Source organism: Geotrypetes seraphini, chromosome 17 (assembly GCF_902459505.1).
Source record: "Geotrypetes seraphini chromosome 17, aGeoSer1.1, whole genome shotgun sequence".
Taxonomy (NCBI): domain Eukaryota; kingdom Metazoa; phylum Chordata; class Amphibia; order Gymnophiona; family Dermophiidae; genus Geotrypetes; species Geotrypetes seraphini.
Window position 1 is genome coordinate 8,612,496 of NC_047100.1, and position 1,037,903 is coordinate 9,650,398.

Consider the following 1,037,903-nt stretch of genomic DNA (forward strand, 5'->3'; position numbering starts at 1 on the left):
TTTTTTTCCATTGACATGAATGGGTGAAATCTGATTTTCTGTTTGTAGCTCCGCCCACGTGTGCAGGTGGGCCGCGAGACCCCCAGAACATATCACCCCAGGTAGTTGGAATTACTGTGAGAATGGCAGCTTTTTACTTTTTTTTCCATTGACATGAATGGGTGAAATCTGATTTTCTGTTTGTAGCTTTGCCCACGTGTGCAGGTGGGCCGCGAGACCCCCAGAACATATCACCCCAGGTAGTGAGGGATCTGCATACCAAGTTTCGTTCAAATCGGGCAAGCCGTTTTTGCATGATCGCGGCACATACACACATACACACACACATACATACCTCCGATTTTATATATATAGATTACAGATACAATTTTTGAATGCCTGGCCTTTCTGCATTTTGATTTCAGGTAATACAGTATTTGTTTAATATTCAATTCTCTTTCAAAAAAGTCTATATCTGATTCAAATGTGGTATAGTATAACCCTCCAAATATCTGCACTAGAAGAGTTTCAGTTTCTTTTTTTTTGCTCACATTATAATGATGTCAGTTTCCACAGTAGTAGCAATAAAACAGATCAGGGCTGGCTACAGTTTATTCAATATTGTCTACAATCAATTCAGATTTCAAATTGCACCTGGGACACCATACAGTTTTGAAATCTTACATTTCTCAACACATTTTTGTCTTCAGAAGTTCCTTTCCAGTGGATGGGAACATACGTATGCTCTCTTGTCCAGCACAGTTGTGGCTATTTTTTTAATACTGTCATCCAGGTTTTCAGGAGCATCTACGATATAAATTTAAAAGCATATTTTATTTTGCCAAAACTGTCTACGGAAACTAGTATCCAAACAAAATTAAACGTATATTAGACTGATACAAACTTTGATATATCTTTAAATCAATCCAAACAGCATTAAATTTATATTTCATCATAATAGGGCTGCACATTTAAGGCATTTAAATTTTAACATGCATTAAAAAGTTTACTGCAGTGGTTCTTAAACCTTTCCTGGGGGGCCCAGCCAGTTGGGTTTTGAAGATATCCCTAATGAATATGCATGAGAGAAATTTGCATGCCTACTGCCTACTTTATAGGCAAATCTCGCTCATGCATATTCATTAGAGAGATCTTAAAAACCCGACTGGCTGAGGGTCCCCCAGAACAGATTTAAGAATCACTGTTTTATCTGATTTAACAGCTCTGTGTTTGCTGTCTTTCCCTCCTTTCCTCCCTTCAGCATCACCCATCTCTTGTAAGACTGTAAGCTCTTTTGAGCAGGGACTGTCTCTTCTGTGTTTTGATGCACTATAGAAATGATTAGTAGTAGGTGTTGGGACACTACCCTTTTCTGCACTACTGCTGGTTTTGACAGTACCATAAAAAGGAAGTTATAAAGGGCGTTATATCAGAGCTGTATTGTACAGATACAGAGAGGAAGTGGGTCTGGCTGAGGAGCCAGTGACGGAGAGGAAAGGGAGGCAGGGGGAAGAGATGGGTGAAGGAGGGAAGAGAGAGAAAGTATGATACTGACTATGGGGAGGGAGAAGTAAAGAGGTGATGATGGGGAAGGGACAGAGAGAAAAAGAGAGGAGATGCTGTACAATAGGAAGGAGTTAACCTCTCACATGGTCAGGATTATTACAGCAGTGTACTGGAAAATAAAACCGTTTGCTGACCAGTTTATATGATTAACTCCACCCCACCTCTCTTGTACTAAGCCATAGTAGAGGTTTCTACCAGGGCCCGGAATGCTAAATGCTCCAACGCTCATAGAATTCCTGTGAGCATCAGAGCAGCGTCGGAGCATTGACTTAGTAAAAGGAGGGGTAAATTTGCAAGTAACATTTTTAATCACAAGATTAATCATGATTAAAACTTTTAATCAATGTGCAGCCCTAGAAAATCTTTTTCCTCTCTCATTTGCCACCCTTTGCCCTAACCCATCCATGTTTCTGAACTTACGTTTACTTAACTCTGCCATGAGGTAATTATTCTTGAAATATGCTTCTGAGCAAAACATATTCGTAAGTAATATCTAGGGGGACACAATGCAGTATAAAAATTAATAATTTTAAATATATAGTTAAATATAGCATAAAACATAACAAATTTATAATACTGTGCTTCCCTCTGTTCTCAGTCTCAGCAGGTGTGATGAGCTGTGCCAGTCTTCCCTGAAAATGGTTAGTGTAGACCTATTGGAAGTTGTTTAGTGGTGTTTTTGTCCCTGTTTGGTGCTGGATTGAGCTTGGGGGAACCCTTTTGGGGGTCCATCCGACCTCGGGGGCATCACACTCAATGGGTCACGAGTTGAGTCCCTCTCCCCATTTTTTCCACCTCCCCAAAATTTTTCTAGAAGTGCCTCAACTGTAAGCTTTGCCACCGATATTGGCAAAGCATATGGCTTAGAGAGTGGAATCTGTTCTGATAAAAATAAAAATAATCCTGAGGCAGTGCCGGTTTGAAGGGAGCCTTCAATTGACTGCAATTGATTTTTTGTTGTTAAGCGACACTTTTCTTTCAGCTAGGTCGCATATTGCACAATGAGCACTTTTAAAGGGAAAAAAGTGTTTGTGCTCCAGATGCAAGGTCAATGTGGCTGGCCTGTGCTCGTGGTGTGCCGGCCACCATGAAGGGGCATCTTCATCGGCTTTGGGTGCCGGCGTCCAGGGATCCTCTTTGAGACTGCCTTACATGCCAGCAGCTGACAGCGGGGAAGCCCCAAGCTGCCGACGGTCAGGGAAATAAGGCTTCCCTTACCGCCAATACTGCTGGGGACTCTCCTACCGCTGCTGCCGGCTTGCCTGCTTTAGCGGCTGGGACGGTTCAGGTTCAGGCTTTTCAGCTGCTACAGGCCTTGGTGGCATGTTTTTCAGCAGGCATTGCTCAGATTTTGGTGGGGTGTGTCTCCATTTTGGCTGCAGCCTCAGGTGACCTTCCTCCTGTATTGGAGAGACAGGGGCAGGTTTCTGCTGGGTCCTCTGCTTTGGTAGTGAGTCCCATTGGGCCACCAGGGTTTATTTCCCCTGATTTTGTTTTCGCCTTGTGTAAGGCTTATCTTCAGGCGGCCGGGGGTCCTGCTTCCTCCCCAGGGGTCTCGGGGTTTTTTTCCCCCTCTGCGTCCATTCCGGTTCGGCCCCCCTCAGTGCCAGTTTCATCCCAGTCTCCTCCTCTTCCCTTGTCCAAGCGGCCGAGGGTCCCTTGGGATGATTTTTTCTATGGGGAGCAATTTTCTCTTGAAGAGGACCTGGACCTTTTGGGAGACCTCCAAGATCCTCTTGGGGGATGGATGCCACTGGTGGCAGTTTTTCAATGCTGTCAACTGGCGAAGATGCATCAGTGGTGCACATCTTTCAGCAGGAAGAGCTCCAGGAGCTTATTCTTCAGGTCTCCTTGGTGTTGCATTTCGAGGAAGACACGAAGGAGCCCCCACGTGTGGTGGACCCTCTGCTTTGGGGGATCCCCTCAGCATCCCACTCTTCCTATGCATCAGGATATTTGGGATATTGTGCTTGAGCAGTGGAAAGCGACAGAGGCACCCTTTCGATTTGCACGCTCTATGGCTCGCTTATATCCCATTCCAGAGGGGGATATAAGTCGCCGGGGTTGGACATGGTGGTCTCGGCATACGGTCCCATTGAGGGCGGCATAGCCTTGAGGGATCCTGAGGAGCATAGGTTAGAGTCCCTTCTTAAGCAGAATTTTGATGTCACTGTCCTTGCGTTCCAGGCGGCGATGTGTGGTGGTCTGGTAGCTTGGGCTTGTTTTTGGTGGGCCGAGCTTATTCTTGGTTGAACAGGTATCCAAAATTGAAATGGGTGCTTTTTATCTCTCTGATGCCATGTATGACATGTTGTGGGCATTGGTCAAGTCCATTGCTCTCAGGGTGGCCACTCGTCGTACCTTGTAGCTCCGGGTTTGGTCGGCGGATGCGGCATCTAAGGCTAAGTTGATGAAATTTCCCTTTCGGAGGACTTTTTTGTTTGGCGAGGATTTGGACAAGTTGGTTCAGACCTCAACAGACTAAGTTGACCCATCTTCCTGAAGTCCATGCTCGCCCTCCTGCCTGTACGGGGTGGTATTGCTCGGGAGTGTCTGCATGATTTCTGCAGATATCACAGAGGTCTCCAGAGGAGGTGTCTTGGTCAGTCAATGTTCTGGAGGCCAGAGCTACCTGGCTGGCATTGCTAGCATTCCAGAAGTTGTTGACGGGCAAGTCTGTTTGGGTTCTCTCAGCCAATGCCACGGCAGAGGCTTATGTCATTCGTCAGGGGGGAACCAGGAGTCGTCTGGTGGTGCAGGAGGCTGCTCTGCTCATGGTGTGGTAAGAAACTCATCTCGGTCCGCCGCCTTCTGAGTTGATTGTGCAGTCTTGGCCACGAATGTTAACGCCAAAGTACAACAGTTCTTCAATTGGCGCAGGGATGTTTAGGCCAAGGGGCTCTGGTACAACCTTGACTAATGGTGGGCCTCATGTACGTGTTTCTTCCATGACTGATGGTGGGCAGAGTCCTTCTTCGCATTGCTCAGCACCCCGGTCATGTGATCCTGGTGGCTCCGGACTGGCCCAGGCGCCCGTGGGCACATGGATCTGGTTCATCTTCTCATGGCAGATCATCTTCCACTGCCCCTCTCACCCAACCTTCTGACCTAGGGCTCAATATTCAATCCGGATCCCTTTTGTCTTATGGCTTGGTTCTTGAAAGAGAACACCTAGGTAAGAAAGATTATTCAGATAAAGTGGTTTCCACTCTCTTGAGGGGTCATGGAGGCTTTCCACTTTGCGGGCTTATGTGCGGGTTTGGCATATTTTTGAAGAGTGGTGGGCTGCAAGTGGAGTGGTTTTCTTTCATGCTTCTTTGCCTCACATCTTGGAGTTCTTGCAAGATGGCCTGGCCTGGTCTTCTCTCTGGGTTCAGCTTGCTGCTTTGTCTGCGTTTCGTGGTTTACTTCTTTTCTTCAGCCTCCAGTGCGGCCTTTGGTTCCAGCCTGGGATCTCAGTCGAGTCCTGTCTTTGCTAGTGCGCCCTCCCTTTGAGCCCCTGGGTTCCTGCTTGTTGAAGGACCTTACTCTCAAGGCAGTTTTCCGGGTGGCCATTACTTCTGTGAGATGTGCTTCTGAGCTGCAGGTTTTTTCTTGTACTGCTTTGGTACATCCCATCAGTGAACTGTACTAGTCTGGAGAGATGCTAAAGAAGGAGAAATTAGGTTCTTACCTGTTAATTTTCTTTCTTTTAGACTCTCCAGACTGGTACAGTCCCCACCCTGACTGTCTGTCTGTTGTTCTTACGGGATTCGCATTAAGAGTGTGTTTTTTCTGCGGGTTATTTTTATAGGGTTGGGGAAATCAAAAGAACAGTGGCTTTGGCTCAGCTGGCGAGCTGTGGGGACGTTTTGCTGAAGGGGCTTCTTCTATGCAATTTCCAACAGTATTGCTCTATGTTAGTTGTTACTCCTGTTAGGAGTGTTGTTACTGTTAGAATTAGCAGTTCTTAGCTCTGCTTGGCTATTCGGCAGACTGGTTAGAGGGAAGCACAGCCAAAGTTTTGTCTCAGTCTCCACCTGCCCCACCTACCCATCAGTGAATTGTACCAGTGTGGAGAGTAAAAGAAAGAAAATTAGAAGGTAAGAACCTAATTTCTCCTTTTTTCCCCACTCCTGTCTCATGCAGAGCCATGATCAGAAATCGCTGCACAAGTTCCCAGGGCAGGTCTTGTGAGACCTTGAGAACTTGCAAGAACTTGTGCAGCCATTTCTGATCTCAGCTCTGCATGGGCAGGAGTGAAGAACAATCACTCCTGCCCCACTTCACTGTTAGACCACCAGGGTTCAAAAGGTATGTTATAGAGGGGTCTGGGAGGGAAGCGGGATGGTTAACAGCTGGTCAAACAGGACACAGGAAGGATTGCTCCTGTCCCAGCTCACCGGGCCTGCAACGGTTAGCTGGCTGGAACAGGACATGGGAAGGATCACTCCTGTCCCAGCCCACCTTTTTGATATAGCCTCCAAACCATAACCCTACTCTCCATTGTCATCCAACCCAGCCAGCAGATTAACCATTCCCCTTAACTGTATCTATGACATCCTGTTTGTCTGTCTTGTCTGTTTAGATTGTAAGCTCTTTGAGCAGGGACTGTCTTCTTTGTGACTCTGTACAGCATTGCGTATGTCTGGTAGTGCTATAGAAATAATGAATAGTAGTATTAATAATAAGAACAACCATACTGAGTCAGACCAAAGGTCCATCTAGCCCAGTATATTCAATGGCCAATCCAGGCCACGAGTACCTGGCAAAAACCCAAATAATAGCAACATTCCATGCTACCAATCCAGGGCAAGCAGTGGCTTCCCCCATGCCTGTCTCAAAACCAGCCTATGGACTTTTTTTTTCTAGAAACTCGTCCAACCCTTTTTAAATCTCAGATAAACTAATTGCTATTTTCTGGCAACAAGTTAGAGCTTAACTGAGTGAAAAATATATTTCCTTCTATTTGTTTTAAAGGTATTTCCATGTAACTTCATTGAGTGTCCCCTAGTCTTTGTAATTTTTGAAAGAGTAGAAAGCACATTCTACACCACTCAGGATTTTGTAGATCTCAATCATATCTCTACCCCCCAGTCCCAATCCGAAAAGCAGCTCTTACTATCCCAATCTCTAATGAAGATTAGCTTGAACCTTTACTGAGTGCAAGTGGGAATGAGAAGACAAAAGTTATATAAGTGTTGTTTTTGCTCAGGCTTCCCTACTCTTCCTCTTGAACCCCATGTGAAAGGTTTCCCTGGCTTTAATTCCTTGACCTCGTTTGAAATTCATTTCTGCTACAGTCTTGAAATAGCAGTTTTTTCCACACACAGCAGACACCATTCCTTCTAATCCCTGTTCCTATTATATATGAAAAGATCCTATTCACTGGAAAGAATGTGCGAAAAATGTTATTAACAACATGAACACAAATAGCAAAGGAAAATGCAGGAAGACCAGCAAAAAATGGAACCATTTAAACACTTTCAGAACAGAAAACGGTTTGGTGCTTACTTCATGGTCATGGTTCCGTAAACCAATACGCATGGATCGACTAGCCCTGGAGATGGTGGCTGTCATTGCATACAGATTAATGAGAATGTCGGCCACTCTTTTCAGAGCTAGCTGCTCATCTACTACAGTCTAAAAACGAAAGGAAATAAAAAGTTTTTCAGAACAGCTTTCTAAGTTACTGCAATTTCCAGAGAGAACCATAGGCCAAGCAGTGAGCCACTTATTTGGCCAATCCACCTAAGTCTGGGATTAAACATGTGGAGCATGTTTCATAGTATACTTTTTTGATCCTAGATTAGGCAACTATGGGCTCCTTTTACAAAGCTGCGTTAGCGGCTTTATTGTACGCACTTTTTTAGCGTGCGCTAACCCCCACGCTAGCTGAAAAACTACCATCCCAGAGGAGGCGGTAGCAGTATTGCGCGCGTTAAACCGCTAATGTGGCTTCTTAAAAGGAGCCCTATGTATTTACGTCACCTGCTAGAAGTGGAACAGATGGATTGATGTAGTAAAAGGGCATTTGCTTGATATAGCATCTTTTTATGGTAGAACCACAGAGGTTTACATATATTATATGCAGGTACTTTCTCTGTCCCTAGTGGGCTCACAATCTAAGTTTTTGTACCTGGAGTTGCAGTGGGAGCTAAACCGAATTCCCCAGGTTCTTAGCACTAATTATCAGGGAAATCCTCCATTCCTCTATATACAAATTGTAATGAATGAAGGGTCCCGATTGGTCTATTAGACAGTGGTAGGATGCTTACCACCGCCTACAATTGGGGCACCATTTTTAGAATCGGGCCCTAAATGTTTCTTTGTATTTTAATTTAATAGGTCAATACTGTACAACAATGTCAAACAGTTAAATCATAACCACAAGCTTTATGGTCACCCACAGGACCAAATTTCTAATATAAGAGGTAATATTATAAAGTTATTTTTGTGACATAGTCACATCTTAGAGCCCTCCCCCCAAAAAAATCAACTATCATACCAAGAGCTAAAATAGAGCCAAAAAAATAAAAAAAAATTAAAATTAAACTGAAAACATCTTGTGCTCATCACAGAACCATCTATATGACAATCATTGAATCCCACCATACATAAATCATACTCACAACAGAAATACAAAAAATATCCTATAAAGAACCAGACATCAAAATGATTAAATAAATAAATAAATAAAAGTCTAAAAAAAATAAAAAATAGAGACAATTCAAATAAAAAAAATGGAAAAAGAAGCAGGATATGTTGGTTCTATACACAGCCAAATCATAAAAAATACCTCCAGAGGGGTGGCTCAACTAAGATGATGGCGGCTGGTGGTTGGAGTTAAGACGCCACGGACCTGTTCGTGAGCAATATTTCCTACCATTTCCATGGTTAAACGGAAATCTAAACCCCAGGTCTTCCCAGAAGAACATTCGGTGGTGGCAGGCCCGATGGATGCCTTTCTCCAGTATGGTGCTCAAACAAGTGAGCCTGAGCTTTCCTCGGCTGCGAGAGGCACACAAGCTGAAGTGTTGGCACTCTCTCTCTAGGCTCTATCTCCGGAGGAGTGAAGTCCTCCGAATCGCCCTGGGGCGTTGGAGCAGAAGTCGGAGGAAGGAACACTCCGGAGTGTTCTTTCCCAACCAGCTGAATGTGGTGGTCGACTCTGCAGGGGGAATAGAGAAGCCTATACCACCAACAGAGCACTCGGAAGAACTGAAGCAGTGGATCCCTGATGATTTCCTTAAACTGAATTCCCCTTCTGTTGAAGTTACAGGTACTTTATTTCCTTCAGACGGCCCTGGTTTAGAGCTTGTATCCATGCAAAGACCCAAGATCTTTAATATGGAAACACTCTGGGATGCAATATCCAATTTGCAACTCTCTTTGGGGACTCAAATGCAACAACTTACTGTATGTTACACTACTGTTGTTTCAGAAAATTTGGATCTAAAAAAAATAGACTATCTAGCCTGGAAAACAAAGTGGATGGACATGAGACCAGAGTAAAAACTGTGGAATCCCAGGCCTTAACATGGGTTAGGGACAGTGGAAACCTTAATTTCGAGGTGGAATTGCTGGAGAACATGACCAGGAGAAGCAACCTTAGGATTAGTTTGCCTGTCCTATGCTTCCTGGGACATCAGGCCGCTTAGTGGTACAAATTAATATTTGAATTTTTGAATAAGAAACCAAAGACAGGTCTTCGTGACATTTGGAGCATTGAGATAAAGCAGCAGATTTCTGCGACTCAATAGCCACGAATTTGGACTTGGAGGATGTCAGCATCTATGAGACAAACATGGTTTTTCTTGTTACATAGATCTTTTTGGACCCCTGTTCGTTTACAGAAATTGGATAGTTCTCAGTCTAATAGATGCTGGCACTGTCATCTCGATGTAGGGACATTGGATCATCTACTGTTCTATTGTTCCTTAATACTTAGATTTTGGAGATCCATTTGGGGTCAAGTGAATAAAGTATTGTAAAATCCTGTGGCACTGACGTAGGATACTGTGCTATTTGGCACGTTAATGAGGGCTAAAAGTCAAATATCTTCCCACAATAAACTTCTCTTTATTATGACAAGGTTTGCCATACAACTTATTTTGAGAAACTGGAAAAACTGGGATAGGTTAAATTATACTTTATGGTGGGAATCTCTATGCCACACTTTTAAAATGGAATGCATGATGGCCATGGAAAAGTCACTGTAAATCTTTATGGAATTACCCTTAACTAGAATTTACCCTGTACAGACGCCATGAATAATAATAATTTTATTCTTATATACCGCCATACCGAAAAGGTTCTAGGCGGTTCACAACAAGGTGAGCTAATACATGGGATACAAATAAAATATAAATTAGAATGCACTTAAAAACAGATAAAGACAGAAAGCATTTACAATATAACGCATAAAATACCAGCACGGTAGGGAAAGAAGTAATACATAGAACAGACAGACTACATCAAGTTGAATATAAAGAACTTGATTGAAAAAATGAAGCAGAATGCATTAAGATACCAGCCTATCAAAGAGTTGAGGCTTTAACAATTTTCTAAAATCAAGATAGGAAGAGACCAGTTCGATTACAAAAGTTAGATAGTTCTAAGTCTAATAGATGCTGGCATTGTAATCTGGAAGCAGGGACTCTGGATCATTTAATATTCTATTGTCCCTGAATCATGGCCTTTTGGAAATCAATTTGGTCTCAAATTAATTGTTTACTAGAAAACCATGTAGCATTATAATATGATACAATTCTGTTCGGTATGTCAATGAGAATAAAAAGTCAAATTTCATCAAGCAATAATAAACTTTTATTGATAATGACAGGAGTCGCCATTCAACATATCACCAGTAATTGGAAAAATTACACTAGACTTAATTACACCTTCTGATGGAATTCATTGTGCCATATATACAAAATGGAAAGAACAATTGTCATACAAAAAGAGAACTATAATAATTTTAAAAAGATTTGGGGGCCACTGACAAATTATTGCAATGATGAGACATCATTTTACACTGAAAGTACATTTATACATAGGGGGAGGGGGATGGTATAAAGTTCTATTAAAGGTTTAATCAATTTTTGATTAAAATATTTGTGGGGAGGGAATAATTTTATGTATTTAAGATGATAATAGAAAGAAATTCAAGTGATGTGTACAAGTTTTAACTGATGTAATATTGTGTACTTGATGTAAGATGGAAAAATGAATAAAGAATTTGAAAAAAAAGAAAAAAGATAGGAAGAGACCTCTAACATAATTTTTCCAAGCCATACATTCAACTTAGCAGCTTGAAATGAGAGGGTTCTCTCAAGGAACTTCTTATAACGACAGGATTTTATGGAGGGATATGAAAACAAGTGCACTCTGCGTGTGGTCTTTTTGGCGTGCCTCAAATTAAAAATGAGACACAAGATAACCTGGTAACAAACCCGAAACTGATTTATAACAAATACAAGAAAATTTGAACAGAATTCTCGACTCTATCGGCAACCAATGGAGTTTCAAATAAAAAGGAGTGATATGCTCCCATTTTTTTTAAACCAAAAATGAGGCGAACGGCAGTATTCGGAATCACTGTCAATTTTTTGAAAATTTTCTTGTAAGCACCTAGATATGAGTGACATGGGCTACATTCAAACAGGGGTCTTTCATGCTGGCTACCTTTCTGCATTCAATTCCGTGAGCTCTATCTATGCTTAAGTTGAATCTTTGCTCTTGATATTGTTATAGATTTCAGAACCTATTTTAGAAATCATCTCTGTCTCCTTCTGTATATCAATAAATAATCCACAAAAATGAAATTCAAGACAATTCAAAATCAAATGAAGCAAATCGTTTTTTGTTTTCTGTTGGACCAGAAAATATTAAGAGCATGCTGAACATGTTGCAAGAACATGATGCTGCATGAGAAAATGTAATGTGCAAACTAAATCTTGGGAGAAATGTTTCTTTGATCGATGCCTTACTTATGTGGTCATAAGAACATAAGAGTTGCCATACTGGAACAGACCGAAGGTCTTATCTCCAACAGTGGCCAATCCAGGTCACAAAGTACCTGGCAAGATCCTAAGAAGAAAAACAGATTTTATGCTGTTTATCCTATGAGTCAGTAATGGATTTCTCCAAACTATCTTAACAATGGCTTATGGATTTCTCTTTCAGAAATTATCCAAACTTTTTTGGGTTTTTTTGTTGTTGTTTTTTTTTTTTAAAAAAAAACCAAAAAACCCTGCTATGCTAACTGCTTTCACCACATTCTCTGGCAATGAATTCCAGAGCTTAATTACATGCTGAGTGAAGAAATATTTTCTCCAGTTTGTTTTAAATGTACTACTTAGACCAGTGGGAGAAAGGCATAACTCAAGCTGTTAAGTTTTCTCCATAAAGAGCACCTCCTTTTTAAGAAACATGTCACCAGATTAGGACATCACTCTCACCTGGATTCCAGAAAAAGGAAAAAGCTTGCATATGGAGAAGTATGATATTCTTTTGCTATTTCTTCAATCCAACCTACGTGACCTGCTTTCACAAATACAGTCCTGCGCTTCTCAGAAAAACTAGGTGCCCTTCATAACTCGAATGACAACAGCTCGCTTGCTGCTCACCTCACCATCTTGCAGAGTTTACTTGAATTATTTAATTCCTAAAACGTTGCAAAATTTACTAGTATTTAAAAGCCATTGATCTAATGCTTACCTTGCCAAATCTATACAACAGTGATTCTACTAAGCAACCAAAATAATAAGTGTTCTCTTCAAGTTTCTTAGCACTCTCCTGTGAATAAAGCAAACAGGACCCACATTTAGTCATACCAACAATAAACAAATATTGAGAGAGAGAGAGACTATGCTGGAGCAGGTTATACGCTTCAGTGTAGTTGCTGCTATTCTCAGCAAGAAATCTAGGCATCACCGTAAAGACCTGGGCCATTTCCAGAAGAACAGTAAATAGAAATTTTCACAATACATAGTAGGCCAGATTTAGTAAAAGGCACCCAGAGTGAGGCGCTATCAAGATACGTGCTGTGTGTTAATTCTAAAAAGGCTGTTTAGCGCTAGGTGACTTTCATAGAATACTGCTTAGAGCCAGTGTGTAGCAACGGTGAGAGGTGCCCCTCCCCTACTTCTTCGCTGACCTCCCCCAACCCCCTTCCCTTACCTCTAGTTGGTCACCACTGTGACCAACTTCAACATATTCCTCACGACCGCGTCGGCTCTCCCTTTGACATCACTTCCTATGTGTGGCACCCGGAAGTGATGTCAGTGGGAGCCGACGGGGTCATGAGGGGTACATTGAAGTTGTTGTTCACGGCGGTGAGAAACTAGAGGTATGGGAAAAGGGAGGGTGCACATGCGGTGGGGTGGCGAAGAGGAGAAGGGGTGTCGGCGCCTGGGGCCCCTCCATACTACACCACTGCTTCGAGTGGATTCCTGCACCCAATTTGGGGCAGGACTTAAGGCTGCTGAAACCTGATGGCAGATAGGTGTGTAAATCTACGTATTCTAAAGCAGTGTTCTTCAACCTTTTGATTCTTATGGGCTGAGTCATGGGCCAGACCCCACCCATCTCTGCCCAATCGCCACCCTAGACCCCGCCCATATAAAGCACAGTTACTTACCGTAACAGGTGTTATCCAGGGACAGCAGGCAGATATTCTTGACTGATGGGTGACGGCACCGACGGAGCCCCGGTACGGACAATTTTAGAGTGATTGCACTCTAAGAACTTGGAAAGTTCTAGTAGGCCGCACCGCGCACGCGCGAGTGCCTTCCCGCCCGACAGAGGCGCGCGGTCCCCAGTTAGGATAAGCTAGCTAAGAAGCCAACCCGGGGAGGTGGGTGGGATGCAAGAATATCTGCCTGCTGTCCCTGGATAACACCTGTTACGGTAAGTAACTGTGCTTTATCCCAGGACAAGCAGGCAGCATATTCTTGACTGATGGGTGACCCCTCCAAGCTAACAAAAAGAGGGATGGAGGGAAGGTTGGCCATTAAGAAAACAAATTTTGCAAAACAGATTGGCCGAAGTGTCCATCCCGTCTGGAGAATGCATCCAGACAATAGTGAGATGTAAAAGTATGAACTGAGGACCAAGTAGCAGCTTTGCAGATTTCCTCAATAGGAGTGGAACGGAGGAAAGCTACAGATGCTGCCATAGCCCGAACTCTATGGGCCGTGACAGAACCTTCCAGTGTCAGTCCGGTCTGGACTCTGATGGAAGTAGACTTAAGGCCAGAGTCAGACAAAGAAAGCAGATAATCCAACAATGTCTCCACTGCCAGGGAAGTGTAGCTCAAATGTTCCATTCCTTTGATAAGTTTTGTGGCTCGCCTCTGCACTCTCTCCAACAGAGTTATATCCTTTTTAAGGTATGGAGGCCAGTGTTGGACACAGTATTCTAAGTGCGGTCGGACCATTGTTCTATAAAGTGGCATTTAAGGGAGGTTCGTAGAGTGGACAGCTGGAAGAGGTGGTAGGGGAGGTGACATGGTTGAGAATTCAAAGTGGATCTTGTGAATCTTGTTGTGGAAGAACTCTGTATTGGTGGGGGAAAGTGAGAAGGGGATAGGAGGTGGGGGCACTGCAGCTCCTTCTGATCTTGGGCAAGTTACTTAACCCTTCACTGCCCCAAGTACAAAAACGCATATGATATATACAGCACTGCATACATCTAGTAGCTCTATAGAAATATTTAGTAGTAGATCAGTAGAATATTTAAGGTAAAGGGATTTCCCTCTTTTAATGTACAATTTCCAGAAATAATGTCCACTGCTTACCTCTAAGCTGGGATGAACTACTCCCTCTTTACCCGTCAATCCAAAATCCACTTTTCTGCCCAAACTGTCACGCAGTTTCTTGACAAACATTCCCACCGCAACTCCAACATTCCCTTTCTTCATCTCTCTAAAGGATTAAAAAGACAAACAAAGCTGTTAGAGAAAAATCAAAGATTCTCTGAAAACTTTACAGAAGGAATGTACTTCCTCCTCTTTTTCTGGCCAACCCAAAAAATACAGCTCCATTAAAAATGATTACTGTTAATTATCATCAGCTCCATTTTACAATACTTAAGGTTAGATGTGCAGGAAATGTCTTTCAAGAAACCAAGTTCAAAATGTTAGAGAAGCATAACCAGCCAAAAGAGGCGACAGTGCCTCTGTGCAAGTTATTGGTGTGACCTCATAAAATACTATGCTTAGTTTGGGAAGCCATATATCAGTAATGCTATAAAAATGTTTGACGAGAGTCCAGAAAACAAGGAACCAGGAGGAAGGGAGCACCAATCTTGGACGAAGGAGTGAGGAGGCATGAAGATTGAAGGATGGAGTGAGGGAAAGAAATGCTGAGGTGGGGAGGGAATAGAAAGAGAGAATTGGGTGTCTGAGTGAAAGGGAAAGAGAGATGGTGCACATGGGGAAATGAAGAAAGAGATGAATTGTTGGGCATATTGGACATGGTGGTGGGAGAGGCATGAGGTACAGATGCATGGGAAGAGATGAGAGGGAGAAATATTGGATGTAGTGGTGGTGGAGAGGGAACAGTGGAGAGGGATGGAAAGGGATGCAAGAGGGGCCTGAAGGAGGTGGGAAGAATACTAGGATCCGAGTTACATGCAAATTTAACTTAAGAATGGTTTCAAAAATGGAACCCGTTCTTAACCTGGGGACTACCTGTATTTCTATTATTTCTGAGTTACTGTTCAGCTGCATAATATACATATAGTCTTCAACCAATTCATATTTGTCAATAGATTAAAACTCATGATTAAAAAAATGCTATTTGTGTAGATTCCAATAATAATTTTTTACATCACTTTCTTACAAAATACAGGAATGTAAAAGACCAGCTAAACGGTGCTTAAAATTAAACCTACTTTATTTTTTCTGTCAAGAGTTTGCCTGCATGCTGCATTCCCGTCAAAGCAATATACATGCGAAGAATTTCATTTGTACCCTGTAATACAAAATTACAGATGATCAATATTTAGAGTTGCAGGCTGGTTCTGTTTTTGCTGGTCAGGCTGTTCCAATTTTGATTCTACTCTATGACCTTGTTCAGGAAATCAGGATTACAAATTCCACTTCCGTATTTCCATCTTTTGTACCTCTCTGCTGTCAACTTTACGACACATTAGAGAGGAGCACAGGTTCCAAAAATAAATCACTTTTGTTCTATAGGTTGGATTTTAGGATCTGCACTCTCTCTTACAACTTCTTTAAATCTCTGATACTTACTAGAGAATGACACGGTGGCGGTTTACCCGCGACTACTGCGTTTAGCCGCGGGTAACCCGCCAAAAACGGGGAATGAAAATTAGCAGCCTCTACGGGGACGGGGACGGGGACAAGGCCATCACCGCCCCGTGGAGCGGTGAATGGTCTTGTCACCGCAGTGAGGCATAAAGGATCGTGCGGTCCCTGCAACCCCCACTCGCATGTCGGCTCGATCGTTTAACCAGCTTCCTCTCTCCACCTCACCTTAGTTTGCCGGCTTTCTTTTTCGGCGACCGGAACGCTTTCAAAAGAGCCACGCACGCGCGGCTGCTCAAAGTTCAATCTTCTGCTCTGACCCAACCGGAAACAGGAAGTTGCAGCAGAGCAGAAGATTGAACTTTGAGCAGCCGCGCATGCGCGGCTCTTTGAAAGCGTGCCGGTCGCCGAAAAAGAAAACCGGCAAACTAAGGAGAAATGGAGAGCAGTAGCGTACCAAGGGGGGGGCGGGAGGGGTGAAAAAGGTAATGGCGCCAGGCCTTGGAGCACTGAGGCAGACCGCTTCTCCCCCCTCCCAGCCGAACCCCCGCTGACCCTCCTATCTCTCCCCCCCCAAGTGAACCTTTCCGACCCTCCCAGCGAAAGCAGCAAACCTCCTTCACGGCTTTCTCCTCCCTATGCCACGTCACTGATGATGATGGCGGCAATTCTTTTGTTATTATTAGTCTGATTTCTGCCATAATTTAGACCCTCTGAATTAGAAACCATTGTAAATGCCACCTAAATAACAGAGGTCTATTCAGAAGTGCAGAGTTTAATAGGGGGCATAATACGAAAAAATCTTATGCAAACAAATGCATCATCTGATTTGGCACCTAATACAAATAATAAAGATGATTTAAAAACATGAATGAGCTGAGACAGGAAAGCATGTGCCTCCTGCCAAAAGTCATGTTCTGAGCACTGAATGAATCAGACCTGCTACAGTGCAGTCCTTCACAGATAAGGTGGTGACTTTAAGGGCTTATTTTAATAGGCACCCTGCAGAAGAGTACCCCAGAGTATTCCACAGGAACAGTAGGGGTGCAGATAGTAAACAAGTGTGACTTAGACAAATGCATGAGAACCAAAGAAACTTTAAAAGGAAAAATGATCCTCTTAAGAAAAACTTCCCTTTCATTTCTAAAGAGTTAGAGTGCGTAAAGGTTACCACTACTGCTTGGGACACATTTAAAATTCAGCAGAGGAGATTTGGTTACCCCCTTTTCATAGTTCAATCTAAACACTCTGTTTTACGCCCTCCTGCCACTGGTCTTCCACTCCCATTTGCCAAGCCCACCCCAGCATTATTACACCTCCCAGTCTCCTCACAACCCAAATAAAACCAAAACTCTTCACCTCAAATACTCAGCTCAACTCCATCCTGCACAATTTATACTCTTTCTTAACCCATTTTCAACCAAACCTGTCTCCTCCTTCAGAGCCTGCATGCAAAATCCACCATTAAAGCGGTGCTCTTGCCTCCCTCGAGCCCTGGGCAACTTTGCTGGTTCTTCATAGTCACAGGGCTTTGCACAGAACTTTTTTATGCTTCCGCATGCAGTAGCGTAGTAAGGTGGGGGGAGGCGGACCGCCCCGAGCGCCATCCTGTTGGGGGCACTGGCATCCGTCCTCCTCTCCTTCCTGCCTCCCCCTGCTGCGAGCGTGCACCCCTTCCCTCGTACCTCATTATTTTTCCGTGCGCGAGCAGCATTTTGAACTTGCTGTCCACGTCGATGTAGGCTCTCTCCGACATCACTTCCAGATCTTGTGCCTAGGAAGTGACATCAGCGGGAGAGCTGGTAGCAAGTTTGTGATGCTACTTGCGCTGGGAAAATTAAGAGGCAGGAAGGAGTGGGGGGCGGAGAAGAGGGCAAGGAGGGGCATCACTCACCCTACCTACGCCACTAAATAGATGTCAGCACACAGTAATCATCAGGTTAATAGTGCAGATCGATTGTTCTTTTTGATGCTAATTGCCCTTCGCAGGCTCCTCTAAAAAGAATAAAAAGATTACACTTCTCCCTCCATATTCACGGGGGATGCGGGCAGAATATGGAAAAACCGTGAATAACTAAGGTTATTTGCGGTTTTTAGAAAAAGCTGTTGTTTTTTGTATTGAAATCGCAAATAACTTTTCTGGGCAAGCAACGATTCCCAGCGATTCAAAGAGAATTCAGGGCTTAGGCAGGCAGGCAGACAAGCAGCAATTTTCTCCATGCATGCTGGGAAGCTCTTCTTTCTATGGATGCTGGGAAGCAGCGTTTTGCTCAGTGCACATTGGGAAGCATGGAAGCAGCGAATTTGTGGGAGAAAGTTTATAAGCAGCGATTTTCAGAGTTAATGGTAAGCAATAAACTTTATCAGTTCAGTACGGTACAGTAATAGGAAAAAGTGCTTTTAATGATGATGTAATTTTTTGGGGTGGAGTCAGCGGCCGAAAAATCACGAATAAGCGAATCCGCAGATACAGAGGGAGAAGTGTATTTGATTTAACATGCATCCAATATCCAATCTAAGCAAGGCAACTGCACTTCCCTCATTTTTAAGATCCTGAAAAACAGGTATAGAGAGATTCTTTTATCTAAATCAGACTAACACCACTTTAGGTAGAGTGGATGGCACTAGTCAACAAATAATATATGATGCTACGCGCAAGACTATATTCTCCATAACAGCTCGCACAGTCTGGAATGCTCTTCCGTCCTACTGGCGACATGAAACATCACTAACAAAATTTAAGTCTAATCTTAAAACTTTTTTATTTACTGATGCTTATGCCTAGATACAATAAGTCATTCTAAGATCTAACTGGTTCCATAGCTTGATTGTAGATCAATCTAAAAACCTTGCCTTACCCTCACTCTTTTATCCTCATGTGATTTCCTTTCCCCTTCTTTTCTATCAAGACAAAGTAGTTCTTTCCCAGCTCCCTATATTATTTTCCTTTATGTATCATATATAATTTTTTTATGTAAGTATTTATATACCACTTATAGTCATTTATATACCATTTCTAGTCATTCAGGTACTGAAGCATTTTTCCCTATCCCACAATCTATATAAAGTACCTGGGGCAATTGGGGGATTAAGTGACTTGCCCAGGGTCACAAGGAGCAGCATGGGTTTGAACCCACAACCTCAGGGTGCTGAGGCTGTAGCTTTAACCGCTGCGCCACTCTAGAAATCAAAAAGTAGTGAAAGTGAGCCAGGTATAGGACAATCAAGCCATTGTGACATCACTGATGAGGTTGGCTCTTAGTCATTGGTGGATTGAGGCATTATGATGTCACAATCCCAGCTCTGGTTTTCAAGAGGCTGAAACTTTTCACACTATTTATTTAATTTTCTATACTGTTCTCCCAGGGGAGCTCAGAATGGTTTACATGAATTTATTAAGGTCTGTCCTAAAGGACTCACAATCTATCTAATGTACCTGGGACAATGGGAGATTAAGTGACTTGCCCAGGGTCACAAGGAGCAGCGTGGGATTGAACCCACAACCTCAGGGTGCTGAGGCTGTAGCTCTAACCACTGTGCCACACACTAATTATAGGTAATGTACAATTTAGTTTTTTTATGTAAGTTATTTTTACCCCATTTTTAAAAATTGTACACTGCTCAGTCATATAAAGAGCAATATATCAAAACCTAAATAAACTTGGAAACTTGGATCTTTGCTAAAGTCAAGAAAAGGTTCCCTACAGAACAAGGCCCAACATTCTTAAATTCACTTAGCTGAACAAATGGCTATAAGAAAATATGATATATTTAAGGTTGTGGAATCAATGAGTTCAAAGGAGGATGAATTAAGGCAAGAGGCTCCTCTAGATTCAAAAAAAACCTGGGGAGGTGAGGGAAATGGGGGGTGGAGGGACTCGACCCTTCCGAGTGTGACACCCCCCCGAGTTCGGTAGGACCACTGAGAGGGTCCCCAAACTCAGTCCAGACAGACAGAGACAAGAAATATTCACCAACCAGATCCAACAGGCCTTAACAAACCTCAGCACAGACTGAACAAAACAGACCACTACACCTGCTGGAGACCGAGAAAAGACTGATTGTAAGGGGGGCTGCACAGCCCACTTGTACTAATGTCAAAAGTCAGGGTCTCAAGTCTCCACCTGCTGGTAGAGGAGCGTAAACCCAACTGTTTCTGTGCCAGTCTGGAAGGATGATAATGAATTATATATTATTTGATGATTGTTGTTATTATTTTTGTAATAAAGTGGAGTTTTTCAGACCAATGCTGACAGTCTTAGGGTTATATATTAAACCCTAGAGTACTGGATTATTGAGGTCTTTAGCTCTACTTTTATAATTTTTCCTTGATTAATTACTGAGTGGCTTGCTTAGTCTATGTACATGTTTGAGATATATTAATATTGTTGAGACAAACGTGAGTCTCCTACAATACAGTGACTTAGGTGCACTCATTTAGGCCAAAAAAACCCTGCCCTAAATGGTAGTGTGTCTAAGGATAACTCCTACTGCTGCTCAAAACCATTTAGATGCTGCTAGGAGCAATTCTATAAACGACGCCTAGTGGATGATTGGCAATCGCACTCAATGGCGCCTAGGAGTTAGGCACCGTTTCAGGGCCTTAGTGCGGAAAGGCAATTTTGAAAAAATGTGTTTAAAGTGGGATCTAAACTGGCCGCATGGGGTTTCTGCATTCCAGGATGAAGGAGCTAGGAAAAGAAGCACTGTGCCCCTAACAAGCACGGGATGGTCTAGGTGTTAGTCTGTGATTGCTGAGGGAAATAGAAAATGCGAAGGGCACATATGGGATTGTGAGGGAAGCTAAGTACTGTATTTTTCGCTCTATAAGACGCACCTGACTAGAGGGCACACCTAGTGTAGAGGAGGAAAAAGCAACAAAAAAAAAATTCTGAACCAAATGGTGTACCCTGTCCCACCGATCTGCCCTGTACCCTGTCCCCCTTCTGGTGGTCTAGTGGTAGTTCTGAACGTGAACTCACAGGCCTTGAGCATGCTCAGATGCTCAAGGCCCAGCAGAAGAGGAGGCTGATCTTCTGGCACCGGCACCAAGCACAGGACATGCCGGTGTCGGTGCCCAGATGAGGGTAAGAAGCGGCGGGGGGGTGCCCAATCGCGGCGGGGAGAGGGGGTACGTGCCGGATCGTGGGGGGGAGGGTGGGGGGCGCTCGTAAATCGAGGCACCGATTTTGCAAATGTTTTGCTCGTCTTGCAAAACACTCGCAAACCGGTGCACTCGTAAACCAAGGTACCACTGTATAGCATTTTACAAAGCTCCATCCTTCAGTGATAAAAAATGTGATTTAATACTTGCCTCAAAAATAAGAAGAATTCGGCAGTCCCGGAGATAACGTTCGTATGGGTAATCCTTCATATATCCCAGGCCTCCAAGAATTTGCAGTGCCTCACTTATGCAAAGCCAGGCACTTTCTGAGCTGAACACCTGTCATAAATTATCAGTAGATTAGTTTTCATTATTATCACAAAAATGTCTAAGATTATCTATTTTCCATAACCTTCCAATTTTTTTAAATGGCAGTCCCCAGGTTAAGAATGAGTTAGGTTTTTAAAGCTGTTCTTAAGTTTACACCAAAACAGTTCACTCTAACTTAGATAGTATAGTAGCGCTGGATGATATATCAATGTTTTATAAATTCTTTCTTAGTCCAGTTTCTTTACAATAGTACATCTTAGGAATTCAGATATCCACCCTTATCAATAGATACAGGTGGTGGGATTCTTCTTGATTCCAAGTACTATTTCCCAACTATTTACTTATTTCAATTACAGTGGTGCCTCGCATAACGGCCGCCTCGCACAGCGGACGCTGCGCACAACGAACTTTATGTCGTGATCCGTATAACGTACTTCGTTTCACACAACGAAGTCGCCCGAGCTGCATCCTTCCGGGGTTCCTGCGGGGTTGGATCGCAGCGGGGTTGGTCGAGGGTAGTCTCCTTCTCCTTACCTGCCCTGTCGCAGCACACAGCCGAACGGAAATCTTCCCGATGTCAGCGCTGACGTCGGAGGGAGGGCTTAAGCAAAGCCCTCCCTTCCTCCGACGTCAGCGCTGACATCAGGAAGACTTCCGGTCGGCTGTGTGCGGCTGCGGCAGGGCAGGTAGGAAGAAGGCAATGGCGAACGAAAGAGGGGGGAGGGGGCGGTCCGCCCCGAAGAATGTGCACAGCTGGTCAGGTCCCCCGATTGACCGACAATAGGCCCGGCCGACAAACCTCCCTGCCCTGTAGCCGCGAATCTAAATTACCTCTTACAGCAGCTTCAATAATCCAGCTGCTGTAAGAAGGTAATTTAGATTCGCGGCTACAGGACAGGGAGATTTGTCCGACCGGGCCTGTTCTGTTGTCGGTCGGGTGCAAAAGCGCCACAAAGGTGGAGGCAGGGAGGGAGGAAAGGTGGAGTGGAGAAGAAAAGACGCTTAAGGGGGGAGAAGGCCGCTGAAAGCACATGTTGGAGCAGGGGATGAGAGGGAGGGAGAGAAGGGGAAATATTGGACAAGGGCAGAAGGGATGCTAAATCATAGGGTGACAGGCAGAGAGAACAACAGGAAAAAGAGTGGAAGCAATCTTGAACCCTGAGGGTGAGGGCAGAGAGAGGTGGTGAGATGATTGATCATGGGGAGAGGGACAAAAGGGAATAGAGATGGGATAGGAAGATAGTGGAAGTAAAAGGACAGGGAGATGTATGTTTTTAGATGTATCTAAATAAAAATAATAACAAAAAATTTATCTTTTTTATGTCATCTTAGCATATTTTATGCTGCAGAACGAATTATTTTTTTTTACATGTATTCCTATGGGAAAACGCGTTTCACATAACGAACGTTTCACATAACAAACTTGCTCCTGGAACCAATTAAGTTCGTTGTGTGAGGCACCACTGTATTTTATATAAACACTAGTCTTATAGCCCGTTACATTAACGGGTGCTAGAATATATGTGTGTGTGTCTCTCTTTATTTCTTTCTCTCTCTCTCCTTAGCCGCTTTCTTTCTTTCTTTCTGTCTTTCTTTTTCTTTGGCTGTCCATCACCACCCCTTGCCTGCTCTGGCTGTCCATCACCACCCCTTGCCTGCTCCCCCTGTCCATTCTCCCTTCCTTTTACCTCCCCTGTGTCGACCACCACCCCTTCACAGCTCTCCTTATGCAGCAACAGGCCTTCTCCCTTTGTTTTACCTCCCCCTGTTCAACATTAGGCCTCCGTTCCTTTTTCTTCACCCCCCCTGTCCATCAGCACCTCTTTCCTTCTCCCCCTGTCCAGCAGTAGGCATCCCTTCCTTTTTCTCCCCCCCTCCTTCTTCTTATCCCTATGATACACTTACCTTGCTCTGCCCCTGATCAGAGGCTCCCGACAGCCGCCCAGTTGCACCCATTTGAAAAGTTCCCTCTGCGGCATCCCGCACCCTTCCTGACGCGACTCCCGCTGTCCCGCACCTGCCCCTGTGTCTTTCTTCTTGTCTTTGTGTCCCTTCCTCCCTCTGTCTGTCTGTCCAAAGCAGCATTTCCTCTCCCCACACCAGTTCCCTGTGCACCTGTCCCTGTGTCTTTCTTCTTGTCTTTCTGTGTCCCTTCCTCCCTCTGTCTGTCTGTGCAAAGCTGCATTCCCTCCCCTTTCCATTTCCCTCCCCCCACACCAGTTCCCTGTGCCTGCATTAGCGTTTCCTCTACCCTCTTTCCCTTCCCACAGTCGCGACTACAAACGCGGGTCCGAGTCCTTTGCCGCCCCCCATCCCCTTCCCTTCCCTTACCGCGGGCCCGACTGGCGATTTAAGCAGCATGTCAGCAGTCTTCACACGCTGCTTCGGGTCCTTCTACTGCCCTGATTTACTCTGGCATGTCCGGAGCAAATCAGGGCAGTAGAAGGGCCCGAAGCAGCGTGTGAAGACTGCTGACACGCTGCTTAAATCGCCAGTCGGGCCCGCGGTAAGGGAAGAGGGGGGGCGGCAAATGAGTCGGGTCCCGGGCAGCGGAAAGTTGCTGGGCTCCTCCGTGGGGGCGCTGAGTGGCCGCGATCCCTCTCCTCCCAGACCCCCCCTCCCCGGAGGAACGGAGATCGGCGGCTACAGCCCCTGGCTTCGTCGTCTTCTATCCACTGCGGCCAACCCTAGTGGAAACAGGAAGTAGTCAGAGAGGGCGGGCCGCAGTGGACAGAAGACAGCAAAGCCAGCGTTAAGACAGCATTTAAAAGCGGGTGAGCCGGCGAGAAGGAGGAGGTGGTGGTTTTGACAGTGAGTGAGGGGGGGAGTCGCCGGCTGTGCTTTCACGATCTGTCCTCCGCATACGCACTCTGGCCACGAGGCCAGACCGTAAACCGCGCATGCCACTTCCTAGGTGCAGCTCACGGAAAACGGACCCACGCATGCGCGGCTTACCGTTTTATTATATTAGATTGTATAGGCTGCCCCAGTTATTGGTAGATAAGCCATGGCTAATACAATGGGGTGGCTTATTTAACAGTTTTTAAACTCGTATAGGTATTTTTTGCAGCCGATACAAGGGGACAGCCCATATGTGTGGAAATACGGTAGTTCAGAACCTAGGCATTCAATATTTTATTACTCTGATGACAACTTATTATTGTACATCAATCCTCTCCAGCCCAATCTTTCAAGACTAAATGATGCCCTGGATGAATTTTCTTCTTGGCTTTTAAAGAATCAAACCAGGGAAGACAGTGGCAGCTTAGATTAAGAGATTTCCCTTCTCACCCAGTATTCTAGGATACCCAGATTCAGATAGTTCGGCACTTTAAATATCTTGGTATATTTTGGGGACAGGGAGCTCTCTTTGAGCCCCAGAATCTGTTTATTTATTTTAAAAATTTCTATGCCACCTATCAACTAGGAACGTACATAAAATAAGACCTACAAAAAATACAAATTCAACTGAAAACATACTAAAATACAAACTCAGCAAAAAATAAATTCAGCAAATAAAAAGATCATAAGGAAAAATACATCAAAGCAGGAATTCCTTATTCATAGAAGGCTTTTACAAATGCGGATGCGGAGAAAGCCTTTGATCGAGTTGAATGGACTTTTATGTATCAAGCATTAGATTGGTTTGGTATAGGTTCAGGATTTATACAAATGATTCAGACGTGTATAGCTCCCCTGCTGCAAGATTGTATATCCTATATAATAAAATGCTAAGCGCGCATGCGCACTCTTACCCCGTGTTCCCTGATCCCTGATCTGTCGGGCTGTGGCAGGTAAGAGTACGCATGCGCGCGTCTAAGGACCGGCGGCAGGTAAAATTGCCGCGACTTCCCCCCCGCCGCCGACCCTACCCAGCACAACAGTAACACGCCGCAATGCGGCAGAGGAAATTAGGCCAGTAGAAGACCGCGAAGCAGCGTGTTTACTGTGCCTCGGACGCTGCTGAAGCTGGGAGGTTTCTGTTCGTTTAACGGTGGGTTGGCTGGGAGGGTCAACGGGGGTTTCGTGAGTGCCGGGTAGGGTTGGCGCAAGGGGGGGGGTTAAAGGGATACATGCTGCTCAAGGGGATGGGAGGCAGGCAGGCTGGCTGGCATCGGGAGGGGGGGGGCAGTGGTGGGGTTTTAATGGAAACATGCTGCTCAGGGGGATGGGAGGCAGGCAGGCAGGCAGTCTGGCATCTGGGGTGGGGGGGTTTAAATGGAAACATGCTGCTCAGGGGAATGGGAGGCAAGCAGGCTGGCATCGGGGGTGGGGGTGGGACAAAGTCAGGCATTGGGCTACTAAAGACACAGTACAGAGGTACTGGGGCATTATGGACATAGGAAGGAGGCACTGGGGGCACTAAGGACGTAGGAAGGGGTACTAAGGACATGGGAAGGAGGCACTAGGGGCACTAAGGACATAGGGAGAGACACAGACAGAAAAAATGACAGAGACAGGCAGTGTGCAAGGAGAGACAGACAAAGAAAAAAAAACAGACAGACAGACATCTACTCTAGCACCCGTTAAAGACTAGTTAATAATAATTTATCAGAGTGTTTTAATTTGCAGAGGGGGGGTTAGACAAGGCTGTCCATTATCTCCTTTGCTTTTTGATATTGTATTAGAACCCTTGTTATTAGCCATTCAACAAGCAAAGCGGATACAAGGTATTCCGCATACAGATTGGAAACATAAATCTCTGCATATGCAGATGATATACTGCTTTATTTAAGAAATCCAGACATTACCATTCCATGCTTGCTTGAGTTGATAGAGAAATTTGGAAAATTTTCAGGGTATAAGATAAATTGGAGCAAGTCAGAAATTCTTCCACTTAATGTGCATTGTACTAAAGGCTTATTTGATTCATTCTCATTTGTATGGAAAGAAGATGGATTAAAGTATTTAGGTATTAGAATAAAAAATACACTGGAAGACACAATGAAAGAGAATGAAAAATTTTTATCAACAAAGTAACAGAAATGTGTGAGCAATGGACAAATAAATACCTGAAGATTAGAAAACTTTTCTTTTAATCTAGCACAAACTGAACTTCTTTTGGCCCTGCACAATATATTGTCAAGTGTTCAATTTCCCTTCTAGTGTTTGCATTAAATCTCACTGTTCAAGACCACTTAAATTACCTTAACCATCGCTGCTTCAACAGAGCAATCTGGCAGCCCTGGCCGATCCATCATTCCTGCAGTTAGGTAGGCCATACTCTCCATTACATAAGTTCTCTGAGTCATGAGGGCAAACTTATCCTGCCAAGGAACAGTAATAGGTAAACCTAATAAAAGTGAAAGGATTAACAAGACATATAAAAAAAGATTAGGTTCTTACCTTGATAATATCTTTTCTAGTAGATAGGTGTGTCATTCTAGACCAGTGTATCTCAAACTGTGTGCCAAGGCACACTACTGTGTCTCCTGAGATTTCAGGTGTGCCGTGGTACACTGGGGAGGAGGAGAGGTGCCAGTACCAGCTGACTGCTTACAGGACGTGCCTCTCGTGGCGAGAGGCACGTCCTGTAGGCAATCAGAAGGTGCCAGCACCTATCCTTTTCTCTGGCCCTCTTCCCTTCTGGCACCCCCTACTGGTGTCTCAGGGCCCATCTGTAGGGCCGTCACACACAAGCGGACATCGTGATGTCATCACGGTGATATCCGCATACTTCCAGGTGCCACGAACTACGGCCACAGCCACTACCTTTAGTGTGCCGCGGCTCGAGACAGGTAATATCCTCATGCTTGCGAGCCACGCAGAAGGAATCCACTCCAGCTTTTGAATCCCTCCTCCTTCACTAGAGGGCTCTGCTGCCCTCTTCAGTTTGTTCCAAAGCAGGTGACAGCCCAATATAGAAATACATGTGGAGAGGTCAAAGGAAACTCCCTGAACAACTCTGTTCTCCTCTGAAATCATAATAAACATGTTAAGCTTTGCCACTGAATAACCAAAATAGCAAATCATCATACCAAACATAAAACCTTTATGAAGCTCAAATAATACTCTCAATGTGTTATAGCAATAGATTATTCTTCATATTCTTTTTTTTTTTTTTTTATTTTATATTTATCATTTCAATTTATCATTACACACAATGATAAGGAAATACTGAAATACAATACAATCAGTTCATGCTGATAAGCAAATAACATAAGGAAATATAGCATCTTACATAGTCCACAATGGGTGGAGGAGAAAAAAAGAAAGAGAATAACAACCCCCAGGGGAGGGGGTACATAAACCAATTTAAAAATTCCAAAATAAAGAGCAGAGTACAGCCTTCCAAACAAAATTAACACCATACAATCCTGTTCAATCTGGGTGCATAGAGACACCCTTGCCTTCTAGAAAAAAGCCTAATTGGGCAGGTTCAAAAAATACATATTTTGTTTCCTGAAGGGAAACCACACATTTACAAGGAAATCTTAATTGAAAAACTGCTCCTAATGATATCACTTTCATTCGGTATGTTAGAAATTCTTTTCTTCTAGATTGCGTCCATTTTGAGACATCAGGGAACATATATATTCGTCCTCCCAAGTAGGACACTTGTTTCAATTTAAAGTACAATTTCAGCAGCAATTCTTTATCTTGATGAAATACAAGAGAGACTAGTAACGTAGCCCGACCCTCTATTTCAATATCAGATGATTGTAATATATCAGATAAATCCATCTGGTCTTCACCTCTAACTGATTCTCCTTCTTTATTAACATTTTTCTTTAAGTAATAAATTTTTTGTAGTGGTGGAAGATCAGATTCTGATATCTTCAATATAGTTATCATGAAATTCCTAAAAATTTCCCGAGGTGACATAAACTTGGCTATTGGAAAATTTAAAAGTCTCAAGTTCAAACTTTTATGTTGATTCTCCAAATTTTCAATCTTCCTCAGGAAAAGCATTTTATCAGAAACTTGTTTAGTCATCAAATTTTTAGTCTCTGTTGTTATTTTCTCTAAATTCTTTATCTCTGATTGTTGCTGCTGAAGTGATGTCTCCAACAGGTTTATCTTAGAAGTTGAATTTAAAGTAATTGAAACAAAATTAGCACATACCGAATGTAGGTTCTCCAAAGCAGTCCAGATTGAATCAAGTGTGACCGCCTGAGGCTTCACAAGTGGCTTGAGGGGGGAAATAGCCACTAGCTTTTCCTCAGTGACTCCTCCAGGCACCGAATCCTGGGTTCCCTCAACCTCTCCACCACTTGCTGCTCGGGGTTCACTACTCCCTAGCCGCTGCGACTCCCCAACAGGAATCGGCGTCGGCGTTGATGTAAACACTTCCGGGTCAACATCAGGTCTCGGCAGCGTCTCTCCCGCTACATTCGGGGAGCTCCCCCACAGCAACCGGTCTCCCGATGTTCCTCCAGGCATTGGGGGCATGCGTGGCTCTCTCGGGCTCAGCGACAAGTCGCCGTCTAAGCTGAGACTTCCCCTAGACTCAGCAGCAGATCCGCCCGAAATGGTTGGCTGGACTGTAAACGATGGTATTACAGTCTGTCGCATATTGGAGAAAGCAGAGGTAAGTGGAGGAAATCCCCTCTGTTTCCCACGTCTTTTGGGCATTAGTTAGCTGTAGTAGTTATATTTATTCAAAAGAAATTGCCCCGTCGACGGAGAGCACTCCAATATGTGCTCTGCTCAAGACGCCATCTTTTATTCTCCATTCTTCATATTCTTATGGTCTGACCGACATCCAAATTTCAGATTGGACTCAAAGCTTTCTGATGCATACAGTAGGCAGGTGCAGGAAATAACTGAGAGGGCAGGGCTCCTGAATTATACACCTATCTACTAGAAAAGATATTAGTAAGGTAAGAATCTAATTTCTTTTTCTAGTGCAGGGGTAGGCAATTTCGGTTTTCAGGATATCCACAATGAATATGTTTGAGATGGATTTGCATGCACTGCCTCCTTGAGATGCAAATCTCTCTCATGCATATTTATCGTAGATATCCTGAAAACCTGACCTGCCTATGGCTCTCGAGGACCGGAATTGCTTAGCCCTGTTCTAGTGCAAATGGGTATTTCATTCTGGACAGATGGGATGTACACAAGCAGTTCCAGAAATCTAGGATGGGACCACCGCGCCAGCCTGTAACACTGAGGATCCAAAGACGGAGTCCTCCCTTGTCGCTACATCAACTCTGTAAAACTTGGAAAAAGTATGTAGAGTGGATCAAGTCGCTGCCCTACAAATCTCCTCAGGGAAGACTGCTTGAGCTTCCGCCAAAGAAGAAGTCACATTTCCAGTTGAATGCACCTTTATGAAGACTGGTGACTGTTTTCCACAGGCAATATATGCTGACGATATGGCCCTATGGATCCATCTGGATACTGTGGCCTTGGGAAGTCAAAGCGCCATGTCTAGCCCTGATAGTGAACACAAAAAAATGGTCAGATAGTCTGACATTGGTGACCTCAAGATATTGGAAAAGCACTGTTCTCACATCCAACATTTTCAGAATCTGTTCCTTCTTACAACTTGTGAACTGGAATGCTGGCAATCTGACTTCGTGATTGACATAGGAAGGCAAAAAGGATGGAATGGTAGGCAAAGAAACACTAGACTCTGTGAACTTGAGGAAAGGCTCTCCGCAAGAAAGAGCTTGTAGCTCTGAAACTCTTCTCGCTGAGGTAATAGCCACAAGAAAAACCGTCTTGAGCATCAGATCCATCCAGGACTTCTTTCAGCAGCTTATATGGAACCTGACTGAGGCCTTACAAAACCACGTTAAAGATCCATGAAGGAAATGGTTGTTTTACCGAGGGCTTGAGCCGCAGTGCCCCCTTTAGGAATCTGGCTATATCCAGATGAGACGCCAACAAAGCCTTACGCTTTCAAGCCCTGAAACAAGAGTCCCACCACTTGGATTCTGAGGAATGCCACTGTAAGCCCCTTGGCAAGGCCAATCTGGAGGAAGGCTAACAGAATGGAGAGCAGAGCAGAGAAAGGCTTCTCTTTAATGCACCAGTACTGGAAAGTTTCCCATGCCTTAGCATAAGCAGAGACCGTTGTAGGCTTTTTAGCTCTGAGCAGAGTAGCAATGACCACTTCTGAATATGCCTTGTGTGCTAATGCCACACGCTCAAGATCCATACCTTAAGAGCAACGCAATCCAGATCTTCTATGACCACTGATCCCTGAGAAAGAAAGTCCGGCTGTACTCAGTCTGAGACGTGCCTTTCTGAAGGCGCACACTGGGTCTGCATAACCACAGTCTGCGGGGCCATTCTGGAGCTATTAGAACGACCGTTTCCCAAAGGCTTACAATCCTGTGGAGAATCCAGCCTATCAAGTTCATATCTACATTTCCAGGCTTAGATCTTTGACTGAAGAATCAGTCCGCCTTTTTGTTTCTTGCTGTCACCATCAGATTGAATGTTCGGTGACCCTAGCATGGAACAATGGACTGGAAGGGTGCTGCAGACAGCGTTCATTCTCCCAGATCCAATGTCTACCTGCTAAGGAAATTGGTCTGTTCATTCTTGCTGATTGCACCACAGAAAGCACCTCAAGGTGAAACTCCTGAATAGTAAGTAGGTCTCCAAACACAGCTGCGCGCTCTTGGTGCCTCCCTGGTGATTGACATATGCCATCACAGTAGCATTGTCCAAGAAGACTTAGCCCGCTTGCCCCTCCAGACTCTTCTTCAGCCTCTGCAATGCCAATCGAATGGCACAAAGTTCCAATTTATTGATTGACCACTTCCTTTGGGAGGCTGGCCAATGCCCCTGGATTGGGCATCCATGGCAGCTAGCTCCCCAAAACAGGCTGTTAGCCGCTGTCACAAGTACCCATGAGGCTATTCTGAGGGGCATGCCCCTTGATAACGCCACTGGACAGAGCCATACTGGCCTGGGTTTCTAGAGTCCATGGCCGAGACAACTACAAGGTGCCCGACTGAAGTGACCACTTGACAGTAACACATTCTGGCGAGGATGCATATAAGCCTTCGCCTAAGGGATCACATCTATTGTAGTTGCCATGGAGCCTAGCATTTGAGGTAGTGCCATGCGGACGGAGCTGGTTTGGCCAACAAGTTTGTTATCTGGGTGTAAAGCTTCTGTCTGCTTGTCTATGGAAGGTAGACACGATCTGCTGTGCTGAGATGACTCTCAGGTATTCCAGGGATTGGGATGGAACCAATTGGCCCTTTCAGAAATTCACTCTCCAGACCAGGCCCTGCAGGACCTGAACCATGTGGGCTCCTTCTGTCTGTCATCCAGGTATGGGTGAACCTGCAAGCCTGACTTGTGTAGATGGGTAGCTACCACACAAAGGTAAGAGCCGAGAACTGGTAATGGATTTCCAGGACATGGAAACTCAGGAACTTTCTGTGTTCTGGAAAGATGGCAATGTGCAGATAGGCCTCCATCAAATCCAGCGAAGCCAGAAATTTCCCTGGTGCTACCGCCACTATGACTGATCTATCTCCATGTGAAAGCGTGGCACTTTCAACAATGCATTGACTTGTATGTAAGATTCAGAATGGGGCTCCAATCAGCTGAGCCTTTCTTGGGCACGATGAAGTATATGGAGCATCTGTCCGAGGCCGAGGGTCGCATCAACTCTATGGCCTGAATATCTAAGCCTCTGAACTGCTTGCTTTCTCTGGTCACCCCACTGGAGTCCACATATAAGTCCATTAGGGGCTGGGAAAATTTAAGCTTCTAACCACTCTGAATGATCTCCAGCACCCAACAATCTGCGCTCAGGCCTCTACATACTTTAAGATCCATTTTCAGGGGAACTGCTTGGGACCTAATATCATTGTGCTTTCTTGGAAGTTGGAGCGGAATGAGAACTGGAGGCTTGGCTCTGCCTGGGGCCTGAGAATCTGTCTGGATCCCTGGAAGGATTTATGAGAGGAGGTTCCACTTGAGCACTGTCTTTAAAGATGCCTGGAGCCAGGAATTAAACCACCTGGAGACTCTCTCTTTTTTTTTTTTTTTAATATCTTTGCATTTTTTTTAGTTTGCAGAACCTTTTCTTACATACAATTTAGCTTTCCTGACTGGGAGGTGACTGTTTTTGATAAACTATTTAAAAAGTGCTAACATAAGAATATAAGAGTTGCCACTGCTGGGTCCGAACTGTGGTCCAACCTGGCCAGGAGTCCGCTCACACGGCGGCCCTCAGGTCAAAGACCAGTGCTCTAAATGAGTCCAGCCTCACCTGCTACCAGTTTTTTGTTGTTTTTATTTTTTGCAGTACACCGTTTCTAGCTGTGCTCTTATTTTTTTTTTTTATTTATGAACTATGCTCCAGAAAAGCATAGTTCATTTGGGCAGTTTTCTGCTCTCTGTGCTTGCTGAGCCTTTGAGGCTGTTTTTCTATATTGTTATAAGTATGTTTCACCCACTCAGCAGGAAAGGAAAAGAATAAAATACACACGAGTTGTTCTATACCAATGGTTCCCAAATCTGTCCTGGGGGACCCCCAGCCAGTCAGGTTTTCAAGATATCCCTAATGAATATGCATGAGAGAGATTTGCATACCTGTCACTTCCATTATATGCAAATCTCTCTCATGCATATTCATTAGGGATATTTTGAAAACCTGACTGGCCGGGGGTCCCCCAGGACAGGTTTGGGAACCACTGTTCTATACAATTGATAATTTTATAAAGACATTTTCATGTGTATGACATATAAAATGCCTGATAAAGTTACCCAATACAATAAAAGTTTACACAAAGACAATTTTAATCGACGTAAAATGTGTCCATAGAGTACTACTTTAAGCTTGAAAGCAATAGCTAACAGGTCAAAATCAATGGCAATAATGAACGAGACAATTAACACCATATAATTCCATGCTTACCTGAATTAACCCAAATTCACTTAGCCTCTTATTAAATTGTTTTCTGGTGCAAGCATATTCTGCTGTTAATTCTGAAAGAATTAAAAGGGGAAAAGCAGAAGCTCTATTTAACAGAACATTGTTTTGCGATATGATTGTGGTGAAAAAAATACTTTTATGCTTCCTCAAAGATTATCATTGGTGGTTTATGAGCTATGTCAAATAGCTGTATCAACATCAGGGAGCATTTCTTGCACCTGTCTATAAATGTGAAGGATTATATTCCTTTCCTCTTATCTGTCCAAACTTTCTTTACATTTGATGAAAGTGTGTCTCAGCATTTGTCACCAAATAGCTGTTAACTATTATGACTTTTTGCTTTAACGTGTCAACTTTTTTTCCTCCGAGTCCAATGAATTTTAGTACAGGCAGTCCCCAGGTTAAGAACGAATTACATTTTTTTAAAAACTGTTCTTAAGCTGGATTTGTATGTAACTCAGAAGAAGTGCAGGAGTCTATGCCACTGGAAATACTGCTCAGTGAAATCAAATGAAGTCATACTTAAGTCGGGCATCTGCTAACCCTTATGTAGCATGCTTATGTCTGTACTGTTCATGTAAGTCTGTTTCCTACCATTTCTATATTTTTTTAAAATATTTTTTTTTATTTCTGTATAATTGTAAACAGCTTTGCATCTAAAAGCGGCATATCAAGTCCAAATAAATTTGAAACTCTAATTCCAGCTCTACATGTCCCAAAGGAATCCTTCCAGTTTTTAAAGGTTGCTTATGTTGAAACATATGAATGTGTTCACTGGCAGAACAAAAATCTAAGTAGCTTCCAGGTAATTTCACCCCTTAATTGGACATAACATTCTTCCTGATCTAAAGTCAGATTGGGTGGGGTAGAGCAAGTTATTTGAAATCCAACCTTCCATAAGTTTTGTAAACAATGGAATGGTTTCAATAGGCCTAAAACTTGTAGTATCCTGTACTTTCTCATTTGGATTTTTTAGTATAGGAATTAAAATAATATTACCAAATAAAACATCATATTTTCCTATTTGCAAATTCCTCATTTAGTCAGTCTGTAAAGGCCATTCAAAAACTAGGGGGACAAATTTGAAATATTTGAGGAGGACAGTGTGATTTGACATATTTCTTAAATAACTTCTGAACATCTTGATATGTTACATGTTCAAAAAAGTTCCAAATTCTGTCCACTGGAATTTCTAGACCTTTTAATTCACTAGTAATCAATAACTTATGAGTAGAACCCAAAATATTAGTCCTCAAATTTTCTATCTTCGATATAGCCAATGCGTTAGCTGAAGGAATAATTTGGGGGAGAGCTTAAAAGTTAACTCCTTAGCTTGAGTGAGGTAATTTATAGAAGAAAACAAATTTCTTCTTATCCAAGAAATCAGGAAAAGCAAAACTGGGAAAAATCAATGTCATTTATTCAATGGTCATCTGACTTACTGGTATTCACATTTACTTCTTTTGTATTTGCTTGAAGATTTTCCAGAAAAAAATATTAATAGCATTAGCAGTTCCCTTAAACTATGGAAATAAGATCAACATAAAAACCAAAACTAGAGACTGAAATCTGAACTTTTCTCAGATTTAATCCCCCCCCCCCAAAATGAACAGCTCAAGGATTTACCCTCTACAAAGATTTTCTACTAGGCAAAATGTCAAATCTAGCATTCTTTGCACATGCCTTTTCTTTGATTTGGTAATTTTAGTCACCCCTCACACACATTTTATATGGAAGCATTACTTAACAGTTATGTGTGTATATATCTTAAATAATAAAATGCTAGCCGCGCATGCGCACTTGCGCTGCGTGTTCCCTGATCCCTTTTCTGTCGCGCTGTGCTGGCGAGAGTGCGCATGCGCGCTTAATACGTCACCAGCATCCACTCCACAAGCCGGGACCGCAGACAGCCGCCTATTGCCTCCACAAGCCCTTACTGGAGGATCGCCAAGAGAGCTCCCAGAGAATGCTGCGGCAGCAGGGAGGAGGAGGGATCAGAGGAGAAGGACCGGCACCGAGGGAGAAGGCATCGCCGCCGAGCGACCCTGAGGGCAGAGGCACGGTGGACCGAGCGCGAGGACGGCCGCACACGCAAACTGACAATTAAAACGGCTCATGCTGCGGCCCCGCCACACGCCTTCAGCCCCCGAGGTGCAGCAGCCCTTCATTGACTGGCGGTGACCTGGGAAGGGGTGGGGGAGGAGGAGGAGGTGGAAGCTCGCGTGCAACCGTCCCCCCCCTTCATTCCCACCCCTGGATTCAGTTCTGTTTCTCCTAGCGGCTTGCCGGTGTGCGGACCTCGGTTTCCCCGCCCCTCCCCTCCCCGGAGAGACCCGACAGACTGAGGGAAAAGGAGACGGAGTGAAGCGGTGGCAGCGGTCTCGGGAGCTGCGAAAACTTTCTTAAAGGGACAGTAGCGCTCCTCTCTGGACAGATGCTAAAGGCCAGACCGCGGGAAGGGAAGAGGGGGCCGAAGGCCAGACTGCGGGAAGAGAAGGGGGGTGGGGGGAAATGCTGCTGCTGCTGCTGCACAGGGAAACACACACAAAGACAGACAAAGAAAGGGGGCTAGGGAGAGAGAAAGACAGAGAGAGAGACAAAAAGACAGACAGACATATATTCTAGCACCCGTTAATGTAACGGGCTAAAAGACTAGTATATATAAGTAAACTCTGTTTTACCTACCTATCAGTTTCTTGATGATCCCAGCACATGCGCTCCCCATACTAAACCTTCCACTGTTTAAAATGTTCATTGCTACCTAAAATAAAATGTTAAGTTTAGAGTGAATGCATCTGTACATGAATAATCTTATATAGCTATTGCTTCTGTACATGTTTTGTTTTTGAAATTCAATAAAAATTTTTCATGAACTAGAAGTCTATTAATAGAGGTGTTATCCTCCCCCCCCGAGACTCGACTGAAGCAGATTATTTTGTACACAAAAGCCAAACTCTCAGTATATTGGCAAGAATCAGTGGGGATGGTTTGCAGGTAACGAGATCTTTGCCAAGTAACTGAATCACTGAAAAATGGCTGGCAGACATGGCCATCCTCCCACAGGGACTGTGAGTGTGTACAGCAGTGGAAGACCACATTAATTAGTAAAACTTAATTGATTTTTATTCCCCCACAGGAAGGTCATTGCTCTTCGATATACTGCAGCATCAAGAAAAACAACTAGATCAAAATTCCACCTGACTTAATGCTTCTAATACAAAATGATAGATAGAGTATCTCAGAACTAATACCCCACACTAAGAAGGATTTTGTGTTAATTAATCTGTTCTGTCCAGAAAAATCTTAACACATGGTTTCCTCTAATACCTCGCATCATCCAAATGTCACCTTCTGAATATATAACTTTGCATTAGTTTCTCATCTGCTGCATCCAGCAGTCTTTTCTTAAGCAGAAGTCAGCTAAAAATTTTAAGAAAGAATCCAAGCATAGATAAACATGTCTTTTTGATTTAAGGACGCCTCAAGCCCGTGGCACTGTTCCATCAGATGGTGAGAGGCAATCAGCATTTAGACACAGATGATCCCAAATCACAGTGCCAAGCAGCAACTACAGAGTTCAACAATGAAATATAAAGGCATAAAATTAAATGCCATTTTAACAAACTGCTGCAAATCACCAGTCATCAGTCTGCCTCCTAAAGACCTTGCCTCCACAGCAGAATGCAAATAGGTACCCGGCAAAGGAATAAACTTATAAGGTTTGCTTCAGTTACTAGAGAAGCCTGCTTAAATCAATGGGTAATTTTTATAATCACATACATGAGTTAACGGTATTTGCACAACTCTGTGGAGACTCAGATTTTCAAAATGAACGTGTGCTCATACTTCTGCTCTGCAAATTTCCAAGGATAATTTTACAAGCAACTTCAGTGTGCAGGAACAGTGTCTCACAAGCTCAACTAAACATCAGATCACCCTGGATGTTTAATAATTAAATTGATGTACTATCATTATGAGGTTATGTTAACACTGGCCTTTCAGGGTGTGAAGGCCAGCAGCTGTACATCCTGGTTGATGTAGAAACTGGAGACTACTACTACTACTACCATTATTTCTATAGCGCTTCCAGATGCATGCAGCGCTGCACAGAGTCACAAAGAATAAGAAAGCAGTCCCTGCTGAAAAGAGCTTACAATCTAAACAGACAAGACAGACAAACAGGATGTCACAGATACAGTTAAGAGGAATGGTTAATCAGCGGCCTGGGTTGGAGGGCAGAGGAGTAGGGTTAAGGATTGAAACCCTGAGAAAAGGTTCTCTGCAGGATAACACCTGTAGTTCAGACACCTGATGTGCTGATGCGACTGCCACTAAAAACACTGTTTAGATTGACAGGTCCATCAAGAACGCCGTTTCCAAAGGCTCAGACAGAGTTCTAGTGAGAGCCCATAGAACGAGATTAAGACGCCAAGTTGGAAAAGGATGACATACTGGAGGATGCAGACGTAAATGCTCCCTTCAAAAATCTGGTCACATCTGGATGAAAGACCAATGTCCTTCTATTAGACTGGTATCTGAAGCATGAGAGACCTGCTATCTATACTCTGAGGGAGCCAACAGCTAGTCTTTTCTTGAAGGAAAGCTAGAACTAGCGACACTGGTGCTGTGACCAGGTCCTCACTCTTCTATGCACTTCCAGGCCTTCACATCAGCGACCAATGTTGTCTGCTTCTTGGACTTTAGGAGAGTGGCAATCTATTGTCTATGCTAAGGCTCAAGAGTCATGTTGTAAGACCAAAGTGTTCTGGATCATCCAGGATGATTGGGCCGGATGACAGGGTAGACCCTAGTCCCTTTTTAGTCAGACCAGATCTGCATACCACAGCCAGTCCAGTCTAGCTGGATTGGAGGGCCAGAGAATCAAATCTATTCGCTTCCAGATTAATGAGATTTTGGACCAACGTGCGCGCCAAGACATTTACTATCAGAAATTTTGTCTTTACCAATGGGGTGGCAAAGCGGGCCAACTTCTTGCGATGTTGGTTAAGCCCTATTGGAAAAAAACAGATTATTAGAATGGTAAAGAATCCCAAGGGAGATTGTTTTACTCAGGAGGCTCAAATTCAGGAGCAATTTGTAGAATTCTATAGGAACGGGATACATTTTTCCAGAATCTCCCTCTTCTGCGGCTTTCTGAGAACAGGCATCGCGACTGAATGTTCCTATATCTGGGGAGGAAACCTGAATGGGGAATTAAGAAGCTGAAGCTTGCTAAGTCACCAGGACCCGATGGGTTTGGCCCGGAATACTACAAACTCTTGACTGATCTTCTTGCTCAACCTTTGGGGAGCTATTTTAATTTCCCCACTTCCACGGCCTCGGGTCCTCGATGCAATTTAGCTCTTATTACACTGCTCCTCAAACCGGGGAAGGATCTTGCTCAGGTTGGATCCTATCGCCCGATCTCACTGTTGAATCAAGATGTCAAGCTTTTAGCAGCTATTCTGGCGGCCCGGCTGAATTTATTCTTATCCCAGCTCATAGGGGATGACCAGGTAGGGTTCGTCCCTCAGCGTTATGCTTCCATGAATCTACTTAAAGTGTTGACGGCGCTGCATGAACATCGGGGAGGCGGTGACACTTCTGCGATAGCAGGCCTTAATATGGAAAAGGCCTTTGATAGTATCTCTTGGCAACATCTTTTCTGGATCTTATCGAAGTATGGTGTCGCTGGGCCTTTCCTTCATTGGATTCAGGGTCTTTACATTGAACCACAGGCCCGTCTTATCATCAATGGTGGCCTCTCGTCTTGTTTTCAGCTTTGCCGGGGAATGCGCCAGGGATGTCCCCTTTCGCCCCTGCTGTTTGTCTTGGCTATTGAACCCTTAGCCATTAAAATGCGCTCCTGCCCTGAGCTTTGGGGTATCCAGATAGGGAACGCAGAGTGTCGTATTACCTTATTTGCGGATGATATCTTGCTCTTTATCGACCAGGCCCCCTGTCATCTGCCGGTGGCGTTACGTTTGGTGACTGAGTTTGGCTTCATTTCCGGTCTTAAAGTGAATTGTGCGAAATCTGAACTGCTACCTTTGTCGGGGCTGGAGTGGGAGCCATGGCATGATGCCTTACCAATCCCTCCAGTGCGTAAACCGATGCATTATCTTGGAATATATCTGCATATGGACCCTCGGGTTATGTATCTTAGTAATGTGTTGGCGGCTATAGATAACGTTGGAGCTCTTTGTACCGCAAGGAGAGATCTCCCGCTGTCCCTGCTGGGGAGGGCGGCATTGGTTAAGATGATACTGCTGCCCAAATTACTGTATCCTATACAGGCGGTGCCTTTTTTGGTGTTACAATGGGATATCCGCTCTCTTTTTACTACCTCGATAGGCGCGCATTGCGTCCACGAAGTTAATTCTTTCCAAGATGGAGGGGGGCTTGTGTCTTCCTGATGTGTGGCAGCTCTTATGCGCTTTATTCACGAAGGGGTGACAGGGTCCTCTAGGTTTTCCCCTTCAGGGTTGATGTCTGGTTGGTGTGCACCTTTCACATTTCTGAATCTCTTGCATTCTCCTCGTACACAGAGGGGTGTCTTGTCCTCTAAATTGAGGTTTCTCCACCCTTTTCGTATGGCCTGGCGCTGGTGGCGTGCAGTGCAAACCCGGTCTCCCATTGCTTCTCCTTTTTTACAACTGCAGGGCAACCCCAATTTCCTACCGGGCCTTGGTCTTTCTCTGTTCGTGGGTTGGGCTTCCCAGGAGACTTCTCTTCTTTTCCATTTGGTTGACCAGGAAACAGGGGTTTTTTCTACCTTTACTCAACTCCAAGATCAGTGGACCATCCCTCGCCATCAATTTTTTGCTTACTTGCAAGCTTGTCATTATTTTCAGAGTATCCAATTACAGTATGGCACGGCGGGGCAGTGTGGCCTTCTTGATGAGCTTCTTCTTAGTGTGCCGGCTTCCCAAAGTTCCCTTTCTGTGTGTATAGAGTGATTCGTTCCTCTGTCTCTTTGAGACCCTTAAATTTTCTTTGGGACTTGTGGAATCAGAAACTTGCTGCGTCTTACACCCCCGATACCTTCATGGAGCTCTTCCATACTTTATATGCTTTTGTGAAATCTGCGGCTTGGCAGGAGACCCAATTCAAGATCCTTCATAGGGCATATATTACTAGAGAACGGGGTGCTCGCATGGGTCTCTGGGACACCGTTCTGTGCTCTAAATGCAAACAGGCCTCTGGGACGTTTCTGCATTCCTTTTTGGAGTGTCCGGAACTTACTCTGTGGAATTCTTCCTTTACGCAGCTTCAATTGGTATTGCAGCGTGACCTGGAGTGGGATTACAAAACGCTACTTCTTGGCAATCAAACCCTGCTGGAAACACAAGGCCTCACTGTACCTCAGCGCCGTTTTATATATCTGACCCTACTCACGGTTAAACGGACGATTCTACAATACTGGACCCAGGACGAGGCTATTCCCCTGGACTGCTGGCTTACTCAGATGTCTGAGCTAGCTCGGTTTGAGTTATGCTATCATACACAATCCACCAGCCCCGAGGTCCAGGCCTACCTGGCTTTATGGAGGGTGTTCCTGCAGTTGCCTCTAATCTCTTGCCATGGGGAGGGGCGGTGGGGGGGTGTTTGTTTGGGGAGGATGCATCGTGTGCGAAAAGTTGTGTGATTGGTTTGTGGTGGCTGGTGTGGGTGCTGTATTTTGTGTAGGGGTTTCTTTGGGATAGGTACTATGTTTTTATGACAAAAAAATTCTGGGGTCAAGTAGGGGAACTGGGCTGGTCTAGTAGTTGATGTGTTTTGTGAGCGCGGATGGGAGATATCTGCCACTCAATGTTGCTGATCTCTTGGACTGGGGAGCTGGCTCTGCTCTGTAGCCCCCCCATTTCTTGATTATTCTAATAGTTTTTTGTCTTTTCTGTGCTTTTGGGGGGGGGGAGGTAGCTGGCTCCTCCTTCTTTTGGTTATGGTTTGGGTTTCTTATGGTATTTTTGTTGTTCTTTAGTTTTTCGAATGTACACCATATAACTTTTCTGCCATGTGTTTTCCGCTGGTGTGGCTGTATTGTTTTTGTACTCTTCCCAGCCGTTTGTATTTGTTTGCATTTGTATTTCCCGGTTGCATTTGTATTTCTTGTATGCCCTTTGTTACTTTGGTTGACCTCAATAAACATGATTTAAAAAAAAAAAAAAGAAGCTTTTATTTCAAAATTAGGAAATCCAAGATGGCCGCAGTAGCAGCGATTTTAGTGCCATAAACGGCTCACAGGAGCTAAATAATTCAGGGAACAGGATTGTAGAGGTTAGGTCTCTGTCTCTAGCCCCAGAAATCTTTAAAAATAACTTTTAAAGACCCCCCCCCCCCCAATTTCTCTCATAGGCTGTCACAGCCATGCAAAAGGGCTAAAACTGCAGCCAGAGAACTTCTGCCTCAGACAAGCCTGGACATCCAGACTGGACTGAGACCTCAACTCATACCAGAGGGGGGGAGGGGAAATGTAGTTAGCATCCAATCCTGGTAAAAACAAAAAACAAAAAACAACACGCCACAGGGCCACTTAGCCTGTGCTCAAGCTCTCTGCAGTCAAAACCTGGAGCAAGCCATGCTCCCAAGGGAACAGTCCCCAAGCTCCCGGACTGTTAATGCAGGCTGCAAACAGGCTGCCCTCAGAGTCTGTGTTCTCTGCTGCCAGAGATATCCCTAAACTGAGAGCCTCTGCAGCTCTGAAAAGCCTCACAACAGGATAAAAACCTGAAATTAAATTTAAAATTTACTCAAGTGGAACAGACAGGCTCTCACCATCTCACATAGAGATTAAAACTGAGGAATTACAGGACAGCAAAAAACCAAATCCAAGGAGGAAAACAAGGTTCAACTATCTGCAGTGAAAAACAATCCAGAACAAACAAAGCAAAAAACTGCAGACCTTGTACACGATGCAGGCAGGCTTTATTATGACAAGTAAATTTAGGTTAAAAACCTTTTACCAGGTGAGGGACCCAACACGGTCCGTGTTTCGGACTAACCTTCGTCAGGGGTCCTAATAGGTACAAATACAATATTTAAAACAAACATATTTAAAAATACAGTATATTTAAAAAAAAAAAAAAAAAAAATTTTTAAAAAACAATATATTAATTACAATAATGGTCCAATTTATTCAATTAAAAAAATAGATTATATTAAAAAATAGAAAGAAAAGAAAGAAGGAAAAATATTCCATAAAAAGAATAAATGATATGATGGATAATTTAATTTTTAATTAATCTATATATATCTAATGAGAAACACATAAGATATACCAAGGAAATAAAAAAAGGAAAGTGAAGAAAGAAGAACCAATAAAAACAAATTGAATAATGTAAATATATGATACATACCAATTTTGGTAAAGCAGAAAATTATCAAAAGAAAAAAGCCTTTCAGATTTTGTTGACTTTTTTCTTCGACCATATGTACCCCTCATACCTTCCTATATTCGAGACTCAGCACATATGATTAATATTCTAGATAAATTTGATGGAGACTTAGAAGACATCATCCTGGTAACACTTGATATTGAGTCCCTTTACACTAATATTCCCCAAATGGAAGCAATCAATATTATCAAAAAAACATTGAACAATAGAACCACTTCGGAACGTATACCTAATAGACTTATCATTACAGCCGCAACTATAGCATTGACACAAAACTACTTCAGCTTTTTAGGTCACTTCTTCTTACAAATTAAAGGGACAGCCATGGGAGCTTCTATGGCTCCTGACATAGCCAACCTATATGTAGCAAATTTTGAAGATAAATTTCTATCTAATCATGAATATCAAAATGAAGTAAGACTCTATAAGAGATATATAGATGATATTTTTATTCTATGGAAAGGCAGTGTTCCCAAACTCAAGACTTTTTTAGAATGGATCAACACATGTGATCATAATCTGAAGTTCAAAATGGAATTCCATGAAGACCACATTCCCTTTTTGGACATTATGATCTCCAAAACCCGTTATGGATTCCATACTACTATTTATAAGAAACCAACAGATAAGAATAATTATTTACATTATACAAGCTTTCATCAGCATGCACTTAAAAAGAATCTTCCATACAGTCAATTTTTGAGACTTAAGAGATTGTGTACAACACAAAATGAATTTGAACGACAAGCTCCTTCTATGGCTCAAAGATTCATTCAAAGAGGGTATCCCACCACAGAGATTGCTCAATGCTACCAACGATCACTTTGCCAACACCGAGAAAATTTACTTCAAACAGGAAATAAGAAACGCAAAGTGCCAGATTTTACTTGTGTCCTGAAACATTCGTACCTCTCTGGGAAGGTTCAACATATTATCAAATCTCATTGGCATATTTTGGAGTTACATCCATGTTTTAATGGTAAGAAGCCTTTGATTGCACTTTCTCGTAATACCAACTTAAGAGATCAACTTGTGCCATCTGCACTTCCTGTAGAGAATACGATCCAGCATGTTCACACTGGACATCAACCATGCATGAAATGCTCAGTTTGCAAGCATTCTATGCAGGTCACTACTTTTATACATCCACGGACTGGAAAATCATATAAGTTAAACTTCAGCAGTAACTGTAACACTGAATGTGTCATTTACATCATCAGATGTCCTTGCAATTTATTATATGTGGGCAAGACCAAGAGGAAGATAAAGACAAGGATTATAGAACATAGAAGCTGTATCTTAAGAGAAATATTAACAGCGCCCTTGGCTCAACATTGGAGAGACTTTTCACACACTATTGATGAATTACGCTTTTTGATATTCAAAACTTATAAAAAGAACTGGAGAGGTGGTGATATTGATAATGTCCTGCTACGGACAGAACAAAGGACGATTTTTGAACTTAATACAATTATACCTGCAGGTCTTAATGCAGAAATAGATTACCGTCCTTTTCTTTAACTTTTATTCTTCAATTTTTATGTCTTTTAGTTTTTTATATAATAACTGCCACATGTTTTCAACATATGTTTTTTGTTGTATTTATATTTGAGACTTAAACAACCATTTACATATATATAATTTTCTTATTGTTCTAATAATAATAATTTTTTACTTCTTTAATATATGTTATTTAAATACTTATAATTATTGCTATATGTTTTTAATTTTATGTCATATATTTCATGATTCCATTGTTTTATCATGTTGCTTAGATATTATTTATACAAAATATAGATTGTTGAGTTTTCCTTTTTTTCTCCTTTTTTCTTTTTCTTAATTCATTATTCATTAAACAAAATGCTATCTTTATACTATTTTCTCTATATCTTCCATAATACCCACTATTCATATTTATATCTTTTATTATTTTATCACACAATAACTTATCTAGACATCTGACATAATTGTTGCTTAATATATTCTTTTAGTCTGAGTCCCTTCCTTTCTCATGAATGGACACGCCTATAAACAAGATGATTGGCTAGTTTTGTTCTGCCTATTTACTCTTTATTTATCCTTTATTTATACTAATTACAATCCTCTACACACACAGACATATATTTTACAATTAATCCCTTCCTTCTTCAGCATGTTTGTTTGTTGTTTTTTAATTCTTAGTATCTTTCATTTTTTCACGATTGATCTGGCATTTTACTACAATTTTTCGGCAAATTTGCGATTGCACTTTACGGCCTCTTTCCATATATAGCTTCACTGGAATCAAACTTTAGTTTCACTCGGGCGGTTTTTTCAGCATGTCACCTATCGGGTAAGTCTCTATTTTCATCTTTATTTGTTTTTGTGACTTTTACTTCTCTCCTCTCTTTTGTATATGCCTGCTTTTCTCTTAGTTCTGCTGTTTATCTTTTTCAAACGCTCTGCTGTTCAATTTCATCCATTATGTTTCACATTTTTTCTGCATATTCTTTATTTTGTAATATCTGTCTTTAAAGCATACAATCTGTGACATCTGCTCTGAATCCTACTTTCTTTTGTAAGCCACAAGTATTTCTATATGGTGTTTCTCTTGTTATAATTGAATATAATATAATATTTGGTTGGGGTGCCTCTGCAAATGAGTAAATATATAGTGGTTTGGCATATATACATATATATCTCTTTATTGATTTCATAATCACTGCAGGGTTAAGGTTTTTCATAAAAAATGATGATTTTTTAACATGATTATACCTTTCATTATCTGGGTTGTCTTCTCATTTTAATAGCATATGATCAGTAACTATCCTATGGTTGTACTGTTTTTAATTACTTTTAATTGTTGTTAATTGGCTTCCTTTCACATTCAATAGTATACGATTAGTAATTACCTAATGGTTGTATTGTTTCTAATTGCTCTCAACTGGTGTCAATTGCCTTATTTCTAATCATCATTGTTGTTTCATTGCTGTATATCATAGTGACTTATGACATTTATTTGGCTAGTGTTTTATTTGGCTAGTGCTAATATTCTAATTGTTTCTAATTGTTGTTAATTGTCTTTATTTTTAATTACCATTGTTATCATTGCTGTATATCATAGTGTTTTATGATTTTTATTTGGCTAGTGTTACATTTCATCCCAAATTATATTAATCATTTTAATTTTGACTAAGTTGTATGTTTATGATGATTTTTATTGTTGATATGCCTTTTTTTATGTCCCTTGATAGCTAATCACCCAAGGCTTTTTTCTTTTGATAATTTTCTGCTTTACCAAAATTGGTATGTATCATATATTTACATTATTCAATTTGTTTTTATTGGTTCTTCTTTCTTCACTTTCCTTTTTTTATTTCCTTGGTATATCTTATGTGTTTCTCATTAGATATATATAGATTAATTAAAAATTAAATTATCCATCATATCATTTATTCTTTTTATGGAATATTTTTCCTTCTTTCTTTTCTTTCTATTTTTTAATATAATCTATTTTTTTAATTGAATAAATTGGACCATTATTGTAATTAATATATTGTTTTTTAAAAATTTTTTTTTTTTTTTTTAAATATACTGTATTTTTAAATATGTTTGTTTTAAATATTGTATTTGTACCTATTAGGACCCCTGACGAAGGTTAGTCCGAAACACGGACCGTGTTGGGTCCCTCACCTGGTAAAAGGTTTTTAACCTAAATTTACTTGTCATAATAAAGCCTGCCTGCATCGTGTACAAGGTCTGCAGTTTTTTGCTTTGTTTGTTCTGAATTACAGGACAGCCCAGAGGGATGGGAGGCGGAGCAGAAAAATTTAAATGAGGCTCTCTACACAAAATCTTGATGTGCCTATTGCACTAGAAAGTGCCTTTACATCTTGAGTGTCACTCCCTTGGCTCTTTATTGAATATTCTTATCCCTTCTTCCAGAGTTTAGGAGACTACCTAACCTTAAATGCCATTTTCCAACTTAATAAAATTGACAGAGAGAACATAAAAAGTGACACACAGCAATGCCCACTGATTTCTGGCTTATATGCCTAGTAAATAACAAAAAAGAAAAAAATATATAGTAAAAACACCTATCATAAGGTTACTGCAATACATCCAAAGTAAATTGTGGAGAAAGAAAGAGAGACCTCAGAAACAAATATGCTGAGGTTTACGGGCATATTTGCTTCTGAGGTCTCTTTTCTCTCCACAATTTACTTGGATGTATTGCAGTAATCTTATCATAGGCGTTTTTACTATGGGCTCCTTTTACAACACTGCGGGAGAGATTTCAACCGCAGGTTGGCAAGGTAAATGGAATTCTATCAGCGTCAGAGCATTTACTTAACCAGCCCGCGGTAGAAACCTCGCAGCTTTGTGAAAGCCAGCGTGTTTTTCCTTTTTTGCTATTTACTTATATGCAGAGTGTCATCCATAGGCAGAGTGGTTCGAGGGTAACCTGCTGCAGTTTAAATGGATCAAAAACAAAAATAAACTCCAAAAAACCTGCCAAAGAAACTTAACAAGATTCCAGAAAAAGAGAGGCAGTAAAGATCAATCGGTCCTCGAAGAGACTTGTGAACACACAAACAGTGAAACTCCGAAGAGTAGTTAATATAATATAATTTAATTTAGTGAAGGAGTGCCCTCAGTGTGATAAAGTAGCGAAGGGAGCAATACTCCTACGCTCACATCATGAGACAAGGACAACCAGTCCCTGCCCCCACACCATCATGGTGTGCAAATCAATAAGTGCAAAAAGTGCAAAAAATAAAGCACAAAGCAACACAAGTGAGGTCAATCAACAGTCTTAGAGAACCTCCCCCAGAAAACTCCCACAAGAATCAAATGGAAGCACAGTGATCCCACACACATGCAGCATAATCACCTCAAAACTTAAAGAAACCAGCAATGCGCTATGCTTCAACTTACTTTGGGAAATTTTAAATCAAGGTGAACTCAGGTGACTAGTAATGAAGATTTATTTCAAGTTTTTGACAAAGAAGAAAAAACAAGACTTCTCTCAACTCACCTTAAATCCGCCTCCTAATTCTCCAATTATATTCTCCACTGGAACTTTTGTGTTTTCAAAATGAACTTCAGTGGCTAAAGCATTTAAAAATGAAATTGTGTTACTTATCTAATCAGGAACCGTTTCAAGTGTATTTAAAATATCTGATTTGATCGCAAAATCCAAATCCATTGCGATTTACACTTAGTTATAAAATTGGGTTACAAAAACAAAAAAGTCATTAAACTAGACAGTTTGTACTATTTTAACAAAACAATACATGTGAAAAAGGGAGGGAAAAAAATTAAAGGATTAAATACAATTCATAAACAAATAGAAAGGGATAGGTAATGAAACAAGAGGTTGGGGGAGGTTACCCCACTTAATTTTTGCTTACCAGCACTACTAGTCCACTGTAAAGTAACCTTTGAAATGATTCAGTTAAAAGCGTCCTTAAAAAGCCAGATTTTTAGAAGACTTTTAAACTTACTAAGTAATTTTTCTTCTCTTATATTGATTGGGAGCGAGTTCCAAATTTGAGGGGCTGTAACAGAAAAAAATCGCCTCCCTCCTTGAATAAGTGAATTTTAGTGAAGGGACTAAATATAAAGATTTTTCTTCAGATCTTAATGATTTTGTAGGAGTATAAGGGATTAGAAATCTTTCTAAGAATGCAGCAGCTTTGTTTCTTAGTATTTTATATGTGAGTAATGCTATTTTATATGTAATTCTGTGATTTACAGGTAACCAATGCTTTCCCTTTAAAAGGGGAGTTACATGATCAAACTTTTTTCTTTTAGCGATATCAAAAACAGCAGCAATATGAAACAACAATTTTTCTGGTTACTAATTTTGAAATGGACTTTTGATGCTCCTTTTTATGTGTTAGTTTTGAGGGGGGGGGGTTGTTTCATAAGCAGCCCAGATTAAAATTTTATTTTTTTCAAACTCAATAGAAGTTGAAAAGAATTATGACTTAAGGGATCAAGAAGGTCTGTTTTGTCATTAAAAAAATAGCTCTCAGAAAATTTGACAAAACTGGATCAAAATTGGCACATGGGAAAACCAGTGAAGACAAACAAGAGTTCAAAATAGGCCAGATCTGGGGGTTCCAGAGAAATAAGTCCTCTTTCCTTCGCCCCACCTCAAAGAAAGATACATATTTTTGAAGGATTGCTTTTGTTTATTGCGGCCAACACTCATGTTAGACCTGTTTCTGGGTATATTTGACCTGCTAATTCCAAAAACGGCACCAGCTTTCTCCTATCAGCTCTAGTTTTTGATATACAGAACATGTGCCATATACCACTCCTCACTGCCATTAAAAAAAAATCAGAATATTTTAATGTAGTGTTTAAATTAATATCTTTTAAGCATGAAGGAAACATTAAAAAAGGAAAAGAAAAAGTGTACAACATGAAAATCTACTTATTTCATACCAAAAGCACAACTGACCCGCACACCACTCTCAACAACGGTTTTCTTGACCTATTTCTCACTCTCTTCAGGTCACTCATTTTGAACCTCTTGCAATCTTTTGTAAACCGCATAGAACTTCACGGTATTGCGGTATATAAATTGTTATTATTCTTATTATGATACAAATTTTCCAGTCATTCAACACACAAGAAGCTCCTTTTGTAAGACTTCTGCGTGGGGGATCGGCCAGGACAATCCTACATAAGATTTCAACAATAGTCTGCCATCATGTGTGCATCCCATCTTCCTTGGTATCTGGCTTCCATTGTTTTTATGGCTTAGTGAAATCTTTCTCTTTGCTTAAGTCACCGAGGTTCTCTGGAAAGCGATCCAAGTGACTGTGCAGATAATGGACTTTTACACTCATGTTACAGTGAAGTTGCCTGCCTTCTTATTGCCAAGGAAGTTTTTCACAACAAGAACAAATGAAGACCAGGCACATGATTCGATTTCATTCATTGATGCTATGAAATGTGGGCCATTTATAACTTGTCTAATCCGTGGACCGTTGAAAATTCCTGCCTTCAGTTTTTCCACGGTAAGTCCAGGTAACTTAGGCGCTATGTATTCAATGCACAAACCGTCTTTATTCAAAGCCTTTACAAATTGTTTCATCAGGCCTAGCTTTATATGCAGTGGTGGCAGTAGGATTCTATCCCTCTGACACCAATCTTTTTTTGCCCAATGTTCATGTTTGGCTCTACTATCCCAAAGGCATAAAAAGCAAAGATACTTTGTGTAGTCACTTTGTTGACCAAGAAGAAAATGAACCATCTTCAAGTCTACACAAATCACTCATTGATGTTCTTGGTAATTTATCTTTTCTAAGACTAAAGAGATGGCCTTGTAGTCTTCTTTCATTCTAGTGGAGTGATCAACTGGAATAGAACCATATTTATTGCTGTTTTTTAAAAGAACACATTTTAAACTACGTTTTGAACTGTTGATGAAAAGATGCTACTCGCTTGGGTTATATTCTGAAAGACTCATTTTTTTCAGAATAGCAGCAAGTCCCTTTCTCTCCTTCGATAAAAAGTAATTTTTGTTCCAGGCTTTTCCTTTAATCTGGAGGCAAGCAATTCAGAAGACTTCTTGGAAAGATTATGTCCCCGATCAGATCACTCGAGTTATTCTGGTTAAAATGTTTACTACGTGAAGTTGTTTGGGAATCACTGTCACTACCACCACTTTCTTTACCTTGTGCAATATTAGAAATGCAAGACTCATCCTCTGAGAGTTGCAATATACACAAAACAAAAATGTGGGTAATTTAAATACATAAATTTCCCATTCAAAAAAGAAAGCTTGTTATGACATCCTGTTTCTGGAAAAGAGATCTTTTAAATAGCAGTAAAAAAAAAAAAAAATATATATATATATCAATAAATTCAACCATATCTAAGAAACTAAAGCTGTTGTGGTCTATCAAATATCACCCAATAAAGAGTGTACACATTTGAAGAGCTGGGACATATATTTCTTTATTCCAGAAGAAAGAGACCCGACACTGTCAGTGTTTAGGCTCTTAGCCTGACTCAGGGGTCTGACAACAGAATGGACAAAGCAAAAAGAATCTGGGTAATCCAGTCAAAACCTCACAGGTATGAATGGAGGGAAGGTGAATCAGCGCCCCAAATAACTCCAGGGACAGGTCAAAAAACCCAAGGCACCAAGAATTTTTTTTTTTGTTGGCCTGTGTTTTTGATTCATACAGACCTGTGATTTCAACACTTTTTAAATCGTGTTATTTGGGTTCCTTGAAGCAGGCCACGAAACATGGCCCATGTTGGGACCCAGGAGAATTTGGAAGATAAGTTTTAGCTTTGCACATTTTCATAATACTATGAATGCTTTTGAATCATATGCTCGGAAGTAACTGTAATAACAAAAATATGCAAAGATTGGATGGTGAGATCTAGCCTGTGGGCTTGGGCCTTCAAGTGGTGTCCGGGTCTCTGATCATATTTCAAATTTATATCCCGTCGATACAGAAATTGGTTATATATCATGGTTGTTATCTGGGAATATCAGGTTTATGTTCAAGATTACTTTCCCAGTACTTACTCAATTATTTTGTCAAAAGCAATTCTCCTTACTCATATTTGACTTAAATTTGGCTTTATCCTATGACACAGTGATTTTTGGAATGTGTATGAGGGCCAAATGCCAAATATCTGCAGCAAACAATAAATTATTGTTGATTCTTACGGGAGTGGGAATTCAACAGATAACAACTAATTGGAAAGACTGTTCTAGATTGAATTGTAATTTTTGGTGGAACTCAGTTTGTCATATGTATAAGATGGAAAGATTTCTTGCGATACAGAAGGGGTATTTTAAAAGATTTCAAGAGGTGTGGAGGCCATTAATTGAATATTATAACGAGTAAAGTTTATTCTTTTTCCTTAGGGGATAATATATAGAAATGGGATGGGATGGGAGGGAAAAATATTAGAAATATGTTGTTATGAAAAATAAGGAGATATATGTAATAGGATGGGATATTTATTGTTGTGCATTACTGGGTATAATAAAATGTTTAAAGTGTTTGAGGAAGAAGGATGGGGGGAGGGACAGATTTCATGTCAGATTAATTGTATTATCAAAAAGGGATGTATAATTATATATAAATTTGTAAGGAATATTTTATTGATATGGAAAAGGGTGGGAGGTGGGGGGGGGGAATAAAAACATGTATAATAATATTGTTTAAGAATGCCAAGTGTGTTATGTAAATTAATTGTAATAATACTGTACACTTGTTGAAAGAAATAAAAAGGAATAAAGATTTAAAAAAAAAAATAAAAAAATCACAAGTTATTGAGAAACAAATATTTGAGCTTGTGTACGCGCTTCTGATCTAGATTTGTTTCACTCCTGTTATTACTTTCTATTTATATAAAAAGCACTGGAAGAATAAAATGCAAAAATGAAAACAAAATAAAAAGAACACCATTCTCATGTGAAACTGCCATCTCGCTGATGCTTGTTCTAAAGTACAGTCAAACCTCGGCTTGCGAGTAACCCGGTTGCGAGTGTTTTGCAAGACGAGCAAAACATTCTCACAAAACTTGTCTCGCAAACCGAGTGTCAACTCGATTTGCGAGCACCCCCCCTCTGAGAACCGCCATCGTTCCATACCCCCCCCCCCCGCTCGAACCAGCAACCCCCCACCGCGCGAACTTGAAACTTACCGAGAATCTTGTCGAGAGGGAGAATTAGAAGGCCTTGAGCATGCGCAGATGCATGCTCAAGGCCTGGCAGAGGCAGGAAGTTCTTCAAGCGGCACGTCATGTGGGCTGCGTGCCGGTGCCAGACTGGGGAGGGGGTAAGTTTCAAGTTATTCGGGCGGGGGGTGCCAGTTTGCGCAGGGGGGGCAAGCCTTTGCGAGCGGGGAGGGGGGGGGAGCAGCGCCGCTGGCCTCGGGGGGAGGGGGAACGTATCAAACGAGTTTCCATTATTTCCTATAGGAAAACTTGCTTTGATATACGAGTATTCTGGAACCAATTATGCTCGTAAACCAAGGTTCCACTGTATCTTAATTAGTGACAATCGGACATTAAAAAAAAACACCCCATCTCTGATGATTTCAGCTGCATGGTGCTATAGAAGGAGCAGAAAGAAATAAAAAAGGAGCTATACAGACAGTCTAATTGAGACCACAAATCTATTGACCAGCCCCTCTGAAAGTCATTAACATGGATATATAACCAGACAGCAGCAGGGAGGGAGAACATAAGAATTGCCACTGCTGGGTCAGACCAGTGATCCATCACGCCCAGCAGTCCGCTCACGCGGCAGCCCTCTGGTCAAAGACCAGTGCCCTAACTGAGACTAGCCCTACCAGCACACGTTCTTGTTCAGCAGGAACTTGTCTAACTTGAATCCCTGGAGGGTGTTTTCCCCTATGACAGACTCCGGAAGAACGTTCCAGTTTTCTACCACTCTCTGGGTGAAGAAGAACTTCCTTACGTTTGTACGGAATCTATCGTCTTTCAACTTTAGAGAGTGCCCTCTCATTCTTCCTACGTTGGAGAAGGTGAACCACATGTCTTTATTTACCAAGTCTATCCCCTTCAGTACCTTGAATGTTTCGATCATGTCCCCTCTCAATCTCCTCTGTTCAAGGGAGAAGAGGCACAGTATCTCTAATCTTTCGCTGTACGGCAGCTCCTCCAACCCCTTAACCATCTTGGTCACTCTTCGCTGGACCCTTTTGAGTAATAGCGTGTGCTTCTTCGTGTACAGCAACCAATGCTGTATGCAGTACTCCAGGTGAGGGCGCACCATGACCCAGTACAGCGGCATGATAACCTTTTCCGATCTGTTCGTGATCCCTATCATTCCTAGCATTCTGTTTGCCCTTTTCGCTGCCACCGCACATTGCGCGGACGGCTTCATCGACTTGTCGATCAGAATTCCCAAGTCCCTTTCCTGGGAGGTCTCTCCAAGTACCGCCCCGGACATCCTGTATTCGTGCATGAGGAGGTAACCAAAGAGTAAAAAGGTTTAGGGCCATTGGTAAATAATTTACTTCATTCTGAAATATGTGGAGGCTAACTAACTCCTCTAGTGATCTATGAACTTTAAAAGCTGAAGTTCATTCCAGACCACTGAATTTCAAGGCATCATTCCACAGAGATTAAGAAACGGGTAGCATATGAAACTAAAATGTGCTCCGATAACAGAAGGCATCAACCAAAACAAATATCCAAAGAAGGAACCAGCCCTCGTAGAGAGCTGTAGATTAGAAAATCAAGAGACCCACCTTTACATCACATTTCTAACCATAAATACTCACTGTGACTGGTGAGGTCTAATCTAATCTAATCTTCAGTTTGTATACCGGGTCATCTCCCAAAGGAGCTCGACTCGGTTCACAATTGATTAAATTAGAATGACATAAGAATAGGCCTATGAGATAAAGTACTATTAGTATATCATTTCAGAGACAGCACTGGAATTAAAAAATATAAAATTAAAAGAATAAAAAAAATTAGGATATACTGTTACTACAGCACTTCAGTAGGTAAAGCTTTTCAGATATAGTGTAGACAACCAAGTTTTTAGATCTTTCCGGAATTGTTGTAACTGACCTATCAGTCTGATAAGAGTCAAGAAGCCTATTCCAAATTTCAACCAGTTTAAATGCCATAGATTTACTAAGTTTCCTAGCACATTTAAGTCCTCTAAAAGAAGGAAATGATAATTTATATATTGTTGAAATCCTCAAATAACAGGATCTAGTAGCATTCCAACATAAAGGGATTGAAGGGTCAAATATTCCATAAAGGAACTTAAAGATAACGCATGCACACTTAAACTGTATCCTATAACAAACTGGAAGCCAGTGAAGCTTTCTCAATAATGGAGATACATGATCATATTTCCTCTTTCCAAAGATAAGTTTAGCTGCTGTGTTGTATATCAACTGCAGCCGATCTAGACTACCCTGTTCAATATCCAAGTAAACAGAATTACAATAATCCAACTGAGCGAGCACAGTGGACTGGACCAGTTCTAAATAATGCTCATGATGAAATAGTGATCTAACTTTCCTCAGCATACGCAAGCTAAAGAAACATTTCTTTGCCAAAGAGTTTATCTGATCATGAAATGTGAGAGAAGAATCCAGAATACCACCCAAAACTCTGGAGGAAAAATCTAGGTGTAATGAGATACCTGATTTCAATGTAACATCAACAGGGAGATTTTCTAATCTAGGCCCGATCCAAAACAATTTGGTTTTAGAAGCATTCAGTTTCATTTGGATGGAAGTCGCCCACATCTGTACTTTGGAGATGCAACTGTCAATGCCCAAAACCAAATTACTAAGATTGGGACCGACTTCTAACAGAATGAAAATGTCATCCACATAAGTAAATATAGTCTCTGCAGAAGAAAGACAAAAGTTTTTCAATGGAACCTTGCAGCACCCCACAATCGGGTGTCCATGAAGATGAAACCTCACCCTCTAGACATACCTCATAGGAACGCAGCGAAAGGAATTTGCTACACCAATCCAGAACCACAGGATGTAAACCTATATCGGCTAACATACGAATCAAAATATCATGGTGAATCATATCGAATGCAGCCAACAGATCAAATTGTAACACCATCGCATATTTATTTTGCATCTGTAAATTTTGGATCTATGCAATTAATGACAGGAAAAGGGATTCTGTGCTGAAATTTGGTCTAAACCCATGTTGAAATGGCAACAGGACAGAGAATTTCTCTAAATAGTTGGAAAGTTGACTAGAAATAATTGATTCCTCATTTTTGTCATTAGAGGTATATTTGCAATTGGGCGATAATGAGAAGGAACTGAAGGGTCCTGATCAGCACTTTTCAACAAAGGCGTTAAAATTATGTTGCCCATATTCAGCGAGAAATGACCATTACTGAGAAAATGGTTTAATAGTAAAGTCAGCCAAGTAATAGCCTATGGAGGGATATCCCCATAGAGATAGGATGGAAAAGGATCCAAAGTGCAAATGCACCTCTTCAATTTTTCACATAATTTTAAAACTTGAAATTCCAAAACAAGGTCAAAGACATTCCAGAAACGGTCCACAAAGGTTAATGTTAACTCATTAGAGCACAAAGAGAAGTCATCAGGATTGATAGCAGGAAAGGTATCCCTAATGAGAGTAAGTTTGCTGTTATTGTTTTTGTATTTGTATTGTATTTGTTATTGTCTTGATGGATTTATCAAGTGTTGTTTTTGAACCTATGTATGATTTTTCTTGTACACTTGTTCAATGATTAAAAAGGAATAAAGAATTTAAAAAATTAAAAAAAAAAAACCTTTAGCAAACTCCTCAGCAGTTGGAATACAATTTGCTTCAATGTTGTTTTTAATGAAGATAATGAGCGCCAAAGTTTGAAAAAAGTGCTACATTGATTGTTTGATCTAGCTATCTTAATACCATAATAATTTTTTCTTTCAGTCCTAATCTCCTAATTATATTTCTTAATATTAACTCTCCAGATCTTCTAATCCGAATCTAAGTTAGTTTTTTTCCATTTCTGTTCCAATTTTCTACATCCCTGTTTTAACTCCTGGTGATAAACTGAATACCAGGGGGTTTTACGCAGAGGTCAATTTTCAATGCTTTGCTTTTAGATTTTATGAATATTTTCCATCAAATTTATGCACCTAAGTTTACAGCTTCTTGAGTGCTTTGCTGAAAATCAGTGTTAAATGCCTGCCCCAACTCTTCCCCCATGCTGCTCACTTTCCAAAATTTCACCATCTAGTGAAAACACACACCTAAATTTAGGGGCTCAGTTTGAAAATGAACTTTGCTTCAAGTATCCAAGAGTACAAACTCTTCAGAGAAGGGATTTATGGTACTTGCCTATAAGTCCTTGCTTAGTGCCATAATTAAGAATGCTATATAAAAACACCATCCACTCACTCACAAGCAGACAGGAAATATAGCACAAATGCAAATGCATTAAACAGTTAAAAAAAAAACCCCAAACAAACCAAAATTACAAAATACAAAACAACAACAAAAACTCAGACTTCTGTAGAGTCCACTCTGATAGCGGGCTCTTCTGCTAGATTTCCGATTTTCAAGTGAACGAGGCCACACTACTCATTTAAGTGGGCTCTCTGAACACTTTATTCTTTTAACCATAATACTTGAAAGGGGGGGGGGGGACAAAAAAAAAAAGTAAGAAGAGCACAAAAACTAAACTTCCAAAAACACTATCAGGAAGCAGTTTTATATATCATTCAATCTACCTGACCAGAAAAAAAAGTGGGCAATGACTGAGAGAGGGGGAATATAGAGCAGGTGCCTTAAGCAACTCAACATTCTGTAACCTCTCGGGAGACAAACAGCATAACTTAGCTAAAAACTGGCAATTTACTACTTTGCAAACACAACACAAAATTAAGGAAGCGGTTCAACAAGAAGATGAGATAACTCAAGAGCATCTTACTGTTAGAGCCACGGATGCCCAGTTTATCTTCTGGCTTTCCACTGGCGACTCCGCCGAATGCTTTCTCTACAATAAATGCTGTGATTTTGTCCTTAGTTTTTCCATCTTCAACAACTTCAGTTCTTGCAAACACAGTAAAAATATCTGCCAATCCACCATTTGAAATCCAAACCTGGAAGCAAAAAAAAAAAAGAAAAAGAAAATATCACAATAATGCATGTCAATAGATACATATGTTTTGTTAAATTGCTATTTTCCTGCGATTTACTTAAGAAAATACAGATGGCACATTTCCAGGGTTACTGCAATAATTAATCTTAGCGAGGAGACATATTGTAGAGGAAAAGAAACCAATGCCTTCTGGATTTTGCAAGAAAGTAATTAAGTAATAAAGGAAATCCCCAAACCCCTTCAGAAGCCTAGGAATACTTAGGAATGATTTATTGGATGGTACTGTACACATCTCTGGAAAATTGAGGAAGAAGAAAGAGCCTCTGTAGTTTGTTTTTTTTCAAATGAGATCTTTTTTAAAAAAAATTTAGGCATTAAATAGTAAACAGGCTGGGTGAGTGGTAGACGAAGGGGAGATGATGCAATATGACAAGCTCATCGCCATGCTCCAAAAAGCGCAGATACTTACCTGTAGCAGGTTTTCTCCAAGGACAACATGTATGTATTCTCACATGTGGGTGATGTCATCCAACAGAGCCCTGTGTGAACATTGTCTAGTATAGTATCGCTGTTTCAAAACTGCCAAGATAGCTAGCTCTTCAGGCAAACATGCGTAATTATGTGCACTTCCAACATATCAATACATGGGTAACCTGGCTTCACCACTGTCATTAACTGACACACCTACCAGCTGCCCAAAGTCAAGGATAAACAACTCTCCACTTAGATGACAACACACACAGGAAGCCCCATCTCAAATCCCCCTATTTATTGAAACCAGCAAGCACCATTAAAAATACAGTAGAACCTTGGTTTACAAGCGTAATTCGTTCCAGAAGCATGCTCGTAAACCAAATTGCTCGTATATCAAAGCGAGTTTCCCCATAGGAAGTAAGGGAAACTGGCTTGATTCGTTCGCACATCCTTCCCCCCCCCCAAGGCTATTGGCGCTGCTCCACTCCACTCCCCCCTGAGAACTGGCATCGCTCCCCCCTGCGAGAACAGGCATCCCCCAATAGCCAAACAGAAGCCTTACCCCCATCTGGCACTGGCACGCAGCCCACAGGATATGCCGTTGTACAAAGATCCTTCCTGTTGCCTGGTCCTTGAGTATCTGCGCATGCTCAAGGCCTTCTGGCTCTCGCTCTCTTCGAGATGCTAGGAGATCTCTGAGAATCTCAGAGAGAGTGAGAACCAGAAGGCCTTGAGCATGCGCAGATGCTCAAGGACCATGCAACAGGAAGGATCTTCATTCACCGGCACGTCCTGTGGGCTGCGTGCCAGATGGGGTAAGGCTTCTGTTTGGGTGGGCGGGCGAGGGGGTAGCGATGCTTGCAAATCGAGTCAACGCTCGGTTTGCGAGTCACGATTTGCGAGAATGTTTTGCTCGTCTTGCAAAATATTCGCAAACCGCGTTACTCGCAAACCGAGGTTTGACTGTATATAAAAGTAAATGCAGCACACATAAAGAGCCCCATCTCAAACCCCACTTATATAAACCAGTGAACACTGTTTCAACTGTAGATGTAAATAAGTATAAAAACAAATGCAGTATGTGACAGATCTAATGACTATCTTGATATGTGCAAGTGCACATAATTACACATGTTTACCTGAAGAGCTAGCTATCTTTGTGGTTTTGAAACAGCGAGTTACATTTCTATGACTTTTGGTTCGGCGTTGTTTGAAATCTTATGGAGGTTTACGTTGTGAAAATTAAGGTCAGGCTCCGTTCTTTTTGAGGCTGCTAATTGGTAAGCAGCGCACACAAACATTTGTCACGTGCAGCACGTTTATAACGCCTCACACAAAGGCAGACAGGAAGTGTCCTTGAAGACAAGCAGCAGCATGGATTGAGGTTACGAAGGGGGGAGATTCGTTTTTCACACGTACATTTTTGTGCATTTCTGTCCACAAAAGAGGATTGTCAGTTGAAAACTGTGTTCAAAGTAAATTGATGTGGGGTAGTTTGTTAAAAACAAATCGATTGAATGAGCGTACGATGTTGTAGTGTTCAAGGTAAAGTTGCTGTTTTTATTATTTTTATTATATGTATAGCAGTAAATTCAGGATATATTTTAGTTCAGATTAGTAGGTGTGGTGAGTCATTTGGGCATGAAAGGTACAAGGAATTTGGACGGGTCTATTAGTAACCCCCTTTTCTTTGTTTTTTGTAGTACAGAAATGTGGAATAATCCCCTGAAGAAGGTCCATGAGACTAGAAACGCTCCAAGAAGGTAGAGCGTCAGGTGTTTGATAAAAAGCCAGCATTGGATTTGGCATTCTGCCATTTGAGATAAGAGTCGTTGTTTCTACACGTCAGTTTTATGGATAGAAGTTTAATATATGTTCCATGCCATTTCCATAGTATATTGATTTTATAATAATAATAACTTTATTTTTTTCTATACCGCCACAATCTTACGACTTCTAGGCGGTTTACAGTGAAGAGAACTGGACAATCAGTAAATGACAGAATACAAATAGCGAAGATGTCACAATACAGTCAGAAAATTACAGAATACAATTAGTAAAATACACATATTTCTCAAGTTATCAGCATGGTGTTAAATCGTTTTAGAAATGGAAACTGATTAGGAGATAAATCTATTAAACAGGTTTTGATATAGATGATTGAAAAGCATTACCCATACAGGATGTGGACTTGAAATAACATCCAGGTTATAAAAGGTCCTATGAACTAAATTCTCATGTTTTATGATATATCAAGCTCCTAGATGATAATTGATCTGGGTGAGATTAAAATGTGGTTTTTCATGAGAGTTAGAAAGAAGGCTTTAGTTAGTTTTTGAATACATGAGGTTTGGTTTGCAACTGAAGTGCATTGGTGGTATTGCGATTGTCCATTCATCCCTATTTTTACTATTTGGGTTTTTGCCAGGTACTTGTGACTTGGATTAGCTTCCATGAAGACAGGATACTGGGATAGATGGACCACTGCCCTGACCCAGTAAGGCTATTCTTATGCTCTTAAATTCAGATATCATTTTAGGAAGGAAATTAGAGTTAATCTGAAGAACATGATGTAAGGCAGATCTGCTATTCACACCTAAAGTACACTTTACCTATCGGGCAGAAGTATGTTTTGTTAATAAGAACACTTTCCATATGAGAAACTGAAGAGAACAGGAATGAAGAGGTTCCAGGAAGTCCTCATGAGAATCATCAGGATGACATAGAGGCTTGGTAGGAGATTTGGTATGGAATAGGACAATTCATCGCAGCAACAGGGGACGGGCACTGGAGAAGGAAAGCTGAATTATCCCAATCCAAGAGGGAACAGGGCACAGGGAGGAGAGGGAAAGCTCTTTGGGGGGCATGTGTGCCTGCAATTTGTCTGCTGTGCCCTGCCCTGTCCCTAGTGGCAGCAGCTTTCAGTGTGATGCTTGAGAAGGAGAGAATGGTGGAAGCAATGTCAGGGTGAGACACGCTGGTCCAGGGAGGGCGGGAGAGAGGCACACAGATGACCTGCTGAAACAGCCATGAGAAAATGGTCATGCTGAAGTGGCCGCAACAAATCATACTAGACCCATTTGGTATAAAATAAACTTTCCACAGACCAAACTACTAAAGGATAAACAGATATTGGTTTACCATTAATCCTTGAGTGGAACAGTAATTACACTAAGAACTCTTACTGAGTTAGATTTAGTCTAGAATTAGAAAGACAGAGGAGGTGCTCTAGAACAGAAGACAGAGGAGGTGCTCTAGAACAGAAGACAGCACTTAGAAGGGTTAACTAAATCATTTAAAATGGAAACATTTTTGTGTGGATGGTATTTTAGAAACTGCGGATGTGGTCCCTATTCATAAAAATGGTCACAGGGATGAAGCAGGAAACTACAGGCTGGTGAGCCTCACTTCAGTTGTTGGAAAAATAATGGAAGTGTATTTCCTTGAATCTAATGGGTTACAGGATCCGAAGCAACATGGCTTTACAAAAGGTAAATCGTGCCAAACGAACCTGATTGAATTTTTTGATTGGGTGACCAGAGAGCTGGATCGAGGGCATATGCTAGATGTAATTTACTTGGATTTCAGCAAAGCCTTTGATACAGTTCCTCATAGGAGGCTGTTGAACAAACTTGAAGGGCTGAAGTTAGGACCCAAAGTGGTGAACTGGGTCAGAAACTGGCTGTCGGACAGACGCCAGAGGGTGGTGATTAATGGAAGTCGCTCGAAGGAAGGAAAGGTGACTAGTGGAGTCCCTCAGGGTTCGGTGCTGGGGCCAATCCTGTTCAATATGTATGTAAGTGACATTGCTGAAGGGTTAGAAGGAAAAGTGTGCCTTTTTGCAGATGATACCAAGATTTGTATCAGAGTAGACACCGAAGAGGGAGTGGAGAATATGAAAAAGGATCTGCAAAAGTTAGAGGAATGGTCTAATGCTTGGCAACTAAAATTCAATGCAAAGAAATGCAGAGTAATGCATTTGGGGATTAATAATAGGAAGGAACCGTATATGCTGGGAGGAGAGAAGCTGATATGCACGGACGGGGAGAGGGATCTTGGGGTGATAGTGTCCGAAGATCTAAAGGCGAAAAAACAGTGTGACAAGGCAGTGGCTGCTGCCAGAAGGATTCTGGGCTGTATAAAGAGAGGCGTAGTCAGTAGAAGGAAGAAGGTGTTGATGCCCCTGTACAGGTCATTGGTGAGGCCCCACTTGGAGTATTGTGTTCAGTTTTGGAGACCGTATCTGGCGAAAGACGTAAGAAGACTTGAGGCGGTCCAGAGGAGGGCGACGAAAATGATAGGAGGCTTGCGCCAGAAGACGTATGAGGAGAGACTGGAAGCCCTGAATATGTATTCCCTAGAGGAAAGGAGAGACAGGGGAGATATGATTCAGACGTTCAAATACTTGAAGGGTATTAACGTAGAACAAAATCTTTTCCAGAGAAAGGAAAATGGTAAAACCAGAGGACATAATTTGAGGTTGAGGGGTGGTAGATTCAGGGGCAATGTTAGGAAATTCTACTTTACGGAGAGGGTGGTGGATGCCTGGAATGCGCTCCCGAGAGAGGTGGTGGAGAGTAAAACTGTGACTGAGTTCAAAGAAGCGTGGGATGAACACAGAAGATTTAGAATCAGAAAATAATATTAAATATTGAACTAAGGCCAGTTACTGGGCAGACTTGCACGGTCTGTGTCTGTGTATGGCCGTTTGGTGGAGGATGGGCAGGGGAGGGCTTCAATGGCTGGGAGGGTGTAGATGGGCTGGAGTAAGTCTTAACAGAGATTTCGGCAGTTGGAACCCAAGCACAGTACCGGGTAAAACTTTGGATTCTTGCCCAGAAATAGCTAAGAAGAAAAAAAAAAAAATTATTTAAATTGAATCAGGTTGGGCAGACTGGATGGACCATTCGGGTCTTTATCTGCCGTCATCTACTATGTTACTATGTTATTCTGAATACATCTTGTATAAAGTTCAAAGAGACTACACCTATGTTATAAAGAACGACTCTGTCAGGACGAGAGAGCGGGAGCCAGTGTGAAGGAGGGATCACCTGCTTTGCATAACGAGAGTCAGAGAAGGATCTAAACACCATGGCTCTATGGATGCTAGTTCCAGTTGTACAGGATAACAAACTTGGCAAGGTCAGTAAGGAGCAATTGAGATCATAGGCTGGGCTGAGGCTGATGCAAGCGTCCTGCAAGCCTTTGTGAACTGCTTAAGCAGTAGCCCTGAAAGTTCATCTTTCATCATAGCCCAGATCTCTTACAGGAAAGGTATCAGTGCAGGCTTGGAAGTTGGTTTAGAGGCAGCTTGTGGTATAGCCTGTCAAGATATAGGAGACGTTGAGGATCTAGAAGGCTGTCAATGCAGCAGAGAGCGATCAGTGTAGAAATGACGTTTCCCCGGCGATGAAGATTCTGATGCAAGGGAGGTGTCATCACCATATCTGGAAGGTGAACCATGACAATGGTTCTTACATCTCCAATGTATGGTGTATCAATGAAGAAAACTTGGGACCAAATTCTGCAAATGGTGCCATTATCAACGTCCACCTACAAAAGCGGCACTGTTCACGTATCAATCATGTTATGGTGCCATTTGCAGAATTGCAGCAATTTTAAAAGTAATCGCCAGAACATAAGCCATGGTTATAAACCTACATTTATGGCACCTACCTGCGACAAGAATCGCACCTACATTCTGCCATCTAGGTGCATATTGATGATGTCACAATGATGTCAAGATTGTGCATCAATGTCCCTCTGAACTATTGCAGCTATTGTGTGTAGTGTATTTCCTTTTATGTTCTTAACTTATTGGCAATGAGGTTTAGTATGCTATACAGATGTTTAATAATTTATATATATAAATTTTTTTTCATGTGCTTTGCTTGAGTAATGCATTACTAAACATATTTTGAGCTTAATATCAACCTGGAGTCCTCTATACCCCAAAAATAAAAGCCCCTTTCACCTATAAATGGATGCCTATGGCACGCCTAAGTGACGCCCACCTAACTCGCATCTACCTAGTGCCCAGCTTACACTCAAAAGTAGACTTAGTTTTGCAACGCCTACATTTTAGGCATTAGGGAGACACGTTCGAGCGCTGAGCAGCATGCAATTCTCTAAATGGATGTCCAAATCGAAGCCACTCCCACATCACACCTATTTTTTAGGTGCAGCTTTTTCCAATGGGCATCCACGAAATTGTGGACATCTGTTTGTAAAATTGCATCCAATGTTTAGACGTCTAAGTTCCAATTAATGCATGCTAAAATCATAAATTGGACTTATTATCCATTTATTTGGATGCCTAGGTCGATGGACGTCCACATTGTGGACACCTAAAGTTAGACATCTTTTACAGAATTTGGTCTGGCATGTCTATGAATTTCAAGGGAAAGTAGCGCATTTCACAACTTAAAACTGAATTTTGGCTTGATATAAAAGTGGTGTTAGTATTTAAAGTCACTTTTCTAAATTCTACATAGGTGTGCAATGAATACAGTTTTTTTTTAAATGTCCATTTTCTCACAAATACCTTGGAACCATTCAATAAGAAGTGTTTTCCATCTGCTGTTGCAGTTGCTCTTGTCTGTATGGAGGCAGCATCACTTCCACTTAAAAGAAAAAGATTTTAAAAAAATAAAGTTAAGAATGGGAAAATAACTGCAATTGTGATTTCCCTGACTTGAATACCCCAATTCGTTTATCATGTGCCTTCAATGATCTACCATCAATGTTCTACAACCCCATACAAGGCAAGTGCCAGGAGTATTTACATCAATATTTAAGGAATAAACAGCTAATGAAATGACATAGCGACTATGCATATAAAGTTGACAAACCATAGTAATTCCACAGCAATGGCAATTTCATACAGTACAAATGATATAAATGCTACCACTTTAACTATGATGTTCTTGCTACAAAACAGACAACAGCAAATTTTAAATTACAAATAAAAAGCACCAAACTGTCCCCAGCTGTTTCACCTTTTTTCCCAATTCAGGGGAACTGTAATTTTTTACTGGGGCTACAGGTCTCACCTTAACATAATCCCCTTTGGGTCCGTTTATGACATCTATTTCACCTGTTTACAGAATCTGGACAGTTACATAAGAACATAAGAAGTTGCCTCCACTGGGTCAGACCGAGGTCCATCTCGCCCAGCGGTCCGCTCCCGCGGCGGCCCATCAGGTCCGCGACCTGTGAAGTGGTTTCTGACCACTTTTATAACCTACCTCAAGTTCTATCTGTACCCCTCTATCCCTTTATCCTCCAGGAACCTATCCAAACCCTTCTTGAACCCCTGTACTGTGCTCTGGCCTATCACTTCCTCCGGAAGCGCGTTCCATGTGTCCACCACCCTCTGGGTAAAAAAGAACTTCCTAGCATTTGTTTTAAACCTGTCCCCTTTCAATTTCTCTGAGTGACCCCTAGTGCTTGTGGTTCCCCACAGTTTGAAGAATCTGTCCTTGTCCACTTTCTCTATGCCCTTCAGGATTTTGAAGGTTTCTATCATGTCCCCTCTAAGTCTCCTCTTCTCCAGGGAGAACAGCCCCAGCATTTTTAACCTGTCAGCGTATGGAAAATTTTCCATACCTTTTATCAGTTGGCCTCCTTAACTAATTTACAACGGACTTATGGCCTCCTGGAAATGGATATTTTTGCATATTATCGTCTGCCATTATGTCCGTTCTTTACCAGCTTGTCATTTAACAGAAACGTGTCAGGAAGCAATTTCGGAAATGTTTAGCCTTTCTGCTCAACAACATATTCCTTTACACTTTCATCAAGTGGGCCTATCGGAGTGTCAACCTGGCCTTCATTTGGAGATTTTGGCGACACATGGGCGGATGATCTTCACTGCTCTTTATCTGCACAACACCTTCAACGTGCGCTAATGTCTTCAAGAAAACTTTCTGCTAATATTGTTTACTGGAATTACAACTTAAAATTATTTTACATCTTTATATTACACCAATGCGAGTCTATTGGATGGGCATCACTTCATCTCGACTGTCCGAAGTGTTCTCAGCCTTATGCATCACTGGGACATATGCTTTGGGCTTGCCCATCTATTGTCCAGTTTTGGAACCATTTGGAGCAGTTTGTTTTCGCCATTTGGAGTAGGCGATGGACTCCGACACAATAGGGGCTCCCAAACCCAAAGGATTATCTGCATTTGTGGCTGAAGTGGTATTGTCTGCAGACCCACCGAATTATAGTCAGTGGAGGTCGCTGATGATCATTCATGCCTCTTTGGAGTTTGGGGACCTGGACACTACGGAAGGATGTTGTTTTTGTTCAATTTGGGAACATTTTTGGATGGATCTCACCCCACATGCTCATAGCAGACTATTGAAAATTTGCAGCCAACTCTTTTTCTTTTCATTTATATGCTCACTCTTGTTTGTTTGGGAGGGGGTGGGAGGATGGGTAGGGGGAATATAGCTGGTGTATATATAAAAGAAAATTGTTATATTTTGTTTGGCATCTTGTCTTGAACTTTTTCATTCAATACATACATTTAAACATAAATAAAAAGCACCAAAATGTTGTATCGGTGTATGTACCATTGATGGTAATTTTAAGCTTTATAAGGCAACACACCGGATTTTAAGCCAAGTGACACGATACTAATTTTAGAGGGTTACAATTCCCCCCTCCCTCCCACGTTCATACGCAGTAAAGGCAAGCTGTTACTCAGAAGGGCAATGCTTCACAATGGAAGCCTTGGGGGGATTATTAATCTTATAATACAAGGGCTTCGCCGTTCTCACATACACCAACATTAGTACAAAGGGCACAATTTTGACTAATCATTTAAATCACAGTTGACATACAAAGAAGATACCAGAACTGCTGCAATAAAAAAAAAAAATTTCAAACTTGCATCCCAGTTGCAGCACAATAGGAGAGAGGCACCTTTTCTGCACTCCAGAGAGGTCATACCCTATGCGTTGAGCAATTTTCACTACATTACTCTGCAGCCTCATGAGATCAGAGTAATTCTGTGGTTTTGACTGACAGGCATACAATTTTTATACCCTTCATTAAATATAGCTCAAAATTCTAAAAGAGAAAGGAGATTTATCTAGGTAAAAACCTAATCTTTCATTCTGTTATATAAACACAGGAGTTTGTACATTAAGTGCGGGTCCAGGAAGTGAAGTCAGAGGAAGAGCCAACGCTGGCACAAGTAGCAGGCTGGGGTTGCTGCTCGCACTGGGAACATTAAAGAGGTATGGGGGGAAGAGAAGGGGTACGCATACATGGTAGTGGGGGCAAGGAAGGAGGGAGGGGGGTTGGAGAGGAGAACAGGAGCTGGTGCCTCCACCAAGATGGCGCCGGGGCAGACCGCCTCCCCCCCTACTATGGCACTGCTGGCAATGCCATCACATCCATCTTATTTGCAGGGGAACAAACCAACGTAAATCCTATTTTCTAGGTATTTTTACAAGTTGAGAATGACCTAGAATGGGTATGTCCTTAGAAAATACAAATAAACTGCCAGCTTCTACACACTTAAGTGAAGATACCTCCCTGGTTCTGTAAGACAGAAGGCTGCCACATGTTCCCCAGATGCAAGTTTGGGAAGGTACTTGGCTTTTTGTTCATCAGTGCCTGCAATCAGGATACCCTAGAACAAGGAAAGACAAAATATTTAACGTGAAGAATCCTGTTATGAATTACACTTGACAAAACAGAGATTTATAAGCTCAGAATAAAATTTAAATTATATCCACTACACCTCTTCATTTATTACAGCACTGGAAAACCACCATCTATATCTGAGAGAATTAAAAATGTTGTTCTTTATAAGACTTCTGTCCTCAATAGACTCATTTCTTTTCATGGGAATACAAGATAAGAAAAAAATGAGGTTTGGTCAACATTCAGCCACTGTGGACATTGGGTTTTTTTTAATTGCTTTGGCTAGCATTTAAATAAATCTGTCTATTCAGTGTTATTATCCAGTTAAATCCTAATTCTGTAAAGTCTGTCTAAAGTTAAGCACCGAAATCGGCATCTACCTTAATGGATCAATAGGCTTAAACAGTGCCAATATTGGCACTCAATCGGCTTTAACTGGACTTAATTGAAAGTTAGGCGTTTTAACAAAAAAAACCCAATTCTGTAAAAAGTAGGTGCCTAGCTCAAACTGTCTTTCTGTATGTCTAGCGGGGTGTTCCATCCTCTGTACGTCCAGAGCATGAGATGGGCATGGAGGAGGCATGTTATGGGTGGACTTTGGCTGGTCTCAAGGGCGGGTTGGACATGAACATCTTGCAGCAATAATCAAACATTTTGCAAGACATCCTGGACAGAACTCACACATTTGGAACTAGACCTGTTTTAGAAGGGCCACAAAGGTGCCCAAACTGATCAGATGATCAATGCATGCATCAAAGTAAGATACCCTCCACACAAAATTGAGAAAAAGGTACATACCTGTATCTAAAACAGCAGCATCTGGTATGCGGAAGCCTAGTAGAGCAGCATACGGGTGTTTTAAGTAGCCTGGTGGGTGGGCTAGTGAACCATAGAGAGGAGGACCCAGGAACATAAGCCACTCTAACCACTACATTTATGGTAGAATGTGTGAGCCCATCCAAAGCCTACTATACTGCCATATAGGTGCTACTGGAGTGGTACACAGGAGGATATAGTAGGTTTTTGGAGGGCTCACCCTGAATTATAAAAGGGCACTCTACCCTCCTAAGGTGTCCCATTGCTCTGTCCATTACTATGCTGACCCCTCCCGTATCCAAATGGTCAGTATTAGGACGTTTTCAACATGGGTGTTTTTCTGATTGAAAATGGGGTATAAAGTTAGATGTCCTGGTAGCCAAGACATTTACCGTATTTTTCACTCCACAAGACACACTTTTACCCCCCCAAAAAAGTGGGTAGAAATAAGGGTGTGTCTTATGAAGTGAATATACCACCCCCCACCTCCATCCCCCCAGTGGTACCTTTAAATTTTGGAGGTCAGTGGACAGCTGCCTGCTGCTTGTCGGGGCCAGCGGCACGTGCGCTGCTGCATGGGCGCGGCCACTTCTGAACGGCTGCCTCAGTTCTCACTAGCTCTTCACGAGAACTGAGGCAGTCATTCAGAAGTGGCGCGTTTGTTGCTCTACTGGCCCCGACATGCCGGTAATCAGCAGGCAGCCGTCCAGCGAAGCACCAGCGACCGGCACAATTAGGAAGTTGTCACGGGCCCAGGCATTAGCGCGCTTGTGCGACCTGGGCTCCAACAAGCAGCAGACAGCCAGATCTCCACAATTTAAAGGTACTGCGGGGGGGGGGGGGGAAGGGAGGGCTGGGACAGAATTTAAAGGTGCTGGGTATATATTAGTATAATCTGGGGGGCGTCTTATGGTGAGGTGCATCTTATGGAGTGAAAAATACATTAAAAAGACAGAATTACAATAATCCAACCTCAAAAGAACGATTGATTGTACAAGGACAGCAAAATGTTGTTGGTAGAAACAGGATCTCACTTTTCTCAGCATACTCAAAGACTGTTCAAGTTCTGTCTACTGGGCTAAGGTTAGTGTCTCTACTAGTCTCATCCCCTTCTGACACAATTTCCTAGCTCTGCAAGGATGGGACAAAGTCGAGAGCAGGCCATGAGCTTGGTGGAAATGCTGCTACTACCGTTTTGTAGCAGAAACAGGTGGGAAGCCTTATTGCTGTTGGGGGAGGGGGGAGAGAAGGGTTCCAAGCAGGGCAGGAGGAGGCCCAGGAGCCTTATTGCCTAGATCTGTCAGTTTACCCCTGCTTCTGGACATTTTTATTGTTCTTTGCTTTAGAACAGATAGTTATTTTGTATTAGTAGTATATAATACTATAAAGATGCAATTAAACTAAAACACCTGGTGGAAATGAAGCTAACAGTGATAAAAAAAAATTTGGTTTTTTGAAACCTGCTCTTCACATTTCAGCCTGATTTTTTTTTCTATTATACTTCTACCTGAAAGCTTTTATTTGAGCCCCTCTTTTTTATTTTTTATTCAAGGTTAATTTCTCTGACTTCCAGAAAACATGCTGAAATATGTTTTTAAGACATACCAAGAATTAACACATTTCATCTGTGTGGGATGTCCGATCTCAAATTTTTTTAAATGCACACCTTTTCAGTAGCAATTCATAACAAACTTTATTTAGAAACTGTACGTATTTCCATATTATCAGAGGGCTTACTTATAATCTATTAAACCGCTCTAGCAGTTTCTAGCGCGGGGGAGCCGCACTGAATGGCCCATAGGAGCTCTATGAGCATCGGGAACAGCGCGGGCCATTCAGTGCGGCTCCCCCGCGCTAGAAACTGCTAGAGCAGTTTAATAGAAGAGGCCCTAAGTTTGTATTGTGAGGCAACTTGCCCAAGTTCACAAGGAATATTTGTGGGATTTGAACCCAGGCTTACCATACAAGACTGTGAGCCCACTAGGGACAGAGAAAAGTACCTGCATATAATATATGTAAACCATTTTCATTGTATTCACAGAAAAGGCAGTATATCAAATCCTTGACATCACTGCTGTAATGATTAAAAAGGCAATAACTATAGGTGTCACAAATGAGTCAAATTTCACTTTCAATGTTTAAATACTGGCTTATGATTCCAGCATCGCACTTTGCACACGTAAACTACTAAATTCCGAATGGAAATCCAATGCACTTTGATACATCCCACGAATAAAGCAGCAGTACCTTAAGTCCAATTGCTTGATGTGCTGCCAGAGTAACAGCAATAGACCCATCAAGAGAAATAATTTCTCCCAGACGCGCGTACATAGTATTTGATAGTCCGAGACCGCCTGTTAAACAAAGAAATTTTGTTACTTTTTCAAAGTCACAGATCTCTGCCATCCAGTTTCCATTTTAGATTAACATTTCATGGCCTGGAAATTATCCAGAAAATGCTTCACTTGTTTATCTTGGACACAGACACTATTGGTATGACTATACAGTAAGGAAAGAACCTAGACCAAAGAAGCACATTGTAACTAGATCTTATTTTCTGTGATTTATAGATCTTCTGTTCAGACTAAGCGGGTGCTTTCCAAACTGCAACAGTAATTATGCAATAAAATGAAAATTTTTCCCCCACTCAGCTATTCTAGAGCAGTATTCTTCAACCTTTTTATACCTATGGACCAGTAGAAATAAAATAATTATTTTGTGGACCGGCGGTTGAAGAACACTGGGCTAAGTTGTGGGCCAGACCCTGCCCATCTCTACCCAATCTCCACCCCAGACCCCGCCCCCATAATAGTATTAATTGTAACACTATTTTTTCCATTAATTTTTCATAGATACACAAAATATAATCTTATTAACAACACAGAATGGTTAACCACAAAATTAAACTACACAAAGCACACTGGCAGCAGATGTAAATTCTCAAAATTGACATAATTCAATCACTAAATTCAAAAATAAAATCATTCCCCTCTACCATTGTTGTCTCCCTCCCTCTATGCTATGCCTTACCTTCTGGCCTGCTCCCGCCTGGCCATTTTGTGCCGCCCCTGGTGCTATCTTCAGGCCGTCTCCCTCTTCCTCACTGATGCAGTGCACATAGCTGTGGGCAGTGGCTCCTTGCACACCTCACACCTCATCTGGAAGCCTTCCCTCTGATGTGCCTGGTTCAGGCACAGGACGCACGTAGGAGCCGCTGCCCGTGGCTTTGTGCACTGAATCAGTGAGGAAGAGGGAGCTCGCTCGAAGATAACGCCGCACTGAGCGCACCATGGACCGGCAGTTGAAGAACACTGTTTTGGGCCTGATGAACGTGCTGGCCCTGTGAACTGGCAGGAAAGTTGGTTGAAGAACACTGTTCTAGAGTAGAGAGTTGCGCGGGGACAGAAATCCTACCCATCCCTGCCAAAGTCCCACTCGTCCCTACCCGTCCCCGTGAGGAATCCCACCCGTCCCCGCGAGGAATCCCTCCGTCCCCACCCGTCCCCGCGAGGAATCCCCTCCATCCCCACCCGTCCCTATAAACTACAGAAATAGTTATTTCATTTAATTATGCTACTGAATTAAAGGCTCTGGTAGAAACCCATTTACAAATAAGCAAAAAGACTTTAATTTGGAAATATTAATTGGGAAGAATATATACTTTGTAAACGGGTTTCTACCAGAGCCTCTAATGTTTATAAATTTTTATCAACACAACTAATATACTACTTTATCCTAAAGCAAAAAAAAAGAAATATAATTTTTTTTCCTACCTTTGTTGCCTGGTTTCTGCTTTCCTCATGTTCTCATTCAATTCCTTCCATCCACTGTCTCTCTTCTCTCTGCATCTTCCATTTGCTCTGTTACTGTGCCTCCCTTTCTCCCCCCTTCCAAATTGGTCTGGCACCCATCTTCTTCCCTCCGCTTCCCCCATAGTCTGGCATCTCTGTCTTCTTCCCTGCCAGCGTCTTCTCCCCACTCTCTCTTCCCCATTTCCTTTCAGCGTCCTTCTCCCTCCCATCCCAGGAACCCCGTTGGCCTGCACTGGACACTCCAAAGAGGGGAGCAGAAGGAACGGCGGTGGCGACAGCTGTTTCTTTCACAGTGAGTGAGGGGGGAAAGCTCCAGAGTGTTCCCTGCCGCTGCGTTCTAAAATAGAATCTGGCCACGGATCACACACCACAGCGGCAGGGAACACGAAACTCTAAGTGCACATGCAGCGCTTAGAGTTTTATTATATAGGATATATATATATTAAATTTTTTTTTTTTTTTGCAAAACATCCAAAATCAGACGAACATCATTTATTCTAGTTCCAAGGATTTCAGCGTGTAAGTGATTTACCTCCTGTCAAGCAATCAACCATTTGAAGAGACAGCAGTGACTATATATTTCAATTTCAGAATATATTAAATGTCATCCTATTTCTTTTGTCAGTTCAAGACTCCTATATTAGGGCATATTTATTTTTACCTTACATTTCTTATGCACTTATCAACATCCTGCTCCAGGCAATTTCCACAACATATGTCAAATTACAATAAAACTTAGGCAAAAATAAGTACAATTACATACCTTACATAAACCCTCCCAATATTCAAAGCTATTTAACTGACCAGAAATGGCCGCTGAACGATTAAATAGCGTTTAATCGACTAACCACAAATATTCAGCATTTTATAAATACAGCAAAATGGTGGAATGGTGGAAGGCAACAGAAGGCCCAATAATTGATGGTTAAAGACTCATGCAGATCTGCGTCCAAATTTTGGGGGACCGTTACAGAATATAAGGGTTTGCCTTCATTCCACTGCCTGCAGGAACATCAAGTGCAAAGTAGCTCAATACTATGTACTGCTGAACCTCAAATATTACATATATATATTACAAATATGCAGACGACATCACAAGCATCATCCCCATCTCTACCTTATCGACCAAAACTAGAGTCTTCATATCATCAGTAATCAACCAGGTAGCACAATGGACAAACAACTTCAAACTTAAACTAAACCCAGAAAAAAACCAAATTTTTCATGGCAACCCCGACAAACAAAACCATCGATTCTTCAATCAACTTAGATGGAAGAAACTTCCCAATGAACCCCACTATAAAAATCCTAGGCATCACCATCAACCAACAACTCACACTTGATGCCCATACCAACCTCTTAATCAAAAAATGCTTTAGCCTACTTTGGAAATTATGCATGCTAAAACCTTACTTTGACTTTGCATCGTTTAGACTGCTAGTTCAATCTCTAATTCTAAGCTCACTGGACTATTGCAATATAATCTACCTAGGATCCCACAAAAAAAACATTAGGAGACAAAGAATGATCCAAAACATAGCAGTTCGGCTGATCTTTGGCCTGAAAAAAATCTGACCACATCATTCCCTACTTCAGAAAACTTCACTGGCTACCGATCGAGGTCAGAATCATCTTCAAATTCAGATGTCTATGCTACAAGACACTATTTGGCACCTCGCCCACCTACCTCCTGAAACACTTCGTCCTACAGGCCAACCCCCGCCTTTCCCGCAAAACATTACTATTTTCGTTCCCAACTCCCAAGGGATGCCACTACAAAAGATTCCTAGACAGCACACTGTCCTTCCAAGCAGGCATTTGGAACAATACCCTAAGCAACCTCCTCCTGAATTCGCCATCACACCAATCTTTAAGAAAAATCCTGAAAACCCACTTCTTCGACAAGTTTGTCTGATCTTCCAACCTCACCTTCCAGACTAATTACACCCCATCTTCCCCTCATCTCACTCCCTTTGCATCTCATTACTCCATGGCCCACCCTCTCCCACTCTAAGCCAACGCCGCTACATCCCTGTACTCATGTAGTCCCTATTCTCCATACTTGTATCGATACCTGTACCCACAGTATCCACATTGTACCTCTCCTTTACTGTACACCATCTTGAACTGAAAAGGTTTGACAAGATATAAATAAAGCTACTATTATTATTACTTTATCTGGGCAGAAAAATCACTGTAACAAATGTTCATAGTAACGTGCATGTCTGAATATTGCACATAGGAAGCTACTATTATTTTTCTTTGTATTTTTACTTTCCTATTGATTATGTTGTTCTTTTCTTTTTTGTTTAGTACTATGTAAACCACTATGAAGATGTATCAAATAGCGGTCTATAAATACTAAAAAAACCAAACAAACAACATACGCAAAAACTGCCTTCAGAGAGTACTGCATTCTCTTTAGTCACTCACCATATTCTTCTGGGATCTGCATGCCAAAAAGACCGAGGCTCTTCAAACCTTCCAAAGTTTCTGGAGGGATTTTTGCATCATGATCAATCTTCTTGGAGTCCACTAGAAAAAGAAGAATTGGTTTTAAGTATGCATACAAACACACAAGTCTGAAAGCTACAATTTGGTGTCCTCTCTGCTTATATCCAGTATTTCATAACTTAAAAGAATGCCACAAATCTGTTTAATGAAGAAATAATATGGACCAGCCCAGTGGTTTACAAGTGGCAATACTGTACGCACACTGTTATGCAAAAGGTCGTTGATTCAATCTTATGTCTTGTCTTCTTTATCAACATATAGTGTGATGACCCCTGTTCAAAGTTTACATGCTATCACACTATATGTTTGATATATCAAGTTTCTTTGATCTCTACATTAAAAACCAGAATTTTCCCCGATATTGTACCGAGTTGTCTGGGGTTTCTTTATCCCCAAATCAACTGGCGCCAAGGATGCTGCAGTTATTGTTTATTATAATCATATAAAGAAACCGGTATGGAGTATTTTCAAATTGTTTCAATGAATTATGAGTATGCCTCAGCCCCACCACTCCACCGCTGTGCTAGCTCTTAACTGCAGCGAGATTTATGTGGCACTTCATCATTGGCCGCTCATAGTCATTTTAAATCTGCTAGTCTTGTTTTTTAATTCTTTTTTTGTATCTTTTTTATGTGTACCTATAAAACCATCTTAGCTGTAAGAATCAAATGTACTTAATTGTACTTAGCTTTAAGTAGCATAGCTAAATCCAGCCAACGCCGGGGAGTTTAACCCAACAGGTTTCGCACCATACAGGCGCTGTGTCAAGGGTCTCCCGAGGTGCAGCGTGTCATCCGACTCATTCTGTGTCTAGAGTAGACTCCCCGGCGTTGGCTGGATTTAGCTATGCTACTTAAAGCTAAGTACAATTAAGTACATTTGATTCTTACAGCTAAGATGGTTTTATAGGTACACATAAAAAAGATACAAAAAAAGAATTAAAAAACAAGACTAGCAGGTTTAAAATGACTATGAGCGGCCAATGATGAAGTGCCACATAAATCTCGCCGCAGTTAAGAGCTAGCACAGCGGTGGAGTGGTGCGGCTGAGGCATACTCATAATTCATTGAAACAATTTGAAAATACTCCATACCGGTTTCTTTATATGATTATAGTACATTTAGAGATTTGATCCCGGTAAACTAATATAAGAAGATAGCCATTTTCTCAGAGGCAGTTATTGTTTACAGCAGAGGGGATTTGGGACAAGGGGGCTGAGGATGGTGCAGTCAGTATTCACAGCCCAGAAGATGGGGATGCATGCACATTAATAAGGGTAACACCAGGTTGTTAGATTTAAAACGATGACCAGTCAAAGAACACTAGGAATAGGGGAAAAATGTGAACAGGGGAAACAAATCCCTAGACTGTGTATTCTACAAAACCTTCATTTACAAATATCAGGCTTCCTCTCCTAAAACATGCCTTTAATTGTAGCCAAGAATGCATTTTTGGTTTATCTTTCTCCCTTATCTGCCTCTACCACATATTTCCATCCAGATGACATGTCCAGGTGGCTCAAGGAATCCTTCCTGACCTTACTTCAGATGCTTCATCAGCAACATTTATTGGCCAACAGATTTCAGCCAATGTAGTGGCCATTGACTTTTCTCCTACGGGCTAAGCACAGTACATCTTGTTCATCCCCATACTTCCACCCCAACACCAGATGGAGCCAAACCTGGATTCACCATTCCTAAAAGGGCATTATTAAGAGTCCATACACAATAAACAAGACCTGAGTTGAAAAGAATAACAGCCAAAAAGAACATAACATTCTGATACTACTAATTCTACATTTGTACCATCTTCATTGAAGAATTTTTCAACTGGACCCACAAACTGATTAATTTCATTCAGCTCTTCATTGGTAATTTCTGGATATGGGAACACTTCCTCCTAAGAATCAAACAATATAATTTGGTTAAAACTGGATTAAGTATATCATGAATAAATTAAAATGTACTTTAACATACTAAAGATCAATGTAACCGAGAGTAATTTTTATATGTCACAGGAATAGAATGGAACCAGTCTGCTCCATACTAATGGAATGTCCCTGCAGCTCCTGCTGTGTTTCAGTGATATACAATACTCCTGCAAAGCTCCCAGAAAATATAATGCTCTTGCCATGCTCCTTTGTATCGTAATGCCCGTGTGCAGCTCTCATCATACTCTACAATAGAGTGAGAGAAGCTCCAGCCCATCGCTCAATTCTATCAAGCCCACCACCAGACCCCTTGAAATAGCTTTCTATAGAGTAGTGACATACGAAAGACAGGGCAGTCCGCCCCAGGTATACAGAGTTCACATCCTGTTTGTCCGAATTATCTGTTTAGATTGTAAGCTCTTTTGAGCAGGGACTGTCTTCTTTGTGACTCAGTACAGTACTGCATACGTCTGGTAGAGCTATAGAAATAATTAATAGTAGTAGCAATAGTTGTAGGGGTGCTGGAGTGGTCACAGGTCATGGTCCGCCGGAGCGTGGCTGTCGGCTCCACCAGCCACTGCTCCCTCTGATGTCAATTTCCTGTTCCAGGGCGGGGAACCAGTAGAGCCAACAGTCAGGTGCAGGCAGCCCGCAACCGATCCGTGCACCTTCCCACTGCCTAGAGAAAGGGGTGCTCCGCCCCGGGTTTCTGCTGTACGGGGAACTTTTACTCTCAGAATTAAACTTTCACAGTGGGATCAGAACAAGAGCTCCCACTGCATCCGTCGCCCCCCCTTCCATCCCAAAGAACATAAAGCTCAGCCGGCTCCACTCCTGCTGCACTTATGTTGTCTGCCCCTTTTCCTATGGATTAAACTTTCAGAAGGACCAAAACATGACCTTTTGTTGCACTTGCAACTGTCCATCTGTGCCAGAATTAAAAGCCAGAATTAAATGCTCATAAGAAGCTTAGTCCATCTATCCATGCCCCTTGGAAATAAATGTTCAAATGTTTGCAGCACAAGCCTCAGTCTATGCTCATGGATTGTATTTTTACAGCAGGAAGAGATGGGCTGGGGGGAGGTACATACAATAAAAGGGGAAATGGCTGGGCATAGCTACAACCAGGGAATAGTGTTGGGAAACTAGTGCTAGGGGAGCAGAGATAAAAGAAAACTGCCGGGGGATGGGGGCGTGATTTAAAAAGAAAACCCTCAACCAAATGGGTTAGGATGACACTTTGAGCCCTTTTTACAGAGCCACGGCAGCGAGTCCTGGCAAGGAAATGCAATGCAGTCCATAGGAACTAAAGGCCCGATGCACAAAATGTTTCTCTCAACCCGATGCTCAAAAGGGTTCTCTGTGGCCGCTATCGATCGTTGTAGCAGCCACCGAGACCCCTATGCAAATGCATTACAAGGAGCTCATTAGTATTATTATGAGTACTCCGTGTAATGCTCTAAACTTTTTGCCTACTTCTTACGGGCTAAATTTTTCAGCAGGGTCTGAGAAGACATATCATTACTTTCCTGTCAGTGCCTGAGCACTGATTGGCTTAGGCACTGACAGGAAAGTAAAGCCTGCTGTAATCATATAAAGAAACCGGTATGGAATATTTTCAAATCGTTTCAATGAATTATGAGTATGCCTCAGCCCCACCACTCCGCCGCTGTGCTAGCTCTTGACTGCGGCGAGATTTATGTGGCACTTCATCATTGGCCGCTCATAGTCATTTTAAATCTGATAATTTTATTTTTTTGTATAGTTTTTTAATTCTTTTTTATGTGTATACCTATAAAACCATCTTAGCTGTAAGAATCAATTGTATTTAATTGTACTTAGCTTTAAGTAGCATAGCTAAATCCAGCCAAAGCCGGGGAGTTTAACCCAACATGTTTCGCACCATACAGGCTGGATTTAGCTATGCTACTTAAAGCTAAGTACAATTAAATACAATTGATTCTTACAGCTAAGATGGTTTTATAGGTATACACATAAAAAAGAATTAAAAAACTATACAAAAAAAAAAAAATTAGCAGATTTAAAATGACTATGAGCGGCCAATGATGAAGTGCCACATAAATCTCGCCGCAGTCAAAAGCTAGCACAGCGGCGGAGTGGTGGGGCTGAGGCATACTCATAATTCATTGAAACAATTTGAAAATATTCCATACCAGTTCTTTATATGATTACAGCACACTTAAAGATTTGATCCCGGTAAACTAATATAAGAAGATAGCCATTTTTTCAGAGGCTAATAGAGGAAAGTAAAGCCTGACAGCTCAGAACCCCCCCACCTCCCTGCAAATTAAAAAGAAAAAAAAAAAAAAGACCCCTCCCTCCATGCATGCCTCTGATCTCCCCCAACCCATACTAAAAAAAAAAAAAATCAGGAGGGATGCCCACTCCCTCCCTCCTGCCACTGGGCCTGGGCCAGCCACCTCCCAACCTCGTACCTTTTTGTTAAGTTCAGCAGGATATTCCCATTTCCTCCTGCCAACAGGCGCACCTCTTCAAAATGGTGGGCCTTCTCCTTCCAAATGCACCCTGGGATGTACTGGGAGAGCCCTAAGACCATGATTGGTTCAGGCATCTTAGGCCTCCTCCCCAGATGGGGCTCTAGGCTTGTGTCCGGTGCATCTGAAGAGGTAGTCCTGCCGGCAGGAAGGAGTGGGCATTCTTCCTGCTAAATGTTTGCAATTAAAAGGTACAGGCGCTGAGCCAATAGGGAAAGCTCCAAACAGCTGAGCAGCAGAAGCCTTGAAGCTGCAGCTGTTTTGGAGAGTCCTACCGGTGCTGATCAGCAAGCAGGGAGAACAGCAAATAAATTAGACAGGAGGGATATGGAGGAGCTGTGTCTAGCGACTGCTCTTCTGAACAGGTGCTAGGCATAGTTCCTCCCCCTTTTACCAGCGCTGCTCCGCACACATAGCGTACATATAGTTTGCATGCTATTTGTGCTGAGCATCAGCCATTGGGTTAAAAAATTGCTCACGCCATAATAATTTTTACTGTGGTGTTGGCATATTGTACATCTGGGCTTGAATGGGCTACATGTCACTTGTCGTGCAGGAATCGCTACCGTGGCTTTGTCCTCCACTGGCTACCAATTCAGGCCCAAATACAGTTCAAATTACTGCTGCTCCTATTTAAGATATTTCATGGTATCTCCTTTAAATATATAAAATCTTCATATAATTAGTTAATATTTAAAATACATCTGTTTTGGATATTAGATAAGGGGTTAGATGGGTGAGGGATGTGGGTTGGTAGGATAGATTTGGAGATTGACATTGGAAATTGTTTGAGCCTAATGTTTGATGTTTGCAATGATATTCTTTCTGTATTGCTAGATTTTGTATATGTTCAATGCATCTGTTATAGATATTGAAGGGGGGATTAGATGGGTGGGGGGAGTGGGTTAATATGATGGGATTGATGGTTGTTATTGAAAATTGATTGAGCTTAATATTTGATATTTATAATGCTATTTTTTTGTATTGTTAGTTCTTATGTATCTATATATATAAAATCGGAGGTGTGCATGTATGTGTGTGTGTATGTGCCGCGATCACGCAAAAACGGCTTGACCGATTTGAACGAAACTTGGTATGCAGATCCCTCACTAACTGGGATGATATGTTCTGGGGGTCTCGCGGCGCACCTGCACACGTGGGCGGAGCTACAAACAGAAAATCAGATTTCACCCATTCATGTCAATGGAAAAAATGTAAAAAGCTGCCATTCTCACAGTAATTCAAAAACGGCTTGACCGATTTGAACGAAACTTGGTATGCAGATCCCTCACTACCTGGGGTGATATGTTCTGGGGGTCTCGCGGCCCACCTGCACACGTGGGCGGAGCTACAAACAGAAAATCAGATTTCACCCATTCATGTCAATGGAAAAAATGTAAAAAGCTGCCATTCTCACAGTAATTCCAACTATAAAACACTTTCTATGACACTATAACCACTAGGGACATCGTTTCTATTCTACCACGGACACCATACATATAGAGTTTGTATGTTCTAACTGTGTTTGTAACTGTTTCCTTCATGCACCCCAGTTCATAATGTTATTACATTACATGAGTACTCACATATGCTGAACTAGGAACACAGGTTCCATTCTGAACCGGGAAAAAACTGCATGGAGTTACTTTTCAACTTGAGTTTCCACATATTGAGTTGTTTAAATCAATACTGAAACTTTTGGATGCCACTTATTCCAACAGATCTTCCTTTTCAGTTTAAGAGATTGCAAATTCCAGTGAGACTTGCATTCTCTATCACAATCAACAAATCACAGGGACAGACTATTACGTACTGTGGAGTGGATTTAAGATCCCCCTGTTTTTCCCATGGACAACTCTATGTTGCTTGCTCAAGGGTGGGTTCACCCAAGAATTTATATGTTCTTGCTCCTGGAGGTGAAACTAAAAATGTTGTTTATAATCAAGTTTTGTGTTAGTTGTATTGTATTCATTTTGTCAAATATTTCACATTATAATTTGAATATTGTACTTTTTATAAAGCTGTAAAAAAATAATTTCATTCACCACTATAAAGTATCTTTATTTGAATCCATTTACTGTGTTATTGCTATAATTAAATACCCGTGCAACGCCGGGGCATCAGCTAGTGCTCAATAAAAATGATTTAAATAAATATATAAAATCTTGGACCTTGTGGCACATTCCAGAAGCTCATTTGCAATTGGTAAAACAAGTCCTTAGAGAGCCAAGATGGCGGTGTAGTGAGGACGCCGTGTTAATCTCTCCTGCTGCTGACTATATTCCTACCCGTTTCGGCAGGGTAAAGCTTGAAAATAAACATGCCTAAAAGGAGAGGAAGAATCGCTGTTTCAGCCCGGCAGATTGAACCTACCTTGATGTGGCAGGAGGTTATCGCTACTTTTTTTACTTCTTCACCCAGGAGCAAATCGGCTGCACCGAATATGAGAGAGTCTTCAGTGCTCAGAAGCGAACTTTCGCTAAGTCCGGTGGGACCAGCGCCTCCTCTGCAGCCGCAAGATTGGGAGACGTCGGGAGCTGAGCAGGGACGAGCTTCAGCATCACCTGCAGAGCTCAAGGGTTTGACGACGCCTCAATCTGAACCGACTGGGTCATCGAGGGCAGAAAAGGGTTCGGAGTTGTCAGCAGGAGTAGGGCAGATTTCCATGGTCCCTTCTCTGGTAAGACCTGCTATATTTACCTTGGAGTCAATATGGACAGCATTGGACTCCCTACCCTTCCCCTGGTTAATATTCAGGCTCAGAGACTTGACAAACTTGAAGGGGAAGTAAACACTCAGGGAGAAAAAGTTGACCACTTAGACCAGCAGGTCCAGGGGTTACTATCTTCTCAATTATCTATAATCCAGGACAGAATACTCTTTGCTAGGAAAGTGGAAAACTTTGAGAATTATACTAAGTCACCGAACCTCAGGATTCTGAACTTTCTTAGAATGTTGACAATGTCTTCAAAAGATTTATTTTACAAGCTCCTGAAAGAAGTATTTAAATACCTTGAGAATGGACTGCCTCCACTTCATAAAATATATCTTCTGTCAATATAAAAAAAAACCGTCCTCTTCCTCAGGGGTTCTACCTGAGGCTTCAAATGCTATGAATATCACAAATATTTTGGAAACCTCAGAGAATGAGGTCATTAGTCATGTGACTGTTCTGGTGACACTCATGTTCCATAAAGATAAGGAGGCCCTCCTAAGACTATTTTTTAGACTTAGAGAAGTGACCTTCTTAGGAAGCAAGATTTCCATATTCCCAGATGTTTTGAAAACAACTCAGACCAGGAAAAAGAGGTTACTTGAATTAAAGCAATACTGGGAGCAAAATTTCAACTTAGATATCCTTGCAAATGTATGATCCTTTTGGATCAGAATTCTTACGTATTTTTGAACCCTTCCAGCTGCAATTTTTTCTTGAAGGAAAGAGGATATCAATGCTTAGAACCTCGGTATGAGGCAATCCTAATTGACCCCAAGTAGAGAAATCCATTTAAATAATTTGAAGAAGTAACACTACAAATTTGATTTTCATTAATTTCTATTTTCATAATTCACTCTAAGATGTGAATTGTCTCCCTCCCATATGTGGGCTATAATAAGAGTTTTGAGCAAATAATAATTTTTCAGGGGTTATTTTTAGGCCTGTGTTTTCTATTTCCTTTGGAGTAATTAGGTGGCTAACTGAGCTCTTATTCTAATACATAATGTTTCATGTATGTATATAAATCAATAAATAGAGAATTAAAACAAAAAAACAAGCCCATGTTATCTTTGGCCATCAGTTTCAATTGCTATCTTCACATGGCTTATTCCACCAAACATTAAAAACTTAACTGAATGTTATTATGGAAAACAACATGTATTGAGAAACCGGAGTTTGTAAGGGTTCTCCTTGTATTATACAAGGTAACGAACAGAGAAGGATGCACATAATTGTGAAAACTGATTTATGTACCTGAAGGAGTACAGGATATATTATATTCATTGTAAGGAAAAGAGATGGGTAACTGAATGTGCTAAGTTTCCTCTCATATACAGATGATGAGATGATGTTATGATTTCAGGCTTCAATTCTTTAATATACTGGTTAAGTGGAATGTATATGGATTCATATCTTTTCAGTTGCAGAAAAAGTAGCTATTTCCTTGCTCTCAAAGGGCTTACAATTTAAAATCCCCTTTTACAAAGCTGCAGTAGCGATGCTGTCATGGTAAATGCACTGAAACCTGCTCAAGTCCTATGGGCTTCAGTCCATTTACCATGGCAGCATCGCTACTGTGGCTTTGTAAAAGGGGCTATAAGGTTAAACAATCTGCTCAAGGTCAATGCAGTGACCCTGAACAGGAAGGCAGCCTGGTGAGCATAATTGATTTTATTATAAATATTCTTAGTTAAGGAATTCATACTTTGGATGGACATGCTTCGACTTGGATATATACTAAAATAATTTTGACCACTACGGTATCAAGGGAATGAACTTAGGTTAGGAAGAGACTTGCGAGAGAGAAAGACTACTGGTGACAGTTTATGGAGAAAAAGTCTGGTAGTGTAGTGAGGATGAAAGACTAAGGCGGATATGCTGGGATATATGAGAGAGAAAATCTGGAAAGGCTGGGCCCTGGAATTGACTAAATAATGGGATGAGGTTGAGCAGGAGCATGGGTTGGAACTTGTGGGGTCGTGGAGGACAGCAAGACTAGCGGGGACAAGACATGGATGCCCATAACTTTTGAATGTGTTAAAAAAAAAAAAAAAACTGACCCCCCCCAATACTCAAAAAAAGATTGGGAACCTCTGCTCCTCATCAATACTAAATCCTTTCAACTACCAGCACTTAGCAGAACTATAAGGGCCAATTGAAGTCCGTTATATACCCATCGTATAGAACAGTGTTTCCAAAGTTGGTCCTGGAGTCAGTCCCCTTGCAGGTCAGGTTTTCAGGATATCCAAAACGATTATACTGTACATGAGACTGATTTGCATACAACACCTCCATTATAAGCAGATCTCGTCCTGCATATTCAACCGTGGATACCCTGAAAACCTGACTGGCTACTCCAAGACTAACTTGGGCAACACTGGTATAGAATCGGATCTAATCTTCATCTCCCGAAGGAGCTCAACTCGGTTCACAGTTGATTAAAATTAGAATGACATAAAAGCAAGCCTAAGAGAGAGGGTACTATTGGTGTGTCGTCCAGAAACAGCACTGGTAATTAACCCTTTCAGGACCAAGGGACATATTTGTCCCATAACTTTAAAATCCTATAAATTTTGATTGGGATAGTCTACAGTTCTAAATTTGATATGTACGGATTCCATATGATACTGCCTTTATGTAAACAAACTGGTTCTGACATTCATTCATTAGCGTCGTTGCCAGATTGACGAGAAGATTCACTTGCCACACTGTCCATAAGCCAGAAGTGTGATTTTTTAAAAAAAAAATAATGATATTTCACAAAAAAAAAAATCAATTTTTTGGCATCTGCAAGCCCTTTTTACCATAAAAATGTCGTCAAAACCACAAAAATTGGCCTACGATCCTTATGGTCCTGAAAGGGTTAAAATTGAAAGTGTAAATTTAAAAAAACTAAAAGAATGAAATAGAACATAGTGACCTTTGAGCACCTCCAACCAGTTCTTTCTGTTTTTTTAAAGTTAGCCCAGCCGCAGGTCGCGCCTCACCTTGACGATGGAGCCCAAGAAGAGTTCCTTCGCGTAAGCCAGACTCCGGGGAGCGCCGTGCAGGGACCGGCGGCGATGGAGCCCCAGCAGCGCGGGCCCAGTCAGCCCTCGCAAGAAACCCCTCACGACGGCCATCCTCCCGCTTAAACGTCCGACTTCCCCCCGGGCCGCTGCTAATGACGTCATCGCAGGGCGCCCGGACTTCCGCCAGCTGCCGCGGTGCGCGTGCGCCTAGGGAAAGGGGCTCGAGACGAGGCCTTTGCTCCGCTTGGTGGAGCTGCTGTTGGGTGCGATAGAAAAATAAGTGCTATATCGGTTTTTAACGGGGCTTTTAAACCTTTGCTGGGGACCTGAGGGTTAGGTGGGTCTTCAGGTCTACAAACAGTTACATTTGCAAAACATTTCGTAAACATTCATTGTGTAGAATGTCCTACGCTTGAATTTCCTTAACCCTTTCAGGACCATAAGGATCGTAGGCCAATTTTTGTGGTTTTGACGACATTTTTATGGTAAAAAGGGCTTGCAGATGCCAAAAAATTGATTTTTTTTGTGAAATATCATTATTTTTATTTAAAAAAATCACACTTCTGGCTTATGGACAGTGTGGCAAGTGAATCTTCTCATCAATCTGGCAACGACGCTAACGAATGAATGTCGGAACCAGTTTGTTTACATAAAGGCAGTATCCTATGGAATCCGTACATATCCAATTTAGAACTGTAGACTATCCCAATCAAAATTGATAGGATTTTAAAGTTATGGGACAAATAGGTCCCTTGGTCCTGAAAGGGTTAAAAGCTTTATCTTTTTTTAGCTTACCATTGGGCTCCAGGAAAAGGACCCAATTTATTACATTACAGATTTCTATTCCGCCATTACCTTTCGGTTCAAAGCGGATTACAAAAAGAGTTATGGAAGGAGGGTTGCAACGTTAGATCAGAGATCAGTTCCAAGAGTGGGTTAGGTAGGATCAGGGGTTAGGGAGAGGATGGTAAGAAGGAAGGTATTCGTGGTATTAAGCCTTATTCAGGGATTTCTTGAAGAGTATAGTTTTTATTTCCTTTCTGAACATCTTGTAGTCTGGGGTTGTTATCAATTAGGCGGTTTATTTGGGATAATCCAGAAAAAGGAGGACAGATTGAGACATCCAAGTTTTACTTCCATTGGATAGAAGTAAAATCTGGATGTCTCAATCCATCCTTTTTGGGGTTTTCTACAAATGATCATTTTTAGTTTAGTCTCCTGGGTCCAGGGCCTCGGGGTGCCTTTCTGCCCTCATTAGTCTCGCTCGCCCGCTGTAGAGTAGGATGAGGGGGGAGTTTGGCTGTATTATTATATATGATGCATCATTGTTTGTACTTTACACCTTAGGGTTGCCCTGGCATTGTCTTTGCTGCTGTTTGCAACAATAAAAATTGTTTGAACCTAATTTAGTCTCCTGTAAGGGAAGTGGCCTTTTAATTGTGTTAGTCATTTACCATCCCTGATGACTTTGGATCAGCTCGTCCAGTTCTTACCTTTCTGTTGGGTGCGATTTCTCCAAATAGGTTAGTTTTGTGCTTACTATGACAGCAAGGTAAAACCAGGATCCTCATTGAATAGTATCGAGAACCTGTAAAAAGCAGGATTTGTAGTCTCTTAAATTTACTGCCGTTGCTCACCTTAGTACCTGTGTTGTGCTAAACATTGCTTCTTTGCTTGAGTTCATAAGATGTAACGTATAGGCATGGAGGTTCTAGACCTTGATTTTAAGCCATGAACCATCTTTTTCTCCAAAGGCATTATGGATCCTGCTCCTGCTTTTTGCTAGTTTAAATGCTGTGGGGCTTATAATAATAATTAAAAAATTGTCTAAAAAGTGGCCTAAATGGGTACTTGGACAATCAAAAAGCCTGATAGTCCAAGTACCCATAACCAAACTGGTTTTAGATGTTTCTAAAACCAGCTTAGGCCTTTCCCCTGACTAAACGCATAGGGCAAAAAGGGGTGTTTCTAGAGGAGGGGAAAGGGCGGGAGGTGGGCCTACCTAGACATAGGCATACAGCAGGTATAACCAAATCTTTAGGCAAGTCAAAACAGGTACAAGTGCCAAAAGAGCCGCAATCAGCTCAGTGGCCCGGCAACCTACCCACCTCAACCATCGTGGCAGGAGAGATGGCTCATCTCCACTACCGCGATGGCAATCACCTCTCTAAGACCATGTGGACTCCCTAGTCAGAAAGGGGTTTTTTACTCTCTGGAAACTCAGGTCCATCAGAGCATACTTCGACGCTTCAGCATTCAGAATTCTGGTACAATCCCTAATACTAAGCCACCTTGATTATTGCAACATTACCCATCTGGCAATCACCCGGAAGCAAATGCAGAGACTTCAACTGATCCAAAATGCAGCAGTCAGGTTGATCTTCAGACTGAAAAAGTCCGATCATATAACCCCTTCCTACCGACTCCTGCATTGGCTGCCAATGGAGGCACGTACGAAGTTCAAACTAGGATGTCTCTGCTTCAAGGTATTATCCGGTCTAGCCCCTAAATATATAACAGATCTCTTCTCATTCCCAACCAACAGACATGAGAGAAGAGCACACCAGAAATTCGTTTCCCCACCAGCCAGAGGATGCAAATATAAGAGACACCATCAACAACTTCTATCATACCAAGCAGCCTTATGGGGCAAAGACTTGGAAAAACTAATTACACACTCAAACAATTATGGTGAATTTAGGAAACACCTAAAAACATACCTGTTTTCAAAATACCTAGGTAACGAATCAGGACAATAGCCCCCATCGCAATCCCTCCCCAATTTAGATCTTGTAAACTGTTAACCTCTAACTATGAATGTTCCTCACAATTTATGGAATTTTTCTAATTCATTGTAAACCGCATGGAACTTCACGGTCCTGCAATATATAAACTGTTGTTATTATTTTATTGTTGCTACTATCAGATATTCACCGCTACACTCTGTAATTCGATGTCTGTGCAATTTATCTTCATTGTAAACCGCCTAGAAGTCGCAAGATTGTTGGCAGTATATAAGAATAAAGTTATTATTATTATTATTATTACCCGAACTGGCACAACCTGCGGCAGGAGAGATGCCCAATCTCTCCTGCCGCGGTTTGGGGCAGTTCGGGTAGAGGGGTGATCGCCATCGCGGCAGAAGAGATAGCCAATCTCTCCTGCCACGATCGGGCAGGAGGGAGCTCAACCCCTCCTGCCCCAGTGACCCCCCCCACGCATGACAATGATACAGGCATGAGGGAGCCCAAGTCCTCCTGCCCCAGAGACTCCCCTACCCCCCACGACCGCCCCCCAACCCAGCCCATGTGCTTAAGGCCCTTCATACAGGTGGGGCCTAAGGCAACTGGGCCAATTCCGGTTGTCCCAGGCGCCTAAGGCCCCTCCTATGGGCGGGCCTTGAGGCGCTTGGGCCAATGAAGCCCTAAGGCCCGCCATTCTGAGGATGGCGGGTCTGCTGGACGGATGGGCTTGGGACCCGTACGTCCATCCAACTTTTTTTAAGGTAAGGGGGTGGTGTCGCGAGATCAGAGGGGGGCTTAGGCAGGTGGGGTGGTGCTTGGTGGGCCGATCAGGGGTTCGGGGGGGGGGGGGGGGCAGTTGGCGTGGGCTGCCTGGATCGAAGGGCTGGCTCCTCCTTCGCCTAAAAGCTCTTGTGTTGGGCGTTTGGGACTTAGGCTTTTTTGGGTTCATTATAAGTGGTAAGTGTAGACGTAGTGGGGGTCTGGGCGTTTAAACAGCTGAACGTAGAGACTTTTTGATGTTTCTTTTTGAGAATGGACATTTTCCCTGCTTCTGCTTTCAACGTTTAGGGCCTTAGGCCAAAAGGGGACTTAGATGGGTTGTTTTTTTATTATGCCCTCTGTGTGTTCAGAACCAAGGTCATCTACCTCCAGTGTGCCTAACTTGTTATAGTGAAAAAGGGGAGGAGCGAGCTTCACAGGCATTGCTGTGAACTCCGTCTTGTTTTGTTTAGAGTTACCATATGGTTCCAGAAAAAGCAGGACAGATTGAGACATCCGGGTTTTACTTTCACAGAAAGCAATGGAAGTAAAACCCAGATGTCTCAATCTGTCCTCCTTTTTCTGGAGCCATATGGAAACCTTAGTTTTGTTATCATCTTGGCGGGACTCTCACCAGAGGATTCATCAAGCATATTCCCTATTCTGCGTGTCCGACAGTAACCTGGTGGACAGGTCCTGATTGGCCCATATGTGTCACCGGTGCATGGACAGGGAGAGAAGGTACGAAAAAGCTAAACTGAGTAGAATTTGGACTTGGAGGAGTTCAGGTCTGAATTTGGAGAGTTTGGCTGAGCTTTTGCAGGAGAAAGAAAGCAAAGAAGAGAAGTGTTCCTGGTTTTTGTGCATCCCTTCAGCTGATGGGTGAGACTTCTGTATCTGGGACACTTGTGGACTTTGTGCTGTGACCATTCCAGGAAAAATATTTTATGGCTGTTATCTGATTGAAATACCTTCTGCTTTAACTGTGATGGGATTTTGGGGCTTACCTGCTGGAATCACTGGGCTTGCTTCTAAGCTTGTAGCCAGAAGAGAAGTCATTTCTACATCATCTGTTGCTGACCTCAGCTGAAAAAGGGTGATAAGTGATTCTTTACAGGGGTTAGACAGAATTATCCTTAGCTTGCAAAGGGTCGCTTATTATACAGTATATGGAATTGTGGTAATTACCCTAAGCCATATATGCATTTGCTGCTTTATAATAGCTTCTTAGGATATCTTACTAATGAAACAATATATATATTGTGTGGTGTAATTTCATTTATATTTTCAGTATTACCAGTTATTTTCATCTCTCTTTCTCTGTCTCTATCTATTTTTTTAACTGCTTGCAATATTTTGCTAAGACATTTGTTGTTTATTCTAATAAATAAGATTTATTCACAATTTGGCATCATTCTTCTAATAAGATAGCAGTGGTAGAATTTTTGGGAATTATAAGGTGCTGTATTTCCCTAGCTATGAGTCCAGGATAATTGCTGCATTGTGATTGTCTGTCCTTGTGCCAGATTTGCTTGGAAGTTATATTTGATCAAGCATGTGACACCCAAAATGATGGGAAATATTTCTGCTACATTTCTTGGTCTTGGTAATCGTGGACTGCATTTCTTGGTAGTTGAGGATCTGTTCACATGATTCACCGAGTAATCGCTTGGGACCAACACCTCTTTCTCTAGTGTCCCCAGACTGACACAGATGAATGGGTTTACATACTCACATGACTTGTGAGTTAAATATAAATGGGCTGTGCAGTCCGAAACAAAAGGAGGTGCAAAGTCCAAGGGTATTTTATCACCAAGTACCCACCTAAGGGTGTAAAACTGGCTGCTGACTTTAATTTAGATGGATTAGAGAAAATGGTTGTGGTGTACAGTAAAATGATAGGAACAATATGGTCTGTTGTTTATACTCTCACATGTTTCAAGTCCAAGTTTTATTTTAGTTTGATGAATTGCTTATTTAGTTTTACTAAGTGAGGTACAAAATTGATAAAAATATAAACATATATTTAGACATACAATTTAAAAATTTTAAATTAATGGGTTAGACAAAGACTTACAGACTGACTAATACACAAGGTAAGAGGGGACAGTGACCGTCTCTTGCCAACTTGTTGGATAAAGTTCAGAGAACACCGAGGCAGTCTGACACTCTGATTATTTCACAGCTCTCCCATCACCGTAATCCAGGGTAAAGTGAAAAAAGATGGTGTATCTATAATAGCCAGTTCAGCAAAAAGGAGAACAAATTCCTCTCCAGCACCCAAACTGGTGAATAGTAGCATGACAGGAAAGAACCCAGTTTAATACTCTAGTAATTAAGCATATAAGGTACAAAAATAGATTTTAACTAGTAAGCTCTGCAAAATAATCTTGGATTGTGCACAATTCAGGGGGGTACATTTTGATGAGTAACATCAATGAAGTTAATGTGCACACTGAAATCAAAAATAAAAATATTCACAACACTTTTACAGCATCTAAAATCAAACATGAAATGAATATATTTTTGGCAGCAAAAAATATTCTTTTTACGGTATTCAGGAGATAAATATCACAGGGACTATGTTTTGTTAGAATCTACTGTAGTATTTAAACGTATCTGCCTTGCTTCTCCGTCCACCCCTCTCTCTTTTTTTTTTATTTTTTTTTTTCTCTCCTTCTTTTCTTCTCTTCTTCTGGAGGGGTGTTGGGTTGGGTGGGAGGAAGAATGGGGTGGGAGGGGGGCGGGAAGGGGAGAGTTTGGAGAGTTGATATCTATTTGCTGCATCGCCAGTGCCTTTCTTGTGTTTCCTTGCTCTGATTCTGCTGATGTTAGACGCATATCTGTCTTTGGCTAAACGATGATGGACAATTTCTTGACATTTGCTCCGGCTCTCCCTGCTTTCTTTGATCTGTACATGTTTCTGATACTTCTGTATGTTTGAAAATTCAATAAACAGTTTGTACATAAACGTATCTGCCTTGCATTGTATAGTGTCTCCAGTGTACATTTGGCAGCTAGTAGACCCCATCTTTCATCACTTGGCAAAGTAGTTTTAAACAGAGTGTGTGTGCGGTGGAAACAAGGAAAGAATTCTGCAAAGTTACAAATGTGACACCACAGCAAGTGATGCAGTACCAGGGCAAAACAATCCAAATGCATATTTCTACGTACCAGGAGCTAAGCCTGCTATCGAAGAGACTTGCCTTTTCATTTCTTCAGAGCTACAGTTTGTCATTTGTGGTGTAGTCCAAATACTGGATTATGTCTTGCCCTGCTCCAGCCCCAAGAAGAAGACAAAAGCACTGTGATTCCTGTTGGAGGATGAGTCCTGATCGCCGAAGGTGAAGAGGTTCTGTACCACTGACATGGTGGATCTACAGAGGATTGGGAAGTGTCCTGGGTGGTAAGCATTAGCATTAGCATTAGCTAATGCTCCCACACCTACTGTATTCTTCATCCATGTCATCCTCCTAACACAAAACACCTACCCCCAAATTCTATAAAGTGCAACTAAAATGCACATCAACAGCTAGCCGATGCAGGTGCTTAACTTAATTGGTTAATCAGTGCTGATAATTGGCACTTGATACCTCATAATTGCTGTTAATTGGACTTTTTTTTTTTTTTAACTTATATCTTGTGATAGCTCACAGTTCTGGGTGGTTTACAACAAAGGCTGAGTGGAATTGTCCAGATCAGAATGATGTGCCCTAATGAAAGTGTCCTCCAAAGCATCTGATAATATAGGAATCTTTATTCATCCAATGACATAAAATACATCCAATGACTCATTGATGAATAAAGATTCCTATATTATCAGATGCATTGGACGACACTTTCATTAGTGCACATCATTCTGATCTGGACAATTCCACTCAGCCTTTGGTACATTTGAGTTTGTGGTTTTGGGTTTTTGCCTTGGTGTACAACAAAACATGCATAATAAAATTACAACAAACACATAGCTGCATACAGTAACATCATACTTACATCCTCAGAAAAAGATGACATAGGCAATAACACAGTAATGTCATCAGCATAGATATAGAATTTGATTAAGTTTTTGCAAAAAGGTTGATTTCCCTGGCTAACCTTTTGCAAAAATGTAAAGTCAAATTCTATATCTATGCTGATGACATTACTGTGTTATTGCCTATGTCATCTTTTTCTGAGAATGTAAAAGTCCAGATTGCTGAAATTTTGGCAAAGATACAACTCTGGATGTTTAAATTTAAATTAAACTTAATTCAGATAAAACAAAATTTTTTCTTGCCAGCACAAACGATACCATTTCAGGTAAACAGGTCTTAATCAATGATCAAACTTTTGAAATTGTTCCTTTTAGGATTTTAGGGGTTACACTAGATAGACAGTTAACATTTGAGAATCATACTGAAGTTAAGATAAAAAGATGTTTTATGATCCTCTGGAAACTCAGAACTGTCAAAAGATTTTTTGATTTTGTTTCTTTCAGAATTTTGGTACAGTCTCTAATTCGGTCTGTCCTCGACTATTGTAATATCTTCTATCTTGCATCATTTAAGAAAAATTTACAACAGATTCGATTAGTACAAAATACGGCAGTGCATTTAATTTTTGGCCTGAAGAAATATGATCACATTAGCCCATTTTATCAGCAATTACATTGGTTGCCTTTTGCTGCACATATTCTTTTTAAATTTGGTTGTCTTTGTTTTAAATCTCTTTTTGGTTTGGCTCCGGGATATCTAGCCTCTCAATTTAATTTTTATACTTCACTAAAAAACATTCATAATAAGTTAATGTTTATGTATCCTTCAGCTAAGAACTGTCATTGCAATAAATTTTTGAATAGGACATTTCCCTTCCAACTAGGCAAACTGAACTCTGTGGCCTCTTTTACAAAGCCGTGCAGCAACAGCCCCCCGAAGCTCTTTAAATCTCTATGGGCTTCGGGGCCATTAGTACTTCCCCCTAGCGCGGCATTGTAAAAGAGGCTGTTGATAAGCTCGCTTATTTGTCAAACAGATTCTTATAACGTTTTTAGAAATTTTTTAAAAACACACTTGTTTGATAAGTTTGTTAAATAACTTCAATTTTCTTCTTGTCACTCATTTTTATTAACCTGATGTACCTTTCACTGATTGTACAGTTCTTCTTTGTTGTTAACCATCTGGAACTTCGTGGTTGGGCGGTATACAAGAATAAATTTTATTATTATTATGTCTGTTAAAACCCACTCTCAAGTACTACAAGCACACACACAAAAAAGAAATATCATACATAAATTAAAATATCTATAAATGCTCTTTTCAAATTAAGAACATAAGAACATAAGCAGTGCCTCCGCCGGGTCAGACCACAGGTCCATCCTGCCCAGCAGTCCGCTCCCGCAGCGGCCCAAACAGGTCACGACCTGTCTGTATCATCAGAAGGGGCTCCCTTGCCACCTTGGTTTCTCATTTAAGTCCTGTCTTCCTATCGAAGTCCTAACCCTCCGGTCTTGCACATGCACGACCTGGTTTGGTTTCTATACTCATTACCTGGTTAGCTTTCTATACTTGTGTTACATCCCAGCTCCTCCCTCAGTATCCCATGATCCCTTTATCCTTCAGGAATCCGTCCAATCCCTGTTTGAATCCCTGTACCGTACTCTGCCTGATCACTTCCTCCGGTAGCGCATTCCAAGTGTCCACGACCCTTTGGGTGAAAAAAAACTTCCTTGCGTTTGTTTTGAACCTATCTCCCTTCAGTTTCTCCGAATGCCCCCTCGTATTTGCTGTCCCCTTCAGTCTGAAGAATCTGTCCCTATCCACCCTCTCTATGCCCCTCATGATCTTGAAGGTCTCTATCATATCTCCCCTGAGCCTCCTTTTTTCCAGAGAGAAGAGCCCCAGCCTATCCAACCTCTCGGCGTTCCAGCCCTTTTACCATTTTCGTTGCTCTCCTTTGGACTCTCTCAAGTACCGCCATGTCCTTCTTGAGGTGCGGCGACCAATACTGAACGCAGTATTCCAGATGTGGACGCACCATCGCTCGATACAATGGCATGATGACTTCCCGTGTTCTGGTTGTTATGCCCTTCTTTATGATGCCAAGCATCCTGTTGGCTTTTTTCGAGGCTGCTGCGCACTGTGCAGATGGCTTCAGTGATGCATCCACCAGCACACCCAAGTCTCTCTCAAGTCTGCTGTCTCCCAACAATACCCCCCCCAATTTGTAGTTGAACAACGGGTTCTTTTTTCCTATATGCATGACCTTGCATTTGTCCACGTTAAAGCGCATTTGCCATTTGTTTGCCCAGTCTTCTAGCTTGTCCAGGTCTCTTTGTAGGTCCTCACACTCCTCCCTGGTCCTAACTCTGCCGCACAGTTTGGTATCGTCTGCAAATTTTATAACCTCGCACTTTGCCTCCTTTTCCAGGTCATTGATAAATATGTTAAAGAGTAACGGCCCCAGCACCGACCCCTGTGGTACACCGCTTGTGACTCCCCGCCAATTACATCAACTTCCCAGTTAGTACCTTAAATTGAGATATCTATGAGTACTGTCAAATAAAAATGGCTTCACACCCTTTTTGAACTGTAAAATTCTAGCAGCCTGCTTGATTTCAGTAGGTAACAAATTCCATAACATTATACCTTGAACGGTCACCCTGGGCTGCCATATTCTAGCTAATCTCACCACCCTCACGGATGGAAGTTCCAGCCACATATGATTCACAGAATGCAAGTCTCGCTTTGGCTGGTAAAAATGAAGTAGCAAACTTAGCACTGTCGGACTCTTATCTTTCACTACTTAAAAAAAAAATAAAAAAAAATCAAAGTTTCTTGAACTAAGTCCACGAGGCAACTGGCAACCAATGTATATTATGCAAATTCAGCGTTATATGATCATATTTGGAAGCACGTACAATAATTCGTGCTGCAGCAGCATTCTGTGCAATTTGTAAAGCATGAATCACATACTTGGGCAATCCAAGATAAAGAGAATTACAGTAGTCAAACCTGGGGTCAACAACATACTGGTCACAGCAGAAAAGTTAGGCGCCTAACTTGATCCGAGTTTCTTTCTTCTTTGATATACCGTTTATCAAACAGGTAAATGCGGGTTCTATAAAAAGTAGGTGCCTAGTACAAAGCATTACCTAAAAGTGGGCGTGGTTAGGGAGCATGTTTTTGAGTTAGGCGTCTAGCAATGCCAAGCGTGATTCTCTATTGTGCCTAACTTCTACAGAATCTGCTAAGCACCGCACTAGAATCTGGGTCGTGCTGCGTGGATGACCACAAAACCTCTTCATGTGGCTGTGCACTAGCACTTATCACGTGGTAACCCATGTCTTACTTTTGGGCCCTGTTACTAAGCTGCATTAACTGCTAACACATACCTAATGCAACTTACAATGGCATATTGTGGAATGCATGCAGGTGTCCTGTTGTAACTTCCCAATTAGCATGCACTAATCTGGTTGCTAAAAATATCCGAGAGTGGGTGTTCCTGCGCTAAACAGCACATCCACATTAGCCCACGCAAACTAGTTAGTGCAGGATTACCAAAATGGCTGTGCATTAATGGCAACATTAGCACATGGCCTTTGGTTCAAAAAAACACAGAAAATCGGCCATTTTACAGCTGTGGTATAAATGGCCTTAGGTACAGGAAAACTCATGAAATGGTGGACTAAGGCCAGTTTTTGTCACAGTTTAGTGAAAGAACTCCTCAAACTGTATAAAACCCAACGTGGCCAAGTTTTGTCTAACAACTGCATCAGGCCTACAGGACATCAAGAATTATCTTGTATGTATAAAACTGACAATATCAAATTCTCCTTCCCCTTGTTAATATAAAAGAGTCCTTTCTTAAAACAGCGTCTCATGCTGGAGACAAATCTTAGAAATCTGTCATCTCAAACCAAATCCTCTAAAATCCTATTTGCTGCCAGTCAAATAATAAGGCAGGTGTCATACAGACCAGTGGTTTTCAACTCAATCTTAAGGGACTACTTGACTAATCGGGTTTTCAGGACATCCACAATGAATTCACATGAAAGATATTTGCATAGCAAGAAAGCAGTGCATTGAAATCTATCTCATGCATATTCAGTCTTCTTCAATTTGTGTAATCTGCAGAGAACTATAAGGTATCTGCAGAATAGAAGTTTGGTGTAGCATAACTTAACATAATATATCCTGAAAACTTGAGTGACTGGTGATCTTTGAGGACCAGGTTGAAATTCACAGATACAGACGACACCCTTCTGCATTTCAACCATTCTGTACAGAACAGCAGTGTGCTCCTAAGATTCTCCTATATTAACAAGAGAGGAGAAACTGATGCTGTCTTTTTTATTTGAACATTATTTATGTCTTAAACCCCTGATGCAGGCATTAGCCAAAACATGGCCATGTTGAGTTTTCAGTTGATGTTTGGTTTTTTTAACCTTTTAATTTTTTATTGAGTTTTAAAAATAAAATATACATAACAAAAATCTTACAAAGAATATCATCTCAATTAATACATTTTAAATATATAAGTTCAAAAAAAATCAACAATCAATTATCATCACAATACAAACACGATAAAGTACCTCCCACACTCCCTCCTCCCTTCCCATCCCTCCTTGCCCCCCTCCACCCATCCCATTCCCAAATATTATTAATAAATAGTGTTTCACTTTCTAATTACAAATGTAATGAGTTCACTCCAAAACTGCGTGCTCTGACTGGTAATTGCTGTATATAAGGTTCCCAGGTCATCCAAAATTTACTGTTTTTTTATAAGATGGGGAGGTCTTCCTAGCTTCCATAATCATAAGAGCATGAAATGCTACCCTCCAATACCAAAATGAGGGTGGACTTTCTTCCAACCAATGTTGTAAAATACATTTTTGACCTATAATAAAGGATTTACGAAATAATTCCCTAATCCCTTTCTTAAAAATCCTGTCCCATTGAAGAAATAATACCATCTGAGGGGAAGGAAGCACAATTCTAGAGATAATTGATCCAAGAAAACCACAAACAGCATTCCAAAATTTCTGAATTTTGGGACATAACCAAAAAGCATGACCCAATGTATTATCCATTTTTTTTTACATTTTAGGCATATTCTTGTCTCAACACAACCAAAATGTGAAGCCTGAACTTGAGAAACATAAGCTCTCATAACCATTCGAAATAGACTCTCTCTGTTTTACGCAGCGAGTGGTAGACGCCTGGAATGCTCTCCCAAAGGAGGTTATCAAGGAATCCACTGTGCTGGGATTCAAAGGCAAATTAGATGCACATCTCCTTATGAGAGGCATAGAGGGATATGGGTGACTAAAACTACATCAGGTGTATACCTGACTGGGCCTCCGCGTGTGCGGATCGCCGGACTTGATGGACCATGGGTCTGATCCGGAGATGGCAGTTCTTATGTTCTTATGTTCTTATAATAAGTGCAAGAAATTGAGGAAATATCTAAATGAGCCTTTTCTATTATTACCTCACTAATTTCCACTCCCAATTCCTCAGTCCACTTATCTGCAATCCTTTTATAGCTCATATGTGGATATACAAAATCAAGGGTCTTTTTAAAATATGAAATTGAGGGTAGAGGTTCCAGATGTTCAAACAAAGTTCCCAGTCTACATCCCAATGTCAAGCCTTCCTTTTTCAGTGTGATAATATAATGAACTAATTGCGTATAAGCATATATGTCACACCCGAATTCGCAGATGGGCAGATTCTTTGTTGGAAGATATATTTTCTTTTGTGGGAGAGGACAATAATATCATTTCATTTGATGCATTATTAACTAATTCATTTGGTGATTTTAATCATTGCTTTTAAAGTTAATGCAGAATTGGAAAAAAGAAAACTTGGATTCAAGCATATACAGTACTTTTAGAGACCAGTGTATATAGATTTACTTGGACAAATTTGTTTAAAGATCGGTGTAATTTTCACAGGCACAACATAACCTGCTAGCACTCATGCATCCTATGACTCTCCCTTAACTTGCACTTCTAAAAGATCTGGTATGGAGAAATATATGTCTCTATATTTATATATGTGTGTGCATATTAAACTATAAGCAATGAATTTTGAGTTTTTATCACTGAGGCATGCAATAAAAATAGCTTATTTATCCAAGGTCTAACTGTAGTAATAGTATGTCAGAGAAAGAAATTGGGTTTGCTGCAGAAATACTGTACAAAGGAGCAGACTGCTTAATTTATCATAATATAATGGTTCCAAAACTATTTAGGTTTTCAGATTGTGCGTAATTAATATGCATGGGATATGCTATATTTGCAAGCACTGCCTTAGCTGTCTGCAAATAGATTCATCTATATTCACTGAATGTCCTGGAAACCAGACTGGCTGGGGCTCCCAGATGCCTGTTTTGGAAAACATTATTCTAGTAGGTGCTCTAATAGAACTACGCTTATAAAAGTTGGGTTGCTAACTCTTATGCGTACTAATTTTATAATGCTGTGAATACAAGTTATACAGTGGAATCGTGTCAGTTGCATGTGTAACTTAATATACTAATTAGCTGTTAATTGGCATTAACTAGAATTGGCTATAATTGGTTTTAATTGGCACAAATTAGTATAAGAACATATGAATAGCCTTACTGGGTCAGACTCATCAAGACCAGTAGCCCGTTCTCATGGTGGCCAATCCAGGTCACTAGTACCTGGCCAAAACCCAAGGAGTAGCAACATTTTAGCATCTCAAAGACTAGCAAGATTCCGGAACCCCAATGAGAGCAACATTCTAGAGGTGAGATTGTGATGTCATAATGCCTCATTGCATAGTGCCTCAGAGCCAACCTCATCAGGGATGCTACCATGGATTAATTGTCCTGTACTTGGCTCACGTAAGAACATAAGAACAGCCATACTGGGTCAGATCAATAGCCTGTTCTCACGGTGGCCAATCCAGATCCCTAGTACCTGGCCAAAACCCAAGGAGTAGCAACATTTCAGCATCTCAAAGAGTAGCAAGTTCCGGAACCCCAATGAGAGCAACATTCCAGAGCCAAGATTGTGATGTCATAATGCCTCATTCCACAGTGCCTCAGAGCCATCCTCATCTTTAATGCTACAATGGCTTGATTGTCCTATACTTGGCACACGTAAGAGCATAAGAACAGCCACACTAGGTAAAACCAATGGTACATCAAGCCCAGTAGCCCGTTCTCACAGTGGCCAATTCAGGTCACTAGTACCAGGCCAAAACCTAGTAGTAACATTCCCCCTTTATGCACGTAACTGCTTTAGCTGGCATTCTGCAAATTGTTCATGCCAAAATCCATAGCATGCAACTACAGGGGGTGTGGACCTGAGAGGGACTCCCTAAGCCCCTGCTTATCTGTTAATTTAGACTGTAAGCTCTACTGAGCAAGGATAGTCTCTTAACTCTGTTGTTGTACAGCGCGGCACATGCCTATCAGCGCTATAAAAATGTTAAATAGTAGTAGTGGGAGCACTATACATACAAGTTATAGAATACCAGCATTTGCACACCTAGAGCCATATTGTATATATAAAATCTAACAAAAATCAGCCCCCAAAAGGATGACACTTAGCATGATTTTATAAAATGCTCCGAAGTTAGGAATCTAAAACTTAGATGCAGCCAATGAAAACCAGACCTAAATACCTGTGCCTGAGTTGTGCGGGGATCAAGCATATTCTATAAGTGTGCCTAACTTTTAGGAATACCCATGACAACCCCTTGAGATCTGTGCACTAGAATTTATGCGTGTAAATTCTAATTAGTGAGAATTACTTAGGCTTCCGCAGCTGGCATTATGATTGTTGCTGTTTCCTGGGCCTCGTTGCATTTGGCCAGTTTGAACCGACGTTTCAGCTAACTCTTATGCACACTTTATCCCACTATTTCACTGAAGAAAGCCGTAGCATGATGGCTGAAATGTCAGTTCTACCTACCCAGATGCAGCGAGACCCGGAAAACAGCAACAATCAATTATTACTTAATTGCCAATTATCAGCACTGATTGGCTTGTTAACCAATTAGGTTACTAATTATATGCACAGCTTTACTGACTCTGGCCCCTAATGCCTACATGAGCATTTACATTGGCAATTGACCTGGTGTAGATGTTCAAACCTAAAGTTACTGCCTGACGTTATTCTTCAGTTGGCACCCCTGCAATCTTAATTCATGTCTTCTAGTTCTCCATGGTCCTTCCTCTGCAAAAGGTTTGTTTGTATATTAATACCTTTCATATATTTGAATGCCTGTAATATACTTATGTACCACAATATTCAATCAATACCTAAAAGCCCGTAAGTCAGTGGTGTAATGAGGGTAAATGGCACCCCTCCCCCACCGTCGCGTGCACCCCCTTCCTTTCCCCTGTACCTCTTTAATTTTCCTGATGCAAGCAGCATCAATAACTTGCTGCCAGCATCATGTAGGCTCTCCTTCTGATGTCACTTCCTAGGCCCGGGTCCTGGAAGTGATGTCAGACACAGGCAGCAAATTCAAGATGCTGCTCCTACTGGGAAAACTAAAGAGGTACAAGGGAAAGGAAGGGCTACCATGAGAACGGGCTACCGGGCTTGATGGACCATTGATCTGACCCATTAAGGCTATTCTTATGTTCTTATGCACAGCAGGGGATGGTGGAGAGGAGGGAGGGTGTTGGTGCCCCCACCATGATGGCTCCCGGGCAGACCACCTCCCCATACTATACCACTGCCGTAAGTCCCTGATGCATCCCTTGCCCTCCAGGTGCAGCCCTAAGCTCAGGGGTCTTCTAAAACATGAACAAACTGCTGGGTTGGGGGGCAGAGAGGAGGAGAGGTGCCAGTGCCTGTGCCAGCAGTGTCAGGATCCTGTCTCACTGCGGCACTCCACAATCTCGCTTCACTGTCCTATAGGTTTCTTACCATTTAGCATGTGCTAAATCCATTAGTATACCTTTGTAAAAGCTGCCTTAAAAGTGCAGAAAGATATGTTTAATCCTATACTATGCAGTGATTGTCAACATCTTTCACATGAAACAAAAAATTTAGACCATGGGTGCCAAAACCATCACACCCAACTGTAGGTGTACTGATTTCAATAGTTGGGTAGCCTGGGTAGAATTAGCCTGTATGTGAATTTGAGGGGTATTTCTAATATGACATCTAAATCCAAGTTTAGACATTTTGCAGAACATACACAAAAATCCAGTACCGATCATGCAAAGTAACTGCAAAATACTGATCATGTTTTTTTTGAAAATGGATGTGTTAGCGCTCTGTGCATCTATCCTGTGTGTCTATCTTTTTAACCATTAAATTTAAAAAAAGCAACATCCAAATGAAAAACACACAAGCAAGCCACTGGGACCAGCATTTCCACTAGACTGGTCACACAGACATTCCAGAAAGGGGGCGCCATCATAGTTAACTTCACTTAAAAGGTTCCAGGTCCTCATCTTACCATAACCCTCTGATGGTGTATGGTGAGCTCTCCAAAACCAACCCCAAACCAGATCTCACTGTACACCACACCAATAGCCTTTATGCCAGCAGATGTCACCTCATGTAGGACTTGTTTGGAGTTTGGAAGGCTTACAGAATCCACCGTAAGCATAGTGGCTAGAGTATGGGCTTAAGTTCCTATCTCTATGGTTGACTACACTGCTCACTATTGAATTGTGATGTCTTAAGGCTCACATAGTTTTATTTAGGGTTACCAGATATCCGGATTTCCCTGGAATATCCTCTTTTTGAGAACATATCAAAGGGTCCAGATGGCTTTTCAAATCCCAGCACTTTGGGTTTTGAAAAGCTTCCGTCGGGATGGCCTGAATGCAACGTGCGACGTCATCATGTCGCATGTGCGGAAGCCATCCCGACGCACAACAGGTTAAGGGGTGGGGGTGGGACAGGGCATGGTGTGGGCACAACTGGGTGGGCCTGGCCATGGACCTGGATTTTCCTTCGGGATAATCTGGTAACTCTAGTTTGAGTTAATTGCTTATTTTATTTTAATTGCTTCCTATCATTTATGGCTTATGGGGTAAAAAAAAAAACCCTCAGAGTCTGGAGCTATATACCCAGTCTGGGTTCCAAACGTGATAAATCACTTTGCTCCTGATGAAGTTATAGGCAAAAAAAAAAAAAGCCCTTAAATTTATTTTTCTTAAAATATCTTTATTCATTTTAAAGCCAAAAATAAGTGCAACATGACAGCAAGATTTTTCATTTACTTTCATCGTTTCTTCCAGCATTTTATAAATCCAAATTCCTAAATGTTTTATATCTTCTTCCTTCCAAAGAAAGGGGAATGAATCCTTTAGGACAATGTACATTTAGCAGAAGAACCTCTGATTTACTCCAATTTATTTTATACCCTGAAAATTTCCCAAATCTATCAATCGGATCTAGTAAATGTTGAAAGGTAGTTTCAGGATCTTTTTATGTTTTTCTATTATTAATAAATCTTATTTCTCACAAGCAATGTAGTATTTATGGGATGGCGTGCACTCCTATACCTTTAGTGAGTTTGTGCAATCAGATGTGTGTAAAAATATCATGCATTTTAAACAGGTCCCGTGTCACACTAATTTCAGCCTCAAGAACACTGAATTCAATACTGATTTAAAGCACACAGTAAAACCAACAAAAAGAACAGAGAAGATAACTGAGGAGTTGACAGAGAAGACCTAAGGTAAATACTAAAAGGAAAAATGTCTTAAATCGATGTTGAACTTCTGGTCTTGAATTCAGCGTTTTTGAAGCTGAAATTAGTGTGATGCATCTGATTCCACGAACTCACTATAGGTATAGGAGTGCACGCCATCCCATAAATACTGCATTACTTGTGAGAAAGTTTATTAATAATAGAAAAACATAAAAAAGAAGAAAAATAAATTTAAGTTTTGTTTAAGGGATTTTTTTTGCCTATGACTTTATCAGGAGCAAAGTGATTTATCACGGTTAGAACCCAGACAGAGGCTTCTTTTTTTTTTTTAATCCCATAAGCCATAAATGATAGGAAGCAATTAAATAAAACTTTGAGCCTTAAGACATCATGATTCGGAAGTGAGGCGTATTTAAATTTGACTACACTGCCCACCAGGCTACTTGCTTGTTGCTCTACTAGGAATAGTCAAAGCATCTGAAGCTGTCATACAGATGGGTAAGTACTGTTTCCTTTATATCTTTGGGAGTGGGGTCAGTGACCACAGGGGGAATATGTGTGTGTGTGTGTAGGGGGGTCATGCTTACATCCCTTGAGTCAGTTTGGGCACTTTTTGGGCATGTTATTAAAACAGGTCTGGCCCCAGCTAACTTGTGCTCTGGACGTCTTCTTAAATGTTTGATTATAGCAGAAAATCATCCCAAGTCATAAGCCCACCCTACTCCATGCCCTCATGAGATCTAGATGAACTGATCAAAAGCATAGATACAGCATCTGTCTAGAAAATAGGCTTCTCAAAAATAGCGACTTGGAAGGGTTTGGCATCTGCCCCTTTATATCACTTTTTGGAAATTTTTCTCTTTTGAAAGTGAGCCCCATAACCTATCTTTTTTTTCTCTTTACTCTTTTGAAGAATTAAAAAGATTGATTTCTCCAATAATGAGAACAGAGAGGTTTTTACGGTTTATTTTGATTTCTCCATATAATCACAGTTCTAATTTTACATTGAGAAAGTTTTTACTTACAAACAAAATGTATGTTAAAATGAAAGCACACCTTTCTTCCCCTTAGGTACATCAGGGGGTCTTGGAGTGGCTTCAAGTCCTTTTACAGTCTGCACTCCAAGTCTTAATACGACCCCAAGCTCAAGCCAGGTTCCTAACAGGAGATAGGTAGCATATGCAACCTCAAAGTGAATGCAGATCAACTTATAGTAGTATTGATTTACATACTATGTACAATTTACAAAATTATCTATTCCCCCCCTCCCAACTTGGTCCCATTTCTGCCACCCAAAAATATGATCTTACAGTTGGTTCCATGTTTATGTATAAAGACAAGAATTCCTTTATTATGCAGGCAAGAAGTTGCAATGGTATTTTATAATGAACATGTTGCAAAATGCATGCTTGACTGCAGAAAACACACAGCTTCAATGTGACATCTAGAGAGTCATTATTTAAATATCCGCTGTCTCTTAGCTCATTTTAACAAGAAACAAGAGGCGTCTGCTGCATGCAGTAATGATGGAAAAATCATCCTATCTTGAATGTCTGAAGACTTGTTTAGTAATACAATACATGTATGTTAGATTAAAATGAATTTGTTAAGGTTTGTTGTTGTTTTTTTTACGTTGTTGTACATTTTATTCTTAACTTAAAAAATACAAATACAGTATTGGATTGTTGTTCCAGAAAAGAGATTTATTTTCACCAGTTCCTTTAGTACTTTAAAGTAGGGTGAACAAACATTTTGGGCTGCAACCTTGCTTCCAATCAGCTAACTGGGGTTCCTTGCCCCCCAATTTAAGCATGTTTTGTTTCCAGTGACACAGCCAGACTCAGTATTTTTTTTTAATTGGTTTTCCCTTTTGGGTCTGATCAATAGCATACGAGAGGCCACAGAAAAGAAGGGAATGATGTGGAGCCATGAAACTTACAAGATATTCCACACTTTTCATTTCAATGATATGAAAAGTGTCAAAAAAAAGTGTGGAATAACTTGCAAGTTTCATGGCTCCACATCATTCCCTTTGAATTTTTCAACGGCCCCTATTTCTTACTAGCCGAATGGTCTTGTCATCTCTCACCCACTCCCATCACCAATGTCTCATCCCCACTTACCCAGTCATTCACATTAGTTTCTTGGCCACTCAACTCCATTAATCTTTTTCCTCCCTCCCTCTTCTTCATTGAACATCTGATCTTGTTCTGTCTTCCCTCACCTACCCATCTCCATTTGATAGTCTTTATCCCCCTAACTTTTCCTTGTCTCACTCAGCATCCTGCCATTGCAGCGAAGGCGAGAGGCGCCTGGGGTGGTGGTGCCCCTCCTCTGCCCTCTTCTCCAACCCACCTATATGCTCCTTCCCTTCCCCCTCTGCCATGCATCACTTACCTTCCCCCGTACCTCTGTAACCTTCCTGGTATGAGCAGCAACCCCCAACCTGCTGTTGCACCTGCATGGGCTCTCCCTCTGATGTCACTTCCTAAGTCCAGGAAGTGATATCAGAAGAACCGATGCAAGCATGACAGCAGGTTGGGGGTTGCTGCCCACACCAGGAATGTTACAGAGGTAGGGAAGCGGCATGTGTGCACGGCAGTGGGGGGAACAGAAAGGACAGGTGCTATGCTCCTACCAAGATGGCGCCTGGGGTGAACTGCTCTCCCCCCCCCTTACACCACCACTGACTGCAGGCCTCTGTTGACCTTACACAACCTGTGAACTTCTGGACTGTGTGGGCTGCTTCATATCCCTTGCCCGTCCCCCATATATCATTTTTGCTTCCCCAATCTCAAGTTTGTGCATCTGTATTTTAGGTTTCCTATTTACCATTCTTATATTTTCAATAATACAGGACTAAAGAAAAAATTATGGAGGTGTCATATAGCTCAAAAGAAATAGAGATCTCCTTTTCCTTCATCCATTGCCATAGATGCTCTGAGCATACCTGAATTATGTTAAACACATTCAGTGCATGTTAAGTCAGCCTTAACAGTAACTTATTTGTCTGCCCCCCCACCCCCCACCCCTTTTGTTAAGCCATAGTAGAGGTTTCTACCACAGCCTGGGAGCATTAAGGCCCTGATTCTGCAAAATGTGTCTAACGTTAGGCGCTGTTTACAAAGTGGCTTCTATGTCCTTTGGATGCCTAAGTACCAATTATCACTTAAGATCCTTAATTATCACTTAAGATCCTTAATTATCACTTAAGATCCTTAATTATCACTTAGATTGGATGCCTAAAGCACACCTAAATTTAGGCATGACTTAGGCGCCCTTTATAGAATCGGGGCCTAAATGCTTCGACGCTCATAGGAATTCTATGAGCGTCGGAGCATTTAGCACTCTGGGCCACAGTAGAAACCTCTACCGTGGATTAGTAAAAGGGGAGGGGTTATTTATTTAACCGTTTATGTCAGGGATGTCAAAGTCCTTCCTCGAGGGCCGCAATCCAGTCGGGTTTTCAGGATTTCCCCAATGAATATGCATGAGATCTATTAGCATGCAATGAAAGCAGCGCATGCAAATAGATCTCATGCATATTCATTGGGGAAATCCTGAAAACCCAACTGGATTGCGGCCCTCGAGGAGGGACTTTGACACCCCTGGTTTACGTGAACTCCTAAGCTAATTATTTAAGTGAGCCGCTAAAATGCAATTCACACTGATAAATAGCTCTTATATCTTATCTGCTTTAAATCCTATCACTGGGGTATAATTTCATTTTAATGTAATTTCAAATATTTACATTCTGACTGTTGGGAGTAGAAAACAAAGGGCTAGATTCACTAAGCAAACAGATCATGTACCAATCGGTTTCCCTCTGACCTGATTCGCTAACCAGGTGTCCCGACCATCCTCCCATCCACGCATGCAAATGAGGGGGAATGGCATTCAAATGATGGCAGGCAGCAATTGACTAACAAAAACCCTGCAACACCGATTGGGCTGGCGCTGAGGACCAGTCACTCAGGTCCTTTCTGATTGCCCTGCTTTCTGCCCTGAACTCCTGCAGCCCCGATCTCCTCTGCCAGCCGTGAATTTCTCTTACCCTTCCCTGCACTATGAGCCCATAGTTTTAACCTGTGGGTTTAAAGCGGGTTAAAACCTTGGGCTTGCGAAGAGTAAAAAATGAAAACAAAGTAAAAAAAAAAAAAAAAAAAGGTCTCTGCTCTTAAGCATGTGCAGACCATCTACAGAGCAATCCTGACAGTCGGATGAGGGCGCGATTCTGATCGCCTTCATTTGTATGAGGGCGATTCGTGAATCAGCCCCCTGGACACGGATCGGTGCCCTTTGTGAATCTAGCCCAAAGTCCTTATGCTGAATAGTCAAAGGACAGAAGTGTGGTCCAAAACAACAAGAACCAGACGTCCAAGAGTTGTCTTGAAAACTTCTATTTATTTAAAGCGTGGGTGCAAAATTCAGGATTGCAGCTGGAGATGACTCGACAGCTTTTACCCCTTCCTTTACTAACGCGTAGCACTGGTTTTAGCACCGGCAGTGGTGGTAACCTATTCTTACGAGTGTTGGAGGGGGTTACTTGGACAGTTACATAAGAACATAAGCCGTGCCTCTGCTGGGTGAGACCAGAGATCCATCATGCCCAGCAGTCCGCTCACGCGGTGGCCCAACAGGTCCAGGACCTGTGTATTAGCCCTCTATCTATACTCTTCTATCCCCTTTTCCTTCAGAAAATTGTCCAGTCCCTTCTTGAAGTCCAATACCGTACCCTGTCCCATCACTCCTTCTGGAAGCACGTTCCAGGTGTCCACCACCCGTTGGGTGAAGAACTTCCTAGCATTGGTTCTAAATCTGTCCCCTTTCAATTTTTTCAAATGCCCTCTCGCTCTTATAATTTCTAAAGTTTGAAGAATCTGTCCCTCTCCACTTTCTATATGTGTTTTGTTCTTCAGTGGCACAGAAGTTCAGACACAGAACTTAGAGCATTGGACTCCTGATGGCGGCACTTCTGCCAAAACACGGCCGTATCAAATTGTGTTTCTCCAGCTGCAATCCTCGACATTTTATCCGCAATTTTAATAAATAGTTTTCAAGGCAGCTCTTTGATTCCTGGTTCTTATTGCTTTGATCACTTCACTATTATATGGGACAGTGGTATATAATAATGCATACCCCCCCCCCCCCCCGTGAATCAATCAACCACCAGTACTAGCAGTTAATTACTCTGTTCTGTAATTTATTTATCACTGGTGGTTGGTTCATTTTCAGTAGGTTGGTTTCTTTTTTTTAATTTGTTGAACTTATTGCTTTGAACCTTCCTTTCTTCCTTTGGCTGGTCTGTGTTTGACTTGAAGGCAAACAAAACAGATTTCAGCATCAAGACAGACAAGTGGATACAAATGTCAGTTTCAATTCTATCAAGGCATGATTTTAATATGTTTGATAAATATGCCCTAATGCCAGTATTCTATAACCTACATGAATTTAATTGGGACTGACTCAAAATGCGTGTCCCAATTGGAAATGGCAGTAGGCATCCCACCTCCATCTTGCGGTCAATCGGGACGCATGTTTAAAAAAGAAAAATTGAGGAAGCATGCCTACATTGTAGGTATTCATAGTGTGTCTACGGCGATGCAGTAGGGATGTTTAAGCATGCCCAAGGTAGAAACATGACGGCAGAAAAGGGCTATAGCCCATCAAGTCTGCCCACTCTACTGACCCACCCCATTAAGTCTGAGTACTAATGACCTAGTTCCTTAACTCGACCCTCGTAAGGATCCTACTAGGGCATCCCATTTATTCTTAAAGTCAATCACGCTGGTGGCCTTGATCACCTGCTCTGGAAGCTTGTTCCAGTGATCTACAACCCTTTCTGTGAAGAAATACTTCCTTATGTCACTATCGAATTTCCCTCCTCTGAGTTTGAACGGATGCCCCCTTGTGACCGAGGGTCCCTTGAGAAAGAAGATGTCTTCTTCCACCTCGACACGTCCCGTGATGTATTTAAATGTCTCAATCATGTCCCCCCCCTCTCCCTGAGCTCCTCTAGAGTGTAGAGCTGCAATTTGTTTAGTCTTTCTTCGTACGAGAGACCCTTGAGCCCCGAGATCATCCTAGTGGCCGTCCGCTGAACCGACTCAACTCTAAGCACGTCTTTACGGTAATGTGGCCTCCAGAAGGTAGGGTGTGGTTTTGCCCAGAAGTGGCCTTGGGCATGCTTAAGTGTCCCTATGCATCTCCATGGGTGTGAGACAGACCCCTTAAATGTAGGCCTGTAAAATACTCCTACATTTAAGGCATCTGTTCAGTGATGCAGATGTGATTCTCTTTAGGATGCTGATGTGTGATTAACACACCATCAGCGGCCACCTCTTAGGTGTCCACTGAGATTGACATTCTAAAAGAGAATCAGGCTAGAGAATGACACGGGGACAAATTTTTCCCCATTCCCACAGGAACTCAGTTTCCCTGTCACATTCCCGTGAGTCTTGTCACTGTCCCTGCCCCATTCCTGCAAGCTCTGCCTTAACCACACAAGCCTCAAACACTTATGATTTTAAAGTGTTTGAGGCTTGCTCAGATGAGGACGGAGCTTAGGCATTGGTGGAATGAGGCATTATGAAATCACAATCTGAGCTCTAGAATGTTGCTACTTAGGATTTGAAAGTGTTTGAGGCTTGTGCAGATGAAGACGGAGCTTGCAGGAATGAGGCAGAGACAGGAAAAGAACTCACCAGGCTGGGACGGGAAAATGAATTCCTGCAGGGATGGGAAAAATTTGTCCCCGTGTCATTCTCTAAATCAGGTCCTAAATGGCTTCTCTTTCTTAAAACTTATTCTAATAATGGGCCATTTAGCTAATTCAGACCAGCAACTTCCTAGGAGAAAAAAAAAATGAGGTTGAACTCTCTTTCTTCCCACTTAGGTTACAACCATTGTGCAGCTTGTATTTGTGTTTGGACAAAAATAAGAACATAAGAGCCTTGGGTCAGCCTAATGGTCCATCAAGCCCAGTAGCTCATTCTCACGGTGGCCAATCCAGGTCACTAGTACCTGGCCAAAACCTAAGAAGTAGCAATATTCCATGCTACTGATACAGGGTAAGCAGTGGCTTCCCTCGTGTCTTTCTCAATAACAGACTATGGACTTTTCCTCCAGGAACTTGTCCAAACCTTTCATAAAACCAGCTACACTATTCACTCTTACCATATCCTATGGCAATGCATTCCAGAGATTAACTATTCTACAAGTGAAAAAAATTTCCTCCTATTGGTTTTAAAAGTATTTCCCTGTAACTTCGAGTGTCCCCTCTCTTTGTAATTTTTGATGGAGTGAAAAATCAATCCACTTGTAACCATTCTACACTTCAATCAAATCTCCCCTCAGCTGTCTCTTTTCCAAGCCTAACCGTTTTAGTCTTTCCTCATACGAGAGGAGTTCCTTTACCATCTTGGTCGCTCTTCTTTGAACCTTTTCTAGTGCCACTATATCTTTTTTGAGATAAGACCAGAATTGAATGCAATAGAGCAGATGAGGTCGCACCATGGAGTGATACAGGGGCATTATAATATTCTTAGTCTTGTTAACCATCCCTTTTTAAATAATTCCTGGCATCCTGTTTGCTTTTTTGGCCACCGTCGCACAAAGGCCGGAAGGTTTCATCAGATTGTCTACGATGATACCTACTTTTCTTACACTAGCACCATCCAGCAAGTCATTGTCCTGATTTGCCCCAAAGACAACAGTATCAAGGCACTGCCAGTTTTCATCTTCTGTTCTTATAAGAAGAAATGGAGCTGTGCTTCCTGTCTCCCTCTCCAGTATGATTCAGAGACAGAGGGAGAGAAGCCAGCTTCTCCTCTGTTTGCTGCCACTGCCTTCTGATATTGCAGCTTCGTATGGATTTGAAGCTGCTGGGACCTGAAGCTCTTTGCAGGAAGCTTGCTGAAAGCTGGCTTTGGTGCCATGTTCCTGAAAAATATCACCTTGGAGCTGAACCAGCAAGCTGAGATTTTTCTGATAGCAGTGTCTACAGGCAAGGAGTGTGAGCGCTGGAGCTGTGGGGAAGAATGCTGGCTGGAAGTAAGTACTGGAGCTGTGGCTGGGGTTTGTACTAGAAGAGAAAATGATAAGGCATGAAGCATCTTTCTCTCTCTCCTGCCCCCCTCCCACATACTGATATGTGCTGAAGAGAAAGGAATAGGGACATGAAGAAGAGGCCCTAGTTAGAGGCTGCCCAAAATTTGGTTTTGGTGCTGAAATCTGGCTTCAGCCAAAAATGCAAGTCCATTTCTGGCTGAAACTGAAACTCCATGCCCCTTGCCCCTGCAACCATTCTATGCTGCTCTCCTGCTCCCTTTTAGTCCACCTGAGGCCTACCTTTGAAACTCTGATGGTCTAGTGGCCTCTCCTCTCCTGCCCCTGCTGACTCTACAGCCAAAATGGTTGCCAAGACTGCCACAAGAGGCTGTGGCAACCATTTTGACATTGGAACCATCATGGGCAGATGCAATTCCTAGTTGCTCTTGCCTATGCCAGATTCAATCTCAAAATGGCTGCTGCAACTTCCTATGGCAGTCATTTTGACTGCGGAGCCAGCAAGGGCAGGAGCGCAGGATTGCTCTGTCTGTGAAAGGGCTACTAGACCACCAGGGCTTCAAAGATAAGCTTGGGTAGGGGTAGGGTGGAGTTTGTGGATGGGGTGGGTGTTCTGAGAGGACAGGCTTTTCTACCACAGGGAGGGGAACAGTTTCAGTTTTCAGCTTCACTTCTAGCTGAAACTGAACAGTGAATTTTGGCCCCCAGATTTGATTTTGGTCATCCTCTGTCCCCTCACAACAAACACCATTATCGGCCTGCACTGGAAGCGGAAGAGAGAAAACATGGAAGTATTATGTCTCTGTGTTTTCCCCAAAAGATATAGACACACAGATCACCCCCCCCCATTCTTTCTATCCTGTTGGAGCAAATCACTCCCCCCCCCCCTTCTCTGTATTTGTCTGTAGCTGTTTCTTTCTTTTTTTTAGCTTTGTACTAGACTTTTGCATTTTATTTTTTAATAAAATTGAATCAATCAAAAATGCTCTCAGAAATTGTTTGCAAAAGGACTAAATTTTGGGGGTTTACAAACATTTTCATGTTTAAATTGTGTATTTCAGATTGGGCCATTTACTTTCACCTACAAAGTAGCTTCAGAATGAAATTGTTTCCACCCAATCCACCCAAAAATAGCCTTACTGGGTCAGACCAATGGTCCATCTGGTCTAGTATCTTGTGTCCAACAGTAGCCAATTCAGGTCACAAGTACCTGGCAGAAATCTGTCATACTTTTCTGGAACAACTAAGAAATCACAGTTAGACTCTACTGTTGGTACAGAGGTATGAAGAAAAGTCTACATATTTAAATATGTTATCACTTTACTTCAACTAATATTAACAGTAACACAGAGATATTTTGCAAGTATACAATATGTAGAGTGTAGCCTGACATTATTAACATTAGATGGCATGCACGACAATCCATCTTTCCCATATAGGAAGAACATTCTTCAGACTGGAGAGCCCCCCATATGATAAGCTGCATCACTCTGGCTGGTTTTAATGACAGTAAAAAAATAAAATAAATAAAAACATATTTTTGTTCTTTTGATGCACGAGGGGTTTGCAGAGCAAAAATATTGCACACGAGGGGAACAAAACACGGGTATGGGCAGGGGTTAAACTCTAGATTATGATATTGGAGGTGCTGTGAAGATGAACAAAGTGCTCAGTTTGCAGGTTTGCTGGTATGATGATATCAATTGCGATGCAAAAATAGAGGACGAGAAACAAAAGCCACGGCAAATCAAGAGTGTCCCACTGTGAACCTTCACAACTTCCTGTTGCCAGAGTCTCAGCACTCCTTTCGCAGCCTCCTTGTTTTCTTGCTCATACAAAGTAGAACTTTGCTGACTCTCTTCCTCCATTTTGGCTGAAGGTTTAGCAATCACTTTGGGGTACCGTCTCAGCCTGTGCAGTGTTGCTGTTCCATTCTTCCCAGGTACAGGGATTCAAAAGCTTGCAGTCACAGCAGACAGACTTAGTGTGGTTTCATGAAAAATTTAAGGGGTATGATGCGAACTCTGTGGTGATTAACAATGGCTTAAATGACAACACACAGCCACAGTAGCATAGTCTGATGAAAAGTGATAACTGCAGTCCCTCTAAGCTGAGTGGGAGTATTCCACCTATAGTCCTGCCAGTGGGGGGTGCTGTTTCACTATGACAGAAAGGGACAGGCAAGCTCTATCTGTTCTTAATGATTGAAACACCACCCCCTACAGGCCACAATGCAGTTGTACAGACTCTTGTTCAGCTTAGAGGGAACGGTGGCAGCAGAAATAATGCATAAGAGACAGCAAGCCTTGTGGGAAGGGACACAACCTGCAGCATGATGTGTGCTATACTAGTATATTTAAAAATCCCACAAACTCATGTGGGTCAAATTATTTATCTCAGTGTATCGCATACTGTGTGCCGCAGCAGATTCCAGGTATGCCGGTGAGGAGGAGAGGTATTGGCACCAACTGACTGCCTACAGGACAAGCTTCTCACGGCACATTCTGTAGGCAGTCAGCTGGTGCTGGCACCTCTCCGCCTCGTCGAAACCTGTCCTTCTCTAGGCGCTTCTTTTTTTGTAGGAAATCCCTCCCCCCCCCCACTGCCAGCTCAGAGCCCTGTCTCGAGGGCCTTCACACATGTCAATGTGATGACATCACACTTGCACGTGACATCACATTGACATCTGCACATTTACGAATGCCCTCCAGCTGCGGCACAGGGTTTAGTGTGCCGCGGCTTCCAGAAGTTTGGGAGACACTGATTTATCTGCTAACCCTTAAAATTACCATTAAAAAAAGCAGGAACAAAAAAAAAAAAGAAGCATATACTGAGTTAGCAAAGATGTATAAGTTTGGTCTAAGATCATTTGCCTACTATGAAAAAAAGCAGGCTGCCACGGAACAAATACAAAAAAGCAATATGAAAAGGTGAGTTGAAATAAACGTTCTAGATTTACAAAAAAAAAAAAAAAAAAATTCTTCAGGAGTTAATATTGGGGAAAATAATGTGTTACTTTCTGCTAGTAACCGGGAAAACATAAAATCTGAAATTCTGTGGTTTGAGATGAATGTTTTTACAGTGTGTACATGCACCATACATGTAACTATTAATGATAAACTAGATCATATGTGCATTACAAAATAGAGAATGAAAATTCACAGTTCTCACAGCCTTTAAAGTGTCTTAGAATTTTTTTCCTGACCACTGCTTTGAAGAGGAGCAGAGGTAATAGGCCATCCTGTGTTGCTACTCTATACTGTAGTCACTGCATTTTAACTGGTTGGCTTACCTGACACAGCACAGCAGCAGTAATACTGATTATGTAGGATAATCTTAATAAAACAGCAAAGATCTATACAAACCAGATCTGAGTAAAACAGTTAACTGGTAGATTAGTTGGCACATGTAGTAGCAAACTGCTTAATAATCTTTGCGAGTCTGGCTGGAATTCTCTCTCAGAATTGTGTTTTCTCGATTACGTTCTTTGTGGTTTTCTTCGCTCGTTCTTCACCTTCTGGATCAAGTAAGTGGACTTCCTCGTAAGTTCTAGATATTGCTAGTTTTGTGGAATGAAAAATTTTCTTTCCAGGCATGAACATTACATATACAGGATATATATATTTATATATATATACTTTTTTTTCTCTCTATATATATTCTTATTTATAAAGTTTACTTAACTATTTTCATCAACCAAGTTAGGTCTACTTATTTTATCCCTACTATCAAAAAAAAAGCAATAATGTAACCAGTTTCTAAGTTTTGTATAGATTACCTTTTAGAGTGTACCTAAAACTGGCCCTTGTTTGGTACACTCAAGTAGATTTTAGTCAGCAAGCAGCATAATGTTCAAGGCAATTGAAGGCTGATGACTGACTATTAGGCATATAGGTTTTAATCAAGAGGTTGGTAAGTAGAACTTGTGTAAGAAATGCCCTAAAGCTTCCAATAAAGTCAAATTACAATTGTTGGGTTAAAAAAAACAACATGAATCCAAGGCTTGACCCTAGTGTTCTTTGTAAATGCCTTCTTAACGGGATGGAAACTGCATTCACCATCTAAGGCAAAAATTGTCTAGACTATTGTGCTAATGCCACTGTGTTTCGACTTCGTGCTGGCAGATGTGGAAGGAGGAGGCTGTTGTCCATGGTGGTGCTGAGCATGCTGGGAATGCGAAGAATGCCCAGAATGAGAAGGAGGCAACGGTGGGAGGGTTGCATGGGAATGCTGTATGTAAGATGGGTGCTGGGAATGGGATGCATGTTGATGGTACTGATGTGGATGCTGGACGTGCTGTGGTGGGAGATAGTGATGATGGTGATGGTAGGGGGGAGGGTTTTGTTGCATATGACAGTATTGTGAATGGTGTGCATGTACCTGTGCCTGTGTCTGCCCTTCTGCTTGACCTGCGTGATGAATGGCTGAAGGATGTTGGGAGAGTTGCTGATGTGACATCACAGAAGGGTGCTGGGGCTGTTGGGAAGGCCCAGATACTTGGGAAGATGGCTTTCCCTTTTTGCTACCAAACAAGGTGCCCAGGAGGGAGGAAGAATTAGGAATAGGCTGATGAGAACGAGATGGACACTCCCGAGTTGATGTAGCTCTTCGGCGCATGTGAGGGCTGCTAATGATGGACCCCTAAAAGGAAATTAACAGAAATATAAATATAAAAAATATGAAATTGTTTTAATGAACAGATTTATAAGTCAGCCATCAAGATCTCAAATATTCACATGACTTGATTATACTGTATATTTCTTAAATAAAACTAATGCATGGGCACTCCAATTAGAGTTAGTGAATTAGAATTACAATGATCAAAAGCTGAAACAGCTGAAATTACATGAAATATATTGTCATAAATCATCATGCAATTAAGTAAAAAAAAAAAAAATTATTCATTTATTCCGAGACAACTAAATCTGGCAAACATCAACAATTTAGTACAATTCTTCAAAAACTAATTGCGTAGAAGAAACAGTTACCAAAATACTGAAAAATAAAGCTCTATCTTTTCACAAATGCCCATTGTTTGCTATCTATCTATCTATTGTCAACCTAGCATTGCTAGCAGTCACCATGTTTGGTTGGCCTAAACAATATCAGCAGAGGCCTATGGGACATTATTTCAATCTGACTCTGGAATGTTGATTCAGATACTAAATACTCCTGCACAGAATTCACATCCATTAAGCATCCAGCCAGACTGGATTGTTTATCAAGAAGATAGGCTGCTTGAATGGGACAAAGAAGCCAGAGACTAATCCCATCTACCATGCCTGTAAGTGTCACACCTTCCTTATCAATTAAACTAACCATTGTTTCAAACAGTTTACAAATTCTAAACAGAAAGATACTGGGACATACAATAGTTTCTATTTTAGAATAAGATTCAACCTATAAAAGCCTCCTCTCTGCAACACCCTGCTCTCTCTCTCTGGACTATCATCTCGCTATCTCTCTTTCTGGAACATCATCCCCTCCCCTCTCTCTCTCTTTCCTCTGGACTCTGTAAGGCAAGTAAACTGTCTTTTCTATTTCCTCCGGTACAATTGTAATGCTTGATGTATCTTTATAAATCTTGCTTTTCTGTAATATTAAGCCCATTTCTGCACAATATATATATTCTTTATGCAATCACTCTTAGCTGTCTTTGTCAGTAATTTTACTTCTTACTGCATCTACAATGAGGGCATCGAACCTGGGACCTGGCGGATTGTAAGGCTGCTTCAACATTACCCCTCCAAAACCTTACATTTTGGGAGCTAAACCTTACATCTATATGTGTCTCTCTTAGATTGAACCAGTATCTACAAGCTAGCAGGTTTATGTACAGCTCCATTCCATTAACTTCAGTCCTCAAGGGCCATATGCAGATCAGGTTTTCAGAATATCCCTAATGAATATAGAAACATAGAAACATGATGGCAGATAAAGGCCAAATGGCCCATCTAGTCTGCCCATCTGCAGTAACCATTATCTCTTTCTCTGAGAGATCCCACGTGCCTATCCCACGTATTCTTGAATTTAGACACAGTCTATGTCTCCAGCACTTCTTCCGGGAGACTGTTCCATTAAACTACTACAGTCAAACCTTAGCTTGCAAGTAACGCGGTTTGCGAGTGTTTTGCAAGACAAGCAAAACATTCTCGCAAATCGTGACTCACATATCGAGCGTTGACTCGATTTGCGAGCATCATGACCCCCCCTGCCCGCAAATGCCCCCCCAAGAACCGGCATCACTCCTCCCCCACCGCGCAAACAGGTTTCCTCCGAGAATCTCGGAGAGAGCGAGAGCCAGAAGGCCTTGAGCATGCGCAGATGCTCAAGGCCAAGGCAACAGGAAGGATCTTTGTTCACCGGCACGTCCTATGGGCTGAGTGCCGGTGGCAGATGGGGTAAGGCTTCTGTTTGGGCTGACGGGGGATACCGGTTCGAGCGGGGGGAGGGAGGGGGGAGGGGGAAGAGCGATAGCGGTTCTTGGGGGTGGAGCAGCACCGGTGGCCTCGGGGGTGGGGGGAACGAATCAAACGAGTTTCCCTTACTTCCTATGGGGAAACCCACTTTGATATACGAGCAATTTGGTTTATGAGCATGCTGCTGGAATGAATTATGCTCGTAAACCAAGGTTCCACTGTATTTTCTTTGATTACTCCAGAGAAATATTTGCCTACAATGGAGGACCCTTGAGGACTGAAGTTGGGTGAGTCTGATCTACATTTACTTGTTCTTCCATAGTACCTTTGCATGGTCTACTCCAGGACTTAACCCAAGTCTTAGGGCACACCCAACCAGTCCAGTTTTCAGGTTATCCACAATGAATATGCATGAGATAAATGTGCATACGATGGAGGTAACAGATGCAAATTTATCTCGTACATATTTACTGTGGGTAGGGTTACCATATGGCTCCAGATAAAGGAGGACAGATTGAGATATCTGGGCTTTACTTCTATTGAAACAAATGGAAGTAAAACCCGGATGTCTCAATCTGTCCTCCTTTATCTGAAGCCATATGGTAACCCTAACTGTGGCTATCCTGAAACCCTGACTAATTGAATATAGTCTGAGGACTGGGTTGAGAATCACTGCATCTATTTTTTGAACTCAATCGAGTGTCTATTCTGGTGAGGAGCCAGAGCGATAATCCTGAGACACAGTGTGTTTACAGTTTACCCTAATACACATAGAAAGAGACATGAGCAGAATATAAAAGGCTTGAAGATGAATGAAATCTCATGAAATCCACATTCAATTCATTTCTGGCATCCATTTTCTTTTTTCTTGGCCTATTTGGGCAATTCCCTGGTGTCCCAACCACATACATTTAACAATTTGAACTATAAAAAGTCAGCAGAATGACTGACGAGGCATATCCTACATATCAAACAGTAAGAAAAGTTGATGTTCAACACAGAACACAAGGGTTATTATACAGACTATTGGCGAAAGGACAAATTGCAATTATTTAACCATGCTTGCAGTAAAAGAGCTAAAAGTTAGAACAAAAAACAAACAAAGAAACTGAAAAACTAGTGTTTCATACACAAGCTTTAAATAATTTTTTTTTTTCAAAGCTACGAAAGTATAAAGTGAGTAGCCTAGGCATGCAGGTTATCTGAGACAGGCAGGTTATATATTAGAAAAAGAAAATGAGCAGAAAAATAGGTGGACGTGAAAGAGAAAGAGATTTAGAAAATGCATATCATAAACATCCAGCTGGACATTAGTTGCTTCCTACTTACTTCCATATTGCTGTCTAGCGATCCTGCACTGCTGCGACGCCCACGCTTGCCTGCCCAGGACATGCAATACCACAGATTAGAGACCGAGACGAGACTTGCCTGATAAAATATCTCTCTATGGCTCTATGTACAACCTGAAAGGCCTCAGCCTACTGGATCTGGAACGCTTTACTGAGGGGACAAGGGACCGGGCTGGAGATGCTCTATTTCTGCCAATTCATCTCCGTTTTCTATTACACCAGAAAGTATTTTATGCATCTGGCAAATACACAGAATCAATCTTACAGTTATGTTGAAGTCTTTATACTTTGTCATTGTCTGATGCCTGAGTTTAACAGTGGGCTCAGCATATGCCAGATCTAGGACAGATTGCGCCTAGCAAATCTGTCTAGGGAACCAGAACACACGTAATGCTTTGTTATAATAAAGCTCATGAAAGCTTTATTTAAAATAATCTACCAGTGATCAGAGGGGGTAAAGGTGCAGTAAGTAGTCTGAATGTTAAGTTTTATGGTCATTCTTATGACAGTTCGAACTTCAGTGGATTTCATATGTCCTTCTTTAAAGATGACTGCAACAGAACTAAACTCAATTTTCACCAAGAAATTAACATGGCATTAGATATTATGGCCAGATTTTGCTTGTAAAGTTGTGCAGTGCTTCTAGTGCAGGCAAGAGACCAACACAGATTGAAACTTTCTGGTCATTTGCTTATTGACTAATTAGAGGTGGTGAATTATCTGCCTGATATTGTCACTTAACTCAGATTTTGAAATTATACATTTATGGTACATCTGATGCTAAACTAATATTCAGTCACTAGGTACAGTAAAAATTGAAGGAGAAGCAATATCCTTCCTCTCCATAAATTGGTTTTTCCTCATCCGTGAGCAAAGTTTAACCATATCATACATTTCATTTTGAATGGCAAGCATTTTTCACAGATGTGCAGCATGCTCCAGAATGAGGCAAATCAAAATAACACAATCACATATTTAAAAAGAAATGGAAGGTTCCAGAAATCAGCTTCTTCTAAAGATGGATAAAAATAGGGTTTGGTGAAATGGTTTGGAATAAAAACTGAACTTCAACTGAATGGGATAAATCCAAGCCATATGCAATTCAACTCATCATCATATATAACCAGCTTGAATGCAGATCTGCACTTACAGTCCAGCTGTCAGAAGACATGTTCGGAGTATTTTAAAATTTGTATCAATCTGAGTAAAAAAGCCTGCTCTGCTTCTCTTGAGTAAAAATGAGACACACAAACCTATGTTCAAGTCAGATCAGAGGAGGTTCCTTCCACCCTCCCAGACTAAAACCCCCAAAAAACTCAAAGACATGAGGTAGGGAGGAATGAGGGATTGAAAAATGGAAAAAGGATAAAAACTATACAGAGAAGAAAGGGAACTTTCATGGAACAAGAAGTGATTCTCAATCCAATCATGTTGGGTTAGAGAGTCCAAGTTGGGTGAGAACTATATTAGGGATAGGCTGTGGCATAGTAATGGCTGGGGGGGGGAGGACTGCCCCAAGCCCATCTTGGTAGGGGCACCAGCACCTTTCTATCCCCCCTTCCACCCGTACCTCTTTAAATCTTCGCCAGTATGAGTAACTTCTCCGACCTGCTGCACACAACTGCCTGGCTCCCCTCTGAAATCACTTCCTGGTCATGGGGCCAGGAAGTGACATCAGAGGGAAAGCCAACGCTGGCGTGCGCAGCAGGCCAGAGAAACTACTCATAAGGAGCAGTGGTGGTGGTTGGGGGGAGGGAGGCCATGAGTGTGGCATGGGGGTGGGGAAGGAGGGGGGCAGGGTGGAGGGTACAGGGGGTGCCACCAACCTTCTACCCTTGCAATACCCTTGACAGTAAATTTTCGTTTCATTCTCATATCAGTGCAGTCGTCCAGAAATGTTTCTATCGATTGAGAATGATTCGTTCTCTTTCTAAGTTACTGGAACCTGCCGCACTGAAAACTTTAATTCACTCATTGGTAATTTCCTGTTTAGATTACTGTAATGCCCTTTATAAGGGCATTACAAAAAAGGAGATCAGACGACTACAGATCGTCCAAAATACCGCTATTAAGATCATTAGCGGGGCAAAGAAATATGATCACGTCTCCCCTCTCCTAATCAATGCCCATTGGTTGCCAATCGAATATAGGATTAACTATAAAATTTCACTTTTAACATTTACAACCAGACTGAATAACCAACCTGATTTTATTAATAGCCTTTTAATCCCGTATGTTACGTCAAAATCCCTCCGCTCAACTTCTCAAAATCTTTTAGTTATACCTTCTTTAAAATCAATTAATACTTTACGAACCAACAATTTTGCTGTTACTGCTCCTTCTCTCTGGAATTTATTGCCTATATATAATAATAATAATAATAATAACAGTTTATATACCGCAATACCGTTAAGTTCTATGCGGTTTACAGAAGATTAGTGGAGTACAAGTTGAGTTGACGTACAAGTTGAGTTAACTTAAGGGATGTGGGAACAATGGGGAGAAAGGGCAAGAGAGGGGAAGGAGGGAAGTGGGTCAGCTGTCTAGGTATTTCAGGAATAGGTGAGTTTTGAGGCGTTTCCTGAATACCTCATAAGTGGTGGGCAATAGGAGTTGTTCTAGGTCTTTACCCCATAGAGCAGCCTGATGTGAGAGAAGATGCTCATGGTGTTTTTTTTAGTTTGCATCCTCTAACCGGGGGAGAAACGAAGTGCGAGTGGGAGCTTCTCTTGTGTTTGTTGGCTGAGAAGGAACGAATCAGATATAAAACAATTTAAAACAGGATTAAAGACATTTTTATTCCGAGATGCTTTTGATTAAAATGCCCTTTTAAGGGCCAAGTTTATAATTAAATCTTAATTTTTATTAATAATTTTTTACCTAACCTAATGTTTTAGCCATTTATGTTTTGCATATCCTATATCAATTGTAGTTCTTCCCCATCCGTCCCTTTGTTGCCGTATGTCTGTGCAAGTCACTTGTTTTCCCTGTTTTAATATACGTCTCAATGTAACTATTTAACTTGTTTTTATGTAATTTTATTATGTTAACCGCTTAGAAATTAGATTAAGCGGTCAAACAAATATTTTAATAAACTTGAAAGTTGAACTTGCTACACCATTGGGGATGGATGACACATAGAACACAAACAAATGTGTCATATGCAAACTGCATATAGGCTAAACCGCCGGAAAACAGTTTAGCGATAGCGTTCAAGTTTCGAGAATCTGGCACTGAGTCAGCACAATTTAACCAGCCTATTCTGCCCAGTTAAATCATTTTAAATATTGGACCCTTTGTTTCCTCTAAGCTGAGAGGGAGTCCTCCAACTGCACTGCTGCCAGTGGGGGTGCTTCAATATTTTATTTTCAATCGAGAGCGACAGGAAGGTTCCATGGATTTCTGTTGAGCTTGCCTGTCCCTCACTATTGAAATAGTGAAACAGCTCTCCCCACTGGCAGGGCTGTAGATGGAGAACTCCTGCTCAGCTTAGAGCAGTGGTCTCAAACTCGCAGCCCACCAGGTACTATTTTGAGGCCCTCGGTATGTTTATTAAAATCACAAAAGTAAATATATCTCTTTAGCTATAAATTACAATATTATTATTAAGTCTTAGCCAAAAAGAAATTTTTATAAACTATAAAGAGTTTTATTTCATGCAAAATTGTCATTTCTTTAATAAGACATTAACTATTTTTTCTGAGGCCCTGCAAGTACCTAAAAATCCAAAATGTGGCCCTGCAAAGGGTTGGAGTTGGAGACCACTAGCTTAGAGGGAGCAGAAATTGGATCCTATAATTTCTGAACATGTGCACTGAAGTTCCTCTGTCTACGCCCAAGCACAACTTACTTCATTAAGGAATAAGTGTTATAGCCAGTTAGTGAAAGCCAGAATGCCACTGAGGTCACTCAAACTTGATGCAGTGACTCCAGATACATCAGCTGAGACCTAAAAACTCTCTTCTCTGTACTGTCTAACAGCAAAGGTAATATTTCCCACATTAATTGCACTGCACAACAAGACAAAACAGAAGCTCCCCATATTTGTCAGTGGTTAGCCAAGGATTAAAATTAAGTTTAGTTGGGTTTACCAAATTCATTGATAAACATTCTAGACTGTAAATGATTTTTCAGTCATAGGGATAAGCATGCCAATCATATTTTACTGCACACATTATTGAAATATGGAATGTTATCATGATTCAGAGGAATTCATATTATTTACAACATCAACAGGCCTTTAGGACAAGCTAGGTGCATGAAAATGCTCAATAGATTGTAATGGAAATCGCCTATGGAATGAAAATGGTTAATTAAGAAGTCTGTGAAGTGGCTTTGAAACCTTCTCAGATCCATACATTCAAAAGCCTTTAATGGAAATTCAAATCACTCATTGTAAAAAAAAAAAATGAGCATTAAAAGCAGGGACTAAGATAGAATTATTATTATTTTAATTCTAATGTAAGAACTGACAGATACTGGTTTGGGAAATACACAGCGGGGGGGGGAAGGGTTCTCTTTAAGCCTTTTTTCTAATGGTGAGTGTTAAGCACTTTGTAATGAGACAGATGGGAATTGAATTAGGATGGCCTACACAGAATGTGCACACAATAAAGAAAGTAACAGTTATTTATACCTTCATATTCAAATTACTAGTGTAATCTCTTATTGTGGCACAGCTAAGGCTTCCTCTGCCATAGTATAAGGAAGGGTCATCTGTTAATATTAAAGATACTGTAAAATACACATTGCATTGCATAGTTTGTAGTTAAACACCTGAATGGTAAGTAGTTATAAACAGTAGCAGAAAAATATAGTCTATTAACAGTTTAGCATCCAATTGCCACTGCCTGGTGCACGAGGAGTTAAACATCAGCAAGGTACAACTGGCTATTCCAGGGGCGGGCAACTCCAATCCTCGAGGGCCAGAATCCAGTCGGGTTTTCAGGATTTCCCCAATGAATATGCATGAAATCTATTTGCGTGCTCTGCTTTCAATGCATATTCATTGGGTACATCCTGAAAACCCGACTGGATGCCGGCCCTCGAGGACCGGAGTTGCCCACCCCTGGGCTATTCTGTAAATAATACAGGATTTTTCTTCCAAGCACCCTTTGGTGTAGTGTGGCTTTAAATCTAGACAATATCTGGGTTTCAGCTACAGAGGAACATTATGCACCATTTTTTTTCTACTGCTATTTTTTTCCTCTTAAATAAATCATTTAATCTGACCAAGTTTGGACTTTAGCCGAAACAGCAATGAGAGGTGGGCGTGCTACTGCTGCGAAAACAGGGCTTTACTCGTTATTCTAACGATAGTATTTTACAAAACAGCAGCTTCGTCAAAGGATAGGATCTAAGGGGCAAGTGATACAATGAGAAGATAATATTAGTTGCATAGTGCCGGGCTTCGGTTGCTATGAATTTATGAATTTGGTGGGGCTTCACTCCATTTCATTCATCAAATGTAAATGCATGGTTAAACTCAAGCACAATGTATATAGGAAGCAGTCGTTACATGGATCTGGGCTTTTTCTTGCTCTAAATCTACTCATTTTTGTTATCGGCATTTTAACCATATCATACTTTTCACTGTCTTCCTTATCCTTTAATAATATACAGAGTGAGCTATCTTTTCAAATACATTGTTAAGGAAAAACGTGTGAACTAAAATGGAAGACGACATTCGGACCCTGGGAGGCAAGCCAGAAGACTGTGGATATTCAATGCTGGGCCATTTCCGTTGACCAGCATTGAATATCTAGGTTTTTGGGGGCCACTAAAAAACTAAATGGCTAAATCAATATTCAGCACTGACTGGTTACGTTTATAGCAGCTAAAGATAGGACTGTGGTCCTATCTGGCTGCTAAATTTAGCTGCTCAGTGCTGAAAATGTGCAATTAGGGTTGCCATATGGCTCCAGAAAAAGGAGGACGGATTGGAACATCCGGGTTTTACTTTTACTGAAACCAATGGCAGTAAAACCCGGATGTCTCAATCTGTCCTCCTTTTCCTGGAACCATATGATAACCCTAGATAAGGGGTGTCAAAGTCCCTCCTCGAGGGCCGCAATCCAGTTGGGTTTTCAGGATTTCCCCAATTAATATGCATGAGATCTATTTGCATGCACTGCTTTCAATGCATATTCATTGGGGAAATCCTGAAAACCCGCCTGGATTGCGGCCCTCAAGGAGGGACTTTGACAGCCCTAGATTATGCACTATAGCCGGTAAACCTCTAAGCCGCTAACTATTAATACTTAGCAGAGATAACCAGTTATCTCACGCTTAATATTCACATTTAAGCAGCTAAATGCTATTTACCTGGTCAGCGTCATTTCTGACTGGTTAAATCAGTGGTCCCCAACCCTGTCCTGGAGGACGACCAGGTCAATCAGGTTTTCAGGCTAGCCCTAATGAATATGCATAGAGCAGATTTGCACGCCTGTCACTTCCATTATATGCAAATCTCCCTCATGCATATTCATTAGGGCTAGCCTGAAAACCTGATTGGCCTGGTGGTCCTCCAGGACAAGGTTGGGGACCACTCGGTTAAATAGCACTGAATATCAGGGGGTGGGAAATCTCTACATAAGACAAAGGAAATATTCCAGAATACCATTTGAGATAATTACAACAAATACATCACGAAGGGGCTAGCTCATGTGTACTGATTGTGTGAGAAAGAAGGAATCGAAGTGGGCCTCACCTGCTTCTGAGAGATCTCGGAGGGAACTGCTCAATGCACTCCGTTTCAAGCCTTCCCCCGTGGCATAGCTATCATCCAGGCAGGCTCTGCTCAGCGTACCATTGCCGGACTCTTTCTTCAGGCTTGAGCACTGTGACATGCTAGGACGCACCACTCCCTTCTGCTTTTCTAACTCCGCTGCAGCAAGCAGAATAAAGAGACAAGTCAACATGACTGAGCCTGGTGGAAGCAAAGTGGCCAGTGATAAATAACCAGCTGGTGCCTTCCCTAGCCTCTGATCAGCCAGGCAGGCATCAAGGGGGGCTAACTGAGCTGCAGTCAATTCACTTTCTTTCCTAGTTTCAGGCATTCAGTGGTGTAACGAGGGTGAGAGGGCGCCCCTCCTCCTCCCCCCCATACTCTTTCCCTGCCCCCTTCTGCATCTCTGAAACATTCCTGGAGCAAGAAGCAACCCGCAAGTTGCTGTCATGCCGCTGTCGGCTCTCCCTCTGATGTCATTTCCTAGGCACGGGTCCGGGAAGTGACATCAGAGGAAGAGCCAACATAGTAGATGACGGCAGATAAAGACCCGCTGGCACAACAGCAGGTTGGGGGTTGCTGCTTGTACCAGGAGCAGGGGAAGGGCAGAGAGAAGGACAGGTGCCTGCGCCCTCACAAAGATGGGGCCTGGGGAGAACTGCCCCCTCCACCTTACTATGCCACTGCATGCATTTAATTTTCATGAGTTAATTTGAGTTAGAGGTTAAGAACACCATATTATTCTCTCCAAATTTAATTCTTCTCAGCATCTACCAGAGTCAAAATGTGAAAATCAATAGCTAGGCCTACTTAAACAGCAAGAACAGTATATTTTCAACAAACAACACAAGGACTAGCCAAACAGGCTTTATTCAGTGGACCACTACTGCAACAGCTTTAGCAAAACAGGAGGAAATTAAACCTTCACGGACAACTCGTACTGGGAGCTTAAAGAACTTCATTTACGCTTTGTATTGGATGTCAAAGAGAAAATGTTTTCACCCTCCTGCCACTCCATAGGGCCTTATTTTGTAAGGCTATTTCAATGCAGGAATAGGAAACAGCATCATTGAACTGGATGATCATTTACGATAACTAACCGTGAGGCTAATGGGAAATCTAGGTGTAACGAGGGTGTACAGTGGCGCCCCTCCCCCACCCCCACATCTTCTTTCCCGTCCCTTCCTGCCGCGCGCTGCTTCCCTTCCCCCGTACCGCTGTAACGTTCCTGGTGTGAGAAGCAACCCCTAAGCTGCTGTCGCGCCAGTGCCTAGACATGGCTCCAGGAAGTGAAATCAGAGGATGAGCCCACGCTGGCGCGACAGCAGGTTGGGGATTGCTGCTCATGCCAGGAATGTTACAGATGTACGGGAGAAGGGAAGCGGCGTGCTCGTGCAGCAGGGGGGCAGGGACGGAGCAGGAGGGTGGAGAGGAGGATGGGTGCCTGCATCCTCACCAAGACAGCACCCAGGGAGGACCCCCCCCCCCCATTATTATGCCACTATAGCTAACTTCCAAATCTTTTTTCCCCAATACTCAGATACAGCTGAGGCCTTCCATACACAACACTGTTATTTCTTTAACTACTGGGTAAAAGACAGGGCTGATCATCTCATTCTGACATCTGTGGAAGTCCTGGACAAAAGCTATAATTGTTGCTTACCCTCCCCCAGCTTCAATGATGATACTGATGGCCTCCTTCAGTTGTATCTCGCTCTCACTCTTTTCTTCTACCCAGCTTTCTCTTCTCTTTCCTCTGTCCAGTACCATTATTCCCCATCCCCCTTTTTCTTGTTCTCTGCCCACATGATGTGGAAAGTGGAAGAGGAGCTAGTATGGCAGACCCCTTCATGCAGAACCTAAAGTCTAGGCCCAACTTGGATTTTTATGAACTTTGTACTTTTATTTATTATCTCAATTCTCTGATAGTTGATGAATAGCCTCAAAGTCGCCAAGCAGACAGGAACACGATGCACTGACACGAAGAAAAAAAATTAGAAAGAGCAATAGGGACATCTTTATGAGCTCCCATTATGATTTTTACTGGATGACAGTAAATGAAATATTAATGTAAACATTTCTATCCCTGTTTATTAATTATATCTGGTGTTAAAATGACTCTACTCTGACTCGACTTTTAGAAGCATTAATTTAAAAAAATCTTTATTATATGTACCTTTGTACTTACACTCTATTCTGTACTTTTCCATTTCTTGAACCTCAGCAATAGATTCCCTCAGATCATCAGTAAACTTCTTCCGATCCTGGGGATTTGGTGCATTGAAATTTATCAGTACTTTGATATCTGCTCCTGGTACAGCTGATGTGAGACGAATGCCATTAGGATAATCTAAGGGAAGAACATAAAAAAATCTCTCACTTTTCTCAGAAACTAAAAGAAATAGATAAAAAGTAGCATGTTTTACTAGGATTCAAGAGGAAGGCTACTAAAATGGTATGTGATCATCATAAGGCGTATGGAGGAAAGGCGGGAGAGGGGAGATATGATAGTGATGTTTAAATACCTAAGTGGCGTAAATGCGCACGAGTCAAGTCTCTTTCATTTGAAAGGAAACTCTGCAATGAGAGGGCATAGGATGAAGTTAAGAGGCGATAGGCTCCGGAGTCATCTAAGAAAATACTTTTTTTCAGAAAGGTAGATGCGTGGAACAGACCCCGGAAGAGGGGGTGGAAACAGAGACTGTCTGAATTCAAGAGGGTCTGGGATAGGCACGTGGGATCTCTCGGAGAGAGAAAGAGATCATGGTTACTGCGGATGGGCAGCTCTATGACCTCATAATACAGGTGCAAAGAGCCTTAGCCTATAGGAAGAGGAGATGCAAATGTTAAGAACCTTAGCGAATAGGGAGAGGAGGAGATAATGGTTACTGCGGATGGGCAGACTAGATGGGCCATTTGGCTTTTATCTGCCATCATGTTTCTCTGTTTCTAGTTTGGTTGTGGCTTGGGTGATACTAGTAAAATCTACATTTGTAGTCCCCCATTTTACAAAAGACATTCATTTATGGAGAAAAAAATAAATAAATAAATTACACATCGGGTTTTACAACAGCTCAAAGTTTAAAAATGAAAAAAGTGCTTTTTTTAGCCAGGGATTAGGAGAGTCATTCCCCTCTATCCCATGTAGTTTATTTGTTGCAGTTTTCCAGGTCTTGCCGCATCTAGTCAGTTAAAGAGTTATCATCACTGTTTCCCAGTGAGGAGGCTAGCTACATGATACCTGAACTTTGTAGCCACTGAGGTCTTTCTCCTACAAACTGCAAATTGAGTTATGAATAAGTTTCTATAAGCATTTGTCTACACTTTGATGAGAAGATTTATTGGAGAAAAGAAATATCATAAAAGTAATATAATATCATAGCTACATGAATGTGAAGTAGTATTAATTTTGAATATTTGTTTATCAACTAAGAGCTAGATTCACTAAGCAAACCAATTGTGTATCGATCGGTTTGCGACCCCTTTGCGACCCAATTTAACTCCGGCCTGATTCACTTACCTCTCTGCCGATCTGATTCTGATCTGCGCATGCAAATGAGGGGAACGCAATGCAAAGTAGGTAGGGACGCGATTCACTAAAGAAATCTTGCAAACCAACTGGGCTGGCCGATCAACACAAGCAGCGACTGCTGGGAACCAGTCGCAAACGTCCATTCTGACTCTCCAGATCCATTGCCACCCTGCTCTCTGCTGCCCCAACTCTGGATCTCTGCCACCTTCCCTGCAGTGCGAGCTCGCGGGTTTAAAAGCGGGGCTGCACTACAGCATGTTCCAGAACACGCCACAGTGCAGACCCGCATTAAACCTGTGGGCTAGCACTGCAGGGAAAGTGGCAGAGAGCAGGAGAGTCGGGTGGGTTAAAAAACAGAGAGGCAGTCTCTCCAGGGCTGTGCTCTTTTTTGCTTTTCTTTAGGAGCCCTTTCCTTTCTCCAGGTTGTGGAGTTAACTGCAAGTGGCTGGATTTCAAACTCCTGGGCTGAGACATTTAGGAGGCTGCGTTCTGGCTGATTGTACCCTCCCCCTGACTGCCTCCCTCCCTCCCTCCCTGCAGTCTTCTTGTGCGGAGAGAGCATGCGCAGACCATCGACAAGGCAAAGAGATGGTCTACGCATGCGTCAAGATCGCACACTAGCGATCCATGCGGTCGGAGGGGGGTGTTCCTTCGATCGCCCTCATTTTAATTTTTTGGTTTTGTGAATTGGTTGGGCCTGCAGGGATCGGCCACGGAAGTCAGGTTTGTGAATCTAGCCCTAAGTTCACTTAATAACAATTGATAAAGATTTTTGGCCAGCTTACTGAATTATTCTTAAGTTCTGATATGTGCAAATGCTGCTATTTACAGGTGGATAAGTTCCTAATACAACATTCTAAGATAACGGGAGATACAATTAACACCATGAAACAAGGAGATGAAAAAACAAGATGAAATCTGCTCAACGTTATCTACTTCATTAGCAGCTAACATATATCATCTTCAAGATAAAGTGCACACTCCTTTCCAAACATTAGCACACAATAAGTTTCAAAATGCTAATTCAGGTGTTAATTGTTTAACACCTTTATGTAAAAAAAAAAAAAAATTGTAATTATAAGCCAAGTTGCAAATTCCTGCTGTGAAATACTGACTGTTGTGTTCAAACAGCGTTTTCTGTCTGGCCCTAAAACATGTTTCAATGCTTAAAAGTGCTTTGCTTAGACAAATAGTCAAAGAAAAGCTATACGATCTCACATCAGCGAGAAAAGAAATAAATTTATTAAACAGAGACTTACACTGATTCTCAAAGAGAAGCACCTGCATCCCATAGAGAGAGAAGGACTGTCGGAAACTGTATGTTACCGAGTTCTTCTTCTTCTGGAAGATCTTAGTCACCTAGAAAGGACAACATCATTTCAGAGAATCGCCAAATTACAATCGGAAATTTGATAAATGATTACCGATCTTGACATCTGCAAAGCTTGGCTTTCATTTTATGTTGTTACTTTTCAGAGAATTACTCAAGTGAAGAAATTGGGCAGGATGCTCTGATAGCAATCAAACAGCAAAGCAAATGCAGAAAGATGCTTCCACTCAGGATTTCAGGTTCTTAGATCAATAGCAAACAGTCAGACCCTACATGGCCAGTGTTTCAGCACAACGCCTTCCTCAGGAGTCTAATGCTGCACACTAGTGCTGCCCGATTCAGGAAAAAAATATTTCGATTCGAATCAGCCTATTGAATCGATTTTTCGATTTGATTTTCCTGCCTAAGTGGGTATTTTTTTTAAAAAAACATCCTAGTGGGTTTATTTTATAGCCTCTTCAGCCCCTTTGCCCTCTCCTACCCACACTGGCGCTGTGGTGTAAATAAAAAATACTTTTCCTTTCTCTGTTAAATCCTAGTTCACATTTGAAGTCTAACACCAGCTCTGGCAGGATGCACATTTCAAATCTGACATATTGTAATCTCAAAACAGAAAGCAAAATTATTTTTTCTACCTTTTCTTGTCTGGTCATTATTTAAATCAGGTTGGTCCCACGCTCTGGTTGTCTTCTGATAATGTGCTTGCCAGGGTCTCCTTTCTCCATGCTAACCATCCATCTTCCATCTCTGTCCTCCCCTTCTGTTTTCCTTCCCTCCCCCGGAGGTTTGGCATCTTTCCTTTTTTGTCTCCATCCCCGCAGCTGCAGCGATGGACCACACCATCCCCAGATTCAACAGCTCCTTTTCTTAACTACCCTTTCATCCTGCATCTCTCCTTCCTTCCCCACCACCCCAGGGTTCACCATTTCCCTATCTCTTCCCAACTACCCTCCTATCCAGTATCTATACCCCCCTGCCCCATCCCTTGTGTCCAACTTCTCTCCTTCTGTCCTTCCCTCCCTAAATCCCATTGTCCACCATCTTTCTCCCTCTCCTGTTTTTAGATCCATTATTTCTTCCATCTCCATGATCATCCCCAAGTCCATTTCCCCTATCCATAATCTCCCCCCAAGTCCATCCCATTGTATTACAAACCTTTCCAAGTAAAGGACAAGCAGAGAATACCCGATTTGCCTGCTTTCCTCTCCGGCCACCCTAAAACGTCTAAATCTTTAAGGCCTTTAAATCAATGGTCAAGAACTCGGGGCATAGCAAGGTATAATGTGCCTCGTGTGAGTTGACTATCTTGGTACCCTCCCCATCCTTCCATCCAGTGTCTCTCCTCTTTCTCTACCCATCCAGCCAGCTCTCTCTCCCCAGGTTACTTTCAGCTTCAATCTGTTCTCTCCTGCTGTTTCTTCCGACCTGCAGGAATTGATGTCAGAGGGAGCAGAGGAGCGGCAGAGCCAACAGCGTGCACCTCAGCACTAAAGCCCCTCATATTTCTTCTTGTTTTGCCATTACCGCCAGCCGACATCAGAGCCAGTCGATACATGTCGGCTCAGCACTTGCCACGGGCCAGATCCTCGCGCATCAGGGGGGGGGGATCTTCAGCTGTCCCCCTCCCCGGGTCCTTCCTCTTTCACTTTCTCTGGGAGCAGCCGCTGCAGGTGGAGGGCGATCGCTTGCACGGTTCTCGGGCTTTTGCCATGAGGGGGGAGCAGATACGTTCACCCCCTCCCCTGCAATCTGCTCTTACCGCAAAGGGAGGGGGGGGGGGAGGGATGATCAGAAACCAAACCGGGATGGAAAATGGCCCGAAAATAAATGCACTCTTCTCTGGACCTTTCATTATTTATATTTTTTTAACTTACTACTACTTTTTAGCCTCCCTCTGACGAAGTTCATGCTTCTGATGTAACTTCTGTTTTGCAAAACCGGAAGTTACATTAGATGGATGGAGTCCAGCGGCAGAGGAAAAGCCCCTCTAGCAAGGGGACTGACTTGAATCGGTGAGTTTGGTTTTATGTAAAAACGAATCGATTCATCCAAAGTGAATCGGTGAATCAATTCAAATCATGAATCAGGCAGCAATACTGTACACACTGAAACTCAAAATATCAAAAAACCTTCTAGTCTGGTGTTGATACCAGGCTATCTTTCTCGTATATTACTCGCTCATGATGTATGTGAAAAGAAAGTACAGATAATATAGTAACCTTTCTGTTTTAGTTAAAACAGCCGTTCCTTTGCTTATAAACTGTATAAACATGCACTTTGCCTTATGTGGTATTGAAGGCAACAATGTAGAGCCATGCTGTGCTATGTGTGTACTGTAGGCTGTCTATTGCTGACCAACCTTCTAAATGAAATCAATGGAGTCTTTCAGCTGGCAGACATACGCAGAGCTGTACAGAGTCACAAAGGAGACAGTCCCTGCTTGAGTGAGCTTACAATCTAAACAATCAAGACAGACAAACAGGATGCCAAGATAGGGGTTACAGTTAAAGGGGATGACTTACATTTTCCTTTTTTATTAACACAGGAGGAAATTCTAAATATGGCGCCTAAAAAGCCAACACAGAAAAAAGTGCTATTCTTTAAGCCACGCTTAAAGTTAGAAGTGATTTATAGAATTGTGCTTAGGCCTGGGAACCATGCCTAACTTTAGGTGTGGTCTTTTGCACCAACAAAAACATGGCACAAATGCCCATGCATGGTCTTATTCTGTAATTATGCATGTAATTTAAAGGCATGCCCCCGATCTGCCAAGTACCCGCCCATTTCCATGCCCCCTTTTTTTGACTTGTGCCATCAATAGTTGCTTGTTAAAATGCCCCTCAATTAGCTTTTTATTAAATTAAATTATGCACAAAAATCGGGCACGTGCCCAAATTTGCACATACAATTTTCTAGACTTATGTGTGAATTATTGCACATTGTTGTGCCAGCGGAGTAACAGTTAATGTGCTTTGGTGCTAACAATTAACTTGTGCAAATTCATGTATTAATTTTCTCTAACAGGTCACCTAAAATTAGTTTCCAGGTAGGCACCTGGTAGGAGCCTTTTCTATAGGGAACATAGGTACCTACTTTCCTTTATAGAATCTACTACTACCACCACTACTATTATTAATTATTTCTAGAGTGCTACCAGACGCACGCAGCACTGTAACAGAGTCACAAAGGAGTGAGCTTACAATCTAACCAATCAAGACAGACAGACAGGATGCCAAAGTAGGGGTTACAGTTAGAGGAGATGGTTAAACCACTAGCTAGGGTGGTGAGCAGAGGGGAGTAGAGTTAGGAGTTGAAAGTTGTCTCAAAAAGGTGGGAATTCAGCCAACTTTTGATCAAAGGTAGGGGCATGGTGGATGGACTGAGGTAGTTTATTCCAGGCGAATGGGGCAGTGAGCTGAAAGAAACGAAGTCTGGAATTGGATGAGAAGGGTACAGATAAAAGCAATTTGAGGAACAGAGTTCTTGGGGAGATGTATAAGGAGAGAAAAAAAGAGGAGAGATATTGAGGTGCTGCAGAACAAACACATTCCCTCCTACCTACAGGGCTCTGTGTTGCAAATGATGGGCTTTCCCCCTCCCAATGCATCTTGGGATGCAGTGGGAGGGGCCTAAGGCCCTGATTGGCTCAAAATGGCGAAACATGGCCATAGAGAGTCTGATCCTTTATAAAAAAAAATGGCAAACCTTGAGATGGGGCTCCCCCGCGCTGTGCGGTTTGAATGCTGGTTTTGCTCGTGCTAGTGAGAGAAGGTTAAAGAACGCCTTTCCATCCTTTCAAGTATGAATTGTGGACATGGCTATATGACATTTTTTAGTTCCTGATCTCCTGAAGAAGCTCTGGGCGAAATGGGTCAAATTGAGATCAGCGATCAGAAACATATGAGATCAGCGATCAGAAAAACGTTGATCCAATTTCAAGATTATAAGCTAAGTCCTCATTATATTTATTGATTTATTTTGTTAATTCACCTTAGTTTGCTTATTTAAGTTAGTGGAAGAGGTAGTGGACCAATGATTGAGTAAACAATGGACCATGAAGGCTTAAGGTAGGCTTGCGATGGTTCCTGAAGGCGGGAAGTGGAAGTTGGCAGGGAGATGGGGTGATTTAGAACCAGCTGGGACAGGACATGGGAGGGATTGTTCCTGTCCTGGCTCACAGCTGGACCACCAGGGCTTAAAGTCTCTAGGAGCCTAAGAAAAGGCCTGTGATGGGTTCAGAGGAGGAGGGAAGAACCCAGAGCCTGTCAGAAGGAGGGGGGAGGGAGGAGAAAGATTACTGGTACTTGAATATAAACACTGTTTATATTTGAGCTGACTTTCCCTCCCCCTTTTTTTGGGGGGTAGGAGGGGAAGTTACCTCAGCTTATATTCAGATGGGTTTATGTTCAAGTATATATGGTAAGCGCTATTCTATAAATATGTCCATAACTGCATATCTGTTTAATTGGAAGATGGGTGTACACAGTGTCAGCATTTGGGCAGGTTCACAGTTATGTGTGTATTTAATCATTTCCTCTCCCCATTTTTTCCCTTTCGTATCATGTACGTCAATGCATAAGTGCTTCCCTCCTTTTAGCTTAGACATATTTTTATATTCTATTTTATTGTTAACCGTTTAGATACCTGTATGATAAACGGTATATCAAAAATAAAGAAACATAGTGCTTAAAAGTAACCCTCTTGAATCAGGCACCCTCATGTGTGCCTATTCTATAAAGGAAATTATAGTTGTGCATTGTACCTGTTACACCAGTATTTTAGAAAGGAAGGTAGGCACCTAATTTCCTTTAGAGAATAGGAACACAGAAAATTACCCTCCATGAGGGTGCCAGGTTCAAGAGGGTTACTTTTAAGCACTATTTTATAAAGCTACATAGGAGCCTGCGCATTTTTATAAAATACTCATCTAAGCAGCTGAAATTGCATATTTATACCCGCTAGAGAGCAAATATAAGTATCTAAACCTAGATTATTTATGTATATGCATAAACAAGCACATTTTATAACCTAGACATATATTTCTGAACTCCACTCATTGTCCACCAAAACTTCATCCTACTGGCAAAGTAAGCACCATTGTGACAGTGAGCGTCGTTTAAATTGTACAAATCTCCGATAGATACATGCGAACTCAACACGGGCCACGTTTCATCACTATCATCTGCACCAGGAGTCCAGGCGCCGTCTAGCGGTAATTCAAGCTGTCGGCATCAGTGTTCTGAGATTTTTTTTTTTTCTTGTTGTACGCCAAAGGCACCACATCACTGTATAGGGGAATCACATAAGGTTTACTCCATTTGCAATGTTTTGCAGTACTCATGGGCTCCTGATGCAGGCACATAGCCCGTGTCAGGTCTACATGAATCTCTAACCATTAGAGATTTGAGCTACACCACAATTTATCTATTATTATTTAAGATGTTTTCATTAGCTGGAGTGTCTCTTTGGAATAAGTTGTCAGGACTGACTGCTTTAGTTTTAAGAATCTGCTGAAAACTAAGCTGTTTGTGGACGCTTATTTGTAGAGCCATACCAGCCTATCCTATATAATAAAACGCTAGCTGCGCATGCGCACTCAGACCTGCGTGATCTGTAATCCCTGATCCGTAGGTCCATGGCCAGAGTGCGTATGCGGCGGCTACACAAAGCGGGAGAAACAGACTCAGGATGGGAGGATGCGCCGCAGCAAAGTGCTGCAAAGGTACTGCAGGGGAAGAGACACATAGAAGACACATAGACACATATCGCTTCTACACAAACCTCCCTCCAGCGTTGGCAGGCTGCTTCGCGACTTTCTTCTGAAGTTGAGTCCCTCTGCCGCGTCACTAATGATGTTATCAATGACGCGACAGATAGACTCAACGGCAGAAGAAAGCCGCAAACCAGCCTGTTTAGCGTGCTGCGGCTGCCAACGCTGGAGGGAGGTTTGCTATTAAAGTCATCTCGCCGGGAGGGTCGCAAAGTCAGCGGGGGTTGGGCTGGGAGGGGAGAGAACCGCCTGCCTCGGGTGCTTCAGGCAGCAGCAGCATTTACAATTCGCTGCTGTTGCGGCTTCAGGCCTTCCTCTCTGGCGGGTCCTGCCTACTTCATGAACACAGGACCCGCCAGAGAGGAATACCTAAAGCCAGCAACAGTAATGAATTGTGAATGCTGCTGTTGCCCGATGAAGTAGTTGAAGGAGGAAAGTGAGCACAGGGGATAGTGGCTTGGAGGGAAGAACAGATGGCAGGGCATGGAAGGAAGGAGGAAGGTATGCCAGACCAAGGGAAAAGGAAAGAGGAGATGGAGAGAGGCCATATGGGACAGAGAGAGAGGGGGCGCACAGTGGATGGAAAGAGAAGAGAGGGCAGTGAATGGAAGGGGCAACATAGAGGGTGAACAGTATTCTAGCACCCGTTAATGTAACAGGCTTAACGACTAGTACTGTAATAATCTTCATGGAATAGATAGTTTCGGTTTTGGTCGACTAAGTCTTCTAGTAGACCGATTACTAGTTGCCTCTGTTATAAATTGATTGTTTGTTGGGAGGGAGTTGCATTTTGTTATTTTAGATATGAATGAATTGGATTTGTAAATTTATGGTTTGTGATCACAATTATGTATGTTTATTTTATGGAAACTGCTTTGTTTATAGGAGGTATATATATTTTTAAAATAAAAAACTAATAAATATATACCACTTATAGCCTAAGTGGTTTATATTCAGGTACTCAAGCATTTTCCCTATCTGTCCTGGTGGGCTCACACTCTATTCTTGGGGCAATAAAGGCAGCTTTGGGCTTTATCACCTTCCTTTGCTCAGTTGCTCATTTTTACTGTGTTACGTTTTGTTCATTTTTGTGACTTGTGGGATATTTTGGTTCTTCTCCTTTTAATGAGTGTGCTTTACTGGCTTGTCATTTCTTTTGTTAATTTCCTTCTGTTTAGTTCACAGAAATAATAACAAGACGGCTCCTTGTGCAGTACACATGCAAACATGACTTTGTAAAGTTATCTCATACTCTCATTCCCGACACACAGAATTTTAACAACAAAGCACAAATGCTATTGCCTGTAAAACTCTGTTTGGCATAACGATGCAAATAGCTATGTAATACCATCATATGCAAAGGTAAGTCCAAAGGCAGAAACTCTCCTACCATCCTTGGAGTAAGGCATTAAAACAGAGGAAAAAAGGCATCACATATATTATATTATAGTAGGACCGGGATCCTGTTGCTTTACAAATCTGGATTTCTGTTTAAATTTCTTGGGTCACATTATTTCTGCTTCTCCAGTACGTACCACAAGAAGATCATTAAATAAGAAGATTTCTCGTTGATGTAGACCGAGCTTCTGAGGTTTATTGGGGTCTGGAACTTCAAAGAGCCGACAGTAGCACACAAGTCTACGATGGGGTAAGGACAGCACCTGCAGGTTGAAAAAATACCATGCACATTTCAGACAACAACCCAAATCTTGCTGAATGCAAACTCTGTCTTCTGAAACTCCAAACATTGCTAAGAGTTTAGGACCACTTGACTAGCTTTTCACAAGTCCATCATCATAATATCCATGCAGATCTGAAGCACAGAGTTGGAAATGGCCTATCACTGAATTAAAAAAAATCAATATATGATAGCAGTCTCTTATTTCCTTAAGAGTTCTATCTCATACTCATGTCTGCAGTTACCATTCATAAAAGCAAGTGTTATTGCACTCTGCCACACTTGTAGTCTAAGAATGATGATGTAAAGCAATTTTGCTGTAGGGTGCACAGAAAAATGAGGCTTTATGGGATGCAGGAAAAATATTGATTTCTTTAGTGGCTGAATGAGTTCATACTTATGTAGAAGAAAAGTGGCATGCATAACAAAGAAAAGCCGTTTTTGAGTTGTTCAATAGCTTCATTTTTTTTCAGGGGGAAATGTTTAAAATTTAAAAATGACTACAACCATTTTTTTGCCTTCATTGTTACATGTTGCTGAGAAATAAGTTATTCTGAACCAAAGATCAAGTCAGTTCTTTAGATTAGTGGTATTGAAACCTGCACTGCTGTCATTATGGGCAAAGCTATCTCATGCATATTCATTGAGGAAAAAACAACTATCTTGGGGTTCTTCATGACAGGTTTAGAAACCCTTGCACTAGATATTTTCAGACACAAAATTCTTCTACCAATTTCATACTACAGTAAAACCTTGGATTGCAAGTAACTTGGTGTGCAAGTGTTTTGCACGACAAGCAAAACATTTTATTAAATTTTAACTTGATATACAAGCAGTGTCTTGCAATACAAGTACATACAGTATACTTACAGTATACACATATCACAACTGAGCCGATGGTTCTTCTCTATCCGACGCGCTGTGGGATTTAGTGACTGTTCTAAACGAGCGAGGTCTTGCAATACAAGTATGTATATAGTATTTTGTATTAAAGTTTTTGGGTTGTGGAACGAATTGTCTGAGTTTCCATTATTTCCTATGGGGAAATTCACTTTGATATACGAGTGCTTTGGATTACAAGCATGCTTCTGGAACGAATTATGCTCGCAAACCAAGGTTTGACTGTAATCTCGATTTAATAATTCTTCAGATATAAAGATGTAATGTGATGCAGAATACATAAAAACAATCAAATACAGTTATATAGTTTTGAAATGAATAATATACTTGCTGAGAAGTGCTAATAAGCTTTTTTGTGTTAGGGTTACCAAATAAGCTCCATTTTTTCAACATAGCTGGAATCAGTCTTGGTCTTGCTATATGGAATGCTTCCACTTGTATTCATGATATTTGGGGGGGGAAGGCTACATAGGTAGAGGGATGAAACCAGGAGTGAGTCAGTCAGTTATTTTGGTGGGAAGGGAGAAGGGGGTCGATTGGTTTTCTTTGAGTTTGAACATTAAGCCTATGGTTAACGGAAAAGCAAACTCGTTTGAAAACAGCTGTTGCAGAGTCATGTCTCTTAATTGCAAAACACTCATCCCAACAGAAAAGAGAATATCTATAGAACTGTTAGCAGAGTGTGGTCATTGCAAACCATCTAATCTGGGTGTTTACTTGTCAGGCAAAGCCGGGCACTCATGGAGTTACACCTGGAGCCAGAGGACCTCAAGAGACCCAAGGTGATAGGTGCCACAATGTGTTTGGCAATTTAAAGCATTTAACACATTCAAATTTTAACACAAACTTAGGGCCTCTTCTATTAAACTGCGCTAGCATAGGGCACTAGCATGGGGCGCTGAATGGGCCTGCACTGCTCCCGACGCTCATAGAGCCGCACGGGCCTTTCGCTAGCGCAGTTTAATAGAAGGGGGGGTTAATTTTTTAATATTTTGAACACAGTGTTGTGGGGAGGGCCTGAGAACCACTATCAGACAAATTACCTATAATTCTACCTGCAATTGTATTTTTGTTGTACTTGGCCCAAATTTATTGGAATGTTCTTACTCTTTCTCTTCACTTGGAAACTTCCCTAGCTAAATTTTTATTTATGATGCTTTTTTTTTTTAAGTTCAATAAGTTTTTTATTGGTTTTATTGAGAAAGAAACCATACAATAATAAAGCTGATATCAACAACTAAAGTCATATACAGAATGATGCTTTTGATGACTTCCTGCTGGACAGTCATTTTAGGAGCCAGCCTGCAAAAGACATTTCCTTACCCTTATCCCATCTTTCCCTTTCTTATCTATCATTTATTATAATTCTTTTTCATCCCTTCCTATTCCATTCTTCTCTTTCACACTTTTTTCATAACTAGTTAGTACTTTTTGTTCTCTTTTTAAATGTACAATTTGTAGACCACTCAGACATTCTATTAACGGATGGTATATCAAGCTTCTAATGAACTTGAAACTTGATGTGTCAGTATATTGAAGGGCTTGGGGTCTGCCTAAGCTGGAGGTTTGGGTCAACTGCCAGACCTGGACCCCCCTCAGGTTTTCTGTCTGTCTCTTGTTTGGGGCATCTATTGCATGTGGGTACCAGCATTGTTCCGTCCCTATTCCTCTCCCTCCCCCTTTTCTCCTCTTGTCCTTGCTTTTAATTTCATTGGCCTTTCTCTTTCTTATTATTGTCATTCTTTTCTTTTTAATCATTGTTTTATAATTGAAAACCATTTTGACAGTAAAGTGAACCTTTTGGGTTGTAAAGAAGAAGGGAATCTGTTCAATTGATTCCAAGAATTTTAGCAGAGGAGAGGAAAAGAAGAAGACTCCAGGCAAAAGAGGAAACTGATGGATTGTTATGTTTGACTACTGCCTATGAAGGTAATAGGTGAACTTCATTTCACTCTTGTTATGTTTTTATTATAAATGGACTTCTGGAATGCACAGCAAATTTTTCTGAGAAACTGAGTGTTTGGAGAGAAAGGCCAAGGGTTAGCGAGTCCAAGTTTTGGTTTAGAGCAGCCTTCCTCAGGGATACCTAGATGAAAACATAACATGTATAGTAAGGTGTATGTTATCCACTGGCACCATCTTCCTTTTTTTTGCTATGTACATGGCAGACACCAACCCACCACCTTTGGATGCTACAAACATCATCGTCTCACTTCCATGATTTAAGCTGGATTTGCACTTAATACCTCCTCCCAGACACCAATAAACAAAATTGTCCAGTGACCTGCCTCAGTTGGACCATTCAGGGACATCAGAACCAAAGAATGAAAAGATCTAAAAAATAAAAACCACCTTAAGTGCTATGACAAACAGGAGGACAGCCCTGGCTATAATGTAAAGTAAGTTAAAAAGTCTATTTCTGTAACAATTTCAAATGGCTTCTGGGCTGAGATTACAAGGGATTCTAGTGAATAGACATGCCTTGTTAGGATTTTAAAGACTGAAGCACAAAATAATACAGATACAGTAGAATCTCAGTTACGGTATCTGCTACCCACAGGGATTGGTGGTTAACTGAGAGTGTGTTAGAAACCTTGTCTAACACGCTATCAATTCTCCCTCCTGCTCCAAAGCACCAGCGAAGCAGCAGTCTTGAGCCGTAAAACCCTCCCTCCCTCCAGCCCCGAATTGGTAGAAGCAGGTGGCAGTCCTGAGCTGCGAACCCCCTCACTCCTTCCCTCCCTCTCTCTCTTCCTTACCCGAAGCGCAGCGGTCAACAGGAGGCAGCCTTAAAACAGACTGCTTGCGGCCAGTCCTGGAAGGGTCTTTCCTCTGGTGCGTCGGAAGTGATGTGTCGGAGGAAAAGCTTTATTGAAAACATAAATAGCTAAAACATAAAGCAAGCTTTATAGAGAGTCTTTAGTTCTTTTTTGTACTGGACCCCAACACGGTCTGTGTTTCGGCTGGAGCAGCCTTCCTCAGGGGTGTATAGATAAAATCCAGTAGGTGGCGCCAATGTAAAAAGGAATGCTCTCAGTCCGTGAATAAAAGCTTGCAAAACAACGTGTGGCCCAGGCCAAAAGAACGCTGCGAGCTATTGATTCGCGTTGCCCATTTTTGAGTGTCATTTAGAGAATCTGACCCCTTGTGGGTAATAAAGCCTTGCTGTGGCTATGCCTAAATATAGATCAACTTCTTGGTTCTCTAAAAATATATCAATTACAAGGATTGCTCCATTTTCTGTTGACATGATAAGACTACTGTATATTTCAGCTCACAACTCATAGGATTTCAAAGGATGGGGGAGTTCTCATACAATACAATTTTAACATTCTCAGAATTGACATTTCCTGCTTATGGTAAAGTAGGGACTAGATGGCTTAGGTCAGCGGTCTCAAACTCGTAGCCCTCCAGGGACTATTTTGCAGCCCGCAGTCTGTCCTCTCCACTTCACAAGTTTTCCGTACAGACCGCGACTGCTGTAATTGACTTGCGTCTCTCTGGAGTGATGTTGGCAAATGGCTCGCGGCTCGCCTAAAGTAGGGGTCCCCAACCTGCTTCCCTTCCCTTCTCACTGCCCTCCCCCAAGCCACCGCAATCGGGGAACAGGCTAGCGCCGAGGTCTTAGCTCTCCCAATTATCGCCACCTGACGTCAATTCTAATGTCAGAGAGGAAGTTCCGGGCAAGCCAACCGTTGCCTGGCTGGCCCGGAACTTCTCTCGGATGGTAGAATTGACGTTGGGTGGTCAGAATTGGTTGGCCCCGCATTGGGGAAGATAAGCAAGGAGAGCTAAGACCTCAGCACTGGCCTGTTCCCCTATTGCGGCGGTGGCAGCCTGTTCCCCAATGGTGGTAGCTTGGGGGAGGGCAGGGAGAAATAAAGAAAGAAAAGGGGGACAGGGAGACAGAAAGAAGGGAGATGGGACACAGACAGATGGAGAGAGAAAGACAGAAAGAAGGGGGCAGGGTGAAAGAAATAAAAAGTTGAGGGAGGGAAGGAGACAGATGCCAGTCCAGGGGAAAGGAAGGAAGGAAGGAAGGAGGGAGGGAGAGAAAGGAAAGAAAGAGATGTCGGACCATGGAAATAGGGACGGAAGAAGAGAGAGATAGAAGGGAAGGTAAAACATGGAAACGTAGATTTTGAAAAGAAAGCAGAAAAATTGAATATTAAGTTAATGCCAAAGATGGATGCAAGGCAGAAAGTGAAGACGGAGAGAAAAACAGTCAAAGGACAAGAAGGCCCTGGAAACATAGTTAAAAGCATAGGAAAATAAAGTCACCAGCCAACAAAGGTAGGGAAAATGATTTTATTTTCAATATAGTGATTGAAATGTGTCAGTTTTGAGAAAGGAAAGATATTAAACTTTAAATGTGAGGGCTGCAGAAAAAAATAGGGTAATTGGAGGGCCGCCGAAATAATAGTTAATGACAATTTTGCATAAGGTAAAACTCTTTATAGTTTATAAATCTTTCCTTTAACTGTTAACCTTATGCAAAGTTGTCATTTCTTTAATAAGACATTAACTATTTTTTCGGCGGCCCTCCAAGTACCTACAAATCCAAAATGTGGCCCCACTAAGGGTTTGAGTTTGAGACCACTGGCTTAGGTGAATGGTTATAGAATTATAGATGGTTTTACCTCTGGTTGCCAGTTCAAATACCAGCTAAGGTAGTTTCACAGTCTACTATATAGCACAGGGTTCAAATTCTGCCCTTTGACAGATTTCTATCAGTTCTGCTGTACACCTCATCGGTGATATGTGATAAATGCAAGGTGACAAAGTGATTTTGGATAGGTAGTTGAAATAAGTGCTAATCAAGCATTATGGTGATTAATAAAAATACACAGTAAATGCAGAATTTTCCTAATCAATTCAAATTAATTTGAAAATACAGGATGGAAGGAGTGCACAGAACATAAATTAACATCTACTGTTGGGATTATTTTGCCATATCATTATATAGAAATAAATAGAAGACGTAGCTTAATCATTAACTACTGACAAACAAGCCCACACTCGAGAACAAGAGTGAACGAAAGAGATGTTAGTACAGAGCAGACAGAGGTCTGAGAATTAACAGGACTCTAGTCTAGCATGGAGTGTAAGCCATGAATCAATATGAAAAGAAATACCTACACAACCAAGTCCATGATGGAGAGATCCAATCTACAGTGGAAAGACACATACAATTTCATTAAACTTTGAAAAAACACAGTACCACATCAAAGTAAACACATGATGAGCACGTTAGGCAAAATCTCATGGAGCGACACACACTTTTACACAGGTTAAAATAAACGAGACTCTTGGTTGCTCATTTTTTTCCTTATAGTCAGAACTGTTAATTCTTAGCAATGTTTGGAATGTCGTAGCTGAAAGAAACACATTGTTTTCAATGACAAAACATTATGTAAAACAAAGCAATCATAATCACTTGGTCAGCACTCAAGTGAGTTTTGATTTTGAGGTCTTGAAACAAGATATTTTAAAGCAGCAGTACTAGCTTTGGTCCTTACAAAATAAATGATCTTTTTTTAAATAATCATGCTTCTACTTTGAGTCTCACTTCTAGGCTGCCATTTTCTTTTGCATGAACAGTTTATTTGTTACATTCATTTAGGAGACAATTCTAAAACTTGGTGCCAAAATGTAAATGCCACAATGGGACACATTTAGGCCCTGATTCTATTTAAAAAATGGCTACAGTTAGGCATCTAGATTGGCGTGCTTAGCTGATCTAGACACCTACCTTAATTTTACCGGCTTACCGGTAATCAGTGCTGATAACTGAAAGCACCATTAAAAATCAAATAAAAAATTGTTTAAAAATTAATTTGCCAGTAGGTGTCTAACTCGGTAGGGGTCTCCCACTTTGTTGAGGTTGACGTCTACACCAAGGTGCTTACCGGCAACTACTAACAAGTAGATGTGGTTAGGGGCAGGTTCAGGGCAAAGTTTGGGCATGAATTCACTTAGGTGCCAGTAGGAGCCTACCATAGGTGCACTCATTAGGTCAAGAAAGCCCTGGCTTAAACGGCAGTGCACCTAAGCATACAACGCCTGCTGGTGCCTAAGAATGCTTAGGCGCTGCTAGGTGCAATTCTATAAATAGATTGACAACCATGCGGAATGGCGTCTAGGACTTAAACGCCTTTTATAGAATCAAGGCCTTAGAGCCAATTTTATAATGATTTCTGGGAATACCTCAGTTATAAGAATACTAGCGCAACGCCATTTTGGGGCACTGAAAGTTAGCTGATGCAACTAAATTTTCCCATACAATGCATGCAGCCGATATTATTCTATACCAGTGTTTCCCAAGTCGGTCCTGGAGTGCCCTCTTGCCAGTCAGATTTTCAGGATATCCACAATGAATATGCATGAGATTGATTTGCATACACTGTCTCCATTGTATTCAAATCAATCTCATGTATATTCATTGTGGATATCCTGTAAACCTGGACTGACTTGGGAAACATTGTTTTATAAGTTGCGCTTGTCGCTTGGTGACATGCCCATGCTCTGCCCGCATGTAGGTCCCCCTTGTTGTTGCGCACTAAGACCTGAATTCTATATAGCGTGACCCAAGTTTCACATGCAGCTTAATTTAACAAGCTAATCGGCACTGATAATTGGCAATTAACACTTAATAATTGATGCTTATTGTCACTAATTAGAAGTTATGGCAGACTATAAAATGGTGTGCGTAAATTCTAGTATGTGAATCTCAAAAGGAGACATGGCCGGGGAAGAGTATGGCTGGATCATGGCTACACTTCAAGGTCTTACAGGCCTCCTTTCCTAAATTTATTCTTTAGCAACATCTGATGATGTTCATACTTTACAATTGCTGGTGACTTCTCCATGGATTGTTAAAAAGGTCTACAAAGATACACCATAATTTACTTAAACTGAAAATGGTCAGCCTTTGATTCCTTCCAATTGTCTGGAAAGGCTGGTCCTGGGGATTTTGTGGAGGTAGCAGTCACAGCTCCTAAGGAGTTGGGGAGGACGCTGCGGTCAATAGTGGTACTGCCCCTAATACAAGATTCCATAAAGAGTCCCTGGTGCTCTGGACCCTTGACGTAATGACCATACTAGAAACAGTGAGAGGGAGGGTTTATTAAAACATCCCTGCGTGGTTATAAGCCTCAAGACACCAGGATCTCATCACTGGTTCTGAATGAACTGCAAGCCAAAAACTTAAAAATCAAAATGGAGGAAGAAACATAAATCATAGGGATACCAGACGTCCGGATTTCCCTGGACATGTCCTCCTTTTGAGGCTTTTCAAAACCCAGCACTTTGTCAGGGTTTTAAAAACCTCCTCAAATTGTGCCAGGCTGGAAGTCCAGGCATGCGCAGCTGCCACGCGATGACATCAAGCGTGCACGTGAAATCATCACGTGGCCTTCCTCCCTGCTCGACAAGAACAAGCAGTGGTGGGTGGGGCTAGAGTGGGGATGGGTGTGGGATTAGAGTAGAACCAGGCTGGGATGAGCGGAACTGGGCGGGCCTAGGAGTCCGGATTTTCTGATTGGAAAATCTGGCAAACCTAATATATCAGAAAACGTTAATCTGAATGAACCTATTCATTCAAGTATCAAGTTATTTAGTACATTCTGCTAGTACTGTAGCTTTAAGTACTTTGCTATAATAGACCCCAAACAAGCTTCATCTGCAGCACTTGATTTGTATATCTTCTTTCCCGTCCTTTTCTTGCAGCAACCAGTTTGGAGCACATGCTCCACGTGCCAACAACAGACATTGCCAAAACAACACAATGCCACACAAATAAACCACAGATTGATAATTACACAGAAAAGGACACATTCTCAAAAGTGTAATACAAAATGATTTCATAACTAGCAATCAGTAGTGGGTTAGGATGTATCGGCTTTTGAGCGGAAATCGTCCCAGATGATAAGATTTGTATTTCTGCATCCAGTCATTTGTAGCCAATTGTATATCTCTGCTCATACAATCTGCTATGCCCGCAATTCTTTTTGCTAAATAAGAGCAGAGTAGGTCTATAAATACAGAGATGTTCACAAGTATTGTCAAAACTGTGGAGTTTGAGCTGTAAGGTTTATTTTCATCTTCTGGCTTTTATTTCTGTTAAGTTTTTTTGTAAGCAATTCTTAAACACTAGGACAGATCACAAAACCCCCAAATATGAGTTCTCCATTTTAAATAACCACCAAAAGAGGCAAAATTGGCAAGACGTTCTGCCTTTTGGTGGTTACAATCAAAGCGGTTTACATATAGGTACTTATTTTATACCTGGGGCAGTAGAGGGCTAAGTGACTTGCCCAGAGTCCCAATGAGCTGCAGTGGGAATTGAACCCAGTTCCCCAGTTTCTCAAGCTACTCCACTGGCTACTCTCCATTGCATTGGTTAGAGACAAAATTGTGAATTTATGCTAGAGTATGCAGTGTTTGCAAATTAAATGCTACACATGCCCCATTCATGCATTCATCCACATCCCCGAGAACATCAAGCACCATAAGGGCAATTCTATAAAGATTACCCAAAGTTAGGTGCTGGGATGATGTGTGCAAAGCACTAATTTTATATTGGCAATTCTATAACCAGTGTGAGTAACTGTCTGACAAGTCCTTGGCTCAAAAACACAAAAAAGGTCCACCACGATAGTTCCACAACAACGACCGCAAAGCAAAAGACAAAAAACATGGAACTGATGATCTTGAGATTCAATTTATTTGAAAAATGGTGCAGAAGTATGTACAATAAAATGTATAACAACACAAAAGACATAGGCAGTGGTAGTGACAATGATCTTCTTATGGGGTCCGGTCTTGCTAATAGCCACAAGCTCAAAAGTGCAAAACAATGCAATAGAAAGCTGTGTGCACAACGAGCGTAGTCTGAAAAACGACTTGGCCTGCCCATGCCTCTCCTAAGTCCATGCCCCCTGCACTTGCACAGGGTGGATTTTGGGCATGCAACTTATAGTATAGCAATTAAAGGCAGTTAAAGCAATAAATTGGTCAATAATGTCAATTAACATCTAATTATTATATTAAATTATGGATACAACTGATACTAACCTCACAACTGAGACTAACCCCACACTGCTTGGCAGCACAAGCTAAATGCCGAGCTGTCCATTCTAATTCTAAAAAGGGGGGAAGTGTAAATTTGAGCTTATAAATTTATAGAATTAGGGGGCATGAGTCTTTTCTAACTGCATCCAGTAGTTCAGCTCAGCACAGAGTACATGAAATGTTGTAGGCATGCACCCCTCCTGTACTATCCAACAAATCATGCTGGAGATAAGCTCATTAGTTTTTGTCATATTGTCAACATCTACAAAGCCCTTGTCTTATGCTCTGAAAAAAACAAAACAGGGATATGCAGCCACAAAAATATTTAGGTTTGGTTGGTTTTCCGATCAATTCCCTGTTTGGCTGATTTTTGGATTCTGAATTATTCAGAACATTCATTTAATTTGTTTCCTTTCAAATCAATGGGGCAAACAATGTTGCACTCTTTCTGGTGAGGCTTTCCATCCATTTTTAATCAAAGTTGCTTGAAACTTGCTGGTAGATATCTACTAGAGTCACCATTTCTCAAAGGCATCAAGAGTGCCATGAAGACCCTACCACACAAGTAAGGCAATGGACACTAAGGATGGCGTGAAGACTCAAAATTACCATGAAGAGGCTCCAAGAAGATTTCAAAGGATCTTTTAATCAGATATAAGAGTTCATGGCCCCCAAAGCAGATATGGATCGCTCAGAAAGATGCTTTTGACTGCTAACGTATTGGATTAGGATCACTCAACCTTCTTTGACCTCCGTTCCATCTTAAACCTTTCTGCATCAACCCTTCCTGTTGTTTTTCCCCTATCTGTCTTACTTTCTATCAACAATTGTATTTTCTACCCTGTTTCTCCCTCTCGTAGTGTATGTCCGTGCGTCTAGTCTAAATGGATTCATAGTTCCCCTGTAAGCTGTAATTTTAAATTTTGTGCATCGCTCAGAATTTCAATTAAGCGATTCATCAAATTTTTAATAAACTTGAAACTTGATTAAAAGATCTTTGGAAATCTTCTTGGAGCTGGATATTTTGTAAAGAGTAAAAAAAACCCTGATGCAGAGTCTATATCTGAAACGTAATTGTGTTGGTGCTCCGAAGATTCCGATTCAATTAAGTAAGATTTGATTTTTTTTTTTCACCTATTTTTGGATTATTGGACTGTACAATTAAAAAAAATTAAGCACTGGATTTTAGCACTGATTTTTTTAAGATAGATTTTTGTGGGACTGATGATTATATTTATAGAAGGCAGTCCTAAGTGGCTTTAACTATAAGCCTCTGATATGAGGGCTCCAAAACTTTATTAAGTCAACTCTATTTATTTAGTTGCATTGAAGATTTTTTTTGATATATTGAGTGAACTTATCTAAAGGACTTTTATAAAATAGGCACCTTTTTGGATTCACATTGGTACCCTGTTATAAAATTAAGCCCTTAATAGCAGACTGAGTGTGTGTGTGTCTTTTGTTTGCCTTTCCTCTCCTCTTTTACTGTCAAAGCTTGTCTGTCTGCTAATGTAGAGTCCACAACTGTAGTACATGTGGCCTCAGGTTATTTTTTTTCTGATACACAGACTAAGTTGGGCAGCCCAGTCTCTCTCTACTTCTGCCTGACCCATTACTTGCTTTGTTTCTGTGCAAGGATAATTATATTGTTTCAATTTTCAATTCTTTTTTTTTTTTAATTTGCCTAATCTGCAGCTGACAAATCACCCTATTCCTCTGAACAGGAAAGAAATTTCAGTTTCCTGCTGACATCATCATCCATGGGATTTGGAAGAAATGAGGCAGGAGTACGGTAAATTTGTTTTGCTGTTTGTCAAAAAGTTTCAACATAATTGGTGAAGTGACTCCTGTTTCTTTGTTGTCTCTCCCTAAGGCGCTTCTTTTATGTCTGCTAAGAAGAAATATGACATGTTCCCAGGCTCAAAACAGATTATTTTTGGATCATGCAGCCATTCAGTTAGTTTGAAGAAACCAAACATACCTTCATTTGTCATGTTTTATAATAGTTTTTAAACAAATGCACATCCTTTGTCTGAATGGCTATTTTGCATCTGTAGTCTTTCTAAGCTGCTACTACTACTAGCTTACAATCTAATTTAGACAGGACATTACAGGGTTGGGGAGATTACGGTAGGAGGAAGGGGATGGTAAGTTTTTCTAAAGGACTTCGTTTAACGGTGAAGCAAGAAGTAATGCAATATCAAATAATCATGTGGTTGATACTTTAGAACTGAACAATACCTGAGAAACACTGACAAAAGTAGATTTATCTCTTTCCTGCACAAACCAATTTAGGGAATAATCTTATGAAGCACTATTCTCGTATAAAGCAAGTTTTACATGCAAGAAATGGCTGTTTTTAAATTGCAAGGGTGTATATGTGCATGTGTACTTGTACATTCTTGGAAGAGACTGGATTGGAGTTGTTCAACTGGAGTATCTTTCCTAGTTCCAGGTCTAAATATGGAGGTCTGTCTTTTTGGGCATGGCTGTCCCTTCCTCTTCTGCAAATGAAGTTGGATATCCATATTTTGGCCCCTCCCTTGTCCTGCCTAAAATATGCCCAGACCACATCCCCTTGCCCTATGGCTGTACCACAAGTTTTAGATGTACATATTCTGCTTTATAAAATGAGGATATTGGCTTCCCTGCAATATGGATATCTAATGTAAATGCCGGTTTTCAGACATCCAAAACATGAGTAGTACTTCTAAATTAACCACCATAGGCACACATGTGTCTATATAAAATAGCCTCAAAATAGTTGCCTGTTTGGGCTTTCAATCGAGGCGATCTAATATAAAATGATCCAATTTGTATCTATTAATATGAACCATTTTCAACCATGAAGACTTCAGCTCATCTGATCATCCCTTTCTCCTAAAGTGGAAAAGAGTGTTGGCAAATGGAAAATTGAAGGGAACAGAAAATAAATTGTACCTTATACCCTGGTGACTTAGTATAACTGATGACAAGAAGTTAAGACGTGCTTTATCTAAGGCATCACTCTGCAACAAGATGCCTCGTCAACAGCGGCCAATAAAAGTGCAGATACTTTAATATTAAAACCTTGAGGAGACGAAGCTGCCGGATGAATCGACACATGCGAGATGAATGGAACATTCTATTGTTCATGAAAAAATCAATAATCTTATGTATCTTTTTAGATATATTAACTGCCTTTTCAGGAAGAGATTCACCCAACATGGTTTACAATTCATTGAATGGTAATCAGGTACTCTTAAGAATTTTCCCTGCCTGTCCTGGCAAGCTCATAATCTTACTGTGATAATGAAGTGTTAAGTGACTTGGAGCAGGTTGGGATTGCTTGGCAACAGCTCTAACCACTAGGCCACCTCCTTTACTAGTTTCAAGTTTCAAGTTTATTAGGATTTTATATACCGCCTATCAAGGTTATCTAAGCGGTTTTACAATCAGGTACTCAAGCACTTTCCCTCTCTGTCCCGGTGGGCTCACAATCTAGCTAACGTACTCTTATGTAAAGACTGAATATACCTTGGATTCTATATAAGGCACCCAAATTTGTGTGCCAACAGAAGATGTATGTACAAAGTAACTGACTTGTGAGCTGATTAATTGCAATAAATTGATCAGTTAATTTGAATTATTAATCATTTGTGTGTACGTCTTCCTACACTATTTTATAACCTTTCACACCTAAATTCCCTAATGTTCAACTCAAAAGGGGGTGTGGCTAGGGCAGGGCAGGCGCTTTTCAAAACATTGCTCACAGAGTTACAGAATAGTGCCAAAGTTGCGGCATGCTGGAATTTGCACCATGTTTCGGCTGGTGCAAATATAAGTGCAGGAATGGATTCTAAGCGCTATTTTATAATTTTATAAAGTACTCAGAACTTGGAGTAGCTTTTATAGAATAGGGCCATTTTTTTCCAGCACTCAAATTTGGACACCATGTAGGTTTGGAATCCAAACCTACATGTTCCAATTCAAAGCTTTGGATGTGCATTTCTACTCGGCAAACCACAAACAAATACATTACATTAGTTTCTTTTATTCCGCCAATACCTTGCGGTTCTACGCAGAGTACAAAAGTAAGAGATTCTGGACATTTCCAGATTACAGGGAAGCTATTGGTTGGAATATATGGAGTCCAGTGATGGACCCCTGATAAAGGAATTTTGATATGCTGAAACACGGACCATATAGGGTCCAATCCATCTATTGTATCAATCTTGCTGTTACACCATTTGTCAGCTGACTTGATACACTGGATGTAGGTCACCATTGTCGGATATCATCGTGTACATCAAGGTGAAATTTCTCATGTACAAGTGACCAACTGATTTTCAAAGAGACTGGTACATATTTGGGACTTTGTACCATTTCCAGCTATTTATGTTTTTATGGACTCAGTTTTATGATTTTTTATGTTATTAATAAACCTACTCCACTTTGTCCCCCTTCCCTATCCCCCCCACCATGCATGTGCGCAGCATGCCCACGTCGGTGTTGCACATGTCCCGGAAGATGTGTCAGAAAGCGCCAGGGAAAGGCAAGGAGAGGAATGGAGGTGGGGAGGGCAGAGAGGAGGAAGGATGCCACACCCTTAGGAAGACTGCACCCAGGGTGGGCCATCCCCCTGCACCCCTCTTACTACACCACTGGTGGTTTGTCCTTTGGAATAGTGAAATACTGAGGTTTTTCACTTGTTGTGGTTACCCATTTCTACTAGGCAGGCATTTGTTCTCTTATGAAGAGAAAGAATAACAAAATGAAAACTTAGTTGAAGTTTATTTGCATTTTTAACTGCTTGTAAAATTAAAGTGTGTGCCACCTCTTCTCTGAGAGGGTTGTCCTTGTTCATCTCTATTGTGCTAAGAACAGGTCATTAACTTACTGGTTTCTTGCCCACAATGAGTTTTTCCACCTTTTGAACCTGGGAGACGTGATCTTCGTTTGTCTTGAGTTCACGCTTGCGGATTCGTTCGTAAATCCCAATCAGCATCTCCCGTGGGATATCTTCACCGTCATCCACGCCTGAGGGAAGCGACAATTCTCATTACTGAACTTTCTAGCAGTATCATATTCGTATCATCACCAGCTTAACTGCTTGAGCCTCTTCACAAGGTCACAACTAAAGATAAACTAGAATCTATTTGCTTTAACAATCATGAACAACAAAGAAGGATAATGGTTTTCTTATTTTGAATCATTGACTGGTGTTCATGTATTAGTTACAAATCATTTATGGTATTTATATTGTTTTTCAGAGTAAATGCTGTTGTCTTGTTTTTTCGAATCATTACCTAGTGTTCATGTATTAGTGATTTTGTGGTATTCGGAATGATATTCAGATTTCTAGCAAAATCTAGGTTTTTGCTTTTATTTACATTATGATCTCTTAATCCCAGGGGTCTCAAAGTCCCTCCTTGAGGGCTGTAATCCAGTCAGATTTTCAGGATTTCCCCAATGAATATGCATGAGATCTATGTGCATGCACTGATTTCAATTCATATTCATTGGGGAAATCCTGAAAACCCGACTGGATTGCTGCCCTCAAGGAGGGACTTTGAGATCCCTACGTCTAGTACATCTTGCGTTTGCTTATTTTAAATATTTAATCTACCTCAATATGGACCCCTATTACAAAGCTGTGGTACAGATTCTGCTGTGGCATAAAAAACAGGAAACTCGCTGAATTAACCCCCTCTTCTACGAAACTGCGATAGCAGTTTCTAGCGCAGGGAGCCGCGCTGAATGGTCCGCGCTGCTCCCGACGCTCATAGGAACAAAATGAGCGTCAGGAGCAGCGCGGGCCATTCAGCCCGGCTTTCTGCGCTAGAAACTGCTATCGCCGTTTCGTAGAAGAGGGGGTAAGTGTATAGCCCTTGATGGAGACTACTTTGTTTAACTTGCTCTTTTACCAAACTTTTCAAACCACTCTCATATATACAGGGTGGGTCAAAAAAGGTAGGTATACAGTATTTATTCATTATTTCTTTTTATTTTATAGGCGTCATGAATAACATTTCTGTGAAGTTTTTGTATCAGTTACATCATTTCGCTTTTACTTGATATCATTCAAGTACAGTATTATATCTATTCAATACCTGTAAAGTAAAAAGAAATAATGAATAAATACTGTATACTTACTTTGGCCCACCCTGTATTTTGTTTATATGCAAAAATTTATTTAATCTTCTATTTGTTTATTAATCATCATCTATTTGTAATTATTTATAATGTTCATTAGGACTCCTGACACAGGCATATGTTTTGCTGAATCACGGCCATGTCGAGTCTTTTGATATTATGACATGAACCGAGTCATTTGACATGTTTTATGATTTTATTTGTTATTTTTATATTGTGGTATGATTTTATTATGTATGTTTTACCTAATTATACCCCCACTTAGAACCATGGGATAATGCAGGCTTTAAGTATTTAAAAAAAAAAAAAATACAATAAAAACCTTTGACTGCACTATTGGATTTTCTTTGGGTTTTTCCTCCACTTTTGGGGTTGATTTACTAGTTATTTCTCGTAACAATTCTTGATAGCTCTTTTCATCGGATTCTTTTACCTAGCTTCTAGGGCACTAGAAAAATATATGAATGGCAACTCCTGGGTTACATGTAGGTTGGTAGATATGTGGAATAGTCTCCCAGTAGAGGTGGTGGACACATAAGGTTGTGCGCCTAAAATTAGGTGCCAATAATACACACATATTTATAGAATAATTGCTCTTACATGTATGATTAGAGCTAATAATTGACAGTTAGGTGCATAAGCACTAGCCACTATTCTATTAAATGTATCTATAAGTCCATTAGCACACAACTGGGGGCATTAACATGGGCAGATCATAGGTGTGTCATGGGAGTTTTGCCTAGTGATGTGTGCTGTATACAGAATAATATAAGTTGTGTGCATAACATTGTGCTCTGAGGTGCCATCGAGTTGATATAAGTGGCCAATACCACCCTATGCCTTATTCTATAACAGCTTAGCTGTGCCTAAGCACCATTAGAGATTTTTTACTAATTGAGTTATTTTGGGGTGCCAGTTTATAGAACTGCCGTCTTGGTGCATTAGGTTATTGACTGTACCCTATTTTGACAGCAGCTAGAAGCCAAAGTGTTGTCTGAAGTGGTATTTAGCTGAAAGGAATCACTGAAGTTTGTTTGATGGACACGATGTAGACTTAATTTAAAGAGAAAATTTAATAATAATGGAAAACTTTTGTCCATGGCATTTTCTGGAACAATGTAAATAGTATTCGAGCCATTTATTAAATATCTGCCATTATGTTTCTATATACAAGGGGTCGCTGAAAAGTTTCAGCCCAACCAACAAAGTTGGGATAGTCTCCATCGAGGACTCAGTCCAGCAATTTTCCACTTTTTTCATTCTATATATTTCCGAAGGAATGAAAAAAGTAGAAAATCACTGGACTAAGGGCTGGATTCTGTATAGGACTCTCAGTCTCAGCAGCTGCCTACGCGGCTTTTGAGAATCGCACACAGGTGTCTTATATAGAATCATGTCTGACCTGAAAGACTGATGCCTAACCTCTTATAACCATCTCGATTCTCTAACTGGCATCCATGTCACAGGCGCCGGTTAGAGAATCATGTTGCCGCTGAGCTGATCGCTGCAAGTGAATCTCCCTGTGGCGATCAGTTTAGCGGCTGGGAACACGTCTCTCCATGAAGCTGGCCAGTAGAAGAGATGCCCACTCCTTCCCATTGCCACCCCCAACCCCCTCCCCCACACACTGTCTGCACAGGAGGGATCCCAATCCCTCCTGCTGCAAACCCTGAAAATAATCCCTCCTGCTGTTGATCTTCGGGAAGGGGGGGTTCCAGCAGGAGGAACTGGGCATCCCTCCTGCTTGTGATCTTCAGGAGGTGTTGGCAGGAGGAATTGGGCACTCCTCCTGCTGCAGACATTTGTGGTTCTGGCAGGAGTGGCTGGGCATCCCTCCTACCGGCCGACTTTGTGGTGGGATGGATTCCTTTTTGCGGTCGCTAAATTGATCACAGCAGGGAGATTCTCTTGCCGCGATCAGTTCAGTGGCCGTGTCTATTTGAAATGTAGGCTAGCACGCCCATGCCTCCCCTAGGCTCACGAAAGTGCCTACAATGTAGGCAGCCTGCTTTGTGGTGTTTTTTTATGTGCTTCCTGATTGGCTCGTTAAATAGCGGTAGGACGCCTATCGCTGCCTACAATTGGGACGCCATTTATAGAATTTGCCCCTAAGTATATAGGTCTCGATGGAGACTGTCCCAACTTTGTTGTTTGGGCTGAGAACTCTTCAGTGGCCCCTCGTAGTGGATGCTGTGGATGGGCAGACTGGAAGGGCCATTTGGCTTTTATTTGCCATCATGCTTCTATGTTTCTATTATTTTAGCTACTAAGTCGGTATGGAGGGTGAGAGAAAATATACTAATATTCGTTGAAGGAGTAATGAAAGAGTTTTGCTAAATAATGTGCTAATTGACAATATTGCACATTACTTTTACCTTGGTGCTTGTTATTTTATCACAAAATGAGCAAATAATAATTTGATCCAAAGCATGCAAATGTATGCAAAGCACCTCACTATTATGCAAATCAAATAATGTGGCTTGTGTTTCACTATGTTTTTCACGTCATTGTGTCATATCCACGCATGCTCAGAGGCCCTCCCAGACACAGCCCTCAGCCAAAAACCCAGACAAACTTCTTACAGGTTAGCAAGGTGTCACGACAGTCCTTTAAAAAGAGGACATGTCAGGGTAAATCCAGATCAGCCCTCATTCAATTGTCTTCAAGCTTTGCTTATACAGTTATGTTTTCAGTAGGCTCAAGCTCAACAAGCAGTTACCTTAATTATCCAGATCAATGTTTCCCCAGTGTCTAACTATATCATCATATCCATTCATCTTTTCTCTTTAGCACTAGTACAATCTCAGCAACATAATTGGGATGACAAATAGTCGAAGTAATATTCATTGCCTGCTTACCCCTTAAATTTTTGACAAAGTCCTCCAACTTCATTTTGCGTTCTGGTTTCACGTTTGGACTGTACATGTCAGTGTTCAGAAGAATGATGGCAAAAGCGAGAATGAAGATGGTATCAGGGTTCCTGAACTGCCTCACAACTCCTGGATTACAGATACAGTATCGCTGGCTGGAGGGAATGCAGAAAGAAAAGAATCACAGAAAAGCAAGAATGAAGATGTATCAGGGTTCCTGAACTGCCTCAAAACTCCTGGGTTACAGATAGAATGGTAGATATGCAGAATAGTCTCCCAGTAGAGGTGGTGGACACTCAGACTGTGTCTGAAATGAAGAAAGTTTGGGGCAGGCATGTGGGATCCCTTAGGGAGAGGAGGAGATAGTGGATGCTGTAGATGGGCAGATTGGATGGGTCATTTGGTCTTTATCTGCCATCAGTTTCTGTGTTTCTAGAAAATGGGTAGTGTCAAAATAAACCAATGAGGGGGAGAATTCTAAAACCGGTGCACTACCGGCACCTAAGTTAATTGAAGAATGCCGTTAGAAACGGCAAAAAAACCCAGCGAGGTTGATGTGCCTACTGGGGCATAAATAAAAGGTGTTGGAATGACATCTACGTAGGTGCTTTAGGCTGCTGAATGCCAAAGTAGGCGTGGCCAAAGCCGGAAGTGGTGTTAGGCAGCCTAAAGTACCTTCATAAGCGTGATTCACGCAAAGAAAGGCGCCAAAAACATAGGCTCAGAAAACCCTGACCTACATTTCTGGCGCTTATCTTTCCCATAGGCATGATTTTGAAACTGGCACCGATGCATGATTGACATGTGATCTGCAGCTGCTTTTAAGGTGGCCACTGATATCGGTGCCAGTTATCGAATCTAGCCCTGAAGAAACTAGGGGTGATAATTTTCATAAATGGACAAAAGCTAATCTTGACTCTAACTCCTTCAGAGAACTTAAGGACTGTTACTCATATCGTAAAATAATGGCATACAGAAGTAAGAAATCTTTGCATTTTCTGGGTTCAGTGGCTTCTGATAAAGCTAAGTTTACCTCTTAATTTTCATACTTGTGGGTACCATTTTTCTCTGTCATTCTTGAAGGGACTCAATATAAGCTGGAGTGAAAAATTGCTGGACTACAGCTAGTTCATGTCTGGGTGTGGTAAAACGCGGAAAGGCCATGTGCCATCCCTGGCAGTGTTCAAATCCAAGCTAAAGGCCCACTTATTTGAAACTCCCACTCGCTACTCTCAGATACCTAGACCCACTGTATCATTTCCTCTACCATAATCTCCCCAACCCTGAAATGTCCTGTCTAAATTAGATTGTAAGCTCTTCTGAGCAGGGACTGTCTATTGTATGTTAAAAATGTACAGCGCTATAGAAATAATGAATAGTAGTAATAGTCTGTAATGATCTTACACATAAGTCTATTGATCTGTTTTATTTCCCTCATAATTTTTCTAACTGTACCATGTTTCCTTATAGTTCTAAACCTGTAGAATTTCCAAGATACAGCTAACAAAAAGGCTACCAGGAATATAATACAGTTATGTAGAATTACTATAAATCTTGTCTTTAAGAATGTAATAAATATTTAGATATACGAAGGATCTTCTCAAAGTTTCTGAACTTTTATTTTTTCAAACACTATTTATTAAATATCTCATAAGCAAATTTAATGTGGACAATTGCAAATTGATGCACACATTGGGAAAAATAACCCAAATCATAGTTACTGGATGCTAGGGTCCACTTGGGGGTTAGCGCCCAAGAAAACGATCTGGGTGTCATCGTAGACAATACGCTGCAGCCTTCCACCCAATGTGTGGTGGCGGACAAGAAGGAAAAACAAGATGCTAGGAATTAGAAAAGGAATGGTTAACAAGACTAAGAATGTTATAATACCTCGGTATCGCTAAATGGTGTGACCTCACCATTGAGTATTGCGTTCAGTTCTGGCCTCCTTATCTCAAAAAAGATATAGCGGCACTAGAAAAAGTTCAAAGAAGAGCGACCAAGATGATAAAGGGAATGGAACTCCTCTTGTATGAGGAAAGACTAAAAAGGTTAGGGCTCTTCAACCTGGAAAAGAGACAGCTAAGGGGAGATATAATTGAAGTCTATAAAATCCTGAGTGGTGTAGAATTGCTACAATTTTGTGTAGAATTTGGTGTACAATTTGGTGTAGAATGGCTACAATGGTGGATCAATTTTTTACTGCATCAAGATTTACAATCAATTTATTAAAAACATATGAACCATTAAAACATATATACAAAAATGATATAAGCCTATAAGAGAGTCTCTAATCCTTTTGTTCTTGAGTCTGACGAGCATTGTCTCTTCTCCACTCTCTTTTGGTTTCTGTATTGTCACACGTGGGGGTGTGTTGTCTTTCTGTTGTGGAATAGGGCAGTGTAATGAACCATAGAGAGGTGTATCCTGGCCCATTTCCCACCTTACCCAGTACATTTATGGTGGAAAGTGTGAGCCCACCAAAACCTTCTGTACTGCCATATAGGTGACACCTGCAGCCATAAGGGTGTTAAGACAGGTGGGTTTAGTAGGTTTTAGGTAGGCTCCTATTATGTGAAGTTCACAGCAGTTCCCAACTGTTCTGGGTAGCCAGTCCATTAAAATGTTGCCCCCTCTCACGTCCAAAAGGGCTTATTTTGGATGTTTTGAATTTGAACATTTTGATTTTTGAAAATGGCAGAAAAAGACAGACGTCCTAAGGGCCAGAACATCTATGAGTAGATGGGTCATTTTTGAAAAAAAAAGTTGGATGTTTTGCGGTTTCAAAAACGGTTGTTTTCCTGCCCTGACTTTAGGACATCTTGTGGGAGACGTTCAAAGTCGGACTTAGACGTCCTATCGAAAATGGCCCTCTGCGGGCTTTTATTTTGCAAACTATTTGGATGCATGACGTGTCAGGGAAATGATATATAAGCTTTTTTTTTAATAAATAAAAATAATCCACTATAAATATTTTTTTGTCTTGGTTTGGAATTTTTCTGTTAGGAAACTATAGAATATAATTTGATCTCCTTTCTTTTCTCCCATTCCCACCCAACATCATAAACAAAAAATTAAAAAAAAATCCCAATGATAATCAGTGAGGGTTATGTTGGATAAGAGCTGACTAAATGCTAATGCTAATACACTGCTACATCTCCTACTGGATTCAAAGCAGTCTACAAAAGATTACAAACATTTACAAGAACAAAAATACTGAAAATTATAAATAATATTGCTAAACATCATGGTTTGAGTGAAGCCCACTGTTCAAAGAGGCAGGTTTTCAGTAATTTATAAAATAGATCGGTATACTTCTAATTACCGCTGGAAGAGCATTCCAGATTTTAGCACCCAGGTATTGAAAGGTGTCGTTCCTGATGTCTTTTATATTTGACAGATTTTAATGAAGGCCCAAAGTGATTCAGTGTAGAATGCACCCCAAAATATAGCACGAGATATCAGATACAGTAGTTTAAATGTTTTGCTGTCAACTAGCCCTACCTAAAGGCTTCAATGAGTCGTTCCACTTTCTGAGCTTCCCCTTGAACCCGGATATGCGCCTGAAACTTCCTGAGCGCTTCATCCAGTTCCATGGCTGAGAAGTCCATCTCATCCACCACACAACTGAAATGAAAACAGAGGCAAATTATGGATATTTATTCCTCCCTTCCTCCCCCTTCCCCCGAGATGGGGGGACAGTTATTATTAATGAGCACTAAAGAAGCATAGTGGATGCTATTGAAATGGAAAGGTGAACTTATGCAAATAATGACAGCTGCTTGAAAGCTGCATCGGGATAAACACATCAATGGAGAGACGGGAAAGGTGGAATGAGCAGAGTTCTGGGTTTAGTTTTATTACGCTGATATTGGCATAAGTCAGTGAGGAGACATCTCACTGCCACAAATAATCACTACCTTTGATCGTTCTAACCGGTGATTTATCGCCATTCCATGTCCTTAAAAATATATATATATTGATTTTGCAGTGATTAAAAAAAAGGACTATCAAACATGTTGAGGCTGAAGAGAAATGTCCCATCAGCAGGAGATGATGGGTTAGGTGATCATCTCTGTATGAGATCGGTGCTCCATAAATCATTTTTCCCTCACATGCAGCTGACAGGCGGCTCATGATTTTTTTTTTTCTTCAAAGCAAATCCAATTATCCCCTCTCAGTGACCCAATCCTCCACACCCAATATTGCAGCTTACCAAATACTTTCCCCCTGCCTCCCTCCATGCTTTCATCACTGCTACGCACATGCTGCTAGGTTTATAAATCTTTTAGCAGGGAAAAAATATCACTCTGCTTCACCATCTGCCTTCATCTCGAAAATAATAAATTGTCAATAAGCAGACGCAATCTCAGAACATTACTAATCGCATCGTTCAATGTAATGGGTCCTCTCTAATTTAACTTGTCAGGCAGGAGGCGGCAATTGCATCCTTCGCTCTTCTTTTAGAGTTGAACGGAGGAGTGCCACTAAGATTTTAAAGATTATTGGGGTCAAAAGACAGCTGCAGCAATGGTGATCATATCAGTCTAAAGGCTCATGCCAGTGATTAATGCAAAAAGGGCTAGATTCTCAAAACTTCTGTTAAAAACTGATGGAAATTACTCCGGCCAGCCCTCCTAAACAAGGTAAGGGGGAGGGGACAGGGATAGGGAGTTGTCAGAGGCAAAGGGGGGTTGCATGGTGATGGGAAGGAGTGGGCATCTCTCCCACTGCCCAGGGGGGGAGGGGGCACTGCTTGACATCGGTGGCAGGAGGGAGTGGGCATCTCTCCCATTGCTGGGGGGGGGGGGAGTGTTGCTTGCCAGCAGGAAGGATTGGGCATCTCTCCTACTGCAGGGGGAGGGTGTCTGGAGGGGGGTGTTGGGGGGTTGATGGCGGCATAATTTTCTGACAGGTCTGAGCTGTCAAGCCTCACTTTCCTGTCAGCCCTCAGGCACTGATCAGAAAGTAAGGCTTATATGTAGGCCTTTGCTGAATATCGCCAGAGCTTGCATAAGCTCCAGTTCCTCCCCAGCATTGCCCTCTGGCCTGCCCCTGACCAGCCTACTTTTTGGGGGCAGGTCAAAGTCAATGTTTAGCAGTATTGCCTGGCTTAGTGTTGCTGAATATCACAGTTTAGCCGTCAATGGGTGATTTAAGCAGGCCAGAGGCTCTCTGCCCTGCTTAAATCGCTCTGAATATCAGACCCAATCATTCTAAATATCTTTACTTCAATATCATACAGGGAATCTACCAATGGAAAGGATCAAAAAAGGTATTCAGGTTTCAGCTTTAATTAATTCTAGGAAAGGTTGGGGTTATTATTTTTTTTAGCAGAATCTAGACATCCTAGTATTCATAAGGTAATCTTCATCTTATTTTGGAATACAGAGAGAGAGAGCTTAATCCATGTGAAAATATTTGTTGAGTTTGTGGCATGATCCATGTGGCCCCAGAACTACTGCTTCAGACGTTATCTTCATTGCCAAATCCCAGTCTCATACCTTCTGTCTTGCTGCACCAAATGCTAGGCAAGATCTTCCCAAACTAGTGCATCTGGTCCTCTCCCCCCATTCCCATTACAAAATTCTACTACAGATTCCATCACAATTCAACTGCAACACTGTCATTTGTAATTGGGTGAAAGGCAAAAAGAGAAAGAGATGAAACACTGGTCTAACCACCTGTTTGCATATCAAGATCCATGTGTCTTCCCTACTTTACATCTGTCCGCCTTTTTCTCCTGTTCTCGGTGTCTCTCTGTCAACTAGACAATAAACTCCACTGGGCATAGACCAGGAGTCTCAAAGTCCCTCCTCGAGGGCCGCAATCCAGTTGGGTTTTCAGGATTTCCCCAATGAATATGCATGAGATCTATGTGCATGCACTGCTTTCAATGCATATTCATTGGGGAAATCCTGAAAACCCAACTGGATTGTGGCCCTCAAGGAGGGACTTTGAGATCCCTGGCATAGACTGACTCTTCTATGTGTTATTGTCTATTTAAATATTTAATGCAGTATATTGCAAACTGTGTGCCTCCTGAGATTTCAGGTGTGCCATGACACAGTGGTGAGGAGGAGAGTCGTCCATTCCAGAACGTGCCTCTTGTGGCGAGAGGCACATCCTGTAGGAAGTCAGCTGGTGCAGATGACTCTCCTTCTCTCCCTGCAAGTCCCAGATCCCTCCACCGAAGCGGGTCGCGGCCAGATGGGCTTCCACGCACTTCCGGGTGCCTTCCGACCGGGGCACTGGATTTAGTGTGCCGCCGGCCAGAAAGTTTGCGAGACCCTAGTTTAATGGTACTAGCAGTTATCAATGAAGGTTGTGCAACACTCACTCAAGCACATCTCTGTTAAACTGCTTCTGTCTGTTGCCCAAGAACTCCCCAATCATCTGCCGGCTGAGTCCTTTCCGTTGCAAGAGAAAGTGGGCGACACCAACTGGCGTGTCAGGCACAAAGCCTCTCTCAATGAGGTATTGGACTCCTTTCTCGGGTTTCCTAGGGAGAGACAGAAAATACAAAGTCACTACTCATCTTCTTCCAGAGCATTTCAAGGGGGGATTAAGCTGAGCCAGTCGTGGATCTGGACCACTGAATGCATGGAGATGCAGTCCTGTCGTACTAGGGTAAAACCAGGACTAACTCGACTTACCTCCCTTGCCTTGAAGTTATGTCACTATAAATATAAATCACTATCATTGGCAGGGCCCCTTGTTCCCTGTGGCACCTCAAGGGTAAGAGCTATGGCATGAGTTTGTACTGGAAAACAACGAACAGACTGCAGATAATGTACAAGATGCAGGCGTTGTTTATTAGTAAATGCAGTAACATATACAACCTTATAGCCAACCAAGGGACCCGACACGGGATAACACGCCTTCCTCAGGGGTCCATGGTGGTTAAGGTATAAAGCAAACTGCATAAAAGATAACAAACACACGCCAATCACGATCAAATGGGGTCAAGCAAGTCTTACACAATGGCAAAAAAGGTTACTCCACAGTGGGCTGCAGGCCACTTTATACCTTAACCACCATGGAACCCTGAGGAAGGCGTGTTATCCCGTGTCGGGTCCCTTGGTTGGCTATAAGGTTGTATATGTTACTGCATTTACTAATAAACAACGCCTGCATCTTGTACATTATCTGCAGTCTGTTCGTTGTTTTCTGGTTGCTGTTGTTTACTGCAGACTACGTTGGATTTTCTTTCTCCCATGAGTTTGTACTGTAAATTCTGCAGTAAAGATGTTACAAACTGTGGCAGTTAAATATGCAAATTAAATAATATATACTCTAAATACAATTAAATAATAAAAACTCTGTGCAAAATCATGTAATAACATTATAACAATGGGTTTCCAGCCTTTCTGGAGCGTTTGGAAATTTTTAATTGATCCTTTTATGTTTTTATTTCATTCTCGTCTCTGTTTCTGGGTTCAACACTTAGTTTCCATTCTTTCTTCTCCTCCCACGCTTTCTGCGATTACATTCTTTTCTCCTTCTAAAAATGAATTTCCTGTTGCCCGTCTTCATTCTTTTAATATTCTTACCAGACCGTCTTCCTTCCACTATCCTATTCAATTTTCCCCCCTCCTTCTAGTTTTTTGATTGCTGTCTCCTAGTTCCATTTCTGCCTTTTCCTTCAGCCTCACCCTCTAATTTCTCATCCCTTCCTCGTTTCTCTTTAACTGACCCTTTATCCTGGCCTTTCCTTTCCCCTACTTCATTGCTTTTTCCTCTTTCCCCATCTTATTCCTCTCCCCCTTGCCTTACCTCATCATCATTATTACCCCTCTTCCTCCCTTCAAGTCAAGTTTCAAGTTTATTAAAATTTGATTGATCGCTTATTACAAGCTAAGCGATTAACAATTTATATAAAATAAGTAGGATTTTAAAAGTAAAACAGTTAATGAGGTTCAGATACAAACAGACAAAACAGACTAACATGATACATAAGGAAGGAAAAAAATGGAAGGGAATAGTTACAATATTTAATCAAAAAAATGGAAAAAGAGGGGGTAGGAAAAGACATACGGAAAGGGAATGTGAAAAATTGGATAAATAGTGATTTTTTTTTTTTTTTTTTAAATAAAAAAAAAAAAAAAAAAAAAAAAAATTAAATATAATGCATTTTTAAACGTTAAAAGCGTCTTTAAATAAGATCGGATCCCCCCATGAAGCGTAAGAGTGCTTCGTTACATGTCTGCCTTTTACAGCTGCCCAGGCCAGAATTTCACTTTAACAGCGTGTGACACTGTAGTGCTGCGTGACTCAATGCGCCAGTCGAGCCCAGGCAATACATACGTCATGGAACGCTGGGGGTGATGCGGGTGAAGGATGCACCACACAGTCAGCATATCACTATTTTTTTTTTTTTTCTTTTTCCCACAATTATTTTTATACATTAATTTTCTAAAAATAAATACAATAGAGAAAGCAAATATTCTAAGCCAGTAACAAATTTAGGCCCTCTTTTACAAAGCCGCGCTAGGCTTTTTAAAAAAATCACCGGCCGCAGAGGTATTAGCTCTGACCCGCGTAGGAATTCTATGAGCATCGGCTCTAATACTGCCGTGGCTGGCGATAAAAAAGCCTAGTGTGGCTTTGTAAAAGGGGGGGGGGGGGTTTAGCAATTACATATCTACAAAGTTACTATCATCATCCCAACATAAAGGAATTTTAAAAAAGCAAAATTGGGAGGAGAAATACAGAAAGTAATAGAAGAATCAAAGCAAAAAAAAAAAAAATGCCAATACAATAACCTGTTATAAATTATGCCCCACATTACTACATAGCACAATCTTAAATGGCTTCTCCCCTCAAAGATGCCCAGTTGTTTTAACCAGTGGCGGAGCGAGGGTAAGTGGCGCCCGGGACAGTGATGCCCTTCTCCCACCCCCTGCTCCTTCCCAACCCCACCCCCCCTTCCCTTCCCCAGTACAGTGTTCCCCTGGCCGTTCGCGGTCGGCGGTTTGTGGTCCCGGTCATACGCGGTATTTTCCGACCTTGAACCGCCGACAAGGAGAGGGCAGTGAGAGAGGCAGGAGAGAACAACCGGAGCGTCGGCGAGTGCAGGAAATCACTCGCTGTATGCTCCGACCGCCTCTTCCTGCACTAAGTCGGGCCTTATCCAATCAGGAGCTGCTTTCACACACAGCTCCTGATTGGTAAGGCCCGAGAAAGAGACATAAATACGCTCGAGGAATGGGCCACGAAATGGCAAATAAGGTTCAACATGGATACATGCAAGGTGATGCACGTCGGTAACAAAAATCACATGCACGAATACAGGATGTCTGCTGCTATACTCGGAGAGAGCCCCCAAGAAAGAGACTTGGGAGTACTTGTAGACAAGTCAATGAAACCGTCTGCGCAATGCATGGAGGCGGCGAAAAGGTCAAACAGAATGCTAAGAATGGTTAAGTAGGGGATCACAAACAGATCTGAAAAGGTTATCATGCCGTTATATCGGGCCATGAGACGGGGCGAACCAACACTGGTCGCCATACATGAAAAAGGACATAGTACTACTCGAAAGGGTCCAGAGAAGAGCAACGAAAATGGTTAAGGGGCTGGGGGAGTTGACGTACACCGAGAGGCTAGAGAAACTGGGCCTCTTCTCCCTTGAAAAGAGAAGACAGAGGGGACATGATCGAAACATTCAAGATATTGAAGGGAATTGACTTAGTAGAGAAAGAGAGATTGTTCACCCTCCCCAAGGTGAAGAGAACGAGAGGGCACTCGCTAAAGTTAGAAGGGAAAAGATTCCGTACAAACGTAAGGAAGTTCTTCTTCACTCAGAGAGTGATAGAAACCTGGAACGCTCTTCCGGAGGCTGTTATAGGGGAAAGCACCCTTCAGGGATTAAAGACAAGTTTGGCTAAGTTTCTACTGGAACAGAACATACGCAAGTAAGGCTAGACTCAAATAGGGCACTGGTCTTTGACCTAAGGGCCGCCACGTGAGCGGAGTGCTGGGCACGATGGACCACTGGATCTGACCCAGCAGTGGCAAATCTTAATGTCCACTGAACTGGCAGAGGCGGGGTAGGTGGTGCCTGCAGGGATCCTCTGTACCTTGTGGGAATAGTTCTGTATTAGTTTTAATTTGTCGACATGCAGCCACTCTGCCCGCCCCTTTGCTGCTGCACGCTAATGAGAATGAGGGAAAGGAACTGAAGGGATTTAACTCAGGGATAGGGCAAGGTAACTCTGACTCCCCCCGTTCCCTGAATATCCTATCATAATGCCAACTCCAAGCTAGCATTAGGGTTTCCAGCAGAAAGGGCAGAGCTTGACCCCCTGCGCTGTTTCTGAGCTTCAGGAGAAATAATAAGCACCTTATTTACATCTGTTTAAATTTGCATGTTATTTGTACTGATCTTCAGTACCCATGCTGTTCCCTGTCAGCAGCCTAATGCTAGTGCTAATCTGGCTCTAATTGCCTCTATCGCCAGCATTAAGCTCTGAGCAACAGCCTGTAGGTCTCATTTTAAGAAATTCCCTACGGATCACTTGGGTCCTTTGGAAAAGATCTGGAAATACATAAATTGGAGAACTCCGGAAGCGTGCCAATCTTTTAGGAAAGAAATCAATCAAGACTGCATTTCTTTCAGCACTATTTGAAAAGGTAACCATTAAATGTTCCTCTCAAACTTCTTTCTTGTAAAGATGTTTCATGCACTGTAGTGAGGTCCATCCACACCTAGAACCCCCTCCATGCCTCCTCTTGAAATATTTATAATTGAAGAAGTAATATAATATGCTTTAATTATACGTGGACATCTGGAAGGGTCCAGTTGTAAAACCTCAAACAAGTAATCAGAAATGAAATTACAACAAGGAAATGTTCCCCATGATTCTATGATAATTCAGTCATTACAGTCATTTTGGGGTTGTGGCTGTTCTTTTAGAATTTTTTCTGTCATCAATGTACGATTCAAAGCTTGCTTGTATTTCTGAACTGACTGAATTTGTGCTCTATCCCCAGGGACGATTAACAATGTTGTTTAGACATGTCTATGTTATTTGTGATAATCGGAGAGAAGATTTTATGTATGTGGTATGGAAACCGTATGCGGTATATAAATTTTTTAAAAAAATAAGTAACTGTATACTCTATATTTCTTGCTTTGTATTGTTGGTTTGAATTTGTTTGTTTTAGTTAATTTGAGTTTGATTTTGTTTGTATTATTTAATGTGATTTTGTTCCTCGTTTAGATTTGTGGATAAACGGGTTATAAATCATTTTAAAGAAATTACTGGGAAATTTTGTATCAAGGACTAGATTTCATAACCCTTACCACAGCTATGGAATTAGAACAATCCAGAGACTTATCACAGGTAATCTTATACCCTTGAACTGAAATGAGAAGATTAAAAATTGAGAGGCCCAGAATCAAAAAGGGCAGCTCTATAAACACATAAGTTATAGAATAATAGCACTAACTCGTATGATTGGTGTAAACTACGCATGTCAGCACTAGGCACTATTTTATAATATATCCACCAAAATTGCTTCACATGTAAGTGTGAGGGGGCATAAACATGGGTAAAGGATAGATGGGTCAGAGATACGCATATAACTTCTGGAATTCAGAGCCCAATTAGGCGCAATTAGGCCCAATTAGTTACAACTGCCATTGACTTGGCGTAACTGTTGGTGCCTAACTTTAAGTGCACTAATGCCAACTTACGCTAGGATTCTATAATGGAATCTTAGCGCCAAGATGTCAGTATAGAATTGGCACTAAGAACATGGCAGTGAGGCACCCAAACCTTGGCGCCAATATGTAGAATTGCCACTAAAGTCTTTTCTATGGGTACACTAGCACAACTACTCATCCTATACACAAGTAAAAGAACAGATGATGTTAAAAGGCACATGCAAATTTAGAGACCCTCCGCGAACCTCATTTGCATGTGCGGTTTTTGTAAGAATGACTCGCCTTTTGGAAATTGTTACAATAGTGGCCATGGTAGCGGCTCGTCGGATTTTACCACAAACATTTGAGAATCTTCCCCCTAGTATGTATCGAGTTAGGACACAAACTTGTATCGTAAACTTGTTCTGTAATTATGTCAAATTGTAACTTGTTAACTGCATATTATGTATGTTTGACCTGTAACTCATTCTGAGCCTTTTGGGGAAAACGGGATAGAAGACAAAATAAATAAGCAATGGACATGCTTTTCCTGCAGAGGGAAGACGTGGTTCCGGGGTGAAGATCAGAGAGGCACACAGGACTTTATAAACAAAACTACACATCTTACTTTCAGTAACAGCAGGCTACAATCAAAGCAAAGGCTTGTGTGGACTTTTGCTTACTGGTACAAACCCAGCGAGGGCCAAGTACTCAAGTTTATTAAGGGCTCCTTTTACGAAGGTGCGCTAAGGACTTAATGCGCAGAAGAGCGGGCGCTAAATTGCCCTGCGCGCTTAGGCGCTACCGCCTCCTTTTGAGCAGGTGGTAGGTTTTCGGCTAGCGCGCGCTAATCCGGTGCATGCGCTAAAAACGCTAGCGCACCTTCGTAAAAGGAGCCCCAAGTTTGTTAAAAGTTTGTTGTACACGCAATGTCAAGTCCTTCAATGCGTATGACAATTTAAAATCAGGAGGCAAAAAATAAAACAATTTTATACAAATAAACGTACTATATAACGTACAAATAATTACTGATACAGGAGGAGAGAGGGATGAAATACAATCTTTAAACAAGATAAAGATACATTTAGGGGGAAAAAAACATCTGGAGGGTAACAAAGAATAATTTTAAAATTATGGCTAAGCCTAAAAGAGAGGATAAGGGAAATTGCGACCTATACATAAGGTCTGATTAAAATTAGGAATTGGAGCATAAACATTAATAATAGATGAACTGTCCCATCTATGTCTCAAACGCATCCTTATATAAGTAAATTGGTAAACTGTTCCACAGCTGGGGTGCTATGACCGAAAAAAACAGTAGATCTCCTAGTACCTATTATTTTTAAAGAAGGGATAGTCAGCAAATGTTGATCTAAGTGTCCTAACTGGAGAATATGGTATCACAAAACGATCCAGAAATATTGGTGCGTTAGTTTGTCGGATTTTAAAGGTTAACAGTGCAATTTTATAAATTATTCTATGCGAAATTGGTAACCAGTGTGCTTTTTGCACTACTACTGGCTGATTTTCATTATTGTCCCCCTAATATTTTTTCCTTCAACAGAGGAAAATATTTTTCCACAATTAGTTCTTGAAGTTAATGTGTCAGTGGGATAGCAAAGGGCTGTGTAACTTTGGAAAGAGTTCTCCCTCTAGCTCTTCAATCACTGGATGACCTTGAACAATTTATTTAATATTCATGTCTTTGGTCTCTTCCATTCCTTCTTCTCTGCTAATTGTTTCCTCCTCTACTATTGCAGCAGGCTGTCCTGGACACAAATTAACTGTAACCTTAATGTCACCTCAGAAGTGGATATCTCTCTCTCTCTCTGGCATTCACTAATTGTTGCTTTCACGCTTTGGGTAATGAATTATCTGAACACCACCAGTTCAGAAGCACTTGGACTGCATCATTTCCATAGAATAGTACTGACAGTCCTTGAGGGCCACAAACCAATCAAAGTTTCAGAATACCCCTAATGAATGAATATACACGAGTTAGATATTCAAGCATACTTACCTGCAAAAGATGCAAATCGCTCTCATGCATATTTGTTAAAGATATCCTGAAAAACACAACCCATTTGCAGCCCTCAAGGACTGGAAGAAAATAGTACTGCCGTAGTGCAGGTCTCTGAAGTCACGATTTCCACATGTACTCAAATAATCAAAGCCAATGTTGATCCTTTTTCAAAAAAGGAGATCCCAAATTCAAAGTGATAAAAGCATCCAATTGACTTACACCTCTGTTATGATGTACAAATCAGAAATTAGTTGCATTATATTTATTCTAAAGCAGTTCAATGCATCAAGATTAGTGATTTGTTAATTTAGCATTTATTAAGATTGATTTTGAAATGTAATTTTTTTTCTCATTCCCAGGGATGCATCAGTGTTCTAAAAATTGTCTTCTTCATAGCTCCTCCTGTGAATGTAGATGGAAAATAAGAACATAAGCAATACCTCCACTGGGTCAGACCCGAGGTCCATCGTGCCCAGCAGTCCGCTCACGCGGCGGCCCAACAGGTCCAGGACCTGTGCAGTAATCCTCTATCTATACCCCTCTATCCCCTTTTCCAGCAGGAAATTGTCCAATCCTTTCTTGAACCCCAGTACCGTACTCTGCCCTATTACGTCCTCTGGAAGCGCATTCCAGGTGTCCACCACACGTTGGGTAAAGAAGAACTTCCTAGCGTTCGTTTTGAATCTGTCCCCTTTCAACTTTTCCGAATGCCCTCTTGTTCTTTTATTATTTGAAAGTTTGAAGAATCTTTCCTTCTCTACTCTCTATGCCCTTCATGACCAAGGTACTGCCGAGTTGAACCTCTTAAGAATCCCATCAAGATAACAGACTTGCTTAAACAAAATTGTCCACATTTCCTAAACTGTAAACCACTTGAAGATCCCTTAACATTAGCAGGCGATGCATTTAACAAGGATGTCCCCTGCATCAATATCACGCTGAATGCCTTATATCATGGCCAGATATAGATTTCCCCTGTTAACCCTTCATTGCCCCAGGTAGCAAATAAATACTTGTAGAGAATATGTAAACTGCTTTGATTGTTAACCACAGAGAGGTGGAATGTCAAATTTCATCCCCTTTCTCCATGATGGAGGGGCTTAAGACATGACAGTCCTTTCCTCAAGATTTTTTTGGGAGGGGTGGAGAGGGTGTTTGGAGAAAACCTTATCAAGTAACCTAAATTCTTGTTTACATACATTGCTCCATTTGCTACAATGCTACACATTACAGAAATCAGCTATGAAAGAAATAGTGACTGCCTTCAAAATCAGACTACCCTCAGTTCTTTCTTTTCAGTTTCCTGATAATAACAGAGTAGGCAATTATCTCTCAAGGGAAAACAAACCCTGCACTTAAAAGCCAAAACCACTTCTGCTTTCTCCATCTCCTCAATTCCCCCCACCCCCTCCCCCAGGCAGGGGCTACAGCTGGGATTCACATCAAAGGCCTCAACTGTACCCGTTTTCCAGAGTCAACACATGGCTTGAAGCAACAACCACAGTTGTTCTTAATTAGATGAGGTCAATCTGTAAACCACAGTGAGGAAAAGCTCCATTTGGGAATCTACTATGGATGAAACCCTTCCTTGTACATAGAGAAAGTAATATTGCACACCTTTTATGGTGTAAAATGCTGATTTATGTGGTTAAAAGGCTCTTCTAAAATTAGGTGATTCCTAAAAAGTATGTATGATGCAAATAGGGAAGGAGTCTGGTAGGAGCCCATGTTTTTGAAGCTGCTTTTAATTCATAACCCAGTACCCATGTTTATTTTAATCATTCCAAGAATAAATACCCTAATCCCTTATTACATTACATTACAGAGCTTGTTATATTCCGCCATAGCCCTTATGAGTTCCAGGCAGATTACAATAAAGCAGATGACCAGAAACAAACCCGGTTAAACAGACAATATTGAAAAAATCATTCAAAAATCCATTCAAAAATTTCTTAAATAAAACTGTTTTTAAAAGTGTTCTAAAAATGAGATAATTATTTTCTGATCTAACAGTGAGAGGAAGTTTATTCCAAATAGTCGGAGCTTGATAATTAAAAGAAGCACTAAGTTGACGGAATAGCTTAATTGATTTAGATGATAGAAATTGTAAACAAAATTGATTTAATTGTATATGACCCTGTCTACCAATCATTAAGGACACTATATCCAGTAAATAAGAAGGAGCTAGGCCATTGAATCGAGGATGATATACTCACATGGATTAAAAACTGGTTGGCGGATAGGAAACAGTGTGCGGGGGTGAATGGACAATACTTGGACTGGAAAAGCGTCACAAGTGGAGTGCCGCAGAGTTCGGTGCTCAGGCCTGTGCTCTTCAACATATTTATAAACAACCTAGAAATTGGCACGACGAGTGACGTGATTAAATTTGCAGACGATACAAATTATTCAGAGTAGTGAGGACACAGAAGGATTGCGAAGACCTACAATGAGGCATAAATACGCTGGGGGAATGGGCTGCAAAATGGCAAATGAGGTTCAATGTGGATAAGTGCAAGGTGATGCATGTCGATAACAAAAATCATATGCACGAACACAGGATGTCCGCTGCTATACTCGGAGAGAGCCCCCAGGAAAGAGACTTGGGAGTACTTGTAGACAAGTCACTGAAATTGTCTGTGTAATGTGCGGCGGCAGCAAAAAGGTCAAACAGAATGCTAGGAATGATTAAGAAGGGGATCAGGAACAGATCTGAAAAGGTTATCATGCCATTATACCAGGCCATGGTACGCCCCCACCTGGAGTACTGCGTCCAACACTGGTCGCCGTACATGAAAAAGGACATAGTATTACTCGAAAGGGTCCAGAGAAGAGCGACAAAAATGGTTAAGGGACTGGGGGAGTTGCCGTACAACGAGAGGCTAGAGAAACTGGGCCTCTTCTCCCTTGAAAAGAGAAGACTGAGAGGGGACATGATTGAAACATTCAAGATATTGAAGGGAATTGACTTAGTAGAGAAAAAGAGACTGTTCACCCTCTCCAAGATGAAAAGAGCGAGAGGGTACTCGCTAAAGTTAAAAGGGGATAGATTCCGTACAAACGTAAGGAAGTTCTTCTTCATCCAGGAGCTGTTATAGGGGAAAGCAAGGAAAGGTTGGATAAGTTCCTACTGGAACAGAACATATGCAAGTAAGGCTAGACTCAAATAGGGCACTGGTCTTTGACCTAAGGGCCGCCGCGTGAGTGGACTGCTGGGCATGCTTGACCACTGGTCTAACCCAGCAGCGGCAAATGTATTTTCCCCTTTGGATGCACCATCAAATAAATTAGATAATAAGCTCAGAATCATCAATAATTGGATGCTAACAACTCATTGGACTTATTAAAATTTGTGCATGCATCTGGATGCAGACTATTCTATAAGGCACATGCATATCTCAATAAGGAGCATGGCCACGGGCATGTCAGAGGCGTTCTGAAAAGCCGCACATGGAATTACAGAATACTGCCTGACTGCACCTCACTTGGGCACCAGCTTTAAGCCGTTGTAAGTCCAGGGCCCAAAAGGTAGGCAAAGGATTCACACTAAGGTTCAGATTCTATAAATGGCGCATGAAGTTAGGCGCCTAGATTGGCATGCCAGGCTAATCTAGGCGCTTAATTGTTTTAATTGGCTTAACCAGCACTGATAATTGAAAGTGCCATTAGAAAACAAAAAAGTTAAACGGTTGGCACCTAACTTGATAGGTGCTTATCACCTCACGATAGGCGTCTACACCAAGGCACCAACCAGCAAGTAGGCCTGGTTAGGGGTGGATTCGGGGCAGATTTTTGGCATGGTTTGGCTTAGGCACCTACCTTAGGCGCACTCATTTAGGCCAAGAAAAGTCTAGCCTAAATGGCAGTGTGTCTACAGATTCGACACCTAATCGCACCTAAGAACGCTTAGGTGCGATTCTATAAACAGCACCTAGAGGATGATTGACAACTGCCGTAAAGTGAAAGATTAGAGAAACTGGGCCTTTTCTCCCTCGAACAGAGGAGATTGAGACGGGACATGATTGATACATTCAAGGTACAGAAGGGGATAGACTTAGTAGATAAGGACAGGTTGTTCACCCTCTCCAAGGTAGGGAGAACGAGAGGGCACTCTCTAAAGTTGGAAGGGGATAGATTCCGTATAAACGTAAGGAAGTTCTTCTTTACTCAAAGAGTGGTGGAAAATTGGAACGCTCTTCCGGAGGCTGTTTTAGGGGAAAACACCCTCCAGGGATTCAAGACAGAATGTACGCAGGTAGGGCTAGTCTCAGGGTGCTGGCCCTAAATGCTATTCTACGTATATAAGCAATGCTTTTGTTTTGATACCATTTATTGAATTTCCTCCTTTGTATACAGCACTGCATACATCTAGTAGCACTACTGGATCAGACCAATGGTCCCTTTAGCCCAGAGGTTAGCATAAATGCTCATGCCTAACTATTGTCAGTTAGGCACAGAAATTGAAGTATTCTATAACTCTCTGCCTATATCCCAAGAACTTCCTTGACCCTCCTCCCTCCCTTGGCCACACCCATTTTGCAGTTCTGCATGAGGAATTAGCATGCAGATTATACAATAGGTTTCCTCTTCAGCACTAGCTTCTAAGTATCATGCTTATAGTGAGAACATTCAATGAACCTAAGACGTAATCAATAGAACAATATCTTTTCTACAGACCATTTGGATATGGAAGGGGCCAACATTGTAATGGATTGACCATACATAGCAGTGGGACACCTTAGTGGGCACTGCTGTGAACTTCAGATAAAGAGTAGAAACGTAAAATTGACCATGACAATTCCACAGAAGAAAAAAAAAAAAAAAAAAAAAAATCAAGAAAAAAACCAGACTCTGTGGAAAATTGATGTTCAAGATTAGAGAATGACACGGGGAGCGATCCCCGCAGCGAACCGCTGCGTGGCTGCGGTTTGGCTGCGGGTTATGGTGACCTCATTAGCAAATCACCGCAGACGCGGGGACAAATCCTTTCACCAACCGCAAAAACGGTGAATAGATTTGTCCCCGCAGGCCAATGTCCCCCCCTCTAGGAACCGCAATTTACCTGTGTTTTCACCGTGCTCCTCATTTGTCAGATCAACCCTTCCTGCCAATAGAACCCGCCCCCCCCCGACGATCGCCCTCACTGGAAGGAGGGTGCCCAACCCCTCCTGCCGGCACCCCCAACGGCCCCCTATATCGCCAATAGGAGGGTGCCCAACCCCTCCTGCCGGTCCCTCCCCCAACAAACCCTGCCATCCCGAAACACCACCCTTAGTCTTACTTTCCAAGTTGGACCGGACAGCTCCTCGCTCGTCTGGCCAGCAGGCCTGCCTCCGTCCAAATGAGGCGGGCCCGCCCCTCCCCTCCCCTGCCTAACCCACAGGATCCTAGGGCCTGATTGGCCCAAGCACCTAAGGCCCCTCCTATAGCGGGAGTGGCTTTAGGTGCCTAGACCAATCAGGCCCTAGGATCCTGTGGGTTGGGCAGGGTAGGGGCGGGCCCGCCTCATTTGGATGGAGGCAAGCCTGCTGGCCATACGTGTGAGGAGCCGTACGGTCCAACTTGGAAAGTAAGACTAAGGGGGTTCCGGGGTGGGAGGGTTCGTTGGGGGGGGGGTCCAGCAGGAGGGGTTGGGTACCCTCCTGCCGGCGATCTTAGGGGAGGCCATTGGGAGGACCGGCAGGAGGGGTTGGGTACCCTTCTGCTGCGATTGTCGGGAGGGCCGTTGGGGGGGTCTACAGGAGGGGTTGGGTGCCCTCCTGCCGTGATCGCTGGGGGGAGGGGAGACTTGCAGCCGTAGCCGCGGTCACTATGCTAATCACGGCAGGGAGATCTTTGCCGCGATTAGGTACAGCGGCCGCGTCTACTTACCATATAGGCTAACATTGTAAGCATTTAAAGTACATGTCGTGTTTGTTTTTGCATTGCTAGCCCCAGGGGTGGTGGAAGATTAGTGATTGAAAAACTGTATGAAAAATAACTATTTTAAATTTAGTGATCAAAATGTGTCAGTTTTGAGAATTTATATTAATTAATTTTTTCTCTGCGTGTTTTGTTTTTGTATAGTTATTAACTAATATTTAACTAAGTTTTAAAGTTTTAAAGAATGTTTCCTTTATACGTAAATAAAGAAAAGTGAATGGGATTGCAGTGGCGGTGACGGGGCGGTGAATGGGGTGGCAGTGGCGGTGACGGGGCGGTGAAGAGGATGGTGAGACGGGGACGGGGCGGTGACGGGGATGGTGAGACGGGGACGGGGCGGTGACGGGGATGGTGAGACGGGGACGGGGCGGTGACGGGGACCAATTTTTTCACCGTGTCATTCTCTATTCAAGATGAAGACTTTAATTAAAAATTTATAATCCAAATAAAAACAACAAGGACCCAATCCTCTGGGAAGTATGGACCCAACACGATCCGTGTTTCGACAGTTTTGTCTTCCTCAGAGGTCCCTATGAGTTCTGTGGAAAAACACATGGATTATGAACAAGACCAAATGAGCGTAATGCAGCAAATAAAGTGCGCCGTGAGATAAACTCAATAACCCCCTTATATAATGTAGGGTGAACCCTCCAAAACTCCCCTAAAACCTACTATACTCACCTGTCTACCACCCCAATAGCCTTTAGAGCTGCAGGTGGCACCTATATGACAGCATTATAGTATTTTGGTAGGCTCACTTTCCACCATAAATGTGGTTAGAGTGTTGGGCCTAGGTCCTCCTCTCTATGGTTCACTCGACCACCCAGAAGGCTATTTAAGACATTTGTGTAATGCCCTACTACAGGGGTCCCCAAAAGGTTGATCGCGATAGACTAGTAGATCGCGAAGGCAACGCAAGTCGATTGCGAAGCCCATCCCAGGCTCTGTCATAGACTCACATTGCCTTCGCATTCTCCCTGCTTCCCGATGATATAAACAGGACAACAGAAGCGCCGGGCCCACCAGCTTCCCCCCACCCTCCGACGTCAATTCTGACATTGGAAAGGAAGTTCCGGGCCAGCCAATCGCTGCTTGGCTGGCCCGGAACTTCCTCTCTGACGTCAGAATTGACGTTGAGGTGGGGGGAGGGGAAGGCTGGTGGGCCCAGCACTTCTGCTCCCTATGCTAAAAAACCGCAAGGGGGTATATTTGTCTATTTTTGTATAGTTGTTACTGAGGTGACATTGCATAAAATCATCTGCCTTGACCTCTTTGAAAACCCCCTGGAATATAAATGATAATTAGCATTTTATTTGCGTAGTGTGCTTTGTGTTTTTTTAAATTTTATTATTGGTAGATCATTTTGATTTGGTCATTTTAAAAGTAGCTCGCAATCCCAAAAAGTGTGGGCACCCCTGCTCTACTAGGATTTCCCATATCAGGTGCTGCTGCTTTAGAGACAGGTTTGTACTGTTTCATTCAGATTTGTGAGGGGTAGGAGAGGATCAGTGACCACTGGGGGAGTGTGGGGGGTCTTTAATCCCTCCTGTGGTCTTTTGGTCAGTTTGGGTTCCATTTTGGCACTTAGACACTTTTCAAACAAGTCTAGTTCCAGACATCTAAGTTCTGTCCTGGACATCTTGGGAAAGGTTCAATTATCGCTGCAAGACGTCCAAATATAAGCAGCCTAAAGCCCACCCATAACACACCTTGAATACCCACCCTTGAATTTTGGATGCACAGTGGCTGGGACGCCTAGCTAGACATCCAGAAAGATGGTTTCAAAAATTGGCATTGGATGTTTTGGTGATTAAGACATCCGAATGCCTGTTTATGCCGTTTTTTTGGACTTCTGTGTTTTTTGAAAATGAGTCCCATAATATTTTCCTTGTGCTTGCTTTTATTAGTGAATATGTTAAGCAGATATAAAAACAGTTTTACACATTTAAGTCACTTACAAAATTACTCCCACAATAGGGAAAAGCCTTATTGAACCACCAAACAATGGGGGTCTTTCACTAAGGCGTGCTAAATGCTAACGTGCCTTAGTAAAAGACCCCAAATATGAAAAGAAGCCTGATATCCTGTGCCTAAACTGGTTATTACATTTTACTTGTATTGTTTTATTTTATAATGCACTATTTGTTCTGTATTAGTGTTTTTAAATGTCTTGATGAAGACATCCAAAGCAAAACAAATGCCTCAGTTGTATCTAGGATATAATTATCTCGATAGTACTAATAAGTAAATCCAAGTTGCATGAAAATATTAACTTATACACTCTTGTATGACCCTTTTGAGACGAGGTTGTCTGTGTATCGCCTCCTCCGTACTCTTCAATTAAAAATCTTTTTTTCAGAACATGAAGTGAGAGGTGATGGCTCTATCATATGCCCCAAATCTCAATGGTCCCCTCCGGGGCCTTTTCATCCCAATCTCTTAACATTTAGGGATCTGATATTCCGGGAATTAGCAGAAAAGGAAGAACGTTGGGAGAAATATAACACATGAAGAGAACCTGCAGATCCGCCAACTCAAGAGAACATCCTGATATCCTGATAAGGGAGGAGCGATCGTAATCTTGTCCCGGGAAAAATACAACATGGAAGCTTACCGTCAACTAAATAATACTGACCACTACCGGCATCTTCCCGTGAATCCAACTAACAGCATTAAAACAGAAACTGCTCAAATATTGTCCTTGGCTTATAAAAATCATATGATCACTCAGAAGGAATTATCATTCTTGAAAGAAAATTTTCCGGTCACTCCCCGGATCTATTTTCTGCCGAAAATCCACAAAAACTTGGAATGCCCTCCGGGGCGCCCCATTGTATCCATGAGGAATTCCATCCTTGAACCCCTATCGAAATTTATTGATGTCTTTCTGAGGGATGAAGTCGCAAAAACACGGTCCTACATCCAAGATGCCACCCATATGTTAAGGATACTGACATCTATCATGAATGTGAAGGATGAGTGGATTCTGGTTACGTTGGATGTGGCTTCACTCTATACGATGATTCCAGCAAATGAAGCTTTAGAACTGCTAAGGGGAATTTTTGATCATAAGACCATGTATCCAAGAATTTCTACAGAGTTTCTCATACAGTTGGCCACATTGGTACTAACCAGAAGTTTTTTCTGGTTTAATGAGGAATTTTTTGAACAGATCCATGGTATTGACATGGGTGCTTCGGTAGCTCCCTCTATAGCCAACTTATACATGGCTGATATGGAGGAGAAATACATCTATGGATCTGAGGGTTTTCAACATGTTTTCCTATGGAAGAGATTCTCTTAATCTTGACCTCTTCTATACAGGACTTACATAGCTTCATAGCTTGGCTTAATCAGCTACTTTCCAACATCAAATTCTCGGCTATCATCAATACTATGGAAATAGCTTTCCTGGACATTTACATTCAAAAGGAAGCTGATGGATTTAGGACTTCTTTATACTACAAAACAACGGACAGAAATAGTCTGCTCCGTTACCATAGTTTTCATCCTACCCATCTAAGGAATAGTTTGCCGATTAGCCAATTCCTCCGCCTTCGTAGGCTATGTTCTTCTATGGAGGATTTTAAGACTCTAGCCAAAGATATGAAGGAGAGGTTCCATCAACGTGGGTAACCTAATGGGTATCCTAAGGGGATCATAAGCCAAGCGTATACCAGAGCTAAATATGCTCAACGTGAACTACTTCTGATGTATCAGCAGGACAAGGAGGAGACAGGACTGATTTTTGTTCAAAAATTTACTCCCCTCTCTGCCAGGATCAATAAAATTATTCTCAAACATTGGCATGTGGTCAGACTGGCAGTCCCAGAATGCCCTGACAGACCACTGTTTTCTTTTAAACGCACAAGAAACATTGGAGAACTGGTGAAGCATAGGGCCCCGGTAGATCATGACAGGGGGGTACATTCCAGTTGTGGCAGGTGCCAATGGTGCTGCCTCACGTTGTCGGGTCAGCATTGGACCCACCCTCATACAGGGATTAAATATTTTAGTCAAACATCTACTAACTGTGATTCTACGGGGTCATCTATTTGATTCAGTGCCCTTGTAATAAACTATATATTGGTCGAACAATGCGTTCCATCAAAATTTGTTTAAATGAACATAAGACCAGGGTATGCACTGAATGGGAGACGGCCCCTTTAGTAAGGCAGCTCATGAATCACACATGATCTGATATAAAATGGAGGATTATTGATTCTGTAACAGTAGGGTGGGAGGGAGGTAATATTCAAAAAGCATTAGCATACAAGGAACAAAAATAGATTTACTATTTAAACACCTTAGCTCCTGCTGGGCTTAATGAGGAAATCGAGTGGCTTTCTATCTTATAACTGTCCACCTTTGTAAGTCTTAGCTGAGCCCTGCACGGGAGTCGGCTGACGTCACTCGCTGCACACAGGTTGACGTCTCCCCACAACCAATTATGTGCTGTATAAAAAACCCTGATTAAACCACTTGCGGCCGTGTGTCACGTCGTGAAGTAGCTCCTGTTGTTCGGTAAGTTAAAAGTTCCGTCTTTATCCGGGGGGAGCCGGTGGGGTTGTAATTCTGCAAATTACTAATGAAGGGAGGCCGTCTAGTTGTTTAATTTGCCTGGAAATGTTGAGAAAGTAAGGCCAAAGTGAAATTAAGACAACTGTTTGTTGCTGTCTGTTTTAGTATCCCTCGACCCCGAAGAAAGTTTCTCTGTGGGAAACATGCATGTCGGGAGGGGTGAAGATTGAAGAGCATCACTATAAGCTACAGCTAAGTGATGTTTTCTTGGTTTTAAAATAACCTTAAATATAAAAATTGAAATTAAATAAATTGTGAATGAATAAAGTTGGACTGACGAAGAGCATAATTGCCTGGGGTATGTACCATAATATTTTCATGCAACTTGGATTTATTTATTAGTACTATCTGAGCCTAAACAATCGAGACAATTATATCCTGTTTGATGAAGACATCGGCATATAATAGAAGGATAGATAGAATAGAGCTGAAACTTAGGCAGAAAGGGAAACGGAGATGGGAATATTCCTTTGTCCTCATTTAACTTTTATACGTGGGTAGGGGATACACACAGAACACAGGCTAACAAGAATACTGTTTGTTTCTGCAGAGTGACAGATGGCTGCTGGCGGGTGTCAGGGGAGCGAGACTGTGGAAAATTCAAAGAACACTTGGAGACGTCTTTAAAAGAAATAACAATGTGCTTAAAGTCAGACCTTCTTGGGCGCCTCTTGCTTACCATGGGGTGGATAATAAGCTCCCAAGAGATAGCAGCCATATGACCTTGCCAATGTTCTTTTTTTTGTTATACAATAAAATGATAATTGGAAGAAAAGTTCATGGTAGAATTGATGGACATTTTTTTTTTAAGCCCGATAGCAAATCGCAAGTGACAGCAAAGAAAATTCATACTCTAGATTAGGGCTCTTAACCTTTTTTTGGTTCCTGCACTTATTTAGTTCATCAAACCTTACATTCTTTTCCTAAACCATGTGTCCACTAATGACTACTGACAGCTATATGTCACTAACTGTTAGCCACTAATAGCGTTAAGTGCTAGCATGTCACTAAAATTACAGTACATAGGCTATAGCACCCCCCAAAATCCACCGTTGCAATGCTGTCTCTGCTGCTCAACACTGAAATCCAAACAAACCATGAGGCCACACTGTTTCTTCTTGCGGATACCGGTTCCGCCCAGGGCAGGATTAATTCTTCGAGGGCCCCTAGGCACCCAAGTACACTGGGACCCCTGGCCCCACCCCCTGCCCACACCCCCATTTATCTGTTTTCTTATTTACTTTAAATTCAAAATAAACAAAGATTAGCATACCAGTGCAGTTTTTCTTCTATGCAACCCCCAAACATCTCTGAACAAATCCCACTTCCTTCCCTTACCACCTACTTACCCAGGACTTTAACTCTGAACCATTTCCATCTACTACAATAAAACCCTAAGCGCGCATGCGCACTTCAAACTTCGTTTTCCGTGATTTGTAGCTCCGTGGCAGTTCTACTGCGCATGCGGAGTTTTAAATGGCCACGGACATAAGGAGGCAGAGAACACACAGGCGACTCCCCCTCCCGCCCTCACTCACTCTAAGGCCTGCGGGGTGTTCAAAATTGGCCCGCCAGACAACTGCTGCCACCTCTTCAAAGCAGCCTGCTGAGGATCGCCAGCCAGCTGTAGCGAACCTCGCAGGCCGCTCTCCACCTCGGGAGCACGTTCCCTCTGACGTGATCCCATATGTCAGAGGAGGGGCGGGATCGCGTCAGAGGGAACGTACTCCCGAGGTGGAGAGCGGCCTGCGAGGTTCGCTACAGCCAGCCGGCGATCCTCAGCAGGCTACTTTGAAGAGGTGAATGAAGAGCAGCAGTGGTGGCAGCGGTTCGTGCCGATGGGCCAGAAGAGACTAGGAAGCCGGGATGGAGGGAGGGTAAGAACAGTGGTTTGGGAGCAGGTATTAGGGAGCAGGGAAGGGGTGCTGCTGGATAGTGGGGAGGTAAAAGGAAGGGAGAAGGGCTGCTGCTGGACAGGGGGAGCAAGGAAGGGGTGCTGCTAGACAGTAGGGAGGTAAAAGGAAGGGAAAAAGGCTGCTGCTGGACAGTGGGGAGGTAAAGGAAGGGAGAAGGGCTGCTGCTGGACAGGGGGAGCAGGGAAGGGGTGCTGCTGGCCAGTGGGGAGATAAAAGGAAGGGAGAAAGATTGCTGCTGGACAAGGGGAGCAGGGAAGAGGTGCTGGTGGGCAAGGGATGGTGGTGGACAGCCGAGGAAAGAGACAGAAAGAAAGACAGACAGACAGACACATCTATTCTAGCAACCGTTAATGTAACGGGCTTAAAGACTAGTACATATATAAAAGTATTCAAATATATTGTAAAGCAGTAATACTATCCGAAATGGAAGTTTATATTAATAACCAAGTTTACAACGCCTCTCAACTGCCTCACTCTACATCAACCAGCTGTAACCCATATGTATGTATAAACCAAAACTCCTCTAGTACATTCCACTCCATGTATGTTAACTTGTAACTAAACAACAAGGCAAGCAGTCCACCAAAGAATCCAAGATGAAACAAAAGAAGATCAGCAGAAAATAAGGAGATTCAAATCAGGTTAATTCAAGGTGCTCCCAAGAACCATGCCTGATGCATTTCGCCAAACAAGGCTAGTCAATGCTAACACAAAACCATGTCTTTCATGCACACAGAACACAGATACACCCTCACCCAGTATGGAATAAGTAATCACAAACTAAAAATAGAAATACTGTGTATGTAGATAAAGGTTAAACTGAACCGCCAAGAAGCCAAACTGCATACAGAGAAACACCACAGAAACAATGACACATAGCCCCCTAATACTCTGCAAAATATAAATATAGCAGATGTAAATTTGAAGAAACTGACAAACAATCACCACTTCACAAATTAATAAATAGAAATAAAACAAAAACTGAAAATAAGAATATACCATTTCATTGGACTAATCCATTTTGGAATTAACTTTCAGAGGCCATAGCCTCCTTCTTCAGGTCAATATAGTACATTGCTGTTACATTATACTGTCTTGACCCGAGAAATAAAATAACACTGTCAAAGAACTGGGGTTATTTTATCGTGATCTTTGGGCCCTAAAATGACTTGTGGTATATCACCACAAATCACGTTAGGAGATTTGCATAGTAATAGTATATTGCATATTTTGCATCTCATTACTTGGCAACACTTGGCAACTTAAATATCAATGTGCTATTTTTGGAACAGCAGCATTAGGGCTATTTATGTTGTAGTAAGGGCCATTTACCACAATTTAAAGCGCTAAAGGTGCTTGATGAATTCCCCCCCTCTATCTTCAATCCTTGAGATATCAACAATGAATATTTAGGGCAGTGGTTCCCAACCCTGTCTGGAGGACCACCAGGCCAATCGGGTTTTGAGGCTAGCCCTAATGAATATGCATGAGAGAGTTTGCATATAATAGAAGTGGCAGGCATGCAAATATGCCCCATGCATATTTATTAGGGCTACCTGATTGGCCTGTTGGTCCTCCAGGAAAGGGTTGGGAACCACTGATTTAGGAGATGTATACAATGGAGGTGGTGGATGCAGAAGCATCTCATGCATATTCAGTGTGGATATCTTAGAAATCTGATTCCAGGACATTTCAGGTCTGAGACAAAATGCAGACAAGCCGTATTAACATATTCAGATTCATTTTATCTTAAGGACTGTGGCACAGAGTGCTTCTCTTAATTCAGAATTCTAGAATAGGCCAGGTTAAGTCATGAGATGGTAATTACAGAACATATAAACACACTTCCAAATCCATGCCCCCAAGAACTGCAAAGATAAGCATGAAACGGTGATTGATAAGGTAGCCGTGGCAACCATATCATGCTGCATTCAAAATGGAAATGAAAACATAACTACTGATTGTGAAGTACACTGTAAAAGTTAACCGAGCTCATCTGTGTTTTTACTTGAGTTAATCGCTTAGTTTCAAGATGTATACATACTATAGGGGGAATGAACCACTTCATTATGAGCTGTCATAATGTATGAACAAACATGCCTTTGAGTGTTGAAGTTATTCACTTTTGGCATCGGGCCTCTAAAGCACTTAAGGACATGTGGGTATAGCTGTGTGGCTAACAAAATAACATAATTGTACATATATTTTGAGGAATTGCTTCTCAGTCATGGCAGAGTAGTTTTCAACTTTTCTTCAGAATCTGTGAATGATTTATTAAAGACACCTTCTTTAGTACAATATAATACCAACAGTGATCGTTTTTCCACGGAAATAATTTTTTTGTTTTTATCAAGGTGATTGGTGAAAGCTGATCCACATGGAGCCACTTTAATAGAGTACTGTGGAAAATAATATACAGTATACTATGATGCTTACGAAAAAAAGAATAATTCAAAGCTCTATGTTTATGATCTATTGAATAAATGTTTATTGGCTCTCATGGTTTTAGTTGCAGAGACCTAGAGATTCAATAACAACTAGCTAGATCTAGAGTTCATTGCTTTCAAATCAGCTCTATCATTAAAAGAGTTTAATAAACATCAAATGGAGATTAATTAAAAAACATAAATAGTTTAGTCTGATTTGCAAGGAGATAAGACAAATTCAAATGGAATGATGAAGATTTTGTGAATCAGTCGGTTTATCATGGCTATTTCACTAGGAGAGGCTAAGGAAATAAAGGTAACTTTTAATACTTCATCAGATTACTGGGGAAATAATTTATCAGGTTCAGAAGATATTCCAGATGAACATCCAACAAGAATGAGTCAGAGATACAGAGGGTGACACAGTATACTGGGAATGTTCTAGATCAGCCTAATCAACTGTCTGCAGGATCTCAAAAGACACACAGAAACAGTAATGAATCAATTTGATTATTTCGGTTTCATTTCATTTATTAAAAGAGAAATATATTTTGTACCAACTCAAAAACTTCAAATCCATTCCATTTAAGGGTTGATCTTGAAAGATTTGTGAAGATGTTACAAATAAAAATTTGTAGTTCAGCATCAATAGAGAAACATAAATCTAGGAGCATACTCCGGGCCTCATGAACCCGGAGTTACCAACATATAAGGAACAACAGATTAGGTTCTTACTTCGATAAACTGGGTTCTGTTAAGATACACAGGAGTCCCGTACTTTAGCTGTTGATTCCAACTTCCTGCAAAACTGCAGAAGGGTATCACTTTAAGATCTTGAACTCCTCCCCTTCTGAAGTGCAGAACAGCTTCCTCTTCAGTTGGTACCAAAGCAATCAAACTCCACTGAAACAGAAGAAAAAGAGGAGGGGCATGGGGAAATTCCCTGGCAACAAACAAAATTTGCTGTTTTCTGAAACTTAGGAAATAGGCTGAAGAGGGAGATGTTTTCCACTGTAGAAGGGGAGGAGTTCAAAATCTTAAAGTGATACTCTTCTGCAGTTTCATGGGAAGTGGGGATCAACAGCTAAAGTATGGACTCCTGTGTATATGTATCTAACAATACAAAGGAAAAAACAACCCCATGGGCAAAATATAGAAACAAAAAAGAAGGTGGTAAGGACACTGGTCAGACCACTGTGTGAACAAATATGGTTTTTTTTAAATTATAGAATTTCAGTTAAAATTTGAACAGGTATACACATAAATCAAACAAAACGTGGCAGGCATATAAAGTCCTTTGTAATAGAGCATATACTGGGGTGCAGTTCATAAAAAGTATTTTTACTTTTTATGAACTGCATTGATCTGAGAGGTTTTGCGGTCTAGAAATGTAATGTAATATAATACTAGTTAGTCTGGTGTGGTTTTTGTATTTTATTGTGTATGTTTTTAATTATCTGTATCCTGCTTAGAACCATTGGATAATGCAGGTAACAAATATTTTAAATAAAATAAATAAAATCCAAAACCAAGGATACCTTTAATCTCTTGGTCAATCCTTACTATTCCTTGCTTATTCTACCAAAATGCTGATAAACAGTGAAAATGGCTAAAAATATAGGAAAAACAGAAAAGGAAATGATACTTTAATGATCTTTCATAGACATCTATAAAAATCCTAACATATGTATTGATTTTTATCTGTAAGTTTTCTCCTTTCTACACTGGCTCATACTTATGCCCTCCATGTACCAGCCCAGAATCTGAACACACTGTAGGTTTTAACTTCTTGTATACAAACTGCTTCACCTCCCTCCTTTCCCACCCCTCCTTTTATCTGTTACAATACTCTGTCCCACTCCATACACATCTCACCCCCTTTCAACCTCAACTAATGCTTCCAGTCAACCAAAACTCCAGCTACTTTATAAATGCTAATTAGAAATAATCACGGAGGCTATAATAAATAGTGCATTACCATTTAGGGGGCATTATCAAAATTACCCTCCCTATTATCAAGGAACTAAAAACACAGATGACATTAATCACACCAGTGACATTATAAAATTGGTATTTTATAATATCCCTGAAGAAGCCCTAAGTGAAATATGGCCATGTTGGGCATCTATTTTTAACTACCTGGAGCAAAAAAAGTTTTGAAAGTGTTTTCTTGTTCTGTCAGTCTGCTTCTCTCATGACGCATCCACCTTTTCACCTTAAAGGTCTTAGGGCCTGATCGTGACCGATCCGTGTCCGAGCCGGGCAGGGCTGATCGATTCTGCAAACAAGAATATTCTAATGGGGCGATCAGAGGCACGCCCCCATCTGCCAACATGAATCGCTAGGTAGCGATCCCAACCCATGCGCAGACATAATCTACTTTGCTTGTAGATGGTCTGTGCATTTGTTTGCCGTTTGTTTTTGTTTTTTAACTTTTTTTTCCTGGCCCCGACTCATCTACTCTCTGCTGCCCTTCCCTGCAATGCGAGCCCATGGTTTTAGCCCACGGGTTTAAAGCGGGTTAAAACCATGGGCTCGCACTGCAGGAAAGAGTGGCAGAGAGCAAAAGAGTCGGGAGAGGCAGAGAGCAGGTCACAGCGGAGAGCAAGAGAGCCGGGGAGCCAGAGAGAGAGAGTCGGGGAGGCAGAGAACAGGAGAGCGGGGAGCCAGAGAGAGTCGGGGGAGGTAGAGAGCAGTTTATTTCAGGGCTGGCAGGGCAGTCGGAAAGGAAGTGAGCGACTGGTCCCCAGCAGTCGCTTCTTGTTGATCAGCCAGCCCAGTCGGTGTTAAAGATTTTTGTTTAGTGAATCACGTCTCTGCCTACTTTGCATGCCGTTTCCCTCATTAGCATGCATGGATCGGAATCAGATTGGTATAAAAGTTAGTGAATTGGGTCGGAGGGAAACTGGGTTGCAAAGAGCTCGCAAACCGATCGGTACACAATTGGTTTGCTTAGTGAATCTAGCCCTTAGTTTTGTTGCTGAGAGATTTGCCTTTTATAATGGAACTTTCCATCCATCCATCTCCTAATTCCCAAAGTTTCAGAAGGAAAATATCCAATAGGAAACCCAAGAAACAATGATTATTTTTCATGCAACTATTACTTGATTCAAACGTCTAAGGGTTACAAAATATAAAACTGTTAAAGATGGATTTTACTTACTTATTAAAAAGATTCAACCCAATCCTATAATGACGTTTCCTGATGACATCATTACTGAATGCAGGTGAATCCCAGCTGTTGCGAGTTTCTTTGTGGTATGTTTGTTTACTTAACGTTTGCTCTCGTAAGCTGTCTCTAGAAGATGATTCTGAGCTGCAATTTATTGTATCATTAGAATTTGAAGTGCTATTGATACTGTCATTATCACCATCAGAATAGTCTGACTCTGATTTGCTTTGTCTGTTTGTAGTGCCATTAATAACCAAATGACTATCAATAGGCCTTGGCCTGTGTCTGGGAAGGTCATCTTCTCGTGGTATAATTTTGGTAGGGATCCCATGCGGGATATGCTTTGGGCTTCCTTGTTGACTACTAAGTCCCCTTTCATATGCATTTTGTCTCTTTAATGATCCTCTTTCAGAACGATCACTTAAGTCCACTGAACTATCACTAGGAGGTTCTATGGTAAGCAATGGGAGATGATCCATTCTTAATCTTTGCTCCTGGCATTCCAGTGATGGAGTGCTTCTACAACTTGTATCAGTGTCTATCTTGTCATCCTTGTGGGTCATGGACCAATACTCCTGTGAAGAGTTAATGGATTGAAGCCTCAAGTCAGATTCAGCACTGGATGGTCTATCTACTGATTGTGAAAGGGGGAGGGGAGGAGATAATTCTTCTTCATCAATATATAATGTGACATCACTATATGATGCAGACATCTCATCAAGTTTCCTGTGATCAACATTATGTACTGGTTTCACCTGACCACAGCTTTCCCTCTCTACTTCACTACTTCTGACTTGATCAAGAGCTTGGACTTCATCCGTATGTAGGCTTCGGCAATTTAGTGCATCATCAATTGATTCTGCAAGAGATTTAACCTGTCTTGAGAAAGCATCTTCCAGTTCCGTGATAGCATCAGCAAAATCAGTGGATGCAGCAGGAGACTTAATTGAAGCTGGCTCTCCAAGATCACCACAGTCAGATTGGACAAGGGATCCCAACTTTGACCCATCATTGCTCAGAGAAACTTGCTTCCCTTCAAAGTAGGAGCTATGGACTTTTTCAGGTCCTTCAAATGAAAACTGCATTCTCATATTGGACAATACGATGCGCCTTGACATACGATTTTCAGACATAGAACTTCGAAGTCTTTCAAAGTTTTTGTTCATCTGATATTGGCGGAATGCTGTTTGTATGGTACGAGCTGCATGTCTAGTTATGAGACGGCCCCCATATTTGCGTTCTAGCATTTCCACCTAGAAAAGAGAGAAATGTAAATTAGAGTGAGATGCATGGAATCTCTTCAGGCTTTTAAGTGGTTTTAGTTTACTTTTGAAGTTATTATAATCATTATACCTTATGCAGAAAATATAAACTATAAGCATAAGTTCATATGATATGAATACTACAGTAAGAACATAGAGAGTAAAAGTCTTTTTGAAATATGATGTCAACTGAAAAACATGTGTTTGGTGCTGGGCCATATTGGACAGCACTGCTGAAAATCCAGAGGAATTGCTCCAGTGCTAAGAGAGCCCCAGGGTGGTCTTTGGGTGGAGCCTGGGCAGAACTGGATTTTTAACTGGCTAATATCCGGACAACTGGTAACCCTAATTTTGGACCTCCTAGGCCCTCAGAGGGTGGTTTACATTACATTACATTAGTGATTTCTATTCCGCTTGTACCTTGCGGTTCTAAGCGGATTACATTAGAAGATGGCTGGTCATTTCCAGGCGATGACAATACAATACTTTACATTACTTTACAAATTTTGCATACCTTACTTTACATGACTTTTCGTACATAACTTTACGTAGTTTTACATTCCATTACCTTACAGTACTTACATAACTTTACATTACGTTACAGTACTTACATAACTTTACATTACGTTATTTTACATATCATAACTTTACATTACAGAGAGCTAGATTCTGTTTATAGGTGGAGGTATCGGTCATTTTGAGATATTTGGTGGTTTCAATGTTTCCGGGTATGTATTGACGTATCGTCATAGCGACTTTATAAGATGTTGCCTGAGGGGAGGAATTGCAGGAAAGGTGCGGAGGGGATAGGAGATGAGGGGAGATTATGTTGTTGGTATGTGTTTTTTGAATAGTATGGTTTTGATATCTTAGTCTGAGGGAGCTTTTTACCCTCTCATGGGAGTCTCTGGGGAGTAGCAGGGAGTGCCACTGATGGTGAAGAAGGGGATCTCAGGTGTGCTATGGGGGTTGGGTTGTACTGTCTGGGTTTGGGTGTGATATTGGAGGTAGGATTGTGGTGTCAGGAGGTTGGGGATGTGGGATTATAGTGTTCGGGTTGTTGGAAATGATGCTGATGCTGGGATCAAGGATTTCAGAAAGCTGCTCCCAATCTGTGTGTTGGACGAAGAAGGGTATGATTTGTCCTTTTTAATTAATAAAGACTAGATTTCTGCCCCTAGTCCAAGACAAGTCTGGTCTTTGACAGCCACAGGCAGATCAGGTTTTCAGGATATCCACAATAAATATGTATGAGATGGGTTTGCATGCACTGCCTCCTTGAGATGCAAATCTATCTCATGCATATATATTGTGGATATCTTGAAATCTGACCTGCCTGTGGCTCTCGAGGACCGGACTTGCCTAACCCTGCCCTAGTCACAATAATCTAGAGCAGGGGTAGGCAATTCCGGTCCTCGAAAGCCACAGGCAGGTCAGGTTTGCAGGATATCCACAATAAATATGCATGAGATAGATTTGCATCTCAAGGAGGCAAGTCAAACAGAGAAGAGAATGTAGTCAGATCAAAGATTTTACTAGTGAATCATCTTTGCATTCTGGCAAAGAAAGTCAGTTCTGCTGAGTTGCTTCGCCTTCCCAAAATCCTGGCTGAAGTTGCTGGAAACTTCATTGAAAAAGAGCATTTATATTTCATAGCACAGTTTGGAGAAATTTATGGACAAATAGATGCTATGCTAAATATATTTTGTTTTCTCTTGGCAGATGAGAAATTAAAGATGTATACAAGAAAATGATGGGATGAAATCACAGAACAGTTTTTCTCTAATGATAAGAACATAAGAAGCCCATCAAGCCCAGTAGCCCATTCCCACAGTGGCCAATCCCGGTCACCAGTACCTGGCCAAAACCCAAGTTGTAGCAATATTCCATGCTACTGATCCAGGGCAAGCAGTGGCTTCCCCCATGTTTTTCTCAATAACAGGCTATGGACTTTTCCTCCAGGAACTTGTCCAAACCTTTCTCAAAACCAGCTACGCTATCCGCTCTTACCACAACCTCTGGCAACGCGTTCCAGAGCAATAGCAACAGGCAAGAGGAGCAGCAGAAGCAAAGAGGAAAGCAAGAGAGTCAGCAGGAGAAAGGGAGAAAAGCAGTTTTAAAGCTGTTTTAAAGCAGAGGAGGGAGACAGAGAAGAGCAGGAGGCTAGGGGCAGGGCGAGAGTTAGCTCCGCCCACCCCCACCGCGTCGGAGAGTCAGCAACCGAACTCCCCCCTAAAAGGGGGCGGAGCCAATGGCGCGCAGCCGTTAGGCGCGCGGCGAAGGCGAGCGGCAAAGGCACTCGCCTTAGCGAGAGCGCCTTTGCGAAGGGCCTCAAGAAAGGCCAAGTCACTACACCCAAGAGCACAGGGAAGGACTGAAAGGTAAAGAAGCGGCAAGCACAGAAGGTAAGAATAAGCAGGAGCAGAAGGGACGAACACATTCAAGCAGCAGTAAGGTAAGGAAGAGAAAAGACAGCACACACAAGAAGGCATCAAGGCAAGAAGCAGATATAGAAGGAACAACCACACACAAGCAAAAGTTAGGCAAGGTTGTGCAAAGGCAGCAGGCACAGAAGGAACACGTAAACTTAACTGTTTTCTTAAAGTAGTAACCCCGATGGAAGCAGAAGGTAACCAGAAGATGAGCTTTCCAGTGTTCTGCACGGACTGTCATATGTATGACTACCTCCCCTCGGGGAGACAGTCATACGTATGCAGTCGGTGTCAGGAGCTGAAAAGCTTGAGGAAATAAGTCAAGCGACTTGAGGACAAGATACAGGAGCTAGAAGGAATGTACACCACAGAGGACCCTACCAGGGCTTTTGAAGACTTCAAGAGTGAGAGACACATCGAGAAGGAAGTCAGGGAACTCGAGGAATTCATTGAGGAAGCATACAGGAGGAGGGTGGAAGAGAACGAACTCCAGAGGAGAGATGAAGTTACACCAACACCAACTTGGAAGGGGGAGCAAGAAGCAGGTGACCTCATAGAAGACACCAACAGAAGAAAACCGCACGAGGGGGAAGAATTGGCTAGTCGATGCCCAGAAGAAGAGAGAGTGAAGCACGCTGAGGACCGAAACGAAAATTGAAGAAGGGAAAGTCAACGATCCTGGTGGGAGACTCGATACTGAGGCATGTGGACAGCCACAAAGCAGGAGGGAGAGAGAATCGACTGGTGACCTGCCTCCCAGGAGCGAGAACCAAGGACATCATGGACAAAATTGGGATGATCCTGGATGGAGCGGAGACGGAAGAGACCACAGTAATGATCCACATCGGGACAAATGATGTCAGCAGGAGAGACTACAGAAGAGGCACGCTGATAGAACAGTTCAAGATTCTGGGAAGAAAGCTGAAGATGAGGGCCCAGAAGATAGTATTCTCAGAGATCCTACCAGTACCGAGGGCAGATGTGAAAAGGCAGGAAGAACTACAATCAATAAATGCGTGGATGAGGAGATGGTGTGAGAAACTGGACAACGTTCTGGGGCAAGAGCAAGCTCTACAGGAGAGATGGACTGCACCTGAGCACGGCGGGAACAAGACTTCTAGCAAACAACGTCAAGAGAGGAATAGAACAGGCTTTAAATTAAGAGAAAGGGGAAAGCCGACAGTCGACCTAGCGTCGATGATTCGGAAGAAGGTATCCCGTGAAGATACTGAGGGGAAAAAAGGCAGGGAAGAAACAAGAGACAAATTACAGGAGTCAACTAACCCAGAAGAGGAGGTTAGAAAGATTGTAGCAAAAGAGAAGACACCAAAGACCGAAGCACAGGGAAAAGAAATGAAGACTACAAAATGCCAGGATCTAAACTGCATATATACTAATGCAAGGAGTTTAAGAAACAAAATGGGGGAACTAGAAGCCATGGCCAATGCAGAGGACATAGACATCATTGGAATCTTTGAAACGTGGTGGAATGAGGAAAACAAATGGGATACAGCACTGCCGGGGTACAAGCTCTATCGCCGGGACAGGTCAGGTCAGAAAGGAGGAGGAATAGCCCTATACGTAAAAGAAAGCATACAATCGACAAGAATGGACACAGCGGAGATGATCAACAAACTGGAATCGCTATGGGTTAAAATACCGGGTAGGAAAGGGCATGAAATAAAGATGGGCCTATACTATCGTCCACCCGGGCAAACCGGAGATAGTGATAAAGAAATGGATGCCGAGATGAAGCGAGAATGCAAAAGCGGTTACACAGTTGTTATGGGAGACTTCAACTACCCTGGGATAGACTGGAGTCTTGGAAGCTCAAGATGCGCTAGGGAGACAGAATTCCTGGAGGCTATACATGATTGCTTCATGGAGCAGCTTGTTAGAGAACCGACGAGAGGAAATGCCACTCTGGATTTAATCCTAAATGGACTAAGGGGACCTGCAAAGGAAGTGGAAGTAGTGAGACCGTTGGGAAACAGCGATCATAATATGATCAAGTTCAAGGTTGAAGTAGACATACCGAACGGAAAGAGAACCATAGCGACATCTTTCAACTTCAGGAAAGGAAACTATGAAGCAATGAGGGAAATGGTAAGGAAGAAACTTAGGAACACTTCCAAAAAATGGCAAACAGTAGAACATGCCTGGTCTTTTTTCAAAGTCACGGTGAGCGAGGCACAAAATCTGCACATCCCCAGATTCAGAAAGGGGTGCAAAAAGAGTCGAACAAAAGACCCAGTATGGATGACTAAAATAGTGAAGGAAGCGATAGGCAATAAGAAAAATTCATTCAGGAAATGGAAAAAGGACAAAACTGAAGGGAACCAGAAGGAGCACAGGAAGTATCAAACAGAATGTCACCGTGTGGTTCGAAAAGCCAAAAGAGAGTATGAAGAGAGGCTAGCCAGGGAGGCACAAAATTTCAAACCGTTCTTCAGATATGTTAAAGGGAAACAGCCAGCTAGGGAGGAGGTGGGACCGCTGGACGAAGGAGACAGGAAGGGAGCGGTAAAGGAGGAGAAAGAAGTCGCAGAAAGACTCAACATGTTCTTCTCGTCTGTATTTACAAACGAAGACACAACCAACATACCGGAACCTGAACAAATCTTCAATGGAAATCAAGCAGAAAAATTAACATCCATGGAAGTGAGCCTTGATGATGTACACAGGCAGATAGAAAAACTTAAAACTGACAAATCCCCGGGTCCGGACAGAATCCATCCCAGGGTTCTGAAAGAATTAAAGGAGGAGATAGCGGAACTACTGCAGCAAATTTGCAACTTATCCTTGAAAACAGGCAAGATCCCGGAGGATTGGAAGATAGCCAATGTCACGCCCATCTTTAAAAAGGGGTCAAGAGGTGACCTGGGAAACTACAGACCAGTGAGTTTGACCTCGGTTCCGGGGAAACTGGCGGAAGCACTGATTAAAGAACACATCGATGAACATTTGGAAAGAAACAAACTTTTGATAACAACCCAACATGGTTTCTGCAGGGGGAGATCGTGCCTAACGAACTTATTGCACTTCTTCGAAGGAATTAACAAACAGATGGATAGAGGAGACCCCATAGACATCATATACCTTGATTTCCAAAAAGCCTTTGACAAGGTGCCTCACGAACGTCTACTCCGGAAACTGAAGAACCATGGAGTGGACGGAGACGTACATAGATGGATCAGAAACTGGTTGGCGGGTAGGAAACAGAGGGTAGGGGTGAAGGGCCACTACTCGGACTGGATGAGGGTCACGAGTGGTGTTCCGCAGGGCTCAGTGCTCGGGCCACTGCTATTTAATATATTCATAAATGATCTAGAAACAGGCACGAAGTGTGAGATAATAAAATTTGCGGACTTTACAAAACTATTTAGTGGAGCTGGGACTAAAGAGGAATGCGAAGAATTGCAAAGGGACTTGAACAAATTGGGGGAATGGGCGGCGAGATGGCAGATGAAGTTCAACGTTGAGAAATGTAAAGTATTGCATGTTGGAAACAGAAACCCGAGGTACAACTATACGATGGGAGGGATATTATTGAATGAGAGTAACCAAGAAAGGGACTTGGGGGTAATGGTGGACATGACAATGAAGCCGACAGCACAGTGCGCAGCGGCCGCTAAGAAAGCAAATAGAATGCTAGGCATAATCAAGAAGGGTATTACAACAAGGACAAAAGAAGTTATCCTGCCATTGTATCGGGCGATGGTGCGCCCGCATCTGGAATACTGCGTCCAATATTGGAAGGATATGGCGTTACTCAAGAGGGTTCAGAGGAGAGCGACACGCTTGATAAAAGGGATGGAAAACCTCTCATACGCTGAGAGATTGGAGAAACTGGGTCTCTTTTCCCTGGAGAAGAGGAGACTTAGAGGGGATATGATAGAGACTTATAAGATCATGAAGGGCATAGAGAGAGTAGAGAAGGACAGATTCTTCAAACTTTCAAAAAATAAAAGAACAAGAGGACACTTGGAAAAGTTGAAAGGGGACAGATTTAAAACGAATGCTAGGAAGTTCTTCTTTACCCAACGTGTGGTGGACACCTGGAATGCGCTTCCAGAGGGCGTAATAGGGCAGAGTACGGTACAGGGGTTTAAGAAAGGATTGGACAATTTCCTGCTGGAAAAGGGGATAGAGGGGTATAAATAGAGGATTACTGCACAGGTCCTGGACCTGTTGGGCCGCCGCGTGAGCGGACTGCTGGGCACGATGGACCTCAGGTCTGACCCAGCGGAGGCATTGCTTATGTTCTTATGTTAACTATTCTCAGAGTGAAAAAAAATTTCCTCCAATTGGTTTTAAAAGTATTTCCCTATAACTTCATCCAGTCCCCTAGTCTTTGTAATTTTTGACAGAGTGAAAAATCAGTCCACTTATACCCATTCTATTCCACTCAGGATTTTGTAGACTTCAATCCTATCTCCCCTCGGCCATCTCTTTTCCAAGCTGAAGAGCCCTAACCGTTTCAATCTTTCCTTATAACAGAGGAGTTCCATCTCCTTTAAACCTTTTTTAGTGCCACTATTGGCCTCTTTTACAAAGCCGTGCTAGCAGCTGCCGCGTGGCAACAGCCCCAAAGCCTTTTAAATCTCTATGCGCTTCAGGGCCTTTACCACAGTGGCCCGCGTTAAACGGCTTCGTAAAAGAGGCCCTATATCTTTCTTGAGATAAGGAGACCAGAAATGAACGCAATACTCCAGATGAGGTTGCACCTTGGAGCGATACAGGATCATTATAACATTCTTAGTCTTGTTAACCATCCCTTTTTTAATAATTCATAGCATCCTCTTTGCTTTTTTGGTTTACCTTTATCCACATGTTTATTCACACTGTCAAAGAAGTCAAGCAAATCTGTGAGGCTTAGTGCTTATTTTTCTGGTGCTGAATTTTGAGCACCATTTATAGAATTTCCCTCTATCTGGATAATGCTAGGGTGGTCAGTGAAGATTTCCAATGGCATTATCCAGAAATTTCCTGAAAATTTGGTTCTGGCCCTAGTGAACGAAACCTACCCATATAAATGCCACTGAATATCAGGGTCTTTGTCTGATACAGAAATGTGAGTTTCTTGTTTTACTTCCTTGATTGTATTTATAGCTTAATATTAATCAAATTAATCACAATGTTGCAAGAGTTTTGTTGAAGTACAGGACAGCTCTGATGGGGGTTTATACTGCTTGTGCCTTAACCCTTTAGTGCCCAAAATATTTCCATGACTATAAATACTTATCTTATTTAAGTTACCATATAATAATAATAATAATAATAATAATAATAATAACTTTATTCTTTTATACCGCCATAACCAAAAGTTCTAGGAGGGTTACAATAAAAAGAGCTGGACAATCAACAAAATACAATAATACAGAAAAATATACAAATATTTGTAAAATAGAATTTCAACAATAAAACTCTCATTAAGTAATAAACTTATTGAAGAAACTGGTCTTAATTAATTTCCGAAAACAGCAATAGGAGTCATGAAATGGTTAACTGTTTCTCTCTATGAATCATCAAACTGGATCTTTTCCATTTCCAACCTAGACCAAAAGACAGAGGTTCTGGATTCCAAGAGCAATTGAAAGAAATAAGCCTAAACTACATCCAATTCAATTAAAATATATATATGCATATTATAATAATTTCTTCATATTAGATTATTTTTAGCATAGCTCATCATTTCAGAAATAGTTGTCCATATCACAGCCTTGTAGGAACAAGAATTAAATGCATTAAGTGATTAAATTCATATTTCACCCTCAGCTAAGTTTATTATACTGAGAGAAATTGAACCTACCTTAAACTTATTAGGGCACAAAGAAAATTAAGTACCACTGCCATAATTATATGGAAAAAATATATACTGACTAAACAGACAATAGATGAAGCTCTTGATATATATTAGTGGAACAAATTAATGATTTGTTTTACGTAAATGGAAATAATAAAGGTAGTTCGAGATACACAAAGAAAGGGAAGCAAATAGAATGATACCTGGAATGACTTTCATGGTTCCTTTGCTGAAAGTATATGAAAGTAAAGTTATTTTGGGATAAAGCAAACACTAAGAGGGCCCAGTATAAACTCCAGGCCCAAGATGAAAAGGAACTGTTGCATCTAATCTAAACATGGCTATGTGCCTATGTAGGCCATTTTCAAGGCGTCCAAAAATCGGGATGGGGAAATGTCCATTTTCAAAACCATAAGACAACCACATTTTTTTCCCCAAAAATTGCCTATTTAGACGTCTTGGCTACCAGATGTCCAACCTTACAATGGCTAACTTTTGGGGCATTTTTGACCACAAAAACATTCAAGTTCAAAACGTCTAAATGCAGACCATGCGACCAGCATTATAATGGACTGGCCATAATGACATACCAATAGAGCAGTGGGCCACCTTAGGGGGCACTACTGTGAACATCACACAAAGGGTGCCAGAAGTACATCTCACCATAACCTCCTTTTAATGTGTGGTGAGCCCTACAAAACTCCCCCAAAACCTACTATATCCACCTGTTTACCACTCCAATGGCCCTTATAGCTGCAGGTGGCATTTCCATGACAGTATAGTAGGGTTTTGGTGGGCTTTGGTGGCCTCCCACTTTCCACCATAAACGTAGTGGTTAGAGTGGTTTATGGGTCTTGGTCCTCCTTTCTATGGCTCACTAGCCCACCCACAAGGCTACTTAAGACACCCGTGTGATGCTCAAATAGGATTTCCCATATCAGGTACTGTTTCATTCAAATATTTGTGGCGTGGGAGGGTGTCAGTGACCACTGAGGGAGTGTGTGAGTGTAGGGGGGGATCATTACTTAATCCCTCCAGTGGTCATCTGATCAGTTTGGGTATCTTTTTAACATTTAAGACGCTTTTAAAACAAGTCTAGCTCTGGATGTCTAAGTTTCATCCAGGACGTCTTGGGAAAGGTTCAATTATCACTGCAAGACTTCCAAGTCTAAGTACACCCAAAGCCTGCCAATAACATGCCTCCAAATTCCACCCCCCCACCCCACCTTTAATTTTGGATATAGAATGGCTAAGATGCTTAGCAAGACATCCAGAAATTTGGTTTTGAAAATTGGCACTTGGACGTCCTGGCAATTAGGATGTTCAAGTGCCAGTTAATGCTGTTTTTTGGACATCTGCATTTTTTGAAAATGAGCCCCACAGGGTTCTATCTGTACAAATACTAAGTTTTAAAATGAAGGAGTGTGACCTTATACAAATAATACTCTTATCTGAGTTGGATACTTACTGTCAATTTATGCCATAATCCATTAACCTAGATGGGATATCATCTTGCACTTTAAGTTTCTTGGTTAACTGCCAACGAACGCCTTATTTCTCAGCCATCATTCTTAATTAACTGTTCTGTAGTAATTAATGGCTCATCTTATTGTTGCTTATCATGTCACATGCATCAATCACATCACCAGCTTCGGTGTGAAACCATATGTCTCAAAAAAGAGTTCAATGAACAAGTGAGTCATGTGACATTTGACTACAGCAGTTAAAACTCCAAAAGTCTGCTTCAGTTACACTGAATTTGGCTGTTTCTATTCTCTCCATAATTAATATGTCAAAAGAGTAATATCAGAGCTATACTGAGATTCCCCTGAGTGGGAGTAACCTTATTTGCCTTCTTTTGATGTTGGAATCAATCAGTTTCATTTACAACTAACGTGTCCAAGGACAAGATGAAGTATTCCATCGGTAATGAGGAGTATCTCGCAGAGCTCCACTTATAAATATTAGTGCCAGAAGAACTCAGTTCCTGAGGGTTTCTTGGTTCCAAACATTTATGGCAACACTCAAACAGGGCTGGATTTAAAATGTTGATGCCCATAAACAGGACTGGAGACCAGTGAAGAGGGAGATCATGAAGCATGTTCCTAAAGTACGCAAGATCAGGCTTCTCTTCAAAATCTGGTGCCCTAGGGAATTGTCTGTTTCCAGTGCCCTGCATAGGGTTACCAGATGTTCAGATTTACTCGGACATGTTTTCTGGACGGCTTTTCAAAACCCGGTGCTTTGTCCGGGTTTTGAAAAGCTTCGAACTCGGGTGATGTAACACATATGTGCGCACTATATAGGGTTAAAACCAACAAAAAAACAACAGAAAACTGCAGTAAAAAATACAAGGCAGATTTTTGCGACTGTTCCGTTCGACTTTGTTTTGCTCTGGTTTTTTGATATTTCATGTACCATCATCCGAGACCCCTGAGGAAGAAGTGTTTCTTCGAATCATGGACCATGTCGGGTCCACAAGAATACTAGAACCAGATTTTTATGCATACCATATATGCTTTTATGTACATTACACTGCATTATATAGGGTTGCCAGATTTTCCTTACAGAAAATCCAGACTTCTAGCCCTGCCCACAGGCCCGCCTAGTTACGCCCATCCCTGCCCTAGCCCCGCCCTCCCGCTGCCTGTTCTTGTCGTGCAGGGAGGAAGTCCGCACATGCGCGGACACTATGTGATTACGTCTGCGCATACATGGACTTTCTCCTTGCCCGACACAGCTTTTCAAAACCCGGACAAAGTGCCGGGTTTTGAAAAGCTGTTTGGACCCCTGGACATGTCCTCAAAAGGAGGCTGTGTCCGGGGAAATCCAGACGTCTGGTAATATGCGCGTACAAATGATGTCATCACATCACACCTGCACATGCTCGGAGGCCCTCCAAACATGGCTCCGAGCTCAAGAAGAGGTTTGGGGGGCTGGGGCTGGAGCAGAACAGGTCGGGGCTGAGTGGAACTGGGTGAGCGAGGGGGCGGGGCCATGTGTCTGGATTTTACAGGCCTAAAATCTGGTAACCCTAGTCCTACATTCAAATAATCTTTTACTTATTTAATGGTTTGACTCAGAGTCATGAAAGAGAACATCTTACACTGGTTAGGAAACAGAAAACCTCATAATTTTACAATATGGCTCTCATACCTTGTAATAGATACCAACTAACCTGTATACCAAGTAAAGCAAATTTGTGAAATACAAAGCATGGCCAAGACAAGGATTTAGGCTGCTTGAAAGAAGATAACAAATTTCATTTTATAATTAAACGTTACCTTTGTATTAACTATCCAATTGCAAGACTGAACTTCTTGTGATCTTGTTGGAAAAATGTCCAAACATTTAGTTTCCTGAAACTTCTGGAAGGGATTTTAAATGCAAGGCAATCACACATGCCAAATCCCAGGGCTCTTGCCTGGAAGTGCTAAATTTAGGTTACGAGAACAAAATTTCATGATTTCTTTTACACACATGAGATTTTTGTTTTCAGTATTGTTTTTCCTTACCAGAAGTTGTCAGATATTAAGTCCTGTAACTACCTTGGGCTCTAAAAATTAAACTAGAGCTTTCTCATTAATGCCATAAATTAGACCCATGCTGCTCAACACCTCATTGAGATTTCACTAGCACTTATGAATGGTGCAACACAGACAGTTCAAATACCTGTTTATCTTGCAGATCTGAAGAGAGTTCATAGCTCTCTGAAAGAGATCTTGACCTCTTAATAGCTTCTTCCTCCGCTTGTTTTCGCAGGATGGATGTGGAGTGCTGAAGCTTCGGCCTTCGAGAACGTTGTTGTCCAGGGGAGATGGAGTATAGCCCATAGGCAGGGTGGTCGTATTGATCTGGGCTTACCACAGAGCTGTGGGTGATTGGTCCTTGATGGTAACTGGATGGACTGTCCAACGATGTGCCAGGATCACTGCCTGAAGCTTCACCCTCAACACTAGTTACACAAAGAAAGAAAATAATTTTGGTGAGTGCTGGAAATTAAAGATTTATTACCAATACAAACTTAGTTAGCAACTTAATAATAAAACTGGTACAAAAATGTGCAAGTCATTGTGTAGGATACCTACAAATATTGGCTCTGATACTGAAATTGCAGGAGGCAGCTTGGCTCCTCACATGGTCAGCAGCAATCCTTAATATTCAATGCCAGGATCACTGGCATTATATACAGGTCAAAGTTTGGCAGCTAACACTTGACTAGCAAAGCCAATTTTCATCAGCTGGTTGACTAAAGCTAACAGCCAAAGACAGACCTGCTTTTTAGGCAGGTCTATCTGGCTGTGTGCCTTAGCCAGTTGGTCAATGAAAATCGGTCACACAGACTAACCAGTCATCAGGCTAGCCAGTCAGCCAGCTAACGCTCACTGAATATTGGCAGATAGCTGGCCAAATAGAACTTAGCCAGTCAGGAGCCTTTTCTGGCCAGCTAAATCCAGCTGAATATCAGGGAGATTGAGGAGAAATCCTTCTCTGTCTATTAATCAAACTTCATCGTCTACATATTTATTTTAGGTAGGCACTAATGGGGATGGGATGCTGGCTAGAAGGGAGCTGATGTGGGTGGGTAGGCAGGATGGGGAGTTGTGGGGTAGCTAGCAGGAAGGGAGGCGATACAGACAGTGGCATAGTAAGAATAAGAGGTGCATGGGGCGATGGCACCCCCTGTGCCCTCCTCTCCACCCCTTGCTCCTTCTGTCCCCTCCCCCATGCCACACTCGTGCCCTCCCTTCCCACCCTGGATCTCTTTAAACCTCCACCAGCGTGAGAAGCTTCTGCATTCTGTTGCTGGTGTTGGCTTTCCCCCTGATGCCACTTCCTGGTCCCACGACCCGGAAGTGATTTCCGAGGGAGCCAGGCTGGCGCGAGCAGCAGGTCAGAATAGTTGCTTGCACTGGCAAAGATTTAAAGAGGTATGGGGATGGGGAAAGGAGGGCACGAGTATGGCATGGGAGGGAGGAAGGTGCCAGTGCCCCCAGCAAGATGGCACCTGGGGCAGTGTCCCTTCCCCCCCCCACTCTCCCTTACTTCACCACTGCTTACAGAGAGCTGAGGGGAGAAGCTTGCTGAATAGGACTGTTAATTTATTTGATGAATATAATATAAAAATACTGGTTTTAAGACCAGTAAAATACAATCCGCTCAATATTGAGCATTATTTAGACCGCGAGGAACAACAACTTCCCCCCGCAAATCTCGTAAAACCGCGAATCCTTTTTTTCATGGGGGAGCCTGAAGAGGGCAGCAGGAGAGCAGCCGGATCGCTGCAAGTGCAGGAAATCACTCGTGGTTCGCTACGACCGCCTCTTCTTGCACGAAGTCGAGCCTTATCCAATCAGGAGCTGTGTGTCAAAGTTTTCATAACTGATGCGGAAAAATCTCCTTCTAAGCTGACGCAGCTGGACTCACTCAATGCGTCAGCTCAGAAGGAGATTTTTCCGTATCAGTTACGAAAATTTTGATGACTCTATTACTATGTTGTTTTCTGCATCATTCTCTACATGTGATACACTGGACATCTCGGACCCCTGAGGAAGGAGTGTTTCTTCAAAACACGGACCGTGTAGGGTCCGTATTCCATGTATATGAGAGCCATTTTTAAAGGATTACAAATTTATATGGTTTTTAATAAAGATTCCTGTCCTTGTCCATTTCCATCTGCAGTTTGTGCAAATAACCATGCCTAAAGTTAGGTGCGGTTCCCAAATGTAAGCACTATTCTTTACACCGTGGCTACTTTTAATGCCATGTATAGAATAGTGGTCAGCGGTTTTATTAGCACTGATTTCTTTTTAGCAACTGTACACTTCTCCCTCCGTATACATGGGGGTTAAGTGGAGAGCCGGACCACGAAGTGTGAAAAACCACAAATAACTTCTCGGCCGGCTCTGGCCCACCCCCACCTCCCTCCCGGCATCCTGGACCTTACCTGGTAGTCTAGCGGTCTTTTGGGGTAGGAGTGATCTTCCTACACTCCTGGCCCGTGCGGATCACTCATAGGAAATGGCTGCTGTGAGCTCCTGTAGTCTCTCGAGACTATGATGGGAACTCCCCGCAGCCATTTCCTACGAGTGATCTGCATGGGCCAGGAGCGTAGGAAGATCGCTCCTGCTCCAAAAGCCCGCTAGACCACCAGGTAAGGCTTAAAAATAGGTGAAAAAATTAAAATCGCCCCCCCCCAAAAAAAATCACAAATAACCGAATCCGCGGATGCTGAAACCGCAGAGTCGGAGGGAGAAGTGTATATAGAATCTAAGCATTATCACACAGTAATTGGCATCCTTGTTTCCCAGGCTCTATCGTTGGCTCACTGGCTGCCTGTAGCCAAACGCTGTGTCTTCAAGGGCCTGATGCTAGCATTCAAATCCTCACATGACATGGCGTTGGGCTACATTACATTGGTGTCTTCTATCCTGCCAATACCTTTCAGTTCTAGGCGGTTTACAGCAAGAATTGGCCTGGGCATTCCCAGAGAGATCACAAGGTTAACAGTTATAGCATGACAACCAAGCTTCCACTGTATGTGCCGAACAGCTTCCTCCTCTCCCAGGATGAAATATGCCCCTGGTCGTGCCCTTCAACTGCAAACCACCAAATGACGTTCCTACTCCTACTTCATACTGGGACACTGGAATCAACTGCCCCCAGCAGATGAGATCCCTTGAAGGACTCCTCAACTTTAGGAAAGCAATAAAAACATCTCTTCACCTAACTCCCCTGCCTTTGACCGATGGATCACAAAGAAATGTTTATTGATTCTAGATCTTCAGTATGTATTGAGTTAGGATAAAAACTTGTATTAAAAAACCTTGCACTGTAACTATGGCAAATTGTAACCTGTAAACAGTATTAATGTATATTGGTATTAGATCCCTAGTATGTGTTGTGTTAGAATAAAAAAACCTGTACTGTAACTATAGCAAAGTATATCTTGCTAATTGTATATTATGTATGTTAACCTGTAACCCGTTCTGAGCTCTATGGGGAGAACAGGATAGAAATTAAATAAATAAATCGTTGCAGTAACAGCTAATAAAGCTTAGTAAATAGACGCCTAGAATCTTCTAAGACAGTGGTTCTTAAACCTGTCCCAGCCAGTTGAGTTTTTAAGATATTCCTAATGAATATGCATGAGATAGACTTGCACGACTGTCACCTCTGTTATATGCAAATCCGCCTCATGCATATTCATGAAGGATATCTTGAAAACCTGACTGGCAGGGACATTTACATATACACCAATTTCCACTACCGTTTCAGAAAACTTGATCAACTTATCTTCTAACACTTAGGGCTCCCTTTCCGAAGGAGCGTTAACGTTTTTTTGCGCACGCACCGGATTAGTGCGCTGGCCGAAAATCTACCGCTTGCTCAAAAGGAGGCGGTAGCGGCTAGCCCAGGCGGCATTTTAGCACGTGCTTTCCTGCGCGTTAAGGCCCTAGCGCACCTTCGTAAAAGGAGCCCTTAATGTTCTTCTTTTCCCATACAACTGTAAGGTGGTCTTACATTTTAAAAACTTAAGCTAGAAAGAACAAGGAAATGTTTTCCTACCTGTACATTTACAGAGAAGGTTACCCACAATTACAGCTCCATACACCCTCTGCTGCAAAGGTTCACGGAGTATGTTAAAAAATGAGCAAAGGGAAAGCAATGCCGACACAAAATCATTTCATTTGTGGCATCCCAGTGTTGAGCTGCTTTTCTCATTCACTCTGATGAGCTGTCCTTTGCCGAGTTCAAAGTACAGAGAGGTTCTGTAATCTCCAGCGCTGACGGTGATGCGATCAAGGGTATGAACATTTTTCAACGTGTGTGGAGTTTGGCATTTATACCCCAAGCGCATAGATGTCTTAGGACACCTGAATACCTTTTTGAAAGCTCAACGGCTTTCAAAGTGCATTTATTTCCCCTTTCCTCAAATAAATGACACTCCTACATGAGGAGGAACTAGATTGCCACTGCCAGGAACACACCCACTGTATCGACACTGCTTCTTTTTAATATTCTGAACAGGAAATTAGACCATATCCCTTAATGAAGCAGCTGGCACTTGGCTTAAAGAAACACCTTGTTCACCAATGTTTTTGCTATGGCATGGGCATGAAAAATATGAAGCAGCCAATTGCAAAAAACACCCCACAAAATTTTTAACTTTTCCAGGACACACTGTTCCTGAGTGGGAGTCTCCTCTTTGAGTTCTAACTCTGGATGACTTTTCTTTTCCTTATGCTTCTGTTAAACGTCTTTCAAAATAAAAATGTATTTTCTTTTCCTACAAAGTACACAGCTCTTTTTACGAAAGTATTTCCATCTAGCTAATTTTTCAATGACGTACTCCTTGGTAACCAGCAACATAAGACAGAAAAACTACTATGGAGACACTAGATAATAATAATAATAATTTATATACCGTAGGACTGTGAAGTTCTATGCGGTTTACACTGATTAAAAATGTTACAGATTGAGTAGAACTAACAGAGTTAAAGTCTAGAGATTAGTTATTTTGGGAAAGGTTGTGCAAATCAGCTACCTAAGTACTTTAGGAACAGATATGTTTTTAGGAGTCTCCTAAATTCCCCATAAGTATTAGCAATCAGATAGCAGGTGTAGATGTATCATCTGGAAAGCCCAATATATAAGGGTCCCAGTGCACATTAACTGTGTGGTACTTAGTCCTTTTGTGGTTTAATAATGCATGTTAATTCGTGCATTAAGTATATGTTATGTTAGGGGTGGGAACTAAACATGTTGTTGACGGAGAATGGGCAGCGATATATTGCAGTTAGGGCCTGATTCTATAAAGAGCGCCTAACTTGGAAGGTACTTAGAAAAATGCATGCCGTTCAAAGTTAGGTGCCATTTGGAGAATTGTGCCTAGTGGCACCTAAAATTGATTTAGGCACTGGTAGATGTCTATAAATTAGGTGCCAGTATATTAGGCCAAGATTTTCTAAGGTAGGTACCTACTGGTGCGTAATTCATTCCCAGGGTTACCAGCCACCTGGATTTACCCGGATATGTCCTCTTTTTAGAAGACTGTTCAGGCATCTGGATGGCTTTTCTGAACCTGGCACGACATAATCGCATCAGGAAGGGGCATCTGCGCATGTTTGGACTCAATGCAGTGACATCATTGCGTCGTGTGTGCACATGCGTGGATGCCGTCTGGGGGTGGGGCTGGGGGCAGAATACAGCTGGAAAGAGGCAGAACTGTGCAGGCCTTGGGGGCGTGGCCATGGTTCCAGATTTTCCCAAAGGAAAATCTGGTAACCCTACATAAAGGCCCAGATTCCAGAAATAATGCCTAAGTTAGGTGCCTAGATCAACGCACCTATACGGTCTAGGTACATAACTTTTAACTGGCTTAATCAGCATTGATAATTGAAAGCACCATTAAAAACATTTAAAAAAATTAATTAGTTGGTAGACACCTACCGCTTCGAGGTAGGTGTCTAAACCCAGGCGCCTACCAGCAAGTAGGCATTGTTGTGGTAGATTTTGGGGTGGTTTGGGGGCTTGGTTTGACTTAGGAGCTGGTAGATGCTTAACTTAGGGTGCACTCATTTAGGCCAAGAAAACCCTGGCCTACATGGCAGTGCGCATAAGAATTCAACGTCTGGAGGCACCTAAGACCGCTTAAGAGCTGCTAGGAGTGGTTCTATAAATAGTGCCTAGCAGATGATTGACAATTGCAGTTAGGCGCTGTTTATGGAATCAGGGCCAAACTGCGTGGTAAGTGATGCTCTGTTCAGGGTGGCCTTTAAGAACACTAACTTAGCATGGATCATTCGGAAGCTTAACTTTGGGCACTTTATTTTAAACGGACTTTTCTATTTTGTACCCAAGGGCAAAATTGTTATTAAAAAAGGCCCATTGCAAATGGATCACCACCATATTTTCAAGATAATTATTACACTGTCAGAATAATAACATTGTGCAACAAATTTTAACTTTTTTCTGGGGCAAGAAGAAAATGAGGTTTACTTTATAGAATTTGACCTCCTGTGTATGAAAATAGCCTCAATTTTCTCCTATCAAGTACAATTCCCCCTCCCTATTCACAGTTTCTGTATCTACGGATTCGATTATTCACGGTTTAAAAAAAAAAAAAAAAAAAGCTTTTTCATTTTTCAGGCTATTTTAAGCCCTACCTTGTGGTCTAGCAGGTTTTCATGCAGGAGCAATCTTCCCATGCTCCTGCCTGTGCAGATCGCTCACAGGAAATGGCTCGAGAGACTATGGGAGCTCAAGGCAGCCATTTCCTGTGAGCGATCTGCACAGGGCAGGAGCATGGGAAGATTGCTCCTGCCTGAAAAATCTGCTAGACCACCAGGTAAGGCTTAAAGGGCGGCTTAAAATAGCCAGGGGAAGCGGTGGTTAGGGGCAGAACCGGCCCAAATATTATTCGCAGTTTTTTTAATATTCGCGGGCTGGCTCTGCCCCTAACCACCACAAATACGGAGGGGGAAGTGTATAGTTTTTGAGCAAATCGCAAATATTTATGGCATGAGAAGTCAAAATGTAATGCATTGCGCCGATTTAAGAGTTCCAAAAAATATTGTTTTCTAGAATCATTTTGCTGTTGAAGCGCGTTTATAAATGAGATTAGGAGCATCTTTAATTAATGTCCAACAATAGTTAACCAGAATCGATGAATTCCAACTGCCCTGATATTATGCTCGTCACTAACACTACCAAGATTATCGGGGGGAAAAAATAATCTAATTTAAGGCAAACTGTTTTACTATTTCAGAGATTGTTATAACATTTACTCCAAGCATTAGAAAATATAGCGAAAATGTTAATTTTTTGCATTATAATACTCTTTTGCTAAAAATCAGAGAGTTATACTGAAAAATTAAGATCAGTTTTGAATTCAGCGACCCCAAATCACTATAGAACACCCACTACAATTCATGCCCCAAAACCTCTGTTGCACAGTGTCATTTATTTTTGGACAAGGGCTTCTTAATGGCCTTTTCTTTTTTGTCATTGCTATTGATAAATGTTTGGCAGTTCTAATCCCAGAAGGATTCTGCACCCAGAATACTGATCTTCAGAAAAAACTTTTACCGCTCTCTGTTGTTTCTTGTCATCTGTATGGAATGCAGTTTGTGAATGATTGGTATCACTGATAGCAATTCACATGGCTGACCTTTGAAACAGCAGGAAAATAATTATCTATTATAGCATGCAACCTTCTTACACGAGGCATAAAACAGACTTTCAAAGTACCGTAACTAAGGACACTCAGTATCCAGGACTAGCTCCGATTACTTTTACATCCCTGCCACTTGTGCGGAAGGCTTCTCTTTGTGGATATCCTCATTAAAATCAACAAGCCAAAGAACCCGCGTGGCTATCAAAGAAATGCTTTTCTTCTTTCAAAGATTAAAAATAATTAATTCAAAATAAATGTAGACTTCATTACAAAGGCATGTCTTCCATAATGTAACCATGATTTTGTTTATTTATTAGGATTTGCTTACTGCCTTCTGGATGAAATTCACCAAAGATGTATTTATTTATTTGTTCAGTTTTCTGTACCATTCTCCCCAGGGGAGCTCAGAATGGTTTACATGAATGTATTCAGGTACTCAAGGATTTTTCCCTGTCTGTCCTTGTGGATTCACACTCTATCTAATATATCTGGGACAATGGGGGGATTAAATGACTTGGCCAGGGTCACACGAAGCAGCATGGGTTTGAACCCAGAACCTCAGGGTGTTGAGACTGTTTGTAGCTCTAATCACTGTGCCACACACTCCCCATGTATGTGCACACCAAGAACTATCTGGACACAGGTAACAGAAGATTTCAACAGAAAAATATTCTGATAATAACATGTATTATGGCATTTTATGTTATTTACAATGTCAATATAGTGATTCTGGGCAACATATCCAGAAGTTTATCAAGTTTTTATCAAGTTTATTATGTAATTTGATTAATCACCTAATCTACATTCTAGGCGATATACAAACAATAACGAGTGAATAAAAACTTGGGGTAGTTATTACATAGACAAATAAAATTACATAATTACAAAAACTTGCAATCATGAAACATTAGGAAAACTATATTTAAAGGGTTACATTCTTTATCAAATTTTATATTTCAGGATTAAAACAATAGGGAGGGGATAAAAGCACAAATAAGAAAATGAAAGGTTAAGAAGGAATATAAAGTTATTTATTAACTAAAAGCATCATTGAAAAAGAGACTTTTAAGCTTAGTCTTGAAATTAACTAAGTTCTTTTCTTCTCTTATATAAATAGGAAGATTATTCCAGGATTGTGGGGCGGTCACTGAAAAAATAGTAAGCCGTCTAGTGTTGATAACTTTCAATGAAGGAATAGCCAATAGATGTTGATCCTGAGATCTAAGTGTTCTTGTAGTTATATAGGGAATTAGAACTCTAAAAATAAAAGCTGGGGTTTGAGACATTATTGATTTGAACATAAGCAAACATATTTTATATAAAATACGATATGCAACGGGAAGCCAGTGGGATTCTTTAAGTAAAGGAGTGACGTGGTCGAATTTCTTTGCTTTATGAATTATTTTTATGGAAGCGTTCTGTATGATTTGGAGGCATCTAATTTCTTTTTGGGATATGCCCATGAACAAAGTTCTAGGCACTAAAATGCCCTCAGTAACGTTCGACCTGATATCCAGATACTATGGTTGAGTTATATCTGGATATTCAATGCCAATATTGGAGATCAGCTGGAGCTGAATGTCCTGAATTTTCTGGATAATGGTACTGTATATCACTGGTCTCCAGGTGACTCCTGGCTCTGCCCATGTTTTACCTCCAGAGTAATAAGTACTGTTTAATATCAGGCCGATATTCTTCAACTGAAATGTTCCAGGCATCACTTTTTTCAGGTATGTCCCATGGTTACATTGTCTCTGGCAAGGAATTCTGCTTTCACTGTATGGCAGTGGTCTTCACCAATTTTTAAATCGGAGCCACTTTGGATCCAATGAGCTGAAGGAAAGCCACCAAATCTCTTCCCATGCAAGGTCACATCACTGCTGACCAGTGTGTGCAATGACATCCACCAACCATCCCTCCTTCAGACTGCTTAATGGATGCATCCTCCAGGATGTGGGTATTTCCAAATGCATTCTCTTTGCCTATCGAGAAATGCATTGATCTTTAAGTATGTGACTCTTCCTCCCATCCACTTTCCTCTTTCTGTTGTGAACTTGGTTAGAGAGGCAGAGAGTAGCAGGAAAAAAGCCAGAATGATGATGAGGGGCACCCCAGAGGTCTCCAAGAGCTGCCACTGGCCCTCAGGCTGTAGGGCTTTCTCTCTTTTTAACCCATTATAGATGCCTTCATAACAAGTGTAGTCATACTCCAAAGCAGAGAATGACCAGGGGGACAAAGTTTTTCCCGTCCCCGTGGGAACTCAGATTCCCATCCTGCCCCATTCCTGCAAGCTCTGTCCTCATGTGCACAAGGCTCAGACACTTTAAAATCATCAGTGTTTGAGGCTTGTGGGGTTAAGGCAAAGCTTACAGGAATGGGACAGGGACAGGGCCAGCGCCAAAACTCGTGGGGGCGTGACTGAGAAATTAAGTTCCTGTGGGGGGCGGGAAAAATTTGTTCCCTGTGTCATTCTCTACTCTAAAGGCTGTAACCATGACCTCTCTACTCCTATCTCTCTGCAGTCTCCTCAAAAACAGCTGTGGTGCTCTGTAGCCAGTAGATTTGGAACATGAAAATAATGTGTGCACCCTTTAATTCCTGGTGACTGTGATGGTTACAATCTCGATACTACTCTCATCACCAATGAGACATTATACAACCATTATCTTTCTACTTCAGTGTATCGCAAACTGTACGCCGTAGCAAAGTAGTGTGCCGCGAAGAGATAGGCATCCGTCACTGCCAGCACTGACGCCTCTCCTTCTCTCTGCCCCCTGGCGTACCAGAAATTTAGGGTTACCAGATGGAGGGATTCCCAAAACCTGGCAGTTTGTCCAGGTTTTGGAAGATACCCGAGTTGAGGACCGCATCCAGAGGGTTTCTAAGCATGTGCGGATGTTGACGTGATGACATAGTAACATAGTAACATAGTAGATGACGGCAGATAAAGACCCGAATGGTCCATCCAGTCTGCCCAACCTGATTCAATTTAAAATTTTTTTTTTTTTTTTCTTCTTAGCTATTTCTGGGCGAGAATCCAAAGCTTTACCCGGTACTGTGCTTGGGTTCCAACTGCCGAAATCTCTGTTAAGACTTACTCCAGCCCATCTACACCCTCCCAGCCATTGAAGCCCTCCCCTGCCCATCCTCCTCCAAACGGCCATACACAGACACATTACGTACATTCGGGTGATATCACTGGTCGACATCTCACACATGCTTGGAGGCCCTCTAGATGTTGCCCCCGAGTTTAGTGTGCCATGGCTGGAAAAAAGTTTGTGAGACACTGTTATACTTCTTCCTCAAAAGGGTTGAAAATTTAAGGGCTTAGAGTAAAAAAAAAACTGTGGAATAGTACAGAATTCATGTGTGCCGAATGCAGGAGACTTGGGCTGAAAACTTGTCAGAGAAATATTAATATTAAGGGACTTTTTTTACTACCGTGTGTTATGCACTGAGGGCCTGATTCTGTAGAGGACGCCAGTCTTAGCGCTGGTTAGAGAATCGTGCCTTAGCCTGATTGGACAGATAGGTAGCTGAGCCGCCTATCTTTGCTGAGGGATCCCTTGCCATCAGCTGATCACAGCAAAGGAATCCCCAATCAGTTCAGCCAGCAGGACTCCCTGAATCTGCGGCCTCAGAGAGCCCTGCCAGCTCAGCTGATCAGGGAGGAAAATACCCCTGCCATGATCAGCTGAGTCGGCTGCGGCAGGGGACCCCCTGATATGCACCCCCGAAACCAGCAGGAGGGATGCCCACTCCCTCCTACAGCCGCCCCCCCCCCCCCCCAAACCCAAGATTAGCAGGAGGGATGCCCACTCCACTTTAAAACGCGGAAGTGCCACATTAGCAGTGCTCTGCGTTTGTGAAGTAAGCGCTTTGAGTGCTACATAGTTGAAGCAGCAGTGTGAGAAGCCTCCAAATGGGCTACTGTCATGGGATCTTAGGAGTTGGCTTCCTTTCAGATAAGCAAATTTAATTACAGTATATTGATTTTGAAGATTTCGCTATTTGTGGATATTTCTACTGCACATGTTTTACTGAATGCTGTGCTGATTTATATATATATATATTTCTGATATACTGGTGTTGAATTATGGTACCTCTATTAATAATGAAGGCTTTTTTCTGCCTTTGATGATAAACCTGGAGTAGAGTCAGATTGAGCTGTGAAGTTCTAGACTCACTCTGTCAGTGTCCCTGAGATTGCAAACAGGCCACCTGAGGCTTTTTTCCTTCATTTTTAATAATTGATCTATGCATACATTTACTAGTTACTGGAGTGTTTGAATACTGTAGGAGAAGAGCCATAAATAGTAACCCTGCCCCTAAGGTTGCCCTGTATCAGTATCAGTACCAGTACCTTTTTTCCCTAAAAAAAAAAAAAAAAAGCACCGGGCTTTAGCTTCAAGTCCCAGAATGGTAACAAAGCAGGATGACCCTGCAGTCATGGTCCACAACCAAATGTCCTCTAATGGTTCATTTTGGAAGGGGGGGGGGGGGGGAATGTGCAGAGTTTGTATGAATAAAGCTCTCAAAGTAAGGACAGTGAAGTCTCTCTTCTGAGCGCTCCGTGTCAAACTGCTAAATCCATGACACCTCAACCCTGTGTGACAGTAACTGCATTCATGTGCACAAGAAGCAGACCTGTGGAAAGTGCGACTATGTTTTAATGGGACTTTGCCAGAATATAGAATCGAGACTCCAGGAAGTTTTGCACAATCTGAAGGAAAGAAAAATGAAAGCAAAACCTCCTGAAATAGCCAAGACCATGTTTTGCAATCCGCAGGATCTGCTGGTATAGAATTAAACATTAACAGGTATTCAAAGTCATCGGAGCAATAGATTGCCTGGACTGGAAAGTCAAGTATACGGTATGCTTATTTTTTGCCTATTTTGTTAAAGACAAATAGCCACCTATATATCTCTTTAAAGGGAAAGGGATTGAAACTTTTGTAGTTATACAACCACACTCAAAGCAGTTTACATATAGGTACTTCAAGCCTAGATTGAAATCACAGACACTACCCGGAAGAGCTGATACCATGTTTTACATGGTCTAAGTCACAACGTCCAAGTTCCGTCTAGGCTCTGTTGTAAAACTTTCGGCCCACGTCCCGCCCAACTCCCGCCTTCGACACCCCTCCCGAAACGCCCCGTTTAGCTTTGGTCGTTCAGCGGCACTACGAAGGCCTAGGTCGTTTAGAAATACGTCCAAAACCCGTTTTTATTATCGGCACTTGGACGTTTTTGAGAAATGTTCATCCAAGTGCCGACTTAGGCCAGTTTTTGCTGTTTTTCTCTTTCGATTATGAGCCCCATAATGTTTAAGAGAGAGGGTTGCAAATGAAAGACTTCTTAATAAATATTTAATACATTTTTTTTTAGAAGATCTCAGTGTGGATTGTACGAGTCAAATATACGACAAAGCGTTCAATACTCCAACCCATGCAAGAGCGCAAGCTCAATGCATCACACCATCAAGAAATCTTCACAAGTGCATTTAATTGTGAGAAAGTGCAAACACACTAAAAAAATGTGAAACAAAAAAAAACCCCAATCTCTTAAACATAAAATATAACTGAACAGCCCTATAAATCAAAAGGACTTATCTTGTGTAAGGAAGTCAGTCAAAGCCGTCGTAGCTCCGATACTTGTGCCTTAATAGCTGTTTGAAGTTCGTTTCTCCGCCTGTGTCAGGAAAGCAGTGGTAGTTCTACTGAGCTTCAGTTTTGGGAAAAATCCTTCTTCAGGAACCTCCTCTTACTACAAACCACCAATTTTCAAAAGCGGCAAAGACAAAACATTATCGGAGCATAAAACGCTGAGTAGCGCCTGACTGGCCACACTGAGGTCTTCCCAAAAAATTTATTAAATATTTATTAAGAAGTCTTTCATTTGCAACCCTCTCCCTTAAACATTATATTCCTAAGAACCATCATCTGTCCAGTATTTGAGGTGTTCTTAAGTTTGGCCAATTCACAATTCACGTTCGTGGCCTGCTGCAGTCCTGCAGGCTTCTCTCTGCTGCCTCCTGCCATTCTGAAATCACTTTCTCTATCCATCCTGGCTCGACACAACAGAGAGAAGTATGTGGGGCCACAGCAGGCAAGAATGTGGTAAGAGCAGATAGCGTAGCTGGTTTTAAGAAAGGTTTGGACAAGTTCCTGGAAGAAAAGTCCATAATCTGTTCTTGAGAAAGGTACAGGGGAAGCCACTGCTTGCCCTGGATAGGTAGCATGGAATGTTGCTCCCCTTTGGGTTTTGGCCAGGTACTAGGGACCTGAATTGGCCACCGTGAGAACGGGCTACAGGTCTTGATAGACCATTGGTCTGATCCAGTAAGGCTTTTCTTATGTTCTTATTATTTATTCAATTTTCTAAACTGTTCGCTGTGGCCACCAGCAACACCTCAGAGTAGTTGAGGTGAGATGAAAACATTGAACTACTGTCAGCGTTGAGTGAAGTCGTATCTTGAATAGCCTACATGCATATTCTATTCCGCCTGTCTGATGTGGGGGGGTGGGGTTGGGGGGGGTGTTGGGCGGGGGTTTTTTTGGGGGGTAGGGGGGGGTTGGGATACTATGTAACCTGAGAGGACATCAGAGTCCAGTCCTCTTGGGGGTAGGGAGCTCTGTTTTCTATATTTGAAATGTTTTTGCCCTGCTGTGTCGTTGTGATCTGGTTGTTGCTTAATAAAAACAGATTTCACATAAAAGTGTCTTTATGGTCAGGTTTCACTTTTTATGCTAAAAGTAAGTTTTTTTGTACAAATTAGTAATGCAACAATGTTACAACATATTTTTTGTTTTTTGGAGCTTCACAGTTTTTACAATCTGATGCTGGGTTCTGTGTTAGAAGTCACTACCCAGGAAAAGGATCTAGGTGTCATTGTTGAGGATATATTTAAACCCTCATCTCAATGTGTGGCGGCTGCTAAGAAAGCAAATACAGTGTTAGGAATTACCAGGAAAGGAATGGAAAACAAAGATGAAAATGTTATAATGCCCTTGTATTGGTCTATAGTACGACTGCACCTCGAATACTGTGTGCATTTCTGGTCACCGTATCTCAAAAAAGATATAGTGGAATTAGAAAAGGTACAGAGAAAGGCAATGAAAATGATAAAAGGGATGGGATGATTTCCCTATGAGGAAAGGCTAAAGCGGCTAGGGCTCTTCAGCTTGGAGAAGGGACAGCTCAGGGGTGATATGATAGAGGTCTATAACATACTGAGTGAATATAAAGGGTAGATGTGAATCGCTTGTTCACACTTTCCAAAAATACTATGTGGTGAAATCAGTTAGCTTAGCAGGGTTTAAAAAGGTTTGGATACTTTCCTAAAAGAGAAGTCCATCGGCCATTTGTTAATTCTTCTGGCGGTCTATGGCATGCCTAAAATCCTTACTCATACCTATATAAAAATATTTTTTGTTTGTGGCTTCTAGCTCTATAGTTCTGCTTTATTCTGACATGTCATGAAGCAGACTAGAATATGGCCTACTCCAGTTATCATTTTTCAGCCCAAAATACATGACACAAACACTCATGACAGGTGCAAACATCCATTTTAAGAGGCAGCAGCAATACAAACAATTCAGTTGCCTCTTAATTTTCATCATGAGAAGATGCCAACATTTCGGCATGTGAGTGACTGAACTTCAGCACCAGGTATCAGTTACAATAGTTTTGAGATTACTTTGCTTATAAATCAGTTTTGAGATTACTTTGCTTATAAATCAGTTTTGAGATTACTTTGCTTATAAATCAGCTATACATACTTGTAGACAGTGAAAACCTATTTCAAGATGCATTTGATTTATGAAATGATTTATTTTATATTCTTACGTCTTTAATTTTCTTTTCTCTTGCTTCATTCTAATCATACCTATTGTATTACCCATTCTATGTAAATTCTAACAAATAATGCAATTGTAACTTTCCCCTTCCTTCCTACCCAATCATGTTTGTCCACAATGTTTTGTCAAATTGTCTAACTTAAGTGAAATTACATGTAATGCCACAATCTGCTGGTTTTTAATTGTACATCGCTTAGATATTTTTATAAGCGATATATCAAATGTAAATAAACTTGAAACTTGAATAACCAGAATATACTGTATATTTCTCTCATTGTTCTGTTATTATAGAGATGCAGTGCAGCAGACACAAAATGAATTCTTTAGGAAGACGTATCTTCTCCAAAGATAATTTTAACATTCTTCTATCGCTATCTAGGTAGCCATGGAGTTGCCAATGGCCATTCCCATTAAAATAAAAAGTGGGATTTCTTTTTCTGCTGGCATGCTCACAGCTGCTCATCAGTTCTCAACAGATGGAGATGGATGCACTAGAAAAGCACTTTTTAGCAAGCTAATTCTTCTGATTGTTACTCATTTCAAAGTAGGGACAGGCTGTCATTTGCAAAGACTTAGCAAATGTCGCTAAAATATTCCATGTTGTCGCACATCATGAACAAATGAGAACAGTGTATTCTTTCAGAGTGGGACCTTTTTACTAAGCTATGGTAAAGAGTGGCCAATGCCAGAGGTATAGTAAGGGGGGGGGGAGGGAGGTGGCAGACTGTCCTGAGCAGGGTGCTGGTGCAAGCGCCTCGCCTCCTCTCCCCCCTGGCGTACCTCTTTATATGTTCGTCCGGCACAAGCAGCGTCTTCCACTAGCTACTCATGCCGGCCTCAGCTGCCTTTTGATGTCACTTCCTGGTCGTGGGACCAGGATGTGACATCAGAAGGGAGCCAAAGCCGGCACAAGACATGGCTGGAAGATGCTGCTCGTACCGCCAAACATTTCAAGACGTACATTGGGGGTGGGGTGACGCTCAAATGGTGGGGAAGAGTGGGGGAGCATGGCATGGCGATGCGGGGTGCCACCATCCTGGGTGACAGCCTCCCTCGCTATGCCACTGGCCGGTGCTATCTGCAGTATGGGTCTTTCCTGTGCGCCGAGTAAGAAGGGGGCAGACCTAAGCCGGGTGCTGTCTTGGCAGGGATGCTGGCACCTCTCCTCCTCCTTTTCGCTTACCCCTACCTCTTGAAATCTTAGCCGGCTGCAGCGAGTGGCATCTCCAACCTGCTGCTCATGCTGGCTTGGCTCTCCCTTTGATGTCCCTTCCTGGTCACAGGACCAAGAAGTGAGGTCAGAGGGAAAACCGAGGCCGGCGTGAGCAGCAAGTCAAAGATGCCCCTCGCGGCTGCTGGCGAAGATTTCATGAGGTACCGAGGGGGTGTCGTGCGCGGAGGGGAAGGAGCAGGGGGGCGGGCATGGCAGGGAAGAGTGCGGGGGAGGGGCGTGCTCGGCTCAACAATGCCGGGCGCCTCCTTCCCTTGCTATGCTGCTGGTGCTGAGGCCACTTTCGGTGTGACGGTAAAATTACCCCATTATTTATTGAGATTTATTAACTGCCTTTATGAAGAGATTTACTCAAGGTGGTATACAGCAGGTATAATTTCAATTTCCATTTTTATATTAATGGCCACATGCTAATTTCCTTATTAGTATATGAGGTGCTACCCCAAAGTTTGGGGAATATGAACAGCGCGCGTGAACTGGATATAGTATGACCTTCCGCCGCTAGGGGTGTCTAGCAGTATGATTTGTGAATCAGTGTGCCAATGGGCGTGTAGTTGAGTGGTCGAATTGTTTTTTCTGTGCGATTTTGTAAGTTTGATTTTACTAAGCAAAGAATCTGCATCAAGCCAATGTTGATTGTTTTTGGGCAGGTTTATTGTGGCCAATTTGAGGATCTTCTCCTGCCTTCATAGTTCCTGCTCCTGAAGAAGACACGAAACGGAGCTCTGTCGGGCAGTGAATGTGTCCTTGGAATTCAGATAAGTTGATTTTGAACTTTCATTCTCATTTTGCTGAACTATTTTGTGAGCAGTGAAAAGAACTTTGAATGAGTATGGACAGAAAAAGGGGAGAAATTTGAAATAAGTGTGTTTTTGATTTATTTTTTCAACTTTTCACTTTGATTAGCACCATTTTGTACACCGAGGAGACATTATGATGTACAGGGCAAACTCATTTAGGTTTCATCTTTAATAAAATATGATAGTGCTGATTGGGTGCAGTTCCCCAGTACTGAGGTCTTCCTCTTCACTTTAATAACATATATTTTTGAAACATTTGTACAAGATTTCCCTCTTAGTGTTGAGTTTACAGGCTTTTTCACTTTTCCATACAAATATTTTATATATTTACAAAATTTTTTTGTGGTATTTTGATTATTTTTTATGACATTCATGGGCTTATTCACAAGGAATTCTTACCTCCAGGTCAAACCGTCAGTGGTCAGTTTTACTGTGAGGTTTTGAAATGGTTGAGTGAGAGCACTCGGCGCAAACGCCCAGACAAGTGGAAAAACAAAAATTGGTTGCTCCACCATGACAACACGCCCGCTCACATATCACTCGTTCGAAAATTCGTGACTTCTAGAAACATTACAGTAATTACGTACCCTCCCTATTTGCCTGACCTTGCCCCCTGTGATTTTTTCCTATTCCCCAAAATGAAATTACGACTGAAAGGACGCCGTTTTAACACGATTGAAGAGATCCAGGCAGAATCGCAGGAGGTCCTCAAGGCACTCACCAAAGATGACTTCCATAGATGCATGGACTCATGGGAAAAACACTGGGATCGCTGTTTACATTCTCAAGGGTGCTACTTCGAAGAAGACGGTGGAAACTAGGAGTTTCGGCAAGCAATTTTTTTATAATTTATTCTACAAACTTTTGGGTTGCACCTCGTATAGCCATTAATGTGTCAGCCGTTATACCCAAATTCTGTAAAGTGTGCCTAAAGTTAGGCGCCTATATAGGGGGGGATACAGCATTGAAGAGGGGGTTGGGGGTGGCAGAGGTGGGGGGGGGCTTAAAATTGTGTGCACCGGGCCTGACTTTGTCTCTCAGTGGCCCTGTATCTACAAAGCAGCCACTGATTCTATCACTTCAGTTATTTAAACACGATATGACCTGCTGCAAAGAGAAATTATAGCAATATTTGGTTTTGATAGACCACCTGTGATTTATATTATCTTTTTCATGACCCCAATTTCCAAAAAGAGATTTTGTTTCTGCAGCTGTAGACGGCTTGATCTGCGTTCACAGCTGAGACAGCATTTCTGACAGTGCTCTTATCCTCACGCTCTGTCCAGCTGCCAGGTCTGTGTCTCGCTTTGTGCAAAACAGCTGAAGACACAAGAGAGAGGAGCCAATCAGAAGAAAAGGTGACAAGATAACTTAGTCCCCTGCCCTTGGAACAAAATCCAGTTTACTGGCATGGTGGGAAGTCAGGCATGAATTTCTTGCCTTCCATTATCTTGGTCCTTGATGAGCACAGAGCGACATAGGCATCAAAACGGGGAGTCATCAAAAATTGGTGGTCACTGATTAGTGACCATCCTCCCACCCGTTTCTCGATATTGTACTTTAAATTTTTAGGGCAGCCGTTACGGAGTATCAATGAGCAGGCCTGTCCCAGAACCCTTCATTCTACTTCCAGGGGTAGACCTGCTCATTGACGCTTCACGGTGGCTGCCCCGAAGATCTAAAGTAGAACGCCAGGAGGAGGTACAGGGTGGAGTCAGGAGCTGGTGATGGGCTATGCCACAGGATTTCGCTGGGGCTAGGGTTACCAGACATCCAGATTTACCCGGACATGTCATCTTTTTAGAGGGCATGTCCAGGCGTCTGGATGGCTTTTCAAAACCCGGCACTTTGTTGTAAAAGCTGATCGTGTCAGGAGGGGCATCCGCGCATGCAACACGGTGATGTCACACGCAAGCGTGCGTACATGTGATGTCATCACATCACAACCGCGCATGCAAGGATGCCCGACCGACCGATGAGCAAGCTGAGGGGGGCGGGGTCTGGGGGCAGGGCGTGGCATGGCATGGGCATAACGGGGCGGTGATGGGTGGAACTGGGCAGGCCTGTGGGCAAGTCTATGGGTCCGGATTTACATACATGAAATCTGGAGCTCCTGGCCCCCCCCCTAAACCAAACAGCATCCTGCTGCCTATGATGAGAAGTCATTGCAATGGAAGGACACTGTTCCCTCTAAGCTGAGCAGGAGTCCTCTACCCCGAAAGTGGAGGGTGCTGTTACACTATCACATTTTTAATAGTAACATGCAAACTGCAGGATTCCAGGAAGCCTGCCTAAACTTAGAAAACACATTCCCCACTGGCAGCAACGCAGTTGGAGGACTCCCGCTCAGCTTAGAGGGAACACTGGAGATGGACATGAAGAGTGACTGCTCAGGGTACCAAGCCAGGAGAGTAGGGGGGGGGATCTTCACCCAGAGAGTAGTGGAAAACTGGAACGCTCTTCTGGAGGAAACAACCTCTGGGGATTCAAGGCAAAGTTAGACAAAGTTCCTGCTGAACCAGAACGTACACAGGTAAGACTAGACTCAGTTAGGGCTCCCGGGCCTAGGAAGTGATGTCAGAGGAAGAGCCAACGCTGGTGCGAGCAACAGGTTGGGGTTGCTCCTCGCGCCCGGAATGTTGAAGAGGTACAAAGGAAAGGAAGGTGTGTGCACTCATGCGGCAGGAGGGATCAGGGAAGGAGTGGCACCTCTCACCCTCACTATGTCTCTGGGCATCATACAGAGAATACTGTGATCCCTAATGTTCTTCACTGTACTGATCATCATAAAAAAACTAAGCACGTCTGTAAATTGGTCGTCGTCCCCCTTTTTTGTGTCCCAATGTAGCTTGGGTCATGCCAATTCTATGCATCAGAGTGCCCTGATGCCATTAAAGAATACTAGTACAAATCCCAAATTGGGACATCAGAAAAATGTGCCCTCTTATGCCATATTAATGGCAGCTGTAAGTAGGTGTGCTCAAATGCACATCTTCCAGTTTTCAAAAAGATGCATGCACTGAGGCTTGATATGCTCCTTCCCAACTGTGTGTTGTGCAACTTAAGCATGTGCTTACAGCACAGCACTTAGGACAAACGCTCACATATTTCTTCACTCAATGTGTAATTAAAACTCTGGAATTCATTGCCAGAGAATGTGGTGAAAGCAGTTAGCTCAGCAGGGTTTAAAAGAGGTTTGGATAATTTCCTAAAAGGAAAGTCCCAAAGTCATTATTAAAATGGGAAAATTCACTGCTTATTTCTAGGATAAGCGACATAATACCTAGTTTGCTAGGTACTTGTGAGCTGGGTTTGCCATTGTTGGAAACAGAATACCGGGCTTGATGGACTTTTGGTCTGTACCACTATGACAACTCTTATGTTCTTAGGGGAACAAAAAGGGACTGATTGTGTAAGCAGGGCCTACTATGTCAGGCACCTAGAAAATGGGCCTGCCGTGTGCCAATCACAGATTACAGAATCGTGGGTACCGAGGATCCTAGGTGCTGGAAATGTGGGCTAGGGTTTTTACAGGCCTATATTTCCGGTGTCTAGGGTCCTTGCAGAATTACAGTCAGTGGCGCCTAGCAACACTAAAGTCTGGCGCTGCCCCTAAACACACCCACTTCCAAACTTTGGCATCACTAGGTGCCACTCCCAGAGGCTGCCTAGCAGCACATCGTTTATTTATCAATGAGTTTTAAATGGTTTTTAATGGTGCAACCAATTATCATGTCACTTAAAAACAATTAAGTTAGGTGCCTAACTTCAATTAACTTTTTTCCAGAATCCTTTCCAGCATGCCTTTTACAGATTTGCCCCCAAAGCGTGCAGGACATTACACCATGATTGACAGATGCCCGTTTCTGCTTTGCTCCTGTAAATGTTGGTTTTGCTAGTGGTAACAAGGTACACAGAAATGGGGACAATCTTTGTGCTCCCTCTCTTCGTGTTCTCCTCAGCAGTTCTGTAGCAGGGACAGATAAAGATCCAAAAATAATCTTTTCCAGGCCCTGAAAACTAATATAATACATCAAAACTTATACTGCTCTCTCTTTCTTCTCTCCCTTCCCCTCCTTTCTGCTTTACAAGATGTTTTCACTTATCCAATGCAAACTTTTGATGATAATAAACACATGAAATCAAATCCATATTTCTCACAAAAATACAGCGCCAAATCACTGCAGAGTCTCTGCAAACCATCAGATCCAGCTTGGTTTAGATGCTTCCTAACTGGGACTTCGGAATACTTTACAAATCATCTTTGCTGTGATGTGGGGGGGTCTTCAGAAGTCTGACTACAGGAGTCAGATGTTCACCATTTGGGACTGCTTTATCTTCCTGTCAAGGTCGGCTAGACTTTCCCAAACTCAAGGGAAATATAATAAGTGGGAAGGGACTGACTCCATCATTTTTGAAGAGAGAAAAAAAAAATCACTTTTCCAAGGAAGAGAATATAAGAATTGACATACTGGGACAGACCAAAGGCTCCATCATGCCAGTATCTTGTTTCCAACAGTGGCCAACCCAGGTCCCCCAAGTACCTAGTAAGATCCCAAGTAATAAAGCAGATTTTATGCTGCTTATCTCAGGAATAAACAGTGGATTTCCCCAAGCCATCTCAATAATGGCCTATGGACTTCTCTTTTAGGAAATTAGCCAAACCTTTTTTAAACCCTGCTAAGTTAACTGATTTCACCACATTGTCTGGCAACAGATTCTAGAGTTTAATTGCATGTTGTGTGGAGAAATATTTTCTCTGGTTTGTTTTAAATCTACCACTTAGTAGCTTCATCGCATGCCCCCTAATCTTAGAATTTTTGGAAAGAGCGAACAAGCGATTCACATCTAACCTTTCCACTCCACTCAGGGCTAGATTCTCAAAGCTTTAACGCCGTTGCTAAATTGTTTTCTGGCAGTTTAGCCTCTATGCAGTTTAGCGACAGATTATCAAAGGGGATTATCTTCCTCTTTAGTGATTCTAGCAATCTCCGACACTGATAAACGAAAAGGGCTCTTCAACATTGAAATGAGCCCTCCGGTGAATTTTTTAAAATTGCCCAGCCATTTTCTAAAAGCGTCGTCGACTTTTTGCTACAAAAAAAAAGCGAGTGGTCCGGGTGTGCCGGTCAGTGTCAGAGACTTCTAGAACACCCCTTGCCTAAAATCATGCTGCGAACCCCCTCCCTTGCATCTTGAGAGATGCCCACTCTTTCCTGCCTGCAGCACTAAAAGTAAAAAAAAAAAAAAAAATCCTGCCCCTACCACGACCTCCACCCCCCCTCCCAGCAGCAGAACAGATGCCCGCTCCCTCCTGCTAGAAATAAAAAAACAACAAAAAAATCCTGCCCATACGTACCTAAATGTGCTCCTTCCCTCCCTCCCCCCCCCCCAGCAGGAGAGATGCCCACAGTCTCCTGCTGCAAAAAAATAAACACTCCTACGGAACGTTCCCCCCCTCCCACAGCAGGAGAGATGCCCACTCTCTCCTGCTAGTAGTGACCCCCCTCTCCCTTACTTGACAGATAGAAACATGACGGCAGATAAAGGCCAAATGGCCCATCCAGTCTTTCCATCTGCAGCATCCACTATCTCCTCCTCTCTCTATTGGTTGAGGCTCTTAACATTTGCATCTCCTCTTCCTATAGGCTAAGGCTCTGTGCACCTGCATTGTGAGGTCATAGAGCTGCCCATCTGCAGTAACCATTATCTCTTTCTCTCTCCAAGAGATCCCACATGCCTATCCCAGGCCCTCTTGAATTCAGACACAGTCTCTATCTTCACCACCTCTTCCGGGAGACTGTTCAATGCATCTACCACCCTTTCCGTAAAAAAGTATTTCCTCAGATTACCGCAGAACCTTTTAACTTCATCCTCTGCCCTCTCATTGCAGTTTCCTTTCCAAATGAAAGAGACTCGACTCGTGCGCATTTACATTACGTAGGTATTTAAACATCTCCATCATATCTCCCCTCTCCCGCCTTTCCTCCAAAGTATACAGATTGAGATCTTTAAGTCTGTCCCCATACACCTTATCACAAAGACCACACACCATTTTAGTAGCCTTCCTCTGGACCAGCTCCATCCTTTTTATATCTTTTTGAAGGTGCGGCCTCCAGAATTGTACACAATATTCTAAATGAGGTCTCACCGGAGTCTTATACAGAGGCATCAATACCTCCTTTTCTTGCTAGTCATACCTCTCCCTATGCAACCTAGCATCCTTCTAGCTTTCGCCATCACCTTTTCAACCTGTTTGGCCACTTAAGATCATCACATACAATCACACCCCAAGTCCAGCTCTTACGTCGTGCACATAAGTTCTTCACCCCCTAACTATACCGTTCCCTCTGGTTTTTGCAGCCCAAATGCATGACCTTTTAGCTGCCAAATTTCAGATAATTTTTCAAGCTTCGCCAGGTCTTTCTTCGTGTTATTCACGCCATCCGGCGTGTCTACTCTATTGCAGATTTTGGTATCATCCGCAAAGAGGCAAATCTTACCCGACAACCCTTCAGCAATATCATTTATAAAAATGTTAAAAAGAACAGACCCAAGAACAGAACCTTGAGGCACACCACTGGTGACCTCCCTTTCCTCGGAGCGATCTCCACTGATCACTACCCTCTGTCGCCTTCCACTCAACCAGTTCCTGATCCATCCCGAAGGCACTCAGTTTATTTATCAGATGTCTGTGTGGAACACTGTCAAAGGCTTGGCTAAAATCTAAATACAGTAACGCCATGTCCTTCTTAAGGTACGGCGACCAATATTGGACACAGTACTCCAGATGCGGACGCACCATCGCCCGATACAACGGCAGGATAACTTCTTTTGTTCTGGTTGTAATTCCCTTCTTGATTATACCCAGCATTCTATTCGATCATTTAAATAGGGAGCAGCTGTCTAACCGTTCAGACATAACCTTCCAGACACTAAAAAAACATGAGGACACTCCAGCAGATTGAAAACAAATCTTTTCAAACAGCACCCAATTAAGTGGGAAAGCTGCAACTAACATAAGCATTTTAATTTAGTTTAGTTTGACTTAATATATCACCATTTTGAATACTATCATAGTGGCTTACACTAACATATTTCTAAAGCAAGAAACAAAATATAAAATTTCACATTAATAAGGAAATGACAAATTAAACAGATAAAAAAAGGTTACATTAAACTAATCCAATATATGATATAAATCCACAAATTGGTTTTTTGATCTTTACTGAATTGGACTAACAGGGCAATCATGCCACTTTATTCAAAATCTCTCAGTGCAAGATTAAAAAGCTCCAAAGAGCTCTGGAAAAGATTGGGAAACAGGTAGAAAAAAGTCCATGTACATCAGTGGTTTTCAAACTTGTCCCGGGAGATCACCAGCCAGGATCTTCTTCATGACTATGCCTGAGATATATTTGAATATAATGGAGGTGACAGGCATGCAAATCTGCGTCATGCATATTCATTAGGGATATCCTTAAAACCCAACTGGCTGGTGGTCTCCCAGGACAAGTATGAGAACCACTGATGTCCATCCAATGTATATGAGTGCAAAGGGATATATTGAGGCTAATGCAAACTGACTGAAAAAACTAAGCCAAAATAGACTTCACTATGGGGCAACTCTATGAAGCAATTGCTAACATTTACACACCAGCTACATGTTTAGCATACTAGCATAGAAGCGTGTAAGTCTCTGCCTACGTGCTTATGTGCCTAAGAACTATTTTACAATTAAGTGCATTTTTCTGATTGCACATCGTTTGCAGTTGGGCATGCATATGGGTTGAGCCTGGACCCCCTAAGGTTGTGGATTCAAACCCCACGCTGCTCTTTGTAAGCCTGGGCAAATCACTAATCCTCCATTAGATAGAATGTGAGCCCACCAGGACAAATAGGGAAAAATGCTTGAGTACCCCTTAGGCTAGATAAGTTGTATATAAATACTAAATAATTAAAATGACAGGACAAAGAAATTTAAAAGACAGACCAAAGGTCTATCAAGTCCTGTAACTTGTTTCCAACAATGGCCAATCCAGGTCACAAATATCTGACAAGATCCCAAAAGAAAACAGACTTTATGCTACTTATCCTAGGAATAAGCAGTGAATTTTCCTAAGTCCATCTTAATAATGGCTTATGGACTTTTCTTTTAGGAAATGAGCCAAATCTTTTTGAAACCCTGCTAAGCTAACTGCTTTTACCATATTTTCTGGCAACTAATTCCAGAGTTTAATTACGCAATGAGTGAAGAAATACTTTCTCTGGTTTGTTTTAAATGTACTACTTAACTGCTTCATCGCATGCCCCCTAGTCTGGTAATTTTGGAATGAATATTCATTCCTTACTACTATAATTAAATATAGCGCTACATCTGTCCCATCATCCCCAAAACATACACAAGAATTCAGATTGGAAGTCCTCTGTTCAATCTCTCAATTCCGTTTACCCTAATTCTCAGGTCTCAGTTCTTAGTGGTCATATATAGATTTTTCAACCTGTTCCTATATGTTTGAGAACGGTCACTTTGGAGTGTGGACTTCAAAGCACTGTGCAAAATACAAATCAGTGTGTAATGTGTATCTCTATATTTATGAAAAAATATTCCACATTATTCTCTTCTGCCATATCTCTTGAAAAATGACAGTATCCAATTAAACCACACATACGAGTATACCCAAACTCTCCAAAATTAGAATTACACTTATTTCCTGTGTCTTATTTTCACTAAACTACTGTTCCATCTGTTAACAACTGTATCTCTGTCTCCTGACATATGTTGTCAAAAATATGGCTTTCTGGCTTATCCATTTTTCAGTTAACCATTTTAACAGCTGTTGGCTGTTCTATCTCCCCCATTTCACTTTAAGACCCAATGTGAACCAGTAGACGACAGAAAAAACTATCATGCAGCCTGACTCTTGACCTTCTGTTCACTAAACTATACCCAGAGGTTTTCAAATTGAGGATATGAATCCTGTTCATCTGGAAGTCCTATTTCAATGTCCTATCTCTTTCTCTTTTATCTTGCCTATTGCTAAAGGTCAGTCTTATTTCCTTCTAACCAAGCTAGTCAAAGAACATAAGAACATAAGCAGTGCCTCCGCCGGGTCAGACCATAGGTCCATCCTGCCCAGCAGTCCGCTCTCGCGGCGGCCCAAACAGGTCACGACCTGTCTGAATCACCAGAAGGGGCCCCCTTGCCACCTTGGTTTCCCATTGAAGTCCTATCTTCCCATCGGAGTCCTAACCCTCCAGTCTTGCACATTCACGACCTGGTTGGGTTTCTATACTTATTACCTGGTTAGCTTTCTATACTTGTATTACATCCCAGCACCTCTCTCAGTATCCCACGATCCCTTTATCCCTCAGGAATCCGTCCAATCCCTGTTTGAATCCCTGTACCGTACTCTGCCTGATCACTTCCTCCGGTAGCGCATTCCAAGTGTCCACGACCCTTTGGGTGAAAAAAAACTTCCTTGCATTTGTTTTGAACCTATCTCCCTTCAGTTTCTCCGAGTGCCCCCTTGTACTTGTTGTCCCCTTCAGTCTGAAGAATCTGTCCCTATCCACCCTCTCTTTGCCCCTCATGATCTTGAAGGTCTCTATCATATCTCCCCTGAGCCTCCTTTTTTCTAGAGAGAAGAGCCCCAGCCTATCCAACCTCTCGGCGTATGGGCAGTGTTCCAGCCCTCTTATCAGTTTCGTTGCTCTCCTTTGGACTCTCTCAAGTACCGCCGTGTCCTTCCTGAGGTACGGCGACCAATATTGAACGCAGTATTCCAGATGCGGACGCACCATCGCTCGATACAATGGCATGATGACTTCCCGCGTCCTGGTTGTTATGCCCCTCTTTATGATGCCCAGCATTCTGTTGGCTTTTTTCGAGGCTGCTGTGCACTGTGCAGATGGCTTCAGTGATACATCCACCAGCACACCCAAGTCTCTCTCAAGTCTGCTGTCTCCCAACAATGCCCCCCCCAATTTGTAGTTGAACAACGGGTTCTTTTTCCCTATATGCATGACCTTGCATTTTTCCACGTTAAAGCGCATTTGCCATTTGTTTGCCCAGTCTTCCAGCTTGTCTAGGTCCCTTTGCAGGTCCTCACACTCCTCCCTGGACCTAACTCTGCCGCACAGTTTGGTATCGTCTGCAAATTTTATAACCTCGCACTTTGCCTCCTTTTCCAGATCATTGATAAATATGTTGAAGAGTAACGGCCCCCAGCACCGATCCCTGTGGCACACCGCTCGTGACTCCCCGCCAGTCAGAATATTGACCCTTTACTCCGACCCTCTGCAGTCTACCCGACAACCAGTGCTTGATCCATCTGTGCACATCCCCTCCCACCCCGTGGGTCCACAGCTTCCTAAGCAGCCTTTCATGTGGCACCTTGTCGAAAGCCTTTTGAAAATCGAGATAAATGATGTCTATGGGTTCAAGATCCAGGAAAACTCCACTCTTATGAGGGTGGTTTGAAAAGTTTGTTTAAAAAAACGCAAGTTAAACAATGTAGTCTCCAACAAGTTTTTTTGTGAGTTATTTTTCCTATGGTACAAAAAAAACTGGAAACTCGCTGGACTAAATGTATAGCCCTCATAGGCACGAGTCAGATGACTATATTGTAGGATTTAAAAAAAATAAGTGCATCCCGATCGGCTGGTGAGACAGTGGCAGGATGTTTACCGCTGTCTACAATTGGGATGCCATTTGTAGAATCAGCCCCAAAGTTTGCAACTCAAAAGCGGGCCTGGGCAGGTCAGGGGGCATTCAGCAGACATGCACGCAGTATTACAGAAAACTGGGGATCTGCGTCTAATAGAAGCGCCGGGATTTACTCATGGTGTCAGTTGGTGTAAATCCTCACGCCCAAAGTTGAACATGGATCCAGGAGCTACGCACTGTTCTAAAAAGGGCATCTATGTCATTGTTATATCTATTGCACTTTTCATGTTGATTGTCTAAAGCAGTATATACATTTTTAAACCTATATACTGTATATAAAATCGGATGTATCTGTGTGTGTGTATGTATGTAACTCTGAAACACATGGACAGATTTCAACCAAACTTGGTATACATATCACTTACTATCTGAGAAAAAACACTGTGGGGGTGGGAAGGGGGTGACATGTAAAAATTATCGAACGCAACAGACGACTGGGATAAATAAATATCTGGGTAATCAGCTAATAAATAAATAAAATCTATCCTGGACCACCCTCTATAGAATACTGTTCTGCACTATTTTATTTGGTGCCCTCTTAAGAGTATCATTTTTGTTCATATAGGACTGATCATGTTTATATATGTTTTTATGGTTCATCAGCTTAGTGGGATACATTCAGTTATGTCCTTTTATTTGTCTTAGTCCAGCTCATCTATTTATTTTATTGTATTGTTATTGCTCAATATTTATCCTTTGTGTGTTTTTATTCATTTTATTTTTATAGAGGTACATTGTTTCAAGTGTATTATGACATTTGATTAATCGCCTATTCCGAATTCTAAGCGATGTACAAAGTGATAAAAATTACAAGGTAGAGGAAGACAAACATAAATGACATGTACCATATCTACTAAAACATAATAGTAATTCAAATTACACATACAATACAAAAAACACAGGGAAAACTAGGAATGAAATACAATCTGGTTATAAAGTAGTACAATTAGGGTTAAAAACAGTAGGGAAGGGGAAAAAACCAATCAAAATAGTTAAAAATGGATTGAGAGCCAAAAGCAATTCAGTTAATCATTGAATGCATCTTTAAAATGAAGACTCTTTAGTTTGCTCTTAAATTTTCCAAGATTCTTTTCCTCTCTTAAATGAATTGGAAGGGCATTCCAGGATTGGGGAGCCATAATAGAAAAAATAGACTGCCGCCGCGTATTAATAATTTTAAGAGAGGGGATGACCAACAAATGTTGGTCGCTTGACCTCAAGAGTCTAGGTGAGGTATATGGAATTAAAACTCTATAAATAAAAGCTGGGGTTTTGAATGCCAAAGATTTAAAAGTAAGCAGGCATAGTTTGTACATAATGCGATGAGCAACTGGAAGCCAATGAGCTTTTTTTAAGTAAGAGAGTGACATGATCAAATTTTTTGGCTTTTATAATAAGTTTGATTGAGGCATTCTGGATAATTTGCAGATGTCTAATTTCTTTTTGAGCCAGTCTTTTGAACAGGGCATTACAGTAGTCAATTTTAGAAATAACCAGAGAATGAATAAGAGGATGTAATAATTTTATGTCGTCCGCAGAAGCAAATACGGAGAAGCCAATAGATTGACAGAGTGTCATAAGGGGCGCAAGGAAGAGATTGAAAAGAAGAGGAGAAAGAATAGAGCCCTGTGGAATGCCATAGGGTGCAGAGAAGCTTTCTGAAGATTTGTTAAAGAAAACAGTAGAAGAACGATTATCAAAGTAAGATTTAAACCAAAGCAAAACCTGGTCTGTGATACCAATAGAATGAAGTCTATTTAGTAAAAGGTTGTGATCAATAGTATCAAAAGCAGATGAAAGGTCAATGGAAATCAAAAGAACAGATGTATGATGATCTAGATCAGTGGTTCCCAAACCTGTCCTGGGGGACCCCCCAGCCAGTCAGGTTTTCAAGATATCCCTAATGAATATGCATGAGAGAGATTTGCATACCTGTCACTTCCATTATATGCAAATCTCTCTCATGCATATTCATTAGGGATATCTTGAAAACCTGACTGGCTGGGGGGTCCCCCAGGACAGGTTTGGGAACCACTGATCTAGATGGTAGGGTATAGAGGTTGTCATGCCAATTAGCGAATGCTCGGTGGAATGATATTGTCTAAAACCCGTTTGATTTGGGTGTAAGGCATTCGTTTTTTCTACAAATTCTGATATTTGATTAAATACAATCTTTTCTGTCAATTTTGTCAAAAAAGGGATATTGGCAATTGGCCTATAGTTTGATTTTTCTTCAGGACTGATTTTATGATCTTTCATGATGGGATGAATGATTGCTTTTTTCCAAGCTAAAGGCATGATGCTTTGTTGCAGGCTTTTATTAATTAAGGTCAGTATTTGGGAACCAAATATGGCAAAATATCTCTTAAGAAGGAAGGGAGGGAGCTCCTTTGGTATTGATAGTTTTAATAAGGGATTCTATAGCTCTTTAAGACTGGGAAGATTGAATTGTGAACATTTTGAAGATAGTGATAGTCTTGGCTCCAAAAGTTCCGGAGGAGGGGCAAGGTCTTGTTTCATAGTAAATGACGGCAGATAAAGACCCAAGTGGTCCATCCAGTCTGCCCAACCATACATGCTCCATAAATAAATTATTTAGTTTAAATGGTCTTTTTCTTAGATATTTCTGGGCCAGAAACCCAGAGCCCTGCCCGGTAGTGTGCTTAAGTTCCATCTACTTGAGTCTCCATCAAAGCTCACTTCAGCCCATCAAAACCCTCCCCAGCCCGTCCTCAATTGAATGTTCAGCTGAAACACAGCCCATGTCGGGTCCCTGTTCCACTACCGTTTTGTTTGAGTTAGATTTTCAATAAATTTTCATTGCCAGCTTGATCACCTGGTCATCTCTGCTTATTTTTGTTTTTCTCACCAAATTTTGAGTGCCATTTACTGAATCTAGTCTAAACCGTCACCACTGCAGATAGTGATGTGCAGTTGATAAATACATCCAAGCAATCAGTGATGCGCTTACCATGGTCTTTTGCTAAAAAAAAATCCTTACCCCAGATTGTTACTTCATAAGAACATAATATAAGAATAGCCATAATGGGTTAGACCAATGGTCCATCTAGTCCAGTATCCTGTTTCCACAGAGGCCAATCCAGGTCACAATACCGGGCAGAAACCCAAACAGTAGCAACATTCTATGCTACTGATCTCAGGGCAAACAGTGACTTCCCCCATGTCCATCTCTATAGCAGACTATGGACTTTTCATCCAGGAACTTGTCCAAACTGCTGTTACCACATGCTCCAGCAATGAATTTCAGAGCTTAACCATTCATTGAGTGAAAAAATATTCTTTCCACCACAAAAGTAAACTAAACACCCCCATCCCAACATGTCCAAAAGAGCTCCATGTCCAGTACAATACCTCCCCCCCTCCCCCACAAAAAAAAACAACACCATACTCTCTGGAAATTCCCTGGGGCTAGTATTGGGCTGGAGTGATCCCTGGATTTTCCCATTCCATCAGTATTTGGGGTCAAAATGGTGCGTTTGATCCCTAGTGGTAGTACTGCGAGACTACCATAAGGGGTCAGAGGTGCCATTTTGAACCCGCACTTCAATAGGGCAAGAGAATCTAGGTATTGTTCTTATCTCCCATTAACCCCAGGGAAACCCCGAGTAAGAGCTAGAGATGAATGTCAAATGGGTTGGGAGGTCCTATTGTACATGTTAGGGAGGGGATGTTTAGTTTAGTTTTACTGCATTCAATATACTGCCTACATTCTCATATCAAGGCATTTCACACAGTAAAACAAAATACAGTGACATCACAAAGGGCAAAATAAGAATGTAGGGAAGATAACAGAAGGCAGTGATATAAATGTAAGGAGATCAAGAGACGATGATGCATCCAGGCCTCTATGGAAACCACCAAATAACTGCTTTAACTCTGTTGTTGTGTCCTACCACCAAAAGCAATTCCAAAAATCCAGATCTTCAACCCAATTTAAATCACTAATAGCAAGGTTCAAGCTGAAGACACAGAGGCATTGAACTGCAGACTGCAGGGACCAAAAATATAAAAGCAACTCGCTGGGTAGATTGGATTTGGGCTTTTGTTAACAGGTGGGAGAGAATAGATAACCTTTGCGGACTTAAGAGTGCAGGCGGAGACAAAAGGCTCCCGTTACTAGGCTGCGATAGCGGTTTTAGCGCGCACTAAACCCACGCTATGCGGCTAGAACGTACATTAGCTCAATGCTGGTGTTAAGGTCTAGCGTAGAGAATGACACGGTGGCGGTTTACCCGCGGCCACCGCATTTTAGCCGCGGGTCACCCGCCGAAAACGGGGAAGAAAACTAGCAGTCGCTGCGGCGACGGGGACAAGGCCATTCACCGCCCGCGGGGCGGTGAATGGGTCTTGTCCCCGCAGTGAGGCATGAAGGATCGCGCGGTCCCCGCAGCTCACACCCGCCTGCCCAATCGATTCTAGTGTTTAGCCAGCTCTCTCCCTTCTCCTCACCTTAGTTTGTAGATTTTCTTTTTTCGGCGACCCGCACGCTATCAGAGAGCCGCGCACCCGCCGCTGCTCAGTTTCGATCTTCTGCTCTGACGCAACCGGAAACAGGAAGTTGCAGCAGAGCAGAAGATTGAACACTGAGCAGCCGCGCGTGCGCGGCTCTTTGGGAAAGCGTGCAGGTCGCTGAAAAAGAAAGCCTGCAAACTAAGGTGAGGAGAAGGGAGAGAGCTGGCTAATCACTACGATCGATTGGGCAGGCGGGTGGGGGCTGCGAGGACCGTGCGATCACCCGTGTTCCCGGCTCAAACTGTAAGGAGGGAGTGAAAGGGAAAAGGATTCTGGGCCAAGGGGATGAAAACGGAAAATGGATGCAGCGGGGACGGTGACGGGGCGGTGAATGGGATGGCAGTGGCGGTGACGGGGCGGTGAAAGGGATGGCGGTGACGGTGACGGGGCGGTGAAGGAAACGGCGGTGACGGGGCGGTGCAGAGGATGGTGGGCCGGTGACGGGGACAGATTTTTTCCCCGTGTCATTCTCTAGTCTAGCGTGCACGGCAATTCAGTGCACGCTAAGCGTGCGCTAAAACCTCTATCGCAGCTTAGTACACTTCCCCCTCCGTATTCACAGTTTCCGTAACTACGGTTTCGATTATTCGCGATTTTCTGCCAAAAAAATCATTTTCATTTTTCGGGCTATTTTAAGCCCTGAAAGCTCCCCTTTAGCCTTACCTGGTGGTCTAGCGGGTTTTCAGGCAGGAGCGATCTTCCCATGCTCCTGCCCCGTGCAGATTGCTCACAGGAAATGGCTTGAGAGACGACGGGAGCTCAAGGCAGTCATTTCCTGTGAGCAATCTGAACGGGGCAGGAGCGTGGGAAGATCGCTCCTGCCCGAAAACCCTTTAGACCACCAGGTAAGGCTTAAGGGGGGGGCTCACAGGGCTTAAAATAGCCAGGGGAAACGGGGATTAGGAGCAGAACCGGCCTGAATATTGTTCGCGGTTTTTTTAATATTCGTGGGCCGGCTCTGCCCCTAACCACCGCGAATACAGAGAGGGAAGTTTAAAAGGAGCCCAAAGTGTAATCAAATCAGGAATGAATGCTGATGAAGAGAAAAGACTCAACTGAAAGCCTACAGCAGGGCTGTCCTAAACATTAGGAAGAACTAGGAAGTTACCTGGGGGGACACAGCAAGGGGCATTTTACCAGGAGGAAGAATGGGTAGTCTTCAAATCAACAATTTATTAACACTACTCTGGGTGGGATGGTGTTCGGGTAATCATGATTGTTACCAAGAGCCCTGAAAATTAATTGGATGGGGTTGAAGGTCCACCTAAGGTTAAAATATCCTTGATTATTTATTTTATTTATTTTGATTTCTATCCTGTCCTCCCAGTAGCTCAGAACGGCCTACATGCAAACATTCACAGTGGAGTATATTTGGACAATACAAAGACTATACAGTAGTTTAAGTAGATAGAGTTCATGGTGCAGTAATTAGGGGGTGGTGGGAAGGGATCTCTTTTGCTATAGGAGGGACCTTAGGCGCTTGGGCCAATCAGGCCCTAGGATCCTGTGAGTTGGGCAGGGGAGGGGCTGGCCCGCCTCATTTGGACAGAGGCGGGCCTGCTGGCCGGACGTGCGAGAAGCCGTCCGGTCCAACTTGAAGGTAAGACCAAGGGGGGTTCTGGGGTGGGGGGGGTCGCGCAGGAGGGGTTGGGCACTCTCCTGCCGGCGATCTTAGGAGGGGCCATTGGGGGGGCCTGCAGGAGGGGATGGGTACCCTCCTGCCGCGATCTTCGGGAGGGCCGTTGGGGGGGAGGTCCATGGAGGGGGGTTGGGCATGTTAAACCAGATTCTGTAACCGGCGTCTGCAACATGGACGTCTATTACAGAATCGGGTTAACTTTGGGCGGGTGTAGGCCCGATTCTGTTTAGGACGCCCGGGTCCGGTGTTCTATACAGAATCCAGGCCACAGTGTGTATGAGCTCTTGGGTGCTTTTTTTTTAATAGAAAGAAAGCTTACACAATAACAGCTTCACTCTCATTGCGATTGGAATACATTTATCAATGTAAAAATCAGACATTTTGCTAGTCAATCATGCAAACCAGAAAGACAAATTCAAAAGAACAAGGTGTACAGTAAGCAATAGTTAGAGCTTATTTTCAGGAAATATGCAATTAACAAGCTAGTTGTTAAAGTATTACTTTCACTGCTTTATTCAGAGTGATGCTTAGTTTAAAATAAAAGTCACATTTTATGCGGAAAAATATTGAAGCTCTGGAGCTAGACCAAATTTCTGGATCATAATCCTACATCGTACTATTTGACGTGGGTTGATTATAAATTTTTTTCGACCCGGCAAAAGCTAGGGTTGAAAAGCATTTCCTGTAATATATTCATGCAATCAAAATGGCTTTATAAGAAGTTTACTTCATTCCCGATGAAGCAAGTGAGGAAAACAGGGAACCTCCGTAGAATACTGCATATGAAAGTCGCAGGCAGCACCTAGGTTGAGCATCACATTTTAAAAAAAACGGAATTGTGAATCATTTATTCAACAAGACAGCTAAAAGCTAAGTACTTTATTCTAATGAATTTATTTTTAAAAAAAAACAAAAACAAAAGCAAAGAAGATCACAAATAGATTAAAAGGGAGCTTTTTCTGACAAATGATAGCTCCCAAGTTTGGACACGCCTCGTTGCCTGGAGCACTTGAAGTCTTTTCCTCTCTATTGACTTAGATTAGGTGGTTGGCCTTCTACTTGTTGTTGATTACAGATTGTAACATTTTGACCATTAATCATGATCTAGAGATGGGAAGCATTCCAGAAACTGGGTGTCTAACTTTGGGTTGCAATTGTTATGCTCCAAAACCTAGTCCGTCTCATACCAATCCTTTATTCACATCCTTTGCATGTTGTTTTACATAGTAACATAGTAGATGACGGCAGATAAAGACCCGAATGGTCCATCCAGTCTGCCCAACCTGATTCAATTTAAAATTTATTTTTTTTTTTTTTTCCTTCTTAGCTATTTCTGGGCGAGAATCCAAAGCTTTACCCGGTACTATGCTTGGGTTCCAACTGCCGAAATCTCTGTTAAGACTTACTCCAGCCCATCTACACCCTCCCAGCCATTGAAGCCCTCCCCTGCCCATCCTCCTCCAAACGGCCATACATAGACGCAGACCGTACAAGTCTGCCCAGTAACTGGCCTAGTTCAATCTTTAATATTATTTTCTGATTCTAAATCTTCTGTGTTCATCCCACGCTTCTTTGAACTCAGTCACAGTTTTACTCTCCACCACCTCTCTCGGGAGCGCATTCCAGGCATCCACCACCCTCTCCGTAAAGTAGAATTTCCTAACATTGCCCCTGAATCTACCACCCCTCAACCTCAAATTATGTCCTCTGGTTTTACCATTTTCCTTTCTCTGGAAAAGATTTTGTTCTACGTTAATACCCTTTAAGTATTTGAACGTCTGAATCATATCTCCCCTGTCTCTCCTTTCCTCTAGGGTATACATATTCAGGGCTTCCAGTCTCTCCTCATATGTTTTCTTCCTATTGGCTTTAAACAACCAAATCTCCCTCACTCTATTCTATAAGAGACCAATTCCACATCCTTAAATTCACCTCCTCCATCACTAACCTGTAGTCAGACAGCCAGTGCCTGTGCCTCTCCTCCTTGCCGGCGTCTCTGCTCCTTCTCCTCACCTCTCATTCTGCAGCATCCCCCATTGGTGGTAATAGGAGGCTCAGGGCCACGGGTGGAGGACATTCGCACATGCGCGTGATATCATCGGTTCATAGACAACGGCGCGAAAGACAAAAGCGCGCGCCCAGACAATTGAGCGCAGCGTGCGCCGCCGCGCCGCTCTAAATTACAGTTTTTAGGGGCTCCGACGGGGGGTTTTGTTGGGGAACCCCCCCAATTTACCTAATAGACATCGCGCCGGCGTTATGGGGGGTTTTGGGGGTTGTAACCCTCCACATTTTACTGTAAACTGAACTTTTTTCCTAAAAACAGGGAAAAAGTGAAGTTTTCAGTAAAATGTGGGGGGGTCACAACCCCCCACAACGCGGCGCGATGTCTATTAAGTAAAGTGGGGAGGTTCCCCCCCCCACGCCCCCCCCCCGTCGGAGCACTAAAAACAGTAATTTAGAGCGGCGCGGCGGCGCACGCTGCGCTTGATTGTCTGGGCGCGCCTTTGTCCCGGCGCGCTTTTGACATCCGACTCTCTAGCCGCAGCCCTGAGATTAGTGTGCCAGCAGCTTTAAAAGTTTGGGTCAGGCTGCTCTACGTAAAAGCGCCCTTTGTAGAATACTGGCTGCCAACCTGTGGGTGCCATTTACTGAATCCAGCCCTATGTATATAGATGTGAACCCCCCCCACCCACGCTCCACCCATGTTCATGCTCACCTGCAAAGTATTACAGTTTTACAGAAGAACACATAGATGCTAAATATTCTGAACACTTACACATACAACTAGCATGTGAATATTAGCTGCAACTTTATAGAAGTACAGTGGTGCCTCGCATAACGAACGCCTCGCACAGCGAACGCTGCGCACAACGAACTTCAGGTCTTGCTTCCTACAATGAACTTCGTTTCACACAACGAAGTCTCCCGAGCTGGCTCCCTGTGCAGTGGCGGACCGTCGGCTCGCAGGGGCCCGGCGCCTACTGCTGATGCGTTGGGGGGGCGGAGCTACTCTCGCCGCTTCCCCGATGCTAGAAAAAAAAAAAATGAACAGTTAAGTCCCAGTTTTTGCCGCTGAGACTCTGCCCTCTCTCACTGTAAAATTAGACTCTACTTAGTCTGTCTTTAAATTTAAAAAATGTGTGTTGTTTTAAAAAACAATTATGTTTTTAGATGTATCTAAATAAAAATAATAACAAATTTATCTTTTTTTATGTCATCTTAGCATATTTTATGCTACAGAACGAATTATTTTTTTTAACATGTATTGTTATGGGAAAACGCGTTTCACATAACGAACTTTTCGCATAACAAACTTGCTCCTGGAACCAATTAAGTTCGTTGTGTGAGGCACCACTGTACCTTTACAGTGTCTGTGATCACATGCATGCCAAATTGAAAACATGCAGACCTCTTTTGGTTATGGTTCAGTCCTCTTACAGCAGAACTGTGAATCAGCAAGCTTGGCACATAAGAAGAGTGCTGAGGGCAGAAATTAAAGAGTATCTTGACCCTACAAAATGAAGTGACAGAACAGGGGCGTAGTAAAGGGAGGGGTGGGGGGATGTGGACTGCCCCGGGTACCGTCTCGATGGGGGTGCCGGCACCTCTCTGCCCACCCTGCCACACCACGTCCCGCTTGCGCCATCCCTCCCTCCTACCCCTGTACCTCTGTAGATCTTTGCCAGCGCGAGCAACTTCTCCCATTTGTTGCTAGTTGTGCTGGCCTGGTTCCCCTTTAAATCAGTTCTGGGTTGCGGAGCCAAGAAATGACATCAGAGGGAATCCCAACGCTGGCACGAGCGGCATGCCGGAGAAGCCACTTGCACTGGTGAAGATTTACAGAGGTATGTAGGGAGGAGGGGGAGCGCGAGTGTGGAGCAGAAAGGGATCGGGGGTGCGGAAGAAGTGGTGGGGGGAAAGAAGAAGGTGCCTCCTACCCTCACTATGGGCTAGATTCACTAAAGCTCCCTTACGTGTCTGATCCGTGGCCGAGTCTTTCCTGGGCGACCGATTCACCATGCAAATGACTGCGATCAGAGGCCCGCCCCCACAGCGACTGCACGGATCGCTGCAGAGTGATCCTAACGCATGTGCAGACCATCTTCTTTGTCTATAGATGGTCTACGCAAGCACTTGCTCTCAGATTTTTTGTAATTTTTTAAAACTTTTTTTACTCGGGTGGAGGTGCATTCATGGGTTCTCCAATAGGATTTTCATTTGATTCCATGCCATAAGAAATTAACTAATCCATTGCTTAACAGCACCTATGAGTTTGCGGCTCTGATTTCTTAGGAAAATCGGGTGGAGGATCCGTGATGAAACAAATGGCTCCTGCCTACACTCGCAAGCCCGTGGTTTTAACCCACGGGTTTAAAGCGGGGCTGCACTGCAGCGTTCTGGAACAGAACATGTAATGTAATGTAATGTAATTTATTTCTTATATACCGCTACATCCGTTAGGTTCTAAGCGGTTTACAGAAAATATACATTAAGATTAGAAATAAGAAAGGTACTTGAAAAATTCCCTTACTGTCCCGAAGGCTCACAATCTAACTAAAGTACCTGGAGGGTAATAGAGAAGTGAAAAGTAGAGTTAGAGGAAAAATAAAAATAAAATAAACATTTTAACAAGACAGCATTGATCTAAATACTTTGGAAGGTAGAAGAGAGGAGAGAAAGGAATAGAAGCATGATGAAGTGATGAAGTGGAGCAAGTAAGTTTAGGAGGAGCGATTGACGTTTCCAGAAAGGGCTTCTTCAGGGAAGAGACTTGGCAGACAGTCCCAGGATGCCTATGTCTCCTCCCCTGAGATGTTCTCCCGTCCATGCATTCCCTCCCAGACACACTGCCCGTGCCCCAGCCGCTCCAAGGAGGCTGCCCCAGATGAGGCCCACGGTGAATGCAGGATTCTCTCCTCTGTGGGAAAGCCGCCCAGAGCCGACAGTCGATCTTCTTAGCGGATTGCATGGGGGGAAGAGTTCACACTCTTGGTAGTATCGGGTCTGTGTGCTCTCGGTGGTTGTGGCTGGTCTCGTTGCTGCTTAGGTGTAAAAGCAGTTGATCTCCACTGCTGCTGATATTTAAAAGCAGGCAGATTGATCTCTCCAATGGACTGCAGGGGGAGGAGTTCACACTCCTGGCAGGATCGGGTCTGTGGGCTCTTGGTGGTTGCGGTAGGTCTCGCTGCTGCTTGTATGTAAAAGCAGTTGTTTTTCTACTGCTGCTGATATTTAAAGCAGGTAGATTGATCTCTTAAACGGGATATAGGGGGAGGAGCTCACATGCCTGGCTGGATCGGGTTAAAACCACGAGCTTGCACAGGGAAGGGTGGCAGAGAGCAGGAGAGTCGGGGCGGCAGAGAGCAGGAGATGTGCCTCAGCTGGTTGCTTCCTTCAGGGGACCATAGGAGAGAATGCTCAGGAGAGTTGGCAGTCGCTTCTTTTTTTGATCAGCCAGCCCAGTCGGTGTTCCTGAAATTGTTAGTGAATCACTGCCTTCCTACTTTTGCATGCCAGTGCCCTCATTTGCATGCGCGGATCAGAGGTGGATTGGCCCACGAGGTTAGTGAATCGGATCGGAGGAAAATAAAGGTCGGTACACGATTGCAAACATGATTGGTGGGATTAGTGAATCTAGCCCTATGTCGCTGCTTCCCAGCACGAGAAAACCAGAACAAAATCATGCCGAGAAGGACTGGCGTCAAAAGGTGCATCGATATACCCTGGCATATTCATTCCATTGATGCCCACAATGGAAATCTGCCAGCCCTGAATTTGAAGGACACAGCCATCTAATCATCTTCTATCTCTGAGCACCCTGTAGTGTTAGGATAGTAATGGCATGTTGACAGCTATTCATACTGAAGTTTTGGAATGCCTGAAGTTGTTTTTGGACAGACCTACCACAGCTAAGAAAAAACAAAAGCCATTGCCATGCACCAATGAGGCAAGAGCAGACGATTGACAGCACCAGCATGTGTCCCATCCCCCATGGCATCCCTGAGAAGCAGTCTCAGGGATCAGAGGTGGAAAGACAGGACAATGCAATCTAAATTTGGCTAGAAAGAGGCTGCCTTGTGAGCATCCCTCCAAATTTCCACAAGTCCTATCCTTCTATAACCTGGAACCTATATGTACTGACCCTTGTCCACACTCTCGTAACCTCATGCTTAGATTACTGCATTCTGCTTCTAACTGGTCTCCTGCAAGTCCGCCTCTTCCCCCCCCTGCAATCAGTGCAAAACTCTGCTGCATGACCCATCTTCTACCAATCTCGCTATACTCATGTCACCCCTCTCCTATTATCCGCCTTCGCATACAGTTCAAGCTCCTATTGCTGATCTACAAGTGTGTTCATTCTGCTGCCCCTCAATATTTCTCCTCTCTTCTCTCTCTTTATACACCTCCCAGAGAACTCCGTTCTTCAGATAAGCCGCTCTTAGCTGTACCCTTCTCCTCCACTGCCAATTCCAGACTTCATTCCTTTCATCTAGCTGCCCCCTATGGCTGGAATAAATTACCCAAGTTTGTCTAGCAAGCCCCTTCCCTTGTTTAAAAGCAGACTGAAAACACACCTTTTTGATATAGCCTTCAATCCATAACCCTCCTCACCACTGCCCACCAACCCAGCCAGCAGATTAACCGCTCCCCTTAACTGTCTGTTTAGATTGTCTTCTTTGTGACGGTACAGCACTGGATGTGACTGTTACAGTATGAGTTCAAGTGCTAGTTTATACTAAACGGTATTCAATAACTTTAGCATACACTTCCTTAGCACAGACTGTAAATGCTAGGGAACTTGCTTTTGATTCTTAAAACTATTCTGGCGTTTCTCTCTTCCCATATTATTCCCTACACTCCCTCCCACGCACTTCATTTTTTAGATGACCAGCGTCTCTGTTTTTCCTCTGTCTTCTGCTCATTTGGAATCTACTCTCTCTTGTGTCTTCTTTTGCCTGGCACCTTCTCTATGGAATTCATTACCAAAACACCTACGACTGGAACGATCCTACCCTAAATTCATATCTGGTTTAAAGACTCACCTGTTTACAAGTACCTTTGAAACTCAAGTGACCATAAGAATATAAGATTTGCCGCTGCTAGGTCAAACCAGTGGTCCATCATGCCCAGAAATCCACTCACGCGGCAGCCCTTAGGTCAAAGACCAGTAACCTATTTGAGTCTAGCCTTACCTACGTATGTTCTGTTCCAGTAGGAACTTATCCAACCTTGTCTTGAATCCCTGGAGGGTGCTTTCCCCTATAATAGCCTCCGGAAGAGCGTTCCAGATTTCTACCACTCTCTGGGTGAAGAAGAACTTCCTTACATTTATACGGAATCTTTTCCCTTCTAACTTTACCTTGGAGAGGGTGAACAATCTCTCTTTCTCTACCAAGTCAATTCCCTTCAATCTCTTGAATATTTCGATCATGTCCCGGCTCAGTCTCCTCTTTTCAAGTTAGTTCTCTATGAACTGCGGTGTTTCTTATTCCCTTACTATCTTACTAATTTCTCTCTACACTGGTCCTTTTCTATTCTTTTTTCTTTCCTATTTACATTTTGCTTTTATTCTAAACTGCCTTGTTGTTATCCATGAAAGGCGGCATATTAAACACAATAAACCATAAGGTACATTAGCAGGGCATAGATGTGTCCCACATTAATGTACATAAACTTACAAAAATGATCATGTCATTCCACTACTGAATGAACTTCACTGGTTGCCTATTTCTGCAAGAATTTCATTCAAGCTATGTTTAGTTTCTAAAACATTTTGGCTTTAGCAACCAGGTTATCTTAGCGACAAGCTAAAGAAGTTAGATCATAGCCAAGTACTCCGTTCATCTCATCTCAATCCTATCACAAGTAGTCTCTTCATCTTTCTACTACCTCCATCAGCTCTGAATGATAAGAAACTACTTCACCTAACTACTCTATGCCTTTGTCCTTACACGCATGGAATTACTGAAACACTTTATTCAACGGTCTTACAGCAAAAAACACCAAACAACTACAACGAGTTCAAAATGCTGCAATAAGACTACTAAAAAACCTACAAGCCCATGACCTAATCTCTCCAGTACTGGTTGCTCATAACTAAATGCTGCATTTTCAAAGGCCTAGTGTTGGCATATAAACCCCTATACAACATGCCACCTGAATATTTCTCAGACAAACTTCCTCTCTTCGCCCCAAAAAGAACACTATGGCTCCCAAGATGAAATATGCCTACATACACGATCAGGACACTCTCTCCAACTCCAGACAGCCTGGAAATGATCCTATTCCCATTTCTTACCAAACCATAAATTAAAGTTATAAATCTGTTGCAAGGAAACACCACAGCCATATTTTAGAGTTCAGTCTAGTATCTGTCTTCATGTTTTCCAGGATTTACTATGTTTGTCTTTTTTAAATCAAGTTTATCCAAAATATCTCCCCAGTCTGTCTGTTCATGTGATTCCTAACAACAGGAAATTCCATTGGTGATGTCTTTGAGCTCAATTTACTTTGGCTTATCCCCATATACTACCAAATTCAGTATAAACTGGGGGAAGATCACAATCTCCATGTAAATTAATTAGCTAATAAATAAGATCACCACATACAATCACACCTTGTCCCGATCTTCTGTGTATGACGGAAGAGCGGGACTTGAGTGTGATTGTATGTGATGATCTTTAGGTGGCCAAACAGGTTGAAAAGGTGACAGCAAAAGCTAGAAGGATGCTAGGTTGCATAGGGAGAGGTATGGCTAGTAAGAAAAAGGAGGTATTGATGCCCCTGTATAAGACTTTGGTGAAACATAGAAACATAAAATATGACGGCAGAAGAGGGCCGGCAGCCTAACAAGTCTGCTCACTTAAGAACCCTCCCTCCCTGGTGTACCCATCTTTTATGCATAACTCTGTAGCACCCCCACCTGTTTGTCCCATCGACTTTTGAAGTCGAGTACGCTACTATTCTCGACCACCTAGCATTCTCGACCACCATCGATCAATCACCCGTTCGGTGAAGAAGTATTTCCTGGTGTCACCATGAAATCTTCCCCCCTTAAGTTTTAACGGATGCCCTCTTATTCTTCTTCCTCCACTTCAATGCGACCCGTGACATATTTGAATGTTTCTATCATGTCCCCTCTTTCTCTGCGTTCCTCGAGAGAATATAGGCGCAGTCTGGTCAGACGTTCTTCATGTGATGTCTTTAAGTCCTGAGATCATCCTAGTGGCCATTCTCTGGATCGACTCCATTCTCTTCACATCTTTTTGATAATGTGGCTTCCAAAACTGGACACAGTACTCCAGGTGAGGTCTCACCATGGATCTGTACAACGGTAGTATGAGTTCAGGCTTTGTATGAGACCTCGTTTAGAATTTTGTGTACAATTTTGGAGGCTGCACCTTCCAAAAGATATAACAAGGATGGAGTCGGTCCAAAGGAAAGCTACTAAAATGGTATGTGGTCTTTCCTGGTAAGGCGTATGGGGACAGACTTAAAGATCTCGATCTGTATACTTTGTTGGAAAGGCAGGAGAGGGGAGATATGTTGGAGATGTTTAAATACCTGCGTAATAGAAATGTACACGAGTTGAGTTTCTTTCGTTTGAAAGGAAACTGCAATGCGAGTTAAGAGGTGATAGGATCCGGCATAATCTGAGTTAATGCTTTCTTATGGAAAGGGTGGTAGATTCGTGAACAGTCTCCCAGAAGAGGTGGTGGAAACGGAGACTGTGTCTGAATTCAAGAGAGCCTGGGATAGGCACGTGGAATCTCTCAGAGAGAGAAAGAGATAATGGTTGCTGCAGATGGGCAGACTACATGGGCCATTTGGCCTTTATCTGCCATCATGTTTCTATGTCTAATTGGTATCAACAGGCACTTAATTGACTTTTAGCACTATTGACCACCAAGATTGAAATACCACCGAGACTCCACTTTTTGCTGTTTCTATTTGTAGTTTCTGTGGGGACTTTTGTTTTCTTTTGTTTGTTCATTCACTTGAGAGAGAGACATGGGCGTGCCTGATCAGTAGCATAGAATATTGCTACTATTTGGAGTTCCGGAATCTTGTTACTCTTAGGGATTCCGGAATATTGCTACTATTTGGAGTTCCGGAATCTTGTTACTCTTAGGGATTCCGGAATATTGCTACTATTTGGAGTTCCGGAATCTTGTTACTCTTAGGGATTCCGGAATATTGCTACTATTTGGAGTTCCGGAATCTTGCTACTCTTAGGGATTCCGGAATATTGCTACTATTTGGAGTTCCGGAATCTTGTTACTCTTAGGGATTCCGGAATATTGCTACTATTTGGAGTTCCGGAATCTTGTTACTCTTAGGGATTCCGGAATATTGCTACTATTTGGGTACTTGTGCCCTACATTGGCCACGGTTTGAAACAGACCATTGGTCTGATCCAGGATGCCCCTGCCTACTCATTCACCTGTCATCTCTCTCCATTGCCCTTATCAAAACTTTCTGGGCCAACAATTCCTGAATTCTGTCACTGCTTTGGTTACTGCTTCCTCTGCTGAATAAGTTACTAATCTCACAGTATAATACCATTTCTTAGTAAAATTACACTAATGAGCGACACATGACAGATCCTGCAAGAACAAGATTTTCACTTATACAGAAAACACTGTACAGTTTGTTAAGCAATAGACTTCCCGTTTGCACAGTCATTTCTCAAATCTTAATATCCTTGTGCATGGCATGGTGCCATGCTTTTATCCATAAAGCCTATCAATTATTCTAAAACAAATTCATCCTAGAGTTCCAGAGCAATTTTAATTAATATCTCAAGCTTTACAATAAAGGCCCCTTTTATTTTTATTTATTCAATTTTCTACGCTGTTCTCCCAGGAGAACTCAGAATGGTTTACATGAATTTATTCAGGTACTCAAGCATTTTTCCCTGTCTGTCCCGGTGGGCTCACAATCTATCTAGTGTACCTGGGGCAATGGGGGGATTAAGTGACTTGCCCAAGGTCACATAAAGCCATGATCGTGAGTTCCAGTGCAGCAAATGTGACGCAGCCCATAGGAATTAAATGGACTGTGTCACATTCGCGATGTGGGAATTGCTACCTCGGCTTTGTAAAAGGTGCCCCGAGTTATTTAATAAAACTGTAAATCCCCTGATTTTTTTTTCTAAAGAAACTTTATTTACTAAATTTGCAGTGATATTTTTTAACTAAAAAATAAACAATAAATAAAAAACAATAATAACAGCAACAACAACAACAAAAAAAACCCCTCCAAAACTTAGCTACTGAATGTCATACAGTTTTCTGATTTGGACTGCTTTAAAATAAGTTATGACATCAGATTTCCTTCCATTGTTTATCCAGCATGGCTCACAGTAACATGATCGACACAGGAAGGGAAAGTGAAATCTAGGGTACCGGCAGTGCTTTTGTTTTCTAGGGAAAAAAAGGTGTCAATGCTCATACAAAGCCAACCTTGGAGGGAGGGGGAGGGTAACAAGAGCTTTTTATCACTCAGTACAGCAGCTGTGGGCTAGATTCACTAAGCCCACTGACCATTTAGCGACGCCTTTGAGACCCGATTTCCCTCCAACTCGATTCACTAACCTCTGTCCCGATCATCCTCCGATCCACGCATGCAAATGAGGGGGAATGGCATTCAAATGTAGGCAGGCAGCGATTCACAAAAAAAAAAAAAAAAAAAAAGGCAACACCGACTGGGCTGGCCGATCAGCAAACAAGCGACTGCTGGCGACCAGTTGTTCACATCGTTTACGACTGCTCTGCCTCGAATCTCCTGTTGTCTGCCCCGAAGCCACGATTCTCCTGCCACCGTGCTCTGCCCCGAATCTCCTGCTCTCTGCCCCGAAACCGTGATTCTCCTTCCACCCTGTTCTGCCCCGAATCTCCTGCCCCGATTCTCCTGCCCTTCCCCACTGTGCAAGCCCGTGGCTGTAAAGCGGGTTAAAACCATGGGCTCGCGAAAAAGTAAAAAAAAAGTAAAATTTAGTTCTGCCGGGCATGGAGGGCCAGCGCATGCGCAGACCATCTACATATGGTCTGCGCATGCGTTGGGATCACTATAGAGCAATCCGGGCAGGAGGTTGGGGGAATGATTCTGATCTCTCTCATTTGCATGAAGGCGATTCATGAATCAGCCCCCCGGACACGGATCGGATCCTTGCCCTTAGTGAATCTAGGCCCAAGTGTCCCAGAATAGCTATCTTTGACTACCAATGGTGTAGTAAAAGGGGGGGGGGGGCAGACTGCCCCAGGCGCCATCTTGGTGGTGAAATCAGCACCCACCCTCCTCTCTGTCCTCCTGCTCCTTCTTGGCCCCTCCTGCCACGCGAATGCGCCCCTTCCCTTTCCGTGTACCTCTTTAATTTTCACGGAACAAGCAGCATCACGAACTTGTTGCCTGCATCATTGTAGGCTCTCTCTGATGTCACTTCTGGATCCCGCACCTAGGAAGTGACATCAGATGGAGAGCTGACAGAAACAGGAAGTTGCATCACAGGGGAGGTTGTGGGGCCAGCAGAACTAATGTGTATCAGTCACTGCTCCATACCAGCAACAAACTGATAGAGAAATGCCAGGAGTTTTCAGCCGGTGGGGTTTGGAGATCCCCACCAGCCATTTCTTAGCTGTGGGTGGCATTGCTGTAGATATATTTTTCCTTCCACTCTTAAACAAATGTCAATGCTTGGCAGCACATAACAAAGGATACCGATGTGGAATCCTATTTTAAACTGAATGTAGAAATTGGATGTGCTCAGGCCGGTGATATTTAGAAGAGGTTCTGCTGACACAGAGCTTTTTCAGCACTATCTTAGAGGTGCACCTGAATTTGCTGGCACTTATAGTGGGAGCACAAATCTGGCAGCTTCCGTGTGAGGTTTTGGCACTGGTGCCACTCTTTTTTTAATTTATTTAGATTTCTAGCCCATCCTCCTCAGGAGCCCAGAACAGGTTACAGCGATATATTCACAATGTTTTCAAGACAGACAATTTACCCCCCCTCTTCTACGAAACTGCGCTAGCTGTTTCTAGCGCGGGGAGCCGCGCTGAATGGCCCTTGCTGCTCCTGATGCTCATAGGAACTCAATGAGCTAGCGCAGTTTCGTAGAAGAGGGGGTTAGAGTACCGTATTTTCACGCATATAACGCGCGCGTTATACGCGTTTTTACCTACCGCGCATACCCCTCGCGCGTTATATGCGTGAGCGCGGTATACAAAAGTTTTAAAACATAGTTCCCACCCCGCCCGACGCCCAATTCACCCCCCCAGCAGGACCGCTCGCACCCCCACCCCGAACGACCGCTCGCACGCGCTCCCACCCGCACCCGCATCCACGATAGGAGCAAGAGGGAGCCCAAGCCCTCTTGCCCGGCCGACTCCCCGACGTCCGATACATCCCCCCCCCGGCAGGACCACTCGCACCCCCACCCCGAAGGACCGCCGACTTCCCGACAATATCGGGCCAGAAGGGAGCCCAAACCCTCCTGGCCAGACCGCTCGCACCCCCACCCCGAACGACCGCTCGCACGCGCTCCCACCCGCACCCGCATCCACGATCGGAGCAAGAGGGAGCCCAAGCCCTCTTGCCCGGCCGACTCCCCGACGTCCGATACATCCCCCCCCCCCCCCGGCAGGACCACCCGCACCCCCACCCCGAAGGACCGCCGACTTCCCGACAATATTGGGCCAGAAGGGAGCCCAAACCCTCCTGGCCACGGCGACCCCCTAACCCCACCCCGCACTACATTACGGGCAGGAGGGATCCCAGGCCCTCCTGCCCTCGACGCAAACCCCCCCCCCCCCCAACGCCCGCCCCCCCCAAGAACCTCCGACCGCCCCCCAGCCGACCCGCGATCCCCCTGGCGACCCCCATGACCCCCCCACCCCCCTTCCCCGTACCTTTGGTAGTTGGCCGGACAGACGGGAGCCAAACCCGCCTGTCCGGCAGGCAGCCAACGAAGGAATGAGGCCGGATTGGCCCATCCATCCTAAAGCTCCGCCTACTGGTGGGGCCTAAGGCGCGTGGGCCAATCAGAATAGGCCCTGGAGCCTTAGGTCCCACCTGGGGGCGCGGCCTGAGGCACATGGGCCCAACCCGACCATGTGCCTCAGGCCGCGCCCCCAGGTGGGACCTAAGGCTCCAGGGCCTATTCTGATTGGCCCACGCGCCTTAGGCCCCACCAGTAGGCGGAGCTTTAGGATGGATGGGCCAATCCGGTCTCATTCCTTCGTTGGCTGCCTGCCGGACAGGCGGGTTTGGCTCCCGTCTGTCCGGCCAACTACCAAAGGTACGGGGAAGGGGGGTGGGGGGGTCGTGGGGGTCGCCAGGGGGGTCGCGGGTCGGCTGGGGGGGCGATCGGAGGTTCTTGGGGGGGGCAGTCGTTGGGGGAGAGGGGGGTTTGCGTCGAGGGCAGGAGGGCCTGGGATCCCTCCTGCCCGTAATGTAGTGCGGGGTGGGGTTAGGGGATCGCCGTGGCCAGGAGGGTTTGGGCTCCCTTCTGGCCCAACTACCAAAGGTACGGGGAAGGGGGGTGTGGGGGTCGCGGGTCGGCTGGGGGGCGGTCGGAGGTTCTTGGGGGGGGGCGGTCGTTGGGGGGAGGGGGGTTTGCGTCGAGGGCAGGAGGGCCTGGGATCCCTCCTGCCCGTAATGTAGTGCGGGGTGGGGTTAGGGGGTCGCCGTGGCCAGGAGGATTTGGGCTCCCTCCTGGCCCGATATTGTTGGGGAGTCGGCGGTCCTTCGGGGGGGAGGGATGTATCGGACGTCGGGGGGGGGCATCAGGCTTTCAGGATGGGGACAGACCTTCAAGGGGGGACAGTGCACGGAAGTCAGGGGGGGTGAACGGAGAGTCGGGACAGCGCACGGAAAGTCAGGGCGGGCGAAAGGAGCGTCGGGCAGCATGCGCGGTATACCCGTGAGCGCGGTATACCAAAGTTTTTGTACATATCATCGTGATTTCTGCGCGCTATACCCGTGTGCGCGTTTTATACGGGTGCGCGTTATTTGCGTGAAAATACGGTACATACACATTATTTTGACATAGGACTAGGCATACGAATAAGGGTATATTTACATTATATTGGCATAGGACAGGGTATATTCAAGTTCAATTTATTTAATATACCGCAAATATAAAACAAAAATTTTAAAATCTGAGCGGTTTACAATAAGTATAAAATAAGGGAATAAAACAATACATGACAAACTATTAAATTTAAAGGAAAAAAAACAATATGGTGAATTATAATAAGAATTGCAAGGAAAATAAGGAAAGAGAAGGAAAAAATTTGGTCTCCATAATGTACCCCCCCCAAAAAAAAAAAGAAATTATGAGCAGAATGCTTGAGAGAAGTAAAATGCCTTTAATTGGGCTTTAAATGTAATGAACGATTTTTCTTTATGAAGGTAGATAGGGAGAGAGTTCCAAAGAACAGGTGCCATTACTGAGAATGAGGAATTTCTGTGTACGTCAAGAAATAATCACCTAAAAGAAGGTACACTCAAGGGAATTAGGTGCATGATATAGTGACTTATTCTTGATATGTAAACAGCATAACGTACTGTACTCATAATGTGTTGGGGTGTCAGGTTTGTGTACCGTCTCCATATATTTGAGTCAAGGGTTAGGGTTGACCGCAGTACATTCTGATTTATATATATATATATATATATATATATATATATATATATATATATATATAGTAGGATTTCCCCTGTTATAGGATGACCCACAATCTAAGTCTGTAACTGCAGTGAGATTTGAAACGACCTTCATTGGTTCTCAGTCCAGTGCTTTAACCATTAGGATATTCGTCCAAGCCACATGTATCTGCTCCATATTACAAGTCTATATTTGTAAGTGCCACCAATTTAGCGAGTCTGCTATTTGACCAGTTTCATATTGGAAGAGGAAATAAACCATATGGCCCTAAGGACTCCTTTAATCCCGCATACAAAGCCCTGACCAAACTGAGCACTTATTTAAAGCCTATGCACTCATTTAAGCTGGTTTAAAGCCCAGTCTAGAAACTGTTTCCATACATGTACACACACACACATACATATGTAGATTTTAGCTCCACCTAAATCACACCCCCTTCTAATTGCTGCATGGTGTGGATCTCCGTACGTAAATAATGTTTCTCAGAAATCTGTATTTACAGGTGGAAATGTCCAAGTTGACGATCCAAGTTCCATTTCGTTATATCACAAACCATGACAGAAATGTTTAAGCGATTTACAAAGTCAATATAAATTAAACGGAGTAGGGTAGGCAAAAAAGAACAACATTTAGTTGGACAAGAAAACTCCCACAGAACATTTGGGAACACAAGAAATGGGGGGGTGGGGAGAGAAAACAAAATAAAATTAAACTAAACCTACCAATTAGAAAGATTAGCCTGAGATGACTGGGGAAAAGCCACACTTTTTGTAGTCTTAGTTTAATGTGAGAGGAAGGTCATTTCAGAAGTCGGGAAACACAGTTCTAATGCTGTACAACCTGATATGTTGTAGATATTGTTCAGATGAATATAAGCCTCCTCCCTCCTCGATGGAGAGCAGGGAGTAAGGAGATTTGCAAGCAATAAAGGAAGAACCTGATGGACAGTAGTGAGACATTTAAATGGGAAACCAATGTTCAGACAGAAACAAGGGTGCTACATGGTCATGTTGCTACTTAGAAATGGATGTATTTCTGAAATAATGGCCTTAACCTATTCCCATCTGACTTAAGGATAACACTTAGAATCTGCATAAGATAAACTGTTGCTACTGATGCTATGCCTCATTTGTAAAATAGTAGATGCCACAAGAAAACAGCTTGCATTCCACAAATCAAAGCTGGTGTTGTGTCTCCAGCGGAAAGATCCCATAACCCTTGGAGCCAGTCTCACAGAGCTATTTCCCTGCTGCAGGCGAAGAGGATCTTTTCTGGAGAATAAGAAACTCCAGGCACATCAACCCTTAGCAGTTCATTTGAGATCATACTCCACATACCCTGGCTTATGCACAAAACGAATCCATTTGGAGACACTGTCTCCTTTCTCAAGAGAAAATCCTGCTGTACAAATGTCTAATGCATGTCATCTTTCGCAGTAAACATACCTATTAGAATCGTTTATTAGAATTTTTTTTACAAGTTGGGAGAAAAATGATTCCCAACCAGAAATACAAATTCTTTCCCTTCAAAATTCCATTAAAAGTCTTTCCCCATGACATGATTTCATGTCAGATTAATTGTATTATCAAAAAGGGATGTATAATTATATATAAATTTGGAAGGAATATTTTATTGATATGGAAAAGGGTGGGAGGTGGGGGGGGGGGAATAAAAACATGTATAATAATATTGTTTAAGAATGCCAAGTGTGTTATGTAAATTAATTGTAATAATACTGTACACTTGTTGAAAGAAATAAAAAGGAATAAAGATTAAAAAAAAAAAAGTCTTTCCCCAAATGCTCTCAACTAAGCCAAGCCGAATGAGAGTAAAGAGCTGTCGGTTTATGTGCATTGCATATAAAGAGGGGGAGGGGGAGGGCTCTTGAGCAACTTATAGCGCACACTCGTCTCTGCCAAACCATTTTTTCATGCCCAAACGTGCCCCCCAATCGCTTACCAGCTGTCCAGCTCCAGCTCCAGCAAAGACTGGGTCCTTTCCGAGTTACAGTGCAAGCACCACATGGCGGGACGGGACTAGCAAGAGGGGCGCCGGGGCCGTTATCACATCCCGGCCGCGGGCGAAATCCACTCACGCCCAGCTAAGCTATTCCAGGAGCCCAGTACGCCACCAGCGCAAGGCAGGCAGCGCAAATGACTCGAAGCGCTCGAAGGCGCGCGCAGGCCCTGGGGACCTTCGCAAGTGATGGAGGGGCGCGCGCGGGCACTGGCCGCTCTATAAATAGACGCATGGAGGCGCATGAAAGGCGCTCTTCATTGCCATTCAGCCTCTCGCCCCGCAGGCAGCCCCCATGCTCTCCTCACAGACAAGGAGCGCAGGCTCTGCTTTCGTGGCAAAGGAGCGACTTGCTTTTGTAAACGTATCCCCCCTCCCCCCCCCCCCCCGGTCCTAGTGGATTTTTCGTTTGTGATCTCTTTCGGTTCACGGCTTCTTCTCTTATGGAAAGCGTGGAGGACAGGAACAAAAAAAACAAAAAAAGTTCTTGCCTGGCTCGATACAAACAATAATAGTCTCGAAACACCTTCCCCGCTGACTAAAGTTGCTCCATGAACGAGAGATGGGAAAGCTCGGTGACGTCACCAGAGACCCTTTTATAGTCTTGGCAAGGGAAGAGAGAGGTTTAGCGGCCACACCCTCCCTTTGAGGCGGGAAATGTTCTTCTGACAACATGGAAGAACTTTGCAAAGAACCCTAAAATAGCAACACCAAAAGAGGCTTAACTAAATCAGTCAGAACACACAAGAAAATAACATTTTCCAGCTCTTTCTTATTTTACTTTTAGATGTGACACTGCAAACAGCAGAGGCCTTCAAGGGGACCCTTTTCGCTTAAAACAACCAGATCCAGACAATACTGTATAATCTTTTCCTCTGGAGTTTGTGGGTGTGTCAAGGTCAAATTAAAATGAAAGCTAATTATTAAATGATGTGATAACTGGAACAAGAAGAGTTAGTGAAACGAAACGGGTGTATTCGTACATTGCCTGTTTGGCTAGTTCGTCCGTGCACAGCGCAGCGCTTGGCATTTAGTCGTGTGGCAGCCATGAGGTCAGAAACGTGGATGCTCCATTGCAAGATTGCGCCATCGAAGAACAACGCGCAGTAGTGCGCTTTCTTTAGGGCAGAGGGAGGGAAACCTGTGGAAATTCACCATCAGATATTGGCTCAGTCTGGTCATAGCACCATGAATCAACAAAAGGTTTATGAGTGGGTACAAAGATTTGAAGTGGGAAGAAGGTGTGACCAACAAAGGTCGTTCTGGTCGCCCATGCACACAAGAACACATTGACGGGGTGGATGCCTTGATTAGAGAGGACCATATTTAACGGTGTCTCAGTTGCTGCAAATTTGGATATCAGCTATGGATCTGCATTTCCTGGGATACAGGAAAGTCTGTGCATGATGGGTTCCCCAAACAGCTTACACTTCTCCCTCCGTATTCGCGGTTTCGATTATTCACGGTTTTTAGCTTGCTGGCTCCTCCCCCCCAAATTACATCAACTTGCCTCTCCTTCAGGAACAGGCCAGGTCTCTCACCATGGTTTTTTTTTTTAAATTTCTTTCTTTCTTTATAATTTTTCAGAAGAAGCTTACAGGAAAATATTCTTAATGTAAATTTTACAAAACACAAGGTATAACTGAAAAATCCTTCCTTAGACCCCAAATAAAAGGGGGGGGGGGTATTGGCTCAAAAGTAAGAGAACTACATTTATTTAATAAAACTTAAAAGGTCAAAAGGAAAGGCAATAACGCCAGTTTACTTTCTAACTAAACACAGTATCCAACTTCAGGCTATCTTTTTCAGCTCCAAAAAGGTCTTTAATTGGTCAGGAAGAAAAAAGACATATTTAATTTGTGCATACTTTATAACACACTTGCAAGGGTAAGCTAATAGGAAAGTGGCCCCCTAAAGAAATTACATCTTGTCTCAAAGACCCTTCTTTCCTGAGTTGTCTTAGTAACATCTAAGTATGCCCATATTTGTTTACCATAAAATAAAGTTTTTGAAAACTTAAAGTATTGTTTCATAAATGAGTCCAAATCCTGTTGGAAAACAAAAGATATCAATAATGTTGTTCTTATAGCTGACTCCATAATAGATTCCTCAAAAATTGCAGACATATTTTTAAAGTCAATCTGTGAAGACTGAACATTTTTTTCTTCTTCCATATTCCCCTGGATTTTTTTTTGTGGATAGTGGAACATAATAAATTTTATTTAATGGAGGTATAAATTCTGCGGAATAACTCAAAACTTCCACCCAATATTTTTTGAACATGTCATATGGGGAAATTCCAGAGGTTTTAGGAAAATTCAATACTCTTACATTTAATCGACGATTAAAAGTCTTGATATTTTCTGTTTTACAGTGAAGCAAAGTACTGTCTTTTATTGCCACTGCTCTATGAGCCTGGAGAGATTGCACCTCATCTTGTATTTTCATAATGGAATTTTTAGATTCCAAATTAGTCTGTTCAAAAACTTTAGATAAGGTATCCATTTTTGCCACTAAGGCCTTTACCTCTTCGTTCATCTTCGCTGTTGCTGATTCCAATTTTTGGAGCATCTTCAGGATAGCCTTCACCAGCGGGAGAAAACTCCCCCGAGCTGACTCACATCGGCAGAAGCTCATCTGCCGAGGAACCTCCCTCTGTGAAAGCATCCGGGGCAACTTCAGCACCGTTGCCTTCTACTTCCAGGGCAGCAGCGTCGGCCAGATAGGGAGGAGGGACACCAGTTGCGGGCAAAAGCGAGGTCTCATGCCCCAACGAGATCGAACGTTCTCAGCTCTCCCTCATAACAGGGCTTAGATCGCCCGAATGTGAGCAAACTATTGGCAGGTAATGCTCCATCGGTCGCTTCGTTGAGGAGGTAGGTGCCCTCACACTTCCCTTCCTTTTAGTATGCGGCATTCTTAGTAGCAAGTAAGAAAAAGCAGCGTCGGGAGTGATCTTAACGCCGCCAAAGAAGCGCCACCATCTTGGCCACTCCCCCCACCAAAGAAGTGCCCCAGGTCTCCCACCATGTTATTCATGGTTTCACCATATTCACGATGGTTTTTAATAGAAAACAGCGAATAACATATGAAAAAGTTATTTGCGTTTTTTTTCTATATTTGCGGTTCTGTTAATCCCCTATCACAGCGAATACGGAGGGAGAAGTGTACTGATCTGCACAACCAACAGCATGTGGAGGTTGCAATCCAGATCCTAAGACGGTATTATGGGGAGAATTGTCACCAGCGATGAGACGGTGCATTACTGCGACCCGGAGAGCAAAAGACAAAGCATGATGAAGTAAAGGAAGTGGTGCTCACCTGGCTTCGGGAGCAGCCGAAAAACCTCTCTGCAGGAATACAGAAGCTAGTTGAACAATACAACAAATGCATCATCTTGCATGGGGACTATGTGGAAAAGTTACATGTTCAGTTGCTCGGAGTTACTTCTATTAAAGCCTTTAAATGTATTTTGCCTTTACTTTTTGATTACCCTAGTAACTAGTATGATGCTCTATTTGGTAAATTATCTCATGTCATGTGAGTAGACCCAACATTTTTGGTCCAATTTTTCCAATCCTTTCAGGCCTCTCTGGGGAAGAAAATATGGATGGGCTGTTGTTTGCAATCACTTGGGAAATGCTTTCAACATATCCCGTGACATTAACAACATGCAATGGACATTTGGGGGCAAATATTAGTGCTGAAAAAAAAAGCATTATTCTCTAAAATGTGCTTAAAGGGCTCCTTTTACAAAGCCACATTGGCAGCCACTGCTGCAGTAGAGATTTTTTTTTTTTTTTTAAATTCTTTATTTATTTTAAAACACATTTAATAAGTGAAAACAGAATGAATTAAACATTTTACACTGTAGACATCACTTAAATTTTACAAGATTCATACATATTGATACCCTCCCCCACCCAATCTAAACTTTATCATTAAAATTACCATAAAATACACATATATAACCATTCAAACTTATTTATCAAACCACAAAAAATACCACCCTTCCCCCCATTACGATCCATAAAAATAGTTAATTAAAAACCTTGTATTCCCCCCTCCCTGGATGTGCATTTTAACTAACAACAAAAAATATAACTATAATGATTCTACAAAAGACGTCAATGGGCTCCAAATTAATTTAAAATTTTTATTATTCCCTAAAAGAACAGCGTTCATGTTCTCTTACTTATAGATTAGACATAAACTAGCCCACCAAAATGTAAAGTTGAGACAATCCCAGTTTTTCCAGTTTCATGTAATCAATTGTATAGCTGTACTTGTCATAATTAAAAAGAGACGTCTTTTATGTTTATCTAGGGGATCTTTGATATCCAAAATGGTACCACAAATTACTATTTCATAAGTTAAAGGAATCTCAGAATCTAAAATATTAATATGTCCCCAAATTGATTTCCAAAAAATCATTATCTTAGGGCAATAAAACAGTAAATGATCTAATGTTCCTATGTCTAGGTGACAGTGCCAGCACCTATTAGATCTAGAATTATCTAACTGGGGTCCAAAAAGAACGATGTAACAAAAAGAACCAAGTTTGTTTCATAGATGCTGATGCTAGTGTACACCTCATCCTCCAAGACCAAATAAATGGCCATCGAGATGCAGAAATATGGGCATTGAAGAGTTTGCCTTGCGGCAGCCACTACCACTGCTTTGTAAAAGAGGGGGGGGGGGGGGGGAATTAGTTGCGGCTTATAGAATACCACTTATGCCTGGGAATCACACTTAATTTTTAGGTGCAGCCATTTCCACCAATGAAAAATTGGCACAAATGCCAACACCATAAGTTACAAATCTCAAAATCCAACCAGACATGTAAAGTTCAGCTTAATCTTCCAAGTGAGTAGCATAGCAATCCAATCATCAAGACCTCTCAGATTGTAAATCAATGAGCCATCGGCAGCGGCACTCCAATGTGTATAAACACAAAATGTTATGGAGTGTTAATGCTGCTATGCTTCCTCATCCAGCTCATATATCGGAATTTATAACTATCTTCTTATGTGTACTTTAAACTTTAACTTGTTCTAGACCAGGGGTCTCCCTCCTTGAGGGCCGCAATCCAGTTGGGTTTTCAGGATTTCCCCAATGAATAAGCATGAGATCTATGTGCATGCAATGCTTTCAATGCATATTCATTGGGAAAATCCTGAAAACCCAATTGGATTGTGGCCCTCAAGGAGGGACTTTGAGATCCTTGTTCTAGACTGTTCAATAGTGCTGAACTTTACATGTCTGGTTGGATTTTGAGGTTTGTGACTATTGATACAGACCAGACTATTTGAGTGTTTTCAACCAGTTTAAGGAAAACACCTAAAGTTAAACTCCTATTCTATAACCACATGTGCAACTTAAATGGACATCCCCAATCTGCCCAGGAACCACCCATTTACACATCCTGAACATAAAATTTAGGCAAGAATCCAGAGCCTAAAATTTTGTGTGTATCTTGTAATTGAAGAAAAGGAACAGAGTCTCCACAGAAACAACCAAAGGAACACCAGAAGTGGAGTCTAAAATGTGCTCCAACCGTGGACATCAAGAGTACTTGTAACTGAGTCTCATTAGCACCGATAATTGCTTAAAGATGCCAATTACTGCCACTAATTAGCTTGTTATTCAATTAAATTGCGCATGCGAATGGTGGGCCTACCCCTCCCTGTTCAATTCTGGGATACATTGGGGAGGGGCTTGAGGCTCTGATTGGCCCAGACGCCTAAGGCCCCTACCATAGGGGAAGCCTTAAACAACGTGGGCCAATCAGAACCTCAGGCCCCTCCTCAGTGCATCCCAGGATTGAACAGGGAGGGGAAGGCCCACCATTTTGAAGAAGCAGGCCTGCTGGCTGGAGGGAGTAGGCAGCACTCCAGCCAGCCATCGTAATTAAGATCATGAGAAGGGGTCAGGGGTCAAAGGCACAGGGGGCTGCCGGGGGGGGGGGGCGGTTGCATGGTGGTGGGAGGGAGTGGGCATCTCTTCTGCCACAGGGGTGTCGAGGGTGCGTTGCTTGGCGGGAATGGGCATTTCTTCCGCTGCCAGAGGGGGTGTCAGGTGGGGGATAACTTGATGTCATCAACGATGCCCACTCCCACTGTCAGGGGGGTGTTGCTTGGCGGTGGGAGGGAGGGAGTGGGCATCCTTCCCGCTGCAGGGGATTGTAGTGTCAGGTGACTGTGCAACATGGAAGGAGAGAGTGGGCATCTCTCCTGCTGATCTTCAATTTGTTTTTTTATTATTATTATTTTAATTATTGTTTTTGCATAATTTTGTATAATTTTCTTATTGGTTTTTATTATTATTATTTTAATTTGCAGGGAGGGGAGTGGGTCTGAGCTGTCAAACCTTACTTTCCTGTCAGTGCCTGAGCCAATCAGCGCTTAGGCACTGATCAGAAAGTAAGGCAACGACAGCTCAGACCTATCGGACACAAATGTGGCACAAGGAGGTGAGAGAATCACCCGGCAATTATAGAGAATCGCTCAGACTGATCATTTAATATTAATTGACCTTGTTGTACTACACTTGCATGGCAGTATTGGAGACTGCTTGAAAACTCGGAAAAGACCTCGGTAAGCCGTTTTGATAATCCGACACCAAAATACCTGCACGCTAAACTCTCTGGAACCGGTCTATTGTGCATATTAAAGGCAGATTTTAGTTTTGAGAATCTGCCCCTGGGTGTTTTTAATTTCCACACGTAACTTGCTCAAAGCATAATGATGAGCATGTGAAAATTAAAATTTAATAAACAAAGCTTTCGCTTTTTCAGTGCATTTTGTTGGGAGGCTGCTGTCATTCTGTTTCACCTTGAAATATATGTGATTTTCAAGGCATTATCTCAGATTTTTAGTAAGTAGAAATTAGTATTCATTGCCAGCAGCAAACATCATTATTTTTTAATAACACTACAAGTTAGAATTCCTGTTTCAGAATAAACAGAACTGTACGCAACGATGGAAGCCATCATTCAGCCTTAATTTACTGTATGTTGATTTAATTTAGGACACACACTGAAATAGCAACCGCCTGTGTCAATGAAATGGTAACTGAGCGCACAGTGCCTCAGCACTAAAATGATTCCGATTTACTGCTGATTTATCATTCAGTTCAGGCACCGATAGGAAATCAGTTATAAGGGTCTGAAAATGAAGGCGTCCCTTTGATGATAAAAGTCAGTGCAGTGGAATGGAAGCTTGAAAGAACAATGGCTATTGTCAAATGATTTCAGTCCATAAAAGAAACATCCAGAGCTTTGCAAATCCAGGGCTGATATGCAACCATGAGATGATCTACAATGCAAAGTATAAGTAAATGTATTGATCCTGGATAAAAAAAAAAAAAGATTGTTTTATCGGACTGACATATGAATTATCAGAGCTGCTGCAAGGATACTTATAGATGCGCCTTACACTTCTCACTCAAATTAAACTTCAGGCTCCTAATCTGCTGCACCTTCCCCCCCCCCCTCTGAGATTTTGATAATTAACAGTCATTATCATCATCACACAAAAATCCTGTAAAGAAGCAGGTTAAAGCATTTGCTAATGGGGTTTGTTTGGTTTTTAGTTTGTGTGGCTATCAGGACTTATTGTTTTCCTTGGATTACAACTACTCCTTTGCTGCCCCCACCCCCCCCCCCGAATCTTCTGCTTTAGGTGACTGCCTAGACTTGCCTAATAGTTGGGCTGTTTTAGTGATAATAACATAAGAACTGCCACACTGGGTCAGATCAAAGACCCATTAAACCCAGTATCCTGCTTCCAACAGTGACCAATCCAGATCACAAGCACATGGCAGAATACTAAAAAGTAGCTAGATTTCATGCTACTGCCCCCTAGAGATAAACAGTGGCCGTTACCAGGTCTGCTTTAATAATGGTCTACGGACTTTTCCTCCAGGAACTTGCCTAAACCTTTTTTAATTCACTTATGCTAACTGCTTTTATCACATCCTCTGGCAATGAATTCCCGAGCTTAACTATGCAATGAGTGACAAAATATTTTCATATATTTGTTTTAAATGTACTACTTATAAAAAAAACATAAGCATTACCATAATGGGTTTCAAGTTTCAAGTTTATTAAAAAAAATTTTATACTGCTTATTCAAATTTTCTAGGCGGTGTACACAATAATAAAAGAGATATCTTTAAAAGAAACAAACAAATTAGAGTTATACAAAACAGTATTAAATTAGTAGACATTTACAGTAGAACACATATACTAATGTCACACAATTGGAAAAGAGGGACTGAACTACAATATTTGAATAAAGTACACTTAGGGGTAAAACAATAGGTAGGGAAAGGGACTGTAGTTGATTTAGTCCTAAGAAGGACAGTTTTATCCAAAAGCATCCTCAAATAAAAATGTTTTGAGTGTTGCTCTAAATTGCTTTGTCGAAGATTCCATTCGTAAATGATTAAGCAATGAATTGCAAAGGGAGGGTGCAGTGACACCAGAAGTCCATCAAACCCAGTATCTAGTTGATATGCCGAGGCTTTTGAGACCAGATTTCTATCATCAGATGATCACAAATGTGTTTTTAACTAGTTAACTGAACAGACAAGCTGGAAGTCAGAAAGAAGCCCCACACAAAGATAACTTGAAAATGGCAATGTTTCTTTACAAAACAGCCCTGAAATAGGTAGCATAACCAACACTTTTGGTAGATACCCAGTTATAAAGTTATCCTAATAGAACAGGGATCTCAAAGTCTCTCCTTGAGGACCAGAATCCAGTCGGGTTTTCAGGATTTCCCCAATGAATATGCATTGAAGGCAGTGCATGCACATAGATCTCATGCATATTTATTGGGGAAATCCTGAAAACCCGAATGGATTGCGGCCCTCAAGGACGGACTTTGAGACCCCTGTCATAGAAGGTAGACTCAGGAGTAACACTAGGACATGCCTCCTTGCAGAAAATGTGGTAGATGCGTGGAAAGGCATTCAAGGGTCATTGGGAGAGGCTCATAGAGTAACAGCTGGTCCAGAATTCAAGAGATCCAGCAGCTCAATACAAAGTAGTACCAATAATTGTTGTAAAGAAATAAAGAGAAAGAAGAAGAAAACCAGAGATCTAAGAAACTGCAAAAGAGCCAACTGGGCAGGTTAGATGGAGCTTACAGCGCTTAGTTGGCACCATATTTGGGGTCAGGTCGGCAAGAGTAGTTTGAAAAGTCTGTACAAAAATGCAACTGAAACAACAGTCTCCATCGAGGTTATATACTTAGGGGAGAGATTCTATATAGGACACTGGTCTCAGCCGCTGCCTAAGAAGTAGCTGAAAATCACACACAGGTGTCCTAACCAGAATTGCATCTGTCCTAAGGGACAGATGCCTAGCCCCACCTATGGGAGGGGCCGTAGGCATTTGAGCCAAGGGTACCAATACGCCCCTCCCCGGTGCATCCCAGATTGCACCGGGAAGGGGAAGGCCCACCATTTTGGAGTGGTGGACCTGCCAGCCGGAGAGTGTAAACATCCCTCCAGCTAGACTTTCAACTACAAGGTATGGGAGGGGGGTTGGGGGTAAAGTTAAGGGTGTGGGGTGTCAGGCCTGCAGCCTTGGGGGGAGCACTGTCAGGGGGGCATTTTGGTTTTCGAGGTATTGGGGGTTCTGAGGTGGGGGGGGGGTGACGGCAGGAAGGAGTGGGCATCCTAATCTAATCTTCCATTTGTGTGTCGCTCATACCTATTCAGGCTCTAGGCGACTTACATAGAGAGATTAAAAGGGATTCGGAGGGAGCTTAAAAAGATGGGCCTTGAGAGAGAGGGGGAGAAGAGGGGAGCAGAGAAAATCTCAGTTGTCGGAAGGGGGATCATCTATGTCTAGAATAAGATGAGGATAGGACCTTTCCTGAGGGAGGTGTGTCGAAGAGGAGGGTTTTCAACTTCTTCCAAAATGAGGTGTGCTTGGTTTCTTTTCTAATTATGACTGGTAGGTCATTCTAGGCCTTTACACCCATGAAAGTGAACATGGAGTGGAACATGCGCCTGGAGTGGAGATTCTTTGCAGAAGGCAGATTTAGTTGTAATCTGCATCCCTCCTGCCCGTCTGCTTCAATGGGGAGGGGGGTTGGGGGCAGGAGGGAGTGGGCACAGATGCTTCAAGGGGTTCGGAGAGCGTATTTTTTCACTTAATGGTCTGCAATGCTAGAATGCCCTCCTTGATCACATTAGGTCCGAAAACAATTTAGAATGTTTCAAATCTCTTTTAAAATCTTTTTTTTTATTTTCAGATGCATTTAACTAATAGCTTCTATTCAATTGGCACATATTTATATTTCAGGCAGGACTCAGTGAGCATCAGTATGGAATTAGAAGTGCATACTTAAAATTACATTTTATCATATTTTATCTTTCTTTACTTGTTTATAATGTAACTTTTAATTTTTATTCTATTTTAACCTTATATTAAATGTAAACCGCATAGATGCATTTGCTAATGTAGTATATCAAATCACAGGCGTTGGAACGGGGGGGGGGGCACAGGGGCCAAGGCCTTCCCAAAAATTGCCCGTCCTATAGGTCAGTACGCAGGCTGACCACCGCCGCTGCTGCTCCCTGCCCCCCCCTCCACCGTTCGCCGCCGTAACTGCAGGAAGGGAAGGGCTAGCGAAAGAACACCACCGGCCCACAAACCTCCCCCCCCCCCAACATCAATTGTGAAAGAAATGTTGGATGTGAAAGAAAAGAAAGAAATATTGGATGCACAGTCAGAAGGAAATGCAACCAGAGACTCATGAAATCAACAAAGGTAGGAAAAATGATTTTATTTTTAATTTAGTGATCAAAATGTGTCCGTTATGAGAATTTATATCTGCTGTCTATATTTTGCACTATATTTGTCTATTTTCTACAGTTGTTACTGAGGTGACATTACATATTTTAAAGTCATCTGCCTTGACATCTTTGAAAACCCCCAAATATAAATAATTAACATTTTCTCTGCGTTCAGTGTGCTTTGTATTTTTTAATTTTGTGGTTACCATTATGTATTAATAAGATTATATCGTGTGTATATGAAAATGGATGGAAGAAATTGCATTACAGTTAGTATTATTATTATGGGAGAGGAGTTAGGGGAGGAGTTTGGGCGAGTCTGGGGCGGAGCTTTTGGGCCCTCCAAAACAAAAAAGCGTTCTGCTGCCTATGTATCAAATATTAAATAAAGTTGGAAACTTTGGTGGCAGGCTACTGAGCATTTTTGTCTTAAACTGCACAACTACTGGTTTGAGTAGAAGGCTTCATAAATAAAATGAAATACCACATCCCTTTGGAAGGGATGCATTATACTCACTTGCATTAACAAACTGAAGTACTTGTGAAAGGTGTGCTATTCACTAGAGTGGAAAGTTAAAGTCTTCAGTTATCTAAAGAACACACAGGGTGTTTTCTAAAAAAAAAGGACTCTTTCCCCCTCCTTGTGCCTATAGCTAAAACTTGTTGAGTAAGATCCATAGAACACGAGCAGCAGCTGTGCACACTCTCTCTTTCCACCCTATTAATTTTCCTGCACCCTCCTCCGGTGGGACTCCTGTGGCGGGTGAAAGAGTAATTTTAGCATTGCATGCTGGCTCAGTCCTTGGCCTCCCTGCTGTGCCTGCCCATTAGAACTCCAATTTGCGCTAATGGGAATGCTACATTTTGAAACATCCTGGGAAATGGAATGAGACCATCTAGACGCATATCAAGGGTCACTAGGCAGCTGTTACATGATACTACATGAAAGGAGCTCATTTGCAGACATGTAAGAGTTGGAGAAATGTACTAATACGATCTGCGGATAGATATAGAAATCACAGACATCTTTATTTTTAAGATTTCTAAAATGTATTTAAACACGATCATCGATGCTTGGGAAAACATTATCAGTTTCAAGAGGGATAGATTACAGTGAGGATGGCGATCAGTTGCTCTCCAGCTCTACTGGGCAAGAAGTAACCAGCATATATTGCAGCAGCGACAACCTGTGGTACTGCATTCCTGGCTGCAGCAATGCAAAGTTAGTAGGCCGCAAGTCAGGCCTACTATTTTGTAAAGGCTTGGACAGTGCTTTATAAATGAAGCTGCCTCCAACCATTCTCCCCAAGAGGGCTTCAAACAAGGAGAAACAACAGCCAGGGGTAAAAAATATACTCCCCAATATTCAGTGCTATTTAACCAGCCAGTTGAATAGTATTTAGCTGGCTAACTGCTACTATTCAGAGGAAGATGACTGGTTATCTCCATTTAGGGTTACCAGATTTTCCAGAAAATCCCGACCCCCCCTTAGACCCACCCACAGGCCCGCCCAGTTCCACCCATCCCCACCTCACCACGTCCCCGTCCCGCCACCAATCTCACCCTAGCCTCACCCCAGCCACGCCCCCTGCTGCCTGCTCTGATTGGGCAGGAAGGCATGAGCGCACACATGTGACATTATTGTATTGCCCTCCTGCTCGTCGGCGATTTTGAGGGAGGCTTTCCAAAACCTAGACAAAGTGCTGGGTTTTGAAAAGCTGTCCAGACCCCTGGACATGTCCTTAAAAGGACATGTCCGGGGAAATCCGGACATCTGGTAACCCTATCTGCTCTGAATATTTGTGGTTAGCAGCTAACTACTAACCGGCTATGCCGCAGGACTAATTTACCAGATGTCCGGATTTATCCGGACATGTCCTCTTTTTAGAGGGCTGTCCAGGCGTCCAGATGGCTTTTCAAAACCTGGCACTTTGTTTGGGTTTTGTAAAGTGTTGAGATAAGAGCCACATCTAGAGGGCGTCTGTGCATGCGCAGATGCGACGTGGTGACATCACATGCATGCCCAGAATGGCCCCAAAGAGACGAGATTTGTGTGGGGCTGGGTTTGGGAGGAGGGGGGGAGGCAGAATGAGGCGGGGCCACATGTACTCTTTATACGCACATAACCCTTGATTCTAATTAACATCAATAACTGCTTGCTCAAATGTTACTTAGCTCATTATTAAATTAACCCCCTCTTTTACTAAGGTGCACTAGCCGTTTCAGCGTGTGCTAAACACTAACGCGTCCATTGCGTGTGCTAAATCGGCTAGAGTGCCTTAGTAAAAGCATCCCTAAATTACGTACGCAATTTGGGGATGCACCAAAATGTGTGCATTATTTGACGTTTTGTATAGAATCAGGGGGAGAAAGCCTTTTTTCAAATTGTTCTCTTAGTGTATTTTCACCAGAGAGCATTGTACGTCTGAACTGGAAGCGCAGGTGGTCTTCTCCTCCATCCTACCGGCAAGAGACAAAGGAAGAGTCAGAGAAGAACGAATCAAGAGGACTAACGAATGGCTACGGGGATGGTGCAAGGAGATGAACTTCGGCTTCCTAGACCACGGAGATGCACTTCAGGGACTGCAGGGACCAGATGGACCGCACCTAACCGGAAGAGGAAAGAACGTCCTGGGACGACGCCTGGCTCACTTGCTCCAGAATGCTTTAAACTAGGTGAACCGGGGGAGGGGACCCACTCTCACACAAGTTGGGTAAGTAATTCGGAGGTAAGGAATCGCGCGAATACTAAAGGGGTCAGAGGGAGGTAGAGCGAGAGGCACAGACCTGAGGTAAGTAATCAAGTCAGTGGAGTGGGGGACAGAGGGAGAGATGGAGTCTCCGTCTTGGGGTCAGGGGGGAATAATCACATGGACAGGGGGGCAGGAGGGATAAATCGCATGGACACTGAAGGAGACAGAGGCTATAGTAAGGGTGACAAAGGCAGGATTAAAGGCAAGATTGAAGGGGACAAACTATCTCAGTCAGAAAACACTCCATGCAAAAAGAAAGAATGGACAGCCATGTATGCTAATGCTCGGAGCTTAGGCAACAAAATACTGGAACTGGAAATGAGAAACACCGACCTTGATGTAGTGGCGATATCAGAAACGTGATTCTCGGAGTCCCACGGATGTGATATGGTTATATCTGGTTATAACTTACTCCGCCGTAACAGAGAGGGCAAATCAGGAGGAGGGGTAGCTCTGTACATTAGAGATGATATCAAGGTTACTAAAATCACAGACATCAAGTATACGGGAGAATCCCTCTGGGTGAATCTTGTCAGGGGCAATAACAAATGCCTGTATCTTGGTGTTGTATACAGACCACCAAGACAAAAGGAGGATGCAGACGACAAACTAATGGAAGACATTGAGACCATCACACTGCGAGGAGATACAGTGCTAGTGGGAGACTTTAATATGCCCGATGTGGACTGGAATAAACCTTCCGCTACAAACAGCAGCAGCAAAAGGCTACTAGCTTCCATGCAAGGAGCATGCCTCAAGCAGATGGTATTGAAACCCACCAGGGACCAGGCAATCCTGGACCTGTTGCTCACCAACGGAGACAGTGTCGGTAGGAGACACCTTGGCATCCAGTGACCATAACATGGTTTGGTTCCAACTCAAAAAAGGATCCACTAGGTCAAATACATCGACTAAGGTCCTAAATTTTAATGGAACTAACTTTCAGGACATGGGGGACTACGTCTACCAAGTGATGCTAAACCAAAGCACGACAGACAATGTAGAGGAACTATGGTCGACTCTGAAATCTACCCTACAAGAAGCAACCAACATATACATAAAAACCGAGAGCAAACGATGCAGAAAAAACAGACCACAGTGGTTCTCCGCGGAGATCTCGGAACTAGTAAAACAAAAACATAAAACTTTCGTTAACTACAAACAATCACAACGACCGGAAGCTAAAGAAACCTAGCTGGCCAAATCCAGAAAAGTTAAAACTACAGTCAGAGAGGCCAAACTCAGGATGGAGGAAAACATAGCTAGCCAGGTGAAGAAAGGGGAGAAATCCTTTTTCAAATACGTTAGCGACAGAAAGAAGAACACAAGCGGTATTGGGCGACTAAAGAAACCTGACGGCAACTTTACCGATTCGGATGCAGACAAAGCAGAACTACTCAATAACTACTTCTGCTCAGTCTTCACCTGCGAAGCACCAGGATCCGGTCCTCAACCACAGACAAAGGGGAGTTCGGAGGACCCCTTCAGGGACATGGTATTTACTGCGAGCGAAGTCTACCATGAGTTATCAAAATTAAAAGTAAACAAAGCTATGGGCCCAGACAATCTACCCTAGAGTACTTCGAGAATTGAGTGATGTCCTGGCAGAGCCGTTAGCTATGCTCTTCAATTTTTCCTTAAGCAAAGGAAAAGTTCCCCTGGACTGGAAAACTGCCAACGTTATCCCGCTCTACAAAAAGGGATGCAGGTCAGAGGCTGAAAATTATAGACTGGTGATTCTCACATCAATAGTGAGTAAACCCATGGAAAAGTTGATCAAGAACAGATTGGACACATTTCTGGATGATGAAAGATTAAGGGATCCCCACCAGCATGGCTTTACAAAGGGAAGGTCTTGTTAATCCAATCTGATAAGCTTCTTTGACTGGGTAACGAAACAACTGGATGGGGGTTCGTGTATTTGGACTTTAGCAAGGCTTTTGATAGTGTCCCACACCGTAGGTTATTGAGCAAGATGAACACGCTAGGACTAGGAGAAACACTGACAGCATGGGTGAAAGACTGGCTTAACGGCAGACTTCAGAGGGTAATGGTAAATGGTATTCCCTCGAAAACATTGAGAGTGACCAATGGAGTGCCACAGGGCTCGGTGTTGGGCCCGATGCTGTTTAATATCTTCATAGCGGATCTGACTCAGAGACTTCATGGCAAAATTACATTATTTGCCGATGACGCCAAACTTTTCAACGTTGTGGACAGGGCAACGGAACCTGGCAGGGCAACAGAACCTGGCAGCGCGACCAGTCCCAACACTATGGAGCAGGACCTACTTCGGCTGGAACAATGGTCCAGTACTTGGCAACTAAACTTTAATGCCAAAAAATGTAAAGTAATGCATCTTGGAAGCAGTAATCCATGCAGAGCATACACCTTGAACGATGAAAACTTGACAAGAACTACTGCAGAAAGGGACTTAGGAGTACTCATCCGGGACAATATGAAAGCTGCAAATCAAGTGGAGAAAGCTTCAGCAAAAGCTAGACAAATGCTGGGTTGCATCAGAAGGAGCTTTATCAGTATTGTATAGATCCATGGTAAGACCTCACCTGGAGTACTGTGTCCAGTTCTGTAGGCCGCATTATCGGAAAGATGTGAAGAGACTGGAGTCGATCCAGAGAATGGCCACTAGGATGGTCTCGGGACTTAGGGATCTCCCTTATGAGGAACGTCTGACCAGACTGCGCCTATATTCTCTCGAGGAGCACAGAGAAAGGGGGGGACATGATAGAAACATTTAAATACATCACAGGCCGCACTGAAGTGGAGGAGGAAATGTTTTTTCTTAAGGGTCCCATGGCGACAAGAGGGCATCCGCTAAAACTTAAAGGGGGAAGATTTCATGGGGACACCAGGAATACTCCTTCACCGAAAGGGTGATTGATCGATGGAATGGTCTTTCACGCCAGGTGGTCGAGGCCAGTAACGTGCTCAACTTCAAGAGACGTTGGGGACAAACAAGTGGGATTGCTACAGAGTCATGCTTAAAAAACAGACTCATGGGAGAGGCAAATTTGCTGAGGGAGGGTTCTTGAGTGGGCAGACTTGTTGGGCCACCGGCCCTTTTCTGTCGTCATACTCTATGTTTCTATGTTTCTAACTTAAGGGCTCCTTTTATGAAGCTGCGTTAGCGGTTTAATGCGCTTACTAGCACATACTAAACTGCTGGCCGCGCTAGACGCTAACGCCAGCATTGAGCTGGCGTTAGTTCTAGCCACGTAGTGTGGGTTTAGCGCAGCTTTGTAAAAGGAACCCTAAGTTTCAAAGTACAGCTAGGACCAAAGCATGCTACATTTTATTTAAAAATTTATATACTGTATATTATCTATATGGTTTACATAATCACAGTCACAGATGTTGGACAAACAAACATTTTAACTAATTATAAAAGCTATACCATAAAATTTTATCATTATCCAGATAATACTTACATTGACTTTGAAATGGCAGATAAAATGCAATTGTCCATACCTGCTGGCAGAATTTAGAAAACTAGCAAAATTGCTTGTCCCATATAACCTACTCTTACTTTAAGTTCATCAACCATAAATCGATTGGTCTGACCTTCAATTCATCTGGTCAAGCTAATGTCAACTCATAATTCTGCCTTTTTTGCTTCTGTTCCAAATTTATGGAACTCTCTTCCTCACGAATTACATTGTGAGCTTTCTTATATTCAATTTAGGTCTTCATTGAAGACTTATCTTTTTGAATTGATATTCTGTTAGGCTTTTCTTTTTTTTTTTTAATTTTCTGGGAAATAGGTCCTACAGCAACTGATAAACTATTTTGGTTTTTTTTTTCTCTCTCTCTCTCCCTTCTGTTAAGTATTGGCGTTCTTTTCCTTTTCTTAATTTTTTGTAAACCACACTGATGTTGTAGCGAAGAGCGGTATATAAATACCAATAAACATAAAACATAAACAAACTTGTGCCACCCTGAACATAGGATTTTGAGGTCTGAAATTACAGCTGAAACACTGTATAATAAAAAGCTATTAATCTGCTTAAGAAACAATGCAGGTTGGGAACTTCTATGCACAAACCTTTTTTTTTAACTCTAATTATAAGCAGTTCCTGGGTTAAGAACGAGCTACATTTTTAAAGCTATTCTTAAGTAGGGTTACCAGATTTTCCGTTTGGAAAATCCGGACCCCCCTAGACCCGCCCCCCCAGTTCTATCCACCCCCGTCCCATGTTGCCTGCCCTTATCGGGCTTGACATCTGCACATGCCCTCCTCCCAACGCGATATGGCGGAAAGCTTTTCAAAACCTGGACAAAATGCCAGGTTTTGACAAGCCATCTGGACCTACGGACATGTCCTCCAAAGGAGGACATATCCGGGGAAATCCGGATGTTTGGTAACCCTATTGTTAAGTCAGATTTGTACGTAACTCAGAACTTGTAGATTTTAAGATTCTTGCTGTTTACCTCTGCTCCCAGCTGACAAAAGGGCCAACTGCCTCTCCAGTGTTCCCTCTAAGGTACAGCATTCACAACCACACACTGTTCTTAATGTGTCATTCCTGAATCTTCTATAGGAGAGGTGTAGGAGTCTACGCATAAGAACATAAGCAATGCCTCCGCTGGGTCAGACCTGAGGTCCATCGTGCCCAGCAGTCCGCTCACGCGGTGGCCCAACAGGTCCTGGACCTGTGCAGTAATCCTCTATCTATACCCCTCTATCCCTTTTTCCAACAGGAAATTGTCCAATCCTTTCTTAAACCCCAGTACCGTACTCTGCCCTATTACGTCCTCTAGAAGCGCATTCCAGGTGTCCACCACACGTTGGGTAAAGAAGAACTTCCTAGTATTTGTTTTGAATCTGTCCCATTTTAACTTTTCCAAATGCTCTCTTGTTCTTTTATTATTCAAAAGTTTGAAGAATCTGTCCCTCTCTACTCTCTCTATGCCCTTCATGATCTTGTATGCCACTTGAAATACTGCTCAGTGAAATCAAATGAAGCAGCAACGGCGTTCTTATGTATGAGTCGTACTTAAGTCAGGTGTCTGTAACTCAGGGACTGCCGGTATATTGAATGGCACTTTTCTGAGCATCACTGAGTCCTCTGAAAAATCCATGCTTGGAGAGAAGCAGAGAAAAGCTGCCAGAGATATTTTAGATTCTAGGGGAGTTAGTCTTCCATTTTAGAGAAAAATGTTTGGTGCAGATAATTACATTTTTATTAAAGTGTTTTATTATGGACCTTTTTTTTCTGTACCCAATACACTTAATCTGGCAAGAAGGTCAATTACACACAAAATAGAGGCAAAAAAATCTGCTGTAATGTGCACAAAAATCAATCAAGAAGCAGATGAGTCCAAGTAAAAGATTTATGATTTCTTAGCAACAAAGACCTAAAACATAGCCACGTTTCACCCTCAGGCTGCGTAAGGGGTAAAACCTGCAGGGGAATTTGACACACAGCCCCTGCTAGGCAGCACTTCCAAGCCCCAGAGCCTTCAGACTGGCAGCAAACCTTGCCCAGACAAATTATCCAGTTATATTTTTTTGTGGAATTTAACAGTTGCAATTTTTGTTTCAGTTTTAAATATTTTATCTTTTCAGGCCTGGAGGCAGACTGGACCCTGACCACATGTCTTTCCAGTTGTAAACACCTGACATTCTGTGGAATATATTAATCTAAACCAGAGAGTGAATTTGTACCAATTCCAAAAGCAACGGGTAAAGCAAGACTATGATGCTAAAAGGACACCAAACATTGAGAACTGTGCCAGGCTACAGTTCTGCCCTTTGCGACTTACCCAGTCTTACATAATATAGTAGATGATTGCAGATAAAGACCTGTACGGTTCATCCAGTCTGCCCAAGATAAACTCATAAGGTATGATGTGATCAGAGGCGTAGTGAGGGTGAGAGGCGCCTGGGGCGGTGCTGCCCCTCCTCTCTGCCCCCACCTCCACACTCTCCTTCCCCTCCTGCCGTGCATGTACCACTTCCCTTCCCCGTACCTCTGTAACATTCTTGACGTGAGCAGCAATTCCCAAGCTTGCTCTTCCTCTGATGTCACTTCCTAGGCATGGGTCTAGGAAATGATGTCAGAGGAAGAGCCAACACTAGAGTGACAACAGGTTGGGGGTTGATGCTCGCGCCATGAATGTTACAGAGGTACAGGAAAGGGAAGCAGAGTGCACATGAGGCAGTGGGGAGGGGGTGGGGCTGGAGGACAGGTACCTGCGTGATTCTGTAATGGGTGCCTGAAAAGAGAGGCGCCTAAAGTTAGGGACCTATTTTATGTCAATCACACTTAGGCACCCATTACAGAATCGCGCTTAGTTGGGCCTGACTTAAAACTTAGGTGCCTGTAATTTAGGCCAGGGTTTTAAAGGCCTACATTATAGACAACTAAGTCCTTTAGAAAATCGCACCTAGTGGCGCCTAAATCTTTTACCACCCCTAAACACGCCTACGTTGGTGTTAGGTGCCTCTCTTTTATAGAATCAAGTCCAAGAAGATAGGCACTAATGTTGGGGTTACCAGATTTTACGCCAGTAAAATCCACCCCCTCTTCCAGTTCCACCCATCATGCCCCAGCTCCGCCCCCCACTGCCTGTTTGTCGGGCAGAAAAGCATCCGCACATGCGACAAGATGATGTCATATGCACGTGTGTGATGTCATCATGTTGCATGTACACGAGGTACGTGAGATTCAAGCAAATCGTGAGATACATAGCCTCACGATTTGCTTGAATCTTCAGCAGTCTTATAAATGTGTGCATATAAAATCTCATCGTTAGAATTATAATTTGATATAATACATAACAATCTATTTCTTCTTCTATGTACAGTGACTTAGAATATCCCTCTTCCTGGCTGACGTCTAGGGCTGTGCTTAGAGTACAAACCCTGTAGAGCTTGGTTTGATTCCTCCATCTAGCTTTCACTGCATGACCTTCGGAAACTCACTTTGTTTTGAGCACAATGATGCTAACATTGTACATTTTTCTGAAACAGGAACATAGTTCCCACAGTAACAATCTCTTACAGGGCTGTACGACCCAACAGTCATATTTAACGCACACATTTGTTTTGTTACTAAAGCTATTGTTTTCTTAGCTACATCTGCTGAAAAATAAAAGTCAAGGTGGACATTATTGGTTTGAGTCAAGCTTTGTACAGCATATATCTCTTGCATGCCAGGAAAAAACAACTCTGACGTCTGATCAGGTGGTTGATTTTTTTTTTCCCTTCTGGCGTGTAAATCTCTTTTTTGCTTCGTCAAAAATGACAAAGACTAGGGAACACTCGATGAAGTTACATGGGAAACTCTTTTAAAGCCAATAGGAGCAAATATTTTTTCACTCAGAGAATAGTCAAGCTGTGGAACGTGTTGTGTTGCCAGAGGATGAGGTAAGAGAGGAGAGCGCAGCTGGTTTTAAGAAAGGTTTGGACAAGTTCCTGGAGGAAAAGTCCATAGTTTCTTATTCAGAAAGACACGGGGGAAGCCACTGCTTGCCCTGGATCGGTAGCATGGAATATTGCTACACCTTGGGTTTTAGTCAGGTACTAGTGACCTGGATTGGCCACCGTGAGAACGGGCTACTGGGCTTGATGGAGCATTGGTCTGACCCAGTAAGGCTAGGTTTATTTAAAGCTAGGGTACCAAATGTGGCTGTTTGGTGATGGGGGCACAGAAAACAGTGTATATTACTCTTGTTTTAAAGCAGCGCCATTAGTTGTCGGTAGCATATCGGATTCAACACAAACCTTATACGCTCTTACACTTTAAAGAATTGTTGAAAGTGTATTGTCCTAGAAGAACATTATTGCAGGAGAAATTTGGGAAAACACATTATGTTAATGCATAAACATCTACAATTGCTGTAGCTGGAGTGCAGTTATGGAATCAATTACCTAGATGGAAGTTTAAGAGAATGTTGAAAACCTTTGCAAGAGCATTAATTTTGCGGGTTTAGCACGTGATAAGATTTGTGGCAGGACTTGAGAGTATTGCACTGACACGTACTTTGACTGTTCTTTTTGTTTCTCTATGTTTATTTTATTAAGTATGGTGCCTTCTGAACTGCCTAATAGAGAATGACACAGGGACAAATTTTTCCCCATCCCCCGCGGGAATTCATTTTCCTGTCCTTGCCCCATTCCTGCAAGCTCCGTCCTCATCTGCACAAGCCTCAAACATTTTAAAATCATAAGTGTTCAAGCTTGTGCGGTTAAGGCAGAGCTTACAGGAATGGGGCAAGGACAGGAAAATGAATTCCCGCGGGGACAGGGAAAAATTTGTCCTCTACCACCTAGGTATTTAGGCGGTGTATAATTTTTTAAAATAAATACATTCTTATGCACACTTCTGAAAGTAGCTACCAATGCTCTGCACATAGGGAGAAATTCTATAAATGGTACTCAAAATTCATTGCCATAAAAATTGGAACTGAACAGTATTCTTTAAGGGCATTCTGGCATCAGCACCCTTTGCAGGAAAGAGCATAGCATCGTGATCTGCACTCAGTTTTGGGCGCGAGGAGTTACACCAACTGAAATCAGGTGTTCATCGCAGCACGCAACTTGGGTGCTGATCCTCCAAATTCTGCAAAACTGTGAATAGAGAATGGCATGTGATTGTTACCCATGACTAGCCGCGGGTAACCCGCCGAAACGAGGAGAACAAAAAAATGGTTGCCACGGGTATGGGGACAAAGCCATTGACTGCCCCGTGAAGTAGTGAATGGCCTTGTCCCCGCAGTTAAGTATTTTGTGCGCGTTGCCTCACAACACCCATGACAATTGCGCGGTCCATCAACCCCCCTCCTTCCCTCCCAATCACGACAGTCTGTCCGTCCATCTTTCTTTCTTTCTTTCTTTCTTTCCTCCCTCCCTTCCCCTCACCTTTGCTGGCAATTTTCATTGTTGTATCTCTGAGCGGCACAAGCATTTTCACAAGTCGCACACAGCTACCTGAAACTTCTCCTCTGATGCAACTGGAAACAGGAAGTTGCGTCAGAAGAGAAGTTTCAGACCAACCGCACGCGAGGGAGATGCCCGTACCGCAGCAATCGGGAGGGAGGGAGGGTGCTGCTGGACCACACAAAGTGCACTGAAGGGAAGTGGAGGGGGAGGGGGAGGGGAGAGAGGAACAGACACTGAAGGGAAATGGGGAGGAGAGAGGGAAGGAGGAAGGAAGTGGAGAGAGAGGGGGAGGGAGGAGCTGCATGTTAGTGGGGAGGGGAGAGATGGGAGAAGACGGTTAAGGAAAGTGGGGAGAGGGGAGAGAGTGGAACAGACGCTGAAGGGAAATGGGGAGGAGAGAGTGAAGCACATACTGGATAGAAGGAGAGGTTTGGGGAGACAGATACCAGATATGAGGGGAGGAAAGGAGGAGAGAGATGCTAAAAACCACCTGGGGGAAGAAAGGGAAGAAGACAGAGTGCCAGACTATGTGGGGAGCAGAGGGAAGAAGATGGGTACCAGACCAATGGGGGGGGGGGGTGTTGAGGGACAAATGGAAGGAAGAGGTGGACAGTTTCTCGTAGAGGCATACAAACAGAGCAGATGTTATATGGAAGAGGCAGAGAGAAGACAGAAAGCGGATGGAAGGAATAGAATGACGAGAAGATGAGGAAAGCAGAAACCATTTTCAAAATATTTAGATACACAAAGGCCCAGATTCACTAAGACCACGGATCGGATTCGATTTGTGAGTGATCTGATTTGTGGCCAGGGGGCTGAATCATACATATGAGGGTAATCGGAATCACGCCCCCAACTGACCGCTTGGATCGTTCTACAGCGATCCCGACGCATGCGCAGACCATCTTTTTTTTTCTTTGCAAGCCCGTGGTTTTAACCAGCTTTAAACCCGTGGATTAAAACCACGGGCTTGCATTGCGGGGAAAGGCAGGACAGTCGGGGTAGAGAGCAGGGGTATCATTTTTTTTTTTTTGAATGTTCTGATTTTTTACTTTACCTTGATGTGTTGGGTGAATGCATTCCTTTTGCATTTTGTTTTCCATTCAATTGTGAAATGGAATGCAACTAACTAGTTGCATTTTCTGAGACTTACTCAATGTTATAAAGCACTTTTACGGTGGAAGTAAAAAATGATCTAAAGGAAACATAAATTTACACTTTTTCCAAAGTGTCTAGTGCACTAGTAGTTTGATATCCCTGATCATTTGTATCTAACTTTCTTGTACATCATCAGACACTAGTGCTATAATATGGTACCCAGCAAAAACCAGAATTAGAAGTTATACCATTAAAAAATATATATTTCTGGAGGAGGGGAATACCCTCCTTTAGAGACATGAAATACAAAAGCATCAGGACACAAATGTTCTCGGTGATGGCTACAACATGGTGGAACTCCCTTCTGAAGGAACTAAAAATTAGAAAAGGAGACCGGAAAGTTCAAGAAAAGGATAAAGACCATCCTTTTCACAGTCTGAGTTCAAGCCGGTTGATGTTGCTTTCTATCTATTTTCTTTATTTGAGAACTATGAATCCTTCAATATACGTCAAGGTATTATTTAAGAAATATGATTGAACTTAAGAAAAAGAAGTGTCACTGGAGCAGGAAATCTGAGCTGGTTTACTGTGTGTTACCATCTTCACCTACTCCCTAGGTGTGGAGAGAAGGGGCTGTATGGGGGGGGGGGGACCAATGAATATGAGGGAGCAGAGAAGTAGCTCTCACACCTGGGACTTATTATGTGTTACCCTTGATTAATAACTGTTCAAAGAATAACTCAAGCTTTTGCCAAATGGATTATGCCGCTGAGTTGGCCATCGATCCCTGGCAACATGCACAGTGAGGAATCCATCCTGTGATGTTTCAAGGCAGAGTACAGGAGTGGTTTGTCAAATAAGGTCCATTAAATGGAAAACTTGTGTGCTATTTGCCCTTAATGAATATGATTATTGAGAGTTTCTGGGGAGTCAATTCAGAGCGGTCTACATGAGCCTCTGCAAAGGCACTACAATACCTGAGCTTCTGTAGAGATGTTATCATAAGTAGTTCTTAGGTGTTACAATACTGAAATATACGGAGCTCTGTGGTGGTGTTACAGAGTTATTAATACTGGCATGGTTATGCATGTTTTGGTTAACTTAAAAAATACAGATAGATTCCAGGAAAGGATGGGCAAGTCACTAACTAGTTGTAGTGAGGTACCGCAGGTTCTTAACGTGGACGGTAAATTGAGCCGTGCTGAAATGCACTATTTTACTGCCGCTTAAAAACGACCCCTTTAAATCTTCATTTGTGCATCTCTCTTTGAAGCGATACATAGTAGTTGTGTGAAGTAATCTTGCAGAGAGCAGCGTAAATCCTGAGCTCGCGTGGTGTGACACACTGGAGCCTGGAGACTGCCCTGCCGGCTGCTTTAATGAAATGGGGGTTTTCATGCAATTACTTGAAATTACTCTTCAGAGACAAGAACAATAAACAATGTGTGGTGTAATTCAGCCTTAAAAGGACTACTCAAGCACACCACTGAATAAATAGAATTTCATTCCCTATGATCTCCTATTTGTAAAATAAAATATACCCCCCAAAAAAGTGGTTTGTTTTCCTTTCAACCTTTCATAAACTCTTATCTATCTATCTAACCCATGGGATTTTCATATAAAATCAGAACCAGAGCTCAAAAACTAACCTTGATAAGGAAATAAAACTCAACATTTGAATTTTTCATCTCCTTTCATTTTGAAAATGAAAATAAAGGAAAAAGGAACAAAGGTTTTGTTCTTTTTTTTTCATTTGGTTTTATGAGAAAAGGAACTGTAGCTATAGGCAACCCAAGTCTGAAAAACCTATACTGCTAAGAAAAATAATTCTCAGATTCCTTCTCCACATCCTTTTGGCATGTGGCAAGAGAGAGGCCCAGTCCCTCCTGCCGCTGAGCCCCATTGATCTCCTGAACCCCCAACATCCCCTGACACTTTCCAACTCCCCCTGATGCAAACACTCTCTAATACCCCCAATACCCCCCTGAAACCCTCCTGACACCCCTGACACTCCCCAACATCCTACCCTGCCACCCCCTGTACCTTTAGAAGATGGTCAGCAAGAGGAATGCCAACTCACTCCTGCCGGCAGACTCACCTCTTCCAAAATGGTGGGCCTTCCCCTTTCCAATGCATCCTGGGATTCACTGGGGAGAGGCCTTAGGACCTAATTTGTCCAGATCCCTAAGACCCCTCCCATAGGAAGGGCCTTAGGCACCTGGGTCAATCAGGGCCTTAGGCCTCCTTACCAGTCCATCCTGGGATGGCTAAGACTTTGATTGGCCAGATTCATAAGACCACTCCCCAGCCAGGCAGGAACCCGGGGCAGAGAATCTCCCCTTCTCTGGCCAAAGCACCTCCTGCGTGCAGCTTTTGGCTCTGCCAGTCCCTGCCCTCGAACAGGAAGTTACTGTCAGGGGGGCGGGAGTTGGGGGAACCCAGAACCACAGAACCACCACCGCACTAGCACTCCTAAGCATATTGCACCCATGATGGACTGCCCCGTGTCCAGCCCTTGGCATGCCACTAAGGAGTGATGAAAATGGGCCCAGGGGAATTCAAAAATATGGGGAGAAACATGGGCAGTGGGGGAAGGGGAAGAACATGGACGCAACACTTTTTTAAAAAATTTCATTTTGTTTTCTTGGTATTTTGAAACCTGATCTTCCTCAAGCAATCAAACTTCTATGGCTTGGGATTGACCCTTGTAGTGTGGACAATAATAGACTAGGTGGCCTGCTATTTATTTATTTATTTGGTTTTATATTCCGCCCTCCCCTGAGAGCTCAGAACAGGTTACAACTTAACGTTCATAGTGTTACAAATTACATTACATAGGGTTAAAGTTAACACTCATAGGTTACAATAATAGTACATAGGGCTACAGTTCAGCAAAGCTTTTTACTATTCAACTGACTAGACACAGCCCACAAAAAATAAACCATAATAAATGAATTGGTTTAAAATGCTTATTAGCTCCATAAAAGGCCGTAGTATGGGAAGGACAAATGGCGGTGGTGTGCTAACGACTTGTGAGTTATGCTCCCGAGTGCCTTGATATTCAACAGAATCTACCTGATAGAAGAAAGGCTTTCCTTCTTTCTTCTCAAACGCAAGGGCTTTCCCTGGGCTGATCCCCCCTTGCCCGGTCAAGCTTCGAAGGAGCGTTTTCTCAACAGCTCTCCGGCCAGTTTCGAAGGGGATAAGAGCCCAGCCTCCGGAGCTATGGGATTTGAAATCTCACTCTCCCCTCTGGCTATCCGGTTGCCACCTAAGCCGGTGCCAGAGGACGTTGAGAACATGAGCCCAGCGGTCCTTCTGAGTCCAGCGGCCTCACGCAGTGGGGAGCCCGACGTTGCCCTGAGCGCTGAGTCTTCATCAAGTCCAGGAGCGGAGGATTCCTGCTCGACTAAGGTGACATTGGACAGCATTTGGCGAGTACTCCAGAAGCTAGAAGATGCGGTTGCAAAATCTGCCGGTGATATCAGTACAATAGTGAGTAAACTGGATGATCTTTCTACCTCGGTACAAATTGAAACCACTGGTAAATTTGAAAAAATGAATAAAGAACTTGCTTCAGTTCAGAAATCAACTGAGACTTTGATTAAAGACCGACTTTTCTTTTTAGAAAAGATTGAACAACTGGAAAATCATAGTAGGAGACTTAATCTTAGAGTTCTAAGTTTCCCCAAGTCTTCGACTATTACTCCACTTGATATGTTTAAAAAGTATCTTATTGAGAACTTGAAATTTCCTGCTGAAGCAATTCCTCCTATAAATAAGGCATTTTATCTTCTAAGAAAAGTTGAATCTTCTTTACCGGTTAAACAAAAAGATGATCCTCATTCTATTGATTTAAATAATTTGACTGGTATATTGGAAGCCACCCATGAAGAAATTGAGTACCGTGGTAGACTTATATTATCTCTAGTTTTTGAACAAGATCTTAACGCGATATTGAGAATTTTCTTCTGACACTCTCAGGCCCTGTTTTTGGGTCAGAGAATTTGGATTTTTCCTGATGTGACAAAGACTTAGTTATCCTTGCAAATGTTTAATAAGATACACCGGAATTAAGTATATCTTTTATACTCCTGAACATCTCCGTAGCTTTCTGGATACTAAGAAAATGCTGTAAGGGTAGCAGTAATTGAAGGCCGGATGTACATAGCACGTTAAGCCATCTCTTTATAATTTGTTTTTGCTTGTGAGATCTCCCTTTCTCTGAAATTTGTCTCTCTCCTATTTTTGAGGTCTTACTAACAGTTTATAATTATTCCTGGGGAAAAGTTTTTCAATTTAAAACAATTGTATTGTAAAGATTTTCTTTTGATTTTTAGGTTAATAGTGGAAACTTACTTGGTTGTTATAGGATACTCTGATTTGCTGTAACAAGTGGATACTTGTGATATTGATTGAAAATGCATTAAAAAATAATAATAAAAAAATGCCATAGTATATATGGACTGACCTTGCTGATATCCTTCAAGTGATACTTTGCCACTTGTGCAATATTCATAAACCTAGAATATACCGGCAGACATGATCTTGAGCTCCTTTCAAGATTTAGAGTGGAATAATTACACCCGACTATATAACAAATACTCTAAATCCTATTGCGTTCTGGACTCATGCCCCCCAGAAATCATGAAAGCGCCACCTTTAGAATTTAAACTATCGCTGATGCAATACTTGGCTCACAACCTAAAAACTGGGAAGTTTCTCTCTAATAATAGTCACATAATAATAACCCCAATTCTAAAAAATCAAAAATAATCTTCAGCCCTAATATCCAACTACATACCGGTAGCATCCATTCCGTTTATTGTAAAAATTATGGAGGGATTGGTACACATCCAACTGATGGATTATCTTGATCAGTTCTCTCTCCTACATGAAACTCAATCCGGTTTTAGACCATTATTCAGTACTGAGACAGTAATTGCGGCTATCTTAGACAATCTGCGCCTACTGTTTAGTAAGGGCCTTAATGCCCTGGTTATGCAATTCGATATGAGTTCTGCCTTTGATCTAGTAGACCACGAGAAACTTCTGCAATGCCTAGCCGCCATTGGTATCAGGGATGAGGTGCTGCACTGGTTCCGTGGCTTCCTTATATCCCGCACTTATCAGGTACGTTTTAATTATGAGCTTTCAAACACCTGGAGCAATCCATCCGGTGTGCCACAAGGGTCTCCACTATCTCCATTGCTCTTCAACGTCTATATGTCCTCACTGGGCACGCAGCTAACCCAGCTGGGAATAAAACTATTTAGTTATGCAGATGACTTTACGATTATCATCCCATTCGCTAATTCTGTCTCTGAAACTATTCCCAAAGCTTCAGAAGCCATAAATGTGATGGAGCACTGGATGACAAACTTTAGGCTCAAACTTAATTCAGAAAAAACAACTTTTTTCGTTGCTTCGCCACATCCGCTTGACACCAAATCACCACTATGTATCAATAAACTTAGTTACCCTATCCAGCCCACCATTAAGATACTAGGTGTAACTTTGGATCAATGCCTAACCATGAAAGACCAGGTAGACTCCTTAATCAGAAAGGGATTCTTTACTCTCTGGAAACTCAGATCCATGAAAGCTTATTTTGATACATCGACATTCAGAACCCTAGTCCAATCCCTCGTACTAAGTCTACTTGACTACTGTAACATCGCTTATTTAGCAATTTCCCAAAAGAATATGCAACGTTTACAATTGATGCAAAATGCAGCAGTCAGACTGATCTTTGGGCTGAGGAAGTTTGACCACGTGACACCCTACTACCGGCAGCTGCATTGTTGCCAATGGCGGCGCGCGTAAAGTTTAAATATGCCTGCTTCTGCTTTAAAGCACTACACGGACTTGCCCCTAAATATATAACTGACCTTTTCTTCTTCTCAGCCAACAGACACAAGAGAAGCTCACATTCCAACTTCGTTTCCCCCCCCAGTGAGAGGTTGCAAACTGAAAAAACACCATGAACATCTTCTCTCACACCAAGCAGCATCATGGGGTAAAGACCTAGAACAATTGCTTTCGCCCACTACTTATGGGGAATTTAGGAAACGTCTAAAAACACACTTGTTCCTAAAGCATCTAGACAATTGATCCTCTCTTCTCTCTCCCCTCTATAGCGATTAACTTGTCCTTTTGATCTCTCTCCTCAACAATGAATTTCCTGTCCTATTAATTCTCTTTCTTCCTCCCCTCTTAAAGTCAATTCAATTTGTTACCTTTGTTTAATCTTTTGTAAACCGCATAGAACTTCATGGTATTGCGGTATATAAGCTATTATTATTATTATTAATATAGGTGCTGGGCTATCATTTACTCTTAGAGGCAAGAAATGTATCTTTCTAATGAGAAATTTCAACATTGCTGACCAGATTTCAGCATTGGCTCTTTTAAGGTTATCAGAATGTGTGTGAAGCTATTAGAATGAACTATTTTTTGTCATCAGTGACTAAAGGCTGATCTCTAGTGGTACTACCATGACACTACAGCTAGAGCTCTTAGTAAACTTTTTTCTGCTGCAGCCACTAAAGACAGGAGTGAGTAGGAATCACTTCTCACTGGGTACCTACTGAGCCACCAGGGATTGTAAGTAGGTTTGGGGAGGGCATGATCATAATGGGGGGACTGAAATCAGTGGAGGCAGTGGAAGAATATGATATATTCCCCTATGCCGAATATTGACTGGAACCTGTATAAGCTTGTGCAGCCAGCAGGAGTCTGATCAGACATGGATATTTAATGCTCGTGCCTATACATGGCCTTCATTGAAAATCCAGGTCTAATATTTTAAATTTATTTTATTGAAAAAATTTTTGAAATACAATTCAAAATAATTAACATAAGAAAACACACTGACATAGAATAAACTATGAAGAAAAACATGAAATAGCTACAATAGCACAACAAAATCTAGCACTTTCCTTGTCATTGAGAAAGGAGAAGAGAGATCGCTATTCACAGTAGAAATCTAAAATTATGAAGCAATTAAAAAAAAAGGTTGAAAAGAAGCTAAAACAATAGCCCCTCTTCTATCCCCTATTAACTCTGCTATTTCAGGCTCCCGTTTATCAAGCCACAGTAAAGCGCTTTAACACTGGCCGGAGAGGTAAATGCGCTGACATGAGCTCAATCGTGGCTTGATACAAGAGGGCCTCAATTATTTATCTAAAACTCTCTAACAAACAAAGCTGCCCACAATGGTATTAGCTCCGATGCTCATAAAAATTCTATGAGTGTCGGAGCTAATACCGTCATGCGGGGGGGGGGGGGAGGGGGGAGGAGTCAAAGTTGGTTTAACTTCATGGACCTTTATCAATCTCTCCAAATGTGATGAGTCCAGAAATATTAGTAAATAGTCTTTTCCCTGAAATTTCACTTGACGCTGCCTAGGAAATTTCCAAAAAAAAGGTCACATCAAAAGACAATGCCGGTGGTCTCAATTTAAGAAATTCCCGTCAGAAAGTCTGTGTCCTTCGGGATACATCAGGATAAACATAAATTGAGAAGTCATGAAAATGAGCCAATCTTTTCCGAAGAAATTTATCAAAATCTTATTCCTATCTTCTCCGCTATCATGTCATCATCAAAATAGCTCTTAATGTGGTTTCTTGAATAGGTGTTTCCAATTAAGTGGTCAAATCCACATCTAAAGCTTCTTCAATCCCTCCACCAGTAATATTTTTAATAGTGTTTAAGCCCGTTAGATTAACGGGTGCTAGAATATATGTGCAGACTTAAGAGTTAAAACAATTTACTGTCTGTCTCCTTGGCTACTGTCTGTCTATCTGTCTCATTGGCTGCTGTATGTCTCTCTGTCTTTTTTTCCTATCTCTCTCCTTTTGTGTTTTTCTGTCTGTCTCCTTGGCTACTGTCTGTCTATCTGTCTCATTGGCTGCTGTATGTCTCTCTGTCTTTTTTTCCTATCTCTCTCCTTTTGTGTTTTTCTGTCTGTCTCCTTGGCTACTGTCTGTCTATCTGTCTCATTGGCTGCTGTATGTCTCTCTGTCTTTTTTTCCTATCTCTCTCCTTTTGTGTTTTTCTGTCTGTCTCCTTGGCTACTGTCTGTCTATCTGTCTCATTGGCTGCTGTATGTCTCTCTGTCTTTTTTTCCTATCTCTCTCCTTTTGTGTTTTTCTGTCTGTCTCCTTGGCTACTGTCTGTCTATCTGTCTCATTGGCTGCTGTATGTCTCTCTTGTCTTTTTTTCCTATCTCTCTCCTTTTGTGTTTTTCTGTCTGTCTCCTTGGCTACTGTCTGTCTATCTGTCTCATTGGCTGCTGTATGTCTCTCTTGTCTTTTTTTCCTATCTCTCTCCTTTTGTTGTTTTTTTTTCTGTGTGTCTCTCTCTCCTTGTGCATTTTTTTTTCCTTTAAATCTGTCTCTCTAGCTCCCTGTCCTTTTGTGTGTTTGACTACCACCTTCTGTCTGCTTGGCCAGCCTCCTGCAAATGAACAGCCTCACTCTCAGCCACGATTCCTTCATCTGCCAATTCCTTTATTCTTTTTCCTTCCAGTGACCTTACAGCTTCTTGCTCCTCTTCTTTCAATCTCTGCCACTCAGAGATGACGACAAAATACCTTCTGTTTTGCCTTCCTTTTCAGGAGTATCTGGGCTCCGGGCTCACCCGCCGCGGCCAGCAGCCGCTGCCAGCCGTGGCCAGCAGATGCCGACATCCGCCGCGCCGACATCCGCCTCAGGGGGGAGAGAGAGATGCGCGTGCATGAGCACTCCTACCTGCGGTGCCCTACAGCGCTCGGAAAACGGGAGCACACAGATGGGAGTGCGCATGCGCGGCTTAGGGTTTTATTATATTAGATAGATAGATGCGGAAATATAATGCATTTTTGAAATTTTATCCAGATCTAACTTAGGCGGTGACAGAGTTTAAAAACCACCGACTGCTGCTGTCTAAATATGGGGATTTCACTCTGTACACAATCTATCACTACACTAAAAAATAAATTAATAATACTAATTCATATTGAATTTCCATGGTAAATCAAAACTTCTATAATTTATGGGCTCTGAATATAATAGTGATCTAAGTCTTTGGATCCCATTCAAGTTTCAAGTTTATTTAAAATCTGATTAAAACGCTTATAAAAAAATTTCTAAGCGAAGTACAAAGAAATGGGGGGATGCTAAACAATTAAATTTAAAACCAGACCAAACAAATAAAGGACAATTTACAAAGAGAAACCTGGTGGAAAAAAAGGAGTAGAACCAGAATGGTTTTAGGAGAGATAACAATGAGGGAAATAAATAAAAGGGTCAGGGACACCAGAAGAACAAAATCTTTTAAAGGAGGGAGGGGAGTGCAAGTAATAAGTATTGTTCTGTTTGGATAAGTATGGATTAATGTTTTCAAGTTTCAAACGCGTCCTTAAAGAGAAAAGTTTTTAAGGAACTCTTGAATCTATCTAGAGAGGTTTCTTTTCTAAGGTAGACTGGAAGAGAGTTCCATAATTGGGGGGCAGTGGTTGAGAACATAAGAATTGCCGCTGCTACGCTCCTGCTGCAGCCCTTAAGTCAAAGACCAGCGCCCTAACTGAGTCCAGCCTTATCTAGCGTACGTTCTGGTTCAGCAGGAACTTGTCTAACTTTGTGTTGAATCCCTGGAGGGTGTTTTCCCCTTTAACAGCCTCCGGAAGAGCGTTCCAGTTTTCCACCACTCTCTGGGTGAAGAACATTCCTTACGTTTGTATGGAATCGATCCCCTTTTAACTTTAGAGAGTGCCCTCTCGTTCCCTCTACCTTGGAGAGGGTGAACAACCTGTCTTTATCTACTAAGTCTATTCCCCTTACTATCCTGAATGTTTCGATCATGTCCAGTATTAATGATTTTATCTATCTATTAGCCATGAATATATCGACTGACTTCAGGACCCTACATAAACTCTCAAAATAGTTCCAAAGTTAGCCAGTCCAAAAAAATAAATCTGCCAACTAAAATGACATATCAGAATACTGGCCCTTCCATACCCAAACTTTTTTTTTCCCATTTCCTTTTCATATTGTCAAGACAAAATACAGAAGGAATTGATCAACTGAAGTTTAACAATTACAATATCCTCTCCGAATATTTAGGAATTAAGTGGTCAGATGATCTGCCAAAGTTTAGAAAAAGGAAGGTGTAACCTGAAAAATAAGAGCACATAAACAAGCAAAGAAGGAGACAGGATGAAGAGGTTGAGCTCTTTTCTGCAAACCTCAGCTCCATGCTTCAGCAAATCTGATGTCAATATTTTACAATAATAAAACATGGGGAAACAGCTGGCCCTTGCGCAATGGAGGTAAATTAAGGACCATGACAGGTGAGAGCTCTACAGAACATGTCTCTTTTGAAAGAAATACAATCTTCACTCTACAATCGTAGTTGTGCAATATAGGAAAATGCTAATGCCTATAAGGTGGAGACAAACTGGTGGTTGGAAAGTCAATGGAGACAAATGAATCTGTTGTAGAGAATCCTTCAAAATACTACATGCATAAATGAAAACACTGGATAGGTTTCAACTAAATTTTATTTTATTTTTTTTATGTTTGAAGTCCCTCTTAGACAGCTGGAAAATGTATCTTCAATCTGCAGAAGGCACTCTTATGTATTATATTATGGGTGGAAAATATTTCTGGCTGAAGGGCTGTGTTGGGCCTTGTTCTGATGCTGTGACTTGAACTTTGAAGCAATGGAAGCAATACAAGCAGCACTATGCTTCAACTGAAAGGATGAAGACATAATCAGGCTCGAGAAATGGGCATCGACATGGCAAATGAGGTTCAATATGGGTAAGTGTAAAGTGATGCATGTCGATAACAAAAATCTCATGCACGAATACAGGAGGTCCGGGGCGGTACTTAGAGACACTTCCCAGGAAAGAGACTTGGGAGTTCTGATTGACAAGTCGATGAAGCTGTCCACGCAATGCGTGGTGGCAGCGAAAAGTGCGAACAGAATGCTAGGAATAATAAAGAAGGGGATCATGAACAGATCGGAGAAGGTTGTCATGCCGCTGTGCCGGGCCATGGTGCGCCCTCACCTGGAGTACTGCGTCCAGCACTGATCGCCGTACATGAAGAAGGACATGGTACTACTCAAAAAGGTCCAGAGAAGAGCCACTAAGTAGGTTAAGAGGCTGGAGGAGTTGCCGTACAGCGAAAGATTAGAGAAATTGGGCCTCTTCTCCCTCGAACAGAGGAGATTGAGAGAGGACATGATTGAAACATTCAAGATAATGAAGGGAATAGACTTAGTAGATAAAGACAGGTTATTCACCCTCTCTAAGGTAGAAAGAACAAGATGGCACTCTCTAAAGTTGAAAGGGAATAGATTCTGTACAAATGTAAGGAAGTTCTTCTTCACCCAGACAGTGGTAGAAAACTAGAACGCTCTTCTGGAGTCTGTCGTAGGGGAAAACACCCTCCAGGGATTCAAGACAAAGTTGGACAAGTTCCTGCTCAACTGGAAAGTACACAGGTGAGGCTGGGCTCATTTAGAGCACTAGTCTTTGACCTAGGGGCCGCCGCGTGAGCGGACTGCTGGGCACGATGGACCACTGGTCTGACCCAGCATCGCCAACTCTTATGTTCTTATGAACTTGATATTCTACTTTTTCTGTGTGGTTTACGCAATCAAAGCAGTTTACAAGAGGCAATGTCCAGAGCCACAAGGAGCTGCAAAGGGAGTTGAACTCACAACTTCAGGGTGTTAAGGCAGCTGCTTTAACCACTAGGCCTCGAAAAGGAGGACATCTCCGGGGAAATCCAGACATCTGGTAACCCTAACTAGGCCACTCCTCCATGCCATAAAGGCACTCACTTACAAATCCTTTCTTTTCAAGAGGTACATAGTACCTTTGACGTTTTGACACTGGATGACCAGAACTGCACACAGTATTCAAGAGATGGTCAGCCCGGAGCGCTGGTTGATGAAATAATGTTTTCTTGGTTTTAAAAATCTCTTTTAATATTTTTTAACACTGCTCCACCTTGTACTGATGTACTTAGAGAACTAGCTACAATAACTCTAAGACATCTTTCCCAAATAAAGAATACCTGTTGGAAATACCTTCCTTTGGAGACATCAAATACAAAAACGTTACGACAAGAATGTTTTCAGTGATGGCTCCAAGGTGGTGGAACTCCCTTCCGAAGGGATTAAAACTAGAAAAGGATACCGGAAAGTTCAAGAAAGGGATAAAGACCATCCTCTTCATAGATTACTTTAACTAACCTCTCATTTACAAAGCCACGCTAGCATTTGTAGTGTCAGCCGTGGTGGTAACAGCTTGGACGCTCATAGGAAATCAATGAGCGTCGGAGTTGTTACTGTGGCTGCCGGTGGTAAAAATGCTAGCGTGGCTTTGAATAATAGAGCAACATAGAGAAGATAGCTGGAACACAAAATAGAACAAGATATAGGCATTATGGGTGCAAATAAGTAGGATTTAATATGAACATAGTATATGGTACTAGTATTATATGTGTATATTCATAGGATGATTGATTATGGTATAAATATGTCTGTACTGAAAACTATCTCAGAAAACATTAACTCTGTATTGTAACACCATGACAGTAGCTCATGTAAACTGCTCTGAATTGAACCCCCAGTCATTAGAAGCAGTACAGAAGCTTTCAATAAACATAAATGAGAGCAACAGAACTAGAATTATTCTACAGGTCCCCCCTCCCCATGATGTTGCTTCACATTAGATAATGACATGGGGACAAATTTGTCCCCCTTCCCGCAGGAATTCAATTTCCCTGCCCCATCCCTGCCAGTTTTGTCGCTGTCCCCATCCTGTAAGCTCTGCCTTAACCACACAAGCCTCGAACACTTATGATTTAAAAATGTTTGAGGCTTGTGCAGATGAGGACGGAGCTTAGGCATTGGTGGAACGAGGCATTATGACATCACAATCTGAGCTCTAGAATGTTGCTACTTAGGATTTTAAAGTGTTTGAGGCTTGTGCAGATGAGGACGGAGCTTAGGCATTGGTGGAACGAGGCATTATGACATCACAATCTGAGCTCTAGAATGTTGCTACTTAGGATTTGAAAGGGTTTGAGGCTTGTGCAGATGAGGACGGAGCTTAGGCATTGGTGGAACGAGGCATTATGACATCACAATCTGAGCTCTAGAATGTTGCTACTTAGGATTTGAAAGGGTTTGAGGCTTGTGCAGATGAGGACGGAGCTTAGGCATTGGTGGAACGAGGCATTATGACATCACAATCTGAGCTCTAGAATGTTGCTACTTAGGATTTTAAAGGGTTTGAGGCTTGTGCAGATGAGGACGGAGATTAGGCATTGGTGGAATGAGGCATTATGACATCACAATCTGAGCTCTAGAATGTTGCTACTTAGGATTTTAAAGGGTTTGAGGCTTGTGCAGATGAGGACGGAGCTTAGGCATTGGTGGAATGAGGCATTATGACATCACAATCTGAGCTCTAGAATGTTGCTACTTAGGATTTTAAAGTGTTTGAGACTTGTGCAGATGAGGACGGAGCTTAGGCATTGGTGGAATGAGGCATTATGACATCACAATCTGAGCTCTAGAATGTTGCTACTTATGATTTGAAAGGGTTTGAGGCTTGTGCAGATGAGGACGGAGCTTAGGCATTGGTGGAATGAGGCATTATGACATCACAATCTGAGCTCTAGAATGTTGCTACTTAGGATTTTAAAGGGTTTGAGGCTTGTGCAGATGAGGACGGAGCTTAGGCATTGGTGGAATGAGGCATTATGACATCACAATCTGAGCTCTAGAATGTTGCTACTTAGGATTTTAAAGGGTTTGAGGCTTGTGCAGATGAGGACAGAGCTTAGGCATTGGTGGAATGAGGCATTATGACATCACAATCTGAGCTCTAGAATGTTGCTACTTAGGATTTTAAAGGGTTTGAGGCTTGTGCAGATGAGGACAGAGCTTAGGCATTGGTGGAATGAGGCATTATGACATCACAATCTCAGCTCTAGAATGTTGCTACTTAGGATTTTAAAGGGTTTGAGGTTGTGCAGATGAGGACAGAGCTTAGGCATTGGTGGAACGAGGCATTATGACATCACAATCTGAGCTCTAGAATGTTGCTACTTGTGATTTTAAAGGGTTTGAGGCTTGTGCAGATGAGGACAGAGCTTAGGCATTGGTGGAACGAGGCATTATGACATCACAATCTGAGCTCTAGAATGTTGCTACTTGTGATTTTAAAGGGTTTGAGGCTTGTGCAGATGAGGATGGAGCTTAGGCATTGGTGGAATGAGGCATTATGACATCACAATCTGAGCTCTAGAATGTTGCTACTTATGATTTTAAAGGGTTTGAGGCTTGTGCAGATGAGGACGGAGCTTGCAGGAATGGGGCAGGGACAGGAAAATAACTCTCTGGGACAGGACGGGGAAAATTTTGTCCCCGTGTCATTCTCTAGTTCTGAGGCTTTTCCCTCCTCTTAAGCTTATAAAGAAGCCTGTGCTTTGTTTGGCATTTATATTGCTGTGAAGCTCCACATTCTTCTGTTCCTATAGAATCAAGGCCTAAATCTTAGAGTCTATGACAAAAGCACTGAAAGACACAGGCAAAGAAAGGAGTGGAAACAACTTGCAATGGTCATTTCATTGTCCATAGGACATTGTATCAAACGGATTATTTTCTTTAGTACTAGCTATTGCTTGTTTTTATTTCTTGTTTTCTACCACTACATCAAAGCTGCCACCTAACACTTAGCTCACGTCAGGAAAGGGCAGGGTTCAAAGAGTGCATTCCTCGTGGCTTAACAAAACAAATACTGCACTGTTTAGCGCCATTTCTAGAATTCCCGCTTAATGACCAACCCGAGAAGCCTCTGTGAGCGCACGCTGCATGAGATCGTTGCCCCTTTAAGCCTCCCCTGTTCCCCATTGAGAAACGAAAATACATAACAACTTCTAGAACAATTTCAGCCGTTCTGGAATCCAGAGCAACAATTCACCGCAGCTGTAAGTTTAATTCACAAAATGCAAACCAAAGGCACACTCAGATTCATTCTGGTTAATGGGAAACCATTGCACCACTAAGTTAATATACACCTGTGATATATTCCATACAATTTTTTTTTTTTTTTAAATACAGATGCATTAATGTAGAACAATTTGCAGTAAAAGCTATTTTCCAGTCAGTTTATGTGGGAGAGAATAACTGAGCGACTGGTCTTTTGCTGCTGTCATTTACTAGGTTATCAGACGGCGCTGTAAAATGAAACAAGAAAGAAAAGAAACGCTGAAAATAGAATGCAGCGTCCTATACGTAGAGAATGACTCGACTGCTCCAGGAAAGGAAGGAGAGAGATTCCGGGCACTGCGGTAACATCTTGCACTGCATCATTCACCTACCTCTTGGCTTCACTGCTCTACAGGAAGAGCAGAAGGAGAAAGAGAGATTCAGGTGGAGCTGCCCGTGGCTCTCTTTGCGGTGGGATGTGCAGAAATAACAAGGCAGAAGGCTAGTCGGTGTTACAGGAGGAGAAAGCTGGGGTCAATGCCTCGTTGTGGAACACAGCAAGCAGGGCTCTGAGCCGATGAATGCACTTATATTGGACTCATCAGCAGATTTGACTAGCAGGACTGTCAAGGGCCCGACCTCATGGTTCTCTCATTTTTCCAGCATCTTTCAAACCCCGTGTAACAGGAGGAGTGCCTAATCTCTAAGGACGACTGCGGCCATTAAACAACCTCGTTGCAAGGTCAGTGGCCTTTTCAGCCTCACAATGATGTCAGAGAGGCTGAGGCAGGAGCCGCAGAGCCTTAGGAAGCACTTGATGCTACAGACATGTGCTTTTGGAAAATGAAACGAGACTTAGCTTAGATGTATTCTTCTGCTGAGCCCTGCCATTGGGCTGAGAACCATAAAGCTCAGCTCATTAGCAAGTCATATTGCAATTGGATTGGAGGATCATTATAACTAGGGTTACCATATGGCTCCAGAAAAAAGAGGACGGAGTGTGTGATGCCGCGGTTAGAGATAGGGGCTCGGCACCCTGAGGTTGTGGGTTTGAATCCTGCACTGCTCCTTGTGACCCTGGGCAAGTCACTTAATCCCTCATTGGCCCAGGCACATTAGATAAGAGTGGGAGCCCACTGGGACAGATAAGGAAAAATGCTTAAGCACCTGAATAATTTGTAATCTGCAGAACATTGTAGGATATGTGGAATATAAATGATAAAAATAAAGAAATAATACTTGTATTGGAAAGCAATGGATGCAAGGAGGACAGATTGAAACCTCTTAGTTTCACGTCCATCAAAAGCAATGGAAGTAAAACCCGGATGTCTCAATCTGTCCTCTTTTTTTCCGGAGCCATAGGGAACCCTAATTATACCAGTGATGAGAATAAATGACACAAGCTCACTGCAGTGTCTTTACTTATGGTGCCTACTTTGAAAGAAAGATGCATGCAAACTTGTGATTCAAGCTTTACTTTACAGGATCTAATTCATTTTGTCTTTCTTTCTCATATGTAGCTCCCTCTACGCTGAACGGATGTTCTCCAACTGCACTGCTGCCAGTAGGGGGAAGTGCTTCAATATTATGTTTTCAATCACTAGGGACAGGCAGGCTCCCCGGAGTCTTTAGCTTTATACAGAGGTATTGATATCTACTGTGTCTATAGGTAGACAAAGATCAGATTTCCAACAATAAGGTAATATTTTCTTCTACTGACAGTAGGAAACAGGTAGAATAAAGCTCTTTTGTATGTGCATCATTTATTAGAGAGAAGAAAAGTGACCTTTGGGATGGCCCATGTTTCAAGAGGGAGATCTGGTTCTGAATGCTCAGCCTAGATTCTGCTTCTCATGCCAGCATGGCATGGGCATGGAGGAGAAGCTTTTGAGGGCAAGAATCCTGGTAATTAAGCACTGCTGATACCAGCTGGCAGACTGAGGCATGTACCTAGCAGGTGCGGGGGGGGGGGGGGGGGAGTCATGATCTGTTGTGCCCAGACCAGGGGTGTATGGCAGGAGAAGGTCAAAAGTGTAGGCTTTAGATCACAGGTGTCAAAGTCGGTCCTCGAGGGCCAGAATCCAGTCGGGTTTTCAGGATTTCCCCCATGAATCTGCATGAGATCTATTTGCATGCACTGCTTTCAATGCATATTCATTGGGGAAATCCAGAAAACCCGACTGGATTCCGGCCCTCGAGGAGGGACTTTGACACCCCTGCTTTAGATGAAGACTAACGAAGGGTAATTCTAACAGGATGCCCCCAATGTACAGAATAGGTAACCCCCGGATATATATGGCGCTCAAAACTGCATGCGCAAATTTGGGCGCGCACCCAATCTGTTCACACAATTTGAGTAACGAGTCCATTAGCACCACTAATTGGGCCATGATTTGAATTTACGTGTACATCTTCCTAAGGGCTAGTCTATAAAGATGCCTGCGCAAATCTTTTAGCGTGCAACTGAAAAGAGGGCATGACCACGAGAGGGGCAGGTACAGGTCAGGGGCATGCACTGAGGGGCTGATTTTATAAATGGCGCCTATATCGGCTGGTGCCATTTGTCAATCACACTGAGGCACCATTTATAGAATTGTGGCTAGCGCCACCTAGGTAAAAACTTAGGCACTTGAAACGAAGGCAAGGGTAAGCAGTCGGCCAGCACCTGCACCTCTCCCCCTCATCGGCGTCTCGCAGCACACCCGCAATCTCGCCGCGACACATAGTTTGCAATACACTGCGTTAGCAGATGATCCTGAAAACGAATTTGCCACGTGATGAAATTTCTCTCATTTGCCTCACTCAGAACTAAGTTGAAGAAGCTTGCTTCTCTTTATTGTCTGACTGGAGCAACAATCTCTGCTCACGAGAGGGCCAGTGAAACGGCAGGTGTTGGCCATGTGAGGACCACAGCGTCCTGCTTTGTCAGATGACTGGAGTCTTACTTTCTACAGCAATTAAAGTTGTCCAAATATGGAAGGGAAATTTATCACTTTCAGGTGCAGGTTGGGATATGTTAAAAATAGCCACTGCTTCTGAGGAGGAGGCAGAAGAGCGATATTAACAGATATAGACTGGCTAAAAATGTAAACAATGAGAATATTTCAGCATTTAAAAAAAAATGCTGTGATTGTACATCATAGCAAGAAGAAATTATTCCAGTCTTATATTAATCACCAGATTCATAAGGAGAAATTATGATCCTCGATCCTCAGAGGGTCAAATTACCCAATGGTTCCAATGAGCGGAAGCTCACAGAACCCAATCTTCACAGGATCCAAATGTATCCTTTTTTTTAATCTTTTATCCATATATATTTTTTTAACACATTTTTTCTTTTATCCATAAATTGTTGATATAAATAGTTTTTACTTAGCTTTTATCTAGTTTTTAAAGGGGAGCGCCTCCAAAAGAAATATTTGGATGTTAAGAATTGTGGCCCTGACCGTTGGAGAAAGTTCCAGGCCATTTGGGCTCCATTTTGGGATAGTTTGTTCCATGGAGCCCAAAATACTCTTTTGAACTTTTGACACTGGAGTGCTTGGGGAAGGGGGGGGGGGGGATGGATATTATTCTGTTTTCTGGCTGGGTTCATTTAGTCTCCGCGAAGGAACCCGCAGTAGACTTTTTCACCGTGAGTTTTGGTTTATGGTTGTACTTGTTTTCCGAGTGTTGTATCTTTTCTTATGTATGCAACTTTCTAAATAAAAACTATTTAAATAACAAAAAGAACTCTGGATGTGGCTTACAAAAATAAAACTATGTGGAGATTTTTTTTCCCCTCATTGTGTCCATAGCTAACGTGACTGTTTATTTTTTTTCATCAAAAGGGGACATCTATTAATTGTCAGTCCCGCCTCCTATTCCGCCCTAGCCCCACCCCCCAATTTCTTCCATTCATTTTTCATGTACACATAATATCTTATTAATTCATAATGGTAACCTTAAAATTAAAACTACAAAGCATACTATACGCAGAGAAAATGTTAATTATCATTTATATTTGGGGGGGTTTCAAAGTGTCAAGGCAAATGAATTTAAAATATGCAATGTCATCTCAGTAACTATAGAAAAATAGACAAATATAGTGCAAAATATAGACAGCAGATATAAATTCTCAAAACTGACACCTTTTGATCACTAAATTGAAAATAAAATCATTATTTCCTACCTTTGCTGTTTGGTGATTTCATGAGTCTCTGGTTGCATTTCCTTCTGTCTGTGTATCCTTTCTTTCATTTCTTTCTTTCTGCACTCAGGCCCAACAATTGTCCCTTTCTATTCCCTCCCTCCTTCCTTCCTATGTCCTTAGTGCCCCCAGTGCCTCCTTCCTATGTCCATAGAGCCCCCCAGTGCCTCTGTCCTGTGTCCTTAGTGCCCCCAGTGCCTCCTTCCCATGTCCTTAGTACTCCCAGTGCCTCTGTCCTGTATCCTTAGTGCCCCCAGTGCCTCTGTCCTATGTTCTTAGTGCCCCCAGTATCTCCTTCTCTTGCCTTTGTCCCACCCCCTCCCCCGAAGCCAGCCTGCCTGCCTACCTCCTTCCCTCCCTCCAGTGCCTGATTCAACCCCCCCCCCACGGATTCAAAACTCCCCACCCGCTGTCCATGTACCGCCGCTGCCTGCCAGCCTGCCTCGCCGATTCAAACCCTGGCCCGCCGCCGCCGCTTCTTGCTTTCTTCCCGATGTTGGAAAGTGATCGTCCGTCCTGGTATTCCCGCGCACAGCTTCGGGACGCTGTCCCTGAAATCAGGACATTTTGGTGTCTCAAAGCGGTGGGTCGAGACAACGGGACGGTTGGTCCGAAAACGGGACGTATGGTCACCTTATCCATAGCTCTCCTTTTGTATATTTGAAGCTGCATTAGTGTTTTTTGTTGCCAGCTGTGGCAGTTTACACTATAATGCTCATAGAATTCCTATGAACATCAAAACTTTTACCGCCACGGCCAGCGATAAAAAAACGCTAATGCAGCTTCATAAAAGGGGGAGGGGGGTTATTGTTTATTAAAATTTGCTGTGTTTGTCCTTTTCATTAAAGCAAGTCAAGGCGAAATACAATAAAATATTCTAAAATAAGATAAAATTAATGGAAATGAACACCAAAGTCCAAATAGGAAAGAATCAGCAACCGAAAAACCTTTCACCCATACGTCCAACATTTTAACAATATAATCTAGTTCTTCTAATTTCTTTGATTCCTGTATAGGCTAATTCCTTAGAAAAGGATATCATTGCTTGGAGTTTCTCCAAATCCCAAGCCAAAGAAGTAGGTTTTAAGTCAAATTTTAAATTGTCGGTCCGTCTTATAGGACCTTCTTCCTCCGTCTTATAGGACCTTCTTCCACCAGAGGGCATCCGCTGAAAATCAGGGGAGGGAAATTTCATGGAGACTCCAGAAAGTATTTTTTCACTGAGAGGGTGGTCGATCATTGGAATGAACTCCCACGGCAGGTGATTGAGGCCAACAGCGTATTAGATTTCAAAAATAAATGGGATATTCATGTGGGATCTCTAATGAGGTGAGGGCAGGGGGTGGTGAGCAAAATCAAAGAGAAGGGTCAATGGAGTGGGCAGACTTGATGGGCTTTGGCCCTTTTCTGCCGTCATTTTTCTATGTTTTTTTCTATGTTTCTATGATGTTTCTGTCCTAAAGTAACCTGGCTGTGAATTCCAGAGGAATACTCTTAGAAGTAGATTCCCAGTAGACTTTTTGGGATTGGGTAATACTAACCTGTTATTTTTCCAGTGTGGGGTTTCTGCCTGTCCAGAGACTTTTCATGAATTAGACAACCAGCCCCCGGGGACCCTTTACACCTGTTCTGTATGCGTTGGGAGAGGTTTTGGGAGGAGACTTTAATTTTGTAGCTACAGACACCTACCCCAGAGATCACCATAAGCCCCAAAGCATCAGGGGACTAGCTACAGATGTTTCTTCCAGAAACTGCAAGTGGAAAAATTATCCTGCAGATTACTAATAATGTTCCCATACTGGACCACTTAACTTCAGATCAATGTCATATTTCAACCTAAAATGATGTAAAACGAATCAATTGACAGTTGAATTTACCAGAGCATCTGGTACAGCAGAGCAAGGGAATTTTGTAACAAAGACTCGTTAACACTTCTTGCCAAATCTAAGCTTTTATGATCTTATTATAGACGCTTGTCCAAGGGCTTCTGAGAAGGCATTCATACAGGGTGGTTTAGGGCTACTCTCCATACTGTATCTGGAGACTAGAGAGTTGACTCGGGATATATATACTGTATATATATATATAGTTTTTCAGATTAAGTTAAAATAATTTTAAATGACTTCTGCAAGAGTTAAAATTAAATGTATACAGTGCTATTTATAGTGTCACTTGTTTGCTCAGATTAGAACCCTAAAACTGGGATGTTTGATAAACAAGTTACTGTCTTAAGTAAATGAAGTTTTGGAACAATACATTTCAAGCTAACTATGCACAGATACCCCCAAGCATGATTTTCTGGAATTCTCACCGTCACCATTGCACAACACACAAATACTACCGACGTGACCCCCACCATATCACCATTGCTACAAGAGTCACATTTTCAAATTGATTGGGGGTGCTAGACCCTCCCTGGACAAAATCAAGGCATTTGCTCAATATTGGGGGTGCTCAAGCATGCACAGCACCCACAGAACTGGCTACTATGATACAAATGATGTTGTCTTTTGATTGCCCAAATCTGTATTATTGTTTTTTTCATGGTACTGTATACTTTGCATCTACTGGGGAAAGTGTGGCGCAATGATGATTTTAACCCCAATACCAATATCCCCCAAATCTTTGCATCGGAGCATTTAGCGCTCCAGGACGCTGTAGAAACCTCTACCACAGCTTATTAAAAGGGGGGAGGATGTTATGAATGACATATGTCTCCCGAGAGACAGCAGAAGAGATGTGGCTGCTGCTAAACGTGTGATCTTATGAGAGAGAGAGAAAAAAAAAAACCCCATACGAAAAACAGAAAAATGCCACGATACTAATTGTGAACAATGGCTCCAAAAGAAGACACCATTTAAATGAAATACATCAGTGCAGAGCGCCACTAACCTAAAGTGCAAAAATATAAAACATCTCGAAAGCATTATAAAACAAGACACGGCAGTCATTTTACAGCAAACCTGCTTTAAAAAAGAGGAAATCTCAGTTTTGGTTTTAAGAAAGGCTCACCGGTAACAATTTTCAGCATTAAGCCCTAATGCAGAATGTGATCCACATGTTTTTGCATTAGGATTTTCAGTGGCCCCTGAGGAAGACAGAGTTGTCGAAACACGGTCCATAGTCCCCATTACTTGGGTCCTAGACATCTCGTCATGTGGATTAACTGACTGCATTTTCAATAAAGCCTGCATCTTGGACATCGTCTTCTCCATAGTGGTTGACCTTTGGTTCTGTCAATTTTTGCTTGTACCTAGAGGTTGATTGACAACCACATGGAACGCCACTATTTATAAATTCAGGATCATTGTGCATATTTCAAAACGTTTCCCTTGCTTGCAGATATAATAAAGGGTGTTCCCCACATTGTACCAAGAGGATAATACCGACGCATGGAGATAGGTAATGAAAAAAAGTCTGAACTGAACAAACATCTGACTTTCAATTTAATCTTTTATCTCTGTTGGACTTATTGCTACAAAAGAAGACTTTAGAGCACTTATAACTGTATGAATAAACCTTTTGCGAGAACACAAGGGCAGTTGAATCATTGAAGTATAAATCATAGAAATAGAGTATCTTCCAGACAGTCTCTTACCTATTTTTATTCTGTGCACAAACATCGGTAATACAGTACTTTAACACTTGATCTGTACACCCATAAATGATTCTGCAGTAACTGGATACAGAAGTTGACATCCTGGGTAGCGAGTTAATGAATAATAAAACCATTGATGAAATAATCTCGACATAAAAAAGGCTTGTGAAAAACCTACTGTCCCGTGTACAGACAGCGAGAAGATAATTTGTAAAATGAGACCTAGACGTCACAAGGCCTGGCATATCTCAGACTTAATGTCCATCCTTTGTATGTGTCTCTGGCAGTCAGAATCCGTTCTGTCTATCTTAGATGACTCATACCTCTATATCCTTTCATTTGTGAGACACACGTTTTGCGGATAGGTCAGTGAATGCATTTCTCCAGAAATCTTTGGAAACATCAGCTGCACAAAGGCAGGGACGTGCAGAGGAGAGAGCGGGTTTGACACCATGCCGGGCTGGAATGGGACTGAGCCTGGCAAGGGGAGATGAGCAGGAATTGATTTCAGATGTGGATGCTGGAAAACAGGTTGGGGTCGGGATAGCAATAGCAGGGTCGGTCTCAGTTTTGTTTGGCTTTCTTTTCAGGTTGGACCACAGGAAAAATAATAGCTGGAATAGTTATGAGAGAGAGAGGCGAAGAAAATTCAAACACAATCTCTTCTAAACATGTGGAAAATACCTTAAATCAAGAACGCTGACCAGAAACCAAAATCCTGCTAATATGAAGCGCTCAATCAACGGAGGACCTTAGATGGGTCCTGATAGCGCGCATTTCGTAGTCTGACATTCTTTCAGGACTTGAGATAGAGAAGAGGTAGTGTAGAGGAGGCTGTGAAGTAAGACTTTAGGGGAAAATATCTATCTATTCTGTCTACCCTAGAAGAGCAGTAAGAGCGAGAGTGAGTAAAGCGTAATTAAAAACATTACAGTGCCTCAAAGGTATAAATAATACACAAGCTCTAAGCATTTGTAACTTAGTAACATAGTAAATGATGGCAGATAAAGACCTGAATGGTTCATCCAATCTGCCCATCAGTTATTCTTATTAATATGAGATTAACTTGTCTCTACTTTGATATTTCTGGGCCATAGACTAAAGTCCACCTGGTATTGTCCTAGGTTCCAACTGCTGAAGTTGCCATCTAATCAAGCCATTGTGACATCACTGCTGAGGTTGGCTCTTAGGCATTGGTGGAATGAGACATTATGACATCACAATCTCAGCTCTGGAATTTTGCTACTCTTTGGGTTTCGGCCAGGTAACATAGTAAATGACAGTAATTAAAGGCCTGAATGGTCCATCCAGTCTACCCATTAGTTATACCCAATAAAAAAATACATGATTAAATTAACTTGTCTCTTCTTTGATATTTCTGGGCCATAGACTAAAGTCCACCTGGTATTGTCTTAGGTTCCAACTCCGGCCTATTCAACTATCCCGTTGTTTGCAGGATATCTACTGTAAAGTCTGGTCAATAATGTCCTCATGGTCCAAGTTAGTGGAGTTCCCATTGATGCCATGGGATAGGACTGCAGGCTCACCTGAGTAGTACATTTTTTTTTTTTTTTTTACCAAAAAAGTGATGATGGATGTGTAGAACAGTGTAAGTGGTAGAGAAAAAAAATACTATTATAATTCAAAGAAGCCTAGTGCAATGAATTCATGTTGGAATGCTCTTATTCCCCAAGCTCAGTCATTATTTATTTCGAAAAATTCTTCAAACGTACCTGTTTGATAAATATGTTATTTAATTGCAATTTGTATTTTCCGAGAAACATTTGATGCTCATGTACGTAATTCGCTGTTTGTTCAGCCTCTTCTTGTTGTGAACCGCCTTGAACTGATGGTTTGGCGGTATATAAAAATAAATTATTATTATTATTATTATTAAAGCAGGCAGAAAGGATACTTAGCATGGGGAATGTGAAGGCAAAGTTGAAAATAGGCAGGTTCTATGGTGTGGGGCAGGTTCTAGGGGAGTGTGTGGCGCAGTGGTTAAAGCTACAGCCTCAGCACCCTGGGGTCGTGGGTTCAAACCCACACTGCTCCTTGTGACCCTGGGCAAGTCACTTAATCCCCCCCTTGCCTCAGCTATCTTAGATAGAATGTAAGGCAGGGAAAAATGCTTGAGTACCTGAATAAATTAATGTAGACCGTTCTGAACTCCCCTGGGAGAACAGTATAGAAAAATTGAATAAATAAAAAAATAAAAATAAAAAATGCAGAATAGAAAGATTAGATGGGCCTTGAGGTTCATTTTCTGCTTGTTGGGCACCAGATAAACTAAACTAAACTAAACTTTAAGTTTATATACCGCATCATCTCCACGGATGTGGAGCTCGGCACGGTTTACAAAAACTTAAAATATAGGAAGAGAAGGAAAAAAAAAATTTACATGAACTTATATATAGAAGAGAAGAGTAAGGGGGGATAGAATTACATTTTAGTGAAAAGCCAGGTTTTCAGTTGCTTGCGGAATAATTGGAGGGAGCCCAGGTTCCGCAGCGGGGTAGTAAGGTCGTTCCAAAGACCTGTGATTCTGAAGAGAAGGGATTTTCCCAGTTTTGCCTGCATAGCGAATACCGTGTAGAGAGGGGAAGGATAGTTTATACCTTTGGGCGGGTCTGGTAGAGTCAGGACTCAAGGAGTTATAAGATAGTGGGATTAAGGGAGGAAGGATGCCGTGAAGGATCTTAAAAAGCCAGACAGGAGCATTTGAAATGGATTATGGAAATCACTGGGAGCCAGTGAAGTTTGGCTAGGAGTGGGGAGATATGGTCAGACTTGCCTTTTGCAAAGATCAACTTGGCTGCAGTATTCTGGATTAGCTGGAGTCTTTGAAGACTTTTTTTTTTTATAGGCTTAAGTAGATGGCATTGCAGTAGTCTAGTTTGGAGAGGATGATGGATTGGACAAGGACGGCGAAATGTTGTTGGCGAAAATAGGATCTTACTTTCCTCAGCATGTGGAGGCTGAAAAAGCATGATTTAGCCAAGGAGTTGAGGTGGTCATTGAAGGAGAGAGAAGAATCAATAATGATGCCAAGGACCTTGCTTGAGAACTCAAGCTGCAGTGCAGCGCCTGAGGGTAGTATGAAGAGGGTGGGCAGGTGTTCTAATTTTGGGCCGAGCCAGAGTAATTTTGTTTTTGATTCAATTTCATCTGTACCAAGAAGGGGTAAACTCTCCTGTGCACAACCAGTGGCGTAGAGAGGGTGAGAGGCACCCGTGGCGGTGGTGCCCCTCCCCTCTTCTCTGTCCCCCCACCCTTCACTCGTACCTCTTTAACGTTTGGGGCGCGTGCAGCAGTTCTCAGGAAGTGACGTCAAAGGAAGAGCTGACATCCCGAACATTAAAGAGGTACAGGGGAAGGGAAGGGCCCCTACCATCTAGAATTCAGCACCAAATTATATAAGAGAAATTACATCCCTTGATAAACTTAAAAGTAACTTGGAGGTTTTTCTTCTGAAAGACGCATATGGTCCTTTTAAGGACGGCAATGGAAATCTGTTCCTTGCCATCTTTTAATCATTTTAGCTTATTTTATATTATTCTAGACTTTTTATACTTTGTTCCCCTTCCTTTTGTCTTGATCCCTCTTCCTCTCTCTTTCTCTTTATAGAAATTGTATTTCTGCCCTTCTCCATCTTGTATCGGTAAGTTAATGTTTGTCAGTGCGTTTGATTGTTTGTAATTTCTTTTTAAATGAACGTTCTTATTATATTTTGTTTTTATATTATGTAAAAGCACTTTGAATTTTTAATAAGGCGGTATATCAGATTTTTAAATAAACGTGAAACCTGAAGGGGCACGCACGTGCGGCAGTGGGGGGTGGGGAAAAAGCAGGGCAGGTGGCAAGGAGGACGGGTGCCGGCGCCCCTATCAAGACGGGTGCTTGGGGCAGACCCCTCCCCCTCTGCATATAACAGCTCAGTGGTTCAGTAGCAGTGTGTGCACTACAATGCAGAGGGAGGTTATGTTTGATTCTCTGCTCAGGTCTTCTTTAACCCTTTCAGGACCAAGGGACATATTTGTCCCATAACTTTAAAATCCTATAAATTTTGATTGGGATAGTCTACAGTTCTAAATTTGATATGTACGGATTCCATATGATACTGCCTTTATGTAAACAAACTGGTTCCGACATTCATTCATTAGCGTCGTTGCTAGATTGACGAGAAGATTCACTTGCCACACTGTCCATAAGCCAGAAGTGTGATTTTTTTAAATAAAAATAATGATATTTCACAAAAAAAATCAATTTTTTGGCATCTGCAAGCCCTTTTTACCATAAAAATGTCGTCAAAACCACAAAAATTGGCCTACGATCCTTATGGTCCTGAAAGGGTTAAGGGGCAGCAGTCATAGCCCCAGAGGGACTGAGACACTAAAGGCCCCTTTAACACAGCTGCGGATGGCAAATGCGACATAACCCATTCAGTTCCTATGGGCTGTGTTGCATTTGCTGCACCAGGACTCCCGATTCTTCAATGCTAGCTTCATCTGGGCCACCTGAAGTTATAGGGGGGGAAAGCTAACATTTAATGCCAATATCTGGAAAACTACCTGGGCAACTTAGGATGGCTATTTCTGCAGTTATCAGGGCATCAGCGCTAAATACGGATGGTGCCTGAATAGCTTCTCGATCTGCCCCCAACTCCACTCCCGGCAAAGGAGCCAACTTTTCTGAATTATCGTAGGGTGCTAAACCCAATGGAAATTGTTTCTCTCCAGACACAGTCAAGAAATTGGTTCAATATTGGGGGTGCTCAAGCACCCGCAGCACCCACTGAGCTTGCCCCTAGGGCTCCTGGACCAACCTGGTACTAACCAAGAAATGCCCAAGAGGTCAGAGCAGATGTCGAATGCTACTCTCTGGTTAACTGCTGCTGGACATCTGCTCTTGTGGCATAAGTAACTATTTACGTTGCCTTCTTTCCACCTAAAACTAGGAAGTTCCTAATAGAATTAACCCCTGATTGCTGATCAAGAATTGTTGCTGTGATGGCTGGGGGGGGGGGATGGGGACGGGACGGACATAAAACAATGATGAACTCTTGTCTAGTTACCCTTGAAGGTTCATGCAACTCAGTTATCAGTAAAAGAAGTCAAGGCCGGTTCTGACATTAGGTGGTATAGGTCACAATCTAGAGTGGCAGAATTTAGGGGGCCCAGCTCACGCCAGAGCCTTCCTGCTGCTGCCACCCCATACCTCCTCTTGAGAATAAGCACTGGTTGGGCCCTGTAGGAGATTAGTGCAGTGCTAATGGCTGTTGGAGTCATAGGCTCAAGTTAAGTAGGTTAACATAGGCAGACTGTCCCTCACTTTTGCCAAAAAATAAAAAGATTTCCTTTGTTAAGCTCCTGGTTTCCCAGTCTCCAATTTACTTCATTAAGTGACTGAAATGCTTCCCCCATTCTACGCTCCTCCTCCCTCACACCAATCTGTCCTCTTTGGAGCTTTCCACTTTTGCATTGAAGATTTTTTTCTGCCAGTCCTGTATATAAATGACAAATTTTCCAAACAGCTACAAAAACATACAAATGTGTACTTTCATAAAGTGCCAGCAGGGGGAGTAAGATAACAAAGCAGAGGAAGATTGCTAGATGCATGTACTGTATTTTCCTTTTAAGTCTGACTGCAGCCAAAATGCTTTCAGAAAAAAAAAAATACATTTTTTTTTAAAAGTCTTCGATCATTTGTATTTACTAAAAATAAATACAAGCCACAATAGTTGGCATTGGATGACAATAGCCAGAGATTTACACCTGATCCTGTTATGAGTTAGATTTGCTTAGAACAGGGGTGCCCACACTTTTTGGGCTTGCGAGCTACTTTAAAATGACCAAGTCAAAATGATCTACCAATAAAATAAAAAACAAAACACAAAGCACACTGTACGCAGAGAAAATGTTAATTATCTTTTATATTCCAGGGTTTTTTCAGATGTCAAGGAAGATGACTCTATATGCACTGTCATCTCAGTAACAACCATACAAAAATAGACAAATATACCCCCCTCCCTTTTTACTAAACCACAATAGCCCAGCTGCTCTCGATACTCATAGGCTCCCTACACTAAAAACCGCTATTGCGGTTTAGTATAAGAAGGCCATAGTGCAAAATATAGACAGCAGATATAAATTCTCAAAACGGACACATTTTGATCACTAAATTGAAAATAAAATAATTTTTCCTACATTTGTTGTCTGGTGATTTCATGAGTCTCTGGTTGCACTTCTTCTGACTGTGCATCCAATCTTTCTTCCCTTCTTTCAGCCTGTATACTTCCTCTCCTCCAGACCTCATTCCCTCCCCCAACTTTTTCTTCCTCTCTCCCTGCCCTTTCTTTCTCCCTGCCTCCCTTTCTTTTTTTCTTTCTCTCTTCATGCCCCCTTTCTTTCTTTCTGTTTCCCTTCTTTTCTTTTGTCTCCCTGCCTGCCCCCTTTCTTTCTTTCTCCCAAGCCACTGCCCCGCCATTGGGGAACAGGCCCCCAAGCCGCCGCCGCCGCCGCCCCAAGCTCTCCCTGCTTCCCTGCGTCGGGCCGACCAGCATTCCTCTCCCTGACGTCAATTCTGCCATCAGAGAGGAAGTTCCGGACCAGCCAGGCAGCAACTGGCTGACCCCTAACTTCCTCTCCGACGGCAGAATTGATGTCGGGGAGAGGAAGGCTGATCAGCCCACTAGATTGTGATGGGATGGGCTCCGTGATCAACTCACTTTGCCTTCGCGATCTACCGGTCGATCGCGATCAACCTATTGGGCACCCCTGGCTTAGAATATATTTGCACCAGAGTCCACAAAACTGAAGTTTAGGGCTCTGGGATAAGGGTCTTTTCTTTCTTATTTTTTTCATATTATTAACAGAAACCACATGTAACCACTTCTTCCAACCTGCAAATATAGCTACGACCCCATTTTAACAATCAACTTCATTCCCAAATCCAGGAGCCACCTTTCATGAATCCGTACGTTTATCATGAAAGGTAGCTCCTGGATTTGGGAATGAGGTTGATTGTTAAAATGCTTTTGTGATCGTAACTATATTCTTTGCCATCCTAATATTAATGTTTTTCCAATTAACTCTACACTGGAAAACAAATCTCTCCATTCTCTAAATGCTTTGGATCCCAACATGATTCCATTTTCAGAGTCAGCTACTGTGCTTCTTGATGAGGGGAGACCCCATTCATCTTAAAAATGTCTAACATATGCATTTTCTTCAGGAGCTGGTAAAGCAAATAGTCAAACAGTCAGATAGATGGTGAAAGATCCATTGCTTTCCAATACTAGAGGTGCTTTTCAGCCAGCTGCAAAACACTGGATACAGGAAGGAGATCCTATGGCATATTAACTAGTGGAAAACAGAAGGCGGCAATTATGCAGGCAGACGTATAGGAAGCATTTATGCAACTCAAATACCAATTTTAAAGTGACATACAGTATATGTTACTGCATAACAGTAGAATGGGACTAGCAGATATTTGCAAGAATATAGACAAAATATTACGAAAGAGTTTCTTTTTAGTGGGTTTTTTTCTCATTCTGCACCTATAGAAAAATCTTTTCCTGAATCATAACCTTGAACTGAGGAAAATAATAGGTCATTTGAGAGAGTGATAGCTCTGTTACCAGCAGTGGACAGATCATGAATTGAGGGACAGAGAAGCCAAAGGAGAGGAGGATGGTGAGAACTTAGAGCCCAGAGCTCCTTCCAGGCAATCTGTGAATGTAGGGCTCACTGGATGGACTGTGCAGGTTTTTATCTGCTATCATCTACCATGCTGCTAGGTTAGACAAATGCAAACATACACCTCTGATAGAAAATGAAAACCTTAAAATCGGAGAGACACTGGCTAAGTACTACTTCCTCTAGCCTTCTTACTTCTCTCCTGGTGTATATTGCGTTTTCTACTTAGGATTGTTTTGCTTTTTCTTTCAGTGCACCGACAAACCCGCGCACTCCGACAAATGCACCCTGACAATTGCGCACATAGACAAGTGTGCGCACGACAATTGTGGCCCATCAAGGATATCTGGAAAGCTCTGATTTGCTCAGACTCCTCAGGCCCCGTCGCTTGGGAGGGGCTTGAGGCGCCTCAAGCCCCTCCCAAGGGACGGGGCCTGAGGAGTCTGAGCAAATCAGAGCCTTCCAGATATCAACTAAAAGGGTTCCCATAATCATGATGTAAACATAACCCTAACACTAGATAGGAAGTGAATCTTTTGAGTGTAGTGGGGGGCGGTCACCGCTGGTGCAAGCATTTGTCTGTGCGTGCAAATGTTGGGGTAATGTTGGCAATTGTCCTGCGCGCATTTGACGGATCACATTTCTTTCAGGGTGCCGTCTTGGTGGGGGAGCCAGCATCTCTCCTCCATCTCCCATGCCTCTTTGCTGGCGCGAGTAGCATCACCAACCTGCTGCTTGCGACAGCCTCGACTCTCCCCCCTGAAATCACTTCCTGGTTGGAGATGCTGCTCCTGCTGGCAAAGAGCCACAGAGATACGGAAGGGGAAGGAAAGGTATGTGCATGGTGAGGGACAGGGAAGGAATGGGGGTTGGGCAGAGAAGGTGGTGAGGCAGAGGCGCCTCTTACTCTCGCTACGTCACTGCCTCAGATTTACCTTAATCTAATCTTCTATTTGTGTGTCGCGCATACCTATGCAGGCTCAAGGCGACTTAAAGAAAGAAGAGGAGGATAGGAGTAGAACGGATTTAAAGAGGTAGGGGAGAGCCAGAAGAGACAGGGAAGGAGATAGAGCAGCTGGAGAGGAGGAGAGGATAGAGCTTCATGTAAAGTTCAGGTATCAAATAGGAGTGTTTCCAGTTTCTTCCGGAATATGGTATGATACGGTTCCGTTATGGTTGTTTCTGTGAGGTCATTCCAAGTTTTCACTCCTAGGAAGGTGAGCATGGACTGGAAGATTCGCTTGTACTGGAGATTTCTTGTACTCGGGAGATTTAGTTGTTTCCTGTTGAGGATTCTGTGAGAGATTGAACAAGCTCTTGAGAAGAGTTGGATAAGCGGAGCTGCTGAGTTTCCATAGGGTATGTGATGAATAAGAATACAGTGGAACCTTGGTACGCTCACCCCCCCCGAGACCACCAATGCTGCTCCATTTTACCCCCCACCCCCGAGGCCACCAGCGCTGCTCCATACCCCCCCGCGATCTGCCATCCCCCCCGATCTGGCATCCCCCCGCTTGCATCATCACCCCCTACCGCCGCAATCCGGCATCCCCCGCTCACCCACCCACCCAAGCACAATATCAGTGAGATATCCTGGAGAGAGCGAGAACTAGAAGGCCTTGAGCATGCGCAGATGCTCAAGGCCCAGCCTAAAGAAGAGGGAGGATTTTCAGGCACTGGCATGTCCTGTGCGTTGGTGCTTGTGCTGGTGCCACATCGGTGTAAGAGATTGTGCTTGGATGGGTGAGTGGGGGATGCTGGATCGCGGTGGCGGCAGGGGGGGTGCCGGGAACGGGGGGGGGGGGGTGCCGGGGGTGCAAGATTGTGCGTGTGTGGGGGGCACTCGCAAATCGAGTCGGTTTGCGAGGTGCAGATTTTGCAAATGTTTTGTTCGTCTTGCAAAACACTCGCAAACCGCGGCACTCGTAAACTGAGGTTTGACTGTATATGGAATTTTCTTCCATAAATTTGTCCAAGATTGAGTTCCATCTTCTGTGAATAGTTTATAAAAGGCTTTGACAAACCTCTCTCACTTCTTCTTTGCCACCCCACCAGCATTGTCTACAATGAAATTTTATTTGAGGGGTGGAGGGGACGGGGCAGGTATCGACCGTAGACCCTGATCGACCGTAGATCTTTTAGAACTGATTCAATAAGGCTCTTTCTCTGTTCTGTTTGTTTGTTTATTTATCGCCTGCCCTTATCCAGGGCGAGTTACATGTTAACATACAAAATAAAACCTAACATTTATCGTATAAAACACATCAAGAACAACACTATAAAAACTACATACATACATATAAAATCAGATTGCATAAAACATACTAACCAATCCTATCCTACATCAAAATGTAAAAATATATAAGGCACACAAGATGCCTCAATGAAAAAACATCTTTATGCCAAATGAGACAAACCAGACCATCGAAAATCTCCGTGACCAGCACTCAGCACTCAACAGTCATCAGCCAAACTCATACCATATATTTCATCTTGCAGAACAGGTGTCTTTTCAACAATTTCTTAAAGTTCTGTAAATTTTGCTGTTGGCGAATATATCCTGGAAGGTGATCCCACTCCCAGGGACCAATACAGGGAAAAACATTGTTCCTGAAAGAAGAAAGCCTTAAGTCCCGCACAGCTGGCACAAACAGGTCATATTGTCCCTGGGCAAAGAAACTTTAGTAAATCTTTCCCTTAAGGTGCCTCTACAGATCACTGGCAACAGCCAACAGCCTCCCTTCCCAAAGCAAGCACCACCATGGCCTGGGTCTCTTTCGAACAGGGACCGTCTCTTGTGTGTTTGTTGTACAGCACTGTGTGCAGTGGTGTACTAAAGGGGTGATGGGAGTGGGGTGTAAACCGCCCTGGCGCTGTGTTGGTGGGGGTGCCATCACTTCTCCACCCCGCCCCATCACACCATGCTACGCTCGTGCTGTCCCTCCCCCCACCCCCATACCCCTGTAGATCTTCACTAGCGCGAGAAACGTCTGCCTGTTGCTCATACCAGTCTGGTTCCCCTCTGAATCACTTCCAGGTCATGGAACCAGGAAGTGGTATCAGTGGGAAATTCAATGCTGGCGCGAGGAGCATGCTGGAGAAACCATTCGCTCTGGCGAAGATTTAGAAGTACAGGGGGGAAGGGAGAGTGCAAGTGTGGAGTGGGAAGGAGCGGGGTGGGCGTGGAGGGGGGGGCACCATCACCCCAGGTGCCTCCTACCCTTACGCCACTGACTGCATGTGTCTGGTAGCATTTTATAAATAAATAGTAGTAGTTTCCATCAGTCTCTTACTCCCTTTCAGCGATCACCCAGTCTCTCTTTCTCTCATACTCCCTAGGCCTTAACCCGATGTCTCTCATACCCTCCCATCTCTCTCATACCCCTGCAAGGCTCGAAACAAGCACACTTCACACAGCTCAGGGTTTATAAATAGCCAAACTGCAAAGCAGAACTTGGAAATGCAGTTTCGGAGGCAGCTCTGCAAAAGCAGCAGCAACAGAAGAAATATTTGGGAGTATGAAATGCCATCTGAACCATTGGTGCAAATCTAAGAAAACAAAATTCTAATTTAAAGGGAGAATGGCTATGTTTTGTATGGGGTGATGACGAGGGCCAACAGGTACCACATGAAGCTGTTTTAAAGTTCAGGTCTCCCTTTTATGAGCTGCAAATATCACTACAAGAATATAGAATTGGAGTAGCCTAGAGGTTAGTTCAGCTGGTTGAGAACCAGGAATGCCAGAGTTCAAATCCTAATACTGTTCCTTGTGACCTTGTGCAAGTCACTTAACCCTTTATTACCTCAGGTTTAAACTTAGATTATAAGCCTTTGGAGGTCAGAGAAATACCTAAAGTATCTGAATGTAACTCACCTTGAACTTCTATTGAAAAGGAATTAGCTAAATCATATAAGAACATAAGAAGTTGCCTCCGCTGAGGCAGACCAGAGGTCCATTTCGCCCAGCGGTCCGCTCCCGCGGCGGCCCATCAGGCCCATTGCCTGAGTAGTGGTCCCTGACTAACTCTATAACCTATCTCTACTCCTATCCCTATACTTACTTCTACTCCTATCCCTATAACCTACCTCTATACCTATCTATACCCCTCAATCCCTCTTTCCCTCCAATCCCCCGTGCAGTAGAACACTTGAGCGGCATCTTTCCATTCCCTCCCCCGCCCGCCGTCACCACTACCACCGCCGTGCTGCCGAACCCCACTGACCCTCCCATCCCACCCTCCCACCGCGAGATGACACAGCCACGAAACAGCATATTTAGAGTGCTGTGGCTGCTGACGCTGCTGGAGCCGGGAGGTTTGTGGTCATCTCGTGGTGGGTGGGTCGGATGGGAGGGAGAGATGGGAGGGTCAACAGGGTTTCAGCTGTGTCGGGGAGGGCGACAAACATGATGCTGCTGCTGGAAAATCCATTGAGGGTGGGGAGAAATGCGAGGACCCAAACGAGGGAGGCTTTTTTTTTGTGTGTGGCATGGAGGGACAGGAAGCGATCACCTGTCCCACTGTCCCTGCTTTGGGACGCTGTTCCTGAAAACAGAACATTTTGGCATCCTGAAGCTGTGTGTGGGGACAACGGGACAGGGGATCTAAAACAGGACGGTCCCGTTCAAAACGGGACGTATGGTCACCTTACCCTTCCTATGTCCTTAGTGCCCCCAGTGCTCCTTTCTATGTTCTCACTGCCTTCCAGCCTTTGTCCACCCCCTCCCCCGAAGCTATTCACATTATGATATCACTGTGCTTCCCTATAAATATATTTATATCTATATGTCTAGATAGCCCCATTTAAGGAAGCACATTGAGTGGTAGAAAACTGGAACGCTCTTCCGGAGGCTGTTATAGGGGAAAACACTCTCCTGGGATTCAAGATAAAGTTAGACAAGTTCCTGCTGAACCGGAACGTATGAAGGTAGGGCTGGTCTCAGTTAGGGCAATGGTCTTTGACCTAAGGGCCGCCGCGGGAGCGGACTGCTGGGCACGATGGCCCACTGGTCTGACCCAGCAGCGACAATTCTTATGTTCTTATGTAACACAACTCCACATATAGAACTACTGCAATGCTATGGAGAGACTGCAGCTCCATATAAGGAAGTGCAGTGATGTCATAGGAAGACTGCAGCTCCATATAAGGAAGTGCAGTGATGTCATAGGAAGACTGCAGCTCCATATAAGGAAGTGCAGTGATGTCATAGGAAGACTGCAGCTCCATATAAGGAAGTGCAGTGATGTCATAGGAAGGCTGCAGCTCCATATAAGGAAGTGCAGTGATGTCATAGGAAGACTGCAGCTCCATATAAGGAAGTGCAGTGATGTCATAGGAAGGCTGCAGCTCCATATAAGGAAGTGCAGTGATGTCATAGGAAGACTGCAGCTCCATATAAGGGACTGCAGTTGTGCTACAGTAAGAATGCATTCTGTATATAGTAGTATCTAGTGGTGTCATGACAGGATTTTACATCACTAGGAACATTAAAATTGAAGTTCCTACCACTGCAGTACTGCACTAAATATTTAAGGGACTGCATAAAGCACAAAAATTCAAGCTTTCTAATGTGATTATAGCGCTCATTTGCAGTAATATTGTAAAAATAAATCTACAATAATCCATTTTTCAACTGTGTCAAAGCCAATGCTCTCATCCAAGCAAGACTGAGCTCAATGCTCGTGAATCTGAACTTGGAGCTGAGCCGAGACCGAGGAGATTCATCCAACACTGACACATCAATTAAACATTTTACTGCTGAGTCAATTATTTTAGAAAGTTGCTGAGTTGCTTCTCTAGAATTCCTCTAAAAACAGTGTCTCAAAATAACTTTTCGCAAAATGGGGATCCGATTGGTTCAAACAGTATAAGCTGAGCGTAAGTCCTCCGACTGCATTGCTGCCAGTGTGTGTGTGTATGCTTCAATATTGTATTTTCTATTACTAAGTACAGTAAAACCTGATTTGCAAGTGTTTTGCAAGACAAGCACTTCCAGGTCATGGAACCAGGAAGTGGTATCAGTGGGAAATTCAATGCTGGCGCGAGGAGCATGCTGGAGAAACCATTCGCTCTGGCGAAGATTTAGAAGTACAGGGGGGAAGGGAGAGTGCAAGTGTGGAGTGGGAAGCAATGTCTTGCAATAGAAGTACATACAGTATACATAACGTGATCATTTATTTTTTTCATCAATCCCGCCCTAGCCCCGCCCCCAATTTATTCCATTCATTTTTCATATATACATAATATCTTATTAATTCATAATGGTAACCATAAAATTAAAAAAAAAACAACACAAAGCACCTATACGCAGAGAAAATGTTAATTATCATTTATATTTGGGGGTTTTAAAATATGCAATGTCACCTCAGTAACTATAGAAAAATAGACAAATATAGTGCAAAATATAGACAGCAGATATAAATTCTCAAAACTGACACATTTTGATCACTGAATTGAAAATAAAATCATTTTTCCTACCTTTGCTGTCTGGTGATTTCATGAGTCTCTGGATGCACTTCCTTCTGACTGTGCATCCTTTCTTTCATTTCTTTCTGCACTCAGGCCCAACAATTGTCCCTTTCTATTCCCTCCATCCTGCCTTCCTATGTACTTAATGCCTCTTCCCATATCCTAAGTGTCCCCAGTGTCTCCTTCCAATGTCCTTAGTGCCCCTTCCCATGTCCTTAGTGCCCCCAGTGCCTCCTTCCCATGTCCAAAGTGCCCCCAGTACCTCCTTCCTATATCCTTAGTACCCCCAGTGCCTCCTTCCTATGACCTTAGTGCCCCTTCCCATGCCCTTAGTGTCCCCAGTACCTCCTTCCTATGTCCTTTGTGCCCCTTACTATGTCCTTAGTGCCCCCAGATCCAGTATCAATTCTCCTTTGTACCTTTGTTCTAGGTCTCCCTCTCTCTCCCTCCTCTGTTATGATCTTTCCTCTCTCTGCTCTTCCTTGAGGAACGTAGAGAGAGGGGAGATATGATAGAGACGTTCAAAAATGTTACTGGCCGTATTGAGGTAGAAGAAGATATCTTTTTCCTTACAGGGCCTATGGCAACAAGAGGGCATCTGTTGAAAGTCAGGGGTGGAAGATTTCATAGCAACACTAGGAAGTATTTCTTCACCGAAAGGGTGGTTGATCGTTGGAATGATTTTCCACTTCAGGTAACTGAGGCAAGCAACGTGCTCGATTTTATGAAAAAATGGGATAAGCACGTGGGTTCACTTCGGGGAAGTACTTAGGGGGGAGGATCCTTAGAGTGGGCAGACTTATTGGGCTGGTTGTCCTTTTCTGCCGTCATATTCTATGTTTCTATGTTTCCTCAGGGTCTCTTCCCCCTCTGTCTGCACCTCCCATAGTCCTGCATCTGCCTCCTGTCTTTCCCGTTTGGTCCAGGCCTTTCTCTCTCTGATCTTTCTTCTGCTTACAACCCCCCCTTCTCTGCCTCTTTCTCTCCTTCCTTCCTTCCTATGTTCCCCTCACTGCCTTCCAGCCTTTGTCCCACCCCTTCCCCAAAGCCAGCACCTCCCTGCCGCACTAAAGGCAGCCTTCCTGTCTGCCTCTCTTCTTCCAGCGCCGAAGCCTGCTTCCCCCGGACCAGCCCCCACTGCTGCTTCCTGCCCGCTGAAGCCTGGCCTACTGCCGCTTCAAACCACCACCCCCCGGTCCGCCGCCCGTTGCACCTAAAGAAAAGGAAGGTCCAGCGCCAGCCCACAAACCTTCTTCCTAATGTCAATTCTGACATTGGCAAGGATGTTCCGGGCCAGTCAGGCAGTGATTGGCTGGCCAGAACTTTCTCTCCGACGTCAGAATTGATGTCGGGAAGGTTTGTGGGCTGACGCCTGGACTTTCCTTTCCTTTAGTTGCAGCAGGTGGCAACGGCGGCGGACCGGGGGGAGGTTGAAGCGGCGGTAGGCCAGGCTTTGGGCAGGAAGCAGCAGCGGGGGCCAGTCCGGGGGGGGGGACAGGCTTCGGTGCTGGAGGGAGGGAGGCAGGTAAGCTGGCATTGGTGCGGCAAGGAGGGAGGGGTAGCGATCACCTGTCCCGTTCTCCCCACGCACAGCTTCGAGACGCTGTCTCTGGAAACGGGCCATTTCGGCGTCCCAAAGCTGTGTGTGGGGACAATGGGATAGGGGATCTAAAAACGAGATGGTCCCGTTCACAACGGAACATATAGTCACCTTAAGTATATACACATCACAACTGAGCCGGTGGTTCTTCTCTCTCTGACACTGCAAGAGTGTAGTGACTGTTCTAAACAAGCAAAGTCTTGCAATACGAGTATATACAGTATACATGCATCACATCATCTCAACTAAGCCGATGGTTCTTCTCTCTGACGCTGCAGGAGTGTAGTGATTGTTCTAAATGAGTGAGGTCTGGCAATACAAGTACGTATAGTATTTTGTATTAAAGTTTTTGGGTTGTGGAACGAATCGTCTGAGTTTCTATTATTTCCTATGGGGAAATTCGCTTTGATATACGAGTGCTTTGGATTACAAGCATGCATCTGGAATGAATTATGCTCGCAAACCAAGTGTTTACTGTATAGGCAGGTTCCCTGGAATCCTGCACAGTTTATTTGTCCCTCACTATTGAAAATGTGATAGTAAAACAGCACCACCTACTGGCAGGAATGTAGGCGGAGGACTCCCACTCAGCTTATGGAACAGATCTATGACATCATATTGGCCAATGAAACAATCAACAATCAACTTTAACTAATACAGTGTGATTGTTACTGAACATCAAAGAAATGTGTGCACAAGGAATATCAGTTTTAAATAATGAAAAGTCCTTTCCTAACTTCAGCCTTTGTGCTTAACTTTCAGGTTAGGGCTTCAGTTGTCCAAGAACAGCCTGAAATGATGTCATTTGTTTTAAGAAGTAAATGAATGATAGGGTGCAGGAAAACCATATGTGTAGTGTGTCACATCTGAATTCTCTTTGGAAAGATTTCCCCATATGTGCAGCGAGTTATTAATAAAACTGTCAGGAGGAAAACAAAGGCGGAGGTCAGAAGCAGTTTTCCTCATGTCAGCCAAAGCATTTATGCCTTCTAACTTCACGAGCTGAATTCCAGACATTAGTAAAATGATTCTGGCCAAAACATTCAAGAGGAATCAATTCAAAATGTCTGGACCAAAGCTTCAGGGATGAGGTATCGCTGATTATAAAAGCCACAAGAACATACTGTATTTTTGTAGTTGATTTTGGGAGAGACTCTAATATGGGACAGACTTGGAGTATTTCCTAATTCCCTCCTAGTGCAGTTCGATTTCAATATTTTGGCATGCATTCATCCACTCTTTATAACTAAATGAAATATAAGGACAAAAATCCATGCTTCTAACATTTTTAACAGGGCCTTTTTCTCTGCATAATGTTTTTCAAATATGCCAGCAACGCCTCCTGACTCACAATTTCAGATCTCGTTCCAGAATTCACACCACAGATCTCTGATGAAAGAAGTGAAATGGGTCCTTGTCGGAGGCGTTTACTTATACCGGAGCTTGCTTGAGATAAGTTTTCAGTTTTTAAGCAGACTAATAATGGTGTTTGCCAGCAAATAAGATATCTTTCAATGGGTCCCTGCATATATAAAGCAGTTTTTCACTAGGGTGTACAGTTCCTTTTAATTGTATAAGTTTCACTAAAGTGTTTCACTTATTTTTGTTGCTTTGGCATTTCAAAGCTGACATTCAAGGGAGGATTAAGTGACTCACCCAGGGTCACAAGGAGCAGCACCGGGGTGCAGAGGCAGCAGCTCAACCAGTGAGTCACAGCCCTTCCTAGATGTCTCTCATTTGTCTCCATTTTGGCACTTTCAATCACTGATACCTCTCCCTCCACAATATTTTTCATGTTTCATTCACGTAACAGTTATGAAGTAAGGAATGGTCTCCCTAGTGATTCTCTGCAATCGAGGGAGCCTCTTTTCATTGTTGATGTTTATTTATTCTTCCCTAATTCCGGTTATTGTGGATTATAGTCTTAAAATGTTTTAAACAGTTAAAACATTACGGAATTCCCATATGTTTTCAGCCTGGAATGTACCATTTCATTTTCTTTTGTATCAGTAGTATGAATCAATACAACACAATACAAGAAAGAACAAATGCAAACAACTAAAACAAAAAAAAAACCCAACACAAATAAACCAAACAAAAATTTTCTGTCTCTACAGCGAGCATCAATGACTATAGTTTAAAAAGAATATGAACAGCGCTCTATAGATTATAAAAGAAATTTAAGTTGTCCTTTTACTAAACGGAGCCAAAAAATGGCCTTAGCACACCCTTGCACTGGTTTGTCTTGAATGCTAAGGCCATTTTTATTGCAGTTGCAAAAATGGCTTTTTCCCCCATGTTTTTCCATTAACGGCCATGTGCTAATGTTGTAGTTATAGCGTGTGACACTAATTTCGATCTGCGTGTGCATCTGCCTACATGCTGTTCTATAAGTGAGCAACCAAATTCCCTCATGTGAAACCCAAAAGGGGACGGGGCACTGGTGGATCAGGGGCGTTCCAGATATTTAGGCGCAAAGTTATAGAATTCTTGGGTCACATACCTGACTTGCACGCCAGGATTTAGACCAGATTCAAGCAGGCGGAAGTCCTTACGCCCAGTGTTGGGTGCGGAAATTGGCAGTATGCACTACTCTACTGATCCATTTCCAACCCACTATTCTTACTGTCTCACTTCCAACTACTACTTGTTCATCCCTCGGTGCTGATTTTGCAAAATTATTGAGATAAACCTCTAGCCTCCACTCCTCCTCTGTTCCTAACATTGAGTCTTCTTCATCTTCCTATCTTCCTCCGTCGTCTCTGTTGCTTCTCTTACCTCTTTCAATATGCCATCTGTTTCATCCTTGAAAAAGATAGTAGGGTCACTAAAACTCTCTTCCATTCTTACTGATCCAATTCCTGCTTTTCTCCTAGTGCAACCTCTGGATTAGAGAGTTGCATGGTGACAGAAATCCCACCCATCCCTGCCAAAATCCCATCTGTCCCCACCAGTCCCCATGAGGAATCCCTCTATCCCCACCCGTCCCCGCAAGGAATCCCCTCCATCCCCGCCTGTCCCCGCGAGGAATCCCCTCCGTCCCCGTCTGTCCCTATAAACTTCAGAAATAGTTATTTCATTTAATTATGCTTCTGAATTAAAGGCTCTGGTAGAGACCCATTTACAAATAAGCAAAGACACTTTATTAATTTGGAAATATTAATTGGGAAGAATACATGCTTTGTAAACGGTTTTCTACCAGAGCCTCTAATGTAAATATAAAATATAAATACTCAGCTGATGAGAACCCCCAAGCTGTCAGCTGAGGACTTCCTCTACAGTTGGCCGGCGGTCCCTTTTGCCAAGCTTGGCAGACAGCAGTAGCGTCCCTGAATCACAGATGCTGGCACCTCAGTGGCTCATGGATGCTGCCAGCGACTGCTGCGCTTGGTGGGGGGAGTTCTGGCCGTCTCTAGAGGAGGTCCTCTGCTGGCAGTGCTTGGGGATCCCCACTAGTCACAGCAAGGGTCAGCAAGTACTTCAACACTGTAGAAATAAAACCAGAAATGCATTTCCTTTTCTTTTGAATGCAATACAAAGACATCTGCTATATACATTTCTCAAAGCTAAAATATTTTAGTCAATAAATTCTGTTTTTTGCCTTTGTTGTCTGGAGACTTATTTTTCCATAAATTTGGTCCTAGTTTCTATTTTCTGCTTTCCCATCTTCTGTAAATTCTTCTGTTGCTGTCCATTGGTTCCTCCTACCATGGTCCAGCATTTATCCCTTTCTCATCTTTCGCCCCTGCCCACCAGCCCCATGCCCAACATTTCTCCTTCTATCACCCCTCTCCAGCACCATGACACATCTCTCCCTCCATTCCCTTCACCACCATGTCCAACATTCCTCCCTCTTGCATCCATTTCAGTCTTCCCACTGTTCCCTTTCTACCACAATATTTCTCCCTCTCATCTTTCTCTTTCCTCTCATCTGTACCTCACTCCCTCCCTATGACCAAAAATTCTCCTTTCTTCCATTCCTCGTGTACATGACCATCTCTCTTTCCCTCTCACTGACACCCCCACACCCTATTCTCCCTTTCCATTCCCTCCCCCACCTCAATATCTCCTTCCTTCCCTTCCTCCATCCTCTCTCCCAAGTTCATGCCGTGTGTCCAAAAGCGCATTCCCTCCCCCCTTTTATGTCCCGCGCTTGCCTCCAATGTTTGACCCCCTTCTGTCCTGCATTTGCCTCCTACATTCATGTCCAGCCCTCATCTTCCAGCAAATTACTTTTCAGCAACTTTCTCTGAGAGGTAGCTCGAGCTGCGAGGCTCGTCTTCTATTTCCTGTCTGCCCTGCAGCACGTAGCCGACCGGAAGTCTTCTCCCGTGGTCAGCGCTGATGTTGGATGAAAGGCTTTGCGTCAGTCACGTGCAGTGTGCAGGGCTCGTTGCCCTACATGCTGGCACGTAACTGATGCAAAGCCCTCCCTCTAACGTCAGCGCTGACATCGGGGAAGACTTCCGGTCGGCTATGTGTACTGCAGGGCAGGTAGGAAAAAAAGACGAGCCTCATGGCTCAAGTTGCATCCAACCCCGAGGGATCTCCAAGACCACGAGGGGGGTCCCCATGAGATCCCCGCGACCTGAGGAGGCATCCCCATGGGATCCCTGTGACCCGAAGGGGGAACCCGCGGGATCCCCGTCGTCCACATTCCCGTGCAGCTCTCTATTCTGGATTCTCTTATTGTACCCCTGTCGACAATAGTTTAAACAGTTTTAGTTGTGCAATCTTTTTGTCTGCTTAGAAGCACGCACTAGTTATCCCTTTGTTTAAAGATCCTAAATCCGCTATAAACTCGGTGCCCACAGACCAATTTCTAAACTTCCATTCCTTTACAAAATAGCAGAAAAAGTAATTGCTGCTCAGCTTTCGGATTTCCTTCACTATACTAAGACCCTAAATCCACGACAAACAAGTTTTCATTCATACAGCTCCACTGAGCTCACCCTTTTAGGCTTAACTACAATCCTTCATAGTAACCACGATGTTGTTCTTTTCTCTTTGGATACGTCTGCCACATTTGAATTAGCGGATCACTCAATTCTTCTCGACTGTCTTAAAGATCTACATATAAGTGGCAAAGCCTTCTAATGGCTTCTTCCTTTCTTAAGTGATGGGTCCTATTCTGTTTCTTCTCTGGCATAGGGCTAGATGCATTATGCAAACCGATCGTGTACCGATCGGTTTGCGACCCCTTTGTGACCCGATTTCCCTCTGACCCGATTCACTAACCTGTGTCCCGATCATCCTCTGATCTGTGCATGCAAATGAGGGGGAATGGCATTGAAATGATGGCAGGCAGCGATTCACTAACCTGCAACTCTGACTGGGCCGGCTGATCAGGTCCTTTCCGACTGCCCTGCCTTCTGCTGCCCTGCTCTCTGCCCCCAACTCCAGCAGCCCCGACTCGCCTACCCTTCCCCGCAGTTTTAACCCGCTTGCTTAAAGCGAGTTAAAACCATGGGCTTGGGGAGAAAAAAGAAATTTCCTGCTCTGCCAAGCACCGAGGGCCAACGCATGCTCAAGGATCGCTGTTCAGTGATCTGATTCAGTCTGTTGGGGGCGTGATTCTGATCACCCTCATTTGCATGAGGGCGATTCGTGAATCAGCTCCCCGGACACGGATTGGATCCGATCCATGCCCTAATGTCTTCTTCACAAGCACTTCTCTCAGGGGCTCCTCAGGGTTCAGTGCTAGTTCTCATCCTTTTTGATGAGAACTAGCACTGAACCCTATATTTATTAACGATCTGGAGACGGGGACAAAATGTGAGGTTATCAAATTTGCTGATGACACCAAACTGCAGCAGGGTTAGAAACACGGAAGACTGTGAAGAGCTGCAAAGGGACCTAACGAGACTGGAAGACTGGGCAAAAAAGTGGCAAATGAGTTTTAACGTAGAGAAATGCAAGGTCATGCATGTAGGGAAAAAGAACCCGATGTTCAGCTACAAAATGGGGGGAACACTGCTAGGGGTGAGTAACCTGGAAAGGGACCTGGGGGTGATGGTCGACACATCACTGAAACCATCGGCGCAATGTGCGACAGCCTCAAAGAAAGCAAACAGAATGCTGGGAGTATAGCACCGGACATCCTGTATTCGTGCATATGATTTTTGGTACCGACATGTATCACCAGAACTGTACACAGTATTTGAGTTGCATAATTACATTTTCATCTTTGTTTTCCATTCCTATCCTAATAATTTCTAAAATTCTATTTGTGCTCTTAGTTCCCACCTCACACTGAGCTGAGAGTTTCTATGTATCTTCAACAATGACTCCTAGATCCTTTTCCTGAGAAGTGACTCCTAACGTGGAACCCGGCATCACATAGCTAGTTTGGGTAGCCACAGTTCCATGACTTCTAGTTATTTCAGTAACCTCTAAATTACTGGCTCCAAATTTCAGATTTTTCTTCAACTATAATGATTAGAAGTTATTTGGCTGGAACCATTTTCCCATCCTTTTGTGCATGCCTTCCTTTACTTTCCTTGATATGAGTATTGTATTCTTCCCTACCATTCATTCCTTTTGTTGTGTATTAAAATTTCCTCCCCTCATTTTAAAATATAAACCACTTCGATTTTACTTCTGTATATATTTATGGTCTATCAAAAAAAATGGAACTAAACTAAACTATAAGGGGCGTTTGGCACAGAACACCATTTAGAGAATATGAGTTGGCATGGATCTTTCCGGGGCTTAAATTTGAATCCAACCCAATATGTTTTCCAAATTAAATTCCATTTCAAAACAATTTGCTTGGAATAAACTAAGCTTGAGCCTCTAATGATGGGCAAAATTGGCCTGGGGGGGGGGGAGGGGGGTCACTTACTAAAGCTTAGCACACGCTATCTGCAGGAAAGCCATAGGAATAAATTGGGTCCTGTGGCAGATTAACTGGGTCCAGGAAGTGACATTAGAGAAAGCCGATGCTGGCGCTTGGTGCACATACGCGGAAGTGGGGGGTGGGCATAGAGGAGGATGGGTGCTGGCGCCCCCTTACTATCTGCAGAATACCATCTCAGAACATGCACAGTTTTGTTTTGGTCTCAGACATGGGCAGCAAAATGCCCTTAGTGCAGAATCTTGTGCACACAAGTTTTGCTTGTGTGAAATTCATATATGATTAGTTAGTGCATCAACAAGCAAAATGTTGACATTATGTTTGCATTAGAATAGAAAATGACATGGGGACACATTTTTTCCCATCCCCGTCCTATTCCTGTAAGCTCTGCCTTAACCACACAAGCCTCGAACGCTTATGATTTTGAAGTGTTTGAGGCTTGTGTAGATGAAGACGGAGCTTGCGGGAATGGGGAAGGGACGGGAAAATGAGTTCCCGCGGGGACGGGGAAAAATTAGTCCCAGTGTTATTTTCTATATTCAGCCATCATCACATGGCTCTAAAGCAATCTTTTCTGTTTTGACCCCTGTGGTGCTCAAGACGTTTAAGGAAGTGACATCAGAGAGAACGCTGATGCCGACAAGGGCAGCAACCTTATGCCAGGGAAATAAAAAAAGGTATGTGGGAAGGCAGGGGGTACATACGTGCAGCAAGGAGAGGAACAGGGGGCGGGGAGGAGGAGGGGTGCCGTGTCCTTAGGAAGACCGCTCCCCCCCTTACTACGCTACTGCTCTCTGGTATAAATGATCTTTGAACACAGGTCCTGATTCTATAAACGGCGTCTAACATCTAGGCGCCATTTGGTGTACTTGTAAATCGCCCACTAGGCGTCTAACATCTAGGCGCCATTTGGGGTACTTGTAAATCGCCCACTAGGCGTCTAACATCTAGGCACCATTTGGTGTACTTGTAAATCGCCCACTAGGCGTCTAAAATCTAGGCGCCATTTGGTGTACTTGTAAATCGCCCACTAGGCGTCTAACATCTAGGCGCCATTTGGTATACTTGTAAATCGCCCACTAGGCGTCTAACATCTAGGCGCCATTTGGTGTACTTATAAATCGCCCACTAGGCGTCTAACATCTAGGCACCATTTGGTGTACTTGTAAATCGCCCACTAGGGCGTCTAACATCTAGGCGCCATTTGGTGTACTTGTAAATCGCCCACGAGGCGTCTAACATCTAGGCGCCATTTGGTGTAGTTGTAAATCGCCCACTAGGCATCTAACATCTAGGCGCCATTTGGTGTAGTTGTAAATCGCCCACTAGGCGTCTAACATCTAGGTGCCATTTGGTGTACTTGTAAATCGCCCACTAGGCGTCTAACATCTAGGCACCATTTGGTGTACTTGTAAATCGCCCACTAGGTGCCATTTATAGAATCACACTTGGTGTTGCCTAAGCATTCAATCCTTAGATGCACTACCAGGGTTTTCTTGGCCTGAGTGCAGCTACGTCAATCTACGCCCAAACTCTGCCCCTAATCTGCCCCCTAACCATGCCTACTTGCCGGTAGGTGCCTCGGGGTAGACGCCTACCTCGAAGTGGTAGACACTTACCGGCAAATTAATTTTTTTAAATGTTTTTTTAAATTGCTTTTTAATGGCACTTTCAATTATCAGAGCTAATTAAGCCAAAGAAAAAAAAAGCCTAAGTTAGGCACCTGTACCAGCCTAGGCGCCAAACTTCTGGGGCCGTTTATAGAGTCTGGGCCACAGTGACAGAGTGTGATCCCCTAACCTAAGGTTAACAGATTTCCCCGAAGAAAAATCCAGATCCATTGGCATGCCCCCAGGCCCGCCCCGTTCCGCCCCCAGATGGCATCTGCTCATGCACGGACGCGACACATTGTCGTCACACGCGCGAGCATTACATCCACGCATGTGTGGATACCTCCTCCCTATGCGATTTGGAGGGAAGCTTTTTAAATGCCGGGTTTTGGAAAAAGTGCCGGGTCTGATAAGCCGTCCGGATCCCTGGACATGGGAAAGCCAGATGTCCGGTAAGCCTACCCTAATCTGGCCTCAGATCTATTGCTCTTGCCATATTGCACATTGCTGCTTCTGAAGGTGAAACCCCTTATCTCTACAGGAACAGCCCCTAATGAAACAGGGGTTAAAATAAGATCATTCTTATTCACACACCTTCTGTTAGTATTGATGTAAGATAATAGGGTGCAGCCTCTGTGGTTTGCGAACAGGAGCGGCATAAGAAAAGTTATCTTACTGCATGGGTTGAACACAGGGCCTTTGTCATCCAAGAAGATATATCAGATATCTAACAGCATGTATGCCAGGCTTTGCATCTCATTAATGCTCCTGGTGATCAGGCTGATTAAACACAAGGCTTTTATTGTTTAACAGCTGAACTCTCTTTATACAAAGGTCTCAGGATATTTTAAACTAGTTGTTTGGGGTTTTTTTAATGTGCAGTTTTTTAATTGGGCTTTATTAGCTGCTTTTTTTTTTTTTTAAGAGATTCACCCAACGTAATAGTAGAATGACCAAATATAAGCATTAATACAATCAATAAGCTAAAGTTAGAGATGGCAAACTGAAACCTGGTAATAGGACCAACAGGATACAGTATCAAAAATATTTAACAGCACTATAGAACAAACATATGGAAATACAAATGATAGCATAATAGACAGCACGGTAGAACATTCAAATAATAACATAGTAACATAGATGACGGCAGATAAAGACCTGAATGGTCCATCTAGTCTACCCAACATGATTCAATCTAAAACATAAGAATAGCCTTACTGGGTCAGACCAATGGTCCATCAAGCCCAGTAGCCGGTTCTCACGATGGCCAATCCAGGTCACTTAGTACCTGACCAAAACCCAAAGAGTACCCAAAGAGTGGCTTCCTCCATGTCTTTCTCAATAACAGACTATGGACTTTTCTTAAAACCAGCTACGCTATCTGTTCTTACCACACCCTCTGGCAACGGGGTCCAGAGCTTAACTATTCTCTGAGTGAAAAAAAATTTCCTCCTATTGGTTTTAAGAGCACTTCCCTGTAACCTCATCCCCCAGTCTTTGTAATTTTTTTTTAATATGTTTTTTTTTAGTTCAAAATTTTTTTATTTATTTTGGACAATATAGGTAAACAACAATTGCAAAAGATGCAGTTCACAGTATATAAGAGCAACAAAGGTATGATATGCATATACACATGAGGATGGGTGTAAACATAGAGTAGTATTACAGAGATCTTAGCTAACAATCATCATATTTGATCCATACACATTAAGTGAATACAAAAGAGATTTTAATGTTCACAATATCGAATAAGAGGCAACCAGATACAAGAATATTTGAACATGGTATCATTTCTCTCCGCTCAAACTTTTTCATATTTGCTAGTGAGACAGAGTGTATTCCACCATGCATGAAATTCAACCTTAGTAAGATCCTTCCAACAGTACAACACAGTTTGGATCACTAATATCATAATAGTGAACAATCGGGTTCCGTGTGTATCTAAAGGGACTGTCAAACCTTGCGTCATCAATATGATGATAGGAAAGTTAAGAGATTCGGAGATGTCTAGAATATCACATATTGTAGACCATACTCTTTCCCAATACAAAGTGAGGTGCTTACATGAGAATAGAAGATGCTCCAGGGTACCCGTTGCTTGTTGGCATGTCCAACAGCAAGAAGGTACAGATAAATCGACCTTGTTAGATATGACCGGCATCCACACTTCTCGATGGAGCAAGAAAAAAACAGATTGTAGGAGTGAGGCTCATCTAGTTTTTGTAATTTTTGATGGCGTGAAAAATCGATCCACTTGTACCCGTTCTACTCCACTCAGGATTTTGTAGACTTCAATCATATCTCCCCTCAGCTGTCTCTTTTCCAAGCTGAAGAGCCCTAACATTTTTAGTCTTTCCTCAAACGAGAGGCGTTCCATCCCCTTTACCATCTTGGTCGCTCTTCTTTGAACCTTTTCTAGCACCACTATATCTTTCTTGAGATAAGGAGACCAGAATTGAACGCAATACTCCAAATGAGGTCACGCCATGGAGCGATACAGGGACATTATAACATTCTTAGTCTTGTTAACCATCCCTTTTTTAATACAGTGGAACCTTGGTTTGTGAGCATAATTTGTTCCAGAAGCATGCTTGTAAACCAAAGTGCTCGTATATCAAAGCGAGTTTCCCCATAGAAAGCAAGGGAAACTCGCTTCACTCATTCCACAAGGCCACTGGCACTTCTCGCTTCCACCCCACCCTTGAGAACCGGCATCGCCCCCCCCTTTCCCGCCTGTGAGTCCCCACCCCCTGAGAACCAGCATCGCCCGCACGCCCAAACCCAAAACCTTACCACGATCTGGCACCAGCACCAACCCACAGGACGTGCCAGTGCCAAAGATCCTGCCTCTTGCCGCTGATCTCTGCTGGGCTGGGCCTTGAACATCTGCGCATGCTCAAGGCCTTCTGGCTCCCCGCTCTCTCCTGAGGTTGTGGGTTCAAATCCCATGCTGCTCCTTGTGACCCTGGGCAAGTTACTTAATCCCCGTTGCCCCAGGTACATTAGATAGAGTGTGAGCCCACTGGGACAGATAGGGAAAAATACTTAGGCTATAAGTGGTATATACTGTAAATACTAAAATAAATAAATGTGGGAAAAAATGATTGTCGTAGGCTGGGCATGGATGAAGGTCATTGTAAGGCAGATATAGGACTTACAGTCATACAACAGGTAAAAGATCAGGATTCCAATTTAGATGCATGTGACAAAGCGTGAGAAACCAAGAAACACTTGCATTCAGAGAACTGTGGAAACCACACCAAAGTTCTGCTGAAACACAGAAAAGTGCAGGATGAAAAGAGAATTTTCAATGATGTATTTTATTACTATGGGCTTAAATGTGGGCAGTTTAAATCTTCTGGAGGCCTTCAAAGCTTTCTCATATTGGCATTGTGGTCCTTTACATGAAAAAGTTTGGGGACCGCTGCTTTCATTTAAAAATTTCTAGACCCCTTACAAAAACTAAGCAGTTTACAATCAACATACAGAATTATTTAAAAATAATACACCTTACATCTATCATAAAAAGATGCTTTGCACAAACCTCTTATGTCTACTTAATTGTAAACTCAGCAAGATGCTGGGACCAGTGGCACAATGGTTAGAGACACAGACTCAGCACCCTGAGGTTGTGGGCAATTCACCTAATCTCCTATTGCCCCCAAGTACATTAGATAGAGTGTGAGCCCTAGGGGAAAATGCTTTGTAAACCACTTAGGCTACAAGTGATATATAAATAAAATAAGACATTAATGTGCATTTGTTTTATAAGAAACGGACCATAAAGGTTAATTCTATAAACTAAGTGCTCATATTTATGTACATGTTATGCATGTCAGTGTTTAGAAAACTAGCATTTATGTATTGCTGTGGACAGTAGAGCGCATAGGCAATAATTTGCAAATTCTCACATATTTGCAAGGGGGGAGGGGGTGTACAAAAGTTGGGACATAGATGGAGCTCCCATTTATATGCATAACTTACCAAATACTGTAAATTCCTTGAGTCTATATCACGGGTACATGAACTTGCACCAGCTCTATGGCAAAAGGCCCAAATATAGAAACTTGACTTCTAGAATTAGTACCACAAGCCAACTCTAGGGGTCGCTGGTGCCATTCTGAACTTGGAAAAGGCAGGAGTGACTGGGGGATCATTCTTATCTGACCCTACTGGACACCAGGGATGTTTGAAGGTAGGCCTGGGAGGGGGCTATGAGATGTTGGGGGATGCACTTTGTGATTGGGAGGGGGTCATTCTAGATGAGGGCTTGCTTTGGGGGCTTTTCTGGGCGAGGCGATGCATGATTAGTGGAGTCTTTGGGGACTGGAGATGGTACTTGAGGGGCATTGGCTTTAGGCTGTGGTGATATTATCTGGAAAGGCAGGGGAGAAAAGAAGACAGATTCCCTTGGCAAGCACTGGCCATACCTTGGTAGCTCGATGCTCTCAGCATGCAACTATAAACTCAGCATTTTGCTGGCAGTATGAGGGGTGTTCAATAATTTATCTATCTCAGTAGGAAACACTTCTGGTCAAGCCACGCCCATGTCGACCTTAAGCAACCTTATGCGCTCCTAATCTTCTGTAAGTGTGACACTGGTAATGTAAATGAAGCTACTATTCACGTCTCCATTTTTTTTTTTTTTTTTAACAAAACGTGCTTCCGGATTGGTTGGTTAGCTGGCGGTAGCTAACCTTAGGCACCTCTTTGAGAATTTCCCCCCTAATTCTGTTAGAGAACATGCTCCAAACAGACACCTTTTCTCAGTCATCAGCGCCAGTTCTGTCCTATCGTTAACGTATCTGCAGTACAGCTTCTTTTTAGTTTGACTTTTGCAAAGCCAGGCCAGCATGGGCTGTAGGACTGAGATAACAAAGATTAGTCCGTCCCAGAAATGCTGATCTGTAACAAGTGTCGTATTTACATCACTTCTAATCAATGTGCTGTTATATGAACACAAATTCAGTGTAATTTATGCACTGATCTCTAAAATAAATGAAAACTAATTTTGTGCTTTAGAAAACAATTACTACCAAGGCAGAGAATTATTTAGCTCTTTTGACCATTATTTTTCTTTTCAAGACAATTGTACTCGTTAGTCAAGGAACAGATATCAACCATAATGTTTATTCACCCTTCTTTTGTTTTTCTTTGTCCCTTATTGCCCTGACATTTAGTGCGCTGATAATTATATGCTAAAACTGCGTTTAATTTACTTCTGCAAGACAGATTGGTGCATGGGGACCACTGACTGGGTGGAGGACGTAGCGATTTTGACAATAAAAGCATCAGCCCACCAGCTGTCCTGCCAGTATGATGGTCTTCTGTCAGCCCACCCTCCACATCACTGCAGCTTACAATCACGGCTGAGTTTTGGGCCCTAATGCCAAATTACAGAAATGGAAAACACCATCTGGAAAATGACCAGCTGATCAAATTTAGTGAGATAGTAATTTGCAAATTATATTAACTGAACAAACGGGCCAAAATCTTTTCACCTGCTAACTGGGTTGATCAGGGCTAACGCCAGCTACTTAAGTCACAGGAACTAAAGCAATGAGTATAAGATGGAAATTATATTTTGAAATGATTAGACCAGTCTAGGCGAATCAAACCCTTAAATGCTATGAAAGATGCAAAGTGATCAGTTTGGTGGCTTCCAAAATAGCTGTAAACATTTGAAACATTGCAGCAGCTGCTGTTAGCATAGCTAATGTTAATTGGGTTTACTTCCTCTTTTAAATAAGAAATAAATTGTGGCATCTAGTATTTTAGTGCAATTTTTTTAAATGTTAATTAGGCTCTACTTCCTCTGTTCCTCACACAGCCAAGCTGAAGGCAGTTGTGTCCCCCAGTCAATTGCCCACTGAGCCTCGAGGGAGACGGAAGGCTGACAAATGTGTCCAAAAGACACCAGCAAAATAATAATGGTTTCAATAATGTATTCAGATCGAAAAAGATGAGAACATCTTTTAACACCTCTGGGCTGCTCTTCACTGACTGCTGATCCAGAAAAGAATTATTTTTAAATTGCTCACGCTGGCTTTTCACTCTTCACATGGGATGGAGCTAAAATATTTTCTTATTTGAAAGATGCTTGCTTTGTAAGGAGTTGTGGTCTCAGACCGAGTTTCTTTCACAAATTCCTTGAGATTTTTCAATCCTGCTGTGGCTAGGAAAATGCAAGGTGAAAATGTATTGCCTGAGAAGAAGCTTAAAATAAGAACATAAGAGATGCCGAACCGGAACAGTTTGAAAGTCCATCAAGGCCGGTATTCTGTTTCCAACATTGGCCAAGAACCTGGAAAAATCCCACAGATTTTATGCTGCTTATCCTAGGAATAAACAGGATTTTCCCAAATCTATCTTAATAATGGCTTATGGGTATTTCTTTTATGAAATGATTCAAACTTTTTTTACACCTTGCTAAGCTAACTGCATTCACCACATTCTCTACTCACAAATTCCAGAGTTTAATTACAATTGAGTGGAGAAATATTTTCTCTGGTTTGTTTTAAATTTACTACTTAGTAACCTCATTGCATGCATCCTAGTCCTAGTATTTTTGGAAAGAGTAAATAATTCATTTCTACCCATTTTATAGACTTCTGTCACATTTCCCATGAGCCAAACAAAATAGGGTTATTTCAGGCTCAGATTAAATAACTGATTAGCAAGAGGTCTATATAGTATCTGATTTCTTGTGTGCTGAAGTGTTTTTTGCAAGGTCTGATTTCCTGTGTACTTGGGGCTCCTTTTACAAAGGTGAGTTAGGGCTTTAATGTGTGCAATAGCGCCCGCTAACTTTAGACCTTAATGCCAGCATAGTTCTAGAAGCGTAGCGTGGGTTTAGCGCGCATTAAAATCCTGCGTGCGCTAAAAACGCTAGCGCACCTTATTAAAAGGCGCCCTTGGTTTTAGTACGCTGGAAAATATGATAGAAATTGACAGCAGCAGTTGGAGGGTTGGGTTAACTTAGCTGTGTATAATTAATTGGGGCTATGTGTATGCTTTTAGATTATTTTGAGTTTAAAAAAATTTTCAACTTTGTAATGGATGGGAGTGTGTGTAGGCATTAGTTGACTTTTTGTGGAATGTGATTATTGCTTTTTAAATTGGTTTTATTGTTATTGCTGTTCCATTGTTAGGATGAGTTTATTTCTTTGCCCTTGAGATGATTTGCTGTAATCCACCTTATACTAATTTGGCAGCCCTTTTACTAACCTGTGTTAGGCCTAATGCAACTTAAAATGGTGTACTAGAGGATGCGCTCAGGCTCCCTGGGGTAACTGGCAAATGGTCATGCACTAACCATATACTAAAAATAAATTTGGAGAGGGGATGTTCTGCATTAAACTTTGCATCGACACCCACAAGCGCTAAATACTGCACGAGCTCTTACCTTCTAAAACATGGGTGACATTAAATGCTCGCGTGTTGATTTTTTAAATAATAGCAACATTAGCGTGTGGCCCTTAGCCATTAATACAAAAAAAAATAGAAAGTCGGCTATTTTACGATGACAGTATAAATGCTTAATAAAAGGACTTCTTTAGTGGCTAAAAGCCTAATTGGCACTAATTAGAAGTTGCACGCACAACTTGGTAGGTGCATTAGATACAGTACTCTGCACCAGTTCTAGTGCATGAATCTGAAAAGAGGGCATGACCAGGGGGAGGAGCATGCGCACTGTTATAGAATATGCCTGACGCATACATGTTCGGCTCCCCCATTTAAGCCTGATTTTCCTTGGCCTAAATGGGGGCATCTAAAAGTTATGCCATGTGCTGGCACATGTGCATACCTGTTATAGAATCACACTAAGCGCCATTCTACTTGGTGACCAGTCTTTGGGCGCCATATATAGAATATGGCCTTAAGTGTATATAAATGTTTGAAAATAAATTAAATATCCTAAATAACTCAGATATAGTGAAAATCCAGTAATAACAATGAGTAACTCTTCACAAAAACGAAGCACTCACTGACAGGCCTAAAATATAACCCCAGGGGTAGAAAAAGCCTCAGACGACAGAACCTCCCACCATCCTCAAAGTGGTATTAAAGTGTTCAGGCTAAACCTGACTGGCATAAAAAAACCACCCCTGGACTACAAGACAGGCTCTGAAACCAAACATGTCAAAGATAGATGAAAAAAATCAACTTATCTCCTAAAGATGATCAGAAAAGAAATTCAAGTCAGTCTTCAACACAGAATAAAAAGTAAGAATTTGCAATTTGAAATTAGTGGGGGCTGTAAAAAGACGGGATGGTAAAATATCTAGCTATTATAGCCAAAACTCTTGTAGGCAAATAATCAGCTGAACCTAAATTTAGCACAAGCACTTGGGCCTGGGGTTAGAGACCCCATTCCAGTGCTGAATACGTTTGTCCCTTCGGCCTGATAGGAGGGTGGCAATGGTGGCAGCAGGGAGAAGGAAAAGGGAGGGATGAAATTGGGTAATTCCATGTCAACTGGTCCAATTTCAAGGAGGGTCCCCAGCCGACATGGATAAAACAGTGGCCCAAATAAAGGGGCCTCTAGCTCTGGACCTAGTTGAGATCATGCCCCGAAACTCTGGATATCCCCTGAAAAAATTTCATCAGTTCTTGAGATTTATTTTAAAACTTTCTATACCGTTTTAAACCTAGATGGTTTACAAAATATTACATACATAAAATGTAAAAGAAATCAAAAGACAAATGAACATCAATGATGAAATCCTCAGAAAATCTACAATCAGAAGAAGTCAGATCCTATAAAAAGGCATTTACAAACAGTTGTGTTTTAAGTAGTCTATCGACGCATTTCCGTATCTGCCCTACATACGAGTTCCACAATTTTACAAAAAGTCATTGCGCTGGTTTCCAACATATTTCGGACTGACATTCGCCTTTAACAGAGCAGAATTTTCAGAAAGCAATGATATTTTAGGTTGATAAATAGTCATTTTGCTCTTGAAAAATTCTGGGATTGTACCAACAGAGGATTTGATGGCAAATCATCACTACCTTATGCCACTGGCAACCAGTGTAACTGTTGGAGGTAAGGTATAATATGAACATTTTGACGTTCCTGTTATCAATCTTGCTGCAGCATTTTGTACTATTTCTAATGCCCTGTAATGGTTGAGTGGGGAGCTCTGGACCACTTGGACGTGGAAAGACCCAATTCTGCACTCCTGCTGCACCACCGTCTCCATATGCTACCACTCTAGGTGGCAGCCTAGTCCATCTTGTGGCAGGACCGACCCTTTTAAGTTGCTCCTTTTACAAAGGTACGCTAGGGCCTTAGCACACGGAATAGTGCGCGCTAAATTGCCACGCGCGCTAGCCACTAACCGCCTCCTTTTGAGCAGGCGGTAGATTTTTCACTAGCGCACACTATAGCATGCGCTTAAATGCTTAGTGCACCTTCGTAAAAGGAGCCCTTAATGTTTGATAAGTGTTGTGATCTTCCCTGAGCTTTATGGAAAAGTGGAACAGAAATAAAAAAATAAAAAAAATGGGGGTAGGGGAGTATACAGTGTTAAAAGAATGCCCTTATGGCACTGTTTGGGGGGTCAAAGGGTAGCTGGGAGTATGGAACTCAAAACAAATGCTCAAAGATGCACATATGATGTATTTATAGTGCTGCTCACCTTGAGTGATCACTAGAAACTAGCCAATATTCTTGTCAGGCAAGTAGAAAAATCAGATGTTGCTCGTCTCCATATAGACAGCTGTTGACAAGCTCTGGAGTACTATATAAAACATGCGTCATTGGACTGAGGGGGGGATGGGAAGGACTAAGCAAGGTTGTATGTTTTTCCATACTGAGTCAACTCAGAACAATATCAGGGAAAATTCTGGTTTTGAATATAGAGATCAAAGAAAATTAATGTATCAACATATAGACCCCTGTTCAAAATCTTCATGCTATCAGATAATAATTATAATTGAAGTTATAACATGTGCCAACAGATGTGTAGCCTTGCCAAGGACTGAAGCCCTTATAGCAAGATCCACCACTCAATGTAATAAGCTGTGCTGTTTTCTTCCTTGCTCTGGGGACAGGTTTTCTTTTTTCACTGGTTTCAGGTTTATTAAAAATTTGATAAAAAATTCAAAGCGGTTTTACATAATATAAAAACAGAGTGTAGTAAAAACATACATTAAAAACAAATTATAAACAGTGTTACAAACAATCAAACTCACTGACGAACATAAACTTACCGATACAAGATGGAGAGGGGGGAGAAATACAATTTGTATGAAGAGAAAGAGAGGGGGAAGAGGGAACAAAACAATAGGAAGGGGAATGGAGTGAAGAAAGAAAAACTATCCCCAGAGCAAGGAAGAAAACAGCCCAACTTAAGACACAGTGTACTGGAGTGGCAATTTTGAATTGGACCAACCACCCCACTCATTTTGAGACAAGCACTTTACGCTACTTTGGGCTCCTAGAAAAATACAGCAAAACATGGTCCACATCGGGACCCTCACAAATACCCGAAGCTAAGTGAAAATATTTTTTTTATTTTGACTAATATTGTGAAGTCCCAGCTTGAAAGTAATTTTTCAGCACCTTATTACATATGCAATGAGTGGGTTGTATTATCCGATAGCATGAAAATTTTGAACATAAGAATTGCTGGTGCTGGGTCAAACCAGTGGTCCATCGTACCCAGCAGTCCGCTCACATGGCGGCCCTTAGATCAAAGACCAGTGCCCTGAGTCTAGCCTTACCTGCGTACGTTCTGGTTCAGCAGGAACTTGTCTAACTTTGTCTTGAATCCCTAGAGGGTGTTTTCCCCTACGACAGACTCCGGAAGAGAGTTCCAGTTTTCCACCACTCTCTGGGTGATGAAGAACTTCCTTACGTTTGTACAGAATCTATCCTCTTTCAAATTTGGAGAGTGCCCTCTCGTTCTCTCTACCTTGGAGAGGGTGAACAACCTGTCTTTATCTACTGAGTCTATTCCCTTCATTATCTTGAATGTTTCGATCATGTCCCCTCTCAGTCTCCTCTTTTCAAGGAAGAAGAGGCCCAGTTTCTCCAGTCTCTCACTGTACGGAAACTCCTCCAGCCCCTTAACCATTTTAGTCGCTCTTCTCTGAACCCTCTAGAGTAGTACCGTGTCCTTCTTCATGTATGGTGACCAGTGCTGGACGCAGTATTCCAGGTGGGGGCGTACCATGGCCCAGTACAGTGGCATGATAACCTTCTCCGATCTGTTCGTGATCCCCTTCTTAATCATTCCTAGCATTCTGTTCGCCCTTTTTGCCGCCGCCACCGCACATTGTGCAGACGGCTTCATTGACTTGTTGACCAGTACTCCCAAGTCTCTTTCCTGGGGGGTCTCGCCAAGTACTGCACCGGACATCCCGTATTCGTGTATAAGATTTTTCTTATCAACATGTATCACCTTACACTTATCCACATTAAACCTCATTTGCCATGTTGTGGTCCATTTCTCAAGTGTGTTTATGTCATATTGCAGGTCTTCGCAGTCCTTCTGCGTCCTCACTACTCTGAATAACTTTGTATCATCTGCAAATTTAATCACATCACTTGTCGTACCAATTTCCAGGTCGTTTATAAATATGTTGAAGAGCACGGGTCCAAGCACCGAACCCTGCAGCACTCCACTCGTGACGCTTTTCCAGTCCAAGTAGTGTCCATTTACCCCCCCACTCTCTGTTTCATATCCGTCAACCAGTTTTTAATCCATGGCTCGCAATTTTTCAAAGTAGTCGTTCATGCGGGACCTTGTCGAATGCCTTCTAAAAATCCAGATATACAATGTCGACCGGGTCACCCTTGTCTATCTGCCTGTTTACTCCCTCGAACAAGTGCAGCAAGTTCGTCAAGCAAGATCTTCCTTTGCTGAAGCTGTGCTGGCTGGTCCTCATCAGATTGTATCCATCTAGGTGATCAATGATGCGGTCCTTTATCAGCGCCTCTACCATCTTTCCCGGTACCGAGTTTCCCAGTTCTTCCCTCGAACCTTTCTTGAAGATCGGCGTAACATTCGTCACTTTCCAGTCTTCCGGAATTCTTCCTGATTTGATCGACAGATTGGCTATTAGTTGGAGCAGTTCAGCTATAGCCCCTTTCAGTTCCTTGATTACCCTCGGACGGATGCCATCCGGTCCTGAGGCTTTATCGATTTTAAGCCTATCAATCTGCCTGCATACCTCCACTACCCTGTCAGTTTCCCATCTTCGTTTCCTGAGTATAGCCTGTCGGCTTCCGGTATGTTACATATATCTCCTCTTCGGTAAATACAGACGCAAAAAAATGTGTTTAGTTTGTCAGTGATGGCTTTGTCCTCCTTTAGCACTCCCTTTATTCCATGGTCATCCAACGGCCCCACCGCTTCCTTCGCGGGTCGTTTCCCCTTAATATATCGAAAAAAACGGCTTGAACCTTTTTTGCCTCCTTGGGGTCTATATGTTAATACGTGTATGTTTTCCATAGACATAAAGTATTAAATAGCATAAGTGGGTTTAATCTGGATGCTATGAGGCTGAAATCTCCAGAGATCTTCCCGAAGGTGGAATATAAAAATGGATTTTCAGATCAATACTTGTATTCCTCTGTTAAAAAAACCCCAGACATATCTAATTGAAGTACTGGGTATGATGTGGTAAGAAAATCAAGAGATTTCAAAAGGCAACATCTCTCTGATCTATCTTCCTCACCACTACAAATTAAATGGCTTTTTGTTGTTTGTGGCCTTGGGCAAGCTACTGTATTGCAGCTCTCTGAACATCGGAGTGGAATACCATCTCCATCTTTAGGCCTGAAAGACAGTTTTCATTGTCTGCTGCACAAGGTCTCTTCAATTATTAAATGTAAATCAACACGACCGCCATAAGAATCCACCAGCTGGCAGCAAGTCACAGAGATAGATACAGCTGCTACTCACTGAGAAAAAAACACCTTTAAAAAGATAGAGGGTAATGTAGAGAAATTGATTAGGTCAGTGGGCATAATTCATTGCACACATCTTAAAATTATAGATTTTTTTTCCTAAGAGAAATAAAACTGATATGAACAATAAAACCCAGCTTTACAGATTATTATTTCATGGATAGTTGATTCTCAACTTAGTCCTCAGGACTAGGGTTACCATATGGCTCCAGAAAAAGGAGTCACAATGGCATCAAGTCTCGCTTATCAAATAATCAACAATGAAAAAAGACTTGTGTATATAATATCTATAGAAATGATATTATCTATTAACAAAGAGCTCTCAGAAAGCTCCACCGTTAAATCATAATAGATTGTTCCAATGGCTTATGCAGGTTGAAGATATCATTCATTGAGCTCTAAGTTATATAAAAAGTGCAAATCTAATCTAAACCTTAGGTTTGTATACCGCATCATCTCTACATTCATAAAGCTCGACACGGTTAACAAGAGTTAGGATAAAAAGGAACTCCAGTGGAGGGAAGAGGCAAAATGAAGAGAAAATTTAGAGGACTAGAATAACCAGAGAGGGAGGAGGAGTTACATTTTTGAGAATAACCAGGTTTTCAGATGTTTACGGAAGAGTTGGAGGGAGCTCAGATTCCTAAGAGGGGAGGTAAGGTTGTTCCAGAGCCGAGTGATTCACAAATGCTTTGTGCAACAAACTCAAATAAAGTGCATAGTGCTACTAATATAACCAACAATTGCACTTATCTTATGATGCCTTGTGTTGTAAAGGGAATTAATTCAAAGGGCACTATGCACTTTATTTGAGTTTATTGCACAAAGCATTTGCACTTTTTATATAACTTAGAGCTCAATGAATGATATTCTCAACCTGCGTAAGCCATTGGAACAATCTATTATGATTTAACGGTGTAGGTATCTGAGAGCTCTTTGTTAATAGATAATATCGTTTCTATAGATATTATATTCGCAAGTCTTTTTTCATTGCTGATTATCCAGAAAAAGGAGGACAGATTGAGACATCCGGGTTTTACTTCCATTGCTTTCAAAGGAAGTAAAAGCCAGATGTCTCAATCTGTCCTCCTTACTTCCACTGCTTTCAGTGGAAGTAAAAGCCGGATGTCTCAATCCATCCTCCTTTTTCTGGAGCCATATGGTAACTACCTAGGGGCAAATTCTATTCAGTTTGAATGGCATCACCAGCTGGACCTACCTCCTTAAAGGCACAGGGGCTAGCAGCCAAGTGTAATTCAGAGCAGTGGGTCACGAGCGGAGTTCCACAGGGGTCGGTGCTGGGACCTCTATTGTTTAATATATTTATTGACGATCTGGAGACCGGGACAAAATGTGAGGTTATCAAATTTGCTGATGACACCAAACTCTGCAGCAGGGTTAGGAACACAGAAGACTGTGAAAACCTGCAAAGGGACCTAACGAGACTGGTAGACTGGGCAAATAAGTGGCAAATGAGTTTTAACGTAGAGAAATGCAAAGTCATGCATGTAGGGAAAAAGAACCCGATGTTCAGCTACAAAATGGGGGGAACAAGGCTAGGGGTGAGTAACCTTGAAAGGGATCTGGGAGTTATGGTTGACACATCACTGAAACCATCGGCACAGTGTGCGACAGCCTCAAAGAAAGCAAATAGAATGCTGGGCATCATCAAAAAAGGTATCACAACCAGGACAAAGGAAGTCATCATGCCGCTGTATCGCGCAATGGTGCGCCCGCACCTGGAGTACTGTGTTCAATACTGGTCGCCGTACCTCAAAAAGGATATGGCGGTACTCGAGGGAGTGCAGAGGAGGGCGACTAAACTGATAAAAGGTATGGAAAATTTCTCATACGCTGACAGGTTAAAAAAGCTGGGGCTGTTCTCCCTGGAGAAGAGGAGACTTAGAGGGGACATGATAGAAACTTTCAAAATCCTTAAGGGCATAGAGAAAGTGAATAAGAACAGATTCTTCAAACTGTGGGGAGCCACAAGCACTAGGGGTCACTCGGAGAAATTGAAAGGGGACAGGTTTAGAACAAATGCTAGGAAGTTCTTTTTTACCCAGAGGGTGGTGGACACATGGAACAAGCTTCCAGAGGAGGTGATAAGCCAGAACTCTGTACAGGGGTTCAAGAAAGGTTTGGATGGGTTCCTGGAGGATAGGGGGATAGAGGGGTACAGATAGAACTTGAGGTAGGTTATTGAATTGGTCAGTAACCACTTCACAGGTCGCGGACCTGATGGGCCGCCGCGGGAGTGGACCGCTGGGCAGGATGGACCTCGGTCTGACCCAGTGGAGGCAACTTCTTATGTTCTTATGTTCAGTGTGAGACCAAATTAATTCTAACACACCCATGCTGTTGAAAAGATGGTACAATGAGGGCCTAACAGACAATATCGCTATTTTAATAATGCCATTATGCGGTGTTGCATGACAAACTGTATTGTACACTCTCAGTTCACCATTACATGTATTTTCCACAAAGATAGCAGCCTAAACTGTCCCAAACCCATTCTGGTCATTTATTAGTTCACATATTCTGTTTTTCCATCTTTCAGTGGAAGGAAAAAGCTTTTCTGGAAGCGCAGCCTCAGCTCTTAGGTTTCCCCCGATTCATCAAATGTCCGTGCTGAGACTGGAATGTATCAGGCAATGAAACCTATCAAGTCCAAGCCTCGCCACAATGAAAAATCACAGGGCCCATAAATATTTGAACAGGCCTTGAACAAATTGCCCGAGCACTGAAAAATAAGTAGACCGTGGGTCCCACAGCTGGTCAGTAGCTCTTGAACACCTGGGGCTTAGACTTTCTAATTGACCTCTGGCTGGACACTTCATGCTGTTACGTTTGCAGGAGTGCTGCTTTCAGAAGGTAACACGGTCCTTAAAAAAGCTTTTTGCCAAACAGTAATGGATCGGCCCAGGCCTAACTATTTTTTTTTTTTTCTTAATGCAGGCTAAAGACGGAAACATCAGCTTGAATTTTGGGTTGCTACTCCTCTTCTTGACTGGTGTTTGACAAATAAAACATTTCCCATCCACTATTTTTAAAACGGGTCTGAAATAAACCTGGGGGAAGCTGCCTTAATGCTGAGCTTGGCTGACCAGCAAATGGATTTTAGCAAACAGCTAGGCTTCAAATAGGCGGCAACCAGAAAAATAACACAGTTTTCACATTAGAGAATTGTGAATTTTTCAGGTGTAGATACACTTATAAGAACACAAGAAGTTGCCACCACTGGGTCAGACCATTGGTCCATCGCGCCCAGCGGTCCGCTCTCGCGGCGGCCCGTCAGGTCCATGACCTGTAATGTGGTTCCTGTCCGTTTCTGTAACCTACCTCTTCTTTTTTATCTGTAACCCTCAATCCCCTTTTCTTTTAGGAACTTGTCTAAACCTTCCTTGAAACCCTGCAATGTGCTCTGGGCTATCACAACCTCCGGAAGCGCGTTCCATGTGTCCATCACCCTCTGGGTAAAAAAGAACCTCCTAGCATTTGTTCTAAACCTGTCTTTTGGAAAATGTCATAAGCAAAATTATTATTCATAATTTTGGATAAACTGGTTGACAACAGTTGAGATTTATTTTCCATGAAATATATGGTACATATTTGGGTAAAGGAGTTATTCACATATTTTTTTTTCCTCTTAACCCCAGTTATTAGTAAGTAGATGTCATTTCAACCTGTGCTTAAAAAAGCATGCACTACTGATAAAATAACATGATATAATAGAGAAGTTTAAATACCTAGGTGGCAGAAATGCAGATGAGGCGAGTCTCTTTCATCCGAAAAGACCCTCCAGAATGAGAGGGCATAGGATGAAGTTAAGAGGTGATAAGCTCAGGAGTAATCTAAGGAAATACCTTTTTTCGGAAAGGGTGGTAGATGTGTGGAATAGTCACCCGGTAGAGATGGTGAAAGACAAAGACTGTGTCTGAACTCAAGAAAGTGTGGGACAGGCACGTAGGATCTCTTAAGGAGAGTAGGAGAAAGTGGATGCTGTGGATGGGCAGACTGGATGGGCCATTTATTCTTTATCTGCCATCATGCTTCTATGTCTTAATGGTAGCCCACATTGATATCTATGCTCCTAAATAAAGTCAACAAAGACAACTATGAGGGGCTGCTGAAAAGTTCTCTGCCCAGCCAATAAGAGAATGTGGAGCCATGAACCTTCCAATTTATTGCACACTTTTCTTGACACTTTTTGTTTCATTTCATATCATTGAATCAAAAAGGGCTAGATGCACTAAAGATACTGACTGAATCACTGTTGGCCGATTCTCTGGCCTATTCTCGAGCAGTGATCGATGTCCTATCAAGTTTGCATGCAAATGTGACTGATCAATCACTCAGTGAGCGATTGACACATGCGCAGAGCCTCCTGCCCCTGCTGTTAGAGCTTTTTTTTTAATGGCACAGATGTTGTGTGTGTGTGTTATACATGCACAATCTAGCCCCATTAAAAAAAAAAGAAATAAGCCCCCCCCCGGCTGACCCCCCTCCATAGACCCAATCCCTTCCCCTTCCCCCAAAATAGTCAGGAAGGATGCCCACTCCCTCCTGCCATGCAGAACACCCTCATGCCATGCATCCCCCCCCCCATCGTGCCAGGCACCTCTGAGTCAAAATCCCCCCTCGAACCCCCAAAATAGCAGGATGGATGCCCACTCTCTCCTGTCACAAGAAGCCCCACTCTCACCTCCCAAACCTTCCCCCAAAACTCCCCAATCAGGGCCTTAGGCTTCTCCTTCAGTAACCTGGATACAGAGGGAAGTGCCTAAGGACTGACTGACTCAGATGCCTAAGGCTCCGCCCCTTGGTGATTGAACCAATCAAGACCTTTGGCCCCACCCCCATGCATCACATGATGCACTAGAGAGGGGAAGGCCTGTCATTTAGGACTGGTGGCCTGAAGCAGGAGTCTCAGTGCGGGCTTCCTGCTTCCAACTTTTTAATAGGTATGGGAGAGGTTTGGGGGTGGGTGTCCAGTGGCAGGAAGAAGTGGGCATCCCTCCTGACATTTTTGGGGGGTTGGGGGGACAATGGCTCTGGGGTGCCTGGCGCATGGGGGGCAGGGCATAGGGGTGTTCTGCATGGCAGGAGAGATGGCCACCCTCCTACCAATTTTTTCTCACACTGTGTTTGTCAGGGGTCATCGGGGAGGGCCATCATCAGTAGTGGGGGACTTTTTTTCTATAAGGGACAAATATTTTGCATATGTAACATACGTTAAAATATCTGTGCCATTGAAATAAAAAAAGAACAAAACCCCCAAACAGTAATTATAGTTACCAGTCAGTTTTTCCGATCGCTATAACCCCATTTTTTTGGAATAGCCAAGCGATGTTAGTGCGTCAATTGCTTGGCTACTTTGCATGGGGTTTTAGCTAATTTGCATGGCCGGATCGGAAAATAGGCAATCGAGGGGAAAAATCACATGGTGAGCCATTTTGAGCATTGGGTCGTTAAAAGTGATCGTCACTAAAGCTGTGAAAAAAAGTTTAGCGACGATTGCTGACTTTAGTGCATCTTGCTCAAAGTGTCAAGAAAAGGGTGGAATGACTTGTAAATTTCATGACTCCACATCATTCTCTTCTTGGGCTGAGAACTTTTCAACGGCCCCTCATATAAGCCTTTATTTAAGAGGTTCTCACAACTAAGCCACAACAGTACACAAATACCAACTTGGACAAGTTGTCATTTTGTGAGCATACTGTATGAGTCCACTTTTCTCTCACATGGTTCACTCATTTGCAAATGATACAATCTAAATCAGGTTTGATGTGCTGCAAAGGACAAAGCACATGCACCCTAGTGCTCAATGAAATCTCCAACTCATCTAATTTAAAAGTGCTGATTATTAAGCTCTAAAAACACTACAGCCAAGAGAAATTTCAGCCTAGTTAATTAATGCAGATTCAATGTAAATTTAAAGACCAAAGCACTGAAATGATTTATGGCATGCCAAAGTATATATGCCCGAGTATATATGTCCTTTGACTATATATATATATTGTCTGAATGAAGCAGGAAAAGAGAGGGGATAAGTAAAAAAGAAGGATGAGCAAAAGCAACAAATAAATTATTTATTTTAAACTAAAACTTAACTTTACATACCAGGTCTTCAACCAGAGGAAGCTTGACGCGGTTAAAAATAAGTTAAAAAATGCTAAAATACAAGGAGATTTATTTTCAAAGTGTTTAGCAAATAGAAAGTTTTTTAAGTATTTACAAAAAGATTGAAAAGAGCTGGGACACCTCAAAATTAAAGGAAGTTCATTCCATAATTGGGGAAATTTAAAAGCCAGAGAAAGGCTGAAATTCTTGACTCCTAGAAGGGAGGGAAAGTTTAAATCGTTGAGTGTCTCTCACATATGAAAATCTATAGACATTCCATAGAAGAGGAATGAAGATACCATATAAAATTTTTAAAATAATACATATACATTTAAACTGGATTCTGAGATAAACCGGGAGCCAATGGAGACTCAAAAGCAAAGGAGTCACGTGGTCGAATTAGCTTTTTCCATATTTTATTTATTTTAATAAAACTCAATATACCGCCTGGAGTCACAGTGGTTTCCAAATAAACATACATACAGCAAAATCAAAAAACAATACAAATCATTCTTCAAAATATTATCGATACATATAAAAAACAAATTCTTCAATAGCATATTTAAAAGATGATACAAAAATGACCAGACAATTTTAGGAAAGACAGATCCAAAGTACGCGTCTACAAAGAGCTTGGTTTTCAACAATTAATAAATTCTTTTTTACAATCATATATCTTGGGTCCTGTGACATATCATAAATCATTTCAGTGCTTCACTTGTGTTCATATTATTGTGAAAATTCTCGGTGGAATTCCACTTCTAACCATTCTCTTCAGCCAGTATGTCACAGGATGTCTTTTCAACAGCCCTGGGTTATATCTGCCTCATCATTATACACTTCTATTGAGTAGACATTTTCAAAATAAGTTAACAGCACTCAAAAGGGGAAAGCGTGTGGAGCAGTTCGCATGGCGTTAGTGCTGGCTCTTAACCCTTTCAGGACTATAAGGATCGTAGGCCAATTTTTGTGGTTTTGATGACATTTTTATGGTAAAAAGGGCTTGCAGATGCCAAAAAATTGATTTTTTTTGTGAAATATCATTATTTTTTTTAAAAAAAAATCAAACTTCTGGCTTATGGACAGTGTGGCAAGTGAATCTTCTCGTCAATCTGGCAACGACGCTAATGAATGAATGTCGGAACCAGTTTGTTTACATAAAGGCAGTATCCTATGGAATCCGTACATATCAAATTTAGAACTGTAGACTATCCCAATCAAAATTTATAGGATTTTAAAGTTAGGGGACAAATATGTCCCTTGGTCCTGAAAGGGTTAAGGAGGAGCAGCTTACAACCGCGCTTGAATGAGAGATGGAAAACACCTTGTGCCTGCACACAGTAGGCCTCTTTCAGAAGGCGCACAAGCCAACTCCCAGAACAGTCTGTGCTATCGTACCAAGAGACCTTTCCAGACTTGTAAATACAACCACTGAGGAAAGGGCTGTTGTTTTTCCCCCAGCAAAGCTGAACCAGATTGCTTCCTTTTGGGGTGATCAGTCCCAAGACTGATGATTCACTGCTGCCCACCTGAGCGTGGAACACAGTAGATCTTGCATATAACCCTCCCCCCCCCCAGCCTCCCAGCATATGAAAGGATACCATTCATTAGGGCGCTATAATATAGCAGAAAGTGAACTCGTTAATAGCAAAAAGCATTCAGCTTAGTGCATGTTTAAAGAACTTGGACGCAGCTGTGACTAATCAGAACACAAATGGCCTTTTTCACTCATTTGCACTGTTGGCAGAGTGTAAAGGGAGTATGTGAATTCCTCTTTAATTACAAACCAATAAAAAGCTGTTAAATAAATATCAAAGGAATAGCAAATGTAGGTTTCTGCTAAATCTGGCTTCCGGGCTGCCCATTGTTTTCTGTTTAACAAGAATCAATCAGCAATGCCTAAAGAAGCAAGATCTAAGATAATATGCGGTATTAATTCATATGCTTAAATAAAAACTGTAAAGATGCAAAAGGAGCCTGTCCTGGAAGAGAGGATTTTGTTGACACCCCCCCCCCCCTTCCCGCCAGATGCATTTTAGTACAAGTAGTATTGACTTCAAATGTTTATTATTTCTATTATTAAAACAACTTAACATACTGTCATTTCTGGGTCCATGTCACAGCGGTTTACAATTATAAAAATAATTTAAATATGTCTTTTTTGAACCCTCTCAATTGCAATATTTTCTTGAAGGTAAAGGGTTTATTTCAGGTTAGCTATGAGGTTTGTAATAGTATAGGTCAAATTATATATAAGCAATGTACCTCACTGTTATTGTCTAATTGATTTATTTTCCTTTTGAGTATCTGTCTTCTAGATTTTCCTCCTTGGTCTCCCGAATTTGTGGGCTGGGAACATAGCAGGATTATATATTTTTTTCTTTTTGGAATGATTTGATTGTATAGTTCACTTTAAGATTCTTTCAACTATGCAACAAATTTTGTATCATGTTTCTCTGGTTGTCTTACAGGTTTTTGGGGTTTTTTTTAAATTTATCGGCCTAGAAGGTGTTTGAGATCAGAAAATAATATGAAACTGAATTTAGAGGGCAAAATGTCAATTTCTTATGTCAGGATTGGTGCAGCGATGCTGTCGGTGGCAGGTGCCCATCTTTGGAATATGTTGCCTGGAATTTTGCGATACTGTGCTGGGAGGATGAATTTTAAAAAAACGCTAAAAACACAATTGTTTGCTAGCGCGTTCTTGTGTTAGGTATTTTTTTTCTTATGAGAGTTGTTTGCAATTGTGTCTGTATGTGATATATAGCCTATTATGATTGTACTAGTCTTTAAGCCCGTTACATTAACGGGTGCTAGAATAGATGTGTCTGTCTGTCTGTGTTTCTTTATCTCTCTCTCCTTGGCCGCTGTCTGTATCCTTCTGTCTCCCCCTCCCCCCCCGAGCAAAGCTGTCTGCCAACAGCACCCACCTCCCCCCCAAATGTCTCTCCATGGTCCTCTTCTGTCTTCCCCCCCAGAGCAAAGCTGTCTGCCCCTTTCCCTATGTCTCCATGGCCCCTTCTGTCTCCCCCCAGCATACCCCTCCCCCCAAAGCAGCCCCCTATCCCTCTCCCTGGCCCCCTCTGTCTTCCCCCCAGAGCAAAGCTGTTTGCCCCAAGCACACCCCTCCCCCCAAAGCAGCCCCCTTTCCCTCTCCCGCTGACTCTCTCTCTGGCCCCCTTTCTCTGTCTGTCTTTCTGTCCCTCTCCCTGGCCTTGCGTCTTTATTTCTTTCTGTCTCCCTCCCTCCCGCTGTCTGTCTGTCATTTTTCCCCATTTCCCTGTGCAGCAGCATTTCCATCCCACTTCCCTATGCAGCAGCAACAGCATTTCCCTCCTATTCCCCCCCTTTCCTGTGTAGAAGCAGCATTTTCCCCCACTCCCCCTTTCCCTTTTCTTACCTTATCTTCCCTGCTCCGTTCGGCCCATCCCCCTTCTTTTACTGCCGTTGTCGATCCGGCCTGCTCCTGACCCTCCCACCGCCGACAAACCTCGGGACTCCAGCCACGTAGGCAGCACTTTAAACACGCTGCTTCGCGACCTTCTACTAGCGATTTCCTCTGCCGCGTCTCTCTCCGATGATGTCATCAGAGACGCGGCAGAGGAAATCAGCAGAGAAGGGCGCGAAGCAGCGTGTTTATAGTGCTGCCTACGCCGCTGGAGCCGGGGGGCGACGGAGAGGGCAGGGGGTGCTAGCGGCCGGCAGCGGTGGAGAGCAGGGAAGGGCGCGCATGCCATTTGTCTTGCCTCGCGTGAGGCCAGACCGTAAGCTGCGCATGCGCACTTCCTATGTGTGCTACAGCTCACGGAAAACGGACGCACGCATAGGAAGTGCGCATGCGCGGCTTACCGTTTTATTATATTAGATTTTTGTAAACCATATGGTCAATGAATGGTATATAAATTTTAAAATAAATAAATAACTTTGAAATGCGAATATGTGACAAAGTATGTTTGTTTGCTTTGTATGGTATTTTGAAAAATTAATAAAATAAATAATAGAAAAAAACTTCAAATTAAATTAAAAAACACTAACTAGATAAAGCAGGACTACAATTACCAGAACACAATGAATTTCAAATTTCGTCTAGAGAATGTAAGAAGCCAGAACTCTTTTGATGAACAAGTGCTATGGCTTTGTTGCTCACTATCCCCATTTCTTTGGGACAAGTTGACTCATTCCAGATTTAAACTCTATTGTATGCACAGAATTGCAGTTGTGATTTCTCTAGCCCATACCGATTAGGATTTTGTTGCTGGATATTCAGAGAAAGATTCTCTAATGTTTGCGGTAAAATCCAATGGGCTGCTATTGTAACGATTTCAAAAAAGTGAGTCATTCTTTAAAAAACGTGCATGCAAGTGACGTTCCCGAAGAGTCGTAAAAGGTAGCTAAATTTCCATGTGCATATCGCTGGTGATAACGATTGGCACATGCGCAGAATACACCCACAAATTTTTTTTTAAAAAAGACCCCAAATCGAAGATCTGCAGGAGGGATGCCCACTCCCTCCTGCCACCGCCTTCAATCAACCCACCCGACAAACCTCCCAAACCCAGCAGCAGGAGGGATACCCACTCCCTCCCACTAAATACAAACGAGTTAACTAGTCAGCGCCCATTCCCAGGTTAATCTTTTGTAAACCGCATAGATCCTCACGGTTATGCGGTCTATAAGTTGATTTTATGTTATGTTATTAACTCACTTTGAATATTGGATAGATATAGTGGCATAGGAAGGGGCCATCTTCACAGGGGGTGCTGGCACCAATGTGCCTCCTCCTCTCCGCCCCCCGCCCCCATACCTCTTTAAGTGTTTGCCGGCATGAGCAGCATCTTACACCCACTGCTTGTGCCGGTGTCATATCCCTTCTGATGTCACTTCCTGGTGACAGGACCAGGATGTGACATCAGAAGGGAGTCAACGCTGGTGCGAACAATGGGTGGAATATTCTGCTCGTGCTGGCAGACATTTCAAGAGGTACGCGTGGGGCACTGAAGCAGCGGGGAAGAGTAGGTGGGGTGCCCAAGTGGAGGGGATGAGTAGGGGGGGTTGCACAACATGGCAATGCTGGGTGCCACCATCCCAGGCACCAACTTCCCTTGCTATGCCACTGGCTGGATATTTTTTAGTTTAGTTGTTTTGTTTTTTTAATGAGTTATGGATTTGATTTTATGTGAGTCTTAAATGCAAGTATTCTACAACCTTTACACATAATGTTTGGCACGCCTGTGCTCCTCCTTCATGTCTACCTCTGTTCATTTATACCCTATTCAACTTACACATGCTCATATTACAGAATCCCACTGAAAAATGCACCTATCGCTTGAAGTTACATTTAGGTACTAAGGGGATAATGCGTATATAAGAGACTGCTCTAAGGAAATTCATGCATAATTGGCGTGTAACTGTGAGCATGCACTTAATAGAATTGCCATGAGCATGACTTGCCCAGGTTATGTTAGTGGGGGAATTGTGAGCTGAACTCTTATTTTTCTCTCTTCCAATTGCTGAGGAACTAGCTTGGACTGTAAGCCGCTAAAGAAGGGTATTAACTTCATGGAAGTCCATCTTGAGCATGGATTTGGAATGATGAGTAATTATAAGCAAAATCCAAATCTAAATTGCTCTAACCACTAATTCATGCTGTGAGGTAAAACCAAGACTGGATCAGCCTGTCCCGAAGTAAATGGAGCCACTGCCTTGAATGAGAACACGGAATTAGACAATTCAGAGCTAGAAGACAAGTCAGACACAGTGCTGTGATTTGTTCATGCCTCCAGGGCTGCTTAAGCCTCAGGCAGATTAGGCACCTGCCTAGAGCAGTGGTTTTCGTACACCTTCATTCAAGGCAAAACTGGAGGCCCTGACAGCCATACAGAGGCAAAGAGCCATCAGCATGTACTTTCACTTGCAAGGAGGGTGGGCAATTTTCAAAAAACTCATTTAGCTGGATAAATGGTGTTTGGAAAATTTCCTCTTGTAAACAGATACAAGACAAAGTATGATGTTCATTTTGTGAGGTGAAGGGGCATGTTGACTAGGATTACCAGATGTCCAGGAAAAAGCAGACATTGCCTCTTATTAGAGGAGTGCAGTGGCGTACCTAGGGGGAGGCGGGGGGGGGGGGGCAGTCCGCCCGCCCCAGGTGCACGCCCCAAGGGGGTGCACAGGAGAGAGCTGGACGGGGGACCCACGGAGTTAAATACATCTCGAGCCGCGAGGCTCGTCTTCTGTTCCTACCTGCCCTGCCGCTCACATATAGCTGATCGGAAGTCTTCCCCGATGTCAGCGCTGACGTCGGAGGGCGGGCTTAAGCAAAGCCTGCCTCTGACGTCAGCACTGACGTCGGAGAATACTTCCGGTCGGCTATTTGTGCACGGCAGGGCAGGCAGGAAACATGAGACAAGCCTCGCGGCTCGAGCTCCGTTTTGCTGAGAAAGTTACAAAGATGGGCTGGGAGGCAAACGCGGAACACAAAAGGGGGGAGGGAGTGCGTTTTGGACACAAGGCATGAACTTGGGAGAGAGGAAGGGAGGGAAAGAGATGCTGAGGTGGGGGAGGGAATGGATTTTTGGACACAGAAGGCATGGACTTGGGAGAGAGGAAGGGAGGGAAAGAGATGGTTGTGTACACGGGGAATAGAAGAAAGGAGAATTTTGGTCATAGGGAGGGAGTGAGGTACAGATAGTGGCAAACCAAGGTGGGGTGGGGGGGGCGGTCCGCCCCGGGTTTAGGTCCCAAGGGGGTGCACAGCTGGCCACCCTCCAGTGTTCTCCCTAGGCCGGCAAACTGCGGCTCTTTAGCCACTTGAGTGCCACCACCGCCATCGGGAACAGGCCGGCGCCAAGTTCTCCCTGCTTTTCCCTGTGGGGCCGACCAACTCTCGCCACCCGCGTCAATTCTGACGTCGGAGAGGACGTTCTGGGCCAGCCAATCGCTGCCTGGCTGGCCTAGAACATCCTCTCCGACGTTAGAATTGACGTCGGGTGGCGAGAGTTGGTTGGCCCCGCGGGGAAGAGAAGCAGGGAGAACTCGGCGCCGGCCTGTTCCCAATGGCGGCAGCATTTTCCCAATGGTGGTGGCATAGGGGAGGGCAGGGAGAAAGAAAGAAAGGGGGGGACAGGGAGCCAGAAAGAAAGAAAGGGGGCAGGGTGAAACAAAGAAAAATGGGGCACGGAGAGAGAGAGAGAAAGACAAACATACAGAACGAAAGAGGGTATGGAGAGAGAAAGAAAGAAGGGGGCATGGTGAAACAAAGAAAGAAATGGGGCACAGAGAGAGAGAGAGAAAAACAGACATACAGAAAGAAAGGGGGTATGGAGAGAGAGAAAAAGAAAGAAGGGGCAGGGTGAAACAAAGAAAAAGTTTGGGGAGGGAATGAGGTCTGGAGAAGAGGAAGCATACAGGAGGCTGAAAGAAGGGAAGAAATATTGGATGCACAGTCAGAAGAATAAAGTGCAACCAGAGACTGCTGAAATTACCAAAGGTAGGAAAAATGATTTTATTTTCAATTTAGTGATCAAAATGTGTCTGCTTTGAGAATTTATATATGCTGTCTATATTTTGCACTATGGCCCCCTTTTACTAAACCGCAATAGCGTTTTTTAGCGCAGGGAGCCTATGAGTGTTGAGAGCAGCGTGGGGCATTCAGCGCAGCTCCCTGCGCTAAAAACCGCTATTGCGTTTTAGTAAAAAGGGAGGGGGAATATTTGTTTATTTTTGCATAGTTGTTACTGAGGTGACATTGCATAAAGTCATCTGCCTTGACCTCTTTGAAAACCCGCGGAATATAAATGATAATTAACATTTTCTCTGCGTACAGTGTGCTTTGTGTTTTTAAAATTTTATTGTTGGTAGATCATTTTGACTTGGCCACAAAGGTAAGGGGGAGGGAGGGAGAGGAGCTGCTGAAAGACATCTAGTAATCCTTGCAGGCTTGACTGTGCAGGGAATTATTTTTGTAAAATTATGTTTTGTTATGTGACTGGCATTATTTAGACTTTAATTTCTATGAATGAATAGAATGAAAATGATATAAATTACTTGCTTGTTTTTATGTGCATGCACTGAAGAAAAGTGGAGAGAGAGTGGGCTGAGGACGCTGAAGGGAAATGGGGAAGAGAGAGTGGGGAGAAGACGCTGATTTATAAATTGACAATTGTACAGAATATTGTTTCTTTTTATACTTTAATATAAACAATTCAAGGCTTGTGTGGATGGAATCAGGTGGTTTGTGGGGATAGGGACCGAGCTTACGGGGATTAGTCTAATAAAATGGTATTTTTTTATTTCTCATTATTTGTTTTATTTTTATTTGTTAATTTGTAAAGTGGTGATTGTTATGTATCAGTTTTTTCAAATTTACATCTACTGTCTTTATATTTTGCACTGTATTAGAGGACATGTGTTACTGTTTTTGTGGTGTTGCATTGTATCCAGGGTCTGGTTTCTTGGCGGTTCAGTTTAACTTTTATCTACATGTTTCTATTTTTAGTTTGTGATTATTCCATATTGGGTGAAGGTGTATCTCTGTTCTGTGTGTATGAAAAGAACATAGTTTTCAGTTGGCATTGACTACAGGATCAATTGACTGTGCGGGATCTGGCTTGTTTAGTTTTACAATGTATGTGTTGGTGTTCTAGTGCTCACTGCAGTGTTTAAGATGCTGCCTTTTCCTAGGTACACTCTTGTGCGATATGTGGATTGTTACTAAAAATCATATTTTTCATATAGATGGGGGGGTGTCAAAAAATGATGGGCCCCAGGTGCCACATACCCTAGGTACGCCACTGGAGGAGTGTCCAGGTGTCTGGATGGATTTCCCAAACACAGCAGTTTGTCTGGGTTTTGGAAAGCCCTGAGCTCAGCGTCACATCTAGAGGGCCTCCAAGCATTCACAGAAGCGACGCAATACATCACAAGCATGCACGTGATGTCATTGTGTCATATCTGCCCATGCTCGGAGGCCCTCCAGACATGGCCCTGAGTTCAGGGAAGAAGAGATGAGATTTGTGTGGGGAGCGTGACTGGGTCAGAAAAGGGTGGACTGGGGCGGGGCCAGAACAGGGCATGACTGGAGGGTGGAATGGGGAAGGATCAAGTGTCTTTTTTTTTTTCTAATGTAGAAATCCGGTAACCCTACATTAGGGTGATCGCAACTGTTGAGTGTACTTATCAAAATCTGGATTTAGATTTGGATTTGGGCCAGATCTGTGCCCAAATCCAAATTAGTGCCAATTAAAATCAATAATTGATTGTTAGAGGCCCAACTTTGTAACTAATTCATTTGATTACGGATCCCAAGATTGTGTGCAAATTTGAGAGCCGTTTATAGAATCAGAGTTAATAGGAGAAAGGAAAAAGGAAGGTTTCCCCAGGGTGCCTAATACTCTTGCACCTACACTGAATTTCCAGCTGTCTTTCTTAAGAAGACTTTCATTTTGTACCCTCAGAATGATGCCATCTTCCACTTTCTTCCTCATACAGCTTCTTTGTCTGTAATGAATGTGAATGTTAAGTAACCCCCCGCCCTGCCTTATTTTGCAATGACAACTAGTCAGTAAACCTTATGATAACGTGAAATAAAAAGTCTTAGCAGAAACACAGGTGCTCATGTAGCTAGGTCTGTCTGGCAGGTCACTATTGCTTTGTACTTACACCATTACTGGATCTTGGGAGGGAGCTAAGATGAGGCCTAAAATAAGGGGGAAAAAAGATGGTTCTGTACAAAAGGAAATTTAAAATCTGTTGATACTAGCAGAGCAGCGTGGATAGAATAACCTGGCCCACAGGATGGACCAAATTGTCTTTTTCTAAGTTACTGTGTAGTGCAGTAGTCTTCAATGCAAGGCTTGCAAACCTATGGTGGCCAACGCAGCCTGTAATGGATCCCCTCTCCCTCATTGGGCATTTAGCTTTATTTATTTCTTTAATTCATTTGCTATCCCGTTGTCCGCAGAGCTCAGAACTGGTTACAGATTAAACATACATAATATACAGTTAACAGGCTACGATTTGCACTGGATTTGCCATCATTTCAGTAGAAGTTGCCATTTACATAATCTACGTACTTCATATGGACTATTTCAAGCATTATTTGAATGTCAGGCACCTTCCAGTAGAACAAATGACTGTGTCATTTTTTTTTAAATATATAGAAAGCTTCCTTACTATATTTCACTTTGAAAATCTAAAACAAATGGAAAATTCTGTGGTACGCATGGCACACTGAAAATTCAAATTTCTATTCTTGCACTGAAAAATTAAATCCCCAACAAAAAGAGATTAAAAGATATACTTCCAAAAGACAGCTACAGCTCAAACAGAGCTATGGCTACCATTTGAGTTGCAGAATTTAAAATTAAATATAATTTCCCTCACAAATGCCATAAACTGCAAAGTCAGATAGAACTTGCATACAAGATAGAGTTCCTGGATGTATTAGAAATCATATGTGCAAATAAAGAAAGCCTTATTACAGGGGTTAAGTTGATAAGCACTTACCCATCACAAGAAACCCATCCGAGATCCTTCCTGGCAGGACTATGTGATCTGCTCACCAGCTGAACTTTTGGAACTCAAAATATACTTAATCTTGTTCTTTGCCTTGCGAGTGGGGGGATGAAATTCCTGAAGATTTGGGGTTTTTGCTTCTTAAGCTCTTGCCTGATATCCCAATTACCTGCTCAGAGACAGTATGTGCAAGTAGGAGGTTCTTAGAGCAGCCTGAACTTCACGAGCTCACCATGACCATTCTTACAGGGAAACAAAACAAGTCTGTGATTTCCCTTCCACTCACAGAGTGCAGGAGTTCAAGTTCACCTAATCGTCGTGATCATGCTGCGGTACCACAGGCGACCCTTCAAGCGGGATACAGCATACGAGCTTTAAGAGCAAAGCATCGGAGAGAGAGAGAGGGGGAACCTCTGCCGATGCCACGTGCAGGGTGCTGACTGAAAGGGCGGGATGGACTCCGCCTGCTGTGCTCTGCTTCAGCCCAAGCCAAAAGCTGATCTTCAAAATAACAGGGCGAAGCGGAAATTCCTGAGACAGTAAGAGGAGCTTCAGATGGTGCTCCTGCTTCAAGAAAGCGCCTTTGAATCTACCACGTAAATAAATAATGTCTCTCCAAGTTGATGGCATCAGATTTCCAATGGCTAGAATTTCATTGCAAATCCCATTTGTGCCTTGTTTCACTAGCCAGTCGCAAATGCATTAAGTTTGCACAGTACAAAAATATGACTTCTAACTGGTTTGTTGACTGTTTTTGGCATATAAACAAATGGCCCCAGACAACCACCACACTATTTGCCCACTAAAAGTGGTAGAGGTGTTGGTATCAAAACCAGCGATGGAATTGAAAAATATGTGGAATAAACACAGAGAATCCTTTTACGGAGAGAAGAGCAATTCAAATCAAAACTTAAATGACTATTACATTTTAAACAAGGCATAGAAAGATATAGTATGCACAGAGTGGCTGGTACAACTGTACTAATTTAATGGGCAGACCGTACAGGACTTTTATCTGCTGTCATTTACTCTGTTGCCTCTGAAAAGTTCTCAGCCCAACCAAGAAGAGAATGATGTGGTGCCATGAAACTTACAAGTTACTCCGCACTTTTCTTGACGCTTTTCATTTCAATGAGGCAAATGCATCTAGTAGATGGGCATTGTGTATAGGGAAACCAAGCCATTGTGACATCACCGATGAGGTTGGCTCTTAGACATTGGTGGAATGAGGCATTATGACATCACAATACTAGGAGGCAGCTGAAAAGTTCTCAGCCCAACCAAGAAGAGAATGATGTGGTGCCATGAAACTTACAAGTTACTCCGCACTTTTCTTGATACTTTTGGTTTGTCCAAAACTGGCCTGCTGGTTTAGGCAGTGAGTCAACAACCAGGGAAAATATGGTTCAACTTCAGATGTCTTTGTAGAAGGCTCTGGTGAAACCTCATTTACAAGAATACTGTGTACAATTCTGGAGACTGCACCTTCAAAAGATATATAGTATATATATCATTTTAGTAACCCTTTTCTATATGTATGAATGTATATGGATATATATATATATATATACACACACACATATATATACATACAGAGGATGGTTACTTAAATGGTCAGTAGCAGGGCACCCTGACAGGAATCTGGGTTCCCAAGCAATAAAGATCATGCCCCCCCCCCACCCCCAACTAGGGTTACCAGATGTCCGGGAAAACCTGGACATGTCTGGACAGATTTCCAAAACACGGCAGTTTGTCCGGGTTTTGGAAAGCCTGAACTCGTGGCCGCAGCTGAGGGGGGTCCTCTCGGCATGCGCAGACGTTACGTCATCATGTCGTATCTGTGCATGCTCGAGGCCCTCCAGACGTGGCCCCGAGCTCAGGAGTGCCACCGAAAGTTTGTGTGTGGGTGTGATTGGGGGTAGAATAGGGTGGGTCCGGGGGGGGGGAGGGGGAGAGGTCAGGGCTGGAGATGGAACAGGGCATGACTGGGATACAATGGGGCGGTGCCAGTTGTCCTCTTTCTTTAGCATTCAAAATCTGGTAACCCTTCCCCCAACCTCCCATGCAACAGAGATTACTGGTTCTGCAACTGTTGTAATATTTCTAAAACAAACTTTAGACTTAAACCTGATATAAAACTATACAAAGTCATTAAATTATGCAAATGACGCACAGAGTATACAGTAGGTTTGCTTTGTAAATGCTGCTGAGGCTTAACCTTTTTCATTTGGACACAGGAAACAGAAAGTTATATCAGAAGGGGGGCAGGTACAGGAAAGTGCAGGTTCCAAGCTAGGCAGCAGACTGGCGCCTGCGGCGGTGTTGCCCCCCCTCATCCCCCCTGCCATGCACACATCACCTTCCCTTTCTCTGTACCTTTTTAACTTCTCTGGGCGTGAGCAGCATGCCCACTTTGATGTCTGCTCACCTTTGACCTCACTTCCTAGGTGTGGGTCCCGGCCATGACGTCAGAGAGAGCACCGATGCCAACGCGGGCAGCAGCCTCACACCGGGGAAGTAAAAAAGGTACAGGGGAAGGCAAGTGGCATGTGTGCGACAAGGAAAAGAACAGGGGTGGAGAGGCTGGGGGTGCCACACCATTAGGGAGACCATGCCCGGAGCAGACCACCCCCAAACTCCCCATTACTACACCAGTGGCTGAAGCGGATCATTACTGGTGACTTCTGCAGAGAAATGGAGGTTTTAAGGTAGGTGGGAAAGGGGAGGTTGGGGCCAGAGGAAGATGGTAATAGGGGTCTGAAAGCCGGGGGAAGGGAGCAGTGCCCAACCCAGGGAAAGAAGGAAGAGAGGTAGGAAGTCCTCGAGCACTGCCTAGTTGTCCAAATGGTCAATAGTCTTCATCATAAAGTGTATGGGGACAAAAGGCGGGGAGATATTAGAGACATTTAAATACCTCTGTGGCATAAATGCATAGGAGACAAGGGCATAGGTTGAAGGTGAACGGGAATACTTCACAGAAAGGGTGATGAATTCATGGAAAACTCTCCTGGTTGAGGTGGTGTGGACAAAAACTGCACCTGAATTCAAGAGAGCTTAGGTCAGGAACATAGGATCTCTAAGGGAGCAAAAAAGGATAATAGATGCCATGACTGAGCTGACTGGAGAGGCCACTATCTTCGTAGTCTCGGTTTTTGGCTTTTACGAAATCCTGTTTCTCCTGCTGTTGTTGTCTGTGACCTTGGGTTGCTACAGTAATTCCTGATGCCTCAGGTACTTAGACTGTAAGCTCAATGATGCAGGGACTTAGTATACCTGTGTGTTAATATTGCTCTAAATCATCTGGAAAAATGGACTAAAAATATTGCTATTGCCCAGTTTTCCACTTAAGCTCGAAGGTGCGCTAACCACGCACGCTAAACACTGACGCATCCATTATAGTCTATGGATGTATTAGCGTTTAGCGCACGCCTTAGTAAAAGAGGGCGTAAGTCTTTCAAAAAATGATCACCAATATAATCTATCCTTTCACAAAAGTTCTACCCTCACATCCAGAGGGGGGGGGGGGGCATCTTCACTGGAGGCACTTCTCCTCCTCTCTGCCCCTCGTGTATCTCTTTCAATATTCACAGGTGCGAGGAGCATCTTCCATTTGGTAAGGTCTAGAAATCCTAAGGGAAAAAAAAATTGCCTTTGCTTTAAAACCTGTAAATGCCAAAAAATGCAGTCTGGTTTTACTGCTGGAGCGCTTAGAACTCTCATCTTTTCCAAATTTCAGACATGCTTTTCCTACGACATAAGCAGCAATTACTGGGAAACTCTGCCTCCTCTTGTACAATGAGTGGTTTCCCAGAAAATCTCGGGGTTTCAAGGATAAAGTCTGCTCAGTTGACGGATGCTTAAATAATGTGATTTAGGCTACACTGAAACTGTGGTTGCTTGCAGGCAGCTTTAGGGATTTGCCTGGAAGAACATTTGGCAATGTCTGCTTAGGATACAGCAAGTAATTTTAGTTTTATCTTTTTATGCAGAAGCTATCCGAATTTAAGCAACAAAGCAATCAAGGCTTTGTTACCATTTAGATCGTCTTATCTTTGTGCACTTGCATTTTCAGTTCTGACAGAAATTAAATCGAAAAGAAGAGAACGATTGCAGATGGATGATGAAATACATTTTTTGCTTGTCGACTATCAAGCCGCGCTTTGAGTTAATTTACACTCAAAAACAAGCACAGCCATCTCATTGATTAGCAATTTTATTTTATCACCGGTGTTACAATTACCCATACAAAGATGGACCATCCGGGTATTTATCTGCCATCATCTACTATGTTATGTTTTATGTTAACTTTAAATAAATAACTCTCAAATTTTATTTTTTGTTGGTTTTCCAATTTTATAATTTCAATTATAATTGTCATAATAAAACATTTGCACCATTTAGTATGCCAGAGTTTAAAAAAATCTAAAAGACACTGCTCTAAAGCAATGGTGGATTTTTAGTAATGGCAAAAAAAAAAAAAAAAAAATACATCGGGATGTCTAATTTAAAGCAACAGTACTTTCTATATCCATAAAAAAAATAAATGTTTTTTGGGCATTTAGAAACATAGAAATATGATAGCAGATAAAAGTCAAACGACCCATCTAGTCTGCCCATTTGCAGAAACCATTGTCTCTTCATCTCTCTAAGAGATCCCATGTACCTATCTCACGCCTTCTTGAATTCAGACACAGTCAGGCTCTGGAGTAATCAAAGGAAATACTTTTTACAGAAAGGGTGGTAGATGTGTGGAACAGTCTCCCGGAGGAAGTAGTAGAGACAATCACCTCTTATCTTCATCCTATGCCCTCATTCCAGAGCTTCCTTTCAAATGAACATTTACACCATGTAGGTATTTAAACGTCTCTATCATATCTTCCCTCTCCCGCCTTTCCTCCAAAGTATACACATTGAGATCTTTAAGTCTGCCCCCATATGCCTTATGATGAAGACCACACACCATTTTAGTAGCCTTCCTCTGGACAGACTCTATCCTTTTTATATCTTTTTGAAGATGTGGTCTCCAGAATTGAACACCATATTCTAAATGAAGTCTCACCAGAGTCTTATACAGGGGCATCAATACCTCCTTTTTCCTACTGGCCATACCTCTTCTTATGCACCCTAGCAACCTTCTAACTTTCGCTGTCACGTTTTCAACCTGTTTGGCCACCTTAAGATCATCACATACAATCACACCCAAGTCCCGCTCTTCTGTCGGGCAAAAAAAGTTCTTCTCCCTAAAAACTGTACCGTTCCTTTGAGTTTTTGCAGCCCAAATGCATGATTTTGCATTTCTTAGCATTAAATTTTAGCTGCCAAATTTCAGACCATTCTTCAAGCTTCGCCGGGTCTTTCTTCATGTTATTCACACCATCCGAGGTGTCTACTCTACTGCAGATTTTGGTATCATCCGCAAAGAGGCAAATCTTACCCGATAGCTTTTCAGCAATATCGCTTATAAAAATGTTAAAAAGAACAGGCCCAAGAACAGAACCTTGAGGCACACCACTGGTAACATCTCTTTCCTCAGAGCGATCTCCACTGACCACTACCCTCTGTCGTGGATTACAACAAAAGTGACTTCATGAGGGCGGAGACGTGGGAATCAAAAGACAAAGAATCAAAGAGAACTCCATGATAGTAATAGAGTCCTGCATGAGGGAAAGCACTCGTTTCAGAGTAACAGAACAGTGGTGTAATTATGATGTGTAATTTAAAAGTTGCTTCATAGCACTGTTATATGTGTCACATTTTACTAAGTTAAAGGGAAATCTTCTTCAAATAGGGAACTCTGACTTTTGGGCGTGTCAAATCATACTGTGGCCCAGCAACTCCTGGAATAAAACCTGTGGGAAACACGCAGATAAAAAATGTTACTATTGCACAGAAATTGAAAGATAGATATAACTATATTTTCTGTTCCTCATTCTATTCCTCATTCATTTCATTAGAAAAGAACTGTGAATCACTATGGTTATGGGGACTTTCTAAATATGTGCTCTGTAAAGAAAAACTATACAGTCAATATTGTAGGGTGCTTGCCATTTAAGGGAGCTTAAATGGCTAAATCATGCGTTAACCTGCTCGTAATGCAAACTAATTTACTGTAACATAAGCTAAATAATAATGAGTTGCAAAGCAGACAAATGCTTGGAAAACATCTCCTCATCATACAAATCCAAACAACAGAGCCAGTTCCTTGATCTCTACCGGGGAACTGCCAACTCTTAGCAGTATTTTTACAGTCAAGCTGCCAAATGATGGCCTAGGAGGAATGACTGAGCAGGAATGGGGGGAATTTTTAACATTTTTATAAGCCATATTGCTGAAGGGCTGTCAGGTAAGATTTGCCTCTTTGCGGATGATACCAAAACCTGCAATAGAGTAGACACCTCGGATGGTGTGAATAACATGAAGAAAGACCTAACGAAGCTTGAAGAATGGTCTGAAATTTGGCAGCTAAAATTTAATGCTAAGAAATGCAAAGTCATGCATTTGGGTTTCAAAAACCTAAGGGAACGGTACAGTTTAGGGGGTGAAGAACTTAAGTGCACAACAGAAGAACGGGACTTGGGTAGGATTGCATGTGATGATCTTAAGGTGTCCAAACAGGTTGAAAACGTGACAGCAAAAGTTAGAAGGATGCTAGGGTGTATAGGAAAAGTTATGGCCAGTAGGAAAAGGGAGGTATTGATGCTTCGTATAAGACTCTGGTGAGACCTCATTTAGAATATTGTGTACAATTCTGGACACCGCATCTTCAATAAGATATAAAAAGGATAGAGTCGGTCCAGAGGAAGGCTACTAAAATGGTGTGTGGTCTTCGTCATAATGCGTATGGGGACAGACTTAAAGATCTCAATCTGTATACTTCAGAGGAAAGGCGGGAGAGGGGAGATATGATAGAGACGTTTAAATCCAAACGATTCCAAAAAATGTCACTCACCTCTCTAAGATCTATTTCTACTTCCTGGTTATTCTGTGCCGTTGTGCACGTTTGAAGCTGGTGTTTAACTTTTTGGCTTTGAAAGCTGTTTGGTGAACTTCTAAAGGAGAATACTGTGGCTGTTGGAAGCTTTTTGAGAATCCCTGAAGAAACCAAATGTATTGGTGAAACAAGTGCTTGCTGGAGGCTTTGGCTCTGCTGTGAACTTGATTGGACTTGGCTGTGTGCTGTGGGAGTTTTTGCCTGCCATTGAAAAAAGAAGAAGTAGCAATTCATACTGGTGGAATTCCTTCATTTCTGTCCTCTGGTGCTAGAGTTAAGTATTTTGCTTCCTTGTTCAGCAATGTTGCATTTAGAACTTTATATTTCATATATATATTCATAAAAAGTACAAAAAAATTTTAAAAGTTTTTAAAAAATATATACTGTGCACAGTAGTGGGGTTTTCCATTTCAGATATTTTTACATTGTGCTGCGGGTGTGAGTTTTTTGCCTATGATATGAAAAGAATGCCAGCTGTGAATCATCAATGATTGCTGCATATTTAAAACATTTTTGAGGCTTTTTCTCCACCTGTTTTTTGAATTTTAATGTTGGATCTTAGAGAGGTTGAGTGACATTTTTTTGGAATCGTTTGGGTTTTACTGTCATTACTCTTTTTGATCTTGAGAGACGTTTAAATACCAACGTAATGTAAATGCGAATGAGTCGAGTCTCCTTCATTTGAAAGGAAGCTCTAGAACGAGACAGCTTAGGATAAAGTTATGAGGTGATAAGCTCAGGGGTAATCTAAGGAAATACTTTTTTAGAGAAAGGGTCGTAGATGTGTGAAACAGTCTCCCAGAGGAAGTAGTGGAGACAGAAGCTGTGTCTGAATTCAAGAAGGCGTGGGATAGGCACGTGGGATCTTTTAGAGAGGAAGAGATAATAGTTATTGCGGATGGGCCATTTAGCCTTTACCTGCCATCATGTTTCTATGTTTCTAACAACAACAAAATCATACTAAAAACATAATAAACTACATCCAAACTCAGAAGCTCCAAATCAAACAAAATCAGGAATACAAAAATAAAACTCCATGGGACCACCTCCACCCCTTAGCTTGACTTGCATCTCATCTAAAACAAATCAGCCTTCAGGGATCTCCAAAATTGTGAATAATTTTCTTCACAACATAATTACAGCGCAAGCAAATCTAATCTAATCTAATCTAAACCTTAAGTTTATATACCGCATCATCTCCATGAGTATGGAGCTCGACACGGTTTACAAGAACTTAAAATAGTAGGTAGAGAGGAAGAAAAAAAAGGATTACATGAATTTATATGAAGAAGGGGGGGGGGGGGGAAAGGGGGTGAAGGATAGAGTTACAATTTGCTGAAAAGCCAGGTTTTCAGTTGTTTGCGGAATAACTGAAGGGAGCTCAGGTTCCGCAACGGGGAGGTGAGGTCGTTCCAAAGACCTGTGATTTTGAAGAGAAGGGATTTTCCCAGTTTGCCTGAATAGTGGATGCCGCGTGGAGAGGGGAAGGCTAGTTTAAGCCTTTGGGCAGTTCTGGAGGAGTCGGGACTGGAGGAGTTGAAAGACAGTGGGATAAGAGGAGGGAGGATGCCATGAATGATCTTAAAAGCCAGGCAGGAACATTTGAAATGGATTCTGGGGATTATTGGGAGCCAGTGAAGTTTGGCAAGGAGTGGGGAGGCATGGTCAGATTTGCGTTTTGAGAAGATCAGTTTGGCTGCAGTATTCTGGATTAGCTGGAGTCTTAGAAGACTTTTTTTTTGATAGATTTAAGTAGATGGCGTTGCAGTAATCTAGTTTGGAGAGGATGATGGATTGGACAAGGATGGCAAAGTGTTGTTGGCTGAAGTAGGATCTAGCTTTCCTGAAAAAGCATGATTTTGCCAAGGAGTTGAGGTGGTTATTAAGGGAGAGGGAGGAATCGATAATGATACCAAGGACCTGTGGGAGCCTAAGAAATAACCCATTACCCTAATTAAAGCTGCCTAGCACTAAGGTCTATAGAACGAATCAAAAATCTCCAATGGGTATCAATCATCATAGACTTCTCAATAGGTATAATCTGTAGAAAGCTGTACTGACCACTGCTTCAGCCTGAGCTCCACCACAGATAGCTAAGTCAATACAAAATCCCAATTTGTGGATTTCTAAATTAATTTGGATTATGAAGTCAACCCCATCCACTGAAATCAGATCATCTGAACAGTCACCATGGCCAGCCATTAATATTTCAGCTTTAAAAATGTTCAAGGTTAAACTCTTACCCAACATTCATAGGTTTCTGAACACATATATTTCAAATTGATAACACTAATATACAAAGGCTTACGTTTCTCTACTCCAGACTCTATTTCCAAATTACTTCATGATTCTCGTCCCTCTCACACCCTGTGCTCTTCTCAACAGGCCCTTCTACAACTTCTTCCCTTCTTTAAATGCTTAGATGTCACTCAGGAAACTGCATTCACTTATGCAGCCCCTAATCTTTGGAACATATTTCTTCTGCAATTGAAATCTGAACCTTTGCATGCCACTTTCAAAAAACCCCCTTAGAACATGTTTTTTCTGACAAGTATTCAGCACACGAACATTTTTCTCTGGCTCACATCCCCTCTTATCCTCTCTTTCTTCTACCACTTGGCTATCCCTCAAGCTTCATTTTTTTTTTGTAAACTGCCTACTGCTCTTTTGTGATTGGCTGTATATCAAGTAAATAAACATCCATGTGCCTACTACTGTTGGCAATTCAAAGTCCTGCTAAACACCCTAGGTCCCCCCAATAGGGATAATTATCTGCACATTATTGGCATACAAGGGGCCACTGAAAAGTTCTCACCCAACCAACAATGTTGGGGGTAGTCCAGTGATTTTCCACTTTTTTTGTTCCATTGGAAAAATAGTGCAAAGTGGGCAGATGCTCCCGGAATTTAGGCACAGAATTATAGAATATGTACTTTCATTTCCTCAATTAACCAACAGTTAGGTGTGACAATGACTTACGCTAATACAAGGGGCCACTGAAAAGTTCTCAGCTCAACCAAGAAGAGAATGATGTGGAGCCCTGAAACGTACGAGTTAGTCCACACTTTTCTTGACCCTTTTTGTTTCATTTCCTATCGGTGAAATGAAAAGTGTCAAGAAAAGTGTGGAATAACTCGTACGTTTCAGGGCTCCACATCATTCTCTTCTTGGTTGGGCTGAGAACTTTTCAGTGGCCCCTCCTATTGTGATGTCATGCCTCATTCCACCAATGCCTAAGAGCCAACCTCATCGGTGATGTCACAATGGCTTGGTTTCCCCATACTTGTGCCCATTTGCCTCCATTGAAAGGGAAAGTGTCAAGAGAAGTGTGGAATAACTCGTACGTTTCAGAGCTCCACATCATTCTCTTCTTGGTTGGGCTGAGAACTTTTCAGCGGTCCCTCGTATTCTATAAGAACATAAGAACATAAGAAGTTGCCTCCGCTGAGGCAGACCCTAGGTCCATCCTGCTCAGCGGTCCGCTCCCGCGGTGGCCCATCAGGCCCATTGCCTGAGCAATGGTCTATACCTATCTATACCCCTCAATCCCTTTTTCTTCCAGGAATCTATCCAAACCTTCTTTGAAACCATTTAATGTTTTCTTGTCTACAACAGCCTCTGGAAGCGCGTTCCATGTGTCCACCACCCTCTGAGTGAAAAAGAACTTCCTAGTGTTTGTTCTGAACCTGTCCCCTTTCAATTTCTCCGAGTGCCCCCTTGTACTTGTGGCGCCCCTTAATTTGAAAAATCTGTCCCTGTCTACTTTTTCTATGCCCTTCAGGATCTTGAAGGTTTCTATCATGTCTCCTCTAAGTCTTCGCTTCTCCAGGGAGAAAAGTCCCAACTGCTTCAATCTTTCGGTATATGGAAGTTTTTCCATTCCCTTTATCAGTCTAGTTGCTCTTCTTTGTACTCCCTCAAGTACCGCCATGTCTTTCTTGAGGTACGGCGACCAGTACTGGACGCAGTACTCCAGGTGCGGCCGCACCATTGCACGATATAGCGGCATGATGACTTCTTTCGTCCTGGTTGTAATACCCTTCTTAATGATACCCAACATTCTGTTTGCTTTCCTTGAGGCCGTGGCGCATTGTGCTGATGCCTTCAGTGTTTCATCTACCATCACTCCCAGGTCTCTCTCCAGGTTGCTGACCCCTAGTGATGTTCCCCCCATTTTGTATGTGAACATCGGGTTCTTTTTCCCCACGTGCATGACCTTGCATTTCCCCACGTTGAAGCTCATCTGCCATTTTTCGGCCCACTTTTCCAGCTGTTATTTTTAGATAGGACTTCTGTTAAACACTAGCCTCTTAATGTTAGCATTTATGCCAGACTAAACAGTGGCATATTGAGGAAGTGGGTCCAGATAAACCAAAAGTCTTAGGGGGACATAAGGCGTCTTAGGGAGGCGGAAGAACCACTAAGACGTGGCGCATTGTGCTGATGCCTTCAGTGTTTCATCTACCATCACTCCCAGGTCTCTCTCCAGGTTGCTGACCCCTAGTGATGTTCCCCCCATTTTGTATGTGAACATCGGGTTCTTTTTCCCCACGTGCATGACCTTGCATTTCCCCACGTTGAAGCTCATCTGCCATTTTTCGGCCCACTTTTCCAGCTGTTATTTTTAGATAGGACTTCTGTTAAACACTAGCCTCTTAATGTTAGCATTTATGCCAGACTAAACAGTGGCATATTGAGGAAGTGGGTCCAGATAAACCAAAAGTCTTAGGGGGACATAAGGCGTCTTAGGGAGGCGGAAGAACCACTAAGACTGGGAGGAACAGTTTTATTTTTTTCCAAGATAAAATGTATACACATACACTCAAATGGCTAGGTTCCTCTCTTCTATGTAAAAGCTGAAAACCCTATTGGGTTTTTCTATGAACTCTCCAGTTTGGTCTCTGTGGGCTGTGGATTTGCTGACTATGATGGCTCCAGTCTGCTGTTCCAACCACTAACCCTAACCCTGTGAATAAGCTCTTTGGCACTCGGCATGACAACAAAAGCATGAACCTTTCAAGAGTTAAAGCAGATCATCTTCCCCCCAATCTGTTTTCATTATGCAGTCATACAAGCATTACTATCGTGAAAACACAGGGCTCAAAATAATGGTAAGCATAAGAGGTGCAGTTTAGCTGCTCACAGGCTATAATTAATGAAACTTAAATGAGTCGCAGTGCATTCCACTGTAGCCACAATGGCCTGACATCTGTATTTAGTGATGCAAGTGTATAGTTGAAAAGAATGTGCTATCAATTATGCAACACAGGCTCTGTCCAATCAACCTTGTTCTGCTGCTTCATTTTATGGCGTTTCAACGCAACGCAACCTGCTGCTTTGTGTGTCTGGAGAGAGTGTCCAAACATCTTTTGTGGGTTCCTTCTTTTAGGCAATTATTCCTTGATGGACACAGAGATTCTTCTTTTTCAGTAATGGCGCCAGTTCTCTGGAACTCTCTTCCCATTTTTCTTTGTGAAGAAAAATTGTTTATTACATTTGAAGCCCAATTAAAGGCATTTGACTTCTCTCAAGCATTTACTTTATAAGTTGTTGCTTTTTTTTGGAAGTTATATCATTATGAGTTCCCCCTTTTTCCTTTTCCCTAATTTCCCATGGCAAATTTTATTGTCATTTATCCTTATTGTTCTTCCCTTTAATTTGAAGGCACGCTAGCTGATTTAGCGCGCGCTAAATGCTAATGCGTCCATAGAATATAATTTAGCGTGAGCTAAATCGTCTAGCGCCTTAGTAAAAGACCCTCTTTGTTTTGTATTGCTTTATTTCCCCATTTTATATATATATATATATTTTTTTCTTTCAAATTTTCTTTTTATTAAGAAAAGAAGTATACAAAGAAGTAAACCACAATCCGAATACAAAGAACCAGGAACAAAGTAAAACACCAGACTAGAGGGTCTACCGCGTGGTTTCTGCGCGGAGACAAAAGATACTCAGCAAAAGCCAAGAAGAACCCACCCCCCAAGTCCCCCCCCAACCCCCTCCCCACACCCCCCAAGCACTCCAGTGTCAGAAATTCAGAAGGGCACTTCGGGCACCCGGAGACAAATTGTCCCAGACCGGCCCCATTTTATATTTAACTTTTCTTATATTAAATCAATTGAACTTGAACTGAAGAGATTAACCAGGTTCGCAAGTGAAAGATTTAAGGTGACACGCATATACCGAAAAGTCCAATGCTACTTAAGGGAGGGGCAGCTTGAGCTCCCAAGCAAACCAAAGCAAAAAGATAGATAGAACATCAAATGTGGAAAGTCAAAGCAGCAAAAGTGCTTCATACTTTCCGAAGCACACCACATCAGACTGTCGAGCATGACTACTCCCTTATTCAAGGCAAGGCTAATGTGATCTTTCCATGCTGGAGGTGTGAGGCAAAGCCAGAGCTGGAATGGAAAACAGATTGTCTGTGAGAAAGTAGTCAATGCAGGCTCAGCCTTAGTAGGTGGAAGAAGTTGGGGCGGGGGGGGGGGGGGAGGAAGGGGTATAACACGGACTTCATGGATCTTACCTGCGCCTCCTTAAATTCTGTCACTTTTAGTCTCAGCATAGGGAGGGAAAAGCATTAGGATCCGTCAGAGCCATAACCTATGCCGAGACTAAAAGTGGTAACGGACCTCAGATTTTTAAGGATGTGCAGTTAAGATCCGCGAGGTCCGCGTTTTACCCCTTCCCCTAGGGGGGTATTTGTGCCTGGGAAGGTACAGTTGCTTTATTGTGCTCCAGAAAACCAGGTGGCGTTAAAAAAAAAAAATCAGGTCTCCTCAATGCATTCAGTCCTATCGGAACAACATATCCTTAGTCTGCACAGTAGCTGTGGTGCCTCTGGGGTGGTGCTGTCTACTGCAGACCCACCGCCAGTCGGGGAACCAGACATGGAGTCTAATTCTTCAATCACAAAGACACCTTTCTGTTTTAAAGCTTCCCGATACTTTTTCGTCCATTCTATTATAATGAGAAATCATTTTAATCCACTGGAAAAAAAAGCCTAAGTGCTTGGGTAATACTGGAGCATAAAACCAAAGTGAACACACACAGAATCCTGCTGTGGGAAATGTAGTCATTTTATTTCATCATCGTACAGACGCGATTATCAAATTTCCCTGCCTAGTGTGCAACAGCTGGACCCAAAGGGGAATGGAGGACATGCAATATCTTAGCAGTAAAAGGAATCTCATCTGTGCTCTCAAAGAGAAGTATGGGCACTCAAATAGAGAAAGCCACAAAAGGACAAGATTTCAGATCTATCCTCTCAGTTTCAGTCGCTGAATTACTATTTCTCCCAACTGGCAAATTCTTATCTGGGCACCCAAAATTGGAAAAAAAAAAAAAAAAATCCACCAAACCCTGTAGCAGTAACTCAGAAAGTTGAATCCAAATGTGTTAAAAACTCAAAGCAGCAGAAATTCAGCTGATTTTTCTAACGTGTTGCATGCTACTATCAGACACTTTTTCTTACCGGTGCGTAGCCACAATTTATTGCTATGCTGTACGTATGAAGCCCAACATTTTTGTCACCGTCAGAGAAGAGAACTTCCTTTTACAGCACTTCACATAGTCAGTATCTCCTGGAGCTTAGAGAGCAACATCCCAGAGACCAGCTCAACTTAGTAAGAATAAACCCGGCTTGTCCTACCTGATGGTTCTGACAGAAAGGCAATATTTCCACATCAGGTTCCAGACTGCCCCTCCATCTCCCTTCATGGCCCTCCGTTGTGTGATGTATGGCAAGAATGAAATCTCTGGAACTCCCCAAAATGCAAAAAAGCTGCTTTGAGCGGGCACACGACAAACCTAGTCCAACTTCAAGCTGCAGCCGAGCTCTGATTCATGCTTCGACCTCCACCCTGGAGCAAACTGTGCCCCGGACCTCACTGAAAGGGAACAACGTTTTTGCCGAGTTCTCAGGTTACATCTTTTTCCACGCTGTACAAGAATCATCCCTGTATTATTCTTTTTACCACAGGAGATTTAGATTATTATTGAGTTGCGAGGAAGATGCCATCTTAGCTAACTACCAAGTAAGGAAAAGTCACATAACATTTGCTGGCTCGGTTTATGCCTTTCTATAGTACTTATCTTAACAACAGGGCCTTAAACTATCATTTACTGCAAGACTTTACAAAATAAATCCTACATCATCTGGCTAAGATTGTGTAAACTCCCTAGTGTCTGTAACATTTCTAACTTGCCTAATGAAATAAACTTTTTTAGAGCTAAATGCAGTCCCGGGTCATTTTTCCAATAGCTGTCCGCGTGAATAAGGACATGGACGTTTCGGTAACATTTACAGACCCAAAGAAATATCACCCCACACACCAGGGATATTTGGAATGTGAACAAGTCCTTTGGTTATCAATGGCCTGACATTTGACATGGTGGTGACAATGTCCCAGTGCCTAAACTTATCTTCACATAGAGTATATGTACAAAATGATAGGTGGCTTAGAAATCAGTGAATGAAATGAAATCGAAAATAAAGAAGGCAGTTACCAGAAGCCATTTGTCTGGGCAGATGGCCAATATGATGATTTCCCACTTCCCTCTGGGTGAAAACACATGTTGATGTTTCTTCTGGTTTGTGTGGCTGTCAGATCCTTTTGATTTGACTACAGTTATTTGCTGACCCCAGAAGCTTCCACCCTAGGCAACCACTTGGTCTGCCTAATCATTAAGGGCAACCCTGCATTGGCTTTTTCCTAAAGGTATCTGTATGGCAGTGGCTCCCAAACTGTGGATTGGGACCCCAAATGGAATCACATCATCAATGAGTGGGGGGTGGGGTCACAGAATCAGGAGCTTCCATCTTGATTTCCACTGAGATCTGTATCAAGCACTGACAATGGGCTCAGGATCTGTGATCGAGTTAACATTTACAGACCTAGCGGCACCTATGGTCAAAGTAGACATTGTTAGGGGTGCCGCTAGGCCTGATTCTTAAAAAAAACCTTAGGCGCTGGTAGTGTAGGCCTTTAAAACCCTGGCCTATATTACCCGAGCCTAAGTTTTTTCTTAGGCACCGCTAGCCACAATTCTGTTAACAGCGCCTAAGAATGATTGACATGAGACCAGCGCTGTTTTTCTAGGAGCCAGGCCTTCATGCCCACACATTTTAACCATAGGCTACCTAAAATTTGCTGTCCAGCTATGTTACCACCTTTGCAGGGCTCTGGACTGATTGCTGTCCTTTTTTGTCACCACTGCCCGATATTTTTTTCTGCTTTGGATGAGTGGGAAGAAGGAAGCAGGTGAAAGATGAAAAGGAGAGTGGAGATCTTGCCTTTTTGTTTTCATCATGATCTGGGGGTCAGGTGAATTTTCAGTTGTTGATATGGGGTCGTGCTAGATAAAAGTTTGAGAAGCACTGCTATTTTGATCACCGTTGCCCCAACCACAATGGCATTCTAGGCTCAAGTCACAGAGAAACTTTACTGCTGATGTCTGTTTAGAGAATCATAAAATCGTTTTTCAGAAACAGGCAATAGTTATCTACCCAAAGTACCAATTAAGTTGTCCTACGAAGATAAAAGGCCTGTTTCTCCTTCTACTTCCAACAACTAGCTGAAAATATTTTTGAAATCTCAGATGTTGCGGGCAACTGATAATTTATGTCATAGGGATGTGCACAGATTGGTACTCTCGTTTCTGCCGACAGGATCAGCTGTCTCTGTTGCATTCCAGACAAATATTGACCTAGTCTGCCTTAGCGATGAAGACTCCTTTACTTTTCTAAAAGTAAAGACTTTTGGAAAAGCGAAGACTTAGAGGAGACATGATAGAAACCTTCAAGATCCTGAAGGGCATAGAAAAAGTAGACAGGGACAGATTTTCAAATTAAGGGGCACCACAAGCACAAGGGAGCATTGGGAGAAATTGAAGGGGGACAGGTTCAGAACAAACGCTAGGAAGTTCTTTTTCACTCAGAGGGTGGTGGACACATGGAACGCGCTTCCAGAGGCTGTTGTAGACAAGAAAACATTAAATGGTTTCAAAGAAGGTTTGGATAGATTCCTAGAAGAAAAAGGGATTGGGGGGTATAGATAGGTATAGACCATTGCTCAGGCAATGGGCCTGATGGGCCGCCGCGGGAGCGGACCGCTGGGCAGGATGGACCTATGGTCTGCCTCAGCGGAGGCAACTTCTTATGTTCTTATGTTAACCATGTTTTACTCTATATAATGTCTTCACGCTCTAGCAGAAAGTACAGCTTTTAAGAAGGCATTTGGACCTGGTCATCTCAGAAGAACCGCACATGCCTATGAGGTTCACGGAGGGTGGCCAAATTTACACAAGATGAGTCGCTGGTGATAGCAACAGGCACATGTGCAGAACAGTCCATGGAAAGAGGCGCAAATGTACGCATGTACTGGGAAAATGCTACACCATGAGCACACGTGCATATCATGGGCGTGCCTTATTGGAGTGTGATAAGTATCAACCATTAAGATCATTGCTCTCTGAAAGTTCAGCACTGATGAAAACGAAGGCTAACCCTAAATATGTGGAAACGGAGGCCATGACTTTTACATGTGCAGGGGTTAAGTTGCTGAATAGCCTGGTTGGGCAAATCCAAAAATGTAGAGATAAGAGCTCATTTAGGAAAATGCTGAAAATAACATTTGTAGATGCATTTCTTTGAGAAATTGATTTTATGTAAGGATTGAACCTGTTTGTGTTGTTCTAACCTTGTTCTGAATTTTATAATATTTTATAAAATTATTTGTGAACCGCTTTGGAATAAAAACGGTATATAAATTTTAAAAATAAATAAATATAAGCACACATGTGGCTGTTGTGTCAATCATAGGCTACTGGATGGGAGGGAAGATGCTTGCGTTGACATGCATAAGACATGCTTTTAGTACATGCGCCCGAGACGTGTGCTTTTGAGATGATTTTTCCCCCAAACTATTATATAACTATAATTTATGTGAATGTTGTATTTTTAAAAATTTTTTTTATCATGAGCCACAGCCAGAAACACATGCCTGAGATGTACTTTTCACAATACCCAATATTCAAGACCAGCTGGAAATTTTTGGTCCATCAAAAGTTGGCACTGCGCTTGGAGAATCATCCAGTGATGACGGAGAATTGCCCGGTGTGCTCGTTTAAATATTAATGAGCCCATTTTACTACCATTTTAATACTTATGGACCTCGTTGTAATACATTTGCAAGGCAGAATCGGAGGCTGCTAGAAAACTCGGAAAAGACCACGGTGAGCCGTTCTGATGATCGTTTGGTAAAACACTGCCACGCAACCTACATTAAAGGCACGATAGGTTTTGAGAATCTGGCCCATAGTCCTATCTTTGTCCAGTTTCACCTATCCGGTAAGGAATGAATACTGGTCTTAACCAGATTTTGGAAAGAAGAAAGGAAAAAAAAACCCCACATCCTTCCACCTGAAGTAGAAATTGGCTTTACAAGCACACAGCTTGACTGTTTAACCCTTTAAGCGATTGTTCTGCTTTTTTGCTCAACAAATGCCAATTCATTGGACAATATTTGCTTATAAATAAGTCAGACACAGTATTGTCTAGATCTTGTGACTCCTAAGACACCGAAACACAGATCTCTCTCGAGTTTGGCAACATTTTCATGTGTATTGCAATGTTTTTTCTATATGTAAATGAATTAGGCAATCTGTTTTTATATTTGATTGGTTTTAGAAAATCTTTTATCATTATTGTTTTTTGGTCTGTGAATACTATTCTATTTATGCTTATTCACCTCTGTAGTTATCAGACAACCAGGAAAACCTGGACATGTCCTTTTTGCAGAGGGCTGTCCGGGTTCCTGGACAGACTTTCCAAAACCCGGCAGTTTGTTCGGGTTTTGGAAAGTCCTGACAAGCTTTGGCCGCATCTCGAGGGCCCCTGAGCCTGCGTGGATGATATCGCACACATCTGCCTAGGCTCGAGGCCCCAGAGCTCAGGGAAGAAGATGAGGATTTGAGGGGGGTGGGGCTGGGGGCGGGATTTGAGGCAGAACAAGGCAGGATGTGGTGGAACAGGATGGGGCCATGCGTCCAGGTTTGTGAGGCTCCAAATATGGTAACCCTAGGTCCTCCCCTATTCCTTTCACTGAGACCTGCTTACATTTGCAGGAGTTTTGCTCCTTATTTTTTTTTTTTTTTGTTTCCTTCAGTAATTTGCATGCCATTAACATGCTGGACTCCGTGTGATTCTCTGCCATTAATATGCTACATCCGGAGTAAAAGTTTTCTGGGTTTGTTTGTTTGTGGTTTTTGGAACTGTGCATGGTTTATTAGATCATCCCTTCAGTAAAGAGGCAACCGGACTCACTGCCTCAGCTTTTTTTTACTCTTCTCTGGGCGTGGTATTTTAATTCATCCCTTAGCTAGCCCAGGGGTCAGGAGATCCCCCATGCAGAAAGAAGAAAAGATCCCGGAATGTGGTATCCAAGCAAGTCATAAGAGCCATACTTTCTCTAAAACTAATTGTCCCTCAGATGAAGAACAGTATGTAATGCTACATTACAGCTGTTAATCTGTGCTAAACATTTCAACACCACCAGATTATAATGAGAAAAAGCATTTAATGGAGCAGTTGAAAAGCTATAAATGTCACGTGTATGCAGTGCGTCTAAGATGAAGCACGGCTAAACTCCCAGTATGAAAATGTCCTGCTTTACAGTTAAGTTAACCATGACTGTGCTGGAAAGCTTCAGGGGGAAGGTGCTCCTTCATAGCTGCCAGCAGCACTGTCCGCCATGGCTAGGAGGTGCTACTGAACAAAACAAACTAAGCATACTGGATTTAGATTTTCCACTAAATATTTGTGGGCTAGAAATGTCAGCGTTTTATGAGTAATGTTGCACTTTACAACTGGCTCTGATTCATTCAGATTCTCTTCTGTCATTCTGCAATTCAATAAGAGTTGACCCAAGGGTGGCAGAACGGAGGAGGCCACAGGAGCCCCCAAATTGGGGGCTGCAGGTCGGTTATGGCTCTACTCCCCCAGCCACCTCCTCCTGGCGCTGTAATTTTAAATCTTCGGGCAGCCGCCATGCAGCTTCAATGTCTGGGGGGAAGGCCTGCTTGTTAACCCTGCATGGCGGCTGCTTGAAGATTTAAAAGGACAGCATTGAGAAGAGGTTGGGTGGGAGAGTCGGGATCTGTTGAGAGGTCGTGCCACAGGATTCTGCTGGGGCCTAGGGTGGAGTTTTGAGCCCCTGAAACAAAACAGTGTTCCACTGCCTATGAGTTGACCTAAAGCTGGCTAAACTGAGATACTTGTGCAATTGGAGAAGTGACTTAGTGGTTAGCACAGTTTACATGAATTTATTTAGGTATTCAAGCATTTTTCTCAGTCTGTCCTGGCAAGCTCACAATCTATCTAATGTACCTGGGGCAATGGGGGGGGGGGGATTAAGTGACTTGCCCAAGGTCACAAGGAGCTGTGTGGGTTTGAACTCACAACTTCAGGGTGTTGAGTCTGTCACTTTAACCACTGCTCAAACGAAAAACTACTCCAGTAGTTTTCTATCGCTGGGTAAAACTGCTTTAAAGTCTCTGCCCTTTCCTGCCAGGCTATTTCTAGGGTATAGGGGAAGGCCTCAGAAACCACGGGCCAAGCGTTGCACCTAAGTATAGCGTCTAGAACCCTTCAGAGCCCTGAAGAAATGAGCTGCTCATGAAACGCTGGTCAACGTCGGCAGACCTAAGAACATAAGAACATAAGCAGTGCCTCCGCTGGGTCAGACCACAGGTCCATCTTGCCCAGCAGTCCGCTCCCGCGGCGGCCCGAACAGGTCACGGCCTGTCTGAGACACCAGAAGGGGCCCCCTTGCCACCTTGGTTTCCCATTGAGTTTTATCTTCCCATCGTAGTCCTAACCCTCCGGTCTTGCACATGCATGACCTGTTGGGTTTCTATACTTATTACCTGGTTGGGTTTCTATACTTATTACCTGGTTGGCTTTCTATACTTATTACCTGGTTGGCTTTCTATACTTATTACCTGGTTGGCTTTCTATACTTATTACCTGGTTGGCTTTCTATACTTATTACCTGGTTGGGTTTCTATACTTATTACCTGGTTGGCTTTCTATACTTATTACCTGGTTGGCTTTCTATACTTATTACCTGGTTGGCTTTCTATATTTATTACCTGGTTGGGTTTCTATACTTATTACCTGGTTGGCTTTCTATACTTATTACCTGGTTAGCTTTCTATACCTGTGTTACATCCCAGCACCTCTCTCAGTATCCCACGATCCCTTTATCCCTCAGGAATCCGTCCAATCCCTGTTTGAATCCCTGTACCGTACTCTGCCTGATCACTTCCTCCGGTAGCGCATTCCAAGTCCTGTAGTCGGAAAGGATTTCCCGCTTTCATTTTGACCTGCATGAGACGGATCGAGGGAGTGAAGAGACTTTAAAGCAAGCAGCACACGATTTGATTGCAAGATAAGATACTTTAAGCTTGCTTTTTCATTTACACTGATGAATATGCCCGTGCTTTTGATGTCTGAATGAAAGCATACTAAGAGTAGAAGAGAAAAAGTAAAAGAAAAAATAAGGAAAATTAGAAGAATAGGGATAATGTGGCCAATGATAGAAGTTTGGTTTTTTTGTTGGGGGGGGGAGGCGGCTAAGATATTCTGGTTCTCACCCAACGTTTGGCCCGTGGCTTCTGAGGCCTTCCCCTATACACTGGAAATAGCATGGCAGGAAAGGACAGAGACTTTAAAGCAGTTTTATCCAGCGATAGAAAATTACTGGAATAGTTTTTTATTTGATTTGTGATTTTCTTCTCCAGTACCTCAAGTTTCAAGTATATTTAAAATTTATTATACCGCCCACTCGAGCCTTCTAGGTGGTGTACAAAAATGCCATAACAATATATCAATTAAAACGTAATTTGATCAAAAACAAACCAAGGGAAAAGACAATTTAAGGACAAAGACGAACAGGAACACAAGGGAAAAGGGGATTGGAACTACAATTAATAGAAAGAAAAAGGAAAGAAAACACTTAAGGGGGAAAAACAAAAGGTTGGGGAACTGAAAGTAGAAATATTTCTTAAATCTAAGTCGTCCTTAAAAGGACAGTTTAGGTTACAAAGGCATGATGGAAAAGGAATGTCTTTAGCTCCAGTTTTGAGGCTTTAACCACTGCGTCACACTCTCCCCCAGAAAGGTAAATCAGGGTTCAAATCCTGACCTACTTCTCAAACATATCGTCCTTGTATCCCTGAAAGAGTCACACCTCGTCCTGATGGTTCCGATCTAAACTCAGGGCTAGATTTATTAAAGCGTGTTACTATATTAGCATGTGCTGTTTTATTTTATTATTTATCTACCCCAAGAGGATCCTAAGCAATTTACATTGAACAGTGGTCAGGTGCTCTGTTTTCCCTTTCTGTCCTGGTGGGCTCATAATCCAAGAAAAAACAAAAAACAATGTGGAGAAATGATGTTCCTGAGATGGACTTTATTAATATTAAAATAATATTAAAACTTAGCAAACCACGTAAAACCCTCTAAGACGCAGTCCGCTGAAAAGCTTTGGACCCTGGACTCAACAAGGTCCGTGTTGCGACAGAATATCTTCTTCAGGGGTCCCCATGAAGTCCTATGGTAAAGATATGGGGATAAAAATGCCAGTCGGAAATAAACTGATCCATAAAAACTGTGTGCAGGACATGGGCTCAAAAAGCCAAGTGAAAAGCATTTTTATCCATGTATCTTTACTATAGGACTTCATAGGGACCCCTGAAGAAGACATTCTGTCGAAACACGGACCATGTTGGGTCCAGGGTCCAAAGCTTTTCAGCGGACTGCAGCCTAGAGGGTTTTACATGGTTTGCTAAGTTTTAATATTATTTTAATACTAGTCTTTTAGTCCGTTACATTAACGGGTGCTAGAATATATGTCTGTCTGTCTGTCTTTCTTTCTGTCTCTCTCTCTTTCTCTCTCCCTGGCCCCCTTTCTTTGTCTGTCTTTCTGTGTGTTTCCCTGCCCCCTGTACAGCAGCAGCAGCAGCATTTCCCCCCACCCCCTTCTCTTCCCATGGTCTGGCCTTCAGCCCCCCTTCCCTTCCCGCGGTCTGGCCTTCTCCGTTATTGCCTTGTTCCTCCCCTTCCTCCTGCCTCCTCCTGACCCCCCACCCATCTTTTGTAGTCTACACATCTATCTCTCGTCTCCTCCCCTCCACTGGATCAGCATTTCTTCCTTCTGCAACTGCACCCCCCCCAATCTAGCATTTGCCCCCTCTCTTAACTCTCCCCTTATGCTCCAGGTTTCTCTCTCTTTCCCTTCCCTCAGCTCCCACAACCCTAGGCCTAGCATTTCTCCCCCACTCCTGGGTCCAGTGTGTCTCTCCTCCCTCCCCCTCCCTGTGCCTGGGTCCAGTATTTGTTGTGCCCCCTTCCCCAGGTCTCTAAACGCTGTGTTGGATCTCAGTAGAGACAGAGCTGAAAGCTGCATACTTCATACCTGCGCCCAACTTTTTGATTATTATAAAGGATCATTGCTCTGCAGCATCTGTCCAGAGAGGAGCGTGCGAGCAGCTGGCGTTACTGTCCCTTTAAGAAAGTTTTCGCAGCTCCCGCGACCGCTGCCACCGCTTCACTCCGTCTCCTTCTCCCTCAGTCCGTCGGTCCCTCCGGGGGGAGGGGCGGGGAAACCGAGGTCCGCACGCCGACGAGCCACTAGGAGAAACAGAACTGAATCCAGGGGTGGGGAGGAGGTGGGGACGGTTGCACGTGAGCTCCCACCTCCTCCTCCTCCCCCACCCCTTCCCAGGTCACCGCCAGTCAATGAAGGGCTGCTGCGCCTCGGGGGCCAAGCGCATACGGCGGGGCCGCGGCATGAGCCGTTTTAATTGTCAGTTTGCGTGGGCAGCCATCCTCGCGCTCAGTCCACCGTGCGCGCGGGCTGCCTCTGCCTTTGGGGGTGGTCGGCGGCGATGCCTTCTCCCTCGGCACTGGTCCCTCTCCTTCGACACCCCCCCTCGCTGCCGCAGCATTCTCCGGGAGCTCCCTTGGCGATTGGCGGCTGTCTGCGATCCCAGCTTGTGGAGTGAATCCTGGTGACGTATTAAGCACGCATGCGCACTCTCGCCTAGCGCGACAGATCAGATCTCAGGGAACACGCGGCGAGAGTGCGCATGTGTGGCTAGCATTTTATTATTATAGATTAAGAAAGTCCATCTCAGGAACATCATTTCTCCACCTTGTTTTTTGTTTCTTCTTGGATTTGTCTGTGGAGATTACTGGGTCAATTCTCTTGTTTTCATCTGGACTCATAATCTAACAATGGCATCTGGGCCAATGGAAGGGTCACAAGGAGTGGTACTGGGGTTGAACCTGCAAGCTCAGGCTGCTGAGGCAGCAGCTCTAACCACTAGGTCACTCCTCCGCTCCAATAAATAGATTAGAAAATAGACCCCATTGCACAACATGTGTCCTGTGGTAACAAAAGGTACAAACAAAAATCTAACCCTGATACTGTAGGCTTTCTGGGGAAGGGAATACTGTACCTGAATTTAGCTCACTTTGAGTTACAGATGAAAAGGTGCGATTTAACCAGTGGCACAGTAAGGGGGGACGGTCCACCCTGGGCGCACATCCTCCTGTCTGCTACCACCGCTCATTCCCTGCCCCCCCACTAACATACACGCACCCCTTCCCTTCCCCATACCTCTTTAATATTCCCTGTTCGAGCAGCAACCCCAAACTGCTGCTTGCACCAGCGTCAACTCTTCCTCTGATGTCAGTTCCTGGACCCGAACCTAGGAAGTGATGTCAGTGGAACAGCCGATGCTGGCATGAGCAGCAGGTTGGGGTTGCTGCTCGCGCCAGGAATGTTAAAGAGGTACGGGGGAAGGGAAGAGATGCACATGTGTGGCAGGATATGGGGGTGGGGTGGGGGCAGAGAAGAGGGCACCACTGAAGTTAAGCATAGATAAATGTGAATTATGTGCTACTTCATTATGCCCTGAACATACAAACTAAAGCATTTGTTCTTCCCCATTTGTGCAGAGAGTACATGAGTCCTAGATCTCCCTTCAGACTCTTCAGATTTATTTCCCAGCCACAGCCCAGAAGAGGCAGTCAGGAATAGCAGAATCGGGGACTAGCATTAAAACTGGGTGGTCTGACTTTGTGGTAGCCTCTTTGGTCTGGCATGTTTTTCTTTTTAAGGAAGTATGCACCCTGAGGAGATAAAGGGCTTCAATGTATTTAGCTGTTCCTCCTGCTCTCTACTGGGGAAAGCCAATGAAGGGAAGATAGAGAAATGAAAGACACAGAGATAGTAAAGGGGAAAGAGAGGAGGGGTGGTGAATGCATGGAACAGCCTCGCAGTCCAGGTGATATATTGAAAATTGTATCTGAAAGCTGGGGACAACTATATAGGATCTCTAATGGAGAGGAAAGAACAGTAAACAGCATGGATGGGCAGACTGGGGAAGCCATGATCTTTAGGATCCTTTAAACTACCGCCCAATAGCAAATATCCCCCTCCTAACCAAGTTATTAGAATCCATCATATCCACTCAACTCTCATCCTACCTAGAAAGATTCTCTATTCTCCTACCCCACCAATTCGGCTTCAGACCCAACTTCAGCACCGAATCCCTTCTGGCCTCTAAGGTGCAACAACTCCATTCTCGCAACAAATTTGCTGTTCTCCTACAATTCGACCTCTCCGCAGCTTTCAACATCGTCCATCACGATATCCTAATCTTCCAACTCTCCGAAATAGGCATAAGCTCCACAGTCCTAGATTGGTTCTCGAAATTCCTACGCTTCCGCTCCTACACCGTTAACATAAACGGTACCTCATCCCCCCCCCCTGGAAACCAAAATGTGGAGTCCCGCAAGGCTCACCCCTTTCTCCTATCCTTTTCAACATCTACATGTCCTCTCTGAAACTTCTTCATCTATCCCCTCTAGAAACTCTCTACAGCTACGCCGATGACATCCTCATCCTCCTCGAGACCGACTCGAACCTCTCTAACCTCGCTGAGAACATATCCACATGTATAATGAATCTCCAATCCTGGGCCCAATCTGTACAAATGAAACTGAATGAGTCCAAAACAAAACTACTTTGGCTCGGCCCAACATTAGATCATTTACCCACCTCCATCCCATTACCTTCTGGCCCCACTCTTCAGCTTGAGTTTTCAAGCAAAATCCTAGGCATCGTCACAGACTCCTCTCTCTCCTTCAATGACCACCTCAACTCCTTGATAAAAAAAATGCTTCTTTTGCCTTCATATGTTGAGGAAAGTGAGATCCTGCTTTCATCATTCTCACTTCACCGTCCTCGTTCAATCTACCATCCTCTCTAGACTGGACTACTGCAACTCCATCTATATTAGCCTAACTAAGAAAAACCTCCATAGACTCCAGCTAATTCAGAACGCCGCGGCTAAGCTTATTTTCGCATAAGGCAAGTTCGATCACATCTCCCCATTCCTCTACAAGCTTCACTGGCTCCCAGTATACTCCAGAGTCCTCTTTAAATGTGCCTGCTTAGCCTTCAAGATCCTACATGGCGTCCTTCCTCCCGTTATCCCACTCTTTTGGAATTCCTCAAATCCACACTCCACCAGACCCTCCCTAAAACTGAAACTATCATTCCCCTCTATAAAAGGTATATCCCGCGCAGGAAAACTTGGAACATCTCTCCCCTTTAGAACCACAGAACTCTGGAACAACCTCTCATCCCCACTCAGAAATTCAAGCTCCTTCCAATCCTTCCGAAAACACTTGAAAACTTGGCTCTTTGCAAAAATCTAATTACCTCCCATTCTCTAGTATTCTGTCCCTCTCTATCCTTTTAGTACCTCTCCTATATCCTTTCATTGTAGTTCCTTTCTTCTTAATTCTGTAAACCGTACCGAGCTCTGCGCTTGCGGAGATGGCGCGGTATACAAACCTAAGGTTTAGTTTAGTTTAGTTTATATTTCGGTTTCCATGAGTGAGATGAGAAGAGGGAGAGAAGTAAAGATTAGAGAATGACACGAGAACAAATTTTCCCCCCGTCTCTGTGGGAATTCATTTTCCCGTCCCGTCCCCGCAAGTTCTTTTCCTGCCCCATTCCTGCAAGCTGCGCCTCATCTGCACAAGCCTCAAATCCTTTAAAATCATAAGTGTTCGAGGCTTGTGCAGTTAAGGCAGAGCTTACAGGAATGGGGCAGGGACAAAACTCTCGGGGATGGGATGGGAACAAACTCTAGTAAAGAACAAAGTAAACATATTGGAGAAAAGAAAGGAAGAACAATGAGATCAAAGTGAAAGAAAGATGTTGGCAAGACAGATGGAGGAAGAGAAGAATGCAGAAGAACCAGGGAAAAAAAACAGCTAGAAGATAAAACAGGGAAGGGACAATATTTGCAACTACAGAGCAAGGGTTGTTTTAAATTACTGAGACACAGAAACATTCTACATATCAGCAGATAAACTTCACCAAGCCTGCCCATTTCCATCCCTTCTCAGGTAAAAACTTCCGCTCCAGCTCTTCTGGCACAGAAGGATGATAGAACATGATTTCCCAGTTGGGTGTATAAAGGACAATCTTGTTGACATGTATATTGATTTGTCTGACCAGCCAAATAGGTAAATGCATGAGCCTCTACCTCTCTCATCTGAACATAGTCATGTGAAGTGAGAAAAATGGAAAAAAAAACCTAGGCTAAGGACTATACCACTGAGCACCCAAAAACAATTGAAAGAAAGCAAAACTTACCCTGATCTGTACGCTGTGTACTGTGACGCTGAACGTATGCTGCTGGAAAACCTATATGGTAGTAGGCGGGAAGCTGCGATCTGCGTTTTTAAAAAAGGTCGGTGGGTCCCGCGCCTAGGACGTGATGTCAGAGAGCGCGCCAAAGCTGACACGGACAGTAAGTTGGAGGCTGCTCGCGCCAAAGTTAAAAAGGTATGGGGAAGGGGTGCACATGTGTGGCGGGGGAGGGGGGAAGAGGGCAGGGGAGGGGCCCCACTGCCGCTACGCCACTGGGTGGAGGAGCAGAAAAGATGTTTAAAGTTAAGCAGCATGCTTCTGAATCTTTGATTTATAAGTTGGTCATGGTAGTGATGGTTGGGCTATTACGTTCCCTCATCTTTGTCTTTTTTTTCCCACTAGTTATGGTTTTTTTAAATATTGAAATTATAATATAACAGTTACAGCAATCATAAAAAGGTAACAGTTGCTCGTAGTGTTTTGTTGTTTGATTTTTGATTCTACTCTGCAAAGTTTCCGGACTGAAGATTCCTTGAGGAAATCGCAGTACAACAAATGTCAAACAAGGGAGAGGAAGGGATAGCCATGCTTTAGCAGTTAAGAACATAAGAACATAAGCAGTGCCTCCGCCGGGTCAGACCATAGGTCCATCCTGCCCAGCAGTCCGCTCCCGCGGCGGCCCAGGTCACGACCTGTCTAAATCACCAGAAGGGGCCCCCATGCCACCTCGGTTTCCTAATTGAGTCCTATCTTCCCATAAACGTCCTAGCCCTCCGGTCTTGCACCTGCACGACCTGGTTGGGTTTCTACATTTATTTTCTGGTTAGCTTTCTCAGTATCCCATGATCCCTTTATCCCTCAGGAATCCATCCAGTCTCTGTTTGAATCCCTGTACCGTACTCTGCCTGATCACTTCCTCCGGTAGCGCATTCCAAGTGTCCACGACCCTCTGGGTGAAAAAAAACTTCCTTCCTTGGTATGGTGTGTTTCTGCGAGTACTGAAGGTACTTCTTTTGCAGAAGCTTCACTAGGGATGCAAGTTGAAGAATGTCCAACTGTCCAACAAATGGTGTCTGGCTAATACAAGGCCTATTATTAGCTGCCTCTTCTACGTGTCATAATAACAAAGTAATTTAGTTAAACGATGACAGATAAAGTGTTGGAAACGGCATTTCCAATTAAGGATGGAAAAAGAGCTTCAACAGTTCCAGAGGTTAAAAGGAAAAGATTATAAATGCATTCCTCTGTTATTAACATGGCAAACAATTCTTCATTAGCCATAGGGTCTTTCAGTCATGCCCCTTTTTTCTGCTTTCTATGCTTTAAAAAAAATAAATCTTCCTCTTATTCAGCTTCCAGGACATCTTCAGAAGATCACAATCAACATAAGAACATAAGAAGTTGCCTCTGCTGGGTCAGACCAGAGGTCCATCGCGCCCAGTAGCCCACACCCGCAGCGGCCCATCAGGTCCATGACCTGTCAGGTGTTCCTTGACTTAGCTCTGTAATCCCCCTTTTTCTTCTATCTATACTCTTCCTAACCTATCTCTACTTTTATCTATACCCCTCAATCCCCCTATCCTTCAGGAATCTATCCAATCCCTCTTTGAATCCTCCAATCCCTCTTTGAATACCCTATCACAACCTCCGGGAGCACGTTCCAAGTGTCCACCACTCTCTGGGTGAAGAAGAACTTCCTGGCATTGGTTCTAAACTTGTCCCCTTTCAGTTTCTCCGAGTGCCCCCTTGTACTTGTGGTTCCCCGTAGTCTGAAGAATCTGTCCCTGTCTACCTTCTCTATGCCTTTCATGATCTTGAAAGTTTCTATCATGTCTCCTCTAAGTCTCCGCTTTTCCAGGGAGAAGAGCCCCAGCTTTTCTAACCTATCAGCGTGTGAAAGGTTTTCCATACCTCTTATCATTTTTGTCACTCTTCTCTGGACCCTTTTAAGTATCGCCAGGTCCTTCTTGAGGTACGGCGACCAATACTGACAGTACTCTAGGTGCGGGCGCACCATTGCACGATACAGTGGCATGATGACTTCCTCTGTCCTGGTCGTGATACCCTTTTTAATGATACCTAACATTCTGTTTGCTTTCTTTGAGGCTGTTGCACACTGTGCCGATGATTTCATTGTTGTATCCACCAGCACCCCCAAGTCCTTCTCAGGTTACTTTCCCCTAGCAATGATCCCCCCATTGTGTAGCTGAACATCGGGTTCTTTTTCCCTATATGCATGACCTTGCATTTCTCTATATTAAAGCACATTTGCCACTTTTTTGCCCACTCTTCCAATTTCTTTAGGTCCCTTTGCAGGTCTTCACAGTCTTCCACGGTTCTAACCCTGCTGCAGAGTTTGGTGTGTTCCGCAAATTTAATAACTTCACACTTCGTCCCCGTTTCCAGGTCATTTATGAATATATTGAACAGCAGTGGTCCCAGCACTGACCCCTGCGGAACACCGCTCGTGACCCACTGCCAGTCCGAGTATTGGTCTTTTACTCCAACCCTTTGTTTTCTTTCTGCCAACCAGTAAACATCATCCCCTTCCACCCCGTGGTTCCACAGCTTCCTAAGTAGCCGCTCGTGGGGTACCTTGTCGAAGGCTTTTTGGAAGTCGAGGTAAATGATGTCTATGGATTCCCCTTTGTCCATCTGGCTGTTTATCCCTTCAAAGAAGTGTAGTAAGTTTGTTAGGCATGACCTTCCCTTGCAGAAGCCATGCTGGCTCGCTTTCAGATGTCCATTCTTTTCTATGTGTTCACATATGCTGTCCTTTATCAGTGCTTCCATTATCTTACCCGGAACCAAAGTCGAGCTCACCGGCCTGTAGTTCCCCGGGTCACCCCTCGATCCCTTCTTAAAGATAGGTGTGACATTTGCTATTTTCCAGTCCTCCGGGATCTCCCCAGTTTTCAAGGATAGATTATAAATTTGTCGGAGTGTTTCCGCTATTTCGTTTCTTAGTTCTTTTAGTACCCTTGGGTGGATTCCGTCCGGGCCCGGTGATTTGTCGCTTTTCAATCTATCTATTTGCTGGAGGACATCCTCATGGCTTACCTCTATTTGTTCCAGAAAAAGGATGGAAACCAAGCAGTGGTTAGAGCTATAGCCTCAGCACCCTGAGGTTGTGGGCTCAAATCCACACTGCTCCCTGTAACCCTGGGCAAGTCACTTAATCCTCCACTGCCTGAGGTACATTAAATAGATTGTGAGTCCACCAGGACAGAGAGGGAAAATGTTTGAAGTACCTGCATGCAAACCGCTTTGAGTGTGGTTGTAAAACTACAAAAAGATAGTAGACAAGTCCCAATCCCTATCCCACTGGGATAACCTTTATAGCAACAGGAAATTTATTATTATTATTTTGCTTCTGAAAAGATAATGGTGGTGAAAGAACCTGCCAACCCTCAAGTTGGCCTCATGGTGCACTTTTTTCCCTCCATTTCCCCCCCCCCCTGTTTATTTATTTATTTTATTTCTTCCATTTGTGCGTCACATATACCTAGTCAAGCTCTAGGCGACATTACAGAGGAAGGGGTTAGAAGAGGGTAGTGAGGACTATGGAGGGCAGGAAGGAGTGGAGAGGAGAGAAGCATTTCGAATGTTTCATAGAAATTCCTAACTTTACATATCTATGTAAATGATATGTAAATGAATTACAGTAATATATGTAAAAAGAAATAGAAGGGAGGAACCGTTAAACAATAGAATTCAGTTAATAAGATAAAAAGAATAGGGGTAAAAACAATGGAATAAAATTTAAAATAATTCATAAACTGGAAGAAAAAATTGAAAACCAAAATCAAATAAGTCTGGCAGAAGTCCAGTTTTCTGAAGCAGCTCTGTAGCCTCAGCATATTTTAAATAATCCCAACGGTAAAAGTCCAGACGGGACAGATATCAGCTTGGGCTTTCCAGCTGCTGCAGCCCTGACTCATCGCTTCCAGGCAGAAGATGCACAGAGATAGAACAGTCCAGCGCCAGGCCGCACTGCTCTTGGCGGATGCTCATGGGCAGCTCCCGAAGAATACAGCACTTTGCGGACAACTGGGAGGAAGAGTCCATGACATGGTCCCACTCCACGGATCCGGAGACACCATCAACCCCTCCCCAATGAGAGAGCAGACTCCGCCCCATCCTAGGCAACCACCAGCAGCAATCAACCATTCCTCTACTGGTCCCGCCTCCAGCAACAATCTCCCTGCAGCGATCTCCAGTCACGCAGGTAGGAAGGGCCTTTAGGTTAGTAGTAGTTTACTCGCGGTCTATTATACTTCAGTGCGTGTGGCATGTTGCCTTGTTTTGGGCTGATGCCGTGCTGCCTTTTGTAACCTTTGTTTTCTTGTAGCAAATTCTCCTAATACACAATGTCTAGGGGAAAATGTTTATAATGCAACAGTCACCAAGAAATAAGGTTGATTGCTTCAGTCTTCTCTTTAGTCCAGTCAGCTTGTCAGCTGTTCTCTATTAGTAACTTTACCGCAAACATGAACCTCCCCAGAGAGCTCCCACACCACATGCATTATGACTCAATATCCCGTGGATGAAATCACCCTGGAAACATTTTTCTTGCAAACCATTCAGCTAAAGCAAATTTTTTGTTCTTAGCAAAAAAATACACTCTGAACTCCAGATAAGAGTTCAAAGAAACAGATCACTAGTAATTTTGTTATCGCCCTCTGTAGCATAAACAGAGGGGAAAATATGGATTAATTGCTGATCTCCAGTGTGGCGTACTGGAACATTAAAATCATGAAAGAAAAATATCTTTATTTTAAAACTACTTATTTATTTATTGAAAACATTTTTAATCTGCCTTTATCCAAGGTGGCTCACAAATTTCCATACATAATAAAATAAACATTTTAAAAGGCCCGTATCATCTTCAAGTTTGGTTGCATTTACTATATAATAACAATGGGTCAGGTACCCTCATATTTGTTAGACGTATTCACAGTCTTTAATCCCGAAAACTCCCGCAAAAGGATCTGAGTGTCATCATAGACAATACAATGAAATCTTCTGCCCAATAGGATGCTGGGAATTATTAAAAAAGGGATGGTTAACAAGACTAAGAATGTCGCAATGCCCCTGCATCGCTCCATGGTGCGACCTCATCTGGAGTATTGCGTTCAATTCTGGTCTTTTTATCTCAAGAAAGATATAGTGGCGCTAGAAAAGGTTCAAAGAAGAACGACCAAGATGATAACGGGGATGGAACTCCTCTCGTATGAGGAAAGACTAAAACGGTTAGAGCTCTTCAGCTTGGAAAAGAGACGGCTGAGGGGAGATAGGATTGAAGTCTACAAAATCCTGAGTGGATCAATTTTTCAGTCCGTCAAAAATGACAAAGACTAGGGGGACACTCGATGAAGTTACAGGGAAATACTTTTAAAACCAATTGGAGGACATTTTTTTTTTCACTCGGAGAATAGTTAAGCTATGGAACGCGTTTCCAGAGGATGTGGTAAGAGCAGATAGCATAGCTATTTTTAAGAAAGGTTTGGACAAGTTCCTGGAAGAAAAGTCCATAGTCTGTTATTGAGAAAGACACAGGGGAAGCCACTGCTTGCCCTGGATCAGTAGCATAGAATATTGTTACACCTTGGGTTTTGGCCAAGTACTAGTGACCTGGATTGCCCACCGTAAGAACGGGCTACTGGGCTCGACCCAGGAAGGCTATTCTTATGTTCTTACAAACGTATGCTGTCTTATCTGGGACAAAGATTTCAAGCAACTATTTCTTCTCATTCATGTCATACTTGGAGCACTGCTATGTGATTTGGATACAAGATGGTGCTTAAAAAGTGTTTTTATTTGATAATGTATTAATGGATAGGTAATGTTTGTTACTTTTTATGTATGTATCAACTGTTACTCGCTTAGTAGATAAGCAGGATAGAAAATTTTAAAATAAATTATAGTGTTAGATCAGAAAATGGTTTTTAACATTCAGTCCTGGATTTCTAAGGAATACTACAGATTGTTTGCAGAAAAATAGTTCTTGCGTTATATCTTGGGTTTCTAAAGACATTTGTCATGTAGGTATAACATACAATGCAGGCTTGAGAGTTGTTGGATATAGTTTCATGGAAGAACCGTGTTTTCAGTTGAGGGACTTGTTGAACTCAGTTGTTGAACCTGGTAGTACATGGCGAGATTTCTTTTTTTATTCTCTCTACTAAACTGAGGTGCGTAACTTTTTATTATGTTTCTAACTTTTGCTCCTGGTTTTAGATACTGTAAACCACTGCGCCAGATGTACCAAATGGCAGTGTATTACATTTTCGAATAAACTATAACTGTAAACTCTTTTCCCTAGGTTGCCACAACCCTTGTTCTGCATTGGGAATTCCCTGTCTTGTTTCCTCTAGATCAGAGGGTGACTTCATGTTACCAACTAGAACTTATTTCTATAGTTTCATTAGAAGAAACCTGCTTCCTCTGTGTCAAGGGTTCCTTACTCTCATCATGTGACAATGTTTTGGTTCAGTTTTTGCTTCTGTATGAAAATAGTAATAATATTGTGTCTGTCTTGCCACTGCTTCAGTGTGCTTTGATCTTTTCCTTGATAAGTTTAGACAAGTCTAGACCAAAACATGTATCAGAATAAATCTGATAAATCTACTATTCCTCTTTCATGTTTTAATCACGATGTAATATTAACAGCTTTATAATACACAGTTTAATATCTTACCAAGGATAATACTGTTGAAACAAAAGGTGGAACTTTAAAGTACAAAAAAAAAAAAAAATCCCTTGGCGCTTGTTATGGTTGTTGTTTTTTTTTTAAACACATTATTTTTACTCATTCAGGCCTCAGGCTATTTACTTTTAACAATAGTGATACAAAAAATGCTGATAACGGATACTTGGATAGGGGATTTTCCATTAAGTATTTGGGGGTCTGGTTACCCTGAGACCTTACTACTCTTTATGTGAGCAGTGTTGATTCTTTAATGGTTGATACATTACAAACTCTCAAAATTTGATCCACTTTTCCTTTGTCTGTAGCAGATCGGGTGGCATTGTATAATATGATGCTCTTTCCAAAATAGTTATACAGATTTCAGGTTTTGCCACTCTTAGTGTCTCATTCTCATTATTGACAACTCACAAGAGGGTTACAGCAATTTATATAGGGAGGTAAGAGGCCGCATATGACTTTTGTTTAGGCTTGTCTTCCCAGGGAGCGGGGAGGTTATGGATTGCTTAATATTTGCTGGTATGCGATGGCTTGCTAGATGAGACACATTAATGATTGGTATAGAGGTACTTCATATTTTTCTGATACCGAGATGGAATTATCAGTGCTCTCACCTTGCCATATTAGCTTTTTATTACATGTATCAGCCCCGGCTCTCCGCTCCGTGGTGGCAGCATATCCTATATTTGCTCCTGTCGTTGTCTCCAGCAATCCTCTACTGTATCTCCTTATCTCTTGATTCAAGGCAATTGTAATTTTTTGCCAGGGTTCCAGAGCTCGCCCTTTCAGAGGTGGGCAAAACAGGGGTTGTGCTATATTTTTCAGTTGTTTACTGAGTCAGATCACTATGCTTCTTTCACATCTTTACAAATTACATATGATTTGGGGGGGGAGGGGGGGTTCTGATATTTTTACTTACTATCAATTACGCCACTATGTTTGCTCACTATCAGTCTGTCATATAACTGAATCCTGTTGTGAAGCTATCTCTGAAATGTTTAGTCGCTATGCCCAACAACAAATCCTTCTCCGGTTCCATCATGTGAGAATACAAAACTGGCAACCTGGCCCTAATCTTGAGCTTCTGGTTGCTTCATGGACGGATGATCTGCATGTACTGCTCGCTTTCTGCACAACTGCAATGAGTATTGAAGTCTTCGAGAAAATTATCATCAAATATTATGCATTGGGAATTACAACTTAAGATCATCTTACGACTTTATATTTCACCTTTGTTAGCATACTGGATGGGAATTACTCAGTCACATAGTTGTCCTAAGTGTGCTCAAGCCAATGCATCATTGGAACATATGCTCTGGGCCTGTCCTCTTGTTGCTCAGTTTTGGACTCGGCTGGGACAATATACATCGTCTCTGTGGGGTAGACGATGGATTCCAATTCTCAACTATTTGGATTTTACAATATAACACAACCTAAGCCAAAAGGTTTGTCTGCATTTGTAGCCAGATGATGATGGGAAAGGCGGCCATTTTGAGAAAGTGGCTGACCAATGAGCCACTGACATATAACCAGTGGAGATCACTGATGATAGTGCATGCTTCTTTGGAATGCAGGCAGTTTACTGATATTGACACTCCCTCAGGATGGCATTTTAGTTCCATTTGGGAACATTTTTGGATGGACCTTAGTCCATATGATTGAAGTCGACTATTAAATTTGTGAAACGATTTGATTTTCTTTGTGTGCCCATTTACTATGTTGTTTGGAGGGTTGGGGGTTGGGAGGGGGTGGAATATAACGGTGGAATAAACTGTTATGTTTTGTTTGGTATGTTTTATTGCACTTTGATCATAAATGTTGATAACAGTAACTTATAAAACACTTACCAGTCATTCCAATCAGTTGATTATTTTATCCCTCTGGTGGTTCTCTTATCCAGATGAATTCCATTTTGTGACCTCATTTCCTTTCTTTCCTCAACTACCATCCATTCCATTTGTGCATTCCCTGTACTTCTCCACCTTACTCTACTCCCTCTTGTCCTTCGGACTAATACCACACAGACACCTCAAATACATTCACAGCCTCTCTTTTTCCTCTTTGGGAAAATCTTAACATAGAAACATAGAAACATAGAAATTGACGGCAGAAAAGGGCTATAGCCCATCGAGTCTGCCCATATCAATGACCCACTCCCTGATTCTTACTCTCCCAGAGATCCCACATGAATATCCCATTTTCTCTTGAAATCTAACACGCTGTTGGCCTCAATCACCCGCTGAGGCAGCTTGTTCCAATGATCTACCACCCTTTCAGTGAAGAAGTACTTCCTCGCATCACCCTGAAATTTCCCTCCCCTGATTTTCAGCGAGTGTCCCCTGGTTACTGAGGGCCCTGTAAGACTGAAGATATCATCTTTCACCTCTATACGCCCAGTAATATACTTAAAGGTCTCAATCATGTCCCCTCTCTCTCTTCGCTCCTCCAGTGAGTACATCCGCAGTTTTTTTAACCTTTCTTCATACGTGAGTTCCCTGAGCCCCCAAACCATCCTGGTAGCCATTCGCTGAACCGACTCAATTCTCAACACATCTTTTCGGTAGTGTGGTCTCCAGAATTGAACACAATACTCGAGATGAGGTCTCACCATGGATCTGTACAGTGGCATTATGACTTCAGGTTTTCTGCTGACAAAACCCCTACGGATACAGCCCATCATTTGTCTTGCCTTGGATGATGCCTTCTCTTCTTGATTGGCAGCCTTCATATCGTCGCTAATGATCACTCCTAAATCACGTTCCACCGTGGTCCTGGACAAGGTTTCACCATTTAGTGTGTAAGCTCTGTGTGGATTTTTTTTGCCTAGGTGCATTACTTTACATTTACATTTTTTAGCATTGAAGCCCAGCTGCCAAGTCGATGACCACTGTTCAAGCTGTCTTAGGTCCTGCGTCATAAAGTTCTTTATGTTCTTCAAGGTGATCTGCGGGGTCGATGTAGAACAGCCCTGTGTGTGAGAGAAAGAGACAGAAGATGAGGAAGGTCTTCTGCGTTTTCCTGTGGAGGAAGTTACCAGTTGCCAGGAGTCAGCGTCTCCAGCTTCTTCCTGTATTCCGATGGTTGGTCTGGAGGTATCGGGATTGTTAGTTTGCTTGGGTGTCGTGGGTATGGTCCCGTTAGGTTCCTGTTTGGTGACCTGGGACAGTTCCTGGATGACGTCGTCGATGAAGGTCTCATCGTCTCGAATGCTTCTCAAGCGCTGGACCTCCTCTCTCAGGTTCCTCAGCTCCAGTAGAAGGTTTTCATCTAGTTGATTCGTTACATCCGTCTGTGTAGCGACTGTAGACATTTTCGGGGGGATGGCCTCGGTCTGTACAGAGACCTCTGTACTCTGTCCTGGTTTCCCCTCCATCTGCACATGTGCCGCAGCCACCCCCTGGATATCCTCGGTGACTGTACTGCCTGTCTTGATTGAAGTCTTGCTACTTCTGGTTCTACCTGCCATTTTAGAAGATCTTGTTTTCTAACTTATTAGGTATCAAAGGTTCAGTTGATTCTCTCATCCTCTGGGTGTTTTGGTTTCAAATACAGTCATACAAATGTTATAACCATTCACTATAGAATGAAGCTAATTAATAATTTCAGGAAAGCAAGAGCTATAATTTCCTATCTATGATAATGTATACTGTATGTTGCTTTCTTGCTTAAGGGATTAGTTTTTGCCATCATGGAGGGGTTCCCCCCCCCAATTTTGCTTTCATCACTTTGTTTTGGCAAGAAATGGATCTCAAGTAATGTTTCTACTGTCTGCCTTCTTTTGTTTTATTTTAATCAGACTTTTCAAAATTACAAAGTAAATTTTGAATCAAATGAATCCACTATCATACAACCTTGTACTTACAATGAAAAGTCAAAACAGTCATAAAATTTACATCATGGAAGAGTGCATCTGAACTGAAAATAACTTAAATATAAAGACAAGAACTACATCTCCAGAGAGAAGAGGTCAGTTATGCTGCTTTCAATCCACAAATTGTATGCAAGCAATCTGAAGTAATTGTCCCTATAGGTCATTTGTATGGAGGACAAAGCATATCTTATCCTTTTTCTAACTTAACAGCATTGCATAAAGAGTTAAAATCAAAATCTACTATTGGAGGGGGTGGGGGGCATTGCCTATGATTTGAAAATCAGCCATGGGAAGTTCCCAAACTGAATGTTTTTCCAAGGCCTTTTCCTCCATATAGATGATCCATACATATTTACCTGAAGTTGCTTGCATAAAATTTGTGGACAGAAAGCAACAGAAGAGTTCCTTCTGTCCCTATTACCAGAGGGGTGCTGAAAAGTTCTCAGCCCAGCCAAGAAGAGAATGAGGTGACTAGGGTTCAATCAAGATCTGAAACAATGTCAAAAGATACAATTTCGTTTCTGCAAATTGGCATTCAAGGAAATAAGGTCTCACTCTTTCCAGCCACAGTGGCAAAATAACCACATAGAATTTAGGAAGTGGGTTGGTTGGGCTTAGAACTTTTCAGCACCCTCTCATATGTAATAAAGGTGAGCCAAGTATAGGACAATCAATCCATTCTGACATCACTGATGAGGCTGGCTCTTATTGGTGGAATGAGGCATTATGACATCACAATTTCAGCTCTGGTTACCAGAGACTGAAAGTCTTCACACCAAGAGGGGTGTTGAAAAGTTCTCAGCCCAGCCAAAAAAAAAAAAAAATGAGGTGAATAGGGTTCAATCAATGATCTGAAACAATGTCAAAAGATACAATTTCGTTTCTGCAAATTGGCATTCAAGGAAATAAGATATCACTCTTTCCAGCCACAGTGGCAAAATAACCACATAGAATTTAGGAAGTGGGCTGGTTGGGCTGAGAACTTTTCAGCACCCCTTTCTATACAAGTTTATGCATATAGATACATAATTGGCACCTTGGTATAAAATTAAACATTTAAAAGGAAATCGTAGAAAAAAAAAAAAAGAAGATTACATCAAGTGCCAATACTGTTTCCCTTCTTACATGAAACTAAGCTTGCAGTTCATTCTCTCATAACAAAGACTGAAAAAGAATCTAGGCATGGTGGACAAGGATCCACTTGTCTAACTCCATAACAGCTAGTTGTCAAACACACTTTCATAAAAGCCAGACATCCTGCTCTTCTGCTCTCCTACCCCATTGGATTCACATTTGAGAGGCGCATTTAGGAACCTCAAAATTCCTTTTATGAATGCGTTTGGACTTTGCAACAAACCCAAATAACGAAATACAATCCATATTGTGTGCAGTACAATGTTGAGTCTACAAACCTATAATCGCAGCAGAATGCGTGACTCATGCTCTGATCCTTTCCAAACTTTCCTATACAAAGTTTTATGGGACCCACATGTGCAATCGTGCAGAAAAGCAAGCAACAGAAACTGAATTCAATCGAGCTCCAATTAAGTTTGTTTTTTTTTAAAAAAAGAATTTACATTCATCAAGAGGAGCCCTGCCAGGTTGCCGGCTTTCTTTTTTTTTTTTTTTTGGTGCGTCGGGTTCAATTTCTCTTCCCGCCGAAAGACTACAGTTTTCGGTCTCTCCAGCCCCACTGCCTCCCTCCCACCCCACTCCCACCGCAAAAGGTTGAGTGAAGTCCCGAAGGCACCCAAAGAACTTCGTCTCGAATCCTGTCTTACAAAAACCGATTTCCCCCACTTTAATGAGTGCAATTAACCATTAAACTAAAGCTCTTTTTATGTGGGCTGACAATAGTTCTTGAATTAAGTGTATGCCTTTAAGAATAAATGGGATGCCCTAGTGGGATCCTTACGAGGGTCGAGTTAAGGAACTAGGTCATTAGTACTCAGACTTAATGGGGTGGGTCAGTAGAGTGGGCAGACTTGATGGGCTATAGCCCTTTTCTGCCGTCATCTTTCTATCTTTCTATGTTTCTTTTTTTTTTTAGTTCAATAATTTTATTGAATATTATAAATAATATACAGAAAGCAGTTCAAGTACATGAAAATTGAATAAGAAATAGTGATGTAGAAACAAAAGAAACCGTAATTGCATTCATTTGCATATAACAAATTATTAAGAAGAATTCAGAGTATTTGAAACTATGTTTCTATGCCCTTCTCTACATGACTGCACCGTCCTCGTAAAGAACCCATGTGAAGCAGGAAGCTGTGGGCTGAGAATTATCACAGACTGACATTTCAATGTTTCACCCTGTATTCCTCTGGTCCGCCACGCCGGCCCTGCCCAGTTCTGTTTGATCTCTGCCATCAATCACATCGGGGCCCCTGTCTGATCAAGCCAGGGGGCTCGGGCAGGAGCTGACAGACCCTTCGGTCTGCAAGCAGCAGCATCTGTTTTGACAAACTCCGAGCATTTTCACCAACAAATCGTCCTTAAGACTCTTCCAACCGGGCCGCATGATCTGCTGCAACAACAATAGCACGGACTGACAATTAATTAGCATTCTATTAAACTCCATTTCAACCGGCTTGATTGGTAGCAGTGATCACAGGACACATCATTTTGACTCCTGAAAATATTCAATCAGCCCAAGAACTATTTCTCCAGGCAGAATGACAGGTGATCATCATCTCTTACCTTTTATAGAACCCATGGAGAGGCTGCAAGCACAAAAACTGCCAGTAATCCAAGCAGAAGGCCTTGAACTTCAGCATATTGCAGAATTTCTTCCAGCTCCCAGAATCTGCTCGGTAGCTGAACCCTTTCTTCCCATACAGAGTCTCAGCTGCCTACATGGCACCTGTTTCTCTATTTCAGCTGATCTTCCCGCATAATCGCTGTGGCTGGGATCAGAGAGAAATCTCCCGCTCCTGCCTAGAAGCTAGTTGACGTTTAGGACCCTCTGGGAAGCTCTTTCAACAAATAAAGACTCCAGCGATGCTTTCTGATCGCCCCATGGAAAAATGCATCCTTAGCAGGTAATGGAGTGGAGTCCATCTCCCACCCGCACCCTACCAATCGCAATCTCATCTCATGCAACTCTATTCATCAGAGCCTCTGGCATGAATCACATCTGCTCCATTGTTTGCAGGCACCTATGAAAGATGTGGGTTTCCTTATGACAAAGCCAGAGCGCCCTTCCCACTCTTCTTATAAATTATGCTTATCTTATTCCCAGCACACTTTGCCAGCCGGGGCTGTGTGAAGGAAAGCTAATCATGTGAGCCACATGGTGCACAGTGGGGGGCAAACTCCCAGCCAGAAATGCCAGCAAGCTAGTGCCTCGCAGGGATTGGCTGAGGTCAGTTGCCGGGGCAACAGGAACACATTGATAAAATCTGAAATGGAACCTTGATGACAGCTTTTTATCGGTTTACAGGGAAATAATGTCTCTGTAAGAAGCAACTACCCAAGCAATCACGGCGACCTCGGCAAAATAGCAGTCACCTCTGGGTGTGCCCAAAAGGAAGCATTTAGCAATGTAGGTTCACTTGGAAGGTCTCTCTGGCAAAATGTCATCTTCTTTGATCTGCTTATTCTGTCTGGACTCGAGGAAGATTAAATCCCTATATGTTAAAAGCCACTTAAGAGTCATAAAATGTGTGATGTTCAGTATTTTTTCTTTTTCTGTACAGCACTCTGGTCTATTAATCAATATCTTTATAAATAAATGTAACTATATAAATATTAAAGTCTCAGCTTTATACATTCTTGGTCATTAAACTATATTTTCATGTATTTCAGTGTGTGTGTGTGTTTGGGGGGGGTTAGCTCATGCCTTTCTCAGTGGTAGTTCAAGATATGTTTAAGTACGAGGGTCATTTCATAAATAATGCACACTTTTTTTTGTTTTTTTTAATTTACATGTTTATTTATTTTTTTTTTTTGTATTTCTTTACAATCCTTCAATATAGTCTCCCTGCTTTGCCATGACCGAATCCCAACATCCAGGAAGCTTCATTATTCCATCCAAGACACCGTTTTTGTTCAGTTGCCAAATGGTTCGGGTAACGGCGGAAGAAAGCTCTTCCAGAGATGCAAAACGATGTCCACGCAAAGGTCGAAGTCTGGTGGACTCATGTCTGGACTGTAGGGAGCAGGAAGTAACACCTCCCAGCCGTATTTGCGTAGTTTTTCATTGACAACATTCCCTATGTGCAGATGAGCGTTGCCGTGAAGAATGAGTGGCCCAGCCAAAAGCAACTGAGGTCAGGTTTTGTGCATTTTTCTGCAAAAAAGTCACGATACTACACCGCTGTGACATTTCTTCCACATGGAACTTTGTCGGTGATAATGATGCCTTCATGATCATACGCAAAAATCGTCATTTGTTTGACTTTTGATTGAGCTCATTGAAATTTTTTGGGTCGTGGGGAAGATGGTCTGTCCACTCGTTGGACTGTGATTTCAGCTCCGGCTCAAAGTCTCTGACCCACGTTTCATCAATAGCAACAATGTGATTCAAGAATGGCTGACCTTCAACGTCGAATCTTTGTTTCAGCACGGTTGCATTGTCCAGGCGTCTCTGATGCTGCTGCGCAGAAATTTTTCTCTTTTTTTAAATCATTTGTCAGAATGCGGTATACTGATGTCGGTGGAATCCCTGTGGTTTCAGAAATTTCCTCGCATGTTCAAGAGTATCAGCCACGAGTTTCACACATCGTTCATCGGTTGTTGATTTCGACCTTCCTGGTCTTGCATCATCATCTATGCTCACACGACCACCCAGAAAACGAGTGGCCCACCGAGAAACTGTACTACGGTCCACTGTTAAATCACCACAAACTTCACGTAACAGACTATGGATTTCTGTAGGGTTTTTGCCACGTAGAGTTTCAATCTTAATGGACGACCTCTGATCGTCAACAGACACAGTACCTGAGACACCTGCAGCCTCCATTTCCCACAATGTCACAGCCACACTATGCACACTACAAAGCTCCTAAGCACACGTCCTGCTGCTTCAAGCACTGAAGTGAAAGTGAAACAAGGTTTACTGCAATCGCATCATCCACTCCCCAATGATGTCAACCTGTGTATTATTTATGAAATGACCCTTATACAATATTTTCTTACTCCTAAGGGGTTTACAATCTAGTTTATAACTGGGAAATGGAGGGTTAGGTAATTTGTCTACGATCTGTCTAATTCTGAATAAATGGCCCTGCATTTACATGTGGTTTTTTTGTGCATAAATGCAGGAGTATGTACATGCAATTGGGAAAGGAATGTACATAGGGGAAGAACATCAACACACACATCTTATAGAATACTATATCATGCACATGTTGGGTGCATGAGTCTGACCCAGCAGCGGCAATTCTTATGTTCTACACATGCCATTTATTTATTTAATTCCATGTATATATTGTCCTCCCCAAGGAGCTCAGAACGGGTTACATGGTAACATACATAATTGTTAGCAAACACAGCACATAACAATTAAGGCAATATGGGTACAGTGAGATGCGTCTAGTTCATTTACCTGGAATAAGCAGGCATGCCAACGTGGGATTTGTGCAGGCATTTCTCTAACAGCATCTGGGTGCCAGTTTGCAGAACTGCACTAAGGGGTCCATTTATTAAGGCATGATAACCGAATCAACATACACTCCTTCGTTGATGATATACAACTCTACACCCCTCTGGGCAAGGCACGGTCCTCACAACTAGAGACCCTACAAACCTGCCTCGTAGAGATTAAAGCATGGATGACAACCAACAAGCTTCAACTGAACCCATCCAAGACTGAACTTTTATGGATTCAATGTGATTCATGCGCTGCCTCTTGCCCTTGCATCTCCTGGGACAACACCACTCTGGTACCCCGAGACCAAGTGTCCAGCTTGGGCATTACACTGGACACTAGTCTGACTCTTTCAACACAAATCTCCAAAGTAGTATCCTCCTCAACTCATGACAAGAATATAGAAACAGTAACTGAGAATAACGACAGAAAAAAAAGACTATTCTTGTAATTATCCATTTTTACGTTCATCAGCTTTTCTGCTTTTAAAGTATTTATTTTCAAATAGTTGATTGTAGGCTACAATGAGTTGATCCTTCTTAGCCATATTTGCCACATTTTTAATGTGTACTAGTGCTGCCCGATTTGCGATTCGAATCGATTCACCGATTCACTTCGGGTGAATCGATTCGAATCAATTTGATTTTGTAAAAAACTGAACTCACCAAATCGTCTGCCCCCTTGCTAGAAACCCGTTCGAGCTTTCCCTCTGCCACCGGAATCCTTCCTTCTAATGTAACTTCCGGTTTTATGAAACTGGAAATTACACCAGAAGCAAGGACTCCAGTGGCAGAGGGAAAGCCGAGTGGACCTCTGGGAGCAGAACGGCGGCAACAAGGTGATTTTTAATTGGTTGGCTAGAATCAAATGCCCGCACCTCAACTTCCCGCATGCACATTCATGCTTCCCCCCGGAGCCTGGCAAATGCCACCGAACCGCCACCTGCATGCATCGTTCTTGCTGCTGCTGCTGCTCAGTGGTACGCGTCTGCTCTTCCGGGTCCTGCCAGCGGCTGACCTTTCATCGGCTACATGACAGCTAGAGCCCCACGCACCTGTGAGCACCGGGTGACGTGGTGCTGCACGGGGGCTCCCGAGGAGCGGTGCAAGCGCATTGGGAAGTGCTGCAGTTCGGAGACACTTCTCACGCGGCTTTTGCAAGGCCCGCATCTTCTGCAGCTCACAGGAAAGGTGTATGACCGCTGTGTGAAGCACCCGGAGCTCTTGGTAGGTGCCACAATACACGAGTGCTGCCCTCTGCCAGCCAAATACTGGGCTTCTATGTTGGGAGTTAGAGCTGGGGGAAGAAGGGAGATGTACTTGGAGTTGGTGGACTGGAGAAGGAGAGATGGGGAGAAGATGGAGGGGGGAAGATGGATGGACTTGGGGGAGGGAGAGATGAACTTGGGGGAGAGGGGAGTTAGGGGAGGGAGAGGGGAAATGGGGGGAGGGATGGAAGAAATAATGGATCTAAAAACATTACATTACATTACATTAGGGATTTCTATTCCGCCTGTGCCTTGAGGTTCTAGGCGGATTACAATATAGAAGATATTTGGGCATTTCCAGTAGAATTACATTACAGGATAAGAGTAAGTTACAGGAACAGTAAAGAATTATGATACTTCAATTTCACAGAAGATAATACATATCACAGAAGATAATACATATCACAGAAGATAATATATATCACAGAAGATAATACATATCACAGAAGATAATACATATCAACTGAATCAAGTTAAATCGGGTGGGGTGTAAAAGAGTTACAGTAATTCTAGATCACAGACAAAGAGATACTATAGGTGGGTGTTTCCAAAGGCGTTGATTGGGAACTCATTGGGTGGTGGTTAGAGTGATGGGAGATATTTTTTGAACAGTAGTGTTTTTATTTCTTTACGGAACTCTTTTATGTCTGTTGTTTTGGTCAGTAGTTTTGAGATGTCAGAGTCAATTTTAGCTGCCTATGTCCCCAGAAGGTTGTCGTAAAGTTTCTTACGACGAGTACCGTTGAGAGGTGGGTAGGTGAAAAGGTTCTGTGTTCTCCTTCTTCTGGGTGAGAGGTAGTAGTGAAAACGGTTGTTTAGGTAACTGGGTGCCGTGCCGTGGGTTACTTTGAAAAGGAGACAGTAGAGTTTGAATTGTGTTCTTGCTTTTATTGGTAGCCAGTGAGATTCTAAGTATGCATTGGTAATGTGGTCGTGTTTGCTGAGTGAGTATATGAGTCTGAGGGCTGTGTTCTGGATGGTCTGTAGTTTTTTTATTGTGTTGGTAGGGCAAGGTAAGTAAAGGCTGTTGCAGTAGTCTACGATACTTAGCACAAGGGATTGGACAATGATCCTGAATTGGTCTTTATTAAAGAATTTTCTGATTTTTCTTAGATTTTGCATTGTGAGGAATGCTTTTTGGGTGATTTTATGGATTTGTGTTTGCATTGTGCAGCATCTGTCTAAATGTATACCTAGGATTTTGAGGGAGCTCTGTATTGGGTACTTGATTGAGTTTACTTCCAGTTCTGTTAGGGATGGTTTTTTGTCCTTCTCTAGTAGTAGGAGTTTAGTTTTGTCTGGGTTCAGCTTCAACTTATGATTTGTCATCCACAACTGGTTCCAAGGCATCCTTAAAACAAGAACATATAGAGTCAAGTCAAAAGACACTCTATCTGAACCATGGTCCAACCCATGCGGAGTGCCACAAGGTTCTCCCCTCTCTCCCACACTTTTCAACCTATTCATAGCTTCCCTAGGCACCACCCTGGACACCCTAAACATTACTTCTTTCAGCTATGTGGACGACATAACCATCATCCTTCCATTCGACATCCATAACCCAATCTCCACAGGACGCCTGAAAACAGAAGAGGGGGAGAGAGATGTGGATAATGGGATTTAGGGAGGGAAGGAAAAGAAAGGGAGAGAAGTTGTACACGGGGGGGGGGGGGATAGAGATACTGGATAGGAGGGTAGTTGGGAAGAGAAAGGGAGAGCTGGTGGAACCTGGGATGGTAGGGAAGGAGGGAGATATGCTGGATGAAAGGGTAGTTGAGAAAAAGTGGATCTGAGGATGGAGACGAGAAAAAGGAAAGATGCCAGACCTCCGGGAGAGGGAACGGAAACATAAGGGGAGGACACGGATAGAAGATGGATGGTTAGCACAAAGAAAGAAGGAGATCCTGGCAAGTGAGTTATCAGAAGACAACCAGAGCCTGGGACCAACAAGAGCCTGGGACCAACAAGATCTGAATAATGACCAGACAACAAAAGGTAGAAAAATAATTTTATTTTCTATTTTGTGATTACAATATTTCAGATTTGAAATGTGCATCCTGCCAGAGGTGGTGTTACACCACGAACGTGAACTAGGATTTAACAGAGAGGAAAAGTCTTTTTTTGTTTATTTTGTTTACACCACAGTGCCAGTGTGGTTAGGAAAAGGCAAAGGGGGTAAACAGGCTATAAAATAAACCCACCAGGATGTTTGAAAAAAATACCAATTTGGGCAGGAAAATTGAATTGAATCGAATTGAATTGAATCGAAAAATCGATTCAATAGGCTGAATTGAATCAAATTATTTTTTCCTGAATCGGGCAGCACTAATGTGTACTAACAATTTGTGTTCTGCAAGAAATGAGTCCAAGCCCTTTTCCTGTAGAAATGTAACACCCCCGCCCCCTTTAACAAAACCACGATAGCAGTTTTGAGCGCAGGCTGGTGTGCTGAATGCTCTGTGCTGCTCCCAGCATTCATAGGAACTCTATGAGTATGAGGAACAGCGCAGAACATTCAGCACATCGGCCTGCATTAAAAAAATGGGGTAGTGATAATGATTTCTTTCTTGGGCAAGTCCTCACTCTTCAGTTGCTCATCCATTCAAGCCCATGTTGGTTCCCCAGTATCATGTATAAATCCACATTTGTCCTCCAACCCAGCCAGCTGATTAACCATTCCCCTTAACTGTATCCAAGGCATCCTGTTTGTCTGTCTTGTATGTTTAGATTGTAAGCTCTTTGAGAAGGGACTATCTTTTTTGTGACTTTGTGCAGCGCTATAGAAATAATTCATAGTAGTATGTCTGTCATAATTAGATTGTAAGCTTTCAAGCAGGTTCTGTCTCTTGTGTGTTTAATGTAAACCAATAGCTCAGTCTCTATAGCCCCTTCTCCATTATGCAGAGATGCCAGTTCCAGGCTGGAGACTTTTTGGGGGGCCAGTCCTGGTTTTGAACTTATATAGCAAAGCAGTGTGGGATTTGAAGTGCCTGATCCAGCCCATTGACACTGGTGCTACAAGTCCCATAGGACTGAATTCTATATATGCACCTAAAAAAATGGCGCTATGCTATAAACACTTAAAGATGGACATGGTTTATAGAATAGTGCTTATGCTGCGTCTAATTTTAGGCATGGACATTTGTACCCACGGAATTGTGCTGCAAATCCTCGTGCTTAAAGTTAGGCACAGATGTCCCTTGATTGAGAATCACCCCTGATCCACCCAGGAATCTCCCATTTGCAAATCCCCCTTTTTGGTGTCATATGTAAAATTTAGTCAAGGATCCTGCACCTAAATATAAATATAAATTAAATCCAATTTACGCTAACTGTTTTCTAAGAAGCCAATTATCAGTGCTACTTAGCTAATTAATTAAGTTGCATGCGTAACTGAAAGCGCCATATATAGAATTTGAGGGATAATGCACCAGAATGATGTGGTCAGAAATACAGGACTTTCCCAAATCTCCAGGCCACAACTTGCCATCAGCTGACCACAGAAGAGGAATCTCCAATCAGCTGAGCTGGCAGGATTCCCAAAAGCCGCTTTGGGGAGTCTTGCCAGCTCAGCTAATTGGGCACAAATTCTCCTGCCATGATCAGCTTAGCTGCAGTCTAGTTTTGGGATCCCATGGCAAAGATAGATGACTTAAATGTAGGCCAGGGTTTTCCAGGCCTACATTTCAGCCAGCTATCTTGGCATGAATCATGACTCAGTAGCTGCTTTAGCCTGCTTACCACCACTTCTGGCATTGGCCACACCTACTTTGGCGTTCTATGGCCTAAGGCGGCTGCCTAGTCATAATTCCAATGCCTTTCATTTAGGTGTTGGTAGGCACCGCCCAACAGTGATTTGTTCAAGCTTTTCAAAACCCGGACAAAGTGCCAGATTTTGAAAAACCGTCCGGACCCCTGGACATGTCCTCAAAAGGAGGACATGTCTGGGAAAATCTGGACATCTGGTAACCCTACTCTTGTGACTATGGAGATTCTCCAAGTTACAGTTGGAAACCTGAATACGCCACATCTTCTGTCTCACGACCCCTCTATTTGCATTGCTGTCCTCGTCTGTGAGACCTGACTCAGCTCATATATAAAAAAGGACATAGTACTACTCGAGAGGGTCCAGAGAAGAGCGACAAAAATGGTTAAGGGACCGGGGGAGTTGCCGTACAACGAAAGGCTAGAGAAACTGGGCCTCTTCTCCACTGAAAAGAGAACATAAGAACATAAGCAATGCCTCCACTGGGTCAGACCAGAGGTCCATCATGCCCAGCAGTCCGCTCATGCGGCGGCCCAACAGGTCCAGGACCTGCGCAGTAGCTCCCTATCTATACCGCTCTATCCCTTTTTCCAGCAGGAATTTGTCCAATCCTTTCTTGAAATCCAGTACCATACTCTGTCCTATTACATCCTCTGGAAGTGCATTCCAGGTGTCCACCACACGCTGGGTAAAGAAAAATTTCTTAGCATTTGTTTTGAATCTGTCCCCTTCCAATTTTTCTGAATGCCCTCTTGTTCTTATATGTTTTGAAAGTTTGAAGAATCTGTCCCTCTCTACTTTCTCTATGCCCTTCATGATCTTGTAGGTCTCTATCATATCTCCTCTGAGTCTCTGCTTTTCCAGGGAGAAGAGCCCCAGTCTCTCCAATCTTTCAGTGTATGAGAGGTTTTCCATGCCCTTAATAATTTGTGTCGCTCTCCTCTGGACCCTCTCAAGTGTTGCCATATCCTTCTTAAGGTACGGTGACCAATACTGAACACAGTACTCCAGGTGCGGGCGCACCATCGCCCGATACAACGGCAGGATGACTTCTTTTGTTCTGGTCGTAATACCCTTCTTAATAATACCCAACATTCTGTTTGCCTTCTTCACGGCTGCTGCACATTGTGCCGTTGACTTCATTGTTGTATCCACCAGTACACCCAAATCTCTTTCAAGGTTACTTCCCTCTAATACTAATCCCCCCATTTGGTAGCTGAACATCGGGTTCTTTCTCCCTATATGCATGACCTTACATTTCCATACATTGAAGTTCATCTGCCATTTATTCGCCCACTCCTCCAGTTTGTTTAGGTCCCTTTGTAGGTCCTCACACTCTTCCGTAGTTCTAACCCTTCTACAGAGTTTAGTGTCATCCGCAAATTTTATAACTTCGCATTTCGTCCCCGTTTCCAGGTCATTAGTAAATACATTAAACAGCAGCGGTCCCAGTACAGACCCTTGTGGAACTCCGCTCGTGACCTTCCTCCAGCCCGAGTAGTGACCCTTCACTCCAACCCTCTGTCTTCTGCCTGCCAACCAGTGTTTGACCCATCTGTGTACGTCCCCTTCCACCCCGTGGTTCCACAGCTTCCTAAGTAGCCGCTCATGGGGTACCTTGTCAAAGGCCTTTTGGAAGTCGAGGTAAATGATGTCTATCGGTTCCCCTTTGTCTAACTGGCTGTTCACCCCCTCAAAGAAGTGCAGTAAATTTGTTTGGCACGATCTTCCTTTGCAGAAGCCAAGGCTCGCTTTCATCAGCCCATGTTTTTCGATGTGCTCACAGATGCTGTCCTTTATCAGTGCTTCTACCATCTTGCCCGGAACCGATGTCAAACTTACCGGCCTGTAGTTTCCCGGGTCTCCTCTTGACCCCTTTTTAAAGATAGGTGTAACATTTGCTATCTTCCAGTCCTCCGGGATCTCCCCAGTTTTCAAGGATAGGTTGCAAACTCGTTGGAGTATTCCCGCTATCTCATCTCTTAATTCCTTTAGTACCCTAGGGTGGATTCCATCCGGGCCTGGTGATTTGTCGCTTTTCAATCTATCTATCTGTTGGAGGACATCCTCATGGCTCACCTCTATTGTTGAAAGTTTTTCTTCTTGATCACCATGGAAGACTGAGAGGACTGAGAAGACTGAGAGGGGAAATAATCGAAACATTGAAGACATTGAAGGGAATTGATTTAGTAGAGAAAGAGATTGTTCAACCTCTCCAATGTGAAGAGAACGAGAGGGCACTCGCTAAAGTTAGAAGGGAAAAGATTCCATACAAATGTAAGGAAGTTCTTCGTCACCCAGAGAGTGGTAGAAATCTAGGACGCTCTTCCGGAGGCTGTTTTAGGGGAAAGCACCCTCCAGGGATTCAAGAAAAGGTTGGATAAGTTCCTACTGGAACAGAACATACGCAAGTAAGGCTAGACTCAAATAGGGCACTGGTCTTTGACCTAAGGGCCGCCGCATGAGTGGACTGCTGGGCTCGATGGACCACTGGTCTGATCCAGCAACGACAAATCTTATGTTCTTATGCCTAAAGTTAGGTGCCGTTTATAGAATAGCGCATATGCCCTGAGCAATGTCTAACTTTAGGCTTGACCATTTGCACCAGCAAAAACATGGCGCAAAGCTTAAAATTAGGCATGAATGCTCCTTATTCAATAACTATGTGCATAACTTTGAGGAGCACCCCTGATCCACCCATTTCTGTGCCCCTGTTTTGATGCCGCGCCTAAATTTATACACATACATTTAAATTAAAAACCAATTAATGCCAATAATTGTTTGTTAAGAAGTAGAGAATGACACGGGGTCAAATTTGTCCCCATCCCCACAGAAACTCAATTTCCTCGTCCCTGTGAGTTTTGTTGCTGTCCCTGCCCCATTCCTGTAAGCTCTGCCTTATTCGTACAAGCCTCAAACACTTATAGTTTTAAAGAGTTTGAGACTTGTGCAGATGAGGATAGAGCTTGCAGGAATGGGGCAAGGACCGAAAAAGAACTCGCAGGGACGGGACGGGAAAATGAGTTCCCGTGGGAACGGGGGAATATTTGCTCCCGTGTCATTCTCTATTAAGAAGCCAATTGTCAGTACTAATTGGCTCATTATTCAATTAAGTTATGTGCTCAACCCCCTGTCCTTGGTGCAATTTTGAATCCAGCATCAGAATGGACAGGACTTATTGGAGATTGTTCCAGTTCCTTAACCCCATACCACCAGGGATTTGTGAGGTAAGGCCATTGGGGCTCAGGTCCCCAAGGTCACTCTCCTTTGGCTATGCACAGACACCTGGGGAACTCCACTATTTATTCTTCTCCAATGAGAATATTGACCATTCAAGCCTCCTCTCTGTTTTCTATCTTTTAACCAGTTCTTAATCCACAATAGGACACTTGACTCCTATCCCATAAATTTCTAATTTTTTCAGCAGTCCTTCATGAGGTATTTTGCGTTAAAAACCGACGGGCCGCTGTTGCAGCCATTATAGTAGTGATTTTAAAAGAGCGAGTCATTCCTCCCCCCCAAAAAACACACTCATGCAAATGAGGTTGTTGGAGAATAAAGGCAACCTCCCCAACAATAAAAAAAATTTGAGCTGCAAGGAGAGATGCCCACACACCATACACCCCTGTGCCTCCAATGAACCCCGCCCTCTCCCCTTTACCTTACTAGAGAGCAAAAGGCCCGTCATTTTGAAGAGGTGGGCCAGCTGGCCGGAGGGAGTAGGTATTCCTCCGGCCAGCCATCTGAAAGCAAGGTAAAGGGGAGGGAGGCGAGGGTCGTCGGAGACACGGAGTGTATGTGTTGAATGGTGGCAGGAGAGCATGGGCATCTCTCCCGCTGTCTAGGGTGGTTGGGGGTGTCAGTTGGCAGCGGGAGAGGTTGGGCATATTTACCGTTGCCAGGGGAGTGTGTCAGTTGATGGCAGAAGAGATTGGGCATCTCTCCCACTGCCGGTGGGTGTTTCTTAGTGGCGGGTGAGTTTGGGCATATATCCCACCGCCGAGGGGATGCTAGAGATTTTAGGCATCTCTCCTGTTGCCGAGGTGAGCTATAATACACACACTCAAGAAGCGTGCTTTTACTGCTCCCACTAAAAAAAAAAAAGATAGACAATTTATGATTGTTCCTATAATGTTTAATTTTTTCATTAGCCACAATCAAAACACATGCTACAAGATGCACTTTTAAAAGTGCTGTCACTGTACCAGCACTCCTGGACCAGTTGCTGATTTTTGTCTCCAAAAGCCGACACCCGCTCTTGGAGAATGACTCAGTGATTTTTTTAAGAATCCACTGGAGCACTTGTTTCAATATTCAACAACCCATTTGCATGACAGTTTCAGAGACTGCTAGAAAGTGCGCTATAAACTGCAATAAGCCATTTTGATAATGCACCACTAAAATGCATGCAGGCTGAACCGTCTGCAACCAGTTTAGTGACTGCGTTAGTTTTGAGAATCTGGTCCTTGGTTCCATCAGCCAAATCAGCTGCAGGAGAAGTTGGGCAGCAAGTACTTTTCTTCATTGCTCTTGCTCCTGCCCACTCCTGCAGCCTTTTGGTCTTACACCAATTGGCTATGGAAAAAAGGTTCCACTCCGCCCTGCATCGCACCAGGCATCAAAAGCCTAGGAATTTACAGAACCTGGAGACAGGTGGTAAAAATCTGAAGACTTTGGGTCAAACCTTAGGCCAGATCCCAGTCTTAGGATTTGCTGGATCAGAGCACTGCAAAGATGAGAGTGGTCCTTGCAGAGAACAGTTCAAGAATCATAAAGAAAATCATTCCTGTAGAAAAATAATGTTAATTTTCCGCTTCAGAGGATATATAATGCTATTATATTTGTGCTTTGCACCATCACCAGCTTATTTCAAGCACAACTGACTTTCAGACTGGTAATGCTCAAAGTACGAGTGAGCTATGGTAAAAATTCTGTCAACGAAAATCAACTGTACATGGCAAGACAGAAAAAAAAACCCATGTAAAGGTAAATTACAGGAAACAAAACATTAGATTTTGGAGCACAGCAAGATTAATCCTCTTTCTTGAAAGAGAAAAGCTGCCTGGTTCATTAGCATGAGAAAGACAATTTAAACAGGTCTCAATTATTATGAAGTGCTCGGCGGAGCAAAAACACAAATTCTTAATAAAAAGGAGCATGTGGCACGGTATTCGGGAATGGAATGCCATCAAAACACTGATTAGCTGAATGACAAATGTTTCTGAACGTCATTTCCATCTCTCTCGGGTTGCATTTCTCCTCTTGTACGGATGACCCTTTGGAAGAGGTCCTTCATCATGGTATTACTGTAATTTTAAGGTCTCGGCCATTCATATGATTAAACACAATTTGCTTGTCTACCAATTTTCTAGTACCAATTCATCTGAATGCCTGGAAAATACTAATTAGGGCTTTCATGAAGGGGGGCCGCAGTCTCTTTCTACCTCTTTCTTATTTTTTCTTTCCTCTCCCTCCCCTTCTCCCCAAAAACAACAGACAGAAAACATTAGGCTTCTTCTCACGCTCGACATGAAAATACAAGTGGCTCTATCTCTAAAGGAGCTTTTTCTTCTTCCTTCTGCTGGTTTAAAAGTTCACAGACCCCACTAACATTGAGAGGATGGGGAATGAGATATACTTTTACAGCTCTTTTACTTCCACAGTTCTGAATGAGTCAGAATCAAAGCAGAAACTTAAGAAAAATGCCTGTAAATGGTTTTACAAACCAGGCATTCATCAAGTACTTTGATTTTCAGTTGCATTCTTCATCTTTTGTTCCCTTTAAGGCTATTCTGCTTTCCTTCTTCCCCAAATCCATGCAATTGCCACCCAGCTGTTGAGCAGTTCTCTCTCTCAAAACGGGTTTCTGATAAGCTGGCAGTATATACTGGGCAAATCAAAATAACTTTGGTAGCTCAGGACTCTGATCTTGTAACTTGTATCAGAAGACAATTTCTTAGAACCAATGGCATCACCAAGAGAGTGCTGGGAGCCTGGGCCTTCCCACTTTGGGCCCAAAAATTTCCCAATGCTGGACGTCAGCAGCACTTCCCATGAGCTGCTGCTGCACATGCTTAGTTCCACCCCTTATTCCCATGCATTGAAAATGCCACCGACTTTCACCATTGTAGAGTTTCTAGCTGCCAAATGAGAACCTCTTCAGCTGGAGGACTTGGAGATCCCTGCCAGCTCAAGTACATGTAAAGGTCGAGCTGGGGGTTGTGGGGTAGGTGTAGGGAGCAGGGTGAGGATGAAGAATAAGAATGTGTGTGGCAAACCTTTGTGCACTATACACTTTGACCAAGCTCCCCCCCCCAGAAGTTCTGGTTACACCTTTGATTAGAAACAAAGGTATATCACAACTTCCACAACAGGACTGGGTTGAGAACCCCTGCTCCATACAGTAATTAACAAAACAACACAATGGAAAGCAAACATAGGTACACTCATGCTTTCTGCAAAACACTCGTCCATAACAGATGGGTAGAGTTCCCAAATACTGAGTCTTTGCCAAGTCTACTCTGACCCATTTTAATCCGCAGATTTTAAAAGTTATGCGAAAGCCTGCTCAAATAACTGCTTTTAAAAATTTGTATGGATTGTTGAAATAGTTCCGTTCCAAATTTGTCTCTGAAGGGACTCTGTTCCATGAAGTTGGACCGAACGGGAAAGGCACACCGCTTGGCATTTGTAGGCTTGGCAGACCAGAATAAAGGCTCCATCAGAAATGCATGGAAGGATCTTTGCAACCGATTCATAATAACAATGTTTGGCTTGATCGAGGGATTTGGAAATTATTGAAAGGATTTCAAATTGAGTACTTGGCTCTACACAAAGCCAGTTTAAGTCTCAAAAGATGGGGAAGGGGAATATGATCCAGACTTCTGTTCCATTCTATAGGGCATACAGCTATATTCTCTAATAGTCGCAATTATTTAAGTCACCCTGCTGGAAGGCCATATAAAAAGCAAACCCACAGTTAAGCTTTCCTAGAATCAATGCATATACCTCAGTATTTGATAAATGTGCCTTAAAGATACAAATTCTAATACAGTAATAATGCTGGAAAAATATTTATTGTGTGCCCATTGCTATGATGCAATGGAAGAAAAAGAATAACCATCTAATTGCCAATAATATTGTTTTATAGGCATAGTCCATTTTATTTATGGAGCCTCTTAATTCCTTTTGCATATTGATCTGCACATCTAATGCACTAAAATGATCACAGTTAGATGGATTCTGTTGGGTATTGTTTGATATTTTATGTGCTTACAATCTGTTGCCTTACTGTATTTGTTGATGTATGTCACATGGGTAAAATTGATCTTCCCATAGAAATGGGCTTTTAGAAAACTGCCCACTCTACAAGGGGGGTAAAAGTAAATGTCAAAAGAACAAACAAAGTTGTGGTTTTGATTTCTGGTGCAGCAAATGTGGCAAAGCCCATAGAAATTGAATAGGCTTTGTTACAGTTGCCTAGCGTTACCAGATGTCTAGGGAAAAACTCAGACCTGTCCTCTTTTTAGAGGACTGTCCAGGTTCCCGGCCATACCTTGAACTCCAGCTACATCTGAAGGGCCTCTGAGCATGCCTGGATGACATCACACACATCTGATCATGCTCCAGGCCCTTCAGACGTTGCTGGAGCTTGTTGGGGGAGAGAGGAGGCTGTGGGCAAAAGGGGGCTGGGATGAAGGCTGGATTGGAGATGGAACTGGGTGGGGCTGGAAGAAGAACATGACAGGGTCATGTGTCTGGGGTTCTGTGGAAGAAAATATGGTAACCCTACAGTTGCCGTGCCGGTACTCATTACCACAGCTTTGTAAAAGGGGTCAATAGTGAGGCAATAAATCCAAAGAAGACTGTCCATAATGGAATCAAGATGTCTTTAATATTTACAGGCACGTGGGATCTCTTAGGGAGAGGAGGAGATAGTGGATGCTGGGCCCTTTGGCCTTTATCTACCATCATGTTTCTAAGGACAAAGGTGAAGCTTAGTCCTTATATATAAATTTTAAATACTTCTTGTTTCCATTTTTGGACTGTCTTCTTTGGACTTGTTACCTCACCATTTTTTTGTTCTTTTGAGTGATGTGGGCTCCATATACATCTTTCTCTTTGCTTCATAGGTCCTTATGCCTGTACTTTTTTACACCGGGGTGGGGGGCCCTTCCTGGGACTGAGGTTGGGTTGTAATGACAAACGTTCTGAGTTTACAAGCTATCTATTCATTGGTGTGGGGGTGGGGGTCAATCAGAATGAATAAGCATCTGCAAATAGCAATTTACAAAACTGAAGTACACATGTTCCTTCAATTTGAAAATTGGAGCAAAATTTAGTTTAAAAAAAATCCATGAACATTGTACCTATAATTGGCTGAAACGCTACAGCAGTGTTCCCAAATTCAGTCCTGGAGTACCCTCTTTTCAGTCAGGTTTTCAGGATATTCACAATGAATGTACATGAGGTTGATTTGTATATACTGCCTCCACTGAATGAAAATCTCTTTCATGCATATTCACTGTATATGTATCTTGAAAGCCAGACTGGCAAGAGGACTCCAGGACTGAATTAGGAAACACTGCCCTACAGCAGTGCTTCTCAACCCAGTTCTTAGACAGTCCTGGACAGTCGTCCAGTCGGGTTTTCAGGGTATCTATAATGAATATGCTTGAAACAGATTTACATGTTAACAAAGCAGTGCATGCAAATCTCTCAGGCATATTCATCGTGGATACCCTGAAAATCTGACTGTGTTCCCCAAGACTGGGTTGAGATGAGCTGCCCTAAAGTGTTACAATTATAGCGAATTAGTAGGTTTTTTAAAAAACATTATTTATGTTCAAATTTTTATTCATTTACTACTCTGCCTATGTGGTTTACAATCTTAATATGTATTTATTTATTCAATTTTCTATACCATTCTCTCAGGGAGCTCAGAACGGTTTACATGAACTCATTCAGGTACTCAAGCATTTCCCCCCTGTCTGTCCCAGTGGGATCAGAATCTATCTAATAAACTTGGAGCAATGGGGGAATTAAGAGACAACACTTGCAATATAACTGAGATGGAATGAAAAGCCAAGATAAGTTTACACTTGAACAAAATATTAGCTTATTTTGAACCAAGAAATAGATGTTAGTTAAATGAGAGAAAAAAGGGTCTCAGAAAGGGAAAGGGCAGGCCCACTAGCCGGAGGAAGGACCCGTCTGGCTAGCCATCAAAAAAAGGTTAGAGGGGGGTCTGGGAGGAGTTGGGGGGTGGGGGTCTGGTGGAGTTAGGGGAGGTCCAGGGGTGGTCTGGGCGGTCTGGCAGGGGGCGGGGGAGTGTCTGGCAGGAGGGACTGGACATCCCTTCTGCCGGTGAAGATCGTGATCATGTGGATTCGGGGGGGGGGGGGGTGTCCAGCAGGAGAAATTGGACATCTCTCCTGCCGCGATAGTTGCTGGGGGGGGGAACAGTTCCACAATTCTTTAAACAGTGTTGTTTATGACAGACACTGATTAGAAAATCATGCTTTTAGGCAAAGGACTAGCCTCTGCTTTGCGTAAAAGGTCTTGTTATGTGCATTTGGGGACTTGGACAATTTTTGGGTTGGGAACAATTCTTGAAAAAAAAACCCACATTTTTTTTCGAGAATGGATATTTCCCTGCTACATACCTTGTGCGCCTAGGGCCTTAGGCTATCCGTTGTTTTTCATTATGCCCCTCTATATGATTCTATGAGGCATGGGGAACAGAAGAGGGCTGAGATAGCAGCCCCAAATTTTTCATTTTGTTTAATTTCCTATGGTGTATATGGCAGTTTTCATTTTGTGTGGCTTTTTTTTAATAACGTTTTTCAATTTGGGGGCGCTGTTATAAATAGTACTCACTATTGCCAAGTGTGAAAGAACGTGCACTCTTTCTTCACCCTGTTCACGCATGTGCAAATAGCATGTATCATTTTTTCCAATAGTGCATTTTGTTTATTCCCATATTCTTTCAAACAAATGCACAGCCTTAGTAACAAAGTTTAGCAAGTAAAGGACAATGTGTGTGTGTGTGCGCATACGTGCATAAAGTCATAAAGGGATCTTGCTTCCTTATTGTTGAACTCTGAAAGAACGAGCACAGCCCTGCTGTTGCAATCTCAGGCCATTACTATGTGGTGTGTGCCTTCCCACTGATGCAGGATCAATAATCAAATAACCATCTGTGATGGCTTACATTTACAAAAAGAAAAATCTTTATAAATCAAAATTATCTTGCAGTTTCCTTTAAGCCATTCCAACCTGCCTTTATCATTTATCTGTTTGCACAAAATCTCAACCTAGATTTTGAATGTTGCATCATTCGTTATGTCTAAAATCAATTCTGTACAATAGAAGCTGTGAATTTTACTTGTAAGCCAGTCCAATCTGGAAAATGAACAGGTTATTAGTTTAAAAAAAAAAAATCATCAAAATCCAGTGTACTCAAAAGCCAGTACAATAAAAATTTAACAGGTCATGTGAGTCTGTAGCTTGCAGATAGCTTTTTGTTCAAAGACAGTGCGAAGCATTTTAAAAAGCAGATATCCATCGGCACAGATAATCAAGGGAAAGGCATACAATGGTCCTTTGAAATAATAATTAAAGAAATCAATAACAAAAAATAAATCAGGGCAACAGCTACTTATAACCAGATAGCCATGCCTATTGCCAATATTTTTTTCAGTAATTATTTGGGAGATTCAATATAGCATTGCTTTGTATTTCCAGGTCTGGTACTGCAAATCTCTGCTTTTCAATCAATGCTGTATGAACCTAATTCATTAAAAACATTTTCCAGAGAGGAAAATGAGAAGAAAACCCTGAAAGGACTATTCTATCTATGACATCATATGCTCTATTCTACAAAATAGCACACAAGTGCAAGGGTACTTGGGGGCAGTACATCAATGGGACACAGGGATGACTCTTAAATAGATGTGCAATTTACAGAAAATACATGGGCTAGACCCAGGGGATGCGTAATTAGAAAGAAGATGGAAATGCAACATGGGTGTTGAGGTGTTACCTTGGGCAAGAATAGAGGGAGCTGAGGCTGATGCGGGACAGTCTTGAACGGTCTGCGTCCTGCATATGATGAGAGACAGAGTGGCCAAATCCAGCATAGAGGAATGGATGCCAGACAGACTTGTATGGTTTGTGCCCCGCTCATGGTGAGACTCTTTGTCGAAGAATTTTCTTATTTTCCGCAGGTTGCGCATATATAGGCTTTCTGGATGGTCTTGTTGATTTGAACTTGCATGGTGCAGCATCTATCTATCATCACTCCGAGGAGTTTTAGGGAGGACTGTATTGGGTATTTGGTAGCGTTTATTTCTAATTCTGTTATGGATGGGGTTTTGTCCTTTTCTAGTAATAGAAATTTTGTTTTATCTGAGTTCAGCTTTAATTTGTGCTCTATCATCCATTTTTCCACTGCTTCTAGTGTTTTTTTCAGTTTTTCTATTGAAGTGGGGGCTGGTGGGTCGAAGGGGAGGAGAATGATGATGTCATCTGCGTAGCTGAATGATGTTACATCTAGATTATCTAGACTGGACCCAAGGGAGGCTATAAAGAGGTTGAAGAGTGTTGGAGATAGTGGTGACCCTTGGGGAATGCCACAGGGGTTAGACCAGGAGTCTGATTTAAGATCATTTGTTTTTACTCTGTATGATCTTGATTTAAGGAATCCTTGGAACCAGGTGTGTACCCTGCCTGAGATCCCTTTGGCTTCTAGTATTTGTAGTAGTATGGTGTGGTCTACCAGGTCAAATGCTGAGGAGAGATCAAGCTGAATTATCAACATCCTTCTGCCTTTGCTTAGGTGCTGTCGGGCTGTGTCTAGGAGAGTTCCTAGTAATGTCTCTGTGCTGTGGTTGGTTCTGAACCAAGATTGTGAGGGATGAAGTAGGTTGTGGTCTTCCAGGTAGTTTGTGAGGTACTGAGCAACTAGGCCTTATATTAGTTTAACGTATATTGGTATTGAGGCGATGGATCTGTAGTTGGAGGGAAGATCTATTGAGCCTTTTTGATCTTTCATAATTGGGGTGATTATGATCTCGCCAAGGTCCTGTGGGAATTGACCTTCCATGAGCTTAGTTTGTACCCATTGTATGAGGCGAGCTCTAAATTTGGAGGAGGCTGTTTTTATCAGATATATGGGGCAGTTGTTCAGGTCGCATGCTGCTTGACAGTATTTTTTTATAAAGTCGGTTCATGTCAGGCCACTGTACTGATGGGAAGTCGGTCTAGGTCCTGTCTGCTGCAATGGCTTCTCCTGTTGCAGGGTATATTATTAGCTCGTCAAGGTGGCTTGGGGTGTTGTTGAAGGTGGTCCTAATGGTAGTGATCTTGTTTTTGAAGTGGTCTGCTAGTTGGGTGGCTGAAGGTGGGTGGTTTCTGTGAGGTTTTTTACTAGTTTGAATAGTTTTTTTTTAATCTTGGACTTCCAAGCCTACCTGTTTGGAGTAGCATGCTTTTTGTTTCTCCTTGAGTTTGATCTTGTATTGTTTTATTAGGCTTCTTCATGCTACTTTGGTGTGTTCTTGGTTCTTTTTTCTCCAGTCTCTTTCCAGTTGTCTGCATTGCCTTTTGAGTTGTCGACCTATTTGTCGGATGGCCTGCAGACTCTGTTTTTCGTGTATACTGGTTCCAGCTCATCCAGGATTACAAGCAATATATTACTTTGCAATATATTATCTCAACTCTGAGCACATCTAAATGTAGGTGCACCCATTCAACTTGTATATCGTACAGTATTCTGTAAGCTGCAGCAAATAGATGTCAACCCCGCCCATGCCCTTCCCAGTTGCATGCAAAAGCAATTACAAGTGTCCTCAAAAAATCGTATGTACTGTATTTATAGGTGCCAAGGAACTACTTAATTATGGCCCTTTTCTTTCTACCAGAATTGTAGCTTATGGCTAGTAGTTGAAGATGAGGGACAGCCTACCATGGAATGCTATGTAGATTTGACATATTGCATGAAATAAGAAAGGCTAGAAGATGGCATAGTGAGGGTGAGAGGAACCCGGGACAATGACACCTCTCCCCAGCCCTCTTCTCTGCCCCCACCACCATCCGCTCCTTCCTCGCCCCCTCCTGCTGATCGTGCACACACCCTTACCTTCTAACCTCGTTAATGTTTGTGGCGTGAGCAGCAACCGCTTGTATAAGACTTATTTAGAATATTGTGTACAATTCTGGTGGCTGCACCTTCAAAAAGATATAAAAAGGATGGAGTCAGTCCAGAGGAAGGCCAGAAAAATGGTGCGTGGTCTTTGTCATAAGGTGTATTGAGACTTAAAGATCTCAATCTGTATACTTTGGAGGAAATGTGGGAGAGGAGAGATCTGATAGAGACGTTTAAATACCTATGTGGTATAAATGCACATGAGTCGAGTCTCTTTCATTTGAAAGGAAGCTCTGGAATGAGAGGGCATAGGATGAAGTTAAGAGGTTAGGAGTAATCTAAGGAAATACCTTTTTACAGAAAGAGTGGTAGATGCATGGAACAGTCTCCTGGTAGAGGTGGTGGAGACAGAGACTGTGTCTGATTTCAAGAAAGCCTGGGATAGGCACGTGATATCTCTTAGAGAGAGGAAGAGATAATGGTTACTGCGGATGGGCAGACTGGATGGGCCATTTGGCTTTTATTTGTCATCATGTTTCTATGTTTCTGAAATATCTTGCTTTGCTGGAGTCATGCACCTTTCTTTGCAGGAAACACTCTTTCTAAATTAAGTGGTGCAACCCTTGGCACAGTACAGAATTTTACATGACAGTACTGCCAGATGTTAGGCAGATGCTCATGTCAAAAAGATGGTTTTGCTTTTAGAGAACTTACTAGGAGGTGCTGCATTCTTGCTGACAAAGGAAAATGGTTTCATATCTCATCAAGAGTTTAGAATTTCAAGAAAATCAAACCAGTGTTTCCCAATCTCCAAGTGCACAAAAAATAAAAAATAGAAATCATAAAATGAAGAGTCAGGAAAACCAAGATGAAAAGCCAGGAGTCTGAACCATGGAATAACATTTTAGAGAGGTTGTCCAACTCGGAATGAGCACAACCAGGTCAGTACATCACTGGTGGTGCTAGCATTTTTGAACTGATCTGCTAATGTTCACCCCATTCTAAAATATATTTGAAATGGACGTCCATGTGCATCTAGCATGAACATACATTTTACAAACTGAAATATTCAAACTATGAATGGGGATGAAATTCCTCTCGTATGAGAAAAGACTAAAAAAGGATAGGGCTCTTCAGCTTGGAAAAGAGATGGATGAGGGGAGATATGATCAGTCTACAAAATCCCGAGTGGTGTAGAACAGGTATAAGTGGATTAATTTTTCACTCCATCAAAAATGACTAGGGGACACTCGATGAAGTTACAGAGTAATACTTTAAAAACCAATAGGCGGAAATATTTTTTCACTCAGAGAAAAGTTAAGCTCTGGAATGCGTTGCCAGAGGTTGTGGTAAGAGTGATTAATGTGGCTGATTTCTAAATAAGTTTGGACAAGTTCCTGGAGGAAAAGTCCATAAACTACTGTTGGGAGAAACCACTGCTTGTCCTGGATCGGTGGCATGGAATACTGCCACTATTTGGGTTTTTGCCAGGTACTTGCGACTTGGATTGGCCTCCGTGAAGGCGGGACACTGGGCTAGATGGACCATTGGTCTGACCCAATAAGGCGATTCTTATGTTCTTAATGGGACAAAACAAGAGATATGGATGCATTGTGGCAGAATAAGAGCATCCATGTTATAAAATAGCCTATTTATTTAAGGGAAGAACGCAATCTAGACAGATTCAAGATAAGGACAGAGCCTGCAGGAATGGGGAAGGGACAGGGAGGGATGGGAAATTGAGTTCCTGCGGGGCCAGAGACAAATTTGTCCCTATGTCATTCTCTATTTTAAACTATAAAGAAAATATAGGGGGGGAAGGGTCCTATAATAGTTCTAGAATGAAAAGTCAAGCAAGAACTGCTAAAATATTTGTGAGTCATGTGATTATGGGACTCCTGAAGAAAGTTAAAAACTATTGAACTGAGCCATGATCAGATTAAGTGTTGCCAAATAAGTTCATATCTTTAATTTTCTCACGAGTCTACAGAAGACTAGACAAGCCCATGTTGTGTATAGGTGTTATTGTCCCACACCGTTACCTAATTGACAAAAGGAAAAAAAAACGTAATACAAATCAGATTTCTCTTTGTTCTAGGCTAAAATGCCAAATATCACTAGAAATGGATTAGCAAAGAATCTGGCACTGAAACAGTGCGGATGCAGCATTTTTACATTTGAAATCTCCTATTCCATAAAGGGATGAGTTACATAAAACTGTTCTACTCACATTTGAAATACGCAGTACAGTTTTTACGTTCCTTCATCTTTTTACTATCATTATTTTTATTGTAACACTGCAGGAGTGGATTCAGGAAGATGTAGCATTAGCTCTGAAGAACTAACACATAATTTAAAAATAATGTCCCTGATAAATGCAGTGAAGAACAACATGTATCCGTCTCCTCTCTTGCAATAATCCTTAATCTAACACTGATGTGCATTTAAGAGGGCTGATGACACTTGCACAGAAAACACAGCCGCGGATTAGCCAATCTTTGACTTTATGGATTATTTCTACTTTCATTTTTCAGTTCTCTGTGGGACCAAGAGACATTAAAATCCTTTCTGTATTATTTTCAACACACATTTGCATGTGATATATGATATAATGTATGCTATTTGCCAGCTAGACCCTGTAATGTACAGAATCTTGCTTGCTTTGAGTGTAGCATCCACTGTATTGATGTATGATGTGTGTGTGTGGTTGTGGTGGTGGTGGGGGATGGTTAGTCTGTTGCCAGTGAATGGTGGGTGCATGATGGGGTCAAGCTGGGAAGAGGTGATTTAAGGACAAACAGAGTCATAGATTCCTTCAGGCCAGGAAATTTCACCAAGTAGCTCTGTATGTAATATGAAGGATGTCAAGTACCTGAGTGGATCTGTAGAGACACTGCTTCTTGCTTCCAATGATGTCCTGGGGTAGTAGCTAAAAGAAAAATAAAGGTATTTAATTATCAAACTTATGAAGCAAAACATTGAACATTAAAAACTAGCTGTCCGATGTCAGCAGTACTTAGCTGGGAACGGCTTCTGGCTGGCTAAGTACTGTTAAACTGGCTAACTGCCAATATTCAGATAATTAGCTATCACCCGCTGAAGATTCTGCAGATTGGCCAATGACCAGGGGTGTCACGTATCATAGCAGGTCACTGCCAATATTCATTGGTTCGTCAGGTTTATCTTTGACTGCTAGGCCTTAACCAGCCAGCCTAAGAGTATCGGATTGACTGGCTAAGTCCGCAGTGTGCAATTCTGGAGGCCGCATTATCGCAAGGATGTGCTGAGACTGGAGTCGGTGCAAAGAATGGCCACCCGGATGGTCTCGGGACTCAAGGATCTACCATACGATGAACGGCTTGACAAATTACAGCTATACTCGCTCGAGGAGCGCAGAGAGAGGGGAGACATGATCGAGACGTTCAAGTATCTTACGGGCCACATCGAGGCGGAGGAAGATATCTTCTTTTTCAAGGGTCCCACGACAACAAGAGGGCATCCGTTGAAAATCAGGGGCGGGAAACTACGAGGTGACACCAGGAAATTCTTTTTCACTGAAAGAGTGGTTGATCGCTGGAATAGTCTTCCACTGCAGGTGATTGAGGCCAGCAGCGTGCCTGATTTTAAGGCCAAATGGTATCGGCACATGGGATCTATTCACAGGGCAAAGGTAGGGGAGGGACATTAAGGTGGGCAGACTAGATGGGCCGTGGGCCCTTATCTGCCGTCAATTTCTATGTTTCTATGTTTCTATGTTACTGAAATACAGCCCCAGCATTGAATATTCCTGTTCACCGCTGATCGTAGAAAGTAGCTGGTCTGCCTCACATGGTCTGAAAATCGGGCCCTAGGTATCTACATAAGAGGTAAAGATAACCTTTAACTGCCCAGAAATTTTATAGGTTTAAAACTTCTGCTAGGATCAGTTTATAATAAATAAGTCCCTTTTACTAAGCTGTGTTAGAATTGTGGGACATGCTCAGGCTGTTACCGTTGTAGCTGGCGCTAGAAACCGTGCTATGCTTTTGTAAAAGGGGATATGTGTGCAAAATCACTGTTTGCTACAGCTTAGTAAAAGGACCTCTAACCCCCCTCTTCTATTAAACTGCGCTAGCAGTTTTTAGCACATAGAGCCGCACTGAATGGCCCGCGCTGCTCCTGACACTCGTAGGAACTCTATGAGCGGCAGGAGCAGCGCAGGCCATTCAGCACGGCTCTCCGTGCTAGAAACTGCTAGCACAGTTTAATAGAATAGGCCATAAGTGATAAAAGTGGACACATTAATGGTGCAAAACCACTGCAAGGTTTAGGACATGAAGAATTATAGTTCCACTTTACTGGGTGATTTTTCTATTCATCTTTTCATGCACTGTATTAAGTAACAAGAAGAAAAAGACTTAGAAAAAAACAATTAATCTTTCAATTTCACTGTGATTATCTCCATTTTTCTATCATTAGTATAAGAAATCTTCCTAATATATATTTTTACTCATTTGTTAAATTTCAATGTTTTCTTTCATTTCTGTCTATCCACTCAAATTTTGTCTTCCATCAGTCCTCTATTTACCTCATTTTACCTACCTCTTTTTTTTCTAATTATCTTCCCCCAGCTTTCTCATTCTCCATTTTATTCTTTCCCCAGCCTCTTAGTCCCCTCTGTACCTACTTCCCAGTTACCACATTTCCATCCTCTGTACTCATCCCATTCCAGATCTCCTCTACTTTCCTTTGTCTCTCTTCTGTTCACCATCCTCAGTTCCTTTCTTCTGTCTCTTATCCTCACTGGAATCATCCAGTTCAGATTCTAGACCATCCAAAATTGTGGCACTTTTGCTGTGGCTGGTGGGGGTCCCCAAACCCTGCCTGCTGAAGAATGAAGATTACTTCCTCCTTAGGCAGCCAGCACTATTTGCCTCGAGCTGATGCCAACACCAGCCCCCCTTCACATGTTCAGTTTTCGGGCCATTTTTGGGGCACAGGCATAGGAGCTTGCCCAGAACTGGTCTTACTTCTCAGTTACTGGAGCTGCGGTCAAAGCCCACTCCAGCCTTGATCCTGATTTCTCTGTCACTTATGGGATGTCTGCTCCCCAAAAACTGAGGTGGGATTTGAACCAGGGTCTCCTGATCTCAGCTCTCTGCCTTCACCATTAGGCTACTCTCCACTGCACCCTGAGATATTTTCTCTAAGAAAAGTTTCAAGTTAAGAGAGAAGGTATTTACTGTATAATGCGATGGACTAGTATTCTAAATTTCTAATATGAAAAATTCTTTCTGCAAAAAATAGCCAAAAATGTTATTCAGAGCCTGTGAAAAACTCCCTATATTTAACAAGGACTGAAGTTTTATTCCACTAATATATATCAAGTAGTAAAATTCTTCGGAGAGCACAAATATTAGCTGTTATGATTTACTGCGACCCGGTCCTACACTGGGGTGTAAGAAGTTGTCTGGGGTCAATAAATGAAAAGCAGTCCTACTCTGAGTAACGCTGAATTACCGTACTGCCAAGAACATTGCTTCTGTTGAGTCTTGACATTAGCTGCTGCAGAAAAATGGTTCATTCAGCACAACACATAGGAAGAGAGGCTGATGCAATATAACTTCGAGTTAGCGTTGCACTCTAATCAGACAATATGGGGTTCAGAGAAGAGCTGCACGCACTCATACAGGCCCTTCTCAAACATTATACAGGTCAAGGATGGATAAGAGAGGTTAAAAAATAGATTTGTAATAAGATCTGAAAAGTGACATCTGAGGATATTGGACTTATATGGCTGGAAATGACATTTGGGTCATTATCCAGTAGTATGGTTACCAGACATCCGGATTTCCCCAGACATGTCCGAGGGTCCGGACAGCTTTTCAAAACCCAGCACTTTGTATGCGTGGATGCTGTTTGGGGGCGGGGCTGGGGCAGAAAGGGGCGTGGCATGGGCTGAATGGAGCGGAACTGGGTGGGCCTGCGGTCGTGGCCATGGGTCCGGATTATCCTTTGTGAAAATCTGGTAACCCTTTTCAATAGGGATGTGCATTCTTTTGAAATGAAAAAAAAAGGAGCAAGTCAATCTCTGCACAGATACCAGAAAGTCCAGGGAGAGCAGAGAAGGCCAGGTCTTCGAACCAAACTGTTTAATGGCAACCATATGTCTCACACATACATGAAACTCATGACATTCATAGGACTCAACAGGAGCCGAAATACAGCTCGTGTTGAGTCCTATGAGTTTCATGTATGTTTGATACATATAGTTTGTAGAGTTTTGTTTTTCTGTTTCTTTGGCATGCATTTCATGAGCAGCAGGTTAGATATATTCATTTTCCTAATCAGTATCGCACATTGACCTTCCCAATAAGATGCCTGGAATGCGCTCCTGAGAGAGGTGGTGGAGAGGAAAACGGTGACGGAGTTCAAAGAAGCGTGGGATTAACACAGAGGATCTAGAATCAGAAAATAGGAGTAAATATTGAACTAAGGCCAGTACTGGGCAGACTTGCACGGTCTGTGTCTGTAGATGGCCTTCTGGTTGAGGATTGACTGAGGAGGGCTTCAATGGTTGGGCTGGAGTGAGATTTGACGGAGACTTCAGCAATGGAGCCCAAGAATAGTACCGGGTAGAGCTTTGGATTCTTGCTCAGAAATAGCTAAGAAGAAAAAAATTAAAATTAAAAAAATTAAAATTGAATCAGGTTGGGCAGACTAGATGGACCATTCGGGAATTTATCTGCCATCATCTACTATGTTATGTTACGATCCTCCTAAAAAAGCTATTCATATCCCAGAGAAAAATCAAACTGCAGACCTTACAGCATACGCTGAAGAAAGCCACAGCATGATAATAATAATAATAATAATAATAATAACTTTATTTTTATATACCGCAATACCACAAATCAGTTCAGAGCGGTTTACAGGTTAAGAGACTGTACATTTACAGCGAAAGTTACAGCATATCAGAAAACAGTTCAGATCAATTTATGCATTGCAGGTGCAGAGAATAGTTAACAATTATTTGGTATAAACCAGTGAACAATTACAAAATGATCCAATAATTGTTGCATGGGGGGTGCAACCGGGGAGGGTAAGGGAGGGAGGCGAGGTTGGGATTATTGGTTTGGTAGGGGGGCGGGGGTTAGAGGAATTTATCAAAGCGGTAAGTTTTGAGAGATTTCCTGAAGGATTGATAAGTAGGGGCAAGAGAGATGAGAGTGGACAAGCAGTCATTCCATTTGCCAGCTTGGAAAGAGAGGGTCTTGTCGAAAAATCTTTTGTAGATGCATGGCTGAAACGTCGGTCTCTACCTGACAAGCACGATGCCAACTGGTCTGAGAGAGCTGCTGCCAACTAGGACAGGGTTGATTCAGTCCTGGGTTTACTCCATTGCAGACAGAGACTTGTAGTTCTGATTTCCTCATTGCATTCGGTAAGAAAAGCAAGACTAGAAGACCCAGATGCACTGGGATGAACCCAGGACTGTGAATTTGAATCCAGTTATGGGGTCCCCTCTCAGTTTCTGCCCTGAGCCCCTGAATGTTTAACACCAACCCTGCACTGCTCTCATTCCTCGCTTTCTTTTCCACTACTGTGCAAAAAAAGCAGCACGAGGAGATAGGTTTTATCTGGAATTTGTGCTACCCATGCAACAACCCAAAAAGGAAGTTAGCTCTTCATCTCATTTACAGTCCCGATTATGACCACTGCCAGCACGTGTTATTACCAATAGAAGTGTTACTGGAAAGGGGAAACAGATCACACAGCAAAAAATATGCATCACCCTCTCTGAACCCAAGGAGGCCAGAAATAGCACAAACTCAAAAGTCTCTAGTGGCTGTTCAAACAAGGGGGAGGGGAGGAATCTTTTGTTCCTCCTTTTTTGTTTTCCCATGGAGACCTCACCTTTCTTGGCTTGTCTCGGTACACTGCTGGCTTTTATTAGCCTCCATTTCGAACCTTGTTTTCCTTGCCCTTGCCTTTATTTTGTTTTTGTTATTTTGAAAACAGTTTGAACCATGTTGCTCAGGGTCTGTTCTCTCTGACCTGTTTTGTGGCTTTCTGAGAGCAGAGGTGCTTAACCCTTTCAGGACCAAGGGACATATTTGTCCCATAACTTTAAAATCCTATAAATTTTGATTGGGATAGTCTACAGTTCTAAATTGGATAGGTACGGATTCCATAGGATACTGCCTTTATGTAAACAAACTGGTTCCGACATTCATTCATTAGCGTCGTTGCCAGATTGACGAGAAGATTCACTTGCCACACTGTCCATAAGCCAGAAGTTTGATTTTTAAAAAAAAAAATAATGATATTTCACAAAAAAAATCAATTTTTTGGCATCTGCAAGCCCTTTTTACCATAAAAATGTCGTCAAAACCACAAAAATTGGCCTACGATCCTTATGGTCCTGAAAGGGTTAAAGGATCACTGGATGCTGAGAACAGAGAAAACTGTTCCTGCCTTTCAACATGACACTCACTATGTCAGTGAAATATTTATTCCAGTGTTGGTCATATCAACAGAATATACACATATCTCTCTACCGTGTTTCCCCAAAAATAAGACAGTGTCTTATATTAATTTTTGGTCCAACAAACACATAAGGGCTTATTTTCAGGGAATGTCTTATTTTTTTCATGTACAACAATCATCTCTCCCTTCCTCTCCTCCACTCTAATTTTCCCTCTTTCCTTTCACCCCCCCCCTATGTGCAGCATCTTTCCTCCCCTCTCACCCATCCCCTTGTGCAGCATCTTTCTATCCCTCCCTCCTATCTTCCTTTGCAGAAGAACCCCACCAACCCTCCCACCATGAGACTGAAATACCTCTGCTCCGAGGCCTCCAAAAACAGCAACAGCGGTGCTCTGAATGGACTTTTTTGCGGCTTTCCCTACCAGGGCCTTCCCTCTGCGGCATCAATGATGTTGTCATCAGTGATGCGGCAGAGGGAAGACCCTACCTGGGAAGACAGCGAAGCAGCCTGTTCAGAGCACCGCTGCTGCTTTACGAGGCCTCAGAGCGGAGGTATGTCAGGTCTCACCAAGCTGGGGGATACTGAATTGATGAGTCCGATTTTTTCAGTGAATCAGTCAGCACTAGTGTCAGGGATAGAGTCAGGGAGTGCCGGGGACATTTGGGGGTCAATCTTAACTAGGGCTCATTTTTGAGGTAGGGCTTATATTAGGAGCATCTTTAAAAATCATGCTAGGGCTTATTTTCAGGATAGGTCTTATTTTCAAAAAAGGGTATATACAGTACTTGTGTATGATTATACAAAGTTATACATATCTCTCTGGAATACATCTATATACACACATACAACTTCTTATGAATCCTACACACTGGTATATGAGGGGCTTTTTTTTCAAACTAGGTCAAAAGATTAGGGTTTATTATTCAATCCACAGTAGGCAAAGCTTGTTTAAAACCAGATGCTGTGGATTTTTTTAATATCTGACCTTGAATGCCAGTATTCAGATACTGGGCGATGGTGAATATCTGGTTATAACTTGCTAGAGTTATAGCAGAATTAGAAAAGGTTCAAAGAAGGGTGACCAAAATGATAAAGGAGCTGGAACTCCTCTCCTATGAGGAAAGGCTAAAGAGGTTGAAAAAGAGAAAGCTGAGAGGGGATATAATAGATGTCTACAAAATCCTGAGTCGTGTAGAATGGGGAAAAGTGAACTGAATTTTTACTCTTTCAAAAAGTACAAAATCTAGGAGACACTCAATGAAGTTACATGGTAATCCTTTTAAAATGAATAAGAGGAAATCCTTTTTCACTTAATTAATAGGTTCTGGAACTCATTGCCAGAGGATGTGGTTACAGTGGTTAGCATGTCTGGGTTTAAAAAAAAGAGAGACATGGAGGTAGACACTGCTGTTCTTGGTATCTAATATAATAAAATGCTAGGCCGCGCATGCGCGCTAAAAAAAACGTGTTCCCTGATCCGTCGCGAAAACACGAGTGCGCATGCGCACGTTTTACGTCATCACCTACTCTCCACCTCGCGCCACCTATCACTGTCATCACCTGCTCTCCACCGATCACTGTTCCTCCTGCACCATGCCACGCCAGGCATGTCCGCAGCCGGCCTCGAGCTCCTGGGGGCCGGCGGCGCTGTGCTGAGGTCCCGCCTCCCGCTTCCGCACTACACGGCGCCGCCAGACCCGGCCCTACACTGAGATCCGCGATCGGGTTGCCATGGAAACCCCGCCGCAGCCTCGCAGCTAGGTAGGGGGACAACAATCGCGCTTATGTTCAAGACGCCGCCACGACTCCCCTCTCGAACCGCACCAGGATCGAGAGAGGAGCTGCGGCGGGGGCTTGAGCATAAGCGCCATTGTTGTCCCCCTACCTAGCCGCGAGGCTGCGGTGGCTTTCCTCACCCGGCTCACATTGAATCCAAGTAAACAACCGGGGCTGCCTAAAGAAACCGGTGCTTGGCCCGCCAAACAATTCCTGCCGTTGCCGAAATTTGGCCCACCGTTCCTTCCCTTCCTCCATCAGGTACAGTTCACCTCCGCCTATGTTAAAAGGAGCTGCTTTGAAATTGGAGCCCTGCCGCCACCGTAACACGTTCCCTCTGCCGCGGTCCCATATGTCAGAGAAGGGGCGGGACCAAGGCAGAGGGGAATGTGCTACAGCAGTGGCAGGCCTCCGATTTCGACGCGGCTCCTTTTAACATTGGTGGATTCACTGCACCTGATGGAGGGAGGGAAGGAAAGGTGGTTGGGCGCTGTTGAGCCCCTCTTTAGCCTTAGACCCTCTCCTAACTGCTCCCTCCTGTCTCAGACCACTGGGGGGAGGTGCCTGTCTTCAGCTGCAGGGATGGAGGGAGGGAAGAAGAAAGAAGGGGCCCTGGCAAGCGAGTTATCAAAAGCCAACCATAGCCTGGGACCCCTACATGATATGAATAATGACCAGACAACAAAAGGTAAGAAAAATAATTTTATTTTCTGTTTTGTGATTACAATATGTCAGATTTGAAATGTGTCTTGAGGGAGGCTGCCGCCGCGGCTTTGGACAGAGGGGTACCATTTTCGTGGGAGCCGGCCTTCGGAGAGGCTTGGGACGCGGGGACGGATGCGGGAGGGGCTGCCGCTGCGAAGGGCTTTGGTGGGGGAGCCAGCCAGACCACAAGTGTGGGGACGTTGTAAGCGCGGATTGGTCAAGGAGCTGCCGCTGCTGAAGCTTTGAAATTGCTCTCCCACCGTCACTCCCTCCCGCCCCGGCTCTGCCTCTGCCCCTGCCCAGGTTCAAAAGCAGGAGACATCTAGCACCCGTTAATCTAACGGGCTTAAACACTAGTAATAATATAATAATACAGTGGAACCTCGGTTTGCGAGTAACCCGGTTTGCGAGTGTTTTGCAAGACGAGCAAAACACTCAGCAAACTTTTGCCCGCATACCGAGCATGTTCCGATATGCGAGCACCTCCCCCCCGCTCTAACCGGCATCGCACTCCCCGAACTGGCATCGCAACCTCCCCCTCTCCCCCCGTGAGAACCGCATCACACCCCCATGCTGAAAGCGGCATCCGCCCGCCCTTCCTCTCAAACACGCTCCTTACCCCTTCTGCTGGTTGTGAGAGTGAAAGCAAGCTCCCACCTCTTGCCTGGGCCGGGCCTTGAGCATCTGCGCATGCTCAAGGCCTTCTGGCTCTCGTTCTCTCCAAGAGAACGAGAGCCAGAAGGCCTTGAGCATGCGTAGATGCTTAAGGCCCAGCCCAGGCAAGAGGCGGGAGCTCGCATTCACCCTTACAACGAGCAGAAGGGGTAAGGACCCGTGTTTGGGAGGAAGGGCGGGCGGATGCCGCTTTCAGCACGGGGGTGCTTTGCGGTTCTCGCAGGGGGGTGTTCGCGGGGGGGGGGGGGGAGGGTTAGTGGAACGAATCAAAGCGAGTTTCCATTCATTCCTATGGGGAAACTCGCTTTGATATACAAGTAACTTGATTTACGAGCATGCTTCTGGAACGAATTATGCTCGTAAACCAAGGTTCCACTGTATCTTTATTTTTATATACCACAATACCACAAACAGTTCAGAGCGGTTTACAATAAAAAGAGACTGCATACAGAGATACATCAACAAGGATATGGAAATCATACAAATTTATCAAAAAGATACGTTTTAACTGTTTTTCCAAAAGGTTTGGTAAGAAAATGCATTTAAGATAAACTCACTTAGGCATTTATTCCATTTGCCAGCTTGAAATGATAGTGTCCTATCTAGGAACCTTTTATCCAGTAGATACAACCCTTCAGAGATGGAAAGGTGAATAGATGAACACTACATGTACTACCTAGACCAGGGGTGGGCAACGAGGGCTGCAATCCAGTCAGGTTTTTAGGATTTCCCCCAATGAATATGCATGAGATCCATTTGCATACAATTGAGGCAGTGTATGCAAATAGATCTCATGCATATTCATTGGGGAAATCCTAAAAACCCCACTGGATTGCGCCCTCGCTGCCCACCCCTGATCTAGACCATCAAAGGATATAAGATAACTAAAATACGAATATATAAAAGAAAATTAATTGCATTAAAATTGATAAGAATGATCATTCATAACATTTCCACTCAAAATTCCTGCATTAACCTTCCTCCCCTCATGATGCCGTCAACTGGTTAGCTCTGGTGCCACTCTTATCTTGCTGATGAGATAGTATATCAACTGTGAAGAATATGCATAGGTTTTTCCCACTTTGATATGTGACTACAAGGGTGAAGGGGGAAACATTTTTGTGGGAAGGACCTATGCATATTTATTTATTTATTTAACATATTTATAAATTGCTCTATCCAATAGCACTAGGTGGTTTACAGATTAAACATACATAATCTGTAAATACAAAACAAAATCAAACTATTACATAGACAATAAAACAAACACAAAATATCATATAAAAATCACTAATGCTTAAAAAAACCTCTTCATACTACAAACTCTTCAAATATCATGTGCTACGTCATCTTTTTATGATGATCCAATAACAAAAAAAATGGGTACAAGGGGAATAAAGAAAGGGGAGGTTACAATAAAAGCAAAGAGGTCGGGGAAGGGAAGGGAAGTCACATTGAAATTCTGCCCAAACAATTAAGGATATAAGCTAAGAAGTCGAGAAGAAAGGGTGATCCATCGCATGAGTAAAGCAAGGAAAAAGATCAAGAGCTGAAAGCCAAAGAAAAATAGGATGACTTCAATTGCGCATTCAAAAGTTGCAAAAGATTTTTCGATGCGGAGGTAGTAAAGTAAGGAATTTCAAAGAGTAGGAGCCATAATGGAGAAAGAGGAATTCCTATGAAAATTGAGAAATAATTGCCGAAATTAAGGGACAATCAGTAACTGTTGCTGAAATGAACGTAATGTTCTTTGTGGTGAATATGGGACCAGAAGATCTTTAGGGACTGTACTCAGTTTAATTCAGACACAGAATGGGAGAATCTTTTTCTAAAGCTGTTTACAAATTAACAACAGAGTGATAGCTCCTTGACTCAAAGGCATCCCGCTATCAGCTGTCCTACAGCGGAAAGCAAAAATACCGTAATTAGGTTGCAAATCTTCTACCTGCTTAGGCAGGTTAATTAAGATGAGGGCACGGAAGTGTAAAAATTGTACCTTCTAGCACGTAAATCTGTCAGTGGAAGCTACTGATCTACAACATTTTTATAGTCTTGAGAGGTTGTTCCAGAGATCAAATACTCCCAGCAGTCCCAGAATATATAAGAATATCCTTCTGTCCAGATGTTATTTTACAGTTCTTTGACTAGAGAGGCTTCATTAGCATGAACCTAAAACTCAGGAATCAGAAGTACCTGAATTTGAATCACTAATACTCTCCATACCTGTAATGACCAAATAACACTTTTACAATTAACTGGTTAGTGCAGTGGGCTTTGATCCTGGCAACCTGGGCTCGATTCCCACTGCTACTCCTTGTGACCTTGGACAAATCACTAAACCCTCCATTGCACAGGTATAAAGCTTAGATTGTGAGTCCACTAGGGATAGATACCTGCATATAATGTATGCCGCGCTGGGTATGTTTGGTAGCGCTACAGAAATGATTAGTAATAATATGGTTTCACAAAAATACAGATGGCAAATATGAAATTAGAAAATGAAGAAAACAGCATAATATTTCTCTAAATTATGGAGAACGACAGCCAATGAATTAGGTAATAGATGACATATTCCTTAATTTAAGAGTCCTTTTATTAAGTATGCATTACCCACACCCTAAAAACTAAAATGTATTTTTTTAATGCTGGGAGCAGAGAATGGGTGTGTTTTATGCTAATTGGTTAGCACGGCTACATTGCTGTGTGCTAGCTGATTAATGCATGGTTAATGTATGAGACCTTACCACCTATATTATGTATACATAATGTGAACTGCTTTGATTTGTGATCCAAGGAATGTGGTATATCAAATAGAATAAATGATAATGGCTACATCAAGTTTCAAGTTTTATTTATATTTGATTAATCGCTTAATTAAAATTATATCTAAGCGAAGTACAATGTATGAATAAACATAATACTAAAGTAATAGGTAACATGAAATATTATAAAATTAACAAATTTATACTAAAATTTACTAACATAGTAAATAACATAAAATATTATAAAAATTAACAATTTATACATTAAGTAATAATATATAAAAAAAAAAGGATAAAAGTTATAAAGTAAACATTCAATTGAAGATTTTTCTTAATTATTATATAATAGGTTAAAAGTTTATAAATGATGTAAAAAAAAAATAGTTACATGTAAGAGGAGCTCGTAATTAATTTTAAAGCTAAACGTTAAAAGCATCCTTGAATAAAAAGCATTTTAAATTCTTTTTAAAGTCGTTTAAGTTACATGCAAATTTTCCCTTTAACCCTTTCAGGACCATAAGGATCGTAGGCCAATTTTTATGGTTTTGATGACATTTTTATGGTAAAAAGGGCTTGCAGATGCCAAAAAATTGATTTTTTTTGTGAAATATCATTTTTTTTTAAAAAAAAAAATCACACTTCTGGCTTATGGACAGTGTGGCAAGTGAATCTTCTCGTCAATCTGGCAACGACGCTAATGAATGAATGTCGGAACCAGTTTGTTTACATAAAGGCAGTATCCTATGGAATCCGTACATATCAAATTTAGAACTGTAGACTATCCCAATCAAAATTTATAGGATTTTAAAGTTATGGGACAAATATGTCCCTTGGTCCTGAAAGGGTTAACAGTGAAAACAGAAAAATCAGCCATCTTACCCTATGGTAAATATGGTCTCGTCCCTCAGGAAAGATCCATATTAAGGACGCACTAAGGCCACTTTTTACTATAGTTTGATAAAAGGGCTTCTTAATGAATGCACCAGATAAAACACACATGCAAAACATTTTTAAATAGATATTGTACAACTTCTTGTGTCCAGAGGAAAACAGGATATTGGTTGTCACTCATGGCTACACATGGTAGTACTCAATTATTGAATGTATGTGTTAGGTACCATCGACCCGAGTTCAAGTCCTGGCGACTTGATGCATTAAAGATCCACAAAGAAGGTCAGTCAAGTGCAAGTCTGACGAGGTCCTCCAGAGTCATCCCCCTAGTGGTTGATAATGTAGGCCACACTGTTCGCCTAGTTCCTTTGATTTTCCCAAACATGATGTCCTTCTCCAGTGATCTCTCTCTTCTCACAGTGTGACCAAAATAAAACAGTTGTTGTAACTTCATCATGTGGGCTTCGAGTGACATATCTGGTCTGATCTCTTCCAAATTGATTTGTTAGTTCTCCTGGTGGTCCACAACACTGAATCCTTCTCCAGCACCAGAGTTCAAATGAGTCAATCCTCTTTCTGTCCAGCTTTCAAATCCATAACTGACCATTGATAAAATGAGTCTAAGGACCAATCTGATCTTCATTTTAACTGTTATTTCCTTGCCTTTAGATACCTTACCAAGAGCCGTCGTAGAGCAACCTATTGCTATTCTTCCCTGTTAGCTGCTTCCTTGTTTACCAAAGAGCCCACAAGATTAAAACTCTTTACAACTTCTATCACCTTCAAGCTCAGAATCTTCATCATTTTCCATGTTCATAATATTTGTTTTTATATTCACTTCTAATCCCACTTATGACTTTCAGCTTTAACTTTTCTCAGTAGGTACAACATGTCTTCTTTACTACTGGCAATGAGTGCTGGGTCATCTTCATAAAGCAGGTTGTTTATATTTTGACCACCAACTTTATAAACCACGCTCTCTTCCTCCAAATTTTCTTTTCTGAAAAAGCTTTGCCATAAAGATTAAACAAATAAGGTGACAAAATGCATCCTTGCCTTACACCGTGTTTGATTGCTGAAAACAATAAATGAAGGTTGCAATCATACATTGAGCAAGAACTACCTGAAGTTCAGTATGGTTTCAGAAAAATGTAATCCCAATAGTGGAGGTGTCTGCTGCACTCGTGGTATGTGTGCTGTGGCGTAGTAAGGGTAGGAGGCACCCCCTCCCCCCGTATCCTCTGTGCACTCCTCTCCATGCCTCCACTCCTTCCATGTCCCCCCAACTCCTTCCTGCCCCCATTCCACATTTGTGCTCTCCCTCACCCCGTATCTCTTAATCTTCACCAGCGCGAGTGACTTCTGCAGCATGCTCCTCAAATGTCAGCATTGATTTCCCTCTGATGTCACTTCCTGGCCTCTTGACCCAGAAGTGATTCAGAGGGGAACCAGGCTGGCATGAGCAACTGGCAGAAGTTGCTCGCACTAGCAAAGATAATACAAAGGTACAGAGTGGGGGAGGGATGGCACGAGCGTGGCGTGATGTGGCAGGGCAGGGTGGAGAGGTGCCAGCGCCCTGCCCTGACTTGGCACCCAGGGTGGTCTGCACCTCCCTTATTACTCCGCTGTATTTGTGCCTTAAGAGATGCATCAGTTCTCAGCACACTGTGGATTTCAGACCACCCAGCAATATATAACTTCCGTAATGCTGTAATGCCGCAGCTAGGTTAGTAATGGGAGTTGACAGGATGGCACATATTACACCAATTCTGAAGCAATTACATTGGTTACCAGATGTATTTTGGCCGCAACATAAAGTTGTTTCTGTGGTCCACCAGACTATCTACCATCAAACACTGTGGTACTTTCGACAAGTTGTGGTACTCTATAGCCTAATAGATCTTTACGATCTGAAAATCAAAAGCTATTCATTCCAATAGCGCAGGGAAATTATGCAGATGCAAGAGTATTGCTGGTGTTAAAATATGAAATGCTCTGATGGGTCAATTCAAGAAACAGTTAAAAACTCAGCTGTTTGTTACTGCATTTTTGTGATTTATTAGTCGGCATTTGAAGAAAATAAATTGTTTAATTATGTAGATTTTATGATATGTTTTATTTTTATCTTATGTATGTTTTAATTGATGTAAACCATTTAGTATTTTTGTAAACACTATTAAAAATTTTTTACATAAATGTGCAATAGCTCCCCTCGTGGCATAAGCCCAGAACTACAGTGCAGTTGTATTTTCAAAACAATTTATAAATAAACCACAGCAAAAGAAAGGATAAAATAAGTATATGACTATGATCTTTTGTTAGTCACATAACAGCATCTTCTGGTATTGTGGGGTAAGATATCAACAATTAAAATGATGTCAAATACTACTGAAAGGGTATAGCATGGACAAGACACAGAAAACCTTTTGCTTCTGGGTTTCTCGTTAATCTCCTTGGCTTTTCTGATTCAAATCTCACTATATTTGTCTTGGTACTACACAGATGATCCTCATATGGTAAAGATGAGCCCTACAACCATGCTAAAATATGATTAACTACCGACTGGCATAGTGATCCAAGTCTTAAGGGTAGCCCTTGGCTATTCAAAACTTTCTCTCTGCTACTGAACAAGTCAGTCTTCCACCTTGCATGCCACCTATCAACTGAAGAGTTGCTGTGTTAGTTGTTTACATTTTAACACCTTTGAAAGTTTTCATATAAATCCAGGTATCATAAAAGTTCATCTTTTTCAGAGATGTCTATAATGTAAATACTAAAATATTCTTTTCACTAAGAATTTGGTCCTGTCCATCCTCCTGGCAGGGCAATACATACAAAAGCATGCATGAATTTGACTATGAAGCGACCCCTGTGAGAAAGCTTCTAGATCTTTCTCAGGACAGAAACTGGTGTAACAGAGCTGACAGAGACAGGTGGCACCTTTCAGATTAACCAATTTACTGAGGCATGAGACTATGGAGGACAGAGTCCAGTTTGTCAGATACATCTGATGAATTATACGCTGGTCCTTGAAAGCTCATGCCTCAATAATTTGGTTAATCGGAAAGGTGCCACCTGTCTCTGTAGATCTTTCTCAGGAGAGCAGCACAAATGTGTCTCTTTAGGGGAAAGGAGAGAGAGAAAAATTTACCCTAGAAAGAAGAGCAGGAGTTTTTGCTCCAGTGGAGTAGAGGGTAAAGAGAATTTGAAGAAGCTACTTCTTTGGAAAGTGGAATGTCTAGGGGAGTGTATTGAAAGCTGCGTGCCTCCTGAGAATTCAGGTGTACCACGGCACACTGGAGAGGAGAAGAGGCACCAGCACTGGCTGACTGCTTACAAAACATGCCTCTCGAAGTGAGAGGTACATCCTATAGGCAATCAGCGGGTGCCAGTGCCTCTCCTTCTCTCCGGCCCTCTTCCCTGCTGGCACCCCCCCACTGAAGTCTAAAGGGCCCATCTGGAGGGCCTTCATGCACATGTGGACGTCAACATGGTGATATCACGCATGAATGTGACGTCATCACGGAGATGTCTGTACACTTCCGGGTGCCTCGAGCCGCAGCCAATACCTTTAGTGTGCCACAGCTTGAGAAAGTTTGCGGGACAGTGGTCTAGTGCCATAGAATTGCAACAAAGTAAAATCCAAGTGGTTAGAGCACTGAATGAGAAGCAGTAAAGGACCACAAAACAGAAAAATATCCAGAGCACATACCAAGTGAGGGTGCCAAAATTAAGGATATATCAAAAAGTGAAAGTTGAATATAAATCCGTCTTTATTAAATAGAACAATAATCCATAATAGGATCCACCATACCCGTGTTTCAGCAAATAGCCACATCAGGAGTTATGTCAAGACTTTGGGCCCGATTCTAAAAATAATACATAAATTGGTAGGCGCCTAGGAGAATGGAACTTACCGCATGTCATTCAAAGTTAGGTGCCATGCCAAGCAGCACCTAAATTGAGTTCAAAAATTTAGGTGCTGGTATATTAAGCCAGGGTTTTCTTGGCCTAAAATACCAGCGCCTAACCCAGTCCACACCCAAATTTCATCCCAACCAAGCCTAATTTTCAGGTAGACACCTTAGTGCAGACATAGAAACATGATGGCAGATAAAGCCTATCCACCGTAACCATTATCTCTTCCTCTCCCTAAGGGCTCCTTTTACAAAGCCACGCTAGGGCCTTAACGCACGAAATTGCCGAACGTGCTAGCCACTAGCGCTTCCTTTTGAGCAGGCGGTAGATTTCCGGCTAGCGCGCGCTAATCCAGCTTTGTAAAAGGAGCCTGTCCCACACTTTCTTGAATTACATTACATTACTTCAAAATCACTGAGCTCTGGAACAACCTTACCTCCCCTCTTCGGAACTTGAGCTCTCTCCAAGTTTTCCGCAAACATCTGAAAACCTGGCTTTTCTCAAAAAATGTAAGTCTCCCTCCAACTTAGGAATCAAGGAAACTCTTCTATCTTGGCATCCCAAGTCCTCTAAATTTTCTTCACACTTCTACCTCTAACCCTTTGTTGTAGTTCCTTCCTATTTCTCCTACTGTAAACCGCGTCGAGCTCTACGAACGTGGAGATGATGCGGTATACAAACCTAAGGATTAGATTAGATTAGTGATTTCTATTCCGCCATTACCTTGCGGTTCAAGGCGGATTACATAGGAAGTTATCTGGACATTTCCAGAGGAATTAAAGAGTAGAGCAGGTTGCTTCCAGGTATTGAGATGATTCCTGTGACGATTAGTTTGTTTTTAAGTATTTTTTGAATAGCAGGGTTTTTATTTCTTTTCTGAAAGCTTTGTAGTCTGAAGTTATGATCAGTAAATTGGGGAGTTGGCGGTCTAGTTTTGCCGCCTGTGTGGCAGTTTTTTTCGTTTGACATCTCTGATTGGAGGGTATGTGAATGGAGTGTGGGTTCCCCTGTGTCTGGTTGTGGTAGTTTGGATTAGACGCTTGTTCAAGTAGGCTGGGCAGTCTCCGTTTATGGTCTTAAATAGTAGACAGTAGAATTTGAATAGTATTCTTGCTTGTATTGGGAGCCAGTATGAGTCGAGGTATGCCGCTGTGATGTGGTCGTGTTTCCTCGGTGAATAGATAAGTCTCAGTGCTGTGTTTTGTACTGTTTGTAGTTGCTTTATCATGGTTGTGGGGCAGGGGGAGATAAGAGGATGTTACAGTAGTCTAAAAGACCTAGGACTAGGGACTGGATAATGAGCTGGAATTGTTTTCTGTCGAAGAATTTTCGAACTTGCCTCAGGTTTCTCATGACCATGAATGATTTCTGTATTGTTTTGTTGATTTGTGGTTGCATGGTACAGCATCTTTCTATCATCATTCCCAGAAGTTTTAGAGTGGGTTGAATGGGGTAAGCGATTGAGTTTATAACTAGGTTTGTTATGGTTGGGGGTTTTATGATTTTTGAGGAGTATGAATTTTGTTTTGTCTAAATTCCATTTCAGTTTGTGATTTTTCATCCATGTTTCTACTGTTTCTAGTGTTCTGTGTAGTGTGAATGTCATTGTGGGTGTTGGTTGATCAAAAGGAAGGAGAATGGTGATGTCGTCTGCATAGCTATAGGAGGTTAAGCCTAATTTGTCTAGGCAGGAGCCTAGGGATGCAATGTAGAGTGTAGGGGGTACACCACAGGGGCTGAACTATGGTTCTGATTTATTTTTGTTTGTCTTTACTCTGTAAGTCCTGGATTGTAGGAATCCTTGAAACCATGTGTGTACTTTACCTGTGATTTCTATTGTGTCTAATGTTTGTAATAGGATGTTTTTAAAGTATTCAGCTAACATGGTGGCTGAGGGGGAAGGGGTGTCGTTATTGGCCAGGTGGGGATTTGGTGTCTGTGAGTTCTTTTAGTAATTGGAATAATTTTTTTGTGTCTTGGGTTTCTCTGCCCACGAATTCAGACACTGTCTCTGTCTCCACCACCTCTTCCAAGAGACTGTTCCACGCATCTATCACCTCTTAACTTCATCCTATGCCCACTCATTCCAGAGCTTCCTTTCAAATGAAAGAGACTTGACTCATGTGCATGTACACCACATACATATTTAAACGTCTCTATCATACCTTCCCTCTCCTGCCTTTCCTCTAAAGTATATATATTGAGATCTTTAAGTCTGTCCTTATGACGAAGACCATAAACCATCTCCATCTTTTTTTAATATCTTTTTGAAGGTGCGGTCTCCAAAATTGTACACAATGTTCTAAATGAATCTGGTGGATACTTTAGAAAATGGAAAGTATGCTACACATAAAGATGCAACTTCACCCAGCTCCACTACTACAAGAATGCATAAAACTATGCATGAGTTTAACTTACGGCCATAGTATTATGCTTGTGTGCCAGGCCCTAGGGTAATTTTCTAAAGGTCTATTTCTGTGCCTATAATGCAGAAATCCTTCATAAAATTACCCCCTTTATACTGAACTTCTCTAAAATACTGAGTGGAGTGGAATCGGTAGACATGAATCGCTTGTTTACTCTTTCCAAAAATAGTAGAACTAGGGGGCATGCAATGAAACTACCGAGTAGTAAATTTAAAACAAACCAGAGAAAATATTTCTTCACTCAATGCGTAATTAAACTCTGAAATTCATTGCTAAAGAATGTGGTGAAAGCAGTTAGCTTAGCGGGGTTTAAAAAAAAAAGTTTGCCTCATTTCTTAAAAAGTCTATAAGCCATAAATAAGAGGGACTGGGGAAAACCCACTGCTTATTTCTAGGATAAGCAGTATAAAACTGGTTTTACTCTATTGGCATCTTGCCAGGTACTCTGACCTGTTTGGCCACTCTTGGAAACAGGATACTGAACTTAATGGACCTTCAGTCTGTCCCAATATTACAACTCTTATGTTCTTATGTATAGAAAACCATCTCCTTCTGCATCTGTTAGTGCCTCAGATACATACATAGATGAACAGTCACATGACTGCTACAATGTTCATTCTGTCCTCTAGCCCCCATTTGCCTCCAGGCAGGAAGGGATAATCAAGCATTAATTAGATTTCGGGGCTATAGTACAAGCAATAAGATGGAAAGTGAAAGCTCATTCTCTTGAGAACGTGGATGGCATTTTAAAAGGAAGCCTTGCTCACAACAGACCATGCTGCAGATGAAATATTCACGTAAATGAATACGAGAGTTCAACCTCTATAATCAGAAAGTCCACAGATAATTTATTATTCATTGAAATTTTTGACACTGCTTCCCTGTTAATGTAGCAGATCCCTCAAGGCCAGGTATGATTATAACTCACAAGAACCAGGGCTCAGCTGAAGAGAAACATCAACAATCTTTATTAAACCTAGAAAACATATGTTATCTTTTCATTTTCAAATTACTCCTTTGTTACCAATTATTGGTAATGGATCTTTTAAACCTGGAATGATATTGTCTGGTTTAAGGGCAGATAAGAGGGGAACTGTAACTTACTTCTATCAAATCCTTAAAGATGATGGAACTTTACCAACTTGTTCTCAATTACGTACTGATTATGGATGGTCCCATATGGATATTTATTCATACCTTCAATTAAAATTTTATGTGTCCTCCTTAACGTCCAAATTTTTAAATTCAAAAATGTTTGAGACTTTGAGATGTTTTGGCTGGAGGCTCAGTTAATAGTGCCTTTAAAATATTTTAAATAAGCTTGCTATGCACAACTATTATTATAGTATTTTTTAAGGTGATTTTTTCAATAGTACTCTGCTTAAAACTCGACAGTGATCTTAACCATCCGAGATAATAAACACCTTTTACTATTCAGTTTTTCTGGAACCTCAGGCCACCACTCAGAGCTCAAACTCGTTCATTGCTCTAAGCTTTATGTGGAAGCTCCTCATCGGATCCTTTTATATTTTTTAAGCCTCTTTTTGCTTTTGTAATTTGTTTATGTTTTTTCTTAAACCATTTTATAATCAAACTTAAAGCTTAAGTTGTATTCTTTTGTTGTATTCTAGGGGTTAAACCTTGATAAAGCTGTTTAGCGAAACATGTTGGTATGAAGTCCCCCTTAGCCAAAGACCACAAGATTGAGCTAAGTATTGCTTAATGTCTTAAGCTTTAAGTTTGATTATAAAATGGTTTAAGAAAAAACATAAACAAATTACAAAAGCAAAAAGAGGCTTAAAAAATATAAAAGGATCCGATGAGGAGCTTCCACATAAAGCTTAGAGCAATGAACGAGTTTGAGCTCTGAGTGGTGGCCTGAGGTTCCAGAAAAACTGAATAGTAAAAGGTGTTTATTATCTCAGATGGTTAAGATCACTGTCGAGTTTTAAGCACAGTTTAAAATATTTTAGCCACTCGATGATGGAGTTTTCTACTAGCATGGATTATGAAACAGTAACTCAAGATTGGAATGCTGAATTGAAGATTAATTTACAGGGTACTCATCACAAAAGATTTTTATCTTTATTACATGGTCTTCTACCTGACATTTCTTATTTTGAGATGGGTTATAAATTTCTTTTTCGCATGTATAGGCCACCTTGGAGAGCATATAGGGCAACAATTGCTTCTGTAGGTTCTTGTTTATAATGTGATCATCCTAAGGCGACATTATCACATATGTTTTGGGAATGTCCTTTGATCTCTAATTTTTGGTCAGAGATTTTTTCTAGGGTTAGTAGAATGTGGCGTCTTACATGGCATTGTAATAGTTACAGCCTATTTTGGCTTTTTGACATACAACATCCAATACCTAAGGGGTTTAAAGATTTTTTGAAAAGGGTAATTCTCTCTGGGTTGAAAGCTATTCTTTATTCATGGATAGGGCCTACAGGACCGAATTATAGTCACTGGAGAGCACAAATGTTATACTTAGTGATTACGAAGGCTATGTCTGTTTCTGATTGGGATAAGAAACAAGGTAGAATTTTACTTGTTATTTGGAAACCATTCTTATAAACATTAACTCCAGCTGCTCACAGTAGTGTTTTGTTATGTAGACCTTAATTATTTATTTATTTTTTAAATTAAATATGCAGCCCTGGAAGAACATAAGAACATAAGAACATAAGAACTGCCATCTCCGGATCAGACCTTTGGTCCATCAAGTCCGGCGATCCGCGCACGCGGAGGCCCTGCCAGGTGTACCCTGGCGTAATTTATAGTCCATCATATCTTTATATGCCTCTCTTAAGGAAATATGCATCTAGTTTGCTCTTGAAGCCTAGGACGGTCGATTCCGCAATAATCTCCTCTGGGAGGGCATTCCAGGCGTCAATCACTCTCTGAGTGAAGCAGAACTTCCTGACATTAGTCCTGAACCTGTCCCCCCTTAGCTTCATTTCATGTCCTCTAGTCCGTGTCAAATTGGACAATGTAAATAATCTTCTCTGCTCTATTTTGTCGATTCCTTTCAGTATTTTGAAGGTCTCGATCATATCCCCACGCAGTCTCCTTTTCTCTAGGGAGAACAATCCTAGTGTTATAAGTCTATCCTCGTATTCCAGTTTCTCCATACCCTTCACCAGTTTTGTTGCTCGTCTCTGCACCCTCTCCAGCAGTTTTATATCCTTCTTTAGGTAGGGAGACCAATGTTGGACGCAGTATTCCAAGTGTGGTCTGACCATTGCCCTATAAAGCGGCATTATAACTTTCTCCGATCTACTCGAGATTCCTTTCTTTATCATGCCCAACATTCTATTTGCCTTCTTCGCCGCTGCCGCGCATTGTGCCGACGGCTTCAGGGTCCTATCTATCAGTACACCCAGGTCCTTTTCTTGTTCACTCTTCCCCAGAGTTGCACCTGACATTGTATACTCGTATTCCGCATTCTTATTGCCTAAATGCATTACCTTGCATTTCTCCACATTGAACTTCATCTGCCATTTCTCCGCCCATGTTTCTAACCGACACAAGTCGCTCTGGAGTTCCTCTCTATCCTCCTGCGATCTGATTGCCCGGCATAGTTTTGTATCATCTGCAAACTTGATGATCTCACTGGTTGTTCCTTCCTCCAGGTCATTGATATAAATATTAAAAAGGATCGGCCCAAGTACCGAGCCCTGTGGTACACCACTAGTCACTTTCTCCCAGTCGGAGAACTTCCCATTTATGCCCACTCTCTGCTTTCGGTTTTCCAGCCATTTGCCTATCCACCTTTGTATATCCCCCTCTATGCCATGGCTTTGTAGTTTCCCGAGAAGTCTTTCATGTGGAACTTTGTCGAACGCTTTCTGGAAGTCCAAGTATATTATGTCCACCGGCTTCCCACTATCAATTTGCTCGTTCACAGTCTCAAAAAATTGGAGTAAATTCGTCAAACATGATTTCCCTTTCCTGAATCCATGTTGACTGGGTTTCATCAAGTCGTGTGCGTCCAAGTGCCAGACTATGCTATCCTTGATCAGTGCTTCAACCATCTTGCCGGGGACAGACGTAAGACTCACAGGCCTATAGTTGCCCGGTTCCCCTCTCGATCCTTTTTTAAAAATTGGCGTGACGTTCGCTATCCTCCAGTCGTCCGGTATCTGTCCAGTTCTGATTGTCAGGTTTGCAAGTTTTTGCAATAACTCTCCGATTTCAACCTTCAATTCCTTTAAGACTCTCGGGTGAATTCCATCCGGTCCAGGGGATTTGTCACTTTTAAGTTTGTCGATCTGATAGTATATCTGGTCTAAGTCCACTTCAACTGTGGTGAGGCTGTCTTCTATTTCTCCTGCAAACACTTTCTCCGCTTCAGGTATTGTTGAGGTGTCCTCCTTCGTAAAGACGGACGCAAAGAAGGAATTTAGTTTGTCTGCGATTTGTTTATCTTCCTTGATGTACCCTTTTCTTCCCTGGTCGTCCAGGGGTCCCACTGCCTCTTTTGCAGGTTTTTTCCCTTTCACGTATCTAAAGAAGGGCTTGAAGTTTTTGGCCTCCTGGGCTATTTTTTCCTCATACTCCTGTTTGGCATCCCTCACCGCCTTGTGACATTTCTTCTGATCATCTTTATGTTTGTTCCAGGCTTCGGTTGTCTTTATGCATTTCCATTTTTTGAAAGAGTCCTTCTTTTCTTTTATGGCTTCCTTCACCTGTATGGTAAGCCATGCCGGTTCTCTTTTGCTCTTTGTTCTCCGATCTTTGGAAATCCTCGGAATGTAGAGATCTTGTGCTTCTGTGATAGTATTTTTCAGTAGGGACCATGCCTGATCTACCGTTTCAAGTTTGTCCACCATCTTCTCGAGTCGTTTTTCTACCATGGCTCTCATGCGATCGTATTTACCCTTTTTAAAGTTTAAAGTGGTGGTTAAAGTTTTGGCATGTTTCCCTTTCCCGATGTCAAGTTTAAAGTTGATTACATTGTGATCACTCGTTCCCAGTGGAACCACGACTTCCACTTCTGTTATCGGTCCCGTGAGGCCATTTAGGACCAAATCCAAGGTGGCGTTGCCTCTTGTCGGCTCTTTTACCATTTGTTCCAGGAAGCAATCCCCTAGCACCTCCAGGAACTTGGCCTCCTTGCCGCAGTTGGAGGTTGCTAGTTTCCAGTCTATCCCTGGGAAATTGAAGTCTCCCAATATAATTACATTTCCTGTCTTGCATTCTTGTTTGATTTCCTCCATCATTTCTGAGTCAGTTTCCTCCGCCTGTCCTGGGGGACGATAGTAAAGGCCAATTTTCGTATCTGCGCCATATTGACCAGGAATTTTGATCCAGAGTGACTCAAGCTTCTCTTTCATTTCTGTTGTAACCATTTCAACAGAATCTATTCCCTCCTTAACATATAGAGCAATACCTCCACCTTTCTGCCCTACTCGATCTCTTCTATACAGTTTGTATCCTTGTAGTACTGTGTCCCATTTGTTTTCTTCATTCCACCATGTTTCTGTTATGCCAATGATATCCAATATGTCATGTCTTGCTATTGTCTCTAGTTACCCCATTTTGTTACCTAGACTTCTAGCATTCGTATACATACATCTAAGTTCCCTTCGTGTTACCTTTTTGGACCTTCTACTCTTGGCCGTCCCTATAGTTTCAATTACGGTATCCTTTACTGCTCCTGTGTTATCACCCTTGTTTGCTGTGTGGTCGTCCCCTCCTGTGTCTGAGTTGTCCCTTCCTGCTTTTTCTCCCTTATTGGCTGTGAGGTCGTCTTCTCTTGTGTAGGAGTAGTAGTCCTTGGCTTCTTCGTTGGGGCATCCCGCTATCCGTGCCATCGACCGGTGGTCGACTGTCGGCTTTCCCCTATCTTTCAGTTTAAAGCCTTCTCGATTGCCTTCTTCATGTTGCCTGCCAAAACTCTTGCTCCTTCCTTGTTGAGGTGTAGTCCGTCCCTTCTGTAGTACTTGCTTTTTCCCCAGAACGCCGTCCAGTTGCGCACGAAGTCGAAGCCTTCTTCTTCGCACCATCGTCTCATCCAGGCGTTGATTACTTGCAATTCCCCTTGTCTCTTTCCATCTGCTCTTGGTACTGGGAGGATCTCAGAGAAGGCCACCTTCACCTCCCTGATCTTCAGTTGTCTTCCGAGTGAGCGGAGCTGGCCCTTCAGCTCTTCCCTGTCATACTTCCGCCCGCTCACATCATTTGTTCCCACGTGGATAAGCACAGCGGTGTCCTCTCCCCCTGCGCCATCTATGATCCTGGAGATCCTGTTGGTCACATCCTTCACTCTTGCTCCAGGCAGACAGGTGACAACTCTGTCCTCTCTTCCTCCTGCGGTGTGGCTGTCCACATGTCGTATAATGGAGTCGCCTACGATGATCCCCATCTTCTTTATTCGGGAGTTCCTTGGGGGGCGTAGGTCCACGTCCTTGGAGTAGGGCCAGTCTTCTTCCTCCAATGATACTCTTGAAATTGTTTCCTGTTCTTTGGGTGGGGGGATGTCTTCCTGTGCTCTCACTATTCCTCCTGGTGTGCGGTTGTCTCCTACCTCGTCTTCGGTTTCTTCTGTGTTTGCATGGGTGTCTTCTCTCCTCACATGGGTTTCCTGAGTACAGTTTTCCAGCCCTGGGATCTCTACATGGTGCTGATGAGCTTCCTCTATGAATATTTCTAGTTCCTTGACCTCGTCGTTTGGGCTGTACTCCACTAGAATCTTCTCCTGTGCTCGGATTCTGTCTTCGAGTTCCATCACTGTTCCTTCCAATAGTCTTACCTGACATTTCAAGCTATCCATCTCCATGCATCGATTGCAAATGTATGCCTGGATCCCCGAAGGGAGGTAGTCATACATATTGCAGCCGATACAGAAGACCGGAAAGCTCACCTTCTGACTTCCTTGGGCTTCCATTTCTTGCTTCCCTCGTGTGTGCTTGTGTCCCTTGCCTGCTGCTTCCTTATGTTGCTTGCCTTGCTCTCACTTTTGTGTGTGCTGTCTCCGCTCTACCTCACCTTGATTGTATGTGTGGGTTTATTCCCTTGGCGTCTGTCTCTTCCTTACCTTCTGTGTTTGTCGCTTCCTTACCGTTCAGTCCTCCTCGGTGTTCTTGATAGTAGATACTCGTCCCTTGCAAGGCCCTTCGCAAAGGCGCTCTCGCTAAGGCGAGCGCCTTTACCGCTCGCCTTCGCCGCGCGCCGAACGGCTGGGCGCCGTTGGCTCCTCCCCTTTTAAGGGGGAGCTTCGGATCGGTGCCTGGCTGATGTCAGAGGGGTGGGCGGAGCTAGCTCTCGCCTCTGCCCCTCACTCTCGCCTGCCCTGCTTCTCCGATTCCTTCCTTCTACCTTCTTTTCTCCTCTCTCAGCTCCTCTTCGCCTGCCTCCCGACTTGCTTCTGCCTGCCCTGCTAACTGGGCTCTGGTGTTATCGCGCCGTTGGCTCCTCCCCTTTTAAGGGGGAGCTTCGGATCGGTGCCTGGCTGACGTCAGAGGGGTGGGCGGAGCTAGCTCTCGCCTCTGCCCCTCACTCTCGCCTGCCCTGCTTCTCCGATTCCTTCCTTCTACCTTCTTTTCTCCTCTCTCAGCTCCTCTTCGCCTGCCTCCCGACTTGCTTCTGCCTGCCCTGCTAACTGGGCTCTGGTGTAGATAGTTCTACTTATAATCGTAACTATTTTTGATTTATTTTTAATTCTTATATTCATATGCTTATTTAATCGGGAAGTTGGGTGGGTGGTGAGCAATGGGGTTTGTAAGATTGAAATTGTTTCAATTTATTATTGATTGTTTATTTATATAATTATATATATTTGTTTAGCCACTCTTCATATTATTTGTATTTTCTCATGTTCAATAAAAATGATTTATAGAAACATAGAAACATGATGGCAGATAAAGGCCAAATTGCTCTTTCAGTCTGCCCATTCGCAATAAACATTATCTCTTCCTCTCTCTAAGAGATCCCACGTGCCTATTTAATGTCTTCTTGAATTCAGACACAGCCTCTGTATCCACCACCTCTTCTGAGAGACTGTTCCACACATCTACCACCTTTTCTGTAAAAAAAAGCTATCATCTCTTAACTTCATCCTATGCCCTCTCATTCCAGAGCTTCCTTTGAAATGAAAGAGACTCGACTCATGCGTATTTACGCAACGTAGGTATTTAAACATATCTATCATATCTCCCCTCTCCTGCATTTCCTCCAAAGTATACAGATTGCGATCTTTAAGTCTGTCCCCATATGACTTATGACGAAGACCACGCACCATTTTAGTAGCCTTCCTCTAGACCAGGTGTTTCAAAGTCCCTCCTCAAGGGCTGCAATCCAGTCGGGTTTTCAGGATTTCCCCAATGAATATGCATGAGATCTATTTGCATGCACTGCTTTCATTGTATGCTAATAGATTTCATGCATATTCATTGGGGAAATCTTTGACATCCCTGCTCTAGACCGACTCCATCTTTTTGAAGGTGCGATCTCCAGAATTGTACACAGTATTCTAAATGAGGCCTCACCAGAGTCTTATACAGGGGCATCAATACCTTTTTTTTTCCTACTGGCCATATCTCTTCCTATGCACCCTCGCATCCTTTTATTGGCTGAGGCATGATCACAAAAAAGAGCAACGTTAACTAGATGCGATACCAAACTTCATATAGAAAAACACCGTGATGGTGTTGCTACTCTTTGGGTTTTGGCCAGGTACTAGTGATCTGGATTGACCACCGTGAGAACAGTGGGATGGCTTGATGGACCGTTGGTCTGACCCAGTAAGGCTGTTCGTATGCCCTTACTTGTGCCAAGTATAGGACAATCAAGCCATTGTAACATCACTGATGAGGTTGGCTCTGAGGCTCTGTGGAATGAGGCATTATGACATCACAATCTCAGCTCTGGAATGTTGCTCCCATTGGGGTTCCGGAATCTTGTTAGTCTTTGAGATGCTGAAATGTTGCTACTCCTTGGGTACTAGTGACCTGGATTGGCCACCGTGGGCTTGATGGACCGTTGGTCTGACCCAGTAAGGCAGTTCTTATGTTCTTATGACTATATTGGACAGAGGTCTCCTTTTTTTTTTCTTTAGCAATCATGCTAAAAGGGGGAAATTGTGTTTGCAATAAACTAAGCACTCTGTGAAGATTTTGCAAGAACTGTAGGCTCTTTGGTTTCATTGCAGTATAATTGGGATAGTGGAAGGCTCCATCCAGCTGTTTGTCCATCTGCACCCCCCCCCCCCCTCATATAGCACCTGTTACTTTTAATGTTATTTCACACCCAGTCCCAGATCAAACATACATGAATGGGTACTACTGGACAGGGGGAGAAGGGAAGGGGTGCTGCTGGACAGGGTGGAGGTAAAAGTAAGGGAGAAGGGCTACTGCTGGACAGGGGGAGCAGGGAAGGGGTGCTGCTGGACAGGGGGGAGAGACAGAAAGAAAGAAAGACAGACAGACAAACAGCGGGAAGGGTAAGAGACAGATAGAAGGAAAGACAGACAGACAGGGGGCCAGGGAGAGAGACAGAAAGAAAGATAGATAGGTAGGGGGCAGGGAGAGAGACAGAAAGAAAGACAAACAGACAAGGGGCGGGGAGAGAGACAGAAAGAAAGAAAGACAGACAGATAGGGGGCCAGGGAGAGAGACAGAAAGAAAGACAGAAAAAAATAAAGGGGGGCAGGGAGAGAGAAAGAAAGACAGACATACGGAAAGAAAGAAAGAAATGCCTAAGTCTACACATCTATTCTAGCACCCGTTAATGTAACGGACTAAAAAACAAGTTTTTTAATAGAATCAGAATGCCATGAATCCATTATAGAATTGGTGTTTCCCCTGATACATCAGGGCGCCTATAAGATGGTGCTGCTTCATAGAACTGCTCAATTGATTTGTGAATTAGTGTATGCTGTTTCCTCTGAGTGGGAGTCCTCCAATGGCAGTGTTCTGTCACTATCAAATTTTCAGTATCCCCGTAGGACTCTGGGGAGCCTGCCTGTCCCCGGCAATTGAAAACACAATATTGAAGCACCACCCCCTACTGGCAGCAGTATACATGGAGGACTCCCGCTCAGCTTAGAGGGAATAGTGGTTATCACTCCAGCTTAATAACATTTATTGCATGGCAACTACTTAATTGGCATCTCCCATACAGGAAAACACGGTACATCCCTCCTCTTCAGGATCACTGAGCTGTGGAACAGCTTTACGGCCCATCTTCGGAGTTCGACCTCCCTCCAACATTTCAGAAAACATCTGAAAACCTGGCTTTTCACCAAAATGTAACCACTCCCTCCCTCTCCACTATTCTATGTACCTCCTCCGTCCTTGTTCACTTTACCTCTCCCTCCTTCCATTGTAGTTCCTCTTCTTTATTTTTAATCCCTGTAAACCGTGTCGAGCTCCACTTCCGTGGAGATGACGCGGTATATAAACTTAAGGTTTAGTTTAGTTTAGTTTAGTTTACCCCTGTGTTTCCAGACTGGCTCCAAGTTTCCTAATTCTTCTGCTTCACTAGAAAAAAATAAAATATTTACAGAAACTAGATTACTTTGAAAAAGGGAACTGTCTTCAGTGTACCTCTCTCTCTGTCTCATCATGTTATGCTGCCAACAGGTAGACTTTATGGCTTTGAAGTGCTGTCAGCTTCTTATCAAGGGGCATTCTCCTGTTCTGCACTGCTGCCTATGACAATACTTTGTTTCTATAAAATAATTTAATACGGGACTGCTTCTGACAGCACCCCTCCCCATCCAGAGTACATCAGTGACTGACGACTGCTGCAAACACCAAGGTGCAGAATTGTTTATGCATCCTTCTTATGTTAAAAACAGAACCTTAGAATGACCTCAGCTGGTTTTTCAGATCCACCGAGAAACTGTAACTTCTGATTCAACTTTTAGATTGCTCTACAGTTAACTTACTTTATCTGATTTCAATCTTTTATAATGAAATTTTTTAAATATGCCATCCCCGAGTGTTATAATACTCAGTAATTGGATCTATTAAAATCTGATAAGGTACATTTTCTAAAGTTTAAATGATTGTTTAATTTGGTCATGTTCAGACATCCTATTCTATTGTTTTACAGTCCTTTTACAAGCAATGTAACTCATACCATGACTCAAAGTAGGAGACTTTAAAAGGGGAATGCATGCTCATGATTTGAGGTGTCTTAGGGGTGATTGGGACCAGCAGGATGGAGAACAAACTTTAAATTCTTAAAGACCTCCAATAGATCAAAAAACCTCTTCAGACTAACAAAAAATATACTCACAGCATCATAAGGAGACGATATTTTAACACTGAACTCGACAACGAAACGCTCTCAGACTACTTTGCTGGCAAAGTAGGAAAAGTACGATCTCACCTTGACTACAAACATTGTCTCCCTGCAACTCAGACAAAACAGCTAAAACCACAACTGGGAACCTAACTTCAATACTGTATCTCGCAATGATATCGTTGAGATACTAGACACAATTTGCTCTTCTGGTTCCAACCTGGATCCATGTCTGTCACGCCTCCTTGTGGCGGTGAAAAATGGCTTTTTAGACTCCATCTTTCCTCTCATCAACACCTCTCTACAAATGGGCATAGTGCTCGCAAACTAGAAATTGGTGGTCATCAGACTAGTTTTGAAAAAAACCCACAACGTTCACCTCTAACGTCCAAAGCAACTTTAGACCTTTCTCCAACCTACCCTTCGTCCCCAAGATCCTGGAAAAAACAGTGTTATCCCAATTACATTCCTTCATCGATGAACAAGGCACCCTATCCGCTTTTCAATCGGGATTCAGGAAATTCCACAGCACTGAAACAGTCCTCCTTGACATCATCGATGACTGCTGGAAACTCATGGACAAGGGTAATGTCCTTCTGGTGCTGCTGGATCTTGGTGCGCCTTTGACACTACTGACCATCCTCTCCTCATTGAGTGGCTCTGTGAAATCAGAATCAGAGACATTGCGCTATAATGGTTCTACTTTTTCCTAAATAACAGATCTCAAACGTTCTGCTCAACGACATGCTATCAAAACCAAAACTGATCAAATATGGTGATAGGTGTTCTCCTAGCCCCCCTACTATTCAATCTCTACATTATACCTGTCCTAGAGATAGCCCACAAATATCAAATATGGATTCATTCCTTCATGGATGACATCCAACTGTACCTACTGCTAGGAGAAGCCCGTGATGCCCAGGTTGTGAAATTCCTAACCTGCCTCTTGGAAATCAAAAACTGGATGTCCATCAACAAATTATAACTAAATGCCTCTAAGATGAAACCCTTTTGGATCTTCAAAGAACGCTGTGACCGCGCCCATCCCTCGCTGTGCTGGGACTCAACTACTATAACTGGAAAAGACCAAGTAGGAATACTCCTTGATTGCAACCTGTCACTTTCCGACCATATCTCTCAGGTGGTATCTTCCTCATTTTACTACCTATGACAACTCTAAAAAATAAGGAACTACTTTTCAGAGTCTGACTTTGCCCAACTACTCTATGCCTTAGTACTCTCTCACATGGATTACTGCAATGCGCTATTGAACAGTCTCACAGTGAAGAATGTACATCTCTAGTGTGTTCAAAACACGGATATCAGGCTTCTGAAAATCCTCTGTGCCCATGACCCTGTCTCCCAGGCTCTAGCTTCAGTTCACTGGTTACCCGTAGCCAAATGTTATGTTTTCAAGGGCCTGATGCTAGTGTTCAAATCTTTGCATGACATGGTGCCGGGCTATGTGATGACCAAGCTTCCTCCATATGTGCCAGACTGGTCCCTCCGCTTCCAGGAAGCCTCAAAATGCCCCTTGGTCATGTCTTTCAACGGCAAACCCACAAAGCGATAGTCTTACTCCCACTTCAGGCACCCCCCTCCTCTCTGCCCCCACCTCTTCTCACTCCTCCCCTCACCACACATACCCCTCTTCCCCTCCCCATACCTCTAGTTCTTCACCACATCCAGTTCAACATGCTCCTCGCAACCACATCATTTCTCCCACTGATGTCACTTCTGGGTGCTGTGAAGGAGCAGGGGGGGTGGGGGCAGAAACGAGGGCGCCTCTCACCCTCGCTGCGCCACTGATGCCACCTATTGTTATGTCTAAAGAAAATGGATAAATTACAGTGGAACACGCACAAATGGAAATGCTGAATAGAGCTGTAGTAATAGCAAAAAAGCTGTAATTATAACCTCTTCCCAGACTCTTTTGCTAAACCAGGCATTTCATTGTCAATTGTTCTTTTTTGGCTATAGTTGCCTGAGCTGCTCTGTAATAAACACATTAGCTGCACTTTCAGGGGATAATTTTATAAAGCCTTTTCCACATGTTTCCCATTCGGAATATACAGTAGCTCTTGTTAAAGTGCAAGGATGTATATGTTCATTAAAAGTTTATATACCGCCCTTAGCTTAGACATCAAAGCGGTCTGGAAAACGTAGAAAAAGAAAAAAACTCCAATATGAATAGGAAAGATGAGACAGTAGAGCCATCATGTAACACACAACCAAACCAACAGATAAAGAGACATTCATAATAAAAAAAAACATATCCAGTGCCACGAAACAATGAACCCCAGCTCTGCAACCCTTCCTCTGGAAAAGCTTGTCAAAAAAGACTTTTAGAAGACTGCAACCAAAACTTAAGTGCACCGACAACGGCATACATACTTGTATATGAAACTAGGGGTACAATCTAGGTAGGGCAGGAGTAGATGCATATAGGGCGAGGCAAAAAAAAAAAGGTAACCCCATAGAGCAGTGTCCCACAAACTTTCTTGAGCCGCAGCACACTAAGGGGTCCTTTTGCAAAGCCGCGCTAGCGGTTTTATCGTATGCACCGGATTAGCGTGTGCTAGCCGGAAATCCACCACCTGCTCAAAAGGAGGCTGTAACAGCTAGCGCGCACTATTCCACACGTTAAGGCCCTAGCGCGACTTTGTAAAAGGAGCCCTAAATGTAGTAGTCTGCTTGCGAGGCTGTCAGAATCCGGGCTCCGTGAATGACATCACCCACATGTGAGAATAGGCTTCTCCTGGGATAATGCAAGGTAGCTGCAAACTTAAAATAATCAGGAAGTTAAATCAGAACCAGACTATTTATGATCTTACTAGTGTTTAAGCCCGTTAGATTAACGGGTGCTAGATGTCTCCTGCTTTTGATCTTGGGCAGGGGCAGAGGCAGAGCCGGGGCGGGAGGGAGTGACGGTGGGAGAGCAATTTCAAAGCTTCAGCAGCGGCGGCTCCTTGACCAATCCGCGCTTACAACGTCCCCACACTTATGGTCTGGCTGGCTCCCCCACCAAAGCCCTTCGCAGCGGCAGCCCCTCCCGCATCCGTCCCCGTGTCCCAAGCCTCTCCGAAGGCCGGCTCCCACGAAAATGGTACCCCTCTGTCCAAAGCCGCGGCGGAAGCCTCCCTCAAGACACATTTCAAATCTGACATATTGTAATCACAAAACAGAAAATAAAATTATTTTTCTTACCTTTTGTTGTCTGGTCATTATTCATATCATGTAGGGGTCCTTATAACACGTGCAGCCAAACTTCAAAAGTACTCTGGCCTCTGTCTGCAGTGAGTGTAAATGTTGGTAGTATTCCGAAATATGATTGAATTTATTTAAGTTGAATATCAATCTGACGGCTGCATTTTGGATGGTCGCATCCTTTTGATATTCTACTTACTTGTAGCTAAGGTTACGTCTAGGTTACAATAGTCTAGAGTACTTCAAACTAAGGATTGGACCAAAAGTCTAAATGCAGCCAAGTGCCCTCAAATATGATAACAAACTTTGAAGAGGACATTGAGCTGCTACATTAGTCATCACATCTGTCAAGTAGCTGCAGCAGCATCAATTCATCCTTCAGGGCAGAAGTAGCTCCTTTCTCCAAGGTAAACAGTGGAGCCAATATTTTTGCATCATCGCTCTGTTGCCTTCGCTTCCTCCACAATCCTTTTGTTGAAACGTTCTGCAACAGAGACCGTCATAGCTACAATGATAACTGGACACAAAGATGTAGTCAGACTCGCTAAGGTGCTGCAAGGTGATCTCCGAGCTTCTTGGGAGTCTCCTCAAGCAGCAGGAATAAGAGTGTCTTGATAATACATTGGTCAAGAATTAAACTCATTGGCCTTAGGAAATAATTGTTTTTCACTTTGGCAGAATTGGTTAGACACTCCTGTGGGGTTTTTTTCTTTTTTTGTCCCTGATTATTACATAGAAGCATCTGCCAGGCAATCAGAAGGTAATTAGAACTGATGAACCTCTAAATCCCTAACCAACTATGTAACTGCAACACGGAAAGGATAACAGGATGATGTGGATTCCTAAGATATTGAACTTTTCATATATAAAATTAAAGCAAAATGAGGTTCCCTGCTAAAGATTTGGGTATCTAAATAGATACTGACAAGCTTTCCAACTCAGAAAAACAGTCCCCTCCTTGTCATACTGGTTCTGAAGAATCCTAATGTGAGAAAATATGTCATTTTGTTCATTTCATTTTTGCTTTGATCCATTCTTTGTTTTACTGCATACTAAAATATTCTGGAACCTATTTAGTAACTTGTCGTAAGGTTTTGCAGTCATCATGGATATCAACCAAAGTTGCGTTAGGCTTTTTTTATCGCTGGCTGTGGCATTAGAGCTAATACTGCTGCGGCTGGCGATAAAAAAAGCCTAATGTGGCTTCGTAAAAACTCTGCATTAACTACTGCGGATACTTCCAGCAAACTATACCACTTTATCTGCTGTCCTAACAATGATAATCATTTTTATAATGCTACTGGGCAAACACAGTAGTGCCGACATGTAGCCGTGGGACACATAGGGCCCCTCCACTTTCGCCTCTGGTCCAGCCAGCAGCCAGATGCCCCTTTATGTAGCTGCCAAAGATCCTCGAGAGCTGAAAAAAAAAAAAGCCAGAGTTTGTTCCAGTCACCTAAAGAGCGGATGATATCCAGATCCTGCCCACTTTTGACCCTACTAGTTCTGATGAGCTGGCTATGGTTAATTCTGAGTTGGATATTATTTTCAAATGGATTTGGGAGCAAAAAAACGAAGTTCATTTTTACTAAAACAAAGGCAATGCTTTTTACTCGAAACACTACTCACTGTATTTTGAGGTCTGTCAATTTTTGGGATTCTATCTTTCCTATCTCAGATTCAGTTAAAATCCTCGGAGTGGTCCTAGATTCGAATCTTACTTTTCACTCTCACATCTTTGCCACAGTTAGCAAGTGCTTTTATAAACTTTGTCAGATTAGCTCAATTTGTTTTTTCCTGGAATCTAGGGCTCTCCACATGTTGATGGTGATCTTATACCTTCACTATTGCAATGCATTGTTCATAGGCTTGAGTCAAAAAGGATTTTGACGCTTACAACTTATTCAGAATGTGGCTGTTAATGCTGATAACTGATGGATGTAAATATGATCATGTCTATCAGAGCAATGTGTGGCATGTTTCATAAGACTGAAGACAGCCCAAGATTCTGTCATGCTGCTTGGTCCCATATATTGGTAGACGTGGTCTCCACTGTTGACAATTCCTTCAATCCATCAGATTTATTTAACTGCGCTTTGGACATCCACAAGGGGCCATGGAAAGTTCTCAGCCCAACTAAAAGAGAATGACGGGAGCCATGAAACTTCTAAGTTATTCCCGACTTTTCATTTCATATCATTGAAATGAAAAATGTCAAGGAAAGTGTAGAATAACTTAGAAGTTTCATGGCTCCCATCATTCTCTTCTTGGTGGGGCTAAGAACTATACAGCGGCCCCTCGTATGTTTAATGTTATGGATCCAGCTATGTGGAATGCCCTCTCAGCGAGGGTGAGTGGCGCCCATCCCCCACCCTCATCTCCACCCCCGCTCTCCCTGCCACCCGTGCGCTCCCTTCCCTTGTGCTTCTAGTTCACTGCCGCAAGCAACAAGAGCGTCCACGTGCTCCTCGCTATCCTGTCGGCTCACCCTCTTACATCACTTCCTAAGCGCAGCACCCAGAAGTGACACCAGCGGGAGAGATGACGCAGTTACAAGGAGCACATTGAAGTTGTTGTTCACACCGGTGAACAATTAGAGGGACGGGAGAAGGGATGGGGCACATATGTGGGGAGGGAAGGAGCGGGAAGAGGCAGGGGTGGAGGGGTGCCGGTGGCCCCACCAACATGGTGCCTGGGACACACCACCCTCCTTACTATACCACTGCTCTCAGTTGAGTTACTTCTGATATCATCACATCAAGCATTTAAAGCTGCACGTGAGTCTCACTTATTTAGGCAAATGCTTATACCCTCTCTTTGAGGTTTTCTTTTTGTGATTGGGGGGGTCCATACTAGAGCACAGAGTCTGTATTCTGTGCATTATCCCTTGCGCTCTGTACCTCAGTCTTTGATGTTTGATATCCCTTACTCTATTTATTTATTTAATCTAATCTAATCTAGTCTTTGGTTTATATACTGGGTCATCTCCCAGCGGAGCTGGACTTGGTTCACATGTAATTAAGACTTGAGTACGTAGAAAGAAGAGCATGAGAGAAGTAAGTGCTATAGTATTATCATTTCGTTGGTACTGTAGTTAAGTCGTTTAAATATTGTGAGAACAGCAAAGTTTTCAGGCCTTTACGAACTAGTTGTAGCTGTATCAGTCTAATAGAATCAGGAAGTCCATTTAATCATTTACTTAGAGGGTGGTGGACACATGGAACGCGCTTCCGGAGGCTGTGATAGGCCGGAGCACGATACAAGGCTTCAAAGAAGGTTTGGATAGGTTCCTAGAGAATAAAGGAATTGAGGGGTACAGATAGGAGTAGCGGTAGGTTATAGGGATAGTCTGGGACCATTGCTCAGGCAATGGGCCTGGTGGGCCGCCGCGGGAGCGGACCGCTGGGCGAGATGGACCTCTGGTCTGCCTCAGCGGAGGCAACTTCTTATGTTCTTAGCCCGTCCTGCCAAAGGAGCCCAGAACAGGTTACAAGAGTACCTTCACGTTAAAGCGGAACAAACATTTATGACAGACACAGGGGGGATTTAGATTACAGCGTTTACAGTATAGGTGTCATGTATAGACTAAAAGTGGACATAGGACACAGCATTTATAGTATAGACGTAACATAACCTCCTTGTCCTTGTCTAGGCCTTAACCTTGCTGTTTGTCTATTTGTAGCTCTTTTCTGGTTCAGTTCGATACGGTGTGTTCGATACGGTCTCTATATCAGATAAAAATAGTGGTTCATAGTGCTGCTGTTGTGGCATTCTCACCATGTGAACACCCCCATTGCTTACATGCGCCCTTGCAGAATAGCACTTAGTCACTTTGCTGTTACTTATGCACATGAGTGCACACTTAATTCATAAAAGTGCTGGTATTCAGTACATTCACCCCTTCAGGCAGTGCATAAATGTGGGTGTCCAGGTATAGAACTGTCCTGAGGTGATGGGAAATAAAGAGTAGATATGGCACCCATTTCAGAGCCCAATCCGGAGGCTATTTACTGAATATAACCCTTTATTTGCCATCACCCTCAGAACACAAGGGCGTGTCTGATATTCATAGCTAAGAAATATGATTAGGTGACTCCATTATTAAATCAATTGCATTGGTTGACGGTTGAGAAGAGAATACATTTTAAAGCGGTTACTTTGATATATAAAATGTGACATGGTATGAGACCTGAAGGTTTTTTAAAAGATATTTATCCTTTCCAGTAAGTAGGATTGTTTCTCGTTTTCAACATTCTTTGAAGTTCAGTTATTCATTAAGTAAATATATTCGTTTGAAGTCTTTGATGAGTAAATCTTTTGAATATGTAGGGACCAAACTTTGGAATGATCTTCCTACTGAATTAAGGAAAGTTTCTTCATATTATATCTTTCAAAAATGTTTAAAAGCTCATTATTTTAATTGATTTAGTGTAAATTTGCTGAGAACTTTAATGTGTTATGTTTAAATATTGTTATCCACCTAGAAGCTGATTGGAGATTAGAGTGGGCTATAAATGTTATATACAATAGAAACACAGCTCCCCCCCAAATCACTGTATTGCATGTAATTTTAAAAATAGCCCAGTACCTCAAACTTAAAAATGTTCAGAAAGAATGGGTTCCATGATGGTTACATAATTTTAAGAAGAGGTCAGGTGATGAGATGGCAAAGGCATAGGCTCAGTTGAAACAGGTTAAAATATGTATTCTCAGTTTGCCCTTCTAAAGGGAGGTGACAGGGAAAAGTTTAACAATGCACTGGTTAATATTCAAAAGGATAAGTGGCATAGCAAGAGGGGGGGGTGCGGTCTGCCCCAGGCATAGCAGCACCCCTCCTCCCCTCTGCCCCCCACTCCTCTCCGTGCGTGCCCCTTGCCTTCCCTCATATATTTTTGGCACTCCTTCTGATGTCACTTCTGGGACCCGTGCCTAGGAAGTGATGTCATAGGGAGCAGACACTGACATGAACGGCATGCTGCTCACGCCAGAGAAGTTTAAAAGGTACAGGGAAGGGGGATGGGGAAGAGAGCAGGGGAGGCACCGCTCACCCTTACCCCACTGAAAACGATTCAGCTGTCCAGTTAAATCATTTGTTTGGGACTATCCACTAATTTTCAGTGGCACTTAACCGATTAGCACAATTGAAAATTTGTGGTTACATTCCTAAGTGAGAACCAGTTATTTGGATGGGGGGGGGAGTATTCCAGGGGCAAGGTTAACACATGGACAATATTTATCATTTTTATAGCGCTACCAGACTCATGCAACACTGTACATTTAACATGCAAGAAAAAGACCCTGCTCAAGAGAGCTTATAAAAAGGACAAATCTATACATGCTGCTCAGTGGTGTAGCGAGGGTAAGTGGTGCCCGCGGCGGTGGTGCCTCTTCGCTGTTCTCTTTTCTGCCCCCCCCCCCTTTTTTAATTTTCCAGGCAAGAGCAATAGCATGAAGCTGCTGCCTGCATTGTGCCGGCTATCCCTCTGACGTCACTTCCTTGGCAAGGGCCTAGAAGTGACATCAGAGAGATGACACTGATGCGGACAGCAAGCTCGTAATGCTGCTCACGCAGGAAAAATTAAAGAGGTACGAGGGAACGGAAGGGGCATGTGGCGGGGGTCAGGGGTCGGGAAAGAGAGGGGACAGAGAGGAAGGCGGGTGCTTGCGCTCTTTACAAAGATCATGGCCAGGGTGGAGCACTCCCCCACCCCCCTCTTACTACGCAAGGTAGGGAACTATAGAGAGAAGGACAAACAGATATGGGTGCTTGACAAGTGGGTTGGAATTAGGACATAACAGCAGCTTCCAAGATGTGGGCTTGCCCTATTTCTCCTCCATTTCACAATAAATGCAATCTTTATTATTTTTTCAATATGTAATAGCTGAAGAATTTGCTACATAAACAAAAGGCAGATTGAACAATTTAATGTTCTCCGTAGTGAAATAAAAGCACATAGGTCTTTGAATGCATTTTATCAGCTTGCCCCATAAAATAACAGAGCAGAGATTACTAATAAGGCTTCAGAAATACAGGAACGCAAGTGTCACATTACATCTAACGCTTGGATAAAATTCTGCGGTTCTCATTTTAGTCCACTTTCTGTAAACTCACACTGCTAAAGATGCCATAAAAGGTCTAGAAACGTCTCCAGCAGGAAAGGTTATGACCAAAATAGATGCACTGAGCAAATATACATAAGATCCCAATGCAATCTTACTAAATAGCATGGTCTTGTCCCATTTTGCATTTCATTTTTGCTCATTTGTGATAACTTTATGTGAAACGTCCTGAACTTCACTCTTATCTCTCTCATCCATGGTGGGTTGGTTTTCAAATCACCCATTGGCACACCGTTCATTTTCTGGGTACCCTTGTGCAGTTACCCATGTTTCTTTACATCTTCACTGATTTGACTCTCCTCCTATACATATTGTCTCCTCCATATGGGTGTTTATTTAGTTTTCCTTTAGTTTCTTAAGCCAGGCTGGACCAGTCAGTGCTTTTTATCCAACATCCCTTGCCTTTCTTTTGCATTGTAGGTAAAACGTGAGACAATTAGGTCAGGGGAGTGGAAGTAAACTTGAGGGATCTCAATTTGAAGCTCCTACAGGCAAATGAGTGTGCGTACTTTGCACCTGTGCACTTTTCCTTTTTCTCAAAGAGAAATCGTACAAGGATTTCCCCTTTGAGAATCTGCTTCTTAGTTGATGGGTAATAAGTACTTAAGAGCACTGCAGGTTCCATAAAAATTGCCTTCTAAATTGGCTTTTCATATGTTATAGCTTTTTATGAAAGAATACAGAACAAACGAATGACTTTGGAACCTGGTAATCTACTGATCTCATGGCTTCTTCAGTTTCCGTAGTAGGCGTTCATGGGGTACCTTGTCAAAGGCTTTTTGGAAATCTAAGTATACGATGTCTATGGGGTCCCCTTTGTCCATCCGTTTGTTAATTCCTTCAAAGCACTGCAATACGTTTCTTAGACATGATCTTCCCTTGCAGAAGCCATGTTGGCTTGTTTTCATCAGTTTATTCCTTTCTAGATGCTCGTCAATGCTGTCTTTTATCAGCGCTTCCACCATCTTCCCTGGAACCGAAGTCAAACTTACCGGTCTGTAGTTCCCCGGGTCATCTCTCGATCCTTTTTTAAAGATGGGCGTAACATTAGCTATCTTCCAATCCTCCGGGATCACGCCTGTTTTCAGGGATAGATTACAAACCTGCTGCAGTAGTTCTGCTATTTCCTCCTTTAGTTCTTTCAATACCCTAGGGTGGATTCCGTCCGGGCCTGGAGATTTGTCAGTTTTTTAATCTATCTATCTGCTTGCGTACGTCTTCAAGGCTTACCTCCTTGAATGTTAATTTTTCGGTGCGGTCTCCTTTGAATATTTTTTCAGGTTCCGACACGTTGGATGTGTCCTCTTTTGTAAATACTGACGAAAAGAACATGTTTAGTCTATCCGCCACTTCTTTTTCCTCCTTCACCACTTCTTTCCTACCTCCATCATCCAGCGGTCCCACCTCCTCCCTAGCTAGCATGCACTGCCTCCATTAAATGCAAATTTATTTTGTGTATATTCATTGTGGTCCTCCAGGACCGAGTTGAGAAACACTGTTTTAGAACATTAAACCCTGAAGCAGGAAAGTTCTAGGACATGGCTTCAAGACTTTCCTCTTGTACAGACTCTATGCATCTTTGGACAAGTTACTCTCTTCTAGCTCCTGAGTCCTGTAGAATGCAGCTGAAAACATGGAGACTGGACTTTTTTGGATTTCCTATCAACTATACTTTTTAATAATTACTTCTCATTTGATATTACCCATTGTGGCACAGTCTGGGCTCACCCCTCAAAAGTTGGAAAGAAACTAAAAACCATCCTGTGTCATTCTTTAGTGTCTATCTTAACCCCAGTCCTTCTACACCAGCATTCTTTAATGCAAGGCTTCCCTCTCTCTTTAAACAATGACATGGGGGATGAGGACAAATTCTGTAGTACTAATCTTATTTAGAAGAAGGTTTTCAGGACCTCCTCAAATCTTAAACCTATTCAACAACTCCCCCAAGCAACCTACAGATAAGCTCTGGCTTGCCATTTACTGTGAAAATCCTTGTCTCTTAGAAGAAAGCTCAGAGGCAAACTTACTTAGCACTGTAATTCCTCCCAGAAGTGTTTATCTTCCAGTAACATTACACTCAGGGTGACTTCATTACCATTCACTGTTCCTGTCAACAGTTCATTTCAATCTAAGAAGGCCTTCCTGTGACCTTGCAGAGATCGCATACTCTCTTATTCTCCTTTCTTCTCTGAAAAACGAGGCTTTACAAGAATAGTGCACTTGGCGTCATTACCATATGCAAGTGATAATAATAATAATAATAATAATAACTTTATTCTTCTATACCGCCACAATCTTGCAACTTGAGCCATCTTGACTTTCTTCTTAGGCTCCTACACTCCATCTACTAAGAGAATAGGGGTGTTTCTGTTTGATTCTCTTTAAGCTTTTATTTTGCATGTCTTCTTCCCCCGCCCCCCTCCGATAACCAAAAGGAAATAATACAAAAACAAAACCCCCAGTGCTGCCTTCTAAGTTTCTCTCAGCACTGCTCCATTACTCCTGCATTACTACAGTTTCTATTCGCACAGTCAGTCTTTTGACTGTTTCTGCCCATAGTCCCCAGTCTGCCAGGACTTATTTGTTTGCTGGGCTGTCTTTCAGGACACAGGCTTCTCCTCATTCAGTTGCCAGGTCTTAAGCTGTTCCATTAATTCCCCCCCCCCCCTTCATTCCTAGCCAACTTGTTTTATGCAAGGGTTTAGAAGATTCTGGAGCAACTCCACCCAGAACCCATCCCTGGCTAATCAGAGTTCCTCTTCTGGGACTTCCCCCTCTCTAAAGTTACTGGAAGGCTCTGTCTGTCTCTTCCCCCAGAATATTCCAGTTCAGGTTTTACATTACGTCCCCAACTCCCCAAAGAACTGGCCTTTGGCCACTAAGCCTCCTGGGAAGTGTAGTTCTCACTGAAAATAAGCCTATCCTTCCCTGGTCCTCCTCCTGGAAACCATCCTTGGTCGTCGAGCTCCCTCCTGTGGCCACTGCCTGACATGACAGACCCCTTGCCTTTCACACCATGCCAATTGTTATAGCAAGGCATTTTACTTTTTCTTAAAAGGTTGAAATGCTAATGCCATTAAAAGATGAGTTCCATGATGGTTTGAAGATTCTTGTTTCAAGGTTAAAATATTTCCAAAGGTTGATAAGGAAACTGTACCGCACCTGGTAATTCTGTTTAGTTTTTAACACAGAAAACAGTTTTTTTAAATGTGATTTACGTTCTTGCACATGTGTACTTGCAGAACAGTTAATAGAAACAGAGAAAAACTATATGGTCTCTCTAGTCTGCCTATTCATGCCATTTAGTATTCCTTCCTCTCCCTTAAGAGATCCTATGTATTTGTCCAAGCTTTTTTGAATTCAGATACAGTCTTGATTTCCACCACTTTCACCTTGTCTATGAAGAAATGTTTCCTTTGGTTACTCTTGTCCCTTTTCACCTTTATCATATGCCCCTCATCCCAGAGAATGAGATTAGCTTCCTGTGCATTTATGCCAAGGAAGTATTTTAATGTGTCTATCATATCTTCTCTCTCCCGCCTTTCTTCCAAAGTATGAATATTGAGATCCTAATATCTGTCTGTCTCCATAAATTTTAGAGAGGCACGTCCTGTAAGCGATCTCCCGAAGCTGGCAACTCTTCTCTCTGCCGGTCCTTCTGTCGGCGCAAGGCCCATTTGAAGGGCCCCAGCTTGAAAATGTTTGCTCTAGACCAACTCCATCTTGGTTATATCTTTTTGAAAATGCGATCTCCAGAACTGTACACAGTATTCTATATGAGGTCTTTCCAGAAACTTATACAGAGACACTATCACCTACTTTTCCCTGCTAGCCATTCCTTTTCCTATGCCTTTTTAACCGTTTTGGCCACCTTAAGATCATCACATATGATCACACCCAAGTATCTCTTCTCTTTCATGTACAAAAGTACTTCACCCCTCAGGTTTTTGTATCCTAAATGCATGACCCCATTCCAGATCACCTTAGTGTGATTAATGAGAAGAGGTAGGGATCCAAAGCTTCAGTGCCATGGACCATAGGAAACAACTTTTCAAAATGACTGGAGATGCTAAACCCAATGGAAAATACCCCACACTGGGACACAGTTAAGGACTTTATTCAATTCTGGGTGTGTTTAAGCGCCAACGGGGCTGGCTCCTATGCCATGGGCTTCATTCATGCCTATCAGAGGATTTCAGTGAATTAGGCCCAACTGTTCTCTAGCCACAGCTCAGTCATGGGAGCGACAGTCCCTAGTAGGGGACACAAACCAAAACAAACATTGAAGCCTGGTATGTGTGCTTCTCATATCCCACGTGTATGTATTGGCATTACTGCTCATATTCTTAACCCCTGGCAGATTTTTGTGCAGGAGCTGGATCTGGGATTTGAACCAGGATTCTCTGAATGATGGTGCTGCCCCTTGGCAATCAGATTAGAATCAATAAAATATGTATGCATTTCTTAATATTTTTTTAATACTAGTGTTTAAGCCCGTTGCATTAACGGGTGCTAGAAAAGATTAGTCTGATCCAGTATGGCTATTCTTCTTATGTCTCACCCCCACTTTCAGGTTCCCATTTCCCCTTTTACCTTCCCTATTTCCACCTTTTTTCACCAATTTAAAAATCTGTCTTCTTTCTCTTTCCTTCACCTCCATAGAACTCCCTCTCCATTTCCCCTTGATGGGGTCGGGGACCGCCTATGCCCCGAGGAACCCCTGTGGGAAGTCCCCGGGGTACGAGGCACCGAGGCCTGCCCCTTCCGCTTCGGCGAGGAGTCTCTCGATACCCCTCCCTCGGAGGAACGGAACAACCTCGGATTATCGCGGCGGAGCTCCGAGACATGCAGCGTCTCAACCCGGTCGGTGAGGAGCGACCGCGCCTTCGAGGAGACCCCCGAGGACGCTTGGGCTTCCTCGGCCGGCGCTTCGCCCGAGGCCAACCCGAGGGCGAGGAGCCCCGGGAGCACCTCGACGAGGAAGAAGTGGAAGAGATCCTCCGAACTCTCCGCACCTTATCCCGAGGCCGCACACTCCGCTCCAGCTGGTCGACCGAGGTCGAGGGCAAGGTCGGGGTCGAGGCCGGAGCCACCCCGGGGGCCGAAATCAAGGGCACCGAGACCGAGGCCGCCGAAGCCGGGGCACTCGAGGCCGAAGCCGGCTGCAGATGCGCGAGGGCGCCAGACAGCTCCGAGGCAATGAGAGCACGGAGCAAGTCCTGAAAGACCGGAACCCCCATCATGGCCGGTAGATCCGGGGCCGTCGGGTGCTCCCTCGAGGGCGACCTTGGTCTCGAGTATTCCCGCGGGGCACCCGACTTTGACACTCGGGGCGGGGCCGAAGACGACCCACCCGCCCCCGTCGAGGATCCCGAGGACGGCTTCTTCGAAGGTGGAACTGAGGAAGGAAGCGAGGACTTACCCCCCGTCGACTTCGAAGTCGAGGACGCAGGCTTCGACGAAGCAGGATGTCTCGGCGAGGTCGATGGAGTCGAGGCCGACGTCGAGGCCTGCGCCACGGGGTCGACAGCAAAGAGCTCCGCCATTCTGGCACGACGGCGGCGGAGAGCTCTTGGCTGAAAAGTCGAGCACCGAGAACAGGAATCGGTGGGGTGCTCGGGACCCAGGCAAAGTAAGCACCACCGGTGAAGATCGGTGAGAGAAAGTAGCCGATCGCACCGGGTGCACTTTTTAAAGCCCGTCAAGGGACGGGACATGAAATCAAAAAAACGGCCGGGAACGTAACGAGGGAGCCCCCGGAGCCGAATGAAAAAATCTTTTTTTTTTCTTCGACGATAACCGAACACACTAACGAAGAAAAAAATAAAGCAAGCACAGCGACCGAGAAAAACGACTCAGACGCGGTGTCAGAAGGCAAAAAAAGAGAAAGCACAATTTCCACAGGGCTTCTGGCTCCGCGGAAAAAACTGAACTGAGGACCACGAGGTGGGGATGCGCCCTCTAGTGGGCAAGAAGGCATGCACATGCGTGGTGCAGCATAGCAAACTTGAAACTTCAATCAAGTTTGCTTGAAAAGCTGTCCGCGCTGGGGCTCCGTAGATGACGTCACCCACATGTGAGAATATCATGCCTGCTTGTCCTGGGATAAACTAATTTTATTTTCTGTTTTGTGATTACAATATGTCAGATTTGAAAAGTGTATCCTGCCAGAGCTGGTGTTAGACTGCAAACGAGAGCTAGGATTTAACAAAGAGAGGAAAATTCTTTTTTGTTTGTTTATTTTGTTTACACCACAGCGCCAGTGTGATTAGGAGAAGGCAAAGGGGGTGAAGAGGCTATAAAATAAACCCATCAGGATGTTTGAAATAAAAACACTCAATTGGGCAGGAAAATTGAAAAAACAATTCAATAGGCTGAATCGAATCAAATTTTTTTCCCTGAATTGGGCAGCACTAGTGCTCAGATTTCTTCCTACTGGTTGGATCACTTGGTTTACTTCTCTAAAGCTTGCTTCTCATAAAAGCAGTGATCAAGATCAGTGCACTGGGACTGAAGGTCTGGTGAGTAAGAAATAGTGTGGGAGTAAGAAAACTTTCAAATGAGTGTGACAGAATTCTAATGAGTAAGACTTGGCATCTCTGATACCATGGAGTCAGCTCTGTCCCGGATGGTCAATTTCCACCAGCAAGTGCAAGAGCAAACATAGGACATTTGTAACAAAACTATTTTAATTGGAAGGATTTTTCTAAACTGGAGTATAATATGTAATATAATATGTAATCCCAGTAATCCCCAGGATCCACTTCAAATGTGCGTGTCTGGCCTACAAGATCCTACATGGCATCCTTCCTGCCGTTATCCCTCTATCCTGGAACTCCCCAACCCCTACTTCCTCCAGATCCTCCCACATTTTTAAACTATCCTTCCCTTCCATAAAAGGTATTTCCCATGTAGGCAAACTTGGGTCATCCCTCCCCTTTAGAATCACTGAGATCTGGAATAACCTCACCTCCCCTCTCCGAACCTCAAGCTCCCTCCAACTCTTCCGCAAACACCTAAAAACCTGGCTAGTCTCAAAACTGTAACACTTCCCCCCTCTTAGGCCTCTCCCCTTCCCCCTTTACACCTAACTCTTTAATCTCTCCACTGTAGTTCCTCTCTCATCTTTCTTCCTGTAAACCGTGCCGAGCTCCGCATTCGTGGAGATGGTGCGGTATATAAACCCAAGGTTTAGTTTAGTTTAGTTTAATATGTGATGGAATATGTTGTGTTTGTACAGTAAATATGAGAAAGTTTATACAATTAAATGTGGTAATTTGGGAAAATTTAGGAAAGCATGGGATTGCTTCCTTAAAATCAAGGATTAATGTTATTATATTTAGTTTGGATTATTATGTTATGACATCCTATGGCTTATTTTTCTTATATTGGGGGTCTTTTACTAAGGAGTGCTAGCCCATTTAGTGCACGCTAAATATTAGCGCGTCCATAGAATATAATGGGTGCGTTAACATTTAGCACACGCTAAATCGGCTAGCGCGCCTTACTAAAAGACCCCAATGTGTTAGTATGTTTTGTTTGTGATGTTTTTTCTTTAAAATTTCAATCAAATATTTATGTTAAAAAAAGTAAACTAAGGGCTCCTTTTATCAAGGTGCGGTAGGGGTTTAACGCGCAGAATACCATAGAAACATAGAAACATAGAAGATGACGGCAGAAAAGGGCTACAGCCCATCAAGTCTGCCCACTCTGCTTACCCACCCCCTGTCTATGCCCTAGTGACCCAATTTCCTTATCTTGACTCTCGTAGGGATCCCACATGGGTATCCCATTTATTCTGTCTGCCTCGATCACCTGCACTGGAAGCTTGTTCCAATGATCAACCACTCTCTCTGTGAAGAAATACTTTCTGGTGTCTGCAGCAGCCACTCTCTCCTCCTCTCCCTATTGGCTAAGGCTCTTAACATTTGCATCTCCTCTTCCTATAGGCTAAGGCTCTTTACACCTGCATTGTGATGTCATAAAACTTTCTGATTATAGAAACATAGAAACATGATGGCAGAAAAGGGCTACAGCCCATCAAGTCTGCCCACTCTGCTTACCCACCCCCTGTCTATGCCCTAATGACCCAATTTCCTTATCTTGACCCTCGTAGGGATCCCACATGGGTATCCCATTTATTCTTAAAGTCTGGCCCGCTGTCTGCCTCGATCACCTGCACTGGAAGCTTGTTCCAATGATCAACCACTCTCTCTGTGAAGAAATACTTTCTGGTGTCTGCAGCAGCCACTCTCTCCTCCTCTCCCTATTGGCTAAGGCTCTTAACATTTGCATCTCCTCTTCCTATAGGCTAAGGCTCTTTACACCTGCATTGTGATGTCATAAAACTTTCTGATTATAGAAACATAGAAACATGATGGCAGATAAAGGCCAAATGACCCATCATAGAAACATAGAAGATGACGGCAGAAAAGGGCTACAGCCCATCAAGTCTGCCCACTCTGCTTACCCACCCCCTGTCTATGCCCTAATGACCCAATTTCCTTATCTTGACCCTCGTAGGGATCCCACATGGGTATCCCATTTATTCTTAAAGTCTGGCACGCTGTCTGCCTCGATCACCTGCACTGGAAGCTTGTTCCAATGATCAACCACTCTCTCTGTGAAGAAATACTTTCTGGTGTCGCCATGAAATTTTCCGCCCCTGAGTTTGAGCGGGTGCCCTCTTGTGGCCGAGGGTCCCTTGAGAAAGAAAATATCATCTTCCACTTCGACACGTCCCGTGAGGTACTTAAATGTTTCGATCATGTCTCCCCTCTCCCTACGTTCCTCGAGAGTGTAGAGCTGCAATTTGTTCAGTCTCTCTTCGTACGAGAGACCCTTGAGCCCCGAGATCATCCTGGTGGCTCAATTCTGTGCACATCTTTACTGTAATGTGGCCTCCAGAATTGCACACAGTACTCCAGATGAGGTCTCACCATGGCCCTGTACAACGGCATTATGACTTCAGGCTTTCGGCTGACGAAACTTCTATTGATACAACCCAATATCTGCCTTGCTTTAGATGAAGCCTTCTCCACTTGATTGGCAGTTTTCATGTCTGCACTGATGATTACGCCTAAATCTCGTTCTGCTGAAGTCCTAGTTAAAGTTTCTCCATTCAAGAAGTACGTCCTGCATGGATTTCCGCTTCCGAGGTGCATGACCTTACATTTCTTAACATTGAAGCCTTGCTGCCAGGTTGAGGACCAACTTTCCAATGTAAGCAGGTCCTGCGCCATATAATTCTGTAAACTGCATTCACTTACTATATTACATAGTTTGGCGTCATCAGCGAATAGTGTTATTTTATCTTGAAGCCCTTGAGTCAGATCCCCTATGAATACCGCGCGTTAAACCACCTGCCGTGCTTATCTCTAACCCCTCCATTGACGAGGCGTTAGTATTTTGGCTTGTCGCGGGGGTTAGCGCGTGATGAAATGTCCGATGCGCTAACCCCCGTAGCGCACCTTGATAAAAGGAGCCCTAAGAATTTTTAAAAGGTTAATGCTCCTTTCTTCATGCTCTCTGGCTTTTCTAATGGCATTCTTTAAGGGAATGAGGAGAAAATGTGTTGCGGTGAAATAGCACTGTGTGCGTCCTAGGAAAGGTTTCATTTGCTTTGTTCTTGGTGGTGGGTCTGGTGGCAGAACCCAGAGGCAACAAAAAAAAAGTGAATGGCAGATGAGCGACATACACTATAGATTCACAAACTATGGTTAACTGACATCAAAGAAAGCAAGAGAGTAAAAAAAAGACTTACCAGAGCTCCCTCTAGCTCTCATTCTGAGGAAGTGCATGAAGTAAACACGTAGATCTCATTTTCTATATTGAAATAATTCTGGTCCTTGAGGACCACAAGCCAGCGGTCTGATTTTTCAGGAAACCGCCAATAAATATGCATGAGCTAACTGCCTGCATTAGCTCTAATGTAAATAATTGACAAATGGCACAGAGCACTCTTGTTACACTTACCATCTCTGTTCAAATGCATCAAATGTTATTTCTGGCTTTTAGTTGTCCCACTCCAGCCCATTTTACCCACAAATCATTGTTTCTCTGCAGTTAGCCAAAATCGACAGTACTCTCTGCCTTCAAGAGCCAGAAATTGTCCACTTTTTTCCAACTTTATTCATGTCTTACTATCCCGCACCAAGGGTAAAATCCATCTGGATGATTTACAATCTATAATCTAATCTAATCTAAACCTTAAATTTATATACCGTATCATCTCCATGAGAATGGAGCTCGACACGGTTTACAAGAACTTAAAATAGTGGGTAGAGAAGAAGAAAAAGGATTACATGAACTTATGTGTAGAAGGGGGGAGAGAAAGGGGGGAAGGATAGAGCTACAATTTGCTGAAAAGCCAGGTTTTCAGTTGTTTGCGGAATAACTGAAGGGAGCTCAGGTTCCGCAGCGGGGTGGTGAGGTCGTTCCAAAGACCTGTGATTTTGAAGAGAAGGGATTTTCCCAGTTTGCCTGAATAGTGGATGCCGCGTGGAGAGGGGAAGGCTAGTTTAAGCCTTTGGGCAGTTCTGGAGGAGTCGGGACTGGAGGAGTTGAAAGACAGTGGGATAAGAGGAGGCAGGATTCCGTGAATGATCTTGAAAGCCAGGCAGGAACATTTGAAATGGATTTGAAATCGAGCTTAAATTAAAAACTAAAATCACGCACAACATACAATAAGGTTAAAAGCAGAAAACTCTCAAAAGCCGAATGCCACTATTTATTGTGATAAGCATCTGAAAAAAAGAAATGTTTTAAACTCTGCTTTAAGCTTATCAGTTGAACTCAGTAATCAGAGTGCCAAAGGCATAGAGTTCCAAAGTTGTGGACCTTTTACTGAGAAAATAGAAGTCCTAATACGTTCATAGACAATTTCTCGATATGTTGGAACTACAAAGACTAGAGGATACTCAGCAAAGTTACAGGGAAATACTTTTAAAACCAATAGGAGGAAATATTTTTTTCAATCAGAGAATAGTTAAGCTCTGGAACACGTTGACAGAGGTTGTGGTAAAAGCACATAGCGGAGCTGGTTTTAAGAAAGGTTTGGACAAATTCCTGGAGGAAAAGTCCATACTCTGCTATTAAGACATGGGGGAAGCCTCTTCTTGCCCTGGATCGGTAGCATGGAATGTTGCTATTCTTTGGGTTTTGGCCAGGTACTAGTGACCTGGATTGGCCACCATGAGAATGGGCTACTAGGCTTGGTGGACCATTGGTCTGACCCAATAAGGCTATTCTTATGTTCTTATCTATAAGATGTTTTTGATTTTCTGATCTAAGAGTTGTTGAGGGTGTATAGGGAATCAAAAAATGTGCAAGATTCAAAGGTTCACCTGTCAAGATACAGAGGTTCACCTGATGGCCCCTCTGACTCCTATATGTCCAGGTTTCTCCCTTCCATCAACAGTCAAAATATTCAGGAGTTGAATGCTACAAATCCGGCAGTGCACAAAGAAACACATACTAATGAAGATAAACCTGCGGATAGGCATTTATACTAGAAGGTGGGGGTGGTGTATGTACGAAGGACAATTATAGAGACCACCCCTGGCAAAAGAAAAGATGTGATAGTAGTAAAGGCTGCAACATAAGCAATATCAGCAACTCATTTCTTAGTATTGCAACGGAAAGTGAAACGACACAAAAATTCATACAAAAAAGGAGATTGTCGCTGAAAAATAGCTGGAAAGCGATGACCACAAATGCTCGCAGTCTAAGCAACAAAGTTCATGATCTGCAAGCCCTGATATTAGAGGCAGATCTAGATATTGTTGCTATCACAGAGACATGGTTCAGTGAATCACATGGATGGGATGCAAACATACCAGGATATAATCTTTTTAGGAAGGACAGAGATGGTCATAAAGGTGGAGGAGTAGCTCTCTATGTAAAGATCAAGATCCAAGCGACCGAAATGCAAGGGACCTGGGGAGAGGAAGAAGCGATATGGATTGCTCTGAAAAGAGAACATGGAACTTCTATCTACGTGGGTGTAGTCTACAGACCTCCGACTCAATCGCAGCAAATTGATAAGGATCTGATTGTGGATATCCAAAAGTTTGGAAGGAAAGAGGAGGTGCTGCTGTTGGGAGATTTCAACCTGCCGGATACGGACTGGAATGTTCCGTCTGCGGAATCGGAAAGAAGTAGGGAGATTGTGGATGCCTTTCAAGAGGCTCTGCTCAGACAAATGGTGATGGAAGCCACAAGGGAAAAAGCGATATTGGATCTGGTCCTCACAAATGGAGAGAGTATCTCTAATGTTCGAGTGGGTGCTCACCTGGGTAGTAGCGATCATCAAATGGTTTGGTTTGATATAACGGCTAAAGTGGAGAGCGGCCGCACGATACTTAAAGTCCTAGATTTCAAACGTACGGACTTTAATGCAATGGGAAAGTACCTGAAGAAAGAGCTGTTAGGATGGGAGGACATAAGAGAAGTGGAAAGACAGTGGTCTAAGCTGAAAGGAGCGATAAAAATGGCTACGGACCTTTATGTGAAGAAAATCAATAAAAACAAGAGAAAAAGGAAGCCGATTTGGTTCTCCAACCTAGTGGCTGAGAAAATAAAGGTGAAAGAGTTGGCGTTCATGAAATATAAAAAAACCCAAGAAGAGGAGAGCAGAAAGGACTACAGGGTGAAACTGAAAGAAGCCAAGAGAGAGATACGTTTGGCGAAGGCACAGGCGGAAGAACAAATGGCTAAAAATGTAAAAAAGGGAGATAAAAATTTTTTCAGATATATTAGTGAAAGGAGGAAGATAAAAAATGGAATTGCTAGGCTAAAAGATGCTGGGAACAAATATGTGGAGAGTGATGAGGAGAAAGCGAATGTGCTAAACAAATACTTCTGTTCTGTGTTCACAGAAGAAAATCCTGGAGAAGGACCGAGATTGTCTGGCAAAGTTACACGAGAAAATGGAGTAGATTCTGCGCCGTTCACGGAGGAGGGTGTTTATGAGCAACTTGAAAAACTGAAGGTGGACAAAGCGATGGGACCAGACGGGATCCATCCCAGGATACTAAGGGAGCTCAGAGAGGTTCTGGCGAGTCCTATTAAAGACTTGTTCAACAAATCTCTGGAGACGGGAGTGATTCCTGGGGATTGGAGGAGAGCGGATGTGGTCCCTATTCATAAAAATGGTCACAGGGATGAAGCAGGAAACTACAGGCCGGTGAGCCTCACTTCAGTTGTTGGAAAAATAATGGAAGTGTTGCTGAAAGAAAGGATAGTGTATTTCCTTGAATCTAATGGGTTACAGGATCAGAGGCAACATGGCTTTACAAAAGGTAAATCGTGCCAAACGAACCTGATTGAATTTTTTGATTGGGTAACCAGAGAGCTGGATCGAGGACATATGCTAGATGTAATTTACTTGGATTTCAGCAAAGCCTTTGATACAGTTCCTCATAGGAGGCTGTTGAACAAACTTGAAGGGCTGAAGTTAGGACCCAAAGTGGTGAACTGGGTCAGAAACTGGCTGTCGGACAGACGCCAGAGGGTGGTGGTTAATGGAAGTCGCTTGAAGGAAGGAAAGGTGACTAGTGGAGTCCCTCAGGGTTCGGTGCTGGGGCCAATCCTGTTCAATATGTATGTAAGTGACATTGCTGAAGGGTTAGAAGGAAAAGTGTGCCTTTTTGCAGATGATACCAAGATTTGTAACAGAGTAGACACAGAAGAGGGAGTGGAGAATATGAAAAAGGATCTGCAAAAGTTAGAGGAATGTTCTAATGCCTGGCAACTAAAATTCAATGCAAAGAAATGCAGAGTAATGCATTTGGGGATTAATAATAGGAAGGAACCGTATATGCTGGGAGGAGAGAAGCTGATATGCACGGACGGAGAGAGGGACCTTGGGGTGATAGTGTCCGAAGATCTAAAGGCGAAAAAACAGTGTGACAAGGCAGTGGCTGCTGCCAGAAGGATTCTGGGCTGTATAAAGAGAGGCGTAGTCAGTAGAAGGAAGAAGGTGTTGATGCCCCTGTACAGGTCATTGGTGAGGACCCACTTGGAGTATTGTGTTCAGTTTTGGAGACCGTATCTGGCGAAAGACGTAAGAAGACTTGAGGCGGTCCAGAGGAGGGCGACGAAAATGATAGGAGGCTTGCGCCAGAAGACGTATGAGGAGAGACTGGAAGCCCTGAATATGTATACCCTAGAGGAAAGGAGAGACAGGGGAGATATGATTCAGACGTTCAAATACTTAAAGGGTATTAACGTAGAACAAAATCTTTTCCAGAGAAAGGAAAATGGTAAAACCAGAGGACATAATTTGAGGTTGAGGGGTGGTAGATTCAGGGGCAATGTTAGGAAATTCTACTTTACAGAGAGGGTAGTGGATGCCTGGAATGCGCTCCCGAGAGAGGTGGTGGAGAGTAAAACTGTGACTGAGTTCAAAGAAGCGTGGGATGAACACAGAAGATTTAGAATCAGAAAATAATATTAAATATTGAACTAAGGCCAGTTACTGGGCAGACTTGCACGGTCTGTGTCTGTGTATGGCCGTTTGGTGGAGGATGGGCAGGGGAGGGCTTCAATGGCTGGGAGGGTGTAGATGGGCTGGAGTAAGTCTTAACAGAGATTTCGGCAGGTGGTACCCAAGCATAGTACCGGGTAAAGCTTTGGATTCTTGCCCAGAAATAGCTAAGAAGAAAAAAATAAAAATAAAAATTTAAATTGAATCAGGTTGGACAGACTGGATGGACCATTCGGGTCTTTATCTGCCGTCATCTACTATGTTACTATGTTACTATGTTAAGCGGTTCTTAGGCAGCCGGCAATGGATCCTGGCCTGCTGATATTCAGTGGGAAGCCAGTTATATTCCGCTTTGGCCTGTGACCAATTATGTTGTGCAACATACTACTGCTATTACTTATTTATCACTTACCGTATTTTTTTTCTCCATAAGACGCACTTTTTTTCCACCCAAAAGTGGGTGGAAATCTTGGTGCGTCTTATGAAGCGAAGGTACCAATTTTGTTACCCTCCCCCGTACCATTGTAAAATCCGCCCGCTGCTGCCCCTCCTTTTTAAACCCACCCACCCGCTGCCACGGCACTGCCGCCCCTCCTTTTTAAATCCATCCGCTGCCGCCGCACTTCCTTTTTAAACCTGCCTCCCCGCTGCTGCCGCACCACATTTTTTAACCCCCACCCAGCCAGTCCATCTGCCCTCGCTTCTGCTTTACATGATGGTCCAGTGTCCAGCCAGTTCCTCACTTCCCCACAGTCACACAAATCAGCAGCGTGGCCGTCAGGAGCAAGCTTTATGCTCTCCTGCTTGGCCCCGTGCTGTTTTTTGCCGGGGGGGGGGGGGGGGGGGCGGCAAAAAACAAACAAACATTTATTGAAATACTTCTACAAACAATGTAGTTTTGAGAAGTTTAAGAAACTTCTGAAAATCTACAAGAGCTCTTAGTGGTCCAGTCAAGTTATTCCACAGTGTTACTCCTATGAAAGAGATAGCAGAAGACCTAGTTACCTGTAAACCACAGAATTACTTATAAAATAGCCTTACTGACGCATATAAAATATTAGTAAATAAAGCCCCAGCATTCTTAGAAAGATTTCTAATACCATATACTCTTATCAAAAGAAAAATTCCCTGCTGGTAATTCCCCCACTAAATATTATTTATTCAAGGAGGGATACGATCTTTTCTGTTACAGCACCCCAAATTTGGAACTTGCTTCCTCTCAATATAAGAGAAGAAAAATTACTTACTAATTTCAAAGGCCTACTAAAAAGTTGGCTGTTCAAGGACGCCGTTAACTGACCTATTTATAATTACACTATCTTATTTTTGGAACTTATCGGGACAAGGAACACTGTTAAGTGGAAATTAAGTGGGTATCGTCCCCTAACCTTTTGTCTCCTTATCCATCCTTTGCATTTATTTTGGAATTGCATTTAATCCAATTTTTTCCCCCTCCTTCTCAACAGCATTTTTACATCATAATTGTTTTTAATGTCCTGTTTGTTGAAAATTTTTTTTATTTTTAATTTTGTAAATCTCATTGGATTTGGATATTGCGATTATATCAAATATTTTAAATAACCTTAAAACTTGAAACTAGTACTCTCATAGTGCGTTGCTGAGAAACCTGTCAGCGACAATCGTACTGCCCCCTCAGATTGCAATGCTCTGAGTGGCCTATAAAGTGCCATAGCCTGTGGCAAATAACATGGGATTCTTTGGTGAATGACCTTGGAACCAGGGCTGTGGAGTTGGTAGATAAATGTTCCGACTCCGACTCCTCAGTTTTTTGTACTTCAGACTCCGACTCCGACTCCGACTCCAGGTACCCGAAATTTCCTCCGACTCCGACTCCTCAGCACTGGTTAATTTTCAGATTGTTAAAATGGAATGTCAAGTTGAGAGAAATGAGCATTTTCGACACCACCTTCTTTTTGCTTTTAATCAAGGTTCTAAGGCCGCAGAAGCTGCTCGCAACATTTGTGCTGTGTATATAGTGGGTGCTATAGCTGAAAGAATCGCTTGTGATTGGTATGCCAAGTTCAAAAATGGAGTCAGTAGATAAATGTTCCGACTCCGACTCCTCAGTTTTTTGTACTTCTGACTCCGACTCCGACTCCAGGTACCCGAAATTTCCTCCGACTCCGACTCCACAGCCCTGCTTGGAACACCAACACTATTGCCTTAAAAATAATATGTGATCGTATAGGCAACCAATGAAGGTTTCTCAGACCACAAATCAACCATGCAGCAGTGTTATGCCAGTTATGCTCCAGCATATTACTGATAATTTTGTTTATGTATTCTCAAGTCTGCTGACCCAGCATATTACTGATAAGTTTGTTTACTAATATGTATTCTCAAATCTGCTGACCTGAACTCCCCCAAGACCAGATGGTCTCTACAATAACATTGCTTATTGTAGATCCTGACCTCTTTGATCTGACTTCCTTGATCACACCAAAAGAACAGATGGCCTCTGTAACACCTTCTTGATAGCATCAAAGAGACAGTGCAACACCTATCCTGACTTCCTTTATTTGAATGACAACTGGATACAACACCTCCTTGCCGCTCAAATAACCTCAGTAAAGACAGATGGGAAACTACATCAAAAAGAAAGGGACAGTAAACATCCTAACCTCCTTGATCTTCAAAGGGACAGTGAAACCAGTCTCATGGGAAAACAATTTCTGCAAACACCTCCTTCTGACATCCTGACCTGGGTATTGTCAAAATACAGAACCAAAGAGCAGGACTAATTGTAACAGCAGGACCAGCTGTTTATGCTTTTACTATGAACTCCGCAGTGTGCATCCTATATAAGACCGGGATTCTGACCCTGACAGTAGAATCCATGACGGTTGGCCACGTCTCACGGGACAGTCCTTTGGTCTTTCCATCCATCTATTGTAGGGGTTCACAATAGTGAGGATGGGGTCTGGGGTCAAGGTGAGGATAATTTATATTTAATTCTTATATGTGTATAATAAAGTGTTATTGTTTATGCTTTATATTGTCTGGGTGCTTTCCTGAGTGTTACTGATCATTCTACCTGTCAGAAAATAGTGGCATAACAAATTGGTACCAGAAGTGGGGTAATCATGTTGTCAGGAAAGTTAACTAGAAAACAAGGGGTGGAGGAGCAGGCTCCCAATCCCTCCATTCCAAATGGGAATGAAATTATGGGAAAATTAATGGCCACTGAGTGGTCTGTAGAAGCAGGATTGTGTGAATCCTGTACTTTTGGAAGTGGGGATCCACATGAATTATGTGCCTCCTTACAAAAGGTGAAAATCTCAAAAGGAGAAGAGCAAGAAGTAATTTCTAGACAAGGAAGGATGATTTTGTCAGACTGGAGGAATTTGCATGAAACTAAACATGAATTACAATTGAAATCAGGAGAGCTGGAAAAGAATAGGTGTAATCAACAGCATGCCATTACAATGCTACAATGTCAGAATAAGTTGTTAATGGATAAGGTAGAAACCTATCAAAATGTAATAGAACAGTCAGCTATGCAATATGCACGATATAAATACAAGAAACGGAGGTGGAAAGTGAGTTACAGAAAAGTTAAAATCTTAATTTATCATCTGCCGAATGATTGGAATCCAAACAAACGGGATGGGAATATTTGGGATTCAAATTCTAATAACAGTGAGGAGGATATCTGTGTTAAAGGAGAACAGGCAGAAAATTTAGAAGCAGAGCCTGTGAAGCAGGATGTTACTCCACATGAAATCATGGATATGATGGCACGCTTTACACAGCAGCCTGGGGAACCACTAATGCCATGGATAATTCGGGTACAGGAGATGGGCGCAGCAGGGATTATGTGGGATGCCACAGATGCCCCTAAATTTGTTCAAATTAGTCAAGAAATAGCAATACAAAATGCACTACGGGAGGATCCTTATCCTGCAAAAAATGCCCAATGGTCTTTATTAGAGATAATTAGTAGGGGTGACACGAGGCGATATCCACTTGAATCTGATTGGCCCTCAAATGATAAGATTTGGTATACATTAAAAGATGCTCAAATGAGAATTAAGGAGGAGTCTATGAAGGCAGCCTTAGTAATAGGTCACGCTGACACATATATGTCATTACCTTTTACTGAGTCCATGAGAAATAAAATGATTAAGTATGCTGCACCAGCATACAAACAGGTAAAGATAACTTTGTTGATCAATCAAATAGACAGGACTATTTTGGAAGCCTTAGAAGCGATCCGACAGTTAGGAAATCGGGGGGACTGGGGACCTCAAAATACTTTTGATAAAAAGAGAACAGGACAATCCAATTCAAACAGGGCTAAGCGGGTGTCTCGGAGGAATATGTTTTTGGCATTAATAAAAGATGGTGTAAAGAGGGAAGAAATAGATGGAAAAAATACAAGGACATTATGGGGAATGTATAAAAGTAGAGGACTGGGAAAGAAATCTATGCCTCAAGCACAAGTAAACAAAGGAGAGAGGGTGCCAACGGCTCCCCCTGAGGAAACTGCTTCCATTCTTTATCCTGATTTAAAAGGGTGGAAGTGTTGGGAGAATCAATAATGTGAATGCCGAGCCTCAGTGTGTGCCTGGACCAAATTAGAACAGTGTCCGCAGGTAGAGATAAATATTTAGTAGTAACCTGGGGAGCAACAGGTACAAGCTGTAGTGGACGCTGGGGTGTAGGAATATAAATATCAGGATTGGGAGGAAAATTATACAAGCAGGAAGAAAAAATTTTACAAATTTTAAAATTGGACAATTACCAATATGGGATTAATCTATGGGATTCCTTGCCAGATATCCAAAAAAGGGTTAACATGACAGCTTGCATTTTTACTATCCCTATAGTGGAGCAATGTCCAGAACAATTTGCATTCACTTGGCAAGGGAGGCAATATACATATACCAGACTACCACAAAAAATACTTACAGATGCCTAGAGGTGATAGAGAAAGCTAAACTGTAGAAATATTGCTAAGTGACCTTTATAATGTATAAAGTTTTGTTAGATAGTATAAGGAAGTTGCACTCCAAGTAATTTTGCAAATGTGTCTTTTACCTAAAACACTAATATTGTGAACCACTGTAACTGCACGTAAACCTCTCTTGTATATTTTATAGAATAAAAATTCCCTGCGTGCATTCTCTTACGATTGAGTGACAGAGCTTTGAAATGGAAGAAAATAGAAAAGAAGACCAGTAAAACTATATAGAGCAATTAACTTAAGTTTCTATCTCTCTCTTTCTTTTAGAAGCTTATTATCTAAGACATGGTCCAGAGAACCAATTTCACTGTGCCACATTTAAAATACTTCCAGCAATGTGACCTGATAGTGGGAATCCAATGGATACCACATTTGTTTGTGACTCTTTTGATTAATAGTGTGCTTATTTACAGATTAAATTCAACCCTGAATCATTACTGATGGAAGAAAGCATGCCGGAGCTCTGTGTTTGTCTGTTTCTGTTATGTGTTGTCTGTTTTAGCTTATGGGGTACCCCAACATTGCACATTGGCCATTTCCAGAGTTTATTCCACCCCTTCTATTAGTCCAAATGGTACCATATCCCTTTCCAAAAAAGATTCCCCCACATACCAGAAAGTATCTTATGAAGACCATGCTCACAATGATTTTATGTTATGGCTCACAGGTAATAGAGGCCATCAGCGTGCCAGATTTTGGAAATAAAGGGGACGCCCATGTGGGATCCCTACGTGGGTCAGGGCAAAACATTGGTTAATCTTAAGGGCAAAGGGTCTATAGAGTGGGCAGACTTGATGGGCCTTGGCCCTTTTCTGCCGTCATCTTTCTATGTTTCTATGTTTCTATACAGCCCAATGATAATTTAGTTAGGGGTTATATTATAAAAGGATATCTGAAGAGAAATAATTAGAAAGCTTTATACCTGGTAAAATGGTGTTCAACTTACCAGGTATAAACAGTGCAGTGCACATAAATGACATAAGTTATTTTAGTATCACATTCTGTACGTGTGTATGGTCTCTCTTAAATGACATAATAATTATGTCCAGAACATAAAAAGGTATATTTTCTGAATGTCTTACAGAATACCTTTAAGTGCATTAGTGTTGTTTCTCTTATCTCACACAAATACTACCTTACACATAAGTATTGTGTCAAATGTTATCACATTCTGTACGTGTGTATGGTCTCTCTTAAATGACATAATAATTATGTCCAGAACATAAAAAGGTGTATTTTCTGAATGTCCTACAGACTACCTTTAAGTGCATTAGTGTTGTTTCTCTCATCTCACACAAATACTACTTTACACACAAGTATTGTGTCACATGTTATCACCTTCTGTACAGAAAGTGGTTTTTCTCCTTTTTCTCTTATACTCTCTTTTACCACTAGGGGGGTTTAATGTAATTAAAGCATTGAAGATAAACAATCATAAGGAAATATTTTCCTTGAAAAATCACGTACTGGGAAATGTTATTCCATATAGACTTTCATCCTTTTGTGATAAAATTGGTCAGCTCTGCTCTCTCATTCTGATGATTTGGCTAACATGCTGGGTTAAGAGAAAATTTCACCAGACCGAGAAGATGAAGACGCAACCAGATATACAGTGCCGTGCCATGAGGCTGTTATGTGGCACCAACTGGGGAATAGAAGTGAGCCTATATCCTGCCACTTCACATTAGGGCTGGTCTCTGGAGGTGGGGCCTGAAACTTACATGAGTGAAGGCATGTGAGTGGCATAGCAAGCCTATTGAAACCGGAGCATAGCCAGACCCTAACCAAAGATGCTAAGAAAAACGGGATACCAGATAACTGCGGTGATCGATGGTGAATATGAAGCTACCCTAAATGTATGCCATGAGTAAGAGCACAAATATAATATTAATAAGATTATTAATTTTCATGATTCCCAATACGTGATACTTTCAAGTGAAAGGCCTAATTAGCAAGAAATATTAGGGAATGCAAGGACACCAGGTTTAGCACATAAGGAAATAAATTATGAAGGGAAAATTAATTTTCCCATTTTACCTTTGCTTAAAAGTAGAATAGATACTATTGTTTCTGAAATACTGGCTGGCAAAGAAGCATATTTTGGCTCCAGAGTAGCAGATGTATTTAGAAGGGAAGGTGAATGGGTGACAAATACTGTACATAATTATGAACTAACGCTACGATATGATCAGTTAATATTACATTTCGTTAATGATATCACAAAGAATTAACTTTATTGCATTGATTTAAAAACCACATCACATTCTGTACCCTTAGATAGAAAATGGTGTAAATTTTGAAATGAAACAATGTGTCCTTGGTACGGTTGAACTTGTGATTCCTGCTAGTCAAGCTCCCTTTTCAGTATGTTTACAGAATGTTAGTATGTTGCAGTGGGCAAAGAATGCAACTTATGAAATACTAACTTGCATTCTGTGGCAATATTGAAGCTACCACTGCACTCCATGGGTGGGATGCTATTACTAGAGGCTGAGATATGGCACAAAAGGTGTTTAGCTATTAGGAGGACTTTTTATGGGAACAGACTTAAGAATCCAAGGGTGGAATGTTATGCCAGTTATGCTCCAGCATATTACTGATAATTTTGTTTATGTATTCTCAAGTCTGCTGACCCAGCATATTACTGATAAGTTTGTTTACTAATATGTATTCTCAAATCTGCTGACCTGAACTCCCCCAAGACCAGATGGTCTCTACAATAACATTGCTTATTGTAGATCCTGACCTCTTTGATCTGACTTCCTTGATCACACCAAAAGAACAGATGGCCTCTGTAACACCTTCTTGATAGCATCAAAGAGACAGTGCAACACCTATCCTGACTTCCTTTATTTGAATGACAACTGGATACAACACCTCCTTGCCGCTCAAATAACCTCAGTAAAGACAGATGGGAAACTACATCAAAAAGAAAGGGACAGTAAACATCCTAACCTCCTTGATCTTCAAAGGGACAGTGAAACCAGTCTCATGGGAAAACAATTTCTGCAAACACCTCCTTCTGACATCCTGACCTGGGTATTGTCAAAATACAGAACCAAAGAGCAGGACTAATTGTAACAGCAGGACCAGCTGTTTATGCTTTTACTATGAACTCCGCAGTGTGCATCCTATATAAGACCGGGATTCTGACCCTGACAGTAGAATCCATGACGGTTGGCCACGTCTCACGGGACAGTCCTTTGGTCTTTCCATCCATCTATTGTAGGGGTTCACAATAGTGAGGATGGGGTCTGGGGTCAAGGTGAGGATAATTTATATTTAATTCTTATATGTGTATAATAAAGTGTTATTGTTTATGCTTTATATTGTCTGGGTGCTTTCCTGAGTGTTACTGATCATTCTACCTGTCAGAAAATAGTGGCATAACAAGCAGCAATGTTTAACTGCTATCCTTATTGCTATGAGTTTTACTTTAAGGCAGCAAGATGGCTTCCCTAGCTTAGCCATATGAATACCTGTCAGCAGTCAATCGTCTGTATGCATACTCAGCTCTGATGCTTCTACAGATAATGGCATATGTAAAGTATTTAAATGCCGCAGCTGACAAAAAAAAAAAATACACTGACTATGGGATTTAAATGTAAACCCCTTTTTCTTCCCTGGGCTTAAAGGAACAACAGAAAGAACTAAGATGATGAGCAGTGTATCTTCAAATGCTCATTGTCCTGGATAGAGGCCCAGCAGAGAGTAAATACCAAGTCAGACCTGAGCTGGGGCCAACAAGTAGTCCTTCAACCAATGCCGCATTAAGAACTGCATTTGGAAATATGCCAAGAAATAAACTCTTGTTAATCTCTTCTGAATGGCATACAAGAAGAAAGCATTCAGCATACAGGATATAGGAAAGATTTACAACAAAACCCAATTTCAAACCAGATTCTAGTCGGTTCCAAGATGGCCGTAGTTGAAATCCTGAGTATGAAACTGATTTCTAAACTTCTGGTGTAATGAAGCCCAAGAGGGCAAAGACAAAGTGATAGGTAAGGGTGAAAAAATGTACAGTTCAGCAAAAATTCTACAAAGAAAACAAAAGGATCTGCATCTAATTTCATTGAGAGCCTTTGCTGCAAAATTAAGTGCATTGACGTAGCAAAAGCTGTAAACGCAAGACAGAGCTTTTACAAAAGAGAGAATACAGATAGAACATGAAAAATATTTGGACAAAGGAGGCAGAGTGAAGAAAAGTTAATGAGGATAAAAAATTTCATGCATAAATTCAAACCACATTAAAAAAATATAATAAGCTCATGGAGGGCAAAAGTTCTAGAATGTACTTGAATTTATGCTGACCCTGTCTTAACCCTCTCCTGGAGGTATACCTAGCCAGCCAGGATTACCACAATAATGCATTAGAGACCTATTGTATGCAAATCTGGTTCATGCATATTCATTGTGGTAATCTTAAAAACCCAACTGGTTAGAGCTGCCTCCAGGAGAAGGCTAAGAAGCACTCTGGGGTGGGGAGGGGCTGCATATCTGTCTCCGAAGTAATGACACAGTAATTTGGTTTTAAATAATTTACTCTTCTCCCTCCAAATTCATGAGTTTAGGACTAGTGACTTTGATTATTTGTGAGTTTCTAAACCCTGACCCACCCCCGCCTCCCAGACCTCTCCATACCGTACTTGGTGGCCTAGCGGTGAAGCGGGGCAGGAGCAATCTTTGTACGCTCCTGCCCTGTGCAGAGCCATAAACAAAAATGGCTGCCATGAATTCCCGCTGTAGTCTCGTAAGAACACGGAAACTCACGGCAGCCATTTTTGTTGATGGCTCTGCATACAGCAGGAGCGTAGGAAGAACGCTCCTGCCCCGCTTCACTGCTAGATCATTAGCTAAGGTCTGGGAGGCAGGAGGGAGGCGGGAGTGGGTTAGAGTCAGCCCTAAAAGTTATTTGTGATTTTTTTTTTCCATATTTGCGGGCTGGCTCTGTCCCCAACCCCTGCGAATATGGAGGGAGAAGTGTACTACCGTAATGTTCTGGCGACAAAGTATTTTTTAATTCTTTTTAAATTTTATTTTCAAAATATGATGTATGACTTCATACATAAAAATTAAACTTGTCTCACAGAGTGGTGTGGGAGCTGTTTCAATTTTTCAAAACCAAATCTGGACTGGGTAATAGAGAGATTCCAAATGAAAAACTTCTAGATACTTCTCCCTCCATATTCACAACTTTGGTTAGTCACAGTTTTTCTCTTGATGGCTCCGTCCCCCAAATAACATCATCCTGGAAAGTTCAGGTTTTCTAGTATTGCTTTTAGCTACCCTCACTAAAATCCTTCCATAAATAGAGTTGTTTTTAAAAGCTTCTTAAAACTCTTTATCTCCTTGGTTCATTTTAATTGTCCAATCAAATTATTCTACAAGTTTACCCTGGCCCCTGAAACATAATGAACCCGTTGAATCTCATCTCCAGATAAACACTTAGCCATCTCAGATCTCAAAGACCATCTAAGGCAGGGGTCTCAAAGTCCCTCCTTGAGGGCCGCAATCCAGTCGGGTTTTCAGGATTTCTGCAATGAATATGCATGTGATCTATGTGCATGCACTGCTTTCAATGCATATTCATTTCGGGAAATCCTGAAAACCCAACTGGATTGTGGCCCTCAAGGAGGGACTTTGAGATCCCTGATCTAAGGCCTAGATGCAATAAAGCCAGCGATCGTCGCTAAATCTGTTTTGACAGCTTTGGCGACAATCGCATTTGCCGATCCAATGGCTCACCGCATGGTTTTCTGCATGATCGCTCATTCTCCAATTCGACCATGCAAATAAGCTCATTAATACTGAAATGCCATGTAAACTAGTAGAGTTATTGGTGCTCTAACATGGCTTCCTGATGCACAAAAAAAAGTTTAGCCCTTGTTTTTAATGGGCACAGATGCTGTGCATGTTACACATGCACAATATTTGTCCCATAAGAAAAGCACCCCCCCCCCACCAATGATTGCCCTCCTCGACATCCCCCATGACTAACTGGCACGGGAAACCGATCCCCCCCTCCACGGCAGCAAAAACAGCAGGAGGGATGCCTACTCCCATGCCAAGAATCATTAAATCATCCACCTCAATACCTTCAGATCATGCCTTTCCTTAATAACTTTGTGGAGGAGTGTGTGGCGCAGTGGTTGAAGCTACAGCCTCAGCACCTTGGGGTTGTGGGTTCAAACCCCGCCGCTGCTCCTTGTGACCCTGGGCAAGTCACTCAGTCCTCCATAGCCCCAGGTACGTTAGATAGATTGTGAGCCCACCGGGACAGATAGGGAAAATGCTTGAGTACCTGATTGTAGAACCGCTTAGATAACCTTGATAGGCGGTATATAAAAAAAATCCTAATAAAACTTGAAACTTAATAAACTCTAAAAGTGGATACTTGAGGTAATGGGAGATAAAGGGGTCCTTTTATTAAGGTGGGCTAACTGATTTAGCGCACGCTAAATGCTAAGATGCCTATAGGAATATAATGGATGTCTTAGCATTTAGCATGCACTAAATAGATTATCACACCTTAATAAAAGGACCTCAAAGTGATTTGTCCAAGATCAAAAGGAGCACTAGTGAGACAGGATTAGATCCTAGATTCCCTGGTTTGCAACTCATTGGCCAGGATTCACTAAACCTCCAAACTGTGCACGATCCGTTTCTATTTGCATGCCGGCTGACGAATTCAGTAAAGGCCAGCATGCAAATGGGGACGATCGTTAACACGCTCTCTACCCACGGCCAGAGCGATCCCCGCTCATACGCACACCCTGACAGTAGTGACAGGAGAAGCAGCCTCCTGTCACTGTTGTCAGGGCTCGGCCCGATCTCTCCTGCCTGCCCTGCTCTGCCCAGATATCTCTTGCCTGCTCCAAGACTCTCCTGCCGCCGTTCCCTGCAGTGCAAGCCCGTGGTTTTAAAGCGGGCCTGCACTGCGGAGAACGGAGGCAGAGAACAGGAGAATCCGGCGAGAAATGAAGAGAGATCGAGCACCGGCCCGACACACCAGCTCTGCCCGACACCCCCCCCAAGCCCCAATCACCAAAATGTTGGGAGCAGGAGGGGTGCTCAGTCCCTCCTGCTCCTAGGCCTCCCACCCTCCGGCCCACCCCTGGTTAGCCCAGGTGGTTGGGCCCAGCCCACTCACCCCGGTACCTTTAAAATAGTTGGGAGCAGGAGGGGTGCCCAGTCCCTCCTGCTCCTTGGACAAGGCTCCAAAACAGCAGGAGCAGGAGGGGTGCCTGGACCCTCCTCGTGTTCCTACGCCGCACCAATCTTCAGGAGCAGGAGGAATGTCCTCCTGCTCCTGCTCCGTTAAAGGTACAGGGGAGGGGGCGTCCGGGAGGGTGTAGCATCAGGGAGTTGGCATCCCTCCTGCTGTTACATTAGTTTTTGGGTGGGACCGATGGCAGGAGGGAGTGGGAACCCTCCTGCCATAATTTTTTTGACGCAGCTGCGAGGCAAATTTTTTTTTGGGGGGGGTGGGGAGAGAGGGAGTTAGGGGTACTTGTTGGGAGGGGGTGTTAGTTGTTGTAGATATGGCAGGAGGGAGTGGGAACCCTCCTGCCATAATTTTAAAGAGCCCGAAGAAGGTACGGGGAGGGGTGGGCCGGGCCGATGCCGGTTTTGCAATGACAGGAGGGAGTTGGCATAGGGTGGCAGCGTCTGGCCCAATGGCAGCAGCGGCGGCGGATTTAAAATCACAGGCTTGCTCTGTTAAAAAGCATTGCGAGCCCATGGTTTTAAAGGGCAGAAGAGAGCAGGAGAGTCGGCCAGGATAGAAGCGACCGGTCTTCAGCAGTTGCTTCTTTTTTTAAAAAAAAATATATGTTTGTTGAAAGTGAGAAAGGTCACAACTAGACAAAATACAAACTCAGCAGCATAAAATGCATAAAAGGTCCAAATATCAGTAAGAAACAACAAAGGCATCGGCAAGCCCAATCGGTTTTAGCTGCCCTCCCAAATTTTGCATGCCATTTCGGTACATGATCGGTTTGCTTTGTGAATCTATCCCATTGTTTTAACTGCTAAGCCACTTCCACTCCTCATATGAGGTGACTAAGGTGATATTATATACCTGTGCATGATAAAAGCACCAACAGAAATGTAATAGTGATGTCACAGAAGCAACTTAGCAGAAATTATACTTTGGCATCAGAGCAATAACTTCCACCACTCCAATTTTTCTCATACCACTAGTGCCAACACAGAAACCCATCATTAGCTCACCTGTTTAAAATCCTGGCAAAGCCAGAATTACAAACAAGCAATCAAACATTTTATTTCATAAGAGGTGCAAAGATACAGAATAGAACGGTAGGGATGGTTTATTTATTTCTCTGCCCTTTATTAAGAGAGGAAATTGCACATTTTTGCATACAGCTGCCCTTCCTGCATCTTGAAGGTCACTGTGTCCTTGCAGACATTATGCTATGAGTTTTCTGAAGCTGCTCAGATTGCAATCTGAGAAGGGTTCCTTGTGCCAAGAAAGAAAAAAAAAACTAAACTAAACCCACAGAGAACACATTTGGTTGCTCACTGGAAAATTTGCAGCGTTTGCTGAACTGAACTGGGCAAAAGCAGAAAACATGCAAATGATTCTATTAAATCACTCACTGCGGAGGTCTGTGAGGTGCTGGCTCTTTCCATGGCAAGCCTCCTTAAATAGTGTTACACACAGCCAGATAATCAGTAGTTCTCATTCCTCCCTTATGGCATCGACCCTCACAGTGCATTTTTTTTCTGAATTAAAAGCATAAGTCCTTCCTATATTATGTACAAATATAAAACCCCCATAGATTAAATGATTCGGCAATCAGTGACACATGGAAGAGGATAATTACAGTGATTCGGTGCCTGGTACATACTGAGGTGAGAGAGTTAATTATTGTTTTTGTTGGCAAGGGGGAGGAAAAGTCAAAATAAGACGGAAAATCCCTGCTGTTTTCTTCTAAGTGTGGCACGAATGTGCAAATTCTCTGTCTCATTAAAAGAGCACATGAAAGCCTATGGAAATTCCATGGGGACTAGCCATCATAGGTTTATGTCTGTCTGGAAATCTGCAATTATTAATTTTGCCCAAAAGTTTCAATTTAAAACAGTTGTACCCTTTACTTGCAGTAAAAGTTGATATTATTGTGAAGAAGCTTAGAGGGAGGGGGTGGGGAGGAGGGGGAGAAATGAGTTATCATAAGGTTTCCCCAAACTTTTCTTTTTGGAAAATAAAATGAAAAAGTTACGGGATGAAATAAAAAAGACTATAAGAGCCAAAAGAACATCCTTTAAAGAAAAAGGATCCAAATGAAGAAAATGAGCTACTTAAGCGCTGACAGGTTAGACCAGCGGTGGGCAACTCCGGTCCTCGAGGGCCGGAATCCAGTCGGGTTTTCAGGATTTCCCCAATGAATATGCATGAGATCTATTTGCTTGCACTGCTTTCAATGCATATTCATTGGGGAAATCCTGAAAATCCGACTGGATTCCGGCCCTTAAGAACCGGAGTTGCCCACCCCTGGGTTAGATGCAAAGCATTGATAAAGAAGACTAAAAGAAATATCAAGAGAAGTTTTCCACAAAGGCAAAAACTCACAGTAAGAACTTTTTCAGGTACATCAGAAGCAGAAAGGGAATCCATGGGACCATTAGTCAGGGATGTCCAACCTTTTGGCTTCTCTGGGCCGCATTGGCCCCCCCCCCTCCAAATTTTCTGGGGCCGCACAAACGCTGCAGCAAGACAGAGGAAAACACCTCATCGCCCTCAACCGGGACCGCACAAAATACTTCACGGGGCCGCAGGTTGGACACCCCTGCATTAGATCATCAAAGAGCAAAAGGAGTACTGAGGGAGACAAGGCCATAGCGGAGAGACTAACCCCCTCTTTTATTAAACTGCGCTAGCAGTTTTTAGTGCAGAGAACTGCGCTGAATGGCCCGCACTGCTCCCAACGCTCATAGGAACTCTATGAGCGTCAGGAGCAGTGCGGGCCATTCAGCGCAGCTCTCTGCACTAAAAACTGCTAGCACAGTTTAATAGAAGAGGGGGTAAATGAATTCTTTGCTTCGGTCTTTATGGAAGATGTAGTAAGAGATCTACCTGAACCAGAAATGGTTTTCAAGGGTGTTGATGTGGAGAAACTGAAAGAAATCTCAGAGAATCTGGAAGACATAATAAGCCAAATTGACAAGTTAAAGAATGATAAATCACCTGGATCAGATGGCATACATCCTAGGGTACTGAAATAACTCAAACATGAAATTGCTGATCTGCTCTTAATGATCTGTAACCTGTAGCTAACATTGTCTGTCGTACTTTAAGCTTGGAGGGTGGCCGATGTTATGTTGATTTTTAAAAAAAGGTTCCAAGGGTGATCCAGGAAATTAGAGATCAGTAAAGTGCATTTAGATTTTCAGAAAGCTTTTGACAAAGTTCCTCATGAGAGACTCCTGAAAAAATTAGAGTCATGGGATAAAAAGCTCTGTTGAGGATTAGGAATTGATCATTGCACAGAAAACAGAGGGTAGATTTAAATGGCCATTTTTCTCAATGGAAGAGAGTTAATAGTGGAGAGCCGCAATGATCTCTCCTGGACTGGTGCTATTTAAGATATGTATAAATGATCTGGAAATTGGAACAAGTGAGATGATTAAATTTGCAGATGACACAAGTCCTATTTCCCACGGAGCCAGATCCTTTGACAAGACACCTGTTCTAATGGTAGTTACAAATCTACAGTTATAGCTTTGATCTGTGTTTAAGTCTTTGATTATTACTTCATTACTGAACTGAGGAAGATCAGGGTCAACAGAGTAAAATCAGGATTTATTTCCAGTTCAGTAGCAGAATCCAGCATTTTCAAATGGGACATGCACATTTGTTGTTGCTTAATGTCACTAAGGCCCCGATGCACAAAAGGTTTTCTGTGCCAGTAAGACTCGTTAAAGCAGTCTTTCTGGCACAGAAACCATCCTCCTGATGCACAAAAGGGTTTTCCGTAGCTGCTACCAATCCTCAAATCAGCCACCAAGAACCCTAAGCATATGCATTGCAAGGAGCACAATAGTATTTGAATTAGCTCTCCTTGTGATACACTAAGGGGAATGCCCCTCCTGCACTGAATAATCAGTGCTGAAATTTTCTGTCAGCTCTGGAGCTGCTGGTAGCTGGTGTGTGTATGTTGTGTGAGCACACAGCACATGCACAACAGCTGATATTAAAATAAAACAGAAAAAAGTCCTTTTGCAGCTGAACCAGCAAGGACATTTTTTGGTTTTATTTTCATGGGTTCAGCTGTTGTGTGTGTAGCGTGTGCTCACTACTGCTGCCCGATTCGAATCGATTCACCGATTCTCTTCGGGTGAATTGATTCGAATTGATTTACAACGACAAAAAATCGGCCTCCAGATTCGGTGACTGACCCTCCACCCTCGCCCCTAAAGCAGGAGCGGCAGCGCTGCCTCTTGCTGGCCGGCCGCTGCCGCTGCTGCTTTAGAGGACGAGTGGGGAGGGTCAGTCGGGAAGTGCTGGTGTCCATTTTCCCCCCTGGCCTCAATTTACCTAATTTCAGCAGCCTGCATATGATCGCTGGTGCTAGCGATCTTTGCAAGCTGCCATAGGTCTTCGGAGTTGCCACAGTCCCGCTCCTTCTCTGACATCAGAGATAGGATCGCAGCAGAGGATACAGCTCCGAAGACCTATGGCAGCTTGCAAAGATTGCTAGCACCAGCAATTATATGCAGGTTGCTGAAATTAGGTAAATTGATGCCGGGAGACCAGGGGGAACACATAGGCCTTCCAGGGGGGAGGGGGGTGCAGTCCTTTGGGGGTGGGGGACAGGCAGGCCTTCAGGGGTGGGGTGCAGGCCTTCGGGGTGCAGGCCTTCAGGGGGGACAGGCAGGCCTTCAGGGGTGGGGTGTAGGCCTTCAGGGGAGGACAGACCTTCAGGGGGGGGAGGGAGGGAGGGAAGGGGGAAGGGGGTTCAAAGAGACATGCATATGCCGGACTTTGGGGGGAAGAACTAATGGGTCTAAAAACAGAAGAGAGGGAGAGAGATGGTGGACAATGGGATTTAGGGATGAAAGGAACAGAAAGGGAGAGATGTTGGACCCTGGGAGAGATGCTGGATGAAAGGGTAGTTGAGAAAAGGTGGATCTATGGATGGAAACGAAAAAAAGGAAAGATGCCAGACCTCCAGGGGACAGAAGGGAAACGGAAGAGGAGGACAGAGATGGAAGATGGATGGTTAGCACAGAGAAAGAAGGAGACCCTTATCAGAAGATAACCAGAGCCTTGGACCAACAAGATTTGAATAATGACCAGACAACAAAAGGTAGAAAAAATTATTTTATTTTCTGTTTTGTGATTACAATATGTCAGATTTGAAAAGTGTATCCTGCCAGAGCTGGTGTTAGACCGCAAACGTGAGCTAGGATTTGACAGAGAGAGGAAAAGTCTTTTTTGTTTGTTTATTTTGTTTACATCACAGTGCCAGTGTGGTTAGGAGAAGGCAAAGGGGGTGAAGGGGCTATAAAATAAACCCACCAGGATGTTAAAAAAAACATCCAATTGGGCAGGAAAATCGAATCGAATCATCGATTCAATAGCCTGAATCGAATCAAAATGTTTTCCTGAATCAAGCAGCACTAGTGCTCACACAACACATGCACAACTGCAGCCATGGTTTGACCATATTTTACCACTCTTGATAAAGTTACATGTAAGTGCATTTTCAAAACAGAAAAACATCTAAAATCTGCATTTGGATGTTTTTCTCTGCAAAAAATCCAAGTGCCGATAATTGAAACAAAGAAGTTAGATGTTTTAAGGGATGCTCACCTTCCAAAATCTCAAACTCAGAAAGGGGCATGTTTGAGGCGTGTTTTGGGTGAGATTTGGACGGGCTGTAGGCCAGGTTAAACTTGGACATTTTGCAGGATATCCTGGATAGAACTTAGATGTTCCGAGCTACACCTGTTTTAGTAGAGTATCACACAGGTGTCTTAAGTAGCCTGGTGGGTGGGCCAATGAACCATAGAGAGGAGAATCAGGCCCATAAGACACTCTAACCACTACATTTATGATGGAAATGTGAGGCCAAGGGAATATCCAAGTTTAAAATTTCCAAATATAGACCATTTGGACATAGGAGGGACCAGCGTTGTGATGGACTTCCACATAGACATCCCAATAGAGCAATGGTGCACCTTAGAGAGCACTGCTGTGAATTTCACATAAAGGGAGCCAGATATACATCACACTATAACCCCATTATAATTTATGGTGATCCTTCCAAAAACCCCCAAATCTACTATACACAGCTGCCTCCCACCCCAATAACCCTTATGGCTACATGCAGCATCTTATATGCCAGTATAGTAGGATTTTGGGGGTTTTTGGTGGACTCACATTTTCCACCATAAATGTAGTGGTTAGAGTGTCTTATGGGCCTGGTTTCTCTTCTCTATGGTTCATTAGCCCATCCACCCAGCTACTTAAGACACCTGTGTGATGCTCTACTAACCATTCCCATACCAAATGCTGCTGTTCTACAGACAGGTATGTACTGTTTTATTTATATTTTTATTCCTGTTAGCTTGGCAGGTTCAATGAATGCAATTTTGTATAAAATATGGCCCTGATGTATTAAACAGTAAATAGAAAGGTGGCCTTTGTGGATCTGGCTGAAACTGCATTTTTAAAAAAATGTCTTTTCAATCTATAAACTTGATATTATAATGTTGAGTGAGTCGGCGCTTTGAACTTCTGAAGCGGTAATGAATAAATATGTGTCAAGCTGGAGGGGGAGATAGAGAGCATCTGCTTAATATTTCGGGAGGGGAAACCACAATCTTAACCTCTGCCAAGTAAAAATTTAAACATTCGATCTGAAAGTAGGAATAGAAAACCAGAAGGAAAACGAAGGCAAGAGCAGAGATTACAGCTGATCTATAACGTGGGGGGAGTTGAAAGTCTGAAATGGAAAGGGAAAAGGCAACCTCGGTGAACTGAGAAGTCTGTCCTTATCAGCTCCTGTGCGCTCTGTATTTCCAGCACAATTGGGCTTCCTATTTTCTAGCTGAATTCTCCCTTCCTTCTAGTTTATCATGTTCAAGTTTACTAATGCATACTCCTGAAATCTCAGAGTTGGAATCCCTGCACTGAACGGCCTCCTCCTACCCAGCATCCTGTTTCTGGTGCGCAGTAATCCTCAAAGCTTAAACTGGAAAGAAATGTTGCAAAGTGGGGGTGATGAACATCCTTGATCAATGAGGCTGTTAACCCTTTCAGGACCAAGGGACCTATTTGTCCCATAACTTTAAAATCCTATCCATTTTGATTGGGATAGTCTACAGTTCTAAATTGGATAGGTACGGATTCCATAGGATACTGCCTTTATGTAAACAAACTGGTTCCGACATTCATTCATTAGCGTCGTTGCCAGATAGACGAGAAGATTCACTTGCCACACTGTCCATAAGCCAGAAGTGTGATTTTTTTAAAATAAAAATAATGATATTTCACAAAAAAAATCAATTTTTTGGCATCTGCAAGCCCTTTTTACCATAAAAATGTCGTCAAAACCACAAAAATTGGCCTACGATCCTTATGGTCCTGAAAGGGTTAACCTGGACAAATTAGTTTACTTGCTTCATCTACTGGTACAGGGTGCTCGCAAAAACACTCCTTGATTTTAAATGGTTGCAAAACCAAAATTTATTGGACTATTTTTTCACCTTTGAGACTACAGTTTCATCAATTCCTAAAGTTTCATAGGGTATCTATTGATTACATACACTTGAAGGGCATCCCACCTGTTACTCAGCAAACATCGATGCGATAATCGAGCTTGGACCAGACTCTCTGAAGCAGATCTGGCATGATCACGTTTATAGCTTCAGTGATGCGTTCCTGCAGATCATCCATTGTTGCAGGTGTTCTGCAGATGCCAATTGTAGCTTACAAGGGTGAAAGTGCAAGCAATTGTGTAAGACCTTGCCAACTGTGCTTTTTGGGACTTGTATTTGCTGTCATCTTATTTACAGACATATTCCAATAAGTTTTGATTTGATAACCATTTAAAATCAAGGAGTGTTTTTGTAGGCACCCTGTATATTAGAAAAATAAAAATTACCTTAGAGGAAAGGAGGGACAGGGGAGATATGATTCAGACGTTCAAATACTTGAAAGGTATTAACGTAGAACAAAGTATTTTCCAGAGAAAGGAAAATGGTAAAACCAAAGGACAATTATTTGAGGTTGAGGGATGGTAGACAAGAGCAATGTAAGGGAATTATTCTTTATGGAGAGAGTGGTGGATGCCTGGAATGCGCTCCCGAGAGAGGTGGTGGAGGTGACGGAGTTCAAAAAAACGTGGGATGAACACAGAGGACCTAGAATCAGAAAATAATAGTAAATATTGAAGAACTAAGGCTAGTACTGGGCAGACTTGCACGCTCTGTGTCTGTATATGGCCATTTGGTGGAGGATGGGCTGGGGAGGGCTTCAAGGGCTGGGAGGGTGTAGATGGGCTGGAGTAAGCTTTGATGGAGAATTCAGTAGTTGTAACCTAAGCACAATACTGGGCAGAGCTTTGGATTCTTGCCCAGAAATAGCTAAGAATTAGAAGGAAAAAAAACCCAACAAATTTTTAGATTGAATCAGGTTGGGCAGACTGGATGGACCATTTGGGACTTTATCTGCCATCATCTACTATGATACTATGTATTGTGATAGGGTGAACCTAAAGATATAAAAGCAAAGGCTTTTAAAATACATTATTTCCTTATTAACAAATTCCAAGCAGATGCCAATAATCATCACAAATACTGTTTTTCTGAAGCTGTTGGCACAAATAACATTTAGCAATTTAGACGAGGGAGAATCAGAGAACCTCATTGGTTTATGTACAGCATTCATTTTTTTTTTTCTTTTTTTACAAATTCCATGTTCAGGTCTTCAGAAAAACATCTGCTATTGTTACTATCAGAAAGAAGCCTTAATGTAAGTTTAAGAGGTCGTTCCCTATTTTGCTTCTCTTACCTCAGTACCTATCTTTAATACACAAGACAATTCAAACAGCATGGGAGTAAAAGGGGTTGCGTTCCTGAGCTGTTTAACTGTAGAACTAGGGACTAGATGCACTAAATGCTCTGATCGTCGCTAAACCAATGTGACTGGTTTAGCGACTGACCAAATTTGTCAACCCGATGTTGAAAATGGCTCACCGCCTGGTTTTCCGTACATTTGTACATTCTCTGATGCTGGCATGAAACAATCTCATTATATTAAAATGAGGTCATTAATATTAAAATTAGATTGGCTCGTTGATCCAGATTGGCTCAGACGCTTAAGACCTCTCTCAGGGGGTATCTGAGCCAATCAAGGCCTTCGGCCCCCTATCCCAGTGCATCCTGGGATACACAGGGAGGAGCCTAAGACCCTGAATGGCTCAGACTCCTAAGGCCACCTCTCCTGGGAGAGGCCTTAGGCATCTGAGTCAATCAGGGCCTTAGGCCCATCCCAGTACGTCCCAGGATACATGGGGAAGGGAAAGGCCTGCCATTTTGGAAAGGCGGGTCTGCGAGCAGGAGGTATTGCACATCCCTCCTGCTGTCTCCTTTCTGTACAGGTATGGGGGCATCCAGTGGAGGGAGTAGGCATCCCTCCTGCCGATTCTTTCTAAAGTAGGGAGAGTGGGAAAGGAGAGGTTCCGTGGGGGTGGGTCACAGAGGCAGGAGGGAGTTGGCATCCCTCCTGCTGATTTTCATTTAAGTCCATGGAGGGAGGGTCTCCAGATCGGTTCAGCTCGTTGGGGAGGGGGGGGTGTGGAGGCCAGAGGGAGTGGGCACCCCTCCTCCTCAAGGGGGGAAGCCTTAGGTGTCTGAGCCAATCTGGGCCTTGGGCTCCTCCCTCTGTAACCCTAAAGCCCTAAATGACTCAGACACCTTGGCCCCTCCCTGTGCATCACATGATGCACCAAAGAGGGAAGGCCCACCATTTAAGATCAGCGGACCTTGAAGGAGGAGGGACTGTGCTTCCGGTGGAGCATCCGGGGCAAGAGAGAATGGGTATCCCTCCTGCCTTTTTTGAGGAGGGGAACAGGGAGGGTAGGGGATGGTTTGGGGGCTCTCTATTGGCAGGAGGGAGTGATTGAAATGTGTCAAGTTTTGAGAATTTATATCTGCCGTGTATATTGTGTGTAAATGAAAAATGAATGGAAAAAATTGCATTACAATTAGTAAAGGGATGGGATCTGGAGCTGGGCCTAGGGAGGTCTGTGGTTGGGGTAATCAGTTGATATTTGTTAGACTTAGGGGGTACTTAGCTTGAAGTAGTTGAGAAACATTGCTGTAGGCAATCAGCTGGCGCCAGTGCCTCTCCTTCTCTCAGTCCCTCTTCCCTGCTGGCACCCCCTACCTGCGTCTCAGGGCCCAGCAGGAGAGCCTCTGCACATGCACGGACATCGACATGATGATGTCATGCCTTTAGTGTGCCCTGGCTCGAGAAAATTTGAGAGACACTGCTCTAAGCTGAAGAGTCCTAGGGTGACTGAAAGCTTGGAGCTTAGTCTCTAGATGACACGTGCGGGTGATGTCATCGCATGGACTTCCTCCCTGCCCGATGCGATTTGAGGAGGCTTTTCAAACCCGGATAAAGTGCTGGGCTTTGAAAAGCCGTCCGGGGAAATCCGGACATCTGGTAACCCTACCAGGATTAGCATAATGAAAATGTGCAATGAAAATATTCATTTCAGGGCCATTTATTTCAGAAAATGGAAAATTGGCCATTTTGTGACTTCAGTAAAAGCAGTCTTGGAGCACAGGAAGCAGCCACTTAAGAGAACACTAAGGCCACTTTTTTACAGCAGTTTAGCAAAAGGACCCCAAAATGAGTTACTGTGCACCTATTAAGGTCAAGTTTTTAAGAAACATGCAAAATGTATTGAGAACAAGGTAATAACAATACACATTACCATACTAATGTAATTTGTCACATACCTTGTAAAAATAAAGAGTTGAAAAATTTGAATGAAACACAACAGTTTTAAAGCAAACATTTAGTAAAAACTTACAAGTTGTAATCATAGGTTTACACCAGGGGTCAACAAAGTCCCTCCTTGAGGGCCGAATCCAGTCGGGTTTTCAGGATTTCCCCAATGAATATGCATGAGATCTATGTGCATGCACTGCTTTCAATTAGAGAATGACACGGTGACAAAATTCATCACCGTTCCCGTCCCCGCGGGAAACCATCTTCATGTTATTCTTTATGGAGAGAGGAAAGAATCACAACCACTGACCCGCAAGCTTTGCTTTGAAGAATGCTGGTGTAGAAGGACCGAGGTTGAAACAGACACTACAGAATGACAGTCTCTGGTATCCAGAGCAAATATTGTGATGTCATAATGCCTCATTCCACCAGTGCCTAAGAGCCAATCACATCAGTGATGTCACAATGGCTTCATTATCCTTGGCTCCCATAAGAATCAGAGTATGAATGGCCACAACCACTGACCCTCAAGCTTTGCTTTGAAGAATGCTGGTGTAGAAGGACTGAGGTTGACATAGACACTAAAGAATGACAGTCTCTGGTATCCAGAGCAGATATTGTGATGTCATAATGCCTCATTCCACCAGTGCCTAAGAGCCATTCACATCAGTGATGTCACAATGGCTTCATTATCCTTGGCTCACATAAGAATCAGAGTATGAATGGCCACAACCATTGACCCACAAGCTTTGCTTTGAAGAATGCTGGTGTAGAAGGACTGAGGTTGAAACAGACACTACAGAATGACAGTCTCTGGTATCCAGAGCAGATATTGTGATGTCATAATGCCTCATCCCACCAGTGCCTAAGAGCCAATCACATCAGTGATGTCACAATGGCTTCATTATCCTTGGCTCCCATAAGAATCAGAGTATGAATGGCCACAACCATTGACCCACAAGCTTTGCTTTGAAGAATGCTGGTGTAGAAGGACTGAGGTTGAAACAGACACTAAAGAATGACAGTCTCTGGTATCCAGAGCAGATATTGTGATGTCATAATGCCTCATTCCACCAGTGCCTAAGAGCCATTCACATCAGTGATGTCACAATGGCTTCATTATCCTTGGCTCACATAAGAATCAGAGTATGAATGGCCACAACCATTGACCCACAAGCTTTGCTTTGAAGAATGCTGGTGTAGAAGGACTGAGGTTGAAACAGACACTACAGAATGACAGTCTCTGGTATCCAGAGCAGATATTGTGATGTCATAATGCCTCATCCCACCAGTGCCTAAGAGCCAATCACATCAGTGATGTCACAATGGCTTCATTATCCTTGGCTCCCATAAGAATCAGAGTATGAAGGGCCACAACCACTGACCCGCAAGCTTTGCTTTGAAGAATGCTGATGTAGAAGGACCGAGGTTGAAATAGACACTAGAAAATGACATGGGATTATTTCCCGCGGTTATCCGTGGGGACGTGAACGGTGATGAATTTTGTCACCGTGTCATTCTCTACTTTCAATGCATATTCATTGGGGGAAATCCTGAAAACCCGACTGGATTCGGCCCTGGCAGAATTTGTAAGATGTGTACTATGTGTGAATAATATGAGCGACTACAGGTAGCAGTAAAAGAATATTAACCTCCATAAAAGGCGCACGTCTCAAACAAATGGTACTGGAACCCACCAGGGACAAGGCGATTCTAGACCTGGTACTCACCAACGGAGATAGCGTCTCGGACGTCTCAGTAGGCGATACACTGGCCTCCAGCGACCATAATATGGTATGGCTCAACCTTAAGAAAGGCTTCTCTAAGTCAAGCACAGCAACAAGGGTTCTCAACTTTAAAGGCACAGACTTCAACCGCATGAGAGATTTTGTCCATCAGGAGCTATATAAACAAACAAAATCTGAAAATTTAGAGGATATGTGGTTGTCTCTGAAGTCCATCCTACATGAAGCAACAAACTGATACATAAGAACAGTAAGTAAATGCAGGAGAACCAAAAGACCCCAATGGTTCACTAAAGAAATTTCAGACCTAGTTAAAAAGAAAAAAGAGGCATTCATCACCTACAAACATTTAGGAAACCAGGGGGCGAAAGAAGACTATCTAGACGGAGCTAAAACCGTTAAAAAGAAAGTCAGAGAGGCCAAACTCCGAATGGAGGAAAAACTAGCACGGAATATCAAGAAAGGGGATAAATCTTTCTTTAGCTATATTAGTGACAGGAAAAGAAACAAAGATGGTATAGAACGGCTGAAGCAATCAGATGGTAATTTTGCAGAATCAGATTCTGCCAAGGCAGAACTACTGAACGAATACTTCTGTTCAGTCTTCACCTGCGAATCACCGGGAGCTGGTCCGCAGCTTCAGACGGGAGATACCCAGAAAGACCCGTTTCAAGACTTCGAGTTTACGCCCAGTAACGTCTACAACGAACTATCAAAACTCAAAGTAAACAAAGCCATGGGACCGGACAACCTGCACCCCAGGGTGCTCAGGGAGCTATGTGGAGTCCTGGCCGAACCATTATCTGAGCTTTTCAATCTCTCCCTACGCACAGGAAGAGTCCCCTTGGACTGGAAAACCGCCAACGTAATCCCACTCCACAAAAAGGGCTGCAGGACAGAGACGGCAAACTACAGACCGGTGAGTCTCACGTCTATAGTGTGTAAACTCATGGAAACACTGATCAAACGGAACCTTGACATAATCCTGGACGAAGAAAACTTACGAGACCCCCACCAGCATGGGTTCACCCAGGGTAGATCCTGCCAATCTAATCTGATTAGCTTTTTCGACTGGGTTACCAGACAACTGGATGCAGGAGAGTCACTGGACGTGGTATATTTGGACTTCAGTAAAGCATTTGATAGCGTCCCACACAGAAGGCTATTGAACAAATTGAAAGCGATAGGATTAGGAAGCACTCTAACTGCATGGGTTGGAGATTGGCTAAGCGGTAGACTTCAGAGGGTGGTGGTGAACGGTACCCCATCCAAGGCGTCAAGAGTGGCCAGTGGGGTGCCGCAGGGCTCGGTTCTGGGCCCAATACTATTCAATTTATTCATAAGAGATATGACACAAGGACTTAAAGGAAGGGTAGCACTATTCGCTGACGACGCCAAACTTTGCAACATAATAGGCAAAAGCTTATTACCTGATAATATGACATGATAATATCTTCTGTCTCATGGGACCCTCAACAACCAGAGGGCATCCGCTGAAAATCAGAGGAGGGAAATTTCATGGCGACTCCAGGAAGTACTTTTTCACCGAGAGAGTGGTGGAGCGTTGGAATGGACTCCCACTGCAGGTGATTGAGGCCAGCAGCGTGACTGATTTTAAGAAGAAATGGGATACTCATGTGGGATCTCTAAGGGAATGAACTCTGGGGGGAGGCAAATTGCAATGGGCAGACTTGGTGGGCTATAGCCCTTTTCTGCCGTCATTTTCTATGTTTCTATGTTTCTATGAGCAATCCTGTTTAACACCATTCTTTAGTTTAGGAATATTGAATTCTGTATGTGTGCTTTAGTAATCATACTGAACTCACATAGATTGCCCTGATCAAATGTTTACATACTTTTGAATGTTTGGGATAATAATGTACACACACAGATTGAGATGGCAATGAAGGTTTAGTATCCACACCTGTGCCTTGTTTGATTGGAATTAGTGTCGGTGTATAAATAGTCAATGAGTTTCGTACAGTAGCTCTTGAGAAATCTTTGTGCATTTCATCTTGGGCTACACTGACTTTGCTGGTTACTGAAGCATGGGGAAAGCAAAAGAACTGTCAAAGTACCTAAATGTTATAAATCAGGAGAAGGATATCCAAAGATCTGAAAATGCTAGTCAGTACTGTTCAAACTCTGATCAAGAAGTGGAAAATTCTGGGTTCTGTTAATACCAAGCCACGGTCAAGTAGACCAAGAAAGATTTCAGACACAATTGCCAGAAAACTTTGTAGGAAAGTAAAGAAAACCCCCACAAGCAACTTCTACTGAAATACGGTCTGCTCTAAAACAAAGCAGTGTGGCTGTTTTGGCATGCATAATAAAAGATACTTGAACAAAAATGGGCGGCATGGCAGAGTTGCCAGAAAAAGCCATTGTTGTACCAATGCCTCAAACCTTCTGGAACAAAATGATTTGGAGTGGTGAGACCAAAATTGAATGCTATGTTTGGAGAGGAGTCAACAAGGCCTATGAAGAGAAGCACACCATCCCGAGGTGGATCTCTGCTGTTTTGGGATGTATGAGGCTACAGTGGCACAGGAAATTTAGTCAAAATTGATGGCAGGATGAATACAGCATTTTATCAGAAAATATTGGAGAAGAATTTGCTTTTATCAACCAGGAAGCTATACATGGGGCGCACTTGGATTTTCCAACATGACAATGATATGAAACAGGCTATAGCAGAAACAAGTGAAGGTTCTGGAGGGGTCATCACAGTCTCCTGACCTCAACATCATTAAGCCACTTTGGGGAGATCTCAAGAATGCAGTTCATACTAGACAGTCAAAGAATTTACAGGATCTACTTATACTACTAATAATTTACTACTTTAATTATTTTTATAGCGTTATCAGACTTAGGGGTCCTTCTATGAAAGCATGGCAAAATTTTGTGTTACAATGTGTTAATTGCAAAAATAAATGTGCATTAATTGCAACGCCTCTGCTGTAATTGCTAGGTGTGGGATAGAAGGGAAGTTGGCGCGCATTAGGAGAAGGGAAGCCGGCGGTGCAGTGTTAGAGCAAACTGAACCCAGGCGGGGGGTGGGCTCTAACACTGTGTGCGCTGGCTTCCCTTCTCGTCTGAAACAGGAATGACATAACTTCCTGTTTCAGATGACAAGGGAAGCCAGTGTGTGCAGAATTAGAGCCCCGCAACCTGGGTTCAGTTTGCTTGCGGGCGGTGGTGGGCAAGAGGGAGTGGAAGGGAGGGAAGCTCACCAGGCTGTCGGGGGGTGGGGTGGTGGTGGTGGAGAAATGCTGCTGCACCCAATTGAGGAGAGAGAGGAAAGGAGGGAGAAGAAGACCACCAAGGAAGGGAAAGAAGAGATATGCCAAGACCTTGGGAGGGAGGGGAAGGAAAGGAGATACCAAACCATGGAGGGGGAGGGATGAGAAGGAGACAGATGCCAGACCAGTGGCGGGAGGGAGAGAAAGGAAGGAGAGAAAATGCCAGATAATGGAAGGGGAGGGAGGGAGAGATAGAAGGAGAGCAGAAAGATGTCAGGGCATGGGGTAGGGAATGGAAACTAAGGAGACAGATGCCAGACCAGAGGGAAAGGAAGGAGAAGAGATGCCAAAGCATGGAGGGGGAGGAGAGAAAGGAGGAAAGGAGAGAGATGCCAGGTCAAGGGGTTGAGTGGGAAGGAAAGAAAGAAAGGAGAAGAGAGAGATGCCAGAGCATAGGGGAAGGGGTGAAGGCATAAAAATGCAGAGGGGTGAAGCTGAAAGGGGCACAGGACAGACAGTATATTGAATGGACACAGAAAGAGGGAAGATGCCATATGGAAGAGAGAGAGAGGGCGGACATTGGATGTAAAGGGTAGAGAGGGCAGCAGATGGAAGGGGTAGAAAGAGGGAGATAGACGCTGAATGGAAGAGGGGTGAGAGAGGGCAGAAGACCCTGGAAGGAAGTGGGGAGGAGAAAGAAAAAAGGGCACATGCTGGATTGGGGAAAGAGGATAGATTTAGATACTGGAAGGGGTGAGGGAAGTGGCTATAGGTAGACACAACGAAAGAGGGAAATTGAGGACTGAATAGTAAGAAAGAATTTAAAAAGAGGCAGAAAATAAATTGATAATGAAGACCAGGGAAGAACAGTAGGAAGGCAGCGGAGAGAGAGATGCCAGAGCAAGGGAAGGGGAGGAGACAGATACCAAATCTGAGGGGAGGAAAGGAGGAGGAGAGAGAGAGATATGCTAAAATCTGCTGGGAGGGAGAGATGGAAGAAAGAAAACAGATGCCACACCATGGGGGGAGCGGAGAGAAGTATATGGATGCCACACCAATGGGGGGGGAAGGAGAGATGGAAGGGAGAAGCAGACAGTTTCTGGAAGAGACATAGAAAGAGAGCAGATACTATATGGAAGCAGAGTGAGCGCAGACAGTGGATGGAAGGAAGAGAATGATGAGAAGATGAGGAAGGCAGAAATCAGACAACAAAGGTAGAAAAAAAATTCTATTTGTTTATTTATTTTTGCTTTAAAGATAAAGTATTATTGTAGCTGTGTTGATAATCATTTATTAATAGAAAATGGAAATAAGGTGATCCTGTTTATTGAACTAATTTTAATACATTTTTATTAATTCAGAGACCATAACTCCTTTCCTCAGGTCAGGACAGGGATACTGTAACAGCAGTATAGTTTACTGACCTGAAGAAAGAGGTTTTAATCTCAGAAAGCTAATTGAGAAATGTAGTAGTCCAATAAAATAATGGGCACTAAATTTTTTTCTCACCATGTCCCATGCCTCCTACCCAGATGCAAAATATAAATTGGTGGGCTTCCCAAAGCCCTGCCAGCTGAAGGAAGGGGGGATTTGTTCAGATATATTTGGTGGTTGCATAGAAGAAAAACTGTAAACTGGCACTGGTATGGTAATCTTTGTTTGAATTTCAAAATAAAAGAAATACAGTGGAAATAAAGAAATAAATAATAAAATGGGTGAATAAATGGGGTGGGGCATGTGGAGTAGGGGGGCCCAGTAGACCTGTGTGCCTAGGGTCCACGACAAATTAATCTTGCCCTGCTCTTAGGATGTGCCTCTTGAAGTGAGAGGCACGTCCTGTAGGCAGTCAGCTGGTGCCAGTGTCTCTCCTCCTCGCCAGCACCTCTCCTCCTAAAGCACCCCCTTCCCTCCCACCGGCATAGTAATAGCAGGCTCCGGGCCACAACTAGAGGACCTCCATGCATGTATGGATGCCGATGTGATGACATCACACATGCGCATCAACATCCATGCATTTCCAGATGCCCTCCAGCCGTGGCCCTAACTTTATGGGACAATGGAATAATAGTTAGCATGGATTTTTCACAGCTTCTAAATTTGAACACCATTTACTGAAAGCCACTGTAAACAGGTGTTAATGTCCAGAAGGCAGAGCTGATCAGCCTGATTTTTTTTTTTTTTTTTTTGCAGCATGAGTAAAAAATGCTATGTGCTGAATATTTCCAGTAGTATGGCTATTTACATGACTCAGAAATTCTGCAGAATACTGGCTGACATTAATGAGTAGTAAGTCCACATGTTGATATGAAATTTATTGCTACAGCAATAGAAAAGCTGAAGATGAATCACAGATGAGTTCATTAATGGTGAGCGAAAAGAGCTCTATATAGAAGTAAAAGCCCTACTGTCTTTTTCCGCATGCTGTTGTCAAAGGGTCCCCTATCTTTCAGTTTACAAGCTTGCATAGTATAAGCTGTGGGAATCACTGCATGATAACAATACATTGCGTGCCTCCTGATATTTTAGGTGTGCCATGGCACACTGGAGAGGAGGAGATGCGCTGGCGCCAGTGCCTCTCCTTCTCTCTGGCCCTCTTCCCTGCTGGCACTCCCCTACTGGTGTCTCAGGGCCCATCTGAAGGGTCTTCATGCATGATGATGTCACACATGCCCTTGATGTCATCACGGTAACGTCCACGCATTTCCAGGTTCCTCAAGCTGCGGCCTTTAGTGTGCCACAGCTTGAGAAAGTTTGCGAGATACTGGCTTAGAGGGAAAAGTGCTGAGGGCCCTTTAACTAGAGGGTATTAGAATGAGGACTTAACACATCCAAATGTGGGACTTTCCAGCATGCTAAGCTCAGCTTCAATGTGTCAATATATAGGGCTTTTTTATTTTTTGCAACTCCTGCACTAATTTTTTCCATTTCTGCATAGTACTTGCAAGAAATTAACATGGGAGCACTTACTGCCAAGATAATTGTGGTTTTGTGCCAAAATGCTATTTAACCAATCAGCATCTGTTTCTGTCTAGTTGAACAACTTTGAATACTGGCGAATCTAATTTTAAGTAAATCCTGTGCTCCTCTCCTAAACTCACCTCTCCCCCTATTCTCTATTTTTGTGAACAACACTCTCATCCCTGTCTCATCAGCTCATATCCTTGGAGTAATCTTTGACTCATCTCTCTCCTTCTCTTCACTGCCAAAAACCTGTCGTTTCTTTCTCTACAACATTGCCAAAATCCGACTTTTCCTTTCTGAGCACACTGCTAAGACCCTCATCTACACTCTCATCACCTCTCGCCTAGACTACTTCAATATGCTTCTCACAGGCCTTCTGCTAAACCAGGGGTCTGCAACCTTTAAGACATAAAGAGCCACTTGGACCCGTTTTCGAAAAGAAAAAAAAACTTGGAGCCGCAAAACCATTATAAAACAAATCTAACACTGCATATATTGTTTCTTATCTTAATGCTATATACAGGATCACTAAATTGAAAATAAAATCATTTTTCCTACCTTTGCTATTTGGTGATTTCATGAGTCTCTGGTTGCACTTTCTTCTTCTGACTGTGCATCCAATCTTTCTTCCTTTCTTTCAGCCTCCTGTATGTTTCCTCTCCTCCAGACCTCATTCTCTCCCCCAACTTTTTCTTTCTGTCTCCCTGTTCCCCCTTCTTTCTGTCTCCGTGCCGTCCCCCAAGCCACTCGGTTTGCTGCCACCGCAATCGGGGAACAGCCCCCAAGCCACCGCTGTCCCAAGCTTTCCCTGCAGAAGTGTTGCGCTGACCAGCATTCTGCTCCCTGACGTCAATTCTGACGTAGGAGAGGAAGTTCCGGGCCAACAAGGCATTTCTCCTCATTCCATCCAGCCTGAGCCCCATCTCTCCTTGATCCAGCATTTCCCTTCTGTGTCTGTCAGAATTACCATTCCACCTATTTTCCAGCATCACCCTTCTTTGTGTCCATCTCACCTATATCCCTATCTCACCACTTTTTCAGAATCTTCATTTGTCTCTGTCCTTATCTTTACGCCATGTTCACCATTTGCCCTTTCAATGTCTTTATCTCCCCCCACACACTTTTTCAGCATTACTTCTATGTCTCTATTTCACCTCCTCTTCATGTCCCCTCTGTATCTCTATCCTTATTCAGTAGGTCCTGCTTACCCTTTCTCTTCTTTGTGTCACTATCTCCATTTTCAGCTTTCCCCCCTTTTCCTTTGTTACTGCACCCTGTAGCTAGAATCTTTCCACCCTCCCTCCACTCCGGCCCAGCCCAGTATGAAATATTTCCTTTTGTTTCCCTCCCCTCTCTCTTTCTCTCTCTCTTCTCCTCCCTCACCCACGAGTCCTGCATCTGGCCCTCTCCCTTCTACCTGCACCTGGCAACACCCCCCTGCTCCGCGGCTCTCTTCAGCAACTCGTCAGCAGCAGTGATCAAGACAAGCTGCCGACATCGAGGCCTTCCCTCTACGAGTCCCGCCTTTGTGGAAAAAGGAAGTTGAAACAAGCGGGACTCGCAGAGGGTAGGACCCGACGTCAGAAGCTTGTGTCGATCGCTGCTGCTGAGTTGCCGAAGAGAGCCGCGGAGCAGGGGATGTGGCCGGAAGCAGGAAGAAGGGAGAGGGAGATAGGAAGGCTGTAGATCTCCGGAGCATGACACCTACCCCGGCCAGGATAATTTCTTTTTCAGGCACCTTACAAGTCCAGCGTCGCGGCGGGAAATAGCCATGCTGAGCAGTGAGCTCAGCACTACACAGATGAAAGCCTTGCTTGCTGATTGGTCCGGCGGGGCGGGGCCGCCGGACCAATCAGCAAGCAAGGCTTTCATCTGTGTATGTGCTGAGCTCACTGCTCAGCATGGCTATTTCCCGCCGCGACGCCGGACTTAAGCTGCATGCCTGCGTGACACACTACCGGAGCCGCAGCAAAGGTGGAAAAGAGCCGCATGCGGCTCTGGAGCCGCAGGTTGCCGACCCCCGTGCTAAACCATCTCTCCCATTCAGTCTGTTCAGAACTTTGCTGCATGCCTTGTATTTCGCCAATATCGTTATGCTCACAGTACCCCTCTCCTCAAGTGGCTGCATTGGCTCGCTCTCCGCTTCCACATACAGTTCAAACTCCTCTTTTTGACCTACAAGTGTATTCATTCTGTTGTTCCTCAATAATCTTTCCTTTCTCATTTCTCAATGTACTCCACCCAGGGAACTCTGCTCATCGGGTAAGTCTCTTATCTGTACCCTTCTCCTCTGTGGCCAATTCCAGCCTCATCCCTTCTACTTTGCTGCCTGGAACAAACTGCCTGACTCAGTACATCAAGCTCTGTCCCTGGCAATATTCAAATCCAGACCCAAAGCCCACTTCTTCGAAGATGCTTTCAATTCCAACCCACCCGATAAGCACCCATGCCTGTCTTATCATTCACTCTGTAATTCCCCCACTTTTGGACTGTATATAGATGCACCTTTTTGTCCAGTTTATCTGTCTCAATTAGATTGTAAGCTCATTTGAGCATGGACCGTCTCTTCCATGTTTTGGTGCAAAGCGCTGGATAAGCCTGATAGTGATATAGAAATGATAAGTAGTTGTATTAGTGGTTCAGAATTCCCATTGTGGCAGAGAAATTCATTCATTTATTTATTGATAATATACATTTTACTTGGTTAATCAATCAATTAACTATCTTTATGAAGAGGTTCACCCAAGGACTGAGTGGATTAATTTAGCCAATGCCGCCCCCGCGTGAATGCTGGTTCTAACCTGGACCCACCAATTGAACCCCTAAATATTTACATTTTGGTAACCTGCCTAACATCTAATCATGCAAAAAGGGACAACACATATCTGAAATTTTACATTTTGGGCTGGGTAGATGATCACCTTTGTCTCCTTTTCTCTTCAACATTTACATGACCACTCTGAAGCTTTTCCATCTTTCTCCCTTTGAAACACTGTATACGTATGTAGATGACATCTTTGTTCTCCTTCAGACAGATTCAAATCTCACTAACCTTGCTGGGAATATAATAGAATGTTTAACAAAACTTCAGTCATGGGCCCTTACTGTACAAATGAAGTTGAATGAGTCCAAAACAAATTATTCTGGCTAGGCCCAAAATTAGATCAGCTACTTTTGTCTATTCTACTGCCTTCAGGATCTTCACTACCGATTGAATTCTCAAGTAAAATTCTGGGAGTGATTATAGATTCAACGCTTTCTTTCAATGACCATCTTAATTCTCTGGTGAAAAAATGTTTTTTTAGTCTCCATATGTTGAGGAAAGTGAGATCTTGCTTCCATCAACAACATTTTTCTGTTCTTGTACAATCAATCATTCTTTCGAAGTTGGATTACTGTAATGTGGTCTTCTTAAGCCTGACTAAGAAACATCTTCAAAGACTTCAGTTGATCCAGACTACTGCGGCTATGCTGATCTTTGCAAAAAGTAAAATCGATCATTGGCTACTAATTATTTCTAGACTCTATTTCAAATGTGCCTGCTTTACATTTAAGATCTTTGCATGGCATCTTTCCTTCCTTCCTCCTTCTATTTTGGAATTCTACAAAATCTGAGATTACCAGACCTACACAAAAACTTAAATTATCTTTTCCTAATGGTGAAAGGCATCATCTATACTGGAAAATTAGGGAAGTCTCTTCTTTTCAAAATTACTGAGCTCTGGAATAATTTTCCTGTCCAGTTGCGTGATCTGAGTTCTCTCCAATTATTCTGAAAACTTGGCTTTTTTCGAAATTGTGATCGTTGCTTCCCTCTATATTATCCCTACCCTTATTGTATTCTTTTTAATTTTCTGTAAACCGTGCAGAGCTCTATCTTTTTAGAGAAGAGGTGGTCTATAAGCCTAAGGTTTAGTTTAGTTTAGATTACAAATCTGTGGCTGTATCCCTCTAGAATTTACCACTTGACTTTTTTAAATGTAAAACATCTTTCCTGTTTTGTAAAGAAATGAACAGATTTTTGGTCTATTTGCTTTGAACAAGTTTTCGCATCCACTTATGATGTACTTAACTGTTTGCCTGGCACTTGTAAATCTCTCCCTCTCTCCTGCTAATCCTTCCTTGGACAAACACTTAACACTATGACAGAAACAAGAAAATTACCATGCAGGAACTGTACGTAGTCAAATGGATGGACATGTAAATAGTCTTCCTATCTTTATTACCCGACAAATTTGAACGGCAATTTCAGATTGTTTTTATACTACAAAATAAATTGCCTCAGCCACTTTAGAATGCAAACACTTGGCTCAAATCTAGATCCCTTAGAACTGCAAGAAAATTAAGGAGTTCTTTTACCAAGCTGCAGTAAAAAGAGACTTTGGTGCGCCCTTACACTGGTCTTTCCTGTAAAAGGAGCCCTATAAGTCTTTAAACAGAAACTAAGGTCTAACTGAAACTGAGCACAAATCATGCAAAAAGTGGAGCAAAAAGACTTCAGAGATAACCGCACCCTCCCATTACCTCAGTAATATAAGGGCAGGGACAAACACCATCATTTGCCAGAAGCAGCAGAAGTGAAATGGATTTCCCCGCCGGGGTATTTTGACAAAGTTGGTGTCTGATTAAGAACGAGGGACGTCTGAAGAAAGATGGTCAAGATAAGTGTTTAACTTTTTCCTGGTTGCTGGGTTTTTCTTGCTTAACAGCGGGGTTTGTTTCTCTGACTGGTTGTATTGCTATAGTGGATTTTTTTTTGACAAATAAGAACATAAGAATTGCCACTGCTGGGTCAGACCGGTGGTCCATCATGTCCAGCAGTCCGCTCATGCGGCGGCCCTCTGGTCTAAGACCAGCACCCTAACTGAGACTAGCCCCACCAGCGCACGTTCTTGTTCAGCAGAAACTTGTCTACCTTTGTCTTGAATCCCTGGAGAGTGTTTTCCCCTATAACAGCCTCTTGAAGAGCATTCCAGCTTTCTACCACTCTCTGGGTGAAGAAGAACTTCCTTACGTTTGTACAGAATCTATCCCCTTTCAACTTTAGAGAGTGCCCTCTTGTTCTCCCTACCTTGGAGAGTATGAACAACCTGTCCTTATCTACTAAGTCTATCCCCTTCAGTACCTTGAATGTTTCGATCATGTCCCCTCTCAATCTCCTCTGTTCAAGAGAGAAGAGGCCCAGTTTCTCTAATCTTTTGCTGTACGGCAGCTCCTCCAGCCCCTTAACCATCTTAGTCGCTCTTCTCTGGACCCTTTCGAGTAGTACCGTGCTTTTCTTCAGGTACGGCGACAAGTGCTGGACGCAGTACTCCAGGTGAGGGCGTACTATGGCCCGGTACAGCGGCATGATAACCTTCTCTGATTTGTTGATGATCCCCTTCTTTATTATTCCTAGCATTCTGTTTGCCCTTTTTGCTGCCGCCGCACATTGTGTGGACGGCTTCATCGACTTGTCGATCAGAACTCCCAAGTCCCTTTCCTGGGAGGTCTCTCCAAGTATCACCCCGGACATCCTGTATTCGTCCATGAGATTATTGTTACCGACATGCATCACTTTACACTTATCCACATTGAACCTCATCTGCCATGTCGATGCCCATTCCTCGAGCTTGATTATGTCACATTGCAGATCTTCGCAATCCCCCTGCGTCTTTACTACTCTGAATAACTTCGTATCATCTGCAAATTTAATCACCTCGCTCGTCGTACCTATGTCCAGATCATTTATAAAGATGTTAAAGAGCACGGGTCCAAGCACCGAGCCCTGCGGCACCCCACTGGTGACGCTCTTCCAGTCCGAGTATTGTCCATTTACCCCCACTCTGTTTCCTATGCTCCAGCCAGTTTTTAATCCACGTGAGTATTTCACCCTCAATTCCATGGCTTGCAATTTTCCGAAGTAGTCGTTCATGGTATGTTTGTCCCTGCAGTAATGAGAGGATGCAGTTATATCTGAAGTCTTTTTTTCTCCACTTTTTGTATGATTTGTACTCCATTTTCAGATAGACAATAGACAGGCAAAAGAAGATCACCTCGCCTTTAGGAGAACAGCAGAACAGAAAGGCAAGGGGAGGCGTCCTTTCAGCCTCCCTTTGCCTTTCTGTTCTTCTCCAGTTTCAGATAGACCTTAGCTTCTCTTTAAATACTTATAGGCTCTCTTTTACTAAGGTGCGCTAAGGGTTTTAGCGCGCGTTTACCATGCACTAAATCAACCTGTGCGCTAACTGCTAATGCGTCCATAGGATAACATGCACTTATTAGCGTTTAGCGAGTGATTAGCGTGCACTAATATTTATCGCAAGCTAAAAAGCATAGTGCATCTTAGTAAAAGAGGGAGATAGTGTAGTACATGTGCTAATGTTACCATTAGTGCATGACAAAGAACAAGGGAACTAACCCATGGAAAGAAAACATAACATGCCAAAGTGGGGATGGAACTATATATATCAACCAGAGATAAAACCAATGAATAAATATTTATTAAAAACCAATAAAACAGTCTCTGTCATATATTGGAATCTGAATTGCCATATGTTCTCCTGCTGGATTTTTAGAATATATTTTTCTAGCATTACACCCGATTTATTTGTGATAAGCAAGCTCTGATGTTATAAAACCGCCATCTACTGGATGTTTCTGCACCTCTGGGGCAGGCACCAATGCCGAAACACAGACCGTATCAGGTCTACAATACAGTTCAATCCAATATATGAGGATACTGCTTTATTGGTTCTTAATAAATATTTATTCATTGGTTTTATTTCTGGTTGATGTGTACAGCTCCATCCCCGCTTTGGCATGGCCATTATTGGATAGGATTTCTGACTCAGAAGCTGGTTACACAAACTTGGTGCCAAATGTTTAAAAAAGCCTTTGAATGGGGAAATTCCCATTTAGTTCTTTTGCCCGATGGTATCACCAACCTATTATTTTGTAATGGCCTCAATGTTCGTAATGGAGAATGCGGAATGGTCAATGAATTTACATAACTTGGCTGTTGCAGATAAAATGATTTATGTGTCAACATTAAGATTTTAAATTGAACCCTATACAGTATTCCTATACTTAGACATCTTTGATTCACCCTTGGACTGAAATATATTTATATCTACTCTAGGATGACATAAGTATGGAAGCAGTATGGCACCATGTCAAAAGAAAGAGTGCGGAAGGGACACAAGTCAACCAACTATGAGAGTCAGCAATTTATTGAAAAATACAACACATAAATTGACACATGCAACATATATGAAATATATGTATAGTGAGGCATAAGACAGTCTTTAAATCCTCTGTGTTTTGGCTGAAACAGCCTTCCTCAGGGGTATATTTAAAAGAGCCTTTGAAACAGTAGGTCCGTGCCTGCCTCTCAAATGTATAAACCAAACAAAGATTTGCTGCTACTAGATGGATGCCCACTTCAGAAACTTGGATAAAGCAGTACACCATCACCATATGACCAAAGGCACTTATATTATAAAATATTATATACAATGATGCTGGAGGTTTTTAACGTGGACTAGCGAGGTAAATGCTCCAATGCTCATAGAACTCCTACAAGCGTTGGAGCATTTACCTCGCCAGCCCACGCTAAACACCTCTTGCGCCATTTAGTAAAACCCAGCGTTAACAGGATCCCTACAGGAAATATTCATAAAGGCGTCTATGTTCCTTTGTAAAGTAGGAGCCCAGAACCAGCCTCAAGAGCACAAACATGCTCACACTAATTTACTCTGCTCTGATGAAGGTGAAAATGTTGCATTGACGTGTTCTTTTAAAATTACGCATGCACACTGCAGCTCCACCTAAGCTCCTCCCCTAAGAATGCCTATATGTAAATACATAAAAGTGCCTGACAGGCAATTTTATAGCAGCCATTCTCCGTGTGCAAAACATGCTTTACAAATTTACATTCCACACAACAACAAACATAGGCCAGCTTTCTACTGTGGCTCAGGGTACTAAATGCTCAGACACTGTTCCATCAGTGGCATGGTAAGGGGGGTGGTCCACCCCGGGTGCCCCCGATGCCACTCCTCCTCTCCACCCCCCCCAACTCTTCTCATTTCTCCCTTCCATGCACACGCCTCCCTTCTCTTCCCCCATTCCTCTAGTTGAAGTTGTTGTTTTTGGTGGCCAACAACGTGTTCTTCACGACCCCGTTGGCCCTCCCACTAACGTCACTTCTGGGTGCCACGCATAGGAAGGGACGTCAGAGGGAGAGCTGACGGGGTTGCATGGAGCATGATATTTACCGCTGTAAGCAACAATTTTAACTAGAGGTACGGGGGAAGAGGGGGCGCATGCGGCAGGTGGGATCAGGGAAGGAGCAGGGGGGGGCGGAGGTGAGGGGCGCCACCATCCCAGGCGCCTTTCACCCTCGCTAAGCCACTGGTTCCGATGCTCATTGAACTCTGAGTGTCGGAGCATTTAGCACTCTAGGCTGCGGTAGAAACCTCTATCGTGGCTTAGTAAAAGTTTAATAGTTCATAAAAATTCCTCCAATAAAATAATTTAAAAGAATAAATATCTTGGTCAATAGGCCAGTCATTGCCAGTCAGTAATGCTGCCTGATTCACGATTCAAATTGATTCACCGATTCACTTCAGGTGAATCGATTCATCTTTTAAAAAAAATTGGCCTCGCCGATTCGGGACCCAACCCTCCTCCCCGTCAGTCGGGAAGTGCTGCAGTATCCTCCGGCTTCCACTCAAGCCGCCCATTTAATCAAAGCCTGCAGCTTTAGGAAGGGAATAACATTGGCATTTCCGGATGCACGTCTGAACGGGCTCAGATTGGCTAGTTTCAAGGGGTCTCGTCATTTTCAGACTCATGTCCCACCCAACAGGTGTCGGATTGGAAAGTTTGAAGGAGGCTGTGACCTTTCTGGAAGTGTGCCCCGCCCCACTAGGATCGGATTGGTCGGTTTAGGCCAGCAAGTTTTGGGTGCGTGGATTCTAACGGTACCTAAAAGTGCTTGGGGGGAAAATGGTCAGAGGAGAGGCAGTTACACAGTTGCTTGAGAATCTGCAGCTATGGGCATTGCGGGAGTATCTGAGTATGTGTGTTTCCACTGTTCTTAGAAAAATCTTCCCATCTGATTGGGATTTTGGGTCCTGCTAACAAGGATAAAATGAAAGGAGCAGTAGCAGTAGATTAGATCCCAAGGCCCCTTTTTATTAAACCGCAATAGCGGTTTTTAGCACCGGGAGCCTCGCTGAATGCCTTACGCTGCTCCTGACACTAAAAACTGCTATCATAGTTTAATAAAAGGGGGCCTGTATAGTAATCAGTTTTTACTTAATCCCACTTTTTCTACTTCTTTACAATGGTGAAAAAAGTTGAAAACTTTCTCCAGTGTTCTTAGTCTCACTTGAAATATGTCTCAGCGGTATTTGGATTAAATATTTAGCAGGATCATCGGTAGTGTGGAGGAAGAAGATACAGCGGTAGTGATCCATGTGGGGACGAGCAACATGGGCAACAGAAACTACAGCAGAGTACTAAAGACCAGTTCCGATTGCTAGGAAGGAAGATGGAGACCAGAACGCAGAGGATAGCATCCTCAGATGGAGCTGCAAGCAGTCAACGCGTGGATGCGGCGCTGGTGCTGGTGTGAGGAAGAAGGATTCCACTTCGTGCGCAACTGGATGACGTTCTGTTGGAAGAGCAAGATATTCAGGAAGGACGGACTCCACCTCAGCAGAGATGGAATGAGGCTACTTGTAAGCAACATCAAGAGAGAAGTTTGAGAAGCTTTTAAACTAGGAAGAAGAGGAAATCCGACAGTCAACCGAGAGAGAGAGTCGATGGTTCGGGAACCGGTAAACCCGGAGGATACCGTACAGGAAGATAGAGGGGAAGACTCACCGGATCGCAGGCACAACAGACTAAAAGGGACACAAGAGGGAAGGACAAGCAAGAAGGGAATAGGCTGCAAACTCAAGTGTATGTACATGAATGCAAGGAGCCTTAGAATTAGAAGCTGTGGCACAAAAGGATAACGTTGATATCATCGGCATCATGGAAACATGGTGGACTGAGGAAAATGTCTGGAACACAGTTTTACCAGGATACAAACTATACCGCAAAGACAGAGTGACTCAAAAAGGAGGAGTCATTGCCATATACGTCAAATAGGGAATTGAATCTACTGGAGAGAACATGCCACAACAGACAGATAAGTTAAGAGTCTCTATGGGTCAAAATTCCAGGAACAAATGGACCATAAACGAGGATCGGCATCTACTACCGACCCCCAGGGCAGTCCGAGGAAATTGATGGAGAAATGACGGATGAGATTAAACGCAACTGAAAGAGAGGCAACTAAATGGACTGCGAAGGTAGAAGTAGAAGTAGAAGGGATGCTGGAAAACAGCGATCACAATATGATCCGCTTCGACCTGGACGCAGGGGTGAAACATCGGTCCAGCACCACGGCCATGGCACTGAACTTCCGAAAATTACGAAGGGATGAGACACATGGTGGGGAAGAAGATTAAGAAGAGGAAGAACACTGTGAAAACGCTAGAGCAAGCTTGGTCCCTTTTTAAGGACACAGTCACCGAGGCACAAAATCTATATATATATCAAATCTATATATATATATCAAAGAAGAAAAAGAACAAAGAACCGGCGTGGCTCACTGTAGAGGTAAAGGAAGCGATCAGAGACAAAAAAATATTTGTTTAAGGAATGGAAAAGGTCAAAAACTGACGAAAACTGAAATAAGCACAAACAACATAAACGCAGGTGCCATAAGGCGGTAAAAGGGGCCAAAAGAGACTATGAGGAAAAAATAGCCAAGGAGGCAAAAAACTTCAAGCCGTTCTTTCAATATATTAAGGGGAAATGACCTACGAAGGATGACCAAGGAGTAAAGGGAGTGCTAAAGGACAAAGCATGTGCTCTTTGAGAAGAAAAAGCACAAGGACAAAATGAAAAGTTCACATAGAACAACCATATCACAATCTTTGAATATTGTCCTTAGTGTCTTCTCAAGCTAACTATAGGGTTTTGTCCCGCCTCACAGAGCAGCATGCATTGCCAGAGGTTGTGGTAAAAGTGGATAGCGTAGCTAGTTTTAAGAAAGGTTTGAACAAATTCTTGGAGGACACCACAGCACCAGTGTGGGTAGGAGAAGGCAAAGGGGGTGAAGAGGCTATAAAATAAACCCACTAGGATGTTTGACAAAAACACCCACTTGGGCAGGAATATCAAATCGAAAAATCAATTCAGTAGGCTGAATCGAATCAAATTTTTTTTTCCTGAATCGGGCAGCACTATCGGTCAGCATTTTTCATATGCTGGTCATTGGTGATTGAATTATCTACACCAGATGTTCAGAAATAATAAGTGGTAGTACACTTCCCCCTCCGTATTTGCGGAGAGAGGTGATCAGCATGGCCGCGAATACAGGAAAACTGTGAATAACTTTACATATGTTATTCACAGTTTTTCTGTAAAAAGCCCCCCAAAAAAGACACAAAACCGCGAATAACCTTACCTGTGAAGAAAGTGTCACAATTTTCTCTGTACAACGCTGAGAGGATCGATTCTCTCTGTACATTGCTGGGAGCAGCAACTTCCTGTGATGTAAATTTGGGGGCCTGCGCACAAAAAACTGCAAATAACCGAAACAGTGAATACGGAGGGGGGGGGGGTGTAGCTTAGATTGTGATATATTTGGACCAATGTGCCTGGTTAGTTATCCAGACACTGGCATTGAATAATGGCGGTGCCCATTGTGCTGTACTGGTCTGCCCAAATAAATATTCACTGGGTATGGCCTGGTCAGCAGGACTTATCTGGATAGGATTTTCTTCTACCTGAATAATTGCTGTTGAATACTGACTCCATCAACTACAAATAATAAAACCTGTTAAATAGAGCAAAAGCTCAGCTATAAAATCACAAATTAAGCCAGCATTAACATGTGGTAGACCATCAAATGGACCTTCATTATGTGCTGTGGTCAGATTATTTTAATGCTTGCACATCTCTGTTCCCACGTTTCATAAGCAATTGCACTAATGCTCAGTCTCAGGACACGCTTGCTAAAGAAGACAGAAGGCTCTCGTTGTTTGTTATTCTCTATTCTTTATTAGGTGACTCTGTACAGCGCTGAGCACGTCTGGTAGCACTATAGAAATAATTAATAGCAGCATTAGTAGTAGGTACAATGTTAATGAGGATGACTCTCGCTATTTGTTTATCCATCAAACTTGGGTTTTTGAATGTAGTCCCTGGCCTTCTATAGTACCCTATGGCTGGTTATGTGCATAGGAGGCAGGCCAGAAGGACACTATCAGGTTAAATAGGACAAATAAAAATCCTACCTTTTACCAGTATAGTCAAGGTTCTGGGATGCTGATCCCCAGAGCTATATTCATAAAAGTAACTATCTGCTTAGAGAAATTCTCTGCCAGCTTCCATCAAACTATTAACCAGATGTACCCCCTCTTTTACTAAGGTGCGCTAACTGATTAGCGCGCACTAAATGCTAACACATCCATAGACTAACATGTACGCATTAGCATTTACCATATTTTTCTCAGTGAAATCCCGGATGCCTGGCCCCGCCCCTTTCTACTCCAGCCCCACCACATTCTGCCTTCAGCCCTGCCCCATTCCACTTCAAGCCCCACCCTCCGAAAGGCTCATCTCATTCTTCCTGACCTCTGAGCATGCTCGCACACGTGTGACATCATCCACGCCTGCTCAGAGACCCTCCAGACTGGGCCAGAGCTTTCCAAAACCCTGACAACTGCTGGGTTTTGGAAAGTCCGTCTGAGCACCTGGACACTCCTCTAACAAGAGGACATGTCCGGGTTTTTCCAGATGTCTGGTAACCCTAACCAGAGAGAGACAAGCTGCTTCTCTCGATTGCAACTGTTCCCTTCCCCTTCTGACTCCAACTTCTTGCTTTCCCTTCTAACACCAACTGCTTTCTGTGCTTCTCTCTATACTGTTTATCAGGCTGAAAAATACTCTTGACTCTTTCAAAAGAGCCAATAGTAACTCTCTGCTCATGCCAGTGGGAGGAGTCCACACAGTGTGCACGATAGCCTCCCTGTTGCTATGACATCAGAGGCCTGTTTGCTGAATTTATGCACTTAAACAGATTCAGTGAACAGAGATAGATTTAGGGGATACAGGAATCCCCCTCTGCACTGCACTTTGAAAGATGCAATGAACACGGGACTCCCCCTCCTCACATGTGGAAATAAGTTATAGCAGAATACAAGAACAAAGTGCATAAGAACATACTTACTGGGTCAGACCAATGGTCCATCAAGCCCAGTAGCCTGTTCTCATGGTGGCCAATCTAGGTCACTAGTATCTGGCCAAAACCCAAGGAATAGCAATATTCTATGCTACCAATCCAGCGCAAGCAGTGGCTTCCCCCATGTCTTTCTCAATAAAAGACTATGGACTTTTCCTCCAGGAAATGGTCCAAACCTTTTTTAAGACCAGCTACACTATCCGCTCTTACCACATCCTCTGGCAACATGTTCCAGAGCTTAACTATTCTCTGAATGAAAAAAAAAAAAAATTTCCTACAATTGATTTTAAAAGTATTTCCCTGTTAACTTCATCGAGTGTCTCCTAGTCTTTGTAATTTTTGACGGAGTGAGAAATCGATACACTTGTACCTGTTCTACTCCCCTCAGGATTTTGTACACGTCAATCATATCTCCCCTCAGCTGTCTCTTTTCCAAGCTGAAGAGCCCTAACCTTTTTAGTCTTTCCTCATTTGAGAGGAGTTCCATGGAGTGGCAATGGAGAAAAATGCAGTAGGGTGGTGGAGATGCCAAGGTCCATCACCCAAGAAACAACAGGAACCAGTGGTAAAAAGAAATAAGTAGGGATGCACCCAACACCAGACACACAGAAGCCTTACTTCAGTGCCGGGCAAAATAGTAGAAACAATTATAAAAAATAAAATTGTGGAACACGTAGACAAACATGATTTAATGAGACGGAATCAGCATGGGTTCAGCCAAGGGAGATCTTGCCTCATAAATTTGCTTGAGTTCTTTGAAGGTTTGAATAAACAAGTGGATAAAGGTGAGCTGGTTGATATAGTGTATCTAGATTGATAGATCATTGATCTGACCCAGTAAGGCTATTTTTACGTTCTTATGGTGGTAGGGCAAAAATCAGTAAGGTGCTGAAGACATCAGATTCAGACAGCATAAAAATAGAGGGAGGTGTTGGTCCTGCCAAGCAATAGACAAGAGGAAATAGTTGCTGTGGTGGAACAAAAATGCAATAGCAATGAGACAAGGCCAGGGAAGAGAAAGCCAGGGCCACTGGTGGCAGAACAGGTTGATAAGTTGGGAGGAGAATACAGCAGACAAAGTAGGGAGAATGCAAAGGGAACCATCTATGTTGCAGAGAGGAATGAAACAAGGAGGAGAAGAGGAGAGAGCAAGGGGAAAGGAGGGAAGAGAAAAGCTAAGGCAGGAGGGAGGGAAAGGAAGAGTTTAAAGGGGTAAAAGAAGAAGGGGAAATTGGCAAGGCAAGCCCTTTCTTGGCTGACCCCATGCTGACTCTGTCCCATTTGATCATGTTTGTGTACGTGTTCCACAATTTTATTTTTTATAATTGTTTCCACTATGTTGCCCTGCACTGAAATCAGGCTTACTGGTCTGTAATTTACTGGATCTCCCCTGGAACCCTTTTTAAAGATTGGCATAACATTGGCCACCCTCCAATCTTCAGGTACTACTGACAATTTTAGTGACAGGTTTCATATGACTAACAGCAGATCATGTTTGAGTTCTTTTAGTACCCTGGGATGAATACCATCTGGTCCTGGCAATTTATCACTTTTTAACTTGTCAATTTGGCTTAGTGTGTCTTCCAGGTTCACTGAGATTTCTTTCATTTCTACTCCATCATCACTCTTGAAAATCATTTCTGGTTCAGGGAGATCTCTTACATCTTCTTCCATAAAGACCGAAGCAAAGAATTCATTCAGTATCTCTGCTTTGGCCTTATCCTCACTGAGCACCCCTTTTGCTCCTGATCATCCAATCGTCCCATGGATTCCCTCACAGGTTTCCTGCTTCTGATGTACCTAAAAAAATTGTTACTATGAGTTTTTGCTGTTTTGACAAGTTTCTCTTCATATTCCTTTGTAGCTTTCTTTATCAATGTTTTGCATCTAATTTGCTAGTGCTTATGTCTCTTCTTATTTTCTTCATTTGGATCCTTTTTACATTCTTTAAAGGATTTTTTTTTGTCTCTAATAGTCTCTTTCGCTTCACCTTTTAATCATGCAAGCTCTTGTTTTCTCTTTCCACCTTTGTTAATATGTGGAATACATCTGGTCTGGGCTTCCATGATGATATTTTTAAATAACATCCATGCCTGGTGTACAATCCTATCCTTTTCACTATTCCTTTTAGCTTCTTTTTAACCATTTCCTTCATTTTATCGTAGTCATTCTTTTGAAAATTAAATGCCGCTATAGTAAATTTCTTTAGTGACGTCACTCCGGATATCAGCTCAAATTTGATTATGGTATGATCACTGTTTCCCAGCAGACCCAACATAGTTACCTCCCAAACTATGCCCTGAATTCCACTACAGACCAAATCTAAAATAGCTCTTTGTCTTGTTGGTTTATGGATGTTTCCAGCACATGGACGTGTCCTGTTCTAAAATACAAGTGAGATGGACATTCATTTGTCATGTACTGACTTTGATGTCAATGTTCTGAGTTAGATGTCCTTTCTAAAATGCTTTTCCAAATGTCAGTGGCCTTAATAATCCTAATAAGAGGAGGTGAATTCTGAATTTTAATGTATTTTGAATTAATCTCACACTATTTTCAGTAGTAGCTCAAGTTGAATTACTTTATGGTCCACTATTTATTTATGTAAAAACTTTTATATACACTCTTTTTGGCCAAAACCATTCAAGATGGTTTACAAATTTAGGGCCCCTTTTATCAAACCACAGTAGAACTTTTTACCATGGGCTGGTGAAGTATATGCGCCGATGCTCATTCAATTCATATGAGCTTCGCAGCATTTACTCATTGACCTGTAGTAAAAGCTCTACAGTTTGATAAAAAGGGGCCTTAAATTTTTAAAATCTAGGTATTCCCTGTACCCAGAGAACTCATAATCTAAGGGGCCCTTTTACAAAACTTGGCTTTAGCATGCCCTTAGGCAGGTCTTTCATGTGCACTGAGGTCATTTTTGCTGCTGCAGTATGATGGCTGATTTTCTTATTTTCCTATTAATGCTAATTTTACCCCCAAAAAGAGAGAAAATTAATACATAACAGTGTTCCATGACTTATAAAGACAAGGATCAGAGGACCTCAAACGCCCAACCCTCACCCTCCAATGAGAGGCTTACTGGGGCATGATTTTTATCATTGGTCCGAGAAACCTTGTTGAATTATTTATTTTATTATTATTAACTTTTTTATCAATTTAATTAATTAATAGCAAAAAATCATACAAGTTCATCACCAAGTGAATTAATCGCCAAAATTTAAAACTGTATCCTCATATTTGTAAGAGTCCAAAAAAAGACTTAGCTCATATTGATGTGGGACAGAAAAGCCCAAATGAATCCTTGTTAGAAAGAATTCTTTCAAAATGGAAAGAAATACATAGAAACATGATGGCAGATAAAGGCCAAATGGCCCATCTAGTCTGCACAGATGTGCCACAATGATGTCACACACACACAGGCGTCTCACACACACATGACGTCATTGTATGGCATCCGAGCATGCACGGATCACCTCCTGCCTGACGCAGGAGGAAAGCTTTACAAAACCCAAAGTATCGGGTTTTGAAAAGTAATCCGGACCCCCGGACATGTCCTCAAAAGGAGGATATGTCCGGGAAAATCCGGACAACTGGTAACCCAACCCATAGGAATACAATGAGCATCTTAGCATTTAGTATGAGCTAAATCTGTTAACACCCACTGATGAATTCCTTTCTTAGTGTAGGAATTCACGATTTCTCCTTTTCCTAGAGATGAAAATGCATAGAAAGAAGGCACAAAGGCCCAGATTGTTCAAATGGCATCAGTCTTTTAGGCGCTGGTAAAAAACACCATTTAAATGATGTTTTTAACTGTGAATCGCACCTCAGTAGGCACTATAGGCTTCCGAATGCCACTTTTGGCATGGATAACACTGGTGTTAGGTGGCCTAAAGCACCAAAAGAGACGTGATTTGCATCAAAATTAGTTGCAGGAAATGCAGGCCTAGAAAACTCTGACTAGGAGACACTCAATGAAACTGCAGGGAAATACTTTTAAAGCCAATAAGAGGAAATATTTTTTTCACTCAGAGAATAGTTATGCTCTAGAACGCATTGTCAGAGGTTGTAGTAAAAGTGGATAGAGTAGCTGGGTTTAAGAAAGGTTTGGACAAATTTCTGGAGGAAAAGTCCATAGTTTGTTATTGAGACATGGGGGAAGCTTCTGCCCTGGATCGGTAGCATGGAATGTTGCTACTCTTTGGCTTTTGGCCAGGTACTAGTGACCTGGATTGGTTACTGGGCTTGATGGACCATTGGTTTGACCCAGTACGGCTCTTCTTATGTTCTTATGCCTACTTTTGCCAGATGTGTAATTTTGTAAGCGGCGCTATTGCGTGATTGACATGCGATCAGGCATTTTAAGGCAGCTGCCGACAATGGCAGCAGTTAGAGAATCTGGCCCAAAATGCCTAACCTAGCAGGCAGACCACAGCAAATAGATAAAAGGATGTCAGAAATAATATTAAAAACCAAATAATCAGATCATTTGCATATGTACATGCATAAATACAATAGAAACAATATTAAACATAAACCGACATTCATCTTTTATTATTTAAAAAAATTATATAATCATAACATATACAAACACCTAAAAACAGAATCATATTCTTCATTTAAAAACAGTCCAACGTGGATCAAATGCTCAACGCCTGTCTCAGGGGTCTTAGAAAAATAACATGCCAAAAAAAGGAAGCCAAACTGGAAACCCACTGTGGGCTCTGTGCCCCAAAAGAAGAAGAGTGGATGTGCTGACAAGGGGCATTATCGCTTTAACGTATGCAGATGCCCATAGGTATAGAATGGAGCTTTGGCATTTAATGTGCACTAATTCCATTAATGCATGTTAAAAATCATAACGCCCTTTGATGAATTTCCCCCTACATTTAATTCCACAATCATGTGCCAGTATCAGAATGAACGTGATACACCATTTAGAACATTTCAGAATTGTGTCTCCCTTAAACCACTCAAAGAAATTCCTTCCCTGAGCTAGCAATCTGTTAAGAGATGAGTCAGGACACAACCTTCTCACTTTAACCTACTTTATGCTTGTGTCTTTCCAGTTATAACAACAATTTTATTATTTCTGCTCTAATTGGACTGGCCATAACATCTGAAGCTATTATACAGGCTGGTATGTACTGTTTCATTTACATCTTTGGGGGATGAGAGAGGGTCAGTGACCACTGGGCCATCTGGAGCAGGCTAAATCTGTTATCTTGATAGCTTTTAATTTATCTAGTATATCTGATCTCGTGAACCATGATTTACTGTAGATGCCATGCTGCCCTGTTCTTATCTCTCCGCAGGGCTCTTTCATAAAATTGTGTCAAAAAATGGCATTAGTGCATCCTTATGTGGGTCTTTCCCACATGCTAAGGCCACTTTTTGCCGTGGTTGGAAAATGGCCGATTTTCCATTTTATGATCTAATGGCCATTAGTACATGAAATTGCATGAAAAAACAACAACTTTACCTTCAACTTGTGAGGACTTTTGTGACATCTGGGTCACGCCCATATTTTATAAAAATACATATACATACACTTATACTCCCCCTCCCCTTTACACTAACTTCAACGTCTACATTCTTGTTATAAAATAGGCACTTTTTGGACTTCTCACATAGGTGCCTAGCTATAAAATCAGGTCTTTTCAGTTTAGAAACACATACGGTATTTGGCACTTAGCAGCCCTTAACAGATAAGGTCACTGATTATCAGTCATTAAGATAAGGAGATGTTATCTGCTTATATCTATATGGAATATTAATTCTCCCTTACTTTGATTTAGAGGAAAGACCATGCAAGCTTTGAGTGCCCATCTTGCATGAGAACCCATAACACAAGCAGCCAGACCCTTGGAAAAGATGGTATCGGCAATATTTTTATAACTCAGGAAGGCATGCAACCTGAAGATTCAGACAGAGGAGGTAAAGCCGGCAATCAAGCAGGAGAAATGGACAGATTGAATGAGTTCAAAGAGCTCATCCACGTTAAATGTTCCATACTCAAAGCAGCATTAATCTAAGAAGTTCTCTCTCTGCAAATATCTAGAGAGACACACACACATAAACACAAAGAAGGAAATTCAATTCTGGCTTACTTTTTTAAGGCAGAATGCTAAATAGAAGCTCCCCCCCTCCAGATATTCAGTGCTATTTAACAGGTCAGCAACACTGTTGATCACTTAAATAGCGATTTAACCAGCTATTCGTGAATATTTAGTGGAAGATAACTGGTTATCTCCAATGAATATTTGTGGTGAGTGCATAGCAGCTAGCTGGCCATATCGTGTGATTCAATCAGTTAGCGTTGAAGTGCAGCGCTGGGTTTTGCGGTTGTCTAGGACTGCATAAATAGAAGTCCTATCCTTACCTGCCATGAACTTAATTGGTTCGCACTGAATATCAGCTTCACAACTTAAGTTCCAGTGGCCAAAAATGAAACCGGAAATTCAATTGAATTTCCGGGTTCAGAGCTGGCAGTGGGTTTTAACTGCACTGCCCGCTGAAGATGAATGGCGGACTGCAGCGTGTGTGTTTGTGGCTTGGACAGATTTTGTTTTTAATGAACTAACTCTCCATGAAATACAATCATGAACCCAGGAGCCACACCTTGAAGATTTACAGTATATATAGTGACCTGGTTTTAATATCCTCTCTAAGCTGTTAGAGAAATGCTTAAGAATGAATTCAAGTTACTTGAAAGAAACCCCGACTAGGGAAGGCTCAGTGGCATTTCAACTAGAAAGAATGCATAAGCGCTTGTCATTACACAAGAAACACAGCTCAGGAATTCAACTCATTTTCAAAGCAAATAAAAAACAACGTAACAGAAAAAGATATGTTAAGGCATGCCCAGTAAACTACACCAGTTACGAGAATGGGTGACTGTTATTCCAAATCACCTTTGGCAACAAACTGGAATCTTCAGAGGATATTTTGCTGGCCGAACCCTTTTTTTTATCCTCTTAGAGAAAGGATCAGTGTCTAAATATGAGGGTTATATGAATCTGAAAACAGATTTAGTCATTAAAATTGTATCAAATTAAGGGGTCCTTTTACTAAGGCGTGCTAACTGATTTAGCACACGCTAAATGCTACTGCATCCATAGAATATAATGGGTGCCTTAGCATTTAGCGCTTGTTAAATCGACTAGTGCGCCTTAGTAAAAGAGGGGGTAAGTCTTACAAATTTAGCTTCAAGCTGAAAAATTTATCCTGAGATCAATGGGACATTTGCTTAAGCAATGCCTCCGTGATGCCAGAGTAACAGAGCTTTCTGCCACACAGTCCTCCATCTTTGCACACTCTGGGCTTTTAGGTTATGCAAGAGAACAATTAAAAGCCATTCTACTGATTGAGCAAAATAAAGAAAACAATCAACATGGAAGCCTACCAATCTACCCAGCGCCACCTGGTGTTTATGCTGATGATTCATCTGCTTCCCTGCTAGATACCACCTAAGCTCACTTACATAAGAACATAAGAATAGCTCTACTGTATCAGACCGATGGTCCCTCTAGCCCAATATCCTGCTTCCAAGAGCGGACAATCCAGGTCACTTTGCTTGTCTAAAGTTCTATCTTATATGTGGATGTGTACCGTGCAACCAAGCCGCACCTTTCCAGTCAAAAACCAGCTGCTCACAGCCTGACAGGGAGCAATTTTAATAATGTAGATAAACTACTAGTGAAAGCCAAAACCAAGGTAAAGAAGATAAGACTGAAGAGTATAGGGATGGATGTAATTAACTATGTTTTGTTGTTGCATCCAGGAGAAACAATATGTACACATATAGATACCACACAGTATATAATTCAGGTAGTACGCAAAGGACCACTTCATAGCACCATGTTCTCCAGATGTTCTGGCATGATTTACAGTGGGGAGCAAAAAATAAGCTGGGTTCATCCACTTCAGGGCAGAACCTTAGATAAGAATTGGTAAGGAGTCAACTTAAGAGTATGTGTTCACTACATCAAACACTAGACTGCCCTGAATACCAGTGAGAACAAACCGAAGCAGTGAGTTTTGCACTTGTACCGAGTGGTGTGAGTCTTCTGTTTGACACACGCAGTCGGGTTTTGTTTTTCATGGCTGAGAAGGACAGCCATAAAAATCAACTTGATATCTTGGAAAACATCCTTGCAAAGCGGCTCCCTGCAATTTCCTATAAATACCCTGACCCTGTGATGTCAGAGACAGGGTGCAGACCTCATCAGCTTTTCGCCTCTGGCGGTAAACATGGAGAGGATCAGCTCCCCGGCCATACCCGATGACCCTTGCCAGGAACGGCTGCTGCGATGCAAGCGTAAATAAAATAATCTGTATTCAGCATCTGGCACCAGACGTGAATGAGTCATATTGCAAAGGACACTTTTTGAGACAAGTTTTTGTTTCTAAAGGGTTGGAGAAAATTATAGAGAATTCTGCAGAGAAGCTAATATCCTATGCAGCACCAAACTGGACAAGACACTGAAGAACGCAATGCATGATAAGAATGTTTCCTATCACAGACCAACGCTGGGGAGAGAATTCTAAAATATTGCAATATACCTACTAGGGAATAATTTGTTTTTGTTTTTTTTTTTACCTTTTTGCTGTTATTAAAAACAGAATGACACACCTCTTTCAGCATGTTCAGTTCCTTTACATGAACAAATTGAAATACTACTCTGGGATGATATGCTGCATCTACCATACAAGCTTGCTTAAGTACATCCTATCAGCAAGTACCGAAATGCTGCACAGAAAAAAAAAAAAAAATATATATATATATAAATGTATTTTCAATCCCATCCAATTTGAGTCAACTGATCCATGCCTGAAAATGCATTCACTGAAGTCCTCCACACATGTGCCAGAGATGTGACAACAATGAAAGGAGCAAAGTACTTACAGGTAACACCTTTTGCAAGCCATTCTTGAATAGGTTTCTGTTGGTCCTTGTTGGTGTGTCCAAGGTAGGCGCAGATCACGCTTATAAGCATCAGAAAATCACATTCAGCGTCTTTGCATACTCATTCAAGTCTGGCCACAGAGGAGGAACACAGACAAGTGAGCCTGTGATGTCATCGGCATCAGGCGGAGCCCTAAGAACCCATATTTCGAAAAAAGCAAAAGCATTTTTCTAAGGAGGTAGAAAAGCCCTCACGAACCCCAAAGCAGCTGCATCATGGCCATGCCTTTACGGTTTGGGCTAGGCTTTATGATAATGCATCTTTGTTTTCCACTGCCTTAATAGGTTTGTAATTCTTTCCTATTTATTTGCAGTGAATGGGAGATGTCTTAGTCACCATCTCTCTGTCGGCATCATAGTACAGTCCGCAGCAGAAACAAGTGATTGGCTGCTTCATTTCCATAGTAACAGCAGCATCCGTACGAGCACAGTGTATTCCCCCTTCACTGCAAAGTCAATTTATAGTTCTACACAATGAGACAAACTGATAAGGAGTCAGGACGGATCAACAAGCAGGGGAAGCAGGACCAGGGAGACAGGATTATTTTCCGACCCTGGCTCAAGAGTAGCGCCTTCTTCCAGCCGCAGCATTTTTCCAAAACGAACTTAAATATAAAATGATGGGACTCATTTTTTTTTTTTTAATTTCAAGTTTATTAGGATTTGATATACCGCTTATCAAGGTTATCTAAGCGGTTTTTACAATCAGGTACTCAAGCATTTTCCCTATCAAAAGGACTTTATCCCTTTCAATGCTTTCATGAACATATTCAATCTTAGTGAATAAAGGCCCCAGATTTGATCAAAACACAAAGAAAAGGAACGGGAAAGCGTGCTGGGGCACGCACATGTGTTTGAGTTAAGGGTTAGTCTGTGGCTGGGTTGTCTGGGGTTTGTCACAGGAGTACTGGGTAATAGATTTGGAGGGAAGATGTGTGCTCGCAAATTTGAACGATTATGAGATATTGCGGACACCAATTCTCAAATGTTGGTGTAATCGGTTTACGTTTATTAACAGCATTTGATTATCCTTTTTTTTTTTTATTTTAAGACAGATCATAGCAAAACAAACAAATCCAAAAATGCTGGCTTTTACAAAGCTGCGGTAGAGGGGCCAGAAAGGTAGACGCTCCGATGTGCAGAAAATTCCTATGAACCTCGGAGCATTTACCTCGCAGGCCCCATGCACGACTTTGTAAAAGGAACCTCTAAGAAAGGAACACCAATTAATTATAGCAAAGGAAAGACTCGATCATACAAAGAATAAAAAAACATCCAATAAATTAGTTGTTTCCACATCAGTAGCTGAGGCTGCGCAAATCCACCTGGTAGGAAGAAGAGTTACGTCAGAGCAAATGAAAGTTTAAAAAAATTAGCTTTTAGAAGGGACTTAAATGTGCTGAAAGATAATTCACATTGAATAGGGGGCAGTAAAATGTTCCATTAAATAAGGGATACAAAATAAAAGGCAGAAGCTGTGGTGGACTCAAAGAAGCAAATTCTATAAAGTGCATCTAAAGTCTGGTGCCTACATCGACTTAATAGGCTTAATCAGCACCGATAATTGACAACACCTTATAATTGCCATTAATTGGACTTAATTGAAAGTTAGACACCTAAATCGAAAACCAGGATTCTATAAAAAGGTAGGCGCCTAGTCCAAAGGGCTTACCTAAACGTGGACATGGTTCGGGGCATATCATGGGCCTGTTTTTGAAATAGCCACTATTGTGCGCATAACTTAGGCGCACGCATTGAGGCCAGATGGGATAAATGTGGTGCTAGTATGACATGTGTATATACATAGGAGAATTGATTTGGTAAGTAGGATGATGGATTATGGCATAAATCATGCCGGTATTAATAACTCTATAACACCACCACAGAGCTCCGTATATTTCAGTATTGTAACACCTCACAACTCCTTATGGTAACATCTCTACAGAAGCTCAGGTAAGTTCCCCTAGAACCGGGTATAGATCAGTTAGAACAAATTGATTTCGATTTAACTGGTTTCTTGGAAGACTCACAGGATATAATTCAAACTAGATCTACACTCCTTATAACTTGTACAAGAGAGATGGATAAATCCTTAATAATGAAAGCTTATTTTCAAAATAAGCAAATTACATTTTGTGGGGATAATGTATTGATTTTTCCAGATGTGGCTCAAGCAACACAATTAAGAAGAAAATCCTTTTTGGCTTTAAAATCTAGGGTGTTGGCTTTGGGAGCTACATTCTATTTGAAATTTCCTTGTAAATGCCTGATTAAATTTAGGGATAATGATTACATTTATTGGGACTCTATTCAGTTAGAACAATTTTTGCAACATCATGAAACTAGTTCCTCTGCCACCACGTAATTAATATTTGGAGTTTTGAAATATTGAACACTATTATGATTGATCTTTATGATCATGTTTATTTTTGATGTTTTGTTATGTCATAATTTATTTGTTCTCTCTCAGTTATGTGGGCTTGAGGAATTTTGTGATAACCTTTGGTTTTATAATTGCTCTTTTTATTTTGGTTTATGTAATTTCCTTTTCTTATTATTATGTACAAGTAATAATGTTAAAAAATTTGAATAAATAAAAAAAAAAAAAAAAAAAGAAGCTCAGGTATTGTAGTGTCTTTGCAGAGGCTCTGAATTGACTCCCCAGTAGCGGAATAGAAGCTCTCAATAATCAATCAATAAGGAATAGTCAGTGAAGCCAAAAAGGAGGGAGAACGGTGGTGAACAGCCTATTTCCTTGCATTAAAACAAATAAAGTTAAGCGCAGCCCCACTCACAGAGTTCAGTTTTAGCACACTTCTTTCACTAAGATGTTAATTAGACCAGATTTTTTTTTTAAAGAGACCTTTTAACTAAGGGCTCCTTTTACTAAAATGCCTCAAAACAAAACAAAAAACATCACCAAAAGGAGACACCAAAGCAACAAGCCGAGCTGTAGAACCAATGCTCCTAATGTAAAAGTTTAATAAAGTCTTCACAATAAAACCAATACAATTCAATAAGAGTCTTCGCAAATATAACAATGCAATAAAAGTCTTCACAAAAAACGATGCAAATCCGTATGGCAAAGAGCAGTGAGTGTGGTGAGGACCCGACATGGCCCATGCTTGGGGTCCTACGAGAATGTATAAATGTATGAGTATGTCAAGAAAACATTGTGAAATAGGGTGATGCGGTGACCATGCAATAGATGATGAGACATAAAGATGAGGATAAGAAGGCGTTAAAAAAATGATATAAAAAGGATATGCTAATAATGGAATTCTTATGGCATAATAAATGGTGTGTGAGGAAATTATAAAGTGAAATAAATAATGAATAAAAGTGTGTTTACTATTGTTAAACGCATTGAATAATATGACATAGCGTTCAAATCAAAACTTTAATAGAACTTGAAACTTAAAATGAAGGTGATAAAGGAAAAGATGGTGAAAACATGATATAAGTGATACAAAAAATTATTTTTTATATATAAGAAATGATGGTGGTGTATGAAGTGTGTATATAAAAGTAAAATGTAAGTACTGACAGAATAAAATAACATACAGATCCAAGTCTTCAGAACGACTGGCTAAGCAGCATCATCAAGCACCTCAACTTCAGAAAACTAGTTAAAACCAACCTGTTCAACCGATCCTGTTCAACTGGATTCCTAAAGTCTTCACTGCTTACCCCACACTGTATGACCAACCCGTCTTATTGTAAACCGCCTCAAACTACTTCTTATTGTAAACCCGCCTCTACAATGTAACCTTACTATGTACAAATATTCATGTACTCAAAGACTTCATTGTTTTTTTCGCTGAATGTCCAGCTCTTCTTTATTGTAAACCGCCTCGAACTACTTTGGCTTTGGCGGTATATAAACACTAACAACTTGTATAAATGCGCTGTCTCACAAATATATATCCTTGCATAGGTATTCTAGAGAAAAACAGGGGTCTCAAGTGCTCCCGGCCAGCCTCTCATTAACTCTACGGAAGATCTCCGTTTCGCACCCGTACATTAACAAGGGGCTTCTTATGGAAAGCGCCAAGGGCCGCTGTAGAAAAAGCAAAACAACCTTAATTTTTATTCATATTCCTTTAAAAAGTTAACTTAATGTTAACTTTATCACATATAATTGTGACTATTTGTGTTTAACAAAGCTACGAGGCATAGCTCTTGGAGACTCCGTCATACCTTAGATTATTCTCTATAGTTTTTATATTACTGTTTTGGTTTTAATTATATATTAGTTACTACCCTAACCTTAGTCTAGGCAGTCTGAAGACCACTTGGGCACAAACGGAAGACAACATTAATGGTATTACACATTGTACAAACATACCTCATAGTATCCCCTGCGTAGTTCTACTACTTTTCTATTGCAAAATGGAATCTCCTTCCTCATAGGATTCCCACAGCATAAAGAGCGGAGGATGAACTCGGTGCTGGGAATCCGGACTTTTAAATCCTAGGAACGCGTCTGACGTCACTTCCGGCGAACAACTTGCCGGAATTAAACCGTCGGGAGTTGGACCAACCCATCCCTTTGACATCTGCACATGACATCATGAATTATTCCCCATGCTTAACATACTGGAACTTCATTCGTGCAACCCACTTCATAGCCGTAATATGAATGTCTGTTAGCTTACCCAGATTAATATATCCAACATGATAAGACCCCCTAGCTTTTTTATGTATGTATATTATTAAAAGAAGGTCTGCCAATTAATAGCCACATTTAAACCTTGGGGTTGTAAACACCCTAGGCGGTCAATCCACCTCTGTTCTCTTTGTAACAGCTTTTTCCCTCTATCCCCTCCCCTTACTGATGCCTCAATTTTGTCAATTATCATACATTTTAACTGGTCAAACTCGTGGTTACATTGCAAACAGTGTAATACCAGCGGAGCCTCCTTCCTGCGATATTTTAAACAGGATTTGTGCTCCGCCATTCGGATGTTAAATTGTCTAGTCGTTTTTCCTACATATATTTTTTGGCATGGACACATGATAACATATACTATATTATCTGATTTGCATGTAGTGATGTGACGTAATTTATACTGTCTGTGATTTATTGGATTTACAAATACATTCCCTTGAATAGTCAAGGGACAAATTTGACATCTCCCACATTTTGAATGGGAACCCTGACTACTTGATGGCCACTCCGGATCAGGTCTCAACTTCAGGTGTTCCCTAAGGTTCCTAGCTCTAGTGTAAGTTAATCGTAATCTGGAATCTTCAAAACAAGGACTACGTTGAACTATTCTCCAGTGATTATGAATGATTTTGGTTATATGTTCGGATTCTACGTTGTGCCTAAGGATAAATGTTTGAACTGCTTCATCACTATTAAACTCACTGTCTTGTCTTTGAGAATTACCCAAATTAGCTACTTCAAACGGTTGTAAGAGCAATTCTGGATGATTGTATTTAGCCCTACGATACGACTTTTTTAGCACACTGCCTGGATACCCTCTACTCTTTAAATTTTTTGTTAACCTATTGGCTGACGATTTGAAATCAGCTGTATGAGTACAAATGCGCCTAAAGCGCAAAAATTGGGCCAACGGTAAACTGTTCTTTAGTGCCGTGGGGTGACAACTGTCATATTGTAACAGACTTGTGACATCTGTAGGCTTAATATATAGTTTAGATTCAAGATGGTTCCCTGCTATACTAACCCGAGTGTCTAAAAAATTGATTCCCGAAGTGGATTGATTGTGAGTAAATTGAATATTACTATCCCTACTGTTAAGCCAATCAACAAACTCCAAAAGATGGTCCTGGGTACCCTGCCATATCATGAATACGTCGTCAATGTATCTTTTCCAACCTGCTATATACGGGTTCAATTGATGAGATATTAAAAATGTTTCTTCATAATTTTTCATATAGAGATTGGCTACTGAGGGGGCACATGTGGCCCCCATGGCCATCCCTTTCGTTTGTAGATATAATTTCTGGCCATCGGTAAAAAAAAATTTTTGTTAGAGCTATTTCTAATAGTTCCATAATAAAAGTGGTAGGACTTTGATGAGGACGAGCGCGAGCCTCTAACGCTATCTGTGCTACAGTTAAACATCTATCTTGAGGGAGAGAAGTGTACAACGACACTACATCCAATGTTACCAAAATAGTAGGTTTATCAAATAGATCAATGGTCTGTAGCCACAATAGAAATTGACTAGTGTCCTTTATATAAGAACTCCCTTGTGTGACAATAGGTTTTAAATAATGATCCACATATTTGGAGAGGGGTTCAAGGATGGAATTTATTGATGATATAATGGGTCTTCCAGGTGGCCTATCTAACCTTTTGTGGATTTTGGGTACTAGATAAATCCATGGTATGGTACTAAACTCTTTATTCAGGAATTGAAACTCCCGCTTGGTGACGTAACCATCATCAAAACCCACCTGGGTTAAAGCTAATATCTGTGCTTTCAACTGCATTGTGGGGTCAGTATCTAACTCTCTGTAGGTACCCTTATCTGACAACTGTTGCGCTAATTCTCTCTGGTAATCGGTCGTATTCCAGATGACCGTTGCGCCACCTTTGTCTGCTCTACAGATAATAATTGAAGGGTCTTTCTGAAGATTACAAAGAGCATCATGCTCCTCTTTTGTTAAATTATAACTTTCAGTTCTTTTGTAACGTAATGATTTTACATCTTGGAGCACTAGTTGTTTAAATGTAAGTAAAAGAGGGTCCAAAGGACCCGGAGGGGTCCACACAGATTTTTTTGCAACCACCGATCTATCAAAATTATCATGTTGGATTTCTTTTCCCCAAAAAAATTTTTTCAGGGATAATGTTCTCACAAATCTTTCCAGGTCCACTTGGAATTGGAAGTGGTCAAAGGAGGTGGTGGGGACAAACGAAAGTCCTTTTGACAGCACATTTTTTTCTTCCATAGTCAAAATTCGATTTGAAATATTAACATTCGAACTGGCAGATTGTTGATGTTGAAAATTTTTTAATACTGGTCGCGCGCATTTCTGCGCCCTCTGCTTCTGCCTCTGGTTCTTCCTCTTCTCCCTCCTCTTTGGAAGTTTTTTTGCTGTTGTAGTGGTTGTTCAGGGTAAAAGCTAGGGGGTCTTATCGTGTTAGATATATTAATCTGGGTAAGCTAACAGACATTCATATTACGGCTATGAAGTGGGTTGCACGAATGAAGTTCCAGTATGTTAAGCATGGGGAATAATTCATGATGTCATGTGCAGATGTCAAAGGGATGGGTTGGTCCAACTCCCGACGGTTTAATTCCGGCAAGTTGTTCGCCGGAAGTGACGTCAGACGCGTTCCTAGGATTTAAAAGTCCGGATTCCCAGCACCGAGTTCATCCTCCGCTCTTTATGCTGTGGGAATCCTATGAGGAAGGAGATTCCATTTTGCAATAGAAAAGTAGTAGAACTACGCAGGGGATACTATGAGGTATGTTTGTACAATGTGTAATACCATTAATGTTGTCTTCCGTTTGTGCCCAAGTGGTCTTCAGACTGCCTAGACTAAGGTTAGGGTAGTAACTAATATATAATTAAAACCAAAACAGTAATATAAAAACTATAGAGAATAATCTAAGGTATGACGGAGTCTCCAAGAGCTATGCCTCGTAGCTTTGTTAAACACAAATAGTCACAATTAACATTAAGTTAACTTTTTAAAGGAATATGAATAAAAATTAAGGTTGTTTTGCTTTTTCTACAGCGGCCCTTGGCGCTTTCCTGAAGAAGCCCCTTGTTAATGTACGGGTGCGAAACGGAGATCTTCCGTAGAGTTAATGAGAGGGAGAATAAAGAGTCAATGAGGAAGAAAAAAAGCGAAGTAATTTTGAATTGTACAGACTGGCAAAAGAACTGATTTAGTAAAATACTTTTTAAAAAAATAAAAAAGAACGTAAAAACGTAAGAAGAGAACGTAAATACAAAAACCATTAGTCATTGGTATAGAGAATATAAACGGGACCGATGATAGCTCACAGTATCAGTCAGTGGCTTTGACGTATACCTCAAGCCTCTGGCCGGGAGCACTTGAGACCCCTGTTTTTCTCTAGAATACCTATGCAAGGATATATATTTGTGAGACAGCGCATTTATACAAGTTGTTAGTGTGACACACAATATCAATTAAGTGGTGGTATATAAACAATAAATTATTATTATCATTATTAATTAGACCACAAAGGATGGTTCTGCCACAAAGCATACTAAAGGAAAAAATCAGACAGAAATGGACAGAAGAAGGAGGTTATCATTAAACGAAACACAGACCGTGTCGGGTCCACACCACACTCACTTCTGTGTGCCATACGGATTTACAATTGCATTGCATTGTTTTTATTGTGAAGACTTTATTAAACTTTTACATCAGGAGCATCGGTTCCACAGCTCGGCTTGTTGCTTTGGTGCTAAGGCCTCATGCAGGCTTGGCGCACCAAAAAAAGGCTTAATGCAAGACACGTCAAAGCATCTTGTAGAGAAATGTGTACAATTCTGATGACCACACCTTCAAAAAGATATAAACTGGAAGGCTCCTAAAATGCTGGTCTTCGTCATAAAGTGTATAGGGATAGACTTAAAGATCTCAATATGTATACTTTGGCGGAAAGAGGAGATATGATAGAGATGTTTAAATACCTATGTGGCATAAATGTGCACGAGGCGAGTCATTTGAAAGGAAGCTCCGGAATGAGAGAGCATAGGATGAATTTAAGAGGTGAAAAGCTCAGGAGTAATCTAAGGAAATTTTTTTTACAGAAAGGATGGTAGATGCATGGAATAGTCTCCTGGTAGAGATAGTGGGGACAGAGACTGTGTCTGAACTCAAGAACGTGTGGGACAGTCATGTGAGATTTCTCAGGGAGAGGAGAAGATAGTGGATGCTGAGGATGAGCAAACTGGTGGGCAAGGCATGAGCAAGAAATGTGTGTGGAAGAGTTAACCACTAATGTGTTTGCATTAGCATGTGCAAATGGAGTGTATTGCAAACTGTGTGCCGTGGCACACCAGTGTGCCTCCTGAGATTTCTGGTGTGCCGCAACACACTGGTGAGGAGGAGAGTCGTCCTGGCGAGAGGCACGTCCTTTAGGAAGTCAGGCGGCGCAACTGACTCTCCTGGCCAGAGTCTCTCCTCTTCTGACAGCAACTCCCAGATGGTTGGAAAAAGGAAGAAATATGATCATCGATGGACTTCCAAAGAAGCAGTAGACTTGGAAAATAAATGATTGCTCTTAAGCTGTTATAAATTTTGATAACCTTTTGATATAATTTTTTGTGCCGAGTGATCTTTACGAACAATTTAATTTAGTCCGTTTTTTTGGCCAGAAAATTTTTTTTCTTTCAGTGAAAGGGAGTATTTTATTTATTTATTTATTTATTCCATTTGTGCATACCTATACAAGCTCTTGGCAACATTACAGAGGAAGGGGTTAGAAGAGGGTAGGGAGGACAATGGCGGGCAGATAGATACAGGAGGAGAAGAGGATACAGGTGATTAAGTGTCAAATAGATGAGTTTTCAGTTTCTTCCGGAATTTGGTGTGGTTAGGTTCCGTCCTGGTCATTTCAGTAAAGATCATTCCAAGTTTTTACGCCTAGAAAGGTGAGCATGGAGTGGAAAACACGCTTGTATTGCAGATTTTTTTGTGGAAGGGAGATTTAGAAGTATTGTGTTTAGGGTTCTGCGGGAAGTAAACCATGCCTTGGAGAAAAGCTGGATGAGAGGAGCCGTAGAGTTTCCGTAAAGTATACGGTGAATGATACATGAAGTTTTGAAGGTTATTCGTGACGGGATGGGTAGCCAGTGCAGTTGCCTGATGAAGGCTGTAATCAAGACATATTTTCTCAGATGGAAGATTAGTCTGACAGCAGTGTTTTGGATGAGTTGCATTTGGTGAATCAGAGTGGTGTTGATTCCCATGTAGATGGAATTGCAGTAGTCAAGTTGTGGAAGTATCTCGTGGTGGGCCAATGATTAAAAGACAACTCGTTAAGGGAGCTTAGCTCTTCCTGAGTGTTTATCTTTTGGTATTTTGAGGTCTATTTAGTAGATACCTTTTGTTGCTCGATTGATCACTGGGTACAAACGGTGGTGAACACATTGAACATGTGTGCTGTACTTTGAGTAATTAATGTACTACAGGAGATAACAACCACAACAAAAACAGACAAAACAACATAAGAGCATAAGAAAAATTATGCTGAATCAGACGATGGTCTATCAAGCCCAACATAGTCATAGGAAAGGCCACTTTTTAGTGCAGCTTAACCTAAGGGCCGCTTTGAGATATATATTATATATATATATATATATATATATATATATATATATATATATATATATATTTTTTTTTTTTTTTCAATCTATTGGTTATTGGTTTAATGGTGTTTCTTCTTGTTTTATGTTGATTGTGTTGCATTATTTTTATGAGTTCAATTCATTGCAACTTGCAGTCAATGAATTGAAATCATAAGAATGTAGCTTGCAGCATCAATGGATAAACATTCTATATGCCCTAAATTTAGAAAGGAATTTACCTTCTATACCAGTGGTCTCAAACTCAAATCCTTTGCAGGGCCACATTTTGGATTTGTAGGTACTTGGAGGGCCTCAGAAAAAAAATAGTTAATGTCTTATTAAAGAAATGACAATTTTGCATGAACTAAAACTCTTTATAGTTTATAAATCTTTCCTTTTGGCTAAGTCTTAATAATAATATTGTAATTTATAGCTAAAGAGACATGATTAAGAAACTCTTTTATTTTCCTTTTGTGATTGTGATAAACATACCGAGGGCCTCAAAATAGTACCTGGCGGGCCGCGAGTTTGAGACCACTGTTCTATACCAATAAAACATGTCTGAAAATTAATCCCCATAAGTCCTGTTTTATCCCATTTCAAAAACAATCTAATGTCTCTGCCCCTTGATAGGATATGCCACTAATTAACAGGATGTTTTCAATACCACAGTACAGTTTTCTGTACTTACAGGTTTATTCTCTAAGCTTTCTTCCTACATTCACCAGAATGCTGAAGCAGGTTTGCTCAGGTGCAGACATTCCACTAACCATCTGTTCATCGTGATAAACAAACACAGCAAATACAAGACAACCCAAACAAGCAGTTACAATTATGTCTGAAAGCTAACTTTTAAATATGCACAAGGCATGACTAATAGACGAATACAATGAGCCCAGTGGAAAACATTGACTGCACAGAATGCATAGTGCATAGAAATGATGCCTCCAGGAGTGAAAATCAGTGCTAATAAAAATGAATGCTATAAAGAGCGCTCAGTCAAGAACCATGCCCAATTTCAGGTGCGAGGTTTTACACCAGCTGATGTAAATTCTCATACCTACTGTAAAATAGGAGTAGACATTGGTATAGTGAGGGTGAGAGGCGCCTGGGGTGGTGACGCCCCTCCCCCACCCTCTTCTCTGTCCCCCACCCCCATCCGCTCCCTCCCCCATACCTCTTTAACGTTCCAGGCGTGAGCAGCAACCCCACCTAGCGGCTTGTGCCAGTATCAGCTCTTCCTCTGATGTCACTTCCTAGATGAAGGTCCAGGAAGTGACATCAGAGAAACAGCCAACGCTGGTGCAAGCAGCAGGTTAGCGTTGCTGCTCATGCTGGAAACATTAAAGAGGTACAGGAGAAGGGGCGCACCCACGGTAGTGGGGGTGGGGGGGAGAGGAGGTGGCACCCAGCACCAGGGAGGACCGCCCCCCCCTTACTACATCACTGGGCATAGATCTCCCTTATTCTGTAATATTGCACAAATTATAGGAACGCTCCTAATCCATCCATGCCAGAAAAAGTCTATGAGGTCCTTTTACTAAGTTGTAGAAGAAAGTGGCCTTAGCACATGGGGAAATAAACACATAAAGGCATTCTAAGGCCATTTTTACCTCAGCAGTAAAATGGCCAATTTTCCATTTTTTTTTCAATTAATGACCATGTGCTAATGTTGCCATTAGCTTGTGGCCTTAAAAAATAGTGCATGGGCACTTACTGACAGCTATTTTGTAGGCGGTTCATGTGCTAATCCTGCACTAATAAGCTGACCCCACCCTCTTGTACAAAACCACGCAAGAGGTTTTTAGCGATGGCCAGCATGATGAATGCTCTGCACTGCTCTGATGTTCATAGGAACTCTATTAGTGTCAGAGCAATGCAAGGCATTTAGCACGCCAGCCGGCACTTCAAGTTTTATTAAGAATTTGTAATCCCGCCTATTTAAATTACAAAGCAGCTTTACAATAAATAAAAATCAGAAAATAGGGCGTACAGACATATTAAAATTAGTAACTAATTTTTATCCAATAAAAACATCTACCAAGTCTCACAAATCAAACTCACATGAGAGGAAAAAAGGGTAGAACTACAACAAACAAAGAAAAGAACAGTTAAAGGAAAAAACCCAGAAGGTTAGGGGTAAAAATTTAACCTGTATTGCTATAATTGCCACAAAAGCTGGGCTAAAAACCAATTGAAATGTCCTTAAAAGGACAGTCATAATGCAAACGCACAGTTTTGTAAAAAAAGGGGAGAGGGTTAGCGCAGAAATGTCCACTCTCTGCCCCTGATCTGCCCTCTCAACAGAAAAAAAATAAAATATTTTTTAGCACGTAGTTTGCATCTGCAAATCTCAAACTTACCACTAAACTCCCAAGTGTGTCTCATGGTAAACCATTTTAAGCTGAGGTAAGAGCATTTGAGCACTTACCACAGCTTAGCAAAAAGATTCCTAAGTGTTCTGAAGCATGGACTCCATGCATGAGTTCCAGGTTGAAATCTACAAACCCTGGGCCCAGTATTGACTATCTGGTAAATATTAAAGCCCAGCTTTAAAGGTCCTTCTTTAGAACATCAAATATAGCTCGGAGACCTCTTGAGATGGAACTGCCCCAAACTAGCAAAAGGGAATAAAAAGATACCAATAAGAGACAGAGTGGGGTGAGAGGGATGGGTGATATGCCTCCAAGGAGCAGAAGAAGTAATTCCATATTTTTGTTCAGAAAAAATAAAATAAAGTGGCCATTTTCAAGTTGCAGCCACTAGGAGCAGGAGACAGTGTGTTTACCTCCTGCCTCTAAAATGCCCCTCCCTGCCCACTTTCAAAATATTCAGCTGCACAGTACTGCTGAATATCGGTCGCCAGCCCATGGAGCATGATTTAATAATAATAATAGCTTTATTTATATCCCGTCATATCTTTTCAGGTCAAGACGGTATACAGTAAAGTAGAAATACAGTGTGGATAATGCAGGTATCGATACAAGTGAAGAGAACAGGCAGATTACAGCATAGGTAGAGAATGACAAGGGGAAAAAAATCTGTCTCCGTCACTGCACCGTCCCTGGCCCACCGTCCCCTTCACCGCCCCGTCACTGCCATCCCCTTCACTGTCCCGTCACCATCACCGCCCCATCACCGTCACTGGCATCCCATTCACCGCCCCATCTCCGCAGCATCCATACAAGCCTCAGTACTGCAATATTTAGCTTATTCCTTCCTTATAAATCAAAGTTCTGGCTGCTGAACTACAGAAAGAGATGTTCAGCTGGCAGGGCTTTGTTTATAAATTTTTATCAACACAACTAATATACTACTTTATCCTAAACCAAAAATAAATAAATAAAAAGAAATTTTTTTTCTACCTTTATTGTCTGGTTTCTGCTTTCCTCATCTTCTCATTCAATTCCTTCCATCCACTGTCTGTCTTCTCTCTGCGCCTTTCATTTGCTCTGTTACTTTGCCTCTCCCTTTACCCCCTCCCCAATTGGTCTGGCACCCATTTTCTTCCCTCCGCTCCCCCATAGTCTGGCATCTCTGTCTTCTTCCTACTCTCTCTTCCCCATTTCCCTTCAACATCTTCTCCCCACTCTGTCATCCCCTTCAGCGTCTTCTCCCCACTCTCTGTTCCCCATTTCCCTTCAGCGTCTTCTCCCCACTCTCTGTTCCCCATTTCCCTTCAGTGTCTTCTCCCCACTCTCTGTTCCCCATTTCCCAGCATCTTCTACCTACTTTCTCTTCCCCATTTCCCAGGGTCTTCTCCCCACTCTCTCTTCCACATTTCCCAGCGTCTTCTCCCCACTCTCTCTTCTCCATTTCCCAGCGTCTTTTCCCCACTCTCTCTTCCCCATTTCCCAGCATTTTCTTCCCTCTCTCTCTTCCCCATTTCCCAGCATCTTCCCCCTACTCTCTCTTCCCCATTTCCCAGCGTCTTTTCCCCACTCTCTCTTCCCCATTTCCCAGCGTTTTCTTCCCTCTCTCTCTTCCCCATTTCCCAGCATCTTCTCCCTACTCTCTCTTCCCCATTTCCCAGAGTCTTCTCCCCACTCTCTCTTCCCCATTTCCCTACTGTCTCTTCACCATTTCCCAGTGTCTTCTCCCTACTTCCTCCACCCCACCTTCCCCAGGTCCCTTCAGCATCTGTTTTCTCCACCCCACCTTTCTTCCCTTTCTCCCTCCCTGCCCCTTACCTTTGCTGCAGGCAATTTCTAAATATGTTTCCTACCAGCAGCCGGAGCGTTGAAATTGTGTGTGTCTGCAGGAAAGGTTGTCTCTGAGAAAGCCTTTCAAAAGTTATTTTCCATGTCAAAAGCTCGATGAGCCATTTTGGAAGGTTTGTTTTCCTTATCCCACAAAAGCAAATAGATATTTCTGCGCAGCCCTTCAGAAGAGAAGACTAATTTGTTCCATCTTGTGATAAAATTAATCATGATATACTCATTGGATATTAATGAATGTGCGATAAGTGCCTCCCTGGTAATTATGTCATCATTTGGTATTAATTTGGGTCCATTTATTACGATAGCCCCGAATACGATGACAATTCTCTGCCCTGCAAAAGTAAGATAAAGCCCATATTTTTGATTTTGTAAGTCGTTTCTGGGGGCCTCTGATACATACATATATAAAAATAATTACCTAAAAGTAAAGCCTGAAAACGTAAGGCAAAGTCATTTCAACAGATGGGATTGGATCTAGTAGCATAGTGAGTGAATTTATCAAATCTGCCAAATGTTTGTCAGGAGGGATAGTTTCTCATGCTGTTGAAAGATAAGTACTTTGGACCTCATATTTAGCTGGCAGAAATCAGCATTTTACTGACTGCCACTGGAATTAAACCTGGAAACTACAAATCCTTAATCCCGGAACCATATTCTAATATTAATTTCTCATTTTTACCATTCAACAAACACAAACATTATATATATATATATATATATATATATATATATATGAAAACATTTTAAATTATTTTAACAAATTTATATACCACTCAGAAAATGGCTACCCAGTAGCTCATAAGTGCTCATTTTTCATTTCAACAATGCTTTCTCAGTCTTCAAAACTGAAAGTTCCTTCACCTTTGTGCAACCATACTAAAAAAAAACTTGACTGGATTAACCAATAGGCCAAGTAGGCACGTGCCTAGGGCCTGAAATGGTCAGGAGGGCCCAATGAAGGGAGGCATCAACATTGTTTTTTCCAAACGGCGATGGGCCCCTCCAGCATCGATCGGCAATGCATCCCCCCCCCCATCGACGGAAAGTAAGATAAGCAAGCAAGTGGTGCTGATTGCCCAAAGCGTCCCTCTGACACAGCTTCCTGTTTCCACCTGGGCGCATGGTGGGGTGGGGGTGGGGGGCAGGGGGCCCAGTGTACTGGTGTGCCTAGGGGCCCTCGATGAATTAATCCTGCCCTGGGGATCCCAGTTTCACCTTCTCTGGCTTCATCAGGGGAAAGTCGCCATGGCTCAGTGATCTGCTTCCTTTGATATTAATGTACAAAACAGCTGATGACACAGGGCTATACATGCTGGATTGAAGGGGAGGGGCAGACACGATTAAAGTGGTCACAATGACTGGAGCACAATACAACAAAACCACACCAATCAGAAATGTTGGGGGGGTAGATCTGTAACATTGTCTCATTGAGAAGCACGCCAACAGATATATATATAAAGTGTGTTGAAGATATATTCCTGGGCAAAGACTCATCTTATTTATCCTACTCTTGTTTGAATATTGCACTTAAGCCAGTGTATCGTAAACTGTGTGCCATGGCACACTAGTATATCGCGGCAGATTCCAGGTGAGCCGCAAGAAGCTGGCAAGGAGGAGAGGTGCCAGTGCTGGCTCACTGCTTACAGGTCGTGCCTCTCGCAGTGAGAGGCACATCCTGTAGGCAGCCAGCACCGACATCTCTTCTCCTCCCTGGCATCTCTCCTCGAGGACCCCCACCGGCGAAGTGACAAGATCAGGGTCATGCGCATGCGCAGATGTCAACATGATGATGTCACACATGCACAAGATGTCATAGAATCCATGTCTGTACACTTTCTCAGGCCTTCCGTCTCCCGGCACCGGGTTTAGTGTGCCACGGCACCGAGAAGTATGCGGGACACTAGCTTAACCAAATAAGAGAGTAGATTGCAAAAAACAAATATACAATGCTGGAGTATTGAATATCATGGCATAACGCCAGTAAAGGACGTAAAACCCTGGCCACTATCAGCTGAATACAATTTTCAAAATTACTCAAAATAAGTCTGTTTCAATATTAGCATCTGAGTTTTTATTTCCAATTCAAAAACAAGAATATATTCTATCTAGTCCAGTTTTCAGAAAAGTGTTTTCTTTTTCCGGCAAATTCTGAGGATCCGTTACAAATGCATTGACTTTGGCTGGTGTTGTTTTGCATCCTAGTTCTGTATTTTCTGCTGCGTGTTATATTAACCTGCCTCCAGAATATAGTCTGTATGTTTCCTTCTGGGAGGAAAAGGTTCATAAGATTTTCGGAAGCAATTTTAAATGCTGTAATTATTTTGTGAAAAACACATCCCTGTTTCTCTGAAACATTTGTTTCCTTTTTGTTTAATAAATGCCTGCATCATTTTTTTTTTTTTTTTGCTAATTAAGAGGCTTACGGTGAACTCCACTACAGCTCTTACAAAGCTCAAAAACCTCCAGTGCCAATTTGATAAATTACTCTATCCCCCAATTCAGATAATGACATTACTACGTAAAATGCAAATAATTAGTCACTTTATTCATAGACTGCTAACCAGCAGAGTATCCATCATGAGTTGAAAATTACTAGAAAATTAGTGACTTCATTATAATGTCTTTAAGCGCTTGTGTTAGAGTTGCTCTATGCAAACCACCGTTTTCAACTTCCTGTTTTCAACTTGTTCATATGGAAGGCAATTTCATAAAAGACTTTTCACATTGACTTTTGTAAAAGTGCCTTACGAGTTATGATCATTAAGAAGGCGTGGCATAGGCACGGTGGATCTCTTAGAGAGAGGAAGAGATAATGGTTTACTGCGGATGGGCAGACTAGATGGGCCATTTGGCCTTTATCTGCCATCATGTTTCTATTAAAGTATGCATGGTGATAAGTAGATACATACTTTCTTTGAAGGGTGGACTGATTTTGGCATTCCTTAGCGCCGGCAGCAGATGAATTCAGAGACTAGTAGTATAGCACACATCTACCAGCAGGTGGAGATAGAGAACTGACTCGCAGGTGTATATCTTGGATGAAATCCCTCCTGGCCAGTTAGTATGCTCTATCTCCAGCAGGTTGGATGGCTGCTATTCTTCTGGCTCCTTGCTTCAGCTACTGGCTCCTGACTCGTGGATATGAAAGGCTACGCTTCAGTAGAGTTTAGGGGTGTTGGCAGGAATAGGTGACAACTTTAGGGACAACAACTGCTAGCCATGTGTTTCTCTGAGCAATCGCTCATTCTCAGATTTAGCCATGCATACTAGCCCACCGATCAATACCCTAAAATCCCATACAAAGTCACAATCACTCCAACCGACCAGAAATGACCAACTGGTATAATGAACAGGCACCACGCACCTTCTATGGCACCGAAAATGGCAGGAGGGATGCTTACTCCCTCCTGCCTGCCCAAATACCCCTGCGCCATGCCCACACCACCACTGACTCCCCTGAACCAATTCCTTCCCCTTCCCCAAAAATAGGCAGGAGGGATGCCCACTCCTTCCTGTCATGCAGAACACCCCCACACCATGTTCACTTCTCTGCACCAGACACTCTCAAGCCACCCTGAACCAAAAAAAATGGCAGGAGGAATGCCTACTCCTTCCTACCACTGGACTCCCCCCACCCCCATACCTTTTTGAAAAGTTGGAAGCAGCAAGCCCACTCTGAGGCTCCTGCTTCAGGTCTGACAGTCCAAAATGGCGGGCCTTCCCCTCCCCGGTGCATCATATGATGCACAGGGAGAGGCCAAAGGCACTGACTGGTTCAGTCGCCTAAGGTCTCTCCCAAGGGCAGGGGCCTTAGGCATCTGAGTAAATCAGGCCTTAGCTACCTCGCTCTATATCCAGGATACTGAAGGAGGAGGTTAAGGCCCTAATTAGCTTTAGGTTCCTCCCTCATTATCCTGGATACAGAGGGAGGTACCTAAGGCCTGATTGGCTTGGACACCTAAGGCTGCACCCTTTGGGAGGAGCCATGTATTTTTATGAGTGATCCCTCATTCTCTAAGCCAGCCATGCAAATTACCCCATTAATATTAAAATCTCATACAAATTAGTCCCTCTAGCCATATTAAAATTCCATGCAAACTAGCATCCCTTCTACCATTTTTTTTTCTGGGGGGGTTGAGGAGGGGACAGGTGCAGGGGGGGCATAGTACGGGGGTATTCAGCCAGACAGGAGGGAGTAGGCATTCCTCCTGCCATTTTTGCTGCTGTGGGGGCTCATGGTGCCGGTCGTTGAAGAAGATCATCAGCGTGGGAGGGGGGTCTTTTTTAATGGGGCACATGCACATCTGTGCCATTTTAAAAAAAAAACCCTAACAGGAGTGACGGGAGGCTACTTCTCTTATCACTGCTGCTAGGACTCTGCGCATGTGTCAATCGCTCACTGAGTGATTGATTTGTCAGGTTTGCATGCAAATGATTTGTACCTCCTTGCAAATTATTTGCATGCAAACTTGGTAGCACATTGGTCGCTCATCCAAGATCGGCCAGAGAACTGGCCAACAGCCATCCAGTTGGTATTATCTTTAGTGCATCCAGGCCTATGTACAGAATTTGAGGGTTAATGCATGTTAGTAACTATCTCCCTAAATGATGTGGTGGTGTAAAGATTTTGTGTTGTTCAAAGGAATCTGAAAGAAACACTTTCTACTGGATTTTTGAAGATTCACTGCAGGGTCACATGACTCAATAATGACTGTGATGTAATCTACTTTATGCATCATGAGTATTTCTCCTTGTAGGCGATACGTTTTTCTGGTTTGAAGAAAAGCAATCATTGTCCTAGAACAGTGTTTTTCAACCTTTTTACACCTATGGACCTGCAGAAATAAAAGAATTATTCTTTGGACCCGCATCGGTCCGTGGACCGGCGGTTGAAGAACACGGGGCTAAGTCGTGGGCCAGACCCCGCCCATCTCTACCCAATCTCCACCCCAGACCCCGCCCCCATAATAGTACTAATTGCACCTTGCATGTCCCGTGCCTCATCTGGAAGCCTTCCCTCTGACGTTGCAACATCAGAGAGAAGGCTTCCGGTTCAGGCGCAGGATGCCCGTAGGAGCCACTGCCTGTGGCTTTGTGCACTGAATCAGTTAGGAAGAAGGAGCTGGCTCGAAGATAATGCCGCATCGATCGTACTGTGGACCAACGGTTGAAGAACACTGTTTTGGGCCTGATGCATGTGCTGGCCCTGTGGACAGGCAGGAAATTTCTGTGGACTGGCACTGGTCCATGGACCAGTGGTTGAAGAACACTGTTCTAGAAAACATAGTGCTTGGAGCCCTAATGGATAATTAGCCCAGTTCAAGCTAGAGACTGCCGATTTGGTTTCAGAGAGTCCATTTCATTACATTTTACAAAAGTGACAGAATGAGCCATATCAAGACCAAACTAATTCTGCTGCTTTGTATAGGTTTTACCCCTCTAGAGCATTTTGTGAAGTGTCAAAGCAGAGTGGCGCAGAAGGCAAGCATGTGCTGTTCGCGTTCCTGCCTGGTCCGGCACTCGGAGAAATTGAAAGGGGACAAGTTTAGAACAAACGCTAGGAAGTTCTTTTTCACTCAGAGGGTGGTGGATACATGGAACGCGCTTCCAGAGGCTGTTGTAGAGAAGAAAACATTAAATGGTTTCAAAGAAGGTTTGGATAGATTCCTAGAAGAAAAAGGGATTGGGGGGTATAGATAGGTATAGACCATTGCTCAGGCAATGGGCCTGATGGGCCGCCGCGGGTGCGGACCGCTGAGCAGGATGGACCTATGGTCTGCCTCAGCGGAGGCAACTTCTTATGTTCTTATGTTCTTATGTTCTTTGTTTTGATTTCATTCTCATGCTACATAAGAACATAAGAATAGCCTTACTGGGTCTGACTGGGTCCATCAAGCCCAGAAGCCCGTTCTCACGGTGGCCAATCCAGGTCACTAGTACCTGGCCAAAATCCAAAGAGTAGCAGCATTCCATGCTTCCAATCCAGGGCAAGCAGTATCTTCCCCATGTCTTTCTCAATAGCAGACTATGGACTTTTCCTCCAGGAACTTCCAAACCTTTCTTGAAACCCGCTACGCTATCCACTCTTACCACATCCTCTGGCAATGCGTTCCAGAGCTTAACTATTCTCTGAGTGAAAAAATATTTCCTGCTATTAGTTTTAAAAATATTTCCTTGTAACTTCATCGAGTGTCTCCTAGTCTTTGTCATTTTTGATGAAGTGAAAAATTGATCCATTCGTACCCTTTCTACTCCACTTAGGATTTTGTAGACTTCAATCCTATCTCCCCTTTCCTCATACGAGAGGAGTTCCATCCCCTTTACCATCTTGGTCGCTCTTCTTTGAACCTTTTCTAGTGCCGCTATATCTTTCTTGAGATAAAGAGACCAGAATTGAATGCATGGTGAGATGGTAGCACCATGGAGCGATACAGAGGCATTATAATATCTTTGGTCTTGTTAACCATCCCTTTTAAAATAATTCCTAGCATCTTGTTTGCTTTTTTGGCCGCCGCTGAACATTGAGAAAGGTAATAATAATAATTATTATTTATTTTTGTATACCGCTATACCAAAAAAGGTTCGAAGCGGTTCACAACAAAAGAAAAATACATACAGTCAATGAAGTTAAAAGATGACATAATAAAATTAATCAATTAAAAATTGGAAGACATCTATTAAGAGACAAAGATGCGTTAGGCAGTAACACAGATAAGATATAATCATGTCAAACAGACGTGTCTTTAATGATTTTCTAAAATCGGAATAGGAAGTAGCCTCTAGTATTGGTTTGGAGCAGCAGGTACAGCACTAGTCATTTTACTGGGCAGACTGAATGGATCATACTGGTCTATATTTCCTATCATTTACTATGGGGTTGATATTCAGCAGGAGTGGCTTTTGCCTGATTAACTCCCACTTACCAGGATCTGACATGAGAGTCAGCAGTATCTAAGCAAATATTGCCACTAATTATCATGTCTGATAGCTATGGCACTATCCAGATTACAGCCTTTTCTTTTAGGAAATTATCAAACCCATTTTTTAAACTTGGCTAAGCTAACTGTTTTTACCACATTCTGTGGCAACAAATTGCGGAGTTTATTTATATGTTGAGTGAATAAATATTTTTCTGGTTCGTTTTATATTTACTACTTAGTCAATCTAGTAGTTGTGATATCTCGACCCAATTGATATCCAGTGCCGATGCCTGGATAATTATCCAGATAAGTATGAGAAAAGCAAAGTTGGTTTCAAAGTTGGTGGCTGAAATATAAACAACCTGTGCTAAGCAGATGATACAGCACTCATCACCAGCAGCAAAGAAGACATGCTGTATCTACTGTGAAAAGTCAAAGCCAAAAGTCATAACATTGAATTAGAACTGAACATAACCAAGACAAAGATCATGAGCACGGAATATGATGAAGATTTTGAACTTGAGCTTGAAGGTGATAGAATAGAAATTGTAAAGGATTTCAATCTCCTAGGCTCTTTTGTAAACAAAAAAGCAACTAGCATGGAAGAAATACTCTGCAGAATAGCACTTGGTCACTCTTCAATGAAAGCTCTTGACAAAGTATTCAAAGGCAAGTAAATAACACTCCAAATTGAAGGTCAGACTTGAACATCGAAGATCGACTCATTTGAGCCTTGTTGCTGGAGAAGGATTTTATGCATGCCATAGACCAGGGGTGTCAAATGTCGGTCCTCGAGGGCCGCAATACAGTTGGGTTTTCAGGATTTCCCCAATGAATATGCATGAGATCTATTTACATGCACTTCTTTCATTGTATGCTAATAGATCTCATGCATATTCAATGGAGAAATCCTGAAAACCCGACTGAATTGCGGCCCTTGAGGACCAACATTTGACACCCCTGCCATAGACTGTCAGAAGAACTAGCAAATCAATTCTGGAAGAGATCAATTCTCGAAGCCCAAATGATGAGGTTACGACTGTCTTATTTTTGTCACACCATCAGAAGAGAAAGATCATTGGAGAATGACATCATATTTGAGAAGATCAAAGGAACAAGGTGAAGAGGGCAACCAGCAATCAGATGGCTGGACATGCTGAGAACAACCATTGGGATGATGCTGGAGGACTTTACCGGAGTAGCACAAAACCAGTCTCTTTTTAGATCTGTAATTTATCAAATCACTAGAACTCGAACAGAAGTCCTTAAGGCACTCCCCTACTCACCTTTCCTTCCGCTGAGCAAATTTCATTAACTACCACCCTCTGACGTCTGTCCATCAACCAGTTTCTAATCCAGTTCAACACTTTGCATCCTAACTACAGCCAGTCAAGTCTGTTCAAGAGCCTCCTATGAGGAACCGTGTCAAAGGCTTTGCTGAAATCTAAGTAAATTATATCTAGCACACTTCCTTGATCTATTTCTCTGGTCACCCAGTTAAAAAATTCAATCAGATTCATTTGGCTCCATTTAACTCTAGAAAGGCCATGTTGTCTCACTCAGATCTTGTAACCCATTTGATTTTAAGAATTTCACTATCCTCTCCTTCAGTAACTGAAGTGAGGTTTACTGGTCTGTAGTTTCCCGCTTCATCTCTTACAACCACTTTTGTGAAGAGGAACCACATCTGTTCTTCTCCAATCCACCGCTCCCGTCTCCAGGGATTTATTGAACCAGCACAACCTCCTTACCAAAAGCCATCTAAGTTTGGATGTAAGAACGCATACTTGTGCCCTGAAGTTTGGTGCCCAAATTTGAGTGACTTCTGTTGACTTGCTCCCTCACATTATAATTGCATAAATATCCCTTATCTTTTCTATTATATTGTGCTTTTAGAGTGTATGTTCTCAGAAGACCATCAGATACAATTGCAGGCTTTATCAACACATTCAAACTATCACATACTTTTACAAAGCCGTGGTAGCGGCTGCTGCACGGCAAATGCTCCAATGCCCATTAAATCCCTATGGCATTGGAGCGCTTACCGCAGCAGCAGCCACTACCATGGCTTTGTAAAAGGAGCCCTTTGTCTGTCTCTCTGCATAAAGCTATAAGCAGAGCCAGTTTCTTGTGTCTCACTTGGCCTACCTCAGGTGATGCAGACTCCACAGAGAAGTTTAAATGCAACATATATTACTTTATGAGTTAGAGTTGTACTATAAAGAATGTGTCATTGATCCACCAAACAAGTTGGGCTCTCCCTGGATTTAATTGGTGGTTTACATTCAGGTACTCTATCTTATTTCCCTATCTGTTCCGGTAGGCTCAAACTCTATCTAGTGTACCTGGGGTAATGAGGGGATTAAGTGACTTCATTCACAGTTTTTTTTAATCCCGGGTAATGATTTTACTTAAACTACATTGTAGTGGAGAAGAAATGACTGGTAACTGAATCTATATTCTACCCACATCTACCTGGTGAATTTTGAGTGCTAAATAACTAAACAATTTGTTTATAACAATCCTCTTAAGTGACTAAAAAAACTGCATTACAATGCATCTTTTCAAAAATAATTGAAAATTATATACCACCACCATGCAATTAGTACTATAAGTCAACTAAAAATAGGCCTACTGATTATAGCTTATTATCCTAGATTTTAGGTAATGGACAAAACAAAATATCTAATTTTGGAATTTTACTCAGTTGTTTGGGTAATTATTCATTTATTTTTGTTTATGTTTATACAAGTCTTTTTATATTTTCTTTCATTAGGAAACCATCAAAGCGGTTTATAATACAATGATGACTATACAAAAGGGAGAGAGAGAGAAATTGGAAAGAGAAAACACAGCTGAAAGGGAAGGCCAGTCCACTGAACAAATCCTTGAGTCACTCTTTCTCAAATATGAGGATGAAGAAATAACCCTTTAATATTTGAACTTTTGTATAGAAATCTCAGTACAAAGATATTGTAAAAGGCAGAGCACCAAATGAGTTCATGATGGGCTCAGGATGGTGGAGGTACAAAGATGGCCGCATTCCGAGATCAAAGAAAATGAATGAGATAAGTAGAATAAAAGCATCAAAAAGCACCAAACTGGAACTAATCTTCATGGCCTTGAATACTAGCAGCAACACTTTGAACTTGATTCTGTAGACTACCAGTAACCAACAAATCTCGTTGAGAGATGGGGGCATGCAATGTTTTAGATTTAAAACAAACTTGAGAAAATATTTCTTCACTCAACATGCGATTAAATGGTTGCACTGATTAACTCTAATAATTGCTTGTTAAGAAGTCCATTATCAGCATAAAATCAGCTCGTTATTCAATTAAGTTGAGCATGAAAATTGGGTGCATGCCTAAATTTTTGTACAGAACTAAAAGCACCATTTATAGAATTCAGAGGTAAATATCTAGAAACCCATTTTATACCTATGAGGGGGAAAGTCATCAAGAAGCGCTGAGGGCATAAATTGAGGATGCGGGGTAGTAGGCTTAGGAGTAATATTAGGAAATTCTTTTTCATGGAGAGGGTGGTTGATGCCTTGACTGCCCTTCTGAGGGAGGTGGAGGAGAGGAAAATGCTGATTGGATTCAAAATAATTTGGGATGAACACAAAGGATCTCTAATTAGAAAATGAATGGTATAAATTAAAGGACTAAATCTCCGTGTTCCGTATATGACAATTTGGTTTAGGATGGGCAGGGGAGGACTTCTATGGGAACTCCAGTAATTTGGAACATGAGGACAGTGCTGGGCAGACTTTATGGTCTGTATCCCACAAATGAGAACATAATTTGGGTAGGCTGGAGTGAGCTACAACAGAAACTCCAGTAGTTGGAACCTATGGACAGTACCAGGTGAATTTTACATCTGTGGCCCAGAAATATCAAAGAAAAAATACAATTTAATCAATAATTTTTATTATGTGTGTAATTATTGGGCAGACTGGATGGACCATTCAGGTCTTTATCTGCTGTCATTTACTCTGTTACTATGGGACTCATCATCAAAAAACTAAAACCTCCCAAAAAAAGCTTAAGTCAGCACTTGGACGTCCCAATCACCAGGACTTCCAAGTGCCAGTAATCGATAATGATTTCCTGCTTGTCTAGCGAGATGTTTCTTATGCTATTCATCCACTGTTCAAAGGGGTGTGATGGGAAGGCATGTTATGGATGTGTTGTGGGCAGGATTTTGGCATAATAAACTTGGATGTCCTTCAGTGATAGTCAAACCTTTCCCAAGATGTCCTGGATGGAACATAGGTGTTCTGAGCTAGACCTGTTTTAGAAGCGTCTAAATGCCACAAAAGTACCTAAACTGAGCAGATGACCACTGAAAACGTTAAGGTAAGACCACCCCACACGTCCCCACTCCTCTATAACCCCCTTTCACCCCCAAAAATATGAATGAAAGAGTACATACCTATCCCTAGAATAGCAGCATTGAGTATGGGAAAGCCTAGTAGAGTATCACACAGGTGTCTTAAGTAACCTGGTGGATGTGCTAATGAGCCATAGAGAGGAGGACCCAGGTCCATAAGCTACTCTAACCCCTACATTTATGGTGGAAAGTGTGAGCCAACCAAAATACCATGTAGGTACCACCTGCAGTCATGAGGGATATTGTGATGGTAGACAGGTTGATCTAGTAGGGTTTGGAGGAGGTTTGGAGGGATCACCATAAATTATAAGGGGTGTATGGTGAGATGTACATCTGGCACTCTTTATTTGATGTTCATAGCAGTGCCCTATAAGCTGTTCCACTGCTCTGTTGGCATGTCTCTGTAGCCAGATCATCAGAATGATGGGCATTCCCACGGCCAAATGGTCTGGATATGGACTTTTTCAACTTTGGTGTTTCTGTGATTAAAAATGGGGTATAAAGATGGGCAGCCTAAGGGTTGGACATCCTGTTGGCTTATATGGCCAAGAAGGCAATTTTTGAAAAAAAAAACAAACTTTAGATGTCTAGTGGCTTGGCTTAAAAAAATGGATGTTTCTATGCTTCTGTCTTTGGACGTTTAGTGGAAAACATCCAAATCAGACTTAGATGTCCTTTGTGAAATGGCCCTCCATGAGTCTTAGCATTTAGCGCATACTAAATTGATGAATTCCCCTCTTAATGCATTATTAGCATACAAAAAAAGGCTAAGTGCAACTGCATTAGGGAATCCTTTCATTAAGCGGAGATAAGCAGTGGCATGCACTTACTGCAACTTAAAAGGGTTTACCACTTGATGTGGTGAGATGTCCTGGGGTAAAATTCCAATGTGGATGTGCAAACACAGGCTAAAACTTTTTCTTGGAGGGAGAGTGTCTGGGGTCAGAAAGAGGGCAAGACAGTAGGAATTAGCACATGAGCTCTTACGGCCTCCAAAATGGGTGGCAGTAAAGATTCACATACTGCTTTTTTGTTAACGGCTGCACGCTAAGGGTAATAATAGCACATGGTCTTTAATTGGAAAAATGGAATGTCAACCATTTTCCGGCTGCAGTAAAAATGGCCTTAACATGTGGGAAAGACCCTAAGGCATTTTGTGATAGTTTGCTTATCATTGTGCAGTAAATCATACATTAATGAATTTGTTTGATTTTCACTCTCAGGGGGTGTGGCATGGAAACATTATCCAGTTAGGCCCTGATTCAACAGTATATAGTCCGCCTAAAGTTAAGTGCACCTAACCTAATTGATTAACAAGCATAATTGCTGCTGACATTTACCAATTATGAGGCTTAATTGACATGATTTGAAACGTAGGCGCATAGCAATCTGACTGTATTCTATAATAGCATGCCTGATAATTAGGAGGTGCCCAAGGACATAACAGGCACATCGAGAGATAGGCAGAGGCATGGTTTGTACTTAGGCACATTGTTGATGAAGCCGGCAATAGGCGTTGGAATGGGGAGGCCACAGGGGCCATGGCCTCTGCCCAAATTGGTGGTCAGAAGAGTCCGTTATGGCTCTGCTCCTCCCAGCCGCTGTAATTTTATATCTGCGGGCAGCCGCCACCACTGGCATAGTAAAGGGGGTGCGGGGAGGGGGAGGTCCGCCCTGGGTATGGTCTTTATAAAGAGCACAGACACCCATCCTCCTCTTCACCCCCTCCGCATGCATGCACCTCTTTTTCCTGCACGAGCAGCCTTGCAAACTTGCTGCCTGCATTGGTGTCGCCGCTCTCTGATGTCACTTCCGGGCCCCGCGCTGTTGCTCTCACCTGGAAAATTTAAAAGGTATAGGGGAAGGGGGACGTGCATGCAGCGGGAGGAGGGGGCGGGAAGAAAGCAGGGGAGGGGTGCCTCTGCCCCAGTTGCCACTTACTACACTACTGGCTACCAAATTAGGCGCCTTTAATTTTTTTTTAATTTAGTTTTTAATGGTGCTTTCAATTATCAGTGCTGATTAAGCCAATTAGAAAAATAAAGTTGGGTGCCTATATCAGCTAGGCGCTCCGATCTAAACACTTAACTGTAAGTGTGTTTTATGGAATCAGGGTCTTGGAGCCCCCTAAATAGAAGGAGCTAAGTGTGAACAGATACCACATATTAATGGGAACATTAACGCACAAATACAAGAAATGTTTCCACTAATCATCATGTTAGTTTTGCAGCTAATGCATGGTATGACCCCCCCCCCCAACCTGCTCCTTGCCTGCCCCCTCCTTCCACGGGCATGTGCCCCTTCCCTTCCCCCATATCTCTTTAAAGTTCCCGGTGCGAGCAGCAATCCTAACGCACCAGGGTTGGCTCGTTCTCTGATGTCACTTCCTAGGCGAGGGTCCAGGAAGTGATGTCAGAGAATGCCAAAACTGGCGCGAGCAGCAGGTTGGGGTTGCTGCTTGTGCTGGGAACCTTAAAGAGGTATGGGGAAAGGAAGGGGCAGGCGCGCGTGTTAGTGTGGGGTGGTGGTGGAGAGGAGGACAGCTGCTGTCACCTCCACCAAGACAGTACCCAGGGGTGGACTACCCCTCTCCTTCCTTACTACGCCACTGGTCCTGATGGCTTTCAAACATAGTAGTCCTTTTCTAAGGTGCGGTAGCCGATTTAGCACGCGCTAAATGCTAACGCATGTAAACACGTTCCTTATATCCAATGGACACGTTAGCACTAAAACGAATAACGTGCCTTAGTAAAAGGACTCCATAGTTACTTTAGTTTTACTGTAGATGTTTGCAAAACTTAAATTTATTGTTTATGATTTGTTTATAATCCGCCTTTTTCAAGGCAAAATACAAAAGCACACACATACTTCATAGACATCTCAGACATCTTACAAAAAATCCCAGTATACATCATATTCAGCATAAAATCAAAATAAAACCACCAGCCTGACAATAATAGCCATACCAATCACTTTTCTTATACAGTGGTACCTTGGATTACGAGCATAATCCGTTCCAGGAGCATGCTCGTAATCCAAAATGCTCGTTTATCAAAGCGAGTTTACCCTTAGGAAATAATGGAAACTCGCTTTGATGCTTTCCCCCCCCCCCCACGAGAACCAGCATTGCTCCCCCCGAAGGCCCCCCCCTGTGATCCGACACCCCTCACGATTAGGCACCCCCCCGCCACAATCCGGCACCCCCCCCCCCCCGATGCGATTTGGCACCCCCCGCCACGATCCGGCACCCCCACCGACGCGATTGGGCACCCCCCCGCCGCTTCTTACCCTAATCTGGGCACCGGCACCGGCATGTTATATGCTTGGTGCTGGTGCCCAAAGATCGGCCTCCTCTTCTGCTGGGCCTTGAGCATCTGCGCAAGCTCAAGGCCTGCGAGTTCACGTTCTGGATCGCAGGGGGGGGGGGGAGGTATGGAGCAGTGCCGGTGGCCTCAAGGGGGGAGGGGAATGGAGCAGCCCCGGTAGCCTTGGGGGGGGGGGGAGGAGGAGGTTGAACGAATCAAAGCAAGTTTCCCTTACTTCCTATGGGGAAACTCGCTTTCATATACGAGCAATTTGGTTTACGAGCATACTTCTGGAACTAATTATGCTCGTAAACCAAGGTTCCACTGTACTTAATTTTGAATGCAATTTTCAGCCAAAAAAGCTTAATATTGTAATCTGTTACTTGTTCAGTTTTCTGCAGCCTGAATAACACCCTGGTTACAAAATTTGGGGCTATCTGTATTTAAAATAATTTGTAGCTAAATCTTGGCTTTCATCTGGTTTCACTGTCCCAAACTAATGGGTCCTTTTTCTGTACCCTCTTGATTGCGATTCACTACACTGCATTCGGCAGGAAATGTTCAGATACGGAATGCAGCTTTTACGTTTCTGCTCAGGGTTAATAAAGCAGCACAGAAAAAAAATATTCTGCAGCTCACTTAACATGACAATTTAAGTAGCAGAGCGAACAAAACAATACTTTCCTGAAATAAACAGCGAAAGAACCAATACCGTTTCTCCAGTTTTGTTCTATTTATTTCACTTCTCAAGAGAAAGTGGCACTTAAAGTTTTAAACTCTCTTTTTACTGAACCTCCCCTGTCATTACAAATTAAAGTAAACCACTGTTTAACCCTCCTTTATGACAGGCCATTATCTTACTACTATCTCTACCACAGTCCAAATAAGCAAAGAAAACCGTGCAATTTGATGCAAAAATTGTGTACTACTCTTAAGACCCTTGTGAAAACACACTGAATTGCTTCAGAATCATGCACCTGTTTGTACAGAGTCCTTTATTTGCAGAGATTGGCAGCAACTTAAACTCTCTATTATACTCTTTGTTAAGGACAAAAATAACTCCATACAGACTTACGCTTCAGCAATCTTCCTAAGTTGATCCCAAAACATTTATTTATGTTTATTTAATCAGTTTTATATACCAACTAGTGTTTAAGCCCATTACATTAACGGGTGCTAGAATAGATGTGTAAACTTTTAGCACAATGGGGCGCTGAGGCCTTTCTTTCTTTGCTTCCTATTCCCCCTGTCCAGCAGTAGCTCTTCTCCCTTCCTTTTACTTCCCACCTGTCCAGCAGTAGCCCTTCTCCCTTCCTTTTACCTCCCCCCTGTACAGCAGCACCCTTTCCCTGCTCCCCCTGTTCAGCAGTAGCCCTTTTCCATTCCTTTTACCTCCCCCTGTCCAGCAGCACCCCTTCCCTGCTCCCCCTGTTTAGCAGTAGCCCTTCTCCCTTCCTTTTACTTCCCCCCTGTCCAGTAGTACCCCTTCTCCCTTCCCTGCTCCCCCTGTCCAGCATCCGCTAGCCCAGGCAGCCTCGGGGCTTTTGCTAGGCCGGTCCACCTCACACTATCGAAGTGGGCCGGCCTATCAAAGGCCCCGCGGCTGATTGATGGCGTATTGTAGTACTATAGGGAACCCTTTCTTTATATGCTAGATGCAGGAGTTGTTCTTTGTACTGTACCTTCCATTCTACTGAAGGTGGTTTCTATCTTCCAGGTCAACCAAGAAGTTTGTTTGCCTGCATTTCTTTCCTCAGGTTCAGAGCGACAGGATCAGATCTTGTGCAAGTTGGATGTCAGGAGAGTCTTGCTCCACTATTTGGAGAGAACTAATGATTTCTGGCTGTCTGATCACCTATTTGTCCTGCCTACTGTGTCTCGTTGTGTTCAGTTGGCATTCTTCATAGCTTAATGGGTTCAACTGGCCACTTTCCGTGTCTTATATCACCCGCAGCAAGCAGCCCCTGGTTTCTCTTATGGCCCATTCGACTAGATGTGTTGCTGTGTCGTGGGCGGAATCTCAAGCGTTTCATCCAGATGAAATTTTTTAGGGCGGCTACTTGGTCCTTTCTTCATACCTTTCCAGGTTTTACCGAGTTGATGTGGCGGCTCGCTTGGATGCCGTTATTGGGACTTCAGTGTTGAAAGCAGGCTTTTCTGTCCCTCCCTAGCTGCTACCATTGCTTTGGTATGTCACTTAGCATATGGAATCTGGAAGGGACATAACAGAATGAAAGATTAGGTTTTTACCTTCGATAATCTTATTTCTGTTAGTCCCTGTAGGATTCCATTCGACCCACCCTCTCTGTGTACATTCAGTTGTTTGGAATAGCCTGTTTCTTTCTGCCTCAATTATCCTCCTTGTAGGTTTGAAGACTTTCCAGCCAGTTGACGGATCTTGTGGGCAGTTTTTCACTTCTGTGAGTATGCTTAACCGAAGGCTGTCTCACGTGGGTGCTCGTTGCACACAGCAGGTTAGTTCTACATTGTTCCTCAATGTTTTCCTGGATTGCCTTAGTGCCTGTTTATTACTTGTTTCATGTTTACAGAGCAGACGAGTTCAGATATTGTTTATGTTGCTAGAGATATTCCCCCGTACCCCCTTGTCCTGGATTTGTTCAGTTATGTTGCTTGGCTTTGGGATGGTGCCTGATTAGATGGTGTGCTGCGGTGCCTCCCACCCTTTTTTGTTTTATTTTGTTTTTACTCTATTTTTATTCAGTTCTCTGTTACTTTTAGGTTCTATTGTTTATTTTGATCTGGTCTGGATGGATGAAAGGCTTTAGTCATCATTTCCTTTACTGGTCCTTATTTGACCATTAATGGTTTGTGTTGAACTTTGTATGCTGCGTCATTGTTAAAAAAAATAATGCCAGCTTTGAATTTTCCTCCCTAGGAACATTTTAAAGGGGCCAGCACTAAAGAATGGCACACAGATTCATCCTCCCCATGACTTCTACAAGGAAAGACCCTTCAAAGGCAACTTTACCCTCTCAGAAGACACCTCTGGAACCTCTCGTAGCACCTCTGGAACTCCCAATAAGACCCATACCCTTCAGAAGAATTTCTCTGGATCCTCTACCACAGGGTTGTCCAATGTCAGTCCTCGAGAGCCACAATCCAGTTGGGTTTTCAAGATTTCCCCAATGAATTTGAATGAGATCTATTTGCATGCACTGCTTCCATTGTATACAAATAGATCTCATACATATTCATTTGGGAAATCCTGAAAACCTGACCTGGTGATGGCTGAGGTTGGACACCCCTGCTTTACCATCCAAAGATCACCCAGGACCTACTAGGGGTTTCCCTGGTATCTAAAAGGTGGGACAAAAGTGATCCCTAGATGAGTCTGACTCATCATTGCCAGGTTCTAGATGGCAGCAAGTACGTTAATACTTGCCAAAGAAATCAGGTGCAAAGCATACTGAACTGCATTATTTTGAAGATTTTTTTTGTCAAACAACAGATATTCTAAATAAGCAGCAAATTATATACACTAAGCAAATCAGAAAAGATAAGTAACTTTCTTTTCACAGCTGCAATGCAGCCATTTTAGATTTTTACTTACCTCTTAAAAACAAAGTTCAGCTTGGAGTGAAATGCTAGCACATAAAAAAAAAGAAAAAAAAGAACGCACTGACATTTTTTGCCTTGTCTTTTTGCTCCCTTGAAAATGTCAGGATGTACATTTCCTGTTATTTACTGTCTGCATATGTTATTGTACTGAACAACACGACAGATAATCTATAATTTTTGAACCTAGTCACAAGATCATTACAATCAGTCTTCAAAATTGCTTTTTCAAGGGGAGAATTTTTTTGGTTTTACTTATTTTCTTTTGGGGTTCCAAAATTATTACTTTAGGATCACCAAGGATCAAATAGTCTCCTAGAGTAACCTTAAAAGGCTTCACAACTTTGTACATTTTCATGCAATCTACTGTCTCAAAAATACAAATCAAAGCACCTTAAATTAAGAGTGAACGAATGGGCAGAACTACTACCTGAGCAAGTCACTTACCTCTCCATTGTCCCAGGTACCATAGTTAGACTGTGAACCTGGCAGCACAGATATGGAAAATGCTTTTGAGATCTGTTCAGATGGATGGGCAGTATATCATATACAATATAAACCTAGATTAATCTACACAACACAGAATTCAAAATATTCAAAATACAGCAATTCGTTTAATAAATAAGGCAAAGAAGTATGATCGTATTACTCCTTTATTGAAGAAGGCTCATTGGTTACTAAAGCGTGCCTTTGCGGAAAGCCTGAGCGGCCAATAACGTCATCAGGTACTTTGTTGCACACTGCTTTTAACTTAATGAATTAACTTTGACTTGCACCAAATATGAAATTGCGAACTGTTTTCAGTACAGACTATTAGTTATTGATCTGTACTAAGTATTGTGCTGGACATTTTGTCTATTTCGAACTGCACACTTGTTATTCTGAGTTGTGTACAGGTCTCAAGCTGTTTTTTGTATCTGTTTTAACATTGGTTTAGTATTGCTTATCTGTTTTAATATTAGATTCTATTTTGGCTGTTGGTTATCAGATTGGATAGGTTACTGTCTATTAGTGGTGGGCTTTTAAATTTAAGAATCATGGATTCAATGTTATGGTTGCTATGTTTATTAATTCTTTTAAATTTTAAATTTTAATTTACCATATTTTTCGCTCCATAAGATGCACTTTTTTCACACCCAAAAGTGGCTGGAAATCTCGGTGCGTCTTATGGAGCGAAGGTACAAATTTTAAACCCCCCCCCCCCCCCGCACCGTTTTAAAACTCGCTGCTGCAGCACCTTTAAATACATCTACCCATCTACCCGCCTGCCGTCGCTGTTGCCGCACCTTTAAAAACGTCCACTCGCACACCTGCTGCCACTGCCGCCCCTTTAAAAACATCCACCCGCCCGCCACCTCCGTCGTCGTACCTGGCGGTCCAATGTGTATCCCTCCCTCGCTAGCGGTACACAGTTCAGGAACACGGATGTCGGGAGCAAGATTCCACGCTCCTGCTTGGGCCTGTGCCGCTTTCTGAATGGCCGGCATCAGTACTCGCGAGTCCCACAAGAATTGATTCCGGCCATTCAGAAAGTGGCGCAAGTCCAAGTGGGAGTGTGGAATCTTGCTCCCGACATCCACGCTCCTTAATTGTGTGCCGCTAGCAAGGGAGGGATACACACTGGACCACCAGGTACAGGGGGATGATTTAAAAGTATTGGAGTGGGAGGGAAATGGATCTGGCGGAAGATGATCTAAAAAGTACTGGATGTTCTGCTCAATGCTTCACCGGAAAAAGCCATTGCACCCCTTACTTGCATGAACCCCGTAGTGGAATCCTGATGCCACATCACCGCACACTTTGCACAGCTTGCTGATATTGCTGGAAGTTTTGCTGGGAGATATCCTGCTCCCGCTGTCCAGTGCTACCTGCAGGCTGCTGGGAGACCCTCCAAAGATGTAGGAAGATGAGGGGGGAGACACATCCTCCCCACAGCCCGAGGAACGGGAATCCTGAGTCACAGAGCCCGTGGAGGAAGGGGGGGGGGGGGAAGTAAGAGGGGAAAGATTGACATGTAGACTGAAAACTGCCATTAGAATTGTCACTGTACATGGAAACAGGACTGATCCTGCTGATGTAAGTGATCACTCCACCTGTATTAGCGTTGGAATCCAAAGGTGTCATTTAACAGTACTGGGGGGGGGGGGATGATATAAAAGAACTGGTGATGGTGTGGGGGAGGTGATTAAAAGTATACCAGCAAATATACAAAAGAGGTAGTGTGTGCTTTTGGCCAGAAATTGTGACCACAGGCTCCAATCTCTTCTTGGGATCCTTTGGTGAACAAACAGAGGTAGCAGTGAGGCAAAAAATTAAATTTAATCATGGATGGACTAGGCACAGAGGATCCTTGGTCATAAAAAATAATGTAAAATCTGAGATGATTTAGTATAGGCCACTTTTCTGTAAACTATCCAAAATGGATAACAGCAGAGTAAAATATAATTAAACAGGTGTTGCAGTAGGTAGGGAAGTGTGCAGACAGATGGATCTAGACCTGTCCCTGACTGTTCTATGCCCTGTCCCGGCCTACCACTAGACCACCAGTGGGGGGACAGGGTACAGAGCCTGGCAGGGAGGAGGGAAAGGGTGCAGAGCTTGGCAAGGAGTGTGGAATTGGGTGCAGAGCCTGGCAGGGAGAAATTGGTTCAGAAAGTTTTTTTTCTCGTTTTCCTCCTCTAAATCTAGGGCGCGTCTTATGGAGCGAAAAATACAGTAACATGTTCACCTACTATATCTCTTTCCAGCACACTGGAATACTGTTTGAGCAATAACGCCTGTCTAGGTCAAAGAATTCCAGTAGTTGTTGGAAACAGGAATCAAAATGTACTAAAGCAGTCAGATCTGTATACCGAATCTCTCACCCCAGTACCAGCAATTTATTGTAATGCTAGATCTGTGTGCAATAAGCAACAGATCATTAAGGATTTACTTTTAGATACCGACCCTGGCTTAATGTTTTATTACTTGAAACTTGAATGGATCACAGCTACTCTTCTACCCAAAATAAGCTCTGCCTGTATGGTTTTAATAGTGTTTTTACCTCTAGGAAGGATAAGCGAGGTGGGGGATTAGGATTGATCTATAGATCATTTTTTAATGCTCTTTTGATTGATAAAGCTAGCTATCCTGAATTGGAACACATGATATATGATAGTATCACTTAACAATGAGCTAACTCAAGATCCTTTAGGAATTCTCTTGTTATATTGCCCTCCTGTGCCTTGGAAGGCCTCTATAGAACTTATTTCTGATGCTTTATTAAAATACCCAAGGCTGTTGATAATTGGAGATATTAACTTACATTTAGAAGATATCACAAACAAAGACACTTTACATTTTATTTCTTTTTTTGAATTCACTTAGTCTATCTTTACCTATAAAAGCCATTACACATAAAAAGGGCCATATGTTAGATTTTATTAGTTTTATGGATTATACACATCAACAAACTAGGTTAGATGAGGTTTACTGGCGGAGAGTCCCTTGATTGGATCATTTTCTTGGGGAATTTTGTCTCCCAATTTTTATGTCCCCTACTAATACTTATGTACAGCAGAAATGAACTATAACTATTAGGAAAAAGAATGGTTCAGAGTTTTTCTGGTCCAATCTACTAAAAGCATTACCTTGCATATCTTCTGATAAGCTGTCAGAAAATCTATAGAAAGACTGGAAGGGATTATCAGAAAGTACCTTTCAAGCTCTTTCCCCTTTAGCAACTAAATCAGTGAGTTATGCATGGAAGGCACCCTAGTTTTCATCTTATCATCGAGAGTTAAAACAGGAGTATAGAAGATTGGAACGGAAATGGAAAATAACTAGTCAACACGGTTTCAGGAAGGGGAAGTCATGTTTGACAAATTTGCTTCAATTTTTTGAGAAGGTAAATCAACAAATTGATAGCGGAGAACCGGTGGATATCGTATACTTAGACTTCCAGAAAGCATTCGACAAGGTACCACATGCAAGGCTTCTGAGGAAACTACAAAGCCATGGAATAGAAGGGGATATACTACGATGGATAGGCAAATGGCTGGAGAACAGATTGCAGAGGGTGGCCATAAATGGGAAGTTCTCGGACTGGGAGAAAGTGACGAGAGGCGTGCCCCAGGGCTCGGTTCTTGGGCCCATCTTATTCAATATCTTCATAAATGACCTAGAAGAGGAAACAACAAGTAACATAATCAAGTTTGCAGATGACACAAAACTATATCGGGCAGTTGGGTCGAAAATGGACAGAGATGCACTTCAAAGAGATTTTAACCAACTGGAAAAATGGGCAGAAAAGTGGCAGATGAAATTTAATATAGAAAAATGCAAAGTGATGCATCTGGGCAGACAAAACCAAGAACATGAATATAAAATGTTAGGTGTAACATTGGGCAAGAGCGAACAAGAAAGGGACCTGGGGGTACTGATAGACAGGACTACAATTATGGTTGCAGGAACTATACAGACCATAACAAATGGGCAAAATTGTAAGCATGAGAGTATCAAGTCAATAACCATAAATGAGCAACAAGCTCAGAAACCAAGAAATGGACCATAAAAAAGGTCACATGTAAATGGTAGAACAGCAACAGTACTCCAGAGACCATAGGCAAGAAAAAAAGAGAAAGAAAAAATAATCTATATTTTATAGTGGGTTAAAAGGAATTTTAAGAGAAATTTAGAGACATTGTAGTAGGTTGAAAGAGAGGAGCACAAAACAATTCATATTTCCACAATTTGTGTTTTTGAAGCCATATTAATTTTTCCATTCCAGCAATATGACAAACTTTATCCAGCCAGAAATGCTGTGAGGGTAATTTAGGATCTTTCCATTTTTGTGCAATGCAGTTTTGCAGCCAAAGGTTATTGTATAAAATCTAAATGTTCAAAAGAACTCAACTGATCTGGTGGTTTACCCAATAAAATAAAAGCAGGGTCTAGCACAGACATAGGCAACTCCGGTTCTTGAGGGTCGGAATCCAATCAGGTTTTCAGGATTTCCCCAATGAATATGAATTGAAAGCAGTGTATGCAAATAGATCTCATCCATATTTATTGGGGAAATCCTGAAAACCCGATTGGATTCTGGCCCTCGAGGAACAGAGTTGCCCATGTCTGGTCTAGCAGACATGAACTAGAATTGAAATAAACAATATCTCACTATAGCTTTCCCCAAAATTTGAATTTGTGGACAGATCCACCACATATGAATCCTATCTCCAGGTAGATTACATCAGCGACGTGGCACAGAGAAGGCCCCAGTGGGAGAAGGCCGCGAAGCAGCCTGTTTAGAGTGCTACCGACGCTGCTGTTTGGAGGGAGTTATGTCAGTTTCGCGGTGGGAGGGTTGGCATGGTTCTGCTGCACGGGGGGATGGGAGGGAGGGAAGGATAGAAATATACTGCTCAAGGGTTCTGCTTCAGGGGGGTTGGGAGGGATAGAAAGATGCTGTGCAAGGGTTCTGCTGCACAATGGGAGGGAGGGATAGAATGATGCTGCTCAAGGGTTCTGTTTCACGGGGGATGAGAGGGAAGGGAGGAAAGATGCTGTTCATATGGGAGATAGAAAGGAAAGAGGATTGGGGTGGAGGAGAGGAAGGGAGAGATGATCATTGTACATGAAAAAAATCCCTAGTGCATTTTTTGGCCTCAAAATTAATATAAGACATTGTCTTATTTTGGGGGAAACACGGTATTGAAAACACAGTTATTTATATCTGCTTTTATGTAAGGAAATATTATTAAGATGGCTTGTGGAAATCTACTGCTTATTACTAGGATAAGCATAAAATCTGTTTTTCTCCTTGGAATCTTGCTAGGTATCTGTGATCTGAATTGGCCATTCCAATGGCAATTCTTATGTTCCTGTGTTCTTCTTTTTGAATGAAAGGTTTGAGTCAAAGTGAAATCTAGGATCTTGACTGCCTCGTTACTTGTCCAAAGATGGAAGGGGTGAAGGTGTTGAGGAGCGAGGGACTGATTCTACAAATGGCGTCCCAACTGTAGGCAGCAGTAGACATCCTACTACCATCTCACCAGCCAATCAGAATGCAAGTTTAAAAAACCATGGATGCACCAAATGACATCTATATTGTAGGCATCTGCCTCATGCCTTTGGGGATACAGAGGGATGCTTACGGATACCCAAGGCCGGTGTGGGTGTGTTTTCCACCAGAAGTGATCTCGGGCTTCTGTAAGCATCTCCGTAGGCATGAGACAGATGTCTTAAATGTAAAACGCTGGCCTATATTTAAGGCATCCGTTAGAAAAAAAAAAAAAGACGCAATTCTCTACATGATGCCGATTCGTGATTGACACATGATCGGCGGCCACTGAGATTGGCAGTGTAGCGTAAACTGTGTACCAAGGCACACCTGTGTGCTTCCTGAGATTTCAGGTGTGCCGCGACACACTGGCAAGGAGGAGAGTCGTCCATACCGGTTGACTGCGGCAAGAGGCACATCCTGTAGGAAGTCAGCCGGCGCAGATGACTCTCCTGGCTGGCATCTCTCCTTTTCTCCCCACACCTCCCGGATCCCTCTACCGAAGTGGGTCACGGCCAGACGGGCCTCCGCACATGCACGGATGTTGATGCAATGGACATCCGCACACTTCTGGGTGCCTTCCAGCTGGGGCACTGGATTTAGTGTGCCGCCGGCTGGAACGTTTGCAAGCCACTGCTTTAGAGAATCAGGCCCTGAGAGTTGGGAAAATGAATAGTTTCACTTTTAGTTACAGTAAGAAACAGTACATTATTTTTAAGCTAAAAGGAAATTAGTTGCAGACATTTGTTAAGATTGCCAAAAATCAATAAAGGATGAAGGTAAATTATACAGTGTTTATAAATCACGCACATAGCAATACAGACTACATTTGTAAAGATTTTAATGTCTAATATAATCATTATTTTTAGTTTTTCTTTCCCTTTTCTATCTAATAATAGGGTTAGATCATACTTCCAAGCACTCAGAAATCTGTCGGAAAAAACTGCAAGGTTTTCATCTAGATCAAGAATATGGCATGGCTTCTCCACTGAGACTTCCGAACCCATGAATCTTGCTCTTGCATATCCACCACCTGTTCCTAGAAGCTTAAGCTATGCCAAAGAATGATGTCTGCATTGCAGAAATCAATAATCCATTAAAGAAGTAATGTACAGGATATTCATAGTAGGAACAATTTCAGTGGATGCAAAATAGTTAGGTACTGCAAGTGAAAACAGGTAACAGATACTTTCTTTCAAGATGAAAATTATCCTTAAACAATAAATGTAGGATATTAACAGTGATCCAACAATATGGGAGGCTGCATAACACAGTTACTCCCAAATTATCGCTTGTATTTGTCCGCCCCATTGGTAATTTTGTTTTAAATCTATTTTGTTTTGGTTTTTTTTTTAACTTTGTATGTACACCGCTTAGACTGATAGATAGGTGGTATAGTAAATAAAATTAAACTTGAAAGTTGTATATGGCACCTAAACTTGGCAATTAATATATATGAACATAAGAATAGTCCAATGGTTCATCAAGCCCAGTAGCCCATTCTCAGGGTGGCCAATCCAGGTCCCTAGTACCTGGCCCAAAACTCAAGGAGCAGCGACATTCTAGCATCTCAAAGACTAGCAAGATTCCGGAACCCCAATGAGAGCAACATTCCAGAGCTGAGATTATGATGTCATAATGCCTCATTCCACAGTGCCTCAGAGCCAACCTCATCAGTGATGTTACAATGGCTTGACTGGCACAACCATACTGGGTCAGACCAATGGTTCTTCAAGTCCAGTAGCCCGTTCTCACGATGGCCAAAACTTAAGGAGCAGCAACATTCTAGCATCTCAAAGACTAGCAAGATTCCGGAACCCCAATGAGAGCAACATTCCAGAGCTGAAATTGTGATGTCATAATGCCTCATTCCACAGTGCCCCATGGCCAACCTCATCAGTGATGTTACAATGGCTTGACTGGCACAACCATACTGGGTCAGACCAATGGTTCTTCAAGTCCAGTAGCCCGTTCTCACGATGGCCAATCCAGGTCCCTAGTACCTGGCCAAAACCCAAAGAGTAGCAACATTCCATGCTACCGATCCAGGTCAAGCAGTAGCTTCCCCCATGTCTTTCTCAATAACAGACTATGGACTTTTCCTCCAGGCACTTGATCAAAACCAGCTATGCTATCCGCTCTTACCACAACCTCTGGCAATGAGTTCCAGACCTTAACTATTCTCTGAGTAAAAAATATTTCTGAATAATTGACACTAATTGGGGCTAATTAAAAAGTATGTGCACAATGCAATTCTATAAAACGTATGAACCAGTATGCATTCCGAAAAATTATGCACATTGTTATAGGATATGCCTGACATCTGTGTACAACTTAGGCCTGGTTTTAGCTGACCTAAATGCTTGTGCCTAAGTTATCCATCACACACAGGTGCTAAGTGCGACTCTGCAAAATGTACTTGCACCTTGTAGAATGATGCCCAGCACCGTCCTGGTTGGTGCAGATTTTTTAGGCACCATATATAGAATATGGCATTTAGTCCTGGCCACCAATTGCGTGTCAATCACACGACGGCGCCATTTCTAGAATCGCTGCTTTGGAAAAGGTAGGCCCCAGGAATATAGGCCAGGGTTTTCGAGGCCTACATTTTACACGAATCGCACTTTTAGAGACACTTTATAACACAGAACGCAACTTCCAGCATTAGTCACGCCTACAGTGGCATTAGGTGCCATAAAGTGCCTCCATAGGCATGAGGCAGATGCCTTCATTTTGCCTTTTTTTAAATGCTTTTGTTATTTTCAACTTAAATTAGGCAGCAGTAGGGGTTGCGTATAGAATATGGGCCTTAATGGGTGGTACTTATTGGAGGCACACATTGAGACAAAAACGTAGGCACTCATGTTGTTTTGATTAAAGAGACTTCAGCTAGGCCCTGTTTTGGACCTCTCAGCTATGCTCCTGCTTTAAAATCAAGCCCTATGGATGTATAAAGAATGCAGATTTCATTGACTGGGGTACGTAAATCTATGAAATCACTTTGCTTTTACTTTGCTGGCGACTCTTGTTATTTTTAGCAAATAAATACAGTTCTTGGCATTTTCAGTTATTTTATAGCGTCAGCCAATTTGAAAGAAAACAGGGCACTTGAGCAGAAAATGCTTTTCGTTGTTTTTTCCGTATCAAAGAACTGCTTGAACCACCATGAGCACAAATAAAGCTTTTTTTTTTTTTTCTGTATTTCTACACATTTCTAAACCCGGATTCACTTATCTACTCTAGCTCTACTTTTTCAAAAGATGCAATGAAATGGGCTGTGCTGCTTTGCATAAGAACATTCACATCATCAGCTACGTGAGTTGTATTCATTAGAGGCAGTAAGCTGTTCCATCTTTAATGAGTTATGGCAGAGCGGCTCAGCTCAGCTCTGCAAGGTGCATGTTGCCGCTCTTTGAGTTCAGTAAGCTTTTAAAATTCTAATTTTAGTCCACAGAATAGGAATGAAATACAAGGGAAGATAGCTCTTGATTGTCCTTGTTTAGGCTCCTGCCTAGCGCCAAAGTATCTAATTAACTGATAAATACAGAGTGCCATTAAATTGTAGCATGAGTAATCATATATCAGGACCCCTTTCACTTTTCATGTAAAAACACTACGCATCTCAAAAGAACATTAGCATTAATATTCTAATTTGTTGACTAATATGTTAACAGTGTGCTTTCCATGCCCAAAACTCTTCTCTGGTGTGGCATATAATTAGAGAATGACACGGGGACAGAATTTGTCCCTGTGGTGAACTGCGTGAACCTATCCCCGTGTCATTCTTTAAGGAGAGAGGGAAGGATAAGAGTATGAATGGGCCCAGCTACTAATCCTCAAGCCTTGAATTGAAGAATGCTGGTGTAGAAGGACCGAGGTTGAGATAGACACTAAAGAATGACATGGAATGGTTTCCCGCAGTTATCCGCAGAGACGGAGACATTCTCTAGCATAAAAACCTGATTTGACTTGGTTATTTTATAGAGAAAGTGAATGGGACTTCTATACCGTCTTTTTGTGATTACACATTCAAAGCAGTTTCCCCGAAAATAAGCCCTAGCATGATTTTTAAAGATGCTCCTAATATAAGCCCTACCCCAAAGATAAGCCCTAGTTAAGATCGACCCCTGAAGCTCCCCCTCCCAAATGTCCCCCGACACTTCCTGACTCCATCCTTGACACCAGTGCTGCCTGATTTGCTGAAAAAAATCGGATTTGTCGATTCAGCAACCCCCCACCCCTGCTGATTTAGGAGGCCTCGGAGCGGAGGTATGTCAGTCTCACGGTGGGAGGGTTGGTGGGGTTCTGCTGCACAGGGGGATGAGAGGGAGGGAGGGAGGGATAGAAAGATGCACAAGGGGATGGGTGAGAGGGGAGGAAAGATGCTACATGTGGGGGGGGGAAGAAAGGAAAGAGGAAGAATTGGGGTGGAGAAGAAGGGTGAGAAGATTGTTGTACATGAAAAAAATAGCACATTCCCGAAAAGTAAGTCCTAGTGTGCTTTTTGAACCCCAAATTAATATAAGACACTGTCTTATTTTCAGGGAAACACGGTAAATGTATGAGGGTGGTTTAAAAGGTTTGGTAAAAAAGCAAGTTAGACAATATAGGGCTCCATTTACTAAGGTACACTTAACGCGTAGAATAGCGCAGCTACGTTATCCCGTGCGCTAGATCTTAATGCCAGAATCGAGCTGGCGTTAGTTCTAGAAGTGTAGTGCGCGGTAATTTCCTGCGGGCGCTAAAAATGCTAGCGCACCTTAGTACAAGGAGCCCATAGTCTCCATTGAGGGCTCTACATTTATGAAGGGGTGCTGACAGGTTCTCAGCCCAACAAACCAACTTCCTAAATTCTGAGCGCTATTTTGCCTCTGTAGCTGAAAAGAGTGTTATCTTATTTCGTTAAGTGCCAAAATGCAGAAACAAACTTTTGTTTTAACCTTTTTTCCAAATCATTGAACCATATTTACATCATTCTCTTCTTGGTTGGGCTGAGAACTTTTCGGCAGCTCTTTATAGTCCAGCGAGTTTCCAGTTTCTTCATATCGTAGGAAAAATAGTTTAAAAAAAACCTGAAAACTCGCTGGACTAAGTGTACAGCCCTCATTGTTTAACTTGCTTTTTTTTTCAAACCACCCTCGTATACAGATACTTATTTTATAGTAGGGATGCTGAGTTAAAATACGTTGAGCTGTTAGTAAGGGTCTCTTTATTGAAGCCGCACTAGCGAATGCCATGTGGCAAATGCACCGAAGCCCTGAGACCGGGTGTCCTACACAGAATCCAGCCTTTAGTCCTGGTTTTCCGTTGTCTAAGTCACAACGTATAAGTTCCGTCCAGGCAGCTTCGTAAAACTTTTGATTATCCCTGCAGTAGACTTTGGACTTTTTCTACTAAACTGCGCTAGCGGTTTTAGCACGGGGAGCCGCGCTGAATGGCCCGTGCTGCTCCCGATGCACATTGAGTTCCTATGAGCGTCGGGAGCAGCGCAGGCCATTCAGCGCGGCTCCCCACGCTAAAACCGCTAGTGCGGTTTAGTAGAAGAGGGGGTTAGTTTAGGTCAGCTCACATCCCGCCTACCTCCTGCCCTTCACCATTCCTTCAAAAATGTCCCTTTCTGTTCTGGGCGTACAGCGGGTTTCAGAGGTCTAAGAAGTCTCTGGATACGTCTAAGAACCCGTTTTGATTATTAGAACTTGGGACGACCTATCTTTTAGGTTGTCCAAGTGCTGATTTGGGTGAGTTTTTAGATGTATTTTTGTTTTGATTTCGAGTCCCTTAGTCAACTAACCACCCTCCCCCCCCCTTTTTTTTTACTTAGCCACGGTAGAGGTTTCTACTGCAGCCTGGAACACTAAATGATCCAATGCTCAAGGGCATCAGAGCATTTAGTGCTCTGGGCCATGGTAGAAACTTCTACCACAGCTTAGTAAAAGAGGGGGGGGGGGTTTATATGTTAGTCAGCTCAGAAAAAGTAGGTAGTCAGTGGCAGTCAGCAAAATGCTCACCACAGCTGGCTGATAATTAAGGAGGGGGAACATTTTTTTAAAATTATACACATTTTATTCTATGCCAACAAGAATGGTAGATTGTGAGGGTTATAAATTTATAAATAAAATAAATAGACAGTTCCTTCTTTATGCACCAAACATCTCTTTTTAGGATGTGAAACCATTTTTCTTTTTTGCATATGCCTGCTTTTATAAGAATTGTCATTATTCCTTGGATCTCTCTCAAGGCCAAATAGATACTATGTGAAATCATGTTTGAGCAGGTGAACATGTGAGAATGAATTAAATTACTATTATTTTGTCATTTCTGTTATTATACATTAAGGGCTCCTGTTATGAAGTCATTTAGGCTTTTTTATCACCATCTGTGGAGGTATTAGCTTCGCCATGCGTAGAATTCCTATCAGTGTTGGAGCTAATACTGCCACGGCGGCAATAAAAAAGCCTAACGCAGCTTCGTACAAGGGGGGTAAATTAAATTCACAGCTCCACATATAAGCCATCTTTTTATATCTGCATGCAAAATAGCCTGGATACAAGGGAGTGACAAAAATTTCTTAGCCCAGCCAAGAAAAGAATGACATGGATATGGTTCAATCAACGATCTGAAACAATGTCATAACAGAATTTCGTTTCTGCAAATTGGCATTTAACGAAATAAGATAACACTCTTTTCAGCTACAGTGGCAAAATAACGCTCAGAATTTAGGAAGTTGGTTGGTTGGGCTGAGAACTTTTCAGCACTCCCCAGTATGTAATAAAAGTGAGCCAAGTATAGGACAATCAAGGACTTGGATAGAGGTAGAACCTAGCATCTACTTAAGGTAAAACTTAGCGCCAAGATCAGTCCTACCTGCACAAGCGGTGTCAGGCAAATGAAGGAGGGTGGAGATGGCAGGGGGCTTTCTCCTTCCTCTGCCTGCAGAAGAGCAAGAGAATCCTCAAATTTCATTCCTGTCTTCTTCAGGGATCCTGACACAAAGCTTTCTCTAGTGCATCAGTCTTTTGTATAAGAATGTACATTACATCTTGGATCCCTGAAAAATGCGTGTTTAGCCGAAACACGACCTCTTATGACATATGTGGAGCGAGTCTTTTTGTTGATATTGCTTTTATCAAGAAAATGTTTAATAAATTACTATCAAAGGTCCGAAAACATTGAGTTTCCACAGTCTCATTTGGATCTTCTCTTCTTCTCCTGTGGGAACTTGGGTCTTCTTGTTTTTGCTGTCCCTTTCAACATGTCTAGTCATCTGATTGAAGGTCACCCAGTTCGCCTGGTTCCTTCCATCTTCCCAAACATAATGACCTTCTTCTGACGGTGTGATCAAAATAAGACAGTTGTAACCTCTTCATTTGTTAGTCCTTCTATCGGTCCAAGGCACGCATAAAATCCTTCTCCAGCACCAAAGCTCAAATGAGTCAATCTTCTTTCTGAATTGTTTCCATAGTGTCCAGCTTTCGTATCCATAATTGACAACAAAAAATGAGTGCATTAACAAGTCTGATCTTCATTTGGAATGCTTGTCTTTGAATACTTTATCAAGAGCCTTCATTGAAGAGAGACCAAGTGCTATTCTTTGGAGTATTTCTTCTGTGCTACTTGCTTCTTTGTTTACAAAAGAGTCCAGGAGATTGAAATCCTTTACAACTTCTAGTCTATTGCCTTCAAGCTCAAATTCTTCTTCATTTTCAGTGTTCATGATTTTCATCTTGTTTATGGTCAGTTCATATCCCATGTTATGATTTTTGGTTTTGTCTTTTCTCATGTATCAGCATGATCCTTAAAGTAATTCACCAAAATTCCAGAAGAGGGCAATGTGTTTCTTTGAAAAAACAAAACAAAAACACTGGAAAAGCTGATTCATTTTAGTGGTCTAGCAAAAGGAAATTTCACATCAGACTTCATAAGAAGAGACATATGAAGACCCCAGACCTGACATATAATAAAATGTGTGCATCATTTCCTTATATTAGCCCAATAAAAGATAACACATACACCCAGAAAACTCTGTTTCTGTGGACCAATATGACAGAACTTAGAGTACTGGATGCTGTTGTCCAGGTGTCCACAGAATTCCGGCATCTTGGAGAGGTTCTGGATCCTCAATTAACATTTAGACATCATGTGTTAAGTGTGATTAGAAGAGTGTACAATAAGATTCACTTGGTAAGTAAACTGTATCATTATGTGTCATGGGGGGGATTTAAAAATCATTCTCCAATTGTTGGTGTTTCCGGTTCTTGATTACTGTAATGTGGTACTGTTAGGAGTTCCAATGATGGTACTAAAATCTCTGCAGGTGGTGTAAAATTCTATTTTGCGAGTGTTAATCTGACTTCAAAGAAATGAACATGTATCAGAGCTGTTGGTTTACTCAAGTATACAAGGGTGTGCCCCCCAATAAATGATGGATTGCATATCACCTTATGATGGGATGCAAAAGCTTCGTTCGGCAACACAGCAGAACTTGACTATACCGTCTAGAAAAGAGTTAAGTCTGCAGACAGTGAGAGAAAAGGTTTTTTTCATGTAGTGGTCCAGATGAGCGGAATAGGCTTCCTTTTTTTTCATTAAGCAGCAAGAAAGTTTGCAGGCTTTCAAGAAATTGTTAAAACATCATTTGTTCTGTTATATGAAATACAAAGTACAATTTCATCAGCTTTGTAATGACTACTACATGTTTGCTCATTGAATTGGTCCTTTTGGGATGGCAGTGTTGTTTGACGATGTTAATGTTGATATGTCAGTCTGATTTAGAGAATGACACGGTGGCTGTTACCCGTGGCTTGCCAAGGGTAACCTGCCGAAATGGGGAACAAAAAAATAGCGGTCGCCGTGGGGACGGTGACAAGGCCATTCACCATCCTGTGCAGCGGTGAATAGTCTTGTCTCCGCAGTGAAGGGAGCACGTGCGGTCATGGATCGCACGGTCCAGCAGCCCCCTCCCACCCGATCGCCACGTCCTGCCATCTCCCTCCCTCACCCTCAACTTATGTGCCAAATTAATTTTTTCATCTCCCAGCAGCACGCTTTCAACAAGTCGTGCGCACGGCGGCTTCAGTTGAATCTTCTCCTCTGACGCAACCGGAAACAAGAAGTTGTGTCAGAGGAGAAGATTCAACTGAAGCAGCCACGCGCGACTTGTTGAAAGTGTGCTGCTGGGAGAAGAAAAATTAAATTTGCCATATAGGGTGAGGGGAAGGGAGGGAGGGAGGGAGATGGTGGGACATGATGATCGGGCGGGAGGGGGCTACTGGACCGCACGATCCGTGACTGCGCGTGTTCCCTCATAGTAGGATGGAAGTAGTGAAAGGGAAAGAGATACTGGGCCAAGGGGATGAAGAGGGAGACAAATATTGAATCCACTATTTGTATTAAATTATATAATTAAAAAAGGTATCACTTTAGTCTCCTTCCCTTCCCTTTTTGTTTTATTCCTATTGATTAATTTCAAAAAAGCAGTGAGATCCAGCGTTCTTGCAAATGACAAAACATCAGTTCCCTCTTCCTGTTTTGAGTTCATTAGAGCGTCCTGAGGAACATAATACAATTTAGATTAGAAACATGCTCCCTTTCCCAATTAGGCAATTTCAGTATATCTGTTAATATACATCTTTAAAAGGTTGGTTTTGGGTTGTTGTTTTTTTTTTTTTTGGGGGGGGTGTAATAAGCAAACCACAGGAAGTTTAGGGAGCCTTAAATTGTAACTTCGGGATAAGTTTTCCATTGCATCCAATTTATAACAGATACTGTTTATTGTGAAACTTTATACATAGTTATTTGCAGGTATCCTTGTGGTTCACAACACAGTGTACTGTATAACCTATTACAGGTTCAATCCTCTATAATAAAACCCTAAGCGCGCATGTGCACTTAGGGTTTCGTGATCCCTGCCGCCATGTTTTCTGGTCAGTGGCTGAATTCTATTGTAGAACACGGAGACTCCTCCCCTCCCGCCCTCACTCACCAACCACTGTTGACGCCACTTCTCTTCAAAGGAGCCTGGTGAGGATCGCGGCCGGCTGTAGCAAACTTCGCAGGCTGATCAGCACCTTGGTAGCACGTTTCCTCTGACGTACGCAATCGCGTCAGAGGGAATGTGCTACTGAGGTGCAGAGCGGCCTGCGAGGTTCGCTACAGCTGGCCGCGATCCTCACCAGGCTGCTTTAAAGAAGAGGAGGGCAGACGCAAACGACCAAGTAAGGAGTGCTGCTGGACAGGGGGAGCAGAGAAGAGGGACAGGGGGAGCAAGTAAGGAGTGCTGCTGAACAGGGAAAGCCGGGAAGAGGGACAGGGGGAGCAAGTAAGGAGTGCTGCTGAACAGGGAAAGCAGGGAAGAGGGACGGGGGAGCAGGTAAGGAGTGCTGCTGGACAGGGGGAGCAGGGAAGAGGAACAGGGGGTGCAATAAGGAGTGCTGCTGGACAGGGGGAGCAAGTAAGGAGTGCTGCTGGACAGGGGGAGCAGGTAAGGAGTGCTGCTGGACAGGAGGAGGAGGGAAGAGGTGCTGCTGGACAGGGGGAGCAGGGAAGAGGTGCTGCTGGACAGGGGGAGCAGGGAAGAGGGACAGGGGGAGCAGGGAAGAGGTGCTGCTGGACACGGGGGAGGTAAAAGGATTAGAACTTGTCAAACAGGACATTGGGTTATAAGAGATCATATGATCTGATCCATGAATTTCTATGATGCCCTTCTTATTAGTTTGGTTCTAGTTTATATCACTGAAATATTGACATATATAATAGACACATAATAATATAATAAAGGAATTGATTTGTAAATTTACCTCTTTTCTTCTTTTTGATTCTTTTCAATATTCAGCTAGTTGCAGTGAGCATTTTTGCAAACGCTGACTACTGCCAGCTAGAATAGACCCACATATTTAATGTTGGACCATGTCGGGGTGCTGGCACTGAGTGGTGATACTTGGAAGTTACCACAGCATAAAAAGGGTTCCCGTGGGACGTGCTAAGATATCATGTGGTAAATATTACAATTTTCACATGTATAATGTGTGCTAAAATATTTTATGGGAAGGTGACCTGTAAAGAGTGGGTGTGATTGTGCCAATCAGTTAGCAGATTGGCCACTGCCAAACAATGATTAGCGAGGGGTTATAACGTGACCCCCTTACTATCTACAAAATAGGTGATGGTAAGAAGTCAAGTGGTAATAATTTTAATGGCCACATGCTAATTGTGCATAGTGTATGGCCATTAATTCTGGGAACAGGAAAATCGGCTTATTTCCTGCCACAGCAAAAGTGGTCTTGGTGTGCTTGCAAAAAGACCTGCAGTAAAGGCGTGCTAAGGCCACTTCTGCCAATACTTTAATAAAAGGGCCTCTTAGCCATGTGGCCACTGATACTTAGGCCCAGATGCACAAAGCTCCATCAACCTGGGGGAAAAAATGCCAGGTTAGAAGTGATTTACTTTTACTGGGTTATGCTCACACAGTTAGCATGCAAATCATGTGCATGCTATTTGTGTGGAGTAGCCCAGTAAAAGAGGGAAGGAACTGTGCCTGGCGACTGCTCAGAAGAGCAGTCGCTAGGCACAGCTCTTCCTCCTGCCTGCAGCTGCTGTTCTTCCCCTCTGTCCAACTGATGGTGGCTCCAGAGCCGCCATCAGCTGAGAACTGGCAGAGGGGAGAACGGCGGTTGCTGGCTCAGCTGATTTGCGGCTTCTCCTGCCATCTCCGGAGCCATGATCAGTTGATTGGGGCTTCCGTTGCCGGCTCCTGCTTCACAGGGAAAGCCACAAATCTGCTAAGCCGGCAGCCACCATTCTCCCCTCTGCTGACTATCAGCTGATCGTGGCTCCAGAGTGGGTAGAGGGGGTGAATGGTGGCTGCTGGCTTGTTTTTTTGGGGGGGAGGGGCCACCTGTTTTGCATGTGATAGTAGCATAGTAGATGACGGCAGTTAAAGACCCAAATGGTCCATCCAGTCTGCTCAACCTGATTCAATCTAAAAATTTGTTGTTGTTGTTTTTTTTCCTTCTTCTTAGCTATTTCTGGGCAAGAATCCAAAGTTCTGCCCGGTACTGTTCTTAGGTTCCAACTACTGAAGTCTCCGTCAAAGCTCACTCCAGCCCATCCTCCCCCAAACAGCCATATACAGACACAGACCATGCAAGTCTGCCCAGTACTGGCCTTAGTGCTTCAATATTTACTATTATTTTCTGATTCTAGATCCTCTGTGTTCATCCAACGCTTTTTTTTTTAACTCCACCACCTCTCTCGGGAGTGCATTCCAGGCATCCACCACCCTTTCCATGTGCGCAACACACACACATGACAGCTACCGGCAGCCAGAAAATGTTCCCCGTGAAAGGGGCAGCATTCCCTTTTGTGCATCACAAAAAGAGTTCATTAGAATACTAAGGAGCTCGGTGACTGCTACAAAGATCGGAAGCAGCCATGTTGAACTCTTTTGTTGCATCAGAAGCTGAGCTTCCATACTACTATTACTACTCCTATTTATCATTTCTATAGCGCTGAAAGGCAAGACGGTGCCTACTCAGAAAAGCTTACAATCTAATTTGAACAGACAGGTCATCACAGGGTTGGGGCGTTTCTAGCAGAAGGAAATATGCAATGGGTAAAGATATCTGACGGTGAGTGGGAGTTAAGAGTAAGCAGTAAGACTGCTCTAATGCGCTTTACCAGTATGGAAAGCTTTTGATCATCAGGGCCCGAGTATCTCTGAGGCCCTCATAACTTCTGGGAAAATTCCGACTCTGCCCCAGATTGCCCTGATGCTGCCATGGTGGTCAGAGCCACTATTCAGCAGCAGGGCCTGATTAAGTGCCACTTAATATCAGTAACTGACCAGATCAGTGTGATTTAAGCAGGCAGGCAGGCAGGAGCACCCCCCCCACACACACACACACCCTTAGTCTGCAGGCTCACTTAAATAGAATGTCAGGAATTATCAGGAAAGGAATTGAAAACAAAGATGAAAATGTTATAATGCCCATGTATCGCTCTATGGTACAGCCGCACCTCAAATACTGTGTGCAGTTCTGGTCACCATATCTCAAAAAAGATATAGCGGCATTAGAAAAAGTACAGAGAAGGCTGACAACAGTGATAAAAGGGATGGGACGACTTACCTATGAGGAAAGGCTAAAGCAGCAAGGGCTCTTCAGCTTGGAGAAGAGAAGGCTCAGGGGTGATGTGATAAAGGTGGAAAGGGTAGATGTGAATTGCTCGTTCACTCTTTCCAAAAATACTAGGCCTAGGGGACATGCAATGAAGCTACTAAGTAAGCTTCACACAACATGTAATTAAATTCTGGAATTTGTTGCTGGAGAATGCGGTGAACTCAGTTAGCTTAGCAGGGTTTAAAAAAAAAAAAGGTTTGGATAATTTCCTAAAAGAGAAGTCCTTGGACCATTATTGAGATGGCATGGGGAAATCCGTTGCTTATTCTTAGGAAAAGCAGCATAAAAATCTGTTTACTACTACTTGGGATCTAGCTAGGTACTTGGGATCTGGGCTTGATGGACCTTCAGTCTGTCCTAGTATGCAATTATGTTCTTAAATTTGCTATACAGCAGGCAGGCTGTGCTTTTAGTTCTGAAAACAGGGACACAATACGTAGAAATCTTTTACTGACCCAAGTGTAGATCTTTCAAAGCATCAAGGCCTGGATGCTCTAAATGGTGCTGATATCTGCGGCTGCCTCTAAAGCGGCCACAGATCGCACGTCAGTCACACGATGACACCATTTACAGAATCACGTCTCCGGAAAAAATAGGGCAGGGTTTCAAGCACCTATCTTTGCCATGAATTTACACCTACATAGGCGCTCTGTTACTTAATGCCTCTTCTGGTGTTAGCCAAGCCTATAGAGGCGTTAGGCGCTATAAGGTGCCTCCAGAAGCACAATTCTAGAACCTTTTATTTAGATGCCAGGAGATGCTTTAAACTAGAGAATGACAAGGTGACAAAATTCATCACTGTTCTTGTCCCTGCGGATAGGCGCGGGAAACCATCTCCAGGTCATTCTTTAAGGAGAGAGGAAGAATCAGACTATGAATGGGCATGGTTAGATCATAAGACCATAACCAATGCCATACTGGGAAGGTCCATCAAGCCCAGTATCCTGTTTCCAACAGAGGCCAAAACAGGTCACAAGTACCTGGCAGAAACCCAAAGAGCAGCAACATTCTAGAGCTGAGATTGTGATGTCATAACGCCTCATTCCACATCAGTGATGTCACAATGACTTAATTATCCTATACTTAGCTCAAAGAATCAGAGAGTGAATGGGCTCAGCCACTGACTCTCCAGCCTTGAATTGAAAAATGCTGGTGTAGAAGGACTGAGGTTGAGATAGACACTAAAATGACACCGCATGGTTAGACCATAACCATTAAACCAATCACCCCAGCAGTATATAAAAATATAGTAGAAAGCAAACCTAAATACTGCTACTAACCAGCAATACACATCAGTGTTATTAGCCCAACACATTTGAAGGGCTATGGCCTCAGAATCGGAGCCTACGCACAGCAGTGACAATCACAAACTGAGGATAATCTGCGTAGTGAAATCGCTCCTGCTCCAATCACTGGCCAACACACATCAATTTTTTTAGAAAATTTTCAAAAGCATTTAAATGAAGCTATAAATACAACCCCTACAGGGTTACATTGTGTAAGTGCAAGCCAGGATACGAAAAACATAGACCAGAAAAGCAACTTAGCTTTGTAGCTGACTTGTCTTTACAGGGAAATACAGTCACTAGTGTTTTAGCAGTATTTAGGTTTGCTTTCTACTAGACCATAACCATTGCCATACTGGGAAGGTCCATCAAGCCCAGTATCCTGTTTCCAACAGAGGCCAACCCAGGTCACAAGTACCTGGCAGAAACCCAAAGAGCAACAATCTAGCTGAGATTGTGATGTCATAACGCCTCATTCCACATCAGTGATGTCACAATGACTTAATTATCCTATACTTAGCTCAAAGAATCAGAGCGTGAATGGGCTCAGCCACTGACCCTCAAGCCTTGCATTCAAAAATACTGGTGTAGAAGGACTGAGGTTGAGACAGACACTAAAGAAGGACACCAGATGGCTTCCCATGGTTATCCGCAGGGACGGGAATGGCGATGAATTTTGTCATCATGTCATTTTCTATTTCAAATGGCATTTCTCAATTAATTTAGGCACCCACCGTCGCCTACGTTTAGGCGCTGTTTATAGAATTTCCCTTCTGCTGGTGTGATTTTTTTTTTTTCTGAGACCAACATAATGAGAAAGTTTTAAATCTTGAAAATTTCCTGAGAAGAGAAACTGTGCATCACCGTTTCACTGTGCACTCTTTCTGTGGAAGTGTAATTAAGTTTAACTTAATCAGTATCAGCCAGACCTTCATAAAGCATTAAACCATAATTACACATGTGTATCTACGTAATAGGGTTCAGATGAATAATGGTTATGAGCAGGAGCACAGCAGGATTCTTTACATCAGAAGTCTTGTTTTGGAAGATGTTATTTACATTTGAAAAAGTGCATGAAAAGTAAAAAGGAAGTTAAAAACAAGATGAGCCATTTTGCAAAAATAAAAAGAACTTTTGCACTTTTTGTGTGGAAAATGAATGGATAATCTTTACCTTAGAAATATAAAATTCAAATGTGCAGCATTAAAAAAAAGGCTGTAAATTGGTTTTCATTATGCACAGAACAGCTGAGCTGATACAAGACACAAATCTTCAATGGAGATGATACACCAAAGCACGGCTTTGTTGAGCGAGGCTATTATGAGTTTCAAAGAACGATAGTGATGTAAATTATAAACTGCTTTGCACAAATTTAGCAGCTCGAGCTGATGAAAAGTCCTGCTTTTACCCCTCTGTATGCATGGATTTGTAGTTCTCTCCCCCGTTGATTTCCCTAAGAGAACCGAGACAATAATCCAGTGCCCCGCAAACTTTTCGGCCAGAAAGCACACCAAGGGCTCCTTTTACAAAGGTGCGTTAGGGCCCTAACGGGCACTAAAATGCCATGCGTGCTAGCCGCTACCACCTCTTGAGCAGGTGGTAGTTTTCAGCTTGCGCACGCTTATAGTGCGCGCTAATCCGGTTTGTGCACTAAAAATGCTAGTGCACCTTCGTAAAAGGAGCCCTAAGCCTAGTGCCCCGGCCAGAAGGCACAGTTGTCAACACGATGAGATAAAGCGCATGCACGGAGGCATGTCCACAACCCTGAGCCCGTCACTTCGGTGGGGGATCCTGAAGGAGGGGAGGTGCAGGGAGAGGAGGGGAGAAGAGTCGTTGATGCCTCTCGCTGTGAGAGGCACATTCTATAAGCAGCTAGTCCACGCCAGCACCTCTCTTCCTTACCGGAATCTCATCAGGGCACACCTGGAATCTGCTTGCGATACACTGCAATAATGAATGGTCTGGATCGACCTGTTAAAAACCAAACAGATGGAGCTAGAAGGTAGGGAAGAACATTCATTTGAAATGACATGTCAGGGTACACATTTAGCCGACTGCTGGTGGCTTTTATGCTTGGATATTCAATGCCAGGTCGTGTCTGGGATCCAGCATTGAATATCCGGGTATACCAAGCCAGATAAAACTTAGCCGGTTAAGCATATAACCAGCTAAAAAGAACTGCCTAAAAATAAGACTGTGTTTTGTTATATGATCTGTTAGCTGCTGTAACTGGCTAAGATATCCACTCTGCCCCTGGAATATCCACAAAACAGCTGGTTTTGCCTTTGGGAATTTTCAGCAACACTATTCGGTCAAGTGCCAGAAGTGGTGAAGCAAGGGTAGGAGGCGCCCCACGCGCCCTCTTTTCTGCCACCCCCGCTCCTTCCATGCCCCCCTCCATCCCTTCTCCACCCCCTGATTACAGCAGGGGGTGTTTGTTGATCCAACTGATTACACTTATCTATCATTTTCTGTATTTGAATAGGAATTTTCTTTTATTCTGATATTCTAAACAGCTATCCAAAAAAATGTGTGGTTGAAAACGTATTGTAAATAATGAGCCGGGCCCGTCTCGCAGTCCCAGGTCCATTTCGAGAGAAGCCAGCTTTACTTTTGTGGTGTTGCTAAGAAGCGTGGAGTAACCTGAATAACATGGATCCCCTGAAGTAGCCTTTCTTTAGGCGAAACAGAAAGTCTTTTCTGTCGGGACTAAGAAGTTTTTCATCTCCAGATGAGTGATACATTTTCTTAGAGATATTGATACTCCGGTTTTACAAGCCACGTGGCTTAACCGTTTTTGTATGCTTACAGCTGAGCTGACCGCCATAGTTTACCCTGTTTCCCCGATGATAAGGCAGGGCCATCAAATAAGACAGCCCCCCCTTTTTAGAAAAAAATGTAAAATAAGGCACCCCCCCGCAAATAAGCCACCCACCGATACCTGCGCTTACCCGAATCGGGTGGTAAGGTGGGTGACTCCGTGTGGTCCCTCCGTCTACCGTATTTGCCTCCATGGCTGCGTGCCGCGCCTCGTCATGAAGTGAAGAGGAGGAAGTGACAGGACTGCAGCGCGCGCACGTGACTCCGCGCAAGGAAACACAAGCAGCTTCCCTCGTCCCTCCCTAACGGAGACTGCAGGAGTTTGTTCACGGCCAGAACATCCAAAAGTGAGACACGCAGACAGGTTTCTTTTGCTGTGAGCAATACCACTTACTGTATATAAAGCCTGTTTAAAATGCATACGGTATATAAACAATGGTTTCACATTGTCAAGTCCCCTCTGATGCTGCACTACAGAATAATCTCTTTACTGTGTTTCCCTGATGGAGAACATTGGGGACATTAAATGGTACAATATATGGTATGATGGATAAAGCTGGCCATACACGGTACGATTTTTCGGCTGACAAATAAGACAGCCCCCCCTTTTTAGAAAAAAATGTAAATAAGGCATCCCCCTGAAAATAAGCCCTAGAGCATATTTTGGCCTTCCAAAAAAAATAAGACAGTGTCTTACCATCGGGGAAACAGGGTAGTTAGTTTGGGATTTAGTTACCTTTCTTTTGGACATATTGGAATGTTGTCACTGAAAATATTGAAAGTGAAAAAATTGGAAATATCAAATTTCTACGTATGAGAGTTATTTATATTTGTACGGAGTTTTTTTTATAAGCCAGTGATGACGTAGGTGGCTTAGGGCACTTGTGTAGTCCCGGCTGCCCAAAAATTGAGGTTTATTTTTCTCCGTTTTGTTCTATGATTTTGTCAACAGTTCTTTTTGTCTTTGTGGTATGAATGAATCGCTGCTGCTAGATATTATTTACAATACGTTTTCAACCACACATTTTTTTGATTCTAAACAGCTAGACCTAAAACTTGTGAATCCTAGTTAGTTTTGTTTCCATTTTAGCTTCAATGTCATTCTTGTAAATTATTTTGTCATTGTTATTAGTAATGTGTGTTTTTGCAGTTTATCAGTACATAGGTTAGAGAACAAGGTCAGCTAAATAGTAGACATGGACATTATTCCAGAGTGCTAAACAGTTATTTTGGGCTCCTTTTATCAAGCCGTGCTAGCGCGTAATAGCGAATTGGATAGTCCGCTGTTGGAGACCTTCAGTCTGTCCCAGTATGGCAAGGCTCATGTTCTCTCCTAATCAAAAGAAATAATAGCCCAACCTCCACTGAAAGATCAGAACTGCTTTTGTGTATTATGGTATTGATCATTATGGAACAGTGTTCATGCAAGTGAAGTATTTCTAAGGAAGTATGCCATGAGATATTACATTTTGTCACATATTCTAAAGGGAAACCCGGCTGAAGACTGCAGCAAGAGCATAGGTGGCTTGTATCTGTGCTAAACCATTGATTATATATTTCCTCCCTCTAGTTAAAGAGATGAAGACTTACAGCCGACAACTCACCAATCTGCTGACTTCTAACCACAGACTGCAAAACCTTCAAAAAAGAAACACAAACCCTACTCTTCAAAAAAATACATAAAACCAATATAACACAACCAAACATGTTCCAAACTCCTACTGCAATACCAACTACTCCTTAGCAGATTAGAAAATGTTCAAACTATTCCTGAAAGAACTTCTTAATATCACGACGATTCTTATGTAATCCGCCTTGAACTGCAAGGTAAAGGCGGAATAGAAATCACTAATGTAATGTGATGTAATAAAACCTCTCTTGCAGTTGCTTCACCAAATGGCGGGCAATTCGATCCCATGGGACGTCTCGGAGAGAGAAAGAGATAATGGTTGCTGCGGATGGGCAGGCTAGATGGGCTATTTGTTTCTATGTTTCAATGAAAACGGATCAGGTCATGGGGATTTGGACTTCAGCAAAGCATGAACTGCTTCTCTGTTACAGCCCCTGAACGAGAAGCTAGGAAACAAATCCACTCAAAGCACCTTAGTAGACAGCAAAAGAAAAGGAGAGATGTGAACAATGAAAATCTTAAACAATCACACAACTACCATTCAGTAACATGGCTAATAAAAAAAAAACTCTCTATAACTGTGCTACAGCAATTTCCTCAGATAAGTCGCTCTTAGTTTTACCCTTCTCCTCCACTGCCAATTCCAGACTTCGTTCCTTTCATCTAGCTGCCCCCTATGCCTGGAATAAATTACCCAAGTTTGTCCATCAAGCCCCTTCCCTTATTTCAAAGCAGACTGAAAACCCACCTTTTTGATATAGCCTTCAATCCATAACCCTACACCCCATTACCCACCAACCCAGCTCGCTGATCAACCGTTCCCCTTAACTGTACCCATGGACATCCTGTTTGTCTGTCTTGGCTGTTTAGATTGTAAGCTCTTTCGAGCAGGGACCATCTCTGTTGTGACTCTGTGCAGCACTGCGTGCATCTTGTAGTGCCATAGAAATAATTCATATTAGTAGTAGAATGAAGAGTTTCAGTCTTTGGGAAGCAGAGCTGAGACTGTGATGTCATAATTAACGTGACCATTTAGTTTTTTTCATTAAAATGGGACATATATTAATTTTCAATCCCAGCCCCAACCCCGCTCCCAATTTCTCCCATTCATTTTTCATGTACACACAATATCTTATTAATTCATAATGGTAACCATAAAATAAATTTAAAAAACACAAAGCGCACTGTACGCAGAGAAAATGTTACTTATCAGTTATGATTTATGGATTAAAATATAGAAAAATAGACAAATATAGTGCAAAATATAGACAGCAGATATAAATTCTCAAAACTGACACAGTTTGATCACTAAATTGAAAATAAAATCATTTTTCCTACCTTTGTTGTCTGGTGATTTCATGAGTCTCTGGTTGCACTTCCTTCTGACTGTGCATCCAACATTTCTTTCACAATCTAGCCCCATCCCTTTTGGATCCAGGTCTTTCTCTCTTTTCCCTCTGCTTACCCTCCCCAGATCCAGTGTCAGTTCGCCTTTGTACCTACCACCACCTTTGTTCCAGATCTCCCTCTCTATCCCTCCTCTGTTATGATCTTCCATTTCTCTGTTCTTCCTCAGGGTCTCTCCTCCTCTGTTTGCACGTCCCATAGTCCAGCATCTGCCTTTGGTCCAGGACTCTCTTTTTCTGTCTTTCTTCTGCTTACAACCTCCCCTTTCTCTGCCTCTCTCTCTCCTTCCTTCCTTCCTCCTTCCTATGTCCCCCTCACTGCCTTCCAGCCTTTGTCCCATCCCTCTCCCAAAGCCAGCCAGCCTGCTTGCTTCCCTCCTTGCCCACTGAAGCCTGCCAGCCTGTCTGTCTGTCTCCTTCCAGCACCAAAGCCTGGCCTACTGCCAATTCTTCTGCTTACAACACCCCCCAGGCGACACCCACAAGTCTTCTCCCTGATGTCAATTCTGATGTCAGAGAGGAAGTTCCGGGCCAGCCAGGCAGTGATTGGCTGGTCCGGAACTTCCTCTCTGACCTCAGAATTGATGTCGGGGGAAGGCTTGTGGGCCGGCGCTTGGACCTTCCTTTCCTGCAGTTCCGGCGGCAGAGGGTGGGGAAACAGGGAGAGAGCCCATTCTCCACGATCGCCTGTCCGGTTGTCTCCATGCACAGCTTCGGGATGCTCTCTCTGAAAACGGGACATTTTGGCATCCGAAGCTGTGCATGGGAACAACAGGACAGGGGATCTAAAAACAGGACGGTCCCATTCAAAACGGGACGTATGGTCACAGAATGTTGGGAATTACCAGAATGAAGGAAGTTATCCTGCCACTGTATTGAACAATGGTGCGCCCACATCTGGAATACTGTGTCCAATACTGGTCGCCGTACCTTAAGAAGGATATGGCGATACTCGAGAGGGTCCAGAGGAGAACAACAAGGATGATAAAGGGCACGGAGAACCTTTCATATGCTGAAAGGTTGGACAAGCTGGGGCTCTTCACCCTGGAAAAGCGGAGACTTAGAGGGGACATGATAGAGACTTATAAAATCAAGAAAGGCATAGAGAAGGTAAAGAGGGACAGATTCTTCAGTCTAGCAGGGACAACAAAAACAAGAGGCCATTCAGAAAAAACTGAGAGGGGACAGATTCAAAACGAATGCAAGGAAGTTCTTCTTCACTCAGAGGGTGGTGGACACCTGGAACGCTTCCAGGAGAGGTGATAGGACAGAGTACAATACTGGGGTTCAAAAAGGGACTGGATGACTTCCTGGAAGAAAAGGAGATTGCAGGGTACAGATAGAGGGTTACTTTACAGGATATTAAACGAATAGGGTATGAACGTTAAGGTAAGGAGCACTTACAGGTCATGGACCTGGAGGGCCGCCGCGGGAGTGGACTGCCGGGCACGATGGACCCCCCTGGTCTGACCCGGCAGGGGCAATGCTTATGTTCTTTACCTCATTCCCCTCTGCCCTGCAATCCAGCTAGCAGATTAACCGTTTCCCTTAACAGTATCCATGACATCCTGTTTGTCTGTCTTGGCTGTTTAGAGTGTAAGCTCTTTCGAGCAGGGACTGTCTTCTTCTTTGTGACTCTGTGCAACACTGTGTGCGTCTGGTAGCGCTATAGAAATAATTCATAGTATTTGCAACCTCCAGTAGGAAACGCTCCTGGTTGAGTAGAGGTAGAGATTAAGAAGTTCTCCTTCATAGATTGCAGTAAAATTGCACCTGTAATAAAAACAAGCCACCGACTGCAGTGTCTTGATGCAAGCTAGAGCCTAGTTCTTTGGGCTATAGATGCTTGAAAAGTAATAAGTGACTGTTTAATAGCAATAACTGAGAGGCCACAGATCTACAGAATCGTTCTTTAGGTAACACTCTGTTGGTTTTGTTTCAAAATGGTAGATATTTACTGACAAGAAGCGAATCAGCGTGACATCAGAGAAAAACTGAGCAGGGCACAGAAAATAAAATGTAACTCACTGGAAAATGTTCAATAAAATTAAAGTTTAAAAATATCTGTGAATTCCACAGTTTCAAATTGTCAGTGAATTAGAAAAACTAAGTTAACCAAACGCAAACTCAGATAAACCAAATGCTTCAGCCTTTAACACTTTCCTCTGGAACCTCTCATCCATTAAGAGATCTAAATGGTTTGCAATAGGAATTTTCTAGAAGGATCCGCACACGGCATAAAAAGTGAGGCCTAGGTTATTATAATTGTCATAATTATAAAAGTATAACAAAAATGTGATAACCATAAACAATAGGAAAAGCAGTAATTAAGTATAGATTGGACACAGTACTGGAAAGAACATATTTCTTGAAGCTATGAAGCAGCCAATATTAGCAAGCACACTGATAATTAGGAAAAGCTAATCAGCTAAGAGCTGATTTTAAATTCTTCTTATGTGAATCTAGATCAGTGGTTCTCAACAAGTGTGTCAGGATGCATTTGCGTGCACCAAGAGCTGCGAAGTGTGCCACCCAAAATTTGACAACCCTGTGTGCGGTAGGTCAGGGATAGGGTTATCAGATGTCTGGATTTCTCCGGACAAGTCCTCCTTTTCAGGAAATGCCCAGGGGTCTGGACGGCTTTTCAAAACCCAGCACTTTGGGTTTTGAAAAGCTTGGAAGAAATTACCATCGGGCAGGAGGGCACCTGCACAGGCGTGGATGCCCTCTTGCCCAACAAGAGCAGGCATTGGGGGGCGGGGCTAGCGCGGGATTGGGGCGGAATTGAGGTGTAACGAGGCAGGCCTGGGGGCCGGGGCTAAGGAGTCCGGATTTTCCAAATGGAAAATCTGGTAACCCTAGTCAGGGAGAACTGAGAACCAGGAAGTTAGGTCCTTGAAATCTCTATAAATAGTCTCTACTTCTATCACCAGCCCCAGCTGGAAATGTTGCAGGCGCCCAACCTTCCCCCTGTACCCTGACAGTCACCACCATTTATTTATTTTAAAATTTCTTTCTCGCTTACAATAAGACATACATAATTTATCAACAAACAATATAAACCAGGGGTGTCCAATGTCAGTCCTCGAGGGCCGCAATCCAGTCGGGTTTTCAGGATTTCCCCAATGAATATGCATGAGATCTATTAGCATACAATGAAAGCAGTGCATGCAAATAGACCTCATGTATATTCATTGGGGAAATCCTGAAAATCCGACTGGACTGCGGCCCTCGAGGACCGACATTGGACACCCCTGATATAAACAATCATACATCATCCTCTTTCTCAATATCATTGTTAGCAACAAATAAATAATGTTTAGGATTTTTAATTTGTTTAGTCGTAATTTGTAGTGTCCAGTGTGTCATATTAAGTATTTAATGAGATTTTTTTCATACTTGCACAGTGAAAGAAATATAAAGTTTTGTCTTCAGGTGTTATAAAATGCATATTTGATCAGCAGATTTCAGCAATCATAATTGGCTTTGGAATAGGTAAAACAAAAATCCTTTTGATCATCCTATTACCCCCCTCCCCCTCCTTTTTTTCTAGCATGCGTTTGAACATTGTCAGGTATGTGACAAAAGCAGAAAGGTTGAGAACCACTCATCTAGACGAATATCAAGGACCAAACTGTTACCAGTGGCGTAGTAAGGGCGAGTGCCAGTTGGGGTGGTGGTGCCCTTCCCCCGCCATCTCCCTCTCCCCCCGTACCTTTTTAATTTCTCTGGCATGAACAGCATGCCCATGTCAGCGTCGGCTTGCCCTTTGATGTCACTTCCTAGGCGCGGGTCCCGGAAGTGACATCAGAGGGAGCGCCAATGTGGGCACTGAGATGCCAAAGGGACTTCAACAGGCATTTCTATAGGCTTCTTCCGCCTTGGAAGCTCAGTCTGTTAGTTCATGGATGGCATATAAGAACCACAATTTGAACAAAAAATAAACCCCCCCAAACAAGGAAAAAGATTTGGAACCAGAGAAATGCCTCCTAATAATAACAAACACACTGGAAGATCACTATTAAGGATGGATGTAAACCACATTAAATAATTGTGTTATATTTAATATATATTAATACATTAAAAAATGTTTGTGATAATGAGGCCTCAGTTTACTCAACTCATAATCAGGCCCGGCCTGTAATATAGAGCTGAGAGAGTTATTCATAGTAACAAGAACCACAAACATAGCTTACGTGAAGAGACTGACATCTCCCGCACTGTTGTGCTGATCACTTTAGCAAAAACTACCAGGTTGACCTGGGCGTGACACCTTGTAGATGTTCTACTATTTCACTGACATCTGATTGGCTACTGCCTCTATACAGAAATTCTGATTGGTTGCCTGTGGCCAGGTATTTCTTAAGGCTATCTTTACCATGAACATATAGGGGCTCATTTTCAAAGCACTTAGACCCTCAAAGTGCCACAGAAGCCTAGGGTACTCTTTTACGTCTAAGTGCTTTGAAAATAAGCCCCATACTTACCATATTACACTGATAGTATATAATTGCAGGTCTGTCTTTATGTATTGATTCCCTCGGTGCAGCTCATAACAAGTACACGTTAACTAGAAGCACAACAAAAACTGTTATTAAAATGGCAAAACTCACACTTCCCCATTTCGTTTCATCTTCATAATTGTTTACAATTACAACATCCTGGTTCATGTGGTATTTTTAACACTTTTGTGGCTTGCTCGCATCAGACCCCCTGATATTCTGCAATCATTTTCTTTGTTTCAGATTTGTAACTTTGTTATCGAGAGGCTAAATAGTGCCTTTTTACGTGAGTAATTAGTATGAAAAAATGACAGATGCTTGAATACAATAAAGTGTTGATTACATGGGATAATGTGCAATCAGACATCTTTGCTACAGGACAAACTGTACAAGAAGGAAAATTGTACAGAAGACAAGAAAGGAAAGAGTTGAGCAAGCAAAGTCAAGCTGAATGGAGAAGACAGAGATGTAGGACAGAAGATATGAACAAAGGTAGTTCTTCGTTCGAGAAAACAAGAGCAAATCGAACATAAGAATAGCTTTACTGGGTCAGACAAAAAGGTCCATCAAGCCCGTTCTCACGGTGGCCAATCCAGGTCACTACTACCTGGCCAAAATCCAAAGAGTAGCAACATTCCATTAATTCAGAGTAAGCAAGATTCCGGAACCCCAAACAGTAGCAACATTCCATGCAGAATCCCCAAAGAGTAGCAAGATTCTAGAATCCCAAAGAGTAGCAACATTCCATTATCTCAGAGTAAGCAAGATTCCGGAACCCCAAACAGTAGCAACATTCCATGCAGAATCCCCAAAGAGTAGCAAGATTCTAGAATCCCAAAGAGTAGCAACATTCCATTAATTCAGAGTAAGCAAGATTCCGGAACCCCAAACAGTAGCAACATTCCATGCAGAATCCCCAAAGAGTAGCAAGATTCTAGAATCCCAAAGAGTAGCAACATTCCATTAATTCAGAGTAAGCAAGATTCCGGAACCCCAAACAGTAGCAACATTCCATGCAGAATCCCCAAAGAGTAGCAAGATTCTAGAATCCCAAAGAGTAGCAACATTCCATTAATTCAGAGTAAGCAAGATTCCGGAACCCCAAACAGTAGCAACATTCCATGCAGAATCCCCAAAGAGTAGCAAGATTCCATGCTACTGATCCAGGGCAAGCAGTGGCTTCCCCCATGTCTTTCTCAATAACAGACTATGGACTTTTCTTCCAGGAACTTGTACAAACCTTTCTTAAAACCAGCTACGCTATCCGCTCTTACCACAACCTCTGGCAATTTTATAAACTAGGTAATAAAATCAACGTGTCCATTGCGTGCATAAATGTTTAGAATATGTTAAAAGAAGGATGGTATGGCGCAGTAAACGTAGGGGATGCTCCTTGGTACAGTTGTAGGGCAAAACATGACCCGACATCATAGACAGATGAGTACATTCCAAAACAGTTTAAAGCAGATTGTGGCACAGGATAATAATTACTTTAATTTAAGCATGATGCTTGAGTACCTGATTGTAAAACCGCTTAGATAACCTTGATAGGCGGTATATAAATTCCTAATAAACTTGAAACTTGATGATGATGATGAAAGTGTAAACAGTCTTTATGTAAGCATGTAAGCTCATATGAGGCACTAACGATGATCCAGCTTCCAAATTACAAAACTTAGGTCCCTTTTTATGAAGCCGCGTTAGGCTTTTTTATCGCTGGAATTCCTATGAGTGTCGGAGCTAATACCACCATGGCCGGCGATAAAAAAAGCCAAAAGGGAGGGTTAGTTTTGGGGTAGATGTCCCAATAAGATGTCCAAATCTGAGTTTGGTTGTACAGCAGAAGATACCCCAAAATACAGTAGCGAACATGATCATTTTCAAAACAAACCCATCTATCCTTTTATTTGAAAATGGCCATTTCTTAGATGTGATCTATGTTTTTGAACCATTAAAAAAAAAAGTGTCCAAAACAAAAACGCACAAACAAGCCATTAGGATGTGGGAGGAGCCAAGCAGTTTCAGTAGACTGGCCACACAGACATCCCAGCAGAGCAGTGGGGCCCCTTAGGTGGCACTGCAGTGAACTTCACATAAAAAGATCCAGGTACATATCTCTCTTATAGCATAAGTTGAGCAATCCAAAAGCCACTCAAAAATCGACTGAACCCATCTGTACGGTGACGGGACTAAAGCGTGCCGGACAATTGCGGAAGGACAAACCTGCTAAGACAAATGCACACAGATGAAAAGGTAAGTTTAAACTGCTCCAAGGGGGCATGTGGGGGGAACCCCCCACTTTACTTAGAACAGTTGCTACTGCCATTGGGGGGGGGGGGAAACCCCCCCCTCCCACTTACAGAGGAAACTGTAATTTTTCACTAAAACACTGGGAAAAATTACACTTTCCTCTGTAATGGGGGGGTTCAACCCCCCCAATGGCAGTAAACTGGGAGGTTCCCCCCAGCCCCCCCTCAGAGCACTTTAAACTTACCTTTTCATCAAGCGCGCTGATGTCCTGCTCGCATTTGTCCGTGCGTGATTGTCCTGAGCGCTTTCATCTTAGAACCATCTGTACACCACAGCAGAAGACACAGAAGGAGATTTAGGTTTTTACTTTTTAGTATAGGGGCATAGTTATAATAAAATGCACAAATTTGTTATTCTAAAATATCTATTTAAAAACAAAAATGCCAGTTTTATTTATTTAAACATTTGCTACTTGCGCTATCCTCTAATTCCGTATGAGTTACATAAGTTACACTCATAATTAAAATACAGACAACACAATCTTTCCCATACTATGCAACATATCTAAAAATCAACTGCTTGCTACTCACACTTGTCTTGATACAAAACTAACGTGACCATTTATTTTTTTCATCAAAAGGGGACATCTATTAATTGTCTGTCCCACCCCCAATCCTGCCCTAGCCCCACCCCCAATCCCACCCCCAATTTCTTCCATTCATTTTTCATGTACACTTAGAGGGGCATAATCGAAAGGGACGTCTAAATCCGTTTACGTCCATCCAGTAAGACGTCCAAAATAAAAAAGAGCCTAAGACACATTTTCGAAAGATACGCCCAACTTTTTTTTTGTTTCGAAAATCGTCTCATTATACCGCCTGACGATCTGATCGTCCAAGCCGCTAAATCGTCTATGTTTATACCACATTTCCGTCCAAGTCCAAAACAAGCCTAGAACAAGCCCTGTTGGACGTGGGAGAGGTCTGCAAAGTGATGGACTGCACACCCAGACACGCCACCTAAATAGTGGGGTACCTTACAGGGCACTGCTGTGAACTTCACAAAAAGGGTGCCATGTCTTCTCCTCTCTACAGCTCCCTTATAGGTTACACTGAGCCCCCCAAACCACCTCCAAAATCCCCTAGACCCACTTATCTACCACCTCAATAGCTCTTATGGCTGCAGGAGCCACTTATATGCCAGTACAAAAGGGTTTTGGGGGTGTATAGGGCAGTGCACATGTTTAAGTATCAATGCAATGATTACAGGGGCTTATGGGCATGGGTACCCCTCTCTATGGGTCCCTAACCAACCCCCAAGACAACTTAAGCTGCCTCTGGGCTGGACGACTAGGCTTTCCTATGCCAGGCGGCCAGGTGATGATGGTCTGGAGGCTGAATTTTAAAGTTATGATTAAAATTTTTATGGAGGTGGGGGGTTGGTGATCACTGGGGTAGTGTGTGTATGGGGGGTCTGTTTTATGTGTTTGCAGTGCTTATATGGTGACTTTAGGTGGTTTTTGTGATTTAGACCATGTTTTACATAGTCTAAGTCACAACGTCCAAGTTCCATCTATGCTGTATTGTAAATGTAATGTAATGTAATTTATTTCTTATATACCGCTAAATTCCATTAGGATTCTAAGCGGTTTACAGAAAATAGACAATAGGGTGCATTAAAATTATAAGTAAGATAGGTTTATACATGCTGTACGACTAAGTCTAAGCCGGCCCACATCCCGCCCAACTCCCACCCTCGGCACGCCTCCCGAAACACCCCGTTTATCTTTGGTCATTCAGCGGCACTATGAAGGCCTAGGTCATTTAGAAATACGTCCAAAACCCGTTTTTAGTATCGGCACTTGGACGTTTTTGAGAAATGTTCATCCAAGTGCCGACTTAGGCCGGATGTTGGATGTTTTTCTCTTTCGATTATGAGCCCCATAATATCTTATTAATTCATAATGGTAATCATAAAATTTTTTAAAAACACAAAGCACACTATAAGCAGAGAAAATGTTAATTATCATTTATATTTGGGGGGTTCTCAAAGATGTCAAGGCAGATGACTTTAAAATATGCAATGTCACCTCGGTAACTATAGAAAAATAGACAAATATAGTGCAAAATATAGACAGCAGATATAAATTCTCAAAACTGACACATTTTGATCACTAAATTGAAAATAAAATCATTTTTCCTACCTTTGCTGTCTAGTGATTTCATGGGTCTCTGGTTGCGTTTCCTTCTGACTCTGCATCCTTTCTTTCATTTCTGTCTTTCTGCACTCAGGCCCAACAATTGTCCCTTTCTATTCCCCCCCTCCTTCCTTCCTAAGTCCTTAGTGCCCTTTCCCATGTCCTTAGTGTCCTCAGTGCCTCCTTCCTATGTCCCCCTCACTGCCTTCCAGCCTTTGACCCTCCCTCGAAGCCAGCCTACCTGCCTACCTGCCTCCCTCCCTGCCGCGCCAAAGCCTGCCTCCCTCCAGCGCTGATTCAATCCCCTGATAGCATCTAAATCAGTGGTTCCCAACCCTGTCCTGGAGGAACACCAGGCCAATTGGGTTTTCAGGTTAGCCCTAATGAATATGCATGAAGCAAATTTGCATGCCTATCACTTCCATCATATGCAAATCTCTCTCATGCATATTCATTAGGGCTAGCCTGAAAACCCGATTGGCCTGGTGTTCCTCCAGGACAGGGTTGGGAATCACTGATCTAAATAACTCTGTCTTCAATAATTTCTTAAAATCTTGTAAAGTTGATGCCTTCTTTGCTTCAAGTGGCAGAGTATTCCACAACATTGTTCTCTCAACTGCTATCATAACTTGTCGGCAACTTCCTGATTTCACCTGCCTCAGAGAGGGAACCTCTTAACAAAGCTGCTCCAGTTAATATATTACAAGAAAATAGCAAGCAATCATGCTTAACAGTTTAACCAGTCCTGCTTCTTTCTTATCATGTGTTCTATGAGCTGCCTTGGGACTAGAGAGGAAAGGCAAACAGATATGAAGTAAACACAAGTCAATTCAACATGTCTTCTCAACTCCATAGACTTTATACATCTACTGTAGTAAAGTAAACCAGGCTGGATGCAGAGTATCGCTTGGCTAATTCAGCTGGTCTAACAATTTTTACTTTTCTCTTCTCTTTTTTTTACAACAATTTTGATAACAGTTTGTTCTGGAAATGCTAAAACAGATGTCTTGCATCCCTACTTTCATACTACCAGTGCCCATTCCTGCCTGCGTGTCCTTATGTCCCAATTGCCAAGGCCTGCAGCCACTGTAGCACTTTAAGGCAAAATATAGGTGGCAGGTGTCATCCCCCATGCTGAGAGCAGAGACTGTGCTGGCAGCAAAGTGCTATCTGACAGCTCCCAGCTTCCATTTCCTGCCTGAGTGCTAGCCATCAAGAGTGGCGCATTAGAAAAGATGTCTTGCACTGTTGGAAGGACTTATCTAAGGTAGGCTACATCGTATGGTGGAACTCAGTATGCATAACCAACAAATTTGAAAGTATAATAGCTGAAAAACATCGTTCTATTAGCTCATTTCTCAGAATATGGAGACCTGTTCAACATTATTGTGATTTAGATCGTTGACATTAATTACCTCAATGTAATATCCATAAAATATATATTGAGTCACTTCTTATCATTTAATTAAGTCATTTGTGATGCTCATTGGGAACTCTCTTCCATGTTTCGCATGTATACTTTCAGTTGAAATTATGGGCTCCTTTTATCAAGGTGCGCTACAGAGGTTAGCGCGTCGGTCATTTCATCACGCGCTAACCCCCGTGGCAAGCTAAAATACCAATGCCTCGTCAACGGAGACGTTAGCGGCTAGAGCAGCAGGCGGTTTAACGCACGTTAAACCCCCTACCGCACCTTGATAAAAGGAGCCCTATATGTATTGGCCCCGTTGGACTTGTTTGACATGAGGCACTGGTTGTATTGGCTTATAATCAATACTATCTCCCTGTTTATTAATTGTGATATGTACAACTAGTCTGTTTCATGTCTGAGTTATCTTTTGTATATTTATAATAATTATCTGTATACTTTGTATGTTTATTTTGAAAAATAAAAATGATTCTTTGGAAAAAAAGAAAAAGAGGTGTCTGTATTATTCTAAAACGTTGTGTGCTGCCATTTATTCTATTTGTTTGACTCTTAAAGACTTTGACCCTGATTTTATAAATGGTGCCTAACTCGTAGCACTTTTGAATCCATCTGTCATTCATCCACTAGGCGCCGTTTATAGTATCACATCTAGCGGTACCTAAGTAGTCTTAGCTACCAGTAGGCATTGAAACCTCAGGCCAGGGTTTCTTGGCCTAAATGAGTACGCATTAACTAGGTCAGGGGTGCCCAAAAGGTCGATCGTGATCAACTAGTAGATTGCGAAGGCAATGCAAGTCGATCGCGGAGCCCATCCCGGGCTCTGTGATAGACTCGTGTTACCTTCGCATTCTACCTGTTTCCTGACGCGGTAAACAGGACTCACTGCTTTCATTGTATGCTAATAGATCTCATGCATATTCATTGGGGAAATCCTGAAAACCCGACTAGATTGCAGCCCTCGGGGAGGGACTTTGACACCTCTGGCTTACACCCTTTTATGCGTATCAATATTGTGCTGGTTCTCTCTCTCCAGATTGTATAAGAACATAAGAACATAAGCAGTGCCTCCGCCGGGTCAGACCACAGGTCCATCACGCCCAGCAGTCCGCTCCCGCGGCGGCCCAAACAGGTCATGACCTGTCTAAATCACCAGAAGAGGCCCCCATGCCATCTTGGTTTCCTGATGAGTCCTATCTTCCCATCGAAGTCCTAGCCCTCCGGTCTTGCACATGCTCGACCTGGTTGGGTTTCTATACTCTCTCAGTATCCCAGTATCCCACTTTACTTTCTCAGTATCCCACGATCCCTTTATCCCTTTATTGGACAGTGGGGCCTGTGTCACAACTATATGAAGCTTGTTAGCGATGACATCTTATTATAATGTCATTATTATATGTTGGACCCCACTGTCTCTATGTTACATTTACTGTATACTTATTGTAAAATTCTTAATAAAATTTCATGAACTAAAAAAAAAAAGTCTTGTAAAAAAAGGATGAAGCAATTTGAATGAAAGTTGTCCTGTAATTGGTAACCAGTACAATTCCACTAACATAGGTGTGACATGTTCATTTCTTTTCTTTCCTGACATTACTTTGGCTACTGTATTCTGAAACAATTGAAGCCTTTTCGGGATGTTTCATACAATCCTTGATATAATGAATTACAATGATCCAAGTGACTTGTAACTAGAACATAAACTATTTTTATCAAATTAGATCGTGTAGGAAAGAATCTCAATTGGCAAATTAGTCTCAGTTGAAAGAAACAAGATTTTATGACAGCACTAATCTGAGAGTTAATAAACATAATGAGCTGTCACTTTGAATCCCAAAGTTTTTATCTCGTCTAAAAGTGGAAGAGAAATTTATTGAATTTTTGTTGACATGAAAGCCACATGACTGTAGAAAGTAGTGCAGTGAGGGTATGAGGCAACCAGGGCGCTGGCGCACCGCACGCCCTGGTCTCTACCCCCCACTCCTTCATCATCCCCATGCCACACTTGCGCCTTCTCTTCCCCTCCATACATCTTTAAATTTTCGCTAGCACAAGAAGGTTTCTGTAGCCTGCTGCTCACAATGGCGTTAGTTTTCCCTCTGATATCACTTCCTGGTTCTGGGACCAGGAAGTGATTTCAGAGGGGAACCAGGCTGGCACGAGCAGCAGGCCAGAGAAGTTGCTCATGCTGGCAAAGATTTAAAGGGGTGGGGAAGTGAGGGCATGCCAGCGCTCCCACCAAGACGGCATCTAGGGCAGTCCGTCCCCCCCCTTACTATGTTACTGGCTGTAGACTTTCCAATATTTAACAACAAATCATGGAGCCTCTTTACTAAGTACTAATGCATGCTTACTGCAGGGTAAAAATTACTGTGGAGCCTGCTCAGGCATTCAGTGGTAGTTTCGGGGTCAGCGCACGCTTCCCACACAGAATTTATTTTTTAGCGCCAGCAGTGGATCTGGAGTAGAGAGTTGCACGGGGACAGAAATCCCATCCGTCCCAACCCATCCCCACCAGTATCCCACCTGTTCCTGTCCATCCCTGCCAGAATCCCCTCTGTCCCCGCCCATCCCCAAATAAAAGTTACTTGTCCCCCAAAAAAGCAGCAATTACTTCTGACAGTTTTGATTTTTTTTTTTTTAAGTCTTAGTTTATTTAAACTAACAATAAAATACAATACAAACAAATAAAGAATAGAAATAAGAGATGCATACATCAACAGAAAGAATTAGAATAGACATTAGGCCATGTGACTGTAGGGTCGACCATTTCTTGTTAAAAGAAATAAGAGTTGGATTTTTTGGCAATATAAAGCTCATATCTGTAGAGCAAACAAATCTGGTTTCTCCATCTGGCACAGGTAACTTGTGAGCGCTCCTTCCAAGATTCACAAATGGTTTTTAATGTAGTAATGAGTAAAGAATCAAATAATACAGTATCAAAATCATTTAAAGCAAAATTGAGAGAGGCACTTTTCAGGACAAGGGTTGCATAAGAAAAATGTTGCCAAAACTGAACTGGAAACCCCAAAAGTACTTCTTTTTGTACTAAACACAATTGTTGGCATAACCATTAGAGGAGGCTGGGCCTCCCACTTTGAGCTTAGCCCCCTCAAAATGAACATCTCCCTTGCTGTAGCTGGTGGGACATTTTGTTTTTCCATCATCTTAGTACCAGTTTCTGCTTTTGTCTATCTTGTACTAATTCTCTTTCCAGCCTCGGGAACCCCGGTTCCATCCCTGTGGGAGTCCTGTGAGCCTGGAGAGGATCCCTGTAGGAGTCCCAAAGACCTGGCGGGATCCCCGAGGGAGTCCCACAGACCTACAGGGATTCCCCCACGGGACCCGCAATCCCCATTCCCGTGACCTCTAGTCTGGAGCAAAGATTATATGTATACTGTGCTAATTAGCGGTGGATTAGCTTGGGAGCACTTGCCACCTAGAAAACAGGTGTTGATGTGCTCTTGCCCTAACGGCTATGCATGCCATTTTACAGCTGTGCCAAAAGTAGCCTCAGCACACAGGATAGCGCTGATTTCTTTTTAGTGCAGCTAAAGTTGTTCACTGAACTCAATTGATTATATATTACATAAAAAAAAGATCAATTGTGTGTAACCAAAAAAAGAAAGAAGATATTTGCCTCAGAAATATAGTAATACAACCAAACAAAAAGAGACAAACGAGATGTCCCAAAACAACCAAATGGGTCCTTTATTAATACAAATCATCATTTGCCATAAAAGTCTATGGTTTAATGTCCATCATACCTGAAGAATAATAAGTCTATGAGTGGGGACCTATTTTGGAGAGAAAGGTCTTTTGAGAAGTTCCGTACAGTCCAAACAGTGTATCGCAAATTGTGTGCCGTGGCGCGATTCCAGGTATGCTGCAGACGCCAGGAAGGAGAAGAGGCACCAGCGCTGGCTGACTATCTATAGGATATGCCTCTCACAGTGAGAGGGGTGGAAAGAGGAGGGTTGCTGGTGCCCCCACCATGATGGCACCCAGGGTGGACTGCCCTTCCCCCATTACTATACCACCATCATACAGCAGTTTTTACATTTATATAGAAAAGCCTTTTTCTGCATGTGATATTGACTTTACTCTTATACTAGAACCAGATTTATAATATTACCTCTTGAATTTGGATCACAGTGAATAATTTTGGGATGGTGGGAGGGAGGGGAGTTCTAAAATTACATTTTCTCTCTCCAGTAATTACCAGCACCACATACCATATATACTCGAATATAAACCTATCCGAATATAAACCGAGGTAAGCTTTTTCCCCCCTAAAAAGAAGGAAAAAAGTTTTGACTCAAATATAAACCAAACTCATGGTAGTCTCACAAGGTTACTGTTGGAACTATGGCAGCCATTTTGTTTAGTGAGACTGCACGGGGCAGGAACATAGGAGGATTGCTCTTGCCCTCGCTCACTACTAGGCCAGCAGTATTTAAGGTAGGCCTGGGGAGAGGCCTGAGATGGGTCCATGCCTGTTTTATCATTCCCTCTGTGAGAATTTCCCTAACCCCTATTTGTTGTTTGTCTGTCTTAATTAGATTATAAGTTCTATTGAGCAAGGATCATTTCTTACACGTTTAATGTGCATCGCTGTGTATGTCTAGCAGCACTATGGAAAGGCTAAATAGTAAGACTCGAATATAAACCGAGACCCCCATTTTTGGGCCCCAAAATCCAGGTTTATATTTGAGTATATACAGTATGTTTCTCTTCTGCCCTCAAAGGCACTATCAGGACCTATGACACAAAGTAGCTCGATGCCGTGACGCAGAATGTCACATGCAGACAACTGACAGCCTCTGATTATTTAAATGCGTATTTAAATGTTGTTTATACAGGATCCTGGCACAGTTTCATGCTAGATCGACATTAGTAAAAACTGCTAGCTTCTGTGAGGCCCTGTCATACAATATTTATGGATGATGTTTCATAAAACAAATATGGTCCTGAGCAGATGCCAGGCAAGAGCCTAAACGATAATGCAGATTGTAACATGCTAGAGAGATGTGCAGTATTAAAGCTTAGTGATTTCTCTTCTGTGCTGAACTGCTCAATGAACAAAGGGGGTAATTCTGTAAGTGGGTGTTTCGTTTTCCAGATGCCACACGGTGAGACCTAATCTATAATTCTATTCTATTCTTACTATGTTTATTCCAAAGTTTTGTCTTGGCTCAGTGCAGATTACAAAATTAATGTAACCTCTGAGGAGAATTTACAATAAATCTTGACTAACAAGCCAAAAAAGACTTAGAGCTGGGCTGTATCTTAACGCAGTGGCAAAGTAAAGGTAGGAGGCACCTAGGGTGGTGGTTCCCCTCCCTCCGTGTCGCCCTCCTCTCTACACCCCATTCCTTCTGCACCCCTATTCCTTCTCGCCCCCCCCTCCACACTTGCACTCTCCCTTCCCCTCTAAATCTTCACTAGTGTGAGTGGCTTCTGCAGCATGCTCTTTGCACTAGCATTGGATGTCCCTCTGACGTCACTTCCTGGCCCCGTGACCCGGAAGTGATTCAGAGGGGAACCTGGCTGGAGTAAGCAACAGGCAAGAAAAGTTGCTCATGCTAGCGAAGATCTACAGAGGTACAGGGTAGGGGGGTGGAATGGCGTGAGGATGGCATGGTGTGGCAGGACGGAGAGGTGCCAGCAGTGACATGGCACCCGGAGCACTACACCCCCTTGCCCCCCTTACTATGCCACTGTCTTAACTATCATCTGATGTAAATAAATAAGTTTTCAATTTCTTTCTGAACTGAGCGTAAGAGTTAATTTGTCTAATTCGCAAAGGTAGATTGTTCTAGACAAAAACTGCCTGGTAAACAAATGTAGATTTATGAAAATATTTTTGGCAGACATTTTACAGTGATAGAAAGTTAAGTTTAAACAATTGGGAATGGGGACTTATATACTGCCTTCTTGTTTTTTTGGCAGTTCAAAGCTGACATTCAAAGCGGTGGGCACTGGAAGATTAAGTGACTTGCCTAAGGTCACAAGGAGCACCACCAGGATTTGAGCTCACAAGCTCTGGGTGTAGAGGCAGCAGCTCAACCAGTGAGCCACAGCCCAAATAATGCTACCAGAAGTCAGGGATGATTTAGGAATGTTCAAACTATGAACTAGTTTTTTTTTCGAAGTTAAAGACTTAAAAACAACATAAGCCATCTTAAACCTTATTCTTGCTCTAATTGGCAGCCAGTGCAATTTCAACAACAAAGGAGGGGCCCTCTCAAATTTACCAACTTGAAAAATAAGTCTGAACTTTCCCTGTCTGATAAAAAATACATTCTATACATTTTTGAGAGAAGTTGTCAAATCTGAAGAAAAAGCCATAAAATGTACTTTATTCTTTTACCGTCTAAAAAACATAGCAGCTCTCTGGTTCAGCCTGAACAAGGTGATACTCCAGTTGATAAACTGCTGGAAACTTCTGGAGAAGAGGTGATCTTTCAGAATACTTTGCTGGTTTCTTTTGTATTCCAGCAAGACAAAGAAGCATTGTTAAGATTTTTCTGTACAATTCTGGAGACCGCACCTTCAAAAAGATATAAAAAGGATGGAGTCAGTCCAGAGGAAGGCTACTAAAATGGTATGTGGTCTTCGTAATAAGATGTATGGGAACAGACTTAAAGATCTCAATCTGTATACTTAGGAGGAAAAGCGGGAGAGGGGAGATATGATAGAGACGTTTAAATATCTACATGGCATAAATGTGCATGAGTCGAGTCTCTTTCATTTGAAAGGAAGCTCTGGAATGAGAGGGCATAAGAGGTTAAGCGGTGATAGCCTCAGGAGTAATTTACTTTTTTACAGAAAGAGTGGTAGATGCATGAAACAGTCTCCTGGAAGAAGTGGTGGAATAGATTACTGCGGATGGGCAGATTGGATGGGCCATTTGGCCTTTATCTGCCATCATGTTTCTATGTTAAGTTAAATGATAAATATCGAATCTAGCATAGGTATCAGAATAGGGGCAGCCACAGGGGCCATAGCCTCCCCCAAAACTGGCCGTCGACGGTTGGTGTCTGCCCTCCCACCTGTTTCCCGATGTTGTGTCTGAATTCAAGAATGCCTGGAATAGGCTCTTGGGATCTCTTAGAGGAAGAGATAATGGTTACTGCAGATGGGCCATTTGGCCTTTATCTGCCATCATGTTTCTATGATTAAAATTCAAGATTGTAGTTTTGGGGGAAGGAAGGGGAATATATTTCTTGATGTATCTAAGTAGACCCAATCTCATTGGAAATGTCTTTCCTTTATACAAGGGTTAGCTTTATGGCCTCCTTTTATTAAACTACATGGAAATTGGTACTAAGCACAATTCTATTTAAAGAATTCCTTCCCATGTGTGCATGTGTTTCAGGGAGCAAATCTTGGGTGGAGCTTGAGTAGAATCATGACGTACTTGTGTAGCGGCAAATAAGACAGTGAAGACTAAATCAATGTGCACTCATAAAATTTTATTAACCAGACCCGACACAGGCCGTGTTTCAGCCAAAAGGCCTGTCTCAGGGGTCCAACACAATATGAGATATGATAGCTAAAAACCAACAACATGAAACAAAGTCCTGGCATCAAAGCTTCTACGGTGAAACAGCTTAAAATCAGCCCATCCATTTCCTTTGGAGATCTTATAGAAACATAGGAAACAAAGACAGATAAACGACCATATGGCATATCCATAAGTGTCTGCATTGACTTTATGATCGTAAGAACATAAAAACTGCAATGCTAGGTTAGATCAAAGCTCCATCAAGACCGACAGTGGCCAATTTAGGTCACAGGCAACTGGCAGAATCACAAAAAGTCGTTGAATTCAATTCTACCTACCCCAATGGCAAAGCAGTAGCTTCCCCCAAGTCTACCCTCATAATGGTTTATGGACTTTCTGCGGAGCAAACAACAGCAGCGTTGATGGAAACACAAAACCACCAGTAGTGCTCCCTCCAGGAACATGTCCTAACCCTTTTTAAATCCAGCTATGCCACGAGCTCTTACCACATCTCCTGATAACAAATTCCAGAGTTTAATGGTGTGTTGAGTGATAACATATTTTCTCTGGTTTGTTGGAAACGTACTGCTTATTTATCTCATGGTAGGATTTGCATTTGCCCATTCCACTCCACTCATGATAGAGACCTATAAAATTACATGTTCTCCTCAGCTCTCCAAACTGAGGAGCCCTGATCTCTTTAGCCACATGATTATTATTATTATTATTATTATTAGGTTCTTATATCCCGCCATACCCAAAGAGTTCTAGGCGGTTTACATTCGTTACATTAGGATCCGGTCTGAACCCGGATTTACAAAAATTTTATCGGAATTGCAGGTAGCGCGGAAGGAGGCACAGGTTTATCATAGTTGGGTTAGAAGATAAAATGGAGGGAGTGGGAAACCAGAAGAGGGGGGGGGGAGAGGGAGGTGGGGGTGGGGGGGGTTGGAGTGTTTGCGGGGAGTAAGGACTAAGGGTCTTGTTCGCGGAAGAGGTGTGTTTTGAGAAGTTTTCTGAAGTCTAGGTAGGTCGGGGCCTCTAGCATCATTTGGGCTAGCCAAGGGTTCAGCTTGGCCGCCTGGAAGGCGAAGGTTTTGTCGATGAATCTTTTGAGCTGGCATGATTTTATGGAGGGGAAGGTAAACAACTGGATTCTGCGGGGTTTCTTGTTGGTGCAATACATATTGAAATTATGCTCCACCAAGTGTATTCTTCAGGGCAAGTAGTTCCCAAACCTGTTCTGCGGGCCCCCACCCAGTCAGGATTTTAAGATATCCACAATAAATATTCATGAGAGAGATTTGCATGCTGTGGAGACAGTGCTTGAAAATCTCTCTCATGAATATTCATTGTGGATAGCCTGAAATTTGATTCGCTGGGGAGCTCCCAGGATAAGTTTGAGAACCAGTGTCTCAGGAGGTTGTATCATGTGACCAAATATATTTTAAAAGAGTACAAACTCCGTGTTATTTATAAGAATAGCAACACTACGCATGGACCAGTCCCATAATGGATTATCTAACATGACCATACAAAGTATTCGATGTCCTCTTACAACAGCAGTCACTGTCATTAATTCTGACCTACAAAACAGCCTCAGTCATTAGCAGAGCATACAGCAGTACATCTCACGGAATGAGAAGATAATGACTGAGGGCACTTTATAAAAAAGGAAAAACCCATGAGATAAACGAAGAATTAATTGCTACTCGCAAGGGGCATTTACTAACGACATGGTCGCTTTACTTGAACACAGAATCTGTTGCTTTTGAAAAAGAAAAAAAAAAAAAGATTGAAAGTAATATCCTTATTTAGAAATTCATGAGTATGCTGGTGTAGAACTTGATTTGGCAAGCATTCTTTCCGCTCTGTATTTATGAAGAGACCCTTCATAAATCAGAGCCATAATTTGCTCCAAATGACGCGTTTTCCTTAAAATTCATTGGGGCAAACAGAAGCATTTATCTAATTAAATTGCAAGAGGTAAATAAAGCTCCTGCTTAAATGATAAATGTGAATTAGAAAATTTTACCTCAACAGTTGGATGCTGCACAAGTCGACAATAAAGCAAAGCTTTGCGTCTGAGCAGAGTGCCGAAGGCTGAGTGCACATGTTCTAACGCAAACTTAGCAAGAAAGTTTTGCCTGATGATGCACTAACGGCCTCTTTTACAAAGCTGCGCCAACGGTCCCAAAGCCCGTAGAGATTTAAAGGGCTTCGGGGCTGTTGCCGTGCGGCTTTGTAAAAGAGGCCGTAAGTTAATCATGTGCAAATTCAAAGCATACAGAACTCAAGTATTAATGAGGACAAGCTCACCTGATACTCAAGGTATTACTGTTCATGAAAAATGAAAATACCAGCACACCTCATGTTGAATTTTTATGATGTAGAACATGCTTGGATATAATTTTTTTTTCTGCTTGCACCTGCATGCCAAATCTCCTTTTCTGTCTTAAAAGTTGTGGCTACCATTATCTTTACAGCCCCCCCAAAACCAACCCAAACAAACCTAAATCCATTCAAAGTGTCCTTGGATCTGGCTTTCAAGTTTTAGCATGATGCACACCTTAAAAGCTTCTGTGTACTTCTCTGCATTGGCACTGAATAATTTTAATATGCTGTGCACCAGTGTAAAAAAAAAAAGCAAACAGCTGAGTAGACGGAAAACCAGCCACTACCAATGGTGGTCCCAGGTGGATAGTTTATTACTTTTACAGTGTGCATGCCTCAGGAGTCTAAAGCTAATATAGCACTGATAACATAACATTATTTCTATGTAATGTGGAGCATAATAATAATAATAATTTTAAAAAATCTAACTCCGATTTGGGCCTAAGTCACTAGTCGCCCAAAGTTGGAAACATCCAAAGTCCATTCTCAAAAATACACCCAATCTATATATATAAAATCGGAGGTATGTATGTGTGTATGTGCCGCGATCACGCAAAAACGGCTTGACCGATTTGAACGAAACTTGGTATGCAGATCCCTCACTACCTGGGGTGATATGTTCGGGGGGTCTCGCGGCCCACAACTCTATGTTGCTTGCTCAAGGGTGGGTTCACCCAAGAATTTATATGTTCTTGCTCCAGGAGGTGAAACTAAAATTGTTGTTTATAATCACGTTTTGCGTTAGTTGTATTGTATTCATTTTGTCAAATATTTCACATTATAATTTGAATATTGTACTTTTTATTAAGCTGTAAAAAAAATAATTTCATTCACCACTATAAAGTATCTTTATTTGAATCCATTTACAGTGTTATTGCTATAATTAAATACCCGTGCAACGCCGGGGCATCAGCTAGTATATATATATTTTTTATTTATTTATTTTTTTTTTTGAGAATCGTCTACTTGTATGTCCAGCCATTTGATCGTCCAGACCGCTAAGCAGTCTATCTTTATACCCTATTCTCATCCAATAAATCATTCGTTAAAACCGCCTAGAACAAGATCTTTTGGACATGGGAGGGACCAGAAAAGTGATGGACTGGACACCTAGACATGGCAACAGAGTAGTGGGGCACCTTACAGGGTGCCACATAAACATCTTACCAGAACTCCCTTATAAGTCATGGTGAGCCCCCCAGAACCTACTATACCCACCTATTACGGCTGTAGGTGGCACCTATATGGCAGTAGAGTAGGGTTTTGGTGGATGCACATGTTTTACCAGGAATGCAGTGGTTAGACTGGCTTAGGGGCCTGGGTCCTTCTCTCTATGGTTCACTAGCCCACCCCCCAGACTACAGAAGACACCTCTGTGCAGTTCTACCAGGCTTTCCTATGCCAGGTGCTGATGTTCTGGAGGCAGGTATGAACTTTTTTACTTCATTTTTTAGGGTGGGGAGTCAGTGTTAACTGGGGGAGTGTGTGGGGGTCTTTACTTTGTCCCTACAGTGGTTATCTGGTCACTTTTGATACCTTCCGGGCACTTATACCTGTTTTTAAATTGCTTAACTCACAACGTATAAATTCCAACTAGGAAGTCTCGTTGAACTTTCGATAATCACTACAGGACGACTAAGTCTAGGTTGGCCCACATCCCGCTAACCTCCTGCCTTAACCCATCCTTCAAAAACATTCCTTTTCACTCTGGGCGTACAGCAGCACTAAAAAGGCCTAAGCTGTTTTTAGATAAGTCTAAACCCTGTTTTGATTATTGGCACTTGGACGACCTGTCTTTTTGATCATCCAATTGCCAATTTAGGTGGGGTTTTTAGATGCATTTTCATTTCTATTATGTACCTCCTAGTAACATAGTAAATGATGGCAGATAAAGACCTGAACGGTCCATTCAGTCTGCCCATTAGTTATTCTCATTAAAAATATATGATTAAATTAACTTGTCTCTTCTTTGATACTTTTAGGCCATACACTAAAGTCCATAAAAACTCTCACTCATCATATTTTCATTGCAAGGTTTTGTCCAGCATGAATTTCTTTCATCCATAGAAATAACGTTTCCAGTGATATATCATGATATTTCAGCTTTAGAGTCCTGAGGCAGGTCTCACGGGCTGTTGAAGCAATAAAATTTCTTTCTCAGACCACCATTGGTAGTTGCTGGATCTACATCTACTCTGCTGTTATTTTCATTTAGATTTGATCTGTTGGGGATTTGCTGTTCTGTTTGTCTTTTTCATGCACCAGTGTCCTAAATGAGGATTCTTACAGCATTATCTTCCACGCGAATCAAATCTCTGCACGCTGTAGTCATAAAATTGCACACAAAGTTTTCAAACCGTATGCTTTCACCCATGCTAGATTTGTGCATTGGCCCTAAAGTCAACACTGGAGTGACAGACTCAGTGTATTAATGCTTTAAATGCTGATAATATGCACCTACATGTACAATACTACTATTATAAACCATGACAACAATTTATGAGGAGTGTATAATTAATATTGGCGTTATATAATTTTATGGAAGCAGAATACAATCAATGACACAATCTGCAGAAATGATCTCATTTGTTATACTTTTTATGGAAAATGTTGCATTGTAATTGAGTGAAAATAATATAAACGATCATATTTATATTTTCTTTATTTGAGCCAGTTAATATCAAATTTAATGTATACCCTTATTTTAAAATGTAAGTTTTATATTATATTAAGATAACACAGGCCAACTCCAAAAGAATTGTTGGTGTCTTGGGTTTTTTACCTATTCCAGGGGTTGTTTAGGGTGCCGATTCAGAAAATTGCATTGGATATTTGACATCAGCTCTAGTTTCTTAGAAATGGTTATGGGATAGTATAAATGCCTTTGGGATTGTAGAGCCAAACATGAACGTTGGGCAAAAAAAAAAAAAGATTGGCCTCTAAGGGAATATATGGTGGTTGGAGGACAATATGTCCTTGGCATCATCATAGACTCCTCTCTCTCCTTCAATGACCACCTCAACTTCTTGGTAAAAAAATGCTTCTTTAGTCTTCATATGCTGAGGAAAGTGAGATCGTACTTTCATCATTCTCACTTCGTCGTCCTTGTTCAATCCACCATCCTCTCTAGACTGGATTATTGCAACTCCATCTATTTAAGCCTAACTAAAAAAAAACTCCATAGACTTCAGCTAATCCAGAACGCCGCGGCCAAGCTTATTTTCACTAAAGGCAAGTTCGACCACGTCTCCCCACTCCTGTCCAAACTTCACTGGCTCCCAGTTCACTCCAGAGTCCTTTTTAAATGTGCCTGTTTAGCCTTCAAGATCCTACATGGCATCCTCCCTCCCGTTATCCCACTCTTCTGGAATTCCTCTAACCCTAATTCCACTAGATCCTCCCAAAAACTGAAACTATCATTCCCCTCTACAAAAGGTATATCCCGCGTAGGAAAATTAGGAACATCCCTCCCCTTTAGAACCACAGAACTCTGGAACAACCTCACATCCCCGCTCAGAGTTTCAAGTTCCCTCCAATCCTTCCGCAAACACCTGAAAACTTGGCTCTTTTCAAAAATCTAACACTTCCCGCTTTTTGGTTCCCTGTCCCTCTTTATCTTCCTTTCTTATAACCCTTCATTGTAGCTCCTTTTCAACCTAACCCTGTAAACCGTGCAGAGCTCTACGCTTGTGGAGATGGCGCGGTATATAAACCTAAGGTTTAGTTTAGTTTAGTTTAGTAATATGTAATCAATGAACCTTTGGTAACATGAGATAGAATCCTACTGCCACCACTACATATAAAGCTAGGCCTGATGAAACAATTTGTAAAGGCTTTGAATAAAGATGGTTGATACATTGAATATACCATGGGAAAACTGAAGGCCGGAATTTTTGATGGTTCGCTGATCAGACAACTTATAAATGACCCACATTTCATAGCATCAATGAATGAAAATGAATCATATACCTGGTCTTCATTTGTTTTTTTATTTATTTATTCACTTCTGGCAGGACTTTCATTGTGCAAGTGGGAATCCCCTATCCCAGAAGACATTGAGAAGGAAAAGACTCTGGAATGTAAGGGAATAGGATGACATTATCCGTTTCCTGACACTAGTGGATTGTAAACTGGATTGAAGTGTGAATTTTCTCTTTCTTCTCTGGACTGGGACTTTGAGAGGGAAGAGTTTGAGATATAAATTGCTCATCCAGATATTTTGAACTTTAAATATCAAGTTACTAGTTTATGAACTGCGTTTGTTGAGTTCCTGTTCAGTAAAGCAAGTTAAAGTTAACCTGCTGGCTGTTTATTGCTGAAAGTAAAATAAAGTGTGCCCAGGAAAAAGTACCTTTTGGCCTATCAGAGTACATATGGCCTCAGCCTGCACTCAGACTTTGTTTTGTAGATCTTGATCATGGGTACCTGGCCCAAAGAGCTACATGCAGTTTACATGCAGATCTTTGCTCTAGGGCAGGGGTGTCAAAGTCCCTCCTCGAGGGCCGGAATCCAGTCGGGTTTTCTGGATTTCCCCAATGAATATGCATTGAAAGCAGTGCATGCAAATAGATCTCATGCAGATTCATTGGGGAAATCCTGAAAACCCGACTGGATTCTGGCCCTCGAGGACCGACTTTGACACCTGTGCTCTAGGGCTTATTATACCCAAGTGCATTTACAGAAAATTGGGGGTGTTCCCTCCCTGCTTTGTTTGAAGTGTGACAGGGAACCTAACACTTTTCTTCAATCCTTTTGGGATTGTTGGACTACGTGTTCCTTTTGGGCATCTATAACGAACTATATCCAACGCCTTTTCCCTTGCACCCTCTTGGGTACAGTGGAGCTCCCGTGAGCTTTCCAAGGTCTACCTAAAGGGGCCTCTCTGGTGTCGTAAGTTGCATCTCATTGCTCATAAATGTATCTTACAATCTTGAACCGCCGTCCTTTTGGGGATGGAGATCTATGGTGCACAATTTGGTCTTGTGGGAGGCCCGCGAGACGATGGGCCGCCCACGCAGACGTAGCCACTTTTTGATTGTTTGGGGTGCTTATTTACATTCTTTATCTCCACGAGGGTGCAGCCTCATTTTAAATACTATTTCTTAGGAAGTCTGTGGGATACTGAGCTCTGGCTCGGGACCAGATGCTTCAATTACCTCTGTTTTTTTTTCTGAAACAAACCTTTTAGATGGTCCAGGGGCCACAAGAGTCCGGGCCCCTGGTGTGTCTGGCTGCCTTCAATACTGATCTCGGGGGGGGGGGGGGGGGGGTTATTGCTGTGGCTGGCTTGGGTGGGTATGGATGGGTTGTATTTCTTTGCATAGTTGTGACTTGTTGACTATTTGTTCTTTATTCTGGATTCTGTTGGTTTTCTTTTCTATCTTCATTCACAATTAAACAGATTTGAACATACATGCAGATCTTTGCTCTGCACCCAAAATTGTATGTTCCATGTTGGATGACCTACAGCAGCTTAGCAAGGGTGAGAGGTGCCCCACACCCCCTTCTGCGTGTGTGTCCCCTACCTCTTTAATGTTCTAGATGTGAGCAGCAACTCCAACCTGCTGCTCACAACAGCTTCGGCTCTTCCTCTGATGTCACTTCCTAGGTGCGGGTCCAGGAAGTGAAGTTAGAGGACGCTGCTGTGAACAGCAGGTTGGGATAGATGCGCCGGGAACGTTAAAGAGGTATGTGGGAAGAGAAAGGGCGTCTGTGCGCGGTAGTGGAGATGGCAGAGAGGGGGGACAGGTGCCGTGCCCCCACCAAGATGGCTTCTGGGGTGGACTGACCCCCCTCCCCTTACTACACCACTGGTGACCTATATGGAATCTGAGAGATAGTGGTTAAATAGTGCTTTAATGAAACAGATCTCACTATGCATTATGCACGTAATGACCTTGGGAATGTGCTGTCCAGCATTACTTTCTCCACTGGTTCGATTTATCAGACACGAGTGCTTTTATTTCTGACCACTAATGCCATTTGTTCAAGCAGACGTTTCAGACTGCAATGTTTGCATTCAGTCTAAATTTGATCAACTTTCTGGTCATGCTATAGCAAAATGCTTTTCCCCCCACATAATTCTTCCTTTGCTCATCTTGGAGAAGAAAGTCTCCATTTATCATCTTCCACCACAGTAAAGCCCAGGCTCTACTATACTATTGGCTTCCCGTTAAGTAGATCAATAGATCCTGCTGGTTTTTTATATTTTCTTCTTTTGTTTCTACAAATTGATTTCCCAGCAGCATTTTTAATGTGTTTTGAAATACAGTCATGGGTGAACTCCAGAATTTGTTTTGACATGTATGGATAAGGAGATGATGATACCAAGACTGTTTACATATCTACAGAGTGACAATCTCTGCAACCGTTACATTAAACTGGAGTTATTTTGCAAAAGAAAAAGCAAAAATGCCTAGAAATTCCAGCATTTTGCTCCCCCCCTCCCCGCCTTGTAGCTTTAGTTTTACAAATTGTTATAAATTCATAAATAATCCTGCCGAAATTCAGCCAAGTTTCCAAGTTTACTAAGTTTATTTACAATTTGATAAAATCGCTTTTTCAGAATTTCAAAGCGATGTACAATAAAAATAGGGGAGACAAACAATTATTGGGGAAACACTGACTTACTGAGAATGAGAGGAAAGTAAAGGGAGGAACTACAATCAGTATAGGAAAGAACCATAGAAACATGATGGCAGATAAAGGCCAAATGGCCCATCCAGTCTGCCCATCCGCAGTAACAATTATCTCTTTCTCTCTCTGAGAGATCCCACGTGCCTATCCCAGGCCCTCTTGAATTCAGACACAGTATCTATCTCCACCCCCTCTTCTGGGAGACTATTCCATGCGTTTACCAACCTTTCCATAAAAAAGTATTTCCTTAGATTACTCCAGAGCCTATCACCTCTTGACTTCATCCTATGCCCTCACATTGCAGAGTTTCCTTTCAACTGAAAGAGGCTCACTCATGGCAATTAACATTACATAAGTATTTAAACATCTCTATAATATCTCCTCTCTCCCGCCTTTCCTCCAAAGTATACAGATTGAGATCTTTAAGTCTGTCCCCATATGCCTTATAAGACTACACAGCATTTTAGTATCCTTCCTCTGGACCGACTCCATCCTTTTTATATATTTTTGAAGGTGCAGCCTCCAGAATTGTACAAAATATTCTCTTTGAGATCTCACCAAAGTCTTACACAGGTGCATCAATACCTCCTTTTTCCTTCTGGCCATACCTCTCCCTATGTATCTAGCATCCTTCTAGCTTTCACCATCACCTTTTCAACCTGTTTAGCCACTTTAAAATCATCACATACACCCAGATGGGTATCAGCAGTGCTACATCACCATGTACCTGTTTAAGTCATTGGGGAAAAACCACCTCCATATGGAATTATTTATAAATAGCCACCTCAATATCTTCTCCAAATCATTTTAAAAATAGTCTAATAATGTCATGCAATTTTGTGTAGTTCATCAATCCATGCAGCTGACTAAATCCTAATTAGTCATGCAATCTCATCAGTTCATGCAAATAAACTTCACGGGTCATTCTTTAGTTTAGGTCTTGATTAACTGACATCGTATTTGTTTACTGGACTACTTGGTCATATGGTTTTTTTGACATTTTCGTCAGAAATTTGTAAAACCCATCTGTGCTACCTGCCCTTGACCACATCTTCCAGTATTAAATTCTACTAAGTTGTATGCCAGCAGATAAAATACTTTCCCGTTTGTTTTAATTTTTTTACTTTTTAGTTTTGTGGTGTGTACCTTAGTCATTGCATTATTTGAAAGGGTAAACAACCATTCCCTACTAGACGTACTTAGCATTGTACATCCAAGTTTCCAAGTTTCTTGTAAATTTAAGAAAATGCTTATCAAAATACTAAGCGTATTACAGCAATAAAATAGGGATAAGAACAGAGATAAAACCAGAATTAAAACAACAATATTAAACAGACAAAATATACACAGACAAACAAGACACAAAATAAATGTAATAAGAACAAAAGGATAGGGGGGAGAACTACAATAAATACAGAAAAGAAAACATATATGGGCAAAAACAAAAGGACTAAGGGGTTCTCACTTATGATTTCATAGACCTCAATTATATCTTCTTCTAGTTGTCTCTTTCAAGTTGAACAACCCTATCCTGCTTGACCTTTCTCCAGAGGGGAGTCACTCAGTCCCCCTCACACATTTGCCCTGCCATAACACCTTGTAATTTTATAAGTGAGCAAAGAAGAACCTAGTAGCAGCCTGTTTTATAGACACATGGGGGGCATTTTCGACAGGATGTCTAAGCCTGACATTGGATGTTTCCCACAAAATGTCCAAAGTCGGAGGCAGAGAAATATACATTTTCGAAACCGGCAAAACTGATAAATGTCCAATTTTTTATTTATTTTTTTTTTAATCACCTACTTAGACGTCTTAGCCCCCAGGATAACGTCATCAGTAACGCGGCAGAGTTCACGGACGGACAAGGCCGAAGTAGAGTGTTGGCGGCCCGACGATGCTTAGGGAGGTAAGTAGGGCTCGCAGCCGGGTTCCGATGGGAGGGAGGGAAGGATGGGGATTTGGCTGCGTGGCGGGTGCGGGTGTTCAGGGGGTGCTTTCTCAAGGGTCCTGCTGCACAAGGGATGGGAGGGAGGGAAGGGACTAGGGCTTATTTGCGGGGGTAGGTCTTATTTTCGGGGAAACACGGTATTTTGGCACTTAGATACTTTTAAAGCAGGTCTAGCTCAGAACGTCTAAGTTCTGTCCAGGACTTTTGGGGAAAGATTTGATTATTAATGCAAGATGTCCAAGTTTAGGCCTGCCCAGAAAATGCCTCCAACAGCCCCGCCTAGCAATGAGTACTTGTTGTCCTGGCAATTAGGATATCCAACAGCCAATTTATTCTGTTTTTTGGGATGTGTTAGTGTTTTGAAAATGCCCCTAATAGATGCGTTTATAAAATGCTAGCAAAAATCCTGCAGAAACTGCAGGCAAAAGGAACACACCTACATCAAATACACATGATCTTGCCATCATGCATAATTATATAAGAGGTATATGCACATATGTTGATATATACATGTAAAAATTACTTTATAAAATTACCACGATTGTGTATATGATATTTTCCTAAGCTCTTTTCATGTCTCTTTGCCTGCCAGTTAGAGCCAGATTGACAAACATTTTTTTTTTGTTGTTATAACGAGTTATTCTAGTTTGACAATTAGCTAAGAATTCCCTCTTCAGCATTTTGATTGTTCAAATGATTCTTTTCTAGTTATAAAACATTCTTATCACACAGAGAAAGCAGGACAAAAAAAAAAAAAAAGACAAGGGCATATGCAAAAGGAAAGAGAGCAGTCCTGAAGAGAAACAATAGATTCCTACAGCAGAGCACAACCCAGAAAAGTGACTAGAATAGTCAAGAAATCTAAAATGCTAAAATGACAAGCAGCAGAAGCCTGGAACACAATAAATGGATAAACGTTACTGAATAATGGATGGCGAGAATGAATAACAGCTGACAGAGTTTGACAGCTATGTAGCCATCTACAAGAGTGAAAAACCACTGTGCAGAAAGTTCTTTCAGATTTTGGGATTCATTCAGCTTTGTAGATTACTTTCTGCCCAATGTTCAGCACTATTTAACTGGCCAGGGACGGCTCCTGACTGGCTAAATAGCACATAACCATTTAAGCACTTATTCAGTGCAAGATGGCTGTTCAGTATTAGCAGTTAGCGGCTTATGTCATGTGACTTAGCTGGCTCTCCGCGAAATTCAAAGCTCTGGCCAACTAAGTCGAGTGGCCAAATTGGTCCACTCAAATAACTGGCCTGTCTTTGGCTACTATAAACCTAGCCATGGCTGGCTAAATTTTTAGCAGTTAAAACTAGGCCAGATGTTCAACGCTAACGCCAGTCACCCAAAAAGGTCTAGCATTGAATATCCGGGCTCAACACCAACTGAAGAAGTCGGCCCGGCTAATTCCTACGGTATGAAAACTGGGCCTTTTCTTTTTCAGAAGCCAGATGAGTTCCTCCGTCGCCAAAAGGACAACCTTTCTGTATCATATAATTCACCCAAACAAAATCTCCTCCGTGTTCTCATCTACCTTTCCGGTGCCTTTTTGTGCCTTGTCCCAGGCACAAAAAGGGCAATTTTCAATATCTGTTTATCATAATCACAGTTTGTACAGGACGGATTTCCTGATTTACTCATGAAAATGAGCAAAAAAATTACCAATTTTTTTTGTTTGCTGGCAATAGCAGGCATTGTTTGCATACAGTATGCCTTCTTTGCATTATTTCAAAAGAGGGTACACTCTTAATGACATCGCCTCCTACCCCCCTTCCCACCAAATAACAATGAAGATTAACCTAAATGAAATGCTGCAAATGACAAAGGACACAAAGCAAAAATTTTGAGGCTGCTCATCCCTTCTATACTATGGAGTGAAACTTAAATAGTAGCAACATTCCAGAGCTCAGTCTGAGTCAGACCAGTGGTCCATCGTGTTGGCTCTCCCTCTGATGTCACTTCCTAGGCGCAGGACTCGGAAGTGACATTAGAGGGCGAGGCAACTCTGGTGCGAGCAGCAGGTTGGAGTTGCTGCTTGTGCTTGAAGAGCTAGAGGTATGGTGGGGGGGAAGTGAAGGCACACACAAGGTGGAGGGAGGAGTGGGAAAGAGCAGGGGAGCGCACCTCCCCTTCCCCTCCACTGCACCTCTATCTCTTCGCTGATGCAAGCATCGGCTCTCCCTCTGATGTCACTTCCGGGTCCCGCACCTAGGACGTGACGTTAACCGACACCAATGGCGGGCAATGGGTTAGTGATGCTGCTCACGCCAGGAAAGTTAAAAGAGGTACGGGGTAGGGATGGGGTACGCGCACACAGAATGGAGGGCGGAGAATAGGATGGGGGAGGGGTGCCACCACCCCCTTCACCTCTCACTTTTGCTACGCCACTGCTTGTCTCCAACTTATGCATAACGTATAGGGCACTATAAGTTATACCCTTTCATAGTACACTTCAACACCCTTATCTGTACTTGTCTTTGAGCTGGCTTAAATGGTTGTACCTGAATGTAGGCATGCCAACGTGCTACAATGCTAGTACAGTAAAACCTTGGTATGCAAGTATAATTTGTTCCAGAAGCATGCTTGTAATCCAAAGTAGAGAATGACACGGGGAAAAAATCTGTCCCCGTCACCGCCCCGTCCCCGGCCCACCATCCTCTGCACCGCCCCGTCACCGCCATTCCATTCACCGCCCCGTCACCGTCACTGCCATCCCTTTCACCGCCCCGTCACTGCCACTGCCATCCCATTCACTGCCCCGTCACCGTCCCCGCAGCATCCATATAAGCCGAGTTTGCCGGCTTCCTTTTTCCCTAGCCGCACGCGTTCAAAAAGCCGTGCATTTAGCCAGCTCCCTCCCTCCACCTCACCTTAAATTTCGAGTTTTCCGGCTTCCTTTTTTCCGAGCCGCACGTGTTCAAAAATCCGTGCACGTGCGGCTGCGTGAGTCAATCAAACTTCTCCTCTCCTGCAACTTCCTGTTTCCGGTTGCGTCAGAGGAGGAGATTGATTGACTCGCGCAGCCGCGCGTGCACGGATTTTTGAACACGTGCGGCTTGGAAAAAAGGAAGCCGGAAAACTCGAAATTTAAGGTGAGGTGGAGGGAGGGAGCTGGCTAAATGCTACGGGCGGGCGGGCGGTGGCTGCGGGGACCGCGCGATCCTTGATACCTCACTGCGGAGACAAGACCATTCACCGCCCCGCGGGCGGTGAATGGCCTTGTCCCCGTCGCCGCAGCGACTGCTAGTTTTCTTCCCCGTTTTCGGCGGGTGACCCGCGGCTAAAATGCGGTGGCCGCGGGTAAACCACCACCGTGTCATTCTCTAATCCAAAGCACTCGTATATCAAAGCGAATTTCCCCCTAGGAAATAATGGAAACTCAGACAATTCGTTCCACAACCTCAAAACTTTAATACAAATGCTTCGCACATTTAGAACAGTCATTAAACTCCTGCGGCATCAGAGAGAAAAGAACCCTCGGCTCAGTTGTGATGTGTCTATACTGTATGTACTTGTATTGCAAGGCATTGCTTCTTTATATGGAATAAAATGTTTTGCTTGTCTTGCAAAACACTTACAATCCAAGGTTTTACTGTATTCCATATCATCATCTTTGTGCCCAGATTCCATTATAGAATCGGTGCTTAGCATGTGGCATCAGCACGTCAGCTTCTCACTCTTTATTACGTTGGCCTCTCAGTGACCATGAAGGGGACGGGTGCAAAGACTGGAAGGAAAGGGTTAACACACTAGGAGCAGCTTGTTTTTAGTTCCTCTCTCTCCTGAACTTCTGTGGCTTAGTTGGGAGAGAAGGGAAAGGAAAAGAGAAAAAAAAAATGCTGACTGACAGCATTTCCTAGGACTCCAGACAGGATTCTTTTAACTGTCTTATCCGGAGCTGCTGCTGGGGAGCGAAAGGGGGATTTTCTGCATAGAAAGCAGCTATAGCTCGTCCAATGAACCATCCTCAACCAGCAAGTCAGCAGTCACTAGACTTGCCATCAAGGACCTCTCTTCCCCATTTCCCAGTGCGATGTATTGATCTTCTTTTTATGCAAATTTCTTTATTCGTTTTATTTATACATACAAACAAGTAATTATATCCATAGTTAATCAAACTAATACAATGAGTTAATCTTGATACAATACATGCTGTAAAACACTACCATTAAAAAAAATATATTACTCTAGCACTTAAATATTGGCACAATAATTATCTAAAGGCGCCCATATCTCACGAAAGGAAAAAGATGAATTATGTTTGATAGCTACAATTTCTTCATCTTTTCTGATTGAGCACAAATAATTCCAGCATTCAGAGAAACTAAGGGCCTCTTCTATCAAACTGCGCTAGCAGAGAGCCGCGCTGAATGGCCTGCACTGCTCCCAACGCTCATAGAAATTCTATGAGCATCGGGATTAGCACAAGCCATTCAGCGTGGCTCACCGCGCTACAAACTACTAGCGCAGTTTGATAGAAGAGGCCCTAAGTATGGGGAGAGTGTGGCGCAGTGGTTAAAGCTACAGCCTCAGCACCCTGGGTTCAAACCCACGCTGCTCCTTGTGACCATGGGCAAGTCACTTAATCCCCCCCATTACCCCAGGTACATTAGGTAGATTGAGAGCCCACCGGGACAGACAGGGAAAATGCTTGAGTACCTGAATAAACTCATGTAAACCATTCCTGGGAGAACGGTATAGAAAAATGAATGAATAAATAAATAAAATGAATTATCCTTCTAATGAGAAACTATAGGATGAACTGCTAAAGCAATCATTGTATTAAGCAGTTTTGTATAAGCATCAGGAAGTATAATATCTAGATAAGTGAACGCAGTATAATGGATCTATACCAGGGGACTCAAAGTCCCTCCTTGAGGGCCGTAATCCAGTCGGGTTTTCAGGATTTCCCCAATGAATATGCATTGAAAGCAGTGCATGCACATAGATCTCATGCAGATTCATTGGGGAGATCCTGAAAACCCGAATGGATTACGGCCCTCGAGGACCGGAGTTGCCCATCCCTGACATAGACACTCTAATCCAGGGGTCTGAAAGTCCCTCCTTGAGGGCCCCAATCCAGTCGGGTTTTCAGGATTTCCCCAATGAATATGCATTGAAAGCAGTGCATGCACATAGATCTCATGCAGATTCATTGGGGAGATCCTGAAAACCCGAATGGATTACGGCCCTCGAGGACCGGAGTTGCCCATCCCTGACATAGACACTCTAATCCAGGGGTCTGAAAGTCCCTCCTTGAGGGCCCCAATCCAGTCGGGTTTTCAGGATTTCCCCAATGAATATGCATTGAAAGCAGTGCATGCACATAGATCTCATGCAGATTCATTGGGGAGATCCTGAAAACCCGAATGGATTACGGCCCTCAAGGAAGGACTTTGAGATCCCTGATCTATACAGTATTTGAACTGATGGCTCTATAGAAAAGATAGACTGAGTGCCAATATAAATGAATATTTGGACAATAAAATAGCATATGAGAAAGCATTGATTTTTAGCAACTGCTCATTCTCTGCTTTCTTTTTCTGCCCACCATGACAATCTTTCTTGATTGTGCCCAGGCAGGTCACAGGCTTACTGTTTGGTGCATGTACCACTCACTATGCTCTTTTTCACTCAAACTGCTGTTCCCCTTGCTGCCTGTCTGTCAACGCTACAATAATGTGACCTGACTTGGAGACCTTCTCAGTCTTATTTCTCTGTCTCTGCCAAATTTCACCTGCTGCTTCCTTCACCCTCCAATGTTTGCTTCTTCATTAATTTGTCACATTCTCTCTCATTTCTAAATTATGGAACTCTATTGCTAGCTCCATTGTACTGGTTCACTTAAAATTTTCCTTTCAATGCTCTCTAGCTGACAATCTGTCTGCATGACTATGTCATCCCTTGCCACAGATTTCCAATCATTTGCTTTAACCTTTCTGAATTTTTATAGCTGCTATTGGTGAAGTCTCGACTCCAAATCAAAGAGCCTTTATTTCCAGGTTCAGCTCTCTAACTCTACTTAGTTCTTTACTCAATATGCACCCTGGAGAAAAGTCTGCATGTTCACTGATAGCTGAGAATGTCACATAATGGTAATAGAGGTCAGACAAGCCATAGAGCTGTATCCTTCAAACTTGTCATTGCCAATCAACATTGCTCCTCGGAGATATTAACCTCATGGGATTCAAGCTCTATACAACTTTGATTCCTTGTAGAAGAACCTCAAGAGTTATTCTATTCTATTCTTGTGATTTATAGCCCACACTAATCTCAACAACACTTGATTCTAGCTGGATAAGAAATCCTATGTCATGCATACCAAGTATTTTTAGCAGACACAATCAATTTAAACTTTCCGAAATTGTAATAGGACTTTAGCAAGAGCAGTTTCCAGAGAATGGAGAAGGCAAAAACCTGACTGAAGCGGGTCAAAAATATTATGAAAAGAAAGAAAGTCCAGGCAACGGCAGTGAACAGCACATTCAAATAATTTGGATAGGAAGGGGAGGAGGGAGTTGGGGTAATAGTTGAAAGAGGATATGAATTCTAGTGAGAGTTTTTTGATGAGAGGTGTAACTATGGCATATTTGAAGACATCAGGAACTGCAGCGGTGGAGAGCAAAAGTTTGAGGATGTAACAGATTGGAACGATGACAGCAGGAGCGATGGCTCTGAGTAGGTGGGTAGGAATCAGATCAGAGGAACAGGTGGTGAGTTTGGAGGAGGAGAGAAGGTGAGCAGTTGCCTCTTCTGTAATTTCAGAAAAGGCAGAGTGGACAGCTGAAAGGAGTGGTGGGGGAGGTAACATGGTTGAGAATTTAAGGTGGATCTTGTTGTGGAATAACTCTGCCATTATCTAAGGGGAAAATGAGGAAGGGATAGGAGGTGGTGGTACTTTGAGTAGAGAGTAGAGTGTGGCAAAGAGACAGCAAGGGTTGGCACTTGTTTGGCAAGCAAGAGGGTAGATTGGAAGGATGTCAGCATGAATTTGAAATGTATTAAGTCGGCATATGTGTGGGTTTTAAGCCAAAGATGTTCAGCAGCTTGGGCACAGGAGCCCAGGTATCAGAATTTGGGGGTTAACCAGGGTTGGGATTTGGCACGTCTTACAGGACGTGAAATGGGAGAGGCATGAGTATCAATAGAAGAAGCGACAATAGATTTATAGGAGAGGACAGCTTCATTGACAGACTTGTGTGACATAGTGGTAGAAAAGAGAGCATGTCAGGGTCAACAGCCTGAAAGTTCCTAAATGAATGGGCAGTGACTGGTTGGGTTTGGGGGTGGGGGAAGGTGATGAGTTGTGAAGGTTAATAGCTGATGATCAGAGATGGTAAGATTCGAAGTGCAGAATTCAGTGATAGAGCAGTTGGAGGAGAGGATGAGGTCAAAGCATTAACCTTTCTGGTGAGTAGGGGCGGTGGAGTACAGCTGGTGATCGTTTGAGGCAAGAAATCTGGATGTATAGGAGTCAGAGGGGTTATCAGTATGGATGTTGAAGTTGCCAAGGATAAGGGAGGGAGATGAAGGCTCAAGAAAGAAGGAGAGCCAGGAGTCAAAGTCATTGAGGAAGGAGAAGGACTTAGGGGGTCAGTAAATGATTGCTACTCTGAGATATAGAGGAGTGAATAGACAGATGGAGTGAACTTCAAAGGAAGGAGAATAGTGAGATTGAGGCAGAAGAAGGGGTTGATATTTACAAGATGGTGACAGTAAGAGTCCAAATGCAAAAAGAAAACCCAACAGAACCACAGTAAATTTGGTGAAGCCAAGTAAAAAGAAAGAAGAAACTGCAGAGGTGATGTTCATGATGCAGGTGTTCAGTCAAAAATAATGTAGAGTCACATTGCAACAATAAAATCCTCATGTGCTTTAAATGATAAGGGGCCCAACACAGTCCGTATTTTGAAAGGGCTGCCTTCCTCAGGGATCCAAAAATATATTTAAAGAGGACAAAACCAATGTGGATACAAAGCAAAATATGCTGGAAATTCCTGGTCCTGTAAATCCAAAATCATACAAACTTTTGACGTCTCAAAAACGAAAGACAAACGTGTGTTTGATTTCAAGAAAGCCTGGGATAGTCACGTGGGATGTCTTAGAAAGAGGAAGAGATAATGGTTACTGTGGATGGGCCATTTGACCTTTATCTATCATCATGTTTATGTGTGTGTGGGAAAAGATACCCTCCATGACATAGGGTGACAGCTGAAGCAGAATCTTCAGAGCAGATCCAGGTTTTAGTTAGTGCTAGCAGATAAAAAGGTCATGGATGAAGGTAAGTTTGTGGGAGACCAGAGTGGCCATTCCACAGGGCGCATGAGTTGTTGCAGGGGGTAAAGCCTGGTTGGGTGAAAATCTTGTCAGTCTATGCTATTTCTTTTTGGGTATCCTGAAAATCTGACTGGCCAACTGGTTCCTAAGGGCTGGGTTGAAAACCACTGCTTTAGAGCAGCGTTGTCCAGTTGGTCCTGAAGTACTCCCTTACCAGTCAGGTTTTTAGGATATCCACAAATTGCATGAAAGAGATTTGCATATAATGGAGGCAATGTACACAAATTAAGTTCATGCATATTCATTGTGGATATCCTGAAACCTGACTGGCAAGTGGGTACTCAGATAGTTACACAAACATTCAGAGCAATTTTGCAGTATATTAATGAAACCTGCTACTTGATATAAGTAAGATAAAGATATTCTATTTGAAAAAGTTGTAAATACTCAACAACCAATATCATTGCTAATAAAAGTTGTTAGGAATGATTCAGTTACCTTAATAAATCAATTCCAGAGCTGTCAACAGCTGAGCAGAGGAGAACAGTGGGTGAAGTCTTTTTTGGGTGGAGGGGTTGGGGAGGGTGCAGCTGTTGTGCAAGTTCAGATCCAGAGCTGCCAGAAATTTGCGATCATAAAAGGGGGGTACAACTTGAAATCTCATTTCATTCACTTTCTAACCTGTTATTTTGTTATCCATTTTGAATATACAATTTTAACATGTCTAAGAAGCATCTCACCATGTCTGAACATATGGTTCTACCGAGTGAGCTCTAAAGACCTTTACAGCCTTGATTTATGTAGCAGACATAGTCCAAGCAATTAAATGGACAATGAAATCACATGAAAGAGAAACAGTGCTTCTTCTAGACCCTTCTTTATATTTAGCACGTTCAACTTCCTTCTTTCAAGATTCTGTCAGGCTGTGAAGTATCTCGGGGTTTGAGACTAATGAGAATCTTGCTGCCTCCATGGCCAACGCCAGCAATTAATAAGGAAAGATTCCTGTCAGACTTAGCACTAAGCAGACACACTGCAACTCCAGTGCTTGGGGTACTGATGCTTTCAGGGAGTCTGCCAACAGACCATAATACTCTGTTTCATGACTAATTGTTTCCAATTTGTACCTTGAATTAGGGCATCACTCTTATGCTTTATTGTGTGTCCTCTGCCTCTGAAGGCCCAGAAAGGAAAATAACATGAGTACAGAGAAAACGGAAACTCTACATTTCATCTGAGATTGAATGGAATCGCTGAATTAAATGTCAACTGGTTTACAAACCACATAAATGATCTTCCCAGCTTTATTGCTATTGTGTGATAGTGGTATTGGGAGAGCATGAAAACTTCCTTAGTATGCTTTCAAAGGAGGAATTAGTCTTTACAAATGTGAATCACGATGGCAATTTAAATAAAATGAGGCGGTTGTTGTGCCAGTCTACGTTAAATATTAATAAATAAAAGCAGACAAAAAGTTATTTCTTTTTAGTTGACTAATTTACCCTAACCTCCCCTCCTTTTTACTAAACCACAATGTTTTACCACAGCCCAGAGCGCTAAATGCTCCAATGCTGCTCTAAGTTTCCAAGTTTATTTACAGTTTGATACACCAACCAAACAAATATGTGGATGGTTTATAATTGCTAAAATTAGAGTTTAAAATAAAAGATAAAAATAAAAATAGGGGAACATAAAATCCAGACAAAGACAAAGAAACGGACAAAGTTTGTACAATAGGCACTGGGGGAGGGGAAGATTCAAAATGACATCGAAGTAAAAAAAAAAAATTAAAAGGGAGGGAGGAAGGGATATGAGTGTTGGAGCATGTAGCGCTCCGGGCCGCGATAGAAACCGCTACCACAGCTCAGTAAAAGAAAGCCTTAACAAAGGGTGAAACCTTTCTAGTCAAAAAATGTATCAAGTTACTCCATTACCTTACATTCTTTTTTATTTTATATATAGCAATTTGTGATCTTTTAGTCTGACCAGTTGTTCTTTCTATAGCGCCTTGGATCACAGTTGATCTGACATTCCTTTCACTTCTTCACTGGTGTGGTAGGATTGTCCAGAAAAAACAAAAGTTGGAAAAACTGTGCAAATTGAAGTTTTGCTCATGAATTTGATTGTGCTTGAACAGAAAGTAATTTTTTTTTAAAATGTTTAAAGCCCTTCCTGGGGTCCCTCAAAGCCACTGATTATATAAAGCTCCATTTTTCTTAAAATTTGCTATTATTTTTGCTTATTGGAACAAATTTCTTGGTATTATAGCTATAACTTTTATGTTGTCACACTCAGAAATGATGCATTGATAAAAATACATTTTATGTTGTTTTATTGAAAAAGAAAAATAAGTCAGTACAGAAATAACATTATAGAATCTCCAATATGCTTATTATAACAACTGGGGTTGGATTTCTTAGAACCCCACAAATACAGTGTTACAGCCACAAAATAATAGGAAATCATTCATCCATCATCAAATAATGATAAAAATATATTTTATGCCAAAAGATCTAGGGCTCCTTTTATGAAGCCATGGTAGCGAGTTAATGCGCGTAATAGTTGGGAAAAGAAAGGGAGAGATGGTGGACCCTGGGGTGGTGGGGAAGGAGGGAGAGATGCTGGATGAAAGGGTAGTTAAGAAAAGGTGGATCTGGGGAGGGAGACGAAAAAAAGGAAAGATGTCAGACTTCCTGGGGAGGGAAGAGAAACGGAAGGGGAGGACAGAGATGGCAGATGGATGGTTAGCATGGAGAAAGAAGAAAGAACGAGACCCTGGCAAGAAAGTTATCAGAAGACAACCAGAGCCTGGGACCAACAAGATCTGAATAATGACCAGACAACAAAAGGTAGAAAAACTGTTTTATTTTCTGTTTTGTGATTACAATTTATCAGATTTGAAATGTGTATCCTGCCAGAGCTGGTGTTAGACCGCAAACATGATCTAGGATTTAACAGAGAGAGGAAAAGTCTTTTTTGTTTGTCTATTTTGTTTACACCACAGCGCCAGTGTGGTTAGAAGGCAAAGGGGGTGAAGAAGCTATAAAATAAACCCACCAGGATGTTTGAAAAAAACACCCAATTGGGCAGGAAAATCGAATTGAATTGAAAAACCAATTCAATAGGCTGAATTGAATCAAAATTTTTTTTCCTGAATCGGGCAGCACTACTCTGTAACTTCAAAGAGTGTCCCCTAGTCTTTGCAAATCTTGATGCAGTAAAAAATTGATCCACTTGTAGCCATTCTACACCACTCAGGATTTTATAGACTTCAATTATTTCTCCTCTCAGCCATCTCTTTTCCAAGCTGAAGAGCCCTAACCTCTCTAGTCTTTCCTCATATGAGAGGAGTTCCATCCCCTTTATCATCTTGGTCGCTCTTTGTTGAACTATTCGACACTTAATCTCCTGCATCCTCTCCTTCTTCCCTAATTTCCACTTCTCTCCTACTTTCTCTTCCCCCTCGTACCTATCCTCTTCCCTCCTGTCCTTTTGTCCCTTCTCCCACTCTCCTTTCATTAAGTCGCCTTGAGCCTGCATAGGTATGAATGACACACAAGTAGAAGATTAGATTAGATTTTTCTAGTGCCGCTATATATTTTCTGAGATAAGGAGACCAAAACTGAATGCAATACTCAAGGTGAGGTCGCACTATTGAGTGATACAGAGGCATTATAACATTTTTAGTCTTGTTAACCATCCCTTTTCTAATAATTCCTAGCATCCTGTTTGCCTTCTTGGCCGCCGCTACACATTGGGCAGAAGGCTTCAGCGTATTGTCTATGATCTTTTTCTTGAGTGCTGACCCCCAAGGTGGTCCCTAGCATATGGTAACTATGATTTGGATTATTCTTCCCAATGTGCATCACTTTGCATTTGTCCACATTAAATTTCATCTGCCATTTCCTAAGGTCTTCGTGCAGTTTTTCACAGTCCACATACATTTTAACAACTTTGATCAGTTTAGTATCATCTGCAGATTTAATCACCTCACTTGTAGTTCCAATTTCTAGATCATTTATAAATAAGTTAAATAGCACCAGTCTCAGCACAGATCCCTGCGGCACTCCACTGTTTACCCTCCTCCACTGAGAAAGTCTGATCTTCATTTAGAGTATTATTTCCTTGCCTTTGAATGTCAAGGGCCTATCTATCTTTACTTACACTCTGGATTAGAGGAGTAACCTCATGCTTAAAACAGTGGGCTGAGAATGAGGGGAAGTCAAAGATGAATCTCACTGCTGCTCCTTGTGATCTCTGGTAAGTCACTTAGGACATTAACTTGCGGAATAGCACGTGCTAGACCTTAATGCCAGCGCTGAGCTGGCGTTATTCTAGAAGTGCGGTTTAGCGTGTGGTAATTTTGTGCGTGTGCTAAAAACGCTAGTGCACCTTAGTAAAAGGAGCCCCTAATGTATGAACCTTGATTGTAAGGCCTCTGGGGGCAGAAAGATATCTACACTGAGAAATGCATGAATTAAATCCATTACTCTGCCTTCAATGCTGCTGACTAAAGGAAGGAGAAACCCCCCTATTTAGCAAAGCCAAAGAACACACAAAAAGTAGGGGTGGACCAACAACTTTGCTGCACACAAGTGTAGAATATAAAACACTCTTTTATTGGCAAGCACTGACAGATAAAGAGACCCGACATGGAAAACTATTTTCCCGTGCTTTTGCAGCACTAGCCATGAGAAACAGGGTTGCTTTCTCTCTCTTTTTTTTTTGCCTTTCTCTTCTGGGTGCTATTGATTGCAGACTTTGTTCTTTGGCATCTTTTGACATAACAACACATCTGAAAGATCATTTGAGACCTTTGAAGCAGGTGATTATCTGCTGAAACAGGAACCCAGTGTTGGGTCTTTTTATCTGTCGGTGATTTGCCAATAAAAGAGTGTTTTATATCCTACACGTATATTCAAGAAAGTTCTTGGTTCGCCCCTACTTCTGGACCTTCATTTTGTAAATGAAGTATTTGCTTTGAGAGAGAAGATGTCTTCAGATTGGTCAACCAAAAATGTTTGCAAATAAATAAACAGCAGGTCCTAAGAAGCTTAATACTGAATGGTTTAATCAAATGAGCCTCAGAGTCCAAAGCAGGACAACACAGTCCCTGCTATTCGCAAATCGCTATAATCATAGGCTCCTCTTGCAGGTGGGGAAAAACTCATAGGAACACCTTTAGAGAAAAACCTGTGCTTCAGAAAACCCCACATCGCAGAGCAAAGTTGGTACAATAGGCACAGTCTTAAATCTTCATAAGACACAAACAACAAAACTGGACGTAGTTCTCCGAAATACAGTTCTAGCACACTCTTCTAATTACTTAGTTTACATGCAGATTTCTTGCACATTGTTCACGTGTATCCACGCTGTTCTCGGACCATATATATAATCCAATTTTTCGCTGTAGACAAGTAGCCAGCAATTCCACAACCTCCCAACAAGAGCCTTGTTTCACAGAGAATTCACTGCTTCAGGAGAGGAAACTTATTTTGCACTTAACTATGACAAATGGTTCCAAGAATGGCACTGGGATTTAAACCTCACGCTTCCAGAGTCAACCTATCAGAGAAGACCTGTATTTGGAAGGAAATTGAGACAAAGAGAGCAGTATTGGATTTCTAGATTACAATTAGCGGAACCCAATGGGTTGAACAATACTATTGAATGGCAGGCCTTCTTTTGAATGAGAATATAAAAATAATTTTTAAAAACGAAATGTGAATGTGTAAGAAAAAGGCTAAACATTCTATGATACGGTCTCTTTAAAGTGATTGAAATGTGATTTAACAGCTGTGACTTCCAAACACAGGTCTTCTCTGATAGGTTGGTTCTGATGCACAGTAGGAGTGAACCAAGAACTTTCTTGAATATAACTGTAAGATATAAAGCACTCTTTTATTGGCAAATCACGGACAGTTTAAGATCCGGGTGCCAGTGTTTAAAGCCATTCAAGACGTTCTGCCAAAGGCAGTCAGTGTTCTGATGTCTACATATATGTCCTCTCAAGCGCTTAGGTCAGAGTTGCAATATTTGTTGGGAACTCCTTCATTGAAGTCTGTCGCCAAAACCACAATACATTTGAGAATTTTTAGTGTTGCTGGACTGTGCATGTGGAATGCTTTACCTATTAATATTCATCAGATTCCAGTGCTATTATCGTTCCGCAAGTCGTTGAAGGCTTATTTTTTTTCAGAAAGCTTTTGGAAATGGAGATCTATTCAATTGAGCTTTTGCTTTTTTATATAAGATTTTTAGCCTTTTTAAAAAAGAAATTGTGTTGTTTTATGTTTGTTTATTGAATTATCTTACAAATGTGCCTCACTCCATTTTAAACTCTTTTATTCACAAATTTTTTGTATTTCATAGATCCTCAGAGGGCCACCACGCACTCAAATGTACTTCATAGTGCGGGCTTTATGCACCCTTTCGTCACTGGACCTGATTTTTTAGTTAAGTGTAACATTTTAGTGTTATGACTAAAGTATAGGTATTCTGAAAGTACTTAGCTTTTAGTTGACGCTAGTCGGGAGGGTAGAAACATAAATGTCCAACATGTTTCGCCCGTCTGTCTCACAGGGCTTTATCAAGGCTCCCTCTCCCGTTCAGTAACAACTTTCTCCAACCACTGCGTCATTGACGAAAATGACCAGTGGTTGGAGAAAGTTGTTACTGAACGGGAGAGGGAGCCTTGATAAAGCCCTGTGAGACAGACGGGCGAAACATGTTGGACATTTATGTTTCTACCCTCCCGACTAGCGTCAACTAAAAGCTAAGTACTTTCAGAATACCTATACTTTAGTCATAACACTAAAATGTTACACTTAACTAAAAAATCAGGTCCAGTGACGAAAGGGTGCATAAAGCCCGCACTATGAAGTACATTTGAGTGCGTGGTGGCCCTCTGAGGATCTATGAAATACAAAAAATTTGTGAATAAAAGAGTTTAAAATGGAGTGAGGCACATTTGTAAGATAATTTCTTGCATTTAACGGACTGAATTATACAATAGTCTCCATTTAAGTTAACCAAGTGCTGAGATTTTCATTGCATGTTTATTGAATTATGCATGTGATTCCGTAACCTGCATAGATTGGATATGCAAGATAAAAATGTTATTAAATAAATAAATAAATAAATAAGACTGCATAATGGCTGTCCTATCTATGTGCTAGCCAATGCCTGGTTATTGCTGAATATCAGTTTAACCAGGCATGTGCTAGCTGGCCAGCAAAAACCTGGATATTCAGTGCTGCTCATTGGAAATGACCTGGCATTGAATATCTGGAGTCTGCACTGTGCTGCCCATCGCTGGCTGAAAATCGCCCTGAATGTGTATATGATCCAGTCTGCAAATAGAGAGAAATGTAGGCCATCAATGTAGTATAGCCTTTTAGGGTTCCATATTTGGCCCCAGCCCCTAGTAAATCCAATGCCCCCCATGATTCAGTGACTATACAATGGGATACAAAATCTGACCATTCCTGTAGAACCGATGTGGGAAACTGAGAAACATCAATGGCTAAGGTTGCCCTCTTGTTTCATCCAGAGTTTATATGACTTTCTAGGAGGGAGAGTATTGTACTGCTTCATGCAGTGTTCTTCTCTGCTGCTTAAGCCCTGAAGGTCATGCTTTGGACCACAGAAGCACACCATAGTGCTGTGCAGCATGATACCCAAGTCCTGGGTTGCAATGGCATTGACTTCATCGTTCTATTTATTTATTTGTTTCGATTTCTATCTCATTTTCCCGGGAGCTCATAACGGATTACAATTGACATTCACAATAAAGTTACAGGACAATAAAATTATAGGCATTCGAAGAAGAGACAGGTGAGAAGACGTAGAGAGAGAAGGGGCAGGGGAGCAAGGGAAGAGGAGGGTCCAGATGGGGGAGCGGGAGGGGTATTGGGTGAGGAAGAAGGAGAGGATCACTACATTTTTGACCTCCAAGACTAGGCAAAAGAGGAGGAAGAGCACTGCATCATGCCACTTTCCTTGAACAAGCTGGAATAGGGATGGATAAGAGACTGGCACGTCCTTTTACAAAGGGCGGCTCGGCATTTAGCGTGTGCTGCTTAGCAGCGCAGCTTTGTAAAAGCCTGCCTGAGTGAGGAAGCATGAACGATAGGAATGTGAAGAAGGAATGATGAGAGTAGACGGTGGTTTCTGACATTTTGCCTGTTATTTATTTGGTATCTACTTTCCGCAAAAGCAAAATGCCTCTGACGCTTATTCAGATGTCTTTGAGATTGAAAATGCTAACATTTTTAGATTCACTTCTGCATGAAAAACGTTCAGGGAAAGAGTGCTGGATTCACCTTATGAACCTTACTTCACTATCATCAGGTCTTTTTTTTTAATCATAAAATAATTACATATTTGGAGGGTTTGGTTGCTGCCCTTAGCATGATCCTGACAGAGAGCACACATTGCAAATTTTTTTACTGAACATCACTGGCTCATCAGTGAAGATCATTTAATTTATTTGACATAATTTTGAATCCAGTGATCAATTTAAAAACACTGTGAATTATCTTCAGGAAATGAGTTACTGCCAAGAAATTAACAAAAAACGAGGAAGATAATAAAATAATTAACATAAAATATTGAGGGAAGACAACATCACTGATAATTCAGAAACAAATCTTTATTTCTAGACCTAAAGCTTGTCAGAACTACTACAAATGCAAAGTGGTTTTTCTTTTAACACTGGCCAGGATTAATGCACCAATTAAAAGTGGCTTGGACACTATGAGGCTCATTTTCAAAAATGAGAAACATCCACAAAATGGCATAAAGAGGCAGATGGATGCTTCTCTTATCAAACCCTTCCAATTCGCTATTTTTGAAACTTAGATGGATATAAATATGCTGTTGATAATAATAATAATAATAATAACAGTTTATATACCGCAATACCGTTAAGTTCTATGCGGTTTACAGAAGATTAGTGGGGTACAAGTTGAGTTGACGTACAAGTTGAGTTAACTTAAGGGATGTGGGAACAATGGGGAGAAAGGGCAAGAGAGGGGAAGGAGGGAAGTGGGTCAGCTGTCTAGGTATTTCAGGAATAGGTGAGTTTTGAGGCGTTTCCTGAATACCTCATAAGTGGTGGGCAATAGGAGTTGATCAGTAGTTCATTTAAATCTCAAGGGGTGGGGGATTAGAGGCATTATATGGACGGGACTAGGGCATGCTTATGCCATAATCAAATATATAAGAATATGTCTAGGGCACAGTTTGGATGTCTGGGGCTAGACCTGTTTTAATAACAAATATGTGCCAAAAAGGTAGCCAAACTGACCAGATGACTGGAGGGATGTAAACATGATCCCCCACCCCTCCCCACACACTCCCCTAAGTGATCACTGACCCCCTCCCAAAGATATGAATGAAACAGTAGATACCTGCCTGTATGATAGCTTCAAATGTTATGGGCAGTCCTAACAGAGCAGCAAGCAGGTCTCTAGAGCAGCCCTAGTGGGTGGTATAGTCAAGCATAGAGATAGGGACTCAGGCCCATATCCCATTCTAAATACAGTAATACCTCAGTTTACGAGTGCACCGGTTTGCGAGTGTTTTGCAAGACGAGCAAAACATTCGCAAAATCGGTGCCTCGGAAACCGAGCTTGCCTCAAATTACGAGCGCCCCACCCCCCGTGATCCGGCACCCCCCCTCCACGATATAGTATCCCCCTGCTCACGTGGCCCCTCACCCCCTGCCGCGATCTGGCATCCCCCACGCACCCATCCACCCACCCGAACACATTGCTTACCCCCATCTGGCACCGGCACCAACGCAGAGGACATGCTGGTACCGGTGCCCGAAGATCTACCATCTTCTTTTTGCTGGGCCTTGAGCATCTGCGCATGCTCAAGGCCTTCGAGTTCCCGCTCTCTCCGAGATTCTAAAAACCCACCTAAATCGGTACTTGGACGACCTAAAAGACAGGTCATCCAAGTGTCGATAATTGAAACAGGTTTTAGACGTATCTAGAGGCAGCTTAGGCCTTTTCACTGCCACTGTGTGCCCAGAGTGAAAAGGGGCATTTTTGGAGCAGTTGTTAGGGTGGGAAGTATGTGGGATGTGGGCCGACCTAGATTTAGTTGTCCTGCAGCAATAATCGAAAGTTTAACCAGACTGCCTAGACAGAACCTATATGTTGTGACTTAGGTGATCTAAAAACAGGTGTAAGTGCTCAGAAGGTATCTAAAGTGACCAGATAACAACTGCAGGGACAAAGTACAACCCCCCCCCCCCCCCCACTGATCACTGACACCCCCTACACACACATACTTCCATAAAAAGTGGAATAAAAATGTACATACCTGCCTCCAGAACATCAGCACTTGACATAGGAAAGCCTAGTAGAGCTGCACAGAGGTGGCTTAAGTAGTCTGGGGGGTGGCCTAGTGAACCATAGAAAGGAGGATCCTGGTCCATAAGCCACTCTAACCACTGCATTCATGGTGAAAAATGTAAGTCCACCAAAAATCCTATCATACTGCCATATAGGTGCCACCTGCAGCCATAAAGGCTATTGGGGTGGTAGACAGGTAGGTATAGTAGGTTTTGGGGGTGTTTTGGGGGGCTCACAATGTCCTATAAGGAATTTGTGGTGAGATGTTTATGTGGCACCCTTTAGTGAAGTTCACAGTAGTGCCCTGTAAAGTGCCCCACTACTCTGTTGCCATGTCTGGGTAGCTAGTCCATCACTTTGCTGGTCCCTCCTACATCCAAAAGGTCTTTTCTAGGCATTTTGGATTTGGATGATTTTTTGGACGAGAATGCAGTACAAAGATAGACAACTTGGCGGTCTGGATGATCAAATGGCTGGATGTATAATTAGACGATTCTCAAAAAAAAATAAAAATTTTGGATGTATTTTTCGAGAATGGACTTTAGATGTTTGTCGACTTTGGGCGACTAGCGCTTTAGGCCCAAAACGGACTTAGACTTTTTTTTATTATGTGCTCCACATCAAAAATAGCCCTCCATAGATTGTTGATGTTCTTTGTAGTTATGTTTTGGAAAAAATGACTGCTTAGAGAGAGAGGTAATTTTATTTATTTAATTTTCTATACCATTCTCCCAGGGGAGTTCAGAATGGTTATACATGAATTTAATTTATTCAGGCAGTCAAGCATTTTCCCTATCGATCCCGGTGGGTTCACAATCTATCTAATCTGGGGCTATGGGGGATGAAGTGTCTTGCCCAGGGTCACAAGGAGCAGCGTGCGTTTGAACCCATTGGCTCCTGTGACATTGGACACACAGTGTGAGGTATAATTGATGATTAAGAATGATCAAGATTGCTATTTAGAGTGCTTTTCATAAAGCAATGCTGCCAACATGGCATTTGAAATGACTCTAAGATCAGCCCCCCCTCCCCCCCCCCACACACACACTTTCACAGCTAGAAGCAGGCCTGCTAGAGCTAGAACCCCAGGAGGCAGACTAGGAAAAACTGGTGTCCTAAAACCCTGGGTCACTTGTTCAAAGCCAGCCTATACCTGACATTCTATTCAACATTTAGTTGGTGCAAATATACATGTATAAAGTAATTGCCTACTCTGTACCTGATGTTTATGCAGGTGGTAAAACAGGACACATACATTTCAAAATGCAACTAATCCTTGGGAAACCTGTTATTAACCCTGCTAAACCTATGCATGCTATGAAGGCATAAGAATACTTTTAGCCTCTGATCCTTAGCAGTAGTTTCTCAGAACTACCATTAGGGGGGGTCAAACTGCCAAGTAAAGGCTGGGTTGAGAACCTGAATTCAAAATGGTGCCTCTGAACCTTAAGCGGAAGTGCTGCAAAACTACCACTGGACATCATTTTAAACCTAGGTGCTCAGTGAATCAGGAGCTCCTGTTTCTTGCTAGACACCAAGAATGGATAAATAGAGATATTCTGGAGTTTGTCTAATATTCAACACTGAGCCAAAGATAGCTGCATAAATGATAGCTTGAGCCGATGCAGTAAATGCTTTGATGTCCATAAGGATTGAATGGGCATAAGAGCATTTGTTGCACAGGTTTTGTAAAAGAGACATTTTATGTGGTTCACTTTATGAGGTTAAGTGCTGAATATTGCACTTAACCACATAAGTGTTAGCCAGCTACATAGGCCTGGATATTCAATGCCAGTGCTAGGATATTGTCTGGCATTGAATATCTGGGAATAAAGCTGATGATAGTCCAAAAAATGCTAATTATTACCTATTCAGGGATGCTAAGGCACCACCAACCTTATTCCCTTATGTTTTATCCCTTCTTCGTTCTCTTTCCTATACTGATTGAAGTTCCTCCCTTTACTTTCCTTGCATTCTCAGTAAGTCATTGTTTCCCCAATAATTGTTTGTCTCCTCTATTTTTTTATTTATTAATTTTCAATCTAAATACCAAGCATAACTTGTACTGAAAGCATATTTAAACAGTAATTTATACATTACAAAACATAATAGATCCATACTTTAAACAAAGCATAGAAAATAAAGAAATAACATAATGGTCAGATTCGCTCAAGTCCTCTATTATGGATCCAAGAGGTTCTTACATGCGAGCCAAAAGAAAAGTATAATTCTATACATCTAAGATATGCTATAGAATACAAAGCTGGAACTGGAGTAGCAAATTTAACCCATTGAGCTCAAGATTTATCTCTGTCCATACAAGACAAAGCTAAAAAAGTAGTTAATTGTTGAGTTTCAAAGAATACATATTTAATTGAACGGTGGCGAACAATACACTTACAAGGGTGCCTTAGATAGAATGTAGCCTCTACTGAAGTGACCCCTGGTCTCAAGAGAAGAAACTCACAAAGACGTTTTTGTGTTTCCCTTGAAAGATCAGGAAACATTTGAATTTTACAACCAAGAAATTCTTTCTGTTTGTTTTTAAAGAAAAGTCTCAATATCCATACTTTTATCAATTGGAAGAGCTACCGTTAAAATTAGTGTAGCAGGGGTTGCTACTTCCCTATCTGATGTCTCCAAAATCTCAGAGATGTTCATCACTTCTTGTTCAGTATTTTTTACTTGTTGTTGAGGTAGAGTTCTACCAGGTAAATAATACTCTTGGGAGAAAGGAGGTAAATTTTCTTCTGGGACTTCCAAAATTTCTAATAGGTATCTCCTAAGCATTTCCCTAGGGGTTAGCCTTGTTAACCTAGAAAAGTTTATAAGCCTCAGATTGTTATCTCTACTTTTCTTCTGAGATTTACATTATCCTTTACTAAGGAATCTTGTAGTTGTTTAAAGGAAGTCATATCAATTTCAAATTTCTGAACTGAGCTTTTAGAAACACTCAAATCCTTTTTTAACTCTTTCAGCTCTACAGAATGTTGAGTCAGTTTTTTTAAAATATGTTGGAAATTGGGACTAATTGGCGTTGCAAAACTAGCTACCAGGTCCCAAAGGGATTCCAAGGTCACCTCACGGAGCCTTTGCCAAAAGGAAACTTGTAGTAATGTGTAAACATGCTCACCATCCACAGAAGTTCCTTGGCTTTGTTCCTTCTGGATCTGACCACCTTCCATAGCTGAAATTGCCCCAGATTCTTCTTCAGATATTCCCAGTATAGAGAGCTCTGCAACCAAACTCCCCGATGAAATGCTGCCTGCCTGCCTCTGGAGGAAGGACCGCCCCTATCTGCAGGGTTTGCTCACCCCTGGGAGAGCTGGTGATTTTGAGCTGTGAAGGTGGAGCTCTCACGTCGGGGCTGAGAGTAGTATCTGGCCCAAGAAGAACATCTCCAGTCTCGCTGGAACCTGGCAGCCTCAGCGGGCTTACCTCCGGCTTACCTCCGACGTCGTTGCGGCTATTCTCTGCATTCTCTGAACTAGCTCCTCTATGTTGTTGAAAGTCAGCCCTCCGACATCAAGGTAAGAAGAAAAACTTTCTGGCAGCACAAGGCTACCTATAGAAACAATCTAACTACTGGAGTGCAGTGCGGTACTGATGTGTGTTACCAGCAGGTCTATTTGGCAGCCATCTTGGATCCTCCCGTATTTTTTTCTGTACATCGCTTTGAAATTCTGAAAAAGTGATTTTATCAAATTTTAAATAAACTTAGTAAACTTGGAAAATTGGCTAAATAACGGCAGGATTATTTATAAATTTATAAAGCTACAATGGGGAAAAAAAAGCAAAATGCTGGAATTTCTAGGCATTTTTGCTTTTTCTTTTGCAAAATAACTCCAGTTTAATGTAACGGTTGCAGAGATTGTCACTCTGTAGATATGTAAACAGTCTTGGTATCATCATCTCCTTATCCATACATGTCAAAACAAATTCTGGAGTTCACCCATGACTGTATTTCAAAACACATTAAAAATGCTGCTGGGAAATCAATTTGTAGAAACAAAAGAAGAAAATATAAAAAACCAGCAGGGTCTATTGATCTACTTAACGGGAAGCCAATAGTATAGTAGAGCCTGGGCTTTACAGTGGTGGAGGATGATAAATGGAGACTTTCTTCTCCAAGATGAGCAAAGGAAGAATTATGTGGGGGGAAAAGCATTTTGCTATAGCATGACCAGAAAGTTTATCAAATTTAGACTGAATGCAAACATTGCAGTCTGAAACGTCTGCTTGAACAAATGGCATTAGTGGTCAGAAATAAAAACACTCGTGTCTGATAAATCGAACCAGTGGAGAAAGTAATGCTGGACAGCACATTCCCAAGGTCATTACGTGCATAATGCATAGTGAGATCTGTTTCATTAAAGCACTATTTAACCACTATCTCTTAGATTCGGTATAGGTCACCAGTGGTGTAGTAAAGGAAGGGGGTGTATGGGGGCAGTCCACCACAGGCGCCATCTTGGTGGGGGCACGGCACCTGTCCTCGTCCGCCTTCCTGGACCTGCACCTAGGAAGTGACATCAGAGGAAGAGCCGAAGCTGTTGTGAGCAGCAGGTTGGAGTTGCTGCTCACATCTAGAACATTAAAGAGGTAGGGGACACACACGCAGAAGGAGGTGGGGGCACCTCTTACCCTTGCTAAACCGCTGTAGGTCATCCAACAATGAACAATTTTTTTAAATTATTTATTTATAATTTTCACAAATACATATCAAGCATTAAACATTTATACAGAAAGGTAGATTGAGCCGATATTATTAAATAATATTGAACAATGATTTAACAAAGGAAACAAAAAAATATGCTTAATCTATCTCAGCTCCTCAATTTGGAGATCCAAGATTAATTAAGAGTGATAAGAAAGAAAAGCAAAGGTTAATAAACCTATCAAGAATTACAGTCTAACTGTTGAGTGGGAATCTTACTCATTCAGATATGAGGTTATATCATTTCACTTTTCTCCCAGGGTGTTTAAGAGATATAAAACTGGATAACTGTGAGGGTTCTAAGAAAACATCCTTTAGGGACTGATATGTAATCACACACTTGCAAGGAAACCTTAAGTGGAAAACAACTCCTATCTCTGTTACTGCTGGTCTCAAAATCAAAAACTGTCATCTCCTTTTTTTGTGTCTCCCTTGAGACATCAGGAAACATCTGGATTTTAGGTCCCAAGAATTCCTTAGATCTATTCTTAAAGAACATCCTAAAAATCCATTCTTTATCTGGTAAAAGCGCTACCATCAACAAAAGTGTAGCTGGAGAAGCGGGAGAAGCGAGAGAAGCATCATTCCAATAAATTTTCCAATAAATTGGAAACATCCAGTGGGTTCTCTTGTTGATTTTCATTTCCAAGTTGTTGCTGGTCTATTTTCTGTGGCAAATAATAAACTCGAACAAAGGGAGGTATAGATTGCTCCGATGCATTTAGAATTTCTTTAAAGTACCTCTTTAACATTTCTATTGGAGTAAAACTAGGTATCTTTGGGAAATTTAATATATGCAAATTATTAACTCTACTTTGATTTTCTAAAAGTTCCAATTTTTTCCTTAGGAGAGTATTATCTGTTACCAGTGCTTCCTGAATTTGTTTTACTGAAGTCACCTCCGTAGAAACTTTTAATAAATCAGTTTTAGTTGTTGAAGTATCTTGTTTTAAAGTGGAACATTCTTTTGTCTGTTTATTCAGTCTCTCCCCTAATTCATTTACTTGTGGTGCAATTGAGTTTCCCAAACTTACTACAAAGTGTCCAGAGTAACTTCAGGTGGTTTAGTTACTGTTGTAAAAGATACAAGTGGTAAAGAGAGTTTCTCAGCTTCCAGACATACCTCTTGTCTGCCTCAGTCCGTCTCCACTGTAGTTCCTTCCTCAGGCGGTCTCTCCGGGGAAACCAAAATCCCCTCGGGATCCTCCAACAAGCCCTCACCGGCCTCCAGTGGCTCAAACACCGCCTCTTCGGACATGCTGAGCTCACGTGGAAAGCTTGCTCTCTGAGGTTGCGGGGGCGGTACTCTGTCAGGATTCAAGGTGGCGTCAAACCCAGGGAGATCAACGACAGTGTCACTCCCCGCCAGTGTCTCCAGTGGGCAAACTCCCAACAACACAGGTTCCTGCTGCAGGCACCGCAAAAGTTTGTCTATGGAGCCTATTGGAGATGCTGCTGGGTGTCGGGAGGCGCTACCGACGCTCCTACCCCTCCGTTTCAGCATGATTGTAGGAAATTCTCTCTAAGAGAAAAGAAGATTGGCAGCGTCTTCTCAGCAGCAGTCTGTCGCAGCCATCTTGGATCCTCTGAACATACAATTTTAAGTTCAGAGCAAAGATCTGCATGTGTGTTCAAATCTGTTTTTTTATTGTGAATGAAGATAGAAAAGATAACCAACAGAATCCAGAATAAACAAGAAGTAGTCAAGAAATCACAACTATGCAAAGATATACAACCCATCTGTACCCACCCAAGCCCGTCCCAGCATAGCAACCCCCCCCCCCCACCACCACTCTTGAAATCAGTATTGAAGGTGACCAGAAGGTTTCAGACACACCAGGGGCCTGGACTCTTGTGGCCCCTGGACCGTCTAAAAGGTTTGTTTCAGGAAAAAAAGGGAGGCGATTGCAGTATATGGTCCCGAGCCAGAGCTCAGTATCCCACAGACTTCCTAAGAAATAGTATTTAGAACGAGGCTGCGCTGAGAGTAGCCTAAGACTCCAATTGGCCAGAAACCAAAAGCCACGCCCAATACCCCAGGTATATTAGATAGACGGTGAGGCCAATGGGACAGACAGGGAAAAATGCTTGAATACCTGAATTAATTCATGTAAACCACTCTCAGCTCCCCTGGGAGAACACTATAGAAAATTGAATAAATAAATAAAATGTGGACCTGGGGGGGGGGGTGCGTATGTGGGGGGGAGGGCAATTGTTTTAATAAAGAGATTTTGTTTTGGAGCAGTTTATCTGATGGAGATCTGAAGAGCCTCACTATGGTTTGCTGTAAATTACAGCATTTCATAACCTAAGCAAGTACTTTCATGCATTACCCATACTCCATCCAAACGCCGCCCCTGTGAGCAACTACTGGTAAAGTACACACCTTGATGCCAAAGCAAGTACTTCTATGTGATTGATATTCAATGGTCATTTATGCATGAGAATGACTTTAGGGAATTATCTCCTTACTGCAAGGCACATTCCACATCCCTTCCAAGCCCCGGGAATTATCACATGCTGTTAAGGTAACATATCAACAGTTAGCATAGCCTATGTGTATGGTAATTATAAAGATAAACATCTAGGGCCCAATTCTATAAGGCACCAACTTTTGCAGCGCTAAGTGTGATTCTATAGAAGTTAGATGATAATAATAAGAGTTTATATACCGCAGGACGGTGAAGTTCCATGCGGTTTACAATGATTAAAAATGTTACAGATTGAGTAGTACTAACAGAGTTGAAATTTAGCGATCAGCTGCCTACGTACTTTAGCAACAGATATGTTTTCAGGTGTTTCCTGAATTCCCCATAGGCACTTGCAAGCCTGAGTAATTCTTTCAGATCTTTACCCCATAACGCTGCCTGATATGAGAAGAGATGTCGATGATGCCTTTTAAATTTACACTGTATAGAATCTCACATAGTACAGCCTAAGCAGAATTAGGCGTTGCTAGGCATCCAAACTTTAGCCTTAAATACCTGCACCTAAGTTAGGCGCCTAACTCAAAAGCATGCCCATGATCTTCCTCTAACCATGCCCTCTTTTAGGTAGGCATTTTGGACTAGGCGCCTACCTTTTATGGAATTATGGTTTTTCAGTTAGGCACCTAATTTTTCAATTATGAGGTGTTAAGCGTCAATTATTGCCACTATTTAAGCCTATTAACTAATTATGTTAGTCACTTAGCAGCACCGTGATGCAATTAGAGATATAATCAAACCTCTTCAAATTTGAGAGTCATGCTGAAATTAATGAGCAACAATTTTTTTTAAAATCTGAATTAATGTAGGATTTACTCTTTAACAAGGAATTAAATGACAGCACGTTGACGAAACAAAACATCAGTGTAGGCCATTTTGTATCTATTACCTCTGGTCACCTGATAGAAGCCAATGACATCACAATGCCTCAACGCATAGGGTAAAGTCTGTACATTCTGATCTTCTTGTTTTTCCTACATTAATAAATTCTGATTTTTAAAAAATTGTTGATCATTAATTTCAGTGTGACCCTCGTAAATAAAAATTGATGCAGCTTAATAAATAGGTTAAGATAAAAAAAAACCAAACAAAAGAAATAACTTCTAAATAGAACTAACAGTAAAAATAAGATTACACGGTACAGAAAGGACAATTTTTATTTATTTATAAAATACTTGAGTACCTGAACAATTTGTAATCTGCATAGAATATGCGGAATATAAATAAATAAATCAAAGAAAAAAGAAAGGGAACTACTAAACTGCTGTATAGCTGCTGTTTCTCCTGTTTCACCTGAGATTATACAGAGTTTTTCCTATTCATTATTTTCCTGGAAAGCCTTTGATTTTCTCTGTTAGGTTTGCAAATTGTCCATTTCTGATATATTTGAAGAGAAAATGCATTTCTGTTTCTATTTATCCAGCACTGCATTGCAGGCAGGGTCTGGCTTCATGGGGTTTTCAGTTCAATTTATATCTTCAGGATACTATTTCTAGCTTATTTAAGTTCTGTCTGTGCTTTACATGTGTGACAGAGGTCAAGTATTCTGCTGGTGTGTAGTTTCAACAGATTACAAGCCTTGAAATTCTACTGCCTGTCACTTCCTGATTACCATCAATTTATATCCATTCCCGACATCACTTCCCCCTTCACATTATAACTGAAATGCTTTCTAGAGCAAGCATGGTCCCTTTTTAAGGATACAGTCACCGAGGCGCAAAATCTACATATACCGCGTATCAACAAGGGATCCAAGAGGAAAAAGAACCGGCGTGGCTCACTATAGCGGTGAAGGAAGTGATGAGAGACAAGAAAACCTTGTTCAAAAAATGGAAAAGATCAAAAACGGACGAAAACTGGAATAAGCACAAACAACATCAACGCAGGTGCCATAAGGTGGTAAAAGGAGCCAAAAGAGACTACGAGGAAAAAATAGCCAAGGAGGTGAAAAACTTCAAGCCGTTCTTTCGATATATCAAGGGGAAACGACCCGCGAAGGAAGTGGTGGGACCGTTGGATGACCACGGAATAAAGGGAGTGCTAAAGGAGGACAAAGCCATCGCCAACAAACTGAACACATTTTTTGCGTCTGTATTTACCAAAGAGGATATACACAACATACCGGAACCCATCAGGCTATATGCTGGAAACGAAGACAGAAAACTGACAGGGTTGATAGTCAGTCTCGAAGAGGTTTGGAGGCAGATTGATAGGCTTAAGAGCAATAAATCCCCAGGACCGGATGGCAACCATCCGAGGGTCATCAAGGAAATGAAAGGGACTATAGCTGAACTGCTTCAACTAATAGCCAATCCGTTGATCAAATTGGGAAAGATTCTGGAAGACTGGCAGGTGGCGAATGTTATGCCGATCTTCAAAAAAGGTTCGAGGGGAGATCTGAGAAACTACAGACTGGTGAGTCTGACCTCGGTACCAGGAAAGATGGTAGAGGCACTGATAAAGGACCGCATCATTGATCACCTCGACAGACACGATCTGATGAGGACCAGCCAGCATGGCTTCAGCAAAGGCAGATCCTGTTTGATAAACTTGCTGCACTTCTTTGAGGGAGTAAACAGGCAGATAGACAAGGGTGACCCGGTCAACACTGTATATCTGGATTTTCAGAAGGTGTTTGACAAGGTTCCGCATGAACAACTACTTCGGAAAATTGCGAGCCATGGAATCGAGGGTGAAATACTCACATGGATTAAAAACTGGCTGGAGGATAGGAAACAGAGAGTGGGGGTAAATGGACAATACTCAGACTGGAAGAGCATCACCAGTGGGGTGCCGCAGGGCTCGGTGCTTGGACCTGTGCTCTTCAACATCTTTATAAATGATCTGGACATTGGTCCGACGAGTGAGGTGATTAAATTTGCAGATGATACGAAGTTATTCAGAGTAGTGAAGACACAGGGGGATTGCAAAGATCTGAGAAATGGGCAGCTACATGGCAAATGAGTGATGCATGTTGGTAACAAAAATCTCATGCACGAATACAGAATGTCTTGGGTGGTACTTGGAGAGACCTCCCAGGAAAGAGACTTGGGAGTTCTGATCGACAAATCAATGAAGCCGTCTGCGCAATGCGCCGCCGCATCAAAAAGGGTGAACAGAATGCTAGGAATGATTAAGAAGGGGATCATGAACAGATCGGAGAAGGATTTCATGCCACTGTTATCGGACCATGGTGCGCCCTCACCTGGAGTACTGCGTCCAGCACTGGTCGCCATACATGAAGAAGGACAAAGTACTACTCAAAAGGGTCCAGAGGAAAGTGACTTAAAAAATCTCAATATGTATACTTTGGAAGAAAGGTGGGAGAGGGGAGATATAATAGTGATGTTTAAAATACCTATGTGGCATAAATGCACATGAGTCGAGTCTCTTTCATATGAAAGGAAGCTCTAGAATGAGAGGGCATAGGAGTCATCTAAGGAAATACTTTTTTACAGAAAGGGTGGTAGATGTGTGGAACAGTCTCCCGGTGGAAGTGGTAGAGACAGAGACTGTATCTGAATTCACGAAAGCGTGGGATATACACGTGGGATCTCTTATTAGAGGAAAAAAATAATGGTTACTGCGGATGGGCAGACTAGATGGGCCATTTGGCCTTTATTAGTCATCATGTTACAATGTTTCCATAACCATAAAGTTCTATGACATCACAATGCAGCTGTAAAGAGCCTTAGCCAATAGGGAGAGGAGGAGACCGTGGATGCTGCAGATGGTCCGTTTGGCCTTTTATCTGCTATCATGTTTCTATTAATTAGGCCTCTTCTCCCTAGAAAAAAAGAGACTGAGAGGGGACATGATTGAAACATTACAAATACTGAAGGGAATAGACTTAGTAGATAAAGACAGGTTGTTCACCCTCTCCAAGGTAGGGAGAACGAGAGGGCACTCTCTAAAGTTAAAAGGGGATAGATTCCGTACAAATGTAAGGAAGTTCTTCTTCACCCAGAGAGTGGTAGAAAAGTCTGTTATAAGGGAAAATACCCTCCAGGGATTCAAGACAAAGTTGAACAAGTTCCTGCTAAACTGGAACGTACGCAGGTGAGGCTGGACTCATTTAGAGCACTGGTCTTTGACCAAAGGGCCATGGCGTGAGCAGACTTCTGGGCATGATGGACCACTGGTCTGACCCAGCAGCGGCAATTCTAATGTTCTTATGTTGTCTAATTCTGTCCTGACATAAAGAATGTATGAAACCACACTAGAAAATTCCTTGCAAACAATAGAACAAAATTATTTCACAAGAAGCACACTCTGCAACCTAAAGCACTATCAAATAAAATATTATACATGTGGGTGTATCCTCAGTGTGTAGTCATAAGCTATAAAGGCATAACAGCCATAACATTAAAGCTTTATGGTTACATGCGCTCGGGCTTTCCAAAGGGCTTAATTTCGCCCTCTAACACACACCATCATAAGATGCACCGTGTGTGCTAATTTAAATCAAAAGTGCAGAATAAAGTGAATATATAATATAATGTGTTTCCAGTGAGATAATAATAAAGTATATATGAATGGCATTTGTTTCTATCTGTTAACCTTTGTGGCCGGTTTACTAATGTGTGTGAAGCAGTAGGCGTATGAATTAGCTCATGCTGTTGGCACACAAATGTGGTATTCCTTACTTTGCTGGCATGACAGCTGAGTGCTAACGCACACACTAAGGCCCTGATTCTGCAAAGTGCGTCCCGATTTTAGGCAGCTGTAGGCGTCCTACAGCTGTCTAATCAGCTAATCGGGATGCACATTTTAAAAAAAATGTCCCCCCAGGCAGGCCGCCTATATTGAAGGCACCTCTGGGAGTCTAGGAAGGCCCGCAAGACCGCCTAAGCTCACCTAAGGGTCTTAGGCGAATTTAGGCAGCCCTACGCGTCTCCCTAGTAGAGGAAGAGACACTTACAATGTAGGCCAGCAAAATGCTGGCCTATATTGTAAGTTGACACAGCCGCTATACTTATTGCGGCAAGGGATCCCCCTGCCACGACAAGTATAGCGGCCACGGCCACCTGTCCGATTGCCGGCAGGAGGGTGCCCAACCTCTCCTGCTGGAAGGCCACCCTCCCCTACACTCCCGATCGCCAGGAGGGTGCCCAACCCCTCCTGCCGGAACGCCGCCCCCATCCCAAAACTCCCGATCGCCGGCAGGAGGGTGCCCAACCCCTCTTGCCGGAAGGCCACACCCCCACACACTAACTCGCCCCCATGCTACCACCTCCCCCGATGGCCCCCTAACCTCCCCCCAACTAACCTCTAATTGTTGACCGGCGTTCCGGCAGGAGGGGTTGGGCACCCTCCTGCCGGTGATCGGAAGTTTCGGGGGCGGGGGGCGGCATTCCAGCAGGAGGGGTTGGGCATCCTCCTGCCGGCGATCATGAGTGTCAGGGGGCCTTCCGGCAGGAGGGTTTGGCACCCTCCTGCTGGCCATTGGACAGGCGGCCGCAGCCGCAATACTTAGCCGCGTCTACTCTAACCTTATTCTCTAACCGGCGTCTGTAACATGGACACCAGTTACAGAATTGGAGTTAGTGTAGACCCAATTCTGTATAGGACGCCCCTCCCGGGCATCCTATACAGAATCAGGGCTAAAGGGTCTGATGCCACCTAAAAAATTGGCGCCAACTAGTACGGTGCTAAGTGTGACTCTAGAAAAGTTAGGTGCCCATTATATAATCACGCTTAATGCCCCCTAAGAATGCTTAGGGGGCACTAAGTGTTCTAATATTTAAAAGCACCTATTTATGCCAGGGCTTTCTGGACCTAAATGCCTGCATCTAGGTTAGGCACGCTCACTTTCTGCCTCTAAACACAACCACTTTAAACTATGCACTTTGCATTAGGTGCCTATCTGTTGTAGAATCATGCCTACAAGTTAGGCACCTAACCTCCACTTAGGTTTAGAGTGCTGATCAGAGCCAATTTATTTATTCATTCAATTTTCTATCCGTTCTCTCAGGGGAGCTCAAAACGGTTTACATGCATTTATTCAGATACTCAAGCAGTTTTTCCTCTCTGTCCCAGCGGGATCACAATCTATCTAAGGTACCTGGGACAATGGGGGGATTAAGTGACTTGCCCAGGGTCACAAGGAGCAGCGTGGGATTTGAACCCACAACCTCAGGATGCTGAGTCTGTAGCTTTAACCACTGTGCCACACTCCCCTATTACTCAATCAAGTTAGGTGCCTACATCAGCTAGGTGCCCCATGCAGGCATCTAACTTTAGGTGCACTTTATGAAATTTTGGGATAAGATTTGGATTCCATAAATTGTGCCAAAAATTAAGTGCCAGGAAATATTTGCAATGAATGCTACTCTATAAAGGGTGCTCCAGACTGAGCACGATTTATAGAATAGTACCTTTGGCACAAACAGGGACATTTTCGATAGGACGTTTTGGGAAAGATATCAAGAAATCCAGTAGAGAAAATGTCCATTCTCAAAACTGCAAGACGTCTATCTTTTTTTTTTTTAAATGACCTATGTAGATGTTTTGGTCCTTAGTATGTCTATCTTTTTTGGCCTTTTTCAAATATAAATACATCCAGATGAAAAATGCACAAAAGCACATTTTCGTCTAGGCAGCCTGCATTCTTAACAAACTGTTCAGACAGCTGAGCATAGCAGAGGGGCTCTTCTAAGAAGTACTGTAGTGAATTTCACATTAAAAGTCCCTGGTACAGGTGTTACTATATCTTGCTTATATTGTATGGCAAACCCTCCAAAACCCACCCAAAACTTACTGTACTCATCTGTACACCACAATAATAGCCCTAAGCTTTCCCAAAACACGCCTCTAACATGCCCCTTTAAGATTTGGATGCACTGGAGACAAAATAACCAGAAATATCTTTAGAAAGTCTGTTTTGAAAATGCCCACTTGGATGTTTTGACTAGTAAGATGTCCAAGTGCTGTCTTTTGGATGTCTTTCTTTTTTAAAAATGAGCCCCAAAGACTTACACCAGCTGAAACCTGCCCCCAAATTCTAGAACACTGCTCGTAATTCTTTGGAACACTCCTTACCCATTCATTGGTCCTTGTAGAATCATGCGTAGCTGGGTCCTTCCACAATTCCAAATTAGAATCAATTAGCATCAAAGTATTATGGCCACTATGCACAGATAAAAAGTTTCTTAATTTAAGTTGTATATATTTGGTCTCTCTCACTAAGCCGCAGTAGAGGTTTCTACAACGGCCCGGGGTGGTAAATGATCCGACGTTGTTCTGACACTCATAGGAATTCTATGTAGTCTCAAGACTACAACGGGAACTCATGGCAGCCATTTTTATGATGGCTCTGCACGGGGCAGGAGCGTAGGCGATCGATCCTGCCCCGTGTCACCGCTAGACCACCAGGTAAGGTCTGGGGAAGGTCAGATGCAAAGGTTTGTTAAAAAAAAAAATTGTGAATAACCGAATCTGCGGGTACTGAAACCACAGATTCGGAGGGGGAACTGTACACACTACATTTTTGGTATGTATGCTCTAAAAAAATATAGTGCCTCATTTATCTGAGCCTGTATGGTATACATTTGTAGCATGAGTTTAAGTGCAAATGTACCCAGGGCTGGCTCAAGGGACTATGGCGTCTTGAGCCAACTTTTGCATTTGCAGTCTGGTATCTTTCTCAATCCAACCCACCACCACCACCACCTGTTATCCAGTATCTCCCCATTTCTCTCAAGTCTTCCCCTCCTGCTGGATCAGGTGAGGCACTGACTCAGGACATTAATGACAAAAGATGCCAGAATCCCAGTGCGGTATCTATCTCTCTTGAAGTATGAAGGTATATCGGACTGGGATTTCGATGCCCTATATCAGGGGTGTCAAAGTCCCACCTCGAGGGCCGTAATCCAGTCGGGTTTTCAGGATTTCCCCAATGAATATGCATGAGATCTATTTGCATACTGCTTTTAATACATATTCATTGGTGACATCCTGAAAACACGACTGGATTCCAAGCCTCGAGGACCGACTTTGACACCTGTGCCCTATATCATCGGAATCCTGGGCTAAGGCCTCACCTGGTTCATAGGTTAAGCCAGCCCTGAATGTACCCAGTAAGGGGGGTGGGGGGGAGGCAGACTGCCTCAGGCACTGTTTGTGCTGGGGGTACCAGTGCAAGTGCCTCTCCGCCTCCTGCAATCCATTTTAAATGTTCATCAGCTCAAGCACCATCTTCTACTTGCTGCTCACACTGGCATTGGCTCCCTTCTGACATCACTTCCTGGTCATGGGACCAGGATGTGATGTCAGAAGGGAGCTGACACTGGCGCAAGAAGCAGGTAGAAGATGCTGCTCATGCTGACAAACATTTCAAGAGGTACACAGGGGGCAGGGGGCAAAGGGGGCCCAAGCAGCGAGGAAGAGTGGGGGGCATATGGCTAGGGTGCATGATTTTCCAATCGGAAGATCCAGACCCCTAGACCCGTCCCCAGGCCCACCCATTTCCGCCCATCCCTGCCCCAGTCCCATCCTTGCCCCGCCCCCGTGGCCTGCTCTTGTCGGGAAGAAAGCCCACACATTCTCGAATGCTTTGTGATGATATCACATGCATGCATGCATACACGTGACATCATAACATGGCATCCACGAATGCATGGACTTCCTCCCTGCCCGACGCGATTTGAGGAGGCTTTTCAAAACCCAGACAAAGTGCCGGGTTTAAAAAAGCCATCCCCCCCCCCGGACATGTCCTCAAATGGAGGACATGTCTGGGGAAATTCGGACGTCTGGTAACCCTACACATAGCATCCCAGGCGCCAACCTCCCTCACTACTCCACTGCAGGTACCCATACTAGAGAAAACGTCTCTGTTCTTCTTTGCAGCAACGCCGATGGAGCAACCATACTGCAGCCTTTTCTGGGACAGAGCTTATCTGCGCTTAAAAATTTTGCAGGAAGAAATGTTTTAACCCTATCCTTTGTAAGTGATTTCACTATGAGACTAAAGAAATATAATGTTTAAAAATCCAATAAACGATAGGCATTGTGCACTCGTTTGAGGCATGTTGAGTCTGATTCTTATCTGTCACCTTCTTTAACTTCCCCTGTGTTCATCTTATATAAATTCTAGAAGACAGCCAGATAGCATTGCAGACATTTTGCTGATTACATATATACCAAAATGCCTCTTATTATCATGGAAGAAAGGATGTGTAGCTTTCAATTTAGCTATCAAGCTGACAGGAAATTGTGTTTCCTTTTCCTTAATACATGCAGAATATATACAAGAAGAAAATTAACAGAGCGAGAAACACAAAGTGACCCTTGCTCTTTAACATACCTGTAGTCAGAAGGCTAAGATTATTGAGAATGTGCTCTACAAAAGCTTTGTTTAGTTTCATTAATTATAAGGGCTATATATTATAATATTCTGATTCCTGTGTATGCTCTAAGGACACAGGTCAAAAATCTTTGCTTTATTTAATCTCCCATGTTGTTAATAGGATTTTTTGGTAGAAGTTTTCAACGTAGGCTATTGTTAAGACAGGTTATTTTACCAGAAGTCATGCTTTATACTGTTAACTCCAATTATTAAATAAGATATAGATAACTTCTCCTCCCCATCCCCCCTAGTGTGAAGAATTTCACTCTCTGGTAACCAGAGCTGATACTGTGATGTCATAATGCCTCATTCCACAAGTGCCTAAGAACCAACCTCATCAGTGATGTCACAGTGTCTTGATTATCTTATACTTGGCTCACTTCCGTTATATACAATAGTGATGTTGATTTCTAAAGATATTTTTTTTTTACCTCTGTGGTCAGTGATAAAAAAGCCTAATGTGGCTTCGTCTTATTGCACAAAATGGGACCTGTGGTAATATAATGCAATTCAGTGCAATGGGCTTTTTATCCTGGTAAACTGGGTTCGATTCCCACTGCAGCTCTTTGTGACCTTGAGCAAGCCACTTAACCCTCCATTGTCCCAGATACATTAAAAAAAGAAAAAAATAATCGGATTGTCAGCACATTTTAGTAGCCCTCCTGCTGACCAATTCCATCCATCTTTCTGAAGGTGGGGGTCTCTAGAATTGTACACATTATTCAAAACGAGATCTGATCAGAGTCTTACACAAGGGCATCAATACCTCCTTTTTCCTACTGGTCCTGTACACCCCTAGCATCTTTCTAGGTTTTGATATTGTCATTTGAACCTGTTGGGCCACCCTTAAGATCATCACATACTATCCTACCTAAATCCTGCTCCTCTTTTGTACACAAAAGTTCTTCGCCCCCTAAACTGTACTGTTGCCTTGGGTTTTTGCAGCCCAAATGTATGACCTTGCATTTCTTAGCATTAAGTCCTCTACCACACCATGTAATGTACATGAATCACTGTTATGTAATTTATCTAGATAATCTTTATTACGCAATTCTTTTGGTAATGTCCAAATCTCCTATAATTTGTATTCCGCCTTGAACAATATATAATGTATAACGTATTCAAAATTAATTTTCCTATGAACTGTTTTCCTACCTTCTTCTACTCTATGTTTATAACCTAACTAATTTATTTTTCTCAAGTACTTTAGCAAGAATGTGAGCCTTTGGGACAGTCAGGGAACTCTAAGTACTCTCTCTTCATCTTAATTAATCTTACTTATTGCATTTCTTCTGTTTCTACTGTAAACCGCTTAGAACCTCACGGTACAGCGGTATATAAGAAATAAAATTATTATTATTATTATTATTATTAAGTGTTAGCTGCCAAATTTCAGACCATTCCTCAAGCTTCACTAGGTTCTTCCTCATGTTATTCACACCATCAAGCAGATTTTGGTATCATCGGCAAAGAGGCAAATCTTACCAGTCAGCCCTTCAGCAATATCTCTTACAAAAATGTTAAAAAGAACAGGCCCAAGAACTGAACCTTGAGATCTCCGTCACCTTCCACTCAACCAGTTCCTGACCCAATCTGTCACTTTAGGGTACTCAGTTTATTAGATGCCTGTCAAAGGATTCGCTAAAATCTAAATACACCACTTCTAGTGCTTTTCTTCTATCCACTTCTCTTTTACCCACTCGAAGAAATTGATCAGATCACAAGACCTGCCTCTCGTGAATCCATGTTGCCTTCGGTCCTGTAATCCACTGGATTCCGGAAAGGGCACTATTCTCTATATGTTCTTGTCTTTTGCTATTTTGCAAGTTTCCACTAAAGTCATTTTGAGCACCTCATATGTGCCCCTGAGTGTTTGCGGTGAAGAGGGAAATCTACACCTGGGCCCTGAAGCGAAATCCCTTTTCTGTGGTGAAAATCTGCTCCCTTGAAAATGAGTGTTGAGTGAAGTGAGACAGATGAATGGGGGGGGGGGGATAACTATTCTTTGGGGTCCTAGGATGTACAACAATGTAAGGACTGCCTAGAATCAAGGACACCCCCTCCTCCCTTACACTAATCTAATGAGCCACACCCAAAAATTTTAGGATTTGTAACCAAAGTACGTTGTTTCATATTGTCATCGCTTAGGTCAAATTGGATAAGGGCACTGTACAGAGACATCTGGATCAATTCGGAACTGACTCACCTACAATATGTTTAGCTATTATAAGGTACACTGACATTAATCAGTCAGTTTGCCTTTCTCTGTATTAAACCGTGGATTCCCTTGGACCTATACGAGGTGTTAACATCAGCTTTAATTCCTTCCCTGCCAAACCACACTGCTTACTTGAAATGAAATGAAATGGAGTGACACTGTTATTGTAAAGTAAATTCTCTGGGGAGAAATAAACCTAAAATGTGGAATGCAGTAGGCTGCATGGATTATTGGATAAACCACTGACATTTCATTTTGAGCCCTGAAGTGCAAGTGTAATTCTTCAACTAAACCAAAATATAAGTTAGCTGGCTCAGCACATTTCACATTGGAAATGAATTCAGTGCACTCACCACCACACAACAATGATGTGGAAAGGCTAAGAATAGAGCCAGGGTGAAACAGAGTCATTCCTCTTGTTGAGGGGAGGGAGAAACCTACTGATTGGGGTTGAAAAGCATCAGTAAATGACGCATGTAAGTTAAAAAACCTTTAACCCTTTCAGGACCATAAGGATCGTAGGCCAATTTTTGTGGTTTTGACGACATTTTTATGGTAAAAAGGGCTTGCAGATGCCAAAAAATTGATTTTTTGTGTGAAATATCATTATTTTTTTTTTTTTAAAAATCACACTTCTGGCTTATGGACAGTGTGGCAAGTGAATCTTCTCGTCAATCTGGCAACGACGCTAATGAATGAATGTCGGAACCAGTTTGTTTACATAAAGGCAGTATCCTATGGAATCCGTACATATCAAATTTAGAACTGTAGACTATCCCAATCAAAATTTATAGGATTTTAAAGTTATGGGACAACTATGTCCCTTGGTCCTGAAAGGGTTTAAGCAGCATAGATATGCAGGAAGTTAAACAGAAGAAAAGAATCTGCAAGGGGAAAAAAAAGATGAGCAGACTGCTTTGTTACAAAATGTCAGATTTCAGAATTGTTTTAGACATTCCATAGAACTGTATGAACCAATGGCTGCTCGAATGATGGTTTCATTATTGTATAATAATTGCAACAGTCACAGTGGAGAAAGGGTTCAGAGAAAGGTATGAAAACTGCATAAGATAATTGTTCTTCTTAGACAGAAGGAAGGCACTACACTGAGTATTCCTTTTAATAAGCTGTAAGAAAGTGTTGCGTGCTGTATATCATAGAAACAGACAGAGAACATGATGGCGCATAAAGATCGCCGGGATCATCTAAATGGCCCATTATCCTCTGCTGCCGCAATACCGTGGAGCCTTTTCAACCCCTGCCTTTCGCTTGTGAATGTTGTTACTGTTTTCATCTCTCCTACATCTACCGGGAGGAGAAATAACAATGTCCCCTGCTGGACTGATCTCTTTTATTCAAGGAAATCTCTTGGAGAAAAAGATACGGCCAGAGGAAAAGTCAGTCTCAGAAACATACAAAAAATCAGAGAATAGGATATAACACGTAAGGCCCATGAAGTCCATCCAACAATGCCATAGGTCCTAGTTATCTCTAGCCAGCATTCCCCTCTTTGCAATTGGGGATCTTCTATGTTTATGAAAACTCCATCCTTGTTTTTGTCTCCATCATCTCCAATGGGAGGTTGCTACATGCATCCACCACCCTTTCAGTCCCCTCACTAAGGCTCATCAACACCATGAGAACCAACATTCTGTCACTGCCCCATCGCTTTGGAACTCAGCTCCGAACCACATAAGAGAGATTACACCCTTAGATAACTTTAAATCCAGTTTAAAAACCATTTCTTTTTAAAGACGCTTTTGAATCATGATCGTCCTTTTAAGAATGTTTTCCTCTGTGTTCTCCCTTCCTTTTATTTTTACCTATTTCTGTTCTTTCCTTTACAAATTTCCTAGTTCTTCCCTCCTCCTCCTCCCATACCAGTAATAGTCATTGTTTTGTTTTGTTTTTCTCGTAGATCTTGGTTTCATGTTTTTTTTGGATTAGGTTATGTTTTATTCCCCTATTTGATGTTATTGTGATGTATTTTAAATATGTGTAAAACCGCTTTGAACACTGATAAGGCGGTATATCAAATTTTAATCAACTTGAAACTTGTTTACCACTCAGTTCTTCATATGAAGACATTTATTCAAGAGCACTCTTTCCAATGGAAAGAGTTTGTTTCTTGTGAATTATTGATATATTTCTGGTACATACCACCCCCACAGCGCCCCCCCCCCCCCCAAATCTTTCCTTTCCTCTTTGGTATACATATTTAGTCCTTTAAGTCTCCTAAGGTTTTTGGTGCAGAACCTGTACTATATTAGGAGTTCTTCTCGACATCATTTGCTCTGTCATGGATCTGCCTTGTCTTATCATAGATCAGTGTTCTTCAACCACCGGTCCATAGACCGGTGCCGGTCCACAGAAATTTCCTGCCGGTCCACAGGGCCAGCACGTGCATCAGGCCCAAAACAGTGTTCCTCAACCGCCGGTCCACAGTGTGATCGATGCAGCGTCATCTTCGAGCCAGCTCCCTCTTCCTCACTGATTCAGTGCACAAAGCCACGGGCAGTGGCTCCTACGCGCGTCCTGCGCCTGAACTGGAAGCCTTCTCTCTGACGTTGCAACGTCAGAGGGAAGGCTTCCAGATGAGGCACGGGATGCGGAAGGAGCTGCTGCCCGCAGCTTTGTGCACTACATCAGTGAGGAAGAGGGAGCCGGCCTGAAGATTACACTGGGGGCAGCATAAAATGGCCAGGCAGGAGCAGGTAAGGCACAGCATAGAGGCAGGGAGACAACAAAGGTAGGGGGGAATGATTTTATTTTTGAATTTAGTGATTGAATTATGTCAATTTTGAGAATTTACATCTGCTGTCAGTGTGTTTTGTGTAGTTTAATTTTGTGGTTAACCATTATGTGTTGTTAATAAGATTGTATTGTGTATCTGTGAAAAATGAATGGAAAAATAGTGTTACAATTAGTACTATTATGGAGGCAGGGTCTGGCTCACGACTTAGCCCAGTGTTCTTCAACTGTCGGTCCACGGACTGATGCCGGTCCACAGAATAATTCTTTTATTTCTGCAGGTCCATAGGTGTAAAAAGGTTGAAAAACACTGTCATAGATCACATTCCTAGTAGCAACATCAAACAGGACACGCTGTTTGTTACAACGTGAACAGTTTTGGATACACTCCCTTGAGAGCGAGGAACCCGAGGGTTTAACCCTTTCAGGACCATAAGGATCGTAGGCCAATTTTTGTGGTTTTGACGACATTTTTATGGTAAAAAGGGCTTGCAGATGCCAAAAAATTGATTTTTTTTTGTGAAATATCATTATTTTTATTTTAAAAAATCACACTTCTGGCTTATGGACAGTGTGGCAAGTGAATCTTCTCGTCAATCTGGCAACGACGCTAATGAATGAATGTCGGAACCAGTTTGTTTACATAAAGGCAGTATCATATGGAATCCGTACATATCAAATTTAGAACTGTAGACTATCCCAATCAAAATTTATAGGATTTTAAAGTTATGGGACAAATATGTCCCTTGGTCCTGAAAGGGTTAAGCCAGAGAATAGATTGGAGCCAGTGCCTTTGAGGTTCCTTGAAGCACAGCCCTTTAGAGTTCTCGTTTCTAGTTCTCTGCACACTGGATTTTGTTTTTATTTTTGTCTCTGCATAATTTTCTTTTTGAGGTAGGTTTTACACCCTGGCGCCCTGTCCGGAGGTTGCCTTGTGACGCAGCTGTTGCCATGGCAGCGCCATGTAGTCACTTCCGGTGGCGCATTTAAATTCCGATCAGCTGTGTGGTTGAGACGCCATCTTTTGTGGGAGGAGACACAGTTCAGCGTGTCCCATTTTTGAAAGGTATTTTTAGCTTTTGTGCATGACACAAGTCAGTGGTGATATTTAAGTAAATTCACGATTTTATCTTTATTACATTTTCAGCTCACAATCGGAGGTCACACCCTGAGGCAGCACTATGTGAAACGCTGGCCATCATGTTCCGACCCAGCTTATGACAAAAGATAAGTTTTTGAGTCAATTTATATTTACAATTGTGACCACTTGCCTATTTTTTGATTGATTTTTGCTATTTGCTTGCACAACATAGAGCCATTTTAGGCATCCTGGGAGGTTTTTATGCTGATGAGGTTCTCCGCCTTAACACCTTAGCCACAGCTGTGGCGGTGAGAGGGCTTTGTCTGAGGCTTTTCCTCCCATTGGGGCCATCTTCTGACTCATGTTTTAGCTTTTTACACCTTCCACACGATCCTTGTGAATGTGTTTATTGGTGATTATTGGTGGAAATTTTACTATTTCTGAGTTTTTTATATTATATAACGTTTCAGAGGTACAGCTTCCAGAATTGGATAGAGAAGAGTTTTCAAATGATTTTATCGAAGTAACTGAAGTTAGTTGAATAAATCAGGTGGCTGAAAATAACTCTCCACAACCTTTCTGCAGATAAAGACACTTATGCCTAAACGGGGTTGGCCGAAGGGGGGGGGGGGGGGGGGGGGGGATGGAAACTGGAGCCAGCAAACAAAATGTAGAGAGTCTCCCCTTGAAAATTTGCTTTCAAGCTCAAGGAAAATTAAACAATTTAATTCTCAACAGTGGCCCATACAAAGAAATTATCACCTCCTTTTTTCCACTGGTCACACATCTCCTTATGTACGTCGAACGTGAACTCTCAAGGCCCAGCACAGGAAGCAGATCTTCAGGCACCGGCACCACACACAGGACATGCTGGTGCCGGTGCCGCTGCGGAGGCTATAGCAAAGTAAGAAGAGGGTTAGGGTGGGTTGGGGGGACCTCAGGTCACGGCAGGGGGGTGCCCTGGTGGCGGGGGGGTGCCCAGTGGTGGCGGGGGGGTGCCCGATGGCGGCGGGGGGGGTGTGTGCGGATCGCGGGGGGAGGGTGCGGATTGCGGGGGGGAGGGTGCCGGTTCGCGGGGGGGCCTTCGGGGGAAGCAATGCCAGTTCTCTTGGGGGGGGGGAGCAGCGTTGCTGGCCTCGGGGGGGGGGGGAACCTATCAAAGCAAGTTTCAATTATTTCCTATGGGGAAACTCGCTTTGATAAACGAGCATTTTGGATTACGAGCATGCTCCTGGAACGGATTATGCTCGTAATCCAAGGTACCACTGTATATCAAATACATTGAACTTGCTGCTTTTGGGACATGTTTCTTTTCAAAATGAGTGCCAAAATATCCTCGGGAAGGGGGGGGGGGTGTGTGGAAGAAAGGCCATCCCTATACTTTTCCTCCACAGATAATAATTCTTTGGGGAAAAGCTCATTTCCTGATACCCCTTGGAGGAAACCACAAATGGTTCACCTGTTCTGTTCTATCATCAGCCCCTAGTATTTTATGGATATAGATATCCATTACAGCAGTTGTTTCTGAATTTTTAGATGATGTGACCCTATTTTAGAACTTGCAAATTCACAAAATCTCAGAAGACAACCAAACTGGTGGGGTGGGGTGGGAAGCAAGTCCCACTCCTCTCAAGAACTCTGGAATAGTAGTACTGTATTTTGTGATCATATCTAAACCTGCTTTGATCTTTGGATTAGCTAAGCAGCATATTGACTATTTCAATAAACATAGACATTAACATATACTGGTAACTGGGAGCCGTGCCTGGGTCCTGCCCATTCTCCACCTATATATATATATATATGCCCCCTTTGCCAATATACACTAAGGGGCTCATAATCGAAAGAGAAAAACGTCCAAAAACCGGCTAAGTCGGTACTTGGATGAAAATGTCTCAAAAACATCCAAACGCCGAAAATAAAAACGGGTTTTCGATGTATTTCTAAACGACCTAGGCCTTCATAGTGCCGCTCAACGTCCAAAGCTAAATGGGGCGGTTCGGGAGGCGTGTCGAGGGCAGGAGTTGGGCGGGATGTGGGCCGGCTTAGACTTATCATACAGCATGTATAACCGAAAGTTTTACAACAGAGCCTAGACGAAACTTGGACGTTGTGACTTAGACCATGTAAAACAAGGTCTAAGTCACAAAAACCCACCTAAACTCACCAGATAAGCACTGAAAACACATAACACAGACCCCCACACATTACTCCAGTGATCACCAACCCCCCTCCATAAAAATTTTATTCACAACTTTAAATTCCAGCCTCTAGACCATCATCACCTGGCCGCCTGGCATAGGAAAGCCTAGTCGTCCAGCCCAGAGGCAGCTTAAACCATCTTGGGGGTGGGTTAGGGACTCATAGAGAGGAGGTTCCATGCCCATAAGCCCCTGTAATCACTGCATTGATACAGAAACATGTGCACTGCCCTATACACCCCCAAAACCTTGTTTTACTGGCATATACGTGGCTCCTGCAGCCATAAGGGCTATTGGGGTGGTAGATAAGTGGGTCTAGGGGATTCTGGAGGTGGTTTGGAGGGCTCACCTTCACCTATAAGGAAGCTGTAGTGAGGAGAAGCTATGGCACCCTTTTTGTGAAGTTCACAGCAGTGCCCTGTAAGGTACCCCATTATTTAGGTGGCATGTCTGGGTGTGCAGTCCATCACTTTGCAGACCCCTCCCATGTCCAACAGGGCTTGTTCTAGGCATTTTGGAGTCGGATGGAAATGTGGTATAAAGATGGACGATTCAGCGACTTGGACGATCAGATCGGCAGGACGTATAATTAGACGATTTTCGAAAGTAAAAAAAAAGTTGGTCGTTTTTTTCGAAACTGTGCCTTAGGCTCTTTTTAACTTTGGACGACTTGTGAGATGGACATAAATGGACTTAGGCGTCCCTTTCGGTTATGCCCCTCCATGTAAATTAAGTAAGAATTTGCAGAAGAATACTTACCCCCTCTTTTACTAAGGTGTGCTAACCGATTAGCGTGAGCTAAACGCTAAAACGTCCATAGACTAACATGCATGCGTTATGGTTAGCGTGCGTTAATCGGTTAGCACACCTTAGTAAAAGAGGGCCTTAGTCCTAATTTTTCATTTGTGTGCATATGTGCGCACACAGGTGTGCATATGCCATTATTTTAAATGTATATGCACGTAACATGTGTAAATGTTAGCGTTAATGTTCCCTCTCAGCTGATCAGGAGTCCTCCAACCAAATTGCTGCCACTGGGGGGTGCTGTTTCAATATTATGTTTTAATCACTAGGGATAGGCAGGTTCTCTGGAGTCCTACAGAGCTTGCCCGTGTTCATTGTTTAAAAATGTAATAGTGAAACAGCACATCCCACTGGACTCCTGCTCAGCTTAAAGGAAACAATACAACAATAAAAATTGCCCTTTTTTCAGTTTCATTCTAAACATAAGAACTGCCGCTGCTGGGTCAGACCAGTGGTCCATCGTGCCCAGCAGTCCGCTCACGCGGCGGCCCTTCTGGTCAATGACCAGTGCCCTAATTGAGTCTAGCCTTACCTGCGTACGTTCTGGTTCAGCAGGAAGTTGTCTAACTTTGTCTTGAGTCCCTGGAGGGTGTTTCCCCCTATAACAGCCTTCGGAAGAGTGTTCCACTTTTCTACCACTCTCTGGGTGAAGAAGAACTTCCTTAAGTTTGTACGGAATCTATCCCCTTTCAACTTCAGAGAGTGCCCTCTCGTTCTCCCTACCTTGGAAAGGGTGAACAATCTGTCTTTATCTACTAAGTCTATTCCCTTCATTATCTTGAATGTTTTGATCATGTCCCCTCTCTTTCTTCTCTTTATAGTAGGGAATAAGTTATGGCACCCTCCGAGGAACAGCTGTTGGAGCCATCTTGAAGCCTGCAGGGAAACAATTCTTCAGTCAGGATCTGAGTACTTCATTTTGTGGTGTCAGAAGGTTCCTGAACCACCAGTTCTGCTCTCTCTTACAGCACAGCAGTGCGGTTTTCCAAACAACACATTTGCTTCCAGGTAATCTAGAGCAGTGACGCAACAGGAGTTCTGCAGATGAACCAGGTTTGTGAACTTGCTTGACAGATGACAGATTGAATTATACCCACCTTCTGTCTAACACGACTCTAAAACTGCAGGTAAGAAAAACAAGCACTCTGAGCACCGGAGGACAAGTTGAATTAAAAATGACATTTGTGATAGACAGTGTTTGTTCATATTAATTAAATGCTTGAAAGGTTTAATTCTGTCCTTAGCACAACCAATACAAACCTTTGCCCCTGGCTCCTCTGCAAGGAGATGGACTACAGCAGTGTCATGCAAACATTTTGATGCCGTGGCACATTAAACTAGTGTCCCGACTGAAGGGCATCGAGAAGTACGCAGACGTCAATGCGATGATGTCACACAAATGCTTGCACATGCGTGGAGGCACTCCAGCTGCGGCCCTGAGCCTATTCTTATGGCAGTAGAGGTCACTGATGGAGGAGAGATGCTGGCAAGGAGGAGAGGTGCCGTCGTCGGCTAACAGCCTACAGGAAGTGCCTCTTGCCATCTTTGCTTAGCACTCAGAAAAGTCCTTTGTTAGAATGTTCTAAGACCAGATTTCACTTAGTAAGAGGGTCCCCAAATTTGACATTTAGGAGGTGATTCTGCAGTATAGCCGAGTGTCCACATTTCAGCACCACTTGTCCCCCTATAAGATCTTGTTGTTACAAGAAGTTCTTTCATTTCAGGCCCCTAAATTGAATGTATGGGTTAAAACCATGGGCTCGAAAGTGAAGTTAAAAGAAAAAAAAAATGCTCTTTTGTAAGCATGCGCAGACCATCTACAGGCAAAGAAGATGACCTTCAGGATCGCTCACTAGCGATCCGTGTGGTCGGAGGGGGTTTTCCTCCGATTGCCCACATTTAAATAATGACCCGTTGTGGATCAGTCGGCCACAATCGGCAGGTTAGTGAATCTAGCCCTAAGAAGCTTAATCTGTGCTGATAATTGCCACTTAACACCTCAAAATTGGCATCAATTAGACTTAATTGAAAGTTGCGCGCACAACTCACAAAGCACGATTCTTCAAACTAAATAGTTGCAAGTGGACGTGGTTAGGGATGGGATCATGGGCATGTTTTAAGGTAGGTGCCTGTTTTTGACTTAGGCGCTATTGTGCAAACAACGTAGACACAGACGTTTAGGCCAAGAAAATCTTGGCATAAATATGGTGTGCCTAAAAATTAGGATGACTAGTGACACCTAAGGCTGCTTAGGTGGTGCTAAGAATGATTCTTGTATTGCAAACTGTGGGCTGCGACGCGATTCCAGGTGTGCCACGAGATGCTGGCGAGGAGAGATGCTGACGCTGGCTGACTGCCTACAGGACGTGCCTCTTGCAGCGAGAGGCACGTCCTTTAGGCCAGTGATTCCCAACCCTATCCTGGAGGAACACCAGGCCAATCGGGTTTTTAGGCTAGCCCTAATGAATATGCATGAGAGAGATTTGCATATGATGGAAGTGATAGGCATGCAAATTTGCTTCATGCATATTCATTAGGGCTAGCCTGAAAACCCAATTGGCCTGGTGTTCCTCCAGGACAGGGTTGGGAACCACTGCCCTAATGAATATGCATGAGAGAGATTTGCATATGATGGAAGTGATAAGCATGCAAATTTGCTTCATGCATATTCATTAGGGCTAGCCTGAAAACCCAATTGGCCTGGTGTTCCTCCAGGACAGGGTTGGGAACCACTGCCCTAATGAATATGCATGAGAGAGATTTGCATATGATGGAAGTGATAAGCATGCAAATTTGCTTCATGCATATTCATTAGGGCTAGCCTGAAAACCCAATTGGCCTGGTGTTCCTCCAGGACAGGGTTGGGAACCACTGCTTTAGGCAGTTAGCTGGTGCCGGTGCCTCTCCTCCTCTCTGGCGTAGTAATAGCAAGCTCACATGCATGCACAGATGTCAACATGATGGTGTCATCGTGTCTATGTCCACGCTCTCCAGATGCAGCCCCATGTTTAATTTAATTTAATTTAATTCTTATATACCGCTAATAACAAAAATGATGCATTAAAAGATACAATGAATAAAAATAAATAAGATAAGTACAATCTAACTAAAGTACCTGAAGAAACAATTTATGAAAAGTAAAGATAAAAATATAAAGACAGAGGTAGAGATAGAAATGAATATTCCAACAAGATGGCGGCCAGTTAGGTCATCTTCTGTGCTGTCTCCCTTGTCCTGCTTTTGTTTTATTTTGCCTTTGTTGATTTTTCTTTAAAATTTATTTTTTGTTGTTTTTTTGTTCTGTCTCTGCTGTTTTCATTTGGGACTTCCAGTCTCGTTGGTGTTTGCTTCTTTTGAGCTCACCTACCGATTTCCAGTTTGACAGTTGTTCCGATCTGGCAGCTGAGGGAGCCGTTGCCTGATGACTGAATGGTTCTATGGTGGCGGTTAAGAGTTGAAGAATTGGGTCCTGTTTCTTTTCGTGGTGGATGGGAGAGTTCTGGCTTTCGGCTCCTTGTGTTCATGTCCAGCCACTAGCGGACATTAGTGTGTCGCAGCTTCAAAAACTTTGTGAGACACTGTCCTATACAGTGCACTTTTTAAAGAATTGCGCTTACTGAGCACTGATTTTGTAGGCAACATATACAGAATTGGGAATAAAAGGTTTGCCCCTTCTGGGGGGGTATCTGGGACATTGTGAATAGTGACAATGGAGGCCGCACCTTCAAAAAGATATAAAAAGGATGGAGTCGGTCCAGAGGAAGACTACTAAAATGGTATGTGGTCTTTATCATAAGGCATATGGGGATAGACCAGGGGTGGGCAACTTCAGTCCTTGAGGGCCGGAATCCAGTTGGGTTTTCAGGATTTCCTCAATGAATATGCATGAAATCTATTTGCATGCACTGCTTTGAATGCATATTCATTGGGGAAATCCTGAAAATCCGACTGGATTCTGGCCCTCAAGGACCGGAGTTGCCCACCCCTAGATAGAAAAGTGAGAGAGGGGAGATATGATAGAGATATTTAAATACCTATGTAATGTAAATGCGCATTAGTTGAGTCTTTCATGTAAAAGGAAGCTCTGGAATGAGAGGGCATAGGATGAGGTTAAGAGGTGAGAGGCTCAGGAGTAATCTAAGGAAATACTTTTTTACAGAAAGGGTGGTAGATGCGTGGAACAGTCTCCTGGAAGAGGTGATGGAGACAGAGACTGTGTCTGAATTCAAGAGGGCCTGGGATAGGCACCTGTTATTTCTCAGACGGAGAAAGAGATAATGGTTACTGTGGATGGGCAGTCTAGATGGGCCATTTGGCCTTTATCTGCCATCATGTTTCTATGTTCCTATTTTGATATGTGTACTGTTTTGGTAATGGGGAGAGCCAGGCTTTATCAAGGTTTATTATTTTTAAAAAAAAACAAACAAAAAACCCCCAACTCTTTGAATCTTCTGTTTTTATTTCTTAGATCTTCTCATTTTGCTTTCAGTTCAGGACAGAAAACTGTTGAAGATATTTCCTATATTGTTATTTAACTGAAATGATTATTTCTGGTAGATTCAATTGCTGTTCAAATTATTTGAATTAATGTAAAATTAAAAATTCTAATACCCATAGCATTAAACACCCATTGACATTCGTCCTGTAGATCCTGAAATGCATCATGATAAGACTGTCAGAAAGCTAGGACTGGCCTTAAAACTCCCTCTTGGTACTGGATAACCTGGCAGACCTTATTTCTCAAAATTTATTTCAGTATTTATATACCACTTATAGCCTCAGGTACCTATAGGTACTCAAGCATTTTTCCCTATCTGTCCTGGGGGGCTCACACTCTATCTAATGTACCTGGGGCAAGTGACTTGCCTAGGGTCACTAGGAGCAGCATGGGATTTGAACCCATAACCTCAGGCTGCTGAGGCTGTAGCTCTAACTATGCACCACACTGGTTGGCTATTACAAATCCACTACATGTTTTGATTACCACTACAGGAAATCCGAAATAGCTACTACTGTATCTTGTTTAAAATAGAAAGGGGCTTTTTCATTCTTCTGGAAGGCCCAGATCCGATTGTTTCTGTGTGTTCTCACTTTCGCACCATCTGAACTGACATCCTATTACCGTGCACCTTGGGTTTATGATGCTGTCTTTTCTGGGCCACAGACACAATTTTCTTCACTTTGCAGAAAATGAGACACAAGAGAAAGTAGCTGGCAACAGCCATTACTGCAATATAATACCTAATGAATCCATCTAATACATTTCTAGGTCATTATCTTTATGACCCACAATTCTACTGAAAGGTTCAAGTTAAAAATTATTCACACAGCCCCATACTTTGCAGCGAGCTGGAGTCCTTTGCAGAGCTGCCAACTTTCCCAGTTCCAGGAGGGAAACTTTTTGGCCAGTGCTGGTTTTGAACATATACCCCAAGGCAGTGTGAGATTTATGGTTCTTGATCCTACCCACTGAAAGCCATGCTGCAGATCCCATAATGTGTCATGAAAGGTTTGTCAGAAAGTAAGGACTGGTCTAAAATCCCCATCCTAGAAATGGATAACTTGGCAAGTCTACCTTTGACAATTTTCTTGTGCATTTTTTCACTCCTGTTCTCAAGCATCTACTTGTAGGGGTGTTTTCTTATTTGCACCTGAAGGTTAGGCCTCTCTGACATCATCAAGCCTGAACCATTATTTGCAAGAAATCTTTCCAGCCTGAACCTAGCAAGAAGAGAAAGAAGAACACATCTTTGCTGTTTCTGCCTGATGCATTCTGGGTATGTACCAGAATTGTATTCTAGTCAAGGACATCCATCTATGCCTTCATGCTTACACTGTGTGAATCTTGGGGGAGTTATAATCCTATGCTGTGCTTATCTATCGAAAGGCGCCTGTGTCTCCCAGCCTGTATGAGACTTTATACAGAAAGGCTATTTATCTAAGATCTGTTTCTGGATTGGTCCGAGGAAGTCATCTGACGAGATCCAAGTGAAAAGGTGCTAATTATAATTAGTCTGTGTTTTGGATGTGGGTGTACTCACATCTCATCACAGGTGTTCTGCACGCCTCTCTTTCATAATAATTAAGACCTGAACAGTTACCTCGTGTGACTCTCTGCCTGAGAGAGAGTGAATCGGACCTTAAACAGATCTGAATTCCATCACCTCAAGGAAACTTTTGCTGCCAATAAATTACAGCTTTACCAGTGGCTGACGAACACTTGTTCCTGTAACAGAAGGATTTCTATAACTGCTAAGTTGAAGAGACATCTTCCAATTCACCGGATTTTGTGCTAAGGCCTAACTGGATGATGAGGATATGGAATTCTATTATCTTTAAGCTGGGGTTAGATAAGTGCATCCAATTGTGATATAGGATAAGGCTTGTAAAGCTACTTCTGGTGATATCTGCAATAGATTGCTGATAATCAGGAATTATTATTATCATAAGGAATTGTTTAGTGTGTAAGAATTAGTTACTTAGTTATCTAGCAAGTGTGTTGTGATAATTATGTACTGAGTTTCATATATGTAATCAGATATTTTGTGAACAATATTTAGATATTGCTGCTGGCTTGTGAATTATATTTTTCTATTTTCATAATAAAAGTATTTCTCATTAGCATTGGTCTGGTCGTGTAAATAGGCAAAGATAGCTGAACCTGGATGAGATATTATGGTTTTCCCTAGAAACTAACAGACACGTATTTGTTTATGTACCTGATTAGTGGACCGTAAATCTTTCTACATACTCTGTGCCCCTTCCCTTCTCTTTCAATCCTATCAATATTACTCTGTATCTGATGCAGGGGTAGGGTTACCAGATGTCTGGATTTCCCCAGACATGTCCTCCTTTTGAGGACATGTCTGGGGGTCCAGACGGCTTTTCAAAACCCGGCACTTTGTCCAGGTTTTGAAAAGAAATCGCGTTGGGTGCGTGATGTCATCGCGTTACATTCGTGCATGCGCAGATGCCTTCCTGCCTGACATACAGGTCTGTGAGAAAAATTGGACTCAATACCTGATGAAAGACTGTTTTATCAACTTTGTAATCAATAAATACTTGTTTTCTCATTTTATCTCTGGTTGATGTGTACAGTTCCATCCCCACTCTTTTACTACTTGTTAGTTCCACTTGGGTTTTTTTCTCCCTTGTTCTTTGTTGTGTACTTAATTAAACATCTAGTGCCAGACCTATAGAAGCGGAGCTGGAAGAGGGTCTCCTCGAGGAGATGAAACTCCTGACGCCAAGAATCCGGTATGTCCTCTCGGAACGAGCGGAGGGCATCCATACAGAACCAAAGGTAGGACATGAAAATAAAGTTATAGTTGAGGACACGATTCGTCATCATTGAGTTTTGGTAAAGACGGTGACCAAACTTGTCCATTGTATGGCCCTCCTGGCCCGGAGGGATGGCAGCGTAAACCTTCAAGGGGTTAGATTTATTCAAGGAAGACTCAACCACCAAGGATTGGTAAGAAAGCTGAGAACTTTCAAACCCCTTAACCAGGATCGTCCGGTAACGGAACTCCAACTTGGAGGGAATGGCCGTGACCACATAGGGGGTCTCCAGGTTCCGGAGAAAAGTTTGCCGGAGAACCTGGTGCAATGGCAAGTGTAATGCCTCATGGGGCGGATGATCAACACCCATTTCCGCCAGGTATTCCTGGGTATAACGTGACTCAGACTGGAGGTCCAGGTTCAAGGCCCTACCCATGTCAGAGATGAAACGAGCAAAGGAGGAGTTTTGAGAAGACTCATCCTCCTGCAGGGACCCCGAGCAAGATCTGGGGGCAGCCGAGAAAGAGGGAGAAATTTCCCTTGAATAGTAAGCCGGGGCCTTGGAGTCCTGCGAATGGGTGACCAAAGAGGCTCGACTAAAGTGTCTGGGGAGCATCGAGGAACGACCCCGTGCAAGGTGGACCGGGGAAGACCCCAAGGTCCGAGGAATTTGCTGGCGAAGCCTCAGAGAAGACAGGGCAAAGGAAAATTTCTCCACCGGTTTCGAAGAAGACCCCTTAGAGGCTGGCAGCTGCCTCAATGGGGAACACAAACTAGAGTCCAACTGAAGGATAAGCGTGTGCCTGGAAGGTTTCGCGGTCGGAGACCTGCCCCGAAGGGGCGGAGAAGACCGTGGCTTTTTAGGAGGAGCAAGCCTCAACATAGTAGCGGGGGAAAAACGGGCCCCTGGCCTGGACCCCAAAAAAGTCACAGGCAACTCGGGAGAGGAAGAATCACTTGAGGGAACCTGGCGAGTTTTGCGGGCATGGCCTCGAGAAACGACGGAACGCTCAGGCTGGTCAGACTGAGACCAAGGTCAGAGGTGTCGAAGTTGGGACCAGTTGGCTCACTACCGAGGAAAGCTGTGTGGTAAGTATAGCCTTAAGCATGTCCTCAAACATAGGCACCGAGACCAAAGGATGTTGGGTCGTAGGTGCAGCAGTGCGTTCCTTCGGGGGTGACCTCGCGGAAGAGAATTCCCTATGTGAGGAGGCACGCTTAGAGTGATGTCTCGAAGATGCCGACAAGGCGGCACTGACATGAAACTCCAATGTAGGCTTCTTTGCCAGCACACCTGAGGAGGAAAGAGGAGACTTACCTGAGGCTGGAGTAGCAGGAGGAGCCGAGGCCGGAGCCTTCGAGGCTGACAGGGACTTTGAGGCCGAGGACTTCGAGGCTGAGGCACCCAACGAGAGCACCGAGGCTGAGCTCGAGGCCTGTCCCGCAGGATCCATGGGGCCAAAAAGTTGGAGAATCTTGGCCACCCTCCTAGAGTCCACAGTTGCAAAGTCACACAACGGGGACACGACTCAGTGCGGTGTTCTGCACCCAGGCACTCCACACAACAATGATGAGGGTTGGTGATGGAGATAACCCGGTTGCACTTAGTACAGTTTTTAAACCCGGATCGAGCCTGGGACATAAGAAAAAATACGGCTGCGGCCCTGCGAGGCCAGGCGGCCAGAGGAAGACCAGGAACCCCGGTCAAAAATATACGAACTGAAAAAAACGAAAAAGACAGAGAAATAAAGATGCGGGCACAGTGACTCAACTGAAACTAACAAAACAAGCTGCGGTGCAAGAGGGACAGCAAGAACGTACAAAGTAAGGGAGCAGTGCTTCTGGCTCCGCAGAAAACATAGAACTGAGGACACGCTGAGGAGACGCATGCCCTAGACCGGGAGGGAGGGGCACGCGCACATGCGCGAGCCAATCGCAAGCTTGAAGGTCTTCAAGCAAGTCTGCTTGCGAAAACGTCCGCTAGGGGGCTCCGTCGGTGACTATCACTCACATGTAGAGAATATGCTGCCTGCTTGTCCTGGGATAATATAAACTACATAGTGTTTTTTTTCTACACTGTATACTGGATGATAAATAGTTAGGATTCTGACACATATTTCTATTATTTTACATTTTGTACTTTGTGAATGATAACACACATACAGAATGTACTGTATATTACAGGATTCTGGCATATGGCTGTACATTGCTTAGAAAGTGTTATAGGCGATTCATCAAATAAAATTGAACTTGAACTTGAACTTGATTTACATAACCATATGCTTTCAAGCTCCAGGATGGGTTTAACTATGCTTTTTCTCCAATGTATCTTGGCATTACAGAGGTGTTAGGAAAACATGCATTTGCAATTTGACCTGGCTCACTTAGTTCCAGATGTGCTAAAATATTTCCATTTACTGGTAGCTTGGTTCCATTTCTCTCTCTTCCAATCACTGCACAACACATTTCATCAATCAGCTCCATCATAAATATGCAAGTATGGAATAACAAGACATCCTGCAAAATCACCTTCATACACAGAAAAGAGGCAGAAAACTAACTAACCTTATGCACCAGCTGCTAGGATGCCCTGCAGTCCAATAAAGAAAAAAACAGGGCAAAATAATATTTGTATTACTGTATATGCTATAAGGTTGCTGTTGCAACACGGTTATTATGGAAATGTGGAAAGATATGCTTGCTCTGTCATATTTCATATCATCCTAATGCACTGCAGCAAAGAATGGCTCTCAATCAATCCTCAGGACCCAATCCACCAGTCTGGTTTTCAGGATATCTACTGTAAATATGGATAAGATATATTTGCACAAAATGGAGGCAGGGCATGCAAATTTGTCTCATGCATATTAATTTCAGATAGCTTGAAAACCAGACTGGTTGGGCAGACCCCAAGGACAATTACTACTTTAGCTGTTTATATAGCATTTGTCCTTTATTTATCCACTATAATAAAACCCTTAGCATGCATGCTCACTTCAAACTCCATGCTCCGTGCCTGTGGTGATATGCCGCGCATGCGCAGTGCCTGCCTCAGCTGGTTTCCTGTCCCGATCTCCGACACCGGCTGACTGCCTTCCTTCTGACTACGCTGCCGGGACACCTCTTCTCATCCCCGCGGTTTCATCAAGCAGCCGCAGGGCATTTGCTAGGCCAGCCCACTATGATAATGTGAGGCAGGCCAGTCTAGCAAAAGCCCTGAGGCTGCACGGGCTAGCGGATGCTGGACAGGGAGAGCAGGGAAGGGGTGCTGCTGCTGGACAGGGGGAGCAGGAAACAAAGAAAGAAAGAAAAAAAGAAAGGCCTCAGCACCCCATTGTGCTAAAAGTTTATACATCTATTCTAGCTCCCATTAATGTAAAGGGCTTAAACACTAGTATCAGAATATGATGATACCAGTACAGTCAAGAACTATGAGTCATAAAGCATCCACCTGATTTAATTTGCACATCTTGAGATCTAAGGGCTAGATTCACTAACCTTACTGATCCATGGGCGGGCGACCGATTCACAACGAGTCTTCATGCAAATTGAGGCAATCAGAGGCACGCCCCACACTGACCACACGAATCACTGAAGAGCAATTCTGACATGTTTCTCCCTCATGTACAACCCACAAACCACAGGATCCAGACAGGTAGAAAGAAAAAATACAACAACAAAAAAAAAAAAGTCAGAAAGAGTAGAGTTGTGAAAGAACAGGGAGGGAGAGATCGGTAATTAACAGGTATCATGACATCCCTTTTTATGTATTTGGACAAACATCAGCAGAGTGGACTTTTACTCACGAGCCACGGGTTTAAAGCGGGGCTGCACAGAACATGCCTTACAGTAGCCCCGCTTTAACCCTGCGGGTTAAAACCACGGGCTTGAAGGGCAGCAGAGAGGCAGGGTGGCAGAGAGCAGGACAGTCGAAAAGGATGTGAGCGATTGGTCCTCAGCAGTCGCTTCTTTTTTGACCAGCCAGCCCAGTCGGTGTTCCTTCTTGAGTTTAGTGAATCGCTGCCTTCCTACTTTGCATGCCATGTCCTCTCATTTGCATGTGCAGATCTGATCAGAGGTTGATCAACCACGAGGTTAGTGAATCGGGTCAGGGAAAAATCAGGTCGGTACATGATCGCACACACGATCGGTGAGCTTAGTAAATTTAGCCCTAAATCTCTTCTGCCTGGACTTTTGGATAAGACTTTAGGGTAGAAGTTTGAACACTATTTCTTGCTGGATGAAGGACAGTGTTTGTAGTAGTATGGACCAATTATGTAGAAGATCCTACTGACCCTAGTTAATTAGAATATTAAACTCAAGAACAATAGTAATCAAACTATAAACATACTTACTAAAAAGAAAATGGTGAATGAGTGTGGCCTATCAGGTCTTCATTCTGAATTCCTCAAAGGTATATCCAAGCTTCAGATACTACTCTTGTAGTTTTTAGATCTACAGTGTGTTGTGCATGCAGAAGGCCATCAATAAAAGCAATTGTCATTGAAAACGTTGAAATCAGAGGAAAAAGCCTCAGAGCCCCTCCACTGCCCACCAAGATTTGGCAAATAAATTAGCAGTGTATACAGGTATTTAGGGTCATAAATACATCGTTGGCATTAAAGAACCTCCTGAATTCCAACTACAACTTATTAAATGGCCTTGTGCAATGTAAGTAATCTGTTATTGATCAGTTATATGCAAACGGTATTAAAACATTGATGAATCTGAACTACTTATCTCATTAAGGGGGATTCACTGCATCAACATCAATCGGCATTTCCTACTGACTACAGGACTATCAAAGACTTGAATAGCTCCTTGTGGAAAGTGGCTGCCTTTTGACCTGAAGGACACAGGTCTGAGGCAAGCTTGTGCATGAAAGCCATTGACACAGGGTAGGGTGGGAGAGAATGCTGATGCTCTTTGAGTAAGATCTCTAATTGGATGGGTGGGACATTATTAGAGAATCTTCCTCCATACACACTGTGGAGCCATCAGTAACACAGAAGACTGGGTAACTGATACTCTCACAGTTCGTAAAGAAGGAACTACAATTTGGCACCAATTGACTAGAAAACATGTGTAGTTGGGTACCATACAAGAAACTTAGGTCCCCTTTTATCAAGCTGTGTTAGGGATTTTATTGCAGATCACTGCGGTAAAAGCTTCGACGCTCATAGGAATTCTATGAGAGAAGGAGATTTTACTGCAGTGGCCTGTGATAAAAAAAAACCTATTGCAACTTCATAAAAAGGGGGCCTTAGAAAGATAAAGATGAAGGTGCAGACTTTAATCTTAACTCTATTGGAAAACTGGCAACCAAAGCAGGAAACCAAGGACAGGTGTTTGTTCCAAAACACCAATCCTGGAAACCAACTGAACTGCTGCATTTTGCACAACCTGTAATGCTTGTGTATAGGGGGATGGCAAAGCCAAGAAGATCATATTAAAGTAAGCCAAACTGGACAACACCATACACTATTCTGGTTATTTATAAACCTATCTAATCCTCATGGGTTCAAAATGGTTTGACAAAAAAAGGAGTCAACACTCAAAGTTGAGATTTTCAAATATCTAGTACAAAAAACAGCTGCATATCTATGTTTTAAAATATTTATGGAATAGAAATGTAATCAAATATTTATGAAAAAGGAATTAGAAAGACTGAACTCTGATCTGTGATAGGAATTTATTTATTTATTCAATTTTCTATAACGTTCTCCCAGGGGAGCTCAGAAGTCCTCAAGCATCGTTCCCTGTCTGTCCCAGTGGGCTCACAATCTGACAAAGATGGCAAAACAAAGTTAACAAAGCATGGTAAAAATATAGTATGACAAAACATGGTATGATGAGCGTACTTCAGCAAAAACATAGCACAGTAAACATATTATTACAAAGCATGGCTAATATAGCTTGACATGAGTAGCAAAAATGGTTAGGCAAGAATGCATGACAAAACATAGCTTGGAAGACATAGAACGGCAAACATTGTGTGCAGTGGCGTAGTAAGGGGGCGATCTGCCCCGGACATGGTCTTGGTATGGTCCTTGTATTTATCTCTAATATGTTCATTTGCCTGAAGTTCAATAATTTCCATTTGAATTTGACTTGGGACATCAGCAACATCACAGTCAAACAAATTTTGAAACAATCTAATTTCCCTAGCATTGGGCATCCAAATCAACAAATTGCGTCTGAAAATCTTTTTTGCAGATTTTCATTTGAAAATTTCCCCAACTGGTGCATTTCCACACAATTCTTCCATGGGCTGGATTGTAGGGGCGATTCCTGCTTCACCTAATGGTATAAGGCCTTAGACTTAGGCCAAACAAGTCATCAACCATCTTTGCTGCCCTGAAGCATTCTGGATGTGTTTACAAGAACTGTGTGTGTGTACAGTGAAGGACATTTTACCATCTCAGCATGTCCATGGCTATGTGAACGTGGAGGAGTATTACTTTCTCATCTGGTTATGAACTGTGCTTTGTGCTCTTATCATCTGTGGCTCGTTTACATGACTACCAAGGCCTTTGCACAAGAAGAACACTATTCATTCCTGCTGTTCTGCATTGATTGGTGCTCGAGGGTTACCTGACACAAGCTAAGGATGGAGGTGCTTTTCTGAGTTAGACAATTTGGGGTCTGAGGGAACTCGGATCTACAATTGAAAACTCCTTGAATATTGCACTGTTTTTACAATAAGAATTGATAAGAAGGATTCCTCTTGTGTGACCTTGTTCTCGGATGAGAGTAAAAGAAGCAGAACTGTTCTTTCGGACATAACTGAACTTGCTCTGGTTTGCATCACAAGAAGGACTGGCAATATATATTTCAGCTGTACCTGTGATAAACGACCTTGTCTGACAAGATGAAGATATCTACAACCTCAAGACTCCAGGCTCGCTGCATGCTTGTAGCTTGCACAAAACTATTCCTCCATCCGAATCCATGGACTGTGGCTACATCCATGGTGAGGCAGGAATTATCTTTCAGTTTTGTTGGATTAGACAGAATCTTGTTTTGTATGGACAGAAAAGTTAGGTCCCCTTGGTTGCTAATTATCAGGAATCAGTATTGTAAGGAATTATAGATGGTGTGAGAATTAGTCATATATTTACTAATTACGTTAGTGATTACTGTTATACTAATTGTGTGCTGACATTTATATACGTATGTATATTCAGAGATATTGTGAATAATTATTAGTTTGTTATTTACTGCTGGCTATATGTGAATATATTTTTCTATCTTTATAATAAAATCTGTTTCAGAGATTTTGGCCTCGATTTTACTCTTGTAAGAAGGCATAAGGTTTAACCTGGCAGACAGTTGGTGTAATCCCCTAGACACGAGATGTTTATATAAGAGATACCATAAATTATCCTACGGGATAAAATCATATCGTGGGCAAGATGTGGCCCGTGGGCCGTACTTTGGAGATCCCTGGTATAAGAGATTACAGCAGGACCAACATAGTATGGCAAACATACTATGGTAAATATGGTGTATAGCACTGGTCTCAAACTTGCAGCACGCCAGGTACTATTTTGAGGCCCTCGGCATGTTTATCATAATCACAAAAGTAAAATAAAACCATTTCTTGATCATATGTCTCTTTAGCTATAAATGACAATATTATTATTAAGACAAAGGGATTGAGGGGTACAGATAAGAGCAGTGGAAGGTTTAGAGATAAGTGTAGAGGTAGGCAATAAATTTAGTCAGGGACCGCTGACCAGGCAATATGCCTGATGGGCCGCCGCGTGAGCGGACCGCTGGGCTGGATGGACCTCTGGTCTGCCCCGGCGGAGGCGACTACTTATGTACTTATGTACTTATGTACTTAGCCAAAAGGAAAGATTTATAAACTATAAAGAGTTTTACCTCATGCAAAATTGTCATTTCTTTAATAAGACATTAACTATTTTTTTCTGAGGCCCTCCAAGTACCTACACATCCAAAATATGGCCCTGCAAAGGGTTTGAGTTTGAGACCACTGGCATATAGTAAAGTATATTATTATGTTTATTTAAAGCCTATTAAAATTAATGCCCTCATATCAAACCATCTACCCAAATTTGATATGACAATGATGGTGGCACACTGGGCACATCATTATCACATTATTATTTTTATTGGTATTCATCTACAAATTTGGGTAGATGGTTTGATATAACATACTTTAATTGATTTAAATAAGAGGGCATTAATTTTAATAGGGTATAATATAGTAGGGCAAGGATAGCAAACAGCGTGACAGAGTGTAGTAGAACATTGGACGACAAAACATGATATAGTCAGACACTTTACTGGCTTCAAATATAAAAGAGCTATCTATTGTAACATTCATTTACAAAGAGTGTGTTCAATTGAAGGATAGCTTAAGGCAGGGGTGTCAAACTCAATCACATAAGGTGCCGAAATCTAAAAACAAAGGCTAAGTCATGGGCCAAATTTTTTATTAAGATACTTAGTCTTAATAGAAGTTTAGATCCTTTCTCACCCTCAGACACCTGTGGCGCGGTCAGGCACTTGTGTGGTGCGCCCTGCTCCAACAGCTTTTTCACTGGAACTGGGTCCTTCTGCCTGCAGATGAGGCAGCATGGTGAGGAGCTTGGAGCACCCCTGGGACTGGGACTGCATGGTCAGGCGCATAGATGTGGCACAGTCACCACGTGCCACATAAAATGGCTAGGCAGGCCGGATTCGGGCCCCGGGCCTTGTGTTTGACATGTGTGGCTTAAGGTTAGAAAGGTCAAAAAACACGATGAGTGTCTAGTTGCAGAGAACATAATGAAGTGAAAAAGATATTTTGAACTTAAACTGTTCAAAATCTTAAATGTAAGCAAGAAATGTTAAACGCAATAGATGCTTGGATAGGTAGCCAGGGTAATTGGATCATCTACAGCTTAACTCTGTCAAAATTACGAGGATCGAAAATCAATTTAATCAGTGTTTTGCAACACTTGAAGAACTCCAATACAGATCTAATATCAACTGAAGGAAGAGTGTATCCTAATCTTAGTAAACAAGCTTATTTACTAATATTCGACATTCTGCCATTCTTAAGAACATCTATGAGGGCTACTATAATAGACTAGCTAATAGTACATCAGCTAAGAGCTTAGAATGATTCTACACGTGATCTCATGTATAGGAGCCAGCTCTGTGGGTGCAATATTGAACAAACTCTTCAACTATGTCCAGGAAGAATTAATTTATATTGGGTTTAGCACCCCCAATGATTTTAAAAGATGGTTCCTCTGACTTTATGCTGCTTCTTTAGGCGTGCATGATTTGGTCAACTCTCCTTTCACTGCCCAGTGCTTTGCCTTCCTTTTCTGAAAGCTGCTATGAATGTTATAATGACTCACTGGATGATTACTGTGTTCTACAAGGGGGTGGAAGTAAGTAGTGTGTTGAATCTTTGATCTTTCAGAATTGCATATTCTCGGCTGTAAAAAGTCACTTCCCTTCTCTTTCCTGCTGTACATTTTATTCTTAAAAACTAACACAATAGGGTTTTTTTTGGATAGTTTATAAATGCCTATATTTAACAATTTTACTTTTGTACAAAAAGTGCTTTAAATTATTAAAGATTGAGTATTTTAATTCACTTATTTTAAACATATACACCATTACCTGACTAAAAAATATATATCTAGAACTCATCCCTATAATTGATAATGAGGTTGAAGTATCATAAATATGCATAATTCTCAGTAAAGAGACCTCTTATAACCTAGATGTTATTTCAAGTCTTCATTCTGAATGCACGTGATGTAATCATCTACTTCAAAACCTCCTTCCTACCCTAGAATTTCCTACCCTACCCTAGGGTAGGAAGGAGGTTTTGAAGTAGATGATTACATCACGTGCATTCAGAATGAAGACTTGAAATAACATCTAGGTTATAAGAGGTCTCTTTACTGAGAATTATGCATATTTATGATACTTCAACCTCATTATCAATTATAGGGATGAGTTCTAGATATATATTTTTTAGTTAGGTAATGGTGTATATGTTTAAAATAAGTGAATTAAAATACTCAATCTTTAATAATAATAGGCATTTATAAACTATCCAAAAAAACCCCTATTGTGTTAGTTTATATATATATAAATATATATATATATATCTAAGTGTGGGCTGGATAATCTATAAATTGATCCGTGTATGTAGTCTGAGGTACATTTTATTCTTGACAACTTTGTTGGTTGGTTATAGTGTTTGGTCTTTGTCTTTTCTCTTCCTGTTTCTTCCTCTGTTACTCTCTTCTGTTTGGGCCACTCGTTTCATCTATTTGATGTCCCTCCTTGTCTGTGTTTGTGGTTACGGTATGATAAGAATGAATTTTATTTATTTATTTTAAAATGTATACCCCGCCTTAAACCTAGGTGGTTTCCAAATTAAAGAGGATTCACATTTCAGTTTCCTCATGTTGTGTCTTTCTTTTATAACCTCAGAATGACATACTGCTCCTCCAGCTGGCGGAACGAGAAGCACCATAAGTATAGGATGGGGTCACTGGAGTTATAGCTCAATAAATATTTTGCTCAACACAACACCAGTCCAACTAGAAACCTTGGGTGTGGGACTGGAGATTGGATTGTTCAATCTAAGAATACCACGTTCTTAAGCAGTGGCGTAATAAGGTGGGGGAGCGATCTGCCCTGGGCGCTGTCTTGCTTGGGGTGCTGGTACCTCTCCTCCTCTCCACCCCCTGCCACGCACATGCCCTTTCCCTTCCCCCATACCTTTCTAATTTCAGCATGAGCAGCCAGCAACTTGTTGCCCGCGTCGGTTTCAGCACTCTCTCTGATGCCACTTCTGGAACCTGCACGTAGGAAGTGATGTCAGAGAGAGCGTCAAAGCCTATGCAGGTAGCAAGTTGATGGCTGCTCGCCCTGAAGTTAAAAAGGTACATGGAATGGGCGTGCACATCAGGGGGGGCAGGGAAGAGGGTGGGAGAGGCGCGCTGCTCACCCTTGCTACACCACTGTTCTTTCGTACGAGTCGTATTTAAGTCGTGCGTCTGTAAGTCAGGGACTGCCTGTAGTTGAAATAAAGTGTATCTCAAAGATAAGAACAATGACAAGAATTTTTATTAAAATAAAGAAATTACAGTATAGCCATTAAGCTTCTCTCCTCCAATTTTGCTACAAGCAAATGTTCTGTTTTTCTAGATTGCATTGTATCTGCCACTAAAAGCTTCACTACACAAAAAAAGATTTGACAATTCTGAAAAATGAAGAAAATTCTCCGTACATCACAATTATTGTGGAAGAGATTCCCATAAACTTGCACCTGTAACTTTAAACAAGCTTGAGCAATATTCATGCAGTCTGAAATGATGAAATGAAGGAACATCTAATAACAACTTGTTTGACGAGCTCAGTGCACGAGTTGGACAACTGATGTGCAAAATCACAGCTAGCGATGAAAGAACATCATGACTGATTGCTTTAAATACAAATGTCAATACTTTAAATTGCACACACTATTTGATTGGTAGCTAATATAATTCACGCAAGATCATATTTTATGATCAAATCTGGTAAGTCCAATCAGCAGCTGAGCAATATGTAAAGATTTCATAAAACCAGTCAGTTAAGTTAAATATACAGCCTAATTTTATATGTGGCACTCAAAATTGTAGATGCAAACATGGGAATTGGCCCAATTGGCACATGTCATTTAGGGACTCATTTTCAAAGTACTTAAACACACAAAGGGGCTCATTTTCAAAAGAGAAAAATGTCGAAAAAGTGGCAGACGGATGTTTTTCTCCCCAAACCCTTCGAGTTCAGTATTTTGGAAACCTATTTTCTAGACAGATACCTATGCTGTTCGCCTAAATCTCAAGGATGTGGCAGGACTAGGGCAGGCTTATAACTTGGACGTCTTTCTGTCATAATCAAACATTTTAGTCTGGCCAGCAGATTAACCATCCCTCCTAACTGTATCCCCTACCCTGGCATCCTGTTTGTTTAAATTGTAAGCTCTTTTGAACAGGGACTGTCTCCTTTGTGACTATTTATTTCTTTTAAGTAGTTATATACCACTTGTAGTCTAAGTGGTTTACAAAGCATTTTTCCCTATCTGTCCTGGTGGGCTCACACTCTATTTAATGTAACTGGGGCAAAGAGGGATTAAGTGAGTTGTCAGGGTCACAAGAAGCAGCGTGGTTTGCACTTCCCTTCATGAGCGGCATAAATTGATTCACCCTTTGCCTTGTGTGTCTGTCATAATTAGATTGTAAGCTCCTTCAAGCAGGTACTGTCTCTTACATGTTTAATGTACAGCGCCGTGAGCATCTGGTAGTGCTATAGTAGTTTGGGGCTAGACCTGTTTTAATAATGAATAAGTGCCAAAAAGGGATTCAAACGGATGAGATGACCACTGGAGGGATGTAAACATGATCTCCCTACACTCCCTCAGGGGTTATTGACCCCTCCCAGATCTTATGGCCAGTCCTAGTAGAGCAGCAAACAAGTGTCTGGAGTAGCCTGGTGGTCAATGCAGCAGATGCCAGAGAAGGGACTACTACACTTGTGGTGAAAAGTGTTAGCCTACAAAAACCCACCCAAAACCTACTGTACTGACATATCTGTGACATCTGCAGGCTTATGGGCTACTAGTGTGGTGTACAGTTGGGTCCAGTAGGTTTTCGATGAGTTTTAGAAGGCTCACCATCCACCATAAGGGGATTATTCTGAGATATGTAATTGGGCCTTTTATGTGAAATTCATTGCAGTGCCCCACTGCTCTGCAGGGATGTCTGTCTGGCTAGTCTACTGAAACTGCTTAGCTCCTCCTACATCCCAATGGCTGGTTCTGTGCGTTTTTCATTTTGGAATTTTTTTTGTGATCAAAAAAGATAAGATGCACTAAGAACATAAGAGGATAAGCATCGCCTCTGCCGTGTCAGACCATGGGTCCATCATGCCCAGCAGTCCGCTCCTGCGGCGGCCCCCCAGGTCCATGACCTGTAAGTGATCCTTTACCTTAAACTTTTTATTCCCTAATCATTTAATATCCTATATAGTAACCCTCTGTCTATACCCTTCAATCCCCTTTTCCTTCAGGAAATCATCCAATTCCATTTTGAAACCCAAAATCGTACTCTGTCCTACCACCTCCTCTGGTAGCGCATTCCAGGTGTCCACCACCCTCTGAGTGAAGAAGAACTTCCTAGCATTTGTTCTGAATCTGTCTCCTTTCAATTTTTCTGAATGCCCTCTTGTTTTTGTTGCCCTCACTAGTCTGAAGAATCTGTCCCTCTCCACCTTCTCTATGCCTTTCATGATTTTATAAGTCTCTATCATGTCCCCTCTAAGTCTCTGCTTTTCCAGGGAAAAGAGCCCCAGCTTCTCTAGCCTTTCAGCATATGAAAGATTTTCCATGCCTTTTATCATCCTTGATGCTCTTTTCAGGGCCCTCTCGAGTATCGCCATATCCTTCTTAAGGTACGGCGACCAGTATTGAACGCAGTACTCCAGATGCGGGCGCACCATCGCCCGATACAGTGGCAGGATAACTTCCTTCGTTCTGGTCGTGATACCTTTTTTGATAATGCCCAACATTCTGCTCGCCTTCTTTGAGGCTGCTGCGCATTGTGCCACCGGCTTCATTGTTTTATCCACCAAAACCCCCAAGTCCTTTTCTAGGTTGCCTTCCCCCAGTACCATCCCTCCCATTGTATAGTTATACATCGGGTTTCCTTTCCCTATGTGCAAGACTTTAATAATAATAATAACAATTTATATACCGCAGGACCATGAAGTTGAGTGGAATAAACAAAGTACAGATTTAGTGATTAACAGTTCTAGAGATCGTTTGTTGAGGGCTAAGATTGTATAGGTTGGTTTCCTAAGTATTTCGGGAACAGATGTGTTTTTAGGCGTTTTCTGAATTCCCTATAAGTTGTAGGCATGAGTAATTGTTCTAGATCTTTACCCCATAGTGCTGCTTGATGTGAGAAAAGATGTTGGTGATGACTTTTAAATTTACAACCTCTAACCGGTGGAGAAACAAAGTTCGGGTGTGAGCTTCGCCTATGTCTGTTGGTTGTGAAAGAGAAAAGCTCTGTTATATATTTAGGGGCTAAGCTATAAAGTACTTTACATTTCTCTACACTGAAGCTCATCTGCTATTTATTTGCCCACTCACTCAGTTTGTTCAGGTCCCTTTGTAGTTCTTTACATTCCTCAACAGTTCTAACCCTATTGGAGAGTTTTGTTTCGTCTGCAAATTTTATGACTTCGCATTTCGTCCCTGATTCCAGTTCATTAATGAATATATTGAACAGCAGCGGTCCCAGCACTGACCCCTGCAGGACACCACTCGTGACCCCTTTCCAGTCAGAGTAGTGTCCCTTTACTCCTACCCTCTGTTTCCTGTCTGCCAGCCAATTTCTGATCCATCTGTGCATGTCCCCTTCCACCCCGTGGTTCCACAGTTTTCTTAGTAGGCGCTCATGGGGTACCTTGTCAAAGGCTTTTTGGAAGTCCAGATATACGATGTCTATGGGGTCACCTTTGTCCAATTGTTCGCTTATCCCCTCAAAGAAGTGCAGTAGGTTCGTTTGGCATGATCTTCCTTTACAGAAACCATGCTGGCTTGTTCTCATCAGATTATTTTTTTCTATATGCTCATTGATACTGTCCTTGATCAATGATTCAGCCATCTTCCCCGAACTGAGGTTAAGCTCACCGGTCTGTAGTTCCCTGGGTCGCCTCTCGATCCTTTTTTGAAGATAGGTGTAACATTCGCTATCCTCCAGTCCTCCGGGATTACCCCTGTTTTCAAGGATAGGGTACAAATCTGCTGCAGTAACTCCGCTGTTTCGTCTCTGAGCTCTTTCAGTATTCTCGGGTGGATTCCGTCTGGGCCCGGAGATTTGTCAGTTTTTAATCTATCTATCTGTTTGAGTACATCTTCGAGGCTTACCTCCATGCATGATAATTTTCCTTCATGATCCCCCTTGAATATTTTTTTCTCTTCCGGCACGTTGGATGTGTCTCTTGTGTTTAGTCTGTCTGCCACCTCTTCTTCCTCCTTCACCACTCCCTTCCTGTCTCCCTCATCCAGAGGTCCCACCTCCTCCCTCGCCGGCAGCTTTCCTTTCACATATCGGATGAATGGTTTAAAATTTTGTGCCTCCCTGGCAAGTCTCTCTTCATATTCTTTTTTTGCTTTTCTGACCATACGGTGACATGCTTCCAGTGCTCTTTCCAATTTTCCTCGTTTTTATCCTTTTTCCACTTCCGGAATGATTTTTTCTTGTCTCCTATCACATTCTTAACTTCATTGGTTATCCACACCGGGTCTTTTGTTTGATTCTTTTTGCACCCTTTTCTAAATCTGGGTATATACAGGTTTTGCGCCTCGTTTACCGTGTCCTTGAATAAGGACCAGGCTTGCTCCACAGTCTGTGCTTTCCTGGAGCTGTTTCTGAGTTTCTTCTTCACTATTTGTCTCATGGCATCATAGTTCCCTTTCTTGAAGTTAAACGTTGTTGCAATGGTTCTCTTCCGCATTGGCATTCCTATTTCCACTTTGAACTGGATCATGTTGTGATCACTGTTTCCTAATGGTCCCACTACTTCCACTTCCATGGCAGTTCCTTTCAGCCCATTGAGTATTAGATCCAGAATAGCAGTCCCCCTCGTTGGTTCCTTGACAAGCTGTTCCATGAATTAGTCCCATACAGCCTCCAGGAACTCTGTTTCCTTTGTACATTTTGAAACTCCAGTCTATCCTGGGATAACTATGGTGTTTGCGTTTTTATATTCCCGCCTCAATTCGGCTCCCAGTTCTGTATCCTTTGCTTCAGTTTGCCCAGGTGGGCGGTAGTACAGTCCCATCTTTATCTCGAGCAAATACATCTAGAAATGGTCATTTTTGAAAATATAAAGATATACGTTTTGCTTATTTTGAAAATGACCATTTTCTCTTCTTGATTTTTTGATGCACTTCCCCAAATGTCTAAACTTGGATTTAGACATCATATTGAAAATGCACCTCAAACCATAGGTACTATGGCCTAGATTCACTAAAGTCAGCGATCGTCTCTAAACCTGTTTTCACAGGTTTCACAATAATTGCTGCTAACTGACCTGATTCACAAAACGGTCCATCGCGTGTTTTTCCCCTTGATTGCCCATGCAATTCCCCTCGATCCGGCCATGCAAATCAGTAAAACCAAGCGACTGATTCACTTACATTGCTTGGCGATTTACTGATCCTAAAACCTGACTGCTTTAGACCTGTCAGTAACTGATTGGCTCAGACGTCTCAGATCCCTCTCAAAGGAGGAGCAAAAGGCACCTGAGCCAATCAGGGCCTTAGGCCCCTCCCCATGCATCACATGATGCACTGGGGAGGGGCCTAAAACCCAGTGGTGTAGCAACCAGAGGAGGAGGAGCAGGAGGTGTTTTTGGTACCTCCTGCTCCCAACTTTGAGGTACGGGCACCGGGGCCGGGAGGAGGAGGGGCGTCATCCCTCCTACTGTTTTTTCTGGGGGAGCAAGCAGACAGGGCCTTCACGGCAGGAGGGAGTGGGCATTCCTCCTGCCGTTTTTTTTTCGGAGGAGTGAGCAGGCAGAAGCCTTCGTCACAGGAGGGCGTAGGCATCCCTCTTGCTGTTTTTTGGGGATTCGGGGGTGCTAGCACAGGGGAGGAATTATTTAATGGGACAGATGGTGTGCGTTTAAGTCACCAGAACATCTGTTCCATTAAAAAAAAAAAAAAAAGCAGAAGCCCTGACAGCAATGACAGGAGGCTTCTTCTCCTGTCACTATTGCTAGGGCTCTGCGCATGTCTCAATTGCTCACTGAGTCAGTGGGTTTGCATGTAAAATGATTTGCACCTCCGTGAATATGTATGCAAACTTGATAGTGAATCAATCGCTGTTGGAAAATTGGCCAGAGAATCTCCCAACAGCAATTGAGTCGCTATCTTTAGTGAATCTAGCCCTATATCTAAGTGCTTTGAAAATTTAGCCCTTTAATCTATTAATGAGTCAATTAGTGCTGATAATTGGGAGCTAATAATCATTGAATTGTGCTAATTGACATTAATTGAAATTTGCACAGTATTTTTAGGTGCTAGGATCCATGCATAAATTTGCATACATATTCAAAAATGGGACGTGGCCATGGGAAGGGCATTGGCAGATTGGAGGAGTTCCTGGAATTTATGCACAGTTGTATAGAATAAGGGAAATCAGTGCATAATTTAGATGAGAGAATTTGCAAAAGGATTTACTTGATGTAAATCATGACTCCCAAAATTGGGCTTGGACCAAATGCTGTTCTAGATATGGAGCCCAACTCTGAACGCTGTTTATAGATTAGTACTTGCTGCAAAATTTTATTGGTGCCAATTTTTCAGTGACGAGAAAGCCAAAGTAGGCTTCAACAATGAACAACAATGAAGACAACAATGAAGACAACAATGAAGACAATGAAGACAACAATCAGCATTTTATTGACATACAGCACAATGTGAATGTTTACATTATGCTGTATATCAATAAAGTGCTGTTTGGATAATCCATGCTGAGTGATTGACATCTTTTCCTCATGACTCCTTCTTTTGGCCAATTTTTCAGTGCCATATATAGAATTTTGGCCTTAGTGAATTACAATAATGAAAGCATGGTGTAATCATGGTTTGAATTACTGATCTTAAAATAATTCCTTCAGATTTTTGAGAACGTACTTCTTGATGTCATCCACTAGTGTCTGCTATGGGAACTACTGACTAGGTGATAATTTGGTCACATGATCATGCCTGCACCAATAAGAGGTGCTATTATAGATATCCAGCTTTGTAAATAATGTTTTATTGTTACCACATTAATGACTATGCAATCACCGTAAGTGTGTATTTTGTACCAAAATATATGCCCCTCCTTAGAAAATTGTCCCATAGTGTTGCTAAATCTGAAAATAATTTGAAAGATATGTATTAAGGTTTATGGAAACTCGGACTCTATAAAGAATACTCAACTCTATAGAATGATAATAGTTTGTAGATTTAGATATCTTACCTTTCATTGCTTGTATAGATTTAAGTAACATGCATAACTCAATGGAACATGTATGATTTTATATTCAATGATATGCTGCTTGAAACCTACCTAGAACTCCATTTGTGAAGATTCAATGAGATATAAGATTACACATAACATAACAGCTACATGAAGCTGGGTTCTATGTTAGGAGTCACTGCCCAGGAAAAGGATCTAGGTGTCATTGCTGAGGATACGTTGAAACCCTCAGCTCAATGTGCGGTGGCGGCTAAGAAAATGCATAGAATGTTAGGAATTATCAGGAAAGGAATGGAAAACAAAGATGGGAATGTTATAATGCCCTTGTATTGCTCTATGGTATGGCGACACCTCGAATACTGTGCGCAGTTCTGGTCACCATATCTCAAAAAATAAATAGCGGAATTAGAGAAGGTACAGAGAAGGCTGACAAAAATGATAAAAGGGATGGGGCGACTTCCCTATGAGGAAAGGCTAAAGCGGCTAGGGCTCTTCAGCTTGGAGAAGGGACAGCTCAGGAGTGATATGACAGAGATCTATAAAATACTGAGTAGAGTGGAAAGAGTAGATGTGAATCGCTTGTTTACTCTTTCCTAAAATACTAGGACTAGGGGGCACGCGATGAAGCTACTAATTAGTAGAGTTAAAGCAAACTGGAGAAAATATTTCTTCACATGTGTAATTAAACTGTGGAATTTGTTGCTGGAAAATGTGGTGAAATCAGTTAGCTTAGTGGGGTTTAAAAAAGGCTTGGACAATTTCCTAAAAGAGAAGTCCGTAGGCCATTATTGAGACGACTTGGAGAAATCCACTGCTTAGTCCTAGGATAAGCAGCATAAAATCTGTTTTACTACTTGGGTCTAGCTAGGTACTTGGGACTTGGGTTGGCCACTGTTGGAAACAGGATACTGGGCTTGATGGACCTTTGATTTGTCCCAGTAATCTTAAGTTCTTATGTTCTAACATTTCAATGACATTCTGCTCAGTACATTTTTATAAGTTATTGTCAGTGTGAAAATATATCACACCAGTGATAATCCAACTTACTAAATTGTTAAATACCTATTAACACCTAAAACATCACACATGACGTCTTTTATAAATGGTGTGCATTTATAAAGGTAAAGAGTGCCCATTATGAAAACAAAGACAAAAGCAGCTAAGAGGTAGGTGATGGTTATCTTGTCACTTCACATCTCAAGAGACATAATTAGCGTCAGCCTTTCAAATCCTCCAAAAAGCTTATGTAATATTTAAGTAGGAGGCCATGTCTGAGTCACTTATTCAATTCACTTCTCCTTAGCCCTTAAGAATGAGCTGGCAAAGTGAAAATCTGCATGTCATTCTGAAATATTGAATTAAGAACAGGACAAATGTCATATAAGTGGAAAAATGTGTTTGATGTATGACTAACATTTAATGTAGACAGACATCTGTCGGCTTCAAGAATCAGCAAAATGCTCTAAGCACCCATCGAACTGGGATAAAATCATACAATATGCCATCCTTCCTAACCTTAGATGCCCACTCTGGTGGGGTTTTTTCTTGGCACAGGAGTTATTAAATTATGCAGTCAGTCAGTGCCACGTACTTTCATCTACCAAAGCACATTTAGTTTCTGTTAACATTGCAAAAAAAGATTACTCATGTTTGATTTTGACGATATTAAAATTCTTTAAATTCCCCATTAGCTCAAGGCCTTGGACATACTATTACGCAAGTGAAATTATAATTGAAGAGGCCATTTGACTCTGATAGTTCCCAGACCTGTCATTTCTAATGAAAGATGAAGTACATTAATATGTTTCTAGGGAAATTACTTATGTGTTTTCTGACAGCAATATTGTATTCCTCAGACCTATGATCCTGAGTAAGTGAAGGCAACTTATTGCATGTTTTCATGTGCATTTCATTAGGACACCAAGATCACTAAAAGCTTCGGAGATGGAAAGTAGATTTGTCTATGTGACCCAAGTCATATAATTTAGACTTCTGATTTAAAATTTTAACTGTTAAACACTTCTGCTGCAAAAAAAAACAATACAAAATGTACAATAGATCTGACCAATGGTGACTGTTGCCAGATAATTTAGCCCAAAATATTCAGTGCTGGGTTATGTGAAGGCACTGGTACTGAATATTGGGGGCTAATTGTTCCAGTGCTGGCTGCTGAAGCTTAGGCAGATTCTAGACTGAGTCTGAGTCATATGAGGAGATACTGGAAGCCCTGAATATGTAATACCCTAGAGGACAGAAGGGACAGGGGAGATATGATTCAGATGTTCAAATACTTGAAAGGTTTTAACATGGAACAAAATCCTTTCCACAGAAAGGAAAATGATAAAACCAGAGGGCATAATTTGAGGTTGAGGTGATAGACTAAAGAGTAATGTTTGGAAATTCTTCTTTACGAAGAGTGAGGTTGATGCCTAGAATGCTCTCCTGAGGGAGGTGGTGGAAAAGAAAACGGTGTCAGAGTTTAAAAAAGCATAGGATGAACACAGAGGATCTAATCAGAAAATAATGGTATATATTGAAGAACGATCTGTCCCCCGTATATGGTCATTCAGTTGAGGAAGGGCTGGGAAAGGCTTCGACGGCTGGGATGAGCTAGAGTGTCCTTTGACATAGATTTCAGTATATGGAACCTAAGCACATTACCTGGCAGAGTCCTGTAGGCAGTCAGCTGGCGCCGGCACCTCTCCTCCTCCCTGGCACCTCATGTGCCACCTGAAATCTCGGGATGCACACTAATGTGCTGTGGCACACAGTTTGTGATACACTGATTTTGAGGCTGACTTTCCAGAATAGCTGCCATGACCTCTCACAGCAGCTTCATGGTACTACCACTCCTGAACTGCCCAGTTTTGTAACGGCCATTCAGATCCGATATTCAGCAGCTCTGCCCAATTAAATGCTACTGAATATTAGGGGTTAGACAGCTATGAGTGATTTTGCTAAGTCTAAGAACAAATGTTCTGGTTTTCTAGATTGCATCATATCTGCAACTAAAAGTTTCATTAAAACAAAAAGGTTTTTGGCAGTTTTTAAAACTGAAGAAAACTCTCCATACATCATAATTTTTGTGGAAGAGAGTTTCATAAACTTGCACCTGTAACTTTAAACAAGCCTGAGCAGTATTCATGAAGTCTAAAATGGTGAAATAAAGGAGCATCTAATAGCTTCCCAGGCTATATTCTCAAAAAGTCTCCGAAAGTTAGGGCCGTTGGAGGCTAGATCGCGCCTACCCGCACCTAACTTAGTGTTTTAATTGATTTTAAATGGTATGATAATTGGTTACACCACTAAAAACTCATTAAAAAAAAGATTAAGTGTCACTAGGCAGCCTCCGGGACCAGTGCCTGGTGTCTAGCGGGGCCTAGCAATGATGAAGCCTGGACGTAGGTGTGCTTAAGGACAGCGCCAGACTTTGGCGTTACTAGGTGCCACTAACCACGATTCTGCAAGGACTCTAGGCACCGGAAATATAGTCTGTAAAACCCTGGCCTACATTTCCGGTGTCTAGCCATGATTCTGCAAGCATGCTTGTCTGTGATTGACATGCGACAGGCGTCTGTTTTCTAGATGCCTGCCATGGCAGGTGCTGCTTACAGCCCTTCCTGCCTACTTAAATCACTTGGAATATTGGGCGGGGGGTGTTTATTGGCTAAACACGAGAAAAACTTCAATTCCCCTAGTGCTCTGTCACGCCTCTCCTGGCTGCCTTGTATGCTCCACTCAGGTTTTTGTGCCAACTCCTCTTAAGTGACAGGTATGTACCGCCAGTGCAGCCACACAGGCCACTCCTGCTTCACTGTAATGCAGGAGCACTATAGTAGTGGAGGAGTGGCCTAGTGGTAAGAACAGCTGCCGCAGAACTGTGAGTTCAATTCCCACTGCAACTCCTTGTGACTCTGGACAAGTCACTTTAACACTTCATTGGCCCAGGTACAAAATAAGTACCTGTCTAAAATAACTAAACTAGAGAATAACACAAGGATGAATTTTTCCTCATCCCCTTACTAGGGTGTCTACCACACAGGGTACATTTCTGGATGAAGATACTTCTATTTAAATTCACCAGAAAATGTACCCAGCAAACAGTACCCATGGTGTGAAAATAATGGCTTTTTTATTTATAAATCTGTAAGAATAGAAGTCTATTGTAGATCATAAACTGCTGTTTTAGAATTCGCACATAGGGTGAATCATCCCAGTGCATAAATTTCTGAATCATTTCTTGAATTTACATCAATGTGTCTTTTTGCAGAAACCTATCTACATAAATGTATTTACCCAGTGAAAAGTACAAGATACACTCATGGCAGCTCATAATGGTCTCTGCTCATGTACAGTACTTGTCTCTTTTCAATAGCTGGCTACCATTAACATTAAAAAAAAAAAAAAACTATTCAATGTGATGGAGACTAATAAATAAAAAAATAGGAACTGCAAATATTCTGACATTCAACACCAGCCTATATTGACATATTGAAATCTGAGTAGCAATTGGAAGAGTATCAGGTACAATCTGCTGTTTAACAAAAAGCTCTTCCCACTGCAAGTTAACATGGTCACTTTTGATGAGTGTGATGGAAGACATCGATCAACATTATGAAGCAGGTAACAATATCAACCTATCCACTTTAAATGTGCTGCGTCATTTTTAAGCTTCTCTATGGAATAGTTGATCCTTTGGTCCCTTTATATTGGAATACCCCCCTTAGATCTTGCCATTCGAGGAATATACAGAGATATCAATTACTGTTTCCTTCCTTCAGAGGAATTAAATCGGCTGGAAAACTCAGTCAATCTTTTGCTTATAAATCAGTAGAAATGTGGAATGGGCTTCCTGATTCTGTCAGATTGATAGGTCAGTTACAACAATTTGGTAAAGTCCTAAAAACCTTATTATTTACACAATACTTGAACAGTTTACCTAAAGATTAAACTAATTGATTGCCCTACAATACTTACTTACTTTCTTCTATGTTTTTGTTTGCTTTTTTTAAATTTTTTTTTTATTATTTATTCATTTTAACAATCTAATTACAAGCAATCACTTGTTCTGGCAATACAGAGAAAAGGAATTAACAATTCTGAAAGAATTAACAATTTCCAGGTAATAGAATTTCTCTTCCTCAGACCACTATAGAAACTAAGAGAGGGAGGAAATGAAAAGATAAGGAAATCAACTAGAATTATATTATAGCGGATTATAACAACATCTGTAAATTAATTTAATTTCCCTGAATTTATTGGAGCAGCTTCTTGGCGTCTAGAAAGAGCTTAAGCTGATCAGTGGCAAAAAAGGTATATTTAGTCCCAGCATATGGGTAACTTGGTAAAAAGGAAGCTCCTAATGCTTTAACTTCTTGTCTCGAACTTAAAAATAATTTCCTACGCTCCTGAGTGGTTTTAGTCACATCGGGATAGACCCATATTCTTTGGCCAAGGAAGAAAGCCTGAGAAAAATGAAAAAACATACGCATCACAGAATTTAGGTCTTGTTCAAAAATAAATGAAACAAGGAGAGTAGGACGAGATTGAATTTCTAAAGATTTTTCCACCTACTCAGAAGAATCAGTGTTTTTACTCTCAGTATTTTCTTATCCCGAAGAAGACGGGAGGTCTACGTCCAATTTTAGACTTCAGGGGCCTGAATACATTTCTGGTAAAGGAAAAGTTTTGCATGCTGTTTTTAGCGACTCTATATATCCCTCTTAAATTGGAATGACTGGCTATGCTGTCTGGATCTATAAGAACCCTACACTCATATTCCAGTTCATCCGGCCCTACAGAAAGAATCTCAGGTTTCAAGTGGCGCAGTGCCATTTTCAGTACAAAGTTCTACCATTCGTCCTGGCATCCTCTCCCCATGTTCTTCCCATAAATGTCTTACTTTCCTATATATTTTATGGATTTCTCCCCTTATCCTTTGTTTGTAATATCTTGTCAGTATAGATTTGTATTATTAGTTTGTAAATCCTCTTTTTATTATTTTATACACTGTACACCGCTTAGAAGCATGATAACTGGTATAATAAATTTTAAATAAACTATAAATAAATATCAATAACTTCTAAATTCTCAGCTTCAGGCTGGCTATCCAGTTTCTTTTTTCCGGAAGATAATATATTCGATTGACAGGCGGTTTTGTTTCTGGTGGAAATGTTAATATTTCAGTCAAGTATTTTTTAAACATATCGCCCACTGATGCCCCTGTAGCTTTGGGAAAATTCAACAACCTGAGATTTAACCTTCTGTTAAAATTTTCAATTTGTTCCACTTTTCTTTGAATATAGAGTTTGTCTTTAACCAAGTTCCCAGTTAAATGTTGAAGAGGTGTTATCTCTTTGCCCATCTGATCAGTCTTTTGAGTTGTTTCTTGTTTAATGGAATTTACCAATTTAGTTAAGTCATCTAATTTACTCACTACTGTTGAAAATTCCAGTGTCGATTTGGTAATAGCCTTTTCCAGCCTCTGTAGAACACTCCAGACCCCATCCAACGTAGCTACCATGGGGGAGTTCTAGTCACTCGCTCCCTGGCCATCTCTATCATCGGCGCCAGCTTGCAGGTCAGATGCCTCTTCGTGCGTCTGCACCAACCCACTCTGAAGTGGAGATGCGACGGCGTCGCTGTATTCTGATGTCGGGCGCGGTGGAGGCAGAGAATACTGAGGAGATAGAGATGTTTCTAGTCCAGAAACTCCGGAGGCTCCTTCCTCCAAAGTAAAAGCAGGCAACTCCAATCCGATAACAGATGGTGAGCTAGCCAGAAAGCGGTCCATCCTCGTCTGACCTGGCAAAGAGGGATTCAGCTGGACAGCACCCTTCCGTTTAGTATGCGGCATTATGAAGGTCTCATCGGTATAGAACGCCGAGAATTCAGGCAGTTCTGAAGAGGTAGAGATCGAGGGAGGGACAGAACGCTTTCACAGGCTGCTAATCCACTGCCATCTTGGTTCCCCCCTCCTACACCATTCTTGTTTGCTTTTTGCTGGTCTTTAATTACTTGTAAACCGAGTCGAGCTCCGTCGAGAGATGACCCAGTATATAAATCGAAGACTAGATTAGATTAGATTATCGTGTTCCTCAAAACCATTTTCTGTCAGCACAGGATGACTATACATCTGCTTGAGCAATTGATCATAGAACTACCTGGGTGATGCATGACAATGTGCCTGGAAAGCATTTTCCTCTAGTGATGATAAACTGCCCTTTTGTGGCATTTTGGGAACACATTATTATCATCCCCTTGCTGATTCTTGACACCGTGGGCACCATGTATTTGTGTTCTGTCTTAGAATGTCCAGAGATAGCCCATGGTTGACATCTTTTGTTCATATCAGCTCAGAAGAGGAGACCTACAACAAGAAAGATCTCTACTGCATATCTACATTTCCCCCTCCCTATTTGCGGTTTTGGAGTTCGCTGTTTCGATTATCCACAATTTTTCTGGAGGGGGGGGGGGAAAAGCATAATTTAGGGCCTTCCCGCCTCCCTCCCACCTTCCCCTTGGCATCCCGGCCTTACCTGGTGGTCTAGCGGGCTTTCGGGGCAGGAGCGATCTTCCTACGCTCCTGCCCTGTGTAGATTGCCAACAGGAATGGCTGCCATGAGCTCCCGTCGTAGTCTCGAGAGACTACGGGAACTCACGGCAGTCATTTCCTATTGGTGATCTGCACGAGGCAGGAGCGTAGGAAGTTTCATGAGTCTCTGGTTGCACTTCCTTCTTCTGTAAAGCCAATATTTATTTATTTCTGTCTTTCTTTCTCTCTCCCCCTGCTCCCCCAAGCCATCGTGCCGATTTCTCCACTTCCCCGATTCTTTCCCTACCCCCACCCCAAGCCACCATGCCAATTTCTCCCTGCTACTTCCTCAAGCCAGGCCTGGCGCGTACATGCGCTGGACTCGCAAGACTTCACCTCCGACGTCAATTCTAACGCCGGGAAGGAAGTTCTAGGCCATCCAGGCAGCAATTAGCTGGCCCAGAACTTCCTCTCAATGTCAGAATTGATGTCGGAGGTGAAGACTTGTACGTGCCAGGCCTGGCTTGGAGAAGTAGCAGGGAGAAAAAGATCGCAAAGGCAATGCGATCGACTCGCGTTGCCTTTGAGATCTACTGGTCAATCGCGATCGACCATTTGGACACCCCTGCCCAGTAGCAACCAACTCCACTCCATAACTCCTTATTTATTCCTAAATGTCCAAATAACTCCTTATGTAATCCGCCTTGAACCGCAAGGTAATGGCGGAATAGAAATCACTAATGTAATGTAATATATCAAGAGACATACTGGGACAGACCGTTGGTCTATCTAGCTTCCAGCAGGGACTAATCCAGGTCAGAATTACCTGGCAGAAACCCAAAGAGTAGCAAGGTTCCATACTACTAATCCCAGGGCAAGCAATGACTATCTCAATAGCAGATTATGGACTTTTGCTCCAGAACTTGTCCAAGCCTTTTGAAAATCCAGCTATGCTAACCACTGTTACCACTTCCTCTGGAAACAAGTTCCAGGCTTCAGTATTCACTGAGTGAAAAAAAAAATTTTTCTCCTATTCATTTTAAAAGGATTACCATGCAACTTCTTGGAGTGTCCCCCTAGTTTGTGTACTTTAGAAAACTCGGTCTGAAAGATACAAAAAGAATTGGATTGTGGAAAGAAATTGGCTATATTAGATTATGGCTGCTGAGTTCAAACTGTGCTGTCACAAAAGCTGTAGATGAAACATCGAACAATCCGTACACAGTGCCAATTTTTAACCCCAATGTATTACTCGGCCTTGGAAAAATGCTGTTATTTGTCATTATCTACTCTAGGTGCCCAAGAAGCAAACATTAGCTTTCACTGCTATCTAAAGAACCATTACAAATATTGTTCTAGTTGTACAGTTAAATTTCCCCCAGGGTATTAATTTGCTGAGGTTTTTTAGACCTTAAATATGAGCAGGAAATCCCAGAGATGCCTTTCTTTTCAAAGCTAATAGAAAGGTTGAGGGCTCCCGATCACAATAAAAAGCACATACATTACAAAGTTCCAGTTTAGGATGGGAACACTTTTTTCGCCTGATTATCTTCTTTCTATACTACAATTCAGTATTTTCTCTCAATTTCTTACATTTCTATCCCTTTAGCCAGGGGATTTTACATTCAGTTTTGGGGTCCCTCAAACGTGGGTAGTTTGCAAGATATCCACCTTGAATAGTCCTTAACTGCAATTCCATATATTCAGTCTATGAATGTGTTAATCTATTTGATTATCCTTAAAATCAAACCTGTTCTAGAATCTCAGTCATGAAGTTTGCAAATACCTTCTCTTAGGGCTCCTTTTAATAAGGTGCGCTAGCGGTTTTAGTGCGCTAAAATGCCCCACGCGCTAGCTGCTACCGTCTCCTTTTAAGCAGGCGGTAATTTTTTGGCTAGCACGTGCTAAAAACGCTAGTGCACCTTTGTAAAAGGAGCCCTTGGTCTATCCCTGGCAGAACTTGATAGAGAGAGGCATGCCCTCAAACTAGGGATGGGCTACCCTTAGAATCCATGATTGAAATCTGGAACCAGTCAGACAGATTAACGCAGTTCCAAGCAGGTTTCTGAGATTCTTTTTCCTCTCTTATAGTTAATGAGTTTGAATACATTATTTATCAAAGTTGAAACTAGCTGTTAGCTAGTGTTGGGTTTCTTTCCATCTAATTGCTCTTCAGTGATGACCCTTAGAAAAGGCCATGAAAACAGAAACGATCTCTTATATTTTATCTCCTATCTGAAGCAACACAGATAAAATCTCATTTGTGTTGAGTATGTTCTTTAAAGGAGCATTAAAATGTTTTACTGTAATTTGGCAAAGCACTTCAGCTGGTAAAAATAAGACCGTGAAATGGGCTTTTGGAAAATTACTTTATTTATTTGGTTAGTTTTATCTCCTGTCTTCCCCAACGAGCTCAGAATGGGTTACAAGGTTGATGCCCATAATACATAGACAATCAGATTATGAATTTACATGTGTTCAGCAACGTTAGATATACTGTACAGAGAGTCAAGTTTAGCCTACAATCTGGTCATTTTAAGTTAACACGGTTATTTCCATCTTCAGTTAACAGAGTGGATCTAGTTCAGCGTACATTAGAATATATATGGTTGGAAGGGAGTGACTGGATTTGATTGCTCACCTGCATCCAATCATTAACCCTCTATTTATATAGCAAGGCACCCACATATACATGCCACTTGGACACATAATCCCCCAATATTCAGCGGTGCTTAGCTAGCCATCACACTTGTTGGATTGACTGGTGATGGCTATGTCATGCAACATAGCCAGTCACCACCACCAATATTCAAGGGTATGGACAGCTAAGCTAACAATTTGATAGACCCGCCTAAAAAGCAGGTCTATTTTTTTGTTGTTTTGCCTTAGCCAGCCAGCTGCTGAATATTGGCTTGGCCGGTTGAGGCAGTGACCTTTGACTTGGATATTCAATGCCAGTGAAGAGGGAAAGGGGACAACTGGGTCACAGTCTGGTGGTCTGATGATCCCAGGTGGTAAAATAACCCCTGATTTTTGATGGGGCTATTTTACAAGCTATAAAATGGCTTGCTGAGGGCACACAACATTCACCGCAAGCTGTATTATAGTTATGGGTGTCAGAACGGGGGAGGCCACAGGGCAGCTGCCAGTTGGTTCCCACCTACCCAGCCCTCTCCCGGTAATGTACTTCCAAATCCTCAGGCAGCTGCCATGCAGCGCCAACTCCAGAACGCTTCGTTCTACTTCCTTGGGCAGATCTGCGCAGTGGCTGCCCGAAGATTTAAAAGTACAGTGACGGGAGGAGGTGAGTTGGGGGGGGAGGGGTCTGGAGTTAGCGAAAGGCTGTGCCGCAGGATTCTACTGGACGGAGCCCTTGAGGCCCCCCCCCCCCCCAAAACAAAATAGCGTTCCGCTGCCTATGATTATAATAGTCATATAGTAATGAGTTGCCTTATATATATTTATATGTTTTGCATCTCATTGCTATGTACAGCAGAGCAACCTAATTAACACTGTGTTAACCTATGTTAAAGAACAAATAATTTGGGTTCGTGTCCTAATGCAGCTCAATATCTACTCTCTCCTCTTATTTTTGAATTCTTATTACTCTTCGGTCAGAATTAGAGAATGACACGGGGAAAAAAATTATCACCGTTCCCGCCCCCATCCCCGTGAGCTCATCCCCATCCCTGCACCGTCCCCGCGAGCTCAGTCTCCGTCCCCGCCTTGCAAACTGTCATATCCCACTCGCGCAAGCCTTGAATAGTTATGATTTTATACTGAACTTATTTTATTAAAGTATAAAAAGAGACTATTCTGTGCAATTGTCATTTTATAAACACAAATAATACAGAGCAAGGATCAACAAAACCCCTGTCTCCCCTCCTTTTCACAAATATCTCCTTCACTATTGTGAAAACTGATCAAACCAAATTGCTACAGAATGCTACATAGAAAAATCAAGCTAACAGAATACTTCAGTCACACATGGCAGGAACAGTGTTAGGGGAGAGCAACTAGGGCAACTGTTCCCTGGTCAGAGAGAGAGCCCTAAGCCAGCTGGAAGCTAAGGAAGCACAGCCTGGGCTTTGCGGTCCCCTGTTATGACTACTACCAGCTCTAGCAGGATACATATTTCAAATCTGAAATATTCTAATCACAAAATATAAAATATATTTTTTTCTACCTTTTCTTGTCTGGTAATTTAATTCTTCAAATCACATTGGTCTCAGGCTTTGGTTTTGGGCTCCTTCTGTCTTCATCATGGCATGGCTGGCTCCTGAAGTTAAAATAGGTGCAAGAGGAGCTGGGAAGGAGATGCCGAGTCTGACACGGGCGCAATTTTTTTACCACAGGAGCAAGACTTTTCGCCGCTTCCACAGGGCAGTGAAAGGTCTTGTCCCCATTCCTGCGGTAAACCAGTTGCAAATGTCCCCATTACTGCGGTGACCACGGTTTACCATGGTAAACAGTCCCCATGTCATTCTCTAGTCAGAATTTACAAAATTGAAAACAAAAGGTGCTGATCTGCAGAATTTTATGGGTATCAGGTAAGTATATTTGTTAGTGTGCATTCAATTTGCATGCACGCCTTAAGGTGTGGAAAATAATGACACAAAAAATATTAATCGAGCCAACTAGCCGCACATAAAAAACTATTAGCCAGGTAGACTTGGAAGAGACATTGTTTATACGTGGAACTGAGCCACAAAAAGCTAATCTAGATTTTGGTATCATTTGGTACTTGCAAATTAGATTGGTCCGTGTCAGAGACAGGATGCTGGGCTCAATGGACCTTAGTCTGACTCAGCAAGAATTCTCATCTGTTCTGTTCTTATATTGTTTCTGTTATGCATGGTGTATTAGCACTTGCTCATCACAAAGGTACAGGCATTTTAACTTTATCTGGTTCTCATTATTCAGATATTAAGGGGCTCATTTTCAAAACAGTTAAGTGTCCAAAAAACGGCACTTGGACAGTTAAATTGCCAAAATAGTCTAATCACCATTTTCTAAATGGTTGTCTGTTGTTTGCCTAAATTCCAAGGGAGCGACTTAGAGGCGTGGTTTGGGCAGGACTAGGGTGAGCTTAGGAATTGGGCATTTGGCAGCGATAATCAAATGTTTAAAAAGCATCCAGGGCAAATTGGACATTTGGGGCTAGACTTCTTTTGAAAACAAATAAGTGCCAAAAAGCGCACTGGATTTTGAAAAGCTTCCTTGAAGTCACGTCGGGCAGGAGGGCATCCGCGCATGCACGGATTCCATGCAGTGACATCATGTATACGTGTGTGACATAATTGTGTCGTATCTATGCGTGCGTGGATGCTCTTCTGCCTGACGAGGGCAGGCAGCCGGGCGGGGCTGGGGCACAATGGGGTGGGGATGGGTAGAACTGTGTAGGCAGGTCTAGGGGGTCTGGATTTTACTAAAGTAAAATCTGGTAACCCTAATAATACAGAAAACAACAGGAGAATCTACCTTCACACAAGTGAACAGTAAGAAAAAACAAGAAAGGTGACCAATTGGTACTCAGTCTCTTTTTATTGTAATTGACTCGACACAACCATGTTTTGGCCCAAAAGAGCCTGCCTCAGGAGTCTTGTGGTTCAATCATGGTAGATAAGATACCAGCACACACCAATTCTCTTATCAGTAGTCAACAGTCCACGCTGGCTTTAGACAAATATTTTTCCTGAAGAGTGAAAGAATATGAGATTTTGTACATCTTATCACAAGCAGATGTGTTGTGCAGAATGAAATTAGTGCCAAGTAAGTTGAATAATTGATTGCTAAGGTCAATTAAATGATAGCTAATGGCATATTATTAACCAAATTTGTTTGTATCTTGGATCTGCGCTGAAATTTCAGCACATAAATACTGGTTAACTTTCCATTACCTCAAGTACAAACTTAGGGCTCCTTTTACAAAGCTGCGGTAGAGGTTTCTACGATGGGCTGGCGAGGTAAATTCTCCAATGCTCGTAGGAATTCTATGAGCATCAGAGCATTTACCTTGTCGGTCCGCTGTAGAAACCTCTACCGCGGCTTTGTAAAAGCCAACGTTAGATTATAAGACTTCCAGAAAAGGGAGAATCCCTATTGCAGTTCAATATAACGCACATTGTGCTACTACTTAAAAAGTTTGAGATAAATCCATCTAAAACAAATAAATGCGTCATCCGTGATACGGTCCTGACATCTCAGATCCTCTTATTTCACCTTACTTCATTTTAAGATCATCCCCTGTTTCACACCAATTATTTTCCACTTTTAAACACAGTGCCCCTCATTGATTTTTTGGTTTATTGCATCGTTATCTGTTCGGCCTATTGGCCGCAACAGACACTTTCTTTAGGCCTCTGGAACTTGGCCACATATATCACAGAGGAAACATATCCTGTCCTTTTAAACCCCAATAAAAGAATCTATGCACCGTGCTTTAACCTTGAAAGACTCTAGCAATTTTTTTTTTTATCATTCTTTAGATTAGAATCCCACAGTAGCCGAGGCCCACTGGCATTATATGTTCTAGAACGCAGGTCATATCAATCTAGCCACACGACAAGTCTTGAATAAAAGCTCCTGCAATAGTCATTAACAATCAATGCTGTTGAACTGCCCTGTCTTGGCTCAGGGAAAACCAGCAGGATCCTTGCCCTTGAACTGATAATTATGTTGCTCATTACCCAAGCAGCACGCATTAAATGCCCTCAGTAAGATCTCCGACTAGTAATTTCTTCGGTAAAGCACAAACATTGAATGAAAGGTATATTATCTATTAGAGGAGTGAAAACCAATGGCTGTTAGGCTCAAAGTGATGGATGGAATGGGAAGGTCTCTTAGCTACCAAATGTCAGCCTCTAATTTCTGCTATTAAATGTTACATTGCAAATTATCTAATCAGATCTAGCTAACAAAAATGCCATAAAGAAAAATAAGAGATAGAACACAATCAGTTTTTATTAGTAAGTGCACTTTGAGGGTGCTAAATTCAAGCTCCGTTTAACTATGTATAATCAAATCTCCACTTCCAATAAAGTACGTCCAGAAGCTCTACAGTTGACTGGACATTATGTTGAGCAGAGGATTGCAGTGGACCTACCACCTACTAACTTCTTCTTGTTGTGGGCATAGCTGCAGTGCTAGACTCTCTAATGCCATGGCAGTCAATCTGTACTGCAGAAATCTGCGTGACCCTGAGGCCCCCTTTTACAAAGGTGCGCTAAGCGTTTTAGCGCGGATTTCGCATGCACTAAAAAGCTTAGCGCACCTTTGTAAAAGAGGGGGTGAGTTTGTGTACAAGAATGTTGCTCTGACACAGTCACGTAGTTAAAGACAGCAGACGAAGACCAGTGTGGGCCATCTAGTTTGTCTAGAAAGACAATGGCAAACAACCATCATGCAAACAGCAGTCCCCTTAAATCAGTGTCTCTCAAACTGTGTGCCCTGAAGAGATTCTAGGCGTGCCACGAGAGATTCCAGAATTTCACTTTATTTTTTAAAAATTCCCTTCACTAGTATACAGTAGAACAGATGTACGTCGCGTACGCAAAAGTCTGTCAATGTTATGAGATTGTGTGTGTAAGGATACAACTGCCCCAGTAAGCATCATTCTTTGATGTGATTGGGTCCTTGAAAACTAATGGCAAGTAGTTTTGGTTTTATTTTTATTGAGCAACGAAACAATCAAGGCTTTGTTACCGTTTGGATCTTCTTATCTCTGCGAACTTGGATTTTCAGCTCTGACAGAAATTAAATAAAAAAAAAGAGAACTGCAGATAGTAGATGATGAAATGTGTGACTGCTTGTCGACTATTGAGCCGTGTTTTGAGTTAATTTGCACTCAAAAACAAACACATCCGTTGCATTAATTAGCAAATAACTCTCAAGTTTACCCCACGTATTAGCTCCGACGCGCAGAGAATGCCTATTAGTGTCAGAGCTAATACCTCTGCAGCCGGCGAAAAAAAGCCTGTGTCTTCAAAAAAGGCGCAGGGGGAGGGGTACTTTTTTGTTGGCTTTGCAATTTTATAATTTTAATTATAATGTGTCGCGAAAACCGTTTGCTTCCTTTAGTGTGACGGAGCTAAAAATGTTTGAGAGACATTGCCTTAAGTCATTCACAACTTGGGGCTCCTATTACGAAAGTGCGCTAGTGTTTTTAGAGCGTGCTACAATGCCGCGCGTGCTAACCCCGCGCTACATGGAAAATACTAATGCCAGCTCTATGGAGGTGTTAGCGTCTAGCACGCGCGGCATTGTAGCGCTAAAACCGCTAGGGCACTTTCGTAAAAGGAGCCCTTGGTACTTACATGCAGGGGGGATTATCTTTACAAGTTTCAAGTTTCAAGTTTATTGAATATTTGATGAATCGCCTATTACAAAATTTCTAGGCGATGTACATTAACAAAATAAAAGTATACAAGAGGCTAAAATATAACAAATATAGACAAATTACTCATTACATTTTATATAAAACATACATGAGGGGTAAGGAATAATATAAAGTTACACTGTTGGGTTAGAAAAAAAAGGGAAACACAAAAGGATAGGTTTAACTTTATCAGAACACAAGCTAAAGCTGTCTTTAAAGGAAGTGAACGCTTTGAAATTAAAAATACTCTTTAAGTAGGTAGTTTAAAAAAAATAAAATAATAAGATTTAAGCCGATAATTAAAAAGCGTTTTTAGGTCAATCAGAAGTAAAAGCGTCTTTAAATAAATAAGTTTTTAGCAATTTTTTAAAAGTTGTAATGTCCTGTTCCATTCTGATATATTGGGGAATTGCATTCCACCATTGTGGTCCCATTACTGTAAACATGTCGGCTCTTCGTGTACCTATGATTTTCAATGACGGTACTGTTAACAGATTTTGTTCCGATGATCGTAATGGGCATTGGGTTGTGTAAGGGATTAATGATTTTGAAATAAATTGTGGTTCATTGTACAATAAGGTCTTAAAGATGAGAAGCATTGTTTTGAACAGAGTTCTGTGACTTATAGGTAACCAGTGAGCGTCTTTAAGTAGTGGGGAGACATGATCGTATTTTTTTGCATTATATATTATTTTTATAGCAGTATTTTGGATGGTCTGTAATCTCCTTTACGATCTATAACTTTTCTGTTGATCTTTATTTCAACACTGGCTCTAAAGGTTGAATGCACGGTACAGTCGGATTAAAATGAGCATCCTTATCTGAGTTTAATGTTTATGTATCAGTCTCTTTGCCTCTTGACATAATGTTTTCTATTCCTTTTGGCTCACTTCTTACAGCTGATGCATTAGAATTGCTGGAAACTCCTTCTGTTTTTCAATGAGGTGGAAACAGGCGTGCCTGCTGCCTTCCGCTCAATGGATCTGGCTGTTTGTTGTTAACAGTGTAAATGTGCTGAGCCAGTTCAAATCGCACAGCTTTCTTGGTATGGATGTATAAGCCATTCTTTGCTTCCCTTCCAACAGGGACAACTGACCTTATTACAAAGCTGTGTGCATCTGCTCTGGTACCTTGGGAACCGCAGCTCTATTTCTAGAGCTCTTTCTTACCTGCTTCTGAAAAGTAAAGAAGGGGATACTAATTAAACAATTACACTATCTTGCCATTACTACAGATTCATCTACCAGAAAAGTGTTCTCACACCCAGCTAAGCAGATTTTCAGGATATCCACAACACATATACAAACCAATCTCATGAATATTCATTGTGGGTATCTTGAAAACCTGACTGGCTAGGTGTATCCCAAGGATTGGATTGAGAACCCCTGCCCTAGTGGATTTAGGTCAGTGTTTCGCAACTCGGTCCTGGAGTACCCCCTTGCCAGTCAGGTTTTCAGAATATCCACAATGAATATGCATACACTTGATTTGCATACACTTGCCCCCATTATATGCAAATTTTCTTTCATGCATATTCATTGTGGCTATCCTGAAAACCTGACTGTCAAGGAAGTACTTCGGGACTGGGTTGAGAAACACTGATTTAGTTCACACTTCAAGATGAGTTATATTCAGATACTGCCTGAAGAATGGGGGAGAAACTTCTAGAAGCTGGCAGAGGAGCCTTACAATTTGCATTTTACCTCTGTGGATGTAATTTTCTTGGCAATGGATGCAAAATGTTCATTTTTAGTCCTGCTGAGAGGAGAGAAATATTATTTTACTGCTTGCTTTAAGCTAGCAAAGTGATTGGTTGAAGGAAGACCCCTGTTGCAGAACCAAGGGCCGGCTCAAGGCACGAGCCTAGTGAGGCACTAACTCAGGATGCCAAAAGCCTGCCTCAATAACTTAGCTTCCCCTGGGATTGGTAGTATTGAATCTTGTAGTTTCTGTGAGGTATTTTGCTATTTTTGTATTCTGGGTTGTTGCTATTTGAATCCTGGACATGTATCTTCTTTATTACGGCACATTTTCTATACAGGTCTAAAATGTGTTTGGTTTTTGCAAGGTTTTGGCTACTGGGGCTGTGTTTCTCTTGTGTCAGGTTTGTGAAATACTGTAATTGTAAAATGTATGTAATATAGTTTTTTGTTCTGGAAGGGCAACCCTTGGGCAGACAGTTGGTTGTAGGGTACAACAGTAGGTGTGTGTTAAGGGATTTGGGGGTGAAGCACGGCACAGGACAAGAGAGGGCATGAGCAGAGGCAAGGGAGGGACCAAAGAAGGGCAGGTGGTGGGATTTTCTTTCCCAAAAAGTTGGCAACCCTGGTTCAAATGCGAGAACAGATACATTACATTGGTGTCTTCTTTCACGCCAATATCTTTCAGTTCAAGGCGGTTGGCCTGGGCATTTCCAAGGAGAATACATTGTTAACAGATGCGTCAGAATCTGTGGAGGGTCGATCAGGTTTAGTTAGATCATTTGACAAATTTCTTGCTCTTGTGTTAAAATCTGGGGCAGTGCCAGCAGCTGAGTGTGAAGGAAAGCAACAGTTGTCTTAGAATGCCACAATCCCTTGAGCCAGCACTGGCAACACCTACGTTTGTTTCTAACCTGCCAGTCTAGAACCCTGAGCTTTTAAGGTCCATTGCGTGAGATCTCATATCTTGCTTTTTAAACCTCCTCCCCCCTCCTTCATGGATCTATTTGTAAGCTGCTCATTGAACACATGAGGTGTCTCTGATAGGTTCAACAGAAAGTTCGATTATTGCTGGGGAGGAATTACAAATCTTGGGAGTGCTCATGGTGATTACCAGAAGGTTTAAAGTGGATGATCAGGGTACATTTCTTTCAATAAAGCCTCCTCCAATAGTCATTATCATTCTAATATAGATTTTCAGAGAGTTTTCTACTTCTTCACTGAAACCTATTACAATACCAGGAAAGGACAACCATGGAGCAGGTAGCATGACCAACCAAACAAATTCCTGAATTCTGAGCGTTATTTTGCCACTATAGCTGAAAAGAGTGTCATTTCGCTAAGTGCCAATTTGCAGAAACAAAATTCTCTGTTTTGACTTTGTTTTAGATCTTTGATTGAACCATATCCACATCATTCTCTTCTTGGTTGGCCTGAGAACTATCCCTTGAAGTGACAACAAGCAATCTGGAGCTAGAAAAACATAAGAACATAAGAAGCGCCATCTCCGGATCAGACCTTCGGTCCATCAAGTCCGGCGATCCGCACACGCGGAGGCCCTGCTAGGTATACACCTGGCTTATTTTATAGCCAACCATATCTTTATATGCCTCTCTCAAGGAGATATGCATCTAGTTTGCTTTTGAAGCCTAGGACTGTCGATTCCGCAATAATCTCCCCTGGGAGAGTATTCCAGATGTCAACCGCTCTCTGTGTGAAGCAGAACTTCCTGATATTAGTCCTGAACTTGCCCCCCCTTAGCTTCATTTCATGTCCTCTTGTCCGTGTCAAATTGGACAATGTAAATAATCTTCTCTGCTCTATTTTGTCGATTCCTTTCAGTATTTTGAAGGTCTCGATCATATCCCCACACAGTCTCCTCTTCTCAAGGGAGAACAATCCCAGTGTTTTAAGTCGATCCTCATATTCCAGTTTCTCCATACCCTTCACTAGTTTAGTTGCTCGTCTCTGCACCCTCTCCAGCAGTTTTATAACCTAAATCAAAAGTTATAAAATAGCCCCCAAAACTACTACTAGAGCATGAACTACAGTGCTTTAAATTTAAACAGTGGACTGCTGCTGCTGAAAACTAGCCCTTATGAAAATATGGTCTCCTTCCATTATAGCTGATTTTCAGACGTACTGACTCATTTTTAAACTTAGAAAAGATTAAGGGACCCTTTGACTAACCTGTGATAAGCACAAACACATGCATGCTACAGGTCAACATATACTACCACGGGACACACTCAAGTGCCCTGCGGTAATTTTGGAATCTATCCACATGCCAAAAAATGATTTTTTTTATTTTTAGCATTTGGGCACTGCTGTTTGCTGATTAGATTGTGAGCCCGCCGGGACAGATAGGGAAAATGCTTGAGTACCTGATTGTACAAACTGCTTAGATAAACCTTGAAAAGCGGTATATAAAAACCTAATGAAACTTGATTAGTGCAGGACTAGCACATGAGAACTTACCTCCTACAAAATGAGTGGAGGTAAGGGCTCACATGTTAATGGGGAAATTAGCATGTGACCATTATCAGAAAAAGCTGCCTTTTACCAGCAGTGCTATAAGTGGCCTCAGCATGTGGGAAAGACCTACATTGGGGTTACCGCAGGTCACTTTATAGTGCTACATGGTAAAGGGCCAACTAGCTCATACTTGTACTAAATAGAGAATGGCATGGGGACAAATTTCCACGATCCCCGCAAGTTTTGCCATTGTCCCTGTCCCTGCCCCATACTGTAGCATGAAATGATTTTATAATTCCGATATGATCTTAAAATGTGATGATTCGGGAGCAGGTATACCAGGAGGATACCGTGCAGGAAAATGGAGGGGAAGACTCACCAGATCACGGACAGGACAGACCAAAAGAAACACAAAAGGGAAGGACACGCAAGAAGGGAACAGGCTGCAAACTCAAGTGTATGTACACGAATGCAAGGAGCCTTAGAAATAAGACGGGTGAACTAGAAACTGTGACACAAAAGGATGACGTCGACATCATCGGAATCACAGAAACATGGTGGACTGATGAAAATGTTTGGGACACGGTGCTACCGGGATACAAACTATACCGCAGAGACAAAAACTGGAACGCTCTCTCGGAGGCTGTCATAGGGGAAAACACCCTCCAGGGATTCAAGATAAAGTTAGACAAGTTCCTACTGAACAAGGACGTACGCTAGTAGGGCTAGTCTCAGTTAGGGCACTGGTTTTTGAGCAAAATGGCCGCCGCGTGAGCCGACTGCTGAGCATGATGGACCACTGGTCTGACCCAGCAGCGGCATCTCTTATGTTCTTAAAGGAAGGGGCCCTTTTCTGTGGCTACATTCAAAGTGGTTCACTTATTCTATATAGATATTTTTTGTACCAGGGACAATGGAAGGTTAAGTTGCTTGCCCAGAGTCATAAGGACCTGCAGTGGGAATTGAACTCAGTTTCTCAAGCTGCTGCACTAGCCACTAGGTTACTTCTATGATAGTAACAAAGTAACATGTAGATGATGGCAGATAAAGATCCGAACGGTCCATCCAGTCTGCCCAACCTGATTCAATTTAATTTTTTTTTTTCCTTCTTAGCTATTTCTGGGCAAGAATCCAAAGCTCTGCCCGGTACTGTGCTTGGGTTCCAGCTTCTGAAGTCTCCGTCAAAGCTCACTCCAGCCCATTTATAATCTCCCAGCCATTGAAGCCCTCCCCAGCCCATCCTCAACCAAAAGGCTATATAAAGACACATACCGTGATATCTGGTCTAGTGCTACATTTTATGAATACTAATAAATCCATTACAAATCATTGACTACACAATTAGCATTCCTTACTCATCTGACCTCCCTGCCCTCATTTATTTCCAATGGCCATTTTGGGAAAAAGGACAGCTTTATTGTGCTTTATGATATGTCTCTTCTTTTTTTTATGCATACTAGCCACTTAACTACAGAAAACTTAATAACGCTTAATTTATGATTTTTGTCATAACCTTAAACGAATGCTTCTAATGTAGTTTCCATAGCTCTGCTTTGATAGAGATGTTCTAGTTGCACTGGAAAACAAAAATCTAAAACCCTCCCTCACCCCAAGAAGGCAAAATGATTAAGGGAAAGAGATGAGGTCTGCTGATTGCTCAAACTAGCCAACTGTGTATTATACTTTAATTTTTAACGGGAGAACCCTCAGTCACACAGCCACCCCTGGAACGTCCAGGGACAAGCTGCCGCGGGTTTACACTCAAAAAGGTGTTAACTGCGAAACATCCCCGGGCTCTCCCCAGGCTCATCCACTTCTCCATGATGGGGGGGGTGGGGAGGCTGTGGGGGTGCGAGCGGTCCTGCGGGGGGGGGGGGGAATCGGACGTCGGGGGGGGCATCAGGCTTTCAGGGTGGGGACAGGACTTCAAGGGGGAGAGGAGAGTCGGGGCGGGTGAAAGGAGAGTCGGGGCGGCATGCGCGGTATACGGGTGTGCGCGGTATATAAAAATTTCTTTACATAAATTACAGTTTCCCGCGCGCTATACCTGTGTGCGCGTTTTACACAGGTGCGCGGTATATGAGTGAAAATACGGTAATATTGTTTTAAATATGTAATTTGGAATGTGTATTATTATTTAATTTCAACTTTTTTGTAATCCATGCATTATCTCCCACCCACCCCCATTTTACAAAACTGCAATCGCGGTTTTTAGCGCAGGCTGGCACGCTGAATGTTCTGCTCTGCTCCCACACTCATAGAGTTCCTATGAATGTCGGGAGCAGCACAGAGCATTCAGCACTCTGGCCTGCACAAAAAATCCACTATTACAGTTTTGTAAAAAAAGAGGGGGGAGTGTTACTTATGTTATGTTAATCAGGTTTTCTATTCTGCCTTTATCTATTCAATTCAAGGTCGAATTACATTGCAAGAGGTTGGGTCAGAGAGAAATTTGCACGGACTACTTCAACTGTAGGTGCCAAGAAACAAGGCGGCAGGCAATCTGCAAGATCCAAGATGATGCAAACAAACAGCAGACCAAACGAAAAATAGCCGTCACCAGAATTTATTCACCAAAACATAAATGGGGAGGGGGGAAAACCCAACTCACGGATAATGATTAAGAGTTATTTAAAGGTTAGGTGAAAAGAATTCAGGATGGATGATGAGCTGCTTGTCTGGCTGTGCAAAAATGTCTGACATGCCAGGAGAAAAGGTCGACCAATAATGCAGGATGTGTCATCGTCAAATACCAGGCTCTAGCTCTTGCACACACCACTGCGGCCTATCTTTTTTTTTTTCACTTGAAAGACTAAGAATATACTGAACTAAAGTGCTTTTTAAACATCAAAGTCACTGTATAATCACAGGCTAGGCAGCTAACCTATGGCTCCGAGATATTTCAGGAAGATGCAACCGTGGCCTGCCCTTGTGACAGAGAAGGAGCCGTGGTTCTGATAGCGAATGACAATAACACAGCAGTATCCTGGAAATTCTGCTCAGCTGGGCTTGAGAGGAGTGTGGTGGCCTTGCCATCTTGCCAGCACTGGGAAGGCAACCATGACTTGTTGGCTCGTAGACGATCAAGATGACTAGGGTTGTAAACTTTGCCAAAACTGAGAAAAGTGCCAACTCCTCTACTTCAGGGGTTTCCAAGGTTTGGGTTGTTTAGATCCCTTATTACTCTCCAAAAAACCTCATAGATCCCTAGTTCATGTACTCAGCACCAAAACAATCCTCACAAACTCTCCTTGTCTCCCTATCTCCAGCAGTCTCTCTTTTTTTCTCTCTCCCTCCAGACAGTCCACACCAGTCTCTCTCATAGGAACATAAAAATTCTAAATTATGTCAGACCATATGTCCATCAGGCCTGCATCCTGTTTCCAACAGTGACTAATCCAGGTCACAAGTACTTAGCAGGATCCCCAAAGTATCAAGATTCTATGCTGCTGCTGCTCCCAGGGGAAAGCAATGGTTTTCCCCTGGTCTACCTTAATAACAATTTATGAACTTTTCCTCCAGAAACTTGCCCAAACAGTAACTGCTTTTTACCATATCCTCCAGCAACAATTTCCAGAGCTTAATTATGCATTGAGCGACAAAAATATATTAGTAACTTCCTGTCCCCTATTTTTTGAAACGGTAAATAAACAATTTGCATTTACCCATTTCATTCCAGCCAGGATTTTATAGGTCTTTATCTTATCTCCCCTCAGTCATCTCCTGCCCAGTTTAGCCTTTCCTCATAGGAGAGTCATTCTATCACCTTTATCATTTTAATTGATATTATTGTACCTTTTCTAATTCTGCTATATCTTTCTTGAAATACAACCAGCCTAGCATACAATACTCATAGAAAACTGACGGCAGATGAAGCCCATCCAGTCTGCTGTTGCATCATGAAGTGAGCAAGCAAACAGAAAACAACAGACTCTGCAAAATCAACATGTCAACAAACAGCAGAGATGTTCCTGGAAACCAATATTCAGTGCCAAAATTCTTTATTAGAAAAGGTGTCAAAGACTTTTGGAACTGAATATTGGTTTCCAGGAACATCCCCTTTTTTGCTACTGGTGGACTGTCATCTATGCTGTTTGCCAGAACCATGGAGTGACAGAGACAGTATGATATTCTTCTGTTTAATTCTCTATTTGTTTCCTAATCATTTCTAATACCGTGTTTCCCCGAAAATAAGACCTACCCCGAAAATATGCCCTAGCATGATTTTCGGGGTAGGTTTTATTATAAGCCCTAGTTGTCGGCAGCAGCAGCGCTCCCCCTGCGACCCTTTCATCTTTCCCTCCCATCCGAACCCCGACCTTGAGACCAAAATAACAAACCGCATCGTCGGCAGCACAGGCCCCATCGCGTTCCTCTGCCACGTTGCTGATGACATTGCTGATGACGGTCAGCAAGGAGAGGGGGGTGGGAGGGATTAAAAAATGCTTCACGGAGGGATATAAGCTGCAAGGGTTCTGCTGCACAGGGGGATGGGAGGGAGAGGGGAGAGAAAGAAAGATACTACATAAAGGGATGGGTGAGAGGGGAGGAAAGATGAAAGAGAAAGGAAATAGGAAGAACTGGAGTGGAGGAGAGGAAGGGATAGATGATCATTGTACATGAAAAAAAAAATTAGACCTATCCCGAAAATAAGACCTAATGCCTTTTTTGGGCCCAAAATTAATATAAGACAGTGTCTTATTTTCAGGGAAACATGGTATTCTATTTGTTTTCTTGGATGGGAGACACTACTGGATAGTTGGATTTTACTGGCAATCCTATTTCCAATGTAAAGATTCTCCTGACCCTAATCTCTCAGTCAGTGGCGTAGCGAGGGTAAGAGGTGCCCCTCTCCTGCCCTCCTCTCCGTCCCCGCTCGCCACATGAGGCCCTCACTCCTTCCCCAATCCCATCTGCAGCATGTGCCCCCGCTCCTTCCCTGCTCCTGCTTGCCGCTCACGCCCTCTCCCCACACTTCCCTTCCCCCATACCTCTAGTTGAAGCTGTTGCTCGTGGCAGTCAACAACATGCTCCTAGTGACTCCCGTTGGCTCTCCCTCTGATGTCACTTCCTATGCGCGGCACCCAGCAGTGACGTCAGCGGGAGAACCGACAGGGTTGCAAAAAGCACATTATTGGCCACCGCGAACAACTTCAAGTAAGGGGAAGAGGCGGGGCGGAGAAGAGAAGGGGTGTTGGTGCCCCCACCAACATGGTGTCCAGGTCGGACTGTCCCCCTCACTACACCACTGCTCTCAGTAATAAAAACTATATAGTTACCTACTGTATTGAAGACAGCAGCAGTCAAGCAGCACTCCTAGGTCTGGTAAGACAGAAAAGGTGAGATGGGAAGGTATACAGCACTCCCATGAAATTCATGGGGTTCCGTTCCAGGAATACCTGCGAATTTCAAAAAACTGTAAATATGGTTTTTCAGCTGATTGAAGGCAGGAGAGGGCAGCTGGGGCACCAGCAGGTGCTTAAATTATACTTATGAAGCAGGGCACATTTTCCGACTGCCTCTTCTTGATACTAAAGTCATGGTTACACCAATCAGGAGCTGCTTTGATATGCCAGATAGCGTGTCACAGCAGCTCCTGATTGGTGTAACCATGACTTTAGTATCAAGAAGAGGCAGTCGGATAATACTGCATATCACTGAGTCTGCAAATTGTGAAACGCAAATTCGCGGGGGTTTACAGCATAGGAAAAAAAATCTGAGGAACAAACAGAAAGAAATGAAAGCAACGAGAGAAGAAAAAGGAGCCACAAGTGTAAAATTAAGCAGGCAAGGGGAAAGGAGTAAGAAAATGTTTCTTCAGAAATTTATTGATTTATTTTAAAACTTAATATACCGCCTGGAGTCACAGCTGTTTCCAATTAAACATACACAAAGCAAGAAAAACAAAACAATACAAAAACATTCTTGAAAACATCAACATATAAAAATCAAATTTGCACATCCTTCAATAACATATTAAAAGATGGCCAACGTTGTAGGAAAGACGATGGTGGTGGTGGGGTCATTCATCTGAGGTGTAGACAGCACCGGCTGACATGCTGATCTGAGCACTAGCTAAGAGAGCTAGCGAGGAGCAGGCGGAAGGTGGAGGGGAAGTAAAGAGACTTACAGGAGCGAGGCGGGAGGCAGAAGGCAGGAGGCAAAAAGGAGCCAGAGATAGGGGCAGCGGTGAGAGTTAGCTCCGCCCACCCCCACCGCGTTGGCGAGGAGGAAGTCAGGGAACTCGAGAAATTCATTGAGGAAGCATACAGGAGGAGGGTGGAAGAGAACGACCTTCAGATGAAAGATGAAGTTACACCAACACCAACATGGAAGGGAGAACAAGAAACAGATGACCTCAAAGAAGACACCCACAGAGGAACACCACACGAGGGGGAGAAAATGGCTAGTTGATGCCCGGAAGAAGAAACAGCGAAGCAAACCGAGGACATTGACCTGAGACCGAAGCGAAAATGGAAGAAGGGAAAGTCAGCGATCCTAGTGGGAGACTCGATCCTGAGGCACATAGCAGGACAAAACTGAGGGGAATTGGAAAGAGCACAGGAAGTATCAAAAAGAATGTCACCATGTGGTTTGAAAAGCCAAAAGAGAGTATGAAGAGAGTCTAGCCAGGGAAGCACGAAATTTCAAACGGTTCTTTAGAAATGTTAAAGGGAAGCAGCCGGCTAGGGAGGGGGTGGGACCGCTGGACGACTGAGACAGAAAGGGAGTGGTGAAGGAGGAGAAAGAAGTGGCAGAAAGACTTAACATGTTCTTTTCATCTGTATTTACAAATGAAGACACAATCAACATACTGGAATCTGAGCAAATCTTCAATGGAGATCAAGCAGAAAAATTAACATCCATGGAAGTGAGCCTTGAAGACGTACGCAGGCAGATAGAAAAACTAAAAACTGACAAATCCCCGGGTTCGGATGGAATCCATGCAAGGGTTCTGAAGGAACTAAAGGAGGAAATAGTGGAACTACTGCAGCAAATTTACAATCTATCCCTGAAAACAGGCGTGATCCCAGAGGAGTGGAAGATAGCCAATGTTAAAAAGGGATCAACTATGAGGTGACCTGGGAAACTATAGACCGGTGAGTCTGACCTCTGTTCCAGTGAAAATGGCGGAAGCACTGATAACAGAAAACATCGATGAACATCTTGAAAGAAACGAATATGGTTTTTTGCAAGGGGAGATCATGCCTAACAAACTTATTGCACTTCTTCAAAGGAATTAACAAACGGATGGACAGAGGAGACCCCATAGACATCATATATCTAGATTTCCAAAAAGCCTTTGAAAAGGTACCCCATGAACGCCTACTTCGGAAACTGAAGAACCATGGGGTGGAAGGAGACGTACATAGATGGATCAGAAACTAGTTGGCGGGCAGGAAACAGAGTGTAGGAGTAAAGGGCCACTACTCGGACAGGAGGAGGGTCACGAGTGGTGACCCGCAGGGCTCGGTGCTCTGGCCACTGCTATTTAATATATTCATAAATGATAATAAAATTTGCGGACGATACCAAACTATTTAGTGGAGCTCGGACTAAAGAGGACTGCGAAGAATTTCAAAGGAACTTGAACAAACTAGGGGAATGGGCGACAAGATGGCAGATGAAGTTCAACGGTGAGAAATGTAAAGTATTACATGTGGGAAGCAGAAACCCGAGGTACAACTATACGATGAGAGGGATGTTATTGAATGAGAGTACCCAAGAAAGGGACTTGGGGGTAATGGTGGACATGACAATGAAGCCGACGGCACAGTGTGCAGCGGCTGCTAAGAGAGCGAATAGAATGCTAGGTATACTCAAGAAGGGTATTACTACCAGAACGAAAGAAGTTATCCTGCCGTTGTATCAGGCGATGGTGCGTCCACATCTGGAGTACTGCGTCCACATCTGGAGTACTGCGTCCAATATTGGTCGCCGTACCTTAAGAAGGACATGGAGTTACTCAAGAGGGTTCAGAGGAGAGTGACACATCTGATAAAAGGGATGGAAAACCTTTCATACGCTGAGAGATTGGAGAAACTGGGTCTCTTTTCCCTGGAGAAGAGAAGACTTAGAGGGGATATGATAGAGACTTACAAGATCATGAAGGGCGTAGAGAGGGACAGATTCTTCAAACTTTCAAATAATAAAAGAACAAGAGGGCATTCGGAAAAGTTGAAAGGGGACAGATTCATAACGAATGCTAGGAAGTTCTTCTTTACCCAACGTGTGATGGACACCTGGAATGCGCTTCCAGAGGGCGTAATAGGGCAGAGTACGGTACTCGAGTTCAAGAAAGGATTGGACAATTTCCTGCTGGAAAAGGGGATAAAGGAGTATAGATAGAGGATTACTGCACAGGTCCTGGACCTGTTGAGCCCCCGCGTGAGCGGAATGCTGGGCACGATGGACCTCAGGTCTGACCAGCGGAGGCATTGATTATGTTCTTATGTTATGTTATTCAGTACATAAATAAGATGCAACACTTTGTACATTTCAAGACACAAAGCCCTACTGCAATTCACATCCCTGCCTATTTTCGCACAAAAAACTAATATATAGAATGGGGAAATGTGCTTTTACTTCTCTTTGAAGTCGAACATACAAGTAAGTAGAATGAAAAGATTTGCGTTTGAGGCTAATCAGAGTACAAAGAGATGCTTTTGGTCACACCCATCTAAACTGGAACAGCAGATGGGACTTTTACCATTCATTTTTCTACAGTATCTAAACAGAATAAATACCCAAATTATTTCAACGGCATGATAATTGGGGAAAAAAAGCCTTTGGAGTCCACCCCCTTTCAACCCAAGCGTATAAAGCAGTTCCAGGCACAGTGATTTGCTCCACTGTTTTCTCCAGTTTCATGATAAAAGCTATCAACCCGTCTGAATTAAACTATAATTTATACATTATAGATAATACCATACTGCTTATTATTGAGAAAAATGATGTCAGCTTTTTGTTCCCTACATTGCACAGTATTGCAAGATCATCAGACAGAAATAATTCCCCAGAGCTATCTTCCAAATTGGGCTCCATGAAGCAACTTCAAGTGGAAGTCAACTTGTAAGAAAGCAATTTAGTTGCATTAAAGCAAACTAGTGCACATATACACAACAAACTCTCATTTCGGTGAGAAAGTTCTATTTCCACATAATTATTTTAATGCACATCTTGTTAGCTCTCATACAACTATGTTGGATCACATTACCAACTAGGTTGTTTTCCTGGTCACCACTTCCCTGATAAAGAACATTATCATGGAATTGTATCAAAAGGCCACATCTTCTAGTCTACAGTTATACAACAGGGGGAATATGATATTTATAATACATGGATAATGAATATAGCACATGGCAAAAAGCAATGATATACAGAATATAGGCCTAAATGCAGAATGGGGCAGGATGACTGGGGAGAAGAGACAGAGGGGACAATACCAATAATATCCACTGTAAAATGCCTCATTATAGTAACATGATTGTAGATAAAGACCTGAATAGTCCATCCAGACTGTCCAACAGTCATACTCACTATCAAGTCATGATTAAATCAACAATGATTGAGGTATAAAATGCTTGATCCTTTTTTTTTTTCCATTTTCTGGGACATATATCCTAGAAGTCCATGTGGCACTGTCCTTATATTCCAACTACAGGAGTTGCTATCAAACCCCACTCCAGCCCATCCCAAATGTCTTGTCATATACAGGATACAGATTATAGAAGTCCAGCCAACACTGTCCTCATATTCTAACTCCAGCCCATCCTAAACTGTCTTGGAGGAAGGAAAATAACCAATGAGACACTGTCATACCAGGGTACAAGTTATATCGTAGTAATAGGGTGGATTGAATTGGTGGAGGCATAGCGTTTTATGTTAAGGAGGGCCCTGAATCAAATAGACTCAAAATTATACAGTAGCACAAACACACCTTAGAATCCCTATGAGTAGAGGTGAAGCAATTCTAGATCTAGTTCTTAGTGGAGCACATGAATTGGTGAGAAAGTAATGGTGCTGGGGCCACATGATAACAGTGATCCTAACATGATCAGAATTGATGTAATCTTTGGAATATGTTTACACAGGAAATTCAATCCAACAGCGCTTAACTTTAAAAAAAGGAGACTATGATAACATGAGGAGAATGGTAAGAAAGAAACTCAAAGGTGTGGCTGCAAAGATCAAAAATATATATCAGGTATGGATGTTATTTAAAAAATACCATCCTGGAAGCCAAGACTATATATATTCCATGTATTAAAAAAGGAGGAAGAAAGACCAAACGGCAGTTAGCATGGTTAATGAGTGAGGTGAAGGAAGCTATTAGAGCTATAAGAGAATCTTTCAGAAAGTGGAAGAAGGATCCGAATGAAAATAATTGTAAACAGCATAAGGAATGTCAAGTCAAATGTAAGGTGCTAATAAGGAAGACGAAGAAAGACCTTGTAAAGAAGATTGCGCTAGAAGCAAAAATGACAGTAAAAATTTTTTTTAGGTATATTAAAAGCAAGAAGCCGGGAAGAGAACTGGTTGGACCACTACACAACTGAGGGATAAAAGGGGCGCTTCACTGAGGAAGATGTGGGGGAGTTGCCGATGCCAGAAATGGTATTCAATTCTGATGAATCAGAGAAATTCATATAAATTTCTGTAACACTGGATGATGTAATGGGTCAATTTGACAAATTGAACAGTAGCAAATCACCTGAACCAGATGGTATACCAGAGTGCTGATAGAATTGAAAAATGAACTTGTAGAGCTTTTGTCAGTAATTTGTAATTTTTCCTTAAAAAACAGTATAGTACCAGAAGACTGGAGGGTAGCCAACATGATGCCAATTTTTAAAAAGGGTTCCATTGGTGATCTGGGAAATTATAGACTGGTGAGTCTAATGTCAATGCTAGGCAAAATGGTAGAGCCTATTATAAAGAACAAAATGACAGAACATATACGTAAGCACGGATTAATGAGAGAAAGCCAACATGGTTTTAGTCAGGGGAAATCTTTCCTCACTAATCTACTGCATTTCTTTGAAGGGGTGAATGAACATGTGGATAAAGGTTATTGTGTATTTGGATTTTCAAAAGGCAATTGACAAAGTACCTCATGAAAGACTTCTGAGGAAATTAGAAAATTTGTGCAATTATAATAATAATGTTTATTTATCTTTTCTTTCCTTCTGTTCAATTATTTTTACACATCTGGGGGGAGGGGGGGTTGGAGGTTGGGGATTAAATATTGATGGTGACATTTGGGTAACTTATTTTATTTTCATTTACATTATATATTAAGTTATGTTATTATTAAATGTAGGGAATCTGGAAAATCTTGAATGATATATATGTTACCTGTATAGGAAATAGTGCATTGTATGTAATAATTATTCTGCTTTTATTTGTATGGCACTGTCTTCGATTAAAAATCAATAAAGATTAAAAAAAAAAAAAGAAGAAAGTCATGAGATAGGAGGCAATGTCCTATTATGGATTAAGAACTGGTTGAAAGACAGAAAACAGAGTAGATTTAAATAGTCAATATTCTCAATGGAGAAGGGTAAATAGTGGGGTTCCCCAGGGGTCTGAGCTGGGACTGCTGCTTTTCAACATATTTATCAATGATCTAGAGATAAGAAGAACTAGTGTGATAATTAAATTTGTTGATGACACAAAGTTGTTAAATCGCAAGAAGATTGTGAGACTGGAAGACTGGGCATCAAAATGGCAGATGGTGTTTAATGTGAGCAAGTGCAAAGTGATGCATGTGGGAAAGAGTAACCTGAACTATAGCTACTTGATGCTGGATTCTATGTTAGGAGTCACTGCCCAGGGAAAGGATCTATAGGTGTCTTTGCTGAGGATATGTTGAAACTAGAGAATGGTACGGGGACCGTTTACTGCGGTAAACTGTGGTCACTGCAGTAAATCCGCAGGAATAGAGACTTTTGCAACTGGTTTACCACAGGAATGGGGACAAGACCTTTTACCGCCCCGTGGGAGCGGTCTATCCTGCTAGAGCTGGTATTAGACATAACCGGGGACCGCAAAGCCCAGGCTGTGCTTCTTTAGCTTCCAGCTGGCTTAGGGCTCTCTCTCTGACCAGGGGGCAGTTGCTCTAGTTGTACTCCCCTAACATTATTCTTGCCATGTGTGACTAAAGTATTCTGTTAGCTTGATTTCTCTGTGTAGCATTCTGTAGTAATTTGGTTTGTTCAGTTTTCACAATAGTGGAGGGGAAAGGGGTTTTGTTGATCCTTGCTTTGTATTATTTGTATTTATAAAATGACAATTGTACAGAATAGTCTCTTTTTATACTTGAATAAAATAAGATCATAACTATTCGAGGCTTGTGCGAGTGGGATCTGACAGTTTGCAGGGAGGGGATGGGGACCGAGCTTGCGGGGACGGATACTGAGCAGGGATGGATTTTGAGCTCGTGGGGACGGGATGGGGATGAGCTCACGGGGACGGAGCAGGAATGGTGATAATTTTTTTCCGCATGTCATTCTCTAATTGAAACCCTCAGCTCAATGTGTGGCAATGTTAAGAATTATCATGCTAGCCCGCGCATGCGCAGTAGCGAAACGTGTTCCCTGATCCCTTTTCTGTCGGGATGTGGCCGCACGACTGCGCATGCGCTAGATGGCGCGTTGAGGAGTCATAATGCAGACCCGGAAGAGCGAAGGAAGCCTCACACTGAGCAACTGTATTTACACTGTGCAACGAGCCTCTGCAACGGTCCCGGGTTCCTCTCAGCCCACCCTTCTCGCGGTCTGGCCGGCTACCTTAGTCCTTTGCCGCCGTCACCGCCACCCCCTTCCCGCGGTCGACAAAACTCTTGCCTCCAGCAGCCGCCGCAGCACTGTAAACACGCTGTTTCGCGGCCTCTACTGCCTTCATTTGCTCTTCCGTTTCTCTGATGACGTCATCAGGGACACGGAAGAGCAAATCGAGGCAGTAGAGGCCGCGAAGCAGCGTGTATACAGTGCTGCGGCGGCTGCTGGAGGCAAGAGGTTTGTCGACCGCGGGAAGGGAAGGGGGTGGCGGCGGCGGCAAGGGACTAGGGGAGCTGGCCAGATCGCGAGAAGAGAAAATCGCGTGAGCCACGAAGAGACAGGGAGGAACTGGGAAGAAGGAAGAGGGAAAGGGGCCTGCTTTGGGGTAAGGGTGTGCTTGGAGGCACACAGCTTTGCTTGGGGGGGAGACAGAAGGGGGGCCACGGAGAGACAGGGAGGAACTGGAGCGGGAGAGGGAAAGGGGTCTGCTTTGGGGGGAGGAGTGTGCTGGGAGGCAGACAGCTTTGCTTGGGAGGGGAGACAGAAGGGGGGCCACGGAGAGACAGGGAGGAACTGGAGCTGGAGAGGGAAAGGGGCCTGCTTTGGGGAAGAGCTGTGCTTGGAGGCAGACAGAAGAGGGACCACAGAGAGACAGGGAGGAACTGGAGCGGGAGAGGGAAAGGGGCCTGCTTTGGGGGAGGGGTGTGCTTGGAGGCAGACAGCTTTGCTTGGGAGGGGAGACAGAAGGGGGACCACGGAGACACTGTCAGGGAGGAATTGGAGGGGTAGAGGGAAAGGGGTCTGCTTTGGGGGGAGGAGTGTGCTGGGAGGCAGACAGCTTTGCTTGGGAGGGGAGACAGAAGGGGGACCACGGAGACACTGTCAGGGAGGAATTGGAGGGGTAGAGGGAAAGGGGGCTGCTTCGGGGGGAGGGGTGTGCTGGGAGGCAGATCATTTTGCTTAGGGGGGGAAGACAGAAGGGAGGCTACGGAGAGACAGTTAGGGAGGAACTGGAGGGGGAGAGGGAAAGGGGGCTGCTTTCTAGCACCCGTTAATGTAACGGGCTTAAAGACTAGTCAGGAAATAAATGGGAAACAAAGATGAAAATGTTATAATGCCCTTGTATTACTCTATGGTACAGCCGCAACTTGAATACTGTGTGCAGTTCTAGTCACTGTATCTCAAAAAAGATATAGCAGAATTAGAAAAGGTACAGAGAAGGGCAACAAAAATGATAAAAGGTTTGGGACGACTTCCCAGTGAGGAAAAGCTAAAGCGGCTAAGGCCTTTCGGCTTGGAGAAGAGACACTAAGGGATGATATGATAGAGCTCTATAAAATACTGGGTTTATAAAATACTGTGTGGAGTGGAAAAGGTAGATGTGAAATGCATGTTCACTCTTTCCAAAAATACTAGGACTAGGGGGTGTGCGATGAAGTTACTACATAGTAGATTTAAAACAAACCAGATAAAATATTTCTTCATACAACTTTAATTAAACTTTGGAATTTGTTGCCGGAGTATGTGATGAAATCAGTTAGCTTAGCAGGGTTTAAAAAAGGCCTGGATAATTTCCTAAAAGAGAAGTCCATAGGCCCTTATTGAGATGGTCAGGGGAAATCCACTTCTTATTCCTAGGATAAGCAGCATAAAATCTGTTTTACTACTTGGGATCTAGCTAGGTACCTGAGACCTGGGTTGGCCACTGTTAGAAACAGGATACTGGCTTGATGGGCCTTCAGTCTGTCCCATTATGGCAGCTCTTATGTTCTTATAAAATGCACTACTACTACTACTACTATTTATCACTTATATAACACATTTAAAAGCGTGTCCCTGCTCAGAAGATCTTACAATCTAACTTGGACATGTGACCCAAGATGACAGGAATTATAAGTTGAAAGCATCTCGAAGAGGTGGGCTTTTAACTGGGCCTTGAACACTGCCAGAGAAGCTGACCATTTATCAGCACAATGCCTGTCAATGAGACCTTACATTTGATCATTCACAATACTGGATATCTGCATTGAATTCATTGTATACAGAGCTGATATTGGAAACATGTTGTTCTTCTGATTTGCTGACAAAACACCCAGGAGATTGGGTTGACAGCAGCGTGATTTCATCCGCTAATTAACAGAGGTGCAGTTCTGCTTCCTCTTTAAGAGTGTTCTAGTTTCCTGACCACGCCAATGGTGTGTTTTACGGCACTGTTAATCTAATATGCACAGTCTGCTCTTGGCCTCTTGCGACTTGTAAAGCTTTCTGCTCACAGCTAATGAAGCCAAGCAGCTTCTGTCAATGTGAACACAATCCCACATCTCACAAGCCTCCTTCCTTTGAAATATCTCTTCCCAGCGCAGAAGGGTGAAACCTTCAAAGGCCAATGCAAAGTCTTGTTTTTAACACACTGGGCTGGCTGCTTGATTGAAAGCAAACGCTTTGGCCATAAGATACCCGACGGCCTCTAATGGTGAGCGTTTTGTAACCCCAGCAGATGCAGAACAGGAACAGCAAAGATAGCGGGCAATTATCTTTAGATATCACATGGGTTATTTTGGGGGAGAGAATGCAAAAATGAGAGGAATTAACCAACATTTATTGTGTTCCTGTCTACTAGTTCTGTATGTAATTATAAATAAAGCTTAACATGTGCATAATTCAACATCTATTAACTCAACCTTTAATGTGATTCAGTATCAATGTGTGTTCTGTGCTGTGCAGGATAGGAGCTGGTTTATCTGAAAAGATTGAGGTTTGATTTCAACAGACAGAGCTTTATATGAAAACTGTTCATGCATTGATGAAGGCAAATTGTATTTAAAAGTTGTTAAACCGCAGAGGGGCCCCTTTTATTAAAAAGTGGCCATAGCGCTATCAGACGCACGCAGCGCTGTACAGAGTCACAAAGAGCAAGAAAACAGTCCTTGCTCGAAAGAGCTTACAATTTGGCTCTCTCTCTTAGAGCTTGATGCACTAAACAGGATCAGTAAGACCACATGGGTCTGCTCCGATTCGATTTTTGGCCGATTCTAAGAGAGCTATTGATGTACTAAAAATTTTGCATGCAAATGATTTGCATGGAGGTTCGTTATAATCCCCGTCTCATCCATCTGATTAATCACTGTGAGCATAACTCTCATGCACAGAGCCAGCAGGGGATGCCTGAACAGCTGAGAGGCAGGGGAAGCCCCAAAGCAGTCATAAGAACATAAGAACATAAGCAGTGCCTCTGCCGGGTCAGACCATAGGTCCATCCTGCCCAGCAGTCCGCTCCCGCGGCGGCCCAAACAGATCACGACCTGTCTGAATCATCTGAAGGGGCTCCCCTGCCACCTTGGCCTCCCAATTTGGTCCTGCCTTCCCATCGAAGTCCCAGCCCTCCGGTCCTGCACATGCACGACCTGGTTGGTTTATACTCATTACCTGACAAACTTTCTATACTTTTGTTACATCCCAGCTCCTCCCTCAGTATCCCATGATCCCTTTATCCCTCAGGAATCCGTCCAATCCCTGTTTGAATCCTTGGACCGTACCCTGCCTGATCACTTCCTCCGGTAGCGCATTCCAAGTGTCCACGACCCTCTGGGTGAAAAAGAACTTCCTTGCATTTGTTCTGAACCTATCTCCCTTCAGTTTCTCAGAATGCCCCCTTGTATTTGCTGTCCCCTTCAGTCTGAAGAATCTGTCCCTATCCACCCTCTCTATGCCTCTATGTCTCCTGCCACTCAACTGTTTGGGGCAGAACTTTTTTTTTAACGGGTACAGATGCTGTGTGTGTGTTACACACAAACATCTGCCCCATTAACAAAAAAGAAAAAAGCCTCCCCCTGACGATGACGGCCCTCCCCAAAGTCTCCCTGATAAACTGGCACTGGGGGAGAAGCTGAGGAGGATGGATGCGCAGGTAGTCTTCTCCTCGATTCTCCTAGTGAGGGGCAAGGGCAGAGACAGAGAGGATCGAATACAGAGGGCGAACGACTGGCTGCGAGGATGGTGCAAGGAGATGAACTTCGGGTTTCTGCACCATGGAGAAGCATTGCAAGGACTACAGGGACACGACGGGCTACACCTGACCAGAAGAGGGAAGAATGTCCTTGGACACCGCCTAGCCCGCCTACTCCACAGGGCTTTAAACTAGGTAAGTCGGGGGAGGGTACAGGCATAAACAACATACCTGGCGAACTAAACTGCCAATACATTTTTGAGGCTGAGGTAGGTAATCACCGAAATTCTAGGTCTGGGTCAGGGGTGGGTGCACACACTTTCGAGTCGGGAGTAGGGTCACATCATATTTATGGATCACATTGTAATTCCGGGTCTAGGGGGAGTACACACTGTAGTTCTGGGTATATGGGGAGTACACATTGTGGTTCTGGGTCTAAGGTAAGCACAAATAATGCTAAAGGTGTTCAAGTTGCTCAAGCAGGAATATCCCCATTGAGACGTAACAAAAATACAACATGGAGGGCTATGTACGTCAACGCACACAGTTTAGGGAACAAGATCCTGGAATTGGAAACAGAAATAAGGAATGCCGACCTGGATGTGGTGGCGATATCCGAGACCTGGCTCACAGACTCCCACGGGTGGGACATGGTCATACCGGGTTACAACTTGCTTCGCCGGGACAGGGAGGGCAGAATGGGAGGAGGTGTAGCATTATATACTAAAGATGACATTAAGGTCACGAGAATCTCAGATGTCCAGTATACTGGGGAATCCCTTTGGGTTAATTTGCCAGAGGGAAGGACAAATGCTTGTACCTTGGCGTAATTTACAGACCCCCAAGACAACAGGATGACCTGGATATGGAAATAATCGGAGATATAGAAAATATCACCTTGCGTGGGGACACAGTATTGCTGGGTGACTTTAACATGCCTGATGTGGATTGGGTTACACTTACCTCTGCTTCCGGCAGCAGCAGGAGGCTATTAAACTCTATGAAGGGAGCAAGACTCAGGCAACTGGTGTTGGAACCAACAAGGGATCAGGCAATATTGGACCTGATATTTACCAATGGAGAAAGTGTCACAGAGGTCTCGGTGGGCGACACACTGGCCTCCAGTGACCACAACATGGTATGGTTCAATCTCAGGAAAGGTTTCACTAAATCTACCACACTGACCAAGGTCCTCAAATTCAAGGACACAAATTTCAAAGAAATGGGAGACTTCGTTCACCAGGCGCTACAAGGCCAAGCAGAAACTGATAACGTGGAAGATATGTGGTCGACTTTGAAAGCAACCATACAAGAAGCAACAAACCGCTATGTTAAATCAGTAAGTAAACGGCAAAGGAACAATAAGCCACAGTGGTTTACTGCAGAGATCTCAGACCTCATCAAGGAGAAGAAAAAAGCATTCATCTCTTACAAACAATCGGGGAAGCAGGACTCTAGAGCAGGGAATTTTTTAAGTACCTTCTTACTTCTCATTTATAATCTTAATGTATATTTTCTTCAAACCGCTTAGAACCTAACGGATGTAGCGGTATATAAGAAATAAATTACATTACATTACATTACTACCTGACCAAATCAAAATCCGTCAAAACGGCAGTCAGGGAGGCTAAATTCCACATGGAGGAGTCTCTAGCATAGAACATCCAGAAGGGAGATAAATCCTTTTTCAGGAATATCAGTGATAGAAGAAAAAACTCAAGCGGGATTGTACGTCTTAGGAATCCAGACGGAGACTATGTGGAAAAGGATTTGGAAAAAGCCCAACTATTAAATGAATACTTCTGCTCAGTCTTCACCCGAGAAGAGCCGGGGCTCGGCCCTTAGCTACAGACAAGGGTTGGCTCAGTTGACCCGTTTAGTAACTTTGAGTTTACGCCCAGCAGTGTCTACGGTGAGCTGTCAAAGCTCAAGGTTAACAAAGCAATGGGGCCGGACAACCTGCATCCCAGGGTGCTAAGGGAGCTGAGTGATGTCTTGGCGGAGCTGCTGTCCGCGCTCTTCAACCTCTCCCTTAGTACAGGCAGCGTCCCGTTGGACTGGAGGACGGCTAACGTCATTCCACTCCACAAGAAAGGCTCAAAGATGGAGACAGCAAACTACAGACCAGTGAGTCTAACATCGATAGTGAGCAAACTAATGGAAACTCTAATCAAACGCCAATTGGATAAGATCCTGGATGAGGAGAATCTACGGGATCCCCGACAACATGGATTTACTAAAGGGAGATCATGCCAATCCAACCTGATCAGCTTCTTTGATTGGGTGACGGGGAAGCTGGATATTAGGGAGTCCCTGGACATCGTGTACCTGGACTTTAGCAAAGCATTCGATAGCGTACCACACCGCAGGTTGCTGAGCAAGATGAGTTCTATAGGATTAGGCGACACATTGACGCAATGGGTTGGAAACTGACTTGGAGGTAGGCTTCAAAGGGTGGTGGTGAACGGCACCCCCTCCGAAATGACGGAGGTGATCAGTGGAGTGCCACAGGGCTCAGTCTTGGGCCCAATCCTATTCAACATCTTTATAAGAGACTTGGCAGAAGGGCTTCGAGGTAAAATAACATTATTCGCCGATGACGCCAAACTAAGTAATGTAGTGGGCAAATGCACAACAGACGAAGATTCAATGCCTGACAACATGATGCACGACCTACTCCTACTGGAGCGATGGTCTAGGACATGGCAACTCAAGTTCAATGCCAAAAAATGCAAAGTTATGCACCTGGGCAGCCAAAATCCATGCAAGTCTTATACCCTTAATGGCGAGATCCTAGCAAAAACGGTAGAAGAACGAGACTTGGGGGTAATCGTCAGTGAAGACATGAAGTCTGCCAATCAAGTGGAACAGGCTTCGTCCAAGGCAAGACAAATCATGGGCTGCATACGAAGGGGTTTCGTCAGTCGTAAGGCGGAAGTCATTATGCCATTGTATAGATCCATGGTGAGGCCCCACCTGGAATACTGTGTGCAATTCTGGAGGCCGCATTATCGCAAGGATGTGCTGAGACTGGAGTCGGTGCAGAGAATGGCCACCCGGATGGTCTCGGGACTCAAGGATCTTCCGTATGAAGAACGGCTTGACAAATTGCAGCTATACTCGCTCGAGGAGCGCAGAGAGAGGGGAGACATGATCGAGACGTTCAAGTATCTTACGGGCCGCATCGAGGTGGAGGAAGATATCTTCTTTTTCAAGGGTCCCACGACAACAAGAGGGCATCCGTGGAAAATCAGGGGCGGGAAACTACGAGGTGACACCAGGATTCTTTTTCACTGAAAGAGTGGTTGATCGCTGGAATAGTCTTCCACTACAGGTGATGGAGGCCAGCAGCGTGCCTGATTTTAAGGCCAAATGGGATCGGCACATGGGATCTATTCACAGGGCAAAGGTAGGGGAGGGACATTAGGGTGGGCAGACTAGATGGGCCGTGGCCCTTATCTGCCGTCTATTTCTATGTTTCTAGGGTCCGACCCCCCTCCTCCTCCCGATGAACTGGCACCAGGGACTGATCGACCCCTCCCCCCTTTGCCCCAGTGAAAATCAGCAGGAGAGATAACCAGTTCCCTCCTGCTATGCTGACTTCCCAGTGAAACATTATCTGGCAAAGAGCTTAACAACCATACTGCACAAGGATCCAGTTCACAGCTCCCTCTAGAGAATCGTAGAGGCATCGTCTTAACATCATATATGTCAACACATGAAGTCCACTTTCAATCTACTTGAATATCATTTAAGGTGTCTTCTGTTTCTATATGAGTGATAACTATCTCTACATCTACCTGTGGTAAGGATTTTACAATCTTATTTATCTTAGACTGGAAAAAATGTGAAAGATCCTGGGTAGTAACTGGTATGAGACAATTTTGTATTATGTAGAAGATCTCTCTAATCCAAAAAGCTCTTTGCTTGAATTTGAACTCTGACTAATATTCTCTGAAATAAAATGTTTCTTTGCCAACTTTATATTTTGTTTATAGTGATATATACAAGTTTTCCAAGTAATTAAATCTTCTTCTTCCTTAGTTTTTGCCCATCATCTTTCTAACTGTCTAACTTTGCATTTGAGTATGATTGACTCAGGAGTAAACCATGCTTCCTTCTTCTCTCTAATTTGTTTAGGTATTTAACAAATGAAAATGGTATAACTTAGGGTTACCAGACATCTGGGAAAACCTGGACTTTCCAAAACCTGGTAGTCTGCCCGGGTTTTGGAAAGTTCCAACCTCCTGGCTGTGGCTGGAGGGCCTCTGAGCACGCGCAGATGACAAGAGGCTCTCCAGACACAGCCTGGAGGTTGGAAAAGAAAGACAAGGCTTTATTGTGCGGGGTTGGAGGAGGAATGGGGCATGGCTGGATGTAGAAGGGGTGGGGCTGGAAGCAGAAAAAGGCGGAGCTGGGCAGAACGGGGCATAGCCAAGCATTCGAGTTTTTCCAAGGAAAAATCTGGTAACCCTAGTATGACTTATTTCTTTGAAAAACGTGATTACACACCAGAATGTGAAGGCTGAGAGAAGAATGTATTTATAATGTACCTTTATTATTCAATGTAAGGATTTTTTTGCATCTAAATGCTCTTTACTAGGATTAGGCAATATGTAGGTGATACATGAACTTCATGAACTTCTGCTTTAACTAAACTACTTATTAATTAATTTAATGTACTGATTTTCCAATAACATACATCCTTCAGGGTGCCATAATTTTGCTTGATACCAGAACTAATATGTAGCCTCTTTATTCCTTTCCGCTGTCAGTAATATAAATCATACCAGATTAAACAGCGTTTAAATCATTTTTACTGTATTCAAAGAAACATTTGATTCTAGGCTCGGTCACTCAAGCAGCAAGTTCATTCTCATCAGACTTGTTTTTATATATCGTGCTTAGTGCATTCTGTGTGCAATAAATAACTTCTACCAATCTTTTTTTTAAAAAGGGAAAAAATTTTGTACTTGGCTTTGTGCGTTATTTCTGCCTGAGAAATGCATCGTCTCTTCTTAGCATGTCGGGTAGGGACCTGGTCAGCTTGAGACACACTTAGATTTTCTCGCATCACTCACAAACACCTGGTGTTTGGAAATACAGGTAATGTCTAAAATTCATCATCTGTGGTATGTGCCATAGAAATGTTTTCAGAGCAGCCTACATTTATTCAAAGCTGTTTTGTACTTGTGGACTTATGGTTTATCCTTTTTAGCCTTCAGGTTGACTGAAATGTTAGTTAAAAGTAGAAACATTTCTCTGTCACCTCCTTCAGTCACTTATTTTCCTCATTTTTCCTTTTTACACATCGTCCCTTTGATTCTGTGGTTTTCAGCTGCTGGTGCAGTTCCTTATCGGGCTACAGTTGAAATGGGCCAGAGCTTATACACACAGTAATAGATTGGTGGTAAATTAGATGCAGAGAACAGCTTTGGAAAATGCTAGATGATTACTGCCAAGTGGTTATCTAGTGTTCAGCAAATACAGTTTCTAAGGAAGTGAATATGCAGTAACCCATGTGAGGTACTTTATATGATGTTCTTTTTTTATAAATATGACAAAGATGGAAATGATATAATTCACCTATTCACATCCAGCATATATACACAGTCCTGCCTTCTTATTAAATGTATACCTTTTATTTTCCTTCTGTTTTGTTTTGAGGGTTTTTTTGTGTGATTTATTCTGTTGTGGCTAGATAGAATCTGCTACTGGAATTTAAATATTAGTGTTTGAATTTTAAACTTGGGATCTGCAAGAAGGCATTTCACCCAATAAGGGATCATATGTCAGCAGTGCAGAGAAATGTCTCCATTTTCAGATGCCAGTCAAGATTTTTATCTCTTCCATTTGTTGGTGGTTACCTGATTCTTGTGTTGAATGTGTGTTGGGTATGAGAGAGCCCAGTTATATATGTAAGATTCTGGGACCCATAGGCAGGATCAGAGAGCAGACAGGTGAGGGGCTCAAAGTACCTTGCTACATGTGTTTTGCTGGGTTTTTTCGGTTTGAGGGTTTTTTTTAATGAGATTTGTTCTGTTGTGGCTAGACAGAATATTTTACTGGATTTTAAACACTAAGGCCCTGATTCTGAAAAGTGCCGTCCCAATTTTAGGCGGCTGTAGGCGTCCTACAGCTGTCTAATCAACCAATCGGGAAGGCTCGTAGGCACCTGGGCCAATCAGGCCTTAGGATTAGTGGGGATGGGCGGACCCACTATGCCTAAGGCCTGATTGGTCCAGGCTTCTAGAGCCTGGGCCAATCAGGCCTTAGACTTAGTGGGGATGGGCCGGGAAGGGGCGGGCCCATCTCATTTCGACGAGACGGGCCTGTCGGCTGGACGGCATTAAGACCCATCCAGCCGACCAACATTTAAAGGTTAGCTGGGAGGGGGAGGTTAGTTGGGGGGGGAGATTAGGGGAGTCATGGGGGGAGGTCATTAGCATGGGGGGGTCCAGAGGGGGTCTAGCTTTCCAGCAGGAGGGGTTGGTCACCCTCCTGCTGAGATTGTGAGTTTAGGGGGGCAGCGTTCCGGCAAGAGGGGTTGGGCACCCTCCTGCCGGTGATTGTGAGTTTGGGGGGGCGGTATTCCAGCAGGAGGGGTTTGGCACCCTCCTGCCAGCTATCGGACAGGCAGCCACTATACTTATCCCTTGCCACGATAAGTGTAGCGGCCGTGTCTAATCTAACCCAATTCTCTGTAACATGGACGCCGGTTGCAGAATCAGGGTTAATGTAGGCCCGATTCTGTATAGGACACCTCTCCTGGGCATCCTATACAGAATCAGGGCCTAAATACCTACCAAACCTTTCTGCTGGGCAGGCTTTCCTATGCTATTAGAAAATGTGCATAGCCAAAATTTGTTGTGTCAAAAGTTATTAGAATTCTTCTGTTTGCTGAATCTTGGATTACTTCATTTTCTTTTTTTGGAGCTCTGATGAGTTGGAGATTTTCAATCCTTTTAGTACTTAAAAGGAAGTGAGCCTGCAGCTAGGACCAGCTCGCTAATTGACATGTTATCCCCTTGCAAGGAGGATGCATCATTAATTCTAGGTCTCCAGGAGAGCAGTCATTAAGAAAAAAAGGTAGCTGATGACTGGTGGCTGTGAGTGATGATTGGTAACATGCCTGCTTAGTGCAAAATTGTCAGATCACATGCACCACCTGGTCAGGATTTTAGAAAGTGCTGGGTACGAGTTGACTGCCTTGGCCCCTGTGAGCATCCAGGTGAAGGAGGGCAGTACTAAATCAGTGGTCTCAAACTCAAACCCTTTGCAGGGCCATATTTTGGATGTGTAGGTACTTGGAGGGCTGCAGAAAAAATAGTTAATGTCTTATTAAAGAAATTACAATTTGCATGAGGTAAAACTCTTTATAGTTTATAAATCTTTCCTTTTGGCTAAGTCTGAATAATAATATTGTCATTTATAGCTAAAGAGACATATGGTTGAAAAACTGTTTTATGTTACTTTTGTGATTATGATAAACATACCGAGGGCCTCAAAATAGTACCTGGCGGGCCGCATCTGGCTCCTGGGCCGTGAGTTTGAGACCACTGTATTAGAAGTATGCCTCAAAACGCCCCCTGCTTGTGCCCCTTTGACTGCAAACCACCAAAAAATGTTCCTACTCCAACTTCATATTAAGCCACTGGAATCGACTGTCCCCGCAGATCAGATCCCTTATAGGACCCCTCAACTTTAGAAAAGCAATAAAAACAACCTCTTCACCTAAACCCCCGCCCTTGACCGTTGACTACAAAGAAATGTGGTATCTCTTGGATTACGAGCATAATCCGTTCCAGGAGCATGCTCGTAATCCAAAATGCTCGTATATCAAAGCAAGTTTCTCCATAGGAAGTAAGGGAAACTTGCTTTGATATGTTCCCACCCCAAACCTTCCCCCCCCCCGAGGCCAGCAGCGCTGCCCCCCCTCCCCCCCGAGAACTGGCATTACTCCCCCTGAAGACCCCCCCTCACGAACGGGCACCCTCCCCCCCGCGATCCGGCACCCCCCCCGCCGCCACCTGAGATCCCCCAACCCACCCGAACCCTCTTCTTACTTCCAGTGTAGCCTCCGCATCGGCATTGCCGGCATCAGCATGTCCTGTGCCCGAAAATCTGCTCAAGGCCCGGCACAGGAAGCAGATTTTCGGGCACAGAACATGCTGGTGCCGATGCGGAGGCTACACTGGAAGTAAGAAGAGGGTTCGGGTGGGTTGGGGGATCTCAGGTGGCGGCGGGGGGATGCCCGATGGCGGCGGGGGGTGCCGGATCGCGGGGGGGGGGAGGGTGCCAGTTCTCGGGGGGGGGGGGGGCGCTCGTACAGCGAGGCAAGCTCGGTTTACGAGGCACCAAATTTGTGAATGTTTTGCTCGTCTTCCAAAACACTCGCAAACCGGTGCACTCGTAAACCAAGGTACCACTGTATTGGTACCAGAACCAGTATGTGTCACGTAAGGAAAACTTGTATTGTAAAATCTTGCACTATAAGGAAATCTATGGCAAACTGTAACCAGTAAACTATATACTAGAGTATATTAATATTAGACCCCTAGTATGTATCAAGTTAGGATAAAAAAAAGTGTATCTTAAACTTCTACTGAAATGATGTATGGTTAACCTGTAATCCGTTCCGAGATCTTTCGGGACAATGGGATAGAACATAAGAACATAAGCAGTGCCTCCGCTGGGTCAGACCAGAGGTCCATCGTGCCCAGCAGTCCGCACACGCGGTGGCCCATCAGGTCCAGGACCTGAACTGTAATCCTCTATCTATACCCCTCTATCCCCTTTTCCAACAGGGAATGAGCAGTGATTCCGCAAGAAGGTGCCTAACACGTGGCCACGCCCACGCCCAACATGCATAGCCCCTATTTCTTTTGGAAGGCCGCCTAAATTTTTAGAGGCGCCTTGTTACAGAATCGCGCTTTCTTGACAGGCGCCTAGGTTTCAATCAGTACTGATTACAAAGTTTAATTTGCTATTTAATTTAGATAGGCGCCGATCTAGTTGGGCGCCGCCAAAATAGGAGCCTAACTTTAGGTGCTGGTTACAGAATTTGGGCCTAAGTGACTTGCCCAGGGTCACAAGGAGCAGCACCGGGATTTGATCTCACAACCTGTGGGTGAAGAGGCAGCAGCTCAACCAGTGAGCCAAAACATTAACCCCACCTTTTACTAAGCTGTGGTAGAGAATGACACGGTGACAAAATTCATCACCGTCCCCGTCCCCGCGGATAACCGCGGGAAACCATCTTCATGTCATTCTTTAAGGAGAGAGGGAAGAATCAGAGTACGAATGGCCACAACCAATGATCCTCGAGCTTTGCTTCGAAGAATGCTGGTGTAGAAGGACTGAGGTTGAAACAGACACTAAAGAATGACAGTCTCTGGTATCCAGAGCAGATATTGTGATGTCATAATGCCTCATTCCACCAGTGCCTAAGAGCCAATCACATCAGTGATGTCACAATGGCTTCATTATCCTTGGCTCCCATAAGAATCAGAGTACGAATGGCTGGTGTAGAAGGACCGAGGTTGAAATAGACACTAGAAAATGACATGGGATTATTTCCCGCGGTTATCCGTGGGGACGGGAACGGTGATGAATTTTGTCACCGTGTCATTCTCTAAGCTGTGGTACAGGTTTCTACCACGACCCCTATGAGCATCGGAGCAGCGTCGGAGCATTTAGCGCCCCATGCCGCGGTAGAAACCTCTACTGTGGCTTAGCAAGATGGAGCCTAAATTATTTTGGAAAGGAGAAACATTCAACTTGATGTTTCATGTAGAATCTGACATGAAGCACAGAGGAGCAAGGGAGCAAAGGGAGAAAAAAATTGAAGTCTCCTCTTAGCCCTAATTGCATATTTTACTGTCTACCTTTGACTGTCATCTGTTTTGTTAATTTGAAATATAAACATGTACTTGAGAATAATAACAGTTTTCTAAAAAATAATAATACCAAAGGCTCAACGAGGGCTTCCCATTCCAACCCCAGCAGCTCTTAGGTAAAGGAAGTAGGTTATGAAAGGACCCTGGTCATTAATAAAATGTACCAGGTCACTGGGCAAGCAGAAAATCACCACTGCTTGGGAGCAATCAGCATTTGTGTGAAGACTACATTAGTTGTGTGGTTCTCCACTGGAAGATTAAATTTCCCTGGAGGTAAGAAATCCTCAGCATGCACATGGATGGGCAGGAAGTTAAGAGGGTGCTTTTGCAGTAATTCTGTCAGAGGGCCCACAGATGTAAAATTGAACGTGCATAACGCACGTAAAGAGAGCAGGAATATAACTGCTCAGGAACGAACAACTAGTGTTTAAACAATCTCTGCTTTTCCCCACTAGAGATTATATTGAACATATGGTAAATATTTTCAGCAGTGCAAATATCCATATTACAGAGAGGGTAAACACTTTAGACTTCATCAGAATAGTGTCTGCTACTCTGATTAATGGCAAAACAGGCTTAAATGTTAGAGCAAATAATGCCCACTGAGGTTACAGAAAAGGCACTGGAGGATTCTTATTAGGCAATTCGACAGCCGTCTTCCTACATATTTATTCACAACACAGGACATCAAAGAGCCTTAAACGGAGTTAACACCTACTCAATTATTAACAATGAGAGTCATAGCAGCAGCTTTACCACAGCAGCAATGAATCAAACTTTATTTGACACAAATGGAATGGAAGCGAAAGAAATTATTTTGTGATATTAATCGTTAACTAACTGATCACCCCCCAATTGAAAAGACTCAGAACTTAGGCCCCTGATTTACTAACACTGGGTTTTCCTAAGCGGCGTAAAAGCATTTTGCTGCGGGTCGGCGAGGTAAATGCTCCGACGCTCATAGGAATTCAGTGAGCATCAGAGAATTTACCTTACTGACCTAAATGCCCTAAGATTTTTACTCTGTCGAGACAGAGTGGAAGAAAAGTATGAGAAAATCTGACAGTACAAGAAGTGGCACTAGAAAAGGTTCAAAGAAGAGCGACCAAGATGATAAAGGGGATGGAACGCCTCGCAAATGAGGAAAGACTAAAAAAGATCAGGGCTCTTGAGCTGAGGGGAGATAGGATTGAAATCTACAAAATCCTGAGTGGAGTAGAACGGGTACAAGTGGATCGATTTTTCAAACCGTCAAAAATGACAAAAGACTAGGGGGAAACTCGATGAAGTTACAGGGAAATACTTTTAAAACCAATAGGAGGAAATTTTTTTTTGCTCAGAGAATAGTTAAGCTCTGGAAACGCAAATTGCCACTGCTGGGTCAGACCAGTGGTCCATCGTGTCCAGCAGTCCGCTCACGCGGTGGCCCTTAGGTCAAAGACCAACGCCCTTACTGAGACTAGCCTCAGATGGAACTTGTCAAACTTTGTCTTGAATCCCTGGAGAGTGTTTTCCCCTATAACAGCCTGTGGAACAGAGTTCCAGTTTCTATCACTGTCTGGGTGAAGAAGAACTTCCTTACATTTGTTGTGGTAATAGCAGATAGCGTAACTGGTTTTAAGAAAGGTTTGGACAATTTCCTGGAGGAAATGTCCATAGTCTGTTATTGAGAAAGACACGGGGGAAGCCACTGCTTGCCCTGGACCGGTAGGATGGAATGTTGCTACTCCTTGGGTTTTGGCCAGGTACTAATGACCTGGATTGGCCACTGTGAGAACGGGCTACTGGGCTTGATTGACCATTGGTCTGACCCAGTAAGACTATTCTTATGTACAATGGATTGTGCTACTGTTCAGATTGTTGCTATAATATCGCCATTATAGGGTCTTCTTTGTCATATATGCATTTCAGGTGAGGATTGAAAACATATTTGTTCAACAAATTCCTAGTAGAGCACTAATCCCTGTGCCCTTTTTGCATATCTCATACGTTCTTCAAGACGAAGGAAAAAGCTCTAAGCACAGACTCATTGAACTCTTACTACCGGGCCCCTCTCACTTCTCTCGTCTTCTCCTTCTGGGACCCTGTGTCTATAACTGAACTGACATTCGAAAACTGTTCATCTACTCAAGTTCTTCTTGTATTACCTTACCATAATTGTATTTGATTCTGACCTTTACATGATCCTATGTTATTTGTTCTTATATCCTCACCAAGAGTTCTTTTTGTATTGTGTTTCGGTCACGGCTCCTCAAATTTGGAATCTAGCAGCTGTAAAAATTAGTGCTGAATGCTACTCTATAAACAGCACTCCAACTTGGGCACTGTTTATAGATTAGCAATGTAAAAGCCATGATCCACATTGAACCTAGTATAAATCTTTATGCCTATCTTAGGTGAAGATCACCCAAATGCTATAATACTCGTACTGCACGTGAATGCTCCTGACCTGTCCCTTTTTCTGCTCCATACGAAAAAAAAATTGATGTGCTTATCTTTATAGAACAGTGCATAGCAAGTTGCATGCATAATTACAAACTATTTCCAATTATTGGCGCTGACTGGCCCATTAAGCAATTAAATTGCATACGGAATTTGGGTGTATGCACAGATATCCAGTGCCCGTTTTTAGCACCACATGTAGAATTCAGGGATTAGTGCCATTCTAAACAATGGAATGTTAGTACAACATGAAGGTCAGCCCAAACCACGCCCCAAAAGTGTTTCTTTCTCTTTGTTAAACAGCTAATGCACCAAACACCGGTTTTGAACAGGAAATGGACGGGGACTAGGCCTTCCAGTTACGCCACCCCCTAATCAACTTTTTTGTCTGTAGTTTGTTAAAATGCCATCATAAGAACATAAGAATAACCTTACTGGGTCAGAGCAATGGTCCATCAAGTCCAGTAGCCTGTTCTTACAGTGGTCAATCCAGGTCACTAGTACCTAGCCAAAACCCAAGGAATAGCAACATGTTTTTCTCAATAACCGACTATGGACTTTCCTTCAGTAATCTGTCCAAACCTTTCTTAAAAATTTCCTCCTATTGGTTTTAAAAGTATTTCCCTGTAACTTCATCAAGTGTTCCCTAGTCAGCATAAAAAGACTTGCAAATAAATGAATCTATCAACTTATCAAGCAAATCATGGATGAAACTCCTGAGGATTTATTTTTCAACCAGCCACTGAGTTCCTGGTACATTATCTACCTGTCGTGCCAGTACTTTTCATCCATTCTGCTTTTGCTAGAAGCTGCCTAAATATGTCGTGATCAGTGTACTGATCTCCCCAATATTCTGATGCTGGCTACGTCTCATTTCTATATACAGTAAGGATTACATTCTTGCAGTCAAAGAGCTAAAGCAATGTGTTTCCAGCTTGATTTCAGCTCCTCAGCTCATGCGATTAAGTTACCTCCTGATCTGTGCACCACAGCTGACCTAAGAATAGTAAGTAAGGAAAGCAAGTAATCAAGAGATTAAAAGAGTTTAATTAGAGACAAGTGGAATTTTGTAGCTAGGACAGGAAGATGGAGCAGCTTAAAAAGAAGCAATTATGAAAGATTTGATTATCGCAATGTCAGCAGCAGAAAAGAAGGTATGATTATTGAATAAGAAGTAGGCCAGCTCATAGTACTAGTTAGAGCAATGGTATGTGAACCAGAGAAAGCAAACAACAGATGACAATATCCACCACAAATTCAGAAGCAGGACAACAGCAGAAGAGACGAAAATGCAAGACACAAGCTGAACAATGTACTCAATTTAAAAACCCACTTATAAAATAAAAAAGTTACAAAGACTACACATCAACTAATGAACAAGCATTGAAAGTAAAATATAGAAACAGAGAAACATGGTGGCAGATAAAGGCCAAAGGGCCCATCCAGTCTGCCCATCCACAGCATCCATTATCTCCTCCTCTAAGAGATCCCACATGCCAGTCCCACCCTTTCTTGATTTCAGACACAGTCTCTGTCTCCACCACCTCTACCGGGAAACTATTCCATATATCTACTACTCTTTCAGTAAACAAGCATTTCTTAGTTTACTCCTGAGCCTATCACCTCTTAACTTCATCCTATGCCCTCTCATTCCAGAGCTTCCTTTCAATTGAAAGAGACTTAGCTCATACCATGTAGGTATTTAAAATCTCTATCATATCTCCCCTTTCCCATCTTTCCTGCAAAGTATACATATTGAGATTTTTAAGACTGTCCCCTTATGATGAAGACCACCAACCATTTTAGTAGCCTTCCTCTGGACCGATCTCCAGAACTGTGCACAATATTTTAAATGAGGTCTTATCAGAGTCCTCATTAAAATACGCAATCATACTATTTATTTTGTTACAGGTCTTAAGACTTTCTGTTTCTCTAGATTGGTGAGCTAAAACTTTATTCTTAGTGAAATTTCTTGTCAAACTGTAAACTTCTTCAGGTCCTTACATTTAGGATAGAGGTGGTAAAGAAATGTGAGGTATAGAATAGTTTTATACAGGGCATCAATATCTCCTTTTTCCTACTCGCCTTTCCTCTCCCTATGCATCTTTCTAGCTTTTGCTATCTATTGCCTTTTCAACCTGTTTGGCCACCCTAAGATCAACACATATTATCACACCCAATTCCCACTCCTCTTTCATGCACAACAGTTCTTCACCCCCTAAACTATTACATTCCTCCAGGTTTTTCCAGCCCAAATGCATGACCTTGCATTTCTTAGCATTAAATCTATGCTGCTAAATCTTGGACTATTCCTCAAACTTCACTAGGTCCTTCCTTATGTCTAAATGTCTTCAGCTAGCAGGGCTTGGGAATCCCTACCAGCTAGACTTGTAATGTGCTGCTGATGGGTGAGCTTGAGGCAAAAGTGGAGGGGCCCTGACCAATGTTCCCTCTAAGTTAGGGTTACCAGTTGTCTGGATTTACCCGGACATGCCCTCTTTTTAGAGGACTGTCCAGGCATCTGGATGGCTTTTCAAAACACGGCAGATCAATCTTTCTAATAGCACACTTATTTCAGAAGGTAAACACTTTTACTTAAAAATCACAATACAACTAAGACTGACCTTTTCAATGAGCCTCTAGAGTCGGGAGTGGTACTGGAGGACTAGAGAAGGGCAGGTGTGGTCCCTCTCCACAAAAGAAGATCCACAGTCTTAAATGTTGCTGACTTCTCAGCCTCCCATATCCAATATGTAAGTCAAATGGATAATATGACACGGGCCATGTTTCGGCACTAATACCTACGTATGGGGTCCTGTACACTATTGCAATCTATACACAGACTAAAAGAAGTAGGCATTAGTGTCAGGACATGGTCAGTGTTGGGTCATATTATGAACTCCTGGTTGAATATTGGCACCAAATCATAGGCATCGGAATGGGGGAAGGCCACAGGGGCCAAGGCCTCCCCATAAATTGGTGGTCGCTGGTTGGAGCTCACCCTCCCACCCATTTCCTAGCATTGCACTTCAAATCATTGGAGCAGCCGCTATGCAGTGTCAACGAGCAAGCCAGACCCAGAACTCTTCATTCTACTTCCGGGGGCAGGCCTGCTCATTGATGCTGCGTGATGGCTATCCTGAAGATTTGAAGTACAACGCTCAGAGGAGGTAGGAGGTGGAGTTGGGAGCTGGTGATGGGCCGTGCCACAGGATTCCGCTGGGGCTAGGGTGGAGCTCCTGGCCCAACCCAAACAGTGTTCCGCTGCCTATACAAATAACACACTTCTCAGTATGCTCAAAGCAAAAAAGCTATTTCAGGGCACAATTAGCAAATTAAAAACCCTTTCAGATACACCACCAAAGTCTATAAATGGTGCTTAAAGTTAAGTGCCCAATTATGCACCTAGCTATAGAATCAGATAACTATCTGGTTATGCGGTCTAGAAATTGATTTATTGTATTGTAACATAATTAGTTACTAGGCATCTATCTGGAGATAAGCACCATAATTGGCCTTAACAAGCACCAAGTGGCACAATTAGCAGTTGTGCATGTAACTGACTTACTCCTCATTCTGTAAACTGAGGGCCATATTCTATAAATGGGACCGTAAATAAGACGGCGGTAGGCGCCCTATTGCTGCCTAACTTAATTGTTTGAATTGGCTTAAATCAGAGTGGTAATTAAAAATTCATTAAAAAAAAAAGTAGGTACTGGGAAGCACCTACCAAGGTAGGTATCGTTAGTGCATCTACAGCAAGCTGCCTAAGGTCAAAATAAGCATGGTAATGAAAGGAGTTGACCTTAGGTGCCGTTAGGGGCGATTCTTAAAAGAACTTAGATATCTACAATGTATAGGGTTGCCAGAATTTCCTTTTGGAAAATCCGGACCCCTTGCCCTGCCCCCAGGCCCGCCTAGTTATGCCCACTCCGCCCTAATCCAACCCCCAAGCCCGCCCTAGCCCCACCCCAGCTGCCTGCTCTTGTCAGGCCAGACATAGCTTTTCAAAACCTGGATAAAGTGCCGGGTTTTGAAAAGCCGTCCGGACCCCCAGACATGTCCTCAAAAGGAGGACATGTCTGGGGAAATCCAAACGTCTGGTAACCCTAACAATGTAGGCCAGGAAAACCCTAGCCTACATTGCAGATAGAAAAACAGCAAATAGGTTTCAAAACAGAACTTTCATTCTCATATCTATATTCAGCACCAGCTTTGAATTAAATTAGCAGAAAAGCTGCTCACAGTAGTATTCAAAGACCCCTGAAGAAGCCGAGAAATCCTTGGCGAAACAGGCCCCGATGGGCTACTTTAAGATAAGTGTGGATGTTTAAATGCACTTTGAAATGTATTATTTTTCAATCACATATGAGTTAAATGTTTGCACATAAACACCTGAAATTCTTTTTATGAGAGGTTTCTTGATCTATGAAAGAGACTTGACCTGCTGATAGGCTGATTGTCCTCTCAATATAGGTATGACAATGAAAGTTGTGTTTTGAAACCTATTTGAAATTTTGAGGGTTTTGTCCATTATTGATTATTTAGTAGTACTTTGCAGATGCCTGAGTTCTGGGATAGGCGTTGTTAGCCGAGATTCTTTAAACGATGCCTAAGTGTGATTGACACGCAGACAGCGCCGTTTATGTAGACGGCTGCCGATTTAGGCACTGTTTACAGAATCTGGACCCGAGTGCCTAATTTCTCTTATGCACAACTGCAAAGGGGTGTTAACGTGGGCATGTCTGAAGTGTTCCAAATATTCTGTATGCTCTTTAAAGAATAGACGCATTTACACACCCAACTGCTCCTTTTTGGCATTTACATCATTTGCTCTCAACCATAACTGAATCCTACTATAATCTGCCCAATATAAGCCCATCTTGGTTCACTTTGTTCTTATTTCTTTCGCATAAAGTTTAGGTGTGTTGTTTGATGCTTTCAAACCCAGTGGCATGCATTTTGCACAAGAAATGCCACACTTATATGATTTTTTTTAAGCTACAGTTTACCAACACCAGAAAGTTTTCTACAATAAACAGTTTTGACTTGAATCAGACCTCAAGTCAGTCTGAAATCAAAGAGCATGTTTCATTAAAGTCTTCGATTCCAGCAGGACAGCGGTGAAATAAAGAAAGAGGGATAATTACACACATACCTGACACTCCGTGAGCTTTCACCTTCACACCTGTGAAGTAAAAAGAAAATAATTAGCAAACAAATGCAGAATGTCTTACATTCTCTATCAGTTCTCATGCAAAAAGTGCCTGGTTTAGAATTACTCTGATACACATACAGAGAGTAATTTTATAAGTGGTTGACTGGATTAGTAGGGCAAAATATGCCTACTTGCACCCTATTGTGTAAAGAAATAAAGGGGCTCATTTTAAAAACACATGGATGTCTCAAAATGGCAAAAACAAAAGGTCCATCTCCCAAAACCATCCAAATTACGATTTTGCAATGGCAGGATGGCAGTGGGTGTGGTTTGGGCGGGACTAGGGAGGGCCCAAATTTAGGACATCCAACAACAATAATCAGATAATCGAACAAGAAGAAACATTCAAGTTTAAAAAGAAGGATGTTTTTATTTAGACCTGTTTCAGTTATTTCCAGAGTACAAAAAAGATGCTCTGATTGAGCATTGGACCACTGGAGGGATTAAGGCAGGGGTGTCAAATGTCTGTCCTCGAGGGCCACAATCCAGTTGGGTTTTCAGGATTTCCCCAATGAATATGCATGAGATCTATTAGCATGCAATGAAAGCAGCGCATGCAAATAGATCTCATGCATATTCACTGGGGAAATCCTGAAAACCCGACTGGATTGCGATCCTCCTGGATTAAGGTATGACCTCTCCTTAACATCCAGTGATTATTGTCCCCCTCCCTCTTCCCTGAAAGTGAACCCAAAAAGGAAACCAGGTTCTATGACAGCATCAGGTATAAGGGACATTCTGAGGAAAGCAGAAAGCAAAGGTTCCACTTTCTTTTTCTTTCTTTAAATTGTAAGTTTCAAGTTTATTGGTTTTTAATATCCCGATCATAAAACAAATATCTGACCGGTTAACAATAAAATTTAAAATAGAATAGAAAGAATTAATTAATGGTGTATTAGAAAGATTAGTGAGAAAAAAAAATAAATAAATAAATAACATATACAACATGTACGAACAAAACCTGACAGTGAGGATGAGTGGGGAGGAAGGGAAAAGTTACATAATATTAGAAGAAATGAGATAGAGGGAAGGGGTATAACATGAGGGATAAGGGTGCGTGGTATAAGAGATATGCGCTAAAGAGAAGGTTAGTTTTGAGAAAGAGATCAACAAATGAACCAAGTAAAGATTAAGATTTGGCAAAGGCATCTTGAAATAGATAAGTTTTAAGATTAAGCCCTCCATAAATAGAGATATGTATACCTACTGTACTTAAATATTTATGATGCCTGCAAACTGGAAGGGTATGGAGGTTTCTTTCTGCTCCTGAAGGGCTCAGCATTTAAAATAATGGAATAGCAGTGGGATATGAACCTGGGTGTTCTGGTTTACAGTAGAGAATGACAAAGTGAGAAAATTCATCACCATTCCTGTCCCTGCAGATAACCACAGGAAACCATCTCCAGGTCATTCTTTAAGGAGAGAGGAAGAATCAGACTATGAATGGGCCCAGCCACTGACTCTCCAGCCTTGCATTGAAAAATGCTGGTTTAGAAGGACTGAGGTTGAGATAGACACTAAAAATGACACCGCATGGTTAGATCATAAGACCATAACCATTGCCATACTGGGACAAACCAAAGGTCCATCAAGCCCAGTATCCCGTTTCCAACAGAGGCCAACCCAGGTCACAAGTACCTGGCAGAAACCCAAAGAGCAGCAACATTCTAGAGCTGAGATTGTGATGTCATAACGCCTCATTCCACATCAGTGATGTCACAATGGCTTAATTATCCTATACTTAGCTCAAAGAATCAGAGCGTGAATGGGCTCAGCCACTGACCCTCAAGCCTTGCATTCAAAAATGCTGGTTTAGAAGGACTGAGGTTGAGATAGACACTAAAATGACACCGCATGGTTAGACCATAACCATTAAACCAATCACCCCAGCAGTATATAAAAATATAGTAGAAAGCAAACCTAAATACTGCTACTAACCAGCAATACACATCAGTGTTATTAGCCCAACAAATTTGAAGGGCTATGGCCTCAGAATCGGAGCCTACGCACAGCAGTGCCAATCACAAACTGAGGATAATCTGCGTAGTGAAATCGCTCCTGCTCCAATCACTGGCCAACACACATCAATTTTTTTAGAAAATTTTCAAAAGCATTTAAATGAAGCTATAAATACAACCCCTACAGGGTTACATTGTGTAAGTGCAAGCCAGGATATGAAAAACATAGACCAGAAAAGCAACTTAGCTTTGTAGCTGACTTGTCTTTACAGGGAAATACAGTCACTAGTGTTTTAGCAGTATTTAGGTTTGCTTTCTACTAGACCATAACCATTGCCATACTGGGAAGGTCCATCAAGCCCAGTATCCTGTTTCCAACAGAGGCCAAAACAGGTCACAAGTACCTGGCAGAAACCCAAAGAGCAGCAACATTCTAGCTGAGATTGTGATGTCATAACGCCTCATTCCACATCAGTGATGTCACAATGACTTAATTATCCTATACTTAGCTCAAAGAATCAGAGCGTGAATGGGCTCAGCCACTGACCCTCAAGCCTTGCATTCAAAAATACTGGTGTAGAAGGACTGAGGTTGAGACAGACACTAAAGAATGACACCTTTTTGAAAATGCCCCTCCACATTTCTTTAGAAAATACCAGTACTAATGTCTTCAATTTATATACCGGGTCATCTCCCAATGGAGCTCGACTCGGTTCACATGTAATTAAGACTAGAGTACATAAGAAAGAGAGGATAAAAGAAAAAAAGCTGGATTATCGTCAATTCTTTGATACATACGTAAGCCATTTTAATTTTGTACTAGCATGCATCCTACATAAATCACATGTAAATCAAACTTCCACACATTTGATACATTTGCTTTTGATCGAGAAAAGGTGTAAATATTCATAAGTAAAATATGTGCAATTACATATGTAAAATCACAGCTCTACTCAAACTCTGCCCCAGAACATGCCTTTACTGAATACACATACAAGAATAGCTATGCGATACTGGGTTCTGTGTTAGGAGTCATTGCCTAGGAAAAGGATCAAGGTGTCATCATTGAGGATACATTGAAACCCTCAGCTCAATGTATCCTCAATGATGAGGCTAAGAAAGAAAATAGAATGTTAGGAATTATCAGGAATGGAATGGAAAACAAAGATGAAAATGTTATAATGCCCTTGTATTGTTTTATGGTATGACCGCATCTCGAATACTATGTGCATTCTGGCCACTATATCTCAAAAAAGATATAGTGGAATTAGAAAACATACAGAGAAGGGTGACAAAAATGATAAAAGGGATAGGACAATTTCCTTATGAGGAAAGGCTAAAGCAGATAAGGCTCTACAGCTTGGAGAAGAGACAGCTCAGCGGTGACATGACAGAGGTCTATAAAATAATGAATGGAAAGGGTAGATGTGAGTCGTTTGTTCACTCTTTCCAAAAATATTAGGATGAGATGAAGCTACTAAGTAGTAGATTTAAAACAAACTGGAGAAAATATTTCTTCACAAAACTGTAATTAAACTCTGGAATTTGTTGCCAGAGAATGTGGTAAAATCAGTTAGCTTAGCAGGGTTTAAAAATGGTTTGGATAATTTCCTAAAAGAGAAGTCCATAGGATATTATTGAGATGGCTTGGGGAAATCTACTGCTTATTCCTAGGATAAGCAGCATAAAATTTGTTTTACTACTTGGGATCTAGCTAGGTACTTGGGACCTTGATTGGCGGGACTCAGGTCCCAGACTGGTCCAGAGGGAGAGGTTTCCAGAAAAGAGACTCTCCTAGCAGTGTTGAATCAGAGCCCTGGGAAAAGAGAGCAGGTGAGATCTGTCTACGTGAGATGGCTGAGGCAAGCCACTTATAGCCCTTAAATATTGTGTGTGTTGATCTATTGACCGAAGACTAAAGACTGCTGAACTAGATATGTTATGGTTAACTGCCTAGAGAATAAGGACTGCTCAGGTTGGATTGAGATATAAAAGTACAGTGTATATTTTGCATCCTTAAGCCTGTGAGGAAACAGGCTCTGGTTTGTACTTTAATAAAAGCTTTCCATCATACCTTTCCAGTGTGTCCAAGCTGTGTGTGTGTGCACAGGGTTTCCTGGGAAAACCCAGTTTGGCTTCCTACAGATGGCTTCAGGAAATCCACTGCTTATCCTAGGATAAGCAGCATAAAATCTGTTTTACTACTTGGGATCTAGCGAGGTACAGTGGTGCCTCGCATAACGAACGCCTCGCACAGCGAACGCTGCACACAACGAACTTCATGTCTTGATTCATACAACGAACTTCGTTTCACACAACGAAGTCGCCCGAGCTGCGTTACTCACTGCGCTTAACTGCCCTCTCTCACAGCCCTTCGCCTGGCTCCCTGTGCAGTGGCGGACCGTCAGCTCGCCTCCTTTTATGGAGGGGCCCGGCGCCTATTGCTGATGCGTTGGGGGGGGCGGAGCTACTCTCGCCGCTTCCCCGATGCTAGAAAAAAAAAAGAAAAGTTAAGTCCCAGTTTTTGCCGCTGAGACTCTGCCCTCTCTCACTGTATACAGTCGTCCTTTTAAGATAAACTCAATATTTTTTATATATCATGGCTTCTAAAAAAAGCAGGAAGGTGATTTCTGTTGAAATGAAACGGGAAATAATTAGAAGGAGTGAATGTGGGGTAAATTTATCTTTTTTTATGTCATCTTAGCATATTATATGCTACAGAACGAATTATTTTTTTTAACATGTATTGTTATGGGAAAACGCGTTTCACATAACGAACTTTTCGCATAACAAACTTGCTCCTGGAACGAATTAAGTTCGTTGTGTGAGGCACCACTGTACTTGCAACCTGAGTTGGCCACTGTTGGAAACAGGACACTGGGCTTGATGGACCTTTGATTTGTCCCAGTATGACAATTCTTATGTTCTTAACGGATTTAATTCAGTGGTTCTTAAACCTGTCCTGGGGGACCCCCCCAGCCAGTTGGGCTTTCAAGATATCCGTAATGAATATGCATGAGGCAGATTTGCATGCCTGTCATCTCTATTACAATATGTGCAAATCTGCCTCATGCACATTAGGGACATCTTTGAAAACCGACTGGTTGGCTATCATTTTAGGAAGAAATCAGCTCTCTTATATTTTGTATTCCCATTTATATACACTTTGTCAAACCCACCCATATTTATTTTTGCTTGTAGCCTTTTTCACATCAAGTATTTCCAATCAAATTTCAAAATGTTACTGTCTGTTTTACATGTGGAAATTAACAAAAATAAGGGAAACTGAAATTTATTTTCAAATGTCTGAATTTTCATTTAGGTCTTTTAAAACCACAAACCTTCAACATCACAAACCAAATATGTCTTTGGTGAGATGATATTAGAAGGTCATGAATAGCTTTGCTATATCAAGAGTTTTAAAGGTCATATACAAGTACTGTATATGTTTTCAATTGTATCCTTAGATATTTATAAAATATAAACTTCAATAACTTCATATTTACTGTATGAGCAAAAAGCAATGGATTTCAAATCCAAGGCAAGAGGTTAAACTACATAAAGCTTCTCTGATATATTAACATATAAATTACAAAATGACAAATACAGTCAGTAAAACCTTGCAGTCACATTGTCCCTTGTTGTGACATCTACTTTGATATGGAACACATTATGAGGGATTTTATCAATATGTACATTTGGAAAAAATATTATGATGGTCTGACATTCAAAGTGACAAATCTCTCCCTTTATTTTCAAGAAAAGGTCTGTAGATTTGCTGTGTCATCACCTATAACATGTGAGGAGAGCCAGAGATATGATTTGCTGAGCTTCATTATGGAGCTCAAAGCCTGCATGTGTTGGCTTACAGAGTGAGTTTAGTACTTCTTCCAGCATACAAAATAATAACAATGTGTTCATAGGAAAAACACTTGACTGCCACCTAGTGAAGGAACCTATAAATGCAGAACAGCTAGACAAGAATAATTCCAAGTTGAATCAGGCAATTTTCACTGTAGTTAGGGCTAGTGTTGGAAGGGTATAACAAAGACAATTGCCCTAAGCCTGCCCGGAGATGAAGAAGGCATAGCTTGCTTACTAGTGACACAAACCATTTTCATAGACCACTATCTATGCATCTGACAGCCACACAACTTCATGTATAGGAATACAGTACCATTTTTAGCCGGTTTGAAAATCATTTAAGACTCCTGATCCAGCTACAGGACCGAAACACATTCATGTTGAGTCTGTGTGAATTTAAACAATGAAATGTTTATAAAACCTTGGGTCATCTTCACTATGTGTGCTGCACAAGCTTACAAGGACATCTCGTGCAGTAGATAACTCCTTTGGAATCACAGGTCATTATTTTGTTTGTTTATTTATCGCCCGTCCTTATCTAGGGTGAGTTACATGTTAACATACAAAATAAAACATAACTTTTATCATACAAGTCACATCAAGAAAACACTATAACAAACTACATACATACATGATGAAAAATAAACTGATGAGAACAAGCCAGCATGGTTTCTATAAAGAAAGATCATGCCAAACGAACCTACTGCACTTCTTTGAGGGGATAAGCAAACAATTGGACAAAGGTGACCCCATAGACATTGTATATCTGGACTTCCAAAAAGCCTTCGACAAGGTACCCCATGAGCGCTTACTAAGGAAACTGTGGAGCCATGGGGTAGAAGGGGACATGCACAGGTGGATCAAAAATTGGCTGGCGGACAGGAAATAGAGGGTAGGAGTAAAGGGACACTACTCTGACTGGAAAGGGGTCCCGAGTGGTGTCCCACAGGAGTCAGTGCTGGGACCACTGCTGTTCAATATATTCATTAATGACCTGGAATCAGGGGCGAAGTTATAAAATTAGCAGATGACACAAAACTCTCCAGTAGGGTTAGAACTGTTGAAGAATGTAAAGAACTACAAAGAGATCTGAACAAACTGAGTGAATGGGCAGAAAAATGGCAGATGAGCTTCAATGTAGAGAAATATAAAGTCTTGCACATAGGGAAAGGGAACCCGTTGTATAACCTAACGATGGGAGGGATGGTACTGGGGGAAGGCAACCTAGAAAAGGACTTGGGGGTATTGGTGGATAAAACAATGAAGCCGGCGGCACAATGCGCAGTGGCCTCAAAGAAGGCGAACAGAATATTGGGCATTATCAAAAAAGGTATCACGACCAGAACGAAGGAAGTTATCCTGCCACTGTATCGGGCAATGGTGCGCCCGTATCTGGAGTACTGCGTCCAGTACTGGTCGCTGTTCCTAAAGAAGGATATGGCAATGCTCAAGAGGGTCCAGAAAAGAGCAACAAGGATGATAAAGGGCATGGAAAACCTTTCATGTGCTGAAAAGCTAAAGAAGTTGGGGCTCTTTTCCCTGGAAAAGCAGAGACTTAGAGGGGACATGATAGAGACTTATAAGATCATGAAAGGCATAGAGAAGGTGGAGAGGGACAGATTCTTCAGACTAGCGGCGACAACAAAAACAAGAGGGCATTCAGAAAAGCTGAAAGGAGACAGATTCAGATCCACTCTTTAGTAATCTCTAGAATCGATTACTGCAATGCCCTCTATAAAGGAATTGCACAGAATGAAATAAGACGACTTCAAATAATACAAAATACTTCAATTAAATTAATAACAAGGACAAAAAAATTTGATCACGTAACACCACTCCTCAAGAAAGCTCATTGGCTGCCAGTGTCCCATAGAATAACATATAAACTAAGCCTACTCACTTTTAAAGCAATGTTTTTTAAAACACCTGCATTTATTTTTAATACACTAATTCCCTACTCTATAAATAGAACATTACGATCCAACGAACAGCATTTATTAACAATTCCATCTCTCAAAATCATTAACACTAGAAGACAATTTATCTTCTCTGTTACTGCTCTACAAATTTGGAATTCTCTGCCAATATATTTAAGGAAAGAAAATGATATTGAGAAATTTAAGATTAACTTAAAAACATTTCTTTTTAAAGATGCATTTGATTAACAAGTTCTTCCCTTGAATTTAATAATGCTGCTTTCGACAATTCTTTGAACTCCCATCCTTATGTTTTTCCCTACCTACTTTTCTATTATAAATTGTATTTCATTTCCCCTTTTTCCCTTCGTTCATGTATGTTTTTATTTAATGGTTATATATTAATTAATGTTTTATTGTTAATTTTAAAAATGTAATTTTATCTTATAGTTGTAATTTAAATATTTTCTTTTATGTATGTACATCGCTTTGAAGCAAGATTAAGCGATTAATCAAAAATTTTAATAAACTTGAAACTTCACTTAGAGGGTGGTAGACACCTGGAATAAGCTTCCAGAAGGGGTGATAGGACAGAGTACGATATTGGGCTTCAAAAAGGGATTGGATAATTTCCTGAAGGAGAAGGGGATTGAAGGGATAGATAGAGGGTTACTATACAGGATAATAAATGATTAGGGAATAAGAGGTTTAGGTAAATGATCACTTACAGGTCTTGGACCTGGGGGGCCACCGCGGGAGTGGACTGCTGGGCATGACGGACCCCTGGTCTGATCCGGCAGAGGCAATGCTTATGTTCTTACTAGTGTTTAAGCCCGTTACATTAACGGGTGCTAGAATAGATGTCTGTCAGTCTTTCTCCTGCCCCCCTGTCTCTTTCTTCCTTTCTTTCTGTCTCTCCCCCTTCCCCGTCTATCTTTTTTCTTTCTGTCTCTCTCCCTGCCCTGTCTATCTTTCTTTATTTCTTTCTATCTTTCTTTCTCCCTCCCGCTGTCTATCTTTATTTCTATCTTTTTTTATTTCTGTCGCTCTCCCTGCCCAGACCCTCACTGAATAGCCCGTTACATTAACGGGTGCTAGAATATGTGTGTGTGTGTCTGTCTTTATTTCTTTCTCTCTCTGTCTCCTTAGCCGCTTTTTGTATTTCTGTCTTTCTTTCTTTTGGCTGTCCACCACCACCCCTTGCCTGCTCCCCCTGTCCATTCTCCCTTCCTTTTACCTCCCCTGTGTCCATCACCACCCCTTCACTGCTCCCCTTATCCAGCAACAGCCCTTCTCCCTTTGTTTTACCTCCCCCCTATCCATCAGCACCTCTTCCTGCTCCCCCTGTCCAGGAGTATAGGCCTCCCTTCCTTTCCCCCCCCCCTGTCCATCAGCACCTTCTGAAAGCTTGCTTGGCAATCTGAGTGGTATGGCTTTAAGGCGGTTTTTGGCCACCTCCAGTATAGTTATGTTAGAGAGAACCTGGCACCATCCATGGAGGATAGCTGATTGGCAGAGAGAAAAAGTTCTGTTAGGTTCTCCAGATGTCTCATGTCTTCAAATCTCAGATTTAAGCAATCACCTCACATACATAACTGGTTCAAACTCCAACTTCCATTTCTGCTGGCATCTTTGTCTTGGGGGTGGCTCCTCCCTGACGCTTTCAGTCCTTTCCCGTGGCGCGTTAACCAGCGCTAATGTGCGCGAGCGGCTCCAGCACCGGCTTCTCCACCCGGACCCTGATCACGCACCGCGCTCCGCCCCTTAGCTACCCGGAAATACTGGGCTTCACTCGCCTGCTCCCGGAAAGTAGCCCAAGAGAGAGGGCGGGAGGGGGGGAGTGGCTGCCGTGGTGATCTGGCCGACTCCCTTGCCAGAGTTATTTTTCAGTTTAAAGGCTCCTCTAACGATCCCCGCCTGCATTAGAAGTCTTCTCTGAAGCAGGTGCGGCTGGTGACAGGAGCCGCGGCAGCACCTTTAAACTGAAAAAATAACTCTGGCAAGGGAGCTGGCCAACTGGCAGTTCAAGTTGGAGCTTCGGTCTGGCCTGCTCCCTGCTCGCCTTGCCGTATTGTATTTTTTTAGTTGAAAGACGCGGCGGCGGCTCCTCTCATGATCCCCACCTGCGTCGGAAGTCCGCCGCAGGAGAGGACTGCTGGCCACGGATGGACCACTGATGTGACCTAGCAGTGGCAATTCTTTTTTTTAAGTTCAGAACAAGTTTTATTGGTTTTATGAATATATAGATAATGACAATTGAAATAACATATTACAATGATAATTCGAGGTGCATAACACAGTAGGTATATGAACATGCATATGAAGAGATTGGATCAAGTGTATATCGATCTTGTACATATTCAAGTGAAACCATTCCAAACGTATATCAAAAATAGTCCAATACGGATATCAAAGCATTCATGTAACATTCACGTAAATACAAAGAGATCAATCAGAACAATATTCAAGTACAGGTTTCCATACATCAAAATATCTAGGCAATGAACCAGATTTTTCGGCATAAACTTTTTCGTATTTTGCTATAAGACATAAGGCATTCCACCACATATGAAAATCAACTTTGGTGAGATCTTTCCAACAATATAGCACTGATTGCATGGCTAGAGACATCATTATAGTAAATAAGCGTGTTGAGGCATTAGATAAAGGCGTAGACAGTGATTGTGACATGCAAATAAGAGAATTGAAGGATAATTTATCCGTAATATGTAGGATATCACATATATTCATCCATACTCTATTCCAATAAGCCTGTATATGAGGACATGAAAAGAGTAAATGCTCCAAGGAGCCCTCTTTCTGATTGCAGGACCAACACAAGGAAGATGAGTTCGAGTCTATTTTATGCGAGAGTATGGGGGTCCATACCGCCCTATGTAATACAAAGTATATCGATTGTATAAGTGAGGCAGATCTTAAGGATTTGAAAAAGTTCTTCCATAATTCTTCCCAGTCAATAGCATCTGAGGGTAGATTGAGTTGATGTGTCCATTTAAGGTTCAGTTCCAAAGGCTCCTGATATTTTGCCTTTTGCAGTATTTTGTAGCATAAAGATGCACTGAGAGTTGTATTCTTCGATATATCTAAAAAGCTTTGCAGACCAGGCGATTCTAGTGATGGAGTAACCTTAGACAGCGAGCTCCGGATACAGTGCATAAGCTGCAGCCATTTGAAGTATTGAGAATTAGGAAGACCTCTAGATTTAACCAAATCCTGAAAAGAGAGCCATCCTTCTGAGTCCATGAGATCCTTTACATCCCATATGTTGCATTTCTGCCAATCATGCCATGATATAGTGGAATTAGAAATTTGAAAACGCCCATTATTCCAAAGTGGTAACAAGGGAGATGCTTCCCATAGATCCAGGAAAGTGGAGTCCATTGATGTAACAGCAATTTTATAAGACTTCAGGATTAAATCCAGAGTGTCTCTTTTAGGGAGTACTACACCAGGTAAGTGTCGGATACGATGTTTTCCATATAATGCATCTTCAACCGCAATCCAAGTAGGGAGGTCTCGTTCTCTGGTTCCATGATATCCCGTAGCCCATTGTCTCATAATAAACGCCTGATGATAGAGCTGAAAAGAGGGAAAACATACCCCCCCGCATGTGCGAGGGGCCTTCAGCTTAGTTAATGCAATACGAGGTTGTTTGGAATTCCACAAGAACTTCGAAAGTAACGAGTCAACCTGTTTGTAAAATGCTTGAGGTAAAAAGAAAGGTAACATATACAGTATGTAGTTAATCTTGGGTACCAGCATCATTTTTATAGTTTCAAGTCTTCCCCACCATGATAACGTCAGAGGAGACCATCTATTGATGACCAATTTGATGGATTCCAGGAGGTGTTCACTATTCAACTGTATAGTGTCTGCAATAGTGGGTCCAAATAGAATCCCCAGGTACTTCATAGATGTAGATGACCATTTTACTCCATAGGATGTTACTTCAAATTCAGCGGCCGTTCCCGTAATGGGCATTACCTCCGTTTTACCGGTATTGAGTTTATATCCAGAGACAATTGCATATTCTTTAATGGTAGATAGCAGGTGAGGGAAAGAGGCAGGTGTGATATAAAGTAGTATATCGTCTGCATATGCAGAGACTTTAACTTCCTGAGATGCTATTTTGCAACCAACGATATCAGGATTAGTACGGATACGTTGAATCAGCGGCTCCAACGCCAAGTTAAACAAAAGTGGCGAAAGAGGGCACCCTTGTCTGGTTCCTCTAGTAAGACGAAATGGTGTGGACATATATCCATTAACATACGTCCTGGTGTTGGGCATAGAGTATAAGACTTTAAGTTTTTTCATGTATGCCTCAGAGAATCCATACCATTGCAGTGTTTGAAAGAGAAAAGGCCATTCTATACGATCAAAGGCTTTTTCTGCGTCTAGCCCTACTGCCAGTATCTCCTGTTGTTGATTATGTGCTTGTGTTATAATATGCGAGAAAATGCGCGTATTATCACATGAGTATCTACCAGTAATGAATCCACTTTGATCTGTCGAGATCACCTTGGTTATAACTGATTGAAGTCTTGTAGACAATAATTTAGCGTATATTTTCGCATCAACGTTAATAAGTGACAACGGCCGATAATTATTAATGAATCTCTTATCCTTGCCAGGTTTTGGAAGCACGATGATAGATGCTTCCGTGAAGGATCCAGAAGCTTCACCTTTAGACATGAAATATTCAAGTAATTGTAAATAAAATGGAGCCAGGACATCCTGAAATTCCCTATAGTATTCCACTGTCAGCCCATCTGGGCCAGGGGCCTTTTTGAGAGCCATGGAATTGATGATCAAAGAAATTTCAGAGAGGGTTATTGGTTGGTCCAATACGTCATTGTCTATATTGTCTAGTTGTTTGTGCGGTAAGTCTTCCAGGAATTCCGTAATCAGATTTGGGCTACAGGCCTCTGAGGAGTACAATGTCCGATAGTATTCCATGAATGCCTGGGATATTGCGGCAGGATCAGTGACCTCTACTCCAGTGTCTAATTCAATAGAGGAGATGCCTGATCTTTCGCCCTGACGTTTAAGATAGTTGGCCAATAGATGGCCACTTTTGTTGTTCTCTGCAAAGTAAGATGCTGACCTCTGAAAAATCGTTTTTGCGGCGTCATGATTCAATAAGGAGTTGTATTTGAATCTGGCTTTATTAAGTTTTAGTAGTATAGATATGTCTGACGGGAAGTTTTGATGTTGCTGTTCAAGTGACGAAATATCCTCTTCTATAATTTTCCTTTCCTCCTTCATTTTTTTATGTAAATGTGCAGAGAAATTTATAGTAGCTCCTCTTACACATGCTTTAAAAGCATCCCAGCAACATGCCCACGACGTATGTTCAGGTTTGTTGTGATGAAAATAATCCTCTATCTGCTTCCTCATCATGGTGCAGAATTGTGGATCCTGAAGTAAAGTATTGTTGAAACGCCATTGTTTAGGAGTTGACAGGGGCACTTTGAATTTAATTGATATAGTAATGGCTGCGTGATCAGAGACACTAATAGTAGATATATCAGTTTTTACTACTGCGTTGACAAGAGATTCACCTATCAAGAACATATCTATACGTGAGTATGAAGCGTGGGGAGGAGAGAAAAAAGTAAAGGCATCAGTGTCAGAATGCATATGTCTCCAAATATCAATGAGTTCAATATCTGTGATCAGTTCCTGCAAAGCATACCAGGATTTAGTTTTTTTATACATACAAGTGGATTTCCTATCTTTTGCTGGATCCAATACCATGTTGTAATCTCCAGCAACGATCCACTTTGAGTCCGCATCCTCCAGTAGTGATGCTTTGACAGCATGAAAAAAATCAGGTTTGTCCACATTTGGGCCATATAAATTAAACAAACAGAGTTTCTCACCTGCATGATTGATTATGACCTTAACCCATCTTCCATTTAGGTCTGCAGAGGAGGAGATTGGGGTAATATCAGATTTATTGCGCAGTAATGTGAGTACTCCTCCTTTGCGTTCACAAGCTGGTGAAAAATATGGTGTATGAGACCAAGAGTAACGTATCTTGGCGGAATCAACAGCAGTGAGATGAGTCTCTTGGAGCATGATAACATCAGGGTTGTAATCCTCAAGATATGTCAGTATTTTTTTTAATTTGATCTTGTTGTTCAAACCCTTTGTATTTAGGGAAATAATGTTAAGAGACATCACAATGTATATATACATTCTTATTCATGTAGCTTGATATACAGTACAACATCCAATACACTGATAAAGAACAGATTTCAACATATAAGAAAAAGCATGTCATATCCTTATAAAAAAAGAAGTACTTCATTAGGACCAATAGTATGCACAACGAATATACAATGGTGCCACTAACAGCACCTCTATCAAACAGTGTGAGTGCAGCTAAGGGAAAAGAGAAACAGGGGAGAAACCCAAAACTCCCAAGATTTTAACAGATTCTAGAAAGGCAAACATTGGTGTCAGTATAACAGAAAACAACAGAACTTTTCAGTCTATAAATCCACACTATATGAGGACATTCCTTTACAACTCTGAGGGCTGATCAGACCTGATTTATAGGTGTTGGAGCCTGTTGCTCAATGAAGGAGGCCAGCTCTTCTGGAGTGTTAAAATCAGTGGTGTGATTATTTAAAGTCACTCTCATTCGAGCCGGATAAAACATACCAAATCTGGCGTTCAGAGACTTGAGCTGTGGCCGGTAAGTTAGCAGTTGTTTACGCCGGTGAGCTGTAGCTTTACTCAAATCCGGGAAAAATAATATGGTGGATCCCTCGTGTTTGACTGGCGCCTTGATCCTGGCACGTTGCAGAACATCTAGGACTTGCTGATATCGCAGCATTTTGAGGACTATAGGTCTGGGACGGCGATCATTAGGGGAACGTGTAGCCGGCACTCTGTGGGCACGTTCAATTTCGAAATCACGCTGGAATGTGAGATCGAGCATTTTGGGAAGGAGCGTTTCAAGCTGTTTTATCAGCTCATTATCTTGCCCATTTTCAGGAAATCCCAAAATGCGCAAGTTACAGCGCCTCGATCGATTATTACAGTCCTCCAATTCTTGTTCTAATAGCGCTATGCGTTTGGTTTGTCGGCGTAATTCTACAATTTGTACTGATGCAGCCTCCATCTTGGATTCCATAGTAGTAACACGTGCTTGCATCTGCGTGAAATCCGCCGTTAGTGCAGTAAGTTTGTCATTAATTTCATCAGTACTCACTTTTGTTTCGGTAGCTAGTTCTTTAAGCTCCCGAAGTTCCGCTAAAATCTCGCGGTTTGTGTCGCCATCGGCAGAGGGAAGCGGCGTTTTCGATGGCGATATCGGGTCAGGCTTGTGCCTTTTGCCCACCTTTTTGTCTGCCATCGATGCAGATTTTTGTATAAAACAAGGTAAATCCGTGCAGTACCCTCAGATTTATAATCGCAGTTGTTCCGTTGTATAAAATTATGTGATTCAGTAGTTTTGTTTGCACTTTTAAATGGGAGAGAGCAGGAGCTGAGGTTTCAGGCTGCCATCTCGTTTGGGCTCAGCAGCGCCCCCCCTAGCAGTGGCAATTCTTATGTTAAGGCCAGAATGCTGGCCGACCCTGTCAGACATCAAAGTGTAAAATTGCATAAGGCATACAAGATGCCTCAATGACGAAACATCATTATACCAAATAAAGCAGACCAGATTATCGAAAACCTCCATGACCAACACTCAGCATTCATAATAGTAAAAACCTTCCCTTTAATGCTAAATGTAGAACCTTCTTCTGTGATTGAACAGATTGAACAATGGCCACATTTCTTAAGACCAACTGCTTGTACAGATATCAAAGTCCATATATTAGAGATACATAGAAACATGATGGCAGATAAAGGCCAAATAGCTCATCTAGTCTTCCCATCTGCAGTAACCATTATCTCTTTCTCTCTCCGAGAGATCCCAGGCCCTTTTGAATTCAGACAGTCTTTGTCTCCACCACCTCTTCTGGGAGACTGTTCCATGCATCTACCACCCTTTCTGTAAAAAAGTATTTCCTTAGATTACTCCAAAGCATATGACCTCTTAACTTCATCCTATGCCCTCTCATTGAAGAGTTTCCTTTCAAATGAGACTTGACTCATAAACATTTACATTATGTAGGTATTTAACATCTCCATCATATCTCATCTCTCCCACCTTTCCTCCAAAATATACAGATTGAGATCTTTAAGTCTGTCCCCATATGTCTTATGATGAAGACCACATACCATTTTAGTAGCCTTCCTTTGGACCGACTCCATCCTTTTTATATCTTTTTGAAGGTGTGGTCTCAAGAATTGTACACAGTATTCTAAATGAGGTCTCACCAAAGTCTTATACAGGAGCATCAATACCTCCTTTTTCCTATTCGCCATACCTCTCCCTATGCACCCTAGCATCATTCTAGCTTTCTCTGTCACCTTTTCAACCTGTTTGGCCACCTTAAGATCATCGCATGCAATCACATCCAAGCCTCGCTCTTCTGTCGTGCACATAAACTCTTCACTCGCTAATCTGTGCCGTTCCCTCAGGATTTTGCAGCCCAAATGCATGACCTTGCATTTCTTAGCATTAAATTTTAGCTGCCAAATTTCAGATATCTGACAGGCTAACATTACGAGCATAGGAAATCATTCATTGTACCTCACATAAAAGAGAATGAACCTTCATTATTCTCCATTGTTTCTTTATAATCTGAGTAATGTGGGAGGAGCATTTTCGATAGGACACTTAAGTCTGAGTTTGGATGTCTTGAGAAACATGTCCAAAAATCCAGTATAGAAAATGTTCATTCACAAAACAGCAAGATGTCTATCTTTTTTTTTATTAATTATTATTATTTTTTGAAAATGACCTATATAGACGTTTTCGTTCTTAGTACATCTTTTTTGACCCATTCTCAAATATAAAGATGTCCTCATGAAAAGCACACAAAAGCTAGTTTTTCAGATGCTCAATCAATCTGCATTCTTAAGCAAACTGTTCACAGACAGGCGAGCATTGCAGAGCATAACAGAAGAGCACTCTAAGGATTACTGCAGAGAATGTCATATGAAAAGTACCAGGAACAGATGCCACTTGAACTTGCTTCCTTTGTATGGTGAGCCCTCCAAAACCCACCTAAAACTTACTGAACCTACTTGTACACCACAACAATAGCCCTTGTGCCTGTAGGTGTCATCTTAATGTAGGTAGAGTAGGTTTCTGAGGGTTTATCATACAATACAAGTAAGATAAGGTGACATCTGTACCTGGAACTTTTAATGTGAAATTCACTGCAGTCACCCTTAGAGTGCCCTCTGCTCTCTGGGCTCAAATGTCTGTGTTGCCAACTGAAGCTGTAGGAAGGGGGTGCTGAAAAGTTCTCAGCACAACCAAGAAGAAAATGACATGGATATTTTTTAAAGGTTTGATAATGCCTGCCAAGTGTCCAAGTCCTAAGCCCGCCCAAAACACACCTCTAACATACTCCTTAAGATTTGGATGCACTGGAGACAAAACAACCAGAAAGACATCTAGAGAGTCTGTTTTGACAATGCCCACGTGGACGTTTTGACTAGTAAGACATCCGAATGCTGGTTTGTGCTGTCTTTTGGATGTCTCTCTTTTTTGAAAATGAGCCCCATAGTATTGCACCTAAAAATGCATTGTAGGGTCCAATTTTCCTTATAGCTTCAATTATAATAATAGATCTCTGTTAAACTAGAGAATACTCTCATTTGCGTGTGTATTTTTTTAGCAATCTAGTTGCAAGCACTTTACAGCTACAATATGGCTGGTGGAAGTAATCATGCCTAAATCAAAGCAGGTGTATTTGCAAAGGATATTGAAGAAGTTCTAGTGAAATAAAAATGCCTATTCAGTATTATAATTGTGAGAATAAGAAAAACAGGCATGTTTTTTAGACAGACGAGGTTTACGTCTCAAAGATAAAACATGAACCATAAGGTTTATGAAATATGACCTTGCTCCCTTGGGCAGATGCTGCAAAAATCAGCAAATATAGAACAATAATTCAAAATGCAGAAAAAAAATCAGATTCAGCATGTTTGTAAATACACTCAAACACTAAAGATATAAAAATCTAGCTGACGCCAGACAGCACATTCTTCTATATAGAAGTTATGATTTGGAGGATAAGGGACAAGGAGGTGCCAGTGAAACTGTCCAACAAAATGCTACGAATGACATGGGGGAAGCCACTGCTTGCCCTGGATCGGTAGCATGGAATTGGGTTTTGGCCAAGTACTAGTGACCTGGATTGGCTACCTTGAGAACGGGCTACTGGGCTTGATGGACCATTAGTCTTGATCGACAATAACCTTACTGGTTTGACCTAGTAAGGCTATTGTTCTTAAGACCCAGTCCAGGATACACAAGCTTATTTTTTATTAAAACTTTAGATTGGAAACCCTACATATTTCAGTTGGCACCTGCATCCTGTCACTATCTCTTGTATCAAGATAATAAATACAGGTTCCACATATAATTGACTTGTACCTTATCAAGAGGGAAAGACCTCAGCAGCCTGCTCCATGCACCGAATAGTCAATTCAAGCACGGGATTCTTCAGCAGGACAAAATTTCCATCATAGGTCATAAAACCCTCACAACCACCCGAAAAAAACTTTTTATAAGAGCCTCGGGCTCTTATTTGCGAACAGATAAGTGCATTATATATTCATATTTTTGTTTCAACCACTTACCGATTGAAAGAGTTGGGTGTTATAAACACTATTATAAAAAGTTTTTTTTGGGTGGTTGTGAGGGTTTTATGACCTATGATGGAAATTTTGTCCTGCTGAAGAATCCCGTGCTTGAATTGACTATTCGGTGCATGGAGCAGGCTGCTGAGGTTTTCCCTCTTGATAAGGTACAAGTCAATTATATGTGGAACCTGTATTTATTATCTTGATTTGGAAGAGGTTCTTATCCATTTTTTTTGAACTAGTAGTTTACTATCTCTTGTATGCCATCCAATAAAAGTTACCTCTCCTCTCAAAAACAGACTGCTAAAGTTTCCTGGACAGTGTCACATGGACTCTCTGCTCTTCTGTTGTGTACTTTGTAGTGGGATGTGCCTCTATACTGTATATGTATACAAAAGTGAAGTAGGCAAGCAGCATTGTTCCCTCTAAGCTAGTGGTCTGAAACTCGTGGCCCGCCAGGTACTATTTTGAGGTCCTCGGTATGTTTATCATAATCACAAAAGTAAAATAAAACCATTTCTTGATCATATGTCTCTTTAGCTATAAATTACAATATTATTATTAAGACAGCCAAAAGGAAAGATTTATAAGCTATAAAGAGTTTTACCTCATGCAAAATTGTCATTTCTTTAATAAGACATTAACTATTTTGTTCTGTGGCCCTCCAAGTACCTACAAATCCAAAAGTGTTTGCCTATTCCTTATTATTGTAAATGTTGTAGTGAAACAGCACCTTCCAGTGGAAGGACTGTAGATGGAGGACTCCCACTCACCTTGGAGCAGAGTCTTTAGCTCCGGCACACTAAATAGAACAAATGTTTTTCGTAACGCATTATAATTGGAATTATAAAATTGTAAAACCAACAAAAAATTAGATTTGAGAATTATTTAAGCTATGTATGGGTAATTGTAATGTGGCTCGATAGTCAACAAGCAAACATGCATTTCATCATCCGCCATCTGTAATTTCAGTCAGAGCTGAAAATCGAATTTCGCAAAGATAAGAAGATCCAAACAGTAGCAAAGTATTGATTGCTTTGTTGTTCAAGTTAGGATAACTACTGCATCTTACCCTGATTTACACCATATTTTTTCCAATTTACGTAATTCTCGCTTTAGAACCATTAAATCAGTATCATACCAGCTGTCTGATAAATGTTGTCTTTTCCTATGTTCTTTCAGAGGCGCAATATCATTTAAAACTTGATTACTAATGTTTTTCCATCCTAAAATGAAATTTGGATCAAAAACTGAGCACAGTGAGAGGAAGGGAGGCCAGTCATCCCCCCTCACTGCACCTAGAACAGCATTTTGAATTTCTTCAGAGGGAAGCCCCATCACTTTCTTTCTCGAGCCAGCCATCTTCTCTTCAGCTCTGGCAGCTAGCAAAAGAGGAATTCTATGAATTCCTCCTTGCAAACTCTGTATGTAGCTGGTGATGTTAATTTACACCTCAAACAGGAAGATAATTCCAACGTAACTGATCTACTTTCCTTCCTTACATCATTGGGTTTTTCCAAACCACCTCCGACTAAAACCCATCAGAAAGGTCACAACTTAGATTTGATCACATTTCTTTCTAATGTTTCAATTACTCCCAGTGTAAGTTTTAAAGGTGAAACTTGGGCCAATACTCCTTGGTCGAACCATCTTTTATGTAATTTTGAATTATGCTGGATTAAAAGACAACTTAAAACGAAGCCAAGGAACAATTTCAAAGAGAAAACTATTTGCACAAGAGGACAACTGAACCCAGTAGAATTTTGGATGCATTATAGCTTAATATCTAACTCAGTTTTTGATCCAAATTTCATTTTAGGATGGAAAAATTTTAGCGGTCTTAAACGATATTGCACCTCTGAAAGAATGTAAGAAAAGACAATGTTTATCAGCTGATATGATACTGATTTAATGGTTTTAAAGCGAGAATTACATAAATTGGAAAGAATATGGCAGGGGTGTCCAATCTTTTGGCTTCCCTTGGCCGCATTGGCCAAACAAAATGTTTCTGGGGCTGCACAAATGCTGCAGCAAGACAGAGGAGGGAGCCAGCAAGACAGCAAACACCCAGGGGCAGCAGAGGAAAACACTCCATCGCCCTTGACCAGGGCCACACAAAATACTTCACAGGGCCGCAGGTTGGACACCCCTGGAATATGGCGTAAATCAGGGAAAGATGAAGACAGACTTATTTGGTGACTAAAGGTTAAAGAATATAAAAGAATGATCAAAGAACATTACTCTCAAAAAATTAATTATCTTACTTTAAATAGTAAAGAACTTTTCAGAATAGTCAACTCTTTGTTTGATATTGATATACATAAACGTTCTAATACAGATTTTATACCTTCTGCCACGAATTTAGCCGACTATTTTGCTACAAAAATTCATAATTTGAGATCATCTCTTGTAGGTTCAAACTCAGATTTACCAATCACTCTAATTCCTTTAGGAAAATAAAGTTCAGCTGTTGATATGATCTGGAATCATTTTGAAAATTCAGACTGGAACCAATTCCTCAAGCTGTAGTCAAAATATGTAAAATCCAATTGCCTATTGGATAACTGTCCACTGACTATTATGAAATCAGCCCCTATCTCCTTCAAGGTTAAACTCTTTAATTGGGTTTCTTTATGCATGTGTAATGGCAAATTTCCAGTGGAACTTAGTCATATCCTTGTGACTCCTATTATTAAAAATTCTAAGGAGTCTGTTTCCTTGACTGCGAACTACAGACCTATTGCCAACATACCATTTTTTTCTTAAACTAATGGAAAGACTGGTCAACATCGATCTCATGAAATACTTATAGAAGTTCAACATCCTACACGACTCCCAGTCTGGTTTTCGTACAAATCATAGTACCGAAACAATTTTAGCTTCCATGACTGATCATCTTTTCCATTTGTTTTCCCTGGGAAAAAGCACATTGGTACTGCAGTTCGACCTGAGCAGTGCCTTTGACCTTGTTGATCATGGCATTTTGCTTAGATGCCTTGGAATTTCTGGACAGGTACTAAATTGGTTTACGGGTTTCCTAAAAAAAACGTATCTACCAGGTTTACAGTGAAGGAACTTTCTCTCAGGCTTGGTGTAATCCCTGTGGAGTTCCACAGGGCTCCCCACTCTCCCCTTCACTTTTTAATGTCTGTATGGCATCACTGGGAAATATATTATCCAATTTAAAATTGAAATCATATATATACATGGATGACATTACAATTATTATTCCCATAACTTCACTGACTCAAGAGACAGAACAATTCATCTAGCCTGTCCTTACTAAGGTAGAACAATGGACTTGGCAATTTAAATTAAAACTGAATTTGGATAAAACTAAGTTCTTTTTAGAATGTCCTAATAGCAAGATCACAAATACCTTTTTGAGATTAAATGGGTCAGACCACCCAATTAATTATACCATCAAAACCATGGGTGTCATCTTGGATCGAAGCTTGACTTTTGAAGATCACACTAACTCTCAGGTTAAAAAATGATTTTTCACTTTATGGAAACTTTGTACCATTAAACACTATTTTGATTTCTTCTCGTAGCTATGCAAGTAAAATAAGAATAGCAAGAAAGTGTTCCTTAAAGTAAACAAGTAGGTTCTTGTCACCCTCAATAAGTATATTCAGCGTCACCTCATCTGTAGATAACAGTTCGGAATATACATGGTTAATCATGACTGGTATTTTAGAACAGATGCTGACAGCTGCATTGAAATATTGGTAATTCATTTTTGACCTGGCTTATCAAAGATTCTGAGTCTTTGGATTTATTTTAACGTGATGTTGAGCAGTGCCCACGAAGACTTTTTCAGGCTTTCCTTCAGAGGGCATTGCATAAGTATCGGAATATTGCCACTTTCTACAGAGCATGGTAAAGACTATCTCAATTCATTGGGAGATATGACGAGTTCTGAATTCATTGACATGGTCACCTGAATGATACTGAATGAGCTGGTGTTGTCAGTACATACTTACCATTCCATTTTGTTAAAAGGAAGCATCATGTAAATGTTTTCTTATTCTGTAATCAATAGTTCAACATTGGCCAAGAGAGCGTAATAGGGCAGAGTACTGTACTGGGGTTCAAGAAAGGATTGGACAATTTCCTTCTGGAAAAGGGGATAGAGGGGTATAGATAGAGGGGAATAGATAGGTCCTGGACCTGTTGGGCAGCCGCGTGAGCAGACTGCTAGGCACGATGGACCTCAGGTCTGACCCAGCAGAGGCATTGCTTATGTTCTTATGTTCTTTTCGACTGCTGGTTCAATCCTTAATCTTAAGTATCTTAAGACTATTGCAATATTATATGCTTGGGATCTTTTAAGAAAACCATCAAACGACTGAGAATCTTTCAGAACGCTGCAGTCCGTCTCATCTACGGTCTCAAGAAATTGGATCATGTAAGCCCGTATTACAAAAAACTACACTGGCTGCCCGTGGAAGCAAGGGTTATTTTTAAGTTTGCTTGCCTTTGCTTCAAAACCATAACAGGTTCATCCCCAATCTATCTATCTATCTCATCATTTTGAATTTCCAGGCACTACTTGTACACGTAGGCCCATATTCTATAAACTGCATCCCGATTGTAGGCAGCTGTAGGCATCCTACATCTGTCTAATCAGCCAAAAAAAAAAAGCTCCCGAGGCAGGCCACCTATATAGAAGGCACCTCCAGGAACCTAGGGAGGCCCGCAAGCCTTCTTTCTTGTGGCGCCGTATGCCTGGAACAGACTACCTGAATCAATATGTCGTGCTTCTTCCCTAGCAGTGTTCGAATCCAAGCTAAAAGCCCACTTTTTAAAATCTGTTTTCAACTCTTAACTCCCACTCACTGCTCTCAGATATCTAGACCCACTGTATCATTTCCTCTACCATAATCTCTCCAACCCCAAAATGTCCTGTCTAAATTAGATTGTAAGCCCTTCTGAGCAGGGACCGTCTATTATATGTTAAAATGTACGGTTCTGCGTACGCCTTTTCAGCGCTTTAGAAATAATAAATAGTAGTAGTAGTAGTAATCTAAGGAGAAGGAGTCAAGTTCTGATCGACAAGTCGATGAAGCTGTCTGTACAATGCACTGCGGTGGCAAAAAGGGCGAACAGAATTTTAGGAATGGTAAAGAAGGGGATCTTGAATAGATCAGAGAAGGTTATCATGCCACTGTACCGGGCCATGGTACGTCCCCACCTGGAATACTGCGTCCAGCACTGGTCGCCGTACATGAAGAAGGACACGGTACTACTCGAAAGGGTCCAGAGAAGAGCAACTAAGATGGTTAAGGGGCAGGAGGAGTTGCCGTACAGTGAGAGATTAGAGAAAATGGGCCTCTTCTCCCTTGAACTAAACTAAACTAAACCTCTGGAATGCTCTTCCAGAGTTTGTTGTAGAGGAAAACACCCTCCAGGGTTTCAAGACTAAACTGGACAAGTTCCTGCTAAACTGGGACGTACGCAGGTGAGGCTTGACTCATTTAGAGCACTTGGGCAGGATGGACCATTGGTCTGACCCAGCAGCGGCAATTGTTATGTTCTTAAGTTCAAACATCTGAGAAAAGGTACGCAAGGTGTCCGTGAGTTAGCAACAGAACGCCAGTCCAAAGGGAACCTGAATTTCAGGAGGATGTGAAGAAATCCTAGGCAGGCACAAAAGGATCAGGATCCACTTAGTCTTTGCACCACAGTTTATCATGGATACAACATGAGAAAATACACATTGTTTGCATTTAAGACCTTTAACACTAAATACTTTTAACACTAAATACTTTTTGCCCGGAGTACCAATTCTGAAGACTTGGTGACCAGATTACCAGTTTTATGCCTTGGAGCAAACCATTGTTTTCTTGGGGAATCCCTATCATGACTGAAAGGAGTTTGTCCAGAGGAATGGATCTGGAGTGGGTGAGTAGGATGGTAGATTATATTAATTTATTGGAAGTGCTTTAGTTTTGTTTTCGAGATGGATCTCATCTACTTTTAGGGACGTCTGATCTTCAGCCAGTACTCCTAAACTTACTTGCTCCACTTCATCACTGACGCTGAAACCGTGGATTGAAGACAAAGTTTTATTTTATTTTTCTTTCCAGCTTATGATTTATCTTTAATCTTATCTATTGTTTAGCCTTTTGTCTTTGTTTTGTTCTATTTCTATCATTTAAATTTCTCCAGAATTCTACTGTTCAACGGCTCCCCCTTCTGCTTCTATTCCTTTCTCTCCTCTCTTCTACCTTCCAAAGTATTTAGATCAATGCTGTCTTGTTAAAATGTTTATTTTATTTTTATTTTTCCTCTAACTCTACTTTTCACTTCTCTATTACCCTCCAGGTACTTTAGTTAGATTGTGAGCCTTCGGGACAGTAAGGGAATTTTTCAAGTACCTTTCTTATTTCTAATCTTAATGTATATTTTCTGTAAACCGCTTAGAACCTAACGGATGTAGCGGTATATAAGAAATAAATTACATTACATTACATTACTTTATAGCTTCTCTTGTCCATTAAGTTATTGATCTTTCTAGAAAGTGTCTGGCAAATATACTGCTTCTCTTTGGTGTTAAAAGCCATAATGAGTCAATCAGGATTGGTTTGATACACAATTTTCTTTTTGGCTTTTGCTTCCTGCTACTACAAAATAGATACTCAGACCTAGTTATAGAGTTTTTCTCTCCAGCTCCATTTAGATTCCTGTCTGCTTGGATCCCTATTTCTACTATATCTATCTATTTTTGCCTCCTTTCTTTCTCTTAGTTCACTTTGGCCTTTGTAGATTTTTGTAGATCTTGTACTTCTGTAGCTTCCTTCAAATTGTATTTATATTGACCATTTTCACTTTGGCTGTGACTTAATAACCAATGGAACAGTCAGAAATAATCAACCAGATATCATGCTGAGGAGGGCTGTTTATCTCAGTCTTGCAGGTCTGCCTAGCCAGCTCATGAAGTTGCATGATACTTATGCCTTGAAGAAAAGTCAATTACCGGTAGATGTTTTCTAAGGTAAACCTCCAAGCAAGCAACAGAGAGGGGAATTCTTCATCTTATAATAGTTAAAATGAAGGCACAGTTATACAAATATTGAAAATTCTGGGTTCATTTGGCTTTCTTGGAACTAGAGGAATATCCTAGAGGCTAAGATACAGGCTAAACTAGGATTCAAATCCCATTGACACTTTTATGACCTTGGGCAAGTCACTTTACCTTCCTTTGCCTCAAGAACAAATTCAAGTTGTAGGCCCTTTTGGGATAGGAAATTACCTGCTATATCTAAATATAACTTTCCTTGAGATACCAAAGGAAAGGGATGAGTTAAAGAAATAAATGGTCCTGCTTTACTCAGTAGCAGCTCTAAGGGGCTTCTTGGAATGGGCTGATTGGCTCATTGTTGTCCCAAATAAGTAAACAAACATATCTAAAACGTCTTCAATCAAGATCCTAGGTCAATCAGGAGCCACATATCTGAACCTCATATCTGAATATAAGCTACAGTATCACTCTCCCAGAACGAGACTGATAAGATTTCAACTCAAAGGATCCAAATCCAGATATGTGGCTCTTGATTGACCTAGAATCTTGATTGAAGATGTTTTAGATATGTTTGTTTACTTATTTGTGTATTGGTTAAATGATGATTATGCTCATAGTTTTGTAAACCGCTTAGTTCTAGGTGGGTTAGAAATATAAATAAATAAATATTCAAAACATTTTTACAGGGCATGAGAGGAGCAGCCTAAGAAACTGGGTCCAGATCCCTCTGTAGCTCCTTGAGATCCTGGGTAAGTCAGCTCTACATTGTCCCAAGTATAAAATACTATAAGTACCTGTATATAATATGTAAACAGATATGATTGTAACCACAGAAAGGCACAGGCATTATATCAAGTCCCAGCCCCCTTTCCCTCTTAGACTAACCTGCATGCTTAACGCAGTTAAAATGCACTACCGTGGGGTGTGCTCAGGCGTCCCATGGTAGATTTAGAATTGGCACACAATACCCATGAGCTAAAAAATTGGGGATCAGAGAGGGGGTGCAGTTGTGCTAATCGGTTTGTACATAGGCATTAATGTGTGCTAATGAATTAGTGCAGTATTAGCAGGTGAACCCTTACCGCCTACAAACTAGGTGGCAGTAAGGGCACAAGCACTAATGGCCACATGCTAATGGTCATTACTGACAAATAGAAACATCTGCCTTGACCAGCAGCACTAAAAGTGGCCTCAGTGCATGCGAAATGCCAACATTGGGGCAACTGCGGGCCACTTTTTAGTCCTGCTTGGTAAAAGGGCCCCTTAGATGGGTGAGCCCTCTGGGGTCAGAGAAAACACCTACACATAATAAATGTGGAACTGCTTTGGTTATACTGCAGAAGGGTGGTATAGTAAATCTTTGATCGCCTAGTTACATGGGGAGAGGCATTTTCCTAACTAGTAGTTGGGACCTAAGGACAGTACCAGGTGGACATCTAAGGCCCAGAAGACCCCAATTCAATCATGAAATTGTAATGCCTATAGTTAAAGGGCAGACTGGATGGACTGTTCGGGCCTTTATCTGTCGTCATTTACTATGTTACTTTGTATACTGGATTTCACTCAGGCTCCATTTGTAAGATTAGTACTTCCAAAACCCTTCAAAGGTTAAGATATAAATAACTATTTTCTCTAATCTGCATATTTCTTTAAAAACAAACAAATCAAAATACACATCCATACATACACTGGGGAAAAAAAGAAAAAAAGTTCTGATTCATTTTATCTCCAGAAGCACATTCGGGTTTGGTCCTATGCGATCTCCTGGGCTAGCAATAGTTTTAAATGATATGAAAATCATTCGTGTGCAGGGCACAAACACGCTTTAGGCTTCGAAAGTACTGGTGGAACCCAATGATTCAGAGCTAAACATTTCCCATCGTTGCTTTGGCTACCATTAGGTTTCACCAACAAATTTACAGCCTTAAAGTAACTACTGTTTTGCAATGTTATGCTTCCTTTAAGCAAAGATTTCTACAACATGGGACGTAGAAAATTAATTAGCTCTAATTAAGTTCAGAAAAACAGAATCAAAATAAAGCTCTAAGCATCCTTTACCTGTAAAATGATAAACAATAGTTATATGTATTACTTAACCATTTAAAATTACATATTTTCTGCTCATTTTGCAATAGTATCTAAATCACCGAAGACTGGCAAAAAAAAGCAGCCGAAATGGGTAAGAATGATTAGAACAGCCAGTAGAAGATGATCACTTTTTCCCCTAGTGGGATGTAATCTAAAGCTCCTTCAGCACATTTGTTGTCTTATCTTCAAGCAGAGTTCAGGAGGAAAGGTAATATCAGAGCCAGCTGTGACACAGCTGGCCTTCAAACAAAAAAATTGGTGGGAAAAGATCTTCAGCGAGGATGCAAAACAAGAGAAAACAATTCCAGGGTGCAAAAACAGGTGAAAGATAAATGGCTTGTAACTATATATGTGAGGCACAGGGTGACAAAATTTAGGTGCCAAGATGGGAGTGTACTAACATGAAATTCTCGATAAGGCGCCTTAAGAGGTGGGCGCAAACCAGTACACACAACTTAATTGGCCTAATCAGTGCTGAAAATTGGCAATTAGCACCTCATAATTGATGGTAATTGGCACCAAGGGCTAGATTCACAAATCTGCTCGATCGGGACCGACAAGTGCCCGATCCGGGCAGGTCCGATGGATTCTTTAAAGTTGAATCAGAGGAACGCCCCCATCTGCAGGCACGGATTGGCTGTTGTGCAATCCCCACGCATGCGCAGACCATCTGTAGATGGTCTGCGCATGCCCGTCCAAGTCACAACTCTTTTTTAACTTTTACCTTTTTATTAGTTTTTAGCCCAGCAAGCCCGTGGTGTTAACTTGTGGGTTAAAACTACGGGCTCGCAGGGCGGGGAAGGGCAGGAGAAAACTGGGGCAGCAGGCAGGAGAGATCTGGGCAGAGCAGGGCAGCGATGCGGCGATTCAGGGCGAGCAGGCAGGAGAGATCCGGGGAAGAGCATCAGGGTGGCAGGCAGGAGAGATTCGGAGCAGCAAAGAGCAGGGCGTGCAGAGAGCAGGGCAGAGAACAGGGCTTCGAAGGAGCTGGAGATTCAGAAAGACATTTTCAACTGGTCCCCAGCAGTCGCTTCTTGGGTTGATCGGCCAGCCCAGTCGGTTTGAAAAATTTGGTTGGTGAATGGCGTCCCTGTCTACTTTGCATGCACGGCTTCGAAGCAGATCACAGGAGAGATTATCTGGTCACAAAGGGGTCGCAAACCGATTGGTACACGATCGGTTTGCTTTGTGAATCTAGCCCTAAATAAAAGTTGCGTGCACAACTTGGGAAGCATGATTCTATAAAGAGTATGTGCCAGGTCTAGTATGTGAATTTGAAAAGAGGCATGGGCAGGGTAGGGGCACGGGCAGATTGTGGGCGTTCATAAAAGTTATGCGCTTTGCAATAGAGCATGCCAGATGCATGTACAACTTAGGAACAGGCATTTAGGCCTGGTTTTAGCTGGCCTAAATGGCTGCACCTAAATGTTATGTGATGCAGTGGCACGTTGCATGATTCTATAAAAGGTAGGTGCACCTTGTAGAATTGCACTAAGCGCCATCCTAGTTGGCACCAGTTTTTTGGGGTGCTATTTGTTTAGTAGGTAAACTGCATATCTGGGATCATGTGACTCCTTTATATTTGAATATAGGATTAAGTTCAAGATGTTGACACTAGCTCATAAGGCTTTATGGGATCCTTTCATTAAGGTATGCTAACCAATTTAGGTAGTTGATACAGCACAATTCACTTCCTGGTTTAAACTTCCCAGAAAAACAGGTAAATCCTTTTACCACCATAGTACACTTTAGACAGCTAGAATAGCCTGAGCATTGTTACCAGACCTCCATTTGCTCTAGAAGCTCATTCTCATAGATAAACTCCTCTGCTATTTCCATACCTTCTGAAGTATTAATCAGCTCCAGTTCTGGCCTGTGGATATCCTCCTCTAACTCAAGCATTTCCCAGTCCTCATTAGGGTTCAGCTGGGTGCCACCATCAGGCAAGTTTCTCAGGCTCCTGTGTGCTTCTCTCCAGAGACCGGTCTGTTCACTGTCTCCTCCTGTCCTTCCTCTGCTCAGTGAGGAGCTCCTTTTTATCTGTAGAGAAACCCCGCCCACACCTAGGTACTGTTGGAATGAGCCAAGTCTCTCTCTGGCTCCCCTTCAGGCTAGTCCGAAAATTACTACTACTTGTAGTTTGATTCAAAGGGAAATATGTCTGAGCTTTCCCTAGCACTCTGGAAGGTGTTGTGTTTTTGGTTCTAGGCTGTTTCAAAGGGTACAAGGGTTTACTTTGTCAGTGGCTAGATCCTGGCATGCCTGAACTCGGATAGGCAGACTCACCTATTTGTGAACCAGGGCCAAACCCCTAGTGAGACTTTTTAACTGCTAAGTCCTGTCTTTTCCTGCCTTGAGCCTGTGACAGGCCAGCAGCAGTGCTAGAATTGTCACACCTGCCACCACGATCGACCCCATATGCTCCCACACAAAGCCCTCCGAACTGAACCCACCCCTCCCCAACTCCCCTTTCAAAAAAAAAAAAAAAAAGGCAGGAGGAATACCCTCTCCCTCCTGCAACCAGATGCACCTTGAACCCTTCCCCACCACCCTGAACCCCCCTCCCCCCAATACCTGTCGACAAGCAGGAGGTATGCCCAGTCCTTTCTGCTCCTCAGGTTTGCCACTGCAAAATTGTGGGCCTTCCCCTTCCTGGTGCATTCTGGGATGTACAGGGAGGGGCCTAAGGCTCTGATTGGCTCAGACGCCTAAGGCCCCTCCCCTATTTCCTCATTAGAGGTTCAATTTAATATAGTCTCTTGGATTGCTCAGAAACGCAAGAGATTGTTCCAGGCCTTGTACTAACCTAGGCAAAAAACAGCCACAAATATTTGCAAAACATCTGATTAGAAAAAGAAATGGCAAAAATACAGAACTGTGACTACTCTCCATCTATTGTATAACATTGTTAAATTCAATTTGTGCTATCATCTAGCCAGATCAGAATTTTCATTTTATCTTTCAGAGACCACATAAGAAGATTATCTTTAAGACTCTGCTTCTAAGCAGAATCATTTTTGAGATCTAGCTACACATCAAATGACTGTGGTTTACAATACACATATAAAGTTTATGTCAACACCTGCCGCGTTAGTCATATGATCCCTGATCTTTATCAGTAGGAGTCTTTCCCAGAGAGAAAAGAGAAAGAAAGTCATGGAAAAGAATCTGATTCCATTTAATCATTCTAGCCTATGGTACACAGCATAATTATATCATAGTAAGTTTCAATGAGGCTTGTGCAGATGAGGACAGAACTTAGGCATTGGTGGAATGAGGCATTATGACATCACAATCTGAGTCTTAGAATGTTGCTCCTTATGATCTTAAAGTGTTTGAGGCGTGTGCAGATGAGGACAGAGCTTTGGAGTTGGTGGAATGAGGCATTATGACATCACAATCTGAGTCTTAGAATGTTGCTCCTTATGATCTTAAAGTGTTTGAGGCGTGTGCAGATGAGGACGGAGCTTAGGCATTGGTGGAATGAGGCATTATGACATTACAATCTGAGTCTTAGAATGTTGCTCCTTATGATCTTAAAGTGTTTGAGGCGTGTGCAGATGAGGACGGAGCTTAGGCATTGGTGGAATGAGGCATTATGACATTACAATCTGAGTCTTAGAATGTTGCTCCTTATGATCTTAAAGTGTTTGAGGCGTGTGCAGATGAGGGCAGAGCTTAGGCATGGGTGGAATGAGGCATTATGGCATCACAATCTGAGCTCTAGAATGTTGCTACTTAGGATTTTAAAGTGTTCGAAGCGTGTGCAGATGAGGACAGAGCTTGCAGGAATCTAATTTTGTGTCTGAAACAATAAAGGGTTAAGCCATTTGCCCAAGGATCACAAGTAGCAACAGAGGGATTTAAACCATGTCCCTGAATGACAAGCTGTGTACTAACCGCTAGACTACTCCTCACTTATAGAAAAGAAAAGAAAAAGTAAGGTTTACTTAGCAGGTTTAAAAAGAGCATAAGAACAGCCGTATTGGGTCAGATCAATAGCCCAGTCTCCTGTTTCCAACAATGGCCAATCCAAGTAACAGTACCTGGCATAAATGCAAGTAGAACCATCCCATGTTACCAATTCATGGCAAGCAGCGGCTTTCTCTATGTCTCTCTCACTAGCAGACTATGGGATTTTCTTCCAGGAACTTGTCCAAACCTTTCTTAAACAAAGCTACGCTAATAATTTTAACCACCTCCTCTAGCAATGAGTTCTAGAGCTTAACTCTGGCTCAGATAATTTCCTAAAACAAAAGTCCATAAGCAGATATTAAGATGGACTTGGAGGAAATCCACTGATTATTCATAGGATATTACTTCATGAAGTCTTGCCAGGTATTTGTGACCTGGGTTGGCCACTTTTGGAAACAGGATACGGGGCTTGATGAACCTTCGGTCTGTACCAGTACAGCAACTCTTGTGTTCTTATGTGAGCCAAGTCTAGGACAATCAAGCCATTGTGACATCACTGATGAGGTTGGCTCTTAGGCATTAGTGAAATGAGGCATTATGACATCACAATAGTAGCACAATGTTGCTACTATTTGGGTTTCTGCCAGGTACTTGGGACCTGGGCTGGCCACTGTTGGAAACAGGATACGGGGCTTGATGGACCTTCGGTCTGTACCAGTATGGCAACTCTTATGTTCTTATGTACTTTAGTGGAAACATTATGGTTAGCCTTTTATATCCATTCAGTCTAATTGTAAAATAATAACCTAACTGCCAGTTCCATCGTCGTATCATCTTTATTTTGTACATCATGCATCTGTTATGTTTCCCACATGGTTCATGATTAATTTATGTAGAGAACTTTGACCATGCTAGTTTTAGGACCTTTGCCCTCCTTGATCAATTAGGGCTAAATTAAGGAAAGATGGGCCAGGTGGAAAATGAGGTTTTCCTTTCCTCATTTTGCTCAGAATTAAAGCAGTATGAGAAAACATTGAACACGTTTAGAGCAAATGAAGGCTGCGTTGTCAATTTGTGCCTGGTTTGGACCAGATGTAAAGCTGGAACCTGCAATGAGATGGCAAATCTCATTATAGCCTTCTTTTTTTTCCATGATTACACTACCCCAATTGCTTTCATTTAAATGCTATCACAGGTTGCCCTGCTTTGATTTAAAATGTTAATCGAGGTATAAAATATCCATTGCAAACCAAATTCTATGTGCTGGAGTACATAAACAGAAGTGTCACCAGCATGAAAACAGAGCTAATATTGCCTTTGTATAGGTCATCTGTGAGACTCTACCTGGGGCGTTGGGGGTCAATGATTGAGACTATACCATTACAAAGACACCGAAAGCTAGAATCAATTAATGGTACCTGCAATTAGGGTGTACAAATACTTCGGGGAATAGGTAGGTATGAAATCAAATTCAATACTAATAAGGAAAATACCAGAAATCTTGTTTCTCATAATTCTCACAATTCAGTCAAAGTGATATTTAAGTTTGGATACATTTGTTATAAAGTTTCGACTAGTCTAGTACTCAATTATCTTATAGATTCATTCATCTTTGCCAATTTAATGTATTCCCGAAGTTCCAATGCTTCTTTGTTTTCCCCTCAGTTAGAGATTACAAATTTACAAAGTTATCATCAACATCTCTTTTCTTATCAAGCAGATTTTTGGGATAAGGACTTTAAGCTACTGATATTGACCTCTACTTCCTACCAACACTTTAGGAAACAAATGAAAACCTACTTGTTTTCTAGGTTTTTAAGGAACTGAAATAATACTTTATTATTATTTAACTTTTTGTAAACCGCATAGAACATAGAACCCCTCTTGCCTGATTAAATTGCTTTGAATACTGACCTCTTAGTAATTAAATAAATAAATATTTGTTTTAATAAAAAAATGAAATCACCCAAGAGTATTTTTTGTATAGAATACTTTATTACAAATAGAGAAATTAAAATTCAAGAAGCAGAAAATAAGTAAGCACCAGGATACCAAATGGCTTGCTTAGTAGAAAAGAGACTGTGGGAGCCTCAGATGTCTGACTCTTTGAGCTCTTCCACATAATTATATGTATCATTGCATATGCAATTTCTTTCTTAATAAGCCAGCTACTGAGCACTAAATTATTTTAAGGAAAATTATTAGGAAAAACAAATCTCATATTTCTAACAGTATTATGTTCTTGCTAATAACGTCTTTATTAGTCAAAATGAAACTAAAGCCAAATCTAACACTTTGATCTGCATTTTGATGACTTGTTTTCACTCATTCACATCCAGGTTGATATTTAATGTGATTTTCAACCAAGCAGGAGAAGATCGTTGCCGGGTTAAATCATGCTGGTTGGCCCCGGATCAGTCAGCGCAGACCCAGAAGTTATTGTTTATTGAAAGCTTCTATGCTGCTACTAATGACTGGTGAGTCAATTCAGAGTGGTTTACATGAGCTTCTGCAAAGGTGTTGCATTTTCTGAGATGGTTTTCAATACAGACACATTTATATACCATAATCAATCATTCTACATATATACACTCATATCAGGGCACTGTCAATATTCAGGGCCGGTGCCCAGATGACTAGCAAGACATCTTAGGCCCCATGTTCTCTCTCCAATTGTTTGGGACTTTCCTATTCAGCCCACAAGTTTATGTATTTGAGGGTCATCTTCGACTATATATTATCGTTCAAAGAACGAGTACATTCAGTGATGAAGTCTAGTTTTTTGGTCCTCAGACAATTCGTAATTTTTCTGATTTTGACACCGCACATTAATTTTTTTTACTGTACTCATAAGTAGTGTCACATGTAGATTACTGTAATATTGTTTATACTGGTATTCCTCAATATAAGATTAACCATTTGCAACTGTTGCAGAATACAGCAGCTACACTAGATTTCTTTAGAGAGCCAGTAAATTTGATCATATTACTCCTATTCTCCAAGGGTTATACTGGCTCCCAATTTGCTTTGGTTTTCAATTCAAGACACTTATTTTAACTTGCCATGTGTTTTACGCAAGTTTCCCCTTCCTGCTTATCCAGATTGATTTATCCCTATGTTCCAAACTATTCACTTTGCTTTGCTCACAAACTGCCTTATATGGCAGTTAGGCCCTGCCCAGTATATCCCAGGATACACTGTGCAGGCCAAGGTATGAAGGGTGAAAATGGTTAGCCCTAAGTCAGGGGGCCCTGACATGCCTCTGTGTCGGCCTAGCATAGCTTGGGGGGGGGGGGGGGGGGGCTCTGCATGGGTTCGGACTAGCCTAGCTGGGAGATCCCATAGGACTACCAAGTTTTGGTTTGTTTTGGTATGGTTCAGAATGCTGAGGGGGTTGGGGGGGTCAAGGAACCACTGACCACCAGGACTCATTTTTAAGTGCTGGGGGTTCATGGGGGCCATTATTAGTTTATGGGGACTGGAATAAGGGACCACAGCATGCTTTTATTTTCTCTAAATATCAACTTTCCTGTCAGTGCCTGAACCAATCATCACTCAGGCACTGAAAGGAAAGTTAGTGCACAGTACTGAGCAACTAATTAATGCAGTGATTTTAATGTAGCATTAATTTGCATGCTCATTACTCTGAGCATGCCATGGTGATTTTTTTCTGTGTTAGATTGACGGTAGAGTTTCATCTGTCGTGAATCTTTAAGCATCAAGACTCAAAGGCCAAGATACTCAAAACTCCAGCACTAGAGGCAAGACCATACATCCCAGGGCACAAGAACAGTGCTGAAAACCAGCTCCCTAATGCCTGAAGCAAACAAAATGCAAATTTTATGCGCTCTAGTAAAGTGAAAGCAAGGGGGAGAAACATGATTGATGCATGCACATAAGAACTGTGCTTACCATTAAACTCCAGTGTGTATGTGCCAGACAAAACTTGACATGCAAGAGCACATCAGCTCCCTTCACCCACACCTTGAAATATAAGCCACCTAAACTTTTTGCAGTTTAAATCCCCTAAGATGCTCACACCAAAGCAAAGGAAAGCAGGCATCAATGCTTGCCCTCACCCCAGGCTTTGCTTGGACTCACACACATGTTTTTCCTCAGCACTATAGCACTTTTGTTTTTCAAAAGATGCCAAAAGCCGACAATGTGAAAAATACTCCCCCCAATACTTAAAGGTATCCCAGTGCCACAAAGTGAAAGCTAATTCTATAATAGCATCTGAGCACCCAGATTCCATTATAAAATACCAATGAAATCTGGCATTGCTTTGTCTAAAATATAGGCATCCATAGACCAGCCATAAACCAGATGAAGCACTAGCTCAGGGCTCCAGGTGATAATGGGAGCCAAAATCCCTAGCCTCTGATGTTACTGCCAATGCCTCACCTGGTTTGAAGGTTAAGCCTTCTCTCCTCCCCTTTTCCACTGCGGTCTAGAGATTTGCACAGGGACAGAAATCCCACCCATCCCCGCCAGAATCCTGCCCGTCCCCATCCATACCTGCCAGAATTCCGCCCATCCCTGTCCGTTCCCACCAGAATCTCCTCCATCCCCACCTGTCCCTGCGAGGAATCCCCTCTGTCCCTCCCCCCATAAAAATTACCTGTCCCCATAAAAAGAAACAATTACTTCTAACAGTTTTGATTTTAGTTTTAATTTTTTACAGAAAATTCAAAACAAAGTCAGACATCTGCCAGAACAGGCATAAAACCAATACCCCTTCTCTCTCCCTCCCTCTCCCCAGTCGGGTGGGTTTGGCATATCAACAAAATGCTATCCCAAAGAAGTAGATTTAAGGCAGAATTTTGATGAACAGAAACAGGGTAGTCTAGCTCCGAAGCTGCACAGTTATGCTGCCCAGTTTCTCCCACGCACCTCTGCACAGCCGCAATGAGTGGTGGCAGGTTTGAGACAATGAGATTCTTGAGGGGAGGTCTCACGCCAAGGCTCACTACTGGGAGAGCTCTGCACATCCACCAATCTGGGAGCACTTCTACAAGGAAGTGCTCATGACTGGCCATCAAGCTCCAGCTCTGTCTCCCTGATTGATGGATACACAGAGCTCTTCCATGTGAGTGGCAATCAGCAACTGGTGCGCTTAGGGAACGAAGAAGCTTAGAGGGAACATTGGAACAAAGGTAGACTGGCATTTCCCTGGGAACCCCGGAGAACCAGTGTCCATCCCCACAGGAGTCCCGTGGACCTGGGGGGATCCCTGCGGAGTCCCATGAACCAATGGGATCCCGTAGTCCCCGTTCCCATGCAGACCTCAACTGCGGTCCTCTATACTTTACCTTGTATTCCACAAGCAGCAGCAGCATGAATAAACGGGCAACTTTTGGCCCACCTCTGTGTCTTCCATCTATCATGTCCCACCACAGGAAATTGTATCAGAGGATGTGGTATGCAGCAGAGGGAAGATGTAGGGTGGACTGAAAGCTGTTTTTTGTTCATCCTAATACTACCGGTAACCAACGTAAAGTGTTCAGGACCCCATGGCAGAGTAAAGGGGGAAGAATGCTCTGGGCACCATATTGGTGGGGGCACTGGCACCTTCCCTCTCGCCCCCCCCTACACATCCAACCTCCCCACCTATCAATTCAAATCTTCACTGCCAGTGAGCAGAATCTCTTGCTTGGGACCAGGAAGTGACATCAGCCATCACAAGCAGAATGCCAGGCGGCAGTTAAGTGTATATCCAGCTTGGGGAGCTTGTTCCTGACCCGGAGGGATATCGGAGGGAACTTTTTGGCTTCCCCCAAGTCTCCTGCAGCAGCGGTTCTTTCCTTCTTCGTTCTAGCTGGCAGGCAGGACTGATAGAGACGGACCCCTGATGTCATCGGGTCCGTCTCCAATTAGCTAAAGAGCACCCGCTGCCGCGGTTGCGGCCGCAGCCGTGTGGCCGAAGGGGCTCCCAAGGGGCACGCCTGGAGCCACGAGGAGTCGGAGAGTCGGAATTCAACCTGGTATTAATTACTTCTATATTTGTAGCTTTAGATTTGAATATGGGGAAAAGGAAAATTAAGCCGAAAAGTTCAACACCAGCGGTATCTGGCCCCATGGATAGGCATTTAAAATTACTATCTGAAAAACCATTAGAAGCACCATTAAACATGGATTCCTCCATCTCAGGAGCTTTAATGAGCCCCCTCGAACGGACTCCTCCCCTTCACCCAGTATCTAGTGATAGTAGGAATATAAACCCTACTATTTCCAACGGACAAGTGGTATCCTCCACCCATACTAATAAGTTAGTTTATACTGAAATACCTAAACCACTGAATTTTTCAGGTGGAGTGGAGGAAAATCCACTAACGGAGGAAACACAGGATATTACCTTTAAAGATTTATGGTTAGGCATCTCTAGAGTTGAAGGATTTCTCAGAACAACGATGAAACAAATGGGGGATTTTTCTCAGTCAGTTTCGCATAAATTAGAAAATGTGGATTCCAATTTGAATTTTTGGATAAACGATTGAATGTTATGGAAACTCAATGTAATACACTCCAAGCGGTCTCAGCATCTGCTGTTAAAGATTCTACAGTGATACATTCTAAGATAGAATCTATGGAAAATATGAATAAAGCGAAAAATCTCCGCTTAGTCAATTTCCCAGTAACTCACTTACTATCACCTGAAATTTTATTAAGAAAATTTTTTTAAACAAATACTGGGATTGGCTAATGCGGGAAATTTTCCAATAAATAATTATTATTATATTCCTCAAAAAAAATAGAATCTGCCCAGGAGGTGGACCATCTGGTTACGACTGAAGTAAATTTGACTGAATTTTTGGAAGACACTCAGGAAGTGATCCAGAGTCGGCCCACTCTGGTGATAACATGCATGAGTGAGATAGATAAGATGTTAATAATGAGACTTTTTTTTTTTTTTTCCGATAAATTTTTTTATTGAGTATTTTGAAAAATACAGAGAGCAATTCAAATACATAAAAAATAATATAACATTTTGTATATATAGGGTCTATAAATATAGAATAAACTATAAAGGATCATAGTATTAAGAAAAGCTCAGAGTAATGGAGTTATTTGTGAAGACTGTATGAGAAAAAGATGAGATAGAACTGAATAAAAGTTAAGGAAAGAAAGAGGGAAAGTGAAGAAAAGGAAAGAGAGACAGGAGTGTCTACAAGTCAGAGCGTACATATGAATCTAAGAATGACCAGGGTGATTTTTTGCTTTTCAAATTCTTAGAGATTCGGTGTGTAATTTTATTCTCATATGCATATGATTCAAATCTATGATACATACATAAAGAGTTCCACCAAAACGTATAATCTAATAACGAAGATGATTTCCAATTTTTCAGAATGTGCATGAGGGCAATTACCAACATGGTATCAATGAGTTTAGGAGGACAATTTGATTGCGCAAAGCAGGGATGTTGAGATCGAAGGATTATAATGTCCATAGAAATCTCTTCTGAGCAGTTAGTGATAGATTGTATGGTGTTCCAAATTTGGATCCAAAAAGAGCGGACCAAAGTACAATGAAAAAACATGTGATCAAGAGTTCCCTCCTCTTTCAAACAATTCCAGCAAACAGAGTCTTGTTTTAATTTGGCTTTCCACATGCGAAATGGGGTCCATATTGCGTTCCACATAATAAAGAACATTGATTGTGAAACTCTAGCAGATAAAAGTGGGCGGTTTGTTGAAGACCAAAAGAGTTCCCAGTCAATGTCAGAAAGCGGAGTGATGAGTATATTATCCCAGTGTTTCATAGAATGGTATGAAAAAGTGAAGAAATGATCTCTCAGAATATTATAAAAAAAAGATATAGCTTTTCCTTTTGCTAGAGACCATAAAGACCAATGGCAGATAGTATTTTTGGAAGACATGAAGTCATATTGTATGTGCACAGAAGACAGCACTTCAATGAGTGAGATCCACTGTGAATAAGCAGAAGAAGGCAACATATATGTGGAACAAAGTATATCAAAAGGAATTGACGTAGTGAGAGTAGACAGTTGATGAGCAAACCATATACCTGCCCGCTGCCACCGTTTCCATGAAAGGGATTTGCCTTGGTTTTGGATTTTGGGATTATTCCAAAGAGACATGAGTGGGCTAACACTAATTGAGATCTCAGCTATATTATCTAAATAATGGAGAGCATGCTGCGTTGAACTCAACAGAGAATACTTTCTCAAATGTCTGGGTATTGATATTGTTAGTAAGCAGGAGATGTGTAAAGGTTTGCATAGAAAACATTCCATTTCAAACCAAGTAGGAGGGTCTTGATAAAAGGAATCATTAACCCAGTAAGCTCCATATTTAGTTAATGAAGCTATATAATAATGGTAGAAATCCGGGATGTTAAGACCACCGTTAATTTTAGAGGCCTTCAGCTTGGCTAGAGCAATTGGAGGTTTTTTCTTGTTCCATATGAATTCAGATAGCTTCCTATTTAGCCAATAGAAGAATGATTTTCGGCATAGAAGAGGAAGCATAGAGAGAATGTAATTAATTTGAGGTGCTAGAGTCATTTTGATGGATGCTATCCTACCCCACCAAGACAAATAAAGTGGAGACCATCTAGATGTAGTGTTAAGAACTAAATTTTTGATTTTAGATATATTAAGATCTTGAGCAAGGACCGGATCCTTGTGTATTAGAATCCCCAAGTATTTCACAGCTTCATTTGACCATGTGAATGGAAATTTAGCCAAATCTGATTTAAGAATGTTATTATTCAGAGGAAAGATTTCTGATTTCTCCCAATTGACAGAATATCCGGAAAAGCGAGAGTATTGTTTGATGATATGTATAAGATGAGGAAGAGAAGATTGAGGGTTCCTAAGAAAAATTAAGACATCATCAGCATAGGCTGCTAATTTAAATTCTCGATCAGAGGAGGGAATACCATTAATTAAGGGGCTTTGTCGAATAGCAGAGAGAAGAGGCTCTAACACTAAATTGAACAATAATGGTGAGAGAGGACAGCCCTGTCTAGTGCCTCTGTGAAGGGGAAATTTATTGGATAGAGAATTGTTATTTAGAATACGAGCGGATGGACTGTGATATAATGTTTCTATCCATTTCGTGAAAAATGAGCCAAAATTATACCCTTTCAGGACACAAAAAAGAAAAGGCCACTCCACTCGATCAAAGGCTTTTTCAGCGTCTATAGCTAGGCCTATTATTGGGTCTGTCAATGTTTTAGCGTGAGCATTAATATGGTGAAAGAGGCGCAGGTTATCTCCTATATATCTTTGTTTAATAAACCCCGTTTGATCTTTATGTATAAGATGTGGAATCACTTTGGTAAGTCTAAGTGCCAGTAGTTTTGCCATTATTTTGTAATCTAAATTAAGGAGAGAGATAGGACGGAAGTTTTTAACCAAGGTGGCGTCCCTGTCAGGTTTAGGAATTACTACAATGGTGGCTTCAGTGAAATTAAATTGTTTATCTGGAGTGGAATGAAGGAAATCATAGCATGTAAGGAGATGAGGAGCCAAGATGTTTTGGAATTGTTTAAAAAATTCGTTAGTAAAACCGTCCGGACCAGGGGCTTTTCCAGTCGGTAGAGAAGATATGGCAGCTTCTATTTCTGTTATAGTTATCGGAGAATCTAGTTCCAATTTAACAGAGTCCGATATGGTCGGAAGAGATAAGGAGGAAAGAAAGGAGTCTATATCTGAATCAGGAGCCGCAAAATCAGATTGGTATAATGAAGCATAAAAATTTTCGAATTGAGAAGAAATTAAAGATCTGGTTTTGACTAATTGTCCTGCTGGGTTTTGGATAGATGTGATATGTAGTCTTTTGGATTTAATTTTAAGGTATCTGGCCAATGGGCGACCCATAAGATTATCTCCCATATAATGGCCAGAATTGGAGATGAAGATATCACATCTGGCTGTGCATGAAACTAAAGTATTATATTCATATTTAAGTTTTTGGATATTTTGGAGAATAATTGGGTCTTGTAAGTGATTAGACATATGTTGTAGTTCTAATGTTTTAATAGAGTTTTCTAATTCTTTTTCTTTTATCATGGACTGTTTTTTTTTTCCAAGAAGCAATTTTTATCAATTCACCTCTAAGGGTTGCTTTGTAAGCTTCCCAGACTATGGAAGGACAAATTTCAGGATCTTTAGAGTTATTTTCAAAAAATTCCACTGTGAACGAGTTGATTTTTTCAACAGTTTCTTCATCTAAGAGTAGGGCGTTGTTTAAGCGCCAAGAAGGAGATTCTTTACGCGGGGCCGAGATAGAAATATATAAAGAAATGGCAGCATGGTCCGTAAGAGAGATTGGATGTATAATAGCATTTGTAAGATCCTGAATGAGAGAAGAGGATATGAGAAAGAAATCAATTCTCGAGTAGGAATTATGAGGTGGTGAAAAATGTGAGTATTCTCTACCTTTCGGGTGAAGTAATCGCCAAGGATCCACAAGGGAGAAGGCATCACTTAGAGCCTGAAGAGCTATGAATGACTTGGATTTGGAGGGTTTACAAGAAGAAGATCTATCAATATATAAGTCTTGGATTTGATTAAAGTCTCCTCCCAATATTAGAGAACAAGAACTGAATTCAATTAGCGCAAGCTGAATATCTCTAACAAAACCCGGGTGATCTTTAACCGGGCCATATATATTTGGAAGAACGAAATCCACTGAGTGCAGCGCAGCATGTACCAGACACCATCTTCCCTCCGTGTCTGTTTTAATTGAATGAATAGTGGGAGATAGTTTATCTTTAAGAAATATTGAAACACCATTTTTCTTTTGATGGGTTGCAGGGGAGTATAAGTGAGCGGAATATCCCTTTAGTTGAAATTTCGTGGCGGCAGCAGGTGGGAGGTGGGTTTCTTGTAGGAAAATTATATCTGGATGTTTGTTAAACACATAATTAGATATCTTTTTTCTTTTAATGGGATGATTCAGGCCATTCACATTAAAGGAAAAGACATGTAGGTCAGCCATAATATATGAAATGCAGTGGTGAAATATGAGGTATATCCCCTTTGTCAAAAAAAAAATAACTGATATATTTGTAAGGTTAGGTAGACACTCCTGTCTAAGAAGAAAAATAGAAAGAGCATTAAAATAAGAAAGAAGAAGTCAGTAATGTCAGCGTAATATATGGTCAGAAAAGAAATAAACCATATTATCATGCATATCTTAAAATATTTTAAGGGTGCTCTTATGAGCACAGAAGAATAACACATGTGAAGTAACTAACAGAATTCACACCTGATCAGTAATATAAAATGTGAGATTAGTGTGCTTAACTTAGCAGACTATAAAAATTATGTATTTCATTACATAGAACATTGAGATAAGAGCTTATTGGCACAGTCTAAAATATCAAAACTGGAATTGATTTGATCAAACAAAGACCTGCACGGCTGATGTCAAGTAGAATTAGATCGTTGGGGTATTATTGATCATTGTCTCAGGCATTGAGTCTATAAATAGTTGTGCGGATACTTTGTCTGTGAATGTATGTGGTTTCCCATCTCTCCATATGCGTAGAGACGCCGGGTACACAAGTGCAAACTTCACTCCTCGACGATGAAGCGTGGAACATAGCGGCACCATCGCCTTGCGAAGGGTGGATACATGTAAGGAGTAGTCGTTAAATAATAGTAGTTTTTGACCTTCGTATTCAGGATGACCACATTTCCGATAGGCTTGCATGATGAGTTCTTTGTCTTTCCAGTTAATATATCTAGCGATTACTGCTCGCAAGCGGTTGTTATTCTCCATGCGTTGGCCCATGAGACTTTATTTTAAAAACAGGTTAATGAAATTTTGTGGAGATCTGGTTAGGATCTTTCCGGATGTCTCTAGAGCCACTCAATTAAGAAGGAAAGAGTTTTTGAAGTTAAAAATGAGAGTTTTGGCTCTAGAAGCATCTTTCTATCTGAAATTTCCTTGTAAATGCTTAGTTAAAATGCAGGATATTAAGTATGTTTTTTGGGACCCCATTCAATTACAACAATTTTTAGTTGCGAGAACAGAAATGAGTTGTTTCATTTGCTGAGGAAAAAGAGGAGAAATTTATATCCCAATTAAGTAAGGAATGATTCGTTGGAATGAACTGAGAATCATTGTCCTTTATCTTTTCCTGAAAATTTGTTTGTTTAATAATTGTAACATGTCTCCCCATAAATGTGGTCTTAAAAAGGAATTATGTATGTATGATTATGTATTGTTTATGAGATTTCCTTTTTTTCCTTTGAATTATTGGATATTGTAAGTATTCAAAATTATAATAATAAAAAAGAAAAAAAGAGTATATCCAGGTTGCACAGTGCTATGATGCTGTGTACCTGTCCCCCAGGCGCAAACTCCCTTACTATGACATCGACAAGACAGTGGAAGAGGGAGAGAGAGACTGGACCAGTGGGGAGGGGAGAGATGTTAGAACAAGAGAGCAAGGACCTATGTAGGGGTTGGGCATCAAATCAAGTTGGCTTAGGGCACCATAATTTCTCGAGTTGCACCTACGTAGACATGTGGGTGTCTAAAAGTAACAAAGGTGCAGGCAACTTATAGTTTTCTGTAAGCCCCACTCATGCTCTGCCCATGTGAATGCCCAGTTACACACACCCTTACAAAATAGCTCTTAGCTGTATTGCTGCCATTTACACATGCATATAAATGCCTGCTAAAGTGCATTTAATGCATGCAGGGGTTGCGTAAAATGTGAGCACCCCATTACAGAATTGCACTTGATGTGGACAAATGGGCTAGAGGAAAAGTTGCGTTTTTGTACTCAAGATGCTATGTGAGAACAGACTATTCAGTGGAGGCAGAGCCCAGAAGAGATGATTGGATTTTGTTCTTAGCTCAGCTGCTATAATTTAACATGTTGAGAGAGTCTGGTATGGAGCCCAGTGTGTCAGGATGACAAAATACTGTTGCATTAAGATTCATATGTTTTAAGTAGGCAAAATGGACCAAAGTTAGTGTTGCTTAAGAGCCAGTCCTGTGCGCACACCCTTGCTTTTCTGTCCCTGAGAGGAAGATTCTCTAATACTGGTGGTAAAATCCGAGGGGGCCGCTGTCACGGCTGTAAATGTAACAATTTCAAAAAGACGAGTCGTTCTTGAAAAACTGTGCATGCAAATGAGGCTCGCAGAGGGTCGCCAAATTTACATGAGATGAGTCATTTGTGATAGCGATCGGCACATGCGCAGAATAGACCGTGGTAAGAGGCATACATATATGCATGTGCCAGGAAAAGCTACGCCTTAGGCGCATGCCAGAGCTATTGAATGAAGGGGAAGGTGCAAGCGTCAGCAGTGTGCATAAGGCACGCAGTCGAAAAGCGTGCTTTTTGAGATCTTTTCTTTTCCCCAAAAAACCTACTATAATTTATGTGAATGATGGGTTGTTTGTTTGCTTTTTAATTTTAGGATGAGCCACAGCCAGAAGCATACGCCTGAGACACACTTTGCACAGTACCGGCACCCCCGGACCAGCCAGTAATTTTTGGTCATCCAAAGTCGGCGCTGCGTTGGGGAATCAGCCGGTGATGATAGAGAATCACCCAGTGCGCTCTAAATATTGATGAGCCCATTTTATTACCATTTTAATATTTATGACCTTGTTGCAATACATTTGAATAGCAGAGTTGGAGGCTGCCAGGAAGCTCGGAAAAGACCACGGTGAGCCATTCTGATAATCGGCTGGTAAAACACTGCCATGCTGGAGCTGGTTTAGTGACCATTGTTAAAGGCGTGTTAAGTTTTCTGAATCCTCCCCTGAGTCAATATGAGCCTTTTGCAATTGTGCCTTAATATGATCGATGAATGGATTACTGAAAATAAATGAATTCTGAACCCACAGAAGACAGTTGGGATGTGGGATACTGGTTCTTCTAATTTATCATCAGTATACTATAAAATATTTAGGTGTGCATTTGGCCTCTGCACTTATATTTCATTTACAAAATCTTGCTTTTTCTCTTTGCGTAGGATCCATTCTATATGCTCTTACATTGTTACACCTTGCTGAGATTCTCTTATTTATGCCTTTGTTACTTCAAAGATCGACTATTGTAATATCATTTACACTGGACTGCCATCAGTATCTATTAAGAAGTTACAAACCATACAGGATTCTGCTATCAGAGTTTTGTTAATGCTCATAGGTACGACCATATTTCTCCATTTTTTTTTAAAGAGTATCATTGGCTTCCTGTGAAATACTGTCTTATGCATAAGGCTTTAACCCTTGCCTTAAAAGTACAGTGATGCCTCACACAACGAACTTAATTGGTTCCAGGAGCAAGTTTGTTATGCGAAAAGTTCGTTATGTGAAACGCGTTTTCCCATAACAATACATGTTAAAAAAAATAATTCGTTCTGTAGCATAAAATATGCTAAGATGACATAAAAAAAGATAAATTTTTTGTTATTATTTTTATTTAGATACATCTAAAAACATAATTGTTTTTTAAAACAACACACATTTTTTAAATTTAAAGACAGACTAAGTAGAGTCTAATTTTACAGTGAGAGAGGGCAGAGTCTCAGCGGCAAAAACTGGGACTTAACTGTTCATTTTTTAAATGCCTGCATGGTTGAAAATGTTGTCCATTTCCTTGGGCAGATCATTCTGTCTATAATACTAGTTTATACTTATTACAAAATGGTCTTAATGGATAAGATTTTTTTTTCCTGTTTCTTTCAATATGTAAACAGAATGCCAATGGTGAGAGAGAACAAAGCTGTTATTTTACTAGCATCGGGGAAGCGGCGAGAGTAGCTCCGCCCCCCCAACGCATCAGCAGTAGGCGCCGGGCCCCTGCGAGCCGACGGTCCGCCACTGCACAGGGAGCCAGGCGGAGAGAGGGCAGTTAAGCGCAGTGCCTGCGCGGAAGGATGCAGCTCGGGCGACTTCGTTGTGTGAAACGAAGTTCGTTGTAGGAAGCAAGACCTGAAGTTCGTTGTGCGCAGCGTTCGCTGTGCGAGGCGTTCGTTATGCGAGGCACCACTGTATTACAATCAGGTCAACCTGATTACTTGGAGAAATTATTAGTTTCATATAGGCCAACTCGTAACTTGCATTCTGTATCTGCTCATCAATTAACTTTACCTTTGGTTCATCTAGTTCAATTGGCTTCAACTCATAATTCTGCTTTTCTTTTTTGCTTCTGTTCCTAGTCTATGGAATTCTCTATCGATCGAGATTCGTTCTGAACTTTCCTATCCAAAATTTAGGTCACTTGTGAAGGCATATCTATTCAGGTTAGCTTCCCCTTTGAATTTTTTTTTTTTTTTAATAAATCTTTATTAATTTTCAATTTGAGAACAGTGCATTAAATATATACATACAATTAACATCATAGACGGCACTTACAATCGATCAATGAATACAACAAAATATATTACCCCCCCCTCCCATCCTCCCTCTGTTGCCCCACAAGCACTCAGCTAAACGTAAAGCAAGGAAATCTTTGCAACTGAGGGCCTCTTCTATCAAACTGCGCTATCAGTTTTTAGTGCAGAAAGCCCCACTGCTCTTGACACTCATAGGAACTCTATAAGCGTCGGGAGCAGCGCAGGCCATTCAGCGCAGCTCACCACGCTACTAACTGCTAGCGCAGTTTGATAGAAGAGGCCCTGAGTTTATTGTTGATATTTCAATTTAATGTTTGTAACCCAGTTTTTTTAATGGTTAATTTGCTCAGCAACATTGTTCTCAATAGGCTTCATTTTTTTTTCTTTATTTATTTATCAATTTTACATTTATCAAAATCGAACATTTTGTACAGAAAGATTGTTTGTTAACATAACATTAAAAGGAAAGGAAAATACAAAAATAATTTTACTTCAAACAATCTCAAATCCACATTTCAATCCAAGAATTTTACGAGTGAACATTAAAGAAATTCAACAGATATATAAGTAAAACAAGGTATCAATGACTGGTTCGAGGAGCTTAACTCTAATTAACTTAATCCGATGTTCCTTCCTTTTCCAGATGTTTCAGCGTCAGGAAGGTTGTAAGTTGGGTCGGTTCAAAAAAGACATATTTATTATCTCGATACCTTACAATACATTTACATTGGAAACGTAGGAAAAAAATACCACCCAACTAAGTGACACCTGGTTTCAATAAAAGAAATTGTCGTCTGCGGTTTTGAGTTTCTTTACTAACATCTGGGAAAACTTGAATTTTCAAACCTAGAAACTCCTTATCTTTATTTTTGAAGAACATTTTTAATATCCAATCTTTATCTGGCAATAATGCCACAGATAGTAGAAGAGTAGCTGGTTTCGCCAAATCCTTATCAGATACTTCCAAAATTGCTGTCAAATCTAATTGAAGGTCCTGCTCCTGATTCTGATCTTCTGCTTGCTGTTGAAATACTTTACCGGGGAGATAATACACCCGAGTAAGAGGCGGTATTAAGTCCTCAGGAATCTCCAAAATCTCCTTGAACAGACTATTACAATTCTCTTTTTGATTTATTGTATACTGTACATCGACTTGCAGATTTGTTTTTCCTAAAGAAATCATAATTACAATACTTCGTAAGCACTGAGGCAAAAACCGAGACTGGATCAACCTGCTCAAATAATTTTTAAAAATGAATACAGTTGGTAATGCTCCCCTTTGAGGAGACCTTTTACTAGATGCACTAGAAAGTGACCTGTGCTATGATAGCACGAGGATTTCCCATGCGCAGAAGCCATTTCTAACGCAGCTGTAAAATGGCCATATTTTCCATTTGAGCAATAACGGCCACATGATAATCTTCCCATTATCACATGGTAAAATGGTAAAGGAGATGGGACTTGATATCTCTCTAAATGGTGCCTAGAGGTGCTTACATTGTAGGCGATGCGCAGCAGAGAGAAGGCCCCGGTGGGGCAGGCTGCGAACAACCTGTTCAGAGCGCTGCCTCTGCTGACGGGCCACCGCCACTGCTGCGTTAGAAGGCCTGGGTTGTCAGGCTTCACCGGGGTATGTCAGGCCTCACCGGGGGGTGGGGGGGAAAGAGGGGTTGTTGATCGCTGAATCGGTGATTCCGATTATTTCGGACAACGAATCAATTCAAATCGGTAACTCAATACTAACTGACGAATTGGGCAGCACTAGTGTATAGCCCTCGATGGAGCCTGCCCCAACTTTGTTGGCTAGGCCGAGAACTTTTCAGCAGCCCCTCATGCACACTTGAAATGCTGAAGTCTTAGGAGTGAAGGGATCAATAATCCCAGCACAAGCACATCCATCTTGATGCAGTAATTTTCAGACACATTTCTTCTACTGTCCTCCCCGCACACCACATTAAAAGCTCCCATGGGCTAAATTTAGCATGTGAGCTGTAATTTGCCCACCTCTGTTTCCAACTGATACTCTCAATGAATATTTCATTCCACTTCATACATTTCCTGTCGTCTACTCAGCTTCCAGAAATGTTGGCTTTGCATTCAGTTTTCAGTCTCTTAGACTCCCAACAATTTCTTTGGTAACTGGTCATCCTCTTCCAGCAGCGAAAGTGTGATTTTTTATTAGGTCTCTTACTGTGACTTGTTCCGAAGACTTATGTCACAGTCACAGTCTGACCCAGCCCAACAAGGGACACAGAGGCAATGAACTTGCTACAGACAAAAAAATAAAGCAATTACTCAGCAGACATTTCAAAATAGTACTTCTTGAAGAATTCTGTGGATTTTTCTAAATGATTTTACTTTATTTTCTTGTTTCAAGGTCCCAAAGAGAACTCAAATCATTTGACACAGCAGAACCTCATGGGCTATGAAACTTCATAGCTGATAAACAAGATACTTTGCAGTTAGTGTAAAACTGTTTCTATAAAACCAGTTTCTGCAAATTCCATAGTTTTGAAAGGTTTTTTTTGTATTGCTTTAAAACAGAACTGATACAAGGAGCTGCTAAAAAGCTCTCAACCCAACCAACAAAGTTGGGCCAGCGTAGCAAGGGTTAGCGGTGCCAGTGGCATACCTAGCATATGTGACACCTGAGGCCCACCATTTTTTGACAGGGCCCCCCCCTTCTGTATGAAAAGCATGATTTTTAGTAACAATCCACCCGTCACACAAGAGTGTACCTAGGAAAGGGCAGCATCTTACATACTGCAGTGAGCAGGACAACATCAATACACCCATTGTAAAACTAAACAAGCCAAACTAGTGCAGATCAATTCTGCACAGTCAATCCTAACAGAACACACAAAACACCTTCGCCTAGTATGGAATATGTCATCACAAACTAACCCCTCCCCCTTTTACAAAACTGTAGTGTGGTTTTTAGCCACGGTGGTAACAGCTCAGATGCTCAAAGAATTCTGAGCATCAGAGCTGCTACCATCACGGCTGGTGCTAAAAAATGCTCCACAGTTTTGTAAAAGGGGGGATAAAATAGAAATACGTAGACAAAGATTAAATTGAGCTGGACTCTGCATACGATGCAACACCACAGAAACTGCGATGCATGTCCCCTAAAGCAAAAAAATAAATAGATTTCTTTTCTACCTTTGTCTTCTCTGGTTTCTGCTTTCCTCATCTTCTTGTCACTCTCTTCCTTTCATCCACTGTCTGCCCTCTCTCTGCCCCTTCTATATGGCATCTTCTCTCCTTCTATGCCCCTTCCAAAAACTATATGCATTCCCCTTCACCCTCATTGGTCTGGCATCCATCTTCTTCCCTTCCCTCCTCCAATGATCTGGCATTTCACTCTCTCCTCTCTCTTCCCGCCACTTCCATCAGCATCTGCCCCCTTTTATTTCCCTCCAACCCAATTCCATCCAGTATCTTTCCCCCTTATGTCTCTCTTCCCTTTCCCTGCACACCAATTCCAACAGAATCTGCCTCCTTTCTCTCCCTCTACCACCCTTCTATGCTCATTTCTCTCTCCCTCCAAACCAATGCCGTGCAGCAAAGTCCCGTGATTACTGCAGCTGCTGGCTCTGCTCAGGAAGAAGTAAGTGACATTGGAGGGGGTGGACCGGCAGACACAGGGAGTTGCGGTCCACCCCCTTCAACGTCACTTACTTCTTCTGGAGCAGAGCCGGCAGACATAGTCATCATGGGACCTTCCTGCACTTCAGCGTGGCTGCCAACTCTGCTCTGGAATAAGTATGTCGGAGGGAATGCACCAGCAGCCGCGCTGAGGTGCAGGTCCCATTGTAGAGTAGGGCGGGAGGTTCCGGAGCCAGCTGGCTGTGCACCCCCAGCGCCCCTCCCCACCCTCTTCCCCGCTCCCCCTTCTACACACTTGCGCATCTCTTTCCCATATCTTTTTAACTTCAGTGTGAGTAGCCACTAACTTACTGTCCGTGTTCACTTCCTATGTGCGGATCTTGGAGAGGAGGAAGGGAAGGGGTGCATGTAGGCTAGGGGAGAAATGGGAAGGGGGTGGAGAGAAAGATGGATGCCAGTGCCCTGAGCAAGATGGCGCCCGGCATGGACCGCCCCCCCCCCTCCACTTTATTATGCCACTGGCTGTCTCCATCGAGCACTATAGACTTAGGGCCTTTTCTATTAAACTGTGCTAGCAGTTTGTAGCACGGTAAGCTACGCTGAATGGCCTGAGCTGCTCCTGACACTCATAGAGTTCCTATGAGCATCGGGAGCAGCGCGGGCCATTCAGCGCGGCTCTCTGTGCTAAAAACTGCTAGCGCAGTTTGATAGCAGAGGTCCTTAGTAGTTATTTTCCACTTTTTTCGTTCAGCTTTTTTCTCACTTCTCTGGGCTAACTTACAGAGAGCTTGCCATTGTCTCCCATTTCCAATCACTTTGTTTCAAATATGGGCAGTAGCTGCAGCCTCAGACCTTATAAACAATTTAATTAAGCTTCACGCTTCATTTGTAGGGCTCTGTCTTATCCATTTAACTAGAAATTATTCAATTCTCCAGAGGGGACTTGGATTCAGACTAGCCTTTTCATATCATATTATAAGGATTATTTTTCATGGAGTTTATTTTTTTTCTTATTCATTATGTTGTTTGATGTAAAGGAATCCAGGGACTTTATAGGACATATTCTCATAAAATGGTTACTTTGTAATGTGGTGGAAATAATCCCTGTTGATCTTAACCCAAGACACTGAAAGTTACTGCTCTCTGAAGTCATGATTGAACCAATAGAAATTGTCAAATCTAATTAAGGTTTTCATACTTGTTACAATAACATTGACATGAAATTCATTGCTGTTCTTCCACAAAAGGTATTTTACATATTTTGCATGGACGCCAAATATCATTTATGGCATATGGTTACCTGCTGAACAGCAAATTCCTAAAATACTCTTTTGTTGCTTTGTGCAGGGAATCCATATCAAAAAGCTCTAGGTAGACAGAAACAGAGAAAAATGAAGGCAAATAAAGACTGTATGGCCTTACTAGTCTGCCCATCCAGTGGTGTAGCAAGGGGGGAGGGGGAGGCTCAGCGCACCAGGCACCTCGGGTCGCCTGCACCTCTCCTTCTCTGTGCTCACCCTTCCCATTCCTCCCCCTTCTGCGCGCACCCCTTCTCCCATACCTTTTTAATTTCGGCGCAACAGCCACTAGCTTGCTGCCTGTGTCGTCTTCGGCGCTCTCTCTGACATCACTTTCGGCCTAAGAAGCAACATCGGAGAGAGCACTGAAGCTTACACGGGCAGTAAATTGGTGGCTGCTCACGCCAAAGTTAAACAGGTACGTTCTGAGAATTTAGCTTTACTGAAAACGAATGCTACCTCGAGGTAAAATGACTTTCTGTTGTGCAGGAGTTAAAATATGGATCTCCCTCGTGGGCCAAATACAAAATTGTCGTGAAAGGGGCCTGTTTAGAAAATTGCTAAAAAGACACAATTATTTGTAGATGCCTTTTTCTAGTCAGTAATTTTCTCTGGTTTAACTGAAGAATTATTCATGATCTTTTTATTTAAGCTTTTGCTGCTATTTTGCAGATATGTTTTTAGGACTGTTTGCTTGTTTTATTATTTATGTATGTAATTCATGTAAACCGTTTAGTTTTAGACCACAGATGTCAAAGTTGGTCCTCAAGGACCAGAATCCAGTCGGATTTTCAGGATTTCCCCCATGAATATGCATGAGATCTATTTGCATGCACTGCTTTCAATGCATATTCATGGGGAAAATCCTGAAAACCTGACTGGATTCCGGCCCTCGAGGAGGGACTTTGACACCCCTGTTTTAGACGGTATAAATTTTTAAAAAATAAATAAATAAATGTGTGCAGAAGGGAGGCGGGGAAGAGGGCATGGGAAGGGCACCACTGTCCCGGGTGCTGCTCATCCTTGCTACGCCACTGTGCCCATCCATGCCATCTACTCTCCCTTTCACTCTCTTGGAGCAGTGTTTCTCAACTCAGTCCTGGATGTACCCCCTTGCCAGTCAGGTTTTCAGGATATCTACCATGAATATGCATAAACTTAATTTGCATACACTGTCTCCATTATATACAAATTTATTTCATGCACATTCATGGTGGATATCCTGAAAACCTAACTGGCAAGGGGGAGCGAGTTAAGAAGCATTGCCTTAGAAATCCTTGTCTATATGTGAAGCTTTTCTTTGGGCTGGATACCCGACTGCTGATTTCCCTGTGGAGTTTCCTTTTGAAAAATATGATCTGATAAGGGAATATGGGTACTTTGCCACCTGCTTTAATTTCATAAAAATGAATATGAAGAGGTGACAGAGGAATGCCTGATTTTCCTCTGCGACCTCTTCATACTCACTTTTAACACTTGTGTTGTGAAAGATCAGGCATGTTTTTTATTAATTTTTAAGTTGCAATTTCACATATGCAAACATAAGTTTAGCCACATTAAAAAAACATTTGATTATTGTTTATAGTTTATAGTTTATTCAATTTTTGATTAAACGCCTTTTCGTTACTACAAAGCGTTGTACAGAATAAAAAATATTTACATTTAACAAAAATGACGAAAAGTATTTACATTTATCTAAAATGACAATTAAACATACTTTCTTATAGTAAAAATACAAGACAACAGACCGTACAAACTGGGTAAATGTTGACCCTTAGGCCATTAAACAGTAACGCCTAATGTGAGGTCAGTTGATCATCCTGAAGGGCAAAACTAGCAAAGCATGCTATGGTTATTTCTGGATTTATTTTATTGTGATCTCACACATTCCTAAAAACATAAAAATCATGGCAGAGAAGGGCCATAAAACCCACCTAGTTTGTCCAGTCCCTTAATTGATTTGTACTGACTGGCAAACTCTTTTGCTAGAGCAAAACACAGAGGTACTACGCGGTTGATCCGGTTTCTAGATTTTTCTAACACTCCCCTCAATCAGATGCATGTGGGACCACTTTCAAATGACTATAGAAGAATGACAGATATTTCTAATGATCTTTGTAGCCACTGTCACCAAGCTTCAAACTCATTCTTCCACTCTTTATGGACTTGTCCCCAGATCATTCAATTCTGGAGAGCTCTTCTCCGATATCTGGAATTTATTCTTCAGCAATCTCTTCATTTTCACACAATGGGTGTTCTCTTAGGATGGGTTTCTCTGTTGGAGGTCAGGGGCAAAAGAACCACGACTCTAGGTACTAAAAATCCTGCATTGTGAGGAAAAAGTGTATCATACAGCATTGGACTCATCAGCATGCTCTCTCTTTCTGGTACTGGTGCAATCGTCTCCATGAGTTGTTATTGCTGGAGCTCAGGGATTTACAATTGACCTCATACCTCTTTTAAATCAATTGGGGGATAATGCCTTTCGTCCTTAAGAGCTTTTGTTCTCTCTGTTCTGCTTTTCTGCCATCATACTTTCGTCATTACTTTTCCTTTCACTGCATACATGGGGGTGGTTGTGGTTGGAGGGGTGAGGGGAGGATTGTGGGGAGACAGGAAGGGGATAGGGTAGGGGTTTGATATGCTGTCCTGATATCTTCTGACCCTGAATCTGCTTTTCTGCATACAGGTCACTTTTTCTAGTTTACGGGTCCCCATTTAATGATCTTAGGCTTGATACCTAATTTGGGATGGTCTCTTGAAGCCTTAGCCATTATTGTCAGAAGGTTTTCCTTTCCTGTATATTTTTCTTTTCGCACTGTTGCCTCTTTCTTCTCACTGTTTCAGTCTGCACAGACTTCCCTCTGTTGCTGGACAGACTTCTCCAGGGCTCATAAGAGCCCAGGGCTCTGGAGTGCTTTGTTTTTGATTTTAGACTCCAGTATGTCAGTGGGGATTGGTTGGGAAGGGGCTTGTTTGATGAAGGTTTACTTGTATTGCGGTTACTGTTTTCATATTTCATGCTTGACTGCGATATGTTTGGTCTCTGTTGCTGCTTGTTTGTTAATTTCATCAATAAAAAACGTTTGAACATAGAAGAATGACAGATAACCAGCTGAGAATGGGATGTACACGCCAGACAGGGAGGGAGAGTCAGGTACAGTAGGTATTTATCTGTCTCCGATCTATGTTTATACCTGAGAAAATGGAGGGTTAAATATGGAATTCAGTAAATGGCTCCCTAAGTTAGATTCCCAAGAAAACACTGGAAAACACAATGTTCTAAATGTGCAGCCAGAAACAATGTTAACGGCAAAATTATACAAAAAAATTTGGCATATGCTGGTTCTTCGATACACTAATGCTGTCTTCGAACAGTGCTCACTAGTGTATCAAACCAAATACTGTGTCAAGCTCAAAAGCATGTTTCTGTATAACTTATTGCAATCATTACACATCCAAGGTTGCCCCAACCAACTTATTTAAATATATTGCATGGTGTATCGACTTATCTGTTCCACCATTCCTTCTGGGCTCTATGCGGAACTGTGTACCAGCTTAAGTCTTTTTCATACCTAACATTAGGCGCAAACATTTACACCTACCAAAGGTTAGTGTAAATGCTCACACATGGAAATGGAAGTACTCTATAAATCCTGAGTATGTCCATTCTCTGGCCTCTTTGGAGTTGTGTGCAAGATGAATTAGGCACATAGGTTATAAATTAGAGGCCCAGAGTAGATATGCACATATTCAATAATTAGAGCCAATCAACACTCATTAAGGCCAATTATTGATAACAACTACCATTTAAATCACTTAGTTTACGCATGTAACTGACCTTATTCTTATAACTACATGTTCAATTGTGCACTTAACTTTGTCCACCATTTTTAGAATTTGGGTGTTTGTGACTTGTACAGGAGCTCCAGTGGGATTTGAACTAATAGGAAGGCTCAAACATAAGAACATAAGAATAGCCTTACTGGGTCAGATCAATGGTCCATCAAGCCCAGTAGTCCGTTCTCACAGTGGCCAATTCAGGTCACTAATACCTGGCCAAAACCCAAGGAGTAGCAATATTCCATGCTACCGATTCAAAGCAAGCAGTGGTTTCCCCCCATTTCTTTCTCAAAATCAGACTATGGACTTTTCCTCCAGGAACTTGTCCAAACCTTTCTTAAACCAGCTTTGCTGGGTCTCTTTTCAGCTATGGCAAACTTTACTTCAGGTTTTTCAAGTAAATACAAAAAAGGATTTCAAGATGTATAATATAGCTGTTTAATAATCCTTAAATCCTTAAGCAAATATTTAAGAAAGGAACCCAAGATCTAATGCAAACATTAGTCTTTTTTTTGTTAACTTTAAAGTACAGAACAAAGGAGTAAACCTACAACATTCCTTTCATGGTATTCTTGGAAGTGTACACACTCAAGTCTATACAGTGACAAACTCTAAATACAACTTTCATATTTGAGAAAAACCTTCAGCTCTTAACTCATTGAAGTCCTGCTATCAAAAATGGTGTCACCTATAACTTATATGTTACATCTTCTTTAACATCAGGAATATGCTTACAGTTAAAGGTCATCTCATTTAAGAACATAAGAATTGCCATACAGGAACAGATCACAGATCCATCAAGCCCAGTATCCTGTTTCCAACAGTGGCCAACCCAGGTCCCAAGTACCTAGCTAGATCCCATGTAATAAAACAGATTTTATGCTGCTTATCCTAGGAATAAGCAGTGGGTTTCCTTTCCCCAAGCCATCTCAATAATGGCCTACAGACTTCTCTTTCTGGAAATTATCCAAACCTTTTTTAAACCCTGTTATGCTAACCGATTTCACCACATTCTCCAACAATGAAATCCAGAGTTTAATTACATGTGGTGTGAAAAATTTTTTTCTCTGGTTTGTTTTAAATCTACTACTTAGTAGCTTCATAGAAACACGATGGCAGATAAAGGCCAAATGGCCCGTCTAGTCTGCCCATCCATAGTAACCATTATCTCTTCCTCTCTCTAAGAGATCCCACATAGAAATATGATGGCAGATAAACACAATAGCAGATAAAGGCCAAATGGCCCATTTAGTTTGCCCATCCACAGTAACCATTCATCACATGTCTTCTAATCCTAGTATTTTTAGAAAGAGTAAACAAGCGATTCACATCTACCTTTTCCACTCCACTGGGGGCTGGATTCTCAAAACTCATTGGTTAAATCCAGTGAATTGATGTAGTGGCTGTAGTGGGAGCAATTTTTATTGTAGGGGCAATTCTCATGCAAATTATATGCACACTATTTGTGCGAAGAATCGTTGGTAAAGAGCGGGAGGAACAGTGCCTGGCGCTTGCTCACAAGAGCAAGCGCTAAGCACAGCTCCTTCCTTCTGTCAAAGTTGCACTCCCTGTCACAATCAACTGAGCTGCAGGTCACCCTGAGTCCTGCCGGTTCAGCTGATTAACCAGCAGGGAGAGCAACAGAAAGAAAAGTCCCCCTCCTGCTGACACCCCCCCCCCCAACAGCCAATTCCCGGACCCCTCCCCCCCCAATAGCCTGTACAAGATCAGCAGGAGGGATGCCCACTCCCTCCTGCCAAAGGGGTCCCCGTCCCCCAAGAACCCGCCGCTCCCCCATACATTTAAATTGAAAGACGGCAGGAGGGATGCCCACTCCCGCCTGCCGCCTAAGTCTAGAACGCCTAGTGATGCCTAAATCTACTTAGGTGCCATTTTTTTGATTGACAACTGTGACAAGCCCTTAGGCCTAGTGATTCTATAAGAGGTGCCTAGTGGTTGATTGACAACCGGGGAGAACCTCGTTTACAAGTTATAGAATCAGATCCTTACTGCCACCTATTTTGTAGGTGGTAAGGGCTCGCATGGTTTTCTTGCACTAAGCAGTTAGTACATCCTTTTGTAGATGTACTAATTGACTAGCACAAGAATGCATGCTCTCCTTCCCTGACATGCCCCCTCAAAAAATATTTTTTAGCGTGCACACCTTTGACAGTTACTGCAGGACAGTTAGGTGCATCTTGTGGTACACCATTGTAAGCTGAGTTTGTATAACCAATATTATACAACCCCCCCAAAAAAACAAAAAACAAAAAATAAAACCCTTCTCATGTTATTAAGCCATACCTGTGGAGCCAATCACTGTTTTGTTCATTGGCCTTCAGGTATGATGACATCATTTCACATCCAGTATGTTTTGCATAGGGTTACCAGATGTCCAGGAAAAACCAGACATATCCTCTTTTTAGAGGACTGTCTGGGTGCCCAGGTGGACTTTCCAAAACCCAGTAAGTTTGTCCGGGATTTGGAAAGCCCCAACCTCCGGCTGCAACTGGAGGGCCTCTGAGCTTGCGTGGATGACATCACACACATCCGCACATGCTCGAAGGCCCTCCAGACAAGGTTTTGAGATAAGAGATGAGGCTTTGAGGGGTCAGGGTCGGGGGCGTAATGGAGTGGGGTTGAAGGCGTAACAGAGCAGGGTTGGGGGCGGAATGGGGCGGGGCCATGTGTCTGGGTTTCTACATCAGAAAATCTGGAAACCCTAGTTATGCAATGTATAACGTTTCTGTTTATAAGATTCCCACCCATGTGGCTTCTGCCACAGAACTGAAGATTCACAAGATTTGCATCTTCATTCTTGCTTTCTCTATGTTTCCAATATAAAGAATATACCTGGCATTCTCTAGATTTTTTTACAAATGTATTATTCAAATGCGTTTCAAGCCTCTATACCATTCCCAGTTCCAAGTGATCCTGGAAGTTGAAGACTGAGCCAGGAAGTAAACCCAGACCTTTCTACATCAGGGGTGCCCACACTTTTTGGGCTTGCGAGCTACTTTCAAAATGACCAAGCCAAAATGATCTACCAACAATAAAATTTAAAAAAAATACAAAGCACACTGTTCGCAGAGAAAATGTTAATTATCATTTATATTCGGGGGCGTTTTTCAAAGAGATCAAGGCAGATGACTCTATGCAATGTCACTTCAGTAACAACTATACAAAAATAGACAAATATACCCCCTCCCTTTTTACTAAACCGCGCTAGCGGTTTTTAGCGCAGGGAACTGCACTAAATGCCCTGCGCTGCTCTTGTTGCTTATAGGCTCCCTGTGTTAAAAAACGCTATTGCGGTTTAGTAAAAGGGGGCCATAGTGCAAAATATACAGCAGATATAAATTCTCAAAACGGCCACATTTTGATCACTAAATTGAAAATAAAATCATTTTCCTACCTTTGTCTGGTCATTATTCAAATCTTGTTGGTCCCAGGCTCTGGTTGTCTTCTGATAACTTGCTTGCTAGGGTCTCCTTCTTTCTCCGTGCTAACCATCCATCTTCAATCTCTGTCCTCCCCTTCCTTTCCCTTCCCTCCCCTGGAAGTCTGGCATCTTTCCTTTTTTTCATCTCCATCCACAGATCCACCTTGTCTCAACTACCCTTTCATCCAGTATCTCTCCCTCCTTCCCCACCACCCCAAGGTCCACCATCTCTCCCTTTCTTTTCCCAACTACCCTCCTATCCAGTATCTATATCCCCCCTCCACACCATCCCTTATGTCTGTTCCTTCCCTCCCTAAATCCCATTGTCCATCATCTTTCTCCCACTCCTGTTTTTAGACCCATTATTTGTTTCCCCCCAAAGTCCAGCATATGCATGTCTCTTTGAACCCCCTTCCCTCCCTCCCTTCTACACCAGGGCCCTCCTCCCCCGAAGGCCTCTCTCCCCCTGAAGGCCTGCACCCCATCCCTGAAGGCCTGCACCCCATCCCTGAAGGCCTGCCTGTCCCCACTGAAGGCCTGCAGCCCATCCCTGAAGGTCTGCCTGTCCCCCTGAAGGCCTGCACAACCACCCCTTAAGGCCTGTCCCCCCACACGAAGGACTCCCCCCCCCCGAAGGTCTGTGTGTTCCTCCCTGCCCTCCCGCACATCCTTTTACCTAATTTTAGCAGGGAGCAGCCTGCAGAGAGGATCATAAGTACTTTAGCGATCCTTGCAGGTTGCCATAGGCCTCAGGAGCTGTTGTCCCTCTGCCGCGGTCCCGCCCCTCCTCTGACGTCAGGGGCAGGATCGCGGCAGAGGGAAGACAGTTCCTGAGGCCTATGGCAACCTGCAAGGATTGCCAAAGTACTGGCAATCTTCTCTGCAGGCTGCTCCCTGCTAAAATTAGATAAAGGGATACGCAGGAGGCCAGAGAGAAAGCCGGACAGCACAGAAGGGAAACCGTATGGCTAAGCGATCGACCAGGGTTGCCTGAGCGATCGACGTATTGGGCACCCCTGCTCTACATGAATGACCCCCTTATGTCTGTGTGGTTCCTGTTGTGGGGATTCATGCATGATAAAAAGCAAATTTCAGTCAGTTAGGAGAGAAGAAAAGATGATCAAACACTTTATATAAATTTGGACTCCCTTTCTGAACTCATTGACCCTAAAATTAAGGAGTATGGTACTTAATAAATTAATACCCCCCCCACCCCATTTTACTAAGCTTCAATAGGCTTTTATCACCAGCCGTGGTGGTATTAGCTCCAACGCTCATAAAATTCTTATGAGTGTCGGAGCTAATACCTCTGCGGCCAGCCTAATGTGACTTCGTAAAAAGGGAGGAGGGGTATGTTAGCTGGGAGTAAATTACTGTTCTCTTTTGGGGGGATGTAGTGGCATAGCGAGGGGTAGTGGCACCCCTCCCCTGCCTTCTTCTCTGCCCCCCGCTCCACTCTGAACCCCCCCTCCACCCCGTGGCACATGCATCCTCCTTCCCTTCCCCCGTACATTTTTAATTTTCCAGGTGAGAGCAATAGCACAAACTTGCTATCCCTCTGACATCACTTGCTAGGCATGGGGCCTGGAAGTGATGTCAGAGAGTGGTGACACCGATGCGGGCAGCATGTTCAATATTATTGCTTGCGCAGGAAAAATGAAAGAGATACGAGAGAAGGGAATGGGCACATGCACGCAATGGGTGAAGGGGGTGGAGAGGATGACAGGTGCCTACGCCCTTTAAAAAGACCATGCCTGGGGCGGACCGCTCCCCCACCCCACCTTAATACACCAGTGGGGGGATGTGATGAGGATGGATTTCAGGGATACCAGCTGATCAAGTAAAATTGGGTTTTCTACTGTTGAAAACTTAATAAAAATGATATTTCAGAAAAGTGAACTTTGACCACCAAATTCAAGTTTCTCAAGATTTTTTTTTTTAAGGATTATTGGTTTAAAGCAAACATGAAGATGGTAATTCATAGAAAAAGAAAATGAAAGAACTTTAAAATCATTATTTCTGTGTGTGGTGCAGTAGTTAGAGCCACAGCCTCAGCACCCGAGGTTGTGGGTTCAAATCCCTCGCTGCTCCTTGTGACCCTGGGCAAGTCACTTGTGGAGTTTGAGTCTGCCAGGATAGATAGGGAAATATGATAAAAGTACCTGAATGTAAACCACTTAGGATATAAGTGGTACATAAAAAAATATAATAAAAAGTAATTCTAACTCACATCCACAGTTCTAGGCAGGGTACAGAAAAACAATAACCAACATACACAAAAGTAGTGGCATATTAAGGGGGAGACGGGGGGGGGCAGTCCACCCCGGGCAACATGTCCTCTCCGCCCCCACCTCTTTCCACTCCTCCCCTCACCATGCGCGCGCCCACCTTCCCTTCCCCCGTACCTCTAGTTGTTCACCGCCTCAAGAAACAACTTAACGTGCTCCTCGTGACCGCATCATCTCTCCCGCTGATGCCACTTCCGGGTGCCATGCATAGGAAGTGACATCAGCGGGAGAGATGACGAGGTCGCGAGGAGCATGTTGAAGTTCTTGAAGTCTGGCTTTGAATACCGCCAGAGACAGAGCCTGACGTAGCGAGCCAGACAGGTTGTTCTAAGCATGAGGCGCAGCAAGGTAGAAGGGATGGAGATAGGAGCTGGCGGTAGAAGAGAAGGGTACATAGAGAAGGGACTCGTCTGAGGGGAGTATAGGGAATAACAAGAGAGGAGAGAAACTGAGGAGCTGCAGAGCAAGTACACTTGAACGTCAGTAAGAGGAGTTTGAATTATATGGGGAGATGGACTGGGAGCCACTGAAGCGACCTGAGGAGAGGAGTAATGTGGTTATAACAACCCTGGCAGAATATGAGGTATACAGCAGCGTTCTGAACAGATTGAAGTGGAGAGATATGGCGTAGCACTAGACCAGTGAGAAGCACATTGCAGTAATCCAGATAATTCAGATGAGAGGTGACAAAGGCATGGATGAGGGTTTTGGTAGCATGCTCAGAAAGGAAAGGTCGGATTTTAGCAATACTGTATTATAGAGAAAGAAACAAGTTTTGGCACTCTGTTCAATATGAGAGGAGGAGAGTGATGAGTCAAAGAAGACCCTGAGGTTGCGAGCCAACAAGACAGGGAGGATGAGGGAATTATCCACTGCTATAGAGAACAGGGGAAGGGGAGAGGCAGGTTTAGGAGGAAAGATAAGGAGTTCAGTCTTGGCCTTGTTTAATTTTAGATAGTGATGAGACATCCAGGTAGAAACATCAGAAAGGCAAGCCAAGACTCGGGCCTGGATTCCCACAGAAATTTCAGGCAAGGAGAAGTAGATTTGCGAATTATCAGCATAGAGGTGGTACTGGAACCTGTAGAATGAAATTAGAGCACTGAGAGAGGAAGTGTATATGGAGAAAAGAAGAGGTCTCTGGACAGAACCCTGAGGGTTGCTGACTGATAGCGGAAAGGCAGCGGAGGAGGATCCTCCAGAGCTTATGCTAAAGGTGTCATGGGAAAGATAGGAAGAAAACCATGAAATAACAAAGTCCTGAAACCCAAGCAAGGACAGTGTTTCAATGAGTAGGCGGTGATCTACGGTGTCAGATAGATCGAAGATGAGGATGGAATAGTGTCCTTTGGATTTGGCCAGGAGCAGGTCATTGGAGACTTTAGTAAGGGCAGTTTCCATGGAATGAAGGGGGCAGAAGCCCAACTGAAGGGGGTCAAGGGTAGCTCATTCTAGTAGTTTGGCTAAGAAGGGGAGAAGGGAGATAGGCTAATAATTGGAGGGGCAGGTAGGGTCCAGCAATGGCTTTTTCAGGAACAGCATAACTACAGCATATTTGAAGGCACTGGGTACCGTTGCGGTGGAGAGCGATAGATTGAAGATATGACAGCAGGGGAGATGGTGATCAGCAGATGGGTGGGAATGAGATCAGAGGAACAGGTAGAGATTTTGGAGGAGGAAAGAAAATGTGCTGCAGGATATAAGATCACATATAACATAACATAACACCTCTACCTGTTTCCCTACTCTAGTGTTGTGTCACTTCTCTAGACTGTTCCTATGACTAGATACTAGGCAGTTGCTGAATTTGAGGGGTAGCAAAAGACCAAATAGATCCAGTTGAATGGTGCAGCATGCTCCACTAGCTGAAGAGAGAACAAGAGCTTGTGTCATGGTTCTCCACCACTTAAGGCTGGCACCACAAGCCCATTGAAAATGTGTAGTACTAGGTAGAGAGTGACATGGGGAAAAATTTATCAACGTTCCTGCCCCATCCCTGTGAGCTCAGTCCCCATCCCTGCCCAATCCCCGTTCCTGTGAGCTCAGTCCCTGTCCCCGCCCTGCAAACTATCAGATCCCATTTGCACAAGCTCGAATAGATCTAAAGGCGAAAAAACAGTGTGACAAGGCAGTGGCTGCTGCCAGAAGGATGCTGGGCTGTATAAAGAGAGGCGTAGTCAGTAGAAGGAAGAAGGTGTTGATGCCCCTATACAGGTCATTGGTAAAGCCCCACTTGGAGTATTGTGTTCAGTTTTGGAAACCGTATCAGGCGAAGGACGTAAGAAGACTTGAGGCGGTCCAGAGGAGGGTGACGAATATGATAGGAGGCTTGCGCCAGAAGACGTATGAGGAGAGACTGGAAGCCCTGAATATGTATACCCTAGAGGAAAGGAGAGACAGGGGAGATATGATTCAGACGTTCAAATACTTGAAGGGTATTAACATAAAACAAAATCTTTTCCAGAGAAAGGAAAATGGTAAAACCAGAGGACATAATTTGAGGTTGAGGGGTGGTAGATTAAGGGGCAATGTTAGGAAATTCTACTTTACGGAGAGGGTGGTGGATGCCTGGAATGCGCTCTCGAGAGAGGTGGTGGAGAGTAAAACTGTGACTGAGTTCAAAGAAGCGTGGGATGAACACAGAGGATTTAGAATCAGAAAATAATATTAAATATTGAACTAAGGCCAGTACTGGGCAGACTTGCACGGTCTGTGTCTGTATATGGCCGTTTGGTGGAGGATGGGCTGGGGAGGGCTTCAATGGCTGGGAGGGTGTAGATGGGCTGGAGTAAGTCTTAACAGAGATTTCAGCAGTTGGAACCCAAGCTTTGGATTTTTGCCCAGAAATAGCTACGAAGAAAAAATTTAAAAATTAAAATTGAATCAGGTTGGGCAGACTGGATGGACCATTCAGGTCTTTATCTGCCGTCATCTACTATGTTACTATGTAGTTATGATTTTATACTGAACTTATTTTATTAAAGTATAAAAAGAGACTATTCTGTACAATTGTCATTTTATAAACACAAATAATATAGAGCAAGGATCAACAAAACCCCTGTCTCCCCTCCCTTTCACAAATATCCCCTCCACTATTGTGAAAACTGAACAAACCAAATTACTACAGAATGCTACACAGAAAAATCAAGCTAACAGAATACTTCAGTCACACATGGCAGGAACAGTGTTAGGGGAGAGCAACTAGGGCAACTGCCCCCTGGTCAGAGAGAGAGCCCTAAGCCAGCTGGAAGCTAAAGAAACACAGCATGGGCTTTGCGGTCCCCAGTTATGTCTAATACCAGCTCTAGCAGGATACATATTTTAAATCTGAAATATTCTAATCACAAAATATAAAATAAATTTATTTTTTCTACCTTCTGTTGTCTAGTAATTTTATTCTTCAAATCACATTGGTCTCAGGCTTTGGCTCTGGTTTCCTTCTGTCTTCAACGTGGCATAGCTGGCTCCTGAAGGTAAAATAAGGGCACGAGGAGCTGGGGAGGCGATGCCAATTTTTTTTTTTACCACAGGAGCAAAACTTTTCACCGCTCCCACAGGGCGGTACAAAATCTTGTCCCCATTCCCGCGGAACGGTGACAGGTCTTGTTCCCATTCCTGCAGGGCAGTGAAGGGTCTTGTCCCCATTCCTGTGGTAAACCAGTTGCAAATATTTCCATTCCTGCGGATTTACCGCGGTGACCACGGTTTACCGCGGTAAACAGTCCCCATGTCATTCTCTAGTACTAGGGCCAGTGTATCCTGATGCTGAACTTGTGCATCACAACTTCTGGACAAGCAACACTACACCATGTATGAAAAAAACAGTACTGAACTCCCCTCTTTAAAATCTACTGAAAATATAATGCATAACCATGAAAATAGGTATAAAAAGAATCTTCACTGAACCACTGGAGAGATGAGGCTTTTTAAGAAAAAATATTGTATTGTTTCACCCTAGTTATGTAGCTTGTTTAAAAGCCTATCGTCTTCTATAATAAGGTATACTATCTCATTCAATAAATCTGTCTGATTTTTCTACAGTTTAAGTTTATTAGGATTTTATATACCGCCTATCAAGGTTTTCTAAGCGGTTTTACAATCAGGTACTCAAGCATTTTCCCTATCTGTCCCGGTGGGCTCACAATCTATCTAACATACCTGGGGCTATGGAGGATTAAGTGACTTGCCCAGGGTCACAAGGAGCAGCGCGGGGTTTGAACCCACAACCCCAGGGTGCTGAGGCTGTAGATCCAACCACCGCGCCACACACTCCAGTATATACAAGTATATAGACTTGTTTATATGTCTTTCTAAAGGAACTATTTCACCTTTGTTAGCTTTCACTGCAAGAACACTAATGTTTTGTTATGAGACAGTTGTCACATCTTTGGAATTCAAAGGGCATAAGAAATTCTGAAAAAGTGTGAAATGTTTTCCCAAGTAGCTCTAATTATCAGCTCATTGTTTTTTTTAAGCTATCTCATATCAGGTACAAAGCATGCAAACAACCCCAAGAATTTGCTGTTCTTGCTTAGGAATTCCTCAGGATCCCGAAAAGCAGAAGTTACACAACAGCGAACTGCTGCAAAGTGGCAGAGAGGGAGGTGGTAAATGCTGGTGGATGAATGCTTAATGAGAATTTCCAGAAGCTAACAAGGGAGTGCTTTATTACCATACAAATGCTAACCTTAGCAGAATAATTCAGACACACAAAAGCTCACCTCGAGCTCTGTAACCCCTCTATGCCTGGATTATAATTTGTGAAGTCTGTAAGAATGCACCACAGTTGTTGGAAGGCTGGAAAAGGTTAACCTTCCCCGCTCCCACTCCTATCTGCTTCAACTCCAACCTGTGTTGTGTAGGAAAGAGACTGGGGAGAGTAGAGTTATAACGTCAGAGAGCACAATGTGCAATAATTTTTAATTGAAAGTTCTAACAAAAAACGTGGGAAAGTCTCATTATTCTGTTTATTTCCTATTAGACTTGGCATTTGATTACATATCCTGACCTTGCCTGCTGTTTTAAAGGCCTAATGTGTGCGAACGTTACAAATTCCATGATCCTTGCCAAATAGAAAGAAATGAAGCACCTTGCATGGAAAATTTATATTTATAACTTACACAAAAGGCATAAAGGTGATCGCTTTAGATGTTCAAATTCACTAATTCCCAGTTAGCGAGGACCATACTGATTATAATTTATATGTAAGGGAGATATTGTAGACCTGTTAGGCACCTCTTGAATTGAAAATTGGTCATCTTGAAATCCAGCTAGCTACACTTCAGTTTGGGGGAAGAAGGACATGTTATTGCATTCCTGCTTGAGAAATAATAACAGACCAAGTGAGAGCAATTAAGGCAGTTAGAATAAGCAAGCAGACAGCAGATAAAAAGAATTTAGTATGACTAAAACCTCATGCATTCAACTTCCAAAAAACGATGCCTTTAGATATGAAACAGGACAATATCTGAGCTTTCTTTGACAGCATTTTGTGAGTAAAATATTTGTAATAAATAGGAGGATAAGAATGTTATAATGCCCCTGTACTGCTCCATGGTGCGACCTCATCTAGAGTATTGCGTTCAATTCTAGTCTCCTTATCTCAAGAAAGATATAGTGGCGCTAGAAAAGGTTCAAAGAAGAGCGACCAAGATGATAAAGGAGATGGAACGCCTCTCGTATGAGGGAAGACTAAAACGGTTAGGGCTCTTCAGCTTGCAAAAGAGACGGCTGAGGGGAGATATGATTGAAGTCTACAAAATCCTGAGTGGATTACAAGTTGATCGATTTTTCACTCCGTCAAAAATGACAAAGACTAGGGGACACTCGATGAAGTTACAGGGAAATACTTTTAAAATCAATAGGAGGAATTTTTTTCACTTACAGAGTAGTTAAGCTCTGGAATGCATTGCCAGAGGTTGTGGTAAGAGCGGATAGCATAGTTGGTTTTAAGAAAGGTTTGGACAAGTTCCTGGAGGAAAAGTCCATAGTCTGATATTGAGAAAGACATGGGGAAGCCACTGCTTTCCCTGGATCGGTAGCATGGAATATTGCTAATCCTTGGGTTTTGGCCAGGTACTAGTGACCTGGATTGGCCACTGTGAGAACGGGCTACTGGGCTTGATGGACCATTGGTCTGACCAGTAAGGCTACTATGTTCATTATTGAGGTATAAAAAGGTAAAGAGCAGGAATTTTCCATCCCTTCATGCCAACTGCATAATTTTAGCTTGGCACCTGATTAGTTGTCAGGGCATAATGAGAAGGAGACAAAAAAATTACCTTTGGTTCCTTTTGTAGCTCATAGATAGTCTTAAGCAGTGGTTCTCAAACAGTGTGCCAGGACACATTGGTGCGTCACTAAGAGCTGGGGGATAAGGAGGTGCAGCCAAATTAGGGCCTGAGGCCAGTGGCGTAGTAAGTGTTTAGTAAAATCTCAGTATTTGCTTGAGAGGTCTGAAATATAACTGAGGAGGGTACAAAACTGAAGATTTGTCTGGATCCTTAATACTCTTATATCAGCTCGGCTGAGAACACAGCACTGAGAATAAGCTTTGTTAGATTTAAACATTCTATTCCAACCTTTAGTTATCTCAAAGTGGCCTCTTGAATATATCTTTCATGTACTTTGAGTGACAACAGGTTCTTATGGTACAAAAAAATTCAGATTCATTATAAAATATCCTCGCCCTCACCTCTGACTCATACTTTGCTTTCTCCCCAGACCATGACTGAGTACTTCCATAAGGTCCACAAAATTACCCTTGAGTTCTCGAATATACCTCCATCTCTCCCTCCTCCGGCCTACCCTGCTGGCCCTGCGTCGCCCTCTGCCGCCTTTTCCTCCTTCCCAGAAATCACTGAAGAGGAAACAGCCATGGGATGTACCGGGGAAGGGGCCTGAGGCTCTGATTGGTCCAAGTTGTTTAAGGCCCCGCCCATGGGAAGGGCCTTATACAACCTGGGCCAATCAGAGCCTCTCTCCCGCTACGGGGGGTGCACGCAGGGCAGGCATTTCTTGGCAGTGGGAGAGAATGGGCATCTCTCCCGCTGCTGGGGGGTTGGAGGATTTGTTGGTTGGCAATTTCTCCCACTGTTGCTGTGTTTATTAGGGTGGTTTAAACATATTTTTTCTGTGCATGTGCCCATCGCTATCACCAGCACTGCTATCCGCCAACCTCATTTGCAAGTGCAATTTTTTGAGAATGTCTCGCTTTTTTCAATTCTCTATCAAAACGGCTGCGTTAGCAGACCGTCGCTTTTTAACGTGGTATTTTGAGAATTCTGACCTAAGTGTATAGCCCTCAATGGAGATGGCCACCGACTTTGTTGATTGGGCTGAGAACATTTCAGCAGCCCCTCTATGTCGGCAGGTCCTGCTCTAAAAATACTAGAGGAACTTGAGACATTTTCAACCTTGACTTCTCAATTCCCAATTTCTCCATTCCTTCTAAAATCCACCCCAATATAATTTAAAATAAATATATATTCAGCCTTGATAAAAATGTAGGACTGTCTTGCACAAGGTCAAGGCGAAGGCCAATAAATGCATCAAGAACTCATTAAAAGGAATTAAGAGTGAATTCAGCACAAAAAATGGGATCCCATTTACTAGGAGATAATGAAGCCCATCAAAAGGCAGGAAAATACAGCATGATTGGGAGATCAAGAACTGAAGTCTCAACTGGCTGCACAGTATATTATTATTATCATTAGTATAGAATCCACTATGGCCGTCTGACTGAGCAAGATGCTTAAATCTCTACTGTCACTAGGGACAGAGAAAGTACCTTTATGTGATATGCAAACCGCTTTGGTGGTACCACAGAAAGGCAATATATCAAGAATCTAATAATGGTAATTACCAGATGGACATAGCACTTTAGTGATGGGTGTAATAGACAATCCCCTGCCTCTTGGGAGTTTATAATCTAGTCAAAGTGGACTGACAAAACCAGGAAAAAAAATGTGAAGGACTTAAATTTGACAGGGAACCTGAGAAAAACTAAACCACATAATCATTTGAGCAAATGAGAAGAAGAGGAACTTTATTCTTATTGCCATGGTGAAATGGATTTGCTCTCAGAGAGGGCATGCCTGACTAACGCAGAGGAGTTTCATTATCCTTTGGTTTCAATGCAAAGAACATTAACTCAGTGAGGAGCAGAGTAGACTCCTATACTTAAAGAAAAGCACCAGTGCTATGAACTGAGGGTCTCTGGTTCCCTTATGGAGCTTGGGGAGATCCAAAGGATAGGTTTGGTTTGTGCTATGCTACGTAGCTACAACTATCTATTTTCTTCTGCCCAAGGGGCTATTGCTGAAAGCTAATGCAGATGGACGTGCACGGTCAGCATGGCATCTGTACACAGTGTTCTGGGTATACAGTGCAGAAAAGGGTTTTGCATGGCAGCTAATCTTTGGCAAAACCTTGTGCTAGATGCCAGCACACAGCATATTAAAATGAATGACATTGGGCCAATGTGATATTCCACCCTGATGTAGACAAGAGCACAGTGCAGGAACTTGAATTCCAGGTTTGAGAAGGTGTAGCAAAGTTAACTCATTCATCTGCAGTAACCTTTGGGAGGATTTGATGTCCCTTTCTTCTTTTTGCTGTGGATATAACAGCAAAAACAGGGTTTTTTTTTTAGATGAACAGGGGCACAGGTCTAAGCAGAAAACGTACCTGGCCATGTGCTCTAGAACATGGGTGTCAAAGTCTCTCCTCGAGGGCCGCAATCCAGTCGGGTTTTCAGGATTTCCCCAATGAATATGCATGAGATCTATTTGCATGCGCTGCTTTCATTGTATGCTAATACAGTGTTTTTCAACCTTTTTACACCCATGGACCAGCAGAAATAAAAGAATTATTTGGTGGACCAGCAAACTACTAGGACTAAAATTTAAAAACCCTGTTTCCGCCCCATCTCTGCGAGCTCGGTCATCTTAGTAACTATAGAAAAATAGACAAATATAGTGCAAAATATAGACAGCAGATATAAATTCTCAAAACTGACACGTTTTGATCACTAAATTGAAAATAAAATCATTTTTCCTACCTTTGCTATCTGGTGATTTCATGAGTCTCTGATTGTGTTTCTTCTGTCTGTGTATCCTTTCTTTCATTTCTTTCTTTCTGCACTCAGGCCCAACAATTGTCCCTTTCTATTCCCTCACTGCCTCCTTCCCATGTCTTTAGTGCCCCCAGTGTCTCCTTCCCATGTCCTTAGTGCCCCTTCCTGTCTTTAGTGCCCCCAGTGCCTCCTTCATATCTCTTTAGTGCCCCCAGTGCCTCCTTCCTATGTCCATTTCACTGCCTTCCACACTTTATCCCACCCCCACCCCCGAAGCCAGCCTGCCTGCCTGTCTACCTCTCTCCCTCCCTAGCCAAAGCCAGCCTGCTTGCCTGCCTACCACCTTCCCTCCCTGCCCTGAAAAAAAAAAAGCCTCCCTCCTTCCTTTCCCTTACCGCCCTGCTGCTGCTACTAAAGCCGACAGGAAGTCTTCTTTCCGACGTCAATTCTGACTTCGGAGAGGACGTTCTGGGCCAGCCAGGCAGCGATTGGCTGGCCCAGAACGTCCTCTCCGAGGTCAGAATTGACCTGTCGGCTTTAGCAGCAGCAGCGGCAGGGCGGTAAGAGAAGGGGACCCGGGGAAAGGAAGGAGGGAGGGACAGGAAATGATAGCCTGTCCCATTGTCCCAAAGCTTTGTGTGGGGACAACGGGACAGGAGGTCTGAAAATGGACCTAAGGTCACTTTAATCTTGCCGGCCCTGCGTGGACTGACAGAAATTTCCTGCGGACCGGCACCGGTCCGCGGACCGGCGGTTGAAGAACAGTGTGCTAATAGATCTCATGCATATTCATTGGGGAAATCCTGAAAACCCGACTGGATTGCGGCTCTCTGACACCCCTGCTCTAGAACAATGGTTCCCAATCCTGTCCTGGAGGGCCACCAACCAGTTGGGTTTTCGGGATAGCCCTAATAAATATGCATGAGAGAGATCTGCATATAATGGAGCTGACAGGCATGCAAATATGCCTCTGGCATATTCATTAGGGCTATCCTGAAAACCTGACTGGTTGGACAGGGTTGGGAACTACTGCTCTAGAACGTTTATACTGTGCATAAAATCTCACTATTGCAAAAATGTTATGTCCAGAAATTGTGATGCCAATATTCATAAACAGAAAAACCTTCCAGCCCTTGCATAAATGCATAATTGGACATTCACACAGTATCAGCTATCCTAAGTGCCAAATCTTGTGCACATACCCCTCCTGCTAAACCTACAAGTTCAGTATGTGGGGAGAGTGTCGCAATGGTTAAAGCTACAGCCTCAGCACCCTGAAGTTGTGGGTTCAAATCCCACGCTGCTCCTTGTGACTCTGGGCAAGTCACTTAATCCCCCCATTGCCCCAGGTACATTAGATAGATTGTGAGACATGGAAAAATGCTTGAGTACCTGAATGTGCAACCGAGAGGGACCACAAAACAGCTGGAGGGAGCAAAGGCAGAACCGGAGGCACACCAGGGGCCACCCCAAAACGAATCGGACCAGATTCCTATTATAACCCTTCTACAAAAACTATTGCAAGAGAAAGACAATCCCAAGTACATCAGGGCAATGCTGGTCGCCGCTAACTGCACGGTGCAAGCCTCCACGGGCCAAGAAGAGAGCGTTGCAACAACATCTGCAGGGCAAAGCGGATCGCAGCCTTATTCACTGGCCGGGCCGGCGGAAACCCCCGCTAGAAGTTATCTGTTAGCGCAACATTTGCCCCCCAGCACCAAAAGCAAAATTTGGGACAACCAATACGTAGACCTTTTCTCGTTGCTGCCCGAAAAGTACGGCGCGCCCAAGTTAGGGCGCCAAGAGAACCTGAGCAACTGGGTTTCGGCCTTTTGCATCCTGGCCAGCGTGATCGGGGAGCGCTATCCGGAGCGATGCTGCGCGCTCTTTCAGTACATGCACACCATCGCCCAAGCGCAGCTGTACCGCGCCCAGCGAGCCTGGCTCAACTACGACCGGCTCTTCAGGAGGAAGATGGCCCTGGACGAAGGGATGAGCTGGGCGCGGAGGGACATCGACCTGTGGTTAGAGGAGATGCTGCTGCTCCCGAGGAGATCCTGCTGCCGCGACTTCAACTACGCGCGCTGCCACCGGGACTGGTGCAAATTTGCACACGAGTGTGAAAGATGCGGAGGTGATCACACTGCACTCGCCTGCTTTGAACGCGAAAATTCCGCCCAAGACTGCTGGTTCTTGGATTAGAGGCCGTGCGGTGTTTGTTTGTTTTTTTTTGGGGGGGGGACACCAAAGCACACAGATGGTTTTGCTGAAAGGGGGGGGGGTAAGTAAGTCGAAGCAATTATATGGTACCAGTGATCGAGATCACACTGTTCTCCCCCCCTCCCCCCCATAAGTACTGGACAATACTTTGACTTAGAGAACTAGGACCTGAAGGCATATAGATAAGTTCTCATAAATAAATGTGTGTAGCCTGTGTGACAAAGTTGTTCAGTTTCATTCGTAATAGTTATTTTAATAAAGCTGGTTCTGAGCAAGTCCTATCGTTTGGGGTTTTTTTTTCCCTTTGGGCAAAAAAAGGACTTGCTGGAAAGTAAACTGATGAGAGAGTTTTGGGGTCCAGGTGAACCTCGCGATTATTCCTGGGAAACGTTTTGGCAGCTTGAGCTGACCCCCCCCCCCCCCCCGGGTTGTGTTTTCAAAGGTTTGCCAGTTTTAGCAGGGGAAGAGCAGCTGCCATACAGGATTAGAAAATGCATCGATGGTGCAAGGTTAACCTAGGTCAGGGGTAGGCAATTCCGGTCCTCAAGAGTCGGAGTCAGGCCAGGTTTTCAGGATCTCCACCATAAATATGTATGAGATGGATTTGCATGCACTGCCTCCTTGAGATGCAAATCTCTCTCATGCATATTGATTGTGGAGATCCTGAAAACCTGACCTGGCTCCAGCTCTCGAGGACCGGAATTGCCTACCCCTGACCTAGAATAACTCAGATTGTTCGAGTTTGCTTTGCATTTGGAATTGTTATTCTGACCAATCCCAGAAATTTGAAAGATTATAAAAAGGGGTTTGTCTGCAGTCAAACTAACTGAAAATTAAACTGAATGGGTGTGAAACTGGTAAAAAACACATCCAGTTCAAAAATGAGACAGATTGGACTGAAGGTTGTAAAGAAAAAGCCCCAGTCGCCCCCCCCCCTCCCAAAAAGAAAAGCTACAATGCCTTTCTATGGGAGAAGCATTTCTGGTTTTTGTAGCATTGACACTTACAGTGAACCACAGCAATTAAGGAATTTCTCTCCTGCTTGCTATTGCCCCACCCTTCAAAACTACTTCCACCACTTCCACAAACTGCCCCACCCCTTAAATTACCCCCACAACTGCACCATTACATCACAAAATGCCCTACCCCAAAACAAAATACACAACCCATCCCCAAAGCTCAACCCCTGCTATTTACCCACTATCCCACAACTACTCACCTGTAACTGTCCTACCACCACGCAACTAACCCCTCTATCTGCCCAGCCCTTATAATTACACCTACAACTTCAACCATACTCATAACTATCTTCCAACAACTGTACTACAACACTTTGTCTGACCTCAAGCCATAAAACTACCCCCTGCAAATGCAAACTCGAATTCGTTGCCAGAGAATGTGGTGAAATCAGTTAGTTTAGCGGGGTTTAAAAAAGGTTTGGCTAATTTCCTAAATGAGAAGGCCAGAGTCCATTATTGAGATGGCTTGGGAAATTCACTGCTTATTCCTAGGATAAGCAGCATAAAATCTGTTTTACTACTTGGGATCTAGCTAAGTACTTGGGACCTGGGTGGCCACTGTTGGAAACAGGATCCTGGGCTTGATGGATCTTCAGTCTGTCCCAGTATGGCATTTTCTATCTTCTCCAACCCACAAATCTATCCCCACAACCGACCTTCCACCTATAAACTATTCCAACCCTCAAAACTATCCCCTACAGCTGACTCACAAATCCCCAGCTTGCCTTAGCTCTCCAAATTACCCTGCAATCTTATTATCTGCCCATCCCCCAAACTACCTTTGCAAGTATACCCCAACATTCAGTCTGTCCCACCCCTAAAAACACTGATTCACAACTGTTCCATCATCCCCCAACCTCCAAAACTGCTGCAAATCCTCCCCCCAAAAAACATTACTCCTACAACCACCCTATCTCACAAACTGCCCTTGCCCCTACCCCATTAACAATTGAACCCACACCATCCCCTCTTATACATGAATACAGGATGTCTGGTGCGGTACTCAGAGAGACCACCCAGGAAAGAGACTTGGGAGTACTGATCGACAAGTCAATGAAGCCATCTGCGCAATGCGCAGCGGCTGTGAAAAGGGCAAACAGAATGCTAGGAAGAGGATCACAAACAAATCGGAGAAGTTACCATGCCGTGGAACGCCCCCCACCTGGAATACTCATCCAGGACTGGTCGCTGTACTTGAAGGACACGGTATTACTCGAAAGGGTCCAGAGATGAGTGACTAAAATGGTTAAGGGGCTGGAGGAGTTGCCCTACAGTGAGAAATTAGAGAAACTGTGCTTCTTCTCCCTTGAAAAGAGGAGACTAAAAGGGGACATGATCAAAACATTCAAGATAATGAAGGGAATAGACTTAGTAAATAGAGATAGGTTGTTCACCCTCTCCAAGGTAGGGAGAACGAGAGGGCACTCTCTAAAGTTAAAAGGGGATAGATTCCGTACAAACGTAAAGAAGTTCTTCACCCAGAGAGTGGAAATCTGGAACGCTCTTCCGGAGGCTGTTATAGGGGAAAACACCCTCCAGGGATTCAAGACAAGGTTAGACAAGTTCCTGCTGAACCAGAACATACGCAGGTAAAGCTAGACTCAGGGCACTGGTCTTTGACCTAAGGGACACCGCAGGAGCGGACTGCTGGGCACGATGGACCACTGGTCTGACCCAGCAGCGGCCATTCTTATGTTCACCTCTACTCCCACAAAGCTCCCAATTGGTCTCACTCAACACTTGGGGAGTATGTAGCACAGTAGTTAGAGCTACAGCCTTAGCACCCTGAGGTTGTGGGTTCAAATTCCTCACTGCTCCTTGTGACCCTGGGCAAGTCACTTAATCCCCTCATTGCCCCAGGTACACTAGGTTGAGTTTGAGCCCACTGGGACAGATAGGGAAATATGATAAAGTACCTGAACGTAAAACCACTTAGAATATAATTGATATATAAATAAATATACAGTATGTATGTAGACTTCCATAATTAAAACACACAGTCAAGGTGCAGAGGCCAAAGTGTTATGTTATATTTTGTTTAGTTTCTCATTTTATTCAGTTTAAAATTTTAGGAACATTTCTCAGTGTTCAATAGTGTGCTTGATAGAACAGTACTCCATGATATTGCTGTGAACGTTTAATAGTCTATTGTGATCATACTATTCTTCAGTGCATCTATTGAGGGGCCTGAGGCACCTGAGCCAATCAAAGACTTCCTTAGGGCTGAGCCTTAGGAAGTCCCTGATTGGCTCAGGCGCCTCCCAAGGGAGCAGCCCGGAGCCCCTGAGCCAATCAGGGCCTTAGGCCCCTCCCCATGCATCACATGATGTACCAGGTGAGGCCTCAGGCTGGCATTGCGTCACGGGCTGGGCGAAGGAGAGAAGCAGGAGGGACTTTGCGGTTCCTCTCGCTTCCAAAGACTGGAGGGAGGCCTACGGAGCAGGAGGGACTGAGAACCCCTCCTCCTCTCAACGTTTTCAAGTACGGGGAACAAGGCCGCGGTCAGTGCCGGGGCATTCGCCTGCTTCCGGTGACAGGAGGGAGTCAGCATCCCTCCTGCCATAATTTTGAGGCAGCGGTTGGGGGACATTTTTTTGGTTCAGAGGGGGAAGGGGGCTCCTTGTCGCAAGGGGGCTTAAAAACCATTTTTTAAAAAATCAAGCAGTTATTTTGTGTGTGTAATACACACAAAATATCTGCCCGATTAAAAAAAAAAATAAAATAAAAAAACCCCGGCAAATCATTTGCATGCAAAAAAAAGGTAGTGAATCAATCGCCGTTTCAAAATTGGCCAGTAATCGGCCAACAGCGATTGAATCGCTACCTTTAGTGAATCTAGGCCCAAGTCCTTTCCAGCAAGTTATTCCCAATAAAGTAATGTATCCCTCTAATCTGTGGTCTATTAGGCATGGACTTCTCTGTGGAGAAACCTGGGCTTCCATTATAGAACAGGCTTCTACTACTTGCCCTCAGGCCACCTAAACGGAGGTACCCAATTATGTTATTACCATCATAATAATTACAAGGAATACTGCAGTTTTTTTCTAGTCTCCCAAATAATTTTGGCTGTTGCCCAAGTTTTCTAAATATTTTACTACCCTTAGCTATTAATTTCCATTTCTCTTTCCAATGTCTTTTAAATGCAGTAGAATTAAATTTTACTGCTCTCTGTTCTACCTAATATTATAGGGCACCTTAAATAACAGTCTGTTCAATAATCCATAATGAAAGTCACTGCAATAACATGGAGTAACATTATTTACCCACAGTTCATCATCTTCACTGTTAAACAATGTCTTCAAATTCCCACCTGTAGTTTTTTTTTAATTATGTTGAGATCAAATTCCAAAGCAAGAGCATTTTGAGACTCTTATGCTGGCTTTTACAAAGCTGCGGTAGGGGTTTCTACTGCGGGCCGGCGAGGTAAATGCTCCAATACTCATAAATTCCTATAAGCATCAGAACATTTACCTCAATGGGCCCTCCAGCACAGTTTTGTAAACGGAGCCCACAATATTTTACGAGCATATTATTAAATTCACATCAGAACAAAAATAAAAGCCCACCTATTATGAAATACAATAGTACAGTATAATTCTGCATTCCACATAGTACAATTTTCTCCAACAAGATCAACTTGTTTTTACTGGTTTTCAAGGTAATATATAGAAATAAAACAAAAGCATAAAGGAAATAATATAATACCTTTTTTTAGAAATCATTATCCATTAGGTCGATATCTAGCCAGAAGTGCTCAGTGTTTTGCTATCACTATTATATGATTAATTTTGCTGGATTCCTAGATTTAAGACTTATAAAAATATATATACAGTCAAACCTTGGTTTGCGAATAATCCGGTTTGCGAGTGTTTTGCAAGACGAGCAAAACATTCTCGCAAAACTTGTCTTGCAAACCGAGTATTGACTCGATTTGCGAGCACCCCCCCCCCCGAGAACCAGCATCTCTCCCCCCCCCCCGCTCGAACCGGCACCCCCGCCCAAACAATTTGAACATAACTCTCCCCCCCCCGTCTAGCACCACACGCAGCCCACAGGACGTACCAGTACCACTTGAAGATCTTCCTGCATCTGCGCATGCTCAAGGCCTTCTAATTCTCCCTCTCGCCAGTGCCAGATGGGGGGGGGGGGTAAGTTCAAATTGTGGGGGGGGGGGATGCCGGTTCGAGCGGGGGGAGCGATGCCAGTTCTTGGGGGGGTGCTCGCAATCGAGTAAAATGGAGACTAGAAGTCAAAAATTATAAATCAATGTTAAGGGATAAACGAAAAACTTATTATTCAGCTAAAGTTGGTGTTACTACTACTAATGTTAAAAAATTATTCCAACTAGTCAATAATATATTCAATGTAACAAAAAAGAAGCAATCTTCTTGATTACCTCTTCCATCCTCTGATGATTTAGCCATTTTTTTTTAGTTCCAAGGTACTATCTTTGAGATCTTCATGTCTAACTTGTCCCTTGAATGTGAACTTTAATCTCAATCTTAATGAAGAAGAAGTTCATGCCGACCTGTGTTGGTCCACATTTGATAAACCAGAATGGCATGATATTTCGAAATTATTTCATAAATATGCACAATCATATTGTTGGCTATTTCCTGCCCTCCTGACTTGATGGTTGTTGCACCTTTAAGTACATAAGAACATTAGAAGTTGCCTCCACTGGGTCAGACCAGAGGTCCATCGCGCCCAGGGGTCCGCTCCCGCGGCGGCCCATCAGGTCTATGACCTGTGAAGTGGTTCCTGACCATTTCTATAACCTATCTCTACTTCTATCTGTACCCCTCAATCCCCTTATCCTTTAGGAACCTATCTAAACCTTCCTTGAACCCCTGTAATGTGCTCTGGCCTTTCACAAGCTCCGGAAGCGCGTTCCATGTGTCAACCACCCTCTGGGTAAAAGAGAACTTCCTAGCATTTGTTCTAAACCTGTCCCCTCTCAGTTTCTCCGAGTGACCCCTAGTGCTTGTGGTTCCCCACAGTCTGAAGAATCTGTCCTTATCTACCTTCTCTATGCCCTTCAGGATTTTGAAGGTTTCTATCATGTCTCCTCTAAGTCTCCGCTTTTCCAGGGAGAACAGCCCCAGCATTTTCAACCTGTCAGTGTATGAAAAGTTTTCCATACCTTTTATCAGTTTAGTTGCTCTTCTCTGGACCCCCTCAAGAACTGCCATGTCCTTCTTGAGGTACGGGACCAGTACTGGACACGGTACTCCAGATGTGGGCGCACCATTGCACGATATAGCGGCATGATGACTTCCTTCGTCCTGGTCGTGATACCCTTTTTAATGATACCCAACATTCTGTTCGCTTTCTTTGAGGCTGTCGCACACTGTGCTGATGCTTTCAATGTTGTGTCCACCATCACCCCCAGGCCTTTTTCAAGGTTGCTCAGCCCTAGCAATGATCCCCCCCATTTTATAGTTGAACATCGGGTTCTTTTTCCCTACATGCATGACCTTGCATTTCGCTATGTTAAAGCTCATTTGCCACTTTTTTGCCCACTCTTCCAGTCTCGTTAGGTCCCTTTGCAGGTCTTCACAGTCTTCCATGGTTCTAACTCTGCTGCAGAGTTTGGTGTCATCAGCAAATTTAATAATCTCACATTTTGTCCCCGTCTCCAGGTCGTTAATATATTGAACAGGAGCGGTCCCAGCACTGACCCCTGTGGAACTCCGCTCGTGACCCATTGCCAGTCTGAGTAATGGCCCTTTACTCCAACTCTCTGTTTCCTGCCTGCCAGCCAGTGTTTGATCCATCGGTGGACATCCCCCTGCACCCCGTGGCTCCACAGCTTCTTAAGCAGTCGTTCGTGAGGTACCTTGTCGAAGGCTTTTTGGAAGTCAAGGTAAATGATGTCTATGGATTCCCCTTTATCCATCTGGCTGTTTATTCCCTCAAAGAAGTACAGCAAGTTCGTGAGGCATGACCTTCCCTTGCAGAAGCCGTGCTGGCTCGCCTTCAGTTGACCATTGTTTTCTATGTTGACTATTGACTCCCTGGATGCAGGAAAATTTCCATCAGATGATGGTAACATAATCATTACTCCGATAATTAAAAATACTAAAGAACACATTTCATTGCTCTCTAATTATAGACCAATAGCATCGACTCCTTCTTTGTTATAATCATGGAAGGTTTGGTTCATATCCAACTGACTAAACATTTTGAACATTCTTTACTCCACGATTCACAATCGGGATTTAGATCCCACTTTAGTACTGAAACAGTGATAGCTGTACCACTGGACTACTTAACAAGCTTATTAAGTAAAGGCAGAAGTGTACTGGTGCTCCAGTTCGATCTTAGTAGTGCCTTTGATCTTGTGGATCATTCTACTTTATTAACTTGTTTGGATGCCCTGGGCCTTCAAGGACATGTCTACTCTTGGTTTAAAGGTTTTCTGGAGTCTAGATTGTATTGTTAGGTTTAGGACCCACCTTTCTTCTATCTGGAAAAACCCATGTGGTGTTCCCCAGTGATCTCCACTTTCACCCACATTATTTAATGTTTACCTTTCATCACTGGATTCATGCTTGAGTAGTCTGGATGTAGGACTGTTTAGTTATGCTGATAACATCACTATTGTCATACCTTTTACTTCAGTTTTATCTCAGATTACCACTAAAGTTGAAATTGTAATGAAACAGATGGATTCTTGGATGCAGAAATTTAAACTCAAACTTAACTCTGGCAAAACAAAGTTTTTTGTGGCAACCTCTAGTAAAATTCCCTTTGAACCTTCCATCAGTATAAATTCAACTCCGTATATAATTTATCCAACAATTAAAATTCTAGGAGTTATTCTGGACCAACATCTTACAATGAAAGCTCAGATAGATGCTGTAGTACGTAAATACCATTTCACCTATGAAAATTACTAACAATTAGATCTTATTTTGAATTTACTGCTTTCAGGCTATTGGTTCAATCGTTATTACTAAGTCTTCTCGCTTACTGTAATATTATCTATCCCACAGTCACTAAGAAAGAATTAGCAAGACTTATACTAATATAGAATACAGTGGTCAGAATAGTTTATGGCCTGAGGAAATATAATCATATCACACCTTCTTATTGTGAATTGCACTGGTTGCCTATGGAAGCTCGGGTGTTGTTTAAGTTAGGTTGTTTCTGTTATAAGGCTGTTTATGGTATAGCTCCTTTTTAACTGGTCAACAGATTTTCTTTGGCTTCATACAGACACAGTAGAAAAACTCATCTTTTGTTTAATTTTTCCATCTGAGTAAGAAATTTCTTAATCATACTTTGGCATCTCAGGTAGCTCTTCATGACAAAGAATTTCGAACATTACTGCTCACAACCCATTCTTACAGATATTTTAGAAGGCAATTGAAGACCAATCTTTTTTCTAAGCACTTGACAGACTAACTAACCATCTTATTTTATGTAATCAGCTATGCCGATGACATTACCATTCTCATACCCTTCGATCAACCAGAGCTCTCCATGACAAACACAATATACCAAACACTAAAATCAATAGCAACCTGGATGAAAGATCACAAACTGAAATTAAACCCAGATAAAACTAAATTCATCCTCCTAGAAAACAACAAAATACCAACCATAACCAACATTGAAATCAACGCAATCAACTACCCCATACAAGCAACCCTAAAACTGCTACGAATAACTATTGACAGATGCTGCACCATGCAACCGCAAATCAATAAAACAATACAAAAATCATTCTCAGTCATGAGAAACTTTAAGACAAGTTCGGAAATTCTTCGAGAAAACACAATTCCAGCTCATAATTCAGTCCTTAATACTAGGCCTACTTGACTACTGTAACATCCTCTACCTCCCATGCCCTACAACCATAACAAAACAACTACAAACTATCCAAAACACAGCACTAAGACTCATCTACTCATTAAAGAAACATGACCACATTACAGAAGCATATCTCCAATCGCATTGGCTTCCGATCCCAGCAAGAATACAATTTAAATTCTACTGTCTACTATTTAAGACTTTATACGGAGACAGTCCAAACTACCTGAATAACCGCCTCATCCACAACACTTCAACCAGACATAGGAAAACTCACACCCAATTCTCATACCCCCCAATTAAGGAGGTCAAACGGAAAAAACTATATGATGGCCTCCTGGCCACTAAAGCAGCCAAACTAGACAACCAAATCGCCAATCTACTGATGGCATCTCTTGACTACAAGACTTTTAGAAAAGAAATAAAGACCATACTCTTCAAGAAAACCGCGAAAAAAGAAATAATACCGCAGGTTTCAAACTCCACCTCTCACTAAAGCCAACTACCCCAAACAAATAACCTTACCCATTTCTTACTCTCTTTGAAAATGACCAATTTTTTTTTTTTTTTTGTAAGTTCTTGTTGTAATACATCCTGGATAATTCTTTTGTAATCCGCCTTGAACTGCAAGGTAATGGCGGAATAGAAATCCCTAATGTAATGTAATGTAATGTAATATGCTTACTTTTATAATTTTTTGTAAACCGCATTGAACTTCTTTTCTTTATTATTCTTTATTGATTTTTAATCTATAACAGTGCCATACAAATAAAAGAACAATAATTATTACATACATTGCACTATTAACTGTACAGGTAACATATATATCATTCAAAATTTTCCCAGTTTTCTACAGTTATTAATAACATAACATAATATATAATATGTAATGAAAGAAATAAAGTTACCCAAATATAACTCTCAATATTTATTTCCCTCCCTCCAACCTCCCTCCCCCCTGGATGTGTAAAGTTAAATAAGCAGAAGAAAAGAGAAGATAAATAAACATTATTATAATTTCACAAAATTAGTCAATGGGCTCCAAACTTTGTTAAATATTCTACTTAATCCCCTACATTCTGCATTAATTCTTTCATATCTGTACGTAGTACACACATTCACCCACCAAAAAGTGTAACTTATTCTGTCATAGTTTTTCCAGTTACTCGTGATCAATTGAACGGCTATGCCAGTCATGATCATAAAAAGACGGTACTTATATTTATCTAAAGCGGGTTTCACATGTAGTATCGTTCCACATATTATAGCTTCATATGATAGTGGAACATTTGAATCTAGAACAAGATTTATTTGTCCCCAAATTGACTTCCAAAATATATATATAAAAGGACAAAAATATAACAGATGATCAAAAGTCCCTATATATATATAACTTCTGGTTACACGGTTAATAAGCTCAATGTTATGTTATGTAAAATGCATTACTGCATTACCACACACTTATGCAATTAACACAAACTATTTGGACAAATGCAAAGTGATGCACGTTGGGAAGAATAACCTGAATCACAGTTAACGGATGCTAGGGTCCACCTTGGGGTTTAGCACCCAAGAAAAGGAACTGGGTATCATAGTAGACAATAAGATGAAACCGTCCACCCAATGTGTGGCGGCGGCCATAAATAGCAAACAGGATGCTAGAAATTATTTAAAAAGGGATGGTTAACAAGACTAAAAATGTTATAATGTCCCTGTATCGCTCCATGGTGTGACCTCATCTGGAGTATTGAATTTCAATTCTGGTTTCCTTATCTCAAGAAAGATATAGCAGCACTAGAAAAGGTTCAAAAAAGAACCAAGATGGTAAAGGGGATGAAACTCCTCTCGTATGAGGAAAGACTAAAACAGTTAGGGCTCTTCAGCTTGGAAAAGAAATGGCTGAGGGGAGATAGAATTGAAGTTTACAAAATTCTGAGTGGAGTAGAACGAGTACAAGTGGATCGATTTTTCACTCTGTCAAAAATGACAAAGACTAGGGGACACTCGATGAAGTTACAGGGAAATACTTTTAAAGCCAATAGGAGTAAATTTTTTTTTTTTCACTCAGAGAATAGTTAAGCTCTGGAACACATTGCCAGAGATTGTGGTAAGAGCAGATAGCATAGCTAGTTTTAAGAAAGATTTATTTCCTGGAGGAAAAGTCCATAGTCTGTTATTGAGAAAGACAGAGGGAAAGCCACTGCTTGCCCTGGATCGGTAGCATGGAATATTGCTACTCCTTAGGTTTTGGCCAGGTACTGGTAACCTGGATTGGCCACCATGGGAATGATGGACCATTGGTCTGACCCAGTGAGGCTATTCTTATGTTCTTATGCTTAAAATGGAAACTGCATTAATATAACGCATATGCTCAGCGGTGTAGCGAGAGTAACTGACAGTGACACCCCTCTCCTGCCCTCTTCCCTGCCGTGCATGTGTGCGCCCGTGCCCCTTCCCCATACCTTTTTAACTTCGGCATGAGCATCCGCAAACATGCTGCCCGCATCAGCTTCGGCGCTCTCTCTGAAGTGATGTCAGAGAAAGCACCAAAGCCGACGTCTTATAATATTGTCTTATAATGTTGACCACTCCTTTCTGACACAGAAATACTGTACATCTGTACTCGTAATTCGTTTATTTAAAAATTTATAACCTGCATACCCTACAATTCTGAGCGGGTAACAGCATATCATGCATAATAAAATAACTTACAAAAACATACAACTTAAAATCATTAACAACATGGTAATAAGAGAAAACTGTGTTTTAAGCAGGGCTTCCCAAACCTTTCCTAGGGCCCCTCAGTCAGCCTGATTTTCAGGATATTCATAAAGAATATGAATGACATAAATTTGCATTCTTTGGCAATCCATTAAGGCTATTTGTCCCATAAGTGTTCATTTTAGATATCCTAAAAAGCTGACTGGGAGGTGTGGGAAGCCCTGGCAAATGACAATGCAACTTCACACCAGATTCAAGCTGCATAGTATGTTATAAAGAATTAATTTAGAAAGTTCTGGAACTGAATCACAACAGCTTTTGTCTGGTCTTTTCTTAGGGGTAAAGTAAAATGAGCAGAGATAAGTTGAGAAGCGAGGCCTACTGAGGGTTTTGAGCAGTCAAAAATAGTCTATGGATTGGACAAAAAAGGTTTTCTAAATGACAGCAGATCCGAGAGGACTCATTTGCAGGAGAGATTTGCTACAGGCATAAAACAGAGTTAAGCTTTATGAAAGCAAGGCCCATGGCACTTAATTAACAAAAATCAAACTAGAAGTTAGAGAAGCCTTTTTTTTTTTCTAGCTTCTGTATAGTATAAGAAGCATCTGGCAATCTGCAAAATAGATCCTACTGATGCAGATTTTGGTTGGTATCTTATTTGACCAACACAAGAATCATTCTGCGAGCTTTTGACATCACATACTGTAGGTCACTCCTTTAGATGTAACCTGGACAAGATGCTGAAGTTATGCATGAAAAAAGTAGAAATGTCCCTTGCAATAGTGCAGATACACCAAGGTGTACGTGTTTGGCTATTGGCAAAGTGTGTTGAATTTCTGTTTTCCGCGGTGGAGTGCAGATATTGAAAGTTCATTTGGTAAAGTACTGCTAGATTTTTTTTGCGTAAGGATGTCTTTTTATCATTGTTTGATGACAGGATAATGTTTTCCTATTCATTTGTGGTTCCTTCTTTCTGTCTGATGTTTAGGTCAGGAGGAGCAACAGACGTTGCGTCGACATCCGCTCATGTGCAGAGACCCATCTGGCCGCGACCCACTTCGGTGGAGGAATCCGGGAGATGCAGGGAGTGGAAGAGAGATGCAGACCAGGAGGAGAGTCATTTGCGCCTGCTGACTTCCTACAGGACGTGCCTCTTGCCATGAGAGGCATGTCCTGTAGGCAGTCAGCCAGCGTGAGTGACACGTGGCACACCTGAAATCTCAGGAGGCACACAGTTTGCGATTCAGTGGCCTAGAACAAGGGAGGGCAAGCATGGTCCTCAAGGGTCACAACCCAGTGGGCTTTTCAAGATTTCCACAATGAATATTCTGGACTGCTACTACTACTATTGAACACTTCTTAGGGCTGAAGGGCATATGCAGTGCTGAACATTTTGATATTAAATAGATAGTCCCTGCTCAGAAGAGCTTACAATCTAACTGGGATAGACAGGCATGACATAGAGGGTTGGGGATGCATAACCCAAGGAGGCGAATTGGGAGTTGAAAGCCATCTCAAAGAGGTGAGCTTTTAATCTGGACTTGAACAATGCCAGAGACAGAGCCCACTGTAGTGATTAAGGCAGTTTGTTCCAGGCATATGGAACAGCAAGACAGAAAGGATGGAGTCTGGTGTTGGCAGAGGAAGAGAAGAGCACAGATAGGAGGGACTTACCCATTGAGTGGAGCTCGCAGGAGATAACATAAAGTAGTGTTTCTCAACATGCGGTATGCATACCCTTAGGGGTACCCTTAGGGACACTGGCTGCCACTGCTGCTGAGAATATTGCCTGCCTGCCCGCCTGCCTCCCTCCGCTGAAGCTGCTGCCATGGATCCCTCCTTCCTGCCTGCTACCCCTCCGCCAAAGCCACCGCCAGGGATCCCTCCTTCCTGCCCGCCCCCTCCACTGAAGCCGACCCAGAAGGTCTCCCTCAGATGTCAGAGCTGCTGTCAGAAGAAATCATTCGGAGTAATGGGTGATCCCAGTTACCTTCTTTCTGCCTTCAATGGCACGTGTTGGAAGGACACAGTGGCTCTTTCACGCTGCATGTAGCTGACCCGGAAACCTTATCATCAGAACTGACATCAGAGGGAAGGCTTGTGGGTCAGCCATGTGCAGTGTGTGAACTGCTGCCCACCTGTCCCTGCACAACTTCTACTGAAGGCAGAAGGAGCAGCCCAGCTAGATGACCTTGAAGGAATCAAATGCGGCTCGAGCAAGTAAGAGAGAGAGGGGGCATGATCTGGGACAAAGGGAAACAGGAAGGGTGGAAGGAATGCATTGGGACATGGGAGGGGCACGATTTTGGAACAGAGGCTTAGAAGGCAGGAAGTGGGGTACGAGCTCGGGACATAGAAGGACGGGAGGGGTATGAACATGGGACACAGAAGGGAGGGAGGAAGGGGGCACTAACTTGGGACATAGGAGGGAGGGAATAGAAAGGGAGAATTGTTGGGCATGAGTGTGTGAGTGAATGGGAAAGAGCTGGTGCACATGGGGAAAGGAAAAAAGAGGAAAACTGGGCAGAGAGAGAGGAGTGGGGTACAGATATATGGGGAATAGAAGGATGAGAGAGAGTAATGTTGGATATGGTGATGGAGAGGAAACAAATCAGGACCTTCTGTGTTATCTCATGGAGAGGGATTGGTGACCCTTGGGGGGGGGGAGGAGAAGGAGGGGAGGAGGAATGCTGGCTGGCATCTTGCCTAACCCCTGGTAAGCCCATCCTCTGAGTAAATACAGAGGAACCCATTAGATGTGTGGAATTGAGGTACCCAACTGGAGGGCATCACCTTGCTGAAAAGGAGGAAAGCGCTTTGAAAATATGCATGAAATTTATTTGTATACAATGGAGGCAGTGCATGCAAATAGATCTCATACATATTCATTGGGAAAATCCTGGAAACCTAACTTGATTGCGGCCCTTGAGGACCGATATTGAGCATCCCTGCTTAAAGGAAGTAGGCACCTCTATCTAAGCACATTCTTATAGAATTACCCCTGTACAATTTCAACCTAAATAGCACAGGCTCCAATGTCTTTCCTTTCCTAATGGTTCATAAATCAAGTGACTGAAAAACTGTTCACTAGTATTATTTACGCCTACTGGATTGATTTCAGCACAGAAATGGTGAACAATATATTGAGTCAGATGAACATCTGTCACACATTGTTATCCTAATACCTCAAGTAGACCTGTGTAAAATATCCACAGACTATACAGCTGATTGGTATTCTGGGCAGACTTCTCAATTTGGATATTTGCAGTAACGCTGCCAAAAACATAAAAAGCACAGAGAGGACTGCAAATTTTATATTAAAAGAGCATTGAGGATGGGAACAAAAATACAATGGCTTTGTTTAATAACCCATGACAATCTCAAAGTGATTTGAAATGAGAGTATTTAAACGAACTATGAAAAAGCTGCCTAATGCAAGTTATCTAATGAATCAGTATCCTAAATCAGATGTACCTTTCTTAAAAGAAACAGTTGTGAAAAGCAAATCTTTGAGCGTGTCTGTTCCCTCTTTATTTAGTGAGTAGTAACTGAGCTCTTCTGTGTCTCTGTGGTATATCTTTACATTCCTCTAGCTATCCATCTCTTATCAGGAATGCATTATCTCTGCTCCTCACTAAGGGCTTCATGCTACCCCTATGTAAGAGACTCAGATTAGAGAGCTTACGGGAATGGGGATGACGGAAATCCCGCAGGTTCCCCCTAGGGTCGCGGGGATCCCGTGGGGATGTCCCCTAGGGTCGCGGGGATCCCGTGGGGACGCCTCCGAGGGTCGCGGGGTTCCTGCGGAGTTGGATGGTACTCGAGCCGCGAGGCTAGTCTCCTTCTCCTTACCTGCCCTGCTGCAGCATACAGCCGAATGGGCTAAAGGGCTCTATTACCTCAAATGTTTTAAAGGTATGCCTCAAGACCTGAATAAAGCGATATATTTGCTTTTCTAGGATGCATTGAGCTATGGAAGGTGAGTCTCAACAGCCCTTTTCAAATATTGGAAACATAAGAACATGCCTTACTGGGTCAGACCAAAGGTCCATGAAGCCTAGTAGCCCATTCTCATGATGGCCAATCCAGGTCACTAGTACCTGGCCAAAACCCAAAGAGTAGCAACATTCCAAACAGAATCTCAAAGAATAGCAAGATTCTGGAATCTCAGAGAATAACGAGATTCCAGAACCCCAAAGAGTAGCAACATTCAATGCTACCGATCCAGGGCAAGCAGTGGCTTCCCCCCATGTCTTTCTCAATAACAGACTATGGACTTTTCCTCCAGGAAATTGTCCAAACCCTTCTTAAAACCAGCTCTGCTATCCGCTCTTACCACAACCTCTGGCAATGCATTATTTGTCTGACATACTGAGTAATTTTTTTTTTTTCGAATTATTTGTTTATTCAATTTTATCAATACAAACAAGCAATACATTACTTGTATTCAGATTAACATAAGTTATTAAAAAGAAAACTTATAAACCAATTCCACTTAAATCAGTGTTTGGTTATTCATTTATACTTCCAATATATTTAGTCCACAATCTTTTAAAAGAGATTCTTAGAAAAAAAAAATTAACAATAGAAACAATCTTTATCCAACCTAGAAAGCGGCAATTATCTGCGGTGCTACAGCCATTCATGGTTGTACATTCTCAGTCATAGGCACTACTTGCTCTTTGGATTCTATAAATCCTACTAGTTGTTTAGGTTCAAAAAACAAGTAATTCTTATTCTGATAAGAGACAAAACATACTGAGTAATTTATAGTTGTCAATTTTTCTAGCCCTATAATATTTTTATTTAGACTTCACTCCTACCTCATATACAGTGCAATTACTGTAGGAACTTCCAGTGGCTGAAAGATTGAAATGTGGCAACTTGTTTGTTTTCCTTCAAAACTTAAGCAGCCATATTTGATTCAACCTTCTTGTGTCAATCATTGCTATTTCAGCAGCATTCCTACTACTCTCCAGTTTAAGAAAAAGGAGATTAAGCTGAGAATTAAATCCAGGTGCTCGTACTGGCAGTGTTGAACTGTAACCTCAGGCATAAAGATTCTGAACAGAGCTCTATTAAAAATAGGCTATCATCTGTGAAACAGAGAGTCCTTCTGCGATGCTATTCTTAGAGCAGTTTATTAGTATCAGGGGAGGAACTGCTAAATCCAGGTCACCTCTGTGCTTTTAGATCGGTCCAGTTTTTACTTCCACCTTAAGGCAAGCTTTGATTTATAGTTCTGCTTTCTTAATAGGAAAAGCAGGGGACAAACTGCTGAGCTGTTTGAGAGGGGAATCACAGAATTACATACAAAATTCTCCTTCTAACCATCCAGAGTTCATAAACAGATATCTTATTCCTTACATTCCTTCACATCTCCTATGTATTCCATCAATAAATCATATCAATACAATGAGCACATCTATATTTTCAGTTACATCAGCATCCCTATGGAATGCAGCGCCTTGGCATTTAAGGGAAGCAGCATCCTTAACTCGATTTAAATCAAAATTAAAGGCATTCTTATTCAAAGACGCCTTTGACAAATAATGGTCCTTTTAAGGACGCCCTGTGAAGATCTCACATTTTTATCCCTAACCTTTTGGGGGGAGGGGTTTAACCTTATTTGTAGCTTTCCTGCTCTTCACCTATTGTACCCGTTTGTTTGTCTGAGTGTTATTTAAGTCCTTTGAATATTGTATGTGTGTAAACCAAAATTTTATTGTAACATAGAAACAGAGTATCACGGCAGAAGAGGGCCGGCGGTCCAACAAGTCTGCCCACTCAAGAACCCTCCCTCCCACAAGTCTGCCTACTCAGGAACCCTCCCCCTCCCTGGGTTATCCATCTTTTAAGCATAACTCTGTAGCACCCCCACCTGTTTGTCCCATCGACTCTTGAAGTTGAGCACTCTACTGGCCTCGACCACTTGGCGTGGAAGGTTATTCCATCGATCAATCACCCTTCAGTGAAGAAGTATTTCCTGGTGTCACCATGGAATCTTCCCCCCTTAAGTTTTAGCGGATGCCCTCTTGTCGCCGTGGGACCCTTAAGAAAAAAGATTTCTTCCTCCACTTCAATGCGACCCGTGATATATTTAAATGTTTCTATCATGTCCCCTCTTTCTCTGCGCTCCTTGAGAAAATATAAGCGCAGTCTGGTCAGATGTTCTTCATATGGGATGTCTAAGGCCTGAGACCATCCTAGTGGCCATTCTCTTCACATCCTTTTGATAATGTGGCCTCCAAAACTGGACACAGTACTCCAGGTGAGATCTCACCATGGATCTGTATAACGGTAGTATGACTGCCGGCTTTCGGCTGATAAAGCTCCTTCTGATGCAACCTAGCATTTGTCTGGCCTTTGCTGAAGCTTTCTCCACCTGATTGGCAGCTTTCATAGCATCCCGGATGAGTACTCCCAAGTCCCTTTCTGCAGTAGTTCTTGTTAAGTTTTCACCATTCAAGGTGTATGTTCTGCATGGATTTCCGCTCCCAAGGTGCATTACTTTACATTTTTTGGCATTAAAGTTTAGTTGCCAAGTACTGGACCATTGTTCTAATAAAAGCAGGTCCTGCTCCATAGTGCTGGGACTGGTTGTGCTGTCAGGTTCTGTTGCCCTGCCCACAATGTTGCATAGTTTAGCGTCATCGGCAAATAATGTAATTTTGCCTCGAAGTCCCTGAGTTAGATCTCTTACAAAGATATTAAATAGCATTGCTTAGAAACTCTGCATAGATGGTTTAACAAATTTGAAGTGTTCTAACTTGGGTTAGAAGATAGACAGTTGAGTTGTAGATTTGTGAAAGACACCAGAGGTCATTGTAAGTGACAAACTTTAACTAGCCATCTCTATTAGATTTGTTTCTGTTGATAAGTTCTTAACCTCTGGTTTAGCAATCTTCCATTATGCTCATGTGCTTGAAAAAGTTTCCCAGATCCCTTTAGCTGATAAATAATAAATAATCACCACCATAATCATAACTTTATTTTTACACCACAATACCTCATAGTTCAATGCGGTTTACAACAAGAAAAAACTGTGAAAACACAGCAATATATCAAATTACTTAATGAAATCACAAGTCATTAACTTAACTAATCAATTATACAAATTTATCAAAGAAGTAAGTTTTCAAAGATTTTCTAAAATCCTGATAAGAAAAGGGAAGACATAATCAAACTTAGGCCCAGATTCTCAAAAACCCACATTAAAAAGCGACGGTCTGCAAACGCAGCTGTTCCGATATCGAATCTAAAAACCTGAGACATTCTTAAAAAATAACGCATGCAAATCAGGTTGGCGGACAGCAGCGAAGATTTCCTAATTTGCATGTGCACATGCACAGAAAAAAATGCTGCTGTCAACGCCGCCATAAAAAACAACCTAAAACAAAAACACACTGCGAATGACCCAACCCCCCTCCCCCCCCCCACACCGCAGCGGGAGAGATGCCCACACTCTCCTGCCGCACAAAAACCTAACCCGACACTAATCCGACTCCCCCCCTGCAGCGGGAGAGATGCCCACTCTCTCTCCCGCTGCACTACAACTTAACCTGACCCTAACTCAACCTCCCCCAAGCAGCAGGAGAGATGCCCACTCTCTCCCGCTGGCAAGTAACCCCCCCCCCCCCCCCCCCCGCTGCTCCTTGCATTCACCCGCCACCCTTCCCCCCTGGATGCAGAGCAGGAGGGACACGGCTGCTCCTGCTAGCTGCCTGCATCGAGTAATAGAATTCCCCTCCCCGGTGCATCATGGGAGGGGCATTAAATAGCTTGGGCCAATCAGAGCCTCAGCCCCTCCCCGGATGCATTTTGAAGGGGCCTAAGGCTCTGACTGGCCCAGAAGCCCCATAGGAGAGGCTTAGGCGTCCGGGCCAATCAGAGCACATGTGCGGATGTCGACGTGATGATGTCACGCATGTGTGTGACATCATCACGTTGACGTCCACACATTTCTGGGTGCCTTCCAGCTAGGGTACTGGATTTAGTGTGCCATTGGCCGAAATGCTTGCGAGACACTGTTCTGGGCATTAGCTTATAGAATTGCCCCAATAGCTTTGATTACATCCACTCTGCTTACTTTGCCCTCCGTAAGCTGGTCATTAATAAAAGAGCTCATTTCTGTAAGTAAAACAGTTTTTCCTGTGAAAAATAATTTTAATTATTGCCCTTCTGGAATCAGTTGAGAAAGAAGATTTATTATAAGAAGTGAACTAGAGATAACTGATTGTGCATAAAATATAAAATACTTGGGTTAAGCAGCAGTAACACATATTTTAAAACTAATTGAGTTGAAATATTTTGTATGAATTTCCAAACGTAGGTAGAATGAATAACATTTCTACCTTTAGAAGACTTCATTAACACCATAATATGAGGGGGTGCTGAAAAGTTCTCAGCCCAACCAACTTCCTAAATTCTGAGTGTTATTTTGCCACTGTAGCTGAAAAGAACGTTGTTATCTTATTTTGTTAAGTGCCAATTTGCAGAAATGAAATTCTATGTTTTGACATTGTTTCAGATCATTGATTGAACCATGTCCATGTCATTCTCTTTTTGGCTGGACGAAGAACTTTTCAGTACCCCCTCGTAGTTTGAAGAGTTTCGGTGTCTGAGATTGTGATGTCATAATGCCTCATTTTACTAATAAGAGCTAACCTCATCAGTGATGTCACAATGGCTTGATTGTCCTATACTTTGCTCACTTTTGTCACATACAAGGGAGTGCTGAAAAGTTCTCAGCCCAACTTCCTAAATTCTGAGCGTTATATTGCCACTGTAGCAGAAAAGAGTGTTAGCTTATTTTGTCAAGTGCCAATTTGCAGAAACAAAATTCCATGTTTTGACATAGTTTAGGGTTATTATAGAAACATAGAAACATAGAAAGATGACGGCAGAAAAGGGCTATAGCCCATCAAGTCTGCCCACTCTACTGACCCACCCCGATAAGTCTAGATGCTAGTGATTCGTGCTATGTAGGGATCCCACGTACATGTCCCATTTACTTTTAAAGTCAAGCACGCCGGTGGCCTCGACCACCTGCACCGGAAGCTTATTCCAGTGATCTACCACCCTTTCCGTGAAAAAATACTTCCTGGTGTCACTATTAAACTTTCCTCCTCTGAGTTTAAGCGGATGCCCTCTTGTGGTCGAGGGTCCCCTGGGCAAGAGGAAGACATCTTCCACCTCGACCCGTCCTGTGATGTATTTAAATGTCTCAATCATGTCCCCTCTCTCCCTGCGTTCCTCTAGAGTGTAGAGCCGCAGTCTGCTCAGTCTCTCTTCGTATGAGAGACCCTTGAACCCCAAGATCATCCTAGTGGCCATCCGCTGAACCGATTCGATTCTAATCACGTCTTTACGGTAATGTGGCCTCCAGAACTGCACACAGTACTCCAGATGAGGTCTCACCATGGTCCTGTACAGCGGCATTATGACTTCTGGTTTCCGACTGACGAAACTTCTTTTGATATTGATTGAACTATATCTGCATCTTTCTCTTCTTGTATGGGCTGAGAACATTTCAGCACCCTGTCATAGCTGTTGATCCTAATGTTCTAAAATACAAGTATTTTCTTTATACGTATCACTCAGGAAGTACAGTATGTTTATCTGAAACAGCTTCTTTGATTATTTGAAACCTTTTACCAGGAGCACCTTTTAATTTAAATATAACTGCCTTGTTTATAAGGCATTACCAAATTATATGGTGAAATTGTTTGAATTTGCTGCTCCTATTTATGCATTATACAGTATTTTTCGCTTCATAAGACGCACCTGACCATAAGATGCACCATAGATTTAGAGGAGGAAAACAAGAAAAAAACATTCTGAACCAAGTTCTCCCTGCCAGGCTCTGCACCAAACCCCACACTCCTTGCCAGGCTCTGTACCCTGTCCGCCTTCCCTGCCAGGCTCTGTACTCTGTCACCCCTTTGGTGGTCTAGTGGTAGGCCAGTACAGGACGGGCAGGGACAGGGCATGGCAGAAAAAGGGCACAGATGTCAAAGCAGATGACTTTTTAAAATATGCAATGTCACCTCAGTAACAATTATGGAAAAATTATGTTCTTACCTGTTAATTTTCTTTCCTTTAGACGCAGCAGATGAATCCAGAGACCAATGGTATAGTACACATCTACCAGCAGGTGGAGAAAGAGAAACTGATTAACAGGTGGTCCTATTGGCTGGCATACCTCCTGCATCTTCAGTATTGCTCCTTGCCCAAGGATCCGTAACCATCAATATGCTTAGCATATAAAAAACTTATTACCCATAACATTTCAAAAGGTAATAATACAGAATATAACTATCAATAATAACAGACTTCGAAAGTTGCAAAAGAAAAAACCGACAGTCAATATCCAGAAAGGGTGGGGCTCTGGATTCATCTGCTGCATCTAAAGGAAAGAAAATTAACAGGTAAGAACATAATTTTTCCTTCCTTAGCAACAGCAGCAGATGAATCCAGAGACCAATGCAAAGCAATCCTCAATCTGGGTGGGAAGCAAACGCCGCCTCCGTAACAACCGAAGCACTAAACGCAGCCTCTACATGCGCCCCCAATCCAACCGGTAATGCTGGAAGAAAGTGATGTTGATAGTTTTTCACTTTCTGCATGTTGCACTACTTTCAGCTGTGTAAAGCTGAAATTATCAGAAGCAATTAAGGAAAGATTTATAATCTATAAAGAATTTTACCAAATGCAAAATTGTGATTTAGATTCTAAAGTACACTTCTCCCTCCATATCCACAGTGGTTAGGTGCAGAGCCGGATCGTGAAGTGTGAAAAACCGTGAATAACTTCTCTGCCGGCTCTGACCCACCCCTGCCTCCCTCTCGTGCTTTAAATACAAACTCTCACTCAAACAAACCATCCCAGACCTTACCTGGTAGTCTAGCGGGTTTTCGGGGCAGGAGCGATCTTCCTACGCTCCTGCCATGTGCAGATCACTTATAGGAAGTGGCTGCGGGGAGTTCCCGTTGTGGTCTCGAGAGACTACGGGAGCTCATGGCAGCCATTTCCTATGAGTGATCTGCACGGGGGCAGGAGCGTAGGAAGATCGCTCCTGCCCCGAAAACCTGCTAGACTACCAGGTAAGGCTTAAAAATACTCCCAAAATTAAACTCGCCCCCCCCCAAAAAAAAATTGTGGATGCTGAAACTGCGGATTCAGAAGGAAAAGTGTATCAACAGCAATAGACAAGATTTTGGTGTAGTCCTCTAGGCTTATTTTGTAGAGGGGAGAATCAATATCCAACTTGTGCCTGGAAAACTTGAGTCTTAAGTGTCCAGTGGTCAAGTCCGCAACTGCCTTCAGCTCTCACCTTCTCCAGCACCAGACACAACCGACATCTTACATCAAGCAGTCACAACCAGGAGAGGTGCCAAATTTCGCAAGAGTTCACGAGATTATGTACACACGTACAAGATGCACTGCCTACAATGGTTACCTTATGTTCTGGAACATTGCCCGCCTCAACTGCTGAAACCTCATGCATGTGCTTTCCTATGTCTATATGCGACTGTTCTGTTCCACTCCACCTCACAATCGCGTACAGACGCAGGAAAGTGCTTGCATGAGGTTACAGAAGTGAGGCGCGCAACGTTCCATAACAATGGTAACATACCGAAGGCCTCAAAATAGTACCTGGTGGGCCGTGAGTTTGAGACCATTGATGTAAACCATTCTGAGCTCCCCTGGGAGAATGGTAAAGAAAATTAAATAAATACAGCTTGTATCTTGATCCTCATCTCTACACATTTTGACTAAAAATGTGTTCAGCTCTGATTGTGGCTATGCTGTAGTCCCAATACCATGCATTTCTTGTTTTGCCATTTAACAGGATGCTAGCTAGAACCAGAGAGACAATGAAACCTTTTGAAGTTAAAATACAAATGGGCTATTGTTGTGTGAAATGACACTAGGATAAGGATGTGTGAATAGGGCATTGTTAGGACTGCACATTGGCTTCCCCTTTTCAGGACAGGTTGATCTGGTTCTGGTTTTATATTACCGAAAGTATGAACATGGTTATGATTTTTAAGAACATAAGAATTGTCACTGCTGGGTCAGACCAGTGGTCCATCGTGCCCAGCAGTCTGCTCATGTGGTGGCCCCCAGGTCAAAGACCAGTGCCCTGAGACCAGCCCTACTTGCATACGTTCCGGTTCAGCAAGAACTTGTCTAACTTTGTCTTGAATCCCTGGAGGGTGTTTTCCCCTATAACAGACTCCGGAAGAGCGTTCCAGATTTCCTCCACTCTCTGGGTGAAGAACTTCCTCACGTTTGTACGGAATCTGTCCCCTTTTAACTTTAGAGAGTGCCCTCTCGTTCTCCCTACCTTGGAGAGGGTGAATTAAATCTATTCCCTTCATTATCTTGAATGTTTTGATCATGTCCCCTCTCAGTCTCCTCTTTTCAAGGGAGAAGAGGCCCAGAACTGGCTTTCCTAAGAAAGATGGATCTACAAGGTCACAGATTCAATATGAGTGTGCGATGGAAAACAATTTGTTCTGTTTTTCATGTTCATTTTGTTTAATTTTAAGAGGTGTTTCTTTTTAGGTTTCTCTTCAGTACTAGAAGGCTGAAAATGATAGAACTAAACTAAACTAAACTTTAAGTTTATATACCGCATCATAAGATGGGTTTAGAGCAACGGTCTCAAACTTGCGGCCCCCCTGGTACCATTTTGCAGCCTGCGATATTGTACCCGATCTTGCACTCTGGGCAGGAAGAGAGGCACCGGCGTCAGCTGACTTGCAACTTCCCGCTACCATGGCGTATGCCAGGACTCACAGCTAAAGTTTATCTTTCCTTTCTCAGAACTGACACATTTCAATCATGAGGTAAAACTCTTTATAGTTTATAAATCTTTCCTTTAACATTTAAAGGAATGATTTATAAACTATAAAGAGTTTTACCTCATGTAAAATTGTCATTTCTTTAATAAGACATTAACTTTTTTTTTTTTTCTGAGGCCCTCCAAGTACCTACACATCCAAAATGTGGCCCTGCAAAGGGTTGGAGTTTGAGACCACTGGCTAAACTGTAACCATGACAGCCTGTTTGCCTTTGGGAAGCAGAGCTGAGATTGTGATGTCATAATGCCTCATTCCACCAATAAGAGCCAGCCTCATCAGTGATGTCACAATGGCTTGATTGTCCTGTTCTCCCCTCTGCCCTCCAACCCAGCCAGCAGATTAACTGTTCCCCTTAGTGGTCTCAAACTCATGGCCCACCAGGTACTATTTTGAGACCCTGGGTATGTTTATCATAATCACAAAAGTAAAATAAAACCGTTTCTTGATCGTATGTCTCTTTATTATTAAGACTTAGCCAAAAGGAAAGATTTATAAACTATAAAGAGTTTGACCTCATGCAAAATTGTCATTTCTTTAATAAGACATTAACTATTTTTTCTGAGGTCCTCCAAGTACCTACAAATCCAAAATGTGGCCCTGCAAAGGGTTTGGGTTGGAGACCACTAGCTAAACTGTAACCATGACAGCCTGTTTGCCTTTGGGAAGCAGAGCTGAGATTGTGATGTCATAATGCCTCATTCCACCAATAAGAGCCAGCCTCATCAGTGATGTCACAATGGCTTGATTGTCCTGTTCTCCCCTCTGCCCTCTAACCCAGCCAGCAGATTAACTGTTCCCCTTAACTCAGTGGTCTCAAACTCACGGCCCGCCAGGTACTATTTTGAGGCCCTCGGTATGTTTATCATAATCACAAAAGTAAAATAAAACAGTTTCTCTTTAGCTATAAGTGACAATATTATTATTCAGACTTAGCCAAAAGTTAAGATTTAATATAAAGTCATTTCTTTAATAAGACATTAACTATTTTTTTTTTTTTCTGAGGCCCTCCAAGAACCTACAAATCCAAAATGTGGCCCTGCAAAGGGTTGGAGTTGGAGACCACTGGTTTAGAGAATGACACGGGGGACACATTTTTCCCTGTCCCCGCAAGTTTTTATCGCTGTCCCTGTCCCATTCCTGTAAGCTCTGCCTTACCTGCACAAGCCTTATGATTTTAAAGTGTTTGAGACTTGTACAGGAATGGAGCAGGAAAATAACTTGTTGGAATGGGAAAATGAGTTCCTGAGGGGACGGGGAATAGTTTGTCCCTGTGTCATTCTCTAGTTGGATTCAAATTCCCCTACAGTTCCTTATGAACTTGGTCAAGTCATTTAACCCTCTGCTGACTCAAGTACAAACTGACTAGCTGGTATTCAAAGAGATTTAGCCAGTTAAATTGCTTGGTCAGGGCTAGCTGCCAATTTTCAGCAACATTTAACCAGTTAAGTGCCGTTGAAATTTACAATTAGGGTTAGATTCACTAAAGTCCACAAATCACTCCGATTCATGTCCTATCCATTTCCGAATAAATTTATGAGTAAAAGGCTTCAAAATAATAAAGTCTTTATAGAAGGATGAATCATATACTGTACTTCAAAGGGCAGTTATAGTTCAAACCTCCCTTGTACTCCTCCTATTTCTATGTGATTTTATCAGAAAGTTTCCCAGGCCCTCAGCGGTGCCACCATAGGTTCAATAAACTATCATAACCAATGGATTTATGCCCCTAATCGTCATCGGGTACCTGGTATTATAGAAGTCTGATATTTTGTCTATATTTGTGATTTTTCAATTTTTCAATAAGTTAAATAATTTAATAATTTAAATGCTTTAAATAGCAGAAGTGCTTAAATGATAAATGCTATGCACTTAGCTTGGGTGGTTAGCCTAGAGGGACAGAGTCGCCAACATGTTTCACCCCGTTAAGGTTTCCTCAGGGCAACATCCCTCATAACTATACACTCAACACGACGCGGGGTTAATCCGCGATTTTATCACCATGTGCATTACAAATCCCGCTTTAAAAAAAAATTAAAAAATTTCTAACGCTTATGTACATGAAAGTTTACATATATTTAAAGTTTAGATATATTTTTGATTTTTTGCGGGGTAGATATATATTTTTAATGGGGTTCTTAACATGCACGCGGCGGTTGCTAGGCAGGAATATTCAGCGAGGATGTAAAGCGACTGGTCCTTAGCAGTCAAAACTTTTTGGATTGTAAAGGCCAATTGGTTTGGACGAAATGGTTTCATGAATCGATACCTTAAGAAATTTATATAGCTTTTTACTCATTTGCATGCGCAGATCGGATCGGGTACGGATGGGGTCTGGAGGAAGGTTAGTGAATCGAGCTATAGTCGGAAAATGAGCGCAAACCGATCGGTACACGATCAGTTTGCTTAGTGAATCTAGCCCTTAGTGCCTACTCAAAAGGGCATTCTGGGGGGAGAGTCAGCTTTTGGCAATTTAAGGGCCAATATTCAGCCCTTAAGCAGACAGGATTACTACATGGTTGGCCAGCACAGAAATAACTACATATTCAAATGGTCCGGCTTTGAATATTTGGGAATAACTGTCAGCGGGCAAAATATTGATACACTAAAAAGTTTGCAGGCAAATGATTCACATGGAGGTTCATTGTAATCCCCAACTCAACCATCTGATTGATCACTGCGAGAGTGACACATGTGCAGAGCCGGCAGGGAAAGCCCCAAAAGTAGCCACCTGTCACTCAACTGTTCAGGGCAGGAAACCTTTTTTTAATGGGCACAGATGTTGTGCATGTGTAGCCTCCCCCTCTGCCAATGACTACCCTCCCCAATGACTCCTGATGAACGCAGCACCAGGAATCCCTCTCCAGCACTAGTGAAAATCAGCAGGAGAGATGCCCATTCCCTCCTGTCATGCTGACCCCCTCCCCCCATGCAAGAGAAAGTTGTCAGTAGGGATGCCCACTCCCTTCTGCCAATTAAGGCCCCCCAAACCATCCTCTACCCTCCCCTTCCCCCCCAACTGCAAAAAAGGCAGGAGGGATGCCCACTTCCTTCTGCCACCGGATGCTCCCCAGACACACACACCCCTCACCAGTACCTTTTTCCAAAGATAGAAGCAGGAGGAAGCACGGTCCCTCCACCTTGAAGGTCCGCCAATCCAAAATAATGGGCCTTCCCTCCTTGGTGCATCATGTGTTGCATGAGGAGGAGCCCAAGGCCCTGATTGGCTCAGACACCTAAGACCTCACCCATTTGCGGATGTTACACACATTTGCGCATGCTCGAAGCCCTCTAGATGCGGCCCGGATGTAGAGGAAGAAGAGACTAGTCTTTCTGGGGGTGGGACTGGAAGTAGAATGGGGCGGAGCTAGAGGAGGAACTGGGCATGGATGAGGCAGAATGGGGCGGAGTCATGTATCTGGGTTTTCCCTTCTCAAAATATGGTAACCCTAATCCACTATAACATCAGAAACACTTTCCCCATTTGTAAGCCCCTTCCCGCGTGTGTTCCATTATAAACTGCTGGAACAGTTCTCTTGTAGAGAATCCAGGTTCTCCCTACTTCTAGAAGACCCCCCAATCAACATCTGGCATATTAAAATCACCTATTAGTAAAACTTCTCCTTTTTTAGATATATTCTGAATGTCTACTATTAAATCTCTATCTACTTCTTCCGTCTGTGAATGAGGCCTGTATATCACACCAATGTAAATATATTCACCATTCCCTCTTTCCAAATTGATCCACAGTGCCTCTTCCTTGCCCTGAAGATCCTGTAATTGTGTGACTTTAATATGATCTTTAACATATAACGTTACTCCCCCTCCTTTTCTTCCAGATTATAGCCAGGTATAACTACATCCCAGTCATGGTTCTCTGTGAACCACGTCTCCGTGATCGCCACTATATCCAACTCATCTTCTTCAATCACAGCTTGTTTCCCGTACTTTGAGCATTAGTATAAAATGTTTAAGTTGCTTTGATTGTAACCACACAGAAAAAGCAGCATATCAAGCCCCAGCCCCTTTAATATGCAAAAGGGGTGCCTAAATGTGGATACCTAATTTTCAGAATTGGCCTAAAATCACATTTTTGTAGCCTACACAGGCTCAGTATGGAGGTTCTTTCGACTTCTTCTCTAATACCACTCAACTTCTGTCATCCCCTTTAGCAGCCTTTATATGTTCATAGCAATGACTCAGCCCCAGAAATTGACTGTAAATGCCAAGGAACATATTAATAAAATCCACTCTGCACAAAATCTGCTTTCCTACACTTAAAAAAAAAAATTATGTAGTTGCAGAAAAGCACAGTTGCTTACCATAACAGGTGTTATCCAGGGACAGCAGGCAGATATTCTCACATGTGGGGTGATGTCATCCACGGAGCCTGGATGCGGACAGCTTCGCAAGCAGACTTGCTTATAGAACTTTAGAAAGTTTGCAACTGCTGCACCGCACATGCGCGAGTGCCTTCCTGCCCAGTGCAGGGCATCTCTCCTCAGTTCAGATAGCTAGCAGAGAAGCCAACCAGGGGAGGTGGGTGGGTTGTGAGAATAGCTGCCTGCTGTCCCTGGATAACACCTGTTACAGTAAGTAGCTGTGCTTTATCCCAGGACAAGCAGGCAGCATATTCTCACATGTGGGTGACCTCCAAGCTAACCAAAATGGGATGGTGGGAGTGTTGGAAACTTAGGAGAATAAATTTTGTAAAACTGCCTGGCTGAAATGGCCATCCCATCTGGAAAAAGTATCCAGACAATAATGAGAAGTGAATGTATGAACCGAGGACCAAGTGGCAGCTTTGCAGATTTCCTCAGTAGGAGTAGATCTGAGGAAAGCCACTGATGCCGCCATGGCTCTGACTTTGTGGGCTGTGACTCAACTCTGTAGATGCAGTTCAGCCTGAGCATAGCAGAAAGAGATGCAAGCAGCAAACCAGTTGGAGATGGTGCACTTGGAAATCGGATGTCCCAACTTGTTTGGATCATAGGAGACAAAAAGTTGAGGAGCGTTGCAAGTAGAAAGCCAAAGCACGCTTACAGTCAGTCCAGAGTATGAAGAGTTGTTTCTCCAGGGTGAGAATGAGGCTTTGGAAAAAACAATGGAAGTACAATGGATTGATTGAGATGAAATTCTGAAACCACTTTAGGTAAGAATTTAGGATGAGTACAGAGAACCACCTTGTCATGATGGAATACTATGAAAGGTGGGTCTGCAACTAAAGCTTGGAGCTCGCTGACTCTGCGAGCGGATGTGAGAGCAATGAGAAAAACCACTTTCCAAGTGAGATATTTAAGATGAACCAAATCCATTGGTTCAAAAGGAGGCTTCATCAATTGAGCAAGAACAACATTGAGATCCTAAACCACTGGAGGCAGTTTGAGAGGTGGTTTGACATTAAATAGGCCTTCCATAAATCTGGAAACCACAGGATAAGCAGAGAGGGGTTTCCCTTCGATAGGCTGATGGAAAGCAGAAATTGCAGAGATGGACTCGAATGCATGTGGATTTGAGACCTGATTGAGACAAATGGAACAGGTAATCTAATACTGAAAACAAGGAGGTAGATTGAGGCTCCTTGTGATGAATGTTCCACATAGCAGACAATCTAGTCCATTTCCGATTGTAGCATTGTCTAGTGGTAGGCTTCCTAGAAGCCTCTAAAACATCCTGTAAAGATAGAGAAAACTGTAGAGTGGTAGTTAAGTTGAGAGGTACCAAGCTGTCAGGTGTAGAGACTGCAGGTTGGGATGAAGTAGAGACCCCTGACTCTGTGTAAGCAGAGAGGGAAAAACTGGTAGAAGAAGTGGCTCCCTACTGCTGAGTTGAAGTAGAAAGAAGTACCAAGGTTGCCTGGGCCACCAAGAAGCTATCAGAATCATGGTAGCATGTTCCTGTTTGAGCTTGACAAGTGTATTGAGAATGAGAGGGAATGGAGGAAACACATAGAGAAACTGATTCGTCCATTCCAGTAGAAAAGCATCTGCCTCCAGTTGGAGAGGAGAGTATATCCTGGAGCAGAATTGAGGCAGCTTGTTGTTATGGGGAGAAGCAAAGAGATCTATTTGAGGAGTCCCCCACTGAGAAAAAATGTGATGAAGAAGCAAGGAATTGAGTGTCCATTCGTGAGGTTGTAGAAGACAACTCAATCTATCCGCCAGTTTTTCTCTCCTTGAATGTAGACAGAAGAACTTCCTGGCAAGGAGAGATCCTGTTCTTCCCTGCTTGTTGACATAGTACATGGCGACTTGGTTGTCCATCCGAATGAGGACTACCTGGTCATGAAGAAGAAGCTTAAAAGCTTTGAGAGCATTGAAAATCGCTCTGGGTTCCAACAGATTGATGTGACACTGACGATCCGTGCTGGACCAATGACCTTGAGTACAGAGACCATCGAGATGAGCCCCCAAGTGTAGGTCGAAGAATCTGTTGTGAGAACCTTCTGATGAGAAGTGTTTGAAACAGTAAAACCTCTGGAGAGATTGGAAGAGAGCATCCACCAGTAGAGAGACTGTATCAATGAAGGAGTCACCCTGATGTGTTGAGAGAGTGGGTCGCAAGCCTGCGCCCATTGAGATGCCAGGGTCCACTGAGGAATTCTGAGGTGAAGTCTGGCAAAAGGAGCCATGTGACCCAGGAGAACCATCATGTGTCTTGCTGAAATTGTAGTCAAGAAAGAAACTTTGTGGCAGAGATGAATGAGAGCAACCTGAAGTTGTTGAGGAAGGAAAGCTCTGAGTCGGACAGTGTCTAGAACAGCTCCGATGAACTGCAAAGGTTGAGAGGGCTGTAACTGGGATTTGGGAAAATTGATTTAAAATCCCAAGCTTTGTAAGAACCACGTAGTCTGTTGGGTCGTTACAATAATCCCTTGAGATATTGAATCCTTGATGAGCCAGTCATCCAGGTTCTGCAGAGCTGCTGTCACAACAACTAGGAGAACACTCTTGGAGATGAAGCCAGGCCGAAAGGTAGAACTCTGTACTGAAAATGCAGATTCCCCACTTGAAATCTGAGGAATTGTTGAGAGGCTGGATGAATGTGAATGTAAGCCTCTTTGAGATCTAGAGAATATAACCAATCGTTCTGATCTAGAAGGGGGTATATAGATGCCAGAGACAGCATCCAAAATTTCTCTCTGACAAGAAATTTGTTGAGGGTTCTGAGGTCCAAAATAGGTTGCAGATTGCCTGTCTTCTTCGGAACTAGGAAGTAACAGGAGTAAAACCCCCTGCTCTACTGTTCCAGTGGAACTTCCTCGATGGCACGGAGACAAAGCAGAGTTTGAGCTTCCTGAAGAAGAAGGGCGTTCTGGGATGGATTGGAAGGATACTCTTTTGGAGGCAGATCTGGAGGAACCTGGATGAAATGAAGAGAGTATCCTTCCCTGATGATGGACAGCACCCAGGGATCTCCCAGCAGTGGTAAAATGGATGGAGACGACCCCACCGTTTCCTTTACGGGTTGTTTCCCCTTAATATATCGAAAGAATGGCTTGAAGTTTTTTGCCTCCTCGGCTATTTTCCTTACAGCAGGAACCTAGGTGTTTGTAATCCCTGTCTGTTCTGTCATAGCAGGAACCTTACAGCAGGAACCCAGGTGTTTGTAATCCCTGCCTGTTCTTTCACATTCAAACCATTTTCTTCTACCATCTCCTCCTCCATGAACTTCAGTATGTTACTTAGTAAGCTATTTTCAGATGTCATCAGTTGCAGAGCCTCTCCTTCAGGTGCTTTTATTATAGATTTTGATTGTTCAAACTCTGTATGCTGTTCCTCCCTCTCTGTATACTCAAAGTATTTTCCTCTTTGTGTGTTTTTTTCTTTCTGCGCTCCTTTGTCTGCCACTTCTCCACTCCAGCTTCCAGCTTGCTGTTCTCAGCTACTGCTCCGCTCCCTAAACTTTCACTCAGCTGGTCACCTGTAGCAATTGTGGAGATTGCTTCCTCCACAACTGTTATGGAGGCTTACTGTTCCTCTACTACAGGTCTGGGAGTTTGATGTTCTACTGCAGTGCTGAGCGCTTGCTTTTCCTTTTGTACAGTTTCAGCCCTGGGTTCTCCTACTGCCCTTACCTCGAGGTGTCCAACTAACCCAGCCATTCTCTCATGATTCCTATATATTTCTGCCATAGAATTTGTACTGTCTTTTGTAATGGCTGTCATTTAAGCAATGCAGTTCTCAACCTGCCTTTGCAAATACTGTTGTTCCTTCTTATACTTCTTTTTGTGCTCCTCTGGAGCCAGCTTGCACAGTATGGCCACCATTCGCTATTTCTTTTGCAGGTCTTAGAGCTTCCTCTCCAAGCTTGCCATTCCTTTAACCGTTAGTATGGCTCTTGTAGCCAAAACTAACTCCATCTCTTCCTCCTCCTCTTCACTGAAAAGTTCCTCCTCTGATTCTAACAAATCTTCCACCAAGTAACTGCCTGGTTTTTCTGCCTGCCCACCTCCACCTCCAAAGCCCAGTCCCTGCCAGACCCTTGGGGTACCTTCTCTCTCCCTGGCTCCGATACTGGGGAAGGAACCCCTCTTCCGGGAGCCCTGGGGGTCTGGCTTTCCTGGCCTCCTCCAGCCTGAAGGCCCAGGCTTCTCCTCATCAGGTTTCAGCTTGTTCTCCATAGCAGGTCCTCCTGCCTGGGACCTCTCCTGGGAAGGGACCCCAGGCTTCATCATGCTGCCTGAGGCATGGAGCCGGGCCCAGCTCCCACCTTCCATAGACCTCTGGTTCTCAGTTGCCGCTCTCTCTCCAGCTCCTCTCACAACTACAGTCACACAGACTGGTTCCATCAACTGAATGGCCATATACAGGACACAGACCGTGCAAGTCTGCCTTAGTACTCCTCCGTTCTGAAAGCAAATTCACGAGTAGGCAGAGTAAATATGATTAGTATTTGTCCATATTCTATATATTTTTTCTTTCTTTTTTGCAGAATCAAAAGAAAGTATTTCAGGACCAATATCTCCCAAAATTTGCACATTCAAGCAACTCAGAACTTATGCAGATTCAGGATCTTAGGGCCTTATTAAATATAACATGTGTATTTATATATATATAGTATATATATATCTACTGTAGGAAGAGCATGTAAAAAGATCTTTTATGAATAAAACTCCTGGTTGGAGAGTAAAATTAAAAGACATAATGCTGGTTCTCTGTGATTTACGGTCACATAAATTAGATGACCGAGAGAGGAGAGTGTTATTAGAGCCATTAACCATTTTGTAAATGGATTATTATAATAAATGAGAAAAATAATACAATAAAAGCAATGAATGGGAACGGCTTTACATTTTTTAATGTTAGAGGAATTGACAGGAGAGCACCAACACTGCGCTAGGTATAGAGTACTCTCAGTGAAACCCCTCGTCGCCCCCCCTCCCGCAGCACACACGTGCCCCTTCCCCGTACCTTTTTAAGTTCGGCGCCAGCAGCCACCAACGTATTGCCCGCGTCAGCTTCGGCATTCTCTCTGACATCACTTCCTAGATGCGGGTCCCAGAAGTGACTTCCGAGAGAGCTCCAAAGCTGATGCAAGCAATAAGTTGGTGGCTGCTCGTGCCAAAGTTAAAAAGGTAGGGGGAAAGGAAGGGGCACAAGCACTGCAGGGGAAGGAATGGGAGAGCTGCCGGCGCTCTGAGGAAGATGGCGCCCGGGCTGGACCACCCCCTCATCCCCTATTCTTACTATGCCACTGAGTACTTTAGAGAATGACATGGGACAGAATTTGTCCCCATCCCTGTGGATAACCGCGGGAAACCATCCCGTGTCATTCTTTAGTGACTATCTCAACTTCAGTCCTACAGCAGCATTTTTCAATGCGAGGCTTGAGGGTCGGTGGCTGGGCCCAATGGAAAAAATATTCCTATTTAGTTTATGAAAGTATTTGGAAAAAGGCAAAAATACAAACTAAAGAGAAAAAGAACATGTGTACATAAGAACATAAGAAGTTGCCTCCGCTGGGTCAGACACGAGGTCCATCGTGCCCAGCAGTCCGCACCCGTGGCGGCCCATCAGGCCCATGACCTGTAATGTGATCCTTCTCTGATCCCTTTTATCCTTCTATCTATACTCTGTCTAAAACCTATCTTTACCCCTATTTGTATCCTTCAATCCCCCTATCGTTCAGGAATTTATCCAAACCTTCCTTGAACCCCCGTAGTGTACTCTGTCCTATCACAACCTCCGGAAGCGTATTCCAGGTGTCCACCACCCTCTGTGTAAAGAAGAACTTCCTAGCATTGGTTCTAAAATTGTCCCCTTTCAGCTTCTCTGAGTGCCCCCTGGTGCTTGTGGTTCCCAATAATCTGAAGAATCTGTCCCTTTCCACCCTCTCTATGCCCTTCATGATCATGTAGCATTAATATTACATGTGGTTAGGTAAAAGAACAAACCGAAGGCACTTAGTTACTATACATAATAATGTTTACAGCAGCAGTGGTGTAGTAGACTCTGGTACTCGAAAGCTAATGCTTCAAAAACTCAGTAAGTGTACTGTATAGGTGCCACCTGTTGTCAGTTTTCTTTCTTTGTTACACAAATGTTGATCTACAAATGAAGGACTTATTTCCAAAACCCTCTAAACCCAATGTGACTATCATGGACTTATTGGATTTTGGATATAAGCCCTTCAGTTACTTAGCATGTTGCCCAAAAGCTTCCAAAAATGTCAATCTGGGAAGCTCTTTGGTAAAAATTTCATAATTTTTTGATATCCCACCATCTCTCTACCCATAAGCAAATTCCTCTCCAGCATTACTTGGTGAGATAGAATGTAGCATGGGAAAATTAGTCCAACTGATTTATTATACAGGGGTTATGACCAAGAATTGAACATGTTGTTCTAGATCTAATCTGACCCTGACACATCTTTCTATGCTTAGAGCTCTGGGACTCCTTTGATATAGAACATTATACAGAAGCCAGTTAAAAATTCAAGCTAAATGCATCCTTTTTGCAATGTAATCTGAAGAACCTCGGAGATAGGAGAGTTAAATAACAGAAGACTCTCTAGTTTATTGCATAGCTCCAGCTAAAGTGCCCTTTTAGTTCAACTGTGTTGATTTAAAACTCAATCAAGATCTGTTCTGACTTTTTATGCGAAGAAAACACTTGTAAGTACTAAAACAACAACAAACCAAAATTGATTCTGTAAATTCTACATTACACTCTTTCTCTCACTCTCCCTCAACATCTTGGGTTTCCTTAATTAACTTTATATTGGAAATATACTGCAACGGCTACCCAAAAGAGAGCAGATAAAGGCAAGCAGATAAAATATATTTTTCAAATGATTTAGAAAATCAGAGAATTAAATTGAGACCCAAGGCCTTTCCACATCCCCAGTGAACCACTTGAAATTTAGCGGTCTGTGTCCACAAGGCCTTTCTCAAATCTCGTTAATGAGGAAAAAAAAGAATTGCATATAGAATTTTTCTTGTTCTCTTGTTTTCAGTTGGCGGAGGAGGGGGAAAACTGCTACAAAGCATTTCATTATTTTATGAAGCGTGGTGACGGCAATGACTTCATGACCTGCCAACACTAATAAGTGTTTGTTTAGCTGGTTGAGCCCTTGAGTGCAAAGTAAATATATGAATACAAATCTTGGCTCGGAATGCCAACCAGAATTGGGAAATGGCATTTTAATTATAAAATGTGATTTTAATACAACTGGAAGATGGAAAAGTCTATGAAAAGGAAAATTGTCAACCCCCTACAGATGTCTTTTGTGTTTCAAGCAACTTGCTAAGAAGGTAAACCAGAAAATCAATTGTATAATAATCTGAAATATCTTATTATTTATTTGTTCTCAATCACTCTGTATAGCATACTTCATGTAGTTTGAAGTCACTGTCCCAGGGCAGTATTTAAGATGTTGGCACTCACAGACAGGGAGGGGAGTTCCCCCTCCCCCACAGATCATAGAAATGGCTGTACAGCAAGTGGAATCAGGCTCCTGTTTATCCCAAGTATTGATGTATTTAAAATGTTGCGCCTTAGATAATTTTCTGTGCTGCTTATGACTAAACCCAGGCCTGTCTGTCCTATAAAATCTTAAATTAAGTACAGGAAAATTGAGGGGGTCCTTTTATTAAAACTGATCTTTGCTCATTTTAATGTGGGATTTTCCCATTTGCTATTAACGTGGGCCAAAACGAGACTCTTTTTCAGCTTTGTTTTTGTAGCTCCTGCACAAATGTTTCTATTAGCGCATGAGACCTGTAAAAATATTGACATAGGCACACTTAACGACTCCTAAAGTACTCATGCATTAAATCTGCATTATTCAGTCTAAATTTTCAGAACACCCTTGGCCTTCCCATGTCCATCCCATGGCCACACCCCCTTTGCCGGGTCCCGCACGCGCTCCCATGAGACTCCCCCGGTCCCCGCTGCTGTTCAGTTTCGATCTTCTGCTCTGACGCAACCGGAAACAGGAAGTTGCAGCAGAGCAGAAGATTGAACACTGAGCAGCCGCGCATGCACGGCTCTTTGGGAAAGCGTGCATGTCGCCGAAAAACAAAACCTACAAACTAAGGTGAGGCGAAGGGAGAGAGCTGGCTAAACAGTAGGATCGATTGGGCAGGCGAGTGGTGGCTGCGGGGACCGTGCAATCGCTCGTGTTCTCGGCTCAAATTGGAAGGAGGGAGTGAAAGGGAAAAGGATTCTGGGCCAAGGGGATGAAGACGGAAAGAAAAACCCACAGCAGGAAAGAAAGGGAAGGACAGGCAGGTGAGCCAGATGCTAGAAGCAGGGGGGGGGGGAAGAAAGAGGGAAAAAAGCTAGATGGGGTTGAAAAGAAGAGACACACTGGTATGGAAGAGGAAGATAGGGGAAATCTGGACACAGGAAGGTAACAGAAAGAGGGGAAATTATGTGCATGGGGCATAGGGACAGAGACATAAAGGGGACATGCCATGGGGATGGTATATGGACACAGGGGGGGGCAAAGACAGATACATAGGGGAGATATTAGAAATGGAGAAAATAGGAGCACAGAAGCGAGATGGTTTGTGGGGATGGGACAGGGACCGAGCTCGCAGGCTCCAGTGGCTTGCACAAATTACATTGTAACGTGCCATGAAAATAAGAGGGAGGAAGGTAGATAGATAAGCCACGTGAGAGGAGCTGAAGGGTAGTAGAAAGAAACAGATGGTAAAGGAGGGAGGGAAGGGTGGTGGTGGAAAGGAATAGGACAGACATTGAAGGAGGGTGGAGAGGAACAGACCCCGAAGGGAAATGTGGAAGACAGAGTGGGAAGAAGACAGATGCCAGACTATGGGGGAGCGGAGGGAAGAAGATGGGTGCTAGACCAATTGGGGGGGGGGGGAAGGGAGAGGCACAGTAACAGCAAATGGAAGACGTAGAGAGAAGACACACAGTGGATGGAAGGAATTGAATGAGAAGATGTGGAAAGCAGAAACCAGACAACAAAGGTAGAAAAAAAATTATATTTATTTATTTATTTTTTGCTTTAGGATAAAATAGTATATTAGTTGTGTTGATAAAAATTTATAAACAAAGCCCTGCCAACTGAACATCTCTTTCTCTAGTTCAGCAGCAGGAACTTTGATTTATAAGAAAGGAATAAGCTAAATATTACAGTACTAAGGCTTATATGGATGCAGCGGGGACGGTGACGGGGCGGTGAATGGGATGGCAGTGGCGGTGACGGGGCGGTGAAAGGGATGGCGGTGACGGTGACGGGGCGGTGAAGGGAACGGCTGTTGACGAAGAGCTACGTGTGTGTCTTTCTTCGATTCCAGCCAGAATATCAGCTTTGTGTTCAGCCAAACAGGCCCAGGTTTCGCACTGAATAAAGTATTTTATAATTTTTCACTATTCTGTTTACTTAATATTTCATAATAAAGTAATTATAAAATACTTTATTTGTGTTTATTTGATTCCTATTCAAGAGAATTACTTTATATATAGTCAATATAGGCACAGAGTTAAATTTTTTAACATTTTCTAATGGTGGTGTGCCTCGTGATTTTTTTCATGAAACAAGTGTGCCTTTGCCCAAAAAAGGTTGAAAAACACTGGAATAGGGCATCCACAGGTAATTCCTAATTATTGTCAATTGTTAGTTGACAACAGAGATTGTTAGAGCCTAATTAGCTAATTAGTTTACAAGTGGATCTGTGATCCTTGCTAAATTTGGGTGATCTATACAGAATCTGGTAGTCAGTACCTTCCTCCATTCTACATATAGCACTAGGGTTTAGAGAGTTGCACGGGGACAGAAATCCCACCCGTCCCCATTGAGGAATCCCTCCATCCCCACCCGTCCCCACGAGGAATCCCCTCCGTCCCCACCCGTCTCCACGAGGAATCCCCTCCGTCCCTGCCCGTCCCTATAAACTTCAGAAATAGTTATTTCATTTAATTATGCTACTGAATTAAAGGCTCTGGTAGAAACCCATTTACAAATAAGCAAAGAGACTTTATTAATTTGGAAATATTAATTGGGAAGAATACATACTTTGTAAACGGGTTTCTACCAGAGCCTCTAATGTTTATACATTTTTATCAACACAACTAATATACTACTTTATCCTGAAGAACAAAAAAAAAAAAAAAAAAAGAAATACAATTTTTTTCCTACCTTTGTTGTCTGGTTTCTGCTTTCCTCATGTTCTCATTCAATTCCTTCCATCCACTATCTCTCTTCTCTCTGCATCTTCCATTTGCTCTGTTACTGTGCTTCTCCCTTTCTCCCCCCTTCCAAATTGGTCTGGCACCCATCTTCTTCCATCCGATCGCCGCATAGTCTGGCATCTCTGTCTTCTTCCCTGCCAGCGTCTTCGTATCACTCTCTCTTCCCCATTTCCTTTCAGCGTCCTTCTCCCCCTCCCATCTTCCCCATGTCCTTTCAGCATCCTTCTCCTCCACCCCCGTCTTCCCCAAGTCCTTTTAGCGTCCTTCTCCCCCACCCCCGTCTTCCCCTAGTCCTTTCAGTGTCCTTCTCCACCCCTTTGTCTTCCCCAAGTGCTTTCAGCGTCCTTCTCCCCCCTCTGTCTTCCCCAGTGCTTTCAGCGTCCTTCTCCCCCCTCAGTTTTACCCATTTCCCTTAAGCGTCTTTTCCTCTCCACTCCACCTTTCCTCTCTTTCTCCCTCCCTGCTCCTTACCTTCATGGCGCTTCCCCGCCCGCCCGACAACAGAACAAGCCCGGTCCGACAAACCTCCCTGCCCTGAATCCAGCTGCTGTAAGAAGGTAATTTAGATTCGCGGCTACAGGGCAGGAAGGTTTGTCAGACCGGGCCTGTTGTCGGTCGGTTGGGGGAAAGCGCCACAAAGGTAAGGGGATCTGGCCGGCTCTGCACCCCTCCCTAAGGCTGCCCCGAGGCGGACCGCCCCCCCTTTGGTATGCCACTGCCTCCCTTGAATTTTTCCTACCTGCCCTGCCGGAGCACACAGCCGACCAGAAGTCTTCCCAATGTCAGCGCTGAGGAAGGGAGGGTTTTGCTTAAGCCCTCCACGTCAGCACTGACATCGTGGAAGACTTCCGGTCGGCTCTGTGTTGCGACAGGACAGGTAGGGAAAAGAAGATGAACCCCGCAGGAATCCCATGACCCTAGGGGGCGTCCCCACAGAATCCCTGTGACACGAAGGGGGAACCCGCGGGATTCCTGCAGGTCCCGCGGGATTGCCATCGTCCCCGTTCAGCTCTCTACTAGGGTTACCAGATTTTAGATGAGTAAAATCCAGACATGTGGCCCAACCCCTCAGCTCTGCACTGTTCCACCCAAGTCATGCTCCATTCTGCCCTCAAACCTTCTCTTCTCGAGCTCGGAGCCATGTTTGGAGGGCCTCCAGTCATGCACAGGTGTGACACAATGACGTTACACGCATGCACAGATGCTCTCCAGATGTGGCCTTGAGCTCCAAGTTTTTCAAAACCCAGACAAAGTGCTGGGTTTTGAAAAGCCGTCTGAATGCCTGGACAGTCTTCTAAAAAGAGGCCATGTCTGGGTAAATCCAGACGTCTGGTAACCACAGTTCCCTCTAAGCTGTGCGCTTGTGCGCGCGCACACAAATTGCCGAACCCCGCACACAAATTAAAATAGCACGCACAAAAAAATAAATTTTTGCCTAAAATGATTTTTTTTTTTTTTTTTAATTTTATTTATGATTTTATACAATATTCCCAGGAATAAACATCTTGTACAGTAAGATTGTATTAAAACAAATAAAGAAAAAGAAAACAAATTACAATACAGTATAGAAGATATTAAATATCATAACATCTTCTCCTTATAAAGACAATCTCTAGTCCACAATTGTTGGATCCAAGACTTCAATAGAGTGAGATAAAACAAAAAGATCATAATATTAATCTTAAACTTAAGAAAATCTAAGTGGATGACATCGCGGGGAGCTTAATCATGTGTTTCTGAAAGATCACAGGGGAAAACTTTGAAAACTAAATTGCTGTTATTTTCTATTGGTTTACCTTTCTGTATTTAACATGGTTGATATGTTATTTGTTCTCTTTTTTACTCATAAAAATAATAAAATTTTACTGAACTCAAAAAATATAAAGTTCAATGATACTTTATTTATAGGTAGCGCTCAATGAAACATAATTTATGTTTATTGAAATGAGACTTTATATTACATAAAGTGTAACTAACAAAGTGTATTCATTAATTCAGACTAAACTCAAAGACCTGCCCATAAATGCCCATAACTGAACTCCGGGCCCTCTGGCAATCATTTTTATAGCACACACAAATTTAGTTTTTCTTTAAAATGTGCACAGATGAAATTTTTTGCACACACAGCCTATGAAAAATTAGAGGGAATATTGCTGGTAACCCTATATAGCACGATACCCTATATTCTACTGGTAGCCAATATAACTGTTGTAGCCCAGGTGTTACATGCTCAGATTTACTACAACCCAAGATCCATCTCACCGCTACATTCTGAATTACCTGCAAGGCCTTACAGTGTGTTTTGGGTAAACCCAAATACAATCATGGCAGTAATCAAGTCTCATCAATATCAACATTTGTATTACCTTTCAGGATGGGTCTCAATCGACTAATCACTCGCAATTGAAAGATGGATGTTCTTACTACCTGTTCAATCTGTTTCTGCATCATTAAATGTGAGTCCACAATCACTCCCAAACATTTTATATGTTGCCTAACCGGAAGTCCCATCCCATCAATTGAAAACCAAGAGGGACATCAACTGCACCTCCCTCCCCAACTGCATAACTATGGTTTTCATCACATTTCGTTTAAACATGGGTGACTCGGGCCTACATAGAGTGGCGGGCAAGGCTCTGGTTACCTTGTTGAGCAGAGTAGATGGATCATGAGGGTTTCTCTGCCATCATTTACTGTCGCTGGGTTTTACTAAACTGCAGAAGAGCTTCTTACCATGGGCCAGCGAGGTAAATGCTCCAATGCTCATAGGATTTGAATGAGTGTCAGAGCATTTACCTCGCCAACCTGCTGTAAGTAGCTATTCCGTGGTTTAGTAAAAGAATCTAGTGTGTTTACTAGATTTAAAACACTTCTTAAAACTCTTTTTATTTTTTGGCTGTCCTTTAGTTTTGTCTTCTAATCCTGACTAGGTTTTGTGTTGCCAGTACAAGGATACAGTTTCCATTTAATTTTAACATTGTGTTAATGTTTTATTTATCTTTATCATTTTATTTTAAACTTTACAATGTGACTGAGATCTATATTATTGGCAATCGTTTCCTTTGCTTTTTATTTTATACTTTGTGAGCTACTTCTGTGTGTTGGAATTATCAATATATCAAAATGAATGAATAAACAAAACAAACACAGATAATTTTCATTCTCAAGTGAAATTAAAAAAAAAAAAAGTACAAGGACACCATAGATCTATTTGAAAGCTTAATATAATAGAAAAGAACTCTTGTCGCAAACAATAATTTATTATAACTAATAATTTCCAGTTTATTTCAATTTGATTTACTGCTGATTGATTAACCATCTCAGCAGTTTAGTATATACAAATAAGTAAAGAGAAATTACATTGGTTCTTAGAAGAAACATTCACAAGGTAGGAACAATTATACAATAATTTTAGGTGGACACATAAAAGTAGTTTAGAGTAAAATGACAAAAAGGTCAGCAAGACAAACATGGACATCTCCATGTGGCACAATTAAACTTCAAAACTAAATGTGTAATCATTAGGGGCCAGTTTAGAAACAGTAAAATTTTTTTTAAAAAAAGACAGCAGAGAGCAGATTAGGAATAAACTATGGATCAGATCTCAATCCTGATTGGATCAGAACCAACAGAAACAGTAAAAAAAAAAAAAAAAGGGAGCAAAGCTGGAATCTGAAAAGTCTAAAGAACTCTTAAACGTGGAGTTTCAAAACAAATTCAGGAACCCCTTCAGCAGCACTCCAAAAGGAATTTGAACAAGCATTTAATAGGCACAGATCTGACTGTACATTAACACTGGGTGCCTAAATTAAATCACTAGGTCAGGGGCATTTCCATAAATTAGGCACAATGTTAAAGAATCCTTGCATTTGTGAGCCTAATTGCCACCATCTGGGCACAGGCATTTACACCAGCCTTTGATAGGCAATGGGCATACATGCTCACACCGAAAGGTGCAAAATGAGTTCTAAGCTAGTATTCTATAAAGGACGTTCCTCGCAGAATGCCCTTTTTCGTTTATTAACATTTGCTATGCTGCCAAAGTTGCACAGGCGAATCAAAGTGGTTCACAATAAAGGTAAAATTTACATGGGCAGTGTAACCAGACAGACATCGTGCCTGACCTGGTTCCAGCTAAAGTTCCTGCTAAGACACAAAAGAAAACCCGGAAGGGAATGGACAAGGATTGTTCTAGGGATGATTTTCAGGTTAACCACCAGGGGGAGTCTGAAATATCCAAGGATCTCCTGGAAGAGCAGTATCTAGGTCACCACAGGAGAAGCCCAAGAGCCCCAGGCAGGTCTGCTGACTCAGGTAGAATAGGGCGTGCCCCTGGAGTACAAAAACCAGCAGCTGAGAGCAAGCAGACAGGCAGGCTAGGGAAAAGATTCAGACCTTTCCTCCTTGAGAGTCTCCTCGGGCCAAGCAGGGATGATACAGCCTCACCTATGGAGGTGCAGGAGGCCGGAGAAATGCTGGAGGAAGTCTATTCTGATGCTGATCTTCCCATGGAACTTGACAACCTACCTGAGGAAGTAAGTCCTTGTGAGGAAGCCATGGAGGTTGGTCTTTCCATCAGCTGCAAGTCCTAATTGGCAGGAACAGTGAGTGTGTTTTCAGCTCCCTTTGATTGAAAGTGACTGTGTGCTGAAACTGGACCTTTTGGGATTTTTGTTTTTCTTTTTTCTTTTGCTTTTATGAAGCTGAAGGTGTCACTTTTTGGGAGAAGTTTGCTGTTACCTGGGAGGGCATTTTGTAGGCTATATTATAGCTAAATGAAAGCAAACCTGTGACACTCTCCTTTGCCTGGCAGTTTAGTGTAGGGCTGCCAGAGGCTTCACTATAGGAGCACTGTGGACAGTGAATCCAGTGCCTTAGAAACATAGAAATTGACGGCAGAAAAGGGCCATAGCCCATCGAGTCTGCCCATACCAATGACCCACTCCCTGATTCTTACTCCCCTATAGATCCCACATGAATATCCCATTTTCTCTTAAAATCTGACACGCTGTTGGCCTCAATCACCTGCTGAGGCAGCTCGTTCCAATGATCGACCACCCTTTCGGTGCCTTGAACTCTATTTTGTACTACACTGTATAACCTGTTTGGGAGCAGGTTGCCTTGAGTTCTGAGGTGAGACCAAACCTCAGAGGGGTGAAATAAGGAAAGCAGCTGGACTTTATAATTGAACTGTTTTGTTGCTCTTTCTTTTGGATTTTGGACTGCTTGAAGATTTATGGTCTACTTACCTGTTGTTGGGATTCATGATTTTCCTGATTTTTTTGTTTGAAAAGAATAAACCTGAGGCATTCTGATTTAGAACCTTTTGAGAGGATTGTGATTTTTGTTTTTCTAAATTGGTGTCAGTCCAAGCCTGCAGGGTGACTCCAGTCCGGGACACATGTTAGTACTATTATTTGTTGTAACCACTGAGGGGTGCTGTTGAGTCCCGATCAGACCACAGTACCGGTAACAGCAGAAAAGAACTCCATATAAATATAGGAAAGTATAACATACGTGCTCTACTGAACAGATAAAATAGATAAAACTAAACTAGTATACCATGGATCAGCCTGGTGCCTCACTTTGGGTGCCGGCCCCTTTAAAGAAGGTCCTATGCTCTACAAACACACGCTCCTCATGATTCTCTCCAGAACTACAGGTCCTTAAATGTCAATGACGTCAACTGGAAAGAAAATGGTGAAAATTTCACGTAGATGAATTCAGCCTCTATTGTAAGAAACACATGGTAATGTACTGCCAGACCTTAACAACAGCCAAAAAACAATATTTCCCTGAAAACATCAAACAAGATGCAAATTTAACCAAGCAACACTCTTTCCTCCCACCATGCACAGTCATCTGGGACTCATTCAACCAGGTCATAGAGGAAACGCTTGAAAAAAATACCTTGGAAGGCCTACAGCCTACAACCTGCCAACACCACTAAAAAAAAAGTATGGCGTGCCACCTACTGGAAAAAAAAACTCCCTTGATGAGGAAAAGCTCAAACTACCAACCAGCCTCTAACATTCTTTTCGTAGCAAAACATACAGAATGGACAGTCTGCATTCAACTCAATGACTGGCTAACAGAAAGGAATTGGCTAGACCAGTGGTCTCAAACTCAAACCCTTTGCAGGGCCACATTTTGGATTTGTAGGTACTTGGAGGGCCGCAGAAAAAAAATAGTTAATTAAAGAAATGACAAATTTGCAAGAGGTAAAACTCTATAGTTTTTAAATCTTTCCTTTTGGCTCAGTCTTAATAATAATAAATATTGTAATTTATAGCTAAAGAGACATATGATCAAGAAACTGTTTTATTTTACTTTTGTGATTATGATAAACTTACCAAGGGCCTCAAAATAGTACTGGGCAAGACCCATGTCAATCTGGTTCAGACCTGGGTACAGAAAAAAAAGACAGTTCTTGTGTCCCTTCTTGATGATCTGCATAGAAACTGTGATAGGGGATTTGCCTGCCATTAGTGCCATTAGGAGAAGGTGATTAACTAAATATAAAACCAACCAAAACTGGAATTTATTTTGGCACCTAATAGCAACAGCCAGAACATCAATAGGGAATATAACGTGTATAAAAATAAGATTAGGATACATGCTCTTTCCAAGTTGATTCAATTTATATGTGACTTTCTAATCTTGGAATCTCTAGAACAGTGGTTCCCAACCCTGTCCTGGAGGAACACCAGGCCAACTGGGTTTTCAGGCTAGCCCTAATGAATATGCATGAAGCAAATTTGCATGCCTATCACTTCCATCCTATGCAAATCTCTCTCATGCATATTCATTAGGGCTAGCCTGAAAACCCGATTGGCCTGGTGCTCCTCCAGGATAGGGTTGGGAATCACTGCTCTAGAAGAATGGAAATACATAAACAATTGTGACAAACTTGATGAACACTTAATATGCTGATAATGAAATAGTGCTGGCATCTTAAGAAAAGGTGATAGATTGTATGGAAAAGCCTGAACATCAAAATGATGAACATCGTGGTAAACCTCATAAAGAACAACAAGGTCACAGAAATACTTGCCAACAGAACAAATGTAGAGCAAGGTAAAGAATATAAATATCTTTTTGTAGCTGGGTCACAGAAATTGGAAAATTTCTAACAGAAGTAAAGAGCAGAATTAAGAATGTGAAAAATGACCTTTCAGACTAAGAGTCTTAAGAGAAAATTAGATTTAAAGCTAAAAAAAACCCAAAAAAACTACTGAATGCACACACTTTCTCAGTGAAAGGTACAAAGAGATCAGAGAGAAGAATATATAAAAATTCTGAGGACTGGGTGGGAAGACATGATTTCAAATGGAGAGTACATGAGATTTCCTAGTCTTATAGTCAAAGGTACAAAGAAAGGCTGTCACATGATAAAGGAGAACATGAAAAAAGCCAACAGGATGCTGGGCATCATAAAGAGGGGCATAACAACCAGGACGCGGGAAGTCATCATGCCATTGTATCGAGCGATGGTGCGTCCGCATCTGGAATACTGCGTTCAATATTGGTCGCCGTACCTCAAGAAGGACATGGCGGTACTTGAGAGAGTCCAAAGGAGAGCAACAAAACTGGTAAGAGGGCTGGAACACTGCCCGTACGCCGAGAGGTTGGATAGGCTGGGGCTCTTCTCTCTGGAAAAAAGGAGGCTCAGGGGAGATATGATAGAGACCTTCAAGATCATGAGGGGCATAGAGAGGGTGGATAGGGACAGATTCTTCAGGCTGAAGGGGTCAACAGGCACGAGGGGGCATTCGGAAAAACTGAAGGGAGATAGGTTCAGAACAAATGCAAGGAAGTTTTTTTTCACACAAAGGGTCGTGGACACTTGGAATGCGCTACCGGAGGAAGTGATCAGGCAGAGTACAGTACAAGGATTCAAACAGGGATTGGACGGATTCCTGAGGGATAGGGGGATCGTGGGATACTGAGAGAGGTGCTGGGATGTAACACAGGTATAGAAAGCTAACTAGGTAATAAGTATAGAAATCCAACCAGGTCGTGCATGTGCAAGACCGGAGGGTTAGGACTTCGATGGGAAGATAGGACTCAATGGGAAACCAAGGTGGCAAGGGGGCCCCTTCTGGTGACTCAGACAGGCCGTGACCTGTTCGGGCCGCCGCGGGAGCGGACTGCTGGGCAGGATGGACCTATGGTCTGACCCGGCGGAGGCACTGCTTATGTTCTTATGTTCTTATGAGATGGAACGACTTCCCTAAGAGGAACGGCTAAAGTGGCTAGGGTTCTTCAGCCTAGAGAAGAGATGGCTCAGGGAGATAGGATAGAAGTCTATAACGGAATGGGTAGAAGTGAATCACTTGTTTTCTCTTTCCAAAAGTACTAGGACTAGGGGCATTCAATGAAAGTAGTAAGTTGTAAATTTAAAACAACAATAATGAAAATTCCACAATCCAGAATTGCAAAATTGAAAACAAAAATGGAATTCAAAAATGTGCTTAAAAGAACATGCTTTAAATCATCCCATGTGTCTGCGAACCATTATATCCTCTTGTCTAATTTTAATTGGTTTCACACTAAACGGAGAGGAGAAAAGACCTCAGACATGCCAGCCGAATGGCTGTTCAGCTAGTACAAACAGTGTTACAATCATAGGTCTTCCTCCACCTCCGTTATTCAAATAAATATGCAAAATACAAATGTGTGCTTCAAATATCTCAACCATAAAAATCATCAGAGCACTTATCTTAGGGCTTTTGAGATATTCGTTCTATAGACTGATTCCGACAGGCCCATTTCGCCACTTCTTCAGAGAATCAGACCAACAAACGCAAACCGGACAACCAGTCTGCCAGCATGTATTAAATCAACACTTTAGTGCAGGAAATAAGTCAATATCTAATATCCAAAATGCTCCATTAACATCAACAGCTCATGCCTATGGCTGTCAGTGATCTCGCGTCCCTGCGCCCCCAAAGAAAAAAAAAAAAAGAAAGATGACTCTTCTTGACATCAAGGACTGATTTCTTTGTGTTTGATTCACTATACCTGTGAAAGAAGCAGGTAACCTATTTGCCTGTATGTTAATAAATTGTTTTATTTTACCTTTAAACCTGCTGTCTGACTAGGGTTTATCAAGGCTCTGGACCTATTCTCACTCATGCTGCTATAGTTCATATGAAAAATAATTGCTAATCTGTCTTAATTGTTTAAGGCTCCATAAAATCTTTTTCATTAAATCATGATCTGAGCTTTCATTGTCAGAAATGGTCTGGCAACACTTTAACGGCATCTTAAAAGGAAACAAACCCCATCTGTAAGTAATCCTTTATTCAGAATATCCTATTATATGTTATGTAACCACAAACATTTGGCTTATTCTTTTATCAATTTTAAAAATAGAAAATAGGAAACCTACACCTCTACTACACTAAGATAATCAAATCAACCAAAGATAATTTAACATCAGGCGAGTCTCTCTTTTTTGTATCCTCTCCTCTACTGCCAACTCCCAACTACATCCCTTCTGCCTTGCTGTGCTGTATGCCTGAAACAACCTGCCTGACTTAGTATTTTGGGCTCTGTCTCTGGTAGTATTCAAAACTTATTCTTTTACATGGCAACTGGTAATGCCAGGGAAGTGGATCTGAGAAGGATGAGCACATGTCTTAACCAAGAATATAAAAATACATTATTTTGCAAGAATATCTTGTGATGGGCAGGCTTTTACTGGCCGATGGCTTGAAATTGCTGACATGATAAATTAAAACGGCATAGGCGGGAAAAGATAGATTTTCTGGTAAACAGGACATGCGTATGGTATGACACAGATATTATGAACCAATTAATAAACTGAGAAATGTAATGACGTTTGTAAGTGACCAATAAAAACCAACAATATGATATGTGCCAACATGGCCTCAAGCTGTCAAGAATTGTATGAGACAGCCTTTGTGATTACGAAAGGAGGATAGACATCCAGGTATACTCAAGCGCTTGAGGCATACTATCTGTCAGCTCCATATGCTGTAAGATTTGTTCTTGTAACCTGTTATTGATTGTTAATAAAAATAAATATATATTCATTATAACAGCATATTGAGTTTCCATGAAGCCAGTGGTATTGAAATGCCGTAAACAGGCGGCTTTTCAATATTATTCACAGTTTTTTAATATTTGCGGGCCAGCTCTGCTCCTAACCCCCGTGAATACGGAGGGAGAAGTGTATAACATTCTCTTCTTTTGTTTTCCATTCCTTTCCTGATAATTCCTAACATTTTATTTGCTCTCCTAGCTGCCGCTGCACATTGAGCTGATGGTTTCAATGTATCTTCAGCGATGATACCTTTTCCTGGGCGGTGCTTCCTAACATGGAACCCTGCATCGAGTAAAAGGGGAGGGGGGTAATTATCTCACTAGTTATTCCCATCTTTAAACCATTGATAAATATATTAAAAAGCAGTGGACCCAACACAGACACCTGGATTTAAGCGATATGCCCACGATCACACGGATTTCGGCCCATAGAAAATTTCCCAAGCACTCAGCTGCATGTCTTACAATAAGGCAAGGATCAAGTTCTATATTTTCCCTGGCTTCTTTCTGAAGACTCTGGAGGCTATCTAATAATTAGTTCTTATTTCCCCCACATCTCCTAGTCTTTGACCAGTGATGGAGGATGCAATGTACATTGAATAAGGTGGCTTGCAGTGAACAGTGCAAATTGAGTTATACTTGGAAAAATACCACCAGCTTAAAAAATTGGTGGTATTTCCATCCGGGAGCAAAGCCATGGCTTGAGGCTCCAAGCCACTTCTTAAAAGGAGCCAGCCAAACTGCTGATGTCCCCCATCACATCCTCCCTCCCGATGCCTCCTCCCTTGAAGACATCCCCAATCACCCAAAGGAGTCCTCACACTTAGTAGCCTGATGCCCCTAGACCAGGGGTGCCCACACTTTTTTGACTCGCGAGCTACTTTTAAAATGACCAAGTCAAAATGATCTACCAACAATAAAATTTTAAAAAAACACCACGCACACTGTATGCATAGAATTGTTAATTATCATTCCTATTCCGGGGTTTTTTCAAAGAGGTCAAGGCAGATATGCACTGTCACCTCAGTAACAACCATACAAAAATAGACAAATAAACCCCCTCCCTTTTTACTAAACCACGATAGCAGTTTTTACCGCAGGGAGCTGCGCTGAATGCCCAGCGCTGCTCTCGACGCTCATAGGCTCCCTGCGCTAAAAACCACTATTGCGGTTTAGTAAAAGGAGACCATATTGTAAAATATAGACAGCAGATATAAATTCAGACACATTTTGATCACTAAATTTAAAATAAAATCATTTTTCCTACCTTGTCTGGTGATTTCATGAGTCTCTGGTTGCACTTTCTTCTTCTGACTGTGCATCCAATCTTTCTTTCAGCCTGTATGCTTCCTCTCCTCCACACCTCATTCCCTCCCCCAACTTTTTCTTCCTCTCTCCCTGACCTTTCTTTCTTTCTCTCTTCATGCCCCCTTTCTTTTTTTCTGTTTCTCTTCTTTCCTTCTGTCTCCCTGCCTGCCCCCTTTCTTTCTTTCTGCCTGCCCTTCCCCAAGCCACTGCCACTGCCGCTGCCATCGGGGAACAGGACCCAAACGCCACCAATGGATAACAGGCCCCGACGCCAACGCTGCCCCATGCTCTCTCTGCTTCAGGCCGATCAATCTTCCTCTCCCCGACGTCAATTCTGCCGTCGGAGAGGAAGTTCCGCCCAGCCAGGCAGCGATTGGCTGGTCCGAACTTCCTCTCCGACGGCAGAATTGACGTCGGGGAGAGGAAGATTGATCGGCCTGATAGATCGCCAAGGCAAAGTGAGTCCTGGGATCGACTCACTTTGCCTTGGCGAGCTACCGGTCGATCGCGATCGACCTATTGGGCACCCCTGCCCTAGATTGCGAATGCAAGCTTGATGCAAGCAATGTCACATATATGCTATGGGATTGACTAACTTGGGCTACTGAGGTTAGCCGCTCCCATGGAAATTAAGGTGTGATAAAAGCCTGACTTTTGCTGCAACTTAATAAATACCTCCGTGTCTTCTTAAAATGCAGTGATTTAAAATGCAGTGATTTAAAAAAAAAAAAAATTATCTCAATCTAGGTACCAGTCATCAAATTACCCTCTGTGAGAACAATTCTGATATTACTATATTTTGAAGCTAAATCTGAGAGAGGCGCAGTGGTTAAAGCTACAGCTACTGTGGTTAAAGCTACAGTGGTTAAAGTTAATCCCCGCATGCCCCAGGTACATTAGATAGAGTGTGAGCCCATCAGGACAGACAAGGAAAAATGCTTGAGTACATGAATAAATTCATGTAAACCATTCTAAGCTCACCTGAGAGAATGGTATAGAAAATTGAATAAATAAATAGTATGAAACATTTCAGCCTCTGATAACCAGAGCTGGTATTGTGACATCACAATGCCTCATTCCACCAATGCCTAAGAGCCAACCTCATCAGTGATGTCACAATGGCTTGGTTGTCCTATACTTGGCTCACTTCTACTACATTTTGATTTCTAGAGTGGCGCAGTGGTTAAAGCTACAGCCTCAGCACCCTGAGGTTGTGGGTTCAAAGTGATGCTGCTCCTTGTGACCCTGGGCAAGTCACTTAATCCCCCAATTGCCCCAGGTACTTTATATAGATTGTGGGATAGGGAAAAATGCTTCAGTACCTGAATAAATTCATGTAAACCGTTCTGAGCTCCCTTGGGAAAATGGTACAAGAAAAATAAATATATATATTTTTATGTTCAATGATTTTGCACCAAACTTCAAAGAAAAATTATGCATGTACTCTCCCTTCAAAAATTACTTAAGGAAAAAATCTATCACAGAGATTTGCACCTGCTTTTCCACGGAAAACATCAAGTCTAGATTTGAAAATGCAAACTTATGGAGCCTTGTTACTAAGTGCATTAAACAGCCGAAGTGGGAATTATCTTGTGATGTTAGCATATGCCCACATTCGCAATTAATTAAACAATTTGCTTCTTAGCCCACACTGATTACCACATTAAATGACAAATGTGGAAAGAAACAGGAACTGTGCCTTACCTTAATGTGTGGGACTGCACCGTGCTTTAACTGCTAAGAGAGCAGGTAACATGAAGCAGTTAGTATCACCTCAATAGGTGGCATTAAATACAGGGTTGGGGATGCAGAATCCAAGGTGAGCGGAGTTAGTAATTGAAAGCACTCTCACATATTGGTACTTATGGATTGTTTAGCTTTTCCACGCATTTTTCACCCTAGGACTAGCAGGGACCCCTGAGGATGACTCTTGTTAAAACACGGACTGTGTTGCTCCCAGCAAACTAGGTCCTTAAGGTTTTTATGTGGATTGCTATGTTGACTTTTATATATATTTTTAATAATAAAGTCCATTTCAGGAACATCATCTCTCCACAGTGGTCAACAAGAAGAGTTTGAATTGTTTTTGGAAACAAATGGGAAGCCAATGAAGTGACTTTAGGAGAGGGGTAACATGAGTATAGCGGCTCTCCCAGAATATGAGTCATGCAGCCGAACTCTAGATGGATTGGAGAGGAGCGAGATGGCCAAGCGGAAGGCCTGAGAGTAGCAAGTTGCAGTAGTCTAAGCACGAGGTGATGAGGGCCGCCGGCGTGTTCCCTCTAAGCTGAGCAGGTGTCCTCCAGCTGCATTGCTACCACTAGGGGGTGGAATATTTTCAGTCGCTAAGGACAGGTATGTTCCCTGGAGTCCTGCAGAACTTGCCTGTCCCTCACAATTGAAAAATGTGACAGTAAAACAGCACCCTCTATTGGTGAGACTGTGGGTGGAGGACTCCTGCTCAGCTTAGAGGGAACAGTAAGGGCGTGGATAAGGGTTTTAGTAGTGTACTCAGAGAGGAAGGGTTGGATTTTGGTAATGTTATAGAGGAAGAAGCAGCCGATTTTAGCGATATGTTGTATCAGAGCAGTGACCCCAAGATTACGAGCACCCAGGCAGTCTCTCTCATTATTTCTGTTTACACAGATTTGTTTATGAATTCCTATTCTGTATAGATTTTTTGGTACTTCAAACTAGGTTTGTCGATTTCAAAAGAGGTGCGTGCATGTATGTTTGAATGCACACAAGTTTGTTCCTTCAAGAGCTTCAATCCCTGCCTATCTTGCTGGGGATTAAGGGGACGGAAGAAGGTCAACATCGATTCCCAGTACTGTGTTTATGCTATACCCAAATAAGCAATTAGTTGCATGAACTTTAATATTAGAAGGTCTTGCGCTTGACATAAATCAAAGCTGGTACAATACAAGCTACAGAGTATAAGATCACATGGTATTTCCAGGAGGGAATAGCTGGTTGTTTTCATAAATGAAGGCTCCTAGGTTTCAGAATCATAAAGCTGGAATGAAGGTTTTATTTCTTATACCAGGTGCAAACAACAATGATAAAACATGAAAGCTAATTTTTTTTTTTTTTTTTTTAATGCACTGTCTGTACCAAAGAACTGAGCTTATTTTTGTGCATAGGGCTTTTTGGTCTTTATCTACTGTCATTTACCATGTTGCTATACAGTATGTTACGATCTTATTATACCTTTGAAGGTTTATGTAACAGGAGCAGTGAACCTTCTGTAATACCCTGGAGGGATGATTATCTTACATTAACCAAACATCCTCTCATACTTTCATCTTAAGAGATACGAGTTGCTCACCCATCCAGCACTAGTCTTTTGCTACTGCTTGTAACCCGCCTAGAACTCTAATTAATGAGAATTCAGCAGGATATAAGATTACATATACCATAATTGCCACCTATTTTTTTAGGCATTAACCCCCAAATTCTATAAGGTCCACCTACATCAGGGCTCCTGGCCTATGTAGGTGCCTAACTTAATTAATAGACTTAATCATCACAGATAATTGGTACTTAATACTTCATAATTGTTAATTGGACTTAATTGAAAGCAGTGGCGTACCTAGCATATGTGACACCCGGGGCCCATCATTTTTTTTGACACCCCCCCCATCTGTACAGAAAACATGATTTTTAATAACAAGCCACACGTCACACATGAGTACCTAGGAAAGGCAGCATCTTATTGCAGTGAGCAGTACAACATCAATACACCCAATGTAAAACTAAACAAGCCAGACTAGTACAGATCAATCCTGCAGTCAAGCCTAACAAAAAAAACTATGTATTTCGAACACACAGAAAACACCTTCTCCTAGTATGGAATATGTCATCACAAACTAACCCTTCCCCCTTTTACAAAACTGTAGTGTGGATTTTAGCCACAGTGGTAACAGCTCTGACGCTCATAGAATTCTGAGCATCAGAGCTGCTACCACCACAGCTGGCGCTAAAAAACGCTCCACAGTTTTGTAAAAGGGGGGATAAAATAGAAATACATAGACAAAGGTTAGATTGAACCAGTAAGAAGCTGGACTCTGCATACAATGCAACATCACAGAAACAGTGACACGTTTCCTAAAGCAATAAATAAATTTTAAAAAAATTTCTACCTTTGCCTTCTGTGGTTTCTGCTTTCCTCATCTTCTTGTAACTCTCTTCCTTCCATCTACTGTCTGCCGTCTCTCTTCCCCTATATGGCATCTTCTGTTCTTCTATGCCCCTTCCAGAAACTGTATGCCTCCCCCTTCCATCTCTCCTTTCACCCCCATTGGTCTGGCATCTCTCTCCTCTCCTTCCCTCTCTGACACCTCTCCTCTGCAATCCCTTTCCCTTTTTTCCCTCATTTTCCTTTTCAACTTATTTCCTACATCTGTCTAGATTACGTTCTTACTCCCTCTCATCAATGTCCTTTTTTACTGTCTACCTAAAGCTTGCCACCTCTTTCCCTCACCCCTTCCAGTATCTAACTCTATCCTCGTCCCTCAATCCAGCATGTGCCCTTTCTTCTTTCTCCTCCCCACTTCCTTCCAGCGTCTGCTCCCCCTCTCCCTCACACTTCCATTCAGTTCCGTCCCTCTCTCTACCCCTTCCATCTACAACTCACCTTCTGTCTCACCCCTTCCAGTCACTGCCCTCTCTGCCCTTTCCATCCAATGTCTGCCTTCTCTCTCTTCCATACAACATCTTCCTACTTTCTATGCTCCTTTCATAACTATCTATCCTGTGCCCCTTCTCTCCTTTGTACATGATTGAATTCAGCTCTGCCACCTCTCCATTTGTTTCTCTCTGTCACCAACCCATGCCCTATGCTCAGGCATCTCTCTCTTCTCCTTTCTTTCCTTTGCATCCCACAATCTGGTATTTTCCCTTCCCTGATTCTCTGGCATTTCTCTCCTTTCCTTCCATCTTTCCCTCCCCCTCCATGCTCTGAGATCTCCCCCTTCCTTTTCCCTTAGTCTGGCATACCTTCCCCCTTCCCTCCAAGCCCTGGCATCTCCTTTCATTCCCTCTCTCATCTTCCTTCAATCCTGTCACTGAAGGCAATAAGCTCCGTTGGACACACAAATGTGAAGTCAAGAGGGTAAAAGAATAACACGAGATATTTTCCCAAGAAATCTTTAAATTCACCCTTGATGACTGCTGTTCCTTCCCAGTAGGGTGCTGGCTTAGAAATCTTGGCCTGGCTGAGGTGCAGCGAGTGGTCCGAGACGGGGACGCGGGAAGTCACCCCCGGGTACACCTGCCCCCCCCGCTTAGAAGTGGCACGTCTCGTCCGGGCCAGCACCCCGGTGCTGCTTCTCCTCGGCCGCCTTCCCTCCACCCACCGCCAACAAGATGAGGCAGAGGAGCGGCAGCTGCCGAGCCGCCTCCCTGCTGCAAGCTCGCCCACCCAGAACTCTTCCTGCAACAGCAACTTCCTGTTCCCGCCTAGGAGGGCGGTGGCTGCAGGAAGAGTTCTGGGGCAAGCCGAGGTTAGAAGTCTCCTCCGTGGATACAGCACCGCGGCTGCCATAACATTTAAAATAATAGCAATCGAGAGGGGGGGGGGAGAGCAGGTGTGGGGAAGTCCGGAGCTGCAGGGCCGGCATTAGAGGCAGTGAGAACAGCCGGCTGTGCACCCCCGACAAGGCATGCACCCGGGGCGGACCACCCCCCACACCCCCCCCCTTGGTACGCCACTGATTGAAAGTTAGGCATCTAACTCAAAAAAAGCAATTCTACAAAATGTAGGCTTGGAGATATTAAGGCATGACCCTCCCCCCCCTTTAAGTTTCAAGTATCAAGTTTATTAAAATTTTGATTTGAACGCAATATCAAATAATTCAATGCGTTTAACAATAGTAATTTTGGGGGGACAAAACAATTTTAACAATAAAAACATACAATCTTATCTATAATTATCTAAAGATACATAAGGAATAGAAGGATAAATTACATTTGTTTAAAATAAAATAACCAAAAGAAAAAACATTTAGGGAGAAACAACTTCAGGAGGGATATTGAAAGTTTACAGAAACTTGATCTAAAATTAACTGGTTTGTTATTCTTTAATCCCATAGTGGTAACTGACCCCTCTTCATATGAAAAAAAAAGACAAACAGTACATATTGGCATGTATGATGGCTTCAGCTGGCCACACAGACATATCTGAGCAGAACAGAGGGGCATTACATTAAAAAGTCCCAAGTATATAACTTGCTTATATTGTATGGTGAGCCCTCCCAAACCCACCTGAGCAGGCAACAGGCAGAAGCTGCTCAGCCAATCAAATTCAGATCAGTACTGTCAGGGCCTTCAGGGGGTTCGGAGAATCCCCAGCCCAAGAGCCCTGCTTTTTTATTGTTTACATTTTGTTTGATGCAGTTTGATTGGTTGAACAGGTTGCCTATTCAACAAATCAAGCTGCATCAAGCAAAAAGTAAATTTAAAAAAAAATTTAAAAGCATGGCTGTAGAGCTGGAGATTCACTGAATCCCCTGAAAGTCCTCACCGCATGCTACTGCTGCAGAGAAAGGAGGTGCACATCTTGATGTGTCCGATTTCCACACAAGCAAGTGCCAAATCCATAGGCAGAAGAATCCACACACTTTACATCAAAACGGATAGCTTCAAAAATTAAAATAACCTTCTCGAGGATTTCAGCAATTGTCTGTCACTCTTCATTATTAGCCTGAATGTAGTTGTTTCAAGCATTCTTCCAAGGCTGGGGGAGATGAAGCAGGCTGAACTGAAATTTCAATTCTCATGCTTCAAGCCTGAACCACATCATAAAAGCACAGGTGGTCACAGCTTGAATATGAATGGCTGCTGAACAATTTTGCCAAATGAAAGGATCCTTATGACTCCAAATTACAAAAATCAAAAGATCCGTTTGATACTTGTGCATAGGTGGCTGGTGACTCACTTATTTGGAGAGGTTGAAACAGAGGAGTGGTAGCTGGGGAGGAGGCTGTAAAACTTTTTTTTTTTTCAATGCCAACCCCTCCAGAGAACTGATCTTCTTAATTATTAGTCTGTATTAAATAATAAAACATTCAGCCTTTTAGTGTTTTGGGCTGTGGTTTTTTTTTTTCTCATTTCCTACCCTCGTTTCTATTCTTTTTGTAGCTGGCTGACAGAATGTTCTTTCTTGTGTTATAGTAGGAAGAACATTCCAGATCCCTACTTTAGAAATGGCTCAATAGCATCAAAACTTAAGCTTTTGAAAGGAAGTGTAAAGTGTTAGAGAGAATCCAACGAGGAGGAGCTATGAAGCTGTACTGAGTGGGTATCTCACTCCGAGTCCCGCTGGAGCCTTGACTTCCTGCTTGAGAGCTGAGGAGGAGGAGAAGGGTGTTCCCTCTAAGCTGAGCAGGTGTCCTCCAGCTGCATTGCTACCACTAGGGGGTGGAATATTTTCAGTCGCTAAGGACAGGTATGTTCCCTGGAGTCCTGCAGAACTTGCCTGTCCCTCACAATTGAAAAATGTGACAGTAAAACAGCACCCTCTATTGGTGAGACTGTGGGTGGAGGACTCCTGCTCAGCTTAGAGGGAACAATCCACAACTGTTCCCTGAGACAGAGAAAGTGCACTCAAGAAGAAAACCTTGGCCTACCATACCAGCGCCTACCATTAGGAGGGCCAGACGGCCGGGAAAACCAGGACATGTCCTCTTTTTAGAGAACTGGCTGGGATCCCAGACGGACTTTTCAAAACCCTGCATTTGTCCAGATTTTGGAAAGCTCTTATGAGCTCCAGAAACATTTAAAAGGCCTCTGAGCATGTGCAGATGGCGTCTCACATATCCACGCATGCTCCAGGTCCTCCAGATGCGGCTGGAGCTCATCCAGAAGAAGAGAGAGCAGGCTTTAGAGGGGCGGAATGAGGTGGGGCTGGAGGCGGAACAGGACGGGGTCATTTGTCTGGGGTTTCCTGGAGAAAAATATGTGTCAATTGGTGTGATTCTGTAAACACTGCCTAGCGGTCGACTGGACAACTGTACCGATGGCTCCATTTATAGAATCAGACCTTCAGTGTTTCTGGGGATTAGTTACTACAGTAATCAGACAGTTTCCTCCTATCTCCTGTATTAGACTTCCTTAGGTAGCTAGACCAATGCTGTTTCTTCTGCTTGGACTTAGGGCTCCTTTTACAAAGGCGCGTTATACGGTTTAACGCACGTAATAGCATGCACTAAACTGCTGGCCGCGCTAGCCGCTACCACCTCCTCTTGAGCAGGCGGTAGTCTTCTGGCTAGCGCGGGGGTTAGCTCATGATTAAAAGTTACGCGTGATAAAAGGAGCCCTTAGTTACCAATAATTAAAATTGAATTATAGCACACAAAATATGCCAGAAATAGTCAAGAATATAATTCTCTCAAATTTGGAACATACAGAAGAATTCTACTAGAAAGCTGTTCAGCAGTTCAGGCAAATAAAATGAAGCAGAGCCCAAGATGAATGGGATGTTCAATAGCTCTGCATATTTATTTACTGGGATTTAACCACCTTTATGAAGAGATTCACCCAAGGCAGTGTATATAGCAAGTACAATTTAACATAAAGGCTTACAATTTTGTTAACAGCATAACAGTGATAAAAATACCAAATATAAATATAAACTGAGAAGAGAACTTAGAGATGTAAATGGGATGAAATTAAGTTTGGAAATGTTGACTATGCATGCTAGGATCGGAGCATCAATGATATCTGTGGTTGGCGTAGAATTATGGAATGCCTTAAAAACATAAGCAATGTCTCCGCTGCGTCAGACCTGAGGTCCATCGTGCCCAGCAGTCCGCTCACTCGGCAGCCCAACAGGTCCAGGACCTGTGCAGTAATCCTCTATCTATACCCCTCTATCCCCTTTTCCAACAGGAAATTGCCCAATCCTTTCTTGAACCCCAGTACCGTACTCTGCCCTATTACGTCCTCTGGAAGCGCATTCCATGTGTCCACCACACGTTGGGTAAAGAAGAACTTCCTAGCATTCATTTTGAATCTGTCCCCTTTCAACTTTTCCAAATGCCCTCTTGTTCTTTAATTCTTTGAAAGTTTGAAGAATCTGTCCCTCTCCACTCTCTCTATGCCCTTCATGATCTTGTACGTCTCTATCATATCCCCTCTAAGTTTCCTCTTCTCCAGGGAAAAGAGTCCCAGTTTCTCCAATCTCTCAGCGTATGAAAGGTTTTCCATACTGGTATCCTGTGGTTTTGTGTGATGGGGAGGATGAATTTTAAGAAAATGCTGAAAACTCAATTATTTGCCAATGCCTTATGCTAAGGTATATTTTAGTTGATAACTAACTGCCTTTTAGAACTCTTTTGACAGCAATGTATGATGTAAAGTTTGATTGTATTTCTGAATTGATTGGATTTGTGCTCTATAACAGGGATGATTAATGATGTTGTTTAGACATGTCTATGTTATATATGGTAATCGCAGGGAAACAAGATTTTATGTATGTGATATGGAAGCCGCATAGTTATATGCGATATATAAATTTTTTAATAAATACAATGAACGAGGTAAACTCAAAATCAGCAAAATGAAAGTTAATACTAGGATACCATGAACAGTTTCAAAAAATATACTTATTTAACAGCACTGAGACAGAGAAGTGCACTCAAGGAGAAAACCCTGGCCTACTATACCAGCGCCTACCATTAGGATGCCTTAGCTAGGGTTACCAGACATTATGAAACACCTACTAAGCATACATTAGAACATTCAAATAGCTTAGATATGTAATGCTAATGCTTTTCCATAATACAGTTTATCATATAGCCAAGTGGCCAAGTGCAGGTATTAGATGGGGACAAGATGGGTGGTACAGAGTCCGTTGGGATATGTGAGACATGCAAATCACCTTTTACTAGTTTTTGTTATTTTTAGATGTTTCCACTATAAATATTGTAATTCCATAACATGGTTCCCAGTATAAGCATTGGTTATAGAATACTGGCACAAATGGCTGAAAACATATGGAGAGGCCTTTTCAATACGACGTCTAAGTCTAAATTGAGACGTTTGCCAAAACATCTCAGTCCAACGTCTAGCACGTAGCCATAACCAAACAAGGAAAATGTCTAGATTTCTGGTTCAATTATGTTTTAATGCTTAACATGTCTATGGTTACCAGATTTTCTGTCTGGAAAATCCAGACCCCCTAGACCTGCCTCCAGGCAGTTCCATCCATCCCCACCCCATCACACCACAGTCCCGCCCCCAGCCCCACTCCCCGCTGCCTGCTCTCGTCGGGCAGGACATCCGCGTATGCCTCCTGCCCGAAGGAAAGCTTTTCAAAACCCAAACAAAATGCCAGGTTTTGAAAAGCTATCCAGACCCCTGGACATGTCCTCAAAAGGCATGATCGCAAACGTCTGTTATTTCTATCAACTTGCTTGACCAACTGTCCAGCAAATATTCAAAACTATTTAAGCAGCCAGAAAATGGCACTGATCGGTAAAATAATTCACCCACCCTCCTTTTTCTACCATGGCCCGGAGCACTAAATGCTCCGACGCTTTTAGAATTCCTATAAGCGTCAGAGCATTTAGCGCCCTGAGCCATGGTAGAAACCTCTACCGCTGCTTAGTAAAAAAGGGCCTTAGCCATCTAAAACTATTTACAATTAGTGGTTAAATGTTGACCAGCTATGTCATGCAATACCTGGCAATTTTCAGCGCTGACCAATCAAATTATAAAGCCAAATCGGGCCGTAAAAATAACAGTCCTATCTTTGGCCACTCAACCAGGCAGAATTGAATATTAGCTTAGCCAGTTGTATTTACAATAACCGAAAATAAACCAGATATTCAATGCCAGTCAACGGAAATGGCTTGACATTGAATATATGCCATCATCACCAACTGCAAGAGTTAGCCTCCCACAGTCTGAATATCAGCTAGTTAGTGTGCGAAATTGTGTGTGTGTGTGGCATTAACTACCAATTATTGGCCTTAAGAGCCTGGGCCAATCAGAACCTTAGGCCCTTCCCTGGCTCATCCCAGGATGCACTGGGAAGAGGAAGGCCCACCATTTTGAAGAGGGAGGCTTGCCAGCTGAAGAGAGTAGGCATCCCTCCAGCTGGCCTTCGTGAAGAAGGTAGGAAGCAGGGGGGGTCGTCTTGGGATTGGGATACAGCGGCAGTGGGAAGGAGTAGGTATGTCTCCCATTGCCGAGGGATGGTGTGTCAGAGGGTTGGGCATCCCTCCCGCTACCGGGTGTGGGTGTCAGGAGGGTTGTGCAACAGTGGCGGCGGGAGGGAGTGGGATTCCCTCCTGCTACCGGGAGGTTGTGTGACAGCAGCGGTGGAAAAGAGTAGTGCCAATCTTTGATCTTGGGGTTTTTTTTAAAAAAAATAATTTGCGGGGGGGGAGGGTGTCTGAGCTGTCAAACCTTACTTTCTTGTCAGTGCCTGAGCCAATCAGCACTCAGGCACTGATCGGAAAGTAAGGCTATGACAGTTCAGACCCTGCTGGAAAATTTGCCCCGCAAATGTGTTTATGTTTATTAAAATGTGATAACCTGCAGAAACTTACAACAATTTTCTGCGCTAACAATTAAAACATATATTCAATAAAAGAAAGAAAGGAACTCCATAATGTATAGGAAAGACCTATGCAATCATACAGGTGAAAAAAAAAAAAAGAGAGAGAGCATGCCTTCTAAAAATATGCTCCATAATAAATACAATAATAACTTCTTAATAAATATGCTCATTTTGAGGAATGTCTGACCCAAAGGCAGAGTGAAAAAAGTAAGTGTTTAATAATGTCTTGAAAGCTTTAAAGTTCAGTTCAAGATGACTATTATTAGGAAGTTGGTTGCAAGAACTCAGCGCCAGATAAAAAAAGCTTTATGTTTGGTGCATTCCCAATTTGTTCTTTTGGGGGATGGCAGAACTAATCTGTTGTCTTGTAAAGACCTAAGCACTCGTGATGATAGATATGGAATAGTTAAAGAGTTTAGATAACTGAGTTCAAGTGTATAAAAGGCTTTGGGCTAGATTCACTAAGCAAACCGATCATGTACCGATTCATGTACCGATTCATGTACCGATTCATGTACCGATTCACATGTACCGATTCACATGTACCGATCGGTTTCCGATTCACTAAAGCCTGTAGCAATCCTCCCATGCAAATTAGTAAAACCTCATGCAAAATAGCCAAGCGACTGATTCACTAACAATTTTGGGTCGGGTTTTACTATTGCCAAACCTGACTGCTGCAGACCTGTCGTTAACTAAGTTACCGTCAGGTCTGCAGGCTTTTTGACAGGCCTGCCTGTCTTTTTTATTCATTTTTTTTCTATGGCACAGATATTTGGCGTGTGTTACACACGCAAAATATCTACCCCATTAAAAAAAAAATGAATAAAAAAGACAGGCAGGCCTGTCAAAAAAATATGTACCCCCCTCACTAAAACGCGCCCACCAAGCACGCCCCCCCCCCTCGACCTGCACAACCCTGGGCACTCCTCCCCCCCCCACCCGACCTGCACGGCCCTCCCCCAGCACGAAAAAGTTGGGAGCAGGAGGTGTGCTCGGTCCCTCCTGCTCCTAGTCCTCCCACCCTCGGGCCCACCCCTGGTCGGCCCATGCGGTCAGGCCCGGCCTACCCACCCTGGTACCTTTGCAATAGTTGGGAGCAGGAGGGGTGCCTGGTCCCTCCTGCTCCTTCCGCCAAGGATGCCTTCATCTTTGGGAGCAGGAGGGGTGCTCGGACCCTTCTGCTCCTTTGTCGCAAAAGAAAATCCATCTTTGGGAGCAGGAGGGGTGCCCAGACCCTCCTGCTCCTATGACGATCTTCGGGAGCAGGAGAAAAGTCTTCCTGCTCCCCGGGGCCGCCACCACCCAATAGCAGTCTTAGGCCCCGCCACATCATCTGATGCATGGGGAGAGGCCTAAGGACCTGATTGGCTGAGGTGCCTCAGGCTCCTCCCTTTGGAGGGGCCTGGGGCACCTCAGCCAATCAGGGACTTTCTTAGGGAGGTATTTCAAACCCACACACTCTAATTTTCTTTTTAAAATGTTACTATTGTACTCGGGAGGGTTTAAACAAAATTTCTGCAATCACTGTGCTTCTAAAGTCAGTGCACATTAAAATGCTCCTTTTAATCTGATGTCCATTAAAATTGTTCCACAATAACAAAAATATGAGTGAATGAAAGAAAGATGGGGCTTTATTTAAAGGGTAAGAGAAACTATAGTCTAAGATCTTCCCTTTGAAGTGAATTTCACTGATGTGCCCATCATCCTTTGCAGTCTATCGAAAATGTTAGCGTTTCTACAGCCCAGGCTTATAAATAGATTATGAACCTAAAATACCAAAGCAACCATAGAGCAACACTTCAATAGTAGATGATAAAGTTAACTGTGCTGCTGACCTCTTTGGTCACTTATACTAAAAAGAGAGAGACACAGAAAGAGATTTAAACGGATGTGTTGAATTTGGTGATTTAGGCAGCTGCATTTCAAATATAGAATCCACCGTATTCACCATTAACACATCTGGTAAGATTTGATCTGGATCTTGGATTATAGGTCATTGACTGGATTTTTTTTTTCTTTACAATTAAGGCAGAAAGGAGACTCAAAAGTGCACAAAGGATGTGAGGAGCTTTGTCATTTGCCAATTTGTGCATTGTTGTTTTGATTATTTTATTTTACTTTACTATGGGCTCCTTTTAAAGAGCTGCAGTAGAGGTTTCTACTGCGGGCCAGTGAGGTAAAGTCAGAGGAATTCTATGAGTGTCGGCGCTTTTACCTCGCTGGCCTGCGGTAGAGACCCTCCACCGCAGCTTTGTAAAAGGCAGCGTTGTTATTTGTTATTGATGCTAGCCTAGTTTTATTATGGGGCTCATTTTCAAAAGAGAAAAAAAGATCATACAATGGCATAAAGTGGCGTTTGGATGCTTTTCTTGCTAAAACATCCAAATCACTATTTTCAAAACCCAGATTTTAGATGCTTTCCTATGTAGTGCATCTAAATCTCAAGGGGGTGTGTTGGGGCATGGTTTTAGGGGGGTGTTGTTTCTTTTTGTTTTTTTGCGAGGGGGAGAACTAGGGCAGGCTTACGATTTGGATGTTTTTCTGCAATAATGGAAGACAAAATTGGATGTTTTAGGCTAGACCTGTTTCAATAACGAAAAACTACTACTACTATTAATTATTTCTATACCACTATCAGATGTATGAAACGCTGTACTGAGTCACAATGAAGAAAACAGTCCCTGCTCAAAAGAGCTTACAATCTAAAATGTTGTTTCAACTGTGGGTTTTTTTTATACTGAGTTTGGGCACCTACCAGTGCCTAAAAAACTGGCACAGGTTTGGAGAATCTGGGCCTAGCTGCCTAATACAGGTGGGAATGGGTAGGGTTACCATATGGCTCCAGAAAAAGGAGGACAGATTGAGACATCCAGATTTTACTTCCCTTGAATGCAATGGAAGTAAAACCCGGATGTCTCAATCTGTCCTCCTTTTTCTGGAGTCATATAGAAACCCTAGGAATGGGTCACGAGTGGGTCAAGGGCACAAAGTAATGCTATGCTACCGGCAGTGTGGTACCACAGTCACTGATCCAATTTTAAAGAACGCCAAAGTGAAATATGCCCCCTCTCCCGTTTGAACCTCTCTAGCACAGGTCCCCCCTGTTTGATTCCTCCCAAACAGACACTCCTCTCCCAACCCCACTGTCTATGCCCCTCATTCTTTGTGTAGAACCAATGTTGCTTCCCTAAGAACTTATCTTTTGAAATGTTCTTATCTACGGTCTGGGGAGGGTAGATCCGACATGTTACGCTAAAAAGCGCTTTCTCAAGGATCCTCCCAGAGCCATCTTAAGCCATCTAAGCTCCTATTCAATTTGCCAAGACAAAGGGCAAAGGGGCTAAATGAGCACAGTGAGCGGTGAGTGGTGTTGCTGAGATCCTGAAGACGATATATGGAAAAAATTGTAAGATCTTATATCTCTATATGAATTATATAAAATACTTGGAATGCTGAATGAATGATTTTTGTGTTTGATAATTGATATTTCAAGTACAAAATTCAAATAATTGGGTGGATTTTTATAGGATGGCATTTGGATTTCTCATTCTGATCTTCAGAGACTCTTTATGTATATGACAGGGCTGACTTGTCATATAATAATAATAATATGGGATATAAATTTGATAAATAAATAAATACATAAATAAATACATACATAAACCTAGTAAAGGATCAGTAAATGTAAAAACATAATGAGCTGCTAATTGACATCGATGACCAATTATTGGCTATAATTGGTGTTAATTGGCAGTAAAGATAGATTCACTAAAAGCACTCAAAAATCAGTGCTGAAACAAATCGGTATAGGCACTCAAAGATGAGCACCCATTATAGAATTAGCATTGAGTGCATATTGTGGAATTTGCATGTGCAGTTCATGGAATATTGATGGAGCCGTTATGTGTGTAACCCGCTAATTATCCGACATAAATGTGGTGCATTTGGCATCCTTAACAACTCAATCAAGGTGGATTCAAAACAGGTTTATTAGTAAGGGGCTGCTTGCTTCAACACATACAAATGTAAACCTCTATCTGCAAAATATTACTAATTGGTTGACTAGCCCCATTTGTTATCCCCCCCCCCCCAACCATGCTAGGGAAGGAACAAGTCTTTAACATACAATCTCCTTCTTTCTCACCAGCTGCTTAAAATGAAGGTAATATTTTCTTCTGTTGCAAAGCTAACATCCTGTCCCTGCTGACTGTATCCAACTGAGAAGGAATATTTTACATTTGATCTGAAAGGTAATGCTGTAAATCTCCCACAAAGCTTATTGACAGTAGCAGTCTGCTCACCTCTGCAGAAGGAAACAGTAAACCATTAATTAAATGAAACAGGACCTTTGGGCTATTTTAGGGCTTTTCCAGTAATTCAGAAAAATGGCTTTTCCTTTCCGCTAGAAAATGAATCTTTTTATCTTAAATTAGTGGTTCTCAGCACAATTCTCGAGGCACACCCAGCCAATTAAGTTTTCAGCATATTCTAATGAATATGCATGAGCTAGCAAACCTCTCATGGATATTCATTGAGGATATTCTGAATAGAGAATGACACGGGAACAAATTTATCCCCGTCCTGTCTCCGTGAGTTTTGTCGCTGTCTGCGTCCCTGCCCCATTTCTCTAAGCTCTGCCTTAGCCATACAAGCCTCGAACACTTATGATTTTAAAGGGTTTGAGGCTTGTGCAGATGAGGACGGAGCTTAGGCATTGGTGGAATGAGGCATTATGACATCACAATCTGAGCTCCAGAATGTTGCTACTTAGGATTTTAAAGGGTTTGAGGCTTGTGCAGATGAGGACAGAGCTTAGGCATTGGTGGAATGAGGCATTATGACATCACAATCTGCGCTCCAGAATGAGGCTTGTGCAGACGAGGATGGAGTTTGCAGGAATGGGGCAGGGACAGGAAAAGAACTTGTGTGGATGGAATGGGAAAATTCTCTAATTCTGAAAGCCAAACTGGCTGGGTGTGCCATGAGGACTGGGTTGAAAACTGCTACCTTGGAGGTAGAAATAATTTATAAAGGAGCCATCTAGTTTTAGGTGGCAGCAACACATGTAAATGGTGGTAGTCCAGTCATTTATGTGCATAAGTAGCCACTAAGAGCCATCTAATGGAAAATTACATATCTTGATTTCATGACATGTACTGTGTCATTGTGGCCATTTACACAAACCGCTATCACCTAAAACTAGGTGACTCCTTTCAGAATTACCCCCATAGGACCTGATTCTATATTTAATGCCTAAAAATCAGCAACAATCATAATGAAGCTTATGGCAATTCTATAAAAGGCATGCACCATATGCACAATCATGCTTAGTGGCTATATGGGTCAGTAATATTTAGATGCACCCATTTAGGCCAAGAAAAACCAGGACTAAATACCTGCACCTAAGCTGTGCACAGATCAGATGCATTCTATAACAGTGCACTTCACCTTTAGGCATGCCCATATTCCAACCCCCTTTTGAAATTTGCAAGCTGAACTGATGCGTAGCACTTTATAGAATATGCTGACCAAGTAGTGTGTGTAACCTTTAATTAGTACCAAATAGCATCAATTATGAGGTGTTTGAAACACAGAAACATGAAGACAGATAAATGGCCCATCCAGTCTGCCCATCCGCAGCATTCACTAACTCCTCTCCCTAAGAGATCCCATGTGCTTATCCCAGGCTTTCTTGAATTCAGACACAATTTTTGTTTCCATCACCTCTACCAGGAGACTATTCCACGCATCTATCACCATATCTGTAAAAAAGTATTTCCTTAGATTACTCCTCTTAACTTCATCCTATGCCCTCTCATTCCGAAGCTTCCTTTCAAATGAAAGAGACTCACCTTATGCATTTATGCCATGTAGGTATTTAAATGTCTCTATCAAGTTTCCTCTCTCCCACCTTTCCTGAGATCTTTAAGTCTGTCACCATATACAATACCTTATGATGAAGACCACTGATCATTTTATTTGCCTTCCTCTGGACCAACTCTATCCTGTTTATATCTTCTTGAATTTGCAGTCTCCAGAATTGTACACAATATTCTAAATGAGATCTCACCAGAGTTGTTACAGTGGCATCAATATCTTATTTTTTTCTACTTATCATACCTCTCCCTATGTACCCATGCATCCTTCTAGCTTTCACCGTTACCTTTTCAACCTATTTGACCACCTTTAGATCATTACATACTATCACACCCAAGTCCTGCTCCTCTTTCGTGCAGAAAAAGTTCTTCACCCCTAAACTGTACCGTTCCCTCAGGTTTTTGCAGCTCAAATGCATGACCTTGCATTTCTTAGCATTAAGTCAGCTATCAAACTTCAGCCCATTCTTCAAGCTTCGCTAGGTCCTTCTTCATGCTATCCATACAATGAGGGGTGTCTACTCTATTGCAAATTTTGGTATCATCTGCAAAGAGGCAAATCTTACTTGAGAGCTCTTCAGCAATATTGCTTACAAAAATGTTAAAAATAACAGGACCAAGAACCAAACCTTGAGTCACACCACTGGCAACATCTCCATTGACCATTGCCCTCTGTCGCCTTCCACTCAACCAGTTCCTGTCCCAATCCATCAGTTTGGAGACCATACGAAGGGCACTCGGTTTATTTATTAGACACCTGTGTCAAAGATTGTCAAAGGCCTTGATAAAATCTAAAAACACCACATCTAGTACACTCCCTCTATCCAATTCTCTGGTCAATTATCAGTGCCGATTGGTCTTGCTAAACAATTAAGTTACGTGCACAAATCAGCTGTGTGCACCAATTTGCAAGACATAATTTGGAGGATAATGGCTGAAAATGCAACTACGGGAAATTTATACTTCTAGGATCAGTTGATAAATGTATAACTCCCTTTGAAAATGACCACAAAAATTCCAAGTTACCTGCTAAAAGCATCTGTCATCTGAGACTATTTAACAAATAATCAATGCACATTATTAGAACTTTGGCTTGGTGAAATAAAAGACTTTACATAAATAAATCTTCCATAGGTCTCTTTACAATGAGTCTATCCAAACAATTAACAAGTGCTCTAGTGGTAAGTGGAGGAATTGTGAATAGAGTGGATGGAAAATTCACAGTACCTGAGCTCTCACTATGAATGGCTTGAGTTTGACACCGAAACATACCAGGCATAAGATCTTCCTTGTTCAAATATTACAGGTACAAAAAAACTAGAATGTAAGCCCAGTAAGGACAGAGAAAGTAACTGCATTGAATATATAAACTGTTTTGGTTGTACCACAGAAAGGCGGTACTGTATATCAAGTCCATGACCCTTTATCCTTTACCTCAGGATTTTGTATACTGTTACTAAAAGCTTCATTAGCACACATATTATAAAAGCAAATCACAACAACTATAATTATATCTACCCAGCTTCTCAAACTACTTGGATTACTCAAAGGGGCAATCCTCTTTGGGTTGCCTCTTTAGTGGCAATCTTCCAGCCATAACCCAACCCCTGCCTCTCCAGCATCAAAATATCTTGCTCCACCCCTCTATGCTATACCTCACACTTCCTGGGCTCTCATAAACCCTCAACAAGCCAATGTATAAGAAATAAAGTTCATAGAAAGGAAACCTGTTGAAACCAGAGAAAATACTTCTTCACTACATATATAATTAATCACTGGAATTCATTGTCAGAGAATATGGTAAAAGTAGTTAGCTTAGCAGGATTTAAAAAAGGTTTGGATCATTTCTTAAAAGTGCATAAGCCATTCTTAAGATGGACTTGGGGAAATCTACTGCTTATTTCTAGGATAAGCAACATAAAATTTGTTTTACTCTTTTGGGATCTTGTCAGGTTCTTGTGATCTGGATTGGCCACTGTTGGAAACAGGATACCGGGCTCGATGGACCTTCAGAATGCCCAAGTATAGTAACTATTACATTCTTATGCTCTTAACACTGACTGGTGCAGGAGAATGATATTCCCTTTTAGTAGGCAATATAAATCAACTGGCCTCACTCCCTCCAGCATGGTGCATCATCAACATTTCACTCTTTCCTCTGTCATCTATCACTCCTCCAGGATTCTTCTGAGTCCTTGACAAGCAGTCAAAAAATGGGTAGCAGGTGCTAACATCCCATCCAAAAGATACCTGGATTCCTTCACCTATGGGATCTCCTATGGCTTTTTGACTATGGTTTCCACTCCCCAAACCCCAGTAAGAGCACCACAGCTCAACAATGGACAGGACGAGGTGCTACCCAAAGTTCAGGGTAATTCAATTATAAAAAAAAAAAAAAAAAAATTGCTTACCGAAACTCTTAGTTTCCACCGTCTCCTTCAGCGTTTTCCCAATGAGTCCATGCATCTACGGAAGTCATCTTGGGTGAGTGTCTTGAAGACCTCCTGCGATTCTGCCTAGATCTCTTCAATCATGTTAAAACGGCACCCTTTGAGTTGTAATTTCATTTTGGGGAATAGGAAAAAAATCACATGGGGTAAGGTCAGGCGAATAGGGAGGATGCGTAATCACTGTAATGTTTCTGGAAGTCAGGAATTGTTGAACAATGAGTGATGTTTGTTTTTTCACTTGTCTGGGCAGAAATGTGCCTCGTGTTCAATTCATGCGACAAAATTCATTGAACTGTTCTACTATCTCACAAACATCGTGGATTGTTTGCCTACGATCTGCAAGGATAGTCTCACAAACTTTTGCTATGGTTTCCAGTGTTGTGTTTGTTGACGGTCATCCGGAATGGTCATCATCGTGGACAGATGTTCGTCTATCCTTGAAGCTTTGGCACATGGCATTATCTCCAAAGGCTTCCTGGAGCATACGATGGGTTTCTGCAGCAGTTTTTTACAGTTTGAAACAAAATTTGATGCAGATTCTTTGCTCATTAAAATCCATCATGTCGAAATCCGCCAAGTCCCTAAAACACAACCTTACACAATTGCACAGAACAAAACAACGCAACCACTCAGCTGCACGCCCGTTGGCACACTGATTCACAAAGCATACTGCTAGACACCTCCAGCGGCGGAAGGGCATATTATATCTAGTTTGCACACGCTGTTCACATTCCCCAAACTTTTGGGTAGCATATCATATATCAATAATATCAACACAAACAACATTACTAACAAAGGAACTAAAGCTGCTGTTGTGGCTCTTCTATGTCCATCAGCTACTTTTCAATTCAACGGGAGCAGCAAAATAAGTAATTTGTGTCCTCACTTCCCCCCAGCAACTCAAGAGCTCCAACTCAGACACACCATCTAACCAAGATAGAATTAATAAACACTTCAAAATCAGTATCCTTAAATGTTGCTTAGAGAAAAATAAGACCTAATTATCTGTTGGGTGAAGGAAGTTGTTTTGCGTTATCTCCTCCTACAACTAATTTAGGATGATCCTTTTAGAAGGTGACACCAGACAATACCAGTTCTATGGTCTGATCAAGTCAACCACAGTGGTTCTCAAACCTATCCTGAGTGATCCCTAGCCAGTTGGGTTTTCAGGTTATCCCTAATGAATATTCATGAGAAACATTTGCATATAATGGAAATGACAGGTATGCAAATCTGTCTCATGCATACTCACTAGGGATATCCTTAAAACCCAACTGGTTGGGGGACCTCCAGGATAGGTTTGAGAACCACTGAGCTAGAACATTTATCAAAATTAATAAGTAGCATTTAACAAAATTAATAAGTAAATAAACTACTGAAAGAATCACCTGGAGAAAGACAAATGGGAGAAATATCTAACATGTTTACTCACAGCAGGACAATATGAGATGATAAGAGCTAAAAGGCCCATTAACAAATTAGGAAGCCTACTTACTAAGCTGTGTTACCACAATAACATGCATTACTGACCAACTAATGTTGTCATTTATCAATAATACAGTCTAAGGGAGGGATTTATCAATGTGTACTATTGTTAAAATGGATTATCTAATCAAATCTAGTCTTCAATTTATATACTGGGTCATCTCCCAACGGAGCTTGACTCGGTTCACATGTAATTAAGACTAGAGTACATAAGAAAGAGAGCATAAAAGAAAGAAAGCTGGATTATTGTCAATTCTTTGATACTATAGTTAAGCCATTTAAATGTTGTGTGAACAGAAGAGTTTTAAGGGCTTTATGAAATTGTTGTAGCTGGCCCATCAGTCTAATGGAGTCAGGAAGTCCATTCCACATCTCTCTACCTGCTTGAAGGCAAAAGATTGACTAAGCTTTCCTATAGATTTAATACCCTTAAAAGAAGGGAAAGATAGTTTATATCTCTGTGTAGTCCTCAAATGACAAGATCTGAAGGGATTCTAATATAAGGGAACTAAATGATCAAATATTCCATAGAGAAGCTTAAAGATAATGCATGCACATTTAAATTGAATCCTAAAGCAGACAGGAAGCAAATGAAGCTTTCTCAACAATATAAGCTTAGCTGACGTATTTTGTATCAGCTGAAGTCATTTTAGACTGCCCTACTTAATGCCTAAATAGACTGAATTACAATAGTCTAGCTTGGCAAGCACTGTAGATTGTACCAATACTGAAAAATGTTCTTGATGGGTTATGTTATCACAAGTTATGTTATTTTATCACAGGGGCCCATTTTATGCAATGAGACCTTGTACTAATATAGTACGACTTGTGGTAAAATAACCCGTCTTAACAGTAGTACACATCGATAAATTCCCCCCTAATTAGTATTAACATGTTTTATTCTAGGATAATGCAGCATTAACACTAAAGTAAATCTAATGCAATGCTACTTGATAATAATGCGATGCAGTACTTATAGTCTGCCAACTCGCAACAATTAGGTTTAAAGCAGATTAACAATTACAACTGATTTACAGAAATCATTTAATCACAGTTACAAATTCAGCTTCTGGAACAAATAAGTCTTCAATCTTTTCTAGAAAGATAGATATGTAGGTTCAATTCTTATTGCAAGTGGTAAGGAAGATCAAAATTGAACTGCCTGGTAAGGAAAAACTAATTGTAAAGATTGCTTACATCTAATCCCAAAAACTGATGGAAAATGAAGCAATCGATGATCTCTAGCCCGATAAAAAAAAAAAGGTGACAAAGGAAAAGGAAACAATCCAATCATATATTCAGGACAAATGTCGTCAAAAATGATATAACTCCAACATGCCAATTTAAATAAGATTTGAGACGTTACTGGTAGTCAGTGTAGCTTTAATTTTAAACACCATCTTCACTGCTGCATTTTGTGCAATCTGCAATCTCTAGATAATAAAGAAAGCAATAAAAATCAATAAAGACAATACAAGGAGCCACTGAAAAGTTTTCAGCCCAACCAAGAAGAGAATGTTGTGGAGCCAAGAAAATTACGTTATTCCACACTTTTTGTTTCAATGACATGAAATGAAAAGTGTCAAGAAAAGTGTGGAATAACACTAATTTACAAGGGCTTTAGTGTCACAAGAGGGAGTTATTTTACACTTCTCTTGACACTTTTCGTTTCAATGAGGCAAATGCATCTAGTAAAGAGGCACTGGTACAGGAAAAGCAAGCCATTGTGACATCACTGATTAGGTTGGCTTTTAGGCACTGGTGGAATGAAGCATTATGACATCACAATATGAGGAACCGCTGAAAAGTTCTCAGCTCAACCAAGAAGAAAATGATGTGGAGCCAAGAAACTTACAAGTTCTTCCTGGAACTTATGGTTAAAAAATGTTGATGTGCTGAAACTCATATATGTGTGTAAATGCCAAAAGGTTATCTATACTTCAGAAAGTGGCTTGCAATTTTCATATTAATGAGCTGATCTGCATATATCTGCATCTAACACAGCTCATTAATGCAGTGGTGAAGAGCATTTAAAAAAAAATTATTCCAACTTAGAAATGTTTGGTCTTTTTATATTGACAACCTTTGCTATGTTGACCCAATCAATAATTTTGGCATCTGTGAACTACAAGGAGCCACTGAAAAGTTCTCAGCCCAACCAAGAATAGAATGATGTGGAGCCATGAAACTTGCAAGATAGAAGGCATGATAACGCACCTTGTTATCATATTTTAGCAAATAGATCCCTAGGAGACTTAGGGGTCCTTTTACCAAACAGCAGTATAAAGTATGTCCTTATGCAGGTCATTCCCATGTGCTAAGGCCAATTTTTGGATCTTTTCAATAATTGGCACATGCTAATTTTCCCATTAGCATGTGAACCTTCTACTGTCACCTATTTTGTAGGTGATAGGGATTCACTCACTAAATCTGTTCTAATTGGTTAGTCCATGCACTAAATGATTAGCATAGACCACGCCCACATTCCACCCCAGATCCGCCCCCAGCGCTAAAGAATAAATTCTATTTTTTAGCATGTGAGTAGCACCCGCATATTCCCAAATTACCATGAAACAACTCAGCACGCCCCATAGTGAGTCTTTTTATTTTTGCCGTGGTAAGCATGCATTAATGCTTAATGCATCTTTGTAAACCGGCTGCTAAGATTAGGTGGAACTGTAGACTGAAGGAGGTACAAGAAGAAAGAAGAAATTGTATTACCTGACAGTCGTTACCCTTTTTAATATCACTGGGCAGGGAAATACTGATAAAAATTATAATGGATTCATCACTTAGTGTACTGTACAAAGAGATATACTGTACCTGACAAAATAAGATAACCTGTCTGGCCCTGAATAATATGAAGCATGCTGCTTTCCGAACTAGTTGGACAGAGAACACAATAATGTGTGTGAAGTGCCCTAGGAAAGGCTAACAATGACTTGGATGAAATAATCATGTCAGCATAAATTTATTTTCACCATCCTACTTATCAGTCATTTGGCTCATCATTTAAAAGATAAAGAAATCACAGATATGCATTTGTAAATGATTTTATTATGGAAAAAGTATTTCTGTTCTTTCAACATCAGTCTGATGCTAGATAGTTTGATTGTTCCATACCCTGACTGACATCCTGTAGTCAAAATCTCATAAGAAGTAATGTAAATATAACTTCATCATAGGCCAGAGCCTAAACCTCAACAGCAATGCAACTTCTCAGAAGAATCAAGGCAGCCAGATGGTTTTCAACCAGACCCATGCCAAAATGTCCATCACTCTTAAGTGGTTTACAGTGAACGGTAATCAGGTCCTCTAATTACATTCCCTATTTGTCCTGGGACGCTCATAATCTAATGATACAAATCAGGGTACAATTAAACAAACTACCTATCCCAAAAAGTATTTAATACATATAATATAACTTGACAGGCTTTCTACTTAAATACATTATATTTATTAAATAATTCAAATCACAGCAACATTCTACATATTAAACAAAATGAATGAATCCATCTTGCATTTCTAATTAAAATCTGTATTATCCACCTGGACAACTGCCTGGAGAAGGAAAACCTGGAGCTTGTACTCAGTTCATTCCATGACCTTTTTTTTTTTTTTTTTTTTTTAAATAAAGTCAACCTGTTTCATCTCACAGTCTGTGAGTTTCTCCAATGTTCTAGTAAGCGTTTGCTGGTTCTTAGACAGAGATGATAAAATGCCTTCTTATTCCAATTCAGACTGTATCCAGCTAGCCCGACGTAGCACCACGTTTCGTTATTACAGCGTCATCAGAAGCCGAAGCTGTGACAGTGTTCTCCCTAGGGCCTTTTAGCTGGGCGGTCCGCCCAGCTAATTTAGACGAGCGCCCGGCTATCATCTGCTGCTGCCGATGCTGCTGAACATTTAAAAAAAAAACCCAAAAAACCCGGCTTGGAGATTTCAGCCCGTAGTGATCTTATGCTCCGGGGCTCTATTGGGGGAAATGCTGCCGGGTCCTCCCTTCGTGGAAACAGAAAGTAGGCAGGACCCGGCAGCAAGAAGAGCAAATGCTTCACTAACCTGTCTCCCGCCTTAGCCCGTAGCGAACGCTTGCTTCAGGGCTCTCAACATGTGCGTGCCGGCTTCCCTTCTCTTCCCTCCGAAACCGGAAGTTATGTCCGGGGGAGAGGGGGGGGGGAGAAGGGAAGCCGGCACGCACATGTTGAGAGCCCTGAAGCAAGCGTTCGCTACGGGCTAATGCGGGAGACAGGTTAGTGAAGCATTTGTTCTTCTTCCTGCCTACTTTCTGTTTCCGCGAAGGCAGGACCCGGCAGCATTTCCCCCAATAGGTTGATCACGATGTTGGGTTGATCAGCCTTCCTCTTCCCGACGGCAGAATTGACGTCGGGGAGAGGAATGCTGGTTGGCCGAAGCAGGGAGAGCTTGGGGCCTGTTATTGGTGGCGTTTGGGTCCTGGTCCCCGATGGCAATGGCAGTGGCAGTGGCTTGGGGGAGGGCAGGGAGAAAGAAAGAAAAAGGGCAGGCAGGGAGACAGAAGGAAAGAAGAGAAACAAAAAAAAAAAGAAAGGGAGGCAGAGAGAAAGAAAGGGCAGGGAGAGAGGAAGGAAAAGTCGGGGGAGGGAATGAGGTCTAGAAGAGAGGAAGCATACAGGCTAAAAGAAGGGAAGAAAGATTGGATGCACAGTCAGAAGAAGAAAGTGCAACCAGAGACTCATGAAATCACCAGACAAGGTAGGAAAAATTATTTTATTTTAAATTTAGTGATCAAAATGTGTCTGAATTTATATCTGCTGTCTATATTTTACACTAAGGTCCCCTTTTACTAAACTGCAATAGAGTTTTTTAGCGTAGGGAGCCTATGAGCGTGGAGAGCAGCGCTGGGCATTCAGCGCAGCTCCTTGCACTAAAAACTGCTATGTGGTTTAGTAAAAAGGGAGGGGGTGTATTTGTCTATTTTTGTATGGTTGTTACTGAGGTGACAGTGTATAGTCATCTGCTTTGACCTCTTTGAAAAACCCTGGAATAGGAATGATAATTAACATTTTCTATGCGTACAGTGAGCAACATTTTCTATGTGTACAGTGTACTTTGTGTTTTTTTTAAATTTTATTGTTGGTAGATCATTTTGACTTGGTCATTTTAAAAGTAGCTCGCAAGCCCCAAAAGTGTGGGCACCCCTGCTCTAGAACATCGCTCCTTAGTTTTATCAAGCGGTGCAGTGAGGGGCCAGCACTTTACATCTTATCACCTCATTCTTTCTTTTTTCTCCTCATGTACAGAACGGTTCTTTATTCTAAGCAGCTCTGGCACTAACAGTACTACGGGTGCCTTATGTTACTTTCACCACCACTTGCAGTCAGGTTCGGCATTTTATCATGGTTTTGGGTTTTTATTTAGTTTTTCACCAGTATTTTCATTTATTTATTAAAGCAGCCTTTTTTAACAGCCCGATGCCCCTCCCCTATCAGTGTGCATTCAATCCACTGCCGACAATGTTTTGGCGCCTCTTTCAACAGATCAAATATCATAGCCCCACTATCGCATGTTCACATTTATTCTGCGTACGAGTTTATCTCATCAGTGCAGAGACCTTTTCATTAAGTCCATTTTACTCTCCTTTTTTTATTTTCCCGAGTGCTGTGGTTTTATTCTTTGGTTTTAATAGAAGCTCATTTGAAGAATAATTTAGATCTTTCCCAGGTTTCCTTTCTATAGTCTGCTTTTCATCTGGAGTCTTTTGAGTTTAGAATTACATTTTATGACATATTTTTATGGTTATAATTGTATGACATGTCTAAATCGGTCAAATTATCCATTCTTTTTATTATTTTTTGTCCCCTCATACAGTGGCAGACCGCCCCGGGTACACAGCCGGCTGGATCCAGAACCTTCCTAGCTGCTCTAAATGGCACCTGCACCTCAGCGCGGCTGCCGTACTTATTCCGAAGCAGAGTCGGCAGCCACACTGAAGTGCAGGAAGGTCCTGCTATGACTGCATTTGCCGCCTCTGCCTCCGGAAGACGTAAGTGGCGTCGGAAGGGGTGGACTGGCAGCTGCAGTCATTGCGAAACCTTGCCACAACTCCCTGCGTCTGCCGGCCCATCCCCTCCAACATCACTTACATCTTCCAGAGGCAGAGGCAACAGAAGCAGTCATCATGGGACCTTGCTGGTTTGGAGGGAGAGAGGAGCATAGAAGGGTGGTAGAGGGAGAAAAAGGGGGTCAGGGTGGTATGGAATGGTGGTGGAGGGAGAGAAAGGGGGCAGATGCTGATGGAATTGGTGTGCAAGGAAAGGAGAGAAAGACATAAGGGGGAAGGATACTGGATGGAATTGGGTTGGAGGGAAAGAAAGGGGGCAGATGCTGATGGAAGTGGGGGGAAGGGAGAGGAGAGCGTGAAATGCCACACCATGGGCGTGTGGGAGAAGGAAGGGAAGAACAGGAGAGAGATGCCAGACCATTGGAGGAGGGAAGGGAAGAAGATGGATGCAGAATAATAGGGGTGAAGGGAGAGATGGAAGGGGAATACAAGGAGAGAAGATGCCATATAAAAGGGGCAGAGAGAGGGTAGACAGTGGATGAAAGGAAGAGAGTGACAAGACTATGAGGAAAGCAGAAACCAGACAAGACAATGTAGAAAAAAATTCTATTTATTTTTTTGCTTTAGGGGAGATGCATCGCTGTTTCTGTGGTGTTGCATTGTATACAGTGTCCAGCTTCTTGGTGGTTCAATTTAACCTTTGTCTACGTTTTTATATTTTATCCCCCCTTTTACAAAACTGTAGAGGGTTTTTTTATAGCACCGGCCATGGTGGTAATTGCTCAGAATTCTATGAGAGTCTGAGCTGTTACCACCATGGCTAAAAACCACATTATAGTTTTGTAAAAGGGAGAGGGGTTAGTTTGTGATTACATATTCCATACTAGGCGAAGGTGTTTTCTGTGTTTGAAAGACATGGTTTTTAGTTAGGATTGACTGTGTAGGATTGATCTGTACTAGTCTGGCTTGTTTAGTTTTACAATGGGTGTATTGATGTTGTCCTGCTCACTGCAGTATGTAAGATGCTGCCTTTTCCTAGGTACACTCTTGTGTGATATGTGGATTATTACTAAAAATCATGTTTTTCATACAGATGGGGGGGTATAAAAAAATGATGGGTGTCACATATGCTAGGTACACCACTGCCTTCATAGTTTATATCTAATCCACAAGCCTGCTTTTAGGACCTACAGGGTATGAATTCCTCTGATTCATGACAATTTCACTTCTCATGTTATCTTATCCATTCTTTTTATTATACAACTGCCCAGATAAGCATCATTCTTTGACGTGATTGGACCTTGAAAACTAAGGGCATCAGTGTTCTCCCCAGAAATTTTTTCCAGCCATGAAAAACATTTGCTGCATTTAGTGTGCCGGAGTTAAAAAAGTTTGAGAGACGCTGCAAATATCTAATTATTCACTTCTAGAATTGGATACTTCTTAAATTTAATAAAAAATTATGGAACAAGTGTCAAATCTTAAGAAAGGCTGCCATATTGAGCATTGGAAAATAACTAATAATAATTAACTAATACAAATAGTACACATTTAGGGCTCCTTTTACTAAGCTGCACTAGCGGTTTTACCACACGCTTAGCTCGCGCAGAATTGCCGCACGTGCTAGACACAAATGCCAGCATTGAGCTGGCGTTAGTTCTAGCCGTGTAGCGCGGCAATTCTGCACGCGCTAAAAACGCTATTGCAGCTTAGTAAAAGGAGCCCTTAATTTTCCCTACCACCAAATTTCCCCGTCCCGCCCCACCCGGCTACTTTTTCATGCCACCCGGCTGGAAAAAATTTCTGGGGAGAACACTGTGTGACAGATTTTCAACTGCATTACTTCTTCAATTCATCATAGAATAGCAGCTGCATGGGTTCACATGCCCACACTCCCGTGCAGTTGCTATTCTATGATGAATTGAAGAAATAATGAAGTTGAGTGGGAGCCTGCCAGGAAAGTTTGGGAAAAATGCTTGAGTACCTGAATAATTTGTAGTCCACATAGAATTGTAGGATATGCGGAATATAAATTATTTAGATTTTTTTTTTAATGTAATCACAGAAGACAAACGTGAATAGGGACGGATGAGTAATAGACCCTGATCGATTTTCAGAGGGTTGTACTCGTGAGGAGCTAGCCATAATAAAGGTAGGCAAAGTGATGGGGCCGGATGGTGTACATCTGAGGGTGCTGAAGGAATTTAGGGAAGTTCTGGTCAGCTCCGCTGACTGACCTTTTCAACAAATCTCTAGAGTCAGCAGTTGTACTGGAGGACTGGCAAAGGGTGGATGTGGTCCCTCTCCACAAAAGTGGAAGTAAGGAAATGGTAGGGAATTACAGGCCGGTAAGTCTGACTTCTGTGGTAAGCAAATTAATGGAAACGCTTTTAAAACAGAGAATGGTCAAGTTTCTGGAATCCTGTGGATTACAAGACTGGAGGCAACATGGATTCTCTAGAGATAGGTCTTGTCAGACAAATCTGATCAATTTCTTTGACTGGGTGACCAGCGAATTGGATAGAGGATGTACGCTAGATGTGGTGTATTTAGATTTTAGCAAAGCCTTTGACATTGTTCCACACAGACGTCTAATAAGTAAACTGAGTGCCCTCAGAATGGATCCGAAAGTGACGGGCTGGGTCAAGAACTGGTTGAGTGGAAGGCGACAGAGGGTAATGATCAATGAAGATCACTCTGAGGAAAGGGATATTACCAGTGATGTGCCTCAAGGGCCTGTTCTTTTTAACATTTTTATAAACGATTTTGCTGAAGGGTTGTTGGGTAAGATTTGCCTCTTTGCGGATACCAAAATCTGCAATAGGGTAAGCACGCTGGATGGTGTGAATAACATGAAGAAAGACCTGATGAAGCTTGAAGAATGGTCTGAAATTTCACAGCTAAAATGTAATGCTAAGAAATGCAAGGTCATGCATTTGGGCTGCAAAAACCCAAGAGAACGGTACAGTTCAGGAAATGAAGAACTTATGTGCATGACAGAAGAGCAGGACTTGGGTGTGATTGTATGTGACGATCTTAAGGTGGCCAAACAGGTTGAAAAGGTGATGGCTAAAGCTAGAAGGATGCTAGGTTGCATAGGGAGAGGTATGGCTAATAGGAAAAAGGAGGTATTGATGCCCCTGTATAAGACTTTGGTGAGACCTCTTTTAGAATATTGTGTACAATTCTGGAGGCAGCACCTTCAAAAAGATATAAAAAGTATGGAGTCAGTCCAGAGGAAGGCTACTAAAATGTATGTGGTCTTTATCATAAAGCATATGGGGGCAGATTAAAGATCTCAATTTGTATACTTTGGAGGAAAGGCGGGAGAGGGGAGATATGATAGAGATGTTTAAATACCTATGTAATATAAATGCGCATGAATCGAGTCTCTTTAATTTGAAAGGAAACTCTGCAATGAGAGGGCATAGAATGAAGTTAAGAGGTGATCGGCTCTGGAGTAATCTAAAGAAATACTTTTTTATAGAAAGAGTGGTAGATGTGTGGAACAGTCTCCCAGAAGAATTCAAAAGGGCCTGGGATCTCTTGGAGAGAGAAAGAGATAATGGTTACTGCGGATGGGCAGACTAGATGGGCAAATTTTACTAAACTTACTATAAAAAAAATTAAAAGGAGAAATGTGGAGCAACCCAGAAGCCTCAGAGGAAACAAGCACTATTCCCCTTAAGCTGGGTGGGAGTCCTCCACCTACAGTCCTGTTAGTGGGGTTTGCTATTTCACCATCGCATTTTCAATAGTGAGAGCTAGGCAAGTTCTACAGGACTCCGGCGAGTGAAAACATAATATTAAAGCACCACCCCCAACTGGTAGCAGTGCGGTTGGAGGATACCTGCGGAGTCTAGAGCAGTGTCTCTCAAACTATGTGCCACGGGTGTGGTTCTGGGTGTGCCACAAGAGATTCCAGAATTTTACTAAATTCTACTTTACAGAGAGGGTGGTGGATGCCTGGAATGCGCTCCCAAGAGAGGTGATGGAGAAGAAAACGGTGACAAGTTCAAAGAAGCGTGGGATGAACACAGAGGATCTAGAATCAGAAAATAATATTAAATATTGAACTAAGGCCAGTACTGGGCAGACTTGCACAGTCTGTATATGGCCATTTGGGGGAGGATGTGCTGGAGAGGGCTTCAATGGCTGGGAGGGTGTAGATGGGCTGGAGTGAGATTTGACGGAGACTTCGGCAGTTGGATCCCAAGCACAGTACCGGGTAGAGCTTTGGATGCCCAGAAATAGCTAGGAAGAAAAAATTTAAAAAATTTAAATTGAATAAGGTTGGGCAGACTGGATGGATCATTTGGGTCTTTATCTGCCGTCATCTACTATGTTACTTTATTATTTTAAATTCCCTTCATAAGTATACACTAGAATAGATGACATGTACTTTGCGTGTCAATGTTATGAGCATCTGTGTGTGTAAGGATACAACCACCCAGACAAAAATCATTCTTTGATGTGATTATCGTTTATTGAACTTGATATACTGCCTTAGTTGCAACATAATTCAAGGCAATTTACAATAAAATACATCAAATAATACAAAAAGTGGAAAAAAAGAACGCCATTAAAAATAGGATGGTATACTTTTTTCATTCAGAAAACGTAAAACTATTCGTGGTCCATCACTGCAAAAATGTGTTCTCTACTAATTACAGAGTTATGAAAAAGCGCGTTGAAAGAAATAAGTCTTCAAAAGTACACGAAAACGAGTATATGAAGACTCCAAACGTAAACTAGTTGGTAAAGAGTTCACAAGGCTGATGCAATTACAAAGAAAGCTGAATTTCTGGTTCTCTCCCATTTCGTTTTTGAGGGGTACAGAATTATCTATTAATGATCGAAGGACTCTTGAACGAGAATATGTAATAATTAAAGATGCCAAGAAATCAGGCAACTAATTGTCACTGACTAGAATGGTGCTTGGCATGATTCTATAAAAGGTACATGCACCTTATAGAATTTAGGTAAGCACCAGTGTGTTTCCTAACTTTTAGGTGCACCCATTTAAGCCAAGGAAAACCAGGCCTAAATACCTGCGCCTAACTTGTGCATACATCGGGCATATTCTGTAACAGTGTCCATAAATTTTAGGAATGCCCATGGTCCACTCAGTCGGGCAGGGGTAGGCAATTCCAGTCCTCAAGGGCCAGAATCCAGTTGAGATTTCAGGATTTCCCCAATGAATATGCATGAGATCTATTTGCATTTACTGCTTTCAATGCATATTCATTGGGGAAATCTTGAAAACCCCGACTGGATTCCGGCCCTTGAGGACCGGAATTGCCCATCCCTGCCCTATACTCTCCTGCTCTGCCTCCCTTCCCTGCAGCGCGAGCTCATGGTTTTAACCCGCTTTAAACCTGTGAGTAAAAAAAAAAAAAGCACGGACTGTAAACGCATGCGCAGACCATCTACAGGCAAAGTTGATGGTCTGCGCATACGCCGGGATTGCTCTTCAGCAATCCATGCGGTCGGTTGGAGGCGTGCCTCTGATTGGCCCGCTTTGCATGCAGGCACATTCAGAATCGGTCGGCCAGCCTCAGATCCGTGGGCTTAGTGAATCTAGCCCTAAGTGATTTGCCCAGGGTCACAAGAAGCGGCACCGGGATTTGATCTCACAACCTCTGGGTAAAGAGGCAGCAGCTCTTCCAGTGAGCCACACCTTCCCCATTAGTTCCAATTAGCATCAATAACGAGTTGTTAATTGACAATTATCAGCACCAACTAGTCTTGTTAACAATTAAGATGTACATGTAAATTGGCTGTGTGCAACAACTTGCATGCATAACATAAGGCACCATATACAAAATTGGGGGGGATAGTAATTATAGTCTAGTATTCTAAACATTTAGAGCAGGGGTGTCCAACCTGCGGCCCTGTGAAGTATTTTGTGCGGCCCCGATCGAGGGCAATGTAGTGCTTTCCTCTGCTGCCCCCGGGTGTTTACCATCTTGCCGGCTCCCTCCTCTGTCTAGCTGCAGCGTTTGTGCGGCCCCAGAAATATTTTATTCGGCCAGTGCGGCCCAGGGAAGCCAAAAGGTTGGACACCCCTAATTTATACCTGTGTGCAAATGTCAGCATCTTCTTTAGAGAATACATCTTAATGTGCACTATGAAAAGCAAGATAATAATACTCCAATAGGGATAGGCATGGACAAAATTTTGGTTCCTTTGAATTTCTTTCTGCACTTTTTTTGCTTTCTTTGCAAGATTTTAAAATGTGTATTGCTTTGCATGGGTTAATCCATAGGTTTATGTGTGTTAAACTGATTTTGTATCCACTGTGTGTGTTTTTTTTTAAGGTTTCTGAAGAAATAAAATGAGCCATCACTGAAAAGGCCTGAGCTACACCAAAATAAACAGAAGTAGTCAAATACGAAGTTGTAGGAAGTTTAAAGATAAATAGGTTTTAGGAATTTTTTTTTCCAAAGTTATCTAGCCACCTGTGACCTTAAATGATTATCACAATTAAAATTACCCCACTTTGAAAACACCCCCCCCCCAATATAACCAAAAACATACATTGTGACATAATTTGCATTCTTTTGACTGTATCAAAAAGAGTAGGGATAGAGATGACTTCTCTAGTGGGTGAAATACCTGCAAATACTTTTCAGCTGCAAGCTCCTTGGAGTTTCAAAATTGCCTCCTTACAGTCAGCCCCAGCCCTGGAGGACCCTCTGTGCATATAAAAATTTCATGAATATTCATTGGACAAAAAAAATCCGTTTGTGACCCTTAATGACTGAAGTTTGAGACCATTGCTCTAACTTCTTAAATGAGCATTTCTGAGATGCGCGTGCAACTTAATTGGCTAATGAGCCGTTAACCTTTAGTAATTGGACCCTAACAACAACCAATTCTTGATGTCAATGGGTACCAATTAGGATTCGCACACGCGTCTGGCTGCATGCTGTTCTATAATGCTTGGCACCAAATCCCATAGCATGGACTGAAAAAGGGGTGTGGATCTGGGAGGAGTATGGGGTGTTCCCCAAAAGGTTGCACAAAGTTACTATAGAATAATGTATCTCGGTGCCCAAATTGGGAGCCGGGATCTACACCAGGTCTGAGCAGGCATAAACCTGGTACCCAGAGTTGGGCACTCACTGGGGACTTCCATAGAGTCTGCCTAAATTTAGGCACCTAGCTGATCTGGGCACCCAACTTAATTGATTAATAGGCTTAATTAGTGATGATAATTGGCACTTAACTCCTCCTAATTGATGTAAATTGGAATTAACTAGCAGGTGCCTAACTTGGTAAGCATGATTCTCTAAAAGTGGGAATGATTAGGGGCAGATCGTGGGCATGTTTTGGAGTTAGGCGCCTATTTCTGACTTAGGCGCAGGAATTTAGGCCAAGAAAACCTTGGCACAAATGTGGTGCACCTAAAAGTTAGAATGCCTAGCGACACCTTATGCTACTTAGGTAGTGCCTTTTATAGAATTGCCCTTAGCACCGCATTGGTCATCCAGATTTTTTAGGCAGAAGATATAGAATCGGGCCCTCACCCTTGATAGAATATGAATTAACGTTGATCTTTCCCAGTGTCAGTTTTTGAATGCCACTTATAGAAGTCTCCCAGTTAGAGAATGATACGAGGACAAATTTTCCTCATCCCCGCAGGATCTAATATCCCGGTCCTGTAAATTATGTCCTTGTCCCTCTCCCTGTCCCATTCCTGCAAGCACTGCCTTAAATGCACAAGCCTTGAACACTTATGATTTTAAAGTGTTTGAGGCTTGTGCAAATAAGGATAGATTTTGCAGGAATGGAGTAGGGACAGGAAGGGACAGAGTGTTCAGGGACGGGATGGGATGAGGATAGAGAGATCCCGTGGTCATTCTCTATGTGTGTAAATTCCACATTATCCATTTAGCATGTACTAATCAGAGCTGGCTAATGTTTCCACACCCATTCCCTGCCCATGAGATGCCCTCCCCTTAAAAAATATATATATTTAAAAAATGGTGCACGCTAAGTAGCAAAGTACTGCAGTATGCAGTAGGCCTTTTCTCTGGAGTTAAGCACCCGTTAGCATTTAATGCGTTTTAGTAAAATGGTCCTTTTGTTATTTATTGTAGTAATTAACATTGGAAAATATTATTTAAAAATCATTTGAATTTAAAGAATACATGAGGTGAAATTCTTCAAAATTCAGTTCTTCTAGTTTGCACAGAGCAGATCCCCATTCTACACATCATTAAAGCACACACACACACGGCACTACACCTTGGACAGCTGCTCCTGTCAGATTAAAACCAGATGGAAGAATTCAATAGGAGAATGAAACTAGGCTGGAGTGCAATTGAGAGAATGAAAAATAATCTCCCACTTAGCCCAGAGAGAAAGATTTACAGTCAATGCATCCTTCTGGTAATGACATTAAATTATACCAAGACATGATCCCTTCACTGGTAAATGGAACAGAAATATACTATTTTCTGGAAAAGCATGGGGAGTCCAGTGATCAGAAAAAGATAGACAGCTTGCTGGTTACTGAATTAAAGGAGCACAAATCATTTTTTGTAGACAACGAGAAACAAAAGAGTGAAAAATATTATGCTGTATAACACTTTATGAAATGCATCCTCAGCAGATGGACAGTTTTGAAATTAATGTCAAGTATGTCAGACTACAAGAAAAAAACAACAACTACAGGACTAACAGCTGGGATTATAATTTTCATTGCCAGTTTATTTAGGACCCTTTTATGAAGCCACAGTAGAATGTTTTAGCACTGGCTGGCGAGGTAAATGCTCCGACGCTCATAGGAATTGAATGAGCGTTGGAGCATGTACCTCACTGACCAGCGCTGAAACGCTCTAAAGGCTTCCCAAATAGCTGAAGAAATAAGCATCTCAGCAGGTACGGTTTGGAAAATAATTCATGAAATATTGGATATGTCCAAGGTTAGTGCAAGATGGGTTTCAGAAGGCCAGAAGGCTCCAGTGCTGTCAGGAGAACTTGGAGATACTCCAAGAAGACCAAGTGAATTTTTTCATCGTTTGGTGATTAAAGATGAGACTTGGGTCTATCACAGAGATCCTGAATCCAAAATGGAGTTAATGCAGTAGAAGCACAAGTCATCCCCCCACATCAAAAAAGTTCAAGGCACAAACATCTGCAGGCAAAGTCATGGCAACTGGAGTTCATGCCATACAAAACAACCATAACCGGGGAGAATTATGCCAACACAATGATTGCTTTGTGGAAGTCAATCAAGGAGAAAAGTATTTTATCCATTATTTAAATTGTATGTATTGTAATGTATTGCATTGTTATTGTTTTTCGTTTTTATATTGTAAATTTTAAATGTACATCGCTTTGAATATCCGATTAAGCGATTTATCAAGTCCCATAATAAACTTGAAACTTGATGAGAAAAACTCACAGTAGGCATGCCGCTTCTTCACGACAATGCACCGGTGCACATGTCATGACAATCACAGGCTGCCATCCGAGAACGTGGGTTTCAGCAGCTGAACCATCCATGCTACTACAGTCCTTACCTGGCTCCCTCGGATTATTTCCTGTTCTAAATTTTGAAGAAATCTCTCCGTGAATAGCGGTTTTCAAGTGATGAAGACATCAAGGAAGCTGTGACATCCTGGTTTGAAGGTCAAACAGAATTCTTTTCAAAGGGGTGAAAGAAATTGCAGGAAAAGTGAATGAAGTGTATGGAGTTATCAGGGGACTATATTGAAAAATTAAACAAAATTTTTTTGAAAACTCTTGTTTCCTACTGTGGTAGACAAATTATTGATCATCCCTCATGCAGGTCATCCAGTATAAAAATGTGCCCACCAAGAACTTATGCACTAGTGCTAGAGATGGTAGTAATACAGCAGATACTGCAGATGAAGATAATATCACTGTTGCAGATCAAGGCCCAGGAGGTAAGCCACAGATGTTAATGAAAAAGTTGAAAGGATTAACTACAATTAAGAGGAATCCTGCAGATATAGAGGAGATAATATATTGCTACCTTCAAGCTACATACCTATATTTAAACAAAGAGACTAATTCTATATAGGTTGTTGTTAAAGAGTAAGGGTTATCTTCCGCTAATGCTACCATTCCACCTCCATACAGCAGGGGCTGCCAGCCCTAGACTGAGCAGGCTACATGTCCCAGACTGCACTGGGCTTTACAGCTCAGTGCTGAGCTTCTTTAACAAGGTAACCCTGCTGAGTTAGGGGGCGGGGCTCAGCAGGGAGGTGTTTATCTGCCCTAGAGGAGAATTATTGGAGAGAAGTCCCCATGAAAGAGAAAAGTCTCTGAGGAAGGAAGAAGTCCCGGGGAGAGAGCAGTTTCCCCTTTCCTAGCTATAGGCTAAGGGAGCCTTGGAAAGATTTGAGACATGTGCAAGAACCTCCAGGGGTAACTGATCTCTATGAAACAGGATAAGCCAAGCCCATAATGAAAATAAATGTAGAAGTGACAAAGGCTATTAAAACTAAGCAGTTTGTGCCTTTCCTGGGTCTATGAGGAAACAGACTCAGGTTTCTAGAAAAATAAAAGCTTTCTTGTGGTTGCACCTTTTTATAGTGGTTGTTTGTGCTGTTTTGAGTGCATGTGGGCAGTGCTACGGGTAAGCCTGGATTGGACTCTGCCACACTTGCCTAAAAAATCGGCACTAACTAGTGTAAAGCTAACGGCCTCTTTTACAAAGCCGTGCTAGCGGCTGCTGCACGGCAACAGCCCTGAAGCCCTTTAAATCTCTATGAGCTTCGTGGCCGTTAGCACAGCGCAGCTTTGTAAAAGAGGCCATAAGTGTAATTCTATAAAGTTAGGTACACTGTAAAGAATCACGCTTAGCGGTGTCTAAGTGATATTAGGCATTACAAGGCATGCTAGCGCTTTACCTAAATACCTGCGCCTAAGGATGCATCATTGCAAATGATAGCTCATCTTAGCACTATGGTTGTCCAATTTCCAGCTGTGGGCACTCATAACTGTTACTTACTACTGATAAAAATCACACTTTTAAAGTACATGTTCTGATCTATTTTTGTACAGTTTTAATTTTAGACATTATTGTTACATGTAATTTACAGCTGTGCTTGTCTGCCTAACTCTTTCTGTAACTTGTGTGTGTTTGGGGGAGGTTACTTTTGCAATTTCTTTCCTTTGTGATATCACTGATCGAAGGCTTTCATATGTGGCTTTAAATCTCTAATAAAATATTGAACAATGCCCTGAGGGGTGCTATCTATCATAGCTTTCTCTTCTGGCACTCTGCCATTTAAACAACCTCCTGCGTCCAATTTTCTTGGTAAGGATTTGTCCTTTGTCTGTCCTCTGTACTGAGGCATTTCCTGTTTCCTATTTTATTTTCCAAGCTAGTGAAAAGGGGACAGTTTAACTTCAGGAAATGACTATTCTTCAAACTGTGTATTGGTCACATGAAGAACTGACCTGTATATACTAGTGTTTAAGCCTGTTACATTAACAGGTGCTAGAAAGCAGCCCCCTTTCCCTCTCCCCCTCCAGTTCCTCCCTGATTGCCTCTCCGTGATCCCCTTCTGTCTTCCCCCCCAAGCAAAGCTGTCTGCCTCCCAGCACACCCCTCCCCCAAAGCAGCCCCCTTTCCCTCTCCCCCTCCAGTTCCTCCCTGATTGTCTCTCCGTGACCCCCTTCTGTCTTCCCCCCCAAGCAAAGCTGTCTGCCTCCCAGGACACCCCTCCCCCAAAGCAGCACCCTTTCCCTCTCCCCCTCCAGTTCCTCCCTGACTGTGTCTCCATGGCCCCCTTCTGTCTTCCCTCCCCCAAGCAAAGCTGCCTGCCTCCCAACACACCCCTCCCCCCAAAGCAGCCTCCTTTCCCTCTCCAGTTCCTCCCTGACTGTCTCTCCGTGGCCCCCCTTCTGTCTTCCCCCCCCCAAGCAAAGCTGTCTGGCTCTCAGCACACCCCTCCCCCACAGCAGGTCCCTTTCCCTCTCCCCCTCCAGTTCCTCCCTGACTGTCTCTCCGTGGCCCCCCTTTTGTCTTCCCCCCCCCAAGCAAAGCTGTCTGCCTCCCAGTACACCCCTCCCACAAAGCAGCCCCCTTTCCCTCTCCAGTTCCTCCCTGACTGTCTCTCTGTCGGGCAGAGCAAATCAGGGCAGTAGAAGGCTGTGAAGCAGCGTGTTTAGAGTGCTGCTGCCACTGGAAGTTGCTGCCCGACGCCCGGTTCCTTTGGCCTGACCAATGGGCGCCTCCCTCCTCCTCCTCCCCCCCCCCCGTCATGGCTCCCCATGTCCCAGCTCTCTCAGTGAGTGAAGGTGGCTGCCGCAGCCACGCTGTCATGGTGTTCCAGAATCGAGAGGAGGGAGGAGGAGAGGAGCGCGAGCGGAGCCGCAGCGCTCACAGGACCGAGTGCTCGAGAGGGAGAAGGCTGGAGTTCGCAGAGGATCCACCTCCTTTGGCGGTAAGTGACAGCGAGGGAGGAGTTACTCCGTGTTCTGGCCTGCCTCCGTGTTCGAAAATCGGTTTCGGCACGGAGGCACACCTCACGGCACCAGGAATCATGGAGTTTCAAGAGTACATGCATGCTCTAGGGTTTTATTATTATTGATATATAGATATATATATATACACACACAGTATACTAGGCCTCTCTCCTAGTATACTGAATGTGAAACATTTCTAACCAAATATTTGCTTTAATCAAATATAATAGACTATAAGCTTTTCAGGCTTGGACTTCACCCCTGGGAATGCTAACACGCAGAAAGCATATAGGTATGCACTGTGTTGTAATATATCATATGGTAATTGTATATAAAAAAGTTTCCCGTGTGTATAACAGCTTTTATCCATGAAAAACCTTTAGAAAATTACTCCAGTTCAGAGCTGGTCCAGTGGTCTCTGATGTTCTAGGCAAACATTTCAACTGTCCATCCCCCTCCATCAAGGGTGAGCTCAAGACTTTCCCCATGTCCAGCTTTCCCCCCTTCCCTGATCTCACATAATCTATCATCTCTCACTTTCTTTACCCCTTTTTGAGGTGTCCATTATCCCTTTCTATTTCCTCTCCCTGTTCTCCAACAGCTCTCTCCTTCCCTGCCCCCCTCGAGGTGTCCAGTGTCTCTCTCCTTCCCTATCTCCCCTCTTCTTCACTCCCCTCTCTGTTATTGAGAAAGACAAGGGGGAAGCCACTGCTTGCCGTGTATCAGTAGCGTGGAATATTGCTACTCCTTGGGTTTTGGCCAGGTACTAGTGACCTGGATTGGCCACCATGAGAATGGGCTACTGGGCTTGATGGACCATTGGTCTGTCCCAGTAAGGCTATTCTTATGTTCTTTCCTAGCCTCCCCCCTTTTCTCTTCTCCTTCTAGGTAAGATGCACAGCATCTTCCCCTCTCCTCCCCCAAGGTGGTTTTCTTCTCTTTCCTACCCTCTCTGAGGCAGAGCAGAGTCACATGCTCAAAACGTACTGGGCTTGTAAGGTTTTGTTTAGACCGGTTTTAGCCAGTTTTGCCTTTACGTTATTGTGCATCTATGCACAGAGAGTTTTGGCACTACTTTTACCGTTTACGGAAGCAGCAACTGAAAACATAATGCAAATGTATTAAAACAAGCTCATAAGTACTAAAATGAACATTCCATGTGATGCACGGATGTTTTGGTGCAACGCACAGAAGGAAGCACCTATCTGTAATGTTCCAAGTTTTCTGGCAGGTCTGGGCAATGTGGACAGCTTCTCGGTGGAGTGGTCTGCTGTTATTTTCTTTTCATGCAAGTACTGTATATCGTATGCACATGTCTCACCCAGAAGAGTATTCAAATTGTATAAATCATCCAATTTGTCCTGTTTGTTTTGGACAGATAGTAAGCTCTGTTGAGAAGAGACTGTATTTTACGGTGTTGGGGGGGGAACCCCCCATTATAGAGGGAAGAAGCATTTTTCCCTTTTTTTTAGGGAAAAATGTCAATTTCCTCTGCAATGTAGGGGGGTCCCCCCCCCCACACACACCCCTTAGAGCACTTTAAAATTAAGTCTGATATCCGGTGCGCGATTTTGTCCCGTCACCATATTCTACATGTTGGTGTACAGTGCCATTTAATAGGGCTATTTAAATGGTAAGTAGTGGTGGTGGTGGTGCTGGTAGCAGTAAAAACAGGACAAATGGAAATAGGGTGGGGAGAGAGAGAAGTTACTGCTGTGATCCATAGGGCTGCATATAGGGTCAAATTCTGTATAGTACGCCTAATTTAGGTGCCGCAAGGTGCCCTAATCAAGGATGCCTAGCAACACCTAACTTCAGAATCTTCACTCAGCTTTTTTTTTTAATTTGCTTAATTGGTGTGGAAGGAAATATTATGTTCTTACCTGTTAATTTTCTTTCCCTTAGACGCAGCAGATAAATCCAGAGACCAATGGGATAGCCCACATCTACCAGCAGGCGGAGATAGAGAAACTGATTAACAGGTGGTCCTATTGGCTGGCACTCCTCCTGTTTATCCAGTATAGCTCCTTGCCCAAGCATCCGTAACCATCAATAGGCATAGCATGTAAAAAACTTCTTTCCCATTACAAATCTCAAAATGCAATAATACAGAAAACAACCTGCCATAATAACAAACTGCGAAAGTTGCAAAAGAAAAAACCGAGAGACAATATCCAGAAAGGGTGGGGCTCTGGATTCATCTGCTGCGTCTAAGGGGAAAAAAAATTAACACGTAAGAACATAATTTTTCCTTCCCTAGCAACAGCAGCAGATGAATCCAGAGACCAATGGGATGTAGCAAAGCAATCTAAAATCTGGGTGGGAAGCATACGCCGCCTCCGCAACAACCGAAGCACAAACGCCCCTACCGCATGCGCCCCCACATCCAAGCAGAAATGCGGAGAGAAAGCACTCTCGGAAGACCAATTAGCCGCGAGACAAATCTCCTCCAAGGAAAAAACCTCTGGGCCGAGCCCAAGAAGTAGCCATCGCTCCGGCAGAATGGTCATGAAGTTCTTTCGCCAACCGCTTCCCTGCCAACAAGCAAGCATAAAGAATGTCCCCCTGGACCCATCGAGCGATGGAGGCTTTGGACGCTGCCATACGTTTGAGGCGTCCCTTGAAGAATACAAAAAGGAGATATAAACAACTAAAAGTCGTTAGAAACCGAGCTCGCGGAGAACGCTATGTACGTACCAAAAATGCAGTGAATAAAAGCACTACTCCCAATTTCTCCTCCTAGGAAGAAGAAAGGAAAAGCGAGCATGACATAAAAGAAAGTATGACACCCCCCTAAAAAGAAATAGTGGTACCATCCGAACTGATACCCCATATTTCGGAAATTAGAAATAGGAATCCCCGCTGAACAAGGCCTGCAACATAGAAAACTGCAGAGCTGAAGCCATGGCCACAAGAAACCCCATGTTCAACGACACAGCCCTTTAGAGTCCCAAAAGACAAGGATGAAATGAAACCTTCGGTAAACTGAGAAGAAGTACATGAAGATTGTACTCCAAACCGGGCTTTCTAAGAGATGCATGAATATACCGCACTCTGTTTAGGAACTGAACTACATGAAGCTCAGAAGTAAGCAAAGAGCAATATACCTAGCCCATGTAACAAGCCAAGAATGGCACTAGAAGCTGAAGGGAATTGAACGCTAAGCCCTCGGCAATACACTTGTGCCAAAAAGGAACTCCAGAGTGGTTCAAACATTAAGAAGCACCCAAGAAAGGAAAAACCTCCAAAAGGAAGCAGAAGCCACAGGAGAAGACGTCCGTAGCACCTGGATAAGAGAAGAAACAACATGCTTCGCATAACCCTTACACGTCAGCCAAGATTTTTCAAAAATCTAGGTCATAATACTAAAGTAGTACAAATATCCATGTTAATCGAACCCTAGGCGAGCAAAGCCAGAGATACCAGGAAACTTCTTAGTCCGGTTGTTGAAAGACCCATCAAATCCGCATAGTAAGGATGGCGCCGCCAATCCAGAGATTCTTCAAATACTGTGCCCGGAAAGCGAGCTCGAGATGGCAAATCCAAGCCATCATCAGCCAGCGGAAAACACTGAAAAAGAGAAGGCAGAGGCGAGAAAGGAGCCATGCAGCTACCCCCTCTAACTCCCACTCCCTGGGCCTGCCGAAGAAGCTAGGAAGCTTAGAATTGAGAGACGAGGCCATGAGGTCTAGGTCAAGCAGATCTCACGTCCATAAAAAGAGCTAGAACGCCTGAGCCACAAATCTCAATATCCAGGATGCAGAAGATTACACTATTACTAACATGCACACTTTAAAGAGCGTACACAGCGCTGTACACTATAACATACAAGAAATGGGCCATGCTCAGATTCCGCGGAGAGAAAGTCTATCCAAACTCTTATCCTGATCCATAAAAGGATCTGCCAACAGAAGGCAAAGATGATAGTCCACCCATTGAAGCAGAACAACTTCACCTGCCAACTAAGTACAACACCTACTGCCCAAGCTGTAGAGAAATACTCCCATCCTAATACTGACCAAAAGGACCCTCAGCGGCAATCCGGAAGAATGATCTGAAGCTCCAGAAAGGTAGCCTGACCCTGCTCAAGAGTAGAAGAATGAACAAGTACTGAGTCGCCTCTGAAGACCAGACTCCTGGAGCTGAGGATGGAAGCCACCGAGCCCCCCAACCCGACAGCCCGAGATGGTCGGTGGTCATGAGCTAGTCCAGCAAAGACCGAGGCATGCCTTGAAAAGAGAAATCGCGCTGAGCCACCAACCCATACAGAGCGATGCAGGAGGAGCATATCAAATAATTGGAGCCTTGAGATACCGGGAACCACCAGAACAAAAGCGACTGCTGTAGCGTAAGAAGGGGAAAGCAAGCCGAAGTTCCCAGTGGAGTCAGCAATAAGGATCCCAGAAACTGTACAGAATCCCATACTCTTGGTCATGGTAAGCGAAGAAGAATACCAATCTGAGACCGAGACCCCACGCCCAAGTCTCCGGAAAGAAACACATGTCTCTCCTATATCACTGGAGGGAGGATGAGGCAGGGACCTGGGGGGGCCCAGGTGTAACCCCTAAAGCCGGCACCGTTCAGCCGGACACTCCTGTCTCACTGAAGAGAAAATCTCAACAGGAGAAATAGCATTGCCAGCTCACTGAAGAGAAACCTCAACAGGAGAAACAGAATGGCAGTCTCACTGAAGAGAAATCTCAACAGAAGAAACAGAATGGCAGTCTCACTGAAGAGAAACCTCAACAGGAGAAAATAAAGTTCCAGTCACAGCCAGAATTCAGGAGCTAGTTGAATAGCGACCTTTTCCTGCTGGGAGATAGAGAATACTGGATAAACAGGAGTAGTGCCAGCCAATAGGACCACCTGTTAATCAGTTTCTCTATCTCCACCTGCTGGTAGATGTGGGCTATCCCATTGGTCTCTGGATTCATCTGCTGCTGTTGCTAGGGAAACTGACTGCACCAGTTTTCAGCCAATGAAAAAAAAAACCCTCTAAAAAAATTAAGCGTTTGGCCCCAAACTCTTAGGATGCCTAGCAACAACAAAGTGGAGGAGCACTTTGACATCTAAAGACATCTACCTGAAAAGTAGGCATGGTTAGGGGGCAGAGAATAGAGATGGTTGACATAGGCATCACTAGACGCCAGTAAATTAGACCAAGTAAAACCTGGCTTAATATACAAGTGCCTACCTCTAGGATGCTTAGCAACACCTAAGCACACCTAGGCGCCGCTAGCTGGGATTCTATAAGTGGCACCTAGTAGTCAATTGACAACTGTGCCATGGGACAATATAGGCACGCTTAGGATAGGTTTACCAAACGTCCAGATTTCCATGGATATGTCCTCCTTTTTGAGGTCTGGATGGCTATTCAAAACCTGGCACTTTGCCCGGGTTATGAAAAGCTTCCCTCTAAATCACGTAGGGCAGGAGGAAATCTGTGCATGCACGGATGCCACGCAATGATGTTACATGCACGCGTGCATGCACGTGTTGTTATCATGTTGCTTCTGTGCATGCACGGATTTCTTCCTGCCTGACAAGAGCAGGCAGTGGGGAGTGGGGTGAGGGCATGGATGGAAGGAACTGGGCGGGTCTGGGGGGGGCGGGTCTATGTGTCCGGATTTTACTAAAGTAAAATCTGGTACCCCTATGCTTAGGCCCCATTTATAGAATCTGTCCCAATCAGCCAGGGATTCAGGCCTAAAAAAAGGATTAGGTACAGTCTGTGAAACAGTCAACATATCAGACTGGGAACTAAAGGTGTTAAATACCGAGCTGGAGAGTAAGGAGCAAGGTCAGATAGATATTTAGGGTGTTATGTAAGGAGAGCTCTGAAATATGAAGTTTTAAAATACTATTCTAAACATAGTAGGATGGCAGTGATTGTCAACTAACAGAATTTACATGTGCCATGCAGAAGTTTAAAGTAGTATTTGTATCTAGCATAATATCTAAAATGTGGCCTATAATGGTGGGATTAAGTACTATCAGACTTCCTCCTTGCTGAATGATAATGGCTCAGACTTTGGGGGGGGTTCAATTTTAAATTATAATTGAAGAGCCAATCAGTAAAAACATCTGGGCAGGCAGTGGGGATTGCTGGGGTTGGAGACTGAAATGTCACCGGCATAAAAAGAACCACTGATGCCATAGGCCTGAAACAAGGCAGCTAAGGAGCGGGAAAAAGACTGAACAAAGTAACTGCTAAGGTTGACCCTTTAGGAATCCTGCAAGAGAACATGGCTCCTTCGTTCAACAGCAAAAGAGCGGTCGGACAAAAAGGGACTGAAATCAATTTAGAGTGACGCCTTCTATACCCTGATGCTGTAGCTGTGAGAGAAGACACAAATGTCAACAAAAACCGACAGCCTGATTAACTGTGACGGCAGCGTTAATATATTGTCATTGGATTTATATACAGTATTTATGACAAGGAGCTGGATGCAGCATTTGACACAAAGGCGATTCAATTTCAGTTACCAAATTACAGGATAATTAGACCAATGTCATCAGAAAAAAAGAAAAGCCTGTCATTTCATGTTAGTGTATTCCTGGCTAAAAGCACTTTGGTGAAGTGGAATGGGGCTACCAAGTTGAGAGTTAAATGCACGGTGTTAGTTTATGAGGCATATACACGCCAAAAGACTGAGCCTCATTCTATACTGAACTGAAAGTGATTGGCATCACACTTAAACAATTAACGCTGACTTTTACTAAACCACGGTAGAGCTTCTTCCTAGAGAATGACATGGAGACAAATCTTTCCGTCCACATAGGAACTCAACTTCCCCATCACGTTCCTGTGCGTTTTGTCCCTGTCCCCATTCCTGTAAGTTCTGCCTTAACCGCACAAGTCTCAAACACTTATGATTTTAAAGTGTCTGAGGCTTGTGCAGATGAGGATGGAGCTTAGGCATTGGTGGAATGAGGCATTATGACATCACAATCCGAGCTCAAGAATGTTGCTACTTAGAATTTTAAAGTGTTTGAGGCTTGTGCAGATGAGGACGGAGCTCAGGCATTGGTGGAATGAGGCATTATGACATCACAATCTGAGCTCAAGAATGTTGCTACTTATGATTTTAAAGTGTCTGAGGCTTTTGCAGATGAGGACGGAGCTTAGGCATTGGTGGAATGAGGCATTATGACATCACAATCTGAGCTCAAGAATGTTGCTACTTATGATTTTAAAGTGTCTGAGGCTTTTGCAGATGAGGACGGAGCTTAGGCATTGGTGGAATGAGGCATTATGACATCACAATCTGAGCTCAAGAATGTTGCTACTTAGAATTTTAAAGTGTTTGAGGCTTTTGCAGATGAGGACGGAGCTTAGGCATTGGTGGAATGAGGCATTATGACATCACAATCTGAGCTCAAGAATGTTGCTACTTAGAATTTTAAAGTGTTTGAGGCTTGTGCAGATGAGGACGGAGCTCAGGCATTGGTGGAATGAGGCATTATGACATCACAATCTGAGCTCAAGAATGTTGCTACTTATGATTTTAAAGTGTCTGAGGCTTTTGCAGATGAGGACGGAGCTTAGGCATTGGTGGAATGAGGCATTATGACATCACAATCTGAGCTCAAGAATGTTGCTACTTAGAATTTTAAAGTGTTTGAGGCTTTTGCAGATGAGGACGGAGCTTAGGCATTGGTGGAATGAGGCATTATGACATCACAATCCGAGCTCTAGAATGTTGCTACTTATGATTTTAAAGTGTCTGAGGCTTTTGCAGATGAGGACGGAGCTTAGGCATTGGTTGAATGAGGCATTATGACATCACAATCTGAGCTCAAGAATGTTGCTACTTAGAATTTTAAAGTGTTTGAGGCTTTTGCAGATGAGGACGGAGCTTAGGCATTGGTGGAATGAGGCATTATGACATCACAATCCGAGCTCTAGAATGTTGCTACTTATGATTTTAAAGTGTCTGAGGCTTTTGCAGATGAGGACGGAGCTTAGGCATTGGTGGAATGAGGCATTATGACATCACAATCTGAGCTCAAGAATGTTGCTACTTAGAATTTTAAAGTGTTTGAGGCTTGTGCAGATGAGGACGCAGCTTGCAGGAATGGGACAGGGACAGGAAAATAACTCGACGGGATGGGAAAATGAATTCCTGCGGGGACAGGGAAAAATTTGTCCCTATGTTATTCTCTACTTCGTACTGCAGGCCAGTGATGTAAATGCCCCAACACTCATAGTAAATGAATGAGCGACGTAGCATTTATCTTGCCGGCCTGCTGTAAAAAGCTCTACTGCAGTTTAGTAAAAGGAGCCCTAAGTCAGTAGAAGGAAGAAGGTGTTGATGCCCCTGTACAGGTCATTGGTGAGGCCCCACTTGGAGTATTGTGTTCAGTTTTGGAGACCGTATCTGGCGAAAGACGTAAGAAGACTTGAGGCGGTCCAGAGGAGGGCAAGAAAAATGATAGGAGGCTTGCGCCAGAAGACGTATGAGGAGAGACTGGAAGCCCTGAATATGTATACCCTAGAGGAAAGGAGAGACAGGGGAGATATGATTCAGACGGTCAAATACTTGAAGGGTATTAACGTAGAACAAAATCTTTTCCAGAGAAAGGAAAATGGTAAAACCAGAGGACATAATTTGAGGTTGAGGGGTGGTAGATTCAGGGGCAATGTTAGGAAATTCTACTTTACGGAGAGGGTAGTGGATGCCTGGAATGCGCTCCCGAGAGAGGTGGTGGAGAGTAAAACTGTGACTGAGTTCAAAGAAGCGTGGGATGAACACAGAAGATTTAGAATCAGAAAATAATATTAAATATTGAACTAAGGCCAGTTACTGGGCAGACTTGTACGGTCTGTGTCTGTGTATGGCCGTTTGGAGGAGGATGGGCAGGGGAGGGCTTCAATGGCTGGGAGGGTGTAGATGGGCTGGAGTAAGTCTTAACAGAGATTTCGGCAGGTGGAACCTTCAGTCGCTCGGCAAAACTGATCCAAGAATCGCCCAACAACGATCCAGATCGGTAAGTTTAGTGAATCTAGGCCTATATTCCTACAGGTGTCTTAATATTTAGTGCACGTTAACACGTGCTAAATTGGGTAGCGGCCCTTGAATTTCCCCCTTACTGCCAGCTAAATAAGAGAGGACTTCTGCAATACCAGAATACTTACAGCACATTAAAGAGTTTTTCTGTCCAGTAACTATAGCAAGCTGGGAACCCAGCCAGCAGTTAGCGTAGAAGCTTTGCACTTACCACATGATAGGTTAAATGCAAAATTTTATCATACTTTCTTAAACGGGCCCTTACATTTTTTTTTAAGATGCACTGAATAAATAAATGTGTGTGAATGAATTCACATCTCTGCTTCCATCTTCAGAATTATGCGCTTAATCCAACAACTACCTCTACTTCTTTATAACCTGTATTTCACAATTCATACAAATCCTATTGAATCTATTCACATTGCGATCTTTCCCACGAAATTCAACCAGAAGCAGTCAGTGTTCTTTTAAATGATGACAGCTGTGAGCAGATTTATGCCCAGTACTCAATGTTAGGCAATGTACAAACAATAGCATTGAATATTTCAGGCATTTCAACATAATCAACGGCTCGCTGGATAACAGGCTGAAAGGATCAACCCAATAACATGAAACCTTCCGCCCAATGTGCAGCGGCAGCCAAAAAAAACAAACAAGATCCTAGAAATTATTAAGAAAGGGATGGTTAACAAGACTAAGAATGCTATAATGCCTCTATATCGCTCCATGGTGCGACATCACCTAGAGTATTGCGTTCAGTTCTGTTCTCCTTATCTCAAGAAAGATATAGCAGCGCTAGAAAAGGTTCAAAGAAAAGCGACCAAGATGATAAAGGGGATGGGATTCCTCTCGTATGAGGAAAGACTAAAAAGGTTAGGGCTCTTCAGCTTGGAAAAGAGACGGCCGAGAGGAGTAGAACAGGTACAAGTGGATCGATTTTTCACTCGGTCAAAAATGACAAAGACTAGGGGACAGACACTAGGGAAATACTTTTAAAACCAGAGGTTGTGGTAAGAGCGGATAGTGTAGCCGGTTTTAAGAAAGGTTTAGACAATTTTCTGGAGGAAAAGTCCATAGTCTGTTATTGAAAACATTGGGGATCAATAGCGTGGAATGATATTGAGAAGGACATTGCCCTGGATCAATAGCATGGAATGTTTGGGTTTTTGCCAGGTACTAGTGACCTGGATTGGCCACCATAAGGATGGGCTACTGGGCTAGATAGACCAGTAAGGCTATTCTTATGTTCTAATCTGGTTCCAGTTTTGGCAGGCCAACTGTTATGCCCTCGGCAGCCTTACCCTGGTCGTGACAGGGTTCTAATATATGCTTTATGTGATTCAGTAATTTCACAGAGCTTCTTGCCAAGATATGTGAGCTAAGTATTGTGGGATATGTGGCCTGACATATACCACGGCCACTTCTGCTTGTCTGTATAAACTTCTATGTCAGTGGTCTTTCCTCTAAGCCCACCTCCTTTACTTCCCTCATCTAAACTTGATTCCTTGGCTCACTTCCTGGTCATTTCTATGCCTTTGCCCTGCCAAGGACAGCAAGATGATCCTCCTTCTGCCACCTGGGGCAAAGTTCTTTTCCTATTGGGCTCTTACCTGCACTCTTCCCTCTGCCTTGGGTGCTGCTCTGTCCCTTGTTCTGAGTCAGACAGCTCTGCCTACTTCAGCCATCAGTCACATGGCTGAGTAAAACCCCCTGGATTATAGGACTATTTATTCACTAATCTTTTAGCCTGTTACATTAATGGGTGCTAGAATATATGTTTGTCTGTCTTTTTCGCTCTCCCTCTGTCTCTCTCTCCTTGGACCCCTTTCTCTGTCTGTCTTCCTGTCCCTCTCTCTGCCCCTGTGTCTTTCTTCCTTTCTGTCTGTCTCCCTCCCTCCTGCTGTCTGTCTGTCATTCTTTCCCTCCATTTCCCTGTGCAGCAGCATTTCCACCCCACTTCCCTGTGGAGCAGCAACAGCATTTTCCTCCCCCTACTTCCTTGTGCAGCAGCAGCAGTATTTGGCTTCCCCTCCAGGTCCCTATGCAGCAGTAGCAGCATTTACCCCACCCCCCTTCCCTTCTCTTACCGCAATCTTGTCTGCTCCATTCGGCCCCTCCCAGTCTTCATCGTCGTCTTCGCCCCTCCCCCCCAATCCCCGTTGAGCCTCCCACCCGATTTTCTCTTCTCGCGGTCTGGCCGGCTACCTTAGTCCCTTGCCGCCGCCACCACCCCCTTCCCTTCCCTTCCCGCGGTCGACAAAACTCTTGGCTCCAGCAGCTGCCGCAGCACTGTAAACACGCTGCTTCGCGGCCTCTACTGCCTTGATTTGCTCTTCTGTTTCTCTAATGACGTCATCAGGGACACGGAAGAGCAAATCAGGGCAGTAGAGGCCGCGAAGCAGCGTGTTTACAGTGCTGCAGCCGCTGCTGGAGCCAAGAGGTTTGTCGACCGCGGGAAGGGAAGGGGGTGGCAGCGGCGGCAAGGGACTAGGGGAGCTGGCCAGACCGCGAGAAGAGAAAATCGGTGGGGCCACGGAGAGACAGGGAGGAATTGGAGCTGGAGAGGGAAAGGGGTCTGCTTTGGGGGAGGGGTGTGATGGGAGGTAGATAGCTTTGCTTGGGGGTAGACAAAATGGGGGGCCACGGAGAGACAGTCAGGGAGGAATTGGAGGGGTAGAGGGACAGGGGGCTGCTTCGGGGGGAGGGGTGTGCTGGGAGGCAGATCATTTTGCTTAGGGGGGGAAGACAGAAGGGGGGCTACAGAGAGACAGTTAGGGAGGAACTGGAGGAGGAGAGGGAAAGGGGGCTGCTTTCTAGCACCCGTTAATGTAACGGGCTTAAAGACTAGTTATACATAATGTGATACTCTTATGTTGTTTTTGATATTGTATGCATCAATAAAAATTGTTTGAATCTAGAAGTTTACAATTTTATTGAAAACTTATTTTTGGAGCAGGCTTTTGATCTTCGCTCTGGTGGAGATTTCAGAATCTATTAGCACATTGGACAGTAGTTGGAGCTTTAGGGTAAGTGCATACTCGTATGTGGGTGTGTCAGTATTTATTTTCTAGTGTGAATGCTTTAGGTTTTTTCTGGGTTTTTTTCTGGATTTCTTTTCATTTTACTTTATTGTATGCTGCCTAAAATCTAATAGGCTAAGTGGTATATCAAATTTCAAATGAACTATACACTATATGGCAGACCGCTAGTTCTTACCCAGGTGACCAATATTACGCTGGGAATCAAATAAGAAAGTGTGTCACTAATATAGAAGCGGCACCTCCAATAAGTGTGGGAGGGTCCAGAACCTCATTGTGGTGGTGGAAGGGGCTCTAGAGCCACCTTATTAGTGTGGGAGGGGGTGCTGGATGCTGATCAGTGGGATTAGGGCAATGATATCTGCCTGCAGTAGTGTAGTAAGGGTGAGAGGCACCACTCCCCTGCCCTCATCTCCACTCCCCCACTCCTTCCCTGATCCCGCCTGCCAAGCACCCCCCCTGACGTTGATGCCTGTGGCGGTCAACAACGTGCTCCTCGTAACCCTGTTGGCTCTCACTCTGATATAACTTCCCATGTGCGGCACCCGGAAATGATGATGCCAACGGGGTCGCAAGGAGCACGTTGTTGACCACCACAAAACAACTTCAACTAGAGATACAGGGGAAGGGAAAGGGGTGTGCATGTGGAGGGGAGGAATAGGAAGAGTTGGGGGAGGAAAGGAGGAGGGGTGACGGCACCCCCACTAATATGGTGCTCAGGGCAGACTGCCCCCCACCCCTTTACTATACCACTGCCTGCTTGCCAGTAGCTTGGGTGAACTTAATACCTCTTCTATCAGCAGCCCTAAGAGTTAACTCATGGTGAAATGCCATGCACTAACTCAATGTGCAGTCTATGCCCATTTTCCACCTATATCCTGTCCAATTCTCAGCCCATAAAAGGACATGCAATTAACATGTGAATTAGTTGGTGCTGTCATGCCTGCATGACAACAATTGCCATGCTTGTGCACTAAGGTCCTGATTCCATAAATGGTACTGAGGAGCACAATTGTCAATCATCTGTTAGGTGCTGTTTGTGGAATCATGACTAATGGTACCTAAGCAGTCTTAAGTACCAGTAGTCATTGAAACCTTAAGCGCACTCCATTTATGTCAGGCTTTTCTTGGCTTAAATGAGTAAACCTAAGCTAGGCCTACTGGAGCCTAAAACAAACCACACCCAAACTCTGCCCCTAACCACACCTACTTCAGGCACTTTTTATGAAATCTGGGCCTAACAGCATGCCCTAATTTGCCATTTTTTTTTTAAGTTTTCGGGCATTTTCTGTGTGATTTTCAGACAAAACCCCCTATACAAAAATCAACCCAATATACAATCTGAAACTTTTTTTTATTTATTTTTAAATTCTCAATGACAAATTTCTAGTCAGTTAAGTCTTTGATCTATGGCAGTGGTCTCAAACTCGCAGCCCGCCAGGTACTATTTTGATGCACTCTGCATATTTATCATAATCACAAAAGTAAACTAAAACCGTTTCTTGATCATCTGTCTCTTTAGCTATAAATGACAATATTATTATTAAGACTCAGCCAAAAGGAAAGATTTATAAACTATAAAGAGTTTTACCTCATGCAAAATTGTCATTTCTTTAACAAGACATTAACTATTTTTTCTGTGGCCCTCCAAGTACCAACAAATCCAAAATGCAGCCCTGCAAAGGGTTTCAGTTTGAGACCACTAATCTATGGTCACAAAAAGCCCACAAGCTTTTTCACCTTGAATTTTTCCATTATCGGAAACAAAAGAGAGCAAGGGAAAGACAACAGCTTCCTGATCAGTTTTCTGTCAAGTACACTCCCTTGTTATTCTTCAACTGTACGTGTTTTCCTCTTCATCCCCTGAAATAAAGCAAACTATTGTATTTCTTGTAGGAATGAGAGGGCAGCTCAGTTTTATCGGAGAACGCCAGTATCAGTTTCTTTGTTTCACTATCTTCTTGTACCACTACATGTCAGCATGGTCTTACGTCTAAATCTTCCCTAGAAGACTAATGCTTACATCCAAAACCTTAACCCAGATATACAAAAAGACAAATTTTAATTTGTCCAAACCTTTGATCTTCCAGTTTTCCTTTTATATGCATTGAAATACAAACACAGTTTGCTACTTATTATATTCTTATAAGCAGAAAAGAATTAATCTACATTTTATTTTCTTTCTGACTATTTTATGGTATACAGAGTTACTTCAAAAAGGTAGAAAAATCACTAAAGGTTCAAACAAGATTACTGGATTCTCTTGCATTGATTTATTGGTTGTGTATCCATTCAGCTTGGGGTGCTGAAATCCAAAGGAGACATATGGGATAGGGGGTGAGAGATTGATAAGTAGGGTTCAGGAGAGAGACCTTAAGGCAGGGGTGTCCAATGTCGGTCCTCGAGGGCCGCAATCCAGTCGGGTTTTCAGGATTTCCCCAATGAATATGCATGAGATCTATTTGCATGCACTGCTTTCAATGCATATTCATTGGGGAAATCCTGAAAACCCGACTGGATTGCGGCCCTCGAGGACCGACATTGGACACCCCTGCCTTAAGGAGTATCTGAGAATCTCCAAACTGTGAAACAATGTGACAAAGGGGTGGCTGCAACTAAAAGAATGCTGGTTTGCATATAGACAGGTATACTATAACCAGCAGAAGAAAAGAGGTATTAATGCATTAATTGGTTCCAGTGGTAAAGCGAGGATGAGAGGCACCTGGGGAGATGGCGCCCCTCCCCCATCCTCTTCTCCACATGCACAATGCTTCCTTTCCCCGTATCTCTGTAACATTCCTGGCACGAGCAGCAACCCCATAAGCTGCTGTCACACCAGCATTGGCTCTTTTTCTGACTTCACTTCCTAGGCACAGGTCCAGGAAGTGACATCACAGGAAGAGCTGATGCTGGCGTCACAGCAGGTTGGGGGTTGCTGATTGTGCCAGGAACGTCACAGAGGTACGGGGGAAGGGAAGTGGTACGCACATGCAGCAGTGGGGGCGGGAAAAGAGTGTGGGTGGGGGGGAGAGGAGGACGAGTGATTGCACCTTCACCAAGACAGCGCCCAGGGTGAACTGCACCTCCCCTTACTACGCCACAGATTGGTTCATTATTCAATTAAATTGCACATGAAAACTGAGTGCATGCAGATTTCATGGTGACACCAGGAAATACTTCTTCACCGAACGGGTGATTGATCGATGGAATAAACTTCCATGCCAAGTAGTCGAGGCTAGTAGCGTGCTCGACTTCAAAAGTCGATGGGACAAACAGGTGGGGGCGCTACAGAGTTATGCATAAAAGATGGGTACTCCAGGGAGGGAGGGTTCTTGAGTGGGAAGACTTGTTGGACTCCCGGCCCTCTTCTGCCGTCTTACTCTATGTTTTGAGTGTCATATATAGAATCCAGGGAATATGGAAGGAGGCAGATAAAGGCCAAATAGCTCATCTAGTCTTCCCATCTGCAGTAACCATTATCTCTTTCTCTCTCCGAGAGATCCCAGGCCCTTTTGAATTCAGACAGTCTTTGTCTCCACCACCTCTTCTGGGAGACTGTTCCATGCATCTACCACCCTTTTCGTAAAAAAACTATTTCCTCAGATTACTCCGGAGCCTATCACCTCTTAACTTCATCCTATGCCCTCTCATTGCAGAGTTTCCTTTCAAATTAAAGAGACTTGACTCATGCATATTTATATTACGTAGGTATTTAAATGTCTCTATCATATCTCCCCTCTCCCGCCTTTCCTCCAAAGTATACAGATTGAGATCTTTAAGTCTGTCCCAGTTTGCCTTCTGTTGAAAACCACGCACCATTTTAGTAACCATCCTCCAGACCGACTCCATCCTTTTTATATCTTTTTGAAGGTACACAACATTCTAAATGGCATACTATCTACCCTTTATACACAATCTATAATAATAAAACGCTAAGCACGCATGCACACTCTCGCTGCGTGTTCCCTGAGATCTGATCTGTCGGGATGTGGCCGGCAAGAGTGCGCATGCGCGCTTACTATGTGACGCACGGAGTGGCTGTTGTCGGCGGAGGGCAGACGCTGAAAAGGGCTAAGAAGCCGGTGGGAGCGGCGAAAGCACGCAAGGCATCGGGCCCCCCTACTCTCCATCTCGTGCAGCTCTCCCTCATAATCTGGCAATTTGTGGAAGACGCCTGGTAATGCCTCAATACGGACAAAGTTTATTTTTTAGTTCAAAGCCGCCGCCACAGCTCCTCTCTCGATCCCCGCCTGCATCGGAAGCCTTCTCCGATGCAGGTGCGGCTTGAGAGAGGAGCCGCACCGGCGGCTTTGAACTTTGTACTTCAGCAAAAAACTTCCATGAGAGGTGCAAGCGCAGAGCGCGCTTCACCCCGACATATGACCTCGCCGGCTGTGGACTGTGCCTTTGCTGCTGCGCTTTCCGGTACGCCTCCAAGCCGTGGCTCCTCCCCCCTGTCCCAGCCCCTCTCCTTCATGGCTGCGGAAGAGAATGGAGTGTGAGGCTTGATGGAAGTGTTTGTGTCTGGGTTGCAGGATGGTAAAGCTGCGGAGCTGGCAACAGGTACACGTGCATGCGTTTCTTCCCTCTCCTGGCCAAGACCCTGTAGATTAATGGCGGGCCTGGTTATAGGGGGACAGGGGAAAAGGTGCTGATGGACAGGGGGGGCAGAAAAAGGAAGGGAGGCATACTGCTGGACAGGGGGAGCAGGGATAGACAGGGGAAGAGGTGCTGAAGGTCAGGGGGGAGCAGAAAAAGGAAGGGAGGCGTACTACTGGACAGGGGGAGCAGGGATGGACAGGGGAAGAGGTGCTGATGGACAAGGGGGGCAGTAAAAGGAAGGAAAGCATACTGCTGGACAGGGGAAGCAGGAAAGAGGTGATGATGGATAGGGGGGAGGTAAAACAAAGGGAGAAGGGCTGCTGCTGGATAAGGGGAGCAGTGAAGGAGTGGTGGTGGACAGCCAAGGGAAAAAAAAAGACAGAAATACAGAAAGCGGCTAAGGAGAGAGAGAAAAAAAAAGAAATAAAGACAGACACACACACATATATTCTAACACCCGTTAATGTAACAGGCTATAAGACTAGTAGCCTAATAAACCATCAAATACACGCATGAAAAACTCTGGTGGCATTAGGGCATCCTTTACATGAGAGAAAACCTCTAATTATAAGAGATCAAAAGAAATAGGAGCAACATCTTTCCTTTTCTTTTATCAAGAGCCAGGTAAGACATAAAAAAATCATTAAAACTTTTATATGAAAGCATAAAGGACTGCCTAATTCAATACAGAACATTAGCAAGTTATATATTTTAATTTAGTGAGGGTTTTTTGTGCTTATGAAGGTAGTGGACTAATCAAACTGCCTGGATTAAAGCCATATATAATGCAGGCATTATGATCCAACATACAACTCTGCCACAAAGCTTCAGTCCCAATCTTCATTAGCCCTGCTATTCTAGTCATCAGGCTCTGTTAAACAGATCTTTAATCACAGATGTGTCATTCTGAGAATTTTTTGTTTGATCTGAGTAAAATGTTTCCTGGAATCTAGGCTGATTTCTGACATGCCACATGAGATTTAAACTAGAATATAAAGTCAGGCATTAATCCACTAGGCCTCAAACCTACACAGTAAGGGGTGGATTTTCAGACCATGGCGGAAAACAGATGAACTAATCCTGGATATTCAATGCTGGCATTCACGGTTCCCAGCATTGAATATTCAGGTATGTCCACTGATCTGGAAATTAACTGGGCACCATCCAATATTCGTAGGGTTACCAGATTTTCTTGAAGGAAAATCCGGACCCATGGCCACACACCCCTAGGCCTGCCCAGTTCCGTCCGTGTCACGTCCCATCCCCGCTCCAGCCCCACCCCCTTAACTTGTTCGTGATATACCCTGTGGTGCCTTATTAAATGTATTTTGAGCTTAATAAAGCAAAAATAAAAACCCAGAGAGCTATTTAACAGATCGCATTAAGGACGTCCAAACTGTGCCTAAGTTCCGTCCATAGAACTCAGGTCTATCTGAAGCCCAAAATATGCTGAAAAGTAGACCTCCTTTACAATACCTATAGGACCTAGTTTTACCATTGCTATTCAACTTGCTAGCTCACTGTGTAGCACACTGGTTAAACCTACAGCCTTCTACCCTAATGTTGCTGGTTCGAATCCCAGTCACTCTCTCTGATGGAAGAGACATAAATAAAAGCAATAAACAGATCCAACTCTCAGTATCACAATTATAATGAAAAATACCATAAAATCACCATTCTAATAACGTCATAATAAAAAAATATTATAATATTAAGGACAATGTTTGAACGTGTAACTCTCACTTAAAACCTGATTCTCTAAAGCAGGGGTGCCCAAAAGGTCGATCGCGATCGACCAGTAGATCGCGAAGGCAACGCGAGTCGATTGCGTTGTCTTCGCATTCTACGTGCTTCCCGACGCTGAAGTGCCGAGCCGACCAGCCTTCCCCACCTGACGTCAATTCTGATGTCTGAGAGGAAGTTCCGGGCTAGCCAAACGCTGCCTGGCTGGCCCGGAACTTCCTCTCCGACATCAGAATTGAAGTCGGGGGTGAAGGCTGGTCGGCACAACACTTCTGCGTCAGGAAGCAGGGAGCGCGCTTGGGGCACGGTGATTTGGGGGCCTGTTGCCTGGTGGCAGTGGCAGTGGCTTGGGGGAGGGCATGGAGAAAGAAAGAAAGGAGGCAGGCAGAAAGAAAGAGGATGGGGCAGGGAGAGAGGAAAAAAAAGTTGGCAGAGGGAATGAGATCTGGAAGCATACAGCAGGCTGAAAGAAGGGAAGAAATATTGGATTTACAGTCAGAAGAATAAAGAGCAACCAGCGACTCATGAAATCACCAAACAACAAAGGTAGGAAGAATGATTTTATTTTCAATTTGGTGATTAAAACGTGTCCGTTTTGAGAATTTATATCTGCTGTCTATATTTTGCACTATGGCCCCCTTTTACTAAACCACAATAGCGTTTTTTAGCGCAGGAAGCCCATGAGCATCGAGAGCAGCGCGGGGCATTCAACGCAGCTCCCTGCGCTAAAAGCCGCTATCGTGATTTAGTAAAAAGGGAGGAGGTATATTTGTATATTTTTGTATGGTTGTTACTGAGGTGACATTGCATAGAGTCATCTGCCTTGACCTCTTTGAAAAAAACCCCGAATATAAATGATAATTAACATTTTCTCTGCGTACAGTGTGCTTTGTGTTTTTTTTTAATATTATTGTTGGTAGATCATTTTGACTTGGTCATTTTAAAAGTAGCTTGCAAGCCCAAAAAGTGTGGGCACCCCTGCTCTAAAGGATACCTAAATATTTAGACGTCTAAACAGTGCTGAGCGCCACTGAGCGCGATTCTGCGCCTTACTTTAGACACACTTTGCAGAATCAGGGCCTAAGTGTTCCCGCATTAACTCAGCACACACTAATGTGAATATGCTAGCCAGTTAACACCTCCATGCCCATTTTCTGCCCATGACACTCCTCTAAAAATATTTTTAAAAATAATTGTGTGCTTAGAGCACACTAACAGGCAAAATACTGCAAATGCTTTAATTTGTTTTGCAGAAGCTTATTTCTCATGCGCTTTGTGCGTTATAGGGGCTAAAACCTCTTTAGTAAAATAGCCTCTTGGTTTGTGAATGTGCCTTAAAACATTTTGGTGCCCTTTTACTAAAGGTGCATTAAGGGCAGTGTCCATGGAGTAAACGTATTAAGCACACACAGCAGACACTAGAAAACAACTGGCATATTCGCATATCACTTCCAAGAAAATTGACCATTAGATGCTTAAGTGTACCAAACACTATTCTATAAAGTCACACATGACTGGTTTGGAGCATATATGCTAGGGAGTGAGCCTATGGGCACAGTGCTATATGACACACATCCTGTCAGTTACACACACCCTTGCCATACTAACATGCCAACAGTTACATCCTGGGGCATAGCCAGACATGACAATTTGGGTGGGCCTCATCCCAATGTGGGTGGGCATGTAGTATCCCCCCCCCCCTCGGGCGAGCCCAAAATTAATTTGAGCTGGCAGGAATCCCCAAGCCCCATTAGCTGTAGAGATCCTGGTTCAGCAGCCCAGAACACTCCCATACTCAAGTTTCCAGTTTTATTAAATTTGATATATCACTTATAATTGTCAATGCAGTGTACATAATTAAAAGGCTTAAAATATAAAATTTCATGGATAATCATAATTGACTAAGACATACAAACATGATTACAGGAGGAACGAGGGAACGATACTCACTGCAGCAGGGGCACCAGCAAACTAGACTTCCTCCCTTCTGCACATGTGCAAAAATTAAGTCACCACTAAACCAGCCTTCCTCCCTACTGTGCATGTGCAAACGGAGCATGTGCGGGAGAGGGGTGAGCTGCCGGAGGACTTCTTTTGGGCTGCCGGAGGACTTCTTCAACTGGTGGGGTTGGGGATCCCTGCCAGTCTAAACAAGGGTGCCACAATGTTGGGTGGACCTGAACCCAAAGTGAGTGGACCCAGGCTCAGCTGTGGCTATATCATTTCTATACAGGTGTAACTGATGGGATATTATATTTTAGGCGCCAATGGTGACTTGCACTAGTACTGTTTTGTTTTGTTCTATTTCTATCATTTAAATTTCTCCAGAATTCTACTGTTCAACGGCTCCCCCTTCTGCTTCTATTCCTTTCTCTCCTCTCTTCTACCTTCCAAAGTATTTAGATCAATGCTGTCTTGTTAAAATGTTTATTTTATTTTTATTTTTCCTCTAACTCTACTTTTCACTTCTCTATTACCCTCCAGGTACTTTAGTTAGATTGTGAGCCTTCGGGACAGTAAGGGAATTTTTCAAGTACCTTTCTTATTTCTAATCTTAATGTATATTTTCTGTAAACCGCTTAGAACCTAACGGATGTAGCGGTATATAAGAAATAAATTACATTACATTACATTACATTACTGTATAATGGTATAGAATTGATGCTCAGCATGCACCAAAGGGGTGCCTAAATTCGCATGCAACTTTATACAATTAATCCCTTATTGCATGAGCACCATATTACATACATTGGCAGATACAGCAGGAGCTCTTGTGCCAGCCCCACAGAAAATAAACAAAAAAGTGCCTTGGTGAAACAATCTGGCCACCATTGGCCCAGTCTCCCTGATCATAAAACTGGTAGACCTGCATTCTTTAGCAAGCAGGACAGAAGGTTTATGACTGCCATGTCAGTCAATATTTTCAAGTGCAAGATCAAAAAGCATTTGTGACATCTTCTACATCAGCATATTTCCATTTCCTAACCCTGGAATCCTAGAAATTATCAGTTCAATGTAAGATTATAATCTTTTCCTCTTTATATTTCAACCGATACTGAAGAGGGCTCATTTCCTTGAAAATGGAAACAGAAATGTATATATACAATATATATAGATACGCGAGAAAGCACAGAATTTTGGACTCACAATCTATAAAATGCCTGAGACATTTTGAAATTCTTCTCTGTAATGAGTCTTGACACAATAACAAAGACTGATATCTTTTTCCCTTCAAGGATAAAGTAACATTTAAGAAGGAGCTGCTTTATATTTTAAGTGGAAGGGCTCTTCTCCAATTGCAAATCATATTCTTACACAGTAAGAGTTTTAGCCATGGGCAGAACACAGTAATTATCTTTACTGAAGAAAGCTCAACCTGATTCTTATCAGACAATTGCAGGATTTTTTTTCCATAGCCAAACAGCGGTCCATAAAGGCAATATAATTGATTAAGCTTTAGCCCTATTGGGGGGGAAATTCATAAATAATACCATCATTTAAAAAAAAAAAAAAAAAAGCCTATTTTATAAAGGCAATAAATGAATCCAAACCTATTACTGAAGCAACAAGTGGGACTGCACCAAATACAAAATTATGACACATGTACCTTACAGAACCCCATCAGTTACACACACCCTTGGCCTTATTAACATGCCGCCTACAAAGATGTCACCAATCGCGTGTCAGTCGCGCTACGGCGCTGTTTGCAGAATTGTGGCTAATGTCAAAGGTAGAAACCGTAAATGTAGGCCAGGGTTTTGTAGGCCTATATTTTTGCCATCTTCCTTTGACGAGACTCATCTACAAGTTTATGTAATCTTTGGTATACCGTTTATAAAAAATATACCTAAACGGTTTACAAATATAAAAATATTGTTAAAATAAAATATAAACGTTAAAGTAAAAAGTGGGGGGGGGGAGCTTAAATACAAAGAAAAAATAAAATGTTAAAAGGGAGGGAGGAAACGGAAGGGCTTTAGCACACGGTCATTTCCAGCATAAACCACGCCTACTTTGACCTTAGGTGCCATTAAGCACCTCTGTAGATGAAATTATAGTGTCCTTTTTAGAGGCACCTGCGGGCGCCTACATTATTATTATTTTTATTTATTTATACATTTGTTACAATTTAAATAACAAACATAAAGGAATATCCACTTCATCATACATTATTTTTACGACTTTTTAAAACTTATTTTTATTTTATTGGAAAATATAAACCCAAAATAGCCAACACCACCACAATACAGCCACCTGAGCAGGTGCATGGTTTTTTCTTCAATACACCTGCTCATCATATTAACATAAGTAACAAGATAACAAGCACCCACTACCTCCCACTAACCCCAAAGTCAATAATCCACATCAGTCATCAGCCACAGATCAAACACAATGATGATGTCGTCAGTCCTGAAAATGCTGCCATCTGCTGTTAAACAAACCCACACTTTGGTGTTTGGTGGCATTTAGCTTATACATCTCATATCAATCATACAACTTAGTTATCATCAAACTGCAGTCAGGTTCGCACTCGGTGGCATAGTAAGGAGTGTGGTCCGCCCTGGTTGCAGTTTTGATCGGGGCACCAACATCCTTCCTCCACTCCGCCCCCCCTTGCCACTCTTCCCCCTGCCACGCGCACCCCTTCCCTTCCCCTATACAATTTTAACTTTGGCACAAGCAGCCAATAACTTGCTGCCCATGTCAGCTTCAGCACTCTCTCTGACGTCACTTCTGGGACCCACGCCTAGGATGTGATGTCAGAGATAACGCTGAAGCCAACTTGGGCAGCAAGTTGGTGGCTGCTTGCGCAAAAGTTAAAAGGTATGGAGAAAGGGCACACATGTATGACAGGGGGGTGGGGAAGAAGGCAGAAGAGGGCAAAGCAACACTGCCCCGGGTGCCGCTCACCCTCGTTGCGCCACTACTCGCATTGCTGCTTCCATGTAGACGCTACAACTATTCAAGCAGCCCTGATGGGTCACTAGCATCCCAACCTTGCCCAAGTACTGAAGATATTATTCTGTGTTCTTTGTACCTTCAGTCTACAGGCTACTAACCTACTGGCTTTGTTATTAAACTCAAAAAATTTGTTTCAAAAATTTCAAGTTATAATTTAAGTTTTCTAACTCATACTCTTGTATCTGTGCACCTCCTCCAATCACTTCAACAGCTCCTACTGTCCAAGTCAACGGTTGTGCTCAACTTCCCACTGACTGATTCTGGCCACTAATGCCACCACTTCTTCCCTGTGCTTATATCTGCAGTATGCCACAATAGAGATCAGCTAACCCCTAAAAGTGGCTTTCAACCTCTCCCAGACTGCTTTCACCGAAGCCTCAGCCCCAGAGTTCGGGAAAGATAGTCTAAGATAGCCTCTCTTAGGTACCTCTGGATATTGAGGTCTTCTAACAAGCTTTCATTCAATTGTCAAGTACCATGGTCACCCCCCATCTCTCCAAAATCATCCACACAGGGGCGTGGTCTGACCACATTATCGATTCAATAGCAGAGTCCACCACAATTCCCAACAGATCTCTATCTACAAAAACATACCGTAGTTTTCGCTCCATAAGACGCACCCACCTGTAGGGGAGGAAAAAATATTTTGAACCAAATGGTGTGCCCTGTAGTCTGTCCCCCCTCTGGTGGTCTAGTGGTAGGCTGGGACAGGGTACAGGGCACGCATAGAGGTAGACACGCGTAGTGGCAGCCAGCCGGCCCCAAACCAGCCTGCCTCAAGCCAGCCAGCCCCCCAGCCTCCCCCCATACCTTTTTTAATCATTCCCCCCAGTATTTTTAGATCAATCATCCCCCCAGTACTTTTAGATAATCCCCCCGTACCTGGTGGTCCAGCGTGTATCCCTCCCTCGCTAGCAGCACACAGGTCAGGAGTGCGAACATCAGCAATAAGCTTTCTGTGGTCCAGCTTGAGCCCGCGCTGTTTTCTATATGGCTTCGTCAGTTTTCGCAAGTCCTGTGAGAACTGACAAAGCCATTTAGAAAAATGTGCGGGCGCAAGGAGGAGCACAGAAAGCTTGCTGCTGATATCCACGCTCCTGACCTGTGTGCCGCTAGCGAGGGAGGGATACACACTGGACCACCAGGGACTGCAACGGAGGAGGAGGCAGCAGAGGGCAGGTAGCTGTTTTAAAAGGTGCAGCGACGACGGCAGCAAGTAGGTGGTTGGGTGGGTGTTTAGGTATGGCGGCAGGGTGTTTTAAAATGGTGTGGCTACGGCTGGCGGGTAGATGTTTAAAACGGTACGGTGGCGGGGTGTTCCAAAATTGTACCTTCTCTCCATAAGACGCTCCGAGATTTCCACCCACTTTGGGATGGAAAAAAGTGCATCTTATGGAGCGGAAAATACGGTAATCAATACGAGAGTAAGAATTGTGAACGCATGAAAAGTGGGTAAAATCTCTCTCCGTAGGATGAAGTCGCCACCACACACCACCACCTTCAGTGTTTCCACAAAGACATGGACTCCACCCCTACCTGCATTGTCTAGATGTGGAGCCATAGTCAAATTCAATATCCATCTATGACAAGGTCATCCTCCTTCATCTGCAGAATATGTAGCAAAGATTCTTTCAAAAAGTGGCATGTGAGGATTAAGTGACTTGCCCACAGTCACAAGGGTTTGAACCCACAACCTCAGGGTGCTAAGGCTGTAGCTCTAACCACTACACCACACTCTTTTTAAACATGTGTTCAAGTTCAAAAATCATGCATTGTTCCTGTAACACATATTAGTAATTACCCCCTAAATACAAATTGATTAGAAAGTATTATCTCCTGTGCAGTACTGGTATTTCTCATGATGATGGAAAGTGTGCTGCAGTGGTTAAAGCTACAGCCTCAGCACTCTGAGGTCGCGAGTTCAAACTCACATTGTTCCTTGTGACCCTGGGCAAATCACATGAGCTCCCTATCACCCTAGGTGCATTAGATAGATTGTGAGCCCGCCAGGACAGACAGCGAAAAATGCTTGAGTATCCGAAGAAATTCACGTAAATTGTCCAGAGCTCCCTTGGGAAAATGCTATAGAAAATTAAATACTGGCCGTGATCTCCTACTAGTCAACCTCAAGTACCAAGAGGGATTTTTAAACCTGCCCACTTCCATGTATTGAATCATTTCTATGCTGAAGGCCTCAAGTATGCTTTGGAATGTTTAGAATATAGTTTTCGCGTTCATTTGTTAAGTAAAACGGATCAAGTAGATGAAGGCCTTACGCGTCTTACCTAAACGAGAGGATCAATTGTTACAGCTGACATCCTGCTAAATGACACATCACATTAAACTTCACAATCAATCAACAACTCTGGCTTGTGACTTGAATTCCTTGGACACTTCCTTTCTGAATCGATTGAAGTGGAATTCAGAGTGAGATGTTGGCCTACATTCCTCACTTCTACAATAAAAGCAACTCGGCATGTATGAAAACCAAATATAATGCAAAAAAAAAAAATACATTTTCTTTCAGTTCTACATTAGCAAAGCAACAAAACAACAAAAGAACCAGAGGTCCAACTTCGTCTGCAGTGAAAAAACAGACCAGAGCAAACAAACCAAAACTGCAGACTTGTACACGGTGCAGGCAAATTTTATTTTGACAAATAAATCTTAACTAAAAACCTTTTACCAGACGGGGGACCCAACACGGTCCGTGTTTCGGACAACCTTCATCAGGGGTCCATGGTAATAAAGGTAAAAAGAAAAATATCACAAAAAGAAGCCTGGAAAAATAGCGTTTGGTAGCACACCAGTGAATCTCCGAAATGCACTACAAGTTCTACATTAGCACCACAGAGATGTTCATTTGCTAATATACCCTCCTCCTTATATTTAGCTCATGTTGGTCAGCTGTTTTGCCAGCGCTGAATATCCAGGTATGGGTTGGCTGGTGCTGTTACTATTTGGCAAAATGCCTAACACTATATACTTCACCAAGGACGCTGAGGTCACAGAATCGTTGGTTGTTAGAAAAGGGAATAATCTATGATATGTACGGATCATATATTCATGTTTCTCTATAGCTGGACCCATTTGTTTGCTCAGGCTTTTCTAAGCTAATATCTTTTCTTCCTGAATGTCATCTTCTTCTGCGGGTTACCAGATCTGTTTTGGTTTACTGCGAAGTAATGGTAGTAGATGAATGGCTGAGATGTAATCTATATGCTAAAATGGTATAATTTTATGATTTTTAATGATGTGATTTCTTATGATGTTTAAATTTGAATTGTGTACAGTATGTGACACTGTGAGCTGCCTTGGATAAAGGTGGATTAGAAATGTTTTAAATAATTTTTTTATTATTTAAGTACTAGGCAAAGTTAGGGCAGTCTTTTTTCTGTCATTTTATCCAGGCTCAGTGAGTAGACTTAATATTACAGTTAATTGGATACATGTTGCAGTTTCTTGTATAAGAAAAATATTTACAATGCTTGATTTAAGACATATAAGCAGAGTGTGTCTTGTGGACTCAATCTCCCAGAGTGCTTGGCTCCACCCTGGGGCTGTAGCCCACCCTTCTTCAGCTTCCGGGAGAGAAAAAGAATCCATTTTGTGACACCACATGGCTGTGTGAAACCTTAGGACAAAGCATTGTCTCTTCATTGAGTTTTCGCCCTTTATTTCTGCTAGCCTAATACAGCTTAGGTCCAGTGACTAAGTCTAGAGCACAGTGTTATTCCCCACAAGGTATGTGGTTACACTCCCACCTTCCCTGCATATAGGACATGCTGGTTGAGTGTAGAGATTCTGTAAGAGCTGAACTGCCTTGAAATCTTCAGAACTGTAAGTGCTTATTCTTTGCTTTAAGTTATTAAAGAAGTTTGTTCAAAAGACTACAGAGTCTAGCTTGATAGCACTAAGGTTATGGAAATAAAAGGGTTTAACTGGCTGGGACTGTTAGGGAAATTGCCAGCCTAACATAGAGAAAATCTTTGAGCAGTCCCTGGCTAATCTGAGGGTGCCCTGTTTTAATACCCAGCTCTGCCCAAGTTCCATCCCAAACCACCCCAGCACTTTCCAATAATCCAATAATGCCAAGACACTCTGATCAGATATTCAGAGGCGTTTTCTAGATCAGTGTCCTTTAAACTTTGTCGAGCCATGGTACATTAAGGGCTCCTTTTATCAAGCCGCGCTAGTGGGGTTAGCGTGTGCGACTTTTAATCATGTGCTAACCCCTGCGCTGGCCAAAAAAACTACCGTCTGCTCAAGGCAGGCGTTAGCGGCTAGCACGGCTTGATAAAAGGAGCCCTAAATGTAGTAGCCGCGGCTTGAGACATCTGGAAGTGCATGGACGTCACTGTGATTTTGTCCACATATGAACGAAGGCCCTCCAGACAGGCCCTGAGCTGCCAGCAGGGGGTGCCAGCAGGGAAGAGGGCCAGAGAGGAGAGGCGCTGGCACAAGTCAGCCGGTGCCGGCATCTCTCCTCCTCCCCAGTGTGTCACAGCACACCTGAAATCTCATGAGGCACACTAGTGTGCAGCAGCACACAGTCTGTGATACACTTTTCTAGATAATGCTACTGAAAATCCTGGTATAGACCTTGTCAGTAAGACTTGCCTGACAGCAGCCATTCCTATCCATTAAAGTCCTACTGAATATCATCCCCATTCTTTTTTAGAGCAAAACTATATAGAGCACAGAGGGGTATATTAATTAAATGGCATCAAAATTCAGACTCTGGGATGACGCCCACTGAGCTATAATGATAGCTCTGCGTGGAACAACCATTATAGAATAGTAGTGTAAGTTTGCAGTTTCATTCGTAACGGTAGATGTGAGCACTATGTCATGTGAAAGGCTGGTGTAAATTCTCATGCCTAACTTTTGTCTGCCCGGGAAATATCGCATCCATTATAAAGGGTTACGTTTGGGTCTTTCTGAGTTTACACTGTACTGCTCCATTTTATTTTAAGTGAGCCGTACAATTTTATGCTGTTAGAAGAGCACGGAGGATTAATGATGCGAAGAAGGCAGCTGAACCAGATCTGCAGCAGGTTTGTCACGCTGTGACTGTGCATGGCTGTCTCTGTGCTGTGGGACTGCAGTTGTGGAATGCCCTCCCTGGCTCATTACGTTGCTGTACTTCTTTCTAGCTGTTTAAAAAAAAAAAAAAAAGAACAACTCTTCAAGACATCTATTTGTGAGAGCTTTCCCGATTGCGTGATGGAGAATTTATCAGTAAAGATTGGAAAAGATCTGTAGGTTTGTGAGTGTCCCTATTTTTGTATTTTTAATTGTGTATGTTATTTCGTAAACCGCTTAGCTGAAGTTGAGCTATAAAGTATAAATAAACTGCGATTCTAGGCAGCAGCAATTTCTTGGGTGCCATAAATATGGCCCTACTAGGATAAATCAGCATTGGTGCACTTAAGTTTGGTCACCAACAATTGTGCCAAGCAGTGGCATGGTGAGGGTGAGAGGTGCCCGGGGCAGTGGCACCCTTTCCCTGCTATGGTCTCCACCCCTCCCACACTCCTTTCCTGACCCTCCTGCCATGTTGTTCACCGCCGCGAACAACAACTTCAACGTGCTCATCATAACTGCTCTCCCTCTGACATCACTTCCTATGTGCAGTGCCCATAAGTGACGTCTGCGGGAGCCGACACGGTTGCAAGGGGCACGTTGATGCTGTTGCTCATAGCGGTGAGCAAACTACAGGTACATGGAAGGGAGCGGGAGGAGGAGTGGGAAGAGGTGGGGGGCAGAGAGGAGGAGGGGTGCCAGCGCCCCCATCATGATGGTGCCTGGAGCGGACTGCCTCCCTGCCAACCCCTTACTACAACTGGTGCCAAGACAATGGCAGCCTTAACCCTAGGTGCCCAAATTGTGCCCTGAGTTGCGCATCATTGCCTATAGTCCTTCCATGTTTACGCCCTTCGCATGTTGAGCGCTAAGCAATATTGGCACATATAGAATAGCACCTGGTTCTTATGCATGTAAACTCAAATTAGTGGCACTTATCATGCACATAAGTTCTATTATTCTCTAATTTATGGTTTATCAAACTTGATGTACCACATTCCATACAAAACAGGCAATTTACAATAAAAAAAAAAAATTTTAACATAAGAAAATAAAATAAAATGGAATGCCAGCATTTCTTTAAAAATAAACCAGGATAACACAAGGTAGAGTAGATCAGACAAGCGGTGGGGTCCCAGAATGCCAAAAATAGAAAACCGTATTATACAAATGTGTTTTCAGTGCTGTTCTAAACTTAATATACCGTATGAGGGCTCAAATCAGAGGTCTTTGGGTAAAGAGTTCCAAAGAGATGGTGCTAGAAAAAATGTACATTGCCTGGTAGATTCCTACTGAGTAGTGTTTATGGGGGAGGGGGACAAAAAGATAAACATCATGGAGGACTCACAATGCTAGTACAGGTGTATGAAGTATAAGGCGTGAAGAAAAATAGCAAGGCTTTATGAGTGTCCCACTGCTCTGATACAACTTCCTGTGGGTGGGACATGGCAGAGGAAAGGCCCTGCCATCCAGAGACAGCCTTTAATACTTTCTCTGCTGCTGTAGTGTTTGGAGGACCCAGCAGGAGGGTGAGAAGTACCAAGCCTGCAGGGGGCCATCTTGGACCTGGCGCCCAGGACCCACTGAGTCCCAGCTATGTCACTGGACACCCCCCTTTATCCCTACATTATATCCATTTAAGTGAAATTGAAATTAATGTAACATGATATGGTTTAGCGTTACACCTGTGTGGCAACTGGTCTTCTTCAGTGAAGGTTGCAGATTCTCACAAGACGGGCTGCATATAATGTGCAAAACTTCTGAAAGCTTGTAAATCATCAATAAATATCTCTGATTAATTCTGATCCCCAACATCAAATCAACTTAGCAGATTTCAAATCCTCAGACTAGTCAACACAGCTCGAAGAAATGGTTTGCAAACTGCATGAAAGAAAACTTCATAAAATAAAAGCTATATTGTAATCAGTCATTCCTAATCTAGCAGAAATATCTCTAACAAGTAGGAACTTTATCATCCAAACCCACTTGCAGCACATTGAGGTAATAGTCACTGCCAAAACAAGGAAGACAAATATCTTAAAACATTGAAAATTATTGTTCAACTGTACTGCTAAATTATTATTCAACTTAAAACCTGAATTAAAGAAGGAAAACTTTTTGGAAACCCACTTTTTTTTTTTTTTTTTAGAATACAGAGTGGTAAACAGTTCTAAAGCTAAAAACAAACCTTAGAAAACAAACAGATTATTTACTGTAGAAAGCTGCATGCAGTGTTTACTTAAAAAGTAATTTTCTCATTCCCCAAAGGGATCTCTATCTGGAGCAATCAGTTTAACCAGCTTGTAGAATAATATACATCAGGAGAAATCCCTTTGCAGTTTGCAATATCATTGGAATACAATGCCTGCCCACTCATTTCAGTGGATTCAATCGAGTACTATCTTTAGCATAAGCAGGAAGTGATCAAAAATAACCGAGTTGAGCAATTTTCAGGTTTCAAGCCATCAAAACAATTCGAGAGAGACCAAAACACACCTCCTACTGCATAGTCTACTTAAAGCGATTCTGGCCTTTTTCACCTTCCCCCCACCCTGCCCTGCAAATTAGTAACATAGTAACATAGTAGATGACGGCAGATAAAGACCCGAATGGTCCATCCAGTCTGCCCAATTTAAATAATTTTTTTTTTTTTTTTCTTCTTAGCTATTTCTGGGCAAGAATCCAAAGCTTTACCCGGTACTGTGCTTGGGTTCCAACTGCCGAAATCTCTGTTAAGACTTACTCCAGCCCATCTACACCCTCCCAGCCATTGAAGCCCTCCCCTGCCCATCCTCCACCAAACGGCCATACACAGACACAGACCGTGCAAGTCTGCCCAGTAACTGGCCTTAGTTCAATCTTTAATATTATTTTCTGATTCTAAATCTTCTGTGTTCATCCCACGCTTCTTTGAACTCAGTCACAGTTTTACTCTCCACCACCTCTCTCGGGAGCGCATTCCAGGCATCCACCACCCTCTCCGTAAAGTAGAATTTCCTAACATTGCCCCTGAATCTACCACCCCTCAACCTCAAATTATGTCCTCTGGTTTTACCATTTTCCTTTCTCTGGAAAAAATTTTGTTCTACGTTAATACCCTTTAAGTATTTGAACATCTGAATCATATCTCCCCTGTCTCTCCTTTCCTCTAGGGTATACATATTCAGGGCTTCCAGTCTCTCCTCATACGTCTTCTGGCGCAAGCCTCCTATCATAGGGATTTTTCGTTTCGTTATCACTGCAGTGCTTCCAAAACCTGACAAGAAAACGGCAAATGTAAAATCCTCTGCAGTTAACAATAACCTGTGTAATTACCGAGAACTCCCCGCATGCTGTATAGGGCTATAATCCTAGATGTATGACGTCAATCAGGCGTTCAACAAACAGTGCAGTTCATTCAAAGTGTTCCTTTAGCAAAAGCAACCTCTCTGGTGAGCATTAAATCTCACTGCCAGAGAAGGTGGATTTATTTTTGTTTTGCATCTTGTCAATGTAAATCTGCGAGTGCCAGTTCTGAACTTTTCGCAAGGGGAAAGAGCACAGACATGCCTTTCTAAACTATTTTAAAAAAATAAAAAAAAAAAAGTGACAGGGCCGCCTCCGTAGAATAAGAAACTCTACAGGACGCAGCTAAGGTGCAATTTTGTGAACTTAAAAAAAAAACTGCCAATTCATCGGCTGCCTCTTCTTCGCTATTAAATAATAAGGGGGTGGGGGAGCCATTAGAAGATGCACTTATGTGGTTTGGGCTTCATCTGAAATATGGACCTATAGTTATGGCACAGATGATATTATATGAAGTGACAAAGTGGCACCCTCCGACCAGATAACAAATAAATCAGAGGTCATGCTATGAAAAATCTGTGTTTTGCACTTTCCCAGGGATACACTGGGAGACTTTAAGGGCATGCTATATTGTGCTATTAAAAATGCCCCGAGAAAAGAGGGGAGAAAGAAGAATTTGCCTGAAAAATGTAGCAAGGAGGCAAGGGAGATGTCAGAGAACAACCCGTAAAAGCACACGAGAATCCCCCTTTCTAAGAGACTTTCTTAGTGCCTGGGACATTTTGAAAGTGGACTTCTCTTGTGGGGTTGTTTTTTTTTTTTTTTTTTTAATGATTTATAATAAAGTCACCCTGGGTTTGTTCTCCGACATCGCAAAAAAAAATGCACCGGCAGATTGAGAGATGCAAAACCGGTCCTGCTTCACTGGGCTCTGCAGACCTGGCAGCGGTTTTCCTCACAGCACCTGCTCTCTAGGTCACTCGGCCTCTTCCACTGCGCAGACACTTAACCCCGGGCGGGAGCTCCTTACTTTTCGCGCTTCTCCCGGATGGCCCCCCGCGGCGAGGGCTGGCGCGGGCGGCACGCGGCCAGGTGCCGGCGGTGCTCGTCCTGCAGGCAGGCGTTGTCGCGGTACAGCTTGGCCACTTGCCGCTCCAGCTCGTCGATCCGCCGCCTCTGCTTCTCCAGCAGCTCCTGCTGCGCCGCCACGATCTTGTTCAGCTCGCTCAGGTACTCGGCAGCCTTGCTCGGGTTCTCCGCCGCGCTCTCCATAGCGCCCCCCCCCCCCCAAAAAAAAAAATAAATAAATAAGGGCGCGAAGTGCCAGGAATCCCGCGGAGTCAGGGCTGCCCGGGGGGCCTCCTGGGCTTCGCCATGCTCACGGTGGCCTCTCGCCCGAGTTCTACTGGGGCGAAGCGGCGGCTGACAGGAGGAGGAGGGGGGGGATTAGCCGGCACAGTCCGATCGGCTCGATGCGATCTCTCCCTTCCTCTCTCTCACTTCGCTGGTGGCCGGAGAGAGATCCTGTTGCACTGGCACAGCAGGTCTAGGAAGCTGCTCTTGGACGGCTGCAGCCGGGGGGGGGGGGGGAGGGGAGGGCTCTGGTCTGACGATGCGCCTTCCCTCGCGGAAAGTATCGCTTTTAATAAGCCGGATTGAATTGCGGGAGCAGCCGCGCCTCGGTCTCGCTCGTGGCAGGACTCGTGTCTTTCCCTTCAGGCGCGCGGGGAAAAGCAGCGGTGGAAAGAAAGTGACACCGTGAGGGATTTAAGCAAGTCGTCCTGTTCTGGGGTTTGGGTTTTGTTTTTGTTTTTTTGTGAGGAGAAATGATTCTTCCCAGTGACGTCTACTCTCCACAGAAATCCTCAGCGCTTTTGGCGGGCTCCTTCCTCCTCTGAGCAGTCTGGGAAAAGTGTTGCTCTGAACGCTCGAGCGCAGCGCGTGGCCGTCCCCAAAATGTAATGTAATGTCATTTATTTCTTATATACCGCTACATCCGTTAGGTTCTAAGCGGTTTACAAAAAATATACATTAAGATTAGAAATAAGAAAGGTACTTGAAAAAAATTCCCTTACTGTCCCGAAGGCTCACAATCTAACTAAAGTACCTGGAGGGTAATAATAATAATAAATAATAATTTTATTCTTATATACCGCCATACCCAGCGAGTTCTAGGCGGTTTACATTAAATTAGATTAGGATCCGCATAGACTTGTAGATTTACAACAAATTTATCGGATTTACAACAACTGTAGCCAAAACTTGGCAGATGAAAAGGGAAATTTACAACAAGTTTAGCCAACTTCGTAGATGAAGAGGGCAGAATTACAACAAATTTATCGGATTTACAACGGATTTGGTCAGACTTGGTGGATGAGGAAGGAAGTGGGTAGGAGAAGCAGGGGGAGATAGGAGCTATCGTGAAGGGGAAGAGTCGGGTAGGGGGCCCTGAGAATATCTGAAGGGTCGGTTAAGGGTCTTGTTTGCTGAAAAGGTAGGTTTTGAGTGATTTTCTGAAGTCGAGGTAGGTGGGGGCCTCGAGTATCATTTGGGCTAGCCATGGGTTTATCTTGGCTGCTTGGAAGGCGAGGGTTTTATCTAGGAATCTTTTGAGTTGACAAAGCTTTGGCGAAGGGAATGCGAACAGCTGAATTCTGCGGGATTTCTTGTTGGTGCAGTGAAGATTTAAGTGGGGAGTGATGTATCTTGGCGAAAGACCATTTATCGATTTGTAGCAAATGCATGCGAATTTGAAAAGCACTCTGGATTCGAATTGCAGCCAGTGAAGTTGGTTGTAGTATGGGGTGATGTGTTCCCATTTCTTCAGGCCATAGATGAGGCGAATGGCGGTGTTTTGGATCGTTTTTAGTCTCCTGGTGGTTTTCTTTGTGGCGCTCAGATAGATAATGTTGCAGTAGTCCAGAATGCTGAGAATGGAGGATTGTACTAGTAGGCGGAAGGAGGTGTTGTTGAAGAATTTTTTTATGGTACGGAGTTTCCAAAGTACCATGAAACATTTCCTGACAATGAGGTCTGTGTTGTTTTCTAAGGATAGGTTTTTGTCTAGGATGACTCCCAGTATTTTTAAGGTGGGTTCTAGGGGGAAGGTCATTCCTTTCAGATGAATTGTGGTGTTTTTGATTTTTTCCTTGGGGGTGGCTAGAAAAAATTTTGTTTTGTCCGGGTTTAGTTTCAGCCTGAACGATAGCATCCAACGTTCAATCTGTTTGAAAATATTTGTAATGTAGTCAAGTAGTTCTGGTGTGAAATTGGTAAGGGGGATGGCTATTGTGATGTCGTCTGCATAGATGAAAAATTTGAGTTTGAGAGTGTGAAGGAGGTTGCCTAGGGAGGCCAGGTAGATGTTGAATAGAGTGGGGGATAGGGGGGAGCCCTGCGGGACGCCACAGGTGTTGTCCCAGCTATGTGAGATATTGTTGTCCTTGAGTACCTTGTAGGATCTATTTTTTAGGAACCCCTGGAACCAGTTGAGGACCTGATCGGATATGCCAATGTGTGCCAGGCATTCGAGGAGTATGGTGTGGTCGACCAGGTCAAAGGCACTGCTTAGGTCTAGAGAAGTGAAAAGTAGAGATAGAGGAAAAATAAAATAAATAAACATTTTAACAAGACAGCATTGATCTAGATACTTTGGAAGGTTGAAAATACCCGAACAGTGGTAACATATAGGTCACCGAGACTCGGGGGGGGGGCGCAAATAGGGCAGTTGCCCGGGGCCCCCGTGAGCTGGCATAGCCTCCCCCTTGAAGGACCTGCAGCTCAGCGCGGCCCCCGGTCCCCCCCCCCGACTTGAGTCAGCAGCCGCGATGAAGGACGGGAAGGTCCCACGATGACTGCAACTGCCCGCTTTGCTCAGGAAGATGTAAGTGACGTCGGGGGGGGGGGACCGTCAGACGCAGTCATCGCGGGACCTTGCCTCAGTTCCCTGCGTCTGCCAGTCCACCCTCCTCCGACGTCACTTGCTTCTTCCGGAGCAGAACCGGCAGAGGCAGTCAGGACAAGTCAACTATTCATCCCGGAGAATTAGACCTCACTGGGATGTTAGAATCTTCACGGATTGAGATTTCAGCGAGAGCCACTTTACTAGTAACTTTTGTTTTCTTACAAGATAAAGAAGCTCTTCTCCGCCTCTATTATAGAACTGAAAGTGTTGAATTTTACAATCACAAAATTGCAATTTTTCCTGATGTCTCAAAGTGGACGCAGCTTAGACGTAAAAATTTTCTGACATTTCGTCAGTCAGTTTTGGCTTTGGGAGCAACCTTCCAACTTAGGTTCCCTTGTAAATGTTGTATTACCTATCAAACAAATAAGTATATCTTTTATGATCCAGAACAATTGCAATTTTTCTTGGAAGGTAAGGCTGCCATTAAGGCTCCCAACCCAACCCCTCTATAATTTCAACCACTTAGGCCCTAATGTAATTAACCAAATAACCCTGTATATTTGAGGCATATGTAAATATGACCGAGTTTAGTTTTTCTTTAATTCAACTACCCTTGATTGTGTATGGTTTCACTCTCCCTTATTGTGGACTATGATCATTGTACTGGAATTTATGATTTGATAATAATTTCTTGAACGTATTTAGTTGCCTGTATCAAAGTGTTCTTTTTTTTTTTTTTGATCTTTGATGTGAAAATGAATAAAATAGATTTAAACATAGAATGGCTCTTAGGGTAAATTCTATGCAAATTCTTTAGATTTAGGCATCAAAAAACTGGGCGCTAATCTAGTATTCTATAATGGCAGAGTTGCACGCCAAACCTGTTCTAAAATACTAGTGTTAAGTCCACAGTTAGGAAACAAATTTTAGGCGCAACCACATGGTACTGATGTGAATGGTGTAATAACCAAATAGTATCAAATGTCTAATGTAAACTTCAAAAAACTACCTCCTTAAATATAAGAAATAAAGTATAATAATGCTAATAAAGGAGGAGAAGGCCGTCGTAATAACACAAGGATCATTATATCCTCCTCTATTATTAGTATTATTATACTTTTTTGTTATATTTAAAGAGGCAGTTTTTTGCAGTTTACATTAGACATTTGATATTGCAGTAAAATCTTGGATTGCAAGTAACTTGGTATGCAAGTGTTTTGCAAGACAAGCAAAGCATTTTATTAAATTTTAACTTGATAAACAAGCAAAGTCTTGCAATACAAGTACATACATTATACACTGAGCTGATGGTTCTCTCTGTGACGCTGCAGGAGTGTAGTGATTGTTCTAAACAAGCGAGGTCTTGCAATACAAGTACATACAGTATTTTATATTAAAGTTTTTGGGGTGTGGAAGAATCGTCCGAGTATTCATTATTTCCTATGGGGAAATTCACTTTGATATACAAGCGCTTTGGATTACGAGCATGCATCTGGAACGAATTATGCTTGCAAACCAAGGTACCACATTATTTGGTTGATTATTACCACCTTTTTTCTTGTTTATTAAGCCATTGTGGGTAATATTTTGTTTGAGACCTTTTGCTTTGACTGATGTGAATGGTGACATCTAAATGCGGCAATTGAGTGCATAAATGCAACTATTACGTAAAGCCTGCAAGAATAATTAGAACGTAACATAATTAGTTATTTATATACCGCTTAAGCCTTACAGTTCTAAGCAGTTACAAGGATATAGCAAATAAAATTTGTAACATAAGGAGTAAAAGAATGAAAGAGTGGAAGAATTTTCAGTAACAGGAAAAGTTATTTTAAAATAGGATTGTTTTATTTTGAGAAAAGAGACATTTTTAAGGATTTTCTAAAATGCATATATGAGGTTGAGGAGCAAACTCAATGGCTTCAATCTGGGTCTCTTGAAGCAGCTTGATAGGCAATGAGTTTGGACACAAATATTTTGTGGGTAAAACCTTAAACTGGTGGAAAGGGAAAAATGGGCGTGGTCTTGTGGTTCGACCTGGTCTGGAGAAGCAAAAATGGGTAGTAAGGTAGGAGGGTAGTAATCTGTTGAGTGCTTTGTAAAAGAGACGGCCAAATTTGAAAAGAACTTGTTTTTCCATTTTCAGCCAATGAAGTTTGAAATAATACAGAGATATGTGGTCAGATTATTTTGCGTTGAATATTCGCATGAAGGCGGTGTTTTGGATTATGACATGCCTATGCCCCTCCCATGTTAGAGAAGTTAGATGTTCGCTATTATTCCATAAGCAATATGCCTGTTACCTGTACAATGGCAAATTGACACTAATGAGCACTTGTTAACCCCCAAATCATCTTTAGTTTAGTTTTCTTTAGTTTATTAAAATTTGATATAGTCGCCTATCAGAAATTTCTAGGCAAAATACAGAAATAAAAAAACTATACATTTTTAAAACCACATATACATAATTCCAATTTGAACTAACCCAACCTACTGGAACATGGAGGGGAGGCTTGGAGGCCACTTGGGGTGGAGCACCTCCTTCTTCCAGGCGGTTGCGGTCATGGGGCTGCAGTCCGCATGTTTGCAGCCTTTGGCTCTGCTGGTCCCCTTCCCTGGAACAGGAAATTGACATCAAAGGGGGAGGGGGGGCCAGGCCAGTGGAATTTGATGGTAGTGCGCATGCAGACCACAGCGCTATAACCACTTCATGTACCCCCCCAACACACACTGCCTGCAAATCAGTGAACCACCCCCGCTACCCTCTCCCCTTGATATGCTAGAGCACTGTTCTTCAACCGCCGGGAAGGATGCACTGGGGGCACTAAAGACAGGAAGGGGCACTAAGGACATGGGAAGGATGCACTGGGGGCACTAAAGACAGGAAGGGGCACTAAGGACATGGGAAGGAGGCACTGGGGGCACTAAAGACATGGGAAGGAGGCACTGGGGGCACTAAAGACAGGAAGGGGCACTAAGGACAAGGGAAGGAGGCACTGGGGGCACTAAAGACATGGGAAGGGGGCACTATAGACAGGAAGGGGCACTAAGGACAAGGGAAGGAGGCACTGGGGACACTAAAGACATGGGAAGGGGGCACTAAAGACATGGGAAGGAGGCACTGGGGGCACTAAGGACATAGGAAGGAAAGAGGGAGGGAATAGAAAGGGACAATTCTTGGGCCTGAGTGCAGAAAGAAAGAAATGAAAGAAAGGATACACAGACAGAAGAAACGCAACCAGAGACTCATGAAATCACCAGACAGCAAAGGTAGGAAAAATGATTTTATTTTCAATTTAGTGATTAAAATGTGTCAGTGTTGAGAATTTATATCTGCTGTCTATATTTTGCACTATATTTGTCTATTTTTCTATAGTTACTGAGGTGACCAAGCTCGCGGAGATGGAGCGGAAACGGGGGTTTTAAATTTTAGTCCTAGTAGTTTGCCGGTCCACAAAATAATTCTTTTATTTCTGCTGGTTCACAGGTGTAAAAAGGTTGAAAAACACTGCGCTAGAGTGCCTATTATTAGTATTAGTTGTGAGTCAATAGCTCTATTCTTATAACTGTCCCTATCTTTAGCCACTATTTATTGAAATTGGGGGTTAGTGCCAGCATTTTGGCATCTACCTAGAATTGACCCCTTTATGACACTGTGTGCCATTTATTTTGCACCTTTGCAAAGTGATATATATTATAAACTATTTTGACAAGTTGGAATGGGCTCGGGGGGATCTCTGTGATCATAACATTTATAAGCCTATTTAACAGCTATGCAATTCAAATTATATAAGAGACCTTCCATTTCACTCCGTATTTGTGCATGATTTAGCTGGTTTGAGAGAGCGCTTCTGCCGCATGTAGGATATAGTTCATTTGTTGGCTATTTGGTATTGGAAACCATATACTACAGTGTTTTTCAACCTTTTTACACCTATGGACCAGCAGAAATAAAAGAATTATTCTGTGGACCGGCATCGGTCCGTGAACCGGCGGTTGAAGAATACTGGGCTAAGTCATGGGCCAGACCCCACCCATCTCTACCCAATCTCCACCCCAGACCTTGCCCCCGTAATAGTACTAATTGCACCTTGCACGTCCCGTGCCTCATCTGGAAGCCTTCCCTCTGACGTTGCAACATCAGAGAGAAGGCTTCTGGTTCAGGCGCAGGACGCCTGTAGGAGCCACTGCTCGTGGCTTTGTGCACTGAATCAGTTAGGAAGAGGGAGCTGGCTCGAAGATAACGCCGCATCGATCGCACCGTGGACCGGCGGTTGAAGAACATTGTTTTGGGCCTGATGCACGTGCTGGCCCTGTGGACCGGCAGGAAATTTCTGTGGACCAGCACTGGTCCATGGACCGGTGGTTGAAGAACACTGATATACTATACAAGATGTCAGTTCTTTATCCCAAGTTCACCTTCTCACTTCAAAATGCTCAGGATACTTCAAAACTTTTGACTTTTTCAATTCTGAAAAGGCTTCAGCGGTATCTCTTAGAGCTTGATATCTCTCATTGCTCTAAGATTTATTCACCCACCTCGTCATTAGTCCTTACAATATTGTGATATTACTCATAGCTTTCAACAATAAAGTACCTAGAATTGCCTTAAATAAACTGAAACAATCTCGACAGAATTGAGGTGTAAATTTTCTAGATTGTTCCTTTTATATATGCTTTTAATGGAATATATGCTTAAATTACTTAAACCGACTTCTTAGCTTAAAGGTTTGGTCCTTCGGCTAGAGAGAACATATCCAGCATGTTTCGCCTAAACTTGGCTTTATCAAGGAACTCTCCTAAAACACCATGGGATTGGGCTGGGGTGGGCATTAATGGGAACTCCACTAACTTGGAACATGAGGATGTTACTGGCCAGACTTTACGGTAGATGTCCTGCAAACAACGGGATGGTTGGATAGGCTGACATGAGCTTGGACGGCAACTTCAGCATTTGGAACCTAAGACAATACCAGGTGGACTTTACAGTCTGTGACCCAGAAATATCAAAGAAGAGACAAGTTAATTTAATCATGTATTTGTGATGGGTATAACTAATGGATTGACTGGGTGGACCATTCAGGTCTTTATCTGCCATCATTTACTATGTTAACTGGATGAAACCCAACGAGTAGCAACATTCCAGAGCTGAGATTGTGATGTCATAATGCTTCATTCCACCAATGCCTAAGAGCCAACCTCAGCAGTGATGTCACAATGGCTTGATTAGATGGCAACTTCAACAGTTAGAACCTAGGACAATCCGAGGTGGACTTTACAGTCTATGGCCCAGAAATATCCAAAGAAGAGACAAGTTAATTTAATCATGTATTTTTAATGGGCAGGTCTTTATCTGCCGTCATTTACTATGTTACATCAAACAAGCTCTAGCTTACCTTATCAGCCGAAAGCCACTTGCCCCAGCTATTTTTGGTGGGTGCATCTTAGAGCTCTAAGTGGTACCACTGAAGCCCTTTAAGATTTGAAAAAGTCAAATGTTTTGAAGTATCCTGGACATTTTGAAGTGAAAAAGCATATTAATCCAGGGTTGGCACTATAATCCTTGTATAATGATGATTTGTTTCTCTTGCCTTTGTATATCCCTTGTTACCCTCATCCAAAATAGGGCTCTTTGCAAACTGTAATCTTTCCAATTATCCAAATATTGTGTTCACGAGCTTTGAAGATGTCTGCAGGAACCTGTATGATCTTAATTATGGACCTGCTGTCATTTTTAAAACAACTGAGAAATCACAGCGACACTCATTATTTCATCCCCATCCAACACATCATCCCCCCCCCCCATCAAAACTTCATTTCATTGTTCTCCCGTCTTGTAGCTCATTCAAAATAGTCTCAGCATGCACAAAATAGAAACAAAACAACATGAAAAACAATCTGAAAACAAGTTAATGAAAAGAAAAATAACAAAAACAGCAGTCTTTCCCCATGCACACCCCTGGTATTGAAAGCTCATATAAATTATCACACACATCTCCAGGATTAATATGCTTACCAGAGCAATTTACCCCAAATGACTACTAAACTTTCCTTTAGGGTCATGGCAGTGAAACTAACCTGTTTTCTCCTTGAGAAATCACACAATTTATTTCTCAATCTGTTCTCTCCTTATCCTGCCAATGAAACCACAACAGATTCTTTCATGGTGAGTTCAAGCAATTTTTTTTTTTTTTTTTTTCTAAACACAGCAAAACTGTTTTCAGCTTTTGGCTTCCTCAGGAAAAATCAAGTGGAGCTACAGCCAGCGAAAATCTGTCAAGAAAACTCAATTCATGTACCAAATAGTCAAAAGGACCAAGTCAGCTGTCAAAAATGAAAACCACAGCTGGGGGATTTGAGTCAAGTGCAGTCTGTTTTCAGACAGAATTGAGCATTAATACAGAATGTGTAAAATTTGTTTATTATATATACATAGAGTTCAGACCCACAACCTATTGGTGTTCAAGTGAAATGAACCGAACATTGGCTGCCAACAGACCATCATAGCACCAGTAATGTCTATACCACCACAGTCAATCTAATATTTATATCTAGGCTAATTACAAACAAAGCCACTTATCTTTGGAGGTGGTAGAAATCAGATGGTCGCAGACCTGGCAGCTCTATGGTGAGTATATTGCCACCCCAAGGGGTGTAGCTACGAGCTTTAAGGAAGTGGCATTGGCTTCCCTCCTAAATTCTTTGGAGGGAGTTGGCGTGGCTTTTTCGGTTATTGCCTGCTGAGCTTGGTCGGTTTGTTTTTTCTGTACAAATGGGGTCGTCAGAAGGTATTTATATACAAGGATGAGATTAGGTTAATGATGTTAGTATAGTAGATTGGCTATGGAGAGTTTGTGTGATGACGCACATAGATGATGATTATTATTATTGTTTTTATGTTTTAGAATTCTCCTGCGGAAGCATGCTTGTTGCGAAACTCGAGTCGGGGGGGGGGGGGGGGAGACGGGAGACTTCTGTTTCTCGGCTTCAGGAGTTTTAATGGTGTAGCACTATCACTTTAGAACCAAAGAGCTGCCAGGTCTGCGACCATCTGATTTCTACCACCTCCAAAGATAAGTGGCTTTGTTTGTTATTAGCCTGGATATAAATATTAGATTGACTGTGGTGGTATAGACATTACTGGTGCTATGATGGTCTGTTGGCAGCCAATGTTCGGTTCATTTCACTTGAACACTAATAGGTTGTGGGTCTGAGCTCTATGTATATATAATAAACAAATTTTACACAAAAAATATTTATATAAATTTGATACTGTGATACAAGCGTATGTATAGAAACATAGTAAGATAAAGGCCAAATGACCCATCCAGTCTGTCCATCCACAGTAACCATTATCTCTTCCTCTCTCTAAGAGATCCCATGTGCCTATCCCAGGCTTTCTTGAATTCAGACACGGTCTCTGTCTCCACCACCTCTTCCGGGAGTCTGTTCCACGCATCTACCACCCTTTCTGTAGTCAGTGTTTTCAGAGCATGAAACCTCTCCCAAAAATCTCTATTTCTTCGCTGTAGGAAAGAGAGATTGTAGAACTGGGGGGGATTCCATTTCAAAAGCATTTCCTTACCTCCAATAACTTGGACTTGAGAAGATGGTAGGTAAACAGACACAAAGAAGAATCAGAAACACTGGTGAAGAAGACACACCTCTATTAACATCTACACACACCAACATTAGCCCCCTGACCCAAAACACACTATAACGGTATTTGCTAATTTTTAAGTCAGAACTGTTTTGGGTCCAAAAGGGATAAAGAGAGCTGACAAATATCTTTCCATACAAGGGACGCATTGCCAGAGGTTCTGGTAAGAACAGTTAACGTAGCTGGTTTTAAGAAAAGTTTAGACAATTTCCTGGAGGAAAAGTCCATAGTCTATTATTGAAACAAACATGGGGGAAACCACTGCTTGCCCTGAATCGGTAGCATGGAATGTTGCTATTATTTGGGGTTTTGCCAGGTACTTGTGATCTGGATTGGCTACTGTGATGAAGGGATACTGGACTAAATGGACCATTGGTCTGGCCCAGTAAGGCTCTTACGTTTCATATAATGGACAGAACTAGGGTTGCTGGCACCTCTCTCCCCTCTCCCCACTACTGCAATCTTTTCCCCAGGTCCACCACTGTCAACATGAGGTCTTCCTCCACAGGCCTGCACTCCAGGACTGTGGTGCCCCACCTTCTCTGATTACTTCCTGTTAGAAGGTACAGAACATACAGCATGATAAGCCAGGTAAGCATGCACCCCCAAAGGTTGGCATCCTCCTGCCACACTTACTTGGCTTACGTGTTTCCGCATAAGGTCATAACACCAACCAATGTGTACCAATGTTATCCATCCCCAACAATGTGTGTCTCTCTAATACTCCTTCATGCCACCAATTTCTCTTTCCCTCCCCTTCCCCCTTCCAGTTCTAGTAATTCTTCTCCCCTTATCTATTTCCTCTAAGCCCAGCAACGTTCCATCTCCCTTTCTTTCCCTTCCCTTCTCTCAACTCCCAAGTCCAGCAGCACCCTTCTATCTTTTCTTTTCATCTCCCCAAGTCTACTACTACTACTACTACTATTTATTTCTATAGTGCTACCAGATGCACGCAGCTCTTCTTCTCTCTTCCTTCTTCTTCCCTCCCCACCAAGTTCATCAGCTCTCCTTCTTCCCCTTCCTTACTACCCCCTCCCTCAAGGTCTAATAGGTTTCTGCTATATTCTTTTCCCTTCCCTAATATCCAGCAGCTCTCTTCCTCCCTTCCCTCCCCCAGGTCAAGCAGTTGTGCTTCTTTCTTTCATTTCATTGTGTTTGTAATTTTTAGTGCAGAATTTGCTCATCATAAGGCCTGACACCCACTTCCAATTTTCTCTCTCCTCAGGCTTGATCCTCTTCAGCAATCTCAACCTTCACCAGCTGTTTCTCTTCCCAGATTAGCTTGAACCCCTCCATATGCTTGATCTCTCTTCTTCAGTAGATTGAACAACCATTTTTTCTGCTCTGTCTCCAGGATGGACACCTTTCAGCTTTCTGTGCTTTTGCTTCTCACATGTCCTCTCGTGCCCTATGCCTAGCTCTCGTTCTCTGCTATCCCTAGTTATCTCTCTCTCTCACATGCACAGCAAGTTTCCCAGTTTCTCCATGCACTCCCCATTCTCCAAACAAGACCACCAGCCTCTCCCACCTTTTGCTCCCCCTGAATTCTCCATCCTGTCCTCTGCATACCCCCTCAGTTATTTCTCCCCCCTCCCAGTTGTATCTGCTCCTCTCCAATTTTCTCTCTGTTATAACCCCCCCCCCCCCCAGATATACAGCCCCACACTGCAATGCCCCAGCTTGCTCTCTTTTCTCTACTCTGGTACACACTTCAATTTATTCTCTGCCCCATGCCAATTGAATGACATGAGGAGCAAGAAAATTGAAGTATATGGAGGAAGATGTGGTTAGAGCTATAGCCTCAGCACCCTGAGGTTATGGGTTCAAATCCCACACTGTTCCTTGTGACTCTGGCAAGTCACTTAATCCTCCATTGTTTCTATGAACCCACCAAGACAGATAGGGAAAATGCTTGAGTACCTGACTGTAAACTGCTTAGGTAACCTTGATATGCAGTTTATAAATACCTAAAAGAAATAGATATCAAGTCACTTGCTTGAGGAGTACAATCAACCTACACCCACAAAATCCTAGGAGAGACCAATTGGGACCCCTGAAGAAGACCATTTTTGGTCAAAACACAGACTTTGTTGGGTCCTTTTCAATTCCCTAAGTTGTGGATGAACTTTATTCCTTTAAAATTGTGGATTACCCTCTTGTTTTAACAAAGCCTGCATCAGTACTATCAGACTCTACAGTTTTCTTTGTCTTTCACCCTTCTGTGGATTCATTGCGGTCAATTGTTTGGTTGCTCTTAGAAATTAAATATCAAGCCATGTACTCTTCCTTTGTTACCTGGACACAGACTGCTGATTTGAACTGCGCAGATGTATGGTATCTCACACGGTTCAAATCAGTAGGCAGAAGATGTCTGTCTGTTCTCATCTTCCTCTCGCCGGGTGATTAGCATGGTGCTGAATAAAGAGCGAGCTGGGATTATGTGTCACAATCTTTTTGGCTTGGAAGCCACCACCGCTGCTACCTGGGCAGACTTTTGTGCAAAAATTCCCCCAGTAATACAACATGGCACAAGGTGGGAAAAGAATGCAGAAGGTTCACTTTAGAAAAGCTTTCCAAAATAAACCATGCCTTAGTATGGTGGCAAGTTCTGTGAGAGAATGAGTTTGATATTAACATAGCAGAGGACGACAAATAAAACCTGAAATATCCCATTTAGACTGCCCACAATGACACTGTAGTTAGAATTAAGAGCTGCTCCCCACCACACCTTTATGTAGGGCTGTGGCTGCCGTTACATGTAGGTTACTCCCTTGTCTTTATTTTAGGCTGTAAATGCTCTCCAAGTAGGTTACAACCCATACCTTTGTTTAGGGCTGGGAATTAATAGCTGCAGATTTTATTGTTTGCTAAACACAAGAAAGGGTGTTTAATAAACAATAGGTTTAGAAAATTAGTAGGGAGCTGTATATTCTCCCCCATGCCTTCATTGACAAATGTATGTGAGCAGTGGCGAAGTGAAGAAGGTTGACGCCCTGCATGGCTGCATTGTGTGCCCCCGCCCCATGTATCTCTTGAAATGTTTGCCGGCATAAGCAGAAGGAGGAAGATGCTACTCACGCCGGCCTCGGCTCCGTTCTGGCCCCGCGATGAGGAAGTGACATGAGAGGGAGCCGAGGCCGGCGTGAGTAGCGAGTGGAAGATGGTGCTCATGCCGGCAACCATTTAAGGTACGGGAAAAGGTGGAGAGGGGAAGTGGTACCGGCACCTTCCACGAAGGTGGCGTATGGGGCGGTCCACCCTGCACTACCACGCCACTGTATGTGAGATATGGGGTGAAAGTTTAGTTCTAGAATGGAGAGCTCATCAACAATCCGAAATCGCAGCTGGAGACAGTCTAAGTAAGTATTCTCTATTCTGATCAAATGATAATGTTCTTGTCATAAAGTATTGTTCTTAATGATTCAAGATGGCTTCGTCTAATAACAGAATCCTCTTGGCAAATTAATTGGTGTAAATTAAATTTCTCAAGTAAATACAGTAGTCAAAGAAGGCAAGGGATAGAACAGTGTGCAATGTATGAATCCCTGATGCCCCCTCCCCTCCCTGTGCCTTTATAAATACAGGCTGAGAAGCATTTCCAAACGCTTGCCTCTTCATGTTTTATTGCCATGCTTCACAGTTAGTGCAGCTCCACGGGGGAGTGAAAAGAAAACACTTCAAACATGAACAGAAATTTGGGCTTGTTCTTGGAGTCATAGCCAGTGAAAGTCATTTTCAACTTCATCTCTAATGAATAGAATAAAAGAGCAGCATTTTAAAATTCTCCTGCTTGCTGGGTAATGCAAACTATATCTTTGCAATCTTAATTGTATGAAACAATGACTTCTTATTGTTTGAATACTTTGGAAAGATCCAGTGCACCTTATGTTACATCAACCAAACAATATTTTTATATATATATTTTAAAACCCAGATACAATAATACATACTACAGATAACCAAAATTAATAACTTTTTCTTCCCTATCTGTTCTCTCACAAGGGGGCAGGATGACTAATATTCTATATCATTCTGAAATGCTGCAAGTTGCTGTGAGAGGTCACGGCAGCCATTTTGAACAAGAGCTGCAAGGTGCAGAAGAGAGGGATTCTCTGCTTCTGCCACCAAAGACCCTCACTGGACCACCAAGGAGACTGCTAGGCCGGGGGGGGGGCTACCTATACATAGGGGAAGGGAAGCAGGGGTGTTTTGGGTGGGGAGGGGGAGTGGCTTGTGGCTGCAAGTTGACTAGAGTAGGAGGGGAGAAGGAAAGAAGAGGATGCCATCGGGGGCTCAGATTTTTTTTTTAAAAAGCTTATGCAGGTGCCAGCCAATATTCATCCATGACCCACATAAACTAAATGGGTGAATTCAGGACAGCTTTTAAGCTGTCTCAAATTCACCTGCTTAGCTTGTGCAGGCCTCGGCAGAATATCGTCAGCACCCATATAAGAACTACCCACCCCGGCCTGCCCCTGACTGGCCCACTTTTTTGGGCTAATCGGAGACAATATTCCTGTCACCACCCAACGGCTGACAGGAATGTCAGGAAATATTTTTTCACAAAGAGGGTGATGTATGCCTGAAATGCTCTCACTTTAGAGGTGGTGGAGGCAAAACCAGTAATGGAGTTCAAAAATGCATGGGGTAAACACAAAGGATCCCTAAATAGAAAGAGGATAGTATCTACTCAAACTCGACAGCTCAAAAACTATAACTTCATTCATGATGCACAGGAGAAGTGCTTAAATGGAAGCCCAAGCAGCGGAGAAGGGAAGATGATGCCGGACAGACTTCTATGGTCTGTGTTCCATATAAGGCAAGATGCATCGGGAGGGGCTGGAGTTAGCTTTGATGGTGATTCCAGCAGTTGGGCTGTGTAGCTGATCCAAGACTGACTTCTACAGTCTCTGTCCTAGGATTACCAGATGTTCGGATTTCCCTGGACATGTCCTCCTTTTTAAGGACAAGTCCAGGGTTCCAGATGGCTTTTCAAAATCCAGCACTTTGTCCAGGTCTTGAAAAGTCTCCTCTAAATCGCATTGGGCAGGAGAAAATCTGAGCATGTGCAGATTTCTTCCTACCTAATGAGAGCAGGCAGCTGGGGGACGGAGCTAGGGTGGGATTGGGGGCGGGACTGGGGCATAATAGGCGAGGATGGGAAGAACTGTGCAGGTTGGGGCGGGTATAGTAAACTCTGGCAACCCTACTCTGTCCTATATGCGGAAAGAAGGATCAGGAGCAATTATGCATGTTTTATACCACATTCAAATTATCTTACAGGTCTTACATATCTTGGAGGGGGGAGAGGAAGAAATCTGGAACTTAGCAATAGAGAATGACACAGTGGCTGATACCTGCCGAAACGGTGGGGGGAAAAAGTGCTCACTGCAGGTACAGGGACAAGGCCATCCACTGCCCTGTGGAGCGGTGAATGGCCTTGTCTCCATAGTTAAGGTGGGGATGCGCAGGGCCCCCTTCCTCCTTCTTACCTACCAGCCACATCTATCTCCCTCCCTCCCCCTTACCTTCGTACCTGAAGTCACGTGCATCTGCGGGCAGAAGCTTCTGCTCTGACGCAGCCAGAAATTGCGTCAGAGGAGAAGCTTCCGCCTGCAGATGCACGCGACTTCAGGCAGGCTCCAGCGGCTTGAACAAATTACATTGTAATGCACCACGAAGATAAGAGGGAAGGAGAGAGGGAGATGGTTGTATTGCTTTGAGAGATGCTGAAGGGTGGTAGAAAGGAACAGATGCTGAAGGGGATGGCGAGAGGGAAGAGTGGTGGTGGAAAGGAATGGAACAGATGCTGAAGAGGGGTGGAGAGTAACAGGCGCTGAAGGGAAATGGGGAAGAGAGAGTGGGGAGAAGACGCTGAAGAGAAATGGGAAAGAGAGAGTGGGGAGAAAACGCTAAAGGGAAATGGAGAAGAGAGAGTGGGGAGAAGACACTGGACAGGAAGAAGACAGAGATGCCAGACTATGGGGGGAGCGGAGAGAAGACGATGGGTGCCAGACCAATTGGGGGTGTATGGAGCGAGAGATGGAAGGGAGAGGCACAGTAACAGAGCAAATGGAAGATGCAGAGAGAAGGCAGACAGTGGATGGAAGGAATTGAACGAGGAGAAGATGAGGAAAGCAGAAACCAGACAACAAAGGTAGAAAGTAAATTTCTATTTCTTTTTTTTTTTTTTTTTTTTTGCTTTAGGATAAAGTAGTATATTAGTTGTGTTGATAAAAATTTATAAACAAAGCCCTGCCAGCTGAACATCTCTTTCTCTAGTTCAGCGGCCGGAACTTTGATTTATAAGGAAGGAATAAGCTAAATATTGCAGTACTGAGGCTTGTATGGATGCTGCGGGGACAGTAGTCGCAGGGACGGGGACGGGGACAAATTTTTTCCCCGTGTCATTCTCTACTTAGCAACTAAAATGAATAATTACTGGTTTGTTACTTCAACGTTGCCTTGAGAATGAATGTGACTGCTGGCCAAACTGGATGGAGCACACTGATCTTTCTCTATCTGACGTCATTTACTATGTTGTTATGAAAGTCAAATCAAGCACTTTTACAAAACCTTTTTAGTTCCACTTTATTCCATCCCAAATCATACTTAAACCCCACCCTCTTGTCACATACATGCATTGCAGTGGCATAATCGTTTTTCCCCAAATTGAGGCACTCTCTCTGTTGCTTTTGCTGGTGGGGGTTCCCAAGTCCCTCCTCCATGTGAAACCTGGCAGCAGTACTTTTCCTGGGCTTCTGCCATGCCAGCCACCCCCTGCACATGCCCAACTAAGCATACATGAGGGAGCCCCCCCCCCCCCTTCCGTGCATGAAGGAAAACTGATTATTGTGCAGGGAGGCGGGGCTTCCTTGTGCACGCTCAGTTTCATAAAAACCAAGCTGGGTTGGGGGGGGGGGGGGACGGACAGGGGGGCGGCTGGCATTGTCAACAGCCCAGAAAAAGCACTACAAACTGCTAGGCTTCTGCTGGAGAAGGACTTCCACTGATGGGTCTCGGGGGGACTCCTGGGTCATTCCATGTCAGGCTTACTTTCCGTCCGCAAATAAGCGCCTTAGTCAAAAACTGCTTTTACAAACTAAGAATGATTCGAACACTGGCTCCTCTTCTCGACACCAGTTCCCTTAACGTACTGATTCATTCACTTGTAATCTCAAAAATAGACTATTGCAATTCACTTTTAAAAGGAATATATCATAAGGATTTGAAACGTTTACAGTTAATTCAAAATACGGCCATTAAGTTAATTTCAAAGGCATCAAAGTACGATCATGTTACCCCTCTGTTAAAAGATGCCCACTGGTTACCAATTTCACATAGGATAACTTATAAAATAGCTCTTTTAACATTTAAAACCATGCAAACTAATTCTCCAGCTTTCATCGATAGATTATTGATCCCTTATGACCCACCAAGATCTTTGAGATCCATAACCCAATCTAACCTTAATATCCCTTCATTGAAGATGATTGGCACACGTCGTACTACTATTTTTTCGGTAACAGCCCCAACGATTTGGAATTCTCTTCCGTTGTATTTAAAAATGGAAAATAATCTAACATCATTCAAAAGCAAATTAAAATGCTTCCTATTTAAAGATGCTTTTAACTGAAGTTTTACTTTATCTTAAATTTAATTTAACTGACGTCTTAATTTTAATCTCTTTTTTACTTTTTTAAATTAATTTCCCTGCCCTTTTGTTCTTTCCATTAATGTCTCTTCCATTTACTATAACTATTGTATTTCTCCCCTCTTTACCTTGTGTGTCTTTTGTTCGTTCGTCCACAACAACTTTGTATGTATTATAGTTCGTTTGTAGTTTTCCTTTTTTTCTTTAAAAAAAGTATATATTAATTGTAATATTGTTTGTCTAAAGGAAAAATTTTTTTTTTACTCTGTACAACGCTTTGTAGAATCGATAAGGCGTTTAATCAAATAATTAAATAAACAATAAACAATAAGTGATCAGATTCTTGGAAAGTGCCCTGCATGACCATCACGGATTTTGATGAAACTTCATATGCAGAGTCCACCGTGTCTCAAACGAACTTTGGTAAAGTTTTAGTTTCGCCTGTGGAATATTCGTGGAGATATAGCCATTTGTTTGACCCCATACCGCAATGAAATACAGTACGACAATGGCATTCTGACAACTTTGAGACACAATATCTCCCGAGCTGTGTTTCCAAAAAACCTGAAATTTAGCTACTCTGCACAACTTTTTGAGCTCTGTTCATTGCTACCAATAACAATTTTTTGCCGAGCACTGATTGAATGCCTGAATTACAGTAAACTTGGCCGAAAAAATTAGTGCTCCAAAAAAAGTCAAAGTTTGATATTACTTAGCTCCCACAATAATTGAGTAATAAATGCGAAATTTGGCGCATGTCTCAGTACAACGTTGTTTTCAAAAGTACAATTTCAACCTCCAAGCTCTTTCCATTAGTTTACAAATTAAGTGTAAAGTTGCTAATTTGTGTAAAAAGGCCAAAAATAGGGTATTTTCGGCCTGCTTTTACAGAAAAATACCTTTTAGAAACTCTTTCAAATCAGTCTCATTAGAAAGAGCATATTTCAAACTTTGACTTTTTTTGGAGCACTAATTTTTTCGGCCAAGTTTACTGTAATTCAGCCATTCACTCAGTGCTCGACAAAAATTATTATTGGTAGCACTGAATAGAGCTCCAAAAGTTGTGCAGGGTAGCTAAGTTTCAGTTTTTTTGGAAACATAGCTCGTGAGATATTGTGTCTCAAAGTTGTCAGAATGTCACTGTCGTACTGTATGTCATTGCAGTATGGGGTCAAACAAATGGCTATATCTCCACGAATATTCCACAGGCGAAACTAAAACTTTACCAAAGTTCGTTTGATACATGTAGGACTTTGTGCATAAAGTTTTATCAAAATCCGTGATGGTCATGCAGGGAGCCCTTGATCACTTGACCTGCCAGTTCAAGTATGTGGGTGGGCAAAATTTTGTATCTTCCCAATTTGGGTTCAGCCCCCTCCCCCTCCCTAAAAAAATTATCCATCTAGCTATGCACCAGATGTGTTGCAGATTTACATGTGTAAATATCAATTGCAAATGCAATTTCATGAATGTAGATCCCTAGCAAGTAGACTTGTCCCTGTTGCACCTCTTAGAGACTCTTTTATTAAAGTGCATTAAGCACTTAGGGCTAGGTCAATGAATGGTCCCAAAAAGTGTTCTTCAACCTTTTGACACCTATGAACTGGTGGAAATAAAATAATAATTTTGTGAACCGGCACCAGTCCGCGGACCGGCAGTTGAAGAACACTGGGCTAAGTCCTGCCCATTTCCACTCAATCTCCGCCCCAGACCCCGCCCCCATAATAGTACTAATTGTAACACCATTTTTTCCATTCATTTTTCATATATAAACACAATATAATTGTATTAACAACACATAATGGTTAAGCACAAAATGAAAATACACAAAGCACACAAAATACACAATGAAAACAGATAATCCCATGCAAATGCAGGACCAAAAACTCAAAGTACTAATATTTACAAACAAACCCTAAGATGCAAGACTCTGCAAGCAGTACAACCCCAGAGGATAACAAACAAATGCATTTCTTCCTGAACATTGCGACGTCAGAGAGAAGACTTCCGGTTCAGGTGCAGGCCGCGCATAGGAGCCTTTTCCCACGGTTTTGTGCACTGCAGCACTCAGGGGACCGGCAGCTGAAGAACGCTGTCTTGGGTCCAATGGACATGCCAGCCCTGTGGACTGGCAGAAAATTTCTGCGGACTGGCACCGGTCCATGGACCGGCGGTTGAAGAACACTGCTTTAGAACATCCCTGACCCGCCCATGCCCCCATAGCCCCGCCCCCTTTTGGGTTGCACACAAGAGGATTTCAGCATGGATTTTTATAGAATTTGCATGCAGCCAGATCCATGTGGAAATTCAAATTAGAGGCAAATAATGTCAATAATTGATTCGTAGTCAGCAATTATTGACTTATTACAGAGAGGGGAAAATGTTTGAGTACCTGAATGTAAACCATTTAGACCAGGGATCTCAAAGTCCCTCCTCGAGGGCTGCAATCCAGTCGGGTTTTCAGGATTTCCCCAATGAATATGCATGAGATCTATGTGCATGCACTGCTTTCAATACATATTCATTGGGGAAATCCTGAAAACCCGACTGGTTTGCGGCCCTCAAGGAGGGACTTTGAGATCCATGATTTAGACCAGTGGTTCCCAGCCCTGTCCTGGAGGACCACCAGACCAGTCGGGTTTCCAGGATAGCCCTAATGAATATGCATGGAGCAGATTTGCATGCCTGCAATCTCCTTTATATACAGATTTCTCTCATGCATATTCATTAGGGCTATCCTGAAAACCTGACTGGCCTGGTGGTCCTCCAGGTCAGGGTTGGGAACCACTGATTTATATACCACTTAGACTATAAGTGGTATATAAATGCTAAAAATGAATACATTATTTATTTGTGCATGGATCTCAGGATGGTACACAATTTTGGGCACCATATATAGAATCTGAGGGTTAATGCAAGGTTTACTACTATTACTATTATTTCTTATTTCTATAGCAGGGGTGTCAAAGTCCCTCCTTGATGGCCGCAATCCAGTCGGGTTTTCAGGATTCCCCCAATGAATATGCATGAGATCTATTTGCATGAACTGCTTTCATTGTATGCTATTAGATCTCATGCATATTCATTGGGGAAATCCTGAAAACCCGACTGGATTGCGGCCCTCGAGGAGGGACTTTGACACCCCTGTTCTATAGCATTACCAGGTGCACGCAGCGCTGTGCATTAAACACACAAGAGATGGTCCCTGCTCAAAATGCATGGTAATGGCGGAATAGAAACCCCTAATGTAATGTAATGTAATTGCTAGTGCAGAACCCATTCATGCTTTTCTAACTTCTTATGTTAGGGAGTGGGGTATGGGCAGAGAATTGGTACTCTCAGCATTTTGAAGATAGCGCACAGCAAATGCCATATGACAATAGCAGTATTGCAGATAGTGTGGTGTGTTGTGTTTTTTTTTTAATTGATAATTTTTATTAGAAGTAAAAAGTGGCAACATATAGCAAAATGGTTATGGGATAGGGTGGGGGGAGGGGTATAGATTGATTTGTTTCTTGAAAGTATTAAGTGATGTCTTAAATATAAAATGTATTTAATTTGTATTGCACTTATTGGAAATATTAAAAATGAATAAAGAATTACAAAAAAAAAAGGTCAATAAACTACTACTACTTATCGTTTATATAGCACTGAAAGGCGTACACAGTGCTGTATGTTTTGACATTTATAGATGGTCCCTGCTCAGAAGAGCTTACAATCTAACTTGGACAGACAGACACGACATATAGGGTGGGGGATGCAGAACCCAAGCTGAGAGGAGTTAGGAGTCGAAAGCACTCTGGAAGAGGTGGGCTTTTAAACGGGCCTTGAACACTGCCAGAAACGGAGCTCACCATAGAGATTTGGACGCTTGTTCCAAGCATACGGTGCAGCAAGGCAGAAAGGATGGAGTCTGGAGTTGGCAGTTGAGGAGAAGGGCACAGATAGGAGGGCCTTACCAGCTAAGCAGAGCTCACGGGGGAGATCATAGGGGGAGATAAATGAAGAGAGATAATGAGGGGCAGTTGAGTGACAGGAGTGCAATGTTTCTTCAGCGCTTCCAGTACATAGTTCAAGGTGCAATAATATCCCTTCCTCCCGCCCCCCCCCCCCCCCCACACACACACACTTCCCAAAAGCTTTCCAGTTAGTGTAGATTCACTTACCACCTCCTAAATAGAAGGTTATAAGTGTTTCTGTGTTAACTCCAATCTCAGTACTGTGTTCTACTTGACATTTAAATGTGGGACCTGTAAAATGAAATTCAGGGAATGGTTTGAGTAATTCCTGCATTAGATTTTTATCTATTGAGCTGTAACTTCCTGTGGTAAGCCACAGTAATAGAAAAATCTAATGAACTTTAGTAAAATGACCCCATAGTTTCAGCTTGCCCCTTGGATCTTCACACTCCCACACTGAGGGGGGCAAAACAGAGCAAAAACTATAAAGTTTGGTGTATTATATACAGAATTTCTGTTTTTCTGTCACAGTAAACAAAGGTATTAGAAAGTAATTGTTCCCATCTGCTGTTTTTCTGATCTGGAAGTAGTTAATTAGATCTGCAAATACCAAATCTCAATTATAGTATTCCATAAGGAGGACTGCTAGACTTCAAGCCTCGTGCTGCAGTGAAATATCGCACTGTAAATATAAACATACTAGTCTTTTAGCTCGTTACATTAATGGGTGCTAGAATATATGTCTGTCTTTCTGTCTCTCTCCATCCCGCTGTCTTTCTCTCTTCCTGGCCCCCTTTCTCTGTCTGTCTTTCTGTGTCTCTCCCTGCCCCTGTGTCTTCTTTTCTTTCTGTCTCCCTCCCTTCTGCTGTCTTTCTATCTGTCTCTCTCCCTGCCCCCTATGCAGCATTCCCTCCCCCCTCCATTTCCCTGTGCAGCAGCATTTCCCTCACCAACCCACTTCCCTGTGCAGCAGCCGCAGCAGCATTCTCTCCCCCTCCATTTCCCTATGCAGCAGCAACAGCATTTCCCTCCCCCCACTTCCCTGTGCAGCAGCAGCAACAGCATTCCCTTCCCCTCCATTTCCCTGTGCAGCAGCATTTCCCTCCCCCACCCCACTTCCCTGTGCAGCAACAGCAGCAGTATTTCCCTCCTCCACTTCTCTGTGCAGCAGCAGCAGTGGTATTTTCCTTCCCCTCCAGGTCCCTGTGCAGCAGCAGCATTTCCCCCCACCCCCTTCTCTTCCCGCGGTCTAGCCTGCTCCGTTATTCCCTTGTCGCCCCCCCTTCCCTTCCCATGGTCTGGCCTGCTCCGTTATTGCCTTGTCGGAGTTTATTTTTAAATTTAAAGGTGCCGCGGCGGCTCCTCTCACGATCCCCGCCTGCGTCGGAAGCCTTCTCCAATGCAGGTGCGGCTCGTGAGAGGAATCGTCACCATGGCTTTTAATTTAAAAATAAACTTCGGCCAGTAGGGCCGTATTTCATGGCTTAAGAAGGTAGAGAGCAGGTACGGTCGTATTTCCTGGCTTGAGGAGATGGAGAGCAGGGAGTCCAGTGCTTTTCATTGTCTCTGTCGACCACTGGCATAGCTATGCGCGTATATGCACTCTTGCCAGCCACGGACTATGGATCAGGGATCAGGGATCACGCAGGTAAGAGTGCACTTGCGCGCGTAGCGTTTTATTATAGTAGATGTATTCATACAAATTTAAATAAATATTAGGGGTGTGGACATTAAAACTGTTGTTTTGTTTAGTTTCTACTTCAAATAAATCAGTTTAAATGTGCCTGCGTCATTTTTAAGCTTCTCTATGGAATCTTTGGTCCCTTTATACTGGAATACCCTTAGATCTTGCCATTCGAGGAATACACAAAGATATAAACTACTGTTCCCCTCCTTCAAAGGAATTAAATCAGCCGGGAAACTCAGTCAATCTCTCGCTTATAAACTGGTAGAAATGTGGAATGGGCTTCCTGACTCTGTTAGATTGATAGGCCAGTTAAAACAATTTCGTAAAGTACTAAAAACTTTATTATTTACACAATACTTGAACAGTTTACCTAAAGATTCAATGAATTGATTGCTCTACAACACTTATTTTCTCTTATGCTCTTATTCGTATGAGGGATTGTACCAGGATTGTAAATGATGGTGCGTCAAAATATGCTCTAATGGACAAAGTTTCCAGAGAGTAAAAAAAACTTTTTTGACCAAAGAGTCTACCTGGTCTTTCATGGTTAGGCCCTGGTCCAGCGTTACGCCCAGAACCTTCAGAGTGGGTTGAATGGGGTAACTAAGGTTGCTGATGTGTAGTGGAGTTGTAGTATCTATGGGTATGGTGAAGCTATGAAGAATTTTGTTTTTTCTAAATTGAGCTTCAGTCTAAATTCAGTCATCCATTGTTCCATCGAGTTTAGTGCGTCTGTTACCATGGGAGTAACTTCTGAGAGAGAGGTGGCGAATGGGATGATGATCGTAAAGTCATTTGCATAACTGAATAATTTTATTCCTAGTTGGGACAGTTGTGCACCTAATGTTGACATGTAAACATTGAAAAGTAATGGGGATAGTGGTGACCCCTGTGGGATGCCAGATTGGTTACTCCAGGTGTCCGAGAGATTGCAATCAAAACGAACTTGATAGGTGCGGGATATAAAGAAGCCGCGGAACCAGTCTAACACCTTTCCTCTGATACCAGTTGCATCTACGCATTGTAGCAATTTCTCATGGTCTACTAAGTCAAAGGCGGAACTCATATCAAATTGCATAATCAGGGCATTGAGGCCTCTACTAAACAAGGAGCGTAAGTTATCTAATATGGCTGCAATTACTGTCTCAGTGCTAAATAAAGGTCTGAAACCTGATTGGGTTTCATGTAGGAGAGAGAACTGGTCAAGATATTCCATCAATTGTTGTTGGACACCCCTGGTTTAAAACTTATTATTTTTGTTTACCACTTTAAAATGTTACTATATTAAGTGGTATATTAAGTAATTATATCAAATCAAATCAAACTTCGAAGGTTTGCATACTAGACAAGGATAAAATGAGAACTAGGATTGCTCGAATAAAGCGATAATGTCACTGAATCTCAAAGAAGTACATCCAACATAAAAGGGCAAATCAGGATTACTGAAAGCAAAGAGCTTGACAAGATGCTGGAATCCTAAAACATCAGGAAGAAAGGTGAAAAAGAGGATATATAGGGCTGATCAATAAAACAAGACTGAAGTAGCAGGGAACAAGCCCAGAAATACCTGAGCCTGTCTCAGGATAATCCCTATTGAGCCAATCAGGAAACAAAAGCAAAGAATACCAGAAATGCAAGACACTGCTAGGATTAACCTCTTCCCAGAAGACCAGGAGTTACTCGTTTGATACTGGCTCATAACTACCAGCTCAGCTGTTAACAATACTAAGAGCTGAAAAACACAAAAACAGAAAATTACCACCACTAAGAAAAAAAATCCTAAAATTTCAGGATTTTTCCTTTCATTTAGGGTTTCAAACAAATACACATATCTAATAACTATTATAGACTTATTCCTTTAAAATCTGTTTCCTCCCCTCATTATACTATATATGAAGCTTTTAATCAATTGCAATTATGGGATTGTTCAACTCACTATAGGACCCTTTTACTAACTTGTGTTAAGTACTAATGTGTGCTTAACATGGGAAAGCAAACCAAATGCTGGGTATCATTAAGAAGGGTATCACGGCCAGGACGAAGGAAGTCATCCTGCCACTGTATCGTGCAATGGTGCGCCCGCATCTGGAGTACCGTGTCCAGTACTGGTCGCCGTACCTCAAGAAGGACATGGCAGTACTTGAGGGAGTCCAGAGAAGAGCGACTAAACTGATAAAGGGTATAGAAAACTTCTCATATGCTGACAGGCTGAAAAAGCTGGGGCTATTCTCCCTGGAAAAGCGGAGACTTAGAGGAGACATGATAGAAACCTTCAAAATCCTGAAGGGCATAGAAAAGGTAGACAGGGACAGATTCTTCACACTGTGGGGAACCACAAGTACAAGGGGTCACTCGGAGAAACTGAGAGGGGACAGGTTTAGAACAAACGCTAGGAAGTTCTTTTTCACCCAGAGGGTGGTGGACACATGGAACGCCGTGATAGGCCAGAGCACGTTACAGGGCTTCAAAGAGGGTTTGGATAGCTTCCTAGACTATAAGGGGATCGAGGGGTACAGATAGGAGTTGAGGTAGGTTATAGGAATAGTCAGGGACCACAGCACAGGTGATAGACCTGGAGGGCCGCCGCGGGAGCGGACCGCTGGGCGGGATGGACCTCTGGTCTGACCCGGCAGAGGCAAATTCTTATGTTCTTAAGGCTTACCGGAAAATCATGTTATAGCATTTTGCAGTAGTTTGCTTGTCATTGCTGCGCTAATCACACTTTCTTTTCTAGTTTGTTTGTTTTTCAGGAGGGAGCACACTACTGTCAGGGAATAGGCATGGAACCCTTTTGTAGCCAGCGTGTTCTGATTGGTGCAAGCTAATTGGATAACATGGACTTAATTCAAGTACACTTAATATCTCTTAAATAGGAGGCAGTTTGTGTTTCTGTGTTCCTTTTTTCAAGTCCCTTGCACTAATGTAAAACTTAGTTCAGGCCCTGCGAAAAGAAAAATAAAATTCCTTGATATACTGCCATGTAAAATGTGGGCGTAGCTCACGGGACGCACTAAACCCATACTGCATTTTAGTAAAAGGCCACCACATTGCTTCCCAATTTAGATCCTGTAGTGAGGATATCATTGTTGACCCCCTCATTAAAGCACGCAGATCTTTCTAAAAGCCATGCAACAGATTTTTCTTGCTTTATTTCAATATTATGGGATACAGTCCTTAAAGATCTCTGTTTGTCCAATGATTATTGCATATTCTGCCATCTTTTGAAAACGTGGCTTTTTCTGCAGATTTTTAACTGTTGATGATCTTTCCCCTCTTCTAAAATTATTTTTTTGTATTATTGGTGTCATTTTGCTTTTTTAATGTATCTTTTTATGTTGACTTTTCACTTTCAATGTGTTGTATTTTATTGATATTTAAGATTTTTTGTACGAGAGTGAATAAAACATTACAGGCAATTGTTAAATTATGCGATAACTGGAACAGAGCTAGTGAAATGCAACATATGTACTCGTACATTGCTTTTTGGATAGTTCATTCACGTACTGCGCAGCGCCTTTAGTCTTGTGGCAGCCACGAGGTCAGTAACATGGACACCCCATTGCAAGATTGCATCACCGAAGAACAATGTGCAGTAATAAGCTTTCTTACAAATGGTTTTTTGGGATACAGGAAAGTCTGTGCTCGATGAGTTCCCAAACAGCTTACTGATCTGAACAAGCAATAGCATGTGAAGATTGTGACTCAGTTCCTGAGATGGTGTGAAGATAATCCAGGTATTCTGGAGAGCATCATCACCGGCAGCGAGACATGGGGGCATAATTGCAACCCGGAGAGCAAAAGACAAAGCACGATGAAGTAAAGAAAGCCGTGCTCACCTAGCTTCAGGAGCAGCCCAAAAACTTCTCTGCAGAAGCTAGCTGAACGATACATCAAATGCGTCGTCGTGCATGGGGACTGTATGGAAAAGTTCAATTGCTCACAGTTACTTCTGTTAAAGCTGTTAAATGTGATTTGTCTTTACTTTTTGATTTACCCTTGTAGTTCTGACATTTAGATTGTTATATTGATTGTTTCTGTTGCATTATGTATTTATTTTGAATTCAATTATAGCTCAAGGTGAGTTACATTCAAGTACCTTACGAATTTCCCTGTCCCTGAAGGGCTTTTTTTACTAACGCTTAGCACAGGCTAATGGAATTAGTATGAGATAAAAGCTAAGAAGCCCATTTTATGTCCATTGGCTTTTCAGCATTTAACACATGCAGTGACATAGCGAGGGTGAGAGGTGCCTGGGGCAGTGGAGCCCCTCTCCCACCCCTATCTGCTCCTTCCCTGCCTCCTTCTGCCGCGCACGTATGCCCCTTTCCCCATACTTCTTTGTTCACAGCAATGCCAATCTACTGCTTGCGCTATCGTCGGCTTTTCCTCTGATGTCATTTCCTAGTTGCGGGTCCAGGAAGTGATGTCAGAGGAAGAGCCTACGCTGGTGTGAGCAGCAGGTTTGGATTACTGTTCACATCATAAACATTAAAGAGAGATAAGGGAAGGGGCACGTGTATGTGGTAGTGGGGGGCAGGGAAGGAGTGGGGAGGGGGAGAGAAGGGCAGGTGCCCAAGACAGCCCTCCCCCATCCTTCCTTACTACACCACTGAGCACATGCTAATTCCATTAGTGCACCCTAAGCTTTAGTAAGAGGGTCCCCAAGTTTTTACCTGAGGCAATGAAGATTTGAACCAGGGATCCCGGGATCCCTACAGGAAATTTAGGAGAGGTTAATTCTGGAACTTTAAAGATCTAATCTTATTCTCCAGTATTAACAATTTCTGCTCTGCTTATATATTGATCTTTTGCAACTTCAACACCTTGGTGTCAAGAGCCACTCATCCATCAGAGTAATCCAGTGCAATACTTTATTGGTTTAGGGCCTGGACTTGTTTTACCTTTCAAAGAATTCATATTGACAGAGTTATGCAAAGCAACTAACACAGCTTAAATCCTACCAATTACTTTAGGTTTTAGCAGCATTTTTTTCTGATACGGTTATATCTGTTCCTTCTCTTCCAGTACAGCTATTAATAATTTCCTTTGCATGGATTTAGGAATTAATGCTTCTTTTTCTGTTGGCTGGGTCAAGGTTAGAAGCACCAGGACCTGAGCAGAAATTATGGTGTGAGCTCAACCAGCACCTTGTGCCCTGCAACTCTACCTCACTGTCAGTTCATCTTTATTTTACAGAAGTGCCTTTATTAAAGCCTATGGAGAAAGGCTCACCGTGCATTTAACAATCGTCACTAAACCAGTTTTAACGACAAAGTATTGCATCTTTTGATGCACAAAACAGAAAATTGTGGTCTTTTACGTGGTTTGTAGCAGCCTTCGATAATCATATGTAAATACATTACAACAAACTCATCAGTATTAAAATGAGCACCCCAATTAATGCCCACATGATGCCCAAATTGAAGCACCGTTTATAACGCTCTGAAATCTCCGACAGGTCTAGAGGTGCTGGTAGCACTAATAAAAGTGCTGAACAGCAGCTTTTTAAAATGTGCATAGATATGCATGTCACGCACAATATCTGTTCACATTAAAAATTTGAATTAACTTGTGCCAGGAACACCCCCCCCCCCTCCCGATAGCCCACGCTTCCTGAACTTGAAAAAAAAAATTGTCAGGAGAAAATCCCACTTCCGCCACCCAGACCCTCCACACCCTGACACCCCCACCTTTAAATTAAAGAGCAGCCAGAGGAATGTCCACTTCCTCCTGCTGCTGTGGCCCCTATGAACCCCCAACACCCCACCTTTAAATTAAAGAGCGGCAGGAGGGATGCCCATTCGTTTCTGCTGCCGTAGCCCCCGCAAATCACCATTAAAGCTTTGGATTCTTGCCCAGAAATAGCTAAGAAGAAAAAAAAATAAAAAAAATTTAAATTGAATCAGGTTGGGCAGACTGGATGGACCATTTGGGTCTTTATCTGCCGTTATCTACTATGTTACTATGTTAACCTCTGGCAATCCCCTGAACCCCCAATATTCCCCTAGTTGTTGTGGGAGTGGCCTTAGGCACCTGGGCCAATCAGCGTCTTTTGCCCCTCCCAGTGCATCCCAGAATGCACCAAGAAGGGAAAGGCCCACTATTTTGAAGAGACGTGCCTGCTGACAGGAGGGCATGGACATCCCTTCTGCTGGATTGTCATCTAAAAGGTACGAGGTTGTAGGGGGTGTGTGTCGGGGATTTGAGGTGGGGGTCTCAGGACTTTGGGGAATGTCGGGGGTTCACAGGGGCTCTGATGACAGGAGGGAGTGGACACCCCTCCTGCCACTCTTTAATTTAAAGATGGGAGTGGAGGGGGTTTGCTGGGGGGGAGGCCCTGGAAGCAGGTGGGAGTGGGTTTCCCTCCTGATGAGTTTTTTTTAAGTTCAGGGTGTGGGCTGTCATCGGGGAGGTCCTGCATGACTTTCTTTTTTAAATGGGTTTAGATGTGCGTGTGTAACATACATACATCTGTGCCCATTTAAAAAAACAAAACAAAACTACTCTTCCTGCCCCGAACAGCTGAGCGGCAGAAGTCTGCTTGAGGGCTTCTCCTGTCTCTCAGCTGTTCAGGGCATGTGTCAGTCACTTCCTCTGACACTGATCAGATGGGATTACGGCGAACTCTGGGAAACTCATTTGCATGCAAAATTTTGTGAACATCAATTGCCGTTTTCAAATCAGACAATTAAATGGTCCCGCAGTGACTCACAAACTTTTAACGACGAGTTTTGTGCATCTGGTCCTCAAAGTCAGGTCAGCAACGAAAGCAGTACTTAAAATATATCTTATATTAATTGTGAAAATCATGAACAGTGATGACCAAACCTGGTCCTAGAGGCATCCTATCCAGTCAGGTTTCCAAGATATCTGCAATGAATATTCATAAGAGAGATTTGAAAGTCATGGAGGTAGTGCATGCAAATCTCTCACATGAATATTCATTACGGATATCCTGAATATCTCACTGGCTGGGGAGCCTCCAGGAGCAGATATGGAACCTCTGTGGTACAATGGTCTGCAATGCAGGAATATACTAGAAACTACTGAGTGCAACAGGCTCACATTTCATCATTTATTTATTCAATTTTCTATACTGTTCTCCCACAGAAGCTCAGAATTGTTTACATGAATTAATTCAGGTACTCAAGCATTTTCCCTGTCCCAGTGGGCTCACAATCTATCTAATGTACCTGGGGCAATGGGGGGATTAAGTGACTTGCCCAGGGTCACAAGGAGCAGCGTGGGATTTGAACCCACAACCTCAGGGTGCTGAGGCTGTAGCTTTAACCACTGTGCCACACTCTCCCCTGAGGGTTCCTTTTATTAAGGTGCAATAACCGATTTAGTGTGCGCTAAATGCTAAGGCACCCATAGAATATAATGGATGCCTTAGCATGTAGCGTGCGCTAAATTGGATAGCGCTCCTTAATCAAAGGACCCCTGAATGTGGAAAGGGTCTCGCAGAAAGGCTGATGTGCTAACCCCTGCAATCTCCCTTGGGTCTTCAGGTACATCTAAAACCATAACTGTGTTCGAAGTATTTAGGCAGCTAATTCGTAAAAATTTTATTATGCACTATTTTGATCATTTTAGTGTCTCTAATTATTGGCTTTTAACTTTTTTTAGTTCTATTCAACTTCTTTTATTGGTTTTTTTAACTATTGTAAACCGCATAGAACTTTACGGCCTTGCAGTATATAAACTGATTTTTTTATGGCTTGTTTAAATATTTCTATACAAAAATAGCTTTTTTTCTTTCTATATATAAATTCTTGTCTTTCTGTGCAAAAATTGCTACCCATGCAACTGATCTGGGCGGCCGGCTTTTACCCCACATTTAGCCTTGGAATTAGCAATAAAAAACATCTCTTCTATGAAAACAGTCTACGAAGCCTTTTCAAGTACTGACGTCCACATTTACAATTCATGAGTTGCTTTGCATCACAGTACACTGCAGCAGCTCATAAATTCTGAATTTGAATACAATTTTCATCGTAGCAGACTGCATGCAAAATTTTAGTACTGTGAAGGCAAAGTGTTAGGTTTTTGAGTGTCTTGCATGGGTTGCAGTGATGTGCATTCGGCTGGTGTGCCTTAAAACTTTAATGCATGCAACAAGCATTCGCTTCTAAAATCGTGAACCAAATAAATCAGGGTGAAAAATCCCAAAATAAGCAGAATTGTTTTTTTGCCCCTTCACATCATTCTTTTTCTTTTTTGCCTGTCTGTAAACATTTCAGTGGCTTAGTACACCAGTAACCTTTTGTATACCGGTAACTCTTCCAGCTTTCTGGCATCTAATTTACACAAGTGGGCCTGAGTTTACACAACAATTGCATCCACAGGGGCTCCAAATGGTGCCTATGATCAGTTCAGGCACAAGCCACACCCAATTTGACCGTAGGTGCTCGTAGGCGCCTTTTTCAAGAAGATATCAGCATCCTGTTTGGTGGGTCCCTGCAGGTACCGACATTTTTTAAAAATTAATTTATAATTGGTTTTAAATGATGCAGTCAATTACCGCGTCATTTATCAATGATTAAACCAATTAAGTTAGGTGGCGGTAGGATGCCTACTGCCACTTAACTTTCAGCGTCCCGATGAGAATGGGGGCCTAAGTGCTCCCCCATTATTTTTTTGCAGTGTTCCACACTAATGGGAGTGTTAGTGCAAGATCTGGGGAAAAAAGACCCCTAAAAAGTGCAACATTAAATCTGAATGTAGCGCACATGAAAGTCCCATGTTTAAATCCATTAAAGGATGGGTTAGCAAATGACGCTCAAAATTTGGCATTGAAAAAAAAATCAGTCCTGAATGGTATTCTAAAACAGGTGTTCTGGGATGGGGAGGAGTGGCTTAGTAGTTAGAGCTTTCTGCCTCAGCACCCTGAGGTTGTGCGTTCAATCTCAGTCTGTTCCCTGTGACATTGGGCAAGTCATTTAAGCTTCCATTGGCCTGGGATTCCACAGTTAGTTTGTGAGCCTTCCAGGACAGATAGGGAAAATACTTAAGAGTACCTGATTATTTAATGCATTCCAAACCACTTTGGGTATATCTCTTCATGAAAAGATTAATAAATCTCAATAAATAAATAGCATGTATCACCGGAATCTGCACCCAACTTTGCACCAACTAAAACCAAGAGACGGCTGAGGGGAGATATGATTGAAGTCTACAAAATCCGAGTGGAGTACAAGTGGATCGATTTTTCACTCTGTTACAAATTACAAAGACTAGGAGACACTCGATGAAGTTACAGAGAAATACTTTTAAAACCAATAGGAGGAAAAAAATTTTCACTCAGAGAATAGTTAAGCTCTGGAACGTGTTGCCAGAGGATGTGGTAAGAGCGGATAGCGTAGCTGGTTTTAAGAAATGTTTGGACGAATTCCTGGAGGAAAAGTCCATGGTCTGTTATTGAGAAAGACATGGGGGAAGCCACTGCTTGCCCTGGATCGGTAGCATGGAATGTTGCTACTCTTTGAGTTTTGGCCAGGTACTAGGGACCTGGATTGGCCACCGTGAGAACGGGCTACTGGGCTTGATGGACCATTGGTCTGACCCAGTAAGGCTATTCTTATGTTCAAGTATAAATCCTGGCACCCAAGTTGAGTATAGATCTCCTGAATTCTATAACACTGCATGCATTTTAAGGGAACTCTCATGGCCACTCCCTCTTTGCAGATCCATAAGAACATAAGAATTGCTGCTGCTGGGTCAGATCAGTGGTCCATCATGCCCAGCATCCGCTCACGCGGCGGCCCTCTGGTCAAAGACCAGCACCCTAACTGAGACCAGACCTACCAGCGTACGTCCTTGTTCATCATGAACTTGTCTAACTTTGTCTTGAGTCCCTGGAGGGTGTTTTCCCCTATAACAGCCTCCGGAAGAGCGTTCCAGTTTTCTACCACTCTCTGGGTGAAGAAGAACTTCCTTACATTCATACAGAATCTATCCCCTTTCAATTTTAGAGAGTGCCCTCTCGTTCTCCCTACCTTGGAGAGGGTGAACAACCTGTCCTTATCTACTAACGGAAACACTTAACAGACATTCTATAAGTGGGCACATAAATGTGTTTCTGCTCTGTTTCAGTGCATGGAGACTCGGCACGTAGGTGCCATATATAGAATTCTCTCATAAGTCTGGATTTTACAGCATTTTAGTAAAAAGGCCATAAATGTATATGTGAAGCAACGGAGGGTTAAATGACTTGGCAAGATCACAAGGACCAGCAGCGGATTTTGAACACTTGCTTCCCTAGGTTTCAGTCTGTAGCTCCAAACAATCTACTCCTCCAGATGCAGAATTATGAGACATTGTTTATCCTCTTTTAGCTCAGACACTCCTGCACTTAACAGCTGAATGATTCTGTTTTCAACTGTAGTTTTTGATGACTTTGAAGTTTTTAAACATTTAGAATCATTTTGGCTTTAATTAGAATACCATTCTTTGTACAATTAAGATCATTATCAGTCAATTTGCATTTCCTCTATCTCCTCTACTGCCATTAAGGATTCTTGTTACTACAATTAAAATAAAACAAGATTAGGGATGACCCTGAAAATCTTGGGATTTACCCTCACGCTTGCATTTGTCTATACATGGAGTGCAGTTCTTCAACAATGTGCCCATATATTACATAAGAACATAAAAGTAGCCTTATTGGGTCAGACCAATGGTCCATCAAGCCCAGTAGCCCGTTCTCACGGTAGCCAATACAGGTCACTAGTACCTGGCCAAAACCCAAGGAGTAGCAACATTCCATACTACGATCCAGAGCAAGCAGTGGCTTCCCCCATGTCTTCCTCAATAACAAACTATGGACTTTTCCTCCAGGAACTTGTCCAAATCTTTCTTAAAACCAGCTATGCTATCTGCTCTTACCACATCCTCTGGCAACGCGTTTCAGAGCTTAACTATTCTCTGAGTGAAAATTTTTTTCCTCCTATTGGTTTTAAAAGTATTTCCCTGTAACTTCATCGAGTGTCCCCTACTCTTTGTAATTTTTGACAGAGTGAAAAATCGATCCACTTGTACCCGTTCTACTCCACTCAAGGATTTTGTAGACTTCAATCATATCTCCCCTCAGCTGTCTCTTCTGCAGGCTGAAGAGCCCTAACCATTTTAATCTTTCCTCATATGAGAGGCGTTCCATCCCCTTTACCATCTTGGTCGCTTTTCTATGAACCTTTTCTAGCGCCACTATATCTTTCTTGAGATAAGGAGACAGAATTGAACGCAATACTCCAGATGAGGTCACACCATGGAGCGATACCGAGGCATTATAACATTCTTAGTCTTGTTAACCATCCCTTTTTTAATAATTCCCAGCATTCTGTTTGCTTTTTTGGCCGCCTCCACACATTGGGTGGAAGGTTTCATCGTATTGTCTACAATGATACTCAGATCCTTTTCTTGGGCACTAACCCCCCAAGGTGGACCCTAGCATCCGGTAACTGTGATTCAGTTTATTCTTCTCAATGTGCATCACTTTGCATTTATCCATATTAAATTTCATCTTCCATTTGGACGCCCAGTCTTCCAATTTCCTAAGGTCCATCTGCAATTTTTCATAATCCGTATGCGTTTCAACAACTTTGAACAGTTTAGTGTCATCTGCAAAGGGCTCCTGGTTGATGTACAAGGGGCCGCTGAAAGATTCTCAGCCCAACCAAGAAGAAAATGAAATTTACAAGTTATTCCATACTTTTCTTGACACTTTTTGTTTCAATTTAATTTAATTTAATTCTTATATACCGCTAATAACCGTGAGATTTCTAAGCGGTTTACAAAAATGAATGCATTAAAAGATACAATAAATAAAAATAAATAAGATAGGTACTTGGAAATTCCCTAACTGTCTCAACGGCTCACAATCTAACTAAAGTACCTGAAGAGACAATTTATGAAAAATAAAGATAAAATATAAAGACAGAGATAGATATAGAGATAGAAATGAATATTTCACCAAGTAATGAATAAATAAATTTAAAGATAGAATTAAAAATAAATAAGTAAAATAAATAAAAAATAGAGTTAAAAAATAAGTATCAAGAGAAATAAAAAATATATATTTAAAGTATTCTCCCCTGCTGGATTGGGGGAGGGGTGTAACTGTGATCAGGTGCCCTGCTGGAGAGGGGCTCCCGATACTGCTGCTGGTCTCGGTGAGGCAAATGCATCTAGTAAATGAGCAAAAGTATAGGGAAACCAAGTGGTATAGCACCACGTTTCCTGTAAAGCAGCTACGAAGCACACCCTCAAACTGACATGTCTAAATTTAAGCATGGCCGTTTTATGCCACATCAATTGCAGGTGTAAATGTGCCATGCAAAGTGCATAACTTGCAGCATATGTTGGAGACAGGCCTGTGTCCCTCTCATACTGCTTGCAGTTCGTGCTTAAGTGCAACAGGGCATATTTTATAGAACAATACATAATGCACACTAGGGTTACCAGATTTTCTGTTTGGAAAAGCTGGACCTCTAGGCCCACCCCCGGGCCCGCCCAGTTCCACCCTGCCTCGCCCCAGCCCCACCTCTGCTACCTGCTCTAGTTGAGCAGAAGGGCGTCCGTGCTTGCGCGGATACAATGCGATGATGTCACACGTGGCATCTGTGCATGCACGGACGCCCTCCTGCCCGATGGTGATTCCATAGAAGCTTTTCAAAACCCAGACAAAGTGCCGGGTTTTGAAAAGCCATCCGGACCTCCGGACACGGCCTCTAAAGGAGGACATGTCTGGAGAAATCCGGACGGCTGGTAACCCTAATGTACACAAGTCCCTGTTTTTACATGCTGATCGCTGCCAGCTAGATTATCCAGTGATATTCAGTGCCAGGCCATGTCTGGGCTCCGGCACTGAATATTCCAGCATAATTTTGGATGGCCTGGCCACCTAGGGCTTATGCAGTCCGGCTGTGGGTGGTGCAGTGGACTATAGAGATGGGGACCCAGGCCCATATCCCGTTCTCTCTCCAAACTGTTAGATCTATCATCCTTGAATACATTAATTCATTCCTTAGTAATCTCTTGTATAGATTACTGTAACACCCTTTATAAGGGCATCACTAAAAAGGAAATAAGACGTCTCCAGATAGTACAAAACACTGCTATCAAAATCATTTATGGTGCTAGGAAATACAATCATGTCTCCCCCCTTTTAATCGATGCTCACTGGTTACCAGTCGAACACAGAATTAGCTATAAAACTTTATTATTAACTTTTACCACTCGTTCATTCAGTCAACCAGAATTTATTGACCGACTCCTTACTCCCTATTTCCCTGCTAAATCTCTTCGCGCCACATCACAAAACCTCTTAGTTGTACCATCTCTTAAACTAATCAACACTTTGAGATTTAATAGTTTTGCCGTCACCGCGCCTACCCTATGGAATTCATTGCCTCTCCATTTGCGGATGGAAACTTCAATAAAGCAATTTAAAGCAAACTTTTTTATTCGAGGACGCTTTCGGTTAAAACTGTCCTTTTCAGGACTAAACTAATGCCAGTCTCTCTCCCCACCTATTGTTTTTACCCTTAATGTGCGCTTTATTTAAATATTGTAGTTCTTCCCTCTTTCCCATTTGTGTGTAGTTAACTTACTTGTTCTTTGTCAACGTCTACTAAATTAACACTGTCTTGTTTTTAATATTTTAATTCCAAAATGTTTTGTTACTTTTAAAGACTCCTTTCTTTTTATTATTGCTGTACACCACCTAGAAATTTGACTAAGCGGTATAACAAATATTTTAATAAACTTGAAACTCGAACTACTACACTTATGGTGGATTATGTGTAGGCTTACCAGATGTCTGGATTTACCTTTGTCCGGGTTTTGAAAAGCAGATCTCATTGGGAGGGGCAGCAGCACACGCGCAGATGTAACGGGGTGATGTCACATGCACGCAGGTGTCATCATCGCAGATGCCCTCATGAGCGACGAGAAAAGGCAGAATGGGTGGGGCTAGGGGCGAGGCTGGGGTGTGGTGTGGGCATAACAGGGCGGGGATAGATGGAACTGGGTGGGCCTGGGGGCGAGTCTATAGGTCCGGATGTTACATAAGTAAAATCTGGTAACCCTAATTATATGAGCCTTCCAAAACCCTCCCAAATCCCACTGTACCTACATATAGGTGACACCTGGTGTGGTGTACAGTTGGATCCAGTAGGTTTTGGAGGGCTCCCTATACAATATATGTGCAGAGTCCCCAAGGTGTGGCCAGTCTGCTAAAAATGCTAGCTCCTCCTACATCCCAATGGCTTGTGTTGTGCATTTTTTTTACTTTGGAATGTTTTTTGTTTTTTGTGTTTTTTTTAATGGTTCAAAAAGATAGAGATACTGAGGACAAGCACATCTGAGAAATGGCCATTTTCAAAAACAAAAAGATAGACTCTGTCCCTTCTATCTTGCTGCACCAAATGCCTGGAACAGACTGCCAGAGTCAGTATGTCAAACTCCGTCCATAGCGGTATTCAAATCCAGGTTAGAAGCCCACTTTTTTGAGGTTGCCTTTAATTCTTAACCGCTACTCGCTTGTAAAGCACCCATGCCTGAGAAACTCCCTAACCCTCCTACTTGTTCTGTTTGTCTGTTTGATTAGATTGTAAGCTCTACTGAGCAGGGACTGTCTCGCAAATGTTTTAATGTACAGCGCTGTGTATGTCTAGAAATGATAAGTAGTAAAAATGCCCTTCTTTGTATTATGGTGAAATAGATGTTTATGTACCAGTTATATGGGGCAGGCGCATCCATTCTAGAATCATAAATGTCTAAAATATGAATGAAGCTAAAACACATAAACTTTTATATGCCAGTACATAAACATTTATGATATGAAAAAGCAACATAAACATTTATGTGCTGGAATATAAATGTTCACCTTAGCCATTTTAGAAGCATAAATGTTTATTTATCCTGAAGCTGTCACAGAGCCCAGCCAGTATCTCTTGCCAATTTCACTTTTTTGGGGGGGCGGGGGAGAATTTTAACCACTAAACATCATAGATAACAAGTGTAAATCCTGACGTTGATCTGTTTTTGACATAAACATCCATTTCCCCTCTGAAATGGAGAATGTACACATTTCTTTTTAGGTTCACCCTAGCGGTAGAGTAGCCAGACCTGTTATTTTGGGTGGTCCCACAGTTATATTGGGTGGGTCTTCTCAAATAGCGCCATCACCTAGAGGCAAAATAAGGGAGGTGGGCAGACTGCCCCCGATGCCGTCTTAAAGGGGGCATGGCTCCTCCCCCCCAAACCACGCTTGTACCCTCCCTTCCCCACTGTACCTCTTTAAATCTTCACCAGCGCAAGCAACTTCTCCAGCCAGCTGCTCATGCTGGCCTGGCTCCCCTATGAAATCACTTCCTAGTCACGGGGCCAGGAAGTGACATCAGAGGGAAAGCTCACACTGGCATAAGCAGCAGGCCAGAGAAGCTGCTCACACTGGTAAAGATTAAAAGAGCTATGGGGAAGGGAGGGCGCAAGTGTGGTGTGTGTGTGTTGGGGAGGGGGAGACGATGCAGGAGTTGGGGGTACAGAAGGAGCAAGGTGGGGGCAGAGAAGAGGGCATGAGGGGGCACTACCACCCCGGGTGACTCCTACCCTTGCTACACCACAACACATACTTTATCCTGCATCTTACCTCTTCTCCTGCCTCTGGATCTGACATTTGCTGTCACACTCTCCTACCCACAGCCTGGCAACTCCCCCTCCCAATGTACCTCAGTTCCAAGGCAGCAGCAGTGATGTACATTCGCTACATGGGCCTGCCCCACAGGCTTCCCTCTGCTGTGTCGCACTAGAAAGAAAACAGGAAGTTGCATCAGCAAGGGGTAGCAAAGGGAAGTCTGCAGAGCTGGTGCAGAAGTAGATGCTTATTGCTGCCCCACCTGCAAGAGTGATGAGGTACACCAGGGAGGGGGAGGGAGGTACACCAGGGAGGGGGAGGTTTAGAGATAGTGGGAAGTTGCCGGGCTGTGGGCTGGTGAGCAGGGTAAATGCTTGTTCCAGGTGTGGGAGAGAGGGAGAGAGGGAGAAAGGCAGCCACTGCTGACTTGGATGGGCCTGAGCCAAGAATGTTTGATTCCACCCCCACACCTGTGATCCAGTATCTCCCTCTCTCAAGTCTCCTCCACCTTCTGGATCAGGTGAAGCATTGCATCAGGGCACTGATGATACAGAATGCCAAAATCCCAGTCCAGCATCTATCCCTCTAGTCCAGTGGTCTCAAACCCTTTGCAGGGGTTTTGGATTTGTAGGTACTTGGAAGGCCGCAGAAAAACTGGTTAATGTCTTATTAAAGCAATGACAACTTTGCATGAGGTAAAACTCTTTATAGATTATAAATCTTTCCTTTTAGCTAAGTCTTAATAATAATATTGTCATTTATAGCTAAAGAGACATATGATCAAGAAACGGTTTTATTTTACTTTTGTGATTATGATAAACATACCGAGGGCCTCAAAATAGTACCTGACGGGCCGCATGTGGCCACCGGGCCACGAGTTTGAGACCACTACTCTAGTCTGAAGGTAGACTGGACTGGGATTTTGGCATGCTTTATCACTGGTGTCCTGGGTCAGGGCCTCACCTGGCCCATAGGTTGAGCTGACCCTGATTACACCACTCCAATGCAGATGGGACACTACAGAAAGATGTTAAAATTTGCAGACTGCTTTACTTTTACAGAATCTGGCCCAACAAGTAATGAGAACATTTGTTCAATCCTTTTTTAAATATGTGAAATCAATGTACTTGAAATTCAGCAAGCTGGCAAAAGGAAACGTTATCCAGAAAAAGTTTACAACAGCAATTTTTCTCAGCAGACTTTCCCATCAAACTAAGTGGACATCACTGGCCAGATAAAGTATTATTCACCACCAAAGATTTGCCTAGACAAATTGAGGCTGTTTAACAGGGAAGGGAGGAGCCTAATTTAAACTATCTTAAGGTTTATCCAGCCAAATCCCAAAGGGGTCCCTTTACTTAGGGTTACCGAGTGTCCTGATTTCCCCGGACATGTCTTCTTTTTGAGGACACGTCTGGGGATTCAGACGACTTTTCAAAACCCGGCACTTTGGATTTTGAAAAGCTTCTCTCTAAATTGTGTCGGGCAAGAGGGCATTCGCACATGCGCAAATTCCCTCCTCCCTGACCAGAGCAAGCAGTGGGGGCAGGACGGGGATGGGTGGGTCTAGGGATCCAGAAGCTTAGAGTTATTTGTATTATTTTACATATTTTGTATATAGAATGTTGCACCTAGAAGCGGTGAAAGCCACTAATCCCTCACAACTAGGGAAGGATATAGGAGAAAATATGATAAATGGGTCAAATTTACATCCAACAAGTCCATGAAGGACTCTGGTCCTTGGACCTGGCCCAAAGAGGGATCCCTTGCTTGGGATGATTTGTTAAAATGCAGGTAAATTAGGGAAATCCCTTTTCTTCAAATTCACTGAGCTTTGGAACAACCTCCCTGCCCCGCTGCGGAACCTAGGCTCATTCCAATTATTCCAAAAGCATCTGAAAACCTGGCTTTTCTCCAAAACATAAAGCTATCTATTTAAAATATAAAGCTAGCTATCCTCTTCATAATCTCTAATTTCTTATTATGTCCTTCCCTCATTTATTGAATTACCTGCAAACCGTGTCGAGCTCTATCTCTATGGAGATGATGCAGTATACAAACTTAAGGTTTAGTTTAGTTTAGTTTAAAATGAAGAACTAAAATTTTAACTGATAAAAAAAGGTAAATCACAAGCAGACCACTTAGAAATGTGGACTCTGTGGAGGGAATTATGTCATGACTCATCCAAATTTAATAATGTAGTCTATAAGATTCAGGATGAAAGTTTGGAACCCCCACCTTATGAGAATACTAAAGATCCTAAAACGTTGTATCCTAATTTTAAGAATAGATATTTTGAAGAGCCCGCAGCAGGCTATGAACCTGCACCATATAAACCATCTGCAGATGGACTGTCTAACTGTGACCCTCCAAAGTGTCCAAGGGACACTTCTCCCTCACAAAATAACCCATGGACATTCTTCCCTCCCGAACCAACTCATTTTTAATATCAGGGGACATTAAAGTAGATGAAAAATTACAAATATTTTTCCTACAAGACTGTAAAGATAAGGATAAAGCTGAGGACTTGAATTCAGACTGTCATGATTCCACAAAATATTCCCATACTATGAATTGCAGACATTCCCAGACCATACCTTATATACCTTATACTTGCCCAGACATGCAGAATTGTGCAACGATATCTGATTGTATACGGATTGATGACAGAGACTGCCCAAACAAATACTTCAAGTTGAAACTTGAATTAAAAAAAAAAAAAGAAGCCATTCGGAGAATTGCAACCATGTCAAAAGTAGGTGCCGGAAATGTAGGCCAGGGTTTTACAGGCCTACGTTTCCAGCGTCTACATCAATTTTCGGCATAAACCACACCTATTTTAGAAGTAGATGCTAGTAGGTGCCTCTATTGATGGGAGTTTATTGCTATGGTTTTTAGGCACTTGCAAGTGCTTCAATATTTTAAAAATTAAGTTTTAATTGGTTTTAAACAATACAGTCAATTACCAATTAAACCACTTAAATTAGGTGGCAGTAGGGCAGAGCTTTGAGAATTTGGGCCTTAACCTAGCAATGGTAACCAATAACACCAATCTATATGTTGCCATCATTCCTAGTAGTGTTGTGGAACAGAACAAGAATGGTCCCCTCTCCTCTTGCCCCATCTGGCACTAGGTGTCAAAATAGCACCAATGACTCTTAGTGGTAGTCTCACAATATTACTGCTAGGGGTCAACCTTCTTCATATGAAAGCTGTGCCTAATTTGGGGAAGATACCTTTCATTTACAGAATTAAGCTAAGTAAAACCATCTTACTACTCTAGTGATGTTGCTTTCAATTGAAATTTTCATTTTGTGGAATAGAATCATTTTGCCTAATTCCAGAAGAGTACTGCTATTTCTTTGAGAATTGATAATCATCGGTTCTTCTAACTCAGTGGTAGGCAAACTCTTTAGTCAAAAGAGCCAAAGATCAGCAGTACAATGATTAAGATTTCTTTTGAGAACCATACCCATGCCCGCTTGCTCTACGATGGCTACGTCAACCCAACTGACATCCCGCTTGCCTGCATGTAGTTGAAATCAATTCGTGGCAGAGCCTTGTCTCCGTCCCCGTGAGCTCGGTCCCTATTCCCACAAATTATCTGATCTCATCCACACAAGCCTTGAATAGTTTTATAATGAACTTATTATATTAAAGTATAAAAAGAAACAATATTCTCTACAATTGTCAATTTATAAATCAGCGTCTTCTCCCCACTCTCTCTTCCCCATTTCCCTTCAGCGTCTTCAGCCCACTCTCTTTCCACTTCCCTTCAGCACACGCACATAAAAACAAGCAAGCAACTGTATATCATTTTCAAAATAAATAATGCCAGTCACATAACAAAACATGATTTTACAAAAATAATTCCCTGCACAGTTAAGCCTGCAAGGATTACTAGCTGTCTTTCAGCAGCTCCCCTCCCTCCCTCCTCCTTTCCTTTGTGGCCAAGTCAAAATGATCTACCAATAATAAAATTTTAAAAAATACAAAGCACACTTTACGCAGAGAAAATGTTAATTATCATTTATATTCTGTGGGTTTTCAAAGAGACTTTATGCAATGTCATCTCAGTAACAACTATACAAAAATAGACAAATATATCCCTCCCTTTTTACTAAACCGCGATAGCGGTTTTTAGCGCAGGGAGCTGTGCTGAATGCCCTGCACTGCTTTCGATGCTCATAGGCCCTCTGCGCTAAAAAATGCTATTGCGGTTTAGTAAAAGGGGGCCATAGTGCAAAATATAGACAGCAGATATAAATTCGCAAAACGGACACATTTTGATCACTAAATTGAAAATAAAATCATTTTTCCTACCTTTGTTGTCTGGTAATTTCATCAGTCTCTGGTTGCACTTTATTCTTCTGACTGTGCATCCAATATTTCTTCCCTTCTTTCAGCCTCCTGTATGCTTCCTCTCCTCCAGACCTCATTCCCTCCCCCAACTTTTTCTTTCTTTCACTCTGCCCCCTTCTTTCTTTCTCTCTCCGTGCCCCCTTTCTTTCTTTCTGTCAGTCTTTCTCTCCATGCATGCCTCCTTTCTGTCTCCCTATCTTTCTCTCTCCATGCCCCCTTTCTGTCTGTCTCCTATGACATAGTGGTGTAGGAAGACTTCCACTATAAAACATCTGTGTACGAGTGTAATAAGCACGTAAGGTCACCCTATAATACGTTTCTGTCTCTCTGCCCCCCTTTTTTTCTTTCTTTCTCCCTGCCCTCCCCCAAGCTACCGTCATCAGGGAGCAGGCCGCCATCGGGGAACAGGCTGCCGCCGAGTTCTGAGCTCTCCCTGCTTCCCTTCCCCGTAAAAAGGACGCTGAAGCGCCGGGCTAACCAACTTTCGCCACCCGACGTCAATTCTAACGTCAGAGAGGAAGTTCTGGGCCAGCCAATCGCTGCCTGGCTGGCCCAGAACTTCCTCTCTGATGTCAGAATTGACATTGGGTGGCGAAAGATGGTCAGCCCGGCGCTTCAGCGTCCTCTTTACGGGGAAGGGAAACAGGTTGGGCACCCCTGCTCTAGCTAGCTGAGCCACGAGCCGCACTCAAGTGGCTAAAGAGCCACGGTTTGCCGACCACTGTTCTAAACTATATGGGAGTCATCTATATTTCTGCCACTAGGAGTGTGTGTGTGCTGTTTCAATATCATATTTTCAATAGCGAGGGACAGACAAGTGTTGCAGGACTCCAAAGGACCTGCCTATGCCTAGTGGTTGAAAATACAGTATTGATGAAACCCCTACCCCCACTTTATCAGCAGCAATGCAGCTTGAGGATTAGATGGAACACTGATGATGATTATACCTTTGAAGCATCAGATGGCCCAAGAAATTAACTAATGAAGGCTTAGTGAATGCATTTGGGTATTTTGCTAATTTGTTTAATAAAGGCAACTTTAGGTGTCTCTGTGCCTTTATAAAATCCCCAATAGTGCAGAAATGCACATCTGTTCTAAGGCAGGTGTAAATGTATGGAGTATTCTATTTACATTTATTTTAGGTTCAAACAATTTTTATTGATGCAAACACAGCAAATACCCCAAAGGTGCACAGTACAAATAATAATGCATCGTATACAATAATAGAACAAGCATATACAATAAAAGAGTAATATCAACCAAACTTCCTCCCCTTCCTTCTCTACATAGGTCAAGTGAGATTAATGAGGGTGGAAAGGTACTCCAAAGCCCTGTACTCTTATGAACCCCAAAAATGTCACACCACCCCTTCCCCCCACCTGAACCGCTTATCCTATCTTTGACTAATTGCCAGAACCTTCAGTACACCCCATTTCCCCTCCTCAAACCCCTCCTCTCCTCCCTCCCAATGATACTTTCCACCCCGCCCTACCAGTACTCACCATTACTCTCCCAACCCAACTAACTAACAAATTAGGACACCCATCTTAAAACCGCACTGCGACCCTTAGGATGTAAGACTTGCAGATAAAGCTACCATATATTCAAAAACAACATCTTTCGTTTCCTTGACCCTCTGGCATCTCGCGCCTTCTAAATGACCAACTGATGCAATTGGTTCCACCAATGCCAATATGCCGGAGGGTCCAGAACCATCCAGCACTGAAGAATACATTTCCTGGCCAGTAAACTCTTCTTCCTACACAAAGCTCAATGCCCCCTAGGTAAATGGCCAAAAGCCTCTGGCAAATCCAAGACAAAGTGGTCCGGGGTACTGCGTAAGACTCTCCCAATTAACCCTGACATATAAGAGATTATACTCCTCCAGAAGCGCTGAATAATGGGGCAGAACCAAAAGGCATGTCCCAAAGTATGACCCTCCGTCCCACATTTATGACATAGTGGTGTAGGAAGACTTCCACTATAAAACATCTATGTACGAGTGTAATAAGCACGTAAGGTCACCCTATAATACGTTTCCCGCAACCAAGCACACAGGGTCACCCCAGGCGTCGCCCTCAAAGTACGGGCTACATCCCAATGTCCCAGATTAATTTGCAATTCCTTTTCCCATTTACCCTTATTGCTCTGGTGGTCCCTGGCAGGTTGTAAATCTTGCAAACTAGCATAAATGCTAGAGACCGCAAGAGACGTCCCCTCCTCTCGAGCAAACAACTCCCGCAGCCTGGCCCCCAAGTGCCCCCAATTGTGCTCTATCAAGGGATCTCACATAGTGTTTTACTTGATGACATGCAAACTGCACTCCCCAGGTCTCCCCCATCTTAGTTAGTAAATCTGCACATGTCAACAGCTCCCCATCATCCCCCAAAATATATTCTAAACCTGTAACTCCTTTTGCTCTCTAGGACAGATATTCTCTTGATTCCTTTCCCGGAGGAAAGGCCGGGTTTCCCCGCAAGGGCAAGAGATCAGTGACCTTCGGATCTCCTCCCAAGGCATGCACAAGCCAACACCAAACCGCTTGCAATGTGCTAAATAATACACTGGATCTGATAGAAGTGGGCAGCGCCCTCCGAGAACTATGCAGTAATGCAAACACATCATAGGGAGCAAAAAGTTCCATCAGAAGAGGGGTATAACTGCTAGTCATATTCACCCAATCTCCCAAATGACGAAGCAGACACGCATAATTATTAATCAGACCTTGCATATAATACAAACAAATGAAGAACCCACAGTAATGATGCACAATTCAATAGATTCTCAAATAGTGAGCTCAGCAATTATGTTTGTGCTAGCAAATCACCAACTTCTTCAATGATCCATTGAAAAATATTTTTTTCAATTCAGAATATTTTAAATATTTCTATCTATAAGTCATTTCTTCTTAAGAAGTGAATGTGATCCAAATAAAGGGAGCGTCCTGACATGATCATGTTTCAGTGGAACTGCTTCAGTGTAGAGGCACCTACAAAACTATATTCAGCATGAGTTTTTGTACCAGGAAAGTTATCTAGATTTTACAGAAAAGTGAATTATTTCAGTATTTTTTGTTTTTTTGTAGGTGCTTCTACTCTGACGCAGTTCCACCGAAATATGATCATATCGGAAGGCTGTCTTTGGGCTCTTTTTACAGTAAAGACTGCTGCTGCAGTAATCATTCCAGTGCCCTTAGGGATTTAATGGGTGTTAGAGGTTTGTAAAAAAAAAAAAAAAAAAGGTGTGGGGGGGGGATTGGATTGCATTAACTTTCTAAGTTAAGTGGAAATGATTTATAGATAGAAATATTGGAAATATTATAAATTGGAAAAAATGTTTTTGCAGTGGATCAATGGAGAAGTCACTGATTTGCTAGCAGGGTATAGATAACAATCAATTATATATATATACAACCAATACCGTGCCTGTTCCCACTGCACCGCAATAAGAACCAAACTTTGGGCTGCTGCCTTTGCTCGGCTGTTGACAAAAATGGAAATGAAGGCCGTACAGAGGAAGACTTTGCTCTCGGGAGCTGTCGATTTGCTGCCACACGCCCGCAGAAATGCGACTCTTCAAGCTCATCGATTTCCACACCCCTGCTGTAAACCAGGGGACAGCTTATTGCGGCTCAGAATGATGGCTTTGAGTTGCTTTGGTGAGAATAGGCCACAGCATTTAAGTGCTTCCGCCTGCGCTATCTGGGATGGTTCTAACAGATGTTGAGCGCTGTGTACACCATAGACATGAAAAGAATGAGACTGGGTGTTGAATACGAACTGTTTCCAGCTGCGCTTACAGCACCAAGCGCCGCAGCTGTGGCGAGACAGTATTTAAAGTTTCAGAGGCAGAAATGGCTCTCTGAAAAAGAGAAATTATATGTTTTGCCTCTGTCTGTAACCCTTGGAGTGGGGGTGGGGTGGGCGGGATTAAATGGAAATATGCTGCTCTGAGGGATGGGAGGCAGCCAGACAGACTGGCATCGGGATGGCGGGGGGTTAAATTTAAACATGCTGCTCGGAGGGATGGGAGGCAGGCTGCCATGGGGGTGAGGTGGGGGGGGGGTTTAAATGGAAATATGCTACTCTGAGGGATGGGGCACTGTGGGCATTAAGGACACAGGAAGGAGGTACTGGGGGCACTAAGGACATAGGGAGAGACACAGATAGAAAAAATGACAGACAGATAGGCAGCATCCAAGGAGAGAGAAACAAAGAAAAAAAACCCAGACAGACAGACATCTACATCTACTTTAAGCCCGTTAATGTAACGGGCTTAAAGACTAGTATATCATAACATGACAAAATTTCTTATATACCGCAGCTACCTCACAGTTCTGTGCAGTTAACAAAAATTAAAATACAAGTATATCTGGTATAAACACAATTAATACCCCAGCACAATTTTCATAAGAGCCATTTCCACATATTTTTAGAGATGAAAAGTTCCTTACATAATTGTCACTTCGGGCTAGCCGCTACCGCTTTCTCTCGACCAGGCGGTAGATTTTGGGCTAGTGCAAGCTATAGCACGCGCTAATCCGGTGCATGCGCTAAAAACGCTAGCGCACCTTCGTAAAAGGGTTTAAAAAAAAAAAAAAAATCTAATATGCAATGGGGCACAGAATCCATATCATTTATGATGTACAATATTAATACTTATAAATACTTGTTAGTTGTACAAACATTGCATGCTGGGTTCCTAAAACCCCACCTGTGATTACCCAAAATGCAGGGTGTATTTAATCTCCCAGCCATGGCTTGGTGCCCCTAATTTTGAACAATAGGAGGAAGCCACAAAATCCTGTAGTCATAAAACTTGCTTTGGAAATTCACTTTGAACACTCAGCACAGATAAATCATTTTAAACCATGTCACAGCACAGCAGGTTTGTTTTGTCAGCTCATCAGAAAACCTACTTTCCTTTCACAATCAATCAGTATCAAGTGGTACTTTGAAATAAAACATATTATCCACAGCTAGTAACAGGTTTGCTTATGCTCTCTGCACGTCGGAACGCAACAGAGCAATTGTGGACAATCTGTCCAATGGCCTTCACTTGCACTGACACTGGAAATCCTGCTTATGCTCCAGCCATTCATTTCCTTTGGTGGAAAAAGTGTGCCTGAATCAGGTCATTATTTTACCTACTGATAACTGGGTCCCTACTTTTCCTCAATCCCATAGCCAAGGCAATTAGAGGCATTCCGATTGTAGACAGTGGTAGGCATCCTACCGCTGTCTAAACAGCCAACTGGGACTCACATTAAAAAAAAAAAAATATCTGAGGCAGGCTGCCTACATTGTAGACATCTTCGCAAGCCTAGGGAGGTGCGTAGGGCCTCCTAAGCTCGCCCAAGGCTAGGTATGGGTGTGGTTTCACCATGAATTGGCCTTAGGCGGCCCTAGACATCTACCTTGGACCATGATAGGTGTCTGAAATGTAAGCCAGCAAAATGCTGACCTACATTTCAAATAATCGTGGCTGCTGAACTGATCATGGCAAGGGAATCTCCCTGCCGCGATCAGTTTAACGGCTGCGGCAGGGAACCTGTCCCTCCTCCCAGGGCAGGTTTAATTTGTCGAGGGTCCCTAGGCACACAAGTACACTGGGCCCCCTGCCCCCACCACACCATGCCCCGCCCCATGTATTTACTTCTTTATTTATTTTATTTTAAAATTCAAAACAAACAAAGATTACCATACCAGTGCCAGTGTCCAGTTTTTCTTCTATGCAACCTCCAAACACCTCTGAACAAAACTCCCCTTCCTTCCTAGAGGAAGAGATCTTCAGCTGGCAGGGCTTTGGGAAGCCCACCAATTTATATTTTGCATTTGGGTAGGAAGCATAAGGCACAGTGGGAAGAAAATTTAGTGCCCATCATTTTATTGGACTAATACATTTCTTACTTAGCTTTCAGAGATTAAAATCTCTTTCTTCAGATCAGTAAACTATACTGCTGTTACAGTATCCCTGTCCTGACCTGAGGAAAGGAGTTATGGTCTCTGAATTTGTAAAAAATGTATTAAAATTAGTTCAATAAACAGTATCATCTTATTTCCATTTTCTGTTAATAAACGATTATCAACACAGCTACAATAATACCTTATCCTAAAGCAAAAATAAATAAATTAAAAAATAGAAATTTATTTCTACCTTTGTTGTCTGGTTTCTGCTTTCCTCATCTTCTCATCATTTTCTTCCTTCCATCCACTGCCCCTTCCAGAAAATGTTTGTCTCCCTCTTGCCATCTCTGCTTCTGCCCCCTCCCTGCCCCTTCCCTCTGTTCCCCTCATAGTCTGGCATCTCTCTCCTTCCATCTCTCCTTCCCTCCCCCCTGTGGTTTTTAGCATCTCTCTTCTCATTTCCTTCATTCGAATGTGATATCTCTGTGTCCTTGCCCGTTCTTTGGCATCTCTCTCTTCTCTCTTCCCTTTCCTTTTCTTCTCTGGTCTTCCTTCTCTATTTTCTGCCTCTGTCTAAATTAAATTCTTTCTTACTATTCAGCCCTCACTTTCCCTCTTTTCACTGTGTCTACTCACAGCTTACCACCCCTTTCCTTCCCCCCATCCAGCACGTGGGAAAGCAGTAGCAGTGGAGAGGAGGTGAGGGCTGGGCACAAGTTCTCCCCACTTCCATCATCTGCCCTGCTCCCTTCTGTCTCCCTTCTCCCCACTTCCATCATCTGTCCTACCCTGCCCCTTTCTTCCCACTTCCATCAACTGCCCTGCCCCCTCCTTCCCACATCCATCATCTGCCCTGTTCCCTTCTGTGTCCCTTCTCCCCACTTCCATCATCTGCCCTGCCCCTTTCTTCCCACATCCATCATCGGCCCTGCCCCCTTCTCTCTCTCCCTCCATGCCAGGCCCATCTCACCACTCACCTTTCACTCTGATTTTTTATTTTTTTTAGAATGGCGGTGCCCCCCCCAAAAGCATCGATTGGCAATGTGGGCCCCCCCCCGATCGGCAATACGGGCCCCCCTGATTGGCAATGTGGCCCTCCCATCAACGGAAAGTAAAACAAAAAAGCAATGCGGGTAAGAAAGGCAACGAGAACTGTAATTTTGCAAGCGGTGCTGCTTGCCCAAAGCTTCCCTCTGATGTACCCATGTGGAAACAGGAAGCTGCGGCAGAGGGAAGCTTTGGGCAAGCAGCACCGCATGCAAAATTACAGTTCCCGTTGCCTTTCTTACCCGCGTTGCTTGTTTGTTTTACTTTCATAGAAACAGAGAAAAAAGCAGCAGAAAAGGGCTATAGCCCACCAAGTCTGCCCATTCCAAGTATCCCCTCCCCTGAATTTACTCCCTTAAAGATCCCACGCGAGTATCCCATTTTCTCTTAAAATCCGTCACGCTGCTGGCCTTTATCACCTGGAGTGGGAGTCTGTTCCAATGATCCACCACTCTTTCGGTGAAGAAGTACTTCCTGGAGTCGCCATGAAACTTCCCTCCCCTGATTTTCAGCAGATGCCCTCTGGTGGTCGAGGGTCCCATGAGCCAGAAGATATCATCTTCTGACTCAATGTGTCCCGTGATGTACTTATATGTTTCAATCATATCTCCCCGTTCTCTTCTTTCCTCAAGTGAGTATGTCGATGGGGGGGCCACGTTGATGATCGGGGGGCCTGCATTGCCGATTGGGGGGCCTGTGTTGCCAATCGATGCTGGAGGGGCCCATCACCATTTGGAAAAAGAATGTTGATACCCTCCTTCATCAGGCCCCCCTGACCATTTCGGGCTCTAGGCATGTGCCTACTGGGCCTATTGGTTAATCTGGCCCTGTCCCCTCCCAGTGAAGAGTACTGGCAAGAGGGATGCCCAATACCTCCTGCTGAAACCCCCAAAGCCAACCCACCCACCCCCGAATGTCCATGGTGGGAGGAATGTCTAATTCCTCCTGCTGCCATCCTGCTGATAAATCCACTAACAGGAGGGATGCCTAGTCCCTCCTGCTGGAAACCCCAACCCCCCTAAGATCTTCAGCAGGAAGGATGCGCAGTCTCTCCTGCCAGAACCCCTCCCAAAGATCATTGGCAGGAGGGATGCCTAGTCCCTCCTGCCTGCCCCCCCTACAGATCATCGGCAGGAGGAATGCCCAGTCCCTCCTGCCGGAACCCCCCTCCTAATATGGGCTTAAAGGAGCCCTGAAACAGCCAACAGGCCTACAGAGTAGAGAGAATTGCCTAGCTTAAAGGTCAGAGAGGTCAAACTGCAGATGCCGCCTCTCATGATTTCTTCAGGTTTAAAATATATAAAAATACAATTTTCAAAACCAATTCTCTTGTTTAAACATACATTCACACACATAATCAAGCACATTCTCTCACACATTTGGGGCCCCAAAACATTCAATACTGAAATAAAAATCATATTCACTTTCTTCTATACCCAGCATTGGATGTGCCAGGACCATCTGTTAATACTTAAGCCATGAGGTTTCATGACCATCCAGACAAAGAACACTAGAAACCCAGGCCTTTTTTAAGCGGGAAAACTTCAGTATTTTAGACAGAAAAAGAAAGATGGCAAAATGGAGTCAGATTAATACCTCTATAAGTGTGTTATGTATATCTACCTGATTTCCTCTATGATCTGGCTTAATAGCAAAATACATATACTTTTTCCCTCCTAGTAACCCCTAGCGTTTTCCTGTTATTCTCTAATGTCATTTTTCTGGCCTATTCCGCAATCCATATTCAATTTGTTTATATTTGTGTTCCAACTTTTCATAAGTTTCTATTGGGCATGGCCTTAACTATCACATATGCATCTAACTAGATTTACCCAGAATCACATGAAAAGGAGGCATCTCATATGTAGAAAAATGTACAACATACTCCGGAAACATGTCTTGCACACTATCCATTCCATTACAGCATTATAGTGCCCCCTACCAGCCAGCCAGCGCCACTACTCACACCCTGTTCCACCCTGGCCCCACCCTGCCCTGTTCCACACACAATACCCTACCTCTTATTCTCCCTCCCCCAAGCATACATCCCTATCTCTTATTCTTTCTCCTCTCTTCCCCAGTTATCATGGTATCTCTTCCCCCACTCGGTTCCTTGGTATACCCCCAAGATTGATTCCCTCCCACTCCACTGTATAACAGTTTAAGAGCATAGCTCTATCAAACCCAGTATACTGTTTCCAAGAATGGCCAATCATACCTGGCAAGATCTCAAAAGAGTAAAACAGCTTTTATGCTTCTTATCTTAGAAATAAGCAGTGGATTTTTCCAAGTCCATCTTCAAAATAGCTTATGGAAAATATTTCTTCACACAACATATCTCTGGAATTTGTCGCCAGAGAATGTAGTGAAAGCGGTTAGCTAGCAGGGTTTAAAAAAGGTTTGGATAATTTCCTAAAAGTGCCAGCTGCTCATTTCAATCTTTTTCCCCTCTCCTGCAAAGATCACACAGCAGGAGGAGCAGGAAGTGAACTGTTGTACATTGGGTCAATTTTTTTTGCCACTGCTGAATTAGACCTGATTTTTCATGTGAACTGCACAGGACTCTGTACCCCGTAGTTCAAATGAACAGTTGGGTCTAGACTGGCAGAAGAGGAAGCGGTCCAATGTGTAGCAGTTCATTTCCAGTTTGTCTTGTGATATTTGTGTGGGAGGGGGAGATCAGTTAATGTCAGCACCCGGCAGATTTATGCTCATTCTGTGGATATAGAGAATCCAATTAAAATTAAATTAAAATAAATTCTGCATTACACAGAATTCCTCAAGGAGTCATATTTGTTACATTCTAGAAAACATATTTGTTTGTTTTATATTCCAGAACTACATGTTTACTGTCAGTTTACATGAATAATACCTCAAGCCAAAGGCTGAGAGTGCAACGACAGGGCTAGCTAGGGTAATATAAAAAGATTATCTTAGCTTAATAGAGTCTTGTTTAAATTTCAGTACAATCCCAAAAGAGCAGAAAAAATTCCTCATCTGGTAGATTTTCAACTGAATTTGGCACTAATTTTCAAAGTAAACGTGTACATGCGTTTTTGAAAATTAAAATTATGTAATTTGTTCCAATCCCATCTTTAACCTCAGCTCCCAAAATGCCCCCCCCCCCTAAATGTATCTGTGTTTTAGAACTAAATTTACCCATACATACTGTATATAGTGGGCAAATTTCAGTAAAGTGCTTTTCATCCTCAGAATTTACTTTGAAAATTCAGTTTCCTAAATTCTGTATCTGAATCCACTCACTGGCTTTCCATTCCATACCCAGCATCTCCCCCGTACTTTTCTTACCACTTCTGCCTGTTCCAAGCTTGATTAACTGCTGTCATAGGTTTCTTTTTCACCATCTCTCCTGGTAGAATGTTCAGCCATCCACTTTTCTGTCAGTTCAGTTTTTCCTCTGAGTCTCCCTCTGATTTCATATGATGTGTGTTGCCCTTCAGTTTCGTATTCAAGGGCAAGGGTACTCTCAGGCATTGTTTCTGCATAACAGAGATATCAGTCAGAATCTTCCATTTCTGTACACATATAATTTGCTTATCAGACTCTTCTCTGAAAAATAATAATGAAGAATATGGGATTTTAAATACTGTTATAAATTTAGTGATTAAAGGGATCTATGTACTAACCCAACTTAGGTTTAATAACCCAAAATAAACAAAAAAAAAATACCATGACCAAGTGGCCAAATGAATCCACAGAAATCTCTACAAAAAAGCATGTTTTTGCAGGGTGTTTTTTTAACCGTAGCAAACAACTATTGAGCTCAAACCATTGGAAAGAGTATAAAAATGAACAGGTCAAGATCTCGTGGGACTTTAAAAAATATAAACTGACACACACATGGAACACAATACTCCTGACATCATGGTTCACAGAAAAGAAAATAGGTTTATAGATGTGGAAATACCTGGTGATAGTAAAATTGATGACAATCAGAAAAAATATAGCAAAATACTGTAATTTACAAATTGAAGAGGAAAGACTTTGAGGTTAAAAATAAAATCAGCAGTAATACCAGTTGTGATTGAATCTCTTAGAGCAATATTTGGATTCCCCAAATATTGAGATATGTTACATTTATAAGACATAATCCCATCAATTTTGGAAAAGAAAAAAACCCTTTCCTACTTCGAACAGCATACAATTTGCACAAATATCTGTGATTCCCAGGTCCTTGACTAGGATCTGAATTAATGGAGATAAAGGGGGTGCTGAAAAGTTCTCAGCCAAGCAAGAAGAGAATGACATGGATATAGGGTTCAATCAATGATCTGAAATAATGTCAAAACATAGAATTTTGTTTCTGCGAATTGCCACTCAGCTACAGTGGCAAAATAACGCTCAGAATTTAGGAAGTTGGTTGGTTGGCTTGAGAACTTTTCAGCACCCCTGCATAAATCTTTTCAACACAGGCGGTCTCAATACATGAATACATAATAAAGTTTATTTATTTAGATTGCCCTTTCAAACCTACAGAGACCATAAATATGAACATGTTACTCCTTTGTTGAAAGCTTTGCATTGGCTTCCGGTTTGTTGGAGAGTTCAATTTAAATGTGCCAGTATTATATTTAAAATCCTATATGGGATTTTTTTCTCCATTGATTACTTTTTCGTTTAACTCTCAACAGCCTTTATCCTCTAGGGCAGGGGTAGGCAATTCCGGTCCTCGAGAGCCGGAGCCCGGTCAGGTTTTCAGGATCTCCACCATGAGTATGTATGAGATGGATTTGCATGTACTGCCTCCTTGAGATGCAAATCTATCTCATGCATATTTATTGTGGATATCGTGAAAACCTGACCTGGCTCTGGCTCTCGAGGACCGGAATTGCCTACCCCTGCTCTATGGGAATTCACAAATTTAAATTAGCCTTCCCTTCTATTAGGTGAATCAAAGCTGTAGATAGGATCTGTCATTCTTTGGCATTTTCCCTTGTAAAAATTTGGAATGATCTTTCTACAGAAATTAGACTCCTTCCTTCTCTGATAATCTTTCGGAAAACTTTAAAGACTTATCTATTTCAGAAATTCCCTTGCCACGATTAGTTCAGCAGCCAAGTCTGTTTGAAATGTAGGTCAGCATTTCAGGCACCTATCACGGCCCTAGGGAGATACCTAGGGTCTCCTAAGCTCGCCTAACCACACCCACACCTAGCTTTGGACAAACTTAGGGATTGCAATTGATGACTTTCTTGTCTAATTATTCACGTTCCTTGTCCTTTACTTAACTTTTTGTGAACTGGATCGAGCCCCATAGTCGGGATGACTCGGTATACAAGACTAAAGTTTAGATTGGATAAAATAAATAGATAAAAATCCATGCAATCACAAATTCACTACTACATACAATAAAGTAAAAAGTAGTCTAAAATAGTAAAATAACATTTCAAAACATATAATACATAAAAATTAAAATGTATAGAATGTTTTTTAATGTAAAGAGAGTACATTTTCAAGAAGATAATCTATTTAAAATTATATTCATATTCAGTGGCAATAGCCATAAGTGCCACCCCTCAACCCTATATTGGAGTCATACTCAACCCAACCCTTGAAACAAGACCCTGTCCCTCACCAGAAGACTTACCTTCTTTGAAACACCCCAAACAACAACCTGAACCCTCCTAGTAAAGCCTTCTGATATCCCCCAATCCTAACTCTGCCCACTGTAGAGAATGACACGGTGAAAAAATTGTTCCCCGTCACCGCCCCGTCCCCGTCTCACCATCCCCGTCACCGCCCCGTCCCCGTCTCACCAACCCCGTCACCGCCCCATCCCCGTCTCACCATCCTCTTCACCGCCCCGTCACCGCCACTGCCACCCCATTCACCGCCCCGTCACCGCCACTGCAATCCCATTCACTTTTCTTTATTTACGTATAAAGGAAACATTCTTTAAAACTTTAAAACTTTAAAACTTAGTTAAATATTAGTTAATAACTATACAAAAACAAAACACGCAGAGAAAAAATTAATTAATAAAAATTCTCAAAACTGACACATTTTGATCACTAAATTTAAAATAGTTATTTTTCATACAGTTTTTCAATCACTAATCTTCCACCACCCCTGGGGCTAGCAATGCAAAAACAAACACGACATGTACTTTAAATGCTGCCGTGATTAGCATAGTGACCGCGGCTACGGCTGCAAGTCTCCCCTCCCCCCAGCGATCACGGCAGGAGGGCACCCAACCCCTCATGTAGACCCCCCCAACGGTCCTCCCGACAATCGCAGCAGAAGGGTACCCAACCCCTCCTGCCGGTCCTCCCAATGGCCTCCCCTAAGATCGCCGGCAGGAGGGTACCCAACCCCTCCTGCTGGACCCCCCCCCAACGAACCCTCCCACCCCGGAACCCCCTTAGTCTTACTTTTCAAGTTGGACCGGACAGCTCCTCGCTCGTCTGGCCAGCAGGCCTGCCTCCGTCCAAATGAGGCGGGCCCGCCCCTACCCTGCCCAACCCACAGGATCCTAGGGCCTGATTGGTCTAGGCACCTAAAGCCACTCCCGCTATAGGAGGGGCCTTAGGTGCTTGGGCCAATCAGGCCCTAGGATCCTGTGGGTTAGGCAGGGGAGGGGAGGGGCGGGCCCGCCTCATTTGGACGGAGGCAGGCCTGCTGGCCAGACGAGCGAGGAGCTGTCCGGTCCAACTTGAAAAGTAAGACTAAGGGGGTTCCGGGGTGGGAGGGTTCGTTGAGGGGGGGTCCAGCAGGAGGGGTTGGGTACCCTCCTGCCGGCGATCTTAGGGGAGGCCATTGGGAGGCAGGGGAGGGGAGGGGCGGGCCCGCCTCATTTGGACGGAGGCAGGCCTGCTGGCCAGACGAGCGAGGAGCTGTCCGGTCCAACTTGGAAAGTAAGACTAAGGGGGTTCCGGGGTGGGAGGGTTCGTTGGGGGGGGGTCCAGCAGGAGGGGTTGGGTACCCTCCTGCCGGCGATCTTAGGGGAGGCCATTGGGAGGCAGGGGAGGGGAGGGGCGGGCCCGCCTCATTTGGACGGAGGCAGGCCTGCTGGCCAGACGAGCGAGGAGCGGTGAAACACAGGTAAATAGCGGTTCCTAGAAGGGGGTACATTGGCCCGCGGGGACAAACCTGTTCACCGTTTCCGCGGTCGGTGAATGGCCTTGTCCCCGTCACCGCAGCGACTGCTAGTTTTCTTCCCCGTTTTCGGCGGTGACCCGCGGCTTAAATGCGGTGGCCGCGGGTAAACCGTCACCGTGTCATTCTCTAGCCCACTGTTTTAAAAGGCCCATCCCCCACCAGAGACACACATTTCCCTAGTTTCCCATCTTTCCTCCCTTTCCCTGACCTCCGTCCCAGGACCTACCTGGGGGCCATATATTCTGTAGTGTAATAACAAACAACAGCAGCCCCTCTTTCCTACCACCTTAGTAATCACCTTCTCCAAAATGGCAACTACTCTCTCTCCCCTGACCCCCAGTGGTAGTTTCATTTTGGAGGAATCACTGACCCAAAAGACAACAGAGAGGGATTGCTACCACCCATCATTACACTACAGGATATGCATACCCCTGGGTAGGTTTGGGGGGCAGAGGAAGGATAGAGCACAGGGCAGGCAGGTTGTCTGTTTGTGGTGTCTGATGGTGCAACCAGTAGGGGTCAGTCTCTCAAATAAGGAGCAATTATTCTTATTTGGATGCCTGACCCTTAGCAATAGTATAATGAGAGTACCATTAGGGGTCAGAGCTGCCATTTTGAATCTGTACAGCAATAGGGCAGGAATGACATGGGATAACTCCTGTTTCATCCACTAGATCAGTATTTCTAAACTCAGAACTTGTGGCACATCCAGCCAGTCAAGTTTGCAGGATATCCATAATTAATGTGTATAAAAAGATTTGCATAACAAGAAGGCAACATGTAAGAGTAATTAGTGGGAGGGTCAGCATGTGGCCTTTGAGGAGATGCCTAATTGGGGGGATGTCTTGAGGGGGTTCTAGTTTAGAAGAGCTGTAGCCATGCTACCAAACTGCTGTTATTGCAGCTGGGCTTAAGTCTTCCTCTTGAGGTGATAAGTGCGGCCGCAGACAATGTTGGCAGATGTGATAACTAGCCTATGGTAATGTCCAAATAAGGGTAATTGTTCTTTATTTGATAGATTAACCCCCCAGTGGTCTCATGGCAGGCCACATCCCATCTTATTCCATAACTTGTCCAGATCACACACACCCCGATCGTGTTAATGAGCTAGTGTGGGATTATTACCATGTTGACTGGTTTTAGCATGTGGTAGCTGTTAGCTCTGGTCCATGCTAGCAGCGACCCTACACTGGCACCTATGCCAGCTTCCAACCACTGCTTAGTAAACATTTCTCAAAGTGCATTTAAAACAAAATATAAAAAAATGAATGCTATTGCATTATTTGGTAATAATCTCATCAATAGCCACACTGTTATGTCATGAAAATTGTATTGCTTTTTTCCTCAGTTGTATAATATAATACACTCATCTCAATTCAACTGTGACCTCAGCGGCTACACGCGAACATCATATTTCATGTAAAGTTCGAGTATTCCGTAGCCAGCCTCCTCAACATTCAATTCTCAAATGTGCTTATAAATAATCTTATAACGCAACTTAATGCCATAAATAACTTATCTTAGTCAGCAAACTGAATGGGACGCCGACGTGAATTCACGTTTTGCAAAGGAGCTGTCTCAAGGAGTGTCCCCTGGAATATTAAACATATTATTAGCATTGCTTAAAAACCCATCAATATCTATAGTAACAAACATTCAAGAGTAAATTCTCACCATTTTAGAGCATAATACCACAGTCTCCATGCCATTCTAATATGGCGTCGTCAATTTACAAATCACCAAATTTCTTAGATCTTTATCAGATTTATGCGTAGATTATAAATTTATCTTTTTTTTTTGTGTTACCCACCATATGTTTTCCCCCCAAAATGTTTCCTTTCTTTCTTTAAAGATTGTAGTTCATCCCCTTCACCTTCCGTACCAGTCATGTATTAGAATGTATAGAATTTGAATGTAATTGTATAAAAGAGTTTTGTTTCGCCCCCCATTTTTTTAAAATGTTATACGCATTGAAGCATTTGTCATTGTGTACATAACAAAATTTAATAAAACTTGAAACTTGAAAACTATCTCAATTCAACCTTTAAATATAGTGATCACACTCATTCAACCAATCACAGAACTCCAATACAATTGCATTGTTTGGAACACAATGAACAAACCTGTTTCATTGCATTTTCCATTTGGTTTCAAAATTTATTTATTTAGTCGATAATTTAGCCCATCCTGGCAAACGGGTTACAAAGTACATCCACAATATGATCGAGACCAGGACAGAGATGACATAATTTACAATATACTTCAATATTTAAGTTCCGAATATAAAACTCTGCATTATATCCTTGCTTGGGTTATTAAGAAAGCCTCAGCCCCACCACTCCACCGCTAAAATTAGTTTTGACAGCGGGAAGAATTACGCGGTTCTCATCACCGGCTTCCCATCCTATATGTTCAATTTATATTTAAATACTCTTTATTTTATTCATAAGTTCTATTAAAACTCTGATATAACTATTATATGTAGTTTAAGCCACTTATCTTTATGCTAACATGACTCGGGAGAGACGACCCGACATGTTTCGCACTCCCGTGCTTTATCAAAGGTCTCCTGAGGGCATCACTGTCATCCGACCGCTGTCAAAACTAATTTTAGCGGTGGAGTGGTGGGGCTGAGGCAGAGTTTTATATTTGAAACTTAAATATTGAAGCTTATTGAAAACTGTTCCGAATTAAATAGTTATAAAAAAATTGCCACATCAATATAAGTGGGCTATAATTTACAATATAGACATGACAATAAAACATATACTGTACACTAAGCAACATCTGATGAGATTAGGTGGCGTAGGTGCATTGACTCTGAATGGCATTTCTGGGTGCATTTCCTAAGGCACTGGGTTTGTGAAGAGGAAGGTTTTCACAGCCTTCCTGAAGCTCCAAAGTCCATCTAGTGTTCTAATAGATGGGGGGATGGTGTGCCATAGTCTGGGTGTGAAATGTGAGTAGGAGCATTTGCGGGCTGTTTCAGTTTTGAGGAAGCGGCCGGGAGATATAGTCAGTCGTTTTTCTCCATGGGATCTCAGTGTTTGCTTTGGGAAGTAGATTTGTAGTTTAGTTTTCATTCATACATTCCTACAAAAGTATAAGGAATAGGTTCCCCTCAAAATATAGCAATCCTATATAATAAAAGACTAAGCGCACACGCGCACTTAGTATTTTGTGTTGCCTGCCGCTGTGGTGTGTGTTCTGTGGCAGCCAACCCAGCGGCAGGGAACATTCTGGTCACTCCCCTCCTCCCGCCCTCACTCACCCTGGAAGCCAGGCAAGCTCTCTCCCTGCCCGCGTCCTTGGCAGGGAACACACCTCGGCCCTCACTCGCCGCGGCCGCTGCTGCTGATCCTCCTGTAAAGAGCAGCCTGCGATGGTGGCCGGCTTTAGCGAATCTCGCAGGCCGCTCTCCAACTCGATAGCACGTTCCCTCTGCCCGTGCATCAGAGAGAACGTGCTACCGAGGCTGGAGAGCGGCCTGCAAGGTTCGCTAAAGCCGGCCACCATCGCAGGCTGCTCTTTACAGGAGGATCAGCAGCGTGAGAGGAGCCGCCGCCGGCACTTTTAAAACTTAAAACAAAAACCTTCAGCCAGCCCGCAGGAAGGGAAGGGGGAGGGGTTGAACGGAGCAAGCCAGATCGCAGGGAGGGGCCGAACGGAGCAGTACAGCTCAGGTAAGAGAAGGGAATTGCTTCAGCAGGGACCTGGAAGGGAAGAGAAATATCACTGCTGCTTCTGCAAAGGAAAATGGGGGGGAGAGAAGGGAATGAGGGGTGGGGGGAAATGCTGCTACTACTTCACAGGGACCTGGAGGGGAAGGGAAATACCGCTGCTGCTTCTGCAAAGGAAAGTGGGGGGGGGGGGGGGGGGGGGGGGAGAGAGACAGAAAGAAATACAGACAGACAAAGGAGGTCAGGGAGAGAGACAGACTGAAATAAAGACAGACAGGGGACCAGAGAGACAGACAGAAAGAAAGACAGACAGACAAAGGGTGCAAGGGAGAGAGAGAGAAAAATAGCAAGAGGAAGAGAGACAGAAAGAAAGGAAGAAAGAGACAGGAGCAGGGAGAGAGACATAAATAAAGAAAGACAGACAGGCATATATTCTAGCACCCGTTAATGTAACGGGCTTAAACACTAGTAGTTAATAAATATGGTCAGATAAATTTGTCCACAGAAGACAAAATGATTAAATTTGAGGCTTGGATAAATATTTATAAGATGAGAATTTGTGGTAACAAATGGAAAAAAAATCCTGCACATGTTTATCTGAATTTCACCCTTCTCCACAAAAAGTGCCTTCACAACAGGGAACTCGGAGCTGCACTGAGGTATATTTAACATGAGGCTGTCCTGGAAATCAGAACTGTGTTTCAGTTTCCGAAGGGCAGCTTGAAAATATAATGAGAATAAACCAATAGCCATAATTTCTGCTGTCTTGCTTCTTGTCATGGCTCACTAGGGAGGAACAAAATCCGACATATCTGAACTTTTCCTCATTATAGTGAAGGCCTTTCACTGCTGCAAAATTCCCATATCAGAAAAGCTAAACTCTGAAACCAGAGATGTGTAGATGATGATGACGATTTATGACACTCCATTCATGTTGCACAAACCCTGGATTTTTCAGACGCTATTTTTCCATGCCAACTGCGTCAAATGTTTTTCCAGGTACGTTAGATAGATTGTGAGCCCACCGGGACAGAGAGGGAAAATGCTTGAGTACCTGATTGTAAAAAACCGCTTAGATAACCTTGATAGGCGGTATATAAAATCCTTATAAACTTGAAAAAAAACTTTTGGTCTTATAACCATACCAGAGTTCATATACTTTTTGCAGCATATACTGTACAATAATTGGTGACATTCAAAATTGTTAATTTCATATTTGTAAACAAATGAGTCCATTTTCAGATGAGATGTTCAATGTCTGCTAAGGTACATGAAGTACATACATTTTCCACTGTGCGTCGGGCAGTTTAGAAATTGACTTTTACAATTACCATTTCAGCAGTGGCGTACCAAGGACAGGGGGAGGGGGTGGACCGCCCCGGGTGCACAGCCATCTGGGACCGGAACCTTCCACCCTACTCTTCCACGGCACCTGCACCTCAGTGCGGCTGCTGGTCCACCCCCTCTGACATACTTGTTCTGGAGCAGAGTTGGCAGCTGCGCTGAGGTGCAGGAAGGTTGACTATATCTGCCGGCTCTGCTCTGGAAGAAGTAAGTGACATCACATGGGGTGGACCGGCAGACACAGGGAGTTGCGGCAAGGTCCCACGATGACTGCGGCTGCCTGTCCACCCCCTCCAACGTCACTTACTTCTTCCAGAGCAGAGCCAGCAGACGTAGTCATCGCGGGACCTTCTTGCACCTCAGCGCAGCTGCTGACTCTGCTCCAGAACAAGTGTGTTGGAGGGGGTGGACCAGCAGCTGCAGTCATTGTGGTACCTTGCTGCATGGAAGGAGAGAAAGGAGCAGGACTGCTGGTATGGGAGGGAGAGAAAGGAGGCAGGGTGGTAGGGAAGGGTGGTGCTGATGGAATTGGTGTGCAGGGAAAGGGGAGAGAGACATAAGGGGAAGGATACTGGATGGAATTAGATTGGAGGGAAAGAAAGGGGGCATATGCTGATGGAAGTGGGGGGAAAGAAGAGACAAGGGATAGATGCTGATTGAAGAGGGGTGGATGGAGAGAGAAAGGGCTGACATTGGATGTTAGTGGGGAGGGTACAGGGGGATCTTATGCTGAATGGTATTGGGGAGGGTAGAGGGGGAGCTGGATGGAAGTGCGGATGGGAGAGATAAGGGAGCAGATGCAGGAAGGAAGTTGGGAGGACAGAAAGAGGGGAGCAGATGCTGGATGGAAGTGGACAGAGAGGAAAATGTACTGGATGGAAGGGGTAGAGAAAGAGGTCACATGAAGTAAGGAAGGGAAAAATAAAATGAGGGAACATGATGGGGGAAGAGGATTGAGTTAGTGAAATACTGGGGGGGATGAGGGAAAGAGTGGCAAGCTTAGGTAGATAGTGAAAAAGGAAATTGATGACATGGTAGTAAGAATGTAATCTAGACAGATGCAGAAAACAAACTGAAAAGGAAAAAAAATGAGGGAAGAAAGGGATTGCAGAGGAGAGGTGTGGGAGAGGGAAGGGAAGGAAAGGGATGCCAGACCAATGGGAGTGAAGGGAGAGATGGAAGGGGGAGGCATACAGTTTCTGGAAGGGGCATAGAAGGAGAAGATGCCATATAGAAGGGGCAGAGAGAGGGCAGACAGTGGAAGGTAGGAAGAGAGTAACAAGAAAATGAGGAAAGCAGAAACCAGAGAAGACAAAGGTAGAAAAAAAATTTTCTTTTTTTTTGCTTTGTGTCACTGTTTCTGGGGTGTTGCATTGTATGCAGAGTCCAGCTTCTTGGTGGTTCAATTTAACCTTTGTCTACGTATTTCTATTTTAACCCCCCTTTATACAAAACTGTAGAGCGTTTTATAGCTACATGCGCTTGTCTCTTCCTTTCTTGGATTTGCTGCAGCAGCGGGCAGCAAGCGGTGGCAGACCATAGGAGGAGGAAGAATCGGCACGGCAGGGAGGCAGGCAGACTGGCTTCAGCGGCGGACTGGGGGGAAGGAAGAATCGGTGGTGGGTAGGCCAGGCTTCGGCGCGGGAGGGAGGCAGGCAAGCTGGCTTTGGCGCAGAAGGGAGGGAGGCAGTCAGGTAGGATGGCTTTGGGGGAGGGGGTGGGACAAAGGCTGGAAGGCAGTGAGGGGCACATGGGAAGGAGAGAGGAAGGAGCAAGAGAGAGGGGCAGAGAAAGACCGGGGTGGGGGGGGGGGTTGTATGCAGAAGAAAAAGAGAGAGAGGCCTGGACCAAAGGGGAAAGACAAGAGGCAGATGCTGGACTATGGGAGGTGCAGACAGAGTGGGAGAGACCCTGAGGAAGAACAGAGAGATTGAAGATCATAACAGAGGAGGGAGAGAGAGGGAGACCTGGAAGAAAGGTTGTGGTAGGTACAAAGGAGAATTGACACTGGATCTGGGGAGGGTAAGCAGAGGGAAAAGAGAAAGACCTGAACCCAAAGGGGATGGGGCTAGATTGTGAAAGAAATGTTGGATGCACAGTCAGAAGGAAGTGCAACCAGAGACTCATGAAATCACCAGACAACAAAGGTAGGAAAAATGATTTTATTTTCAATTTAGTGATCAAAATGTGTCAGTTTTGAGGATTTATATCTGCTATCTATATTTTGCACTATATTTGTCTTTTTTTCTATAGTTGTTATTGAGGTGACATTGCATATTTTAAAGTCATCTGCCTTGACATCTTTGAAAACCCCCCAAATATAAATGATAATTAACATTTTCTTTGCGTAGTGTGCTTTGTGTTTTTAAAATTTTGTGGTTACCATTTTGTATTAATAAGATTATATTGTGTGTATATGAAAAATGGATAGAAGAAATTGCATTACAATTAGTATTATTAATATGGGGGTGGAGTCAGGGGCAGGGTTTGGGCGGGTCTAGGGCGGAGCTTTTGGGCCCTCCAAACAAAAAAGTGTTCCGCTGCCTATGAGCACAGCAATTTTTGTGGTGCTTACAGCAAAATTTCTGTTTCCCTGCCGCATGAGCCGTGCAGTGCCAGAGGTTCAGGTTGATCTTATGGTGCTTTCCTGTGAGTATTGGAACTGTGAATCAACCTGAACTTCTGACACTATATAGTACAAGCTTGCAGAAAGCCAAGTCATGGTGGGGAAGCAGGAATACTGCAGTTTTTTTCTGCAACTGAAGACAGGTGAAAGAAAAGAAATTGGGCAAAGGTTGGGGGTTAGGAGGAGGTGGGAGATACATGATCGTTTGAGACTGGGTGAAAGCTGAGGAATGGCTAATGCGCTGTTGTATTTGCCACTGTTTAATGAAATGTGTCAAAATTCAATGTTGCAGGTTTTAGCTCTCTGAATGTTACAAAATATAAAATGTGGCCCCCAATAGAAAAAGGTTAGACAACTTTATTTTTATATACCGCAATACCACAAACAGTTCGGAGCGGTTTACAGAATAAGAGACTTTATACAAGCAGCGATATTACAAAAAACTTTCAAAATTACTTTAACATGGTAAGATTAATCAATTTTTCCTGGAAGTGTTTTAAAAGTACATCATGGTAGAAATAGAGTCAGAGAAATTTGTCAAAGAGATAAGTTTTGATTGACTTCCTAAAAGTTTGGTAAGAAAGAGCGTTTGAGATCAAGTTGGTTAAACATTTATTCCATTTGCCTGCTTGGAATGATAATGTTCTATCGAGGAACCTCTTGTAGATACAGCCCTTCAAAGATTGGAAAATGAACAAGTAGGCACTACGTGTACAAGTTGTGCCTGGAAAGTCAAAATGATGAGATAGATGGATAGATTGGGGATGAACCTGTTATGGTTTTGAAGCAAAGGCAAGCAAACTTAAAAATAACCCTTGCTTCCATGGGCAGCCAGTGTAGTTTTTTGTAAGATGGGCTTACATGATCTGATTTCTTGAGACCGTAGATGAGACGGACTGCAGCGTTCTGAAAGATTCTCAGTCGTTTGATGGTTTTCTTAAAAGATCCCAAGTATATAATATTGCAATAGTCTAAGAAGAAGTCAAAATAGTGTTTAATGGTACTAAGTTTTCATAAAGTGAAAAAAACATTTTTTAACCTGAGTTATTGTGATCTTCGAAAGTCAAGCTTCGGTCCAAGATGACACCCAGGATTTTGATGGTAGAATTAATTGGGTGGTCTGACCCATTTAATCTCAAAGAGGTATTCATGATCTTGTTATTAGGACTTGCCAAAAAGAACAGTTTTATCCAAATTCAGTTTTAATTTAAATTGCGTAGTCCATTGTTCTACCTTAGTAAGGACAGATGAGATGAATTGTTCTGTCTCTTGAGTCAGTGAGGTTATGGGAATAATAATTGTAATGTCGTCCATGTTAGGTGTAAAAATTTGCACCAGGTTTCAGTTGGTGCAAATGCACACACCTAAAATTAGGTGTGATTCCTGGACGTAAGTGGTATTCTAAAAACTGTGCTTAACTTTAGTTAGTTAGGTGCCATCGACTTGTGCTCGAGTCCTAGCAACTTGATGAATTACAGATCTAACAAGAAATCAGTTCTGTGCTAGACCGGTAAGGTCCTCCAGTGTCATCCCCATCTTGCTTTCAACGTGTCCAGCCATCTGATTGCAGGTTGTCCTCTTTATCTGGTTCCTTCGATCTTCCCAAACATAATGTCCTTCTTCAATGATCTTTCTTTTCTGACAGTATGCTCAATGGGTGTTTTTGTGCTGATTTTGTTATACTCCATATATAGAATCTAGCCCATATTGAGCGCCTATACATCTAGCATATAAATTTGGGCTACAGGACTGTTGAGTGGGGAGCAAAATTCCCTGGGCCCAGCCTCCAAGGGGGGGAGCCCAGCGCCAGCAGCCCAGGTGAGATCCAGCATCTTTCTCTCCCTTAAAACCTCCCCTCCCCCCATCATCTTCTGCTTGCCTAGAGTGACTATGACTGGCCACGGGTCCTTCTTCCTGCCGCATCCCACCTCCTGTGAGGTAACTTCCTGTTTTTGCATAGGCGGGACTTGGCAGGAAGAAGGATCCATGGCTGGTTGAGCAGTCTTTCTCAATTGTTACTACCTGCCATTCAATGACTCCAAACAAGTAGAGGACCAGGAGGAAAAGGTGGGGTGGGGTTAGCAGCAGGCATCTTAACAATGCTCACCACGGGCCTGGCTATGTCTCTGGGTGCCCCTGTTGGGCTGTACATATGCTCTAAGTTATATCTGGTTTTGGCCAGAAGTATAGATATTCAATATCTAGGCTGATATGCCAAAAATGGGAGCATAATGGGCCTTGCCCCTGGAATACACCTTTCTGCACTCACAAAACTAGGTATGCACCGTAGAAAATGACATGGGGACAAATTTTTTCCCATCCCTGCAGGAACTCAATTTCTCCATCCCGTCCCCATGAGCTCTGTTGCTGTCCCATTCCTGTAAGTTCTGCCTTAACTGCACAAGCCTCGAACACATGATTTTAAAGTGTTTGAGGCTTGTGCAGATGAGGACGGAGCTTAGGCATTGGTGGAATGAGGCATTATGACATCACAATCTGAGCTCTAGAATGTTGCTACTTAAGATTTTAAAGGGTTTGAGGCCTGTGCAGATGAGAACGGAGCTTGCAGGAATGGGGCGGGGATAGGAAAAGAACTCGCAGTGACGGGATGGGAAAATGAGTTCCCGTGGGGACGGAGAAATATTTGTCCCCTTGTCATTCTCTAATATACCGTGGCAAAAAGTGAAACTCATTTAGCACTTAGATGTTTAAGTGCCATTTGAAAATTGATCTCAGAATATATATGTACTTTTCCATAATCACCAGACCTAGCTTGATAGATGATTTTTTCCCCCACATTTGTTCTTCTATATAGTTTGTTGATCTATGAAACGTTAGATCTTAGTTATTTGCCTAAGTGCAGAAGAGTATAAATTGTGGGGAGAGAGCAATGAACTCAGTAGATCGATTGTCTGAAAGCGAAAAACCCAAACAAAAGAAAAATTTTTAATTAATTACATAAGTCCTGGCAGAAATTAAATGGGCCTCCCAGAGAAACCTTTAATTACCGTATACAGCATCTCAGTATGCCCAAGGAGATTTGCAGCATGCATTTTTTCCTGGAACTGGAAACTTAAATGGGCAATTGTGGCCAATGAATAATGAGAAACAGGGATCTAGGTCGAAAAGCCAATAGTCCTGTAGCCTGAGGAGACCAAGCTGACTGCCCCTCATCGATCCGAGACCTAATCTAAATGGCTCTAGCTGAAGAGAAAAGAACTATTTGTCAAGGAATGGAAATATATAGGAGGACTGAACTCACAGGAGTCCCCCAAAGCGCAAGGACACAAATAGGTTGGCAGTATTGATCGGGCGAATGAAGAGCAAAGAAACCACTTTCTATGATTTAAAAAAAAAAAGTGCTAGTTGTGGAGAGTGGCATGGTTGAAAGAATATTTTGTTTATTATATGACTAATTGGGGTCGTTATTAAACTGCAATCAAATTTACTATTTTACTCCACCTAAATGTACCTCAGTACAGCAGGTTAGTGAATGACACAATAAGTGGACTTTTGTGTTGCTGCAGACAGGAAATGGGCATTCATGACCACAGCAATGCTATGATAGCAGCACCCAAATTAGATCCACTGGGCCAGATTCTATAAACAGTGCCTAACCACATGGTTGTCAATCTGTGTCCTTTATAGAATCATGCCTAGCAGTGCCAAAGCAGACTTAGGCATCATTAAGCATCCTAGAGGTAAACGCCGGTTCATTAGGCCAGTTTTTGCCTGGTCTAATGTACCAGTGCGGTAGGACTTCTCTCCTTTCCAAACCTAGGGTTACCGACACTTAGACCCACCCCCGAGCCCACCCAGTTCCATCCATCCCCGCCCTATCATGTCCCAATCCCGCTGCCTGCCCTACTGCCCGAAGGCAATTTGATACAAGCCAAGTTTTAAAAAGCCATCTGAAACCCCGGATGTGTCTTCAAAAGGAGGACATGCCTGGGGAAATCTGGTAACCCTATCCAAACCCGATGGGGGATGATGTGGAACCATATGAGATGGATGCCTCTACATGCTCTGCATAGCTCGACTAGGTTTCTATGCATATATTTTATCAATTTGATACTCTGAGTGGCGACTAGGTCGTTGCCTCCGAGATGTATGATGACAGCCCATGGAGGCTTTTGATTGTTCAGCTGCACCAGGATTGTAGACATAAATTAATACCACCTCATACCCTGCAAGCCCAGCCATACCAAGAAGATGTCAGAGACTGACAGACCAAGCCCCTCGCTGGAACTCCGGGAAAGGGCCCTCCTGTGGACCCAGTGCACAAAAGAGTGACCACATATCCACACCACCCGTGTGCTCATGAAAGAAACAAACAACCATTACCAATTATGACATACAGCCACTGTAGGATAGGTGGGGCCTAACATAGATTTTATATCTATTAGATATCCTTCTTCCTAATCTAATCTAATCTAATCTAATCCTTAGGTTTGTATACCGCATCATCTCCACGTTCGTAGAGCTCGACGCGGTTTACAGTAGGAGAAATAGGAAGGAACTACAACAGAGGGTAGAGGTAGAAGTGTGAAGAAAATTTAGAGGACTTGGGAAGCCAAGATATAAGAGTTTCCTTGATTCCTAAATTGGAGGGAGACTTACATTTTTTGAGAAAAGCCAGGTTTTCAGATGTTTGCGGAAAACTTGGAGAGAGCTCAAGTTCCGAAGAGGGGAGGTAAGGTTGTTCCAGAGCTCAATGATTTTGAAGTGGAGGGAGGTCCCTAGCTTTCCTGTGTGGGAAATGCCTTTTAGCGAGGGGAAGGATAGTTTTAATTTGTGGGAGAATCTGGTAGTATTAGGGTTTGAGGAATTCCAAGAAAGAGGGATAAAGGGAGGGAGGATACCATATAGGATTTTGAAAGTTAAACAGGCGCATTTATAGTGGACCCTGGCGATTATCGGAAGCCAGTGGAGCTTGGCCAGGAGCGGGGAGACATGGTCAAATTTACTTTTAGCGAAGATGAGCTTGGCCACGGCATTCTGAATCTGTTGGAGTCTGTGGAGGTTTTTCTTAGTTAGGCTTAAGTAGATAGAGTTGCAATAGTCCAATCTGGAGAGGATGATGGATTGTACAAGGAGGGTAAAATGTTTTTGATGGAAGCAGGATCTAACTTTCCTCAGCATGTGAAGGCTGAAAAAGCATTTTTTTACCAAGGATTGGAGGTGGTCATTGAAGGACAATGTGGAATCAATGATGATGCCCAAGACCTTGCTCGAGAACTCAAGCTGCAGAGAGGAGCCAGAGGGTAGTGGGATGGAGGTGGGTAGGTGATCTAGTTTTGGACTGAGCCAAAGAAGTCTTGTTTTGGACTCATTCAATTTCATTTGCACAGTGTGGGCCCAGGATTGTAGGTTCATTATACAAGAGGATATGTTCTTAGACAGGTCGGTGAGGTTCGAATCGGTCTCGAGGAGGATGAGGATGTCGTCTGCATAAGTGTAAATTGTTTCTAGGGGGGATAGGTGGAGGAATTTTAGGGAGGACATATAGATGTTGAAAAGGATAGGGGATAGTGGAGAGCCTTGCGGGACTCAACAATTCGGTTTCCACGGGGAGGATGAGGTGCCATTCATGTTAACAATGTAAGAACGAGAGCGGAGGAATTTAGAGAACCAACCTAGGACTGTGGAGTTGATACCTATCTCAGAGAGTTGATAAACAAGAATATCATGGTGAACAACATCGAAAGCAGCGGAAAGGTCAAATTGTAGGAGGATGGTGAACTTGTTTCGAGAGTGAAGTTGTTGAACCCTTGAAATCAGGGAAGACAGTAGGGATTCGGTGCTGAAGTTAGGACGAAAGCCATATTGATAGGGTAAAAGAATAGAGAATCTCTCTAAGTATGATGAGAGTTGGGAAGAAATGATGGACTCTAGCATCTTGGTTAGGAGAGGGATATTTGCAATTGGGCGATAGCTGGATGGTATGGAAGGGTCAAGGTCATATTTTTTCAGTAATGGGGTCAAGGCGATATGACCTGAAAGTAGGGTTACCATACATCTGGGAAAACCCGGACATGTCTTCTTTTTTAGAGGACTGTCCAGGTGCTCAGATGGACTTTCAGATGACTCAGAAATCATTTCCAAAGAACTTTACTGGGTGGTCACGTCGTGAACAATTGGCAGAAAAAGGGATAGTAGCCCTGAGGAAACCCCCTCTAAGGGTGAAACATGTTGGCTCTTTAATCCCTTATTAGTCATCAACCACCAGCCAGCTAAGTATCCTAATATTGAAAAACTTCTTTAAAATATTTATGGTTTTAAGGCTAAAATAATTAAAAATTAAAAAATAAATAAATAAATTAGACACACACTATATATTTTGACCCTATGATGATTTGGTGTATAAAGCCAGAAGATATGATATGGTGATCTTCTGGTGGCATCTCTGAGGGCAAAGAAAAATCTGTTTGAAAAGCTCTCTCTTTTGCACAAGGAAGTAAGGGTGGATAACGTTCTCCCCTTTTACTAAAGCACAATAGCGGTTTTTAATGCAGGGAGCCTATGAGCGTCGAGAGCAGTGCTGGGCATTCAGCGCAGCTCCCTGCGCTAAAAACTGGTATTGTGGTTTAGTAAAAAGGGAGGGGGTATATTTGTCTATTTTTGTATGGTTGTTACTGAGGTGACAGTGCATAGAGTCATCTGCCTTGACCTCTTTGAAAAAACCCCGGAATAGGAATGATGATTAACATTTTCTCAGCGTACAGTGTGCTTTGTGGGTTTTTTTTATTTTATTGGTAGATCATTTTGACTTGGTCATTTTAAAAGTAGTTCACAAGTCCAAAAAGTGTGGGCACCCCTGTTTTAGAACATCCACAGTCTGTTGTTTTTATCTGTGGGGGTTTTTTGTGTTGCAGTATTTGAGTTTCTGCCAGGTACTTGTGACCTGGATTGACCACTGTTGGAAGCAGGTCTAGATGGACCATTGATCTGTCCCAGAATGGCAATTCTTAGGTTCTTAAAATAGCAGATATTATTAATCTAGAGGCTCCTTGCTTTCTCATGGGTAACTTTATGTAGTGCTCAAGTACTGGAATTGGGAAAAAAAATTGCACATGTTCACCCCTCGCTTCAAGACATAATGCACTGTATATCTCACTGCTTTGCAAAAAAAAAAAAAAAAAACACAACAATCTAATATATATTTTACAATCATTAATTTGACTTGACTATTTTCTATTATGTCAACCATTAGATTCAGGATTTCTCAAGCAACACTGGGTTACTCAGCTGGTAAATAAATAAATAGATAAAAATAGTTCTTATTAATAGTAAGGCTTGTCTGAACTTGCAAAGGCTTGTTTAAAATAAGTCACACAATATACCACAACTGAGTATTATATGGGTCTAATTAGTGACAAAATCTGTATCTTCCAAGGTCATAGGTTTCAGAGGGGTTACTAATTCCATTAAATAATTGGCTGGACTTTGGTGTCTATCTGGTAGTATAAATTTAAATTTCCCTGTGAGAGCCCTCTACCCTAGCAGAGGAAGTCTCTAATGGGGTGAACTATATATTTATTTATTTCGATTTCTATCCCGTTCTCCCAGAAGCGCAGAATGGGTTACAGGTAGACATTCACAATCGTTTGAAAACAGACTAGTCATGACAACAAATAGGTTACAGTAGACAATAACAGAGCTTATTCTAGACCACAGACTGGTCATAGCGAAGAGTACTAGGAGAAGTCTATTGAGGAAGCAGTTTTTAATGGTCTGATTGGCGGAAGAGGAAGGTCTTTACTGCTCTTCGGAAGGTCATTAGTGAGTCTAGCGACCTGATCTGTATGGGTAGTCGGTTCCATAGCTGAGGTAGGAAATGACTGTAGGATCTTTTGTACGCCGTACTCATTCGGAGGGATCTCCCTGCGGGAATGCTGAGTCTTTGTTCTGCTTTGGAGCGGAGGGGACGGTTAGTGGTTTAAAGGCATAGCTTGGATGCTATGTAGGCTGGGGTTTTTTGGTAGAATCTCTTGTGTGTCATGACCAGGGCTTTGAAGATGCATTGCTTTTTGACTGGTAACCAGTGAGCTGCATAAAGCGCTGGAGTAATGGGGTCATGGTAGCTAAGGTTGTATAAGAGTCGAATTGCTGAATTCTATTGAGAGTGAAGCTACCATGAGAGTGGGATGCGTTGAGAAAAAAAAGTATAAATGTAAAAAAAAAAGTACTTATCATTGTTGTCTGAACAAGATATGAACCCCTCCCCCTTGTACAAAACCGCGGAAGCGCTTTTCAACACAGGCCGGCACGCTGAATGCTCTGTGCTGCTCCCGACACTCATAGGAACTCTATGAGCATCGGGAGCAGCGCAAAGCATTCAGCACTCCAGCCGACGCTAAAAACTGCTTTCACAGTTTTGTAAAAAGGGTGGGGGAGGGGGGAGTTTAAATTTGGACAACCAGCAATGGACATCAGTGTAGAGAACATACAGTAGAATGAGAAGTTAGCTACCTGAGCTGCTTCGTTGGGCTGCAATGCAAGACCATACAAGAAGGAAGCTTTAAGGGAAAAGGCAATAGTTTGTGGATCTTTAATTCTGTTTCTCTAAGTCATAGGTATCAAACTCCAGGCCCGCAGGCCAAATCCAGCCCGCCTGGCTGTTTTATGTAGCCCGCGGTCTGATGTTCCCGGTGTTATCTTGTGGCCGGCTCCCTCCTCCTCACAGCTGCAATGTACACAAAGCCACGTGCAGCATCCCACACCTTATCCAAAAGCGTTCCCTCCAACATTGTGACGTCAGAGAGAAGGCTTCTGGTTCAGGCGCATTTCTTCCTGAACAGTGCAAAATATAGACAGCAGATTAAAATTCTCAAAATTGACACAATTCAAACACTAAATTGAAAATAAATTCACCTTTGTTGTCTCCATGCTGTGCCTCCCTCCGGCAGGTGTCTTACATTACATTACAAAGGCCTGGGGGTCCAGTATACATTTCATTACAAAGGATTTGTTTATGCCCATCACATTTGTGCATATGTTATATATGTGTACTTGTAGTTTTAATTTGAAATTTTGTTGATATTTCAATAAACTGATTGTCTTTGCGGCGGTTTGACTAGTGTCCTTTCCCCACTTTTTTTTGGTTCCATAAATGGCAGTGCACCTAAGGATTCAATGTCTACTGACACCCTAAGACCCTTTAGGCCAGGGGTGTCAAAGTCCCTCCTCGAGGGCCGGAATCCAGTCGGGTTTTCAGGATTTCCCCAATGAATATGCATTGAAAGCAGTGCATGCAAATAGATCTCATGCAGATTCATTGGGGAAATCCTGAAAACCCGACTGGATTCTGGCCCTCGAGGACCGACTTTGACACCTGTGCTTTAGGCGATGCTAGACATAATTCATTAAACAGTGCCTAGTGCAGGGGTAGAGAACTCCGGTCCTCGAGAGCTGTATTCCAGTCGGGTTTTCAGGATTTCCCCAATGAATATGCATGAGATCTATTTGCATGCACTGCTTTCAATGCATATTGTCACCAACCGGCTCAGGACAATGGGCCCTGAGCGGCTGGGACATGAAAGTTGTGCTCTTGTGAGCCGCGATGAGCTGCACAAGGGAAATAATGGTGGAAGAGAAAACACTATCACACCAGTCCAGGGTAGGAATTTAAATAAAAATCAGGATTTATTTTTCATTGGGAGAAAACAAAAACCTGGTCAGGATATTTCCATGTTTAGCAATAAGCTCCCAAAGCAACAAACAAATAAAAAGAAAACCACAAAAACAGCAAACTGTCCCAAAGGGTAATTGTCCAACAGTTTCAGTCCTTCTAACTTCAGGCAATTGCAATCAGCCCATGCTTATCTCTTAGTCAGGAAAACAAAATATAAACAGTCTTAAATTGACTCTCACAGCACTAGTCAGAGCAATGCTGTGACTTACCCAGCTGCTGCAAAGCTGGGGAGGTAGTGTGCTTCACGTGATATTATACTGCCAAATAGGCCCACTATCCCACCACAATAATACGTGAGGCAAACCTCACTACCTAGGCTGGAAATAGTCCTTTCTCATATCAGAGAAACAACAACAAAAAAAAAACTCAGCAAACAAAAAAGAGTCTTTCAAATCTTCTGGAGCTTTTTGGTTTCTGAAGCTCCTACAGGGCATAATATACTTATGGAAGTCTTTCATTCAGAAAAGGTCCCCAGTTACTCACAATTCACCAACAAGCAGCTTGTCTTCACAGAAGCCAACTTCCATTGGTAGGTTCCCACTAACTGGAGCAGCAGGTGAATCCAGGTCTATTTCCATGGCCTGTGGTTCTTCATTTTCCCTCAAAGAAGATACTTCACCCGCTTCCGTCAGTTCCATGCATTCAAGTGGAGAACCGCTATCAGAATCTCTCAGCCCTGAACTCTCCTGCCTGTCCTGTGCCTCTTCTCCTTTTAAGTGATTCCCCAGGAGCTTTCCTCTCTGGGTAACTAACTTGCAGCCCCGCCCCCAACCCTCAGGTGAAAAGAATTTCTTATCAGCAAGCCTGGACCTGAGAGGGGGATGGGCATTCTGCACATGTGCTCTCTGACTCCCTCTAGAGGGCAAAGGAGAAATGGCATCAGGGGATTCATAACAAGAGGAATTGTTAACATCAGGGCTCTTGACTAGAAACACCCCTAGCAGGCATAGGCAGCGTACCACAATATTCATTGGGGAAATCCTGAAAATCCGACTGGATTCTGGCCTTCGAGGACCGACTTTGACACCTGTGCTTTAGGCGATGCTAGACATAATTCATTAAACAGTGCCTAGTGCAGGGGTAGAGAACTCCGGTCCTCGAGAGCTGTATTCCAGTCGGGTTTTCAGGATTTCCCCAATGAATATGCATGAGATCTATTTGCATGCACTGCTTTCAATGCATATTCATTGGGGAAATCCTGAAAATCCGACTGGATTCTGGCCCTCGAGGACCGACTTTGACACCTGTGCTTTAGGCGATGCTAGACATAATTCATTAAACAGTGCCTAGTGCAGGGGTAGGGAACTCCGGTCCTCGAGAGCCATATTCCAGTCGGGTTTTCAGGATTTCCCCAATGAATATGCATAAGATCTATTTGCATGCACTGCTTTCAATGCATATTCATTGGGGAAATCCTGAAAACTCAACTGGAATATGGCTCTCGAGAACCGGAGTTCCCTACCCCTGGCCTAGTGGATGATTGACAATCACTGTCAAAAGTGCCTAGGAGTTAGAACATAAGAATTGCGGTTGCTGGGTCAGACCAGTGGTCCATCGTGCCCAGCAGTCTGCTCACGCGGTGGCCCCCAGGTCAAAGACCAGTGTTCTAAAATGAGTCCAGCCTCACCTGTGTACGTCCCGGTTTAGCAGAAACTGTGGAGAAGATGTTCCTGATGCAGGCTTTATTCACTCAATCTAAAACAATCCACATATGTATGAAAATGATGAAGGGGACCCAACAAGGTCCGTGTTTCAATGAACTTGCCTTCCTCAGGGGTGGATGCTGAAGAATCAGCATAAACGATCTCCTTAGACTGTGTTCCAAAAAAAGCTGTGCTCTGCCGAACCGGCAAAAAAAGTAGAAATGGGCAGAGCATGCTTTAGTATGTTTACCTCCTCTTTTATCAAGCAGTGCAAGCTAAATTCCGAGCTGCCCATTCTAATCCTATGGGTGGCTCAACAATTAGCTCACGCTGCTCAGCAGCACAGCTTGATAAAAAGGGGGATTAGTGTGTGCTGAGTTGATTTAATGCACACTAAGCAGAGAATTAATGCACGTTAAATTGATTAGTGTGTGTTTACAAGGCAAAAGTGTGCATTTAAAACATCCTATTAAAATGAATGTGTGAAATGAATCAAAGAAAATACCCCAAAATTAGGAAACAAATTTGAAAAAGAAAATAAACTATCCCTCCCCCTTTTATGTTGAAATATATTTACTAAATAGAAAAGTGCACGCATACAAAGGTAACAAAATAAAAGTTTTCATATAGATCTGCACATTATAATCCCCAGCTATCTCCCCCCCCCCCTCCCAACCAACCCTACAAACTCAAAGCATGAGCATTCAAACAATCACAACTCCAAATTAAACATTCAAAAGTCTACTGCGGGCGTGAGGAGTAAGATCCATCCAGAAGCGGCGTCAAGAGCTACAAAGTGTCTACGTTCCAAAGAGGCTTGAATAATCATCAAAGATCTCCAATGACTATAAGTCGGAGGGTCAGATGACAGCCAATTAGTCAAAATAGCTTTTTTTGCCCAAGAACATGACTCCAGCTATAAAGCCCGACAGACCTTTGGGTTTCGGAGACGATATCTGGAAAAAGCCAAAAAGTTGCCTACGCTCTGGGCATAGGCAACCATTGCCTGCCCCATAATGAGGTCGTGTAGTGACCTAAGCAAATCCAAAATTGCATGATACACGGGCAGGACCAAAACATATGTCCCAGTGTGGCCTGAGCCTGTGCACATTTGGGGCAGTTATACACTGGGGTAATTCCCATCCGATACGCTCTCATGGGTGGAATGTACAACCGGAGAAGAAATTTAAGCTGAAGTTCCCAATGGAGTACATTAGAAGACAATTTACGCAATTTTTTCAAAACCTGTTGCAACTGTGATGCTGTAAGCGAACACTGCAAGTCCTCCAACCAGGTGGCTGCTAGGATCTCCAAGTTAATACCCTGTTGCGTGTCAAGGAGTCCCACATGATGAAAATGTAAGGGAATCTGTTGCTGAGCAGAGAAACTAAACATCTCAGAAAGTGCTTCCCGACAGGCCTCTGCTAAGTGGCACGCTGGCAAGGATTGTATATAATGGCGGACTTGCCAATAGGCAAATAGGTCCCCCTCCAGAAGTCCAAAGGTTTGTTGCAAGGAGCGAAAGGAGGCAAGAATCCCATCCTCTGTGTACAATTGGAAGAGATATTGTAATCTTTGAGATGCCCACCTCCGAAAAGGGGGGTTCTGCAGTCCTGGAACAAAATCACAATTGCCCTGTATTGGAAGGTAAGGAGAAATCACTGAAGACAATTTTAAGCAACCACAAACCCATTGCCACGTCTGCCTCGCAGGAGCAAAGAGAGGATATTTTGCCACCACGGTGCGGAGAGCCAGGGCTAAAACATGTAACAAGTAACTAATATGGTAAGGAAGTAACACCGACAACTACACCTGGGTATCAGAGCCCTCTACTTTTTATAAAACCGTAGCGTGGATTTTAGCACTGGTCACGATGGTAACAGCTCCGATGCTCATATGGTTTTGTAAAAGAGGAGGGAGATGTTATTTTTTAAAACCTGTGCAGATCCCTACATCAGTGGTGTACCTAGGGGCCTCTAAGGGTGTGCACAGCCGGCCTACTGGGTCTGGAACCTCCCACCTTACTCTTCCACTGCTGCTTTCCTGAAACAGCAGCAGCAGCAGCAATAAACTTTAAATTCAGTCATCGCAGGACCTTCTTGCACCTCCCCGTGGCTGCCGGTCCACCCTCTCCAACATCACTTCCTTGTTCAGGAGCAGAGCCGGTAACCATGGGGAGGTGTAGCAAGGTCCTGCGATGACTGCGTTTAAATTTATAGGAACTGCTACTGGTTTGAGAAGCATGCAGGAGTGGAGGGGAGGTGCGGGGGCAAGATACTTGGTGGAGGGCAATGTTCCCTCTAAGCTGTGTAGGTATGCGGTCGCACACTTCTCTTCAATGCCCAGCACAGCAGCTCTTGGATGCCGCAAACCAGGAGAAGCACTTCCCACCTCCCTCCCGCCACAAGGATGCATCTTGGAGCAGGCCAAGCAGCTGCTCCCTGCAGTTCGGGGTTCCATCCTGCATCCCCCCCCACTCCATGGGATCCTTCTCTGTAGCTCTTTTATCTTTCAGGCAGCTGGCAGCGTGAGTAAAAACATTCTGCCTTTAGTGGCCCAGAAGCTTTCCCTCTGCTACTGCTTCCTGTTGCCTGTCCCCTCATAGGTAGGAAGCAATAGCAGAGGGAAAGCTTATGGGCCGCCGAAGGTAGCATGTTCACTTATGCTGCTGGCTGCCCAAAGGATGAAAGAGTGGCTGCCTTACCTGATCCCATGGAGGGGAGGAACGCAGGGGGATTGGGTCGCTGAGGGATCACTTGTGGAGGAGCATTAGAGAAATGCTGGACTGAGGTGATGGAGAGGGAAAAAAGAAAGATGCCAGACCTCCAGGGAAGGGAAGGGGAGGACAGAAATGCCAGACCATGGTAGGGATAGGAGGAAGAGGAGGAAAGAGAAGGAGAGAAGAGGAGATACCAGACAATAAGAAGAGAGAAAAGGAGAAAGAGAGATGGACTACTGGAGGGAGAGGGAAGGAGAGAGAGAGAGAGAGAGAGAGAAGGGAAAGGAAGGAGGAGGGAAGGGAAGGAGGAGAGAGGTAGGGAAGATGGAGAAGAGAAGGACCACAAAGGGGGAGGAGGGAAGGGAAGGAGGAGAGAGGTAGGGAAGATGGAGAAGAGAAGGACCACAAAGGGGGAGGAGGGAAGGGAAGGAGGAGAGAGGTAGGGAGAAGAGAAGGACCACAAAGGAGGAGGAGAGAAGAGAAGAAGGGGAGAGTGATTGATGTCAGACTAGGAGAAGGAGAGGAGATAGACCACTAGAAGGGGGAGAGAGAGGGAAGAAATGCTACACAAGGATGGAGCGTAAAAGGAAGAAATGCTGCACAGGGATGGAGAGTAAGGGGAGAGAGAGAAGGAGGAAATGGTGCAGAGGAATGAGAGGGGAGGGGAAGGGAAGAGAGATGGGAAAAAATGCTGTTTAAGAAAAGATGTGAATAGGGGAGAAGAAAGAGATAGAATATGGTACACATAGATGGAGGGGAGGGGAAGGATAGAGAGAGGGTGGAGATGGTGCACATGGATAGATGGGAAGGAAAGATATGGAATAGTAGATAGAACTGAGAACGAAGAAGAGAAATTGAAGAAAGTTGAATATTGAAAGTTCTTTTTTTTAATTTATTGCAATTTTAACATAATTTCACAAGAGACATCTTGTTCAAGAAAACCAGAAAGTAACATTTCAAAAAAGAAACATCTAATAGTATAATTCTATACTAAGGATAAAAGAAAACTTAATTCTTTCTTAGACCTCTATTCTAAACCGCGGGACACGCTAGCCACTACCGCCTCCTCTTGAGCAGGCCAGTGCGGGGGTTAACGCGTGATGAAAAGTCACGCATGTTAACCCCGCTAGTGTGGCTTGATAAAAGGAGCCCTTAATTACATTTTCCTTGATCGTCATATCTAGGAACGCTCTGAGTTGTTCTGGCAAAAAAAAAACCCATATTTTAACCCTTGACATTTAACTAAGTATTTGCAGGGATAAGTCAAAAGAAAAGTGGCTCCAAGAGTTAAAGTCTCAGGTCGCATTGCCAGAAAAAGTTTCCTCCGTTCCTGTGTGTTTCTTGTGACGTCCAGGAAAATCCATAATTTTTTCCATGAAATAGAATTTGAGAGTTACGAAAATACATTCTTTGAATTGCATTTAGGTCTAGTTCAAAGATCAAAGAAACTAATAATGTAGCTCTCTCTGTTTTAGAGGATAGTGTGGATTCCAATAATTCAGTAATATTTAAAGGTTCTATCACATTTGGAGCTCCCTCAGGTATCCATCTGCCTCTTAGTAGGTAGATAATATATACGATTCAATGGTGGTATTTCAATACAGTGGTGCCTCGCATAACGGACGCCTCGCACAGCGAACGCTGCGCACAACGAACTTTTTGTCGTGCTCCCCACAACGAACTTCGTTTCACACAACGAAGTCGCCCGAGGGGCCCGGGGGGGGGCGGAACTACTCTCGCCGAAGCCGGGAACAGCAGCACCCATGCAGAGAAGGAGAAGACGGCGTGTAGGGGACTCCAGTAAATGCAGAGCAGCAGCTGTGGCAATCAAAAAAAGAGGAGGTCTGCTGTTAAGGTGGACCAGGGTCCTGGAAAATTCGTGAAATCCTGCAATATTACCAGGATCTCAATACAAGTCCATGAGGATCCTGGAGATCCTGCAAATCCTGGTTTTACCCAGACCCGATTCTCTGGTCCTATCTTACGAGACCTGACCCATTTACAGCAAGTTAAGCCATGTTTAAGCTAACGAAAAAAAATCCAGAAAACATCAAAAGATTATTTCCTTTTTAACAAATAGTAATACTGTACCATGAAATACTGTTCCATCATCTCCCTCCACCTTACCCTGGATGCCGAGTTCTCCGGCCCTCTTTCTCGGCCAGCCGCACGCTTTCAGGGAGCAGCGCACGCGCGCATGCTCTGTTGCTCAATCTTCTCCTCTGACGCAACCGGAAACCGGAAGTTGCAGGAGAGTAGAACATTGACCAACTCCAGCAGCTGCGCGTGCACAGCTTTCTGGAAGCGTGCGGCTGGGTGAGGGAGAGGGCCGGCAGACTCCGCATACAAGGTGAGGTGGAGGGAGGGAAATGTAGGGCTGCAGAACGAATTATTGTGTTTTAAATGTATTCTTATGGGAAAACAGGGCTGCAGAACGAATTATTGTGTTTTAAATGTATTCTTATGGGAAAACGCGTTTCACACAACGAACGTTTCACATAACAAACTTGCTCCTGGAACGGATTAAGTTCGTTGTGTGAGGCACCACTGTATTTCTATTAGATACTTTTTGAATATTTCAAGGAGTGTCACTCCAAATGCCTTCGGAAAATTCAGTATTCTTAAATTCAACCTTCTATTATGATTTTCTAATTGCTCAATTTTATTTTTCTTTTGAGAATAATTTTTTCCTTAAGAAACCCATCTGTCAATCATTGACCTTGTTAATTTCTGAGGAAAATTCTTCTTTAGTATGAGTCAATGATTTACCCCACAGTACTCACAAGATTAGTCAATTCTTGCGAAGACCTGGCTGCTGTCGTATTCAGCCACTCAAGACCTTCCCAGATATTCTCTAGGGCAGGGGTGTCAAAGTCCCTCCTCGAGGGCCGCAATCCAGTCGGGTTTTCAGGATTTCCTCAATGAATATGCATGAGATCTATTTGCATGCACTGCTTTCATGGTATGCTAATAGATCTCATGCATATTCATTGGGGAAATCCTGAAACCCCGACTGGATTGCGGCCCTCGAGGGAGGACTTTGACACTCCTGCTCTAGGGTAACCACAGCAGGTTTTTTTCTGTCCTGTTCCAGCCATAAGACCGGTTCCCAGGGATCTCTGTTCTCCTTGTTCTCTTGAGAGCTCAGCCCCTTCCAACGGGGTTTCCCCAGGCATTTCCTCCGTACTTGGGTCACCCGACTGAGCTGCGAGTGGAGCAGGGCACGGTGGTGGGATAGCCTCCGGAGGAGAGAGAAGGACCTCTAGCCCCAAATCACTGGAAGTTCCTCGCACCGACAAATGCGTGGGGAATCTTCCAGATCCATAAGAGCCAACCACGGCAGCTGCAAAGTTCAAAATTGAACGCTGGGTCGGAGTTTAAGTCCATGGAGTGGAGGGGTCCAGCCGGACAGCTCCCTTCCGCTTAGAATGAGGCATTAAGGTGAGTTTTTCAAGGCAAACTATTCTGCGATGTCACCGCTGCAAGCTATACCGCCGCCCTCTTTACTCCCCCTCCCGAATATTGAAAGTTCATGCGAAAGATGGATGAAAAGCAGAAAGTGAAGGAAAGAGAAACAGCAAATCAAATTTTTCAAGTTTTTATTAAAATTTGATTCAGTTGTTTATCCAATTTCTAAGCGAGATTACAAATTAAAAAATAAAAGGGAAAACAATCGATAAGAAGGCCCTGGAAATAGATTTACGGGCATAGACAGAAGGAAATGCAACCAGAGACTGGGAAAACATGTGTAGAAAAATAAACTCACCAGACAACAAAGGTAAGAAAATGATTTTATTTTATTTATTTAAATTTTTTTATACTGCATAAAACCTGCGCAGTTTACATAAAAAAGTGTTTTCTGGGTTCTGTATGTACGAAAGACATGGTTTTCTGTTAGCATTGACTGTGCAGGATCAATCTGTGCTAGTCTGGCTTATTTAGTTTTACAATGGGTGTATTGATGTTCTATTGCTCACTGGAGTATGTAAGATGTTGCCTTTTTCTAGGTACACTCTTATGCAATGTGTGGATTTTAACTAAAAATCATGTTTTTCATATAGATGAGGGGGGAGTCAAAAAATGATGGGCCAAGGGTATCATATATGCTAGGTACGCCATGGCCCTACATTCCAACTGAGTTCCAGCTGTATGCATTTCCAGCTCGTCAGAGAGAATGTTGAATCAGAATTGTTCTGTTGCTTTCCATCCCTGTATCTCTTTCAGGAAGGGGTGTTATGGCGAGATTGTATCACTCCCCAGTGCTTTCCGGTTTTTGAGTTCAGTGCTCTGAGATATGTTGGATACAGTCTCTATTCATTTTTATCATGGTCTGCGTTTTGTCAAGCTGTCATCTCAAGCCCATTCTGAAAGGCTCAATTAGGTCTGTCCCTGATATCAGCTCACAGTATGAGATTAAGGAAGTTGCTCTATTCCACCCAGGGGCAATTCCAGCCCATTGACATCTCTAAGGATGGATTAGAGGGGTGGAAAGTGAAGGAAAGAATGCAGATTTATGGGAAAAATAATAACATAAAGTGAGTTCAGGTGGCTCTTAGAGCCCAGCACATCACTGATTCCATCAGTATCTATATGAAACTGAATAGTGAAAAAGCAATATGATTTACAGACTCAAGTTTTCTTGTCTTGAAAGGACAAGAATTTGAATTATTTCATGAAAGGAGATCAAGATATTATATGCAATATGTTTAATTAATTACAGAAAACTCAGGCATCCAAACTGGAAATTGGGACAATAATGAATTAAATAGAAAAAAAACATAGGCACCATAGATATACAATTTGAGAGTAGAAGCAGAAACTTGAGAGGTCATAAAGAGATTCAATAAAAAATGTGACACACACAAATTCTGAATGCTAAATATGAAAAAATCCCAGATAAATTATGAAAACATATAAACTAAAAAAATTTTCTGTGACGTGCTCAGACCCGCAACCCTGTGTCTTAGTATAAAACTTAACCAGAGCTGCCGCTGGGACCATCATAGCATGTCACTGTCCCTACCGCCATTGTGAAATAGTGTGACTAAATCTATATAAACTAAACCAAACTTATCTGTAAAGTGTCCCGGCGGTTGGTTGGTCTCTTGTAAGAGCGGCTGCTGTGGTGACCGTGAAACTATAAATGAACCAAACATAAAACATTCATTTATAGTTTCACAGTAACCACAGCAGCTGCTCTTACAAGAGACCAACCAACTGCCTGGACACTTTGAATAAAGCCTGCATCGTGAACATCACCACCTCCACAGATCTTTTTGTTTTCGCTGTTATTTGCATTGCCTGTGGGACTAAAGGGTCAATTTTTTGTTTGTTCTTTTGTGTAAGCTGATACCTGATTACACAAGTATTCTAGAATGAAACCTAGACACATTGGTTCCGTTACAGAAAAAGCTTCTACTGCTCAGTTCTGGAGCATCTAAATCAGTGGTCTCAAACTTGCGGCCCAGGGGCCACATGCGGCCCACCAGGTACTATTTTGAGGCCCTCAGTATGTTTATCATAGTCACAAAAGTAAAATGAAACAGTTTCTTGATCATATGTCTCTTTAGCTATAAATGACTATATTATTATTATTACTATAATATTATAAATTACAATATTATTATTATTAACCAAAAGGAAAGATTTATAAACTATAAAGAGTATTACCTCATGCAAAACTGTCATTTCTTTAATAAGACAACTATTTTTTCTGAGGCCCTCCGAGTACCTACAAATCCAAAATGTGGCCCTGCAAAGGCCACTGATCTAAATGGAGGCAGCCAATTATAGAATTATCCCACCATTGGCCTCTAAAACGGTACCTCAGTAGACTCTTACTTTTCTCCTTAAACCAGACACCCTGTTATATTACCCTCAATATGGGCAAAGAATGTCTGTAACAATGACTCAGACAGTGGCGTAGGGGGAGGTAGGGCCCCCCCCCCCACCTCTTCCCATTCCTCCCCTCCATATGCGCGACCCCTTCCCTTTCCCCCTATCTCTAGTTGAAGTTGTTGTTCATGGCGGTCAACAATGTGCTCTTTGCTTCCTGTCAGCTCTCCCGCTAATGTCACTTCTGGGTGCCTCACATAGGAAGTGACATCATACGGAGAGCTAATGGGATCGCCGCAAGCAACAACTTCAACTAGAGGTACGGGGGAAGGGACTCTGGACTCGATGACAATTTTTAGAAGAAAATTCCACCAGGAGTCTTTTTTTTTTTACTGCTCAAAATGGAGTGAGAAGGCTTGATATTTTCCAAATGATTTTACTCATATTACTCACTCCTGGGAATTTGCACAATATTCCCTCACCCACCAAAACCACAAAATTATGCAATTATTGTGCAGAATTCTGCTCAATGCCGGCATCAGGTTTTTCTCCCTCCTCCCCTACAGAGAGAAGGAGGAAGCGAACTATTACACATCAGATGACTTCCTCCTCCAATATCAGCTTAGACCAGACTGCTTACATGAACTGCAGGGGTCCCACAGTTCAAATAAGCAGCTGAGTCTAAACTGTTAAGGGAGAAGGAAGTGACCCGATGTGCAGCAGTTCATTTCCTCCTCTGCAGGGGACAGGGACAGCCAGTTCCAGAATTATAACACAAGGGCAGAAAATTGTGAGTGTGCCATTGGGGAGGAGGAACAGTTGGCAGAGAAGGTAAGCATGCCACTGGGGAAATAGGAGGACATTTGGGGCCTTAGGATTGAAAATTTATGTGCAAAAACACTACAAATAAGGCACAAATTGTAGAATTTTCAAACATTTTGTGCAGAATTCCTCCAGGAGTAATAACTACCGTAAACAATTTGCAGGATAAAATAAGAGATGGAAATTAGGAGCCTGTGTTCATGGGTTTTGGAAGGTTGGTTAGTGCATAACCCTGTCTGATGACCATTGCAGGAATGACCAGCTCCAGAACAGAAACAAAGTGGGTTAATTAATATAAAGGGAACCTGCAAATTAAGGCTGATGGCACCAGATCTCCAGCATTGTTTTTGATTGCACTGGAATAAAAATAAGAAGTTGCTATCTGGCCCCCCAAAAAGCTGTTTTCTTAGAATCCATATGTGAATTAATTGTGTTTCTATTTTCTTAGAATCCATATGTCAATTAATTGTGTTTCTATTTCTTACAACTAAAGCACTACTGTTCAGATGAATCTATTAGAGAGGCAAGAAAAGGAGATGATATTGTACATAAGAGATTTATTTGTATTGCATTCAAGTGGATGCTGTAAAGTTCTCAGCCCAACCAACTTCCTAAATTCTGAGTGTTATTCTGCCACTGTAGCTGAAAAGAGTGTTACTTCATTAAGTGCCCATTTGCAGAAATAAAATTCCATGTTTTGACATTGTTTCATCATATCATTGATTGAACCCTATTCACCTCATTCTCTTTTTGGTTGGGATCAGACCTTTACAGCACCTCCTTGTAGTGTGAAGAGTTTCAATCTCTGGTAACCAGAGATTGTGATGTCATCATGCCTCATTCCACCAATAAGAGACAACCTCCTCAGTGATGTCACAGTCCTATATTTGACTCACTTTTATTACATATAAGAAGGTGCTGAAATGTTCTCAGCCCAACCAACCAGCTTCCTACATTCTGAGTGTCATTTTGCCACTGTAGCTGAAAAGAGTGTTACTTCATTAAGTGCCCATTTGCAGAAATAAAATTCCGTGTTTTGACATTGTTTGAGATCATTGATTAAACCCTATCCATGTCATTCTCTTGTTGGTTGGGCTGAGAACCTTTCAGTACCTCCTCGTAGGTGAGCATGGTAATTTGGCCACAACTGAAAATGTCTACTCTGTATTTAAAAAATAATTAACCAAAGTTGTTATTTTAACTTTTAAGTGAGTTTATAGGTCATCACTAGGCAGGCTGTATAATGTTATCTATGGAACATTTTCATTGTTTTTCAAATGTGCACTATCATAACATTCCAATGACCTTTCTGTCTCTTCCATGTCCCACTTCCTTTCCTTCACTTCCTTTTTGAGTTGTATCAGTGGAGATGATTTACATTCAAAACACACTATTGCTGTTTAACAACCCAAAAAGTACACTCATTTCTTACTCTCTCTTTCTGCCAAAATTAAATCTCCCATTTTCCCCATTTCTCTGAAATACACCTTCAGTGAATCCCATACTATTTATCACATAAAAATTTCCTTCTTCCTAAGTTCTTAACCCTGTACTTCCTCCTCCCTTTCAGCTCCCATTCTTTTCTTTTTTTAAACTAAATTAAAACTTATCCCCTCTTCTACGAAACTGCGCTAGCAGTTTCTAGTACGGGGAGCCGCGCTGAATGGCCTGCGCTGCTCCCGACACTCATAGAGTTCCTATAAGTGTCGTGAGCAGTGCGGGCCACAAATATCAAAGCAGTTTGTCTGTACACCTGTAAATTTGGCAAGGAACAATGGTAGCATTTGCTGTTTAGATTGATCAATGGTACCTTGAACATTCACTAGGAGATTTAAAAGTTCCTTAATAGAAACAGACACTTTTATCTTAGCTATAATTTCTGCATGATGGCTCAAAGAAAATTATTGCACATACTGCTAGTGATATAAACCTTGCTAGTTCTCATCGTAGACAGTTCACACGGTTAAAAGAATTGGAACGATGAGGGTGAAAAATCAGCTGCTTGTTTGCCCACCTCCTGCTTCATAAACTCCCAGTACCATGGACAGCTCCTTGAAAATTTCAAGCATTGAGGTCAATTTATTAAACTCATGGAATCTCATAAATACTGTATGTGAACGTGTAAAAGTGTGATCCCCAGGCTTTGTTTATATGTCAAGAGCGCAAATGTGTACTTATGTAATGAGATAGAAAAGGGTGCAAAGTTGCTCATTAACAGTTCAGCAGTTCAGCACAAATGATTGAGAGAAAATTAATACACCTTGGATGATGTAGTTATGGCATTTGTGATAAATTCCATAGCTCAAGAATGTATGTTATTGTATACAGCCAAACCTTTTATACAGTTAATCTATCAACCCTTCTCACAGTGAAAAGTATTTCAAAACTTCAATCATTTCATTTTTTGTGAACAAAGCTGGATTTTTAGGTTAAATAAGGTGGACCTGTGGGGTTTAAACCAGGAAATAGAATGGATGTATCTTATTTGATTCCTGATTCGCTACTTGACGTCAATGGAGTGGGAGGTTTAAAAAGTGGATCAAAAAACGCTGCGGCCATCTTTGTCTTAAAGCTATCATTGATGGGGATGGTGTGGAGTTAAAATAGAAGGGGTAATTATTTAACTACTAAGTGATATATGGTTGAATAACTAGCCCTATGGAATGATTAACTGCACGAATGTTTTTTTACTGAGCTGAATTTTCAATGAATTGAACTTTTAATTGTAGGGGACTTTTTCTTGATACAGCCTTTGGGTGAAACATGACGGAATGACAAGTCCCTTCCCGATATCAGTGACAAAGGAAAATTTGACAACAAAAAAGATAAGTTGAAAGACTTTTTATTTTATATTTAAGATATTAGCACAAATCACAGAAGAACAGTTTATAACAATTAAAAATGGGTCTAATGAGGAGGCCAGTGCCCAAACAGTATTTAAGCCATTGAAAACTTGGCTAATACTGGCACTTCTGAAGACCTAAGAAAAAGTTAAAAATGAAATGATTGAAGTTTTGAAATACTGTGAGAAGGATTAACCTGTGGCAAGCACGTGCTTATTGCAGCTTAAAAGGGGTACTGTGGCATCCTATGCTAATTTTGTATCTGCGTGTGCAAACTTTGTGCTAAACAAAAATTATATTTTTTCACTGAGGGTGTATGTTTGGAGGTGGGGAGTGTGCATTTCTCTGCTAATGAGTTAGTGCATCCACATTACTGCTTACCTACTTATTAAATTAATTAATTAAATTTGTTTTCTATCCCGTTGTCCCCAAAGATCTCAGAACCGGTTAAAGGTTAAACATACATATTATATAGTTAATAGGTTACAATTTGACATAATTACAGAACAAGTTTATAATACAAGGTTGTATCCCAGGGGTGCCCAAAAGGTCAATTGCGATCGACCAGTAGATTGCGAAGGTAATGCGGCTCGATAACGAAGCCAATCGCTGCCTGGCTGGCCCGGAACTTCCTCTCCAATGTCAGAACTGACGTCGGGGAGGAAGGCTGGTTGGCCCGGCACTTCTGTGTCCTATTTACCGCGTTGGGATGCAGGGAGAGCTCAGAACTCGGTGGTGGTGGCTTGGGGGCCTGTTTCCCGATGGCGGTGGCTTTGGGGAGGGCATGGAGAAAGAAAGAGGGCAGATAGGGAGACAGAAAGAAAGGGGGAAGGAAGACAGAAAGAAAGGGAGGACAAGGAGACAAAGAAAGAAAGGGGGCATGGAGAGAGAAAGACAGACAGAAAGAAAGGTGGGCAGGGAGACAGAAAAAAGAAGGGGGCAGAGAGAAATAAAGGGCAGGGAGACAGAAAGAAAGAAGGGGCAGAGAGAAATAAAGGGCAGGGAGAGAGGAAGAAAAAGTTGGGAGAGGGAATGAGGTCTGAAGGAGAGGAAGCATACAGGAGGCTGAAAGAAGAATAAAGTGCAACCAGAGACTCATGAAATCACCAGACAACAAAGGTAGGAAAAATGATTATATTTTCAATTTAGTGATCAAAATGTGTCTGTTTTGAGAATTTAAATCTGTGTCTATATTTTGCACTATGGCCCCCTTTTACTAAACCGCAATAGTGGTTTTTAGCACAGGGAGCCTATGAGCGTCGAGAGCAGTGCAGGGCATTCAGAGCCGCTCCCTGCACTAAAAATCGCTATTGCGGTTTAGTAAAAAGGGAGGGGGGTATATTTGTCTATTTTTGTATAGTTGTTACTGAGGGACATTGTATAAAGTCATATGCCTTGACCTCTTTGAAAAAACCCCGGAATATAAATGATAATTAACATTTTCTCTGTGTATAGTGTGCTTTGTATTTTTAAAAATTGTATTGTTGGTAGATCATTTTGACTTGGTTGTTTTAAAAGTAGCTCGCAAGCCCAAAAAGTATGGGCACCCCTGTTGTATCCTAACTGGATACAAACTAGGGGTCTAATACCAACAAATATAGAGTTTCCAGATTTCAATTTGCCATAGTTATCCTTAATGGTGCATGTTGAACTTGAACAGACATGTGAACAGGAGCTCCACAAGAATACTGCACTATTTTTATGGTTAAGTGCAAAGGGAAGAGCTGCAAGCTCCCCAGCCTTGATCAAGCAGACCTTGGAGATCTCCATTCTCCCATATGTGGAACAGAGAATTTGGGAGTAGGAGCATGTTTTACAGGTCTTAGCTCCTAGCGTTTTGGACATCACACTAAGCCCCAAATGCCATGATACGCCACCTCAACCCGGAAGTGCTCTCTCTGATTTAGTGATGAGTGAAGAGTTGGATGCCAAAGAAACTTCCGCTCCTCATGAAGCAGCTGGGACGTTATCAGACCGATCTTCTGAAGACATCGGGAGACCAGCATAGAATCTGGGGAATATACAAAAGGGGCAGTTAGGGGTTTTGCTCCTCCATCTTGTAGACTCATGACCTTGGTGATGACTGACTGGGGATAAGATCTTACCTCAGTTAAGATTTTTCCTGATGTGTCCAGACAGACACAATCCAGGAGGAAACAGTTCCTACTGCTCAAGCCTAGAGTTTTGGCAGAGGAAGCAGGTTTCTTCCTCAAATTTCTGTGTAAGTGTCTTATATCTTATGAAAATGACAAATTTGTTTTTTGTCGATCCTTTACAATTGAAGATTTTTTTAAAAGTTTGTTATACTGATTTAGTGGTTGAAGAGAATTAGTGACAAATAGAGAAGGCCTTATTTGCCTGCTACTGAAAAGTTTCAAGTTTTATTTAAAATTTGATTAATCGCTTAATCATACTTCTAAGCGATGAATATGGTTAAAAAAAGTTTTTCAACGTTCGGGGAAACTATACATGAGACGTAGACTTGACGTACAGGATATACAGTACAAGTATAGCAATGTCTGGTTCCACTGATGTGTGGACTTGAAAGTTGTAAAATTTTATACTTGCTTTTTGTGATTTTTTTTCTCTCAATGTTCCTGATTTTTTTGTTATTTATGTAACAAATATCTATATCTATCTAGCTATGTATAAATCTTACCTCAGTTGAAGAAAAGACCTGAGAAGATTGCACTAGAAGAAGGGTGCAGGATACTGAAAAATCTGTGGGGAAGGTTCAATCTGTTCAGTCAGCTTTAATGAGGGATAATGTGAATATTCATCAAAACTTGGAAGCTTTGGAGAATTATGATCATAGACTGAATGAAAAGTTTTTTGAATTTCCCTAGATCTCTGGTTCTTTCCCCTCTGGAGATACCGCATTTAAAATTAGAAATGCTACAGATTCCTGTTGAGACTTTATTACCGGTTACAAAAGCTTTATATGTTAACTCAGACATTCCAGGAGATAAAGAAGCTAAAGAACAAGGGATAAAGGGGCTAGTTTTGATCTTACTGGCTCCCTAGAAGATTTTATGCCTGTTCTGACTAAGGTCACTTTGATAGACTCATTTGCCCTGGATAGGAATTGGATTTACTAAGGTGCGCTAAACGCTAACGCATCCATAGATATTTCTTGACCTCTGCCAAGCCACATAGCAGAAACAACAGGGTTGTTTCTGGAGCATTCAGGAGCATTCAAGCCTCCAAGATTTGGACCTGGGAGGGATTTATTTCCTTTAATTTTCATGTAAATGTATTATAAAGATTTCAGATTAGACTTATATTCAGAGCCTTTGAAAAATGTTCTAATATCAAGGCAACCTCTTGTTCCTTCAGCTCTATCGGCTCCTTCTGATGTGTTAAAATGATTTATAAGATTGTGGCAATATGCTTTGTTGTGAGATTTTTCTTCTTTTAGTAACCTAAGGCTTTATTGAATAACCCCTAACACACTATTTCTGGGTTTTCTTGACCCTCTCCTATGAATTCTATTTTTCTCTTAAGTTGGGGTTAATGGTAATAGGTTTTACTTGAATATTTAAGTTGTTTGCATTGATTTTTTCTTTAAGATCTATTTTTCTGTTCAGGTTTTAATGCTTGTAATATAAAATCTCAATAAATAAATAAAAAATGTTCAAAGTCAGAGGCAAAGAAATGGCTATTTTTTAAATTGGCAACACCACAAGAGATCCCCAAAATTTTTTTGAATATCATCTACTTTGACATCGTGGCCACCAGGATGTCCAACCCTTAGGACGTCCAACTTTATTTGCCATTTTCAACCACAAAACTGTCCAAGTTCAAAATGTCCAAATTCAGACCATTTGAACATGGGAGGAGCCAGCATTGTAATGGACTGGCCACATAGACATACCAATAGAGCAACGGGGCACCTTAAAACTGCTATGAACTTCATATAAAGAGTGCCAGATGTACAGTTCACCATAACCCCCTTCTAATGTATGGTGAGTTCTCCCAAACTCCCCCAAACCTACTATACCCACCTGCTGCAAAAGCCCTTATGGCTGCAATGGCACCTACTGTATATTGCAGTATAATAGGATTTTAGTGAGCTCCCACTTTCCACCATAAATGTAGTGGTTAGAGTGGCTTATGGGCCTGGCTTTTCCTCTCTATGGCTCACTAGCTCACTCACCAGGCTACTAAAGACACCTGAGTGCTGTTCTACTAGGCTTTCCCATACTAGGTGCTGCTGTTCTAAAGACAGGTATGAATGTTTTATTCAGATTTTTGGGGGGATCAGTGGGGGGTTAATAACTTAATCCCTCCAGTGGTCATCTGGTCAGTTGCTGTATCTTTTTGACACTTAGACGCTTTTAAAACAGGTCTAGCTCAGAACGTTTAAGTTCCATCCAGGATGTCTTGGGAAAGGTTTGATTTTCCCCACAAGATGTCCAAGACAAAAGCACATGGACAATTGCTCAAAGACAATTGAGTGCAACCACAATTGCGTGCAAGACAATTGAGTGCAATCACAATTGCGCAAAGACAATTGAACGCAACCACAATTGCACGCAAGACAATTGAACGCAACCACAATTGCACGCAAGACAATTGAACGCAACCACAATTGCACGCAAGACAACTCGCATTTGACTATGAACTGATGTCCAAGTTTAAGGCCACCCAAAGCCCCCCCCATAACATGGCTCCAACATGCCCCATTTAGTTTTGGAAACACAGTGGCTAGGATGCCTTACAAGATGTCCAGAAAGATGGTTTTGAAAACTGACATGGATGTTTTGGCGAGAAAAGTGCTGCGGGGGTGGGAAGGGGTGACATGTAAAAATTATCAAAAACGAGAGATATTAATGTCTAACTCATAGTTTCGGGCTCACTGAGATGAATACTGACACTCCCGATGCCTTTTAAGTCCAAGTTCAGCCCCTTAGAGAGGGAGATTGGGACATGAGGGGGTGGGACATTTTGGGATAAATAAATATCCGGCAATGCCGGGTAATCTGCTAGTACTTCATATATTCTGACTTAGAAGTGAGGTCAATTACTATCATGGTATGTTTAAAGCAAATGTCACAGCTATATTTCAATTGTTACCAAGCCAGGCATTGGAAGGAACCTACAGAATTTCTAGCAGCCACAAACATATGGAGAAAAAAGCCTGAAACGTAAGTAGCACCGTAAATACTAAAGCTTCTATTTGCCTTCAATCTTATCACTGGCATTAAAAAACTCCACAGAGAACTTGCTCCATATCTCAAAAAGGTCCAAACCACTGTCTGTGCTCAGGAAAGTTAGAAAAAAACACTTATCTTTAGCTGGAGAATCAAATACTCAGTTCATAGTCCCCCAATTGGTCACAAAATCTTCAAGTCTTTAAATTGCCTTCGTTTTGGGATCGCCTTAGTTTTCCTTTCTGGTGGGCGAGCTTATGCTTAATTTTATAAGTATGAGAAAATGAATGCTGACTTGCTATGGCATAATAAGATATTCAAATTGGTTTGGGGTCCATTGGCGTCTTTTGTAGATTTGTTATAGTTGCCCTTTATCTTTATTTTCCATTGTATTGCGCCCACACATCCGGGGGGGGGAAGGGAAGGGGGTATATCTTTTGTTTTGATATTATTCCTGTTGGTAATGATGGGTGGGGGAGGGAATTTTTATCTTTTGTGTAGATTCTGATTGTTTATAAGTGCTTATTTGATTATTATTATTTGTATGTAAATTGTATTGCACTTTTTGTTGGCATTAAAAACTAAATAAAGTAAAAAAAAAAAAAAAAAAAGTCTTTAAATCTTCAAACACTCCATTAGCTCCAGAAGTTACACAGATCCAGCAAAAAAACGAACCCATTTGGAGACATTGCCCTTGAAAAAAATAAAGTGGCATTTTGTAGGGTTTGTCAGAATAAAGTGGTGGATGCAATAACTAACTTGCTTTGACAAAGAAGCATATCAGTGAACTTTCTGTTATTAAAAATGCAGCTATGGACTGTCTAGGTCAGTGTTCTTCAACCTTTTGACACCTATGGACCGGCGGAAATAAAATAATTATTTTGTGGACCAGCGGTTGAAGAACACTGGGCTAAGTCGTGATCCAGAACCTGCACATCTCCGCCCAATCGCTGTCCCATAATAGTACTAATTGCAACACCATTTTTTCCATTCATTTTTCATATATACACACAATATAATCTTATTAACAACACATAATGGTTAACCACAAAATTAAACTACACAAAGCACACTGTATGCTTCTCAACATTCATTCCTACCAGAAAACAGATAACCCCATGCAAAAACTAAAAGTACTAATATGTACAAACGAAACCCTAAGATTCAAGACTCTGCATGCAATACAACTCCAGAGAAAAAGATACAAATGCATTTCTTCTGAACAGTGCAAAATACAGACAGCAGATGTAAATCAATCACTAAATTCAAAACTAAAATCATTCCCTTACCTTTGTTGTCTCCCTCCCTCCATGCTGTGCCTTAACTTCTGGCCTGCTCCTGCCTGGTCATTTTATGCCACCCCCAGTGTTATCTTCAGGCCGGCTCCCTCTTCCTCACTGACGCAGTGCACAAAGCCATGGGCAGTGGCTCCTCACACGTCCTACGCCTCATCTGGAAGCCTTCCCTCTGACATTCATCAGAGAGAGCGGACCAGTGACTGAAGAATGCCATCTTGGGCCCAATGCATGTGCCGGCAGGAAATTTCTGCAGACCGGCACCAGTCCACGGACCGGTGGTGAAGAACACTGATCTAGGTCATAGAAAATTACTTCTATGCAAAAGGGAAACTATATTAGTATGCAAGATTCCTTCCAAAGCTTCAAAGCAGTGGTTAGCATCAACAAAACCTATCTCCATCCCTCCAACTCCAAATTTCTCCCTGCTCATTTTTACTCAATGGGACGTTCTTCAACAGCGCTCTTTAATTCAGTCATAAATGTTAGCATCAGCCTTGCTAAACACCAGCAACCAACACCTGTTAGGGGGAAGTTATCACAATGGACTACCATTAGAATCTCTAGTGTACTGAGTGCAAGAGCAAAATGGTGGGTGCAGGGAGTTGGGGTGTGTGAAGCAATCACGGGGCCGCAGTCCACGTGCACATAGCTATCAGCTCTGCTTGTCCCCAACCCCTCTGACAGAAGAACATAAGAACATAAGAAGTTGCCTCCACTGGGTCAGACCAGAGGTCCATCGCGCCCAGCGGTCCGCTCCCGCAGCAGCCCATCAGGCCTATGACCTGTGAAGTGGTCCCTGACTATTCCTATAACCTACCTCTACTTCTATCTGTACCCCTCAATCCTCTTATCCTTTAGGAACCTATCTAAACCTTCTTGTAGCGTGCTCTGGCCTATCACAACCTCCGGAAGCGCGTTCCATATGTCCACCACCCTCTGGGTAAAAAAGAACTTCCTAGCGTTTGTTCTAAACCTGTCCCCTTTCAATTTCTCCGAGTGCCCCTTTGTACTTGTGGTTCCCCACAGTCTGAAGAATCTGTCCCTGTCTACCTTCTCTATGCCCTTCAGGATTTTGAAGGTTTCTATCATGTCTCCTCTAAGTCTCCGCTTTTCCAGGGAGAATAGCCCCAGCTTTTTCAGCCTGTCAGCATATGAGAAGTTTTCTATACCCTTTATCAGTTTAGTCGCTCTTCTCTGGACTCCCTCAAGTACTGCCATGTCCTTCTTGAGGTACGGCGACCAATACTGGACACAGTACTCCAGATGTGGACGCACCATTGCACGATACAGTGGCATGATGACTTCCTTCGTCCTGGTCGATACCCTTTTTAATGATACTCAACATTCTGTTCGCTTTCTTTGAGACTGTCGCACACTGTGCTGATGCTTTCAATGTTGTGTCCACCATCACCCCCAGGTCTCTTTCAAGGTTGCTAGCAATGATCCCCCCATTTTGTAGCTGAACATCGGGTTCTTTTTCCCTACATGCATGACCTTGCATTTCTCTATGTTAAAGCTCATTTGCCACTTTTTTGCCCACTCTTCCAGCCTCGTTAGGTTCCTTTGCAGGTCTTCGCAGTTTTCCGCGGTTCTAACCCTGCTGCAGAGTTTGATGTCATCCGCAAATTTAATAACCTCACATTTTGTTCCCACCTCCAGGTCGTTAATAAATATATTGAACATGAGCGGTCCCAGGACCGACCCCTATGGAACTCCGCTCGTGATCCATTGCCAGTCTGAGTAATTACCCTTTACTCCAACTCTCTGTTTCCTGCCTGCCAGTCAGTGTTTGATCCATCGGTGGACATCCCCCTGCACCCCGTGGCTCCACAGCTTCTTAAGCAGTCATTCGTGGAGTACCTTGTCGAAGGCTTTTTGGAAGTCAAGGTAAATGATGTCTATGGATTCCCCTTTATCCATCTGGCTGTTTATTCCCTCAAAGAAGTTCAGCAAGTTCATGAGGCACGACCTTCCCTTGCAGAAGCCGTGCTGGCTCGCCTTCAACTGTCCATTGTTTTCTATGTGTTCGCAGATGCTGTCCTTAACCAGTGCTTCCGTCATCTTTCCCGGAACCGAGGTCAAGCTCACTGGCCTGTAGTTTCCCGGGTCACCCCTTGATCCCTTCTTAAAGATGGGCGTGACATTTGCTATTTTCCAGTCCAACGGGATCTCCCCAGTTTTTAAGGATAGGTTACATATTTGGTGAAGTGTATCCGCTATTTTATTTCTCAGTTCTTTTAGTACCCTTGGGTGGATGCCGTCCGGACATGGTGATTTGTCGCTCTTCAGTCTGTCTATCTGTCGGAGGACATCCTCTTGGCTTACCTCTAGTTGGACCAGCTTTTCATCCTGATCCCCACTTATGATCTCCTCGGGTTCTGGAATATTGGATGTGTCCTCTCTCATGAAGACTGACGAGAAGAACTTGTTTAACCTGTCGGCTATCTCTTTTTCCTCCTTTACCACTCCCTTCTTGTCTCCATCATCCAATGGTCCCACTTCCTCCCTGGCCGGTTGCTTCCCCTTCACGTACCTGAAGAATGGTTTGAAGTTTCTTGCTTCCCCCACCAGTCTCTCTTCATATTCTCTTTTTGCTTTCCTAATCACTCGGTGACATTCCTTTTGGTGTCTTTTGTGCTCCTTCTGGTTGTCCTTGGTTTGGTCCTTTTTCCATTTTCTGAACGATGTTTTCTTATCCCTTATTGCCTTTTTCACTGCATTTGTTATCCACACCGGGTTTTTTGTTCGATTCTTTTTGCACCCTTTCCTAAACCTGGGGACGTACAATGTTCTGTGCTTTGTGCACCGTGTCCTTGAGTAGGGACCAGGCTTTTTCTACGGTCTCCATCTTCCCTGAGCTGCTGCTGAGTTTCTTTCTCACCATTTTCCTCATGGCCTCGTAATTCCCTTTTCTGAAATTGAGTGCTGTCGTTGTAGTTCTTTTCACCTTTGATGTTCCTATTGCTAGCTTGCACTGGATCATGTTGTGATCGCTGTTTCCTAGTGGCGCTAGTACTACCACCTCCTTTGCGGATCCCCCTAGCCCATTGAGGATTAGGTCAAGAGTGGAATCCATGAAACAGTTCCTCATAGCCTCCAGGAATTTTGTTTCCCTCGTGCAGTTTGAGTGTCCAATACTCCAGTCTATTCCAGGGTAGTTGAAATCCCCCATCACCACCACACTTCTGCTTTTGCATACCTGCCTCAATTTAGCCTCCAGGTCCTGGTCATTTGTTTCTGATTGTCCTGGCGGGCGATAGTACAGTCTCAATTTTATGTCTGCTTCATTTCCTCCTGGTAGCTTAACTCATAGTGATTCCAAGCCGTCCACCCTTACTGTTGTTTCCATCCTGGTTGAAGGAATGGAGTCCTTTATATATAGCACTATTCCTCCACCCTTCTTGTATGTCTTGTCTCTCCTATAGAGCTTGTACCCTGGTATGACCACATCCCAATTGTTGTCCTTGGACCACCATGTTTCTGTGACTCCAATTATGTCGAGGTCCTCCTTACTGGCTATGACTTCTAGCTCTCCCATTTTGGTTCTTAGGTATCAACTTCCTGTTACGAAGCAGGGGACTAGCAGAGCCAATGATCACACACATATAGGCCGTGGTCCCACAACTGATACGTGCATCCCTTTTCTGCCAGGAGGAGAGGGGATGCTCTGCTAGGAGAAGGGGGTGCTCCACCCTGGGTAGCATGGATTATTTTACCTTTAACCCCAGTTATTAGTATTAAGGTTTCATTGCATAAAATGGGATCTGTGCAAAAATAGCATTTTAATGGTAGCCTACATCTGTGGCGTAGCGAGGATGAGAAGCGCCCGGTGCAGTGGTGCCCCTCCTTGCCCTCACTTTCACCCAAATTCTTTCCCTGATCCCACTTGCCATGCATGTTCCCCCCCACTCCTTCCCTAATACCACCTGCCGCATGTGCTCCCCCCCACTCCTTCCCTTATCCTAGCAGCACGTGCTTCCCCCTTCCCTCCCCCTGTACCTCTAGTTGAAGTTGTTGCTCGCACTGGTCAACAATGTGCTCCTTGCGACCCCTTTGGTGCTCCCTCTGATGTCACTTCCTATGTGTGGCACCCAGAAGTGACGTCACCAGGAGAGCCAACGGGGGTCACAAAAAGCACGTTGCTGACCACTGCAAACAACAACTTCAACTAGAGATATGGGGGAAGGGAGGGGGCACATGCTTGTAGGGGAAGAATGGGAAGAGGCGGGGGGCAGAGAAGAGGAGGCCTAGGGCAGACTGCCCCCCTTGCCCCCCCCTTATTACACCACTGCCCACATTGCGAATGCCCCCCCTCCCCACCAAGTTACATTAAAAATCCATATTTAGCTAGAATATTACAGCATTTATTATCTTATGCCTATGCACTTGCCAGTAACTACCTCTGTTTGTCCTGGAAGGTAGGAGGTAACTGATGCAGGGAGAAGGACAGCATCCTGCAATTCCGAGTCCCGCCTTGTAAGCAGTAAGAATTGAAAGGATCAAGTATGGCTGCTTAACACTTATAACGTGAATGACCAAGCTCTGAATGTTTACATGGGCGATTGAAGATGAACTGCTCAGAGAAGCAGGGGCAGACCTCTTAATGAAACATCATGAATGAACCTGATCAAGAGAGACTGCAGGAACCCTTATTGCTATGGATGAGCCATAGCACAACACAGTGATCAGTGTTCCCATGGGTGAGAGCCTATTTAAATGCATGAGCTGGAGACTAGCTTGTAATAAATAACCCTACCTCTAGCTTCAAAACAAGCCTCGCCCACAGAACCTGTTTATATATCATGACCACCAGAGCATGCTCACCAAAACAAATACATTAATAAAAACAATGCAATTAATATTATTTATTCTCCACCGGCAAAACAAAAATATCCTTTGCAGAAGAATGCCCTATGTAAGGAAAGTGTGTGCAGTTACTCAAAGTCAGGGAGTAGATGTGATGGATTTACCACCCATAAATCTTTCCCTCCCAGGGTGCCTGGTAGCAAGTTTGATTGTAGCACCTGCAGTGCTTTTGCAGGGCAACCTATCTTGAAGTACACAGCAGGCACAGGGAAATTAGAACAACTGCAAAGCATTAATATCTCTATTTATAGCTCACCTATCACAATGCTACTAGGTATGTTGCAGAAATACATAACCAATATAATCATTACATGAATATCATTCAAATGACTTTCACATGGGTCTTGGGGGGGGGGGGGGGTTCCTTTTTTCCTGTTGAACTGGCTTCAGCTTTACTGAAACGTTTGGGGAGAAATAAAACCCTATTGATTGGATTGTTGATTTTTCCATGCACGCTGCCCTACCCTTTATACTCTTCGTAATGTACAATGGCCAAAGTGAAAAGAAAAGGAGGTGATTCTTACGTAGAGATGCGCTTCAAACCTAAAATCAAGTAAACGATGTTTCTCTCCATGGAAACACAAACTCCAGGAGGCTTTAGACATTTTCCCTGTTGATCCATTTTGGACTACCCTTATTTGGTTCTTTCCTATAATTATTGTATTTCAGCCCTTGTTCCTATTGTATCATGTTGTTCCTGTTTTATGTTAGTGTATGTTCGTAATCTGTAATATTGTATCCCAATTTTTAAATTATACATCGCTTAGAAGTATTATAAGCAATATAATCAAATTTTAAATAAAACCTGAAACCTGACTTTTGTATCTGTTTTAAAAAGCAAATCATATAACTTATATCTAGTAATTCAACGGTTGCCCATCAGAGAAAATAATGCATCAATATCCCCTCCCTTTTACAAAAGTGCAGGCTGGCACGCTGAATGTTCAGCGTTGCTCCCGATGCTAGCGTGGTTTTGTAAAAGGGTTGGGGGGATAGATAAAGTAGGTAGCTTATAGCAAAGCTGAACTGTCATTGTCTTCAGCATTCCAAAAGGGCACAAAGGCCCTGATTCTATAAAAGGAGGTGTGGCCTAGTGGTTAGGGCTGCAGCCTCAGCACCCTAAGGTTGCAGGTTCAAGCCTAGCACTGTTCCTTATGACCCTGTACAAGTCACCTAACACTTCATTGCCCTAAGTACATTAGCCAGATTGTGAGCCCACCAGAACAGATAGGAAGAAACACTTTAGTACCTGAATAGAAACCATAGGCTATAACAGTGTATAAAACATAGTTGCCAAGGCACACAGCACAACGAGGAACAGGATGAGAACCAACCCGAGGCTCCAGTTCCAGAGACTTCTGATCATCCCCCCCCCCCCCGAAGAAGCGCAGAGTTGTGGTCATTGGGGACTCCATGCTGAGGGGCACCGAGGGACCAATCTGTAGACCAGATATACAGTCAAGGGAGGTATGCTGTCTGCCTGGAGCCAGGATCTGAGATGTTACCGCCCCATGACCACTACCCCATGCTTCTTATCCACGTCGGAACGAATGACACGGCCAGGAACACCCCGGGGACTATACCTACAGACTTTGGAGCCTTGGGTGAGAAGCTGAGGCAGACGGGAGCACAGGTGGTCTTCTCATCGATCCTCCCAGTCAGAGGCAAGGGAAGAGCCAGAGATGAGCGCATCCAGAGGACCAACGAGTGGCTACAGGGATGGTGCAGGGAGATGAACTTCGGATTCCTGAACCATGGAGAGGCACTACAGGGACTTCAGGGGCCAGACGGACTTCATCTAACCAGCAGGGGTAAGAACGTATTCGGCCATCGACTAGCCCGTCTGCTTAGAAGGGCTTTAAACTAGGTAAGTTGGGGGAGGGTTCCTGTGTAGTAGGTAACTATCCTGAGGAGGAGAGTCACAGCTCCACTTCTGAGTCCGAGGTAAGTGATCACTTTGCTAACAATACCAAGCCCGAGGTAAGTACTCACATTGCAAATAATTCTGAGTCCGTAATAAATACTCACATTGCAAACAATTCATTAGGGGGCAAAATAACTCGGAAGGGAAACTCCCCACAGGGTCCTAGCAATCACATGGCATGGAGAGCTATGTATGTCAATGCACACAGTTTAGGCAATAAAATCCTGGAACTGGAGACCGAGATAATAAATGCTGACCTAGATGTGGTGGCGATTTCCGAAAGTTGGTTCACGGACTCTCATGGGTGGGACATGGCTATACCGGGTTACAACCTACTTCGTCGTGACAGAGAGGGCAAGTTAGGAGGAGGGGTAGCGCTATACACTAGGGAGGACATTAAAACTACGAGAATCACGGAGGTCAATTACTCTGGAGAATCCCTCTGGGTAAACCTAGCCAGAGGCAAAGAGAAGTGTCTGTATCTTGGTGTAATTTACAGACCACCAAGACAGCTAGAAAACAAAGACATAGAATTAATCCATGACATAGAGAATATCACTTTAAGGGGGGACACTGTACTGCTAGGGGACTTCAACATGCCGGATGCAGATTGGAACACGCTCACAGCGACAACCAGCGCCAGCAGAAGGCTATTATCCACCATTAAAGGAGCACAACTCAAACAACTGGTATCAGAGCCCACTAGGGCACAGGCGATATTGGACCTGGTACTCACCAACGGAGAAAGCGTATCGGAGGTCTCGGTCTTGACCTTTATTTTAGCCTTTCTACAGTTTCTAGAACAATTTTAGAAGCTCTGTTCTTGTTTTGGACAGCTGAAAACTGGCATTTATTTGTCCATATTGCACGGATGTTCAAATCCTGATTTTATAAAGCCAGGATATGGATGTCATAACACTACAGTAAGGGGGTGTGGTCTGGACATGTTTTGGAAAGAACTAGTGAGGGCCCAAAATATGGATGTTTAATTCTGCTCACAGACGGGGAAAGATGGAGGTAGTTATTTAGGTCTGCAACTCCTGTTCTGGCCTTATATAAGATGGATGTTCCTCTGCTGCCACACAGAGGTTGTATCTAGCTGATTGAGCAGCTTTCCACTGAAGGAGTTAAAGCACAACACTCCTTTAATCTCCCAGTGGCTGTTGATCCCCTTAGAGAATGACACGGAGACAAATTTTTCCCCATTCCCATGGGAACTCATTTTCCCGTCCTGTCCCCACAAGTTCTTTTCTTGTCCCTGCTCTATTCCTGCAAACTCTGGCCTCATCTGCACAAGCCTCAAACACTTTAAAATCATAAGTGTTCGAGGCTTGTGTGGTTAAGGCAGAAACAGGGACAGCGACAAAACTGACGGGGACGGGAAAATTGAGTTCCTGAGGAAAAATTTGTCTCGGTGTCATTCTCTAGTCCTACTCTCTCTCCCCAAGTCTCAGACAACTCGTACTCATATGAAAAATACCTTTGAAAGATACAAATTATATAATACACTGCATATTAAAAAACAATTTTATCCTGCCCCTTGTAAGAAATTAATCCAATAAAAATATCTTGCATACAACTTGTTGACTTCTATTTACGGTGCCATCAGCTACCATTTGCAAATATCATATAATCTCAGCCTAGCCCAGCTACTGCAATGGTAACCCTTGGCTAGGCACCGCACACTGCACTTCCTGCGGGATTTCTGGGTTTATGCATCCTATGACCAGCCAGTGTCAGCCCTCTCCTACACCTCCCCTCCCCATGGAATAGAAATGCCATCTCCATTGCATGCCCAGCCTCAGGTAGCAGGTGGACCTAGAAATTGAGCACTAATATGACTAATACCTTAGCATCACTTTGCCTTTTGTAACCCTTAGATCAGGGCTGCCCAAGTCCAAGCCCAAGGATATCATGAGAGAGATTTGCCTGCACTGCCTTCTTGGTATGCAAATCTCTTCTCTCATGCATATTCATTGTGGATATCCTGAAAACCTGGCCTGCTAGTAGATCTCGAGGACCGGACTTGGGCAGCCCTGCCTTAGATTCATTCCAACATCCTTGCTTGAAAATATATTATTTTGCCTATATTTATTGTAATGAGTGATTCAGGATTTCCAGATATGATTTTCTTTTTTTCCATAAGCTGCTTGATCCTGGGGATGTTGTTGAGATCTACATCAGTGTTTCCATTTTCAATAGCTCTTTTCCCGTGCTATTATTTCACATTGAGCTGTGCAGCGCTCGCGCCTAAGGCAAACGCCAGCTGTAGAAGGCAGCCTGCTCGAGTATCTCGGAATTCCTTAAAGCACAGGCCAGCCAGAGAAGGCGATCAGCTGAAAACGCAGCCACACAACAGTACATCCATTCTCAGCCCTGAGGTTACCCATCCCATGCTTGATTAATTGTC

At 42.6% G+C, this 1,037,903-nt stretch overlaps 2 protein-coding genes and 1 long non-coding RNA gene across 12 annotated transcripts; 1 reads left to right on the top strand and 2 right to left on the bottom strand.

The window, feature by feature from the left end:
- Positions 1-461: 461 nt before the first annotated feature.
- On the bottom strand, positions 462-84,709 carry ACAD9 (acyl-CoA dehydrogenase family member 9). Its single transcript, XM_033926152.1, has 18 exons — positions 84,519-84,709; positions 76,175-76,268; positions 74,289-74,390; positions 70,291-70,397; positions 67,113-67,213; positions 64,109-64,187; positions 56,920-57,091; positions 47,503-47,576; positions 35,773-35,848; positions 33,070-33,140; positions 26,381-26,500; positions 21,114-21,242; positions 15,424-15,503; positions 14,327-14,453; positions 12,247-12,324; positions 7,039-7,167; positions 1,966-2,038; positions 462-786 (listed from the first exon to the last, which is right to left on the bottom strand). The coding sequence occupies exons 1-18, from the start codon at positions 84,702-84,704 to the stop codon at positions 686-688; spliced, it is 1,899 nt and encodes a 632-aa protein (XP_033782043.1). The 5' UTR covers positions 84,705-84,709; the 3' UTR covers positions 462-685.
- A 29,919-nt stretch (positions 84,710-114,628) lies between these two features.
- IQSEC1 (IQ motif and Sec7 domain ArfGEF 1) lies at positions 114,629-933,686 on the bottom strand. 9 transcript variants are annotated; one of them, XM_033926775.1, is made up of 16 exons: positions 933,139-933,685; positions 737,351-737,380; positions 418,477-418,533; positions 201,390-201,672; positions 188,209-189,470; positions 162,871-163,032; positions 160,035-160,157; positions 156,519-156,685; positions 152,405-152,544; positions 143,593-143,622; positions 137,411-137,536; positions 130,035-130,134; positions 127,420-127,593; positions 125,226-125,402; positions 118,497-118,546; positions 114,629-115,389 (listed from the first exon to the last, which is right to left on the bottom strand). In XM_033926775.1, exons 1-16 carry the CDS (start codon positions 933,378-933,380, stop codon positions 114,826-114,828), a joined length of 3,687 nt encoding a protein of 1,228 aa, XP_033782666.1. In that variant the 5' UTR covers positions 933,381-933,685; the 3' UTR covers positions 114,629-114,825. The 9 variants fall into 9 exon arrangements, with proteins under 9 accessions (XP_033782666.1, XP_033782667.1, XP_033782668.1 ...); XM_033926776.1 differs by having other exon boundaries at positions 127,432-127,593; positions 933,139-933,682; XM_033926777.1 differs by lacking the exon at positions 143,593-143,622 and having other exon boundaries at positions 933,139-933,686.
- On the top strand, positions 486,085-523,697 carry LOC117351468. 2 transcript variants are annotated; one of them, XR_004537427.1, is made up of 5 exons: positions 486,085-486,162; positions 493,240-493,288; positions 502,455-502,550; positions 521,595-521,665; positions 522,324-523,697. It is a non-coding gene; the product is annotated as an uncharacterized LOC117351468 (long non-coding RNA). The 2 variants fall into 2 exon arrangements; XR_004537428.1 differs by lacking the exons at positions 486,085-486,162; positions 493,240-493,288 and adding an exon at positions 490,816-490,843.
- Positions 933,687-1,037,903: the final 104,217 nt, after the last annotated feature.

What these genes read in the sequence shown, in the direction of transcription:
- ACAD9 (XM_033926152.1), bottom strand. Translation starts at nt 84,704, where the DNA reads ATGACGTCATTAGCAGCGGCCCGGGGGGAAGTCGGACGTTTAAGCGGG. An exon ending in AAAATTCTTCAATGAAGATG is followed by an intron (nt 74,391 to 76,174) that starts GTACAAATGTAG and finishes TTCTTTTTCTAG; the next exon opens with TGGACTCCAAGAAGATTGAT. An exon ending in TGTCTTACAGAACCAGGGAG is followed by an intron (nt 64,188 to 67,112) that starts GTATCTTCACTT and finishes TTTTCTTTTAAG; the next exon opens with TGGAAGTGATGCTGCCTCCA.
- IQSEC1 (XM_033926775.1), bottom strand. Translation starts at nt 933,380, where the DNA reads ATGGAGAGCGCGGCGGAGAACCCGAGCAAGGCTGCCGAGTACCTGAGC. An exon ending in GAAAGCTCACGGAGTGTCAG is followed by an intron (nt 418,534 to 737,350) that starts GTATGTGTGTAA and finishes TTTTTCTTTTAG; the next exon opens with CTACTACCCCAGGACATCAT. An exon ending in CAGATCTGCAAGATAAACAG is followed by an intron (nt 189,471 to 201,389) that starts GTATTTGAACTG and finishes TCTCTTTTCTAG; the next exon opens with GTGGAAATGCTAGAACGCAA.